This window comes from Rhinatrema bivittatum, chromosome 2 (genome assembly GCF_901001135.1).
Source record: "Rhinatrema bivittatum chromosome 2, aRhiBiv1.1, whole genome shotgun sequence".
NCBI lineage: Eukaryota > Metazoa > Chordata > Amphibia > Gymnophiona > Rhinatrematidae > Rhinatrema > Rhinatrema bivittatum.
Genome location: NC_042616.1, coordinates 243,276,939 through 244,430,371, shown reverse-complemented (window position 1 = coordinate 244,430,371; position 1,153,433 = coordinate 243,276,939). Strand labels below are relative to the sequence as shown.

Below are 1,153,433 nucleotides of genomic sequence, written 5' to 3'. Positions count from 1 at the left end.
GTGTTGAATAAGGTCAGAAAGGGCAAGAGCATTTACTGCTCATAAGGCTCCTTGCCCCAGGTTGAATCCCCGCTTCCCCATTATTTAATCAGCTCTTGCCATTTCGGCATTCCATCCCATCACTGCTTTCTGATGGGTGAAGTGTGAGACACAGAAGGCAGTAAAAGCATTGTGATCCAATGAGCAGACACCGCAGAACTGCATTCCATACTGTAAAGTTGCAAACACAGTTACTTTTTGTAATTAGGCAGGCTTTCTCATCTGAAAGCACACTTTATCCTTTCTACCATTAAAATTTGCATGCAGCAGATGTTCACTAAGGAAGCTCATGAACCAGATGAATATTTCATCAAATATGCACTGGTGGAACTTTGTTACTGAGGATCTCAGGATTCTGTAAATTAAACTGGATTGAGACTTTCCATTTCCTAAGGACTGTAGTGCAGTCCACAACAATGGTGGCGTCTCGCACTGTGGCATTGCAAGTGCCCTGCAGCAGCAGCAGCAGCAAGATGTGACATGTCTGTGGCAAGGAACAGTTTGTTTTCTGTACTTAAATCAGGATCCTGGTGTTTCCTGTCCTAACGCTTTAGAGACAGGTGCCACTGCTCTGAGGTTAGTGGCCCTATGTCAGGTTGGAAGCCCCTGCAGGACTGTGGACATGCTGAGGATAGTGTCTCAGGGATAGTTTATTAATACATAAGGTTTGAATATGAGCATTCCCCAACTTATAATGTACTGCAGGCATAAACAAAGTAACAGCTGGGGCAAAGCTAAATCCGGTTCACTTACCCAATCCATTTCAGTTTCCAGAGTAACTTTTTTTCCATGGACAAAGAGTAAATACTTGAGGCACAATCTACTAACAAAATTGGCAGAGAGCTTTTATGCTTTGACAGCACAAAACATTAGTTAGTGTACATACGCTTAAGAGCTCACAGGTTTTCCACCAGGATTCCATACCATCACTTAACCTAGGAGCCTTCTAAATGCTGATAACTCCTTCTTGGAGTCCCAGAATAATTTATGAATCCCTCCTGAGGATCAATCCAGATCCTCCGTGGAGAGTGGGGCCTTCAGCAGGCTATCAGTGATCTGAGCCTGGATTTCTCAGAGCCATGGTGAGGCTCTAACCACAGCATAGCAGCCCCAACCTGAGCTGGCCAACTAAACTACTTTTTGCTCTAGCATAATAGTGGTATGACTTTAAAGAAAAGGTATTATTACAATTACCAATTAAATTTGGATGAACTGGCATGATTTGCTCAAAGCACACACATACACAAAGACCTACAGAGTACTAGAATTGGTATTTGCCTTGTTCCTAGACCTATTAAAGCACCCTACCTCCATATATAGCTCTACTGTATATGACATGCATACTGTGCCCACTCAGTCCTCGTAACACATACACTACCCATTTTGTTGTTAATTCAACTGGGAAGAGACAAAGAGGGCTTATTAATCTATTTTGGAATATATTTGTGTATTTATTCATCATCCTTGTGATCTCTTGCCTCCTTCATGTAAAATTGTTCCTGAAGGAATTTAAAATGGAGATATGTGAACATTTTATGATATACTGTATCTTGCTACCTTCTTTGGTACAGAAATTTACATATAGTTATTTTATGTACGCAGCGGGTTGCTCTACTTGTATGGAATGTTCAGGTTCCATGCTAGGCACACTCTTGATTATTGCTCCTGTATCTTATCTTTTCTGGCTGTGCAGTTCCCACTTAGGCAGGATGTGCATAATGAATGTTGGTTAATATCCGCTGGTTCCACCTAATATTCTATACTTATTTTCTGGTAACAAGGGTGGGATCCTGCTGTTGTTGATGTGCACAAGCAGCAGAAGTGTGCAGTTCTTGATCGGCAAGTCCAGCATGATTAGCTAGCACTCAGAGGGCAGAGCCATGCTTAGAAATCAAAGCAATACATCTCCAGTTAGGAATCTCTGCTGTATCCAGCATCTTTCAAAGCTTCATAAAAACATTGTTGGTTGGATTTCCAGGTGATATGTCTGGAATTTGATGAGGTCTTGGTCAGAGGAGCATGAGAGGCTGAAGGCGGAGTGATGTAGGAAAATTCTGCATCAATTCCCCCATGTGAAATTATAAAATAGAGCATTCTCCATGGCAGTTCCTGAATTGTGAAATAAACTCCTCTTGGAGATTAGGGAAGAACAGCACTTCTGAAATTTCAAAAGAAATTGAAGCGCTGGCTCATGCTGAATAATATGAATTGAGAAAGTTGATAGAAATTAACCCTTTAATTCAAACTGTAACTATGATGGCTGTATGATGATGATTTTCAATGCTATTTTTGTTTCTATGGTTTTATTGTATGATTATATTTTATTATTGTACACCGCTTTGAGCAATTTTGCTTAAATCAGGCAAACATTCTAAACATTTTATTAAATAAAATTCAAGAAGTCAGGTTTTCAAGTGACAAAATATACATGTGATATTGGGACCATCAGTCTCACATGTTGGGGCTTTCGCATTGATGCTTCAGGAATCCATCCAACAGAAGACAAGGTAAAGGTAATCCATGATGTTCCTGGACTGACTTCTAAAGAGGAGCTGAGCTCTTTTTTTTTCTTTCAAATTTGTTCCACAAAAAGTGACATTGGCTGAATAGTTACACTTTTCTCCGTAAAGAGATACCAAAGAAGTGGACCAATTGGCATGCAGACCTTTTCCAGAAGATTGAAAATCTCCTGCCATCAGACTCTGTGCTTGTTCACTATGATGAACTGTGGCATCTCATGATTACCTATGATGCCTCATAATATGTTGCTGGGGTGGTACTGAACCATGCTTTGACAGATGGCATGGAGGCACTGATTGCCTACTGTTCTCGAACCTTATTGCCATCTGAATGGAATTGTGCTCAGACTGACAGGCGCTCACTTTGATAGCTGGGGTTAAAATGTTGCACGACTTCTTGCACAGCTGGGCTTTTGAAATTCATACTGATCACAAGCTTCTATTGGGCATAGTTAAAGACAAATCTATACTTCTTTTCTGGTCTCTATGGATGCAGCATTGGCGAATTGTGCTGCATGCCTATGACTATACATTGGTTTACACGCCTGGCAAAGCAGTTGCCCATGCTGATGCCTTTAGCCACCTTTCACTACAGGTAGCAAATTTTGTTGTTCTACATCTGGCAGAAGCTTTGCTGGTAGAAACTCTTCCTGATGTTCCCCTTACATAAACGATCCTGTCATGGCCCGTGTAGAGAGAATGGTCAAGTAGTAAACTGCCTGAGAAGTTCATTTCATTTTCAAGCAGATAGCATGAGCTATGAGCCCATAAGTGATATCTCACTGGAGAAAGCTTTGTTGTTATTCCAAGGAAAGTTCATTTGGTCATTCTAGTCATATTACATGCCACACACCACACATCCTGAAATTGTGCATATGAAGGTGCTGACCAGGATCTGCATCTGGTGGCCTGGGATAGATGCTGACATAAGAACATAAGATATGCCATACTGAGTCAGACCATGGGTCCATCAAGCCCAATAGTCTGTCTCCAACAGTGACCAATCCAAGTCACAAATGTCTGGCAAGTACCCAAACATTAAACAGATTCCATGCTACCAATGCCGGCAAAAAGCAGTGACTATTTCCTATTGATTAATTAATTTATTTATTTATTTAGCACTTTTATATACCGATTTTCCAATAACAGAGCTACTGATCAATTCGGTTTACATTCTAAACAGAACAATGACAAGTTAATGTCTTACAATGAACAGGTAAAAGTAACTTGGATACAGCTATATGGGGTAATAACATAACATAACGTAAATGCTACAGAGCCTAATGTAGGCTAAAACAAAGAAGCAAGGTATCAATCTGGGAATGGATTTAAGTCTGTTAAGGATTAATAGAAGTTTATGGACTTCTCCAGGAATGTATCCAAATCTGTTTTAAACCAACTACATTAGCTGCCTTAACCATATCCTCTAACAATGAATTCCAGAGATTAATTGTGCATTGAGTGAAAATTTTTTTCTCCAGTTTGTTTTAAATGTGCTACTTGCCAGCTTCAGAGAGTGCCCTCTAGTCCTTGTATTAACTGAAAGAGTAAATAATAGGGATGTGAATCGTTTTAGGACGATTAAAATTATCGTCCGATAATTTTAATATCGTCTTAAACCGTTATGGAACACAATACAATAGAGATTCTAACGATTTATCGTTATAAATCGTTAGAATCGTGAGCCGGCACACTAAAACCCCCTAAAACCCACCCCCGACCCTTTAAATTAAATCCCCCACCCTCCCGAACCCCCCCCAAATGAGTTAAATAACCTGCGGGTCCAGCGGCGGTCCGGAACGGCAGCGGTCCGGAACGGGCTCCTGCTCCTCAATCTTGTTGTCTTCAGCCGGCGCCATTTTCCAAAATGGCGGCGAAAAATGGCGGCGGCCATAGACGAACACGATTGGACGGCAGGAGGTCCTTCCGGACCCCCGCTGGACTTTTGGCAAGTCTCGTGGGGGTCAGGAGGCCCCCCACAAGCTGGCCAAAAGTTCCTGGAGGTCCAGCGGGGGTCAGGGAGCGATTTCCCACCGCGAATCGTTTTCGTACGGAAAATGGCGCCGGCAGGAGATCGACTGCAGGAGGTCGTTCAGCGAGGGTTCCGGCGCCTCGCTGAACGACCTCCTGCAGTCGATCTCCTGCCGGCGCCATTTTCCGTATGAAAACGATTCGCGGCGGGAAATCGCTCCCTGACCCCCGCTGGACCTCCAGGAACTTTTGGCCAGCTTGTGGGGGGCCTCCTGACCCCCACGAGACTTGCCAAAAGTCCAGCGGGGGTCCGGAAGGACCTCCTGCCGTCCAATCGTGTTCGTCTATGGCCGCCGCCATTTTTCGCCGCCATTTTGGAAAATGGCGCCGGCTGAAGACAACAAGATTGAGGAGCAGGAGCCCGTTCCGGACCGCTGCCGTTCCGGACCGCCGCTGGACCCGCAGGTTATTTAAGTCATTTGGGGGGGGTTCGGGAGGGTGGGGGATTTAATTTAAAGGGTCGGGGGTGGGTTTTAGGGGGTTTTAATGTGCCGGTTTTGCGATTTTTCGATTTTTCACGATTTTTCACGATATTTTACCCCCCCAAACGGCAACAATACGATTCCCTCCCCCTCCCAGCCGAAATCGATCGTTAAGACGATCGAGGACACGATTCACATCCCTAGTAAATAACCTTTTCACATTTACCAATTCACTTCCTTTCATTATTTTGTAGACCTCTATCATATTGTCTCTTCTCAAAGCTGAACAGCCCTAACCTCTTTAGCCTTTCCTAATAGGGGAGCCATCCCATGCCCTTTATCATTTTGGTCAACCTTCTCTGTATTTTCTCCAGTGCAACTATATATTTTTTTGAGATGTGGCGACCAGAACTGCACAAAGTATTCAAGGTGCGGACTAACCATTGAGCAATACAGGGGCATTATGACATCCTCAATTTTATTTGCCATTCTTTCCTAATAATTCATAACATTCTGTTTGCTTTTTTGACCGCCACAGCACACTGAGTTGACGATTTCAATGTAATATCAACTATGATGCTCAGATCTCTTTCTTGGGTGGAGTTGCATTTGTAGACCCTGGGGCCAAGGTGGGGTTGACGTAACCTACAACAAGGAGCTCTGCAGATCTCTACCATCGGCAGGCAGACCAGACAAAACCGAGGCCCAGCTGGAGCTTCACCTCCACTAGCCCTGGTTCCCCTCGGTTGAGCCTTTGGGTGCCGGTGCCAGCAGGTCTTAGGAAGGGCCTCTACCAATAGTGAAGAGATGTGTGATGATGGTGGTGGAGAGGGTGATGAAAACGGAGGCCAGGCATATCCGAAGATGGGCTGTGGTCAGTGACAAGTAGCAGACAAGAGTATTCAGAAGTAGGTTATAGCCAGTGGCAGACATAGGTCAAGTGAGTCCAAGATCTGGCCAAGGTGAATACTGGGTATCCATTCAAAAGGAAGGTAGGACAGATAGGCATGGCAGGCAAGTAAGGAGTAGAACAAGAGGACAAAAAAAAAACACTGAAGAACTAAAGAGATGAAGACTTGGACACTGGACTGTAGATAGACGCAGGAACTGGAGACATATGTTGGAGCAACACACACTACTGTCAAGTAGAGGGACCTGTTGCCAAGGTGAGATGTAGCAATAGCGTTGCCCACTTATAGGGCCTTAGACATCATCAATAGGGGCCGTGGGGTGGGGGGTGGGGTTGTTCCTGCCATACCCTTTAAATTCTGGCCTGAGACTCGCATGTATAAGGAAGCTGCATCGCGTAGGAGTCAGCGTCATAGAAACATTGAAATGACGGCAGAAAAAGACCAATCGGCTCATCTAGTCTGCCCAGCAAGCTTCCACATTTATTTTCCCATACTTATCTGTTTCACCAACCAGCAACTTCAGGGCTCTTGTTGGTAACTGTTTGATTCAAATTTCCTGCCATCCCCTGTCATTGATGCAGAGAGTAATGTTGGAGTTGCATCAAAGGTGAGTATAAGGCTTATGGTTAAGGGTTGTAACCACTGCATCAAGCAAGTTACCCCGATGCTTGTTTACCCAGATAGCACAGATCAATGCCTTGTTGGATGATGTCTGAATGTAAATCCTGTTTTCCTCACTTCCCCCTACCATTGAAACAGATAGCAACGCTGTATATGCTTTCAAAGTGATGTATCAGGCTTAATTGGTTTAGGGTAGTAACCACTGTAATAAGCAGCTACCCCCACGATTATTTGTTTACCGAGATTGTGAAGTTCAGTCCTTGTTGATTGTTGCCTGAATGTAAATCCTGTTTTCCACTTTTCCCCCTGCCGTAGAAGCAGAGAGCAGCACTGTATATGTATTCAAAGTGATGTATCAGGCTTAATTGGTTTAGGGTAGTAACCGCCATAATAAGCAAGCTACCCCCACGCTTATTTGTTGACCCAGATTATGAAGTTCAGTCCTTGTTGGATATTGTCTGAATGCTAATGCTGGAGCTTCATGCCGCGAAATAATCAGTAGCGGCATCTTTCTATGTGTATCACAGGTGGCGGTGAGTTGCGGTGGGATGATTTCTCTGCGCTGAGATACAGTGGAGCGGGCCCAAACCAGAAAGTGAGCATGGTGGTTCACAGGAGCAGCCCATGAGCCACCAAGCGTAACTGGTGGCAACTCCTAAAATGGAGCCTAACATCATGTAGCTACAGCATGGGTTATTTTTCCCTATGTGCATCACTTTGCACTTGTCCACATTATATTTCATCTGCCATATGGATGCCCAATCTTCCAGTCTCATAAGGTCCTCCTGCAATAAATCACAGTCCGCATGTGATTTAACTACTCTGAATAATTTTGTGTCATCTGCACATTTGATCACCTCACTCATTGTACCTCTTTCCAACTCATTTACAAATATATTAAAAAGCACCGGTCCAAGTACAGATCCCTGAGGCACTCCACTGTTTATCTTTTTCCACTGTAAAAACAGACCATTTAATCCTACTTTCTTTTTCCTGTCTTTTAACCAGTTTATAATCCACAAAAGGACATCACCTCCTATCCCATGACTCTTTAGTTTTCTTAGAAGCCTCTCATGAGGGACTTTGTCAAACACCTTCTGAAAATCCAAATACACCATATCTACTGGTTCACCTTTATCCACATGCTTAATCACTCCTTCAAAATAATGTAGCAGATTTGTGAGGCAAGACTTCCCTTGGGTAAATCCATGCTTGCTGAGTCCTATTAAATCATGTCTTTCTATATGTTCTGTGATTTTATTCTTTATAATAATGACAAAGAAAGGGTTGTGACACGTACCAGATGTCTAGAAATAACCTTCCGAAATCCCCCACTTTCTCTTGGGAAGTGACTATGGTCAGAGATTCATATTGACTATGCAGGGCCGTTTCAAGGGAAGAACTTCTTTGTTGTGGAAGATTCTTATTCGAGGTGGGGTGAGCTAACTGCAGTATCCTCTCAAACATCTGCTACAACAATTACAGCACTTCAACAGCTGTTTGGCTACTGGATATGATTGTCAGGTCTGCTTTCACATCTGATGGTTTCAAGGACTTTGTGCAAAGAAACCACATTAGGGCTATCACTAATGTACCGCACCTATTCCAGGCACATGGCCTGGCAGAGTGGATAGTATAGTCACCATAAGATGTATTAAAGAGAATCATTGAAGGTGATTAGCCTACCAGGCTTGTCTGATTCTTCATCTCGCAACATGTCATGCCTTGTCCAACTATGGGGGTCAGTCCAGCACAACTGTTTATGAGATGCCACTTGAAGATATACTTAGACTCCCTCAATCCTGATCTTACTGCAGAATTACAACTCAAGTAGAAACAAGGGCTAGACTCCTCTCTGGGCTCATTTACCTTACACTTGTTTATTCTCAAAAGTTGTGGGCCTGGAAGATAGTGGGTTCCTGTTTCCATCATCAGTATCACTGGACCTCTGTCATTCAAGGTCTAGACCACTGACAGGCACATTCATCCACTCAGAGGCTGCTTATCCTCAAACACTGGAGTGCCTATGGAAGCTCCTAATGCTGAATGTACTGTCATCCCAGAGGTCCCATTTCCTCCTGTAGCTCCACATACCCACATCCTGCCAGCACCAGTACCTTGTGAGGATGAGGGGCGCATCCAGAACTAAATTTTTGAGGGTCCAAGGTTAACATGGGCGGGCACGTTGCTTCTCCCCCTCACACATCCCCTATCTTACCCCATCCTATGTGGGTTTTTATGGGGTGTGGGTGTGCGCCCTTGTTGCTGTGGCACAGATGATGCAGCCTTGCAGGCAAACCTACGAGGTCTACGCCGACAGCTGGGGAAAGTGCCCTGAAGAGAGACAGGCTGGAGCTTCACCTATACCTGCTACCTCCCCCGCAGGTTGAGCCCTTGGGTTCTGGCAGCCAGCAGGGTTAGGTGGGTCCCTAGGGTGGTCAGATAAACAAGAATCTGAGGGCACACTGGGGTCAGGGCAGGCGCAAGCAAAAGGTCAGGTCCAGGCAAGAGGTCAAGATCTGGAGGTCAGGCCAAGGTTAGATGAAGACACATAGAAGACACTGGACGAGATGGACAGCACAAGGCAAAGCTGGACTAGGCAAGACAGGAATCAGGAACTAAGATGCAGGAGACCTATTGCTGAGGTGAGCTAATGCTGCAAGGCCCTTGCTTAAATAGGCAGGTCGACCTGATATCATTGGTGGGCTCTGTTCAGCGTTTCCTAACACAGGGCCTATATAATGTGAGCATATTCACACGCATGCACCTAAGAAAAGGCAGCGACCTGGGAATATCAGCAGCGCCTGGAGTGTGCGACCAGGGCGCTGTTCTGCCACGATGTTCCTGGGCCTGCAACGGTGTCAGGGCGATTATAGTCAGTTGCAGCAGCTTGCCATGGCCAGCAAACATAAAAGGTAATGGCTACAAAACCCTTTAATTTCTGGCAACACTCTACATCTTCTACTTTTTCACACTCTTCTTCACCTTGCTATCACTGCTGTTTCTCACTCTTCCTCAGTTGTTATGTCTGCTACTTTATACAAGCTGCTGAAATCCATTTATGTAAACAAACTTCACTCATGCCAGGCATTCCTGAACTTTTAAGGTGCTGAGAGGATGGGGGGATAATTACTTGTCAAACATAACAGAAAGACTTTGATGGTTTCAAACTTTTACAGGACTAGCCCAAGGGAAGTGTTTTCCTGATCAAATTAGCCTCCTTAAAAGCACAGGGGATCATGGAGTGGCAGTGATTCCAGTGCCTCCAGGCCTTCTAACTGCTGCATCTTTTAAGGGCTCCCTCAGATGTGATATTGCCTTGTTGCTAGGGGTGAGGGCCTGAGTCAAATATGAAAGGCACAGGCCCGCCCATAGCTTATACCCTGGTGGGAACAATACTCTTGGCTCATCAAGAAAAGACTAAACCACAAACCATGTGGCCTTGTGAGTCCTCCCTATAATATACACATTAACTACCAACGGAGGGCTATATTGTGCAATGTACACTGGTGTCCGGTATTTCTCATATGGGCTATAACCATTTATTGTTTATAGCTTAAATGTTCATGTATACCATTTTTAATTTATATTGATAATGAACTGTAAGTGTTCCCCATCAAAAGTCTCTTTTTTAGTTTTTAATTTTTATATCATAAAAAGTTGGTTTGTTGAGCATATCTTGAGCAATGAATATGTTATCTGAAAACCATTCTCTCCCACACAGTCACCCAAATTTGCTTGTTCTTAGAAAGAAGACTCTCCACGCTTATCTTGTTTCTATGTAGGATGCTACCATCTCTAATTTCTGCAAAAGATGGGGCCGTCTGCCCGACACTGCCAGTGTTTTGATGAAAGTCGTCTTCCTCAGGGACTAGGAGAGCTGTGTTTAAAACAAATCTAGAATTTAAAATTCTGGTCCCCTCAATCGTGTACATTGTATCAGAATTACTTAAGTTTGTGACATTGTGTTCACTTCTAACACGCTGTTTTCTTGTTGGACAGCGTATCTGTGTGTCTTTAGGATATTTAAATGTCCATGGGACCAATCACCCGTTCCAGATCGAGAACGAGGCTAAGATCAACTCTGGTCTGCATAGGCGGACATTGCTCGTACTATAGTCCTAAACCCTGTCCGTGTACTACCACTTGCTCTTCTCTAAGGCATCTGCCACGTCTGTCTTTGATGAACCAATCTTCACTCTCAATAAAGTCCTCACTCACGTCCATCTTTGGCAAACCGAGCTTCACTCTCAATGAAGTCCTCTCTCATGTCCATGTTATGCCTCTTACTCCTCTCTCAAGATGTCAATCACATTCGTCTTCTATAGTCGGAACCAGTCTTGACAAAGTCCTCTTCTACATCCTTATTATGCCTCTAACTCTTCTCTGAAGGTGTATACTATGTCTGTTTCCAATGAACCGGGCTTCACTCTTCATAAATTCCTTCTGCCCATCCATTTTGGACCATCTAAATTACATCCACACTATCTACTACACGTGCACATCCATTTTGGACTGTCTGAATTGCATACACGCTATCTACCACGTGCGCACATGAGGGATCTCACTCAAACCAGTGTCCACCCCTTAGGCTCACTGACATCCTCCGGTGCATTTCATGTGCCCACAAAAGCCTGAAACCAGCAATTTAAAATTTAAAAAACCCTTTTTGGTATAAAAAATAAAGAACCGCCATGTTGCTTATTGAAATTTATAATTCACGATATTCTTGAAAGATGATCTAGACCGATATTGATGAACTACACTATACCACACTTCCCAATGTGACTCCAAATCTCTTCCAATCTCTGCATAAATTGACTCCCATCCTATGATCATCAAAGACTAACCGCTGCAGTGGTTAGTAGAAAGCTGACCATTCTATCGCTTTATTAAGTCCGTTTGGGGCCACAGTGTTCCAAGAAAAGATGAATCGTTCTGTTTGGATCAGCTTTAAATTGTGGTTGCCCCCCTATGGCGAACAGGGATCACAACAGGGTGCTGCTGCTGTAAAATCACCCCATTGATGAGCCGCTGAACGCCAGTGTTCAACTAGGGGTGCCCCTTCCTTTTGTCTTTTGATGCAACTTAAATGCTCTTGTAGACGGATCTTAAATATGTGTGTGGTTTTTCAATATATACAAGATTGCATGGACACCCACTTGGATATTAGATACACTATCCATGGTTTGTGAGTACCAGATTGTATATCATCCCTTCCCCTTGTAGGTTCCATCACCAATTCTTTGAGCAGAGGCCCTTGAACAGGGTCCATGATCTCTCTACTTTTAACCATTTTTGCAGATGAAATATTACAAACTGCATCTAGTAAGTTAAAGTCTCCTACTAACACACTTCTCCCTTCATTCCCACCTTTTTTTTTTTTAAACTGTTTTTTTATTGAAACACACAGAACGGCAAAGGACATTATAACCACAAAGTTCCACACTCTGATACATCCCACATTTTCATAAAGTAAAATATGTCAACAATGAAAACATTAAGACAATACATATACATGTAAATTCAGTGGCAATATCACCACTCATAAACGCAATACAATCCAGTAAAAGAAAATTTACAAAGCCCTGACAATGAGCTTCATAAAACAGCCCCACAAAAGAAAAAACAAACATTAGTTTTATGAACCAGTACATTGTCTCCAGTCCCAATATCTTCCTCATATTGAATCATTCTGTACAGCCTTATCCCGATTCATATAAGAAATCTTGTCCAACAGGGCATTTCCACAAGAGTAGTAGTATACCAGTGAGAGAGTTGCAAACAACCTTTCCAAAACAAGGCAATAGTGAGTCAAGCACCATGTAAACAAAGACCCACCAACCTCCATCTGTTCTTGATCAGATCCGCTTGTCTCCAGTATCCCAAGAGGCATAGCTGTGGGATCAAATCAAAAGAGGAGCCATCTATAGCTTGAACAATGACATGTATCTCTTCCCAAAAATTCTGTACTTTAACACAGTCCCACCACATGTGAAAGTAGGTCCCAAGAGTCCCACGCTGCCGCCAACAACAAGGACTAGAGGAACTAAATTTGGAAAAGAATACTGGATACCTATATACTCTATGTAATAATTTATACATGAGCTCCTAACTTTTGTTATAGATAGATATCTTTGCTGCTGATCCCCATATCATTTGCCAATCTGTTTCACCTAATTCCAGCTAGAGATCATGATTCCACTGTTCAATAGGCAATGCACTAGTATCCATCTCACTATCACCAAACACTAAGTAACAATATAATTTCATGATATTCTTGGACACAGATCCCTTCTGTGTTTAATATTTTTTCAACGAGATTCCTTTTTCAGAAGGATTCTCTCCCGCAGCCTGCTCAAAAGTCAGTCTACGTATATGCAGGCAAAGGTAATGAGTATGTACTGGTAAATGAAATTTACTCCTGTGATCCCCAAATGTAGTAAAGGAAGAACCCACCCATATTTGATCCAAAAATCTTAAACCCTGCTTAACCTTAAACCATATTTCCATATCTGGGGGAGAGGTAACAGGGGAGAGGTGTGCATTTGCAAATAGGGGAAATCATGGAGAAATAACTCTCCTCTGGCTGATTTAAGTTTTCTATAACTTGTCTCCATATTTTAAGGGAATGTAAGATGAAAGGGTGCCTCCTGCCAATCTTATTGAAATTATTCGTCCCAGCCGGACAAAATAATAAGCTAACCAAGTTATGATTAAGAGTTTGACAATGTTCCAAATCGCACCATACAAAACTTTCCTCTGCTCCAAAGCATCCCCGAAAACCCAGCTGTCTGACAGCAAGAAGTCAGGAGCTTCAAGCCCACCACAATCCCTGAGCATCTGTAGAGACTTCAGTTTAATCCTTGAAACCCTTTTATTCCAAATAAAAGAAGAAAGATAACCACGTAATAATGTAAAAAATCTATGATGCACATCACATGGAATCTGTTGAAAGAAATAAAGAAATGTTGGTAAAATTATCGTCTTAATCAGATTAACCCTACCCAACATTGAAAGGGGCAAAGTATCCTACCTGTCCAAATCACAGCGAATCTTCCTTAAAAGAGCCTCATAGTTCAATATAATAAATCCCGAACATTGTCAGAAATTTGCATCGCCAAGTATCGAAAACTACCCTGAACTCAAAGAAATCCTGACAAACAGTCCGGTAGCTGCCTCTTAGGTCCTATGGGCATTAGTTGCGATTTGGCACTGTACTATACTCCGACAAAAGTCGTAGAAACTCAGAAGCAGATTTAGTCACATTAGTAAGAAATAAAATAAGATCATCAGCATAAAGTGCTAACTTGTGTCATTTTATGAAAAAGAAACCCAGTCAGAGCTGTGGAGGATCTGAGCATTTGGGCCAGGGGTTTTGTGGCTAAGTTAAAAGGCAATGGAAAGCGTGGGCAGCCCTGCCTGGTTCCCCTCTGAACAAAAAAGGGAACAGACTGCATACCTTGCATGATCACCATAGCCCTGGGAAATCGATAAAGTCCCCTGATCCAGGTAAGAAACTCCACAGGAAACCCAAAGCATCAAAGGACCCAGGAGATCTTGTCAAATGCTTTATCCATGCCCAATGATATCGCCAGGCCCGACTGTCCCTTTTGCCTAGCCAGGTGAATAATATTGGTCACCCAACAAACATTTGTAGCTGAGGATCTTCCCTTCATGAAACCCGGTTGTTCTGGGTGGACAAGCAAACCCAATACCCTCTCTAGATGGAGTTGCAAGATCTTTGCCAAGATTTTCATATCCGTGTTAATGAGAAAAATGGGTCTCTACGAAGCGTGGTCCAACGAGTCCTTCCTGGCCTTATGAATTAAAGTAATATAAGCATTTATCATAAAGCAGTGGAAACCAGGAAGCATGCTCATACCCACAAGCAAAAGTTTAATAAGGGCAGTAGCTGTTCATAGTGCACCTTATAGAAATCCACCAGGAACCATCCCAACCTTTTTGATATCTCCAGCCAGAACTCTGATTCCCCTGTCTGGGTTGGAGATCTGCAGACTACATGGGTGCGGATGGACGTGCCATCTCCCCTTTCTAAATTAGCCCACAGTGTCTCATTCCTTCCCCATATTCCCTGCATTTCGGTTGTCCTTCCTGAGCGGATTATATCCCAATATAGCCATATCCCATTTATGAGACTCACTGAACCATGTCCCTGTAATAGCAGCAATATCCAAGTCTGCCTTCCCCATTAGGGCTTGCAGAATAGACCTGGAACAGTATTGCTTAGATTGCAAGCATTTGTGCTCATTGCTTTCAAGCTATTTCACTTTGGCTTGCTTATACTCCATATAAGCCTCATATCTGGTCTCCCCTCCTACCCTGCTGCTGAAGAGTGAACTATTAAGATGAGATTTCTTTTTGTCACTTTCCCCATTGTCTCCATGTGCTTGTCAGGGGTGGCATCCCTAATTGTTCTCTGCCGTGTCACGTTTCCAAGAAATAAGGAAAGAAAAAGGATAGCACTTGGCAGAACTCAAAGTGAAAGCTTTGGATAAAGGTTTTCTTTCTTTGCTTAGAATTTCTTTTTTTGTATGTGAGATGTCCAGCTTTGACACGGTCTTAGTTGGTTATCTTTTTCTTTCAAGATCCTGGAAGTAGCATAGTGAAGGGAGAGGAAAAGTGCTAGGGGCTACACTGTGTTTTACTAGCATTGTAGGCATATAGGATTGACAGTAATGGCTTTGTAACAGAGAGTGCTGACTGCTGCCAGTCATTTTTATAAATGAATGTCACAGAAATTCAACCCTTCAAATCATCAGATTTCACTTCTTCATTTCCTTTTTTGCTTAGTTTTCACACATCCTATTCATTTCCTTTGCTACTCTGAACTTTCAGTCATTTCAGTAAGAGCTCAGATTTTTTTAAATGCTATTTAACTTTGAAAAAAAAAATTAGTTTTTCCATATAAAGCAGTAGCAAGATGGATAAAGCATGCATATATAATGGCTCAGTATATGCGTGGAGGTACAGTCACCTTTTAATAGTATTCACTGATGTTGCTTTAATACTTGTAAAATATAGGGTGATTTTTTTTTTCCAACTTAATACATTTCTTGAGTAGCTTTTGCTCTCTCTCCAGACAAAATAAGCAGCTAATAATAATGCTTGTAATTCACAAGGAGATTTATAAAAAGTCTGTGTGGCATGTAGTACCAACTCTCAGCATATTCAAAATTATAATATATTTACATTCTGTATAAAAATGTAAATATTTCTCATTTTTATTGAGAATGTAAATAAAATAGTCTCTAGCCTTCATGGCTATGATGTTTAGGGGAACATAATAAAGTCGTTTGGTCTCTGGAAAGGTATCTGAGGTCCTTCTGTCTTCTAGGAAGGAGATCATTAAAAGGTCTTACAGTTTTAAATGGAGGTGGTTTGTAGTTCAGCGTGAGGCAAGGCCCTGGATCCCTTCTCATGGCCCACACAAAAACTGCTTAACTGCCATCTACATCTTTCAGAGTCTGGCCTTAAAATCAGTTTTGGCAGGGTTCACCTCAATGTGGTTGGTATATCACACAAGCATTTAGAAGGAAAGCCCATTTCTGTACAACCTCTTGTTTCAGATCTGTGCAGGGCTTTCGTCAATTGAAGACTCTAATGAAGCTGCTTGCAATGACATGGAACCTCAGTATGGTTTTTGTAATCCGCTGTGCAGTGGCTATCCAGTCACAAAAGATGGAACAGAAATCAAAATTAAATTAGATCACCTAGCTGATAAAAGGCTCCTTTGAGCCTCTGGACTTTGTGTGCTTACCTACTTGACCCAGAAATGTGCTTTTTTTGATGGCGGTCACTTCGGCCTGCAGAATTGGTGAGCTCCAAGCACTGGTGACTTATGCACCCTATACTCAGTTTCATCATAACAGAGGGGTGCTTTGCACATCTCCCAAATTTCTGCCTAAAGTGGTGTTGGATTTCCACCTTAATCAATCAATCTTACTTTCAATATTTTGCCCAAGGCCACATCTCCACATAAGTGAAAAGGCCCTTCATTCTTTAGATTGCACGAGATCTGTTGCCTTCTATTTTGAGTGGATAAAGGCCATAGAAGGTTTACTCAACTTTTTGTTTCTTTTGACTCTGATAATCCTGGGAGTGTGGTGACACTACTGTTCTCTTACCCTAGCTTGATGGACTCTATAACAGGGTATCATCAAGCTAGGGTGAAATAACATAGTACAAAATGTCATCTTTGTGAGTCTTTACTCACTCCAAATGACGTCAAATCTTTACCAAGGTGTACTGTGCTGTTCGTACATCTCACTCTACATGCAAAACTGGCCCCTAAACCCTAAACCACTACCAACACCTCACCTTGACCTATTAGATGGCCTTCCTATAGAGATATAAATAGGTGCACACAGTGAGTCCCTCCCTCTCTTCCTCTCCCTCAGTCCAGAAATGGCCAAAATGCAATTCAAAAAATGTATCATGAATTGTATTTATTTTATTTATTTATTTGTTTTATATATCGTCAATCTCAAACAATCTTGACGGTGTACACTCAATTATATAGAAAACCTATATAATAATACAATAAAACAAGTTTCTAAAAAATAATCACATTAAAACACAAAATTATTTGCTACATAATAAAATAATTCAATAAAGTACAACAATTTAAATAATATAAGGAAATTTGTAAACAACTTAAAAGGTAAAATAAAAGATAAAAACAAAAAAAATAAAATAAATAAAATAAAATAAAAATCTAACATTTTGGGCATATCACACAGCCTAACACCAGGAAAAAAGGTGTAGTTATTTCTGGCGTTAAAACTATGCGATAGCGCCCCCTCATTTAACTAAATACCATCCAAACTCCTCCCCGATGCTGCCCCTCCCAAAAATTTGCATTCATGCCATGCGTTACAATTCTTATCATGCGCATTAACGCGTTATCACGTGCGTTAACACCATAACGCATTTTGATGAATGACCTGGTCAGATTCTTATCCAGGTGGGAATCCTGCAATAGATTAACCAAACACATAGGGGCTAACTGAATACAACATTTAAAAAAAACAGGCAGATTTAAAATGTTTGCTCTGTAGACAGTAAATAAACAGTGCAGCTCTTGCAGAATAAGTATAATATACAAACAGAACTAGATTTTAAAAGCCTTGTGGCACAAAAATGGCCATTTATGTGCGAAAGTGGGCCACGCAGAAGCTATGGAAATTTTAAATAGTCGAGAAGGGTGAGTGTACATTAATGTACACGCATCCAGAAGAAGTAGGTGGAAAAGGGGCAGGGCATAGGTGTTCTAGAGGTGGGGCCAGCACTGTGTAAGTTTGCTACAGCTCCTCAGTAGGTGAAGTCCAGGGGGGGAGGGGGGGGAGAGAGAAAGACTCTTTTTATAAGGTGCAGCCTGACACTCTGTATATGGACCTCTGTAAGGGGGCACTTTGATTCGGGGTGAGTTTTTGGAAGGTGGGTTGTGATTAGGGGGGTGTTGTTACAGACACATTCAAAGGATTTCATATAAAAATCGACATCAATAAAGAATTTTAGACCTTATAAGTGATGAAAAGGAGTTGATTTGTACAATGCAGTCTCTGCTAGCTGCATTGTACAAATTAACTCCTTTCCATCTCCAGGCCTGCGGGAATCGCCACTCGTTCCCACACACCCATTACAGCTAAGCAACTTATATTTAAATAAAAATTAAACTTTTCCACTTTTAAGGGTGAGAGAATGGAGGGAGGGGTTTGGAAGGAGGTAATGTCGCAATGCCACTTTGGGGTGCACTTATGGTACCTAGAAGATAGGGCCCCCCTGCTCCAATCCTCAGACCAGGAGCAGGTGCCTCAAAAGGTTTGGATCCATCTGAAGAACATTAAAAAAAAAAAAAAGGCAGACTTTCATTAGTGCATTGCATCCAACAAGTGCAAAGCAAACTGTTTGTCTAGAGAACATTCGCTCTTACTCTGGCAGTCCACATGAGACCCATCAACAATGTGTGCGGGTGCTACCCCTTTTCACACAAAAATTAGACAAGATATGGGAGACTTAACCAGAGTTGGGAGGAGGCCCCTGCAGATAGTGTCCTCCTCATCCCAGTGTTGGTGCCAGAGGACCAGAGGCAAGAACGTGGGCACGTGGCAGCAGAGCAAACGTTCTACATTAAATAGGGCTCTTTGCATAAGAAAGCAAAGTTTAAGCGCATTTTATGAAAGATAATTGGAGACCTTCATTTTCCGTTTTTATTTTATTTTTCCTGAGAATTTCAATGCTATAAACAAAAAAAACAAAAAAAAAAAAACAAAATCAGGAGAAAAATGACTTTTCCATTATTTTTTCTTCTGTTTGCTATAACAAGGTCATTTTTCCATTGATTTGTTTTGTTATAACATTAAAAGCCCCAGGATAAATACAATAAAAACTGAAAATGAAGATCCCTAAAGATAATGCACTTATGTTTTCGGCCTCTTCATTTGCCCATCTCTGAAATGTGAGGTCACAGGCAGGGACTAACAGAACAGGGCAGCCCTGGCTCTTCTTCTCTTTTTGTTTCCCCTGGCTTTGTGAAACTGTGGCCACTCCACGCATCTCCCCCACCTCTTCTCCCACTTCTCACTGTGCAGCTGAGGCCCTGACAGTTATGGTTCTCAGGCCGGTCCCTCAAAGACCACCCAGCCAATTTGGTTTTCAGGATATCTGCAATGAATACTGCATGAGATATATTTGCATACAATGGAGGCAGTGCATGCTAATCCATAGCTCATGCACATTTACGGCGGATATGCAGAAAACCCAGACTAGCTGGGTGGTCCTCCAGGATCAGACTGAGAACCTGCCGACGTAAACTGCATCAGACCAAGACATGATTGGCTGAAGTGCTGAGGGGCTCTAAGCATCCATGAGAACATCTTTCAAACTGTGCCCATGCACTAACTGGTATGGTGAGGGCAGGAGGGAGTTATGATCAGTCACTATTCGAGTGGAGCCCCCTATTCAGTAAATAAACAATAGACAAAGGCAGCCCACTCGGTGTGACTTCCTTACTGCTTTTTTCTCTCTCGTTTTATTGTTTTCCTCTTTCTTCCATCTAAGTGTAAAGGAGATGCCCAAAAATGAATAAAAAGAGGCTTACCTGAAAGCCCGGTCAGCCACAGCACCACGAGCAGCAGCAAAAAAACAAATGAAGCTGGGTCCTGCCAGTAAGTCCACTCTTATGATTAAGAATACAATACAGAAGCAGCAAAAGCGAGAGATGGGCCCGCGTTGCAGAGTGAGGCGCCAGGGCAGCGTAAGAGCAAAGATCTGGGTAGCGGCTGAGTGCCACGATTGTGTGAGCCCAGCATCAATGGGGACCCTAGTAAAACTGAAGCCCAAAATATTTGCAGACTCCAGGGTAGAGAGGCTTTACTGGCTGCCAGTCACTCCTGCTTCTGCCAGGAACTTCTCCCGCCAGACCCAGGTCTGTGAAGCACGATGGAAAGAAGAAGGGCAGCATTGCTGTCCCTGGCTAACAAACGAAGGTGCGGGGGAGGCCAGTGTTACAATTCTGGCTGCTGTGCAGCCTCCTCACCACCAGAGGCCCCCCTTGAGCACGCTCCCCTGGCTGGGCCAGCCTTCCTTGCCTACCTGTCCCAGATCTCGACATCGAGTTCCTCTGGGCTCCCTGCTTTAGCCATCTGTTCCTTGCCTTGCCTTGCCTGCCTTTGGGCATCCTGGTTTCCTGTCTTGCTCTGTGGCCTACGCGTCTCCTGGTTCTTTGCTGATCTTGCTCTGTGGTCTACAGGCATTCTTAGTTCTCGCTTGCCTTCTTGTCCCCTCTCTCCCTGAACCCCCTTATAGCTGTGCTATTACTCTTCTGCTTGCCCCTGCTTCCCCTTGGACTTCTTTGCCTTGCTGCCTTCGGGCATTCTGTGTTTCATGTTCAGTGTAGACCTTGTCCTGGTTTGTCCAGTCCTGTCATTCTCTGTCTTCCTTGCTCTGGTTCCTCTCCTCCAGTTCATGCTTACCTGCACGCTGTTCCTGTGTTCTGATTTCACCCATACCTGCACTTACTTTCCAGTGTAACAGTTCACGCTTACCTGCATTTCACATCCACGCATACCCACATTCTGTTCCAGTGTTTCCTGAAGTTCACTCTTACCACCACGCACCTGGCTCCAGAGACTCCTTCTCAGCCTCACCAGGTCCTCCTGTCCTGTGTCACTCCTGAAGGTGGTGTTCACCACACCAGGCTCCAGCCCAAACCGTAACAGCCAGGTGACGAGCTCAGCGATCGGTGGGGGCCGGTTATGTTGAGGCACAGCGGAGGGGATTTAAAGAAGGAGCCCCATCTGTGAGGCTAAGCGCGGCGATAGTGACAAGCTTGGGATCAATGGGGCAGCATCAGACTGCTGCAATTGACAAGCGCTCCGTGACTGCACCGTGGCTCCACTACACCCTTCCTTTTTCGGGCCCTAGGTCAGCAAATAGCATGATTGAGGGGGAAGTAGGAACCAACTGAGATTCCCAGCCAGAGAGACTAAGACTGCCGGCGTCCTCCTGCTACAAGAGCCCAGCTACTGGGCGGTCCATGAGTGCCCCGAAGTGCCGCCATGGGTTTGAGCCAGAAAAGAGGGAAAAAAATTTAAAAGGCAGCGATCAGCAGTGGGAGGCCTGAGGGAAGCCTTGGATTTTACTGAGCCAGCAAGGCTGTGGTCCTGCCGATGTCATCAATGATGTCAGTGGGTACCTTTGGTTCCAAGGGGGAGGGGAGGAGCACAAATTTGATAAAGGAAATAAAATTGAAAGAAACTGATGGTGGTCAGGTTAGGCAATCCTGGCCACCTGATCAAACCCACCCCTTGACCCCAGAAGTGGAATTTAAAAGATAAGTTTGCCCCACTGGAGCCAGGAACCTATTTAGTAGTCAAAACCACAGAAATCCCAAAGACCTGAAAAATACCAGAGATAACCACTAAGGAGGACACAGGAGATCCCATGAAAGTATTAACGAAGCTGAGAAAATGTGTAATTTGAGAGTATGAATGTGAGTTGAATAAAAAGAGAAGAAAGAACTTTTAAAAATAAAAAATGACAGCGCCGAACGGAAATAATTTAGAGAAAAGTTATGGCAACCTAGAAAAATATTTTGGAAGCAGATTTAAGGAACAATATTTAAAAAAATTGTCATGTTGGTAGCATCCAACCACCCCTAGAACCAATGGTTAGCCCCAAAGCTACCTAAGTAAACTATGACCGCAATGGGAACCAAAGCGTGGACCTAGGAAACATGACAACCAGTGATGGGGAAGAGGCAGCATCTTAGTAGAAGGTTAAAGCACCAGGAAACATTAGAAATTCAGAAAAGGATATATAAAAAGTAAGGTTATCTAAAATCAAGAAGTAGCATTAATAGAACACCTAATTGGGAAATATGAGATATAAAATTAATTTTATGGGCCAACAAAGGACTGATAGGGACTATTCCAAGTTATGATATCAGCAAAAGCAATGATCTCCCTCCAGGTAAAGACAGGCGACAGTTTCGAATTAAGAAAGAGCCTGGTGAGATTACATGAGAGCAGAAGCACGTTGCTTCAGCTCGTCACCGAGGCCTTAAAAGTTGCAAGAAGCACAGTTTTAATGACAAGGGCAGTGAGGAAAGAGTTGTATGAATGAACGCATGTTTGAAATATAATATTCAATATAAATTCCAGTCAAGGTAAGAAAAGAAAATATTTAAGACGGATGAGAAGCTGACTCGCAGAATCTAGCGTTGGCTAAGACAGGCTGCTGAGTGCTTGAAAGCAAGTGTTCTGTAAAGAGAAAAACAGAAACATTGTTTTGGAGTAATATTGCTACAAATGACTGTCCAGGGTAAACGAGACTGCTAAAGAGCTAAGGTAACTTACAGGCCGATACAGTACAGTGTTAGCCCAGGTATGGACGTGCGTTTTCGATGCGGTAGCTTTACCCCTTATACAGTAAGGGGTAATAGCGCGTCGAAAGCACGCGTCCAACTCCCCGGAAACTAATAGCGCCCGCAACATGCAAATGCATGTTGATGGCCCTATTAGTTATTCCTGCACGATAATTTCTGCCGGCGCCAGGGAAGTGTACAGAAAAGCAGGAAAAACTGCTTTTCTGTACACCCTCTGACTTAATATCATAGCGATATTAAGTCGGAGGCCCCAAAAGTAAAAAAAAAATTAAAAATCGGCCCACAGCCCGCAGGTCAGAAGACGGACGCTCAATTATGCCAGCGTCCATTTTCTGAACCCGTGGCTGTCAGTGGGTTTGAGAACAGACGCCGGCAAAATTGAGCGTCGGCTGTCAAACCCGCTGACAGCTGCCGCTCCTGTCAAAAAGGAGGCTCTAGGGACGCGCTAGTGTTCCTAGCGCCTCCTTTTACCGCGGGCCCTAATTTACATAGGCCACCCTCCTGAATCGCGCGCCCAGGAGAGTGGCCTCTGTGCGTGCCGGGAGAGCGGGCGCTCGCCAGCTCTCCCGCACGTTTTTCTGTATCAGCCTGTTAGAAATTAAATAAAAGTAGCTGAATGAAAATACTTCTAGCAAGTTTGAGCCCTTCAAGACAAGAATTTGTTTGGAGTGGATTGCGCAAGAAACACTCACTACGTGAAATAAATTGAGCAAAGAAACGCTAACTGAACTTTAGAATATTGCATGCGTGCCTGAGTGATTGGGAGTAATCACAAAAATTAGGGACCTGCCATTGTCTATAGTTAGGGTAATTGTAATTATCATTTATTTTCCAACTAGTTACTGTTAACAAGACGGCACGAACATTACACCCTAGGGAACACACTGACAATAGCTTGCGGAAGACAGGTCATCTCTATTTTTCAGTTATTTATAGTACACAGTGGTAGCTTAAGAAAGAGACAACCAAAGAGACATTGACTTCAAGGAAAAAGAAGAAGACAGAAAAGAAGAATCAGCAGACAGATAAGTGTGGGCACACATCACAACGATACAAAAAAAGAAGAGAAAAAAAAAAACCAGAGCAGAGAAAGGAAGGGAATAAAGACAAATGTAAAGGACATAATAGAAAAAGACTGAAAGAAAAGAAAATAGAATAAAGTAAGAAACACATGCGACATAGTTACCAAGCTGAAACTCCAAAGGTCTTGCTTAACTGAAAAATATTGCTGTTATGGACTCCCCCCCCCCCCCCCCCCCATTCATGTAGATTCTTTAATTGTAAAAGACAATAGAAGAAGACAAAGTCTGCTTATGTGCAGCACTGCCATTATCAGAGGGGCAGGAAGGAGGTAGTGGGCAGGGACAGCATTGGGAGGGGAGAGGGGAAAGAGCAATTGCCTGGGCTTCAGCCTCACAAGGGACCCCTTTGGTGAAGTTGAGCGATGTCACAGAGGCAAAACGTCAGTGCGCTACCTGGGCTCACTCCTTAGTTTCCGCTCTGGGTCCCATCCACTGGGATGAGTGCACAGTAGGTGTGTGCATATATGGTTGGATGCCTTTTTTCAGGGGGGGGGGAGGGGGGTTGTATTTTGTGCATGTGGGATTGGATGTTTTGTAAAGGGGGATTGTGTTTCTGTATTTTTGGGATGATTTTATTGTACATTTTGTTTTTATGCAAATTGTGTAATTGCTGTAAACCACTTTGGGAAGTTCTGTGGACTGCTAAGGCAGTATAAAAGTTAAGAAATGGAACAGAATATCTAACTCTGACCTTGGTAGTGGGATAATCATAAGGCTGAGAAAGGGGGAAAATACAAAGGATAGAAAGAACACTTGAAAATGCAACATGTTATTTCCTAAACCTGATATCAAATGCAGGAACATTACCTTCACTTTATCTCCCAGCTCCTTATTGATTCCGTGGTGGCAGCAGCTCAAATCTAAATTCAGACCTGGTGCATTATCGCCCTGTCATGGGAAGGATGTAATTTGGTCTTTTCGCAGGATTAGTCTTCTTGCTCCTGATGTGATAATCAATGTAGTCCTGCAGGCACATGGGTTTTTCCTCACAAAAATGAGTCATTGCAATTGCTAATCCGAAATATCGTAGGATAAAAATGAGCTGTCTGCTGGTTTAGCACTCACCGAGGTGTCGTGGGGCGAGATCCTGCCTTCCACTGTCATCTCAGGAGGAAGAAAACATTGCATCCATGTATTCTTCTCCTGTAGCGCTCGTCAACATGCATTTCACCAACGTTTTGCAGCCTTAGGGATTTCAGAGCTTGTGATAGTGTTTACCTTTCAACAGGAATAAGGACCAACAGACGCAATGCAAAAAAAGTTTGGCATCACTTGTGTTCCAAAGACTGTAAAGCGCACAGGAAGTCTTGTATTTTCTATTTTATTTAGAATGTTTAGTGCGATAATGCAGGCTGTGGGAAAGGGGTGGACACTCCTGAAGACAGTAGGGTTTTTAAAAAATTTTTTTTTGTAAGTTTGTTTAAAGGGGGAAAACAACAACGTATCTTGTAGAGATTTCATGACTTACCAAAAAACCATGTTGCTGCAACCTTTTTAAGCACAAATCCTGTAGAGCCTTAACTGGCAATCCACTCTCTGAGCAGGTGTCGTTAATTTTGACAGTAAATGTGCTTACAGTCAGGAGACAAATCATAAATGCTGAGGACCTTAATTCAGACATTGTGTAGTAAGTTATGAGTAAGAGAAACGCTTTATGAAAACATGAAGGAAAAGCAGGCAGAGGTATAGCTTCGGGAAAGCTATCCCAACACAACTTTGTAAAAGGAATGGGGGCGAGTGTGGCTGTGGTGGGGATGAATGAGGGGGTAATAGGTGGGGTGTGGGGAGGTTGGGTGGGATGTGTGTGGATGGGTGATGGAAGTGTATGTGTGAGGATATGGGGATATATAGGGCTGTGTGTAGTGTATATGGGTGTGTAGGAGCAGCAGGGGAGATGGATGTGCATGGTGTGTGTGTGCGCTTTTGAGTGGGCAAGGAGTTGTGTTGGGAAGGTTTTGGGAGCTGTGGGATAAGTTTTTGGGGGGTATGATGTTTATAGGTAATGCATGTGATTGTAACAGAAGGTGTGGATGGTGTTTGTGCATGGATGTGGTGGAGGGGTTGTTTGCTTGGGGCTATCTGGGAGTATGGATGTGTTTGTAAATGTAGGGGGTGTCATGATGTGTGCAGAGGATGGATATGTGTTTTTTGAGTAGGTTTGTAGTGAGATCTATTGGAACATAAGAACATGCCATACTGGGTCAGATCAAGGGCCCATCAAGACCAGCATCCTGTTTCCAACAGAGGCCAATCCAGGCCATAAGAACCTGGCAAGTACCCAAAAACTAAGTCTATTCCATGTTACCGTTGCTACTAATAGCGGTGGTTATTATCTAAGTCAACTTAATTAATAGCAGATAATGGACTTCTCTTCCAAGAACTTATCCAATCCTTTTTTAAACACAGCTATGCTAACTGCACTAACCACATCCTCTGGCAACAAATTCCAGAGTTTAATTGTGCGTTGAGTAAAAAAGAACTTTCTCCGATTAGTTTTAAATGTGCTACATGCTAACTTCATGGAGTGCCCCCTAGTCCTTCTAGTATCTGAAAGAGTAAATAACCGATTCACATCTTCTCGTTCAAGACCTCTCATGATTTTAAACACCTCTATCATATCCCCCCTCAGTCGTCTCTTCTCCAAGCTGAAAAATCCTAACCTCTTTAGTCTTTCTTCATAGGGGAGCTGTTCCATTCCCCTTATCATTTTGGTTGCCCTTCTCTGTACCTTCTCTAGTGCAGCTATATCTTTTTTGAGATGCGGCAACCAGAATTGTACACAGTATTCATGGTGCGGTCTCACCATGGAGCGATACAGAGGCATTATGGAGGGTAATGTGTGGAAGGTGTGTGTGTGTGTAAGGGGAGTTGGGTATGGGAATTTATGGGGCTAAAATTGTGTGTGTAGGTGTGGGATGTGGTAGGGGCAAAGCTGTGTTTAGGATGTATATGTACACGAGGATGGGATTTGAGGTAAAATAATAATATGTTTAATTTATTTGCCCGGTCTCTGTGGGGATGTAGGAATAGGATATGGTTTTGCTGGGAGCTAGTATGTGTGTGGGGGGGGGCATGTGGAGAGTGTGGGAGAGGTGTGCGTTGGGGTGGATGTGTATTTGTGTGGAGAGTATTGTGTATGTGTTGGGGGGTTTGGGATAGTTGTTGGTTAGATGGATGGTATGTGTAGGGTTTGGTGGGGGGTTTAGGAATGGGGTCTATGTGTACATGGGTCTGGGTTGTGGGGGTGTGGGTGCACTTTGGAGGAGCCTTTCTGTGTCATTTTCTTTGTCAGTTGTTTCAGTTATTTTCCCTACCTCTGTATCTCTTTCGGTGTGGTCTGCGGCAGAGTGCTGGAAGGTATAATGTGTAGGGGAGAGGGGGTGGTTGGAATTGGATGCTGGTCAGCTTTCTAATTGTTTCCCATAGAAAACAATGAACCTTTTTTCCCCATTGACAGCAAAGGGGATTTCTTTGGAGGCCCCGTTCTCTGAACATACTGATCTGAAATTTCTGGTTTGAGGGGATGTGTGTGCACGAGAGAGTGAGGGAGCCTGTATGAGGGTGTACATATGTGTACTAGAGAGAGGGTGCATGTGTGAGAGAGAGGGAGGGACAGAGGGAGCCTGTGTGAGGGGCAGTACTGAGAACGGGGTGAAACTCTGGGACTGGCGATAGAGTGGAAGGGGTTGAACCTAGAGGTGGAGGGGAGAGATACTGGCAGGTGGAGGAGTTGGGGCCTGAGAGGACAAAGTGGCCAGGAGAGTAGGGAGAGCGAGTGAAAGGGACACTTTTACAGTGAATTTCTAGGGAAATTCTGCTCAAAATATTTAAAATTCTGCATCTCTAAGTAAACACTTTTTTCTGTATTAATTTAAAATCTAATTACTTAAAGACTGTCATGTAAATTGTATTTTGACCAATATAAAGTTTGCAGAATTTTAAGGTTTTGTGCGCAGAATTCCCCCAGGAGATTAAGAGAGAGGAGAGCTTCCTGCTGAAAGATGATCTTGCTTCTCAACCACTCTCTGTGACCTTATTTAATCACAGGGACCTTCCTGCTGAGCGTTTTCCCCAGAGACTAGGGTTATCAGATGACTCTGGGTTAGCAGGGACAGGCAGATAGAGAACGCTGGCTTTACCTGCTGGATGCCCCTAGGCACAGGAGAAATGGGAGCTGGTTGGAAGGCGGGAAGGAACAAGCGACCGCCCCTCCTCTAAATACGCTTCCATGATACCACCTCCTTCCCGAGAGCAAGGTGTGAGCAGGTGAGCCCCATCAGACCCGCCCCATTAAAGGCACAGGGAGAGGCCAGCGGCAATTCTATTTTACAGTCCTAATGCCGCTGGCCTGTGAATCCCTGCGCTTTTAAGGAGGAGAGGAAGTTCCAACAGGACAGTGGTGGAAGAGATGCTGCTATCCCCGTGGTGACTGGAGGCAGCTGCCTATTCTGCATGGTGGAAAATCTGAACCTAGGCTGAGCCAGCGCGGTTATCTTCCCTGTCACATGCATGTAGTTCTGATTGTCGTAGGGAACTTGATGGAAAATCAGAACTGCAAATCCAGGCATTCAACGGGGCAAAACCAGTATCAGCTCAGCCTGTCCCTGCTGACCTGAAGCCATCTGGTAACCCCACAGAAAAATGGCAAAAATTCTTTAGCATAGCAGACCCTAATCTCCAGGCGCCTCTCTTTATCCTGCTATAATTAGGAAAATTGTGATACAATGATTCTTCTCTTCTTCCTCAGCCCATACTTCTCTCACTGCCACTGATCTGAACCAAGAGGAGGTGGAGGAGAGTGATGGTGCCTCAGACCATGTCCTCCTCCTCCTCTGCCACCCAGGATCTGACCCGTGGTTTGCACCGTGCAGCATTATACTGCTCTGCACAGTTCAAAGCAATGGACACCAGGCAGCAGAGGAGCAGGGTGCAGCCCAAGACAACATTGCTGTCCTCCTCCTCCTCCTGCCAGCCCAGATCAGCAGCAGAGACAGAGATATCAGCAGGGGGAACAGGAGATCGAGGAGGGTGGCCAGAGTCTAGCTAGCTATTTTAGCACCCAGAGCAGGCAAGTAGAGTTATGCCTCCCCTGTCTTTACTCTGATCCACATTCCCTCTCCATTCATCCCATCCAGCCTGATCCCCAGTCCTCTTTCCCTCTCTCCTTTCTTCCCCATAACCTGGATGGTTGGAGGAGATCAGCACGCTTCCTGGCTTTTCATCTGCTGCTGGCTCAAGCTGCATTTTGGTCATTTTTCTGATCCTGAGATACTTTGTACCCTGAGTGACTGCCTCTCTTACCCATCCTTAGTAATGGCCCTGCTGTTAGGGTTGAAGAAGGGAAAGGTAAGGAACCCCCCCTCCCCCAAGTATAATACAATGATAAATGTGACTGTGAAATAGTCTGAAATCAATTCGCAGAAAATTAAATACACACTGTAAGGTGCCAGTTCAACTGGGACCTGATGGAAGATGGAATATTCCCTACAGTAGTAAAACAGCTGAAGAATGGGGGCTGGGGTAGCTGCTGCAGAGGAGGAGGTGCTGCTGTGATCTTGAAGTGGTTGATGTCCTGGCTCATTCCCTCCCTTTCCTGTATTGTGCGGCCAGCTTGATGTTGTCCACTGGCTACGGACTGGGCCTATTTAAAATGACTAGTGCACCCCTAAGAAGGGTTCTGCAAGATTTGAGGGAGTGACTTTTAGGCTTTGCAGATGGAAAAAAGTGGAAGAGTAAGATGCTTGTCTCTTCTTCTTTGGTTCATGGTCCTATGGCCCAACATGTGCCACGGTCGACCATGGAAAAAGCTTCTAGGTCTTTGGGGGTCTCTCTTATTTTGGGCTTATATCTATCTCCATCTCACCCTATGGCTTTGTTTTAATGATGGGGCACTGGAAGCTCCCATGATGCATAGGCAAATCAATGACGTATCTGGGACAAGTGGGAAGGTGATAGTGGAAAACCAGCCTGTGACTCTGGGGTTCTCCCTTTGGTTATAACATCTCAGTGTTAGATGTGCCGGCCACGGATGGCCGTGGCTGGCCCTCCTTACTGCGGTCACAGGCATCGGGAGTACACCGGGAGGACGGCCCCGCTGCATGCCGCCAGCCTCGTCCTCTTCTATGGCTGCCGCCACTAATGGAACCACCTCCTGCGGCAGCCCCCGGCTCCATCTTTGCAGCTCCATGCCGCAGGCCGACGCCGCTGGCAGCCCTTCTGTGTCAGACCCTCCCTAGGTGTGCGGCCACGCCTCCTGTGTACCTTTAAAGGGCCAGCAGCGATGGAAGCAGCCCAGCCTCCTGGATGATGTCAGGAGCCTGGAACTACTTATAGGAGCCTCCATGTTCCTCAACTTGGCAATGAGTCTGCTTCACTTCGGTGTGGTCTTCTGTGCTTTGTGCTTTGGTTCCTGTTCCTGCCTTCCGAGTCCTGTTCCTGCCCTCTGAGTCCTGTTCCTGCTCCTGTTCCCATCCTCTGGTTCCTTCGGATGGATCTTCTGGCTTCAGACCTTGGACTGGCCTCCGGTGACTCTTCTGGCTTCTGACCTCGGGCTGGCTCTTGGTGATTCTTCTGGCTTCGGACCTCGGACTGGCTCTCGGTGATTCTTCTGGCTTTAACCTTGGACTGGCTATCAACGATCCTCTGGCTTCTGATCTTGGATTGACTTTGGACTACTCTTCCAGCTGTTACTCCACAGTCTTCGCAGGGGCCCACCTAAGACCAGCCGGTCCCCGCACCAAGGGCTCAACTTGCGGAGAACGGGGTTAGTATTGGCGAAGCTCCAGCAGGCCCCTGCAACAGCCTTGCCTTCCAATAGTGGGGACCTGCGAGAGTTCGCCCTTTCAGGTTGCACCAACTCCGCCTCGGACAAGGGGTCCACATTCTCAACAGTACACAACACTCAGAGGGTGATGAGAGAGGATAAGCCCCTTGAGAATTCTCTAGCTCCAGGATTAGGACTTCCTGGACAGATTGACGTTTCTCTTTTTGAGTTTGAAGGCGGTAGTTTACAGCGTTTCATTTGCCATCTGTTGCTCTGTCTCCTCTTATTGAGTCCGTTGAAAGTTTCCCTAATAGATATATGGCATGTGGTCCATAAAGTGGAAAGCACTATGTCTTACTCTATTTTTCAGCTACGCAAGATCACAGAGGATATTAAGTCTAAATTGCAAGATAATGATATCTGTTTGAACAACGTTGAGAATTCTCTCTCTGTAGTGAACCCACAAGTGGCTTTTTTACAAGCTGCAAGTGTAGTTCATATTAAAGATAGTTTAATGCTGCAGTCAGTTAGAAACTAAGAAAAATCATTATGAAAGGAGAAATCTATATTTTCTTAATTTCCAATTGACTAGCTTATTGTCAGCCCAGAAACTTTTTAAGAAATATCTGTGAGACATTCTGGGGGTAGCAGAAGGTGACTTTCCTGTTCTGTCTATTATGTATCTAAGTATATGAGGAGGAATGGATGCTTAATGTTGGGAGAGCCCTTCTCTATCTGATTATACAGTATATGTTAGAACCACTCTCTTGGTTTCCTTTTGTTGTGAATAGGATAAAGATAAGGCATTTCTGAAATTTTGCAGAAGTAGAGATTTTTCTAGTTTGTGGTAAAAAAAAAATAATACAAGTCTTTTCCTGATGTGTCCCGGGTGACTAAGTGCCAGTGGAAGCAGTTTTTACAGTTGGGACGTAAAGTATTAGCTTAAGTTTCCATGCAAGTGTTCAATTACCTAGCAAAAGAATACATTTATACTCTCTGCTTCCCTTCAACTAGAAACTTTCATTAGAGATAAAGCTGCAGGATAATTGATCTTTTTTTTCAGCCCTAATTTCTGATACTTACTGATTATGGTAGACAATAAATTAAATATTGATCGCCTCCTCCTCTGCTTTGTTATTCTTCTTTTGAAGTATTTTTTTCTTCCATTTACCCCACTCCCTTTTCCTATACTGTAATGGGGACTTGATTCTGGCTACGCCTTTTTTTTTCTTTAGATAATTGTGGCTGCATTTGCCTTGGCATAGTCATGATTTTCTTCTGTGATTTATTTGGTTGTACATGAACTGAATTTTTTTTTTTATCAATTTAATTCAGTTCATGTACAACCAAATACATCACAAAAGAATATCATGGAGTCCTGGAATTACAGCCAGTTGCCGGCTGAGCTGTGTCAACGGCTGGTTATAGATACATGAGGGAGGAGATGAGGTTAGAGCAGACACAAGTGAGCAGAGAATTGTTCTGCTTCCTTCTCCATCCCCTCTCCTCCTGTTTCTCCTCACCTGCTGCCTGCAGAGTCAGCTCCAGGATCCCTCCTCCCCCTCCTACTGGGACCAAAGAGGAGGGGAGGAGGCTGGAGGGACACAACAGAGCAGAAAATGATAGCTGGGCTCCCCTCTCCAGCTCCTCCCCTCCCGCTCCCTGATGGAAGGGGGTGGACAGAAGCAGTAAGCAGCCATTGCCCCTGCCAGGAGCTTTCTAGTGTTTTCCCTGATCCCTGGGAATTGAACTGAGACAAATTTTCAGAGTTTAGTTTTCCAATGAAGTTGGGAGAACTCCCAGGTTATGGTACTTGAGGGTCGGGTTGAGAGCCACTGGATACAGATATCTTTAATATATTTTCACAGCAGGATGCTCTTGTCAAACACACGAAATCAAATTCTTTTGATGAGGTGATTGGAGCAGTATATCACTGAAGTAGAAAATGCCTATCTGGACTTCAGTAAAGTCTTCATATTGTTCCACCTAGAAGACTGGTAAATAAGTTAGCTAGCATGGGAGGAGGACAGGAATTGTAAATTCAGTGAGGAGCTGGTTAAGCAACAGAATTCAGGAAGTGGTCACCAACGGAATTGTCTGGTGAAGATAAAATAACCAGTGAGATATATCATAACTCAGTACTGGGGACTGCCACTTCACAAGAACTGCTTAGTGTTTTACAGCTCTTGAAAGCACCTTCTATGTAACCACTCTCACCATTATAAATCTAAGTAAATACGTGTGCTGCTTATGGAGACCCCCATCAGCACCCCATGCAGGTGTCACACTGATGTAAGGTATGAAACCAGCACAAATAACTGAGAAGGATGCCCAGAGAGAGATTTTAAAGCAGTGACGGTCATAATAAAAGTGTAATAGGTATGTGCAATGCCTCTGGTCTCTGATGATTCCATAGCTGGAGAAGGGCCACACAATTAATCCCTTCCTGTGGAATTTTTTTCTTTGCAGAATCGCTATGGGTGTACGGTGCAGTGGCCTGCACAGCTTCACCTCCCCATTCTCCCCCACCTCCCCCCCCCAGTATTCTGGGTTTCATCAGAGCACAGCAGTAGCACCTCAAGCTACTTCCTCTTCCTGGGCTGGCCAGAGACAGTGTATTGCACTTTGATCTGTGAAGTACTACAGAGTCTCCCACAGTTCAAACATGAAACATTGCAGCCCCAGGGGAAGGGGAAGAGAGAGAGTAAGGAAGTGTGAAGTGAGGGAGAGGATCTGAGTGTGTGTGAGTGAGAGGGGGATCAGAGGGGTTATGGAGGTGTGTGGATCGAGGGATGGGATCGCTGGGAATGTGTGTGGAATAAGGACAGAGATCAAAAGGTATGTGAGTGTGTCTGTGTGAGAGAAAGTGAATGGATTAGAGGAGGTGTGAAGTGTGTAGGAAGGAGCCAGGGGATTGGAGGGGGTGTGGCATGTGAAGGGATTGGAGGGGGTGTGGCATGTGAGAGGATTGGAGGGGGGTGTGGCGTGAAGGAGTGAGTCAGGGGATCAGAAGTGGTGTGGAGTGTATGTGTGAGGGAAGGATTGGAGGGGGCCTGGGGTTATGAGTGTGAGTGAAAAAAGGGACCGATGGGAGGAGAGGATGTGAGAGTGGATCCATCTTCCCTTCCCCTATCTAAGAGCCTTCCTCTTTCTCTTATTTCCTTTACAAACTCCTTTTCTTTTATCCCCTCATCCCTTCCCTCCCTCTGGACCTGTTTCTCCACTCTTCCTCTCATCCGCTCTCTATCTCATGTCCCTCTGCCCCACCCCCTGAGGTCCCTTCTAGTCTCCCTCCTCCGAAATCTCTTCCCCGTTGCCCAGATTCCATTCCCTACTCCTATTCTTTAGTCCTTTCCTCCCTTCTCAGAACCAATCACTAAAAATCCCTTTCTACCAAAAAAAGAACAAAATACATTTTCCAAACAAGAAATGTCAGAAAACAACTTATTATAAAGTAACATACAATTTAGCATTATTTAAAATGCAAATCTATGCAAAGGTGCCGTACAATGCTACAGCATTTCAGAAACTTTGATGCAGAATGGTCTAACTGTTGCAGCAGAATTTACCCTTGAGCTGCAGCTGGAAACTGGAGGGGCTGCTGCGAGTTTGTGCAAGCGTGAAAGAAATCAAATATATTCGGCCAAAAAAAAAAAAACCGAAAAGAGGAAACAAGAAACCCTGGAGTCGGGCAAACTAGCATCTTTCTTGCACATTCCAGCTAGTACTGCTGCTTTAATTTGCTGCAGAATATTCTCCCTAGGCGCGTAGCCGTCAGATGAGAAGCCGGGAAGTGATTTGCATTCTGTGGGACTGCCCCTAAATTCCTCCATGGTCATCATCGGGCTGTTTTTCCTGTCACATTTGGGCGCAGAGTCATTTGCTTGTTCGCGCTGCCCCTGTTCTTCGGGGTGTTTGGAGCTTGGCACGGGGAAGGCTGTGCGAAGATCCCCCGCCTTGAAAAGGAAGCCCCGCTCGGCAATGTGCATTAGAGGGGTATTTTGAATTAGGCTGGCAGGAGCTGGACCTTTACTCCCTCTGCCTTAAAGAAAAAAAAAACCAACAAACCAAAACCCCCAAACAAAAACAAAAGGGGGTTCTGTCCCACCCCCACTCCTCCGACTCCTCCCTGCCACCCGTCGCCGATTTCCAGACGATGGCGAACTTTTCGTTTCACCAACCCTTTGTCCGTTTGGTACAACTTCCTCTGCGGGCGATTAAGCAACACTTTTCGGCCGCCAAAGCAAAGGGAACCGAAGGAAAGGTAACACGAAAAACCGTGCAGGAAATGTCTGCTTTAGTGAAAGGATCCGGCGCTCGTGTGTGAGGGGAGGCGAGGGGGGTACTACCTTGTGCCGGAAGAGCAGGCGGCGGCGCTGGCGCTGTGCCTTGCAACTTTTTGGTTTGCCAGGTACCGACCCGTTCCCCTCGGCCTGGGAGGCAGTGCAGAGAGCCGGCGGCGGGGTGGTGCCGGCCTGGCCACGTGCTTGGGAAGGGAGCTGTTTTCGGTGAATGCGCCTTTGTAACGATTCGCTTGAGCGTGCCTAAAGTAGTATTTATTTATTTAATATATATTTCTATACCGGACTTCACGAATAGAATTCACATCAGGCCGGTTTACATGGAACTTGGGGGAAAAACAAGTGTAACCAAGAACAAGAAGGCTGAATCAAGCAAAGTTACATAAAACAGGGGCATTGAACTTGGGGGCTAGAGTAGCCAGGAAGAAAGGTAGGGCGGAAATAAGCAACAAATAAATAATAAATAACTGGTTATGAGATTGGTAATTATCTCATTCCTTAGGCTGATCACTGGCACTTTCCATTACAAAAAAAAAAAAAGTGTATATATATTTTTTTTGTTTTGTTGGCTTTTAACGGCCTCGGTAAATCAGGACCTCAGGTCTTCTTTAGGCTATTTTCGGCCACCTGAGCAGAGTGACTCCCCCCCCTGGCGTTGTGTCCTTTCTCTGAGGGTCTGACCTGAGTGCTTTGGCGGACTCCGTTCCGGAAGCCTGGGACGCTGCCGATTGTACAGCGCAGTCATTTTCACAAGTTTGATCTCAGACACTGCTAAAATCCGTCGTTTCGGTTCCGAGGCAGAGAAGCGGTTCTAGCCTCTCTGACTGGTTTATGCAGGAAATTGCTAAGATCAAAACGAAACACTTTTTTTTTTTTTTTTTTTTATGTAAGGTCTTGGAAAGAAGCAGGTGAAAGCGGGTAACCTGGGCTAAGTGTGTAAAATACAATAATGCTGAATTTCAAAGGAAAATACGAGGTGATTATTCCATAAAAGGAAGCGTTTTTGTACACTTTTATTTCAGCTTTTAAGATTAAAATAACGAACTGTATCACTTAGCTTTTAGTTGTTTTGAATATGCAGAACACAAACAAATTAATTTAGGTTAGGGATTTTCAGCTCCAGTGTTACAGGGCCACAAACAGATCCGGTTTTCAGGCTATCCAAAATATTCATCAGGTGTGTTTGCAAACATTTGGTCCAAGATCAAAGCTAATTTGCATAGCCAGCCTTGATTGGGGGGGAGGGGGTGGTACCACAGGAAACGCCTGCCAGCGAAGGAATAACTTTAATTGATGTTAATTTAGGCGCTACACAGGTCCCGTGTTCAGGATATCTGCAGGGATTGTATACAATGCAATTAGTTCAAATAAGAATGGTCTCATTTGCATACTTACAGTTTGGCCTGAAAACCAGACTTGTTAGCAGTTCTCAAGAACCAGAGTTGGCCATCCTTGTTTCCTCCTTACATGACCCTTTTCTGTCAACTCATGCACAGTGGTGATCCCTATGAATTGATGCTTCAGTTTACAAACCCAGGCGTGATATCAGCTGACCATGCCGTATTTCTCATAAGTTGGGGCGAGGAGGGGTGGCGTGACCTAGATGGGTACAATTTGAGGGCCAGATTCATTAAGGCTTTTCTCCCATTTTCAGGCCGATTTAATAAAAGGTGCGGGAGAGCGGGCGCTCCGAGTTGAGCGCCCGCTCTCCCGACGTGCGCCCAGGCACCTCTCCTGGGCGCGCTATTCTGAATTTTATTTATTTATTTATTTTATTTAAAAAATTTTCTATACCGTCGTTAAGTTAAATACCATCACAATGGTTTACAGAAGGGCACAATAAAGAGAAATATGGGTGGTATAGATTACAAATTACTCGTGTGCCATCATAGTACGGTAACAGTGTAAAATAATAAACTAGGTGTGTAAATTAAACCTGATTGTTAGGAACAAATTAGGCAGTTTGATTTTAACATTAATATGCTTATGTAGGTTACTACGGTAAAAACTTCTAGCTTGGTGCATCCTTATCACTCAACTATTTTTCTCCTTTTCTTTATCTTTATAAAATGCTTGTTTAAAAAGCCAGGTTTTCAGATTAGTTTTGAATAATTTCAGATTTGTCTGTAGTCTTATTTCGAGTGGCATGGTATTCCAGAGTACAGGCTGGGCGCTAATAAGAGACAAAAGCGTGTCCCTAGAGCCTCCTTATTAGCAGAAGAGTCGGCTGTCAGCGGGTCTGACAACCGATGCTTAATTTTACTGGTGTTGGTTTTTGAACCCGTTGTCAGCCACGGGTTCGGAAAATGGATGTCAGCAAAACTGAACGTCCGTTTTCGAACCTGCCGACCGGCGGGCAGATTTTTTTTTTATTTTTGGTGCCTCTGACTTAATATCGCTATGATATTAAGTCGGAAAGTATACAGAAAAGCAGTTTTTTCTACTTTTCTGTACACTCATCAACAAGCATCTGCATGTGATAAGCGCTATTAGTTTCAGGGGAGGGAATTTGGCCTTACAGTATAAGGGGTAATAGGAGCGCGTCGAAAACGCGCATCCAAACAGGTATTAAATGCTCACTGTACTGTATCGGCCTGTTTGTGTCTATGGGAAAAATCCTTAGTGAAGCATGTCCTGAATTTGGTATTCTGATTTGCTGTGTTGGCTTGTGTAATGGCCTGTGCTGGTGTAAGCAGAACGTTTTTATTGTAGAAACAAAGCAAAAGTCAGTGTTGGAAGCACAGCTCTACATAACATTTTGAATGACAAACAAACTTTTAAATCATTTTTTTAAAAACTTGCTTTTAATTAAGCTTCAATGCACATCTCAAAGTGCAACCATTATCTTCATTAATATTTTGTTCCAATTTTTTGGCTTTGCAACATAGCAGAAAAAGCAACAGAATGTCTCAGTACACCCGTTTTCTTGTAGCAAAAAAATTTAAACTTCTCTCTCCCCAACCACTTTCTAAACATGTCTACATATCACCAATCTGATGCATCAGTCAACTCTGTTTGTGAGACTGCATCAATTGTACTTAGCATGTGGTCCTCTAAAAATGCAGTAATTGGGTGCTACTCCTTTTGAGTTGCTATGTTTACCTCGGTCTGCACCTAGCAGACAGCAATTCCATTTCTATCATCCTACTTAGTTCTTGGACTGTGGGCAGTTTTGCTTTGTTCCAAATACTCAGAATTATCTGCTAAAACTGGCTTCTTAATTATATCTGATGTCTTAGTATCCTCCAGTTGCAGAGAGGCAAGTAGTAAAGGGCAGACACTCTTGGATCATCAGGTAAGATTCTTCCCAACACTGATTTAATACAGATTTTGATACTATTCCAGAAATCCTGAATGACTGGACACGAGTACAACATGTACAATAGGTTCCCTCTCTTTCCACAGAGTCTCCAATGTGTGTCTGATGTCAACTTATCAAATGCACAGGGGTTAAATATGTTATTGTAAGTATCTTATATTGTTGCTTTGCTATTCCCACTTATATCAAACATTTCCCTATCCCATCTATAATTTGATCCAAGTCTTCTGGTGTAGTAGCTCTCTCTGTTTCATTGTCTCAAAACGTCCGAGTAGCTATTGATTGTGGTTCCTTAACAGAATGAATTTCTCTGTAGATTCTGGCCCTTGGAAGCGATATTCCGAAATATCACTTTTTCCAAAAATGTTGGAGATTTGGAGATAATCTGCCCTACCTCTGTTTTCATAGCCATATCTCTTAACGTGTTGTGATCCCGCGAGCAGGCCCTCACTCACCATTGACGCCACCGGACTCTGTATAGCACGGCCTGGACTGCCGCGTTGCTCCTGTCTCCACTTGCTGCACCCTGGGGCCTTGCCTGTGCGGCCGGATGCCGCTGACACCATCTTCGCGGCCTAGCCGCTGCTGGGATTCCCCTCTGGGCAGCCTAGTGCCGCTGTTGCCGACGCCGCCGGGACCTTCCGTGGCAGGCCGCCGCCATCTTTGGGTGGCAAGAGGCCGTGCCTATTGCCTGTTCTTGCGGCATGGAGTGCCGCCACCGCCTTAGGTTTTTGCGGCCTGGTGCCGCCCTGGGATGCCCTCGTCTTCGTGGCTCCGAGCTGCTGCCGCTGCTGACTCCACCTTCAGCGGGGGAAGACGTCGCTGGGATGCCTTCAGGCAGCAGGAAGCTGCTGCTGCCTCCTATGCGGCCTGTGCGCTGCCGCCAGGACCTCTGCCTGCTTCTTCACCACGCGGCATGAACGCCGCTGTCCTTGGTGCTGCCTCTCTTCCTGGGCCCTTCCTAGGTGCCGGCGCGCGCCTCTTCACTCTATTTAAAGGGCCAGTGGCGGGAAAAGCCCACGGCCCCACCAGAAGTCATCATCAGTCCACTTCCTGCTTCAGCCCTATAAAAGGGCTCAGTTCCTGTTCCTCGGGGCCTTCGGATCCAGAATTCACAGTTGTCTGTGTTCGTATTCAGGTCAAGGTCCTCCATGGTCTTCACTTGTTTAGATGGCTTCGTTCCGTGTTCCTTGATCTCCTTGTCCTGATGTTCCTAGTCTTGTCCTTCGTCGGAGCTCCTTCGTCGCCTGTTCCATGTCCTGATGTCTAGAACTCCTGATGTTCCTGAGTCCTGATGTTTCAGATATTCTGTGTTCCTGATGTCTTCGTCTTCGCCTTTGCAACTAGTTCCCAGATTCCTAGCGTCCACCTTTCCTGGCATGCCACCATTGTGGTCCATGACCAGCCCATGGGGGGCTGTGTAGGGCACTTCGTAGTACAAGGCCTTCTTCTCATCTATAGCGCAAGCCTCCAAGAGACTTCTGTTTTTAATGCCTTGCTTCGGAGAATCCTGATTCTTGAATCCTGTCCTGGTCTTTGGGGTCCCTTGTGCCTGCTTCCGTCCATGCCTAAGACTCTGCCAGAACCTGCTTGTGCCTGCTTCCGTCCATGCCTAAGACTCTGCCAGAACCTGCTCCATTTCAGCGTGGTCTGCGACCAGCCACAGGCAGCTGTGTAGGGCACGCCCCTGTTCAGGCCTCTACTGAATCTTCATCATATTCCAGTCTCAAATTCCACTTCTTTGCGTGTGGTCTGCGACCAGCCATGGGTGGCTGAGTAGGGTGCGCTGTGATGCAGTTCTCACCCAGTACTTTCGCCTGAGTCCTGAATCCTTGCCTGAGACCTCCAAGTAACCTGAGTCTTCTGAGTAACCTGAATCCTTGTCCGAGTCTTCGTCCGAGTCTTCTGAGCATCCTGAGTCTTCGTCCGAGTCTTCCAAGTTCCTGAATTCCTGTCTTGTTTCTGCCCTCAGCCTCCGGCTGTCCTCATGCACTCGTCGTTCCCAAGCAGCGGGTCCGAAAGGGCTATCGAGTGGCTGGAGGGCTACTCTTGTGACCAGCATTGCGTTGCTGGGTCACTGGTGAGTGTCGGTCCAGCGGAGGGCTGATCCTGCCTGGTTCCTGTTCAGAGTTCCTTGCCTTAGTTCCAGTCCTGCTTTGTTCTTGCTCCACCTGTGCTTGCATGCTCTCACCTCCCACGTGTTATGGTTTTGAGGTGTTGGAGTGGATTCTTGGGTACTGCAGTGATGGCCACTCCCACGGGGAGGAGCCCCATGAGGAACCGCAGTAGTAGGTTAGACTCTATACATGCAGACACAGAGAATTTGTATTTATTATACAGCTTGATGGTACTGTCCGGGGAGCGGACAGCAGTGAGGTAACCCAGTAGAAGTAGTCCAGGGGTCCTCAGCAGAGGAGACCAGTCCCACACTCGAGTAGATGATAGGCAACGCAGGGTAGCAGAGGAAGGTCCCCGATGAAGACTCTGAGCGCTGAAGCTGAAGGTGAGACAGACTGACAGGGTTAGTACTTACTGAAGTAGATAGCTGTATTGATGAAGATCCTGGCAGGCGGAAGTAGTTCAGTAGTAGGCACCAGAGTATGGAGAGCAGGCCCTCGAGGAGTGAGTACCCGATATCCCAGATAGGTACCTGAAAGCGAGCATAAGGGCCCCTGAGGAGCAGGTACCCAGGTTAGCGTTGAATTACCCCGAAGGGCAGAGAAAGAGCTTCCTGCAGCAGCAAGGAAGCGGCAGAGCAGCTTAGACCAGAGGCATTCCAATCCTTGCTAACTCAGTTTGTTAGCAAACGAAGGGCAGGCTAAATACCAGGATGTGATGACATCACTCGGAGGGGACGCTCCCAAGGTTCCCGCTATATCGTGGATAAAGATGTGGGTGGCATGCGCGCGCACCCTAGGAGGCCCTCATGAAAATCATGGCAACCACCGTTGCCGTTCCAGGGATGCCGGAGAGAGCGGCATGAAGACACGGCAGCAGCCATCTTCCCAAGGCTTGAGGAGAGAGAAGGAAGAAAGGTGAAGCACGGAGGCCGAAGCCGTCTGAGATCGACGGACGCAACACCATGGTGTGCCTTGGGGCTCCTCCCTGAGTCGTGCAGTGGTTCAGGGGCTCACGCTCTCCCGTGAGCTAGCGACCTCACCTCCACGCTCTCAACACCAGCCTTAGGCTGCTTATCGGGACCTGCAGGCCTTGTGGTCGCAACAACAGGAGGAAAGCAAACAGGGGAAAGCTCTGTGGGTTAAATTTGTCCTTAAAATCCAGCCATTTTCAGAAGGAGCCTTCTTCAAACAATTGGGAAAAGTTCTTCAGGCTAGAATTTCCCAACCTTTTCAGTGTTTCAGTGTTTCCCAACCTTTTCACCTACAATAACAAAAATGTTGTGTGGCAAACCAGCCTCCATGAGGCAGGCAATGAACATATTGTTGTTCCCAGCACTCAGTCACATCCAGAGCTCAGTGCAGGCTCTCCCTGTCTCACCCGACCTGGGGATCAGACGGAGGGTGGAAGGACTCAAAAGGGGGGAGCTCAGGAGGTGGAAGGTGAGGAGGTGCTGTGTGCATGCAGAACAAAATGGAGACTGGCTATTCATGCCCTGCCTACTGCCCATTGACTACCAGGGCTCCTTAATCTGAGGAGATCTCCTCAATAATCAAAGCAAACAACAGATGAGATAGAGGACACCCTTGCCTATTCCCTCTGTGTAGCTGAAACAGTCAGAAGATGCCTCATTTACCCTCACCTCTGCTCTGGAAAATCTATAAAGGGCCTGTACCCTCTTCTTGAAGTTGGTACTGAAACCTAAAACATGTTCTCCAGGAGTCTCCTCCATAAATCCCTATTTGACTCTATTGGATGTCTTTTTGGTATCCAGTGTGACAACTGGTGATTCTCTGCCCTTTTGATTGGTAGACTCGATAATCCGCAGTGATCTCAACATATTGTCACTTGAGTGCTTCCCTGAGATAAAACTGACCGATTCCTGTGAATTAGTCTGTTACGGGACCGGGCTGTGCCCCGGTCCCTCCTCCTACCTCGGGGCCGGCCCGGCCCGCACGGACTCCTCTTCGGCCGGGTAGGCCCGACCAGCGTCCTGCCGCGGCTCTCCCTGCGTGAGGGAGACGCCGCTGACCTGACGCGCTTGGCCCCGCCCCCTAGGTGCGCGCGCACCCGGGGGCTGGAGCTTTAAAGGGGCCAGCGCGGGAAAAACAAAGTGGACGCCCCGGATGACGTCAGACGCTGCAGGGTATTTAAACCCTGCAGCTTGACTAGGACGGGGCCTTGCAACAAGGTTCACTCAGTTGCTGAGTTTCTAGTTGCTGCTTTGGTTCTTGGATCATCTCTTCTGACTCTGGCTTCTGACCCGGCTTCGTCCATTTGACTCCATCTTCAGCTTCCGCCCCTGGTATTGGTTTCGGACTTCTGACTTCTAGCTTCTGACCCGGCTCCGTCCAACGACTCTGATTCCAGCTTCCGCCCCTGGCTTTGGCTTCGGACCCCTGACTTCTGGCTTCTGACCCAGCTTCGTTCCTGGACTCTGACTTCAGCTTCCTCCGTATCCACAGGTATCCGGTTCTTGCTGGCCCAGAGGATTCTCCTAAGACCCAGCGGCTTGGGCTCTCACGGGCTCCTCCTGGGGGAGCCGTGGGCTTCCTAGGGTGAAGACTCTTCCAGCCTCCTGGGCCCTGCTGTCCTCATCGACCATCTCTTCGGCCGCTTCCTGGATCTTTGGTCACATAGGGTCCCACCTAAGTCCAAGAGGTCCAGGTCCCTACGGGCTCCTCCTGGGGGGACCTCGGACTTCCAGTGGTGAAGCCTTCTTTGGAGTCTCTCTTCAGCACTGCCTCCCGGCTGCGATGCTCACTGTGGGTCCCCACAGTGCAACACTTGCAGTCTCAGCCGCTTGTGTTTTAAGAGACTCCGTGGATTTGTATATCCCCGGATGATCATTGAGGTCAGAGAATTCTTACTTGTTGCCTATTCCTCCAGTAAAGAAGTATAGATGGGTGCAGAGTAAACCTAGAGCTTTGTCTTCGGTTGCTGCCATTGAATGGAACAAGCTTCTGGTTGAGCTCTGACAGCAGCAGCATTTAAAAATGTTCAGAAAGGCTTTGAAAGCAGTGTTTTTCAAAGAAGATTTTGGGGTGAGGCAGATTGACTCAGTTTTATATTTGTATGTTAGTCTCGACTGTTCATGTAAGGATGCCAAGTTTTAATCCTTGTTTTACTGTTTGTGTTTTAATTTCATTATATTATGTCAGTTTATGATTGCTCTATTGTAATCTGCGCTGAACAGATTTTCGGAAGTGGTGGATTATAAGCAATTTTAAATAAATATTATCTGCACTTATTAATGAAACGGGTTAATACGAAGCACACTCCTCTTTAGGATTCTCCTCCTTATGTATCGCCATTAGGGATGCTTCATACATCATCATGGGAAGTTGACTTGACTCCAAGATGTTCTAAAATAGCTGCACCGACCAGCATGGGAGTAATCTGTACTGAAAACTTTTTATAGCATTCAGTACCAAAACCATCCTTTCTGCATGCCTTTCCAGACTTGAATTTATTAATGGCCTCCCTAACCTCAAGGACAGAAATTGGAATGTCTGGTCTATCCCAATCTTCCTGCACCACCCTAAGAAGATTAGCTTTCTTCAAAAATTCACAGGCTTTCTCTTTATCTATTCTTCTTTGAGATATATAAAGCTCTTCATATACATTTTAAAGGCTGCTTCAGCCATCTCTTTAGGAGAATGTATTGATTGGTTTTCCAGTTTAATTTCTCTGATTGCCTTAGTAGATGTTTTTCCCTCTCAGCTGTTGTGCTAGCACACCTTTCTGGTTTATTGCTTTTTCTCAAAGAAATGATATTTTGACAGCTTCTTTATTCATTGAGCAGGGCATTATACTAAGCTTTCAGACTGCAGGGCTCCCTAAATAGCACTTCCTGCCCTGATCCTTTGTGCTCAGTTTCTATCTGTTTAACGGCATTCTCCAACTGATTCATTTCGAGCTCTCTCTCTCTCTTTCGTTCTGCATGCAGCTTTGGAGATAAGATGCTCTTTCATAGCAGTGCTACCAGCTTCCCATCTCATCTTGATGTCAATCTCAGCTGGATCATTCTGGTTCCAAAAATTTCCTCCCACTTATTCTTTGATTATATTTCTGAGTCTTTAATGAGGGACTCGTTCCATTTCCACCATCTGATACCAATTCCCACTGCATAGTTATTGTGACAGGCGTGTGATCTGAAACTGCAGTGGAACCTATTTCACAGTCAACTACCCTCCACATATCTTCATTAACAAACCACCACATGCCCATCCTTGAATAAGACCTGTGGGGAGCCGAAAAGAATGGATAATCCCTCCCATTTGGATTACATCTCCACCACGCATCCACTGGCCCTATTTCTCTCTCATTTATTATTTTTTTAAAGAAATTTAGCAAATCCTTTTTCATGCCTTCTCTCACTCCATCTTAATCATTATTTTAAGCCAAAGCTATGACTGGCATTTTATTAGAACAATTAAACTTTCTACAGCAGAACCCTTAATAAGTAAGGCAGGTGAACTTAAGTAATGAGGACATTTTGAACCATATAAGTACCAGTGTTTTAGGAATTGCTAAGAGGTTGCTATATATGTATTTAATTCCATTTCTGCCATGGAAGTTAAAGATCAACTGATATCATTTTCAAAATATAAAATAAAGCTTTTTGTACAAATCCAAAGTTGGTAAAATTCTACAAGCTGGGGTTATAAGTTAAAGTGACCAGCCGGTTACAAGTCTGCCATCTCTCTTTGGATGCAGTTTGTTTGTTTTGCTGTTTTTATTTGCGGGCGGATGTGGGAGTTTTTCCTTTTCTGTTGTTTTCCCAGGAACCACAGAAAAGCAGCTTATACGGTGTTCCCTTTAATATTCATGTAGCCTCTCCACCCCGGGCATCCTTCTAGACAGTGGGGCATCACTTGACACCAAGGCTTGGTCCTGACTCCCCCCTGTAAACCCGGGCACGAATGGGGGAAAGGTTTTACCTTCGGCACCCAGTGGGTGAGACAGGTCACATGGCGTTCCGAAACAGAATCTTTACTGGAAACTTCAACTTAATAGATTTGGCATGAATCACAGCCTTTGGTGTAAATTCCCATGGTTGCAGATAGTAAATGTGGGTTTCTGCACACCCTCCTTGGAGTCTCTCGCTTCTCTCCTGGAATTTAGGTTCCCTTTGGACTAGTGTTTTGGCTCCTGGCTCCTCAAGGGGCCTTGTTGTACCTTTTCCCCAGTGATTGACTCACTACTCCCTTCTCTGTGGATCAGAGCACTGGATGGGCACCGATCTCCTTTTTACCTCCCCACATGATTGGCACCTGACACACGTTTACCTGCCCCTCTGGAACACAGCCCAAGATCCTCTTTCCTCTTTGAAAGACAGACCTGGATTGAGAGATTACCCCCCTCAGCACTCCAGGAGAGAGGGGGTGCCAGCATGGCCATTTGGCTAGGGCCTACAGTGTTCAAGGGGCCTACTTTTGTTGGGCAAAATTTAAAAAAAAAAAAGCTAAATATATCTATTTCTAATTGAAGAATTTGCTAACGAAAAAGCTCATAAATCCTTCTTAAATAAATACAAATTATTTGGGAAATTTAGAAAATGATTTCTCTTATTAAATATCACATCAGAACTTTACATAGGGGCCTACTTTTCTTAGCTGACACGGGCCTAAGTCCTGCCCCTCAGAATGGGGATACTCGCCACTCCACAGTGGGAACTTTCAGGAACAGCTTCTTACATAACATAACATAATATATGACAGCAGATAAAGACCACATGGTCCATCCAGTCTGCTCAGCAAGCTGCTCAGTGTTTTAACAGCTGCGCCATGCAGATTACCCCCAATCAGAGAAGTTAGCACAGTTACCCCAGTGCTTCATTACTATCCTCTCGCCTCTCAAGAAAACTTTAGCTCACACAGGACATCACTTAACAGTAAATGTCCTATGCAAGAGACTGATTCTTATTATAAGAGAAAATGTATTTTAGCAGCCCAGCGGGTGTTTCTACCTCATGACATTTTACAAAAAGACAATGGATATAACATGGCAAAAGGCCCCCCCTCTAAGGCAGTGGTTTTGAACTCACTCCTAGCCAGTCAGGTTCTCAGGATTTCCACCATGAATATGCATGAGGCAGACCTGTACATAATGGAGACAGTGCATGCAAATTTCTCTCATGCACACTCATCGTGGATATCCTGAAAACTAGACCGGCCAGGTGTGGCCCAAGGAATGGGTTGAGAACCACTGGTCTGCAGAAGCACCACCGCGGGGACTGAAGGAACTCAGAGACACGAGGCAGGCTTCCTCCCTCTCCAGCTCCAGCCTCAGAATTATGGACCAGAATATTCTCTTGGGTCTCTCGCCAACTCCCAGGACTGCGCCACTGTGGCCAGGCCTAAAGGAAAGGCTGTTGCAAATGGTTCAGTCCACCCACAACTCTTTCCATCCCCACTATATCCTCCATCAAGAGGAGCATAAACCTTTAGTGAAGGGTCCATATCCCTCATTACATTCACAAGACCACCTGTATGCATTCAGGGCCTGATTTACCCTTGAGGTACCTCTAAGCAAAGAAGCACTGGTGGGGAAGGGTCTCGCTCTGAAAATGGAGGGGGGGAGGAGGCAAGGAGGGATCACCTCTGAAGATTTGCCATGCCTTCCATGAAAGGTGTGCCTACATTCCCCCCTCTCTGCCCTGCATCCCTCCTTCTCTCCCCACTCTTCCCATGTCCCCCTTTCTTCTCAGGACCCCTCTGTTTCCCACTGCCTCACAACCTCCTCTGTATCTCCCCTCTGCCTCACATCTTTCTCTCCATCTCTCTTTCCCTTGCCTGTCTTCTTTCCCCTCCCATATGTCCCTTTTCTCTCTTTCCTTTCCCCTCTGCCTCACGTCTATCTCTCTCTCCCTCCTTTCTCTAACCAGTGTTCACCATGTTTTACCCCCCCCCCCCCCCAATCACCACGTAGACCACAGATCCCTGGTTTCTTTTTACTTAAAGCCTCTCTCCTTTTCCTATTGGTGGTGGCTCTGGCATAGTAATAGCACTTCTTCCGGAAGTGGGCAGATGTGGAAGAGATTCCTTCCTTCCTTCAGCTGCGGGTGTGGCTCCACTCCAGCAGAACTCTCCCGACTCCTTCCTTCAGTTGCAGGATCAGCTCCTCCTATACACGGCTCCCAGTATTCTTGCAGGCAGTAGCAACTACAAGACTCTCAAACGCTGAGCACTGCCTTACCTTAGCAGGTATGTCACCCTATATGTACCTTTTTGCCCTCTACGCTCACTGTCACAAGCCTGCTTAGCCGTGCCTTTCCCCCAGGGAGACACGCCTCACCAGCACCAGCTAATTAACTTTCTCAGGATCAGTCCCAGCCCTTTGGAATGTTTCTAGCACCTCACATCAAGCTAGCTCCAGATCTCCTAGATTTTCAGGAAGCTACTGAACATTTAGTTCTTAGAAGCAGTTTTCAGTTCATAGCCATAATTTGAGACCCTAACGGTGAACACCCTAATCACGAACACTACTATCAGAATTGCTGTGTGCTCTAACATACAGGAAATTTCCTCAGGCAGACTAAATGCAACCGGGCCCTACCTCAACAATGTCTACCTTCTTGATGTATTTCATTCATTCTACTTGTGGCTGGCCTTATGTGTCACCAACCGGACTGGAGTTCCTGTCAGAAAGCCCTAATGAAACCTGACACCTAGTTACTTGTGGCCATACTGGGGAATTCTTGGGCCAGTAGCAACTTACCAGGACTGACCTGGTTGGTTTTATGGGATCTGTTTAATGCTTGGATACTTGCCAAGTACTCGTAACCTGGATGGGCCGCTGTTGGAAACAGGATGCCGGCTTGATGGACTCTTGGTCTAACCCAGTATGGCAAGTCTTAAGTCTTATGTTCTCCATATTGCACTGATCCTGGCATGGGAAGGATTGCTATGTTGATGCCGGGGGTGTAAATGGGTTGGTTATTGATTTGCATGTTTTGTTTTGTTTTTCATATGGATTGTTTTACAGGGTGGGGATTGGGCTGATTTTTTTTTTTTTGATTGCTGTGGTTTCGTATTTGTTTTAATTTGGTTGGGGTGGGGATCATGGGGGAGGTATTTGATTACAGTGTGTTGAATTTTTGTGCAAGCTGCTTGCATGTATCAGGAAAGGCAGGGTATTAAATAAAGTAAATAAAATCAATTTATTGTCCTGGGTGTCACTGTCCTACAGTGTTTGTATTGTACTTTATTTTACAGTAATCCCTTTACCTGGTGTAACAGTACACTCTGTATTGCATTATTTATGTACTGTTCTTGACCATTCTTATTCTAATCAGTTATTGTACATTGTACCCACTGTAAACCCTAACCTGTTGTATCGCGCTGGGGATAGGGCAGGATGTGAGTTTCTTAAATAAATAAATAAACTATCTTTGTTGGAAAAGCGTGATGATGGCGGCGATGCCCACAGCAGTTGCAGGTGCTCTGAATTAATAGGTCACGCTGTGCCTGCCGTCCTGGCCCCTGCCTCTGACCTCTCCGGTCTCTTTGGAAATGGAAGATGTTGCAGTTAAGCTAGCTGCGGGAGCAGTTTGGCCCCTCTGATCACAGGCTGGTGAGGCAGGAGGAAGCACTGAAAGCAGCAACAGCGTGGCACACCCTGAGGCATGGCACCCCCTAGCCTTGTGCCTGTTCTGCCTAATGGGAAAATCTGGTCCTGCATGCCTGAAATATAAGAACATAGGAAGTGTCATGCTGGGTCACACCAAAGCCCATCGAGCCCAGCGTCCTGTCTCCAACAGCGGCCAGTCTGGCTTGGCTGATAGCTGTTTATGGGCTTTTCCTTCAGGAGCTTGTCCAACCCTCTTTTGAACTTCACTATGTTAGTTGCCTTGACCACGTCCCCTGGCAACAGATTCCATAGCTTGATTGTGCGCCGAGTGAAAACAAATATTTCTTATGATTTGTTTTAAATCTGCTGGTCGCTAATTTCAGGCCGTGTCCTTTAGTCCCAGTGTTATTTGAAGGGGTAAATAAGCACTCCCCGTTTACCCATTCTATCCTACTCATGATTTTATAAATTTCAGTCATCTCCTCTCATCTCTTTTCCAAGCTGAAGAGCCCCTAACCTGTTTAGCCTTTCCACATAAAGGAACCTTTCCATCCACGTTTCATTTTTGTCACCCATCTCTGCACCTTTTCCATATCCGCTATGTTTTTTTGTTTTTTTTTTTGAGATGGGGCGACCAGAACTGCATACTAGAGAATATGTGGGCATTCACAGTTTGTACCCTTGTAAGGCCAGTCTGCTCCCAGTGTCCTTCTGTAGAGCTGGCTTTATCTCCAAAATCTTGGGGAGACTCAGCAGTTTACTGTCCCATCCATTGCTCTCAGATGCTTAGACGTTTCTCCTATTTCTCTGATATAATTGGAATTGCTAGACTGTCTAGTCTCAGTCTAGGATTTTGTAAGCATCAATGTTTAATTAACCTTTTTCATTTTTAATTACTACTGCCCTCCATTCTATCTGTTCATTACTAATGCTACTCATTAAGACATGTCTTTCCTTCCTTCGATCTATATTTACTCAAGAACAATTATATGCTCATGCCTTCTTCATCTTGCATGATACCAGACAGCACAGTTTTCTTTGGGATTTACTCTGGTAAAATACTTAGAAATTAATATTAACCCTTACTTTTCTGCATCTTATTGCATTTCCTCACACAAACTCGCTGCCTTAGGATCCACAGAATAAAATAAAAGTCTGGAAGAGCCCTCAAGAGGCCATCGGAGCCAGTGTTTCTTAAACCTTTTGAATACCAAGGACTGGCTAAGCTACCTTCCTTAAATGATGTGGGCCAGTGACCATGCTGAGGGGGGTGGGGGAGTCCCCCAGAAAACGAAAGAGCAGCGGGGTGTGGGATGTAGCACATGCTCCCTCACCCACCTGGTCTTTAATCTCGTGGGTCAGCCCTGCGGCTGGTCTGTATTATTTTAAGATAGTAACTAGCCAGTTTAAGAAAAGTGTTTTCTTAAAAAAAAAAAAAAGTTGACTTATTAAAAAAAAAAAGTGGCCTTTATTTCTCTTTCCCTTCCCTCTCCCAGCCAGCCAATAGTATTGCTCTCAGAAAAGGAAAAAAAATATTTCCCTCCTCCTCCTCCCAGTCAGCCACCAATTGATCACTGGAAGGGAGAGAGAGGTTTTTTTTTTTCCTCCTCCCCTATTCTGAAAGCCACCAGTTGGTTGTTTTAAAAATCAGAAAAACATCCATGCCGGTCTCTCTGTCCTTCCCCTGTCAGGCAGCAGCACAACTATAATTAATACCCACCCCCATGTACTTTTTTTCCCCCAGTTGGGGTTCAGTTGAGCCCGATCTCTGGGAGGGGAGCAGCTACAGCTGAACATTAAAAGAGTCAGCATGAGGCTGAGTCAGTGTCTGCGGTGCTTTCAGGCCCCATGGCGGCCTGGTTCCTCCTGCCTTCTGTACGGATGGCGGGACCCGACCACAGAGCAGACGCTGACTCAGACTCATGCTGGCTCCTTAATATTCAGCTGTAGCTGCTTCCCTCCCAGAGATGGCACATCGGGACTGTCCCCCAGCTGGAAAAAAAAAAAGCATCTGCAGGCCAAGGGCGGAAGGTTAGGAAAAGCCTCTGATGGCTGTGGTGCAGGGTGCTGTACAGCTGCAGGGTAGATCATGCTTCCTCCGCAATCTCCTGCAATCACTGTTACTCTGTAGACCAGCAGAAATGTTGCCAGGGGCCAATGCTGGTCCATGAACCAGTGGTTGAGAAATACTGATCTAATCCATCCCCTTTCTCCAGGCAGGTCCCTTCTACTTATATTACTCTCTCTCTCCTCAGAAGTAATGGGCTTACATTCTGGGCCAGATTTAGGCAGAGGCAACATGAGCATGTGCCTAAAAACTAGGACTTCCCCTCACTGCTCTCTGATTTCCAGGGGAAAATCTCCCCACCCTGAATTCTTTGCCAATGGGCAATGTAATTTTAAATCCAGCCCTGCTTACATTATAGAAGAGGAGATTCATATTACACTTTTGGAGGAACTTCAATTGTAATGGTAATCTAGCACTGGAACCAAAGGGTGCAGGGGAGATTAAATATCCATCATTAGAGATGTTTAAGAGCATGGTAGACAAATATTTAAGATGATAGCATAGTAGAGGCAGGTGTGGATGAATAAAAGTACCCAGACCAGAATGGCAATTACAACCCTGAGCACTTTGCTGGGCAGACTGAATGGACCATCTGGTCTTTATCTGTCGTCATTTACTATGTTACTATGTTAATATCACAGAGACATAGTGTAATGAGTCGCATTACTTTGATATAGTCCTACCAGGCTATAATCTGTTCAGACATTGTGTGTGTGGTGGCCGTATGGGGGGATATTTTATATTATGTCATAGAACACTGTACACACAATCTGGTAAAGCAAAACTTATTTTACTAAATGTTGCTAATATATTGATAATGAATCAGCAAAGATAAGTAATATAAAAAATGAGTACAGTATCACAGTAAGACGTACATACATCAATATAGGTAAATAGGAAACAGACAGAAATAATAAAATATTATACAAAGAACACTTCCCTTATATGTCTTTCCTCTATAAGACAGTGTCCTTGAAAAACCTGGAAGACTGAGCTCAGGACCCCAAAGGAACCAGCTGATTCACTCTTTGCTCTTTTGGACTATCCAAAGAAAATGGGCAAATGCAATTCCTTATTTATCCCTCTGCAAGGTGTTTCAATTTGCACCTTATCCAAAAATATATTTCAGTACTAGTCTTTGATCTTCCTATTTGTTAAGAGATACCAAATGTCTTATCTCATTGTCAGCTCATTGGTAGCGGTACTAGTCTTTAGTATTTGATCTTCCCATGTGTTAAGAGACACCAGACGTTCCCTAAGGCCATCTTAGCTCTTTATCAGCTTATTGTTGCGAGAAAGTCTTAGGAAGGAAGGGAACAAGAACAGCGATAGTGTCATGCCTTTATACAATCCTCATACTTAAATTATATGCAGTTTATTGATCCACAATCATCAATCATTAGAGCCTGTTCTGATCCATCACAAAGACTTCAGGGGATCTAGCTAAGCTGCCTAAAATGATCTTCTTACAGAAATAAGCAGGGAGGCAGAAATAGAGGAAAAGTAACATTATATATATAAAATCTAATAGGGGTTTATAGAGAAGCAGACTGTGATACATTACAGGAGGACCTTGCAAGACTGGAAGATTGGGCATCCAAATGGCAGATGAAATTGAATGTGGACAAGTGCAAGGTGTTGCATATAGGGAAAAATAACCCTTGCTGTAGTTACACGATGTTAGGTTCCATATTAGGAGCTACCACCCAGGAAAAAGATCTAGGCATCATAGTGGATAATACTTTAAAATCGTTCGCTCAGTGTGCTGCAGCAGTCAAAAAAGCAAACAGAATGTTAGGAATTATTAGGAAGGGAATGGTTAATAGAACCGAAAATGTCATAATGCCTCTGTATCGCTCCATGGTGAGACCACACCTTGAATACTGTGTACAATTCTGGTTGCCGTATCTCAAAAAAGATATAGTTGAGATGGGGAAGGTACAGAGAAGGGCAACCAAAATGATAAAGGGGATGGAACCAGCTCCCCTATGAGGAAAGGCTGAAGAGGTTAGGGCTGTTCAGCTTGGAGAAGAGACGGCTGAGGGGGGATATGATAGAGGTCTTTAAGATCATGAGAGGTCTTGAACGAGTAGATGTGACTCGGTTATTTTCACTTTCGAATAATAGAAGGACTAGGGGGCATTCCATGAAGTTAGCAAGTAGAACATTTAAGACTAATCGGAGAAAATTATTTTTCACTCAATGCACAATAAAGCTCTGGAATTTGTTGCCAGAGGATGTGGTTAGTGCAGTTAGTGTAGCTGAGTTCAAAAAAGGTTTGGATAAGTTCTTGGAGAAGTCCATTAACGGCTATTAATCAAGTTTACTTAGGGAATAGCCACTGCTATTAATTGCATCAGTAGCATGGGATCTTCTTAGTGTTTGGATAATTGCCAGGTTCTTGTGGCCTGGTTTGGCCTCTGTTGGAAACAGGATGCTGGGCTTGATGGACCCTTGGTCTGACCCAGCATGGCAATTTCTTATGTTCTTGTGTTCTTAAGCCAAAGAAGGTTATCATAGAAAAAGAAAATGACATTTCCATTTATACAGGTATGATCTACAGACCTCCAGTGCAGGTATAAGTGTTGTATGGAAATTTAGTCAAGGACATCTGTAAGACTGCAGTGGAAGGGGAGGTGTTGGTTGAAAAATGTAATCTGTCAGATGTTGCTTAAAGCATCCATACTCAGGGCTGATGCAAGGGTATTAGGCACGTTAGGTAAACCTTAGAGCCGAGCTCCTCTCCCCCCAGCCCTCCCTACACACAATTAAAAACTATGCATTTATAATATTAGATTTTATATGAAAAGAACATTCAAAGTACAGTCTTCTGAGGTCAAAATAGCACTATCATCAACATGCTTATTATATTTACATGCACTGCTGTGGTGCCAACCAGAAAATGTTGCGACCGTTACTTCCCGATGGCTTCACTCCGCCTACCTTTCCTTTTTTGCGGCTCCTTCTGCTCTTCATGGACGCCTGGCTGCTGCGGCGTCCGCTTGCCGTCCTCTCCAGCGTCCCCGGACCGGCTTGGGCACTGCCTCCCACCATGTTCTACAGGTTACTTAGAGCACGCGCGCTGTGCGGTCCTTATTCTTATTTCCTCATTGGCGCGTTCCTCAGGGGCGTCCCCCTGTGATGACTTCACGCTGCCTGGATATTTAAGCCTACAGTTTATTGCGAGCCGTTGAGTTAGCAAGGGGAATTCTTACGGATGGGATTTGCTCTCCGTACCCAGCTACTCTGCCTTTCCAACTTCCATTGGACTCTTTCTTCTAACGGGGTACCCGCTCCTTGGCGGCCTCTTTTGCTTCTTTCAGGTCGCTATCAGGTAACCGGTACTTGCTCCTCGAGGGCCCATGTTCCCTGACTCGCTGTCTGTGTCCATCTCCTCTTCTACTTGGAAGAATTCACTACAGACACCATCAGTGAATACTACTATCATCCACTCCTCAGAGTTGTCTCCCTGGAACCAGGTACTCGCTTCCTCGAGGGCCTGCCTCCGTTCCAGCGCCAGTGCCATCTCCTATGTGGAACCGCTGTGTGAGTACTTTGCCAACGAGTCTCTCTGCTTCCAGGGATCTGGTACTCGCTCCTTGAGGGCCAGCTCTCCCTATCTCAGGGCTTCTCCATATTTGGGACTCTGTGAATGTTCTATTGTACTCACTTTCTCAGTTCTCTCCACTACAGCACTGCTACCGGAGAAACTGCTGTTCCAGCGCCCTGGGGAATACTAGTCCAGCCGGGCTACATCTTCTACTCACTACTGCCTCCTCTGGTGGCTTCTCAAACTGTCTAAATAAAGAAATATCTGTGTTTGTGTGTCCAGAGCTGAGCCTGACCTGTGGCTCCTCATGGGACTTCCCCCGTGGGCGTGGTCAGCTGCCACAGTGTCCAAGGGTCCACCCAAACCTCACTAATTATAACAGAAAACCCTGCAGAAAAGCAAACAAAGACACTTGGAACCCATATTAGGTATTAGGCCTATTGTGATGCTGTTGGATATGAGCTTGGCCCTTGGAAAGTCAAGAGTAAACTGAATTACACTTACAACCTTCCATGCCAGAACAGCACTAAAACTGTAACAACCTTATCTATGAAAAGACAACACTGCAAGTATTACACCAGGCTATAAAACACTAGTACACTGTTAGGAAAACAGAACAAGCCAGTCTGCTATAGATCCCTACATCGGAACTACACACCTTGATCACACACGCAGAGCACAGACAGACTGTCACTAGATACAGAATAAAGAGACCAAGAATAATAATTGATTTTTGAATAGAATTATCATTTTTATTTTGTTGGTTATTTTATTGCTTTTAACATGTTTTTATTTGTATTATTTGTATTTTAGTATGTTATTGTTTATTATGCTATCTGTTAAATGTGAATGTAAATTGTTTTGCTAGTTAATGTAAACAACTTTGATTAATAAGAAAGACGCTATAATAAACCGAATAAACTAAACAAGCTAAACCCTTAAATAGAAATGTGTAGACAAAAACTGAACTGGAAACATCAATAAGCTAGACTCTGTATACAGTGCAACAATGGAAAAACAGAAAGATCAACATTCCTTATAAAAGATCAAAGAATAAAATCTTGAAATATAAAATATTCCTAATCGTAAAAACAAAGAATAAATATTTCAAAACAGTTGATGAATTGAATATCCAATAATTAAAATCTAATAGGGGCCAATGCAATAAATATGCGCAGAAAGCGGGCGCTGAACAGTCAGCGCCCGCTTTCTTTACGCTCCCCCAGACGCCCCCTTTGGGGGCACCATGCAACATTTAAATTAGGGGGTCGCTTTAGTAAGGAGGCGCTAGGGTTGCTTGCATGCCCCTAGCGCCTCCTTCCTAACGTGAACCCGATCGGCATCGGCGGTCTGCCGGTTTCCCTAAACACCACACAGCCAGGGGGTTCAGGAAACGGACGCTTGTCAGTTGAGCGTCTGTGTCCTGTACACGACTGCCAGTGTTGTTTTTTTTTTTTAACTATTTTTTAACTTTATTTAATTTTGTTTTTCCTCCTATTTAATATCGCAACGATATTAAGTAGGAGACAGTACAGAAAAGCAGTTTTTTCTGCTTTTCTGTACTGGTTTAAGGAGCGCTCAGCAATTAACGCCTGCTCCAGACCCACATTTTTTTTTTTGCATCTGGAGTGAATGCCAGTTGTCTCAGTGATAGCGCTATTAGGCTCACTCTGTGTTGGATGTGTGTTGTAGAGGTGCTAATCCCCTTATTGCATAAGGAGATTAATTAGCGCCTATACAACCCATGTCCTACTGCGGATTAAACAGTGCAGGCGTATCAAATAATACCCAATAATTAAAGCAAATAAGGATAAAAAATTCTCTGCGCTTCATAACTGGGAACTTTCGATTTCCAGTCAGTCTGAGATTGTGGTGGATAAGTTGGGGGTGGGGGGAGACACACAATCTTTCTCCTCTCTTTCTCATATATACATATTCTAACACACACATGTTCATTCTCTCTCACACACAGACTCCATCTTTTGCTTAAACACTTATTCATACATGATCCCACACACACCCACATACACTCTCTCTCTCACACATACACACATGCTCTCGTCACTCTCACACTGGGCTGTTCTGCCCCGCCTTTGGCCACTGATGGGATGGACTCCACCAGCAGCCAAGCAGGCCTCTCTCTTTCTTTTTCCTTTCTTTGGTTGCTGGTGGGATGGCTCCGCTAGACTTCTTCCTCTTTTCTTTAGCTGGCGATCCGTGCGATAGCAATTTTGCTATCTCCAGTGGTTGATGCTCCAGGCGACAGCCTAGTTCACCTAATGGAAGTGCTGGTTATGCCCATAGTTCAAAAACAGAGGGATATAGGAGCCACACTAAGCCTACCGGGAGTAGGTGCAGGCAAATTGCAGGGTAATAATCTAGTTAACTATTACCATGTAATGCAAGGAGATGCGCTAGCGGGGAAGCTGCCTAGCATGTCTCCTTCTACCATGGGAAATTTAACGTCTTCTCAGAGGCAGACATTCAATTTCCCACAGCTGGACTGGCAAGTCCTCCTTCCCTAGCATACTAGACCCCCTTCCCTGAGGTCTGGTCCAGTGGGCCAGGCAGTCCAGGTATGGGTCAGGATCTGGGGATCCTCCCTCTCTTGTGCTAACCTAAAAATGCTCGTGGGTCGGCAGGTCCAGGTGTGTCTTCCTCCCAGGCCTTTCTTGCTTCTCTAAGAAAAGGAAGGGCTCGTGCGGACTTCCCAGCCCCTGATGTTCACTCTACCCCTACCGGAGACCCTCCTCCAGCCGGGCTGTTCCCGATTGGACCTTTTCCACTGATACAAACATTTAATATTCATTTATTCACTCCACGTACTGCCATTTGGTCTCTCTACTATCACATGTCAGTGAAAAGACCAATCCCCTTTCAGAAGGATGTCATGAAAGGGGATTGGTCCTTTCAGTGAGATGTGAGACCTCATTTAGGGGTGGATTTTATAATTTTGCACGAGCGCGAACAAAAGTACGCTGGATTTTATAAGATACGCGCGTAGCCTTCCCGGGGCTCTGCGCGCACCGGCGGTCTATGCAAAATAGGCGCCCTGGTGCACGAGTGCCCTGCGCGCATAAATCCGGCTGGATTTACGTGCGCAGGGCATTTAAAATCCGGCCATTAGAGTATTACCTCCAATTTTGGAATTCATATCTCCAAAAGATTAGATAGATTAGTATTCTAGAAAAGTGCTACCAAAATGGTTCAATCTGCACAATAAGCTTTATGAAATAACTGTTAGGGACCTAAATATTTATGCCCTAGATGTAGCATTTGCCAGTTGCGAGCTCATCCTGCAACTGGCAGTGCTCACCCCAAGACGCTAGCAGCCTCCAGTGGTTTGGTATGCTAGGGAATGCCATCATCTGTGTTTTCAGTGGCAGGAATTCTGCCAGTGCTGCTATTTTCCGGGCCATCCTAGGTGTGTGTGTGTGTGCGCAGTGCCCTTTGAAGACTCTATGGCGGGAGGTAGACTTGCCGGCAAACTCAGAATACATCATGCTGCTGGGTATAAAAGCCCCAGCTGCGCTCGCTTACCTTGCCTCAGCAACAGGTCCTCCTGCTTATCTGCAGTGCGTGTTGCTCCAGTGTTCCTGATCCTGCCTTGCTTCTACTTGGTTCCTGATCTTGCCTCATCCATCCTGCCTTGCCTCATCTAGCCTGTCCTGCCTTGCCTCATCCAACCTGTCCTGGCTTGCTTAGTCTATCCTGCCCTATCCTGCCTCATCCCGGGTCCAGACTACACTTGCCTGCTGCTTGCCACTGACCTCTGTTATGAACCTTGACTACACCTTACTTGCTGCAAGCCCTGACCCTTGGCTTGAACCTGGTAACTGTTTGACAGCTGCCTGCCCCTACATTGGCCCAGCCCTGGACTCTCATCCTGTGGGACTCTCGTTTAAGTCCTGCTGGCCCCTGGAACCCAAAGGCTCAACCTGCAGGGAACGAGGTGGGTATGCATGAAGGTCCAACCTTGTCTCAGCCAAGGGTGCTTTCGCCAGCTGTCAGAGTGGGCCTAGTGGGTGTGCCTACCAGATACATCACAAGGGTGCACTAGCATCATACTAGAAGAGTAGAGAAATATTAATGTGATTGATAAATACTTCAAAAGTATTAATAATATAGAAGATGTAAGCATTTTGCAGTGGAAAGGATATTTAAGAACAAGGGCCCATGATATAAGAACATAAGAAATTGCCATACTAGATCAGACTGAGGTTCCATCAAACCTAGTATCCTGTTTCCAACAGTGGCCAATCCAGATTACAAGAACCTGGCAAGTACTCAAACATTAAGAAGATCCTATGCTACTAATGTCAGTAATAGCAGTGGCTATTCCTAAGTCAACTTGATTAATAGCAGTTAATGGACTTCTCCTCCAAAAACTTAACCAAACCTTTTTTTAAACCCAACTACACTAACTTCCCTAGCCACATCCTCTGGCAACAAATTCCAGAGCTTAATTGTGTGTTGAGTGAAAAAGAATTTTCTCTGATTTGTTTTAAATGTGCTACTTGCTAACTTAGTGGAGTGCCCCCTAGTCCTTCTATTATCTGAAAGAGTAAGTAATCGATTCACATTTATCCGTTCTAGACCTCTCATGATTTTCTAGATCTCTATCATATCCCCCTTAGCTGCCTCTTCTCTAAGTTGAACAGCCCTAACTTGCCATTCCATCCCCTTTGTCATTTTGGTCGCCCTTCTCTGTACCTTCTCCATCGCAACTATATCTTTTTTGAGATGCGGTGACCAGAATTGTACTCAGTATTCAAGGTGCGATGGATGGAGTGATACAGAGGCATTATGACATTTTCCGTTTTATTCACCATTCCCTTCCTAATAATTCCTAACATTCTGTTTGCTTTTTTGACTGCCGCACGATTTCAATCTATTATCCACTGCTGCACGATTTCAATCACGATTTTTTGACTGAACCGACGATTTCAATCTATTATCCACTGTGATGCCAAAATCTTTTTCCTGGGTGGTAGCTCCTAATATGGGGCTCAAAAAGTGTAGACTCAGGAATAACATAAGGAAATATTTCTCAACGGAAAGTATGGTGTCTACATGGAATAGCCTCCTACCCATATTGGAACCTGCCCTTAGATTCTCAGCCAATTCCTTCTTGCTAGAGAGAATTATGCCTAGAAGAGGTACATATTTAGCTAGCATACATACATTGTGTTGCCCATGAACTTTCAAGACCACACAGGTTCCTTCCACTAAGATATCATTTGCTTGGTCTTGAAAGCTCATGTTCAACAACATCTTTGGATTATTCTAATGTTGGGCCAGTTTGGTATTTGGCACAAATTTCAGGGATCCTGAACTGGAAATCTGGGTGGGACCTGTGATGACAAAAGTACTGTTGTTTGCTGTATGCTGTGCAGAGTCTATGGACCTTTGTGTGTTAATAAAGATATTGTTGGAAAATAATCATAATCAAATTGCATTAAGTTCCAAACCTAATTTCTGAGCAGACCAATTAGAGAAATGCCCAATTTTTCTCCCCCACTGATGAAACAAATTGACTTGCTATATCTACCAAATGGTCATTTATTTCTTTGCCAGGCCATTAATGAGACAAATTAGACTGAGTGCTAAAAGAATGTATATAGCTAGATAAACTATCATGGAAATTATTTCTGGCTTTTTAACACTGAGTTTTTGTGCCAGTTGGCATGCTTTCTGAAAAAGCTAATTCCCATTTTTTACCTCTGGTAGGTAAATTGGCAGATATTACTGTTCAGCTTGTTTTTCACTGTCTGTACTGGGCAAGATCTTTGTATAGTGTTTCATGGCTAATAAATGGTAACAAGCTACATATCTTTATATCTAAAAGCAGTCTTTTGTTTTCTAAACATGTGATCTTATAATTCTCGGCTCTAAATAATAGCATAGAATATGTTCAAAAGAGGAAATGCATTTATTTTTCTCTTTAAACTTCAGCTTATAAAAAAGGTACTTCTCTAATTATATGAATTTGAAAAGAATCACACAGCCATTTCTGCGGGAAAAAATTACCCTTAATGGAAAGTGCATTGTAACATAGTAAACAAAGACAGATAAAGACCAGTTGGTATTTCTGGTCTGCTCACTCTAGATTCCCTCTTCCCTGGAGAGAGAATTTTAATATACAATAGCAGAACATTGAGATTAATAATATTCTGCTTGTTGATTGGCACCCGTGGGTGATGTCTTATACTTTAAAGGTAATTATTTTTATTAAATATTCCATGATCTGAATGCTCTATATCTTGTCCCTGTGAAAATAATGAAATAACTGTTCTGGCATAAAGGCCTTTGTCCTTAGGTAAACTTTCAGTGTCATGGGCTAAGAAGTACATGTTTTTCCAGCTCAAAAGGTTATGGAAACTGCTGAACCTAAGAGGTTATTTTCTGTTCCCTAAGTAACTCTTGTTTTGTTTTTTATATATATTTTTTTGAGCTAGTTAGTTTTTGCAGCCAGCCTAATGTCAAAGTGAAGCAACATTTTAATGGACAGGAAAAAAACTAAAAAAACCTGTAGGGAACAATTGCAGAGGCATGGCTTCAGGAATGCTTTCCAACATAGGTTTGCAGAGGTGGTGTGGGCGTGGGATGTGTATGGGTGGCAGGTGAGTGGGGATGTAATAACCAGGGCCGGTGCTTCCGTTAGGCAAACCAGGCTGTTGCTTAGAGCGCCAAGAATTTTGGGGTGGCAAAATCCTGCCAGTGGGAATTTTAGAGAGGCGCTGTAACACAGCCAATACCGTCAAAGAAGGGTGTGCTGTGCTGGAGCCATTGCTACCGGTAGTTACGTTGGGGGTTGGGGGGGGGAGGGAGGGGGAATCAGCAAAGGTTCACCTAGGGCGCCAAATATGCTTGTACTGGCCCTGGTAATAACCGAAGCAGCTAGCAACGCATGGCTCAAAAGGGTGTCTTCAAAATCATCCCCTCACACACAAATATAACAGACTTCTACACCTCCACACATGCCTCCCCCTCCCCTCAACACACCCAGTCACAACCAAACCACCCAACTACCTATACACCCCTAGTCACCTGCCAGCCTCCATCCCATACACACAACACACACATCTCTACATATCTCCACCAACCTCCTCCCTACTCCTCCTCTTCACACCCGTACATCCCACATAGACACACATCCTCCACAGCCACCTACAACCCCCACTTCTCCCAAACACACATCACAAATCCCCCCCCCCTACAAATCACTACACCCACCACCCCAATCCACAATCCAGACCTTCACTTCTCTACTCCCCTGCAGCACATACACGCACACACACACAGAGCCACGTCTTTTACACATATACACCCACTCTAATTCCCTTTCGCTATCTACCTATGTTGCTATGGGCCAAACTGCTGAAAGCAGTGAGGGGGGGGTGGGGGATTTTGGACTGGAGCGATGGTCAACATTCTACAGCTCCTAACCTTAGAAAGCAAAGGGAATTTTTTTTTTTTTTTTTTGAGATTCTGACCCAGTGATTCTGGTTTTTGAATTCAGTCGAGAAGTTCCAGCCCTTTTTTGGAGAGTTATTGTGTCTGTGAACACACAGAGACAGACTGACATCAGTCCTTTTTTTAAATTATTCTTTTCAACATTCTGTATTTTGGGAGGTGGGGAGGGGAGTGGGGGTGGAAATCATATAGCAGGGCTCCTTCCTAAAAACTGCTAGTACGGGCCCTAAATCTAGCCAGTAGGTGTTGCCATTACATGAGAGTGTGACTTCCTTCCCCTGCTGGGACTGTGTACTGCTTTCTTTAAAGCAGCAATCCATACAGAATGCAGCTGCGCGACTCCTCATGAATACACATCGCCACGAACACATTACGCCAGCTCTTCAATTCCTACATTGGCTTCCAATTGGATTTAGAATAATCTTCAAAGTTCTCACCCTTATACATAAATCACTATACAATCCAGATATGAAGTGGTTCTCGGACTGTTTTATTTTCCATACTTCAGTCAGACCTATAAGAAAAATGCACCTGGCTAAACTAACTACACCCAAACATAAACAAATAAAACATGTCGCAACGAGAGAACGAGCATTTTCGATTGCAGGAATTAATCACTGGAATAAACTACCTACAGATCTACGTCAAGAGCCATGCCACAAGAAATTTAAACAGAACTTAAAAACATGGCATCTTCTTACAATTTATGAATTCTCTTCAAAAAAGCTTACAATCTGTGAACTCTATCCATGTTGTTACTTATATCATATCATGACATTGTATAGAATAATTTCCCATCCCTTCTTTCAGGTTATATGCCATCTATTATTAACTTTCATATGGTAACTTTTATTTTAAAATATATATCCTTTCTAGAATAATATTAATCAGTCTTCTAATCTTGAATTACAGGAAATCACTAATTAGTATAAGTTACTCCCACATTCTGTCATAATTGAACTGCTATTTTTGTTTTTGCTATTCTAGATCCTCCAGTCCTCTTCCCCCCCTTTGGAAGTATTGTTGAGTTGAGTTTTATCGTGTATAAATCTAATGTTTTTTAGTTACATTATTATTGTTCATAATCTTATTTTGCTATAATTTAATTTTATTGTAAAGCCTGTTGCTAATTTAATGTTCTCTGTAAACCGAGGTGATGTTTGCTAATGAACCGCGGTATATAAAAATCTTTAAATAAATAAAATAAATATTTTATTTATGTATTTATCAAATGTTTAAACCGCTCATTAGCTTTTCTAAGAGGTGTACAGTAATAACATCCATAATCAATCATGGGCTCAAAAAATACCCAACATTTAAACAAAATTCTTTGAAGTTCTAAAGTACAAGCATAAAATAATAAAAGCAAAAATCATATGTAAATAAAAACGCAGGTAGTAAATAAAACCAGAAATAAAACAAATAACCATTTGGGACTAATGTCATAAAACCCACGCTAAAACATGAGTTCAGTGTATTAGCTTGGGTTTCGGTTAACACACGCGATAGAAACCAGCAGTACCGCAGAATATAGTAAGCTAATGAGATGCAAATTGAGCAGGAATAAAAAAAATTCCTCGGTTATATCATCCATTTTGTTGCAGTGGGATACCGCTGCTACTCTGTACATTGCATTTTGATGTTTATTGTGACCTATAAATAAAAACAGATTAAACATAAAAAAAAAAAAAAAAAAATCTGTATGAATGCATCAAAGTGCCTTAAAAAGGTGCTTGAAATTGGAAGGAATGTGACCAAAATGGCCTTGCACACAAGAATGATGCTGTGTATCCTGACTTGGGCACAATCTCACATGCATGGCCATTTGAGCAAGACATGCCAAGTGAAATCAAAAGTTAAGCTCTCTTGGGAAGGCACCTACAGCCAAACAGTATGCACTTTTGGTGCTATGCATCCCAATTAGGGCAGAAAAGAGTGTAAACTGTATGGCAGTAGGTACCGTCCCAGGGGAGCTTACACTTTCATTTCTCTTGGCCTACCTTGCTCAAATGACCTTGTATGTGAGAATGTACCCAAGTTGGGATGCAGTCTTGCATGAAAGACCATTGTGCCACAATGCCAGTCTGTACTAAAGGTGCCTACCCCGGAGAGCTTATGCTGAAAATTTAACTGCTGAGTTTGAGGTGGAGTACCCAAACTGGGCAGAACAATAGATGCCATTGGACACCAAAAATGTGAGTTTATGCTACCTGGAGTTAAATTTCCAGAATAAGCTCTCAGAGGTGGGCACCTGTCAGGTTTTCTTACTTTTCCTAAATAGAAGCATAGAAATGACGGCAGAAGAAGACCAAACGGCCCATCCAGTCTGCCCAGCAAGTTTCGCACTTTTTTTTTTCTTTTTTCTCATACTTATCTGTTACTCTTGGCTCTTAGTAACCTTTTGGTTCTATTTCCCTTCCACCCCCACCATTAATGTAGAGAGCAGTGTTGGAACTGCATCTAAGTGAATATCTAGCTTAATTAGTTAGGGGTAGTAACCGCCACAATAAGCAAGCTACACCCATGTTTATTTGTTTACCCAGACTATGTAATTCAGTCCTTGTTGGTTGTTGTCTGTATATAGATCCACTTTACTTCATTCCCCCTGCTGTTGAAGCAGAGAGTTATGCTGGATAGCTTAACAGTGCACATACTATCCAGCTGTTGGTGCCTTCCCCCGGAGCTTACACTGGAAATTAAACTCCTGGGTCTGAGGTGGAATAAATTCACATTTCTGTTGCTGTGCCTGGTGTGGTTATCAGAAATGTGAATTAAATTTTACTCCTTGGAGTTAAATTTTCAGCATTAAGAAAATGTGCACTTAAGTTGTCTGCCCTTTAATTAACCTCCCTGCATTGCTGGAGAATAGGTAATGCCTTCTTTAACACGGGATTTCCATGCAGTTGCGCTGCTTTTAGTTCTGGATTTTACTCTTGTTTAGCACCAATTTTTATTTATTTATTTATTTATTTATTTATTTATTTATTTTTAATTTTTATATACCGACCTTCTTGCATAAAATGCAAATCAGGCCGGTTTACATTGCAAACTGAACAAGCAGGAAATATAATTCCTTAGTCGGATACATAGAACATCTAGAATTTTTCTGTGTTAAAACCTCTGTTAAATACCACAGTGAACGTATGGTGGAAAAATGCACTCTAAAACAGGAGTAACAACCTGCGCTAACATCAGCGCATCTTATTACTTCAATCCCTATGTTTTGGTCAAATTAAAATGAGTTAGATACACACACACACATGAAAAACAGCCTTTTTGAAGAAATTTTGGGATAGGCAATCTTTTTCCATATTGGACTACTGAAGAGGACTTAGAACAGGGTGCCTTTCGTTTAGATCCTGGGCAGCCCTTCCACCCCCGCTCCTCCATACATACAGCCCCATCACGATATGTTTCACTTAGTCAAGTTTTTCCATAGGATACACAATGTACAAGAGGGATGCCTGATGGTGTAACATCACAGCATTCATTAGAAAAAGGGCCTGCAAACCCCTGAAGAGATGCTGCTTAGCCCTGTTGAAAATCTCTGAACCTTCGGAAGATAGATAGGCAAGCAATTAAAAGACAGTGTGCTCCACTTTTTTCTTTTCAAATAACAATATGCTCCACAACAGGGGACTTTGGAAAACCGTCTTTCCAAATACCTAAAACCCAGCACCAAAAAAAAAAAAATGCAGATTCTCTTTAAGAATGGGAAAGTCCGTTAGGTGTTTTCCTTGCAGCTTTTCTCTCTTTGTAATTTGAGAATTATGCCTGATATAAAAATAGCCCTGCCTGCTGGTGTTGACAGCATAAGAGTTGCCTCCAAAGTGTGCAAGCTCTTGTGTATTGCGTAGCTTTCCAACGCTGACTGCTGCTTTAGCCCCCTACATACCTGGATCTGAGTCACCCTGTTTTTATCTGTGGGTCAGAGATTTTCTGGTGAAAGTGCACAGGCTGAAGAGAGATGGGGGAAACTTTCCCAAGGAAAGATAGATAAGATATGGGCGATTCCATTGGTATCTCCTGGATTAGGAATCCTCCAAGTTTAAGATTCATAAATTAAAAAAAAAGAATGAAACAGAGAGAGCTGCATCTTTATCAGAGGCTCAGGTGGCACCGATGTTTTCCCTTTAGTAAGGCATCGCTCATGTATTCCACTTTCCAAATAATTCTACACGATTCCATCTGTCATCCTGGCAAGCTCTCCTCTGGGAACCTCAGGTGTCTTTTCGCTTTCCTATAAATCCTTTGTGCTCTCAAAAGTAGCAATCCCACGCGCTCCATCGGGAGTCCCAGGGACACGGCCTGGTCCCCTGTTAGACAAGGTTATTGTTCTGCATCTGATTGTAGAGCTTTTTTGTTTTGCGGCCTCAGAGAAAAAGAGAGAACCCTGATGTTCCAGAACACTGTCTGGCTCTATCCTTCACACCTATAACACTAGAGACACCAGCTCTTCCGATATATGGTTATACTCTAAAGATTACTGGTGAAATCCTCCAGACCCATTCTTGCTAATCACTTTATAATAATGGGGGCTGATGTAGGTGCTTTGACAAGCACCACTCTCATTACCCCATCTCCTTTTGTTCTTCCCCCTCCCCCCACCAGGAACCCCTCTGCACCCTTCCTCCTCCATTGCCTCCTAACCTGCCCGCATCCTTCTCTGTTGTCCTTTTGTGGTTTCTTTATTTTTTAGTGTTGCGATCACCGGGGCTTAATTTCTGCTGGAACAGCATTTTGGTACTAGTTGTCAGGGCATCTGCACCCCCAAGGAGATAGACTGAGAGGGGCGTGAGTGGATCGCAGCAGCAGCAGCAGCCACCTGCCACCTTCCAAGGCAGATGAGAGTGTTCCCCCACGATTGGATCCTGGCACCTTTCCTCATCCCCAGGCATAGTCACTAGTCCGTGGGGTCAGAAGGTAAAATTATGGGCCATGTGAGCCAGAGGGAGAAGGACCATGTGGAAACATTGGCCTGCTTCTGCCAGAGGAAGGGGTAGTGACGGCAGATAGGCTCAGAATGGCAGGCTTAGAAGGGGTGGGTTCCTGCCGGGACACGTGCTGTTCTGCTGCAGACCCTATGAATGGATCCAGCGTGGAAGCACAGAGCAGTGCAGCTGAATGTCATGGGGATACCTGCAGGAAGTTTGGAAACGGCTGGCTCCAGTGGTAAGAAGGGGCCGAGGAGTCATGCTCCCTGTGCTTGGAGATCATTTTTTGACATTAGTCAGTTGGAGCAGGTGGGTAGGGGGAAAAGGAAAAGGCTGGAATTCTCTCATTTGGGGGGTTGGGGGGAGAGAGAGAAAGAAAGAATGTGTGTGTGTGTGTGAGAGAGAGTGTAAATATGTGTGTGACAGAGAGTGTGGTTTGTGAGACAGTTCAAACCCTGCCCTTGTCCCCTTTTTCACAGTAACTGCAGTTCCACTTCCTTTATATGTATTCTTTAAGCCCTGGTTATCACAAGTACACATGAGCTGCCACCAACACTCAGTACTTATACATATTCATTATTCTATAATAAATATAAAAGGCCCAATATGATTTCATACACTCATTCTCAAAATGTCATACAGAGGGCCATTTCCAGAGGGATTTCAGCAGGTAACGTAGTGCTTTATCTGCAGTAATGGCCCTTTAGAAAGTTGTATGACTGACACTTTTACAGGCATGGGGGAGAGGCATTCCGGGGGCAGGTCGGAGGTGGAGTCTGGGCAGGGTTAGGACTTACGCCCATAGTTTGTGATTTAAAAAGTGCTAAATTATCTCATCAAAACTGTATATACCAAAGACCAGGTGTAATTGTGGTGGTCGTAGTTTTGCAGGGATTATTTTCAAAGTGTACTTACATGCATAAGTCTGCTTTGAAAATCTGTTTTAACTTGTGCCCAATGCACATATTTGCCACCTACCTTGTGTGCAGTGTTACAGGATTACTGCCATAAGGTGCATAAAAGCAATGGGGGTTTCAGCTCGGCGTTAGCGGGCTACGCTGCATCCAGTAGCACACATGCCATTAGTGTCTTTTACCCCAGTGGCCTTTTCTCTCCGCGCTGCTCCCACCCACCCCCGTTGTTATCCTCTGCCAAATTGACCAGCACAATTGCTTTGCTCCTAAAATCTGGAATGAGATATCGCTATCCCTTGGTCTTGACATAGCCTATCTCACTTTCTGGAAAAAAAGCTAAGTCTTGTCTGTTCAATCAGGCCTTCCTCTTGATTCTTATAAAAGAAGAAGTAAGACTCACTCTAACTGGACACCTGTTTTTCTCCAGACTACAGATGACTCTCTAACCATAATTGATCGTATTGTACTTGTGGTTTAACTCTAAGCGGTTTGTATTCTGCCTTGAGGCCATCTTTGGAAAAACATGGAATAGCAAATGTTTGAAAATAAAATGAATAGATAAATGTATTGCAAAAAACATACACACAAAATAAATATAGTTCCAAAACCAGACACTTCAGCCACTGCTGACCAGCAATGGAGATTCTCCATTGGGAAGATCTCCTATAATGAAGCGCCGGAGAATTTCACTCCTGTTCTTTAAATGGGAATCTAAAGAAGAGAATTTCCTCACAAGATTTTAAGCAGGATACTTGATACTCGGGTAGATTGTTAAAGTTGCGCCCATAAAGCTTCATGCGCAGAGAGAGAGAGGAGAGAGAAAGAGAGAGCACCTCTTTATAGGGCTCAGCCTGACACTCTGCATATGGACCTTTATAAGGGGGCACTTTGATTCGGGTTAATTTTTGGGAGGTGGGTTGGGGTTTGGGGGGGTGTTATAGAAACATTCAGAGGTATTCATTGTAAAACTGACATCATTAAAAAATTCTACACCTTATAAGCGATGACAATTCTAACAAGAGGAGTTGATTTGTACACTGCAGTCTCTGCTAGCTGCATTGTATAAAAGAACTCCTTTTCATTGCTTATAAGGACTAAAATTCTTTAATGATGTCAATTTTACAATGAATAGCTCTGAATGTTTCTGTAACGCCACCCTCCCCAACCCCAACCCACCTCCCGAAAACTCACCCCGAATCAAAGTGCCCCCTTACAATGGTCCATATACAGAGTGTCAGGCTGAGCCTTATAAAGAGGCGCTCTCGCTCTCTCTTTTTCTTGCTCTCTCCTGCGAGCAAGGCTTTTAAAATCTACCTCTATATTTGGGGTGTGCAAATTCACTGTTCCTTTCATTACAGATTATGGAAAGTGCAGCCGTCAAGTCAGGTGGGGCAGTATCAACACTAAATATAACTGAATTGCATTGGCTTCTGATTCATGAGTGGGTCTTATTTAAAGTGTATACTATACGTCACAAAATATTATTTTGTGATGGCAAGCACTGTTTGCAGAAATTGATCAAAAAGCACCTGCAGTTTCAAGCCTTGCTTCTGCGGAAAAAAAATCAACTAACTGTTCCATCTCCAAAGGAATTCAGATTGCAAGTTACTAGGAATCTTATTGGTCTCGGTCAAACAGATGGTGTAGTTAGACCTGGGGTGGGGGGCAAATATTCTCATTAAGAATGGTGGACCCCTTTCTAGATAGGTTCTGTCCTCGCGGCATGTCTTTTCGTTCTTGTGTTGCTAGACAGCCAGATAACCTTTGATCTAACATTAGATAGTCAAATAGACTCATTTCTTAACTTCCCAAACGTTTATCAGAACAATGAATAAACATAACACTCACTGATGAAAGAGTAACTGCACGGATTAGCTGGAACTATCACAGCTGTAATGCTTTTTCTCTGGAAGACTTTAGTTAAATTTGTAATGTAAATGGATGAGGTAAAAAAGTAATGCTTTCCTCTGGGCTTCTGAGGCAGAGAAACAGAAGGCGACTTCATACATGTTAATACGTCTAGACATTACAGCTGTTTTTGACACTCTAAACTACAATATTCTCCTCCCCCATCTTACTGAAATCGGAATTGCTGGTATTTATTTATTTATTTGCTGAGTTTTATATACCGCCATTCGGAAAGCCATCACAACGGTTTACAAAGTTCAGTTTACAATGTTTTAACAATTGGTAAAATGGTAAACAGGGAGCATAATAAACAGAGACAACCGATTGAAGAGAAAAATTGGCGCATGCACTATGGGATGCACGAAGGGGTGCACAAAGGGGGGAGCTTGGCTCAAATCATACTTATCAAAGAGATCACAACAAGTCAGAATAGCTACATCCTCTTCATCATAGCAACCCATCATTATTGGAGTCCCACACAGGTCAGCCCTATCAGCTGCACTATTCAAAGTGTATCTTACCCCATTAGGCCATTTACTATTTATACTGGATCTTTAATACAGAGGATATATTCTGATTTTCCCTTGAAATCGACATGGACTGTCACTTCTCAGTTTGTCTATTTCTCTCCAATGTTAAATCTTGGCTTTCTCATAATGCACTCTCTTTGAATCTAAACAAAACCGAAATTCTAATTCTTGGTCATCCAACAAAATATCCTGTACTTTCCACACTCACATCTGACAATCAGATCTTGCAGATTTCCCAAATGGCATGAAACTTAGGTGAAACTATTAACTCAGCATTATCGTTGCAAGCTCATATCAGAACAATAGTACATATCTCTTGTGCGAAACTCACTGCCTGATTCTCTAAGGCTTTTTTCCCATTCTGTGTCTATGGGAAAATACCTTGATGAATCAGACCCTTAAATTGTTGCATCATCTTAAACTACTGCATGATTTATCAGATTTTAGAAAGGTACTTCACTCAGTTTTCTCATCATTAGATTATTGCAAATTTTTAGATGGAAGCAAAAGGTCAAGCGAAAGAAAGAATGGACAAAGAGGTAAAGTGAGGAGACAAAACAACTGAAGGTGGACAAGGTCATGGGGGCCGGATGAGATACACCCCAGGATACTGAGGGAACTCAGAGATATGCTGAAGATCCTGTTTAATAGATCCCTGGAAATGGGAGTGGAGCCGCGGGAACGGAGAAGAATGGTGGTGGTCCCATTTCACAAGAGTGGTAGCAGAGAGGAAGCTGGAAACCTCAGGCTGGTTGGCCTCATCGTGGTAGTGGGAAAATTAATGGAGACTCTGCTGAAGGAAAGGATAGTGAACTATCTACAATCTGGTGGGTTGCTGGATCCGAGGCAGCATGGATTCACTAGGGGAATGTCCTGTCAGACAAATCTGATTGATTTTTTTTGGATTGGGTGACTAGAGAATTGAATCAAGAATCTACTTGAATTTCAGCAAAGCTTTTGATTCGGTCCCGCATAGGCGGCTTGTGAATAAAATGAGAAGCTTGGGAGTGAGCGTCAAGATGATGGCATGGATTACAAACTGGTTGACTGATAGAAGACAGCATGTAATGGTAAATGGAACCTACTCTGAAGAGAGATCGCTGTTATGTGGAAGGCCACAGAGATCCGTGTTGGGACGGGTTCTGTTCAGTATCTTTGTGCGTGACATTACGGAAGGGATAGAAGGCAACGTTTGTGAGTGATACTAAGATTTGCAACAGAGTGAACACACTTGAAGGAGTAAAGAAAATGAAAAGTGTTTTAAGAAAGCTTGAAGAATGGTTGAAGATTTGGCAGCTGGGATTCAGTGCCAAGAAGTGCAGAGTCAGGCATCTGGGGTGCGGACCGAGAGAGGGATCTTGGGGTAATAGTGTTTTGTGATCTGAAAATGGTGAGACAATGTGATAAGGCGAAAGCTAAAGCCAGAAGAATGTTGGGCTGCATAGAGAGAGGAATAACCAGTAAGAAAAAAAAGAGATGATAATGCCCTTGTACAGGTCCTTGGTGAGGCCTCACCTGGAGTACTGTGTTCAGTTCTGGAGTCTGTATCTCAAGGATAGAGACAGAATGGAGGCAGTCCAGAGAAGGGCAACCAAAATGGTGTGGGGTCTGTATTGGAAGATCTATGAGGAGAGGCTGAAGGACCTCTCCTCATAGATCTGAATATGTATACCCTGGAAGAGAGGAGGTGCAGGGGAGGTATGATACAGACCTTCAGGTATCTAGAGGGTTTAAGTGATGTACAGACTTTGAACCTTTTCCGTTGGAAACAAAACAATAGAACTAGAGGTCACAAAATGAAACTCCAAGGGGGACGACTCAGAACCAATGTCAGGAAATATTTTTTCATGGAGAGGGTGGTGGAGGCCTGGAATGCCCTTCCGGAGGAGGTGGTGAAGATGAAAACAGTGAAAGAATTCAAAGGGGCAAGGGGTAAACACTGTGGATCTGTAAGGGCTAGACGGAAATGAGAAAAGTGAGAGGGGATAACTTGCTGGTGCGGCGGTTACTTCACTTAGCAGAAGGCATGGAAATTACTACCCTTAACCAATAAGCCTTGATGCTTTTAATGTAACTGAAACATTGTTCCCCGCTTAGACGGCTAGAGAATGGAAATGAAGAATAGCGTGCAGGTGCAGCAGTTAATCTCCTTAACAGATGCTCCCTGCTTAGATGGCAGGAGCAAAAGAGGAATTGGATTCAGACAACAACCAAGGGCCTCGACTTCTATGGTCTGGGATACTGATACTCAAACATAAGGAAAAAAGCACAGGACTGCTTTTACGGCCAAATCCTAAAGGAAATGAAGAAAGCGTGCATGGGGGTAATTTGCTGGTGCGGCAGTTACTACCCTTAGGGGAAAGCATGGCGATTACTACCCTTAACCAATAAGCTTTGATGCTTTAAATGCAACTGAAACATTCCTCCCCATTTCAATGGCAGCAGGAAAAGGGGAATTGGATTCAGACAGCAGCCAAGAGGGCCCCGACTTTGATGTCTGGGGTACTGATATGCAGACATAAGGGAAAAAGCACAGGACTGTTTGTATGGCCAAGTCCATAAGCAAAGCACCTCAAGAAACACTGTCTAAATTTTCAAGAAAGTTCATCACCCAGTAAAAAATGTTACTAGCTGAAAATTTGTTGTGGGTATCATAAGGTTTGGGGATAACTGCACAAAGCGACAGTTACTACCCTAAGCTTGCTGGGCCCACTGGATGGACCTTTTGGTCCTTTTCTGCTGTCATTTCTATGTTTCTATGTTTATGTAGGCCTTCCTCACAATACCATTAGGGCATCACAGATTATTCAAAATTATGCAGCCTGTGCATGATCACCTCTCTCCAGTGTTGCAATCCTTCCATTGGCTCCCAATCTACTGGTAAATAGAATACAGGCAGGCAGTCACTATACACAATCTCTTACATAGTATCACGTCTCCCTAGTTAAGCTCTACATTAAGACTCTATAACCCTGGCAGAATGCTTCATTCCTCCAGGCAGCATCTCCTTGACATTCCCTCTCTGTGACCATCCCCAAGCTCATCTTATCTACAATGTGTGAAAGAGTCTTTTCCATTGCTGGCCCTTCCCTCTGGAACTCCCTTTCATTACAACTTTGCAGCACTGAAGATCCTAAAGAATTTAAAAAGGCCCTACATGCGTTCTGATTCCTTGTAGCTGCCCCATCTTCCTGTGCTCAGTAACCTCCTCACTTCTAGCAGAATGTATTCTCCGCCCATGTAATATGTTCTACTAGCCTTTCACTACCAGCAGAACATGCATTCTGTCCTTGTGTTTTGCTCTCTGCTCCAGATTTACCTGGTCATCGGTTATTGTAGGAGTTGTTTGTTTTTGTACGCTTAGATTTGTGTATAATTCTATGAATGTTTTTATGTACCCTGCCCCAAACCAAGGTGCTGCAAGCTTAGCTAGAACCTTTTTCAAATACTCAAAATTCCCCGTCCAAGAAACAACTATCCCAGGATGCCTTGAGTCTAAGGGACCAATTGGAAAAAGGGGAAACACTCTGAGTAAAGCAAAGTCCACGCAGGAAGTTCAAATCAATCACAATGGAGCTCTAATGAATACTAGAGCAAAGCTACATGCCCTGCAGTGAAATGAAGTTAAACAATTCAGTCACAAGGACAAAGGATGGCAGTGCAACACGGAAAACTTATAAGATAGACTTTGTACACAGAACAGATGGGGTTAGCTCTCCTGTGCTTTCCTGCTTGGGAAACTGGCTCAGGGCAACCTGCAGATGCGCTGACTCCCCAGCCTGGCACCTTGTAAAAAGTCCAGACGTACAGCCACAGCTCTGGTTCCAGAAGCAGAAGATATTTACACATTCCATCCACAGGCATGGGAGCAGTGAGGACTGATAACCTCCATTATTAAATAGCAACAACAACAATAATCAATAATGCCCCAGTGTGCTGACATTCAGATATACCTGGCCCAAGATAGAATGCAGGCTCTCGGTCAGCCAGGGAGGAAAGCTGCTGTTTTGTTTGAGGTCCCTTAATCTCGGGGCTAATACCCCATTATCTCTCTATTTATTAAAAAAAAAGAAATCTTTATCTCGTGCTAACGCCAGTTCTAGGTGGGTAACAATGCAAACATTCATAAAATAGCCTTATTCATAAACTACCTACCAAAAAAACCCCATTTAAGTGACAACAAAAAGGACAGTGCACAGGATCTAAGGGCAATCATGCTCCCTGTGGTAACAAAATGGAGGCTCTTAGCTCCAAAGAGCTGTCTGTGCTAGTGTAGGCTCAAGGCAGATATTATAACAATCACTGCAGACCCGCAAACCTTTAATTACTCTTAAGACAACATACCATAGATTGATGAATAAAATAAAACTTTAATAAATCTAAAAGTGGAATATGCCTGCAGTGCCTACTGGTGATAATAAAAATGATACGGGATACAAGCCCGGGCAACCAGATGAGCCTTGAGTAGCTTCCTGAAATGAGTTAAGGTTCTGGTTTGATCTTCTCAGGGAGAGCTCTCCAGAGTAGGGGGCCAGGGATTCCCATAGGTGCCTAGGACCTTTACGCTCCTGAGCCTCCTTCAGGAACAGCAGAGAACATAGTTACAATTCTTAGATGATAAAAACAAGAGAGTGTCCCTGGAAAGGTGGGGTGTACTGCCTAATCTTCCTAGGGAATGGGCAGCAGGCCCAGACTTGGAGACAGGAGGAAATTCCTCCTGCTGGGTCAGGAACATAACAGCCAGGATGTTTACTCTGAGCTGGGCTTCCTGGAACTGCTCAGAATTCAGTGACGTTTCTACATTAGGGGACTCTCAACCCATGCACATAATTTAAAGGTGCATGCACTCATTTGCTACACATTACTCTAGGGCTCGCTTGCTGGAATATTCCGGAGCACCTATTTTAGTGACGAGTCACATGTAGATTATTGCAGCTTTTTCTTGGGCATCCATTGAAATCAATACATAGCCTGCAAATGTTGCAGAATACAGCCACTAGAATGGTTGCAGGCAAGATAGTGCTTCCTCTTTCTTTTTAGAGTTGTATTGGTTACCAGTGTGTTTCAGGTTTCAATTTAAGATCTGCTGTCTAACTTTTAAGGCCTTGCATGAGCTAGGACCAGAGTGCCTGGCTAAAAGAACTAGAGATACATCCTAGAGCGTAATCTAACTACTACCGATACTACTATAATTTCTAAAGCATTATTAGACATACGCAGCGCTGGACAGATACACATATGAGCATGCTCCATTCAGCTTACAATTTAGTCAAGACAAACTAAATGTCAAACAAGTTATTGTATCATGACAAAAATCAGAGTAAGATAACCTAAGATCTAAGGACATCTTTTTCAGGTTTTATATGATGTGGAATACCATTTTCTTGCTTGGCATCTATTTCCTAAACTGTTTTGGTTACTCACAAATATCCAAATTGTTCTCAGTTTGTCACTAGTCACATGCATCTGCTTAATGCTTGGTTTGATATGCAGTCAGTCATACTCCAGGCTAAGTAATTTCAATACAAGTGTGAATTGTGGGATACAATTTTAGGTGGCACAGGAACTGCACTTAGTGTCCTTGATTCACTTGCTTTAGAGGTGCACTGTATTAAGATGGGATCCACAACTCAAATACTTCTGAAGGTTTTGCCTCACATAATACAACTGAGGCTTCCTAAAAAAAAAACAAAAAAAAAAATTAGCAATGTAATTGTTGATACTGTTGCTCTTATATCACCCACCTTAGCACATGAAAAATGCATATTAGAAAATATTTCTTGGACTATAATCTGTGATCAGGTACATATTGAGTTTATTACCCTTAAAGCAATGTTTATCAGTGCTAAATTAGGACACTGGCTACCATCTCTCACCTAGATGGCTAGCACCAAAATCCTAAATTTGCTATTGTTAACTTTGATTGGTGGAACAGTTGGTGTTCCAATCTGTTCATCACAAGGATGCTCTATTTATACTTTGATCCCATGGTCAGGCTAACATACAATTATTTACCCTCTTGTCAATAATGGAGTACCCTCCAGCTATCTCATGTGGGTACATTCACTAAATGATAGCTGCAAAAATGTCATTCTCACCCACCACCTCACATACGGGCTGCTACAGTATAGTGCACTCCAACGGAGCGCATGGTTAACCTGCCATTGGACGCGCGTTTTCCCTTACCCCTTATTCAGTAAGGGGCAGAAAACGCGCGTCCAACCCACCGAACCTGTCAGCGGGCTCGAGAACCGACGCCGGCAAAATTGAGCGTCGGCTGTCAAACCCGCTGACAGCCGCCGCTCCGGGCCAAAAGGAGGCGCTAGGGACACCCTAGCGCCTCCTTTTGCCTGTTTCTACCGCTGGGCCTAATTTAAATACTGTATTGCGCGCGCACAGGCGAGTGGCCTGTTCGCCCGCTCTCCCGCGGACTTTACTGAATCAGCCTGATAGTTTGTACTCTGGGAACTGGACATTTGTTTTCATTTATTTTCTCCCCAGAATGTTTCCTTTTCTATTGTTCAAATTATATGGCCTTGGTCTTCCTAAGGACTATCTTCTAAGTACAGAATGATACCTGGTGCAACCGCAGTTCTCCACTGTCCTCAGATACCATTGATGACTAAATGTATTCACACTCCTTATTACCAATGACTCTCCTGACATTCAGTCATCCTGACTGTCTCTTGTGCTGTGCACCTACCTGTACGCATGGGAGAAGAGACATTTCATAAACTTTATGCCTAAGTTGATCATCTTAAGAATTTTACAAACTGTTGTAAACTTGGTACAGGATGCACATGTTTCTGCATAGGAGAGTGAATACTTACTTGCTGCTGATCATGTTTTCAAATGTATCATTCTTCCTAGTATTGTTTTGATTGTTATACAAATTCTACCATGTACTGTTGTGATTTTCTTGTGGTTTAAGATGAAACAGATATGCATCTCTCTGCAACACATGTTCTACAGGTTACCATCTGCCTTTTTAGCTTACATTATATTTTGATTGTCTATGTCTGTCTTAGCATCTGCCACTGAATCCAGGTCTGGTCCAGTTTTATCTAATATACTGCTTCCCAGATTCAGCCCTAGTATATTATTATGTCTCATACCAACATACTGTCACTCATGCTCATGGTATCTAGAATCTTCAGTCTCCTTATCAGAAAATTCCTGTATCCCTTATACACTATTCATTCTCTCTTTGATGGGCATAGAAACATGACAGCAGAAAAAGACTGTATGGCCCATCCAGTCTGTGTTATGTTTTGTAAGGTTTGGGTGGACTCTTGGATCCTGTGGCAGCTGACCACGCCCACGGGGAGAGGTGCCATGAGGGGCCACAGGTCAGGCTCAGCTCTGGACACACAAACACAGATTTTATCTTTATTTAGATGGTTTGTGAAGCCACCAGAGGTGGCGGTAGTGAGTAGAAGATGGAGCCTGGCTAGGCTAGTATTCCTCAGGGCGCTGGAACAGTGGTTCCTCCAGTAGCAGTGCTGTAGTGAAAAGAACTGAGAGAATGAGTACAATAAGACATTCACAGAGTCCCCAGTATGGAGAAGCTCCAAGATAGGGAGAGCTGGCCCTCGAGGAGCGAGTACCAGATCCCTGTGAGCAGAGACTCGTTGGCAAGTACTCACGCAGCAGTTCCACGTAGGAGATGGCACTGGCGCTGGAATGGGGGCAGGCCCTCAAGGAGCGAGTACCTGGTTCCAGGAGACAGCTCTGAGGAGTAGACGGTAGTAGTACTCACAGATGGTGTCTGTAGCGAATTCTTCCAAGTAGAAGAGGAGATGGACAAAGGCAGCGAGTCAGGGAACATGGGCCCTCGAGGAGCGAGTACCAGTTACCTGATAGCGACCTGTAAGAAGCAAAAGAGGCTGCCGAGGAGCGGGTACCCCGTTAGCAGAAAAGAGTCCAATAGAAGTTGGAGGCAGAGTAGCTGGGTACGGAGAGCGAATCCCATCCATAGGAAATCCCTTGCTAACTCAATAGCTAGCAATAAACAATAGGCTTAAATATCGGGCAGCGTGATGTCATCACAGGGGGACACCCCTGAGGTTCACGCCATAGAGGGAATAAGAATGAGGGCTGCGCGGCGTGCGCGCCCTAAGGTACCTGAGGAGCATGGCAGGAGGCAGTGCCCAAGCCGGTCCGGGGATGCTGGACAGGACGATGGGCAGACACCACGGCAGCCAAACGTCCACAGGGAGCAGGAGGAGTTGCAGAAAAAGAAAGGTAGGTGGAGTGAAGCCATTGGGCAGCGACGGTTGCAACAGTCTGCCCATCTGTCCAATTAAAGAGTAGGCTGATATGGGAAAGGGCACTGTGAGAGTCCTGGGGTGGTCCATAGGGTCCTGGAGGTCCCCTTCAGGATGGGGGAATGGTGTCAGTGTGGTCAGGGTTTGAACTGCTGACCCTTGAGGTAGTAGGCTGGTCACCCCACCCAATAGTGGCTGCCCTACCTAAGATACAGGTTTTGGACTCATAATGAGACTGGTTTACCTCCATGGCTAAGGGGAAGATATTTTGTGCAAGATAGCGGTACTGCTAAAATAGCAGGATACATATTATTGGCGTTGTTAGAGGCATCATAAGTAAGACAAGTGCTATGTTATGCTATTGACCACTGCTGTATGCAAGACAATAGTCTTTTAATGCTCTGTTTACAGGTACCAAACAATTTTGCACATTAACACAAAACAGCATGAAATGTCAGTATTGTACATATCCACAATATAATTTATCAAGGCTCTTGGGCCTACATTCAATTCATATATTACCTAACTGGGCTTAATCAGGCCTGAACTGATGCTTCTGAAAATTATTGCACAAGAAAGAAGCTCTCGGACTCATTGGCTCCTGTCTTAGTGGGAGATAATTGCTTAGTGTCTTATCAAACAAGCTACTTCTAAAGGATCCACCTCTATGGTGAAAAGCTTACAAAGAGACACAAAACGACCTAATTATTGCTTAAGAATATAAAATATTTGTATTATTTAAATACTTGTCTTGGTGTCTATCTTCCGCTGTACTCACTGCCTTAGGAAAGTGCACATTACTAATAATAAGATTACAAGTGAGATTTGTGGAGAAGGTCGGTATAATCACATTTTGTTTAAAATCAGAGAGAGAGAGAGGACGAGAGCATGTGTGTGAATGAGAGAAAGGAAGTGCGTTTGTGAGCATTGGTGTATGCGGGTGAGCATGTGAGGGGGGACTGAATGTCTGTGTATTAGAGAATGTGGGTAAAAAAGAAAGGAGAATGTGTGCACCTCCCCCTCCCTGAGAATAAAGACTGTTTTTACATTAGCCTTACAAATGCAATTGAAGAAGAGTCAGCTTAATTCAAAAATATAAAAAACAAACAGGAATACATAAAAACAAAAAAAAAAAGGTTCAATTATCACCCCCCCCTACCAGCACATGGAGGCAGAGGGCAACTTGTGTGTTCCAATGTTCCTCCCTGGTGCAGCAGGGAAGAAATCTGTCTCTTTGGTCAAGCTGAAGAGTAAGGTTTTCCTGAAACTTGACAATAAAATATTATGAACAACACTCCAACATCAAAGAAAGGAACCGAAAGACTAGGAATGAGCATAGCCTCTGCTCTCCCTCCCCGGGCTGTATTTTCTACATGCCCCTTAAAAGGAAAAAGGAAAAAAAAAGAGAGCCCTCTGCTTACTTATTCTCATTGCCTACTTTATTATCCTTATACTTTTTTTTTTTTTTGTCCTCCGCTCACTTCTCGGAGCTGAGTTCTGGACTGGTCTGTCAAGACTCAAAGAAAGCAGGAAAGATCTAATTGAACCTTCCCCATCATCTTGCAGACCAGTTCAGACAAGCAGGATGCATCTAAGAAGTACCTATCCCGGGTGCTTCTAAGACCCACCATGGCAAAGGCTTTCTCCCCTCTCTCCTGAAGCTTCAGCCTGTGAAGCTTTGCAGTAAATGCAGGGATGACATGTAGCTGCCCTGCACATTTCCACTGGTTCTGCCCTTGAGGCTGCTCGAGCTCTCGTGGTGTGGGCCTTTAGCCCCTTCGGCACTTGTTTCCCCTTCATTACGTATGGTGATGCAATTGCTTCTTTACACCCTCTTCTTCTGGTCATCGGGCAAGGCTAACCCTTCTGGGTGGGCTGGCTCTTAAGTTTTTAGTCTTCCTTTTCTGCTTGCCTGGGGTTTTTTCTCCCTTTGCCTGTAGGGTGATGCCTCTCCCTACTGTGAAGAGGGCTGGCTTCTTGGTCACGGCATTGCCAGCATGTATAGAGGAACTGATTGGTTTTGGGGGTACGTGCCCCTTTTGCTCTCCCGGGGTAATCCTGGAGTCTGGCTGGGCAGATTCAGTGCTAGGGGGGTGGTCTTCCTTTCCAACCCTTCCCCCTGCCTCTTCACCTCCTGTCCAGCAGAGGCACGCCTTGAATCAGCCAGGCCTCTTTCCACACTCTCTCCCATAGTTACCGCTGTGACATCAGTATCTGACCGTGCTGCTGGGGTGGCAAAGGGTGGGGGTTGGAAGCTTTCCATGACTGGTGGGGTTCATGGATGGGAGGAGGCTGTGAGGCTGGAGGCTCCTGCCTTGGCCCTTAGTTCTAGGGGTAAGGGGGAAGAGTGCTGAAAACCCCCCTCTTCATAGATGACTAATTCCACCACCATCGCACATTTTAAGCTTTAAATGAGAGGTCTGGAAGAATTGGAAAAGGGGGAGTCCTAAAAAGAGATACGGCATTTAGAATCTATGATAATAAGTGTTAGAATTCAAGGGTGGGAAATTAAACTCTACAGCCTCTCGCAAGCAGGGTTTCTCTCAAGAGGTTGTTAGTGATTCTACGAGAGATCATGGTTATAAAAAAAATAAGTGTTTTGAACTTTGCATGTCATCCTGCAATTCACAGGAAAGCAATGAACATTTTGCTGCAGTTTTCAACTTCTTACATGCGTGAGCAAGCTTTTTCTTGTTTAATAAGCATCAAGAGTAAGGACAGAAATCATCTCATTTCAGTTGAAAATTAAATCCATGTGTGCTTATCTCAGGTTTGACACAGAATTAAATACTTTTGCACCAACAAGCAAGCACAGGTTTCACATTAAAGAAGTAAATTTCATTATTTTTAGTTTCAAAAATAACACTTTTTATGAATATATAGGCCTAGAAAATAGATTGAGGTTTTTTTGTTTTTTTTTTTAATTTATGGAAGGGAGAACTAAACAAAAGAAAGAAGGCTAATAAGTTGCTAAAATAAACAGATCCACAGAAAAATCTCATTCTCTGCTCAGAAGAGCACTGATAATTATTATGGGATTATTATATCTACAATTTACTGATCATGCTAATGTACCATGAGCTATAGTTATAATAATTTTTATGCAGGGGTTCCCCGCGACCCAAAAATTATTTCAAGGTTTGCTCCACGGTAAAAAGGGGTTGAAGAGAGGCTGCTCTGGGGGAGGAGGGGTTCACAGCACCCACTCTTTTTTTCTCCTGTCTTCTCTCAGCCCTCTCCCTTACTTCAAGGAGGGGGATCTTATGAAGGGGAGGGTCCTCTTCTTTCAGAGGGTTAACAGGATGAAATGAAAAGAAGGAGAGGAGAGGATCATCCTACTGGTGGCTGAAGAGGATCAGTAAGTATTGCTTTGGGAAGTTTTAAAACTTGAAAAGTTTTGGGGAGAGGAAAAGTATCAGAGTATATTCTTTAGTGTATGTATGTGTGTATTTGGTAAAAAAAAAAATAAAAAAACCAAGCCAAAATGGTAGGAAAAGGCTTAGAGTTTGTGGGGCAGATTTTCAAAGGGATACGTGCATAACCCCCGAAAAGCTGCCCCAAGCTGCTCCTGCGCGCACCGAGCCTATCTTGCATAGACTCGGCGGCACACGTAAGCCGAGGGACGTGCATATATCCCAGGGCTTGAAAAAGGGGGTGGGGCGTGGGCGGTCTGGAGGTGGGGCTGGAGCCTCCAGGCACAGCGGCCATTTGCTGCTGTGCCCGGGAGCGCGGGCCTGCCGTCGCGCGTAACAAACGCCTGCCCAGAGGCAGGCACAACTTTGCAAACAAAGGTAAGGGGGTGGTTTTAGATAGGGCTGGGGGGCGGCGGAAAGAAAGTTCCCTCCGAGGCTGCTCCGATTTCGGAGCGGCCTCGGAGGGAAAAGGGAAAGCCATCGGGGCTCTCCTACGGCTCGGTGCACGCAAGGTGCACAAGTGTGCACCCCCATGCGTGTGCTGACCCCGGATTTTATAACATGCTCGCGGCTGCGCGCACATGTTATAAAATCGGGCGATTTGTGCGCGCACAAATCTATGCCCACGCCTAAGTTTTAAAATCTGGCCCTGTGTGTTTGTTATAAAAAGATGCCAAAAGATAGGATCATTGGATGATTGAGGGGTTAAAGGGGCACTTAGGGAAGATAAGTGTTGCTTCAGTGTTTACTAAGGAGGATGTTGGGGAGATACCCATTCTGGAGATGGTTTTCAAGGATGACAATTCAGATAAACTGACCCAAATCATGGTGAACCTGGAAGATGTGGTAGGCCTGATTGACAAACTGAAGAGTAGCAAATCATCTGGACTGGATGGTATACATCCCAGAGTTCTGAAAGAACTAAAAAATGAAATTTCAGACCTATTACAAGTAATTTGTAACCTACATTTAAAATCATCCATTGTACCTGAAGACTGGAAGGTGGCCAATTTAACCCTGATATATAAAAAGGACTCCAGAGGTGATCCAGGATACTATAGACTTCAGTGTCAGGAAATATTGTGGAAACTATTATAAAGAATAAAATCACATAACATATAGATAGACATAATTTAACGATACATTGCCAGCATGGATTTACCCAAGGGAAGTCTTGCCTCACAAATATGCTACATTTTTTTTGAAGGGGTGAATAAGCATCTGGATAAAGGTGAACCAGTAGATGTGGTGTATTTGGATTTTCAGAAGGTATCTGACAAAGCCCCTCATGAGAGACTTCTAAGAAAACTAAAAAGTCATGGGATAGGAGATGTCCTTTTGTGGATTGCAAACTGGTTAAAAGACAGGAAACAGAGAGTAGGATTAATTTATAGTGGAAAAGGGTAAACAGTGGAATGCCTCAGGGATCTGTATTTGGACTTAATATATGGAAAGAGATACGGTGAGTGAGGTGATCAGATTTGCAGATGACACAAAATTTTTCAGAGAGGTTAAATCACAAGCGGAATGTGATAAATTACAGGAGGACCTGTGAGACTGGAAGACTGGGCGTCCATATGACAAATGAAATGTAATGTGGACAAGTGCACGGTGATACATATAGGGAAAAATAACCAATGCTGTAGCTACACGATGTTAGGTTCCATTTTAGGAGTTACCAGCCAGGAAAAAGATCTGAGCGTCATAATTGATATTACATTGAAATTGTCGGCTCAGTGTGTTGTGGCGGTCAAAAAAGCAAACAATATTAGGAATTATTAGGAAGGGAATGGCAAATAAAATGGAGGATGTCATAGTGCTCTATATTGCTCAATGATTAGACTGCACCTTGAATACTGTGTGCAATTCTGGTCGCCACATCTCAAAAATGATATAGTTGCACTGGAGAAAGTATAGAGAAGGGTGACCAAAATGATAAAGGGCATGGAATGGTTCTTCTTTGAGGAAAGGCTAAAGAGGTTAGGGCTGTTTAGCTTGGAAGAGACAGCTGAGTGGGGATATGATAGAGGTCTACAATATCATGAAAAGACTTGAACGGGTAAATGTGAAACTGTTATTTACTCTTTCGGATAATACAAGGACTAGGAGGCACTCCATGAAGTTAGTAAGTAGCACAATTAAAAAAAAAATTGGAAAAAATTATTTTTTACTCAACAATTAAGCTCTGGAATTCATTGCCAGAGGATGTGTTTAGGGAAGTTAGTGTAGCTGGGTTTAAAAAAGGTTTGGATAAGTTCCTGGAGGAGAAGTCCATAAACTGCTATTAATCAAGGGGGATTAGCCACTGCTTGTTGCTGGCATTAGTAGCATGGGATCTATTTAATGTTTGGGTACTTGTGACTTGGATTGGCCACTGTTGGAGACAGGATACTGGGCTTGATGGACCCTTGGTCTGACCCAATATGGCATATCTTATGTTCTAATGAGAAGGGAAAAGAAATGTCTTCCTTTCTCTTCACAGTACAGCAGGGAAGGGAAAAAAAATTCAAGAAAAAAAATAAGGCTTACTTGAGTAATTAATTAAGCAGTCAGAACCTGGGCTGGTGCTGGCTCAGTCAGCAGACTGTCGGGCCGATACAGTACAGTGCGCTCCGGTGGAGTGCACTGTTTGTCCAGGTTTGGATGCGCGTTTGACGCGCTAGCTTTACCCCTTATACAGTAAGGGGTAATAGCGCGTCAAACGCGTGGCCAACCCCCTTGAAACTAATAGTGCCCGCAACATGCAAATGCATGTTGCGGGCGCTATTAGTTATTCCTGCGCGATACAGAAAGTAAAATGTGCAGCCAAGCCGCACATTTTACTTTCAGAAATTAATGCCTGCCCAAAGGCTGGCGTTAAGTTCAGCCAGCTCCGGGAAAGTGTACAGAAAAGCAGTAAAAACTGCTTTTCTGTACACCCTCCGACTTAATAGTGATATTAAGTCGGAGGCCCCTAAAGTAAAAAAAAAAGAAAAATTAAAAATCTGCCCGCGGGTCGGAAGACGGACGCTCAATTTAGCCAGCGTCTGTTTTCCGAACCCGTGGCTGTCAGCGGGCTCGAGAACCGATGCTGGAAAAATTGAGCGTCGGCTGTCAAACCCGCTGACAGCTGCTGCTCTTGTCAAAAAGGTAGCGCTAAGGACGCGCTAGTGTCCCTAGCGCCTCTTTTTACCGCGGGCCCTTATTTGCATCTTCTTCCCCCCTGAATCGCGCGCACAGGAGAGTGGGCGCTCATCCGCTCTCCCGCGACTTTTACTGAATCGGCCTGTGTGTTTGTGGATAGGAAGAAAAAAAAGGCAATCTAAAGTGGAATGTGCAGTACAGAGAGAAAAGCAAACAAAACAGTGTGAGGATTAAACAAAATCCCAGTTTAATGGAGGTTCTATAGCTGAAAGGGGTTGTTTAAACTATACAAACCTTAGGTGAGAGAAGAAAAGGAGTAGGAAGGCGGTGTGTGTGTGTGTGTACATCATTAACAGTTAATATCAACTGATTCCCCACCCCCAGTTTTTCCTCATCATTACAGTTGCCTCACATGCCTGCAGGACTTGCCGTGCTGTCTGCTCCATTGGTGGAGCCCTAGGAAACCTTATGCTGTAAAACGAAAGTGCTAAAATTGTGAAGACAGGGTGGGGAGAGGAAGGCGTGCTCACAAAACACTCCTAGCTGCTGCAGCAGTGCTTTGGGGAGTAGCCCTTCTATCATGTGGAAAAAAATGCTAGTAACCAGGCAAGGAAAAGCACGTTTTTTCCCCCCCACTCTGTTCTGGGGGTGAGATGATAAACTCTGCAACTTCTTTCACAGTAACATAGTAATGACTGTGGAAAAAGATCAAATGGTCCATCTAGTGTGCCAGTAAGTTTCATATGGTAAAACTACCATTCCATGCAGGTTACTCCCATGTTTCCGTTAAGGATAGTAACTGCCACTCTGTGTAGGTTTCCCCAAGTCTTATTTTAAGGGTAATAACTGCTGCTTTGTACCAATTATCCCCAAGCCTTATGTTAGGGGTCACAATATTTACAATCAAAACCAAGCAACTGTCCAACCCATAATAAAATTACTGCTACGAACATTTTTACTAAGTGAGCAGACTTCTTGATAATTCAGACAATGTTGCTTGAATGTGCTTTGCTTTTGAACTTGGCCGTAGAAGCAGTCCTGTGCTTTATCCTAATGTCTGCATATCAGTACTCCAAACCATAACATATGGGCCCCAGCATTGGCTGACTTCTAAATCCAGTTCCCCTTTTTCCACTGCTGAAGCAGAGAGTGATGTTGCAAACATAAAGGCTAATTGGTTAAGGGTCATAATCCTTATGCTTTCTGTTAAGGGTAGTAACTGCAGCTCCATGCAGGTTACCCCATGCATCTTTTTCTTCATTTCCAACCTCTAGTCTTTAGGGAGCCACAGTTTTTATCCCATGCCCTTTTGAATTCATTTACTGTTTGCCTTCTCACCACCTCTTTTGGAAAGGCATTCCAGGCATTCACTGTCCTCACCATTACGAAATATTTCCTGATGTTGGTTCTGAGTCTTTCCCCCTGGAGTTTCATATCATGACCCTTAGTTCTGCTTTCTCTTTCGCTACAAATCTGGAACTTGCAGGGAAGTCTGACTTCTGCAGTTGCTGGGAATGAATTCAGGCTGGAGATTTTCCCTGTTCCTAGTCAGCTGCTGAGAAAGAGGACTAGGAGGATGGGGCTGATTCGTGAAGGTCTATTTTCTCCTGCAGATCTGGGGCTTGCAGGGATATCCAGTTCTCATGTTTCCCGTTCCCAGGCAGCAGCAGCAGCAGCTGAGTTAGGAAGCTTCAGCAGGGTGAAGTCGGGAGCTCAGCAGTTTCGACTTCAGGGCCAAGACGAGAGGAGAATTCAGCAGGTTCAGAAGTGAAAGTAGAAAGTTCTGCTTTTTTTTTTTTTTTTAAAAGCTGAGAGCAGCACGATGGCACCGTGCTGAGATTGTTATCCCCTCTATGCAACTGCGTACATCCTCCTCTTCCGTCCTGTGCTGCAGCATCAGTCCTGCTTCTGCCCTATTGTTCCTGCCGCGTCTGATTGGCTGCTGCGGATGAGGTCATCACTCTGCGCCTGCTGGCTGGACTTCCCGAGGTAAAGGAAAAAAAAAAACAAAACGCCAGCAACAGAGAGAGGGCAGCCTGCGCTCAGCCTAAAACTAGCCTGACCCGCGCCAAAATATTTCTCCCACACAACGGGGGAGGGGAAAAAAAAAGAAGCCCAATCGGGCGTGAAGTAGCGTAGTCTGGTAACACTGCTGGCAGGTGCCGGGGATGCGGGATCTCTGCCGTTCTCTTCTCGTCCGCTGCTAGAGGGACGCTAGCGCTCGGCCACTGCGCCTTCCCCCATGGGAAAATGAAGGTAACCCGCGCTGGGGGGTTTCAAGTTTCAAGGCGTGAAAGAGAGAGAGGTTTCAGGGTCTTCCAGTTGATCTCCGTGAATGTAACGATACGCGCGCTCAGTTACTGGATTGCGTTACTATTCGTTTAGCTTTTGGCTTGTTTCAGATAATTCTTTTTTTTTTTTTTGTGTTTATGTCTGGACCAAATGATTCACACAGGTGAATCAATCCCAAGTTGTAATGTACCGCATGAAAGCATTGAAGTTTTTTTGTGATAATGCTACTTTTAAGGCTGCCATGAATTTCAAAGTTGTTTATGTGACTGTTGTGAATTATACTTGCTGTGAGCAGACCTGCTTGGGAGGTCCAGGGGGCCCTGGACCACGTCCAGGTTTGGAGGCCTTTAGCCGAAATAAAACTGACATCTGAATGTGTATAAAAGGTTGTGAAAGTTATGAAATACCAAAAATATTACAACTGTTTAAATCTGAAGCCCTATTTGAACTAGAGGTTTCCTGTTTGCTCAAAATTGGCCTAATTCCTCAACTTCTAAATGTTATAATGTAGAAATTCTTAATTAACATGTTTAGTATTTTGTATACTTTGTCACTGAAAGATTTGCTCTGCTTTTGTGATATTTGTTAAGCCTTTGGCACCAGAGAAATTAGATGAGTCTGGTATTTATTTTAATAATCATACTCAAAAATTCTGCATATCATGAAAATGAACAAAGGCCAAAACTGCATCTCTTGAGTTGAAATACTTTTTCTAACTTTGTGGCACAAAGCTTATGTTCATACAACTGCTAAATCTCATCTTTTTGGTTTTCATCATGGGGCACATCTCAAGTGGTTGATAGCACGAGGAGTTGCAACACAGTAATCTACTAGCAATGTATTATTTGAAGTTCTAGAAACAAGGACATGCATGTAAATCAAATGGTTTACATCAGTATTTGAATTCAGGTACAATAAGTTCCTACTTCAAAGTGTTTCTCTGAAATGTATCAAGTATATTTGTTTGGATTAAGATTTCTTTGTGTAAACTACCTACCTATGTTCTTTTTGCTATCAGTCATTGCATTTTATACTCAGATATGTAAATATTGGAGGGGAATAAAGACAATGAGGCACACCAGAGAATACAAAGGCATTTTTAGTTACTAAGTACTAATGGCTTTATTTACCAGTATATATAAATGGCCTTTGAACTAAATTGTGCAATGAAAGCTTATTTATGTTCTAGCCAGAGATATTGCTCCTTGCTGTCATCACATATAAATGTAGACCATACTGGACCTTGCACTGATGCACACACTTGATGTCACATGCTGTGTTCTTGTTGTCATAATAGTGGTGTATTTACGGTTGCTTTCAACCAACTCTAAATCACCACTTTTTAAAACATATTTTTAGATGACCTAGAGATGGGAATAGTGAGTGAGGTGATCAAATTTGTTGATGATACAAAATTATTCAAAGTTGTTTACTCACAAAAGGTTTGTGAGAAATTGCAGAAGGACCTTGGGAGACTGGACATCAAAATGGCAGATAACATTTAATGTGGACAAGTGCAAAGTGATGCACGTAGAGAAAAGCAACCGAAATTATAGCTAGTCAATGGAAGGTTCCACTTTGGGAGTGGAAAAGAATCTAGGCATCTTTGTGGATAATTTGTTGAAATCATCTGCACAGAGTGCAGCATCAGCCAAGAAAGCAAATAGAATGCTAGGAATTATTAGGAAAGGAATGGAGAATTTAAACAGAGGGTGACAAAAGCCTCTGTATCTCTTCATGGTGAGACTGTGCCTTAAATAGTGTGTGCAATTCTGGTCACCACATCTCAAAAAATATATAGTGGAATTAGAAAAGGTATAGAGAAAGGCAACCAAAATGATGATGAATGGAATAGTTCTCTTATGAGGAAAAGCTAGAGAGGTTAGGGCTCTTTAGCTTGGAGAAGATGGCTGAGGGGAGAAATGATAGTGGTCTATAAAATAATGAGTGGAGTGGAACAGGTAAACTTAAATCAGTTCTTTTAATCTTTCAAAATGTACAAAAACTAGGGGAAGCACAATGAAGTTATTAGGTAATACATTTAAAACAAATACAAAATATTTTTTACTCAACGCATAATTAAACTCTGCAATTCGCTGCTGAAGGATGTGTTAAAAGCTGTTAGTGTAGTTGGGTTTAAAAAAGGTTTGGACAATTTCCTGGAAGAAAATTCCATAGACCATTATTAAGGTGGACTTGGGGAAATCCACTACTTAACTTTGGAATAAGCAGCATAGAATCTTATCAACCTTTTGGGATCTTACTAGGTATTTATGACCTGGGCTGGCCATTATAGGAAACAGGATACTGGGCTTCAATCTTTTGGTGTGACCTATCATGTTCTTATGTTTGTGAGATATTTTCTCTCTCTCTGTTGCAGACCAGCTTTTTGTGTGAGGTGATCTCTCACAAAAGTATCACTCATCAGGAAATTAATTTGGCTGATTAAAAAAAATCCCCCAAAACCCTTTTGTGTGTGTTAAGGATATAAGGCAGGGTATACATAAAATATATATCATAACTATCTGTAGAAAAGACATTTATAGGCAGGAACCTGATTTTATCATGTTTCTCTTCTAGCCAATTTTGTCAAAAGAAGAATGCATTTTTCATATGTGTTCATTTTGTATTTTTTGTGGCTTACCATTCAGAGCTAGTAAAATACTTGAGTATCTAAAATTTGGTGCTTGGTACCAGCCACTAGGGGGCATGGACCAAGGCCATAGAAGAAGGGAGATGAGAGAGACTGGGTGGGAATAAGAGGGGGAGAGCAAAATGGAGAGAAAAAATTAGATTAAAAAGCACCAATTAAGCTATAAAGAATTTTTTTTCCCTCTTGTCCCTAAAAAATGTTGTCCAGCACCTAAGTGTGGGGTTTGTTTTGCAAAAATGTTCAACCCTTGATACCAACACCTGAAGACCCTGCCTGCCTGGCCCTCTCCCAGGCTGTGATTGGCCACAGCTGCCTTTCTTTCTCCTTCCTTTCCTCCTTGGTTTCAGGTCTGCCAGGGCAGGCAATAATTCCATATTGTGTAGGCAGATGCAGGTAATTTTGCATGTTTTTTGTGAATATCGTGTTTGTAGTTTAAAAAAAAAAATCCCATGTTTAAAGATATGGAGAAAACCATGAAAGGGATCTTTGGGAGGCAGTGGTGTTTTAATGATTGGTCAAAAAAAGATGTGGCTCATCCTATATAAAAAGTTGATGAGCCACATTGTTTTTTTGTGATTATTTTAAATTTTTCTTTTACTGTGTTCCGTCTACCCAGTGGTGTGTGTGTGTGTGTATGTATTTATGTATGTATGTATATATATATATATTATTGGCTTTGTTGAATGATCGTGGCCTTTTCTGACCTCAAGGATGATGATATATACAAACATTGATTGACTGTAGCAGATTGTTAACTGTGTTCCACTTGGGTGCCATCTTTTATCCCCATTCGTCTCATTTTTGAAGACCATTGGACTTGGAGACCCTGTTCTTCTACAAGTCCAAGTGAATGCACCCATAAGAACAAGCATCCCTCTGTTTTATCTTGATTTTTATTTTTTTTTAACCTTCAAAAAGCACAGGCAGAGAGTGGACCAGAGAGCATAGACTTTGGCAATATTTTGAAGTAGGCATCCCTGTCAGTCTGTGGAAAATTGTTTAGTTTTATTTTATTCTATGGCTGGATTAATTCTCTCTGTCATCTGCAAGTTTCTGAATATTTCTCAGTCGATCAGAAGAAGGGCTTAAATATATGAAATTCAGATGCAGTATTTTGTTAGTTCCCTAAGGCTCTACTTCCTTAAATATGAGATGAGATTTATTTTTCATATGTTTGGTGTGTTAAAAAATTAAATTCATAGATTCCCAGGACAGTTTGTGTAAAAAAAAAAAAATGGTTTCCTTTAGCATTATCCATAAGTAGCTATCTCTGGGGATGGCTAGCTTGGCAGCATATTTCTGTCACCATGGACTTTATGAAAGCTTCTAAAGAGAATGCAAAACTCCTGCATCAAATTTCTATTCAGTGAAGTAATGCACAATGAGAGAACTTGATTTCTCCCAAATTACCCAGTGATTCATTACTAGAGTATTTGAGTTTGCGCACCAAGCTCTTCTGTCTGCTGGATCATTGCGCTAATCACCTGTAGACCATATTTCCTCCCTAGAATGTATAAACAAGTTAACGGACCTTGGTGGAAGAGATAAAAAGAAATGGGTAGAATGATAGCAAAACAAATCTTAATTACAAAAATCACACAAACAAGGGAAGGGCATGTGAAGGTTGACATGAACACACAAGGAATGAGTATGGGCCCAAAAAAGGGGCTACATGGCTACAAACAGAAAACCCTGAATTTCCCTAGGTTACAGGGGGTGTGCATGTAAACCAACTCAGATGAACAAAAAAACCCCAAACCCTCCTGAGCCTCAAAATCATCCCTTTCAACAATGTGACACAAGCTTCATTAAGCAGGAAGTTACGTTTGAGCTCATCTTTGCTATTGCTGAATGAGTCAAACAGGCCTTCTTATTTTTATTCTTTGTTTAGAAAACATTTTTTTTCCTAGAAAATTAATTTCCCCATGAACCTCTTGCAGTTTGCTGTTATGAGTATGGAAAGTTATGTTTTCATATAGGTGCTACCCAGAAGTAGAAATATATTTAGATAACTTCGGTGCCAGGAATAATTTTGTCCTTGTTTTTGACTGTTTTGTTTGGCTTTTTTCTTTTTTTAAACTTTTACATTTTTTTTTTTTTGCTTTTCTTTTTCCCTTTTTAAAAATGTTTGCTTTCCTGAATTTTTTTTAGGGACTAGGTGCTAAATTTTAGATGCTGAGGTGCCTTGGTTCCTAGGATTTTCCAGACCTGTTGCTACCTGTATGTCTTAGGAAACTGGTGAAAAAGCATCTTTGGGAAAATGCACAAGATGTCATTACCTGCAAAGATAGTTGCGCTCTGAAGTTGTGCTAAGTAGCTTGTCTGTTGCAGACATGGGTGATCGCAGCCCCACAGTGTGACTGTGACATTCTTGGCAAGATGCAGCAGTGGTTTACCGATGCCTTCTGCAGCCCCACAGCACCTGGCCATCCTCCCAGGTAGCTTCTCAGTCAGGTTCCAGTTAGGCCTTATCTTGCTTAGTTTCTGAGATCTGACAAGTTCAGATTGTCCCAGAGCAGAGTTCCTGGGTGCTGCCTGTGCGCAGATACTGCATTTATTAGATATTGGTATTCATTTTGATGCACCCAGCACATCTTGCTTGTTGCTTTTCATCTTCACCTTTTTGTTTTAAAAAATGAAAGAAAGTAATTTTTTTTTCCTTTTCTTTCTGCTAGGCCAGTCCGGACTAGTAGGAATATCTCGTTCCATAGCTGCTGGAGACAGAGAACACAATTTTTTTTCCCCTTGTATTCTCACTGCTGCTATAAGAGGGGAATGGACATAGGCAGTTGTCAGTAGTCACTGTTTCTAGCAGTTATAGACACCAGAGCTCTTTAGGCAAAAAAGTAAAAACAAATTCTAGATCTCCCAGATCCAAGGTTCAGTCTCATTCTGGTTGAGCAACACTTGCTCCTGAGACAACTGCTCCAAGGGGCTGATTTCCCCAGTGGAGCTTCTTGGTGGGAGGCACCCCAAGATGTATCCCAATTCCCTCGGGGACTGTGGATCTACTTTGGTGGAAAGGTTACCAGGTCTCTCTGCACCTGGGGAGTCTGTAAGGCATTCTACTTTTGGGAAGAGCTTGAGATCAGTCTCACTCTCGTGCGCTCTCTCCATTTTTTTGGGGGGGAAAAAAAGAGACCTGAATTGAGGTGGATCCCTGCTATAGAAGTAATACTGGGCTGTGGGGCAGGACTCTTCAGCCGCCCCATGGAGGCAAGTAACTCAGTTCACTATTGAGGGAGGAAGTAAGATGCCATAATTTGGTCTCGGGTGGCGGCACCATGGCACTGGTAGTATCTGGGACAGGGCTAAGCATTTACACTTAATTTAAAATAAAAAAAGCAAGAAGATGATGATATGGGAAGCAGGTGAGCAATCTGTCACACCAAACAGCTCCCCAGTATCATTGGCTCCTTTTGCCTGGTTTGTGACTGGAATTTGGAGCCAGTTTCATTATGTGATGCAGGAAATCCACCCCCCCCGCCCAGAATGTGTGGAGTATGGGGGAGATCCGTCAGGACAAGCCCCGGAGGGTGCTGAAGCAGAAGCTCAGCAGCTTGTGCAAAGCCTGAGCTCTACTCCTCCTCAGCTTGGGCCCCCACCCATGGGACAACAGTGTGCCAGGCTCCTCCCCCTTGGAGTGGGGGGCACAGATCCACCAGGGGCTCATATGTGTTTACCTGAGTTTGTGCCAGTCATGCATCAGGCCTTCCAGGCCATGAAGAATCAGGGGGCAGAAGGTCTCTTCTGGGTCATAGGGCCTAGGCATCCTGGGGTGCACAGGAAGTCGCTGTCTAAGCGGCCATGGACTGGCCCAAAGGCTCCAGAATTTCAGGCTGACCCAGCTAATCCAGAGACCAGAGAAGATGCTGAGGCTTACCAATTGTCAGTTCTGAAGAAGATGAATCTAAAATTATAAGACTTTTTTTTTTTTTTTTTTAAAGAAAAATGGTAAGTCCTTATTGCTGATGTTTTAGCAGCTCTCGGGGGATTTTAAATACAGAAAGGAGGACCCTATCCTATTGGGTGTTCATAAGCTTCAGAAGTGTTTTCCACTACATGAAGCCCTTAGGAACATGGTTTTGTCTGAGTGGGATTTCCCCTCAGAGCAGACTCAGGGGTAGCCATATACTGAGCAAAGTATATCCACTACCACTGGAGGATATGAATAACTTATTAAGAATTCCTAGGCTGGATGCCCTAGTATCGGCAGTAACTCCCATTCAGGTAGAGGACGGTACAGTCCTCAAGAACCCCAAAATCAGAAAGATTGAAACAAACCTGAAACAAGTCTTTACCACAAATACTATGCTGATACAAGGATCCATATGTGGAGGGTATGCAGCTTGAGCACTAGTTTGATGGATTTGTCAGCTTCTGGAGAACCCTGAGACAGCTTGCCTGGACTTGGGAGCAGTGTTCCTGGCAGATACCTTATAAAATTTGATCAGGATGTCCTCAAGTGTAGCCTCAGGAGTAGCAACTAGGATGCTTTTATTGCTGTGTAACTGGGCAGAAGATAACATTCAAAAATAGACTTTGTAAAATCCCATTTAGGAGGCTCTGCTGTTTGGAGAGTATTTGGATAAAATAGTTAAGGATCTAGGGCAGTCCAAGCCCCAGAGATTTCCAGAGGGCAAAGTGCACCTTGGGGCATGAAATTGGAAGTGTCAGTCTGGGACGTTTGTACCTACACCAACTAAAAAATCCCTGTTCATTACCACTAGCTCTCGGGAGTTGCTATATTGATGCTTAAAAATGTCTTTACTGTTTACTCAAGTCCATTCAGATCCTTAGGGTAGATATATTATTTTACAGGGTGCAATAGTTGGTCATCGGGTCACTTTTTGTAACCTTTATGCTCCTAATCAATATGATCACTCTTTTTTTTTTTGTCACTTTGTCCAGAAACTATTGCTTATTATGGATGGGATAGTAGTTATGGGTGAGGACCTATATCTCTTTGTGGACCCTTTATTAGATAATTCAACTCCCCAGAGGAGTTCGAAGTTGGGAACATGGAAAGATATTTCCTTTTTGCCCTCTGAATTACAGCTTTTGGACTTTGGGCATACCCTACATCCCTTGGAGAAAGATTTTACTCATCTATCCAGGGCCCATGCTACCTAGTCCAGGCTAGATTATTTTTTAATATCTAAATCTGGCTTTGCCCAGATTGATGAGGCTGACATTGATCATGCACCCATTTGGCTAACATTGTGTGGGTTGGGGAGTATGGCTTCTGGATTGAGGTGGCGGTTTCCTTATTATTTGTATATGGATATTACTTTTCAGGAATATTTGAGGGGAAAATGGCTATAATATGTAGCGAATAATGGTAGTTATTTTGAAGAATCTCTGATTTTGTTCTGGCATACCGCTAAAACGGTTTTAAGGGGGGACATTAATTCTTTCTTAACGTGGAGACGCAAAACTATGGCTAAACAAATATTGGACTTAGAGAAAGTGTTAGCTTACTGTAAAAATGTCTTGTTGCAGAAGAATACTGAGGTTAAGAGAGAAGAGTATATCTCAGCACAGGTAGAGTTAAATACACTCCTCCATCAAAGAGCCAAGAAAAGTATTCTTTATTATGAATTCAAATTATATCATCATGCTAATAAAGCTGGGAAACTGCTGTCGAGATTGATAAAAGTAGACACGGGCTCCAAGTATGTTTCTCATCTCTGGGGATCATTAATTCTAAATCTGATATTATGTGTTCCTTTGTGGATTATTATTCTCAATTGTATAGGTATGAGGGGAGGGTAGATTTAGAAAAATGTGAAAGTTTTTTTAGGGACGGTAGGAGTGAAGTCTTTCACAGAGGCACACTTTCAGAAGTTGAATGGCCCGATTAGTGCTAGAGAGGTCACGGTAGGGATTCAGTCAGCCAAATTGTTGAAGACCCCTGGTCTCGATGAGTTTAGTGCAGATTTCTATAAATTTTTAATTGATCACATTTCCTCTTTATTTAGTAAGGCGTTTGCGGCTCTTATAGAGTGAGATAGTTACGGTGCTTCCCAAGCCTGGCAAGGATCCTACTTTTGTCCCCTCTTATAGACCTATATCTTTATTGAACTTATCCAAAATTTTCGCTAATAACTTTTGGTCAAATAGAATGGCTGTGATCCTGCCAGATTTTATTGAGCCTTGCCAAGTTGGTTTTGTTAGGGGCTAATATGCTGTGGTGAATATTCATAGGTTGTTGACCGCCATTGCCTTTTGCACTAATAAATGAGCTTTTTATGGCGGTCAGTTTTGACGCTGAAAAGATCTTTGACAGGGTGGATTGGCAGTATTTGTTTGCATTTTTTCGTATTATGGGACTGGAGGAAGTATTTTTGAACAGGATACCGTTACATAATAACCCTCTAGCAGCAGTGGCAGTTAATGGGGAAATTTCTACAGATTTTTTGGTCCATAGAGGGATGAGACAAGGTTGCCCTCTCTCTCCACTGTTGTTCCTTTTGTCTTTAGAACCCTTATTGATGGCCATACAACAGCGTAACCATTTTCAGGGTTTGGTGATGGGTCCTTTTGGTTTTCAAATATGCTGTGTTCGCTGATTTGTTGGTACTTCTTTATGAACCCCATAGCTCCCTTACATATTTATTACTCCTCATTTGGGAGTATGGCAAATTTTCTGGTTTTAAACTTAATATGGATAAATCGAAAGCTATGCTATATCCTGATAGTCTCAAAAGGGGACTGGGTGGGGGACTTCCCATTGTGTTGGGTGGATGGCTCTTTTCGATACCTGGGGGTTCTCATCCCTTTGAACTCAGACCAGTTATATGTCCTTAACCTCCGACCTCTGCTTGCTAATACCAGGGATAGACTAGTGGTATGGCAATCTCTTCCTTTATCGTTGGGAGGACAGGTGAGTTTCTTTAAGATATTGTCTGTCTTGTCAACAATGACCTATAGGCCTCTGATAAAATGCTTACTTTACTGTTACTTTGGGCGAGGAAGAAACCTAGAATAGTTCTTGCAAAACTGAAGAAGAATTGGGGGGGGGGGAAGAGGAATGGGTCTTCCTGATATGGAGGATTATAATTTGGCCAGTTTGCGGGTGGTTAGGGATTAGCTTTATGATGGCTCTGTTTTCACTGATATTGTTAGTGATCGATCACTCACAGTTAATTTAGATTTGAGATATATTCTTCAAGCCCCTTCAGCTGTTCTTCCCAGAGACCTAGCTCACCATGTTTTATTGACTCCCCTACATTGGGCTTGGAAATCTTTCATGATGAGATTACAAATCTCAACAACATGTACTCCGTTTTTAATGATTCAAGGGAATTTAGATTTCCAGTCCGGTGGTTCTTCTAGTTTTTTATTTTGGAGAGAGGGGAGTTAGCTTCAGCATGTGCTCTCTGGAGAAGGGATTATTCTTCCTTTTCAAACTTAACAAACCAAATATGGCCTTAGAAATTTACATGTTTTTTCGTATTTCCAACTGCACCATTATACTAACTCTTTAAGATCTATGGATCTTGTGTCTTCAGTAATAGATAAAATAGACACCTTTTTTTGTATGGAACGGAGAAAACTTTCTTTATCTTTGATTTATAAAGGGCTGCAACAGTTTGGTCAAGTAGGGTGGCTACATTCTTTTTGGGAACGTTGGAGGGCGGATTTCTAATTGATTGCAATCCTTTGTCGGCTTGCTTTCAGGCAGTGTGGAGCTTATCTACTAATAGTTACTTAAAAGAAATGCAATTTAAATTTTTGCATAGGGCATTTTTTTTTCTCAGCGTGTGGCCTTTAAGGCACAAATATCATCTACAGCAATATGTTTGAAATGTGAATTAGAAGTGGGTTCTTTTGTCCATTCTTTTTGGGGATGCCCTATTATTTCTTGTTTTTGGAAGAGAATAGTGCTATACATAAATAACCTGTTGGATGTGTTTTGCAATTGCAACCCAAAACAGTATTATTTGAAATGTTTATCTACATATATTAAGAAATCAGAGGAGAGGCTTTTTGTGAGGAAATTACTTGCTCGGGGGAAGCGTTCAATTTTGTTGGTTTGGAGGGGGATACAGTTCTCCTTCTTACTGGCAATGGTGTAATGCTGTGTACTTCATGATGAATATGGAGTCTTGGGCAGCTCATTCGTCTTTTCGATCCAAGACCAGATTCTTGGGAGTATGGGTCTCGTATATCCAAACTCTTTCAAGCAGACCTAGGAGCTTAATTTTGAATACTTTGTAGCGACTATGGTTACCCACACACTTGGAGGTTGAATCTGTGGGTAAGGAGTAGGGAGAGGGAGGTGGGGGCTGGAAGGCTAGGAAGGGTTAGGCCTTAGGGGTAGGATCAGATGTGCAAGAACACGGCATCTGACTGGTCGGTAGGGTGGTTAGTTGGGATGGCGGTAACCAGGAGGGAATTAGGAAGTTTATAATTATATTTGCATAAACAGTTTTGTGTTGGTTTGTTAATGTGCTGGGTAATTATGACTAGTACTGTATATGTATCTCTATGTTTGTGAAAATTCAAACTGTACACCTCCTGGTTTGTTTTCATTCTTGCAATTAATAAAGTATATTTAAATATAAAAGATCCCTACCTTAGTCAACTAAAGCCAAGGCTCACCCCTTTTGGGGGATAGGAAAGCTAATGGTGACTCCAGCTTAGTGGCAGCTGGTGCTTGTCAATCCCAGTGTCAGTAAGGGGACCCTGCTAACATTAGTGCAGCTCAGTGCCCGCCTCTTACTATTTTACCAGGAATGGACACATCACCACAGACCGATGATTGTTGGATACTGTGGGAGAGGATATCGACTGGCTATGCCAGTCCAAAAGCCTTCATGATTTTCCCTTGTACCTCCCATCTCAAAAGGGAGGTTATAAACATCATCCTAACAAGACTGCAGAACCTTCAGGCCATAATTCCAGTACCACCGCTGGAGCAAGGAGCATATTCAGTATATTTCATGGTACTATATAAAGATTGATCCTTTTAGCCCGTGCAGGACCTAAAAGTGGTCAAGATATGCCTTCACATACCTCGTTTCTGAATGTGCTTTGTCATGGTAACAATTAAGGAAAGTAGAATTTCTTACTGCTATAGATCTAGAGAGGCTTACTTCCATATACTCATCTGGAAGGCTCATTAGAGGTTTCAGTGTTGTGGGCAAGTACTTTTAGTTTCAGGTGCTGCCTTTTGGATTGGCACCCACCCCAAGAATATTCACCAAGGTGATGCAGTAGTAGTAGTAGTGGCCTATGCAAGCAGTGAATAATGGTACACCCATATCTGGACAACTGGCTAATCGGGACCTAGGCATTCCGGGAGAGCCAGCAATTGTGAACCTTACTGATCCAGTTCCTGGAGCATTTAGGATGGGTCATGAATTTCGTGAAGAGGATGCTCGCATTTTCTCAGTCCCTAGAGTTTCTAGGGGGCCATCTTCATTACCAGGGAAGATTGAATGTCATTGAATCACAAGAGCATCATCAAACTGATTGCTTCCATTCAGAACTTCAAGGCTCAAAACATTCCTACGGTGTGGGGATTATCGTTAATCCCTGGGTCTTATTTCATCAACATTAGACTTAGTCCCTTTTGCCCTTGCACATGTATGCCCCTTTCAGCATGCCTTCCTTTCTCGATGTTCCTCCACCTCCACCTGAGGCCTGCCTTCTGCTACCTCAACAAGCGAAGGAAAGCCTGGCCTGGTGCTTAAACCCTGAAAATCTGCAAAAAAAGAGTTAGAGCTTGAACCATCCGAGTGGGGTCATGTGAGGATGGGGAGCATGCTGTTAGAATTAGACAGTGCAAGGTGGCTGGATGATAGAGGAATCAATCTGGTCAATTAACAGGTTAGAAGCAAGGGCTATCAGACTGGCCCTAGAATACTTCCTATCTGGGATGAAAGGGAAGGCAGTTGGGGTTCTGTCGGACAATGCCAATGCAGTGGTATATGTAAATAATCATGGAGGCACACAAAGTTCATTTCTGGTGGGGGAGGCGAGGGTACTCTTTATTTGGGCAGAACAAAACTTGTTGTGCCTCTCAACAGGAAGCGAGAACATCCAGGCAGACTTTCTCAGCAGAAATAGGCTGGACCAGGTGAAATGGGGGCTCAGCGAAGATGCCTTCGCTGAGCCCCCATTTCCCCCAATGGACTGGAGGGGCCAAGCTTCGTGGACGTGATTGTGACCAGAACAAATGCCAAAGCCAGCAGATTCTTCAGCAGGAGGAAAGAATGTAAATCCAGTGGAATACATGTTCTCATCAAACCTTGGCTAAGGGATGCTCTATTGTATGTGTTTTCTCTCTGGCCATTCATAGGCAGGATGTTGAAGAAGATAGAGGTTTTATCCTATAACAATAATTCTGGTTACCCTTGATTGGCCAAGACAACCATGGTACATAGACTTGGTTAGACTCCTGGATGACTCTCCCCATGGGGTATGGGCTACTGAGCAGGGCTCACTTCATTCTCTCTTATGGCTTGGCCCTTGAACATGAGTGTCTGTACGGAAGAGGCTGTTCTTAATGTCATGTCAACCATGCTGAAGGTGCACAGAACATCCCTGTCATAATATATTCAGATCTGGCACATGTTGGAGGACTTCTGTCACAACTTCAAGATATCATCTCGGAAGACGGACATGGCTAATATCCTGAGTTTCCTTCAAAAAAGGTGGGATAAGGGCTTAGCCCTCAATTCGCTGAAGGTGCAAGTGGCAGCCATATCTTGTTACAGGGGTACAATTAAAGGGTCTCAGATAAACTACATCCAGGTATGTGGCTATTTACAAGTGGTAAAGTGTATCTGTCTCCCATTTAGGCCAGTGATACCTCAGTGGAATTTAATCTGGTACTGGAAGCCCTGACAGGTTCTCCCTTTGAGCCGTTAAGGCAGTCATTCTTGAAGGATCTGTCCCTGAAGACAGTGTTTCTTGTCACTAGTTCCAAGATACTTCTACCTAAACAGATAAAGGTCCTTTTGTGCAGGGACCCATATTTTATGTTTTCAGGAGATGCCATCATCCTGTGGCCAGTTCCTTCCTTTCTGCTCAAGGTGTTTTCTGCCTTTCACTTAAACAAATCCATCTCCTTCTCTGCTTTCAGAGATAGCAAGGATTGGAAGGGTGACAGGAGGCGATGCCTTCTAGATGCTAGGCGCATTATATTAAGATACTTTAAGATTACCAATCACTTTCGGAAAACCGATAAATTATTTGTCTTGTTAGTAGGCCCCAGAAAGGGGAGGTAGCATCTAACTAGCCAGATGGGATAAGGAAACTATCTCTTCTGCTTAACTACTCAGTGGCACAGGCACTTGTGATGCTTAAGGCGCGTTGCACAAGGGCCCAAGCATCATCATGGTTGGAAACATCTTTGATTTCCTCAGATGAGATTTTAGGAAAATCATGTGTTCGTCATTGCATTCCTTCACAAGGTTTTATAAACTTGACATGAGAGCCAAGGCAGACTCAGTTTTGGGTGCAAAGGATCCTTAGGGCAACCCTGTCTTGCTGCCCAATTTAGGTACAGCTTTGGTACCTCCAACTAGTCCAAACTGGTCCTGGTTAGCAGGAAGAAAAGGAATATAAAATTTTACCTGTTAATTTTCTTTCCTTGAGTCTTGCTAAACCAGTCCAAATTCCTATCTGGGAACACAGGGACTGATAGGGGGTGAATGGCCTTCAACTGGGACTTCATCTGTTTCTTTCTTTTTATTCTTTTCTCCCTGCTTCCACTCTGGTGTGGAGGTTGGCGTCTCGAGTTCCCTCTGTGATTTCAAAACTTTTTGTGTTTTTCTTTTTTTCAGTTACATATACAGAGATGAATTGGCCCCTTCTTCATGGATTCAGTTTTGTGTTACATTTTGTAAATTTGAGTTATGATGGCTGTCTCGTTGCTCAGACAAAAGGCTTACTGGCAACTGCCTAAGTCCACACCCCCCTTCTAGCCAGCAGTGAGGGCACAAGGGGAAAAAAAGGTGTGGTCTGTCTCCAGCAACTGTGGAACAAGATATTCCCATTAGTCTAGAGTGGTCTAGTAGGATTCAAGGAAAGGAAATTAACAGGTAAAATTTTACATTCTTGAAATAATATCTGGGTGTTTACTTTGTCATGCTTTAACTATGTCAGCATGGTGTTAGGGTATCTTCTTTTGAGTGTTTTCTATTTTTAATTTTTATGCCATTTTCCAGTTAGGAGTCTGCATATACTGGACCATGAAATTCTAGAGGAGGATGGTGATATCTCCAGTTCTTTTGTTTAAGAGCAGGGCGAATATAAAAAATGATAATAATGGTTGTGATGATCAGTTTATCAATTCTCTACTTACTAATCAGGCCAAAATGAATTAAGCTACAGCAGATTTGTGCTGAAGGCCATAGATGCGGGCCCCCCTTTTTTCAATGTATGTGTGTCTATTTCATGCTGCTGTTAGCAGCAAAGTTGTTCAGATACAGGTGTTTTTTGCAAGACTGCATTTTTAATCTGCTCCTCCTTGTTGAGCAATCTTTCAGGTACAAGTGTATTTGGATCTTACAAAAAAAATCAATTAGCTAGTGGTTATTTTAAAACCAAGAGCTTCTCTGTGGAATGGATAAAATCCTCCCTCCTTCAGTTGGCAGTGTTGGCAGCCTTTCAGAAGCACCCTAAGTAGCTAACCTGTTGTCTTCTGGCCTTATAAGTAGTAGTGACATGGCTGCACCCTTTTTGGCATATGAATAGAGAGCTATGTACACACCGTAGCATACAGAACGGAACTTGAATTAGCTCAGGTTTGAAACATGCTCAAAGAAATTCTAGGATAGGTGTGACTTAAATGTATCTGCACTAGATTCCCTGTAGAATGTATTTTGGTGTACATTTTCATGCTTCAGACATGGGGAAAACTCACCTTTGGTATAATCACCTTATTTGTTGGCAAACAGGCCTCCACTATGAACTATTCCCATAGAATGTGGGATGGTATTTTGTCAGCCTTTGTATTAGTGACTTCTGTTCTTTTTGAACTGAAAACTTGGGCCTTTTGCCATGCATGCAGATGCAGAAGTAATTTAATTTATTTTATAATGTATATCTTTATTTTATGCTATTGTTCCTTGCTCAGGGGACTATAGAGCAATTGAGCGCATAATAAGTGACTAAATAAATATAGTAAAATATAGCTACTGCCAACAAGTTCTCCTTTTGGCAGTGCAGCATCATTAGAGACTTTTATTTTCAGATTTTATTTTTCCCGGAAACTTATTGGTGTTTATTACAACATGAACAAAACTAGAAGGGATCAATGGGGAAAAATGACATTTCATTTTTCTGGGAAAATATACTTTTTGTTCTTGTTACAATAGTTACTGATAAATTCCCAGGAGAAATAAAATAAAAACTGAAAAGTAAGGCCCCTAACCATGATGCATGTTGTTCCACTATATGGTGGCATTTGAAAGGCAATACACAAATTTCCATGGCAATCATCTGCTACCTAAGCTCAGACACAGCTGTTGCAGGTCAGTATCCCAGCAAGGGCTTAAATCCTTTAAGATGCTATTATATCGCAACAGAAAAAAGGAGAGCGCTTCCAGCAAATAAAAACCTTGCTGCATCTTGAAGCAGTGTACATTTAAATATATCCGAAGCAAGAAACCTATCAGGGAGTCGGTTGACCATTAGATGACCGAGGGGTTAAAGGGGCTCTTAGGGAAGATAAGGCCATTGCAGAAAGACTAAATGAATTCTTTGCTTCCGTGTTTACTAATGAGGATGTTGGGGAGATACCAGTTCCGGAGATGGTTTTCAGGGGTGGTGAGTCAGACGAACTGAACGAAATCACTGTGAACCTGGAAGATGTAGTAGGCCAGAAATGACAAACTAAAGAGCAGCAAATCACCTGGACCGGATAGGGTCCAGGTGATTTGTAACCTATCATTAAAATCATCCATTGTACCTGAAGACTGGAGGGTGGCCAATGTAACCCCAATATTTAAAAAAGGCTCCAGGGGCGATCCGGGTAACTATAGACCAGTGAGCCTGAATTCAGTGCTGGGAAAAATAGTGGAAACTATTCTCAAGATCAAAATCGTAGCGCATATAGAAAGACATGGTTTAATTGAACACAGTCAACATGCATTTACCCAAGGGAAGTCTTCATTTTTTTTGAAGGGGTTAATAAGCATGTGGATAAAGGTGAACCGGTAGATGTGGTGTATTTGGATTTTCAGAAGGCGTTTGACAAAGTCCCTCATGAGAGGCTTCTAAGAAAACAAAAATGTCATGGGATAGGAGGCGATGTCCTTTTGTGGATTACAAACTGGTTAAAAGACAGGAAACAGAGAGTAGGATTAAATGGTCAATTTTCTCAGTGGAAAAGAGTAAACAGTGGAGTGCCTCAGGGATCTGTACTTGGACCGGTACTTTTCAATATATATATATATATATATATATATATATATATATATATATATATATATATATATATATATATATATATATATATATATATATATATATAAATAAATGATCTGGAAAGGAATACGATGAGTGAGGTTATCAAATTTGCGGATGATACAAAATTATTCAGAGAAGTTAAATCACAAGCGGATTGTGATACATTACAGGAGGATCTTACAAGACTGGAAGACTGGGCATCCAAATGGCAGATGAAATTTAATGTGGACAAGTGCAAGGTGTTGCATATAGGGAAAAATAACCCTTGCTGTGGTTACACGATGTTAGGTTCCATATTAGGAGCTACCACCCAGGAAAACGATCTAGGCATCATAGTGGATAATACTTTAAAATCGTCGGCTCAGTGTGCTGCAGCAGTCAAAAAAGCAAACAGAATGTTTGGAATTATTAGGAAGGGAATGGTTAATAAAACGGAAAATGTCATAATGCCTTTATATCGCTCCATGGTGAGACCGTACCTTGAATACTGTGTACAATTCTGGTCGCTGCATCTCAAAAAAGATATAGTTGCGATGGAGAAGGTACAGAGAAGGGCAACCAAAATGATAAAGGGGATGAAACAGCTCCCCTATGAGGAAAGGCTGAAGAGGTTAGGGCTGTTCAGCTTGGAGAAGAGACGGCTGAGGGGGGATATGATAGAGCTCTTGAACGAGTAGATGTGTATCTGTTGTTTACACTTTCGAATAATAGAAGGACTAGAGGGCATTCCATGGAGTTAGCAAGTAGCACATTTAAGACTAATTGGAGAAAATTCTTTTTCACTCAATACACAATTAAGCTTTGGAATTTGTTGCCAGAGGATGTGGTTAGTGCAGTTAGTGTAGCTGGGTTCAAAAAAGGTTTGGATACGTTCTTGGAGGAGAAGTCCATTAATCAATTTTACTTAGTGAATAGCCACTGCTATTAATTGCATCAGTAGCATGGGATCTTCTTAGTGTTTGGATAATTGCCAGGTTCTTGTGGCCTGGTTTGGCCTCTGTTGCAAACAGGATGCTGGGCTTGATGGACCCTTGGTCTGACCCAGCATGGCAATTTCTTATGTTCATTTTAAATTTCTGTGTTTGGTTTTAAAAGTTTACAAGGGTGAGGGGGCAAGCTACCTGAGGGACTGGATGTGCCCTATGACCCAAATCATAATTTAAGGCCTTGCTTTGGGATTTGTCAATTCCATCTTTGAATAAAGTATTCCTTATGATTAGAAGAAAAAAGGATTTTTAGGATTGTTTGCTCTAGACTATGGGATAGACCTCTGACAGAAATTTGCAGTATTTAGGATAATAGAAGGAATCTTAAGTAAGTAGAAACTTGGTTTTTCACAGCTGCTTTTAATTAAAAGTGATTATTTTTATGTCAAACTTTTTTTTAATGTATATCACTGTTTCTGTATATTTAATGTACACTGTTTTTTGGCTAAAATAGCCTCTTTCACCTCACCTTTTAACCATGATGGTAATCATTTTGCCTTCCTTCCACCTTTCTTAATGCGTGGAATACATATGGACTGTGCCTCTAGGATTGTATTTTTAAACAATGTCCATGCCTATTGAACACTTTTAAGCTTTGCAGCTGCACCTTTCAGTTTTTTTCTAACTATTTTCCTCATTTTATCAAAGTTTCCCTTTTGAAAGTTCAGTGCTAGAGCTGTAGATTTACTTATTGTCCACCTTCCAGTTATTAGTTTAAATTTGATCAAGTTATGATCACTATTGCCAAGTGGCCCCACCACCGTTACCTCTCTCACCAAATCCTGCGTTCCATTAAGAATTAAATCTAAAATAGCTCCCTCTCTTGTTGGTTCCTGAACCAATTGCTCCATGAAGCAATCATTTATTACATCCAGGAACTTTATGTCTCTAGCAAGTCCTGATTTTACATTTACCCAGTCAATATTGGGGTAATTGAAATCTTCCATTATTATTGCACTGCCAAATTGGTTTGCTTCCCTGATTTTTCTTAGCATTTCATCATCTGTCTGACCATTTTGTCCAGGTGGACGGTAGTATACGCCTATCACTATACTCTTACCCAACACACATGGGATTTCTACCCATATAGATTCTACTGAGCATTTACTCTCTTGTATGATCTTTATCCTGTTGAACTCTATACCCTCCCGGAGATAAAGTGCCATACCCCCCACCATGTTGATCCTCCCTATCATTGCGATATAATTTGTACCCTGATATAGCACTGTCCCATTGGTTATCCTCCTTCCACCAAGCCTCTGTGATGCCAATTATGTCAATCTCATCATTTACTGCTATACACTCTAACTCTCCCATCTTACTTCTTAGACTTCTGGCATTGGCATACAGACATTTCAAAGTGTGGTTTTTGCTTGTTTTAACAACCTGCTTTTCAGTTGTTAGGGATAATTCGGAAATCATTAGCTTCAGTGATTTTTTTACACATAGGCACATGGACTATGTTTGCTTTTAATGGAACCTCTCTGTCGGTATTTAAAAATAAATAAATAATGAACCCGGCATGAGGTCTCAATACTTTCAAAATTTTGCTGTCTTACCAAACTGGGTGAAATTCAGCTTCACTCTGATTTGGATGAATTGTTTTAGGGCAGGGCCCCTAGTCTTCACCTGGGCTGCCAGATCTGGCGCTTCCAGTGTAATTCCCCCATTTTTTACTGAATAGTCACTGGAGACTGGGGCCAGAGCATCAGCAGCAGTGATGGCAGCCATGACCCCAGCTCGTTCGCAACACAACAGCGCAGCGCCTCAAGCTGCGTCCTCCCTCTCTCTGCTTCTGGCCCTGAGGGTTGCGCTTGGAGCCGCGCAGCGCTGCAGTGTCCCACGTGATTCACAGTGAGACGGCAGCCCTGAGCAGCAGGGAGAGGGGGGACGCCGCTTGAGGTGCTGCACCCACTGTTGTGCTGTAAACTAGCTGGGATGGAAAGGAAGAAACGGGGGTGGGATGGGGGTGCAGGAGAGTGAATGATGGGGTCTGAAGGGGTGCGGGGAAAGGGGAAGTGAATGAGGAGAGGAGGAGAGAGTGAGTAAAATGATAGGGCAGAAGAGATTGGAGGGGCTGTGGGGTGTGAGGAAATAGTAAAGGATGTAGAGGACAAGGGACTCCGAAAAGCATTGGGAAGTGAGGGAATTAGAGGGGCTGTGGCATGTGAGTGAGGGGATTGGAGGAGGGTTTGTGGAGGAGGAGCGAGGTGATCAGAGGGGCTGTGAATGAGGGCATCTGAGGGGAGTGTGTGAGAAGACTTAGTGATGGGATTGGAGAGGATTGCTGTTTGTGTGAGTGAATCATTCCTCCCTCTCCTGATACAGGAACTCTTTCTGCTGCCCTTCACTTAGTCCCTTTCCCTCTCCTCCCTGGTTTCCCCCCATCCTTGCCTCTTCCTGTGCCTCTGTTCCCCTCCATCTATCTACCCTCTCCTGCCAGAGATTCCTTCTCCATTTCTCTTTGCTGAAATCCCCTCTCCCCAATTCCCAGATTCTTTCTCCTTTTCTCTCCCCCCCCCTCTTTTCCCTTCCCAGCACTATCACTAAGACCCCAGTGCCTTCAAAAGAAGAACCAAATTAACTGGACACGGACGCCTGGAAATTACTTTGTCTATATACTATCATGCTAAGTACGCATAAAATAGGATTCATGTGCCCAATCAGTTTGTCTGCACAGAAAGCATATTTTTTTGCGCAGAAATACTGTCTTCTGCTGTTAAAGCATGATTCATGGGCAGAAATCATGTTTTGTGCACATTAACCATGACTTATGCATGCAGAACACTGTTTGTATACATAAATTGTATTTTATGGATGCTGCACATGTCTTCTGCACACATTTTCAAGTTAGTGTGAAAGTTTTATTTAAAATTCCCAATGCCTCAGTTGTGCTCCTAAAAAGAGCTAGGAGCACTGGCAGTGCATAGAAAACACGTCCTCTTTTCTGTGCATCAATGCAGAGTACAGGACTCCAGGTTCAGCCCCAAAACCTTTACTCCATCCCTGACCAGGAGTTACATTTTCCAGAGTTAGGGAAACATGAGTCAAGCCTAAGCTCCTCTCTGCACTGGGGAGTAAGAGCTAATGCCTTGAACTTGGGGTTAGAATGGAAGAGCGCTAAGCTGTGTGCACCATTTTCTTGTGCATAAAGCTCCTTGCTGCATCGGAGGCGATAGTGCTACACATGCAAATGTGCGCAGAACCCGGGCGTTGACATGGCGAACAGCCTGAGAAACCTTATTACTTCGGGGTTAGAAAAAACCCAAGGTGATCCCTTACTTCCCGGACTGTCTTAATACATTTCTTGACTAGCACTCCATTCCTCGGGTTCAAACAGAGTGAGCAGGCCAGAAAATTATAAGTGAATCACTGATTACGTTCCGGTGGTGGTGGGAAGGGGGACAGGAGGTGGGGTGCAGATTGATGTGTTGGAGTGATTTATAAGATGGGTCCCTCCTCCTCCTCCTTCCCTTTTCAGTGCTATTGAAAACCGTCCCTCAGATGTTCTGGTAGGGTCATCTTTTGCTTTGACCTCATTTTGTTTTGACTTTAGGGAAGGGAGTCTTAACTCCTAAAAGTTAGTCCAGAACTGTGTGAAATTTAATTCAGGGTAAAGGTATATATATTTTGGTGTGTTGACCTTTATTTCTGTGCAATCGAATGAAACTAACACAGCAGCCATGCTACTTACTACATATTACAGGACACTTAACCGAGAGCCCACACGAGTATATATATAAGAAAAAAAAATCATGAATCTTCTGTAACACTTAGTGGGATGTTTTAAGTCCCAAGGGCACACAATCTAATTTATATCTTCTGGGGCTGCTCCAGCTAGCTATTAATTCCCACACTGACTCTCGCTTATGGCCCAGGTGATGAATGAAGGTCGCCAGTGCATGTGCTGTACTTTAAGTGCTTCTCATGAGGTGAGAGGCTGTAGCAATAATTAGACAGGATCCAGGTCTGGGAGGTAAAATAAAGTTTACTCATTCATAAGATTAAATTAAAGTCCAAATTGATGCGTGTCCATCTGACTGTAGTTGTAGGCTTTTTCTATGTAGCTAGGTGTCCTCATTACAGGCCTCTGGGTAGAGCTCATGGTGATTTTTAAATGCACATACTCTTCCCAGCTTCTGTCCTGTGGAATCTCCGCGGAGGAGTCCTCTTTGCTTTGCAAAGATCCTACTTTAGACATTGTCTTTCCCATGGGCACCCAGCCTGTCCTGATTCCTTAGGGGGAAATCAGGATGGGATCTCCTCTTGCTCTTTCTCCCTTTGGCTGTGCTGCTACTTTATCCGTCAGCTGCTATTTCTAGTGATTTCTCTTGTAGAAAAATCTGGGGACCAGGCTATTAATCCTGTACTGAAATCCCAGTGGGGTAGGGGGGATCCACACACCTCCCCACTACTCTTTAGTTCCAAAAATTACTTTAAGTCTTAATTGGGATATCTTCTCTGCTCTCGCAGCAGGATCCATCCCTGGTGCTTGCCTACCTAGGGAGTAGAGTAGGCTCACAGGTCTTTGGTCCCCTGAAGAAAACCCATTTGCCCCAAAGGGGTATCAGGCTCCAAAGTCTCTCTCACTGTAAATTATAAGAAGGAGCCTCTGGCAGGGAGTGCATGGTGAGGTGTCTCTTCTAAAAGAAAACTCCTTAGGACAAGGCCGGGAGGCCCCACCAGAGTGTGGAACAAATACATCCTTACTCTGCAGCTGCTCTCTCTACCTGGGCCTGGGAGTGTTAAAATGACTGGGTTAAATAACTCTGAGTCACCCAATCCAAAGCCTCCTGATGGAGGGCCTGAAGGGGTGGATGGCTCCCACTATCGGGCCGATACAGTAAAATCGTGGGAGACGGGCAAGCGCACAGGCCACTCTCCTGTGTGCGCGATTTAGTAACTTAATTTATTTAAATTAGGGCCTGCGGTAAAAAGAGGCGCTAGGGACACTAGTGCATCCCTAGCACTTCTTTTTTGACAGGAGCGGCGGCTGTCAGCGGGTTTGACAGCCGACGCTCAATTTTGCCAGCGGTGGTTCTCAAACCCGCTGACAGCCACGGGTTCGGAAACCGGACGCCGGCAAAATTGAGCATACAATTTTCAACCCTCCGACTTAATATCATGGCGATATTAAGTCGGAGGGTGCACTTCCCCGGCTCCCGCAGAAATTAACGAATTAAGAATGACTAATAGGTCCATCAATATGCATTTGCATGTTGCGGGCACTATTAGTCTCGGGGGGTTGGATGCGTGTTTTCGACGCACTATTATCCCTTAGTGAATAAGGGGTAAAGCTAGCACATCGAAAACATGCATCCAAATGCTGGTTAACAGTGCTGTACTGTATCGGCCTGTAAGTATGTTCTAAGGACAGGGATAGTGGCATCTAGTGGCCAGACGGGTAGGGCTGCCACACTTAACCCTTTTCCAAAGCAGTTGCAGCCCAGTTGGAAAACCTGGTGGCAGGTTTTGTAGGGCGCACCCTTTCTGTATAAACTAAGATAACGAGCAACGAAAAACCACTGCAGCTGCAGAAGAGCTAAAAAAAAAAAAATCTTTGCAGATTTGTGTAATGAGAAAGTACCTTTTTTGTGTGGGGGTGGGTGGTGGGGGTGAAGGGGAAGAGATTTTGGCAAATGTATTTCTATCCTGTTGCTTGATTTTTAGCTATGTTTTTCAATCCCTGCTATGGCCTATGCTTGGACTCAAAAGAGCAGGATAAACCCCTCCACATACTACCTTAAAAATAAAAGGTTTATACTCCTTGTAGTTACATACAACCCAGAGCTGGGAGAAGTAAGAACATTATCAGATGAATCGCCCTCCAGCTGCAGCTTTTTGGCAGCCACCTAATGGGAAGCCAAACCTGGCGAGAAACAGACTTCAGACAGTGAAGAATGAGAGAAGAATGATTCCAAACCCTGCAAGACGCTGTGACCGCTGATCTCACAAGACTGTCCAGTCACCCACAACATAATCCTGCAAAATAAAAGGCCCAGATTCATTCTTGTTTGTTGAGGTAGCGTATTCCTTCCCTAGTGCAGAAAAGGTGAAGAAGGGGTATGGTGTTGGTGAGAGAATGTTTTTTTTTTTTTCAGTAGCTGGCCACCAGCTTTGGAAGGCTCTTCCTGGGACACTACAAAAATAGCCTGCATTTGCTAATTTCAAAAAGCACTTAAAACTTGCTTTTGGGTTTAAAAAAATCTACTTGATGGAACTAGGAAAGGACAAGAAGTAGGTGCATTGCTGTCGTCATTTCACTGCTGTTTAATTAGCAGGCAAATTTGTTTTTTGAATCTGTTCCCATATTAGAGGTATGGAGGTAGTATAATGCCTGGGTGTACTTTGTACTGTATTTGGTTTTTATTATTAAGTATGTTTAGTTGTTAGCCTCCTGGAGTAAGGGATAGTGCGGCCTATAAATATTTTAATAAAATACATTTGAAACTATAAGGGGTTCTGCCTCCTATTTTTATTTCTCCTCCCAAATTACATAGCCCAGTCAACACCACAACAGTCCTCATCTAGGGGTTCATAGGCAGCAGCTCTGTCCAGAATGCGGTAACAGGGACCCTTGGGGGACCACCAGGTGTCGCTATTGATGAATAGCTGGGATGCCTTCACCCCCAGGGGCTGCGAATGCTGTCGCTGGAGCTTCTCCAGCCCTGACCAGCCCAGGGGACAGAGTCCTAACCCAGGAATCGCATGGTTGAACAGCACATTGGCCCCGGGTCACTTGTTGCATTGTGTATTGCATGGAGTGTATTTACTGCCTTAAGTGATCACACATCTGAAGTAGCGCAAGAGTTTTTTTTCAAAGTCCATTAAAACTGAAAACTTGACATGCGAGAGCAAGGGAACATTTTAAAGTGTGTTCCAGTAATAGAAGCAAAACAAAACCTTAATTCAAGGCCACTAGGAAAATGCCTGTGTTATGGTTTCGAGGTGTTTGAGTGGATTCTTGGGTACTGTGGAAGATGACTGGAGAAGCCCCATGGGGAGCCACAGTACTGGGCTAGTCTCAGGTCGCACAAACACAGTTTTGTCTTTTATTGTACAGCTGATGTGTACCACCAGAGGTGGCAGTAGTGAGGTGATCCAGAGGTAGCAGTCCAGGGACCCTCGGCAGAGGGGGCCCGTCTCACCAAGATGGTATAGGGAGATCCAGGTGAAGGTTTCCCAGCACGGCAGAGCTGTAGATGAGACAGACTGAGAGTTAGATTACTCACTAGATGGTTGCTGTAATGTTGATGATTCCACCAGGTAGAAGTAGATGGTAACAGGCACCGAGGCAGGGAGAGCAGGCCCTCGAGGAACAAGTACCTGATCCCAGTAAGGCACCTGAAAGAAAGCAGAGGGCCCCCGAAGAGTGGGTACTCAGGTAGAGAATACCCCGAAGGGCAGAGAGAGCTTCCAGCGGCAGCAGGGAAGCGGCAGAGTAGCTTAGACCGGACGAGTCCAATCCTTTCTAACGCAACGAGCTAGCAAACAAGCGTAGGCTAAATACCCGGATGGCGTGACGTCACTCGAGGGGGATGTCCCCGAGGTTCCCGCCATGACGTGGATAAAGAAGTGGGTGGCGTGCGTGCGCACCCTAGGAGGCCCTCAGGAGAAACATGGCGCGAGGCTTTGCCATTGCCGTTCCGGGGACGCCGGAGAATGCGGCTTGCAGACGCGGCGGTCACCATCTTCCCAAGGCTGGCGGGGAGAGCAGAGAGGTGAGGCACAAGGGTCGAAGCCATCTGAAACCGACGGACGCAACAGCCTGATAGAGGCCAATGAGCAAATACTTAATCATTTGCCTTTCTCCGATTTGGTGCAACTTGTGCTGGCTGGCAAATGTGATTTGGTTAGTGCCTGGGTAAAACAGAAAGCCGCACAAAAAGTTTACATTCTAAATTGCTTCAGTGATACATTGGGAGGTTTATTTATAAATAAACAAGTTGTTTTTGTAAGTCTGTTGCTTGATGGGTCAACTCATTTTGTTATATCTAAAAGACAGAAATGTGAGAGAGGCCTTTTGTCACTAATGCTATTAGGAGATGCTTCTGCTGAAGAGTATTTACCTCCTGTCAAAACTCAATGTAGATTTAACCAGATCCCTGGTCAGGAACGCATCTTGTCAGTGTAGCAATGAAGCGTGCTGTTTAGATGCACAGAATTGGCTAGTGGCAAAAGTTTCCTGGTTAGATGTTGTCCAGACATTTTGTTGGACAGTCAGTGCATTGCCCCTTAAATTACATCTAGGAGTCAAGCATGTGAAATAAATTGAAGAGGTTGACAATGGTCCTGCAAGCACTTTACGGGTTTTTATCATAATTCACAAAAAGAATGAGAGCGTTACAATAGGTCTCATAAGCTTTAGAATGCGGTTTGATAGTGGGCGCTCTGAATGCTTAAGGACTGGAAATATATCGTAATCCGCTTTGAAGTAACGGCCAGAGGAAGAGGTGAAGGAGCAGCTAAAGCAATAGGTCTCCGGAAGAAACAGTCTTCAGGTTCCTTTTTTTTTTTTTTTTTTTTGTCAAAATAATTTTTATTAACAGGGGGCAGTAACATCTGCCACTCAAGCTATAAACATAGCACACAAATGGAACGATAACAGCATGAATAACACAGTATATCCAGAGTTTCAGCATACTCCCCACCTTAATTTTTCATTTTCACCCCAAGACCCATTCCCTTTCCCAGACCCCGAACCCCGCAGACAACACATGCATTCTCCATTCACACCTTAATCCCCCCCTTCCCTTTCCCCCCTCCCTAGATGACCAGTGTGTAGTATACCCAGTGTGGCGCAATTCGTCCTGAAGAGATTGAGGGAGATTGTCAAACCAAACATCCCAACAATTGCAATAATGTTTATCTGGCCGTCTCCTGCCAGCCAGATAGTCCAGTCTTTCCATTTGTGCGAGGGAGGCCATTCTTCCAAACCAAGCAGCAAGCGTAGGCACCGTCAATTGCTCTGTCCAGCCCGCAAGAATAGTGTGACACGCCATCAAGACAGCCACCCGCTCAAATCGAGCCTTAGAGCCGCTGCCTGGCGTGCGACGAGGAGAAGTACTGGTAAGTAGCAACCACCCAGTGAGTCGGATGGGTTCGCCTGTGCAAGTTCCTACCACCACCAACACTGCCTGCCAAAAGGGGCGAAGTAATGGACAGTCTATCAACCGGTGAAGCAGCGTACCCTCTTCCGTTCCACACTTAATACATGTAGGAGATGCAGCCAGCTTCATCCGGAACCGACTGACATCGTCATAATAAAGACAATGAAAAAGCTTGAATTGAAGTTCCCGGAGGCCCAAGTCAGGTATTAGGTGATACAGGCCTTGACACCAGCCTGCCATCTGTCTCTCAGTAACAGGGGAGCCCAGAACAGTAGACCACCGATTAGCCAGGCGACGAAGCGGAACAGCACCACTAAGTTTCTGGCTGAGCTTTTTCCAGCTAGAAATCGTATTTCTCAAATACGCGGTGTCAAAGATGAGATTGGCAAATTTTATCTCAGCCTCCAACTCCAAATTCGTCCAGGCACAAGCAGTCAAGTAGTGGTGGGCTTGGAGAAAAGCATAAAATTGTTTTGCAGACAGTTGAAAGGTGCGTGCCAGCGTAGCGAAAACCATTAGCGTACCTGAAATGGAATCATACATATGAAACGCAAACAGCACCCCGCGTTCCGCCCAAGTGCGAAACACCGAGCTACTCTCACGACCTGGGAGAAATTCTACATTTTTCAAAAAAGGCATCAACAGGGACCGCCCTCCCAATAAGTTATTCTTTTTCCGCATCCATCGCCATGCCCGGATGCAGGGCGTTAATAAGACCTTTGGATAATAGGCATTACGGCGCTGCCCCGCCTGTACTTGAATAAGGCTTAAAGGCGACCCCGGGGTCGACATACTACCCAGCATCCCCTCCTCACAGTAGCGATAAGTTCCCGTTAGCCATTCTCCTATAAACCTCATTTGACAGGCTACGTTATACAGCCGGAAGTCCGGCAAATTCAGCCCTCCCCACTCTCGCGGGTATTCCATAGTAACATAAGCTAAGCGGGCGCGTTTCCCCTGCCACAGAAAACGTTGAATGCTGGAGCGTAACCGGCGGACATCGGCCACCGTCAACCAGCAAGGGAGCATATGAAGGAGATATAAAAGTTTAGGGACCAACACCATTTTAACTAGGGCACCCCTGCCAAAGAGTGACAGCGGTAACAGTTTCCACATGTCCAATTGCGCCTGAATTTTTGCAATGCAGGGTTCTATATTTAGTGAATACAACTTTCGTAGGTCCCTCGGGATCCATACCCCCAAATACTTCAGCTTGCCAGAGGCCCATCGAAAAGGAAACTCCCCTTCCCACGTAGTTGGGAGATCCTCCTGTAAGGTCAAAGCCTCGGACTTGTCATAATTAATTTTTAGGCCGGCAACCAAATGGAAGCGATCAAACAGGCTAATAATAGCCGGTACGCTAGTTCGCGGCTTCCCCACAAAGAGTAATAGATCGTCTGCAAATAGGGCTATTTTTAGGGGGTGACCATCCAGGCTGATGCCACTAATGTCTCTCGCACGTCTTAGGCAAATGGCCAAAGGCTCCAGCGCCAGTACAAACAACAAAGGGGATAGGGGACACCCCTGACGAACCCCCCGGGAAATAGGAAAAGCCTCAGTAGGTATCCCATTGAGTAAGAGAGTGGCGCTAGGGTTTTTGTACAAGACATGCAACCATTGTAAATAAGCCCCTGAGAAACCATACTTTTGCAAGGCCCAGAACATATACTCCCATGAAATAGTCGAACGCTTTTTCAGCGTCTAAGCTCAAGATCAGTGCTTCTGCTTCATCCTGGTAACTCAATGTTGCTAGTAAGCGGCGAACATTTCTCACCCCTTGTCGTCCCTGAATAAACCCAGTCTGGTCCCCATGAATAATTGTTGGTAAGATAGTGGACACTCGGGCCGCCAAAACCGAGGCTAGTATTTTAATATCTACATTGAGCAGCGAGATGGGGCGATAGGAACCCACCTCTAAAGGATCCTCCTCTAAAGGATCCTTCCCAGGCTTGGGAAGGACTACAATAACAGACTGATTGGAGGCGGGCGAAAGTGCGTTTGTATGCAACAAGTCAGCATAATAAGCTTGCAACGGAGTAAGCACACCAAAATTAAGGATCTTATAATACTCAGATCCAAGCCCATCTTGGCCCGCCGCCTTCCCAAGCCGCAGCGTCTTAATAACTGCATAAATTTCCTGGGTATTAATGGGACAATTTAACAGCTCGAGATGTTCTGGGGTCAAGCGAGGCCAGGGGAGGTCCGCAAACATCTGATCTGCTACCTCCTGAGTCATAGGCTGAGAGGTATAGAGGGCCCTGTAATATTCTAAGAACCTGGCCGCTATGGCAGTAGGGGTTTTCTGATGTACCCCGTGCCTATCTCTGATACTGACAATCGAGGCACGCTGACCCCGGGGCCGAACCAGGTGTGACATGAATCGACTTGCCCGATTGCCATATTTGTACAAGTGGTATCTGTAATAGCGGAGGGATTTAGAAGCCCTTTGGTGCAACAAATTATTTAAAGCCTCTCGTGCCCGATCTAAAAGGGCTTTAGCATCGTCAGACAAGGCCCCCATATGAGCGCTTTGAGCAGTTTTAAGAACTCCCGTTAATCTTAAAATTTCAGCATTGCAGCAGCGATTTTTCTTAGCTACATAAGCAATAACCGCCCCTCGCATGACCACCTTCCCCGCCTCCCATACTGTCGAAGGGGAAACATCCGGGGTCGTGTTGTGTGCAACGTATTCTTTCCAACAGGCCTGCAGGTACCCATGAAACTCTTTATCTAAATATAGATCGGGTCTCAAGCGCCAAGAGTGTAGAGGCCGGGCCCCCAAGCCCCATTGAAGAATCATGGACACTGGCGCGTGGTCTGATAAGGAGATAGTCCCTAAAGAGGCTTCATGTACTTTAGCAAAGCACTGATCCGAGACAAGTAAATAATCGAGCCTAGAATACACATTATGAGGGTGTGAGAAAAAGGTGAAATCACGCTCCTGCGGATGTAAAATCCGCCAGATATCCAGCAAGCCAAGCTCTTGACACAATAGGTTAATACCCTCCCCCCCCCTCTGTCCGGGAGGCGAGCTTAGGGGGTGCATTATCAAGTTGGCGGCTCGCTACAATATTAAAGTCACCGCCCAGTACCAGACTATAATTAGAAAAATCGGCCAAGAGATTAATCAGAGAAACAAAAAATCCATGGGAGTATACGTTCAGTCTTCAGGTTCCTGATTACAGTTCACGTTCTCTGGAGCTTTCACTAGTCCTGCAAGGGAAAGATCTTCTGAATTTGGTCAGTTTGCATGTCAATAAAGCCATGCACTTGCTGGAAGAGTTATAAAAGCTAATAAAGGCAGGACAAACGTAATTTCCAATACGTTTCTGAAATGTTTCTTCCAAGCAATAAATGCAGAAGGCATTTTCTTCTGACAGGGAAATATTAATGATGGCATTTGGTACTTGAATGACAGATTTTCTACTGTAAGAGATGATATTATGCGTGCAGCATTAGTTTTTGACACACGGTAAAGGGCTTCAGAATTATGGTAACAAGGAAGTGAGAATATTGTCACTTCAGAAATCATTTGGAGTGTAGTGGAGGAAGTGAGAAATTGCTAAGTGAAATGATGAGTGACTGGTGTGAATTTAAAGTAATTGGACAAAAGTTAACACTGAAAGAGCCACTGGGCAGTTATTTATATAGAACATATGGCCCATCCATTCTGCCTGTCCTCATCTCTTGCTCAGCTTTATAGTCCCTTCCTGTACCTCAGAGATTCTCTGTGCTTGTCCCATGTTTTCTTAAATTCTGATTTGGTCCTTATCTCCTTCACAGGGAGGCTGTTCCATGCATCCACCACTTTTTCTGTAAAGATATATTTCCTTATCACTCCTCCTTTCTCCGTTTTGCCTATAACCCTTTATCCCAGAACCTCCTTTCTGTTGAAAGAGATCCATCTCCTGTATGTTTATTCCTTGGAGGTGTTTAAATGTCTCTGTCCTAACTACCCTTTCCCTCCTTTCCTCCAGGATATACATACTTAGATCTTTAAGTGTTTTCCCATATATGCTTTACGATGAAGACCACTGACCATTTTAGTAGCTGCCCTCTGGACAGACTGTCCAGTTTCTATATCCTTTTGAAGGTGTGGTCTGTAGAATTGTACAGAGTATTCTAAATGAGGTTTCACCAGAGGCTTTTTGGGGCATAATCACCTCCTTATTCCTGTTGGCTGTTCCTCTCCCTAGGCACCGAAGCATCTTTCTGGCTTTTTCTGTTGCCTTAGTTATTTGTTTAGCCACCTTAAGTTCATGACATATGATCACTCCCAGATCCTGCTCTTGTTTTGTGCACAGAAGAACTTCACCCCCTATATTGTACTGCTTCATTGGGTTTTTGCAACTCAAATGCATGACCCTGCATTTTTTTTTTTAGCATTAAATTTTAAGTTACCAAACTCTAGACCATTCCTCAGGCTCCACATTCCCTCACCTTCCAGGCTGTCTACCCCATTGCAGATGTTGATATCATCCACAAAAGCAATCCTCTCTAATTGTGCTTCTGCAATATCGCTAGTTGAAGAGACCCAGACAGAGAGGACTCATCCCTGCACTGGTATCCCTCCTTTTGCTCACAGTGAACTCTGTTTACCATTACCCTTCTCACTTCCCATTCAACCAGTTTGTAACCCATTCACTTTAAAGCCCAAACCTGGGCCCTCAATTTGTTTATAAGTCACCTGAGCAGAACCAGGTCAAAGGCCTTGCTGAAATCCAAGTACCCTACATCTTAGCTCTCTTCCCTGGTCCCAAACTTTGGTCACCCAATAAGAGAAATGGATTAGATTAGTCTGACAAGTCCTGCCTCTGGTAAAATCATGCTGGCTCATATCCTGTAATCCGCTGGATTCCAGAAACTGCAGCGATTCCATTCATTTATTCTGCACCGAGTTCCGGTTCCCAGCCTCCTCCTTACTTCAACTTTTTGTGAAGTGGAACCGCATCCTCTGTCTCCAGTCCTTTGGAACTGCTTCTGAATCTAAAGAAGTGCTGAAAAGGTCAGCCAGCGAAGCTGCCAAAGCTTCCCTCTGGGATGTATCCTGTCCAACCCCATTGCTTTATATACTTTTACCTTTGCTAGCTCTTTCAGTCTATTGAAAATTGATTGAGATCATCTCCCTTCTATTCTTATTTGTTGCAGTTGCCTGTAGTCCTTTTCAAAGTCCTTCCTTACTGAACAGAAATATTTAAGCAATTTCACTTTCTCCTCATCAGCGTCTTCACTTTTGAGTCTTGCCATCCCTTTTTTTTTTTTTTTTTTTGCAGTTCCTCTTGCCACTAATATATCAAAATAATTTGTCCTCTTTTACTGTTAGCTGTGTTTTCTTCCATTTGTGCCTTTGTTCTCTTGACTACTTTCCTAGTTTTTCTTACCTTTTCCAGATATTTTTGCCTGTCTTGCTCATTCTGCAGTCTCTTGTGGTTTATTAATGCTAACTTTTTTCCTCCTACCTTTTCAGCCTCTTTTTTAGAAAAACACAGTGGCCTCTCTTTTTTTTTTCTTGCCTGACAAAAAGATTTATTGCCCTTACAACTTCTCCGAGGACAGCAGGCTGTTAGTCCTCACACATGGGTGACATCATCTGGTCAAAGTTCTGGTCCAGAACTTTGATCTCAAAGATTCTAGAACTTTCAAACATGCCCTGCTGAGCACATACAGTTGTAGTTATCACCCTGCCCCCTAGGCAGAGTCCCTCAGAATCTCCCCCCCCCCCCCCCCACGGAGCAGTGTGGTTGCGGGAACCGTGTGTGTCTTGGTATCCAGCTTTGCTCTTTCCTCACGGTTTTTAAAACTGATTTTTTTCTAGAGCTCCAGCTGTTTTTCTTTCCTTTGTTACAATAGTTTTAGCATCGATGGAGGTTTGGACAGTGAAGCGATAGAGGGGAAGGGAGAGCTTATCCTCCCCACATTCAGAGGAACTAGTCTCCTTGGACAGGAACCCTGGAAGACGTAGCCTCCCTTCCTGCTTACCTGTGATGGCAGTGCAGTCTCCTTGTGAGAGAGGATGAGCAGGAGCCTGGATAAACAGTTTACTGTTGCACCTTCGGTGCCATGCCCAGTATTGGTTGCCCAAGCACATATGTGACCAGTGCACCGATGATCTGATGTTGATGTCAGGACCGCATCAGGGACCAGAACTGCCATTGAGAGCCATGGTCACCTTTGATGTTGAGGTTCTGGGGTGATCTTGATGCCATTGAGGTACATGATCGCCCTCGATGCCGTAAAGGCCATGTGCGCCAGCAAGCGCAGTGCATGCTTCAAGTGCACTGGCTGGGTTTTCTATAATGTAGGCATCTGCGGGTGCCATAGAGTCTCTGCACCAGAGGAATGGCATCTTCCTTGGGCCTCTGTGGTGAGGTAGCGGCACTGGCCATCAAGCTCCATAGTCCCCCCTCGATTCCATTAGAGTTGTCATTGAGGTGTGTGCATGGCCGCTCTCTATGCCATTGATGTGCATGGCCTCGATGCCTTGGCTGCCCTCGGTGCTTTGCGGTGCAGAGCTGTCTTGATGCTATGGCCGCCATCGCGACCATGTGGCATGTTGGCTAGTGAAATCATTTGTTGCCGCTCCCGACAATGACGAGCACCATCGATGAGGCACTGGGATCACCATTGAGTGCCCTCAAGGCCATCGACCACCGGGGCTCCTGAGAGCCCTTGAGTACCATTGAAGCCCTTGGGCGACAGGGGTTTTGATGAACTTGGTGCTGTCAGGTGCTGGGATTGCCATCTACCTAAAGGCACCCTGCAGCACCGAGGCATCCAGGTGCAGTGGTTCAGTGTCTCAAGGCTCCTTTGCAGTCTCCAGACAGGGCACTGAGGGGCATCGTGCTGTCCCATCACTGGCTTATGGTTATCGGGCACCATGGATGCCAATGATCTTGGGAGTCCTGAACCATTGGGATCAGGGCTAATGAGTTCTATGGTGCTGTTGAGGCTATCATTAGCCATAGCTTCTGGCAAGGGATGCCAGTGAGCTTGCAGCATTGGATATATAGTTGAGCCGAGGAGAGCTGTGATGGCGCAGGCAGTCATTGGCTCCTTTGGGCACCGATGAGGCATGTTGGGGCTGCAAAGCCTCTGCCTGCAGGCGCACCTAGCATCTTGAGTACCGCAGGTCCATTGATACCTTTGGGCACCAGGTCTCTTGGTGCCGCTGGGCTGTCAATGTCCCGGGGGTCAGGGGATGGTGTTTTATATACTGTTGAATGGTCAAGACACGGTCAAGTGCCATTGAAGCTCTGGGTGCAGCGTTTGGTGACATTGGTGCGATCCATCATTGGTGAGCGTGAGACTGCCATGGGCACTGTCACCATGGTGGGCACCAGTGAGCACAATTGTATGCCGCAGGACACTATTGCAGAGTACCATGGGCACCGTTGGTTGCCATGGACTTCGCAGCTACCGTTCTATGAGGGAAATGGTGGTGAGCAATTCCCAAATCAATTTCAAGGGGCTATGTTCAGCCTCTTGGAGTGTTATCAGGTATTGGTGTACTATAGGGGTGACACCAAGAATGCTATCCACCACCATGCCATTGCTACTGGAGATGCCGTTGTCACACTGTTCCTATTCACTTCAGTGGGAGTTAGTGCAACAGTGGAGCGCAGCATGGGCGGTCATCTACTTCAAGCGCCTCGAGTGCTGGCAGGTGGCATTCTCTCTATTGGTGCAGTACACAGCTATGCCAGGGCTCTGCCATCGTTCCGTCAAGGTATTGGCCTTCTTATCTGTTTTGCACCATAAGGTACTAGGGAGCACTGGCGAGGAAGGTGCCATCACACATTCTGTGATTGCTTTTTGGCAGTGCGCAGCCACCGACTCTAAAAGGTGGTGCTTAGTCCCTGCTGTGCCGTGGGATTCTACACACAGGTATGGAGAGTGAATTCTTAGGTGTGCCGCCATCTGTAGGATGAGATACCACTGTATGAGTAATGGTCAGCATGCTTTTACACTGGAGGGCACTATTCTTCCAGTTGCTCTCTACTGCATGGGTTTGTGTGTGTTTCCCTTGTGGCGAGCACAGCAGGTTGTGCACCGTAGCCACAGGACTGAACTAAGACTGGGTTCCGGAACAAACCCCTATGGGAGTGGATACCAGGAGAGTAGTGATGGGAGTCTTCCCCTTCTTCAGAAGAGAACTATGTCTTTTGACCCCTCCCATGTTAGAAATCCCCTTTGTGGAGAAGCCCCTGGGGACTCCATCCCTTGCAGGTTTATCACTGAACTGGAGCCTTGATTTTTTTTTTTTTTAAATCTGTGTATCTCCTTGTAGGCATCACCTCCTTGTAGGCAGGAGGTGATGCGAGTGCCAGCAAGAAACATAATCCGCATCATGGAAAACATTTCCTGGATACAGGAAAAAGTCTAGAGATGTAAACAAAAGAAGAACTCTTGGACGAAGAACACAGTTTCCTTCGTGGTTATAAGACAACCGAACTGGGGCCTGAGAGCTTTCTAGAAAGAAACTGTAGTCCACTGGCATCTGAAGGATAGAATGCATCTGCAGAAATGTGCCCGATGATTAACTGATAGGCTCAATGGGCAGATAAGCTCTAAGGGAATGGCAATGCCCGTAGTAAGCCTTGGTCTGGGATAAAGGGGATGGAACAGCTCCCCTATGAGGAAAGATTAAAGAGGTTAGGACTGTTCAGCTTGGAGAAGAGACGGCTGAGGGGGGATATGATAGAGGTGTTTAAAATCATGAGCGGTCTAGAACGGGTAAATATGAATCTGTTATTTACTCTTTCAGATAATAGAAAGATTAGGGGGTACACCATGAAGTTAGCATGTGGCACATTTAGAACTAATCGGAGAAAGTTCTTTTTCACTCAACGCACAATTAAACTCTGGAATTTGTTGCCAGGGGATGTGGTTAGTGCAGTTAGTGTAGCTGGGTTTAGAAAAGGATTGGATAAGTTCTTGGAGAAGTCCATTACCTGCTATTAATTAAGTTGATTTAGAAAATAGCCACTGCTATTACTAGCAACAGTAACATGGAATAGACTTAGTTTTTGGGTAATTGCCAGGTTCTTATGGCCTGGATTGGCCACTGTCGGAGACAGGATGCTGGGCTTGATGGACCCTTGGTCTGACCCAGTATGCCATGTTCTTATGGTCAGCCACAGGAGCCAGCAAGATTCTGCTTCTAGAGGGTAAAGTGCTTAAGCTAGGTTTTAAAATGATGATCCCTGCTACAGGAGCTACAGCCACAAAAAAAAAAAAAGTAGGAGAGAGTGAGACACTGAAGGATTAGACTTGGGTGGCCTACTCTAATGTAATAGTTAAAAAGCAAAATAAGGCAATGATGAGATGCTGGAGGGGCGTGGCCTGCGGCATTATGAAAGTGCCAACAACTGCTAGCTCCCTTTGCCCGGGGGGGGGGGGGGGGGGTGACCAGGGCATGGAGCAGTTTTCACAGCAGCATTTCACTTCTAGATTTCTTGCTCAGGAAGGGCAAGAACAATCAAGGGTCTTGGGGGAAGCAGCTGCGTGCCGTAGGGGCACTTTATCAGACTCTGAAGGAACATGGATACCATGTGGCCTACCTCCTGAAGACCTTTCTGAGGCTTACTCAGTGGGCAAGCATGACAGGGATCCATGCAGCGGTATGGATATCCCGTGGCTCTTTCGGGAGGAACCTACACTGGAGGGCAATTGGAGCAATTCTGCCAGTGTTTGTACATCTTATGTATCAGGTTTTCTCAGCTATACAGAAGCCAGGTTGGGACCTCTTACAGGTCAGATGGAAGGGGAGCAATCCCAAAGTAGGCCAGATCAACCATTAGAGCTTCAGGGTCCTCAGCTCTAATGCTTTTGCAAGTGTCTATAGATGACCCTGGGTCAGAAACAGATTTAAATTGTTCTAGGCCCTCAGGCGCCATAAAGGCAGAATGCTCCTCCTGAAGAGCAGGAATCTATGGTAGTATGCTTATTCTGCAGGGAAGAATGTATCGCCCCCTCTACCAGTGTGGTCACTGCCTTCAAGATATCTGACATGAAGGAGACGAGCAGACTCAAAAGGACTCTATACTACAGGGAATCTGGTAATCATTGAAGGTCTTTCCTTTACACTCTGTCCTGAAATCAATGGTGCTAAGAGATTTGGATTCTTCCCAGTGCAGACTAGGAAGCAGAAGCGTCAGGAGTAAGGTCTGTCCTCTGCCAGTGAAGGTAGGGATGTGCTCCCTAAGAATTCACAAGACAGTATGTGTCCTAGTCTCGGCAGTCACCTGCAAATTGACTATACCAGTCGAAGATGGGATGTCTCTGAAGGACTCTCAGGAAAGGAAAATTGAGGCAATTCTAAAGCAAGCCGTCTTTACTAATGCTTTGGTCTTGCATGCTGCTATTTGTGGAAGCTTCATAGCACTGGCAGTGGTACGTTGGGTTCAGCAGCTTCTGGAAATTATAAATACAGCAAAGATAGAATCAGGGGTGACCTATTTGGTTGATACCTTATTCTATCTTAAAGGATGGCCTGCTGATCCTTGACCTCTGAGGTAGCCTTGATGAGGCTTCTCTGGCTTTGAAATTAGGTGGCCGATACAGGGTCCAGAGTTTGCTTCTATAAGTTGCCCTTCAAAGAAGGCCTCCTGTTTGGGGAGGAGCTGCAGAAGCTCATAAAGTATTTAGGTGAGTCAAAACTCCAGAGACTTCCAAAAGATAAACCTCGAACAGGTATGCAAGAACCAAGATGTCAACATTTTGAAATCTGTCAAGGGCTTCGAGTTGGGAGGTATGCTCAGCACCAAGCCAGGAAGTCCAAAGTTCATCTCTTTTGAAGGGCTCGGAAAGCTAAGGGAGAAACCCCGGCAGCCACAGGCTCAGGGCACTTGCTCCAATGATAGACAGTATGTCCCCACACTCAGTGATAGTACTGGTAAATAGCAGTTTCTTGAAGTACAGTGCGGAATGGTCCTGAATTATTATGGACAAGTGGGTTCTGGACATCATGTGGTAGGGCTAGGTTCCTGAGTGTATGAGACAAGTCCCAAAGATCTTGATGTTGTCCCCTACTGTGACTCCTCTCAGAGGCAGTAATGGGAATGTTGGCAAGGCTGCAGCACCTTCAGGCTCTTATACCAGGACTCCATAGAGAGGGGACAAGAGCACTTAGAAACTTTATGGTTCAAAAAAAGAGATGGCTCCTTTTGCCAGTTTTGGATCTAAAGGAGATCAACAGATGCGTACATGTACCCCACATTTGTATGGGGATGTTACGATTGGTTATGGCCTCGAAGAGGCAAAAGGGAGCATTTGGTCTCCCTGGACTAGTAAAGCATGCTTTCACATTCCCATTTGTGCTCCCCACCAGAGCCTCCTAAAGTACTTTGTTTTGGGAGGACATGTTCAATTCCAGATGTTACCCTTCGGCCTAGCAGCCACACCCAGGATCTTTACCAAGGTCATGGTCGTAGTGGCAGCAGCCCTGCACAAATAGGTTATTAAGTTTCACCCCTACTTAGGTGACTGGTTCTAAGAGCCAAATCAGCATTGGAGTTAATCCTCTAGCAGCTGGGATGGGTGATTAAGCTAAGTGAAAAGCAGCCTGGAACCAACACAGACCCTGGAATTTTTAGGTGCTTGCTTTGATATGAATGGAGGACAGGCCACGCTATTTCCCAACAGAAAGAGTCCCAAGCCCTGGATAAGTCTTCTTTCAAAGACAAGACTTACGCAGGGCTTGGGACTTTCTTCAGCTGGGTGGCCTTATGGCAGCATCATTGGACCTGGTACCATCGGCCAGAACCCATATGGATCCTTTACAATTCCTCCTGTCATGCTGATTGGCCTCTTCCCAGGATTACCAGAGCTGACAAAAGTGCCTCAAGTAGTAAGGAGAAGTTTGGATTGGTGGCCACAGCCTCTCATTCTGCAGAAAGTAGAGGCTTTAGAGCTCTCGACTGGATCATAATCACAATGGATGATAAAGCTAGAAACAAGCTATTAGGTGACCTCTCCAATACTTTCTCCTATTAGTAAGAGAATGCCTTGGCAGTGGCATATGTAAACAAGCAACAGGGCTTCCCTCAGTCATATGCTAGCGCAGGAAACAGCCCGGTTGTGCGATTGGGCAGAAGAAAGTCTTCTGAGGAACAAAAGTGTGCAGGTTTTCCTGCCATGCATCCTTTTCACTGTAATGGCTGGCTGTGTGTTAACTGTTATAATCTAAGCAAACAGTTACAGCTCTAAATATAAGACAGATAAACCACATTTCTCCAGCCAAAACTTATAAGAAGCAATCTTTATTTTCCTACTGCCTCTGACAAATGTTCCATATCTAATTAGGCTATCTGGAATCCATGGATACCAATACAAATGCTTCTGGAGCTTGTTGGCAGTTAGCTCAGTATGTTTCATGTGCCTCCTCACCATGCCCTTATATAGTTTGACAGTTCCTTAAGTAAGCAGTGAACAACTGGGTGGTCAATAATAATATATTTTTTTAATTTTAACATTTTTTTTTACTTGCACTGTATGACCTTGGGAAAACAATTACAGCTGACCTGTATTCCCTTCCTCCCCCCTCCCCCCGCTTGCTACAATTTGTCTCACCTGCCACTGAAATGTGGCACTGCAGCATTTTCAAAACTCTCAAGCTGGCTATGCTAATCTTGCAATGCTGAGCTGTTAATCAGACTACATTTTTCTTAATTTAACCACTAATTCAATAGAAGTAAAACTTAATTAACTGTAATATTTCTACTATGAATTAATTGGAGGTGCAGCCCTAATAACTGTTTTGTAAGTTCAGTAGCTGTATGGTTGTGGGAATCATTTTTTTCTGGCTGCAGTAATTCTGCAGTATGCCTTTGTCACTATATGCAATGTTGCGATGCAAATTCTGGCACAGAAAATTCACTGTATCAATCATAAATTATGACACAATGATCTGGCAGATGAGTGTGATCCCTGCTTGATAGGTCCATTCGTGTTTCTCATGCAGACAGCAGGACAAGCTTATAGTATTATGTAGGGATGTGCATTCATTTTCAACGAATGTGCAATCCATAACGCATAAGTCCCTATTCGCTGTATTCGTGGGTTCGCGAAACGCATTGCGATCCCCCACGAATAAAACATATCATATTAGTTTCATTCTTTTAGTTTGCAGTGATTTCTTGGCGGCTGTTCGAAATAGGAGAAGGCCATGTGGGAGTATCCATAGCAAAAACCAGCCCTTTCCTGTGAGTCATAAGTGATCTCACAGCCCTGTCATTGAGTGGGTCAGACAAGTTGACAAGGAGACGAGAATGCAACCTAGCAGAGCTAAGCATTTTTCTAATTCAGCCAATCGCCTCTCTCACTCGGTGCTTTGTGACGCTGTTCCTGATGACGCTATACTATTTATACGTTAAGTATGCGGTGTGCCATTCTCTTTCTTTGCGGGGGTGGTCCAGGGAGGTGGCTGTACTCAGAGCTAGTTTGACTGTATTCAATTGCTTGCTACTTTGATAGAATTTTCCATTGAAAAAGATATTTGTTTGATTTTGCTGCAGTGCCAGCTAGCCATGCTTTTTTTGACCGCACTTTTTTTTATTGATCTCAGATGGTCTCTCTGTCTGTCCCACTGAGACAAGCTGCTAGCAGTGGCATTTTGCTGCTTATTTTTATATTTTATCCCCTGGGGTAGGTTGCAAACAGGATTTGGGTGTTGTGGGTGGGAGATATATTCAATTTCTAGCTAGTTTGATAGAAATTTCCATTGAAAAAGATATTTCTTTGTTTTTGCTGCTGTGCCAAGCCAGGCTTTTTTTTTTTTAACTGCAGTTTTTCTTATTGAACTCAGACTGTCTCTCTGTGCTTTTTTAAGCCAAGAAGGCAGTGCACTGGGCGTCAGTGGGCAGTTTTGCAGACTCACATATACCTGGTCAGCGGTGCTCTCTGAAGTCAAATCCCCAGTAGGCCTCTTTTGTAGTTACAAGTTTGGTGTGTGCACACACAGTGGTTCCAGTAGTAGTGTACATCCAGGCACTGCCTCGAGGGGCTGTGGGCAGTTTTGCAGACACATATTTTGGGACAGCAGTGCTCTTTTAAGCCAAGAAGGCAGTGCACTGGTCATCAGTGGGCAGTTTTGCAGACTCACATATATTGGGACAGCAGTGCTCTCTGAAGCCAAATCCCCAGTAGGCTTCTTTTGTAGTTACAAGTTTGGTGTGTGCACATACAGTGGTTCCAGTAGTAGTGTACATCCAGGCACTGCCTCGTGGGCCTGTGGGCAGTTTTGCAGACTCACATATTTTGGGACAGTGGTGTTCTCTGAAGCCAAATCCCCAGTAGACCTCTTTTGGAAATAATTCTTTTAATTGAAATCCCTAGTAGGCAGTGACATTAAATCCATGATGTCAGGGAAAGCTAGATGTGGTCGAGTGATTGGGACTGGCAGAGGAGGCACTTCAAAAGGCAGTGCCAGTCCTCCATTAAAGTTAAAGAGGACCTGTTCCAATCTAAAATCTCTGGAGGGGCAGGCAGTTCCATCCGCGAAAAACTGAAATTTAAAGATGATGCATCGCCACCACCTGTTTCTGACCCTGTAGTTTTGGAGGTGAGGGAAGAGGAGGCTGAGTCATGCAAGAGAAAAGGACGAGACCCAAAAGCAGCAGTGCGACAGCAGACTCTAGTTAGCACTGAAAATGTAGCGCAGACACTGTTTGCTTCTGATTCCGATGAAGAATCATCTTGTGTGGGATTCTCATCATCAGAAATGGAAGAAGTAATAGCTGAAGAAGGTTTAGGGGGATTTGTTAGTTCTGTCTTAGCCTCCACTTCAGTGCTGCAGGAGAGAGATGAAACTGATGATGATGAGGAGGAAAAGCAGTCAGCGCAGGCACAGAGTGTGACTGATGCCCCTGGCATTGCTTCTCAGGGTGCACCCACTACTTCAGCTCCAGTGCCAGCATCCACCCCAAAGGCTATAGAGAAGGGATCATGAAAGAAATCTACGGTCTGGAGCTACTTCAAAGTGACGGAGGACCCACATTTCGCTCAGTGTAATTACTGTGCCAGGGCTATTAGCAGAGGCAAGCAAATGGGACATCTAACTAATTTTGGCATGATGCATCATATACAGAAGCAACACCCAACAGTACTGCCATCTGGGGATGGTGGCATAATAGTCAGGGAACCCCTTTTTCCAGGCAGCGAAAAGTGGTTGAAAAGGAGCAGAGTCACCCCATGCCCTCAGCCCTTCTAGCAGTCAGGTGGCAGGCCAGCAACCCCCTGCCATGTGTCAGAAGCGACAACCCACCATGGAGGAAATGGGGTGGTGTTTGGTAACGCTATCCCAGGGAAGGAGGCAGGCAGCCTCAAAAGTTGTAACCAGGAGCATTGCAGAAATGATTGCCCTTGATGACCAGCCCTTGCAGATAGTGGAGAATGTAGGTTTCAAGCATTTGCTGAAGGTCATAGTTCCAAATTACAAAGTCCCCTCCAGAACCACATTTAGCAGAAAGGTCATCCCCAGCCTGTACAACCAGTATCGCAGTCACATCCAAGTGCTGCTAGCTAAGGCACAGTGGAATGTGCATTTCACCTGCGATATCTGGACCGCACTGAATGCTGCACTCTCTTACCTCTCCCTGACAGCACACTGGTGGGACCTGGCTGAGGCAGGGGCAGGCAGCAGCTCTATTAGTGAACAAATATCAGGGTGGAGGTGGGCTTTACTGCACACCCACCTGACGGACGAGGCCCATACCTCAGCCAATATTCTAGCATGCATCAGACAGATGCTGGCGGGATAGCAGCTACACCAGCAAGACAGGAATCTTCAGGCAGGGTTCTTTGTCACAGACAATGGTGCAAACATGGTAAAGGCAATCTGTGACGGGGGCTTTCAGAACATCCGATGTTTTGCACACACTCTGCACCTGGTAGTGAAGTCAGTTCTGGGGTTGGAGTCCAAGCACCAAGAGAATGAATACCTGCAGGACTTAATGCACAAGTGAAGGAACATAGCAGTGCACTTCCACAGAAGTGTGAAGGCGGGGCAGGTTCTCGGACAAAAGCAGACTGATTTGGAGATGCCTCACAAGCGTCTCATTCAAGACATTGCCACCCAGTGGAATTCCACCTATATGATGCTGCAGAGGTTAGTGGAGCAGCAGGCACCCCTTCATGAACTTTCTGTGGCAATGGACATAGAGTCCCCTAGGGCATCATGATTGGTTAGTCATGAGTCAGCTGGTAAAAACCCTGCAGCCCTTCAAGGATGCCACGGAGGAGCTGAGTTCCAGAAGTGCCACCTTGGCTGACATCATCCCTATAGTTAATTTTCTGGAGGAAAATTTGGAGGGCTTTAAACAGGAAGAGGGAATGACAGCAGAGGTGCTGCATTGTCTGGACTTTTTGCGGAAGCAGGTGCAAGAGAGGTTAAGACCTTTAACAAAAGACCACACATACATGCTCGCTACAGTCTGTGATCCCTGTGTGAAAGGGAAACTCGCCCTACAGTACGATTGTCTCCTATTGGTGAAGGACCTGCTGTTAGTAAAAGTCTGTGAACAGGAGCGCCATAGGCAGAGACAGATTAGGCATGAAGCAGAGGAAGAAACAGCGGGCACTTGAGAGAATAGTGCTAGCCCAAGCAGGAGCAGCACTCTGTCAGTGACAGCTAATACGTCCTCCTTCACTTCAGTACGCCAAAGCCATGTTGCCCATAAAAAATCATCTGTTCTGGAATGGGCTAGAGAGAAAGCAGCTGGCATGAGTGACTCTCAGCCCACCCAAGCAAAGGAGACACCAGCACAAATGTCAGTGACACGGTATCTCTCAGAGCCCACAGAGGACATGCAGACAGATTCGCTGGTATATTGGGCACACAAGTTCACTGTCTGACCACACCTAGCCAAAGTGGCTCAGCGATATCTGTCATGTCCACCAACCAGTGTGCCCTCACCGCTCAAGGCTGGCACCAGAGTTGATGGAAATGCTAGTGTTTTTGAAAATAAACTTGCCTTTGCTTGGGTTTCCAAATTTTCTCTGTGAATGGCAAGATGAATAAAAGCAACTGAAAGCCTTGCAGCAGCTCCAACTGCCTCCTATGCTCTAGATAATATCAGCACATGTACCTGACCTGAAACGCTGTGCCAGTCTGTCCACTGTCCAGGCCGTACGTCCCTACAAGGGCCTGACCTCAAATGCTGTACCTGTCTGAGTTTAGTTCTAGTATTTCTAATTTCACTTTCACGTATTTGTGTATCACTTCTTTCCAGAATATTCTTTTTCCTGTTTTGCAACATTTAGAATTTAAGAACATAAAAAGCTGACTTAAGATGTTTGGAGCTTGCATATTTCATATGCTCAAAAGTTTTCATCACCTTCATAATATGGTTTATTTTCCCTAAATCTTTCTTAGGTGCCAATATTAATGTTTCTAGTACTATAGAAAACAGGTGGTAGTTGCACTCTAGTTCATCTTCTGTGTTCCCATAGTTTACAGAGGCACTGTGTAAACTACAAAGTCAACATAGGTTGATATTGTAGATTTGGACTTGAGTAGCGGTTTTCTTATTTCTGAGAGCTCTTCAAGTTCCTTCGTTATCAGCTGAAGTGCATAAGTACAGTTAATAGCTTCTGGGTATTTACATGGGCTTGACCTCAAACGCTGTGCCTGTCCGTCCAGGCTGTATGTCCCTACAAGGGCCTGACCTCTATTGCTGTGCCTGTCCGCCCAGGCCGTACGTCCCTACAAGGGCCTGACCTCTAATGCTGTGCCTGTCTGCCCAGGCCGTACGTCCCTACAAGGGCCTGACCTCTAATGCTGTGCCTATCCATCCAGCCCTTATGTCCCTACAAGGGCCTGACCTCAAATGCTGTGCCTGTCCGTCCAGGCTTCACGTTTCTACAAGGGCCTGACCTCTAACGCTGTGCCTGTTGGTCCAGGCCGTACATCCCTACAAGGGCTTGACCTCTAATGCTGTGCCTGTCCGTCCAGACCTTATGTTCCTACAAGGGCTTGACCTCTAATGCTGTGCCTGTCCATCCAGGCTTTATGTCTCTACAAGGGCCTGACTTCTAATGCTGTGCCTGTCCATCCATTGTCCAGGCCTTACGTCCCTACAAGGGCCTGACCTCAAACGCTGTGCCTGTCTGTCCAGCTTGGAGCTTGGATATTTCATATGCTCAATAGTTTTCATGACCTTCATAATATGGGCCATTTTTAGGTACAGCCAACATTAATGTTTCTAGTACTTTAGAAATCTGGTGATAGTTGTACTCTATTTCATCCTGTGTTCCCATAGTTTACAGAGGCACTGTGTAAACTAAAAAGTCAACATAGGATGATATTGTAGATTTGGACTTGAGTAACAGTTTTCTTATTTCTGAGAGCTCTTCAAGTTCCTTTGTCAGCTGAAGTGCATAAGTACAGTTAATAGCTTCTGGGTATTCACTAGTCACCAACGGAACCACTACACTCTAGGGGCCAACCCATTTCAGGGAGCCCTTTCCTGCGCAAAGGAAAGGGAACTCTCCCTGGGTGTAGTCAGCCTATCTCTTAGTACACTCTGACCCATGTTGAACCAGAACCGCTGTTCACATGGAAACCTCCTGCATGTCAACTCGCCACGCTTGAAGGCTCGTGCTCCACTCTAGGGGCCAACCCATTCTAGGGAGCCCTTTCCTGCGCAGAGGAAAGGGAACTCTCCCTGGGGCCAGCCTGTCTTGCCCCTATCAAAACCAAAGGGACCAGACTACCTCTGCTCTGCCAGCCTGTTTTACCCCTATCAACTTTCTGCCACTCTGCCTTGCTGCCATACACTAGATGACCCACTCTTCTCCTTGTGGTGGTCTTGCCACTATCATGGTTCCTCAGTGTGTTGGTGCTAGTCTTTCTGCTGCTTTGTTCCTTTATCGGTGCCTTGTGGTTTTTTCTGACACTCTTTCTGCTTGCTATGTTCCCCCTTCATTGTGCTGTAGGATGTTGATGCCACTTGTCTTGCCACTTTGCCTGTCGTGCTGCCTTCGAGGGTTCATGCAACTGTATTGGTGCTCTCTTTTGAAGCTGTGGTGTGTTTTTGACATTCTTGCTGCTGCTTTGCACCTCTGTTAAAGCACTCTTGCCACTCCTGGTACCCCTGTGCACCTTTACAGTGCCTTAAGCTATTCATGCCACTTTGGTGCAACTTTGCCACAGTCTTAAGTACTTTGAAACTCTTTTCTCGTTCTGATGATTGCTCCCCAGAAGTTTCATCAGAATTGATCTGAAAACCCCAATTTTGCAGCCAAAAATAGGCTGCAAATACTTCCCCCATTGACTTTAATGGGAAAACGGGCAACGAATGAAACTAATCAATGAATTGGTTTTCCCCCCCTATGAAACTAATGCAACGAATTTGGTTCCCGGTGAAACGAAAACAGAATCTAAATGAATTTTTTCCTTCTGCACATCCATAGTATTAAGTTCTTGTGTGGTATTTTAATGTCAAACGGTTTTTATTGATTTACCAAAAGGCCAAGTTAGAGAACAGTAAGGATCGTACAACAAAGCCCAACAATGCAGTATATATACAAAAATAACGTGTTCGCCAGTAGTGGGGCGTATAAAATAATCAACCATCCAACTCAGGAATAGCTACACCCACCCCCGCCCTCTTCCCCCCCCCTTTCAGAGCAAACCATCCCCCCCCCCCCCCCCCCCCCAGCGCCCCAGTCGGTCATCAGTCTTTCAGGTCCAATTGGATCACAAAGAGTGTAGTCCTTGCGTGGCCATGCCATTCAATACATGACTACGAACTTGTGGAGTAAGAGACTGGAGATAAAAGTCCCAAATACTGAGAAAGCGACGTTCCCTCTGAAAAGATGTAGTTGCCCACTGTCTGTCCATCAATAATAAGCGATGAAAGTGATTGCGCCATTGCCAATAGGAAGGTGGGTCTGGAGACCGCCAGTTCACTAAGATCATCTTCTTTCCAACTGCGCAGGCCTTCCGGACGAACAGTCTCGGTCCCCGACCTTTGAGCCGGCCGGGCGAAAACTGTCCAAACAATATCAATTTAATAGTGACAGGTATCACCTCATCTAGTAACCCTCCCAAATAACGAGTTATCCGTGCCCAGAAGTGCCGCACCTTCCGGCAATCCCAAAACATGTGTTGCAAGGAACCTTCCGTCATGTTACACTTCCCACATTGTTTGGAGGCCCCTGGGATATAATGCACCGCCCTTGTGTGGTATTTTAAAATAACAATAGCAGCTTCTGTATGTGTGTTTGTGTCTGTTTTATTAGTATATCCCTACTTTTATACCCCTTCTGTAGAGAACTGTTGCTGTTTTGAAATGTTGCTCAATAAATTGTGGTTACTATAAACTTCTACCGACTTTTTAACTTATCCTCTCATTTTCTTACCTTGGGTTGCCAGGTTTCTATTATAGTTTCAGGCATTTTGGGTCAGAGTCTGGCTTTGCTTAGTTTTTATGGATTTGCAGTTCAGCTGCATGCTTTTTTTATCACAGTTTTTCCCATGCTCTGCCTCAGAGATCAGCTCTGTTTTTAACATCTGCTATGGGAAAGGGTCCCAGGCTCAACTGGGCCAATATATGCCGGCTTGCAAGGTTGGGCAAAGCTTGCGGTGCTGACCGTAGAACCACACCCATCACGGCCTTCTGCCTGTTCTGGCCCCTCTAGTGTTAATCCATTGGCATGCAGGTGTTGGGGCTGCACTTCCGGGATGGATTTTGATGAAATTTTGCTGGTGAGCTAAAATCCTAATAGGAGTGTTTTTTATCAGCTCTCATAGAAAGTGACCCTGATACCTGCATATAGGCAGACAGATGGAAGTGCTAATAGACACTTTCCCTTAAATTGAAGACACTTCCATTGTTTATTGTTCTGATAAGGTATGTGTAGTTACTCATTACAGCCTTTGTTGTGCAGTATACTCTTTGTGGCTAGTGGGTCTTGCCCATAGATAATGGTATGAAAATGTTTCTTAGCACTTTATAGAGGCATCGGGTATGATTCTCTAAAATCTGGGGCTATGCTTGTTATAAAGGATATAGATTCCAAGACAGATAGGAATTCAAGAACACTATTTTTATCATAAACTAAAAAATGGAGGTGTTTCTCTGCTGAAGTAGGTTGCGTAGAAATGACAGAAAAAGCATTTTTGGGTAGAAATCAAAAGAATTGTTAGCCTGCACAGAATGAACTAGCAAACCAGTTCTTTATTAGTCCATAGCCTTGAGACAGTACATCTTGTGAAATGTGTGGTGACATGCTGCTTGCTTCTATTGCTTTAAATTTATAGATGAATAAAATTGGATTTTTGCTTATTTTGTGCAAGCTAATATTGTTTTGATCCTTTGGGTTATTTCATTGTTATTGGCGTCATTGGTTGCTTTACAGTAAAAGACTGTGTGCCCAGATTTTTTTCTCTGAAATGACATTATCTGCCAGCAATGTTTGTGTGAATCTGAAACCCCTCCCCATCCTTTTTTTTTTTTTTATTTGCCAGCTTCCAGCTCAACCAGAACCAACCCCTTTTGGGGGCATATGGCACCATGAGCCTTTATTTTCAGCTACTTGGGCGGGTGGAGAGAGCTTCCTTTTCTTTTTTAAAATTTCCTTTCCTTGCCCGTCTAGGCCAGCCATGGTAGCAACTGTTTGCCTTCCAGACGCTAGCACAAGTTGGCTCTTGAACTAGCAAGTAGGAGTTGCTTTTCAGCAATGACTGAGACTCCTTCTGGGGGGGGGGGGGGGGGTAGAGAGTACAGTTTCCTCTGTTGCTCCGAGCTCCTCCCAATCCAAGGTACCAGGTCCAGGAATCTGATCCTGGTCTTCTGTATGTTAGCAGGGCTCAGATAGCCCTGTTTTAGCAAATTGAAGAAAAGGCTGCATTACTTGGGCATCACTAGAAAGAGGGCCTTCTCAGTAGCAGGTCCGCTTCTCTGGAACTCTTTCCCAAACTTCCTTCGACAGTTATCAAACTCCATACACTTTAAAAAAATCTCTTAAAACATATTTGTTCCAAATTGCCTACAATATTCCACCAACTGGTCAGACATAACTCTTTCATTCACTTCCCTCTCCCCTTCCTGCCAATACTTATAGACTCCCATTTACCTCTGCCTTGTCCTTTTTTACACTCCTAAATACCTGGCGGTACTGATGGCACTGATTTTGATTTAATTATATTTTTTAAATTAATTGTAGTCATCTTTTATTTTTATTATTTTTTTAGATATTATACAGTTTTTTTGTAATTTTATATTTTAATTTTATGTTTATGTATATCTTTTTTTTATTTTGAATGCCTTTGTAAACCGTTTTGATCAAATCTCATTTGTAAAAGCGGTATATAAATACTTTAAAATAAATATAGTTTTTAAACATAGTGACGGTAACTTTTAAACAGCTGCACCGGCGCACTTGTGCACGCGTTTGCTGGCTTGCGCCCGGGACGCGGCTATTTTATAACTTATGCGTATGTTACAAAATAGGCTGAGCGCGCGCACATGTGCTTACAGTTTTAAGTGGGTACATGCTAAGTGGGGGGATTTTAAAAGGGGTGCATGTCCACGCCCTTCCCAGTGCACTCAGACAAGGGATAGGACTTTCAAACCCCCCTTAGTTCAATAGCCTCCCTTTCCCCCTGTTAAAACCCTGCTGATCTGTGTAATTATTTTTTGTTTTATGACTTACACACCATCCATAGCAGAAGTAAATTTACATGGCAGGAGACTCCAGCGCGCACTTGTGTGCGTAAGTATTTACACGCTGGATTCATTGAGAAATCAGGAACACCCATGCCTGCTCAGGCCATGCCCATGCCCCGCCCTTTTTTTGAAAAAAAAAAAAATGTGTGTGCGCAGCAGGAAATATGCGCATGGCCAGGTGATGGCTTTTAAAATACGGTCAGCACGCACCGGCCTGACATATTTGCATATCTTTCGGTATTGCCACACACCGGGCTTTTAAAATTTACCTTAATGTCTTTTGTTACCACCATAGTGTGGTGTTTTCTTTGTCCAGGAAAATTTAATGGAAAAAAACCATTAAAAATTTTTTTTTTTTTTTTTTGCAAAATATAGCATCCATGTTTCTAAGTGATATGTTTTCTTTGCAGTTGTTTATTTGGCACAAGCTAAGGTTTTCATTCTTTCTAATGTTCTCAAGTACAGCATCTAAGGAGATCTCCTGAAAGTGTGTGGGCATATCAGCCGATTTCTGACAATCTATGTCTGAATACTGTAGTCTGCAAACAATTTGTACAATTATATATTTAAAATTGAAAAGTACACGTAAGTGACATGTTCCTTACTTCTAAAGTCAGTTTTAATGTATTTCCAGTTGGATGGTGGTGCCCCAGTCTAACAAGCCCAGTTGTTTGCATGGGGTAGTTTGTTCCTCCTCAACATAGACAGCACAGCTGGAGCCAGCGTTCCCCTTTTTTGTTGTCTATCATGACATGAGCATGTGAGGGAATGCTTACTACATCATTTGCATGGGTGCAAAACCAATGCTGTTTATGCAGATAACAGTTTACTTTCATGGAAATCATTTGCATGAAAAAGATTGTCCTGTCTTGTGTGTAGCATCTGTAAACGTATAGCCAAAGCTTTATGTCGCATCTTTCTTATTTGTGTTGCAGTGGTGGAAGGAGAAGCCAGGCTTTTAATTCACTTATATTTTCTCTAATTTTCCTGTACATCCTTGCCCAATGAGGCCCACGTGTGCACTGTTATAGCTCTGTCGGTCTTCACCAGGGGTGGATTTGCTCTATGTGAAGTTACTCCAGGAGTTTCATCTGGAATTATTATCTGATGTAAGGATGGTTGGGGTTTTGAACTGCTGACCTTTGGAGGTGGCGGGCTGGAGCTCTGCGAAGAGAGCTGTTCAACCCATGGAGAATTGGGGAGGCAGTAGCATGGTTAATTTCCCAAGTATCGTGAGTTGGGTTATGCCGAATCAGGCACTCATTGGCTATAAGGTAGATCCACCCTGTTCACCCAGCTCTTTTAAGTTCTAGCTAGCAGGAAGTTCTTTGCTGGCACAACGTCTTTCAAATGTTTAAATCTGGGTCTGAATAGAGCTGCACCAGACTACATTGAACTGTATTGGATCTCTTCCCTTGGTTCCCTGATAAGGGAAATCACCTTTTTTTTTTTTTTTATTACCTTTGTGGTTTATCTGCAGTTTGTAAGTCAGGAAACACATGTTATGTTTTGACCTGTTTTCTTTCAGTAATAGCTCAGCCGAGCTAGGTTCCCCCCCCCCCCACCCTTAGTTTATTTTGGCTTATGCAGCCAGTTTTAACACTATTGGAAAGTAAGACCCCACACCCTTAGAAAGCTGACTCTGGAACCCAGTTTTTTGTGGGGTTAAGAAAAAGACTTTAAACAGTTAGGGAGTTGTTGAAGTTAAAAGCAGTTTTCTTTTTTCCTTCCCTTTCATGATTTTGACAATCACTACATTACTGAATCAGCAACAGCAGAGTCAATATCTGTTACAGCAGGTACAGCGCAATTTGAAGAGCTTACTAAACCATGGCAACAGAAGTGCCAGCAGCTGGAAACAATGCACACACTTTATGAGCAGTTTCAACAACTAGAGGCTGCGATAAAGAGAAATTGCCCAACTCCTAACCCATTGCTCCCAGAGTGATTTGATGGGGAATAGGGGGTGCTTGCAAGAGTTCTTTTGTCAGTGTGACTTACATTTCCAACGTTACCCAGAATACTTGACAAATGAAGTAAAGAAACTGTGCATGGGTAATAACTCCTCTACTCACGGGAGATACCTTGAAATGGGCCACTCCTTTGTTGGAGTGGGATCCAGGCACGGCATGGAATATCTTTTTTTCAGGAGTTTAAAAGCATGTTTTCTGATCCATACCAGAAACCACATGGTGGAGAGGGGCTTAACATGACTACAATAAGGGACAGGCTCTGTCCTATCTTATGTTGCCTGCTTTTGCCGGTTATAAGCAGATGTGGGATGGATCAAGGAACCAATTTAGCATCAGTTCCATCTGAGTTTAAGAGACAAAATCATGGACAAATTGGCCTGGATTGAACCTTCCTCCTCCCTGAAAGAGTTGATAAACACCCACATCTGCACCGACACACGTCTGGGGAAGCATCAAGGAGAAAAAAGAGGAAACCTGGGATGGGACAGGGGACAAAATGGAGCTGATTGCTTGTGCAATACAATATCAGGTGGCAAAGGGATCACCTCAAAAGGTCCGAATTAATGGAGCAAACTCAAAAAGCCTATGTGAGGAAAATGGAGGCGGTAGTGGCACCTCTTGCCTCATAGCTAGATAAGTTAGACCCCCATAGTTCTTCCCGCCATACCCAATTTGGATGAGGCAGTCCAATGTATCCAGAAAGACCTGTTAGCAATGATTAAAGGCTTCCAAGAGGGGCTGCTACAGAGTCTGAAGAGAGTACAGTGGGGGGAGGGCACTCACAGGCAATTCTCAAAACCTGGTATTTGCAGAAGGTTCTTTATCAATTGCTAAAAAGACTGCCAGCATAGGGAAGACACTGTCACTGAAGAAGCAGGCTCCAAGAATGGAGTCACTTTGAGATTCTTCGGAAAAGGAATTAAGGTGTAGCGATACTGGGTCAGAAGAAGCCTTATCAGAGCCCATTCCATTGCATATTAATTGTGCCAGGGCTGGCTTTGCACCGTTCCAGGGTGACGTCTGCTGAAGAGTGACCTGTAAAGAGAAAAGCCTTTCCATTCTAATTTTGTTTCAGCCAATGTCTGTAAATAATGCGTGCCTCTTCAAGTAGAAAGGTTGTAGGGGGAGTGGGGCTGGGGAGACGTTATAGGCTGAGATGGTAGAAGCGTAAAGGTGCTGTGAGAATCTGAGGGTGGCCTGGGTGGCCCTCTTTGGAGGGGGGAATAATGTGTGGACGGTTGAGGTTTTGAACTGATGACCTTGGAGGAGGTGGAGCTCTGAAGAGAGAGAGCTTCTCTACCCATGGAGAATTGGGGAAGCAGTAGCATTTACGTTCCCAGATAATGTGAGCCGGGTTATGCCTAATTAGGCACTCGTTGGCTTTAAGGTAGACCCACCCTGTTCACCCAGCTGTTTTGTTCTAGCCAGCAGGGAGTTCTCTGGCACAAAACGTCTCTCAAATGTTTAAGGCTGGGTCTGAACAGGGCTACGGTGAACCATATTGAACTGTCTTGAATTCCCTTTGTTGCCTGGTAAAGGAAATCACATTTTTTTTATTAGCTTTGTTGTTTACCTGCAGTTTGTAAGCTAGGGAACTTATGTTATATTTTGACCTTTGTTTTCTTTCGTTAAACATCAATGAAGAGCGTGGCTAGTGCATTGCATTTTTATCAGATCCTAACAGCTGTATAGAACAAGGGAGCATGTTGACATTCCCCATTTAAGAATGTGTGTAATGGAGTGAGAAATGTTGCTGGTAATGGCTAGATACGAGCTAGATTGTCAGCCTTGGGCTTGAGGTACAGAATCCATATTCCAAAACAGAGGCCCAATTTCAATTCATACTAAAACTTTGAATTGTATATTGTCTAAATAGGGGTAGCTGAAGAGTAGAAACATCTTGAATCATTGGATGCAGGATTTTCTGGTGCATAGATCATCTTCTGCAGTTGATTTTTTATGCAAGTTTTGAGTTTTTAAGGACTGCAAAGATTTTTTTTTTTCCAGCTATGTGACGCTTGGTTGCAGCAACACTACTACATGACTTTCTTGGGAGAAAAATATATAGAAATTTAAAATAAATTTGGTGCAAGAATTTGTGTTGCTCTGACCCTCTTGGATTCCTGACCTATCAGGAACCTGCTATTGGCCTGTGTTTATTGTGCTCTTTGATTATCCATGTGGGAAATTGGAGAGCTGCCAGGAGCAGGGTAAGACAGAACTTATGGTCTAGTTTTCTTTTATTAACATGTTAACCTTTTAATAACCAAATGCTTGGTTTGATTTTGTTAAGCAGTGTCATGCTTTATTGTGTTGCACTGATGCTGTTACCCCGAGGGTCTAAATCTTCAGGAAGTTGGTGCTTTTCTTGGTTCTGTTGCCTTTCTTTATAGTTAGCATTACCATCTACATAGGCTTTAAATTATTTGGTCATTGGTATTTTTGTTTTTTTTTTCTTTTTATTTATAGAATTTTTATAAAGTACAGCAAAATAATTAAGAAAATAAGAAATTGCCATGCTGGGTCAGGCCAAACCAGGCCACAAGAACCTGGCAATTACCCAAACACCAAGAAGATCCCATGCTACTGATGCAATTAATAGCCGTGGCTATTTCCTAAGTAAGCTTGATTAATAGCAGTTAATGGACTTCTCCTCCAAGAATTTATCCAAACAGTTTCTGAACCCAGCTACACTAACTGCACTAACCACATCCTCTGGCAACAAATTCCAGAGCTTTATTGTGCATTGAGTGATAAAGAATTTTCTCCGATTAGTCTTAAATGTGCTACTTGCAGACTTCATGAAATGCCCCCTAGTCCTTCTATTATCCGAAAGTGTAAATAACTGATTCACATCTACTCGTTCTAGACCACTCATGATCTTAAAGACCTCTATCATATCCCCCCTCAGCCGTCTCTTCTCCAAGCTGAACAGCCCTAACCTCTCCGGCCTTTCCTTAGAGGGGAGCTGTTCCATCCCCTTTATCATTTTGGTTGCCCTTCTCTGTACTTTTTCCATTGCAACTATATCTTTTTTGAGATGCGGTGACCACAATTATACACCGTATTAAAGGTGCGGTCTTACCATGGAGCGATATAGAGGCATTATGACATTTTCTGTTTTATTAACCATTCCCTTCCTAATAATTCCTAACATTCTGTTTGCTATTTTGAATGCTGCAGCACACTGAGTCGAAGATTTCAAAGTATTATCCACTATGATGCCTAGATCTTTTTCCTGGGTGGTAGCTCCTAATATGGAACCTAACATCATGTAACTACAGCAAGGGTTATTTTTCCCTATATGCAACACCTTGCGCTTGTCCACATTAAATTTCACCTGCATTTGGATGCCCAATCTTCCAGTCTTTTAAGGTCCTCCTGCAATGTATCACAATCCCTTGTGATTTAACTACTCTGAATAATTTTGTATCATCCGCAAATGTGATAACCTCACTCGTCGTATTCTTTTCTAGATCATTTATAAATATATTGAAAAGCACCGGTCTAAGTACAGATCCCTGAGGCACTTCACTGTTTACCCTTTTCCACTGAAAAATTGACCATCTAATTCTACTCGCTGTTTCTTATCTTTTAACTAGTTTGTAATCCACGAAAGGACATCGCCTCCTATCCCATAACTTTTTAGTTTTCCTAGAAGCCTCTCATGAGGGACTTTGACAAATGCCTTCTGAAAATCCAAATACACTACATCTACCGGTTCACCTTTATCCACGTTTATTAACCCCTTAAAAAAAATGAAGCAGATTTGTTAGGCAAGACTTCCCTTGAGTAAATCCATGTTGACTGTGTTCCATTAAAACATGTCTTTCTATATGCTCTACGATTTTGATCTTTAGAATAGTTTCCACTATTTTTTCCAGCACTGCAAGAAAATTATCTTAACAAAAGGGGATTTAAAAAGGAAAAATATAGTCTGTTATGGAAATTAATCATATAATAGAACAATGAAACAAAAAGAGAGGAAAAAGGATACAAATCCCATATACTAAATATGAAAACAAAAATATTACAGTAAACAACTTATATGCCAACAGATGACAATATCATAAATCTCCTGAAGAAGATTGTGTATCAATCGAAACATGTCGGGACAGCTTTAAATGGGACAACTTTAAATGAGATGATTGCGTTTCATTTTTTATGAGCCCTTCTGGGCCATATCAGATTAAGTGGCTAAGTATTTGTTTCTTCAACATTTTGGATATTAGGATTTTAGATTTGGGTAGTTTAGAATGTGGGAAATATAGTATAATATGGGGAATGTGGGAAATATAGTATAATTTAATTTAAGATTTCTTTAGTGGTTTACAATAATAGTTTCTCAAATTACAAATTAAAAGAATAATAAAAAAATTTTTTCTTTATATCAAAATTAAGCAATGACTTTGCAACATGATGACAATAAATGATTACAAATAACCAACTGCTTCATTGACCGATTACGGCTTGCGGCCCATTGAGTGGCGAGAGGCTGCAGAGTGAGATCTTGAGGCAATCATTTATGATATTGTCATCTGTTGGCATATAAGTTGTTTATTGTAATATTTTTGTTTTCATATTTAATATATGGGATTTGTATCCTTTTTCCTCTCTTTTTGTTTCATTGTTCTATGATTAATTGGAGAGGTGTTTTGCTTCTTTGTTGTTGATTAATTAATCATATAAGAAACTCAAGTCCATAATGGGAGAGACGTTATAGGACTGGCAAAAAAATCAACCCTTTTCATCAGATTAATCTTTCATATATATGCATACCATTATAAATAGGACTTTTTTTTATTCAAAGATTTATTTAGAATTTTGCATCAGAACTCCATGCACAAAGAATATTATGGACTAAATAATACACATTTATTCTCCACCCCCTTCCCTTACTCTGCTTCTCCCCCATCTTTTATAATCATACACCATAATCCTTCCTGGTTATCAAATACTTGGTATCAACATGGTTCTCAGTACACTCCAAGGAACATTGAAGCCTCAGATTCAGCTAAAGCATATTCAGGGTGCATAATCCTCCAGGGGTCTAATAAATGTAGATGTTTAAAAAAATATGGGATTCCCTTATGCCTCTCCAGCCTTGGCACGGATACCTGGTATGATCTGTCGACATCCGATTCTGCTACACAATTGAAATTTCCTGCTACAATCAAAGTACCTCTTGCATAGAGAATCAGAGTTCTCACTGAGGAAGATGTAAGAGATATACCCATGCCAGAAATGATATTCAAAGATGATGTTTCAGAGGAACTGAAACAAATCTCAGTGAACCTGGAAGTTTTACTAGGGCAAATTGACAAACTAAAGAGTAGAAAATTACCTGGATTAGATGGTAAACATCCCAGAGTGCTGAAAGAACTGAGAAATGAAATTGCAGATCTGCCACTGAAAATTTGTAAACTATCAATATCATCATCTATGTACCTTGAAGACTGGAGGATTGCCAATGTAACGCCAATTTTTAAAAAGGGATCAAGGAGTGATCCAGGAAATTGCAGACCAGTGAATCTGACATCTATGTCAGGCAAAATGGTAGAAACTATCATAAAGAACAAAATTGCTGAACACATAGATGAGCATAGTTTAATGGGATAAAGCCAATATGGATTTAGCCAAGGGGAGTCTTGTCTCACAAATTTGCTACATTTTTTAAGGGCATAAATAAACATATAGATAAAGGTGTGCCAGTTGATATAGTGTATCTGGATTTCCAGAAAGCATTTGACAAAGACCCTCATGAGAGACTTCTTAGGAAATTAGAAAGTCATAGGATAGATGGCAGTGTCCTATTGTGGATATAAATGACCTGAAATTGGGAACAACAAGTGAGGTGATCAAATTTGCTGATGACACAACATTATTCAAAAGTTGTCATCACAAAAGGACTGTGAGAAATTGCAAGAGTACATTACAAAACAGGGAAGACTGGGCATGCAAATGGCAAATTAAATTTAATGTAGTCAAGTTCAAAGTGATGCACTTAGGGAAGAGTAACCCAAATTATAGCTACAAAATGCAAGGTTCTATATTAGGAGTCACCGCTCAGGAAAAGGATCTCGGTGTTATCGTTGAACATATGTTGAAATCTTCTGCTCAGTGTGCAGCAGCAGCCAAGAAAGCAAATAAAATGCTAGGGATTATTAGGAAAGAAATGGAGAACAAGACAGAGAATATCATAATGCCTCGGTATCGCTCCATGGTGTGACCTCATCTTGAATATAATGTTCAGTTCTCACCAACTCCTCAAAAGCTGCACATTTGAAATCATAGCTCCCTAACTGTTTTCCCTATATGTTTTTGTTTCCTGAAGGGTGCACACAAAAGGTTCCAAAAATAGAATAACAATGGGGACAAGTGACAGCCCTGCCTAGTTTCTCTTTCTATGGAAAAGTGTCCAAACTTGTTTGGTTGGAAACAATGCAGGCCTTTGGATTAGAATAGAGCAATTTCACAGTTTGTAAACGGATCAACCAACCATATTCTTGCCATTACTTCAATTAGGTAATCCCACTCTACCCTGTTGAACGCTTTCTCAGTGTTGAAGCTGACTACCAAAAAAGTCTCATTAATCTGCCTTCCATATATCATTGCTGTCATCACTAGTTGGACATTTGTCAGAGCGTACCTGCCCGTACAAATCCTACTTGCCCACTCCTAATTATCTTAGGTAAAATGACCGCTAACCTATCAGCCCAAATGTTGGCCAACAATTTTTGGTCAAAATTCAGAAGGGATATAGGCCAATAAGAAGCCAGTAAAGCTTTGTCTTTGCCCTTTTTTAACAGCAATCTGGGTCATGTTATACCCCATGGGGTAGGATCATTTTTCCATCAAGGCCTGAAAAACATTCATGAGTGGTTTTGTAATCATTTCCAACAGAATTTTATAAAATTCACCTTTCCTAGCGTGTAGCGGATGGACTCAGGACCAATGGGTATAGTATGCTCCTGATAGCAGTTGGAGACAGAGTTAGATTTCAATCTGACGTCACCACCAGTACATATACCCCTGCAGGAAGCTCTGCTCTTCAGTATTTCTCCATCTCCATAGCAGTTTGGGACTCTATACACACTTGCGCAGCGTTAGAGTATTCAAACCAAAGAAAATTCCAAACAAGAAGAAATCTTACTTCTACAGACGAGCCTCACTCTCCTGTTGTGATACCTACGGATCTCTCCCCCAGTCAAGAATTCCTGAGGTGATTTCTGTGATCCCTCAGAGGTAGGCCTCGGTCCGGCAGCTGGTTCCCAGCGTTCTCAGCGTGGCTGAGAGCAGCGGGTGCAACACTGAGCGCAGTGGTGAAGGTACTCTTCCCTCTCCCCTGGCACCCGGAGACTGCCCAGAATGAGACCGGGAAACGCCAAGACAAGGTAAGGTAGAAAACTTTCTAAAAGTCTCCATTCTCCGAGGCTCTGAAAGCCGCACAGATCGCCATTCGGCGTCTGTGCTATCGGGTTGATTAGCCCCTTCTGGGCTAGACTTCGATCCAATACGAAGACCCTCCAAGGTGGTCACCATATTGCTTGCGTGGTCGCCGACGCCATTTCCCCTTAATCGCTGTCCTGTCTGCCTAACTGAGCCGTGCGCACAGAGATGAGCTGGGCGCACATAGGTGCCGTGTGCTCAGTGATGTGCACGAGGGGGCCGGGCGCATAGCCGTACGCTTAACGGTGCCGGGCGCATAAGTTCAGTCCATGCGCACAGCAGCGCACGCATCCCGGCCTACACGCGTATCTTCAGTGCACCCGGAGCGCATAACTAAGCCCCCCGGCACGCACATTATACGGGGCTTTCTGCTACCCTACGCACACAAACCATGGCATCACCGGCCAAGAAGGTCAAAGCACAAGCCCAGCCTGCCACATAAGAGCTGCGCAGCATGAAGAGGCCACGGCCCTGTGCCGACAGTGTGAGGAGGCTCTGGGAGAACCAGGTCAAGGCCCTCCCCAGCCAATACAGGAATCCGGATCCACTGATAGTACACTAGACCTCTCCAACCCCAGTGCGAGCCTCCCCCAAACGGGGCTCCCTGGGGACACAGCGGTTTTCAATTTAGACTCAGGATCCTTTTCCTGGGTAGAATTCTTTAAAGGTCTTCACACCTTTGTCCACATGCAACAGACGCCACCGATGACACAACCACAGCCTCCCCCAGAGGACCCTAACCCCCCAGAGACGTGCCTCTACCAGCCAAAAGCCTCACCATAGGGGACACGGACACCTCAGACGAGGATCAAGAATCCCTGGAGGAAGGGGAAATCCCTCCAAGAACGGAACCTTACCGAACCATGAGGCGTTTTTTCTCCAAAGACGAGCTATCAGACCTCGTGGCTCACAGCTTGAAGGAGCTTGCCATCCTGGGCACTGGTGCCACAGGGGAACTGAAGACGAACCCTCTCCTAGAGGGACTCCATCAGGCCTCCTGCCATTTCCCTCTGCTGCAAGCCATATAGCAGCTGATTGACCTGGAATGGGATGCCCTGGAGGCCAGTTTCAAAGGCGGACAGGCCCTAGAAGCCCTCTACCCACTGGAACCCTCAGCCAAAGATCTCCTGGCATTCCCCAAAGTGGACGCCATGGTCTGCGCGGTCACAAAGCACACTACCATCCCAGTTGAGGAAGGAGCGGCACTCCAGGATGCCCAGGACAGATGTCTGGAATCCATCCTTAAACAGTCATTCGACATATCAGCTATGTCACTACAGATTGCTGCCTGCTGTGCCGTGGTAACACATGCCTGCTTATCCATGACCAGGAATGCCGCCATGCTTGTCGAAGCACGAGAACCAGCGATATTCTTCCCCACGGATGCGACCTCTGATCTGATACGCACCTCAGCCAGGGGCATCTCATCCATAGTGGCAGCCAGAAGGCAACTCTGGCTCCGAAGTTGGTCAGCCAACGCAACTTCAAGACGAAACTCACAAGAATGCCCTTTAAAGGAGTCCTCCTGTTCGGAAGCGAACTGGAGAAGTTAGCCGATTAATGGGGTGAATCCCCAGGACCTCTGCTACCAGAGGACAAGAAAAAAAGAAGCCAATGCCCCTGTCCCAGATTACCTAAGGGCAGAGGATCACAACATTTCAGACCCTACAAGAGTAAATATCAAGCCCCGCAGGCAGGGGCCAGTCCTTTCGGAAAAACACAACAAGAGGGGAGCCGGCTCTGGCACAAGCCCCAGCTGCACCCAACAATGAGAATCAGCTGACCCATCCTCAGGAGGAAGCCAAAGGGGGCAGGCTTGCCCTATTCTACCAAAGATGGGTTGCGATAACAGCGGACAAGTGGGTCCTAACAATCATTCAAGAGGGATACTATTTGGACTTCCACAACATCCTTCCGGACAAGTTTGTGAAATCTCCTTGCCACGCTGATCAAAACACCAGTGCCCACGTAACAACAAAATACTGGGCACTCTTCCATCTATTTTATCGTCCCTAAGAAAAAGGGAATGTTCCACCCCCATCCTGGACCTCAAGTCGGTCAACCGCTACCTGAGGGTACTACACTTCCGCATGGAAACCCTGCGCTCGGTCATAAAGGAGATACAACCGGGAGAATTCCTTACATCTCTGGACGTGTCAGAAGCATACCTGCACATCCAGGTCCATCACGAGCATCAGTGCTTCCTGCGCTTTGCGATCCTGGACCACCAATACCAGTTCCGGGCGCTACCCTTTGGGCTCGCCACAGCCCCTCGGACGTTCACCAAAATTATGGTGGTAGTAGCAACAACACTGAGGAAAGAAGGAATTCTCATACACCCATATCTGGATGATTGGCTGATCAGGGCAAAATCTCCAGAGGAAAGTCATCAGGTGACCACCAGAGTCAAGGCTCTACTGGAGAACCATGGGGTGGGTCGTCAACACAAACAAGAGCTGTCTACAGCCCTCCCAGTCTCTAGAATACCTGGGAGTCCAGTTCGACACCAGACAAGACAAGGTCATTCTTCCTTCTACAAGGAGAAGAAAACTGATGAACCAATTGCGAAACTTGATAACAAGTCTTCACACTACAGTATGGGACTACCTCCAAGTCCTCGGCCTCATGACATCAACCCTGGAAGTGGTTCTATGGGCAAGAGCTCACATGCGACCGTTACAGTGCTCCCTACACTCATGGTGGAACCCGATGTCCCAGGACTACTCCGTGCGACCCAAAAAGCACAAAGGAAGGCGATCTATAAAAGCCGTCAGGATGAACAAAAGGATAGATGCCAATAGTCTTATATAATTCCTTTATTGAAGTGGAGACACAAGGGTAGCCCCTGAGGCAGCCATTTTCAGACGGCGAAACTCGGCCAGAGTCGGGCTACCCTTGTGTCTCCACTTCAATAAAGGAATTATATAAGACTATTGGCATCTACTCCGTGCGACTCCAGCTCCCGGAGGAGGTGTAGAACAAGCTCCAATGGTGGCTACAATAAGACCATCTGAACAAGGTAGTAAGACTGTCCCCACCGACCTGGACCTTGCTCACCACGGACGTAAGTCTATGAAGGTGGGGAGCCCACTGCCAGGAACTGACGGCCCAGGGACAATGGGACAAGAAAGAGTCGGGATGGAACATCAACCGACTGGAAACCCGGGCGGTCAGGCTAGCCTGCATACGGTTCAGTCACAGAATCCGAGGCATATCTGTCAGTCATGTCAGACAACGCCATGACAATTGCCTACATCAACCGCCAGGGAGGAACCAGAAGCCAACAAGTGTCCCTGGAAATAGATCCCCTAATGGCGTGGGAAAAGACAACGTCACTGCGGACTACCTCAGCAGAGAAAGTCTAGACCCAGGGGAATGGATGCTGTCGACACAGCCTTCCAGTTGATAGTAAACCGCTGGGGAATCCCAGCCATGGATCTCCTTGCAACCCGGTCCAATACCCGAGTCCCCAACTTCTTCAGTCGCAGACGAGAACCACAATCCCAAGGGATCGATGCCCTCGTCCAGACCTGGCCACAGGAAGACCTGCTATATGTCTTCCCCCGTGGCCACTACTGGGTGGGATCATCTACAAGATAGAACACCACAGGGGGCTAGTACTTCTAGTGGCCTCGGACTGGCCAAGAAGGCCGAGGTGCGCAGACATGCAAAGACTCATGAGGGGGAGCCCTCTCCCTCTACCTCCACACAGGGATCTGCTCCAGCAAGGCCCGATTCTCCACGAAGACCCAACTCGATTCTCTCTTACAGTCTGGCCATTGAGAGGGCACGCCTGAAGAAGAGCGGATACTTGAGAGTGGTGATTGACACCTTGCTCCGAGCATGCAAGTTCTCCACATCACTAACCTACATACGAATATGGAGAATATTCGAAGCTTGGTGCGAAGACCGCAACATCCTTCCGCGGATAGTCAAAATTCCCACGATACTGGAATTTCTGCAGGACGGATTACAGAAGGGATTGTCCCTCAACTCCATCAAGGTTTAGGTGGCCGCGTTGGCCTGCTTTGGAGCCAAAGTGGAAGGCACCAGCCTAGCATCTCATCCGGACGTCTCCCGCTTCCTGAGAGGGGTCAAGCAGATTCGACCACCCCTAAAGTGGCCGGTACCCCTATGGAACCTCAATCTAGTACTAGGCTTTCTAGCGGGAGCCTCCTTCAGACCTATCCAAGGTCTGTCCCCACGACTCCTAACCTTGAAGACTGCATTCTTAGTGGCAATATGTTTGGCCCATCGCATTTCTGAACTTCAAGCACTATCCTGCCGAGAACCGTTCCTCAGGTTCACACCAGGATCCATACAGCTACGCATGGTCCCCTCCTTCCTCCCAAAAGTGGTTTCTCACTTCCATCTAAACCAAACCATCTCTCTGCCATCTCCAGACGAGCACAAGGAAGAATCTCGCCATCTTAACATCGGCAGACTCCTAGTCCGATACCTAGAAAGGAAAACTGCTTGGGCTCTAGTGGAATGGGCCTTGACTTGTAGAGGCCCATTCCACTAGAGCCCAGGCAGTGTCCTGGGTGGAAACCAAGATGCTGTCACCTGCTGAGATCTGTCGGGCGGCGACATGGTCCTCCATGCGCACCTTCTCCAGGTTCTACCGCCTGGAATTCCAGGCTCAGGAGGACAGCATTCGCAAGGGCAGTACTAAGTGGGCCACGGGCAGCCTCCCACCCGGTTCGGGAGTAACTTTTGTACATCCCATTGGTCCTGAGTCCATCTGCTACACACTAGGAAATGGAGAAATTACTTATCTGATAATTTCGTTTTCCTTAGTGTAGACAGATGGACTCAGTATCTCGCCCACGGCTGCCTCCAAACACGAAACCTCGGGTGACATTCCCCGAGAGCAAGACGAACACGGGTAAGCCACGCTTTCCTCTAATTAAGACACCCATAGTTACCGGGTGTCGGCATTTCTCGGTTGAGTGCACTGGCGGTCTCCAGTTATAAGCCACATCAACCAGTTCAAGTTAATCATGTTAGTCAAGTTATTCAAGTTAATCAAAATTAATCAAGTTAATCAAATTATCCAGACACACATATATCCACAATTGCTTTTTGAAGAGAATACTGAAGAGCAGAGCTTCCTGCAGGGGTATATGTATTGGTGATGACGTCAGATTGAAATCTGACTCCTTCTCCAACTGCTATCAGGAGCACACTATACCCATTGGTCCTGAGTCCATCTGTCTACACTAAGGAAAACAAAATTATCAGGTAAGTAATTTCTCCAATTGAATCAATTCGGCCTTGGGGCTTTTAGTGGTTTAGCTTGTCCAATTTCTTTTATTTCTTCTTCAGTGATTGGGTGATTTAGTCACTCTAACTGGGCGACTGTAATCTTAGGAAGTTGGGCCTTACTTAAAAATTCTCCCCCTTTCTCCATTTCACTATCTCCTGATGTGTACAAGTCCTTAAAATATTCCATCATGGTGTTTGCTATGGATTTGTTATCTCTAACTATGTTCCTTCCTTTGTCTTAAGTATAATTATAAATCTTGATCCCCCAGTAGCCCTAACTAAATTAGCTAAATATTTCCCCATTTTATTGCTATATTGCTATAATTTATATTTGTAAAAAGCAACATTCTTCTTTGCCCTCTGATGGACTAATATGTTTAGCCGAGATCTTAAGGTTAAATAATTTTCTCTATTTTCACATGTGTTAGCACCTGTCAGCCTATTTTTAGCTCCCTGCATCAGTTTTTTTTCAATCTCAGTAACTTTATCAATGTCTCTCCTACTTTTTGTCACAAAAGAAATAATCTTCTCCCTCATTATGGTTTTAGCGGTTTGCCAGAATAGAATCATATTATCCAAATGTGCTTCATTCAATTTAATATAGTCCCTTCATTTTGCCTTGAGAAAGTCATGAAATCTACAGTCTGTTGCCAAAAAGTATGGGAATCACCAATACCTACTCCTACTGTCTCTATTTCTACCTATCAATTCCAGCCAAATAGAGACATGATCTGATAATGTGTTGCCAATAGCAGTATCTTGCACTCTGGAAAAAAGATGTTGAGAGACCAGTAGGTAGTCAATTCTGGAGTGCGAAGAGTGTACCCTAGATAAATGGGTAAAGTCCTTGCTCCAGTGGGTTTAGAAGACGCCATGCATCAATTACCGTAGACCCTTCTCCAGAAAATCAGTTCCCCTATTTTGACTAATCTTGTCATTCTTAGTTGGATTAGATTTGTCTACCATTGGGACCTGAATAAAATTAAAATCCCCTCCTGTTACCAGGCCATCTTCAATGGACTGGCAAAGATACTTATACAGCCCTTCAAAAAAAAAAAAACAAAACAAAAAACTATGCATGTATTTATTAGGTACATAAAGACTGCAAAATACCTGCATTTTATGATTCAACTCAGCAATCAAAATCACAAAGCGCCCCCTGGGATCTCTGATTTCCTATTTAATTAGGAGTGGCAAACTTTTCCTAAAGTGTATAGCCATATACACTGGTGATCTGACCTTTCCCACCCACCATCTCTTCAACTTCTGGTGTTCCAAATTATTTAAAAGTGTTTCCTGGAGAAAAGGCCACATCTGCTCTCCTTTTGTGCAAGGCAGCCAGGATCTTGGATCTTTTAATTTTATTTATTTAATTTTATTTATTTATTGTTTTTATATACCGACATTCAATCTCAATTGAGATATCACACCAGTTTACATTCAGGTACTGTAGGTATTTCTCTATCCCCAGAGGGCTTACAATTTAAGTTTTTGTACCTGAGGCAATGTAGGGTAAAGTGACTTGCCCAAGGTCACAAGGAGCGACAGCAGGACTTGAACCGTGGTCTCCTGGTTCATAGTCCACTGCTCTAACCACTAGGCTATTCCTCCTCCCTAATTGATCAGTTAACTCCACACACGTTCCAAGAGACAATTTTCACTCCACCTGAAGACATTGATTGCGTCGGCATACTTAAGTCAGATAGAATTGTCTGCCAAATAATATCTTGCATAAGAAGGAGCCCTCCCAGCACGAGCTCCCCTTCATTAGTCCATTTCCTGCTACTAACCTCTGAGAAAAAAAATCCAAACCCACATTAGTGTCACCTGTGCCATAAAAAAGACCTCCTGTTCCTCTATTCTGCCACCCCTCCCACGCACCCCGAACCCTCCTTTTATCACCACTTTCCTCCATCCAACTAATGTAGAACTCATGTTCTATGCCTAAGCCCGCTCCCCCACCACCACCTGCTCCCTTCCCAGCCAGAGCCACCTACATATCTCATTATTCTCCCCTAAAAACAGAAAACATCCATTACCATTTACCACATACCATGCAGTAAACAATTTAAACCACACAATTCAAAATAACAACTTCATATTTTCCTGAAATAATTGTAGGGACCAACACCCTTAATGAACTGAATTTGCCAATAACTGATTTGTCTCGAGTGATCTTCCGATTTCCAGTGTGATATGTTCTGCCTGGTGTATTAATCCATGTGATTATTCTCTTCCTTTTATTTCCTGGCATGGGCAACAGCAGATTTAACCAATACAACTTCATTGCCATTTCCAAGATAGCACCAAATCATGCTCCGCTTGCAGATATATTCAGGATCCACTGTCCTGAGCACAGTCTATTTCAAGTAGCCAGGCCATGTTATGCAGCCTTTTTCTACATCCAGAGCATCTAAAAATTTTTTTGCTTTGAAGCAGAAATAAACTATTTTACACCGTCCTTGTGGGCTGCCCTAAGTTTAGCTGGGTACAGCAAGGCCGATCGAATTCCCGTCTGAAACAACTTGGAGCATATGGGAGCAAATTCTTTTTGCTGTGCTGACAATTTTGAGGAATAATCCTGAAATATCAGGATCTTTTTCCCCTCATAGTTTAATTGCTTTCCCACTCGAAGTGCCTGCTGTATTTCCACTTTTTGGGCAAAATTAAATACCTGAGCTCTCACTGCTCTCGGACGATCAGTGTTCTCCTCTTTAGGGCCCAAATGATGTACTCGTTCAATGTACAGGTCCCCGTACTTTCTAACAATGCTCAGTTCGCGGGGCAGCCAGGATTCTAAAAAACTTAACAGCTCTCGCCCACCAATCTTAAATTATGGTGAGACCTATTATCAAGGGCTTCTAGCTGCTCTTCCTGCTTTTCCAGGGCTGCTTGTATGGTGGTATCCGTTTTTGCACCATGCAGGCCATCCTGAGCATCTGAAATTCATTGTTCTGCTGCAACCATGCGCCTCTCAAACCCAAAGATGCCAAAATTTCATCTAGCTTTTCTGCAATTTTTTTTTAACTCCAGTTCTGATGCGGCAACCACCACCAATTTGAGTTCACTCTTTGCCAACATTTTAGCTCCGTCCTGACCAGTTTCCATGCGTCCGTTGGCCATCTTGGGGGACACCGCTTACCCTTCTCTTTCTCTTTCTCCTTTTTTCCCAGCCTTGCCGACATCGCCCCGAATCAGTTATTACTTAGTGAGAATCCAGGGATTACTTAAGTATCCAAGCAGTTTTGTATTTGCAGGCTAAAATGCTGATAGCAGCGGATGGTAGGCTGGGGGAGGGGGGGACACCTGAGAGAGCAGAATCCCTCATCCTGCTTCCCTCACAGCATCACGTGATTTCCCTGAAATATTATCTTAATCATAGCAGCAGGGGAAGAAGAAATTTCTGAAACCTGATTAGAAAGAGTTCCTAAAAGAGAAGACTGGTTGGCTAGCATGGAGGTGTAAGCCTTAATCTGAACAGATGCATTAGTTGAAAATTTACATAATTGTGCCACAAATCCCTCCAAAATGCCTTCCATCCATGTAAGAAAGTTGCTAAATTCTCTGAGGATATGCTCTTCCTCTTCCTCTGCATCAGGAAAAGGTACTGGAGGGAAGGGGAAAAAACTCTTCCCTCCCTATTATCAAAATTCTTAACCACATTGGAGAAATTAGGAGCAGAAGAAAAATTATCCCCCCAAGTTCATTGATATAGAACTACCATCCATGACTTTTTCCGTTTGAATCCCCCCAATGGCTCCTTCTTCAGTATTCTCAGGAGCAGCCAATTGTGAATTCTCAGATGATCCAGGAACTAAAGAAAGTTGTAATGGAAGATTCCGATGTTTGGGGTTTAAAAGGCAAACCGTGCTCTGAGCTGACACTAAAGGCGCAGATTCCAGCGTCCCTCCAAGAGCTCCCCTGTTTGGCTAGCTTTTGGAAGTGGTGACCCAAGAATGTAGAGGACCTGACACAGTGACCATGGAAACCACTGGCAATTATATGCTTTGACCCTTCCTCTTTATCCCCATAATGTATGTATTTTTGTTAACGGCATTGAAAGTTTTGATATGCGGTATAGAAATGTTTTAAATAAATAAATAAGCCAGACAAAAACGAACAAATTGCCGTTCCGAATCGGAGGGATAGTACTCACAGCACCTTGGTGATCATTGAAAGGGAATAATATCTCCGCTGAACTCCCTGCTGGGCTCCTCAAGGGGATCACAAGTGGTGCGCTGTAGGCTGAAGGGTCTTATACTGCACTCAGTTACGGTGTTGGTGATGTCAGCAAGAGGCTCGCAATGCATATTCTTCCCGCCTGAGGACCAACTAGCAGGGATATATAGCTGTGCCTCTCCTCACTCAGTCTCCATTTGGTCATTTGTAATCAGATACTCTGTTTAGGTTTTAAAGATTGTGGATTCTGGATTGCTTTTCTTTATTCATTCCCACAGGTTTTTTTTTACTCCATTTTCTGTCTTCATCACCCAGTGACTAATTAGATCTACTACTTCTCAGTCTCTAGAACTAAGCTGGTAGGTATAGTTCTATGATATTTATCGCAAGACAAAATACAGAGACCATCTAGCCTAGCAAATTTGTCAACTGGAGAAAGTGAGGGGGGGGGGGGTTCCCTAAAATGCAAATAATAATGAACTATATTTACCTGATTGCCATACAGTGTTAACTAATACGAATTTAACTCTGGTGTGAATTGTTGCTTGAAAAACATGTAGAAAAATTAGCCTCTTGCTTTGGAATGACAGCAAAGTACCATCTATCCTCCACTTGCTGCCGCTGTCTCTTTCCTGCCTCTGTTGCTAAGGCAGGTAGCACTCTGCTGCATTCTTTCTCCCACCCCTCCAGCAGAGGCTGGGTAGGCAGGATGCCTTTCACCACCTATGATTCACAGTAGAGCTCTGCAGTGTTGGAGACAGGATGCCAGAGAGCTGTAAGTGAGGGCTAGGGAATGGGGGGGGGGGGTTCGGTATGAAGTGACTGAATGGCGGAATGAGAGGCTGGAGGGGAGGGATAAAAGGTTATAGGAGGGATCAAGTAGGGAGAAGTTCAAAAAGAAAGACTCTGGGCAGAAAGAAGAAAAGGATGGACTGGAAATGCAGAAGCAGATGAGAAGAGAGAGTGCAGGGAAGAGAAAATGTAGTAAGATGGATGGGGGTATAAGGAAATGTATGAAAAAGAACTAAAATAGATGAATGAGTCCAAGAAAAGAGCAAAAGAAAGCAGCCATCCACATTCACAAAATAGAAATTTTGCTGTTTTAAAAAAAATATACACATTCATTTTGAACTCCCAAGAAAATATATGCAAATCAAACCATAGGAAAGCTGCAGAATTTGCTAATGCTCTCTGCAGAATCTACCTCTGAAATACCACAGAAAGTTAGAGACCAGAATTATTCTGTTGAGAAGCAGGTGTAATTTGAAAGTTGGTTGACATTTACTGGAAAAGCATTTTATAATTGTATTCAGAGGAACTATGAACAGCAATAAAAAGGTGTATTGAAATGACAACTTAACTTCATGTCAGGCATGTTAACAAGAGGAGGAGAATAAAGATATCAATAGGATTTTTCAAAGAAGGAGAAAAAGAGCTTAATAGTTAGTATTCAGAAAATAGAAGCAGACACAGGAAGAGGAGGACAGGCAAAATAACCAGGAGCAACGTAGGGCGGTTAAAATAGTACAGGCTCAAACACAGGTATTGGCCAAACATTAAAGGCAGTGGATAAAATGAACTTTCTCCATTTGGAAAACTATTTAGTCCTACCCTCTGTTTCCTATCTTTTATCCAGTTAACAATCTACACCAGGACATTGTCTCAGATTCTATGACCTCCCATTTTCCTGTGGGGTCTCTCATGAGGGACTTTCTCCAGTGCCTTCTGAAAATCCGGCTCACCTTTGTCTGCGTGTTTATTTACGCCCTCAAAAAAAAAAAATCTAATAAATTGGTAAGGCAAGACTTCTCTTTGCAAAAACCATATTGACTGTCTCCCATTAAACCATGTCTATTATGTGTTCAGTAATTTTGTTTTTAGGAATAGCATCAACCATTTTGCCTGGCACAGACATCAGGCTCACAGGCTTTTGCTTTGCTGTACTTGAAATATTGTTACTTGTTTTTACCTCTTTGGCAAACTTCTTTTCAAATTCTCTTAGCCTGCCTGATTTATTTTAACTTCTCCAAGAGCAAGCAGGATGGCAGTCCTCACACATGAATGACATCAGATGGAGCCCAGCATGGAAAACCTATGTTAAAGTTTCTAGAACTTTGATTGAGCTTCTCTGATCATGCCCAGATTGCATTATACTATGCATCCACGTGGAGTCTTATCAGTGTCTTTTTATTTATTTATTATTTTCTTGGAGCCTTGTGTGTCATAGCAAGATTGAGTCTCTTTAATTTTTCTAGCTTATTAGAAGTTGATTTGCATTTTTTTTCTCTTCTCCAGTCGTGCGGTATTGATGCAGGGTCCCTTGATCTCCCCTTTTTGGTGTTTAAGAGCAAGTTTTCTTTCGTAGTCGTCCCCCTCCCCCCCCCCACCCCGAGCGACGGTTCCTTTAGTGCCTACCAGCCATTGTCGGCCGCCGCCATTGAGTTCAATTTTGTGTCCCTTTTGTTTTGAATTGGCATATCCATTTAGGAGTTTAAGCCATGCCCTCAGTGCTCGAGGATGATGTCGACCATGGACTCCCATGATCGATGTATCCTCTGCCTGGGGACATCGCACAACGTCTAGAGTTACAGCAAGTGTGCCTAGATGACCCCTAAAGGGCGTAAGATCTGGCTTGATAAGATGGAGCAACTCTTGGGTCGGAGAATGCTGGCCCATTGGCATTGGAGGCATGAGCATTGAGGAGCCACAGAGCCGCAACAAGTGGACACTAAGCCATTGACATTGGTGGGATCGTCAGTTCCATCAGTGCCTGTTACTGCCAGGGACACCGGAGGCAGTCCATCGTCTGCCTCCCTTCGGTCAAAGACATTGAGTTTATCATCTTTGACCTCTGCACCAAGGAAGGACCAATCTGAGCACCGAGGGAAGCTGAGGAAGCATTGGCATCCATCCCCGTAGATACACGGTGCTAGGCATGGGGATGCACCAGCTTTAGCTGCGATGCCCCTGAAGTATCTCTGTGGTTAGGAGTGCCAAGCCTCCATTGATACCTGGGTAAGCAATGGTCTTTACTGGTTTCAGTGCCTGCCACCGATCCTCCTCTTAGTTCTGAAGAGGATGTGGCTACACCTCCCAGTCAGTCTTGGCATTGGCGCTCTTCAAGGAGAAGCGGGAGAGGCACATGCAGTTGGCAGTGGAAAGAGTGGTGTAAAGCCTCGGTGTTGGGGACTGGGACCAGCATCGTCCGTCCTTAAGCCACTCTTAGAATCCCTGCATGAGCTCATTGGAGTGTTACCGATGCAGCCTGTGTCTGTTCCTGGGGCGGCATCGATGCCCAGTAGAGCATCGGGGGCACCACTGGCTTATCCGGTGGTCATTCATGATTCCTCAGAGGAGGACCGGTACATTTATTTATAATGTTAAAAAAAACCAGGCAGCCTTAACTAAATAGGGCTGAAAGGATACAGTTCATTTATAATAGCCCTATATAGTTAAGACTGCCTGTTTTTTTTGAACATTATAAATAAATGTACTGGTTGCTTTAAGACAATATTGTCTACGGATGAACTTAGCTTGAGTACATCCTTTCTTTGTGGATTTGCTTTTGGTGTGCTTGTCCTCCACTTCTGTGCTGGTGTATCTTTTTTTTAGCACCATACATTTTAACTCTCGTCTTATTTTTCAAGTTTCTGACATTTGCATACGGACATTTTAAACTAGTTTTATTTGTATTACTATTTTGATAGGCACCCACAACCTGCTTATTATTGGATGATATTGACAATTTGGAGTCATTTTTATCTGTGAGCTCTGTATTTCAATACATCTGGTTTTTTTCCAGCATTTACAACCGGGTCTCTATCAGGACATTCTAACTTACTTGGTGTGCCAGTATCCTTTGAAGATACTTTCCTCTGAACTATGCGCTGCTGAGTGACTGTCTGCTTTTCCCCATGTTTTAGTTTAAAAGCTGCTCTATCCTTTACAAAGGTTAGTGCCAACAGACTTGTTCCACTCTGCCGTTAAAATAGACACCCCCCATCCCCAAAATGTTCCCTAATTCAGGGTTCCCAACCTTTTTGGGAGCATGGACCCCTTTTCAATCTCCAAATTTTTTGCGGACCCTCACATGCTTCTCTTTTATTTTTATCTGCAGTGTTATACCATATATAGAAAAGTTATTAATGTAATAAAGAAATAATTATGTGCACCCCAGACTCATTCATAATATATAAAACTTATTAAATAATCTTAGTGTTATAAGCAGAATACATATAATTGCAAAGCACAGCAATAAATATGCAAGAATATATTCATATTCAATAACTTGTAGTTGTAACTACAGCCAGTCACAGTTGCGTTTGGTGGTCCACGAGCTAACCTCCAGGCCTGGGCCAGCCGTGCCACGTCCTAATGCAGTGAAGCGCGGCCAAAATAACAGGTTGCCTCTCGGTGCAGTGAGCGCTGCCAACTCTCCATGCGGCAGGACGCCACCACCAATAACACGATGCAGCTCCCCTAGGCTCACGTGCGTTCCTCTTGCCTGCATTTAAATTGACCACAGTGGGAAAGTCCCTATGGCCCCTAGTGATATCACTCTTGGGCAGACTCCCAGAAGCAACTCACCTCAGCAACATTTCTCAGTGGTCCAGTCTGTATCCAGCTTGTCCTCAGTCTTCGTTCCAGCCTGTTCCATCCTCTGTTGCTTGCTTGTTCCAGCCTTTTGCCTGCCTGCCCAAGCCTATCCATCCCTCTTCCTCTCCATTGGATGGATACCCAGTTCTGACCCCTGCCTGGACTTCGGATACACCTGACCACTATCTGCCTCTGACCCCTGCCTGACCACCATCTGCCTCTGACCCCTGCTTGGACTTCAGATATGCCTGCTTGCCCATGACTCTAGCTGTTTTCGGACCTTCCCTTCTCTCATCAGCAGAGACCCCACCTAAGTTCTGCTGGCCCCCGGCACCCAAAAGCTTAACCTGAGGGGAATGTGGGCTGGTATAGGTGTGAAGGTCCTGACCAGTCTCTGCCTCGCCTGGGTCCGCCTGCTGACGGTGAGAACCTGCAGGGCACCTCCCTGCAGACAGAGCCAATCTTGCCTCAGCCCAAGGGTCCACAGACACAAGTTACACAGCTGGATCTGGACTGACTGAGGGGAATGGATGGGTGGAAGGAGAGAGAGAGAGAATGGCAGGGTGGAGGGAGAGATGGAGACTAGTGGAGAGAGAGACAAACTGGTAGGGATGGATTGGTAGAGAGTGACTGGTGAGGATGCACTGGTGAAGGGAGAGATAGATTGGTGGGACTGGACTGGTGGAGTGAGAGAGGGGGACTGGTTGGGATGCATTGTGGAGCAAAGACAGTGTTGTTATTATGTGTGTTTGTGGATCCTTGGGTCCTGTGGAGGTGACCACGCCCATGGGAAGGAGTCCCGTGAGGAACCACAGCACTGAGCTAGACTCGTACTACACAAACACAAGAGGTCTTTTTTTAAACAGCTTGGATAGAACCACCAGAGGTGGCAGTAGTAAGGCAGTCTCGTAGTTGCAGTCTCAGGGTCCTCGGCAGAGGGAGTCCTTCTCTCCTAGATGATGTCAGGAGGTTCTGCAGCAGGTCTCCCAGTGAGGAGATACTGTGGATGAGATAGACTGAGAGTTAGAGTACTCACTAGGTGTTTGCTGTTGGTATGCGATTCCACCAGGTATGTTGTAGAAGGTACAGGCACCGAGGCAGGGAGAGCAGGCCCTCGAGGAGCGAGTACTTGTTCCCTGTAAGGCACCTGAAATAAAGCGGAGGGCCCCGAGGAGCGGGTTCTCAAGTTAGCATATACCCCGAAGGGCAGAGAGAGAGAGCTTCCTGCGGCAGCACAGAAGCGGCAGAGTAGCGTAGACCAGAACTGATTCAAGTCCTTGCTAACTCGGGGAGCTAGCAAATGAGTGAAGGTAATATACCCGGATGGCATGACATCAGCATGAGGGAACGCCCTCGAGGTTCGTGCCAAGGGTGGTACAAAGACATGGGTTGCGCGCGCGCACCCTAGTAGGTACCTGGGAGGAGCAGCAATGGCGGGAGGCTGTACCATAGCCATTCCGGGGAAGCCAGAGAGGTCGGCTTGTAGACGCAGCGGTAGCCATCTTGCCCAGGTAAGTGGGAGAAGCCGTGAATAAGGTGAGGCAAACGGGGCGAAGCTGTCGAGGTCCGATGGATGCAACAGATAGAGAATGAGAGACAGGTGGGAAAGGAGGAAGGAGCAGGCCCATATCACTAAAAGGGAGATGAGAGAGTTTTGGTACACATTTCCCTCCCAACCCTGTCTCCCCCAGCAAGGATTTTTTTAATTATAATTTTTAAAGAAAATCACCTGTGACAGGGAAACCATCCTGTTAGTTTGATCTTGATGGGGATCCAATGGCTCTCTGCATAGTTGCCTGTTAACAAATTCCATACATGCAGAGTCAGGACACTCCTGTTCATAAAGCAAGAGGCTACCAACATTTTGCACCATTGTTGCAAGGTGCTGGATATGCATGTCAGTGGCCTCTCGAGACAGAAGAGCCTTCTAAGTAACAAAAAACCCCCCAAAAAACCCAACCCTGGCTAGTTTCAGGCTTCTAGTAAAGCTACCACTAAAATAATTCAAAAACATAAATAAAAAATTCTTCTAGATAGGTGTGGGGCAAATCCCAGTAAAAAAAACCTGCACCTCACATTCTACAGTACCTCCCTCCTCTAGTTCATTCTTTCTCCATTTCTGCCCGGAATAGTCTCTACATATGGTTTGGAAGAGACTAAACACAGACTCTGACTTCCCTTTTGGACTTATTATCATCGTTTATTTAATCGCATTGTTTTAGTATCTAGAAATGAATCTTACTTGCTGATCTTCGTATTGGCTTTTCCTACCATTGCTTCGCCATTTTCTCATGTCTCTCTGGATTTGATATCATTTAAGAGTCATCCCAATTATTAGGTGGCTCACACTTTTGCAGTTGTTATTAGTTACCATGTTTTTGTATTTTATCCCTTGCTCCCAGTTCCAGGATACCCTGTTCTATGTAATGCTTGTTGCAACTTCGTGTTTTTCTGTAAACCGATATGATATTTAATTTTCACATGAATGTCGGTATACAAAAGCCCTAAATAAATAAATAAATACCCTGTGTTCACAAACTCCCCCCAACAAAGGATGCGGCGCAGAACAAGGACATTTCCCCTTACCACTCGCCACATAAAAATAATATTCAAATTCAGTTGTTATCTCAATAACAGCAACACAAACTCCCTCTACAACCAGGAACATTGTATAATACAGAATCATGCAAAAAATGTCTTAGAGCTTATATAAAACCTGCCACACCTTAACACACTAACTACCAGACTCAAACAGTAAGAATCTTACCTATGAAAAGGCAGCACTGTAAATATTACACCAGGCCCTAAAACACCAATACACCTCCTATTAAGAACAAATTAGGCTGCTATAGATCCCTATTTAGAAACTACATGCTAGCAGAATACCTCACCTAAGTCATACATGCAGAACAGACAGACGCTCTCTAAATACAGAATACAGAGTATAAATACAAACGTGCAGACAAAAACTGAACTGGAAACTGCAAGAAGCAGGACTCAGTATGCATTGTAACAATGGAAAAACATAAATGTTGTATTCCTCAAAAAACATCAAATAATACAATCAAGAAATATAAAATATCAATATAATAAAACCATCCTAATTAAAGAATATTTCAAAACAACTAACATTCAACATCCAATAATTTAAAACTCAATTATTTTTTAATTTCCCGGTCAGCAATAAAATATTTCAAAACATCAAACACGTCAAATAGCCAACTATAAAACTAAAAAGGACTTAAACATTCCCCACTCTTCATACCTGGGACCTTTTGATTTCCAGTCACCCTGAAATTGCCATGAATTAGTAGGGTTGGGAAGAGGGTTGAATAAACTTTCTTCTCTCGTACACGTATGTATGCTCACATTAATTCTCATTCAAACATACATTCTCTCTCTCTCACACACACGCGCGCTCTTACTCTCTCATACACATGCTCACATACATGCTTCGTGTCATACACACATGCTGTCTTTCTCACACACGCACACATTCTATCTCTCATATACATAGGCTGTCTTTCACTCGTACATACACTCTCTCACACACACTCCCTCATATATACATGCTCTGTCAAGCACATACGTGCTCACAAACTCTCTCATACACACATACTCTTATACATACAAACATTCCCTCTCTCGCACACAAGCTCGTACACACACATGCTGTCTCACTCATGGGCTCCCTTTCTCATATACATGCCAGGTTCTTATGGCCTGGATTGGCCACTGTTGGAAACAGGATGCTGGGCTTGATGGACCCTTGGTCTGACCCAGTATGGCATTTTCTTATGTTCTTATGTTCTTACATACACACTTAATACAAGTTCCATCTCTCTGAATTACACAGGCATACATATATACACACCCTCTCTTTCACTCAGACCTCTCTTGATCCTAAAATCTGCACGGGGAGAGGGGTTCAGTGGCCTCCTCACTCAGACTACTGGTGGGATTGGGTGAGCTGGTGGCTTCACTGCCTCCTGCATTCCTTGGCTGCCAGCGGGATGGGTTAAGCTGGTGGTTCCGTGGCCTCCTGCAGTCTTCACTCACCAGCGAGATGGGATGCAGTGGCGGCTCTCTCCAGTCTTCATCCGCTGGCAGCATGTGGTTTGCCAGTGGCCTGTGGAATGGGGCCTGTTGGGCTTCTTTTTAGCACGGGTTTTTGTGGACCCCCCCCCCCCCCCCCCGTTATGGTCTGGCAGACTCCTAGGGGTCCATAGACCACAGGTGGAGAACCACTGCCCTAGTTCCTAACAAACCTAAAATCCTCTTCTCTGCACCATTGTTTCATCCACATACTGAGACTCTGGAGCTCGCTCTGCCTCTGGGATCCTCCTTATAGAACGGGGAGCATTTCTGAAAATGCAACCCCGAAGGTACTGGATATAATTCTGAATAGGATCAGTAACTTTTTTTCCTTATGTTTGGGCTACAGTGTACATGGGGGGGACCCTGCATTTTCCTGTTTGTTTTTTGGGCTGATACTAGTAAATAGAATCTGGTGCTGTCGTCTGGATGAATAAACATAAAACCTGATGTAACACAGCACTTCTTTCATATGTCAGAAGGTAATTGACCCTAGCTTTGAACGGAAACGCTCACAGGTCTAAAATTGCTATTGGGTGCCATCCTCCCTTTGTCTTTTGCTGGTTGGGAACAGGAAAGCCATTCTCCCTTAAGCGAAACAGGGTTCAGCTACACATTGGTATCTTTTTAATGAAAGCTTTTAAACATAAAACCTGAACTAAACATGGAAGAATGGATTGAATTGTTGTGGTCGGCATGTATCTTCTGCATGGAGAAAAAACGATGTCATCTATGGAGTCTCTCACACTAGTGTCCATTAAACCCTTCTGTGGGAACTCGGTTGGAATTAGCCCCACGAATTGTAGTAAAAGCCAATGAAGGTTTCACAGGTATTCTGGGCTTTGTAGATTCCATTTGATTGTGAAAATTGGTGCTGCTGGGAAAACGTTTCTCAAATGAAATGCCTGTCTTTCAGTATGGAGAATTGTCCAAACAGACTGTATGTTTCTCTTCCTTGGACCACAGACAAGAAGTTTCATTCAGTGATCTGTGTCTTTTCATAGCTCTCATTTCACTCTTAGGAGATCAACACCTTCCTAGAAAAGATTGTTACCATAACTAGGCCATTCACCTCCAGTGGCATTATCCTTTGAAATATGACTCATTCCTTAGTGATTTGCTTAAAAGTTTGTAAAAGGTGGAAATAAAATCTTCTTCAGATGTGTAAAGGAGACAAAGAAACAAAGGGGTAGAGGAAAAAGGACAAAGTGGAGTAAGCAAAAGGCTGAAATCTTCATTTCTTTTGCTTAGTGGGTACAGAAGAAGGGGAGGAAAGATGTGCTGGAGACAGGATACAATGGGCTTTTGTGAGGTGGCATAAATCAGTCGTGGCTACTTTTAAAGAACAAAATGTTAACAGAAATGTTCTTTTTTTTGTCTGCTCTGCTGTCTGTTATAGGGCTATTTTCAGCAGTTCTTGATGTTGGAGAGTGGTATCCTATGAGATCAGGGTGGAAAAATATTTAGAAAGCTTGGGCACCAGCCCGATTTTATGTTTTGCCTTATTCTTTGGGCGCTCTCATGCTTTTTTTTGCTCTTTCTGGTTTTGTCTGTACTTTGGATGTATAGACCTGGAGATGCAGGGTGTTTATATTTGGGTTTCCGTTTTGTATAGTTTGGGTTAATGATGAACCCCAGACTTCACTGCCATATAGAAGAATCGGTTATATAATGCAATGAAATGTTAGTAGTGCCTTATGCAGGGAGAGAGTAGGTTGAAACTGGCCAGGAGTTTTGTTTTATTGCATAGAAGGTCCTTAGAGCATGTTAACATAGTAAATGACTGCAGATAAAGACCAAAATGATCCATCTAGTCTGCCAGCAAGGCTTGTTTTTTTTTCTTTTAAGGATAGTAATTGCTGCTCCATGCAGGTTATTATCAAACTGTCTGTTAAGGTTAGTAATAGCTGCCGCTTGGTGCAAATTATCCCTAAGCCTTCTCTTAAAGGTAGTAACTGCTGCTCCATGCAGCTTACCCCTAAGCCTTCTAATAACCCATTATATCCCATTGTTCTATTTAGAGGACAGCTTCTTAAAACAATTTGGGACATAATGGGTTAAGGATAACAACTGCCACTTATGCAGGCTATCCCCAAGCAGAAATGTAAACTTTAGATGTAACAGAAGTAACCCTATTTCTTCATTTCTGTTCTCTAACAGGTACAGATTCTCTGTGTTTGTCTGACACCCTTTTAAATGCCATTACTGTTCTTGTTTTCACTACCTTCTGAATGAAACTCTTACCCGAACTCCCGTGTCCTGTGCATGCGATTCAGTAAACTAAAATATTTAAGTTAGGGCCGGTGGTAAAAAGAGGCGCTAGGGACACTAGTGCATCCCTAGCGCCTCTTTTTGGACAGGAGCAGCGGGTGTCAGCGGGTTTGACAGTCGACGCTCAATTTTGCCAGCGTCGGTTCTCAAACCCGCTGACAGCCACGGGTTCGGAAACCAGATGCTGGCAAAATTGAGCGTCCGTTTTTTGAGTCGTGGGCCGATTTCAATTTTTTTTTTTTTTTTTAACTTTTTTAAACTTTCGGGACCTCAGACTTAATATCGCCATGATATTAAGTCGGAGGGTGCACAGAAAAGCAGTTTTTACTGCTTTTCTGTGCACCCTCCGACTCTGTATCGCGTGGGAATGACTAATAGGGCCATCAACATGCATTTGCATGTTGCGGGCGCTATTAGTCTCAGGGGGGTTGGACGCGTGTTTTTGACACGCTATTGCCCCTTACTGAATAAGGGGTAAAGCTAGCGTGTCCAAAACGCGCATCCAAATGCAGGTTAACAGTGCGCGCCATCGCCATTACCATCCACCGGAGCGCACTGTACTGCATTGGCCTGATTGTTCTTAAGTCTTCCCCCTTGGAGTTTCATATCCTGACCCCTAGTTTACAACTTCCTTTTCATCGGAAAAGATTTGTTTTGTTCTCTGTTCCTTTCTAAATAATTCCTAACATTTTGTATGCCTTTTTAACTGCTGCCGCACACTGAGTCGAAGAAACGTGCTCAGTTGTTGAGACGACATCTACAAAAGAACGCTGTCAAGGCAGAGGCAGTTCAAATGAAGGTCACCAAAATGGTGCATGGCTTGCACTATAAGCCATACATACAGAGACTGAATGAGCTAAAGAGGCTCTCTGGGAGAAAGAAGGAAAAGCAGAAATATAAAACAAACATTCAAATACCTACTAGTAGGCTGAAATAAAGTAGTAGAGGACTGCATATAAAACCAATGGAGGGAAGTTCAAAAGGAACATTTTTTCACTGAGAAAATGCTTTGTTGCTGAGAAGATAATGGATACCTAAAACAGACTTCCAGCAGAGTTTATAGAAAATACAGTAAATGATGGGAAAAAAATGACCCCTCCAGTCTTTCCAGCAAGGTATTTTAGGGTTGCGACTGCTGCTCTGTGCACATTACCCCAGTACTTTATTACCATCCTATTGATCCTTTATGTTTATCCCATGCCTTTTTGACTTCCTGTTCCATTTTTTCTCCATCTCCACTGAGAGGGCATTCCAGGAGTCAAAACAGGGGCCCAATTCAAGCATGCATGGGATAGATACAAAGGGGCCGTAATGTCAGAGGAAGGGAGCAGGCCACAGATCAGCACAGTACAAATGGGCAGACTTGTGGACCAAATGGTCTGTTTCTGCCAACATATAGTTCTAGTCTGTAGGCAAAGTGCATAGCATGGACTAGACATGTAAAGCTTGAAAAGACAAAAATGATGGATTTTTTGGTAAAAAAAAAAAAAAAAATACAAAGTCAAGTTTTACCTAAATAGTCAAGAAGCAGAGACTCTGAGAGTACACTGGTCTGAAATTTAGTGCATCTGGAAGTTTTAAATCAGTTACAAAGACACTACAAGAAAAAGCCCTAAGGGTAGTAGTTTCCAAACCTGTTCTGGTGACCCTCCAGTGTCACAGCCAGTTAGGTTTTCAGGATATTCATGATTTATGAGAGAAATATAAATACATTGGAAACCCAGATAGTGCATTAGATGAATCTGCATATATTTTGTATATCCTGAAATTATGACTGGCTTTGGGTATGTATATCCTGAAAGAGAGGAGAGATGACACAGGGAAGATATGATAGGCTTTCAAATACCTGAAAGGAATTAATGATGCACAAACTTCTGAAAATATCATAATGCTTTTGTATAGATCCACAGTGCGAACACATCTTGAATATTGCGTGCAAGTCTGATTGCCCCATCTCAAGAACGATATAGCAGACATAGAAAAGGTACTGAGAAGTGCGACAAAAATGATAAAGGGGATGGAAAAGCTTCCTTAAAGAGAGAGAAGCTAAACAGATTAGGGCTGTTTAGCTTGGAAAAGAGAGAACCTAGCAGGGATGTGATTGAAATTGATAAAACCATGAGTGAAGTAGAACAGGTAAATAGGGAATGGTTATGTACCCTGTCCAGCAACACTAAGACTAAGGATCAAGCTGTGAAAATAGCAACTGGTAATTTAAAACAAATCGTAGGAAGTATTTTTTCACTCTGGGCACGATCAAGCTATGAATCTGTTGCCAGAGCACATGGTTAAGGCAACTAACATAGTGGTGTTCAAAAGAGGGTTGGATAAGCTCCTGAAGAAAAAAATCCATAAAAATAGTTATTAGTCAGTTAAACTTGGGAAAGCCAGCATTTATCCCTGGCAGTAAAATAGAAGAAAAAGTCAACTATTGGGGATCTGCCAGGTACTTGTGAGCCAGACTGGCCACTGTTGGAGACAGAATGCTGGACTCAATTTGTCCTTGACCTGATCCAGGATGTCGCTTAGGTTCTTATATTCTCAAGGTGGGTCACACCTGAGGTTTGTTGAGAGAGAGTATTAATTGACTCTCTTTACTTATGATACTTCTCTTTTTGCACCCAAGTATATATCTAATTTCCTCAAATGCTTGGTCACACTGAATGGCTACCTTGAAGTCATTAGACGTGATGACCCCCAGGTCACTTTCCCGTTCAGCAATGGTTAGTGATTCACTCCAAAAATGTATTTGGCTCTCGGATTTGGATGTTTTTTTCATTTTTCAAAATTAAGATGTTGCCATATACTTCACCCATTTTTCCATGTTTTTAAAGTAATCCTTCATCTTTTCTACTGTTGCAAATTTTTCTGTCATCTACAGATGTGCACAGTTTCTCTTGTAATCCTTCCACGGTCAAAGTTTGAAGAGGCCCGAATCTAGCACTGATCCTTGTGGAACTGTGCTGATCTGTGCCCTTTCACTCGAGTGGGCCCACTGACCATCACTCTTCTGAGTCCGGTTTCTCAACCAGTGTCTTACCTAATTGATCATTTTGCTTCCAACTCTTAGACTGACTAGCTTACTCAACAGTCATTTGAGTGGAACAGCCAACAGTGTTGCTGAAATCCTGATAGGCCACATCTGCTGCACAGCTCTGATGTAATAAAACTTCATTAAAGGTACCAATTTGGTTTCTTTGGCAAAATGTTTCCTTTGGAAACTATGCTAAATTGATCCTGTAACCCACTCGCTTCAAGGTGTTTCACTACTTTTTCTGTAGTGCTTCCATTACTTTACCTACTGCTGCTGTTAAACTAACAGGTCTGTTTTCTGCTTCTTCCTTGTTCCCATTTTTGTTGCAGAGTCTCTTGGAACTTCTGTTTCAAGGAGATAAGTTGCACAAAGCTGTGAGATGTACCTGTCAGGTCCTGTAGCCTTGATTACTTTCACTTTCAATAAATGGTAGTGTGTTCACTCCTCAGGTTCTTATCTCCTTGGCTTTTAGTCCATTAACTTCTTCCTGTAATATAAATGCAAAAGTATTTGTTTAAGAGATGTTTTCTTCTACTCCTCCTCTTCACTAAACTTGGCCTTCTCTTTAATTCTTACCATTCCCTTTTTGGTCTTCCTCTTCATGTCTACATATGTAAAGAAAATTTATCTCCTGCCTTTACTGATTGGATGATAAACCCCTCTATTTGAGCCATTGCCTGACTAATTGCTTTGCTTTTTGGTAATATTGCCTGTCCCCTCCCCCTGCTGACATGCCTGACACAATGGTTTGCTGCTGTTGCAGTACTCCTTTTTTTTTTTTTTTTTTAACTGTCTGTAGTTCCTTTGTTTGTCTTAGATCCTCTAGTCCTGACCAGGCTTCCATAACAATTTATTTTCTGAAATCTAGGATTCTTGTTCTAATACAGCAGGGTTCTGATCTACTGTTTACATTGAACTGTACAGTACAATAATTCCTGGAGCCTAAGTTGTCCCCTACTGTAATCTCAGTAATACTGTCACTGTTTGCCAGTATTCAGTCCAATGCCACTCTCTACAAGTGGCTTCTCAATTAGTTGATAGAGAAAAACTTCTATGGATTCCAGTATCCCTTTACTTCTTGTTGATCCAGCATCTGCCATCCTCGAATCTTCATCTGATAGATTTAGGTTCACCAGTAGCAGCACCTGGCTTTTGCATGGTTTCATTTTGATGGCTCTGATGGTGTCTTATATCTTCCGCTACCCCCATGGGATGGTGGTTTATAATTACATCTGCATAGATATTAAATCTTAGGTTTTTTTTCAAGGTCACTGTGGGATACTGAGCAATCTTTCCAGGCTGGAGACTCACTCACTGACTCTAGCCTTTTCTTCATATATTTTCAGCTTTACTTAACACTTCCAGCTTACAAACAATAGTAGACTGCCTTACCTCAGGAAAGTATACTCTCAAACCTTCATCAAAGAGGGATAGGTGCTCTTATTCCTGGAGACCTGGGGGCCTCCTGATCCCAACTCGGCTCGCATACTTATTTCCCTCCCAGCAGCCCCTCCACATGGCTATCTCCCTCTGTGAGAATTAAGGAGGACCAGGCTAAATGCCTAGTCCTGCACAGGTTAAGGAAGGGAAACTGGGTCGTTTCCTCACAGTAACTCAGAGCAACTCAACTGCTGCTTGCTAACTTGGTATGTTGTGACTTTTCTTTTGTTCCTTATATTTAAGCTGCTACTCCTTATTTGTCTTGTGTCCTTTCTGAAGAGAGAATATCCTGGCATATTCATATCACAATTCCGATTATCACTGAATCATGATTCAGTTACTGCATCACATCAATGTCCTTTTTTTTTACCATGTTGGCTTTTTTGAATTTGATGGACTATGAGCATTTGTAAATACCCTGTTCTCAACTGGATCCTTGCCTTTTTTGCAGGAGATTTGAGGAAACAGATTCACTGGGGAACAATTTTTAACATAATTCCTATTGAGTTCAAGTTTTCAGCTGTTTTAGACTTAAATAGGCATGCTGATTTCAAAACTGCAGTTAGTTTTCTTCTATCACGTCAAGTTTTTTCTCTACAGCCTATCTTAGGCCTGGATTTATCAAAATGCACTAAATATCGCATGCGATAGGAAAAGGGGCGTTTTTTATGGTAATAGCTCACTTTGCGATAACAGCCTACCTTAGCGCTTCGCATAGTTGTTGACCTTAAAATGGTCTGCTTCCTTCTTGGTCAGCAATGCAGATACACCAAGTATCCCTTTTTTCTGTGTATGTGGGACAGCAGAGCTCGTGAGAAGCATTGGGTGCAGTCGAATTAGCCTCCAAGATCTGACCTCAAACATGGTGATCCAAACATTCTACATGAGCCACTTGTTGACAGAAAGAACATTATATTCACACCTCTGCACATAAAACTGGGTCTCATGAAGCGATTTGTTAAAGCTTTGCCAACTGAAGGAGACTGTTTCAAGTATCTCTTTTTGGCATTTCCTAGCCTGTCATTTGAAAAGATAAAGGCCGGTGTGTTTGACGGTCCACAGATTTGGCAGCTCATTGAAGATGAGCATTTCATCAGGACAATGTCAGAACTCCAAAAGAATGCTTGGTTGTCATTCATAAACCTTGTCAAGGACTTTCTTGGAAATATACGAGCACAGAATTACACCAAAATTGTCCAGAAACTCTTGGAGAGCTTCAAAATGCTTCGATGCAACATGAGCATCAAGGTGCATTTTCTGCATAGCCATCTTGCTGACTTCCCGAAAAACCTTGGTGCAGTCAGTGATGAGCAAGGTGAACGATTCCACCAAGATTTGAAGGTCATGGAGGCACGGTATCAGGTTAGATGGGATGTACATATGATGGCTGATTATTGTTGGAGCATTAGGCAACTCCACAGATTGAATACTGCCGGAAAAGCTATAAGTGTAAATTTTTACCTTAATATGTATGTTTGGTAGGAGAACTTACAGTAACAATATATAGAGTTTGTATGAATAAAATAACTCTAAATAAACAGTATATTCATGTAATTTTTTCTTTTATTTCCTTTGTATGTACATTTTGTATGATTTTGGGGACAAAGGGAGGGTATCCTGTACCTTAAAAAGTTGACATGATAGAGAAAAACTGGGGTCATTTTTGGATTCAAATGTCAAAAGTTAGTCAAAAACAAGTGTCAGATCTAACTCAATGAAAATCGTGTTCCCCAGTGTTATAAATAAGTCCTTAATGGATGGTTATGCTGCAGATCAAATGAGATTGGCGATTGTTAGACCAATACAAAAAGATTCTCTTGAATAATTGTCTAATCTTTGGCCAATGCCTACTCTGCCTATGTTAGGGAAAATTTTGTAACAATGCGTGCAGCTGCAGCTTGACAAATTCTTAAAAGACCATGGTGTACTTGATGCATAACAGTTTGGTTTTAGGAAATCCAAGCACCGAGACACTGTTGCACTCTGTTGAATTTCCTGTATTGTCAGTTAGAGCAGGGTGGATCAGGTAATTTAGTATAGCTGGATATATCAACAGCTTTGACACTGAGTCATGAACTTCTGATTACTCGCCTTCGTAGTACAGGCTTTGGTGGAGTTGTTTTAAATTGATTTAAATACCAGGTGGAAATTGTAAGACATTGAATTGGGTTGAATGAGGGATTGGTCACATGACAGTGGGAGGATTGGTGCAGTTCATAGACAGGAACAGAGAAGAAACGAGAGAGAGGAATGTAGAATCCCACTTTGCTTTCTGGCAGTTAAGCCTATATGTTCTCAACAAGTGTACATATGGCAACAACACTACCCTTGTATCTCCATCTTTTTGCTATCTTTCTAAGAAACTGTTTTTGTACCACCAAATCACATGAATGCCAATGTGCATGCTTATATTTGCACTTTTTATGACCTATCCCCTGGGGATCTAATGTATCATACATGGCAGTCAATGTCGCATACCACCTGTTGGTGCTTCATCACACTCATCAGCTGTCAGCACCCAACTATTATAGAAAATCCTTTGATAAAACATACAACTTTAACTAGTTTTGTACTATGGACATCACAGCAAAACTGAACTATTTCCATCTATGTGAAAAAGAATTTATGATCTGTCCATAGTAATTTTAGTAACCGTAGTTGTGATATTAATGTAACCCAACTTTCATGACAAAAGAATAGATCTAAAGTGTGACTTTCTTCATGTGTTTGGAACATCAATCAATTGTACAAAATCAGCTGCCCCCTTCAAGCTCTTTTGCATAAATGGAGTCCTCCATATCCACATCGACACTAACATCCCCAATAATAACAAGTTTATTAAATCTAACCTGTAAGATGACCAAAACGTCTGCAAAGTGGTAATATCAGCTAAAATAACTCTTGGATGGCAATACAATGTACAGAATGGCCATCCTAAGACTTTTACCACCATGGGTCTCTATGGACTGCTCAAATTCATAAACTGCCCTGCAAAGACTTAGATTCTCCTTACCAATAATTAGAACACTCCACCACGCCTAACAGGGCATGCTTTTTTCATATCTACATACACAGGAGGGCAGGTTCGATGTAGGGAGAAGATATTAAAAAACATTATGCTATGACCCTGTTATGAAGAGTAGGTCCAGATTATGCTTCAATATATCACACTGATACCATTCACTTTTACAGATTTAGAGCCAATCTGTGTCTAACAGAGTCATTCGAAGGGTGGCGTGAACCTAATTGACACAGTTTAACAGGGACCAGCATCCAGTTCTTCATTCAGTATAGCTTAGATTTCTTCTTTTTAACTTTAGTTAATGTGAATGTATTATATACAACCATCCATTTTAATGGCATAATTTATGTAAAATAAACCTATTAATGTATGTTAATACCCCCACTAGTTGCCCTCTGGCTTGCATTTCTCTGCTCTTGTTCTTTACGCTGTTAAACCGCTTTTTTTTTTTTCACTTTTAGAAGAAGTGGAATCCTCTCCCCTTTTATTTTCTTGCCTTTAAGCAGTTATCTCTTGAGTACAGATTCCCAGTGCCTAGTTTTGTATTCAGGGACTTGCCTAGTGTGATGGAGCAGCCGCCCAGCCCCTCTCTCTTTCCCGGAGACGCAGATTAAGCTGTCTGAGTCTGAAGGGCTTGCAGTGCCACTTGCACACTGTGCTGGAGTTTTAACAATCGGTTTTGAATAAGTGGCTGTCTGTTCCACGCTCCCTCCTCAGTGAGATTAGGGGGTTTCTGAAGTTTTGTGAATGCTTTTTGGTGTATTGGGAGCTACCATATAAGCTTGCAAGTCCAGTATCGCAGCCCAGTGCAGGCTTCCACCATGCTGTGCTGCTTCAGAAACCTGCCTCAGCTGCCTGATTAGGGTAGGAAAGTCTACATTTTAATTGTAGATGATCTGCAGTGTGATTGCTGTGTTGTGGAGGCGTGGAAATATGGATATGTTGTTGCAGTTACAGTATTCTTTTTTTCAGTTTGCTTGCTGTTTTCCTTTAATGTGCTTTGCACACCATTCATTTCCCTCTGATGGGTAATCTGAGCTGCAAACCTGCCTCCTTGTACAAAGGAAATAATCTTGGCCTGGTGGAACCTGAAGGACCAGCAGAAGTATTAAAGCACCTGGCAGTGTAAAATCTTTTCATTGATTAACGTCCTAGCTGCTAAGGGCATGGAACATGTTGTTCTTAACAACTTTTCTATGTATTGTTTCATAATGCTGAACTTTATTTTAGCTCAGTGCGGTATAAAATTAAACCAGTATTAGAGACCTTGACATCTTGCTGGAAGGGTTATTTCATGCTGAAATGTCCTTGCTAATTAAAGCAAATTACTTTTTGTGCCACCTAAGCATGTCTTGTGGTGGTAAAGTTTTGCTTGTGACACTTTTGACTGCACACTTTAGCATAGCTAAGCTTAAATATTACTACTGCTTATTACTACTCCACATACACAGCGCTATGCAAATACAGATAAGAGATTGTCCCTGATGCATAGAAAGTACAATCTAATCAAGAAAACCTATAGGACAAAAGAGACTTTAGGATTTTTTTGGGCTAAGATACAAATGCATGGTCTGAACCATGAGCTGAGGATGGTTCCACTTTGGCCCTTTGACTGAGACCGAGAAGTTGTACAATAGGAGGGAGTGGGGTTAATGCTCTAACACCCTTGCTCATAGACAGTGAACAAAGCAGAAAGAGTATACCTCTTGTTAAAAAAGGAAAAAGTGACTTCTGCTAATTTCACTGGTATTTTGTTTGCTTTGGTTTGTTTGAACAGCAGTTAAGTGGCTAATTTCAGGTGGGGAAGCTCTGAGGTCTCTTAAATCAAAGTCAGGAAGGAGGCTGCAGCATTTTGTGTTGCTGGCAACCATGTATCCTTTAAATTATTCACGCTTCCCTCTCTTTTCAACATAACAGCTCTGTTGTTGGAATTGTTTGACTAGTGCCTAATTTTTTTGCACCCACCATTCTGTATCCAAGTACATCGGGACACTGCTGTGTCGAAACCTCACCAGAATCCCATGCAGGCGTCACTCTGAAACATGGCAAGCATAATTATATGAACAGCTGCTCAATGGACACAGGAAACTGCTTTTGTTTATTTTCTATTTTAATTCTTTTGTTTGCATAAATTCAAGGCATGGCTATAAGCAAACATGAAAGTCTTTTAACCCTCTCACACCCCATCCCCAAAATATGAAAATAAAATAGAAAGAAAAAAAAAAAGGAAACCTCCAGAATATGCTCAAAATAGGGCAACCTGGACCACAGAAACAAACAGGTTGACCATCTTGAGATGTTGGTTAGTCCTACTGCTTTCAAGTTTTGCATCGAATGCTCCTTTGTTACCTGTGGTAGCAAAAACTGAATTCCCATCACCCCTTCAACAACCAAGTACCAAAAATAATCTGTGTAAAGACTAGTTGTAGCTGTAAGAAAAACACTCTTCCAGGTCAGGGAGTGTAATGGCTCAAAAGGAGCTTTTATCAACCGGGTAAGTACTACGTTGCAATCCCAAGACACTGTGGGAGGCTTCAACTGAAGCAGGCTCCACATGAATCTTGCAGCTAAAGGCTGCACAGAGTTCGGTTTACCTTCTATGATAAGCACCAGTTGCACTGAGATGAACTTTAATGGAATTGATTTTCCGACCAGACTGAAAGATACAGAAGATATTCAAGTAGTTGTTGTATAAAACAGCAGAAAAGGTCTAGGCTTTTCCCCTCATACTGGAAGGGCAAAATCCTCCATTTCAAACCATAAGATTTTCTTCTGGAATGTTTCCTAGAAGCTAGAATTCAAGGGGCATCCTCAGAAAGGTGAAGGGCACTCACTGCTCTCCTTGCAACATCTAGGCTGTGAGAGCTAGCGATCTGATATTGGCCTTGGTTCTCAGGGATGAGAGTTGGGGAGTTAGTTTAGAAGGCCAGTTGTTGCAGTTTGAATCTCTCAGAGGAGGTTGCCTTTTGAAGTACTTTGAAATAATTGGCTTTGAAAACCTCAGTCCAGAGGGAATGCTGACTCTAGAACCTTCATCTACTGGTGGTAAGTTGGACATGCTTGGAAATTATATTTAATATCCTTAAAAAAATTATTAAAGGGTTAAACTATTAAAAGGCTGTTTATTGTGTGTGAGTTTTTAAGGCTAGTATTTGTTTGCAAGTGTTAACAATTTTGTGTGTGTGTTTAGAAATAGGACTTTGGGTTCATTTTGTGAGCTTATCTAAGTTAATATTTGTTTTCCTTTGTTAAGAATTGTGAGAGTTTAGGGATAATAGGCTTTGAGTTAATTTTGTGAGCTTATGTAAGTTAGTATATGCAAGTATTAGACTGGCAAGTTTGCAAAGGTCACTTACTAGATCCGAAAAGGTGAGAATACTAGTACTTGGGCAACTGGTCATTGCTTGTCTTCAGAGAAAATCTGATGATTTTTATTTAGATTCAAGAATCGTGAAAGAAAATTCACTGTTAACCAGTATTGCATAAAGATTCATCATACAGTGCTAATACACTCTTAGAACGCACACAGTCATTTTCACTGTTTATTCCAAAACAGTATACAGATAGCATAGGGACAAATTCATATAGTAATGGAATCCAACATGACAGGTTAGTCCAGTGCGACCTGCAGGGTCTTTTTGAGGTTTAGAATCAAACTCCATCCTCTCTAGGGTCTGTTGCTGTTATTTCCAGGCTGCCCTCTTAGGAAATGGCTTGTTCACCTTATTTCATTGAGGGCAGCCAGTAGCTAGGCATTCCCCACATCTGAGGACTTAACATCCTGCTTGTTCTTGGAGAACAAAAAAGATGCTTACCTGTAACCAGGTATTTTCCAAGGACAGCAAAATGTAAGTCCTTACAGAACCCATCTGCCTACCTTTTGGAATTGGTTCCTCCATATTTTTAGTTGTATTAAGAACTGAAGGGGGCCCTGTGCAATGTCTGTGATGCAGAACGGCACGCACATGCTCAGCAGAGCATCCCAAGAGCTTCTAGCAGCTTTGAAGTAAACTTCACTAGTCAGGCTCTGTTGGATGATGTCACACAGCAGTGAGGATTTACATCCTGATTCTTGGAGAACTCCAGTTACAGGCAAGTAACTTCTACTTTCTAGCAGGGCATAGGATAATAAAGATAGTCCATTCAAGTACACCTCTAACAATTCCAATGCAGTGAAATGTTTATCACTGTACTTATTTTCTGATTTAGTCTTGTTTTAATTTCACCCAGTAGTAGCATCTTCCAAATCAACTGGAATCTGCCCAGCTGGGGTTATGGCATGTTTTCACAGTTACCTGAGGTTTTTCTCCATTTTTATTCCATCTCCATAATCACCTCTAGGTCAGCCATTCCAGTAGTGGTCTTGTAGCTGGAAGGCATAGAGAGAAGATCCCTTTGAAACCAGTAGAAATGCACTATTGAGCTAGACAGATTTTACTCATGAGAGCTGCCTGGGACTCCATGTCTGTCCCCTCAGGGGCTGTGAATGTTGCTGCTACAGCATCTTCATCCTCTGATTCCCCCAAAAAACAGGAGCCGGGTTCAGATATCACTGGGCAACAATGAAAGTGTTACTGACCTAAAAAGGTCCTACTCTGTAGTATCTTGATGTGCTGAACACGAATATGACCATGAAAAGTTTTTATTGGCTCTCGTTTTCAAGATATTTAATATAGTTTGCTTTCTATGTTTAGTCATGTAAATTTATCCAGTAGGACTGTCAATAAGCCTAGAACGATGTAATATTGCATCATATTGCATGATACCATCATGCACACACCATCCAGAGTTTATTACATCATTTTCTGATGCAATGCAGTTCTACTGCCATGCTGCTGCCAAGTAAGCTGACGTCAGCAGTGTACTATATGAAGCCCAGTCAGAAAGGGTGAGCATTTGAAATATTCATGCTGGCTGACTACTGCTGGACACTCCGCAGAGATGCTCCCGAACAGGTGTACAAGAGACAAGCAAAGAAATCTAAGACGTAGTCTATGACTTCATTTTTCAAACGGTATTAACCGTAGGTCTCCTACTATAGGCATACAATTCAAGATGTAATTATATTATTGCATATTACAAAAAAACTAGAGCCAATTTTGCATTTTCAGTCACATTCATGTTTAGCACATGGAAATGTATAAGAATTGACTAATTTCATTTCAGTAACATGACTTTTGTGAAAATTTGTTGCCCAGTGAGCTATTGGCATACAGTTCAAGATGTAATTATATTATTGCATATTACAAAAAAACTAGAGCCAATTTTGCATTTTCACAGTCACATTCGTGTTTAGCACATGGAAATGTATAAGAATTGACTAATTTCATTTCCGTAACATGACTTTTGTGAAAATTTGTTGCCCAGTGTATCCAGCCTGCATCTCCTGAAGCTGCATGTTTTGGGCAGGTGGTAAAGAAATATTTTAAATAAAATGGGCTGACCTCAACTTGTAAATAGTTTACAAGTTTTTGTGCAATGCAGGAAACTACTGTAGTCTACCATCTGTTAATATCTCCGATCTGAACCTAATAAGTTTCCTGCAGTGATGGCCGTTACTTGTCTTCAGGATATTCTTGTGTAACTCCTGCTTAGGGTGGTAACATAAGTATACTAGAGGGGCCATAAAAGGTTTTGCACTTCTTGGGGCTGGATGACATAGGCTAGCTCGCACACAAATCTCTTTTCCCAGGGCCTGACTTCTTTGCTGACAGGGGGAAGGAATTCCTCCTTCAAGGCTCGGCTCGGCGTGACGGGTGACACAGTAATGCTTTTCCCTGGGTGAAGTATACTTTTTTTTGCTACTGTGAGTGCTGTAGATGCCAGTAACATGCAGAACACTGAGATTTTGCGTGTCCAAAAATAAACTTTACTGATAGTGAATTAGATAAGTAAATGGCAAGGTTCAACTGTCCGTAGCAGCACAGATTTTTATCTTTGCTGTTCACAGTTCTTCCTCTATCTGTGCAAGGGTCTCTTGTTACCAGGGCAGAGGAAACACAGACAAATGAAGGTCCCAAGTGGACAGGATATCTTTGTATGAGCAGGATAACATAGGGAAGCAAGACTTGCAGCTCGCTATTGGTCTCCCTACCCCCTTGTACAAGAATCACAGTACACCTATATGGCTTTAAAAACAAGGCCACAGTTTATTACATAACATAACCCGAACCCTCAAACTTATTATACAAACTATGCAAAAACCCCCATCGAGCAGCTAGCCTGTTAATTACCTGCACCACCCCTAAGTTGTCACACCACAAAACAACTCTTTTATTCCTGAGTCTGTCCCCAAATAACAAGCGCTACCACTATGGGAAACAGCTCTAAAAAGGTGATGTTTTTTGTAAGACCCTGCTTTTCCCAAGCCTCCGGGCATTGCTCCGCACACCAATCACCTTGAAAGTATACACCAAAGCCGAACGCCCCCGCTGCGTCCGAATACCACTCCAGCTTCCCATTAGATACTTCCTGTATGAAGCAAACCCCGTTAAAGGACTCTAAGAAGCCCTCCCAGATAACCTGTTCTTCCTTCACACACTGCTTCACCCTGATAAGATGATGTCCTGCCCGTACACAGATAGTCATCGCAGACAGCCTGTGTATAAATGCCCTGCCCATCAGAATCACCCGGTACGCAAAAGTAAGCAAACCAATCAAGGACTGCTTCTGTTTTGAAGTCACCTTAGTCGCCTTTCGCACTAACTTCACCAATTCCTACAGCTTGACAACTTTGTCCGAATGCAAATGCGACACCATTCCCACCGAACCCAACTCAATACCCAGGAAAGTAAGCTTAGTAGACGGACCTACCATTTTGTCCTGTGCTATAAGGACCCCTAAAGAAGGAGTTACTGCCAAAAACCAGCTAACTGATCCTGACATAAGCCAGACTGACTAGGTCCTACAAACAAGGAATCATCCAAGTAATGCAACATATCGTTACAACCCATATTTATTTATTTATTTATTTATTTAGCATTTTTCTATACCGACCTTCAAAGTTAAATACCTTATCAGGTCAGTTTACATCGAACAGGGACGTAAACAGTAAACATAAACAACTTATTATAATCAGGAGAAACAAAGTTACATTTAACAAGGACTGCAAAACTTGGAAGCTTAAACAGCTGGGAAGAAGGCTTAAAAGGGTAGTAAGTTAAGAAACTAAGACCTAAAAGTCCGTGCTAGTGCTAGTTGAGCTATTATGAAAGTACTGATGCTTGTGTTGTATTTAGAGAGGATCATATACCTCATAGTAGCCCACTGTATGAAAGTGCTGAAAGCTTCGAAAAGCACATGAAATCGCACAACCCATGGGCAAGCAACGATCAACATAGTAACCTCTTTAAAATACAAAACCTAACAGTGAAACCAACGCTCAAAAAACTGGCTGCTTCAATCTCCGGATAACACCGTAACCAACTTTGTAACACTGAAAGAAAAACCAGCGAAATTGCCAGCCATCTTGTGCTGCAAAACCTCAAGATTTTCCGCCCTTAGGATTGGCGGCACCTTGCCCCTGAGGACACTTAGTGGCTGGGTGTGCCCCTCCACCTCCAGTGCACACATGTCGAAATTTGCACTCTGGGAAGAAACAGGTAAGTTATTGTATCGCCAGCAGACATCTGACCCGCCGAGCATGACCTTCCGGCTTCCTAACACTCCCTTGCCCTCGAAAGGAACTATCTGCACCGCTACCCCCAGCAATCCCCACCAGATTACCACTACCAACTCCCCCTGCCCCTGAGCTTTTAGGTGTATTGACACCTTTGATGGTCATCTGAATTAACTACAGGTGTATGTCTTGAGTTCCCCACGACATGAATCGATTGCCAGCCATCTTGTCGCAAAATTTCTCATCGTAGTTGAGCCAGGCCCAACCTTCATAATCCTTGAATGCTCCCAATATGCTGTCCGCGTAAGACAGCAAAGCACCATTCTGAGACGGGTCGAAATGCCCTACTACGCTGGCCAATCTCAGGAAACCCCGCACCCTATTAACAACAATTTTGGCTACCCTTGGTCCTGTTCTCACTCCTTTTCCTTTTTTTTTTTTTAACAACTTTTCTTCTTATCCTTCCTCTACCCCCTCTTCGCCCCTCTAATAATTTGAAATATTCACATATTTCCGCTTTCAAATACGCCGCACCAGACGCTTAGGCACCTCCTCCCATAACTCAGTTAATGATGCCAAAGCCGGATGTCCCATATCATGCCTAGGGCCTTCCTCCAATACCCCCACCTGATTGGTCCTGACTCCCTAGAACTGGAGAAAGAGGAAGAGGAACTGGATCCAGCCCTCCTTTTCCGCTGCCCCGACGCATGAGATCCATGTTCAGATTCACCTCCTTTCTTACCTGCCCCCAAAGTTGCTGCGCTGCTTTCCTGAGTCTCCTCCACATGCACCGCCGACTTAGTGGGAACATGCCCCTCCTGTCCTTGCATGAACTCTTTATCCTTCCACGCCTCCTGCCTCGAAGTTCCTGGAAACTCCACATCCACTGCATCTGAAATAGAAGATGCCCCTACCTCCGCACCTCCGTAAGGGTCCCAATACAGATCCCTGAGGCACTCCATACTTGTTCACTCTAATCCATCTTCATGTCATTGGCTTTCTGTTGAGGATAATGAGTTTAAATAACTTGTTTATGCACGTTATAAAATTGCATACGTCTCAAAAGCAGGAGAGCACCTGAGCATACACACCTGGATTTAGTAACTCCTGAGATATGTTAATGGCCAACCAAATGTTTTTCTTTTCTTTAATGAATATTAGTATAAAATAGACTGTGATTTTGGAAACATCTTTAAAATAAATCCTTAATATTTTTTTGTGTATTCAGCATTGTGCTTGATTTCACTAGTGTGCATTAGTGGGAAGCTTCACTTTCACTGTGACTGCAGTACCATCAAGTACCTCCACCTGTGTCTAAAAACAAGCATTACAAAAATTGATTTTCCAATTGTTCTAAAAGCACAACGTCTTGTAGTAAATGATTGCAAAGTGCATTTACAGTAACAGTCTTTAAAAAAAATTACTGCAACCCTCCTTTAATGTTTAGTTGGCATGAACCTAAGAAAGGGGAATGGTTTAGGGCAGTGGTTCTCAAACAGTGTGTCACCAAAAATTTGACCTAGCAAGCCTATGCTTTCTATTATAGCCATGTGTGCTTGCTGCTTGAGGAGAGTGCAGAGTTAAGGAGCTGGTACTTAAAATTCCTCATCACCACTCCCTGTTGCTCAACCCTGGCAATCACTGCCACCACCAATCCAAGCCAGAAATGTTGCAGGCATGCTCTATCCTGCCCCGCCATCCCACTGCACCTCCTCCTCCCCACTTCTTGGAGTTTCCGTTTTTCTCTGTATGTTTCTTTATACTTTATGGTCTTTTATTCTGTATTAGATAAGATTCAGTCTGCATTCTGCATGTTTGACAGAGGTGAGGGATGCTGCTAACTAGGATGTAGGTTCTGTGTAGGAATCCAGAGCAGTCTGGCTTTCTTTGCTTTTCCAAAAGTAAGTGTACTGTGTTCTATATTTGCAATCTTGCTTTTTCATAGGTAAGGATGTTACCTTCAAGTCCTGGGTGTTAATACTCTTACGTTATGGCTGATGTGCTATATAATATCTAACTCCCTTTTTAGCAGGTTTTCATGTTATTTCACACAGTGGATGGTAGGGAAGGGGTTTGAAGTACTATTACTGAGGGGATATTGGAATTTGAATTTATATTTTTGTATGGTGAGTTGAAAGGGGAAATTTCTTAACTCTGCTCTGTATAAACTCCAAGAAAAAGTCAGAACTTTCTGAGGTTGTCAGTGAAATGCATGAGAGTTTGTCTGGATTGAAAAACTGTGTGCTGCGTACGCATACCAGTCCCAGATTTCTCATTGATGCAGTAAGCAAAGATTAACATTTTTGTGAAAAAAACCCATTTAATAATGATATTTTATAAGCAGTTATTGAAATTAAAGAATGTTAATTTTCTCCTGCATTATTTTCAACAAAATATCTAGGTTTGGTTTTTTTTATTTTTAGTATAGCTGTTAACTGTAGTGTGCAATGTGTCACGCATGTGAGCATCTCTCAGGTGTGTCATGACGGAAAAAAGGTTGGAGAACCACTGCTTTAGGGTATGGGGAGGAAACTGTTAATTGTAACTTTTCCATCCTGAATGGATCAAATTCTCAGTGCTGGCTGTGTAGCAGAACTCCCATACACGTTCTTTATGTGTAATCTTGCTATTAAACTCTCAGCTGAGTACCTAATGTATTTATAAAGTCAGTTTTCCTGTCTACAGTCTGTTTCATTGATGCTGTGGGTGGCTAAGATGGGTCATGCCTTTGTGCTCCAGTGGGAGTCAAGCATACTCTTGGAGTTCTCTTAAAATATATTTCCTGGTTTAGTATTGCTATTCAGAGAGGTTGCTGTCATTTTAAGGTTTTTGTGTACATTTTTATTTGTAATTATAACTGAGACGGTTATCTTTTTTTCTGGAAAATGATTTTAAAAAGAAATTGATATTTTCTTCCAAAAAGACAAAAGTACTTTTGTACTGTTAATTTAGGCCTAGCTAACCATGTTAAGCAGTGTTTGTATTAACACTGAAAAGAAAGACATTAGAGGCATGTTAAGGGAGGGCGGTCCGCCCCGGGTGATGACAAGGAGGGGGGTGCCAGTGACTGTGCGACCAATGAACCTCTTGTCTTCACCTGGGAAGAAGAAACATTCTAGCCAGGAGCATCGGTCGGCAGGGAGCCCAAGCCCTGCTGACTGAAGAGAACAGGCCCAGAGTGGCACACCTGGGAAGATGGCGGGCCAGCGGCAGCAGGAGAGGCCGTGGGCTGCCGGTAGAGCCTAACTAGCTGGCAGCCCGTGGTCTTTCCTGCTGTGTATGGCCTACCAATCTTCCTGCTTGGGAGGGGGAGGGAGCAGAAGCTGTCTGCAGGTGTCCATGCACGCATACCCGCCTGTGAACAGCTTCTGCTCCCTCCCCCCACAAACAGGAAGATTAGTGAGCTGTACGGCCTGAAGATAGCTGGAGGCCCTCGGGCCATGGTGGAGCTCATCCCACCACAGCCTGAACACAACAGGAGACCATGGTGTGTGTGAACTTGTGTGAATGAGTGAGACCTGTTTGTGCATGAGACAGTGAGTGTATAGAAGAGTGTGTGTGCCTGTGTATATATATGAGAGGGTACCTCTGAGTGCATATGTGTGAGAGAGTGTCTGTGTGCGAGGGTGGGGGTGAGAGAGAAAGTAGTATGTGTGCGTGTGCCTGGGTGAGACAGGAATCGTGTGTGAGAGATACAGAGGAAGCGTGTATATGTGAGAGAGATGGAGGAAATGACACACACACACACACCCCTCTGTCTCTCACCAAGCGTGTATGTGTGTGAGAGACAGAGGGAGCATAGTTTGTGTGTGTACCCCCAGTTCACAACAATCTCAGGGTGACAGATATGGAGAGTGGCAGATTTTAAAATCCTTATTGGTTTTAATTACTGGGTATTTGATGTCTGCTGTTTTGAAATATTTTATCAATGTTTAGAAAATTAAAAAAAATTTGTACAGGAGCTTCTAATTATTTAATTTATTCTATTCATCAGCTGTTTTGAAATGTATATTTTTTAGTATGGTTTTACTATTCTGATTGATTTATTGTTTTGAGGAATAGTGATTTTCTGCTTTTCCATTGTTCCACTGCATACAGAATCTGGCTTGTGGTTTCCAGTTCAGTTTTTGCCTGCGTGTGTGTGTGTGTATGTGTGAGAGCACACACACACACATGCAGCATGTCACACAGACATGTGACACAGACATAGAGGGAAGCGTATGTGTTTGTGAGAGAGATATGGAAGAAGCATGTCTGTGTGTGAGTGAGACAGAGGAAGTGTGTGTCTCTCTCTTACACACACATGCACCCTCTGTCTCTTACCGAGCATGTATGCGTATGTAAGAGAGAAGAGGGAGCATATTGTGTGTTGTGTGTGTGTGTGTGTGCATGCGTGCCTCCAGTCTACAATAATCTTAGGATGATAGATACGAGAGAGGGAGATTTTTAAAATCCTTATTAGTTTTAATTATTGGGTGTTGTTTGATGTGTCTGCTGTTTTGAAATATTTTATCGATGTTTAGGAAATTTTACAACTGTATCCTTGGGGGGGGGGGTTTGCTCCAAAGTAGTAGCCGCCTCAGGTGCCAAATTCTCTAGGTTCTCCTCTGGTTAGAAAGAATAGAGTTGGCCTGTTTATCCCAGGACAAGCAGAATGGTAGTCCTCACATGTGGGTGACGTCACTGGACAGAGCCCTATCATGGAAAACTTTCTGTCAAAGTTTCTAGAAACGTTTGACTGGCACACTGAGCCCACTGAGCATGCCATGATCCCTGCAGCCACAGGGGTCTTCCTTCAATCTCTTTTTTTCCGCGTTGCTGTTAGCCTCGCGTTTAAGGAGCTCTGTGAGTTCTCTCACAAATATTTCCTCACGGAAAATCAAAGTTTTTTCTCTCTTTGACGAACGTTCGGTGAGTACCATTCCGGGGTATTTTTTCAGTCGGTTCCTGGCACCTCACATCGGTCCCCGCAGGCCACCGACAGTTTCCCAGCCTTAAAAATTAATCATGGCCACGGGTTTTAAAATGTGTCCAAACTGCCCCTGAATGATGTCGATAATGGACCTGCATGAAATATGCGTTCTTTGTCTCGGTCCCAGTCACGATGTCCGTGCATGTTCCACCTGTGCGCAGATGACTCCAAAGGGCAGGCGTGCCCGGCTGCATAAGATGGAGATCCTCTTCAGAAAAGTCACTCCATCGACATCTACGCAGTCATCACCAAGGATAATACCTTCTTCCATCGATAAACCTCATTGAGTAAAGAAGAAAACCGGTAACAGTCTGTCTCCGACTCCATCTGGGACATCGGGGGGCTTATTCGTTGACAGGTAAAGAGCATCGAGAAAAAAGACATCACCGTCATTGGACCGAATCCATACAAAGTGGAGGAACGGATACCGCATTGGCATCGATGGCCATCGAGCTGATAGCGAAGCGGGTCCGGGTACACGAGTCTCCATGCCCCTCTGTACCCAAGGCACCGAGGCACTCTCTACCGGCATCGGTGTTGGAGACTGAGCCACCACATATCTATGTGGATGAGCCAGTAGCGCCCATCGTACCTTCTCCTGTGACAATGGACCCAGTCCCAGTCTCCAGAGAAGAAGTGAATACCATGATTAAACAAGCAATCATCAAGACAATCCAGAATCTACAACCTCCACTGACGCCGATACCCACACCGACACAGGATCCATTGGTATTTGCGCCACTGATAAGCAAGCTCGATACCTTGATCGGTGCCTTTCTGGCGCAACCTGCGCTAATAGCACCGAGGAAACCTCTTATGACTCCACCGGCAATACCTGTTCCAGGCTCATCGGATGACAAATATTCGGACTCTTTACCCGGTCCATCGGGATTGCAAAAACCACAACGACTGAGACTTCCATTGATGCATTTGATGCCTCTTCCCAGTCCATCGGGGGACACCGGACGTCGATTCCCATTGATGCTGTCCAAGTCACCATCAATGCCCGGAATACCTCCATTGATGCCAAAGCTCCACCTCTTAAAGGCATCAAGAATTTCATCGATGCCAAAAAAATCATATTACACAGGACACTCTTTCTCCATCTGGATCCCATTTAGAACCCCAGTATAGTCCATGGGAAGACGTAGACCTAGACACAGATACTGAAGTCTCATATCAGAGCCTTCTCCGCAGGAGGAAAGGAGAAAGTCCCCACCAGAAGACCTTTCTTTTGCAAATTTTATAAAAGAAATGTCAGAAACAATACCATTTGACCTGGTCACAGAAGAGGATACCAGACACAAAACTCTGGAGGTCCTCCAATTTGTAGATGCCCTCAAAGAAGTCATGGCAATACCAATCCATGAAGTGCTATTAGATCTACAGCACAGTCTTTGGAAACATCCCTGTACGGTTCCTCCAGTTAACAGAAGAACAGATGTGACGTACCTAGTACAGCACACACCGGGGTTCCAAAAACCATAACTTCCACATCAATCAGTGGTGGTGGAATCAACACACAAGAAAGCTAGAAAACAAAATCCCCATTCTTCTGACCCCCCCCCCCCCCCCCCCCAGGGAAAGAACAAACATTTCTCGACGTACTAGGCCGCAAGATGTTCCAAGGCTTCAGACTAGTGTCATGTATAGCAGTTTATCAACTCTATATAACACAATATCAAAGAAACCTCTGGAAACAAATACAGGATATTACAGATAATCTCCCACAACAACAAAGGGAAACCATTCAAAGCCATTATCCAAAAGGGCCTTGAGTTGAGAAAACACGAAATCCGAGCGGCATTTGATTCTTTTGAAACATCTGTGCACATGTCAGCTACAGGAATCAGTGCCAGGAGATGGGCTTGGTTAAAGGCTTCAGATCTCTGATCAGAAGTGCAAGATAAGCTGGCAGATCTTCCATGCACCGGAGATAACCTCTTCTGTGAAAAAATCCAAGATGAGGTCTCACAGTTAAAGGACCACCATGAGACACTATGCCAGCTTTCAGAATTACCAGCTGAACATCCATCCTCAGCTCAAAAGCCCATAAGAAGAGATGCTAGGAAGCCCTTCTACCGACCTCGTAGGTATTACCCACCTGCATCTAGCGTGTGTCCTTCAAGACCACCTCAACGTGGACGTCGATGCCAGACAAAACAGACCAAAACTCAACCAGCCTCGCAAACAGGACCGGCATCTGGGTTTTGAAAAATTTCCAGAGAGCAGCAGCCACTCCAACAATTCCAGACCAGACTTGCCTGTAGGAGGTCAGCTCCATTATTTCATACAAAACTGGCGCCTTATAACCACGGATCAGTGGGTGTTAGCCATCATGAACCGAGGATATTATCTCAAATTTCTCATGATACCTCCGGATTCCCCACCCACTCCACTGTGGTCACACAATATCCACACATCTCACCTAGAGTTAGAACTCTCCACCCTGCTGAAGACCATAGCTGTTGAAACCGTTCCCCAGTCTCAACAGGGAAGAGGATTCTACTCCCGCTATTTCCTAATTCCAAAGAAAAAAGGCGGACTCCGTCCCATCCTAGACCTCCGAAATCTCAACAAATTTCTTCAAAAAGAAAAATTCAGGATGATCTCATAAGGGAACATTCTTCCCTTATTACAGCAAGGAGATTGGCTCTGTTCTCTGGATCTTCAGGATGCCTACGCTCACATCCCCATTTCCCCACAATATCGAAAGTATCTCCGATTCATAGTGGGGCACAGACATTTCCAATATCGAGTTCTGCCATTCGGACTGGCTGCAGCACCTCGGGTGTTCACAAAATGCAGTACAGATTTGGGCCTGGGTCCTAGCACACTCCATGCTTCTCAGGGCCACTTATGTCGCAGGCATACAGAATGTCCTAGCAGACAGTCTCAGTCGACGTTTCCATCCCCATGAATGGTCTTTGGATCCCTGTGTAGTGAGCAAGATCTTTCAACATTGGGGTCAACCAAACATCGACCTCTTTACGTCCAAACTCAATCACAAAGTGGAAAGATTCTGCTCCCTCCACAGGCGTCTGGGAATACTCACCAGGGACGCGTTTGCTCACCCCTGGAACACAGGCCTACCTTATGCATATCCTCTGATATCGCTCATAGCCAAGACTCTCATGAAGCTACGACAGGACAGAGGGTCAATGATCCTCCTAACCCCATACTGACCTCTCCACCCAGACACCCATCCTCATCTCATAACACAGAATCAAGGCAAGTTACCCCACCCAAACCTGCAAACCCTTGCCTTGACAGCTTGGATGTTGAAAGCTTGATTTTACAACCACTCAATCTCTCAACTCAGGTCTCTAAGTTTCTAATAGCTTCACGAAAGTCTTTCACATGTAAATCTTACCATTATAAATGGACTAAATTTACCAAGTGGTGCACGCAAAAAGGTATTGACATTTTTTTCCTGCCCCACTCCATCTCTATTAATTATTTATGGAGCCTTTCAGATTCTGGTCTTCAGGCTTCCTCTATACGGGTACAACTGAGTGCCATTTCGGCATATCACAAGGGAACTGGAGATGGCCCACTAACAACGCAACCCCTAGTGAGTTGATTTATGAGGGGCTTACTTCAGCTTAAGCCTCCCATTCGACCACCGGTAACAGAATGGGACCTAAATGTAGTGCTTGCAAGGCTCATGCGATCCCCTTTTGAGCCTTTGCATTCCTGTGATGTAAAATTTCTTACATGGAAAGGCCTTTTCGTAGTAGCCATTACATCTGCTAGGAGAGTCAGTGAGTTCAAGCCCTTGTCACATACTCACCCTACATAAGGTTCCTGTACGACAGAATGGTCCCACTCGCTCACCCCAAATTTCTGCCTAAGGTGGTAACGGATTTTCACCTTAACCAATCCATAGTCTTGCCCATTTTTTTCCCAAGGCCCCACTCTCACCAGGGCGAGAGGGCTTTGCACACCTTGGACTGTAAATGTGCACTTGTTTTTTATCTAGAACGCACTGCAGTCCATAGGAAGTCCACCCAACTCTTCGTTTCTTTTGACAAAAACAAACTGGGAGCTGCAGTGGGCAAACAAACTCTCTCCAACTGGGTAGCAGACTGTATCGAATTTTGCTATGAGAAAGCAGGCCTTCCTTTCCAAGGGCGAGTAAAAGCGCCCTCGGTAAGAGCTATGTCAACATCGATAGCACACTACCATTCAGTACCTATCGCTGACATCTACAAAGCTGTGACTTGGAGTTCTCTGCACACATTTGCAGCTCATTACTGCTTAGATAAGGAAGGACAATAAGACTCTCTGCCTTTGGACAATCTGTCTTGAAAAACCTTTTTCCAGTATAATACCCAACTTCTTCCACAACAGTCTGCTGTGATTCAGGCTGCCTCATCATAGTCAATGGCACCCCAGTTGTTGTGCCTGTTGAGTGCCATTGACCTATTAAAATATGAGTCAGCCTGTAGCTTGCTAATCACCCACATGTGAAGACTACCATCCTGCTTGTACTGGGATAAAGCAGAGTTGCTTACCTGTAATAGGTGTTATCCCAGGAAAGCAGTATGAAGTCCTCACGAAACCCACCCGCCACCCCGCGGAGTTGGGGCCGCTGCCATTTTATTATTTTATTTTTTTCACTTGCACTTATTGCTGCAAACGAGACTGAAGGGAGACCTCTGTGGCTGCAGGGATCATGGCATGCTGGTCATGCTCAGTGTGCCAGTCAAAGGTTTCTAGAAACTTTGACAGTTTTCCGTGATAGGGCTCCATCCAGTGACGTCACCCATATGTGAGGACTACATCCTGCTGTCCTGGGTTAACACCTGTTACAGGTAAGCAACTCTGCTTTCCTGCTTCTGAACATATCCTATGATGCACTTTCCCTAATAGAGCTGGACCTGAAAAGTTGCTTGCCAACTTGCCTATATCCTGGATATTTTCTCTACTTTTGGAATTTACTGGATGCAAGGAACCCAGGAAATGACAGTCCATGTGGGTAAACCATCTGTATGTGAAGAACTGCACCGTGGTTAGGGTTTCAGATCTCACAGTTTTTCTGGCCATTTTTAATCGTTAATGTGTTGTTTGATGTTCCATGCTTCTTATACCTTGGGATATTTACATTTTGTTTTTAATTTTGCTGCTTAGGTTTCAAGATTTCGACAAATATCGAATGGTGAAAATGAGACAATGATTCCCGTGTTGGCTTCCAAAAAAGCAAGCGAATTACCTGTCAGTGAAGTTGCAAGTATTCTTCAAGTAAGTGGTGATTAAATCCGTAAACACAAACTTAACATTTTGAAGTCTGGCATAGCAGAGTCATCACCGCCTACCTGGGCCTCAGCATCTCTCTCCCTTTTTTGGGCCCTGCCTGAATTGCTTTCCATTTTCCTTCCTCAACCCTGCCCGACATATATCTCTGCTCTGTGTTTTCTCCCCTGGCTCTGCCTAGGGCCGTGATGACCTTGCTCTCTCCTCTCAACTGGGGCTGCACTGACATCGCTCTCCCCTCTCCTCTATGGGCCTCACTGATATTGCTCTTCCTCCTTCCCAGGCTCTGACCGGGAAGCACCACGATCTCCTCTCCTCCCCTCCAGCAGCATTCCTGGGGAAGCAGCAGCATTTCCTCCACTACCGGTCCCTGCATGAACCAGGAATGTCATTTAGGTCACCTGAGCAGTCAGCTAGCCGGGGTTTTCCCACCTCTTAAATCCCTTGCATTATTGTTTTGTTGTTGTTAAGGAGCTAACATGGTACAGGTGCCTGGAATTAAAAAAAAAACCAAAACATTTTTAGTGGGTAATGAACAAGAGTAAAAACAAACAGTAGAGTCCCAGAGGAGTCCATCCTGCAGGGGCTGAAGATGGCGACTGGAAACCCCCAGCAGAGCCCATTCCCATCAGGGTCAAAGTTCACCACAGAAAATCCCCAGCAGTGCCCATCTTGCCAGAGCTGAAGACCACCACATGAGAGTCCTGCCCAGGCTGGAGACTTGAATTTTAAATTTGGTAGTTCCACTTCCCACAAAAACTTCCTGAAGTGGATGCAAATATAAATCTCCATTTTGTGAAAGTGTTTTTAAAACACACAAAATAGAATCCGTAGAATTACAACTATTTACGCAAACAAAGCATTTTTGATGACTCCGTTTTTTCCCAGAATATAAAAATGTCAGTGAACATAGAGTGCTGCATAGGATGCCCGGGCAGGAGAAGCAGCAGTCAGCTAAGGGCTGTACATAAGATGACTCAGATATAAGAGAATAGTCATTGTGTTTGGATTTGTTTTATATTCAGGTCAGTACAGCATGTAAAAGAGCTGTGCATGTGGCAACTTCCTTGTGCTCCTTTGTGCTTCCAGCTCAATTTGAACAGGCCTGGAGCACAGCATGCTCAGTCCCAGGATATGGGTATCGAACTTGGCCTAAACCTTTGGGCGTTTATGGTGCCTTGCCTTTCAGCTGGTGTGCTTGTTTAAAAACGTGATGGAGTAAAAAAAAAAAAAAAAAAAAATTTCAGGATGTGGGCAAGGATTACTGGTGAAAATTTAAAACTGGAGTCCAGGAAAGCTATGGCAAGCAATCATGAGGATTTCCAAGAAGAACCCTCATGGAACTTCAAAAGCCAGCAGGGCTGCAGTGCAGACTTTCACAGGCTGCTTCTCTTGGAAGAAAATCTAGCCAGTGTGATCACGCGAAGACACTTGTGTCACAAAGAAACCGTGACATGGCAAGATGCTTAATGCAGCTGGAAGGTAGAGTGAGTGCAGTGTTGTAGGAGTTCAAGAAGGGGAAGTTGCTTTATATTCCTGTGCTTCAGGATCCAAGTTGAAAACCAGGCATTTGTCTTGGGTTGGCTTTTCTGGTGAATGCGTTGAAAGAGAGAAAATAAAACATTGGAGACCAGCTCCTCTGTACTCAGGAATCCTGGCCCTGCTAGGTTTGCCAAGCAATGAATCGATAAGCAGAAGCTCCAGCTGGTCAGTTCAGTACTCTGAGCCAGCTAGTGCAGAAGCAGAGAGGCAGGTGACTGGCTTGCTCCAGCTGCTTATAGCAATTAAATACACTGGGAATGAAGAAAAGTAACATAACCCACTGGGGGAAAAAGAACAGCAGAAGATCTTTCATACAACAGAAGTAAAATTTAACCAGAATTAGGTTGATCATTGATAGCCCTTTCAACAGCAAGGTGCTTGCAGCTTCTATGGCCAAAGGAGTTTTGTGGGCTTTTCTTTTCTGCAATCACATGTTTAAACCAACATAACCTATTCTTCCCTTATGCGAGTTTAGAAGCAAACTGTATATCTTTTTTAATCCCAAGAAGATATGTCTTTTGATATAAATTTTGAGACAGGAGCAAATATGGGATACCAGAATATTTGTCTGTAAAATTACTCCGGTTCCTTGAGATTATAATTATCCATTTCTGACATCCTCATTTTGTCTAGCTTCAGAAAATATAACTTCTGGCAAGTCTGCAAGGAGCATAGATCTTGAAAGTTAGTCGCAGATCTATTAAGGTAGTCCAGTGAAAAGATAACATCTACAACTCGTTTGTTGACCCTCATTTCTACATCTTCAAGTGGACTAAAATATCAACCACAATCTTTTGCTGTAGGTGGTCTGGAAAGTATTGCTGACTGTTCTGGATCCATCTCTTGCTTTCCCCATAATATTTATAACTAAACCATAAAGCATCCTGTCATGAGTTGCATTTTCAGAAACCAGACAATATTTAGTGTTTTAGAACAGTGGGCACATCTTTTCTTCCCCAAGGGTTCTTACGTGAAAATCCTCTTGAACTGAAGCAAAACTTTGGGTGGAATGATGGTGATGTTCAGTGATTATGCTTCAGTGAATTGAAAAACATTGTCCTTATATTTAACAGTATGGAAAAACAAAACTCATGGAACAATACATATGGATAAATTGGAAGCAGAATCGTTGCAAAAAAAAGGTTCATTTACAGATTTTGAGGTGTGAGACTGTTTTAATGAATGCTTTCATTAGCAAATACAAGAAGTGATATATAAGCACCCTTAATCATTCAGATTGGCTTGAATCATTGGGTTTAAAATGTGTGTAGGCCACCTTAATTAGATGATGGACATGTTTGAAATGTGTTTGCTTTGATTTGTTTTTTTTGCAAAAGTTTGCAAAGTTGGCTATGACAGTTTGAGCTTAAGGACATTTAAGCTGTGATATGTGGCAATTGTATCTAATTTGTCTGTGAAGTGTTAAAATCTGTCTGCCACCAATAAAAGCTTTTACTTAAATGTGTTAGTTCAAGGATGGTCATGGTTAAAAATACTTTGCAGGAAGAAAAAACTGTTTCCTGAAACTCAAGGTTCGACTCTGTTCAGGAGATATAATTTTTGGTACAATGCTTCCGGTCACTGATTTCATAGAGAATATGGTGACTGGTAATTGTTCCACAATTGATTTTTATATTCCAGCAAACGAGTATTTTTATATTTCTGTCAAACAAGATCATACTGCAACATATACTTGCACTTCAAGAGGGTAATTTGTAAACATCCTGCATAACTTAGGCCACAAATACATGCATAAGTTGCACCAGTTTTCAAAGTGGACTTTGTCTGTTTAGCAGATTATTCCTTCAAACCTTACTTGCACAAGTTACACCTGCTATTTTGTGTGGACAAAATGTTCCTGAAAATTGAGACAGTTTAAACTTTACAAAGCAGGCTTCTAAATCCAAACCCTTCCCACAACTCCACTCTCAGGAATGCGTCTGTTCAGTCTAGGTAGGTTTACGTGTTAGCTTACTGGCATGTTGGGCGGGCAATTTTGTAAAAGGACATCTCTGCACATAAAACACCACTTTACCCATAGAACTTCCTTTGAATATTAAACATTGGTCCTAGGCTATTTGAAGACAAACTGGGTCCCACTCCATTTTTTTCCTGTGTAAGCCATAACTGAACACTAAAGAATCCTGTCACAAGTTATGTTTTCTAAAATTATATAAAAATCTATACAGATATGTATTGCACAGTTTTCTTATCCATAACCTCTTTTGAATTGAACATCATGGAATTACATATGTGCTTCAGCTCAAGTGGGTATGGGTAAAAAAAAACCCAAAACAACCCAACCAACCAAAAACCTGGCCTGGAAGTTTAATCATATCTCTCTGTATAGATTATTTAGTCTAATTTCAGAAAATATACTTTTTATGGCAGGATTCTATTTTGTTAACCTACTCTTTTCTTAAGAAAAAGTGTGTGAGGGAGAGAGCAGGGGAAACACCATTTGCCAGTGCTGCTCCAGAGGTTATCATCCCCTTGCTTGCAAGCTACCTGGGGTATAAATGTCGGCACTCGATGGCACGTCAAAGCCACGCACCCCTTGCTTGGATTTGGACGTCCAAATGGCAGATGAAATTTAATGTGGACAAATGCAAGATGATGCGTGTAGGGAAAAGTAACCCATGCTGTGTAGTTCCATATTAGGTAGTTCCATATTAGGAGCTACCACCCAGGAAAGAGATCTAGGCGTCATAGTGAATAATAAGTTGAAAATGGCAGCCCAAAAAAGCAAACAGAATGTTAGGAATTATTAGGAAGTGAATGGCAAATAAAATGGAGGATGTCATAATGCCTTTTATTGCTCCATGGTGAGACCACGCCTTTTATACTGTGTGCAGTTCTGGTCACTGCATCTCAGAAAAGATACAGTTGCACTGGAGAAAGTACAGGGAAGTGCGACCAAAATGATAGAGCATGGAATGGCTTTTCTATGGGGAAAGGCTAAAGAAGTTAGGGGCTGTTCAGCTTGGAGAAGAGATGGCTGAGGGGGGATATGATAGAGGTTTACAAAATCATGAAAGGACTTACCATATTTTTCGCTCCATAAAACACACTTTTTCCCCCCCAAAAGTGGGGGGAAAATGTATGTGCGTCTTATGGAGCGAATATAAAAAAAAAACTAAAAATCTAACAAACCCCCCCCACCCTCCTGACTCCCCCAAGACCTGCCGACTTAATTTACTACAATCCCCCACCCTCCTGACCCTCCCAAGACCTGCCGACTTAATTTACTACAACCCCCCACCCTCCTGACCCCCCCAAGACCTGCCAAACATCCCTGGTGGTCCAGCGGGGATCCAGGAGCGGTCCGGGAGCGATCTCCTGGACTTCGGCCGTCGGCTGCCAGTAATCAAAATGGCGCCGACGGCCCTTTGCCCTCACTGTGTCACTGGGACCGACCAATGGCAGCGGTAGTCCCTGTGACATAGTAAGGGCAAAGGGCTGTCGGCTGCCAGTAACTAAAATGGTGCCGACGGCCCTTTGCCTTCACTATGTCACTGGGACTGACCACTGCTATTGGTCGGTCTCAGTGACATTTACTGACCACTGCTATTGGTCGGTCTCAGTGACATGGTGAGAGCAAAGGGCCGTCGGCGCCATTTTGTTTACTGGCAGCCGATGGCTGAAGCCGAGGAGATCGTTCCCGGACCGCTCCTGGACCCCCGCTGGACCACCAGGGACGTTTGGCAGGTCTTGGAGGTGGGTCAGGAGGGTGGGGCTTGTTAATTAATTTAAAGGGTTGGGATGGGGTTTTTTTTGGGGGGGGGAGAGGTTCCCAGAGAAAGAGAAAAGTTTTCTGATCTGGGGAGTGGACCGAAATGGCCCTCCCCAGACCCGAAAACAAAATGGGGAGGAAAAAAAAAGCTATGCACTCCCCTAATTTGCTCCATAAGATGCCCAGACGCAGAGCCGGTTTAGCACAAATTTTTTTTTTTTATTTTCCCCCTCTGAATCCTAGGTACGTCTTATGGTCAGGTGCGTCTTATGGAGCAAAAAATACGGTAAGTGAGTAAATGTGAATCAGTTATTTACGCTCTCAGACTAGGGGGCACTCCATGAAGTTAGGAAGTAACACATTTAAAACAAATTGGAGAAAATTCTTTTTCACTCAACGTACAAGTAAGCTCTGGAATTTATTGCCAGAGGATGTGGTTACAGCAGTTAGTGTAACTGGAGTTTAAAAAGGTTAGGATAAGTTCCTGAATGAGAAGTCCATAAACTGCTATTAATCAATAAGGAATAGTAGCTTGGGATCCATTTAATGTTGGGTACTTGCCAGGTTCTTATGGCCTGGATTGGCCTCTGTTAGAAACAGGATACTGGGCTTGATGGACCTTTGGTCTGACCCAGTATGACAACTTCATATGTTCTTAATTTTGTTTCCTCCGTACTTTTGGTGTTCCAATGGGGAAAAAGAGGAAGGGGAGCATCAGACCTATCCCATCAGGGTTAAGCCCTTCATCCTCAGCTTCACAGTTGCTCATACCTCATTTTTTTCCAGTCACAAGGTATATTGGGACCTCCAAATGAACCTGGGGTTCAATATGAGACCGTCATCTCTTTGAGACCCTCTGGGTCTACTCCTTTTAGCGCAGAGTTAGATTTCTCTAGTGGGTCTTCCAGTGGGTTTGGGCGAGTATTATTTGCTCCTGCTAATACTGGGAATGGGAAGACCCACTCAACCTTAGGGTGGAGTCATCTTTTACCTCCCCTGGAGTTGGGATTTCTTCTCAACTACCGGTGGAAAAACCTGCAATAATAAACTTAGAAACTTTGTTCTCAGCAGTTACCAAGCTGGATCAAACGATAATGGTCAGGTTTGATTCTTATTTTGGACTGGTACAAGAACTTTCTATGTCTGTTAATGGTCATTCTCAAAATATCTCTGACCATTCGGAGAAGATTAAGATGGAAGTTAAATATGTGAAATTACAGGAATCTGATGTCTCTTTGATCAAAGATTCTCAATTTGTGCACCAAAAGTAGGAGAATATGGAAATTATCTTAAGCATCTCAATTTGAGATTCCTTAACTTTCCTAGATGCCCATTAATATCCCTGAAAGAAATGCTAAGGAAATTTTACCTTGAGTTTCTGAAGTTCACCAAGGAAACAATTCCAGAATTTACAGAGGTTGTAAAATGTATTTCCTAAAAAGAAAGTTTCTTCTGGAGCAGAGGTTCAGAATCTGTTTGGTGGAGCGGACCTTTCTGTGTTTTTGGAACAGACAGAAACTGTCATAAGAAGCTTGCTGGGCCATCATTACTATGTTACTATATATTGTGTTACATTTGGAAATAGTTCATTAATGGCCTTCAAATGGAATCACCTCACAAATTTTTTTTTTCCTTTCAGTCTAGACATCAAGGCATCCATTTTAATCACTTGGCATGCTTTTAGTGGACCAGTCAATAGAGGATGGGCACGTTTTCATCTCGCTAGTATCAGATTCTGAATGAGTCTTACTTATGGCTATTGGGCAATTAAATGAAATAGGCCAAGGCTGTCCCAATTCGTATTAACTTTTAAAATCCCCGACCTATGAAGATCACTGGCATAAAATAAGCCTTTGCCAGAATTTTAAACTTCTGCTTGTAAATTTTGGCAGATGCGGCAGTATTCATAAATCCATAGTAATTGCCATGTAGTGAGTGTAAATGAAAAATCCAAACATTAAGCTTGCTTTGAAGCTGACTCTTACATACTCTGTGGATGCTTTCGCAGGCCAACATTCAGAATGGCTTAAACAACTCTGAGGTATGTCATCGACGGGCATTCCATGGCTGGAATGAGTTTGAGATCTCTGAAGATGAACCACTCTGGAAAAAATACATTTCTCAGGTGAGTCTTCAGTTTTTCTTTTTCTTTTCCTTATCAATTCCTTTTCTTATTCTCCAAGGGGGTAACTCCCTTTACAAAAATAATTACAGGGTGTTGCTCCTGGGTGTTTTGGGGCCTGCCAGTTTTGGGGCTACGGCATCATGCACCTTCATTTTCAATACTCTGTGTCCCTCCCTTCCCCCTTCCCCCTCCCCATTTTGTATGCTTTTCCCATTTAAGTAATTCAGCCAGTGCAGTGGCCTTACCCTGAATCTTCTGGAACCTTGCAAGTGTGGTTCCTAAGTGCTGTTGCTTGGTGTCTTCACTGAGAGTAATGTCTGGGGGTGGTCTCCCTCCCAGGGCCTGTGAATTCTGCCTCTGTAGCATTCCCAACCAGCCTGGCCCAAGAATCAAACTCAGGTCCTCTGCCCCAGGATTATTTCTTTGGTTGTTTGTTTTTTTTTAAGTCAAAGTTAAGGGGAACACTTCCTTGAGCAGAGACACTTGAAAAAAATAAATTTCTTTCCATGCTCAATAATCATCCATGGTAGATATATTTCATATAAAGTATATCTGCAGGGAGGTTGTAACCCTGAGTGTCTGGGCGCCTAATCATGCCCCCTGATAATAAACTGATGCCATCATCATGGAGCTAGGAGTAACTGTATGGCTTGTGCAGTCCGACCTGATCATATTCCCCATGTAGATACAATCTCATTAAGCTTAGAAAACACTTTCCCTTTGCTTTGATGTATGTGTCCCTTGCCAAGCTGTGTAATGTGCTTTGCAAACAAGTGCTACACAGATGCACCTAACTAATTACTAACTGTAGGAGCAAGCAAAAACAGCAGTACAATATGAGGGAAAGAACTTGTTAAACTGCTAGAAAAGAGAGCAAGAGGAACTTTGTAAAATAAAATGTAGATGCCTCTTTGCCCAGTGTGAATGTTTGGGTTTTTTGTATATGTTTATTAAATGTCTGAAGCCAAGTATCTGAGTATATGGTAATCCGCTCATATGTGTATATGTTTACATATATACATGTGGGTGTGTATAGATGTTGTATGTATGTGTATTTAAAAGAATGCATTTTCTACAGGTGTAAATACATCTTTTTTTTTTCCTGGCTTATAAAAAAAAAAATTCGATCCATGCCTGCATTCTCCATGACATTGCCTTCCTTCTCCTTACAATAAGCTTCTGTTTGTAAAGTATCTTGTAAGAATACAGAAGAAAATAATAGCTAACAGAAAACAAAGTGCTACAGTGTGCAAGTGCTAGGGCCTGATTCAGCAAGGTCTTTTTCCAGATGCACAGAATGGGAGAAGAGCTTTAATGAATTGGGCTGTTAGACTGTTTTCTAATTTTATTTGTGTGTGGGGCACCTTTCTAGGCAGAAGACACTGTTCAACGTGGCTTAAGGTGGAACGAAAATAGCGCTGAATGAGCATTGCAGCATCTCTGCTTTTTGTTAACTTTGTTGTGGATTCTTTGTTGGCTATGATTCATTTTTATTGGAGTCATGTAAGAATTAGCCAGCCATGATGTTTTACATGAGTTTTTGAAGGAATATAAGGGTGACTTATTTGGTCTTGAGTTCTGGCTCCCTTTTGTTGTGCGAGCGTAAGAATGATCACAACCTGTAAAGAATCCAGTTTCTGCAGGACTCTGGTACTTGAGCGAAGCTTACATATAATGTATGTTGTGCCTTCTTTAGAGATATGTAATTACTGATTTTTAAAGTAGCACTTGGCCATGGCCGATTCAAAACTGAATTGAAAATCTTCCCCATGACACACAGCGCTATACTTTTAAATGTTGTTTTCTGTCATTTTTTGAGCCGGCAACAGGTATAATATGCCCCAGACATCTGCTAGGATGCATGGGAGAGCTGCTCGGAGTTGACACGTGTCTACGTTGTCTTCCCCAAATCTTTCCTCCTTTTGTTGTATAACCTTTCTGCTGAATGTGTATTTTCCCTTTTAATTGTGTATACATTTTTTATACTTGGGGGGGGGAAAACTGTTAATTTATAAATCCAGACACAATTTTGAAATTACTGATCCCCTTCAGCTTCTTCTGTTCTTAGTCCCCTACATGAAGAGCATTGATATAATTATCAGAAATGTAAACTTGAATTTACCAGTATTCATTCACCTGCTTTTTCTCCCAGAAGTCCTTTTCCTTTTGGTAAGGCTGATTAAATTCTCCCGAGTTCCCCAGATATCAACTCTTATGTCTGGGTCTTCCTTGCTATGGCACGCTGTAGAAGTGCAGCTGGCTCTTTATTTTCGTACTGGGGAGAAGCATTTCAGTATCTCTTCCTTTGAAGTCTTGCAGTCAGAGGTATGGAGTGATAGCATGGTATGAGCTGGAAGAGCTGTCTGTCAAGCAGCCTAACTGAATGACTGTTTTTGCTTCTATTTTCAGTTTAAAAATCCCCTCTTGATGCTGCTTTTGGCTTCTGCCGTCATCAGTGTTTTAATGCATCAGTTTGATGATGCAGTCAGTATCACTGTGGTAAGAAATTACAATCTGACTACTTTTCACTTCTTTATCAGTTTAGTAAGATTGTTAAAACAGCAGCCCTGGCTGCTTTTCTGCAGAAATATGTGTGTTTGGTTTTCTTTTCTTTTTCCATGTTCTTTATTTTTTTTGGGTCCAGGTTTTATCTATCTGTCTATTTAAAAAAAGCTTTACCTTTTTTAGATCAGTGCAATTGAAGACAGTGCCCTCTTTCTTAGTTTTTTGATCATGTCTGATGCCCCTACTGACATCCAAAAAAAAAAAAACCTCAGCATGCAAAAAAAGCCATGAAATGGTGACTGCCTCAACTCCCATGATTCATTGCAGGTGATGCCAGCATTTCCAGCTGAAGGAGACATGTTCACAGGGGGAGGTGGGGAAGGTCCCAGTTGGTCTTAACCTTTTTAATGCAATTTAATATAAAAGACGTCATTAAATGGATGCCAGCTGAGCAAGGACATAGTGCAAAACATAGGAACACTGCAGAACTAGCATCCAAATTGCAGGTGGTCATTGTAAGTCCAGTGCTTTTGTAAGTCTAATGCTTTTCTTCCCTGCATTTGTTTAGCAATGCAGCCTGGGATGGGTATTGGAAAAACTAGGATAGACTGAAATTTCGAGCAGAGAAGTGTTAAAAGCCCACAAAGTCAGTTTGCTGGAATAGTTTTGAAATGATGCATCTTTTTGCTTAAGGATTTAATTTCTTGCAACTTCTAGTACAGTAATAAGAAAAAAGCCCAGGAAAATAAGAACCTTTTTGTCAAAAGTGCTAAGAGATCGCTGCAGAAAAGTGCTACATTTAAGGTTTCATAGAGCTTTTAGTAACAGGTTTGCTTGCATGATTTTTTTTTCTGGTTTTTTTTTTTCCCAGAAATTACAAGAATTTAAAATTCTGGGCACAAAAACATGTGCTATTCAAAAATTGGGCAAGGAAATGGATTTGCAGACCTTTTGCACTTTTGTGCTATAATTTTGCATGAATTGTAAATCTGTCTCTAGGACTGTATCATTATTCTCTCAGAATGACATTGAGCTTTATAGACTCCAATTTGAATCAGTGACTAGCAATGCCCTGTACTTAAAATTGAGTTCAATGTGATTTTTGGAGATGATGAAAACAGGTCAAAAGAGAGCAGCAAAATAACATGTTGATTTATTCTGGTGACTTGCAATAAAAATAGATTTTCATCTTTGATACTGTACAAGGTAAATAAAATGTAAAAACGGGCATGTTTGCAGTACCTCTTCTTTAAATGTCATCCTCTAAAGTCCCCTTTTCTTTATTCTATAATCTTCCTTTGAATAGGATATTGCTAGCTTAGGCCTGAAGCTTGACTCACACTTCACATGCTGCAGGGGGAGTGTAAAGAGAACCAGAAGGGGAAGGTGGTGGGTTAATGTGCTTTTGGTTTTACAGATATTTCCTCCCCCTCCTACCCCCTGCATATCCTGTCACATGAAATGGTAGTGTGTTTCTGCCTTACACACATCTAAATCTGTCTGGCATTGCTTTTTGGAGAATTTTACAGGCTGGTTCAGTTGCTACCTGGCTTATGTGCAATCGGTTTGGGTCATACACATTTCAGTGAATGTAGTGTAAATTTGTTTTGTGCTTCTTTTTGTGTGTGTGAGACAGACTCACTTGTGTGTGTTTCTTTATAAGTGAGTCTGTCTCACACACACAAAAAAGAAGCACAAAAGAAATTCACATCTAAATGTGTCACATGATATGGTAGTATATGTGTGTGTGTGTGTATATGTATATATGTATATATATATATATAAAGAAACAGTCTATATATATTTATTTATTTAACATTTTTATATACCGAAATTCATGTAGCAAAGTTACATATCATTTCGGTTTACATTATAACAATTAACAGGCATATAAGAATGCGGTTACATCGAACAGGTAGGATAACTTGGATCAATGAACTGGGGAGTAAATTACAATGATTACGAATAGGTAATAATATTCTATAACTGAAATCTGGCTAAGTAAATAGGGAGTCCTGATACAAGGAGCACATTGATGGGCGATTATTGTTATGTATTAAAAGCTTGTTCGAATAGCCAAGTTTTGAGTCTTTTTTTTAAAGGTGATTGGGCAAGGTTCCTTCCGGAGTTCTGGAGGTAGAGAGTTCCATTGCGCAGGGCCTGCTGTAGATAGAGATCGTTTTTTTAACGAGGTTTTGATAGGTGGGGCAAGGAGAGTGTCTCTATAAGCTGCTCTCATCGGTCTGGATGTAATATGTGGTTGTAATGGGATGTTGAGTTCTAGTGGAATGAGCTTGTGTATAGATTTGTGAATGATTGTGAGAACTTTATACGAGATTCTGAACTTGATAGGGAGCCAGTGTAGGTTCCTTAGGATGGGGGTAATGTGGTTTCTTTTGTTGGACCTAGTCAGAATCCTGGCTGAAGTGTTCTGAAGCATTTGTAGTGGTTTTATCGTGTTGGCTGGGAGGCCTAGTAGAAGGGAGTTGCAATAGTCGATTTTAGAGAAAATGATTGCTTGAAGAACTGATCGGTAGTCTTGGAAGTGGAGGAGGGGTCTGAGGCGTTTCAGGAGTTGTAATTTAAAGAAGCCATCCTTCGTGGTGTTATTAATAAATCTCTTTAGGTTTAATTGATTGTCTATGATGACTCAGAAGTTTCTGACTTGAGAGGATAATGCAGGTTGACTGGTGGGGAGTATGTTGGACATTGCATAGTTGCTGTCCTGTGAAACGAGGAGTAATTCCGTTTTGTTGGGATTAAGAATTAAGTTGATGCTCAAGAGCAGATTGTTGATGTCTAGGAGGCAGTTGTTCCAGAATTCTAGTGTTTTTTGTAGTGATTCTGTTATTGGGATGAATATTTGGACATCGTCAGCATAGACGTAATGGGTTAATTTTAGAGGAGCTGGCAGAGCGGTAAAAGATAAATATTGAAGAGGGTGGGGGATAAGGAGGATCCTTGAGGGACTCCCAGAGAAGCGTGGACAGGGTGTGATTCGTTATTATTAACACTGACCTTGTAGAATCTGTTATGTAGAAAGGATTTGAACCAGCTGAGAGCCGTGCCTTTAATGCCTATATCAGATAGCCGGTCCAGAAGTGTTGAGTGGTTTACCGTGTCGAACGCGGCCGATAGGTCAAGGAGGATGAGTAGACCGGGTTGTTTTTTATCTAGATTCAATAGTATTGAGTCTGTTAGAGAGATTAAGAGCGTTTCTGTGTTTCGGGTTTTACGGAAGCCGAACTGAGAGGGGGCTAGTATTTGGTTATCTTCAAGATATTCTGAGAGTTGCTTATTAACAATTTTTTCTAGGATTTTGGAAATGAAAGGGAGTTTGGCAATTGGACGGTAGTTGGCAGGATCATCGGGAGACAGGTTGGGTTTTTTCAGGAGTGGCTTAAGGATTGCGAGTTTTAAAGAGTCCGGTACTGAGCCTTGTATTAGAGAACAGTTGATGATGACGGCAATTGGTTTGATGATTGTTTTTGAGCTGGCGATGAGTAAGTTCGCGGGGATCACGTCAGTGGGGTGCGAGGCAGGTTTGAGCTTCTTTAGGATTGTTTCAACCTCTAAGGAGGATGTTGGTTCGACGTTTTCCAGACTAATGATCCGTTGAGTAGTAGGATGGTGGAGGAAGAAGGGCATTTTTGGAAATTAAAGGTCTGATCAGATCTGTGATTTTTTTCTTGAAGTACGTGGCTAGTTCCGATGCTTTACTGGCCGCTTGGTCATCTGGGATAGTCGTGGGGAGAGATTTGGTGAGAGATGAGACAAGGGAGAATAAAGCTTTCGGGTCAAAGATGAAATGGTGTATTTTCTGTGAGAAGAAATCCCTCTTTGTTTGGATGATGGATATTCGGTAGTGGTGCATGAGGGATTTGTAGGTTTCCAAGTTTGCTGGGGACGGATTTTTTCGCCATGCATGTTCAAATCTTCTAAGATCTTGTTTCAGTGATTTTAGTTGAGGGGGTGTACCAGGGTTTCCTGTTCTTCGACTTAGAGTTGAGAGTTTTAGAAATTAAAGGGCACGTCAAACCAACAAGCTTTTACACTAATTTATATATAGGTGGACAGCTGTGTATATACACACAATACCCAAAACCATGTCCATGCACCTATCTGCAAAATTATGTTTTTTATTATTTTACAAATAATTCACACAATGAACAATTCAAACCAATGAATATTGCTCACAGAGGATAAATTGTTTTCTAATATAGCTAAAATCTCAGCTTTCATGTATACACAACACATAACTCCCAAGTTTTCACTAAAACCCTTTTCAACGTTACTCAGGAAATACCTATCAATGTTACAAGGGTTTAAACATTCCTATACAACTATTCTACCAATTATCCCAATGCCTTAAAATGTTAAATATATATTCACACACACTACAGGCCATAGCAGGCAGTTTTTGAAAATGATTGGGGTGGCTGAACACAAATTAACAGTGCCCCCAGCAAAAAAGAGAAAAAAAACAAAGCACAGTAGGTCATGAGTGTGACTAACCAGCCTTCTGTTTAAATGTCCAATGAGAAGGCAAACCCAGGCCAAAAGAAAAGCTAGGGAAGCATTTACAAGTCCCACCTATAATTCTTCTCCCCAATCCCAGCTCATCCCCATCAGACTGCTCCCACTGCAGCCCATCCACCCCACATTCTCTCACCATCAACTCTCACCTGTCCCACCATTCTCTCCCACTTCCTTCCCCTTTTCTCTCACATTATCCTAATCTCTTCTTCCTTTCCTCATCTTACTTTCACCTCCCCTTACTCCCTCTGCACTTTTAAAATTCTCCCCCTCCTGCTTTTGCCTTTTATATATGGGAGCACAGGGTTTATACTCATCCACCTGTTTATCTTCCAGTTCCTCTTCCCATCCCCCTACTCTGTAGGATTGGTTCAAACCTCCCTTCCACGCTTCCCTGCCCTCCTCTCTCCTCAGTGCATTAGGCTTCCCTACATTGGCAGACTCAGCTCACCGCTCAGTTTCTGATTTCCCCTCCTTCACAGGCTTGGATTGCTTCCTGTGCTCAGACATTGCTCTGTTTCCTGGAGCTGCTCCTGCCTCCCTATCCCCTGCAGGACTTTTCCTAACACTGACAGATTCCAGGCCAGAGCCAGCCACATGCCTGCAGAGTCCACATCTCCAGTACAGCTCAGCAGCCAGCATCTACCCAGCTCCAGGGCCACAGCTGTGTGTGGTGCTTCCAGCTCTCAGCTTGAAAACTCTAGAGAGAACTGCTGTCTCATGAGGGATATAATGGAATTTTTTTTTTTTTAAACATTTGTGAGCAAAGGGACTAGTTCCATTCCCCCTCAGTTCAAGCACTGACTGCAGCCTCTCAATGTTGGAGCTGCCAAGGGGGAGATATGTTTCAGAGAGATTTTCATCCCATGGAAACAAGCGCACTACCACAACGTTTCCCCCCATCCTCCAGCCTTTCAGTATCCATACTTATTTACCCCAGTGACTGCAGGACTGGATATCACCTGTCTGTCCCACCCCCCGACCCATCTAAGCTAGCATAGGAATCTTCACCAGACTTAAAACAATTTCCCAGTCTTTGTGTCTCTAGTTTGAGTTTCTCCTCTGTTTGTTTGCTCTTGGTTTTCTCTTATTTTCCTCTCTTCTTTCTCGTTCCTTTTCTTTCAAAACTTTTTTCGGTCTTACTCATTTGTCTATCATTTTCCTCCCTGTGTATATCTGCCCATTGTCACCACAGCTCGTTATCTTCTCTCTTGCCCTCACAGCCTGTATCTACTCTACTATCAGTCCCTTTCTCCTAGGACAAGCAGGATGGTAGTCCTCACACATGGGTGACATCATCGGATGGAGCCCGGCACGGAAAACTTATGTCAAAATTTCTAGAACTTTGACTGGCACTCTGAGCATGCCCAGCATGCCACTATCCACGCAGGATCCCTCTTAAGTCTCTTCTTTTCCATGGAGCTATCGTCTCGCAGTTGTGGAGCTTGTGCTCTTTTTTTGTTTGTGGAAAATGTTCTGCGGTCAGTTTTTCGACTCTCCAATGCCAGGTCCCTCTTGATTTCTCCTGGCCTTAGCTAACTGGGTGGCGCGGTAAGTTTTTTTTGCACTGTGTGGTTGATCCCTGATAGCAGAAACCTTGAGGCCCGCTGGCCTTTAACCGTTCATCGGCCTTTTTTTTGTGCGATCATGGTGTCATCGAGCTTTTGCCGGTGCTCCCAATGCCCTTGGACTATGTCCATCACAGGCCCACACGAAGTGTGTGTCCTCTGCCTGGGGGCATCGCACAATGTCAGGGGTTGTTGGTTCTGTGATCATATGACCCCCAAGGGCTGGCACACTCGCCTGGACAAGATGGAGAAGCTCTTCGGGTCGAAGAAATCTGAACTGTCGGCATTGTGGCAGTCATCACTGAAGGGCCATGGAGACCCGATGGACACCGGGGCATCTGTGTCCACCCCTCCACCAGGATCTTCGGTGGAGTGTGGAGCTGATGATCGTCCTCCCTTGATCTCTTCTCGCCCAAGGACGACTGGTTGGGGGGTCTATTGCCCTCTGCTGGGGAAAGACCAAGCCAAGCACCATGGAAGGTCCAAGAAACATCGCCACTGGTCACCATTTTTGCACGGTACTGGGCTTGGGTCGGTGATGGCTTTGGCTGTGATGCCCCCGCGGAGAGGAGGTGCCACTCTTCATCGAAGCTGGGAGTCCAAGGCGCTCCCCACAGATTCCGTTGCTGGATACCGATCTTCCTATGGGCTCGGAGGGAGATCTGGCTATGCCTCCTCCTCCTTAGTTTGTCCTGTTGTCTGTTGTCTTCAAGGAGAAGTTGGAGCGCATGGTGCAACTGGTGGTTGCTGAGCCCTGCAGGGTATCGAGTCGCCAGTCCTACTGGTGCCCCCACTGGTGCCGGAGGCTGTGCCTTCCATTTTGGCACTGCTACTGGAGCACCTCGATGTGCTTCTACGCGTTCTCCTCTTGCAGCTGATGCCAGTGACCCGGGTGTTGTGTCTGCCCCACTGGCACTATTACCTCCTCCTTCCGGAGTGATCCCCATTGTGGGTTCCTCTGAGGCAGATCTAGTTCCCGCTCCTAAATTGGGAACGTTCCCAGATGTCATCACGCAGGATCAAGGCAGGCTTACGCCATCCCAACCTCTGGGCCTTGTACCTGATGGCTTGGATGTTGAGTGGCTGATTCTGTAGCCCATCGACCTCTTGGAGGATGTCTCGAGTCCTAGTGGCTTGAAATGGAAGAGGTTTTCCATGTGGTGTGTACGCCATGGCTTAAATTTGTTCTCCTGCTCCACACTGAAGCTACTTGACTATCTCCTACACCTTTCGGATGCTGGCATGAAGACCAACTCTGTCAGGGTACACCTGAATTCTATCGGTGCCTACCACTGGGGTGTGGATGATTCGCCCATCTCTGTGCAACCAGTAGTGGGATGCTTTATGTGGGGTCTGAAGCCCCCCCCCCCCCCTGCAGCCTCCTGCTGTGTCCTGGGACCTCAGTGTCATGTTGGCCCAACTCATGAAGGCACCTTTCGAGATGCTACGCTCTTATGTCCTCAAGTACCTGACCTGGAAAGTCATGTTTTTGGTTGCATTCATGTTGGCGCGCAGAGTCATTGAGCTGCAGGCCTTGGTGTCATATCTGCCCTACACAAAGTTCTTTCATGATAGGGTGGTTCTGCGTATGCACCCTAAGTTCCTGCCTAAGGTGGTGTCAGATTTCCATCTTACTCAGTTCATCGTGCTGCCTACCTTTTTTTCCCCATGCCTTATTCGCACCAGTGTGAATGGGCTCTTCACAGCTTGGATTACAAGAGAGCCTTAGCCTTCTACCTGGAGCGGACAGCAAGCCACAGGCAGTCCACGCAACTCTTCGTATCTCTTGACAGAAACAGATTTGGAGTTGTGGTGGCTAAGCAGACGCTCTCCAACTGGCTGGCAGATTGCATCTCCTGCTGTGCTCAGGCGGGACTGCACCTTGGCGGCCATGTTAAGGCTCATTCTATTCGAGCCACGGCAATTTCGGTGGCCCACATGAGAGTGGTCCTTGTGAGTGACATCTGCAAGGACACACTTTTGCCACTAACTACTGTCTGGACAGGGTTGGATGCCACGATAGCAAATTGGCCAATTGGTCCTCCTGAATCCCTTTCAGCTGTAAAACCCAACTCTTCCTACTTACAGCCCATTGTTCGGGTACAGGCTGTCTCCCTCTGTTACCAACAGCACCTGTGTTGTTGTGCCTGTTGGCACCTGTTAGGTGACTGTTGGTTTGAATTGTTGCTAGGGAGCAGCCTGTAGCTAGGGATTCACCCATGTGTGAGGACTACCATCCTGCTTGTCCTAGGAGAAAGCAGGTGTTCTTCTAGGACAGCTGGATGTTAAGAACATAAGAACATGCCATACTGGGTCAGACCAAGGGTCCATCAATCCCAGCATCCTGTTTCCAACAGTGGCCAATCCAGGCCATAAGAACCTGGCAAGTATCCAAAAACTAAGTCTATTCCATGTTACTGTTGCTAGTAATAGCAGTGGCCATTTTCTAAGACAACTTAATAGCAGGTAATGGACTTCTCCTCCAAGAACTTATCCAATCCTTTTTTAAACACAGCTACACTAACTGCACTAACCACATCCTCTGGCAACAAATTCCGCAGTTTAATTGTGCGTTGAGTGAAAAAGAACTTTCTCCGATTAGTTTTAAATGTGCCACATGCTAACTTCATGGAGTGTCCCCTAGTCTTTCTATTATCTGAAAGAGTAAATTACTGATTCATATATACCGATTCATATTTACTCGTTCTAGACCTCTCATAATTTTAAACACCTCTATCATATCCCCCCTCAGCCGTCTCTTCTCCAAACTGAAAAGTCCTAACCTCTTTAGTCTTTCCTTATAGGGGAGCTGCTCCATTCCCTTTATCATTTTGGTTGCCCTTCTCTGTACCTTCTCCATCGCAACTATATCTTTTTTGAGATGCGGCGACCAGAATTATACACGGTATTCAAGGTGCAGTCTCACCATGGAGCGATACAGAGGCATTATGATATTTTCTGTTTTATTCACCATTCTCTTTCTAATAATTCCCAACATTCTATTTGCTTTTTTGACTGCCGCAACACACTGAACCGATTATTTCAATGTGTTATCTACTATGATGCCTAGATCTCTTTCTTGGGTAGTAGCTCCTAATATGGAACCTAACATTGTGTAACTATAGCATGGGTTATTTTTCCCTATATGCATCACCTTGCACTTATCCACATTAAATTTCATCTGCCATTTCGATGCCCAATTTTCCAGTCTCACAAGGTCTTCCTGCAATTTATCACAATCTGCTTGTGATTTAACTACTCTGAACAATTTTGTATCATCTGCAAATTTGATTACCTCACTTGTCATATTTCTTTCCATATCATTTATTAATATATTGAAAAGTATGGGTTCCAATACCCTGATGTACTCCACTGTTCACTCCCTTCCACTGAGAAAATTGTCTGTTTAATCCTACTCTGTTTCCTGTCTTTTAGCCAGTTTGTAATCCACGAAAGGACATCGCCACCTATCCCATGACTTTTTACTGTTCCTAGAAGCCTCTCATGAGGAACTTTGTCAAACGCCTTCTGAAAATCCAAATACACCTCATCTACCAGTTCAGCTTTATCTACATGTTTTTACTAATACGCCTCACCAGCAAACACTTGACACAGTAGCTATATATATTGTACACTGTATATATTGTATATTTGTATATAATTAACTTCTTCTATCTCTCTTTAATTCCTCCACCCCAGTTCAATAGCCCTTGTTAATTGTAACTGCATCTCTTCATCACGTTTATTTATGTTCGTTGTTGTATTCATCGTACCCCTGTGTTTTATGTAAACCGACATGATGTGAATTTTTCATGAATGCCGGTATAAAAAAACCTTAAATAAATAAAATAAATAAATGTTTATTAACTCCTTCAAAAAAGTGAAGCAGATTTGTGAGGCAAGACTTGCCTTGGGTTAAAGGCATGCTGACTTTGTTCCATTAAACCATGTCTTTCTATATGTTGATATTTAGAACACTTTCCACTATTTTTCCTGGCACTGAAGTCAGGCTAATTGGTCTGTAGTTTCCCGGATCGCCCCTGGAGCCCTTTTTAAATATTGGGGTTACATTAGCCACCCTCCAGTCTTCAGGTACAATGGATGATTTTAATGATAGGTTACAAATTTTTACTAATAGATCTGAAATTTAATTTTTGAGTTCCATCAGAACCCTGGGGTGTATACCATCTGGTCCAGGTGACTTACTCCTCTTCAGTTTGTCAATCAGGCCTACCACATCTTCTAGGTTCACCGTGATTTGGTTCAGTCCATCTGAATCATTACCCATGAAAACCTTCTCCAGTATGGGTACCTCCCCAACATCCTCTTCAGTAAACACTGAAGCAAAGAAATCATTTAATCTTTCCGCGATGGCCTTATCTTCTCTAAGTGCCCCTTTAACCACTTGATCATCTAACGGTCCAACTGACTCCCTCACAGGCTTTCTGCTTCAGATATATTTTAAAACATTTTTACTGTGAGTTTTTGCCTCTATGGCCAACTTTTTTTCAAATTCTCTCTTAGCCTGTCTTATCAATGTCTTTCATTTAACTTGCCAATGCTTATGCAGTATCCTATTTTCTTCTGTTGGATCCTTCTTCCAATTTTCTGGCTAAAATAGCTTCTTTCACCTCCCCTTTTAACCATGCCGGTAATCGTTTTGCCTTCCTTCCACCTTTCTTAATGTGTGGAATACATCTGGACTGTGCTTCTAGGATGGTATTTTTTTTTAACAATGACCACGCCTCTTGCACACTTTTTACCTTTGTAGCTGCTCCTTTTAGTTTTTTTCTATCATTTTATCAAAGTTTCCATTTTGAAAGTTTAGCTCGAGAGCCGTGGATTTGCTTACTGTCCCCTTCCAGTCATTAATTCAAATTTGATAATATTATGATCACTATTGTCAAGCGGCCCCACCACCATTATCTCTCTCACCAGATCCTGGGCTCCACTGAGAATTAGAGCTAAAGTTGCTTCCTCTCTTGTCTGTTCCTGTTAGTCCTCATGAAACCCACCCGCAATCCCGCGGAGCTGGTTTTCTTCTCTGTTATTTATTTTATTTTTTTGTAATTCTATATTACGAGACTGAAGAGGGACCACGTGTGGATAGTGGCATGCTCAGTATGGCAATCAAAGTTCTAGAAATTTTGACATGTTTTCCGTGCTGGGCTCCATCCGATGATGACACAAGTTTTCTGTGCTGGGCTCCATCTGATGATGTCACCCATGTGTGAGGACTAACATCCTTCTGTCTTAGAACACCTGTTACAGGTGAGCAATTCTGCTCTCTCCTTCATAATTCCTCTCTTCCTTCTGTCCCAGGGAGAATTCCTTCTTTCAGGTCCTCTTCTAGTCTCTTGCAGCAGTATTCTCTCTCCCAGTCACTATCTCTGTTGGCAATAATACTTCTCGGCCTGCACACCCTCTCCTCTTCGCTCCCCGTCTCCCAGCAGTTTTCTCAGCTCCTCTCTCACCTTCCCACACCTTTATAACTCCTGTGCTCTCTTTTTCCCTTTCTCAGTCCCTCTTATCAATAATCCTTACTATCTTTACTGTACCTCAGGGCATATCAAAGGCAGGAAGCCTGTCTGACCTACACTGCTTCTGCTCTCTGGTGTTCCTGCAGCCCATTGATCAGAGGCTGCAATGAGAGGCGGGAGCAGTAGCAGGGAGACAGAAGCCCTTCTGCCCTGCAGCATGGAGCTCTCAGCTCCTGATCTATAGGAGCCAATATTGGGGATGCTCAAGCACCTGCAGAGCTGGCGCCTATGACTGCAGCTGGATAACTGCTTGGCAGGAGCTTTTCTAAGCTCTAAATGACAGTGCATTAAAACTGACCTGAAACGAACTTTGTGCAGCATGAGTTAAGATACATTTGTTTTTGTGACAGTTTTGAACCAAGTCTGTGTCCAATTATTTTTATGCCTTTGACCATTGTTTGGTAGGTTTATTTTAATGAGCATTAACAAGCGGCAAATCGAAATTAGACATCTGTGAAAATGCAGACGAGTGCCACATAAATCCCACTTGAACTAATTAAGTGTTACTTCAGACTGCCAGATTTGATTAGAATTTCATTACTAAAATTTAGAATGATTGGGTAATTTAAAAACGAGAGACATTAATGAGATACATTTTTATTTTCTCATTTGCTAGATGGCAGGAGTGAGAATCCTAGGCATTTTACAGTATTTGTCGTCTAGTGGTACTAAATTCCCACCATCAGTGAGATTAGTTACTACTAATTATTTCCCTTTATTGGTTAACATTTCCTGTGGAATATATCTCTCTCAGCACAGGAACAGTTGGGTATTGGACAGCCTGCTTTCTAGTTGTCCAGATGCTGGGCTGACTTTAGTGGGTGGGGGTGGAGGGGAACGGGAGGAAAGAGGAGATGAATCATGGTGATCCGTGCTTTTCAGGGCCTTGCATTACAATCATGATGAGAGAGCTGGCGGGGGACGGAGCTGATATAGCAGAAGCTGCTTACCATGCTTCTGGTTTCGCTGCCTTTCTCTCTCTGTCTCTTTCACTCCTCTTCCCATGGGGCTGTTCTTTGTGGTCATGACCCAGCCCATTGCCAGCCCCACAATCTTCTCACTGTACCCACTCCAGGTGACAAGTAATAAAACTTCAGGGTTGGCACAACCTTGTTCTCCTGTGACTGCTGGCTGTTAAAAGGGCACCTCCCCCAACCAAATAAACCAAAAAAACAAGCATAGGCTGGCTAGGGCTGCATCCAGGCCCCTTGAAGGGGGCGCATATCAGCAGCACTCCTTAATCTCTAGGGGAACCTCTCACCTCACTGTTCAGCTTTGGATGCGGGGAGACGGGACCTGGGTGACCCACTCCCCCAACCTTTCCCCCTACCCTCGCTCTTCAGCCTCTGGGGAGTAGGGGGAGAGAGCACTGTGGCATATTTGCCCTATACCTCCCACCTACTCCTTTAAGGTTAGCCCATTCCCCAGTCACCCAGTGCTGTCTGTTCCTTTATAACCTAGTACATTGTCTTGTCTGATGGTTAGCTTGTCCTTTAATTTTTTTCCTAGCAGAGAAATGGCTTTTGGTGAACTAGTAGAAAGGCCACAAGGATTACTTAAAATGCAGACTTCTTTCCCTAGACACTGTTTGCTAGTGAGCTGTGTGCCAGGCATGAAAGACCTTCACAACTTTGAGACGGCCTGTGCCCCTAGGGGGCATGAGTCTTGCATGAGAAGACTATGTAGCCATCATAATAACAACTGGTTGAATTGTTAGATACTGCTAACATTGCCATAGTGGTGCATGACAATTGAAGGGGTATCTGAACAGCTGCATTCTTGCATAAAATGCTGTATTTGGGATGCAAATTTGGCTTTGTATAGGAGTTGATTAAATTCAGAATTTTATATAACATTTTGGTAGATGCAGGGTACCCTAAATCTTCAGAATCCTCACAATAAGCCCTCCAGCACAATCCCATTTATTTATTTATTTATTTGCAGTTTTTATATTCCGACATTTGTTTAGTAACCTCACATCGGTTCACAACAGAAACATTGCAGCTGTGCCAAATAGAACGAACATGTGCAACAGTGCTTTACAATAAACAATAAACATTTACAATAAACATTTACAATAAACTTGTTAACGAACATATGCAATAGTGCTTTACAATAAACTTGTTAACTGGGGGGGGGAGGGGAGAGAACAGTGGAATAATGAAAGGGAAAAATAATATAGTGGTACAAAGCAAATTGTTATCTCACTGAATTTATAAGTCTATAAATAAATAGAATGAATTTATGAGTCTATAAATAAATAGAATTAATTTTATAAAACACAATTGGAAAAGAGAAAAGCTGGGTATGAGAGAGAGAAATGGGATAGAAGTCTTATATACAATAGATATACAGTCAGTATGAATAATTGCTAACAAAAAGTTAGGTGTGGTGTGAGAGAAAAAGGGGATGTACATTTAAGTACATTAGTGGGCAAGGCTGTAGGAGTAAGGGAGAGTGGAGAGCGTAAGGGTTAAGTATAAGCCTGTAGGAAAAGCCATATTATTGAACCATGTCATGTCTTAGTGCCTGACAAGTCCTATGATTGGCTTGAAACAGGGCTGCTACTGCAGAGTGTTTAGGTCTTAGTAGAGCCAGCAGTCTGGCACTCTAGTGGTTAAATTATACTGATGTGCAATTAAACCTTCTAATGTGTCTTTATTTTTTTTCATTTTTCTTAGGCAATACTTATTGTTGTTACTGTTGCTTTTGTTCAGGTAAGTGGTTTATTGTTCTAGTTTAGACCTCTTCTGAGGATTTTAGCCATACACACCAGTTCCTGAGTAGGCCCTAACAGTTATAGTCTGTAGTTTTAGCACACTTGAGATAATGAATCCCTTTTATGTACAAGAGGGGATCGTTTCTGTGGGCATAAAATTAATATTTCTCATTCTAGATTTTGCCATGTTGAAATTATGCCAGCTCAAAATTTTGTATAATGTGTTTACTTCTTCCTTGGGACTATGTTTCTCTGTTTTGTTTTTTTAAGAGACTGCTGCCTATTGTTCAGAATGAATTTAGCCATGGTATAAAATGTGAATCTCTGGGCCTGACTTTTCCGCAGGCATTGCATAATAAATTAAGTACTAAAATCATCCATCTGTGCACCTCACATACTTCTTATGCTTCTTAACTTTAACAACCTCCAAGTCTGACCTCTAAAGTACCCACTGATTTATTTAGGTAATGTACTTTATTCATGTGAAACAGTTATTCATGGTTCAGGAGTTTTCATTGTCTTTTTTTTTTTTCTTGCAGGAGTATCGCTCTGAAAAATCTCTGGAGGAGCTGAGTAAGCTGGTGCCACCACAATGTCACTGGTAGGAGGCATTTAACGTGTACATTTAGTGGCAAGAAGGACTGCTCCCATGTGTTCAGCCTGGTGTTGGTGACCTCTTGTTTTAGCTGCTAAACTTTCTATAGCGCTGCTATACACAGCTCTGTACACATACTCGTACTAGACAGTCTCTAGAGTCTTGTCAAGTTACATACAGGTCTATCCAGTAAAGTGCAGCCGCGTTTACCCCGCTCCTAACCCGCGTTCTACTCACTTTCCGGCCGCGTTAGCCCTTCCTGCGATCCACAACCCCCTTTAACCTACTCCTACCGCGTCCTAAAATCCCCGGGCAACCCCTTCCGCACGCGGCATGTATATTGCATGCAAACGAGCGAATTAGCTATTCCCTAGCATCCAGTAACCCGCGCCCCGACTATCGCTATTTTACCCTGCCGTTTTGCTGCGCATTTAACCTGCTAACTTACCGCCTACCCTTACCCCAGCGTTAGAGGCAGGGGTAAGGGTAGGCGGCAAGCTTTCCCCCAGCCCCCGCTCACCTGCCCTGGCCGCGTCCATGGATGCTGGTCTCCGGGGCAGCCCCAGTCCTCTCCCCTCCTCCCGAAGCAAAAAAAAAAAAGCGAAAAAAAAAGTTGCAAGAGAGAGAGGGGAGAGGACGGGCAATCCTACGCTCGGCGACTTACTTTTGCAGCCCCCTCCGGACATCGTGGCTTCCCCCGTGCCAGTCCCCTCTCCCCTCCTCCCAAAGCAGGGTGTGAAAAGCAGCCTTGCTCCGGGAGGAGGGAAGAAGGGACTGGCAGTGTAAAGCGGCGAAGCGACTTACTTTTTGCACCCCCTACCGGACATCGGACGACCTCTCCTGACTCCAGCTGCTCGCGAAGATGGACGCCTGCACGGCCGCTGAAGACGTGACATCACATGCCGTGACGCCAAATGTCGTGACGTCACGTCTTCAGCGGCCGTGCAGGCGTCCATCTTCGTGAGCAGCTGGAGGCAGGAGAGGTCGTCCGATGTCCGGAGGGGGGTGCAAAAAAAGTAAGAGAGGGGACTGGCAATCCCGACTTCCTGGTATCTGTCATTTCAAATGACATTTGAAATGACAGATACCAGCGTGGCCTTGAAGCGTTAGGCCCGCGCACCCAGGATACTGTATAGGCGCTCCATGCAGTAAAATGGGTTGTGCGGGCCTAACGCTTCACGGTCGCTTCTTAGACGCAGCTTGCATTTGCAAGCTATTTACATACAGGATCGAGCGGTAGGTGAGCTGCACTGTGCATGCGGCAACTGTGGGTGCGCCGGGCAGTAACGCAGCTCTTCCTACCGCTCGTTATTGGATAGACCTGATAGTCAGGACAAGTAAAAGGTTCCAGGAAACTTAATTTATTGCACTGAACATGGTTAAAGTTGACAAAACTATGATTGAGAAGAGCCAGGGTTTAGGATTTTAAAGCAGCTAAAAAAGATAGGGTTTTTAGGAAGGATTTAAATCTGGCCTCAGAGGGAGCACGACAATACACCCAGGCGTACGATGCAGCAAGGTGGAAAGCGTGAAGGCAGGAGCTTCTAATGAAGGAGATGGGCCCAGAGAAGAGCCAGCTTACCAGTCTCCCCTCCTGAGCCCTGCCACATCTCCTAAAAGCCCGTTTCTAAAGCAACTGCATTAAGAAGCCAATCTGCATCTCATCAGCAGGCTTACCTGCTGATCACCAAGCCACATGTGAAGCTTTTAGTCTAATTTAAGAACCTAGTCTCTTTCTCTGGCAGGATTATACTGATAATCTTGTGGTGCTAAGAAGTGTCACATTTAGACAACAAAAAGCCCCTAGTTCTGTAAGGTTTTATCATCTCTGCTGGAAGCTACATTTTTGCATTTGATGGTTTGTAATATTATGTACTTGCTAATAGTAGGTCTGTGAATCTGATGTGCAAGTGCAATCAATTCACATTCATTTCCCTTAGGTTTCATTATGTAATAAAAAGTTAGGGTGTGCATTATTAGGTCACTAATGGATGCTTTCAGTGAGCTAGGACTCCAGAGCTCTAAGGCCAGGTGATGAGACACCCAAATGCTGTGCTGATTTTAGCATTGTATGCATTCTGTGTTATTTATAATGGTGAGAAAAAAGTTTCCTAAAATGATTTTACAGTGCATTATTTACTGAGTGACATCAATAAAAGACCAGGATGTTGACATTGCTACTACTCCAGATAATCACTGTGTACAAAGTCACATAATTAGCTCCATTGAGAAATTTATTGAACCAATCAAGTTAAAATAACATACAAGTGTTCATAATGTCGTCTTTTTGAACGTATTCCACCCCTAACAGATAAGGGGCAGAATCTATAATGGTGCTTTTAGTGGGCAAGTACTACTACTACTACTACTACTACTACTACTTACCACTTCTATAGCATTTCTTGATGTACAAATACACAAGAGAACAAGGTTGAGTTCCCTGTTACTCAGCTGATGGTTGCTGCTGTCTGTTGAGGTAGAGCTCTTGGAAGGTAGATTAGCTTTCTCCTATATGGGAAGAGGGTAACAGGAAAAGTGAGGGGAGAAAATCTGCATGCAAATGTAGGATGAATTTCAAGATACATGTCTGTCCAACAACAGTTAGATCATGCCATCACACAATTGCATTTCTTCTAGGACAAGCAGGATGGTAGTCCTCACACATAGGTGAGATCATCGGATGGAGCCCGATGTGGAAAACTTACATCAAAGTTTCCGGAACTTTGACTAGGCACACTGAGCATGCCCAGCATGACCTATTCCATGTGTCCATGCAGGGTCTCTCTTCAGTCTCTTTTTCTCCTAGCTTTCGCATTGCGGTTTCTGAGCTTGTGTTGTTTCTTAGAAGAAAAAGTGTTGGAAACATTTTCACCGATCCTTTTTGGTGTATTTTGCATTTTTCTTGGTAGCGGGTCCCTCCTTGTTCCCCCTCACTTCTAGTCAGGTTTTTCATCGGTTCAGTAAGTTTTTTTGCTTTATTCCCCCGTGGCGATGATGCCTCGGTGCCCACCGATGTCAATCACTCGCTGCCTTCATTGTCATTTTCGCCTCTTTCAGTTCGCCTCGCCATGGTCTCGGATTTTCATTGATGCCCTCTGTGCCTGAGGACAGTGTACATTTCTGCCTGGGGGCATCGCATGAAGTTTGGGGGGGGTGGGCTGCTGCATGTGCAACCAGATGATCTTGAAAGGACGTCTTGCTCCCCTCGACAAGATGGAGAAGCTCTTCGGGGCGAGAAAGTCCGAGCCATTGACTGCCAAAGGTGGCATCGATGCCAAAGGACCATGGAACCGCACTGATGGACACCGAGCCATTGACGCTGGTGGGGCCCTCCGCTCCATCTGTACCGTCGGTGGATAGGAGCACTGGGTACCGACCTCTGTTGGTCTTCTCCAGGACAAGGACATTGGGTTTGTCATCTTCAACCTCGGCACCAGGGAAAAACTATGTCGAACACCGAGGAAAGCCAAGGAAGCATCGGTCGCCCTCGATGCATGGTGCCAGGCTCAGGTTGGCTCTGGTTCTTGTCATTATGCCCCTGAAGTGACCCCACAGCGAAGTGTGTCTATCTCTGCTGGTCTAGGTGTCAGTCGTCGATCCACCTTGAGGTTCCAAGAAAGATCTTGCCACCTCTCCTACTTCCCAGTTTGTTTTGGCATTGGCAATGTTTGAGGAGGAATTGGAGCGCAGCATCCAACTGGCGGTTGATTGGGCACTGTGGGGCATCGAGCCGATGGCACCGACGGTATTGGTGCCCAGGCTTTCCCAGCTGGTGCCAGTTCCCAGGGAGCCATTGATGCCCAGCTGGGCTCCAATGCTTCCCCCAACTGATTTGGTGGTTGTTGCCGGTTCCAAGGAGGAGGAAGCCCCGTCGGTGCCAGTGATGGCCCCGTGGCCTGTAGTTCCTGTCCAGCTTTGCTGGGTCCAGCACCAGGCCGAGCACCTAGGGCCCCATCCCTGTAGATTACAGTGAGGATGAGGCACCTTCTGACCCCTGGGAGGACAATACTGCGGAATCCTCCACAGAGGACTCGAAAGGTCTCCCCTCAGAACCTTCTGCAGAGGAGTGAAGGAGGTCTCCCCCTGAGGACCTGACCTTCGCAGGATTTGTGAAGGCGATGGCGGAGGTCATCCTGTTTCAGTTAATGATGGAAGAGGATGCCAGGCACAAAATGCTGGAGATCCTTCAGTTTATGAAGGCTCCTAAAGAGATCGTGGTGGTCCTGGTGCACAAGATCTTTAAGGAATTGCTGTTGAGGATTTTGGAGCACGCCCTCATGGTTCCTCCCATTTACAGGAAGGCGGATGGGGTTTACCTCGTCCAACAGGCTACTGGCTTCAACAAGCATCAGCTGGCACACCAATCAGTAGTGGTCGAATTTGCTCTCAAGAACGCCAAATGCTCTCGGACCTATGCCTCGGTGCCCCCAGGGAGAGAGCACTGAGCACTGGATGCCCTTGGGAGGAAGGTTTTTCAGGGGGCTATGCTTATTGCCCACATTGCCTCCTACCAGCTCTATATGAGCCAATATTCTTGCAACCTCTGGAAGCAGGTGCAGGAGATGGCAGAGTGGATGCCTCAACAGCAGCAAGATACCTTCTTGTCGCTGGTGCATAAGGGCCTGGCGTGCAGAAAACACGAAGTGCACTCCACCTACAATGTTTTTGAGATGACAGCGAGAGTCTCTGCAGCAGGAATCAGTGCCCGCAGAAAGGAATGGCTGTGGACCTCTGATCTCCGACCAGGAAAGACTTGCTGACCTGCCATGCACAGGGGAGAATCTCTTCGGAGATAAGGTGAGGAATGCAGTGGTCCAGTTGCGGGATCACCATGAGACCCTCCAACAGCTCTCTGCCAGCACTTCAGACCCACGCTCCTCAGCCAGGAGATCAATGAGGCACGGGCAGAAGAAGTCTTTCTACCGCCAGAGTAAGTACTATCCTCTGGCCCTTTGCTTCCGTCCCCAGAGGGTGAGCTATTGTGGCTGTCCCAGGCAGCAGCGAGCTCCTAAATCCCAACCGGCACCCCAGCCAAATCCCAGGACAAGGTTTTCACTAGATCGTAGGGAGCATCAGCCAGCCACCTGTACCAGAGAAGCTGGACCCCCTGGTCGGGGTCAAGCTATGTGTTTTTTTTTTATAATGTAATAGTTTTATTCCTTTTAGAGATTTTAATTTTATTGATCAAGATATTATTTGTATTTGTATTTTATATTCTATCTTTTATATTTTAGTTTATTTGAATTTATTATTTTGGTTTTTATTTTTATGGCTGTAAACCGCTTTGTTCAATCTTTGATTGATAAAACTGTATATAAATGTGTTAAATAAATAAATAAATAAGCTATGGTTCTTCGTGAATCAGTGGCCCAATATAACCTCAGAACTGTGGGTTCTGGTACTTTGTGATTCCAAAGAGAACAGGGGTACTTAATCCATCCTAGACCTGAGGGCCTTGAACACATTTCCTGGGGTCAGGAAATCCGAACCCTTAACATCGGTGTCGGGGCCATCGACGCCTCACGGTAAAGAGGATCCTGGAGGTACTGGCCCCATCTTGTCCTCTCTTCTGCTGATTTCCCAGCTGGAAGTAGGTGCAGGGGATCGGCCCCTGTCTCTCTTCCCTCTCTAGGTGTGGATTGTTGCCATTGTCCTCGGCATCAGGGAAAGATTGGGCCGAGCATTGGGAGAAATCCAGGAAGTGCCATCATCGATCACCTTTCCTCCCATGGCTCCAAGCTGATAAGATGCTGGCATCATCCGTGACGCCACTGAAGTGGCCCCGTGCCAATGAGGCATTGACGCACGTCGAGACCGAGGGCCTGAGGCGGTCCCCACCGATATCGGTGCCGGTCACTGGTTCCTCTCAGGGCTCCGAGAGGAACCAGGTTACGCCTCCTCCTCCTCCTCAAGCTGTACTGTCATTGACAGCATTTGAGGAAGAGTTGGAGCACAGAGTGCGGTTGGCAGTGGGAAGGGCCCTGCAGGGCATCAAGCCACTGGTCCCCTTGCGGCCTCCGCCACCACCAGAGCCTGCACCGTCCATGCTGGCGCCTATGATGGAGCGCTTGGATCTGCTCCTCTGTGCACTGCACTGCAGATGCCTCGGGAGGCCTCGCTGCCACATGGGGCACCAGTGAGGCCACGATCGGAGACCAGCCCCATCGCAGATTCCTCCGATGAGGAAGGTCCCTCAGCTCTGGTGGTACACGCCCCCCCCCCCGATTGGTTCTGTGGCTGCTGAACCTTGAGTTACGAGGTCTTTCGATGCTGTCGATGCCGATTGGTGCCCCTGGCCCAGGACCATTCTTCATGCTCCCCCACTGGTGCGGCCAGGGAGCGAGGCTGATGCCCCTTACAACCCGTGGGATGATGAGGCTTCTGTCTCTTCCTCTGAGCGGAAAGTAGTTCCGCTGAGGAACTACTTTCTGAGCTCTGTCCTCCAGAGGAGAGATGCCGCTCCCCTCTAGAGGACCTGACATTTGCAGGCTTTGTACGAACAATTGCAGTCTGTTCCCTTCCAGCTCCTGATTGAGAGAGACTCCAGGCACAAATGCTGGAGATCCTACAGTTCATGGATGCTCATATGGAGGTTGTTGCAGTCCCCGGTCCATGATATCTTCAAGGACTTGATTGTCGGGCTCTGGGAGCATCTGATCTCGGTCTCTTCAGTAAACAGGAAGACTGATGGGGTGCATCTAGTACAATCATCTACAGTATTTGAGTGGCACAGATCCTCTGCACCTACTTCCAGTTGGGAAATCAGCAGAGGAGAAGACAAGACGGGCCAGAGGATAGTACTTACTCCCCCACCAGTCTGTGGTGGTGGAATCAGCTCTTAAGAAAGCAAAGAGGCCTCACACTCATGCCTCAGCTCCGCCAGGCCATGAACAGAAAGCTGTAGATGCTCTGGGCCACAAGGTCTTCCATGGATCTATGTTGGCGACCCGCATTGCCTGCTACCAGTTATATATGAGCCAATATTCCAGAAACATCTGGAAGCACGTTCAGGAATTGGTAGGCCGCCTCCCTCAACAACTCCAGGAAGACTTCCTGAAGGTGGTGCAGCAGGGATTGGAATGGGACAAACATAAAGTTAGGTCCGCATATGAAGTCTTTGAGACAGCAGCAAGGGTAGCCGCGGCGGGCATTAGGGCCAGTCGTATGGCTTGGCTTCGGGCCTCTGACCTTTAACTCAAAGTCAAGACCGTATTGCTGACCTGCTTTGTACTGGAGAGAATTATTTGGCAACAAGATCAAGGAGGCAGTAGCACAACTCAAAGGTCATCATGAGGCCCTTCAGCATCTCTCGGCTAGTACCTCAGACCTACAGTCCTCAGGCAAAAAATTCTTGAGGCAGGGGCCCCGATGCCCTTTTTACCAGCCGAGGAAGTACTACTCTCCTGCAAGTAGGGCATGGTCTCAACGGGCCAGACTGAGGTCTCGTCCTTGCAACAACGTGTCCCCAGAACTCAGCCAGCTCTGCAGCAGACTTCCACTACAGGCTTTTGACTGGCTGCGAAGGAGGCCAAGCCAGTTATCAATGCAGCTGGTAACTGTCCTTCCAATCAGCTCACGTCCTTCCAGTCAGCTCACGTTCTTTGCGGAGCTTTGGACGGCCATCACCTCGGATCGGTGAGTCCTCTCCATCATATACCAGGGGTACAGGTTAAATTTCGAAGAGGTTGCCCTGGACTCTCCCCCATGCCCCTTTTGGGGGGCCTCAATGATCAGGAAATACTACTCAAGGAACTCTCCGCCCTCACAATGGCCAAAGCGGTTGAACCTGTTCCTCCAGGTTAGCAGGCTTCTACTCCATGTATTTCCTCATCCCTAAAGAGGACAGCAGGCCTTCGTCCAATTTTTGACTTAAGGTCCTTGAACAAATTCTTCACACGGGAGAAGTTCAAGATGGTCTCGCTGGGTGCCCTTATTCCTCTCCTGTACCAGGGAGACTGGCTTTGCTTCCTCGATCTATGACATGCCTATGCTCACATAGGGATTGCCCGCGCCTACCGGAGGTACCTATGGTTTGTGGTGAGCAAACACCATTTTCAATACAGGGTGCTGCCCTTTGGTCTGGCTTCTGCATCCTGCAATTTCACAAAGTGCCTTGCAGCAGTGGCTGCATATCTGAGGAGGCGGTGAGTGCAGGTCTTTACCTACCTGGATGACTGGCTCATCAAGGGCGCCTCCAGGCAGAGAGAGCTGCAGTTCTTGCAAGCCACCATTTTGATCTTGGAGACATTGGGGTTTCTAATTAATTACTCCAAGCCCCAGCTGGTCCCGTCTCCACACCTGAACTTTATAGGTGCCAGGTTCGATACGACTCAGGCTTGGGCGGGATCGGGCAATCAGCTTGACGTATTGGCGGGAGCAATCTCACGGAGTTGCCAGATTTCTGCCCACAGCATTTTACATTTGCTAGGATACATGGCCGCAACTGTCCATGTCACTCCCTTTGCTTGCCTTTACATGCGCAGAGCGCAGTGGACCCTGAGGTCTCAGTGGCACCAGGCCACTCGGGACCTTTGGGCGCACATTCGAGTCACTCTACTATTTTAGGACTCCCTGTCGTGGTGGACGTCTCTTCCCAACCTAGAGGTTGGGGGTTCCATGCCAGGCTTCCCCACTTAAGTTGGGCACATGTGGGAGATCCTCGCACCCAGGGTCACTGGTCAGCTCAGGAGGAAGGATACTAGATCAAATTCCTGGAGCTATGGGTGGTCTGGTATGCCCTTTGGGCGTTTCGGGATCTGTTGGCCAGCAAGGTCGTGCTTGTCCAGACCAACAATCAGGTAACCATGTGGTACCTCAACATGCTGGGAGGAACAGGATCATTCCTGCTTTGTCAAGAGGCAGTCCAGATCATGTCGTGGGCGTTGTCCCAGAACATCTTTCTCTGAGCCAGGTACCTGCTGGGAAAGGCGAATGAGCTGGCGGATGACCTAAGTCGTTCCTTCCAGCTGCACAAGTGATCCTTGAAGTAGGAGATAGTGGATCGGATCTTCTGTCTTTGGGGAACTCCAGACATTGACCTCTTTGCTTCCCCTTACAACAAGAAAGTAGGCCAGTTCTGCTCCCTAGTCGGGGGGGAATGGCAGGACAGCATTGGACGCCTTTGCCCACCAAACTTCAGGTGCTGGTGTCATATCCACCCTACACTAAGTTCTTTCACGATCAGGTGGTTCTTTGCACACACCCGAAGTTCCTACCGAAGGTGGTGACTGATTTCTAACTTAATCAGTCAAACGTCTTACCAACCTAAGCCTCATTCGCACAGGGAATGAGCTAACTCTGCACAGCTTAGATTGCAAAAGGGCCCTAGCCCTTTTACCTTGAACGAAGAGCATGCCACAGTCTACATAACTCTTCATTTCTTTTGACAAAAATAGACTGGGAGTTGTGTATTCCAAGCAAAACTTGGCCAACTGGCTGACAGACTGCATTTCTTTCTGCTATGCACAGGCAGGTCTATAGCTGAGGGGCCATGTCAAGGCTCACTCCATTTGGGCCATGGCAGCTTCGGTGGCCCACTTGCGTGTGGTCCCTGTGGATGAAATTTGCAGAGCTGCGACATGAACTTCCCTCCATACCTTTGCTTCTCACTAGTGCTTGGACAGAGAAGGTTGACGTGACAGCCATTTCGATCAGTTGGTCCCGCTGAACCTTTTCAGTAACTAAACCCAAGTCTTCCGACCTTGTGCCCTTTGTTCGGGTTCAGGCTGACTCCCTCTGTTGCCACCAGCACTAGTTTGTTGTGCCTGTTGGAACCCAGTTAAATACTGTGTGTCCCTTGAGCATACGGGAGCAGCCTGTAGCTAGGTATTCACCCACATGTGATGATTACCATCCTGCTTGTCCTAGGAGAAAGCAGAGTTGCTTACCTGTAACAGGTGTTCTCCTAGGACAGCAGGATGTTAGTCCTCAGGAAACCCGCCCACCACCCTGCGGAGTTGGGTTTCTCCTATGTTTATTTTATTTTTCCTAATTCTATGTTACGAGACAGAAAAGGGGACCCCGTGTGGACATTTCATGATGTCATCCATATGTGAAGACTAACATCTTGCTGTTCTAGGAGAACAACTGTTACAGGTTAGCAACTCTGCTTTCTTTGCCGGGCTCCATCCGATGATGTCACCCATGTCTGAGGACTAACATCCTGCTGTCCTAGGAGAACACATCTTACAGGTAAGCAACTCTGCTTTTGTCAGACACAGCCCTCCCTAACAGAGGAGGTATAGCCGCATGAAGGTTTGGGCAGATTCTTTTCCACCAGGAATGAGAAACTGCTCCTGCATTATTATAAGTTGTGAAATTTAATGTTAATGGCAACTTCAGGCTCAGTGAGGATCTCTTTTCTTTATTTCCTGCTGATTTTGAGTTACCACATTCTTTCTAGAATCCCGTTTGAACTTTTGCTTTCTTTAAGGAGGAAAAAGAAAGAACTATTTTTATTACCTCCTGTTATACTGCATTTCTGGAGTGACCAAACCAAAAAAAAAAAAAGAAAATCTTCCTCTCTTGCTCCTTATTTCCTGGACTTTGGTGAATGATTTCTAAACCATTCAACAATTTCTGTGCATTTGTGACTCTGGTGTTTCTCCACAGTGTGCGGGAGGGGAGACTGGAGCATACCCTGGCTCGTGAACTGGTGCCAGGTGACACTGTCTGTCTGTCCATGGGAGACAGAGTGCCTGCTGATCTTCGCCTGTTTGAGGTATGCTGTTTGGGTTTCAATCTCTAATGGAGTTAGAGGTGTCATCTTGTGCTTATTTGAAGTTAGTGGAACAAAGTACACTGAGGTCAATATTCATCCTCTATCCCACTGCCTAAGATAGCTGGATAAACTTATCTGGCTAACTTTACTTAGATATTCAGGATGGAGCCGTGCTGCTTAATATACTCGGTTATCTTAAAGTTAGCTGGATGCTTATCCAGTTAGGACAAATGAATAGTAGTTGTAAACTTATCTGGCTAATTAAGCTGGATAAGGCTGAAAATCAGCAATTATCAGGCTAAGTTTACTGTATAAGAAGCTTCACCCTGGAACATCCCGCACTACCCAACTCCTCTCCTCACTTATCCGGCTAACTGGTTAACCGATACATATTTAGTCAGGTACCGCTCAGCATGACTGACTATTCAAACGACACCATTTAGCAGTTGGAAGTTAAGCAGCTAAATGGTGTTGAATATCGACCTTGCTGATTTTAGCGATATGAGCATTTTGGTGGCTTATAGGTAACATATCAAACCAGGCTGAAAAACGTTAATTTTTTTTTTTTTTTTTTTATCAAGAACATAGAATTTAAAAAAAATGTAATTTGGTTTTTTGAAATTAAAATAGTAGAGAAGTTTTCTTTTAAAAAATTAAACTTGTATAAAATAAAACATGCATGACTGGTGTGTGCTGCTGGACAGGAGACTTAAGCTTCAGTCTCCTATCTTCCAGGGAAGTGCCATTCTCAGTTCCAGGGCTGGAGGAAATACAGCAGCTGCCTGCTGCTTATAGAATAACATCTGTTTGCTCAGGAGTTGCTAGCCCTAATTGCTGGAAGATCTGGCTATCTCAACTAAAGGATCTTGTTGGTTATCCTTGCATGTGTACACAGACAAATACAAACAAACAAATCATTTCAAGTTATTGTCCTGTTAAGTACAATATGTATTCACGTGTTTTGTTTTGTTTTTATACATGCATTTGCATGTTGCAGAGTACATTTATGTTTATTTTATAATCTATGTATCTCATACACATGCAGGTTATAAAATACAGGAATACATTTTTGAGTGCCCATATACATGCATATATGGGCATGCATGCAGCTGTTTGAAAGTTATCCTCTAGGTGTTATCTTAAGACAGCTGGTTACAAATCCAAAATTATCTAGTGAAAAATATTCAGCTTTCTAATACCATGGAATTAATAAACCTATAAATCTTAAGCTCTAACAATTACTTAAGTGCCTTCTAGGTAGAAGATTTAGCAAATGTAGTGTAAAGGCAGTGATGGGGACGTGCAGCCCAGTTACCGTCATACTGACACCAGGTTTGAAATCAATGATCAAGATCATGGGTCTTCCAACAGATTGGGAATAAACTTACCCATAGGACCAGTGTTAGCATGCTAAACTTAACAGAAAAATGACAAATTTCCTAGCGTATAGCCAGATGGACTCAGGACCAATGGGTATAGTGCTCTTCTGCTAGCAGATGGGAGACTGAGTCAGATTTCAAAGTTGACATCACTCTAGATATACCCCTGCAGTAACCTCAGCTCTTCAGTTTTTCTCCATCTCCTAGCAGATGCGGACACTATCCCACACACTAGAATAGTGTTAAGAATTATAGCAAAAAGAAACAAATTTACCTTAAAGAAGACCGAGCCTCGCTCTCCTGTGGTGATACCTAAGGGTCCCTCCCCCAGTTGAGAATTCCTGAGGGGATTTCCGATATCCCTCAGAGGTGTGCCTAGGTCCAGTAGCCGGTTCCAGGCGTGGACTTAGCCCCCAGTGTGGCTGAAAGGCAGCGGGTGCAGAAACGAGCGCTGTGGTGAAGGTAATTCCCTCTCCCCCGGCACACAATCAGTAAGCGCCAAGACCAGGTAAGAGAAAATCTTTAAATTCAGGTCTCTGGTCTCCAGAGCTCGGATTGCCGTACCAAATTCTTCTTCCGGAGAGGTTAAAAGGGAGCACTGATCGGGTTGAGCAGCCTTGGTTGGGCTAGGCCGGGATCCGGTGCAAGGGTCCATACACGTGGAGACCCTCGGGGGGTGCCATCTTGCATGCGGAGGTCGTCGGTGCCATCTTCCCTTCTCGACCAGCAGTATGCGCAGGGAAGGCTGGGTGACCGATGCACCTAACTTGCGCGTGTCCAATACAGACGCGCGCATAGCTGGGCGCACAGCTACGCACACAGCGGCGCGCACAACTGAGTGCACCTGTGTGCATATCTACATGCACAACCGTGTTTACAACTGCACGAGCGCAAACACAATGGCACTGGCGCCCAAGAAGGCCAGAAGGCACTCTCTTTGCACAGCCTGCCACGTAGCCGCGCAGCCTAAATTGCTGTCCTGCCTGTATCAACATTGCGAAGAAGCCCAGGGGGAACCAAAGCCTGGTCCCTTACTGTCGGGGGATGGGTCCAGAACTACTACAGACAATAGCTTCCCAGATCTGTGCATCTCTGAGATGGCTTCTTCACAGGAGGGCACCTCTGTGGCCCCTACTCCGACTCCTCCTGGGATTAACATGGACCCAGGGACCTTCCCATGGTTGGAATTTGTCCAAGGCTTGCAAGCCTTTGTTCAGGCACAATCAGCCCCAGCTGCGCCCCAGGCTCAACCACTGCCGGAAGCACAAGATGACTCAAGACATGCCTCGCCTAACCAAGAACTTCCTTAACAGGGACCCAGGCACCTCAGATGATGAGGGTGACTCCCTGGAAGAAGGAGAAATCCCTCCAGGAATGGAACCATACCGAATCATGCTTCACTTCTTCCACAAGGACGAATTACCAGCCCTTGTTTCCCAGACTCTGAAGATGCTGGGTATTCCAGGCATGGACCCTATGGCAGAACCAAAGAATAACCCCATTGTGGTGTCCCTTCGTAAAGCCTCATGCTACTTTCTAATCATGGAAGCCATCAGGAACTGCTTGACCTGGAGTGGGATACCCCGGAGGCCAGCTTCAAAGGGGGTAAGGCCTTGGAAGCCTTTTACCCCCTTGAGCCAGCGACCAAGGAACGCCTGCATTTAAGAACATAAGAAATTTCCATGCTGGGTCAGACCAAGGGTCCATCAAGCCCAGCATCCTGTTTCCAATAGAGGCCAAACCAGGTCCCAAGAACCTGGCAAGTACTCAAACACCAAGAAGATCCCATGCTACTGATGCAATTAATAGCAGTGGCTATTAGCTAAGTAAACTTGATTAATAGCAGTTAATGGACTTCTCCTGCAAGAACTTATCCAAACCTTTTTTGAACCCAGCTACACTAACTGCACTTTCCACAGCTTAATTGTGCGTTGAGTGAAAAATAATTTTCTCCAATTAGTCTTAAATGTGCTACTTGCTAATTTCATGGAATGCCCCCTGGTCCTTCTATTATCTGAAGGCCTCCTGATCCTTCTATTATCCCCCCTCAGCCGTCTCTTCTCCAAGCTAAACAGCCCCAACTTCTTCAGCCTTTCCTCATAGGGGAACTGTTCCATTCCCTTTATTATTTTGGTTGCCCTTCTCTGTACTTTCTCAATCGCAACTATATATTTTTTTTGAGATGCGGCGACCAGAATTGTACACAGTATTCAAGGTGCGGTCTCACCATGGAGTGAAACAGAGGCATTATGACATTTTCCGTTTTATTAACCATTCCCTTCCTAATAATTCCTAACATTCTGTTTGCTTTTTTGACGTTTCCAGAAAGTGGATGCTATGTTCTGTGCCGTCTCAAAGCGAACAATGATTCCCATTGAGGGGAGGGGCTGCATTGAAGGACACTCAGGACAGACGATGGGAATCCATCCTTAAGCAGGCCTTCGACGCAACAGCAATGACACCGCAGATTGCTTCATGTTGCACACTGGTTGCACGTTCCTGCTTGCTCCTCTCGAGAGAGGTAACTAACTCCTGAACGTATACCAGTGAGATGATGGAACCTGAAGCAGCCTTCCTGACGGACGCAAGCTCAGACCTGTTGCGTACCTCAGCCAGGGGCGTTGCCTTGGTAGTGGCAGCCAGAAGACAACTGTGGCTACGGAATTGGACTTCAGACGCGACATCTAAAGCGAATCTCACAAGAATGCCTTTTAAAAGGATTTCTCTTGTTTGGAAGCGAATTGGAGAAGTTAGCCAGCAAATGGGTCGAATCCCCAGTGCCTTGGCTACCGGAAGATAGGAGTAAAAGATCTCAGCGTTCCTCCCCCAGAAGAACCAAGGGCAGAGGCTCGCAGTGCTTTAGACCCTACAGGAATTTGCAGTTCCAGACTCCTTGTCCCTCCGTAAGGTCCCAGCTTTTCAGAACTGACAGACCAAGAGGGGGAGCAGGCCTGGGGGCAGGCTTCAGCCATGCTCCATAATGAGAATGGACCGACCCATCCACAGGAAGAGGAGATAGGGGGTCGACTTGCCCTCTTCTACCAAAGATGGGTCGAGATAACGTCTGACAAATGGGTACTAAACATCATTCAAGAAGATTACTCTCTGGAGTTCCGCAGCATTCCTCGAGATACATTTATGATATCACCCTGCCATACGACGAGTGAGATAATCAAATTTGCAGATGACACAAAATTGTTCAGAGTAGTTAAATCACAAGCAGATTGTGATAAATTGCAGGAAGACCTTGTGAGACTGGAAAATTGGGCATCCAAATGGCAGATGAAATTTAATGTGGATAAGTGCAAGGTGATGCATATAGGGAAAAATAACCCATGCTATAATTACACAATGTTGGGTTCCATATTAGGTGCTACAACCCAAGAAAGAGATCTAAGTGTCACAGTGGATAACACATTGAAATCATCGGTTCAGTGTTCTGCGGAAGTCAAAAAAGCAAACAGAATGTTGGGAATTATTAGAAAGGGAATGGTGAATAAAACGGAAAATGTCATAATGCCTCTGTATCTCTCCATGGTGAGACCGCACCTTGAATACTGTGTACAATTCTGGTCGCCGCATCTCAAAAAAGATATAATTGCGATGGAGAAGGTACAGAGAAGGGCTACCAAAATGATAAGGGGAATGGAACAACTCCCCTATGAGGAAAGACTAAAGAGGTTAGGACTTTTCAGCTTGGAGAAGAGTCGACTGAGGGGGGATATGATAGAGGTGTTTAAAATCATGAGAGGTCTAGAACGGGTAGATGTGAATCGGTTATTTACTCTTTCGGATAGTAGAAAGACTAGGGGGCACTCCATGAAGTTAGCATGGGGCACATTTAAAACTAATCGGAGAAAGTTCTTTTTTACTCAACGCACAATTAAACTCTGGAATTTGTTGCCAGAGGATGTGGTTAGTGCAGTTAGTATAGCTGTGTTTAAAAAAGGATTGGATAAGTTCTTGGAGGAGAAGTCCATTACCTGCTATTAAGTTCAATTAGAGAATAGCCACTGACATTAGCAATGGTAACATGGAATAGACTTGGTTTTTGGGTACTTGCCAGGTTCTTATGGCCTGGATTGGCCACTGTTGGAAACAGGATGCTGGGCTTGATGGACCCTTGGTCTGACCCAGTATGGCATTTTCTTATGTTCTTATGGACAACTGGTTGATGAGGGCAAAGTCTTCGGAAGAGCGCCGGCAGGTGACCAGCAGAGTCAAGAGCCTACTGCAGGAACTAGGTTGGATCCTGAACACGGGCAAGAGCAGTCTGCAGCCCTCTCAATCTCTGGAGTATCTGGGGGCCCGTTTCGACACCAAACAGAAAAAAGTCTTCCTCCCTTCCTCGAGGAGAAGGAAGCTGATGGAACAATTACGACGATTAATGACCAATGCATGCGCCAAGGTATGGGATTATCTTCAAGTCCTCTGCCTCATGGCATCAACTCTGGAGAACGTCCCATGGGCGAGGGCCCATATGTGACTGCTCTAGCGCTCCTTACTGTCACGATGGAACCCACTGTCCCAGGACTACTCAATTCACCTCCAATGTCCAGCAGAGGTGCGTTCTCAGCTCCAGTGGTGGCTACAGGAAGACCACCTAAGCAGAGGAGTAAGCCTATCCCCACCGAACTGGACCTTGCTCACCATGGATGCGAGCCTGCGAGGGTGGGGAGCCCACTGTCAGGAACTGATGGCCCAGGGACAATGGAACAAGGAAGAGGCAGAATGGAACATAAACCGCCTGGAAGCTCGAGCAGTCAGACTAGCGTGCCTACGATTCAGCCACAGACTCCGAGGCAAAGCAATTTGAGTAATGTCGGACAACGCGACAATGGTTGCTTACATCAACCGCCAGGGAGGAACCAGGAGCCAGCAGGTGTCTCTGGAGATAGATCCTCTCATGGAAAAGACAACGTCTCAGCAGACTTCCTCAGCAGAGAGAGCCTGGACTCAGGAGAATGGATGCTGTCAACCACAGCCTTCCAACTGATCGTAAATCGCTGGGTCCTTCCAGCCATGGATCTACTGGCCACCCGTCTCAGTGCCCAAGTTCCCAGGTTCTTCAGCCGCAGATGAGAGCCATACTCCCAAGGGATTGACGCTGTCGTCCAGACTTGGCCAGTGGAAGACTTATTGTACGCCTTCCCTCCATGGCCACTACTGGGCAAGGTCATCTGCAAGATAGAACATCACAGGGAATTAGTTCTACTAGTGGCCCCGGATTGGCCAAGACGACCGTGGTATGCAGACATGCAAAGACTCCATGCGGGGAACCCTCTGTGCCTACCTCCACACAGGGACCTTTTCTGACAGGGCCCGATTCTCCACAAAGACCCGGCTCGATTCTTTCTTACGGTCTGGCCCTTGAGAGGACTTGCCTGAAGAAGCGCGGTTACTCAAAGTCCGTGATTGACACCCTGCTCCGAGCGTGCAAGTTCTCCACATCCCTGTCTTACATTCGGATCTGGAGAGTATTCGAAGCCTGGTGTGAGGACCGCAGGATACTCCCGCGGACAGCCAAGATTCCCATGATTCTGGAGTTCCTACAGGATGGTATGAAGAAGGGGTTGTCACTCAACTCCCTCAAGGTCCAAGTAGCCGCACTGTCCTGCTTCAGAGCCGAAGTGGACGGTATCCGGCTATCTACCTATCCGGATTTGACCTGCTTCCTGAAAGGTGTTAAACAACTCTGACCACCCATAAAGTGGCCGGTGCCTCTATGGAATCTAAATCTAGTATTAGACTTCCTAGCTGGGGCTTCCTTAGGACCAACACGCGGTCTGTCACTACGCCTCTTAACGTTGAAGACTGTATTCCTGGTGGCTATATGTTCAGCTCATCGTATCTCCAAACTACAGGCACTATCCTGTCGGGAACCGTTCCTTAGGTTCATGCCTGGAACCATACAGCTACGCACCGTCCCCTCCATCCTACCGAAAGTGGTTTCCAAGTTTCACTTGAACCAAACCATCTCACTACCATCTCCAGATGAACATAAGGACTTGGAAGACTCACGCCTTCTTCACCATCTAAATGTCGGCAGACTCCTAGTGCGGTACCTGGAAAGATCGGAACCGGTGCGCAAAATGGATCGCTTGTTTGTCCTTCACAGTGGGATGAAACAAGGAGAAGCAGCCTCGCGGGCCACCATAGCCCGCTGGATCAAGGAAGTAATCAAGGCAGCCTACATAGAGGCAGGAAAGCCCTTACCACTACAGGTTAAAGCTCATTCTATGAGGGCACAGGCAGTTTCTTGGGCAGAAACCAAGCTGCTGTCGCCTGCCGAGATCTGTCTGGTGGCAATGTGGTCCTCCATACACACCTTCTTCAGGTTCTACCACCTGGATGTTCAAGCCCAAGAAGATGCAGCCTTCGCAAGGGCAGTACTAAGTGGGCCACGGGCAGCCTCCAGCTCTGTCCAGGAGTAGCTTTTGTGCATCCCATTGATCCTGAATCCATCTGTCTACACGCTAGGAAATGGAGAAATTACTTACCTGATAATTTCGTTTTCCTTAGTATAGACAGATGGACTCTGCATTCCGCCCATGGCTGCCCCAGAAAAGGAGAACCTCGGATAGCAAACCTAGAGTCTAAGCAAATATGGGTAAGCCGCGGCCTACCCCTAGTTCACGACACCCACACTTTGTCTGGTGTCGGCGCTAATTGGTTGAGTGCACTGGCGGTCTTTTAATCAAGTTTAATCAAGTTTATTTAAACAAAGATATATCCAATATGGCTTTTCGAAAAGAATACTGAAGAGCTGAGGTTACTGCAGGAAATATCTAGAGTGAAGTCAGCTTTGAAATCTGACTCAGTCTCCCATTTGCTAGTAGAAGAGCACTATACCCATTGGTCCTGAGTCCATCTGTCTACACTAAGGAAAACAAAATTATCAGGTATGTAATTTCTCCATTAAAACTGGTGCTACTTAATTTTTCCTTTTTTAGATTACTGACAAGCATTTCTTTTAATAAGAAAAGTAACACATGAAAATCCCAGTATTCTGTGTGTGCTCTGTATTTTAAACAGTTCTTTGAGAGTGGGATAGCTCAGTGGATGATTTGAGGTATTTGCAGAAGTGTGAACATAGGTTATTTATCGATCCCTATGAGAAAAATTAACTTAGCTGCTTTGCTTTTTTGAGTATTGATGGCGAACGGGGCTCACACTCAGCGCCAGAAGCGTCTCATTGCCATTCTGCAACTCGTTCCCTTTATCCTGACCTTTAATTGGAATGACTTGAAGAAGGAAGATGTTTGATCCTTTTCTGCTATGAATTCTTGTGATAAACATGAGCAATTCTAGCCAACTGGAATGACATGACTTCATTTCACAATCAGAATTCACAATAAACACATCCATGAATAGCCTAGGAGTCGAGATCTTTTTTTTTTTTTTTTTTTTTTTTTTAGGAACACAAGACTATATTTGAAGCTGACAGCATGTGCATCCTCTGTAGACATTCTTATCTTTTCTTGAAATGTCACTTAAATTAGGAGACCCTCCCCCCTCCCCCCCCCCCCCCAAAAAAAGTAGTAGCAGGGTTAAAATGTTTGAGGAAATCCCGCTCTGATGTGTATTTTCCTTTTCCACTTGTGTGAGCTTGGCTAGCCACAGTTGAGCGTATAGCTGCATCACCTACAACCATATGGAAAAAAACTGAGATTTCTTGATGGGTGCTTAAATGTCCTCTTATAAGTATATATTTGTGTGGAAGTGGATGAGGAAATTTCACACATTATTTGCCGGAAGCAGGATAAACATTGTTTGCACTTGGACCACACGTTGCAAAGTTCCCAATGATCATACGCTGGCTTTAATAGTGACATCACAGCATGCGTTGACGTCACTGAAATGTCAACAGATTCATTACTTACCTTATTTATTTAGCATTACTTATAATCTGCGACCTTCACAATGTATTTGGTATGGATTGCATAAAACCATTCATAATAAAACATATATTGCATTAATACATGAATTAAAAAAAATCATAAAAACACAATCAACTAACATTAAAAGCAGTTTTAAAATAATATGACAACCTGTTTCTGGAACCTTTTAATTTCTGTGATGTTTCTTAACTCAGCAGGTAAAGCATTCCATAAAAGTGGAGCCTTTTGAGTAAAAGCCCTTGCACTTATTTGCAGCTTGCAATTCTTCACTGGTGGAATACATAACAAATTTGCATCCTATGATCTCAAAGTCCACAGTGGACTGTACCTTTTTAACTTATGTGCTAGCATGCAGGTAGCATCATTGTGTAATAACTTAAACATTTTTACCCAACATTTTAAATTGTAATCTAAAATTGACAGGTAGCCACTTCAGTTCATAAGTATATGGGAGATGCGATCTGCCAACCTGGCTCCAGTTAATATCCATGGCTGCAGTATGCTACAACAATTGTAGTGCTCATAAATATTTCTTTGGCAGGTCATGATAAAGACTACTGCAGTAGTCTTTCTGACCAAATAAAAATGCTTGTAAAACTGAATGGAATACATTAAATTGCTACATGTATATTAAGGGCTTCAATTTACAGTATAAAATGCTCGCTTTACTACTTGCTTGCTCTGTGGGATAAAAATCAACTTTGAATAAATTATTATAACCTAGATTCCTAGTTTTAGTGCCAATTTGCAGCTGTGTTCTGGCAAGGAACTGCAATAACTACAAGTACAAAATACAGTTGTGATTTAATCTAAAAGCAAATATATACATTAGCCATAAACTAGCATTAAATATTTAAAAATCAAATAATATCTGTTGGGCAAAAAAAAGGTGTTTTGGTGGGCTTTGAACCTGGGTCCATCTGGCTGGAAACTAGGGTCCTGCTTGTGAGGCCACAGAGTGGCTTATATTGAAGGAGCAGCAGACCATTGTTAGCCTGGGATGTGGCTCTATCCCTGAGGATCCAGATTGTTCCCCAGGGATTTAAAAAGGGGTTGCTGAGAAAAGCTCAGTATTCTGGAAAACAAAGTTTGAGGGCTGCACAGTAGAACTGGAGGGTAAAACTATGTTGCTGCAGGCTATGCCTGGACTTTGACCTGAGATCTCATTGAAGTAACCTGGTTTGACCAGACCAAGACTAATACTCACAGTGAGCAAAGGACTGTTGGACTGGGTTTAGCGCCAGTTATAAAGAAACTGTTGTCTTGTAAATAAAGCCCTTGGTTTTAAGTAGGGAGGAGAACTGGTGGAGGGCCCTAACCTGACAACATCATAATAACAACCTTCATTATCCGTATACCTAGATTAAGAATTATTGGAAGACCAGATTTACTGTATATACTCGTGTATAAGTCGAAAAATGTTATCCCCAAAACCTGTCCTTAAAATCAGTCGTCTTATCCACGGGTCAATCCACATAATGCCAGTACCGTAATTTAAGATGCATGAGTGAATCATTCGCATGCCCCTTCTCCTGAATCCCTTAACTCACCCGCTGCTGTGAGGACAATGATGGCACTTGCAGTTGCTAAGGTACATCCTCCCTCCTCCCAAGCCAGGGTCTGACTGGTGCACTTAGAACCATGTAGTTCTAAGTGCGCCAATCCTACCACTACTCTGGGACACCTTCTCTGCACCTTTTCTAATTCTGTTATATCTTTCTTGAGATGCGGTGACCAGAACTGCAAACAATTCTCAAGATGAGGTTGCACCATGGAGCAATACAGAGGCATTATGATATTCTCTGTTTTATTCTCCATTCAATGTTCCTAATAATCCCTAGCATTCTGTTTACTTTCCTGGCTGCTGCAGCACATTTGAGCAGAACATTTCAATGTATTTTCAACTATGACTCCTAGATCCTTTTCCTGAGTGGTGACTCCAAATGTTGAACCTTGCATTATGTAGCAATAATTTGGGTTACTCTTCCCTAAGCTCATCACTTTGCACTTGTCCACATTAAATTTTATTTGCCATTTGCATTCCCTGTCTCCCAGTTTTGCAATGTCCTTGTGTAATTTCTCACAATTTTCTTGTGATTTAACAACTTTGAATAATTTTGTCATCTGCAAATTTGATCACTTCACTTGTTCTGATTTCTATATTGTTTATAAATATATTAAAAAGCAGTTGTCCTAGAACAGATCCCTGGGGCATTCCACTATTCACCTTTTTCCATTGAGAAATTTTACCAGTTAGCTCTACTCTCTATTTTCTATCTTTTAACCAGTTGGCAATCCATAATAGGTCACTGCCCCCTATCCCATGACCTTTTAATTTCCTAAGAAGTATCTCATGAGGGACTTTGTCAAATGCTTTCTGGAAATCCATATACACTATATCAACTAGCTCACCTTTAACCACATGTTTATATATGCCTTCAAAAAAATGTAACATTTGTGAGGCAAGATTTCCCTTTTGTCCCATTCAGCTATGCTTATCTGTATGATCAGCAGTTTTATTATTTTTGATAGTTTCTACCATTTTGCCTGGCAGAGACATCAGACTCGCTGGTTTTTTATTTCCTTGATCACCCCTTGATCCCTTTTAAAAATTGGCGGTACATTGGCAACCTTCCAGTCTTCTGGAGCCATAGATGATGTTATTGATGGTATGCAAATTTTCAGTAGCAGGTCCGCCATTTCATTTCTTAGTTCTTTCAGCACTCTGAAATATATACCATCTGGCTCAGATGATTTGCTACTCTTTAGTTTGTCAATTTGCCCTAGTACATCTTCCATGTTCACTGAGATTTGTTTTTTGTTCCTCTGAATCATCACCTTTGAATATCATGTTTACTCAGCTGAAAGGCTTGACTAATAAATTGACTTCCTGAAATGTGACTAAAAGTCAGCATGAATGCTTTTGGCCACGTTAAAAAGAGGGGCTGCCATGGGCATGTTTTGGTCAGAGGAGGAAAACAGCGTGCATACATTTTGATTTCCTAGCATGTAACGAGGGTTTTGAGCAACGCTCAGCCACAGCTATCAAACAGGTCAATACAGTAAAGTGCGGCCGTGGTTACCCTGTTTCTAACCCGCCTTTTACTCACAATTTGGCCGAGTTAGCCCAACCCGCGATTCACTGTCCCCTTTAACCCATTCTTACCGCCTCTTTAAATCAATGAGTAACCCTTCCGCCCGCGGCATGTATATGAGATGTAAACGATCGGATTAGCTATTCCCCCCCCCCCCCCCATTCAGTAACGCGCACCCCGACTATCGCCTTTTTAACCTGCAGTTTAGCCGCACGTTTAACCTGCTAATTTACCGCCTACCCCTACCCCTGCATTAGAGGCAAGGGTAAGGGTAGACGGCAAACTTTCCCCCAAAAGGAAACCTAAAAACCTAAAATCCCCTCCTCCCAAAGCGACTCGACATGTTACCAACTTACTTTTTGTTGCTTTCAGCCCCTTCAACCTTCTCTGCTGTCCTCCGGAGGGGGCAGCCGGCGGCGAAAGCGGCTTGCAGCGGTCCCTCCGCGCAGGTCCTGGTTCTCCTGGCTCAGCCCTCATCTGCTTAAGGAAGATTGTGAAGTCAGGTAAGAGCCCACTGTTCTGTGCCCTCTCCAGTCACGGCGCGAGCGAAGCGTACTTTCATTGGCTTGAGCACCCGTCAATTTGGGCGCTCAAGCCAATGAAAGCACATGGATGGGCGTGCGTGACGTCACGGCGTGCGTCCATGTGCTTTCATTGGCTTGAGCGCCCGTCAATTTGGGTGCTGAAGCCAATGAAAGCACATGAACGCGCGTGCGTGACGTCACAGCATGCGTCACGCACGCCCGTCCATGTGCTTTCATTGGCTTGAGCACCCGTCAATTTGGGCGCTTAAGCCAATGAAAGCACATGAACGCCCGTCAATGTGCTTTCATTGGCTTGAGCGCCCAAATTGACGGGTGCTCAAGCCAATGAAAGTACGCTCCGCTCGTGCCGTGACTGGAGAGGGCACAGAACAGTGGTCTCTTACCTGACTTCACAATCTTCCTTAAGCAGATGAGGGCTGAGCCAGGAGAACCGGGACCTGCGCGGGGACCGCTGCAAGCCGCTTTCGCCGCCGGCTGCCCCCTCCGGAGGAAGGCAGAGAAGGTTGAAGGGGCTGAAAGCAACAAAAAGTAAGTTGGTACATGTCGAGTTGCTTCGGGAGGAGGGGATTTTAGGTTTTTAGGTTTTCTTGGGTTAAGGTTGGGATCCACTTCCTGGTGCCTGTCATTTCAAATGTCAGGTACCAGCGCACCCAGGATACTGTATAGGCGCTGTATAAAGCGCCTATACAGTAAAATGGGTTGCGCGGGCCTAACGCTTCACGGACGCTTCTTGGACGCGGCTTGCATTTGCAAGCTATTTAAATACAGTATTGAGCAGTAGGTGAGCAGGACTGTGTGTGCGGCAAACGCGGGTGCGCCCGGCACTAACGCAGCTCTTCCTACCGCTCCTTACTGTATCGGCCTGATAAGGAAGAGCAAACCAGCCTTTTTCTCCAAGGCATGTTCCACAATCATATCAGACCAGTGGGTTCTCAAGATCATATCTCAGGGTTATCTGTTGGATTTCGGTTAGCCTCACCTAATGGGGCCCAGAAGGGACCCTTCCCAGATTCCCTTGTTTCAGCAGGAAATGCAGATCCTTCTCCAGCAACGAGCCATCTGCATCCTGCTGCATTCTCATCTCAACATTACTTCCAATACTTCCTCATTCCAAAAAGATTGGGAAGTCTTTGTCCCATCTTGGACCTCTGTTCTCTCAATAGATGCATAAAGAGGCAAAAATTCAAGATGACTTCGCTGAAATCAGTTCTTCCATTCCTGCAACCTGAAGATTGAATGTGTTCCCTGGACTTGAAGGAATCTTTTACTCATATACCCATCCAAGTATCATATTGGCTCTACCTTTGCTTTCAGGTGGGCCAAAATCACTACCAATACAAGATCCCTCCCCATTGGTCTCTCCTCTGCCCCGAGAATCTTCACAAAATGTCTGGATGTGGCTCATCTGCAGAAACAAGGGATTCAAGTATTCCCCTACCTGGACAATTTGGCTCATCGTCTCCCTGAGTCAAGGGACTCAACGACCGCATCTAATCAAAACAATCTCTTGTCTAGAAAATCTGGGATTTCTCATAACCTACGATAATTCACATCTTGACCCTTACCAAATTCTTTAATTCATCAGAGCAAGGATCCATACACCCGTCTGCAGAGCATACTTACCCAATGACAGAGCACAAGTTCTCCACTCTCTGTGTCTACAACTTTCTCAGCAGGCTTGGATGACAGTATGCCGAATTCTAGTACTACTGGGGCATATGGCGGCAGCAATATATGTGGTGCCTCACACCCTTCTGCACATGAGATGATTACAGTGGTGCTTGAAGTCACAGTGGAATCAGCGCAAACAATCCATGTTGAGCAGGGTTCGAATCTTGGTTTACATGAAAAGAGACTTTAAATTGGTGGCTGACTCCTTCAGTGCCATCGCAGGGAGCCCCGTTCGGAAACCCATCACATCAGCTAATTTTCTCGATGGATGCCTCAACATGGGATTGGGGAGCCTACCTACTCAACTTAAAAATGCAGGGTTTGTAGACCTCGTTGGAAAGAAATTTCAAAATCAACCTATTGGAACTTAGGGCTCTATAAAATGCATTATACACCTTCGCTTCAACACTACACGTGAAGTGGGTAATGATACTCACCAACAATCAGGTAGCCATGTTTTACATGCATATGGAAAGAGAGTCCGGTTACAGAATTCCTTACAAAGAAGCCTTACAGATTTGGGAATGGGCAGAAAACCATGCAGTAACCTAACAAGCATTGTACCTACCAGAACTGGTGAATATGGAGACTAACAGGCTCGGCAGAATTCCATCCACACGAATGGTCTCTGAACTTAGACAGTGGTGAATGATCTCTTCATCCGCTGGGGTCTATTGTGGCTTGCCCTGTTTGCATCAGGACACAATGCAAAGCTGATCACCTTTTGCTCCATTCATCCCAGCGAAAAAATACTATCCCAGGATGCATTCCTAATTTCTTGGTTCAGGGGCCTCCTATACGCATACCCGCTCATTCCTGTAATATTCCAAACTGTACAAAAGTTCATCACGGATCAAGCAAATATGATTCTAATTGCCTTGGCGTGGCCAAGTCAACCCTGGTATGCCTATCTGGTACAGCTGTCCAGTCGTCCACCTATACTTCTTGGGGACAGTGTGGAATTTTTAACTCAGGAGGACGGGACCCTCATCCATCCAATGCATTCCTCCCTCCAGCTTACAATGTGGAGATTGAATGGAAGGTCCTAGGACATAGTAGTCAAATCGTCTAGCAGCCCCAGTGCTGCCTTGGATCAGAAAGGTCTCCCGGTTGGAGAACATCACCCTGTTTAGCAGGAAGTGATCCTGTAGCAAGGACCTCCCCCCCAAGAGATGCATTGTCCTCTCGCATAGAGGACAAGTCTCTCAGGACTAATGCCCAGGAGGGAAAGGTTAGGTCAGCCAACATAGTTGGTGATTCGATTATTAGAAATGTAGATAGCTGGGTGGCTGGTGGACATGAGGACTGCCTGGTAACGTGCCTACCTGGTACGAAAGTGGCGGACTTCACATGTCATCTAGATAGGATTATAGACCGTGCTGGGGAGGAGCTGGCTGTTGTGGTACAAGTGGGCACCAACGACATAAGAAAATGTGGGAGAGAGGTTCTGGAAGCCAAATTTAGGATTTTAAGTAGAAAGCTGAAATCCAGAACCTTAAGGCTGGCATTCTCTGAAATGCTCCTTGTTCCACGTGCAGGTCCCCAGAGGTAGACAGAGCTCCAGAGTCTCAATGCATTGATGAGACAATGGTGTAGGGAAGAGGGATTCAGTTTTGTAAGGAACTGGGGGACCTTTTGGGGAAGAGGGGCACTTTTCTGAAAGGATGGGCTCCATTTTAACCAGAGTGGAACCAGGCTGCTGGCGCTAACCTTAAAAAGGAGATAGAGCAAATTTTAAACTAGAACAAGGGGGATAGCCAACAGTCACTCAGCAGTGCATAGTTCGGAGGAGTGTATCTTTGAAGGATACAAATGAAACAGTAGAGTTAGGGCATCCCATCAGAGAGGTTCTAATAAAAGCAAAAGTAGTCCATGTGCCTATGAGTAAAGAATCACCTGAACTAAAGAATTGCAAATTATCCCTATCAACTGAAAAGCAGGTTGTTAATGCAAACAAAAAACGCACTTTGAAATGTCTGTATGCCAATGCCAGAAGTCTAAGAAGTAAGATGAGAGAGTTAGAGTGTATAGCAGTAAATGATGAGATAGACATAACTGGCATCTCAGAGACCTGATAGAAGCAGGATAGCCAATGGGACAGTGCTATATCAGGGTACAAGTTATATCGCAATGATAGGGAGGATCAACTTGGTTGGGGTGTGGCAATTTATGTTTGGGAGGGTTTAGAGTCCAACAGGATAAAGATCATACAAGAGACTAAATGCTCAGTAGAATCTATATGGGTAGAAATCCCATTTGTGTTGGGTAAGAGTATAGTTACTGGAGTATATTACCATTCACCTGGCCAAATTGGCCAGACAGATGATGAAATACTAAGAGAAATCAGGGAAGCTAATCAATTTGGCAGTGCAATAATAATGGGAGATTTCAATTACCCCAGTATTGACTGGGTAAATGTAACAGTGCAAGGTGATGCATATAGGGAAAAATAACCCATGCTAAGTTACACAATGTTAGGTTCCATATTAGGAACTACCACCCAAGAAAGAGATCTAGGCGTCATAGTGGATAACACATTGAAATTGTCAGTTCAGTGTGCTGCAGCAGTCAAAAAAGAAAACAGAATTTTGGGAATTATTAGAAAGGGAATGATGAATAAAACAGAAAATGTCATAATGCCTCTGTATCGCTCCATGGTGAAGACCGCACCTTGAATACTGTGTAGAATTCTGGTCATCGCATCTCAAAAAAGATATAGTTGCGATGGAGAAGGTACAGAGAAGGGCGACCAAAATGATGAAGGGGATGGAACAGCTCCCCTATGAGGAAAGACTAAAGAGGTTAGTGCTGGAGAAGAGACGGCTGAGGGGGGATACGATAGAGGTGTTTAAAATCATGAGAGGTCTAGAACGGGTAGATGTGAATCGGTTATTTACTCTTTCGGATAATAGAAAGACCAGGGGGCACTCCATGAAGTTAGCATGTGGCACATTTAAAACTAATCGGAGAAAGTTCTTTTTTTACTCAATGCACGATTAAACTCTGGAATTTGTTGCCCGAGGATGTGGTTAGTGCAGTTAGTATAGCTGTGTTTAAAAAAGGATTGGATAAGTTCTTGGAGGAGAAGTCCATTACCTGCTATTAATTAAGTTGACTTAGAAAATAGCCATTGCTATAACTAGCAACGGTAACATGGAATAGATTTAGTTTTTGGGTACTTGCCAGGTTCTTATGGCCTGGATTGGCCACTGTTGGAAACAGGATGCTGGGCTTGATGGACCCTTGGTCTGACCCAGTATGGCATTTTTTATGTTCTTATGACTTTTCAGCTTGGAGAAGAGACGGCTGAGGGGGATATGATAGAGATATTTAAAATCATAAGAGGTCTGAGAAGGAGAATATATGGTCCAAGATGGCTGCCGGAGCAGACATGCTGCTGTGAAGAAAAGGAAGAAAAAATGTTCTTCCTTTTAAGATGCCACATACGAAAAGGAAAGCGAGGGTAAGAGGAGTGGATCCTACCTCCACTCCGGAATCCAATCAACCCCGCATCTGAAGCTTCTTTGTGGCTGCTGCACACTCAACGCCGAGAGAGCAGTTCGCTGAGGGATGGCAATGGAGCTTGAGCTCTCCTCCCTGACCCCGGAAACAACACTGAGCCCCGGCTGTCCTGATAGGCCGGCTTCACCATGCCACTAAGGAGTTAGACAAGAAAGGATTGCTGTGAACCTATCCGGGGATACCCGAGGAGGGGAAGAAGCGGAACAGCAGAAATTAACATCTATGGAGTTCACCACCATGGAGCACAAAGCAGAGGTCCAGTCGGATGTGGATGGAAGATTGGAAAGACTGAGACTGGCTGAGACGCTTGGAACCTCGGGCATTGAAATGGGAGCCGGAGCGGCAAGGGAGAGAGGAGGTGAGAGACAAGAAATACCTCTTTTGAATACTGCATTTAAATGACCTCGGAAATAACTTTGAACACGATTTGGGCTGCACTACAAGCTGTGGAAAAATCAATTGTTTGTCTTACTAGTGTGGTAAATGAGGTTAAAAACCAAGCATCACAAAATGCTTAAAAACTTAGACAACAGAGACATAAAATTGAATAAATGGAAGAGTATATAAAAGAAGTGGAGAAGGTTCAAACAACTATATTACAAGGGGAAAAAATTACCAATAGAAGGCTAGAGAACCTAGAAAATAGTTGCGAGTTCATAATTTACGCTTTATGAATTTTCCTGTAATAGATACTATTTCTCCTTTGGAAATGTTTAAAATCATATATTTCACAAGTATTAAAAATATCGGAAGATGAGTTTCCAGTAATAACTAAAGCGTATTATCTTCCTTATGCTGAAGTCAATCCATAAAATTTAGATGAACCAGTTGTACCTTCAAATTTAACAGCATTTCTTGAATCCTCACAGGATTTAATTATACCTAGGAGGAGACCATTGCTGGTTTCATTCGCATTTCTTATGGATAAGAATAACATCTTCAGACATTTCTTCAGAACTAGCCAAGTATTATTTAATGGACATAAAGTTTGGTGTTACCCTGATTTAACAAAAGCGACCCAGGCCTGGAGGTTTCAGTGAGAGCAGATGTTTTGCAAAACGGAGCACAATTTCATTTGTGCTTCCCATGTAAATGCTGTATTAAAGTTCCAAGGATAAAATTATGTATATTTTCATCCATCTCAATTGAGATCATTTCTAGACTCTCACACCTAAGGTTCTCCAATTGTTTGTCAGGCATTGATTAAGAATGTGTGTAGTATCCTCTGACACCCTAATTGATTTATATATTTCTTTTGTAGTAGGTATGCTCAATTACAGGGAGGAACCCTCTTCTCTATTTCCTTTATTTTTCATACAAATGCAGTTTATGATGGTTTTGAAATTGTTACATTATATATATTTTCGTCTGCATTGTATAATTTCTATAACAAGTGGATGCTTGTATGTAATAAGTAAAATCTGATAAATAAAAATAAAATAAAATCATGAGAGGTCTAGAACAGGTAAATGTGAATCAGTTATTTATTCTTTCGGATAATAGAAAGACTAGGGGGCACTCTATGAAGTTAGCATGGGGCACATTTAAAACTTATCGGAGAAAGTTCTTTTTCACTCAATGCACCATTAAACTCTGGAATTTGTTGCCAGAGGATGTGGTTAGTGCAGTTAGTGTAGTTGTGTTTAAAAATGGATTGGATAAGTTCTTGGAGGAGAAGTCCATTATCTGCTATTAATCAAGTTGACTTAGGGAATAGCCTCTGCTATTACTGGCATCAGTAGCATGGGATCTACTTAGTGTTTGAGTACTTGTAGCCTGGTTTGGTCACTGTGGGAAACAGGATGCTGAGCTTGCTGGACTCTTGGTCTGACCCAGTATGGCAATTTCTTATGTTCTTAATTCCACTTACTATCTCACATTCAAGACATTTTACTGTCGGCAAGAAAACCTTCAAACAGGAAAAATAATGCATTCAAATGGAAAAGATATGCAGCGCAGTGTAACTATAGAAAGATTGATCCTTTTACTTGCACTCCGGAATTCTTGCTAGAATATCTGCATATCCTCTCGGTGTCAGGCTTGGCATTAGCTTCTGTGTGAGTGCACTTAAGTACCATAGCGGCCTACCATTCAACGCTGGAAGGACCTTCCATATCAACTCATCGGCTGGTATCTTGCTTCATGAAGAGGCCACTCCATCTCCGCCTTCCAGTGCAGAAGTCTCCAGTTCCTCCTTCTGAGCCTTTGGAATCTGCATCTTTAAAGTACATGACGTGGAAAGTAGTCTTCCTCATAGCAGTGTCCTCTGCAAGGTGAGTAAGCAAGCTTCAAGCACTAGTGAAATATTTCCCATACTTGTAGTTCCAACAACTATTTATTTATTTATTTAAAAACTTTTCTGTACCATCATAACGGTTTACAATAAGGCACAAATATTAATATTGGAAACAGATAATAAATTCTATCACTAAACATGTGCCAAGACTTTACGGTAACATAAATCGTTATAATTACTCATAATTGGATGTTTATTTATTTATTTATTTATTTTATTTATTTATTAATTTCTATACCGGCTTTCACGACCAGAGGTTGCATCAAGTTGGTTTACATTTAACAAGTCGTGTAATAAACATAGAACTAGGGTAATTGAACTGGTGCAGAAAATAATAGTTACAATGAACAAGGAAATTACCAACTGGGATAGGAGGAAAAAAGAGAAAAGGGACAGGAATATTTACATAGTAAAACGCATTTACAGTGAATATTTACATAGTATGCAATAAAGGATCTGTGTCTAGAGGATGTCGAGGGCTAAATGAAGTCAAGGAAGGGGTGGGGTATGGGATGGTGGGGTTTACACTAGGATAGAGGGAAGAAGGAGGTTAGGGGTGACAATTGGTGGTTGAAAGGGAACCTGGATCAATCTGAACTCTGATAGGCTTTTTTGAAAAGCCAGGTTTTTAGTCTTTTCCTAAAAGTAGGTAGGCATGGTTCCTGGCGAAGCTCTGAAGGGATGGAGTTCCATAGGCGCGGTCCTGCTGTGGATAGAGCTCTGTCTTCGAAAGATTTGTGTTGGAATGTTTTGGCTTTTGGAACATGAAGTGATTCTTTGTAGTGTTCTCTAGTTGGTCTGACAGAGGTGTGTTTCTTGAGTGGTATTTGTAGATTTAATGGTGCGAGTTGATGTATGACTTTGAAAATGGTGGTAATATCATGTGTTATATCATGTCCATTTTTTTGTAGCAGGTTTAAAATAGAGAACTTATGTAATCTTATTCTTTGGTGGTGAGCAATAATATTTAAAAATAACAATAAAATATATACCCGTATAGATTGGGGTAGTGAGGTTGGGTGTTCTGCAGAACGCTTTTCTTTTTTCCCTGTGTTCTACTCTCCTTTCTCTTTGTTGTACGCTTGTTTAAATAACCATGACATGACAAAGTCTTACTGTGTATGCATCTGTTCTTCTTACTGAGGATTGTCTCGGCATTCCATTTGAATCAAACCATTTTTCTACCCATATTTTTTCCAACCTCATGGAAATGAGAGAGAAGACTTTTCTCTTTAGACTGAAAGAGAGCCTTGGCCTACTACAAGAAAAGAACTCATACAATTCGACAAACTTTTCAGTTTTTTCAGCCTGAATGCGCAGTAGCTAAAGGAACATTGTCAAATTGGATAACTCAATTTCTATACTTCTGCTCTGCATCCCACTCAGCTACGTAATCCCATCAAAGCACATTGTTAGTTCAATAGCTGCTTCAGTAGCACACCTCCATAATGTTTCAATTCAAAATATCTGGAAAGCAGCGACGTGGTCATCGATTCATACTTTCACATCCCACTACTGTCTCGACCAGCAGTCAGTGGCTGACAGCGCCCTGGGATCAGCAGTGTTGCATCATGTCGTTAAACACAGAGAGCTGTCCAGATAGAGGACGGGTTGCAAAAAAAACAAATGCACAAAGACAAAATATAATCAAAATCTAGATCACCTTTTTTTTTATTTAAGCAACCCTCAGCTTGGGACTCTCAGACAGCATGGCGAAGTAAGCCTGCTTATCGACGGAATAAAGCAAGTTTGCTTACCATAAATGGTGTTTTCCATAGACAGCAGGAAGATTTAACTATGCAAACCCAACCACCTTCCTGGACAGCCATCTACTCGCTCTGCATGAAGAAGCTTAATCATCAACTGAGGTAATCTGCAGAGCAACACGTGGGAAGAGCTGCGCAGGTACAGTATCCAAAGCTTCGCAAGCATAGAGAGATTGCTCCGCCCTGTGACGCCCAGATGATGTCACTCAGATAGCATGGCTAAATCTACTTGCTATCTATGGAACACCAGTGCTCAACTGGGGTGTATGACATTGCTGCTGGAATTAGATAGGGCAAACTAAGATGGCCTTAGGGACCTTATTTACTGTCTATTCTATATTTCTCTGTTTCTAAGATGGGAGCGCCTTTGTTTTTTTCCGTTGTTTAATATAGCATACCTACCAGTTAATCAATTTTTGAATAAGTTCTTCAAAGTTCACTTGGGACTAATCCCTATTTGGAGAATTTTTTTTAATTATAATGAATGTTCAAAAAAATCGCTATAATAGTTCAAAATTGTTTGGAATAGTCATAATGAGTGTTCTTCAGCCCTTATTTTTTGTTTGAATCAAAACTTTTACTTCTAATACATAGCCTAAAGAATTTGGATATGAATGAAATTATTTACTTAGATTTATCACAGTTACCTCTCCAGAAATAATTGCAACACACCTGAACCTGGAATCCCTGGCGTTAATTTTAGGAGATTTCAATTTGTACGTCGACAATCCTAATCTCACTACCAACTGCGAGGCTTTCCTCACCGCCCTCTCAGCCATGGGCCTCAAACAGATCGTCAACAAGCCCACCCACAAAGCTGGCCACACTCTGGACCTCATCTTTGTAAACTTTGGAATCAAATACGCGTCGTCGTCCCCCACATGTACCCAGGTCCCGTGGTCAGATCACTCACTAATCACCGCCACCTTCATTCTCAAGATATCAGGAAAGCTCTCCCTTCACAATCTTCATTTCCCTACAGAAAACCCTGCTCTTCAGATGACCTCAGCATCCACTCGTTTCAGAACTCCCACGCATAGACCTCTCTGACCTTAATGCAGCCATCCTTTCCTGGAACAACATCACGGAGGCAGTAGCTAATAAACTATGTCCTCTTTCAACAAAAATACTAAACCCCAACTCCTCAAAAAGACAACCGTGGTTCACCAACGAACTTCGCAAACTCAAACAGAGCCTAAGGCAGAAAGAAAATAAATGGCGTAAGGCCCCCTGCCCCAGCATGCTATCCGCCTACAAACTAGCTCTCCATCACTACAGGAACTCCACCTTAAGATCCAAAAGGGACTACTATGCCCACAAGATCCACGACCTTGTCTTCGACGTGAAAGCTCTTTTTGCTTGCATATCTAACCTGACACAAACCAATGCACCAGATATACCCAATGACCAAGCACAATCTAAAGCTGATGAACTGGCTGTCTTCCAAGCCAAAATCTCCAACCTTCTAACGTGATTGCCCCCTAGCACCACCTCTCCTACTAATTCACTTCAGCTACTAAATAAAGGAATCTCCTTCGAATCATTCAAACCTATCTCTGCTTCAGAGATCCATTTGTTACTAATGAAAATGAAACCTTCCTCCCACCCACTTGACCAAATCCCAACAAAGCTTCTCCTGCTAATACCAGACACCATCTCCAAAACACTGGCTGACATCATTAACTGTTCATTATCATGGGGATTCTTTCCAGACGGCCTTAAACTAGCCTCTCTCAAAAACCGCTCCTTAAGAAACCCAATCTAGACCCAAAGGATCCTAACTACCACCGCCCGATCTCCAATCTTCTGTTTATAGCCAAAATCATGGAAAAGCTCGACAACACGCAACTCTCCAACTATATCGAAGACACAAAATACTGTACCCTCACAATACGGTTTCCTTAAAGCTTTAAGCACGGAAACCCTTCTCATATCCCTGACAGACCACATCATCATGGGGCTTGACAAAGGCAAATCCTTCTTACTTATTCTCCTAGATCTTTCCGCTGCATTTGACACCGTTAACCACTCCATCCTCCTCAACCAATTGTCAGACACAGGAATAACAGGAACTGCACATTTCTGGTTCAAAACATTCCTCAACAACAGAGGCTACAAGGTTAAAATCTACAACAAAGAATCCCTCCGCTACACCTCATCTTTAGGAGTTCCGCAGGGTTCCTCCCTATCCCCCTCCCTATGCCCCACGCTTTTCAACATATACCTCCTCCCGCTTTGCCAACTCCTAACCCGCTTGAAACTAATGCACTTCATATACGCAGACGATGTGCAAATCCTGATACCCATCAAAGAGTCCATCATTAAAACACTGGAATTTTGGGAAGACTGCCTCCGAGAGATCAATATCCTTCTTGCCAGTTTAAATCTGATACTAAATACAGCTAACACAGAACTCCTTCTCATCTCCCCAGAAAATAGTAACCTCTCCTTATGTCCACCAACTAACCTACCCACTACTCAAACAAGGGACTTAGGAGTAACAATTGACAACCATCCCAACTTAAAATCCTTCATCAAACAAACGACAAAAGACGGCTTTTATAAACTTCAGGTCCTGAAAAGAATCAAACCTCTCCTTCATGTGCGAGACTTCAGAACGGTCCTTCAAGCAGTAATCTTCTCTAAGATAGACTACTGTAACTCTATCTTACTTGGTCTCCCTTCTGCCTCTATTAAACCTCTTCAGATGCTCCAAAACTCGGCCGCGAGAATACTGACAAACACCAGGAGAAGAGATCACATCTCCCCCATTCTCAAAAACTTACACTGGCTGCCAATACACTTCAGAGTCATTCACAAGTCCGTCACCATCATCTATAAAGCAATCCATCACCATGCTCCACTCGATCTACAAATCCCTCTCAGACGTCATACCTCCACCAGACCCATCAGAGAAGCTTACAGAGGATCATTAATCGTTCCCCAAACCAAATCCATACACCATCTAACTTTTAGAGACCGGGCTTTCTCCACAGCAGGTCCCTCGATATGGAATTCTCTTCCTTCGGATCTAAGACAAGAGCCTTGCCTACTAACTTTTAGAAAAAGGCTTAAGACTTGGCTGTTTAAACAAGCCTTCCCAGATCCTAACTAAAGTACAGCGACAAATCCAACGAGACACTACAATATAATGTAAATAATTAATCTTATAATTGCTCAGTTCATCTAACTCTTTTTCCTCCCCCAGTTAGATAAACCTTGTTTTAATGTAACTCTACGGTTCTATGCACATGTTCAATGTTCTGTTTTTTAGACCCCCTGTTATCTGTAAACTGGCATGATGTGATTTTATCACGAATGCCAGTATAGAAAAACTTTAAATAAATAAAATAATATGTGCTCAAGACAGGGGATACAAAACATATGACAAATTACATAATTTGTATTATATAGATGTAATTTACTTCTGACGTATTTATCAGGGAGATAATGGAGCTCAGAAGTAAGTCAATTTTTGGTGTCTGGACTACTATCTGAGTATCCTAGATGATACTCTCATGAAGCTTATAGTACTAGACATTTTAAATGTTCATCTATGTCTGTACATTTTTAATCTTCATCTGTGCTCTTTATTGCATACCTTTAGACTACACCAAAAGCCATATGGGATGAGACTTGAGAACCTAAATATGTATACTCTAGAGGAGAGACTGGGGGATATGATAGAGACAGTCAAGTACATTAAAGGTATAGGTAGTTCACAGGAATCAAACTTTTTTGAAAGGAAAGACTGCTCTGGCAAAAGAGATTGTGATATGAGGCTTCAAGGGTATACACTCAGCAGTAATATCGGAAAACACTTAACTGAAAGAATAATGGATATATAGTGTAGCCTCTTAGTGCAAGTGGTAGAGAAAAAAACAGTATTGGAATTCAAGAAAGCATGGAATAAGCACAGAAGATCCTTAATTGTGAAGAAATGAGGGAGAGTCAAAGATGAATTAAGGTCTTTGGAATTGCACAGAAATAAAATTGGTCAGACCTGATGGACCTTTTAATCCTTATCTGCTGGTTATGTTGTTTCTTTGAATACTACTGGTTACTGCCTTCCCCTCTCAGTAATAAGTCAAAAGCCCAAGAAATTAGAAGGGCCTACATTGGAAAAAAATTGTGTTTTCTGTACTTCTAAAAGTAATCTTATCAAAACTGGGCCAAAAGAGGTGGTGTAAATGATTTACTTCTGAGTGAATTCTGCACAAGCGGAGTTTGCGCAGAATCCTGTACCTGCACACAACTTTAAATTTGGTGTGCAGAATTAGCCCTAGGAACAGTAGCCAACCTGGACTGAAAGGGAGGCGGCAGTGTCCTTCTTACTGGGGCTGTTTCTTTCCTTCCCTTGTCGGCAAAGACAGAATCGGGATGGAGGCAACTTTTCTTCTTTTTGCCCACCACTAAATCCAATACTGTCCCAATCATTCCAGTGATTCATTGGTCTTTCTTCCCTCATGCGGCCCAACTCAGTTATTGCAATGGGTTCTGATACCTGCAGGTGTTGGCAGCTGGTTTCCTCTTCCACGTTGGGAGCAAGTTGGTCAGGAAGCTGGCTGCCTTTGGAGGAGTTTTGTTTTTTTTTAAAAGCTTTCCTGGATCATCTCCTCTTTTTTTTTTTTTTGGTCTTGGACAATGGTGATATCAGGGTCAGTAGGCTTAAAGGGGAAGCACCCCCAACATTAATAACAGAAGAGTGAGGGTGTGGGGAAAGGATTGAGCTTGGTGAATGGGAGGAAAGGGGGTAAGAAAGCAGATGGATTTGACCACAGGGGGTAGTGGGGAGGAGAAAAGAGTAGCGGCAGGGAAGGAGGGCATGTTGAGTAGAGTTTGAAAGGGAAGCAGATTGAGAGCTGGAGGTGGTGAGCCTGAAGTAAGGGGGGAGAGAGCTGTGGGGATGGGTGTTGAGCCTGTGGTGGGGGAGGGGGATGAGCTTGGGGGATGGTTAGAGCTGAACATGGGATGCGGGAGAGAGCTGGAGGTTTAGCCTGTTCAATAGGAATGAGAACTGGAGTGGGGCTGAGCCTAGTTTGAGGAGAAAAAGCTGGGGAAGATGTGGGGAGAGTTCACATTAGTGAGAGAGAGAGAGGTGGAGAAGATTGAAGCCTAGAATGGAGGGGGCTGAGCCTTACGAAGTTCTTGTGGGGGAATTCTGCATAACAAATCTTAAAATACTGCATCTTTGAATAGTAACTTCTGTATTTTTTAAAATTAATTATTTCTTAGAAAACAATTATATTGTGTAATTTTGACAATGTAGTATTTTGTAAATATTGTGCACAGTGTTTTTTTTCACTTTTTTGTGCAGAATTTCTCCCAGGAGTAACACAATTAAATGTAGGTCCTCTACTTGTACTTAATGTCTCTTTTTGATTTTAGTAAACTTTGCCTTAGATCTGACAGTGGTCCTCAAGGACCATACAAGAATCTAGTCTCAGGATATCCACAATAAATATTCATCAGATATTTGCATGCATTTTTGGTTTAAGAACAGGCTTGCAAACATGATTATCCTGAAAACTATGTCTGTTTATAACCCTCAAAAACTGGAGTTGGGAACCCTTGATTTAGGTCACAGTGCTTGTGAACAAAGATTATTTAATTCCCCTAATTGTCCCATTCTGTGTAGCCTCAGAATCCCATTAACCTTATGCTCAAACTTAATACCTGATTCGCTAAGGGGCTGATGCAATAGGATGCGCGGTAAAATGGCTGCTCATATTGAGCACCTGTTTTCCTAAAGTGCGCACAGCCATGTCTCCTGGGTGCCTGATGGAATATGTACATGAGCTGCTGCGTTAAGAGGACACGCTAGGAATGAATTATGCGTGCGGGTGCCCAGGAGATGTGGCTGTGTGCCCACAATTGCAACAGTGCCAAATACGAGTCTCTTTTATCCCGCTTCAGCTTGATTTCGCCCAATATACATGCACAATATACACGCCTGGAATGCATATATTGTGCATCAGAAAATCTTTTTTTTTATAGATCAGGTCTTTACATTATTCTTTTAATCTTAAACACCGCAATCAGTAAATCTAAGTACACCTTTCCCTCCCTACACAAGCATCTCCCACCACCCTTTCCCTCCCTATCACTACCTTCCTCCCACTCACCCCTTCCTCTCCCCTACCCCCTCTACACTCCCTGCTCTCCTTACCATAATTTATCCTCATCAACAAGCCAGTTATGTATATATGTTATATACTATAGTCTAATGTTCCATGTACTCCTGTTAGTTCTGTTACAACTTGTTATATTTATTACCATGTTATAATGTAAAATATTCTTGTTATATTTATTACCATGTTATAATGTAAAATATTCTTATATCTATTTAATACCATGTTATAATGTAAAATAGGGCTGTTACCACCCTATTCCTTTAGTTATCTGGAAACCGATGTGATATCTCGATCGAATGTCGGTATACAAAAGAAATAAATAAATAAATAAATAAATAAAAGTATTGCAACAATACTTAGGAGGAACCACACAGAACAGTATTTTCGCATTTCTCATGAGCCCTTGACTGGCGGAATGACTTAACGCCAGCTCTGGGGCTGGAGTTAAATTTGCCACTTTAAAAAAATGTGCATCAGGGGGTAATCGCTAAAAGCCTAATCTACATGGAATTTACATGTGATGAGCGCTATTGGCTACACAGTTATTTGGGTGTGCGTATTGCATACACTAATCTCCTTATTGCATCAGGTGCTAGTCTGGCACGTCCAAATGTGCATTAACCTGTGCGCTAGGCTGGGTGTACTTTATTGCATTGGCCTATAAAGGTTTTTCCCCTTAGACACAAAATGGGAAAAAAGCCTTAATGAATCTGGCCCTTAGGTTGTAAGCTCTTTTGATTGTTATTCTAACAATTTGAATTAACTTGCGTACCAACACCACTTTCTATGCTGATAGCATTTCGTAATGATTACAGTCTTTTTTTAGAAGACAGAGTAAAATTTTAATTTCATATCGCTGCATAGGCTTAAAGCTTTTAGTAGTATTAATAGTATACCTGTTTTAATTGATGCTATACCTAATCTGTTGATATATAAACTGTAATATATTTCCTATTTGTATCTGTCGTTATAACCTATCTCTATCTGCATCTGATACTTTTCCAGTTGTGATATGCATGTAATTTGTTGTTATAACTGTAAACCAGAGTGAAGGCCTATCGCTAAACTTCGGTATATAAAAGCCCACAAATGAATAAATAAATGAATAATTATAGCAGAAAGGTATGGACTTGAGGTGTTTATCTACTTCTTCCAGCAGGAAAAGAGCAGTTTCTCTATTCAGTCTGACTAGCTATTCCTGTCCACATTACTGATATAACCTAACTGCTAATCATAGTGTGACCGCTTGTACAATGACTTGCCTTATCCAAAACATTTTTTGTTGTCTTCTTCCTTCCTGCACTTTGTTTGGTAGATGAACATGCAAGATTCACCTTGTGGTTAGATTACTGGGCTGAGAAGCAGGGAAACCTGGATTCAAGTCCTACTCTCCCCCACTGACACTCATTGTGACCATGGGCAAGTCATCTTGTCTCCATTGTCTTGCGTACCCATTTAGGGTGTAAGCTCTTTTGGGGAGAGACTTGAACAATGTTTGGAAAAGTAGGCAAAAAATCCAAGTTATTACCTGTGAAGATAATCTTCAAAGCACATTTCTCCAATCCTGTCATTAATGCCAGAAAATCCCTTTAGGTTTTGCCTTGTGGTGAATTAAATTTATTTCCCAGGCCTGAGAAGCAGATGAGGCCATATTGGTCAATGACTGTACAATTTTTTGAGGAGTCATCCACAATAGTAGTAATAAAGAAGAATGCTTAATTACATTTGGAACATTACAGTGGGACAATGAAAGAATTGTTAAAGATCAGTCACTTGATATTTTTATTTATTTATTTATTTATTTTGGGTTTTTATATACCGGCATTCGGGAACGCAGTCCCATCATGCTGGTTCACATAGAACAGGGGTGCATCAAAAACATAAACTAAGAACAGTGGTGCGGAAAATGCAGTTACATATAACAGGGAGATTGGAACTTGGCAGAGAAAGAAGAGAAAGGACAGGTTATTAATTCAAACATGTAAACAATAATGGAGATGGTTAATCATGGTGTAATTGGAGATAAGGATTGGCGAGGATGAGATATATTAGTTTGAGTCCGGGAATGCTTGTAAGAATATCCATGTCTTTAGTCTTTTTTTGAAGGTTGAGATGCATGTTTCCAGTCTGATGTTAGAGGGGATAGAGTTCCATAACGGTGGAATGGCTGTAGAGAATGCCCGATATGAAGTCATGCCCGATATGAAGTCATGCTGCTTTCCTAAATGCATTACCATTTTTGCAGTCAAACATGGTGCTTTATTTAATAAAAGTGATCTCTCTGGAAAATGTTAGTGACTTTATTTGGATTCTGAATGTTATTTCTGCCCTGATTTTATAAGATCACAGTACTGCATATCTATTTCAGGCTCTTTTTTTTTTTTTTTTTTTTTTTAAATAAGGGCTCAGTACCCAGGCTTGAAATCTTTTTCTCATGCTTGAATGCATTGAGACGCCACAGCCTTCAGTGTCATTGACACTCCAAGTTTCAGCACAAAAGCCCTCAGCACAGTCAACACATTGGACCTCATGTCATACTTTCCCTTTGACTCATTGGGCGTTGATTTAGCTAATGCAACTGTTGGCTTCTTTGCATTTAGCCTCAGATTCATCAATATTCAGTGTACTTGACCCATTCAAAGCAGGAACAATGGCTGAGGGGCCCTGTGGGTATTTCATTGCACTTACCTCCTTCCATCTCAATGTCCTTCTGTCTGTTCTGTCTCGAGCAAGGACTTCATGTGGAGACACCAGATGTGATATGTTCCTTGGTGCCTCTGGATTCCATCTATCTGCCAGTTCAGTTGACTTCTCAAGAGGATGAACCCATACTGTTCTCAGAATAGGTTATCTTTTCCTCAATTCCTGGTCAGAGGGCACGGTAGCTTATAGGCCAGGTAGTGGAATTGGTGAAGACTTTCTTTGCCTCACTAGCAGCAAGTGACATGAAGGGCAGCGTTCAACTTCTTGGTCCAGAGTAACTGATCTGTTCTCTCAAGGAGGAGTTCCTCTCGCTTCCACACCATGGAAGCTCCTATCAGAAGTCCCAGTATTGGGATACAGCCCTCAAGTATCTGTTTGTGGAGGAATTTAGCCAGTCTGAGGAGGGAGCATGGAATACCACTGTCTGGAACATGCCCCAGGAATATTCTGAAATGACTGAGAAACTTGCCCCAATTGCCTTTCTCATCATTGGTGTCGTGGATAGTGTCCATTTTCTTCTAGATTCTGAGGAAGGGTCTGTGGGGATTCCCTCAGACCCCCTAACTGATTGCTGGAGCATTCTTTGCCACTAGAAGACCTGTCCTATCACTTTCTCAGACAAGCATGGTAAGACTATGGGAGTTAGTCTATAAGGATAACAACCTCTGTAACAAAGTCTTTGAGCTTCTCTGGATTCTGGAAACCCCATCTGAGCCTGCAGCAATCCCTGTTCACTCAATTCTACAGGATTTACAAATGAGACTGTGGGGAAAATCTGGCATCCTGTTACCTGGTAGCAAGGAAACTAGATCTGAAATGGAGTATAAGAACTTCTAGTATGTGAAGTAGTTGATTTACTGCATCAGTGTTAAAATAGGCTAAAAAGACTGCAAATCTTCTCCAACATCCCACCGGGTAGGGACCCTAGACTGTTGGATAAAATTTGGGAGAGAGGTTTTCCAAAGCTTGATGCTCAGTGCCTGCATCGTGGCCCACCAATTCTACAAGCTGAAACCCCTGATAGTCACTGGACAGAGAACAGGAAAATTATCAACAGGTTCTTCTGGATGCAGGTGAGCATAAATGTCATCTTCTCTTCTTGGTATATGTACTATTTGATACTGCAGCAAGATTTTGTGCAGCAGCCATTGGAGCATACAGGATGGCTAGTTGAGGGCCAGATGTTTTCCTGAGGTCGTTCATGATAAGTTGGTCTATGTGCCCTGTTCAGGGAGGCAATCTCTTCAGAGATAGGGAAGGGAAAACTTAAATTAAGGAGCAGCATACTGTCATCTAGTCTCTCTCGACACCACCTGAACAAAGTCTTCTAGGTATCTTTACTTCATTTTTTAAAAAACTCCTTCTAGAGTTGTTCCTTCCACTAATTTCAATGGTATCATGCACCACCTGTGATTCCACAGCAGCAGCAGCTTCTGGCTTGCAGACGTCAGCATGAGAGACATCAGCCAAAGTCACCACAAGACGCCCAGCCTAAGACTGAGCTTAGTTTTTGATGGGACTTTACCAATAGGCTCGATCTCTCTGGTAGAGAGGAGGATTCACCTTTTTTTTTTTTTTTGGAAGAGTGGTGGAAGATCACCAAGGACCGCTGAGTCCTCAAGATTGTGACGTTTGGTTACCATTTGTGCTTCTCCCATTCTCCAGTGCCATATCATTGTGCATCCTTCAATCTAAATCCATTTCATTCGACCCAATTCTGTCTTGAGGTGGAATCACTTCTCAGCCAGTGGGGAATAGAACCTGCCCTTCTCAAAGAACTTGGCAAGGAGTTCTACTCATGCTGTTTTCTTAGCTCCAAGAAGTCAGGGGGACTGAGACCCATCCTGGATTTACAAAGACTGAATAAGAGCCTGTTATGTGAGAATTTCAAAATTAACTCCCTCTACACCATCCTACCTTTTATTCAAGCAGGAGATGGGATGTGCACCCTTGGACACATGATTGGGAGCAGTGCATGTGGTTCCCATTACCTGCCTTAACATGTGGATTCTTCAGTTGGACCTTTTTATACCCAGTGAGGGTCACCACAAATAGGAAAGGGGTCCTCCCAGTGGTAGCTAGGCCAAATGTTCTGGAAATGGGTGTGCACCCCTTAACTTCTACCTCACCAAGTAACACTGGCAACAGATGCATCCACCAGAAGATGGGGTACTCACACACAAACTCCTTGGGTATGAAAAGAGCCTGTCTGGTCATCAATAGAAAGTTTGTTTCAGATCAATCTCCTGGAGCTACAAGTAATCAGACATGCACTGTGAGATTTTTCACATCTCCTTCACAGAAAGAGAATTCTGATTCAAACTTGACAGTGAAGAAACAATGTTCTACATGAACAAGCAAGGGGGCACAGGGTTGTGGGCCTAATAGCCAGGAATTCCTAAGAACATGGCATAGGCTTGCAGCCAGAGAGCCTACCTACAAAGTACCTTCCTGAGATCGCCAGCATGTTGGCGGATCACCTCAGCAGAGTATTTCATGCCCATGAGTGTTCTCTGGATCAAACAGTAGCAGGCAGGGTGTTCAATCTCTGGGGGTTGCCTATCGATTGACTTGTTTGCATTAGAGGACAAAAAAAGTAGAAAATTTATGCTCTATTGAAGTTCAGGTCCACTCCGGATGCTATTTTGCTAAAGTGGGTTGAAGATCTGTATGCTTTTCCACCACTTCTGTTGGGAGTGAGAACAGTGCAGAAGGCACTTATGGGCTGAGCATTTCTGATCCTCTTTGCTCCAGCATGGCTCAGACAAGTATGATTATCTTACCTTGTCAGATTGTCTGTCAGTCCTCCGATTCCCTCTGGAATCTGATCCAACTTTGCTAACTCAAGAGGATGGTTGCCTATGTCATCTGAACCTTCCCTCTCTCAACTTGACAGCGTAGATGTTGAGCGCTTGCTAGTCTCTTTTGGTGTTACTGCTCAAGGAAGTTGATTATTTTGTGATGTCTGCCAGGAAGCCTTCAACTAGAAGAGCTTACAGTTTTAACTGGAAAAGATTTTCATCTTGGTGTGAAGTAAGCTTCCTGGACCCATTTTTCTGTGAGTTAAAGGAGTTGCTTTAGTTCTTATTCTCCCTCTTTTCCCTTAGATCTCTGTATGTCATCAGTCAAAGTGCATCTCAGTGCCATTGTGGCTTACCATGTTCAAGTGGAGAACTGATATCTATAAATCCTTTAGTGTAGAAGTTCATGAAGGCTTGTGGCATACGAGACCTCGGGTCACCAAATCACCTGTGCCATGGGATTTCAATGTTGTATTGGCACAACTAATGAATCTATCTTACAAACCATTAATTGACTTCCTTAAAGTTTTTCACCTGGAAAGCAGTGTTCCTAGTCATTATATTGGCTAGAAGAATCGGTGAGCTTCAGGCATTGATTCATTATTCACCATTTTTCCACAACAGAGTGGTGCCCCACACTGATCCCAAGATTCTGTTAAAAATAATTTTGGTTTTTCATTGGAGTTGAGTCATTGTTTTGCCCATATTCTTTCCAAGATCTCATGTACCTGAAGCAGAGAAGACCCTCCATTCACTGTTCTGAAAAATGTCCTTGGCATATTATCTGACGAGAATTCAACCATATCATCAGGCTCCTCAACTTTTCATCTTACGATAGGAATAGTGGTAGCCAAGCACAAGTTATCCAACAGGCTGGTATAATGTATAGCACATTGCTATGCTCTAGATGGCGCCAGATCAGATTCTGTTGAGGCTCATTAAGTAAGAGCCATGGCTTCCTCAGTGACTCATCTCAGAGCCATACCTATTGAAGACATTTGCAAAGCTGCAGCTTGGTCATCTGTTCACATCTTCACATCCTATTACTGTCTGAGCAATCTATCAAGAAGAGACAGTAACTTTGGGGAAGCAGTTTTGTGCAGTCTGTTCACTCAGTAGTCCACTCTCCTCCATGGGGTGGGAGATAGGAGACTGGATTGTTTTTCAGTAAGTTCTTCGTTACAATCCTCAGCTTGGGACTCCTCACATGTCATGGCTTATTCAGTCCTGCTTGTTGATGGAGAAAGCAAATTTACTTACTGTAGATGGGGTTCTCCATAAACAGCAGGATGAATTAGCCATACTTAATAACTTCCTGCCTTCCTGGAGCATTGACTAGCTAACTAAAGCGAAGCTCTGCAATCGACTGAGTGTTTCAAGAGGCAGCGTGTGGGGAAATCCTGTGCATGCTGAGTAGTAAAACTTTACAGAGCTAGATAGATGGGTCCATTCAGCACTGTCTGACATCATGTGTAATGGTTAATTCTTCCTGCTGTCTATGGTGAATCCCATTTATGGTAAACAAACTTGCTATTGTGGAGTGCCACAAGCAGGTCTGGTTTTCAGGATATCCACAATGAATATGTATGAATTATATTTGTTTGCACTGCCTCCATTGTATGCAAATATATCTCATGCGTATTCATGGGTCCTGAAACCCAGATCTGTTTGTGGCACTCCAAGTCTGAGTTGCCTACCCCTGCTCTACAGGATCTTCATATATATTTCTCCAGAATGTTTCTGTTTCAGTTTTGTTTGGTATGTTAACTGTATTTAATCTTCTCGAATGCCCCATTAAGTTGTTTTGGGCTCTGTCTAAACTTGATATTTTGATGTCTTTCATTTATTTTTCTTCTCTTCATTTCTTCATAGTTTTTGTATTTTTGCTGTGATTTTATGTTTATTGGGACCATATTTGAGATCTTCTTCTATTAGTGCAGCATGTTCCAGCTTGATATTTTAGATTTTTCTTAAAAATTGTTGTTCTGAACCTTTTCTAATATACCATGACACCTCTGCAGGCAGTGCTTCTCTTCCCCCCCCCCCCCCCCCCCACAGTGTGCTGTTTTCAGGGAGAATATATCATCCTTTCTTTCTTACATCCTTGCATCCTTGGTGAAATAATTTTCATCACACAGAATTGTATATGATTAACTTCTGTAATATTAATAGCTGTTCCTTTTATGCCGGTTATGACCTTATTGATTTTACTGATCATGCATTTCACATTGAGTGCCTGGATATTTCTTCCATTGCCTGGCCCCTTAATTGCCTTGCTATGAAGGCAGATAATCTAGCCATCTTCTCTGTATTAATTGTATTCATAACCACAAATATCACTCTGCAACTCCTTTGAGCCATAGCTTTTCACAGATATATTTTGATGGAATTCTGTCATAGTTGTCTTACTGTGCCAGCGCAGCTCATTACAACATGAGTTAATTGTGTTAAACAGCAGGACAACACTACCTCTGTCCTGGTATCTGCCTCTTCAGTTGTTTGGATTGTGTATTCTGTGGCATTGGTAGTTTTTTTTCCCAGGGAAGCCCGGTACTACTTCAGACAAAAAGACAAGACCAGCTCTGCTCCATCTTGTGTACTGCTTTAATAATCCTGACCATGTCATTGCTTTTTCTTATTAGTCTTCGAAGACTCCTGAGAATTGGTGACTTTTGGTTGTAAAGAGTGATTGCTTTCTGTTGGAGTCTGCCTAAAGTGTAAAATGTGCTCTGAATTTCTGGCACATCAGATTAATGGACCAGACTTTTACCTAGTCTTAAAATGTTGCACAGAAGATTTCTCTTATGCATTTTGAATGAGGTAATGTGGTCCCTATGGTAGACAATTAAGTATGTGGAAATAAAGGACAGTAAACAAGAAGCAAGGGATATCTTTTTATTGGATTAACTTAATGCATTTATGATGAGCTTTTGAGAGTTGCATTCCCCTCGTCAACCAGTACAAAATGAGCCAAGAATGATGCTGTCTAAATATTCAGGTGAATTGGTGGTTGTATTGTAGTATTTGAAATACTTCTCAGAAGCACGTGTATATACATGTGTGTATGTTTGTGTGTGTATGTGTATGTGTATCTGCTTTAAATTGGGATTTGGAGAGACTGAGAGAATGTTACCTAATCTCTGTTTTATGCCTTGTTCATTAAGAGGAAACTCATTTACTCTAGAAATTGTCTGTCAAAAGCCATATGATTTAAAGGACCTGACTTTTTATTAAATCACTGTAGTTTGATTTGTAGTGTGCTTTTACTTTTAAAATTAGTGATATTTAATATCTCTGTACTTAGTGTTTCTACCCAGTTCTTTGGTGGATTTTGCTCTCATATTTAACATTCTGGGAGACACTGGTCATCTGACTGTTGTCATTGGAGTCTTTTTTTTTTTTTTTTTTTTAAAGCAACAACAGCATTTAGGTTAAATGATGTCTTATAGATTGCTGTCTGATGGGTAAATATTTATTAGTTAAATTAGAAGAATGCCCATTATATATTTGATGGTATAATAGGCACACAGCCCATTTCCCCATCAATACTATAAAAGTAAACTCCATTGCAAACCTTGCCAAATCATGCCTAACCAGTTTCTGCAATGAATGTGTAAGGTAAATCTGTCTTTTGTTGCCTTCTGTGCATGCAAATTTATCTCATGCATATTCATTGCGAATATCTTGAAAACCTGATTGGCAGGGGATCCCCCAGACAGGTTTGGGAACCACTGCTCTATGGAGTACATAAAATTTCCAAATATACTCTTTATATTGTGGGTGTCTGCTCATTCTCCAGTCTTTTTTTTTCCTCCTCCTCCACTACTTTGCAAACTTCAGTCCTTAGTCCCGTCCCACCGTCCCCTGCTTGATCTACCATTCCTTCAGTGATACCACTACCAACTCCTTCTGTGTCCTGTCAGTCACCCCTCCCTTATCCACCCCCAGCTGTAATTTTCCCCCATCCCCCTAGTTTCTATATTCCCCTCAGCAGCTGATTGCCTTATCTAAGCAGAATATGTTGACAATTCCTCCCCTCCCTCATATCAATTTGTTGTCTCAGCAGCTCTACCCCAAGCCTTAATCTTCCACCTCAGCAGCCCTATTTTCCCAGCCTTAATTCCCTTGTGTGTTTGTGGGTGGGTGGTGGTGGACGTTTGAAGGAAGCTCCTTTCTATAACTCAGAGAAACAAAAATGGAGGCATTGTGCCTCTGGCTGGCCATATGGTTGCATGGTTGCTTTTCATCAGGTTCAAAAGAGAACATGACAGACAGAAACTGACCTCCTTTTATGGGAGCATGATATGAAGAAACTGACTTATGATATACCATTCCTGGCTACCAGAAATTGGTTAGGAATGATTAGTCCAGGTGTTATATACTTTTGATAGTTATATCTTTAATTGCTGTCATTTTATTTTTTGACATAAACTACTGGTAGTCCCTGGGAATTCTGTTAGTACACAATATTTGCCATTTGCAAACAGGTACGAATTAACCATTACACATGGGTAACATCATCTGATAGTGCTGACAAGGACCCAGCTCTTAGAGCTCAGTAAAGACTTTACTGGGCATGCACAGGAATTCCTGGTGGCATACACTGCTTCATGATCCCCTCTGTCTTCCTTCGTCCAAGCTACCACATAGTCGTGCCCCATTTTCTCTCAGAATTTTATTTACTTTTTAGGGTGTACTGCTGCTGTCTGCCTCATTGCTTTAAAATTTTTATGCTTTGGCAGCACCTCAAACAGAATTTTTAAGTTTTAAAAAAAAAAGTAGGGGGGTGGGGGGACATTGAGAATTTAACAAGTAAAATGTTGAATAGCATGGAGAAGCCCAAGAAGTCTGTGATAAGCAGTTTTAAGGCCTGCAGTTCATCTGCTATTGCTGTTTGAGTCCAGACCATGATTCCTCCAACTGCTACAGCTGTATTTGTATGTCCCCTAGGGCACAGCAGTACTACATCAGGAAGATGGAGACTCATAGGAAGCCAGCAGGTACAAACACCAAACTTTGACACAAGGCCAAGCAGCAGATCTACTCCTCATTGAGGCGTGAAGCATTTTCGGGCTCCTGGTACAATAAATTGAGGTTGAAAGTTTCTCTTCTTGATCTTGCAAACATGGGAAGACCTTCCCCTGTGGCACTAGCCTACAAATCCACCTCTGGTCAGGGCTTGAGTGTGATTTATTGATCTGTGGCACCAAAGGAGATGTTAAGGCGCAATCCTAAGCAGCATGGAGGACCTCTTTTGGGGTTGTCCCTCACTGCCAAAGAAGAAATCAGCACTGTCTGCACCATCTACATCCTCTGCGTGGAGCTTGCATTCTAAGACACAGTCAGTGCACTTGGCATGGCAGATCATGGTGCTGTCTGCAGTGTCTAAGCAGAATCCCGTGAAGACTGCCAAGGTTTGGAAAGAACTACCAATTCAATCTATAGAGCGGGGCGCTAGTCATCGGGAGTTGATGCAACTGGCATGGAGTGCCTCTGAGCTGGCTGCCTCTGTGTTTTTGGAGATGTAGCAGTGGTGCTGTTTCTTGTCAGCATTACTGGCAGTCTTGACAAGGATGAGCCAGTCTGTGTTTCTGAAGAGGATGTCTCTCCTCCAACTCCAGCTTAGAGAGTCCGTCAACCAGTTATTAGAGTTAGTGAAGAATTTCTTTGTGTCCTTAAGACCTGAAAACCAAATAGGGAGATTATAACCTCTCTTCATTCCAAGATGGAGGACATTTTCTCACATAGTGGAGCTGCTTCAGGTCCTATGCAGAGATATACTTCACCACAAGAGCTTCTAGCAATGGGGGGTAAGCTCTCACCATGAATTAATGGATCTTCCTCCTTCAGGGGAGTCTCTTCACAAATCTCTTCACTTTAAGTTCCTTCTAGATGTTTCCCCTCTAGACCAACGGAAGTCTCCACTTTGGTTGCTTTTTTTGACATCGGCGTTTTGGATTAGTGTTCTCCTGTGGTCAGGAGATGAGGAGATGCCATTTGATTCCCATCCAGATTTTCCACAGCATACCTTCCCTCTGGAGGATCTCTGCTACTCCAGGTTCTTGAATAAGTTGGCAAAGACTCTGTCTATAAATGTTAGGAAAGAAAAGAAATTGATAGCCTTTGGGCTCCTTCACTTCCTTCACCCTCCAGTGAATTCTGTGGCTATCCTTTTTCACAAACTTCTCTGAATCTGCAGATGAGGATATAGCAGAATCCTTCAGAATGAGTGCCTGCCACCCTGGGTTTTCATTGGTCCAATTGCTGCACTACTCCATGGTGGTAGAATCAGCGTTGAAGTGTTCTAAGCTTACTTGTGATCACTCTCTAACATGCCTCCAGGGGATGACCTGAAAATGTTGGATATAGCTGGGAAGAAGATTCCAAGGTTACATGCTAAGTGCCTGCATTGCAAATACACGATGGTGTATTTGCATGAATGTGTTCAGAATCTAAAACCCTTGACAAAATAATCAGATCCTAAGCAGGAGGACTTCCATTGAGAAGTGGAAGAATATGAAAAACACTTATTCTTTCCATATACAAAGCTTTTGATACTGTAGGCAGGACTTTGGCTACTTCTATAGGACCTGAAGGCTTGCATGATTGTGGGCACGTGTCTTCCAAGACGACATGCATGATCATCCTGCAGATGTGCACTGTAGAGGGGATAACATGTTTGATGACAAAATTCAAGAAATAATGGCTCTGATTGAGGAGCATCAATCAATTTTACAATCATTAACTGCTATGGTGGGGGGCCATCAGACCCCCTACCTGATGCCAGTACTTCTCTTTCAAATGCCTATTCTTTCAAAGACATCCCTTAATTTCTTTCAGCCTCATTGAGCTCCTCCTTCTCTTTAGAGGCAGGTGCTCACTCATGGTCAGAGGGAAAGGTGTCAGCCTAATGTTCAGCAGCAGACATAGCCTAAACTTGGCACCAGCTTTTTGATGACACTGAGACATGCCTCCCCACCTCTTTTGATAGGAGAAAGGGTTCAGTTCATGTTCCCAGAATGGCTCTGAATCACCAAGAACCAATGAGTCCTGAAAATTGTGGCGTATGGCTCTGTGCATCTGAGCCGCTACAGATCTTGACACTTTTATACTAATCTGGAAAGTCAGTCTACTCTGTGTATCCACCAATTCTTGTAATCGCCAAGACTGTCCAGAATGTCCTTCGAGACAAGACAAGGCCCATACCCTTATAGCATCAGCCTGGCCTCAATAATTGTATTATCCATATCTTCTCCATTTGTTAATTTAGTCTCCAATGCTCATCACTCAGGAAGACAGACTCTGCTGTCACTGGCCCTCATGTTGTGGATGTGAGTGTGCAGTAGATTCCTTCTTATGTCTCGCAAAGGAGGGGGGAATCATACTGATTTCAGCTAGAGAGCCTTTGACCAGAAGATCCTAATAGTTTCAACTGGAAGAAGTATGGAGCCAGCTGTCTGGATCCCTTCTCCTGAGGCCTGAAGGACTTTATTCAGTATTTATTTTTCCTCTCGTCCTTGGGCCTCAGCACTTCTTCAGTTAAAGTTCGTCTTGGTGCCATTACAGCATATCTCCAGTAGTTGAAGAGTTATGATCTCTCTCCATCCTTTAATATCTAAGTTGTTGAAAAGACTATAGTGTTCCAGACCTCCAGTCTATAAACTTCCAGTGTCTTGGGACCTCAATGTAGTCCTAGATCAACTCATGAAATCTCCTTTCGAACCTCTTGAATTGGTGGAGTTGAAGTTTCTCACCTGAAAAGTGTTGTTTGTTTGCCATCACTTCAGCACAAAGAGAACGTGAACTGCACACTCTGCAGGTATGATGAGAATGAAACCAGTTTTTTTCACAATAGGGTTGTTCTACACACCCATCCTGAGTTCCTTCTGAAAATGTCTGTGTCCATATTAATCAAACTATTATATTTTCTGAATTCTTTCCAAGACCCCAAGTGCAGCACGGAATATAAATAGCAAAAGAGAATGGGTTCTTCAGTCCTTGGACTGTAAGAGAACCCTGGTACATTACCTAAAGAGGACTAACCTCACTGACAAGTGTCTCAACAATTCGTGTCCTTTGATACCAGTAAATTGGGAAGGGTGGTTGCCAAGTTGTGGTGGGAGTCCAGTTGGCTAGCGGACAGTATAACACACTGTTATGCTCTAGCTGGCTTGAAGGTTACAGAGACTGTCAAGGCTTTTCTAGTGAGAGCTGTGGTGACTTTTGTGATTCATTTCAGAATGATTTCTATGGAAGACATATGCAAAACTGCTGCTTGGTCATCGTTAATGATTAAAACCATTGAATAACACCTGGAAGGTGTTGCTTAAATACAATATATGAAACGTTCCTACCATCCTAAAAAACATTTTTTTAGATATTGTTTTTTTGAAAAAAAGCTTGTTGTGATATATACAAAACCGTTGATATCTCAGGTAGATCTGAAATAATTTTGGTGAAATCTTTCAAACATTCTTAAAAAATTCTTTCTTATTAAGAGGTGATAATGTTATTTGTTTTGGTGCCATTACTATTTTTGGCAGCACATCTCAAGAAGACAGTCATTGTGGACAAGCAGTTCTGCAAAGCTTATTTACCTAGTCTCCACCTGGTGGGACCAGGTTGTTTTTAGGAAACTCCTTCCTCTCAGCATGGGACTCCTCATGCATAATGGCTAATCTTGATTCCTCAGTACCCCGTTACATACCCTCCTCTCCCTGTCCCTTGTCACACCTCTTCCCAGACTCTCCATCACGCACCCCTTTCCCATAATCCCTACAATCTTTGTATCACAATCCCTCCCTGATTCACACAACCACTTATCTTTCCTTTATCTCCCAGCCTCTCAATATGTCACACAATCACCCACCCCTTTTTCCCCTTATCCCTACTGCCCCCCCCCCGTTTCACTCAATCACACCATCCCCAGTTTCTCCCTGTTTCATACAATCACCCCATCCCTTTTTGCCCCATCCTTTTTTCCCCTTTTCCCTTCCAGTTTCGCTGTTTCACAAAATCAATCTCATCCCCTATTGCTTCTTTCCCTTATTCCTCCCAGCCTCCAGGTTCTCTAACTCCTTCCTCCCTATCCAGCATCTCTTATAACTCCCTCCTTCCTCCCCTAGTGCTGGTCACTGTAAGGGTGAGTAGGATCGCAGCAGCGCATCAGGCTGTGTCTTCCTCCTCTGCCCGACTGGGCCTGTCTGCAGCTTTTAAATCTTGGACTGTATAGCAACTTGTGGTTGAAAGCAATCGTGCTCTACAGGCAGAGAAGGAAGACATGGTCTGATGTTCTGCAGTGATCCTACTCCTCACATACGCAAGCATGCATGGACAAAGGGTGGTACGTGGACCATGGACCATGGACCACAAAGGGGTTTAAAAGGGTTTGGAGTCAGAATGGGAATTTTTTTTTTCTGCGTCCAACCCTACATGGCAGGCAATGCTTTAGCCATCTCCCTGGTCTGCAGCAGTTCCATTGGGAACTACACATTTGGTGGGAAGGAAAAGATTTTGTGACCCTTCCTGCGCTTATGGAGTTGAGGTTCCTATCCATGGCTCGTTCTCATCGCTTCAACAGCCTAACGACCAAGGCATATGGGCCTAGCTGGCACCTGTGCAGTTGCACACCGGTGATGCAGGTATAGGGCAAATTTTCTCTTTATTATAGTTAAATATTTCAATATGAATGAATAATTAACTCAAAATGTATCTTTCAGGGGGAAGTCTAATCTTGTATGACTTCCCAAACAAAAAAAAGAATGCTCAGATGAATTTTATTTTTTTTTAATTGAGAACTCCCGGTTATGGTTTTCTTCTGTGCTGGTTTGTACAGAATTGGTGAAAAATCAAATTGTCAGCAGCTGGTGGTGATGGATTAGTGTGAGAACTCCAGGCTTCATAGGCACTAGCTAATTGTGCTTTGGGGTAACATAAAAACATGCCATACTGGGTCAGACCAAGGGTCCCTCAAGCCCAGCATCCTGTTTCCAACAGAGGCCAATCCAGGCCATAAGAACCTGGCAAGTACCGAAAAACTAAGTCTATTCCATGTTACTGTTGCTGGTAATAGCAGTGGCCGTTTTCTAAGTCAACTTAATTAATAGCAGGTAATTGATTTCTCCTCCAAGAACTTATCCAATCCTTTTTTAAACACAGCTACACTAACTGCACTAATCACATCCTCTGGCAACAAATTCCAGAGTTTAATTGTGCGTTGAGTGAAAAAGAACTTTCTCCGATTAGTTTTAAATGTGCCACATGCTAACTTCATGGAGTGCCCCCCTAATCTTTCTATTATGCGAAAGAGTAAATAACCGATTCACATTTAACCGTTCTAGACATCTCATGATTTTAAACATCTCTATCATATCCCCCCCTCAGCCGTCTCTTCTCCAAGAGGAAAAGTCCTAACTTCTTTAGTCTTTCCTCATAGGGGAGCTGTTCCATTCCCCTTATCATTTTGGTTGCCCTTCTCTGTACCTTCTCCATCGCAACTATATCTTTTTTGAGCTGCAGCGACCAAAATTGTACACAGTATTCAAGGTGCGGTCTCGCCATAGAGCGATACAGAGGCATTATGACATTTTCCGTTTTATTCCCCATTCCCTTTCTAATAATTCCCAACATTCTGTTTGCTTTTTTGTCTGCCGCAGCACACTGAACCGGTGATTTCAATGTGTTATCCACTATGACACCTAGATCTCTTGGGTGGTAGCACTTAATATGGAACCTAACATTGTGTAACTATAGCATGGGTTATTTTTCCCTATATACATCACCTTGCACTTATCCACATTAAATTTCATCTGCCATTTCGATGCCCAATTTTCCAGTCTCACAAGGTCTTCCTGCAATTTATCACAATCTGCTTGTGATTTAACTACTCTTGAACAATTTTGTATCATCTGCAAATTTGATTACCTCACTTGTCATATTTCTTTTCCCCTAAAACACAAATAAGGTAAGCATGCAGAGACAAGGGTTCAGGAGTAGTAAATCATATGGACCGGATGGTATACATCCCAGGGTTCTGAAGGAACTAAAAAATGAAATTTCAGACCTATTAGTAAAAATTTGTAACCTGTCATTAAAATCATCCATTGTACCTGAAGACTGGAGGGTGGCTAATGTAACCCCAATATTTTCTAGACACTCCCTCCATTTTTGCTTTTTTTTTTTATGCTGTTCAACACATATGGAAATTTGAAAAGAGTTATGTAATAGGGTTTTGTATTCATCTGTCAGTCAATCTGAAGACACAATAATTCTCCAAAGATGGAGGGACAGTCACCAAATTTGGTTCACTGTAAGAAAATGGAAATATCTTGGATGAGATTGAAAATCAGAAACATGGGTTTAGTATTTTTGGAGCATGGACTCTCCAAAAATCCTCCATTGCCTCACTATGGGAGGCATTGCCCCTTCCCACACCACACCACACTTCCATGCACATGCCCCCTCTCTTCCCCCATACACTACCTTTCCCGTCTGTATGCACACATACCTTCCATAAACATACTACCACACTCAACCCTATTCATACCCCTTCCCTTGCACACAGCTCTCCTACATCCTATCCTAACAGACACCCCACATATGCCTCCTGTGCACACCTCACTGTGTACACATGCATTCCCAAGCCTTCCCATGACTCTCTCACACATATCCCCCTGTACCTCCTGCAAGCACACACATTGCTGCGCTACCACACGTTATCCTCCCTTTGCATAGACAGACACATACATGGATATGAGGCTTATTACTGTTTGTGTGTATGTGTATGTGCATCTCCTGAAGTAGCATCTTCCTCCTTGTCTTTGAAAATAGAAAACAATTTTTTTTAGCACAAGAGAGCTAATACTTTCTTGCTTGCTTTCTGAAATTTGAATTAACACCAGAATAGTTTGCGATAGTTGAGCAAATTGGCATACTGTTTTAATGTGGTTTTTTTTCTGTCTGTCTTTCTCTGGTTCAAGCTGCTGAAAGGGAAGTGGGTACTTTTGCAGTGGAAATCTTGCCAACATTCTGTTAACTGTCTCCCATGAGCACCAAATCCTACCTAAGGCCTCACATGGACGTGAATGTACATGCTTACTTTCCTGCACAGAGCAGTAAATGACCACAGAAATATACACACCTCACCCGCCCACGACCCCAAGATAAATGGAAAAAAAATAAAACCCCTTGACATATCGAGGCATAGCATGGACTCAGTATGTAGGAACCTTCATTTTCGTTTCGGTATTGTTTTTTTTTTTTATTTTCCCCCGGAATTTATCAGGGATTATTATGATAAGAAAATTGGGAGAAAATCCTTTGAAAAATATTACTCGTTTTTCCTGGTAAATATCGGAGTCTATTTTGGTGGACAGAAGGCAGTACAATAAAATATGAAGCAGATTCTCTCACTCACCAGCATACACATTTCTACCCCATCCCCTGCCTAGCATATGGCTTTCTCTCTCCCCCCCCCCCCCCCCCCGAGGCTTCCTCGCTCTAAAACACTGCACTTCTGCTTTTGTGCAGGGCCAGGAAGCTTGCCAGAAATTGCTTCTGGTGGACAGGGCCTGCTTCAGATGTATTCAGGGCACCAGTCGGCAAGCACTTTAGCTGCTTTAGGGATGAGTAGGTGGGGCTTGAAACATGGCATGGGTGGCACTGGAGGGTGAGCACTTTCACTGGTGGGGATGGGACTATAAACACAGCATGCACTTTGGCCCTCACTGGCTTCTAGCAGTGGCTGGAGGCCTTTCTGAATCAGCCTTTAAATCAGCCTAGCATTCGGGTGAATATTGGTTTAAACTGAAAGCTAAAGACCCCATCAGTATGTAATATAAGAACCCCACCACCCCCTCTGCAAATTTACATTGGAAAGCATTCCTGAACCCTTGCCTCTGCATTGCTTACCTTATTTGTGTTTTAGGGGAAAAGGAGTGCAGTGTCCAAGAGATACTTTTAAAAAGAATGCATGGCCATGCTGCCCAAGTAGTACTCTACTGTCCAACTGACTCGTCAGGTTTAAAATGAGAACCACAGTAGATTTCCTGCAGCCAGGCTGCAAAATCAAAGCAGGAAATTAAATCTGTTCATAACAGATTTTTATGTTGACAGCCTTGACATAAACTCATTTTCAGCATCTCTGTTTCCAATATATCAGAGGAATTGGATTTTAATTAAGTATGTTATAAAGCAGACCTAGCTTTATTTATTTATTTAAACACTTGTATTCCTTTTCAATCCAACGCTGTTGTTCTGAGTGGATTACAGCAATCATATTCACAATAAATATAGCATTGCTTTATTGTATTCCTGCTTAAAAAGGGATGTTTTATATACAATGAGTCAAAATGCTTGCAGGTACTGGTACCAGTGCAGAAGTAAGAGTTTATTGATTGGTATGCTAACTTGAAGGTGAACATTTACAAATGACTGCATTTAGTGTGTCTTGTGGCTGATGTTGTAAAGCAGGTTTCTCAGACGAACTGTGATTTTATTTAATCTTCAGTTTCTTATTTTTTATAATTGACTTTGAGGTCCTGTTAAAAGTGCTGGCATAACAAACACCTATATTAGTTTTTATTAGTGCAGAGGATGATATTTGAAAATGTTTTTTTGTGGCAGCGATGATGTCAGTACTATCAGAAGAATATGATAAATTTGTAAAATATTAAAAGGGGACTGCTATTACTATAAATCGTCACAGGAAGTTGTACTGGGGAACCTAGTAGGCTGACTAATAATGGTAGCTATTCTGATCAGGCCATGATATCTTCAAACTAGCTGATGGGTCAGTCTGGCAGGCTTGCAAGTTTAGTAATCACCAGAAGGCCTAGCAAAAACACAGCCGCTTGCTCAGCTGGGTCAGTCTGGCACACTCTGCAGGGGAACTAGAAGGTTGGATCTTGGCAGTGGCCACACTAGTGGGTTATTTACTAAAGGTTTTCTTCTATTTTAGGTCTATGGGAAAGCGCTTAGTAAATAGGGGCCTAGTATCGCTGTGTTATTTAGATTATTATAGAACTTTGCGAAAGGTGGGGTGATGGAGGGAAATAAGAGGGGAGTATGGGGATGGTGGAGAATCAAAAAGGAACTCAACAAAACCGTCTTGGACAAGGATAGCTATTTTGCAGGTTGTCATGCTCCTGTATCTGGCAACTGGGGATGATTCTTTGGCAGTATGGACCTAATTGGGCAGACTGAATAGGCTGGATTGTCATTTTCTGCTCTCATCTACTATGTTACTATGATCTTGAAAACAGGATCTGTATCAAAAATCAGTCCATTTAAAAAATTGTTGAATCTGGTTCTGCAGTAGTGGGAACTTAGCTGCTGATGTCACTTCAGGAATTAAATGTAGGCAGCAACATAAAATTAAGTTCCCAATACTTGGGCCAATATTTAAAAAAAATCCTAAAACAGATAACTTAGCCAGCTAAAGTTAACAGGATGAATTATCAGGAATATTCATTGGGATAAACATTCCCCCTTGGACTGTCAGAAAGCCATGGCATATTATCAAAAGAGGATTCAATCCTACCATCAAGCTTCTCAAATGTTTTTGTCCTTTGATACCAATACATTGGAAAGAGTAGTTGCCAAATGAACTCTATCCAATGGGCTCCCGGGCTGTTACGTGCTAACTGATTTACAGATTACATATTCTATCAAAGCTCAAGCGAGAGCCATGGTGACTTCTGTGGCTCGTTTCAGGGTCACTTCTATTGAAGAAATTTGCATAGCTGCTGCTTGGTCGTCTGTAGACCCCTTCATGTCCCACTGCTGTCTGGACAGCGTGTGCCAAGAAGATTAACTTTGGACAAGCAATTCTGCATAGCCTTTTCACCCAGTAGTCCACCTGGTGGAGCAATGTTGTCTTTAGTAATCTTTCCCCAATGCATCCCACAGCTTGGGACTTCTCCTGTGTAATGGCTAATGTATGCCTGCTTGTTGACGGAGAAAGCAGGTTTGCTTACCTGTAAATGGGGTTTTCTGGAGACAGCAAGATGAATTACTACCTGTCCGACTTCCTGAGGAGTTGACTGCCTCGCTAAAGCTTAAACTCTGTAAGAGACTGTGTTGCTCAGGAGGCAGCATGGGTGTGCGGGAACTCCTGTGCATGCTCAGTAATGTCACACCCACACGTTATATCTAATTCATCTTGCTGACTATGGAGAACTGTTTACACAAATAAGCAGGCTTGCTTTCTAAGTGTTATTTATTTACCCAACTTTCATATAATGACCCTGACAGATTTGAAAAATCAGCTCTCTGGAGCGTGTTGGGATGATTTATTTTTATTTTAAACTTTTATTCAAGAACCGTACAGCATTCTGTTGTCCCCAATTTGGTTTTAAACTTCTAACTATAATAAAGAGGAAAGTTGCCTTGCACCTGCGTTGCGGGTATGCAAATTGAGCGCCACCCCTCTCCCTCCCTGTACTCTTCATCTCTACCCCTTCTCAGTATGGAAATTGAGCTCCAGTCCTCTCTCTCTCCCTGTACTCTCCAGCTCCGCCCCACTCTCTAGCTTTACCCCTCGCTCTCTGTATTGTCCAATTGACTGTTTATTACCACATTTGGAAATTAAGCTCTGCCTCTTCCTCGCTGTACTATCCAGCTCCATCCCTCGCTCTTGCTCACTCTCTCTTTCTCGCTCTCTTTCCCTGAATTGTCCAGTGCCCCTCAGTTTCCACAATGTACACCTGAGCTCAGCATCTCAGTTATGCACTTTCTCCACTTCATAGTATTCCCCTGTTCTTGGTCAGGCTTTTACTACTAGCACACTAAGAACGGTCAGTAAGCAAATGTTGCAAGCTCAGTGCAGATGGTTCTTTTATAGGCAAACTTTGTGCTTGATTACTGCATTTTATAATTTGATTTCATGCTGCAGATTTTTTAAGTTGATATTTGTATAAATGTAGTAATCTTTAATGCTAAAAAAAAAAAATCTATGTTTTGGAAATGCATATTATAGAACTGTGTGCCAAAGCACTGAGAAGAGCAAACTGCATATATATATTTTTTTTTTTTGGACTTCCTCATTCATTCATGAAAATTGAGATAAGTGAGCATAGCTTCTGCTATTGAGCTGCTCTAGCAGTGTTGTGCACTGCCAGGGAATGTTTGCAGCTAAACCCACCCTTCTCTCCACAGCACCGATTAGCAGTAGGGAGCCACAGGCCATGGTTACATGAGCACCCTGAATTCCACCTGTAGCTGTTGCGGTGTGTAATGCCTGGGACGCCCTCCCTTCTAGGGGCTTGGAATGCTGCCTCCAAAGGGGTCCCCAGCCTCTGCTAGCCCACTGAGCAGGAACTAGGCCTGCTGCCACTAGACCACTACCAGTGCCACTTTATTGGAAATCGTTCTAAAGCCATACAAATGCTACCTGATAGAATGGTGGACATGAAGCTATAGGGGCTAATGCTTTTATTCTTTAACCGTGATGGATTATGAAGAAGTGCTTGTACAACTGTCGTGTCCAAGTCTCTTATTCCTGTTTATGATTTTACTGATATCTGGAAGCATTGCAAAGATGTGCAAAATGTAATAATGAAAACTGTTTTGCAAGTAGTTGAATGTTTTAAAAATAAAAGATCTCAAAAAATGAAAAGGTGTCAAACAGGCTGCTGATTCCTTTGTGCTACATACTTGACATTGATGTATTTAAATGAATTTTACTGATCATGCCTTGCAAAGTATTTTAGCAGCACACATGGCAAGCAGTAACTCTGTCCTGTATAAATTAACATTTTTAGGGTTCGTTCTTTATTTTTACATTGTTTAAGCAGCTTCCTTGTATTTATTTCCTGCTCTTTGGGCGTAGCCCTGTTAACAAGAGAGTTACAAACTCCATCATTGGCTGTCCTGCATCCATATTGTCTGATATCTCTGATATTACACATTTCATGAACTTCATTGCTGGTGCAAGGATATTTGGTGCCCTAGGCAAAGCTTAAAGCCTTGTGCCCCGCGCCTCCCCTTCCCTCCTGCTCTGGCTGGTTGCATCCTCCTCTTGCACAAAAAAATAAATCATGTATCTATAAAAAAGCGATTTTACATGAAAAAGGACTTTAAAAGTACAATCTTCTGAAGTAAAAATATCATTTACAACTTGTATATTATATTTACATGCACTGCTTTGGTGCCAACCAGAAAACCCTGGGAAAAAAAAAGACGCTTGGAGCCCATATGGCATTAAGCCTTGTAACGCATGTTAGGTGTGATCTTGGCCAGTACCAAAACAGCACTAACTGCCAGCAATCAAACAATTACAATCCTACTTATGGAAAGGCAACACTGCAAATATTACATCAGGCCCTAAAACACCAATAAACAAAACATAAAGTTACTATATATACCTACAGAGAAACTATTCACTAACAGAATACCTCACCTCTGGCCCACATGCAGAGCTCAGAGACACTCACCAGATACAGAATAGGGAGATCATAAAGTAAAAATAGAAATGTGCAAAGATTGAAGTGGAAATGCAAGAAGCTAGATGATGAGGGATTTAAGTGCTAAAGCTAAACTGATTTTTATATGCATATGAATTTACAAAAAATATTTATACAAAAAAATAGAGCACACAATTGAGTCAACTCATGACCAATGGTTAAAGAGAAGGCAAAGAAGAATGTTATTGGCTGGTAGTGCCTATTATGAATGGTCATTAAGCAGCATTAACTTACATGGGGGGTTTTGATATACTGCTGGACCATTCCTCATAAGACATAAAAAATATAAATCAATAATAGTAAAACCATACCAATAAAAATAACATATATTTGTAAACAGCTGGCAAATAGAATAACATCCAGTAATTAAAAATTCATATAAAAATTTGCCAAACACCAATAAAATATTTAAAAACATCAAACTCATCCAATAATACCCAAATATAAAAACTAATACAGATTAAAAAAAACTCTCTCCATCTCTATACCTGGGAGCTTTTGATGTCCAGATGCTCTAAGACTGTTGTGGATTAGCACAAACTATTTTTCTCCTCTTTCATATACACACATGCTCAATCATACACGCACATGCCAATTTCTGTCTCATACACACACTCGCTCAGACATAGCTCTAACACACGTGCTCAGTCACACAAACACTTTCTCTCACGTACAAATACTCACTCAAAAAGCCCCTCTCACACAAAGACAATGCTCACACTCACTGCCTCTCACACACAGACACATATTCAGTCACACTTGTACATGCGCACACACACACAACCACACAGTCACATAGACACAGAGTCTGTCTGTCATACACAGGCACATGCTCAGTCATACATAGACATATATCCTTTCACACGTACACTTGCTCAGTCACACACATGGACATATAGAGCTTTTCTCTCACACACACACTTGCCACACAAATCCTCAATCACACACAGATAGAGCCTTTCTTGCGCACACTGTCACACACAGATACATGCTCAATCATACACACATCCTGTTTCTCAAAAGCGCACACACAGAGCTTCTGCCTCACATACTCATACACAGCCTCTCACAAACACCCCCCCACACACAACTCTCTCACACATATGCTGAGTCACACATAGCATCTTTCACACATGCAGACATGCTGAGACACATACACAGCCTCTCTTTCACACACACAGCCATGCTGAGTCACACACACAGCCTCTCTCTCACGCATCCAGACATGTTGAGTCCCACAAATAGCCTTACCTCTCAAAAGACACAATCCTGCCAAGTCAGAAGCTGTGTGGATTAGTCTTGGAGCTGAAATTCCTATAGTAGCTCCCCATTCTTGTTTAAAAAAAATAAAATAAGTGATGACAACCCTAGGAGTTCAATTGGACTCCCATCTTTCTATAATAACTATATTTCTTCTTTAGTTCAGAAATCCTTTTTTTTAATGTTATATTCACTGGATGATTTGTTTATTGAATTCTCAAAACTTAGAATTGCTGATTCATGCATTGTAATATTACGCTTAGATAACTGCAATTCTCTTCTTCTTGGGGGTTCCCAATATTCATTTGAAAAGGCTTCAGTGACTTCAGGATACTGTGGCTTTGAAGTATGATCATATTACCCCCATTTTAGAGAAATCACATTGGCTACCAGTGAACTACCGTATCAGATTTAAAATAATTTGTTTGACCTTTCGAGTGCTTCATTATGGATATCCTTTATACCTGTGTAAAAGTTTAGTTCCATATATGTGCCAGTTCATAGTTTGTGCTTTTCTTAAAAGGCTAACCTCCATGTTCTATCAACATGATTCAACCAGAGAAGCCTCGTTCAGCTATCAGGCTTCTGTTTTGTGGAACTCAGTGCCCCTTGATATTCACGCTGAAAATTCAGGAAAAAAATAGACATGGTTTTTTAGTACAGCAATTTTTTAATTGGTCTCTGTTTTTTGTCTAATCCTAGTTTTCGGTTTTTGTTTTTTTTTAGAAATTTATCTTGCTTATTGTTAGTTTTATAATTTTTAATTTTAGATTTATGTATTTGTTTTTGTTTTTTTTTAGCCTTATTCACTGGATTATGAGTGTATTTTATTGTAAATCTACCTGGGTAATATGTTTTACAGACAGAATATTAAGTTTTAATAAATGAAATGAAACACACTCAGTCACACAAAGAGCCTCGCTCTCACAGACAGGCACATTCTTGTGACACACAAAAACTGCCTCTGTCACTCAATTCCCCCACCTCTGAAAGCACAAGAATTAGCAGCAGCTTCTGCCTTCAGTCCTGACCACTGACAGGACTCTTTCTTTTCCTATTAGCTGCCTGGGCAGTGCTACTACTGCTCTTGCTCAGATGCCATCCTACTGCTTCAGCTCTCAGTGGGGGGTGGGGGAGGGCTGTGTAGCCCCCCCTGATCCAGCTCCTGATAGCTGCCAGGCTCTGCTGCTGTAGCATCTTTCCACCTAGTCTGCACAGCGTGCTGTTGTGCTCCAAACGACCACCATGGCCTGTGGCCCTGCTCTGCTGCAAATGACTGCCGTAATATCCTGCAGCACCGCTGTTGCTGGCTGTGACAATCTCCTCCTTCCTGCCCCTGTGTATTCACAGGACACCACTTCCTTTTCTGGTCCATGGGGTGGGAAGAAAGATGCTATTGCTCTATTGCCACCAGCACTGTGACACTCTTGAAGCATCCAGCGAGTGCTTCCTCCAGCCTTGCTGAACTGTTCATATCCCAGAATTGTGATATGATTTCTGACTGTCATGCTACCATATCCAGGACAGCAAAATAATTATTTTTGTTATTTATATCCTACCTTTTCATTGGTAGCTCAAAGCAACTGAGAGTCAGTATTTCTCTGACCTCAGAGGGCTTACAAAGCTGTATTTGCACCTTAGACCATAGAGGGTGAAATGATTTACCATTTCAATGAGATTTGAATCCTGGCCTTCCTGATTCTCAGCTGACTGCTGCTCTAACCACTAGACTGCTTCTTGACTCTTAATAACCTAACAAAAATATGAGGAGGTTAGTTTTCTTGGGTAAATAGTATTTTGCATGTGTAAATTGGCTGCATGTTGTTCGTCAATGTTATACTTTAGCCCTCCAGTACTGCAAAAGTACAGCATTGTTGAATTATGTGCATACCTTTAATATGTAATCGGAACAAGTGTTCCTGAGGGCATGGTTTGAGTGGGATTGGAAAATAACCTGTATAGAATGTATTTTCAAGTGTATGCATGTTAATTTCCAAAAGAAAATCTGCCCACTGAAAAAAGCAGGTACAAATGGCTATGCGTACTTTGAAGCTTGCAGCAAGTACAAAGTGAAAGTTCATGTATACTTTATTTATTATTTAATCAGCACTTCCAAGGGTATTGCATTCAGGTACTTTAGGTATTTCCCTATCATAGAGGGCTCACAATCTTAAGTTTTGTACCAGGGCAATAGTGACTTGCCCCTTGAATGTTGGCAGTGGGATTTGAACCCTGGTTTCTGTAGTTCACAGTCCTCTCCTCTAAACCACTAGGCTATTCCTCCACTTCAACTTTCTCTTTGAAAGTTGGTGTAAAATCTCTGGATAATAAATTCACATAGATTTTGTCCCAGTGTGGATAGTTTGAAAATTGCCCCTTAATTTCTATTGGCTGTTCCCGGGCAGGTTTTCTTTGAAGTATTTTCAGACATGTTATGCAGTTAAGAGAAGTATTACAGACCTGTAACTAAATCATGATGGTCTTTCCTCTGAAAGGCTGTGGATCTTTCTATTGATGAATCCAGTCTGACCGGCGAGACGGCGCCCTGCTCCAAATCAACAGCTCCTCAGCCAGCTGCTACCAATGGCGATCTCACCTCCCGGAGTAGCATCGCTTTCATGGGAACACTGGTTAGATGTGGCAAAGCCAAGGTAAGATGGGTTTTAACACATGTTCAGCTTGATTTAAGAAATATAGAAACAAAATTGCTTGCTGTAACAAAGTTTAATATCTCTTCCTCAGTCTCTCCCTCTCTCTGTTTTTTTTGGTGGGGGGGAGGGAGGGGACAGGAGAAAGCCCGGATAATCAGCTTCACTGGGTGGTATGAGCAGGTGTTTTTTTTTTGCTTGGAACTGAATGATGGGATTTTCATTTTTTTTGATTCAGTTTAGGCAGTCTTTTTGGACACCACCAATACTGAGTACAGTCATACCAGGAGAAAATAATGAGGACAAGCTGCATTCATTTCTACACTAGAGACACGCGCACAGCAGTAAATGTGGACTGCAAGTGAAAGAATAGCGACATGGTCATTGTCCGTGGTTTTTTTTTTTGTTTTTTTTTAGCTTGGCTTGGTTGTAGCTGCAGCCCCATTAGTCTTAGGACTTTTGCTGCTGCACGGTAGATACTGGCAAGGCATTGTAAGATACGATCTTTGATGTTAGATTCCCAGTTATTATAAGCTACATGGGAGCAGACCGATTCTTTACACCTTTCCTCACAAAGAATTTCCCCAGTATTTGTATCCATGCATGTATGACAGAGGGGTTAGAAGTCCTACGTGAACAACTGACTAGATCTGTAGCATTATACATATTACAAAATTGTCAACATAGTAATTTATTTGGGTGCTTACCATATTGCAAAATACTTCTTAGAGGTGGAATCTCATAGTTGGCTTTAATTGTTTCATTTAGAGTTTGACCATTAAATTGTTCTCTGACATTTGTAATTCTAATGTGAGTCTCATGAATAAAGAAAGTTAAAAAAAAAATGCAGGTGACTGACTGTCCACAGCAAGTAGTTGGATGTAAAACTACAGATTGGTTTTTATCTTAGTATATTCAATTTCTCTGTACAAGTAATGAACTGTGCAGGAAATGCCAGGCTCGGCAGTACCACAGCCAACTTCATGCACCCCTGCCTGAAAATAACCACAAGTTGTGGTTTTGTCACCAGTTCTGTATGCTTCATTCTCAGATCTCTAGATAGGCTACCTTTTCCTTTTCATCTATGATCTCTGTTCTGTATAAAAGAAAGCGTTAATAGTATATCCCTTAAGACTGTGTAGGTGTGAAGTTAAATATCTGGAGCATAAATATGTCTTTTTAGATATATCTAAGTTAAGGAGTTTCTAGATTCTCATCCCCCCAGTATAGGGTCAAGTTAGGTGTGCAATAAGTATGAACCAATTGTTTTCTCTAAATGAGATTGAGAGGAGTAATTTCCCTCAAAGTTATTTAAATTTCCTATAATTCGCTCAGTAAAATTTGTTTAGCCCTGGTATTTCCTTGAGAGAAAACAGAGGATACTAATATTGATTCTGTTAAATGTTTTATCATGCCTATGATGAATGTTGAATAATCTGTATTCAAGTACAAAATATTGTTTTGTATAGATTATTGAAAATGCAAAAATTAAAAAAAAAAAGACTGAAAATATTCTTCTTCTCGAAGAAGACTGGTTCTGGGCTAGTTGCATGGCTCACACAGCTGCATGGTTGCATTGGGGTATCTGGGTTTGGATTTGCCGTTGGGGCTGGGTGTATGGTAGTGGTGGTGATGGTGGTCAGCCCAGACTTGGTGGCTCCTGTTATCCGCAGGTTGGTGTTGGCAGTGCTTCCCGGAGAAGACATACCTCTAACCCTTGGGGTAGTTTGGTACTGCTGCCTGGGCTTGCCATCCTGGGGAGATGGGATCAAAAACTGAGGGAGAAAGGGGGAAGGCAAAATAAAATTGATCTTTTAGAGTATTACAGTGTCATAAAACTACAGAATGATCCCATTGGAAAGAAAACCCACTCTAAGAGAGACATTTTATCTTTTGGAGGTGGACTGTTCCCTTGTATACTACTGGGTTTTAGACAGTCTGTTGCTTTGATTTTAAGTACGTACTGGAAGTTCAGGGGATGGTAATTGGATGTTTGGTAGCTCAGAAAAGAAGAGGTATGTCGTTTCCCTTCAGTTTCAGCTCTGGGTTTAAGCCCTTGATAAATGCTTAGTGAAGTGGTCCTCTGTGTACACAGCTGCATCTCTATTTGTTTTGCAGGGTATAGTTATTGGAACTGGAGAAAATTCAGAGTTTGGGGAAGTTTTTAAAATGATGCAAGCTGAGGAGGTGAGTATCTGTAAAGAAAATCTGAGAAACTGCACAAAATTATTTGTATTGTAAAGTTTGATAATAGTCTCTTTTTCAGTAATGATTTTGGTGAATTCTAAACTTTGCAGTTCATAATTTGACAGATTTGTCTCTGAAGTAACAAGTTCATGTGTTTCCAGACAGAGAAGCACTAATTAAAGGCTGTCAAAATGTTCTGTCATATATATAAAAAGTTTTAATTACAATTTGAAACTTATAATTTGGAAAGGACAATTAGTAGATATGTTGAAATACTACTGATGAATGTCAGGAGGTCCCATATTCAAAGCCATTTAAACAAATAACTCATGCTATCTGCTAAGTAGCTAGTTCTGAATATTCCCCTTGCTTATCCAGCTAAAATGTAAAATTTAGCTGGATAAGTCATTATCTGGTTAAGATTTAGCCAAATAAGAAAGGGGGTTTTTGGGGTAGGATTGAGTTAGCCGAATAACTTATCCAGCTAACTCCAAATATCAGAGTTAGCCAGATGTGCCTAAGAGCAGATCTAGTTTTCTCACAGGACAAGCAGGATGGTTGTCCTCACAAATGGGTGACATCGAGGATGGAGCCCAACCACGGAAAAACTTCTGTCAAAGTTTCTGGAACTTTGACCTAATTATTTTTGCTGATTTAACCCAAATGAAAGATGCTGATTCCAAATATGAAGTCAAAAAATATGCAATACGTCAAATTTTTTCACAAATGAGAAATGTTTGATTAAAGATTATTAAGTTGAATATCAAGGGTAATAAGTTCTGAAGAAGCGATAGCAAGTAATATATTTGTTTCATGCAAAAAACGAGTCTATCGTCTAACCAAGAGAGCAATAGTTGTGTAAATTTTAATTGTTAGGGTGAAATTTTCTCTTTTCGGATGCTCTGGAGTAGTTATGATCAGGGTTGTCACGCTGTAAACACCAGCAGTAGTTTGCCATCATGTTTGTGTTCCATCATCCTTGATATCTATGTTCCATGTCTTGATGTCTTGGTGGAAGCATTCTCCTTGTTCTTCACTCATAGCTCCAAGATTTGAGGGGAAGTAGTTCAGGTGGCTATCAAGGAAATGTAATTTGACACTCATGTTTTCCTCCCAGTCTTTGAAAAGCAGTCAACACATTTTGAACTAAAATGTTAGAATTTTCGGCCCTGAAGTTGCCAAGAAAGTCTGTAATCATGTCAGAAAAAGCAGACCAAGCATCCTTTTCTATGGTTTTCATGGTACTGAGGAATTCTCTGTCTTTGATTAGAAGCCTAATTTGCGGGCCATCAAATATGCCAGCTTTCAACTTCTCATGTGAAAGAGCAGGAAATTTGGGAATTCAGCACATCTTTCTACGCATTAATTATCTTTTTGCGTATTCAGCATATCTAAATAATAATGTTACGTTATTGCTATAAGAATTTGAGTAGACAGTGTTTTGCGGAAAAACCGGACGTGACTGGAGGAAACGGATGTGATTTTTGGATTCAGCACACTAAAATACATAAAGATCACTTGTTATCTTGTAGTCAGCAAAATTGATGTAGACCAGCGTTATGATGGGGGAAATGTGATGGTATAGGATGACAGTCAACCCAGTGCCAGGTGTGCCATGACATCAAAAGAAAGGTTAGGAACCACTGGAGTAGATTGAGGCACAGGGATGTTTTAGGATCCCCGGTTCTTAGTCCGATTTTCTAACCCTAGCCCAAATCTTTCTTCATCCAATGTAATTTTTGAAAATCATATGCAAGGTAATGGTGTGGGAGGTTTCAGAGAAGAGAAACTGCCTCTTTATTAAGGGCAGGATAAAAAGTACCAAAATGTTGTTGAATGTAATGTCCACTAGAGCAGAGGTTCTCAACCCAGTCCTTGGGGCACACCTAGTCAGTCAGGTTTTCTGCATATCTACATTGAATGTGCACACCATGGAGGCAGTGCATGCAAATCTATCTCATGCATACTTGTTGTGATTTCCAATTTAGTTTTATTAGAGTCCCCTTGTCTGTTTTATCTTTATTTTTATTTGTTTAAAATCATTTATATTCCACTAATCCACTATCGTTTTTATCCTCTTGTTTTTAAAGTATCCCTTCATGCTTTACAAGTGGTATATACAATTTTAATAGAAGTAATAATATCCTGAAAACCTGACTGGTTAGATGTGTCCCAAGGACTTGGTTGAGAACCCCCATAGTAGAGTACAGTTGAAATGTGGTTGAGTGAGTGATTTTTTTTTTTAGTACTTTTCCATTTTTCTTGTCTTTTACTAAGGCTCCAAAGACCCCTTTACAAAAGAGCATGGACATCTTAGGAAAACAGCTTTCTCTTTATTCCTTTGGCATCATTGGTAAGGCAATGCTTATGTAGCTTTTTACTTTCTAACTTAGCAGATTTTGTTTGATGTTTTTGTCTGTATGGTAGTAGAAAGTTGATATGATAGGTCATAGTTAATATCATAGATGAATATCGCAACCTTTTTTGAAAAAAAATTTTTTTTTTTACATGTTAATGATTATGCCCTCAATGTTCATAACTGTTAGGCAGTAGACTACAGTTTGGGAGCTTATGATATAAGAACATTTACCTTATAAGACAAACTGTTCATGGCAAAATCCATAATTTGGCTGTGCTATGGTGCAGACGACACAAATTGTACTTTTCTTCCTGACTCAAAAGGTTATGTAAGACTTTGTCAAGGAAGTGTAAGTCTCTTCGCGCACAATTCATGCTTTTCTATTTAACATTCTTTCTTTCATTCTAAAGAAATATTTTGTGACTAGTCCTAAATCGTTTGGCACCTTCCGAAACCAATGTTTGCTTCATTATAAGCAAAGCTGAATAACATGATGCTCTCTTTATTTCTGTGTTGCAGGCATTATAATGCTAGTTGGTTGTCTCCAGGGAAAGCATATCCTTGACATGTTCACCATTGGTGTAAGGTGAGGTTATTATTGAGGATACCCATTAGTTTGAGTAAAGGCCCGCATGGTCTGTCCACAGCAAGGCTTGGTCCCTTGCTCCTCTATATTTTTCCCAGCCACTGCTCTCTTCCCTTTTATCCATAGCCTCTCCAGTCAGCCGCTGAAAGATTACCCCAGATACGCAGACTTTTAGTTGTCATTGCCTCTGCTCTTGAGATGAAGTTTTTTCTCAAAGTTTCAGATTGCTGGTGGATGTTTAGCTTTTTTTTTTTTTGCACATAAAATCAATATTTAGACAGAGGTTTCAAAAGTAGGGGTGGTGTGAGAACTTGTACAAAGTCGGTTGTGAGTTACTGCTAAAATTAGTTTGTAACCAAAATCATTCATTTCGGAATATCTGATTTTTGTTATGCATTTTGCATATGCTTTTGACACAGAGGCTTCTCTAAGTGCACATTACAAACACCAGTTGATGAGCTCATATATAATATACAAGATGACCATACAGCTCAGTATTGTACAGAGTGCCATTCATGCAAATGCATCTTGAAAGCACTTTGCACTCACATTGTACACATGTAGATACAGTTTTACACACTTTCACAATACTATCAGAACAGGGTAAAATTAACATCGATAAGGAAGAAAAGTCTTGAGATGGGCTTTGAAGAGAAGTAGAGAGCTGGTGAGATGATGGGTCATTCTAGTTGCAGGATGCAGGAGTAGGACTAGTTCTGGGGCCGGGTTATGTCTTAGCACAGAGTAAAGACAGTGTTAGGAAGTATGGTTAGAGAAGTAAGGTCAGAGAGGTAGGCAGGAGTGTGTCCGAGGATATAAAAATGTGCACATCCACTTGTGTGATGGTCCTGGTTTTTGCAGTGAGTTCTGCTCTCTAATCAACTCTTAAAGTTATTGGTTAGAAAGTTATTGGTTAAAACTAGCACAATTCTTCAAGGATAAAGTTAACAACATCATTGCCAAGATTCCCCAAACCCACAATGACTCAATTGACATCCCCCCTCCCATCCACACATGGTCACAATTCACACCCGTTGCTACCACAGAAATTGAACCTATCATCAGAAAAACCAACCCTGCATCCCACCCCTTAGACCCTATCCCCATCAAAACCCTAAAACTCATCAGAGAGATTATTGTCAAACCAATAACCTACATCATCAACTTATCCCTAGAACAAGGAATCTTCCCAGAAAAACTCAAAAACGCCATCATCAAACCAATCATCAGAAAACCCCAACTCGACAAATCCAACCCAGCAAACTACAGACCAGTCTCTAACCTCCCTTTCCTAGCAAAAATCATCGAAAAAACAGTCGTCAATCAACTCACAGACCACCTTGAAACCTATAATGTTCTTCAGCCTGCACAGCATGGTTTCAGAAAACTCTTCAGCACCGAAACCCTCCTCCTCTCCCTCACCGATACCATACTCAGAGGCCGCGACAAAGGCAAATCGTTCCTCCTGATACTTCTTGATATATCAGCCGCCTTCGACACCATCAATCACAGAACACTCCTCACCAGACTTAAAGAAATTGGTCTCCAAGACACCACAATCAAATGGTTCAAATCCTACCTCTCAAACAGATCTTACATCGTCAAGACGAACTCATCTGAATCCTCACAAGTGCCCCTCACTCATGGAGTCCCACAAGGCTCTTCCCTATCCTCAACCCTCTTTAACATTTACCTCATCCCACTATGCAAATACCTTTCAGAGGCAAACCTCACCTACTTTGTCTATGCAGACGACATACAAATATTACTCCCCATAAACAAGTCCATTCAACGCACCATGGAAAAATGGAACAAACTCAGCTCAAATTTATCCCATTTGCTATCTCAATTATCACTATGCCTCAACCAAGCCAAAACAGAAATCATTCACATCCACGATGACCATCCCTCCTATCCACTCATGTGCGCCCCCTCTGACCACCCAGGAAGCTCAATCAACCCGGGAGTGCCTCAAATCCCACAAACCTCACTCACGCCGTCCACAAGAAACCTAGGCGTAACAATTGACAGCCAACTCAACTTTAAACGACACATCTCCAATACAATCAAAGATGGATTCTTCAAACTTCAGACACTAAAAAAACTCAAACCCCTCCTCCAAGAGCACGATTTCCGAACAGTCCTTCAATCAATTATCTTTGCAAAACTCGACTACTGCAACTCCCTCCTCCTTGGCCTACCAGAAATCCACATCAAACCCCTCCAAGTTCTACAGAACGCTGCCGCCAGAATCATCTCCAATAACAAAAAATCCTCTCACATCACACCCACTCTCAAAGAACTCCACTGGCTACCCATTACACAAAGAATCCAGTATAAAACCCTCACCCTCATGCACAAAAAAATAAACAACAACAAAATGGACTGGCTAAACAACGGAATACAACCTTACCCCACTCATAGAACTCTCAGATCCACCAACACTGGCCTCCTAGCCATCCCCAATCTCAAAGCTGCACACCTCAACGCCACCCGCAAACGAGCCATAACAATAGCGGGCCCCACCTGATGGAACACCATGCCCATCTGTCTCAGAAACGAACCTTCACTGCAAATCTTCAAAAAACACCTCAAAACATGGCTATTTCTAAAAGCTTTCCCACCTGACACATAACCTGCCCAAATGCACCACACCACGCCCCCCACACAAGCATCTCGCCCCACCCCTTTCCCTCCCTACACAAGCATCTCGCCCCACCCATTCCCTCCCTATCACTACCTTCCTCCCACCCATCCCTTTCTCTCCCCTCCCCCTCTACCCTCCCTGCTATCCTTACCATAAATTATCCTCATCAATAAGCCATTTATGTACATATGTTATATACTATAGTCTAATGTACATGCTACATATGTACATATGTTATATACTATAGTCTAATGTTCCATGTATTCCTGTTAGTTCTGTTATAAATTGTTATATTTATTACCATGTTATAATGTAAAATAGGGCTGTTACCACCCTATTCCTTTAGTTATCTGGAAACCGATGTGATATCTCGATCGAATGTCGGTATATAAAAGAAATAAATAAATAAAATAAATAAAGTTTAGACAATCAGAGTTCCAGGCTTCCTGCAGCAGGTTATGGTAGATTGATGGGATATAAAATTTCAAAGCAGAGTTTTTGAGGGTGCCATGTGTCATGTATGTATTTCAATAGAAGTATATATGCAAGAGAGCCAATTTTTATTGAAAAGCTATCATTTAAAAAATGTGCCTTTAAAATATAATGTATCCAAGCTGGCATGTACTGGATTCATATTTTTCCCCTTTTTAAATTCCATTTTCTTACTCTTTCTTTTTTACCTTGTTTTTTCCTCTCATTTCCTTTCTATTCTCTCTCTGGCCTGTTTCCCCCCTCTCATAGAATCTCTCTCATTCACCTCATTCCCAGCCTCTTCTTTTTACCCCTTTCTAGTCTAATCCTTTCCCTCACATCTCATGCCCTTCTCTTCCCATCCCAACCTTCTTCCATTCTCTCCTCTTCTCCCTCTCCTTCAGTAATTCTGCTGTTCCTCTCCACCCCTTCTCATATTCATCCCTCCTTCATTTTCTCTCTGTTCTTCCTGCCCTTTCCCAGATTCATTCTTCTTTTCTTCATGGGGCCAGAAGTATTGCCTTCTGCACTTTAATGCCGATTATACCCACCCCTGCAGCTGCTACAGGCCTCAGTTTGTTGTGAGTCTTGCAGTGCCAGCAAGAGCAGTTACTGTTGGCACTGAGCAGAGGGAGCACTTGGGGAAGCACAGATGTATGATTGGTGGATGGTTTGATGGGCCCTTGTAGTGTGATATTTTACGTTGTGTATCATTTATCGATATGGAAAGTTAGATAGCCCAAGAAATTTAAGAATAATATGTATACTTTTGAGATTTTGTTAGTGTGATTTTGTTTAGTATTTAAAATAAAAAATATTAGTATTTTCTATTGAATATATAATTTGTACCATACATTTGTAGCCCTTTGGGATATTATATGGAAGTACAGAGTTCAGCTATCCAGCTGATGGGGTAAGGGAGTATTTAGGCTGCCTGGTAGTGCCCAAATGAAAATAAAACGGGGGTACAGTTGAGGGCAGGAGCTGATTGCAGCAAAAATTGACCAGGGGCAAGGGGTGGGGGAAGTGAGGATGATGAAGAGGAGTTTTCTTCTCTCTCCCCTACTCCACTCACCCCACCCTCTGTCTCCCTCCCCCCTCTTTCCTCCTCTCCTTATGGTAGGTCCTGGGGCTCCTGTTAACTAAAGCCCTTTCAACAACAAGCGCCACTCTCTCTACACACCTGGGCGGGCCAATCACCCACTTTCTGGAAACATTTCGTTGCTTAGCCTCCCCCTAGATTTCTCCTTTAGCCACAAGTCTAACATGTCTTGTCAGTTGCATGCTGTTCCTTCACAGCTGTTTAGTTTCCTAACCGATCTCTTTTATAAATGGGATTAGCACTAACTCCACTTCTGATGACACTGCCAGGCCCAGTTGCATTGTGTTTATATGTAGCCTGAAACAGCAAACCCTTCTCCTAACTCATTAGCCCACTTAGCCACCTCTTTGCAAAAGCCATTATCTGGGAGCTATTGAGTTGTGTAGCCCCTGTGAGATTTGGTATGAATTGGGAGGTGTGCACATCAATTTATTTCTTCCACTCCTCCCAACATTCTCTCTTTCTTCTTCCTCTCTAGGGATGACCCCAGCAATGTTCTCTGTCTCTCAAAGTCCTACTCCAGCACACGCTCTCTCCCAGCCCCAGGACCAACCCCAGCATTCTCTCTTCCCCCTAGGCATGGGCAGCCAGCCCTATGCTTCCTGCTGCAGCCTGTCCCCTCCCAGGAGTACAGGAGGTGAGGCAGAGGCTGGAGCAGACAGAGCAGGGAAGACAAGAGCCATTCTGCTCCTAATTCAGTCCCCTCCCCCCCCACCCCCACCCGACTTGCAGGGAACAGGCGGGGGAGGGCTTGAATTTGGAGTGGATAAAGACCAGAGAAAAGCTAATCTGTTCCCTAATCTGCCCCGCCTCTCCTGTTTTGTCTCTTACCAGAACTATGTAGATTTCTGTATTGGTTATTCTTTTCCAGATCTGTCCTTGAAGAGTTCTTGCTGATTTTATTTTTAGAAGTTGGAGGATCCACTTCACAAACCCCCTGGTTTCTCTTGGTGTCTCAGCAGTTAGCTAGATATGTCAAATAATGCAGTCCTCAGTAGGCTAGCTGTCTCTTTCTAACAGTCTTGAGGTCCTTACTGAGCCATTTTTTTAACTGTGTACTTTTCTTACAGTTTGGCAGTGGCGGCTATCCCCGAAGGGCTGCCCATTGTGGTGACGGTGACCCTGGCGCTTGGAGTGATGAGGATGGTCAAAAAAAGGGCTATTGTAAAGAAGCTACCTATAGTTGAAACTCTTGGTATGTCCAGGCTTTTTGGAGAGCAATTGTGTAATGTTGTACATAACCACATTATGTAATATCTGATTTGTATGAATTCCTATACTGGTTGAGAATTTAACAGGCCAGTTTTGGCCACATTTTAGTGTGATTATGGTGGTAATCTGGGCTTTTGACTGAGCAATCCAACATAATAGGATGGGATTTCAGCATGGCAGCCATTGCACATCCTGGATATATCTAGTTTGTAGTCATCTCTTTCTACATAATAGTAAGTGAGCTCCTTTTGGCCAGCCGGCAGGGATATGAACACAGACTGCAGATCATCAGAAAGAAACATGACTGCCTTAGACCTTAGCAAGAAAAGAAAGGAGCTCTAAAACTGAAACAATTCAAAAGAAAGAATGCCTATATATTAAAAAAAAAACCAAAAACCCTAAAAAACAAACAAACCATTGAAGAGAGATCACTTTACATTTTTCTGAGAGGCGCAAAATAAATATAAAATGATGTGCCTGTGCCTGTCTTATGGCTTGGTGGTAATGGTGTGGTGCAGCAGATCCTAACTTGGGTCTGCCCTTTGACAAAGTGATGCATTCATGCATCTTGTGTGCTCCATAATTATGTACTGCACAAGCAACTCTGCCATTGCTAAAGGAATCACATTTGTCAGCTAGGTGGGCCTTCTGGTCTTTCTCTGCCATCATATTCTATCTTTCTGGGATGCCAGCTGGCTCTGACAATACTGAATGGTTTGTGCGGGGCCAGTTTGGGAATCATTCTGCCCTTGTTCAGCCATGGCTCTATAAAAAGGGAAAGCAGCCTTTTAAACAGAAACAAAATGCAGAATTTCTATGTTATCCCAGGACAAGCAGGATGCTAGTCCTCACATATGGGTGACATCGGTAATGGAGCCCTATGTACGGAAAACTTCTGTAAAAGTTTCTATGAAACTTTTGACTGGCACCAGAGTGCCTACTGAGCATGCCCAGCATGTCATGATATTCCCTGCCACAGGGGTCTCCCTTTAGTCTTCTTTTTTTCCGCGAAGCAATTAGCCTCGCGGTTATCAGGAGTCCTGTGGGATTCTCCACATATTTTCCTTACGGAAAGCTTTAAAAAACTTCAACCGCAGAGGGTCTCCCTTAGTTTGATCATCGCGGTGAGTTTTTCCCGTTCTCGCGGTTCCGTGCCGTTTTTTGACTAAAAACAAAATTTACCTGAGCCTTAGGCCGTCGACGGCTGCCCGGCCACAAAATGGCTACAGGTTTTAAAAAATGTCCGAAATGCGCGAGAAATATGTCTATTACAGACCCTCACCAAGACTGTGTACTTTGCCTTGGTGAAGGTCATGATGTAAAAAATTGTCCCTTATGCGCTACGATGACCTCGAAAGGTCGACGTCTACGGATGGACAAGATGGAGCAATTATTCAAAATTCAACTGATTACTGCTCCATCTACTTCCACACAATCGTCTCCGGCTGGGGCGATTAGGAAAGTGGTCTTGAAGAAACGTCACTCCGGTGACTCGGGAGACGCTCCTTTTTCCTCCCCCTCACCATCGTCCAGAGCGTCCACATCGAGTAGCGAAAAAGGGCGCGAAAAAGATAAACATCGCCATCGGCATCGCAGGCCGCAACCAGCAACCATCGCTCCGATACCCGGCGAGCCATCGGCGGAAGACGGGGCACCGAGTAAGAAAGCCCGGCTCCAAAGTAAGGCTTCCGAGCCACCGACAGGCCAACCCTCGCCGATTCCGGCGGAAGGAATCGTACCTCCTCAGGGCCCTGAGGTCGTACTACTGTCGCCACCACCGCCTCCCCCCATGGGTGCTCTGTTCACATCATCCATGCGGGCGGAACTTGACAGTTACATACGTCAAGCGGTTAAGGATGCCTTTATCGAGGCGATGCCACGGCCTGCCACTCCGGTTCTGCCATCGACACCGGTCATAGGAGGATCTCCGGTTCCATCACCGATTCCTTCACTACCGATGCCAAGGAAATCACCGCTCTCCTCGATGGCGCCGATTCCATTACCGGTTCTACCTAGGCCGCAGCCACCGGATTCAGCATTGCCGATTCCCCGGGTACCATCGATTCCACCACGGCCATCGATCCCGATGGCACCTTCGATGCCTTCTCAAGAGTCCATTTTTCAACCATTGATGGACAAGCTGGACTCACTAATACATTGCTTCTCATCTCTACCACATCCTATAGATGTAGATGACAGTCAAGAGCCAATACCAGGTCCTTCGGGTGTCCCACCACCCCTCAGACCTCAGACTCCACTTTCTGAAATGCCAACTAAGCCTACTAGGCTGTTGGAGCTCCCTCTGGATGATAGTGACGAAGAATTCTCCTCGGATGAAGACCTCCTTTCTGAGCCTTCTCCCCCAGAAGATAGAAGAAAGTCACCACCGGAGGATCTCTCTTTCTCCAACTTTATTAAGGAGATGTCTCAAACAATTCCCTTTTCTCTCATCTCTGAAGTGGACAGCAGACAAAAAACCTTGGAGGTGCTTCAATTCGTGGACCCTCCCAAGGAAATTCTTGCTATTCCTGTTCATGAAGTTTTACAAGAACTTATGTACAGGATATGGGAACACCCTGGGTCGGTGGCAGCTGTTAATAAGCGGGCGGATGCCACTTACCTAGTACAACCCATCCCGGGGTTCCAAAAAACTCAACTACCGCACCAGTCAGTGGTGGTCGAGTCGGCCCAAAAGAAGGCCAAAAGATTAAAGCAACACGCCTCCATACCTCCTGGAAAGGATAATAGGTTCTTGGACAATCTTGGTCGAAAAATCTTCCAAGCTGCTATGCTGGTAGCTAGAATAAATTCATACCAGCTTTTTATGAACCAGTACCAGCGTGACCTATGGAAGCAAGTTGAATCCCTGTCTCAGCAGTTACCTGACCATCTTCAGGAAGGTTTTCAAAACCTAGTACATAAGGGCCTAGAGGCAGGGAAACACGAGGTTCGGGCCACGTATGATTCATTCGAGACAACCTCCAGATTGTCTGCAGCTGGAATAACGGCGAGAAGATGGGCCTGGCTTAAATCATCAGAGCTCAGACCAGAAGTACAGGAGCGCTTGGCGGACCTGCCTTGCTTAGGAGAGAACCTCTTTGGCGATAAGGTCAAGGAGGCAGTAGCCACCATCAAGGACCATACAGAAACCCTCAAACAGCTTTCTCAGCTGCCACAAGAGGTACATCAACCTTCAAGGAGGCCTCCAAGAAGGGAACAAAGAAAGCCATATTACCGCCCTAGGCGGTATTATCCGCCAGTAGCCAGGCCCAGACAACAAAGACCTGCTCAACGGTCTCAGCCTCGCCAAAGACCTGCTAGGCCTCAACAACCTCCGCCTGCGGCGTCCACTTCCGGATTTTGAAGTTCAACCAGAGGGCATGAGTCATTATCAAAATCCCTATCCACAAGTACCGGTTGGAGGCCGAGTTGCTCACCATCTTCAAACTTGGACCTCCATCACTACAGACCAATGGGTACTCTCAATCATATCTCAGGGGTACCACTTGGACTTCCTCACTGTACCAAAAGACAATCCCCCTATTCCGTCTTGGACAGTGTCTCATCATTACACAATCCTGCAAGCAGAATTATCTACCCTCCTGACTGCCAGGGCCATCGAAAGAGTTCCCAGGCCTCAGTGGGGCACAGGATTCTACTCCCGATATTTCCTCATTCCAAAGAAAACCGGGGGTCTACGTCCTATCCTGGACCTAAGAAATCTCAACAAATTTTTAAAGAAGGAAAAATTCAGGATGGTGTCCTTAGGCACCATGCTACCTCTTCTTCAAAAAGGAGATTGGCTCTGCTCTCTGGATCTTCAAGACGCTTACGCTCACATTCCCATATTTCCACCTCATCGACAGTTCCTACGATTTCTGGTACAAGGTCAACACTTCCAATACAGGGTGCTACCTTTCGGCCTTGCCTCAGCACCTCGAGTGTTCACAAAGTGTCTAGCAGTAGCGGTGGCACATCTTCACAAGCAACAAGTACATGTGTTCCCCTACTTGGACGATTGGCTCATCAAGAGTCATACACAGAGCGGAGCTGTCACTTCTCTCCATCTCACAATAAGATTGCTTCACTCCTTGGGATTTCTCATCAATTACGACAAATCCCATCTCACACCATCTCACCAGTTGCAGTTCATAGGTGCAGATCTCAACACCATCACAGCAAAGGCTTTTCTTCCGAAAGACCGGGCTCAATCGCTCGTTCTCCTAGTACATTCTATTCGCAATCAATATACAGTCACAGCTCATCAGTGCCTCATCCTACTCGGACACATGGCCTCAACAGTTCACGTCACTCCCATGGCCAGACTGACCATGCGACTAATGCAATGGACACTCAAATCTCAATGGATTCAAGCCATTCAACCACTGTCCACTCACATCCAGATAACACCAGAGCTGAAGTATTCCCTTCTCTGGTGGACATCACCAATCAACTTGCTCAAAGGCCTACCTTTTCAACAACCAGTTTCACAAGTGACTTTAACTACAGATGCGTCCACCTTGGGATGGGGAGCGCACATTGCTCATCTGAAAACACAGGGCAAGTGGACAAAGCAAGAAGCTTCCTTTCAGATAAATTTCCTGGAGCTTCGAGCTATACGCTATGCTCTATATGCATTCAAGGACTGCCTTTCACACAAGACTGTTCTGATCCAAACGGACAATACAGTAGCCATGTGGTACATCAACAAACAGGGTGGTACGGGCTCGTACCTCCTTTGCCAGGAAGCGGCTCAAATATGGGACTGGGCCCTAGCACACTCAATTCTACTACGGGCCACCTACCTAGCAGGCATCCACAACACAGTAGCGGATCGCCTCAGCCGTCACTTTCAACCACACGAGTGGTCCCTCGACCCAGCGTTAGCAATCAAGATATTTCAACGCTGGGGTCAACCAACAATAGATCTCTTTGCGTCACATCTGAACTACAAGGTGAACAATTACTGCTCTCTCCTCTTCCGGCAGAACAGCTTACCAAAGGACGCGTTTGCCCACCATTGGAACTCAGGCCTGTTATACGCGTATCCACCAATACCGCTCATAACCAAAACCTTAGTAAAGCTACAACAGGACAAGGGGACAATGATACTCATAGCCCCATATTGGCCTCGACAAGTATGGTTCCCCACACTGCTAGATCTCTCAGTCAGGGATCCAATTCGCCTGGGAGTAGCTCCCAATCTCATAACTCAGGAACAGGGTCAGTTGCGCCATCCCAACCTTCAATCCCTGTCCCTGACAGCATGGATGTTGAAAGCCTGATCTTACAACCATTCAACCTTTCAACTGATATATCTCAGGTACTAATAGCTGCACGTAAACCCTCCACTAGAAAGAATTATTCCTACAAATGGAAAAGGTTTACTTTATGGTGCACTCAGAAAGATTTAGATCCTTTCACTTGCCCCACTACCTCGCTACTAGATTACCTTTACCATCTCTCAGACTCTGGTCTTAAGACGTCATCTGTAAGGGTACACTTAAGTGCAATCTCAGCTTATCATAACAAGCTAGGAGATGCATCGATCTCCACGCAGCCTCTCGTCAGTAAATTCATGAGAGGCCTAACTCACATTAAACCTCCAATTCATTCCCCAAGCATTCAATGGGACCTGAACGTAGTTTTAACCAAGCTTATGCGTTCTCCATTTGAACCCATAAATACCTGTGACCTTAAATTCCTTACTTGGAAAACGGTATTTCTCATAGCCATTACATCAGCTAGAAGGGTCAGTGAACTGCAGGCCCTAGTAACTTACGAACCCTTCACGAAGTTCCTTCATGACAGAGTAGTCCTCCGTACACATCCAAAATTCCTTCCTAAGGTTGTCACGGAATTTCATTTAAACCAAACCATAGTTTTACCTACATTTTTTCCTAGGCCTCACTCTCACCAGGGAGAGAGAGCCTTACACACTTTGGACTGTAAGCGTGCGTTATCTTTCTATTTAAACCGCACTGCAGCCCAAAGAAAATCAAATCAGCTGTTTGTGTCCTATGATCCAAACAAACCAGGTAAAGCAGTGGGTAAGCATACTCTGTCAACCTGGCTAGCAGATTGCATACAATTTTGTTATGAAAAAGCAGGCCTTACTCTCCAAGGGCGAGTAAACGCACATTCAGTCAGAGCAATGTCAACCTCAGTAGCACACCTTCGCTCTGTACCTATTCTGGACATTTGTAAAGCAGCAACATGGAGTTCTCTTCACACCTTTGCAGCTCACTACTGTCTAGACAAAGAGGGAAGACAAGATTCAGCATATGGACAATCTGTCTTAAAGAACTTGTTTCCAGTTTAACCCCAACTCCTTCTTCATCCAACCTGCTGGGATTTCGACTGATTCATTCCAATAACAATACCTTACAGTCGTTTCAGCACCGAATGAATCAGCCTCTAGCTCGCTAATCACCCATATGTGAGGACTAGCATCCTGCTTGTCCTGGGATAAAGCAAAATTGCTTACCTTGTAATAGGTGTTATCCCAGGACAGCAGGATGTAGTCCTCACGAAACCCACCCGCCACCCCGCGGAGTTGGGTCCGATACGTTTTATTGTTTTATTTTTGGCTAACGCTATTTGCTACAAACAAAGACTAAAGGGAGACCCCTGTGGCAGGGAATATCATGACATGCTGGGCATGCTCAGTAGGCACTCTGGTGCCAGTCAAAAGTTTCATAGAAACTTTTACAGAAGTTTTCCGTACATAGGGCTCCATTACCGATGTCACCCATATGTGAGGACTACATCCTGCTGTCCTGGGATAACACCTATTACAAGGTAAGCAATTTTGCTTTACAAATTCTTAAGGATAGTGTCCAACCGAAGGAACTGCTCTGAAGTGCAGCTAGAAGTACATTTTGTAAAGTGCACAGTACTGTCTTGCTTGAAGTATTCTGGAAATTGTAGCTATCACATAATCAAATAAATAAATAAAATCCAAACATCTGATGTTGGATCTTCATGTTTAGCTGTGTACATTGCTGCTTGTGTTATGTGCCAGAGGAAGTAAATTAGCAGATGCAGGTGGAAACTGAATGCAGATTAGGCAGAATACTCTGAGAGGTGCGCAGGTGACGATAGATAATTCTCTCCTGTTGGCAGCGGCTAATTGAAACAATTTGTTGTCACTGCATTTCAAGGCGGTTGGAGGCCTGCCCACTTTATTTGTTATTTCTGTTTTCCAAAGACTAAGTTGTGTATCTTTTCTTTGCTCAAGGTAGTTATTAACTGGAGCTTCTCCTTATATTTTCACTTTCCTCCTCTTCACCCACAGCACACATTTGCATTTCTATTTCTAAGTTAACGTGATATTTCCACATTGAGTCTGTTTATGTATTTGCCTAACTGTGATGTTTTTGATTTTCAGGGTGTTGCAATGTGATCTGTTCTGATAAAACGGGAACGTTGACAAAGAACGAAATGACTGTCACTCAGATTTTTACTTCAGATGGACAACATGCAGAGGTACTAATTAGTTACAGCGATGTTTCTCCATGTTAGCTAGAATTTTGTGGCTCTCTGACTTGGTTTTTGACAAAATTAAGCAGTGATGCACTGGCCTTTATTTTTCTGAGACAATTGTAAGTTTAAGTTTAAAAATATTTATTACTCATTCCATATTAACTTCTGGGAGAGTTAAGAACACCCAGGCTGATGCAGTACTGTGTGCTGCGGGCAGTGCACGGCTCAGCACGTGTTTGGATGTACGTTTTAGACGAGCCTCCATAATCCCTAATGCAAAACGGGGGTTAGTGCGTCCAAAACACGCATCCAATTGAGCGCATAGCTAATAGCACTCATCACTTGTAAATTCATGTTGTTGAGGCTATCAGCTATTACCCATGAAGTGTATATTTTTACTCTTACTTAATATTGTGGTGATATTAAGTCGGAGGAACCAAAAAGGGAGAACTGCACAAAAATAAAAAAAACAATTTAAAAAGTATGCCAGCAGTCAGGTTAGGAAAATAGATGCTCAATTAACGAGTGTCCGTTTTCCTAACCCGCTGACAGCCACCTCCCTTGGGCGCCTGTTGTCGAAGAGGTGCTAGGGACGCAAAATTTTCCCTAGCGCCTCCTTTTTACCAATGGAGCCCATTTAAATATTAAATCGGGCACCTGGGAGAGGTGGATCAGCGGGCGCTCAATCAGGAGCACCCGTTTAACACATGCCGATACTGCCTCGGCCTGACTGTGCATACAACAAAGCCGTTAAAATGACAAACACAACAGTACATATTAATTAATCATATATGTAATGAGTAATTATGAATATTACATTCTTTGCTTTTTCTTTTCTTTTAGTGATGGACTCTATTAACTTTTAATTTACTGTAAAATACCCCTAGATCAAAGTCTGTCTGTATTGTGGCATGCCCTTGCAGGTTTGAAACCCCTATATTATCGCACTCGTTTCAAGCCATTTTTTTTTTTTTTTACAGTAGTAGAAAAAATTCTCTTTTGATAGCTATGTCAAGAATTTGTTTTGGTTTTCTATATTTATTGAATTCACAAGAATTGTTTATATGCAGTTAGAACAAGACAGCATTAATTTGTGTGGCTAGATACCACCACCAGACCATATACTGCACTCCGTCTATATACAGTATCAACATTTTGGTATCGGCAACCAACATACCTTGAACTGTTTGTGATTTATGCAGTTAAATCCTCCCAGAACAAACTATGAACTATAAAGTTATCCTAGAACAAAGATTTAGCTCCATGAGTTGCATTTAGAAGTCCTTCAGCTTTTTCTTCCCACGCCCTGCATTTCTCACTGAAGACCTTACTTCCTCCCAGTAGGTCTAGAAACAGCAATCTACCACTGTACGTTGGAAGCAGTCATTTAGAAATCTAATTCCCTAATTTCTCGACTCATCGTTTCACTTATTCCAGACATAGTTCTGCATTTTTCTGTTTTCCTTCCCTCTAGAAATCCATTCATTTAATCCCATTCACTTACTTTCTTTAGCATATGGTACACGTAACCATTTGCCATAGCCATTGCTCCAAATCAGTTCAACATCATTTTCAATAGCAAACTTCTAAAGAACTGTAGCAAACTTGATAACGAGACTGTATTACCCCTCTCACATCTCGACATTTTGACACGTCTTTCTATATTTTGTTATATATCTCTAAGAATCTTGTAGATTAAGCTTGCATTCTCCCCAGTGCTGCCCCTCGCCCCCATCCATATTAACTTTGAAAACCCATACACACATTTCCACAACCCAGACAATGCTGCACATACTCCAGTACGTGATCTGTACTGTATCATTCATTTTAAAGTCAAGAGATGTGCTACTACTGCACGTGCTTGCTACATTTTCCAGGAATTCTCTGGAAGCATTTACACTTTGTAAATAAACCAGCCAGGTATTTATTTTTTTTTAATTCACAGGTACAGCACTTCAGTTCCCGGCCTAGAATTGCCAAGAGTCATGAACTTATATTCTAACATCGTTGCATGCACATGATCTACAACAGTTCTTGTGACAGTTACACCATATAGGACTCACTACCTTTCGGGAATTTATTTATTCAGATTTAGCTCCCATGTTTTCATTGTTAGCTCAAGGCGCATTACCTTCAGGTATTGCAGGTATTTCTCTGCCCCAGAGGACTTACCTTCTAAGGGCCTGATTTACTAAGGCTTTTCTCCCGTTCTTTGTCTCTAGGAAAAATGCTTAGTAAATGAGGCCCTAAGTTTGTACGAGAGGCAATGGAGAGTGTAGTGACTTGCTCAAGGTCACAAGGAACGTCAGCAGGATTTGAACCCTGGCTTCTAAGCCTCCTGTTCTAACCACTAGGTACTTCTCCACGCCTCCATTCTTCAGGTGTTTCTTTTCTTGTGCATCTAAAGCACCTTACTTCATATATTATATTTTCATGTCCATATTTTCTATTAAATTTATAAGTTGTTGGTAAAACTTGCTGGTTCCCAGTTTAAAGTTGAATGATGAGCTGGCACATATCCTCAAGATTTCCATATAGACCTGTATTACTATGATGCCCATTACATTTCCCAATAAATCTCTGGAAGACTAGCAGCCATTTCCAGCGGTGATGGAGAATCCTGTTTGAGTCTGTTTACACTGTGACATCATATAAACTGCTTCTGTTCTACCTAATTTACCTGCTCAGTGTACAGCAGCCAAGAAAGCAAATAGAATGCTAAGGATTATTAGGAAAGGAATGGAGAATAAAACAGAGAATATCATAATACCTCTGTATCATTCCATGGTGCGATCTTATCTTGAGTATTTGTGCAGTTCTGGTCACTGCATCTCAAAAAAGATATAGCAGAATTAGAAAAGGTACAGAGAAGGGTGACTAAAATGATAAAGGGATGGAACAATTCCCCTATGAAGACAGGCTAAAGAGGTTAGGACTCTTCAGCTTAGAGAAGAGACAGCTGAGGGGGAGATATGATAGAGGTCTATAAAATGAATGGCATAGAACTAGTAAATGTTAAATAGTTGTATTCTCTTTTGAAATGTACGAAGACCAATGCATAATTGAGCTCTGGAATTCATTGCCAGAGGATGTGGTGATAGCTATTAGTATAGCTGTATTTATAAAAGGTTTGAACAAGTTTCTGGAGGAAAAGTCCATTGACCCTTAAGGTAGAATTGCAGAAATCCATTGCTTATTCTTGGGGCAAGCAGCTTGGAATCTATCTACCCCTTGGGATCCTGCCAGGTACTTGTGACCTGGCTTGGCCACTGTTGGAAACAGGATACTGGGTTTGATGGACCTTTGGTCTGACCCAGTATGAAAAGTTGTATGTTCTTATGAATAAGTATCTGTAAGATCATTATTGCCCAAATATACTTATGGATGTTTAGCATTCTGTCCCAAAGCAGCTTTTATACATTTGCATATGGATTAATTCAATATCAGTTTGACTAACAGTAGTATTTAAACTCTTTTGAGTGTTTGTTCTATAGTTTGGCTGAATAATAGAAGCTGCTCAAAGGATGTGAATCACTTTGTGAATACCACCAGAGTCTGCTGTTTGGACTCTGCCTTTATTCCTGTACTGAATTGAGTGAAGTATTGCATTGTCAGGATGAAAATCTTTCTTTCTGCCCTTATAGGTCACAGGGGTAGGCTATAATCGGTTTGGAGAAGTGATAAACAATGGTGATGTTATCCATGGATTTTATAATCCATCTATAAGCAAAGTTGTTGAGGTAAGCTCTTCTTGCATTGCTATATGCAGACTTGTTGTGTCAATAGCATAATATTTTGTAATGGGTTTATTGCTGAGGGTTTTTTGTTTGTGGTTTTTCAGGTGGGCTGTGTCTGCAATGATGCTGAAATTAGAAACAACACATTAATGGGCAAACCAACTGAGGGAGCCTTAATAGCTCTGTCTATGAAGGTGGGTGAGTGACAAGGTATTTGCTTTATCATCATTGTGTAACATGACAAAATATAGTAAAATATAGAGAAATATTTTCAGTATAAGTATTTTTTTTAATCAGATTTTCCCCATATTACAAATTTCCATGTCATAAAATCTTACATGCTTTGACATGTCCGCTACACATTGATTTGACAAGATGTGAGGTTGGTGATTGTCAGGATAATTGCAGACTGCTGCATGGTTGGAGCTTGAAGTGATTTGGGAGAGAGGGAGTTGTCCATGCTTCATAGCAGCGCTTACCAGCTCTGAATTGCTGAAAGGAGTAAAATGGGAATAAAAGCAGAAGCCTCCATGTTGTTTCCTGGCCTTTTTCCTTTAAGGGCAAATTTTAAAAGCACTATGCCGCGCGGATTTTAGAAGGCCCGCAGCCTCGCATGTATCTCCTGGTACGCGGATTAAAAGATTTGACACAAAAGGGACGTGGGCGTGGTCTGGGCGGGCATGGGCGGGCTGTGACTGCACCAGTGAAGTCACTTACGCACTCTAGCGTGCGCTGGGATCCCTCAACCCCCTAATTTGCTTCTGTTATGGACAGTGTGTAAGTAGTGAAATGAAAAAAAAAAAAAGGTGTAGTCAGCGGGGTTTTAGGGGTCAGGGCTAGTAGGGTAAAATGGAGGCAAATTAGATAGGGGGTTTAGGAAGTCCACTCCTTTACTGGGATGAACTTGGAAATAGGCCTGTTGCGTCGCCACGTGAACCTACTAAAATTCCCTCATTTACGCACTTGAGATGGGATTTGCGCGCACATGCGCGTGTCGATATAAAATTGTGCGCACATGTACGCACGTCTAGCTGATTTTATAACACGCGTGTGCGCCGGCAAACATGCGCAGCTCTTAAAATCTACCTTTTAATGGGTTCTTTTATCCCCTCCCACAGCATTCTGAGCAACTCTGATGATTACTTCGAGAGATGAAAATTGAGTCCTTGGTTACAAACATATAGGTTTATTCATCAAAATGCTTGGTAACTTGCTTATTTACCACAGCTACTATCATTTGCGATGGAGTCTATTTAATAATAATGCATGTTACTAGACAATATGGTTTGATAAATATACCCCATAGACTCTTAATTTGGGGGTTGTCTCTGATCCCCAGTTGTCTTTGAAACCACAGTTGAATGCTATATTAAAGTCTGCTTTTTCCAAGCTACGACTGCTCAGAAGATTGAAACATATGTTGACCATGTCAAGCATTTATTATTATTTCCTTAGATTATTGCAATGCATTGTATATGGAGTTGACCAAGATACAGGTTCTTCAATTAATTCAAAACATAGCATGGCTTCTTATTTGTTTCATGATCTGAGAGTATGACCTCTGTATTGAAGCAATTACACTGATTTTCGGTGCAATATAGAATCTTGTTTAAAGTGATTCTTTTGGTATTCAAAGTAAAGCATGAAGGGAAGCTTCAATATCTGAAGGGTGTTTTACATCCTTCTCCTAGGACAAGCAAGATGGTAGTCTTCACACATGGGTGACATCATCAGATGGAGCCCAACATGGAAACATTTTGAGCATGCCCAGCATACTACTATCCACATATCCATGCGGGGTCCCTCTTTAGTCTCTTCTTTTCTGTGGAGTTATTGTCTCGCAGTTGTGGAGCTCATGCTCTTTTTTTCTGTGGAAAACTTTCTGCTGTCATTTTTTCAATTCTCCTACGCCGGGTCCCTCTCGATTCCTCCTGGCCTTAGAAAGCTGGGCGGCGCAGTAAGTCTTTTTGTACTGTGCAGTCGATTCCCGACAGTGGAGCCCTTGAAACTCACCAGCCATCGACTGCTCATCTGCTATTTTTTTTTTTGTATCCATGGCGTCAACGGATTTTCGCCAGTGCCCTCGGACTATGTCCATTACAAAACTGCACAAGGTGTGTATCCTTTGCCTGGGGGCATCGCAAGATGTCCGGGGGTGTAGTTTCTCAGATCAGATGACCCCCAAGGGCTGGTGTGCCCGCCTGGGAAAAAAAGGAGAAGCTCTTCGAGTCAAAGAAGTCTGAGCCCTTGATGTCGGCGTCGGGGCATTCGACACCAAAGAGCTGAGGAGAACCGATGGATAACAGGGCGTCTGTGTACACTCCTCCACCGGGACCTTTCGTGGAACGTGGTGCCAGTGACCATCCTTCCTCAATCTCATCTTGCTCGAGGACTTCAAGTTCGTCTTCATTGCCCTTGGCGCTGGGGAAAACCAGACCGAGCATTGTGGGAGGTCAAAGAAGGTATCACCACCGGTCACCATCTTTGCACAGTACTGGGCTTCGGTCAGCACCAGCTTCGGCTGTGTTGCCCCCGAAGCGACCCCGTGGAGAGGAGGTGCCACCCTCCATCAAACCCGGGAGTCCAAGGCATTCCTCACCGATTCTGGTGCTGGGTACCAATCTTCCTCAGGGCTCCGAGGAGATCTTGGTTATGCCTCCTCCTCAGTCCATGCTGTTGTCGGCAGTCTTTGAGGAGATGTTGGAGTGCAGGTTGCGACTGGTGGTTGTTCGAGCCCTCCAGGATATCGAACCCCGGAACCCTCACCCTCCATGTTGGCACTGCTGATGGAGCGCCTCAATGTACGTTACTTATTTATTTATTTATTTTAAGCATTTTATATACCGGGATACGTTAGGAACATCATCTCGGTTTACAGATAACTGAAAGTAGCAAGAAGCTTCACAGGGAACAATTAATATAGCATATAAACAAGACACCCATATACAAAAGGTGTCAACATTAAACAAGGTAACGGGGAGGGTAACAGCGGGGGAAATATTTACAAGTAATTACAAGCAATTTACAAGAAATTTACAGGGGGGAGAGAGGAGGCGAAGTGAGCTGCGGATGATTAGGTGTGAGTGAAGAGCCAAGTCTTTAAGTTTTGTTTAAACCTTTTTGGGCAAGGCTCGAGGCGAAGGTTAGGGGGCATCTTGTTCCACAGGGAGGGGCCAGCTAAAGAGCATGCACGTTCTTTGGTAGACTGAAGCTTTGCACTTTTGGGAGAGGGAGTATGTAGTGTGGCACAGTGTTGTGCTCTGACAGGCATGTTAGAGGCACGGAATCGTAGATGTTCTTTGAACAGGGCATGTCTTGGTTGTGGATCATTTTGTGCATGATGGTTAGGGATTTGTATATGATTCGTGCGTTGATAGGCAACCAGTGTGTAGGTGTTTGAGAACTGGGGTAATGTGATCGCCTTGGTGGGCATTGGTGAAGATACGTGCTGCCGAGTTTTGGAGTATCTGCAGTGGTCGTAGAGCGTATTTAGGGAGGCCAAGTAGTATGGCATTACAATAATCAAGCTTGGAGAGGATAGTGGCTTGGAGGACAGTATGGAAATCGGAGAAGTGAAGCAGAGGTTTCAGTTTTTTTAGGGTGTGGAGCTTAAAGAAACCATCTTTAAGGGTGGAATTGATGAATTTTGTAAGGCTGTGGTGGCTATCAAGAATAACGCCAAGGCTGCAAACGTGAGGGGTGAAAGAGACAATAGGGTGGGAGGGAGTAAGAGAGTGGCTGGGGCAGTTGGGTGTGGGTGAGATGTGTAGGAGCTCTGTCTTGGCTGTGTTGAGAGCAAGGAAGCTATCAGCGAGTAGGGAGTTGATGGTTGTGAGAGCCACATCCCATGTTTTCAGTGCCTCTGGAAGAGAATTGGTAATAGGTATAAGTACCTGTACTTCATCCGCGTATATGTAGTGCGGAAGGCCAAGTTTGGAAAGGAGTTTGCAAAGGGGAAGGAGGTAAATGTTGAAGAGGGTGGAGGAAAGTGAGGAGCCTTGGGGAACCCCTTGTAATAAGTTGATAGGTTTAGATTCGCAGTGTCCACTTTTTACTCGGTATTGTCTGGTGAGGTATGATTGAATCCAGCAAAGTGCAACACCGGATATTCCAATTTCTCGAAGGCGCTCAATCAAGATATTGTGGTTGACAGTGTCGAATGCAGAGGATATGTCCAAGAGGGCTAGTAAGTAAGATTGTTCATTGTCCAGGGCCCTCAGGATATGGTCGGATAGGGAGATGAGGAGGGTTTCAGTACTGTGGTGTTGGCGGAAGCCGAATTGGGATGGGGAGAGGATGTGGTGATTTTCTAGGTAGCTTGTGAGTTTAGTGTTGATAATTTTTTCTAGGATTTTGGAAAGGAAGGGTAGGTTGGAGATGGGATGGTAGTTGGCTGGGTCAGATGGGTCAAGAGTAGGTTTTTTTAGGATGGGTTTGATTATGGCTTGTTTAAGTAGTGTGGGTACTGTGCCTGAAGAAATCGAGCAGTTTAGGATGTCTGCAATAGGTTTGGAAATGGTATTGGGGATGGAGAGCAGGGTTTTGGTAGGGATAGTGTCTGATGGATGTATTGCGGGTTTGATTTTCTTGAGAATGGATTCTATCTCAATGCGTGTGGTGGTCTCAAATGAGTTAAGTGTTGGGGGGGGATTGAGTGTTGCAGGGGGATTGCTAGCCTGGGATGAAGTGGGAGTGTGTGGTGTGGTAGCGAGAAAAGTATTAGAAGTGTGAATGATGGATGTGGGGGAAGGGGAGAAACGTGCCATGATAGTTTGAATTTTCTTGTGAAAGTAGCTGGCAAGTTCCTTGCACTTGGTGTTATGATCAGATTCAGGGAGGAGGGTAGGGGTGGTTTTGGTGAGGGAGGTGACAAATTCAAATAGGGCCTGAGAATTGAATTTAAGTTGGTGGATTTTTTGGGCGTGAAAGTCCCTTTTTGATTTGTCTATGGCTTCCTTATAGGAGTGGAGGTAGGAACGGAAAGGGGATCGGTGTGCAGGTGTTTGTTCTTTACACCATCTTTTTTCTAATTTCCTAAGATGGCGTTTCATGGTTTTAAGCTCAGAAGTGTACCAGGGTTTCTTTTTGGCGTTGGCAGGATTGATCTCTTGGGATTGTTTCGGACAGAGAGCATTAGCCACTGTGTTGGTGAGCTGATGCCATGATGTAAGCGCCAACTCCGCATCAGTAAGATCCAGATTGGCAAGTGTGTCAGTGAGGGCTGCTATGAGTTCGTCTGAATTACATGATTTCCGGAAGTGTATAGTTTTTTTTTAGGGAGGATGGGTGCGGGGTGTCGTTAATGGAGCATGTGGTTTCAATTCGGAAATGGTCAGACCAGGGAATAGGTTGGCATGAGGGTGCTTCAGATTGGATCAGAGCATTAGTAAAGATGAGGTTGAGGATGTGGCCTGCCTTATGGGTGGGGTTGGTGATGATCTGTTTGAAGCCGATCGCATCCAGGGATGTGAGTAGGGATTCACATGATGCAGTGAGCAGCGATTTGTCAACATGTAGATTGAGATCCCCGAGAATAATGGCAGGGGAGTGTATGTCTAGGTATTTGGTGATGTATTCGATTAAAGGGGATGGGACTTGCTCAAGTAGTCCTGGGGGCGCATAGATGAGGCATTCTCTCCATGCAGCCTATGCCGGTGGCCTGGGTGCCATCGATGCCCCCCTGGCCACCGTTACCTCCTCATTCCAGTGTGATCCCCATTGTGGGTTCCTCCGAAGAGGGAAGGTCCTTTAAAGCCGAAGACACTATTGAGGTTCCCGGTTCCGCGGCCACTGTTGCCTGGACCTCTCCCGGGGCCCTCAATGCCCTCCGTGTCCTCAGTACCCAAGCTGTTGGGCCACGAAGGGCCCCCACCACGGACGCCTGTGGGCAATCTTAGTAATGACGACGCCCCTTACGACCCGTGGGGGGATGATTCCTTTGAGTTTTCCTCTGATGACTCTGGGAACCCAGAGGAGTGATGTCCATCCCCACCTGAGGACTTGATATTTGCGGGCTTTGTACAGGCCATGGCAGAAACCATTCCATTCCATTTTGATGGAATGGAATTCCATCAGAAACCGTTCCATTCCATTTTGATGGAAGAGGATGCCAGACTCAAGATGCTGGAGGTCCTCCAGTTTGTGGATGCCCCAAAGGAGGTGGTAGCTATTCCTGTCCATGACACCCAAAGGAGCTGTTTCTTAGAATTTGGTAACACCCCATCTCCATGCCTCCTGTAAATCGGAAGGTGGACGCTGTGTATTTGGTACAGCATGCCTTAGGGTTCAAGAGGCATTAACTCCCACACCAGTCGGTCGTGGTGAGTCTGCCCTAAAGAAGGTCAAACGTTTCTGCACCTATGCCTCCGCCCCCTCCTCCCCCAGGTTGAGAGCACAAGATGATGGATGCGCTGGGTAGAAAAGTGTTTCAGGGCACCATATTGGTGGACTGTATTGCCTCCTACCAGCTGTACATGATGCAGTATTCCTGGAATCTGTGGAAACAGGTTCAGGAATTGTCCGAACACCTGCCCCAACAGCAGCAGGACGCTTTTGCAGTGGCTGGCAAACATGAGATGCATTCCACCTATGACATGTTTGAAATGACAGCTAGGGTAACTGCAGTGGGCGAGGTGCCTGCAGGATGGCCTGGCTCCGAGCTTCTGATCTCTGGCCGGAGGTTCAAGAGAAGCTCGTAGACGTGCCATGTTCTGGTGACAACTTATTTGGTGATAAGGTGAGGGATGCTGTGGCTCAGCTGAAGGACTACCATGAGATTCTCCAGCAATCTCTGGCAGTGCCTTGGACCTGCCATCCATGGCCAGGAAGACCTTGCGTCAGTGTACAAGGAAGCCCTTCTACTGCTAGAGGAAATACTACCCCCTGCAAGCGCGGATCCCCAGGCCTCAGCTGACGCCCCAGTCTAGTCCTGCTACAGGGTTTTGACTGGTTGCGAGGGAGCATAGGGCAACTGTTTGTCCCCTTGACATGCGACCCTCTGGTTGGAACTCAGCTGCGGTTCTTCTGGGACAATTGGCCCAATGTGACCTCAGACCAGTGGGTTGTCCATTGTTCGTTGAGGGTACCGACCGAATTTCCTGGGTGTCCCTCCGGACTCTCCCCCTTGCCTCTCCTGGGGTCAGACCTCTCATCAGGGAATACTTTTGGTGGAGCTTGCTGCCATCGTGGTTGCTAGGGCCGTCGAGCCCGTTCCGCTGAGCAGGGGCAAGGATTCTGCTCCAAATATTTCCAGATTCCAGAGAGAACAGGTGGACTCCGTCCTATTCTAGACTTGAGAGCCTTGAACAAGTTCCTAAAAAGGGAAGAGTTAAGATGGTCTCTCTGGGCGCCCTGATTCCCCTCCGTCAGGGAGGAGATTGGCTTTGCTCCCTCGATCTCACTGATACCCTCACCCACATCGAGATCTTCCGCAGTCACAGGAAATACCTCTGTTTTGTGGTGGGCGAGTGACACTTTCGGTACCAGGTGTTGCTGTTCGGCCTGGCCTCAGCTCCCTGAGTCTTCACCAACTATCAGGCAATAGTGGGGGCGTACCTCCATCAGTTGGGCATGCAGGTGTTTCCATACCTGGATGATTGGCTCATCAAGAGCCCAACCCAGGAGGGAATGGCGTGATCCCTGAGCTTGACTATCCAAGTGTTAGAGTCCCTGGGGTTGATTGTCAACTACCTCGTCTCACCTAGACCCATCATGCTAGTTGAACTTCATTGGCGCTCTCTTGGACACCGCTCAGGGCTGAGCGTGTATCCCATGAGATCAAGCACTCATGTTGGTATCCATTGAAGGAGTAGTTCGTCAGAGCCAGCAGATTTTGGCTCACCGTATATTGCGCCTCTTGGGACACATGGCCATGACAGTCCATGTTACTCCCTTTGCTCGCTTGCATATATGTAGAGCTCAATGGGCCTGCGGTTCCAGTGGCAGCAAGCCACCCAGGACCTCCGTATCCTCATCCGTATTACTCTACCTCTCTGGGACTCAATTTTATATTGGGCAGAGATTTCTGCTAAGGCTTTTCATTTTGTGATAATATGAAAATATGAAAACTTTTGTTAGATACATAATGATGGAAGTATCTCTGGCAATCTCTTTGCATATGTATTTGTATGGTTTCCAATAAAATATTTCAATTGAAAAAAAGAAAATCTGGAAGAGACTTGAGGGGCTCAGGAGAGGCAGTGACCATGCATGGCAGCTCCCGCAAAAGCTCAGAAAGATTTCTCAGCTCTGAAAGCGGAGTCATTGTTAGCTCAGTCAAATGACATTACTCACTGGTCATAGCTGATTTATACTCCTGTGTATAGAGAACCCTGGTTACAGGTAAGCAACTTTACTTTTCATTATTTCAAGCTCTCTTAATGGTAGCAATATTGAAATATAATATTACATTTACATCAATAGGAGGACATGCTAAAATGACCTTTTCCTCTAGTAAATCAAACTAGAAAAAATTAACTACCACATAAAACATTAAAAGCATTTTTTGAAGAAATTATATTACATTTCCTACTCTTTAAGTAATACCTCGCCTATAACAAACCACAACTGATAACTAAGACATGAAAAGGCGGGAGCTTAGTGTCTTACAAGTTTCACAGGGAAAAAAATGATGACATGGAATTTGTGGAATGGTTTTGGAAGTGATTGTATTAAAAATTCTGAGTAAGAAACTGTTTAGAGCTTATGAATCTAAAGCAGTCTAAAATGACTTATTTTATGCCTTTAAATCACATGCAGATGGGTCTCGAGGGCCTCCAGCACGATTACATAAGAAGAGCAGAGTATCCCTTCAGCTCAGAACAAAAATGGATGGCAATCAAGTGTGTACATAGAACACAACAGGTATACTGTTTTGTCTTTCAAAAGACTGTATACAGGTCCTTTATTAGAAATAATGTGGCAAAGGGATGAACTGGTAGCCAAGTGGCTATATACTGCTACATCTTAGCTTTTAGTTTGATTGCCAGTTGATGTCCTCAGACAGATGAGATTTGGAAACCATGCACAGGCAACTTTCAGAACACCTTGGGAAGAAGGAGCTTCTGGCGATGACCTTGAATACTGGGTCTCGGAGCTCCAGGTTCTCCAGGCCTGGGGATTCCTCTGCCACAGAGTTTTGCAAGCACTGTAGAGCTGCTATGTGCTTTTTTTTCTTTGAAAGGGGGAGAAGGAGAAAAGTAAAGGGATGAGCAGCAGAAGGACTGGAGCTCACAGATTGGAGGGGAAAAGTCAGGACCCTGTGTGGAGGAGAGAAAGATAGTCTTAGAGGAAGATAAGAGAAGCTGCAGAGGGGAGGAAAGAGGGGTTAGATGTGGGAAATGGTGAAATAAGGGAAGAAAAAATCTAGCAGAGAGAGAAAGCGAGACATTGGCATTTCTTGGTACACACCATGCTGGAAATTGCCATGTAAGGTACAGGTAGGTGCATTAGTGCCCATAGGTCAATTTCTAGTGCTATCATATATAGCAGAAAACTCTGAATGACTTCCTACCTCCCTCTAATTTCAGGGTAAGCACAGTGCAGAAGTTCCCAGGATATGGTTTCTTGTAGATCTGACAGTTGACTGTGGCAACAGCGGCATTGGGGGGAGCTCCACAGTGGCTGCATTTTTTCCCTGGTTATAGATTGTCTCTGCAGTGCCTGGTTTTCTGTTAAAGGCGATGGCGATAGAAGGACTTTAGGGGAGAAAGATTGTAAATTAAAGCTCTGTTGCCAAGCCTTTACCTCCCTTCGGAGGATCAGGGTAATGGCAGTGAGGGGGAGAGAAAGCAGCAAAGGGAAAAAAACATGTGAATTTTGTAAAAAAATTTTTTTTTAATGTGCCATTTTTCTCAGATCAAGAAGCTTCTCAGTGCCTGTGAGGTTGAGAATGAAAGAAATATGGTCTTGTCTCACAAAAAGATTAGGAAGGCAGTTAGTTTCACTTTTATCAACTGTATTCCATTGACTGAAGCCACTTCATTAGAAGTATTTTTTTTTGTATTAAGAGGTTATCTCGATTGCATTGCATTTTGCATTGTGTACTTAAGCCTAGGTTAAGTCATTTCTGAAGTTAAACCAGCTATGTATTATTCTGTATTATTCAGTATACTGCCAGGATTATCAGATGATATTCAGGAGGCTGGCCTTGTGTTGTTGAAACTTTCAGTAGAATTGGAAAATAAATTGTAGTCAGATTTTAAAGGCCATATACGTTAATTATGACCGGTCACTATTAGTGATAAATGAACAGTACACTTTTGTTGTTCATGAGCTGGTGATGAATAACAAGTGTTGTTTTCTCTAACATGCTTGCTTCTTAGTGTGCACACATTGCTATCCAGGAATCCTAGTTTGAAGCAGGAATGCCCAAATCTAGTCCTCGAGGACTGCAGCCAAGTTGGGTTTTCAGGATTTCTACAGTGAATGGTGCATGCGGTGTATTTCCACACAGTGGAGGCAGTGAACACAAATATAATCTCATGTATATTTATTGTAGATGTGCTGAAAACCAGACTGATTTTTGGCCCTCAAAGTCTGGATTTGGGGATCCCTGGTTTGATGAAATCAGTTTTGCGCTTTTGGGGAAAGGACTCTGGGTTTGTCCTCGTTGCATTTTCCCAAGGCGAAAGGAAATGTCATGATACAGTTTGAAAGTAAAGGACTCTATTTTGCTGTCTCCTATAGGAGAAAAATCTTTATTCTTTTAAAAACAAAAGATAAGGAAGACATTAATGAAAAGAAGGAAAAAATCTAATTGCTAAAAGCTTTAGGAAGAGTATTTGGAGTATTAAGTAATCTTAAGTGTATCTCTTGTGACTTGGCTTCTCTATCCATGGTAGCAGTAATGCATATTCTATGCATTTATATATATATATATATATATATATATATATATATATATATATATATTTATTTATTTTTTTTATTCTGCATATATGTTTTTATTTAAATGTTCTTTGGCCTAATGTACCCCCAAATTTGCAAAAAATGGAAAAATTGGAGGAAAAGGCAAAGTTAAAGAAAAACAAACTTCTGCTAAACTTAATTCACATAAAAAATAGTGTATATAATTTAAAAAACGGAGAACTTTAATATATCAATGCAATTTTAATTACAACTGACATACACAGATTAAAAAAAACAAACAAAAAAATGAACCCGTTCACAAAACATTACATTTTTAATACAATTTTTAATATGCTCTTTTATTTTCTTTGAACGATTTCATATGTGGGGTTTTTGGGGGTTTTTTTTTTTTTTTACATGAGAATTTTAGAAGTACATTGCTGAATCAGACCACAATCCGTTGGGGTAGATTTTAAAAAGGAGTGCACGGGTGTACATGTGCGCGCGCTACCCGGCGAGCACACATGTACACCCGATTTTATAACATGCGCGCGGCCCATGGCTGTGGACCATGTGATTTTCTCTTGGACTCACCGTGCTCCCAGAAGTACTTTTCATGCTATAGGCCTCCTGGTTAGTTGTGAATATGCACTTTGGAAAGAACTGTTGTCCTCAGCTTCAGCAGTGCCAGGACTGGATGGTTATGGAGAAGGGGAAGAGGAAGCAGATAGTGAGAGGGATGAGGGAAGAATGAAGACACAAAGAGTCAAATAAGGGGAGGCAAGGAGAGCATATGGTGATGGGGGGGGGGGGGGAAGAAAGACTTTGGCGGGAGAAGAAACACATGCGTGAGAAGTAGGAGAGAGGAGACCCTTGGCGAGAGAGGGAAGGATGGGAGAAAGAATGGTATCACTTGTTGGAAGGAGTAGAGGAGTTGATAACTGAATAAGAGACAAGAACCTTTAAGAAGGGGACAGAGATGTGAGACAAGCTTTAATGAAAGGGTGAGGTAAGAGGAGAGAGAGAAAAAAAAGGAATGAAAAGTAATGGAAAAGAGAGAGAGAGAGAAGTTAAAGGGTGGGAAACTTCTATTTTTAAATGAGTGTAAGCATTTGAAAGCACTTCTATAGAACCGGTCTTATTTCTGCACATTAGCTAATGTAAAACTTCTGCTAATCCGTGGGAGGATGCCACAGAATCTAAAAATGTGTGCTGCAGTCTCTCTTCTAACCCTTGCCACAGACTCTTCTTCGATGCTGCCACAGAAAACCAGGGCTCTTGTTAGCATTAACAAACCAAATGCAAAATGCAATTTCCTTTAATATATTAAACAGAAGTCATCCTTTTAGCTTATATACAGTTGAGTGTATAGGAATGACTGCATGATTGGAAGTGACCGGTGGGACAAAAGGGAAGTGTGTACAGTCTTTAACTTATTGCCTATACCCCTGGGTTTATCTCTTCCTTTGTTCCTTGATTGGCATGTTACAATTTTTGGTTAAATTAAGTTTAGCTTGGGGCTCCTTTTAATTTCTGGATTTTTTTTTTCTATAGGATAAACCAGAGATTTGCTTTATGAAAGGTGCTTACGAGCAAGTGATTCGCTATTGTACCACCTACAACAGCAAGGGGCAGACCTTGCCACTCACCCCACAGCAAAGAGAACTGTATCATCAGGAGAAGACGTATATGGGCTCTGCAGGACTCCGAGGTAGCAAGACCCCGAGTTTTATAAATTGTTTAGGTGGTGAGCTCTGTTGTCAAAAAAGAAAATTAAAAAAAAATCAATAAATAAAAAAAATCCCATCATTTCTTGGGGGGTAGGAAGACCCCTAAGTTTTCTCCTGCTTAGTTGGAGCCAGGGTTGGGATTTGGTGCCATAAGCCTTCATTCCCAATAGCCTGGGGAATTTAGCTTCCCCTGCTTTATGACCCTTCCTGGCTCACCCAGCCAGGTCATTGCAGTGACGGTCCTCAGCCAGGGTCCACACATCAGGCTTTTTTTTTTTTTGGAATTCTGCAGTCACGGACCCTAAATCTGGCCACTAATGTTTCCATTGCTCAGTTATTGGGACCCCCGCCCCCCCTCCCCACCTTCACTCACGAGTTGTGAGTGCTGCCTCTGCAGCATCCCTAGCTGACCTGGGGAGTGGCAGATCTGAGCCCATAATTGAACCCAAGTCCTCGACATGGCAGCCCATTGACTGATTCCTTGGTCTTGGAGCGCAGAGCTGCAGCTCTCCATTTTTTGGGTAATGTTTTTCATCATGCTAGAGAAGTGCTTTATAGAGTGCTTCCATCCACCTGGAGACATAACTTTTGCTAAAGTGGACCAATTAGGTTTAAACTTTGTGTAGAAGTCAACTATGGTCCAGAAGTTTATCCTTTTGAAATTCACCAGAACATAATCAGTGAAAAATTGAAAAGTGCTGCAAATCACATGAATATATCCACATTTTGACTTCCTTGTTTCAGCTGGTTAATATGGGAGATTTAAAAATATACAGCCTTCTCACAGGACAAGCAGGATGGTTGTCCTCACAAATGGGTGACATCGAGGATGGAGCCCACCACGGAAAACTTCTGTCAAAGTTTAAACAGAACTTTGACTGGCCCCTACTGGGCATGCCCAGCAAGGCACTGACCCTGCAGCCAGCAGGGGTCTCCCTTCAGTCTTCTTTTTTCCGCGCAGCAGTTGCCACGCGGTGAAAGGAGCTCTCTAACCATGTTCCTGACAGGAATTTGGAAATTACTTTCCTAAGAAAATTTGCCCCTCAGGGGTCTCCCTTCGACAAATTTTTTAGTCATCTTACGGAACCCGGTAAGTTTTTTGCCTTCTTCCATCGACTGCCGTCGATTTTGGCCCTCGAGGCCTGTGGGCACTTACCGATCCCCAGCCTAAATTTTGGCTTCCAGCCATGGCAACGGGGTTCCGTCGTTGTCCGGATTGTACCCGGACTATGTCCATCACAGACCCCCACAGGGTTTGTGTAATGTGTTTGGGTAGTGGGCATGATGTCCTGACTTGCACCAAATGTGCCTTAATGACACCCAAGGGTCGCAAAGCCAGGATGGAGAAGATGGGGCTCCTCTTCCATGCACCCACCCCAACGCCATCGATAGCATCGACGTCATCGGAACCGGCACCGTCGAAGTTGTACCATCATCGTCAACCCTCCGGTGACCATCCGCCATCGATCGCTTCTCGGCCGTCGACTCCCGTCCCTTCCCCGGATGGGCGAGGGGATCGGAAAGAAAAGCACCGCCATCGACGGCATAAGTCTCGGCCTGTCGAGGATCCACAGCCATCGACCTCTGTTCAAGCCGAGCCACCGACAAAGAAGCCGCGAACAGACCGGACGCCCTCCACGTCTCGTTCGCCGGCATCGAGGAAACCCTCACCCTCTCGGGGTGTGGGGGCCGTGATCCCACCGGTTACGGTGGTCCCTCCGGCCCTGCCTCAGCCTCCCTCTCCCATCGAGCCGGGTATGGTTACCCCTGGTCTCCGGGCAGAACTGGACCGGCTGGTCCAGGAGGCCATCGAGAAAGCGATGAAGAAATTACAACCTCCATCGGCACCGTCTCCGGCACCGGTTCCAGTGCCGCCCCTGGCACCGACGCTGGCACCGGCTTCGCCACCGAGGAGGGAACCGACCACCGAGCCGTTGATACAAGCGCTAGCACCGCTACTGAGCCGCATGGAGGCACTCATGACGGCCCTTCCATCGGTGATTCCAGTGCCATCGACAACACCACCGTCTCCGACTGGTTTCTCATCGGCAGGAGAAACACCGTTTCGAATTCCCCCTTCCGGGGTAGTTCCATCGGTACCTTCTGGTATATCACCACCGATTTATCCTTCGGCTCCATCGATTCCGTGCCAGGCACCGATTCCATCGGCAGCACCGAAGCCATCGATGCCATTTCTGGTTCCACCTACCGCACCGATTCCACCTCGGTTTCCATCGATGCCTTCAGAGCCTCAGCCAGGTCCATCGGGGCTACAAGCCACACATGATCCCTACGATACCTGGGGTGATGATGATGATACCTCTTCTGACACAGATCTGCCTTCGCCACCATCTCCTACAGAGAGTAGAAAAAGATCTCCTCCTGAGGATCTATCTTTCATTAATTTTGTGAAAGAGATGTCAGAAGTTGTACCTTTTCAACTACAATCTGAAGCTGATGACAGACACCAGATGATGGAACTTCTTCAATTTCTGGATGCTCCAAAAATCATCGCTTCCATCCCTATACACCAGGTGTTTTTGGATCTGCTCAAGAAAAACTGGGAATCTCCTTCATCGGTGTCACCAGTTAACAAGAAAGCTGACTCCACATACCTTGTCCAGTCAGCACCAGGTTTCCAAAAGCCTCAACTGGATCATCGCTCTGTTGTGGTTGAGTCCGCGCAGAAGAAGGCCAAGCGTCTTAAACCGCACTCTTCTACCCCACCTACCAGGGACAAGAAGTTCCTGGATAGTGTAGGACGGAAAGTGTATCATGGAGCTATGTTGATTTCACGCATAGCTTCATATCAACTTTACATGACTCAATACAACAGAGCCATCCTTAAGCAGATACAAGACTATGCTGACACGTTGCCGGACCAATACCAACCACAGCTTCAAGCCCTCCTTCACAAGGGATTTGAGGCAGGGAAGCACGAGATTAGGACTGCCTATGACATATTCGATGCTTCCACGAAGGTTTCAGCCACAGCCATCTCAGCCAGACGTTGGGCTTGGTTAAAGTCATCCAACCTTCGCCCAGAAGTCCAAGATCGTCTTGCTGATTTGCCCTGCTTAGGCGACAATTTGTTTGGAGAGCAAATTCAACAGATTGTGGCGGAGTTAAAAGACCACCATGAGACGTTGAAACAACTCTCATCTGTCCCACCTGAGGTGACCCCCAAGCAACCGCAAAAGAAGGACTCTAAGAAGTCGTTCTTTCGCCCACGTCGCTACTACCCTCCGTCAACTAGGGCGCGTCCTGCACGGTCCTCTAACAGGCCTCAGCCTCGTCAGCCGAGAAAGCAAAGACCTACTGTAGCCCCACCTCCTGGGCCTACGGCGGGCCTTTGACTTCCCTGTATTGAGCACATGCCATCTCCCTCTTCCACACATCCCTGTGGGGGGTCGACTGTTCCACTTCTTACACCGTTGGAAACAGATCACCTCAGATCAGTGGGTGCTAGCAATTATCGCACAGGGTTACCACCTCAACTTCATAACACTTCCGCCAGACTCCCCACCCCTTCAGGCATGGAGTCTAAACAGCCATTTGACTCAATTACATCAAGAGGTATCCCTTCTTCTACAATCAAATGCTATAGAACCCGTCCCTCCCTGTCAACAAGGGACAGGATTCTATTCCAGATACTTCCTAATACCAAAGAAATCAGGGGGGCTACGTCCAATCCTGGACCTTCGGGCCCTCAACAAGTATCTGCAAAAAGAAAAGTTCAAGATGGTAACCCTGGGCGCCTTGCTCCCTCTGTTGCAAAAGGGGGATTGGCTGTGCTCTCTCGACCTCAAGGACGCTTATACCCACATTGCGATCACACAATCCCATCGCAAATATCTGCGGTTTCTTGTAGGCCACGACCATTATCAATACCGTGTCCTACCTTTCGGTCTAGCTTCCGCCCCACGAGTCTTTACCAAATGTCTCGTAGTGGTAGCAGCATTCCTAAGGAAGGAAGGTGTCCACGTCTACCCCTACCTGGACGATTGGCTAATCAGGGCCTCCTCCCAACACATAGCTCAATCCTCCCTAAAATTGACAATTCAAACACTCCTTTCCTTAGGGTTTCTTGTCAATTACGAGAAATCTTGCTTAGTCCCGTCTCAAACCTTATCCTTCATTGGAGCAGACTTGGACACCTTGCAGGCAAAGGCTTACCTTCCTCTTCAGAGGGTCCATACCCTAATATCCCTGGCTCGCCAGCTCCAGTCTCAAAACACTGCCACGGCTCGCCAGTTCCTCATTCTCCTAGGACACATGGCATCCTCGGTTCAAGTCACTCCCATGACCCGACTAGCCATGAGAGTAACACAATGGACTCTACGACACCAATGGATTCAAGCTTTTCAGCCTCTGTCCTCCATAGTCACAGTCACACAAGCCCTGCGCCTATCCTTAACCTGGTGGACGACTCAGGTCAACCTCCTTCAGGGCTTACCTTTTCTTCCACCGGATCCGCGAGTAATCCTAACCACCGACGCTTCTCACATCGGTTGGGGAGCCCATGTGGACGAATTACAAACCCAAGGGTTATGGTCACCAGAGGAAGCCGAACACCAGATAAATTTCCTGGAACTTCGCGCAATCCGCTATGCACTCCGAACTTTCAAAGATCATCTATTCCATCAGATAGTCTTAATCCAGACGGACAACCAAGTGGCCATGTGGTACATAAACAAGCAGGGAGGTACAGGCTCCTTCCTTCTGTGTCAGGAAGCTGCGCAGATCTGGGCGGAAGCCCTCTCCCACTCTATGTACCTCAGGGCCACTTACCTACCGGGAGTAGACAATGTATTGGCAGACCAGCTGAGCCGTGTCTTCAAGCCACACGAGTGGTCACTCGATCCTCTGGTAGTGACCTCTCTGTTTCACAAGTGGGGTTTTCCCCGCATAGACCTCTTTGCGTCCCCTCAGAACCACAAAGTGGACGATTACTGCTCTCTCATTCGGAGCCAACACTTTCAGCCGAGGGATGCCTTCTCCCTCAAGTGGACGACAGGTCTGCTTTATGCATTCCCTCCACTTCCTCTTCTGTCAAGGACTCTCGTGAAGCTACGCCAGGACGGAGGAACCATGATCCTGATAGCACCTTACTGGCCACGCCAAGTATGGTTTCCAATACTCCAGGATCTCTCCATCCGCAGGCACATCCCTCTGGGAACGGATCCGCATCTGCTCACTCAAAACGACGGATGCCTCCTCCATCCCAACCTCCAAGCCTTGTCCCTGACGGCTTGGATGTTGAAAGGTTAGTCCTTCAGCCTTTTAACCTTTCGGATTCGGTTTCTCGTGTCCTGATAGCTTCACGAAAGCCCTCTACCAGAAGATCCTATTCATATAAATGGAAAAGGTACACATCATGGTGCACTTCTCAGTCCCTTGATCCCCTTTCCTGTCCAATCTCTAAATTCTTGGACTATTTATGGCATCTATCAGAATCAGGTCTTAAAACCTCTTCCATAAGGATGCATGTCAGTGCGGTAGCCGCCTTCCATAAAGGTATTGGGGGAAGTCCTATTTCAGTACAACCCCTGGTAACACGCTTCCTTAAGGGCTTGCTCCATCTGAAGCCACCCTTACGTCCTCCGGCCCCATCTTGGGACCTTAATCTGGTTCTTGGTCGTCTAATGAAACCACCTTTCGAACCTCTGCACTCCTGTGAATTAAAGTATCTCACATGGAAAGTGTTATTCCTTTTGGCTATCACTTCAGCTCGCAGGGTTAGTGAATTACAGGCCCTAGTCACCTATCCGCCTTACACTAAGCTCCTGCAGGACCGGGCGGTACTCCGCACTCACCCTAAATTTTTACCTAAGGTAGTTTCTGAGTTTCATATTAATCAATCCATCATACTACCTATCTTTTTTCCTAGGCCCCACTCCAACTCCGGGGAACAGACTCTGCATACCCTAGACTGCAAACGAGCTCTAGCTTTTTATCTAGACCGTACAGTTGCTCACAGGAAGAGCACTCAATTATTTGTCTCTTTCCATCCTAACAAGTTAGGACAACCTGTGGGTAAGCAGGCTCTTTCCTCCTGGTTGGCGGACTGCATTTCTTTTTGCTATCAGCAAGCTGGCATTCCTTTTCAAGACCGTGTGAAAGCACACTCTGTGAGGGCCATGGCAACTTCGGTGGCACACCTTCGATCGGTGCCGCTTCCCGACATCTGTAAAGCTGCAACCTGGAGTTCTCTCCATACCTTTGCAGCCCACTATTGTTTGGACAAAGCTGGAAGACAGGACTCCATCTTCGGCCAATCTGTCTTGCGTAACCTTTTTTCAACATGATGTACCAACACCCTTCCACCTTCCCGGTAGGGTGCGGATGCCCTTTCCCAAATTCCACCCCAGTTGTTGTGCCTCTTGCACACCGTTGGGTGCATTTGGTGCAAGTCAGGACATCCTCAGCTCGGTACTCACCCATTTGTGAGGACAACCATCCTGCTTGTCCTGTGAGAAAGCAAATGTTGCTTACCTGATGTAACAGGTGTTCTCACAGGACAGCAGGATGTTAGTCCTCACGAAACCCGCCCGCCACCCCGCGGTGTTGGGTTCGTTTTGCTTTTTACTTTTTTAGGCACTGCCTGTAGCTTTGAAAATCAGACTGAAGGGAGACCCCTGCTGGCTGCAGGGTCAGTGCCTTGCTGGGCATGCCCAGTAGGGGCCAGTCAAAGTTCTGTTTAAACTTTGACAGAAGTTTTCCGTGGTGGGCTCCATCCTCGATGTCACTCATTTGTGAGGACTAACATCCTGCTGTCCTGTGAGAACACCTGTTACATCAGGTAAGCAACATTTGCTTAATCCAGTTAGTGGCGCCATGAGGCATCAGCATTACCAAAGCTCCTCAAATACTAGTTTGTGCTGCTACATTCTGTCTTAATCTTATACATAGATCTCCTTTCTTTTAATGTCCTAGTATACATTTTTTCTTCCGTTTGTTTGGAATTAAAGGTCCGTACTTCTAATGGCCATGCCCCTTCTTTAATAAATCTCCTTTATTCTGTGTGCTGCATTTGTAGTTTGAGTGCAATTTTGAAACCCCATGCAACTTCCCTTCGACATTTTGGGTGGTGCGCACAGTGCGGATACTTTTGCAGCTATGTGCTTTGTACCTGCATGGGGATAGATGCAAAGTACGTGCCAGAAAGTATGTGTAGTGATTTGCAAATTAAATGACTGCACACAGTTTTCCCTCCCCTGACTTAACTCTTCCCCTTTTCCCCCCCATGTAGTTTTATCCGCACTGGGGGGATGGGGACAATAATTGCTCTGCATTTTTACATGGGTGAACATGTGTTTACTCTGATAAAATCTTGTGATTATTGCCTCCTGTATGTATTGGTGCTCATGCCATGTAGTTCTCATCAGCACAGCAGAGCTCTAGTTGATTTCTAAGCAGGAAGAGTATCTAGAAACGTCACTTTTTTTTTTTTCACCTGAAGAGTAAAATAGAAGGGAGGACAGAAATCTTATTCATTTATTTTTTAACTGCAAAATTATTTATTTTAAAGTGATTTGGTAGTGCTACTGCTTCATATGGAAACAAAATAAATGCAATCATGTATCTCCATGGACAGTCCCAAGTTATTTTATCCTTGTGCAATGTGGGATATTTAGGCACTATAATAGAGACGTTCTGTTTTGGGGACTGGACGATTAGCATTTTTGTATCATTGGAATGTGAAATATCTTCCCCTGGGCTAGTCCAGTGGACAGTGGTGTGCACCACTAGGCAGGCAGCCGTGGTGCCTAAATGATCTTGGTCTTAAGTGTCCTGCTTCTCTGGCTAGCAGATGTTCCACTTGGTTCCTAAGGAAGGTCATTAACTGCAGTGCAGGGTGTTTGATATTACAGGATGGTCATTTTGCCACAACAGTGTACATGCAAGCCTAAGGTAAGGCAACTGGAGGAAGACAACACCCCAAAATATAAAAGATCCAAACCAAGAATTAACATTATGCCCTGCAACCTGTAATCCTTTCTATAGCATTAGTAAAAAGTCAATGCTTAATTGCACCTTTTGAATGATTTAAAATAAAGTAGTAAATGACTGTCTGCTGGTTTCTTAAAAGGTTGACGTCCTGGTTAGTGGAAAGTAATTATTTTTTATGTTCTTTGTTTTTATTCAATATAAAGTTCTTGCCTTGGCTTCTGGCCCTGAGCTAGGACAGTTGACTTTTGTTGGGCTAGTGGGCATGATCGATCCACCAAGGACAGGTGTGAAAGAAGCAGTGTCAATTCTTATTGCTTCTGGAGTAGCAATAAAAATGGTTACTGGAGATTCTCAGGAGACAGCAGTGGCTATTGGTATGTATAAACAATTCTATTTCTTACTGATTTTCTTTATTTGCCATTAACACACATGTAAAAAGAGGTTGCATATTTCTATAGTGCTATCTCTGTACAACATTCACATGGTAACACAATTTCCTCAAAGAACTTACAGGCTAAATTTGAGCTTAGGTGGGAAGTGACTTCATTGAAATCAGTAAGTGGAGTCAAAGTGGGATCTCTTGGTGCCATGACCACTACATTGCATGTTCAGTTCTCTTTCACAAAGTTCTACAGGGAGTTCTGTTTGTGTCTTGGAGCCATCAAGGGCAATCAGGGTTGGTAAAGCTACATTTCTAGCCAGTGGGGGTTTGATTGCGCCAAAGAACTGCCTTGGAAGAAAATAATTTTACTCTCTCCTTTATATGAGAGAAAGAACAAGAAGATAGAAGTCTATGAATGGTGGCTCCTTGGTTAGATCCAAGTGAAATAATAGAGACAGAGTGGGCAGGGGAGGATGAGAAACACTTATGATCAGTTTGTCAAATCTACCTTGCTACGCTCATATAACATAATTGGCTTTTTTTTTTTGTCTTCAGTTGGCTGATTAGAAAAGCAAAGAATATTGACATGGTGATGTGTTACAGCAGTGTTTGTGAACTCTGGGCCTCGAGGGCCACAAACAGGCCAGGCAATGAATATGCATGAGAGAGATTTGCATGCACTGCCTCTGTTGTATGTTTGTGGCCCTCGAAAACCAGAGTTTCATTTTTGTGTAGGTTAAGTTACGATGAGCAACCAAAATTGAGTGGCCTTGGTAAACACATTATGTAGTCTGTGATGATATGTAATGTTGAATGAACTCTTTGTTTCTCTTCTGTAGCGAGTCGCCTGGGCTTCTATTGCAAAGGTTCCCAGTCTGTGTCAGGAGAAGAAGTAGACACACTGGATATTCAGCAGCTGTCACAGATAGCACCAAAGGTTGGTGAAAAGGCTTAACATGCTAGCTAACCCAGAATGTGTTCTGATGCATCCAAGCCTTGAAGTTAGTTCATGTAATTTGGGTGCAACATAAGATACACTGTGAATATTCCTTCTTTTTTTTCAAGTCGACGATTATTTCAGAATGAATGTAAACACAACGTCAACAATCAGTTATTTGAATATTTCAAAATTTTCAGTTTTCAAAACAAGAACCCATTATTTATGCATCGAGTGCGATCGTTTATAGACCTTCATACCATCCCGCGGTCTTTTGAGCATCTCTGCTCTTTGCTTAAACCGCTTGTGGGATCATCTTTAATCATAGGTCTTCTTCACCTGTATCAAAATTTTCTTTTTGTTTTTTTTTTTTTTTCAAAGCAATTTTTGTTTATAATAAAATGTGCTATATGCTATTTCAAAGCAAGCTGTTAAGATCCTCTTATCCTTTCGCTCTTAAAACCTGTAAAGAATCTTGCATGGATCACATCATATCTTTTCAGGTGCCAAAAGAATGTTGTCTGGGATGACGAACTCTGGTCCTTGAGAGCCACAAACATACAGGTTTTCAGGATATCCATAGTGAATAAGCATAAGCTCAATTTGTATGCACTGCCTCCAGTGGATCTGTCTGTTCATATTTATTGTGGATATCCTGAAAACCTGTTTGTGGCTCTCAAGGGCCCAGAATTGGCCACCCCTGGTGTAACTCGTAGCTGTTGTAGGCAGAGAGGGTCAGTCTAAACAAGGAGTCCTCCAGCTTCAGGGAAGATGGACTTATCTCCAAAGCTGCAAGCCAGAGGGGTGACGTACCTCTCAAGGGTCTTTCTACACAGTGTCCTTGATCTGTGCATTAGACAAAACCACACATGAATAATGTTTTGGAAATGAGTGCTTCAGAATGTTTAGCTGAAATATCAGGTATTGGATGTTTGAGATTGAAGTTGAGTCAGACAACCTGTGACAATTATATATTTGAACAGAAAGGGGGGGCAAACAAATCTCAGCATGATGTTCAAGCTGTGTTAGGGAAAATTGAATGCAAGCAGATTAGTTGAACAAATGAAGTTTGTATAGGCAGGAGAATGGGAGTGGAAGCAGGAAGCTTAGAATAAATTTGTAAGAAATGTGAAGAGCCAGTCCCATGGGTCTGATGGCATCTTGGTTCAACAAGACAGTGCCCAGGTTTTTCAGCAGGTTCAGAGATTTGTGTCCGTGAATGTCCTAGCTCAAAGATGGACTGTCTGTGCTGTACATCTTTTTTAGTGGTCAGGTAACATAAGGATTTTAGAGAACAGAGGATTTTTTCCTGCAGTGAGAATTCTGACAGCTTCTTGATTTCTGGGGCTGGTAGAGTCATCCATCAAGAGCCTCTAGAGAGTTTCCTTAGCTAGACATTCAAAGTCCAGGACTAATTTTTCATCTAGATCTAGATGACTTAGAGTCTTAAGTGGGGAAGGGTACATGGGCAGTTATTACAGGTCTTTTGAACTCAATAAAATTGTCAACAAATAAAGGAAGGTCATTTTATAATTAGTGAAAATGTGCTTTTTTGAATTCAAGAAAAATGTATTTTCTGCATAAGACCTTGTTAAATAGTCTGTTTTGGTGTTTTGGTTTGGTTTGGGACTCTTAGCACTTTGAGTTCATGAAACAGTATTATCATCGTTTTGCTATAATGGTTAGGAAGTTGCAAGCCCTGTAATCTCTGTGGCTCCATTTTTGTGGGGTTTTTTTCCAGACTAAAGTTATTCTCAAGAATACGCTAGGGATTTGATAAAAAAAAAAATGTTTCATGTGAATCAGTGGAGCAGTTCCTGGTTTCACTGTCCCATTACCAGGCCCCTTGTCACGCCTTCCTTAGGCCTCTCTCCAAGATAATCCAGGTTGGGCTTGATCAATACTGGCTCCACTTACACTTTGCCAGGCTTAACTGTAGTTTCTTCTTTAGGCCACTCTCTGGGATGCTCTTGGTCATCACTGGCTCCACTGATGCTTTACCCAGCTCCATGGTAGTGCCATCTTCAGGCCATTCTTTGTGCTGCTGAAAGGTACAAGCCCAAACAGGTGGCACACTGGGTTGCTGCGCTCCCCCCCCCCCCCCCCCTCTGCTTTCAGGCAATCCAAGGCCTTCTTTGTGCTGGAGATCATACAAAACACGTCTATTTCAATCTTCTTTCTGTTCCTGTTATAGGAAAGCTGACTCTTTATTAGGCTTTCCAGGAGATTTTGAATGCAGAGGTCCATTTTTGTTTCTCTCTAGTGCCCGTCCAGCTGCATGGGATTCAGAGGACCCCACCCTGTTCAATTTTCTCTTTTTTTGCAGCCAGAGCACACAAACCCCCCCTTGTTCAAGTGAACAAAAAAAATTCTCTTTTCTTTTATCTACTTATCTATTTATTTATTTATTTGCAAGCAAGCCCCTGCTTGTTCGGCACTAACTGTTTAATTTCCCTAACTCCAGGTGAAGTTAGTCGTCTTGGCTTGTTATAATTAACTTTTAAACTGCCCTTGCAGTGAGGCCCGGGACTTGTCTTTTCCCCACTGTGCTGCTTTGCACTAGTGTAGCTCTGTGCGCTGCTTAGAGCAAAACACTTCCTCAGAAAAATTTGAAATTTGTGAAACCTCTACTGTACTTGGTTTTAACAGGTTCTTTAAGGGTCCACCTCTTGAGCTGTAAATATTGAAAAACTGTTTCCAATTCAATAATAATCCTTTGATTACTCTTCATAGAGAGACATGAATAATTGCTAAAAAGTTGGCCCACTCTATGACGACCTCTAGCACGCCATAATGAAAAGCTAGACTTAATAAAATAGTCTAGAAGGAAGAAAGAGGAGAAAGGGAATAATGTCAGCTTCTTGTTAATCAAAATAATATACGAAATGGCCAAAACTGGGAAGACGAAGAGATGAGAGATACGAATTTGTTTTTCAATTTTTGTGAGGCCCAAAATGGATAGCAAAGTTTTTATCATAGGCTATTTCTCTTTACATAGGAATCCAATGTTTATCAGGAAATTTGTTTAATGCTCTTCAAGAGAGTAGCCCAATAATATCCTCTAAAATCTGAGAGTGCTGCACCACCCTTATCCTGACGACCAGTCAAGGCCTGGAATCTCATTCTAGGCTATATAAACTCAGAAATCAATTTTTGAAGTTTCTTAAAAAAAAAAAAAAAAAAAAAAAATGTTGGACATGAATAGTTAACATATCAAATAAGAATATAAAACAGGGGAGTATGTTCATTTTAATGGAAGCAATCCTGCCAAACCAGGAGATTTAAAGAGGGGCCCATAAAGTCAAATCACTGTTCATTTTCTCAAGCAAGAGTAAGTAGTTCAGCTCATATAACTTTTCCAGTTCATGTGGAATCACTGCTCCTAGGTATTTAATAGACCTCTCACGCCACTTAAAGGGATACGTTTCCTCCAATTTCTTCTTAGTCTCTGAACTGTTCCTAATTCTGAGAATCACTGATTTAAACTGATTTACCTATAGCCCAAAACCTTACAAAACACTTTCGTGGCCTCTATTACTACCTTCATCATCTAAGTTGGATTGGAAACTTGCAAACGCATGTCATCTGCAAATAACACTATACAGTTGTCACTACTGTCAGCTCCAACAATACACAAAAAATCAAGAATGCTTCCTAATCAAAGCTGTAAAAGATCCTATAACAAGGGCAAATAAGAGGAGAAAAGGGACATATGTAGATAAGGCCACTCAATCCTGTTGAACAGTTTCTTAGCATCCAATGATATCAATAATGTCTCATCCCCCAAACTCCTGACATGCTGCATTAATTCAAGGGTGCACCTAACATTATCCACCCCTTGCCAACCTTTTATAAAATCAGTTTGATCTCTGTTAACTAGCAAGGGGAGCACACGTTCATCCCTAATTGCCAAAATCTTGTTGTCATAACTTAAAAGTGAGATTGGTCTGTAGGAACTACAGTCAACAGGATCTTTACTTACCTTAAGTATTACTGAAGTAGAGGCCAATAGAGAAGAATGCACCAAAGATTTCGACCCTCCCCCCGCAAAACACTATTATACAATACAGCCAATCTGAAAGCAAGAAAATCTGAAAAAGTCTTATAAAACAGAAGTGAGAGGCCATCTCCGCCTGGGCTCTTACACTCAGTATATTAATCACATGCTTAACCTCTTGAATGGTAATTAATATCTCTAAGCCCCCACAACTTCCCTTGGTAGCTCAGGCAATACCAGGCTCTCCAAAAAAAGAAAATTTAATCCCCACTGGCTATCAAATTGGAGGTGTACAAAGACACATAATATTCCCTAAAGAAATCTCATGTCTTTCTAGCATCACATTAATCTCAACCTGAAGGGGTCCTAATAACTTTTATCAAACTGGAATTGGTAATAGTCTTCAGCTTATGTGCAAACAATTTATCCACCTTATTCCCCTAAAATAGTTGTGTAATCCAAAGAAGAGCCTTGTCAACTTTTCTGTGTAACAGTAGATTTCAAAATAGCTCTTTTATGCAATACTATCTCATGCAAATAAGAGAGGCAGTACCTATTATTCGCTATTTCAACCCCTCCTTATCTCCATTCTAGCCTTTTCTTCCAATTCTCGAAAAGAGCAATTTCTTGCAGCATTCAACATTATCAGCTTCACTCTGATAGTTGTATTCGCTACCTCCCACAATGTGGTTCCAAACATTTCACCATTATTCGACTAAAAAAAATACCTCAGTGGCATCAGTTAGAGAAGAATGCACTTTCTCATCATTCAACATGCAGTCATTTCAACATGTAGTCATTTAATTGCTTTCTTAAAATTTAGTCTCTGATATCTAATGTGCACTTCAACAAACTAGGGGTATAACATTACCTCCAGGTACTTCCGGTATAGTGTCCTGCACCATCCTGCTTCCAAGGGCCCTGTCTAGAACTTCTGTACTCTTGATCTCCTTTTGTAGGTCGTACAGTCAGGACTTCCTGTGGTGCTGGCTGATACATCACATCCTGACTAGGTATTAAAGGAAGTCCTCTGCAACCACCCAGCACCTCAGCAACAGTGCTCTCAGTTGGTGCTAGGTTGCTTCTCTGTGCCTGTGCTTGCCCTGTCAGTCCTTATCTGTCCCTACCATAACCCTGCTGGCCCTGCCTGACCTGCTTCTTCTCTTTCTTTGGTTGTGCCCCTGCTTCTGACTTTTGCCTACTCCATGACTGCTTGATTTCTGCCAGCTCTGACCTTTGTCTGCTCCATGATTCTGCTTGATCTCTGCCTGCCCTGGCCCCTGCCGTGACAAGTCAGCTCCTTCCTGCTTGATACTCTTTGCTTGCATTGCGGCCTTCTAGGTATACATGGTATAACACTTACACAATAGCATTGAAAAGCTGAAGCCTCTGGTAGAGTCTCTTATTGGTGAGCAGGAAGGCTATAAGTGGGCTCTTCTGGATGCAGAAGAGTGCTAATGTCATCTTCTCCAGTCAGTGTATAAATTGTTCGATACTCAACAAGATCTTCTGCGGCAGCCATTAGAGCACAATGGATGGTTTGATTGAGAGCCAGCAGCTTGCATGTGGATGTTCATTACATGCTGGCCAACATCCCTTGTTTGGAGGAGGAGGAGGAGGACAGGGAAACAGTTGCTCAGATTAAGGAGCATCCTGCTGCCATTCAGATCCCTCTAGGCATCCTTTCTTCACGTTTAAATGCTTCTTCAGTCAATTTCAGCAGCATCTCGCACCACCTGTACTGCCTCAATAGCTGCTTCTGACACATGGATGACACCGTGAGAAACATCAGTCTGGGCCTAGTTTTTTATGAGACTTGACCTTTAGGCCATGGTCCCTGCAGTAGAGGGAGGATTCACTTATTTTTGGAAGAGTGGCAAAATATCACCAAGGACTGTTGGGTCCTTAAAATTGTGGAATCTATTATTTGCGCTTTTCTCATCTTCTAGTCCTGTACCAATGTTTAACCTTTAATTTGGATCATTCTCACTTGACCCAGCTCTGTCTCGAGGTGGAGTCATTTTTCAGTCAGTGGGCAATAAAACCTGTTCCTCTCAAAGACTTTGGCAAGGGGTTCTACTACTGTTATTTTCTTATCCCCAAGAAGTCAGGGGGATCAAGAGCCCATCCTGGATTTACAAAGACTGAACAAGAAACTGTTATGGGAGAAGTTCAGAATGAATTCCCTACACATATTCTTCCCTTCATTCAAGTAGGAGACTGGATATGTGCCCTAGATCTGAAAGATGTGCAAGTTCACTTACCCATCTATCAATCTCATTGGAAATATCAGATTCATCATGGAATCCTCCCACTACTAATAAAAGGTTCTTCCCTTTGGGTTCTCAGTGGCCCCCTAGGGTCTTCAAGAAGTGCCTAGCAGTAGCGGCTGCATACCTTCATCGCCAGGAGATTTGTGCCTTTCCTTACTTGGACAAATGGCTAGTGACAGGATCTTCCCAAAATGAGGTATTAAACTCCCTATAGAAGACTGTCCAGCTACTTCAGTCCTAGAGTAGCAAAAATAATAAGCCTTTGTCTTAGCTGCATCTTGCTGGCAATAAAAGTCTATCTTTACGGAAAAAAAAAATAGCCTGCATCACTAGGATTCATAATCAACTTTGCCAAGTGAAACCTTATTACTACCCAAAGAATCTTTCTAAACCCAAGGGACTTGGTCAGCAACATAATATCTGTTTCAGTTCAATCTCCTGGAGCTATGAGCCATCTGACATGCACTGAGTGTTCTTGCATCTCCTTCAGGGAAAGAGAATTCTGATCTACACCTACAGTGAAAATAGTGATGTTCTACGTGAATAAACAAGGGGGCACAAGGTCATGAACTCTGCCGGGAATCTATAAGAATTTGGGAACGGGTTTGCTGTCACAGAGCTTTTCTCCAAGCAGCCTAATTTTTGGATATCTCCAGCTTGTTGCTGTATTGTCTTAACAGAATTTTTCACTACCATGAGTGGCCTCTAGACCAAAGGGTAGCATTCAGGTTGTTTGACCTCAGAGGTCATCCATTAATCGACTTGTTTGCATCAGAGGACAACAGGGAGAAAATTTGGATCCATTTTTCAAAGCAAGTTTAGATCCGCTCCGGATGCATTTCTCCTGGAATGCAGATCTGCTGTATGACTTTCCTCCTCTTCTGTTGGTAGCAAAAATGGTGCATAGCACAGGCAAGTGTGGTTCTCTTACCTTGTCAGGTTGTCAGTCCATGTATCAATCCCTCTGGGATGCAGACAGGCTCTACTGACTGAAGAGGAGGGTTGTCTATCATCTGAACCTCTCCTCGCTCAACTTGACAGCATGGATGTTGAGCGCTCAATAGTCTCATCACCATTTCTTTCCAAGAAAGTTGAGGATATTGTGATTTTGGCCAGGAAGCCTTCTACTAGAAAAACATACAGTTTTAAATGGAAGTATTTTTCATCTTGGTGTCAGGCAGGCTCTCTGAACCCATTCAACTGCGCTCCAAAGGATCTATTTCTCTCTTTTCATTGGTCAAGTTACATTTTAGTGCCATTGCTGCTTAGCACTCTCAAGTGGATGGTAAACTGAACTCTATACATCCTCTGGTTGTGAAGCTCATGCAAGGCTTATGGCATATGAAACCTCCAGTTACCAAACCACCGGTGCCATGGTTTCTCAATGATGATGAATCCACCTTACAAGCTATTAGAATCAGCTTCCTTAAAGTTCATCACCTGGAAAGTGGTGTTTGTAGTCACCATTACATTGGCTAGAAGATTCAGCAAACTATAAGCATTAGTTCATTACTCTCTGTCCCTGCAGTTTTTCCACAGTAGAGCAGTGCTCCACTCTCTCAGCCCAAGTTTCTGCCAAAAGTAATTTGAGCTTTTCATTTGAATCAAGCCATTATTTTACTCACATTCTTTCCAAGACCTCGTGCACATAAAGGGGAGATGTAAAAGTGTTTTGGCATATTATCTAAAGAGAACAGAGCCTCATCGCCAGGCTTCCCAACTTTTTGTCTCTTACGATCCTAACAGACTGCGCATGTTGCCCAATTGGCTAGCAGACTATAGCACACATTGCTATGCTCTGGCTGGCTTCCAGATACCAAACTGTCAAGGTTCATCAGGTAACAACCATGGCTATCTTAGTGACTCACCTTAGAGCTATGTCCATTGAAGTCATCTGCAAAGCTGCAACTTGGTCATCAGTTCACACATTCACATGCCATTTCTGTCTGGACAATCTCTCAAGAACTGACAAGTTTCAGCAAGCAGTTTTGCACACTGGATTCACCTAGTAGTTCACTCTCCATGGGGGGAGCCGGGTTATTTTTCAGTAAGTGCTTCACCATGCAACCCTTAGATTGAAAATCCCAAGATGTCATGGCTAATTCAACCCAGCTTATTGATGGAGAAAACAAGTTTGATTACCGTAAGCAGAGTTCTCCATAGGTAGCAGGATGAATTATCCATGTTTAATATCTGGCTTCCTGTCTGGAGAGTCGACTACCTAGCTAAAGCTAAGCTCTACAGAGGGGCTAACAAGGGAGCACATGTGCGCATGGGCAACTCCTACGCATGCTGTGTAATAGAACTTTACAGATTTGTATCAGTGGGGCCGCTTGGTGCTGTCAGATGTCATCCATGTGTCGTGGCTAATTCGTCATGCTGTCTATGGAAAACCCGGGTATGGTAAGTAAATTTGCTTTTTTAGGCAGGCTATTTACTGGGGATAAATGTCTTTTGAAAATTGCCCTCATAATGGTTCCATCCTGGGAAATGAGTCTGCATCAAAAAACACTTGAAGACACATTTCAAAGCTCTTTTTTTTGGTCGGCGCTACTTTGATTCAAAATATTCATGCCATTGGACAATGCCCAGACAATTCAAATAAGCAGGGAACACTTGCCTACACTGCTACTTTAGACTACAGCCCCTTCATCCAGCCATTAGATGCCAAAAAGGTACTTGTAAAGTATGTCCTTGGGAATTAGGAAAATGTAGTTTCAAAGACCTGGATTGTAATGACATATGTGCATTTATTCTCTGCTAGGCCTAAGGCTCTACATCAGTGATTCCCAAACCTGTCCTGGAGGTCCCCCAGTCTTCATGCATGCAAATTTGATCTCATGCATATTCATTGTGGATATCCTGAAAACCTGACTGGGTGGTGGGAGTTCTCTTGGACAGGTTTAGGAACCTCTGCTCTACATATTGAATAATTGGTCATGTTTTCTGCCACAGCTACTTTTGTTTTGAAGACAACTTTTTTTTTTTTGGGAGGGGGGTTTGTCCTTTGTTTTCTTCCCTAGAAATCTTGCACATGGGAAACTTTTGAACAATATGTTCTGTATGGGAAGTTTTGTGAAATAGCATTATCAATTGCTGCTTGTGTACAGATGTCTTGGTAACATGGCAAGAATCCAGAATGGAATTGGATCCTTTCCATAAATAGATAAGTACATTATGCCTACAGCTTAAAATCACTCTAGAGGGAAAAAAAAGCATATTTTCTTGACATTAAACTGATTAGATAACAATAAAAAAACCCAAAAACCAGAGCATTACTTTTAGTAAAAAGTTCATAACACTATTACAGTTTAATTGGCCATCAAATGAAAACTTGTAAGTTCTTGAGACTAAAAACGTTCTGTTCAAAGTCCACAGAATGTTGCAAGTGAGCAAAGAAAACTGTTCAAAAGATCTCATAATATAAATGATACCCCAAAAACATTGAGAAGCCTGTAAGAGCATGTTTGCTAATAGGGACATGTTTCTGTAGACATCTCAATGACCAGGAGAAGAATTACATGTGGTGTCTCGAATAAAATGTAGTTCTTGGGGTTCACGTGATGTGGTGAACCTGGATAGATGCTAGAATCCGGGCTCCGGGTGCCATCCCCTCAAAATTCAGCAAATATCGGGGTGAGAACAAAGCATCATTTGCGATTAACTATAAAATCAGACAGCATATTTGTCAATAGATCGATAAATTAATAAATCTCCCAGGGTAATGCCAGCCAAGCTCGGCAAAAAAGATAAAGAAACTCTGCGTCCTGGAACAATTAAATTGGCGGCCATGAGAAAAATGACAGAAAATCAATTTTGGAGGAATTGGTGGTATCTGAGGTAACAGCGGCAGTAGTTTCAGTTTTAAAAGAACAGCTGACAGCAATTTCAGTCCGATCTTGGACCTAAAAAATTCTGTCTGAATTTGACCCTCATTTAGACCATGCTGAAGGCCACATTTCGGTGTTGGAAGATGACTCTGTAGTGTTGCATCCGTCGGTGCTAGACGGCTTCACCCCGTTTGCCTCACCTTGTTCACGGCTCCTCCCGCTTACCTAGGGAAAATGGCTACCGCCGCATCTGCAAGCTGCCCTCTCCAGCGTCCCCGGAACGGCTGTGATGCTGCCTCCCGCCATGCTTCTCCCAAGGGCCTATTAGGGTGCGCGCGACCCTCATCTTTATTCCAACATTGGCGCGAACCTCGGGGGCATCCTCCTCAAGTGACGTCATGCCATCCGGGTATTTAGCCTGCCCTTACGTGCTAGCTAATTGAGGTAGCAAAGACTGGATCTAGGACTGGATTCGGATTGGTCTCAGCCGGTCTAAGCTACTCTGCCGCTTCCGTGCTGCCGCTGGAAGCTCTCTCTCTGCCCTTCGGGGTATTGATTAACCTGGGTACCCGCTCCTCGGGGGCCCTCTGCTTTATTTCAGGTTCTTTACAGGGATCAGGTACTCGCTTCTTGAGGGCCTGCTCTCCCTGCCTCAGTGCCAGTACCATCTACTTCAGCCTGGTGGAATCGCATACCTACGGCTACCATCTAGTGAGTAATCTAACTCTGTCTGTCTCATCCACAGCATTGCCTTGCTGGGAAACCTACACCGGAATTCCCCTATACCATCGGGGAGAGAAGGGTCCCCTCTGCTGAGGGTCCCGAGACTGCTACATCCAGACTACCTCACTACTGCCACCTCTGGTGGTATACATCAAGCTGTACAATAAAAGAGCTAATTCTCTGTTTGTGCATCCTGAGACTAGCCCAGTACTGTGGCTCCCCACGGGGCCCCTCCCCGTGGGCATGGTCATCTGCCACAGTACCCAAGAATCCACCCAAAAACCACTTAAACATAACATGTAGCTTTTGATTCTAAATTAAAATGAATGGAAAAATGCTGACAGTGCAAGAAAATAAGAATGAGGACTTAGAAAATTATTCCTGCAGGAACAATTTGCATTTTGTCGGTTTCAGCGAGAAAGTGGAGGAACGTAGTCTGGTGGGTGTTTTATCCACGAGGTTATCAGAGGCCTTGGACCTGACTGAATTTCAGGGAGCATGGATGATTGAATGGGCTCATTATCTGGGGCTGAGAAGAGAATCTGATTCTCAACCACAAATTGTGATAGCAAAAATCCTTAATTTTACTCATAAGCAAGCTACTATGCAAGCTTACAGAAAGTAATTGGAGATAATGTATCAGTCACAGCTTATCCGTGTATTCCAGAATTACTCCTTGAAAGTCTCTGAGTAAAGAATATACAATGATATATACCACTCTTGTCCAAAAACAAATCTGTTTTATTTTGCAATTCTCGGTGCGACTTCACATTTGGCATGAGGACTCGACATAAGTTTTTGAGTTTGCAGACGCGGAAAGGAACTTTGACATCCATCTAACAGGGTGACTTCTGGTTTAAGGATATTGCATATGGCTCTTTATTTAGTATGCAGTATAAGTAGTAAGTTGCATGAATATTTGCAACAGCGGCTAGAGTTTTAATGGGAAAGATTAAATGCAAATGAGAACTACAGCTGGATTACCCGACTACCCAACTACTTGCCTTTGGGATAGGATTTTAGGGACAGTGTTCATGATTACTTAAAACAGTCATGACCGCTGTTCAACATGCACACAGAGTGACTTAATTGCTCCTATATTGAATATTTGTACTAGACTTTGGAAAGTGTTTCAGTGCTAAACTATACTGGGTACTGACACTGGAAAGAAGGTTGTAATTTATCTCAAACCTAGTCTAATCATATGAATGTCAGTCACACAAAAAAATATAAAGTGTTCATGAGGAATATCGAAAAAGAATAAACACTTATGTTAAACTATATCATTAGGGGTAGATTTTAAAAGCAGCACGCGCGGCGTACATGTGCGCGCGCTACCTGGCACGCACACATGTACGTCTGATTTTATAACATGCGCGTGCATGTTATAAAATCCAGGGTCTGTGCGCACAAGGGGGTGCACAATTGTGCACCTTGGCGCGCGCCGAGCCCATTCCGAGCCGCACTGCCTTCCCCCGTTCCCTCCCAGGCCGCTCCAAAATCAAAGCGGCCTCGTAGGGAACTTTCCTACCCCACCTTCCCTTCCTTTCCTCTACCTCTCCCGCCCTTTCCCCCCTACCTTTGATGACTTCTTTTTTTTGTTTTAAAACTTCAGCCCTGGGGCTGAGGTAAGTTGCGATCCCCAGATCACCCCTTTTGTAAAGCCCTGGGACTTACAAGCGTCGCCGGGCCTTTTTAAAATAGGCCCAGCATGCATAACCTTTTGAAAATCCGGCTCTTAATGTATATAACATAATCAGTTAACTTACAGGCTATCAAATTATAAATATAGAAAAGCTTTATTTCATCAAACAATTTTTTTTTTAAAACAGTTTAGAAGTATCACTTGTATATTGATTTATTAAATAATATATTAATCAGGAAATTTGAAAAAGAGCAGTCAATCCATTCACAAGAGTTTTAACATAGTATCTCCATCACAAAAATGATCCAAATAGTCTTAGAGAAAGTTACTGATATCCAACTTATTTACAATATATCAATGTTTGCAAACACGATTTAGTATGAGACTTTGCTCTTCAAACAGTAGGCTGTTCAGTTTGACAAATGAAAAGCTCTTCGCAAGATGCCCTGCTTCTGTGCCTCAACCAGGCTACTGGTCAATAATCATGTGTATTTCAGATGCTAATTCTATATTCTTTGTCTCCACTCTTGACAAAAGATCTTCTGTTTCGCTCCAAAGATAGGGCTTCATCAGGAGAAGGAGAAAGCATAGGACATTTGGATCATTAGTACTAGAAAATAAAAACAAAAAATGTATATGTATATATATGTCTTAAAATGGTAATATCATAAGACTTATACAAATTTAAAGTAAGTTAAAAAAAAAAGACTTTGAACCTACCATTTGAAATTATATCTTAACATACATAATTTAGCAGTAGAGAAAACATTTTTAAATATTCAAGTTATACAAATCAACCTGAAAAGCAAAATTAAACCAAATCTGAATAAAGACTTATACATTTATTTTAAATATACATACAGCAAATGTTGGCGATAACTATTTTGAAATGAATACTTTTAAAAAAGAAACAATCTCAATCGCACTGACCTGGAAAGAGTCTTCCTCTCCTAAGTATTTTCTACAGAGAAGTTATTGCGAGGCTGGATGCCTCTGGATTTGACTGGTTTTTATGTGTGTGCAATGTTCCCTCTAATTTCTGATATGCTATGTGCACAAACATTTTGTTGTGTGCAACTTTTCCGAAACTTAACTTAATGTTGTGCGTCCAAACTTACAACTCAGCCTACTGGAGTTAAAAAAAAAAAAAAAAAGACGTGAAGACCAAATGAAATGTTAACATTTTTATATACTACTTAACTAAAGAGGCTATTAAGGTATAGCAAGTAGAAAGCATAACAGTTTATTTGTTTTATACCATATATACTGAGTGACTGCGCCTCATAACTCAGTTCACAACTTCACAGTCCATAATATTTACATTTTTTCCCTGCGGTTTTTGACATTTGTCCATTCGTTATAGATTCTGTCAAGATTTATATTTCCGCCATCTAGTTGATAGTTCTTCACACTCATGATCATATCCAAATGCTCCGTCTGTAACCGATTCCGCGATTTGGTTTTCATAGTGTTCCTTAAACTGAAGCCATGTTCACAGTCTACCCTGGATGCCATGAATTGTTTCTCCAATATCCATCAACACAGCGAGGTCTTTGAATTGTTCATTTTGAGTTACAAATGACAACATAGATGACAAATTTGAAACAACTTTGTCTTTGATTTTCTCAGCAGCAACGGATTTTAAGTCGTATTGATCAACTACTGTTAATTCCTCAGGCAGAAACTATATTGAGCACAAAGTGATTTTATGTTGTTAATTCCGAAATCGAAGTCACAATTGACAAGTAAAACCCGTAAATAAATAAATAAATAAGTGAGTGACCCAATATCAAATGCAGCCCATGCCTGTACTTCCTCTTCTGGAAACCTTTCATCCAGATGGACACACAAGAGATTGATAAATGTGTTCAGCGAGCTTGTGTCGACATTACTATTGATTGATACCTGTAATAGTGCTTTAACACTTTGACTCCACTGAGCTGAGCTTGTTAGATATTGACTTCTGATCTTGTTCAGTTTGCCTCGAGCTAGATGGTGAGCTTCTAGAGTTGTTAACCCCTTCTTCTTCTTCTGAAGAGACAATGAAGCCAAATCTGATAGAACATCATTCAGAATTTCCAGAGCTACCCTAAACTCAGAAGTGCTCAGCTTCTTGATACTTTACAAGAGGACCTTGCAAGGCTGGAAGATTGGGCATCCAAATGGCAGATGAAATTTAATGTGGACAAGTGCAAGGTGTTGCATATAGGGAAAAATAACCCTTGCTATAGTTACACGATGTTAGGTTCCATATTAGGAGCTACCACCCAGGAAAAAGATCTGGGCATCATAGTGGATAATACTTTAAAATCGTCGGCTCAGTGTGCTGCAGCAGTCAAAAAAGCAAACAGAATGTTAGGAATTATTAGGAAGGGAATGGTTAATAAAATGGAAAATGTCATAATGCCTCTATATCGCTCCATGGTGAGACCGCACCTGGAATACTGTGTACAATTCTGGTCGCCGCATCTCAAAAAAGATTTATTTATTTATTTAACACTTTTCTATACCGACCTTCATGGTAATGACCATATCAGATTGGTTTACATCGAACAGGGTAAAAAACTGAAACTGAAAAAAAAAAAAGATATAGTTGCGATGGAGAAGGTACAGAGAAGGGCAACCAAAATGATAAATGGGATGGAACAGCTCCCCTACGAGGAAAAGCTGAAGAGGTTAGGGCTGTTCAGCTTGGAGAAGAGACAGCTGAGGGGGGGATATGAGAGAGGTCTTTAAGATCATGAGAGGTCTTGAACGAGTAGATGTGAATCGGTTATTTACACTTTCGAATAATAGAAGGACTAGGGGGCATTCCATGAAGTTAGCAAGTAGCACATTTAAGACTAATAGGAGGAATTTTCTTTTTCACTCAACGCACAATAAAGCTCTGGAATTTGTTGCCAGAGGATGTGGTTAGTGTTGCCAGAGTTAGTGTAGTTAGTGTAGCTGGGTTCAAAAAAGGTTTGGATAAGTTCTTGGAGGAGAAGTCCATTAATGGCTATTAATCAAATTTACTTAGGGAATAGCCACTGCTATTAATTGCATCAGTGGCATGGGACCTTCTTAGTGTTTGGGTAATTGCCAGGTTCTTGTGGCCTGGTTTGGCCTCTGTTGGAAACAGGATGCTGGGCTTGATGGACCCTTGGTCTGACCCAGCATGGTAATTTCTTATGTTCTTATGTTGAAACAGTATTTGGCAATTGGGTCTTTTCCCCGCTCTTCCTCGAAATAGTGTAATAAAACAGCATAGTTTCGAACTTTGGCTTGTACAGCAAAATGCCTCGACAGCCATCACATTTCATTTAAAGGTCTGAATGCCACTGAATCATGCTCTGAGGCACCAACGATTTCTTGAAATTTAACTCTTTTCAAAATAGATCTACTAAACATTGAGTACACAGTTCTGATAAGAGTTTCAATGTCTTGCATCAGTTTGACTTCCTTCCTTGTATCAGTTATTTCTAAATCTTCAGGATGGGCTACACAGTGTTGCTGAGTTAGATATGGGATTTCTTTTTTCAACTGTGCTGCTACTCCATTTTTTCTTCCTAACATAACAGAGGCTCCGTCCAATGTAAACATAACCATCTTCCTTAAATCAAGCTTGTTTGCTGTATAAAAGAGTTTGATGGCAGATATGATTAAAGCAGCATTGCAATGTTCTAATCGCAAAATGCCACCAAATGATACTTTGTAATCGAAAGCATTGCTAGGCCGATACTTAAAGTAAAGTATTAAGCATTTGGTCAAAGATATGTCAGTGCTTTCATCAACGGTTAAAGTGTGGAACAATGCCGAAGAAATTTTTTGCATTATATCATTTTTAACAATGCTGTTGATGACTTCAAGAAATTCAAATGCGTAATTTTTACTTCTCCAACTATCTGGCAGCTTTACAAATTTGGCCATGTGTTCATTTATATCTGTAACAGCCAGCATAGATGAGTTCAATTTGATGGCTAGCAAGATGCTGTCAATCAGGACCTTTATCTCATCTGGATTTGAACACTTCCGTTCTACAACGATTTGCCTCCTTTGCTTTTCTTCTGGAGTCTCTAGTAACAGGTTCTTCAACCCACTGCGAAATAGTGGATTCATATTTTTCAATTTTGTTACACTGTTAATGTGAGATTTACTTACTAGATGTCTTTTGAGGAAATCCAGTTTCCAGACCTCGTTCCAACTTTTACCCGTAGAAAACTCTCCTACAGCTTTCGCTTCTGCGCAGATCAGACAAATGACTCCTTTATCTTTATCATACGAAAAAATTTCACGCAGGGCTACACGAGTTAGGCCGTGCGACTTCACGGTATTCGTTTCTACAGTCTCCTCTAGCCATTCGGATTTAAATGATGTAGCTATTCTCTTGCGTTTAACATCTTTACTCATTTCGGTTTTTATGTATTCAAATCTTATTATCTTAATTGTAATTAACTTAAATATTATCAACTTATTTAAACTTAACCAGTTGACACTATCTTTTTCTAATGTTCTTTATAAATGTTTTATATTACCACATGCCGTCATATATACTCAGTCATCTAACTGCTGACGCAGAGCATAGATTCTTAATACACGTGTGTATTGTGTAGCCTGGCAATGCTAGCATCCCTCCCATCCACACTGTGTCGCTGTACCCTGAACTGCTGCAGCTATGCCATTGGAGGTTGGGAGTATGAACTCTCCCTGACCTCATCCCATTAATGACCTAGCAGGCTAGCAGTCAGTTCTAAATAACAAGTGGCATCCTGGCCTCTGTCAGAGAGCCACATCAGTGTGTGCACTTAGGCCTAAAATCATTGGGGTTACAGAAACTTTGGAGCAAGTGTTTAAACCAATACTATGGACTATGTAGAGATGAGTCGGAGATCTCTTAACCCATCTATGTAGCGCACGTTAGATGTCTCCCATCATTGCTGTGCAAGTATAATGATTTTATGCCTAATAATTTGCCTAGTTTTTGGAAAAACTGTAGGATTAAAAACTCTGGGCGGTAAACTTTCTACCATGTGTGCGACCTTCATGGGCCGTGTGTGCGCCCATACGTGCACAGCTTAGAGGGAACACTGTGTGCGTGCCGGTATACTACAGATCAAACACTATTCTGACTATGTCACGACATAAATGTCAATTATTAGATAATAAACCACGTTACCAAATGTGCCAAAATATATTTTGTATAAACAACCCTCATTCGTGGTTTATTATCTAATAATTGGTTTATTATCTAATAATTGTCATATTATTACCATTGTTGACATCCAGTTTTCAAGAAATATACGACATAAATGTCATCATATGCTAGTGAAACTGAATAAAAATCACGCCAAAAAGCTATTCTAGGCAGTTTATTTTTATTAATATGTCCTATCATCAGACAACAGTTTTTTGTTATGAACAACCTAATATAATTTTGAAAAAATATTATAGATAGTTATTTTACAGAAATTGTTTTAATTATTCTATCTGGTCTTGTCTTGAGTCTGGTACACTCAGGATTCAACACCATGTCAGTTTTGTCCGAAAAGCTGATACATATTTATTTTAAGAATGCCTATAAATTGACGCGTGCTTCTGTTCATAAAAATGGGCAAAGGACAAACTGAACTTATAAACTATAAAATGTGGAGTTAATTGTTTTTATAGAAAATTCTCTCACAGAAGTTATGTGATATGGTTAAACAACCTAAAGCAGTCGCCGATGAGTTCCAAGTTGAACAGCACATCGACTGAGCCACATCGTATATGATGCCATCAATTGGCAAAACAAATGTATAGTGCTGACTTCAATTGTATTCTTTAATTTAAACAATTTGCTCCAACTGCGAGCTTCACAAATGATTATATTTATTTGAATTTTGTTATATGAAAATTTTTCTAAGATGGAAGATGTTTCTACTGAAAATACATTGTTAAAGTAATACATTAAAAAAAAATATAGTTGATATTACTGACTGATTGCTATTCAAAAGGAGTATATTATTCTAAAAAAAAAATCCTGTTACAAAAAGTTGATATTACAAAAAGGACTCCCATTCGATAGCTAAATTCAAGCCCTCTGGTCGAACTGTATGCCATGAGTAAATATAATATTGTTCTCGACGTCTCAATGCTAAGGAGATGTTGCCTCCCCTAGCCATGGCTATTCTCTGTACTATAAAGAACTGCAGATCATCTTTGGTATGACTAAGTTCCCACCAATGTTTAATGAAGGGGTAATCCACTTTTTGAATCCTGATGCAATTTTTATGTTGGATGATTCTTATCTTAATTGGCAATTTGGTCTGCCCAATGTAGGTTTTTTGGAATGAACAGATGATAGCATATATCACCTGAGAAGTATTACAGTCAAAATGTCCCTGTAGAACATGACGAATAGGTTCCATGGGATGTTTGAATATAGACATTTGTTACACATTAGTTTATATTACACAATGTGTGCAAGGAAATTGTCCCCAATTTCCCTGTTCGACTTGAAAACAGGGCAGATATGCACTAATTTATCATGGAGATTTGGTCCCCTGGTACGTGCACAACAAGGTTCTGCTTGAAATGTTTCATAAATCTGTAGCACATGCCAATGATGCAATATCACTTTTTGCACCATATTAGACTCCTCAGAATAGGGTAATAAACAGACGAGATTATCATCAGGTGATTTTTTTTTCTTGTTGCTGATAGCATACAGATTTATTTAAATGCTCTTCTGATTACCTTTTTGGGATATCCTCTATCCTGGAACTTAAACCGCATGTAGTTTGCCTGTACCTTATAATCAGTTATAGAAGAACACAGCAATCGTAGACGTAAGAACTGGCCCACAGGAATATTGGTCTGGAGACTGTATGGATGCTAACTGTCAAAATGAAGGATGGAATTTCTATCTGTAGGTTTCTTATAAATGGTAGTCTGTATTTTGTTATCGTCTTTGAATACAAATCAAAACACAAGTGATATTTCTAAACTATTTTTTTTTAAAAACAAAAATTGATGAAATAAAGCTTTTCTATAATTATAATTTGCCTGTAAGTTCACTGATTGTTATGTGCATTAAGGATACAGTTTAATATAAGTATTTTTTTCTTTTTTGATATATATCAGTGAGGACTGACTAATATATGGCTGTTTTGACATAAGGTTTGATCCAGATATGATCGTTGTATGATTATCGTTTATTTGCATATATATGGATGTTACAGATTTGTTATATTTAGACAAAATGAAGGGGGTGGCACCTAAACACATTGTTTACCCTGAGCTCCCATTTAAAAGGAATATGTTCATGTTGATGGAGTTAGAGAGAGGGAAATGTTCTGTAACATATTTTGTATTGTAGATGAAAGGGAAGGTAGATTAAGTGGAGGAGAACAGCTGCAGAATTATTCATGTTCTACTTTTTAGACAGAATAGAGAATTGGGGGTATTCAGGCTGGGAGACACTTCCTTAGATAACGTGTTCGATATACTTATACATGATGTACAATTTTTTTTCTTGGGAAAATGATGCGAAAGACCAGAATATTAACCTGGAATGTGTGTGGCATAGATTCTGCGGTTAAGAGAAACAAGCAATGAAGTAATTCAGAACAGATATAGCATTCTTACAAGAAACAAAATTAACAGATGCAGAACACAGTAAATTGAATCAGAATTGAGTAGGGCAAGTGGTTTGTTTTTTTTTTTGCTTCCTCTGGCTTCCATAGAGCGCAAGTTGCTATTTTAATTCGTTTAATTCCCTTTCAGAAGCAAAATGTAATCCAAGATCCTGAAAGCAGGTTTGTTAGAGTTGAAGGCCTTCTATTTGGGAAACATATACAGTTTTGTAATGTTTATGCTCCAAAATCTTATACTCATTTTTTTTGTGAAAATGATTAATATCCTTGTGCAGTATTCTCATATATCTAACATATTGGGAGTAGATTTTAATATTATATCTGATCCAGTAATGGATATGATTCCTACAAATCCCTTGGCCTCAATTTCACAGAACAAAGGGATTCCATATATTTGTAATACATTGAATTTGCTAGATGGGTGGAGAAGTTTACATCTCATAGAAAGGGGCTATACCCATATATTGAGGGTCCATATTTCATTGGATTTTTTTTTTATTTTAATTTTTTTTTAACTATTTCTGGTTTTTCACAAGTGCCTGGAGCAGAGATTGGCCCACTAGAGGTTTCAGATCATGCCCCAATATGGAGGGTTTGGCGCCATAAGCTCGGTTCCAGATTTTGAGGTTCCCTACATAGTTGTATGAAGGCATATAGTTCCATGAATATTTAAAGAAGAAATGGTCAGATTTTATTTCATGTAATGGATCACACCTCTTAGATCTACTCTTGTTTTGGGAAACAGCTAAAGGTGTGTTGAGAAGTGATATAACACGTGGCGCATAAAAAACAATCAATGGCTAGAGCGATTTTAAGACTAGAATGTGAATTACAGTTTGATAAAAGTTTATTTCAGAGAAATCCACATAAGTAAAATTGAATATTCTTATCCACCGAAGAACTAAAAAGAGACTTTTATATTGTAAGCACAGATTCTTTCTATATGGCAACAAACCTGGACGGATGATGGCAAATTTAGTAAAACAAAAATCAGGTAAAACTTATATTACTGCTATGTGAGACCAATTAGGGGCTCTGGGACACTCTACTTCAGAGATTAGCCAGATATTTTGTCATTATTATAAATGTTTGTACACTGCTGAATGAGGGAATCATAATCCAAAATTAAGCCTTGAATTCTCTGATACTGATGAAATATGGGGGCAATTAAGCAAACAAAACTTTAAGTCCCTGGGTCCTGATGGACTACCAGGGGAATTTTTATAAATTAGTGATAGCTGAAGTATGTAATCCAATGGCAAAAATTTTTGAGGCCCTTTTAGCTGTGGAGGAAATGCCTTATCAATCAAATAGTCATGATCACTGTATTGCCTAAGCCTGGCCGAGATCCTACCACTCCTGGGATGTTTCGACCAATTTCACTACTAAATCACGATAATGTCTTGTAATAGGGAGTCTAAAGACAAAAATAAAGTCAACAGATTGATTAGCACCTTTTTTGCAGGATCTGGTGTTGGCAGAACAGGTTGGTTTTGTGAAAGGGAGAGCTCCAGTTATGAATGTAGGGAAGATTTTAGCCTTTCTAGACCAGGTATTAAGACAAGAATTACGCTCCCTTTTGATTAGCTTTGATACCGAAAAGGCATTTGATAGGGTAGATTGGACATTCTTGATTGAATCATTGAGATCTCAAGGTTTTGAGGGTCCTTTTCTAAGATTTCTGACTATACTATATAACAATCCAAGAGCTAGAGTTCTGGTAAATGGCGATTTTACTCCTGAATTTATTCTGCACTGAACTATCCAGTATACAGGATGGATAGCCTTGCCCTTGACAGGATGCAGTGTGGGTGAACTTCAGATCTAACATATCTCCTTGCTTAGGAGTTTGGGCTAGCAATCCCATTCACGGATTGCCTTTCAACCCACATGCATACACTCCTTCTAACCCCCCCTCCCCCCCCCCCCACATGCAAGCACTCTTCTCCCTTACCCCCTCCACAAATGCATGCAGTCAACCACCCCCACAATAAACACTCCACCCAATCCACTTCCTAGGACCAACTAGAAGACATGCACATTCTTGGAGAAACTGTAACATGCACGTGCAGTCATGGAGTATAAAAGATATTCTTGTTTTCTCCTACTGTTGATCAAGTGGATTGCCCCTAGGATTGAAATCATATTTCCCAATGATTTATTAAATGCTGAAGCTCTAGATTGTTTGTTTTTTTATGATACAATCATGAGGAAATGTTAAAATCAAAGGCTAATATAGTTAAAGTTTATGGGAAAAGCTGAGGGTAAGGCACTTGGTTCTAGTAGTATGGAAGACACAGAAGTTTCCCAGGTGTATGAGATTCTCCTAGGACAAGCAGGATGGTAGTCCTCACACATGGGTAACATCTTCGGATGGAGCCTGGCACGGAAAACTTATGTCAAAGTTTCTGAAACTTTGACTAGGCACACTGAGCATGCCCTATACCACGTGTCCACATGAGGTCCCTCTACAGTCTCTTTTTGTCCACGGAGCTTTTGCCTCACGGTTAAGTGAGCTTTTGGCTTTTTCCTTAGAAAATTGCCTTGGAAAACTTATCGCTGGTTAAATTTGGGTTTTTTCATGTTTCCATTGACGCTGGATCCTTCTCTGTTCCTTCCCGTAGGTTCTGTAGTCAGGTTTGTTAGCATTCTCAGTAAGTTTCTTTTCGTTTCTGTTCCCCCTGTGATAGTGGTGCCTCATCCAGCTTTGACGCCTGCCGTCTCCGCTCTCGTTAATTCCTCTTCTTTTCACTTGTCATGGCCTCATCTGGTTTACATCGGTGCTGCCAGTGCCCAAGGACCCATGTCCATCATGGACCCTCACGAGATATGTCCATTGCCTAGGAGCATCACATGATATTTGGGGTTGCCACATGTGCCCCCAGTTGACCCCCAAGGGATGTTGTGCTCGACTTGATAAGATGGATCCGCACCAATGGACACAGTGCCATCGACATCAGCGGGGCCTTAAGTTCCATCGATGCTACTGGCAGATAGGGGTGCACATATATAAGATTGCGCACATATATAAGATCACGTCTCCATTCAAATAAAGCTCAAAATTGGACTACCTTTTGGCTTCTAATCCAATCTGTTACCATAAGCACAAGATGCTGGACATCCTCCAGTTCATAGAGGCTCCTAAGGAGATTGTGATGGTCCTGGTGCACGAGTTCCTTAAGGAGTTGCTGCTGAGGATCTGGCAACATCCCCTCACAGTACCTTCCATGAACAGGAAGGTGGATGGGGTTATTCTCATCTAGATGGATACTGGATTCAAGAAGCGTTAGCTGTCACATCAGTTGTTGGTGGTGGAATCTGCCTTCAAGAGGACCCAGTGCTCTTGGACCCACACCTCAGCACCCCTGGGGAAAGATCATAGGGTGATGGGCGCTCTTGGGAGGAAAGTGTGCCAGGGAGCCATGCTTATTGCCTGCATTGCTTCCTACAGCTCTGCATGAGCCAAAACTCACGGAACCTCTGGAAGCAAGTGTAGGAGGCGGCTGAGCAGTTGCCAACAACAGCAAGACACCTTCATGTCTTGGAAAACAATCAATCCAAAAAAAAGGGGGAATCAACCTTGGTTCAGCACCGAACTAAAACAGATGAAACAGGACTTACGCCATAAAGAAAATAGATGGCGAAAAACCCCCAACTCAACTACCCTTTCAGCATACAAGGGTTTCTTACATCGCTATAGGACCTGCATACTACAAAAAAAAAGGAATATTACGCCAACAAAATACACCACTACCAGTATGACGCCCAGGCCCTATTTGCTTACGTAACACAAATAACTAAATCAACCCCGCCATCTATTCCAGACGAACAAGCTCTATCCAAGGCTAATGAACTCGCCTCATTTTTTCAACTGAAGATCCTAAATACTCTCGCCCTCCTTCCTCCTAATACAACACCTCTCAAATCAGATGAGAATTTCAATTTGTTCGCTAAACCTAAGTTGGACAGCTTCGAATTAATCTCCACCAAAGAGATTGAATCTATTCTAAAAAGACAGAAACCATCTAGTCATCCGGCTGATAATATCCCATCAAGACTCCTGCTGCTTATTCCAGACACAATCTCAGGACCTCTAACAAATATTATTAACAGCCTTCTAACTCAAGGAAGCTACCCAGACAGCCTAAAAACTGCTTCTCTTAAGCCCCTCCTCAAGAAACACAATCTAGACCCTAATGTACTAGCCAACTTTAGACCCATCTCCAATCTACCATTCGTTGCCAAACTTACAGAGAAACTGGTAAACACCCAGCTTTCAGAATATCTAGAGGACCATAAGATCCTATACCCCTCGCAATATGGCTTCCGGAAATCACGCAACACGGAGACCCTCCTCATTTCGCTTACAGACCATATTATAATGGGATTAGACAAAGGACATTCCTTCTTATTAGTTCTGTTAGACATTTCGGCGGCATTTGACACAGTCAACCACACCATCCTCCTGGATCACCTTGAGGATATCGGCATCTCCGGATCAGCCCACAACTGGTTCAGGTCCTTTCTCAGCAATAGGACTTTTAAAGTCAAAATCAATAACAAGGAGTCACCTCTAACAAAATCTTCCCTTGGCGTACCACAAGGATCCTCCTTATCTCCAACCCTCTTTAATATATACCTCCTCCCCCTCTGCCAACTACTGACAGACCTCAACCTAATTCACTATCTGTACGCAGATGATGTACAGATTCTAATCCCAATAACAGAATCCATCTCTAAAGCTCTCACCTACTGGAATAACTGTCTTCTATCCATTACTAAGCTACTCAACAGCTTAAACTTGGTCCTCAATGCCTCAAAGACGGAACTTCTCTTCATCTCTTCAAATGAAAACAATCTTCCTCCACCTTCACCGCACAATGCTCACATCACCTGTACGCACGTTAGAGACCTTGGGGTAATAATAGACAATCTTCTAAACCTTAAAAAAATGGTCAACACAACTACCAAAGACAGTTTCTTCAGACTACAGATTTTGAAACGACTGAGACCACTCTTATTTTTCCAAGACTTCAGGACAGTCCTCCAGGCTCTTCTGTTCGCCAAAATAGATTACTGCAGTGCCCTCTTTCTAGGCCTCCCTAAATCTACCACCAAACCACTGCAGATGTTACAAAATGCGGCAGCGAGACTGCTGACCAACACCAGCCGCGGTGAACACATCTCCCCCGTCCTCAGAAACCTACATTGGTTACCAGTAAATTTCAGAATCCTGTACAAATCTATTACCCTAATACACAAAACCATCCATCAGCAACTCCAACTTGACCTGGATATCCCTTTCAAACTCCACTCCTCTAACAGACCAACGAGAGATATCCACAAAGGCACTCTGAAATTTCCCCCTACTAAAGCCACTCGCCTCTCTACGACCAAAGACAGAGCTTTTTCAATTGCAGGCCCAGCTATCTGGAACAATATCCCAGCAAATCTCAGATTGGAACCCTGCCTCTTAACCTTCAGAAAAAGACTAAAGACGTGGCTCTTTCACCAAGCCTTCCCAGATCCACCGGATAATCACTAGTTTGAGCCTCACTTCTTACAAGGACTTTGACACACTTCCTCCTGAACAATGGACACTGGCATTTCCTGGTTAAAGCATATGCTCTAACCCGTTAAATTATTCGTATCATGTTATATTTATTCTACCTGCCTCTATCTTCCTTCCAGCTTGTCTTTAAGCCTCCAAGTTTTCCATACCTTGTTGATTGTAACTTTGACTTATTCCTTTTCCTTTGTTATCTATTATTTACCAGAATTGTTACCTCAGTTTTACCCTTTGTTAAAATGTAAACCGATCCGATATGGTTATCTACTATGAAGGTCGGTATAAAAAAACTGCTAAATAAATAAATAAATAAATGTCGCTGGTGCATAAGGGCCTGGATTACAGAAAACATGAGGTTCGCACAACCTATGATGTTTTTGAGACATCATCGAGAGTCTTCATGGATCAGTGACCCAGTATAACCTTGAACCAGTGGGTTTTGTCCATCGTCTGTCAAGCGTACCAATTAAACCCATTGGGTGTCCCAACAAATTACACTTCGTGCCCTTTTTGGGAACCAGTCATGCAACAGGAGGTACTAAAAAGGGAGCTCTCCGCCCTCTTAACAATTAGAGTAGTCAAATCTGTTTCACCAAGGCAAAGAGGGAAGGGATTCTACTCCTGCTACTTCCTGGTTCCAAAAAGATCAGAGGAGGACTACATTCCATCCTAGTCCTGAGGGCCTTGAACAAGTAAGTCACAGGAAGTATCTCAGATTTGTGGTGGGAAAACAGCACTTCTAGTACAATGTTGCCGTTTGGACTGGTGTTGGCCCTATGTGTCTTCACAAAATACCTGGCCATGGTGGGGGCTGTACCTTCACAGGCTGGGAGTGCATGTGTTCCCTTACCTGCATGATTGGCTGGTCAAGAGCACTTCTCAGCAGGAGGCACTTGGTCCATGCACTTGACCATCAGGGTGTCGGAGTCACTAAGGTTCGTTATTAACTACATGAAGTTCCATTTCAGCCCGTCACCTTGATTGGACTTCATAGGAGCCCTGCTAGACATGGCTCAGGCAAAAGCCTTCCTGCTGTGGTCCAGGGTGTTCACCTTGATGTGCATAGCGGCAGTAATTCATCAGAGCCAGCAGGTGTCACCTCGGCATATGTTGAGGCTGTTGGGCCACATGGCTGCAGCCGTCCATGTTACTCCCTTGGCACATTTGCACATGCGTAGAGCCCAATGGACCCTGAGGTCCCAATGGCACCAGGCCCCGCAGAGCCTGCAGGATTGCATCTGAATCAACCTGTCTCTCTGGGACTCTCGGTCCTGGTGGCAGGTACTCGCAAATTTGGAACGGGGTATCCTTTCAAAATCCCCTTACCCAAATTGTCCTTACTATGTATGCATCTACCTTTGTGTGGGGAGCTCATGTAGAGGGGCTCCACACCCAGAGCCTCTGGTCAGCTCAGGAAGTATGTTGTCCAATCAATTTCCTAGAGTTCTGGGCAATCAGGTACGCACTATGGGCTTTCAGAGATCAGCTGTCCAACATATTTGTCCTGATCCAAACAGACAACCAAATACTATGTGGTATGTCAACAAGCAGGGAGGCACGGGATTGTATCTCCTATGTCAGGAAGCAGTCCAGATCTGGTCCTGGGCCTTGTCTCAAGGGATGGTGCTCAGGGCCATGTATCTAGCTGGAATGGAGAACGTGATAGTGGACAGACTGAGTCATGCCTTCAGACCTCACAAGTAGTCTCTAGACCAGGGGGTGGTGAACCAGATCTTCCCCGATGTGGATCTGTTTGCATCCCTCTGCAATAGAAAGGTGATTCAGTTTTGCTCCCTGTACAGAACAGACAGCAAACCAGCCTCTGACGCCTTTGCCCTACATTAGGGCAAGGGTCTTCTACACGTATCCTCCGATTCCCTTAGTGGCGAAGACTCTCTTGAAGCTTCACGAGGACAGAGGGACTTTGATCCTCATAGCCCCTCATTGGCCAAGACAGGTCTGGTTTCCACTCCTTTGGGAGTTGTCCATTCGGAAACCGATCGGTCTTGGGAATTCCCCAGAGCTCATCATGCAAGACCGAGGCAGACTGCGGCATCCCAACCTCCAGACTCTGTTGCTCACAGCTTGGATACTGAGCTGTTAATTCTGCAACCACTCAATCTTTCTGAGAATGTGTCTCAGGTCCTGGTAGCTTCCTGAAAGCCTTCCACTAGAAAGTCCTATGGATTGAAGTGGAGGAGGTTTTCCGTGTGCTGTGAACAGAAGGCCCTGGATCCATTCTCCTGCCCCACACAAAAACTGCTTGATTACCTTATACACCTATCAGAGTCTGGCTTAAAAACCAACTCCGATGGAGTTGATCTTAGTGCAATTGGTGCATATCACCAGGATGTAGATGGTATGCATCTCTGTATAACCTATAGTTGTACGTTTCATGCAGGGCCTACTTCAATTGAAGCCTTCCCTAAAGCCTACTGCTGTGTCTTGGGACCTCAATTCGGTGCTAGCTCAGCTGATGAAAGCTCCTTTTCTAGCCACTGTACTCCTGTGATCTGAAGTATCTTATGTGGAAGGTCATATTTTTGATGGCGGTCACATCAGCATTTAGGGTCAGCGAGCTCCAGTGTCTAGTGACTTATTCACCTTACACTAAGTTTTTTCATGACAGGGTGGTCTTGCATACACACTCTAAGTTCCTGCCTAAGGTGGTAATGGATTTTCATCTTAACCAGTCAATCATCCTGCCAACATTCGTTCCCAGGTCCCATTCGCACCACGGTGAATGAGCACTGCACAGTTTGGACTGCAAGAGCGGACAGAAGAACTTTTTATTTCTTTTGCTAGGAACAGGTTGGAAGTTGCCGTTGCCAAACAGACACTATCCAATTGGCTAGCAGATTGCATCTCCTTTTGTTATACCCAGGCAGGACTGCTTCTTGAGAGTCATGTCAAGGATCATTCTGTCAGAGCCATGGCAATGCAGTGGCTCTGACAGAATTGTGAACAGTTCCCATGGAGGTGATCTGCAAGGCTGTGACATGGAGATCTCTCCACACATTTGCATCTCACTGTTGTCTGGATAGGGATGGCTGATGTGACAATAGGTTTGGCCAATCTGTTCTCAACTTTCCCTGCCTAGGGCCCAGTCTGTCCTCAACTCTCCCTGCCTAGGGCCCATTGTTTGGATTCAGGCTGACTCCTCCTTTGTTACCAACAGCACTGTGGTTGTTATGCCTGTTGGCACCTGATTGGTGGTCTGTTGGTCCCCTTCTGGATTGAGGAGCAGCTTGTAGCTAGGGATTCACTCATGTGTGAGGACTATCATCGTGCTTTTCTTAGGAGAAAGCAGAGTTGCTTACCTGTAAAGGTGTTCTCCTAGGACAGCAGGATGTTAGTCCTCATGAAACCCACCCGCCACTCCGCAGAGTTGGGTTTCTCATTATATTTTTCATTTTTTTGTAATTCTATGTTATAAGACTGAAGAGGGACCCCCGCGTGGTATAGGGCGTGCTCAGTGTGCCTAGTCAAAGTTCCAGAAATTTTGACATAAGTTTTCTGTGCCGAGCTCTATCCGATGATGTCACCCACGTGTGAGGACTAACATCCTGCTGTCCTAGGAGAGCACCTGTTACAGGCAAACAACTCTGCTTTATCATTGTTTGATCATGTTGAGCTAGGGACTTGAAAAGATGGCTGGATAAGATAGTTAAAGGAGGTTGTTTGCTGGATAACCGCCCTTTTTGACTCTTGAAGGGCTTGCCCAATCAGGTTTTGGATTGTCTTTGGGAAATTGGGTTATTCATGTTTACAAGATCTTTTTCCAAAGGTTGGCAATAATCTGTTATTCATAAAATCCAATTTAGATCCTGCTGACAGTGCCATTTATTATCCTATGTCAAATCTTGCTATTTTGACAACCTTATTGGAATTCATATTGGTTAGTCAGCTTAGGGGTTTCGTCAAGGAAGTAAAGTGGTTAGATCCTGCACAGTTGGGCTTTCTCCCAGCATTTAGCACAAAGATGGTTTTGATTTCTTTGATAGATGATATGCTGCTGCTTTTGGACTGTGGACAATCAAGTTTTTTTTCGTACTTTTAGATCTGTCAGCATCGTTTGATACATTCAGCCACCAGCATGCGGTTTTGTGGTTGACTGTCATTTAGACGGGCTGACACTTAAATGGATAGAATTTTTTCTTACAGATAGGTGGTAGAGGGTGGAATTTGAATCACGAGTTTTGAGCCATGACCATTATACCTGGGTATTCCTCAGGTCTCCCTGATTCTATTTAACATATCTTTACCTCTGGGACACATTATTGGGCGTTTAGGGGTGAAGGTTTATATTTGTGCTGCTGATGTATGAATATAGGTTCCATGCATTTAATGTAGCTGGGTTTAAAAGGGGTTTGGATACATTCTCGGAGAAGTACATTAACTGTATTAATCAAGATGACGTAGGGAATAGCCACTGCTGTTACTGGCATCAGTAGCATGGGATCTACTAAGGGTTTGGGTACTTGCCAGATACTTGTAGCCTAGATTGGCTACTGTTGGAAACAGGATACTGGGCTTGATGGACCCTTATGTTCTTATGGCAGTGTACATGGTAAGCTTCAGTTGAAAACAGAATCTGGTGGTCGATGGTATCAAAAGTGGATGAGATATTGAGAATGACAAGAACATACATGTTCTCTGCATCCAACACTCTTCTGAGTGAATCGACAGGAGAGTACTAGAATCTCTGTGATGAGAAATATTTTGAAACCAAACTTCAAGTTATCTAACACCTCCATAATCATCAAGGAAGTTCATCAGCTGTTTCATGACTACAGACTCTGTGACATTGGCTATTAGAGAGAAGAGCGAGGCCTGTAGTTTGCAAGGTCAGAAGGGTTGAGATGAGGTTTCCATAATAAAGGCCTTGCAGAAGCTTGCTTTAGGTAGTTAGGGATATGACCTTTCTGAAAAGAAAAGTTAATAGTCTGTCAAAAAAGAAACAAAAACTCTGTTAATCAACTTTAAAATGGTGATATTACATGGTTACAACAACCAGAATGTGAAATTGTCTTCATGACTTTAAATTCAGCAACTATTTCAAAAGGCCATCTGATCTCGTTAGACTCCGGTAAATCTAAGAGCCAGCTGGGGACACCCAAGAAAGTGGCTGAGATTTGAGTGATTTGGGAGGCAAAAAAAGTCATAAACTCATCATAGTTGATAGAATTTGAGTTACCTGACTGACTCGATGAGATATCTTTAAGGGGAGATGTCAGGTTGCACACAGTCCTAAACAATTCTTTTGGATTGTTAACAACATAAAGTTGCATTGAGTAAAATTTTCTTTCAGCATTATCAGTCTTTCTCCTGTATTCCTCAAGCATCTTCTTATAGGAACTGTCAGTAGTCTGAACCTGACACCAAAGGTGTTCATGTCTACACAGCGAGCGTCTCATTGCGTGAAGCTCAGAAGAGAACCAGGTTGTTTTCTTAGAACAAGCATGTTCAAATTTCTTTAAAGGATCAATCACGTCCAGAACACTGGATATGGCGCCTCCCAGCTAGAGGCCACAGAGTCAGCATTGTCAGGCACACACTCCTCAAGCTTGACCCCTAATAGATCTCGCAATCAGTCAGTAGCAGCATATCCTCTCCTAGCTGAGATAGCCTTCACTGGAGTGGATTTTTTAGATAAGATGGAACAAGAATAATAATAAATGGTTAGAGAAAGGTGTCAGTCTGATAGTAACCTTCAATGAGCAGTAACCCACCAAAGAAGGTTCTTGTGGAAATTGAACTAGTTTCTAGTTTTAAAGTACTGGCTTTAATATATAAAAAGTGAAACATTAAAATTGAATAAGGAGAAAAATGTTATATTTCACCACTCCTAGACAAACTGGTAAAGACCAGCCTAAAAACCGCTAAATGTAACAATCCTGCTTTTGGACGTCTAGGGTCTTTCACGGTGGTTTCCTAACAAAATATTCCAGTGCTAGATTTTTGTCCACTCCTGTTTGGATTGCAGTTTCTGTAACAAAAATAAGTTGTAAAGGCACATTTCAAGAAAAGGTGAATTCTTTTTACATGTCTATATAGTAATGTCCAGCTTTTATCATGCGTATGTATTAGATAGTTATGTAATCTAAAGCCCAGCTAATCTTTATTCAGTCAAATTTAAAGAATGTGGGACAGAAATGCACATGTGATTGATTAGTACTGAAAATAAGCCTGGAAGTTGATAGTTGTTTTATTTTTGCTTTAAACTCACTTGCTTACCCTATGTCTCAATTTTCTTCTCAATAGGTTGCAGTGTTTTACAGAGCCAGTCCCAGGCATAAACTGAAAATCGTAAAGGTACAGAATTTTTTTTCTTTCCCCACCGGAAAAACTGTGTAACAGAGGGCTTTTTGCTTAATCTTAGGAGACATGAAATAAAATCAACTACAGCATGTCAAGATGGAATACAGTGAGGTTTGGGATTTTCAGTGGCTGTGAAAACAATATTGGTTAATTTGTGATCCCTGTAGATCAGTTCTACTGCCCTATGACATTGGTTAAGGAATGGAGGAGGGGTGGGGGCAGTGACAGTTTAATTTGGAATTCCATACCTGATGCTAGAATAACTCTGAGGAGTTCAGATTTGGAAGCAACTTCTTGTCCATTGTTTGGTCAGATGAGGGTTTACAATGTCCACCGTGATAATCTAAAGAAAGTAAAAATAATTTTTAAAAAAGGCAAAAAATCCAGTACAACTGGATTTTTAAAATCACATTTCCTGCAATATTTGTAATTGTATTTTTCCCTTCGCATTCATAAATCTATTCCTTTTAAATGTTAATGCCAGGTTTTGCAGGTTTCTCAGTTGTTTTATTCAGGTTTATTTATTTTTTTGCAGTCTCTACAGAATATCGGTGCAGTAGTAGCTATGACAGGAGACGGAGTTAATGATGCCGTAGCTCTGAAGGCTGCAGACATTGGAGTAGCGATGGGTCAAACAGGGACAGATGTATGCAAGGAAGCAGCTGATATGATCTTAGTGGAAGATGATTTTCAGACAATAATGTAAGTTTTATTTCTTTTGAGGTTTGTTTTATTTTTATTTGGGGGGGGGGGGGGGGGGAGGAGAATAAGCAAACCAGCTGTGACCCAGGCAGACAAATCTTGGCTGCAGAAGATGCTATAGAGATGTACTTCAAATTTACCAGTGTAATGGACTTGTTTGGGGAGCATGTATATGAAGAAAGTATTCTCCCAGGACAAGCAGGATGGTAGTCCTCACATATGAGTTACATCATCAGATGGAGCCCTATCATGGAACACTTTTGTCAAAGTTTCTAGAACTTTGACTGGCACACTGAGCATGCCCAGCATGCCACTAATCCTGCAGAACCAGGGATCCCCCTTCAGTCTCTTTTTTTCCGCGTAGCTGTTGCCTCGCAGTTTAGGAGCTCTGTGAGAAATTTCTCACAACTTTCCTCAAGGAACTATTTGAAGTTTATCTTCTCAAAAAATCTCTCATCAGGGTCCCCCTCACACTCCGTTCCCTCCGACGCTCGATAAGTGTTATTTTCGGTACTTGCGGTTGGTTCCTGGCGGTTTACCGCTTTGGTGCCTGACGGTCACCGACTGCGCGCCCTCCAAATTTTAACATGGCAACCGGGTTTAGGAAATGCCCCGAGTGACCGAGGACCATGTCCATAACGGACCCATATAATGCTTGCCTTTTGTGCTTAGGCCCCTTGCACGATCTCCGTTGATGCCCCATTTGTGCACAAATGACCCCCAAAGGCCGTCGCACTCGCCTGGACAAAATGGATCAGTTGCTTGCTTCAAAACATACTGCTCCATCGACACCCGTTCAAGCACCACCGACTGTGGAGGGTCCATTGACCTCTGAGATGATTCACCAGGAGTACCGTGGACAGGGTGACCGTCCGTCACAGACTCCATCGAGGACATCAGCGTCATTGTTCTCGGTGCCGGGGAAAGACCGGACCAAGCACCGAGGGAAACATTGGGAACCGTCAATGCTGGAGCCCATGCCAGGGCCATCGGGGCTACTGGTACCTAAGCGCACCTCATCTGCCCCGATGTCGGCACCGATTCCATCGATGCCAGGGCCGCATCCATCGATGCCTTCCCACCCTCTCGGCTTTGGCATGCTTCCTCCAACGGGTGCTCCACCGGGAGAAGGAGAAAGTCCCTATAATCCATGGGACGATGCATCCTCAGATGATTCATCACAGACTTCTGAGGTTTGCTCTCAGAACCTTCACTGCCGGAGAAAAGGCGAAGATCTCCTCTAGAAGACCTCTCCTTTGCCAGTTTTGTCAGAAAGATGTCTGAGACTATACCTTTTACACTGGTCATGGAGGAAGATGCTCACCATAAAACATTGGAGGTCTTACAATTTGTAGATGCTCCAAAATAAATAATGGCAGTACCGGTACATGAAGTTCTTTTGGACCTCATACACCGCCTGTGGAAACATCCGGGTACGGTACCCCCAGTCCATAAAAAGACAGATGCTACCTACCTGGTTCAACAAGCCCCAGGTTTTCAAAAAAGTCAGCTGCTCCACTAATCTGTAGTCATGGAATCAGCTCAGAAAAAGGCTAAACGATTGCATCCACATTCCTCTGCTCCTCCCAGTAAGGAACAGAAAGCAGTGGATGCGTTGGGACCAAGAATTTTCCAAGGGTCCATGTTGATATCGCGAATTGCAGAAATCTCTGGAAACAAGTCCAGGAGATTGCAGAGACGTTACCACAGCAACATCAAGAAGCCTTGTCCTCCATCCTACAGAAAGGTTTGGAAGCAGGCATTCTGTTTCATTGTAAACCGGTTTGATATGCATTTTATGCAGGAAAATCGGTATAAAAAAAACTTTAAATAAATAAATAAATAAATAATTATGAAGTCAGAGCTGCATACGATTCTTTTGAAACAGCATCCAGAGTCTCGGCAGTGGGCATCAGTGCTAGACGCTGGGACTGGCTTAAGGCCTCAAACCTACGCCCGGAAGTGCAGGACGAACTGGCAGATCTACCCTGTACCAGAGACAACCTGTTTGGGGATAAGATCCAGGATGCAAAGGCCCAGTTAAAAGGACCATCATGAGACCCTGCGCCAGTTGTCAACTGTATCCCCAGATGTTCCCTCCGCAACCCACAGGATCACGTGTAGAGAACCCAAGAAACAATTCTACAGGCCACGCAAATATTACCCTCCTGCATCCCGTGCACGACCGGCTTGGGCACCTCAGAGGGGACATGAGTGCCAAACTACACAAGCTCCACAAGCTGCCCCCGTGTCTGGATTTTGAATCTTTTCCAGAGAGCAGCAGCCATATTCCAATGGGGGGCCGCCTCTGCCACTTTGCACCAAATTGGCATCCAATCACCATGACCAGTGGGTACTGTCCATTGTAACCCACGGTTACCATCTAAATTTTTAAAAAATACCCCTGGACTTCCCACCCAATCCACCCTGGAGTTGGGACGACCACACAGGAAAACGCAAGTCATAGCTCTCAACCCTTCTGTCAGTCAGAGCCGTGGAACTGATTCCACCGAATCAGCAGGGAAAAGACTTCTACTCCAGATATTTCCTAATTCCAAAAAAAGACTGGTGGCCTCCTATTCTAGACCTCCTATTCTAGACCTCCTATTCTAGACCTCCTATTCTAGACCTCCATGACTTGGATACGTTTCTTCGCAAGGAACGGTTCAGGACGGTATCCCTGGGTAACCATGCTTCCTCTATTTCAAAAAAGGGATTGGCTCTGCTCTCTGGACCGAAGTGCAGGAAGTCGCTCCCGGACCCCCGCTGGACTTTTGGCAAGTTTTGTGGGCGTCAGGAGGCCCCCCCCCAAGCTGGCCAAAAGTCCAGCGGGGTCCTGCGGGGGTCCGGAAGCGATCTTCTGCCCTCCGGCCGTATTGCCAATATTCAAAATGGCGCTGGCACTACCTTTGCCCTGTCACATGGTATGGGCAAAGGGCCATCGGCGCCATTTTTTTAGCGCAGCTGATAGCGTGGACCACCAGGTATGTGTAAAAAGTTTGGGGGGGTCGGGAGAGTGGGGGAGGCTAAGGGGGCAATTTTAAAGGGTCGGGATGGAGGTTTTTTTCGGCGCAGGCCTCATTAGTGATGTGAATTGGAATCGGAACCGATTCCAATTCACATCTCGTAATGATCAGATTTCCCCCAGCCGAACCCGATTGTTAAAACGATCGGGCACACGATTCACATCCCTAGCTTTTATACCATAGCAGTGTGGTGTAGGCAGCTACAGCATTTGTAGTATGTATGTGCAAGGAGGTGGAATTGGACAGTCACATCTGATTGATTTTCAAACCATTCTTCTCAGAATCATCTTTAAAGAGGAAGGAGACCTAGTGCCATAATAAAATACAGGCCTTGGTACCAACAATTTAAGATTTGCACATTGATGAGTTGTGAGATTTTTGCTTCTTTATCAACCCCTATCTGTTGCTTACTTCCCCAGTCGACTCCCTCTCCATGTCTGTTTTATTTCCCCAACCCGTATCTTACTCCTTCGTTGACTTTTCTCTCCCCTCAATGAATACTCCCTCCCCTTTTGCTTTCTCTCCTTTTTTCAACTTTTCTCTCACCCCTTCATCTTCTATTTTTCCACCTTCCTCTTTCCTTTCCATTTGCCTTCCCTGTGTTGCTCCCTACCATTTGCCTTATTAGCGAGCTCTTGATTTTCTGAAGGCTGTTGGGGAGTCCTCTACTTTGCAGGTTCTGTAGTATTCGGACTACCTCCTCTGGGCTTCACAGCTTAGGAAGCTCTACCAGCATGCTCCCGTTAATCTTCCATTGGCATGGCCGGGTGAATTCTGGCAGTCCTACTGCTCACCTGGAGGGAAATATTAGAATTAGAGTTGCCAGTTGACCCAGGGCTAGTTTTGTAGTTCCGATATTTCCCATTGATTTCCCTAATGCAATCAGAACTGCAAAACTAGAACTGGTTTAGCCTGTTTGGTTGATCTTGGGGGAGGTGGCCATTCTATTTGGGAACCTTGTCAGTCTCATTCTTTTTTTCATTTGGCTGGTGGGATTGTGGAATCTTGCCAGTTTCAGCTCTCTTGTATGACTGGACATGGCTGAGTAACCCACCAGCTTTTTTCTGCCTCTCTTATTTTTCTTAGTCAACAACACACACAGAGAAAATATATACTTTGTAGTATTGTTTTTATATGTTTATTCGAACAATTTATGCATCACCACCTGTCTAGACAATTAAAATCTAAATATCTCACACATATCACATGCATACCATTTAAAAACAAATAGTACCCGTCAATATTTGTAAACATTATTTGTAATATTTTTTAACATTCAATATGCCTAATATCAAATTTTTATAAATTACTCTTTTTTGCACTGTTTTGCTTCTTTATATTGTTCTCATCATATCATAAAACTATCTTCTTTCCTTTATAATTTCACATCACATAATTATGGAATCCCCTCTTGTTTTATGGTTTAAGTCCAACAAAGATATCTTTGTTTCACCCTCTTTCATGAGGGCTTCCTCAGGGACTAACCCAAAATGATATTTTAACAATATTTCTTCAAATCTCGTCCTTATACAGCCACAACGTAACTTCACCAATTCCAGTCCATCACTCAATGTCTCTATACATAGTCACTACTTACAACGGTGATCGGCGATGAAGGACGTCAGTTCCGGTAAAAAAAACAAAACAAAACAATGGATTAACATGAATTGAAGAGACAGATATTTTTTGAAATTTGAGGATCGCCGTTGTAAGTTAATGACTATGTATAGAGACATTGAGTGACGGACTGGAGTTGGTGAAGTTACATTGTGCTGAATAAGGACGAGATTTGAAGAAATATTGTTAAAATATCATTTTGGGTTAGTCCCTGAGGAAGCCCTCATGAAAGAGGGTGAAATGAAGATATCTTTGTTGGACTTGAACCATAAAAGAAGAGGGGATTCCATAATTTTGTGATGTGAAATTATAAAGGAAAGAAGATTGTTTTATGATATGAGAACAATATAAAGAAGCAAGAGAGTGCAAATAAGAGTAATTTATAAAAATGTGTTATTAAGCATATTGAATGTTAAAAAAAATATTACAATTGTTTACAAATATTGACGGGTACTATTTGTTTTTTAAGTGGTCTGCATGTGATATGTGTGAGAGAGATTTTAATTGTAGGTGGTGATGCATAAATTGTTCGAATAAACGTATAAAAACAATATTGCAAAGTATATATTTTCTCTGTGTGTGTTGTTGACTAAGATAGAGAACTTTTGTGATTGTACCCTCTACGTTGTGATATCCTTTATTTTTTTGGCAGGCCTGGGGAATCCACCAGCTGCGGTGGTCCTGGGCTTTGTTTGGCGGGATTTTATTGTAGCCCTCATGGCGACAAACGTAGGACCTGGAGAGGTTACTGTGATTCATCTGGCTGTTGCTTTTTTCTTTTTTTCGTGACCCAGACCATAATATGAATTCTTGAAGTCTGTAGAATTGACAGAAATCAAACACTGAAAGACAATTTCTTCAAAGTTTTACCTTGGAATTTACAGTGGGAGATTATTATTAATATATCTGGAACTATTTTTGTATTGGGGCAAAACTGAGGCAATAATTTGATAACTCCTCCCTCTGGAATCTGTCTTCAGTTATTTGATAAACATAGGGGAAAAAACTGTAGAATAATAATATTTTGTTAGTTGAAACTTCATATGTTGGTTTGCTCTTTTAGCTTTGTGGATGTCCTGGCTGCCTCTTCCTGAGAAGGACAGATGGAGTGGAATTTGGTGTTCAGTGATTGAGAATAATGGTGCAGGGCAAGTTCTGTTGAGTAAAATCAAAACATGTTTTTGGTTTTGTAATAAAATATTTTTAGATCTTTTACTCTTTTGGTGCTGCTTGTTGCTCAATTGAAATATGACACAAAATACTATTTTATATATATATATATATGTGTGTGTGTGTGTGTGTGTATATATATGTATATATGTGTATATATGTGTGTATATATATATATATATATATATATATATGTATATGTGTATATGTATATATATGTATATATGTGTATATTGGTAAAAGTAATGATTATAATAAAAAGCAATGGTAATGAAAAAAAAACAGTATAATGATAAATGCTTTGTTTATATAAGACCACTTATGAGAATGACCTAAAGGAGAAACAAAACAAAGGAAAAATATAAGGATATGTCTTTGGTGGTTGCTTTTGCAAGCAATCAGATGATTTCCAGTCTCCCACTTGGCCCCCTCCAGTATTTCTTGCTGAAAGTGGGGTGTCGTCTGTCTGTCCCAGGAGATGACGGCTTGATGTCAGGGTCAAAGCAGCTCAAAGCCTCTTCTATCTGTTCCTCATTCCTTCCTGTTTAACTTCCTTTTATAGGGTATCAGAGGGATCATACTGATGATATGTGTGGTTCTTTCTTTGTTGTCTGTTACAACTGAGCCAACTCTGGAAGGAAGTGGGGGCTGCATGTCTTTGCTTTTACCAGAGCAAATGTAGTTTTTCTGCTAGTTCTTCATTTTCTGATAAAGGCAGGCTTTCTGATAGAAGCAGTGAACTATGAGAGTTCCAAGCATTTCCTTATCTCTGGTCTGTAGGAAGCTATGCAGAGGGTAAAGAAGCCCTGTAAAAAGAGACATACATCTACAATAGTATTTCACCATAATATGTTAAATGCAGTTTTCTGTCACATTTGCATCTTTTCCGCTTGTTAGTGAGACTTCCCTTCTGAACAAAACAGCCTCATTTAATTCTCTCTCTGCGCACAATACTCAGCAGGCAAAACAGCCTAAAATAACTTTTTCTCTGAATATAATAATATTTGGCACTTCAATAGTCATTTTTGCTTAAACAAAGCACTTAACTGTTTCTCTGATGTGTATTTAAGCAAAAGCAGTCTTTTATATGTAACTGTAATTTTTCTTCACTATAGTCTAATCATAGCTGCTTCATTATAGTTAGCTATCATTTTCTTCACTATACGTAAAGCAATGTTCTCATGTATGCATATATTATAAATATATATATATATATAATCACTTGACAGTGTCCATTTTATGGAGGGTGCTAGCTGCTATCCCTGTGCGTAACTTCTAGATATCTTGTGACCCACTGTCCCTAAATATTCTAATACAGATTTCAAAAGTCAGCTGATGTATGTTTAAGCTGGAATTAAAATGTTGATTACAGTATATTTAAGCTAGCTGTAATTTTAAAAGTTAAGTAGGCATGACTGGTATTTACCTGCAAATAAAGCTACTCAAAATACTTTTAATTAAGCTTCTGGAAGCTGCTTATAAGAAAGCAATTCAACAATGTCCTTGAAATGAATTTATTTTCCAGTGTGTTTTTTTTTCACCGAAATTGAGACCTAGGTGACATTTTCTCTGTGTTTTTTTATTACAGGTCTGCAATTGAAGAGGGTAAAGGAATTTATAATAACATAAAAAACTTTGTTAGATTCCAACTGAGCACGTAAGTTTGCAACACCAGTGGCATTGTCAGAAGCTTCTAGTTAATGAACAAATTCCCTATGAATGCAGATTGAATGGAACTGTTGTTTGCTAAGAGCAGCTTAAGGTCGCTGATGGCTGCAGATAAGGAGTTCAACAGGGACTGCACATGGTGAAGGCTTTCCCCACTAAAATGCTTCTTGCTTTTTGTTTTAATCCCTCCCTTCCCCACCTTCAAGTAAGGGAAAAATATTTCTCTTGTAAACTATTTCTGTGGTGGGGCCCAGCCCCCTATTACCTATCCAAATATAATCAAGCCATCTACAGACAGATAGAACTGCATGGCTGTGGTATTTCAGTTTCTGCACACTGAGAAAAATAGTTTGGATAAGTGGAATCTATTAAGAAAATTCCAATTAAACTTGATGTATCTACCATAGGGCTCCTATAGTTCATTTTTGTGACTGTATTAAGTTAATGTAGACTATGGCTGTTACTTAGCAACCTGCTCAGATTATAAGCAAATACAATTAATTTTAAGTAATATTGGTTAGCTTTGTAGTTCTCACTTCTCAGTCTTATTAACAGTTCATATACTCTGTTAAACCTTAACTAGTGTACCTGGATAATATGTCCAGGCTTCACCATCTTTCTCGCTTGTACCTTTCCTTCTCACAGGACAAGCAGGATGGTTGTCCTCACAAATGGGTGACATCGAGGATGGAGCCCACCACGGAAAACTTCTGTCAAAGTTTAACAGAACTTTGACTGGCCCCTACTGGGCATGCCCAGCAAGGCACTGACCCTGCAGCCAGCAGGGGTCTCCCTTCAGTCTTCTTTTTTCCGCGCAGCAGTTGCCACGCGGTGAAAGGAGCTCTTCTTACCACGTTCCTGACAGGAATTCGGTTTTTTCTTTACGAAGAAAATTTGCCCCTCAGGGGTCTCCCTTCGACAAATTTTTGTCACCTTCGCGGAATCCGGTAAGCTTTTTGCCGTTTTTTATCGACTGCCGTCGATTTTTGGCCCTCGAGGCCTGTTGGCACTTACCGATCCCGCGGCTAAATTTGGCCCTAGGCCATGGCGACGGGGTTCCGTCGATGTCCGGATTGTACCCGGACTATGTCAATCACAGACCCCCATAGGGTTTGTGTTTTGTGTTTGGGTAGTGAGCATGATGTCCTGACTTGCACCAAATGTGCCTTAATGACACCTAAGGGTCGCAAAGCCAGGATGGAGAAGATGGGGCTCCTCTTCCATGCACCCACCCCAACGCCATCGATAGCATCGACGTCATCGGAACCGGCACCGACGAAGTTGTACCACCACCGTCAACCCTCCGGTGACCGTCCACCATCGATGACTTCCCGGCCGTCGACTCCTGTCCCCTCCCCGGATGGGCGAGGAGATCGGAAGGACAAGCATCGCCATCGACGGCACAAGTCTCGGCCCGTCGAGGATCCACAACCATCGACCTCTGAACAAGCCGAGCCACCGACTAAAAAGCCTCGGTCAGACCTGGCACCGTCCACGTCTCGTTCGCAGGCACCGAGGAAACCCTCACCCCCTCGGGGTGTGGGAGCCGTGATCCCACCGGTTACGGTGGTCCCTCCGGCTCTGCCTCAGCCTCCCTCTCCCGTCGAGCCGGGTATCGTTACCCCTGGTCTCCGGGCAGAACTGGACCGGCTGGTCCAGGAGGCCATCGAGAAGGCGATGCAAAGGTTCCAACCTCCACCGGCGCCGTCTCCGGCACCGACTCCGCCACCGAGGAGGGAACCGACCACCGAGCCTTTGGTGGAAGCTCTAGCACCGCTACTGCGCCGCATGGAGGCGCTTATAACGGCCCTTCCATCGGTGATTCCAGTAGCACCGACAACACCATCGTCTCCGACAGGATTCTCATCGGCAGGAGAAACACCGTTTCTGATTCCCCCGTCCGGGGTGGTCCCATCGGTGCCTTCGCATATCTCTCCACCGATCTATCCTTCGGCTCCATCGATTCCAAGACCGGCACCGATTCCATCGGCAGCCCCGAAGCCCTCGATGCCATTCCCGCCTGCAGCACTGATTCCATCAAGGTTTCATTCGATGCCTTCGGATCCTCAACCAGGTCCTTCAGGGCTTCAAGCCCCACATGATCCTTATGATACCTGGGGTGATGATACATCTTCTGACACAGATTTACCTTCACCACCATCTCCTACAGAGAGTAGAAAACGATCTCCTCCTGAGGATCTCTCCTTTATTAATTTTGTAAAGGAGATGTCAGAAATTGTACCTTTTCAGATGCAATCTGAGACCGATGACAGACACCAGATGATGGAACTGCTCCAATTTCTGGATGCTCCAAAAATCATAGCTTCCATCCCCATTCACCAGGTGTTTCTTGACCTTTTAAAGAAAAACTGGGAATCTCCTTCATCTGTGTCTCCAGTTAACAAGAAGGCTGACTCCACATACCTCGTCCAGTCAGCACCAGGGTTTCAGAAGCCTCAACTGGATCATCGCTCTGTTGTGGTTGAGTCCGCGCAAAAGAAGGCCAAGCGTCTAAAGCCACACTCTTCCACTCCACCGGTCAAGGACAATAAATTCCTGGATAGTGTGGGACGGAAAGTGTATCATGGGGCTATGTTGATTTCACGCATAGCTTCATACCAACTTTACATGACTCAATATAACAGAGCCATCCTTAAACAGATGAAAGACTACGCTGACACATTGCCGGACCAATACCAGCCACAGCTTCAAGCCCTTCTTAACAAAGGGTTTGAGGCAGGGAAGCACGAGATCAGAACGGCCTATGACATCTTTGACGCTTCCACAAAAGTTTCAGCTACTGCCATCTCAGCCAGACGTTGGGCTTGGTTAAAGTCATCCAACCTTCGCCCAGAGGTCCAGGATCGTCTAGCTGATTTACCCTGTTTAGGGGACAATTTGTTTGGAGAACAAATTCAGCAGATTGTGGCAGAATTAAAAGATCACCACGAGACGTTGAAACAACTTTCATCTGTTCCATCTGAGGTGTCCTCCAAACAACCACCTAAGAAGGACTCTAAAAAGTCGTTCTTTCGGCCACGTCGTTACTATCCTCCATCGGCCAGGCCTCGTCCTGCTCGATCCTCCAACAGACCTCAGCCTCGTCAGCCTAGGAAACAAAGACCTACTGTAGCCCCACCTCCTGGGCCTGCGGTGGGCCTTTGACTTCCTTGTACGGAGCACATGCCACATCCCACTCCCAGACATCCCTGTGGGGGGTCGACTGTACCACTTTTTACAACGCTGGATACAGATCACCTCAGACCAGTGGGTGCTAGCAATTATCGCACAGGGTTACCACCTCAACTTCATAACTCTTCCGGCAGACTCCCCGCCTCTTCAAGCATGGAGTCTAACCAGCCATTTGACTCAATTACAACAGGAAGTATCCCTTCTTCTGCAATCAAATGCTATAGAACCCGTCCCTTCCTCTCAACGAGGGAAGGGATTCTATTCCAGGTACTTCCTCATACCAAAGAAATCAGGGGGGCTACGTCCCATTTTGGACCTCCGGGCCCTCAACAAATACCTTCAAAAAGAAAAGTTCAAGATGGTAACCCTGGGCGCGCTGCTCCCTCTCCTGCAAAAGGGGGATTGGCTGTGCTCTCTCGACCTCAAGGACGCTTATACCCACATTGCGATTACACAATCCCATCGCAAGTATCTGCGATTTCTGGTAGGCCGCGACCATTATCAATACCGGGTACTACCTTTCGGTCTGGCATCTGCTCCACGAGTCTTTACCAAATGTCTCGTAGTGGTAGCAGCATTCCTCAGGAAGGAAGGTGTCCACGTCTACCCCTACCTGGACGATTGGCTAATCAGGGCCTCCACCCCTCAGATTGCTCAATCCTCCCTAAAATTGACAATTCACACTCTCCTTTCCTTAGGGTTTCTTGTCAATTACGAGAAATCTTGCTTAGTCCCATCTCAAACCTTATCCTTCATTGGAGCAGACTTGGACACCTTACAGGCAAAGGCCTACCTTCCGCTTCAACGGGTCCAAACTCTCATGTCCCTAGCCCGCCAGCTCCAGTCTCAAAACACTGCCACGGCTCGCCAATTCCTCATTCTCCTAGGACATATGGCATCCTCGGTTCAAGTCACTCCCATGACCCGATTAGCCATGAGAGTAACACAATGGACTCTGCGACACCAATGGATTCAAGCTTTTCAGCCTCTGTCCTCCATAGTCACAGTTACACAAGCACTACGTCTGTCTTTAACCTGGTGGACGACTCAGGTAAACCTCCTTCAGGGCTTACCTTTTCTCCTACCAGATCCACAAGTAATCCTAACCACCGACGCTTCCCACATCGGTTGGGGAGCCCATGTGGACGATTATCAAACCCAAGGGTTATGGTCACCAGACGAAGCCGAACACCAGATAAATTTCTTGGAACTTCGAGCAATCCGCTACGCGCTCAGAACTTTCAAAGATCATCTCTTGAATCAGATAATATTAATCCAGACAGACAACCAAGTGGCCATGTGGTACATAAACAAGCAGGGAGGCACAGGCTCCTTCCTTCTGTGTCAGGAAGCTGCGCAGATTTGGGCAGAAGCCCTCTCCCACTCCATGTACCTCAGGGCCACCTACCTGCCGGGTGTAGACAATGTATTGGCAGACCAACTGAGCCCTGTCTTCCAACCACACGAGTGGTCACTCAATCCCTTGGTAGCGACCTCTCTATTTCACAAGTGGGGTTATCCTTACATAGACCTCTTTGCGTCCCCTCAGAACCACAAAGTGGACAATTACTGCTCTCTCATTCGGAGCCAACACTCTCGGCCCAGGGATGCCTTCTCCCTCAAGTGGGCAACCGGTCTGCTTTATGCATTCCCTCCACTTCCTCTTCTGTCGAGGACTCTCGTGAAGCTACGCCAGGACGGAGGTACCATGATCCTGATAGCACCTTACTGGCCACGCCAAGTATGGTTTCCCATACTCCAGGATCTCTCCATCCGCAGGCACATCCCTCTGGGAATGGATCCGCATCTGCTCACTCAAAACGACGGGTGCCTCCTCCATCCCAACCTCCAGGCCTTGTCCCTGACGGCATGGATGTTGAAAGGTTAGTCCTTCAGCCTTTTAACCTTTCGGATTCTGTTTCTCGTGTCCTGATAGCTTCACGAAAGCCCTCCACCAGAAGATCCTATTCATATAAATGGAAAAGGTACACATCATGGTGCACTTCTCAGTCCCTTGATCCCCTTTCCTGTCCAATCTCTAAGTTCTTGGACTATTTATGGCATCTATCAGAATCCGGTCTTAAAACCTCTTCCATTAGGATGCATGTCAGTGCGGTAGCCGCTTTCCATAAAGGTATAGAGGGTGTTCCTATTTCAGTACAACCCCTGGTAACACGCTTTCTTAAAGGCTTGCTACATCTGAAGCCACCTTTACATCCGCCGGCCCCATCTTGGGACCTTAATCTGGTTCTTGGTCGCCTTATGAAACCACCTTTCGAACCTCTGCACTCCTGTGACCTAAAATATCTCACATGGAAAGTGTTATTCCTTTTGGCTATCACTTCAGCTCGCAGGGTTAGTGAATTACAGGCCTTAGTTACCTATCCGCCTTACACTAAACTCCTGCAGGACCGGGCAGTACTCCGCACTCACCCTAAATTCTTACCTAAGGTAGTTTCGGAGTTTCATATAAATCAATCCATCATACTACCTATCTTTTTTCCCAGGCCCCACTCCAACTCCGGGGAACAGACTCTGCATACCCTAGACTGCAAACGAGCTCTAGCTTTTTATCTAGACCGTACACTTGCACACAGGAAGAGCACTCAATTATTTGTCTCTTTCCATCCTAACAAGTTAGGACAACCTGTAGGTAAGCAGGCTCTTTCCTCCTGGTTGGCGGACTGCATTTCTTTTTGCTATCAGCAAGCTGGCATTCCTTTTCAAGACCGTGTAAAAGCACACTCTGTGAGGGCCATGGCGACTTCGGTAGCACACCTTCGATCGGTGCCGCTTCCTGACATCTGTAAAGCTGCAACCTGGAGTTCTCTCCACACCTTTGCAGCCCACTATTGTTTGGACAAAGCTGGAAGACAGGATTCCATCTTCGGCCAATCTGTCTTGCGTAACCTTTTTCCAACATGATGTACCAACACCCTTCCACCTTCCCGGTAGGGTGCGGATGCCCTTTGCCAAATTCCACCCCAGTTGTTGTGCCTGTTGCACGTCGTTGGGGGCATTTGGTGCAAGTCAGGACATCCTCAGCTCGGTACTCACCCGTTTGTGAGGACAACCATCCTGCTTGTCCTGTGAGAAAGCAAATGTTGCTTACCTGATGTAACAGGTGTTCTCACAGGACAGCAGGATGTTAGTCCTCACGAAACCCGCCTGCCACCCCGCGGTGTTGGGTTCGTTTTAGTTTTTACTTTTTTAGGCACTGCCTGTAGCTTTGAAAATCAGACTGAAGGGAGACCCCTGCTGGCTGCAGGGTCAGTGCCTTGCTGGGCATGCCCAGTAGGGGCCAGTCAAAGTTCTGTTAAACTTTGACAGAAGTTTTCCGTGGTGGGCTCCATCCTCGATGTCACCCATTTGTGAGGACTAACATCCTGCTGTCCTGTGAGAACACCTGTTACATCAGGTAAGCAACATTTGCTTTCCCTTCTCTCTCTCTTGCTCTGTTAACTCTCTCTCTCCTGCATGCGTTCTTCATCCAGCCCCATCAGTCTTCTCTGTTTTCTTCTTCCATTGCCCCCCTCTGACTGTGCAGTGTGGATAGTCTGTGGATTTCTCACCTGTCACTCTCTCATTTTCTCTCTTTACCCTCCCCCCCTCTCTTCCTGTCTGTCTTCTCTTGGACCCTTTTTTTCCTGAGGTACAGAAGCTTTGCAGTTTGACTTGTTTACTAGGTAAGAGTAGCTTTACTTTCTAGGGTGCATGCATGCATGCCTGTCCACTCAAATAGCTGGCTCGCCCCCTTGTTCTTAACATTAGTTTCTGGTGTGGCCAGGACATCAAACACAGAAGCTCTTGGGGCACACCCACATCTTATAAGCCTAATAAAGGTGTTGAAGGTATTTTGGGCAGCATTGAAGACTAGTGAAAATACAGCTTGTCAAGGAGGTTCCTGTTTATTTTCATTCAGGATCATCTGTTGGTTATGAGCTGGTACTGCAGGCTGTGGCTGCAAGAGCAAAAGAGAGCTACATACACTGCAAGTGCCCATGGGTTTATTTTTGGCCATCTGTGATTAAGTGGGCAGCTTGGCGGTCATTACTGGACTTGGAAATTGATGACTGTTGTAATTCATACCTCTTTTGCTGAAATACAAACCTAATTATTTTTTAAAGCACATTTTTCCCAAATGATTTGTAGAGCTGCTGTTTAGAAAAAAAACCCCAAAGGCATCTCAATGCTTGGTAACAAATAGACATGTGTGACTTGTAAAATTTTTGTATTGACCCTTGATGTTTTTACCATGATTTATCTGTGATTTAGCCCTAATATTGACTATAATATATTTGGAGCCATAACTATGACTGACTCTTTATTATAAAGGTTCTTTGCATAACTGCTTACACATGTACCGAACAGCATAAAAATCCTACAGGGGACATGTGAAGTTGTAACATTTCCTCTCGGATATTGATTGCTGCAGGACATTGATGGTTACACTTCCTGCCAGGTAATGCAGGAGATCAGATTTTTGAGACTGGAATGTGAAAGGGGTTCTTTGAATGTCATTAATGACAAGACCTTTTTTTTTTTTTTTTTTTTTTAAATTACTAAGCATTTTAAGGGAAGCTACTATTTCTTCAAACTTGTAAACATGGCTATAGTACAAGACTATTGTGGTTCTTAAAGTTTCTGTCCAACCAAAGGGCAGGCAGTTAATCCTTTGTAGAAACATACTGGAATTGTTTTTTTATCCTATTTTCTGAAGGAATTAAAAATAGACTTATGAGATCACCATGTCTGAGTGTGTCCTCCTGTCCTCCCCCAAATAACTGGTGTTCAGACCACACAGAATGTTCAGGATATATCAGGAGGTTCAAAAGGATCCTCATAGGTATTCGTTTGGGAGCCATGTATATGTATGGACATGCCAGGAATTACTTGCCATTAGCTCTCCTTGGAACTTCTTATTTACTTTGATATATCTTTTTTTTTACTTTTTCTGTAATGAAAACACTGTGGATATGCAAGATGAACATGCAGTTTTGCCTGTTGCAGTGCTTCTTCACCTAGGTTTGCCGATACCATTTTTTAAAAATGTAATAGCAGAATCCAGGGAACTTATATTTCATGCCTTTTGGAATATTTACAGCATTTAGACTCTGACATAATCTAGCAAACTAATCAAAACAAATCCTTCTGGATTTCTGATAGTCTAATCAAAATGAGTTCTTTCTTCCGCCATTCTCCTCCTGGTTTGAATGATGATGATGATTTCATTGTTAACAAATGCAAATGGTGATTTTGTTAATTGATGAAATTTATGATGAAATTTAACAAAAAAAAAAAAGGCTATCTAAACTTTTGTGTTAGCACAGAGTTTGCACATAGAGCAAGGCAGAGCATTGGTGACAACCTTTTTTTTTTTCTACTCTGCTAGGCGGACTGGATACTAAAATGTGATATCAAGTATTGGGCGAAAAAGAAGCTATTGCAATTGCCTGGGAGTCTTATGGCAGCCATCTGATACAGAGCTGTATAAATATAGCTGTAGAGTCTGAGATTGCTGAATCAATATATTTTTTTTTCACTTAGTTGAAATTCTGCTTTGGCTGCTCTAAATCAAACTAGATTCCTGTTATCAGAACATTGTGCTTTATAAGAACAGCTCTGTTGTGGTTCCCATGGTTATTCTTAACAAGAGGGAAGATACTGTGTGTTATTGGTGGTCTTGATTTGAATGAACTTGATTCACATGCATGCACATCATTTTGCAAAATTTCACAATCCCTGAGACAGTATTCAGTTGTTACCATAAAATTGATGTTTGGGGGCATAATCTGATCTGTTAACCTTCCACAGAGAGTAACATTTGGGAAAGTGGGGGTGGGATTTGGACTCTGTAAGCCTTGTTTAGAGTATTCCATGTTGGCTGGCTCCTGATCTGCTTCAGCCTATGGCTTTGGCCGTGCCCCCGTGCCATGTCATCAGTTGTGGCCGTTTTCCTGTGTCTTCAGAGGCACCAGCCAGTGGGAGAGAGGAGAAATGCCAGCATTTAGAGCACTCATCACCTATTGCACGGAGGCTTGGACTCTGTAAGCTCTGTTTAGGGTGCACCCTGCTGTTGGTTCCTGATTTGCTTCAACCTGTGGCTTTGACCACACCCCTGTGCTATGTCATCAATTGGAAGCCATCTTCCCATGCCTTTAAAGGTGCTGGCCACCATTTGAAGGGGACCTTTAAAGGGGTGATCCCCCTTTGTTCCCCCGATCTTGGGAGTGCTGAGAACTTTCAAAGGTTCCTTGTGAATATAATATTGGGGGTTTAGCTTGTTTAGAGGGTATGGGCTGAGGAAGGTGGTTTGTTTTGCTTAAGGAGAAGCGTTGGTCCAAATATGTTTAAGGGGAGGAAAGTGAGGGGCATTAATGGGGCCATGGAGTTCCCAGTGACTAAGGGAAAAGGCCAGTCTTCTTTTGATGGTTATTATAAGGGTAGGAATAAAGTAGGGTTTGTGGTTAGGTTACAATTGGCTGGTTCTGCTGCTAAATTTAGATCCTTCTGTTTGGTAGAAGTACGGTACCTGTACAGGAAAGAACTGAGGTGATTCTTGGTTCTGGGCTGAATGGGGTTTTGGGAGCTGGAGTGAAAAGGGAGAAGAAAAGGAATTAAGTTTGACCTTTATTCCCTGTGAATCCTATGATTTGACAGCAGGACTAGTATTTTTTTTATTGGTCAGTGCTAGGTCAGCAAAAAATAGCCAGAGTGTGGTTTGATGTAATTGTAGATTAGGATTTATGTATTTGTTGTGCATTTAGCTCATGCCCTTTCATTGGTAGCTCAAGGCGAGTTACATTCAGGTACAGCAAGGATGGTGAGGATTTTCTGTGTTTAACTGAATCCTGGCTGCATGATAAAGATGTTGCGATCCTTAACCATCTATACCCATATGAGTTAACTTTTATTAATGGGTCCACTGGGTCAGAGAAAAGGAGGAGGTGTGATTTTGATTTATAGGGATCCTTTTAGGCTGCAACCCAGAACCTTTGTGGTATGTTGGGGGTGGAATATGTATTTGTTAGAGTGATCTTGCTTAGGTGTTCTTTTGATTTCTATATCTCCCTCACAGGCAAATGAGTTTTTATTGTAGCTGTTGGGCTTAATAGCAGATGCAATGTTGGCGACTGGGAAATTATTAATCTTAGGGGATATTAATATTCAAGTGGGAGAGGGATTCGGGGGTTAATTGTCAGCAGGGCCAGTGCTTCATTAGGCAAACTAGATAGTCACCTAGAGCACCAACCCTTAGGAGGCAGCAAAATCACAAGACCCTGGTCAGTGACTGAAGCAAAAAGGAGAGAGGCCCAGTGGGCAAACAGAGCCCAGCCCGCCTGTGGCTGAAGATGAGCAGATGTGGAGCCACGGCTGAGGATGATCAGAAAGCCTGAGGTGGAACCCATCCCTCCTGCAGTTGAAGATGAGGAAGCAGCCTAGTGGAGCTTCAGGCAGAGCCCTTGGATGATAGACCAGTAAGCCCAGGAAGGCTGCGAGCAGCGCTCATCCCACCCATGGCCAAAGATTAGGAGAGCAGGACTGTGGCCGGAGCTCATCCCGCTCGTGGCTGAAGATTAGGAGAGCAGGGCTGCAGGTGGAGCCCATCCTGCCCACAATCGAAGATGAGAAAGCCCAGAGGGCCTTGGGTGGAGCCCATCCGGTCTGCGGCTGAAGTTGAGGAGTTCATCCTAGAGCTGCCCACAGCCAAAGACTAGCAGAAAGGCCTTAGGAGGGCTGCGGGTGAAGCCCAACACACCCGCCACTGAAGAAGATAGGGAGAGGACCAGAGAGAGGGAGGCCCAGGGTATGTGAGCTAGTGAGAGAGCTTGTATGAGGGAAAGGTGGTCTCTGTGTATGAGTGTATCGGAGAGTAACAAGGGAGCCTGTGTATGAGGTTCTGCAAAGGTTTGCCTCAATTCTCTAAAATCCTCAATAGGTGATTTTGGGGCAGGTGCAGTCTGCTCCTAAGCTCTTGGTTTATGGAGTTCCCAAGGCTATATTCTTTTTCCCCTTCTTGCTTAATTTCTATCTGGCCCCATTAGGTGCTGTTTTGGGATCAACAGAATTAAGATCCTACATTTTTGCTGATGACGTTTTACTTTTTTGTCCTGTAACTCAGAACCAGAGGGAGGAATAAGCTTAAATAAGGAATTGGAAGCAGTGGCTTGGAGGTTGGATAGTAATAGTTTAAAATTGAATATCTTTAAATTTACAGCCCTCTCGGTGGGGACAAAAGCATTACCAGAGTTTTCAACCAATAATGTATAGTAGGTTGTTAGCTTTCTCTCCAGCAGTGTGATGTCTGGATGTTTGTATGAACACAGAGTTCTCTTTTTGGCCCTATCTGTCTTCTGTTTTACAGAGGCTGTTTGGGAATCTCTGCCTGATTCTTTTTTTGTCTGGCAAAAATGTGGCTGCTACTATCCATGCACTGCTTACATTCTGTTTGAACTATTGCAATGCTGTGTACATGGGACTACCTCAGATTGCATTGAAAAGGCTGCAATTAGTCTAAAACGTGACAGTGAAGATTTTGGAGGGATTCAGCTCTAGGAAACATGTTTACCCCCTTTGTTGCTAAAAATTCATTGACTACCGATTGAATTTTGGGTGCAATTTAAGGTTCTTGTGCTGGTGTTTAAAGCTCTGAATGGTTGTGAGTCAGAATACCTGCAATCATGTCTATCTCTGTACTCCTACGCTCCTCCCAAGAGAAATTATTGTGTTCCCTCATTTCAGGAGGCGCACTTTCAAAGCAGGACTTTTTGGTGATAAATACTCCCTCTGGAATAAATCTCCTCCCCAAGAACATAGTTGTCAGAAAGACTGTTTACATTTTAGGAAGATTATTTAAACGTTGTCAGTTCACTTGGCATTACAGTTAAAAGGAATCTTTGTTTGATTGTGTGGGTGCTAATGGGTCCTTTAGTTGAGTTTTAGGGGAGGGGTAAAGTTTTAATAGATTTCTGTAGGAATGTTTATTTTATATATAATGGATTATTATTAATGTTTTATACTTCATAATATATTCTCTCATTCATTTCCTCTCTCATTCCAAGTTATTGTTTTCCTTGTTATATGTAACTGCTTTTCTGCACTATTGTTTAAATGGTAAAGTTTATTATAATTTCACCCCTGTTTCTTGTGAACCAGCATGATGGGACCACCGTCTTGAATGTTGGTATATAAAAAACTTAAATAAATAAAAATAAAAATAAATATTGTGATTAATAAATATATATAAATAAATACTTTCAAGAGAGTGGTTCCTAAAGGAGGCCATGGACTGATCTGGCCACTTTCAGGCCGATGCAATATCGGCGTGTGGAAAATGAGTACTATGATTGAGCGCGCACTCTCCTATCGTGTGCTGATCTACCTCTCCGGGGTGCCTGATATAATATGCAAATGGGCTGCTGCAGTGAAAAGGAGGTGCTAGGGGAAATTGTGTGCCCCTAGCGCCTCCTAGGCAGCGGTCAGTGTGGGTTAGGAAAACGGATGCTCAATTTTACGAGTGTCCGTTTTCCTAACCTGTGCACAGCCACGAATTAGGAACATGGACACTCGTTAATTGAGCATCCGTTTTCCTAATCTGACCACTGGCGATTTTTTTTTTTTCTAAATTTTTTTTCCTTACTCAGTTTTCTGTTCCTCCTTCTTAATGTAGCTATAGTATTAAATCAGAGGAACTGGAAAAAAAAGAACAGAAAAGCAGTATTTTCTGTTAACTTTATGGGCTTAAGAATTAATGCCTGCTCTGGGGCAAGCATTAATTTTAAAGAGTAAAAATGTGCGCATCAGACATACTTTTTTTTTTTTTTTTTTTTTGCATCGAAGGGGTAATAGCTAATAGCCTCGTCAACATGAATTTACATGTGATGAGCGCTACTAGCTACATGCTGGTTAGGTCGCACGTTTTGGACGCACTAATCCCCTCATTGCGTATGGGGTTTTGGACGCGCGTCCAAGCGAGTGTTCAGCAGTGTGCTCGGCCGAGCGCACTATGTTGCATCAACCTGATTAACTGCAAAAAATACTTATTTCCTGGATACATAGCAGATATAATTAGTAGATATTTGCCTTGCTGACTGTTTTCAAAACTTTCTTTCAACAGGAGTATAGCTGCATTGACTTTAATATCTCTGGCCACATTAATGAATTTTCCTAATCCTCTCAATGCCATGCAGATTTTGTGGATCAATATCATCATGGATGGGCCCCCTGCTCAGAGGTAAAGTTTAGGACGGAGAGAGGCTGTATGGAATGTGCTGGTATTAAAGATGGAAGGCATAGAACAGTGTGTAGTAGAAAACTGAAAGATATTTATGAAGTAATTTATGTAGATGAAGATGCGTGCTGTTTGCAATATGTGTGATGTTTGGTTTTGAAAAAGTAGTTGCATATGTTTGTGCATAGGGTGTAGCATAGAGATTTTTAATTACATGTATTTAAATTATTTTGGTAATTAGTACTACATAGAAATGTTGTGCATATGTTTTAAAATTTGTATGAATCATTGACCTAATACATTTTTGTACCTGTGAGTGTGTGTGTATGGCTACATATACACTCAACCTAAACTTTAAACATATTCCGATGAAGCTTAACAAATTTTTCAGTAAACTTCAATAATGTCATAAGAATATTCCTAATATTCATATATTTAACCCATACAAATTTTTAAAAAATATATAAAAGGAAGACAGATGAGGGCCCCAAACAAACACAAATCCACGTGCAAGAAGAACCACCCTCAAATTTAAAAACAAGCTTCCACCAAGCCAAAAATTATCTCAGACCTCCTGCTGAATCTAGCACAGATGACAGTCTTCAAATAGAGCAAGTCAAATCCAGCTATTTCTTCTTTCCAGCCTTGACTCTTTCTACTCTCTTCCCACCCACACTTTCAGCTGCTCCCATCAGCACTACAGAGCATCATGTAAACTAAACTGAGCCCCTAGTAGGTGCTGCCGGAGTGGGGGGTGAAGGACAATATCTAGGGAAGTTGAGTGGGCAGGAAGGCTGAGAGAAGGAAGAGGTTGAGAAGGTTGGGAAGAAGAGGAAAGAGTTGATATGGGAGAATGTGGGAGTGGAGGAGGAGTGAGAGAAGCTTGGGCAGAAGACTTGGAGGGAAGGTTGAAGAGGAAAGACCGACTTGGGGTGGAATTTCAAGGGAGTGGCGGTATAAAGGAAAGAATGGAAAAATCAAAACTGTTAAACAGTGGGCACTCTTTAGAAGGGGAGAAACAAACTGCATGAGAGAGAATGAAATACAGAAAAATCAAACAAAAAAGTGAGAATTGAATTGGACAAGGAAAACGATGATTTAAACAGTAGATTAGATGTTTTATTTTAAAGAAATGGTTTTTTAAAAATAGATTTTCCATATAAAAGGTTTCTTTGCATATCTATATACAAATTTGCTGCAGAATCACAGCAGAATTTTCAAAAAACAGCTGCAGATTTAACAAAAACAAATGGTATTGCAGCTTCGCACAGCATCCATGTAGTTGCTAAAGAATTTCTAACAGGCCAACTGCATTAAAGAGCTGAGGGTTGCTTGGGGAGAGAGTTAATTAAACTTGAAGTACAGTTGGTTGCTTATTATGCTAGTGCTATAGTTCTTAATTATGTATTTGTACTTGATTGTAGTGTATGCTCTATTTATCTTTTAGTTTACTGTTCAGTTGTTGTTTTGTGTTGCTATTGTAATCCTCTCTGAATTGGTTCAAAATCGGAAACAGCAGACTATACATTTTTTTATTAAATTAAGTAAACTCCATGCAGTCTGAACAGTGCAAATTTACACTTGGCTGAGGCAAATGAGGTGCACAGAAACATGGACTGTATTGCAGCTGTCTTGTACTTTCATTTACTGTACATGTTAAGATTAATCATTATCGGGCCGATGCAATACAGTACGTGCAGCTGAGTGCACTGGTTAACCCGTGGTTGGTGACGCGTTTTGGAGGCGCGTCCACAACCTCTTATGTTATAACGAGATTAGCGCGACCAAAACTTGAAGCTCAGAGTGCTCATCACATGTAAATTCATTTTGATGAGGCTATTAGCTATTCTCCCCGATCCAAAAAAAAGAAAATGTGTGCCCGATCTGTACATTTTTACCCTCAAAAATTAACAGCTACTCAAAGCAGGTGTTAACTTTTGAGCAGCCCAAAAAGTATACAGAATGGGGAGAAAAAAAAAGTGTGCCAGTGGCCAGGCTAGGAAAATAGATGCCCAATTAATGAACGTCCATTTTCCTGACCTGTGGCTGTGCACAGGTTAGGAAAACGGCCGCTTGCAAAATTGATCGTCCGTTTTCCTAACCCGGTGAAAGCCACCTCTCCTGGGCTCCCACTGCCGAGGAGGCACTAGGGGCGCACAGTTTCCTCTAGTACCTCCTTTGTACCGCAGCAGCAGATTTAAATATTAAATCGGGCGCCCCGGAGAGGTTGATTGGCGCACCGATATTGCATCAGCATGTATGAGGGCATCAAATCCTGCAGGCCTGCAAGCAGGTTTTCAAAACTTTTATACCTGCGGATTTTGCACCTGCATAGGAGCAGGTGGAGAGTGCATACCAGAAAGCACATGTAGAGATTTAAAAATTAAATCATCATATATACTGTCTCACCCCTGACCTGACTCCACCTGTTTTTCCCATTTGGCAAAAGTATATATACACTGAGGTGCAGGGATGTGTGTGCAGTATTCAATTCACATTTTAACACGTGTAAATGCACATTTATTCATGTTAAAACGTTTGATTATTACACCCATATAATGTTACTTTGCACATGTTTGACTTAATAGCATTTCTTGCAGTCATCTCGCTAAGCATAAATGGGGTGACAATTTTCTATAGTAAAAGGTGCTATTCACTGTGTCTTAATTTTTAGAGTGCATCATCTCCCTTACAGCTCTGGAGATTGCATTGCATCCTAGCATGACATGCTCACAAATCTGATGCCTGAAAATTGATTTTTTTTTTCATGCTTTTCCTAAGCCTTGGTGTTGAACCTGTTGATAAAGATGTGATTCGGAAACCTCCAAGAAACGTGAAGGACAGCATTTTGACCAAAAGTTTGATTGTTAAAATCCTGATTTCCTCCATTATTATCGTTTGTGGTACCTTATTTGTCTTTTGGAGGGAGGTAAGAGAATTGAGAGAGCATGATCCATTTTATTTTTACAGGGATGCACGTTGTTGTGATATGGTAACAAGCTTTATAATAAAATACACACCTTGTTCGGCAGTGCTAGAGGCTGACAGAACTCCTGAAAAGTTGTGAATGTCAGTGTTTCTGCTGGTTCTCAAACTTTAGAATATATGGAAATGTTCTGACATAACTCCCAGTATGCTCCTAGAGCATAACTTATTTTACTTCCTTTAAAGCAGTGGTTCTCAACCCTGTCCTGGGGACCCCCCCAGCCAGTCGGGTTTTCAGGCTATCCTCAATGAATATGCATGAGAGAAAATTTGCATACACTGCCTCCATAACATGCAAATTTTCTCTCATGCATATTCATTGTGGATAGCCTGAAAACCCGACTGGCTGGGGGGGTCCCCAGGACAGGGTTGAGAACCACTGCTTTAAAGAGATGATTACCGTACTTTCCACAGATTAGTTCAAATGCATTGTTTTTTTATGGTATAATCCTTTATTTAACACTCATGGTTTAATTTAGGCTGCTGTCCTTCAGATTTAAAATTCAGCCTTCGATTTCTAAGCCAGTCTTTTTAAAAAGAACTTTTTTCTGAGAAGATGAGATGAATAATCACATTGCACTGATGGGCAAATTCATCCGACTGTGCTGAGCACGTTTTTGTAGCTTTCTAAGAAAAACCTCAAGATCCTCTGGGAATGCACAGCAGCTCCCATGTCCCCGCAGCCTCAGGAAATGCTTCAGTTTGTTTTCCACTGCTGTTACAGTGTTTCTCCGATAATAAGACAGGTCTTATATTCTTTTTTAGCTCCGAAAAAACTGTTAGGGCTTATTTACAGGGGGTGTCTTATTTGTTTTCCATGAACAACAATCACACATTTATTCTTGAACAAAAAAAATCAGCATTTATTCAAATATAACCAGGTCATCAAATTCTGAAACATCATCATAACTCTCCAAACCCTGCATTCCATCATGAATTTATATTTCCTTTTTCCATGTACAACAATCTACATTAACCTGTATTCATGAACAAAAACCAACATTTATTCAAACACAGTCGTCATCTTCTGGAACATCATAACTCTCCAAACCCTGTATTCCTGAGTGAATTTCTTGTGATTCTATTTCCTTTAGAATCATTGACCCCAATTTCTCATGTCTAGCAATAGCGCTTTCCTTAAATGAGCACCTCTTGTCCATGTAGCCTGCTTTTAGCGCGTTGGCAGCTCAACTGTCAGTGACTTTCTCCCATGAATTCTTCACCCAAGTCACAATCTCCTGCAGTTTCCACGCTGATTTCTCTCCATTCTATTTTCAATGTACTCATTCATTTCCATGCACAAATGGTCCTTAAATGGCTTGTTTATTACAATATCAAGAGTCTGGAGATAGGCCGTCATTCCTGTGGGAATCATTATTTGATCTATTTTTCTCTCATAAAGAAAGTTCTTCATGTCTTTAGTGCGGTGTGTACTGGCTGAATCCCAGATTAGTAGGCCTCTTTTGCCACCTCGCAAAACAAGCGGCACCATATTAAATCGACCCACTTTTTTATAACTGCCTGTGTGCACCAAGCTTTTTCTGCTTCAAGAATATAAATGCCTGAAACACTTCAATCTTATCCTTCTTGACCTTGTTAATGATTAGAGGTGGGGCTTTGGTTCCATCCAGATGAATTGCCAAAATACAGGTAACACGTGCACTTTTGTAACCAGTGGAGGGAACGTAGACTGAAGAGACACCTCGGTGATCAATTGTAGTTTGTGAGCCTTGGCCCATAAACACTGCAGTTTCATCCATGGCAATCATGCTGATGTCGATGCCATCAACAAAAGACTTGAATGCAAGTGCACGTTTAATAACTTCTGCATCGTCCAGCTTAAACAATGTTGTGGATCTTCTTAGAGACAGTTCACATCGCTGAAGGAAGCCATCTAGCCAGCGATGTGATGCTTTGAAATCTTCTGGGGATATGTCTAATTGTGGCGCCATTACAAGAGCAAATTCTTGAATATCAGCCCTGCGCACAACCAAAGCGTTTGCTCTCTTGTCAGCAACCCATTCACAGATTATATCTTTCAGCTCAGAAAATAATGGATGCTGACCTGATCCACGCTTGCGCTTCTTAGCATTTCCCTTGCACACCTGTTGACTGAGTTTATCATACTCTGCTCGCCATTTTCTGACCATTCGAATATCCATCTTCTCTTTGCAGAAAGCAGTAAGATTTTTTCCCTGGGAGTCCTCCACAATTCCTTTCTTGTACTCCACAGTATAGCTCTTTCTTCTTGAAGTCATGTTGTCTGGGGGGGAGGGGGGGGGGAAAATGTACCAGTGGTACCGGTAGTACAGTATACTGCAGTGGTATAACAAGAACCTTAATACCGGTAATACAGTTTAATGTGTCCCATACAGCAGTCTCCCCTGCCCAAAACACAACCCAACTTCCCCAGCTCCCTGCACTGCTACCGTACAGTAACTGTCCTCTCCTCAAACTGCAGTCAAGCCCCACACACAGCCAGGAGCATTACAACACCATCAGCAGCAGAGATTGGTGAATGAGGACAAGGCTAAGCCCACCTCCTCTTTCATTCACCAATCAGATTCAATTTTCAGCGGAACCTGTTGGTTCGGCCTTCGTTATCTGCCTGCCGCGGGAAATGTCTTTTTCCTGTGGTTCGGGCCGATTTTATTTCGTCTGCCCTCCCCTCCCCCCCCCCCGAAATGAAGCCCAAAACCCGGGGGGGGGGGGGGGGCAGACGGAGGGTTGTAAAAATCAAAAAACAAAAAAAACCCCAAACCCACCGCAACCCTTCAAATTTACCTCGAGTACTCAATGTGGCTCAGCAGTAGCTGCAAGTTCTCATACGTTTCTTTCATATGAACGGCATGTCCGACAAGTATTGATGGGTAGATATTGCTGTTGTGCAGCAAACAGCGTTCAAACTTAAGATTGATGAATCAATAAACAGTCATCATTCTGTTGGGTCATGGTCACATCTGAGAGCACAAAACAAATCCATTGTCACAGCAAAAAGTCAGACTGTCTACTTGGTTGAAATATTTTATCAAATCTTCATGACAGCTGCGAAATACTGAAATTTTCATATCAGATGAGAAAAGATTCCATCCTTGCAGCCTTGACCCAAGCAGCTCCGCCTGACTCTTCGATAAAGCCAAATCTCTGACCAGATCGTTCAGCTTTGACTGAGATATTAAATGTGGATCGCTGGATGTTGATGGCATAAAGTCAGGATCAGCCGCAGCTTCCATCTGCGACGGCTCGCCATCATCACCTACCTCCTCATCCTTGTCATCAAGTGTCCATACCTCTGGCGCTTTTGAAATAGGAAGACTGTCCTCATGCAGCACTGGTCTCATTGCCGATGCAAGGTTAGGGTACTCAATAAACTTCCTGTTCTTTGAGGAGTATCCTGACATTCGTCATGCAAAAGTAACAGTCAGTTATATGATCTTTCTGTTCCCTCCATATCATCGGGATGGCAAACGGCATGGATGGTCGCACACCTTTCAGCCAAGCTCGCAGACTACTGGCGCAAGATGTGCAACATATATGAGGAGCCCATGCTCTGTCCTGGTCACCAATTTTGCACCTGAGGTATAACTTGTTATGCCTTCTTAATGAGTGCAGTCATACTCCTTTTCTGTGCTTTCAGAGTAAACTCATCACACATGTAACAAAATGTGTCACGGCTATTACGACATTGGCATGACATTTCGTATAGTATATGAAATTAAATCCACAAATGTGTCACGGCTATTACGACATTGGCATGACATTTCGTATAGTATATGAAATTAAATCCACAAGCTTTAAACTCAACAGTTTTAACGGATTCACTCATTCACACAGATGTTGCATAGGAGACTACTCATTGCTGCTGCTTATATAAGGCTGCATTGTCGTGGAAACAAGTTGGAATCTTGCAGCCAAGCTGGGGCTTGCCCGAGCAAGTTCTGGCATGATCAGGCAGAGTTTCTTGGTGTATTTTTTAAAAAGTTAGTCTCGCCTGCCGTGCCGGCCTTTCTGAGTCAGCTCTTTGTAATAAATGCCACAAGGTTATTGGTACCATGTCTCACTCCTTTTGGGCATGTCCTCCCATCCGAAGGTTTTGGGGTTGCATCGCCACTTATTTTATGGCATTGCTGCAAATTTCTCTCTCCATAACTCCCCTGGTTTTTCTCTTTGACTCCTGCCCCCGTCTTTCAATGAGAAGGGGCCCTCGCTTACTTCTCTTGAAAGCCTGTTTGGTTGGAAAGAAAGTGATTTTGTTGCATTGGCAGACCGCCGACAATCCTTCCTTTTGGACCTGGCGTAACCATCTTCATCACATGATGCGCATGGATGATCTGTGTTCTTGAGCATCCCCAGCTACACCGGAAGTTTCTGGAGATCTGGGATCCTTATCTACAGGCCTTGCTGCATCGTTCTCGCAGCCTGATACTTAATGACTGAGTGGTGCCCGCTGCCCTGCTTGTTCAACACCTGGATATTGCCTGACTGAACTGTACGAATGGACTTGTCATCATAGGGTGGGAAGGGGAGGGAGGGTTAGGTGGGGGTTCTGATAGGATTTTATTGGCTCTGATTTTTGTGGTCTTGTCTGGAGGGGGTTCAGAGTTCCAGCTCCCCCAGACCATTATAAATTGATGTATTACTGTGCCATAAAACTCTATAAAAGCGTTTAACATTAAAAAGTTAGTCTCTGTTACATGTTGCGTTGCTTATGGCCGTCAAAAATACAACATGAATTTTAAAAATCATAAAAACTACTGTCCAGCAAGAAAATATATGTACCCGAGATTGTTTTAAAATTTCACAATTATTGTAACACAAAATTGGCCGTTTCTCAAAAACCTTACATGATGTACAAATTTCGAAGTAATATTGTGATCAGCATCAAAAAATCTATTTGGAACACCAAAAAGCCTGAAGGAAACAAAAACATTGTTTACATTACTTTGTATGCTTTTGTACCACCTTACTTCACAAATATAAACCCAAAGTGGTTTACATCACAGATAAAAAATACAATAAGAATACAATAATCAATACAAAATTCTTAATAATCTCAATAGCTCCAATCCACCCCACTCTCACTGGTAATAGCCAACCCTATAGTACAACACTAAAAAAAAATTGGTGCAGCATATGATTTCATTTGTAATGTAACCAATATGGACCAATCACATCCAGTGAGTACTGAGATTTTACTAGCAAAGTTGTTCCAACCATTGCAGAGGAAATACAGGAAAGGCCATAAAACTTTTCAAGATGCAGCTCTAGCCATAGAGGTTCAACTTTCTTCTAAGATTCTGTAGCATCTCGAAAATATTCTTAAAGAAATGGATCTGTACCATTCAGTCTGGTTTGCACATGTCTTGGTGCAAAGGGATTGATGTATCCCGTTTGCTTTTTCTCAATAAATGGAGTATGGTGGAAAATTCTTGACACATTATATCTTGCATCTTCCCTCTGAGCCCTAACAACTATCTGATTTAAAACAAATCATAGAAAGTACTTTTACACTCTGCACAATCAAGCTTATGGAATGGGTTTAGAGGAAGTGGTCAAGGCGACTATCATAATGGGGTTTAAAAAAGGTTTGGACAAGTTCCTGGAGGAAAAGTCCATAAAACTTTAAATCTTCACCTTATATATTGCCCATTCCTCAAGACTCCAGATTGGTTTACAAAAACAGTTCCTTACTTCACACATTTATTTCCTGTTCTGTTACAAAAACAGTAAACATTAAGGGGTGAATTTTCAAAAGATGTGCACGTAAAAAATAGCATGCGTGCTGGTACAAAAGTGCATATGCAAGTATGTGATATTTTCAAAACTGCAAAATATGCGCATAAATCAGGGTCTGTGAGTAAATGTGTGTAAAATAAAAAAAAAGGGGACATGCCAGGGTCATTCTAGGGTGGGGTCAACATTTATGCACATAAGTTGCTATTTTAAAACTACAAAAGTGATGTGCATAAGTCTTTTATTTGCATATATTTACTCCTGCACAATATCTGACGTATGTGATTGTAAACATCTCAAAAGTGAAAGAAATGACTACTGGTTGGGGGGACTTCAGACTGAAGAGCCAGGAGGGTCTTTACAATTTGCAGTTGTACTGTGTGAACTGGTAATTTAATTGCCAAGCGCATGTTATAAAATCTCCTGACATGATTACAATCTATTGACATATCCATTTAAAATTCAGATTTTACATACACAGGTATATCAATTGTACATACTTATCCGGCTAAATTACAACATTTCTGACTAAGTAGCATCTTTGCTGCTACCTAGATGGACAAATTAGAACTTATCTGGATAAGTAGTGGCACTTATCAGGCTATATTCCGATTTATCCAGCTTAGTAGGTCTGCTGCTACTTAGCCGGATAAGTATGATAAGCACTACTTGTCTGTCTGAATAGTGCTTTTTGGACTTATCTAGCTACATATCGCCACTTAGCCTGATAAATCCAAACTTGCATGGCTCATGATTTTACATATGTGAACATTAATGCGCGCATATGTACTCGTATTTTATAAGCTGCACATATCCTATGCGTGCAGATTATAAAATGCAAAAGTAAATTACCATACAAGTGCGTTTGGGTGCACCCAAGCAGTTTTGAAAGTTACCCTCAAAATGCATAATAAACATACAATATAAAATACAATCAACCAAACTATAAATGAAACAAAATTAATAAACAAAACATAAAACAATTTAAATTACATTTAAAACAAAAGCATAATATTAAAACCAAAATAAATCCACAGCAGCATAATAAAACTCTTAAAACTCTTATCTCTTTTACTCAAAAACTAATCTAAGGTATTAGCAACTTTTTGAGATATTCTCAATATTTGTGACCAGGACCAGTGTCAGAGACAAGAGTCTGAGCTTGATGGACCTTGATCTGATCCAGCACGATGTTACTTATGTTCTTAACTTGGCAGTAAAAAAGGACTAGGGCTATGCTCTTGGCAGCTGTGACAAGAGATTGCTAATTATTTTTCATCTAAACTCTGTTTCATTCTTATTGGTGTTACAAAACTCATTCTCACTGAAAAGATGCCCTTGTGGTGTGAACTTGCAAAACTGTGCACAGGAAGCTTTGAGTTTTCTTTTAATAAAACCAGTGGCTTGGGAAATCTGTCAGAAAAATAACCAGAATGAAATTCACTTATTTTTTGTTTGTTTTGTTTTTGTTTGGCAGCTTAGAGACAATCTCATCACACCCAGAGACACAACAATGACCTTCACCTGCTTTGTGTTTTTTGATATGTTCAATGCTCTCAGTTCAAGGTCCCAGGTGAGCAATCTTTGGATCATCATTAGTACAGTTTTCCTCATCCGTTCTGTTTTTCAGAACAGTTTTCATATATTGATTTTGGAGGGGTTTTTTTTTCTGTTTTATTTTTTTATTTTAACTCTGGACATTTTCTGACCTTGCAAAACCAGAGTCAAATGTTTTCCCCCGCTGTCCGGCTAAATGTGATCTGGGCAACTCATGGACAGCACAAATTTTACCCAGATAAAAAGAGCCGGCGCTGGGGGCGGTCCTGGGGCACAGTTTCACTTTTTCCAGGCAGTGCTCGATGTCTGCACTACCTGGACAAAGTTAGCTGAGTAAGTCTGTTGGAATAAATACCTGTCCTAACTTTACCCTCATTAAATTACTTGGGCAGTGTTAAACGGGCAACTTTCCTACTCGCTGGCTTACCCAATATGGACCTCTGTATTTTTAAGTGATGACGTTGTTTGACATGAACGGTTAGGCTATTCTGTTGGGACGAGGTTTTATCAAAAATGGGTCAATTCAGCAGATATGTTAATGAAGTAGCCACATTAGCTCCTGTGGTATCCTGTAGTGCTGCTTGGCTATGTTTTAATCTTGCACTTGTGATTATTTTCCTGTCTATTTGGTTTGTTATACCTGTTGTATTCTGATGATTTAATTCTATGGTGGAAGGTACTTGCTGGGCTCCTATAGGAAAAATAATGTTCTTTATAAGCAATCTTTCAAACTCTGGTCTTTGAGGCAAGAAGGCATCTAGTTTTCAAGGTGTCTGCAAAGAACATGCTTGAGAATTATTTGTATAGAGTGGCACTAGTCTGTGGTTAGTTTAGCAAATCTCTTTGTGATCTTCGCGTGTTTAACTTCTGAAAGGCTAGCAAGCTACATTTGAGGAGAGAAAACAGATTTGTACAGTTCTAGGAACAAATTAAAGAAACAAAAACATCACACTGTCAATATTTGGGCTAACAGTCCAGCATTTACTACCAATATGTCTTTTTACCCAGAAACATCAGATTTCACTTCAGAGGGAGAGTTACTATGCCATTTGGAAGAATCAAAGTGGATAGTCAGGTTTTCAGCAAGCATACTTAGTTAGGCCTTACCTTTTCATGTTTCGCGTATTCTGAGCAGAATTTCCCTAGAAATTCACTGTAAGGGTTGTCCCTTCCACTCGCTGTCACTACACCCCTGGCCACTTTGCCCTCTCAGGCCCCAACTCCTCCAGCAGCCAGTATCTCTCCCCTCCAACTCTAGGCTCAACCCCTTCTACTCTATCACCACTCCCAGAGTTTGACCCGTTCTAAGTACTGCCCCTCACACAGGCTCCCTCTGTCCCTCCTTCTCTCACACATGCTCCCTCTCTCTTGTGCACATACACACACCCTCATGCAGGCTCTCTCACTCTCTCGCACACACACATCCCCTCATATAGGGTCCCTCTCTTGCATACCTCCCACACAAGCTCCCTTTCTCTCTCATGCTTACACCCTCTCAGAGGCTACCTATGTCTCTCTCTCACGCACCCCTTCACACAGGCGCTCTCTCACACATACACAATCCCTTCACACAGGCTAGCACCCTCTCATACACACGATCCCTTTTTTATACACATCAGCTCCCAATCACTCACACACATACACACTACTTCACAATCTCATCATATAGACTCCCTCTCTCTGGCACCCATACTCAAGCATCCCCCTTGCTCTCTCTCACAACCCCCTGGTCTCTCACACCTCCTTCTCACCCCCTGCTCTCTCTCTCACCCCCTTCCCCCTCACATCTCCTCCCCCCTCAACCTCCTCCCCTCTCTCACACCCCTATCCCCTCCACCTCACACCCATCCCCACCCCCTCTCACACCCCTCCTCTCTCTCACACCCACACTCACTCTCACTGGGGCATTCATCTTCGCCGCGAGCGGAGCACATCCCGCGGCAAGTGGGGAGCCTTCATCTTCGCCACGAATGGTGTGCCGGACCTTCATCTTCACCACAAACAGCGCATGCTTCATTCACGGTATGCTGGGGTCTCCTCTGCCATTTTCTGCACAGAATTTGGCAATTCTGTGCAGGGGGGAATTTTGTGTAAATTCTGTGCTCCTCAGTAGTGCAGAATTCCTCCAGGACTAATATATGCTCTGTGTAAAGGCCCTGAGAATCAATTCATTAGCCCATCATGAAAGTTCCTATCTCCAGGTGATATAAGTCCTGGGCATCCACAATGTGCCAGCAGAATAATTTAGCAGAGTCTTACAACCTCATGAGTGTTTCTTCGATCAAGGAGTTGCAGATGGTCTGATCCTCTGGTGGGACATTTTGGGGATAGACCTGTTTGCAACAGAGGACAACCAGAAGATTGGATAGTTGTATTCCCTGAGACTGAGCAGCCGCAGATCAGCCACCAATGCTTTCATGCTCTAGTGTAATATCAGTTTGATCTACATGTACCTTCCAGTTCCTCTAATTGAAAGGACCATCCAGAAGGTCATCCTCATAGCCCTGGCTTGGCCTTGTCAGGTATGGTACTCTTATCTCTGACTGTTATTTCAACCCCCTGATCTGGCTTGTGTGATCTTATCACACAAGAAGATGAGAAACTCTGCCATCTGAATCTTCTGTTCTTGATCGTAACGATGTGGATGTTGAACACAAGGTAGTATTCTCCCTGCTCTTTTCCAAGGAAGTTGAAGACATTCTCATTTCATCTAGGAAGCCCTCCACCACCTCAAATTGAAGAGATACTTGGCTTGATAAGAGTCCAGTCTTCTGGACTCCTTTACTTGTGATCCAAGGGACCTTCTCCAATATATTTTCTTCCTGTCATCATCTGGCCTCAGCACGTCTTCTATCAAGGTGCATCTCTCTGCCTTTGTGGATGGAAATCCTATCTCATGCCACATTTTATTCTCTAAGCTCATGAAGAATATGTGGCATACCAAACCTCCAGTCAGTAAATCACTACTGACATGGGAGCTCAATGCGGTACTCACTTAACTCATGGAGCAGTAGCCTAGCGGTTAAAGCAGCAGGCTGCAAACCAGGAGACCAGGGTTTGAGTCCTACTCTCTCTCCTTGTGACCTTGGGCAAGTCACTTTACCCTCTATTGCCTCAGGTACAAACTTAGATTGTAAGCCCTTTGGGGATAGAGAAATACCTACAGTGCCTGCTTTGAAGTGCTGAAAAAAAGTGTAAAAAGCAGAATCTAAAAAATAAATAAATAAAATTCAAGCCTCTCAAGTTGGTGGATCTGAAGTATCTTACCTGGAAGGTACTGTTCCTTGCAGCTGTCACTTCATGCAGAGTGAGTGAACTGCTGGCCCTGGTTGCTTAATCATCATACTTTCACTTTTTTCACAAGAGTTTTCTGAACTCATCTTACATTTTTCCAAAAGTGGTATCAGCATTCCACATCAGTCAAGCAATTGTGCTTCCTATGTTCTTCCTGAGGCCACATATTCCCAAAGGAGAGTGGGCTCTTCATTACTTGAATTGTAAGAGAGTCCTAGTGTATTATTTGCAGAGGGCTCAGCCTCATTGTCAAATTTCTCATCTGTTTATGTCCTTTGATCTCAACAGATGGAAAGGGCAGTAGCCAAAAGAACTTTGTCAAATTGGCTAGCAGATTGTATTTCACAGTGTTTCCCAACCTTTTCAGGCCCAAGACACACCTACATTAACACAAATGTTGTGCAACATACCACAGAGCAGGTAGTGTGGACATGGAAAGAATTGATGTGGCCAAAAGAAGAGCACGGAAAGCCCCACCACTCTGTCTTCCTGATTTTAAAACAAAGGGAGAGAGATGAGGGTGAAGATATACATGAACCTAACACAATGAACCCACTCCTGCAGGAGACGACAAGCCCGTGTGGTGTGGGCAGTCAACTCAGTTACTTTGGCTACTACATGTGGCTAGCAGATCTCCTTCAATGCTGCTGCTCCCAACACTGAAAGTGAGTCACATTTAGTGCTAAGTGCACACTCTCTCCCCTTCTTACTCAGCCTGCAGATAAGAGAAAGGCTTGAAGAACTCAGATGGGGAAGATGTGGAGCTGTTGTGGGCATTTTGTGTGCTGCACAAAGTGAGTCCCAGCTATTTGTGCCCTGCATGCAGCCCATTAAATACCACACTTAGGACTCGTGCTATAGCTAGGAAGAGGTGACATGCATGAATACACAAGTTCTCAGAAAGGAGTTCCAATCAGTTCAAGAGCCTCCACTTGTGTGTCTCTTGCTGCGGCAAGGTCCTGAGAGCAGAACTCGGGTGCTGGCCTGGTTCTGAGCATCGGGCAGTGGTGACTTTTCCATGGCACGCTGGCGCACCATGGCAGACTGGTTGGGAAATACTGCATCAGTGTGTGGACACTCTTTAGTTTGAATGTATTAAAATTTAGCTCCTTCCTTTTCGTTGGTAGCTCAAGCCAAGTTACATTTAGGTATCAGAGGTTTTTCTTTGTTGTCAGAGGGCTTACAATCTAAGGGATTCATTTACTAAGCTGTGTTAGGCGTTTACTGTGCAGTAAATGCGATAATGAGTAGCAACAGTCGTATTTTAAATACTGCACATTATTTCCCTTCCTCCTGGGACTTCAAGTATGGTAATGAGCTGATTAGCATACAAACATATTCTAATTGGCTTATTACAGAAAAATCATCTAAATCGAATAACCAAGCTTGCCTCAAAGTTTGCAAGTCAGATTATTTGATTTAAAGTTAGCTATAAGTCTTGAGTTGAGTTGGGAACGTTGGGATTCTAATGCACGTCCTAATGCCCCTGAGGCTATGATTTCAAGGGGTCAAGTTGACCCTGAAAACCTCCTTTCCCCCTCCCCCACCAAAGTGTTCAAAAATTGTTGAGAGTGTTGTCCCATCTCCTCCCCCACATTGGCTGAAAATGCCATACTGGGTCAGACCAGGCCAATACAGTACAGTGCGCTCCGGTGGAGCGCACTGTTAACCGGCATTTGGACACGCGTTTTCGACGCGCTAGCTTTACCCCTTCTTCAGTAAGGGGTAATAGTGCAAATGCATGTTGATGGCCCTATTAGTCATTCCCGAGCGATACAGTAAGTAAAATGTGCAGCCAAGCCGCACATTTTACTTTAAGAAATTAGCGCCTACCCAAAGGTAAGCGTTAATTTCTGCCGGCGCCTGGGGTACAGAAAAGCAGTAAAAACTGCTTTTCTGTGCACTCTCCAACTTAATATCATTGCGATATTAAGTCGGAGGTCCCAAAAGTTTAAAAAAAAAAAAAAAATGTAAAATGGGCCCATGGCTCGCGGGTTGAAAACTAGACGCTCAATTTTGCCGCGGTTTCCAAACCGTGGCTGTCAGCGGGTTTGAGAACCGACGCCGGCAAAATTGAGTGTCTGCTGTCAAACGCGCTGACAGCTGCCGCTCCTGTCAAAAAAGAGGCGCTAGGTATGCGCTAGTGTCCCTAGCGCCTCTTTTTACCGCGGGCCCTAATTTAAATAAATTAACTTACTGAATCGCGTGCTGGGATTTTTACTGTATCGGCCCGTTAATGAGTAAAATACCATGGCTTAGTACATAGATCCCTAAAGACCTGATTTTCAAAAGCATTTACACATTTAACACTGGGCTTTACATGAGTTAATGCACTTTGCCCTTGTAAGCGGACTTTCAAAAATCGCTGCAATAAATGACATTGAATTGTTAATAGGTTTTACCCACATTAAGTCCACTTAATGCAGGTAAATGGTTTTGAAAATTGCTACAATAGTATGTTACATTTACATGCATAACTCCTTTGAAAATTCACCTGTAAGTGTACCTGAGGCAATGGAGGGTAAAGTGACTTGACCAAGTTCACAGGATGCCTTGTCAGGATTTGGACCTCTGTTTCTTTGGTTCTTAGCCTGTTGCACTAACCACTTGGATACTCCTTCACCCCCTCTGTTCTTGGATTCAGTTTGGTTGCAATGCTGCCAGTACTACATATCTCCACAGACTTCAGTGCAGGCTAACCCGTCACACAGACTTTCTGTTGTTTTAGCATCAGTTAGACTGGAATAGAGGGGCTGGATTGGGCAAGATTTTTTTATTAATAAAATCTGAAAACTTCTTACATCTACTGTGCCACAGTAGTGCTAACTGAGGGAGCCAATACCATTGTCTCTGGAGTGGTCTGAGACTGCACAGTGCTTGCCTGCTTTCCTCAAAGATTTCTCTGTAGTGCTTTTCTAGTTTGGCCACCTGACTTGAAGCATAATTTCATGAAGTTCAAATCACCAAAGCTGCGAGACAGGGTCTGTGTGTGAGCCTCCCATCAAGATGTGGTTATACAAACTAGACTAAGAAAACAATAGGGAAAAAAAAATCATGTATCATGTCATGGCAAAAAAATGGTGTTTAACATTTATTCTAAGCTCAATAATCTGTTTCTTTTACAGACTAAGTCTGTGTTTGAGATTGGACTCTGCAGTAACAAAATGTTTTGTTACGCAGTCCTTGGATCCATAATGGGACAGTTGTTAGTCATTTTCTTTCCTCCTCTTCAGAAAGTTTTTCAAACGGAGAGCCTGAGTATAGCAGGTAAGACCATCGTTTGTTCACCCTTTACTTGTGTGCTTATTTTTTTTTAAAAGCTCTATTTCAGCTCTTAGAATTGCCTGAAGAATGCTATTTTAGAAAGTTTTGTTTCTTGTTGTGCACGGTATAAACAGGGGGTGTCTCTGGAGAGTTTTGCATGGTTTATGTTAAGATATGCCAGTTCCCTTTCCTGTTATAGTGCCCACATTCCCTATTTGATCTCCAGCTTTACCCTCACTTCCTTTGAAATAAAGGGTCCTTGGTGTTCATCCCAGGTGGTTTTTGTATTCTTTTGCTGTTTTTGCCTTCAGTACCCTTTCTGTGAAGAAATGTTATGATGCTGCTCCTGAATCTATCCCCTTGTAGCCTCATTCACTGAAAAAATGTGCGCTGCTTGGGCATTATTTATGCCTTTGAGGTATTTGAATGTTGCTGTCATATTCTTCCTCTTTTCTAGGATGTACATATTTAAGTCCTCACCTCCTAGGATTGATGATAAACATAGTAACATAATAAATGACAGCAGATAAAGACCAAAATGATAGGTCCAGTCTGCCCAGATGAGGTTCATCCACTTTAGGTAGTTGCACATATAAATTCCCGTATGCAACACAGCTCCTCTCTCCCCCATGCCTTTTATCTGACCTCGCAAACCTTTTCCCATCTCCGCCCTCCATATCTGTCCCAAGCATGCCCAAAATCCATTACAGTGATAGCCTCCACCACCTCCTTCATTAGTTGGCCAGGCCAGGCCTTGTCATTTCAAATTTGCTTCTTGCAAGACAAATACTTACTTGCTTTATTTATTTAATGTCTTCTATTCTACAACTTCCATTCAAAAGATGGAATACCCAGACCCCTTTCCATGTATTATCAAATTCTGCAACAAATCCCCCATAGCCACCAAAGTTTGTGAGGCTATTGTAAAAAAAAAAATCCAGCCTCCCCATACTCATTGAAGTTTTGGTTTCAGCCATGATCCCTCCATATAGGTCGCCTCAACCTTCTTGGAAGCACAGTGCACTCATATTGCTGCTGTTTTGGGCTGAACTGCCACTCCATGCAGGTTACAGCAGTGCTTCATTACCATCCTCTTGCCACTTGGAATCATCATGTTTATTCCATGGTTTGTTTGTTTTTTTTCATTATGTTGCGATTTTTGTCTCCAGCACCTCCTCCAGAAGGGCATTCCAGGCATCCACCACTCTTCTCTTGAAAAAATGTTTCCTGATCTTGTTCCTGAGTCTGTCATCTTGAAGCTTCGTATCATGACCCTTTGTTCTACGACTTCCTTTCCTTTGAAAAAGATTTGATACTTGTGCATTATTAATAGCTTTCAGATATTTAAATGCCTCTATCATCTCCCTGTCTCTCCTTTCCTCATTAGGGTATACATATTTAGGTCTTAAGTATCATCTCATATGGCTTTTATTGCAGACCGAAAACCCCATTTTGGTTGCCTTTCTCTGGATCACCTCTAGCCTATTTCTAGCCTATCTGCGATTTAGCTTCTATTCTAGGTGAGGCCTCAACTGTGTGGCATTATCACCTCCTTATTTCTTCATGTTATGTCTGTTCCAATGCCCTTTGCATACCTCTTGCTCTGGGCACTGCAGTATTGTACTGTTTCTCTAACTTCAGATCATCAGACACTATAACCTCGAGAATTCTCTCCTGGTCAATGCACATTAGCATCTCACCCCTCATCCTGTACCGTTGCCTCAGATTTCTGCACCCCAAATGCCTGACTATACTTTTTTGTATTGAATCTTAACTGCTAAGCATTGTGACCACTCCTCTCTTTTTAGATCACTTCTTATTCTGTCTAATCTCTTAGGGGTGTCCACACTGTTTCAGATCTTAGTAGTAAACTGTCCCTCCTAAGCACTTTGCAATAACACTCACAAAGATGTTGAACAGAACTGGCCCCAGGACCAATCCCTGAGGCACTCCACTAATCACCTTTCTTTTCTCTGAGTGAATATCATTTATCACTACCTTCTGCCATCTATCACTTAACCAGTTTCTAATTCAGATCATTCTTTTGGGACTCACTCCTAGGCTGCACAGTTTACTAATGAAGCTTCTGTGTGGAATACTATCAAAAACTTTGCTGAATTTCAAGTAAATTACATCCAGCACATGTGCTTGATCTAATTCTCTTGTCACTCAGTTGAAAAAAATCAGATTTATTTGACACAATCTATATTTTGAATCTTGCCTTGAATCTTGCCACCCACTGGATTGTAGATAGTTTGTTATCCTCAGCTCAGGAAATCAAAATATAAGACTTGCCATACTGGGTCAGACAAAGGTCCATCAAGTCCAGTATCCTGTTTCCAACGGTGGCCAATCCCAGTCACAAGTACCTGGCAGGATCCCAAAAGGTTGATCCATGTTGCTTAGCACAGTATTGGTTTATGGATTTTTCTTCCAGCTCCACTAACAGCTTTTACCACATTCTCTGTCAACAAATTCAGAGTTTAATTATGTATTGAGTAAAAACAAATTTTCTGCTATTTGTCTTAAATGTATTACCTAGTCCCCTAGTTTTTTTACATTTTGAAAGAGTAAACAGCCAATTCGTATTTATTCATTCTACTCCAGTATGTGTATCATTTTGCGCTTGTCCACATTAAATGTCATCTGCCATTTGGATGCCCAATCACCAAGTCTTGCAAGGTCCTCTTGCAATTTCAAACAATCCACTTGTGATTTAACAATGTTGAATAATTTTATATCATTAGCAAATTTAAACACCTCACTCATTGTTCCCATCTCTAGGTCATTTATAAACATGTTAAAAAGCAGTGGTCCTCGTACAGATCCCTTGGACACGCCAGTATTTTTCCATTGAGAAAATTGACCATTTAACCTTATTCTCTGTTTTCTGTCTTTTAGCTAGTTCTCAGTCCACAATAGAATATTGCCTCCTATCCCATGACTCTTTAATTTCCTCAAGTTTCTCATGAGGTTCTTTGTTAAATGTTTTCTGAAAATTTAGATACTCAATATCAGCCGGCTCACCTTTAGCCACGTGTTTATTCACACCTTCAAAAAAATATGTAGCAGATTGTTGAGGCAAGACTTCTCTTGGCTAAATCCATGTTGGTTTTGTCTCACTATGAATTATCTATATGTTCAGTGATTTTGTTCTTTACAATAGTTTTAACCATTTTTCCCAGCACTGATGTCAGGCTCACTGGTCTGTAGTTCCCTGGATCGCCCCTGGAACCCTTTTAAAAAACTGGGGTTACATTGGGCACCCTCCAATTTTCAGGTAACAAAGCTGATTTTAATAATAGTTTACAGATTATTAATAGTAAGTCTGCAATTTCACTTTACAGTTCTTTCAGCACTGTAGGATATATATACCAACTGGTGCAGGTGATTTGCTATTCTTTTTGTTAATTTGTCCATTTACATCTTCCAGGTTCACTGAGATTTGTGTCAAGTCCTCTGAATTATTACCTTCATTTATCATTTCTGACATGGGTATCTTGCTTACATCTTGCTCAGTAAAATTGAAGCAAAGAATTTATTTAATCTCTCTGCTATGGCCTTGTTCTTCTCTTACCTCTCGGTCGTCTAATAGATGAACTGACTTCCTCAAAGGCTTTTTGCTTCAAATGTACCTGAAAAAGTTTTTATTGTGCGTGCTTATGCTGTTTACTGTTTTCTTCACTCTGATCCCTTTTCCATTTTTTGAAAGATGTGTCTTTGGCTAGAATAGCCTTTTTCACCTCACCTTTTAACCATGCTGGCAGCATGGTTAAGAGGTGAGGTGAAAGAAGTAATTTATTTCTCCTCACCATTGAGATAAGATTAATTAGCCTGTAGTTTCCACCCTCCTCTCTCTTTTATGTAGAGGGACCCCACCCACCTTTCTCCAGTACCATTCTTATCTCCAAAGACCTTTCAGCATACCTTCCAAAATCTTTCTGAGCTCCCTTAGATTCCTAAAATGCATGCCATCTGGTTCCATGGCTTTGTCCACTTTCAGTTTTGCTAGTTGCACACAAATGTACTCTTGTAAATGGAGTGGTATGCCATATGTACTTTTGCCAACAATCCTTCTCCAAACTCTTCTTGAGTAAACACTAAACAGACAAATTTGGTAAGCATTTTTGCTTTTTCCTTGTGTATCTTTCCTTAAATTATTCCACTTCTGGCTTTTTTCCTCTGTCATATACCTGAAAAAAGTCATGTCATCTCACTTTATCTCTTTAGCTATCTTTTCTTCCCCTTGCACGTTTGCCGTCCTGATTTTTTTCCTAGTCTTTCAGCTTTGCCATATATTGTACCCTGTGTGCTGCTTTTTGAGATCCTTTGTACTTTTCTGAATGCTAATCCTTTTGCCATTACTTTTCCTTTTCCCCCTGCTTGTATTTACTTTATTGACGTAAATATTTTTTTGCCATTATCCTAGCTCCTATTAGTTTAACCACTGTTAGTCTACTTCATCTTCCTCCTCCCACTCTGCCAGTACTTCTTTCAGACATCTGCCCATTTTACCAAATTTCAGTTATTCTTTGAGCTGCGTGCAAGTCTTCTCTCTATTGGCTGTTATATCAAACGATATTTTGTGATGATTACTGGTGCTGCCAAGAGCACATACCTGGACATTAGAGACGGTTTGCTTGGTTTTAAATACCAGGTCTAGTGTTACCTCTTCCCTCAGAGGTTCCTGTACCATTTGTTTGAGGGAAGCCAGGATCTCTAATACTTCTGAGCCCACGGACAGGATGCTTCAATTCACACCCAGCAGGTTAAAATGTCCTACAAACTCTACCCCCCGCCTCCCCCTTCATTCCCACTTTTTGGATGTCTGCAGTCTGTCCTCTGTCCATTTCCTCCATCTGAGTTGGAGGTCAGTAGACCATTCTTTTGTAGATAGAAATATCATCACCTTTTTCCAGATTAGCCCACAGCACCACTTTTTCTCATACCTTTTAGTCACTTTGCTACAAAGAGCTACTCCTTCCCCTTTTCTGCCAACCACGTCCTTTCTAAACAGATTATAGCCTAGAATGCCCATATTTCACTCATGGGACTCATTGAACGTTGATAGCGATAATATCTAGGTCTGCCTCCATCATTGGGGCTCGTGGAAGATAGAATCTGCACAATTCTGTCTGCCGCAGAGAACTAGTGTTCTTGACCATACAGTTGTGTGCAGAAGTTTAGGCATTCTTGGTCAAATTCTATGTTTCAATGTATTTCTAAGTGAACAGAAACTGACAAAACCTTTTACATCAGTGCCCCCATTTTCCTGTGGCAAATTTTTCAGGAACCTGTGGCAAGAGTTAGCAAATTTTATGGCAGATTTTTCAAAATTTTGCAGCTATCTTGTGAAAATGTGCATAATTTTGAATATTAATGCACATTTTGGGGGGGAGGGGTTGGGGATTAAGGGAGAAAGGGATCTTAGTGATATTACTTGGAGAAGAACAATGGAGAAGGAATCTCGGGTAAGAAGCATGGGGGAGGGTAGGAGGGATCAAGATTCGGGGAAAAGGAAATGAGGGGAGGAGAAAGAGGGGATCTTGATTTGGAGAAATGGACCCAGGATCAGGAGAGGGAGGCATGATTTATTGATACCCCTCCTCTCAACACTGATCCCTTTTTTCACATCCATCTGTTCCTCTCATTCACAACAACTCCAATCACCTCATTTTGTCTGCACATCCTCCTCCATTCCTCTCACACCCCGGTAGTCCTTCAAACCCCTCATTCATTCTCCATCCTCCTTTTGCACCCCCCATTGATCCCCTCATGCACTCTCCTTCCCCATCGCACCCTGCCTGAACCCCTCATTTACTCTTTCCACATCCTTCCAATCCCTCTCACTTCCCCCACCACCGCCCCAGCCCATCACTCTTGCCCCATTCCTTCCCCCACAGCCTCTCTAATCCCCTCATTCATTCTTTCTCCTTTCAACCCAATCCCTCTCTTGCCCCATCTTCACATTCACTCTCCCTCCTCTGCACCCTCTCTGATGTCTTCATCACTTTTGCCCCTACCCCCAACACCTTACTCTTTTGCCCTCCCATCCCCACCCCTCAGACTTGCCTCCCACCATTATGCCTTCACTTATTTCTATTCAACCCACCTCACCAGCCTTTCTATTTAAACCCCACCACTATCCCCTTCACAAGTATTCCCTCCCCCTCCAACCACCCAAATTGATTGGCAGTAAGAGGAGGAGGAGACCACCAGCAAGACTTTGAGCCATTTTTTCCTCTTCTACTGCCCGAACCCAACTGCAGCTTTCAACCATATGGCTTTGTCAGTGTGACTGAAAGCTGTAGTTGAGTTGGGGTGGCAGAAGAGAAGGACGCGGCCTGACGTGCAGCTACTGCACTCCTCTTCTTTTTGCCATCCAAAAGAAGGGAGGGGGAGAGTTACAACATGGAGCCGGATAACCTGATCTCCATAACTCATAACAGGACAGACTCCTCTCCACAACGTGGGTTCAATGTTATCCTGACAAAATTAATGGGAGGAGACGCATTTTGCAGCCCTTTCTGCGTTTGTGAAATTACGGAAGTCCAAGGACTGCGCTCTGCTTGGTACAAAGTTAAACACATAAATTAAAAAAGATGTCATACTGTGCATTGTGAGCCAGGGTGAGATTACTGCACATTATTTGGCACCCCTGATGCAGAAGCAAAACATGGTGCGACATCAGGTGCAGTTGTTGAATGACTTAGTTAAGGAAAGTAACTGATGTGCTTTTTTTTACATTTTATTTCAAAGATTTCAAAAGGAAAAAATAAAGCCACAATTTGATTACTCCTGGTATATGCTTGTCCCATTCGAAATGTATACTTGTTGGTAATTTTTGATTGTTGGAGTCTAATTATTTATTTTTATATTGTTTATAATGCTATTTTTATGTTTTATGATTTTATGTATTTTGTTTTTTACTTATGAATATTTTATTGTAAAACACTTAGGACTGGAGATAAGCATGCTATAAATTTTTTAAATTTAAAAAAAAAAATATATATATAAACATAGTAAATCTGAGAATATATTGCATACCAAAGTTAACCACAACATCTTTCTACAATTTTTAGTACAAAATTAGTATTTATTTATTAGTTTTAACAGATTGAAAATAATAAAAACAGTGAATATGGCATGTGCAAAGGTTTGGACACCTTTCAGTTAGTACTTTGTAACCCCTACTTTCAGGCCGATACAGAAAAATGTGCGGGAGAGCCGGCGAGCGCACAGGCCATTCTCCTGGGCGCGCGATTCAGGAGGGTGGCCTATGCAAATTAGGGCCCGCGGTAAAAAGAGGCGCTAGGGACAGTAGCGCGTCCCTAGCGCCTCTTTTTTGACAGGCGCGGCAGCTGTCAGCGAGTTTGACAGCCGATGCTCAATTTTGCCAGCGTCGATTCTCAAACCCGCTGACAGCCACGGGTTCGGAAAATGGACGCCGGCATAATTGAGTGTCCATCTTCCAACCCTCAATAATTTATTTTTGGAGCCTCTGACTTAATATCGCTATGATATTAAGTCAGAGGGTGTACAGAAAAGCAGTTTTTTCTGCTTTTCTGTACACTTCCCTGGCACTGGCAGAAATTAACACCAGCCTTTGGCAGGCGTTAACTTCTGAAAGTAAAATGTGCGGCTTCGCTGCACATTTTGTTTTCTGGATCGCGCTGGAATAACTAATAGGTCCATCAACATGCATTTGCATGTTGCGGGCGCTATTAGTTTCAGGAGGGTTGGACGCTCGTTTTCGACGCGCTATTACCCCTTACTGTGCGTCCACCGGAGCGCACTGTACTATATCGGCCCGCTTGTTAGAAGTAATTTCCAAACATTTCCTGTAGCCAGCTGAGTCTTTCTGTTCTTCCTTTTAGAAGTTTTCCCACTTTTCCTTGCAGAGCTTTTCCAGCGTAGAAATGTATTAGGTCTCCTTGCATGTACTGCATGTTTGAGATATCCCCAGTATCATTCAAGTCTGGGACTGTGAACATAAGAAATGCCTGTAAGTACTTCTTGAGATATGCTTCTGATCATTGTCTTGCTGAAATATCCAGCCTCGTTTCAGCTTTAACTTCTTCACTGACTGTGAGGCATTAGCTTTCGGATACGTTAATATTTAGTAGAATCCATTCATCCTTAGGCCCACACGTTATTTCCTGTGCCACTGGCTGCCCCACAGCAACAAAGCATGAAAGGTCCGCCCCTGTGTTTGAGGGTTGGTGAGCTGTTATTTTCTTCAAATGCTTCACCCTTTTTTTCGAAATGTGGTTGTGGCTGAACAGTTCAATTTTTATCTCATCATTACAAAGCATTTTGTTCCAAAAGGTTTCAGGCTTATTAAGGTATTGTTTTGCATGCTTTTGTGGTGAGGTCACAGAAAAGGTTTTCTTCTGATATTACTCCCATGCAAATCATTGTAGTATGAGCAACACCTTATTGTGCACCTGTGGACAGCGATCCCAGTGTCAGCTGAACTGTTTGCAGTGAGCTATGGGTTCTGCTTAGCAGATCTAACCAGTTTTGGGGCAGTTTTGTCAGAATTTCTTTTTGTCATGCAAACCTTGCCTTAACTTTAGCAGTTCTATGTAATTCCTATGTTTCTGACAGTTGAAATTGCTAGCTGGAAGTGCTTGCAGAGCTTTTTGTAGCCTTTTCCTGCTTTTGTGTGAGTGAATTATTTTCATTTTCAAATGCTCAGACATCTGTTGCTTAGAGGAGCCCATGATTGATTTAAAGAAGGCAGAACAATGATCACAACTTGAGAGATTAGAAGGGTCAAAGTGTTTGTTAAACCGTGGAACTGTCTTCACCTAATTGAAGGCATCATGAGTCGGTCAACTTTTTGGGCCTTATTAACTTTTTTAAAAAAGTAGAAATGAATCAACTGGACGGGTGTCCAAACGCTTTGAACATGCCATGTGCATTGTGTCATTTTCAATCTGTTAAAATCAGCAAATAGTAATTTTGCATTAAAAATTGCAGAAAGTTGTGTTTAAATTTATATCATGTAGAGGTTTTGTCAGCTTCTGTTCACTTAGAGATTCATTGGAACCTACAGTTAGACCAGGAGTTACCTCAACCTTTGCAAACTGTTAGATGCCTGTTAAGAAAGGAAATAGTTTACAAAGTGGAGAAATACTGCTTCTGTCAATGATGGGCAGGGAATGGCTCTTTATGCAGGGGGTGACAGGAAATTTGAATCAAACAGTTACCAACAAGGGCCCTGAAGTTGGTGGTTGGTGAAACAGGTAATTATGGGAAAATAAGTGTGGGAGCTTGCTGGGCCGACTGGATGGGCCGATTGGTCTTTTTCTGCCATCATTTCTATGTCATGTATGTTTCTATGAAGCAGCACCTTTCTGCCTCTGCTGCATAGTTGAAGTCATCAGATTAGCATCACTGCTCCAAGCCTGGCAGAAGCACCACTGAAAATCAGCTAGCAAACATTTAGCAGATGGCGATAAACAAAGATCAAAAGCTGAAAGAAACATATGTTTTACACTCTACTTAGGATATATTGAAAAAAAAATGATTTTCATTAAATCTTCTTTTGAAAGTAGCAGTGTTAGCCACATTTCTCAAAACATGCTTGTTCCTTTTCTGTGTGCCTCCATCTTGGGTCTTATTCCAAGGTCTCTATCCTTTTTTGTCTTGGCATATTTTAAGTTTTAGAATGTTTCTGGAATAAAAGGTATTTGTTTCCCTCTTGCTTCCTACTTTCTTGGTGCTTTGCAAGTGTCCAGTTATTTGGAGGGGTAGGGGAGGAGGTTTGTCCTAAAAGTCAGTAAAGGCGCATCCTGTTTTGCTGGCATTGAGAATGGTTGGAAGGAGCTGCATAGAAGCAATCAAGCTTGGATTAGGATGAGAGATGAGAGTCTTAATGACTTAGCTGACAGGAGAGCCCGCCCCCTATCCCAGGTTAGGGGCGGGACTGGCAACAGTGGAGGTGCTCTGCCTCCAGAGAGGGTAAAAGGGGCTGGTGAGTTCAATTTAAGCTAGGAACAGTCTTCCCACTAGCCTCTTCTTTCAGTGGATAAAATATGGGATTTGAAAGGAGGAGGCGAGTGCGTACCTGACATGGTTGTGCAGTTCTCTAAGGAAGGCTTTGCAAGTATTGTTGCTGGTAATGTCTGGTTTTTATTTTTTATTCCATTTTCTTGCTCCTCCTCAGATCTGCTGTTCCTAGTGGGCCTCACCTCCTCTGTGTGCATAGTATCCGAAGTGATAAAGAAGGTGGAGAGGAACAGAGAGGGGCTTCAGAGAACTGGCAACTCTTCCTCGTTTCTGGATGTATGATGCATATTGCATTCTTTTTATTCGTAAATTAGGAACTGATGCCTGAAGAAGTTAAAACAAAATAAAAGAACAAACAGCAGACAGGCGCTGACGAATCCAGGGATAAAGAATCATTTTTTTTGAGGGCTTTTAAGAAGTCCATCATCTTATTTCCTTCCTCTTTATCAAGTAGATGTGAATGTTTTTTATTGCAAGACTGTCAAGAGTTTGACTGCCAAGGGCTGGACTTGCAAATCAGCTGGCATGGAACTTTTCAAAGCAAGTTTGGGAGGGGAAAGGTCGAGTGGGTGGGTGGGGACGTTTCTGGCCAAAGCTCCTTTTTCAAAGTGAAAGAAATTATGTTGAAACATGATTTCCATCTTCTACCCGTAATGCAAGATGCTTAACGATCAGTATCTTAAGTATAAATATTTTAGGTTTTTTATTCCTTTTCTGTTTGGTGATGGGGTACTGTTACTAATGTGAGAGCACATTTTACATGTCTCTGGAGGGCCATTCCATTTGGATTCAGGATGCAGTTTGCAAGTTCACTTTCAACTACTGTATTTATTTGCTTTCTTCAGTGTAATGTAAAGTCTGCTCTGATGCCATTGTGCTACTGTTTTGTATCCTCTTTTTGTACAGGATTGTGACAACTGTCAGATCACAGATTTTCCTTTTCCTCCTTGTGATTGAAAGGGCCTGTACTGTCGTTTGAAGTAATTGTTTGCCTTTCTTAAAAAAAAAAAAAATAGGTACGTGGTGTTCGAGTGAGCTCTTCATAGTCCGACTTTATCAGGTTTGCAAAGAAAATTGCTTTCATTTAGCTCATAGTGAACATTAGATTTTGTATTTTCATCAAAATTCTGTACCATTCAGATCTCTCTTGTACCAAAGCAGTTTACAGCGTCTGTAGTGGAATGCTTATTTGCTGTGCTGATAGTCACTTATCAAATTCTTTACAAATGCAAGACACGGACTCCAAACGGTTTGTTTTTACTTTCCAAACTGCTTTTCTAAAATGTAAACTTATTTTTTCTTTTTACGGTTAGCCTTCCAAATATCTATTAACACCTTTTATACCATATATATGAGCTCAGTGAACATTTGAGTAATCATTAAACTTCCAGGAAGCACCATGTGAAAGTGTCTGGTTTTACACGTTTTTGTTTTTTTTTTAGTTTTTATTAAACATTCACAAAAATGTATACCGATAACTGATCCAAAGGGTGATCAAGTACCAAAGTTAGAAAATACAAAAAACCAAACAGCATCTGAATCAAATATTCGTCTTTGTTTCCATTTGCTATTAACAACCTCTCCCTCCATCCAACCATATTTTCATCATATGTTTGAACGGAAACTTGTAAATCCTTGCTCAAGCATTACTGAGGCACTGATGTAAAAACTAGACCAAGTATACACAAATAATAACAGTATGCACAGAAATCATAACATTGAAACTTTAAAGAGAGGGTAATTTAGATTTAAAGTAAGCTTCAAAAGGCTTCCAGAGTAGAAGATAGGCAATATGTTCTTTCTCATAGCAATTTTATCATTGGAAATAGACATATCAAACTATGGAGCTTTGAATCTGATCCTGGAAGTTTGTTCCCCCACCCTCCAGCTTTTGATGCAATTCTACAGTGAGACCCTGTTAAGCACCAAGCAATAGGCTTAGCTAGGTTTTTTTTGTAATGGACATCTAACATTCCTGGACATACCTAGATCAGTCCAGACCAGTGGGTTATGCACTCCCACCAGCAGATGGAGGCAGAGAACAAAGTTTGAGGCACTGCCTTATCCTAAGGGTGCCACCTGCAGCTCCTCAGTATTTCTCTGTCTCCAGCAGATGGTGGTTGTGCATCCTGCAGCTCTTGCTTAAGTTGAACTGTGCTCCCCAAGGTGCTAGGTTCCGATCGCAGGCATCCCTTGGGTGGAGCCGGGTGAACGGGGGGTTGGATACCCCTGACTGTAAGAGCCCATGGATTCTGGGATGTTGATAGCCAGTGGACTGGCTCCCTCCACATCCCGAAGCCTCAGAAAGGGAATTACCCCTGTGGGGGATTTCTGTTTTCTTGTTTTTCTAGTTAATCCTTTTTTTTTATCATTAGGATTTGTTCTCTGCTTCAGGGCTTCCCAGAGGTCTGTTGGTTGCAGGCAGCGCTGAGCCCGGCTGTCTTGCCAGTGAGACTTTGTTTCCTCAGTTGGGGGGGGAGAGGCATCCGATTCTGCTGAAGCTGCCTCAGGTCAGTGGAGCAATTTTCCTGCCCTTCCTAGCTGTTTCTGAGGCTTTCTGAAGCAGGGCAGGAGTGTTCTGCGCTAGTAGGGAGGTTTTTTTTCTGCTGTTTCTTCCTCCTCCGTGGAACGCGAGCCCGGGCTATTTTTGGTGTGGGGCGCCATTTTGGTTTTTCGCAGCTCCCGTGCGATTGCTCAGCACTGCTATTGTTTTCCCCTGGGACTTCAGGGGAAGAGTTTAAACAGCGGAAAATGGCTAAAACGGCCGTTTCAGAGCCCTGGAAGGCCTGTGTTCTTGCCTTTGACAGCTGGATGCCCTACTGTTGTGTGCCTCCTGTGCAGTGGGGTGGGGAGGGAACCTCTTCCAAGGCTCTGAAGGCTAGTAAGTCTAACAGAAGAGCTAGTACCAGTCCTGGGGGGAAAGGAAAATCCCCAGGGGTGAGTCCTCATTCCATGGACCAGGCGGCCCAGGAAGCCCCCCCCCCCTCCACTATTCCCCGCTCTCTCTGAACTAGTCCCAAGAGAACCGAAGGACAATAATTCCATTTCCAGTGAATACGAGTTGGGGCCCGGGGGACTTTCCCTGGAATTTGTGCTACTTTTGCACCAGGCCTTTCTGGCTAGGAAATCTTCCAAGAAAAGGTCCCAGGGGGACGCTGGGGTCCGGCTAACCATCCAAGGACCCGAGTTCTTCCCCCTCCAGTACCCGGGACATCCAGGGGTTGGGATAATGAGGGGAGAACAGCAGACTCCCTGGCTGGGAGTCTCCTTGCGCCTCCAGGGGACCCTGTTACTATCCAAGACCCAGATACGGGGGGGGGGGGGGGGGGGGAGAGGACATGCTGGACACCACAGGGAGGGGGACATCCCCCGGGTGGTTCATCTGTTCATGTAGGAGGAATTGCATCTTTTGATCCACAGATCCTGGACGAACTGAGCCTCAGATTGTCCCAGGAAGATTCTCACAATGAAGGGATCTTCCCTCTTGTGAATGGACGTCGAGGGCCACCCTATGGCTTTTTCTATTCCGTAGAAAATTCCCAGAGGTTTGTCTCAAGGTGGGTCGGACTATGTATAAGCTCTATCCGCGACTGGAGGAGCAATTGGAGCCCTTTTGAACACCGAAGGTGGACTCAGGTTCAGGCAGCCCGGCTAGAGGCAGGAGTGGCGTACGCAGCGGATGCCCTGGATGATCCTGTCCGGACTTCGGCGCGAGCCATGGTCTAGTCGGTGGCGGCACGGCGATTGTTGGGGCTCAGTACTGGTTGGCGAATCCTTCCTCCAAAGCCCGCTTGTGTAATTTACCCTTCCGGGGGAAGCTCCTTTTGGAGAGGAGCTGGACCAGCCGGTTAAGTCCCTGGGCGACTCATAGGGCAACAGGCTGCCGGAAGATCAGAAGCCGTTCCATAAAGACTTTGTCCTGAGAAATTGGCCTCGAGATTAACGGCTTTTCGGAGCGGAAAGAAGTTCAACTTCTCAATCCTTTGGTCCCAGACCTCCCTTGGTATGGCAACTTTTCTTTTGAGGATCCGGCAGAACAGCCCGGGGTGGCTTCACCCAGGGAGGAGCCAGAAAATCCTCCCAATGAAATAAGGGGCACCCTCTCCTCGGGCACTGTGGTGGCAGACAGGGAGGATTGGCGAACAGCTGTCCCAGTATTTCGAGAAGTGGGCCAAGTTCATTTCAGAGCAATGGGTATCATAAACGTTGATGATGCCTTAGAGTTTTCTGAGACACCCAGAGACGCCTTTCGGGTGTCGCGCTGCCCTTCCCCAAGCGAGAGGATGGCGGTAGAGGACACTCTGCACAGATTGCTCACTTGGCGGGCTATCGTTCTGGTGCCGCTGGTGGAACAAGGGAAGGTCGTTACTCCATCTTTTGCTGGTACCAAGGAAAGAGGGAACGTATCAACCCATTTTGGACCTTCAGTACGTAAACCGCAGCCTGAAGATATCGCGCCTTTGTATGGAGTCTCTGCGCACCGTATTAGTGGCCGTACGCAAGGGAGAGTTCCTTGCCTCCTTGGATCTCTCTGAGGCTTAAATTCCATATTCCGATCTGAGCCAACCACCAACGCTTTTGGCGATTCAAGATCCTGGAGCAGCATTTCCAATTTTGAGTGCTTCCCTACGATCTGGCGGCAGCTCCCCGCACCTTCACCATGGTGATGGTGGGGGTGGCGGCGGCCCTCAGAAGGCAAGGGGTACTGGGGCTTCCTGTACCTAGACGACTGGCGGCTCTAAGTGCCGTCGGAGGAAGATTGCCGGCGCACGGTTCTTCACGTGACATACCTACTCCAGTCGTGGGGATGGATGATCGACGACATGAAGAGTCTCGTGACCTCTTCCCAGTCCCTGGAATACCTAGGGGCGAGATTCGACACCCAGAGGGGCAGGGTGTTCTTGACCATAGAAGGATAAGAAAGCTGCAACATCAAGTCATGGGCTTCCTGAGCACATAGTGTCCCTCAGCCTGGGAATGCCTTCAGATCCTGGGGTCCATAGCCTCGATGCGGGACCTGGCTCCGTGGGCTTTCGCACTTATGAGACCTCTGCAGAGTGCCCTTCTGTCGTGATGGAGTCCGGTATCAGAACAAGATCAGGTGCAGCTGCCCCTGACTCCTCAGATCAGACCCATCTGGGAATGGTGGTTGATCGACTCCAATCTTCAAAAAGGAATGTCGCACGATGCCTGTATTGGGTAGTAGTAATTACTGACGCCAGCCTTGAGGATGGGGTGCAGTGTGCCTGGACAGAACGGCACAAGGCAGGTGGTCGGAGACGGATCGCGCCTGGACCATCAACCATTTAGAAACAAGAGAGGTACGCAGAGCATTGGAGGTCTTCCTGTCTATACATCAGGGGTCAGATGGTTCGATTGTTTTCGGACACTGCCACCACGATGGTGTACCTCAACCGCCAGGGAGGAATCTAGAGCCCAGCGATTGCCCAGGAAGCTCATCTCCTCTACACCTGGCTGAAGGCAATCTGGAGGGTCTAGTCGCCTCTCACGTGGCGGGCGTGGACAACATTCAGGCAGACTTCCTGAGCAGGCAACGATGGGAGCGGTCCCGGGAGGCCTGGATCCATCGTTTGGGCCATGTGGGGGATGCCCCATCTGGACCTCAGGGAAACCCGAAGCAATGCAAAGACGGCAAGATATTTCAGCCGACGGAAGGAAGTCGGGTCGGTCGGCCTGGATGCCCTGGTATCCTTATGGCCAGCAGGGATTCTCCTGTACGTCTTCCCTCCCTGGCCACTATTAGGGCGAGTCCTGCGACATGTGGCCTCAGCGCCTTGGTAGCTCAGGCCTGCTACGAATGGCCATGGACGGACCTCTGCATCTCACACTTCTTCCTGTCCTACTATGACAGAGTCCCATATTTTTGAATAGGGAGTATCGTCTCTCTCTTGCAACCTGGCCTTTGGGAGGCGACGTTTACGACTAAAGGACTATTCGGAGCCGGTGTTTTCTACTCTGCTACAGGCTCGGCGACCATTCACCTCTGTGGCCTATGTCCGGGTCTGGAAGGTTTGAGTTCTGATGTACACAGCAGGGTATTGGACCACATACAGTGCCCATGCCCCATATACTAGCCTTTCTACAGCAGGGCCTTCCAAGGGCTTAGAGTACATTCCCTTCAAGTTCAGGTGGCCGCTATTGGATGCTTCAGGGACCAAATAGAAGGGAGATCCCTAGCCTGTCATGCAGATGTGACTCGCTTCCTGAAAGGGGTGAAGCATTCAAGACCGCCTGTACGGAAACTGTGTCCAGAGTGGTACCTGAATCAAGTCTGGCACACCTTGTGCGTACCGCCTTTTGAGCCTGTGGTTCAAGCCTTACTCAAGGACCTGACCCTGAATACGACTTTCTTGTTGGCCATTTGTTCAGCTAGGCGAGTTTCGGAATTATAGGATCTCTCCGGTCGGGGTCCCTTTTTTACATATATCAGCGGTTAGCGTATTCTTGCGCACGGGGCTGTCCTTCCTACCTTAAGTAGTTACGGACTTTCATATCAATCAAGCAGTGGAACTTCCGGGCTCCGGATTGGGCCCGAGACTCGGTATCGGGAAGAGAACTCCACCTCTTGGATGTTCGCAGGCTCCTACTGCAGTATTTGGAGATCACCTATTCCTTTCGCAAGTCAGCCCATCTCTTTGGCCTGTTTGGTGATTCCAAGAAAGGGAACAAAATGTCCAAAGCACCGCTATCCAGTTGGCTGGAGGAAACGCTTTGTTTGGCCTACTTTGGCAAGGGTCGTCATATACCGGTGGGCTTGACAGCTCCCTCTACAAGGGCACAAGCGACCTTAGATGGAATGTCAGCTTCTTTCTCCGGCAGAGATTTGCAGGGCGGTGGTATGGTTGTCCTTACACATCTTACCAGGCATTCCCGCTTAGATGTGCAGGCGCCGGAAGACTCCAATTTTGGGACACGGGTTTTGTGAGCAAGTCTTTCGGGATCCCACCCAGAGTAGTATGGCTTTGATACATCCCTGTGGTCTGGACTGATCTGGGTATGTTTAGGAAAGGAAAATTGGTTCTTACCTGCTAATTTTCGTTCCTGTAATACCGCAGATCAGTCCAGAGGCCCGCTCCGTTTTTTACGGCCGAAAGCCTGACTGACTTTGTGATTCCCGTGTATTGCAGAAATCTGGAGGAAGTAATTACTCTCTCTAATAAGATCTGGGGCTGTAGCCCGGGGCTGGGTTTCCAGTTTCAGGGTAATCCAGCCCTTCAGTTTGGTTGTGGTGTTTGCCTTTTTATGGTGTAAAGTTAGTGGTTTTTTGGGAGATATTTTGGGATACATCTTGCTTGGGTATTGACAATACTGAGGAGCTGCAGGTGGCACCCTTGGTTGGGATAAGGCAGTGTCTGAAACTTTTTTCTCTGCCTCCATCTGCTTGTGGGAGTGCAAAACCCACTGGTCTGGACTGATCTGCGGTATTACAGGAACAAAAATTAGCAGGTAAGAACCAATTTTCCTTTGAAGCACATCATACAAAAGTCTTAGGATCCCAAGGCATTAAAACCACCGTGACCTTACGCAGAAAATCACTAACCTTTTCCCAGTTTATCACCACCACGCCCTCTAAATACACAGCATAGTCCCAGTGCTCCTGTACAGATGCCAGCAAGCATCCCTAGCATCTGGATAAATCTTATTCAGCCTGTTTGGAGTGAGATACCACCTGAACTGATTTTACAAGTTTAAGCATGATTCTGGAAATGGCATGCAGTGATGCCACAGACTGTCCCTCACCAATCAGACATGGATGGTATCAGTTGAGAGCTTTCACAATAGCCAATAACAGCACAGGGGCATCTCTACCAGTTACAGAAAAACATAAAGCCTTTGCATTAAGGCCGTGGTGTCTGGGTTCACTTGTAGGGCGAGGGAATGCTAAAAGTAACTTGTTGGTTTGGCATGTGTGTGTTATAGAACCTGCTCCCGTCACTTATGATTTATAAGTGAATCCTTTATCTTATGGGCAACCCTTGCAGTGCACCAAATTTGCTGGAATCACAAATCTGTTAACAAAAATTGCTTTGAATCTACCATATGCTTTCCTTTTGGTACAATTCTTCAAATTTTAGGGTCAGAATTCCAGGAAATACTTTGAGAAATTAAAGGTTTCCTCTTTTCTGTTGGGAGATAGGGCCAATTTAGTTTTTCTTTTTTTCTTCTGGTAGCTGATGAGAGAATGCTCTGAAAAACCGCAGCGTTTCCTAATCATTGCAGAAATCCCATATACAGCAAGTAGGAAGAAAGATGAATGTGGAAAGAAAAGAAAATTTTCAAAATCAGTTTAAAAAAAAAAAATAGTCCAGCAAAACTAACCCTTCCTGCCATATGAACATATGTTTTGTAGGATATGAAAAAATGAACCAGTGGGGAGAGTCAAAGTTAGAATACACCAAAAATATATAACTAAGAAAGAAAACATTAAAAATTCATTAATATTGCTTATACTCACATTGGATGAATACACATTTGTCTCTGGATCAATGATTAAATATGACCCATTGAATATGGCAAGGGAGTAAAAATTAATCTGCTTACTCACGGGTGATATGATGATCCACATGTAATGCCTTAATGGTATAAGCAATATTAATGACTTTTGAATGCTTTATTTTTTTAATTGTGAGAAAATGGCAAGGGAGGCCCATGATGTGTCTGGCCCTTTTATTCTGCCTCTTGATTGGCATGGATAAAGCCACAAACCAAGCACTGGTCTAAAGGTCCCTGCTCTGTGACACTTACTCTGTGACACTTGATGGAGAAGCTGTCTAAGGAGAAGAGAGCTGACAGGTCACCCTCTGTTCCTTTAAGGCATTTTTTTGCAGCTTATAAAATAGATTTTAAAGAGGCATACCAATTTCTAAGTCAAGTTGAAAAGCTCTGTAAGGCTGCATAGTTCTTACACGTAGTGCAGTACTCCCTGAAATGGGAGAAATAATTTGCAGATGTCTAGTACTATATTTTAAAGAACATAGCATAATAAATTCTAGGGGACAAGTCTTTCTAGATTTATGTATTGAAAGGTGCGATTTTCTATCCTCCCCCCTCCCCATTCTGTATTTTAGCTTTAAACATCCTTTTCAGTTTGCAATTTTAAAATGCTTCTTTTTAACACAGTGTTATATTTGGAAAGGGCAGGGGTAGTTTTGTAGGATATATTTTAAAAACAGACTTGCCAAAACGTTTTTGTTGGGTTTTGTTTTCTTCTTCTTCTTTTTTTTTTTTTTTTTTAACTGTTTCATACTCCCCTTGGTGGTTGCCTCAATGCTATATTTTGTTGCATGTAGGAGGTAGTATTACTTGAAACCTGGACCCTCTAGTTCACCAAGGTGTTTTGTAGCTGAGAAATATTGGATTCCTGGCACAACTGGAGAAAATGCCAGGTGGGTAAACTGCATGCAGATACAAAATTGATCTTAAATGGTAGTTTATAAATCAAGACAGTAATATTCAGGATCAAATTAGGATCTGGCATTATGTTGTCTACAAGAATACTTTGCTTTTATTCTTTCAGATACAACCTTGATCATACCTGTAGTAGATACATCATTATTAATCAGAGTACTTGTAGCACTGGCAGTTATTCTGTGTGGCACAGTAATATGAAGTGTTTAATAATAAAACTTGAAGCCACTCTTTTGTTATGAACAGTAATAATAAACTCTAATCATTTTCAGAAAATGGTACGGAAGTGTTCCAGCAGAATGTCCATGGTAGTCACACTTTTGTTTTCCCACACAATTGTAGCCTGTAAGGTGATAATTTGGATTGCTTTGGGGGCTTCAGGATGTAATTTGAGCCAAGCTGTGGATATCTAGAGAAACATTTTACTTCCTCAGCCTCTATTCGGTTTACTGCTGGCAAACCGACCTGCCATTTTCTGAGGTGTGCATCTGTTCTGAACCATAATTAGAACATATATGTATACGAATGGGAAACTGAAAAAGAGAACTGCGGTCAACCTGAGGTTGGAAAGTTCGGGGAGAAAGAGGTTGTTTGGTTTCATATTTCAAGCCTACAAAAAATGAGGTTGAAAGAACTGGCTGGACATAGAAGGCGTTCAGCGTACATAATACGTGAGACCTCACCACACACATCTTATGCCAAACAGGAGGAAGGCTCAGCCCTAGTCACGGCTACCAGTAACCCAGAACTAGAAAAAAGACCTTTCAATGCCTAGCAATGGGCTGAGGACTTCAGGTGACATTTCACAGGAGCTTGTTGAAAATTCATAGCCGAAATTTCATTTGAAAGAGACAAACATTTTGGGGTTTTTTTTAATTCACTTCGGTTGATGAAAACTGTAGTCCCTCTGCTAGCTGTACAAATACAGTAGCTCTAATTAAAGGCAGTACTTGGGGAATGGTAGAGCAGCTCTTGGAGGAACAGAAGAGGAGAATCACGGGGCTCCTTTGTTTTATTTTTAAAAAATCATTGTTTTTTAATGTGTCTCAATTTATTTCAAATTTAACTGGGGATAGAAAAGAATGACTGGCAGGCTCTTGGTCTTCCTCCTGATCACAGAATGCCATTTCAAAAGCAACTTAAGGACTATGACAAGAAGACAAAGGAGAGAAGGGCGATGGAGGGTCTTCTCACCATTTGCCAGCCTTCCAGTTATATTCTTTTTCAAGTGTAATGCACATTTTGTTAAGAGGCTCTTCTTTAACCTCAGATTCCCTTACCTGTGGCTCAAGACATCTGATTTGTATTGTGTGTGATAGAAGCCTTTACCACAGCTTAATGTCTGATGGCTACCATGCTGCAGCAATCTCTCGATATATATGGAAGATACGTTTCCACAGTTTTTTTTCCATATATTAAAATCCATTTTTCCCCATAGACTCCTGTTATAAACTTGGAGATGCATTGCCATGTACAATACAGTGAGGTACCTCTATAACTACTCCTATATATATATTTAAAAAAAAAGTACCTCCCATGGGATATCAATTAATCTAGAATACTGTTTTCAATGATTGTCATCAATTGCTTTTCACTGTTTTTCATGTTCTTTGTTAAGTTTTCTACTAGCAAAATTCCGTTATAGTGTGTCTAGTCTATAAATTGAATTTCGGTCCCAAAAAGTAAATTATATTAAAGTGCAAATACTATTTAGTGAGTTTCTGTATAACGAGAGATTGTTGTATTAAGGCTAACAAGTGTCAATCAACATATGCTGGTGGATGTAGTAACAGAATAATTATAACATGAACTGTGATTAGAAGCTATAGGTTTCATCCAATATCCTAGCACGCTGTGCTGAATTAATCCGTCACACCATGCCTAGACATTTGTCATTCCTTCTCAAATTAAATAGATGGAATAAACTAATTTAAAGGTAAAAAAAAAAAAGCCCATATCTAAAATGGCCGTCCTGTCATTGACAATCAGTGCCTTTTTTCACATTCAATAGGATATTAAGATAGCAGGGCAAGATATAGTTATGTGTAGCTCTTCCCAGAGGATAAAAAGGCAGTGATGCAATTTTACGGCAATAGTAATCTCCAAAAAATCATCAGTAGGATTAAAACAAAATATAGGAACTATGTCAAACCTAGAAATCTTTCTTTTTATTAGTCTACAACCAAATTCCTTTTTAATAGGTTGATCTTTAGAAAGGGGCTTTAACATCAAAGAATGGTTTTGAAACCTCGGCCAAACACTAACATGCTCTTAATATTTCTGAATTTGGTTAGGTACTTTCATTCTGTTCTCACTCATCTAGGAGACATTTTAACTAAGCCAGGAGGAGGAGAAGACCTGGGCTCAGCCAAATGTGTAATCTTTTAATTTTTGCATGTCCTAAGCTTTACTTTTCATCTCCTTATGTCATCCTCTCCATCCCCATTGCTGCCACTTAGCTCATCTTTCACACTACTTCTGTTTCTTTTCTGCTACTCATTTTCTCTCTCTCTCTCATGTCCATTGCTTTTTTTTACCCCCACCCCAGTTCATAGAAACACGAGACAGAAAAAACCCCATATGGCCTATGTATTTTGTCCATTCACACCAACTATTCAGTTTACAATCCCCATTACTCTCTGAGATCCTCTGTTATTCCTTACTATCCTTTTCTCCACAGGAAAACTGTTCTATGCATTCAGTACTCTCTCTTCAAATAAATATTTCCTTGGATTACTCCTGAATCTACCCCCTTTCATCCTCATTGTATGATGCCTAGTTCTTAAGCCTCCTTTCCTTCGAGAGAGGCCCCTTCTGCATGGAAATCGTGGAGGTATTTAAATGTCCCTATCACATCACTCCTATCCTGCCTTTCCTTTGGGAATACAAACGTCACCAACTTTCCATTTGTTACCCCTACTGTCTTTTTAATTTTATATTTTAAATTTTTGCAAACACGTCAAAATGTAGCTTTTGATTAGAAATAATAAGTATCAAGTGAAGACAATAAAAAGGAGAAATGAATACAGAATATCAAAAAAAGAAATTATTTTGCACAATCTAGAATCAAGCCCACAATATAGAAGAGAGTAAAAAGATGATAAATAAGATCCATAAGTATAGAATAAAAAGCGAAACAGATGGTGATGTGGCTATAATAAAAAAAAAATCATAGATCCCACTAGGGGTTAACCCTAGTGTTTGGGGAAATTAAATGGTGCCTGCAGGCTGATCTGAGATGGGTCAAAACAAACAAATCAATCCCCATTATATTTACTAATATATTTAGAAAAAAATTTAAGAAAGAAATTTGCTTCCAGAAATAAAACCTTTAACATTTTCAAAAACAATTTTCTCCATCAATAAGCAGGGCTGATTCAGTCATGACACGTGGGTGACATCATCTTATGGCATCAATTGTATCCATCTTTCTGAATTCAGTAAAAGTTTTCTGAGGATCCTTGGTGGTACCCACATGCATGCTGCCTCATGACCTCTTCAGTTTGATTTTGTCCAAGCTGTTGCATGGCCTGTCTTGAAATTTTTTCTACAGTGGCTTGCAAAAGTATTCTATCCCCTAAATAAAAAGTCAGCAGATTTGTGTGGATTACAAATGACACTTACACAGATTGTTCCAGACAGTATGTTTATTGCAAACCAATATGCTCTTAAAGTAAATTTTCAAAGTCACAATTCATTATTTCTCTGCATTTTTTGTAAAATAAAATTAAAAACTGGAAAATGCTGCTTGCATAAGTATTCAACCCCTTCAAACTACTAGTTGGTAGAACAACCTTTTCCTGCAATAACTGCTTTAAATCTGTTAGGGTACATTTCTACCAGCTTTGCAAACTGTTTGGGAGTGATTTTTGCCCATTCTTCCTAGCAGATTTGCTCCAGGTTGTTCAGGTTGGTTGGATGATGCTTATGGACTGCAAATAGTGCCACAGATTATTGATTGGATTGAGATCTGGGCTTTGACCTTGGCCATTGTAGAACATTCACCTTTTAGTTGTTCAACAACTCCTGTGTTGCTTTGGCCTTGGGCTTGGGATCATTGTCTGTTGAAAGATGAACTTTCTCCCAAGTTTTAGTTTTTTTAGCAGACTGAAGCAGGTAGTCTTGCAGTATCTCCCTGTATGTTGCACCATCCATCCAACCTTCAATTTTAACAAGATGCCCAGACCCTGCTGAACAAAGGCATCCCCACAGCATGATGCTGCCACCCACATACTTTGCTGATGGGATGGTGTTTGCTGGGGAATGGGCAGTGTTAGGTTTGCACCATATATAATGTTTTGAATTTTGGCCAATAAGCTCTATTTTTGTCTCATCTGACCATGAAATCTTATCCCATATTTTAGCTGGGTCACTCTGATGCTTTTTGACAAACTACAGACGTGCTTTGATGTTGCTTTTCTTTAGTAATGGCTTCTGTCTAGCCACCCTCCCATGCAGGTCACTTGTATGCAGAGCTCTTGATATGGTTGACTGGTGCTGCTCCATTCCACTCTCAGCCACTGAACTCTGTATCTACTTCAAAGTGATGATTGGCCTCTCTGAGGCTTTCCTCACAAGTCTCCTTGCTCTGACACTGAGTTTTGAGGGACTGTCTTGTCTAGGCAGTGTCTGGGTGGTATGATATGACTTCCATTTCCTTACAATTGATCCAACAATGCGCACTGGGATATCCAAACTCTTGGATATTATTTTGTAGCCTTTTCCTGTCCTATGCATGTCAGAAACTTTATCTTTAATTTCATTAGGATGCTTTTTAGCCTGCATTTTCACAGCTTTCCTTCAGATTCACAGTTTGGCCAATGGTATTGGCCAAACTGGGTCTTTTATCCAGAAAAACTGACTTTTTTTTTTTTTTTTTTTTTTTAATGATTCACAAGTAGAGGCCAATTTTAAGCCAAATGTTCGAGCAATATCTTTTATCTGTGTAAAGTTGGAACTTCCACAGCACAGGGGTTGAATACTTACGCAAGCAGCATTTTTCAATTTTCAATTTTATTTTACAAAAAATGCAGAGAAATAATGAATTGTGACTTTTTTACTTTATGAGCATACTGGATTGCAATAAACATACTGTCTGGAACAATCTGTGTAAGGGTCTTTTGTAATTCACACATCTGCTGACTTTTTAGGGGGTTTGATTATTTTTGCAAGACACTGTATATTTTTTCTTCTGCCTCTTTGCGGTTCCTTTTGTTGCTGCCACCTCTGCAGCCCTTCCTTAGCGTTTTTAAGTGCTATCCTAAAAAAAATATGTATAATAGATAATAATAGAAGGAGCTGTGTTTGCTTCTTCCACAGCACTCTTCACCTCAAGACCTCTGCTATTCCAGGTTCCTAAACAAGTTGGCAAAGTCATTGGACATTAATATCAGGAAAGAAGCAGATCTGATGAGACTGGAGGTTTTCGACCATCTGCATTTCCTAGAGCCCCCGATGGACTCGGTGGTGATCCCTGTACACAGACTGCTCCAGGATCTGCAATCCAGGATGTGGCAGAATCTCACTGCGTGCCTGCCAGTGACCAGGAAACTGGATCTAAAATATAGGGTGCAACTAGCTCCTGGGTTTGGTGTAGTATAGCTCCCACACCATTCAATAGTGGTGAAGTCAGCTATCAATGTTTTAATTTAGGGTTTTATTGAATATAATGTTTGCATTGTTGTTTATTGTTTTAATTGTGGATGTTTTATTGTAATCTGCAAAGAACATGACATATGGAGATCGCAGAATATAAGTATTTTAAAATAAAATTAAAATGAAAGCCAAAAAAATTTGAAACATTTCTAATGCCTCGTGGGTTAAAGACCCAAAGCTATTTGACACCTTGGGAAGAAATGTTTTTGAAATTTCTGTTGAGCTCCTGCATAGCAATGCACCAGTTGCTGAAGGTGTAATGCTTATATGAATGTATTAAGAAGATGAAGCCCCTCTAGAGTCTATAGACCCTGTGCATACTGAGTACATAAGGTGGTTGAGGTCACTGAGAAGTATGAATGGCATCTGGTCACTTGGTCTATGAAGCTTTCAACAGTGTGCAAGGACTTCAGCGGCTGCCATGGGGGCCAGTAAGTTGGTTTGTTTGGGTGCCAGCAGTCTGAGGAAAGATGTCCATGATCAAATTGTGGATGTCCCTTGTTAAGGAGACAATTTGTACAGGGACAAAGTCAAGGAGATCATAGCGCAGATTAAGGAGCCTCAGGTTTCTGTCCAATATCTGTCAACAGGAGGAAGCAACCAACTTCTATCTCCTAGGCATCAATACTTCACTTATAGGTGTGCATTCTTCCAGAGACACCCTTTCCAGTCTTACTAGAAACCTCAGTCTACCCCTCCTTTACAACAGCAAATCTTACTGCCAGATGGTGTCAAAGGAAAAGGCGTCAACCTAAAACCCTGCAGCAACTACACGTGTAAAACCTGGGCCCAGTTTTTGATGTCTCAAACCTGCCACCTCTGGTGGGGGAGAGGGTCCAGTCTTTTCTCTCAGAATGGAAAAAGATTACCAAGGATTGCTGGGTCCTGAAAATTGTGGAGCTACAATGCCATCCAGTACATGCTGAAAGCTTTCTCTCACCTTCTAGAGGGAAAGAGAATCTTGATTCACAGACAATCAGGTTGTTATGTTCTACATAAACAAACAGGGGCACAGGCCCCTTTGCCCTTTCTTAAGAAGCTGTCATGATTTGGGCATGGGATCTCCACAGCAGAGCTAATCTACAAGTGACATATTTTCCAAAGTCCCAAAACACTCTGTGGACCTCCACAGTTGAGTCCTACTTCATCATAAGTGGTCTCAGGATTAGTGTCATGGATGGCTCCGATGGAGAAAAGGTAAAGTATGATTTCTTGGCAGATGCATACCTGGGAGCAGCACTGAAGACCAGAACTGGAAATGAAGCAGGATCCAGGAGCGTAGCTGAGGGTCCAGGGCTGGAACAAGAACCAGAAAACAGGAGACTAGAGACTGAATCGTGATACAGGAAGGCTTTATATGTGTTAGAATGCTGGAGCAGGATATCACAATGGAAACACAGAACAAAATACAGTGCTGGAACTCAGTATAATGATACTAGACAAGAACAAGGCTAGGAAATTGGGGTTGCAATGGCTACTGCTTCCGCAGGGCATATGCCGAGTGGGCTGTTGAACCAAGGTGTGGCAGCCAGGACTTTCTTATATACAGCTGCCTATTTTGACCACACCTAATGCTGGTCCAATCGTAAGACCACAGGAAGCAAGACAAATTTACTCCAACTCCCACAAAAGCCAGCAGTGCCCTCAGCCTTGTAAGCAGGTTCATGGCCTAGAAGCCCCAGGATCATGGGTTCGAATTCCATTGACCCTGACAATTAGCAGATGGCAAATAGTCTCTTTTGGCCACTGGGTTAAATCGATGACCAACTAGTTTGCTACAGAGAGTAACAGAAAAGTCTGAGAATTTTGCTCTATGCTTCCAAGCAAGTTAAGCTCAGCTCTTTATGCTTTTCTGTACGCTGGGATGCGGATCTTCTAGATGACTATCCTCCAATCCCATTAATTGCGAAGATGGCTCAGAAAGTGCTTCAGGATATGTGAGAATGATTGATTGTCATTGTTCCAGCATGGCCAATACAAGTGTGGTCACCTGACTTCTATGGTTGTCTGAACAACCTCTGATTTCACTGAGCTCAACTCCACCCCTCATCACTGAAGACTGACGGTCTCTACCATCTGAATCTGTATGCTCTATCCCTCATGGTATGGCTGCTCCTTCATAAAGCAGTGGAAGATATCATGATCTCAGCCAAAAAAACTTTGACCAGGAAGGCTTACACTTTCGAAATACATTTTCAGCCTGTTGCAAACTGATTCTCCGGACCCATTTGCTTGTAGCCCAAGGGACCTGCCCACTACTTTTTTTCTCTTTCTTCCTTGAGACTTGGCACGTCCTCTGTAAAATACCACCTTAGTGCCACTGCAGAAACCATCAACATATGGTAGGTGCTCCAGTTCTACTGATCCATTGGTATCCAAATTTATGAAAGGATAGTGGCACTCTATGACTCCAATGCCTTGGGATCTCAACTTATGATGCCTCCATTTGAACTTTTGGAATCTGTTCCTTTAAATTTCCTCATGTGGAAAGTGTTTCTAGTGGCCGCTAAATCTGCATGATGGGTTGGTGAGTTACAAGCCTTGGTGTACTATTCATCTAATCTCCATTTCTTCCACAGTAAGTTGGTCCTTCATATTCACCCTAAGTTCCTTCCTAAAGTGGAGGTAGCTTTTCACATAAATCGAGCCATTGTCCTTCCTACTCTCTTTTTTTTTTCCCCAAGGCCACATGCTCATGCTGTTCATTTGCTGGATTGTAAGAGAGTCTTGGCCTGCTACTCAAAAAGACTAAATCACATTGAAAGGCTTCATAGTTGTTTGTTGCCTTTGATTCTTATAGACTAGGTGTGGAAGTTGCCAGGAGAACTTTGTCAAATTGACTAGTGGACTGTATTGCACACTGTTAAGAGCTAGCTGGCCTACACATCACAGACTGTTATCAAAGCTCATCAAGTGAGAGCCATGGCGACTTAAGCATTTCAAGGGCTGCCTTCATTGAAGACATCTACAAAGTGGTCATTTGTGCACACTTTCATATCTCACTACTGTTTGAACAGCATGTCAAGAGTGGATAGCATGTCAAGAAATGACAGCAGTTTTGTACAACTTGTTCACACAGTAGTCCATTCTTTACTGCTAGAGCTGGGTTGCTTTTCTGTAATTGCTCTGCTATGCAGTTCTCAGGTTGGGACTACCTACATGTCATAACTAATTCAGGCCTGCTTAGAGATGTGAATCGGAACTGGAAACGGTTCAGATTCCGGTTCCGATTCACATGTGGGTTTTTTTAGCTCGGGCCCAATCGCGGTTTTGTTTATCGGCTGCGCCTGAGCCGGCCATCCAGTGCTCCTACCATGTGACAGGGTCCGGCCAATGGCACGGATACCCTGTCATATGGTAAGGGCAAAGGGCCATCGGCGCCATTTTGATTAGTGGCAGCCGACGGCCTGGGAGCAGGAGGATGGCCCGGAGTGGGAGATCGCTCCCGGGACCCCCACTGGACCACCAGGTACCTGTAAAAGGTTTTTGGGGGTGTCGGGAGGGTGGGGGAAGCTAAAGGGTTAGTTTTAAAGGGTCGGGGTGGGTTTAGGGGTTATTTTTGTGTGCCGTTTTTCCCGCCCTCCCCCAAAACGATAAGGGAACCCCCATGATCAATATCGTGGGGTTTTCCTATCGTTGTGGGGAGCCCTCGATTTCTGACTATTTTAAAAATATCGACGATATTTTCAATCGTCCGAAGCCCGATTCACATCCCTAGGCCTGCTTGTCAATGGAGAAAGCAAGTTTGCATACCTGTAAACAGGGTTTTCCATAGATAGAATGAATTGGCCATGCTTAATTCTGATGAAGAGTCAACTATCTTGCTAAAGTTTGCTAAGCTCTGAAATTGATTGACTCATGAGAATACATGTGCACAGGAACTTTTACTGAGCTTGGATCCATTTGGTGCCATTGGATGTCATTGCCCACCTCCAACCCCCAACAGCTGAATTGATGCCAAGGGATGGCATTTGATGGGGGATCATTCCCTGAAGCTAAGGGATACTTCCAGGACAGGGGAGCTATCAGTAATCCCCTACAGCTGCAAGACTCCAGAATCTGGGAGTCCATATATTGTTGCCTGTGATAATAGTTAGTTTATTGGTCCAATAGGATCTCCATCTGAGAATGCATGAGCCTAGGTCAGGACATGGAGTTCCCGTTGCACGTGTCAGGCAGCATCAATCATCTTGGCTTCCTCTCCTCCTACGGTCTTCTCTCTCTTTCACCCCTCCTAGTATCCCTTCCTACTTTCCTGTACTCATCATTCCATCACCCCAGGATCCCCATTGGGCAGTGGTGGAAGCAGAAGGAAAAAGCCATGACCTAACAGCAACTACAAGAGATGACATCCTCCCATCCACATGGGCAGCCCTGGCTTTCGCCAGTCACAGTTTAAGTGCACAGAGTTTAAGAAGTGTGTGTTAAGGTGTAAAGAGTGGAATTAGTTGTTTTCCACTATAGGACCATGTGGAGTTTGGCATTTTTGTAAATCTTTTATATCCATAATAAATGCTAACCCAAGACTCCCTGTCTCCCTCACTAAAAAGGCTGTAATCAAACCTGTCTTGAAGAAACCAAGCTCTGATCCAAAAATAGTCAGCCACTATCACCCAGTTTCTAGCCTTCTATTTTTAGCCAAGCTTGTGGAAAAAAAGTAGTCTACTTCCAACTCCTAGTCTTGCTAGAAGATGGCAACATCCTTCACTCTCACCAATCCAGCTTCAGGAAAAGCCATGGAACAGACTCCTTAACTAACATTATTTACCTGAATGCTGACCAAAGTGGTGATTTCCTATGAGATTTCTGTTGCCTTTGACAGTGAATCATCATCTCCTGAAACAACATTTAGGAGACATTGATATTACATACACTGCCTTCAAGTGGTTCAGATCTTTCTTATACAATAGAATATAGTCTCATGGGCCAACAAACCATCTTCATCTAGAGATCTCACCTATGGAGTACCTCGGGCATTATTGCTTTCCCTGATCCTTTTCAGCATCTACATTCATCCCATCAATGACCTCATTCAGTCCTTCAATACTGAATGCCACTTATTTTCTGCTATTATTTAAATCTCCACTGTTAACGGGTTATAACACTTAATATGCCCTACCATTCACACAACCCCGTATTTTCTTATCAACATTCCTTTGTATGAAGATCCCGATTTTTTTTCTTTTTTTATATTCTGTTTCCTTCACCACATCGTGTGTTACCATTAAAAAATTATTAAAGATGGAGGTGAATGTCTCATTTCATGACCTTAATCCACTAACTCCAAACCCATTGGAGTTAATGTTAGTCTACTTTATGTATTGTAATCATCGACAATCCACCTACTATCCAATTTACTTCGAAAAAAAAATCTAAAATCTCCCATAGTTTCAAGTTTTATTTTAATCCAGCACCAACTGCTTCGCTCACTTTTTATTTCTTCTATTACCAGCTGCAGCACTAAGTTAAGTATTTGACGGGTAATAGAAGAAATAAAAAGTGAGCGAAGCAGTTGGTGCTGGATTAAAATAAAACTTGAAACCACGGGAGATTTTAGATTTTTTTTCGAATAAAGTAAATTGGATGGTAGGTAGATTGTCGATGATTACAATACATAAAGTAAACTAACATTAACTCCAATGGGTTTGGAGTTAGTGGATTAAGGTCATGAAATGAGACATTCACCTCCATCTTTAATAATTTTTTAATGGTAACACACGATGTGGTGAAGGAAACAGAATTAAATATAAAAAAGAAATAAATCGGGATCTTCATACAAAGGAATGTTGATAAGAAAATACAGGGTTGTGTGAATGGTAGGACTTATTTTCTGCTGACATCCAACTCTACTTTAAAATGGGATTCTACCAATCTTCATCCATTGCTAATCTCAATGATTGTTTTACAGCAGTAGCCCAATAGCTCAACAAGCACAACCTCAAACTCAAACTAAACCCTTTCAAATGGAACTCCTCTGGCTAAGCCATCAAGAGCATACCCTTCTATTTCTTCCCTCCCTCTCAGAAATTCCCTTACAACCTAAAAAATGAGTGCGAAGTTTGGGAGTTCAGTTCCACCACAACAATGGAAACCCACATACCAAAGATTGTAAAGATCTTCTTTATGCATCTGCGTCAGATTCACCAACTGCATAGCTACTTTGAAAAACAATCACATTAATCACCAATTATTTAGGAACATTTCTCAACACAACCTTAAATGATGGAAGAGGTGATGAAAATAATAACAGAATTCTTTTTGGGCAGATTGGATAGACCATATTGGGCTTTATCTGCCATCATTTACTATGCTATGCTAAGCTACTATGCCTCCAAATGTTAGAGTACAGCTGCCAGACGTTTGGTAGGGACCAAAGCAACTGACCATATAAGACCAATCTTGCATCTGTTGCAATTGCTTCCAGTCGAAAGCAGGATAGAATTCAAAATTATTTGCTTTGCCTTCAGATGCATATTTCAACGAGTCCCCAAGTATCTCTCCCAACATCTGTTCTGTTACACTCCCACAAAGGAACTTCGATCCTTCCATATGGTCCTCCTTTTCTCCTATCTGGCTTCTGCCAGATTAACATACACATGACTTTGAGCATTCAGCTGCTATGGAACAAGATACCACCACCTCTATACTTTGAGACTTGTTACATCATCTTCTGGAAGAAAATCAAGGCTTGGCTGTTCAGCCTGGCCTTTTCCTTGATTCAGCATCAGGGATTTTCTCTTTTACTACTGTATTGCCAGAATTTCCTGATCAAGAGCCCATAACTTCTGCTACAATTGGGGCTAATCCTACTTGGTGGATTCTTACTACCTCTGCATTCAACACTTGTTTTATATATGTATTTGCATGCTTGTACCAGTTTCTATAGTCAGAACTTTTAGTATCTCTGTATGCTCCATTTTCATAGTTCATGTTCTTTGCTTTGATTATAAATTGTGATGCCACTGTAATTAAATTATAATTTTGATTGTAATCTGCCTTGAGATTAATTTAGGAGAAGAAAGCATATCAAATGCACCTTAACGTGTCAGAATGTGTTGCCTCTTAGGTGTACAGGGCACAGCTGACACCTTTCTGCCCATCAAGTATGCTCCCTCTATTTTGTGGTTTGAATTTTGTGGGGCTGGCAGCTCCCGCACACCATAAGGCTGTTTAAACCACAGATTGACTGGTGTGTGCGGGGCAGGGAGAAAGAAGTCAGTGGTTCCCTGCTTGCTTTAGAAGGAATGCTGGTCAGAATGTATAGGAATTTAGGTGATACACATCTGATATTTTATACAGCAGACAAATTCCTCACACAGAGCCTCTGAAAATGCTCCCTTGAACATTTTCTCAGCAGTTCTGGAATAGTGAGAACAGCAAGCTGCTTAGGTAGTTCAAGGTCAGATCTTTGAAGGATTTATAGGTTAGGGTCAGGATTTTGAAATTGATGCAGTATAGAGTTGGTAGCCAGTGTGGTCTATTTATGCGCATTCATGATCATGCAAGTGGCGGTATTTTGAATTACTTATATGTGGCGGTTTACAGTGCTAGGGATCCCCATGTACAGTGCATTTCAGTAGTCCTGTAACATGGACCACAGTTGCAAAGGCTATGTTGTTAAGCAGTGGGCGGAGATGGTGGAAGTGGAAAAAAGCTGGTTTTGTCAAAACTTGGACATGAGCTTTAATGGTCAGTTTGGAGTCTAGGGTGAAACCTAGGCTCTGAGAGCTGTCTCTCCCAGGGTCATGTTTGAGAGAGGATGTTGGGAAAAGGACCCCCATTTATAATATCTCTATCTTTTGAGGGTTTTGTTTGCTATATTGTAGCTAGTTTGCAATTTTTTCTAGAATTTGTTTGAGGTGGATTATTGTTCCTAGTTTGCACTTATTGAGATTAGTAACTGGATGTCCATATAGGAATAATGTACAATGTTGCAATCTCAAGAGTTTACTCAGGAGGCTAGGTAGATTTTATTTATTTATTTGAGTTTTTTCTATACCGGCATTCGTGAGAGTATCACATCATGCCGGTTTACAATAAACAGGGGGTGTGATAAAAGTTACAGTAAAAGAAACAAATAACAGGTGCTGAACGAAAACAATTACAGTTACAATAAAACAGGGAAAAGTACAACTAGGAGCAGAGAAAGGTGATAGGAATTTAACAGAATATATTAACCAAACTTTAACGGAATGCATTTACAGAATGTATGGTATTTACTACAACATGTCATTTGCCATTTTGTAGTTTTCTGCGTAAGGGTAGTGACTGGAAGTTGGTTAGAGGTGAGTTAAGATTTATTCGGAGTCTGGGAAGGCTTTTTTAAATAGCCACGTTTTGAGTCTTTTCCTGAATGTTGGGAGGCAGGATTCCTGCCGCAGCTCTGGTGGAATGGAGTTCCAAAGAGGAGGTCCTGCTGTGGAGAATGCCCTGTCTCTGAAGGTTATATGATGGGAGGTTTTAGAGTGAGGTACCTGTAGAGATTCTTTTTAGTACTCTCTTATGGGTCTGGAGGATGTATGTTTTTTGAAAGGGATTTGTAGATTGAGTGGAGCATATTGTTGGATAGCTTTGTAAATTGTGGTGATGGACTTATATAAGATTCTATAATGAATCGGCAGCCAGTGTAGGTCTTTGAGTAGATGTTGAAAAGAATGGGTGAAAAGTAGATGCTGAAAAGAATGGGTGAGAGGATGGAGCCCTGGGGTTTGCTGATCCTATGGAGATCATTTGAGTGCGGTCATGGATGTAAAATTTAGAACTAGGTGAGGGCTGGGTCAGCCAGTCTGATGTCATGCAATCAGACCAAGAGAAGGTTATGATCCACTGTGTCAAGTGCTGTAGAAGGATCCAAGAATATGAGTAAGGCTGAGTCTCCCTGGTACAGGCAGAGGTGTAGCTCATTGAGCAGACTAGGTAGTGTGGTTTCAGTGCTGAATTGGTGTTTGAAACCTGATTGTACTGGGTCCAAGGTATTTGAGGTGCACAGATCTCGACAGCTGGAGGTAAAACTGCTTTTTCAATGACTTATTGAAGAAGGCAATGTTTGAGACTGGGCAGTAGTTATTCAGGTTGTTTGGGTCGGTTTGCTTTCTTCAGAATGGAACTCTCAGAGGCTCTTTTCAGGGCAGTTGGAAAGTGAGCTTCATCTGGTAAGGTGTTTATCATTTGAATGCAAGCAAGTAGCCCATGTTTGACTTGTTTGATTAACCAGGAGTGGCAAAGGTCTGCTGAGCAGGTGGTGGTTCTGAGGGAGGTGAGCGGGGAGACAGTGTTGTCTGCCGATAGTGGGCAGAAAGTGGGGATGGTGCCTGTTCTGCTGGTGGGGAGCTTAGTACTGGTTTTGTCACTGGTGTTTTCTGTAGTTCTGACTGGATGTGTGCTATCTTGTCTATAAAGAATGTGACCAGTTTGTTGTAGTGTGCATCTGTTGCGATGGAAGTGGGTATAGGGTTGGAGGGGTCCAAGAGAATAGTTCTGTCAGCTTGGTTGATTGTTTTTGTGTCGTAAACTTTCTTGGCATTAGTGACTGTGTTGTGTTGTTCTATTTGGTGTCTCTTATAGGTCTAGCTGGAAAGGAAATGCTCTTTATTATTGAACCCTTGAGTACTGTGAAGTGTCAAGTAAACGATGGGGTGGGAGGGTTGTTGGTTTCAGTATGGGAATTCATATGCTCATCAACTTAAAGTGGTAGAGAGGAAGACAACTAAACAGGATAGATTGGCCAATTAAATTTGCTGTCATTTACTGTTCCTGTAGCCTTGGGAAGAGCTGGTAAAACAGAGTAATGTACAATTTGCTGGTAGAAGTGCTGAGGGAGTCTTTTTTGCAAATGAACCATTGAGTCTAGTGAGGGAAAGCATGACATACACAGGGAGGATCAGTTTCAGATACAAGGGCAGAAATCTGGGAGAGGTCCATGAATCCTGGGTGTGCTCCCTCCTGCTCACTCCAACTCGCCTCCTTTTTTTAGTGTTCTCCCTCATGGCCCCTTCTTGCATGCTCTTCCATCTACCCCTACCCAAGGACTTCTTCCTGGGTCCTCTTCCTCCTGCTCTTCCCTTTGGCCTCTTCTCAAGATCTTTCCTGCCCACCTCTAGTTCCTCAATATTTGGCTAGCTCCTAGGCCATGGATATCTTCAGGCTATGGTGGCAAAGAATCGGCAAGGGTCCTCACTCTGTCCTCTTGTATAAGTTATTAAGAACATGCCATACTGGGTCAGACCAAGGGTCCATCAAGCCCAGCATCCTGTTTCCAACAGTGGCCAATCCAGGCCATAAGAACCTGGCAAGTACCCAAAAACTAAAACTAGTCCATGTTACTGTTGCTAGTAATAGCAGTGGCTATTTTCTTAGTCAACTTAATTAATAGCAGGTTATGGACTTCTCCAAGAACTTATCCAATCCTTTTTTAAACACAGCTATACTAACTGCACTAACCACATCCTCTGGCAACAAATTCCAGAGTTTAATTGTGCATTGAGTGAAAAAGAACTTTCTCCAATTAGTTTTAAATGTGCCACATGCTAATTTCATGGAGTGCCCCCTAGTCTTTTTATTATCTAAAAGAGTAAATAACCAATTCACATCTACCCATTCTAGACCTCTCATGATTTTAAACTCCTCTATCATATCCCCCCTCAGCTGTCTCTTCTCCAAGCTGAACAGTCCTAACCTCTTTAGTCTTTCCTCATAGGGAGCTATTCCATTCCCCTTATTTTGGTCGCCCTTCTCTGTACCTTCTCCATCGCAACTATATCTGTCAAAGAGCTCCGATATAAGAGGCAAAGGGTAGAGATCCTTGACAGTTATTTCACTTAGGCCTCGGTAGTTGGCGCAGGGAGCCATCCTTCTTTCCTGCTACCTGGAAAATTTAAGGAAGGAGCAGAGCTGCTGCAGGGTTTGTGAGCACATGCTGGCTCACTTGTCCCCTACTTATTCTCCCTGATGTATTTGTGGCCTGAAAATATCCATGCTGCTGCTGGACTATGCTCCTTTCTACTTCAGGTAGGACATGGGGTCCCATATAGCTTGTGAGCCCAGACCATAGTCCTGCTTGTCCACCCCCTAATGCTGTCCCTGCTATTCTGAGACCAATGGAAAAATTAAGGCAGGAAAAGATAGGCACATTGACATCACCTCTGTAAGTGTATAACACAATGTAGTGTATGCACTGGGCTGAGATACAAGTATAACAGAACACCAGACAGCACTTGGAAAATGTAAGTGCAGCAAGTAAATTCATATCATACACACATGGTTGCTTCTCTCTGAGATCTTAGCTTTGGGTGCCATCTTGTGGCTGTTCCAATTCTTACTACTTAAACAGAAAATAAGGGTTAAATTAAAAAGATATATCAGGTTAATACTTTTTCATTGGACTAACTTAAAACACATTACTTTAATTAAATGTATGTTGGTATAAACAAGAGCAGTTACCTGATCCATGTAACTTCCCTTGTGTTTATTTAAAATATTTCTATGCTGCCCAATAAGCAAAGCTGTAGTCTGCTTACAAAAAAAACATTCATAATAAAATAATTCACAGAAATAAACACAAAATTCAAATTAATCTCCATAAATGCCTGATTCAGTTACTGTCAATAAATGCTAGTTGAAGTGGAAAAGTCTTCAGAAACTTCCTAAAAGGTTTTGTAGAGAAAGAAGATGGAGGGCATAGTGGTTGTTGTACACTGTTGTTCCTTACCTTTCTTCACACAAGTTTTTTTCTTGGGGACTTATACACCCTAAACACAAGGGTCGGATTAGGGTTTTTACCTCAGAACACCCCCCCCCCCCCCACCCTCTGACAACAGCTCATTACCAACTTCAACTCTCAATCAACAGCTTTGCAGGGAACTGAAGATCCTGATGCATCCCGCCATGAGGGAGCATGGCGGTTGCCAGTGGAGGAAGTTTCCCTGAGTCCCTTGGATGATTATCTGCCGCCGGCACAAAGGTGTGAGACATCATGCAGCTTTGCAGCACTGACCTTTGATACGGCAGGAGCAACCGCTGAGGGAGGGACTAGTACTTTGACTGTTTCAGAGCAGCTAGATTCATCTTTGCCTATGGAGGAGCTCCATGTGGAGGGATTGGTGGCGTTCTCCCCCTCTCCTTTGGTTTCCTCAGAAGCGGGTGGACTGGAGGAAGGTTTGGATGGTGTTCCATCGGTTGTATCCTGGGTGAGCCAAAGTATTCCTCCCATTGTTACTCTTCTGATTCCACCTCGGGAACTAATGACAGGATTCAGGAAATCCTTGAACTTTTGTATTCAAAAGATGGATATTCTAAATTTGAGTAGCAAATTTCTTCTCAAAAAGGTCAACTCTTAGCTATAAATTCTAAGGTTTTAGCTACTGAGGATAATCTAACGCAGATTCAAATTTTTAATGCAGCCATGATTAAAGACCGCAACTTCCTTTCAAAAAGGATTGAGTATCTTGAAAATCAAACCAGGAATTTGAATCTGAGGCTACATAATTTACAAATGGTTATGGGGGAAATTCTGGAAGTAACTCTGTGGAGATATTTTCGGAAGTTTTGTGTTTTGCTTCTGACCAGTTACTGAGGTTTGCTCAAATTATTTTTTCTCCCTAAAAATACTACTACAGCTAATGTAATTACTCATGATTTAACTCGTTTCTTGGAAAATTCTGATGTTGAAATTATTGAACATAGAACATTATTATTTTCTTTTTATTCCACTCAAGATGTAACTAAGGTAATGCAGAGATACTTTAGGAATTTAACCTCTTTATTTTAAGGTCAGTCAATCAGAATTTTCTCTGATTTGACTCAGATAACACACGATCGTTGAAGACAATTCCTTACTTTACACCAAAAAGCAATTGCAATTGGCTGTTCCTTTAAATTGCATTACCCATATAATCGAGTTATCAACTTTAAAAATGAATGTTTCATATTCTTTTTACCTGAGCGACTTAAAGAGCTCTTGGAATCCAAGAAGCCTGTGAAGACATCTCCAATTTCTATTCAATAGAGCATCATTAATTAGTTGTTCGATCTATGTTAAGCCTATTTCTCCTAGGACAAGCAGGATGGTAGTCCTCCCCTGTAGGAGACATCATCCAATGGAGCCTGGCACGGAAAACATTTGTCAAAGTTTCTAGAAGCTTTGACCAGCACACTGAATATGCCCAGTATGCCACTATCTGTGCGTCTATATGAGGTCCCCCTTCAGTCTCTTCTTTTCTGCGGTGCAATTGCCTCACGGTTTGTGTTTTTCTTGAAAAGTGTCGTATTTCCCGTTTTCCATCATCAGGTCCCCCTTCTCGGTCAATGCCCCCTTGGCATGGTAGGTTAAAGTTGCTGTTTTTTTTTTGCTTCTTTGCGGTCGATTCCCAACACCTCGCCTCACGGTGACTGCCGGTCATCGACCGCACACTGGGTAGCTTTTATGGCATCATCTGATTTTCGTTGGTGCCCCTAGTGCCCACAGACCATGTCCATCACAGGTCCGCATGAGGTTTGTATCCTGTGCCTGGGAGCCTTGCACGATGTCCGTGGGTGTCAGCTGTGTGACCAGATGACCCCTCCAAAGGCTGTCGTGCATGACTTGATAAGATGGAAAAACTTTTCGGTTCTTCCAAGTCTGCTCCATCCACACCCATGTCTGAGTCCTTGACACCGAGAGGTCACAGGGAGTCCCTTGATACGCTCCCCCTCGCTGCTACTCTCTCCACCTCTTCAAAGGATCATGGGGACAGTGACAGATCCTCCATGATCTCACTGGTGTCCCGAACATCGGGGTCCTCTGCCTCCTCGGCGCTGGAGAAAGACAGGGCCGAGCACAGTGGGAGATCCCGCAAGCATCGCCACCGGTCACCCTTGGCGCACGGCTCCAGTTCCAGCGTAGTACTGGTGGCCATACTGCCACTAACGCAACCCCAGCCATTGGAGGCCCCATTCTCCAATGTCCTCAGGAGTCCCAGGCATTCCCCACCAAAATTGGTGCCGGACACCGTGCCACCTCAGAGTCCCAAGGAAGAGCCGGTGATGCCTTGTCCCCCCTCCCCGACTCCTGGCCTCACTGGACTCTCAGGAGGAGCTGGACCACAGGGGTCAGACCATGGTGCTCAGAGCACTTCAGAGCGTCGAGCCACCCATGCCACCAGCCCTCATGCTGGAGCCCGAGCCTCTGCCATCGATCCTAGCACCCCTGCTGGAGCGTCTGGACATCCGTTTAGGTGCCCTACCGACGCAACCAGTGCCCGAGGGGCCCTTCGATTCCCATATGACCACCGATGTCCCCAGCCAGCACAATCCTGGATCATCGGGTCCTCTGGGAAGGAAGATGCGACCAGTGCTGTATTCCTGAAGCCTCGGCTCCCCGAGCCCTTACCGGGTCCCTCCAGCCTCCCACGGCCTCCGGCCCCTCGATGCCAGGGGAGCATTCTGTGCCCTCGAGGTCTCCAAAGCTGTCAGAACCCAGGGCTGATATCCCACATGGGCCTCGCCCGCTTCGCACTAGCCCTAATGAGGAGGAAGGGCCTTACGACCCTTGGGGGTATGATTCCATGGAGTCTTCCTCCGTCTACTCAGACGATCCCCTCTCAGAGCCCTCCTTACCTGAGGAAAGGCGTCTATCCCCTCCCCTTCCAACTGCTCACAGAGGAGGATGTGCAACACAAGATGCTGGACGTGCTCCATTTTGTTGACTCTCCTAAGGAGATCGTGGCAGTTTCCATCCATGTCATCTTCAAGGACCTCCTCCTTCGGATCTGGGAGCACCTGATCTTTATTTCCCCTGTCAACAGAAAGGCAGATGCCACCTATTTTGGTGCAGCAAGCCGTGGGGTTCGAGAAATGGCACCTCCCCCACCAGTCGGTGGTTGTAGAGTCTGCCCTGAAGAAAGGCAGGCGCTCTCGTACCCACGCTTCTGTCCTCCAGGGTGAGAACATAGGGAGCTTGATGCCTTGGGCAGGAAGGTCTTCCAGGAAACTATGCTGGTCGCCCGTATTTCCGCCTACCAGTTATACATGACCCAGTACAACCATAACCTCTGGAAGCGGGTCAAGGATCTCGCAGAGGGTCTGTCTCAGCAGCAACAGGAGGAGCTCTTAGCTATCATCCTGCTGGGTTTAGAGGCTGGCAAGCACGAGGTGCGATCCACTAACGATGTCTTTAAAATGGCAGTCCGCGTAGCCGCGGTGGGCATTGGCGCCCATAGGATGGCCTGGATCAGAGCTTCTGACCTCTGCCCAGAGGTACAGGAGAAGCTAGTGGACATCCCCTGCACAGGTGACAACCTCTTTGGGGATAAGTTCCGGGATGCGGTAGCACAATTGAAGGACCATCATGACACCCTTCAACTCCGGTAGTGCTTCTGATGCCCTGTCCTAGGCCAGGAAATCTTCCAGGCCAGGATCCCGGAAACCCTTCTATAGACAGAGAGGAAGTATTATCCCCTGGCCTTCCAAGCTCGCACACCATTCACTAGATTCAGGGGCCACCCCTGACAGCAGCAGGTGCCCAGGCCCCAACCGGCACCCCAGCAGGCCCCAGCTACAGGCTTTTGACTGGTGGCGAGGGAGCATGAGTCAGTCAAGCACATCCCTGACGCTGGATCTCCCAGTGGGAGGCAGGCTCGTTGGCTTCACCCATCACTGGGAGAAGGTCACTTTGGACCGCCCAACAAGTCATACTTTAATCGGAACTCTCTGCCCTTCTTGCAGTTGGTGCAGTAGAGCCAGTCCCTCGCCCCCAGCAGGGCCAAAGGTTCTATTCGAGGTATTTCCTAATTCCGAAAAGGATCGGTGGCTCGCACCCCATCCTCGACCTCAGGGTGATGAACAAGTTTCTCTCAAGAGAAAAATTCAAGATGGTCTCTCTGGGTACGCTGATTACGCTCTTCAAGAGGAAACTGGCTCTACTCCCTTGATCTCAAGGAAGCTTTCACTCACATAGCCATCTTCCCCGAACTCAGAAAATACCTCTGCTTTGTGATGGGGAAGGCTCACTATCAGTACAAGGTGCTGCCTTTTGGATTGGCCTCAGCCCCTCGCATCTTCATCAAATGCCTAGCAGTGGTGGCTGCATATCTCAGGTGTCGTGTGATGCATGTCTTCCCATAACTAGATGACTGGTTAAGAATGATTCCTGTGCGGGGGCACTGAGTGCTTTAGCCCTGATCATGTGGACTCTACAAGCCTTGGGGTTCGTGATCAACTACCCAATATCTCACCTTTGCCCATCTCTTCAGCTGGACTTCATAGGCGCCAGACTAGACATGATGCACGCAAAAGCGTTTTTGCCCCACGATCGGGCTCTTGCCCTCTCCTCATTGGCGGCCTTTGTCTGCAGCAACCAGCAGGTGACTGCCTGCCTTCTGCTCCATTTGTTGGGTGACATGACAGCTTCTGTCTATGTCCTCCCTCTCGCCCATTTGTGCATGCGGAGGGCTCAATGGACCTTGCAATCACAGTGACAACAGGCCTCTCAGGACCTCGAGACTTGCGTTGTGGTCATGGAACCTCTATGGGCTTCTGTCCTGGTGGGAAAACCTCTCCAATCTGGAGCGGGGGATCCCCTTCCACACTGCTCCGCCTCAGATGATCCTTACTACCAACACCTCTCCTCAGGGCTGGGGAGCCCATATGGATGGCATCCACCCGCCAGGGTCTCTGGACCGCTCACAAAGCCCACTTTCACATAAACTTTCTGGAGCTTCAGGTGATCTGGTACACCTTATTGGAGTTCAGGGACTGGTTGTTGCACAAAGAAATCCTGATCTGGACGGACAACCAGGTAGCAATGTGGTATGTCAACAAACAGGGAGGCATAGGCTTTTTCCTCCTCTGTCACGAGACAGTGCAGGTGTGGATATGGGCCCTGTTGCAGGGAATGTCGCTGCATGCGACGTACCTGCCTGGGACTCTAAACGTGCTGAAGAACCGGTTGAGTTGCTCCTTCCAGCCAAACGAATGGTCCCTCAATCCAGAGGTAGCAGCCAAACTGTTTCATCTGTGGGGTACACCAGATGTGTACCTCTTCACCTACCCGCTCAATCGCAAGGTAAGCAGGTTCTGCTCCCTGTCGGGGGCGGACATCTGGCCTGCGATGTCTTTTCCCTCCACTGGGGGAGGGGTCTGCTGTATGCATACCCTTCTCTCCCGCTCCTCTTGAAAACCCTGCTGGAGCTTCAGCAGAACAGAGGGACTATGATCCTCGTGGCGCCCTTTTGGCCCCAACAGGTCTGGTTCCCCCTCCTGTGGGACCTGTTGATCAGGCTCCACAGCCGGCTGGGGACTGCGCCCGATCTGGTCACACAGAATTAGGGCACCATGCCCCATCTGAACCTCAGGGCATTGGCCCTGACGGCTTGGATTTTGAGCACCTAGTCCTTCAAACCTTGGCCCTTTTAGACAGTGTCTTCCAGGTGTTGGAGGCCTCTAGGAAACCTTCCATCAGGAAGTCCTACAGCTTGAAGTGTTGTACAGGGTAGGGCTTGGATCCATTCACATGCCCCCTTCCCCAACTATTAGACTACTTGTGTGCCCTTTCTGAGTCTGGGCTTCAAACCAGCTCCATCAGGGTTCATCTTAGCGCTGTAAGTGCATACCATTGAGGTATTGCTGGCACACTTATATCGGTGCAACCCTTGGTAGGTAGCTTCATAAGGGGCCTGCTCCAGCTGAAGCCCCCTTTTCGGCCTCTTTTTGCATCCTAGGACCTCAACATTGTCCTAATGCGGCTTATGCGGCCTCCCTTTGAGCCATTGCATTCCTGTGACCCGAAGTTCCTCACCCTCTACCCCATCTGAAACTCGAGAACCAAAACTCAGAAATCACGCAATCTAGGAGTCGTCATAGTTCATTATCTACCTTTCAAAATACACATTGCGACTAAAGTAAAAGAAGGATATTGTAAATTACTAACATTGAGACGATTAAAGCCATTTCTAACCCCGGATGATTTCCGAACTGTCTTACAACTGCTCATTTTTTCTAATCTCGATTATTGCAATTCGCTCTTACTTGGTCTACCACTTTCTACTATTCGCCCCCTACAAATCCTTCAGAACACTGCTGCCAGAATTTTAACAGGCACCAAAAAGTATGAACACATAACCCCAATTCTAACATCACTACACTGGCTTCCAATAAAATCCCGAATTGAATACAAGATACCATCTTACACACGAGGAACAGACAGATTGGCTAAACGCAGCAATTAAACTTCATGTTCTGCAACAAAACTTATGGTCAGCCAACAAAGGCCTTTTAACAATTCCTTTAGTATGCACTGCACAACTTGCGCTAGTTTGCAAACGTGCAATCTCACTCTCCAGTCCAAAATTATGGAACGCACTTCCCACTGAATTAAGACTACAACAGAGTCTAAAAACATTAAGAAGGAATTAAAAATCTGGCTGTTTATCAAGGCATATCAAGATTCATAATAACCCTCACACATTTTCTCCTTTCCCACACTAACACTGGAAGACTTTTTCTTTTATATACTTTTAATATTTATTTCTTTTTAATATTTGTCTTTTAATATGTATTCTGTATCTTAATTTTTATCTTGAATGTTATTGTATTTTATCTTTATCACTCTTTGTTTTACTTGTATTTAAATTTGTTAAACCGAATGACGGTATACAAAACCCGACAAATAAATAAATATTCCTGGTGGCGATTACTTCGGCTCGTAGAGTTAGTGAGCTTCAGGCCCTGGTCACGTACCCACCATACCGAGGTTCTTCCACGATCGTGTGATCTTGCGTATGCACCCCAAGTTCCTGCCTAAACTTGTGACTGATTTCCACCTTAATCAGTGCATCATTTTACCCACCTTCTTTCCTAAGCCTCATTCCCACCCAGGGGAATAGGCTCTTCATACTTTGGATTGTAAAAGGGCCTTGGCTTTCTATTTAGATTGCACAGCCAGTCATAAGCAGTCCACTCAGCTCTTTGTGTCCTTTGATACCAACAGGTTGGGAAGGCAGTGGGTAACCAAACTTTATCCAACTGGCTGGTGGATTGCATCGCCTAATACTATGCACAAGCAGGCCTTCTGCTGGCCGGCAGAAATAAAGCTCACTCTGTGCGGGCCATGGTGACGTCGGTGGCTCATCTATGAGCAGCCCCAGTCATTGAAATTTGCTGGGCCGCAACCTGGAGTTCTCTTCACGCATTTGTGGCTCACTACTGCTTGGACAAGGATGGGCGCCAGGACAGTACCTTTGGTCAATCTGTCTTGCGCAATTCTTTCCAGACCTGAACCCAACTCCTCCTGCCTTGTGCCTTGGTGGGAGCCAGACAGTTCCCTGCCGACCAACACCATCGCAGTTGTTGTTGTGCCCGCTGGCACTTTGCTTGGTCTCTGTTGGTCTCACCTGCTAATAGGGACAGCCTGGAGCTTGGTATTCACCCACATGTGAGGACTACCATCCTGCTTGTCCTAAGAGAAAGTGCAGTTGCTTACCTGTAACATGTTCTCCTAGGACAGCAGGATGTTAGTCCTCAGGAATTCCGCCCACCTCCCCATGGAGTTGGGTTCTCCTGCCGGTTTTTTGTTTTATTTTTTCGCTTGTATTTTTTTTCTATGTTACAAGACTGAAGGGGGACCTCGCGTGGATGCGCGGATAGTGGCATGCTGTGAATGCTAAGTGTGCTGGTCAAAGCTTCTAGAAACTTTGACAAAAGTTTTCCATGCCAGGCTCCATCGGATGATGTCACCCACTACCATCCTGCTTGTCCTAGGAGAACACCTGTTACAAGTAAGCAACTGCGTTTTATCTCATTATATTGAATTTCCTATAATACTCCCTGTGGTTTTTTTTAATGTCTCTCTCCTCTTGTTAGAATTTTGAATAGAGATTGCATTTGCTTAATTGCTTTCTTTTATTTTCATTGTTATTTCTGCAAATACTCCTTTGTTTCTATGGCAGAGTGTTTAAGCTTTGTTGTTATATTTTGAAAATTGATAAATAAATTAAAAAAAAAATGTATGCACTTTGTTAAAACATCTGTGGTAAAGAGTTCCATAAATCAAGGAAAGCCACTGAAAAACACCTTTCTCAAGTCTTGTATAGATATGCATCTCACAATGAAGATACCTCCAGAAGTCCTCTCCAGAATGACTTTTAGACCCTTGATTGATTATGGATGTGTAACATATTTATGGAAAAGCCTCTGAGCTAGTCATCTTATGGACCAAACAAGCAGCTTTATATTTTACTCTGGCCTCAACAGGGAGCCAATGTAGTTCCTGCAACACTGGTATAATATATTTATTTCTATCCCTATCCTGAAAGCATTTATTTAAAAGAAGAGAAAATATTTTTAGATTCATATTTAGCAACTGGAAATCTGTTGGTCTTCACTCAGCATTTCTTTGGGAACGCTCACTTATTACATCTTTTTATTTTGATCCACTACAAGGTCTATCATACCCTTATTAACACAAGAATTTGAGGAAAATGAATTTGGACATTGTTGCAAAGCATTATGAACATCTGATCTGTAGATTTCACAAGCTAAATATTTCTGTGTAAGCTCCCAGACGCATATTAATGCATATAAAATGCTGACATTTTCCAAAGAGATGTGTAAGAAAAAAATTAGCCTAGAGATTACAGCAGCAGGGAAACCAGGATTTAAAATGTGCTGATGCTCCTTGTGACCTTGGACAAGTCAAGTCGCCCTCCATTGCCTCAAGTACAAACTGACTATAAGCATTTTGGAGATAGGAAAATACAGTATTTTATTTTTTAAATTGTATATACTGCTTAGTGAATGCATTGAACTAAGTAGTTTAAAACAGCAAATTTAAAACAACTAATATTCACACAAATAATTAGCAAACACGCATATAGGTACCAGGTTATCCAATCCCAAAAGCCACTTGAATATAATCTGCTTTGAAGTGACATGAAAGGTAGAATATAATTATAAACTTCTAAAAAAGTATTTTGTTTAGATACATTTATAAAAATACATATTTGTTTTGCCATCTTGCAAGTGCCAGGTTTTTTTTGTTTTTTTTTAACTGTCCTAAACCTAAATATCTCCTTTACTGAAAATACCTTTTCATAAACTCTGCCCAAACTCCTCCCCTTTTACTAAATTTTGAAAATTTGCATATGCATCTCATGATGCATTATTTATCGCATGCATGATGGTGTTAGGGCACAAAAGCCTAAGATAACGCCCTAACCCGATTTGATGAATGACCCTGTATGTTTCTTAAGGAAAGTACTTCTAAGGAATGCTAGTTGCATTTACTATTATATTTCCTTTAGTGCCACTCCTTGTAATCTGTGCATTAAATACTGTTAACATTGACACAGCCATTCTACCTAGATTTTTCAGAATGCCTTACTGCTTCTAATTTTGGTTTCATCGCTTTCTTGTTGTAATCTTGCAATATGGATTTCTAGCAGCCATGTAGGTCCTGTAGTTATAGATTCTGAGACCTTGTAGAAGAGCAACATAAAAAGCTGTTGAGGTACATGAATTTTCAAGAGCACCCACAAAAGCTCATGTGCTATTCTACCTCTCTTATCCTAATGCTTTGTATTTAGTTTGAAAGGGGTTTGACATAAAAGATAGCCATCTTTTATTACACTTATACTGCTTATAAAAATAATCCTCATTTGAGTCTGTATGGTAAATGCTAGTGGCCCTAAACAGGATGTGTGTCATGAACCTGAGGCCTACTGTTATGCACACAGTAAAAGTTGCATGCCTAAGTAATGCAGACATGTAGTTTGTAGCCAAACTTTATATGAGACTTTTTACACAAAGGAGGAAAGTCAGTTTGTTTCTTCATATCAGAGAGTTGTCATCATCTCCCAAATGAAAGGAGAACCTTGGACCAGAAGTGAGAACATGTCTTTGATGAAACTTTGTATCAAGCCTGATAGAGTTATGAAATGGATATTGTTCTAATACTTGTTTTGCTGGTGGACTCTAATGCACATATGAAAATATTCCTATACATTGGGACTTAGATGATATGATATATGCATCCCACCAATCCTGGGTCTATAGGAGGTGGCAATATCCAATCCAGATCAAAGTTGGACCCTTATGCAACTCAATATTCGAGAGAGGCTGAGAAAAGAACTCTACATTACCTAGGTGGTGGCTTTCCTTCACGGACTACCCAAAAGCTTGATTTGAGAGCCACTCTGCCAGAACACACTGTGGAGGTCACTATACTGTGAATTGACAGCTAAGACTCAGCACAGTTGCTCCATAATGTGAATGCAACTGTTTGCTAAATATTCCCTTGAAGGACTATTGGCCAATTAGTGAATTGTACTCCTTTTCTGCTGTGATCTCATAGAGAGTCTGTGAGACATTTTGGCTTTTATCTGACATCCACTAAAGGGATTTCATTGGACTAATCCCTTGGTGTTGAGACATCATCCTGTTACAAGAGTGACCCTGAGCTTCTGCAGTACTATGGAGAGTGAGAACACTGATAAATTATCTTTTAGCTGGGTTTATCTAGTTTGGCAATTGCATAATTAAGTGTAAAGTTGAGCTTAAAGATAACACTTATAAATTCTGTCTTATATGACAGTGCTTGCAATATAAAACAAACTAACAAAACCAAAGAAACAAGACACAATTGTACCATATTAAATCTAGTCTTACTTATGCTGCTAATAAACTGACCACTTGATAAGTGTTCATCTCTGCTCCCTAAAATTAATGAATTTGTATCGTAAGGTTACCAGATTAAATTCTGATAATTGACTATAAGTTTATTTACACCACATTTCCTACAAGTCCCCTCTTCAGTTTATATTCATATTTCATGTGCAGCAGTGGGACATCTGCATGGCCTGATAAGAAATAGTATCAAAGTATCCTAATGTTAATCAATTCTCTTGATTCTAACTGCATAATTAAAATTAGGCTAGTTCTGGCTTAAGCCCACTAGGATTTTACATTTTTTTTTTGGTTGGTACATTGCTCGGAGGGCTTGGGATATTAGCCTGTGCCCAGCAAATTCAGCATGTTATCTAGGTGGAAGGCATGTCCATCTTTTCTCCGTATGGTTTCTACTGCCTGCTGAAAATTGCCTTTGCTCAAAGGGTCATAACCCTGTATTAGCCTCACCACTTCATAGGCATTGTGAGGTTATCATAGCCCTGAAACAACAACAATGCTTCACAGGCATTGTGAGATCGTCATAGTCCTGCATCAGCACCAACACTTCTTGGACTTCGTGAGGTGGTCATAGTCTGGTGACAGCACCATCCCTTCAAGGGCAGTGTGAGGTCATCATAGTCTGGTGTCAGCACCATTGTTTCATAGGCATTATGAGATCATCATAGTCCTGCATCAGCACCATCACTTCATGGGCAGTGTGAGGTCATCATAATGTGGTGTCAGCACCATAACTTCACAGGCATTGTGAGATCACCCCAGCGCTAAAGCCTGTTAGAAACGCAGGGCTGTCTCACTCAGAGCAGAATATGCAGCTCAAATCAATGGAGGCATTCACCAGCATGCACTTAGTGATGAAGAAGTCATTTAAAATTCTCTTCAATTATTCAAGCCAGTGTGAAAGCAGTAAGCAAACCTTTCAATCAATGAGCAGAGAGATCTTTCTCCTCCAGTTGCTGTATACTTCTTGCAACACCACAAGGATCTGAGCCATTTTTGTTTTCTTTTTAAGTCAGTTTGTGGCAAAACTATTGGGGAGGAAAGGGGCAAGGGGGGATTTGTGTAGAACTCTTCCAAAAAAGGAAACTCAGTGGATATTTCTGCTGAAGTCTTTGTATCCTTTTTGTGCATCACAGACCTGAGATCTTCTCCATTTTTTATAATTAATGCATAGTATCTGTATTACACATGTACTATTGTAGTTCTGAGCAGTTTTTTTCATTTTCTGATATCAGTGGTTTAGTTTTAATTGGAACGTAACATATCAATAGAAATGTAATTGGATTCTCACTGATGCAATGAGGAAATGGAAGTGAAATATGAATTGGGTTTGTAATTCATAAGTTTGGCATTAAGGCTTGTATTCTGTGGTTTTACAATGATTTCAGAAGAATTAAAGATTTTTAAGTACTTCTCTAGTAGCAGTCCTTTGCTGGTGAGTGCCCCTGGTTGATTTGTGAGGTCTTCTCCCTTGGTTAAAACCAACTGCCCAACTTCTGCAGTTGTCTGGAGCCTCGGGATAGGCCTTTCATTTTTCCACAGCTCCCTCATCAGGACTTGTATGCCATTGCTTGTCAGCCACTCTCCTTTTCTCATCCGTTTGGCATAGATTCTTGATCTCATTTTTAGCCTTTGGACTCTTAGTGAACAATCTGGATAAATGAGTGCCAAAGCTGGTTGGGTCTAGCTTATAGTGGTGGTCAATGCTACATGACCTTTTAGTAGCGGGAAGATAAAACACAGCCTTTTGTTACTGCAGCAGGATGCGTTAGCAGTGCATTAAAGTTATTCTGTCCATGATCATGTGATACTATCTGAAAATCACAATGCCTAATTTTTCTCAACTATTTTATAACCTTTTGATATTATTACAAACCAAATCTATAGCAATGTAGTTTGTGAATTTATTTAAAGTTAGACACTGTACTAGAACAAATAGTAGTTGCTTATAAAACCTTAATCTAATTTTAATGGGTTCCGTGAGTGGCACAAGCTGACAGAGCCTTTTGTCTTTCACATACCAGTACAATTATGTCTCAAGATCCTAACCACTGAAATGTTGTTTGGTGTTCCTAGTGGACAGGTCTCCATGTCATTTAAAACCACATAGCAATTTGACACTGTTCTTGGTATTCTCTACAGAAAGATTCAAATAGCTTGAGGACCTCGTTTACACTACTGGCAATTTTCATCAACACTAAATTCACCTATAAAAATATTTTAAAATAAAGTGGGATAGGTTTTCAAGAACTTATTGTTAAGTTATATAGTATATCCAAAATGCTTGTACAAGTGCAACAAGGAGGCAGGAATGAGTGGTGAGTGTGAAACTGAGAATTGGGACTCCATTAATTCTAAACTTGCTTTTTTTTTTTTCTGTAAATTTGCAAATAATCTTAGCTAAGCCACTTTTACTGTTTCAGTCCACCCAGTTGTACCTGAATAACATTGTTCTGCTTCATATACTGTTCAAACTCCTAACCTAGAAGCCTAATCCTTTGTTCAGAGGTGGCTGTGTGCATGTTTCTGAAGTTCTTTGATGGTAGATTACAAAGCACACTGGGATCCTGTCTGTATTATGGCGGCATATCCAAGGCCTTCCCAGTCCAGTGAATCTGCGGCAACACACACACCTTACCATGGAAGTATCAAGGAGTTTGCAACTTTGGCACTATGCACAACCCTGGTTTATCATTGATCGGGCTGACCCACTCAAGAATGAGTTGTGGGAGCATTAAGCTTTGCCTCGTGTTCAGTCTTCTATAAGCAAAGACTCAAACTTGTTGCTGACGTGACACAGGGGTTCTACTTCCAGCAGGCTACTTCTGCCAGGATTTTCTGCCCTCCTTGTTTTTAGATTTCTTTTTTTTGGTTTGGTAGGCTTGGACTTGCTCTGTTTCTGAAATGAATCAGGGGGTACAGCTGCCATAACAGCACCCACCAGGTCATGGTAAAGCTGATTCACTGCTGGACAGCGAAGAAGCAAATAGTCTGCAGAGGCTTCACCTTTAAACTGTTGGCACAGCTGATGAACGAGAGTACCACTGTAAAGCCTACAAAGGGAAAAAAGAGAGGTCCTCATTAATCTGGCATCAATGTTCTTCTTTTAGTGGATCTAAACGTAAGACCCAAAGCAGGCAAAATGAATAATAATGGGCTTGACTTTGAAATAAGCAGTTCTGAGCATGTTACATAAATCCATCAAATTAATGATAAGGAAATCATGTACCCTAGCTTACAGTCTCTGCAGCACCAAAATATAGCTGATCAATGAAAGAAAAATATTGTTTGCAAAACCATAACCCTGGATCTGGCATTGAGTTTTACTGACATCTCTCAATGCCAATCCTATTGGAGTTTGATTCCATACAATGGGGCCAATTTAACAAGACCTGCGGCAAAATAGGCGCTAGTAATGAGCGTGGGTTTTGATCACCGTGTGCAGCTGAAGGTGTTGCTTCCGCGGGATATAAAAAACAAATTCTGCAAATGATCTGCATGCAGAAATCCGCGCCCATACTGAGAAATGCACGTACCTAAGTGCGGTAAGGGCCTATGTAATAAGCGGTCGCATCCCTGCTCAAAACCTGCGCCAATAATCTGCGCATAAAAGTGAGCAAGAGAACGGGTCTCCCTATTAAATAAAAGTAATTAAAATATTGGAAAATATTTTAATATTTCAAATAACTGCTGCAGAAAACATGGCAAATATTTTCAAGGATGCTAATTCACACTGGCACAGCAGCGAGATAGGTGCTCAGTTCGGCACCAACTTGGATGCTCGGATGCCAACGTAGGCACTCAGCCAGGAGTAAATATGGATGCTCTGTTGCCACTCAGGTGCTGAGCTAGGCACTTAGTTGGTCACGAATGTACACGATTGGGCATCCATAAAGGCACCTAGCTAATTACCAATCTTGCTGCTCGGGCGCAGAGTTAGGGCGCTCTTCTGGCCATGGACCTGGCCACTCAGGCGCTGAGCTAGGCGCAAATCTTGGCGCTTGGATGTCGAGAAATGCGCCTAGGGAAGCACCTACCTAAGCTAGTCTCTGATGCCGAGAAAAGCGCCTAGTGATGCTGGCCGCTTGGTAGCCCAGAGAAGTACCTAGCTAAGCTGGCCACTCGGTAGCCAAGGTAGGCGCTTATTAGGTGGTTTTCAGGATGCTCGGACGCCTACATAGGCCCCCTGAGTTGGCGCTGACACTTAACTCATTCCCTGACTGTGGTGGTAAAAAACCTGCACTAGCATTAGCGCAGCTCCCTGCATTGCCTATGATTAGCTAATTGCCTCCTTTGCATGCCGTTAGCATGCATTCGCGCAGGAAAAATGTGTGTTTTTCCCGCGCACAAAACCCTTATTACATCCTCATATAGGGCTCTGCACGAGAAAACGCGCATACAAACCCGCGGACGCTTCAGCACACCTTATTACATCAGCCCCAATAACTAATTACCATATTGTTTCACAGTCAAATGCCATTAACTGTAACAGGCTCTTCTCTTTTTTAATGATTGTGCCTTTGTAATGTAAATTTTAATTAGTAAAATTTGTTGAATGACACTATTTGCTAAATATTGAACTTGTCAGCTATTGCCAAGATATGTAATAAATGGATTTCTTTTGGTTTTCTACCTTTTGGGAGAGATGGAGCTGTCATTTTACTTTTTTTTGTTGCGCTCCCAGCTCAATTAGAACAAACCTGTACTGGGTTATGCTGTCATAAGCATTCATGTGAAACTAGGCCCAGTTTATAATAACATCCTATGACAGTCCTTGGCCAGGGGCCATAGACTGCAGCTCCTTCTACACCCTGAGTCTGGCTATTGAGCAGCATCTCTGGTCCAAGCCAGCCCATGAAACAAACTGAGCCTCAGAATTGACCCCCAGGTCTCCTGCATGCTAGTGTACAGTACCGTCTATGAGTTGCCAGTGCTGGCCCTTGTTTTCCCATATTAATAATTAGCTAGTCATTAAATGTAATAATTTATCAGCAGGACTGATACTTCACTTGCAATGCATATCCAGCTTGGCTCTCTGATTCTATGGCAGGGGGGAATGAAGAAAGGTGGATCTATATTCAGGCAACAATCAACAAGGACTGAATTACAGTCTGAATAAACAGATAAGCATGGGTGCAGCTTGCTTATTGTGGTGGTTAATACCCCTAACTAAATTAAGCTATTTCACTTAGATGCAGTTCCAACACTGCTCTCTACATTAATGGCGGGGGTGGAAGGGAAATAGAATAAAAAAGGTTACTAAGAGCCAACAGAAACAGATAAGTATGTGAGAAAAAAAAAAGTGCGAAAGCTTGCTGGGCAGACAGGATGGGCCGTTTGGTCATCTTCTGCCGTCATTTCTATGTTTCTATAATAAGTGTTGCTAAAGCAATCTATGCTTTCAATGAATAACATTTTTTTGGGTGCCTGAAAAGCAAATAGACTGTAAACAATTTGGCACACAGCTGTCCTGTTTTCACTGAACATAAACAGAAAGTAACATTGTAGATACAAGGGAGACTAGTTTTCAGGCACATTTAAGATGTGTGCCCAAAATACTTTGCTTTCTAGCCTGTAGCAGTTATACTTCTTACCGAGTTAGGTCGGGTTCTGCTAGAGGGTAAGAGAGTAGCTGGTTGAGGTACAGCGTCATTTGGAGGCAGCACTGCCACTGGCAGAAAATATGGATGGTATCAAGATCCAGCCCTTTATTCTGCAACTTCCTGGCCTTCAATTTCAGAAAATGGTCATAAATGAGCCTGGCATTCTCACCATCCGAATCCCCAGGATCTAGATCATGAAAGAAAAATAAACAGCGGCATTACTGGAGCTTTCCGTGCAGTCATAGACAATCTGCTTGCATATCAATTCTTTACTGTTCCATTATATTTCTTAAAAGCAAACCTGCCATGTAGTTAGGTAGAGATGATATTAGTCTATAAATGAGTATATTTCCCAAGCGGGTCTACCTCACTTAGGAGGCCATACCAGGCTACCCCTGACATCCTCTCTTAAGCAGTCTGGAATTACAGATGACTTACTGGGCAGTGTCTGAGGACAGAGTAACAGCTCAGGGAGAAGAGGAGCCTGGATCAGCAGCAGATCAAATCAGGAATCTTGAGGAATAACCTGAAGGCCCTAGGAGACTGACAATACAGAACCCCAAGCTGCAAAAAGCCTCAGCACACACTCAGCAAATTTAAGACTAAGAACCAGTGGCCATCAAACTGCCGGAAGTCCAACAGAGAAAGTGACGACATCAGGTAGGCAGGGAGTGCTTCCTTTTGTTTGCCTTTTCTTATGCTCTTGTTTTGTTGTCTTTTACTGCTATAGCCAAGCTACTGTACAGGCAACAAAGTCTGCTGAATCAGATCTCACAGTTTCACCTATCATTCTTTAAAGAGACAACCCCACACTTTCCTATCCTAGAGTAGAAGCCTTTATCACATCTTCTGTTTTCTTGGATTAATTTGTAGACAACCCTTATCTTGAAGCACATAATCTCAAATCCCTCACTACAGATTGTAAATTGTTTGGATTATTGCAATTTTATATATCTTATTTCTAACATTCAAGTTATGCAGAATACTGCAGCTAAACTGATCTTTGGGGAAAAAGTAGTTCAGTCACATCACACCTCTTTGCAAGATCTTCACTGGCTTCCTATTACTAGTCAGATTCATTTTAACATAAGCTGCTTCACTTTTAAAGCACTTAGGCGGGGGGATCCCTATTTTGTTTGGTATGCCTTTTAATTCCGTATCAGCAGGCCAGGTCATTACATTCATCACAACTGGAATTCGTCTCCCCTCTCCATGCGAGATCCATCTTGAGCACACAAGAAATGTGCGTTTCCTATCTAGTGCCAAATCCGTGGAATACCTTGCCTTTTTCTTTATGCATGGGGAAAGAATGCAATATTTTCATTGTGAGCATATTACTCCAATTCTATATCAGCTCCATTTGTTATCCATAAAGCAAAGGGTCAAATTTAAATTATAAATTTTGTGTTTAAATCATTACAAGGGAAAGCCCCAAGTTTTTTAGTTAATCTTTTCAAGGTTTATACTCCTAAACGAGTGTGACAATCTAATGGGCATTATTTGGAGGTACCTTTGGTAAAGGCAGTGCATTATCAGGACACTAGGCAATGGATATCTTTAGGGGATACTTTAACAGCTGAGATTCGGGCATTGTCCAATTACAAATTATTACAGAAGGTTTTGAAAACAACTCTATTTATCAAAGCATTTCAAGATATAATGGAAAACCTTAAGGGTTGATGTTTTATTTTAGAATATGTTTGTTTTTATATCGCTGTCCATGTTTTAACTGTGATCTACTTAGCATAACAAAAGTTATATGTGGAACATAAATATTTTAAATAAATAAAGACCTTAAGACCTATTTGTTTTTTGTAACTTTTTATTTATCCAACCAGCATATATAATACAAGACGTGTACATATACCTAAGCATACCACAAGAAAGTTTCTAATGTACATACTAGGATTGCCCTCTGCATGACTATACCAGAGTGGGATAGCAGTAGTCAAATTGCTCAGCTAAAAATATAGTTACATTAGCAGGCCTAAACTCTAATGACTATCACGTGAACATATGGTCAGGTAGACAGCTACAACGCAAAAGGAATAAAAGCCAATATTGAACTCATCTCACATGCTAACCAGAGATTGCATCAGACTCATTATGTCTGTTGGATGGCCCAATAGGGGCCCCATATTTTGTCATACATAATGGATTTTTGATTCAACAAATGTCAGCTTTTCTGTAATTGCAATGTCCTGTGTTTGTCTTTGCCAATGTGATAGCAAAAGGATAGATTTCCACAATGAAGCTATAGTAGAATGAGCTGCATGTATCAGTTGGGCTAACAGCTTGCGTTCTTCCCTGGTTAGATTAAATCAAGTATTTGAAACTTGATTTAATCAGGTTATTTTTCTTCTTTTAATTTCAAATTTTGATTTTGTTTTGGAGCAGAACTTTTAATGGTGATTAATATTTTGTTCTACTGGTAATTTGGAGTGTTTGTTTTAGTTAAGTTTTGTATCTGTTTTATTTGCCATGGACTTATTTTTGTTTTATCTGCTAGCTTTACTTTTTATTTATTTGACTTTTACTGCATATCACTTTGACTGTAAAATAAATAAATAAATAAATAAAGCGTCATCAAATTAAATTATTAGGAAAGGAATGGAGAATAAAACAGAAAATATCATAATGCCTCTGTATTGCTCCATGGTGCGACCTCAGCTTGAATATTGTGTGCAGTTCTGTCACATCTTAAAATAAACATATCAGAATTAGAAAAGGTACAGAGAAGGACAACCAAAATGATAAAGGGGATGGAACCAGCCCCTATGAGGAAAGGATAATGAGTTTAGGACTCTTCAGCTTGGAGAAGAGATGGCTGAGGTGAGATATGATAGAGGTCTATAAAATAATGAGTGGAGTGGAATGAGTAAATGTTAATTGGTTGTTTACTCTTTCAAAAAGAACAAAGACTAAGGAACACACAATGAAGTTACTAGGTAATACACTTAAAACTAATAAGAGAAAATATTGTTTTATTCAACGCATAATTAAGTTCTGGAATTCATTACCAGAGGATCTGATGAAAACTATTAATGTAGCTACATTTAAAAAAATGGTTTGGACAAGTTCCTGGAGGAAAAGTCAATAAACTATTAAGGTGGAGTTCCAGAAAGCCACTTCTTATCCCTGGAATAAGCAGCATGGCATGTCTACCCCTTGGGATCCTGCCAGGTACTTGTGACCTGGCTTGGCATCTGTTGGAAACAGGATACTGGGCTTGATGGACCTTTGGTCTGACCCACTATGGCAAGTCTTTTGTTCTTATGTTCTAAATAAACTAAATTAAAACCTTTAAAGCTAGAAACTTTGACATGTCCTGAGAATGAGACCTCAACTGCCACAAAAGCTTGCATCATGAAACAGTTATTAACCAAAGCAATGTTTCCCTATCATTCTGCTACACCAGTCCAGACCTGTGGGTTTACCCCCCCCCCCCCCCCCCCCCAGCTGATAGAGCCAGAGGACACACTTTTTTCTGTGACATCATTAATGCTTGTTACCATGGTACAGCATCTGCAAAAGCCAGTGTCTCCAGTTGAAGGCAGGACATACTGTTTTGGTGCAGCAGAATATTTGTTTCCTAGGTCTGGGTTTATTCTCTTTCTGATTGAGTATTTAGAGCTTTTTTTTTGTTTGTTTTTTACAGCTCTGTGGGTCACTTTGCTGCCTTTTGTAATCATTTCCTCAAGCCCTTCCAGGCTCTGAATATAGGGTTTGAATCTCATGGGGGATACGATTCCATTTTATCTAATGGCCTGGCTCTTGAGAGGTTATGGTTATGCAGAAAAGAATATTCCTCCTCTGTAGTTTCAACTTTATTGAAAGTCCACAAGAACGCCACATTGCTGGCTTATGTTCATGTCTGGCGTCTGTTGAGGCATCCTGCAAAGAATGGTCTGTTTCTCCTTGGTGTTCGGACATTTATAACATCCTATCCTCTAGAGAGGGTTGGATAAAGCTCTGGCTTTAAACTCTCTAAAGCTGCAACCTGCAGCTATTTCATATTACGGGGCACAGTCCAATAAGTTTCCATCGCACCCCATCTTCTACCGGGGGAGTTAAGCATGTGCAACCCCCTTTCAGATCTCTGGCTTCTTGCTGAGAACTTAATCTATTCCTTTTGAGTTTTAGTAGGTCTGCCATTTGAACCTTTTAAGACAGCTTTTCTAAAAGATCTGTCCCTACAGACAGTTTTTCTGATTGTTATTTGTTCTGCCAGGTAGATCTCAGAATTGAAAGCTTTGTCATATAGAGATTCTTTTTTTTTTTGGCTGATTGTTTCCCTTCATCCAGGCCATTCCTTTTTACCAAAAGTGATCTCTTTTTTTTTCCCCTTAAACCAATCAATTGCTCTCTCAAAATTCTCATGGGAGGAATGTCATGGTAAAAATAAATCTCTCTGGTTGTTATACATCTGTTGAATTCTATTAGATACTTAGAGGTGATCAATCCATTCCAGAAATCTGACATTGGAGGGTTACGTAAGGGTGAAGCAGCTTCCAAGGCTTCTTTGCCTAGGTGGAGATCGCAGAAAGAAGACAACAGGTGACAATTTCTGTATAAGTAGGGTCCTTTGTTTTCAGTTTAAACCGATTTTCACCCATAAATGCTTGGATTTTTCCAAGGTGACATTTGGTTTAACCGATGTTCACTCTAACTTTAGGATGATTAAAGAGCTGCAGATGAGCATTTCAAGGCCTCCAGCCACTGCAGGAAGCCAGCATGAGCCAAAGCACATGCTGTGTTTCAAGTCCCATCCTCCAGTGCCGCTATGTTTCAAGTCCTGCCTCCCAAACAGCCAAAAGTGCCTGTTGTCTCATGGCATGAATACATTTCAAGCAGGCCCTGTCCACCAGAAGCACTTTCCAGCAGGCTCCCTGGCCCTGCATAAAAGCAGAAGTGCAGTGTTGCAGAGCATGGAAGACTCAGTAAGCATGCTGCCGAGGGAGAGAGAAGCCTGGATCCACCACCGTTAAGGATGAATGCTGTTAAAGTGTGTGTGGAGGGGAAATGGGCTGGGAAGGGTTCTTGGTGGGGTGGGAGAAGAGAGACAGGGGCATGTTAGGCAGGAGATGTGGGTAGAGAAGGGGATTCTGCTGTGTGGGTGGGTGGGAGAATTTGATAATGTTTTATTGTCCTGGCTTCTGTCCACCAAAATAAACTTTCTTAGTGTCCAGACAAATGAATCCAGAACCAATGGATTATGCACCTCTACCAGCAGATGGAGATGAAGCAAACTGACGTCACAGTATATATACTCCTGCAGGAACATCAGCCTGCCACTATTCTCTGTCTCCAGCAGATGGTGGATGTGCACGGGATTGCTTCAGATTTTAGAAGGAGAATTTAAAAGGAAAATTGATTGCCCCGCTCTCCTGTGGTGATGGCCCCTCCCCCAGTTGAAAATTCCTGAGGTGATTTCTGTGATCCCTCAGAGGTGAGCCTTGGTCTGACAGCTAAGTCCAGCTGGCATTCCAGCTGGCATTCCCCCCCCTCACCTCCCTGAGACCATCTCTATACTCAGCCAGGAAGGGCTGAGCTCAGGTGAGTTAAAAATAAGTAAATAAATACAGAGGGATACCTTACAGAGACAGTGAAGGAGGGTTCTTCAGGTATTCCCCTTCCTGGTCTCCTAGCTCGATGCGCCATTCCGACGTTCATCCTGCCCTGAGGGAGCCCCACTCTGAGGCTTTTTCACTGCAGGCCTCGTAGTAGGCTGCAACAGTTTTCACATGTTTTTGCCTTTGCATTCAGTTGCCCTCTAGAGGATGTAGTTTTTAGTGGTGCGTCTAGGTTTTGGATGCTTAGCTGAGAGTTGGCTTGGGTGTCCAGATTATGCAGCACTCGGCTTGGACGCGCACTTATCCTGTGCGCACATTCAGGCGTATGTTTGTGTGCGCTTAAGTTGAGCAGTGCCTAGTTTTTGGACGCCTAGCTCTTAGACGCCTAAATTTTGGATGCATATATATATATATATATAAAAACAAAATTTATAATGGCGCCTATGCCTAAGAAGCCTAAGCGTCTTGCCTTGTGCGCCACTTGTCATATTTTGGTGTTTCAGACTGAGGTGCCCTCTAACTTGTGCCAGTGCTGTTTTGAGGCTCAGGGAGAATTGTCTTCCTCTGATTTTACTAAGCCTGGTTCTTCCCAGCCTGATGAGGTTATGGGTAAAGATGTGTCAGGAGAAATGCCTGATAGTGGAACTCCTTTCTCTGGTTCCTCAGTAGGGGATGGCGGTTCAGTGGGCACTGCTCAAGTGCCTTCTGTTTTTGGCATGGATCCTTCTGTCTTTTCTTGGGCAGAATTTTTTCAGGGATTGCAATCCTTTCATCAGGCACAGTCCTCAGCCCTGCCCAATCCTGTCCGCTCAGATCCTCAGGCGGGTGGCCTCTCCCTCTTCTGGTACTGCATTTAAATGCCAAAGTATACCTCAAGCGGCAGGTGTTCCTGACAGGAATCCGGTGGGCACTGATGAGGGGGAAATTCCTCCAGGATTAGAACTGTATATGACTATGTGACTGTTCTTTCACAGAGATTTATTTATTTATTTGTTTGTTGTGATTTCCCAGACGTTGAAGATGCTGGGAGTCCCTGGAGCAGATACTACGTCTGAGCCAAAGAAAAATCCCATTTTGGTTTCTTTGCGTAAAGCTTGTTTTTTCCCGGTTATGGAGGCCATTCAAAAATTGATCTTGAATGGGATGCCCTGGAGGCAAATTTTTAAAGGGGGTTGGACCTTGCAAGGCCTATAGCCCCTGGATCCAGTGGCGAGAGAGCATCTGCATTTCCCAAAAGTGGAATTGCTTGTCTGTGCCGTCTGTACGTGGACGACTATTCCTGTAGAGGGAAGAGTTGCCTTGAAGGATGTGATTGATAGGAGAATTGAGGCCATCCTTAAGCAAGCATCTGAAGCAGTGGAAGTGACCTTGCAGATAGCTTCCTGTTGTTTCCTGATGGCTCGCTCTTGTTTGCTGCTCTTGCAGGAGGTTGATGACTTTGGAGTGACTTCCAGGGCAGTAATGGAACCTGCCACCACCCTCTTAGCAGATGTGAGCTGCGATTTGGTTCGCACCTTGGCCAGAGGAGTGGCTTCAGTAATAGCAACCAGATCCCAATTATGGCTGAGAAATTGGTCAGCTGATGCGACAGCCAAGGCTAACCTTACGACATTGCCTTTTAAGGTTCACTCTTGTTTGGAAGTGAATTGGAGAAGCTGGCCAGTAAGTGGATCGAATCTCCGGTTCCTTGGTTGCTGAAGGATAAGAAGCAGTTGCTGCTTCTTATCCTTTGGTACAAGGGGTTGTTTCAGAGGTTCCAAGCATTTTCGTCTTTACAGAGGGATAACCTTTCAGAGGACTTGGCCTTTGGGCAGATCTCGGTCCTTTCATCCCAGACAGCGCAGGTAAGGCGGGGGCTTGGGTAGTGCAATCTCCCAATGGTTTGCTGACCTATCCCCGGGAAAAAGAGATGGGGGACGCCTCTCTCTCTATTATCAGAGGTGAGTTGAGATCACGTTGAATCGATAGGTGCTGGAAGTGATATGAGAAGGATATGTGCAGTAGTTTCACAGTGTTCCTTGGGACATTTTCATGATGTCTCTCTGCCACTCCTCGCAGAAGAAGTAGGCAGTGGAGTGTACACCGTCAAGGCTCTTTAGTTTGAGGGTTTTGGTTCCAGTAGCCACATGTTAAAAAAAATACAGGTCGATATTCCATCTATTTTGTTGTGCCCAAGAAGGAGAGCTGCTTTCGCCCCATCCTGGATCTCAAAAGGTTCAACCGTCATTCGTGGTTGACCTTTTTGTATAGAAACATTGCTCAGTGAATAATGGTCGTAGAGTCGGGGGAATTTCTGACTTCCTTGGATCTGTCCAAGGAATACCTCCATATTCCTACCTGCCTGGAGCACCAATGTTTTCTGCGTTTTACCGTGCAATTATCAGTTTCAGGTGCTGCCTTTTGGTCTAGCCACTGCTCCCAGAGCCTCTTCCAAGGTTATGGTGGTGGTGGCGGCAGAGATGTAAAAGGATGGAATCCTTGTACACCCATATTTAGATGACTGGTTGATTTGGGTCAAGTCTCTGGAAGAGAGCCTTCTGGTGACTCAGTTGGGTGGTGAACCTTGCCAAGAGCAATCTTCAGCCATCTCAGTCATTGGATTATCTGGGTATGTGATTTGACATGAAGCAGGGCAAGGTTTTTCTTCCAGATGCGGCTTTTGGTGAGCACTATACGCCTGACAGTGTGGTCCTATCTACAGGTACTTGGGTTGATTGCGACAATCCTGGAAATGGTGCTGTGGATGAGGGCGCAATGGCATCCATTTCAGCATACCCTGCTGTCTCAATGGAACCTGCAGTATCAGGATTATTCGATTCGGCTCAACCTGCCAATGGAAGTCTGCTCTGACCTCCAATGGTGGTTGCAAGCAGATCTGAGAAAGGGAGTTTCCCTGACATCTCCAGACTGGTTGGTTCTCACGACAGATGTGAGTCTCCAAGGATGGGGAGCTCACTGTCAGGAACTAATGGTGCAAGGGCACTGGAATACAGAGGAGTCTCTCTGGAACATCAATCAACTGGAAGCCCGAGCGATCCAGTTGGTGTGCTTGCAGTTCAGCCGCAGGCTGTAGAGTTGAACAGTCAGAATAATGTTGGACAACGCAACAATGGTGATTTACATCAATTGGCAGGGAGGAACCAATTGCCAGCAAGTATCGCAGGAAATAGACCAACTTATGGAATTAGGTGGAAGTGCATCTTCAGGAGATGACAATGTAAGAGCAGACTTTCTCAGCAGGGAGAGTCTGGACCCAGGAGAATGGGTACTGTCAGACGAGGCATTCCAGCTGATAGTGGATTGCTGAGGCCTTCCCCTTCTAGACCTGCTGGCGACTTCTCACAATGCGAACGTTCCTTGATTCTTCAGTCACAGGAGAGATCTGAAGTCCTTGGGTATCGAAGCTCTCAAGCAGGTCTGGCTTGAAAATAGGCTGCTGTATGCCTTTCCCCTGTGGCCCATGTTGGGAAGAATAGTTTGAAGGATCGAAGGCTACAGTGGGAAGGTGCTTCTGGTCATACCAGATTGGCCCAGAAGACCATGGTATGCAGATCTGCGAAGACTCCTCGAAGAAACCCCCATTCGTCTTCCGCTGCATAGGAATCTGTTGCAGCAAGGGCCTGTCCTTCATGAAGATCAGACTCTGTTTTGTCTTACGGTATGGCCTTTGAGAGGGCTTGCTTGTTGAAGCGTGGATATTATACTGCTGTAATTGCCACCTTGCTACGAGCATGAAAGTTCTCCACTTCCTTAGCCTATGTGAGGGTTTGCCAATTGAGGCTTGGTGTGAAGATAGAGAAGTGCTTCCTCATTCAGTTAGGATCCTGCTCACTTTGGAATTTTTTTCAGGCTGGGTTGAATAAAGGGTTGGCCCTTAATTCCTTGAAGGTACAGGTAGCGGCTCTTGCCTGTTTCAGGGGCCAGGTGAATGGTGAATCCTTATCTCATCCTGATGTGGCTCGTTTCTTGAAGAGTGAAATATCTTCGTCCTCCCTTGCTGTTATTGGTACCCTTGTGGAGTCTTATGGGCCCTACGTTTCGATAGTTACCTAGCCTTTCATTGAGATTACTGACCTTGAAAATGGTGTTTCTGGTGGTGATATGTTCTGCACGTCAAATTTCCAAGCTGCAGGCCTTGTCTTGCCAGGTGCTGTTCCATCAGGTGACTCTAGACCATTACAGCTGCATACTCTTCCATCTTTCTTGCCTAAAGTAGTCTCGGATTTTCACTTGAATCAGTCCATTTCCTTGCCATCCTTGGATAAGGAAAGAAAGGTGGAGAATATCGCCTGTTGCATCCCTTGGATGTCAAGAGACATGTTGTGAGGTAGCTGGAGGTTTCTAAACCTTTCCGAAAGACAGATCACCTGTTTGTCCTTCATGGTGGGGGAAAACAGAGTGAACCAGCTTCACGTACTACAATAGCTTGCTGGATTAAGGAGGTGGTCACAGCTGCATATGTGGCTACTGAAAAGCCATTGCCTAATCAGGTTAGGGCTCAGGCAGTGTCATGGGCGGAGGTTAGATTGTCTCCTGTTGACAGTTGCCGAGCTGTGACGTGGTCCTCCTTACACACCTTTTCCAGGTATTATCGTCTGGATGTGCAGGTCCGGGAGGACGCAGCCTTTGCACAAGTGGTTTTGCCTGGACCACAGGCAGCCTCCCGCCCTGTTCGGGAAAAGCTTGGGTACTTCCGACTAGTTCTGGATTCATCTGTCTGGACGCTAAGAAATGAGAAATTTCAACTTACCTGATAATTTCCTTTGCTTTAGGACAGATAGATAAATCCAGCTTCCTGCCCTCGGCTGCCAAATGATTGTGCTATGGTCTTCTGCATGGCTATGTGTTTCCAGGGATTACTGGTAAGTGTTAATCCAGTCCCTAGGCTAGTGTTAATACATTCCTTGTCTGAGCTCAGTGTTTCTTGTTGCCTGAGTACAGAATTGGTTGTCTGTTTTTAATCTGTTTTTTGCTAGTCTGTCCACAGTTGCTTTTGAAGAGAATACTGGCAGGCTGATGTCACTGAAGGAGTATATATATTGTGACGTCGGTTTGCTCCTTCTCCATCTTCTGGTAGAGGTGCATAACCCACTGGTTCTGGATTCATTCGCAATGTCGTTCCCAAAAATATTGAACAGAACCAGTCCCAACATCGATTCCTGTGGCACTCCACTTAACACCATTCTCTCCTCCGAGTAGGTTCCATTTGCCATTACATGCTGTCTTCTATCCATCAACCTGTTTTTAATCCACGCTACCACCTTGGTGCTCACTCCCAAACTTCTCATTTTATTCATGAGTCTGTGTGGGACCGTATCAAAAGCTTTACTAAAATCTAATTAAATCACATTGAGCGTTCTTACCTGATCCAATTCTCTAGTCACCCAATCAAAAAAATCAATCAGATTGGTCTGACAGGACCGTCCCCTGGTGAATCCATGCTGCCTCGTATCTATCAACCCACTAATTTTCCCACCACTGAGGTGAGGCTAACCGGCCTGTAATTTCCAGCCTTCTCTCTGCTCCCACTCTTGTGAAGCAGATAGGCCATATTGTCTTTTTCTACCCTTATATGTCTAGGTTTCTATGGATTAAAAAAATAATTGCTTCAGAAATTCTAAGGGCTCACTAAATGCGAGCTCAAGCTTCTTCATGCGCAGAGTTGACAACCCTTTTCCCAGAAGATATTTGCGAAGTGGCCACCTGGTCATCTTTGCATACATTCACTAAGCATTACAGATGAAGTACATGAAATGGAGGATGCAACTTTTGGTGCTGCTAACTTCAGCCCCAAATTCTTCCCTCTAAGATTAATTGACCTTGGGTACTTCCCACACATCTGAATCGGTGTAACAGGATGATAAGTGTTGCGACCGTCGCTGCCCGACGTCTCCACTCCGCCCTCTTTACCTATGTGGCGACTCCCTCCAGGTTTGAAGGACGGCTGGCTGCCGCGGCGTCTCCCTGCCGTCTCTTTCCGGCGTCCCCGGACCGGCTTGACACTGCAGATCCGCCATGTTGCCTGAAGCCTAGGGCACGCGCGCGCTCCAAGTTAAGTACCAGCAAGGGCGAGAACCTCAGGGGCATCTTCCTGAGATGACGTCATCCACTTCCGATATATAAAGGTCTCTGATATCGCTAACGGAGTTAGCAAAGGTTAGATTCGGACGGGTTCGGACAAGGTTTACTCACGTTACCCTGCCTACACTACTCTGCCTCCTCGGACTTACCAGAGGTACCCGCTCCTCGGGGGCCTCGCTCTCTCTTTACTTTTCAGGTTACAGACAGGAACTGGTACTCGCTCCTCGAGGGCCTCATTCCTATCTGCTGATTCTCTTCTGCCTGGAAGCCATCACTGTCTACATCGTTGTGAGTTACCATCGCTCTCTCAGTGCTTTCCCTGGAACCAGGTACTCGCGGCTCGAGGGCCTATCCTTTCCAGCTCCTGAGCTCCCTGAGACCAATATGTGAGTGTTGTCATCTAATTCTGTTCATGAACTCTGCATACCCTGCCTACTCACTGTCTACAGTTTCTCAACAGTTCAGCCATCCAGGGATCGCTGTTCCAGTATCTGAGGGACTTCAGCCCTGCTGGGCACTTCAGCTCACTACTGCCACCTCTGGTGGGTTCAAGACCTATTTAATAAAAGAACTAGTGTGTGTCTGTCTCCATACTCTAAGCCTAGCCTGTGGTCCCTCTCGGGATCTTTTCCTGGGGGCGTGGTCATCTGCCACCAGCCCAAGGATCCAGCCACTACTATCTCCGCCTACAGAATACATCAGATTGCTACTCCTATCTGATTGCTCCTCCCATCAACATAGTGGATTATGACAATAAGGAAGGAGAAATTTAACTTGCCTGATAAATTTCTTTTCCTTGAATCTTCTACACCAGTGCAAGACACTCCTGAGAAGTTGAACCTGTGCAGTTTTATTTTGTGTATCTCTGGTTCCAGTGACTCCTCTCATATTCTTAAACAATCTCTTTACCTCTCCCTCCTCACCATTTTTCCAAATCTATTATTGTTTTGTACCCTTCCCATCTATAGTTTTCTCCCACCTTTTTCTCTCTTAATATCAGTCTCTCCCAATCCTCAATCTCTCTTTTCATCTCTTGCCAACTTTCCAGCTCCCACTGTCCAGTCTTCCCCAGTCCTCCCATTCCTCTCCCTCTCTCATTCATTCTTCAGCCTCTTCCCACCTTCTGTCTCTTACCCCTATCTCACATCCCAGCATGGGACCTGTGGTCTGTATTTGCTCAAGGATCCTGCAGCAGCCCTCCCTCCTCAGGCTTCCTGTTAATAAAGTACATCCCATTACTCAGATTAAAGGGGAGTAAAGGGAAAGAGGAAGCAGTTGTAGGCAGATCTAGAGGTGGGGGCAGAGAGAACTACAACTGCCAAAGAACCACAGGGCTGAGGGAAAGAGATTGTGCAAGGCCAGGAACATGATTAAAGAGCTACTGGCTATACAAAGCTGGTGGGGAAACCAAATGAAGGAGGACAGCATGGGGGAGGAAGGAGTGGAAGCTTCTGGCATCTAACAGCAGACAAAGTCCCGAACTGGATTGCAGCAGGAGTAGGAACAGCTGAAATCTGGAAAGTGAGTAATTCAGCTTTTGGGTTTCCTACAAAGGGGGGCGATGGCAATCCTTCCCAAATACAGAGAAGTAACTGAGCTGGGACAGGGGCAGCCAGCTTTGAACTGCCTTATATATAATTACTTCTGCTGGAGACAAACCACGCAGCAGCGGATTGCTACCTGTAAGTGACGGTACTGGAGGGGAAAACCAGAGCTATTCCAGCCTCAGATGTGCTTTTAGCCCATATTGCAGCGCTGTTGGTAGTAGGACTCTGCAGAGGAAACTGGCCTGGGGAAGCTCAAGAAACGGATTTCTACCCGGTGGGTCCCTACAAAAGGAACCAATGTGAGGAATGGGAATGCTGTAGGGTCCTTGAGGGAGCATTGGATCATAGATTTTGGGCTGACACTCAAGGCATGATTTCCATTCACCCCTTTCTGCAGTGGCTATTCCTCTTTTCTGCCCTATCCGGGTCCTATTTAGCAGAAGGAGAAGGCAGTGGTTCCCCCACTGCTCAGCTCTTAGTTTGAAAGAGAGGGAGGGAGAGAGGAGGTAACGGCTATGATCACCAGCTTTTTGTGCAGTGGCCTGGAGCAGGGTCTGTTGGGATGGCAGAGACAGGACCTAGCAGCCATTGTTTTTTTTGTTTTTTCAGTCCATGCTGGCCTACTGGGAGGGAGAGAAGGGTGTGGGAAATGGGAGGGGCTTACATCTTGTATTTTTTGTTTATGTTCTGGGTGGGCTCGAGCAGGAAAGAAAAGAGTGAAGAGAGAGACTGGAGTGTTTTTTTCTGTTCCACACAGGAAAAGAGGGGCGGGGGAGGGGGGGGGGGTTTGGAGGCAGCTGCTGACTCTGTGTCGGTGCTGCCCCAAAAATGCTGGTGCTTTAGCCGGCCACCTAGCTCACCTAATGGTTACACCAGCACTGGCCAGTGCTAAAGCAAATTGAAAATGTGAGGAACTGTGGAGATAAGTGCACTGTTAACAAGGCACTTAAAGATCACTTATACCCCATGCCTACTGTTATTTAATCTATTCCCCCACACTTGCTCAAGGAAAAGGCTTTGCAAAACTTGACCTTGCACAAGCCTATCGGCAACTGATTGTGGATGAAGAAGCTGCAGACGCCATTACTCATTAGGGAGCTTTCTGAGTTAAATATCTCAAATTTAAACTTAATCATAGAAAACATAGAAGTGATGGCAGAAAAAGACCTAATGGCGCATCCAGTCTGCCCAGCAAGCTCTCATAATTATCAGTTTCCCATACTTATCAGTTACTCAAACTGCCAAGGTCAGGGATCTTGTTGGATACTGTTTGAGTCCAATTTCCTTTCCCCCCCTGCTGTTGAAGCAGAAAGTAATGTTGGAGTTGCATCAGAAGTGTAATATCAGGCATTTTGGTTAATGGTAGTAACCGCTTCATCAAGCAAGATACTCCCAGACTGTACACTTCAGTGTCCTTGTTAGTTGTTGTCTGAATCCAGTTCCTCTTTTCCCCGTCATTGAAGCAGCGAGCAGTGATGGAGTTGCATCAACAGTATGAAGGTTTATTTGTTAAGGGTAGTATCCGCCACACCAGCAAGTTACTCCCATGCCTCTTACTTCATTCCCCTCCCCCTTGCCTTTAGGGATCCACAGTGTTTATCCCATCTTTCACCATTTTCGTCTTCACCACCTCCTCTGGAAGGGCATTCCAGGCATCCACCACCCTCCCCGTGAAGAAATATTTCCTGACATTGATTCTGAGTCATTCTATTTGTTTCTTTCCAGTGGAAAAGGTTTGTTGTTGATCGTGCACCATTAAAACCTTTCAAGTATCTGAAAGTCTGTATCATATCTCCTCTGCTCCTCCTCTCCTCCAGAATCACTTGTTCTTTTACCTTTTCTTTTTCTCCTCATTAACAAAAATAATTGTGGTTGGTATTTTCTTGAAGGTGAATCCTTTTTAGATGTATTTCATGCTATTTATGAGTTTGTTTTTTTTAAATCAGTTTTTTTTTTATCCTTCACAACTTTGACAGCTTTTGGCATTTTCTAGAGCTGCACGATGGTAACAGCAGCCAATGATGTCACTGCAAAAGATGCGTTCTCTGTCTCCATCTGCTTGTAGGGAGAGTAAACCCACATGTTTATACTATGGAGTAGAAGGATGAAAGGAAATTATCAGGTAAGTTAAATTTTTCCATCACTTCTGCCAAAAATCTTTTCTTTTATAATACCAAATGTCATTTTTGGGGCTCTAATATAGTATTTCCTTTCGGCATTATAAAACCTTTCATATCTTTAATGTTCTGAACTACAGCCATGGCATCAAGTAATGTCTGCAATAGTACATAACCTTTTTTTAAATTTAATTTAAAAACAGGAATTGTTACATATTGCTTAATTTAACATGTGTTTCTAAATTTAACCTCTATGTGTTTGAACACTGATGGAAGTCTTAATTGGGTAGAAATGAAAACAAGAAAAATTAAGCAAAAACCAGACCAGTAGAAAAGCTGACTCCATTTTTTCAACGCCCTTTCCTGGGATTCCTTGTAAACATTAAATGAAACATGCAACAGCATATCACAATGCTGCTGTAAGGATACTAGCTGCTAGGTGGCCCTCCTGCCAGTAGAGGCCCTCACTAGGCCATGCTCAGCCCTGCTCTAGCTTTCGCCTGGAAGGCTGCATGATGCAAGGCCAGCCCTATAACACACCCTCCCTCGCTCTCAGCTCAACACCTCAAGTTGCTTCTGCTCTTTGCTGTGGCCACCTGAACACTTACCTTGCCATGCCTAAGTACTTGCACATTCCTTGTACTCTACCTTGTTCTTGCTCTGTCTAGGCCGCCCAGTGGCCCCTCCTTGCCTATGTGTTTCTTGCCTTGCTTTTTCCCTGTTTAGACCTCCAAGTAGCTTTCCTTGCCTGGGTGTGCCCAGCCTTGTTCTTGCTCCGTATTAGGTGTTCCAGTGGTCCTCCTATCCGTTGTCTGTCTGGTTCGATCTTGCTTGTCCTGGCCCTGTTTTGCTTGCACCCTGTTCCAGTTTGCCTTGCTCTGTACCGTTCTTGCTTTGTTCCTGTCTCCTGATGCACTACCAGCAAAGTCCTGCCAGCCTCCAGAACCTGCGGGCTCAACCCAAGGGGGGAGGTGGCTGGTCAGACGAAGACCTGCTCTGCTTTGCTCTTGATCCCTATACTGCTGCTCCTGTGAGGGGAATTACTGTGAACTGGCCACCCCGGCCCCGACAATTTAGTGCTAAGAACCACAGGACATCTTTTGACACATGCTCTTATCTTCCATGGAAGCAGCATTCTAGGAATTTATAGGGACATTTTAATTGATGGAGCCAGACAAAGATTTTCGTTGCTTAAAACACCAGTAAATATTTATCCTGGCAAAATTATATAAACCCTATTAAGAAAGTCTTGATATAACCATAAAACTTTGTAAATGTTTGAAAGAAAAGAGATGTCTAAAAATCATTCTTGCAGAAACTTTATTTTTATAGTTACTGTAAAATTGATGGACGTTTTCAAATTGTCATTAGTTTTAAGATATTTACCTGGGTTGAATGTCAGCTTGTGTAACTCCCCACAAATAATTCCCATCAGCAATGCTTGGAAGTGGTGAAGTTTAACTTTGGGTTCACAGTGACGGACCCAGTAACATAGCACAGCAACAGGGAGACGCAGGGGATCAGGGAAAGTTTCCAGGACGATGGCTTCCACTTGCAGGGGTTCTAGCAGCAGCTGCAAACGTTCTGCAAGAGAGACCTGGCAGGAAATCAATAAGACTGTTTCATATAAAAGGCTTCTTTGCCATCAATTATTAAAAGTTAGTAATTTTATGTTATCTTTAGTTCAGTTGTAATTCAGCTTGAGGCTGCTGAGAGAAAAAGATTGTGTACAGTGTACCTCACGTTCTGAGACAGCTGTGAGCTAGGCCGCTGAGGGTAGAGAGAGGGCAGGAGATCGGGTGCTTCGGCGGCCTCGGTTGCTGCTGCTGTTGTGAAAAGAGGGAAGAGAGAAGAGGTGAAAAGAGAGAAGTGAGGAGTGTAGAAGTGAGAAGAGCGAGGAGAGAAGAAGCAAGAAGAGGAAGGAGAGAAGAGGTGAAATCATCGGCTCAGTGTGCTGCAGCAGTCAAAAAAGCAAACAGAATGTTAGGAATTATTAGAAAGGGAATGGTGAATAAAACGGAAAATGACATAATGCCTCCGTATCGCTCCATGGTGAGACCGCACCTTGAATATTGTGTACAATTCTGGTCGCCGCATCTCAAAAAAAATATAATTGTGATGGAGAAGATACAGAGAAGGGCAACCAAAATGATAAAGGGGATGGAACAACTCCCCTATGAGGAAAGACTAAAGAGGTTAGGACTGTTCAGCTTGGAGAAGAAACGGCTGAGGGGGGATATGATAGAGGTGTTTAAAATCATGAGAGGTCTAGAACGGGTAAATGTGAATCAGTTATTTACTCTTTCGAATAATAGAAGGATTAGGCGGCATTCCATGAATTTAGCATGTAAAACATTTAAAACTAATCGGAGAAAGTTCTTTTTCAGTCAATGCACAATTAAACTCTGGATTTTGTTGCCAGGGGATGCGGTTAGTGTAGCTGGGTTTAAAAAAGGATTGGAGAAGTTCATTACCTGCTATTAATCAAGTTGACTTAGAAAATAGCCACTGCTATTACTAGCATCAGTAGCATGGGATAGATTTAGTTTTTGGGTACTTGCTAGGTACTTATAGTCTGGATTGGCCACTGTTGGAAACAGGATGCTGGGCTTGATGGACCCTTGGTCTGACCCAGTATGGCATGTTTTTATGTGAGAAGGAGTAGGAAATTAAAGGTGAGAAGAGGGACGAGAGAGCAACCTAGTTGCCTTGGTGAGGTGAGAAAAGGCAGGAAAAAGCAATTGATCTGCTTAAGTGAGAAGAGGAAGGAGAGACCTACTGAGCTTCATAGTGAATAGGGTGAGGAGATAGCAATTAAATTGCTGAGGTGAGAATAGACTGGAGACAGCAATTGACCTCCTGAAGTAAGAAGGAAAAGAGGAAAGAGCCACTACCCCACAACCCCAGTCACTATAGAGGGTAGAGGAGGCTGTGAATTTTGGTTTACCTCCATCCAGCGAACCCACAATCTCCACCTGAGATCACATCCTGATTAAACCACCTAAAGACACCACAGACACATGGAATCTCAACTTAAGATCACCACCTGATTTAACTGACGACAAAACAAAGTCTTCACCTGAAGACACCACCCAAGGACACCTTTACATGAAGATACCTTAACATACCCTACCATTACAAACCATCTAATATCATCTGCTCCATTTTCCTCAACTGTCTATCCCCTTCTGGCTGACTTCCTCAAGGTTATTACCACATTGCTGGGAGACCACCCGAGGACACTACTTCGCTTTTATCTCTGAGTCATCACTGGCTATCATGGAATAAAAAATCAAAATAGATCTAATAACATGTAATGGAAAGAATGGTGACCTAATGAACAATAAAAACAAAAACCTTAACAAGGTTGATAAATTTCTACATCGCACAACAATCTCCAAAAAATCAAAACTTGCTTACTAACCCCACTGATGAATCACTTAGAAGATACAAATCTCAACTATCCCATTAGAGAACACTAACGAAAAAATCAAAAAAAGAATATTATGCAAAACAGATATATGGAATCATTTTTTACTCAAATTTCGACTCAAATTTGAGATAGTTAAGAGTCTAATTAAAGACCCTTCCTCACATCATACAACGAACATCTATTTTACAAAAACCTCATGTAATGATTATGCAACAGCACAAACAGAAAAAATCAAGACGCTGAATCAACAAATCACTTATTCCTACCCTCTAATTGCAACAGATCTATCTGTACAAGATAAATTGTCATCATTTGACAGAGTATTGAAACTGGAGATAAGCAAAATTATAGCCAAACTAAAACCTGCTACACATCCCCTTGCCCAGATACTAGCCACACTACTAAAACAAGTATGCCAGACAATAACCCCACAATCACAATGCTAGTCAACCTTGCCTTTGAGGAAGGTTATATGCCCAAAAGTCTAAAACAGGCAGTTATAAAACCAATTTTGAAAAATAAATATGGAAGATCTGATGATTGGAATAACTACTGTCCGATCTTCAACTTAACCTTCATTGCGAAAATACTTGAAAATGCAGTCCTTACCCAATCTTAAAGATAATAAGACACTTTATCCTAACCAATTTGGATTCTGGAAAAACCACTCAACAAAAACTCTTCTTCAATCCTTAACTGATCCCATTTTATGAGGTTTTGACTCAAACAAATCATACTGCCTAGTCCTAATTGATCTAACAGCTGCCTTCGACACTGTTGACCATAACCTGCTATGCCAACAGTTAAACATTGGGATAGATGGAAATGTGCTAAAATGGTTTACCTCATTTCTTGCAGATAGATCATTCCAAGTAAAACTTGACAATTTCTTGTCCGTCACCTTCCAAAGCAAAACTGGCGTTCCTCAAGGATCAGCACTATCAGCAACATTTAATATCCACATGCTGCCCATATGCAAATTAGTAACTGACCTGGGTTTAAACATCTTCCTATATGCTGCTGATCTACAATTCTTTTTTTATTATTTATATTTTATTGAAGTTAACAAAATTTTTACATTTTGCAAAATCAAGAAATGATTATTGAGTTAGGAAAACAAAAATGACCATATAACATCATACTTTTTACAACTTAATTCTCAAGAATCAACAGTCCCCATTATGGGAGGATATCATCTAAATAATATTCAAATATGGAAAAAACTGTAATACATATACAGCAAACGGGAGAATATAACATTTTACAGCCTTAAACCTCAAGCCTGTTCTTTATCACCCAAAAAAGCTTCCAAGTGGGAGGGGTCTTGAAAAATGAACTTATTTTTTTGGAAAACAACCGAGCATTTTGAGGGAAATTTCAAAAAGAATGTAGCTCCCAAAGCCAATACTCTCAGTTTTAATATTAAAAATTGTTTCCTCCTCATTTGTGTAACCCTTGACACATCAGGAAATATTTGGATCTTCTGTCCACAAAACTGGAAATCTTTATTTGGAAAATACTTTTGTAAAATCAAATTTTTATCCCTTTCCCTACAGAAGGTGACTAACATAGTCGCTCTCTGAGGGATATCGTCTATAGAAGATTCAAGAAAAGAAGTCAAATTCGAAGATTGTTGGACTAGATCCATAACTTCCACCCCCTCTTGGATCTCTAATCTGGATCTAGGAATATAATAGATCTTGGATATCGCACTTTCATCAACTGTCGATATTGAAAGAATCTCAACTAAATATTTTTTCAATAATTCTACAGGGGATAGTAACCTGGTTATAGGAAAATTTAAGAATCTCAAATTTCTAACTCGATTTTGATTCTCCAGGTTTTCTATCTGTCTGTGAATTATTATCCCATCTTTTATAGAAGAGTTATTTACATCTTGTACAACCTTTACTTGTGTTGAAATTATTTTACTCTGTTCTTCTAAATAATTTAGTCGATTATTATGTATCTCCAGCATATTTTTAATCTCAACAGTTGTCTTACTATTCTGAATGGTTGAACTTGACACAACTTTTTGTAAGTTAGTTAATACCTGCCAAATATCAACAAGAGTGATATTTTGTGGGTCCAAAGGTTCAATTACCATCTCTTTAGATCCAGAACTCACCCCTTGCCCTATTAACTCATTTCCCCCTATACTAGTAGATTGTAAAGTATCAAGATTTAACACATTTACTGTCTGGGGTAACGAGGTTTGGGCTACAGGGTTAGTGGGTCCTAATAAGGATTGAGGTTGCTGTTGTGGCCTAGGACTGTCTGAGGTTCCTGAGGAAAAAGATATCTCTGCTATTACCTCCCGAGCGGACTGACTAGCCCTCCTTGTTACAAGAGAGTCCATTGGGCCTCTAACTGGTACCAGCGGAGTAGAAGTACAAACTTTTACCTTTCTTTTTCTACCCATATAAATATCTCCAGAAGGGGCGCGCCCCTTTGGCGCGCGGCTTCGGCAGCGCGCCGGCGGCTGCGTGCCGCTCCTTCCCTGAATTTATACCTTGGGGGGTCGTCCCCGGTTGATGACGTCACCGGGGGCCGGCGCAGCAGGCGAGTCTCGATGTTTCAGCTCCGGCGTTGCAGGCAGGTCAGAGCCTTAGACACAGTCCCTGGGCCAAATCCTCTCTTACGAGAGTCTCTCCCTCGGTCCTCCTCCGAAGCTGGAGCCGCCCCTTCCCCGAATTTATACCTTGGGGGGTCGTCCCCGGTTGATGACGTCACCGGGGGCCGGCGCAGCAGGCGAGTCTCGATGTTTCAGGTCCGCCGCTGCAGGCAGGTCAGAGCCTTAGACACAGTCCCTGGGCCAAATCCTCTCTTACGAGAGTCTCTCCCTCGGTCCTCCTCCCTGATCTACAATTCTATATCCCTCTAACTAAATCGTTTGAATAAACAACATCTCAAATTTACAAATATATGATTAAAAGAAAAGAAAACTAGCTCAATGGAAACTCTCAATGAAGCCCCAAAATACTGAAATAATTTGGTAAAGCTGCAACCCACAAAAAACTATACCTCCAGGGATAGAGCTCGAATGTTGCCAAGTAACCCCCTGCATCTCAAGTGAGAGATCTAGGGGTCCAAATCAATGAAAGTTTTACCATGAAAGCCCACATAAGCAAACTAATTAGATCTGGTTTCCATAAGCTGCAGATATTGAGTTGGTTAAAACCTCTACTATGCACAACAGATTTCAGAACAGTTTCACAATCTCTCATTTTCTCAAACCTTGACTACTGTAATTCATTACTTCTTGGTCTTCCGACTAGTCACGTAAGACTCCTGCAACTTCTGCTAAATGCTGCAGCTAGACTATTATCTGGTGCAAGAATATTTGACCACATCATCCCAGTTCTGATGGCTCTATATTGGCTTCCTGTTCAGTCAAGAATATATTATAAAGTTCTAGCTATAATACATAACAATATTAACCTGAACAAAATCGATCTACTAGGAATAACATTTAAACCTCACATCTTCCAATCTCTCAGATCACAGAACAAAGACCTCCTAGAAATTCCGAACTTAAGAGGCTCTCATCTAACGCTAACTAGAGATAGAGTGATCTCAATTGCTGGCCCAAAACTATGGAATTCCATGCCAGAAGAACTTTGAACACTAACTGATAAAAGAAATTCAAAAGCAACTTCAAAACTTGGCTATTCAAAAATGCCTTCTACTTGACTGAAACACCCAGTTCCCCATGACTCAGATAACAATAATTCTTGACTAATATCCTCCCCCTTGCAACCCCTTTATTCAACTCAGTTTCTAAGTTAGAAGTCTACCATTGTATTATTTCTGTTTCTATGACTGTCTATCCTCCTTGTAACACTCATTTTATTTATGAATGTTTTACCTGTAAACCGTTATGAACTAGTAATTCAGTATATAAAACTTTTAAATAAATAAAAAAATAAATGTTGCTAATTGGTTGGCATTATAATTCTCATATATGCTAATAAGATTGAATTCTTGCAAGTCATGTGATTTCTTGTAAATTGAGCCCAGATGGCAAAAACAAAACCCAGTGAAGCCTCTTAACATACATTTTGACCTTTAGCGTACATTCTAGCATTTCAGCAGCCTTGGATAGTTTTTCCAAGTCTGATCAGTGCAGTCTCATTGCTATAATTATTTTATTTCAGCACTGCCACCAAACCAGTCTGGCTTCATAGGAAAACGTTTTCAAAGCATCTCTACGATGGTGTGGATAACAATACCATCTATAGTAGTCTATTTCCCCAAGCTTCTTCATATTGACCACAAACTGTGCCCGCCAAGGAGGAGTGGGGAAAAGCCACAGTACTGTCTTATCAAACTTGAATTTGAGACATCTTAAGGACTTTCCTAAGTGATGAGAGTACATCCAGTTTCTGCATGGCCACATTGTGTAAGAACAAAGATTAGCTTTCCTTGAGGTGTGCAGACTAATTTTTTATAAAGAGACTCGTTAAGCCACATGTCAGGAAGTAATGCCATATAAAATGGGGAGGACTGATGGAGGTATCCTGTTTTCCTGAGATTTACCCCTAGCCAACTATATATTTTTTTTTCCACAGTTAAGATCCAGTTTTGACTCAACACAGTCTTGCATGTGTGTCCCCCATATGGAAAAATCCTAATGGTCAAAAGCAACTACCAACCAACTCTAGTCCTTAAGAGCCACAAACAGGCTAGGTTTTCAGGATATATGCAATGAATATGCATGAGAGAGAATTTCATGCACTGCCTCCTTTTAATTGGCGCATCTATTTTTTTCATTTTTTTAAATAAAAGCTAAATTCTCATTAATGTCTACTAAAGGAGGAGCTAGAACTGTTTTCTGCTTGTTTTATTTCCTCTTTCTTCTTGCCAACAAGAAAGGAGAGGGATCCAGTAGAAGCTCACACTGAAATACTGCCTTACATTCTCCCACTCGGATGGGTCGCTTCAGTTCTCGAGTTCTAAAGCCCAACTTTCATGTTCCATAATTCTTCAGCTGATGTATCTGGCCAAGTGTAAAAATCTTCCTAAGTGGAGGCTCTATAGCTGGCAATCTGGTTTAATCCTAAATTGTGATATAGAAAATTGTGAAAGTGATTGTTTGCTGCAATATGCTTTCCCCATTCATTTCTAGACACATCTAAGGAATGTTAGTTTCCTGGAAGAGTCTTTTAATCTCTGAAAAATCTTAATGTTCTAAATATAACTATCAGACACCAAGTTCTCATTTTCCCTAATGCCCTGGAGTGTGGGGAATGTCACAGACTTTTTCTAGTTTAGTCTTACCAATTACCTGACAGTCCATATTTCGTGTTCAGCTCAGGCACAAGAGGGTAGATCTGCAATTGGTCAAGTCACAGCGGAATCTAATAGGCAAGGACTGTAAATCAGTTCTTCCAGTGTTCAGGGCACTATACTCTTCCCCAGGTATCATCATAGGAGTTAGAACAAACATTTACACAAGGGTGAAAATGTCTCACATGGTTATAACTTACCTCTAGATGTCTTCAGTAGGGCCCAGTGGAGGCCATGCTATTGGGCCACACAAGAGAAGGCGCCGATCCATAGCTGAAGAGAAATCCTGAGCCTGCCAGGACCCAATCCTTCCCTGAGGTTACATCTGCAGGATCAGCATCTATTGGCTGCTCAGAATGCATGAATTCTAGAGCTTCTCCTCTCCGTCATACTTTCTTTCTAAACAGTATGTGCTTGAGAGCGAGAGGAGCTGTATGTTCTTGTTAGTTTTCTAAGCTGCCAGCCTTCTAGACACTGTTATTGCAGATACAACCCAAGACAGAACCCAGAAGTATTTAGGTGAGATGGGGAAGAGAGAGGAGCATGGGGAAATATAGGACAGATGAGAGGAACATGCTTAAGGGTGATGCATATGGAGGGCTGAATAAAATGGAGAGGAAGGAGACAGTGATACAGGAAAGAGATGGAGAGAAGTGAACAATGGTGTAAAAGATGGGTGAAGTTGTAGGTGCATGTTATGATGACTGATAAGGGGAATTAGAGTGATTAGAGGGCGCAATAAGAGAGAGAGTTGCTCTACCCTTTTGTCCCCAATCTCAAACCCTGGGTACAACAGAGGAAGGGAGAAGGAGTAAGAGGACATGATAGAGGCAGGAAGAAGGGGCCCAGTTATGCATAATAAATAATAAAAGCCAAAGAACCTTCATTTAAATGACACCATACTATACCTCCTCCAAAAACTGAGCAAAAAAAATAGAGCACGCCAAAAAGAGGAAAAAATATTTTTTTCTGGCTCCTAGAAATGTTGGCTGGCACCTAAGTTTTCTAAATATTTTCCTACCTCTGCATTTTCATCATCAAATGATTATTACTGATGCTAGTCAGTTGTTCTTATTGTCTAATGGTAGTTTGAGGCACACAATATTTACCATATCTTTTTCAGGAACATTTACCTCTGTTAATGTTTCCAAAAGGAACATATCTTGGTAAGAAATCCCGTATCCAACTTCTGCTTCCACACTTGACTTTTTAAGAGTTGCATTTATCCTGTCATATTCATTGACCAACTGTTTGTCAGACTGTTCACTAGTTTGGGAATCCCTTGCCAAATTTTGGGAGGAAGTCAATAGCAGTCTGTAAAGAGCTTTACGAATTGGCTGAGAGATCATGTGGGCACTATGTCGCCGCATATTCTCCACCTGAACGTGAAGAAATGTTCTTCTTAGAACAAGAGCATCACTGAGGAATGGAGACAGCTGGCCTTTTGCCAAAGACTCCAGCACCCATTTTGGTAGATTCAGTGCCATGGCATCAGGAGATAAATAAGCGCCATTCTGAAAAAAGTCCTCAAGGTTCACATCCGACTGCTTGTAATCCTCCATGGAAGAAAGGAGGAGTTCCCTTATTTCAGATAATTCATTATCTTTCTTGTGCTTCTTCAGATAATTCATTACACAGTCAATGGCCTCTGTGGAATCAGCAAAACCAGACAACCAGTTTAAAAGGCCCTGAATGCGGATTAGCTTCCTGCCACTGGGACCAGAACTCCCGACAGGCAATCGCACCTTGCTGAAGAATGTTTCCAGTGCTGGGAGATTAATATAATCATTGCCATTCAGCACAGCAAAGAGAGGAAGCAAAGCCTTGTTCATGTGACTAAAATGACTGCAGAATTTATCTACAGAGAAACATCTGGCTGGGATGTAGCACTGCTTTGTTTCTTTACAAGTGCAAATATTCTTCCACTGAAAGTAAGTAAGAGGACAATAACCAGCTTTCAGGTCAAAAATGCAAAAATCACTGTCCAAGGTCAGCACAGGACATCTCCAGCGATTAGCTAATGTCATGATATCTCGGTCAGCTTCAGCAAAGCACTGGACAAAAGGCACTTGCAGCTTGATAAGGATCTGCTTGAAGACTTCTCTGATAAGCAGGGGCAACACATTTCCGCCCTCTCCCCTAGAGATGGACTGGGCTTGCTGGATCTTTTCCCTGGCACGCTGCTTCTGCGTCTCAAGCTTCCTGGCAGACAGATCACACCCACCATCTAACACAACGTAGGGGTAGATATTACATACAGTTAAAGTCTCAAAGAACTTGTACACAATATCGGTAAAAGAATCATAATCTCCACCATATTGGAGATCCAAATGAGAATCGAAATAAAGGCGGTGATAGAGGTTGTTGCCATCAATAATTAGTTTTGTATTCGTTAATTGCAAATCATCGAAGAACTGATTATTTGATCCCACATAGCTCATTAGCCCATGGATACCCATCTTGAAGAGTCAAGGGAAATCCACTATTAAAATAAAGCTGAAAATGCGTACCTGTGAAGAGACAAATAAAAATTATGTTCAAATTGCCATATAACAGCAGCAAAAAACGTCTCTCTCCTTGACAGAGTTGATGTTTCAGGAAGATTCTGCAAAGCTGAGATATTTAGTAGGTCTCAGTATTCTCAAAAAGCAGGAGACCTCTGGTTGTAGGAGATCTAACACAAAGAGAGAGGTCTCCTACATCCAGACACATTTATGAGGCATCAGAAAATAATGAATAAAATCTTAAGTCTAGAATGGTGTGGCAACTTAAGAAAAAAATAACTGTGCACTTTAAAACACCCCCTCCCCCTTTGATTGCATGTGGGCCTTTCATGTTACATTAGAATAAAATTATAAAAACATGCTTTCAGCTTTCTAATACCAATTTGATGTAATCAACAGTGTTACTAAGTACACTGTCCGAAAAGTGGAAAGTACATAACACAAAAAAATCAAAGAATCCACCATTCACTCTTTAAATAACGAAAAAGCTTTCAAATAATCACTTAATTAATAGTGCACTTGAAATCTGGCTGTAAATTATTAAGGACCTTCATATCTTGGGCTCATACATCACTTTACCTTGTAAATCAACAAAACAGTTGCCTGGCCTGTAAGTGTTTAATCATTGGTCCCAAATTCATCACGCTGACCATCTGCTGTTTGTTCTTTGTCCACCGAAAAGCCCCATGGTCCGCTTTTCAAAAGTAACACTTCCTTCCTCAGGGGCTTCTGTTGAATACTGTAATTGGGTTGGTCAGGTTGTTAGAGTCTTGAAACATTTGTAATAGTCCATAATCCTGGTTCAGCGGCTTCTCCCAAATCCAAGTGACAAAGTCTACATCTGTCCAGCAGTTTTTACGTAATTGCAACCCAATCAAAGACATGCACTTGAAAGCTCAAACACAACAAACTTTAATACTATGTTGACTAAAGATACAAACAGGAACTAAATCAATTTATACCACTTAATATCAATGTTAAGACCAAGAGTTGAACAGTATATCCAAAATTGCTCTTGGCGATTCAATTTCGCCCCCTGATCACCCCCTCTAGAATGTGCTGGGATATGATCAATAATCAGCCATCTGAGTTCGCTAAATGTGTGGGCATTGTCAAGATAATGTTGCACTATAGGGGCAGATGTTTTTTTAGTATGCAAACAGCTCTTATGCTCAAACGAATTTTAACCATTCTTTTAGTACAACCAATATAAATGATGTCGCAGCGGTAAATAAGAACGTATATCACCCACTGAGAACGACAATCGATAGAATGTTTGAGGTTAATCGAAAACTGCTGCCCTCGGGGATTCCATTCATTACTCTCTACAGTCTGTTCGCAATGTGTGCAAAACTCACATTTGCGATCTCCTTGTGCTTAAGTATCCAATAACACTGAACTAGGAAGAACAGCTCTAGTAACATACTCCTTGATATTTCTGCCACATGTATAAGCAAAGCATGGTAACTCATGAAAATATTGATGGCCCTGTAAAACCTGCCAATGCTTTTTAATAATAGCCACTATCCACCAAGACTTATCAGAATAATGTTGGACATATTTCAAATGAGTGTTCTCTCTCCGAACCCAGTATTGTAACCACAAGTCCCTATTTGCATAAAGGGCTCTCTTGTATGTTCTCTTTACTGTCACTAGTGGCTATCCCCTTTGAATGAATCTTCGCTGCATCTGCTTTACATGCTGTTTATATTCATTTTTATTAGAGCACAGTCTACATAGTCTCAAAAATTGACTTATAGGGAGATTCATTCTCAAAGATCGCAGATGGGCAATTTGGTGGGCAAGGAACAAAACAACAGATGGTCAGCGTGAGCTTCCAAGTATTAACCACATAAGATAAGTTGTTGGGTTTTTTTTTCTAATTTTAAGTGCATAAAAAAGTCTGATAAAAAATAGATATTGATGGTTTTGGGACTGATGATTAAACACTTATGGGACAGGCAACTGTTTTATTGCTTTACGATCTAAAGGGATGTATAAGCCCAAGATATGAAGGTCTTTAATTTACAGCCAGATTTCGAGTGCACTATTAATTAAATGACTATTTTAAAGTTTTTTTTTCATTATTTAAAGAGTGAATTGTGGATTCTTTGCTTTTTTTTTTTTTTTTTTGTAATTAAGAGTGTACCACTACATATATGGCAGCTCCGTTTTTTTCAAAAATCTCTTTATTGTGATAATGGCAGAAAACAAGTAAACAATAACAGTTAACCATCTCCAAAATACAAAAACAATTATTGTGTAACTGTACCTAGGGTCACTAACATGTTCTAGAAGATTTTTGGAGGGGTCCAGCTCTCCAAGATGAGTCAGAAGTGTGTTACAGAGAATTCCTGCTCTGTTAAGGGTGAATTTTAAAAGCTTTGGTGCATGCCAAAACCAAGTGATAAGAGAGTATGGCTGGTGCGCGCTGCGTAGATTTTAAAAGGCACCCAAGAACGCATGTATCTCCTGGTATGCACACAAATAAGTTGCAAAAAAGGGGTGTGGGTGTGGTCTGGAGATAGGGCATGGGCGTTCCAGGACTTTAAGATGGAATGTGTGCGTATTTATGTGCACACATGCGTGCTAGGGTCTTCTGCAGTGTAATTTTACTAATGTTATGGATGGCATACATGTATTAAAATAAAAAATTCTAGGCTAGTCAGCGGAGTTTTAAGGGTTGTGCCAAAAGGGTATAAAGAGAAGCTATTTAACTACGGAGGGTAGGAAGTACTATCCCTTATTTATTTATTAAACTTATAGCCCGCTGATCCACAGCCCTCAGTGGGTTACAGTAAACATATATAACAGACGTATAATAAAAAAATGTTAAACGAAAAATCAAAATAAAAGCAACAAAGCAAAAAATAAAACAAAAGCCTTTTCATTTAACCTGAAATGTCACATCCCTGCTTATTGCAGGAGCTAGGGCGGAAACGCTAATTGAAACAAATGGGTTTTCAAAAGTTTCTTGAAATATAATAAATTCGTCATGGCCTTAAGAAAGGCAGGGAGCTCATTCCACAACTGAAAGCCAGCAACTGTAAACAACTGCTCACGATACTGAGCCAGGTGTTTACATTTGACAGTAGGAATGACAAGCAAGCCCTTTGATGCAGAACGTAAAACGTATGCAGGCAGATAACTGACAGGCCTGGGTAAGCTACTGGAAGCAAGATCATTCATTGCTTTGAAAACTAGTGTAAGAACCTTAAAACATACACCATTATATGGGGAGCCAGTGAAGATGAGCTAAAATTGGAGATATATAGGAATGAAGAGGCTTTCCCACACCCAGACGAGCAGCTGAATTCTGAATAGCTTGTAAAGCTGTTAGCGTGGACTGAGGGAGACCCAAATAAAGAAAATTACAGTAATCTAATGAAGTAAGGATTAATGACTGTGCAACAAGGCGGAAGTCAGATGAAGATAACATAGGCTTGATAGTTCGTAACATAAGTTTAAAAATCTTTTCATATTTGGATGCCTCCTTAGTTATGTTGCTCTCTGTTATATAGAAATTAATATCAGCCAGGGACCCAAAATCTAAGCTCAATAATAGTGTAAGTACACGATATAATCTTATGTATAGCAGACCTCATACAAGGCATACATATTTCATGCTAATTAGCATAAGTATACCGCAGTATAATCATTGGTCATATAGTGTCCAGAATTTTTCAAGAATTTTCTTCTGCATACGTGAACATTAAAGCCCATTGGCATATTATGAGGTAAGTGACATTGCAAATTTTGCATAGCATTTCAAGTAAAGCACTTAGCTTTGTGGTTCCGAGGAGTAAGCAGAGACATGGAGGTGAGGACGTGCACGGAGGCAAGCCGTGCACGTCCTTAGCTTAGATTTTGGGTCCCTGGCTGATATTAATTTCTGCACTGCTGGGCAGCCATTCCCCCCTTTAATTGGGTGCTATAGGACTGTTGTGATCGCTCTCTGTTATATGTCATATGTTATATGTAATGCTCCTAAGCGAATTTTGTTGTTATCATGTAAACTGGTGTGATCTGTATTCGTACAGGAACTTCGGTATAGAAAAACTAAAAATAAATAAATAAATAAGTTTGAAAAAACAGTTTCGAAGAAGAAGCTGAGATTGGGAACATAGAGAAAGAGCTAAATCTAAGTGAATCCCTAAGTCGTGGGCTTCAAATTTAATTGGGATATTAACATCTTTAAAGGCCCAACTAGAAGGGGCACCCTGAATTTTAGAGTGTGAGAGAAACAGACTCAGTTTTTTAAGGTTCAGCACAAGGCTGTTGCAAGATAGCCAGTCACTGATTTTTGAAAAATAATATTCCAGTTTAACAAATGCTGCAGTCATAGTGGACTTGATAGGAAAGAAAAATTGCAGATAATCAGCATAGAGTTTGAAAGAGATATCTAACTGTGAGAGAATATGACATAATGGAAGAAGGTAGATATTAAATAAAGTAGAAGTAGAGAGCCTGGGGGAACACCCATCATTAAAGTCTTAACAGAGGAAGATTAATTACCTAAGACCACTCTAAAAGACTGGTCACTGAGAAAAGAGAACCAGCAAAGGATAGTGGAGCAATCGCCTAAAGGTTCCAAACAATGCAGGAGAATGTGATGATTTCATGTTTCAAAAGCTGCAGATAATTCGAGACTAGAAAATACTGCAAACCCTTATCAAACCCTTCCATAAGAGTGTTAAACATACATAGGAGTAACTCAGTATTATGATGAGGTTTATTTATTTAAAAATGTTTGTATACCGCCTTTACAAATAAAAATTTAGTCAAAACAGTTTACAGTTTAAAAATACATAATCTGAATAAAAACAATAAACAAATTTCTAGAGACAAAATAGACAAACTATGAGCCCCTTTCGAACAAAAGTGCCATAACTCGCTTAAATGTGAACTAGGGTAATGGAGGGGGGGGGGGGGGGGGGAGGAGGAGCTAGGAAATGATGTGTGTAGTGGCAAGGGTCATGGAGACATCATGAAGGAAAATTTTAATGTTTAATTTGAAGAAGAAATGTTAAAGGCTTTATGAAACAAGTAGGTTTTTAAGAACTCTGTCTTTCTCACACACACACGCACGCACTCAGTCTCTCACGCACGCACTCGGTCTCTCACACGCACTCAGTCTCTCACACGCACGCACTCAGTCTCTCACACGCACGCACTCAGTCTCTCACACGCACGCAGGCACTCAGTCTCTCACACACACACACACACACACGCACGCAGGCACTCACGCACGCACGCACGCAAGCAGGCACGCAGTCTTTCTCTCACACAAGCTCCCATTCATACATGTACACACAATGAACGCATGCCCTCTCTCTTTGTTTTGCCAGCAGCCTTGGTGCCTCTCTCATGTCTGCTGCCACTGTCACTGCGGCCGTGTGGTTGCTGGGGAGGAGCCTATCACTTAGAAACATAGAAATGACGGCAGAAGGAGACCAAACGGCCCATCCAGTCTGCCCAGCAAGCTTTCACACTTTTTTTTCTCTCACATACTTATCTGTTTCTCTTGGCTCTTAGTAACCTTTTTTTTTTTCTATTTCCCTTCCACCCCCGCCATTAATGTAGAGAGCAGTGTTGGACCTGCATCTAAGTGAAATAGCTTAATTTAGTTAGGGGTATTAACCACCGCAATAAGCAAGCAACCCATGCTTATCTGTTTATTCAGACTATGTAATTCAGTCCTCCTTGATTGTTGCCTGAATATAGATCCACCTTTCTTCATTCCCCCCTGCCGTTGAAGCAGAGAGCCATGCTGGCTATGCACTGAAAGTGAAGTATCAGTCTTGCTCCCCTGCCGTTGAAGCAGAGAGCTATGCTGGCTTTGCATTGAAAGTGAAGTATCAGTCTTGCTCCCCTGCCATTGAAGCAGAGGGCTATGCTGGATATGCGTGAATTGTCAAAATTGCCTCCCCTGCTGTTGAAGCAGAGAGCTATGCTGGATTTGCGATGAAAGTGAAGTATCAGGTATTTTTTTGGTTTGGGGTAGTAACCGCTGTAAAAGCAGGGGAGTAGCTTGCTTTTTATGTGGTTGCAAATCCTTTTTTCCACATTTCTTCTTGCCGTTGAAGCATAGAGCAATGTTGGAGTCGCATTATTGAATAAGGATATTCATCTCCAGGTAGTAGCCAACATTCCCTCAAGCCACCCCCATGCCTCGTCTTCATTCACATCCTCTAGACTTTATGGATCCACAGTATTTATCCCACACCCCTTTGGAATCCTTCACAGTTTTGGTCTTCACCACTTTCTCCGGAAGGGAGTTCCAGGCATCCACCACCCTCTCTGTGAAGAAATACTTCCTGACATTGGTTCTGAGTCTTCCTCCCTGGAGTTTTAAATCGTGACCCCTGGTTCTGCTGATTTTTTTGCAACGGAAAAGGATTGTCGTTGTCTTTGGATCATTAAAACCTTTCAAGTATCTGAAAGTCTGTATCATATCACCCCTACTCCTCCTTTCCTCCAGGGTGTACATATTTAGATTCTTCAATCTCTCCTCATAAGTCATTTGATGAAGACCCTCCACCTTTTTGGTCGCCCTTCTCTGGACCGCCTCCATCCTGTCTCTGTCCCTTCGGAGATACGGTCTCCAGAACTGAACACAGTACTCCAGGTGAGGCCTCACCAAGGACCTGTACAAGGGGATAATCACTTCTTCTCTTTTCTTACTTGATATTCCTCTCTCTATGCAGCCCAGCATTCTTCTGGCTTTAGCTATCGCCTTGTCACATTGTTTCGCCGACTTCAGATCATTAGACACTATCACCCCAAGGTCTCTCTCCTGCCCCGTGCCCATCAGCCCTTCTCCCCCCATCGAATACAATTCTTCCGGATTTCCACACCCCATATGCATGACTCTGCACTTCTTGGCATTGAATCTCAGCTGCCATATCTTCGACCACTCTTCCAGTTTCCTTAAATCCCATCTCATTCTCTCCACTCCTTCCGGCGTGTCCACTCTGTTGCAGATCTTAGTGTCATCCGCAAAAAGACAAACCTTACCTTCTATCCCGTCCGCAATGTCACTCACAAAGATATTGAACAGGACCGGTCCCAACACCGACCCTTGCGGCACTCCGCTCAACATCGCTCTCTCTTCAGAGTAAGTTCCATTTACCGTCACACATTGACTTCTGTCCGTCAACCAGCTTGCAATCCAGGTCACCACCTTGGCACTCACTCCTAAGCTTCTTATTTTATTCACAGTCTCCTGTGCGGAACCGTATCAAAAGCTTTGCTGAAATCCAAGTAGATGACATCGAGCGCTCTTCCTTGATCCAATTCCTTGGTTACCCAGTCAAAAAACTATCAGATTTGTCTGACAGGATCTTCCCCTGGTGAATCCATGCTGCCTCTGGTCCAGCAATTCTTCCGACTGTAGATAGCTCACTATTCCTTCTTTTAACAGCGACTCCATTACTTTTCCCACCACAGAGGTGAGGCTAACCGCTCTGTAATTACCAGCCTCTTCTCTGTTTCCACTCTTGTGAAGCAGGACCACCACCGCTCTTCTCCAGTCACTCGGCACCACTCCCGTTTCTAGGGATCTATTGAACAGGTCACACAGCGGACCCGCCAGCACATCTCTGAGCTCCTTTAGTATCCTGGGATGAACCTCATCAGGCCCCATGGCTTTGTCCACTTTCAGTTTCCTCAGCTCTTCCCATACATTCTCTACTGTAAATGGAGTTACATCTACTCCATTCCCCTCTAGTTTAACTAGCAACAGTCCTTCTTCAGGGTCTTCTTTAGTGAACACAGAACTGAAGTATTTGTTTAATACTTCTGCCATTTCTTCGTCTCTCTCCACACATTGATCCTTTTCACCTTTCAATTTCACTATACCACTTTGAACTTTTCTCCTTTCACTGATATATCTGAAAAATGTTTTGTCACCTCTCTTAATCTCTTTGGCAATCCTTTCTTCCGCTTGACTTTTTGCCGTCTTGATTACTTTCTTTGTCTCCCTCAGTGCTACCAGATATTCTTCTTTGTGCTCCTCCTTTTGGGATCCTTTATATTTCTTGAACGCTGTTCTTTTACCCTTTATTTTGTCGCCGCTTCTGGTATTTAGGCCTGTTCTGCTGTCTTCTACTCTATGCAAGCCCTGTGTTATTAAAAATTGGCACAACTAGCACTTCGTCCATGTTGATCTCGTGCAACATGAGTTCAGCATGGAGAAAGTTCTATTGTTGTAAGTTCTAAATCAGTGGCCCTACACCATTGGTGTACCCCACAGCTGCCAGCGGGATGAGGTCCACTAGCAATTGCACGGTCTCTCTCTGCTTTTTGGTCACCAGTGTGATCAGGTCCACCAGAGGCCGCATATACTTTGCCCTGTGGTATGACATTCGTTGCCCTCTGGAAATTATCAGTGTGCCCCCCCAACCCCCACCCCATTTGTGTAGTCCTGACCAAAGGGAACATAAGATTTACCATAATGGGTTAGAACACAGTTCCCGCAAGCCCAGTATCCTGTTTCCAATAGTGGTCAATCCAGGTCACAAGTACCTAGCAGCAGGATCCCAACAGATTGATTGATTCCATGTTGCTGATGCCAGGAACAAGCAATGAATTTTCCCAAGAACACTTTAATCATGGTTTCTGTACTTTTCTTCCACAAACATTTCCAAATATTTTTTTAAACCTACCTATACTAATAGCTTTCACCATATCTTCCGGCAATGCATACCAGAGTTTAATTATGCATTGAGTAAAAAAATATATTTTCTCCTATTTGTCTTAAATATATCACCTAGTCTTTGTACTTTTTGAAAGAGTAAACTGATTTGTGTTTACCTGTTCTCCTCCCTTCCTTATTTTATAAACCTCTATCATATCAACTGTCACTTCTCCAACCTGAAGAGCCTTTCCCCATAAGGGAATCATTCCATCCCCTTTTATCATTGTGGTTGCCCTTCTCTGCACCTTTTTTTAATTCTGCTTTACTGGGTTGCAATATAGAATTAGAAAAGCACAGCATGATGTTATTTTTCCCAATGGAAAAAAGTATATATTAGAGTTCCTCAGGTTTCTGGAGTGCGACTAATGTTCTATAAGTTATTCATTAATGATTTGGAAAAAAGAGGAATGACTGCAGTGCTCAAATTAGCAGTTCCTTTACTTATCAACTTCCTACCCTATGGCGCAATAAAGGTGGTATACAATCATACAGTAATAATCAAAGTAGTTAAAATACAAGCAGAGTGTGAGGACCTGCTGAAGGTCCTTCGCAGAGTAGGAAAGTGAACAGTGCAATGACAGATGAAATGTAATGAAAACAACTGCACAGTGATGCACTTTTAAGGAAAAATTATGCTAATCAATAGGTATACAATTCTAGGTTCCATATTAAGAGTGACATACAAGAGTCCTACTTCTGGGAATAAATAACAGAGAGGTGATCTTGTAAGCACTTCCAAGTGATCCGACTTGGCCACTGGCAGCAGATTCTGCGCATGAATTGTTTGCTCTGACCTAGCATAGCACGTCTTACATTCTGCCGGAGAGGATCTCTCCCATAAGCCTAAGAACTTACTTTCTCGAGAGCCTCGGTTGGGGACAGTCACAAGAGCTTTTTTTCGACCATCCTTCGATCACTGCCCTTTCAGGACAAGCTGCTAAACCCCCAACAGCAACGCTCACTAAACCACGCGAGATAAGACCAGGCTGACACGACCGCCTCGTCCCCGCCCAACCCCCTTGTCCCCACCCCCTAAAAGACGTCATGAAGCTGCGCCGGAAACAGTCGTGTGCCTTACCTCATGGGGAAAAAAAGTATACTCCAGCTCCCCGCCCATTTATTCTACGTCACGTGGTCGCCTAGATACGGTCTCCCAAACACAGAGCACGTGACGGTGGAGCGGAGCCGGAGGCGGCTGCCGGTCCCGTTTGCTGTAGCTAACGGGAGCAGAGCCCTCCCCCTCCCGCTCCCTGGGACCAGGTAACGAGCTGCGACGCGCTTACCACTCCCCTTCACCACAAGAGAGGCTTGGCCCGATTAATGGATCTGTCTCAAGAGCGCTGAGGAGGTCGGCGGCAGGTGCGCGCTCACCTTGCCCACGCCTCCCATATTTTTTTTTTTTTCTGAAAGTGGTCTGTCTTCACGCTTTCGTGCTCTTTGGCACCTAAAGGTTGGCATTTCTCTTAGGTCTTCTCTTTAGTCATATATACATTTTGATGAGTTGCACTCCTAGCATATAAAGAAGTATTGAACCCCGCAAGATAAAACTTTTTCCATGTCTGCACTATCTGTTCAGTTGCATTACAGCTATACCGCCAGAAAGATATATCAATAGCTCAGATGGCATACCTTTTGATTTCTCTGAAGTAACACTCCACTTTGTTAATGTTAGGGAGGCCTGACAGCTGAGATAAACTTAAACCAGGTCAAAGGAAATATGGTAGTAACATTATAAATGAGAGTAGATAAAGACCGAATTGACTCATCCATTCTACCCAGCTGAGATTTTTCCTTTCTGTTTTTCTACCACTTTGAATAGATGAGTATATCGTCTATAAATTCCCATAGTTAAACCAATATCCGTGTCCTTTCCATGTCTTATTACCAGTCTCTCAACCCTCTTCCTGCCACTGGCCTTAATTATCCCAAGCATGTCCAAATTTTGTTACAGTGCCACCTCTGCTGATAGGCAAGTTCAGGACTCATTGTCCTCCTCTTTGAATCTTACAAGGTGCATACTTAATCAAAGACCAGGTCTCCTGCCATGTTTTGCCAACAAGTTCTATAATAATCGACACAGCCACCAAAATTTGTGAGGCTGTTGTTCAAAATATCCACTCTCCCCATATTAGTTGATTTATTCATACTAATGCTGTTTTGGTTTGTATCCACCACTCCATGCAGGCTACTCTAGTGCTGCTTGGATTGTAATATGCTCTGTGCAGGTTGACCTGTTTTCTTGGAAGCCTGGTATACTCACACCACTAATCTCTATCCATTGGCTTTATTATCCTTTCTTTGGCCTTCTAAAGTTTCATATAACTAAGCAAACACTCGCCTACCTTTACTACTGTGCTCTGTGGGTGTCCCGAGTTTGTTTAAATTCTGTTATATTTTTGAGTGCTACTACCTCTGTTCCAGGGGTGGTCAACTCCAGTCCTCAAGAGCCACAAACAGGCCTGGTTTTCAGGATATCCACAATGAATATGCATGAAATAAAATTGTATGTACTGCCTTCATTGTGATATCCTGAAAACCTGGCCTGATTGTGGCTCTTGAGGACTGGAGTTCGCCATCCCTGGAGATAGAGCATCTGCCACTTTCTCAGTAAAGACATATATTTTATGGATGACTGTTTCCCCTTACCCAGATCAATTTTCTAAAATTAAATTTGGACCTATCTGCCCAAGTAAAATACCTGAGAATGATTTTGGACTCTAATTTGACATTCAAGCAGCAAGTGCAGGCATTCTTTACATTTAATTAAATAGATTCCTTAATTTAAGAACATAAGAAATTGCCATGCTGGGTCAGACCAAAGGTCCATCAAGCCCAGCATCCTGTGTCCAACAGTGGCCAAACCAGGCCACAAGAACCTGGCAATTACCCAAACACCAAGAAGATCCCAGGCTACTGATGAAATTAATAGCTGTGGCTATTCCCTAAGTAAACTTGATTAATAGCAGTTAATGGACTTCTCCTCCAAGAACTTATCTAAACCTTTTTTGAACCCAGCTACACTAACTGCACTAACCACATCCTCTGGCAACAAATTCCAGAGCTTAATTGTGCGTTGAGTGAAAAATAATTTTCTCCAATTAGTCTTAAATGTGCTACTTGTTAACTTCATGGAATGCCCCCTAGTCCTTCTATTACCCGAAAGTGTAAACTACCGATTCACATCTACTCGTTCAAGACATGATCTTAAAGATCTCTATAATATCCCCCCTCAGCTTTCTCTTCTCCAAGCTGAACAGCCATAACCACTTCAGCCTTTCCTCATAGGGGGAGCTGTTCCATCCCCTTTATCATTTTGGTTGCCCTTCTCTGTACCTTCTCCATTGCAACTATATCTTTTTTGAAATGCGGCGACCAGAATTGTACACAGTGTTCAAGGTGCGGTCTCACCATGGAGCGATATAGAGGCATTATAACATTTTCTGTTTTGTTAACCATTCCCTTCTTAATTTCTAACATTCTGCAGGATCAAGATGTGAGAAATGTAATGGAGGCAATGGTTCTATCCCATGTATACTATTACAATTCCATTTATGTTGGGTTTCCAAAAAGATTATTAAGATGCCTACAAGTACTGAAGAATATGGCAGTAGAAGAGGAACGGAAGGCTCATCTGCATACTGCTTCCAGGATACCCTGAGAGAGGAGTCCAGAGGTCACCGCAAGCGATCCAGGGATTGAATTCCACCGCCCCAGCTTCCAGAAGCCCCACACCCTTTGCAGTAGAAGAGGACCGTAAGCACGCGCCGTTAATCTCAAACCCTTCAATTAACTGAGTCAAGATCAATGTAATGGTTAAAGAGGATTGGTAAGTATAGCTTGGGGAAATCTTTGGATTATAAAAGTTTGGTGAAAGGTGAAATAGAGGGATATATTCTTTAGAGTTTGTGTGTGTCTGAGGTAATAAGCAAGCCAGAGATAGTTAATTCTAGTGTCTGTCTTTCCCACCTACTCAACACTTGATTTTTAGGCAAGAGACACTTTCTCATTAAAATCAATCAGGGTCTTATCTAAATCATACTATTGTACCAGCCCTTATTGAAAGTTTAATCATCCCCTTGTAGGACACTAGCTGATTAATTAGTAAATTCACCTGCAAATTTAAAGTACTCTAATTATAACTCACTTAGTATTCTAAACCTAACTAGGAACTCAATAAAATTAAGATGAAGGCAGCAGTCCAGCAGCAAGAGGGGGGCTTTCCAGTCTTTTGCATTGAGTATCACATGTATGATTTTTTACCCGCCGGTGAGAGATTGTATGTGTGCACTTGGTGCAAAGAGCTCCTGGCTCTCAGGGAACAAGTCCGATCTCTGGAGGCTAGAGTAGCAGACTTGGAGGAGCTGAGGCAGACAGAGAGGTACATTGATGAGACCTTCAGGGACATAGTAGCCAAGTCCCAAATCCAGTCTGGCAGCCCCAGTGCTGCCTTGGATCAGAAAGGTCTCCCAGTAGGAGAACATCACCCTGGTGTAGCATGAAGTGATCCTGTAGCAAGGACCTGCTCTCCAGGTGATGTATTGTTCTCTTGCACTGAGGACAAGTCTTCCAGGGCAACTGCCTAGGAGGGAAGGGTTAGGCCGGCCATCATATTTGGTTATTCAGTTATTAGAAATGTAGATAGCAGGGTGGCTGGTGGACGTGAGGACCACCTGGTAACTTGCCTGCCTGGTGCGAAGGTGGTAGACCTCACGTGTCACCTAGATAGGATTATAGACAGTGCTGGGGAGGAGCCGGCTGTCGTGGTACATGTGGGCACCAACGACATCAGAAAATGTGGGATAGAGGTTCTGGAAGCCAAATTTAGGATTTTAGGTAGAAAGCTGAAATCCAGAACCTCCAGGGTGGCATTCTCTGAAATGCTTCCTGTTCCACGTGCAGGTCACCAGAGGCAGGCAGAGCTCAAGAGTTTCAATGCGTGGATGAGACGATGGTGCAAGGAAGAGGGATTCAGTTTTGTAAGGAACTGGGGAATCTTTTGGGGAAGGGGGAGACTTTTCCGAAAGGATGGGCTCCACCTTAATCAGAGTGGAACTAAGCTGCTGGCACTAACTTTCAAAAAGGAGATAGAGCAGCTTTTAAACTAGAACAAGGGGAAAAGCTGACAGTCACTCAGCAGTGCATGGTTTGGAGAAATGTATCCTTGAAGGATACTAATGAAACAGGAGAGTTAGGGCATCCCAACAGAGAGGTTCCAATAAAAGCAAACGTAGTCCATGTGCCTATATGTAAAAAATCACCGAAGCTAATGATTTCCAAATTATTCCTAACAACTGAAAAGCAGGTTGTTAAGACAAACAAAAAACGCACTTTGAAATGTCTGGATGCCAATGCCAGAAGTTGAAGAAGTAAGATGGGAGAGTTAGATTGTATAGCAGTAAATGATGAGACTGACATAATTGGCATCACAGAGACTTGGTGGAAGGAGGATAACTATATCAGGGTAAAAATTATATCGCAATGATAGGGAAGATCAACTTGGTGGGGGGTATGGCACTTTATGTCCTGGAGGGTATAGAGTCCAACAGGATAAAGATTATACAAGAGACTAAATGCTCAGTAGAATCTATATGGGTAGAAATCCCATGTGTGTTGGGTAAGAGTATAGTGATAGGAGTATACTTCCATTCCCCTGGACAAAATGGTCAGACAGATGATGAAGCGCTAAGAGAAATCAGGGAAGCTAACCAATTTGACAGTGCAATAATAATGGGAAATTTCGATTACCCCCAACATTGACTGGGTAAATGTAATATCAGGAATTGCTAAATACATAAAGTTCCTGGATGTAATAAATGACTGCTTCATGGAGCAATTGGTTCAGGAACCAACAAGAGAGGGAGCTATTTCAGATTTAATTCTTAGTGGAAAGCAGGATTTGGTGAGAGAGGTAACTGTGGTGGGGCCACTTGGCAATAGTGATCATAACATGATCAAATTTAAACTAATAACTGGAAGGGGGACAATAAGTAAATCTACAGCTCTAACACTGAACTTTCAAAAGGGAAACTGATAAAATGAGGAAAATAGTTAGAAAATAACTGAAAGGTGCAGCTGCAAAAGTTAAGTGTTCAACAGGCATGGACATTGTTTAAAAATACAATCCTAGAGGCACAGTCCAGATGTATTCCACGCATTAAGAAAAGTGGAAGGAAGGCAAAACGATTATCGTCATGGTTAAAAAGTGAGGTAAAAGAGGCTATTTTAGCCAAAAAAAAATCCTTCAAAAATTGGAAGAAGGATCCATCTGAAGAAAATAGGATAAAACATAAGCATTGCCAAGTTAAGTGTAAAACATTGATAAGACAGGCGAAGAGAGAATTTGAAATGAAGTTGGCCATGGAGGCAAAAACTCATAATAAAAACTTTTTAAAATATATACGAAGCAAGAAACCTGTGAGGGAGTTAGTTGGACCATTAGATGACTGAGGGGTTAAAGGGGCTCTTAGTGAATATAAGGCCATTGCAGAAAGACTAAATGAATTCTTTGCTTCCGTGTTTACTAATGAGGATGTTGGGGAGATACCAGTTCCGGAGGTGGTTTTCAAGGGTGATGAGTCAGATGAACAGAACCAAATCACTGTGAACCTGGAAGATGTAGTAGGCCAGATTGACAAACTAAAGAGTAGCAAATCACCTGGACCGGATGGTATGTATCCTAAGGTACTGAAGGAACTAAAAAATGAAATTTCCTATCTATTAGTTAAAATTTGTAACCTATCATTAAAATTCCAGTGTGCCTGAAGACTGGAGGGTGGCCAATGTAACCCCAATATTTAAAAAGGGCTCCAGGGGTGATCCGGGTAACTATAGAACTGTGAGCCTGAATTCAGTGCCGGGAAAAATAGTGGAAACTATTCTAAAGATTAAAATTGTAGAGTATATAGAAAGACATGGTTTAATGGAATACAGTCAACATGGATTTACCCAAGGGAAGTCTTGCCTAACAAATCTGCTTCATTTTTTTGAAGGGGTTAATAAAAATATGGAAAAAGGTGAACCGGTAGATGTAGTGTATTTGGATTTTCAGAAGGCGTTTGACAAAGTCCCTCATGAGAGGCTTCTAAGAAAACTAAAAAGTCATGGGATAGGAGGCGATGTCCTTTCGTGGATTACAAACTGGTTAAAAGACAGGAAACAGAGAGTAGGATTAAATAGTCAATTTTCTCAGTGGAAAATGGTAAACAGTGGAGTGCCTCAGGGATCTGTACTTGGACCGGTGCTTTTCAATATATATATATATATATATATATATATATATATATATATATATATATATATATAATGATCTGGAAAGGAATATGACGAGTGAGGATATCAAATTTGTGGACGATACAAAACTATTCAGAGTAGTTAAATCACAAGCGGATTGTGATACATTACAGGAGGACCTTGCAAGACTGGAAGATTGGGCATCCAAATGGCAGATGAAATTTAATGTGGATAAGTGCCAGGTGTTGCATATAGGGAAAAATAACCCTTGCAGTAGTTACACGATGTTAAGTTCCATATTAGGAGCTACCACCCAGGAAAAAGATCTAGGCATCATAGTAGATCAGTGGTTCTCAACCTTTTTTCGGCCAGGACACACCTGACAGATGGTTCTCACATACGTGACACACTGAACATGTGACTGTCACGGGGCTATATGTAAACATACACTCTGTGTCCACGGGAACCCCCTTGACCTCCAACAATGGATGCGGAGCAGAACTAGGGCATTACTCATAGAACTCACCATGCAAAAAAAAAGATATTCTGGTTTTGATGACATCTCAGTAAAAGCAAAACAAACTCCCTTTACTACCAGGCACAATAGCCCTCCTTATGAAAAGGCAATAATTTACCACTAATGCATATCCTATTGAGAAAACACAACAAATAAGATTGATACAAATGCCTACATGCTAATAAAATATCTCACCTCGGTCATACACCCAGAACTGACCTTCACCAAGTACAGAAAGACCACACATTATAAATATGGAGACAAACTGGAATGGAAACCCAAAAAAAGCCACTCTGCATGCAGTGCAAACCTGGAGAAATGGAAAGAAAAATATTGTACCTAATATAGTCCCAGGATCTGCAATAATGCACAGAAATTAATCTGCACAAAGTTACACCTGCATTATGGAACACATAACAACCCTATCTATGAAAAGGCAACACTACAAATATTAAATCAGGTCCTAAACATTAATACACCTCCTATTAGGAAAACAGAACAAGCCAAGCTGCTATATATAGTTCCCCACACAGAAATAATTGTAAAGCTATACTAATAAATGTTTCAAAACAGCTGATGAACAGAATAAGGTCAAACAAGTAAAACTCTTCAAAATTATTATAAATTGTCCAAATATCAATAAAATACTTCAAAACAGCAGACACATTACATAATACTCAATAATTAAAATGGCAGTCAATCAAGAAAAATAAACTTAAAATGCCACCTTTACTTACCATCTCCAGCAACTCTCCTACTCCTTTCCCTTGAAAGCACATAACAGGAGCAGCAGCAGCTGCTGAAGCTCTGTCCTCACGGTCCTCTTCTTTAGGGCCCACAAGTCACTTACACACACCACCCAATTAAACCCTATGACCAGTCTCTCTCTCTCACACACACCCCAGTCACCTCCCTGCTCAGTCTCTCTCTCTCTCCACCCCAGTCACCTCCCTGCCCAGTCTCTCTCTCTCACACACACCCCAGTCACCTCCCTGCCCAGTCTCTCTCTCTCACACACACCCCAGTCACCTCCCTGCCTAGTCTCTGTCTCTCTCACACACCCCAGTCACCTCCCTGCCTAGTCTCTCTCTCTCACATACACCCCCAGTCACCTCTCTGCCCAGTCTCTGTCTCTCTCACACACCCCAGTCACCTCCCTGCCCAGTCTCTGTCTCTCACACACACTTTGCTTAGAGCCCCAATGCTGTGTTCCCCTTTAATTTCGCAGTAGCAGATTTCCTAGTGCTGCCGCTGCCTTCTCAGCCGCACTGAAGCAGCAAACATTTATTTTAGAAAAATATGCCACAGCACTCAAGCCTTTCTTCTGGCTGTTGGGATATCCCTAGGCTCCCACGGCCCTCTATCTACCTGCTTTTACAGCCGCTGGGAGCTCCATTTGCCCCATCTGTAATCAGCAAGGCTGAGTGCCACTTTTACTTTAATCGCGGCTTTGCCGTGCTCACTGTTGCATTGGGGGGGAATCCCCGGAGCAACCGGCCTCTTCGAGCTTGCGACTCACTGCCGCTTTCGGGAGTCCCTACTCTATCGCGGTTCCCTGCCGCTTTGGAAGCGGGAAATCCTGGCGCGGCTGGTCTCTTTTCTTTGTGGCTCGCCGCTGTGTTTAATTTCAGCACTTCCAGCCCGTGGCGGTCACAGGGTCGAGCTTCTTCGCCACCAAGGGCCTGGACACTGCCACTCCTCTCAGCCCCTCTCAAACCACTTCACCCCCGGGCTATGAGATGCCCCCCCTTCTTCCTGCCCCACCAGCCAATCAGCGGCTTCCTCCTCCCATTGGCAGGAAGAAGTGTTATTAAATCTGCTGTTAGTTAGACTGCGGAGTTAGCAATCTGTTATTAAAGCTCTGTGTTAGAGCTGGGAGTAGCAATCTGTTATTAGTCTGCTGTCTGATGAGAGGAGCAAACAGTATTTAGCAAACTGTTCAGAAACTACTAGGGTTTAGCAGTCTTTGTTATAGTTGTGAGTGGATCCCTGGGCCGGTGACCACACCCCCGGGAGGATATCCCGAGAGGGACCACCGGCTAGGCTTGAATATGGAGACAGACACACATTAGTTCTTTTATTAAACAGGTTTTTGAAACCACCAGAGGTGGCAGTAGTGAGCTGATATGCCCGGTAGGGCTGTAGTCCCTCAGGTACTGGAACAGCGATCCAGGATGGCTGAGCTGTTGAGAAACTGTAGAAAAGTGAGTAGGCAGAGTATGCAGAGTTCATGAACAGAACTAGATGACAAAACTCACATAAGGTCTCAAGGAAGCTCAGGAGCGACTGACTGCAATTGAAAAATCCTTTTTTGTTCGCATTGCCTCAGCCGTTTAACTCTATCTCCCCCTCTCCAATGTGGATGTACTAATTCTAATACCGTCCACTGTATGTCCTCAAAATTGTGATTGCAACCTTTAAAGTGTGCTACCAAGGGTTCTTCAATTCTGCCAGTCTTTAGGCAACATTTGCGTTCAGTCAGCCGGATATGTATTTGACGTTTAGTCATGCCCACATAGACAAGTGGGCATGGACAGAATCTACCTTATAAATGGGCTCTGACCGATGGCCCTCAAATGCGCAGTAGACAGCAGCTCTACTGCGCATGCGCGGGTGAGCATGTCGGTCAGAGCGGAGCGTGACCTGCAAAAAAAAAACATGGCGCTGGGAGGAGCAGTAGCGGCATTGGCAGCGAGGAATGCGCGAGGGAGGGACCCCCGGAGATCTTCCGTCTGTGCCATCCGAGGGTGACTGAGGGGGAGGAGGGGAGGGGGGAGTGACTGAAGGGAAGGGAGGAGGGGAGAGTGACTGAGGGGAAGGGGGGAGTGACTGAGGGGAAGGGGGGAGTGGCTGAGGGGAAGGGGGAACAGAGGGATGTGAGTGAGTAAGTGGGAAGGATAAGTTGTGGAGAAGAGAAAAAGAGGGAGTGGAGGAGGGCTGAGGGAGAGGGAAGGGGTTGCGGATGAGCTGAGAGGGGATTGGAGGGGATGAGAGTGAAGGATGGGATTGAGAGAGGGTGGGGAGTGACTGAGGGAGGGGGAGGTGAGAATGAGGGGAGGGAGGCAATGGGAGACAGAGGGTGAGTAAGACTGAGGGGAGGGAAGGGGTGAGTGACCGAGGGGGAGGAGGATGAGTGACCGAGGTGAATGAGTGAGGGAGAAAAAGTGTAGAAAGGTGCTGTGTTCGAAAATGGACTAAAAAAAAAAAATTTTATGTAGCCCATTGTTACGGGCTTAGCGGCTTGTATGGCATAAACCACAAATGTATGGCAAGAAAATTCTGGCAGGGAGATCGTTTGACCCGATGCTGTGGTGATGGTAGTTTGCATTGACTTTAATGGACAGCACATACATTTGGCGCAAGGTTTGGTGGTCTCCACTATCTTGGGGGGGTTATAGCAGCTTGCGTGGATTACGTGGTCTTTGATGTTCTGACCTCTGGAGTATGCAATTCTGATCTGTTGTTTAAACAAGGGATGAATTTGTTGAAGAATCTCCCAATGTTTTCTAATAGCTCTACTGATAGGGGATGACGCCAGGGTGTGTTTTAGCACCAAAGTCTGTGGGTTTGATTCTTCGTCCGGAGATTTAAAAAAAAAAAAAAAAAAAAAAAAGACAATCTCTGTTTGCCTACAGAGCTCTGTGGTATGCTGCTTTAACACAATGGACTGGGTATCCACGCTGTAGAAAGCGCTCTGCCATGCATTTTGCTTGATCCTTACATTCTGTACGATCCATGCATAGTCTTCTTAGCCTAAGGAATTGTCCTACAGGTAGATTGGTTTTAAAGCTGACCGGGTGGAAACTGTCAAAGCGAAGTAGGTTGTTGCGATCATTGGGTTTGCGGAATATACTGCTCTTAACATTTTGTCCTTGTCTAGTAATCAATATGCCCCCCCCCAAGTTGTTCATATCATTGTGGTATCATTTGTACCCTGGTATGGCACTATTCCTTTGGTTCTCATCCTTCCACCATGTCTCAGACCTAACTGGCATCTCAGTCTCATCATTTACTGCTAAATACTCTAATTCTCCCATCTTACTTCTTAGACTTTTGGTATTGGCATACAGACATGTCAATGTGTATTTTTTCTTAACAGCCTGCTTTTCAGTTGACAGGGATAAGTTGTAATCTTTTGACTCAGGTGAGTTTTTAATCATAGGCACTTGGACTACTTCTCTTATTATTGGAAGCTCTCTGTTGGGATGCCCTAACTCTCCTTCTTCATTAGTATCCTTTGAAGATACCTCCCTCCGAACAAAGCGCTGCTGAGCGACTGTCGGCTTTCCCCATTGTTCTAGTTTAAAAGCTGCTCTATCTCCTTTTTAAAGATTAGCGCCAGCAGTCTGGTTCCACCCTGGTTAAGATGGAGCCTTTCCCTTCGGAAAAGACTCCCCCCCCACCTTCCCCTAAAGGTTCCCCCGTTCCTTACAAAACTGAAACCCTCTTCCTTGCACCATCGTCTCATCCACACATTGAGACTTCGGAGTTCTGCCTGCCTCCTTGACCAAGTTTCAGTATTAAGTACCTGCACTGGGAACAGTTCATAATGTTATGGACAAAGTCTGATTTGGCCTTGAGTCTTTCTAATTCCACATCTTATTTAGCTCCATGAACATAGTGGCTTAGGCTAAAATCTGCACATAACTTTTGCCTGCAAATTTCAGCCTAAATGATTTAAGCGCGACACGCTGCTCAGAAAACCTATGATTGTGTGCGGAGTCAGTGCTGACGTGCATGCACAGAATCAAGTCTGCTTGGGAGCAGGTGTAACTTTGTGCATGAACATTTCACACATAGTTTAAAAAATCAATATGGGTGAAAATCATGTCGCTGCCCCTCCCTTCGGAATCCTCCTTTGTAGTGCATGTAAAAGGATGCACAAAATCGCTTTTATGCATACTTTTACGTGCATATCTCCCCTCCCTCCCCAGGTAATTTGAAAAGGCCATTTATGTGCATAAAACTGGAGTTTATTTGCATAATTCCTTTTGAATATTTTCCCTTTAAATTACTGGGAAACAAATCAGGCTTTTATTCAAATCAACAACCTAAATTTTCAGCTCTGTACTTCACTAGGAACCTGATTCATGTTAGGTACAGGTGATAGCTAATACAGCACAGGAGCTAGTGCTGAAGAAAAGCACATGGTTGTGCATGAGTATTAAAATAAAATTCCCACATTGTTGGTCAGCATTCTAGAATTCTGTGATGTACTGTATATGCCAATGGAGGAACAAAAATTGAACCTGTTTTTCAGATAATTGTGGGAGAATATCCTAGAAAATGTTTGCCATGCAAAAAGGTGCTGAGTTATGGGACTGTGATACAATCTCCATTTTTATGGTTACAATAATTAAATTTTTGTGAATGAATATGGTGTATTCACATTTTGGAGTTATAGAAGGGGACTTCTGTGCCAATCATCAATATTACATTTTGGCTTACTTCAAAATGTATTTTTTGTTTCTTCTAAAAAAAAAAAAAAATCACCATTTTTATCATTTGTATTTGAGTTCTGAGAAAACTTTTTTTTTCTTTCACATTTTTACTCATTGAGATTAAATAATTCCTCAGCCTTGCAGTACTGCATTATTGAAAGTGAGAAACTGAATCTGATCTCTTTCCATTTTTTTAAATTTTTTTGTTTAAGGTGGTTTCTTCTGAGGGTCTTTGGCTCGGGAGAACAGAAATCAGATATAAATGCACCTGCAGTTTAAAGCAATGCCGAACTTCCAAGAACTTCTCAAGAGCAGAAGTAGTTGTGAAGCTGTTTCTCTTTGTTCTGGGGCTATGTTTGCAGGAAGATATGTAACTCAGCAGAAACTTGGCTGTGGGAGCTTTGGAACGGTCTATCTGGTTCTAGATAAGAAGGCAAGAAACGAAGAATTGTAAGTACATGTTCTTAAATGTTTATACCACTTTCAGTGTAAGTAGTGTGTTGCTGGACAGACGTCACAAAATAATCTTTACATTGGAGAACCTGCTTGCACAGATATCAGTTTGGATTTAATGATGACAAGGCACATTTAGTCTGCCCATTGCCCTTTCTAGTCACAGTCCTGACATACTATCTGATCTTGAGTTAGCTGAATAACTTCTCCAGGTAAATCAGGTCATGCTGGATAGCAGGCCTAAAATTAGCTGGTTAAGTTTATCCAGCCAGCTAGGTCTTGATCCAGCTATATTCAGGCGATATCTGCTGAATATCCCGGACAAGTTATCTGGCTAACTGTAGCTGGATAATTTGTCCACTCCCTTCGCTGCTGAATATTGGGCTCTGTATTTCTTTCATGCTTTTTCTGCTTTGGCAGTTTCTCTTTTTTCCTGTTTCTTTTTTGGTATTCTCTAGTAGAGACGAGTCTCTTAAGGTTACAGACTGGGGTCATTTTTTCTGAGCTGATTCAAAATCCGTTTTGTTCACGGATGGGAAAATGTTTTGGTCCAAGGACCCGCATTAAGGGCCATGACTGGGGAGGAGCTGGAGGACTGCAGCAATTGGCCAAGCAGGCTGGATAAAGAGCATGGCCAGTGGGCCATAGTTTCCACACTCTTGGCATAATTCGTTGTGATGCGTGGGCTTACGATCACAGATAATCACTGAATGTGACGGAGAACATGTAATAGTTAAGATAAAGAGGCTCAATGAGGAAAAGATATATAGAACAGAGTACTAAATTAAAGAGTGCATTAAATGTGTGCTAGTCTTGTGTTATGCACAGGTGTGTAAGTTGCTGAGCTGAGCTTCCAGTCTGTGCCAAACAGGGACTCTGGATATTTTACTTTTATGGTTGTGTGGTGGAAAGAAAGGCTGAATATTTGATTACAGAGATCCTTGCTTCAACAAGTTATCATGGTTTTAGGACTTGGCAGTAATGTGATTATTTTATAAACTCAAAGTGTTACACTCAGTGGAGCCGAGGTAGTAAGAGCCTATAATATAACTGAAAATCTGCAAGATTTTTCTGAAATAATTATCGTAATATTTTGCCTGCTCTCATTCTTTTTGTGTTCTGGAGAGGGGATCACCAGCCCTGCACTTACTTTTTTTTCTTTTTTTGCTTTCGGGAATCAGGGAAGAGGTCTTCTTGTTCAAACTTACTCTTTCTGTGGCCCCTACGCATTGTCTCTATACTTCTAGTGCCCAAGGAAGATATTTCCCAGCTCTTTGTTCAGTGTCTCTATTTCTGGGTTTTGGGAACCCCCACAGTCCTAAGTTTGTCTTCTCTGTGCTCCTGGGAGCCCCAAGAAAGGGATCCCCATGGTCCCATGCTCATTGTCTTTGATTTCCTGGGCCCTAGGGAGAGAATCATCAACCTCTTACTTAAATTCTGTTTCTTTGTACTTCTGCTCCACCAGTCAAGAATCTGTAGGTTTAGTTCCCTTTTTCTTACCTCATAGCTGTCTCTTTTCTCCGGTCAGGCCTATGAATCAGCAGCCAACCTGGCCAACCCTGCATAATTATTTTAATTTTACCTGCCCTTATTTCAGTGGCCCAGACTGCGCCTCAGCTCTTGTCTTCAGTTTATGCACAGTAAGACTCTGTTACTTGTTTTACCTGTTAATAAAGTTTGTAGTTGAAGAAGCGGCCTCCTGTCTGCGATTAAGGACTGAATTAAGCTATCTGTTGAAGCTATGCATAGGAAATGCATAGCAGAGACAAAATAATATGGACCACAACAGTTTTGTGGACATTTTTGCAAAGGAGGTGAATTGTTTAGATGCAACTATGACTGAGTAGAATTCTGTGTGGAGATGAGTTTTAAAAAATGCTCAGTTTTTGAAAGAAGAGTTTTTTGTTGTTACTACTACCTCAGTGCTGTAAGAACTCATGAACCCTGATGGAATCAGTGAGTTTTAATGTTGTTCATCTCTGATTGCTGGAAACCAGAGAAATAAAATGTTTTTAGTTTTGAAGATGCCATTTTGTGAAAGACTGTCCTTTATCTCAAGGTATGGGTTCGAGCAAGGCATCTGTCAGTCTGTGGAAGAAGTAGATATGTAGTCAGTGATGTCACCTAGGGGAAAGAAGCGTGTTGTGGTAGTTTTCTTGATCCAGCTTGAGAAACACAGCCTTTGCCTCTCTTCTAGATTCACTATCACTCCACCACAAGTTTTTGCTTTTTTAACCCACAGAGATTGGTGCTTAGCTCCCAAATAGGCATTAGACACGTTCCCATTTTATGTGTCTGAGTGCTATTAGTATAAGACATTGCTAGACAGTGATGGGCCCTAAGGTTTTCTGGAGCAGCAGAATACTCCCAGGACATTCCATTTACCAAAGCAATTGCAGAAAAAAAAGGATTTCTCCCATGGAGGAACATGCTTGTATGGATACTGCTGCTTTGGTTTGGGTCATCCTTTGCTCCTGGGTCATAGTGAAAGAGAGAACATAAGAACATACGAAATTGCCATGCTGGGTCAGACCAAGGGTCCATCAAGCCAAGCATCCTGTTTCCAACAGAGGCCAAACCAGGCCACAATAGCCTGGCAATTACCCAAACACCAAAAAGATCCAATACTACTTGATGCAATTAATAGCAGTGGCTATTCCCTAAGTAAACTTGATTCATAGCAGTTAATGGACTTCTCCTCCAAGAACTTATCCAAACCTTTTTTATACCCAGCTACATTAACTGCACTAATTACATCCTCTGGCAACAAATTCCAGAGCTTAATTGTGCACTGAGTGAAAAAGAATTTTCTCCGATTAATCTTAAATGAATCATTCCATTCTTAAGTGAATCATTCCATTCTTCTAGAGCGGCTATCAGACATTGGTATTCAAGGAGTGGCATTCAGCTGGTTTAAATCGTTCCTAGATAATAGATTTTACAAGGTTAGGATCAACAACAAGGAATCACACCCCATCAAATCAAACCTGGGAGTCCCACAAGGATCATCTCTCTCTCCTACCCTCTTTAATATTTACATGCTCCCACTTTGCCAACTACTTTCCAATCTAAAATTAACATATTACCTATACGCTGACGATGTCCAAATTCTTCTCCCAATCACAGATTCCCTGCAAAAAACCTGGTCTTACTGGAATAGTTGTCTGCAATCGATCAATAATCTTCTCGCTAGCCTCAGCCTGATCCTCAATACAAATAAGACCGAGTTCCTCATCATTTCACTGGATGAAAACCAAGCTCTCCTCAACTCCCCAAGCGCTTCTCAAGTTGCTAAAACAACTATCAACCTCTCTCCTTCTGTCAGAGATTTAGGGGTTCGGCTCGACAACAAATTCAACTTTAAATCTTTTATCCATAAACACCACCAAAGAATGCTTCTTTAAATTACAAGTACTCAAAAAAACTAAAACCTCTCCTGCATTTTCGAGATTTCCGTCTGATGCTTCAATCTATCATCCTTTCTAAATTAGACTACTGCAATTCCCTCTTGCTAGGTCTCCCTCCAATAACTATCAAATCCCTGCAGATGGTCCAGAATGCCGCTGCCAGGATACTCACCAACTCAAATAAAAGAGACCATATCACTCCCATACTTCAGTCACTTCACTGGCTACCCATCAAATTTAGGATTTCCTTCAAAGTTCTCATGATGATCCACAAGGACATCCACAACATCGCCCCTCTCAAGCTCAGTAATCAATTCCGTCCACACACTTCAGACAGACCAGTCAGGAGAGCGTACAAAGGCTCCCTGTATGCCCCCCCTGCCAACAGCACTCACTCTGACGCTTTTCAAAGGACATGGACTAAGGCGCGAGGATAAATTGGTCACACCCCACTCTCGACTCAGTCCCCGAAGCCTCATCGGGGAGCCTTTTTCCTCTGCTTCTTCCACCCGACCTACCCCTCCCTCCAATTTCTCTTCCCTTTTACTCCCCCTTTACTCCACTGAATCCTAGCTTCAAGTCTTAAGTCTTTTACAATATTACGGCATTAATGTCTTATAGTTATCTCGCATTCAGTTTATAAGGTTTCCATTTGTTCCTTGCATTCTCCAAATGTTCCCAATGTTCTGATGCTATAATATTTTATGTACAAAGTGTTCCGATGTTCTAATGTTTTATGTTCTATGTAATCGCCACTCGCGACAGTTCTGTTACACTGTAAACCGGTATGATCTGTATACTTTACAGGAATGTCTGTATATAAGAATTCAAAATAAATAAATAAATGTGCTACTTGCTAACTTCATGGAATGCTCCCTAGTCCTTCTATTATACGAAAGTGTAAATAATAAATGCAACAAAGGGGAATAAATGCAACAAAGGGGAAGGGGACAGAGTAAAACGCTATAAAAGACAACAACAACAAAAAAAGTGAGAGAATTGCTAGAAAGAGAAGCCAGAGCATCTCTCAGAGAATGAAGGAAGGGAGTGCAAGCAGACCTCATGGAAGAAAGAGAAATATGGAAAGGGGAAGGAAGGGGGAGTAGAAGGAGGGGGTAAAAATCAGGTGAGAGAAGAAGCAGAGAGTTAATCAGCATTTCTGGTACACATGACAGTGCCAGAAATCTCCAGCAGGTAGATTTAAAGGTGGGTCCCTTTTTGTTTCCTGCTTCTTAACTTGTGGCATCTTAACTGTAGGAGAGGCATATCCATGCCTACGTGGTGCTTTTTAAAATGATCATATGTATGCTAATGCTTTTTCTTTGTTTCCGATTCTGTAGAAAACTTATATGTTGATTACTATGTAGTGTCATACCATTCCTTTACTGATTTTTGACTAGGTCCAGAGAACATTTCCAGCTTACCAGTTCAGGGAAAGCACAGAACGTCATGGCCTCAGCAGGTGAAATAGTTCAAGATAATTTAGAGTCAGCAGACATAAACATGATCCATATTGAGAAAGCTATGCTTTATGGCTACAGAGGTCCATGTCACACCCCTAACAAGCATTCATGAAAGCAAGACCAGTAGGTCCTAAAGTTTCAGGGACTGTAAGCCACTTAAAGACTCTAAAAATGCATCATAGTCACAGAAGAGCTCAAAGGTTGGTGGCTGTTCCATTCAGGTTTGGCCAACAGGCTTCCTTTAAAAAAAACCTGTTCAAGACTAAATTGTGCTGACCACAGAGGCATCCAATCTGGATTGGTGAACTAATGAAGAGGAGCTAAACACCCAAGATCTGCCACCTTAGAAGCTTGCCACTTAGAATTCAATTCACACATTAACTAGTCACTATTGGCTAAATATGACTTCTCTCTTAAGATTCTAGGTTTAGACTATTACAGGCTTTTTTATAACTGTATTTATTTTTAAATTTCTCTGATGATAAGCAGAGCTGAATTAGCCATAATATGTGGTGATGTCATCCAGCAGCACCAAACAGACCCATCTCTCTAACTCAGTAAAGTTGTACTTCTGAACATGCATGGGAGTTCGCATGTGCGTGCTACCTCGTAAGCCCCTCAGTCTTTTTTGTCTTAGCTTCTGCACAGATGTGTACCCTCTCTCTCTCTCTGTACTTACCTTTTTCAATTTCCTGCTTGGAAGCCACTCTACAGCACTTTTCAGTACTATATGAAAAACAAGAAGGTAAGGTATTGAGTCATCCAGTTCTGAGAAGGTCACACTCAGTGGCTTCAAGGATTTGCGACTTTGGCCTTGACATCTGATATAAGGGCCTGGGGCCTGACCACAATTCTAATCGCATTCACTGTGGTTGGATGTTACCTAGATCCCGGGTATGGAAGGTGGAGAAACTCCGCAAGTTGGTAAAGAGGTGGAGCCGCCTTGGGCTCCCTCTGTGCCGAGACAAGCTAAAGCTCTTCTGGCAGAGCTGTACCTCCTATGTCGCTGGACACTGTAGCCCAAGGGTTGAGCAAGGCATGTAAGCGCTGAGCGTAGGAGCCAGCATGCTCCATGGCACATTCGTGAGCCTCATCTCTTGGGGCTTGTCAACACCAAGGAAGAAGAGCCATTTGACTCATTTGGCACCTCTGGTGCGGGAACCATCAATGCTGCCAAAGCAGTAGTCCCCACTGCCATCGATGTATCAGCCATTGGTAGCATCATTCCTCTAGCATTTGGCACCGACGTGCTGGTTCCCAGTACTGTTGGCACAAAAGATGTTCTTGCTGTCAATGTATATGACCCAAGCACCAGTGGGCTCCAGTGGGGACTCTTCACAGCTATTCTCTTCATTTTTGGTGCCCTTATCTCCATTTTTGTCTCCTCTTTCTGGATCTCAGGCCTTCCAGGGCCCCATTAAGGTCGTCAGCCTGGAGCACTCAGCTTGGGGCCCTCCTGCTGTGTCTGGAAACTCCAGATCCTATCTGCTCCATTATAAGATTGGTCTTCCTGTTACCCCTAACATCGGTTGCCAAGGAAAAGGCCTCCACCTGGAGTCTGGTGCATACCTCTCAAGATGATGATCCTATACTGATCTCAGAGGAGGATATCGCTTCTCCAACTCTAGGCCAGAGGACACAGCAGTATGCAGGCCACATAGCAGAAATGGTGAAGACATTCTTTACCTCTTTGGTTGTCAGTGACACAGAGGGCACCCTTCAACTTCTCCTGTCTAGGATGTTGGATTTGTTCCCTCAACGAGAAGTTCCTCCTGCTTCCACACTGTGGGTACTCCCATCAGAAATTCTAGTGGTGGAAGCTAACTTACTTCCGCCAGGCAGGCCATCCCTCTTTGCAGAGGAGTCCAGCCAGCACTGAGGATGAAGCATGGGGCATGTCCAACTGGGACGTACCCCAGGTGTTTTCCCCTCCAAAATGACAGTGGTCCCCGCTCCAATTGCCATCATCTTCATTGGGATCATGGATTAGCATCCTTCCACCATTTGGTTCAGAGAAGGGATCTATAAAGATTCCCCTCAGACCTTTATCTTATGAGGTGATGAGGAGATGATTTCTTGTATTTTTGATGCTGCATCTGATACCAAATTGAACTAGTACAATAAAAAGGGCTGAAGACTTGGGGGTTTCTGTATTTTCTCAGATACAGTGGACAGTGGTGTGCTGAAAGATTGAGCAGAACTGCTGAGATTGCAAATAGCATGTAATATGTTGTTTTCAATTGGACAAAGATGCAATCAGTGACTGTTAAAAATGCCACAGCTGAACATCTGTTGCTGAGAACTACAAAATAGCCATAACTACATGACTGAATGTGGCTAGTAGCATCATATAGCTTGGCTATTCATACAGGACATTGTACATGAAGTCCTTATATGAGAGAAAAATTGGAAGATATATCCAATCAGAATAAGACACTTGTTCTTAAATGTATTTTTAACGCATTAAGAAGTTATAAAAGGTACTGCTAACATTGCATCATCAGCGACAGAAAGAACACCCAGATGAAAGAAGAAAATTCTGCATTTCAATACTGTATCCAGAGCAGACTTTCCCTACTGAATTTAGCTTGGCTAGCTAATAAAGCTCAAATAGTAAGTATCTTGATGCAGAATCAAAATATATTGTAATCTAGGAATTATACTCTGCTTTACTCTATTTTACTTAAAGATCTCGAGATAATATTATTAATCCTGAGATAATATTATTATTTATATAATAATATACAAATATTATTGTTTAATTGCATTATGTAGTTTAGTAGAAAAGAAATATTAATTTAAACCTTTTGTAAAGATGAAACGTCTTTTTCAGCTATTGTAATATGTTTGGTATGAGACAAGTGCCATCTAGTGCCCAAAGAAAATATAGCATGTAATTTTAAATCTTTTCAATAAAAGACATATTACAATTTCTTAATTTACATAGAAACATAGAAATGATGGCAGAAAATGACCAAGTGGTCCATCCAGTCTGCCCAGCAAGCTTATGGTAGCACCAGCTGTGCCATATAGGTTTCCCCCATAAAGGTATCATTAGGGGGTGCCAACTGCCATGCATACAAGTTATCCCCATATTTCCCAAACTGTTAAAGTCAGGGCCCTTGTTGGTTGCTGTATCCGTCCAACTTCCCGCTATCTCTTGCCGTTGGAGCAGAGAGCAATGTTGGAGTTACAACACAAATATAAGGCTTATTGGTTAAGGGTAGTAACAGCCGTTTTAGCAAGTTACCCCATGCTTATTTGTTTTCCCAGATTGTAAAATGTATGTCCTTGTTGGTTGCTGTCCGAAACTAATTCCCCTTTTCCCCTTTCCCCCCTGCCATTAAAGCAGAGAGCAATAATGAGTTGCATCAACAGTATGAAGGCTTGTTGGATAAGGGTAGTCACCACCACACCAGCAAGTTACCCCCATGCACTCTTTTCCTCATTTCCATCCTCTAGCCTTTAGGGATCAACAGTGTTTATCCCATGCCCCTTTGAAATCTTTCACCATTTTTTACTTCACCACCTCCTCTGGAAAGGCATTCCAGGTGTCCACCACCCTCTCCGTGAAGAAATATTTCCTGATGTTGATTCTGAGTCATCCTCCTTGGAGTTTTATTCCGTGACCCCTAGTTCTACTGATTTCTTTCCAGCGGAGAAGGTTTGTCGAATGTGCATCCTTAAAACCTTTCAGGTAACTGAAGGTCTGTATCATATCTCCCCTGCACCTCCTCTCCTCCAGGATATACATATTTAGGTTCTTCAGCATCTCCTCATAAGTCATTTGATGGAGACCCCCACCATTTTTTGTCGCCCTTCTCTGGACCACCTCCATCCTGGCTCAGTCCCTTTTGAGATACGGTCTCAAGAACTGAACACAATACTCCAGGTGAGGCCTCACCAAGGACCTATACAAGGGGATTATCACCTCCTTTTTCTTACTGGTTATTCCTCTCTCTATGCAGCCCGGCATTCTTCTGGCTTTAGCTATCGCCTTGTCACATTGCTTCGCCGTCCTCATATCGGTAGACACTATCACAACAAGGTCCCTCTCATGCTCCGTGCACAGCAGCCCTTCACCCCCCATCACATACAGCTCTTTTGGATTACTGCACCCCAGATGCATAACTCTGCACTTCTTGGCATTGAATCCCAGCTGCCATATCTTCAACCACCGTTCAAGCTTCTTTATATCACATCTCATTCTCTCTACTCCTTCCGACGTGTCCATTCTGTTGCAGATCTTAGTATCATCTGCAAAAAGACAAACTTTACCTTTTATCCCTTCTGCAATGTCGCTCACAAAGATGTTGAACAGGGCCAGTTCCAACAGCGATCCTTGAGGCACTCCGCTTAACACCGTTCTCTCTTTCTCCTGTACACTCCATCACAAACCCCCTGTTCAGGCTTCATAAATCCAGTCTTGGTCTCAATTCCCCCAACTTACTGTGAATAAGAAAATAGTGGGAATAAACCCTCCCTGCCACAATCTTGAGGAGGGATAGGCTCTATTGCCCACTGGTTGAGGAGGCTGGAAACTACAGGCTGGTTAGCTCCACCACACCTGGGCCTGAAATCCAAGTAAATCACATTGAGTGCTCTTCCTTGATCCAATTCTTTAGTTACCCAATCAAAAAAATCAATCAGATTTGTCTGACAGGACCTTCCACTGGTGAGTCCATGCTGCCTCAGGTCCAGCAATACGCCTGACTGTAGATAGTGAACTATCCTTTCATTCAGCAGGGTCTCCATTACTTTTCCCACACCGAGGTGAGGCTAACCAGCCTGTAGTTTCCAGCCTCTCAACCAGTGGGCAATAGAGCCTATCCCTCCTCAAGATTGTGGCAGGGAGGGTTTATTCCCACTTTTTTCTTATTCACAGTAAGTTGGGGGAATTGAGACCCATACTGGATTTATGAAGGCTGAACTGGGGGTTTGTAATGGAGTGTACAGGAGAAATCCTCAGAACACCTTAAAAGATCGGATTCAGGTTTCTGGCCCCAGTCCACCATTTCATAGTAACATGGTAATGATGGCAGATAAAGAACATCCAGTTTGCCCAGCAATTTACTTATGATAGTAACTGTATGGTTTTTAATATACCACAGGTAATTGCTGTATTAAATAAAAGAATCCTGGTTACAGACTGGTTCCCCTGAGCAGAGGATTAAAGCTTAGGCTAAGGAAGATACAGAGAGACCCCTGAGAGATGAGGAGAAGGAAACTCCTGCTAATAACTGACCTATTGATGTTTGTTTGGTTGAAACACTGCTGAGGTGAGCAGTTTATATTATATAATTTGCTTCTGAAGAATAAAGTTTTCTGTAAGAAGAACCAGAGTCCCACATCTAACTATCCTCTGGCAAGCTACAGACTGCATGTTATGGGATAAGTTCAAGATAAATGCCCTCCATACCATCCTGCCTTTCATCTAAACAGGAGACTGAATGTGTGCCCTGAATCTGAAGGTTGTGTATCCATCCATCTCTATGGAAATATCTCAGATTCATGATGGGATCAGCTCACTATCAATACAAGGTTCTTCACTTCAGCCTTTTGGCTGCCCTGAGGGTCTTCATGAAATGCCTAGTGGTAGCAGTGGCACATCTCTGTCATGGGGAATTTGTGTTTTTCCCTTACTTGAACTACTGGCTAGTGACAGGACCTTCTGAAGCAGGGGTGCTGGATTCCTTGCAGAAGACAAATCAGCTCCTTCAGTCTCTAGGTTTCATAGTCAATTTCACAAGTCAAACCTCATTCCCACTCAAAGAATCACGTTCATTAGGGCATGGATAGACTCGGAGGAGAAAGTGTTCCTCCTGTCATAATGAGCAATATACCTACAAGTATTGGTCCAGAACTTGCTACAATGAGATCAAGGACTGGCCCAAACAATTGTAGTTGTTCTCAGACACATGGTGGTGGTGATACATGTGGTCCTCTTGAGTCACCTGAACATGAGACTTCTCCAGTGGGCCTCTGCTCCCAGTGGGATCAGCTTTGTCAGCTCTTATTGCATTCCATAAGGATAACCACCAGAGATGAAACATCCCTTCATTGATGAATGAAACAAATGGTCCTGGAAGCAGGAAGCAGGTTCTCCTCTTTGAATTTTAACTTAGGGGACTTTGGTTGACAATGGAACATCTGTTCCAAATCAATCTCCTATAACTACATATTCTCTCATCTTCAAGGAAAGAAAATTCTGATCCAAACAGACAACCAGGTAGCAATGTTCTATGTGAACAAGCAAGGGGCCACAGGAATCTCAGAAAAATTGGAAGTGGGATCTCAGTCATATGTTTTTTTCTTCAAGTAACTTACCTTCCAGGAATCCCCAACAACTTGGCAGATCCCCTTGAGGTTGAGGATATTGGGGCAGATTTTAAAAGGCCTGCGCGCCTATTTTGCATAGGCCGCCGGCACGCGCGTAAGTCCCGAGGCTTTCTAAAAGGGGCAGGGAGGGGGCATGTCGGGGGCGGGCCCGGGGGCGTGGCGCCGGCCCGCCGGCGTGGTCGAGGCCTCCGGACCAGCCCCCGGGACCGGAACACGGAGCGGGGCTGCCGGCCGGCGTGCGCAAAGTTACGCCTGCTTTCAGGTAGGGCCGGGGAGGTGGGTTAGGGAGGGGAAGGTGGGGGGAGGGCGAAGGAAAGTTCCCTCCGAGGCCGCTCCGAAATCGGAGCGGCCTCTGAGGGAACAGGCAGCGCGTGCAGGTTGCACAAATGTGCACCCCGTTGCGGGTGCCGACCCCAGATTTTATAAGATACGCACGGCTACGCGCATATCTTATAAAATCCAGCGTACTTTTGTTCGCGCCTGGTGCACGAACAAAAGTACGCGATCGCGTATTTTTTTAAGATCTACCCCATTGTGTTTTTGCCTAGGAAGCTTTCCACTAGGAAGGTGTACAGCTTTAAATAGAAGCATTTCTCATCTTGGTGTCTTGCAGGCTCTCTGAATTTGTTTACCTCTCCTCCAAAAGATTTGCTTCAGTACTTGTTCTCACTCTCCTCATTGGGTTTCAGTAAATAGTTAGTCAAAGTGTATCAGTGCCATCACAGTTTATCACCTTCAAGTGGATGACAAACCGATCTCACTTCATCCTCTTGTATCTAAATTCATGGTAATGGTTCAAAGGCATTACTATGAAAGAACTTGATGTTTCACATATACAACTCATCTAGGCGGCTTAGGTCTTCTCAAAGAGGCCTTCTTGACATGCCATCAGTGCGCTCTACCTGTCTGTGCGAGACTTGGGAAAGATCCTTTCCAATGGCAGCACCTGAGCTATGGAATTCACTTCAGTCTCCACAACTAACGACTTGTGTCAAGACTTTTAAGAAAATGTTGAAGACCTTATTTAATCTTGCATTATGTGATATTTGAACAAAGAGAGCTTCGTGCTGAAGCTAATTTTATATTGTTTTTGGTTTTATTCCTTTATATTTATGTTTTTAGTTTGTCATTTTATGTTACAGATTTTTATGTATGTTTTAATTTGTGAGCCACTCAGAGCTGTGGTAATGTGGCAGCATATAAGAATTTCATGAAGGAACCATGTTTCGAACTCCCGTTGTTCTTTCTCAAGGGCTTAGTTCAGCGTCTACGAGAACAATACATTTATGTCTCAAAAATGTTTATCTGCTATCATAAAATTATCAAACAGTCATTAGAATTTAGTAGGCAATAGTAACATATCAGAAAATTGGCGAGGCTAGGCACTTACTGTAATTGTAGTCCGTCTTGATTTCAAATTCAAAGATTTGTGTAATGGCGTTTCTGCGTGTATTTCCTGTGAACTTACCGGATGTGGTGTCATTAATATATGCATCCATGACGTGGGTACAATTGTATGATGTACATGACTTCAGGTGAGTGTGTACCATTCCACCGCTAAATTCAAACCATTAGGATGGACTGTGTTTAATACCCAGTTACATTAACTGCTTTTACCCCATCCTCCAGCAACGTGTTCCAGAGTTTAATTATGCGTTGAGTAGAAAAATATTTTCTCCTATTTGTCTTAAATATATTACTTAGTAACTTAATTGCATGTCTTATGGTTTTTGGACTTTATGAAAGATTAAATAACTGATTCACATTTATCTGTACCACTCCACTCATAATTTTATATCCCTCTATCTAAACTCCCCTCAGCCATCTCTTCTCCACATTTATTTATTTTATGTATTTAACGTATTTATATACCGTTTACCAATACAAATATCGATCAAAACGGTTTACAACAATGTACTTATAATCAAGAATATCTAAAAATAAAACTGAAATAAAATAAACTAAATAAAATATAAAATAAAATAAAGTGAACATCTAAACAAAGTTTGAATAAAAATACAATTAATAACATGATCAATAACATAAATTTTTTTTTGATGAACTAGGATAGTAATTAATTGGCTGCTACGTTACAAAACTAAAAGAAAGAAAAAGAAGAAGCAACTATGGTATTAAGAATAGTAATTAGGAAGAGCTAATTTCATCTCTATAAGATTATTAATTCATAGTTTCTATGCTCACAAATGCTTCCTTAAACAGATAGATTTGTTCCATCCCCTTTATCATTTTGGTTGTCCTTCTCTGTAGCTTTTCTAATTCTGCTATATCTTTTTTGAGATGTAGTAAGATAAGGTGACCAGAATTGCACACAATTGTATACAATTTGGACCATGGAGCAAAAACTTCTTTTTGCTGAAACCTTGACAGAGAAATCTTAAAATACAAGATTTTGTTATTTTCATATATAAGCTCTGAGGACTTCCTCTATGCATGAAGGACCTCAATTTTATGAGCAAAATCAAGCAACTTCACAATGACTACACAGGGTCTGTTCAAATTAGCAGAATAAGAGCTAAGCCTGCTGGCCCTCTCAATTCTTAAGTCTAGTCTGGCCAGTAATAGCAAGTGATGATGCCAACCATTTTTCAGAGAGGCATTTAAAAGGGACTTGGGGAAACCCCACAAAACAAAGGTTATTGCAATGTGATCTGTTCTCCAAATCATCTAGTTTAGCTAAAATGACTTTTTTAGATTTTAGCAATTGAGTTTTATCTGGCTCCAGTCTTTGGATTTGTTCTTCCATGTCAGAACAGTTTTTCTCCAGGCCACTGAACTGTTCGATTATATCTGCAAATTTTTCAGTAAGCGTCTCAAACTTTTGGTATATCATATCAAACTTCTCTTCAAGAGCAGCTGACATGGCCACAGTGACGTCTCCGTCCTATGCGTCACTCCCTGCTGAAGCAGGGCCTCTCTCGGGAGCGTCAGCCATCTTGCCATGGGCGGCCATGGTCTTGTCCTTTTTAATTGTCGATTTAATAGACAGAGTAAATTCCAAAAAGAAAATTGTAAGCAAAGAAGTATGGAAAATAAGTTCAAATGCTTGTTGCACCAAAATAGGAGGGTCAAAAGCAAAAATAAACATGAGAAATAGCACTTCAGGAGGGGAGGCCACCAGAGTAACTGAGACCTATGTCTTAGCCCTCACGTCGGAATATGTGACTCCCCTTTACACCTTTTTAATGCATGGAACAAATCTGGCTTGGGCTTCCAAGATGGTATTTTTAAACATCCAGGCCTGATGTAAACTCTTAAACTTTGCAGTTGCTCCTTTCAGTTTTTCCCTAACCATTTTCCTCATTTTATCATAGTCTCCCTTTTGAAAGTTAAGTGCTAACACAGTAGATTTCCTTATTCTCCTCCCTCCAGTTATCATGTCAAATTTGATCATGTTATGATCACTATTGCCAAGTGGCCCCAGTCATGTGTTTCACTAAAGATTAGCGGCCGGATTTTCAAAGGCCCGCACACATAAATCCCAGGGTATACGTGCACGGCCAGGCCTTGGGTGCACCGTGCGAATTTTCAAAGAGGTCCGGCCACGCGCGTAAAGCCTGGTACGCACACAAGTGCCGTGTCTCTTCAAAGGGGTGGGCTGGGGACGGGGTCTGGGCGGGTACAGCGGCACTGTATGCTGTCCCGGGGAAGTGCACGCTGGCAGCCGGCTGGCACATGTAAATTGCTTCTGCTCTCAAGGAGCAGTAAGTAAAAAAAAAAAAAATTAAAAAAATTAAAATTAGGGGTAGCTAGGTAGGGTTAGAGGTCGGGGTGGAGAGGGGAAAGGGAAGGAAGGTTAGGTAAGGAGGGTAGGGAAGTTCTCTCCCAGTCCGCTCCTTAATTATAAAATCCCGCGCGTATGTTTGTGCGGCCACCCGATTTTATAACATGCGCACGCCAGCGCCTTAATGTTACAAATTCGACGCATCCATGTGTGCGCGCCGGGAAGCGTGAGCACATGGCTACGCGCATGTTTTAAAATCTACCCCTTGTTCTAAAATAGCTCGCCCTCTTGTTGGTTCTTGTACCAGCCGCCCCATGAAGCAGTCATTTATTTCAGCTAGAAACTTTACCTCCCTGGCAGTAACTTTGCACAAGAAGTTTTGCACAGCCTGTTTGCCCAGTAGACCACTCTCCATGGAAGTTCTGGATTTCTTATTCACTGAGTACTCTGCTGTGCAGCTCTCAGCTTGGGACTCCCCACAGTCATGGCTAATTCAGCTCTGCTTATTGATGGAGAAAACGAGTTTGCTTACCATAAATAGGCTTCTCTATAGACAGAATTAGCCATGCTTAATACCTGCCTGTTTCCCTGGAGAGTCGGCTAATTAGCTAAAGCTAACCTCTACAGTAGACTGAGGGGCTCATAAGGCAGCATGCATGTGGAAACGCCTGTAATAAAACTTTACTGAGTTAGAGAGATGGGTCCATTTGGTGCCATTGGATGACATCACGTGTCATGGTTAATTCATCTTGCTGTCTATGGAGAACCCTACTTGCTTTTTCTTTTATTTTAAATGATTTTGTTTATTCGTTTGAATTCTGTGATATATTTTGTATTGTATTTAATGGTATGAACTGAGTTTTGTTTCATTTTAGTAGTTTTATTTTTCACTGTTTTGATGATGCATATTGATTTGTGTATATTAAATAATAATAAAAAGACCTGTTTGTGGAGTAGAGGCCAATTCCCTTCCTCCTATGAACCTTTTCTTTTAGCTTCTGGGATATCTCCTTGTCGTCTTCATGTGACATGTTTTAGGGTTGCAAAAATATCCACACTGTCCCCAAAATAAAGGAAATCTTCCCCCTCTGTCAAAAATACATTCTCTTTTCTGCCCATTGGCAATGTTCATGTCTTGTCTTTTCTCTCAAGTTTTTTGAAGACAACAGTGTGCTAGAAAGTCCCATGGGTGTGATAAATTGCAGCTGCTTGACATCAGAGAAACGGTAATTGCTTACCTGTAATTGGTGATAACAGCAGTGGAATGAGCCATACAACCCACCTGCTTCCCAGTTAGGAGGTTTTCTCAAGTCATTTAAATTCTAGCTTAGCTAGTCAGTAAACTGAGAAGCAGCAGGTCTGGCGGTGTGCAAGAATTCCTGCACATGGCCAGAAGTATTTTCTGGATAATACTGGAAGAATGCTCTGGAGCTGGCATAGATAAAGCTACATGACCCATTTGTGTATGGTTCACTGCACTCTTGTAATCGCTTTCTCCCTTATCTTTCCCATCCCCTTTTTTGCACTCCCCATCCTTTGCTTTTTCTCCTCGCCTCTCCTTATTGTTCGGAAAATATTGATGCCATCTCACAGTTGCAGGCGCGGGCAGGCAGGAAGTGCTGCTCTCATGTACTACTACTGTTTCTTCTGACTCCTCCTACGGCTTATAGTCGCCAACAGGCCACAGAAGGAGGACAAAGAAAGCGTGTATGGGCGGAGAAGTGCTTCCTGCCTGTTTTCTTCTGTGAACCATTCCAGCTGGCTTGTTGGTGTCACACTACTTGTAGAACAACTGTGGGGCTGGGAGAAACTGCATCTGTCTGGAGCAAAGGGCTCGTGCGAACCCCGGCAACATATCACTGACCTTTTCTCTAAGCAAAGTTAACCAGCCTGCTTCTCTTTTATAGAACAACAGTGAGTAGAATGGAGCTTCTTTCTAAGGATTAGAGAAAAGAATATTGAAAATTCATTGAAAGTTGAGCCATTGCTAAAGTGCCTCTGCATGAAAAAACATTGAGCACCACTGCTGTGGTGGAAAGGTCATGGGAAGCCAGCTGCCTTACCATCGTCTTTAAAATAGCAGCAATTTTAAGGATTACTAGGTTCTCACGGAAGACTGTAAATTAATTATTGAGGAAATGTCTGCAGAGGGCAGAGATATCTGCAGCATTCCTTCTCCAAGCAGACACCGCTATAGTATGTAGATCATTGTTGGGTATGATGATAATGCTACTGCAAGGTAGAAAGAGATGACGTTAAATAAAGTTAGCAAGACATCATACCAACAAAACTAGTTTAACATAGAGATGGAAAGAATATATTGTCCATTGAATTCCTCCCCAGTCTATATGGATTTGTGATATATTTATTTACTTATTATATTTACATTACACAATATCCATATGTCCAGAGTGGATCACACTATTACACTCACAATAATCAGACCATTCAAACTACATGGCAGACATGAAATAAATCTAAAACATTCTGAATTACTAAAATGCTCACTATTTTTCTTGGTAAAACTATGCATTAAACATTTGTCTAAAAAGCATGGCTTTCACCAATTTTCTAAATGTTAAGTAGTCAGCCTCCATCCTCAGGTTTACTGGTAGCGCATTCTACTGCACTGGGGCTGCCACTGAAAATGCTCTCACTCAAGTCTCTTGTAATCTAACCTCTCTTATAGAAGGTATAATGAACAAATTGGTCTCAGCCAATCGCAGTATCCTTGCAGTAGAATGTTTCAATAGATGTGTTAACCAATTTATACTTTCAGTGTACTTTATTTTAGTATATGTACACTATATTCAGTGTACATATATGTACACTATATTCAGTGTACATATTTTAAAATATGGTGAGAAATTGGGAGCTAATGTAGTTCTCTCAAATGCAGAAAGAAATACATTCCCTCATATTCACTCATTTAAGGACCCTTGCAGCAGTGTTCTGAATTAGGTGGAACACCCTTACTATCGTCTTTGGTGCTCCCAAATAGAGAGTTACAGTAACCCAATGTAGATAAAATAAGGGCCTGTACTACGGTTTTAAAATCTCCAAGTTCCAAAATTCTTTAAAAACCTATGCAGCCTTAACTTATAGAAGGCTGATTTTGCTGCAGCTTTTACCTGAACTTTTAAAAACAATCTAGATTCTAAATCTTGTGTGTCTATTAATAATGTGCTAGCACTGGTATTACCTCTACAGGACGTGAGGCTCTACTCAACCATAATACGGTACTACAGTTTTCTGAAAGTTCAACACATGACATTGTTTGTCATTTATTTTGCAATGCTCTGAAAACATATAGACAAAAGTCTCACAGGAATATTTCCATCATCCATTTATAGCAGTATAAACTATATACCATCTGCGTATTCAGTACATAATATTTTATACCAAAAGATAATAACATACAAAGAGGCTGTAAGTATGTATTAAATAAGGTTGCTGATAAGGCTGACCCTTGTGGGACTTCTGAATTTCCACTCATCCACCTAGATCATGATTTTCCTTGCATGACCTGTTATGCTTTATCTTTTAAGAATAATCCAGCTATTTTAATACTAATCCCCAGTATCTGTATATAGATAATTTAATTAAATTACTGTTTCACCTTTACTAACTCAATCAATCAAGGTGTATTACAAATAATAAAAACAAAACAAATACATGTTATCATAATCATACATATAAAATCATTCAATTCAGGCCATAAGAACCTGGATTGGCCTGTTATATTCTTTGCAGATAGCCAGCTAAACATTAAGACTTATCTGGGAACACATTCCTGGATAACTTTAACTGTTCTTGGCCTGGAGCTGGTAAAAAGGAAAAAAATCCTGGCCTCTAGAAATAATTCAGCTTCACAGTTTACCATCTACCTTGTTAAACTTAAAGAACTAAACCTCTGATGGCTATAGTTAACACATCACGTTCAGATAGTTTTACCCCAACATCTCTGAAGTTATCTTCAATCCAGCCTACTCTTTAGAAAAAGTTATTAGAACCATCTAATCCTAAGAACTACTGTTTCATTTCTAACTTACCTTTTATGTCGAAAGTGATTGAAAAGGTATTTTCTTCAGTTAAAGTAACTTTGCTGAAAAGATTACTGCACTTCACTCCTAACAATCAGGATTTTGCACATATTATAGCACAGAGACTGTTTTATTGTCGATGGTTAACAAAATTAGGATAAACATAGGCAAAGGCAAAGATGCCCTGCTTGTTTCAAAAGACATGAGCTCAGCATTCAACATGGTGGACCATGGTCTACTGTTGGCTCGTTTGCAGGAACTACGGATTGCTGATGTAATTTTGAATTAGTTCAGGCTTTTCTAGAAGATTGTCTTTTTTCTTGGTGAAACAAATCATCTTCATTAAAATCTGTTACTTGTGGAGTACCCCAGGACTCTATTTTATCTCCTCTGCTTTTTAATTTATTGTAAACTCCCTTACCTGAATAGATCCAAGCATTCGGTTTCAGCTGTTAGATATATGCAGATGATATCCAAGTATTAGCAGCTTTTAACTCAGACTGTGTACAGGATATAGAAAAATTCAATGAATGTCTAGACAAACTTGCCAGATGGCTGTTTGATCACAAATTGCAAGTGAATTCTCTAAAATCGGAAGCCATCTGGTTTGTAAAGTATAAGTATAATGTAAAGTTATCAACCTGTATGCAAATGTTGTGGATGTGATTAAAATACTGGGAATAAACCTGGACAGTGTATTGTCAACATCAAAGCAAGTATCTCTATTATCCAGATTTTTTTTTTTTTACAATCTTTGCATAATTCATAAAATAGCTGCTTTATTGAATAGGAATGATTTGAAAATGCTGTCTAGTGTGTTAACACTATCTAGAATTGATTACTGAAATTATCTTTATGCAGGCATTACATAGATACATTTAAGATGTGTACAATTGCTTGAGAATACAGCAGCTAGAATTATATTTGGTGTGTCCAAATATGATCATATATCTCTCCTACTGTATGAATTGCACTGGCTTCCAGTTTGTTGTAGAATAGTTTTTAAAGTGCTTTACCTTACATATAAGGTTTTATGTAGAGACAAACCTGATTATATGGCTAATCTCTTGCTCCCTTATAGGCCTACAAGAGTTTTGAGATCCTCGCAGAAAGAAAGTTTAAGGAAACCTTCACCTCGAGAAATTAGGTTTGAGCACATGAAAGCAAACCTTTCAATTCCAAGCACCCTTAATTTGGAATTCTCTACCCCTGGATCTGCATACAGGGAATAACTATTTGAAATTCAGGAAGTTAGTAAAGGCCGAATGTTCTCGCAGGTCTTTGACTGATTCAAAAGACTATCGGGTAGATTTTAAAAGGCCTACACATGTAAATCCGGGGGTTTACGTGCGTGGCCGGGTTTTGTGTGTGCCAGGCAAATTTTCAAAGAGGCCCGGCCACGCACATAAACCCCGGTGTGTGCAGAAATGCCGGGCCTCTTCAAAGGGGCGGGCCGGAGGGGCGGGCCAGAACCGCGCCATTGATCGCTGTCCCGAAGACGCTCCCGCAACTTACTTCAGCTCGGGAGCTGAAGTAAGTGATGAAACAACAAAAAAAAAAAGGTAGGGTTTAGGGGGTGGAGAGGAGAGGGGAAGAGGGAGGGCATATAAATAGGGGGGTAAGGAAGTTCCCTCCCAGGCTGCTCCTTAATTGGAGCGGACCGGGAGGGAACTGGTGAAGGCCCGAATGCATCACCGCACGGAAAGGTGTCTGAAAATCACGCCCCCCCCCACCCCAATTAGTGCAAAACCACCCTGGGCCATTTTTGGGGGGGTTCGGAAAGAACCACTAGACCCCAGGGATATAACAATATTTCGATAAGGGAGAAGGGATGGGAATTAATGGGGGGACATAAGCCAAAGAGGGCTCTTTTATGGCTTTAGTGGAAAGGGTAGGAAAGGGAGGCAGGCTGTCTACGCACGATTTCCCTTTATTTTATTTTATTTTATTTTATTTATTTATTTATTTATTTATTTAAGTCTTTTAGGTGCCAGAGCTGCCTCAGTAGGCAGGAGCAGACAGGGGTCTCCAAAGACCCCTGGGGTGTTTTTGTACTAATTTGGGGAAGGGGCAATTTTTTGGGCCTCAGGCCCCGTTAAGCGATGGTGGCCCGCCATCATGTGGAGAGACCCGTACTATGGGGCAATTTTTTGTTATGCATTTGTGCCGCCATAAAAAAAAATTGCATTACCTGTCCAACCGAAACTATAAAGTCAAAATTGGCAACCACCTATCCAAGGCAATCCCCCTGATGCAAGGAGTTCCTCAAGGCTCCTCACTTTCATCTACTCTTTTTAACATTTATCTTTTACCGCTCTGCCATCTCCTTGCCAACCTTAAGCTTCCACACTTTTTGTACGCTGATGATGTACAAATCCTCATTCCGATAACTGAATCCATAACTAAAACTCTTGAAATTTGGGACACCACTCTCGCTTCAATCAACAACCTCTTAAAATCCTTACAACTTGCCCTTAACTCCACAAAAACGGAACTCATGATCATATCTTCTCCTACACCCATAACATCTACTCACATACAATTCTCCCACCAAGTCCAAGACCTAGGAGTAATTCTTGATGACCAAATGACCCTCAAAAAATTTATTAATGCAATTCTTAAAGAGTGTTTTTTCAAAATACATACACTCAAAAAATTGAAACCCTTGCTTCACTCATCTGACTTCCGGACAGTTCTACAAGCTATGATATTTTCCAAAACGGACTATTGTAATTCACTTCTCTTAGGCCTACCTAAAAATGCCATCCGCCCCCTACAAATCCTGCAAAATACTGCAGCCCGTATCTAACACAAACTCAAAGGAACACATAACCCCAGTTTTAAAAGGGCTACACTGGCTCCCTATTCAATCTCGCATACATTACAAAACACTATCACTCATCCATAAAGCCCTCCACAATCCTGAAATGAAATGGTTTAACAATTCACTACAACTTCAAACATCTAATAAACCTACCAGAAATCCATACCTCGCCACCTTACAGACCCCCTCGCCCAAACTATATAACCATGCATCCACCAAAGCACGAGCGTTTTTCTTTGCTGGCCCCTTGTTATGGAACACTATGCCCACTGAACTACGCCTCGAGCTGTCTCCCAAGATATTCAAGCAAAAACTCAAGACATGGTTATTCACTCATGCTTATACATGATATACATATGTTTCTTCTCCCTATATATGCCCTTCCTTTATCCACCCAATACATCTTCGTTATGCACCAATTCTGTTTTGCTCCCTATTATGGCCACCAGAAGAAAAGAAAATTAGCTGAGTGAGCCTAGCAGCCCGATCTCTTAAATGAAGAGAATTTTCAGACTAAAACTTAAAGCCCGAATTTTAAAAACCCTGTGTGTGTAAAATATGGGGGTTACATGTGTGGCTGGGCCCTGCGTGTGCTGCATGCATTTTCGAAAGGGCCTGGCCATGCGCTTGACCCCCGTTAAGCATACAAGTGCCGGGCTTGAAGAAAGGTTGGGCCTGGGGAGGGGAGGAGCGGGGCGGGCTGGGACAGAGCCATTAGTCACTGTCCTGGGGAAGTGCACACATCCTGGCTGCCGGCATGCGAGGTTTACTTGTGCTCCGAAGGACAGTAAGAATAAAATCAAAAAATGGTGGGATAGCTAGGGTAGGTTTAGGGGTCAGGGAGGAGAGGGGAAAAGGTAGGAGGGTCAGGGTTAGAGAACTGGTCTAGGCCCGATCGCGTTGCCACGTGTATTTTTCTAAAATCCCCCCCCCCCCCCATGCATGGAGGAGGCCACCTGCCCGCCAATGAGCATGCAGACATGAAAATCCGGTGCTCATGTCCACGCGGGAACCATATTTTATAACATGCGTGCATAGACGCGCGTGTTATAAAATCAGCGCATCCATGTGCACGCACCGGGAACCACACACACATGGACATGCATGTTCGCCTTTCAAACTTGACCCCATGGTGTATAAGTTCAACTGAAAAGCTTCCTAACTTTTAGGGTTGCCAACTCACAAGATCCAATTTTGGTTCTGCCTCATTGCAGGCATGGGGTTGTAGTTCTGACTGTCTAAAGGAAATCAATGAGGCAAAACCAGGACTGGATCAACCTATTCAGCTAACTGGGAGTGAGCCAGCAAACTTACTAACTTTAGGTACCTCAAATTTAGGCAGTTATGTTAGGCAGTCATCTTTCTTTGAAAACTGCCTTATAAATGAAAAAGAAGTCATGATTATAATTAGGTACCTTTGTTTTCCATTTTTATTTTATTTTGTTTGGCAGTTTCAATGTTAGAACAGAAAAGAAATCAGCGGAAAAATGACTTTTCCACTGATTTTTCTCCTGTGTGTTATATTAAATTCATAAATCCAGTGACATTTTTTGTCATAACATTGATTCCCAGACAAATAAAATAAAAACTGAAAGCAAAGACTCGTGATTATAATCCATCAGAACCCACCAAACTAATAGAATACATCGATGTTATGTTCTTACACAAGGAGCCATAGTTCTTCAAAGATCCTGTGAGCGTCTCAGAAAGCATGCTTTAAATTACAGATGAAGGCAGCAGTGGGATGATTTCATCATGGGGGTATCAATTCAGCCAAATTCAGGGCTTAGAAACCATTTCCAGCAGAAAGACTTCAACTTCATCATAATGGGCTGGATTTTAAAAAGGTTGCGCGCGCCGGGCCTATTATAACACGCCTGCGCGCGCATGTTATAAAATCGGGCGCACATGTAGGCCGCGTGCGCTTCTTTTAAAATCTACCCCAATATGCATAACTCATTATCTCTTTATTAATATGGGGAGTCACTTTTCTCATCTCACCAGCATCTGAAACTGGCTGAAGAAAGCCCACTGATTATGCTCGCTCATGCCATGATGAACCAAAGGCAGGAATTAAAAAATGCTATAAAGGATTTGAGAAGGAATCCCAAATACATTGGAAAAAAAAAAAAGGAAAATAATGTCTCAGACCTGTTCATCATTTGCCTTGCTTTTACTGATTTGTCAGCGGCAGTGCAGTACAAGAAAGAACAAACTTTCCATCCTTTACTATTCTGAAACTTTAGCCTCTCCTACATCTGTCCTAAGATAGAATGACTTAACAGGAAAAATTAGCACAGGCATGGTAAAGGGGTGGAAAAAAGAATGATTATCCGTCATCAGCAATTGGCAAACTAAACACACAACACAGAGTTATAAATTGCACAAATACAGCATGTTTCTCACAGCCCTCAAGATGAGTCTACCACCAAGCAACCAAGAGTTTTATTTAAATGGTTTTTTTTTCCTGTAATTGTTTTCATTTTGTATATGCTACTACATATTTTTATATATATTTTACTCAAGGAAAAAAAAAAAATCAGCCGAGCATGTCTTGTGGCCTGATCCCCCACCCAAGTGAGCCAAAGGTTTAGGATTGATGATCCAATCCCCCATAACCCCCTCAAAGAATGAATAAAAGTATAAAGCCTCTCAGGCCAATCACTACACTTCCCCCCCAAGTTTCTCCAAAATAGCTTATCTCCACCCCCCTCCACTGTTTCCCACTATGCCAACCCTAACCTTCCCGCCCCACCCAGCACCCTCCAAAACCCTCTGGTAAGCCTGGATCACAGTCCACTTGCACTGCAATCCCAGCAGCTTCCAGTAAGTCATTTTGGACAGACTAGGGGGGTGGAGGAGCATGGCGGAGGGGGGCGTGAAGAAGTGGCAGCGATCACCTGATAGGCCTTACAATTATATTCATTCTTTGGAGGTGAGGGGGTGGGAATTTGAGCTGATAAGCCCAACCTTTGGATCCCTCAGCTAGAATTTAGCCAGATAACAGGGGCATTCCGGTTGTGTAATTGGGAGGCGTTGAGTTAGCCGGCTAACTTATCCTGCGAACTCTGAATATCAGATAATATGTTGTAGCATATACACAATGAAAACAATTACAGGAAAAAATAACATTTAAATAAACTCTGAATATCAGAGTTCGCAGGATAACTTAGCTGGCTAAGTCTGGTCAGGCCAAAGAGCTGTCATAAAGTTAGCCGACTATATTCAATAATGTGGCTGCACTATTGAATAGTATACAGGGATAAAGAAAAAAAACAAAAAACGATCTGCAGAACACTCATGCACACTACCCCAACCTACACGGGTATATATTCTACTTTTATTTTTAAATATGTTTGCTCTCAATTTTAAAATATGATACAATAAAGAATGGACATGATATAACATGATATAACACAATTATGAGTAATTATAAACAAGCTATGTTACCGTAAAGTCTTGGTACTTGTTTAGTGATAGATTTTATCTGTTTTCCAATATTAATATTGGTGCCTTCTTGTAAACCGTTATGATGGTACCTAACTTAATGACGGTATAGAAAAGTTTCTAAATAAATAAATAATGGACAGTGATTTTATATGGACAGTGATTTTATATGGACCTTTTTAAGTTGCTTCTGGGTTTTACATTCTCACCTTTATCTGTAATGTATGAAAACAATTCAAAGGCTACAACTGAGCATTTTTCCTCAAATTGTTATGAGATTGAACTATCAGAAAACTGCCATCTCTTAGTATATGCAGTTATGTTTTAAAATGCAATCTTTATTCACAGTCAGCTTACAGTTCTGTTTCTTCTTGCCAAGTTCCGTGTGAGAAGGTGTGCGCTCATATCCTAGGCCAGTGCTTTTATTTCACCTGCAGCTCTACATTTTGTGATGCTGCCACCAGGAGGCATCATTGTAATACAGTTCATTTTCCCAGTTGCATTTGTACCAGCGAGGGCTTTCAGCTCTGCACCAGATTCAGATTCATTAGTCTTTCAACAGCACAGTTTAAAAATTGGACTTATTTAAACCAGAGATGCTTTAAAAAAATGAGATACTTTTCACCAAACTGGTTTTAAGGTTACCAGTTTGCCTCAGAGCAATGCTAAAATGTTGCTTGCCGCTAGCTATAACCATAGCCTGTTTTAGACAGGAAAATATTTTGATTAGCCCTCTTTACACATCAGAAGTTATTTTCATGGAAACAAATGCCATTCTGTTAGTGAAGTCTCTGGAAGCTCAGTCTTTTGATGTCATCTGTTTTGGAATGCACAAAAAATATATCAGCATGATGCTAAACTCATTCTGATACCATATTTCAAAAAGCTTGCTGGGGAGGTTTAACCTTTAGCTCTATTAAGCTGCAAAGCATTTTTCTTGAAGGCTATCTCCAAGTTTTCAGTTTATAATGCTGGTGTCCATCTGCTTTTCTATTCATTGTAATGTTTTTGACTCCCTGTTGGCTGCGATGTATTGAGTGTAGAAGCTTTGCAGTATGAATAAATGGTGGCTCCGTATCTTGTTAACTGAGCTGTGAGCATGCAAAGGGCACAATATCTGAATTATGATGATTTTAGAACTGCAGCTGCTGCCCCCATCCCCTCCCAGTAGCTTAAGGTGTGAACCCTAACATCTACCCAGTGGCCTCGGGCAATGCTGGTCAAGACTGGTAAGAGCCAGTCCTTGGAAAAGAAGCAATCATCCTTCCAAAGTTTGGGTTTTGCTAGCTTTTCATCTGCACTGGTTGAAGTTAGCCGAGAGATGGTAGAGTGCGCCGCCTGGATTGTAGGGGGCTTCAGTTGTATCTCATCGCAGATCTGACGTTCGGCCCCTTATTGCTGAACTAACAAGTCTTAATGCCCGTGTTGTGCTTAGATTGCAAATCCAATACCTTCTCCATTACATTACAGCCTCCAGGAAGTTAAATTAAGCTCAGCAATACTGAGTACATCAGCATTAATGTTGTACTGTGGAACCACCGGAAAGCATTACCTTTGCTTTAAAGCCAATATTGCCAAAAATGCTTTCTACTTTGGCTTTTAAAATAAAAGGCAGAGGCTCAGGAGCCCCAGAATAGGCAACTAAAAAAAAAAACCAAGTAGCCTAAAAACTGCGAGTCTGCATAGGTTCCTACAGGAAAACCCATCTAGAATGCAGCAGGACTGACAGCTCTGTGTATTAAGACCCTGTTGGCTGTTTGTAATCCTTTGCTAAGAAAAACATTTCATATTTTTGCGGGGGAGTTTCCTGTCTTCTCTTTAACCCCACCCCCCACATGGGCATGAAAGATGCTTTCATCTTATATTCATTAAAGTCACGATAAAACAAAGGACCCTAACTAGAATATGTTGTGCCATAAGCTCAAGATACAAGATGAATTCCAAAGAGGCTAAAGTCCTATGCAGGGCTCTATAACTTCAAAAAAATTCCATTCATCCTGAGGTGAATGTATTCCCAATGGGGCCGATTTTAAAAGTTACGAGTGCGGGGTACATTTGTGCGCGCCATGTGGCACGCGCAAATGTACACCCGATTTTATAACATGTATGCGCTGCCGCGCGAATGTTATAAAATTTGGGGTTGGCGCACGCAAGGGGTGCACACTTGTGCACCTTGCACGCGCTGAGCCCTAGGGGAGGCCCGATGGCTTTCCCCGTTCCCTCCAAGGCCGCTCCTAAATCGGAGCGGCCTTGGAGGGAACTTTTTTTTTGGTGCCCCCCCCCACCTTTCCCTCCCTTCCCCTATCTAACCCACCCCCCAGCCCTACCTAAATCCTCCCCTACCTTATTTCGTCGAGTTACGTAACTTCCGCGCGCTGGCTGGCTGCCTGCGTGCCATGCCATGGCACAGGCCGCTGTGCCAGAGCACTCGGCCCTGCCCCCAGACCGCAGCCACGTTATGACCTCACCCCCGGACCACCACCACACCCCGGCCACATCCCCAGACCGCCCCTTTTTCGAAGCGCCGGGATATACGCGCGTCCCGGGGCTTGCACGCGCCGCCGAGCCTATGCAAAATAGGCTCGGCGGGCGCAGGGGTAGTTTTTTGGTGGTTATGCACGTATCCCTTTGAAAATCTACCCCATTGTGGTTTATACCAATAAAACAGTATTCAGATTTTTTTTTCTTTTGGCTTGACTCACCTTCCTCCAGCTTTTAAAGGCTTTCAATGCAGTTGAAACTAATCTGAAGCCCTAGTCACTGACATGTCTGATGGGGTCAGAGCTGGAGGCCTTTATTTATGACCAGAAATGTTCCTCAACCATTACAGCAACAATCCTGGCCTGACAGGAGTGGACCATGAATCCCTTTGGAGTCTGGTATCAAAACACATTTAAGCCAAGTAAGGGGTTTGTGTAATGTGATGACGAGGTCTTTAAGTCACCAACTCTCCAGGATTGTCCTGAAGCCTTCAGATTAACCTCCAATATATTGCTGCATGCTACCTTGAAGAAAATGGAGAGGGAATTAAAAAACAATATATATTAAATGGTTAATCAGATTTATCTTATAAGTATCTCATAAGCTTCATGTGTTCCTGAAGCTCTTAGCCTGACCAGTGCATGCAATATCAGGGTTTTTTGCCTGGCAGTTACTTTATGCTCCTTTGAGCTTTCAGCTCAGTCAGAACCAGTCTCGACTGGGCTCTGGTGCTATGAGTCTTCACATGCGGCAACTACCTAGGGTTTTCCCCCTGTTTTTATATCCCTCCTCTAACTCTCTTAGATGAATCATTGCCACTATGGTCCTTGGCCAGGGGACCATTCACCAGGGCATCTTCTGGCACCCTGCAATCATAGGCCCTAACCTGAGTCATTGGGCAGTGACCGGGACCCAGCGCCTGTGAATGCTACCTCCTCAGCATCCCCCCAGCCAGCCCAGGAAATGGCAAATCTGATGCAGGAATTGAATACAGTATTTCCTATGGCATGGTAGTGCCCTGCACTTCTGGTGAGCTGTTGGCTGGCTCTCAAGTTATTTTTATTTATTTAATGCATTTATTACTTGGCCTTCCATAATTCAGGGCGAGGTACAAAAGATAAGTCCAAAAAAATGTATATCTAAGACAAACACGCTTAAAAGCCATAAAACAATAAATTAGATAAAATGAATATACAAAAAAATTAAATACCAAGATTTAAGGAGGAAAGACCATTAAAAGAATTTATAGTAAGTAAAAGACTGGTGAGCTTGACTTCATTGCTGAAGGGCCTTACCCCGGCGCCGAGACCCACCGGGGTAAGGCCCTTAAACGCACCCTCACCCCAGCAGACCTCCGCGCCGACCACGAGGCGCTGATCCCGGCCCACCGGCTCCTCCTTCAGCCCTCCTCCGGGCCGACAGCCAATCAGAAGCCCCGCAGCGCCGCCAATCACGGCAGGGCCAGGAACCCTTTAAATCATCCACAGCGCCTAGGCGTCGCACGCCTTGCGTCGCACGCCGAAGGAGCATGACAAAGGGGCTGGCCCCTTTGTGAGCCCCTTCGTGCAGACCCGAGGGAAGACCACCACAGACCGCTCAGGGCAACAGTAACCACACAACTAAGGTCGGACCATCTGTGCATATCAGCCGAACAACCGCAGTAAGTACTGAGCAACGCCAAAATACAATCTACCACACCTACAAATCCTCCTCTCTCAATCAAAGATATATCTCACTAACTCAGAGTCTTCTTATCTGAATGCACACTCCAGGCTCAAAAACTAACCACCTCTAAATCCAACAGCTCACACCACCAAAGCAATCCCTGCCTCAACCCCCTCACAAAACCAAACATGGCAGGTTCACCAATCCCAATCATCCACAATGTCAAGAGATCATCTGCAAAAAATCAAGCCTTACCTCACCCCTTACAAAAAAGATTCATTCCTATCATCATCTCGCCTCTAAACCAACTACTAGGCCTCTCACTTTTTACCCTATCGCTGCTAAATGCACAGTCTTTGACTAAGAAAACTCACCTTCTACATGACTACCTTCAGGAAACAAACACCGACCTATTTGCAATTACAGAAACCTGGTTAAAACCAGAAGACATCGCTACAATCAACCAACTCCCCACCCAAACTTACAATATATTCTCTATCCCTAGACTCAAAAAAAGAGGAGGTGGTCTTCTTCTTGCAGCAAAAAAAACACTGGGAATGTCGCTACAAACCTCAATATCCTCACACTCTCTAGAATTCGCAGTTTTCAGATCTTCTCACCTTCAAATCGGGCTAATTTACGCCACCCCAGGATTCCTCGAAACAGACCCTTCACCTTTGATTGAAAATATAGTAAAACACATCAACTCCAACATTCCAGCGATCATCCTGGGGGATTTCAATCTCCATGTAGATGTATCCCCCCTCTCTTCTAGTTGTGAAACCTTCCTAAACACACTAAACTTCATGGGTTTCAAACAAATAATTAAAGAACCCACCCACAAAGCAGGTCACACGCTGGACCTCATTTTCATTAACCAGGAAATTACCCATTCCTCTAACCCTACATGCATTCCAGTTCCTTGGTCAGACCATATGCTGATCAACACCGTACTAAAGATAAACCTACCTACAACCCCAGGAAGGCAGAATAACTCAATCCAATTCAAGAAAATGTGCAGCCAAGAAACACTCAGCAATTGCATATCAGGTGAATTCAACCAACTAGACCTTACAAACGTGGAATCAGCCATCACGTCCTGGAACAACATTACCAAAAAAGTGGCCGATACCACATGCCCAACTATCACCAAAGCTCATCAAGCAAACAAGGACAATAGAAAACCTTGGTACACACCAAATCTAAAATCCTTAAAACAAGAGCTCAGAAAAAAAGAACAACACTGGCGGAAAAACCCTACATCTACCAACATCACAGCATTCAAGTCCACGATGCACCTATACAGAATTTCCATTCTCCAAGCAAAAAGAAACTTTTACTCGCAAAAAATTCACCACTTCATCTTCGACCCCAGGGCGCTTTTTTCTTTGGTATCATCACTCACTAAACCCGCTTTGACATCTATACCAGATGATAAAGCAGCAAGCAAAGCAGAAGAACTGGCTACCTACTTTAAAAATAAGATCCCAAAACTCCTAACTCAGTCCAAGAATAATATCAACACTTCACCAGTTACACCTCGAGCTGCTGTCCCATCACAAAAGGTTAGCCTTAGGGAATTCGAACCGACCTCATCCTTAGAGATTGAAAATATCTTAAAAAAGCTCAAACCTTCTTCACACCCTCAGGACTCCATACCCACCAATCTACTCATCGCCTGCGCTAAAACCATCTCCAAACCCATTGCACAAATCATCAACTGCTCCTTCTCCCAAGGGCTAGTACCTGATCCACTAAAAATGGCAATCGTAAAACCACTACTAAAAAAATCTAGTCTTTCTCCAGAAAACCCATCCAATTTTCGCCCAATTGCAAATCTACCTTTCATCGCAAAAATCATGGAACGTGTTGTAAACAAACAACTAACTGAATACCTAAACGATAACAACATTTTGTCTCCAGCTCAGTTCGGTTTCCGCCAATCACGAAGCACGGAAACTCTACTTATCTCACTAACGGACTCCATATTACTAAACCTGGAAAACCGACACCCTTGTCTTCTCATCCTACTTGATCTCTCGGCGGCATTTGACACGGTCAATCATAACACATTAATAGATCGTCTGTCAGACATAGGCATCAGAGATGAGGCCCTCAAATGGTGCAAATCATTCTTACAGAACAGACAGTACAAGGTCAAGGTCAACAAGGAAGTTTCGCAACCAGTCACCTGCACCTTAGGAGTCCCTCAAGGCTCGTCACTTTCTCCAACCTTATTCAATATATACCTTCTACCACTCTGCCAGCTCCTCATTAATCTAAATCTCATACACTACTTATACGCAGACGATGTGCAGATAATGATTCCTATCACTGAATCTCTCCAAAAAACCCTGGACTTCTGGAACTCTTGCCAACTAGCCATCAACAACTTGCTCACGAGCCTCAATCTGATTCTAAATCAAAGCAAAACAGAATACCTACTCATCTCCCAAGACGGAACCCACACACATCCCAGTACCATCTTGTCTTCTCAATTAACAATGTCCACACAAGTCAGAAATCTAGGGGTTATCCTTGATAATCAAATGAATTACAGATCTCTCATAAATAATATCGTAAAGGATGGATTCTTCAAATTACAAGTTTTGAAAAGGTTGAGACCTCTCCTCCATTTCCAAGATTTCCGTTTAGTGCTGCAAGCTATCATTCTCACGAAAATAGATTATTGCAACTCGCTTCTACTAGGCCTCCCCGCTAACGCCATAAAACCCCTACAGATGCTGCAAAACGCAGCAGCAAGGATCTTAACCAAGTCCAATAAAAGAGACCACATATCACCTATTTTGAAAACCCTACACTGGCTACCCGTGAAATTCAGAATACTATTCAAAGTGCTCTCATTAACCCACAAGGCTCTACACAACTTGGCACCACTCGAGCTCAAAATCCCTCTCCGATTCCACACCTCCTCCAGACCAGTAAGACAAGCCTATAAAAACAACCTACATACACTACCGATGAAGTCAGCATTAAGCAAAAGAGCCTTCTCTACAGCGGGCCCCAAAATCTGGAACTCTCTCCCACCAGAACTCAGAGCAGTGCAATGCTCATCTACATTTAAAAAAAGACTCAAGACTTGGTTGTTCAACCAAGCTTTCCCATAACAGCTTCCTGTGGAACATCTCGGCCAATGATTACCCACCTGAGAGCTATTTAGATCATCTATAGAACTCACTTAATCTATGGCAGTCGAAGACATAACCTAGTCTTATAATTAGCAACTGTTTATTTAACTTAGGCCTCCCATTATAATTAGCAACTGTTTATTTAACCTACATTAGGCACTGTATCTTTTACTTATACCTATATTAGGCAATGTATCTTTACTGGTTAACCCCATATTTACTTATCCAAGTTATATCGACCTGTTCTTTGTAAGACATTTACTTGTCAATGTTATTGTTCTGTTAAAATGTAAACCGAATTGATCAGTAATTCTGTTATTGGAAAGTCGGTATATAAAAATGCTAAATAAATAAATAAATAAAATAAAGAACAAAATCACAGAGCATATAGAAAGACATGGTTTAATGGAGCACAGCCAGCATGGATTTAACCCAAGGGAATTCTTGCCTCAAATCTGCTACATTTTTTTGAAGGGGGTGAATAAAAATGTGGATAAAGTTGAACTGGTAGATGTGGTGTATTTGGATTTTCAGAAGGCTTTTGATAAAATCCCTCATGAGAGGCTTCTAAGAAGAAAGTCATGGAATACGAGGCGATGTCCTTTCATGGATTGCAAACTAGTTAAAAGACAGGAAGTAGAGTAGAATTAAATAGTCTGTTTTCTCAGTGGAAAAAGGTAAACAGTGGAATGTCTCAGGGATCTGTACTTGGACCAGTGCTTTTCAATATATAAATTATCTGAAAAGGGGTACAATGAGTGAGGTGATCAAATCTGCAGATTGACACAAAATTATTCAGAGTAGTTAAATCACACATGGATTGAAATAAATTGTAGGAGGACCTTGCAAGACTGGAAGATTGGGTGTCCAAATGGCAGATGAAATTTAATGTGGACAAGAGCAAGGTGATGCATATAGGGAAAAATAACTCTTGCTGTAGTTTCATGGTTAGGTTCCATATTAAGGGTTACCACACAGGAAAAAGATCTAGGCGACATAGTGGATAATACATTGAACTCAAAAGTTCAGTGTGCTGCTGCGGTCAAAAAAGCAAACAATCAGGCCGATTCAGTAAAGTACGCGGGAGAGCGGACGAACGCCGGGAGAGCGGACGAACGCCTGCTCTCCCGGCGCGCGCACAGGCCACTCGCCTGTGTGCGCGATTCTCTATTTAAATGAGGCCCGGCGGTAGAAACAGGCAAAAGGAGGCGCTAGGGACACTAGCGTGTTCCTAGCGCCTCCTTTTAGCCCGGAGCGGCAGCTGTCAGCGGGTTTGACAGCCGACGCTCAATTTTGCCGGCGTCGGTTCTCGAGCCCACTGACATCCACTGGCTCGGAAACCGGACACCGGCAAAATTGAGCATCTGGTTTTCGACCTGACAGCCTCCGGCCCATTTTAAATTTTTTTTCTTTTACTTTTTTTACTCTTCGCAACCTCCGACTTAATATCGCCATGATATTAAGTCGGAGGGTGCACAGAAAAGCAGTTTTTACTGCTTTTCTGTGCACTTTCCCGGTGCCGGCAGAAACTAGCGCCTACCCAAAGGTAGGCGCTAATTTCTTAAAGTAAAATGTGCGGCTTGGCTGCACATTTTACTTTCTGTATCGCGTGGGAATACCTAATAGGGCCATCAACATACATTTGCATGTTGAGGGCGCTATTAAGTTCCGCGGGTTGGACGCGCATTTTCCGCCCCTTAGGGGCGGATTTTCAGAGCCCTGCTCGCGTAAATCCGCCCAAAACCGGGCGGATTTACGCGAGCAGGGCCCTGTGCGCCGGGAAGCTTATTTTACATAGGCCTCCCGGCGCGCGCAGAGCCCCGGGACTCGCGTAAGTCCCGGGGTTCTCCGAGGGGGGCGTGTCGGGGGCGTGTCGGGGGGGCGGGCCCGGTCATCGCGGCGTTTCGGGGGCGTGTCGGCAGCGTTTTGGGGGCGGGTACGGGGGCGTGGCTACGGCCCGGGGCGGTCCGGGGGCGTGGCCGCGCCCTCCGTACCCGCCCCCAGGTCGCGGCCCGGCGCGCGGGGATTTACGCCTCCCTCCGGGAGGCGTAAATCCCCCGACAAAGGTAAGGAGGGGGTTTAGACAGGGCAGGGCGGGTGGGTTAGGTAGGGGAAGGGAGGGGAAGGTGAGGGGAGGGCAAAGGAAAGTTCCCTCCGAGGCCGCTCCGATTTCGGAGCGGCCTTGGAGGGAACGGGGGTAGGCTGCGCGGCTCGGCGCGCGCCGGCTATACAAAATCCATAGCCTTGCGCGCGCCGATCCCGGATTTTAGTGGATACGCGCGGCTCCGCGCGTATCTACTAAAATCCAGCGTACTTTTGTTTGCGCCTGGAGCGCAAACAAAAGTAGGCTATTCGCGCTCCTTTTAAAATCCGCCCCTTACTGAATAAGGGGTAAGGGAAAACGCGCGTCCAAGGACAGGTTAACAGTGCGCTCCGTCAGAGCGCACTGTACTGTATCGGCCCGAGTGTTAGGAATTATTAAGAAGGGAATGGTGAATAAAACGGAGAATATCATAATGACTCTATATCACTCTATGGTGTGTCCACACCTTGAGTACTGTGTGCAATTCTGGTTGCTGCATCTTAAGAAATATATAGTTGCACTGGAGAAGGTACAGAAAAGGGCAACCAAAATGATAAAGGAGATGGAACGGCTGTCCTGTGAGGAAAGATTAAAGAGTTTAGGGCTGTTCAGCTTGGAGAAGACACAGCTGAGGGGGGGATATGATAGAAGTCTATAAAATCATGAGAGGACTAGAACAGGTAAAAGTGGCTCAGTTATTTACTCTAGCAGATAATAAAAGGACTAGGGGTCACTCCATGAAGTTAGTAAGTAGCATATTTAAAATAAATCGGAGAAATTATTTTTTACTCAATGCACAATTAAGCTCTGGAATTTGTTGCCAGAGGATATGGTTAGTGCAGTTAGTGTAGCTGGGTTTAAAAAGATTTGGATAAGTTCCAAGAGGAGAAGTCCATTAACTGCTATTAATCAAGTTGACTTAGAGGTAGATTTTCAAAGGTGCTTGGCGTATGTCCATGTGTATGTGGTTCCCAGCGCGCGCACATGGACGTAGCGATTTTATAACATGCGCACGTTCCCATATGTATGTTATAAAATACGATTCCTGTACGCACATGTGTGCCAGATTTTTATATCCGTGTGCACATGTGCGGGCGGGTGGCCTCTCGCGTGTGCAAGGGGGGAATTTTTAAAAAAGTGCGGCATGCAAAAAGCTCTTTCCTAGTTCACTCCCAGTCCGCTTCAATTAAGGAGCGGACTGGGAGGGAACTTTTCTATCCCCTTACCTAGCCTTCCTTCTTTTTCCCCTCTCCTTCCCTCTCCTCCCCGACTCCTAAACCCACACTAACTACCCTAGATTTTTTTGTTTTATTACTTACGTGCTCTAAGGAGCAGACGTAAGTTGTGTGCACCAGCTGGCTGCCACTGCACGCTTCCCTGGGACAGCGCAAAATGGCATTCTCCCAGAACAAGCAGGATGGTAGTCCTTACATATGAGTGACGTCATTAGGCAGAGCCCTATTATGGAACACTGAGCATGCCCAGCATGCCATGAGCCCTGTGTCCACAGGGGTCTCCCTTCAGTCTCTTTTTTCCACGCTGCAGTTTGCCTCGCGTTTAGGAGCTCTGTGAGATTTTTTCTCACAACTTTTCCTTACGGAAAAACTTGAAGTTTTACTTCACAAATAATTTCCCTACATGGGTCTCCCTTTGCATACATTGTCATCAACGCTCGGTGAGTACTCTTCTGTCACCTCACTGTCGGTTCCCCTGGGTTACCAACCGTTTGCAGCCCTCTTTTTTTTCTCCCTATGTCTATCACACTCGGTCCGCCCCACGATGCCCGTGGGTGTCCTTGCTGTGATCTTCCACTGGGTCCATCGGGGCTAGAGGGATCGGGGCATCCATGGATCCCATTGATGCCGTGGAGGCTGCCATCAACCCCGTCGCAGCCACCATCGATGCCGTTGAGGTTGCCATCGATTCATCAAGGCCCCCATCGATCCTGTCGGGGCTGCCATCAATGCCGTCGAGGCCGTTGATGCCACAGTTGATTCCGTTGAGGCCACCATCGATGCCGTCGATACCATTGATGCTGCCACCGCCGTCATCGATACCTCCATCAATGCCTCAGTGCCCTCAACTAACAAAAACGTTCCATACTTTGGGATCTCAACCAGAGCCCCTGTGTAATCCTTGGGCGAAAAACAATGCCAGGAGCTGTAAAGGCACGGTGACCGTCCGTCACCGATGCCATCCAGGACAGCGGTGGCATCTTCCTCGGTGCTGGACAATAACCAGGCCCAGCACCGTGGAAGTCATTGTCACTGCCACGGTAACCGTCCGTCACCGATGCCATCCTGGACATTGGTGGCAGGTTCCTCAGTGCTGGAGAATGACCGGCCAAGCACCGAGGGAAACATCGTCGCTGGCACTGACAGCGTTCCGCATTCTGTGCCGGCACTGATATCGCATTGGCATAGATGTCCATCTAGCCAGTTGCAAAGCAGGCCTGGGTACAAGAGTCTCCATGATCCTCTGCACCCAAGGCACCGATGCGTTCCCCACCGACACCGGTGCCAGGTACTGAGCCACCACAGATCCATGTGGAAGTGCCAGTAACGTTTAGCCTGCCTCCCCCTGCAGCCGTGTTACCTATCACAACAGAATAATGTGCGGCAATCAATTAAACTGGACAATAGCACTATGAACAAAACATAGTTTAATGAGTGCACACAGCAATAGTGCAGAGTTTAAATCAAAAATACTAAATACGTAATCATACAAAGCCCCGACACGTCCGTGTTTCGCATCAGGCTGAATCAGGGGGATCAATTCCAAAGGTTCTATAAAACAAAATACATACTGTTATTGTACAGTGTGGTGGACAGAAAGGTAACATATTATAAAACTAAGTCTAGAGGCACACAAGGCACTTGTGAGGAACAAGGTAACAACAAAGCAGTCTAAAACCCATAGGGAGTCTAAAACCATATAGGTGAATGAAGAGTGCAAGACATATAACCCTGTATAAATGGGAAGGTGAAAGGAGTGGGGGGGAGAGGAGGGGGAGGAGGGGGGAAGGGGGGAAAGAGAGGGAAGGGAGGGGAGAAGGGGGGAAGGAAGGGGAAAGAGGGAGGGGAACGGGGGAGGGGGAGAAGGGGAAGGGAGAGAAGAAAAAAAGGGGGTGTACGGAATAGAGTGTAACCGAGGTTGGGGTACTGAAACCAAGGGTGTATTGGATGGAACGCAAGTTGTAGGGACCGGGAGACCCGGCTGATATAGTACCTTAGAAAGGATAGAACTACAGCTCAAGGTGCGGCGAAATCAAAGTTATCTGACAATGAAACTGAAACAAACACAGGGGTATTAGAATATCGCGTATGCCGAAGCCTCAAGCATCATATAGGCTATCTCAACAGCAAAATACCTTCAAACCAAGGAATCCCGAACTGACTCGTTTAGTTGTAAATGTGTAGAAGATGAATTAGTCCCTCAAGGGACATCACAAAGAACTGCAAAGCACTTCAAAAAACGGACCCGAAGGTCTCAAACACTGCAAACCAAAAGGAAACAGTAAACGATCAAGCGGAAAAGTAACTAAAAGGACGAAAACCATGGTGATGATATGAAAAGGCAGTCAAAGAATTACCATATAGTTCTGCGGGATGTAGATGCGGGTTGATGACAAGCAGTCAAGAAATTTTCACTGCGCTTAAACCCAACATGTTGAAAGACTAAAAAATCAAAAAACAGACAAAAGCCATAGGATGCTCTAAATCTCGTGCAATAGAAGTCAAGACCGGAACACAATTAAAATACCAGCTTACTTGGAGAAGTTTGTAGAAAGTATAATCGCGATGTCCCAGAAGGAGACGCTGACAAAAATGAGCGTTTAAAAGGGCTAGCTCCAGGTCAAACATGCACGGAAGGGTGGTCACGTGATCATGATTGACAGGTTACTGTGAAAAACTATGAAAACTCACAAAAGTTATGTGATTGCCTATAAACAGAGAATTCCTGGAAGGATTCTTGTGCGTGTATGGCCAAACGTAAAAAACAAAAACTGCAGGAGGGGGGGAGGAAGGGAGAAGGGAGGGGGGGGGCATGATGTGAATTGAGAATAAATAGATCAAAGATGTGGAATGAAGTATAAAATTAATTATTAAATGACAACTTAGAAAAAAGTGACAACTTAGAAAAAAAGAAAGAACATGGGAACCGGTAAACCTAATGCAGTGAATGTAAAAGATCAGATGACTAAACTTTCTGAAGAACCATTTGTCGTTTCCATAGGGTATCAGAAGGAGGCGCTAACCAAAGAGATAAACATATAAGAACATAAGAAAATGCCATACTGGGTCAGACCAAGGGTCCATCAAGCCCAGCATCCTGTTTCCAACAGTGGCCAATCCAGGTCATAAGAACCTGGCAAGTACCCAAAAACTAAGTCCATTCCATGTAACCATTGCTAATGGCAGTGGCTATTTTCTAAGTGACCTTAATAGCAGGTAATGGACTTCTCCTCCAAGAACTTATCCAATCCTTTTTTAAACCCAGCTATACTAACTGCACTAACCACATCCTCTGGCAACAAATTCCAGAGTTTAATTGTGCGTTGAGTAAAAAAGAACTTTCTCCGATTAGTTTTAAATGTGCCCCATTCTAACTTCATGGAGTGCCCCCTAGTCTTTCTACTATCCGAAAGAGTAAATAACCGATTCACATCTATGTAAATGGACATATAATCATGAGAAACAAACTAACAGAAGGTCCGTGGAAGGCTAGGTGAACCAATTTAGGAGATTAATATAGATAAATAACAGAGAAAGGCTGGAGAAAGAAACCGGGTGATTGCCAGCCGGTTAAGAAGTATGTGCAATGAAGTATTGGACTGTAAAAAAAGAGAGAACAGAGGTGGACTGCCACCTGAAGAATACAAAGACCCTATTTCCACACATTCTTAGAGACCCCAATAACCATTAGGCAAAAAATGTCAGGTCAAAACGGACAGACCAGTCATGCAAAACCCGGGTCAGAGAACAAAATAGGTACGAAGAAGCAATAAGGAGACTAAACGCTGTATAACCAACTAGCTAGAAAAACGCCGACCACTCGATTTCCTTTTTTGAAGTTTTTTGAAGTGCTTTGCAGTTCTTTGCGATGTCCCCGGAGGGACTAATTCATCTTCTACACATTTACAACTAAATGAGTCAGTTTGGGATTCCTTGGTTTGAAGGTATTTTGCTGTTGAGAGAGCCTATATCAGTGGTTCTCAACCCTGTCCTGGGGACCCCCCCAGCCAGTCGGGTTTTCATGATATCCACAATGAATATGCATGAGAGAAAATTTGCATACACTGCCTCCATAACATGCAAATTTTCTCTCATGCATATTCATTGTGGATATCATGAAAACCTGACTGGCTGGGGGGGGGTCCCCAGGACAGGGTTGAGAACCACTGGCCTATATGACGCTTGAGGCTTCAGCATATGCGATATTCTAATACCCCTGTGTTTGTTTCAGTTTCATTGTCAGATAACTTTGATTTCACCGCACCTTGAGCTGTAGTTCTATCCTTTCTAAGGTACTATATCAGCCGGGTCTCCCGGTCCCTACAACTTGCGTTCCATCCAATACACCCTTGGTTTCAGTACCCCAACCTCGGTTACACTCGATTCCGTATACCCCCCTTTTTTCCCCTTTTTTCTTCTCTCCCTTCCCTCCCCCCCCCCCCCCCCACTCCTTTCACCTTCCCATTTATACAGGGTTATGTCTTGCACTCTTCATTCACCTATATGGTTTTAGACTGCCCATGGGTTTTAGACTGCTTTGTTGTTACCTTGTTCCTCACAAGTGCCTTGTGTGCCTCTAGATTTAGTTTTATAATAAGTTACCTTTGTGTCCGCCACACTGTACAATAACTGTATGTATTTTGTTTTATAGAACCTTTGGAATTGATCCCCCTGACGCAGCCTGACACGAAACACGGGGCTTTGTATGATTACATATTTAGTTTTTTTGATTTAAACTCTGTGCACTATTGCTGTGTGCACTCATTAAACTATTTGTTTTGTTCATAGTGCTATTGTCCAGTTTAATTAATTGCCGCACATTATTCTGTTGTGATTTACCTAAATGTGTGTGCTCTTAACTCCACCCCCTTTGTATGCTGTGTTACCTATACCAACTTCCAGGGAGGAGCTGGACGTCCTCGTCCGCCAGGCTGTCCTCAATGCCTTCTGGAGTCTACAACCTCAATCGAAGCCAGCCCCCATACCGGCACCAACACCGGAGCCATTGATATTCGCACCATTGCGACACTGCCTCGCAGCCCTCATCGGTACCCTACCAACGACAGCCTCTAACCTAAGTCATCAACACTGACTCATCCTTCTGAACCACCACGGGCCCTTATACCTATCCCGTGATCCTCAAAGGGTGATGAGGACTCTAATCCTGCTTCGGCACCGATCCCATTGAGACCTAAACCAACTTCCTCTCGGAGCCTTCTCCACCAGAAGAGTGGAGGCGATCCCTCCAAATGACATCTCCTTTGCCACTTTTGTAAAGGAAATGCCTGAAACCATCCCTTTTGACCTGGTCACTAAAGAGGACCAGAAGTTTTCGGGAGGGTCTAGGTCATGAAATCTTCCGGGGATCCATTTTGGTGTCACAAAATGAAGTTCGAACAATATGTGATTGCTTTGAAACATCCTCCCATTGCCAGCAACAGGACTCAGTGCTAGATGGTGAACCTGGCTTAGGGCCCCTAATTTACGGCCCAAAGTCCAAGATAAACTAGCTGATGTTCCATGCACCGCAGATCATCTCTTCGTACACAAGGACCAGCAGACAGTGCTTCAATTGCAAGACCACCGCGAGACCCTCTGACAGCTTTCTAGCAGGTCAATACAGTAAAGTGCGGCCGCGGTTACCCTGCTCCTAACCCACTTTCTACCCACTTTTCAGCCGCGTTAGCCCTTCCTGCGATACACAATCCCCTTTAACCTACTCTTACCGTGTCCTTAAATCACCGGGTAACCCCTTCCGCCCGCGGCATGTATATTACATGTAAACGATCGAATTAGCTATTCCCTCCCATACAGTAACGCGCGCCCCGACTACCGCTTTTTTACCCTGCCGTTTTGCCGCGCGTTTAACCTGCTAACTTACCACCTACCCTTACCCCTGCGTTAAAGGCAGGGGTAAGGGTAGGCAGCAAACTTTCCCCCAGCCCCCGCTCACCTGCCCTGGCCCCGTCCATGGGTGCTGGTCTCCGGGGCAGCCCCAGTCCTCTCCCCTCCTCCCGAAGCAACGAAAGCGGAAAAAAGCGAAGAAAAAAAAAAAAAAAGCGAAAAAGCGGAAAAAAAAGTTGCAAGAGAGAGAGGACGGGCAATCCTACGCTCGGGATTGCCAGTCCTCTCTCCCCTCCTCCCGAAGCAAGGTGCGAAAAGCAGCCTTACTTCGGGAGGAGGGGAGAGAGGACTGGCAGTGAAAAGCAACAAAGCGACTTACTTTTTTTGCAGTCCCCCTCCGGAGACGGACATCGGCGAAGACGACCGCGGCTCCCCTGCCTCCAGCTGCCCGCGAAGATGGACGCATCGCACGGGCGAAAGCGGCCCCTGTGCGTGCAATTGGGCCACTCAAGATGTGACGTCACGACGTTTGGCGTCACGGCATGTGACGTCACATCTTGAGCGGCCCAATTGCACGCACAGGGGCCGCTTTCACCCGTGCGATGCGTCCATCTTCGCGCGCAGCTGGAGGCAGGGAATCCGAGGTCCCTCGTCGCCGATGTCCGTCTCCGGAGGGGGGCTGCAAAAAAAGTAAGTCGCTTCGTTGCTTTTCACTGCTAGTCCTCTCTCCCCTCCTCCCGAAGCAAGGCTGCTTTTCGCGCCTTGCTTCGGGAGGAGGGGAGAGAGGACTGACAATCCCGAGCTTAGGATTGCCCGTCCTCTCTCCCCTCTCTCTCTTGCAACTTTTTTTTTTTTGCTTTTTTTTTTGTTTTTTTTTTTTATTTTTTCCGCTTTCGTTGCTTGCTTCGGGAGGAGAGGAGAGAGGACTGGCAATCCCGTGCATAGGAGAACCGTCCACTTCCTGGTACCTGTCATTTCAAATGACAGATACCAGTGTGTCCGTGAAGCGTTAGGCCAGCGCACCCAGGATACTGTATAGCGCTCTATACAGTAAAATGGGTTGCGCGGGCCTAACGCTTCACGGATGCTTCTTAGACGCAGCTTGCATTTGCAAGCTATTTACATACAGTATCGAGCGGTAGGTGAGCTGGACTGTGCGTGCGGCAACCGCGGGTGCACCCGGCACTAACGCAGCTCTTCCTACCGCTCCTTACTGTATCGGCCTGAAATATAGCTTAACATACAAGACAAATAACATTAAATACATTGAAATCAAAATAAATGACAAATGGTAACACACAGAAACTGGGAACATAACATGATGTGTAAAAATTTTAAGGAATGAAAGTAAATTAAAATTAACCAGGAAACACGGTGCAGTATATAATTTACCTGTATCTAAATAATCATACAATGTATAAATATGCTTATATTAAATAATCAAAAGTCTGGTGGTCTATTCAAATGTATTATAACAGAATCATGATTGAAACTGTGTTTAGGCAGGCTTAATCATGCACTTAAAAATAAACGGAGGCATACAAATTGTATCAAAAATGAAAAATGGTAAAAATGGCCATGCTGCGATTTAAAAAGTAAAAAACAGAAGTGCTGAATGGAGCCTCATATAGATAAGTATCACTTCAGAATAAATAAATCAAAACCATAAATCACACACAAAACTATCAATTAAGAATGATTTAAAAAATGAGCTAAACCTATGCTCATAATGCAGAGAGTAAAACACAATATCTAAAGCGATTTAAAATGAACGGCACACGGACATGGTTACCGGCATAACATGCAATTTCTCAAACTTAAGAAACACCCCTCATCACTGAAAAATTATGCGCGATAAAAGTCTGATTTCAAAAAGTAAAATACCTCCAATAGCAGACCAGCTCTTATTTTAGACTTAGTTTTTGGGTACTTGCCAGGTTCTTGTGGCCTGGATTGGCCACTGTTGGAAACAGGATGCTGGGCTTGATGGACCCTTGGTCTGACCCAGTATGGCGTTTTCTTATGTTCTTATTTTACTTCGAGCGGCGGTGCCGATAAAAAAAACCTTGGCGCTAAATTTAACGTTTAACGGCTTTCTTAGACAGCCTACCCTCCTGTTTTGTCGGTCCTACTTCCAAGGAAATAGGCGACCTCCACCCATCCTGGACCTCAGAAATATCAACAAATTTCTTCAGAAAGAAAAGTTCAGTATGGTGTCTCTCGGCACCATGATTCCCTTACTACAACAAAGAGGTTGACTCTATTCTCTGGACCTTCAATATGCTTCATAATGAGTCAACAGCATTTTCAATACCAAGTTCTGCATTCGAACTAGCTTCGACACCTCGTGTATTGCACCAAATGACTAGCAGTAATTGCCGCTCATCTACGAAAAAACAGCATTCATGTGTTTCCTTACCTGGATGACTGCCTGATAAGGAGTCAATCCAAACAAGGAGCTCTAAATTCTCTAAGACTCACTATAAATCTACTAAATTTGCTGGGATTTCTGATCCACTACCATAAATCCCATATGGATCTGTCTCATCTCCTTGCCTCCATCGGACCAGATCTTGGCACTACAGTCCAAAAGGCCTTCCTGCCCAACAACCACGCAGACATCCTATCAAACTGTCCACATCTCTGCGCGCATGCAACATAGCTTCAGCCCATCAATTCTTCCCATTGCTGGGCGACATGGCTTCCACGGTCCATGTCACTCCTATGGCCAGACTAGCCATGGGAAAAACTCAGTGGACTTTAAAATTTCAGTGGCTCTAAGCCGTTTAACCGCTTTCTTCCCTGATCAATGTCACGAATCCAGTAACTAATTTCTCAGGTGACCTTGTCCACGGTCTCATCCATCTTGGGTTGGGGAGCTCGTATTAACAACCTTCAAACCCAAGATGTGTAGACTCCGCTCGATGAACAGTCTCAGATCAACTTCTTGGAACTTCAAGCCATATGTTATGCCCTTTATGCCTTCAAACACTGCCTCTCACACAAAACTGTGTGGATACAGACAGACAACATAGTGGCAATGTGGTACTCGAACAAGCAGGGATGCACAGGCTCTTATCGGCTCTACTAGCAAGCTGCGCAGATCTGGGCCTAGAGCACCAATAAAACTCTTATTAGGAAACTAGGCTGCTATAGATCCCTTCACAGAAATTAGATGCCAACAAAATGCCACACCTCGATTACATATGCAGGACACAGAGAGACCCTGACCAAATACACAATAAAGAGAACAGAAAGTATAAACAGAAACGTGCTGAGAAGAACTGAACTGTAGCCCACAACAAGCCAGCCTCTATATGCAGAACAATGGAAAAAAAGAAACATTACCATTCTTCATAAAACATTAAATAATAAAATCAAGAAATATAAAACATCAGTCATAATAGTAAAATCATATTCATAAAAAATAAATATTTCAAACAGTTAATGAATAGAATACACAAAATTTCCCAAACACCAATAAAATATTTTGAAACATCTGATGAATAAAAATGCAATAATTAAAAAATGTTTTATTCCCTCCCAAAAAGTTTTACATTTCGAAAGAGCAGAATTATCAAATTACACCCAATAATTAAAACTAATAAGGATTTTAAAAATCTCCTGCTCTCCATACCTGTGATCTTCTGATTTCCAGTCACCCTGAGATTGTTGTGGATTGGGGGAAGTAGGTATGCCCAAATTTTATTTTCTCTCTCAAACACACAGGGGTAGATTTTCAAAAAACGCGAATAGGCGTACTTTTGCTGGCGCATCAGGCGCAAGCAAAAGTACGCTGGATTTTAGTAGATACGCGCGGAGCCGTGCGTATCCACTAAAATCCTGGATCGGCGCGCGCAAGGCTATGAATTCTGTATAGCCGGCGCGCGCCGAGCCGCGCTGCCTACCCCCGTTCCCTCCAAGGCCGCTCCGAAATCGGAGCGGCCTTGGAGGGAATCCTCTAACGCCCTCCCCTCATCTTCCCCTCCCTTCCTCTATCTAACCCACCCGCCCGGCCCTGTCTACACCCCCCCCCCTTACCTTTCTCCGGGGATTTACGCCTCCCGGAGGGAGAAGTAAATCCCCGCGCGCCAGCGGGCCTTCTGCGCGCCGGGCCGCGACCTGGGGGCGGGTACGGAGGGCGCGGCCACGCCCCCGGACCGCCCCGGGCCGTAGCCACGCCCCTGAACCCGCCCCCAAAACGCTGCCGACACGCCCCCGAAACGCCGCGACGACCGGGCCCGCCCCGACACGCCCCCGACACGCCCCCCTCGGAGAACCCCGGGACTTACGCGCGCCGGTAGGCCTATGTAAAATAGGCTCACCGGCGCGCAGGGCTCTGAAAATCCGCCCCACAGAGAATAACACATTCATTCTTTCACACACGCCCTCTCTCTAACATACACAGGCTTCCTCTCCCTAATAGATACATTGAGTGTAAGCCTGTGAGAGCCTATATGCAAAAACATGGGCTCTCACAGGCACACAAACATACATACAGGCTCTCACATAGACACATTCACAGATACACAGGTTCTCACACAGACACATGCACAAACACACAGGCTCTCAGACACACATTTACTCTCAGTTACTCACACACACACAGATACACATGGCCTCCTGTTAGCTTCAGGCCATAGTGCGATGAGCTCCACCATGGTCCCACGGGCCTCTTGATGTCTTCGGGCCTTGGTGGGATGAGCTCCACCATGGCCCCATGGGCCTCCTGATATCTTCGGGCTGTGGTAGGATGAACTTCATCACCAGGGCTAGTGCAAAGATATTAGGTGCCCTAGGCAAAACTTCAGCCATGCGCTCCCCATCAACTCAATCCCAAAGTCTTTGCTGTTTCCTCCATAGGCATCCTCAACCCATCTGATTGCCCAGTCCTTGCTCTCCCTCTCTCTCCATTCCCTACATTATTGCTGTCCCACTCAATCCCCCAATCCTTGCTCTTGTCCCCATCCTCAATCCAAATACCTGTTCTCCTATACCCAAGCTTCTCTCCTACCTGGGGCCACGCTCTCTCCCTCCCTTCTGCTCTCTCCCTCAATACCCCCCCAATCTCAAGTAGTTCAAGTAGTTCTGCTAACTAAGGGAATGATGTATATACTTATTGGGAGCTTGCCGGTTTCTCCGAGGATAAGCAGAATGGCAGTCCTCACATACATGGGTGACATCATCTGATGGAGCCTGGCACAGAAAACTTATGTCAAAGCTTTTAGAACTTTGACTAAGCCTCTCTGGTATGCTCGTGCATGCAAAGTTACCACACTTCCACGCAGGATCCCCTTTAGTCTCTTCTTTTCCAAGGAGCTTCCTGTGTTGTGGCAAGAGCCTCTCTACAAACGTTTTCAAATTGCGTTTTTTTCTCTCTCTCTCTCTCATGTCTATTTCACGGGAAGTAGCTGCAAATAGTTCTAACTAAGGGGAAGATGTATATATTTATTGGGAGCTTGCCTGTTAACCTTTTCTTTATTTTTGTAACAATTGTAGCTGTGTAAGCCTGTGCACCCTAATTTAATTATGACCGTTCCTTCTATGTTACATACTCTGATTACTTGTATCACCAGAAAATGTTTTGTTGTTTGAGCATGTCTTTGGAGTGATTCCATATTTCTTTTTTCTATTATGGTTGTAGGGGGGCGAGGAGGAGAGGATCAGAGTCGGGGTCATAGAGGGGATTCTCATAATGTGAGATCCCTAGGCATCTTAGGATGCATTGCCTCTTGGCTTGGGTCCACTTCACAATCTGCTTTTTTCTGAGCCCTTCTAAGAGACTGGCACTCGCCTCTCACATTTATGGGCCCACACTTGGGAGCGGGTTACACAAATGAAATTACAGTACATAATTTCCCTCCCCTGACTTATCGCCACCCTTTCATCACACAGGTAAAAAGCATCTGTACTTTTACCTACACAAGGATGGGGGAAGAGATGGCAATTTTGAAAGGGCTTTCATGCAGAAAGTTTTTGAATATTGCCCCCATGTGATTATATAATTTTTAAAAAATTCCAAACTGGACAGTGAACTACCTCAAAGCACATACAGTATACAAAAAATTGCCTGATTGTACAGAATTTTTATATTCTGCTTAGTTACAAGAAAATAAACTTTTGTAAGATAAATACTGTAATATTTAATTTTTATTCTCATTTGGATGTATCAGTTATTTTGTGATGGAATATCATTTTCATTTGGTTCTTTTGAAAAAATCAAAAGGAATTAACACAAATACACACACACAAACCAATCATGAATTAAAAAGTAAAGTAATACCGGTAACTATTTCTCTTAAAAATAAAATTCACATTATTACTAGTAATTTGTAATAATGTTTATGTGATATGCTTGAATTTTTTAAATTAATTTATCTATTACTCTAGTTTATATCCCGCCCAATTCACTGATACTCTGGGCAGGTTTACAATAACATAAAATATAAAAATATATAATTAAAAACAAAAAACATACAAACAAAACATGCATATGAAAAATCTGTCACACACAGAACCTGACTCATTTTTTCTGACACCAAAATGCTTGTAAGCTGCTGTCTGTATAACAAACATGTTTTAATAAGTCCTGCTCTTAAAACCATTAGGCCGAATTTTAAAATGGCCATGTGTGAAAAAATTAGCACTTGTGTATGTGGCTGGACACTGCGCACGGTGCTTGAATTTTCAAAAGGGCCCAGCCACGTGCGTAAGTGCTGATATACGCATAATGGCCGGGCCCTGAAAAAGGAGTGAGCTGGGGTGCATGGTCTGGGCGGGGTGGGATGGAGGCCGGCCGGGACAGCAGCCTTTAGCCAGGGGAGCAGTAAGTAGCAAAATAAAAAAAACATAAGTTGCTGGGAAGGGTTTAGGGGGTGGGGAGGAGAGGAGAGGGGAAAAGAGAGGGAATTTAGGTAGGGGGGTAAGGAACTGGGGAGGCTCGATTGCGTTGCCTAGTGCAGTTAGCAAAAATTTGCCTCCCCTGCACGCACCACCTGCACATGTGCGTGGGGATTTAAAAATCCGGTGCGCGTGTGCGTGCGTCCTTCCTATGTTATAACATGCGTGCACCAGCGCGCATGTTATAACACATTGGTGTGTCCAGGTGCGCGTGCGCGCTCCTTTCAAAATCTACCTCATTGTGTTTTATGATGAAAACTCCAACACCAGGTCCAATCGGAGTTGGCAGTCCTCCTGGGCCTCTCTTCCTCTGCCTTCGCAGCCCCTGCTGTCCCAGTGAGAAGAGACTGGATACAGGACTCAAACCCAGGTCTGCCTCATTGAGTCATCAGACTGGCCCTTCCAATTTGTTTTTGCAAGAATTAATTTCGATTTGCTTTTCATCTTGTGATGTTTGCAAGATTGTAGAAGCAACATTTTCTATTAATTGCACTTAACTGGAGCCCTGGACCTAAACTATATCCTGTTAGAGAGTTTAGATCAATTACATTGAGATGGTTTGTGGATGTATGTTAGGCAGTTATGGATATAAGGCAGACAGATGGCAACAGATACATTTAAATATAAGCAAAAATCCTGATTCCTGGGAGCAATAAGCAGAAATGAGCGCCAGTGGGGTCAGACTCCCAAGAAGAGTTGACGTTCAGTGGTGGAATGCAGCTGGCGCAGTGCTCTTCACACTTAGCTTACGATTTAAATTTAATGAGACTTCTGAGATGATCTCAGAAAATATTAGGTGACCACTGAACTCAGTTTTACCAACTCGAATAGTATCTGCCGTCACTGGGCCAGAAATAGGACCACTTCTATTTGCTGGGAAGGAGAAGAACTACTAAAAATAAACCCTTTCAAAGTAATTGGTCTTGCTATTTTTAACAGTTTGCTAATCTTGAAATTAATTTGTCGCTTTTGAAAAAATAAGCATAAATGTTCACTGTGACTGAAATAACAGTAAAATGTTGTGTATTACGTGGTAAATGAGATAGAAGCACTGCTGCTATAAAGGTCACAGTCAGAAGCCTGAAAATGTTATAATGTATTCTTAGTGTGATGTGGGCAATGGTGTATGCCTGCACCTTCAAATCCTAGATGTAATCTTAACAGTGATTTAGATAATGAGACAGTTATTTCCGCTACTTACCCACCTAACAGTAAAGCTGCATTAATTTAAAGAGTTCTTAAAGACAAGTGGGCAAATTAATTGATACAGTCATTTCTGAAACTGGTGGCCAAGCTTGTATTTTTAACCTGTGTAGGTCAGTCAGCTTTACTATTAATAGTTTCATTCCAATTTCCTTGTAAAACACAGAAGAGGTGACTTTGAAGGCTCATATACAAACAAGCAGAAATCCAAATACAATTTTAATGTGTAGTAAAAAATGAGCTCACATTTAGGCATAGTGTCTTGAAGAGTTGCTTCTAGCTGCTCTTATTCTTTGTAGGCCTCTGTTTGATGCCAAGCAGTAGCAGCAATTTTCTAAATCTAGATATTATAAGCAAAAGGTCACTTTCTAGAACATATGCCAAGCTGAGGAAAATGGAAACTTAGAGGGATAAATGTACAAGAGATCTAGAGTCATTAAGCCAAAAGAAGTCATTTGACTATTATCAGGACTGGATGTGGCCAGCCTGTGGATAATTAAGAATGCTAATATTATCTATATACAGTACAAAGAAGGACCTTACTATGTTTGTGTGAACACTGCATTGGGGAACTTCCCATTGTCAAATGCACATGGTTAGTGAGCCTTTGAAAAAGTTAATTTTTTTTTAAGTGACATACAGTCTAAAAAGCAAAATAAAAGTCTGTGTGGCAGTTGTTACTGCAGCGCTTGTAAAAATGGCCAGTGTGGGGGTTGTGCGAAACAGTAGTTTCACTGGAAATGTTATTGTTATTTAAAATTTCTACAGTAGGAGGCAGTGTTCCACAGTCACCAGCAGTAGGCGCTGAAGAGGTTAACCTGTTCCAGAGCCAGCTGATGATGTCACTGCTGCTGCTGTGGAATCTGAGGGAGGTGGCAGAAAACTGTGAGAAAGTGAGGGTTGGCAGCAGCTGAAAGAAACAGGAGTTAGACTGCCAGAGTTACTAGAACAGTCACTGTTTAAGTTAGAGCAGGGTTTATACAGTTAAGTTCAATAGGAAGTAAACAATGTTATAAAATCCTTTTTCCTTTTCCCTGCTTACTGCAACATAGATTTTTGTTATCTTTTTTGTTCACCTTTCCTCCTTGTTAATAATAAACTCATTTGTTTATTACTGTTGTGCTTGAGACTGATTTGAAACCCCAGGTAGGTGAGAAGCTGGGTGAGCCCAGTATTTTGCATGCATGGTGTGTGAGCACTTCTCTGGTAACTGTGAGACCCCAGGTTTATGGAGTCAGTGTCCCCAAGAAAACCCGCAGGGATTAACTTTGCCAGCAGGGTAATGTCTAAAAGCAAACTGAACCCCAGTTGATGGGTGGGTGGTTGGCAGAAGAGGACACGTGCGCAGGTACAGGCAACACCTACACAGTGCCTACTGGGACCTCCAAGTGACCATGGGTTCAGGCCCTGGTGGATGTTAAGAGAAGTGCAAAGATGTTATGTGACAGGGGTGTTCAGATTCCTGTGTTATGTGGCAAGTGCAGAATTGGGGATTCCTTCCCTGTGCTCCAAGAGCAGAGAAAGAGAGAGTGAGTGAGGGAGTTCAGGGCCAGAGGTGCCTTCTCTGGGCCTCAAGAATGAGCATAGATGATTTTTTTTTTTTAATTAAAAAAACCTCTATTCCATTTTTTTCACATTTGTTTAAATACCAATAGTATATGTGAATGCTCTACTAGGCCCTTCCTGCTCTCCTACAAGCACAGTTGAACCTTCTTTAGAAAGAGGAAAGCCGTAGTTATGGCAAAAGAAAAACCTTGTTTTTCTTTAAAAAAATAAAAAAAAAAGTGATGATCCAACACAAAGGTAATGGTCTGTGTTTTTACTGTGTGGCCACTGTAAAAATGGCTGCTGCATGGTGCACTGAGAATCCTGTATTATGTGCTCAGCACTGGCTGAGCACATAATACAGGATTCTCAGTGCACCATGTGCATAATACAGGATTCTCACATAATATAGCACAGGTATTCCATCCCTGTGCTATAAAATGAGAGACAGGATCAGCATAGGCTAGAGGATCCTAGCTCCTGGAGGAGAGACAGCATGAGTGAGAATCATCATCCCAGAAGAAGAGAGAGAGGGCCAAAGTATCCCTTACTCATTAGAGGAGAGAGAGTCAGTACAGGCCAGGAGATTCCCTTTCTGGGTCCCAGGAGGAGAGAGCAATGAATGTGAGGGTGAAATATAAAAAGAAAATCACTTCTGAAATGTTTTGTGACTCCACTTGTACACACTCTCTCAAATAACGTATAATAGGAAAAGATGATGACTGCGTGGTTTATGGAATATCTTAGGACACAAAAACTGTGAATCCTGGATAATTCATTGTCTATTTTGGGCAAAGAACTAGCTTCCTATGCCTCAGTCTAACCAACCGTAATTGGATGATGATACATTATTTTTGTTTCTCCAGTTTCCTGCTACACAAACTATTATGCTGTTTGTACTCATTAATAAGGCTGTGTTGCTATTCAACTTGGAGGTGGCTGCATTTAAGCTTTTGAAAAGATATGTTTGTGTTAGGGTTTGTGGGTACGTGGGCCCTGGGCCCTGGTGAGAGATGTTACTGCCCACGGGGAGGAGCCCCGTGAGCCTCACCCTCGGGAGGCGAGGTCTCAGCTGAGGGTGCATAGAACAGCAGGTACTGGAGAGAGAGCAGAGAGAGTGACACTGCCCGTGGAGCGGGGAGTGTATTAAAACAGTCACACAGACACAGAGGTGCCACGAGGTCTGTGAAGTGGGGTATACCCAGAGAGCAGTTCTCAGTAGAGATGATATGGCAGTGGTCCACAGAGCGGGGTACACCGATGAGGGTTCCTCAGTAGAGATGACACGGTAGTGGTCCGCAAGCGGAGTACTCACTGTAGAAGTAGTAAAGGTTCCAGAGGAAGCCCCGGGGAACGGGGCAGGCAGCGGTCCTAGGCGCAAGGCCCTCTGAGGAGCGGATAGCCAGAGACGAGGAAAGGGCCCCCGAGAAGCGGATACCCGAGACGTCTCACGCCAAGGAAGCAGGAGCTGGAATGGGAAGTCTGTAGTGAGCGAAGCGGATTCAGCAATGAGAGAACTCGTTGCCAAGTCATAGGCAGACAGGGCCAGCCAGCTTAAGAGTCCATGATGAATGACGTCATCCGGGGGGGAACACCCCTAAGGTTCCCACCATGACGTGCATAAGGCTGGCCCGAGAGCGCACGCGCGCCTAAGGAACTCCGAGGGCAAGATGGCGGTCGGCAGCTTCCATACCATCCAGGGAGTCCTGGGAACAGGGGCAGGCAGGCAGGCCGGCAATAGCTGGCGGAGGCCGCAAGACTACCCAATGGAGTCAGTGCAGAGAGGCATGAGGTGAGCAACAGCGGTCGCAGCCATCTGCAACCGTCAGGTGTAACAGTTTGTAAGGTGATTTGGCTTCTATTTGGATGAAAGGTATTAAACGAAACTATTCAGATTTAAGGTACTATGCATATGATCATGTATACTATGATTTTCGCAAGCACAGACTACTGTAACTCTCTGCTATTAGGCCTACCTCAAGTTACCATTAGACCACTACAAATATTGCAAAATTCCGCTGCTAGAATTTTGACAGGCAAAAAGAAAAGAGACCACATTACAGGAACACTTGCTGAACTACACTGGCTCCCAATCGAACAAAGAGTACAATACAAGGCATTGTGTATAATTCATAAACTAATCTATGATGAAAAGGCCAACTGGCTTAACACAGCACTGGGCGTACATGTTCCACACAGAAACCTGAGATCCGCAAACAAGGGACGACTAACTGTTCCTTCTGTTAAATCAGCACGCCTCACGCAAGTAAGGGAGAGAGCACTGTTGCTGGCTGGACCTGTTCTATGGAACTCCATGCCACTCGAAATAAGGCTGCAGAGGAATCTGAAACTATTTAAAACCAATCTGAAAACCAGGCTTTTTAAACAAGCTTTTTATAAAGACAAAGAGAAGGAGGAAAACAATCTATAGATAAGGTAGCACTAAGCAATCAGTTTCTTTCATTTATGTCTCCAAATACATATTAAATGTAGACTTGAACCACATAACAGTTACCTAACCGACGTATAAACTCTAATTTACACCTAGTTTCTCTTATTAAAAATATGTTACCATTCTATGTTGGCACATGTTTGGTATAGATTACAAATTAATCATATTTTTATTTTTGTGCCTTTATGTAAACCGTTGTGATGGTGAACTAACTTAACGACGGTATAGAAGAGTTTTTAAATAAGAATGTGAGAATATTTAGTACTCACCCTGTTACTATCATTATCATGTCTTAAAGGATGCATAAGGCTGTCCCTCACAGCTTTTAATGAGTACGGAAAGCATGCAGAAGCATGACTTCAAGAAATGTTTTCCAACATAGATTTGTAAAAGGGTTGTGCGTGGATATTGGGCGGTGGTGCTGGTGATGATCGGCAGAGGTTGTGTAAGGGGTGTTTAGATGGTTATGTGTGTTTGGGGTTGTGAGAGGTGTATTTTGGGGGTGTGTGTGGGGATGGAAATAGAGGGTGTTTGGGTGGGTAGAGGTTTGGGTGGTGGGCTTGTATTGCGTGCACGTTTGGGGATATGGATATATGTGCTTAGGTAATGGGTATGATTGTGAGGATGGGTGGTTGAAGGGGGGTTATGTGTATGGGGTGAGTGTTTTGGGTTATGCGGGTGTGTGGGTGAAAAGGATTGATGTATATGTGTGTCCTTGTGTTCGGGTAGAGGGGGTGTAGGGGGTGTATTTTTATGAGGGTATGGCTGTATGTAGGGGGTTGTGGTTTTGGGGCTGTGAGGATGTGTGTGTTAGTGTGTTGGGGTATGAACTGAGAAATGTGGAGGAAAGGTGATTTGGAAGAAATCTTTCAGCACCATCCTTCAGCTGCATCGGCTATTTTCCTTTTGTGTGTGTGTGTAAGTGGGCATGTGTGGGGTCTATGACTTCACGGAGGTGTAGATGGCATTTGTGTGTGTGTGTGTGTGTGTGCGTGCTTTGGAAGTGTGGCGGTTATGGCTTTGAAAGTGCCTTTTGGAGCCATCCTCCACCAACTGCTTCTGTTATATTTCCCTGGCTCTGTTTGCCTGTGTTGTTCTGTACCAAAATGCTGAAAGTGAGTGTGTGTGAGAGAGCATTTGGCATGAGGCACTGGTGGTCAACATTCTGCAGATTCCAACAGTTTCTCATAGAAAGCAATGGGGATTTTTTGGAGGCTTTATTCTCTGAAAATACTGAACCTTTGTGTCTTGTTTTCAAACTTATCCGAGATACTCACATATTCTTCAAATTTGGTCAATTTCTGTTCCTTTTTTGGAGAGCTGTTGTGCCTATGGACAGAAAAATGTTAATCCCCTTCATAGACGTTTTTCCAATAGGTTAGAAGGCATAAAAAGGAAAAAGAAGGAAGGACATAGGGAGAGAAGGAAAATTAAGCTAAAATTAAGAGTCTAAATTTTAGATCCTTTTTATTTTGTGATGACAGGATAATGAACAAAAGGAAATAAATCCAAATGTGTATTTTGTATTTCTGATGTTTTCGAACTCTTCGATGGCCGTGGCGCTTTCTAAAGAAGCAGTCAGAAAGATGATATACTCCATGAGCTTTAAGTCCTCACAAGCTTCAGATCTCACCTGTGCGATCTCAAAAGCTCAGGTACTACAACATTTAGTCCTGGGGGAATTTGCGCAGAATTCCCCCCTGCACAGAACTGCCAAATTCTGCACAGAAAATGGCAGAAGAGAACCCAGCATGCCGTGAATGGAGGTCGCACCGTTCGTGGCGAAGATGAAGGCCCCATCGTTCTGCAGATGGAGCATGCTGTTCGCTGCGCAAATGAAGGCTCCAGCGCACCATTCGTGGCGAAGATGAAGGCCCCAGCTTGCCGTGAATGGAGCGTGCTGTTTGCTGCAAAGACGAAGGCCCTGGCAGGCCATTCGCGGCGAACATGAAGACCCTGGCATGCCGTGAACGGAGCCTGTGCCATTCACGGTGAAGATAAAGACCCCCGTGGGACACACTCCGCTCATGGCATGGAAGAAGGCCATGGTGAGAGTGAATGTGTGTAGAGAGATATGTGTGTGAGAGAAGGGAGGGGGTGGGGGGAGTGAGAGCAGGGGACAGGGGGGAGAGAGAGAGAGAGCAGGGGGGTGAGCAGGAGGCTGTGAGAGAGCAGGGGAGGTGAGAGAGATCAGGGTGGGTAAACAGGGGGTGTGAGAGAGCAGGGAGGATTGCTTGAGTGTGGGTGCCAGAGAGAGGGAGCCTATATGAGGAAATTGTGAAAGAGTGCGTATGTGTGTGAGAGATTGGGAGCTGGTGTATATGAAAAAGGGATCGTGTGTATGTGAGGATGCTACCTGTGTGAAGGGATTGTGTTATGTGTGAGAGAGAGACATAGGTAGCCTGTGTGAGGGTGTATGAGTGAGAGAGAAAGGGAGCTTGTGTGAGTGTATGCAAGAGAGAGGGACCCTATATTGAGGGGATGTGTGTGTGCGAGAGAGTGAGAGAGCCTGCATGAGGGTGTGTGTATGTGCACAAGAGAGAGGGAGCATGTGTGTGTGAGAGAGAGAGGGACAGAGGGAGCCTGAGTGAGGGGCAGTACTGAGAACGGGGTCAAACTCTGGAAGTGGTGATAGAGTTGAAGGGGTTGAGCCTAGAGGTGGAGGGGAGAGATACTGGCAGGTGAAGGAGTTGGAACCTGAGAGGGCAAAGTGGACAAGGGAGTAGGGAGAGCGAGTGGAAGGGACACTCTTACGTTGAATTTCTAGGGGAAATTCTGCTCAAAATATTTAACATTCTGCATCTTTATGTAATAACTTTTTTCTGTATTCATTTAAAATGTAATTACTTAAAAACTGTCGTGTAAATTGTGTTATTTGACCAATATAAAACGTAGAATTTTGCAGAATTTTAAGTTTTTGTGTGCAGAATTTTAAATTTTTTGTGCAGAATTCCCCCAGATGTAAACATTTTTGTTGATCCTTTAAAAAGTATCACAGCCTAAAGATTCCAGTTTTCTCTGGAATTAATACAGCTACTAGAATTCTGCATTACACATATGTTGAGGTATCATACTCATGTTGGTAATAACTTTGATAACAGGTTTGGAATCATTTATATTTTCTTTGAATGTCCTCTGTGGGAGGAAAATACACAGTATGTGGTGAAAAATTATCTCAGGCTGCAAAAGGGAATGTCTGGAAATGTGGAACAAAGATTTTATGGCAAATATCTGACTAAACAGATGTAGATGTCTCCCTGTGCATTTGCACTGCACCTGGCACAAATGAGATATTGAGGAATTTAGAGATGCACTAACATGGAGATTTGGCAGAGCAGCGAGAAATAAAAGATTCAAATGAAGCAGCTGTGCAATTGAAGTGCATTGTCTCCCTGTTGATCGAGAGGGCACATACCAGAATAACCTTTAATGTTTAAATGCAAACAAAAAGGAGAAAGAAACATAAAATATTGGACTATTTCTAGATTTCTCCTTTAAAATTGTCATTGCCCTTGGTACAAGCAAACAGGAAGCAATTACAAAAGCAAATAACTGCCTAGTCAAAGTCTCTGAGTGGTCTGTCCAGAATAGACTCAAGTTGAACCCCTCCCAAAAATACTGAAATTGTCAGAACATAAGAATTGCCATACTGGGTCTATCAAGTCCAGTATCCTGTTTCCAACAGTGCCTAATTCAAGTCACAAGTACCTGGCAGAATCCCTTACAATAGATAGATCCCATGCTGCTAATGTCCAGGGATGAGTAATAGCTTTCTACCAACTCTGGTTAATAAATAGGTAATGGACTTACCCGCCTCACCACCAGAGGTCCCCCATGAGCATGCTCTCCTGGCTGGCCCAGTCCGCCCTCCTTGTCCACTCTATGTTCTGGATGTCCATTATAATCCTGCCTAGCACATCCCTCGGTGCTTCGGCATCAAGCTCGTTTGGGCTCCCTGCTCTAGCCTCTCCTCTGCCTTGCTCTGTTGCCTACGGGCTTCTGCCTTGCTGTGTTGTCTTCGGGCCTCTGTCTTGCACTGTGGCCTTCAGGCTCCTGCCTTGTTGCCTTCGGGCTTGTGTGTTTTATGTTCAGTGTTAGTATTGTTTGGGTTAGTCTGTCTAGTCACTCCTTGTTTTCTATAAATCCCTGATTGATTTTTTATGTGAATAAGAGTCTATAAATCAAAGAATATGCTTAGAGGTGGGTGGAACGAAAATTACTACACTTAAAATTACCTACCTTTCTTTTATTTTTATCAAGCAAATACTCTGTATGTCTGATTCCCTCAGCAACATACCTCCACAAACCAGAGAAAGGGGGAAGCAAGCTTGGGGGGGGGGGGGGGGAAGATAAGAGCTGTATCTTGGCCATGTTGAATTTAAGGTGGCAAAGGGACATCCAGGCTGCAATATCAGACAAGCAAGTTGGGATCTGGGACTGGATTCCTGATTAAATTTTGGGTGTAGACCGGTAAATCTAGGAATCATCAATCGTTAGAGGAAATCAGAGCACCAAGGGAATTAATATTCAGAGAAAACAGAACCCTGAGGCACAGCAATTGATAGTGGGATGGCAACAGAGGAGGAAACACTTGAAAGTAGGATAGGACAAGCAAGAAGAGAACCAAGCAGGACAGAATCCCAAAATTCAAGTGAGGACAGAATAAGTGGTGATCAACAGGGTCAAAAGCAGTAGATAGCTCAAAAAGGATAAGGACTGACTGGTTTTAGCCATAAATAGGTCATTGGAGACTTTGGCAAGGGCTATTTCTGTGGAATGTAGAGGGCAAAAGCCAGACTGGAGTGAATCAAGAATGGCTTGAGATGGAAAAAAATCAAGACAGTAGTGGTGAGCTACATGTTCAAGTAATTTGGAAGTAAAAGAGAGGAGGGAGATGGCACTATAGTTAGCAGGACAGGTAGGGTTCAGTGACGGTTTTTTGAGGTGTGGTGTGATCACAGCATGTTTGAAGGTAGCAGAAAAAATAGCAGTGGAAAGTGATAGATTGAAGATGTGACAGATGGAAGATATGACTGCATTGCAGATAGAGCTGAAGAACTAGGTGGGAATGGGGCTAGAGAAACAAGTGGTGGGTTTGAAGGAGGGGAGAAGATGGGCAGTTTCCTTTACTGTGACTTCAGAAAAGGAGGAAAGAGTGGCAGAGGTCAGAGGAAGTATAGAGAAAAGAAGTGGGGAAGAGGGAGATAGAGGTGACCTGGCTGAGAACTCAAGACCAATTTTGTGAATATTGTCATAGAAGTAATCAGCCAAAAAACTGGGAACGGAAGAAACTCTGAGGAGAGAATTGGGTGGCAAAGAGAGGGTGAGGGGTGGATGCAAGAGAGTTTGTCAGATGTACATAGTAGTCTTGCTTGGAAAGTATAATAGCAAACTGAAAGGAGGCCTGCATGAATCTGAAATGTATGAAGTCTGCATGGGTACAGGATTTTAGCCAGAGACGTTCTGCAAAGCGGGCACAGAAACATTTGAAGCAAATTCTAGGGGTGAACCAAGGCTAGGGTTTGGTGTGTATTACGGGACAGGTAAGGGGAGGGACAAAAGTGTCTAAAGCAGAGGGGGTAACATGACAGCAGATAAAGACCAAATGGTCCATCCAGTCTACCCAGCAAGTTTCTTATGATAGTAACTTCCACTCTGTGCAGGCTACCCCCAAGCCTTATATTAAGGGTAGTAATACTTACAATCAAAACTATGCAACTGTCAAACCCATAACACAATTACTGCTTCAACAGTTTTACGAGGTGAGCAGCCTTCTTGATAATTCAGACAATGCTGCTTGAACTCTCTTTGCTTTTGGACTTGGCCATGGAAGCAGTCCTGTGCTTCTTCTCTAATGTCTGTATATCAGTACCCTGGACTGTAAAAGTTGAGGCCCAGCATTGGTCCGATTTCGAGTCGACATCCTCAATTGAAGTTATGAATGTCATTAGAAATTTGAATAATACAATATGCCCCACTTTGAATATCTCAACTTCAACTTTCAAAGACATCTTTGAACTCATGAAAGCTTCTTGTGTGAAAATGATAAATCATTCATTGAACACTGGGATTTTGCCCACTATGCTAAAATCTGCTATAGTTAAGCCTTTGTTAAAAAGATCTTCATTAGATCCTGGTATTTTAGCAAACTACCGACCGATTTCATCTCTCCCACTTGTAGCCAAGGTTATCGAAGGTATAGTCTTAGTCCAATTAACTAATTTCCTAGAGAAAAATGAAATCTTAAGTCCTCACCAATTTGGCTTTCGCCGTGGACTTAGCACTGAACTGCTTCTGATATCACTTGTTGATTCTATTAAACGAAATTTAGACAGTGGGCAACAGTTTATTCTAGTTTCGCTCGACATTACCGCTGCTTTCGATTCCATTGACCATCATATTTTATTGTTTCGATTACGTGAATGCGGTATTTCAGGTACAGTGTTGGCTTGGTTTGAGAGCTATCTGTCTGATCGCTCTCAAGTCTTTAAATTTAACAATTTATGTTCTTCTCCACATCAAATGAGGTCGGGCGTTCCACAGGGTTCCGCCCTTTCAGCGATGTTATTTAATGTCTATCTCTCTCCTATAGCCAAGTTGTTGTCGATCATCTCCGACGGATTTAAGCTTTATGCAGACGACATACAATTCTATATTAAAGTTCAGAACTCTTGGTCCTCCACAGTTGATTCGCTGTCTTTATGCATGAATACTATTAACTGTTGGCTTAAACAGAACAAATTGTCATTAAACACCAGTAAGACCACAATGCTTCTAATTCATAGACCGCTTGATACACCTTTACATGATACCATTACTGTTGATGGCTTGGTTTTTCCTCTCCTTAACCCTATTAAAAGTCTGGGTGTTCTGCTTGATTCAACTCTGTCTTTTAAACCTCAGATTAGATCACTGATTAAATCAGGTTTCTTTAAACTTCGACTTCTCATAGGCTTACGCCATTTACTGTACGACTCCGATTTTCTGATGGTAGTGCGAGCGATAATTTTTCCTCATATTGACTACTGTAACGGCCTGTATATTGGCCTACCTAAGTTTGTCATCCACTCGATCCAATTGATCCTGAATTCAGCGGCCAGAGTTGTTTCCTCCTCAAAACGCTTTGATAGGATTTCTCCTGTTCTAGCTAAACTCAACTGGCTACCCGTTCACGAACGTATTGTGTTTAAGATCGGCATGATAGTGTTCAAACTATGTGCCTCAGAGTCGACTGTTTGGTTCAATGCACTTCTATGAATTTATAAACCCGTGAGATCGTTAAGATCTTCCCAACTGAACCTATTAGAAATCCCTACTGTTCGTCAAGCACGACTCTTTATTACTAGAGAAACCTCATTTTCCATCGCAGCCCCAGTTCAATGGAACTTAATTCCTTTTGAAATCCGTGCGCTGGAAGATGTTAAAAAATTTAAGATGGCATTTAAAAATTATTTGCTCACTCGTGCATTTAATATTGTATAATCACAATGTTACTGTTTACGATATGACTGTGAAATTATGGAGTGTTACCTGTTGAATGTCCCCATTTAATATACCTCAGATAGGTAATTTAGTGAATCTCTCGGGATATGTTGTTGATGTCAGTTTGAAATAATCAATGATGGTTTCTATGAAACCTATATTTATGAGTGTCATTTTTATGTTTTGTTTTTATTACTATGTATGTTCAGAATTTATTATGTATGTTTATTTTGCATATCGCCTAGGCCTTTTTGTGTTAGGCGATTAATAAATTTTGAAATTGAAATTGAAAATTGAAATTGGCTGTCGTCTGAATCCAATTCCCCTCCTCTCCCTGCCCCCCATTGAAGAGGACAGTGATATTGCAGTTGTGGCAAAAGAATCAAGGCTAATTGGTTAAGAATGGAAATTCCTATGCCCTCTGCTAAGGGAAGTAACTGCCATTCCATGCAGATTACCTCCATGTATCCTTTTCCTCATTTTCAACCTCTAGATCAGTGATGGCCAACCTTTTGAGCTCAGTGTGTCAAAATTCATAAAAAAAAAAACGAGCATAACTCGGGTGTTGTGTCACTTCTAGAAAAATCCATAATTTTGTGATATTTGTAGCTCTAATTAATAACAAAAAGTTATAATTTTAATATATGTACTGTATTTATTAATAAAGCAAAAACAAATAATTCTTTACCTTACCTGCTTAGTGATGTTTTTGTTGCTGAATTTCATTGGCTAAATCTTCAATTGAAGGTTGGTATTTCGTACACTTCGGTTTCTTTTATTGGCTCCCATTCATTTTCACACCACTCCCTCCCCATCCCCCAGGCATGCACACATTCATTCTCACACACACAGACCCCCAGGCAGGCACCCATGCATTCACACACATACACCCCCAGGCAGAGTCCCATTCATACACATGCACACACTAAAGGCAGACCCCCCTCTCTTTTGCCAGCAATCTCGGAACCTCTCTCATTCCTCTGCTGCCACTGTCACTGCTGTCACATGGCTATTGGGGAGGTGCCAATTGCTGCTACTGACACTGAAGCCCATTCTGCTGCCTCCTCTGTGCAGGCCCCGTGGGCTTCCACTTTCTCCATGCTGATCTCGTACATTGTGAGATCCGTAGAGAAAGTGCTATTCTTGCACATTCCCAAAGATTACCTGTGCCAATCACTAAAAAGTAATTTATTTTTTTTTGCCTTTGCTGTCTGATCTTAGTTTTCTAATTGGTTGGTCACAGCCTTTTTTTTTTCCACCTTCCCTTTCTTATTTTTTTTGCCAATTCCTTTTATATTGTCTTTTTTTCTGTTTCTTTTCTCTCCATCTTCTTCCCTCAAACACAGTCAGGTTCTCATTCTCACATGCATTTCTCTCTCTCGCCACAGAATGCAACAGAAAGGTTCAGGCGTTCTGCTCCATATATCCCAGGTGAGAAAGATTTGTGCAGGATGCGTTCCTCTTCCCGCGGACAAGGGGTCTTCTATATGCTTACCCTCCAATTCCTCTCATATCCAGGACTATCAAAAATGCATCGAGGATATAGCAGACCTGATTCTAATTTCTCCGGCGTGGCCAAGACGACCTTGGTACACCTTTCTGGTTTGCCTTTCCATAGCTCCTCCTATCTCATTGGGACACAACGTGAATCTGCTAACACAGGGGGAGGGGGGGGGATGTTACTACACCCCATGCACTCTTCACTTCATCTCACAGCAAGGACAGTATTGAACCATCTGCACTTGTCAGCAAGGGTTGAAGACATCCTTATATCTTCACGAAGGTCTTCTACCAGAAGAAATTATCGAGGGAAATGGTACCGATATTCAATGGATATAAATCCATGCTCCTGCTCATCAGAGATTTTGCTAGAGTACCTTTACACTCTCTACCAGTCCGGCTTGGCAACAGCCTCCGTCAGGGTTCATGTGAGTGCTATTGTGGCATATCATCACCCACACAATGGACTTCCAGTATAGAACCATCCCTTAATCTCTCATTTCATGAAGGGAATCTTGAGATTAAGACTGCCAGTGACCAAGCTGGCAGTCCCTTGGGATCTTAACTTAATGCTAGAGCAACTAATGCTCCTACCATTTGAACCAATGGACAGTAATCACATAAAGCACCTCCTTTGGAAAGTGGTATTCCTGGTCGCCATGACTTCCACCAGAAGGGTCAGTGAACTTCAAGCCATATTTACAATTTTTTCACGACAAAATTACTTTACGAACCTACCCCTCCTTCTTACCCAAGATGGTATCGACTTTTCACTTCAACCAAACCATTACTTAGCTGACCTTTTTTCCCAAGGCCACACAGCAATGACAGAGAATGTCTCCTCCATACCTTGGACTGTAAGAGGGCCTTAGCATACTATAAACAGATGACACATTCTCCCAGCAGATCTTCTCAGCTGAATGCCCCTGGCCTTCCAGTGGCAAAGAGGACTATATCGACCTGGATATCACAGAACATTCATTTTTGCTGCACAAAGAGGTCAGCAATTCTCCTGGACAAGGCACGAGCACACCTAGTTTGAGCAGTTGCTGCTTCATTAGCGCACCAAGGTGCCATTGCTAGACATTTGCAAAGCAGTTACTTGATCATCTCTACACACCTTCACATCCCACTACTATCTGGATCAGCAAAAAGCTTCCGATGCAGCACTGGGATCAGAGATGTTGTCTACTTCAATAAGGAAATGAGACTGTCCATATCATAGACGGTTCTGCATACAAGTATTTCAACATCTGACAAGGGGGCCAGTCCCCATTTTTCAGTGTGTATATTTAACAGACCACAACCCATGGCTGGGGACTCCTATACAGTATGACTAATTCAGCCCTGCTATTGACGGGAAAAAGCAAGTTTGCTTACTGTAAATGGTATTTCCGTAGATAGCAGGATGAATTAGCCATGCTGACCCACCTGCCTCCCTGGATAACCTCAAAGAAGCACCTCTTTGTTGAATGCGCTATGTTACAGACTGAGGGGAAGGAAATGATTTGTGCGGGAAGACACGCATAGCCACACAGAGCTAAAGCTCTATAATCACTGACAGAAACTCCGCCGGAGGACGTCCCCATACATCATGGCTAATTGATCCTGCTATCTATGGAAATACCTTTTCACTAGGGATTATTGGAGAGAATATGTAAATGGGAAACAAGGCTCTGTTATTTATTATCCTTGCAAGCAATACAGTGGGACTTACTGGCATTTGGCCAAACTACTTCTCATAGATCAGATAGGTGGGGAGATCAGACAATCAGTTTGTACCCATACTTGCTTCAGGATGGCAACTCCAAAGTTACCTTGTCTTGTCTCACATCTTCTACCTTTTTAGCAGCATGTTTCTAGCAGTCATAGTTGATGTCATTCCTGTCAGTCATGGGTCACATTGTGTGCACTCTGGACAGTCACTGTAGCTTTCCATCCAGGGTGTGTTTTGACTTTGCGAAGAGAGGTCTCCTATTGTTTTGGTAAAACAGGAGTGTGGCCTTGCAATATCTGCCACATACAGGAGCTATAGTCAATTTTGAGTAGTTTCAGCAAATATGTTGTTCTTGGCTTTTTCATTGGCATCAGCATTTTGTGGTATTCCATGTTAGTAATATGCAAAGAAGGTTCACAGTATAGTTAGTATATCTCAATAGCAAAATACAGAAAACTATCTTCAGAATACAATAAATCTACTTATAAACAATAAAATGAACAGTATGAATAATAAGTAGCAGCTGGATAGATGATCTATAATAGCATAATGTATACAGCATCTTAAATAAATCAAAATGAACATATGAATATCTCTAAACATACACATTTTTATAGAGCAAAATACATTCAAATAACCATTATAGTGAGACTATCTAGCTTAAATAAAAATTTTCCAAATGTCCGCAGTCTCTCGATTAATTGGGAGGTTAATTGTAAGAGCAATTGAGGACATTTGGAAAACTTTGTGAATTTTTATTATAAGGAACCTGGAGATTAATTATAAGATCGAGAGACTGAGGACATTTTGAAAAACTTGTAAATTTTCATTAGAAGAAACTTTGGGGAGTAGCTGCATGACTGAGAGACTGGAAACATTGGAGGAAAGATTTGTACTTTATTAATGAACTGGAAACATCTGTATAAATGCTCTGATATTCTTGATTGTGAATATTTATAGAATGTAAAAAATAGTTGTTTTGTTTTAAGCTAGTCTAATTGTGATGGATGTTTGGATATATTTTGCACTATAAAAATTTGTATATTTTGAGTTATTATTTTGATTTATTTAAGATGTTGCATACATTATTCTATTATAGTTGATTAAAGGTATCATCTATTCAGCTGCTACATATGGTTTATACTGTTTATTTTATTATTTATAAGTAGAATTATTGTATTCCATCTTGGTTCACGGAAATTAGATCAGAAGTCAGCATGAGTAGCTGTTTGTAGCCTACAGAATTGTGTGAAACCTTGTCACTTGTATCACATCCAATACATAATTTCACCTGAGCCAAACTAACCATGTAGCAGCTAAAAAAGGTGCCTACGTTCACAATGCATACGCTTTTAACTTGATTAAAAAGATGTGTTACCAGCTGAGTTTTTAGGGAGTAAACTATGCCCGTAAAATTGTATTTTCAAATGTGCATGCATTGTTTTGCACCCATTTTACCATCTGCACACATAGCGGGTGCGAAGTACTTGAGTACATTTGCACCTGTGTAAGAGTTCAACAAATTTTCATAGAGAAACTACCTAGGTACTTCCTCTCTGAAAATACCTTGAAAATCATGCAGGTATAAAAGTAGCCTCTTAATATTGCATTGAGCCGACTTACTGAAAATTGCCTCCATAATTTATCTATTTTATACCACTTATCCTAGCACCAATCTCTCCAATATACAAAAACACACAACACACATCTATGCTAACTGTAAAGTGAATCATTCATAATATTCTAGCACAATAATGCAAATTCCTTAACTTATTCCTCCCATAATCATCATATCTTCTAATGGAACAGTAACATGCTGCTGCCCACGGGCCACTATTCTGCGATCGGCATTCGTGGTCCTGGGGCCTGGTGTTGTTTTCTATGATCTGCTGGGAATCACTCAGCATGGCTCCCGGCATCCTGCTCCTCCATGGTATCCAGCTGCAGTGAGTAGGTCCCACAGGAACTCACCAGCAATTCTGCCTCCCAGTGGGCAGGCTAATAATGTCATCACTGCTGCAACATAAAGGGAAACCCAATTCTCTGGGTTGGCACCTGAGCAACAGGTTCTCTTCCCTTGTTCCTGCACAAGTAGTTAATTCAGTTGCTGTTTCCTGGATTTGACTTCCCTAACCACAACTCTGCTTCAGTTTGCCGCCTGTCCTGACAACTGCCTGACCATGACTCTACTTCTACTGCCTCCTGCCTGGGCTCTGGTTCTGCACGAATTCTTCCTGCTTAAGTCTTATAGAAACATAGAAACATAGAAATGACGGCAGAAGAAGACCAAATGGCCCATCCAGTCTGCCCAGCAAGCTTCACACATTTTTTCTCTCATACTTATCTGTTTCTCTTAGCTCTTGGTTCTATTTCCCTTCCACCCCCAGTTTTAATGTAGAGAGCAGTGATGGAGCTGCATCCAAGTGAAATATCTAGCTTGATTAGTTCGGGGTAGTAGCCGCCGCAATAAGCAAGCTACACTCATTCTTATTTGTTTTACCCAGCCTATGTTATACAGCCCTTATTGGTTGTTTTTCTTCTCCCCTGCCGTTGAAGCAGGGAGCTATGCTGGATACACGTGAAGTATCAGTCTTCTCCCATGCTGTTGAAGCAGAGAGCCATGCTGGATGTGCATCGAAAGTGAAGTATCAGGCACATTTGGTTTGGGGTAGTAACCGCCGTAACAAGCCAGCTACTCCCCGTTTTGTGAGTGCGAACCCTCATTTTCTCCCCTGCCGTTGAAGCAGAGAGCTCTGCTGGATGTGTGAAGTATCGGTTTTTCTTCTCCCCTGCCGTTGAATCAGAGAACTATGCTGTATATGCATTGAAAGTGAAGTATCAGACTTATTTGATTTGGGGTAGTAACCGCCGTAACAAGCCAGCTACTCCCCTCTTTGTGAGTGTGAATCCTTTTTTCCACATTTCCTCTTGCTGTTGAAGCTTAGAGCGATGTTGGAGTCACAGTAAGCATGTGTATGTTTATTTAATAAGGGTATTGACTCCAGGCAGTAGCCCTCATTCTGGCGAGTCACCCACTCTTCATTGGCGGCCTCTTGACTTTATGGATCCACAGTGTTTATCCCACGCCCCTTTGAAGTCCTTCACAGTTCTGGTCTTCACCACATCCTCAGGAAGGGCATTCCAGGCATCCACCACCCTCTCCGTGAAGAAATACTTCCTGACATTGGTTCTGAATCTTCCTCCCTGGAGCTTGACTGCCCAACCTCATCTCTGCCACAGTTTGGTACTGTTTCTTGGCCTGTCAGTCAACATCCTCAGGATTCACCCCTTCAAGACCATGACAGTTTGCTCAGGCCATCGACCCCACTGACATTTCCCTGCCAGACTATTTGCGGAACCTCTTGTGGATGGTCCAACAACAACAAAAGAACCAAGTTCACATTATCGGGACTCTGTAAGACCTGTCCTTGTGGCTAGATAAATTGCAGTCATCTATAGCATTGACAGCTTTATCCCCGCCTTCACTGCAGTTGATTGCTGCCACTGCCTCATCTCATTCTATCTTCTCTTTTCCTATCTCTTCCATCCCGTTATGATGGTGACACCAAGGTCTGCAGAGGCTTCGTCATGCAGTGCCTGATACATTTTGAACTCCAGCCAACCAAATTTGTGTCCGAGCAGGCAAAAATGGCCTTTATAATATCCCTGCTTCTGGAAAAGGCATTGGCATGAGCTTCCCTGTTATGGGAGAGAGATGACCTCGGTCTTTGTGATCTCCAACTGTTTCTTACTCATTTCAGAATGCTCTTTAATGAGCCCACCCAAGCGTCATCTTCAGCTTCACAGTTACTCCACCTGAGGTAGGACTCTCTAAACCATTGGTCATTATGCGGTACAATTCTGGACTTCGATGCTGCCGGCACCTTTGACCCTGCCCTAGTGAAAAAGTTCCATATATCTCCGGTATCATAAAAAAAAAAAATCCACCTGTATTTCTTCCATCTATGGAGAATTATTACCAGAAGCCATTCACTACACCACTTGCCCTATGACACTGAGAGCAGGTCTCCTGATATTGAACACTTGCGGTGCTACAACTTCCTGTATTCTTGCGAGATGAGAATACAGGAAATGCTAGCACTGCGAGTGCTGAATTACAATGGTGCTAGCACAGGAAGAGGAGCCGCAGAAGGGCTGCTGTCCACAAAGTAAAAGGTACAGGCAAGCAGCAACAGTGGAGGAGGAATGAATGTATGTGTGTGTGAGTGAATGGGAGGCTGCCGGGGATGGTGGGGGGGGGGGGGGGTACAGGTGGATTCCAACCCGCCAGCAGCTGAAATGGAGATGAGGGCCTGGGGCTACTGGTAAATCCCAACCAAAGAAGAGCTGGACACACCTGCAGTTTTGTCTGAGATGGAGCATATGTGTGTGTGTGTGTGCGTGCGCACATAATATATTTATTTATTTATTTGTTGGTTTTTGTGTACCGTCACTCAGGTTCCATCGTTCCGTTCACAACAATAAATAATAATGCACAATAAATATACTAAAATCAACTTCCTAGGACTTCTTCTAGGGAGGAAGTCTCAGAACCAATGTCAGGAAGTATTTCTTCATGGAAAGGGTGGTAGATGCCTGGAACGCCCTTCCGGAGGAAGTGGTCAAGACCAAAACTGTGAAGGATTTCAAAGGGGCGTGGGATAAACACTGTGGATCCATAAAGTCTAGAGGATGTGAATGAAGAGAAGAGGCATGGGGTGGCTTGCGTGAATGAAGGCTACTACCTGGTGATTAATATCCTTATTCAATAAACATACACACGGTTAATGCGACTCGAACATTGCTCTATGCTTCAAAGGCAAGAAGAAATGTGGGAAAAAGGATTTGCATTCACGAATAAGCATGGGAGTAGCTTGCTTATTGTGGTGGTTACTACCCCAAACCAATTAAGCTTGATACTTCACTTTGAATACATATACAGCGCAACTCACTGCTTCAACGGCAGGGGTGAATGAAGAAAACAGGATTTATATTCAGACAACAACTCATAAAACAATTAAATAAACTTATCAAACCACTATCCCTCCCTCCTCCTATCTTATCTTATAACCAATGTATGGTGGAAACAATAACACCCAACCCACCTTCTATAAAATAAGGTAAATATAGTTAAAACTGTAAAATCATGACATAAGAACAGAATTTAAGATGGGTTGGAGTAGGCCTCCTTAAAAAGCCAAGTTTTTAGAGCCCTCTTAAATTGTTTGAAGTTCGTCTCCATTTGAATCTCTAGGGAGAGCATGTTCCATAGTTTAGGACCTGCCAGGGACAGAGCCCTGTCCCTCACTTCATTCAGCCGTGCTGATTGTACTGCTGGAATAGTAAGTAAACCTTTATTGGCAGAACATAAATTTCTCTGGGGGACATGTAATTTGATGGCAGCTTTTAGCCATGAGATGAGAGAGTTTGTGCATTCCACTCCCATGTCTCCATGACAATCCCAGGGTGACTGGATATTAGGGATGTGAATCGTTTTAGGACGATTAAAATTATCGTCCGATAATTTTAATATCGTCTTAAACCATTATGGAACACAATACAATACAGATTCTAACGATTTATCGTTATAAATCGTTAGAATCGTGAGCCGGCACACTAAAACCCCCTAAAACCCACCCCCGACCCTTTAAATTAAATCCCCCACCCTCCCGAACCCCCCCCCAAATAACTTAAATAACCTGCGGGTCCAGCGGCGGTCCGGAACGGCAGCGGTCCGGAACGGGCTCCTGCTCCTGAATCTTGTCGTCTTCAGCCGGCGCCATTTTCCAAAATGGCGCCGAAAAATGGCGGCGGCCATAGACGAAAAAGATTGGACGGCAGGAGGTCCTTCCGGACCCCCGCTGGACTTTTGGCAAGTCTCGTGGGGGTCAGGAGGCCCCCCACAAGCTGGCCAAAAGTTCCTGGAGGTCCAGCGGGGGTCAGGGAGCGATTTCCCGCCGCGAATCGTTTTCGTACGGAAAATGGCGCCGGCAGGAGATCGACTGCAGGAGGTCGTTCAGCGAGGGTTCCGGCGCCTCGCTGAACGACCTCCTGCAGTCGATCTCCTGCCGGCGCCATTTTCCGTACGAAAACGATTCGCGGCGGGAAATCGCTCCCTGACCCCCGCTGGACCTCCAGGAACTTTTGGCCAGCTTGTGGGGGGCCTCCTGACCCCCACGAGACTTGCCAAAAGTCCAGCGGGGGTCCGGAAGGACCTCCTGCCGTCCAATCTTTTTCGTCTATGGCCGCCGCCATTTTTCGGCGCCATTTTGGAAAATGGCGCCGGCTGAAGACGACAAGATTCAGGAGCAGGAGCCCGTTCCGGACCGCTGCCGTTCCGGACCGCCGCTGGACCCGCAGGTTATTTAAGTTATTTGGGGGGGGGTTCGGGAGGGTGGGGGGATTTAATTTAAAGGGTCGGGGGTGGGTTTTAGGGGGTTTTAATGTGCCGGTTTTTTCGATTTTTAACGATTTTTAACGATTTTTCACGATATTTTACCCCCCCAAACGGCAACAATACGATTCCCTCCCCCTCCCAGCCGAAATCGATCGTTAAGACGATCGAGGACACGATTCACATCCCTACTGGATATCAAAAGTTCCCAGGTATGGAGTGCGTGAATTTTTAAAATCCTTTTTAGGTTTATTTTTCAGGTGTTATTTGCTGTGCCTGCTGTTTTGGAATATTTTATTGGTATTTGGGACATTTAAAAAAACTTATATATGAGTTTTTAATTATTTGATCTTTTATTCATCAGCTTTTTTAAAAATAATGTTATTAGTATGTTTTTAGTATTATGATTATAAATTTCTTTTTATTTCTTGATTTTATTGTTTGATATTTGAGGAATGGTGATGGTTCTGTTTTTTAATAGTTGCAGAGCATAGAGATTCTGGCTTCTTGTGGTTTACGGTTCAGATTTTGTCTGCATATTTGTATTTCTACTTTATGGTTGCTCTGTTCTGTATTTGGTGAGGGTCTGTTTATGTTCTGCATGTGTGACTGAGGTGATGCATTTTCCTAATAGGAAGTGTATTCGGGCTTCAGAGGGTCAAGCCCACACCCAACACACATCACAATAGGCCTAATACCATATGGGTTCCAGGTGTTTTTGGGGTTTTTTGTTTTTTTTTTTGCAGGGATTTCTGGTTGGCATCTCAGCAGTGCATGTAAATATAATGTAAGTGATATTTTTACCTCCAAATACTGTACTTTGCTATTTTTCATGTAAACTATAAATATATAACTGACTGTTAACTATGTGTGTGGAATGGGGGGGGGGGGTGTGTGGTGTAAGGCTATAAGATTCACCTGGGGCGCCTAAGTTTTTAAAGTTTGTTTCACTGAAGGGAGATGGACTTTTGTTTGGTGAACCCAGGACAGGGAATGAATGAACAGGGGGCAGCACAGTAATTGTTCGGACAGGGCAGCAAATCCCTTGCACCGACCCTGTTAACTTATACTCTGCACTGAACATTGTGGAAGATGCAGAAAATAAGAACTTTTAAATAAAATAAATAAAGGGAAATCCAGTCCTGCTGCAACATAAAGGGAACCCCCAGGGTCCCTTTTCATAGGCTTATGGGGAAAGAACTGACCAGTTTTATAGACCCAGCAACCCTACTTCCAGGTAGTATAAGCTGATGATGTCATCACTGCTACAGCATAAAGGTAATTGCCAGGTTCTTGTGGCCTGGTTTGGCCTCTGTTGGAAACAGGATGCTGGGCTTGATGGACCCTTGGTCTGACCCAGCATGACAATTTCTTATGTTCTTAAGTCCTGTGGGCCGGCACCTGAGCAACAGGTTCTCTTCCCTTGTTCCTGTGCCAGTAGTTGTTCCGTTTGCTCTTTCCTGGTGTAGACTCTGCCTCCTGACCACGACTCTGTTTCTGTTTGCCACCTGCCCAGACTCTTAACCTGACTTCCACCTCTGCACGAACTCTGCCTGCCTGAACCTTGCCTGCCCGACCTCATCTTTGCCTCACGATTCGGTCCTGTTTCTTGACCTGTCAGTCAGCATTCTCAAGGTCCACCCTCCAAGCCCATAATAGGAATCATAGGACTACATCTGCCAGTTGTAAAACTATCCCTAAAACCCCTATTCATTTCTGGTATTAATAGTACCACTAATAATCATTGATTTATAATGGCTAGAGAAATCAAATCTACTTTCAAGAGCAATAGTTCCTGAGTATGTTGAGCATCATGTTGTTATAAGTAAACGTTTTCACTGCTTAGAGAGGAGAATAGTTTATATAAAATTGGTCATAAGAACATTTTTGTTAAAAAGTTTAAGAAGCCAACAAAAATAAACAATTGAATAGTGAAGCATTAGACAGAAGATCCCTCACTATTTAAACTGCTCTGTGCAACAATGATTTAATAAACACTAAATCATTTGGAGGAGAAAAGTCAAGGATACACAAGATTCAACCGTGAATTGAATGTCATGCTATCCTATTAAGATATATTTATAAAAGTTTATAAATAATGATCAAAAAAACAAAATGCTGTTAATGCATAATAAAAGATAAAATGGTTAGCTCCCATAAATAGGTTGTATCTATTATTTATTAGCTGCCAAACAGTAAAAGTCATTGATATATCAATATTGCTGTGATACCTTTGGCTTCTTATTCAAGAGGAAACCCAGGGAAGGCACTGCCATCTGTGGATAATGAATCTCCCAATCAATTGAAAAAAGGAAGACTTTGGGTCAGGCCTTAAGTATTTCATAACCACAGCTGGATAGGCAACAGAAGTGCACAGTAGGGACCTCTACTCCATAAATATTCAGAGGGCATTAATCTGTCCCCCTGGTGGAAGGAACATGCTGGGAAAAGCCCAACCCCTTGCTCTGCTCCCGCATGTGGTAATTGTGGCGTGTCAGCTCAGCTGCTCTCTCTGAGTTGCATGATACCATTAACCCAGACTCATGCTATGATTCCTTGGAAACGGTGCACTTACCTGAATAATTTACAATGCCACTTTCAATTATTCATGTTTCCTTATTGCAACAAACGTTCCCCCCCCCCCAAAAAAAAAAAAACCCAAAACAAAACAACTAAAAACCTAAAGGTGGTGGAGTTTTGTAACTTATGAATATCCAATAGTCGACAGAATGCTGTGCAGTTAAGCCTGAGTATTTTCTGCCTGTTTAATTCTCTGAAGGCATTCCAAATGGGACATTCATCCTCACCGGAATCAGTTAAAACAACAACAAATTACTCCCTGCTAATAGTACTCTATATGTGCTTGGTATGGCGACTGCCTTTTGTCTAACTTCATTTAGAAAAAAAAAATTGAACTCCAGCCTAGAAACTTTTGAACCTTTAATCACATCTGATGGAACGTGAACAGGAAATCGGCACTGAAGAAGGAATACTCCTCAGTGCAATCAATACAGGCTCCTTGTTAGAGCAGCGTGCTTTTTATGACATTCTTGATTCTGTCCCCTATGACTTTCTCTAACATTCTTTGCTCCTAGCTTGTAACCTGTATCTTCTCGTGAACGACTGAGGCAATAGAACTGACAGGGAAGCTGCTAATCTTTTATTGTTTATTTTTATGTAATTAGCGCACGCCATTTATTTGCTAACTCAAAGCAAGTTAACATTCAGATACTATAGGTATTTCCCTGTCGCTGGTGGTCTTATTCACTGAGGACCAAATGGTCCAAAGTTATCCAGATATTACTTATACAGATAACTTAGAAGGGATATTCAGCTGCATTGCTACGTTGATGAATATAACCAGATAAGTTCTAGTTATCTGGATAAGTTATATCCAGATAACTTTAGACCTTTTATTGAGCAGGTCTAACTTATTTAGTTAACTTATCGTAACTGGATAAGGCTGAATAAAAAGCACATATCCGATTAAGATAACTGGATAAGTACATAAGAACATAAGAAATTGCCATGCTGGGTCAGACCAAGGGTCCATCAAGTCCAGGATCCTGATCCATCAAGCGCTGCCCTGATCCCACCCATTGACTATCTGATTTTGTACTTAACCGGATAAGTGATGTATCCTGTTAAGTGGTGGCTGCTGAACATAGCCGGATATTCAGAGGTCACCACTTAGCCAGATAAGTCCTACTTACCTGCCTACCTCTCACTAAGGGGGTAATTTTCATAAGGATTTACACGTGTAAATGTAACTGCTATTGTAGCAATTTTCAAAAGCCATTTACTTGAGTAAAGGACACTTACGTGAGCAAATCCTATGGACAATTCATGGCATATATTGTAGCAATTTTCAAAAACCCACTTACACGAGTAAAGTGCATTTACTTGAGTAAAATCCAGTTTTAAGTGAGTAAATGCTTTTTAAAATCAGGCCCTAAATGTACTTTCATTATCAGGCCCTAACGGTTTCCTCCCATTTTGGGGCTGATATAATCAGACCCAAGGCAAAACAGGCTCTAGTTATGAGCGCTGGTTTTGATTACCTCGTTCAACTAAAGCTGGTGCTTCCACAGGATGTAAAAAAAAAAAAATACAAATGATTTTCATGCAGACATCTGCGCACTCACCTAAGTGCGGTAAGTCCCTATGCGATAAGCGGCCGCATTGGTGCCTAAAAGCCGCACCGATTATCCGCACATAAAAGTGAGCGAGCGAATAGGTGTCCCTATTCTGTGAAAGTATGACCCTGGAATGTATTTTTAATATTTCGAATAACTCTGTGCTGCAGAAAAATTGGCAAATATTTTCATGGGTGATAATTCATACTGGCATGGCAGCGAGATAGGTGCTCAGCTGGCCACAAATCTGGACGATCGGGCGCCCAGAAAGGCGCCTAGGTAATTACTAATCTAGATGCTTGGGTACCCAGAAAATGGGCCTAATTAATCGCAAATATGGCTGCGAACGCGACTCCCTGTTCAGTGAAAGTATGACCCTGGAATGTATTTTTATTATTTTGAATAACTGTGCTGCAGAAAACATGGCAAATATTTTCATGGGTGATAATTCACACCACATGGCAGCTATAATGGCGGGTCCTTTAGGAGTGGGAAAAGTACTGCCTCCTCTATTGGCTGCATCGATAAGCGCTGGAAATGTAGCACTGACTGTATAGGGGACAGTGGGAAGTTGTAGCACGTTTTATTGGTTCTGTAGAGTGGCATGATCTTCAAAGAGTTTTGACTGGTGTACATACTTGTCAATAATCACAGGACGCTCCCCTTTCCTGCTAATAGCACATTAGCCTGGCATGGGTGTAGTTTGGAGTTGGAGGGAGTAGGAGGTGTCCAGTGACTATAGACAGATTTAGGAGTTATTTTTGCTATTGCTGATTGCTGTGCTTTTTGAGCTAATTGTTCATTCATTGTTCTTGCCCTTTCCCATTGTCTGTTGTCTGTGATTGCAGTTTGGCAGAGATTGTTTTTTGTTAAAACAAATTGAAGAAAATTCTTTTTCACTCAGCACATAGTTAAGCTCTGGAATTCATTGCCAGAGGATGTGGTTACAGCAGTTAGTGTAACTGGGTGTAAAAAAGGTTTGGAGAAGTTCCTAGAGTAAAAATCCATAAACTGCTATTAATTAATAAAGCATAGTAGTTTGTGATTTATCTAATGTTTGGGTACTTGCCCGGTTCTTGTGACTTGGATTGGCCACTGTTGGAAACAGGATACTGGGCTTGATGGACTCTTGGTCTGACCCAGTATGGCAATTCTTATGTTCTTACGTTGTCTGTATTTTTGTCCTCTAGGCAAGAAAGAGCGGAGTGGGAGTTTTTGAGAATGGAGTGTGACAGAGGTGGGTCTGTCTGAGTGCGAGTCTGTGCATGACAGGCGGACGAGTGGAAAAGGATGGATAGGTAAGTGCAGTCAGGGAGGGCAAATGGGCAGGAGGAGAGGGGTGTGGAAGTGTTTGAGGGTGCAGCTGGGGATGGGAGTGCAGGGAAAAGAAGGCGGGTGGAGGAGATAGATTGCCGAGTCAGGGTGGGGGGAGAGGGAGATTGGAGAGGGAGTAGTGGCCACGGAGGTAGGAAGCCACAGCAGGCTGGTCCCAGTAATGTGGAGGAGAAAAGGCGGCAGAGGGAGGCACACTTTTCAGATGAAGAGGAAGGTGTGTGAGGATTACCCTGCACTCTTTGGACAAGACATTCACAAGGTTAAAGAGAAAATATGGAAGAGCATAGCCAAAGATGTAAGCAGCCTGTCGGTGGCAAACAGGTCAGTGGAACAGTTAAAGCATCGCTGACATGAGACCAGATTAGCTGTAAAAGCTAAGGTGGCCCAGATAGAAATGTCACAGCACCAGACAGGAGGAGGGGCCACCATGCTAGCTTTAGCTTACAGAGGTAGAACATCTGATAAGGGCCACTCTACTAAAGGACTTTATCACAGGAGTCCATACAGGAGGGACTGATACAGACACTGCACACGGAGGCTGTGGGCATAGCGTAGAAGTGGAGGAGACTGCTGTAGAGGAGACAGGAAGACAATTCAACCATTGCACCAGATGGGTTGCAGGAGGAATCAGTAAAGTTGTTTAGTGAGCCCATGGTTTACTCCAAGAGGACAATGATAATGTCCAGCTAAATGTAACTTGCACTGAGACATTACCCAACTCTGGGGGCAACAGGTCCCCTGCTGGTGAAGAGGCCTCTGCTGGCAATGAGGAGGGGATAACAGGTGAAACTCCACGCACATCCATGGATGCCTTTGCAGAAAACCTGGCAGCTGAACTCATTGCTAGGCAGGAGCTGATTCATGGCAGTATGACCACAGGATGGAGGGCTATCCAGAATGAAATTAAGCAGCTGCGCAAAGAAGTTAGAAAGATGCGAAGGCAGGCCAAACACTCAAACCAGGACCTATGTGCTGCTGTCAAGGAGTTAAATGCTACTTTGCAAGCTCAGCAAAACTCAGCAAGCAAAAGTTTAGCCACCCAAATTAATCCCTCTCACAGAGGTAGAGACAGAGGTGGGGATCAGAATGGCAAGAACTAAAAAAGAGAGTGCATGGTACAAGATCAAAGGCAGTTCCATAAAGAATGTCAGCCTCATCACTTGTCCATGCTGAATGCGGAGAGGGCCAAACAGCTTCTGCACTTCCTTCTGGTGCTGATGGATTTCATGCCTGCAAGCCTCGTCTCTTCTCAGCCAGCTCTCCCTCCTTGCTGCAACCTTTGCCTGGCCTGTCTTCGCTTGTTACTGCTGTATGCGGATATGGACATTGAGCTAGTGCACCTCTAGCTGGTGCAAATTCTTCTCTCACACGCAACTCTTGTCTCCTTGCACGTCTTAATCCTCCTGAATTCTCGTATACTTGGTCATCTCTCCTCCATTGCTCGTCTTTTCTAAACATGTGAGCAGTGTCACTTTAAATATTCTAGTGCTATCATGACTTCATAGGTTCCCTCCCTTATCCCCCCCCCTCCTACCCCCTCCTTTTCTCTTGGTGTTCCCTCTCCCATCCACCTCTTCCCCCCTTCCTCTTCTCTGGCAAAGATTGCTTATGACAATTTCTCCAACCCCTCCCCTCCCTCCCTCTTACCCCTCCCTTTTCTAGGTACTCACGCTCCCATTCACCCCTTCTTTTGACTTCCCCCCTTCCTTTTCTCTTATGCAAGACGTTTTTCAAGACTATTTTTAAATGTTTTCATTTGTTTATTAACCTCTTTTCAGGTGGATGTCATTGTTGTTGCTCATCGCTGTTGTACGAGAAGATGGCAATTTTGTCTCCTTCACTTTCTTTCGGTGCTGCCACTTCTTATTATTACAAGCCTCATCTGTTCACAGAGATCTTACCATCCACATAAGAACATGCCATACTGAGTCAGACCGAGGGTCCAACAAGCCCAGCATCCTGTTTCCAACAGTGGCCAATCCAAATCACAAATACCTGGCAAGCACCCAGTCATTAAACAGATCCTATGCTGTCAATTTACTTTAATGTTAAATAAACCATTTGCATAGAAAATACCTTGTTTTATTTATTTAAATGTTTTGTGCATCAATTTCTATTCATCTAAGGTATGCCCTCTCCCAAACCACCTTCTCCCCCTTCAATCCTCCTCCCACTCCTCTCCTATGCAAGACAGGATCCTCACATCTTCTCCGCTCACTAACCTCGCCACTATTCTCACTAGGTAATCTCTCTTACAAACCCCCTTCCTTCCTCCCCCCCTTACAGTCTCTCCCCTACTCCCTTGCATCCCTTCCCACTTTCTTTATTATCCCAACCCACCCACCCCCCCCTTGTCATAAGAGAGTTCTGTTCATCACAGCACCCCCTTCCCCTTTCTAAACTGTTCACTATTTGAAAACTTCTTAAACCAGTGGTCCCCAACCCTGTCCTGGGGGCCCACCAGCCAGTCGGGTTTTCAGGATATCCACAATGAATATGCATGAGAGACAATTTGCATGCACTCCTCCATAATATGCAAATTGTCTCTCATGCATATTCATTGTGGATATCCTGAAAACCCGACTGGCTGGTGGGCCCCCAGGACAGGGTTGGGGACCACTGCCTTAAACTAACCCACCTTCTGGCTCCCCTTCCCAACATCCTATTTAATTGCTGAAGCCTAACAAAATAAAGGACACACTCACCATTTAAATTAAAATATTATTTTATAAATCATTTAAACTATTTACAATATTTTTTTTTAAATGGAAGGGGTGGGATTAACTAAGGAGAAAAACTATTTATGTGGAAAAAAACTGGGCCAAGGCAGTAGGGAGGGCAGAGGCAACAGATTTAGGAGTTTTGCTGAGGTGGAAACAGGCCCATGCGCCTAGCTAAGGCCAGCAGAAATCTGGTGTGATTGTGCTGGAACTCAACTAGGTGCACAGCAGCCTCAGCAAAACTCTCAAGGGCTGCCCGAATCGCCATGATCTCCTCCCCCAACATCTGGATGGCTCAAGCGAATTGCCACTGAGAAACCGGCACACCTGCTGCAGGCGATGAGCTGGATTTTCCAGCTGAGCTGCCAGACGTTGAGGGAAGAGATGCATGGTGAGTTGGGCCTCCCTCGGGCAGCAAAGACTGCCCAGTCTGAGTCCCTGCCTCCCTACTGTCCCGGTCAGAACGGGGAGGAGACCCTCCAGGGTGGGAGAGAGGGTGCTGTGGCTGCAGTGGGGGAGGAACACCCTACTTCTCCCCAGGAGCAGATGCAGCTGCCTGGGTGGAGCCTGGACTGGTGCATTGCCGGCCTCCAGTTCTTCTTCTTCCTCCTCCTCCTCTTCCGGTGACGAGATGTTATCTGTGAAAAGAGCAAAAAATATTGTCATGTCATTTGCACCCAATCAGTTTAAGGGTATAGCTTTACCAGTTGAGATGAAAGGGAAAAGCTAATAGATCCAAAGAACTAAACCCATAGAAATACCCTTCCAGTTTCAGATAAACAAAATAAAAGGGCAGTAGTTTGATGTTGCTTTGCAAGTGCATTGGGGTGGTGTTTTGCTCTCGTTGACAGAGTCAAACACATGGGTTGGTGGTCTACATAGCGAGGCATGTAAAAAGTAACATTTGAAGAAACATAATAAAGGTTTTATAAGATAGGCAGAGTTTACGTGAATTTTTCAGCAGAAGGTCGAATTGTGAATTCCACTGGAAACAGGATCTATACAGACAAATTATGGCCTACATGGCTAGAGATAAAACTTACCACCAGTCCCAGCCTGCTGAGCCCCATCCACTCCAGCCACCTTCTCTTCCTAAGGCGCAACCATCTCGCCTTCTTCTCGAGGTCCTCAAACTATAAGATGAAAATGCACAAAGCTAAATGTAACACTGCTTTACAATTTATGCATGAATAATTTATTATAAATAAAACCATGGCTTTTTGCATTCAGCTCGCATCTGATACTAATGACCCACCACATGCACAACATTTCAACTCACACCCCATGCATTATAATACAAATACTGACTCCTAGAGTCTCACTCAAGGCAGTAAGAACCCACCCCATGCAAAACATTCCAACTTCCAACTCCTAGAGATCCCACCCCAGGCATGAAGTACTGAGTCCAAGCCCCTGTAATCCATAACACTGGCACTATTTACCCCAGGTGGGTGAGAGGCTCCTGTATTACATTTGTCCTGCAGCTCCTCCCACACCCGGCCCATTCATCTTAGGTTGCATCTCTCACCAGCATGCCAATAGACGTTATCCTCATTAACTACCACCAGGGACACCAAAAAAGCAACATCCCTGATGGTAAAATTGGGCTGGTGCGCTGGTGGAGGCATTCTGGCAACACACCCAAGTAAAACAGGAAGTTCCATCCTCGTGGAAGTTAGTATTAGCACCCGCGTGCGCATTCGTACGTGCTCAGCCGGTGGTCCAGAAAGGCGCCTATCTAAGCTGGCTACTCGGGAGCTGAAATAGGCGCTCAGCTAGGTGCCTGAGCGGCCAGCTTAGCTAGGTGCTTTTCTCAGCGCCTGAGTGCCTTGAAAGGCAACTAGCTGAGCATCAACACCCACCAAGACCTTTTGCTATGTTTTGTTTTAATTAAACAGTCAGATTCCCCTGGTCTGTACCAGTTCTAAGTCAGCTTCTAAGTGCCGACCAAAGCAGACCACCATAACTGGGGCTATCGATAGGAAGGGCACAGTTTCCATCCAGAGTCATTACCACATGAGGGTAGCACCTCATCCAGGCACAGCACATGCTCAGCCCTGCTTCACACTCCAGTCAAGCCCTTAGAACCAATCCTTATCCTGAAGTTATGGATCTGACTTGCTGACTTCCCTTACCTATATTATTCTAACATGCCAGAGGCTGTTCACTTTGAAGACCTGCTGTGGATATGGGTATAGCCCGGCTTAAGATTTACACTCTGTTCTCCAGATTTTCAAGAACCAGTAAGAGCTCACTGGACGCCACCAGAAACACGACACTTTCCAAGACTCAGGCCGCTGTCTAGGGGTGAAGCCATTCCATGGCACCCTGCCCTTCACAGAGAAAAGAGAATTCTTCCTGGGGCTCTCACTGGCTTCTCCAGGATCATTTGCATCACCGCACTGAATGCCTTGTAGTGCTCTTCTGCACCATTCCGGGTTCAGGTATATGAACCCGACTCCAGTTAGCTGAGGGCAACAGAGGACCTTGCCTGTTCCTTCCAAATGGCACTCGCTATCTCTTAGATGAGGGCTGGCACATGCCAGCTGAGGTGGAATCCTGCCATGTCCCAGCAGTGGCCTATCACTGGCCCATTTTGGCCACCCTGCCAAGGAGGTGGAGCATGAGCATTCATGATAGGAACCGAAAGATGGTAAGCTCTCCAACTAAACACCTTGGTCCGTGTTTCAAGATGGGTCAGATAGGTCATCAACATCATTATGAACCCCTGGTGCCCAGCTTGGGCCTTCCCGCCCAGTGGCACAATGTAGTCAGGTCACACTGAGGATAGTCCACCCCAGTTGACAGTTGCACCGGAAGCAGGGAGCCCATCCCCTTTCTCCCATGCCCCACCCCCTTTACAAGGGGGAGGGGAGTTCTGGAGGCAGGCATGATAGCTCCAGAGGAATTGACGACAATGTTACTGAGGGCTATAACACATGCCACTGGAGCGGGAAGCAACCTGCCCCCAGCGGACTTCCCATCCAACCCGAAGCTGGTCATTGCACACCACTATGGAGGAAATGCACCCTGCAGTGGCCATATCCATCTGGGAGGCATTCCCACTATGATGATCCTCCACCCCAGTCCAACCAACCATCCCGCTGGGTTGAATTCTCCAGCAGACTGCACAGACCCCACCTGTTTACCTCTTAAAGGTTTCTCGGCCTCTTGAACTCTCTCTTCAAAGTTCTTTTCAGCTTTCCCTTATGGTACTTCTTGACTATCAGTCTCATACTGGTATTTAGCATGTCAGCCTTTAGATGATCAGGCAAAGCGTTCCAAAGTTGGGGGTCTTATAATCTTGATGTAACACACTTTGAACTCTTAAGGTGGAAAATTTTGATAACTATAAATGATTATGATCACTCTACTAAACAAACTTGCTTAATAGATGGAACAGCTAAGAAATTCCAAGATGAAAACTGTAGCATTTGTGTGGGACGATAACTTTTTAGAACTGAATTAAGGCATCTCGGGGCTAAGCCGTTAAATGCTTTCTATGCTAACATGAGAACCTGGAAATGGACCCATGATTAGATAGGAAGCCAGTGTAAAGCTGCCAAAACTGGGGTAATATGATCTCTCGTTCAGGCCTCGCTGCAATATTCTGTTCTATTTATAATGCTTTTGTAGTAGAACAAAGCAAGTCATGTTAGAGGGCACTACAATAGTTCAGTGACTAAGTGGTTCCATTTTTTTGGCAAGAAGTGTAGTTATATTTTTCAGCTTTGGTAGATTTCTCAACTGAGGTAGAGGGGATGACTGGCATCTGGTCTTTCTCCAGGAGACCTACCTCATTCTTCCCCCCCCCCAATCCCCCAACTATCACACAAACGTCTCAGAATGAAATGTTGCCCTTTTTTTGGGCAGTTTGCCAAAAAGTGTGGCTAGAAGTTAGTCTAGGCTATTCTGGTAGAACTCCAAGCAGTCTCAGTAGCAGGTAGGGAAAGTTCTTTTTTAAACTTTGAAGCAGAAAGTGAATTATTGAATAGCAGGAAGTGAAATTGCATAAAGAAGAACGATGATTTGTGGATGAACAAATGCTGGTCTTTTGTCCTAATGTTGTTCATTCTGTACTGCATGGCACATACTTTTATTCTTTAAAGCTCTCTCCTTTATGACTTATGCAGTTTGTGCAGGTTATATCTATTGATTCTGTTTAGCAGTCAGTGCTTTCACAAGTTCATAAACCAATAAGCTGCTGCATTTTTATTATATATACGATTTTCAAGGTGAGTCACAAATGGTGTAAAACTTAAAAAAAAAAAAAAAAAAGTAGCCTGTATCAAATTTGTAGGCATTTTCATCTTCAACAGAAGCAAGCGTTCAGTCTTTAGCAATCTATCTGTGGTCCTTAATGAACATATCCTCAAGTACACTATAATTGGTTTTCCACTGAAATGAAAATAAACCTGGAATGTGGACCACTTTACTTGTGACTGGTCATTGTAGAAAAGAGGAATGACGCTGTCCATTTTATTCAACAATTATGAACACTAGATGGTGATAGTGCAGCATGACTGTAAGTTGCACTGCTTTTCCCTTTTTCTAAAATGCTAGTGTTAGATTGAAGATGCAAGGAAATTTCTAATAACTATTCCTGAGTCATTTATCTCTTCCTTTAATTGGGTCAACATTTGAATTATGCAGTTGGCTCAGTTAATATAAATCTGAAACCAGGTAATTAAAGAATTGTGTAGTTTTCCCTGTTTCCTCCTAAAAAGACAAAGATGTTAGTTACAGGGTTATAAAAGAGTTTATTATTTTTACTTTTATCTTGGTTTGGAAGAAGTTTTCATGAAAAGCTAGTTTTTCTTTTTTTTTTAATTCAAAGTTCTTTTGCCACCCAGGGATCACAATTTTAATTTGAGTAATATTATACATTTTCCTGTTCAGAGAACATTTTAGCAAATGAGTCACATTAAATGTCAATAAATTAGCATTAACATATGCCAGGTCAGCAAGGTTATCTCTTCATTAGCATTACAGAAAGTATTCAAATAAGAAAAAAAATTATACAGTAGTCAATATGCATATAATCCTTTATTCTGCAATATTCCTGAGCTGCAGAAATGGCTTAATATCTGGAGATATTTGACTCCCAGGCCTTTCTCTCATACTGCAAAAAGATACTTAGACTGTCATGAAAGTTTATTCTATGCATAATTTTGTGCACATCATTGAATTTGGAAGAGTAGGCTACAGGGAAGAGGCATGGCACTGAACTCTTTTATAATGACGTTTGTTTGATTCTCCTCAGTGTAACGGCAGCAGTCAAAAAAGCAAACAAAATGTTAGGAATTAAGGAATAGAAAATAAAACTGAGACGGTCATAATACCTCTGGATTGCTCCATGGTGAGACCAGACCTAGAGTACTGTGTGCAGTTGCCGCATCTCTAAGAAGATATAGCAGAATTAGCAAAGGTACAGAGAAGGGTGACCAAAATGATAAAGGGTATGGAGTGGCTCCCCTATGAGGAAAGGCTAAAGAAAATAGGGCTCTTTAGTCTGGAAAAAAGAGAGCTGAGGGGGGATAGATAGAGGTCTATAAAATCATGAGTGGAATAGAATGAGTAAATGCGAATTGTTTATTTACTGTTTCAAAAATTTCGAAAACTAGGGGACACTCCATTAAGTTTGTAAGTAGCACATTTAACTCAAATTGTAGAGAATTCTTTTTCACTCCATGCATAATTAAGCTTTGTAGTAAAAGCTGTTATCATAGCTGGGTTTGAAAAAAGGTTTGGACAAGTTCCTGGAGGAATCCATTAACCAGATAGACTTGGGGAAAGCCACTACTTATCCCTGGGCGTTAGCAGAATGAGATTTATCTACTGTTTGAGATCCTGCCAGATACTTGTAACCTGGATTGGCCTCTGTTGGAGACAGGATACTGGGCTTGATGGACCCTTGGTCTGACTCGGTATGGCAGTTCTTATTTTGTTTATGTTCTGTTTCCACATAAAAATTGTCATAAATCCATGTTCTTCTGTCCTTTCATTTCCTTTCTCCTATGCTTCTATCCTTATATGCACCTTGTACTCATTTCTTCTTCTTCCCCTTGCTTCCTATGACTTTCTTCTACTATCTGTCCATCTCAGCCTCTATGTTCCCTTCTGTCCTTTTCCCTCTCCTTTCCCATGTGTCTCTGACCTCCTCTGCTCCCTGTGACCCTCTCCATTTCTTCTTTGTTCTCTGATCTCGCACCCCATGCCCTTCAGTCCTTCAACCCTCCTTAAAGGAAATGAAAAAATGGTAATACTGAAACAGTGTGACCATTGTTGTTATTACACTTTTTTATTAATTTGATATACTGACATCTCTAATTTTCTGGACCAGCAAACGCTGTACATTATTATAACAGACTTATTGCTGGAGGTTGATGTCTTGTAGATCTTTTCCCCATATATTCTCCCAATCCTCATCTGCATGGGAAGGTCAGTGTCTTATATTTTGCTGCATCTTGTACAAGGGTACCTGAATGGTGACACTAATCGAAAGAGCTTCCTATATGTTGACAACCAAACCTTTCAGGCCTGTCACATTAAACAGAGCTATTCCAATTAGAGAAGTGTCTAACAGTGTATTAGATTGTCTCTTTGTGTGTTTATCCAGTATCTGACTTGCAGATATATGAAAAAAGAGCATGATGGAACTTTGAAAGTATTTCTGAATCCGTCGAAGTTTAGAAAAGGATTAACTTGTTTTAGGGATCCAAGCCAAGGTTGGGCAAACCTTTTTTGTGTTGGGGGCCACATTCCAAGTAAGTAAGTTATTTATTTATTTATTTATTTATTTATTTATTTATTTATACATACATACATACATACCGATGTTCCGTATAATATACATCTCACACCGGTTTACAAGGAACTAAAACTGTCGCTCCGGGGCGGAATACATTGAAACATAATAACAATAAATAACTTAAAGATAAGTTGGCCACAACAGGGGCTGGTGGGGTGGGGGGTTCCCCCCATGGAGCTCCTTGGCACAGCAATCAAATCCTCAGCACTTGCTTCAGGCATTTCAGTATCAAACAGGCTTAAGCACCACCATTTTTAGCACCTGAGGAGCCCTGCAATTATAGATTACAGCCTCTACCAAAAATTAGCAAAACCTTCAACCCAACAGAGATACGTTTTAAGGGCAAGAGGTAGAAAGCTACAGCTAGCAGACTACCTCAGTCACAAATGCAGAACACGGATAAACACTCACCAAATAAGAATAAAAAGAACATAAAGCTTAAATAGAAAGGTACAGACAAAAAAAACTGAACTGGAAATCACTACAAGCAAGACTCGTGCAGTGCATCAGGACAGAAACAGAAACATCACCACTCCTCATAAAACAAAATCAAGAAGTATAAATCAACAATCCTAAAAGTAAACCATACTAATAAAAAGAATATTTCAAAACATATGATAACTAGAACAGCATCTAATAATTAAGAAGGATAATGATAAAAAAAAACTTTAAATATTTCTCAAAAATCAATTAAATATTTCAAAACAGCAGACATATCAGACACTCAGTAATTAAAACTAATAAGGATTAAAGAAAATTACCCCTCTCCATACCTGGAAACTTTTTGTTTCCCACTAATCCACTACAATCTCTGGGTGACTGGAAATAAAAAGTTTCCAGGTATGGAGAGGGGTAATTTGGTCCAGACCATTTTTTTACCTCAGCAATAAAGATTTTGGTAGACATTCAATTTCAAATAAAAAAGGCTTGTGGTGTCAGTGCTGAAAATTTGATCTGGTTTGTATCCTCCTTCAAACGATTTCTTGAGTTGATCAGGATAATCATGAGCAGCATCTACATCTGATTTTTTTTTTACTGCTCATCTTGTTATTATACAAACTGTGATACTTTTTAAGTCTCTAAAGCCACTCTTCACTGGCAGGAAAAGTTTCCCTTTCAGAGCTCATTCTATGCTCACCCTGTAAGTTTTCAAATAAGTTGCATGCCCTTTTCTGGATTACCACTGTGCATACAGGGATGTTTTGTTGGTTTTGATCGTCAATCCATACATTCAACAATCTTTCCTTGATGCCCATAACATCTCTCCTGTGATGAGCTAATGCTTTTCATATTTGGATCAGTTTTTCATCAGATTTAAATTGCCTTACAACTTCAAATTTCACGTCCAGAGTAATGCAGCTTTTTGGGGTTTTTTTTTAATTTTGTTTCTGCACAGACTTTCAAATAGATGCTTTGTAGATATCATCTCTTACTTTTGCTTTGCTTTTGTTCCTTAGGGTAGGTGGAGCACGGCTGTGAACTGTAGCAGGCTTTCCATGCTACAAAAAGGGCCCATGCACCTCTCCTGTTTTTAATGGCTCAGATCAGGTCAAATTTTAATTGTAACTAGTATCGCCATTTTGTATATTGAGTTCAGATCCCAAAGCATAGATTCTCTTACAGCAAAATTTCTGTGATTGAGTTTCCATATAATGAAAAATTGCTGTGTATTGTTGTTGTTAAATGTAACCTTGTTATGCTGCTTCAAACACTTTAAAATAGCACAACTTTAAGAGCTGTCAAGATCAAGTGATAGCTCTTGAAATTTTTGAGTTTCCAGACCACACTGGCAAGGAGCCTAGGTTTGTCAAGTTTCATTTAATTTCAAACTTATTAATAACCTTTCTAACCTTGTTCAAAGTGATGTATAACATGATTAGAAACATATATATTACAAAAAACAGCAATGTTACAAACAAGCTGTTACATTATAAACCAATAATTAAAAAATCAAACAAAACAAATAACCAGGTAACCAACAAAATTGCTTGTGATGAGTAGCATGAGACTGAACTCTTAGGGGTAGATTTTAAAAAGGTGTTTGTGCTACCTGGTGCGCGCGCGCAAGGGGGTGCACAATTGTGCACCTTGCGCGCGCCGAGTCGCGCTGCCTTCCCCCGTTCCCTCCCATGCCTTTCCTCCCCTAGTCCTACTCTAACACAACCAAAATTTTTATTTTACCTTTTGCGCCTGCCTCTTGCCATGCCCACGCCCCACCTGGACCGCCCCTTTAGTAAAGCCCAGGACTTACATGCGCGTCGTCGGACCTTTTTAAAATCCGGCCCTTAGTGCTGTGGCATAGTTGACGTTTGAATCAGTGACTGTATGTATTAATTTCTCTGATAATATATTAAGGCTTGGGTACTGGTTGTCAAATCTACTTAGAAATTATTTTATTCTTTATATTGTACTTTTGAATTGTACATTCTTACTTTGTTTATTTTATGTTATATTTTATCTTTGAATTGTATGTTTTTAGATTGTACTGGGCATTTTTAAACAAAAAAGTGGTTGATAAATGCCAATAATATTGAGCCCATTTATCTATCAGGTCCTAGGGCATTGGATAATGCCATTGACTGAATAGTACCTCTTAAATGCTCTCTTGGCAGAAGAGGAATTAACATCTCCTTTTTTGCTAAATTATTTACATTTTCTAAGTTTACCTGGTTGAATTCTCTCTGAAAATACAGCTGACTAAAAGTTCCCTGAATTCCTTATATATATATGCTCTCATAAAATATACCTTTGCACCTTGGCTATTTTTAACTGCTGGGATAAACGACTTAATTAATCTTGCAAAGCATTTACCAGGATTATTCTCATGCATAAAAATAATCTGTTTTTCTAGCTTTGCTGCATACATTGCTTTATCATGCAAAACAGAGTTCAAAGCCATTCTTGTCGAATGCATTGATTATTTATTTTAGAAATTTTTCTAAAAGACTTTTTAGCACCTAATAATTTGTCTTGTAATTCTAATATTTTCCATTCTATTTTCTTATTTTTCTTGCACAGTATGTTGTAATTTGATCTCATACAACTACTTTGGATACCTCTTAAAAGAAAGAGCAAAATCATTCTTATATACGTTGTTTACATTCATAATCATCCCAACACTGATTTAAATCTACAGTTATATGAAAAAGTGTCATAGACAGAGGGATCTAGCCTAATACATATTGGTGCATAATCTAAAACAGATGCCATTCCAATTTTTGCTTTATTTTTTCTGTGTAAGAGCCCCTTGGATGTTAAAAAAAAAAAAAAAATCTTATCTAAAGAGCCACAAATCTTTGACAAAAATGAAAACTCTTTTTTCATCTGGATTCAGACATCTCCATATCTATCAAATTAATATTTTTGAACAAATAATATGGTCTTTTCTCTTTGTATTTACTGTTTTCCATTGTTGGATCCATGGAGATCTGAGCGAGGCAGTGGGGCACCGCAGGATTCATCAGTGTGAGAGGGATTCTGAGACCCTGCACTGATTTTTGTCTTCCTTGCACTAACCAGAGCCTGTACTGCTAGAGATGGGAAACAGCAATGCAGCAGAAGATTTGGATGTAGGCTTAGGTAGAGGTGGCGATTCTCCAGCACCTACAAAAACTTGGCACTGGAGGTAGTTGCCTGTGTTGCCTATACCTAAATGCACCTCACCAGAATGTGTGGAGGCTGCTGCTAATGGTTTGCCTGTGCATCCGGCCTGGGGCCATCCAGGACTTACCGTGCAGTCCCAGTGCTGTTTCTGTGTGTGGGGGGGAGGGAAACTCCTGTCGAGCTTCTCTAAAGTGGTATCAGGCACATGGTCCATTGGCAGGTACATGGCTCCCCTTCTGGGTGCTAGGGCATCTTGATGCCATGCCAAGCACTCAAGCAACATCTACTCTGGTGCTCCCTACAGGAGGTGCTGACATCATAAGGGAACGATGTCAATGATGCTTGCATCATCATGCCTGATTATTAGCTACACATGATGATGTCAGCATTGGGGTGGTAGGGCAGGCACCAAATTTTAAAATCAGGCTGGTTTGTTTCTCTCTTTTTTGCATCTTCTGCTCTGGGACCATCTGGGATGTGAATATAAAGGGCTTGGGGCTCATTTATTTCTGGGACCTCTTGGGTGTTGGTTTCCATAGTCTCTTCCTTTCCCTGGTAAGTGCCTGCTGTGGACCTGGGTATCCTTGTTGCTTTTTAAAAAAAAAAAAAAAGGGGGGGGGGGATTTATTGGGTTAGCAGCCTATTTGGGACTATGTGCTTATATTAAAAAAAAAACTTAATTATGGGCATCAGCCATATTTGGGCTGCAAGCCAATTTTAAAAACAAACTAAAGAAATCATTGACAGGGACAACCTGAGATAGACTGAGGCTTTGTAGCACTGCAATTTCCTTGTGTGGTTAACATGCCCCATGGGTTGGACTCCATGACTATCTATCATGTCCCAGCTCAATGTGTGGCCAGGCCATGTGCAGGTCCAGCCCCTATGGATCAGATAGCTTGGGGCAGGAATGTCTTGACCACATGGCCCGCACATCCGCTGGTGCTACAGACCCTACAGGGAGCCAGAAGCTGATAAGGATGTGATAAGACTTCCATATAGTCACCAGATTCAATTGTGAATGATAGAAGTGTGGGGAGGGATCAGGGGTTCAGGTCTGGGACTTTCCCATCACCAGAATACCTGAGCATGTGGCCTTTGCACAGTAGCGCAAAAAGGCAGCAAGGGAGGTCTGAGGCAGGAGTAAGGTTGCTGGGTGAGAGGTGTAGGCTTGCAAGACCAGACAGCCTTTCAGCACCACTAGTGGTGGGCAAAGTTGATGGGGAAGTCAGCTGTGAAACCACCCCTACTGTGGTTGCAGAAGTAGGGCCCAGGGTCAAGGTTACAAGTGCTAGAACTGCTGTTTTAGGGGTGGATCACAAAGAAAAGTGAAAGCACAAAGGCCAGGAGTAAACATCATGTTCTCGCTCTAGTCTCAACAGTCGCTGTACTTCCTTTGGCTCCAGCACTTCAAGAAGCTCTTCTGTAGCAGGCAACATCACTGGCTCTGCAGTTTCCAGGGGGTCAACATTAGCAAGAGCCAATCATGAGTTATGGGAGTCATCCCAAGGTCCCACATAGGATGCTGAGACTAAGGGAGCGCTGCTAGAGTGTGGGAAAATTTTATACATTAGATTGGGTGCAGCCATCAGTTGAGTTTAAGCGAATTTCGTCATCTGCTGCCGTGGGTTCGATCTTGCGGCTGTTATCACAAGATCGGCCCTACAGCAGCAGGAGATGATGTTGATTAAATGCAACTCCTGCTGTTGCTTACTGCCCACTCAAAAATTTTTTTAATGGACCCAAGCTGTGATTTGGTGGCGACCAGTGGAGCCCATCCAGCTGGTGGCTGAATGAGGGAGGCCAGCCAAAGGAATAGAAGAAAACCATGACCGCCAGTGGAACTCATCCCGCTGGCAGGTAGGAGGGAGCCCAGCCAAAAGAACAGAAGACCCTATGGCCGCCAGCAGAACCCATCTTGCTGGCGGCTGAAGAAAAAAACAATGGGCTAAGGAGAGGCTCTCAGCCTGTGCGTGTTCATGTATTTGTGTCTGAGAGAGAGACTCTGCTTGTGTGTAAGACAGAGCTTGCATGTGTGTGTGAGAGAGAGACAGAGTCTATATACATGTGTGTGTGTGAAAGAGACCTGTACGTATGTATATGTGTGAGACAGAGTCTCCTTGTATCTGTGCTTATGTGAGAGTGACAGAACCTGTATGTGTATGTATGGCTGTGTGAGAAAGAGCCTGGGAGTATGTTTATATGTGTGCTGGTGTGAGAAACAGAGCTTACAAGTGTTTTTATATGTGTTTGTGTGAGAGAGACAGAACCTGTGTGTTTGTATGTGCATTTTTATATGAGAGACAGAGCCTCATGTGTATGTGTGAGAGTCTGTGTGTATGTGAGACAGAGCTTGCATGTATATGTGTGTGAGTGTGTCTGTGTTACACACAGGCTCTCACATGCATTTGCGCACACATGGGCTCTCTCACACATATAGGGGCAGATTTTCAAAGGCTACGCGCGTAACCTGAGGAAATCTGCTGATTTCAGAGCAGCCTTGGAGGGAACGGGGAAAGCCATCGGGGCTCCCCTCGGGTTCGGCGCGCGCAAGGTGCACGTGTGCACCCCCTTGCGCGCGCTGACCCCAGATTTTATAACATGCGTGTGGCAGCGCGCACATGTTATAAAATTGGGCATAGATTTGTTTGCGCCGGGTTGCGTGAACAAATCTATGCCCGCTCATAAGATTTAAAATCTGGCCCACAGTATGTATGTATAAGAACCCGTGTGTGTGGGTGGGAGAGAGAGGGTGTATATGTGAAAGCATGGCCATGTGTATGAGAAAAGGAGTGAGAAAATGAACATGCAGTGTGTGTATGTGAGAGCTTGTGTGTACGTGAGTCTGTGTATCATACATAGGCTCTCACATGCGCACACACGCGCATTGGCTCACACACAGGTGTGTCTGTGAGAGAGGGAGTGAGAGCCTGTGTGAGAGAGAGAGATTGCATGTGTGTGTGTGTGCAACACAGCCTATGTGTCGCATATAGGCTCTCACACGTGCACGTGTAAAAGCCTGCATGTGTGAAAGAACGAACATATAAAAGTGTGGTGCGTGTTTGTGTGACAGGGGATAAAGTTTGTGCAGCCCCCTCCTCCAATCCACGGTAACCTCAGGGTGACTGGAAATCAAAAGATCCCAGTTGTGGAGAGCAGGAGATTTTTTAATCCTTATTAATTTAATTCTTTGTGTTATTTGATGTTTCTACTGTTCTGAAATATTTTATGGGTGTTTTGGGAAATTTATAACATGATTCTAATTATTTAATGTTCTGTTCATCATTTCATGCAGCATCTGACTTGTGATTTCCAGTTCAGTTTTTGTCTGCACACTTCTATTTATGCTGTATGGTCTCTTTATTCTGTATTTGTCTCCAACAGTTAATTAATACCTTTGAGTATATTTTTTGTAATCTCTGCAGTCTTAAATAACATCTGAATAAGATCTTGCATCCATTTTCTAAAATTGTTGATGCAGTGCTGTAAGATGATTGCAAAAATACTTTTGCTAGGTGGCTAAAACTGTCCATGGCTTACTTTATTGTATATGCTGCCCTTAGGAGTTTTGCTTGTAATGTCTTATAGCCAAGTTGCCAGAAACAGTTAATAACAAGCCAAGGTATGCATAATCTAGGGGTGTGCTGTATTTCTTGGTTATTTAGACAACATTTAAAATTTGTGTTGGACATTTTTTGACTCACTTCAGCTGGTGATGTGAGATCCAGGGATACATGATTAACAGAAAATGAAAAAATGCCCTTTTATTCTATAGATGCAGCATTTCTGTATCTAGAGAATGTCTGTTTTTATATTTCTAAGGCCAGCATTGGATTAGTGGGGGGGGGGGGGGGGGGGGGGGGGGGGGGAAATAGGGAGAATGAGGAGGTCAGGAGGAGAAAGTATTCCCACTGTTGATAATTCATGTCAATCTGAGGGGGGGGGGGGGGAAATAGGGAGAATGAGGAGGTCAGGAGGAGAAAGTATTCCCACTGTTGATAATTCATGTCAATCTGAGGGGGGGGGGGTTTCACCCTTCTCCCTCCTCCCTCTCCCTCCACCTTCTTTGCTCTAGTCTAACTACCTTACCCTTTGCCTCAAGGAGCAGGGATCAGTTGCAAGGAAGGGGACACCATCAATGATTTTTACTCAGGGTGCCATTGCCCTAGAGCTGGCCCTGTGTGCACTTGTGTTTTTAGTGGTGGGGGCGCTAATTTCAGTTTTTGCACAGGACACTGGTTAGCCTAGTGCCTGCCCTGAACCCAGTAGAGCAGAAGATCTGGAGGTGTGGTAGAGAACAGTCCCGGCAGATAGGTCATATTCCACAGATGCTGGGAGAGAACTGGCATTCTTTCTGTGCTTGATGATCTGCCTGGTGCAGCTGCCCTTCCTATGGATTGTAGTGCCGAAGGCTCAGCTGGTCAGAGGCAGGCCATGGAAGACCACTGAGCGATGGTCACGTGGGGACCTGAGGGCTCCTCCCAGGGACCCATGGATTTAGGCAGCAAATGGACTTGAGCACCTAAATTAGATTCTACTATTAGGCATCTAATAATAAAGGCTATGGTCAAATGTATCCAATACAGAGAAAGGGTGGCTTGGGATGGCTAAATCAAATATTGCATAAGACATTTGTTCCCCGTATAAAATACCCTTAACTGCTATATTTCTCCTCTTTTAGGTGTAAATTTTTAAAGGGGCAGGCCACACACATATTATAAAATCGGTTATTTATTTTATTTATTTATTTATTTAAAAACTTTTCTATACCGTCGCTAAGTTATATACCATCGCAACGGTTTACAAATAGGCACATAGACTAAGGTAAGTAAATGTAGGATATCGTACATTCTAACAGGTGCCAATAAAGTTCGATTACAATTTCATAAATAAAATCATTATTTGAGTAATGTTGGTCATGTCCAGGTGTATTATTGAGTTACTATCGCTTTGAAATATTACTTCTTAAATGTAGGATTGAGTAAATTCATTCTCATCTGCATTACCCTGTACTTTCATTCTCTACCCTCCACACTCTTTAGTGAAGGCTTTTTTAAAGAGCCATGTTTTTAGATTTTTCTTAAATGTTTTGAGATTATTCTGTAATCTGAGTTCGGGGGGCATCGTGTTCCATAGTATGTGCCCAGCCAATGATAAAGCCCTTTCTCTTACTTGGGTTAATTTTGCGCGCCTGTTCCGATTCCCGTGCAAGGGGGGCGTATTTTATTTAAAAAATTGCGCAGCAACGCAATCGGACCTTCACTATCTCCCTAACTGACCTTCCCTTTCCTTTCCTTCCCGACCCCTAATCCCCACCTATCTAATCAATTATTTTTTGTTTTCCTACTTACTTCCGATCAGCAGCTGAAGTAAGCTGGGCGCCGGCTGGTTGCCAGTGTGCACTTCACCAGGGCAGCACAAAATGATGCTGTTCCAGCCGGCCCCCTGCCCAGACCCCACTCCCGGCCTGCCCCTTTTTAGATGCCTGGCACTTCCGCGTGTACCGGCAGATACGAAAATGCGCTCGGCATGTAACCCGGCCATGCGCATATCTGCCGGTATTGGCGCGCGCCAGCCTTTTAAAATCCCTTCGTTAGTCTGACAATTTTTTCAACAAAGAAAGGAACAGCTTTATGAAAAATGTTGTGTCCGTTGGTCGCAGACGGCTGTGACCTCTGATGCTCACCTCTTTTTTCCCTGCATCAGCGATTCTTGGAAGATTGGTAGTCTCCACCTACAAATGCCGTCTTCCTCGACGTCCCTGGGACGGCGTGGGCAATCCTGTCTACCATCTTGAATTGGGGATTACCTAGGGCAGGGTCGCACACGCCAGGCCCTCTCTTAACCACGTCATGGCGGGAACCTCGGGTGCGTCCCCTCTGCATGTCGTCACCCGTCAGTGTATTTAAGCTATTCGGACTTTGCTTCCTACGAGTTAGCAAGGACTTCCTACCTGCTGAATTCCACTCCTCTTGGAGACTGTTGCGGCCGTCACTTCCCGACGGCTTCACTCAGTCTACCTTTCCTTTTTTGCGACTCCTTCTGCTCTTCATGGACACCTGGCTGCCGCGGTGTCCGCCTGCCATCCTCTCCGGCATCCCCGGACCGGCTTGGGCACTGCCTCCCGCCATGTTCTTCAGGTACCTTAGGGCGCGCATGCCGCACGGCCCTCATTCTTATTTCCTCATTGGCGCGTTCCTCAGGGGCGTCCCCCTGTGATGACATCACGCTGCCTGGATATTTAAGCCTACAGTTTATTGCGAGCCGTTGAGTTAGCAAGGGTGTTCTTATGGATGAGACTCGCTCTCCGTACCCAGCTACTTTGCCTTCCAACTTCCATTGGACTCTTTCTGCTAACGGGGTACCCGCTCCTCGGGGGCCTCTTTGCTTCTTTCAGGTCGCTATCAGGTAACCGGTACTCGCTCCTCGAGGGCCCATGTTCCCTGACTCGCTGCCTGTGTTCATCTCCTCTTCTACTTGGAAGAATTCGCTACAGACACCAACAGTGAGTACTACTATTATCCACTCCTCAGAGTTGTCTCCCTGGAACCAAGTACTTCCTCCTCGAGGGCCTGCCTGCGTTCCAGCGCCAGTGCCATCTCCTACATGGAACTGCTGTGTGAGTACTTTGCCAACAAGTCTCTCTACCTCCAGGAATCTGGTACTCGCTCCTCGAGGGCCAGCTCTCCCTATCCCTCTTCATATTTGGGACTCTGTGAATGTTCTATTGTACTCACTTTCTCAGTTCTCTCCGCTAAGCACTGCTACCGGAGGAACCGCTGTTCCAGCGCCCTGGGAAATACTTGCCCAGCTGGGCTACATCTTCTACTCACTACTGCCACCTCTGGTGGCTTCTCAAACTGTCTAAATAAAGAACTATCTGTGTTTGTGTGTCCAGAGCTGAGCCTGACCTGTGGCTCCTAACGGGACTTCTCTCGTGGGCATGGTCAGCTGCCACCCAAACCTCATTAACTATAACAGAGACACTTCGCTATTCGCTACTCTGAACTTGTTCCTGCACTTTGGGTCTTGAACGCCTTAGGTATCTGCTCCTCGGGGGCCTTGTCGCGTTCTGGCTATCCACTCCTCGGAGGGCCTTCCTGCCTGGAGAATTCATTTACTCATATTGGGACTCAGCCTTGTTCAGCCTTGTGAGTACGCTACTCATTTGTTACCATCTTGCTGACGGAACCTCAGGTGTACCCCGTGCCTCGGGCCACTACCGTGCTCACCTCAGCATACCTGCTTCTACACTTCGGAGTATCTCTTCCATTCTGCTCTGCTGTCCTCCTGCACTTCGCTACCTAACATCTGTGTTGATTCTCAGCATACCCCACTCTGCGGGCCACTACCGGATCTACCACTGAGAAGTGTTTGTTGGAGGAAGAGTTCCCTGGCCTACCCCGCTCCACGGGCCACTACCAGGGATATCATCACCAGCCTCATTACCACTCTGGACTGTGCCTTTCTTCCCACTCGGTGGGTACTTCATCTACGTTCCAGTCTAATAAAGTCTCATTACTAATTGTGTCCGTCTCAGCTGAGACCACACCTATCATGGTGAGTCCCCACAGGGCTCCTCCCTGTGGGTGGAGTCAGCTCTCACTACGATCCAGGGTCCACAACCACACCAGAACAAAAAAGTTTTGCTGCCACTTTTTTCCAAACTAAATGATGCCAAATAAAGTTGTCTTATGCTCCAGTTGATCTAGATGGGTATCTTGCAAAAAAAAAAATAAAAAATATATATATATACATGAGCTTTTTATTTTTTTGAGTGAGGTTAGAATCTTTTTCCTTTTGACTGGGGAGTAGATTCACAGTTAATGAAAAAATATCTAAAGATGTACTTTTACCTTCCTATATCATTTATTTTTAATATCTTTCTATATCATTTATTTCTAATATCCTTGTTAAAGAAAGCAGACTTCAGCTCAGGTACCCTCTCCAAACTGTAATCAGCACATGACTCCTTCAGAGAATTATTCATCTTCTGAACGGTATCTAGATGCTCTAGTAATACGTTTATCCCATTTCATATCAAGTGCATTAAAATTGAGCTAAAAAATATTATTCCCCAGAAACATTGCTGCAAGGAATATGCCAACAAAAACGAACTACATATCTCCTTGTTTCAATGCAAGTATCAAATTACATAAGTGCTTGAGACTGATTCTTCAGAAATAAATGTGTAATATTATAATGTGAAAAGTCAGCATTGATATGTAGATTGCCTTAATTCCCAGCCTAGGAATGGCCCTCATACATCCACTACTTTTTTGTAACTTATAGAAAAACCATTTCTCTCCTGTTATATTACACATAAACTTGTTTAGAAAAAAGAAAAGAATAAGGAAAGAACAGAACCATCAACAAGATGCACTTTACTTCTTGCACATATTATTTCCCACGTGTTACAGGTTTTTTTTAAAAGCAAAGACCAATCTCCCAGTCTTTTCACTCCAAAATCTATCGACGGTACTCAGAATAGGTATGATCAAAGCCCTTTTCAAGATAAATTGATTTTTTTTAATTGTCCCACTTCTTTAAAACACTTTATTCCATGTGCTTGAAAAATCATAACTCTTATGCTTAGTTTTCCTTTTCTAAAAGTATGTGCAAAATGGTGCTATTTCCTTTCTTTTCGAAACTGTCCCAGAGTAGGCAGGATGATCTTGCCTTTGCATAAGTTCTAGAATCTTCCTCATTTTAGTAGTAAAATTCAGTACTTTTACAATAGTTAATCCCAGTCTTCTATTGTCTGAATTTGGTCCCTGAATTTAGATTTATAGTATTTTTCTGTTTTTTACAAATGATCCTCTGACATTTAGTCTTGAGAATTAGTTACAATTCTTTCCATGCAGTCTCTTTCTGACTGACTGTTTCTGTTTTTCCATGCCTTTCTTACTAACACTGATTTTTGTCATTTGTCACATTCTGCCCGAGAGCTCTGCGACACTGCTGCCTCTCAGCAGTGCATCACCACATGACATCAACTAAATAATTTTTAAATAGTTCTTGCCCCAAAACTGACTGTAATTTGGGAAAATTAATTATCTGTAAATTTTTCAGTCTGAAGGTATTCTGCATAGCTTCCATTTTCCTAATAATGGCTGTTTTCCTTAATAACAGTGTGTTTAAAAGTCTGCATGCAGCCCACATAAGAGCTTAAATTCCCCACTTCCAGCATAGCATAGCAGTCTCTACTTTGGTGCCAAAAGAGTTTATATTCTGCTCTAAATTCCCAGTTTTAAACTGAAGAGCTTTGTAACCATGGATGAGGACTTCTTTTATGTCCTTAATCACTTTCCACAATATTTCCATGCTTGCTTTTTCAGCAGACTCACCCAAGGTTACAGAAAATGGCGGTCTCAAATAGTCCACTGGCAATTCAATTTGGTGTCCCCAGCACTACAGGAGTCTGATACCTCAACTTCTCTTGCCAAACAGCACAGGGGACAGGGCGAGAACACACCTTCTGTCTGCTTAAATCTATCATTGACAATATTAACTAGTGAGGACTTTGACAAACCCATCATGGTTTCCATCCCACTCATCTCTGGCAGATGCACATCTTCAAGTGCTTGCACAGATTTTGTGGAGATATATCCGAGCCAAGCAAAGATTCAGATAGGAGCACTGTCTTAGGCATCCTTACTCCTTCAGTACTTTCAGCACTTCCCCATCCTGGTTCCAATAGGTGGACAAAGCTACAAAGCAAGATGAGCAGGGAAAATGTGGCTATAACATGGGGAGGGAAATACATGCGCTCCGTTCGCTGTCCCGGGCCCCCCTAATAAACACACAACACCCTTTTTGGCTTTAAATCAGGCCGCAGTTTATTAACTAACCCGAGCCCTTACAATCCACTTTAGCTTTTGCAAACCTGCCCCTCCCCCATTACCCCTTTTTCTTTTGACCTCCACCACCTTGACCCCAGTGGTGGAGCTCTGCCTCGCACCAGCGAGAGCAAGCTCTGCCGTGAACCTTAGCCCCATGGTTCTCCGGCCATCCCGTGCAGCAGCCCCACCGACTACACGAGGCATTCCCCCCCCCCCCCCTCCTCCAACACCAATTCCCCCCCCTCCAGCATTCCAACATAACATGGGCTCGGGTTTTCCGCCACTGACAAGCCGACTTATGTCGACTTGTTCCCCCACTGCGGCTTCTTACCCTTTACTAATTTCCTTCTCCTACCCCTATGGTAGGGAAGGTATTAAACATATCTATCCCCACTTCTAAAGGATGGAACCCCCCCCCCCCACCACCACTGTCCGGACCCCTCCACCTCCTGCTTCTATTACCCGATACCCTGAATATCTTACCCTACCGCCCCATCCACTTTCCCTACAGAAAAGGCAACAGTCCTCCCAATATGTGCCTTGCCGACCAGAACACAGTGGCTGCCATCCCGCATGCTCCAGATCTGGTACTCTCTCTGCGGGCGTTTCAATGCTCTTCTCTGCGCTCTGAAATAAACGAATGACCCACAAACCCATGCACATCCTGTCGCTCGCTGTTTCCAAAAGCTCTGAAACAGAAGACACACTAATTAGTGAGCTTGAAGCACCTTCTCCCCTCCCCCACCCCTACTGACTCACTCCCTCAGCCCGGACATCAGACAGTGAGCTTCCGCCGCCCCGAATGTGAATCCCGCCGCTGGTAATCCAGCCGCTACCGTGTCAAAGACGAGCCATCTTGTGTACGAGAAGGAGCCATCCCGCTGGACGCCTCCTCATATCTGTTTTGTACTGCCTGAACAGGTCAAGCGGTTGCGCTCTTGGCTGACAGCTTGATGAATGTGCCCCCCATTTTGCGTCTATTTTGAAACTGTAAATGACACAACTTCGTCAATGTCGGCGTATCTTACCTGCCTAGTAATTACTTGGCCCCATCCCGTCCAACCAATGCACTCTCTGGCCCAGTCCCCTTTTCCAACCATATGGCTGTAAGGGCCTAACCACTGTAGCACCGCCTGTTGATTCAGCCCCCACCTGCTCGGTGCCCGCTGGGCCCTGAAACACGCCCGCTACTCTTCCGCCCCGGCTCCTGAAAATAGCTACCCGCAGCCACGTGCCTTGTGGACCTCCAACCTTCCCTGAAACAAACAGACATACACCTCCTGCTACTCGCTTACTGCTTGTTGACCCTATTCGCCCCTATGTGCGCCATCTGACACCAAAATACGACCCTGCAGCCCTTATGGCTACTCTTGGTCTTGCTGCATACGCCTAGTCCCCACTGCACTCATATTACCCTACAGCCCTTATGTCTAACTATGGGCTTGCTGCGCACGCCTGATGGCTGGCTAACGGATGACCGTGTCTCGGACTCCTCTTTTTTTTTTTTTTATATGCCATGGCTCTCACCTGGAAGAACCGTCTGAGGCACAATCGTCGAAGACCCCTGTGTGTCTGCGTGCTCCTACTCGCGCCCTGACTCTGTACCGGATTCCTTATCGCGAACCCTAGGCACACCCATTGTGCTAATCGAGCTAATGCCCTCTCCCCTAACCTCTGTCCCCCTAGCCGTGTGAGGTTAAAAAGCCCTGTGACCTGGCTCCCCTTCTCCTTCCATGCCCATGTTGTTGGTCCCTTCATGTGAGCCTTGAATTACCCTGTGTGTCCTTGAAATGGGGTGTGTGCCCTTGTATGCTGGTCAAGCAGTTCTGAAATCGCACCCCTGCACCAGGCAGGTGCCTGATGGTATCCCACCACGCTTGCTCATTGCTGGGAATCCCGCCCCCCCCCCCCCCCCCCTTTGGATGCTCTTGACTGCCTGGAGACCGGTCCCACTCCTCTCCTTCTTGCCCTTCTTCTTCCCCGTCTTCCCGCACCAGCTTGTACTAAAATACTATGTTCATGTATTTCCGCATCCTTATAGTGCTCCGCGGTTTACCGCGTACGCCGTCACTTCACTCTGTCAGGGGTGCCCGACAATGTATGACCCCTATCCTGTTTGTGCCCTAACTCAGTGGTACTCACAGGCCCTTCCCTGAGTACTAAGTTCCCAGAAAGGCGTCGTTGAATAGCTGCTATCTGAGCTGGAGCTCAAGGGGGTACCCCCCCTCTTCCTCATTAGACTAAGAAGGTCAGAAACTTTTACTTTTTAATTACTTTTCACAAAATGTTTCTGAAGCCCATAGAAGCTTCTCTTTTATATGCTCTGAATTTCATCGGCGGGAAACAAAGTTCTGTTTACTATTTCCAGCTACTATTAAAGTGTTTGCTGCCAACAAGACTATTTTTCTGAAAACTAAAGAACAAGCTCAAGCTTTTTTGACTACCGCAGCACACTGAACAGACGATTTCAATGTGTTATTCACTATGATGCCTAGATCTTTCTTGGGTGGTAGCTCCTAATATGGAACCTAATATTGTGTAACTATAGCATGGGTTATTTTTCCCTATATGCATCACCTTGCACTTATCCACATTAAACTTCATCTGCCATTTGGATGCCCAATTTTCCAGTCTCTGAAGATCTTTCTGCAATTTATCACAATCTGCTTGTGATTTAATTACTCTGAACAATTTTGTATCATCTGCAAATTTGATTACCTCACTTGTCGTCTTTCTTTCCAGATCATTTATAAATATATTGAAAAGTACAGGTCACAATACAGATACCTGAGGCACTCCACTGCCCACTCCCTTCCACTGAGAAAATTGTCCATTTAATCCTACTCTTTGTTTCCTATCTTTTAGCCAGTTTGTAAGCCACGAAAGGACATCGCCACCTATCCCATGACTTTTTACTTTTCCTAGAAGCCCTCATTAGGAACTTTGTCAAATGCCTTCTGAAAATCCAAATATACTACATCTACTGGTTCACCTATATCTACATGATTATTAGAGATGTGAATCGTGTGATCGATCGTCTTAACGATCGATTTCGGCTGGGAGGGGGAGGGAATCGGATCGTCACAGTTTGGGTTTTTTAAATATCGTGTAAATCGAAAACCGGCACACTAAAACATCCCTAAAACCCACCCCGACCCTTTAAAATAAATCCCCCCACCCTCCCGAACCCCCCCAAAATGCCTTAAATTACCTGGGGTCCAGAGGAAGGGTCCCGGTGTGATCTTTTACTCTCGGACCTCGGACCTCCGTGCGTTGTAGAAACAAAATGGCGCCGGCACTACCTTTGACCTGTCATAAGACAGGCCGGCGCCATTTTGTTTTTTTGTCCCCCGACGTCAGGAGTGTAGGAGATCGCTCCCGGACCCCCGCTGGACCCCCAGGGACTTTTGGCCAGCTTGGGGGGGCCTCCTGACCCCCACAAGACTTGCCAAAAGTCCAGCGGGGGTCCGGAACGACCTCCTGCTGTCGAATCGTTTTTCCGTACGGAAAAACGATTCGCGGTAGGAGATCGCTCCCGGACCCCCGCTGGACCCCCAGGGACTTTTGGCCAGCTTGGGGGGGCCTCCTGACCCCCACAAGACTTGCCAAAAGTCCAGCGGGGGTCCGGAACGACCTCCTACAGTCGATTCGTGTTGCCGTACGGCCGGCGCCATTTTGCGCAAGGTGTCGGTTGGAGGGTCGGGACAGGGCTTGGTTGCAGGTGAGGGCACGGGCCGGTCCTTTCGGAGGGAATCCCCAAGCGGTGGTACAGGTAAAGGCGGTTCAAGACGTAGCGATGTGTGTTGGCGATTTAATCGCTCCAATTGTATCTTCCCAGACTGCAAATTCCGTCATGCCTGTTCCAATTGTGGAGCTTCCCATCCCGTGTCTCGGTGTCTCAAAAGACAGGGTGAGGATCTCCCCCCGGCCCAGGTTCCAAAGGGACCGGGTAAACCGGGGGTGTGAACAGGCTTTTACTCCGGTTAGGATTTCTGCCATGCGGCCTTGGTTAAAAATTTACCCGAACAGGGGAATGGCAGATCTTCTAACTCAAGGCTTTACGTGTGGTTTTCGTATACCTTTTATGGGGGGGGAAGAGGTGGGGGGAGGGGACAATTGCCCATCGGTACGGCGTTTAGTAACCGTGGTGAAGAATAAATTGCAGGAGGAGATTGCGCTCGATAGGATTGCTGGTCCGTTCCGGGAGGTTCCTTTTAAGGATATGGTATTGTCACCGTTGGCGGTGGTCCCTAAGAGGGAGGCAGGTAAATTTAGACTGATCCATAATCTGTCCTTTCCAGAGGGGAAATCGGTGAATGATGGGATTCCGAGGGCGCAGTGTACGGTTCGATATGCGTCCTTTGATTCAGCGGTTCGTTTGGTGAGTTGTGGTCCAGGAGCTTTGATGGCTAAGGTTGATATCGAGGCGGGTTTTCGGTTGCTACCGGTCCATCCGGAAAGTTTCCATTTGTTGGGCTTCCGTTTTCAACAGGAATTCTATTTTGATAAGTGCATGCCTATGGGTTGCTCTATAGTGTGTGCTTATTTTGAAGCGTTCAGTTCGTTCGTGCATTGGGTGGTGCAGATGAGAGCGGAGACTGCAAAGTTGGTGCATTATTTGGACGATTTCTTGTTTGTTGGGGGAGTGGAGTCAGGAGAGTGTGAGCGGTTGATGGGTAGTTTCCAAGTGGTGGCGACCGAGTTTGGTATTCCCCTTTCGGTGGGAAAGACAGAAGGACCAAGCACGAAACTGACTTTTCTAGGAATCGAGTTGGACTCTGTGAATATGGTATCCCGTTTGCCAGAGGACAAGGTGGAAAGATTACGTATTCTGGTTCGTGGAGCATTAGCTCGGCCTAAGTTAACCTTGCGTGAATTGCAATCCATAGTGGGCAGTCTTAATTTTGCTTGTCGGGTTATTCCTATGGGTCGGGTATTTCTGCGGAGATTGTCGCATGCTATGTCCGGACTCAAGAAGTATCATCACCGTGTTCGAGTATCTAGAACAATGCGGGACGATTTGCGCATTTGGGATAACTTTTTGCGGGATTTTAATGGAGTGGCGTTTTGGCAGTCCAATCCTTTGTCTAATCATGATTTGGAGCTGTTTACGGACGCAGCGGGTTCACTAGGATTCGGAGCTTACTTCCGGGGGTCTTGGTGTGCAGCTTGTTGGCCGGAGGATTGGATGGTGTCCGGGATTACAAAAACATCACATTTCTGGAACTGTTTCCAATTGTGGTGGCGGTGCATATTTGGGGTTCGCAGTTACGAGGTAAGAGAGTCATGTTTTGGTGCGACAATATGGGGGTAGTCGAGGTCGTCAATAAAAGATCTGCGCGATGCCTTAGAGTTTCTGAGTTGTTGCGAGAATTGATTCTGTGTTGTATGTCCTTAAATGTGACAATATGGGCTCGACATGTACCTGGAGTATCTAATGGAGTGGCCGATTCTCTTTCTCGTTTCAAGTGGGAAGTTTTTCGAGAACTGGCTCCGGAGGCGGAGCTTTTCGGAACTCCGGTGCCATCTTCCCTTTGGAGATTTGGTTCCCAGAATCCTGGAACATGCTGCGAGCTTCATTAGCACCGTCTACATGGACAGGTTATGTGGGAGGAGCCCGTAGGGTGATTCCATTTCTGTCTTCCTTGGGCTGGGGGGGAGGTCCGATTTCAGATGTTGCGTTGGTATGTTTCATTGAGCAGGCTAGAAGTAATGGGTACTCGAGGGCGGCGGTGGGACGGCAATTGGCGGGATTTTCCTTTCTCATGAGGGCCCACGGTTGGGGCTTTCCATCGGGTCGTTTTATTGTTCAACGGTTACTGGCTGGCTGGTCCAGAACGGTGGAACAGAGGTCTGATCAGTGCTTGCCAATTACGCATGATATTCTAATGCGGCTTTGGGGTGCGTTGTCGTCGGTTTGTTCATCCGGGTATGAAACGGCGTTGTTTCGTCTCGCTTTTGTTTTGGCCTTTTTTGGCGCTCTCCGAGTTAGCGAGTTGGTGGCGCGAGCTGCGAGCAGCAGGGATTACCCGGGCCTTTTGGCATGTAATGTGGTCGTGACCAACAGATCGGTGGTAATGGGTATCCCGCAGTCCAAGACGGATCAGAGGGGCCGGGGATTGTCAGTAATTCTGGCTGCAGTTCCGGGCTTGGTAACTTGTCCAGTTACAAATGCGGCGTGTTACTGTCAATTGCGACTGAGGGGAGCGGTGCAATTTTTGGTTCATGAGAATCTTCGACCTTTGACCAAGTATCAATTTGAGATAGTGCTTCGTCGTGCATTGTTTGAGATTGGCTTGGATGGGCGTCGTTTTGGTACGCATTCGTTTAGGATTGGGGCGGCGACATCTGCGGCTAGCGCGGGTTTGCCGGGGGGTGTGATTCAGAGGATTGGCCGATGGCGGTCGGGCGCGTATCGGAGCTATGTTCGCCCAGAGACTGGGCGTAAATGAGCGGTGCCTAACCTCTGTTTCTTTTCAGGTGCGGTGTCTGATGGCATGGCGGTGTGGATCATCGGGCACTCGTATACTCACTGGGCACACAAGCATGCCTGCGGCCGGCCATATGGTCCCCACCTGGATTTACAAAGCAGAGGGGTGCGGGTGCATTGGTTGGGGCGTCGAGGCATGCTTTGGGATGAACTGATTCCGTGTGTGCACAGGGAATGCAAACGTCTCAACGCACCTAGAGTGTTGGTGGTCCATTTGGGGGGAAACGACTGGGGTCGGATGGCTGGTAGGCAATTTATCAGCATGGTAAGAAAGGATTTGATGACAGTGTCGATATTATTGCCTACCACCATCCTGTGTTGGTCGGACATAATAGTCAGACCTGCTGAATGGGAAAATGTTATGTGGCGCAGAAGCAGGTCCAAAGCGAACCAACAAATTGGATCTTGGTTGGCGCGGTTGGGGGGGCGTCACATTCGACATGATTGGTCCTGGGGCAAGGTAGGGGGATTATTTAGCAAGGATGGAGTACATCTTTCATTCATAGGCACGGACCTGTTTCTGAATTCCATTCAGGAGGTTCTGGAGGCATTATTTCTGATGTAAGCGGGGCCGCATCTTTGGGGGTCACTGGACATTGGATGTCCGTGTCTTTGGCGCTTGGCCCGAGCCGTAAGAGTTTAAAGTTATGGGTTATGCTATGACGGATTTCAGTGGTATGTAAATGATGGTTGACAACTGGGGCTGTTGTCAGGGAGTGGCCCCTTGCTGGAAAGAGGCGGGGGCCGCTTGGCCAGACTCCTTGCAGGTTGGTGGCGGGGGTCCACCCAGGTTGGCTCCTTGCAGGATGGCAGTGGGAGTCGGAACCTGGCGTGTGGGGCCAAATCAACGAGCCGAGTGGCTGGTAGAGGCTATCCTGCCGGAAAGAGGCGGATAGCGTGGGGAGATTGGAAATTGCTGAAATCTGAAATGTGTATTGTTTGTACTTGACTGAGGCTCGGGTCATTTGTTATTAAAGCTGCGGCCTTGTTTTTTACCCAACACATTGTTTTTGTAATTATTTGAATGTACGGGTGGATGAGAGTGCGTGAGGTCCTGGCTGCCCATATTACACCTCTGGTAAATACGTTCTTCAGGTTTTTGTATTGTTTCAAAATCCTTCCAAACCTGTTTAATCAGTTGTAACAGTGGGACAAAAATCAGCCAAACCCCTCCCCCCACCTCGAAAATATCTTTCAGTAATGGTCTTTACAGTGCTGTAGATTTACAGGTAGTTGGCAACTCCAGCTGCTTCTCTCTTTCCACTCTGACTGTTGGGCAGGAGCCATGAGTGACACAAGTTGGGTTGCAGTCAGATTGCCCAGGGGCACATATGGTGATGGCAAAGAAGGAAGCTCAGGAACCCTTCCCCTAACTTTCTCCCACTTGCTGAGACATTTCTACATTTTTATGGACAGTCAGTAAAATAATACAAAATAAAACTTACCTTAGTTTCTCAGTAAAATATTTCTATGGAGTTGGCAACCCAGGACAAAATAAAAAGAAATGTGTATAGTACACTGTGGGAAGCAGTGCTTCTCTCATTCCACTTTCAACACTGCAAAGCTACAGTCTCCAGCTTTAGAGGGATATATTTTTTCTGAGCTCTTTTTCTCAAAATATGAATTTCTTCTGTTCCTGGAGAATGCTGACTGTATGGACAAGGCTTTCTAAGTCCAGATAAAAATGTCCTTTTGTTCACTACAGTTGTGATGGTTTCCATTTTCAATGTTTGTTTTCCTGCTTCTTGAGCTGGCTAAAAGTAACATAAGAAATTGCCATATTGGGTCAGACCAAGGGTCCATCGAGCTCAGCATCCTGTTTCCAACAGTGGCCAGTCAAGGTCACAAGTACCTGGTGGATTCCATAAAGTAGATCTAATTACTAGTACTCACTTCCAGGGATAGCAATAGTTTTCTTTAGTCTGCCTGGCTAATATATTATGGACTTGTTTTGAATCTGCTGGTTGTTCGTGTCATGTAATGTCCCCTTGTTTTGGTATTATTTGAAAAGGTAAATAACCGTCCTTTATTTACCCATTCCATCCCAATCATGATTTTCTAAACTTCTTTCATGTATCCTCCCAGCCATCTCTTTTCCAAGCTAAAGAGCCCTAGCCTGCCTGGCCTCTCATCATAGAAGAGATGATCCATTCCCTGTATCATTTTTGTTACCCTCCTCTGCATCTTTTCTAGTTCTGCTATGGCTTTCTTGGGATGGAGTGACTAGTAATGCACACAATACTTAAGGAACAGGCACAGCATGGCTCAATACAGAGGCATTTTAATATTTTCCTTTTAATTCTCCATTCCTTTTTGGATCATTCCTAATATTTTCTTTGCTTTTTTGACTGCCACCATGCACTGAGCCAAAGATATGCCTAGGTACCTTAGGATGCAACAGTAATTACAGATATTATGGGCTGAATTTTCAAAAGGATTTACATATGTAAAACTGGGTTTTATGCGAGTACATGGAATTTTGAAAATTGCTACTTATACCCACGTAACTCCTTTGAAAATTCACTCAATAGAGCTGAATTTTAAAAAGCTTTTATGTGCATAAATGTGCTTTGAAACTTGCCCAGATATGGTACTTTTACATATGCAAGGTCTTTGAAAATTCACTATTTGTGAATGCCTTAGTTTTATTCAAACAATTAGTTTGTAATTATTATTTGACTAAAGCTAAGGCATTTATATTTTTAAATTTCATAAATATCGGGGGGTGGTATTCAGCCTTCAAATACCGGGGCAATCCCTGAAAATTGAAGGTGTCTCATAACTGATATTAGGCTTAAAGGGAAAGGGTCTAAGGAGGCAGGTGGTAGGAAGCCTCCTATGGGGCCACCATCCTCGGCAACTGCTATGACTGCCGACTAGTACCTAAACTGTCATGAAAGATCATGTGTGTAGCTGCTGCCATACAGAAGATCAGACTTCTCCTCAGTCTCTATATTCAGGACTGCTATACATATTCTGTCATTTGTAGCTTGGAAACATATGCTTCAGAAACAAAACAAGAATAAAGCCACAGTGTTTATGATTATTACATGATTGTTTTCCTAATTGTTCCTGTCAGGAACCAGTGGGTCATAAATGAGCAACTTTAGAGAGGAAGAGACCAATGAGCCTTTGAAGGAACCATGAGCAGCTTCAGTTGCTTGCAAGGACAAACTAAAACTTAACTTATGGTACTAGGGATTAGATCTGCCCAGGGAATGTTCCCCTTGGTACAGTAGGAGATACACTCTGGTCTCAGGAAATAAAGTCTACCCAGAAATTCACCTTGCTGGCATAACACTGAAGAGATCCCCCTGGGTCTCCAGTAGATATCTCTAACTCAGGCTTTTGGTAGGGCGTGAGTAGGGAGCATACCGTTCTGAACCTGCATCTCCTCCAAGGATGCTGGGAGTGGTATCTCCTGCCTACATAACTGCAGGTGGGTACATAGAGTAGTGTGGCATTTGAGTTGGATTTTTAGGAAGGAAGAATGTTCAATTATGTGAATGTCCCCAGTCTTCCGATTTAGGCCCCATGATCAGATAATTTAGAAGAAGGGGAGACATACATCCTTGTTCAGAACCCAACCAGTCTGGCAGGGTTTGTCTGAATTGTTTTGGACAGTCATTTTTGGATTGTAGAGAATCTCTGTTCCTGGCTGTGGGAGGATTTTTCCCCCTGCTTGGAGGAAGTTGGAGAAGAGACCACCTGTGGTTCCCATCTTACAACCCATGGAGGGCCAGCGGTGATTCACCACAAGAGAAGTATTTCTGGATTTTTTTTTTAGAAGATTGTGTGTCTTCTAAAGATTTTGTGCCCTGGGAGAAGGGCTTGTAGATTTCATCTGTCTGCTGCCGTTGAGACTTTCATACCGAGAGATCTATCTTCAACGTTCGAGAGGAGCGAGGGGGTGGAAAAGAAGTTTCATTGGAGACCCCCATTGAAATCTCTACCAGGGGCAGAGAGAACAACTGTTCTTCCAGGACAAGAGGGATGACAGTCCTCACATAAGTATGGGTGCAGAGTCTGGCATGGAACTTTAATTTCAAAGATTCTAGAAGCTTTTAGCAAGCTGAAGATCCTTAACGTGTTTAGCCTTTCTTCATAAGGGAGCTGTCCCACCCGCTTCTCTGTACCTTCTACCCTGCATTTGATTATGAAGCTTCCTGGATATTTAAAAGGTATTCCCACTATTTCTGCTATCCATGAAGCATTTCTCGAGTTTGATAAAATTATTGAGATTCCCTGAAAAAAAGTGTTAAAAATCTTTTATGAGATAATTTGTGTTTCCGATAATACGGCAGCAATTAGCCTCTATGGCAATCTAAAGGGATCAGGGTAATTGGCCAGAATATAAAAAATGGGAAAGTAATGTCTTGTAATTGCATTGCTGAAAAATGTAACTTGACCCCCTTCTCAGACATTTAAATGGCTCTAAATGAAGCACTATATAGATGGTAGTGCAGAAAGATTAGATTATATTAAAATATATAACTGGGACATGATGCTTCTGCAAGTTACAAAAAATTGAGAATGGCCCAAAAATCATTATGTGTTGGTTAGAGAGAGCTTGGGAAAAAGATCTGAATTTGGAAACTGGTACTTTGAAATGGAAAACATATTGGGTAAAATCAATAAGTGAATCCATGTTGGCTAGTTTTATGCAGTCTTTTTACTTTGTGGAACACAGAGTCACTTGGATGCCTTTGATGATGTTTAAGATGGGTTTAAAAACTTCTATAAAATGTTGGCATTGTGGAATTAATTTGGGGACATTATCTCGTTTGTTATACTACTGTAACCATATTCAGTTTTTTTGGAAATAAATGGGGAATTTGTGACCAAAGTATTATACACAAATTCTGCTTTGTCATATTGCTTAGTCATTTTCGTCATGTTAATTGTCAGATGATTTATCACCCAACTGTTGTAAATTACTAGATATGCTGTTGGCCATTCTGTTCAAATAGTTTTGAGTAATTGGGAAGAGTATAGCTGCTGAATTTTTCATTCTGGTACAATACAGTTTATATGATTTATAGGTATGAAATTGCTACAGCAGAAAAAGGTAATAGAAAATTTAGGTTACTTAAGATATAGCAATGAATTACTGAGCATCTAGCTTTATCGAGTATTATTTTTGTAGAGCGCACTGTTCATTGTATTAACTTTATGTATTTTACTATATACGTTGTGTAGTTCTCTGTATGATTTTTGTTGTGTTTGAGCATATGTTTTGCCTGTCCTACTGGAAACTTTAATAATAAAGAAATTGAGAAAGCAAAAAGTTGGTTCAAGTGTTTGGATAAATTGAAAGGTACCTTAAAATATGCTCCAGATGTTACGTCCCGGTCACGACCCGGCCCTTACCTCTTTGGTCTCGGTCCGTCTCTGAGAGCCTGAGGCCTGTTTCGTGGCGTCCCCATGGGGGGGATGCCGCCGAGGAACCCTTCCTGGACACCGTCTCCTTAGGCGCGTGCAGGAGCCGCACTTATGAAGGCCTTTTCCCGCCACTGAAGGCTCCGCCTTACCCCTGACGTCAGACGCTGCGGCCTATGTAAGGCCATCGCGGAGCCCAGAACTTTGCCTTGCAATGGGGTTCCTTGCGGTTCCCAGTTGCTCCGAGCCCCGGAGCATGCTATTGCGTTAGCAGCTCCGTTCCTGCCTAAGACTTGCTACGCTTCTGTGTCCAAGTCCTGTCTTTGCTTCTGCTTGGTTCCAGTACCTGTCCTGCTTCAGTGCTTGCCTGGTTCCAGTAACCTGTCCTGCTTCAGTTCCAGCTTGGTTCCAGTACCTGTCCTTCTTCAGTGCTTGCCTGGTTCCAGTACCTGTCCTGCTTCAGTTCCAGTTTGGTTCCAGTAACCTGTCCCGCTTCAGTTCCAGCTTGGATCCAGTACCTGTCCTGCTTCTGTTCCTGCCTGATTCCGGATCCTTGCCCGCCTGCTTCAGCTTCAGCTTCCATGATCTCCTAAGTCCCAGCGGCTGGGCTCCTACGGGCTCCTCCCGGGGGAGCTCCGGCTTCCAGGGTGAATCCCCTAAGTCCCAAGCGGCTGGGCTCCTACGGGCTCCTCCCGGGGGAGTACCAGCTTCCTGGGTGAAGTTCACCGTCCATCACCTGCCTGGTATCGGCCTCCCGGCCTGCCCCCCCAAGCTGAGACTATAGTCCATCTCTCCCCAGTCTCCCGCAGGCCGGCCCAAGGGTCCACTAAAGCAGCTAATTCACAACAGATTGCAAGGCCATGGACTCGGCCGAGGTACCAGGACCCCAGGACCTTTCTGGGTTGGCTCTGCAGCTACAACAGCAACAGCAATACCTGGATGTCCTGGCCGGTTCCGTTGGGCAACTGGCCGCCCAAATGGATGCCAGTGAAACTCGTCCTTCGGCTGCTGTGGACGTAGCCTCACCTGTGACCCAGCTGGGGGCACCCGCTCGCTATGCTGGAGATAATAGGACCTGCCGAGGGTTCCTAAACCAGTGTTTTGTACACTTCTCCCTGTTGCCTCGACAGTTCCCCACGGACTCCATCAAAGTAGCGTACATCCTCTCCTTGTTTGATGGGAAGGCCCTGGTGTGGGCCTCTCCCCTTTGGGAGCGTAATGACTCCTCCCTGGAGAACTTGCAGCAGTTTGTCTCCAACTTTCATCAAGCCTTTGACGAACCGGCCTGCCAGGCCTCGGCTACCTCTGAGTTGCTACAGCTTCGCCAAGGGTCCCGTTCTGTGGCGGACTACACAATGGACTTTAGAACTCTTGCTCAGGAAGTAGGCTGGCAAGACGGCAGCCTCAAGGCTATCTTCTTGGAAGGATTGTCTGGGCGCATCAAAGACGAGATCGCCGCCCGTGATCTCCTGGAAGATCTTAATGCGCTCATCGACATGGCTGCTCGGATCGACCGCCGCCTGCAACAGTGAGGCCGAGAGGTACGCACAACGAGGCACAGTCCTGCCCATGGTTCCTCACGACTGCCGCCTCTTCCGAGGCCTGCCCGTCCTGATGTTCCCGCCTCTGAACCTATGCGGTTGGGACGTGCTCCGCTCTCCACAGAGGAGAGACAACGTCGCCGCTCGATCCCAGCGGCCGGGCTCCTACGGGCTCCTCCCAGGGGAGCTCCGGCTTCCAGGGTGAATCCCCTAAGTCCCAAGCGGCTGGGCTCCTACGGGCTCCTCCCAGGGGAGTACCAGCTTCCTGGGTGAAGCTCACCATCCATCGCCTGCCTGGTATCTGCCTTCCGGCCTGCCCCCCAAGCTGAGACTATAGTCCATCTCTCCCCAGTCTCCCGCAGGCCGGCCCAAGGGTCCACTAAAACAGCTAATTCACAACACCAGAAATGTGGATGAGCCAGTCCTTGTCTGCTGCATGCTTCAGAACGCTGTGGTCAGAAATTACATTGTAACCAACATTACCCTGATGGACAAGGAGAAAATACACAGCATGGGAGTGTAAGCTAAGAGGTTGACTGATAGCCGCTGTACTGTAAATGTTACCTACCTCTATAGATTCTTGAACAAAGAAAGTAAAAGGCTCAAACCATAAATAAAACTCTTCCGTCTTTGCAAATAGATTGCAGCTGGCCTGCTTTCATCTTAAGCAACAGTCCCTTGTGCACATCTGTAAGGTAAGACTCTACCTGTAGGCCAGAGGGCCTGAGAAAAGCCTCATCTACTCGAGCACAAACAAAAAAACACCAAATGTATGGTTCCTTATCAAAGAAGACTGATCTGTTAGCTCAGTGGCAGTGCTTCACACTGCCTTATGGAGGACCTGGGTTTGATTCCTGAGTCAGGTCTTCTGCTCCCCAGGTCAATTGGGGATGCTGTGGAGGCAGAATTCACAGTCCCTGGGAGGGGAAGAAAGTCCTAGTCATCAGACGACAACCCAATGTCATAGAATTTCAGAAGGATCCCTGGTGTATAGCAATACCTGGGAACTCTCTGGATTTAGCCCAGAGACTCCGTAAATTTTGACAAATTACCGGGTCTCCAGGCAGGACCCCAAAATCTCCAAGTGGCGCAGGCGTAATGCCGCTATTTTGTACTTTGTGGTGTGGCTTGCCGCTCAGTTTCCTCTTGCTGCGCTCATCCGCTTGCATGGTGCAGCTGGCAGCATTGATGGGAAGAGAGAGAGCACACTATAAGAGGGCTACTCTCAACTCAGGGTGGGTTGGGGGGGGCGGTGTTACATTGGTCTGCCTAAGGCACTACAGAGGCTTGCACTGGCCCTGTATACGAGGATTGCAGGGGTCCATTGCAAAGGTGCTTGCACACTCAGACAGCTGAACTCCCCATGCTTTGCATACCATGTAGCCTCAGTGACAGTCAAAGAGGAGAGGTAGGGGTCACTCAGTATTCAGTAATTTTAAATGATGACTGAATAATCAATACCTGCTCTCCTCCCTCCCTGCTCTCCCACTCCCTCTGCATTCTCCGCCCCCCCCCCCCCTAATCTTAAGAAATCTCAGGGTGAGCAAAACTCAAAAGTTCCCAGGTATGTGTATAGCCCTTGGCTGTTATTGCAGTAACTGGCTAAAGAAAACCCAGAGGGCATATAAAATAGGATGAAAAAAATCTCTGGATAGTTGTGAATGAAGGCTTATGCCACCGTAGCCCAACAAAAGTCAATTCTGTTTAGACTATAAACTCCTCAAAGAAGCAGGAAGAAACTGCCAAGCCAAAAGGGAACTTAATGAAGGAAAGCAAAAAACAGACAGACCCTCACCAAATACAAAATACATGATGACAGACTAGAAATAGAGCACTAAAGACAAAAACTAAACTCAAAACCCAAGAAGCCAGACTCTGTATGCAGTGGAACCCTGGAGAAATAGAAATAGAAATGTGTTTCCTTCTGTGCTGTGCAAAATGCAAAGATATCATAGATGCACATTTCTAAAAGTTGATAGAGAAAATCAGACTTCCCACAAAAGAATGCACAAAAAAAACTTTATAAACCTAGAGGAAACAGAAGAAACAGCAAATATAGCAGCAAAATATGTGGTATCCTACTACCAGGTCAGAAATGGAATCTGACCAGGGGAGACCAGCAGGCCAAGAGGGAGAGTGGGTGGTGGTGACTGCCCTTCCCCCTATCTACTTGTTGGAGAGTGCATTGCCGATGTCACTGCCTGGGGTCACCAGACTCCCGAGAGGGAAAGAGAGGTGAGCCAGAAGAGAGTGGGCGGCAGTGACTGCCCTTCCCCCTACTTGCCGGTTGGAGGAGAGTGCATCACTGATATCACTGCTTGGGGATACTGAACTCCTTAAAAATAATGGGGTAGATTTTCAGAGCCCTGCTCGCCTAAATCCGCCCAAAACCGGGCGGATTTAGGCGAGCAGGGCCCTGCGCGCCGGTGAGCCTATTTTACATTGGCTCACCGGCGCGCGCACAACCCCGGGACTCGCGTAAGTCCCGGGGTTTTCGGAGTGGGCGTGTCGGGAGGCGTGTCGGGGGGCGGGGCCGGATTGCGCGGCGTTTCGGGGGCGTGCCGGCAGCGTTTTGGGGGCGGGTACGGGGGCGTGGCTACGCCCCGGGGCGGTCCGGGGGCGTGGCCTCGCCCTCCGTACCCGCCCCCAGGTCGCGGCCCGGCGCGCAGGGGTCCCGCTCGCGCGCGGGGATTTACGCCTCCCTCTGGGAGGCGTAAATCCCCCGACAAAGGTAGGATCGGGGTTTAGACAGGGCCGGGCGGGTGGGTTAGGTAGGGGAAGGGAGGGGAAGGTGAGGGGAGGGCAAAGGAAAGTTCCCTTCTAGGCCGCTCCGATTTCGGAGCGGCCTAGGAGGGAACGGGGGTAGGCTGTGCGGCTCGGCGCGCGCAGGCTATACGAAATCGATAGCCTTGCGCGCGCCGATCCAGGATTTTAGCCGATACGCGCGACTATGCGCGTATCTACTAAAATCCAGCGTACTTTTGTTTGCGCCTGGAGCGCAAACAAAAGTAGGCTGTTCGCGCTCGTTTGAAAATCTACCCCAATGTGGCAGCGGTGCGCAGTCGCTGGCGTACTGCCAAACCCGCATGCTCCTTCGGTCCGATTTTACCTTTGAAAGTTTGTTTTTTCGATGGGCAAGAAGAGAAAGGGGAATATTTTTTCATCGGCTGTTCCAGTTCTCACCAGAGGCTCAATGGATCATCATATGGTTTGGCAGGATTCTAGTACCAGATTGAACAGTGTCCAGGACACCTCTTTATCATCTGGAGTCTTGCTGAGTCCAGGTACGAAAATACCCCCACTACAGCCTGCCTTGACTACTCTAATCCTAGGAGATGTAAGTTCTCCGGATAGTTTAAGTGGAACTGTACCTAACTTGGTGATTAATGTATGTCCTATGTCTCCTGATACGGTCATTAGACCATCGTTTTTTTTACCCAACATAACATCTGGGGGAGATACATCAGATATCTCCTCTGAATCCAATTTGGGAAAAAGGGTATCTATACAAGGTGTATTAGCTTTACCTCAGGATATAGGAGAGGTTAAGGAGCCCACAAGTATCCACCATGCTGTATATATGGAGGATGGTATTTCAAGTGGATAGGACTTTAATTGCAATAGTTCAACAACTTAACCAGATAACTGCTAATACTAGAAGGAAAATTCAGGAGCAAGATCAGCAACTTAATGTTACGAATATGTTTTTTGTGAAAGTGAATTCTCAGATACCTGTTTTGCAAGCAGTGGAAACCATGCATGTTAAAGATAGTTTGTTGCTACATGGTCAGATTGAAAAAATGGAAAATTCTATGAGAAGGAAAAAAATCTAGTTTTTTAAATTTCCAGTGACCAGATTAATTAATTAATTAATTAATTTATTTAACAGCTTTTAATATACCGGTGTTCGTGTGAGCACATCGCGCCGGTTTACAATAAACTTGTGACAGGAGGAAAGTTACAATAAACGGGGGGAGGGTAATGGAGCAGGAGCGAAATGAGGGGGGGGGATGAGAGGGAGAGAGTTAAGGAGGAAGGGATAGCAGCTGAGAAAGTACAGGAACTCAACGGTATTTACCAGGTTATAAAAGGAGGTAACTTATTTACAGCATTTAACACAGATTTTTACATTTTAGCTTAATTACAGTGATTTACAGCAATTAACACTGGATTTTACATTAATGTCATCCTTGGAATAATTAAAAACAAAATTGTAGACATTTTGCTTATACTATCAGATAAATGTCCTGCTCTATCTAAGATGTATTATCTTCCAAAAAAGCAGAAGGGTTTTATTTTCAGGTGAGCGGGAGTTGGACTTACTTCAAGGACAAAGTCCCTCCCTTTCTACATTTCTTGAGTTATCTTTTGACGACATTTCCTCAGGAGCAACTCTTCTGGTTACATTTGTGTCAGAGCAGGACAGGGATCAGATTTTTCAGAAATTTTGTCAATATAAAATTACATGGTTTTAAGGACAACAGTTATATGTATTTCCTCAGATGTATCTCATATTACACAGATTTGAAGAAAGCGGTTTCTGCAGTTAAAACAGAGTTGTAGCAATGAGTGCATCTTTTTTCCATAAATATCCTTGCAAATGCTTGGTAACGTATAAAAAAATAGTTTTATTTTTCTTGACCCACTGCATCTTGAAACCTTTGTTAAAGCTGAGGCTGAGGGTTAAGAACAATGGGGTATATTAAAATAGTATTACTGTATATCCTCAACAGCCTGTGTAAGCTCTAGCTATTGCTGTGTTTCCCTTATGATGTGGGCTAATTGACTTATTGATGCATAAAATGTTTAAAGTATTTGTTTTTTTCTTTTCCTTTGTTTTTGTTTTTTTTAACTTGATATTTATTGAATTTTAGTTATATACAAAGCAAATGCATTGCATACAGATAAAAGATACGTAGAATATGTCCTACATTAATAATAAAAGAAACATTTTCAAGAAGCAGAAAAAAAATAAAAATATATCATATTCAACATCTCCATTGTTGCAGTCCCGGTCGCTAGGCTAGCGACCGGGTCCTTACCTTTCTCCTGCCTCCCCCGGTCTCGCTGCAATCCGTTGCTCCTGGGGCCTGCAGGGCCGCATGGCAGCGTCTCTCTCCACGTGGAGACGCTGCCGAAGGACGATTCTGACTCCTCCCACTGCCAGGCAACGCGCACGCGTGAGCAGGGGGCTCTTAAAGGTCCAGCACCCGGAAGTGCTGAACCGCCCTGTTCCTGACGTCAGACGCTGGCTGGCTATTTAAACCATCGTCTGACTTCCTTGCTTTGCCTTTGCAACGAGGTCGCTCTCCTGAGTGCTTAGTTGCTTCCCAGCGTTGCTTTCAGCCTTGGTTCCTGCTTGTTCCAGCCGTGCCTTGCTTCCAGCTCCGGTTCCTGCTTGTTCCAGCCGTGCCTTGCTTCCAGCTCCGGTTCCTGCTTGTTCCAGCCGTGCCTTGCTTCCAGCTCCGGTTCCTGCTTGTTCCAGCCGTGCCTTGCTTCCAGCTCCGGTTCCTGCTTGTTCCAGCCGTGCCTTGCTTCCAGCTCCGGTTCCTGCTTGTTCCAGCCGTGCCTTGCTTCCAGCTCCGGTTCCAGCTTGTTCCAGCCGTGCCTTGCTTCCAGCTCCGGTTCCAGCTTGTCCCAGCCGTGCCTTGCTTCCAGGTCAGGTTCTGTTTGGTCCTGCTGTGCCTTGGCTCCAGCTCTGGGCTCCACTTGCTGTCTACATATCCTGACTCCAGCTCCGGTTCCTGATTCTCCTTTGTCTTCAGCCAGCCACGAACCTTGGTCTTCTTCACGATTCTCCTTTGTCTTCAGCCAGCCACGAACCTTGGTCTTCTTCACGATTCTCCTTTGTCTTCAGCCAGCCACGAACCTTGGTCTTCTTCACGATTCTCCTTTGTCTTCAGCCAGCCTCGAACCTTGGACTCTTTCACGATTCTCCTAAGTCCCAGCGACTCGGACCCCTACGGGCTCCTCCTGGGGGGGTCTCGGGTTTCCAGGGTGAAGACGCCACCAGTCCGCTCCAGCTGAGTGCCGCCTCCCGGCTTATTAACTCCTGTGGACGCTGTCCACCTCAGCCGGCCCAAGGGTCCACTATGACTTTACTCATAACATAACAGTTTGCAAAGGCCATGGACTCGGCGGACTCCGCTCCTATGCAGGCCATCCCTGGCATGGCCCAAAGAATCCAGCAGCAACAGCAATGTCTGGAAGTCTTGGCTGCTACGGTGGATCGCCTAGCCAGTCGCTTGGACGCCAATCCTCCACCGCTGGCACCACCCCCGCCTCCACTGGCGGTTTCAAGCTCCCGCACAGACTCAGCTTCCAGCGCCTACTCGATACTCCGGGGATGCCAGATCGTGCAGGGCGTTTTTGAATCAGTGCTTCATCCGCTTCACGTTGCTACCAGGGCAGTTCCCGTCTGATGCCGTCAAGGTAGCATATATTTTGTCTCTGCTCGATGGGAGGGCTATGCTATGGGCCTCTCCCATGTGGGAGAAACAGGACGCCATGCTGCACAACTTGCAGGATTTCGTGACTCACTTCAAACAGACTTTTGATGAGCCAGCTCGTGCTACCACTGCTACCACTGAAATTCTACAGCTACGACAAGGATCCCGCTCTCTGGCGGAGTACGCTATTGAATTTCGTACTCTGGCGATGGAACTCGGCTGGCAGGATGACTGTTTGCGGGGTATTTTCCTGGAAGGTCTTGCAGGTCGTATCAAAGACGAGCTGATGGCTCGCGACCTGCCCCTCACTCTGAACGGGGTGATAGACTTGGCCGGGAGGATTGACCGACGATTGCAGCAACGAGCTAAGGAGGGTCGAGTTCCTCGTTGGCCTGTCTCATTGGCACCCTTCTTCTCCAGGTCTCTGACTGTACCTCACAAGACACCATCAGCCTCCCACAGCTCCTCAGAGGAACTTATGCAGCTTGGACGGGCACCGCTAACCGAGGAGGAGAAGACACGACGCCGCACTCTGGGCCTGTGCTTATACTGCGGCACTAAGGGTCATTTCCTGGGTCAATGTCTTGCGAGACCGGGAAATGCTCGAGTCTAGGGAGAGATGAGGAGGTTCCCCTAGGCTATGTTAATGCTACTCCTCAATGTACAGTTCCTATAACGCTGGAATATCCAGGTGGCTCCTTGCAGACTCTAGCTTTCATTGATTCCGGAGCCGGAGGGAACTTTATCTGGAGAGAACTGGTACACCAATTAGGACTACCTACTAAGCGCCGGATACCTCCGTTACGGGTTACCTCTATCCGGGGAACCCCTCTACCTGGATCCATTTCTGAAACCACGATGCCTCTCACTTTACGGACGGGAGTGCTTCACACTGAGACAATCTCCTTTTTGCTACTGGATAAATCGGTGCACCCTGTGGTCCTGGGACTCCCTTGGTTGCAACAACATGCTCCGGTGATCCATTGGGACTCTCTCCAAATTGCGCAATGGAGTCCTTCCTGTTTCCAGAATTGCCTGGATCCCGTTCCTAGACCGGAGATATTACTCTCTCACTCTGCCTTGGACCTTCCTTTGCCGTACCAGGATTACGCTGACGTGTTCTCCAAACAAAAAGCTGAACTGCTTCCATGCCATCGGCCCTTCGACTGTGCCATTGATTTACTACCTGGTTCCACTCCCCCGCGGGGTAGGGTATACCCTCTTTCTCTGCCAGAAACCCATGCAATGTCAGACTACATTACGGAGAATCTTGCCAAAGGGTTCATTCGCCCTTCGCACTCTCCTGCAGGAGCAGGATTCTTTTTTGTGTCCAAAAAAGATGGCTCCCTCCGGCCGTGCATAGACTATCGAGGTCTGAACTCCATCACTAAGAAAGATCGCTATCCCTTGCCTCTGATCCCAGAACTGCTCGATAGACTTCAGGGGGCCAAGATCTTTACAAAATTGGATTTACGTGGAGCATACAATTTGGTTCGTATTCGTCCCGGTGACGAGTGGAAGACAGCGTTCAACACGCGAGATGGACATTACGAATACTTAGTAATGCCTTTCGGCTTATGTAATGCCCCTGCTGTCTTCCAGAATCTGATGAATGAGGTACTCCGAGAGATGCTTCATTCTTTCGTCATAGTGTACCTTGATGACGTTCTGATCTATTCCCAAGATCTCTCCTCCCATCGCCAACACGTCAAACAGGTCTTACAGGCTCTAAGAGACAATCATCTATACGCTAAATTTGAAAAATGTCAGTTTGAGCGCGAGTCGCTTCCGTTCTTGGGATATATTGTTTCCTCGTCCGGTTTCCAGATGGACCCAGAGAAGGTGGCGGCCATTGTCAAATGGCCTCGCCCGTCTGGCCTGAAGGCGCTACAGCGATTCCTTGGATTCGCCAATTTTTACAGGCATTTTATACCACATTACTCCCAGAAGGTAGCTCCTCTCACGGCGCTTACTCGCAAAGGGGTTAACGCTCACGATTGGTCCACTACCGCCTCGGCTGCCTTTGAAGACTTAAAACAAGCATTCCTAGACGCTTCCTGCCTACGACACCCAGATCCACAACGACCCTTCATCCTGGAGGTCGATGCCTCGAATCTGGCTGTTGGAGCGGTGCTCAGTCAACACGATACTTCGGGCAAATTGATGCCATGTTCTTACTTCTCTAAAAAGTTTTCGCCTGCTGAATGTAACTATGGCATCGGAGACAAAGAACTCTTAGCCATCAAGTTGGCCTTCGAGGAGTGGAGGCAATGGCTGGAGGGGGCTAATCATCCGGTGACAGTGTACACTGATCACAAAAATTTATTGTACTTGGCCCAAGCTCAACGACTAAACTCGCGGCAAGCAAGATGGTCACTCTTCTTCAGTCGTTTCAATTTCATCCTCAAGTTTCGACCAGCTGAGAAGAACGTTCGAGCCGATGCTCTATCTCGTACCTATCAGCCGGAAGAAGAGGACGACTCTCCACGAACCATCCTGGATCCTGCCTGTGTTCAAATAACTACCACTTCCATTGCTTCCTCAAATAAGACTACCGTTCCTAAGAGGCTTCGGAGGAAAGTCTTGTCTTGGGGCCATGACTCCTTGACCGGGGGACATGCTGGTAGACTAAGAACATTGGATCTTATAAATCGTTTCTATTGGTGGCCTGGTCTTCGACGTGATGTTTCCCTTTACGTGAATTCTTGCCCCACTTGCGCCCTGCAGAAACCGCTTAATGGCCCTCCGAGAGGGTTTCTACAACCGTTACCTATACCCACGGAACCCTGGACACATATTGCTACTGATTTTATGGTGGAACTCCCGCCTTCGCAAGGCAAGACTGTGGTATGGGTCACGGTGGACCGCTTCTCTAAAATGGCTCACTTTGTGCCTTTGCCCAAATTACCTTCCGCCACTGAACTGGCTTCTCTGTTCACACACCATGTATTCCGTATTCATGGTCTGCCTCAGGACATTGTATCTGACAGAGGCCCTCAATTCACAGCCAGGTATTGGAAAGCCTTATGCAAAAAATTTAAGATCCAGCTGAGTTTCTCCTCCGCTTTCCACCCGCAAAGTAATGGGCAAACCGAACGCATGAATCGTTCATTAAAGTTGTTCCTACGAGCGTTCATTAACCACAAACAAGATAATTGGGTGGAGCTTTTGCCTTGGGCAGAATTCGCCTATAATAATCAAATACATACGGCGACGGGGAAATCCCCTTTTCAAATTGTGTACGGTAAACAGCTCAAACCACCGTTACCTCTACCAGTACCAACCTCCTCACCAGCTGCTCAATTGACCGCGGACCAATTGAGTAAACTTTGGTCCTCTACTCAACACCGACTTCAGAAAGTCGCACGCACTTCTAAACGCTACTATGATCGACACCGAAAACCGGCATTCGCTTTTTTCCCAGGCGATCGAGTGTGGCTTAGTACAAAGAACATTCATCTGAGGCAACCTTCCAAGAAGCTCTCACCCAAGTTCTGTGGTCCTTTCCGCGTTGCAGAGAGGGTAAGGGCTGGTCTCTTACCGTCTACGACTCCCAACCACTTTACGCATTCATGATGTCTTTCACGTCTCCCTCTTAAAACCAGTGATTCTTTCCAGATTCCACCCCAGGCCTCTTGAGGACGCTTCCATCACTACGGATGAGGATCCTACGTTTCAGGTACGAGAGGTCCTGGATGCTCGCTTCGCCAACAGACGTTGGGAATATTTGCTAGCCTGGGAAGGTTGTGGAGACGAAGACAATACGTGGGAGCCTGCCCGCAACATCTTGGACAAGACTCTTCTGCAGCAATATCATCTGGACCATCCTGACAGGCCAAGCCCCTCTGAAGAGGGGCGTAAAGGGGGGGGGTACTGTTGCAGTCCCGGTCGCTAGGCTAGCGACCGGGTCCTTACCTTTCTCCTGCCTCCCCCGGTCTCGCTGCAATCCGTTGCTCCTGGGGCCTGCAGGGCCGCATGGCAGCGTCTCTCTCCACGTGGAGACGCTGCCGAAGGACGATTCTGACTCCTCCCACTGCCAGGCAACGCGCGCGCGTGAGCAGGGGCTCTTAAAGGTCCAGCACCCGGAAGTGCTGAACCGCCCTGTTCCTGACGTCAGACGCTGGCTGGCTATTTAAACCATCGTCTGACTTCCTTGCTTTGCCTTTGCAACGAGGTCGCTCTCCTGAGTGCTTAGTTGCTTCCCAGCGTTGCTTTCAGCCTTGGTTCCTGCTTGTTCCAGCCGTGCCTTGCTTCCAGCTCCGGTTCCTGCTTGTTCCAGCCGTGCCTTGCTTCCAGCTCCGGTTCCTGCTTGTTCCAGCCGTGCCTTGCTTCCAGCTCCGGTTCCTGCTTGTTCCAGCCGTGCCTTGCTTCCAGCTCCGGTTCCTGCTTGTTCCAGCCGTGCCTTGCTTCCAGCTCCGGTTCCTGCTTGTTCCAGCCGTGCCTTGCTTCCAGCTCCGGTTCCAGCTTGTTCCAGCCGTGCCTTGCTTCCAGCTCCGGTTCCAGCTTGTCCCCAGCCGTGCCTTGCTTCCAGGTCAGGTTCTGTTTGGTCCTGCTGTGCCTTGGCTCCAGCTCTGGGCTCCACTTGCTGTCTACATATCCTGACTCCAGCTCCGGTTCCTGATTCTCCTTTGTCTTCAGCCAGCCACGAACCTTGGTCTTCTTCACGATTCTCCTTTGTCTTCAGCCAGCCACGAACCTTGGTCTTCTTCACGATTCTCCTTTGTCTTCAGCCAGCCACGAACCTTGGTCTTCTTCACGATTCTCCTTTGTCTTCAGCCAGCCTCGAACCTTGGACTCTTTCACGATTCTCCTAAGTCCCAGCGACTCGGACCCCTACGGGCTCCTCCTGGGGGGGTCTCGGGTTTCCAGGGTGAAGACGCCACCAGTCCGCTCCAGCTGAGTGCCGCCTCCCGGCTTATTAACTCCTGTGGACGCTGTCCACCTCAGCCGGCCCAAGGGTCCACTATTGACTTTACTCATAACATAACATCCATAAAGAAAAAAAGTTGGAGAAGGAACCAAAAATTTCTGGGAGACTATAGGAAATAATAATCAAGAAAGCAATAGACTTAATGTGTTACACAGCACTCAAAATAATGGATCTATATAAATGTCTCCTACTATGGGCTCATAGGTGATATTGGCACACTTCTGGATTCTAAGAAAGACCTTAGTTGTTCAGGAAGGAAAAAAACAAAGCACTCATCTTGATCTTTAACAATACACCTACAAGGATAGTGTAAAACAAAGGAATAACCCATAGAGGTAGCTTTGGAGCATAAGGAAATAAAACTTTTCTGCCTCTCCTGCACAGACTGAGCAAAATCAGGAAATATGTGAATCGTCTGACCAAGAAAAGGAGAAGAAAGATGCCTAAAAAATCTTCTCATTACATTAACATCTTGCTCATAAATAAAGGAAACTAACAAAGTAGAGCGCTCAGCCACATCAATCACAGACCTTTCTAGAAATTCTGACAAATTATCAGCAATATTAAAGGAATCATGATAGGAGTTCTGAGCACTCCTTCTGCAATTAGGAGAAAGAAAAACAGATTTATTGATAGAAGGAATTTTCCCAGAATCAAACTGCAATATGTCTGCAAAGTATTTGTTGAGTTTGGTAAGTGGTGACGTTCCAAATACTTTGGGAAAATTAAGAAATCATAAATATAGGGGTCTGGCTTGATTCTCCAGATATTCCACACGTCGAGGCAATATATTTGAGTCCTTGACTACAGCCGCATTAAAGACTTAAGAACATAAGAACATAAGAACATGCCATACTGGGTCAGACCAAGGGTCCATCAAGCCCAGCATCCTGTTTCCAACAGTGGCCAATCCAGGCCATAATCTGGCAAGTACCCAATGTCCTAATAGAACAATATCCAGACTAAAACATTGTCACTTCCTGTGTCCCAGTGGCATGAGTCTAATGTAAGTCCACTTGTCTTAAACATGAACCAATTTCTTTATGAAATGTATTCCGAAGTGGATAAACCAATGAGAACAATCCAAGGTTATTGAAATTCTTGGTAAGCAGTAACCACTTGCAGGTCTTTGATCTTATTTTCAGCATTAGCCAACTTCTCCTGAATATCCACAAACTCGGACTCACATTCAGTCTTCAAAGACTCAAATATTCTTAGATTCGTGGACCCTTGAGCCGGCTTAGACAGATGAAGACTCACCGTAGGGAGGCCCACTGTGGATGTCGAAGCCAGGAGGCAGCACAGAGCAGGAGACCGGAGGAATCTTCACCACTGGAAGCCCAAGGTCCTCCCAGGAGGAGCCCGTGAGGACCTGAGCCACTTGGACTTAGGAGGACCTCCTGGACGAAGGCCGGAGTCAGGAACCAATGGAGCGAAGCCGGAATCAAAAGCTGTGGATGAGCCGAGGTCAGAAGCCAGTAATCAGAAGCCGGAATCAGAAGCCAGTAGTCAGAAGCCGAAGACAGAAGCCGGGGTTGAAAGCCAGAAGACGAAGACAGCAACTAGTAGCTCTCAGAGAGAATGAACCTTGTTACAAGGCGACATCTGGGCCAAGCTGCAGGGTTTAAATATCCCTGCAGCGTCTGACATCATCCAAGGGCTGTACTCAACTTCCCACGCTGGCCCCTTTAAATCAGGAACACCCCCCCCCGCGCGCACCTAGGGGGTGGGGCCAAGCGCGTCGCATCGGCGTCTCCCTCGCAGAGGGAGCACCGCAGCAGAAGCCCGGATCGGGCCTGGACGGGCAGGAAGGCGGTTCAGCGGCTCGGGCTGGCCCGAGGTAGGTGGAGGTACCTTGTCATGGCCCGGGACCGTAACAAATGAGGAAGTTAGAAGGTCAACTTTGTTATTGGAATCCTTAAGGAATCTTCCAAGATGACTAGAGAATTGGATCAGTGAAGAGCGCATGAAGTGATTTACTTGGATTTTAGAAAAGCTTTTGATATGATCCCACATAGAAGACTCATGAATAAAATGAGACCCTTGGGAGTGAGCGCCAAGGTGGTGGCGTGGATTACAAACTGGTTGACAGAAGACAGCGTGCGATGGTAAATGGAACCAACTCAGAAGAGAAAACAGTGTTAAGTGGAGTGACACAGGGATTGGTGTTGGGACCGGTTCTGTTCAATATCTTTGTGAGCGACATTGCAAAAGGGATAGAAGGTAAACTATTTGTGGATGATACTAAGATCTGCCTCAGAGTGGACACGCCGGAACGAGTAGAGAGAATGAGACGTGATTTAAGGAAGCTTGAACGGTGGTCAAATATATGGCAGCAGGGATTCAATGCCAAGAAATGCAGAGTCATGCATCTGAGGTGTGGTAATCCAGAAGAGATGGGGGATGAAAGGCTGTTGTGCACGGAGCAAGAGAGGGAACTTGGGGTGATTGTGTCTAGCGATCTGAAGACAGCAAAGCAATGAGACAAAGTGATAGCTAAAGCCAGAAGAATGCTGGGCTGCATAGAGAGAGGAATAACCAGTAAGAAAAAGGAGGCAATAATCCCTTTTTACAGGTCCTTGGTGAGGCCTCACCTGAGTACTGTGTTCAATTCTGGAGACCGTATCTCAAAAGGGACAGAGACAGGAAGGGAGATTCAGTTTTATAAGGAACTGGGGAACCTTTTGGGGAAGGGGGAGTCTTTTCTGAAGGGAAGGGCTCCACCTTAACCAGGGTGGAAGTAGGCTGCTGGTGCTAACTTTTAAAAAGAAGATAGAGCAGCTTTTAAACTAGATGAAAAGGGAAAGCCAAATTAGGAGCTACCACCCAGGAAAAAGATCTAGGCGTCATAGTGGATAATACTTTAAAATCGTTGGCTCAGTGTGCTACAGCAGTCAAAAAAGCAAACAGAATGTTAGGAATTATTAGGAAGGGAATGGTTAATAAAATGGAAAATGTCATAATGCCTCTATATCACTCCATGGTGAGACCGCACCTTGAATACTGTGTACAATTCTGGTCACCGCATCTCAAAAAAGATATAGTTGCAATGGAGAAGGTACAGAGAAGGGCAACCAAAATGATAAAGGGGATGGAACAGCTCCCCTATGAGGAAAGACTGAAGAGGTTAGGGCTGTTCAGCTTGGAGAAGACACGGCTGAGGGGGGATATGATAGAGGTCTTTAAGATCATGAGAGGTCTTGAATGAGTAGATGTGAATCGGATATTTACACTTTCAGATAATAGAAGGACTAGGGGGCATTCCATGAAGTTAGCAAGTAGCACATTTCAGACTAATCGGAGAAAATTGTTTTTCACTCAACGCACAATTAAGCTCTGGAATTTGTTGTCAGAGGATGTGGTTAGTACAGTTAGTGTAGCTGGATTCAAAAAGGTTTTGGATAAGTTCTTGGAGGAGAAGTCCATTAACTGCTATTAATCAAGTTTACTTAAGGAATAGCCAGTGCTATTAATTGCATCAGTAACATGGGATCTTCTTGGTGTTTGGGTAATTGCTAGGTTCTTATGGCCTGGTTTGGCCTCTGTTGGAAACAGGATGCTGGGCTTGATGGACCCTTGGTCTGACCCAGTATGGCATGTTCTTATTCGTTTTTCACGAATTAGACAATGTCAACGATATTGTCTAATTCGTCATGTTTCGGTAGCGCTGATATACGAAGCAATTTTTGCCAAAATTTCAGCAAAATTCGTATTTCGTGTTAGTGCGCACTGAGTTACTACGCACTGCAAATCTCTTAGTGTGCAGTAATACCAATTAGTGCGCACTGTTTTTCCAGTTAATGAACTCCTCTGAATTGATACTTTTTAATTTTTAAGGTGCATTTTTTAGTGCGCACTAACATTTGTTACAGCGCACTACTATAAACTTATGGGTAGATTTTAAAAGCCCTGCGCGTGTAAATCCTGCCGGATTTACGCGCGCAGGGCACTCGCGCGCTGGCGCGCCTATTTTGCATAGCCCGCCGGTGCGCACAAAGCCCCGGGATGCGCGTAAGTCCCGGGGCTTCGTAAAAGGGGCGGGAGGGGGGTGTGTCCGGGGGCATGTCGGCAGGCTGGGGGTGTGTCCGGGGGGGCGTGGTGATGGTTTGGGGGTGGGCCAGGAGGGCGGACCCGAGTCCCCTGGCACTGCGGCCTGTGCCGGGGGATGCCGAGGCGGCGCGCGCAAGTTACGCCTGCCTCAAGTAGGCGAAACTTGCACAACAAAGGTAGGGGGGGATTTAGGTGGGGCTAGGGGGTGGGTTAGATAGGGGAAGGGAGGGGAAGGTGGGGGGATGCGGAAGGAGGCAGGCTGTGTGGCTCGGCGCGTGCAGGCTGCCGATTTTGTGCAGCCTTGCGCGCGCCGACCCCTTATTTTATAAGATACGCGTGGCTACTCGCGTATCTTATAAAATCCAGCGTACTTTTGTTTGCGCCGGTTGCGCGAACTTTTTTAAGATCTACCTCAACGTGCGCCGTAAGTTCTATTAGGGTGCACTAATGGGCCTTAATATGTATTAACATCTAGCTAGTGCACATTATCTCGTTCGGTGTACTGCGAACTAATGCTGAAATAGTGCGCACTAACTGGTTGTTAGTGCGCAGTAGGGCCCATTAGTGCGCACTAACGCACTTCGTCGAAAATTGCCGAAAAAAACAAACAAACCGTGGGAAAACGACATTTTCCACGGAGCGCCCGATCTGAAGCCCGAACCAATATCTTTAAACGAAGCACATCTCTAGAAATCAGTGGATCTAGAGGTCATGAAATGAAAGTCCAGGGAGGATGACTCAGAATCAATGTCAAGAAATATTTTTTCATGGAGAGGGTGGTGGATGCCTGGAATGGTCTTCTGGAGGAGGTGGTGAAGACAAAAAGAGTAAAAGATTTTAAAGGGGCATGGGATAAACACTGTGGATCCCTAAAGGCTAGAGGATGGAAATGAATAAATGAGTGCATGGGGGTAACTTGCTGGTGTGGCGGTTACTACCCTTAACCAATAAGCCTTTATACTGTTGATGCTATTCCATCAGTGCTCTCTGCTTCAACGGCAGGGGGAAAAGAGGAAAAGGGGAATTAGATTCAGAATGCAAACAACAAGGACATGAATTTTGCAGTCAGGGAAAACAAATAAACATAGGGGTAACTTGCTGATGCAGCTGTTACTACCCTTAACCAATAAGCCTGAAATTCTTGATGCAACTCCAACATTGCTCTCTGCTTCAACGGCAGCAGGTAATGGGGAATTGGACTCAAACAGCAAATCAACAAGGGCCCTGACTTTGACGCTCTGGGAAACTAATAAGTATGAGGGTGACTTGTACGTCATGGCAGAAACTACCATAAGCTTGCTGGGCAGTCTGGATGGACCATTGGTCCTTTTCTGCCGTTGTTTCTATGTTTCTAAGAGATTGCAAATAGCGTCCAAAGTTACCTCTGACGGCTTTTTAGGCAAAAAGGAGGACTCACCAGAAAAGGGCTGCAAAATCAGCCCTGCACTGCCCATCGACACTGGCATGTTTGATGGCAAAGGCTCTCCCTGAGCTAACATTGGTGAAGGAGACGAATGAATCACAAAACTCTCCCTACCAGCTTCACCGGACAATATTGATGGGAAGAACTGCTCTGATGCTGCTCTAGCTAGGGCCCCACCAATGGAAGAATTGCTAAGACATTATCATTGTAATCCTCTGAAGGAGGTGGAACAGTTGGTCTCTCCACAGGAGGAAGCCGAAGATCCTCAGGACTGAGCGATACCTCTCCTGGCAGGTCGGGTGCTCCCTCACCTATACTTGTAATGGAGCCTTTAGTCTCAACAAGTGCTGGACCCTAGCGGACATGTAGGACGAAATAAGCTGCTGCCCAGGAAGGGGGATATTGGGGGGAAATACCCGAACCTTCCCTTTATGTTTGGAAGGCATTTTTAGGTAAGTACAAGGAAAATCCGGAGAAGCTAAATACAGCCAGCATCACACCGCCATCTTGGTTCCTTTTCCTTTGTAATATTATATTCCTGATTTATTTACATATTGTAAATGAATATAATAAAATATAAATTAAGAAACAAAAAGAAATCTGACCAAGGACATTATGGAACAGCACTAAAAACGGAGACTTCCTTATTACTGTACTTTCCATAACATGTAACTTTACTTGACTTATTACTTTATAAATTGTTTGTTTATTTTATTATACTTATTTTAATCTTTCTATAAATTACATAAGAATATAAGTATTACCATACTGGGTCAGACCGAAGGTTCATCAAGCCCAGTATCCTGTTTCTAGCAGTGGCCAATGCAGGTTACAAGTACCTGGCAAGATTCCAAATAGTAAATAGATCCCATGGTGCTGTTGTGCAGTGAATAAGTAGTGACTATTTTCTAAAGCCCGAATTTTCGAAGCCTGGCGCACACAAATACAGGGGGATACTTGAATGGCCGGGCCCAGTGCATGCTGAGTACATTTTCGAAAGGGCACAGCCACGTGCATATCTCCCAATACACGTAGAAGTTCTGAGCCAGTGAAAAGGGGCAAGCCAGGGGGCAAGGGCGGGGGCCGGCCGGGACAGCGGTCATTAGGCCCTGTTCCAGGTAAGCGCCCGCCTGCAGCCAGCGGCATGCATAACTTACTTCTGCTCTGAAGGAGCAGGTAATTTATAAAATAAAAAAAATAGGGTAGGTAGGTAGGGGTTAGGGGTCAGGGAGGAGAGGGGAAAAGGTAGGAAGGTTAGGTAGGGGTATAGAGAAGTTACCTCCCAGTCCGCTTTTAAAATCCCCCCAACCCCCCGCGAGTCCCGACCTGCCCGCACATGCATGCGTGGGAGCTGTATTTGATAATATACGTGCGCCGACATGCGCATGTTATAAAATAGCTGCGTCCATGTGCGCATGCTGGGAACTGCGTGCACATGGACACACGCGCGGATGTTTGAAAATCAACCCCAAGTCTACTTGGTTAATAACTGCTTATGGACTTCTCCTCCAGGAATTTGTCTAAACCCTTTTAAACCCAGCAATGCTAACTTCCTTAACCACATTCTCTGGCAATGAATTCCAGAGCTTAATTGTGTACTGAGTGAAAAAGAATTTTCTTCAATTTGTTTTGAATGTGCTACTTACTAGCTTCATGGAGTATCCCCTAGTCTTTGTATTTTTTTGAAAGAGTAAATAACCAATTTACATTTACCCTTTATATTTCACTCATGATTTTATAGACCTCTGTCATATCTCCCCTCAACTATCTTTTCTCCAAGCTGAATAGTCCTAATCTGTTTAGCCTTTCCTCATATGGGATCTGTTCCATCCCCTTTATCATTTTGGTCTCCCTTCTCTGTAACTGTTCCAATGTAACTATATATTTTTTTTTAGATGTGACAACCAGAACTGCACACAATACTCCAGGTGCGTCCTCACCATGGAACGATACATAGGCATTATGACATTCTTTATTTTATTCTCCATTCTTTTTCTAATAATTCCAAACTTTCTGTTTGATTTTTTCACTGCCGATGCACACTGAGCCTAGGATTTCTAAGTGTTATCCACTGTGATGACCAGATCCTTTTCCTGGGTGGTGACTCCTAATATGGAACTTAACATCGTGTAACTACAGTGTGGGTTACTTTTCCCCATGTCCATCACTTTGAACTTGTCCACATTAAATTTCATCTACCACTTCAATGGCCAATCTTCAATTCTCACAATGTCCTCCTGCAATTTTTCACAAGCCACTTGTGATTTAACAACTTGGAATAATTTTGAGTTGTCTGCAAATTTGATCACCTCACTCATTGTTACCCTCTCTAGATCATTTATAAATATATTGAAAAACACTGGTCCCAGTACAGATCCCTGAGGCATTCCACTGTTTACTCTTCTCCACTGAGAAAACTGACCATTAGATCCTACTTTGTTTCCTATCTTTTAACTAGTTTGCAGAACACAATAGAACATCGCCTCCTATCCCATGACTTTGCACTTTTCTCAGGAGTCCCTTATGGGGTTCTTTGTCAAACATCTTCTGAAAAATCCAAATATACTGCTTCAGAGTGCCTTAAGTCCTCTCCTGGACTTGCCTCTGGTATCAGGGAAGTCAGAAGGGTACACCAGATTCCAGCAGCTTGCAGAGCTTCTGTATCTCGTACCAAGGAAGCCTGGTATTTGTTTGAATCCTCTTGCAGGACTTGTTGCCAGGCATTTAGGACCTATATAGTAGTTTGAAACTACAGCTACCCCTCTATGAGAGCCTGGAAGAAAGCTTCCAGTCTGGTTAGTAAAAAAAAAAAAAAAAAAGAAATGTTCTGCTATAGCCAAGGCTTTTCGGTTCTTTAAGGCCTATGCGCTGCTCAAGAACACCACACAAGAAAATCTTTGTGATGAGCAACATGAGAGTGAGCCCTTGGTGCTGTGGCATAGTTGGTGCTGCCTTGTAGGCAAACCTATGAGGCCCATGCCAACAGATGGCAAATACGTCATGTTGTGGGACAGGCTGAAGCTTCACCAATATCAGCCACCTCTCCCACAAGTTGAGCCCTTGGGTTCTAGTGACCGGCAGGACTTAGGTGGGTCCCTAAGACATGAGAGAGAGCAAGAGTTTGAGGACATGCCAGTGTTGGGGCAATTAGCAGACTAGGGATACTGGAGGTAGGCCAAGGGTCAGGACAGGTGGCAGCCAGGCACGGTCAGGTCCAATGTAAGAAGTCAATCAGGCTGTTGAAGGACTTCAGGCCAGAGATGAATGAAGATACACAAGAGACACTGGACAAAACTGGAGATGGCATGAGTGAACCAGGCAATTTGGACAAGGCAAAGTTGGACAAGGCAGGAACAATCAGGAATACAGGAGGAACACACACTGCTCAAGGCAGGAGACCAGTTGCTAAGGCAAGGCTTCGGTGCATGGCTGGGCCTTATATACCCAATCGTGTGATGTCATCAGGAGGCGCTGTCAGCCCAGATTCCCTTTAAATAATAGTGTGGCACGCTCACCTATGGATAGCCTGTGAAGGAGAAGAGATGGCATCACGCTGGCAGTATCCTGACACAGGAGGAGTGCACGGCGGCTTCCAGGCCATGCTGAGAACCAGTGTGACCTGCAGGTGTGTGATGCCAGTCGTGGATGGGTCCTGTGACCGGTGAACATAACCTTTTCTGATTTTCCTTCTAGAATAAAATATTCTAGCCTGTCTGGCTCTGACTGACTATCTGTCCCTCACTATCCCAGCAGAGCTAGCTCCCTTGGCCCATTGTACCTAACTTTCAAGGCTGTTGCTGCAGCCAGATCCCAGGAAAAAAAAACCAACAACTTTGTAGCATGAATCTCTGCTCTACACTGGCTCTTAGGGCAGAAATTGTTTAGCATAAGTCCCTGCTCTGTGCAGATACTTAGAAGAGAAACAACCCCAGAAATATTTTTTTTTTTACTTTTCTTATGGGGTGGGTCTCTCTTCTGTGCAGAAGCTTAGAACAGACATTCCATTGCTTCCACCGTATGTAACACAGTGGAATGGTTCTTGGTTTGCCAGAGGACAGAGCACGCTGGACTCTGGCCTTGCTTCACATAAATATTTATTTATACAAGGGCAAAACAGAAAAACACCAGCTTACCTCAGCAATGCTCAAATCAAAAGCTTACAGCAATAGGTCAGTTTGTAGTAGGAATTGCCTTCTCCTCATCACCAGGCTGTCTGTTCCCACCTGGGCCTAGACTCTTATTTATTTATTTATTTAAGGCTTTTATATACCGACTTTCTTGATACAAATCAAATCAACTCGGTTTACATTGAACTAAGCAGAACAATAATCAACCAATTAACAGTCAACCAATCGCTTACAGCCTTCCCATCAGGGCTGTCTTAAAGTGTACCAGGCTAAATCTTGGTCCTGGTCTTTTAAGGGGGTTCTGATATACACTCTTTTACACTGCTGTTTAAGAGCAGTTCTTATATAAATACAAATTATACTAAAAATACACACACAAAATTTGCATTCCTATACGTTTTAGACACTCAAACCAGGAATTTCAAAACTCCTCTATAAGGTGCTAAAGTAGCCAAACATCCAGATAATCATCATAAGCATGAAATGTAAAACTGCTCAGAATTATTACTTTTTAACTTGGGTACTGTTAAAACAGAATATCAGCTTTTTAAAAAGTAAACATCTGAAGTTGTTATATAAAGCACCAGCAGAGTTAATTACAAAACTCCATTTCTCTTCTACCTCATAGATTTATGCAATGATTTTTTTTTTCTATACTTGGGGGAAAGGTCTTTTGTTCTTTATGATCCCCTGCTGCCGAGATACATTTTGGCTCTTAAATTTCTAAAGGAGACTAGCTAGCTGTTCCATTGACAGCCAGAAAATAAAAACCCTAGGAATTGCCTAAGGGAGATTAGTTTCTTGTTTGCAATTTACTATTTGATTCTTTTAAACGATGACTAATAATAAAACAAATAAACATTTTTTGAGAGAACAGGCTCCCAATTGTTAATCAGTTTTTTGAAGAGCTAAAATTAGTAGCAGGTTAGTATTTGTTGTCATAATACAAAATCAAATGGAAAATTATGGCTCTGATTCAGATCTTTTATAGAAAGGAGACCACTGTATTATTAATAGAAAATTTTCTGGTTTGATGTGAAGCGATTAGATTTTTAACATATGTAGCAACAACATCAAATCACCAAGTTAGTAAAGTGCCAAGCTATCCCACCTATGTGAAGTTTTACTGGAATGTGAATTCCAGTACTGTTTGCACTTATCAAAGGATGACAATTTCCAATCAAAAAAGAACCTCATTGTCAGTGTCACTACTTTCTCTATTGACAGGCAGGCATGAATCAGCTATAACGTGTGTGTCATGTCATTCAACAATGCTGACATGGATCCAGCTCTCAGAGCACAGTAAAAGTCTTACTTGAACACACATGTGTGCCTCATGAGCCCCTTAGCCTTTCTTTGTCCAAGCTACCATTCGGACATGTCCCAGTCTCTCTTTCTCAATATTTTGATTTTTGGCCTTTATGTGCCTCATTGCATCAATTAACTTTTGGTGCTGCCTCAGCAGTCCTTTAGCTGAAGTTTTGAATTCTAACTCCCACCAAAAAAAAGTATGGAAAAGCCCAAGGCCAAGAAGACCATGGTCACTGGTTTTAAAGCTTGTATGTATGGGTGCCATATGTCCATCAAGCTACACATTCCATCTGCTATCGCTGCCTGGGCCTGGATTATAACTCTTCCAGTATTGCGTCTGGATAATAAGAATGGAAGACCTGAGGATGGTGCTGAAGGATAAGAGCCCAAAGCCTCAGCACAAGACTAAGCAGCAGAGCTGCTCCTCATCTAGGAATGAGGTGAGGTCAGACTCTCAGTGCAAGAAGTCAAGGCGGGATTCTTTCCCCCTCTCATTTCTGCAAGCCCAGAAAGGCTCCCCTTCCCCCCCCCCACCATAGTGCTCTTTCCCAGATCCATCACAGATAAGAATTTGAGCGTGGTATGGAAGCCCGTGGTGCCAATAGAGATGCCAAGAAGAGCACCTAAGTGACATGAGGGATTCCCTCTGAGGCTGTCTCCCTCTGTGCTGAAGAGAAATTCCACACCGTCCAAATGCACTGGATGATTTCAGAAAGAAGGTCTTCCAGGGATCCATGCCTAGCACCCCGGATTGCAGTTCACCAGTCGTACATAGTGCAGTACTTACACGAATGTTTGCAAAAGCTGAACTCTTTGTTGGAAATGGACATGCAGAGTTCCATGGAGAAGTGGAAGATGTGGGGAAGTGTGAGAAGTATCTTATCTACTCTGTATATGAAGCATTCTACACTGCAGCCATAGGAGCATGAAGGCCCATCTGATTGTGAGAGAGTAGCCTTTGTAAAGATATGCACAGCCATCTGGAGGATGCATCCTGTACAGGGGACAACTTATTCGGGGATAAGGTGCAGGAGAAAGTGTGACTAATTAAGTAGTATCAATCCACCCTACAATTATTGTCAGCAGTGACTGGGGATCTATCAGCCACAGTCTGATGGTAGCACTTCCCCTATATGTGCCTGTTCTTTCAAAGGAATCCTTTCTACCCCTTTCACGATCATCAGGATTCCCATGCTCCACAGCAGCAGATGCCAGCAAGAAGTCGGCAGAGGGAGAGGCATCAACCAAAGGCCCAGCAACAATTGCAACCTAAGCTTGGGGCTGGTTTTTGACCCCCTTGAATCCCACCTCCTTCAGTGAGAGGAATGGTCCAGCTCCTCCTCCCAGAATGGATCCATGTCACAAAGGACAGGTGGGTCCTGAAAAGTGTGGAATATGGCTATCACTTACACTTCTCTTACCCTCCTCCACCCAACAGATGTCAGTTTTCACTTCTGACACCTCATGATTTATTCAGCGCACCTGGATCTGGCTCCTCTCCATCTGCAGAAAGTGATTATACTTTCATAGGAATGTGGCTAGGGGTTCTATTCCTGCTGTTTTCTAATCCCCAAGAAATCAGGTGGATTAAGCCCTAACCTAGACTTTAGAAGCTGAACAAATTATTAGTTTGAGAGATGTTAAAGGTGAATTCCCCTCCAGATGATTCTTCTCTTTATCGAACTGAGGGGACTGGTTGTACACCCTGGATCTGAAAGTTAATTATTCGCACATTCCCATTCACCTAGCCCACTGGAAGTTCCCCTTTTTTTGGTGAAGGATGTTTACTAGCAGTGCAAGGTGCTTCCTTCTGGTGTCTTGGCAGCCCAGAAAATGATCACCAAATATCTAGCAGTCAAGACTATACAGCTCCATTGCATGCTCACATTCCTGGATGATTAGTTGGTGCCTGGTCCATCTCCGACTGGAGTTCTGGAGTCCCTCAAGGCAACCATCTGTTTTCTCCAGTCCCTTGATTTCCTGGTGAACTTCTCCAAGTCCAGCTTGGTCCTGTCTTAAATAATTCAGTTCATAGGAGACTGGATAGACTTGCTTCAAAAGAAGGCATTTCTTCCCATAAAAAGACCCAGAATGTTGATGGGCCTGGCCAGGTGTTTTCTTCAGCAGGACTGGGCATCAGCAAGGTTGGTCTTAATTCTTCTTTAGCATATAGCCACAGTGGTGAACATAGTTCTTCTGACTCATCTGCATATGTGGGGTCTTTAGCGGGCCCTCCGAAGCCAGTGGGATAAGCTTTATCAAATGTTATCCCACCAAATCTATGTAGATCTGGAGATGTGAACATTGCTTCAGTGACAGATGAATCTGGATGTTCTAACTTGGGTGTTTTGCATACCAATTGATCCTATCTACCAATGCCTCCACCAGGAGTCGTCATGCTATTCATCCAGTAGTCCATCTTCCATTAGTGGGGATGGGGTTGTCTATTTTTAGCACTTGCTCTGCAATATGATCCCCAGTGTGGGCCTCCCCATGCTTTATGATAGATTCATGCCTGCTTTTTTGATGGATAACAAAAGTTGGCTTACATGTAAAAAGGGTTCTCCATAGACAGCAAGATGAATCAGCCATATATAATACCCACCAATATTTCTGGAAAGTTGATTACCTGAGGAGTTCATGAGGCATCGTGCATGTGTGGAAACTTTTGCACTTGCTCAGGCTTTTGTTGAGCCCTGAGAGCTGGGCCCATATCAGCACCTTCGAAAGACATCAGCCATGTATTATGGCTAATTCATTCTGCTATCTCTGGAAAACCCTGTTTACCGGTAAGCAAACTTACTTTTCTTTCTCCATGTGTATCCAGAAGATAGGAATTATGGGGGGGGGGGGGGGGATGGAGGGGGGGGGCTGTGCATGTGTTGGGGAGGTGGGGGGAAAGGGCTTGTAGAATTCATTTTATGACAGGAGGGATTACGCAAGGGACTGTCATATGCATCTTTGTGAAGAGGATCAGTACTTGGAGTCTGCATGGAAAACATTTTCGGTTCAGGTTTCTGATTTATTTGGTTCGGAGCAGAAGCTCATTTGTTTCCTTAAAGTCAATGGGAGAAGCAGTGCATTCTATTTTTGACCCTAACTTTTGGGGTTTTCATCTAAGTTTTATGTACTTGCTGGCAGGCAGCAGCAGAGGCAACAGCACCCCAAGTCACCAAGAGTTTCATGAACAATGATATGGGCACTCAAAGGCAAAGAGTGAGGGATATGGCAGCAAGGACAGTGGCATGAAGACCCCAAGGCATAGAGTGAGCGGCACAACATAAAGCATAGTGAGATCAATACACCAGGCAAGGAGAGGGAGAGGCAGAAAGAGTTTTATATTCTGCTTTTTGGCACTTCAGAGCAGATTATATTCAGGGACCTTCCGTTTCAGTTTTATTTTTCCTGGAAATTTATCAATGTTTATTACAACAAAAAGAAAAGCTGCAGAAATTAGTGGGATTTCACCAGGTAAATCTCTCTTTTGTCTTGTTGTAATAAACGCTGATAAATTCCCAGGAAAAAAAAAATTAAAAACAAAGATCTCGAAGCACTGTTTAAGTGGGTAGTAGTGATGTAAGGAAGACCCAGATTATGCCAGGTGGGGAGGGGGTTTGTGAGGGATGACTAAATGAGGACAGAAAGAAAAAGGTTCAGGGTTACTGAAACAAAAATAATAGTCTATACACTTAGGAGTGAATTTTCAAAGGGGTTCTGTGCATAAAAATTGCATATATGTGTGTAAATAGCATATATGCTGTTTTATAAATGTCAAATGTATGTGTGTATTTTAGCTTTTGAGTGTTTATTATACCAGGGAAAAAAGGAGGGTGGTCTATAGGGTATTCCAGAGTGGGGTTCAGAAATGCATAAAGTAGTTGATATTTTGTTAGACACACACACACACACATTTGTGATCTTGTTCGTAAACTTTTAAACCTGCTAATTCACTCGTGCAAATGAAATCAGACTTGTCGGTTGACTGCAGTTTTGGGTGGGAGGTCAGGAAAACAGGTGAGGATTCAGGGTGAAGGTCTAAAGGGCCTAGATGAAATGGAGAAGGACTGGGTGAACAAGTGGAGGTATTGGCAAACTGGTGATTCCAGGTATTCATGCACACTCTATAAAGTGTTTGCCTCAGCGTTTAATTCTGGGTGCTTATTCACACAGCGTCACAATTGTTTTGCTCATAAAATATACATGCATATCTTTATAATGCGTTTTCTTGCATTGGAAATGTTCAAGCAAACTTTTGAAGCAGAAAAGCACGGTATAAAAATTTTAAGATAAATAATCTCTGCACAGATAGGTTTGAAAGTTGGGTTCATGTGAGGCTAGGACTGTATGCATGCTTATACAGTAATGCTCAGGCTGTGTGCACGCATGAAGTAGGACTAAGGAGGAACAAAAACAGTAATAAAGTGTTGGAGGCGACATGTCTCAGGATGTACCAAATAGAGGAGATGAAAGAGGAAAGTAAGGGAGAGAAGGTTAGTGGAAGAGGATCTTGGGGCATGGTAGTAGGGGACAGAAGAGCTGGTGTTAAATTATACTAATAATGCCAAAATTAAGTTCTGTAATAATAAACCCTCACATCCTGTCTTTGAGCTATGTATGTTTGCGTGTCAAGTTATTGTTGTTCTCAGCCTAAGAGGATCTTGTATTAAACGATATTTAATAAAGGCTTTCTGTGCTTGTTTACTCTGTAAGCAATACGATCTGTGTGGAGTAAGAAATAATGTTCCACTGTCATTTGAAGATGCTAAGATTATAGTAAATATTACCTGCTTTAACAGCACTAAACTACTCTGCAGAGATGTAGACAAATCAAATTGCTTGTTTTCTCATCAGCCTGCCAGATGGGGCTCAGGCAAGTTTATGTAAAACTTCATGCTCTGTTACTCAGTAATTGATGGGTAATGTTTGGAAAAATAGCTTATGGGGATATACTACATATGCTTTCTCACATGAAGTGATTTTTTCTTCTAGCTTCTGTAAGATTTTATTACCATCATGTTTAACTACTGTGACTTTACAAGCATGCCACACTAAACATCAAATTACTAGGAAAATGCATTATTAAGACATCAGTTGAGCCCAGTACATAGCTTTATGTTGACATCCTTAGAAATGTATAGTTATAGTTTTTTCTTTTAGACAATATCTAAGTAGTAGCATCCTCTAAGTGCCTAGAAATGCATAGCTAATAAATGACTGTTCTATATACCGACTCCTGCCTGATGGAAGAGGATGATAAATACCTCCGTTATATGACTTCTTACAAACCATAACACTCATTCTGTGCTCACAAAAAGCTTACGAGAGTGCTCATCATAATATTCTCTTAAGAATTTGCATTTCCACAGATGCGAAAAGTAGAGCATACAGTCTCACAAATTATCAAAGCTGAAAGGAACTTTACAATCACAATAAATTCTCTTCTGCAAATTAGGCAAAATAATAGAGTATTCCATAGTAACATAGTGGCTGATGACATATAAAGACCTGCTGGTTCATTCAGTCTGTCCAGTTATTCCTTCCCATACGGCAAGGATATATTCCAGTTGCCAGTTGAAGAGTGAGATGGCTTATCCAGGACACATTTTTGTCTTCCTTATTTTGTAGTCCATCATCTTGGGCAGATAAACATACAAGCTCCGCCACTTTTTTCATATCCAGCATCCCATCCTTCCTATCCCTAGCTATCTTAAATAGGTACTCATATCAGCGTGGCGGTTGTTGGAGTATCTGACCTCCTAGGCCCCCTGTGTACCCTGTCAGAGCAACCTGGCTATGTGAGTGTCTGCGTTTCTTCTATGACTTCTAGTTATTGCTATACTTGCAGCCTGGCAGACCAACCCAGCTACTAGTTTAATTTAAACAGCTACTCATACCAGTGTGGCTGATGCCTCAATGGCTAATCTACTAGAGCCCCTGCACAGCTTGATAGACAGGCCTGGCTGCATAAGCACCTGTGTTTCTGCTAGGATTTCTAATTATTACTGTACTTGAAGCCAGCTTGACAGACCCAGCTGCTAGTTAATTCTATCATTGCAGCTTGCCAGACTCAGCTGCATGGTTGCTATGTTTCTGTTAGTGCTTCTGTTGTTTCATATTTCCCACTTTCCTGTTCATTCTGGCAAACCCAACATTAGTTCATGAATTGTTCAGGGGCACTTTAAACACTTAAGCACATGCTGCTAGGTTATGTTTTTGCATCTACGGAGCTTATATTGCTTCTTCTATGGCCGCTTACTGTCAGTGTCCATTGTGGCCTCCACCATCCAGTTCAGAAGGGTGTTCCACATATTCACCACTCTTTCCATAAAAAAATATTTTCTGATGTTGTTCTTGAGTCTCCATTCTCCCCCCTTTGGGCCTGATATCATGATTCCCTATTTCCCTAGTGTATACATATTTAAATCCTTAAATCTCATTTTATAGGATTTTTGTGCAGATCCCACATCATTTTGGTAGCCCTTTTTTGGACTATGACCACTCAATCTATGACCTTTCAATGGCGCAGTATATACATTTTAAAATAAATAAATCTCTGTGCATAATAAGTTCCTTTTCCCCCTATGCGCCCTAGTATCTTTCCTGCTCTGAGCTCTGCCTTGTTACATGTTTCACTACCTTAAAATCATATGAGATAATCACCCCATGGTTTTTCTTTGTCATCAGATTCTCACCTCCTATTGTGTACAGCTCCCTTGGATAACCAGATAACTGCATTTTTTAGTACTGAAACTTAGCTGCCCAAAAACTGATCCTACCCCAAGTTTTTTTAGATTGCTTTTCTTGTCTTCTTTTTATCTTCTCCCTCAGATGTGTCCACTCTGTTGCAGATCTTAGTGTTATCTACAAAAAGACAAACCTTTAAACCTAACCCTCCTTCCTTCCTCCCTCCGACCCTCCCCAAAATATTGCTTACTGACAGGTCGATCCAGTAACGTGCAGTTAAAGATTGCCCGTCTGTAACGTGCTGGGAGCGCACAATACAGACGAGTAAGGCCATCCAGCCATACAGTCTCCAGTTTCACACGTCCTTAGCGCTTCCTAAAATAAACACCTAACCCTTTCCGCACCCAGCATGTAAATGAACGAAAAAGCTGTATAATGAAGGAATTAGCTATTCCCCTCCGATACTGTAACGGGCGCTGATATTATCTCCTTAGGAACGCGCTGTTTTGCCGCGGCCTTAACCTGTTAGTTTACCGCCTCCCCCTAGTAGGAGTTAGGACTGTGTAACAAATCCATCGACACCGCTTAAGATACTCAAACACAATAAAACAATAAGCCTGGCACCTTCCTTGATGTAGTACGTCCCGGATGCCCCCCCCCCCCCCCTCCCCAGCGTGCCCGCCACTACCCCTTTCATCAGCTGCATCCACCCATTATGCCCCTCACGGGCATGTCCCGCTTCACAGAGCGCTCCCACTCAAATCCGTTCATGGGTATATACCCTTTCGCCCCCCTCACAGCGCCATGCTACCACTGCGACCCGGAGGAGGTGAGGCACAGCGGCGAAGACAGACGGGAGAGGAGAAAAAGCAGAGCCGAGCAAAGCAAAAGCGTGCAGCAAGCCGGCGAAATAGACCTGCGAGCAGAGGCAATAGCAGCGGTTCGGTAAGCCTGGCACCCTCCTTGATGTAGTACGTCCCGGATGCCCCCCCCTCCCCAGCGCGCCCGCCACTACCCCTTTCATCAGCTGCATCAACTGCGACCCGGCAGTCCCGTGAGGCCTACAAAAAAAAAAAATCCCCGGCTCCCGCGCCCCCGCACTGGCCCGCCGACTAAACCCCCCCCCCCCTCCCGATCGGGCATGTAGGCGGCGGCGACGAAAACCAAAGCAATTTTTTTTTTTTCAAAAAGCGACATCACACATTGCATAAAATAATTTCTCCAGCCTTAAAGCGACTTACTTTTGGGATCTGTCAAGATCCCAAAAGTAAGTCGCAAAAGTAACTTACTTTTCTGAAGCCATCAGGAACATGATCTTAGCTCCTCCGGACGAAGATGAAGATGGCCGCCTGCACGGGGAAAGCGTGCAATTGGCCGCTGAAGACGTGACCTCACGTCTTCAGCGGCCAATTGCACGCTTTCCCCCGTGCAGGCGGCCATCTTCGTCTTGAGCTACGATCGTGATGGCTTCAGAAAAGTAAGTTACTTTTGCGACTTACTTGACAGATCCCAAAAGTAAGTCGCTTTAAGGCTGGAGAAATTATTTTATGCAATGTGTGATGTTGCTTTTTGAAAAAAAAAAAATTGCTTTGGTTTTCGTCGCCGCCGCCTACATGCCCGATCGGGAGGGGGGGGGGGGGGGGGTTTAGTCGGCGGGCCAGTGCGGGGGCGCGGGAGCCGGGGATTTTTTTTTTTTGTAGGCCTCACGGGACTGCCGGGTCGCAGTGGATGCAGCTGATGAAAGGGGTAGTGGCGGGCGCGCTGGGGAGGGGGGGGGCATCCGGAACGTACTACATCAAGGAGGGTGCCAGGCTTACCGAACCGCTGCTATTGCCTCTGCTCGCAGGTCTATTTCGCCGGCTTGCTGCACGCTTTTGCTTTGCTCGGCTCTGCTTTTTCTCCTCTCCCGTCTGTCTTCGCCGCTGTGCCTCACCTCCTCCCGGAGCAAGGCTGCTTTCGCGCCCTGCTCCGGGAGGAGAGACACAGCGACGAAGCAACAAAGACTTTTCGTGTTTTTTTACACTTCCTGGTTCCTGTCATTCCAAATGCCATTTGAAATGCCATTTGAAATGACAGGTACCGTCGCACCCTGGTTACTGTATAGGCGCTGTATTAAGCGCCTATACAGTAAAATGGGTTACGCGGCCATAACCCTTCCCTACCGCTTTAAAGCCGCGGCATGCATTTGCATGCGATTAGAGGAGAGTATCGGGGAGTTAGTGAAGAGAACTGTGGGTGCGGGGAGGAAGGGTGCGCCTGACACTGCCGCACTGTTTCTACCGCGGCCTTACTGGATCGACCTGTGAGGTATTGATCAGAATTGGCCCATGGTAAGGTGGCCACTCATGGCTTAAGAAACAGCCAAGAGGAATAAGGAGGCGGACTCTGGCTCTTTCCTAAGGTGCAAATTTATTTACAGTGCAAAACCAAAACAGAAAGAAAACTGCTCACCTTGCAGTGCTTGGTACAAACAAACTGAAAGGTAACTGGTCTTCGCATACTCTGGCTTTCAGCTGGTGAGGGGAGCCTCCTTTCACCCAGAATCCCTTGTGGGGCTGATCCTTAAGGAGGATCAGGCTAGATAGCTGTGGCCAGTCCCTTAAGATGGTTTGAGGGAGTTTCCTGTACGCTCTCTCACATGGTCCCAGTACCAATTTCTCAGGCAGTCCATCATCACCTTTCTTCCTTCAGAGTAAATTCCATTTACCACCACACTCTGTCTTCTATGTCTCAACCAGTTTCTAATCCAGTTCACCACCTTAGTTAGGTCCCTCCCTTCTTTATGAGCCGTCTATAGTGATCATTTGAAGGTCAATTTAAAAGAAAAACAACATAAAATGGGTAACTTATCTAGCTAAAAAGTCCTGCTGAATATTCCCAAATAAAGTCATCCAGCTGTACGGAGCTGGATAACTTTAAAACCTAACAGTCTCTCTTTGAAACCTAACCATTGATACTGAAAAGTTATTCAGTTATGTATACCTGGATAACTTTGCCCTTAACTATCTATTTTCAAAGGATATCCAACATTGTTTAAAAAAAATAAAAAAAGCAATCTTGTAAGCCTGCCAGACTGATCCTACCCCCACTTCAGAGAAATATAAAATTCCCCTGGCGGTCGAACACCCCTTCCCCCCAAAGTCCTCGCCCCCTCAAAAACTTCTGAAACATAGTAGGCCTACAGACCCAAAATCCCTCCCTCCCTCCCCTTAATTGCATTTTTATTTTATTTTTACAAGAGCTATGCAGCTACAGGAGTTGCCAGAATGGAGCTGCATTGGGGTTTATACCCCTGCAGGAGAAGAGGGGGTGCAGGGATCCTGATGACCCCAGGCAGTGACCACGCAATAGTCATCAAAGGGGCATTATTCCTATAGCCCTAAGCCCAGTATTGGGCAGTCCTGGGTCACTTTCAAGTAACGCCCAGGGACAGCTCCTTTGGGATAGGAGACATCTGTTTGAGGGAACTAAACTGGTATGCTCACCTGATCTAGGGAAGCTCCCATCTCACCCCCAAGTGCATTTGTGGGACACTCAGGCCAATAGCCTCATATAGCCGCCTTGGACATTTGTGGCTAGTCCCCCTGCACTCCCACTAGGCCACATAGCCTCTCAAGGTACCTCCCAAGGTTGACCATATGGAAATGCCCAGGCCTCAGGGTGGTTGGGACCTTGGGACAAACCACCAGGTTCTAGGCATACTATAATGGCCACACAGGGGATGCAGTACAATAAAAAGATGTAGATAAGGAATCTTCAGCGTTACCACGTGGGAAAAACAAGAGAATCTATGCCCCAAATCTGCACTGAGACCTACCATACAACCCCTGGCGATAGCAATAGAGCCAATAATTGAACCTATGACTGACTCACAAGAACTACAGCTCAGGGTGAGTAACATACAACCCCCACTGGCAGGAGCGAAGGGAGATGTGCAAGGCATCAAAGAGAAGAGCAAGTGTAGGAACAGGAAATACTCTTCCAGTTGAGCCTCTTCTAGTGGGTAAAGCACATCCTCTGGTTTCATTGGACTGAGGGGGTCTTCTGTGGTTGGGACTTTGGGAACCTGGTTGCAGCAAAGGCAGGCCTACCCATTCAGAATAGTGCAGAGCAATTGTGGCAGGGGCTTCCCCAATTTCTCAGGCATCAGATATGGCCTAGGCAATATAAAGACTTCTTTAGTCTCCTTGAGGGACATAGTGAAAAAGGGTGACACTAGGAAGGGTGATAAATGGCATCCACCACCTACTGGGGCAGGAAGGTACCAGGAATATTAATTCATGGATGAGGTACTTTGCAATCCAGGCCTCCATCAGCAGGGTGGACCCCTCACAGCATTTGGCCATGTGGTCCTACCTAGACAATACTATGAGCACTCACACAACTTATTAAGAATTTGCATGGCTCAACAACAATGAGCGATTCAGGGAACGAATGGCTGACATCCCAGGTACATCATAGGGAACACATGATATTGAGCTGTGGCTGACTCACATGACTGCCAGGCCCTCTGAGTCACAAGTGCACAGTCACCCCTTTCGGGGTGGCACCAGCACTTCAAGTCAACCAAACGTCTATCCTGCTTCATCTGAGGCATGCTGGCACTACATCATGATTATAAATGTAAATACATTTGCATTGTCTGAACATCCAGCTATAAAGTGTCCAAAGAAAGGGCTTAGTGGAAGTGGCAAAACTTTGGATCCTAAATTTACAACTGCATTTTGCTTAGCTTTAGATACTAAGGTAGGTGCTAATGCTGAAAATCAGTGCTAAGCTCCTAATTTTTCCCCATGCTCTAAATGTACCCTTGTAGCCACCCACTTTTTAGACTTCCAAATTTAGGCTCATAGTGAAATTAGGCATTGAGCCCTATTACATTTTCAAAAGGGCCAATTTAGGCTCCTGACTGCCAAAATTAGGCTCTTAAACCCTTTGAAAATTGGCCTAATAGTTCCTTCGTCCCTTCTGATTTTTATTAAGGTTTTTTTCTACTAGTAATATTGGAGGATGTGCATACAGAAAGCTCATCTCGAAAGAAGGTAGAAGGCTTTTTCAGCTAGTCTGTCTTTGACTGTCTCCTGGAGCAGAGGACTGGTATCTTCCTGTTCAAGACTGTCAGAAACAGATCCATCTTTGGTGTGCCTCACTAAAAGAGAATTCTGTTTGCTACTTCCTGGTCCAGAATTCCCTCAGTTGAGTCCACATGTAGACTTTGCCAGGATGTTCTCCTTCCCCAAGAATGTGGCTCTCAGGATCACGTTCCAAGAGATGGCCCACTTCCATACCTTGACTTCTTCCCAACATAGATGGTATAAACCTAATCCTCCCTGTGTGTGCAGGTAGAACACAATTATCTGTTTGTCTATTACTGCCATATCGTACATATTGACTAGGTATTTGAAAGGGAAAATTCCATGCATTTTGGGGGTAATTTCTGAAACTGCCCGGTAAGCTTGCAGATTGGACCTGCCAATTAATTTTCAAAGGGGCTGGCAGGGAACACAGGAACAAAAGTACCCACGGACTTTGCACCTACTTTATTGTAAATGAGTTATATAGTCGCATACCATAGAAGACTGTGATTTCAGAAACAGTCTATTTTAAAAATCTGTTTGATTTTTTTTTTGTATTTATTAATGTTACTCATAATTGATTCCAATAATATTGAAACAGTTGGAACTTGGCTTGGGATGCCAATATAGCTCCAGATATGGAAATGCAGTGATGTCATTGCAAAGGATTCATGTGTACACTAATATTAAAAGCCTCATCTACAGTGTTTCAGTACTGCATTATAAATGTAGGAAGGATTGTGTATTTTTGGCCCTTTACCTGCCTCGTGCTCCTTTTGGACCTCTAGTTTGTTTGGAACAGCTTGTACTAGGAGTTATGGTCCCTTAATCCTGGAGAACTAGGATGCTTGTTTCTTTCTCTGATATGTCTTTGTAGGGGAACTGCTGTAGCATAGAATTTTATAAAGTGTGCTCTGGGACATGTCTGTTTATTCTACATCTGAGACCGAGGTGAGGTATTCTGCTAGCATGTAATGTGTTTTTAAGGATCTGTTGCAGTCTATCTTGTTCTCTTTTCTCAGTAGGAGGTTTATTGCTTTTCTTGGGTCTGCTGTATTATGTGTCTGCTGTATTATGTGTTGTGTTGCCTTTTCAGAGGAAGGGTTGTTACTGTTTGAATATTGTCAGTCAGTGCTGTTTTGGTATGAGAGGTTTATAATATTGCAATTGTAATTCCATTTGCTCATGACTTTCTGAGAGCCTGCTCATATCCAAAGTGTACTGAAAGCGCTACTTAGCTGGATATCTTTTAAAGATATCTAGTTAAGTGTCACATTATCCAGCTAACCTAGTCGGATATGCTGGATATTCGGATAGGTTAGTCTGAACGCCCCTTTTTTATCCAGCTAAATTCTAGCTGGGTACTTACCCAGATAAGGGCTGAATATAGCCAGATATGCCACTTAGACAGATAACTGTACATATAGGGCCGGATTCTAAAAGGGTTACGCGCATAAGATACGCGCGTAACCCTTTTAAAATGCCCGAGCCTATATTGCATAGGCTTCCGGTGCGCGCAAGTCCCGGGGATTTCTTGGGGTGGGCATGTCAGGGGCATGGCGCGGTCGGCGCGTCATCCAGGGGCGGTGCCACGGGTGTGGTTTCGGCCCGGGGGCGTTCTGGGGGCGTGGCCGTGGCCTCTGGACCAGCCACCGGACCAGAACATGGCGCGCGGCAGCCGGCTCGGCGCGCACAAAGTTACGCCTGCTTCGAGCAGGCGTAACGTGTGGCACAAAAGAAAGGGGGGGGGTTAGGTAGGGGAAGGGAGGGAAAGGTGGGGGAGGCGGAGGAAATGGGCAGCGCGCAGAGGGCTCGGCGTGCGCAAGTTGCACAAATGTGCACCCCCTTGCGCACGCCGACCCCAGATTTTATAAGATACGCGCGGCTACGCGCGTATCTTATAAATTCCGGCATACTTTTGTTCGCGTGTGCGCTATGTTTTAAAATGTACCCCATAATGAAAAATAACAAAAGATGGTGAAAATATAATTACAGATGTTCAAATGCAGAAAACTGTTTACCGAATTCACTGGACATGCTCATCAGGTTGTAGATAATGACTCTAGCTTCCTCCAGCTTTTTAGAAGTTGTTGTGATTTCAATCACCAGTTTAGTTTCCTTTCAAAAGCATAGAATTTGGCATCATAAGGCTGAACAGATCTATGCCCACTTCTTCAGTTTGTGCCACAGTGCTCACCCTTTGCTCCGCCTGAAACCCGGAGACAACATTCAGCTGAAGCTGGATGAAACGCTAGACCATAGCAGCAACTTTAATTAAAGAACCTTCTACAGACCTGACCAATGGTACATCAGGACGTGGAAGTTCTACAGTGCAATCCTACTCTCCTAATGGTGTGCAGGCTGTTTTGGCTCCCTCCCAGAATACAGCAGTAAACAGCAGGAGGAAGGCTCTTCCAATGCCAGTTGTCACCCAGCCAGAATGCATAATGAAGCCTGTTATTAAACTTCATCTAGAGAAACAGTTTGGAGATATGAATGCTTGTCTATGGAAATGTGAAAGGCTGAGATCAGTACCATTTTAACCATTATTCTAAGGTTCATTGTTTAACTAGTGTTATGGAGTTCTTAAAAAGGGGATCATGTCTTTAGGGAGTTAAATTTTAAGTTAATGCTGCCTCAGTAAGGGACGCTGGAAGAAATAAATGAGGCATTACTGAGAGAAGCTGACAGAGACAGGCACTTTTTAAAATAGTGCTATTAATAGTAAAAGTTCCTGTTTTACTAACACGTCTCCTGCCTCTGCTGTGAGTGAATAGTCAGTGTCCATGACAATGCATCCCTGACTCTGAAGCAGCCTCGGTTATACATTTGATGCTCTATCAGGCCTATCCTGTAAAGTGCGGCCGCGTTTACCCTGCTCCTAAGCCGCTTTTTACTCACGTTCCGGCCACATTAGCCCTTCCTGCGATCCCGAATCCCCTTTAACCTACTCCTACCATGTCCTAAATTCCCCGGGCAACCCCTTCCGCCCGCGGCATGTATATTGCATGCAAACGAGCGAATTAGCTCGATATTGCATGCAAACGAGCAAATTAGCTATTCCCTAGCATCCCGTAACCCGCGCCCCGACTATCGCTAGTTTTCCCTGCCGTTTTGTGGCGCGTTTAACCTGCAAACTTACCGCCTACCCTGACCCCTGCGGTAGAGGCAGGGGTAAGGGTAGATGGCAAGCGTTCCCCCAGCCCCCGCTCACCTGCCCCGGCCGCGATCATGGGTGCCGGTCTCCGTGGCAGCCCCAGTCCGCTCCCCTGCTCCCGAAGCCAAAAAAAAAAAAAAGCGAAAAAAACGTTGCAGCCCCCCTCCGATGTCCAGACTGGGGCTGCCACGGAGACTGCAATGGCAAAGCGACTTTTCGTTTTTTTTTTGCTTCGCCGCTGTCAGTGTCCCCCCTCCTCTCGGAGCAGGGCGCGAAAAGCAGCCTTGCTCCGGGAGGAGGGGGGGCACTGACAGCGGCGAAGCAACGGCGAAGACAGCGGCGAAGCAACGGCGAAGACAGCGGCGAAGCAAAAAAAAACCAAAAGCAATTTTGGATTTTTTTTTTTCAAAAGCGACAATTTTTTTTTTTTCCAAAAGCGACTTACTTTTGGGATCTGTCAAGATCCCAAAAGTAAGTCGCTTTTGGACGCCTGCCAACTTACTTTTCTGAAGCCATCATCAGGAACCCATGCGATCGTAGCTCCTCCCGACGAAGATGGCCGCCTGCACGGGGAAAGCGTGCAATTGGCCGCTGAAGACGTGACGTCACAACGTCACGTCTTCAGCGGCCAATTGTACGCTTTCCCCGTGCAGGCGGCCATCTTTGTCTTCGTCGGGAGGAGCTACGATCGCATGGGTTCCTGATGATGGCTTCAGAAAAGTAAGTTGGCAGGCGTCCAAAAGCGACTTACTTTTGGGATCTTGACAGATCCCAAAAGTAAGTCGCTTTTGGAAAAAAAGCGCCCTGCTCCTAGAGGAGGGGGGACACTGACAGCGGCGAAGCAAAAAAAAAACGAAAAGTCGCTTCGCCGTTGCTTCGCCGCTGTCTTCGCCGTTGCTTCGCCGCTGTCAGTGCCCCCCCTCCTCCCGGAGCAAGGCTGCTTTTCGCGCCCTGCTCCGAGAAGTGGGGGGACACTGACAGCGGCGAAGCAAAAAAACCAAAAGCAAGAAGTAAGTCGCTTCGCCGCTTCACTCTTCCCTCCTCCCGGAGCAGGGCGCGAAAAGCAGCCTTGCTCCGGGAGGAGGGAAGAGTGAAGCGGCGAAGCGACTTACTTTTTGCTTTTGGTTTTTTCGCTTTCTGGTATCTGTCATTTCAAATGACATTTGAAATGACAGATACCAGCGTGGCGTGAAGCCTTAGGCCCGCGCACCCAGGATACTGTATAGGCGTTCTATCCAGTAAAATGGGTTGCGCGGGACTAAGGCATTACGGACGCGGTTTACATATAATTAGTGTTCAGGATCGAGCGGTAGGTGAGCTGCACTGTGCGGGCGGTAACCGCGGGTGCCGTAGGCACTAATGCAGCTCTTCCTACCGCTCGGTACTGGATAGACCTGTTAGTGAATAGAGACCTTTGATACCAATAGAAGAATTGAAGAATCTTTACTCTTTGACCTTTACTGAACTCATTGTATTTGTTCATTCTTTGTTGTATTTATTTGACAGCAAAGTACTGAAAGAAATTTCTGTTGGTGATCTAAATCCCAATGAAACAGTTCAAGCAAATCTGGAAGCCCAGTTACTCTCCAAACTAGATCACCCAGCCATTGTAAAGTTTTATGCCAGCTTTCTGGAGAAAGAAAGTTTTTGCATCATTACCGAATACTGTGAGGTAAGAATACCTTGAAACTTATGTTCTTGAGCAAATTGTACTATTAAAATTAAACAACTAATGGGGTGAGGTCTATTGTAACCTAGATAGGCATGGTCTACAGGTATTAAAATGCATTAATGCAGTATTTATCGTAAGTATTAATAGCATTAAGATGCCAATGAGGCACATATTACTACAGATGGTAATGTATACATGTAGAAATGCATGTTATTCATTTTCCACATTTTAACATGCAGACTTTTTTTTTTTACTGTGCTAAAGAGTAATGAGCTGTGTTGCATATTTTTACATCTCATAACCTTATTGGCATAGATTTTACATTAACACAATCACAAGCTAATTTACATACAATTACTGTTTGTGAGTAACAATGCAGGCACTTAATATACATTGGCCCCTTATGGGATCCCTAATTTCTGTCTCGCTTATATTAAACAGACTGTTTATTTTATAATTCATTATCCCATGTGAATCAAAACAGCTCAACATTAATAAAATATAGTTGACTTCCGCTGGGAAGTGTATAATAGTAATTATGAACTCTAGAACTGGTCATTTACATGTTGTTGAATCTTTATCAATTCACCTATCCTGCCAGGACATTATATGCTAGGAAATGGGTATGTTCGGGCAATGTTCGTACTCAGTTTCACTTTACAAAAGGTGAAACTGAGTTTCACCTTATAAACTGAGTACGAAACTTATAAACTTATAAACTGAGTTTCACCTTACAAACTGAGTATGAAAAAAAGGTGAAACTGAGTTTCACCTTATAAAAGGTGAAATGGGTTCTCAGACATAGGACCTGATTTATTCATGATTTTTTGTGTATGGAATAAAAGCTTAGAGACTGATATTCAAAGAAAACTGAGCACCTAAAATTAAGAGAATTGTTAGTTTTACGCATCTAAATTTAGGAGAATTTTCAGTAAAACTGTGGGCCCTAAGTTTTGAACAGAAAATTAACGTAACTGTAATGTATAACTGAGATTGCTAAATTTAGACCTACTATTTATTCGCCTATATTTAGTGAAAATCAGCACTAGACGCATAACTTATTTCTCTTGACCTGATCCTACCCATATTTTAGGTGCCTAAATTTGCGAATTTGGTCCTAATCAGTTTTCAAAGGTGCCAATTTGGGCATCTTGTTGCGCTTGGAGGTGGACCCTTGTCCTGGAGCAGTGGAGGACGGCTCCCTGGTAGGGACCAGGAAGCTCCTGCCCCAGGGGGTGGAGCACTGGAGGAGACAGAGGCTAGGATGAGCTTCACCACTGGAAGCCCGTAGGGACCCGGGCCTCTTGGACTTAGGTGGGCCTCACAGGGTCTCCTGGAGAGGGAGTAGACAGGCGTGCCCACGGACAGCAAGGAAGCGTGGTCGGACTCTAGGCTGTAGGTCTGGAGGAGCAAGGAAGACCAGAACAGCGTAGGCGATGAGAAGGCAAGGGACAAAGCCAGAATCAGGAGACGTGGTCAATGGCAGCCGAGATCAGAATCCGAGGATCAGTCCGAGAAGTAGTAAACGAGGCAGGGGTCAGGTTCCGGAGGTCAGATGAGGTCACAATGCCTTGTGCAGCAGTCAGGATCCGGGCAGCGGACAGAATGGTCAAGGAGCAGGCCGAGGTCAGTACCAGAGAGAAAGTCCAAGGGTACTATCTGGGGAGACAGGACAGACAGATGCTGGAACAGAAGGACGCTGGAACAGTAGGACACTGGAAGGCTGGAACAGTAGGATGCTGGAACAAGACTGGAACAAGATTGTGAATGCAGAGGCAAACTAGTACACTTACAGTGCCGACCTGATTGCCAAGGCAAGGAAGTGCAGGCAGGGACTTCCTTATATCGTTTGATTAATCAGGGCGCGCCGTGGAGCTAGGACCCGCTCCTGGCCCTACAAGAGGCCGGGCGGTCCGCGTGTGTGTAGGGGCGTGGCCAACGCCAGTGGAGACGCCGAACTCCGGCGTGAGGCCTGGTGCGCAGTGGAAGGCCCGGCCATGGGTCGCCGAGGCCTGGAGGAGCTTGCGGATACCGCTGGGGAGGCCGACTCGTGACCTGCAAAGGAGCTAGTGAGGTGAGCAGGCCCGTGTGCGGGCCGGACGCGGACAGGGTGCACAACACATCTAACTGTCAAAGTTAGGCAACTACACCCTTTGAAACTGATCTTAGTGAATCAGGCCCATATTCTTAAAGATTAGCATTAAGCTGTAGCAGGCATAGGCAAATCCGGTCCTCGAGTGCAGCAAGCCAGTTGCGTTTTCACAATGAATATTCATGAGATGCATTTCCATGCAATGGAGGTGGCATATGCAACTGTATCTCATGAATATTCAGTGCAGATGGAGCAAAGGCTGATTAGCAACATTTTGAAAGATGGTGCGATTGGCTTGGAGCTAGAGGGCGCTCTGGGCTCCACTAGACACCAAGGATTTCTCCAAAAGGGGTGGTTGTGTGTGTGTGTGTGTGGGGGGGGGGGGGTGTCCAGGGGCATCTTGGGGTCTCATTAGGCACCAGGGAAGTTTTCTATGTAAGAGAGGTTCAGGGGGTGGCTGGGGAGGTGTTATAATTAGTGAGGTTTGGGTGGACCCCTGGGCACTGTGGCAGTTGACCACACCCACGGGGTGAAGTCCCATGAGGGGCCACAGGTCAGGCTCAGCTCTGGACACACAAACACAGATATTTCTTTATTTAGACAGTTTGAGAAGCCACTAGAGGTGGCAGTAGTGAGTAGAAGATGTAGCCCGGCTGGGCAAGTATACCCTAGGGCGCTGGAACAGCAGTTTCTCCGGTAGCAGTGCTGTAGTGGAGAGAACTGAGAAAGTGAGTACAATAGAACATTCACAGAGTCACAAATATAGAGAAGCCCCGAGATAGGGAAAGCTGGCCCTCGAGGAGCGAGTACCAGATCCCAGGGAGCAGAGAGACTCGTTGGCAAAGTACTCACACAGCAGTTCCACATAGGAGATGGCACTGGCGCAGGAACGGAGGCAGGCCCTCGAGGAAGCGAGTACCTGGTTCCAGGGAGACAACTCTGAGGAGTGGATGATAGTAGTACTCACTGATGGTGTCTGTAGTGAATTCTTCCCAGTAGAAGAGGAGATGAACACAGGCAGCGAGTCAGGAAACATGGGCCCTCGAGGAGCGAGTACTGGTTACCTGACAGCGACCTGAAAGAAGCAAAAGAGGCCGCCAAGGAGCGGGTACCCCGTTAGCAGAAAGAGTCCAATAGGAGTTGGAAGGCAGAGTAGCTGGGTACGGAGAGCGAATCCCATCCGTAAGATCACCCTTGCTAACTCAACGGCTCGTAATAAACTGTAGGCTTAAATATCCGGGCAGCGTGACGTCATCACAGGGGGACGCCCCTGAGGAACGCGCCAATGAGGAAATAAGAATGAGGGCCGTGTGGCGCGCACGCCTTAAGGTAACTGTAGAAGATGGCGGGAGGCAGCGCCCAAGCCGGTCCGGGGACACCGGAGAGGACGGCAGGCAGACGCCACGGCAGCCAAGAGTCCGTGAAGAGCAGGAGGAGCCGCAAAAAAGGAAAGGTAGGCGGAGTGAAGCCGTTGGGAAGTGACGGTCGCAACAGGAGGGCATTGGAAACCAGAGATTTCTTCTATGGAAGTGGGAAGAGGGAGCAGGGGAGTTGAATGCCACATGGGGTTTAAAACCTGGGGGGTGACCTGTTTATGGAAAGGGGGCGGGGCATCACTGCACGCCTTTGCATCCATTTTTTTTTACTTTTGTCCCTGCTGAGCTGCCTCTAGAAGCAACTGTAGGGTAGGTGGGGGTCTTCCTAAAGTCGTTGGGGAGATTTTTACTTTTGGGGGGTGGAGGTTTTTGGGCTGCGTGGCCCTCTAAATATTACTGCGGGCGCATTAGGACATGCGCTAGCGTCCCAGTGCTCCCTTTGGAAAATATCTATACCTCCTCAATTTTCATTAAAATAATATGGCTTCTCTTATTTTTGGCAGGCTGTGTTATTTTATTAGCATTGAATTACCTGTGCATTAAGGACCGGATTTTAAAAGCCCTACGTATGCTGGGCTATTTTATAAAGGCCCAGCATGCGCGTAAAGCCCCGGGATGCATCTAAGTCCCAGGGCTTCAAAAAAGGGGTGGGGAGGGGGCAGGGCGGGGCGATCCGGGGTGGGGCAGGGCCAGAGGCCTTCGGCATAGCAGCCATTTGCTGCTGTGTCGGAGGATCGCGTGCCAGCAGGCTGCCGGCGTGCGCAACTTGGGCCTGCCTCTAGGTCGCGGGGGGGGGGGGTGTGTGTTTTAGAATAGGGCTCGGAGATGGGAAGGATAGAGTAAGGGGAAGGGAACGGGTGAAGGCCGCGGGCGTCGGTGCGTGCAGGGTGCGCAATTGTGCACCCCTTGTGCGCGCCGACTCCCGATTTTATAACATGCGCGCGCATGTTATAAAATCGGGCGTCCATGTGTGCGTGCCGGGTAGCACGCGCACATGTTCACCCGCACGCTTCTTTGAAAATCTACCCCTATATGTTTTTCATGGATTTGAAAAATGTGTGCATGCAAAGCAGCTAATAGGGGTTGGATTTATGGGGTAAATATTGATTAAAACCTTGGAGCTGGTTCACAGCGCTGCAGTTCGTATAATTATCTTTGGCTTGACTTGAGGAATCAACTTGACCTCTTATAGAAAAGAGTTACATTGGCTCCCAGTGAACAAGAGAATTCAGTTCCAAATTCTAACAATGGCACATAAATTGACTTTTTAGAACTGACTATTGTCTTGCGGATAAGATTAGAATTCATGAGCCAGCCTGCAATTTGCGGTTCTCAGGTCAAAGTCAGTTAACCATTCCATCGATCAGTTGTTTTTGATTAGAAGCAAATGTTCACCGCGCTTTTTCTTTAGCTGTACCAGCATTATGGAATATGTTGCTATTAGCTGTGCGACAGGATGATAACTATTTGCAGTTCAGGAAGAAAGTAAAGGCTTTTTTATTTTCTAAAACATATTCAGGTTCTCTGGTATTTTAAGGTCAATGCAGTAAAGATGCCATATGGTTAAATTTTTTAGTATTTGTGTTTTATTATGAACTGAGATTGCATTATTTTTTTGTACTGTTCTATTGATGTGATTATGAATGATTTTGTGTAATCCACTTTGAATATTGAGATATAATGGAATACATCAATATTGTGAAGTTTCACTGTGGTATGGGTATTTTGCACTATCAACAGCATTTTACATGTGATAAACACTGTTTTTGCATGTTAGACCTTTATTGCAGCTTAGTATATCTATCCCTAACGGGTCTATCCAGTACCTGAGGCAATGGAAGGTGAAGTGACTTGCCCAAGTTCAGAAGAAGCTTCAGCAGGATTTGAACCCTGGCTCCCCTGGTTCTCAGCCTGCTGCTGTAACTACCTAACTACTCCTCCACTCTAATTTGACCTTTGAAAATGTCCCTATTAATTGTTGTTTATGTGTAAAGGGACCCCCCAAATTTGCCTCTTATTAGAGGAGTAATCCTTGCTATTGTAGAGTCGGTCGTCTCAACAGACCCTGCCCATGAGAGAGAAGTGGTAGGCACTTCTCAGTGAGAGGTGTCTTAGATTTAACCAAACTTCTGTGCCACGAGAGTGCAGAGACAGTTCTGAGGGTCAGTATTCAGTCTGAAGATATCACCTCGTCACGGAGCAGAGCTGTGATGGGTCTCTCCGTCTACAGGGAAAGGACCTGGAGAAGGGCCCTCTCTTACTCTAGGGGTGCCAAGAAGAAGTGTTCCTGTCCTGTGGAGGTGGCTGGGGCCCAGGTCTCTAGGGATAGGAAGAGGTCTTGGGGCTCCAGAGAGTGAATTCTTGACCGACTGTGTGAACATAAGCAGTCTTAAGGAAGAGAGGTGTGAATTCCTACTCCTAAACGGGCAAATTTTAAATGGCCGGCGCACGTAAAAACAGGGGTTACTTGTGCGGCTGGGCCTTGTGCGCACATTTTAGAAGGGGCCTGGCCGTGCGCGTAACCCTCATTATGCGCACAAGAGCCGGGCTGAATAAAAGGAGTGAGGAGGGGTGGGGCGGGGCTTGAGGTGCCGGTACAGCGGCCATTTGCTGCTGTACTGGGGGATCGTGCGCTGGCAGGTGGCCAGCATGCACAAGTTGCTTCTCATTCGGAGGAGCAGCAACTTAAGAGACCAAAAAAAAAAAAGAAAGGAAGGTGGGCTACATTTAGGGGGTGGGGAGGAAGAGGGAAAGGGGAATGGAGGTTAGAGTAGGTGGTTGGGAACTGGGGAAGGCCGGGATGAGTCGCCACACGAAATAAGCAAAAATCTACCCCCCCCCCCCCCTTGTGTGCGCCATGCACACATGCATGCGCAGATTACAAAATCCGGCGCGCGGGTCGCTGATTTTATAACATGCGCGGGCTGGCTCGTGCATGTTATAAACATCAGCATGTTGATGTGCACGCGCACCTATTAAAATCTACCCCTATCTGTCTAAAGAGTGTGCTTCAGACGTTTGGAGTTGAAAGAGGATTGTTCTTGGTGGGAGAGAGAAAAGTGTGCGACTAAGGAAGGTCCTGAAGAGTTGCTGACTAAATAAAAGAATCAGCCGGAGACTCATCTGCTGTGAAATTGAAAGAGAAACGGTGAGAGAGAAGGAGGGAAAGCTGCATCTGGAACAGGTACCAGGGTAGATCCCAGAGAAGAAGGATCCTTCCCTAGAGAGCTTACCTGCCCAGGGTATGCAGGTAAACTCTCTAGGGAAGGATCGAGATTGCTTCTTCGAGAGACTGAGTTAATTTTTCTTGCTAATGGACTTATTTTTCTGAACTGTGTGGTGTTTTAACACTTGACGTGCATTATGGATTTTTTCCGTTCTATCAGCGACCAGTATAGACTTTATTTTTGAACAATAGCTTTTGAGTGCAGTGTGGTGTGTTGCCTGGCTGGATTGAGCTGGTTTGCAGAAGAGCCCTAGAGAAGAGAGAAAAATCCTAAGGGGTAGATTTTATAAATGTACGCCCGCACGTACTTTTGTTTGCGCACCAGGCGCAAACAAAAGTACGCCGGATTTTATAAGATACGCGCGTAGCCGCACGTATCTTATAAAATCTGGGGTCGGCGCGCGCAAAGGGGTGCACATTTGTGCACCTTGCGCGCGCCGAGCCCTGCGCGCGCTGCCTGTTCCCTCCGAGGCCGATCCAAAATCGGAGCAGCCTCGGAGGGAACTTTCCTTCGGCCTCCCCCCACCTTCCCCTCCCTTCCCCTACCTAACCCACCCTCCCAGCCCTATCTACACCCCTCCCACCTTTATCGTGAAAGTTACGCCTGTGCCGATTTGCCGCCGCCGCGCGATTCCCCGGCCCGGGAGCAATTTCGGAGGCCTCAGCCACGCCCCCATAACGCCCCCGTAACGCCATGAACGTCGCGCTGCCCCCGACACGCCCCCCGACACGCCCCCCGACACGCCCCCTAGCAAAGCCCCGGGACTTACGTGTGTCCCGGGGCTTGCGCGCGCCGCCTAGCCTATGCAAAATAGGCTCGGTGCGCGCAAGGGGGTTTTGAAAGGGTTACGCGCATAAGTTATGCGCGTAACCCTTTTAAAATCTACCCCTAAGGATCTTGAAAAAGTGATTCCCTCCCCCCCCCCCACACAAGAAGGACCTAGGAGGATGGGTACTGGACATGACCCTCCAAGGGAACCCCTGTACCTATTTCCAGATCGGGGCAGGGGCTACACTTTTTTTTTTTTTTAGAGCTGATGATGCGCTCATTTTCAGAATACTGATTTCGACAATACCTAAATAAATCCTTTGGAAAGCAATAGCTCATCTTCTAATGCAGGGGTAGCAGCTCCGGTCCTGGAGTGCCACAAATACGTCTGGTTTGCATGTTATCCACAATGCATATGTATGAGGTATATTTGCATGCACTGTCTCCATTGTATGCAGATCTAGCTCATGCATATTTATTGTGGATGTGCTGAAATCCAGATCTGTTTGTAGCTCTCCAGGATCAGAGTTGCCCACCCCTGTTCTAATGATTCAGTTTATATATTTGTGATGTTGGCACTCTGACCAGTAGCTCATGTTCAACTATAATAGAAAAATGAAAAATTATCTTAACAAAATACATTAATGTATTGGCCAGTTCTTCTTGCTTTCCAGAGGAAATTCTATCATAGACTGCTGTTCACTCTTAAGGTATGAAACCAGTGAAGAAAAGCTGTAGTTAGTGATGCAATTATAATATGACTGCAACCTAAAGGCCACTTGTATGTTGAATAAGCAAATTGCAAAATACTTAAGACTGTAATAATTTTTACTGGTTTTCTCTTTGAATAAGAGAGTGTTACAAATGAGGTGAAGCTGATTACCCCTATTTAGTTGATGCCAGCATCATAATTTGTAATTTATAATATAAAATCATAGGAAGAATCCTTGTTCTGTCATTAGGTTTTTACATAGTTTATAGTTTATTAGTTTTTCTATACCGCCGCATTGGCGTTAGCCTTCGCAGCGGTTTACAACTTACACAAAGAGAAAATACAATAAATAAGTCCAATAAAAGGTAACAGCTAAAATTATTTAAAAGCATATAAAAGTATTTTAGCTGTGCAAGTAGAAATAAAATTGTAAAAGGCTATTCCTTGGTGTATTATTCAAGGGTAAAAGTTAAAACAAAATAATAAAACCAACATAAATATAATATCACACTCACACAACATAACATAAAATCAGTTCTGCCTTTAGTTTAAAGTTTGGAGCATTCCTTTAAACCTGTAACTAGCCATTTAAGGTTTATATATATTTGTAGGTTATTGTTCATTTTCTAAATATGCGCGTTTAAATAGCCAGGTTTTTAAATCAGCCTTAAATTTTTTCTTATCGATTGTTAATCTCAGTTCTGTTGGTAAACTGTTCCAAAGTTTGGATCCTGCTATCGACAGTGCTTGTTCTCTCACCTGACTCAGTCTTGCTGATCATATTGTTGGTATTGAGAGGAGAGCCTTATTTGCGGATCTTAAGTTTTTTTGTGGTACATGTAATTTTAAAGATAAGTTCAGCCATTCTGTTCGGTCTCCGTATATCAAATTGTGTATAAGACAGGCGGCAACAAATTCCAGAGCTTTATTGTGCATTGAGTGAAAAAGAATTTTCTCCGATTAGTCTTAAATGTGCTACTTGCTAACTTCATGGAATGCCCCCTAATCCTTCTATTATTCGAAAGTATAAATAACCGAGTCACATCTACTCGTTCAAGACCTCTCATGATCTTAAAAACCTCTATCATATCCCCCCTCAGCCGTGTCTTCTCCAAGCTGAACAGCCCTAACCTCTTCAGTCTTTCCTCAAAAGGGAGCTGTTCCATCCCCTTTATCATTTTGGTTGCCCTTCTCTGTATCTTCTCCATCGCAACTATATCTTTTTTGAGATGTGGCGACCAGAATTGTACACAGTATTCAAGGTGTAGACTCACCATGGAGCGATATAGAGGCATTCTGACATTTTCCGTTTTATTAACCATTCCCTTCCTAATAATTCCTAACATATTGTTTGCTTTTTTGACTGCTGCAGCACACTGAGCCGACGATTTTAAAGTATTATCCACTATGATGCCTAGATCTTTTTCCTGGGTGGTAGCTCCTAATATAGAACCTAACATTGTGTAACTACAGCAAGGGTTATTTTTCCTTATATGCAACACCTTGCACTTGTCCACATTAAATTTCATTTGCCATTTGGATGCCCAATCTTCCAGTCTTGCAAGGTCCTCCTGTAATGTATCACAGACTGCTTGTGATTTATCTACTCTGAATAATTTTGTATCATCCGCAAATTTGATAACCTCACTCGTCGTATTCCTTTCCAGATCATTTATATATATATTGAAAAGCACCGGTCCAAGTACAGATCCCTGAGGCACTCCACTGTTTACCCTTTTCCACTAAGAAAATTGACCATTTAGTCCTACTCTCTGTTTCCTGTCTTTTAACCAGTTTGTAATCCACGAAAGGACATCGCCTCCTATCCCATGACTTTTTAGTTTTCGTAGAAGCCTCTCATGAGGGACTTTGTCAAACGCCTTCTGAAAATCCAAATACACTACATCTACCGGTTCACCTTTATCCACATGTTTATTAACCCCTTCAAAAAAAATGAAGCAGATTTGTTAGGCAAGACTTCCCTTGGGTAAATCCATGTTGACTGTGTTCCATTAAATCATGTCTTTCTATATGCTCTATGATTTTGATCTTGAGAATAGTTTCCACTATTTTTCCCGGCACTGAAGTCAGGCTCACTGGTCTATAGTTACCTGTATCGCCCCTGAAGCCTTTTTTAAATATTGGGGTTACATCGGCCACCCTCCAGTCTTCAGGTACAATGGATGATTTTAATGATAGGTTACAAATTTTAACTAATAGATCAGAAATTTCATTTTTTAATTCCTTCAGTACTCTAGGATGCATACCATCTGGTCCAGGTGATTTGCTACTCTTTAGTTTGTCAATCTGGCCTACTACATCTTCCAGGTTCACAGTGATTTTGTTCAGTTCGTCTGACTTATCACCCCTGAAAACCATATCCGGAACTGGTATCTCCCCAACATCCTCATTAGTAAACACGGAAGCAAAGAATTCATTTAGTTTTTCTGCAATGGCCTTATCTTCCCTAAGAGCCCCTTTAACCCCTCGGTCATCTAATGGTCCAACCAATTCCCTCACAGTTTTCTTGCTTTGGATATATTTTAAAAAGTTTTTATTATGAGTTTTTGCCTCTATGGCCAACTTCATTTCAAATTCTCTCTTCGCCTGTCTTATCAATGTTTTACACTTAACTTGACAATATGTTTTATCCTATTTTCTTCAGATGGATCCTTCTTCCAGTTTTTGAAGGATGTTTATTTGGCTAAAATTGCCTCTTTTACCTAACCTTTTAACCATGACTGTAATCGTTTTGCCTTCCTTCCTTCCACCTTTCTTAATGCATGGAATACATATGGACTGCGCCTCTAGGATTGTATTTTTAAACAATGTCCATGCCTGTTGAACACTTTTAACCTTTGCAGCTGCACCTTTCAGTTTTTTTCTAACTATTTTCCTCATTTTATCAAAGTTTCCCTTTTGAAAGTTTAGTGTTAGAGCTGCAGATTTACTTATTGTCCCCCTTCCAGTTATTAGTTTAAATTTGATCATGTTGCCGAGTGAAAACCTGGAAAGTGCTATTAATTTGAATTAAACTTCTATTTAAAATACTAATCATTAATAAACTTAGGGGCCGATGCAATAAAATATACTGAATGCGGGCGCTGAACACTCAGCTCCCGCTTTCCTAATGCGCCTCCAGGTACCCTCCTGCACGCCCCTAGTGCCTCTTTGTCAACAGGAGCCCGCAAGCGGTCGGCTGTCTGCCAGTTTAGAAAACGGACACTGAATTTATCAGCGTCTGTTTTCCTAATCGGCGCACAACCAGGGGTTCAGGAAACGGACGCTTGTTAACTGAGCATCCGTTTCCTGAACCCCACCGCAGCACTTTTTTTAAACTTTTTTTTTTAATTTGTTTTAAGATTTTCTTCCTCCTACTTAATATCGCAACTATATTAAGTAGGAGGATGTACAGAAAAGCTTTTTTTTTTTGCTTTGTGGGTGATTACTAATAGCCTCATCAACATGCATTTGCATGTGATGAGCGCTATTAGTTTCGCCGCACATTGGACGTGTGTTCTGTAGGCATAAGGGGATTAGCTAGCGCCTAGTATGTGCTAAAATGATAACATGCGTGCTAAAAATGCACATAAAGATGAGTGCACTACATTTTTTAGTGCATGTGCTACAATGGCCACAGTAGCACATGAACTCTGTTAGTGTGTACACTAACTCAAAAAACTGTAGCATTTATGCACTTATAATGTCTGTGCACTTATGTGTGAGGCTGTGATGAAAATAACATGCACATGCTAACCTGAGAATGCACACTCCTCCCTTATTCATGGCTTAGCCTCCTTGCTGCAAACCTGTGTAAAAGTGAGCCTGGCACATGGGGTTGGTTGATCGTGCTGAGGACAGAAGTGGGAGTTATGTACGTACATATTTAATGTATTCATGAATTAATGAAGGCTAATAATGCCTGGTGGAACATCTACTTAGCATTAAACCATTACAACTATGAGAGAAGACTGAGGCAGAGTGTCTTCCCTGTGGCACAATTATCTTATTAGAGCTTGACCTCAGTGCTCTTTATTATCCTTACAATTTGCACACGGTATGTATTTTATAAACTAAAATAAGAGAGGATGGAAGATAGAGCTTAAAAATGCTAAATGATAGTTTCACCTGCGTTTTTGGTTGATCCAGACTTCATGATGCTTAATCCATGATCCATAAATATCCTAGTGATTTATTGTTTGATTTTATTATTCCTGTCCCAGTTCATCAATTGTGAAATGTGTATCAAATTTGGAAGTAGATTTTAGAATTATTCTCCCTCAAGTGGAAAATACAGGGGAGGTATGATATAGACTTTCACATACTTGAAAGGAAATAATGATGCACAAAAATGAAATATTTTCCAATGGAAAGGAAGTTGTAAAACTAGGGGTTTGTGATATGAAACTCTAAGGGGGGAAGAGTCAGGAACAATGTCAAGAAATATTTCTTGAGTAAAGGCACACGGAAAGGGCGCAGTAAATAGCACACACATACAATAGCAAATGCAACAAGAACTAATGCAAACATGAAGACCTGATCAATATATCTCAAAAGGAAATGCTTTTATTGAAAATGCAGTCACACCAGTGGTGTACATTGGTTAACAAATTATAGTTCACAGTTTTGGAACAGGGGCCCCGACTAAATGAGGAAACAGAAAACCTGTGAATTGAAAAGAAAAACTGCAGATCCCGGGCTTTTAGAAGCTTAGTAATCTTCAAAGAGATTTTAGACAGCCAATGATACAACTTCTTCTTTGTATGGTTGCCTGTCTAAACTCTCTTTGAAGATTACTAAGCTTCTAAAAGCCCATGGTCCGCAATTCTTTTCAATTCACAAGGTTTTCTGTTTCCTCACTCGGGGTCATTTTCAAAGGCTTATCGCATGCTATAAGCCTGTATCGCACGCGAAAAGGCCCTTTTCGCGTGCGATAGCATGCTGGGTGCAGAGTCGGGGTGGCGAGGGGAGGAGTCGGGGCAGAGAGAAGGTGGACTCGGCGCTGTCTTCGCTGGCGGCGATAAGGTTAGTAACTTTATCATCGCCAGTAGCACGCCCAATAGCACCACCTTTCACGGTGGCACTATTGGGTGCGAAAGCCGGCAGCGAAAACACCGCGGTGGTGCGAAGGCTGCTGGCTTTCGCAGGTCCGCCCCCCCCCGTCCCCCGTTTTCGCTGGTTTCACCATTCTGCGATAGAATGGTGAATCCAGGCCTTAGTCCCATGATTTAAAGCTTGCTTACGCTCTTCTGACTGTGGTGGGAGTTTCCTGCGCGCCCATGGTATGTGCCATTTGACCCCTTCTCTAGAACTAACTAGTACCCATTGGAATTTATTCGTCATAAAAAATTGTCTCTCACTCACAAGCGGCTCTGATGTGTTTTCCCATGCAGTCACGGCTCTCACTAAATTTAGTGAATTAAGGCTCCCTTATGTTATTTAGCCATTCATTTTAGATTATTTTTCACTTGAAACTCCTGATAGAAGATTATTTACGTGCTTTGTCTCCCTGACGCAGCCCAATGGGAAACACAGCCGTGTCGGGGCCCCTGTTCCAAAACTGAGGTTGTGTCTCCCAGGGTTAGGTCGGCCGTCACAGTTGGTGATACAGTTATTAGGAATGTAGATAGATGGGTGGCTGGTGGGTGTGAGGATCACCTGGTAACATGCCTACCTAGTGTGAAGATGATGGATCTCATGCATCACCTAGATAGGATTTTAGACAGTGCTGGGGAGGGAGCCGGCTGTTGTGGTACATGAGGGCACCAACGATATAGGAAAATGTGGGAGGCTGGTTCTAGAAGCCAAATTTAGGCTCTTAAATAGAAAGCTGAAAAGCAGAGCATTCGCTGAAATGCTCCTTGTTGGTTCTCTCAGGTCCCCAGAGGCAGGCAGAGCTCCGGAGTCTCAATGCGTGGATGAGACGATGGTGCAAGGAAGAGGGATTCAGTTTTGTAATGGACTGGGGAACCTTTTGGGGAAGGGGGAGTCTGTTCCGAAGGGATGTGCTCCACCTTAACCAGGGTAAAAGCAGGATGCTGGCACTAACCTTTAAAAAGGAGACAGAGCAGCTTTTAAACTAGAACAAAGGGGAAAGTCGACAGTTGCTCAGCAGCGCATGGTTCAGAGGGAGGTATCTTTGAAGAATACTAATGAAGCATTAGAGTTAGGGCATCCCAACAGAAAAGTAGTCCAAGTGCCTATAATTAAAAACTCACCTGAACTAAAAGATTCCAATTTATCCCTGTCAGCTGGAAAGCAGAATGTTATTACAAACAAAAACCACACTTTGAAATGTTTGTATGCTAATGCCAGATGGGAGAATTAGAATGTATAGCAGTGAATGATGACATTGACTTAATTAGCATCTCAGATTCATGGTGGAAAGAGAATAACCAATGGGATAGTGCTATACCAGGGTACAAATTATAATACGATGATAGAGAGGAATAACTTGGTAGCGGTATGGTGCTTTATGTCCGGGATGGCATAGAGTCCAACAGGATAAAAAACCTGCAAGAGATTAAATGCACAATCGAATCTTTATGGGTAGAAATCCCTTGTGTGTTGGGGAAAAGTATAGTGATAGGGGTATACTACTGTCCACCTGGCCAAAATGATGAGATGGACTGTGAAATGCTAAGAGAAATTAGGGAAGCTAACCAAATTGGTGGTGCAGTAGTTATAGGAGATTTCAATGGGATTTCTTTCTTTTTTTTTAATTTTATATTTATGCCAGTTTACAATAATTACAAGAACAAATCTTGATAGGAAAAAAAAAGAAGAGATTGCTTTCATTCAATATCATAATACCATTATATAATTCAAAATAAACAAGAAAGTAAGATAATTACAGTATCTCTTCATATTTTAAAGTCCTCAATAAGGAGGGTGGTTCCTTCCAGACCTAGAGGAAAAAATACTTATGATTTATTTAAGGAATTATATCAGATATTTTTATTATTTTTTTTTATATACCGACATTTGAACTCAATTGAGATATCACACTCAGGTACTGTAGGTATTTCTCTATCCCCAGAGGGCTTACAATCTGTTTTGTACCTGAGGCGATGGAGGGTAAAGTGACTTGCCCAAGGTCACAAGGAGCATTTAAAAAGGGCTCCAGATGAGATCTAGGAAACTATAAACCAGTGAGCCTGACTTCAGTGCTGAGAAAAATCGTGGAAACTATTATAAAGAATAAAATCACAGAACATTTAGATAGACATGGTTTAATGGGACACAACCAGCATGGATTTACCCAAGGGAAATGTTGCCACAGAAATCTCCTACATTTTTATGAAGGGGTGAATAAACATGTAGACAAAGGTGAACCAGCAGATGTAGTATATCTGGATTTTCAGAAGGCATTCGACAAAGTCCCTCATGAGAGACTTCTAAGAAAAGTAAAAAGTCATAGGATAGGCGGCAATCTTTTGTGGATTGCAAACTGGTTAAAAGACAGGAAACAGAGAATAAGATTAAATGGTCTGTTTTCACAGTGGAAAAAGGTAAACAGTAGAGTGCTTCAGGGATCTGTACTAGGGCCGGTGCTTTTTAATATATTTATAAATGATCTGGAAAGGGGCTCGACCAGTGAGGTGCTTAAATTTGCTGATGACAAAAAATTATGCAAAGTAATTAAATCTCAAGCAGATAGTGATAAATTGCAGGAGGACCTCGTGAGACTAGAAGACTGGGCATCCAAAATGCAGATGAAATTTAATGTGGACAAGTGCAAGGTGTTGCATATAGGGAAAAATAATCCTTGCTGTGGTTACATGATGTTAGGTTCCAAATTAGGAGCTACCAACCAGGAAAAAGATCTAGGCATCATAGTGGATAACACATTGAAATCTTCAGCTCCGTGTGCTGTGGAAGTCAAAAAAGCAAACAGAATGTTAGGAATTATTAGGAAGGGAATGGTGAATAAAATGGAAAATGTCATAATGCCTCTGTATCGCTCCCTGGTGAGACCGCACCTTGAATACTGTGTACAGTTCTGGTCCCTGCATCTCAAAAAAGATATAATTGTGATGGAGATAGTACAGAGAAGGGCGACCAAAATGATAAAGGGGATGGTATGGCTCTCCTATGAGGAAAGGCTGAAGAGGTTAGAGCTATTCATCCTATTCTATCCTTTCCCTTCCCTCTCCCATTTTTATCACCCCTCCCCTCAATTCACTTACTCCTCCCCTCTCTTCCCTTTCCCTTACACATCTCTTCATCTTACTATTACTTCATTACTTACTTCATCTTACTATTGCATATTACTCTTCCTATTCTATCCTTTCCCTTCCCTTTCCCATTTTTATCACCCCTCCCCTCAATTCACTTACTCCTCCCCTCTCTTCCCTTTCCCTTACACATCCCTTCATCTTACACATCTGTTTATTGACTCTTATTTGATTTTGTAATAACAATTTTAATTTGAAGTTTAACCTTTAAGTTGTCCCCAGCTCCATCCAAAAGTTCCCAGCATAATCTATAAGTTCTCATGTTGTTTGAAATATGACTTGTTACTTCTTGTCTGACACAATGTTCGATTGTTCGATGTTTATTTTTCGATGTAATTTCCTACTTTGGTTTTATGTAAACCGACGTGAAATGTACCAGTACATGAACATCGGTATATAAAAGCTCCTAAATAAATAAATAAATCTCTCTTTCACCCCTCCTATTGATGTAGGTGCTCACCAGTCCCTTCCCTCGCATCCCTTCTCCTGTCTTCCCTCCCCTCCCCTTCCTTCCCTTTCCTCTCATCTCACTCACTCCCTCCCTTTCCTATTACTCATTCCCTGCCTTTTTTCCTCCTCTCATTCACACCCTCCTCTCCTTCCTTCCCTCTTAATAACCTCTTCTGCTATCAATTTCTCTCTTTGCTCCACTGCCTTCTCTTCCCTCTCATTCCCCTCTCCCCTCTCCCCTCTCCCCTCTCACCTCTCACCTCTTTCCTGTTTTCCCTTTCCTCTCATGTCATTTCCTCTCCCATTCCTTTCACCTCCTCCCCCATTCCCTTCACTCACCCCCTCCCCGTCTTCTCTTCCCCTCACACATAGCTTTCTTCACTATTTACCTCCTCTCCCATGCCTCTCACTCACCCTTTCTCCTGTCTTTCTCTCCTCCCCTCCCATTCAACCCGCCCCACCTCGGGTGTTGCCTTCTTGCCATTGGTGAGACTTGGGAAACCCACCAGCATTTCTACCACTGCTGTTTTGCCTCTTCTCTCTTTCCACTCTTAGAGCCTGGGAAACCACACTAGCCTTTCTACTACTGCTACTGCTGCCACCACTGTGGTGATGGTCCAGCTGCACCTTATTCAGTTGTCTGAGGCCTTCTGTGGCAGTTGTGGTGGGCCAGCCCATTACCAGCTTTGGGTGAGCTTCACTATGTGTATGCACATGCATGTACAGATGCACCACAGGGCTCATCCGGAGCCCCATATAATTTTATAATATATAGAGAGATATACGTATAAACAAAAAATCAATTGGAGTCTACCCTGATGGACTAAAAATAAATGCACTTGGAAAATATATTTATAATCCTTTTCATTTTAATGGGTTATCATTTGTATCTGACAGATGGTCTGTGAACTGATTTAAAGCATAGACTCCTAAAAAGAACAGCCTTAGAAATAAACCAAATAGGTTCACTAATAATTAATGTTTTGCTAGTGTAGCTTCCTTTTGTGTTTGCAATAAACTATTAAATGTCATTCTTATTTTTAAAATAAATATCTCTTGTTTCCTTCCTGTTTGTTAAAGTAGCAGTTCAACACTGAATGTTAGGAATTATTAGGAAGGGAATGGTGAATAAAACGGGGACCGCACCTTGAATATTGTGTGTAATTCTGGGCGCTGCATCTAAAAAAAGATATAGTTGCACTGGAGAAGGTACAGAGAAGGGTGAACAAAATGACAAAGGGGATGGCACAGCTCCCCAATGAGGAAAGGCTAAAGAGGTTAGGGCTTTTCAACATGGAGAAGAGACGGTTGAGAAGGGGATATGATAGAGGTCTACAAAATCATGAGAAGACTATAACAGTTTCATGTAAATCGGTTATTTACTCTTTCAGATAATAGGTCTAGGGGGTACTACATGAAGTTAGCACTTAGCACATTTAAAACAAATTGGAGAAAATTCTGTTTTACTCAATGCACAATTAAGCTCTGGAATTCATTGCTGGAGGATGTGGTTAAGGCAGTTAGTGTAGATGGGTTTAAAAAAGGTTTGGATAAGTTCCTGGAGAAGTTCATAAACTGCTATTAATCAAGGTGACTTAGGGAATAGCCACTGCTATTACTGGCATCAGTAGCATGGGATCTACTTAATGATTGGGAATCTACCAAGTACTTGTAATCTGGATTGGCCACTCTTGGAAATAGGATCCTGGGCTTGATGGACCCTTGGCCTGACCCAGTATGGCAACTTCTTACATTCATATGATTGCTGACTAGATAATGTATATCCACGTGTATTCCATTTTTGTATGGTGTGATAACTCCAGAAGTAAATAATGCTGTTTGCTTTTTCAGGTCTTGAGTTTTGTACTCCCAGTTATCTTTTAACCTAATCTGCCAGTATACCATGAAAGGGCCTCCAAAAGCTGTGGTTAGGGAACAAATTTGGCACATGGTAGAGAACAATAGCTTTTTAAATAATATAGTACTTTATTCCTCCAGGGGAGCATTTCAACATAGACAGGTTTTGGATTGTTAAGTTTTTCTGCTTTAAGAAAATTGAAAGAGGATGTCTTTGTCCCAGGAACAGGAACACTTTTGTCTTTTCTTTTGATCTAGGGAAGCATGAACCTTATTTTCCTAGAGACTGCCCTTACATGGACACTGATTCCTTCCTTGTTGAGCCCATTTCACTAAATATCTAAAGAAGAGGATGTTACAGAGCTGTACTGGGTTCTGCATTGGGTAGTTTAGCAGGAAATTAAATATACATTTTTGAACGTTCCCTTATTTTGTGCCTACCATTACCATCGGCAGCACTTGTATGGATGCTCTTAATAGGTTCATTGCTAAGTTATGGACATTGGAAATACTATTTAGCACTGCCAGAAACCCCTCAGTCTAGGAATAAATTAGTTTTGATTATAAACATTGGAATGGAACTGTCCTTTTGCAAAATCCACAAAATAAATAAAAACCTATCTAGTGATGCTGTTCATACTCATTATATATCTACATGACATATAGATGGGGACAATTTTCAAAAGCGTAGTTGGGACTTTAGTGTGCAAAATAGAGATATGCACATATCTTGGTCCTATGCAGTCAATGTGAATTTTCCGCTGCCTAAAAATGATGTTCCTAATTTCATTCTATGCATTAATTAACTTGCACCAAAAAATGAGCATTCCGGAGAGGGGAAGGATGTGTTAAAGATCTATGCATATAACCTACATTTTCAAAAAGTTATAAAGGTAAACTCTGTGTCCTTTATATGCATAACTTTGTGCCCCATTTAAAATAAGATATGTATATTTAGCCACATAGTAACCTGACCTTCAAGGGTATGGGTAACAACTATTTGAAATCATGTTGATTTTGAGCAAGCTTGAAATCATGCATGTAACTCTGCAGTTATAGATGCCCAACTGAAAATGTATCACATAACAATCATGTTTTCCTATATCCATATGAGAAAATTTTCAGAGAGGTTACATGTACAAATTAGCATATATATATCGAAGTAGCTTGCATTCATGTATATGCTATTTTATAAACATCAAAAGTATGTGTGTATTTTTGGTTTTGTATGCAAAACCTGTGCAGAAAAGAGGTGGTCTAGAGGCGTTTCGGGCAGGGCCGAGAGGTACGCATGTAATTTGCTATTTCATAAGAGATTTATGTGAATACATTAACGGCCGGATTTTAAATGCCCTGCGCGCGTAAATCTGGCCGGATTTACGCGCGCAGGGCCCTTGCACACCGGCGCGCCTATTTTGCATAGGCCGCCGGCGCGCCCAGAGCCCCGGGACGCACGTAAGTCCTGGGGCTTTGTAAAAGGGGCGTGTCGGGGGCGTTCCGTAAATGACGCGGCGTTTCGGGGGTGTGACGCGGCGAGCCCGGGGGCGTGGCGCCGGCCCGGGGGTGTGGTCGAGGCCTCCGGACCAGCCCCCGGGTCGGGTGATGGCGCGCCAGCAGCCCGCTGGCTCGCGCAGATTTACATCTGCTTTCAGCAGGCGTAAATCTGCCAATAAAGGTAATTAAGATAGTTTAGGTTAGAAAATAAGGTCCTGCATATATTTTTAATTCATTTATCATGAGACATTCTTAAGTTTATAAAATTCATTATAGCAGGAAAGAACACAATATTTTTTAGCATGATTTAGGTAAAGGCTTTTCCTATAAGTAAAACACTGGAGGGAACTCAAGTCTAGATTCTTTCTGAAATATTTTAGAGAAACCTTTTCAAAATAAGACCTCTGACCTGCACATCTTCTACATTTGCAGTTACTTTGCTCTGCAGTTTTGTTGTGCAGGTTTGATTAATGCCATTACATGATCTGGAGAGATGATCTAAAATTGCAAAACATGTCAGTATTCACCTTTTCTTTTTCAGGGCCAAGACCTTGACTTCAAAATCCAAGAGTACAAGAAAGCTGGGAACATGTTCACTGAAAGCCAGATAGTAGAGTGGTTCATTGAGTTGTTGCTTGGAGTCAACTACATGCATGAAAGGTACAGTAATTTTATCTTCTAATATAGGTAAGGTCAGATTTACCTTCTGAGTGCCCCGAGGTGTGGGAAAAATGGGGTATTCCTCTCCAAGAAAAACGGAGAGGGGGAGGAGAGGCCTTTTCTCTGAACACGTGTCACTCTGAGAATGGTACCATCTTCTCTGTCCCAGCAATACCCTCTCACAAGCACCGGTCAGCCTGAGTGGCAGCATCCCATCAGACTCGTCCCTGAAAGTCACAGGGATAGGGGTAGATGGTGGTGGTGGTGGCGATTCCACTTTACAGGGCTCTGAATGCCACCAGCCCATGAGCTCCTGCATCTTTAAGGGAGTGGGTCTGACAGGATGTTGCCATTGTGAGAAAGGGGCTGTTGACAGTGGTGATTTTCTGCCAGGTCATGCTGGGTCACCCGCCTGGAAACTTTTTCAACTATGGAAAATGTGCTTTTCTCACAGGACAAGCAGGATGGTAGTCCTCACATATGGGTGACATCATCAGGATGGAGCCCAATCACGGAACACTTTTGTCAAAGTTTCCAGAACTTTGACTGGCACCTACTGGGCATGCCCAGCATAGTACCAACCCTGCAACCAGCAGGGGTCTCCCTTCAGTCTTCTTTCTCTGCGCAGCAGTAGTCACGCGGGTTAAGGAGCTCTTCAGAGATTCCTGACAGGAATTTTTCCTTACGGAACTTCATTAATATTTTCAAAAAACTGTTTACCCCACAGGGATCCCCTTATCGATATCTTTGCTCTGCGGTCGAACGGTAAGTTTTTTACCTGCTTGCGGTCGATTCCTGTCGAGTTTTTCCCTTGCAGCCTACCGGCCATCGACCGCACCGTGGCTAAATTTTGTCGAGGCCATGGCGTCGGGTTTTCGTTGTGCCCTGACTGCACTCAAACGATGTCCATCACTGATTCTCACACGGTCTGTGTGATGTGTTTGGGGTCCGACCATGATGTCCTTACTTGCACCAAATGTGCCCAAATGACATCAAAGGGTCGCAAAGCTAGGCTGGAGAAGATGGGACTTCTCTTTTGGCCAAAAACCCTGTCTCCATCGATAGCTTTGATGTTGTCTGAACCAGTGGCGTCTACTTCGCGCCAGCACCGGGAAACCACTGCTGCCCGACCGGCTTCGACGACTCCGCGGGTGTCGACCCCCCTCTGTTCCTCCTCAGGAGAAAGACTGAAAAGAACATCGAGAAAAACATTGACACCGCCATCGAAAAGCTCAGGCCACTGATACAGGCAAGCCCTCGGCATTGACGGCGTCTGAGCCACCGACAAAAAAGTCCTGAACTGTGGGTCACCGAGACTTTCCCCACCTGGACAGGTGCCGAGATCCGTGATTCCACCTTCACCGGTGGACCCTCCGGCTACACCAGTGCTGCCTCCTACTCCGGAACCGGGTATCCATGCCCCGGGTTTCCATGAGGAATTGGATCAGATGATCCAAGAGGCCATCGTTAAAGCACTCCAGGGGTTCAAACCTCCATTGATGCCTGTGCTGGTTCCTGCTCCAGCCACCGATCCAATACCCATGGAAATTTCACCGCTATTGGCAAAAATGGATAAGTTAATCGGTGCCATTCCACCGGTGCATCTGAGGGAACCAATGGCTCCGATTCCTTCCTCACCGATACCCTTGTCATCGGAAGAAGAAGAATCACTGATCTCCATTCCGCCCTCCGGAGTGCTACCACCGACACATCCATCAATGTCACCGATTCCATCGGTGCCTCCATCGATGCCTCCAATCCTCCGTCGATGCTGCCATCGATGCCTTCGATGCCTCCATTGATGTCTTCGGTTCCATCTCCAAGGCATCGATGCCTAGGCCCGGAACTTCCAGAATAACACCGTTACTCCCTTCTGATGAACATATGGGAGCTGGTGATGAGCCATACAATCCGATGATTCATCCCAGGATTCAGATGATTTGCTTTCACAGCCCTCTCCTCCTGATGAAAGGAAGCGTTCTCCTCCAGATGACTTGCCCTTTATCAACTTTGTTAAAGAAATGACTGAAACAATTCCATTCCAGCTTCAGACCGAAGAGGACTCTAGGTATCGGATGATACAACTTCTCCAATTTCTCGATGCTCCTAAGGAAATCATATCTATCCCTATTCATGACATCCTCTTGGACCTTTTAAAGAGAAATTGGGAGCACCCTGGCTCTGTGGCACCTATCAACCGTAAGGCAGATGCCACCTATCTAGTTCAGCCGGCCCCTGGCTTCCAGAGAGCTCAACTAGATCATCATTCAGTAGTTGTGGAGTCGGCCCAGAAGAGGGCACGATGCTCCAAACCCCACTCTTCCATTCCCCCAGGAAAGGAACAGAAATTTCTGGATGCATTTGGAAGATGAGTATTTCATGGGTCAATGTTAATCTCTCGCATTGCTTCCTATCAATTATACATGACCCAGTACAATAGGGCCCTGTTTACGAAGATTCAGGAATTTCTGTTATGCTCAGGCTTGAGGACCCTTGGGCCGATGAGAGGAGTGTATACCTTGCGGAGGATCTGTAGGTTGTCTCGTCGGGTGGCGAGGCAGAACAGAAGAGGAGCGCAGCTGACCCTCGGCTCTGGAGACGGAGACGACTGCAGGCAGATGATTAGGCTAGAAGAGGAGCTGTGTCTTCACCCCTGGAAGACTGTGGTCCCCCCAGGAGGAGCCCGTAGGGACCCAGACCGCTGGGACTTAGGTGGACCCCGAGGAGTCGCGGTATCGGTGCAAGGGCTAACTGGAGCTTCGCCCTGGAAGTCCGCGGTCCCCCCAGGAGGAGCCCATAGGGACCCGTACCGCTGGGACTTAGGCGGGCCCTTGGAGATGGAGTCCAGGAGGGGTCCAAGATCAGGTGCCAGACAGTTGTCGCTTACCAATCCGAGGTCACACACCGAGGGATCACCACTTGCCAGTCCGAGGTCACACCAGAGAATCACCGCTTGCCAATCCGAGTCGCACACCAGAGAATCACCATAAGCCAATCCGAAGTCAGGAACTGAGAAGACCAAGACGAAACAGGAACAGGGATCCGAAGCTCAAGAGCTCACTGAAGCAAGCAGACTGGACAGCGCTGGAGGACGTTGCCAAGTCAGAGAATGAGCAGAGGAAGCTCCCTTTTATACTTCTTCTGCTCAGGCTGATCCAGGACAGGTGAGGCTTGTTAAAGGGATCAGGTCCCTTTAAATTTGTGAAGGCGGCGCGGCCTCGCACCTAAAGATGGTGGCGGCCATCTTTGATTTCCTCTGTGGAGGAACGGCTGCAGGAACGGCGCGGGGGCAGAGCAGGGACGGCTCTCCCCCTGACGGTCAGGCCGGGGACCCGCGCCGGGGCACCGAGCACCCGGTCAGGGGTTTCCCCTGAGGCTGCTACGGCGGGTCGCCATCGCGGACAAGGTAGGGGACCGCGGTCGTGGCCTGCCATGACCGCGGGACACAACAATTTTCTGAAGCCTTACCTCTGCAATTCCAGGACTAACTTCATGCCCTAGCACAAAAGGGTCTAGATGCTGCCAAACATGAAGTACGTTCGGCATATGACATCTTCGACACCGCCTCCAGAGTTTTGGCGGCAGGAATTAGTGCGTGAAAATGGACCTGGCTAAAGTCTTCAGACCTCAGACCAGAAATACAGGACAGGTTAGCTGACTTGCACTGTGCTGGGGATAATCTTTTCAGAGAAAAGATTCAAGAAGCAGTGGCGTAGCTCAAGGACCACCAAGAGACTCTGCGCCAGCTCTCCTCACTGCCTTCTGATCTCTCTTCCTCTTCCAAACGATCTTTTAGAAGAGACTCCAAGAGACAATTCTACTGGCAAAGGAGATTCTATCCCCTGGCGTCCAGGGCTCGAGCTTCTAAGCCTTACCAAAAAGGCCAATCCAAGCAACCTCGAGTTCAGAAGTCACAGCCAGCCCCCCAGCCAGGTCCAGCGTCTGGCTTTTGACTCCTTCCTAGAGAGCAGTACCCAGCCTCCACTTCCAGCTATTCCCGTCGGAGGCCGGTTGTGCCACTACTCCAAACCATGGCACACAGTCACCACAGATCAGTGGGTACTAGCTGTAATAACCCAAGGTTACCACCTCAACTTTCTCTCTGTTCCACTGGATTCCCCACCTCGGCTGACGTGGGGAACATCTGACCACTCACCGCTCCTGGAGCAGGAGGTCTCCCTCCTCCTCAGTCCCGAGCAATAGAACCAGTGCCCCTCTCCCAACAGGGGCAGGGGTTCTATTCCTGGTATTTCCTGATACCAAAAAAGTCAGGTGGTGTTCGCCCAATACTGGACCTTCGCACCTTAAACAAATACATACAAAGAGAAAAGTTCAAGATGGTGGCCTTGTGTTCTCTTCTTCCCTTTCTCCAAAGGGAAGACTGGCTCTGCTCTCTAGACCTCCAGGACGCCTACACACACACACATTTCCATTATTCCGTCACATCGCAGATTCCTGTGCTTCCTAATAGGCCCGAAACATTTCCAATATCGGTTGTTACCATTCGGCCTAGCATCTGCCCCACAAGTCTTCACCAAGTGCCTCGTAGTGGTAGCTGCCTTTCTCAGGAGTCAAAGTGCCCACATCTACCCCTATCTCGACGATTGGTTGATCAGGGCCCCTACTCAGCAACCTGCACTGACGTCTCTGCATCTCACATGCCATACCCTGATCTCCCTAGGGTTTCTCATAAACTATCCAAAATCCAGGCTAGTTCCCTCTCAAACCCTATCGTTCATAGGGGCCAACTTGGACACTCTAAAAGCGAAAGCCTTCATACCTCAGGATTGAGCTTTCACTCTCACCTCTCTGGCCCATCGACTGCAGTCTCGACAACACTCAATTGCATGTCACTTTCTGATCTTACTGGCTGATATGGCCTCCTTGGTGCATGTGACTCCCATGGCCCACCTGGCCATGAGAGTAATGCAGTGGACTCTAAATTCGCAGTGGATTCAGTCTTCTCAGCCAATGTCCACCATTGTCCACATCACCAACCAGCTCTGCTTATCGCTGGCTTGGTGGATAAACCAATCTAATCTGCTTCAAGGCCTTCCATTTCAGGCTCTAGAACCTCAAATAACTTTGACAACAGATGCCTCCAAACTTGGCTGGAGTGCACATGTTGCAAACCTGCAGACTCAGGGCATTTGGTCTCCAGAGGAAGCCAAACACCAAATAATTTTCCTGGAGCTTTGTGCAATCAGATATGCTCTCAGGGCTTTTCAGGATCACCTTTCTAACCAGGTCATCCTGATTCAAACAGACAACCAGGTGGCCATGTGGTACATCAACAAGCAAGGGGGAACAGGCTCCTACCTCCTGTGTCAGGAAGCTGCACAGATATGGGCGGAAGCCCTTTCCCACTCGATGTACCTCAGGGCCACCTACTTGCCGGGAGTGGACAATGTGTTGGCAGACAAGCTGAGTTGCACCTTTCAACCGCACGAGTGGTCCCTCAACCCCACTGTAGCGGACTCAGTATTCCAACATTGGGGTTACCCTCACAAAGACCTCTTTGCATCAATTCACAACCGCAAAGTAGGGAACTTCTGCTCTCTCACTCGCAGCCAACACCTTCAACCAAGAGACTCTTTCTCCCTCTCATGGGCCAGTGGTCTCCTTTATGCGTACCCTCCACTTCCACTCATTTCGAAGACTCTCGTGAAGTTGTGAAGGGACAAGGGGCTAATGATTCTGATAGCCCCTCAATGGCTGCCTGGATGTTGAAAGGTTAATTCTTCAACCCGGCTCTGAAAGGTTAAGCTTCATGAAAGCCTTCTGCAAGGCAGTCTTATCGTTACAGATGGAACAGGTTTATGGTATGGTGTACTTCAATGTCCATCGATCCCTTCACTTGTTCCACACCGAAATTTTTGGACTATCTCTGGCATCTGTCAGAGTCAGATCTCCAAACTTCTTCCATCAGGGTACATGTCAGTGTGGTAGCCACCTTCCATAAAGGTGTCGGGGATGTACCTATTTCAGTACAACCCCTTGTAACACGCTTTTTGAAGGGCTTGCTCTACCTTAAACCCCCACTGTGCCCTCCAGCCCCTTCCTGGGACCTCAACTTGGTTTTGGGACGGCTCATGAGACTGCCGTTTGAGCCTCTCCAATCCTGCAATCTCCGCCATCTCACCTGGAAGGTGATTTTTTTTTTGGCAATCACATCAGCTCGCAGAGTTAGCGAGTTACAGGCCTTAGTCACCTACCCGCCTTACACTAAACTTCTGCATGACAGGGTAGTACTCCGCACTCACCCTAAATTTTTGCCTAAGGTTAGTACCATATCAATCAATCCATTATACTCTCTCCATACCTTCGCAGCCCATTATTGTTTAGACAAGGCTGGCACACAAGATTCCATCTTCGGCCAGTCTGTGCTATGCAACTTATTTGCGAACTGAGGTACCAACATCCTTCCGCCAACCCGGTAGGGTTCAGGATGCCCTCTACCAAATTCCACCCCAGTTCTTGTGCCTGTTGCACGTCTTTGGGTACATTTGGTGCATTGTTCGGGCATCCTCAGCTCGGTACTCACCCATATGTGAGAACTACCATCCTGCTTGTCTTGTGAGTTGCTTACCTGTAACAGGTGTTCTCACAGGACAGCAGGATGTTAGTCCTTATGAAACCCGCCCACCACCCCGCGGAGTTTGGTTCGCTTACGATTTATTATTTTATTTTTTGCAAGTACTTTTACTATAAGACGAGACTGAAGGGGGACCCCTGCTGGTTGCAGGGTTTGTGCTATGCTGGGCATGCCCAGTAGATGTCAGTCAGAGTTCTGGAAACTTTGACAAAAGTCTTCCGTGATTGGGCTCCATCCTGATGATGTCACCCATATGTGAGGGCTAACATCCTGCTGTCCTGTGAGAACACCTGTTACAGGTAAGCAACTCCGCTTTCACAAATTTGCAGCAGACTCTGTAGATGTAGGGGAAATCTCCAGGTGCCACACATTTCTAAGGCACTATGAAAGTTCTATAAATTTCTGGGGTGGCACTTCCTGGCTGCTGATCTAATGCTACCAGGAGGTGCCAGCCCATGATTTTTAAAAATGCTTGTGGTGCAGGCATGGGGCACCTGGTAGAGCCAATTCTGTCAGCTACCAAAGGGGCCGATGCAATACAGTGCGCTCAGCCAAGCGCACTGTTCAATCCATGGTTGGATGTGCGTTTTGGATGCACGTCCACATACCCTTATGCTATAAGGGGGATTAGTGCGTCTATGACGTGCATCCAACCCCCCGTGAAAATAATAGCGCTTATCACATGCAAATGCATGTTGATGAAGCTATTACCTATTCTCCACAGGTCCCAAAAAAAAAAAATGTGCACCTGACGCATACATTTTTACCCTCAGAAGTTAATGCCTGCCCAGAGCAGGCGTTAATTTCTGAGCAGCCCAAAAAAGTGTACAGAAAAGCAGAAAATACTGCTTTTCTGTACATCCTCTGACTTAATATCATGGTGATACTAAGTTGGAGAAATCAAAAGGTTTTAAAAAAAAATAAAGTGTGCCAGCGGTCACATTTGGAAAGGGGATGCTCAATTCATGAGCGTCCGTTTTCCTAACCCGTTGACAGCCACCTGACAGCCACCTCTCCTGGGCGCCCGCTGCCAAGGAGGCGCTAGGGGCACACATTTGTCCTTAGCGCCTCCTTGGCAGCACGACCCCTCATTTAAATATTCAATCTTGGGCCCAGGAGACGTGCTGGGCACACGTAAGGTCAAAGGAAAGCGGGCGCTCAACACTGAAATATTGCATTGGCCCCAAAGAGAGGAAGGAGTCCAGGAGCAAATGGCACTGTCCATCCAGACAGCTGCTGAAGACAAGAGTAGGCTGCATGCCACTGTGCATGCAGCCTACTCTTGTGCCGCCATTTGTTTCAATTAGTGTACCCTAAATTTTTGTAGTGCACACTAAATTAAATTTAGCATGCACAAAAAATGTTACTGTGCACTAAAACAAAATGGAAGAAGAAAACAACATAGAAAACCCCCAAAATGAAACACAAAAAATAAAAAACTTTTGGCTGTCCATCCCTAGGGGAAGGGGTTGGAGAAACAGAATGGGCATATTCTTTAATGAGCCAGCACTTAGGAGAAAAAAGGCGATCAGGGGGATGAGGGGGAGAGAGAGGCCACAGACAGTTTCCTCCTACCTGCCCCTTTACTTTAGTTGTATTTTTTAAAATAGAAAATCACCACTGGTCACTGGGTACTTTATCTACTGGAAATTACTGCAATGAAATTACGTGATACTGATGAGAGTGGAAGGTAATAGGGAGGGTGATTTTCCAAGCCATTAACACGGATAAAACAGTGCTTTTCCTACAGAAATGGCCTGTTATTACATTGCCCGCCTGATATGCAGGTGCACTTAAGCTTGTATGTCCTGTATGCGTGGAAATGTACCCATGTTGAGCGGGGCAAAATTGAAGGCATTTGCACTTGTGTGCATACTTTTCCCTTTTCAAAAGTATATGTGTAAATTATGTAGAAAAATGTCTGCATACAAATTTGCAGGTGTACTTGTACGTGAGTAGTTTTGGTGGGATAATGCTGAAAGCAAACATGGTCACATGAGTATGCTTTGAAAATTTGTTAAGCTTATGTACATATTTGCCACATTTTTTTATGCAGGCTGTTATAAAGTCACGTCTGTAATTTTTAGTTTTGGTTCTGTGGGTTGCTATTTTTTAACATAGCTTTTTGTATAAAATTATTTGATTCTCATTCTCTGAAAGCTCATGTCATTCAAGTTTTTCTTCTGTGAAACTTGGAGGCATTCAAAAATTATACAGAGAGGCTGAGATGAATATTCCCACACCAGCTTCATATCTTTTTTACAGTATAAAAAATGTGGATATGTATAGATATTTCACTATTTACTTGGCTCAGATTTTTTTTTTTACAGGTTAGCGGCTGTAATTATCTCTTACTATTTCTATACAAGTTGTGAACAGCAATTAGTTTTAGTTCATTGACTGATTATACAGTTTCAATGCACATAATAACATTCAAGGTTATTTTCTCTGTCAAATGATATTAAATGTGTGTTATTTGTTCTCAGTAATGGAAGTAATCAATTTGGGGGCATAATCAAAGCTGCTCACATCAGTGCAAACTCCACAAATACTTTTACCCATGGGGTTTACACCAATATTGCCCCCTAGAAAATTTCTTGCAGAAATTATGCTTGCTTTCTCTGCATGTAATGTCTCCTTTGGGAACTACATGGGTAAATGTAAATAATCAAACTTACAAGCGTAATTCCTATAATATGTGCATGTGAAGGAAATTGCCAGTTTAACCAATTAGTCCACCAATTTGCCCAGTCTATCTCTAGGCCATCAAGACCCCTCTAGTTCTTCAGCCTGCACTCCCCCCCCCCCCCCCCCCCCCCCCCACAAGGTTGCCCAGACCCCCTCTCCCAATCAGTAATTGGCTGTAAAGAATTAACCCTGATAAGCAGGTATAAATACAGTATGCACAGGTAACAGCCATATGTGCGACACGATCACAGGTTTTAAAATAGCACCTTATGGGCCTGATTTTCAAAAGCATTTATAGGGTTAAAACTAGATTTTACACGTGTAAATGCACGTTAACCATGTAAGTGGGTTTTTGAAAATTCATGCAATATATGCCATTGACTTGTCCATAGGATATACCAATGTAAATACACTTTGGGATGGTAACTTTTAAAAGTGCACATATGTGAGCGTGTTTGTCGGCCCACACCTAGGGTCATGGCTATTTTATAACCAACGTGAGTATATGTGTGCATGTTATAAAATAGACTGACCGCGCACACGTGCACGCAATTTTAAGTGGACATATGCCTATGCATGCAAATGACACTTCCACTGTGTAAGTGGGGGGATTTTAATAGACATGAGTTCCGATGCCCATTCCAGTATTCCTGGTTCATTCCCAGTTCACCCAGGTAAGGGCTAGGACTTTGAAACCCTCTTAGTATAATAGCCTCCTGTTTCCCCTGTTTGCCCCTACCTTTAGAACCCTGCCGATCTATCTATTTATTTTGTTTTATTACTTACACGTCCTCCATAGCAGAAGTAAAGTTACGCGGCAGGGGACCCGGGCATGAGCCTGTGCACATAAGTATTTATGTGCAAATTTGAGTTTGAAATACAGGAACTCTCATGCCCTATCCAGACTATGCCCATGCTCCACCCATTTTTTAACTTTTCATTTGTGCACGTAGCAGGCACTTTTTAAAATCTGCTTGGCGCGCATCACATATTCGTGTATCTCCTGGTTTTGGCATGTGCCAGGCTTTTAAAATTCATCTTTTAGCATGTAAATGGCTTTAGAAAATTATTATGGTAGTATGTTACATTTACATGTATAACTCCTTTGAAAATTCACCTGTATATGTGTAAATGTTGGCTCCTCCCCGGAATGCCCCAGCCTGCCCCATCTCACCCCTTTTTTATACAAGCAAATTTATTCATACACCATTACTTGCATTGTATATCTGGGACTGATGAAACAGCACTTGTGTGAATATGCGCTATTTGATGGTAACTTTCAAACGGGTGTGTGGGTGCACATATGCTAGTGTATATGGATGCGTGACCAGATATGCAGCAAGTGAAATACACTTAACATAAGCATCTGGATCACTCAAAAATTCCTCCAGACCATCCAACTGCCTTAAAGGTTTAGACAAATCAAATTCTTCTACTGTTAGGGGAATCTGTTAGAGGCCAGCTCCCCAAAGGGGAAGAGTTAGCAATCTGATAGAGGCCAGCTCCCCAGAGGGGAGGAGTTAGCAATCTGTTATAGATCTGCTCCCCCAGAGGGGAGGAGTTAGTAATCTGTTATGAATCTGGATGCTGGATACCTCCGTTGAAGGAGTTAACAAGCTATAAATGATCACCCCGCCAGGGGGCGAAGTAGCACTCTGTATGGATCTTACTAAGGAGTAGCAATCTGTTAGTGCTCTGCTCTTCCAGAGGGAAGGAGTAGCAACTATTATGCCATGTTCCTGTAGAAGATGAACAGCAACCTGTATGATTTCCACTGGGAGATAGCTATCTGATATGGATCAGCTTCCGCAGAGAGAGGAGTGATGGTCTGATGTGGGTTGGCTCCCACAGAGTGGTAGATGATGATACCGCTCTTATTAGTGTAGGAATAACACTTAGTAGAAATAGTGAATCCCTGGGCTGATGGCAGTTGACAGCGCCCTCAAGTGGAGATCCTGAGAGGGACCACTGGTTAGGCTGGAGTATTTAGACAAACACAGATAGTTCTTTATTAGACTGGAAGTAGAACCACCAGAGGTGGCAGTAGTAAGTTGATATGCCCGGCAGGGCTGAAGACCCTCTGATACTGGAACCACGATCTCTGAGTTGTTGAGCTGTAAGGAGAGACTATAGGTAGTGAATAGACAGGGTATGCTGGGCATAACCAATGATAGATGATTCACTCACAATAGTAGATCTCTGTAGTGCCTTCTATATGCAACAGAGAGTCTTCAGTATTCAGGAACAGGAGCCGCAGGTGAGTATTAGTTCTTGTAAGCAGTCTGAAATAGAACTCACAATAACTGTGTATGGGATGGCTTCTGGAATAGAAGAGAGGCTAGGAGAGATTTAGGAACGTAGGCCCTTGTGGAGCGAGTACCGGTTCCTATCTGTTAATCTGTAATAATAATCCATAAGATATAGGTATGCAATATTTTCTGAGGAAGAAGAGAGCATGAGAAAGGAATTAGGAACATAGGCCCTCGTGGAGCGAGCACCAATTCCTATCCACAATCTGCAGTGGTAACTCATGATCTCCGGATCTGCAATAACGTCTTAGACTGAAGGGAGCCTTAGCGATTAGGAACAATAGCCCTCGTGGAGCGAGTACCGGTTCCTATCTGTAATAGGACTCAATGTGTTCACGTCTGCGATCGCCTCCAGGCAGTAGGAGTCTTCTGAGTCTTTGGGAACGTAGGCCCTCGAGGAGCAAGTACCAGATCCCGTCCAACAATCTGAAATCAAGAATAGAGAGAGCGGAGCCCCCGAGGAGCGGGTATTCCAGGTAAGTTTGAAAAGGCTGAGCAGTGGAGAAGAATTCCCTTTGCTGACTCGGAGCGTAGTTGAAAGTAGCGTGGACTGCCGAAGCAAGTCCCGTTGGAGTTCCTTGCTATCTCGTTTGTAGTTAGCAAACAAAGACCTTTTAAATTGAAAATGGAAGACATCAGTACGGCGGGGGGGACGCCCCCGAGGTTTGCGCCCTTGCTGGTACAAAGTCTGGAGCGCGCGCGCCCTTATGTCATCAGGAACATGGCAGATCCGTAGCGTCAAGCCAGCCCGGGGATACCGAGACCAAGAGGTGGAGAGAAGCCGCGGCTGCATCTGTCCATCTGAGCCGAAGGGAGTCGCCACAAAGGTAGAGAGGGTGGAGCGAGGGCAAGAATAGGTACGAACGCAACAGAATCACAAGGAAGGAAAGGAAGTATTGCCAAATGGACCACCTCAGCTTGAATCTTCTCCGTCATAAGCCAAGACTCATCTCAAGAGGTTAACCATGTTTTCAAGAAGATAAGTCTAGCTGTCTAGTAATAAAAAGATTAGATAACACCATAACTCCCTGGTTCTTGGGCAGTCACAGATCACTTAACCTCATCCTGGCCTATCAACTCTGTCATATGAATTTAGACATACACTTATTTAGATCATTAAACATAGTGACCAGAATCGAACAGGGAATATGCTAGAAAAAATACAAAAGCTTCGGCAACAGATTCATTTTAAGCAAGCTAATTCAACCCGCCCAGGAAATCATCCAATGCTCCCATGCTAACTTATTTTGTTTCAACTGACTTATTAGGTGGGCATAATTCTTGACATAGATCTCTTTACGGTTCCTAGGAACAAAAATCCCCAGGTATTTAAAACCATGTGCCACCACTTTAAATTCAGAAAGACTTTCTGGGACTTCCATCTTTGGGTCAGTTAGAAACAGCTCTGATTTATCGAAATTAATTTTATATCCAGACATGGCACCATATTTAAGAAGGAGAGTGAGAAGAGCTGGGCCGGAAACCCGAGGGGCTGTCAATTAAACTAACATATCATCTGCATACAAAGAGATTTTATGAGCCTGCCCTCCAAATCAAAATCCCTGAATGTCCAGGTGCTGTCTAACAGCCACCGCCAAAGGCTCAATAGTGAGATCAAATTATTGGAAAAGTGGGCTCTTGAGCTGAGATGAGGTTGTTGCTACCACCAGGGGAGGACCCCTGTTGGTCCTCATCATCGGGAAGCGGTTCAGGAGAAGACGACCCAACTGGACCTTCACCTATACCAGCCCTCGTTCCCCGCAGGTTGAGCCTTTGGGTACCAGGGCCGGCAGGAATTAGATGCAGGTCTCTCAAGGCATGGAACCAGAAGACGAGAAGCTGTTGTAGTGTTGGATGGACCAAGAGTCGAGGCAGGCAGCGGACGAACGGAAACAGGAACAGGCGAGAGGTCGGGGCAGGCAGTGAACAAGCAGAGACAGGAAGCCAGGTGGAAGATCAGGGCAGGCGGAGGTCAAGCAGAGTCGATGTACCAAGCAGAGGTCAAGCAGAGTCAGGTGAAGTAGGGTCAGAACCAAGAGAAGATAGGTCATGAAGGATAAGGGTTAAGTAGAGGCCTTTAGCCTTGTCCATAAAGAGGTCACTAGAAATTTTGACAAGGACTGTCTCCATGGAATGAGGAGAGTGAAGGCCAGATTGGAGTGCATCAAGAATTGCTTGAGAAGTAAAGAAGTTAAGGCAGCAAAGTGAGTGGCCTGTTTAAGTAGTTGGACACAAAAGGGAATAGGGAGATGGAATGATAGTTAGTAGGGCATGTAGGCTTCAGCAGTTTCTTTTTTGTTGAGGAGTGTCTTGATCATGACATGTCTGAAAGCAGTGGGAATGGTTGTAGTAGAAAGTAATAGGTTGAGGATGTGACAGATGGAGGGGATGGCCAAAGGGGAAGTAGAACTGAAGAGTTGGGTGGGAATGAGGTTAGAGGAACAAGTAGTGAGTTTGCTGTATGTGAGAAAATGTCAGTTTAATCCTTTGTGATTTTTGAAAAGGAGGACCATGTAGCAGAGGCTAAAGGGAGGGGAAGGTGGTGATGGTGGCCTGGTGGCGAATACAAGATTATTGTGCTGAATCTTTTTGTAGTAGAAGTCATCCAAAGTGTCAGGGAGTTGCCTGGCTAGGAAGTAGGCAGCCACCAGGAAACCTTGGGTTAGCAGATAACATAATCCCACCTCACAAGCTGGTAACCAAATCCAAAAAACTGTACAAGGTTAGTTTATACTTCACTATATCTTAACAGGCAAACAGTCCATGGATAAATAGAACAAGGCAGGCAAAGGTCAGAAGAGGACTGGAAGGCTCATCTGCAACTACTCCCAGCATACCCCGGGAGAGGAGTCCAGAGGTCACCGCAAGCGTTCCAGAGATTGAATTCCACAGCCCCAGCTTCTAGAGGCCCTGCACCCTTTATTTATTTATTTATTTTTAATTTTTATATACCGAGGTTCTTATAGAGACTATAAATCACTCCGGTTTACATATAACGATAAACTGCCCAACTTAGATAAGGGGGCTTTACATAGAACAGTGGTACATATAGAACATTATAACTGGATGACAATTTAACATAATGATAATAAATAATATAGAATAGTTTTACTGGTAATTAATAAAATTATGTAATATAAACTATATAATTTAAATATTTAACTTGGATATAGTGACATATTAACCATGCCAAATATAAATAATAAGATAAAATGAATTTTGAACTTAGAAATTGTAGTCCAGTTGCGGAAGAAAATATAAATAAGATTAATTTTTAGAACTCAAAGATTGTTGTCCAGTTGCAGAGTCCTGAAGGTAGGACTTGGTATGGTGACCATAATTAGGGGATACTTCTTATTTGGAAGACTTTCCGTCTTGGTAGGATTGTGAGTCTGGGAAGGCTTGTTGGAAAAGAAGAGTCTTTAGCCTTTTTTTGAACTCTTGATGATTGGGTTCAAGTCTTAGATTTGGGGGGAGCATGTTCCACTGGTGGGGGCCTGCTAAGGATAGCGCTCTTTTGCTCAGAGATGATTTTACTTGTTGGGCATGCAGTGATCCTTTGTAAGCGCTTCTGATAGGTCTGGAAGATGTGTGCGGTTGGAGTTGAAAGCTTAACGTGATGGGAGCTATTTTGTTTGTCGCTTTGTGGATGATTGTGAGTACCTTATAGAGTATCCTTTGTTTAATGGGAAGCCAATGTAGATTACTAAGGATTGGGGTGATGTGATCTTTTTTGTTAGTGCTTGTTAGAATTCTGGCAGCAGAATTCTGTACCATCTGTAATGGTTTGATCGTGTTGTTGGGTAGACCTAGTAGCAGGGCGTTGCAATAGTCGAGCTTTGAAAATATTATGGATTGAAGTACTAGCCTGAAGTCAGAGAAATAAAGGAGGGGTTTAAGTTTTTTGAGGACTTGCAGTTTGTAAAAGCAGTCCTTCGTGGTATTGTTTACGAACTTTTTTAAGTTAAGATGATTGTCAAGCCATGCTCCAAGGTTTCTGACGTCCGGTGAGAACATGTTATTAGCGTTTGGTAGAGAGAAGCTAGAAGAGATTGTGAGTGGATCCTGAGAGACAATGAGCATTTCAGTTTTATTGGCATTCAATACTAGGTTGAGGCTTGAGAGTAATTCCTTGATGGGCTGAAGGCATTCGTTCCAGTAAGTGATGGTTTTTTGAAGGGATTCTGTAATCGGGAGAAGGATTTGAATGTCGTCTGCATAGAGGTAATGGGTAAGCTTGAGGTTTGAGAGGAGGTGGCAGAGAGGGAGGAGGTAGATATTGAATAGGGTGGGAGAAAGTGAGGATCCTTGCGGGACTCCTTGCTCTGTAAGGACTGGATGCGATTCTTTGTTGTTTATCCTTACTTTGTAGAATCTGTTGCTTAGGAAGGAGTGAAACCATTTGAGAGCTGTGCCTTTGATCCCTATATTAGTTAGTTGGTCTATAAGTGTAGTATGTTTTACCGTATCAAACGCCGCAGAAAGATCAAGTAGAACCAGCAGGTAAGATTGTTTTTTCTCCAGGTTCACGAGGATGGTATCAGTGAGCGATAATAAGAGAGATTCGGTGTTTAGTCGTTTTCGGAAGCCATATTGAGCTGGGGATAGAATGTTATGATCTTCCAGATATTCTGACAGTTGCTTGTTGACAATTTTTTCCATCAGTTTGGCGATGAGTGGTAAGTTTGCAATCGGTCGGAAGTTAGCTGGGTCTGATGGAGAAGCATTTGGTTTCTTCAGTAACGGTTTCAGGATTGCCAATTTTAACTGGTTAGGAACTGAGCCTTGAGACAGGGATGTGTTGATAATTTCTGCTATTGGTTTTGAGATGGTGTTTGGTATGGCAATGAGGAGATTTGTTGGTAATGGGTCTGATGGGTGTGAGGATGGTTTTAGTTTTTTGAGTGTATTTTCGATCTCCAGTGAAGAAGTGAGCTCGAATGAGTCCAAGCTTGTGTTTTGTTGCGGCACTGTTGTTAGATGGTGTGTTAAGGTGGGGCTATTGGATGTAATTGAATGGGTAAGTTTAGTGATTTTTGTCTTGAAGTAGTTGGCTAGCTCGTTAGCTTTGTTGAGTGCTTGGTGGTCTGGGATCGTGAGAGGAGATGGTTTGGTTAGAGAGGAGACGTAAGAAAAAAGGGCCTTTGAGTCGAAAATGAAGTTGTGTATTTTTTTTGCATAGAATTCTTTCTTTGTTTTAAGGATAGTATTCCTGTAGGAGTTGAGGTGGGATTTGTAGATGGTTAGTGTCAAAGTGGATGAGTTTTTTCTCCAGCTTTGCTCTTTTTTTCTAAGAGATTGTTTGAGGGCTTTAAGTTCGGCTGTAAACCAAGGTTTTCTATTGTCTAATGTAGGTTGTATGGTTTTAGTTGTGGTTGGGCAGATTTTATCTGCAATTTTATTGTTAATATTGATCCAAGAGGTGGTAGCAGTTGTTGCGTCTGTGAGGTCAAGTTGATTTAAAGCTTCGGACATCTTTTCACTCATCTTTTCACCCTTTGCAGTAGAAGAGGGCTGGAAGGCTCATTTGCATACTGCTCCCAGCATCTTCCGGGAGAGGAGTCCAGAGGTCACCATAAGCGTTCCAGGGATTGAATTTCACAGCCCCAGCTTCCAGAGGCCCTGCACACTTTGAAGTAGAAGAGGACCAGAAGGCATATTGCTCCCAGCATCCCCTTGTTGCAGTGGATTGGGAGTCCCTGTATTCGAGGCTGGATGTGGGGTAAGGAAGACCTGCTTGTGATATGTCTCCTAGCAAACATACACAGTGACAGTGACCTGTTGCAGAGGAAGAATATTTTTGCATTTACTCTTTTGAGCTATCTCATATGCTGGATGCATGGAAGTTCTATTCCACCCTTCCTGCTTCTTGTTTCTCTTTTTGGGTTCAACTACTGTTTTTTCCACTTGGAGCTGATAACCCATGGTACTTGGGAGTTAGTGAACCAAACCTTTGGAAGAGGGAAGTTTCTCATCCAGAATGATACAGAGGTGTTACAAATTCCATCTAAAGCAAGGGATCCCAACAAAGTGATAGGCAAAACAAAGAAGATACAACATAAAGGTAACAAAAATGTTATTGCTATTGGGGGAGGTTACTTAAAGATGTGAGATGTGCCCACCAGGTGTTGCCTAAGGAGTGGAAAGAATTCAGGAAAATACAAGGGAAAGTAAAGTACCCTTCAGGTGCTGCATAAGAAGTTAAAATTATTCAAAAAGGATTTCTAGAAGAAATATCAAATCTGGGAATAAGTTCTGATTAATTGTTGGGACAGTATTGCATATTCTGACCAACATCAGTGGAAAGAGGCAAGAGAAATAAATTGGGAGGTAAAAAAAGATTAACTAACTTTAATCTGGACAACTGAGGAGTGTAAGGAATTGGATGCAAGGAATAATTGTGTGTAAATATAGAGCTTCCACTCAAAGTAGAGACTTTGGTAGAAGAAGTGGAGTCACAAGTTTATTCTATTTGCTGTTTATTATTTATTGACTTTTGATGATGAAAAATGAATCTAAGCTGTAAATATTTAATCATCTATCCAAACTATCAGTAAAAATGTTGGAAACCACAATTCATCCACTGTGTGTTTATTGGATGCTGAGATTGTATAATTATTGATACTGGGAACTAAGGATGGAAGCAGGGCTTAATTGCAAAGAAGCAGGGTATAAGAGCTAGAGATGTGGCTCGTTTATCATGAATTAGGCAATTTGAATGAAATTGCCTAATTTGTCGTGGGTCGGGGGCCCCGAACTATGAGGAAAATTAGTTTTTCGGGTTTGTACGGGGGGAGGGGCACATTTTATTTTTTTAAATAAAAAACCATCCCAAGCATTAAAATTCACTGTAATACAACCCCCCCCACCCCACCACCACTACCACCATCCCGATCCCTCCCCAAGACTTACTAACATCCCTGGTGGTCCAGCGGGGTCCCGCGAGGGATTTCTCCCTCCGTGCCGTTGGGCTGTCTGGCCTGCCTCGATCAAAATGGCACCGATAGCCTTTGCCCTTACTATGTCACAGGGGCTACCGGTCCCATTGGTCAGCCCCTGTCACATGGTAGGAGCACAAGATGGTGCCGATGGCCATGTGGCAGGGGCTGACCAATGGCACCGGTAGCCCCTGTGACATAGTAAGGGCAAAGGCTATCGGTGCCATTTTGATTGAGGCAGGCCAGACAGCCCAACGGCACGGAGGGAGAAATCCCTCGTGGGACCCCGCTGGACCACCAGGGATGTTAGTAAGTCTTGGGGAGGGATCAGGATGGTGGGGGGGATTGTATTTAATGTATTAAAGTGAATTTTAATGCTTGGGGTGGGTTTTTTTTAGCTTCGTTTTCCTGTGTCGTTTTTTGGGCCGGTTTCGTTTTTCCCCGTTTAGTTTTTGTTCGTTTTTCCAAAAAACTAACCAAGGAAAAACGAGTTTTACCCTGAAGCGTCCGACTCAAAAAACGACCCGGTAGAAAAAGACGAAGCTCATCTCTAATAAGTGCTATTGTTCATCCCCACATATTGGAACTCTTGGATTCAGATGAAAGCTATCCAGGTAGGAGAAGGAGAGACTGAGAGCAGGTAGGAGGAATAGAGACTGAGAGCAGTGGTGCAGAAAGGGTCTGTCTCTACTTTTCTTTCTATGGGGCCGATGCAATACACTCCGACGCGGGTTAAATAGGCACTAATCCACCCCCTAATGCAATAGGGGAATTAGCACCTATTTAACCCGCGTCGGACGCGGAGTGAATGCAATAGCACTCATCAAATGCAAATGCATGTGAATGAGGCTATTACTCATTCACTCCGCATGCAAAAGGAAAAGTGTGCCTCTCAGACGCACATTTTGCTCTCAAATATTAACGCCTGCCTGGAGCAGGCGGTAATAGCTGAGTGCAGGTAAAAGAAGTACAGAAAAGCAGAAAAAACTGCTTTTCTGTACTTCTTTTTTTTTTTTTGACAGCCTTGGTGACAATGTTTCTTGGTTATTTCTCTGCTGTTTAGAGGTTTTGGTACCTATTGAAATAAATGAGAAATACTTATCAAAGTCCCTACATTTTCCTCAACTGTCCTACAAGTAAAATCAGCTAGTCTGTGGAATCTGTCTTCCACTCCACACTCAGAATTCCTGTTTGTAGTCCTGTTTGCCCGCTCACTTGTTGCTTTGAAGTATGAAGTGGCTTATCTATGCATATATGAGATTTATGTATGAGATGTATAATTTAGTGTCACTCCCTTTGTAGAAGCTTGTTGCGTTGGGTATAAAAGCAAACGACCAACTAGAAATAATTACGACAAAGATCTAAGAAGTGCTACCAGTCAAGGAAGAACACCTGGGAGCAGACTGGGGAGGGTTAGCACTTACACATGTAATTTTGATGGAAATCATATCTATACAAATAGCAGGTGCAGGTCTAAGCACTTATTGTTTCTGATCCAATTTTAAAGGGGGAAAGTTTTCAAAAGTACTTGTAGACTTTACACTTCTGTACACAGTTTGAAAGTTGCCCTTTTAACTGCTCAGCTGTAGTAAATATTCAAAGCTTTTGATCTAGCTGCCTAAATCTGTGATTAAGCGGCTAGATAGCTTTGAAATTGTATCCCTATTTGTTTGCCACTGAGAGAAGTGAGATCAAAAACACACCAGAGGATAAATCCACAAGACCATGGGTGTGTCAGAGAGGGTACAACGTCTACAGGTACAAGAGCCATACTGAAGTAATAAAGGCTTTTTAAGTCAGTCAGCGTAGTTATCAGGCAGACATATCATGCAAATTGGAGTAGTAGTAGCAAATTATTGTGATAACGTTATAATTTCACACTGGCTGCATTGGGAGAAACAAAGCAGGAGATCAAAAGAGATCTTCAACAATATAGAAGCAGATCTGTGGGACGTGAAGGTAGATGATAAATGCCATGTACCCCGCAAAAATACTTTTAAAACACAATGAAAATGGTGACAATACTTTGTCCAAAATGGAAAGATTATTCATGCACTTAGGGGTAGATTTTAAAAAGTGTGTGCGCTTCCCAGTGCGCAGACCATGGACGCACCAATTTTATAACATGCGTCCCATGGCCACGCACACATGACACGGGATTTTGTAATCCACGCGCACATGTGCGGGCGGTGCACATGGGGGAGGGGGGCAATTTTATAGATTTCGCACAGCGATGCAATCGGGCCTCCCCGAGTTCCCTACTTTCCTACCCATACTCCCTCCCTCTTCCCCTCTCTTCCCCACCCTCTAAACCCTTTCTCCTACCTTTCCTTTTTTTTGTTTTGTTGCTTATTGCTCCGTTGAAGCAGAAGCAACTTGCACGTGCCGGCCGACTGCCAGGGTGCGGTTCCCCGGCTCAGTGGCAAATGGCCGCTCTACTGGCTGCCTCCAGCCCTGCTCCTCCCCACCCCCCGGTCCGCCCCTTTCTGGTCCGGCACTTCTGCACGTAATGGAGATTACGCACGTGGCTGGGCCCCCTTTGAAAATGCGCACAAGGCCCGCATGTGGTCGATTTAAAATTTGTCCGACAGTGCACAAAAAATACTGCAAAGTCTCTGACGTGATTGCCATGCAGCACAGTGAGCAGCGGTGTAGGATAAACAGAGAAACATAATTAGCAAAAGGATAAATATTAAAACCGTAAAGAGTGATGACACCATCAAATCAAAGCCCTTATTTAATATTAAAAAAGTGCAATGGGGAAAAAAGTGTGACAGGGTTGAAGTGAGAATGCAGAGGGATATGTGAAACAATTAAATCACTGAATACAAAGTACCTCTGTATGGATATAAAGTTGCAGGAATCGCCATTTAGAGAAACAAAGAAACAGGAATCTGCAGAAAAGAACAACAATAATAGTGCGCAGTAGGACAAGTAAATACAAAAAGGTAAAATCATTGAAAATGGTGGGAGACAGCCGAGACCGAAAAACATACCTTTTCCCTGATCTTAATAAACTGGGTAGTCTGGCGACTGTATGCGGCAGAAACTATCAAGCCAATAGTTTAGCCCCTGTTTGGCTACATGTTTTAGACGCACTATTATTACCTCTTATACTGTAAGGGGTAATAGCGCGTGAAAAACGCATGGCCAAACCCCCCCCCCCCGAAACTAATAGCGCTCATGACATGCAAAAGCATGTTGATGCATGTTGATGAACCTATTAGTTATTCACCTGGAATACGGAAAGTAAAATGTGCAGCCAAGCCGCACATTTTACTCTCAGAAATTAACACCCAAGGGCAGGTGTTAACTTAGAAAGCACCAGGAAAAGTGTACAGAAAAGCAGTTTTTTTCTGCTTTTCTGTACACCCTCCGACTTAATATCATAGCAATATTAAGTTGGAGGTGGCAAATAAAAAAAAAAATCTGCCCGCCGGTCGGTTGGTTCGAAAACGGACGCTCAGTTTTGCCGGTGTCCGTTTTCCGAACCTGTGGCTGTCAGCGGGTTTGAAAACCAATGCCGATAAAATTAAACGTCGGTTGTCAAACTCGCTGACAGCCGCCTTTTCCGCTAATAGGGAGGAGCTAGGGATGCACTAGTGTCCCTAGCTCCTCCCTATTAGTGCGCGGCCACATTTGAATACAAAATAGCCCGCCCAGGAGAGTGGCCTGGGCGGGCGTCGGGAGAGCGGGCGCTCGACTCGGAGCAGCAGCTCTCCCACACCTCTTATTGCATCGGCCTGTATGAGTTAAAAAGGATAAACTGCGCCAAAACAGAGGTGGGAGATGGAGCGAGTATGGCGATGTCAAGCGCTGGCGCACGGCCGCTTTGCGTGACGATATACCGGCACGCGATAGCGCTGACGAGACTGAAAGTGGCAATTAAGGAAAATACAGCCAGCGGGGACCTATGCAGGATTAAAAATGGAAAAAAAAGGGGTATATGAACAAAAGGGGAGCAAAAATCCTAAAGTTAAACCAAAACAAATATCAAACTACAGACTCTTAAGCTGAGAAACAGAATTAAACAAGTCCAGAGAAAAGGCCCAGAAGCGAACAAAAACATTGTATGAGAACCATGTAGTGTATAAATAATGGATGACCGGGATCGATAAGCTGTGAAGACAAAAACAAAGCAATCGTATATTACTATTGTAGAATAGAGCACAGGAAAGTCCTTAAACTTGGAAAAAAGCAAAGGGCATTCATAAAAATATTGTAAAAAAACATAATTGCGTAATATTTGGTCTATGAGTAAGGGATGAAAACTATATAAAAAAAAAATATTAGACAATGAGTAAACAGATGGGTCATATTATGAACCATGTATATATAAGTGAGCACAATGGGGTAGATTTTAAAAAGAGCGCATGCAGCATACATGTGCCGCTGTGCCCGGAGCCTCTGACCCTGCCCCCGGACCGCCCCTTCCCTTTAGTAAAGCCCCAGGACTTACACACATCCCAGGGCTTTACGCACCTCGCCGGGCTTTTCGAAAATAGGCCCGGCGCGCGTCAGATCGGTTACGCAGGTAAATCCTCTGTATTTACGCGCGTAACCTTTTTAAAATACGGCCCGATATGTATATAGGAATCACAACAGGTTAAATTATATAATGTACAACATATATATATATATATATGATGAACACAACAAGATTATCACAGGATCAAAGAACCTAAAAAAGTGTATTATGATCACCGGGTACAAAACACAAAACTGCAAAAATACAAAAGTGGAGAGATACAAAGAAAAAAAGAGAAAAGAGCAAAAAGAAAATCGTTAACCAAGAGAAATAAAACAGTCAGTAGAACGCAGCCCATTGGATCTCTTTGTGAAGACCAGTGGGGTGAAGTGAACCTAATTAAAAAATCCAAGGGTGTTTGCAGCATGTAAAACAAGTAGAAAAATCACCTCCACGTGTGTGTGTGTGGGGGTGTGTGTGCGTGGGGCCGATTTCAATAATTGGCAATACCACAGCTTTTATTTCTTCCACATACAATTCAACCATGGAGTACATTTTCAAAGGGGTTTTGAGCATAAAAATAGCATGTACGCATGTAAGTAGCGCCTTTTACCCAGTAGAGAAAAGGAACAAGCCCGGGGTGCTTCAGGGCAGCTTTCAGAAGTACGTGTGGTAATTGTTATTTTGTAAAAATAGCCCGAAGCAAAGGTACAGATAGACGAGGCTCAATCTGTCAGAAATGGGCAATACGTTTCTTGGTAACATGCATCAATTCTTATAAAGTGAGTAACTATATAAGGTTAGTATATATGCTTTATGCCATCTGTAATAATAGGTGGTGGTTGTTTATAGCTATAAAGTTAAAATTGTATGTGAATATTTATTTATTTATTTATTTGCAGATTTTTATATACCGGGGTACGTAAGTAACATCACCTCGGTTTACATTAAAACAATAATTCAGCATTGCGCTTTACAATATAACATAGAAACTGAACAAATACAAAACCATGTATAACTTTGTATTAAAAGAATATAATCGAAATATAAGAGACTGTGGAAATGGTGAAGAATGGTATAGGACTCAGATCATTAATAGTAGGCTTTTTTAAATAGCCAGGTTTTAAGGTTTTGTTTAAATTTTTTGTGACAAATTTCCTGGCGTAATTCAGAGGGCATGGTGTTCCATATTGTTGATCCAGCAATGATGAATGACCGTTCTTTTGTACTAGAAAGTCTAGTCAGATTGGGTGCTGGGATCTTTAGTTTGGCTAAATGCTGGAATCTCGTTGGGCGGGATGAAGTGTTGAATTGTAGATGATCAGTGAACCAGTGCATATCTCTGTTTTGAATGGCTTTGTGTATCAGCGTCATAGATTTATATATTATCCTGGAAGCCACTGGTAGCCAGTGTAAGGACTGAAGTGCTGGGGTAATGTGCTTGTGGCGGCTTGTGTCGGTGATAATGTGAGCAGCTGCATTTTGCAACATTTGCAAAGGTTGAATTGTAGCTTTAGGTAGACCCAGAAGCAGAGCATTGCAGTAATCAATCTTAGACAAAATAGTTGCCTGCAAGACTGTGCGGAAGTCATATTGGTATAAAAGAGGTTTAATACGTTTAAGCGTGTGTAGTTTAAAGAAACCATTTTTAACCGTATCCGCGATGAATTTTTTAAACGAGAGATTGCTGTCAATGATGATACCAAGGCTGCGTACTAGCTGTGATATAGTGGAGATGTCTTGTGTAGTACCAGAGTTAATCATTGATGTATTTTTTGGGGGTGAAATTATGATAAGCTCAGTTTTATTGGTATTGATAGCCAATTGGTTGTCTGTGAGGATTGATTTAATTTCCAATAAAGCTGCCTTCCAGGTGCTCAGGCATTTGTGATTGTGCTGATATATATATATATATATATATATATATATATATATATATATATATATATATATATATATATATATATATATTGTGCTGGTATATATATATGGTGGAGTTAGCCACTTGATATTGTTATTTTATTTTATTGTTGTCTTTGAACTTTTGTAGGTATTCAAAATAGTGAAGGAGTATGATAAATATAGAGATATATTGGTGATTTGATTGGCTGATTATGTAAATGAGTAAGTATGGGATAGAAAGCCTTTGTAAAAAGTACCTTTAAGATTTGGGGTATTTTTATTATTTAAATTGTTATAGTGATCTACTTAATTATACTTATATTGTAGATATTTGCTTGTCATCATGGTTTAAAATGAAGTAATCAAGCTGAGCCTTTTCCATCTAATTCAGATAGTATAAGCGGAGGCCTGCATTTTGATGTTGTGAATATTGAAAAAAGTATCAGCAGTCTTCCCCTGAAGAAGCTGGATTCAGGATGAAACAAGGGCTCTATGTTGGGATTTTTTTTTTAGGGATTTCAAGTTTGAGATTGTTCTCGGATGGGATATTAAGGAGCTTTTGTTAGGTCTAATTTTAATATCCGTACAAAAAAACAATTTTTTTGTGTGGGATCTGAATGTGGGCATGTTTCACAGAGGCAGGTTAGAGTTGTAACAGCAATTGTGTGTTTGTCTAAGTAAAAAAATACAAAACTATACAAAAAAAAAGGGTTGGGCTAAACAGCTATTGGCAACTGACTCAGTGCATTCCAGGGAGTAATCAAGTTCAGTCTGCTTTGAAATTGAAGGAGACAGCCTGAAGTCCAACTTCTTGGGGAGAGCAAAGGAAAAAGCTTAAATTAGCTAGCCAAATCTGGGGGAGGGTCTGTTCAAAATCAATAGCTGATACAGTGTCCACTTGGCTCTGGCCAAGTGTTTATAAAATAAATCTTCATGTGTCTACTTCTGCATGCACATGCTGTACTATGATTTGGTTTGAAAGTTAGGGGAAACAAATGAACATATTAGGGATGTGAATCGTTTTCCATATCGTCTTAACGATAGAAATCGTGTGGCAGGGCAAGAAAATCGTCTTAGGCACGATTTTTTAGTTAAAAAATCGTTAAAAATCGTTTTTTCCGATTAGTGCGCACTAACGGGAGTTAGTGCGCACTAACTGGGAGTTAGTGCGCACTAACTGAAAATGATACAATTTGACACTTTTCAGGTCAGTTAAGGTCAGTTTAGGAATGAATATGTATTCCTATTGGCTGCCCTCTTATTTATTCATGTTACCAAGTTTCCTACTGACAGTATATGGGGGATGGGAAATGGAAACAGTTGGTAGCTTGACAAAACAAGTAATGTGATCAGTCAATGTGACTAGAACTTGTGCCCTAACCCTGATACCAGGGGTATTGTGATCTTCCTGCACACAGTGCCCTATCCCTATTAATACCAGGAGTGTTGTGATCTTCCTGCACACAGTGCCCTATCCCTAATACCAGGGGTGTTGTGATCTTCCTGCACACAGTGCCCTATTCCTGATACTGGGGGTGTTGTGATCTTCCTGCACACAGTGCCCTATTCCTGATACCGGGGGTGTTGTGATCTTCTTGCACACATCCCGGTATCAGGGATAGGGCACTGCATGCAGGAAGATCACAACACTCCTGGTATTAATAGGGATAGGGCACTGCATGCAGGAAGATCACAACACTCCTGGTATTAATAGGGATAGGGCACTGCATGCAGGAAGATCACAACACCCCTGGTATCAGGGATAGGGCACTGTGTGCAGGAAGATCACAATACCCCGGAGGAGTGAGGGTCAGGCAGCTCCCCCCTGTCTGTGAAGCCAGCCTCTCACTAGTAATGCAGGGAGGGAGCTGTCTCAGACTTCACCATCCTCCCCCCCCCTCACCCACACACCATTCACTAGCTGGGACATGGGGGAAGTCAGGAGTGAGGGTCAGGCAGCTCCCCCCTGTCTGTGAAGCCAGCCTCTCACTAGTAATGCAGGGAGGGAGCTGTCTCAGACTTCACCATCCTCCCCCCCCCCCCTCACCCACACACCATTCACTAGCTGGGACATGGGGGAAGTCAGGAGTGAGGGTCAGGCAGCTCCCCCCTGTCTGTGAAGCCAGCCTCTCACTAGTAATGCAGGGAGGGAGCTGTCTCAGACTTCACCATCCTCCCCCCCCCCCCTCACCCACACACCATTCACTAGCTGGGACATGGGGGAAGTCAGGAGTGAGGGTCAGGCAGCTCCCCCCTGTCTGTGAAGCCAGCCTCTCACTAGTAATGCAGGGAGGGAGCTGTCTCAGACTGGTATCAGGGTTAGGGCACTGTGTGCAGGAAGATCACAACACTCCTGGTATTAATAGGGATAGGGCACTGTAAGAGATGACTGTAGTAGATTGAATAAAGATCTGATGTTTCTGCTCTCCTCACACCAAACAAAAACAACACACAAGCAGAGAAGCCCTTCTTACAAAGCTGAGCTAGTGAGTTAAGTAGGAGGAAAAGTAAACATACTTGTGCCAGTGTGGCTACTTAAAAAATACACTTACCAACAATCAATTACATATATTTGAACTGTGTACAGTTCCAGCCAGGACCACCTTTCTAAAATGCACAGTGATTGGCAAATTCAACATGCACTAGCATTTCAGGTGCCTGCTAACAAAAATAATAAACAAACAAGTTCTAGTCACGTGAGTGCTGATCATTACATTACTTTTTTTGTCAAGCTTCCAACTGTTTCCATTTCACATCCCCCCAACCATTACCTCAGTATTAGCCTTGGTAACATCAATAGATAAGAGCACAGCCAGCCAATAGGAATACATACATACATATTCATTCCTAAGTGACCTTTACTGACCTGGGAAGTGTGAACACTTTGTTTCATTTTCTGTTGGTGTTCGTTAGTTTCCAGTTCCATTTCCCATCCCCCCAACCATCACCTCAGTGGTAACCTTGGTAACATCAATAGATAAGAGGGCAGCCAGCCAATAGGAACACATATTCATTCCTAACTGACCTTCAGTGACCTGGAAAGTGTTTATTTGTATCATTTTCAGTTAGTGCGCACTAAATCGAGTTAGTGCGCACTAACGGGGAGTTAGTGCGCACTAACTCGAGTTAGTGCGCACTAACACGATTTAACGATTTTTAACGATAAATCGTTAGAATTTCTATTGTATCGTGTTCTATAACGATTTAAGACGATATAAACATTATCGGACGATAATTTTAATCGTTGAAAAACGATTCACATCCCTAGAACATATTGAGGTCGATATTCAGCCACGGAGCAGCTAGTTAAGTTAGCCGAATACAGCTGTCCGACTAACTGAATATCTGTGTTGCTTAACTTATGTGACTAACTCTGGCTCGCCCAGAAATACCTCCTGCCTGCCCCTGGAACACCCTCGACTTCTGCGACTAAATTCTAAGTCATTATACAGCTAGAATTTAGCCCAATCGGCTTTAAGCATAGCTAGCTAGCTAGTTAGCTGGATACATTTTCAGTTATCCATCTAAATGGTTTTTTAATATTGACTAAATTTAGTTTTACAGAATCATACAATTCATGTGCTCATAGCAAAGAATTTTATTTTAATAAGCTTTTATCAATCATCTCAGGTCTTTGCCTTTTCACATGTCTGACAGTCCCCCTTCTAGGCCTACTCTTTGAGTGCTTCACATTTTATGATGAATAGATGTTCAACTTGACCTACTTTTTTATGAGCTGAGACTGGTTTATAAAGTGACCTTTTTTATTCCATTATTAAGTCAAAGTCTGATGTGGCCTATATGAATGTCTTATTTTTTAGCATGTTTGTTCTAGATGAGTATTCACATATCCAAGATTTTGGGTCTGGTTAGGTTACAGCTGTGCTTATTTATTTGCAGGAGAATACTTCATAGAGACTTAAAAGCAAAGAATATTTTTCTGAAAAACAATCATCTTAAAATTGGTGAGATTTCCCCATTATTATTTCTTGGCTTATTTTTTAATATATAAGAACTTTTTTAGTTTCAATGAGTTTTATTCAAAGCTAAAGGAGCATTTACAACGTCTCCTCCAGATACTGTGTTTAAGTACCTTGAAGGCAAGTACAATTTACAAGTCAAGATTTTCCCCCTTTTGCCTCCCATAACCCATCCCCATCCTAAACCCCCCATAAAAAACTGTTTAAACAGTAACATACTATGTAGTTCTCATTTTATAAATTAGAACACTGCATACAAAAACTCCTAAATGTATTGTACTATTATATCTGTACTGTTCAAACACATGGTAAGTGCGTTTGAAACCAAGCCAGTTACACATTTTCTACAAAGGTTAGCATCCTGAATAGTCAAACTGATTTGGCTTATGACCTGCCATTTGCTGACCAATGGAGTTTCTATTAAATTCTAGAACAGAGGATCCTTTGATTTCAGTTTAAACCAATTTGCACCCACAAATTCCCAGATTTTTCTAAAAGTGACAAAGATTTTCCCCCTAATTTTAGGCAGATTAAAGAGCAGCTCCAAAACTGCAGTGCAGCATCTCAAGGATTCTAGTGACTGTTGGAAGCCAATAACAGGCCAAAGCGCCTGCAGCATTTCAAGTCCCGCCCCCATCAGAAAAAATGCTCAGCCTCCAGTGCCACCGATGTGGTGTTTCAAGTCCTGCCTCCCCCTGCTGTTCTCCCTAAGCAGCCAAAGTGCCCGCTGCTTGGTACTTCCAGTGCAGCATTTGATGTGGGCCATGCCCACCAGAAGCACTTCCTGGCGGGCTCCCTGGCCCCACAAAAAAAGAAATGCAGTGCTGCAGAGCACGGGAGCCTCAGTAAGTTGCTGCCGAAGGAGAGAGGAGACATCTGCAGCCACTACTAGTAAGGAGGAATGCGGTAGCAATTGGGGGGGAGAGAAGAGAGAGATTCTCATTGGGGGTATGGAGAGAGAAAGGGACGTGATAGGCAGGGGATGGGGGCTAGAGATAGGGATTCTGCTGAGTGGGTGAGTGGAAGAACCTACTTAATGTTTTATTGTACTAGCTTCTGTCCACCAAAATAAACTTTGATGTTGACCCAGAAAAATGAGTCACATTTTTCCAGCTTGTTTCCTGCTTTTGTTCTTGTCATAAGAAACCCTGATAAATTCCCAGGAAAAATTAAATAGATAAAAACCAAAAATGAAGGTCCCTATATATATATATATGGAAAATATATTTATGTAATTACAAAGAAATAATGATATGCACATCAAAATCATTCATAATGTATAAAATAAGAAATGCTTACTGATGTAAATGAGTGGGAATAGATTGTGGAGGAGAGGGAGACTGGTGGGTATTGGCTGAGGGGAATAGAGAAGGACTGTTGGGGATGGACTGGGGAAGAGAGAGAGAAACTGGTGGGGATGGATGGGGATAGAGGTGGGGGAGACTAAGGGGGGAGTGGTAGCAATGGACCGGAGAAGGAGGAGAGTGGTGAGGATGGACTGGGAGCTGAGAGGGCGAGAGAGAAAATCTGGGGTAGGGAGAGAGGCTAGTGAGAATGGACTGGAGAGAGAGAGAGACTGCTGAGGTTGGACTGGGGAAAGAGAATTGGGGATGGGATTGATTGAGGAGTAAGGAAAGAGTGAGAGAACCTTGGGAATAGAGGGAAGGAAGTGTTTGAGACAGTTCCGCATCACTGAAATGAAGAGGTGGAGGGAAATTTGGGGCACACCCCATGACTTTTACCTTTTTTCTCTTTTTTTTTCTTTTAAGAAAAAATAACTTATCCCAGGACAAGCAGGATGCTAGTCCTCACATATGGGTGACATCAGTAATGGAGCCCTATACGGAAAAACTTCTGTCAAAGTTTCTAGAAACTTTTGACTGGCACAGTGTGCCCACTGAGCATGCTCAGCATGCCATGATATTCTCAACCACAGGAGTCTCCCTTCAGTCTTCTTTTTTCTGCGGAGCCGTTAGCCTCGCGGTTATTTGGAGTCCTGTGAGGTGATTTTCACCACAAAAAAAGTTTATAAAACAATAGGAAAAACTTCAGAACTGCAAGGGTCTCCCGTTTTTTACCATCGCGGTAAGTTTTTCTCTCTGTTTTTCCGGTTCCATACCGTCTATTTCAACCGCAAGTTGTCGACGGCTGTCCGACTTTGCTATGGCCTCGGTTTTTAAAAAATGCCCAATTTGCTGCCGTACTATGTCCATTACGGACCCACACTTAGAGTGTGTACTATGCCTCGGCGAAAAACACGATGTCTTAACGTGTTCAAAGTGTGCTGAGATGACGCCGAAAGGCAGAAGGCTCCGGATGGAGAAAATGGAACACCTGTTCCATTTGTAACTAATACCATCGACGTCCACGCAATAGTCTCTGGCTGGAACGATCCGTAAAGTCGTCCTCAAGAAGCGAAGACCAGATGAAGTGGGGGATAGGCCATCGCCAACCCTGTCTAGGTCCTCGATACAATCGATGTCGGTCATCGAAAAGTCCACCGAGGGCAAACAAAAGCATCGACATTGACATCGGAAGCCGCACGATCCTGAAACTGACCCGATATCTGGTGGTCCATCGAGGGATTCTGAATCAGCATCGAAGAAACCTCGGAGAGAGGAGGTTTCATCGAGGCCTTCCACACCGAGGCGATCCCCACCGATATTGGTGCCGGGAACCGTGCCCCCACAGGGCTCTGTGGAGGTACCGGTATCGCCTTCGCTGCCTCCCCCCATAGCTGCTCTGGTCTCACCAGCTATGCAGGTGGAACTGGACGGATATATCCGCCAGGCAGTAAGGGATGCGCTCCTCGATACGATGCCAGCACCGACAACAATCGAGGCCAGCGCCATCGTCAGTACCATCGCCATCTCCGACTCCACCGGTGCCAGCTCCGATAATGCTGCCGGTACCGTCAATGGATCCATCGATACCATCACCGAGACCAATTCTGACGACACCATTGATGCCATCGATGCCAGTGCCTGACTTGTCTTTTTTTTTGCACCAATATTGGCAAAACTAGACACTCTTATCGGTGCCATTCCGATAAAACCTCAAGAGCTATCAGTTCCACCACCGACTGGAAAAGATATTGCACAAGAACCATTGATTCCAGACCCAATCCCGGGTCCATCGGAGATTCCACGCTCCCACCCACCAATGTCACCATTATTTCCATCAAAACCGATGGAACAACCATTGAGGCCAAAGGAGTTTATACCTTCTACACCTCTTCGGTCCAATACACCGGAGACATGGCAAGATACAGACACTGATACCTCCTCAGAAGAAATCCTTTCTGAACCATCTCCTGCAGAAGAAAGGAGAAAATCTCCCCCGGAGGATCTCTCATTCTCAAATTTTGTCAAGGATATGGCCGATACCATACCCTTTCAATTACAAACTGCAATTTGTGGACCCACCTAAGGAGGTTTTAACTATTCCGGTCCACGAAGTTCTCGTTGAACTATTGCACAGATTATGGGAGCATCCCTGCTCCATACCTCCAGTGAACAAAAGGACTGATGCGACATATTTGGTCCAGCATATCCCTGGTTTTCACAAGACTCAACTACCTCACCACTCAGTGGTAGTTGAGTCAGCACAAAAGAAGTCGAAAAGGGTAAAAACTCACTCTTCAACCCCACCAGGTAAAGATAATAGGTTCCTAGACAACATTGGCAGAAAAATGTTTCAAGGTTCGATGTTGGTTTCCCGGATTGCGGCCTACCAATTGTATATGACCCAATACCAACGTAATTTATGGAAACAGATACAAGAACTTTCTGAAGCTCTCCCTCAACAACTTCAAGAATCCTTCTCATCCATAATTCACAAAGGCCTGGAGGCAGGTAAACATGAGGTTCATGCAGCATACGACTCCTTCGAAACTGCATCCAGAATGTCGGCCACCGGTATCAGTGCTCAAAGATGGGCCTGGCTCAAGGCATCTGATTTAAGGCCTGAGATACAGGACAAACTAGCTGATGTCCCTTGTGTAGGAGACAACCTGTTTTGGGATAAGGTAAAGGAAGCCGTTTCCCTCTTGAAAGAGCATTCAGAAACTCTAAAACAACTGTCGTCTGTGCTTCAAGAGTCTCAAACATCGAGACGACTCCCAAGAAAAGAGTCCAAGTGCCCATACTATAGACTGAGGCGTTATTATCCACCTCCTGCCCGTGGACGCTCATCTAGGCCGACTCAAAGATTACAGCCTAGACAGCCAAGAGTAGCCAGAACACAACCCCCTCCACAGACAGGGTCCACTTCGGGGTTTTGAACCAATACCAGGGAACAACAGCCTATCTTCCAATCCGACACCAGAATTACCGGTAGGCGGTCGGATCACATTCTTTCACCACAATTGGTCATCCATCACCACGGACCAATGGGTTCTTTCTATCACAACTCAGGGGCACCACTTGGACTTTCTCACTGTACCAAACGACACTCCACCCACCTCGTTTTGGACAGTACACTACCAATCCACACTTCTGCAAACAGAATTATCCACCCTTCTGAGAGCCAGGGCCATGGAACCAGTTCCCCGAGCTCAGCAGGGCAGAGGATTCTACTCCTGTTATTTCCTCATTCCAAAGAAAACAGGAAGCCTACGTCCCATCCTAGACCTCAGAAATCTCAACAAATTTCTGAGAAAAGAAAAATTCAGAATGGTTTCTCTAGGCACCATGTTACCTCTACTTCAAAAAGGAGATTGACTCTGTTCTCTGGATCTTCAAGATGCTTACACTCACATTCCAATATTCCCTCCTCATTGAAAGTATCTTCGCTTCCTAGTGGGTACTCAACATTTCCAATACAGGGTGCTACCATTCGGCCTTGCCTCAGCACCTGGAGTGTTCACAAAGTGTCTAGCAGTGGCAGCAGCTCACTTACACAAGCAAGGTGTGCACGTATTTCCTTATCTGGACGATTGGCTAATCAGGAGTCAAACAAGACAAGGAGCTCTCAGTTCTCTCAAGCTCACAATAACTCTACTCCATTCCTTGAGATTCCTCATCAATTACCAGAAATCCCACTTTACACCGTCTCACCTATTGGAAGGGAGTGGACAGTGGAGTGCCTCAGGGATCTGTATTGGGACCCTTACTGTTCAATATATTTATAAATGATCTGGAAAGAAATACAACGAGTGAGATAATCAAATTTGCAGATGACACAAAATTGTGCAGAGTAGTTAAATCACAAGCAGATTGTGATAAATTGCAGGAAGACCTTGTGAGACTGGAAAATTGGGCATCCAAATGGCAGATGAAATTTAATGTGGATAAGTGCAAGGTGATGCATATAGGGAAAAATAACCCATGCTATAATTACACGATGTTGGGTTCCATATTAGGTGCTACAACCCAAGAAAGAGATCTAGGTGTCATAGTGGATAACACATTGAAATCGTCGGTTCAGTGTGCTGCGGCAGTCAAAAAAGCAAACAGAATGTTGGGAATTATTAGAAAAGGAATGATGAATAAAACGGAAAATGTCATAATGCCTCTGTATCGCTCCATGATGAGACCGCACCTTGAATACTGTGTACAATTCTGGTCGCCGCATCTCAAAAAAGATATAATTGCGATGGAGAAGGTACAGAGAAGGGCTACCAAAATGATAAGGGGAATGGAACAACTCCCCTATGAGGAAAGACTAAAGAGGTTAGGACTTTTCAGCTTGGAGAAGAGACGACTGAGGGGGGATATGATAGAGGTGTTTAAAATCATGAGAGGTCTAGAACGGGTAGATGTGAATCGGTTATTTACTCTTTCGGATAGTAGAAGGACTAGGGGACACTCCATGAAGTTAGCATGGGGCACACTTAAAACTAATCGGAGAAAGTTCTTTTTTACTCAACACACAATTAAACTCTGGAATTTGTTGCCAGAGAATGTGGTTCGTGCAGTTAGTATAGCTGTGTTTAAAAAAGGATTGGATAAGTTCTTGGAGGAGAAGTCCATTACCTGCTATTAAGTTCACTTAGAGAATAGCCACTGCCATTAGCAATGGTTACATGGAATAGACTTAGTTTTTGGGTACTTGCCAGGTTCTTATGGCCTGGATTGGCCACTGTTGGAAACAGGATGCTGGGCTTGATGGACCCTTGGTCTGACCCAGTATGGCATTTTCTTATGTTCTTATGTTCTTATTCATCGGAGCAGACTTAAACACCAAAATAGCAAAAGCATTCCTACCAAAGGACCGTGCACAGACACTAGCTTCATTAACAGACTCTCTATGAGCACACACACGAATAACAGCGCATCAATGTCTCACACTATTGGGTCACATGGCCTCCACAGTTCACGTCACTCCTATGGCCAGATTAGCCATGAGATTCACTCAATGGACACTCAAAATCCAATGGATACAAGCCATTTCAACCAATATCTTACCCTATCCATGTAATGCAGGAACTACAGTCCTCGCTCCTATGGTGGACAAACATGGACATCTTGCTCAAAGGCCTACCTTTCCAACAACCAATTCCGCAAGTGTTGTTAACTACAGATGCATCCACCTTAGGCTGGGGAGCACACATTGGCCATTTACAGACCCAGGGTACTTGGACAAAACTCGAAGCTACATTTCAGATAAACTTCCTAGAGCTTCGAGCTATATGTTATGTGCTACATGCGTTCACGGACTGCCTTTCCCACAAGACGGTTCTGATAGAAACAGACAACACAGTAGCCATGTGGTACATCAACAAGCAGGGAGGTACGGGCTCGTATCTCCTTTGTCAAGAGGCAGCTCAGATTTGGGACTGGGCCCTAGCACACTCAATGCTCTTACGAGCCACTTATCTAGCAGGAATTCACAATGTAGTGGCGGATCGCCTCAGTCGTCAATTCCAACCTCATGAGTGGTCTCTAGATCCAGAAGTGACGACCAAGATTTTTCAACGTTGGGGCCATCCAACAGTAGACCTCTTTGCATCACAACTGAACTACAAAGTGGAAAACTACTGCTCCCTGTACAAGCAGAAAAAACACTTACCCAGGGACGCCTTTGCTCACCACTGGAACTCAGGCCTTCTCTATGCGTATCCCCTGATACCGCTAATAACCAAAACTCTAGTGAAGCTACAACAGGACAAGGGGTCCATGATACTCATAGCCCCGTATTGGCTTCGACAAGTATGGTTTCCAATACTCCTCGATCTCTCGATCAGAGAACCAATTCACCTGGGCACAGCACCCACTCTCATAACTCAGGATCAGGGCAGGTTGTGTCATCCCAACCTTCAATCCCTATCCCTCACAGCATGGATGTTGAAAGCTTGATTCTGCAACCTCTTAATCTTTCAAATAATGTCTCTCAAGTGCTTGTAGCTTCACGAAAACCCTCCACACGAAAGAACTATCGTGCTAAATGGAAAAGGTTTACTACGTGGTGCACACAAAACAGGGTTGACCCTTTTTCCTGCACTATATCATCTTTATTAGACTACCTATGGCACCTCTCAGACTCTGGTCTACAGACTTCATCTGTAAGAGTACACTTAAGTGCAATATCAGCTTGTCACAATACCGTCGGAGATGCACCAATATCAGTGCAACCCCTTGTTAGATTTATGAGAGGTTTAATTCAACTAAAACCTCCACATTGCCCACTGGTCACAGAATGGGACCTTAATGTGGTCTTAACACGTCTCATGCGATCCCCCTTTGAACCCATGGGCTCCTGTGATGTTAAATTTCTCACTTGGAAGACTATCTTCTTAATAGCCATCACATCGGCAAGAAGGGTCAGTGAGTTACAAGCACTTGTCACATACTCACCCTACACAAAATTCCTACATGATCGAGTGGTACTTCATACACATCCAAAATTCCTTCCCAAGGTAGTTATGGAATTCCACTTGAATCAATCCATCATCTTGCCTACTTTCTTCCCAAAACCGCACTCTCACCAAGGAGAGAGGGCTTTACACACCTTGGACTGTAAACGTGTGCTCACATACTATTTAGATCGCACTACGGCCGAAAGGAAATCCACCCAGCTCTTTTTTTCTTTTGATCCAAACAAACCTGGAAAAGCGGTGGGCAAGCAGACTTTGTCTAATTGGCTTGCAGATTGTATACAATTTTGTTATGAAAAAGCAGGCCTTCCTCTCCAGGGGCGAGTAAAGGCTCATTCAGTAAGAGCAATGTCAACCTCAGTAGCACACTATCGTTCAGTGCCACTAGTTGACATATGTAAGGCTGCAACATGGAGTTCTCTTCACACCTTTGCGGCCCACTACTGTCTCGACAAGGAAGGATGACAAAATTCAGTCTATGGACAATCTGTCTTAAAGAACTTGTTTCCAGCATGATCCATCTCCTTCCACATCCGATTTTTCGTGATTTCAGGCTGCCTTATTTTTCCCAACAGTAAACCAGTTGTTGTGCCTGTTGCACAAGTTGTACACTGTTGGTCCAATACAAACATGACTCAGCCTGTAGCTCGCTAATCACCCATATGTGAGGACTAGCATCCTGCTTGTCCTGGGATAAAACAAAATTGCTTACCTTGTAATAGGTGTTATCCCAGGACAGCAGGATGTAGCCCTCACGAAACCCACCCGCCACCCCGCGGAGTTGGGTCTGATACGTTTTATTATTTTATTTTTGCTAACGCTCATTGCTACAAAAGTGACTGAAGGGAGACCCTTGTGGCTGAGAATATCATGGTATGCTAAGCATGCTCAGTGGGCACACTGTGCCAGTCAAAAGTTTCTCGAAACTTTGACAGAAGTTTTTTCGTATAGGGCTCTTTACTGATGTCACCCATATGTGAGGACTACATCCTGCTGTCCTGGGATAACACCTATTACATGGGAAGCAATTTTGCTTTCTCCCTTCTGCCCTGCTTTCCCTCACCCATGACCCCTTCCCGAATGCTGTCTCTCCTCCCCTTCCCGGCTTCTTACTATTTCCTTTCTCTCCTGCCCTCAGCCCTCTGTGTTCTCTTCCCCATCTCCATTCTCTTCTTCCTGCCTTACTCCCATAGCTCCTTCCCTCCTGCCCTGCTTTCTCTCACCTGTGACCCCTTCCTAAGTGCCTTCCCTCCTGCCTCCTTCTGTTTCCCATCCTCTCCCTCCTGCCCTCCACCCATGGCTTCGGCCCTAGTGCCAGTGTGAATAGGTGGAAAAACTAAATATTTAAAATTGGTTTTACTTAAGTTGGAGTACTCTGGGTGCCCTTACAGTGGTGTCCAGATTGGGTGATTATGATGGTTGCAGGGTGATATGGTTTAAATGGTCCTGGGCTGGCTGCAGTGCATGGGTTGGCAGCTGAGGCTGAGGTCCCATTGTGGTAGTGGTTGCTGGAGGAGAGCTGGTGGCTGCAGTGAAGGCAGTGGAGGTCAGGCCAGTTTTGGAAGATCTGCTATTAGGATACCACCGCAGAAGAGACCGCTGGCAGTGCAGGGGCAAGACCGAGGGCAATCATGGTGGTGCACCCATGAACCAAGAAGTGAGTTCCTAGTTGTGGCGCCACCTGAGATTGCTGGTACAGTGCCAGGGGAAAGAGAAGAAACCAGAGAAGCAGAAAGCACAGGGAAGGCTCTCGCTGCTATGCTACAGTCCAGCGAGGGAGCAGGGTTCCTGAGGCCACAAACCCAGAAGTAGGAATTCATGGTCCTGGCAGAGAAAGCATGGGAGCATTTTGGAGCTTCTGCCACTAGTTAAGTCTTTGTTCCCCCTCTCAGCAGCAGGGTCTGGGTTCTCCAGAGTGCAACTTTGCCTCACTACTCTCAGCAACGATTTTTTTTCTGTCAGCTGTGGACCCCTGCGATGGACTCATGGAGCCCTAAGGGTCCGTGGACCACAGGTTGGGAACCACAGCTCTAGAAATGTTACAAGGTTATCATACTTTTATGTGGCATTACAACCATTGAACTAAATGCCTCAATTCCTTAACATTATATCACAGTCACTGATAGCAGCAGATAAGGACCAGTTTGCCCATCTGCCCGTTTAATCCCATTTATGCTGCTCTAGGTAAGGATATATCCTAACTGTCAACTGTATAAACTTTACTACCTACAGATTATCACTCCTTATCCAAGCTAGTTATGTTGTCCTCCGTCTTTTGTCCTCTGCCATTCTGAGATAAGCATAGAAGTTCCCATACTTAAACCAAATTTCATCTCCCCCACTCTGTCTTTTACCCAACCTCTCAACTCTGTTCTTACCATCATGCTCTGTATCTGCCCATGCATGCTTAAATCTTGACACAATATTGGTTTCTATCACTTCTTGTGGTAGGTTATTGCATGCATATACCATCCTCTCAGTAATGAAGTGATTCTTCATGTTACCTCTGAGCCTTCTTTCAAAAGTGTGTGGTCCTTTTGCTCCAGATATTCTGCTCCAGGCCCCCTCTCAAACCCCCCCCCCCCCCCCAAGTCCCCTACTCCACCTCTTGGTCCAAGGACTACTCATGGGGATCCAGTAGCTGCTTGAGGCTATCTGCCAGAATGCTTTATCAAAAAATTGGCAAAGTTGCCAAACCCAGCAAAACTTCACAAATGCTCATTTAACAGTGGTTAAAATCTAAACCTCCATATGAAAAGTAGAATCTAAAATGACACCCACATTTCGTACTTCCAATTTAGGACTTTACTCCGAAGGGCTTTCTTTTTTGCCGCCACAGGGATGGGCTCCCATGGTGGTGTTGCTTCGGCGGGGTTGGGCTTCTTCGCTGCCACTGGCCTGGACACTGCCGCTCCCCCCAGTCCCTCTCAATCCACCTCACCCCTGGGCTATGCGATGCCCCTTCTTCCTGCCTCACTGGCCAATCAGAGGCTTCCTCCCTTTTTCCAACTTCCACTGGCAGGAAGAAGGGAGGAGGCTTCCCATTGGGCAGCAGGGGCAGGAAGAAACGAGGCTTCGCATTGGCCCACAGGGGCAGGGAAAAAGGAAGTACAGCCGGGGCAGTGGGACACCAGGAGCCGTGACACACCTGCTGGTGCTTGGTGGCACACTGGTGTGTCACGACACGCCAGTTGAGAATTGCTGCTCTAGACCATAGATAAGGCAAGCACAAGTTACTGATCCTTCTGAGAGAGACAATGATGGCTGAAGATATATCTAGTTTTATCCTTTAGAAGTATTTTTTGGATATTTGCAGTATGGGGAGGTTTTTTATGATTCACCCCTCCTGACAGGGATGCAATGCTGAGGTAGCCTGACCCCCTTCTGACTTTTCCCCCAAGAGAAGTCCCCAACCATAGAACTAAGGAGATTGTGCAAGACCAGGAGACCCCAATCGGATGTCCATCCATGGGACCAGGATGGGTTGGGTGCCCAAGAAGGATAGGGATTCAGTTAGGACTGTTTTCTGTGATTAAGGGGACCCCTTAAATAGGATTCCTGGTTAGCCACTGAGTGAGCTTTGCGCAATTAAAACTACCATGGGAGCTCTACCCAGATGCCTGAAACAAAAGGACACCTACCTATAGAGAAATACACATGTACCAGCAGTCAGATATAACTTCAACATTATGGACAAATTGACTTTAATTATTATCAAATTAGTAAACTTTACTTTAACACCCAGAGCCTGGTTCTGTCTGCTTTGTCGAAACATTTCACCCCTTAGGATGCAGCTACATTCTACACATAGGGGCAGATTTTATAAAACTATGCACGCGCATACTTTTGTTCACGCACCAGGCGCAAACAAAAGTACGCCGGATTTCAATAGATAGGCGCGTAGCCGCATGTATCTGTTAAAATCCGGGGTCGGCGAGTGCAAGGCTGCCCAAAATCAGCAGCCTGCATGCACCAAGGCGCGCAGCCTGCCTCCGTTCCTTCCAACCCCCCCCCCCCGCATCTTCTCCTCCCTTCCCCTACCTAACCCACCCCCCCCGGCCCTATCTAAACCCCCCCTACCTTTGTTGCACAAGTTACGCCTGCCTGAGGCAGGTGTAACTTTCGCGCGCCGGGCCAGCCGCCGGCGTGCCATGGTCCGGTTCGGGGGCTGGTCAGGAGTCCACGGCCACGCCCCCAAAATGCCCCTGATGATGTGCCGGCCGTGACACGTCCCTGACACGTCCCCGATGACGTGCCAGCCGCGACACGCGCCCCCGACACGCCCCCCCAGGAAAGCCCCGGGACTTACGCGCGTCCCGGGGCTTTGCGCGCACTGGCAGCCTATGCAAGATAGGCTCGGTGCGCACAGGGGGGTTTGGGGTAGGTTTTTGGGGGTTACGTGCGTAACCCTTTGAAAATCTACCCTATACTGAAAGCAAGGCACCATGGTCTGGGCCATAAGTGAGAGCTTCCTCCCATAAAAAGAATCCACCCTGGAGAGAGCTTTTCAAGATGGCACACTGAACAGACATGCTGGTGAGAGGCTCCCGATATTTCCTTGCTACAATTGCCTTTATACCTCACAACAAAAGAAAAGCCAGGGTATAGGGTGGGGAAGGTTCCTACACCCCGTTAGAAACTACACAACCCCGGATAGGAAGTTTCTTCCCAGCGATACAACCGCCAACACCGGGTGAATGGGTCGCTGAAGGGTTGACCGAGGAGCGCAAATCTTCCCTTCTGACCGAGATATCACTTAGCCCCGGCTCACCTATGAGGCCGGCGCCGCCAGGCCGAGATGAAGGACGGAGATCACAGGAGACCGCGGACCCGCCAGAAGAAAGTCGTGGTGAGGCAACAGTGGAGGCATCACAAGGAGTGACCAACTCGGAGCAATATACGAAGGTAAAATCCCACGGGAGTGAAGTAGGAGAGGGGTTGAACTTCGCAGGAATGCTAGATTTCCTCAGCATTGGAAAAAGCATTGGAGGTACAGCGGGTGAAGGAGAAGGAAAACAAGAATTACCTATATCAGGGAAAATACTACCTTCAACAACGGAAATAACATTATCAATGATATGGACAGTTCTTCAGTCTCTTGAAAGGGCAATAACAGGACTTACGAAGGAATTACTTGAAGTTAAAAATCAGGTAAATTCTAATGCGAAAGAAATAACTCTACAGAATAATAAGATTGAGAAAATGGAAGGCCAGATAATTTAATTGAAAAAGTTCAAACCGCTATAATTCAGAATGATGGTGACGTAAATAAAAGATTGGAGAAGATTGAAAACAGCATGAGAGCGCATAACTTAAGGTTTATAAATTTTCCAATATTTAGAAATATTTCCCCGATAGACTTGTTTAAGCTCTATCTATCTCAAATGCTAAAGATACCAGAGGAAGTAAAACCCATAATTATCAAGGCTTATTACCTTTATTCTACCGATGTAAACCAAGAGAATACTCAAGGACAATTGCTACCAGATATAACAACTATATTGGAATCCTCTCAAGAGATGGTTGTTTCTCAAAGAAGATCATTATTAATATCCTTCGCTTTCTTAATGGATAAAAATGTTTTTAAACATTACTTTAGGAATAACCAAGCCTTATTCTTTGGTCAAAGGATATAGTGCTATCCGGACTTGGTGAAACAAACACAAGCTAGAAGGAAACTATTTTTTAATATGCGGGGGGAAGTGGTGCAGAAAGGTGCAACCTTTAAACTGCAATTCCCTTGTAAATACTGTGTGTTCTTTCAGGAGCAAAGATATGTTTTCTTTGAGCCCCAACAACTTAGGTCATTCTTGGATACCCACTCCTCTCCTATTTAGACCCTCTGTTGGTGTAATTGAAGTTAAGGTGGTGGTTCTGTTTGGGTAACCAGACTTACATAATGAATATTACTATTATGATTTAATGCTCCATTTGCCAAACTCTCTTGTATGTCTTCTATTTTATATATTAAGTTAAGTAAAAGTTAAGTTCTTCCTTTTTCTGTATAAATATTGGAAATATTTCTATAATTGCACTTGATGTGATTTCAGTAACAAGTGGATGCTTGTATTTATGTTAAAAATGCAATAAATAAAAATAAAAAAAAAGAATCCACCCTGGGATAGAGAGTGAAGCATGGGAATTAATTGCTAACCAGAGCAGCCCCGAAGAAAATATGTTTGTGTGCCCTTTGGACATAACCCCCCCCCCCCCCCCCCCAGTAAGTGTTACACTTACAACCTAACATCAAATCCGATATTGCTGACAAACAATTACAGCAAAAGCCTATTATCTGGCATGCATGAGGAATAGTCCATATCAGTTAATGGAATATGCCAATCAAATATGCCAATTATTTGAGAGTTCCCCTTCCTGCTCCAGGAAGCATCCTGGTCAGAACAGGAGAGGAGGGTGCTGATGCAGGAGTGGACAGAGCACAGAGCTAAGCACAGAAAAGCTACTTTGCTCCCTAATCCAATCATTTGCCTTCTGTTATTTTCCCTCCCCTTCTGTTCCTTGCAGGGTGCAGGAGGGGATAAAATTATGCAAGAGTAGAGAGCACAGAGAAGCTACTGTAGCTCCCTAATATTAATCAATATTCTGTTTAAACCTACAGTAGTCCAGTGGTTAGAGCAGAGGGTTGTGAACCAGGGAAGCCAGCGTTCAAATCCTATTGCAGCTTCTTGTGACCTTGGGCAAATCATTTACCCTCCATTGCCTCAGGTAAAAACTTAGGGCCTGATTTATTAACGCTTTTCTCCCATTCTGTGTCTATGAGAAAAATGCTTAGTAAATGAGGCCCTTAAATTGCAAGCCCTCTGGGGATAGAGAAGTGCCTAAATGTAATCTGCTTTGAAGTGCTTGAAAGGTGGAATATATATCAGATAAATAATAATAATTGGCAGCAGTAAAAAAAAAAAAAAATAAGCAAAAAGAAAAACACTACTGCTAGATGCCGATTAGTTGAGCTTTCGATTAGATGAGTGCCAGATAATTGGTCTTTTAATATATTCAGAGAGTTAATTACTACAGAGTAGACCTTTTCCAAAGGTAAATATATCTGAATGTTATCAGTACATTGATATTTTAAGTCAAATTTCCTGAGAATGTCATCCAACGGACACATATATATGTAGGATAACAATGGAGAAGGGGAGGAGTCTTGGGGGACTCTACAATCCAGAAGTCTAAGAGTAGAGGAGCAATTACTAACTCTCTTCTTTTGGACCCATCTAAAAAAAAAAGATAAGTCATTTAATAACCATTCCTCCCAAACCCAAAATTGCTAGTCTATCAAGTATAATGTTGCACTGGAGGTGGACTCTTGGCCTGGTGCAGGATTGGTATGACTCTCTGAGGGTTCCCAGAGGGCATCTGCCACCACGAGGCGGAGCACACGAGGAGACAGAGGATAGCTGAAGCTTCACCAATAACAGTCCGGGGGCTCCGTGGGTTCCGTGGGTTGAGCCCTTGGATTCCCGGACCACCTGGGCTTGGGTGGGCCTCTGAGAGTCTCCCGGAGAGGTAGCGGAGAGGTGTGCCCACCAAGAGCAAAGGTGCATGGCTAGTGGAGAACAGATAAGCTAGACCAGAACAGAGAGTACCAGAGACCATTGGAATGGAACAGGGACTGAAGGTCCTCCGGTCAGGATAGGCAGCGCCTATTGGTCTAGCTTGAAGAAGGCCACGAGTAACGTCAGAACAGGCAGGCCTGGTGGTCACAGGAAAAGCAAGGGTTGAGAACCACTGACTTAGAGAATAGCCACTGCCATTAGCAATGGTTACATGGAATAGACTTAGTTTTTGGGTACTTGCCAGGTTCTTATGGCCTGCATTGGCCACTGTTGGAAACAGGATGCTGGGCTTGATGGACCCTTGGTCTGACCCAGTATGGCATTTTCTTATGTTCTTATGTTCTTAAGGAGAGTGTCCGAATGGAGTGCAAGGGTCAAAGTCAGAGTTTCCGTCCGAGGGTGGTGAGCCAAAGCAAAGGTCAGTTCCAGGTATCAGTCCGAGCATGGTCAGTGGCAAGCAGAGGTCAGTTCCAGGTATTAGTCTGAGCGTGGTCAGTAGCAAGTAGAGGTCAGTTCCAGGTATCAGTCCGAGCGTGGTTAGAGGCAAGCCGAGGTCAGTACCATATATCAGTCATAGTTGGTGATTCAATTATTAGGAATGTAGACAACTGGGTGGCTGGTGGGCATGAGGATTGCCTGGTAACATGCCTACCTGGTGCGAAGGTGGCGGACCTCATGCATCACCTAGATAGGATCTTAGACAGTGCTGGGGAGGAGCTGGCTGTCGTGGTACATGTGGGCAACAATGACATAGGAAAATGTGGGAGGGAGGTTCTGGAAGCCAAATTTAGACTCTTAGATAGAAAACTTAAATCCAGAACCTCCAGGGTAGCATTCTCTGAAATGCTCCCTGTTCCACGCACAGGTCATCAGAGGCAGGCAGAGCTCCGGAGTCTCAATGCGTGGATGAGACGATGGTGTAAGGAAGAGGGATTCAGTTTTGTCAGGAACTGGGAAACCTTTTGGGGAAGGGGGAGTCTCTTCCGAAGGGATGGGCTCCACCTTAACCAGGGTGGAACCAGACTGCTGGTGCTAACCTTTAAAAAGGAGATAGAGCAGCTTTTAAACTAGAACAAAGGGGAAAGCTGGCAGTCGCTCAGCAGCGCATGGTTCGGAGAGAGGTATCTTCAAAGGATACTAATGATGCATTAGAATTAGGGCATCCCAACAGTGAGGTTCCAATAATTAGAAAAGTAATCCAAGTGCCTGTAACTAAAAACTCACCTGAGCTAAAAAATTCTAACTTATCCCTATCAATTAAAAAGCAGAATGAAAATACAAACAAAAAACAAACTTTGAAATGTTTGTATGCTAATGCCAGAAGTCTAAGAAGTAAGATGGGAGAATTAGAATGTATAGCAGTGAATGATGACATAGACTTAATTGGCATCTCAGAGACAAGGTGGAGGAAGGACAAAAATGGGACAGTGCTATATCGGGGTACAAATTATATCGCAATGATAGAGAGGAGCACCCGGGAGGCGGTGTGGATAACACATTGAAATCGTCTGTTCAGTGTGCTGCGACAGTCAAAAAAGCAAACAGAATGTTGGGAATTATTAGAAAGGGAATGGTGAATAAAACGGAAAATGTCATAATGCCTCTATATCGCTCCATGGTGAGGCCGCACCTTGAATATTGTGTACAATTCTGGTCGCCGCATCTCAAAAAAGATATAATTGCGATGGAGAAGGTACAGAGAAGGGCTACCAAAATGATAAAGGCAATGGAACAGCTCCCCTATGAGGAAAGACTAAAGAGGTTAGGACTTTTCAGCTTGGAGAAGAGACAGCTGAGGGGGGATATGATAGAGTTGTTTAAAATCATGAGAGGTCTAGAACGGGTAGATGTGAATCGGTTTTTTACTCTTTCAAATAATAGAAAGACTAGGGGGCACTCCATGAAGTTAGCATGTAGTACATTTAAAACTAATCGGAGAAAGTTCTTTTTCACTCAACGCACAATTAAACTCTGGAATTTGTTGCCAGAGGATGTGGTTAGTGCAGTTAATATAGCTGTGTTTAAAAAAGGATTGGATAAGTTCTTGGAGGAGAAGTCCATTACCTGCTATTAATTAAGTTGACTTAGAAAATAGCCACTGCTATTACTAGCAACGGTAACATGGAAGGGGCGCACAAAGGCACACAAAGGGGCTATTACTAGCAACGGTAACATGGAAGGGGCGCACAAAGGCACACAAAGGGGCTATTACTAGCAACGGTAACATGGAAGGGGCGCACAAAGGGGCAGGCCCCTTTGTGCGCCCCTTCGTGCAGCCCCGAGAAAGACCAGAACAGAACTTCTGCCTTCAGCACTACTCAACAGTTTTGCACATCCTCTGCCGATTAACTTAACAACCAGGTAAGAGAACCTGTGGGCATATCACTTGGCTCTGCCCACATTCTGCCCCTTTTTTCGCATTGATACTTGTGCGCAATATATACAATCAGGGGGACACGAGCAAATAGTAGATGTGCAAAATCTCCTGATTTTGTGCATACCTGGCTTTTAAAATTCACCTTTAAGGTTCTCCAGACTTTCTAGTACCCCTCCTGGTGGACAATTTTCCATTTTGACTGGCATGGCTAATCTTTACATATAAAAGCATAAAAAAACTGGTGGCTGACAAACTGCACTCTTGCCAAGGGAAGAGAATGATGGTAAACTGATGCTATTCCTCAATCCACATTTCCGTACCCTATCTTTGGTGGAAATTGAGTAATCAAGAGGACAAAGTTGCTACTGCTATTATTACTAGCTCTACTTGGCATATGCAAAGCTGTACAAAAAACATCTAAGAGACAGTCCCTTCTCAGTAGAGTCTCCTATTTAATCAAGATAACACACAAGGCAAAAGACAAAACATCAACCCCCTCATTCTCAGGCAACCAAGGCTCAGTAATATATGATATCTGCATTTTCTTAAAGAATTAGGTCATGAAAAAGAAGTTTACTGAATATTTATCTGGTGTTGATAAATAAAATAAGCTGCCCAGCTGTGTCATCCATGCCAGACCATAGCTAAAGAAAACACCAAGTGAAGAAATTAAACACCTATTTCTCTGGTTTTGTGGCAGAGCCTTAGCTCTTATGAATGGGTTATATCTTTTAATGCTTCACAGCTTCTATTAGGCAAACTAGGCAGTCGCCCAGAGCGCCAACATTTTGGGGGCACCAAAATCCCACCAGCACAAGGCCCAAAGGGGTGCTGTGCCAGAGCCAGCCAATCCCACCAAAGAAGGGAGTTTTATGCTAGAGCTACTGCTGCCGGTAGGAGGAAGTGCTGTGCTGGAGGTAAGTCGAGGGAAGGGAATGCATGATCAAAGGCTTGCCTATGGCACCAAATACTCTTGCACTAGCTCTGGCTGCACACTGTTTCAATAAAAATTCAGGGTCATCCTTATCATAACACATCATTTATCCTTAATTTATTGACAAGAAAGTCAGCAGGAGGGATGCCCCCAACCAAATTCTGACTAATAGAGCCATTCTTTCATGGGAGCAAATATACTATCCTAGCCCAACATGTTACTTGGAAGGCCCAGATGTAGCAAAGAATCAGAGTAAACAGGCACTAACACAATTATAGCCTACTGAAATAAATATTAATACAAATGATAAAATCAATAAAAATAACAAAATAGTAATCAATAGAACTCTGATTAGGAAATCAGCACCCTTATCCCTTAAACAAATAAAACAATAAAATAGTATTTGATAGAACCAAGATCAATAAATCAGCATTCTCAACCTACATAATTAACAAATCAAAAGCCTGAGGAGGGAAATCAGAAATAACAAAGAAGTAAGTCTGGAGAATCTTCAGGACTCTCCAGTGATCTCAAAGATCCTTTGGTTTGCCCTTTCGGCAGTGACCCACCATCTTTGTTGGGCCAGTCTTTGGCCTTGTGTCCGTCGAAGTGATGTAAGGGGGCAGAGCTAGCAGCAAAAATGGCATTGGAAATGTGGAAGGATTTCAGAGAGGTTGCAGAAGATAAACAGCAATCATTCCACCCCCACAAATAGTTCACAAGCTGTTCAGTAGACCCAAATATTGTCAAGAGTAGCCTGATTCTTTGCTAACTAGCCTTTGGCTTAACTGGCCCAGAAGTGATAAGAGTCATATACATTTATTTAGCTATTATATAAATTAACATTTATGAATTTTATTTAAGAACTAAAAGAATGCCATCATGATGGCGACGGCACGGTAGCATTGAACGCCGTGGAGATTTCATCTTAGAAGATTTTCCTGAAATTATTGCCTAAATATGCCCCATTCGGCCAGGAAAAGGCGAGCAAGGCAGAAAGCTTACCCTGAGGCCACCCCGGAGACACCTTTGATCGGCCCAATGGATGCCCACATCTTTAGAGGAGTATTAACATCGGGAGTGGAGTCGCAAAAGCAGGGAACCACGGAGGAGGAGCAGAGTTTCCTGCCGGACTCAGATACATCTTTGTCCCCGATTGTGAGAGCAGTGCCGGTGAACCCTGCTACACACAGAAACCAGGATATGAACCTGGTGGAGTCGCCTGCCGAAGTTGCAGGCGGACGGAGGCACCAGGCAGGGAGTTTGTCCCCTGGAGAAGAGAGCGTAGACGCTGTGCCGCTGCGGCATGATGAGCTGACCAGCAGCCCAGCCATGCCAGAGCTCAGTTTGAAGACATTTGGTAATTCTTCAACTCCTTTGAAGCCTAGCTTAAGATTTTCCCTTGCAAAACCGAATCAGGTAACACTTGAGTCACTCTGGGAGGCAATCGAGGGCTTGGGGAATATGATAATTAATCAACTTAATCCTCTAACAGAAAGGTTAGAGGAACATGAAAATCGAATAAAAATTTTGGAAAATACTGCTAAAGTTTCCAGCCAGTAGATTACTGAGATTAAGACTGTTGTGAGTTCCAATAAAATCCTACAGGATTCCTTTGTCAAAGATAATACAATTCTGTTAAATAAAATGGAGAATATTGAGAACACCCTTAAAGGAAGGAATCTTTGCTTTGTGAACTTTCCAAGAATATCATACATATTCCCTAAAGATATGTTTAAGAAATATCTAACGGAGATACTGAAAATAACAGAGGAAACTATCCCACCATTGGTATGGGCGTTTTATATACCTTTTGGAAAAAAGGAAAGAGGAGAAAATAGTAATATTCCAGAGCCTACAGAAGATCCCGGGGGAGAAACAGCTTTATCTGGGTTAAATATCACTGAATTCTTAGAAACCTCAGATTCAGCGCAAGCTACATCAGCAACTATGATAGTGACTTTTGCATTGGAACCTGACAAAGAATGGGTTTTGAATCTCTTTTTTAAACATCAGTTAGAATCTTTCTTGAATATGCAGGTTAGGATTTTTCCTGACTTGTCCAAGAAGACACAAAAGAAAAGGAGGCAATTTTTGCTGCTTTAGACCCCAGGTTCTACAAATTGGAGCCTATTTCTTGTTAAAATTCCCCTGCAAATGCTATATTAAATATGAAGAGATTTCTTACCTTTTCTATTTACCTTCTCAAACCAATTTTTGTGTGATAAAAGTAAAATTTAAGAGAAATATTGAATAATGTAACCTTTCTGAGTCTCCCTATATGGTTGGGATTGTCCTTTCTCTCTTATAGTATGACCCTTAAAGGATGCTACCAACGAATGTCCTCATTTTCTTTTTCCTATTCCATGTAGTAACTTATGACTTGGACCCTCTGTATTTTGGACTTAAACTGTAGAAGTATAGTTTATTATCTTTGTTTGTTTCCCCTTTAAAAGAGGATTGTAATTTTCATATCACTTCATACATATTTTCTGTATTCAAGATGGTTCTTGATATGTAAATTTATAAATGAATAAATAAAAAATAAAAAAAATAAAAATAAAAAATGCCATCATAAATATGAGAGTTCAAAAATTTCCACAGTGTAGTACACATGCAATACATTTCCTCTCAAAACTGGAAAGGTGTACTCCATAGAATATGCAAATTTCCAAAGGAATTCTTTGCATAGTGTGTGTGTCTGTGTTATGTGTATCTGCTCAATCCCCAGTCCCTTCTCTCCCATCTCCCGGCCCTCAGTCCCTTCTCCCATGCTCTGCTTGATTGACCCTTCCCTCAGTGTCCCCCACCAAACCTCAGCCATCTCCCTTTGGCCTCAGTCTTTCCCTTTCTCAATTTCCCTCAACCTTAATTTTGCGCCCCCTACCCCATCTCAATTTTCCTCTTTAGCAGCTCATTCCCTTATCTCAGTAGAACGGGCGAGTAGCCCCTCTTCAACCCCAGGTCCCTCCTCTGCCTCAGCCCTACCTGCAGCCTTAATTTCCCTCTGACTTCAACAGCCCCCTCATTTCAGCCTCCCTTCCTCCCCTCAGCCTCATTATCTTCAACCAACCACAGTGTGTGCTGAGGGTGGAAGAGAAGCAAAACTGGGACTTTGAGCCTCTGGCTGGCAATCTGGTTGCCTCATTTCTTGGCAACCAGTTCAAAAGCTAATCGAAACATCCTGATTTCAGGCTCTTTTCATGGGAGGAAGTGTGACAGACAGACAGACACTGGCTTTTATTGCATAAGATAACTTCAAAGTCAATATTCCAGGTTCAGGGTTCTCAGGGAGGGCTAAAAACAGATGTATTTGCATACATATGGTCTAAAAACAAGGCAGATTTGGAAACCAGACTTGTTTATGGCCGTTAAGGATGCAAATACATCTGTTTTTAGCCCTCCCTGAGAACCCTGAACCTGGAATATTGACTTTGAAGTTATCTTATGCAATAAAAGCCAGTGTCTGTCTGTCTGTCACACTTCCTCCCATGAAAAGAGCCTGAAATCAGGATGTTTCGATTAGCTTTTGAACTGGTTGCCAAGAAATGAGGCAACCAGATTGCCAGCCAGAGGCTCAAAGTCCCAGTTTTGCTTCTCTTCCACCCTCAGCACACACTGTGGTTGGTTGAAGATAATGAGTAGTACAACAGAAAGAAACTGACATACACGGCACTGAAACTGACGTCTGCTTTACTTAACTTTCTGTCTAGTTGATGCACAGCCAGTTTGCTGTAGACTTATTATTTATTTTTTGTCAAGGTGACTTTGGGGTTTCTCGTCTTTTGATGGGATCATGTGACCTGGCAACCACATTTACTGGGACACCTTACTACATGAGCCCGGAAGCACTGAAACATCAAGGCTATGACTCAAAATCTGACATTTGGTGAGTAACAGTAGCAGCAGGTTGTTTTCAATTCTTTAATTAATTCAGGTCATCATATAGTGAAGACAGAACAATTGTTTTTTTCACTAGGTCAACATCTATCTGTTTCATATATTGTTGCATGGTATTTTATTTAATAAATAAATACATATGTCAATAATTAAAGATGTCCAGGTTTGCTTGGTGCATTTGAAAGCTCATTTTTTTGGGGCTGCCCCAGTGGGCTCAGAGGAAGTGCTGTGGACAGCTCTGCAGATGGTCCCTGATTCGATGAACAGGTTCTCTGCTCCCCAGGTTGACCAGGGCTGGGGATGCTGTGCAGGCAGTATTCAGATTCCCTGAAGGGAGGAAGTCCTGGTTATCAAGTAAGGGTAACACCTGGTGGCTGGACCTAGGGGCAGATTTTAAAAGCCATGCGCGCGCCAGCGTGCCTATATTGCATAGGCCACCGGCGCGCGCAAAGCCCCGGGACGCGTGTAAGTCCCGGGGCTTTGCTTGGGGGGGGTGTCGGGGGCATGTTGGGGCGGTGCGGCATTTGTGGCATTCCGGGGACAGGGCCGTGGGCGTGGTGCCAGCCCGGGGGCGTTCTGGGGGCGTGGCTAAGGCCTCTGAACCAGCCCCCGAGCCGGGGAATGGCGCGCCAGCAGCCCGCCGGCGCGTGCAAGTTACGCCTGCCTCGGGGAGGCGTAACTTTCTTAACAAAGGTAGGGGGCAGATTTAGTTAGAGATGGGGGGTAGGTTAGGTAGGGGAAAGGAAGGGAAGGTGGGGGGGCTGGAAAAAAGTTCCCTCCGAGGCTGCTCCAATTTTGGAGCAGCCTCGGAGGGAACAGAGGCAGGCTGCTCGGCTCGGCGCGCACAGGTTGCACAATTGTGCACCCCCCTGTGCGCGCCGACTCTGGATTTTATAACATGCGCGCGACAGCGCACGCATGTTATAAAATTGGGCGTAGATTTGTTCGTGCCGGGTTGCGCGAACAAATCTACGCCCGCGCATAAATTTAAAAATCTACCCCCTAGAGTTCATGATTCATGGTTCCAGAATGAGCCCTGGTGCATGACTCCTGATTACAGTACCATTGATGTTGTATTGTGTTGTGTTTTATGTTATGTTATGTTATTCCATGGACATAGTCCGACCCAGTAGTTCACAAAACCTAAGAAATAATACATCATATAATATAGCAGAAATACAATATCAAAACACAAAATTAACCTTGTTCATAAGATATAAAACAATTCATACATGAGTACATAATTTCAAAACCAAAAATATTTGTAATAATAAAACAATAATAAACCCTAATCCTTAGCCTGACCTTGTTTCAAAACAAAAAATATTTGTAATAATAAAACAATAATAAACCCTAACCCTTAGCCTGACCTTGAGGACAGCAAGAAAATGTATTCTCATAAACTGGGTAGAAAAAACAGTGCCTGTAATGACCAAACTAGGAATAGTGAGAGGGTATGCCTATTAAAAAGGAGAAACAAATTTACAGATAGTTGCAAATGAAAGCTTATAACACCAGGATCCTATGACTGGTTCCATCTGAGCTGGAAGAAATAGGAGAAAGGAGGACCTACTGGACCAAAAAAAAAAGTAAACAGTTTTTCTAAGGTAAACATTGTCCCTGGTCTTACACTTATATTTCGCCTATTTTCAAAATATATGCAATTGAATATTTTTGATAAATAAGAATTGGGAATTCTTTGATGGCACTATTCTATTTTTAAACTTATAGTCCTGTTTCAAAGATCAGTTAACTTTCTTCAGTATCATTAAGAAGAGCTCTTTTTATTCTTTTTTTTTTCAGGCATGTTTCACAAAAAAAAATGTGAGTGCCTGTTATGGACAAAGTGACCCTCTGTTGTCCATCAGTCCATCCATCTGCATTTCTGACATGCACATTTGTGAGCATGCTCCCTTAGAAGATAACTTTTAAATAGCCGTGCGGGCATACATGTACGCACGAATAGCAGCTCGCATTGGCCATTTTATAACATACGCATATATATGTCCATATGATATAAAATCGGCTGCAAGCATGAACATGTGCACGCAATTTTGTATGGCCACATTCTTGTGCGCGTAAATGCTGGCTCTACCGCATAAGTGGTGGGATTTTAATAGATACATGCTCCAACGCAATTATCAGTTTCCCCAGTACAGTACAACTGAGGCGCTGTTCCTGCCCCTCCAATCAGGCAGCAGCGTGGACACCTGGGATCAGGGCCTTTTGGGTGCCCTTAAGAGCAGGTGGCAAATGGCATCCCGGTGAGTACAACTGCGGCGCTGTTCTGGCCACCAACCAGGTGGCAGTGTGGATAACCTGGATCAGGGCCTTTCAGGAGCCCTTAAGAGCAGATGGCCAGTGGCATCCCAGCGATCTGGGAACTGAATTGGGGACTTTCCACATGGCAGTGCACAACACTACCACTGATCTACCGGGCTTACTAAATCTCATATTATTAGGAGTTTAATTTGTCTCTTCATGTTTGAGATGATGAGTTTGGAAATTCTGAGTGTGCTGAGCTCAAACTTCTCTGTGTGGCTCAGGCCTAGGAAAATGGATCTGGACAGCACCTACTCTTCTTGAGCCACCATGCCCAAGTGGCAAGAGTAGCAGCTTGAATAACAGTCTTATTCTACTCAGCAACTTCTTCTGGAAATGGTGGCAGTCATAGAGGATAAGATAGGGATATGTATTTGAAAAAGCAATGAAAATGGCTTTTAATGAAAATACATGAACATTTTTGGGTATTTTTGTATTTGTCTAAAAAACTGGCCTCCCTGAGGCCTCCTGGCTCTGCTCCGCCACCAAAAAAGCTGTTGAAACTTTAAAAATCAGCTTCAAGGTGCTGTCCCAAAAACACACAGAGGTCCAAATTTAATACAAACAAATTCAAGTTTATTATTTAATATTGAAAGCCAATCATATGAGACCTCTGGAAGACTCAGAGTGAGAGCTCTATCTTTTTAAAGTTCTGTCCATAAACAGAGTGTCCAAAATTCTCTCTATACCCAGGGATGGAAACACCAGATGGATGTCCTCCATGGTCTCAAAAGTTCTTACTCACAGTAATATGATATCCCTGTCCCTCATTGTATCTCATCCCTCCCACAGATCTCATGTGGGAGGGATCCTCTATGGACCAGGCAGCTCTCTCTCTTCCACTGTAGGAAGGAATGGGCATCCAAAACTCTTCCTCCTGGATCTTCAAAAGCAAAGATTTTCATTCCCAAACTGAATTAACACTGGAGTTCCTCCCTACCTCAGGTCACTACCATACCTCCTTCCTCATTGAGGGTAGAGAGGGGCAGGTCTTCCCTACCAAGGGCATCCCAGACACAGGGTTCCCCCTGCCCCGAGTCCAAGTGATACTTGAAGGGCTCTCAAGATTCCTCCATGAAAAATGTTAAATCCTGAAAAACAACCCAGAGAGAAGCCCCAGCCAGCCAGTTAGTGGACTGTTAGGAACCACCTCCCAATCTTGCTTAAGATGCCCTAGCATGGTTTGTCTGGTTCTTCTAAGTAGGCCTGAAAATACTGCGAAAATCAAAACACTCCTTTCTGCCACGTAACTCTCCAAAACTTAAAAGCATTGCCCACAGTGATGCTTATAAACCCTTAAACAGAGGGATGGCCATGCCAGCATCCTCAAAGAAAGAAGCTGCATATGAATGATAGCTCCTCACTTATCTAACCTTCACCTCACAAGCTATGATAGTTAAACTAGGGCCACTGCAGGTAATGACCTCAGAGGGTCCATTACATCCATATTAAGTGTAGGCAAGAGAGACAGATTGACTCAGAACATAAACAACATACAATGGATGGAATGGATCTTAGGGAAAAGAGAGAAAAAGCTAGCAGTGAATAGACACATAGAACAGAAAAAAAATTAAAAAATGAAAGGATTTGGAGAGAGACAAGATTAACGAGAATTAGGACTCAGATGGCACACGACAGGGGGATTCAGACTCTCATTTATGTGTTAATTTCTGGACTCCCAGTACTCATTGGTAGGGTTTTGGAATCATAAAGCTTCCTGGCCCTGATTGCTGGGATTGCACGAACCAACTAAAATGGCTGAAAACTGGACATAATTGGAAAAAAAAAATGTTTGTGATAAAATAGTTGTGTTGCCAAGTGCTTGGCAGCATTTTAAGTCAAAGCTTAGCACATTAGCTAAATTTATCTTTTTTGCAAACCAGGTTTTTGTTGCTCCAGTTACCTCTGCAATTAAACATTATTCATCAGGTTTTGCTTTAAGAGGCCCTCAGGGTGCGTCAGCAGATGATCTTTCAGAGACATTCACGTGTACTGGGGACTACATCCACCTGATCCGGGGATTTCCATTATTTCCCTTTGTTTACATATCTATCAGACTGTATTTTGTCAGAACGGAAAATTTCAGAAGGCATTTTTTTTGTATATGTGGGAACTGTACATACATTCAAGCAGCAATGCCTCCTGCTTTCTGTTACAATTAACTCTGCCATGAGTAGGAGTCTGAAAAGTTAACGGGAAATGAAAACACTTCACAGATGCCCTTTTTTTTTAATGGATTGGCAAAGTTAAATGCAGAGCTCTGTTTAAGCAATTAATTTTACTGTGAGAAAATGATGGGTGACAGACTGCAATATATCCCTCTCAGTTCCACCTCTGTATCTCATCAGGTGGCCAAGGCACCGGTTGGGTAATGCTTTAACTGTTTCACTACAGAATTGATCTGCTTTTGGCCTATCTCCATTATTCATCTCTATGCAACCACTCGTAACTAGGCTGACCCATTTCCAGTCCATCCAAATGGAAGGAGCTCGTGCACAGCAAATGTGGAGATAATTGGATGCAGATTTATTTTCATATTTAACAATTCACAGTATTGTATCACAATTTAATACAAGATCATCTAACAGGTGCATATGAACTAGCAATTGAAAATTCCGCCTCCCCCCCCCCCCCCCAAAAAGTAGATATTCAATGCACTCAACATAAATAAACAAAAGTAAAGCATTTATAATAAATTTAATATTGCTTCTTAACACACCTATGCAGTGTAATGGACTTTCATAACCCCTGTATTGAGGAAAGATCAATTGTTTTGTGACAACTAGTTCAGGTCATGCTTAATCATTGGTCCATGGTATTTAGTTTGTACAATTTTTATACAAAAATATTTTTGCAAGTAAAAAAATTCACTTTAAGCAAACATTAGCAAAAATGATTACTTACCTTTACAGTTTACCCAACATAGTACTATGTTTTGATGGCTTCTGTGTCACACTGCATGCTCCGAGCCTTATGTGCGCCGGGCCAATTTTCAAACAAGCCCGGCCACAAGCATAAACCCCGGTATGCGATTAAGTGCCGGGGCCTGTAAAGGGGGCAGTCCAGGGGGGGCAGTCTGGGGGATGGAGCGGGGTGGGGCATGAGGTGGCAGGTTGTTATAAAATCAGCACATCCATGCGTGCGCACTGGGAAGCGTGCACATGTATTAAAATCTGCCCCATGGTCATTTACTTTGTTCTAATTCCAATTCTGAAGAAGATAAGAGCATATATGATTGAGTTAGCAAAAGGAGGTGATGAAAAAACAAACATTAATGTTTGCAACAGTCACAAAACCTGCTTATTTCTTGATGGCGTTTGTCAAAAAATAGCTGTCTGAACATTCATTTTCAGAAGCATCATCTATGACATGGAACTATTTTATTGCGGCTACATGTTAATTAACATCATGCTGTTCAAGGACATGGATTGACAATCAGCTGTCTTCAGATGTTTCTGTAAGCGCTACATAGAATAGCCATAAGATATAAATAATGTTTTGCAAAGTGAGCAACTTTCAAACTAAAAAATTTAACTCCATTCGCTATTAATATTTAAACCCTTGAATAACACCGACTGAAGCCAATAGATCAATTACTGTTCTCATTGTTTTAATAATTTCGCCCGGTCTTCTCTTCCCCCCACTCCACTTTTTCATGATCTAAAATCATCTATTTAATGTCAGCAAAAGTGTGTTGATATTGTATAAAATGTGGTACCATAGGTGCCTGTATCTTATTAGTTTTTAGGCAACTTTTATGTTCCAAAAGTCTTGTTCTGAGAGAGCATGTAGTTTGGCTCACTTAATATAGCCCATATGGTCATTGAATTCAATACACATTTTTCTGTTGATAGGTCGCATCCTGATTGACCTGAAACTTTTTACCCAAAGGGGATAAAATGTGTTTGTCTTTAATTTTGAGAGCATATATGGAACATTCAGCACATTAAATAGTTGTAGGTGCTTCCTTGTTAACCCGATCTGGTGGTAAGGTCAATAACAATTAGATCTTTGATATTTGTGCCCTGCGAGAAAGTAAATTTAACGGGGACTTGCAAACCAATGTTTGTGAATAACTGAGCAAATCTTAGAAGATAGCAATGTACATTCCAGCAGACATGTTTGGCACCTTCTTGTTCACTTCTCGATGGTAGCAATAACAGATCATGGTTATTGAATAGTGCACGTCGTTAAGCCCATTTAATAACTGCTGGCAGATATCCTCTTTGTAGGAAATGTGTTGCCATGATTCATGTGTAACCCCACCCCGGTGAGCCTCTCCTGCACGGGTGGGTACATAAACTTACTTGTTACTCTTTGACGCTGGAACCTCTTCCTGGCTAGCTGTTCTGTCTCCCTCACTTCCCCAGGTGTGGATTCATTGGACTGGGGGAAGAAAGGAGTCCTTTCAGGTCCCGATGTGACAGGGGTGGTTTCTTTACACATTTACTTTTGTATCCCCTGGGGAGGATGTCTTTCCTTTATATGGGTGCAATGAGTGCAAAACAAATACTCTGGAGTCACTTCGGTAGTGTCCAAAATAAGTCTTTACTGTAAATACTGGTGATGAATGGCAAAAAATTCAAACTGCAGCACCACAGAATTATTTTCTCAATTTCTTTACAATCTATTTATCTCTGTGCAGGACTCACTTGTTTCAGGAGCTAGGGAAAACTCTCATTCTCTTAGATATATTAAGTGGAGCTCCCAGATGGTCAGGGTATTTTAAGCTGGGCAAAACCCCTTCCAAAACCGATAACTTGAAAAAACAGTCTATGGCATAGAGAGTTAAATCCTCTCTTTCTCTCCCCAGGATGGCAAACACCGGCTGGGTGTTTCCAGATGGTGAAACGTTCCTTGATTCACGGTTAGGAGATCTTGAATTTTACACAGTCTCTTTAGTACTCTCTGCAGGATGGTAAAGAAATCTCTTGGAAGCAAGATGTTCTCTTGTTTCAACAGGAAGGAAGGGGCAGCCAAACTTCTTCCTGGATCTTCTAACAAAAAGTATTCTTTCCCCCAAAAGGAACAGAATCAAAATAGTGGAGTCCCTTCCTCACAGTAGGCACCTCTTTTTCATGAGTGTATATTCCTTATCCCTGGTACGCCTATACACCAGGTTTCCCAATCCCTCTGGGCAGGAAAAGTCCAGGTGTCCATTGAGGCTTCTAATAAACATCTCAAAAATCCCTTAACGTAGACCCAGAGGGAAAACTCCACCAGACGGGTTATGTACTGGAAGGAGAAAACCCTCCCGACCCTGGTCAGGAACCACAGGCTGGGCTAGCCTGCTTTAACTGACTGGGCCTGGAAAACAACAAAAGATAAGCTTCTCTACACCTCTGCGCTCTTTGAAAACCTAAAGAGACTCCTCCGAAGCTCAGTTTGGAGAGCTTCTAAATAAATTCTTAGGGGTTGGCCATTCTAGACTCCACAAAAGGAGGAGCTGTATTAGCATGGTATCTCCCACTACTCTAACTTTCTCTCTATAGCTAAACTTAGGGTTCACCCTGGTCTTATTAGTGGCAGGACTATGGGCCCTGTCACATGTGCTTTATCATTAAATTCATTGACATCTGTGCAAAGCCTAAAAAATTGCCCCACCGGTAAGTTTTTTCAAAATAGTGGGCTGAAAATTTGAATATGAAAGTAATTTATTTCCTATGTTAGGTTTTCTATAATTAAGTAATTATAGAAATAATTATTGAAGTAATTATAGTAATTATAGGTTTTCTATAATTAAGAAGTCATTTAAATAGAAGAGAGATAATTATTCAGGTGCCTCTCCAGAGACACACATACCTGTGCTTGTGACCAGAGAAGTTTAATTTATAATTTCTAATTTGCTAGCCATAATATAGACAGCTTTCTTGCTGACATTGTTCTATTTTCTACTATATTTCCTCTGTTGTTACATATTTTGAAATCTCTATCTATTTAATCTAGCCAGTGTTTTTAGACTGCTGGCTAGTGTGGATAGAAAACACTGTGTCTAATTTATAGAACAAAAGGCTGGTATCTGCAGGAGCTGTTTGTTCCCTCTCACCCTGCCCCACACCCACCTCTAGCTTTCTTTTGTTCTAAATAGTTCTAAGGACTTGGTTAAGTGAATAATAAGACTAAAGTACTAATCTAACAAATGGTAAAATAGTCACTATTAGCAGAATGGCTTTTATTCAGTGTAATATCTGTGGTGCTTATGTTCCAAGGCCTATTATTTGGAGACTTAAGGAATGTTCAATTTGTTTTCGGCTGTCTGCATTGAAAAAGCATTTGAAAGAGGAATTTTTCAGATTTCAGAAAACCTGCTCTATCTTGATGCAATCAGAATATGTTCCTCAGCTTCCACAGAAGATTCAGAATCCCAAGAATAAATGGTTTAATATGGGATCTGGTAGAACAAGACATGTGACTATTAGGCACCCAATCTCCCCAACTGGACAGCATCCTGAATACCCATCCTCACTCCCACAGAGAAGTCAGACATCCAACATTCAGAATCCCAGGAATGACTGAATTACAGTCGGCTTTGGCAGAATAAAGCCTGTCATGAAGAGACACCCACTCTCTCAACTGTTACCCTTACATACGGGCCGATACAGTAAAAGTCACGGGAGAGCAGGCGCCCGCTTTCCCGGCGCGCAATTCACTAAATTCATTTATTTAAATTAGGGCCCACAGCAAAAAGAGGCACTAGGGACACTAGCGCGTCCCTAGCGCCTCTTTTTGGACAGGAGCGGCAGCTGTCAGCGGGTTTGACAGCCGACGCTCAATTTTGCTGGCGTCGGTTCTCGAGCCCGCTGACAGCCACGGGTTTGGAAACCAGACGCCGGCAAAATTGAGCATCCGGTTTTCAACCCCACGAGCGCGGGCCCATTTCAAATTTTTTTTTTTAATTTTAACTTTTTTTTAACTTTGGGGGCCTCTGACTAATCTTGCTCATGATATTTAAGTCAGAGGGTGCACAGGAAAAGCAGTTTTTACTGCTTTTCTGTGCACTTCCCTGGCGCCGGCAGAAATTAACGCCTACCTTTGGGTAGGCTCTAATTCTTAAGTAAATGTGCGGCTCTTGGCTGCACATTTTACTTAATGTATGGCGCGGGAATGACTAATAGGGCCATCAAGATGCATTTGCATGTTGCAGGCACTATTAGGTTCGGGGGGGTTGGACGCGCGTTTTTGATGCGCTATTACCCCTTACTGAGTAAGGGGTAAAGCTAGCGCGTCAAAAACGCGCGTCCAATCACGGGTTAACAGAGCGCACTGTACTGTATCGGCCTGATAATGCTTTTTCTGCTTTGGAACATGAAGAAGCCCCAGCAACAGAACATGAAGTAGTCACCCAATGCACCCAGAAACCCTTCAACATGTTCACATGTCATAAAATAAAGCTGCTTTTTCTAGGAGACTCGATCATCAAAGGAATCAATTTGGGAACTCAATTTGATGGGTCAATGGTTAAATGCATTCCAGAATGCTCAATTAATAGAAATGCAAACAGGTGGTTAATGCAATTATAGAAGAAAGTAAGAACGCTGATATCAATGTTATCATCCATCTAGGAACCAATGATTTTACTATAAATGGTATCCACAAGATACAGGTAGATTTCCAAAATCTAGGGGAGAAGATTAGACATATGCCAAAGACTATTGCCTTTTCAGAAGTATTACCTGTTCATGGAAAGGGAAAGGAAAGTTTATACCATATAGATAATTTCAATGTCTGGCTCAAAACCCGCATAAGGAAAATGGTTTTGGATACAGTGGAGGCTGGGTCTGCGTATGGAGCAGTAAAATATTATATGGTAGGGATGGCCTACATTTATCTGTGGCAGAAAAAAAGATGCTAAGAGAAAAATTCAGATCATACATTAACAGGCATTTAAACTAGGGAGTGGGGGTGGCAGGAGGTGGCCAGTGAAATTGGAATGTCACCCCAAGCAATACAGGAAGTGGGAAGAGAAAGTAACAAAATCAATCAGTTAAAAAAAAAAAAAGCGAAAAGGCAACTAGGAAGAGCAGCTGGAAAGCTATGACTACAAATGCTTGTAGTTTGAGTAATAAAATTCCTGTCCTGCAGGCCCTAATGGAAGAGGTAGAATTGGACATTATTGCTGTCAAGGAGACATGGTTCACTGAGACTCATGATTGGGATGCGGCCATCCCGGGCTATAACTTTTTAAGGAAGGACATAGAAGACAGAAAAGGGGAGAAGTAGCTCTTTATGTCAAAAACAATATACAGGCAACTGAATTGCAAGGGATGTGGGGTAAAGAAGATGCATTATAGACCTTCCTAAAAAGAGAAGATGGCGCTTCCATTTTTACTAGTGTGATCTACAGGCCTCTAACCCAAACGGATGAACTGGACAGATACCTGATCAAGGGCATCCAAAAGGTGGGAAAAAAAGGAAGAAATGTTGCTCGTTGGAGATTTTAAACTTCTGGATGTGGATTGGAGCATCCCTTCTGCGGAATCTACGAAAAGTAGAGAGGTAGTGGATGCCCTTCAAGGTGTTCTGCTCAAACAAATGGTAATGGAACCTATGAGGGAGGGTGTGATCCTCGATCTAGTGCTCACTAATGGGGATAATATCTCTGATGTTCGGGTAGAGGCTCACCTAAGCACTAGTGATCATCAGATGGTATGGTTTGATATCTTGAATAGGATACAGAGAAGTCACACAAAGACCAGAGTTTTAAATTTCACATATACGGACTTTGTCAAAATGGGGATGTACCTGGAGGAAGAACTGGAAAGCTGGGAGAAAACAGGTGAGGTGGAACAACAGTGGGCCAAATTAAAAGGAGCCATTAAAAGGCAACAAATCTATAGGTTAGGAAAGTAAAGAAGAGTAAGAGGAAAAAGAAACCTATCTGGTTCTCTAAGGAGGTGGCTGAAAAAATTAAGGCAAAAAGAACAGCATTCAAGAAGTATAAAAGATCCCAAAAAAAGGAACACAAGGAAGAATATCTGTTAAAACTGATGGAGATAAAGAAAGAAATCAGGAAAGCAAAAAATCAAACGGAAGAAAGAATTGCCAAAGAGTTAAAGAGAGGAGACAAAACATTTTTCAGATATATCAGAGAAAGAAGGGAGGTTCAAAGTGGTATTGTGAAACTGAAGGGTGACGAGGAGCACTGTGTGGAAAGAAATGGTAGAAATATTAAACAAATACTTCAGTTCAGTGTTCACTAAAAAAGACCCTGGAGAAGGACTGTTACTGGTTGACAAGAACGTAGATGGAGATGGGGAAGATAAAACTCAATTTACAGCAGAGAATGTATGTGAAGAGCTAGGAAAAAAGTGGACAAGGCCATGGGGCCAGATGAGGTTCATCCCAGGATACTGAGGGAACTCAGAACTGTGCTGGTGGGTCCACTGCATGATCTGTTCAATAGATCCCTGGAAACAGGAGTGGTGCTAAGTGATTGGAGAAGAGCAGTGGTGGTCCCGCTTCACAAGAGTGGTAGCAGAGAGGAGCTGGTTGTGGGAAAATTAATAGAGTCTCTGCTGAAGGAAAGGATAATGAACTATCTATAGTCAGGAGGATTGCTGGACCCGAGGCATCATGGATTCACCAGGGGAAGGCAAATTTGATTGATTTTTTTGATTGGGTGACTAAAGAATTTGATCGAGGAAGAGTATTCAATATGATCTACTTGGATTTCAGCAAAGCTTTTGATACAGTCTCGCATAGGAGGCTTGTGAATAAAATGAGAAGCTTGGGAGCGAGCGCCAAGGTGGTGGTGTGGATTACAAAGTGGTTGACTCATAGAAAACAGCGTGTAATGATAAATGAAACCTACTCTGAAGAGAGAACAGTGTTAAGCAGAGTGCCACAAGGATCAGTGTTGGGACCGGTTCTGTTCAATATCTTTGTAAGCGACATTGCGGAAGGGATAGAAGGTAAAGTTTGTCTATCTTTGGATGATAATAAAATCTGCAACAGAGTGGACATGCTGGAAGGAGTAAATAGAATGAGATGTGGTTTAAGGAAGCTTGAACAGTGGTCAAAGATATGGCAGCTGGGATTCAATGCCAAGAAATGCAGAGTCATGCATCTGGGGTGCGGTAAACCAAAAGAGCTGTATGTAATGGGTGATGAAAGGCTGTTGTGCACTGACCAAGAGAGGGACCTTGGGGTGAAAGTGTATAGCGATCTGAAGTTGGTGAAGCAATGTGACAAGGAGATAGCTAAAGCCAGAAGAATGCTGGGCTGCATAGAGAGAGGAATAACCAGTAAGAAAAAGGAGGTGATAATCCCCTTGTAATGGTCCTTGGAGAGACCTCACCTGGGGTACTGTGTTCAGTTCTGGAGACCGTATCTCCAAAGGCACAGAGACAGGATGGAGGCAGTCCAGAGAAGGGTGACCAAAATGGTGGTGGTGGGGGTCTCCATTAAATTACTTATGAGGAGAGGTTGAAGAACCTACATATGTATACCCTGCAGGAAAGGAGGTGCAGGGGAGATATGATACAGACCTTCAGATACTTGAAAAGTTTTAATGATGCACAATCGACAAACATTTTCTGTTGGAAAGAAATAAGTAGAATTAGGGGTCACGAAATGAAACTCCAGGAGGACAACTCAGAACCAATGTCAGGAAACATTTCTTCACAGAGAGAGTGGTGGATGCCTGGAATGCTCTTCCAGAGGAGGTAGTGAAGACAAAACAGTGAAAGAATTCAAAGGGGCATGGGATAAACACTGTGGATCCCTAAAGGCTAGCGGATGCAAATGAAGGAAAAAGTGCATGGGGGTAACTTGCTGCTGCTGCGGTTACTACCCTTAATCAGTATTCCTTTATACTGTTTATGCAACTCCATCATTGCTCTCTGTTTCAACGGCAGGGGGAAAAGAGGAAAAAAGGGAATTGGATTCAGACAGCAACCAACAATAAACACACATCCCTACTGGGAGTCATCATCATGAAGATGGTATTGAAAACTAAGAGATCAGAGCAGAGGACCAAGAATAAGTGTAGCGAGAGAAGAGCAGAGAGCTTAGGCAGAGCCAATAATTTATTTATTTATTTTATTTAACAGTTTTTTATACCGACCTTCATAGTAAATAACTATATCGGATTGGTTTACATTTAACAAGGGTATAACTGGAGAATAATTCAAATAAACGATAGATAACAACAAGTAGGAATAAGTCAAAGTTACAATCAACAGGGAAAGAGAAATTGGGAGCTTGCAACAAGCTGGAAAGAAGATAAGGCCGGAAATAACTATAGATGTTACCATATAATGCACGGGATAAAGCTTAATAGGTGCTTTAACCTGTAAATGTCAGAGTCCATTAATAATGGGATAGTTGTGAAAGAAGAACCACCAAAGAATGAGACAAGAGAAATAGGAGGTGTGCAGGAGCAATGTTTTCATGGGCTGATTTTGTGTTTTTTTCTGTCAGTTGTTTTCATTTTGTTTGGTTTTACTGCATGCTATTTTAGAATAGTGTGCATTAACCATTCTATGGCCACCATTTTTAAAAAGCCCTCCTGGGCTTTCTCCCACCCCTAGGGGTTTTCCAGACTGTATCACATTTCCTGAGGTCCCCTATGGGCCCTCTCCACCTTGGATTTCCTGTTCATATACCTTAAAGGAATAACCAACCCCCATGGAGCAGGAGCAACCCCCACCAAAGACATTTCTGATAATGGCAAAACTTATCTGGCTACCTTAGGTGAGATATTCAGTGGTGTGGCTCTGCTGATGAATATATCCAGATAAATCAAAGTTATCCAGAAAAATTGAGGACTGCCTCATGGCACGGCCAGATATATCTGGATAATGCTGAATATCTGGATATCTGCATTATTTGCTTGTTATCTAATTCAGCCCCTTCTCAGAATGCCCCCAACGTATCCAGTGAATGCAATAGAAATTTCAAATCCCTCTGTCCGGCTAAGACCGAACTTAGCAGGACAATCTGCTATGAATATGGACTTGTATATTTTCATGAATAGCGTTTTATCTGTTTGCTGTATAACACATTTAGGAATGCTTCATCAAGCCTTTTTTCCCCATAGACAAATCATGGGTGAAAAACCTTAGGGCAGGTCTGGCTAACTCCAGTCCTCAAGAATCACAAACGGATCTGGTTTTCAGGATATTCACAATAAATATTAAAGAAATAGATTTGCATTCACTGCCTCCACTATATGAATATTTATCTTATTCAAAATCATTAAGGATCAACTGAAAACTAGGTCTGTTGTGGCTCTTGAGGACCATAATTGACAAAAAAGCATAAAAATACTGCAAGTTAATTTGCATGTGTAATTTTAAAATGGCACTCTTTTGTTCAATTATTTAGTTTCCTGCACATTCAGGAATGGAGAAAATGTTACAGAAAGCATTGTACAAGCAAAAAATGGCTGCAAAATGCACTGTATGATTTTTTTTCTGAAAGTGATAAATGTAATAAATTAGGGAAAAAACTGCCACAGTGCTTTTTTTTTTTTTGTTAATATTTTTATTGGTTTCAAAATCAGATCTAACAGAGTCCATTACATATCTTCAGAAGTGGTTCAAAATCACCTATAGTAGATCACAGAGATACTGTAGTACAGACCCTGGATAATCGACATTGAATACCAACAGGTAGCTATAAAAATATAACGATTAACAGTAAATCATTAACATTAATATTAATAATAAGACAATGAAAATGCAACAGTTAGAAGTGTCCTTTACCTGCTATCCTTTATCATTTATTTGTTATCAGTTTCCCCTTCTCCTCCCCTTCCCCAATCCCCCCCCCTTTTCCTTCTTTTTTCATCCTTCCTTCCTCCTATAGATGTTAAAAGCCTGTGTTGAGAAAACGAAAGACAAATCTATCTTATGTGATATAGAATGAGTTTGCAACAGTTAATCTGTCGAAGTTTGCATTCTAATTCTTGGGGTCATAACTTGTTGAACCCACCTGGTATCGTCTTGCATTTTATACACTTATGTCTTCTTGCCCCACCCCAATGCTTGATGTATTGCGCTAAGAGGTAGACCAGAGAGTAGTTTGTCCTTCGCTAGTTACCCACCTCGCTTCTCACTCAGTGTTTAATTGGGACAAAGCGGTCCTTATTGGTGATCCAAGGTTTGTATCATCGTGGGAGATAAGTAAGCTAAAAATGCAGACCAAGTTTGTAGGTTGGCCGCAAACTTCTTTGGAGATGAGCTCCGGGCCTTTACATATTCTAAAGAGCACAATTGAATCATCTTTTTGAACCAGTGTCCATAACTGGGTTTTTGTCCGTCCAGCCAATTTGATAAAATGACTCTCTGGCCTACCAGTTCAGCTTCTTAAGAAATAACCGGTCTGCTGGTTTAAGGTTTAAATCTAGCAGAGTGTCAGATCCAAAGAGCCATAAATTAGGGTGCAAAGGCAGTATAGATTGGACAAACTGCACACATCTTGTCTTAATTTTTTCGAGGAATTGTAATATTACAGGGCACTCCCAAAAACAATGAAAATAGGTACCATCATAGATTTTACATTTCTGACATAGCTTGGAGGCATTGATTTTCATCTGGTAAGCTCGTACTGGAGGAATATACGCTTGCCAAAGAAACTTATAGTGGGATTCTTTCAATAGTACATTATCTGATACCTCATGCATAGTAGCAAAAATATTTTTAAAATCAGTGAAGGAGATAGAGAAGAGAGGCCACTGTTTCCATTTCGTATAAATGCCTTTTAGGAGCTGCGGTGTTCCAGCTGCCATCAATGCTTTAACCAAAACGGATATAGTGGGACGCTGATTTTTCCCAAGTTAAATAACCTCCCTGATCTTTTTTGCGAGGTTAGAATCCAGTAGGTGCAGCAGTTTACTTTTTATGAAGTGATGAGCTTGTAAAAAGGCAAAGAAATTATACTGGATCTCAAATTGTTGCTTCAGTTCTGTGAAAGTTAAGAGTCACCCAGATTCTGGTTCGAACAGCTGATAAACGTAAACTAGCCCGTGTCTCTGCCATCTGCGGAAAGTCCCATTATCTAAGCCAGGGGGAAATAAAGAGTGATGGGTGATTCTGAGCAATGGGGATAGACGATGTGGGTGTTGGCATTGCGTACACAACTGCAACCAAGCCCTCCTGCATGTGCAAAACAAAATATGGGTTCTGATATGCAGGGGTGTCAGTTGGATGTCTACTTGCAGGAGGTGGTTAAGTGAGGATACCCCATACCATTCCAAAAGACTTTGGAATGGGACAAAATTTGAGGTTGAAAAGATCCAGTCCCTCACATATCTTAGACAGCATGCTAAATTATATATTTGTAGACTTGGAAAGCCCAACCCCCCATCGGCAACTGACCCCATAAGTACCTCGATTGACAATCTAGCCCATCTGCCCTGCCAGAGATAGCCTTGTAAAGCAATATTTTGTGGTCTTTATTGGTAATTCAGATAGGTATCATCTGCAAAACGTATAACCATTTAGGGAGAAGAATCATTTTAAAAAGTTGGATTCGTCTTATCAAAGAGAGAGGCAGCGATTGCCACCTAGCTAAAGTTGTTATGGTATGGTTAAGTAAGGATGGATATTTGCTTTAAATAGATCACTTATGTTTAAGGGGATTTTAATCCCTAGATATTTAAGTTCTCCCGTCACCCACCGCAAGGGAAATGTACCCGACCAAGTCGCTTGTATTGTGCCTGTGACATTGATAGCTTTGGATTTACCCTGGTTAATTTTAAGACCGGCAAATCGTCCAAACTGACTTTGCAGTTGTAACACAGCCATTAGCGAGCTCTGCGGGTCTGTAAGAAAGACCAATACATCATCCACAAACACCGCCACTTTGAAGATATGGCCAGGGCCCCCAAAACCTTTTCTGTATGGATTAGAATCTAATTTCCAAAGCAGGGGGTCAATAGAAAGGATGTAAAGCAAGGGTGATAAAGTGCATCCCTGTCTTACTCCCCTCTGGACATTAACGTCCCCTGACAAACATCCATTAGCCATAATGTGGGAAACTGGTTTGTCAAAGAGGAGGAGAAGATATTGTAGAAATTCATCCCTGAATCCAAATCTTCGAAGTACTGAAAAAAGGTAAGACCATGATACTTGGTCAAATGCCGGGATTTTTTGAGTTTGGCATATGTATAAGGCTGTTAAAAGTTTAACGATATTCGAATTTGCTTTCCGTCCCTTAACAAAGCCTACTTGATTTGGGGATATTAGCGAGGGCAGTATTATATTTAGCCGCTTGGCCACAACCTTTGCCAAAAATTTTAGATCACAATTGAGCAACGAGATGGTAAATGGTACTTTCTCTGAAGAGAGAGCGGTTTTAAGTGGTGTACCGCAAGGATCGGTGTTGGGACCGGTCCTGTTCAATATCTTTGTGAGTGACATTGCGGACGGGATAGAAGGTAAGGTTTGTCTTTTTGTGGATGATCTGCAACAGAGTGGACACGCCAGAAGGAGTGGAGAGAATGAGACGGGATTTAAGGAAACTGGAAGAGTGGTCGAAGATATGGCAGCTGAGATTCAATGCCAAGAAGTGCAAAGTCATGCATATGGGGAGTGGAAATCCGAATGAACTGTATTTGATGGGGGGGAAAGGCTGATGTGCACGGAGCAGGAGAGGGACCTTGGGGTGATAGTGTCTAATGATATGAAGTCTGCGAAACAATGCGACAAGGCGATAGCAAAAGCCAGAAGAATGCTGGGCTGCATAGAGAGAGGAATATCGAGTAAGAAAAGGGAAGTGATTATCCCCTTGTACAGGTCCTTGGTGAGGACTCACCTGGAGTACTGTGTTCAGTTCTGGAGACCGTATCTACAAAGAGACAAAGACAAGATGGAAGCGGTACAGAGAAGGGCGACCAGGAAGGTGGAGGATCTTCATCGGATGACGTACGAGGAGAGATTGAAGAATCTAAATATGTACACCCTGGAGGAAAGGAGGAGTAGGGGTGATATGATTCAGACTTTCAGATTCTTGAAAAGCTTTAATGATCCAAAGACAACGACAAACCTTTTCCGTAGGAAAAAAATCAGCAGAACCAGAGGTCACGAGCTGAGGCTCCGGGGAGGAAGACTAAGAACCAATGTCAGGAAGTATTTCTTCACGGAAAAGGGTGGTGGATGCCTGGAATGCCCTTCCGGAGGAAGTGGTGAAGTCTAAAACTGTGAAGGACTTCAAAGGGGCGTGGGATAAACACTGTGGATCCATCAAGTCTAGTGGGCATAAATAGAGAGGAGGCAGCAAACACTGCACGGAGCAGCAGTAGCCACTGAGGCATTCACGGAGCGGGATGCCAGTGGCCAGTAGTTGGTGTTCCACCTTCAGGCAGCAAAACACTGCACGGAGCGGCAGTAGCCACTGAGGCATTCACGGAGCGGGATGCCAGTGGCCAGTGGTTGGTGTTCCACCTTCACGGAGCGGAAGGATGGAAGGCTGCCATCTCAAAAAAATAAAAAAAAACCAAACAAGCAAACAAAACAGGGGTGGGTAAGGGGCAGGGGTGTGGCCTGCTGGTTGCGGCAGTTGCTACCCCTGATTGAGCTGGATGTTCACTAGGATGGCGCTGCTCTCTGCATTGGTGGAGGGGTGGAAGGGAATTGGGGCCAGAGGGTGCTGGAAGCCAATAGAGATGGGTGGGAGGGAGAAAAAAGGGGGGGAAAAAAATGGATAAACTGCGTAGTTTGCTGGGCAGACTGGATGGGCCGTTGGTCTTCTTCTGCTGTCACTTCTATGTTTCTATGAGATTGACCGATAGGAAGCGGGCAACAAAGGGTCCTTACCCGGTTTGGGGAGTACTGTTATATGGGCTACATTGAAGTCTGATGGGAATGCTTGTTGAGCAAGGACATCCACATAGAAGTTGGTCAGGGGTGCTTCCTTGATATCTGCTATGGTGACTGCTGAAACAGAGGTATCCCCTGTGCTATTGCTCCCGCGCGCCATCTTAAAATCCTGACAGTGGGGCTTTTCTTTCTTTCTTTCTTTAAAAACTTTTCTATTCCGTTGTTAAGTTAGCTAATCATCACAACAGTTTACAACAAGGCACAATAAAGAAAATATGAGTGGTATAGTTTACAAATTTAATCATGTGCCATCAAAAGTACGGTAACAATGTAATGCAATAATCTATGTGTGAAAGTTAAGCTCCTTTTGTTGACATTGTGGGAGGAGATCACTGCATATAATTTACAATAGACATAAGCACTAAACAAATCTGGTATTGGAGAAGTTGGGAGCTCCAGTATCAGCGAGGATTTGACAGGATAGTGGGAGCAGGCACTCGGAGCCGAGATGAAGTTCGCCTTCCCGGCTCACCACATCGCGTGACCTCCACAGCGCTTTTAAACACATTTTTCTTTACAAAATTTCTTTTGTAAAATATTTTCCTTCCAGAAGTTGCTATTTGAAAACTTTGCAAATTGACTTTTTCTAGCATTTTTTAGCCTTGAAAGTAATATATGGCCCCTAATGTACAATTGGTCAAGGAGGTAGAACAAGCATGGCTATGATGCAGTACACCAGCATATGCCAATACCAGACCTTTCTGCCATTTAGCTTATGTACATATGTAGCACAGCTTGTGTGTGTTAACTCTATGCGTACAGCTTTCAAAATCCTATCTTGATTTTCTGGCTTAATCCCTTTTGAATTTTGTTGTTTCAGGTCACTGGCATGTATTTTGTATGAGATGTGTTGTTTGGATCATGCATTCACTGGATATAACTTCATGTCTGTAGTTTTCAAAATCGTGGAAGGCGAAACACCTTCTCTTCCAGAGAAGTATTCAAGTAAACTCAGTGCTGTCATGAGAAGGTATGTTCTTACAGCATCTCTTTACTTTGTTATATTCTATTGTAATCATATTGAAAATAATTCAGTTTCAATATAATGACTGTTATTTATACAATATTTCAGCATGCTGAATAAAGATCCTTCACAGAGACCATCTACAGAAGAAATTCTAAAGATTTCCTATATCAATGAACAGCTACAGGTATTTATAGTGAAAACACATCAGAAAAGCTATCATTTATTTTGTTAAATTCCTGCTAGCTTTTGTTAATAGAATTGCATTGCATTTCCTTGAAATGCACGGGCATAGATTGTGTATGTACAATAAGAATTTTCTGAAGTAGTCCACTGGTCACACGCACACTTACAGTCACAACAGGCGCACAAAGGCCATAACAGATCATTACACACATGATCCAGTAGTGACTCATTCGGCTATGCAGCAGCTGCTGAATATCTGGCTATGTTCAGTAGTTGCTTCTTGGCCAGATAAGCCACTTATCTGGCTAAATAGATAGCCAGATGAATCAGGGATAGGGAATGGGTAATGGGGCAGAGCTACTTATCCGGCAAACTTAGCCAGTTAAGCACCAAAATTTGGGCTTATCTAGTTAAGTTAGACCTGCCATAGAAGGTCTAACATAGCCGGATATAACTAATCCAGATAAGTAGCTCCAAATACAGGGATATTCAGCAGCACAGCAGTGCTGCTTAATATGGCATGTAAATTAGCTGAATAAGTCTTATCTGGCTAACTTACATAAATGTTCAATTTTGAATACTGACATCTAAGGGCCTTCTATCATAAACATTTCCCCCAAGGACACAAAAAGGGAAAAAACATATGTAGTACATTTGTCCCTAAATCAATTAAAAAGTAAACTGGCGAAAACTTTAGAGTAAAAACATATTGGTGAGCATGATGATATGGTTAAACATCCAGCGATTCTGAGACAATTGTCATATTTGGGGTCAGGAAGGAATTGTTTTCATTGTTGCAGAATTGGCAACAACTGTATGGTAATCTTTCTCTGGATTACCATGTTAAGAAAGCTATTAGGCAATCAGAAGAAGGTTAGACTTGATGGACCTCTGCCCATTTTTCATTTTAACCCAAATAACATGTTGACCTGAATATAAGTTGACCATGTTCAGAAACCTACCTAGTCTTATAATAGTGACCAAAGCACTTGCCTAACCTTCTTCAAAGCCAAAGATATCTGGTACTTAGAGTGGAGGTTCTGCCTGCTGAAGACACCCACCAGACTGAAGTGGCCTGGTGGAGGCCATCCTACCAGGCCAAAGAGAAGTTCTGTTGACTTGAGGTAGCCCAGTGGAAGCCATCCCATTGGGTTGAAGAGGAGTACCAGTAGCATAGCTCAGAGGAGCCCAGTCCTGCCATACTGAAGAGGAGTGCTGCTGACCTGGCATGGTGGAGTCCATTCTACTGGGCTAAAGAGCAGTGCTGCCGAGGTGGCCCAGCGGAGTTCAATCCCCTGGGCCAAAGAAAGCTCACTGCTGCTTTTTACCATTTCCTGTAGCTGATTGGCTCAACCTGATCAGGAGCATCAATCAGCTGTGGTAGGAGGAAGAAGCCACTTGGTGCCAGAAACCCCTTCCCCTGCCCCTAGGGTCACTGTGGTAGTGCTCTCCCCATCAATGATGGGAGAGAGAGGTAGCAGCAAGGGTCCAGGGGAGAGACAAAAGCAAAGAAAAAGTCTGGAGGGTGTCGATATTCAAAGGCTTTGTCCAGGCAACTTTTGGAGTTACCCAGACAAAAGCCAAGATTTGAAATATCCCCCGCTCCCAGGCTGAATTTTGTCTGGGTTTCTCATTACCTGAACAAAATTTGGTGATGGAGATATTCAGGGGGCATGGTTATATTTTTGCCAGTGAATGCTGATATATGTGCTGCCCAGTGAAGTTAGCCAAGTAAATCTGGTAGGAAAAATATCTGCCTAAAGTACTGCAAATAATGTTATCTGGGCATACTGAATAGCAGACTTATGTGGATAAGTGCTGCTGAATATCTGGTAAAGTTTCCCAGGTAATGTTCTTGCTCATTGGCTCGCTGAATATCTTCCTTTAGAGAATTTCTTTTCAGTGCAACCTTCTTTTCATTTTCTCACAGTTTCTATCATATTGGTCCAAATAATAAGGGGAGGGGATTGGTGTGACACTGTAAAATATTCCAAAGATCCCCTTAATTCCTTAGAGTGATTCACTAATATCTAAATGTGTCTTTTTTTATTGGCTCTCGAAGGCCTTTGAGCTAAATACATTTACTTTTCTGTCAAGCAAGAGCAACTCCAGTGTGGTTGGCCGCCATTGCACATAGCTCAAATCTTTCATGGGTGGGCTGTTTTGGAGTACGTTTTTCTCTTTATCTGCCTCTTGCTCGTTTGCTGTCTTATGTTTTTGTGTTTGGAATCTTCCCACCTTGTCTGAATTTTAAATCTTTCCTTTTCTGCAGGGTCTTCAGACAATACCTTCAAGGACTTTGTCACTTTTATACCTGATTCTTGCTTCTGTCTTCTTCATTGGCATCTTCTTCTTTTTTACTTCTCCTTCCATACCCCTCATGCCCTTCAGCTTATCACTTTCACTTTTTCTATTCCATCTTTTCCTTTAGAATCTGCTCTTAAATACTGCCCCCCACATACACGTTCTACTTCCCCCATCTTTGTACCCTTTCTCTCCCCTCTTTTCCTTCATCTTGCCTGCTAAACTTCTCCTCCACTCATTTTACTCACGCTTGTTCATCACACATCTTTCATTTTTATGGCTGTGTGCATGCTATCTTTGATCCTTTTCTTCATCTCCCTGCATGCAGGGGTAGTTTCTTCAAAACTATGTCCCTTTTCAGGCTAATCTCTCTTCCTTTCTTATACTTTCAATACCCCCTTTTTACATCTTGTCTTTAGTATTGTATTCACTTTTCCAATGCTGATTATCCTCATTCCTACTTATGTCTTGACTCAGTGCCCTTTAAGCTTCACTATCTCTTTTGTGGCATGGTCCTCAATCACAGGACCCTCTCTCTAATGGGTACAAAATAAGGAGGAAGCAATAATGGAGTCACGTAAAATTTGTTACACAAGTTTACAATATTCTTAATTCAATTGTGTGAGGCTCAGTTAACCCAAACCAACACCATCTTACACGTGACCCCCTCTCTATCTTACCACCATCACCATCACCCTCCTCCTACCATCTGTCCCAAGCATATTCAAACCCTGCCACTGTGCCATTCTCTACCACCTCTGATATTAGGCCACCCTAGGTCTTGTCTTCCTCTTTGACTCCCACAAGATCAACACCCAGGCCTACTTCCATGAGCAACTATCAAGCCCTGCAATAGTCCTTTCAGCCACCAAGACCCGTGAGGCTTTTGTCCTAAACATTCAGTCTTCACATTCTCATTGATGACTGAGTTTTAATCATAGTTGCTTCATGTAGATGTCCCCATTCTTCTTGAAAGCCTGATGCAGCTGTAACACTGCTGTTAGGGTTGTAACCACCACACCATGCAGATTACTGCAACCTTCTTGGAAGTCTGATGTTGTACTGCTGCTGTTTAGGGTTGTAGCTACTGCTTTGTGCAGGTTATCCTAATGCTCTTAGGGTTGCAACCAATGACCACTCTGTGCAAGTTACCTGAAGTCTTCTTGGAAGCCTGCTGCAATCAACTACCACTCAATGCTTATTGACTTGTGTTTTTCCCTCTTTGAGCCTCTAAAGTTTCATATTAATATTTGCTGGTTTAAGTTTATTAATTTTTATTGTGCTATTATATTAAATGGTATGTGTAATTATTTCCTTTTGTATGTATTGTATTACTGCTTTGAACAACTGGACTTGCAGAATATAAAAATGAAATTGAAATATAACTGAGCAAACACTCAAAGTCCTTCCTTCATTCCTTTTACCCATTTCATCCCCAATTCCCTTTACCACTGTGTTCTGTGCCTGTCCCAAGCATATTTTAATTCTGTCACAGTTTTGGTTGCCATTACTTTGTGCCAGCAGCAGTTTTCAAAGTGCAAGTCCATGCATTTGTTTGCTGTGAAATCTGGTATAAAGGCCATGGCTAAAAAGTATGCATGGACTTTGTATCAGTGCAGGCAGCCTGAATATTGCATCTTAGAATATTGACCCCAAAGTGTATATTAATCAAGCAGTGATTCTATAGCAGTGAGCTAGATCCCAAGGCTGGAGGCAGGTATGCTAAAGTTCCTCAACAAACAACTGAGAAACACTGTTAATAAGTGAAAACTGGTATTTTAACATGAAGTCGCCATGTCCCTCACTCATGTTGAACCATAGCAAGACTTCAAGATAAGGCAACTGAGATGGATGCCTCTTCCCGGGTTACCATTAGTGCCATCTTATAGATGATAGTTGTTATTCAAGCTTGCCAAGATTGTTCTTTTCTGGGTCCCAAATACATCACCTCTGACTTACCTGAACTCACCAGATAAGAAAGCAAAACAACATCCAGTGCTATGACTGAGCATTTTGGCCATTCAGTGGTGCTGTCATTTGATGATATAGTCTTTTTTTTTTGGTAGCTTTTATTTATTTTTTAAATGGATAAGCTTTATAATTCAGTCAAGCAAAAATAAAAAATAAAAAGTTCTTAATCTTTATTTCAGCGTTTAAAATGCAAATTCTTAGATATGACTCTAAAGAACAAGGCATTGAACTGTGAAAAAGAAGCTGCTCAAATCCTGCATGCTGTGTAAGTATTTGTTTTTTTATCTGCTATATACAGTAATTACATTACCATAATCATCAATGCATGTCCTAATTATATGTACAGCTATATTTAGCATGGCCCTAGCTTATGTTAAGATTTTATATCAGAAAGATTAGTAGATGAAGTAATGAAGATATGAAGTGAGATTTATGAAAAGTTAGATGTGTATGTCAAATTATAGATTCTGTTTTCATGACAACTATCATACTAATATTGATGAATAATGACCTTTGTTCTTGGCAGAATGAAGATGCTCTCTGTCAAACATGTGCATGGGTCACAGATGTTCTGGCAGAATATAATAAGTAGGATAGAGCCTAGTTTTGAATCTGATGAGATGACAGATACTAATGTACCTGTCAAACAGACATCCAAACATGTTGATCTGGCTTTTTAGTTAGTGTTATCCCTGTAAGAAGTCAGTATGTGCTATAGACATTTTTATAAAAAAATATTCATTTTTTTCATAGTAAGGTTGACGGCTATTTTTATAAAGTTTCCACCTAGAATATGGCCTGGATTCACTAAGCCACTATATTTTATCACGGGAGGGGCACAATATCATGGGGGAGGAGTATTCCCGTGAAATTTTGCCCCCCTCAACAAAATATCATGGCAGTATCACCATGTTGTTTTGACTCGTGGTAAAAGTACGCAAGAAAAACAACGTAGCAGAGGCCTGTAAAAAGCAAGATGGCAGCCCCTTATACACAGGGCTGCCATTGCCTTAAAAGGCCCAGCAGCCAAAACCCATAAGTAAAAAAAAAAAAATGTCAATAAGAATCGAACTTGACTGCCTCCCCACCCCAGGTCCACCAATCGAGGTGGCCCCACAAAGAAAACAGTCAAAAATTAGAATTTTATTTATTTATTTAAGCATTTTTATATACCGACAACCGTTTGCACATCGTATCGGTTTACATAAAACATAAAAACGGCATCGCCATAACAACAGACGTAGCCTTTACAAGGAACAAACTGTAGAACTATAAAACATAAAAGAATAAAAGTTCCTCATGACTACCTCCCCTTGCTCAACGCCATCCATAGAGATGAACCCCCACCATCCCTGGCCCCTCTTTCCATTAAAGTCATGCAGGGGTAGTATGGCCCCTCTCACCTCTCACCCCCCCCCCCCCCAATCTCCAACTCTTAATTAAAAAGAAATGATGGTGGTATAATTGTCCATCTCCCTGGATCCTCCTCTCACACCTCAATACCTTAAATCCAGCATTGGTGGTCAGTGTAAGGGCTCAGGGTGCCATCATATGATGGGGCAAGATCTGGGAACTGGACAATGGCCATGTAATAACTGTTTTTAATTTTCAAAATTGCTGGTAAAATTATCCTTGACATCAACCATTATGCCATATGTAAAAATATTACTAGTTTTGATAAAGGATATCATAAAAATAAAGAGATTTAAACTTCTTGTGGCTTACTCAATTAATAAGACCTCTCAATATCACTTCATGTGGGATTTGAACAGACGATGAGAGTAAACGCAGAAGACCAAAGAGTTTGGAAAAACAGAAGACCAGGCTGAGTGCAGGATGAAGGAAGCATCCCAAGATGTACAGAGGGGCAGAGGAGAGGAAGGGCTGGAAGGCCTTGGAGAGAGAAGATTTAATTTAATGTAACTAGTGTCTGTTAGGTGGGTTTTAAACCCTTCTTTTGTTATTGGGTTCTTTGAGGAATATGGCCAAGCAGTTCTTATAGTGAACAGGGATCAAAGTTTTCCTTTCACTGGACAGGGATACTTCCCCCATTGTGGCTGGCTAAACTCACTCCTAAGTCTAAGTGGATGACTTCTTCACTACAGAAAAATACTTGATACATTTTATTCTATTCTATTCTATTTATTTATTTATAATCTGCTTTTTGGCACTTCAAAATGGATTACATTACATTACATTCTTACAAACTCAAACCCTGGTATTGAATTCATCTAACACATGTAATTGTGGATCCATTCAGTAAAAGTAGAGGAGGACCGGAAGGCTCATCTGCATACTGCTCCCAGCATCCCTGGGAGAGGAGTCCAGAGGTCACCGCAAGCGATCCAGGGATTGACTTCCACACCCCATCTTCCAGAGGCCCCGCACGGTTTGCAGTAGAGGAGGACCGGAAGGCTCATCTGCATACTGCTCCCAGCATCCCCGGGAGAGGAGTCCAGAGGTCACCGCAAGCGATCCAGGGATTGACTTCCACACCCCATCTTCCAGAGGCCCCGCACGGTTTGCAGTAGAGGAGGACCGGAAGGCTCAGCTGCATACTGCTCCCAGCATCCCCGGGAGAGGAGTCCAGAGGTCACCGCAAGCGATCCAGGGATTGACTTCCACACCCCATCTTCCAGAGGCCCCGCACGGTTTGCAGTAGAGGAGGACCGGAAGGCTCAGCTGCATACTGCTCCCAGCATCCCCCAGGAGAGGAGTCCAGAGGTCACCGCAAACGATCTAGGGATTGACTTCCATGCCCCAGCTTCCAGAGGCCCCACACGGTTTGCAGTAGAGGAGGACCGAAAGGCTCATCTGCATACTGCTCCCAGCATCCCCCAGGAGAGGAGTCCAGAGGTCACCGCAAGCGATCCAGGGATTGACTTCCATGCCCCAACTTTCAGAGGCCATCACGATTTGCAGTAGAGGAGGACCGGAAGGCTCATCTGCATACTGCTCCCAGCATCCCCCAGGAGAGGAGTCCAGAGGTCACTGCAAGTGATCTAGGGATTGACTTCCACGCCCCAGCTTCCAGAGGCCCCGCACGGTTTGCAGTAGAGGAGGACCGAAAGCGTGCGCCTAACGGCGTGTGAATCTCAAATCCTTCCTTTGACTGAGTGAAGATTAATTTAACCGTGGTTTAAGAGTATAGTATAGTTTTCAGAAATTTTTGGGCTTATAAAAGTTTGGTGAAAGGTGAAATTAAGGGATATATTCTTTAGAGTTTGTGTGTGTCTGAAGTAATAAGCAAGCCAGAGATAGTTAATTCTAGTGTCTGTCTTTCCCACCCACTCAACCCCTGATTTTTAGGCACAAGACACTTTCTCATTAAAAATCAATCAGGGTCTTATCTAAAACATAATATTGTACCAACCCTTATTGAAAGTTTAATCATTCCCTTGTAGGACACTAGCTGATTAATTACTAAATTCACCTGTAAATTTAAAGTACTCTCATTCCAACTCCCTTAGTATCCTAAACTTAACTAGGAACTCAATAATACTAAGATGAAGGCAGCAGTCCAGCAGCAAGAGGGAGGCTTTCCAGTCTTTTGCATTGAGTGTCACATTTATGATTTTTTACCCGCCGGTGAGAGATTGTATGTGTGCACTCGGTGCAAAGAGCTCCTGGCTCTCAGGGAACAAGTCCGATCTCTGGAGGCTAGAGTAGCAGACTTGGAGGAGCTGAGGGAGACAGAGAGGTACATTGACGAGACCTTCAGGGACATAGTAGCCAAATCCCAAATCCATTCTGGCAGCCCCAGTGCTGCCTTGGATCAGAAAGGTCTCCCAGTAGGAGAACATCACCCTGGTGTAGCAGGAAGTGATCCTGTAGCAAGGACTTGCTCTCCAGGTGATGTATTGTCCTCTCGCACTGAGGACAAATCTCCCAGGGCTAGTGCCCAGGAGGGAAGGGTTAGGCCGGTCATCATAGTTGGTGATTCGATTATTAGAAATGTAGATAGCAGGGTGGCTGGTGGACATGAGGTCCGCCTGGTAACTTGCCTGCCTGGTGCGAAGGTGGCAGACCTCACGCGTCATCTAGATAGGATTATAGACAGTGCTGGGGTGTTCAACAGGCTTGGAAATTGTTTAAAAATACAGTCCTAGGGGCGGTTTGGAATCCTTTTCTCAACTGGAGCTTCATCAGACAGTCTGTGTGGGACATTTCTTGCTGCAGTATGAGTAATTGCCTGCTTAAAGATTTCTTCTTTGAATTCGGACGCCAGTGGGAGGAGCTAGAGGCGCGCATAAGATCCGCGGCCTGAGAGAGCTCACCGGGCGGTTTGGAATCCTTTTTTCAATTGGAGCTTCATCAGACAGTCTGTGTGGGACATTTCTTGCTGCAGTGTGAGTAATTGCCTGCTTAAAGATTTCTTCTTTGAATTCAGACGCCAGTGGGAGGAGCTAGAGGCGCGCATAAGATCCGCGGACTGAGAGAGCTCACCGGGCGGTTTGGAATCCTTTTCTCAATTGGAGCTTCATCAGACAGTCTGTGTGGGACATTTCTTGCTGCAGTGTGAGTAATTGCCTGCTTAAAGATTTCTTCTTTGAATTCGGATGCCAGTGGGAGGAGCTAGAGGCGCTCATAAGATCCACGGCCTGAGAAAGCTCACCGGGCGGTTTGGAATCCTTTTCTCAATTGGAGCTTCATCAGACAGTCTGTGTGGGACATTTCTTGCTGCAGTGTGAGTAATTGCCTGCTTAAAGATTTCTTCTTTGAATTCGGATGCCAGTGGGAGGAGCTAGAGGCGCGCATAAGATCCGCGGCCCGAGAGAGCTCACCGGGCGGTTTGGAATCCTTTTCTCAATTGGAGCTTCATCAGACAGTCTGTGTGGGACATTTCTTGCTGCAGTGTGAGTAATTGCCTGCTTAAAGATTTCTTCTTTGAATTTGGACGCCAGTGGGAGGAGCTAGAGGCGCGCATAAGATCCGTGGCCTGAGAGAGCTCACTGGGCGGTTTGGAATCCTTTTCTCAATTGGAGCTTCATCAGACAGTCTGTGTGGGACATTTCTTGCTGCAGTGTGAGTAATTGCCTGCTTAAAGATTTCTTCTTTGAATTCGGACGCCAGTGGGAGGAGGTAGAGGTGCGCATAAGATCCGCGGCCTGAGAGAGCTCACCGGGCGGTTTGGAATCCTTTTCTCAATTGGAGCTTCATCAGACAGTCTGTGTGGGACATTTCTTGCTGCAGTGTGAGTAATTGCCTGCTTAAAGATTTCTTCTTTGAATTCGGACGCCAGTGGGAGGAGGTAGAGGCGCGCATAAGATCCGCGGCCTGAGAGAGCTCACCGGGCGGTTTGGAATCCTTTTCTCAATTGGAGCTTCATCAGACAGTCTGTGTGGGACATTTCTTGCTGCAGTGTGAGTAATTGCCTGCTTAAAGATTTCTTCTTTGAATCTGGACGCCAGTGGGAGGAGCTAGAGGCGCGCATAAGATCCACGCCCTTGCGGTGCCCTGCTGCCGCCGGCGCTCCGCCAAAGCCGCGCGCGCGGCTTTGTCCGGCTTAGTCCGGATTATACGGACTTTAAGGCCCGTAAGTTTTCCTTTTAAAGGATACATTTTTATTTTTATTCTTCTGTTTTTGATTAGGAAAATTTCAAACCTCTCCAAAAGAGGTTTTCTGTGTATTAATTGTTTGTATAAGAGCCGTTTCAGGTTTTTGGGTTAAGTGTTAAAAATTTCCTTTTAAGATATGTCTTATAAGAGAAAAGCCAAGGTACGGGTTTTTCCAGCTGAACCCTCTCCCTTGTTACAACAACGCCCAATTCCTGAATATGCATTATCAGCCACACCATAGGGGAGTGCTAGTCCCATTGGTGTAGCGGGGGTAGGGACACCGCTATCACCGGGCGAAATATCCTTAAGCCCCCCAGAACCCCGCCAGCTGCTTACAGCTTCCCCCCTAATACCCTCCATGGTTTTTGTTGGAAATGGAGATATATCTACCACAGTACATCAAACAACTGGAGACCATGGAGAGGATTTAGTGATAGCTAGGTCCTCTACACCAGAAGGTAAAGCTGGGGTAGTAGAGGACAGGGGATTAAAGAACTATCAGCTGTCCATAGAGTCCTTGGTGGACATGATCAGAAAGCTGTTTGTTAGCATTCAAGAACAGTCTTTAATTTTAAGAAATGTTTTCCAGAAGTTAGATTTCATATTACAAGATCATCAGAAAATTCTTACAGACCAGTGTGTGCAGATACAATCTCTAGGAGAGGAAGTAAAGGGATTAAAAGATTTGTCATCAGTTATCTCACAGAGATACTCACACACATTACACTTTTGATTACTTTTTAATTTGAACAAGAAAAGAATTTAGTGATGAAAGTATATTTTAAAAATATGGATATTAATTTTCTAGGTAATAAGGTCAGGTTGTTTCCTGACCTAGTAAAGTGTACTCAGGTACGTCGAAAGGCTTTTTTATTGTTAAAACCTGAAGTTGAGGCATTAGGTGCTATAATGAAAATAATATACCCATGTAAGTGCATGTTAAAACTTCGAGGAATAACATATATTTTCTTTGAAATAAATTAGTTAAAAGTGTTTTTGAAAGCAAACAACAGGTTCTGAATGAAGGAAATGGTAAAGAGGTCAATAAAGAATAATTGCTGTATCTTATACAATTTTTATAGTTAGAATATTTTTGGAAATCCCTATTTAATGTTAGCACAGAAGCCTCTTGCAAGTATTACCTCTTTGATGTTTTAGCAATGACAAGCACAAAGATGAGATAATATTTCTTGTAATTCTTGTCTGTAATTTTATTGAATAACATCAATGTGTTTTGTCTGCTATTGTATTCCACTACAAAGTGTTAAATTATCTTTGTAATTTGTTAAAAATTTAATAAAGAGAAATTGAAAAAAAAAAAATACAGTCCTAGAGACACAGTCCATATGTATTCCGCGCATTAAGAAAGGTGGAAGGAAGGCAAAACGATTGCCGTCATGGTTAAAAGGAGAGGTGAAAGAGGCCATCCAGTGCTCCTACCATGTGACAGGGTCCGGCCAATGGCACGGATACCCTGTCACATGGTAAGGGCAAAGGGCCATTGGCGCCATTTTGATAAGTGGCAGCCGACGGCCCGGGAGCAGGAGATCGCTCCAGGGACCCCCACTGGACCACCAGGCACCTGTAAAAAGTTTCTGGGGGGTTGGGAGGGTGGGGGAAGCTAAGGGATTAGTTTTAAAGGGTCGGGGTGGGTTTTTTGTTTATCGGCTCAGGCGCAGCCGATAAACAAAACCGCGATCGGACCCGATGAAAAAAAAAACCCACATGTGAATCGGAACCGGAATCCGAACCAATTCCGGTTCTGATTCACATCTCTAAAAAACATATTCTTGAGGCTGTAATTTGAGTGAATTTTCAAAAGAGCAATGTGGGAGAGAAGGAAGTCAGGGAGGAGGATACTGCAGTAATAAAAGTGTAGGAAAATCTGGGTAAGGATTAGAGTTTTGGCTATGGAGGAATCAAGGAAAAAAACAGTTTTGTTATGGCAGAAAATATATCTGCTAATTGACTGTTACAAGGGAAACCTGACTTCTCTAGTGCCTGCAGTTTTTGAGAGGGAGGTCTGGGTAATCTAATGGGGGTTCAGGATGAAGTACTAGAGGGTCTAATAAACTGGAGATGGACTAGGTGAACTGGCAGAGGTATCGGCAAACTGGTGATTTCAAGTACACGTGCAAGTAAGTATTATAAAAAAGAAAATTTGCCTCCATATATACACTGGGGCTGTTATTTGTATATGTTTTGGGGCGGATTTTAAAAGGCCTGTGCTCGTAAATCCCGGGGTTTATGCCTGTGGCTGGGCCTTGCGCGTGCTGCACAAATTTTCAAAGGGGTCTGGCCATTCGCGTAAACCCCGGTATGCACACAAGTGCCGGACCTCATCAAAGGTACGGGCCGGGGGGGGGGGGGGGACAGCTGGTGCGCATAAATTACTCCTGCTCCTGAGGAGCAGCAAATAATAAAAAAAATTCAGGCCAGGTAGGTTAGCTTTAGGGGGTGGGGAGGAGAGGGGAAGGGGAAGGGGAAGGAAGATTAGGCAGGGGGTTAGGGAAGTTCCCTCCCAGTCCGCTCCTTAATTGGAGCGGACTTGGAGGGAACTGGGAAGGCCCGATTACGTCGCCGCATGGACTTTGCATAAATTCACCTCCCCTTGCGCCCGCCGCCCGCACATGAGTGCGCGGCCAATGGATTTTATAACATGTGTGCACATGTTATAAAATCAGCACGTCCATGTGCGCTCGCATCTTATAAAATCTACCCCTTAATGTTTTTACTCAACTAAAATATACACACGTATGTTTATTAAAAAGAGAAAGTATGTGCTTTCTTGCATTGGAAATATTTGCACAAACTGAAAGATATGTATGTACTTTTGGAGCAGAAAATATGCAATATTTTATAACTGTGCACTCCCGCAGCACAGTTTATAAAGTACTAGCATTAATTTTTGTGCATCCACTTATGCACAGAAACGTATCACAAATAGGTTTGGAAGTTAGACCCCGTGGGAGGAAGTAGAGGAAAATAAAAAGAAGACATTTGACATTGAGATTTAGATGGCTGGCATAGGTCTACAAAACGCTAGCAGACAAATCTGGGGCTGGATATGATCTGGGGCTGGATGTGACAAAGGATTTACAAATTATCATCTTTGATTTAGCATTTCAAGGTTTCTGAATTGTTTTGTGGGGTTATCTGCTAGTAATTGCAATTTTAGATTCAACATTTTATCTAGATGCTAAACAAAGGCTATTTGTTAGATAGTGGATGTTCAGAACTGGGATACAATTTCATTTTTTTTAAATTATGGCCACTGATTGCTACCTCAGGATGGGAATATGAATCATAAAATAAAAGATTCCTTCCTGCTAGTTCTTAGATTGTGATTTTCAGATTGCTGGGCCCATCTTTGCAGCATAATGGTGGCACTTGAAACAAAATGATTGGATGAAGTTACACAGTTGAAGGATTGCAAAGTTGGTCTCCACCCTTGCATGGTTAGTGTTGAATTTGCAGAAATTGTCCAAGTGATGCAAGTATAAAAACAGTTCCTTCTTTATTTCAGGTGTCTTACTTTAGTAGTTCACTGCATATTCATTGCTTCATCACATTCAGCATATACAAATGATTCCAGTAAATGAACGCCACATTTGGATTACAGAGAAGTACAAGCAGTAGCATGTTTTAGCATGCAGAGAGAACGCCTGTACTGCAGACTTCATACAGGCTCAAATATCCACTCTAAGCTAATTTACATTGCTCTCCAGGACTAGAGAGCAAAGCGCACTGTCGGGGTGGGTTTTTTGTTTATTGGCTCGGGCGCAACCGATAAACAAAACCGCGATCGGCTCGATGAAAAAAAACCCACATGTGAATCGGAACCGGAATCCGAACCAATTCCGGTTCCGAATTCACGCTTCCTTAAAAGTTACACATGCCCTAAAAGATATATTTATTACACCAGGGTGTGTGTGTGGGTGTGTGTAGGTTAAATAAAGAACAGCCCTAGCAGAGAAGTAATGATGGGTGAGCCTTGGGAGGCCTGTGGCCCATCTCTTTTGGCTCAGGCCCCCACCCTAGAAGCAGGGTCTTGTCCCATCTGAGTCACTTTCTTAAAGGTGCAGGCATTAGAGGATCTGGAGGCATTGGAATTACTGCCAGTCAAAGTTGCCCTGTGTCTTTAGGCTAACTTGAAAGGGGAACACCATTGCTCTTGGGCTAGACCTATAAAAATATGAGGCCATTAAAGCCTCTATGTTTACTTTTGGCAGGTAATTTCCCCTCACACACCATCTCTCAGCCCCTTCAAGTTCAGGAATACCTTTGTTGGGTAGAAGCCTATTTACAGAATTGCTTTTCAGCAACTGGAGAGATTAATGCTTGTATAAAGTAGGGAAAATGAGAAACAGCGGAGACAAGTCCAGGAGACAGTGAAGAGACAGATGTAGTCTATGCTGCCAGAAATGAAAATTTGTTTTTGTAGCCACTGCCTTGAAGACCCATACAAGATGGTGTAAGGGGTGAGGTGGGGCTAACTAAAGTGCCCACCCATGCTAACCTTGGCATCCCCTCTCCCAAATTCAGTTCTGGCTACACCCTTGAGTCCTCGTATGAGAACTTGGATGGTGGTATTGTAGTGGTAGACTAAGATAAATGTATTACTAGTATGCAAGAATATGTAATGGATGAATATTAAGAAATTATTAAGAGATCCTACGATGTCTCTTAAGAGACAAATTGGGATGGTAGCTTTTAAACAGGTGTGCAGGTGCACATATGCACACGTTTGTTGGCCCGCACTAATGGATGCCACCATTTCATAACATACGCGCATATGTGCATGTGTGTTACAAAATAGCCTGAATGCGTGCACATGTGCAAGCAATTTTAAGTGGACACGCCTATGTGCACAAATGCCGCTTCTATCGCATAAGTGGAGGAATTTTTAGAGACGTGTGCCGACGCCATTATCAGTTTTCCCAGTTCGCTCAGGTGAGGGATAGGACTTCCAAACACGCTATGTTTAAAAGCCTCTCTACTCCCCTGTTAGCTCTGACTCTTAAAACTCCCGCCAATGTATCGATTTAGCATTATGTTATTACTTACACGTCCTTCATAGCAGAAGTAAAGTTGCGCAGCACCCTGGAGCACGCCTGTGCATGTAAGTATTTGCACGCAAAATTGAAGATGAAGTCCAGGAACGCTCATGCCTCACCCAGACCATGTCCATGCCCTGCCTCTTTTTTGGAACTTTTCATTTGTGGGCGTAGCAGGAGATGCGTGTTTATGCGGGTGCCTTTTAAAATCCGCTTGGGGTGTGCTGGCCCAACATATTTGCAAATCTCTCAGTTTTGACACACGTGCCGGGCTTTAAAAATTTACTTTTAAGTCATTAGTGTATCTGGGATTTGATCACAAGTTTTGAAGTAAAATCAGAGTTGAATTTCTTCTGGTAAAACCACATAGTATACCTGTATTATACACATAACCAAAAATTCAGAAATAACTGGAAACATTTTCAGTTCATCCCATAATCTCAGATGTTGGTTCCATTTTAAAACTCATTTCAAGTTTTGTAAACAAATCTCTCTAACTGTTTTTTTTTTTGTTTGAAAAGATTTTGATTGCATTTTACAAAAGATAAGTATGAAATTAAATGTCCATTGCTTGCCCATGATTCTGGACACTCGATTACTATTTTCTGTGATTTAAGTACTGTTAATTGCTTGTTTGTAACTCTGGTCGTTCTGCGCATATTCAGTGACTGCTACTTACCACATATGTTCCGCTTATCCAGCTAAATAGTGCTTGTCATGCTTTGAATATTGACCTCAATAAACCCAAATCCAAAGTATCAGACCAGGATCAATTATATGGAACAAGAAAGTGTATATCTTCTGCATATATTTTGTAAGTGACACTTAAACAAATAAATAACTGTCAGATGGGGACGAGATAATAGTGGAAGGGGCAGAGCCCTGGGGGATACCTGAGGATATTGAAAACCAATTTGAGGAAGTTGAACCAATCTTGACTTATGTTCTTCCAGTTAAATATGAGGAAAACCAGTTTAAGACAATTCTAGTGATCCCAAGTATTATAGTTGCCTAAGAAATATGTTGTGATCTATAGTAGCAAATGCTGCTGTTATGTCTAGGAGAACTAGTAGTAATTGGTATTGCAGTCAAAACCATGAATGACAGTGTCATGTAATGAAAGCAATAGCATTTCTGTGCTAAAACCCTGTCTGAATTATGTTGCTGATGGTCAAAAATGTTGTTTTGCACCAACTAATAAAATCAGTTCATTGGTGCAAAACTGTTGATTCAGTGAGTTTTGCGAGTGTAGTGAGAGAAGATAGTGAGCAGAAGTTAGAAAAGTCTGATGGATCTACAGATGGTCTTTATGGAATGGGGGTAACAAAAGCATGTTTTAAGGCGATAGGTAAAAACCAAATGAGAGAGATAAGTTTACAATGTTAGCTATGTGCTAGGATATATCTTCTTTAGCCATCCTTAACATAGAAAGAGTACATAGGTCCAATGTACAGGAGGTAGAATTGAGTTTGAAACTAATATAAAGTAATCCCAAGATATCTCAGAATTAAGGAAATCAGGAATAATGGGAGACGGAGCTACATGAGATTTTAGTGGATTTATCAGAGAAGAAAATAAGCTATTTGATTACAGTGATCAGAGAAAACAGGTTTCACAACAGGGTTTCTAACAGTTGCTAGTGATTGTACAATGTTGACTAAATGAGCATGGTTGCTGTAGGCTTCTTGGATTTTTGATACTAATATCTTTTTTTTGTGATACTGATTTGATTTTTATACTTTCTCATATAGGCATAGTAAGCACTTTTCCATGAGGCTATAGGATTTTTACGCCATCAGTGTTCCAAATGTCTTAGGAATTGCTTCATATTCTTTAGTAAAAGAGTATACCAAGCGGCATTGTACAAAAGATATATACAGTTTATAAAGGTCCAACAATATCCATCACTACAGTTAATTTTGCATCCAAATCATTAATTGCTTGTTCAGTGTTATCAAATTGTAAATTGATTACTCTAAAATGTTCCAGGTCAACACAAGCTCTTCAATAACTTACATAATGAGCTGGACTTGTATTAGCATGATGAATATTAAGTGTGCAGTTAAGGAAGATTAAATAGTGATCTGACCATGGTATTGAGGTATGCAAACGCCGAAAGGATTGGGTAAGCATGAAGTTAGGGTTTGTGAAAATTAAATCTAAAGTTTGTCCCTGTTTATGGGTACAGAAATTTAATAGTTATTCCCATCCTAGACCTGAATGGCATCAAGCAAGCTTAGGGTAAGAGCAGAGAATAGAAACATATCAAGATGTAAATTAAAATTGCCTGCAAAGCTACAAGAGGGCTATGGGGTGGAGAGTAGCTCCTGAGATCTGATATCAGAATGGCCAGAGGCTGAAGGCCTGCCAGCTGTGGTGTGCCTCTCCTCTTCACCCTACAGCACATGAATAGTACATCCCCATTGTAGCGTGGGGGGGGGGGGGGGGGGGAGCTTTCCTCTATGGTAGTGAAGGTGTAAATGAAAGATACATCTGTGCAGGTTATGTGCCCAGTGCAGGATGAGGCCCCATTATGGGTGGTGGCAGATCCAATGATGGAGCCTCTCATTGGGCTGGCACATCTACAGCAGGCGGTGGAACAATCTAGAGTGGTGGTGGTTGTGCTGCTACAAATGCTTAGGGGGGCTGCCTCAAGGGGACTGGTGGCTGCAATGGAGCATTCCATACTGGCTGTGGTTGATAGGGTAGCATCCGCTACAGTATCTTCCTCCAGACAGCGGTCATTCCCTGTAGTTCCTCCTGCAGCTTTCTGCCAATGCCCTAGATCTCCTGACGGATACCCTGCATTTCCTCATTCACCACGTGCTTCAGACCCTGGATGTCCTGCAATGGGCTCGCTGTCTAAACTCTCTCATTTAATTGCAGCATACGACTTTCTGCTGAAGTGCAAAGCATTTCTCTATCAGAGAAGCTGCCCTCTTCAAAGTGCCTGGCCTGTCCCTTATCTCCAGCATGCCACAATACCTCAGGAGTAGTCCTCATCTTCTTCTCCAACAGGTCCCAATGGCGCTCAGCTTCTGCAACCACCTCCCTCTCAATCTCCTCTCTGTCAGTTCTGCTTTCTGCTGAGCCCTCTTCTACCTCATCATCACTGTCTTCCTCTGGGCTTTCTGGCAGCACTCGGGCATGCTGTGTAGCCCTTCCAAGACCATCGGTTCCAGGACTGTCAGATTCTAGGCCAGTCTCTGTGCACATCATATGCATGCAGGTTATAAAATAAAATACAGTTGCAGCTTTGCATGCGCCCATATACACGCATAAATGGGTGCACACAAGCAATTTGAAAGTTAGGATGAGGCCTATGAACTTATCTCCAGCCTCATCCTACCTGGCATACAACTGGTTTCCTTCCTGCACACAGCTCTTGGGGTTTCTTCTTGATATCCTCAGTCTATACAGAGAAATAGGATTACATAGCTCTTAGTTCAATGTTGCCGGTTCTGTGACCTCAGTGTTTTCAGCTGACGCCTTGACTCTGTGTCATGGCTCTTTGCTCTCCCTTCGTGCAGCAACATGTGGTGTCCTGCCACCTGACCAGAAAATACACCAGAGCAGGGGCTATCTCAGAACAGCCAAGGTACCGGTTTCAAGAGAGGGACTGCAGCCAGTCTAGGCTTTTCAGACAGCATTATTTTGATTCATTATGGGCCCAGCAGCACTGATTTCAAAGGGGAAGAATCAGGGACTGCAGCTACCACTAAGACCGGCCCAAAATTCTCCCTCCTGGAATCGGGATACTTGTCAGCTCTGCAGTAGGGGCCAGCAACAAAGCCAGCAACATGTCCTTGAGAGAATGTTCTTTCCTTGACCTGGACCTTTTTTTTTTTACTTATGACCAATTTTAAATGTGTCCCTTTTTTCTTACCCTTTTAACTCTTTCAGCATACTTTAGCAACCCATGTACATTTGTCATGCCAGTAACGTAATATGAATAATTTTCTGATCTGATATATGCCTTTTGCTCTGCCACAAGCCCTTTGACCCCCACTCCCAAAAGCTCACCCCTTAAAGTCCCTTCTATCCCTACCCCACCTCCAAGACCTACCCATATAAGCCCCTTTATCTCCCACCCTCACCCCCCCAAAAGCCCTCCCCCTAAACCCACCCCTAACCACTCCTAGCCCCATCTCCCTATCTCCACTTTCTTTCCTAGTTCCCACAATGTACTTACCCTGCATGGGTAGAAACTCCTTCATTAAAATCAGACTGCAGACCCCTCTAGGCCTGCAGCATCTGGCAGTTGCACCTCCTGACCCCAGGGATGGGAATAGGAAGGACATCAGCTGTAAGGATCCATTGCTGGATTCTCCTCTGGCCTACAGGTGGTGCTGTGAACTCTTTTGGACTATCTACCCAGTTCTCCCAACCCAGTGCCCCTCACTTCCTCTGGCATGATCTTAGTCACCAGAGCTTGGTCCTACCATCTGGTCCTTGTATTCTGGCTCCATTCCTGTCTCCAAAAGACTTTGTCTGCAGATTGTATATTCAGTACTTCTGCCTGTTATCCTCCCTGGATTCCTGGTTTGACCAGCTTCTCATTCTATTCCAGGCTTCTTGTTCCTTGCTTGTATTGGGCGGGGGGGGTGGGGGGAAGATGACACCTGTCTCACATACCTCACTGCTACCAGCACCGGAAGAAAATGTGGCTGACAAAGGTATTAGACTTCTACCGTCAGCTGCCTGGATTTGACTCTTCTGATATTAGGCTGCTCATTTCTGGGGCAGGCTACAGACGATAACCATCATATCAAACTCTGGCCAATATGGACCCCCACCAATATGGACCTGCATGGTTTGGCAGCTCAGGGTAAGCTCCTGGGGACTGAACCAACATCTGGAAAGCCTGCAGGAGCAAGTTAATGTGCTTACTTGAAGCTCTCTCCCTGGGGTCTCTGTGTCACAGTCGCAGCAAGTGCCTCCTTCTGCTACTACCCTTGCAGCTCTGGAGCATGCACATAAGGAGCCTCGGATGGAAATCCTCCTGCAATTTTTCTGGAGAACCAAAAGCTTGCCAGGATTTTTTGAATCACTGCTCTATATTCTTTACCCTGCAGCCCTCCCATTTTCTGATCACAAGTCAAGAGTGGCGTACATAATATTGCTACTAACTGGGGAAAACAAGGACCCCTTGATTTCAGGATGTGATATTTTTGTTACTGTGTTTAAACACATTTTTGATGACCCGGGCTGCTTGATTTCAGCTTCTAACTCCCTTCTCCGCATGAAGCAAGGGGCCTGTAACATGGGGCAATATGCTGTGGAGTTCTGTATGGTCGTGATAGAGAGAGGTTCGAATATTGAGGCCCTTATCATGGCCTTCTGGAATGGATTAGCAGATTGGATCAAGGACAAGGTGACTTCCTAGGAGCTACCTGTAGAGCTGGATGCCTTGATCCTCTTGGATGCCTGTATTTGTGAATGACAATATGAGCTCCAGCTTTCAGCCACAAGCCCTGTGCCGCATGCAGTTCTGTGAGCCAACTCTCAGGGAGCCTATGAACTGGGTCGTATTGGCACTTGCCTTTCACTAGCAGAGAAAGATCAAAGGAAGTGGCTGGGGCTTTGCCTCTATTGTGCTGACCTTAGTAACTTGGTCAGAAATTGCCCACATAAACCTGGTAAACTTTTGTCTCCAACCTTAAAGGAGCAGATTCCTTTGGACCTTGTTGAGATGTCCCTCAGTCATGCTGCCCAGCATCATGCAGTATCAGTCTCTTTGCATTGGCCATTGGCATCAGTGGAGATTCTTTCCCTTATCAACTCTGGGGCAGTGGGTAATTTTATTTGTCTGGATCTTGTCAACCTGCACAGAATTCCTAATAGACCAATCATGCATCAGTCTCTGTTGTCACTATTGATGGTTGGCCCTTGAAGCAAGGAGGGGCGCAACAGGTCACAATGGATCCGAATCTTCTAGTGGGTGCATGGCACTCTGAAACAATTTCATTCTGTATCCTTGAATTGCCTTCCTGCATGGTACTTCTGGGGTTATCTTGGCTTCAGTTACATAACCCACTCATTGGCTGGCATTCAGGATAGATTGAACATAACATAAGAAATTGCCATACTGGGTCAGACCAAGGGTCCGTCAAGCCCAGTATCCTGTTTCCAACAGTGGCCAGTCCAAATCACAAGTACCTTCTTGCTGCTTTTCTTGTTTTCTAGTCACAACATTTATAGCTTCCACTTTTGGGGTCTCTATAGTAGAAATGCTTCTGTGCTTTCCAATGCAGTACCATGAGTTTGAAGATGTTTTTAGCAAAAGAAAAGAAGAGATGCTCCTGAGACATCAGGAGTATGATTGCGCTATTGAACAGCTTCCTGGAAATATGCCACCACGTGGCTGGATATACCTCTTGTCAGGCCCAGAAACTAGGGCTATGTCTGAATATATTCAGAAAAGTTTGACTTGAGGCTTCATTTGACTGTCAAAATTCCATGCTGGTGTAGCATTCTGCTTTGTACAAAAGAAGGATTCATCCTGTAGTCCCTGTATCAATTACTGGGGCCTCAATAAGATCATAGTTAAGGGTTGCTATCCCCTGTTGCTAATCGCTGAACTCTTTGAGAGACTTCAGGGTGTCCAGGTTTTTCCAAGCTGAACTTGTCATTTCGATCTAACAGGATATGAGTGGAAGATTGCTTTCAATACTAGAGATGGGCATTATGAGTATATGCCCATGCCTTTGGACTTTATAACACTCCTGCCATAATCCAAGCCTTTGTGAATGAGATTTTCTGAGACCTCTTTTCTCAGAATGTAGTGGTTTACCTCAGTAGCATCTTGATCTTTTCTCTAGATCCGGCCACCCATAGACAGCATGTAGTGGAGGTCATTTCTTGTCTTTGTCAGTACCAGCTCTTTGCCAAGTTTGAGAAGTGTGTGTTTGAACAGAATCATATCCATTTCTTGGTATATGTAATCTCATCTCAAGGGTTTGAGATGAACCCGGATAGGGTATCTGCAGTACTTAATTGGCTGATACCTTTGTGTCTCAGTGCACTCTAACACTTTCTGGGCTTTGCTAATTACTAGCAACAAACATTCTCTCTGTGGACCTCATGAAGATGTTGTATTAGATATCCATGGAGATTCAGTTGGTGGAATTTGTATCAAAGATATAGAGCAAGAGCGTGCTAGAATGGAATTACTAACTTTTATGGAGGTAAGAGGGGGAAACCTAAATCTGAAAGAAACAAGATTGGGGATGAGGGCTTTTCTATACACAGAGGTCCATATTCAAAAGCCATTTAGATGGATAACATAATAGTTATCCATCTAAATGGCTTACTTGGCTATATTCAGCATTTATCTATCTAAATTCTAGTTGGCTAATAAATTAAGGGGCTAGAATTTAGCTGGATAAATTAGGGGCAGTTCAGGGGCATTACTGGAAGGAGTTGAGTTAGCCAGCTAAGCTAACTGGATAACTCCAGTATTCAGAGTTAATCAGCTGATTTACAGGGTCATTTATCAAATCACGTTAGTGCCTTATCATATGCATTAGAGCCCTAACACCTGCGATAACGTCATAAACGCCCATGATAAATAACGCATCGCAAGATGCATATGCAAATTTTAAAATTTTTCCCAAATGGGAGGAGTTTGGGCGGAGTTAGGGCAGAGTAAATTAAAATGAGGGGAATTTAGCATTTGTGCAATAATGTAATGCACGTTATCGTGGGTTTTAATGCTGGAAATAACTGTAACCAGTATGGCAAGTTCTTATGTTCTTATGAGAGAGAGCATGTCCATGTTAGAGTGTGTGCCTATTAAAGAGGGTCTATCTCCCCCCACCCCCACAAGCCCATGACAATCTCAGGTGACTAGAAACCAAAAGGTCGTAGGTATGGAGAATGAGGAATATTTGTAATCTTTATTAGTTTTAATTATTGAGTGTTATTTGATGGGCCTTCAGGTTTGAAATATTTTATTGGTGTTTGGGAAATTTTAAAAAATGTTTAATTATTAGATGTTCTGTTTGTCATGTGTTTTGAAAATATTTATTCTTTTTAGTAGTATGGTTTCACTGTTATGATTGTTTTATATTTCTTGATTCTGTTGTTTAATGTTTTTTGAGGAATGGTAATGTTTCAGTTTGTTCTGGCACTCGTCGCTATCAATTGTAATACAAAAAAGACACAAAAGTACACATTACATTACCCGACCTCTGCAATCAGAGACGCTATCACAAGGGCTGTCTGAAATACTTTTTTGCAGCCCTTGCATTTCCTTCGTGTGTTTGGAGCCATTTCTGAAGAAAACCCTTGTCTGACGCTGTGCAACTAGTCTAGTTTTGGTCATCTGTCTCTCCCGACTGCAGCCCTAGTTGCAAAACACAGTCCATGTCGGGGAACCAAAACTTACTGCACTTTTGAATAAAAGTTGGAAATGCTTGACTACATTTTCATTGGACTTTTGATCTGATTATTTCTACAAGGATCCCAGAACCTCTAGCGCTATACTATCAACACAGTAGGTCTAATACCATATGAATTCCAATTGGGTTTTTTTTTAATCATTTTCTGGCTGGTACCTCAGTAGTGCATGTAAATATATACACGTTTTTGTAAGTGATTTTCTTTTTCTCAGAAGACTACACTTTGATGTCCTTTTTCATGTAAGCTCTGTTATTAATGCATGATTTTTAATTGTGCGTGGGAAGGGCTGGGGGGAGGTGGAGGGAACAAGACTGTAAGGATCACCTAGTGTACCACACACATACCCCCCCCCCACACACACACACACACCATTCGCCCTCTCCCAATTCCCCAAGGCATAGTTGCTGGGAAAACATGGGAGACAGGTGGTAGGGTTTCTGAGAGTGTGGCTGGGTTGTCAGATTCCTAGAAATATTATCACTGACACTATCTGCCACTCCTCTGGGAACCCTGATCCCTTCCTCCCTTCCTCCCCCTCTTCCCCAGCATTTCAAATTACAAAAAGGGACAGACTCCAAGGGGTCACCCTACCCCCTTTGGCTTCTTGCTGATTTGACCTAAACCACGCCTTGTGGGATGAAGGGAGCAGGGGGGGGGGGGGGGGGGAGGTGCCATCTCATCCCTCGCCTCAGGCAGCAGATTGCCTTGAGCTGCCCCTGCCACTGATCTACCGTAATTCTCTAATCTTCTCATCAAAGAAATTGAACTTTTCGGTGAATGTATGATTGTGCTATATGTAATTTTGCCTTAAAAAATTTAAAATGTTGGTATTTATTATAGATTTTGCTATTTGGATAGTCTGGGCATAGTGTATGGTCTGTGATGTTCAGTCATTTGCCTCTCATTTGCTTTGTGAAATTCCCTTAAAATATACCACAAAAGACTTAATTCATTACAAGAGGGAGACAGTGTGCACGTTAAACAAAGAATAAACCTAGTACTGAGACCTGGGGGCTCTCCTATAATCATGAGAGGTTGGGAATAGGATCACAGTTCACACCTCTCAAATCTTTATGCATTTGGGAGCTTACTGTATGTCTTGGTGAATTATTTGGCAATAAATTCCAATTTTTAGAAAGTGAATGCTGCCATTTAACAAAACAAGGAGAGAAAACATTTAGAGGTTGGTTGCAGATGTCCTAATTGTGAGCTAAAGAGAGGGTTCATTTTAGAGACTAAGGCATTACAATACCTGGAATCTGTCTTCCTCCCCATAATAACACAGGCAAATTCTTTGAATATTTGTATAATAATGAACCAACCTTAATATAACAGGATTTTAATTAAAATGAACATTGGCTCTGATTATCTGACTAAATTCAAGTCAAAGTGTTTGATAGCCTTAATCTAGATGGGTCTGAGTCAGAGGAAGTTTATTCATCCTTAATCTGCATTAATGAATTAATCTCTTTCCAGGTGTCTATCACGTTGTAGATTATTTGAAATCGCATGTTAAACATATTTTCTTCCTGCAAAATCTGAGCTGTATAAGTCAAATCCTATACCTGTTAAAAACAAAATGGGGATAACAATGTTAATACATTATAATAATAGAATACTTTGTTTCCATTAATTCCTTCAAACTAGTAAAAAAGATGATTAATAGCACCAGTTATAATTCATGGCTTGATTCCTAGTGGGTTATAACTTTACAGTTATAACTAGACAGGAAATGGCATGATGAGCAATGACCATGGCACCTATTATATAATGTTTCATTCCCAAAGAGAAGATAGAATCCCTAATGCTGCTCTCACTTCTAATGGCCATGGAGGAAAATAAATTGTGAGCTCACATTAGAATGGAAATATAGAAAGAAAGGGAAGCACTAAAATCTATTTCATCATTTCCCTTGCCATCCCACCCACTGTAGGCATGTATTTAGATAGTTTTATCTTTAAGGTTCTAGTCTAGTTTGGCATTTCAGGACAAATGATAGTATATGCCAAGCGGTTAAATGACTGATGTATTGCACTAATATTTTTATTTATTTATTTGGTGACTTTTCTATACCGTCGTTTAGAGCATTTCCTTATACATGTGGTAGCTTCCAAAGGATAACCTTCATATTTTGAAGGCTTATGAATATGTAAATATACTAGTTATCAAATACTTGTCATGTGCTTATTATTTGCTAAAACATTTCTTCTTGGGAAGGGATCAGAGCTACAGTCTCCAGGTTATAAGAACATAAGACTTTCCATACTGGGTCAGAGCAAAGATCCAGCAAACCCAGTATCCTGTTTCCAACAGTGGACAAGCCAGGTCACAAGTATCTCTGGCAGGATCCCAAGAGGTAGATAGATTCCAAGCTGCTTGCCCCAAGAATAAGCAGTGGATTTCTGCAACTCTACCTTAATAATGGTTAATGGGCTTTTCTTCCAGGGACTTGTCCAAACCTTTTTTTAAACGCAGCTACACTAATAGCTTTCATCACATCCCCTGACAACAAATTCTGGAGCTTAATTATGCGTTGAATAAAAAAATATTTTAACTCAAACTGCTTGACTATCTGCCAGCACAAAGAGTAAGAATTTGCTATAGTTCTCTTTTATATCTATCATGAAGTCAAGGACAGCCTGTGCATTTTATATTCACATTTCCAATTAATGAACACACAGTGGATTAACTGCATAATAATTACCTACAGTATAGGAAAGTAAAAATACTACATTCCACATTGAGATATTAGGTATAGTTTATTAACCAGAATTAAAAAGACACTGTTTCCTATATAAAGTAACCTTGGTAGGAAGGTGAGGAGAATTTGAATACGCATAATTAATACACAGTATATAAGGTGTAGGGGCCCATACAATAAAATTTACTATGCACATTACAGCCCTCTTATGCACACTAAAAATAGCATAAGAACATAAGAACAAAAGATAAGCCATACTGGGTCAGTCCAAGGGTCCATCAAGCACAGAATTCTGTTTTCAACAGTGGCCAATCCAAGTCACAAGTACCTGGCAAGTACCCAAACATTAGATAAATCACAAGCTACTATTGTTTATTAATTATCATAATAGCAGTTTATGGATTTTCCTTTAGGAACTTATCCAAACTTTTTAAAACCCAGTTATACTAACTGCTGTAACCACATCCTCTGGCAATGAATTCCAGAACTTAACTATGCGTTGAGTGAAAAAGAATTTTCTTCAATTTATTTTAAATGATCTACTTGCTAACTTCATGGAGTGCCCTCTGGTCCTTCTATTATCTGAGAGAGTAAATAACCAATTTACATTAACTCGTTCAAGTCCTTTCATGATTGTGTTGACTTCTATCATATTCCTCCTCAGTCATCTCTTCTCCAAATTGAACAGCCCTTTTAACCTTTATAGCTGCACCTTTTAGTTTATTTCTAGCTATTTTTCTCATTTTATCAAAGTTTCCCTTTTGAAAGTTTAGCGCTAGAGCCGTGGATTTACATAGTGTCCCCCTTCCAGCATTTTCTCTGTCATCAAATCCTATGCTCCACTGAGAATTAGATCTAAAATTGCTCCCTCTCTCGTCAGTTCCTGAACCAATTGCTCCATAAAACCGTCTTTTATTCCATCCAGGAACTTTATCTCGCTAGCATGCCCTGATGTTTCACTTACCCATTCAATATTGGGATTACTGAAATCTCCCATTATTACTGCACAACCAGTTTGGTTAGCTTCCCTAATTTCTCTTAGCATTTCACTGTCTATCTCACCATTTTGGCCAGGGGAATGGTAGAATACTCATATCATTATTCTCTTCCCCAACACACATAAAGATTCAATTGTATATTTAGTCTCATACAGGATCTTTATCATGTTGGACTCTATCCCAACCCAGAGATAAAGCACCACCCCACCACCATGATGCTCCTGTCTGTCATTGAGATATAATTTGTACCTTGGTATAGCACTATCCAATTGGTTATCCTCTTTCCACCATGTCTCTGAGATACCAATGAAGTCTATGTCATCATTTACTGCTAAACACTCTAATTCTCCCATCTTACTTCTTAGACTTCTGCCATTAGCATCCAAACATTTCAAAGTATGTTTTTTATTTGTATTTACATTCTGCTTTTCAGTTGACAGGGATAAATTGGAATCTTTTAGCTCAGGTGAGTTTTTATTATAGGCACTTGGACTACTTTTATTATTAGTGGAACCTTTTTGTTGGGATGCCTTAACTCTAATGGTTCATTAGTATCTTTTGACTACCTATTTAAAATAAAACACATAAACTTCTGTTTGTTGCCTGACTTTGAGTACCTATTTTACATATAACTACCTTTTCTACATATGTAAATTTACTTATGGACCCTGATATATTTGCATATATTGAGGTTTTTAAAATATCATATACTTGTATTATTACGATTCCTCCTGCAGTTGGAGCTACGGGAGGCCTCTCACCTTTCTCTGGAGACCGCTCCGAAGCCGGGGCCTCGCCTGATCTGGTTGCCCAGCTTTTGCTCCATGGCCTAGGAGGCCTTCGACGTCCTCGGGGCCTGCCTGAGGCCTGCTTCAGTCTTCGCCTGGACTTCCTGGTTTGGGCCACGCCCTTCTCCCTAGGGGTTGGCCCGCAGCTCTTCTCTCCAGTTATAGGGCCAGCCAGGTGTAGCCCATCTGAACTCCTCCCAGGGAGTTGCTTGTTCCTGACCTATAAAAGGACTTCCTCTTCACTCAGTCCTTGGTTCGGCAATGGCGCTAGTCTACCTAGGCTGTGTCTCCCTTGGACTTCCTGATGTTCCTGCTTGCTCCTGATGTTCCAGTCCTGATGCTCCAGGATGTGGGACCTATGCCTCCGAGAGTTCCTGCTTCTGTTCCGAGTTCCTAGACTCTTGTTTCTGATTCCTAGTTCCAACTCTGGAGGACCCGAGGGGTTTCCACTACACTAGGCTGAGTGACATCCCGAGCTTCTCCCGCTATTCTCGTGGTCCGCGACCAGCCTCTGGGCTGTGTAGGGCGCGAAGGAGACAGTGTGGTCCGCGACCGTCCATTGGGGCCGCCTGTTGGCAATGGAATGGTAGGGTACCTGAGGGTCCTGCTCATCCCTCTTGTTCCTGTCTTCGTCCTGAACTCCTCTGTGCTTTGCTCCAAGTTCCAAGGCCTTGCTTTCTCCGCCTCAGTCCTGTGCCAACCTGACCTCCATCTGGCCTGCTGCTCCCTGCGGCAGGTCCGAAAGGGCTGGGAACGGTTGGAGGACTGTTCAGAGACCACCATAATAGTGTGGTCTCCCAGGGCATGTAGGTCGGTGGAGTGGCCGGGACTTGGACTGTCTTCACCACTGCAAGGGCACACCTCACTTCTCTTTCACCTAGAGAGCCTTGGTATGCCAAGCCTCGAGTGCTTGCTCGAGACTGACGCTAGCCATAACAGTATAACATGTATATTTGCTATTTTACATGCTTAAGTGCTATTTTTTTACATGTGCAACTTTTGAAAATTTAGGAAATAGCCACTACTTATCACTGTGCAGTAGCAGCATGGGATCTATTTACCATTTGGAATCTTGCTAGGTGCTTGTTACCTGGATTGGCCACTGTTATAAACAGGATATTGGACTTGATAGACCCTCAATCTGACCCAGTTTGGCAGTTCTTAGGGAAAGCGGGAGAGCAGTTAGAAGGGAGTTTATAGAGGGGAAACCTATGTGGTTGGGTTTTCCCTGTCCAGTGCAGAAATACCATGCTTGCCTCTGTCCCATGTCCACTAATCCACCTTTTGACCCATTTTGTTACTGAACCTTCCGAGAGACTAGTGCTTAGTTCCAAAACAGGCATCATGTACTTTTCTTATATGATGTGGCCAGCTGCATGGGGAGTTACACTTTTATATGAAACTAGATACTTTCCAGTCTAGTGTTTGTTCACATAGAATTACAGAAACTGTCCTGGTCTCCGTTAATAATTAGATAGAGCAGGTATAGTGGGTATGCTTTTGCTTTTATTAGATATGTCAACAGCATACAGCTCCATCAACTAAAGAACCTAGGTTTGAGGAACTAATCTCTTGTCTGCTTTGTCTCTTTTCCTTATAACAGAGAGCAGAGGATGGTACTGGGCAGTACTTCTGTCACTCATGGATTATCTCCTGTGGGGTCCCCAAGTGACTAGTTATTTCCCCGTTACTTTTTATCATTTATATCAAACCACTGTGCAATGTCATCAAATGTTTTAGGGTGTGATATCACATAATATCTGACTCTACCGTACTTTCCCCTTGGAGATTAATTGGGGCACATGCTAGCAATAGAGGACCAATGTTTGAAATAATTGCTAAGGGCTAGATTTTAAAAGCCCCGCGCGCGTAAATCCTGCCGGATTTATGCGTGTGGGGCGCCGGCGCGCCTATTTTGGATAGGCCGCCGGCGCTCGCAAAGCCCCGGGACGCACGTAAGTCCCGGGGCTTCGTAAAAGGGGCGGGAGGGGGCGTGTCCGGGGTCAGGGGGCGGTCCAGGGCAGGTCCAGGGGCGTGGCGACGGTTCAGGGGCGAGCCGGGAGGGCGGTCCCGAGTCCCCCGACACTGCAGCCTGTGCCGGGGGATGCCGAGGCGGCACGCGCTAGTTACGCCTGCTTCAAGCAGGCGTAACTTGCTCAACAAAGGTAGGGGGGGATTTAGGTAGGGCTGGGGGGGTGGGGTAGATAGGGGAAGGGAGGGGAAGGTTGGGGGGACACAAAAGGAAAGTTCCCTCCAAGGCCTTTCCGATTTCGGAGCGGCCTCGGAGGGAACGGAGGCAGGCTGGGCGGCTCGGTGCGTGCAGGCTGCCGATTTTGCGCAGCCTTGCGCGCACCGACCCCAGATTTTACAAGATACATGCGTACTTATTTAAGATCTACCTCTTAGTTTACTTGGAGTAAACTCAAACTGAATCCAAGCAAAATGGAAGTGCTCCAGATAGGTAAATAAATTCCAGAACAAGACCATCAACTATTCATAGATAGCACTCTTCTTTCAATTAGTGTAAAGGTAAGAGACCTGGGTTATACTTGGACAGAGATCTGTCTATGGAAGCCCAAATCTCTAAGTATACCAGGGTAGCTTTTGGTCAGCTTTGGCTGCTACAACATGTATGGCACCTATTTCACTCAAAAGACCTAGTAACATTAATAAATATGTTAGTAGTTTCACAAACTGACTACTGTAATACTCCTTATGTCAATCTCCCTCAGAAATATTGGAAAAGATTCCAGTAAGTCCAGAGCTCATCAGCAAGGCTTGTAGTCAGTGTTGGTTATAGAGAGCACATATCTCCTGTTCACTGTGCCTTTCACTGGCTCTTGGTCAGATGATATTGTCAAGTCAAACAATTTGGCATGGATTAGGTCCTACGTTTTTACAGGACTGTCTAATGCCGTATGCATAGTGACAGATGGGGATAATGGGGGGTATTGAGAGAGTGACTACAGGAATGAGTGGGGCTTGGGAAAAAGTGACTACTGGGGATGAGGGAGGATAATGAGAGTGGTTGCTGAGGATGAGGGAGCATAGATAAAAAGATTGCTGAGGATTAGGGAGATGTGAAGGAGTGTCCCTGAAAACTCTTCTTAATCAGTGCTGGAAGAGGCATCTGGCATAGTCCACCTTAAAAAGTATAAAACAACGAAGTAGCTCTAAGAGCAGGCTTAAGCGTACAACCCCAGGGGAAAGAAGAGAGGCCCTGGGAAGGAGGAGAAGGCAGCTCCTACTAATATAACTGACCTGTTGATGTATCTTTTGTTGGAAGTACTGCAAGGTAAGCAGTTTATCCTGTGTTATAGTTTATTCAAGGAACAGCTGGAGTCCAGACCAATTTGTCCTCCAGCAAGGCCACAGACTGCTCGTGCTGTGCCACATATAGTGTTAGCAGTGGGATTTCTGTGCTTAGCAATTGCACAGGCAGAAGCCCAGGCCTCCAAAGAGGAAAAGAGAAGAGTAAAGGTTTGTTGGGTGATTCCTGCCCAGAGAAGCAGTTTGGTGCAGACGCAGTGCACAAAATAAAACAGCTGGAAATTTTTTTTAACACAGAGAAAAATGTCCTGGGTCTGTCTGCAAAAGTAGCATGTTGCACTGGAGGTGGACCCTTGGCCTGGTACAGGATTGGTACAGCCTCTGGTCGGACCCAGAAAGCACCTGCCACCAGAAGGCGGAGCATACGAGGAGCTTTGCCTAGCTAGAGAGGGTCTGTATAGTGATTTAGAGCTGAACAAGGTTTTTTTTTCCTTTTGTTTCCTTTCATCCTACTTACTAAAGAAAGGAAAAGTTTGAACAGGGCATGGCCCTCTGGAATTCAGCTTGGTTTGTGCTTGCAAATGACTGAGCTGGAAAGAGAAATTTGGCTTCAAATCCTTGCAGTGTCTCTATCCTTCTGGAAGGACAGAGACTATGACCTAGGTTCAACCTAAAATTAGGGAGGCAAAAGTGTCCAAAGCTGGGCTTGGCCCAACAGAGCCAGTAAATCAAAATCCAGAACAAACAGTGGGGTAGATTTTATAAATTTGCGCGAGCGCGTACTTTTGTTCGCTCACCAGGCGCGAACAAAAGTACGCTGGATTTTATAAGATACGCGCATCATATATCCTCACACAGATGTTCTCTTCCTCTCTAATTTTAATAAAAAGTGATAATTTTAATAAAATTTGATAGACCGCCCTTCTCAACATATCTCACATCCGCTCTTTGCCTGGGCTTCTTATTGGATCTATCCTGTTTTGCTTTCTTTCTCTCTCTCTCTGTTCTCTTGCCTCTTCCTATAAGTCCCTTCACCCAGCAAATCTCTGGGACAGTTTATTTCCTGTAGAAACTTTCAGTTGGAAGTAGGCTTTTGGCAGGCTAACAGCCTGTACCCATCCTCTTCTGGGTTCTGAGAGGCATCATCTTTTCACCTCCTATATAGTATTAGGCCACTGCTATTATCAGCTTTCTGAGAAATGTATTACAACATTATCAGTCTCATCAATCTGTTCGGCTACTCGTGGGACCTTCTCATCTACTCTGAGTGTTGAATTGTTTTTCATTCAAATAACTGTTTTTGGTAACCAAGAACTGAGTTTATCTGATATCTGCAGCAGGGGGTTCAAGCTAGACATCAAATGCTGAGGAAAGTACAATGAGAAACTCTGCACACACCCCAGACTGCCTGAACTCTTTACCTCCCTGATCAAAGTCCTGATTGCTTCAGTGCACATGCCTCTGGACTGGCCAATCCCTCTTCCTCCCTCCCTGAAGCCCAGATTGACTGACTCCTCTTGCTCCTTTAGCACTCCCCCCAACATGAATCACCCGAACTCCTTCCTTCCTCCATGAAGGCCCAGATCTACTCAGCAAAACCCTTCCCCACCCCAGACCAGCTACATTCTAAACAAGGGATCAAAGTTATGCAGGGGGAGGGGAGGCATGCAACTGATCTGAGGGTTGTACTGAAACAATTGTGGCTTTGGGGAAGGAGAGGAGGAGTCTGGGTTCAAGCAGAGGTGTCATGAGATGATTGGGACTTTGAGGAGGAAGGAGAGGGGGTTTAGCCAGTCTGGGACTAAGGGAGTGGGGCTTTCTGCTGAGACGATCATGGATTCAGAGATGGAGGGAGTAAGTTTGTCCAATCCAAGGGTTTGAGCATAGTTGATCAGAGCTCTGGGAAGGTAGAGCAGGAGTTCAGCTAGTATTGGGGGGAGGGGGGAAGGGGCATGTGCTGAGTTCATTGGGACTTCAGGCTGACTGCATTCTTCAGGTGGCGCCTGCAGCAGCAATAAGAGGAAAAGTCAGCATGGGAGAACTGTGAGATAGTGTTCGCTCACAGGCCCTGCCGAGGTCCTGCCTCTCATGTGGGTTTACCTGGTAACAGGAGGGCCATGCTGGAGGAGGAAACAGGGTCACGCTAGGGCCTGGGAGTGTGTACTTGCTCACAGACCCTGCATTGACTTTTCTTTTTGTTTCTGCTGTTACTGCAGGTGAAGATGTCTGCGATGTAAGGGAAGATGTGGAAAAAGGCCATGGGGAGAACCAGTTGAGGGCATGAAGGGGAAGATTCGGGAAAGTGCCTTTTCCCGAATCTTGATTTTCCACCTGTGGGCAAGAAATTTCCCTGATCTCTGATTTTCCACCTGTGGGCAAGAAATTTTAAAATCCAGTCCTGGAAGATATGCTGGTATTGGAGCTGTGAGAAGAGCAGGGAGAAGGTCTGGAGAAGTAGTCAGGCTCTGAGGGTGACTGGGGTGGAGAGAGAACACACATTCTGTAAGAGGAAGAATGGCTGAGTCAGGGGACATGGGCTGTGAGAAGGGAAAAGAGACAATGAATTGGTAGAGAAGAGGAGCAGATAGAGGGGGCATAAGCTGTGTTGTGGGAGGAGCTGAGAGGGAGACTTGGGTTGAGAGAGGGGCTGTGAGGAGAGGAAGAGTTGGGTTGAGAGGTTGAGAGAGGGACATAGGTTAGGAAAGAATCTATGAGAGTGGGACATAGGAGGGAGGTAATCTGAGGGAAGGGTTGTTTGAGGAGAGGTAATCATGGTGGATTGGTACTGTGCTTCTTGTTACATGGACTATATATGTTACCTTATTTGTAAACTACTTGAATGTTGTTTTTACCGGTGGTATATTAACGACAATAAATAAAGAGACATGCAGGGGTGAGGAGAGGGAGGGAAGGATGAGGCAGGAGAGTGTGAAACTAGAAGGAGCTATGAGAATGTAGCAAACATACGGGCCGATACAGTAAAGTCCGCGGGAGAGCCGCTCTCCCGACGCGCGCACAGGCCACTCTCCTATGCGCGCGATTCAGTATTCAAATTAGGGTCGGCAGTAAAAAGAGGCGCTAGGGACACTAGCGCGTCCCTAGCGCCTCTTTTTGGACAGGAGCGGTGGCTGTCAGTGGGTTTGACAGCTGACGCTCAATTTTGCCGGCGTCGGTTCTCAAACCCGCTGACAGCCACGGGTTCGGAAACCGATGCCGGCAAAATTGAGCGTCCGGTTTTCAAGCCGCGGGCCGACTTCAAATTTTTTTTTTTTTAACTTTTTGTAACTTTCGGGACCTCCGACTTAATATCGCCATGACATTAAGTCGGAGGATGCACAGAAAAGCACACAGGCCGATACAGAGAGATACACACATGAAGGAAAGAGAACAGAAATGCTGAAGAAATGAGAAAATTGGAAAATACGTTTCAAAAGGAAAGAAAGAGGAGAGAAAGCCAAGATTTAGTAGAGACAATGGAGAGCAATCATACTATATCTACAAAGGTTGGAAAAGAGTTTATTATAATTTTGGGGAAGATTTTGTGCTAGCTAGGCTGTCAGGGGTAGGGGACAGTCGTTATCTGCACCTCTCCTCTAGTCCTTTGGTCACTGGGGTAAATTGGGTATTTTTTTTGGAAGGATGGTGGAGGTGTTCAGTGTCATGGGCTGAAAATCTCACTCCTAAAAGTTGCTTTCCCTTGGTAGTTCTGCATGTACCCTGCTACTCCTGAGACCCAGTTGAAGGCAAGTCTTTTGTAGTACTCTAGCTTTTTTGATTAACAGTTTAAATACATTAAATAAGATTCGTGCATGGTTTCCGATTTGTAATTACATCTGTACTTTCCTATGAACCTTAACAGTTCATTTATCTCTGTATCAGACTTTGCAGGAAGAAGTACTATTGGGATAGTTTGTTTTTTAAAATGTGTCATAACCAGAAGGCTCTCCAGGGCCTGAGTAGAACATAATTGCCTGCAAAACTGCAAGAAAACCTGATTAATGTCACTCAGATGTATAGTTATATTACCCTGGTGATATGTCACTGCTCGAATATAAATTTCTCTTTTTTTTTTCTTGCACTATTTAAATTGCTTGCCATAATTCCATTTTGGAAGCATAATACAGGAAAATACAAGGCTTTTGGCATTCCTATGTTTTATAGGAACATGGTTTGGTAATATGCAAATCATTGTTTACTCTTTCAAAAAGTACAAAGACTAGGGAACCCACAATGAAGTTACTAGGTAGGTAATACATTTAGGACAAATAGGAGAAAATATTTTTTTTTACTTAATGCATAATTGGAATTTGTTCCCAGAGGATGTGGTAAAAGCTGGGTTTAAAAAAAGTTTGGATAAGTTCCTGGAAGAAAAGTCCATAAACCATTATTAAGTTGGAATTGGGGAAATCCACTACTTATCCCTGGGAAAAGCAGTATGAAATCTTTTGACTTTTTAGGATCTTGCCAGGTACTTATGATCTGGATTGGCCACTGTTGGAAACAGGATACTGGGATTGATGGATCTTTTTAAACTCAGCTACACTGAATTCCAGAGTCCAATTATACGCTAAGTAAAAAAAAAAGAATATTTATCCTATTTGTCTTAAATGCATTAACTAGTACAGGAGTGGCCAACTCCGGTCCTTCATAGCCATAAACAAGCTTAGTTTTTAAGATAGCCACAATGAATATGCATGAGATAGATCTGCATGCACTGCCTCCATTGTATGCAAATCTATCTCATGCATATTCATTGTGGATATCCTGAAAACCTGTCCTGTTTGTGGCTGTCAAGGACCGGAGGGGGCCACCCCTGACCTAATAACTTCATTGCGTGTTTCCAAATCTTTGTACTTTTTGAAAGAGTAAACAACTGATTCACATTTACCTGTTCCACTCCACTCATTTATTTTAGAGATCTCTATCATATCTCCCCTCAGCCATCTCTTCTTCATGCTGAAGAGCCCTAACCTCTTTAGACTTTCCTCAAAGGGAAAACTTTCCATCCCCTTTATCTGTTATGTTGGCTGCTCACAGGAAGCCCCCACGAGCTGCTGCACTGGCCCCAGATTCTGCCAGCTGCCAGGCCCGACATAGAGAGCCTCGTGGTGTGGCCAGGATGCCATTAGCCACACTCCTTACACCACTGACCTTTCCTCATGGCATGGACGCCACCAGCACCTCCCTAACCATTGTGCCGTGCCATTCTAATGGCACGCGCATGCACAGTGCAGAGTCTTAAGGGCCCTGCAATGAGAAAGCCAACTCTGATGCACCCTGATGACATCACGCAGCTGGGTATTTAAACCCAGTCATGACTCCAGCAACTCACCCCAGCAACAAGTCCTGCTACTTTAGTAGTGCAAATTGCCAATGTCTTTCATTGTCTCTTCAGTCTGCCCTACCTTGTCCAGCCTTGCCTCATCTCTCCAGCTTGCACTGCCTCATCCAGCCTTGTCTTGTCTCTCCCATCTGCCCAGTCTCTTTGTATCTAATCTCCTTGTTGCCTGCCAGTCCTTCTGTGTCAGTCCTCTGTCTCCTCCTTATCTTCCTGCAGTCTGATCATTTGGTTCTAATCCCTCGCGTGGACTCCGACTACTCTGATTGCTGCCTGCCTCTGAATCCTTGCCTGGACTCTGAGTTTTCTGATTGCCTCTGACCCTTGCCTGCCCCTTGACCTTGACCTACACCCAATCTCAAGAAGCCTGGGCATCATCACTTTGGGAATGCAATGATTCCATCCTTCAGAGCCTTTCAGACTTCTTGCAAGAATTCTGGCTTGTCTTTGAGGAATTTGGCCATGCTTCCTCCATGGTGGTGGAGATGCTCCAAGTTTGCCAAGGGTAACATACAATTTGGGAGCACGTCATCCTTTTTCATATTCTCGCATCTGAGTTATTGTGGGAAGAGAACAGTCTCACAGCGATTTTCTGGCAGGGCCTCTCTGGTCGCATCAAAGACAAACTGGCTAGTGGTGATATCCCCACTTTCCTGGATACTCTCTAATCATGCTGTCCAAATGCGTAGATCAGTGGTGTCAAGAATGAGTCCAGGAGACCTTTTACACTTGGCTTCTCATTTCCAGATCCCTTCTGTGCCAGTGTCCATCCCTGAAGCCAGGAGCCTATACTGTCCCCTGAGGAGAAACTTCATAGGAGGCAGCTAGGCTTATTCCTCTATTGCACTGGCCATGGGCATCTAGAATCACAGTGCCCTGAGAAAATGGGAAACTCCAGAGCCTAGGGTTGTTTGGGAAGGCAAGCCTAGGTCAAACACTTTGTTCTCCAAAGTTACTGGTTCCCATCTCCCTTTCTACAGAACACTCTCAGTTTTTCTTGGAGGCGTTCCTCAACTTGGGAAAGGGAGGGAACTTTATTGATGAGGCTCTGGTTTGTTTAGACTGGATCCCCACCATGTCCTTGGAAGATCCAGTAACCATCTCATCTGTCTAAGGGGATCCTCTCCCTGGACACCTCATGGAAATGACTGTACTGCTCATGCTCCAGAACTGCCTCCTTCACAAGGAGACCATATCCCTCCATGTTATATCACGGGCAGTGTGAACCTAGTTATCCTAGGCTTACCTTGGCTCCAACTATACCAGCCAGTGATTCAGTGGCCCTCCCTGGAACTGGCAATTGGGTTCCCTCCTGCGCTACTACCTGCCTTTCTACCATTCAGCCTCCACCTGTATTGACTGTGGCCACGACCATGCCAGGACTAGCGCCTCCATACACACTGTATCAAGATGTCTTCTCAAAGCAATGAGCTGAGAGCCTGCCAGCGCATTGGGCTTATGACTGTACCATAGATCTGCTGCCAGTCAAAATGCCTCACCAGGAAAGAGGCTACCCACTATCAGTTCCAGACACAGAGGCAATGAGCCAGTACAACAAACAGAACCTGGACAGGGGCATTATCCGACCTTCATCCTCACTGGCAGTGCAGGTTTCTTCTTTGTGGGCAAGAAGGATGATTTTCTCAGACCCTGTATTGATTACAGGGGCTTAAATGCCATCACAAGGAAAAATCGGTACTCATTACCTCTCATCTTCGAGCTCTATGACCACCTACAAGGGGTGAAAATTTTCACTAAATTAGATGTCCAGGGAGCATTCAATGTCATATGCATTCATCAAGAAGATGAATGGAAAACCGCATTCAATACCAGAGACGGGCTCTACAAATACTCAATAATGCTTTTTGGCCTGTGTAACGCTCATGTGGTATTTCAGAACGTGGTGAACAAAATATTCAGAGACCTCCTGTATTCCCACGTGGTGGTAAACCTCGTTGATAGTCTTATCTATTTTCAGTCTCTGTACCAACACCACACACATGTTAAACAGGTAATGTAGAGGATATGCAATCATCACCTCTATACTAAGTTGGAAAAGTGCCTTTTCGAGCAAGAAAAACTTCTGTTCTTGGGATATATCCTCTCTAGCACTGGCTTCCACATGGATCCTGAAAAACAGAAGCCATACTTGACTGATTCCAGCCGGTAGTCCTTTGGGTGCTACAGTGTTTCCTAGGCTTCACTAACTACTATAGACAATTCATAGCCATCCTTGCAACTTCACTTACGGACCTAACCAAAAAGGGGCGAACACCTGGAGCTCGCCCACAGAAGCCATTGCCGACTTTCACGTCCCGAAGCAAGTTTTCTTTCAAGGATCCTGTTTATGGCATCCAGATCCCGATCAAGTCTTTGTTTTAGAAGGAGATGCTTCTACCCTTGGGGTAGGGTCTGTCCTTAGTCAACATAACAATAAAGGGTCTCTGTTCCTTCTTTTCAAGGAAGTTCTCTCCAGCAGAGAAGAACTACACAATTGGGGATTGGGAGCTCCTTGTGGTAAAATTGGCACTGGATGAATGGCAACACTTTCTTGAAGGAGCCAAGCATTGGATCACGATCTATACTGATCACAAAAACCTGAAGTATCTACAACAAGTGCAACAGCTTATCCCAGACAGACCAGATGGTCACTTTTCTTCAATCGGTTTGACTTTGACTGTGCTACTGACCAGCAGCTAAGACCCACTGAACTAATGCCCTCTCACATTCTTTTTAGAAGGAATTTATCCCCAGAGATCCCTCAACGCATCATAGATCCTGCAAGGGTTATTGTTGCTATTACCACACTGGTACTGCCTAAGAAGATGGTAATATCCAGGCAGCTGTGCAAAAAGGTGTTGAAATGTACTCATGGCTCACGTTTAGCAGGGCACCCAGGATCACCCGCACCCTTGAACTTCTCCTGAGTAACTATTGGTAGCCACACGTGAGATCTGGCATAAAAAGGTGTATGGAATCCTGCCCTGTTTGTACGCAATAAAGTCCACTTGAGTCCAATATTGGGGGCTGTTACAGCCATTGCCAGTCCCCAAGGAACCCTGGATCCACTTGTCCACTGATTTCATTATGGACCTCCCTCTCTTTTATGGCTCCCCCACGACATAGGTCGTGGTGGATAGATTATCCAAAATGGCACATTTCATCCCTCTTATGGGCTTGCCCTGTGCTGAATTGGCCTGTTTCTTCATACAACATGTCTTTCATCTGCAGGGGCTGCCCTCTCACATCTTCTCAGATCAAAGTGTCCAGTTCATGGCTCGATACTGAAGGGGGCTCTGCAAGAAATTTCAGATAATGCTGGACCTTATAACCAAAGAAATAAACAAACTGAGAGGACTAACCAACAATTAAGTCTTTCCTTAGATTGTACATCAATGACAGGCAAGATGACTGGGCTCTTCTCCTTCCCTGGTCCAAGTTTTCTCTTAATAACCATGTAAGCACTTCCACTGGCTCAACATCGTTCCAAATGTTTTATGACAAACATCCCTGGGTCATTCTTCCTCTTCCTTGGGCAGTAACCTGTCCAGTGGTCCATGCCACTTCTCAGGACATAAACAATCTGTAGCAAAGGATTAATCAGTTGTTTACCCAGGCAGCAGCCCGTTCCAAGAAGCAGGTGGACAGGAAGAGCAAGCCCAATTTGCAGTTCAATCCAGTTGACTTGGTATGGTTAAGTACTAGGGATGTGAATCGGGCTTCGGACAATTGAAAATATTGGACGATATTTTCAAAATTGTCAGAAATCGGGGGCTCCCCCAAAACGATAGGAAAACCCCACAATATTGATCGTGGGGGTTCTCTTATCGTTTTGGGGGAAGGCGGGAAAAACAGCACACAAAAATAAACCCTAAACCCACCCCGACCCTTTAAAACTAATCCCTTAGCTTCCCCCACCCTCCCGACCCCCCCAAAACCTTTTACAGGTACCTGGTGGTCCAGTGGGGGTCCCTGGAGCGATCTCCTGCTCCCGGGCCGTCGGCTGCCACTAATCAAAATGCGCCAATGGCCCTTTGCCCTTACCATGTGACAGGGTATCCGTGCCATTGGCCGGACCCTGTCACATGGTAGGAGCACTGGATGGCTGGCACCATCTTGTGCTCCTACCATGTGACAGGGGCTGACCAATGGCACCGGTAGCCCCTGTGACATAGTAAGGGCAAAGGCTATCGGCATCATTTTGAATACTGGCAGCCGACGGTCCGAGTGCAGGAGGTCGCTCCCGGACCCCCGCTGGACATTTGGCAAGTCTTGTGGGGGTCAGGAAGGTCCCCCAAGACTTGCCAAAAGCCCCTGGTGGTCCAGCGGGGGTCCAGGAGCTATCTCCTGCACTCGGGCCATCGGCTGCCAGTAATGAAAATGGCACCGATAGCCTTTGCCCTTACTATTTCACAGGGGCTACCGGTGCCATTGGTCAGCTCCTGTCACATGGTAGGAGCACAAGATGGCGCAGGCCATCCAGTGCTCCTACCATGTGACAGGGTCTGGCCAATGGCACGGATACCCTGTCACATGGTAAGAACTATCGGCGCCATTTTGATTAGTGGCAGCCGACGGCCCGGGAGCGGGAGATCACTCCAGGGACCCCCACTGGACCACCAGGTACCTGTAAAAAGTTTTGGGGGGGTGGTCAGGAGGGTGGGGGAAGCTAAGGTATTAGTTTTAAAGGGTCGGGGTGGGTTTTTTGTTTATTGGCTCGGGCGCAGCCAATAAACAAAACCACGATCGGGCCCGATGAAAAAAACCCCACATGTGAATCGGAACCGGAATCGAACCGATTCCGGTTCCGATTCACATCTCTATTAAGTACACAGAATTTGCGTCTCCAAATACCTTCTATTAGGCTGGCACCTAGATTCATTGGTTCCTTCCCTGTGCTGCAACAAGTGGACCCTGTGACTTACTGGATCAAGCTATTACCTACACTATGTTTATATAATGGGATCCATTTTCAGCCATTGTGTGGTGCGGCTAGTAAGCCAAATAAACATATCAGCTAACTAGCAAAATATATTCAGTGACGTGGGTGCGCCACTGAATATACCCGGCTATTTTAAAGTTAGCCAGTTATTCTAGCTGGCTAACTTTAGGACAGACCTATGGCCTGACCAGAGTTAGCCACATAAGTTAAACGGCAAACTCAGAATATTATTCATTTGGATTGATTATCTTGTTGATGATTTTCCACAATATTATATGATTGTCCCCTTTCCATCTAAATTATAATATCATTTGTTCTTATCCCTTTATTATTTTGCATATACCACTTTTCTTTTTTCATTCTTGAAGCATGATATTGTGTGGTTTTTGGGAGTAAAAATTCAGTCAACTGTGAAAAAGTAGGAAATTAAGGAAACTCTTATCAAAAGTCTATATCAAGAGCTGACTAGTGTTTTTTTACATCTATCTGGAGCTAAGCATGCAGCTGAGAGTCCGATACCTATTAAGATTAGAAGAAAAAGGGTTTAAATCATTCCTGTAAGGAGCCCCTGGTTTCTTAGCAGAAAGAATGTACTATCTAGCTAGGGAGGTTCAGAGAGATTTAGTAAAGCGAGGTTTGGGGTTGACTCCCCCAAGAGGGAGCTACAAATGGTTTGCTCTAGCAGCTTATAAACCCCTGCCACCATGTTAGGATATGGATTCTTAGTTAACTTTTCAGAAAGCAGGATGTCCCTACTTCCTGTTTATTTTTGCTAATTCAGTTTAAATGAGTCACCTGAGTTACCCCTGTGGGATCACCCTGAATGTCTGATCTATTTTTGACTTGTTTATTCTTTTAATCCACTTTGTAGATTTTCCCTGTGAGACCCTTGGTACCCCTTCACAGAGGATTGGTACGTCCTTGTGTAAGGTTTGATTCACAGGGTAGGAAAGATTCTGCTGCTCTCTATCTCACCTCTAGTGGATAGATCAGTCAGTGACCCAATGCAGAGGAGTTTCAACTCTGAATTGTTTTTCCATTTAGTAACTATCTCTTCAGTTGCAGAAGAGGACCAGAAGGCTCATCTGTGTATTCTACCCAGCAGCCCCTGGCAGAGGACTCCAGAAGTCACAGTGAGTGATCCAGGCTTAAACTCCACAGCCGCAGCTTCCAGAGGCCCCACACCACTTGCAGCAAAAGAGGACCGTAAGGCTCCTCTGTATATTCTACCCAGTAGCCCCCGGGAGAAGACTCCAGAGGTCACAACGACTGATCCAGGCTTCGAACTCTACTAGCCCAGCTTCCAGAGGCCCTGCACCACTTGCAGCAGAAGAGGACCGGAAGACTCATCTCCATATTCTACCCAGAAGCCCTCAGGAGAGGACTCCAGAGGTCACAGCGAGCGATCCAGGCTTTGAGCTCCACAGTCCCAACTTTCAGAGGCCCTGCACCACTTGAAGCAGAAGAAGACCGGAAGCGTGCGTGATTAGGCATGCGCACCTCAAACTTCCTTACTATACTATATCCATTTACCTTGCTATACCTTATCTGTTTTTATTTGGCTGTATATGTTTTGATTTTACATGGTAATTGTGTTAGTTAGGAGTAATTTGTTGTATATTTTATACATAAGGAATCTAATTCAAAACAAGAGTTAATAAGTTGGGTAACTAGGAAGACATAGGTAGACTAATTGTAGTGTTTTGATGGTCTTTGCCAACACGCATTACTTTTAGTCTAGAAATTTTATTGTTTAGGTTAACTTTACATCCCTGCTTCCTTAGATATTTTAAATCGATAACAAATCAATAAAACTTTGAGGTAGGAAATAGTCCAGCAGTGAGAGGGAGGCTTTCCAGTCTTTTGCACTGAGTACCACATACATGATTATGTGTGCGCTAAGGGGTAAATTTTTAAAGGCTCAAGTGGGCGTCCATGTGTGTGCGGTTCCCGGCGCACACATGGTCTTTGGCAATTTTATAACATGCACACCTGATTTTGAATTGGCGCGTACATGTTATAAAATTTTTTAACGCACGGCGATGCGATCAGCCTTTGCCCAGTTCCCTCCCAGTCCGCTCCAATTAAGAAGCAGATTGGGAGGGAACTTCCCTAACCCCCTAATTACCCTTCCCTCTTTCCCCCTCTCCACCATGACCCCTAAACCCTACCTAACTACTCTATTTTCTTTTATTTTAAAACTTACCTGCTCCTTTGACCAGAAGTAAGTCAAGTGCTCCGGCTGGCTGCCAGCACATGCTTCACTGGGACAGTACAAAATGGCACTGTGCTGGCCAGCCCTGCCCCACCCCTTTTTTAAGGTCTGGCACTTTCACGCATACCGGGAGATAGTGCATGGCCAGGCCACTCTGAAAATGCACTTGGTGTGTACACGGCCCGGCCACACACATATCACTCGGGATTTGCATGCGCCAGCCTTTAAAAATTTACCGGTAAGTGCAAAGAGCTCCAAACCCTCAGAAAATGAGTCTGATCTCTGGAGGCTAGAGTGGCAGACCTGGAAGAGCTAAGGGAGACAGAGAAGTAAATAGAGGAAAGTCCCACCTTCAGTCTGGTAGTCCTGTGCTGCTTTGGAGGAGAAAGGTCACCTAGAAGAAGAACATCAGCTTGTTGAGGCAGGAAGCAATCCTGTAGCTAGGACCTGCCCTCAAGATGATGCAGTATCCTCTCGCACCGAGGATAGGTCTCCAGTGGCATGTGCCCAGGAGGGAAGGATTAGGATGACCATTATAGTTGGTGATCTAATTATTAGGAAGGTTGATAGCTGGGTGGCTGGTGGATGTAGGGATCGCTTGGTAACTTGCCTGCTTGGTGTGAATGTGGTAGACCTCATGCATCACATAAATAGGATTTTAAATACTGCTGGGGAGGAGCTGACTGTCTTGGTACATGTGGGTACCAATGATATAGGAAAGTGCAGGAGGGAGGTTCTGGAAGCCAAATTTAGGGTTGTAGGTAGAAAGCTGAAATCCAGAACCTTCTGGGTATCATCTCAGAAATACTCCCCTTTCCACATGCAGGGCCTTAGAGGCAGGCAGAGCTCCAAAGTCTCAATGCATTGATGAGACGATGGTATAAGGAAGAGGATTTTAGATTTGTTAGGGTCTGGGCTTCATTTTGGGGAAGGGGGGGCCTTTTCCGAAAGAATGGGCTCTACCCTAACCAGAGGGGAACCCGGTTGCTGGCACTAACTTTTAAAAAGGAGATAGCGCAGCTTTTAAACTAGATGATGGGGGAAAGCCGAGAGTCGCTCAGAAGCGTATAGTTCAGGATGATGTACCTTTGAAGGATACTAAGAAAACAAGGAAAATAGGGCATCCCAGTAGAGAGGTTGTAATAAATGCGAAAGGGGATCAGGTGCCTTTAAGTAAAGTACAGAAAGATTCCAAAATACCCCTGTCAACTGATGAGCAGGTTGTTAATACAAACAATAAACATACTTTGAAATGTCTATATACAAATGTTAGAAGTCTAAATAAGAAGATGGGAGAGTTAAATAGTATAGCACTGGATGAAGAGGTAGATATAATTGGCATCTCAGAGACCTGGTGGAAGGAGGATAACCAATGGGACACTGTGATACAGGGTACAAATTATATCAAAATGATAGGATGGATCAATTTGATAGAGGGGTGGCACTATATGTTAAAGAGTAGGGATGTGCAGCAGGGACGGATACGTTTGATTCGGTATTCGTATTCGTCAGGACCCAAATCCGTTACATCCGTTTTCGGGGGACCCCAATTTGTCCATTTAGTTACATATGGTATTCGTTTCCCATTAAAGTTAAAAAAAAACAAAAAACATCCCAACCCTTTAAACTTAATTAACTACAACCGCCCCCCCCCCCCCCAAGACTTGCCAAAAGTCCCTGGTGGTCCAGCGGGGTCCTGGAGCATTGTCCTGCACTTGGGCCGTCAGCTGCCGGTATTTAAAATGGCGCCGATAGCCTTTGCCTTTACTATGTCACAGGGGCTACCGGTGCCATTGGTTGGCCCCTGTCACATGGTAGGAGCACAAGATGGTGCCGGCCGTCCATTGTTCCTACCATGTGACAGGGGCCGACCAATGGCACCGTTAACCCCTGTGACATAGTAAGGGCAAAGGCTATTGGCGCCATTTTGAATACCGGCAGCCGACGGCCCAAGTGCAGGAGATCGCTCCAGGAGCCCCGCTGGACCACCAGGGACTTTTGGCAAGTCTTGGAGGGGGGCAGGAGGTTGGGTGTTTTTTTCGTTAGTGATACGTTGCATTCGTGAGGGTTCGCCATATGTTTCGGAACCCCACGAATGCAACGAATAGGGACCTATATGTTTCGGATTGCGCATTCGTTCAAAACAAATGCACATCTCTAAGAAAGACTACTGTCAGGGTCTAGTTCAAAGACGCAGCAACAGTCACACTTTTCAGTAAGATTTAATGGAAGCAACAAAAGGTCAGAACATAGCATGGGTTTCTTGACTTACAGATTGCAGAAAACAAAAAAAGTCCAGTAATGTGGACTCTTTCACTGGATAAAAAAAGGAGAAGATCCAGCACAGCCCTGTGCATCCAGTGTGACCCAGCTCAGAACCTGTCCTCTAAAAACAAATGATGATGGGCCAGCAGGGATCTCTTTGCTGGCTATCCCTTAAAAGCAGCTGCACAGGCGGGGTGGGTCTACCTGCTAACCAATGACAATCTTCTTTGTCATTACTCTATCCATGAATACCTAAAGACCAACTATACTAGCTTCTCTCTCAGTTCCCATTAATCAGGTAGTTCTTTGCTACAGCTTCAGACCCGTACCTCCAGGGCAAAGGGTTTAAGACTCCTTAGGGATCTTCCAACTATGCTTTCTTCAACAGAGTAATGGGAAAGGAGAAAGAGATTAACTATTAAGGAACTGACTTTCTTAAATTCAGAGACTTTACTACAAGAGTATAGTCACAAATGTATTACTCTTTCTTCTTCATTATAGTTCATCAACTTTATTTAAATCTAAGCACTGTAAATAATCTTCAATTTGATCAACTGTCAGTAAAGAAGTTGGAAACCACATTGCTTCTCAGTGTGATTCTTGCTGCTAAAGACGAAGGGGCGGATTTTAAGAGCCCTGCTTGCGTAAATCCGCCCGGATTTATGCGAGCAGGGCCTTCCGCGCCGGTAGGCCTATGTTCCATAGGCCTACTGGCGCGCGCAGAGACCCGGGACTCGCGTAAGTCCCGGGGTTTTTCAAGGGGGGCATGTCGGGGGCGGGGCCGAGAGGCGCAGCATTTTGGGGGCGGGACGCGGCGTTTCGTGGGCGGGCCCGGGGCGTGGTTTCGGCCCGGGGCGGTCCGGGGGCGTGGCTGCGCCCTCCGGAACCGCCCCCAGGTCGCGTCTCGGCGCGCTAGCGGCCCGCTGGCACGCGGGGATTTACTTCTCCCCTCGGGGAGGCGTAAATCCCCCGACAAAGGTAGGGGGGGGGTCTAGATAGGGCCAGGGGGGAGGGTTAGGTAGAGGAAGGGAGGGGAAGGTGAGGGGAGGGCGAAAGGGAATTCCCTCCGAGGCCTCTCCGATTTCGGAGCGGCCTTGGAGGGAACGGAGGTAGGCTGCGTGGCTCGGCACGCGCCGGCTACACGAAATCGGCAGCCTTGCGCGCGCCAATCCAGGATTTGTGCGGCTACGCGCGTATCTACTAAAATCCCGCGTACTTTTGTTTGCGGCTGGAGCGCCAACAAAAGTACGCGAACGCGCCGTTTTTTAAAATCTACCCCTGTGGAGATTGTCAGTGCAGTTTATAGAGAAGAGGAAAAAGGGATATGTATGTTGGTTAATGCAAAAGGGCCTTGAAGCTTTGTTTCTCCCCACCAGGGGTCCTGGACCTCAGAGGTGAAAGCTATCCATGTAAAACTGGTTGCATATATATATAGGGTATTTTCTATTTCTGTGTGTCCCAGGGTATAGTACATGGGTTGTCTTCCACCCAGGGGTTGTATTCCAATACAAATGTCCTTTACATAGTGAACTAACACAGTTCTAGCTAGTTCATTAATTAGATGAATTCCTCCAGGCTAATATTTTTACAGTTTGCAGAGATTCTAAATTGTGTAGGGATTTATTCTGATCATCTTTTTGGGATCAGCAATTACAGTGCACAAAATGTAAAAGTTCTATTTCATATTTTCATACATATTCTACAAAATGTATATATATTCTTAAAAATAACATATTCTTTGATGGAAGAACATCTGTGCAGAAGAGGAAAATGATGAAATTTAGCAATTCTGCATCTTTTTCTAGGGGTATTGTTTTTTCAATCAAAAATATTCTCATTAAAATTTCCAACAAACGAAGGCATGCTAGGCATGAAGCAAATGTGCCTGTTAGCTTCTCCATGTCTGTGTGTCTCTGTGTCTGTCTGTCTATCATATGCATTTATCTGATTTACACCATGTACACGTAGTGTGCCAAGAATGAATGCTCCGAACTGCAGCTAGCATAAAAGTTTACAACTTATTTTTCTTTTACTGTAACAATTTTGTGCATGTCTGTGTAGTAAGGAATTTTCTACTTGAGAAATGCAATAGGTTCATGTTCTGCAAGTTAAGAACATAAGAACATAAGAAATTGCCATGCTGTGACAGACCAAGGGTCCATCAAGCCCAGCATCCTGTTTCCAGTTTATTTTAATTCACCACAAAATAGTAATGACCAAGATGTGGATAATTTGAAAACAGTTAAAACTCATGAGCCTTTGTCTTCTCTGAACTAAACTAACTAAATAATATTGATTTTTAGCCAGAAGAAGGTCCATCTTCAAACTCTGCGGGAGTTGTCTGAGGTGCAGAAAATGACGCCACGAGAAAGAATGAGGCTGCGGAAATTGAATGCTGCAGATGAAAAAGCAGAGAAACTAAAGTAAGGCTTTGGTCAAAATAAACAGAGAAATGAACACTTAAAAGTTGTTAATGCAATAGTTTGACATAGCTGGCTCAAAGTTTACTTGTAAAAGTTATTTAACACTGTATTTTATTGGTAATTTACTCTATTTTAATGGTATTTTACCTGAGGAAATACTTCCCTAGCTCAGTGGCCAAACTAATCACAGCAAGGAAAGCAGTGATCCTGACAATCATGATGATATGTTGGAGACTGTCTGATTACATGTCTCCATGAAACCTCTGTGCCTTGTGCATTGCGAAGTGTCACAATGCTTAAACAGCCCGTGATGTGTAATTGTGTGTGCTTTTTTTAAAGACATATTTGTGGTGTGAATATATGTATGTGTAAAAGAATTCCAGAAGAAAGGGATGTGGTGAAAGAAAAGTGTGGTGAAATGTATTTATCTTCAAGGGCCTATGGGTACAGTTTTCCGTTTCATCACCTATATAAAAGGCCTTCATTTTTCAGGCCCTCTATTAGCCAAGACTGCTCCTCCATGTTAGCAAGTTATCACCCGGTCTGAGGCAGGTATTAAATAGCATGCCATTGGTGACACTTGGCAATTAGTGTGGAGGGTGAGCATACAATGCTAAATCCTCATTCGCATAGCATGCCTTCATTTACAGGTCTAGACATGCTAATTTTAGGGTATTTATGCTGATGTCCCCTGCTGCATAACTTCTGCTATAGAGCACATGTAAGTAATGAACTAAAACGTCTACACATATCAGCAGGGTTTTAAGGATTGGGTCTATCAGGGGAGAAGGAGGGCTGTTAAAGTAGGGGGGTGTGGAAGTTCTATTCCTTAATTGGGCCAACTGGGAATGAACTGGGAAAACTGGCACTGACATCGGTGCACATGTCTTTTAAAATCCCCCCCCACTTACGCAGTAGAAGTGGCATTTGCATGTACAGGTGTGCACCCACTTAAAATTGAGCATACATGTGCATGTGGTCAGGCTATTTTATAACATGCGCGCATATACACGCATATGTTATAAAATTTCCATGTTCCTGGGTGCAGGCTGATGAACGCACGCACGTGTGCCCACGCGCCGCATTCAAAGTTACTGTCTAATTGCATAGCATGCTGTTTTTAGTGTACTTATGCTAACGTCTTTCTAGAGCACTTTAGCAAAAACAAGGGGACGGTAACTTTCAAACAGCTATGCGGGCATACAAATACGCGCATATGCGGGCTCACACCCAGCGATGCAGCCATTTTATAACATACACGTGTATATGCGTGTATGATATAAAATTGGCTGTATGCGTGTACATGTGTACGTAATTTTATATGGACGTCCGCATGTGCGCGCAAATGCCAGTTCTACCGTATAAGTGTGTGTGTGGGGGGGGTGATTTATTAGATTCCCGCGCCGACGCAATAGCCCTTTTTCCCAGTTTGCTTCCAGTTCGCCCAGATAACGGATCATATTTCCTAACCCTTGTTATTTAATTTCCCATTTACCCTTTTTACACTGACCCTTAAAACCCCACTGACTCACCTACTTTTTTTTATTTTAATACTTACACGCCGTCCATAGTAGAAGTAAAGTTACACAGCAGGGGACCCCGGCACACGCTTGTGCACTGTGAGACATGCTTTTTAAAATCCGTGCGGCGTGCACCGGACTGAGACACGCATGTTTCTCCTGGCTTTGGGGTGCATAGGGCTTTTAAAATCGACCTTTAAGGCTTATTGCATAAGAGGCTATTTTAGTGCTCACAAGTTTATTGCATTGGTACCTTAGTTTGCCCATTTTCATTTCTTGTTGCAGTAACTGCAGATCCTGTAATGATTTATACCTTCCCTTCCTCAGGATCCTCTGTCCTTATGTGATGTTTTTTTAAATCCTGATACTGTTATTGCCTCCACTAGTCTTCCCTTATTATAAATAAATATTTCCATGTGTTACGCCTCCTTGGGGTATATAGATGGAAAGCACAGAGAATTTAAAAAGAATTCTAAGCAGCGAAGACCTGCAACTACAATAAATTTACCTGTCCAACTAGCAAAGGTTCTGTGCTATTTTCTCACAACTCTTATGAACACGAGATTAGGCTAATACATTTTTTTTTTAACTTTACATTGCTTTGGGCAGTCAATTTTTGACAGGAAAAGCGGTCTAGAAAAGTTTTTAAAGAAATATATAAATTCATAAATACCTAATCCTATTTTAAGACCATTTAAAGTGAAATAAAGCCATAATTATACACCATGGGACAGAATGGTCCGTGACCAGCCCACGTTGGCTGTGTAGGGCGCCCTGAGGGGTAGTGCCTGTCTAAATCTCTGAGTATCCTGAGTCCTCATCCTTGCCTGAGTCTTCCCAAGTTCCAAGACCTCATCGGAGTATCCGGATCCTTGCCTGATTCTCTACAATCCACCTCTGATCTTCAATCTACGTCTGAGCATCTTACATCTGAGTTCCAAGTCACCTCTTGTCTTTGTCTGAGCTCCCAAGTACCAAGCGTCTTCATCTCGTCTGAGTCCCAAGCTCCACACCTCCTTGTCTCGTCTGAGTCTCCAAGTTTCAAGCATCCTCGTCTCACCTGAATCTTCAAATCCCTTGTCTCCTAAGCTCCATATGTCTATGTCTCATCTGAGCCTCCGAGCTTCCTCATCTTGTTCAACTCTTCAGCCTAGTCCAATGCCGAGGTCCCATCTTGTTCCAAGCTCCAGTACCATCACCTGTCCTCGACCTCTGTCCATCCTGCTGCATCTGCCGCTCCCCAGTGGCAGGTCCGAAAGGGCTATCGAGTGGCCGGAGGGCTACCACAGAGACCAGCATTGCTTTGTTGGGCCTCTACCGGTGCGTGCAGGTTCGGCAGAGGTCAGGGAAGTACTCAGCCTGCTCCTCCCATGCTGGGACACGTCTTGCCTGCCGCGGTGCTTCCACGGAGCTCCTCTCTGCAGTCGGTTCGTGGTCCAAGGGCACACATCTCCCTGGGATCGGGAGTGCTCCCTAGCGCCCCCTCCAACAGGGGGCAGGCAGTGGGCAGATCAAGGTAGGGCAACTTGTACATAATCCTAACCTGACATAAATATGGTGATGTTCCTATGTACCTTTTAAATGGCAGATGATGAGAACAGAAAATACTGTAAGAATACTGACTGATATGCCCTGCAAATCTAATCTCCAGTCATCCAATTTAATTACCTTGTTGTTAGATAGAGCAGCACCGGAATTGTGTAATATTCTTTTTTAGACATCAGTGTGCTACCATCCATGTTTTCCTATGCAGTGAGTCAATGCCTACATAATTATGAAAGCCTTATAATTTAGACTGTTATCACAGTTTGCATTTTCCATTACTTATTCTATAGTATGTGCTCAAGAAATATAATTTTCTTTTTAAAATTATATTGACCTTCAAATGTCACTCTCCCAATAAACTGAAAACGCCTCTTCTCATTCAGTTTATAAAACTAATTTTTGCTTCAACAGCTGTCGGTACTCTGTCTCTGAAATTGCTGTTGTCTTATGAATGTGGTAGGTTTGTATCCAGTCTGCTCTTATTTATGCAGGACCCCTAAAATTATTTATAGCCTTTATAAAATTTCAAAAACTTAGTCAAGTAGAAGAATAAAATCTATAACTATTTATAATGAATACATTTTAATCTCTTGGATAAAGCTTTTAGTAAGCTTTAAAACATTGCTGAGAATGAAAGAGATTCTTAAATTATAAGTTAAACATAACTAAAAAGTTTTGGTTTTGTTAAATCTCTCTGTAGTAGTGTTACTGTAAACCATGTAAGTGCTGTAAACTCTAAACCTGGACAGATTAGATGGGCCATTGTCATCTTTATATGCTGTCATTTATTATGTCACTATGATTGAATAGGTGAATTTTGCTACAGTGAGAGCACCTGTTGAGGAGGCTTTGTCTATCTTTATGCATTATTGTGTTCACATGCAGAGTCAAGAACCCTCAGTGAAGTGACTGCACATTTCACATGTCAGGGAGTAAGAACTCGGAAGGAGAGCTGGCTGAGTAGCGGGAGTCCATGCTGACGCAGCTGGTGATGTTACCATTGCCACTGTCACTCCCCATCTCTGACCCTGGAGCAGGAGGAGCAGCAGCTATCCACGCTGCTGCCAGTGCTCCCCAGCTCTGCCAACCCCACAGATTTTTGTAAGTGAAGAAGGGTGTGGGCTATTCAAAATGTACTGCTGTGCACTGCTTCTAGCAGGTACTTTATCATTTGTTCTCATTCTGTGTTTATGAAAAAAAAGTTTAGTAAACTGGACCGTAACAGGCCAATTTTCAAAGGGTTTAAGTGCCTAATTTTGAGAGTTAGACTCCTAAATTGACCCTTTTGAAAATTTAGGAGAGTTGAGTGACTAACTTTAGGGTCTTGGCTTTTACTTGGCTCCTAAATTTAGGAGCTTAAAAAGTGAGTGACTGAGGGAATGGAATTAGGGCAGGAAAACAAACAGGCTGATACAGTACAGTGTGCTCTGACGGAGCGCACTGTTAACCGGCATTTGGACGCCCGTTTTCGATGCGCTAGCTTTACCCCTTATTCAGTAAGGGGTAATAGCACGTCGAAAACGCGTGTCCAAACCCCACCCCCCGAAACTAATAGCGCCCGCAACATGCAAATGCATGTTGATGGCCCTATTAGTCATTCCCGCGCGATACAGTAAGTAAAATGTGCAGCCAAGCCGCACATTTTACTTTAAGAAATTAGCACCTACCCAAAGGTAGGCGTTAATTTCTGCCGGCGCCGGGGAAGTGCACAGAAAAGCAGTAAAAACTGCTTTTCTGTGCACTTTCTGACTTAATATCATGGCGATATTAAGTCGGAGGCTCCAAAAGTTAAAAAAAGTAAAAAAGAAAATGTAAAATGGACCCGCAACTCGTGGGTCGAAAACCGGACGCTCAATTTTGCCGGCGTCCGGTTTCCGAACCCATGGCTGTCAGCGGGCTCGAGAACCGAAGCCAGCAAAATTGAACGTCGGCTGTCAAACCCGCTGACAGCTGCCGCTCCTGTCAAAAAAGAGGCGCTGGGGACGCGCTAGTGTCCTAGCGCCTCTTTTTACCATGGATCCTAATTTAAATAAATTAATTTACTGTATCGCGCGCACAGGAGAGTGTCCTGTGCGCGCGCCGGGAGAGCGGGCACTCGCCCGCTCTTCCGCGATTTTTACTGTATCGGCCTGAAAGTTAGGTGCTTAGCACTGATTTTCTGCACTATGCACCCAATTTAGGATTGCTAAATGCGCATATATACAGGCACATGGAGTTGTTTGAAAGTTATTCCCTTATGTAACATTATAATGCTTTTAGTAATAATAGTCTTATCCAAAGGGAATTATGGGTAAAGGAAATTGTTGCAGAGAAAAGAATGGTCTTCTAGTCCTGAAAATTGTTTTTAGTCTGGAGATGTAATTTGCAGTAGGGTGGCTAATTGTTCAGACACTGCTTTCATAGGAGAAATAGGAAGTCAGGATCAGTCTTTATGCAACATATTAGCAACTTTTTTTTTGCTCTATTAATTTAATTTAATTTTCATTTTTTATTCTGCCTTTTGTGACTGAACAGCCAGTTCAATCTGGATTACAATAAGGTTAGAGAAGCTCTGGAAGTGGATTCCAATGGAGGTATATTTATATAGTGGCAGTTCACAGTTAAGACATTTTTTTTTTTTGTATTAAAAGTTTTATTGAGTGTACAAAATGACAACAGTAGAAGTGAACATCATGAACCATGAAAAATTAAGTTACCAAATCGAAATTGCAATGGAACAGGCATGATAAACATGAGTACATCATGAGTTTTTAAAGGCATCTCCCCCCCTCCACCCCCCCTCTTCCCCCCCCCCCCCCCCCCCCCCGTGTGTGATCTAAGCGAAAGAGACACAAAAATAGAACTAGGATGGTCAGACTGGAGAGACCTCAATAGCTGCAACCAGTTCTCCAATGAGTGCGATACAGAATGACATGTGTATTAATGCGGTAAGTCGGCCCTCGCCTTTTCCTCGTGCCACGCCTTGTAGGGGGACCACAGATCCGGGCGGGCTTTCCCGTCTCGAGGTTTGGGACGCCTCATCTTGCCATGCATTCAAAACAATTTATGTAGTCTAGAGGAGACCTGTCCCATCGATAGTGGTCCGGCCTTCCGCCACCCCGAGGCCACCTCGCATTTGGCTGCTGACAGAATGAATGTGATCAACTTCCCCTGCTCCACTGACACATCATATGGCAAGTTTAACAGGGTTTGTTCAGGAGTGAGGGTGACCGCTATCCCCAAAATATTCCTAATTAATTGAGTAACCCCGGACCATAGGAGCTGTACATATGAGCATGACCACCACATGTGATAAAACGAACCCTCCTGGCCACATCCCTTCCAGCAGCGGTCACTATACTGGGGGTTGAATCTACGAATTTTGACCGGTGTGCAGTACCATCGCAGCAGGATCTTATATCGGTTTTCAGCCAACTGTGAGTAAGGGAGGCCCCGTTTAGTAGAGAGAAAGATCTGATCCCAGGCATCTTCTTCTAAGATTCGTCCCAAGTCCCTCTCCCACGCCCTCATGAAAGCAGGTTTTTGCTGTGGGTCTTTATTTAAATAGTTATACACCTGGGAAATAGCTTTCCGCAGGGTGTCAGCCTGATCGCACCAGGTCTCCAATTGCGTTCTGCCCAGAGCCAGTTCCCGACCCACCGATTCAGTCATAAAAAAGTGACGAATTTGTAAATAAGGGTACACATCCCGATCGGTTAGTTCATATTGGCCTTGTAAAGTGGGGAAGGATACGAATCCATCCACGTCCCATAGGTGCCCAAAGTGTGTAATTCCCTTCCTGGACCACCGCTGGAAAGGGCCATGGGCTGCCCCCACGGAAAACAAGCGGTTGGTCCGAAGGGAAGAGCTGTAATAATATCGCCTGTCTCCCGTCAATTGTCTGCGCCATTGAGACCACACCTGTAGAGTGGTCTGTGTCGAGGCCGCTATGGTTCCCCGGGGTAGAAGTGTGGCCTCGGGCTGCCATATAACCGAGCTGAGGGGGATCCCACCATACAGGACTTGCTCAATGTGTACCCACTGTTTTTGCTCCCCTTTGCGATTCCAGTCAAATATAGCCCGAAGTTGGGCCGCTGCATAGTACCATTGTAGGTGGGGAACACTCAAACCTCCCCTTTCCTTCGGTCTATACATAACCCCTCTAGATACCCTAGGCGATCGCCTCTTCCAAATGTAGGAGAATATCCGTCTCTGCCAGCGGGTAAGCACCGCTTTGGGTATAAGGATGGGCAGTGCCTGAAATAAGTAGCCCAGACGGGGAAGGAGATTCATCTTCACTGCCGCTATGCGGCCAAACCAGGAAAGATAAAGTCCGGACCACCGATCCAAATCAGTGAAAATCTGGTGTACAAGGGGTGTGTAATTAAGCTTAAAAAGGTCACTTGGATCCTTGCTAAGATACACCCCAAGGTATTTGATTTTGGTAGGAGCCCATCGGAATTTAAACTGAGTTTGTAAGGTCTCAAGCTCAAGGGCAGGTAACGTTACATTAAGCAATTCGGATTTTTCAATGTTTAACTTGAAACCAGATACCGCCCCAAAATCAGTAAGTTCCCCGAGAGCCCCCTTCAACAAGGGAAGCGGATCCGTCAGGGTGAACAGGATGTCGTCGGCAAACAGAGACATCTTGTAATCAATACCCGCTATTTCTATACCATGGACCGAGCAATTGCCACGCACCCTAGTAGCCATGGGCTCCAAAAACAAGGCAAATAGCAATGGTGATAAAGGGCAGCCCTGCCTTGTCCCTCTTTGGATATGAAATGCCTCTGAGTACACCCCATTAACTTTAACCCTCGCAGTAGGCAGGTGATAAAGTTGCTGTAGCCAGGTTAGAAACTTGTCCCCAAAATTCATGGCCTTTAAGGTGGAGAATAAAAAGGGCCAATGCACCATATCGAAGGCCTTCTCCGCGTCTACTGAGAGCAAGACCAGGGGCAAATTTTCCTTACGAGCCCACCACATCAGGTCATTGATTTTACGGATGTTATCGGCTGCCATCCGTCCCGGTATAAAGCCTGCCTGATCGGTGTGAACCAACTTATTCATGACACTGTTTAGTCTGTTTGCCAAGATTTTGGCCAGTAATTTAAGGTCTACGTTGAGGAGAGAGATGGGCCTATATGACCCGCATTGAGAAAGATCCCTCCCAGGCTTCCCCAGGATCGTAATCCCCGCTATATTTGAGCCAGGCCATAGTAGCCCTCCCTCCCGCAAGGAATTGAACAGCTCTCGTAGAGGCTCCAATAAGGAGTTGGAGAATGTTTTATAAAACTGGGGTGTAAAGCCATCGAGGCCCGGTGCTTTATTAGCCTTGAGGTCTCCTATGGCCTGCTTAATTTCAATAAGGGTAATTTCCTTATCCAGAGCAGCACGCTCAGTCTCTCCCAGTGAGGGGAGCGGGATAGAATCCAAATACTCCTGGATCTGGTCGGGGGTAGCTCGTGTAGAGGCGGTATACAGATTCCCGTAGAATTCCTGAAATCTACTGCGTATGGCTGGGGGGGACGTTAGGATCTCCCCAGCGGAGTTTCTGATAGCTAATATTTGATTTTGTGTTTGCCTGTGTTTCAAAAACCGGGCCAACAGTTTCCCTGAGCGATTGCCCCACTCATACGTTTCTACCTTCATCAAAAACAGACGAGCTGCCAGATCGGCGTCCGCCAGCGCCCTCAGATCGTCCCTCGATTGCTGTAATTGCCTATATACCCGTGTGGAGAGCGTCCGTTTATGCTCCTGAGCGAGACGGGTTATCTCCCCCATTATTCTTAGTTTCTCCTGTTGTTGGTTTTTCTTAACGTATGTGCCTCTGGAAATAAATCTACCCCGTAACACCGCTTTCAAACAGTCCCACAAAAGGGCCGGCCCCCCCTCATTGGTCCCCCGGTACTCCGTGATAGCCTCCTGAATTTGAGTACAGAAATTCTCATCACTTAACAAGGAATCATTTAATTTCCAGGATTTAAACCCGGTAGCATCGGGAGCTGACTTAATTTCCGCCGTGATGGATGCATGATCTGACCACGTGATTGAATGAATCTCAAGTGCTCCCATCCTGTTCATGAGTGACTTGTCTAGCAAAAAGTAATCGATGCGCGAATATGTATGATGAGGAGGGGAGTAGAAAGTGTAGTTTCTGGCCAGAGGATGCATCCGCCTCCAGCCATCCACGAGATCCCATTTGGACATTAAGGATTTCAACCCCTTCCTATGCACTTTAGTACCCCCTACACCGCCCCCTGAATTGTCGAGTCTGGGATCTAGGGTCAAATTAAAATCACCCGTGACAATGATCACTCCCTCTCCCTCTCTGTCCAACAGAGCATCCATCCTTTGATAGAAGCTTTTCTGATCAGTGTTAGGTGTGTATAAGTTCAGCAAGGTGAAGGTGGTGCCCTGATAGTCAAAACAGACTAGCAGGTATCTGCCCTGCTCATCACCAATATGTCTACGCAATATAAAATCATGTCCCTGTCTAAATAATGTACAGACTCCCGCGTATTTGGCCGTCTTGTTAGCCGCTGAGAAGTATGTATGTGAGAATAGGGGCCAATTAAGGAGGTGTTCGTAGCGCTTCTTTAAATGCGTTTCTTGGAGGCAGATCACCATTGCCCCCTGGTCTTGGATATCCTGTCTGAGTAAGTGACGTTTGCGAGGGGTTCGCAGTCCCTTAACATTAAGGGAAAAAAGTCGTAGCGCCATCATGTAACTGTGCAAAAAATCTCAGCTAACGGACCCCGCTCAGGTCTGGGCTGTCTGCATCCATACGTTGGAGAAGGGCACTGACATGTTGGTTCAGCAGTAATGCTCGTACAAACCTGGTACCCACAGCTCAACGCCCCCAGCTCGACCATCCCAAATAGAATCACACAACCCAACCCCTCCCCCCCTTTCCCATCCCCCTTCTTGTTCCCTCCTGCATGGGCCCACACTACCTGCCCCGTCAGGAGAGCGTATGAGAACAGTGATATCAGAATGGCAGTGAACCCCCAACTCCAGTAGTGCCCGCAGTTCTAAAAACAACCAGCATCCCGCCCCCCAAACTGGTATGAACTTTGAAGAACAATTAAACACAAGTAGGAGCTATTATCCCTGTGCTCTGTCATAGTGAAATCGCCAACCCGGCTAAGCTCAACAGAAAACAAACGAAGCATAACATCAAGAAATCAGCCCGCCTCCCGGCCCATCAACCTGGAACTTGAGAAAATGTTCGCCAATAGTAAGGTGCAGTCTTTCAGTCGCCCTCCTGATGTGTGGATCCGCTGTTGTTCCGTCTCAATCGGCGACCGCCATTCTCCACCCGCTGCCAGCGAGGTCGCTCCGGTGCCTCCCTCTGTGGCAAAGGCGCAGTAATCTTGACCGGGAACCCCGCTGAAGACAATATGGCCGCCGCGTCCACCACATTGTTAGCTTTCGTGGTGATGCCCTTAATGGTGACCGCAATCCCCACCGGGAACAGCCACCTGTAGCGCATATTTTCCTGCCGCATCACGGTAGTCACTGGTTGGTATTCCTGGCGTCTTTTCAATGTGAGGGGGGATAAATCAGCGAAGACTGAAATTTGATGGGATTCCCATTCCCACGATTTTTGCTTGCGCGCCGCCGTCAGAACTCTCTCCTTGAGCGGGAAGCGGAGGAAACAGGCGATAATATCTCGCGGCTGGTTGCCGGCCCGGGGTCCCAGTGTGCGGTGCGCGCGTTCAATGTCCACCACTACAGGGTCGTCCGTTTGCCCTCCAGGCTGCGTCTGGGCCAGAAAAAATCGGCACAGCGAATCAACCACTGCCGCACAATCAGTATATTGCTCCGTCTCTGGGACTCCTCGAAAGCGCAGGTTGCACCTTCTGTTCCTGTTTTCCAAGTCCTCTAGCTTAGCGGTTAGTTCCACTGTCGTTTGGTGCAGAGAGACACCCTGAAGTTGAAGTTTATCAATTTTAATTGCTTGCCCCTCTAGCCGCACGTCGCAGTCATCTACTCGCCGGCCGATGTCCGCCATTTCCTCCCTTATCTCCGCCATTTTATCCAGCATTTCCCGTTTATTATTTTTCATGTCCTGGCGCAAGTCCTGGAACCATTGCCGGAATTCGGTTCTTGTCAGCATGAGCGAGTCAGGGGGTTGCTGGTCATCCGGTGCGAAGTCGCCGGGAGCACTTTCAATAGCCAGCGGCGCTGCGACGTCTCCCTCCATGGAGGCCCCAGATCCCACTTCTCCCTTGGTATAGGAAAATTGCCTGAGATCAGCACCTTTTTTTTTTGCGGTCATGCTTCCAATGTATAGCCGCGTTATTTAAGATCGTGTATGTGCAGCTAGACGGAGGATGGATGCTGATTAAGCTGACAGTTTGCGCTAGGCTCGCCGGAGCTCCGTGTTCAGGCTGCCATTCAAGCTCGTGACGTCACCGTCCTCCCACAGTTAAGACATTTTAAATGTATTACATAAAAATAAATTGTAACCCACGACTGTTTGTATGTATAAGGAAATAATGTATGTCAAGTGTATTTTCAATTGTTTTTTCAATAAACAGTTTAAATATACAATAGTTACAGTGGATTTAAGGGATTGACGGTTTATATGAATACATATTAAGGCTCAGAATCTATGCATATCATTAGGGTTAAGCAACAGGGAGAATCTATATAAGGACACAGATTATTTAACCTTTCATAAACTTCTGAAAACATGACTCTTGTTGTGCCTCGCAGCCACGGGTGGCCGCGGCCGCAACCCCCTACCTGATTCACAGCATCAGGGCCGCCGCAGCAGCATTGGGAAAGCTACCGGAGTCTGGCTCCTTTTACTCCCGCACCTTGGCGCCAGCCTCCACGGTGGCCGCCGGTGGGGCAGGCGCTCTACGCCACTCCAGGGATCCAAGATGGCCGCCCTTCCCTCCTCATTGGATTTAAAGGGGCCTCGTCCCTCAAATTGACTTCACCTGTGCCTGATGGGCCAGGCACAGGGAAGTATTTAATCAGCCTTCCTCCATTCACTCGTCGACTTGGCAACAAGTCTGATCGCTAGGGTGAGTCTCCTGGTGCCTCAGGTTCCTGGTTCCTGGTTCTTGCTTCTTCTCGGTGATTCCTCAGTGTGTGACCTCGGACCGGCAAGCGACGAACCTCGGGTACTCGACCTCGGACTTCTTCCGGACCATCCATCTTCAAGGGCCCACCTAAGTCCCAGCGGCACAGGTCACGGGCTTCCAGTGGCGAAGATCTAGTTGGTCCTTGCACCGACCTCACACCTCCTTGACCTCTCAAAGGTCCACCTAAGTCTCAGCGGCCCGGGTCCCTACGGTAGGCGCTAATTTCTCCAGGCGCCGGGAAAGTGCACAGAAAAGTGCTTTTCTCTGCACCCTCCGACTTAATATCATGGCAATATTAAGTTGGAGGTCCCGAAAGTTTAAAAAAGTAAAAACTAAAAAAAAATAAATTTTTAAATGGGCCCGTGGCTGGCGGGTCGAAAACCGGACGCTCAATTTTGCTGGCGTCCGGTTTCTGAACCCGTGGCTGTCAGCGGACTCGAGAACTGACGCCGGCAAAATTGAGCGTCGGCTGTCAAATCTGCTGACAGCCACCTCTTCCGTCAAAAAAGAGGCGCCGGCCGTCCATTACTCCTACCATGTGACAGGGCCTGGCCAATGGCACGGATACCCTGTCACATGGTAAGGGTAAAGGGCCATCGGCGCCATTTTTATTAATGGCAGCCGATGGCCCCGAGAGCGGGAGATCGCTCCCGGGACTTTCACTGGACCACCAGGTACTTGTAAAAAGTTTTGGGGGGGGGGGTTCGGGAGGGTGGGGAAAGCTAAGGGAACAGTTTTAAAGGGTCGGGTGGGGTTTTTTGTTTATCGGCTCGGGCGCAGCCGATTAACAAAACTGCGATCGGGCCGCACAAAAAAAAAATTAACGATGTGAATCAGAACCGGAATCGGAACCGATTCCGGTTCCGATTCACATCTCTACTCCTCGCAAAAGTTACACCTGCTAAAACATCTGCACAAAATTTCCCTGAAGATTTACCTGCATGATTATGAAATCCAAAAGTAGGCATGTAAGTCCAAACCTTTCCCCAACTCCGCCCCCAGGAAGGCTTCTGATCAGTTTGGGTGTACTTGTGTGCAAATATGACATACATGCAAAAGTTTACCCACATAATAGGTGAGCAGCTTTTGTAAATGACCATGTCTGAACGCAAAACACTGTTTTTCCTGTAGAAGTCCCTTTGAAAATAACGCTTTTACTGTGCAACACTTCAAAACAAGATGAATTTCAGTTTTTCTTTAATAAGTTTTGTTTTTTTTTAAGTGTTCTAAGTCATAAGCAGCATTTATTAAACTTGATAGAAGTGTACCTCTCATATTTGCAGGCGACTTGCAGAAGAAAACTATCAGGAAAATCACAAGCGAATGCAGGAACTAAGATGCCGGAACTTTCAGCGACAGAGTGTGGATGTGCTTCACGTGAGTTCCCTGCTTTTTATTTTTAACTTGTTTATTAATCTTCCTCAACTTTTTCTGTCCAGGGCATTTTTTTCTGGACCAAGTAGTTGTTACTATCACCATTAAGCTTTGTTTTCATGTATCATAATACTAGTGATTCATTTTACTTTTGCTTTCTTTTGAGCTTCGTGTGTTCTAATAGTAATAAAGAGGCTGTTATGTGTGTATAGACACAATGTAGAGCAAAAGACCCACAAATAAACTTACATATGTACATACGACTGTGTGTGTGTGTGTGTATTTTGTTCTGAGATAAAATTTTAATACGTACAACAAACATTAATAGGTTAATTTTGAAAAAAGTTGAGCACCTGATCTAGATGCTTAGATCAAAGAAAATATTTGGTCGAGCTGAAAATTCGCCTGAACTTAGACGGCCAAAATATGGCCACCTAGATTTACGACACTCAGCTTTTTTTGAAAATGGTTGCTGGCTTAGGTTCCTTCCTTTTTAGAACCTTTGTCCCAAGTTCCTTCCATCCTCCCACCTCACTGTTAAGAAAGAAGAGCCCCCTTATAACCCTGCATTGTGCCTCCAATCCTTACATAAAAAAGAGCCTCCTACAGATCCAGGATATCCCCCCACCAACATGTAAAAAAAAAAAAAGCCAATCCTTGTCCAGCCTTGCTAGCCCAACCTGCCCTGATGTAAAAAAAAAAGATCCCCCCCCCCCAGCCCTGCAATCCCTTACCTAACACCCATCCCCAGAATCCCCTGAAATGCACACCAAGCTGAGCCTGCAGAAGGACTAATTCCTATCTCCTGCTAGCTTAATGGCCTTTGCTGCCCTGATGCTACCGTGTTTCCCCGAAAATAAGACATCCCCCGAAAATAAGACCTCGTAGAGGTTTTGCCAAATTGCTAAATATAAGACCTCCCCCAAAAGTAAGACCTAGCACATAATTCATTTAAACGATCGAATTAGCTACGGTATTCCCTCCCATACAGTAACTCGCGCCCCTGTGCATTTAACCTGCTAACTTACCGTCTACCCTTACCCCTGCGTTAGAGGCAGGGGTAAGGGTAGGCGGTAAACTTTCCCCCAGCCCCCGCTCACCTGCCCTGGCCACGTCCATGGGTGCTGGTCTCCGGGGCAGCCCCAGTCCTCTGCCCTCCTCCCGAAGCAACAAAAGCGCAAAAAAATCGAAAAAGCAAAAAAAAAAAAAAAAACAGCGAAAAAAAAAAGTTGCAAGAGAGAGAGGGGAGAGAGGACGGGCAATCCTACGATCGGGATTGCCAGTCCTCTCCCCTCCTCCCGAAGCAAGGCGCGAAAAGCAGCCTTGCTCCGGGAGGAGGGGAGAGGACTGGCAGTGTACGGTAAAGCAACGAAGTGACTTACTTTTTTCACAGCCCTCCTCCGGAGACAGATCGCGGCTCCCCTGCCTCCTGGCGAAGATGGATGCCTGCACGGGCGAAAGCGGCCCCTGTGCGTGCGATTGGGCCGCTCAATGCGTGACGTCACATGCCGTGACGCACGTCGTTGACGTCACGCATTGAGCGGCCCAATCGCACGCACAGGGGCCGCTTTCGCCCGTGCAGGCATCCATCTTCGCCAGGAGGCAGGGGAGCCGCGATCTGTCTCCGGAGGAGGGCTGTGAAAAAAGTAAGTCACTTCGTTGCTTTACCGTACACTGCCAGTCTTCTCCCCTCCTCCCGGAACAAGGCTGCTTTTCACGCATTGCTTCAGGAGGAGGAGAGAGGACTGGCAATCCCGAGCATACCGTAGGATTGCCTGTCCTCTTTCCCCTCTCTCTCTCTTGCAACTTTTATTTTTTTCACTTTTTCGCTTTTTTTTTTTTCCGCTTTTCGCGCCTTGCTTCGGGAGGAGAGGAGAGAGGACTGGCAATCCCGAGTGTACCGTAGGATTGCCTGTCCTCTCTCCCCTCTCTCTCTTGCAACTTTTATTTTTTTCACTTTTTCGCTTTTTTTTTTTTTCTGCTTTCATTGCTTGCTTCGGGAGGAGAGGAGAGAGGACTGGCAATCCCAAGCGTAGGAGAACCGTTCACTTCCTGGTACCTGTCATTTCAAATGGCAGATTACAATCAAGATACATAGTCTTACTATAAACAAACAAACAATAAAACATTCATAAAATCAGTAAAAGTAGCCAAAACTAGAATAAACAAATCAAAATAAAATACAAATAAAATAAAACAGAAACAATAAAAGGTAACAGTACAATTGGGTCTAAGATGTCAATTCACAAATGCAAGAGTAATTAAATTCGCTTTAAGGAGCTTTCTAAAACAAAGGAAATCATCATTGACCCTAATTTCTTCAGATAAGCTGTTCCACAGTTCAGGTCCAGCTATTCTTAAAATCCATTCTCTGGACTCAGTCAAGTGTATACATTTAAGAAAATGAATCTTTAAAAAATATTTCTGTGAGGACCACAGAGTTTGTGTAGGCTAATATCTTTGTACCACTGAAGAAATACAGCGGGGAGGGGTCAACCCATGGAGAGCTTTGAAAGTTAATGTGAGAATTTTAAAACACACTTTCCAAACCATAGGTAACCAGTGCAAATCAGATTAGACTAGTGAAATATGAGCACAGAGTGCGCTCCCAGATATTAAACGAGCTGAGTAATTTTGAATTAGCCGTAAAGATCTTAAGTAAGAGTTCAGCAAACCCAAGAGCACAGCATTGCAGTAATTGAGAGAGGATAGCAGTGAGGATTGCAAAACCACACAAACATATGAAGAAGAAAGAATAGGCTTCAATGGCTGCAGGAGGTATACCTAATAGTAAGACGTTTGAATCAGGAAATTGATATGAGGGTGCAATGAATGGGACAAATCGACCAAGATCCCCAGGTTATGAGCTTGCAGTTTCATAGGAATTGAGTGACCAACCAATGAAAAACTTAAAGAAAAGTCTGCAGGCTCCAAGCACGATAATAATATAATTTCAGTTTTCTGAGAATTCAGACCTAATTTATCTCATAATCAGTTCATAAGCAAAACTAGGCAGGAAGATAGTTCATCAAAGGCTAAATCAAATGTTGAAACAATAAGGAAGAAAAACTGTATGTCATCAGCATGTCAAGATGAGCCAGAATAGAACATAGAGGAGCTAAGTAGATATTAAATAAAAGAGCCGAGAGTGATGAACCTTGAGGAATACCTGTTGATAGAGGATATGGATCTGATGATGTGCCAACAATCAATACTTTATACGATTGATCAACCAGGAAAGCTGCAAACCTCAAATACACTAGAGAAGAAATAACAAGTGCCTTCAATCTGATAAGTAGTATGATATGATTAAGCCTATCAAAGGCCGATGATATATCCAGCAGTACCAGAAAGAATTTAATACCTCATCCTCTTTTTCCGACTCAAACCAGCCGCCACCCTTACCTCATCGGCCCCAAAACCCATCTCACTCTCGTCAGAAACCACCAGATCCCATGCCTCGAATCACTTGATCACAAACCCGGACATTTGACCCTAGGCAGTAACCCAAACCTCTTCCATCATATTTAATTTGTCCTCCCGCCCTCTTTCCCAATCTGAACAACTTCTCCTACTACATGGCCTTTCTTTGTTCCCCACTACACAATGGGGTAGATTTTACAAATCTACGCGCGCGCGAACAAAAGTACATAAGAACATAAGAAAATGCCATACTGGGTCAGACCAAGGGTCCATCAAGCCCAGCATCCTGTTTCCAACAGTGGCCAATCCAGGCCTTAAGAACCTGGCAAGTACCCAAAAACTAAGTCTATTCCATGTTACCATTGCTAATGGCAGTGGCTATTCTCTAAGTGAACTTAATAGCAGGTAATGGACTTCTCCTCCAAGAACTTATCCAATCCTTTTTTAAACACAGCTATACTAACTCCACTAACCACATCCTCTGGCAACAAATTCCAGAGTTTAATTGTGCGTTGAGTAAAAAAGAACTTTCTCCGATTAGTTTTAAATGTGCCTCATGCTAACTTCATGGAGTGTCCCCTAGTCTTTCTATTATCCGAAAGAGAAAATAACCGATTCACATCTACCCGTTCTAGACCTCTCATAATTTTAAACATCTCTGTCATATCCCCCCTCAGCCGTCTCTTCTCCAAGCTGAAAAGTCCTAACCTCTTTAGTCTTTCCTCATAGGGGAGCTGTTCCATTCCCCTTATCATTTTGGTAGCCCTTCTCTGTACCTTCTCCTTCGCAATTATATCTTTTTTGAGATGCGGCGACCAGAATTGTACACAGTATTCAAGGTGCGGTCTCACCATGGAGCGATACAGAGGCATTATGACATTTTCTGTTTTATTCACCATTCCGTTTCTAATAATTCCCAACATTCTGTTTGCTTTTTTGACTGCCGCAGCACACTGAACTGATGATTTCAATGTGTTATCCACTATGACGCCTAGATCTCTTTCTTGGGTTGTAGCACCTAATATGGAACCCAACATTGTGTAATTATAGCATGGGTTATTTTTCCCTATATGCATCACCTTGCACTTATTCACATTAAATTTCATTTGGATGCCCAATTTTCCAATCTCACAAGGTCTCCCTGCAATTTATCACAATCTGCTTGTGATTTAACTACTCTGAACAATTTTTTGTGTCATCTGCAAATTTGATTCTCACTCGTCGTATTTCTTTCCAGATCATTTATAAATATATTGAATACAGATCCCTGAGGTACTCCACTGTCCACTCCCTTCCACTGAGAAAATTGTCCATTTAATCCTACTCTCTGTTTCCTGTCTTTTAGCCAGTTTGCAATCCACGAAAGGACATCGCCACCTATCCCATGACTTTTTACTTTTCCTAGAAGCCTCTCATGAGGAACTTTGTCAAACGCCTTCTGAAAATCCAAGTATACTACATCTACCGGTTCACCTTTATCCACATGTTTATGAACTCCTTCAAAAAAGTGAAGCAGATTTGTGAGGCAAGACTTGCCCTGGGTAAAGCCATGCTGACTTTGTTCCATTAAACCATGTCTTTCTATATGTTCTGTGATTTTGATGTTTAGAACACTTTCCACTATTTTTCCTGGCACTGAAGTCAGGCTAACCGGTCTGTAGTTTCCCGGATCGCCCCTGGAGGCCTTTTTAAATATTGGGGTTACATTTGCTATCCTCCAGTCTTCAAGTACAATGGATGATTTTAATGATAGGTTACAAATTTTTACTAATAGGTCTGAAATTTCATTTTTTAGTTCCTTCAGAACTCTGGGGTGTATACCATCCAGTCCAGGTGATTTACTACTCTTCAGTTTGTCAATCAGGCCTACCACATCTTCTAGGTTCACCGTGATTTGATTCAGTCCATCTGAATCATTACCCATGAAAACCTTCTCCATTACGGGTACCTCCCCAACATCCTCTTCAGTAAACACTGAAGCAAAGAAATCATTTAATCTTTCCGTGATGGCCTTATCTTCTCTAAGTGCCCCTTTAACCCCTCGTTCATCTAACGGTCCAACTGATTCCCTCACAGGCTTTTTGCTTCAGATATATTTTAAAAAGTTTTTACTGTGAGTTTTTGCCTCTACAGCCAACTTCTTTTCAAATTCTCTCTTAGCCTGTCTTATCAATGTCTTACATTTAACTTGCCAACGTTTATGCTTTATCCTATTTTCTTCTGTTGGTTCCTTCTTCCAATTTTTGAATGAAGATTTTTTGGCTAAAATAGCTTTTTTCACCTCCCCTTTTAACCATGCCAGTAATCGTTTTGCCTTCTTTCCACCTTTCTTATAAGATAGGCGTGGAGCGGCCTTGGAGGGAACTTTCCATTCACCCCCCCGCACCTTCCCCTCCCTTTCCCTATCTAACCTCCCCCCGGCCCTATCTAAACCCCCTCCCTACCTTTATCCGGGCAGTAGTAACTTACGCACGCCAGCGCGGCTGGCCCCGACCCAGGCCGTTGTGTCGGGGCCCTCGGCCATGCCCCCAGACCGCCCATACGCCCCCGATCCTAAACCGTGCTCCCTGCCCACACCCCAACCACCCCTTTTTGCAAGCCCCGGGACTTACGCGCGTCCCGGGGCTTGCGCGCGCCACTCAGCCTATGCAAAATAGGCTCGGCGTGCGCAGGGGGGATTTAAAAGGGTTACGCGCATACTTTATGCGCGTAACCCTTTTAAAATCTGGCCCAATATGAAGCTTTCAAGACTCGCACCTTCTTTCAATGCTTCTTAAGGATCCTAAAAGTTAAACTTTTCTTTTCATCCACACCTTCAGGCTCTGATATGTCAGTACTATCCCGGAAGTCTCATTGGGTTTCTCCCGGCCCTCCTGATCCTGTAATCATAGCTTTCGAATATTTGGTTTTGCATGATCTATCCCTCCGAGAACAAGGCTTCACTAACAAGTTTTGCAATATTTCACGCCCTGAGAAAGCGGCCATTTCCGCTCTCACATCTGACTCCTCAATCATGATCAAACCAGCAGACAAAGGCGGGAGCATTGTCATACAAAACCGCACCAATTATGAAGCAGAAGTGACTCTACAATTATCCGATAACACCTATTATCAGCCTCTTTCAGAAGACCCATCTCCACAGTTATTGACAGTCATCAGAGACCTTATACTGCAAGGTCTAGACCGTCATTTTTTGACTCAAAAAGAGGCAGATTTTCTCTGTGACAAATACCCTGTCACCCCAGTGTTCTGCACTTTGCCAAAGATTCACAAATCCATCACATCCCCCCCGGTCGTCCAATTGTTTCAGGCATTGGTTTCCTTCTTGAACCTCTTTCGAAATTTGTTGATTATTTCCTACGTCCCTTTGTCCCACTTTGCCTTTCTTACGCCCATGATTCTAGCCACCTTACCTCCATACTGAATAATCTAGCCGTTCCATCTGAACCTTTTCTATTTGTCACCTTGGACGTCGTTTCCTTATATTCCAACATCCCGCAGGAAGAAGCCCCCCTGGTCGTCCAATTGTTTCAGGCATTGGTTTCCTTCTTGAACCTCTTTCGAAATTTGTTGATTATTTCCTACGTCCCTTTGTCCCACTTTGCCTTTCTTACGCCCATGATTCTAGCCACCTTACCTCCATACTGAATAATCTAGCCGTTCCATCTGAACCTTTTCTATTTGTCACCTTGGACGTCGTTTCCTTATATTCCAACATCCCGCAGGAAGAAGCTATCACAGTTGTGGAATCCACTTTATCAGCACGCAATCCAGGTGAACATATTCCCACTTCATTTTTAGTGGCGCTAACCCACATTGCACTGACAGAAAACTTTTTAAATTTTCTTGGAAATTTCTTCCTACAAATTAAGGGTACCGCAATGGAAGCCACCATGGCTCCGCCATAGCATGTCTATATGTTGCACAATTCGAATCTGAATTTATCTACACTTCCCTCTTCAAATTATTTTTTCCAATCTGGCTAAGGTACATAGATGACATTTTTTTAATCTGGACTTTCACTGAAATACAGTTTTTCCTGTTTCTTGATTGGCTCAACTCCTGCAACCAACATCTTCAATTTGAGTTTTGTTTACACCGCATTCACATTTCTTTTCTGGACATTATTGTCAATGTCCAGGACAATACTTTCATTACTTCTTTGTTCCGTAAACCCACTGATCGTAACACACTGTTACAATATACCCGCCATCACCCACGACCACTTAGAGACAATATACCAGTCAGACAGTTTCTGCGCCTCCAAAGACTGTGCTTTTCCCGTCAAGAATATATCCAACATGCCAAAATTATGATTTTATGTTTTCAGGAACACAGCTATCCTAAGCGTATCATCAAGCGTGCTTATAAGAGATCATTGTATATCAACAGGATCTTTTATTTGTTCACCGCCATATTGAACCTTCTTCACAACTAACCTGTGTCCTCCCCTTCTCTGTACATAGCCACAATGTTATCAATGTCATCAAATCTCATCAAATCTCATTGGAATTTACTCCTCCCACATACCATTTATCAGGAATTTCCACGATTCGCATTCACTCGGGGTCGCAATTTAAGAGACAGCCTCGTCTCTTCTGAACACAGACTACCTTCTTCTACTAATACATGTGAAAGGACATGGTCCTTGTGCCCACTGTTCCGTTTGCATACATTCTATGAGTATTCAAACCTTCACACACCCGTTATCTTCAAAAACAATATAACCTTCAACATCACACTACATGTGCCTCGAGTGGTGTGATGATTGTGATCTTAAGCCCATGTCCTCTAATCTATGTAGGTAAAACTACCCGCCCACTCAGGGCAAGGTTAATTGAACATCATTTGTGTTTAAAGTCAGGTCGCCATGAAGCACCCCTAGTAGACCACTGGCAGGCCAAAAATCATTCTATCACTGACCTACAGTTCTTTTCCTTGGAACAATTACCCAAACCCACATGGTTTGGGTAATTGTTCCAAGTAACTTCCATATGAGCGCTCATATGGAAGGAACAAAGATAGATGTATGAGCTTAACTCATTATCTCCATCTGGTCTGAACCAGAATATCGAGTGGTCTGCTTTCTTCTAAACTCTCTGTTACCTATAGGCATTTGTTGCGCTAGATGTTTCTCTCCATCTTATATTCTGTTCAGTTTTTCTCCTTTTCCCTGCTTCTCCCCTTTTCTCCTCCTCTTCCCTGCTTCTCCTGTCCATGCCCCCTCTTTTTTCCTCTTTGTCCTCTTCTTTTTCCCCTGCTTTTCCCCCTTCCCCCTGTTTTCTTTCTTTTCTTTCCCCCCTTTTTTCTTCTTTCTTTATTTCCCATTTTCTTGTTCTTTCTTTCTTCTCCTCTTCTCTCCCCTCTTCCCCAGTTTACCTTCCCCCCCTTTTCTCTGTTCCTCCCTTCCCAATACACTCCCTTGCCATCCTTTACTTCTCTTTCATCCCCCGTTCCCTCGCTTCTCCTTGTCCCTATCCCCCTTTCCCTCTCCCTTCCCCTGTTTGTACACTATTTTGACTTTCCCCCTTTTTGGTTTCTACACTCAAGTTGTCTAATGTTTATTTTTACCCCTATTTTTATTTTTATTTTTTTTATTTTAGCATTTATTCACTCTTCCCCTTTTGATTTTTGTTTATTGGCTCTTTACATGTTTACCGTTTCTTTTAACCTCCTCTACCTGCTTTTATATTTCTCCCTGTCCTTATATAAATTTTTTATATGATTTTCAAGATTTTCTACATATGGTCTGTTACCTTCATACTGTGTCCTGCCCCCCCCCCCCCCCCTTCAGTTGAAATTCGATTTATAACTATACTTTTTGTGTTCTTTTACCTACACAGTAACTGTATAATACTTTTGTCATTATAGATTTGTGAATTTCCAGTCCCCCTGACGCAGCCCTGATGCGAAACATGGCCATGTCGGGGTTCCTCGTTTATACATTAGTATTCATTGTGGTATTTAATTTTGTGCACAGTGGTTGTGTGCATATGTGAAATAAACATTTTTGATTGTTAACTGTTATTGCTCAGTATAATTTTTTGCCACACATTTTTCTGTTGCTGCTTTCAGTAAGAGCATACCTGCAGGCCCTGTTCTCCTTTTACTTCCATGGTTCCTACATGTTCTCTTCCTTACCATATGGGCAATGTTCCTCCTTTTGCTGCCCAGCACAAGGTGAGCAAAAGGGTAAAACATCAATAATCTCGGTACTTGTTTGGGCAGGTACCTTCCAAACCAGTGATCATCCTCCTTTGGGAAGTTTTCCTTTCCTAGTGGGTACTTTAACCTTCAATGCTGATTGGGTCACCAGACTAACCTCCATAGATTTACTCCTTTTGTAGCAACAGTCCTTGGCCAAGTGGCTTCTCTGTCCGCAATTGAAACAAGTTGGGGAACCTTGGAACTGAGGCCTAGGTAAACAACATGCATGCAACAGTCTGTTCTTCAGAAGTCATGATCTCTTCAAGAGCTGTCGCTCTGTAAGTGAGGTCTTGGTTATCAGCACCCATTTTGGCTGAAGCTTCTATAGTGCAGAAGGACAAGGAATGTTGAATTACCTATTGTTAGACTTACCGTTCACGGGAGGGGGCAGCTAGCAGTTCATTCACCCACTGGTGCTGCTGCTGCAGTTGCTCGCTGCTGCTACCTGTCCTCCATGCAGCTGGGACACTGTCATCGCTGGTTGTCAATGTGGTGGGTGCCGTGCTGCTCAGCTGCTGGGTGCTGCCTTGTCTTGCCGACGCTACTGCTTTTTGTGTGTGTGGGGACGCTTCTGCTGTTATCTTCATGGCCTGGTCACCGCCAATGTGCTGCTCCTGTACCTGACAGCCTTGTTCTGCCAGCGCTGTCCTCTAGGCGCACAGGCATGCATCTCTGCCTTTCTTTAAGGGCTCACGGTGGGAAAATCCTGTGGCATCCTTAGATGATGTCATCTCCTGTTGCCTTATAAAAGGGCTCTTCAGATTCTGCTCTGGGCCTTCGCAAGGTCTCCGGTTTCTTGTCCTAGCCCTGTGGTTTCCTTGTCTTCATTCCTGATGCCTGGTCTTCACTCCTGATTCCAAGTCTCCAATCCTGCAAGGTCTCCTGTGGTCTTTGTCTTGTTCCAGTGTCTTTGCCTTGTCCCTGGAGTCTTCAGCCTGCTTCAACGTCCTGTTCTACATCTGGTTCCAGTGGTCTTTGCCTTGTTCCAGCATTTGGTGTCTTCAACCTGGTCCAGCGTTCAGGTTTCTTCAGCTTGCCAGCGTCTAGCCAGCGACCTGTGTTTTCAATCTGTCTCAGCATTCTGGTGTCTTCATCTTTCAGACCAGAGTCCGGTTCCAAGTCTTCAGACTCCTGCTCCTGAATTCCTAGATTTGTTCATAGTCTGAGTTCCTGAGTTCTCGTCCTGAGTTCCCATGCCTTCTCTTCTGGAGCCTTGGTCCCACCTAGGTCCATTGGTCCTTGTCTTCAGTCTTTGTTTGGATCCTTGTCTTGCTTGGACTCTGTGTCTTCAGTGTCTGCCTAGCTCATGCCTGGATGTGCTCACTCGACAGCGGTGTGGACTATAGCTAGCCCCGGGGCTGTACAGGTCGCATCGCAACACAGGGGCTTATCTGTGGTCCCAAAGGGCCTTCGGAGTGGCTGGAGGGATACCCCCAGAGACCAGCCCTGGCTGCTTGCTCTCTGACACTTATTATGTCTAGTCAGCATTCTGCTAAGTGTTGATTCTTTCATGAGGTTCAAGTGCTGTGGTCAAGACCTGTGTATTGAGAGTCAAAACTTAACTACAGCTTATTAGTTCTTATTGCTTCTCAGAAACTCTTATAGAAAAGGCCCCCTAGTTTCCTGCAGATTTTCAGAGGTCAAGCCTGTGACAAGGGTTAGAAAATTCTGCCGTGCCTTTTTGAAATTCTGTAGCAATTCTGTGGCATATGCACATACATTTACATATGACTGTACATTATTTCATGTGTGCAAACAATCTGGTTGATTTTAAAACGAGAGTGTGTGCTCCCAAAAATGAGCATATCGGCGCATGAGCAAGGATACGCTAGAATCTTTAATCATCCGCGCACCTATGCATGTATGTTTTAAAATGCATCAACCATACATAATTATGCTCCTATTTTAAGAGGTTACTTGAGCTCAGTTAGCTCGCATGTATCTTTAATGGGACCATTTGGCTAAGTAGAAACTCAGCAACAGTTAAACCACCTGCCCTTAATCTGGATCGTTTTCAAATTACTCCCTCAAATCAAGTGCGAGATCTAGGAGAACTTCTCAGTAAAAATGCACATCAGTAAATTAATTAAGACAGGTTACGCCAAGTTACGTATACTACATCGGCTGAAACCATTATTAACTTTCGCGGACTTCCATACTGTATTGCAAACTCTAACCTTCTCAGAGCTTGACTACTGTAACTCTTTACTACTAGGTCTTCCAGCAAGTCACTTAAAACCACTACAACTGCTACAAAATGCAGCAGCAAGACTATTATTAGGATCTAGGAAATATGATCACATTACACCCTAGCTGATAACACTACATTGGTTGCCAGTACAATCCAGAATCTACTACAAAGTAATAACAATAATATTCAACATCATTCACTACAATAAAACCGACTTATTAGGAGTGACACTACAACCTTACAACCCTCAATGAACACTAAGATCTCAAAATAAAGGCCTATTATATATTCCCACAATATGGCGCACACATCTGATGCAAGTAAGAGATTGAGTGTTTTCAATAGCAGGTCCAAAGCTGTGGAATTCCCTGCCCAAGATGCTATGCATTCTACCAGAAAGAAAAAGATTTAAACGTGAACCAAAAACAGCTATTCAAAAACTCATATAATTTAACTTAAAAATATCAGAATATACAGAATCATAAAAATAAGGACAAAGTAATAGAATCATGAAGAATAAACCAATCAAATGACAGAATGGAAGACTCTCAAAACAACACACTGATTAAGACATGAAACCCATTATTTCATTTGTAATTATCCTTACTCTTTGCCTCATATACTAGATCAATTTTAATATGTACTAGTAAATTTTGATTGATAGTTATGAATGCCTGACTGTGAATACCTCCTCTGTAACCAATCTACGTTTGTTTGTTGGTTGAGTTAAAATTATGAATGTTACCTTGTAAACTGTTGCGATCTTCATATGGAACGACGGTATATAAAATCATGGGAAACTGGTGAGCTCACTGATAGCATTATGTGTTAGAGATGCTTAATTACTTTGCCATTTGTGCAGGGTGGCAGCTAACACAGCAAATTACTATTTGTGCACATTTTTTTGTATTTTAGTTCCTTTCTTTCTTTTTCTAATAATTCAGTTGATATCTGTGAGTTAATGTGTGTGGCACAATTCTTTGGTACTATTGTACTTGATAGCCTTCATCATACTGCATTTTCCCTATTGTTTTTTATGGAGCAGAGGCACATAAGAGTTTCAGAGCCTATTTAAATGAGGCCAAGCAGTGATTGAAGTTTTAGCAAATGTGTTTGGCTTCTTGCCCTTACATTGTGCTGATGTTATACTATGAACATACTCTGTGCACTTCCTCTGCTGTGTTTCAGATATTGCTATTGTCAGTAGAGCGACTTTGTATTTCTAATAAAGGTAATGCATATTGTAATGAAGGAAATTATGTAGTCTGTGCCATGAGTAAGGGTTTTATTTGGGGTGACCAAGAGGTGCAGGGCCTCTTGGCATCCTTTTCAGCCTTAGGAAACAATTACATTTATTCATCTGTAGTGCTAAATGCATTTTTGCTGGAAATTGACCTAAATCCTGAGCATGGATGAATCAACAATCCTTTCATTGGAATAATTCATTAATAAATGGTATAAAATGAAATATTTAAAATAATAGCTTTTATACAACACCAGAGGTGGCTTTTTCTGCCATCATTTACAATGTCACTATATTTGTTTCCCACTATTATTGACAAATGGAAAATTAGATCATTGAACTAAGCATTTTTTCCCACAGACATAAAATGGGAAAAATCCTTTAGTACATGAGGCCCTGTGTCTTATATCCAGAAAGTTGCACGTTCCAGAATTTGCTTTTTATTTGTTTCAGATCAATGATACAACTTTCTGTTGTACACGGATATGAGTGAAAGTCCCTTTGTTATGCTGCGATCTAATACATTCTATTAATGTTGCCTCATACTAGGTATATGAAGAGCAAACTTCTAAGCATTTGGTTCAATCTCAACCAGTCAGTGCACGGGACTATAAATCCATGGGCCATCATGAACAGAGTGAAAACAAAACCCCAGATAGATTGTGTATGTCTGAACCAGTAGAATGTGGTAAGAGCTTCAGCTAAAATTACTAAAATTATTTTCCAGTAGCTGTCCTTTATGTAGACTGTAATCTAATTATTCCTGTAAGAGATGGTTTAGGGTGTAAATGTCATCTCACATTAGTCAAATGATAGCTTGTGAATTAGTTGTATCTGTCCTAACTAATGTGAGCTATTTCAGAACATCAGCTTGCTGTAAAGTTCCTGTGATACCCACATTTGTAGATTGTAAAGCTTTTATATTGAATAAAAGTACAAGATTAACACATTTTGAATGTATAAGATTCTAGAATAACAATTACATCTAAATTAAGTTAATCATATACAACAATTTAGATTTTATTCCAGAGCAGACTAAATATCCTTCTATCTCCCACTCTCTCTTACTATAACCTTGATCATAGGGATAGTAGAAGAAACTATGTTTTCATTGATTTCTCAAGTACATAATCCTCATGAAGACAAAAAATTATCCCATGTTGAACAGAATAACATCAAAGAAACAAAAAAATGAATCCCACTGAATCCGAACTCCCACTCCAACAACATCTAAAGACATCTCTCTCTCTCTCTCTTCCCCCCCCCCCCCCCCCCCCCTCCCAGTGGTTGTAGAATTACAACAATTCTGGCACTTACCGCAAAGTGTGAAAAAGTTATTGCAGTTTGCGCTAATACCTATGCAAATTGCCCGTTTTTCTATCGCATGCGATATTTAGTGCATTTTGATAAATCCAGGCCTAAGTTTGTACCTGAGGTAATGGAGGGTAAAATGACTTGCCCAAGGTCATAAGGAGCAACAGTGGGACTTGAATCCTGGTTCATAGTCTGCTGCTCTAACCACCGCAAGAAAAACTCTAAACATTAAAAAAAGGGAAATGCGATAAGGCCCGCCCCCAACTGAGACCGGCAACCAACTGGAGAGAGCCCGGCAGGGATTTAAAACCTTCCTGCTAGGCGCCGCTTCCTCCTTTTCCACGCGGCGACCGAAGACCTGCGCGACCGGCGCCGGAGCCCCACCGGGGGAAGGTCAGGTCAGTGTCCGGCCTCCCCACCCGGGGGACCCCGACGCCAGCCGCGATCGCCGAGGCCCAATCCGGCGAACGCAAGAAAAACTCTAAACATTAAAAAAGGGAAACGCGATAAGGCCCGCCCCCAACTGAGACCGGCAACCAACCGGAGAGAGCCCGGCAGGGATTTAAAACCTCCCTGCTAGGCGCCGCTTCCTCCTTTTCCACGCGGCGACCGAAGACCTGCGCGACCGGCGCCGGAGCCCCACCGGGGGAAGGTCAGGTCAGTGTCCGGCCTCCCCACCCGGGGGACCCCGACGCCAGCCGCGATCGCCGAGGCCCAATCCGGCGAACGCAAGAAAAACTCTAAACATTAAAAAAAGGGAAACGCGATAAGGCCCGCCCCCAACTGAGACCGGCAACCAACCGGAGAGAGCCCGGCAGGGATTTAAAACCTCCCTGCTAGGCGCCGCTTCCTCCTTTTCCACGCGGCGACCGAAGACCTGCGCGACCGGCGCCGGAGCCCCACCGGGGGAAGGTCAGGTCAGTGTCCAGCCTCCCCACCCGGGGGACCCCGACGCCAGCCGCGATCGCCGAGGCCCAATCCGGCGAACGCAAGAAAAACTCTAAACATTAAAAAAAGGGAAACGCGATAAGGCCCGCCCCCAACTGAGACCGGCAACCAACCGGAGAGAGCCCGGCAGGGATTTAAAACCTCCCTGCTAGGCGCCGCTTCCTCCTTTTCCACGCGGCGACCGAAGACCTGCGCGACCGGCGCCGGAGCCCCACCGGGGGAAGGTCAGGTCAGTGTCCGGCCTCCCCACCCGGGGGACCCCGACGCCAGCCGCGATCGCCGAGGCCCAATCCGGCGAACGCAAGAAAAACTCTAAACATTAAAAAAAGGGAAACACGATAAGGCCCGCCCCCAACTGAGCCCGGCAACCAACCGGAGAGAGCCCGGCAGGGATTTAAAACCTCACTGCTAGGCGCCGTGCGCCGAGCGTCGCGCGCCGAAGGAGCGCGACAAAGGGGCCTGCCCCTTTGTTTCGCCCCTTCGTTTCGATCCTCGCTTCCCCGAGCAGCTTCACAACATTACCACACCAGAGCTCTTCCAGCGTCCATCTTGCTCTCGTTCTTCCAGCTCTTACCTAGCAAGTACCAGCCTGCGCCCAGCCAGCGCCATCTCAGCAAGTTGTCAGCATACGAAAGTGACTACAGCTGGAAGACCCATACCCACGAAAGTGACTACAGCCTAAACAATACAATAGTAACAGACAGTAAAAGTGCTGAAGCTCTACGAAGTTTACTGCCTGCATTAAAGCCAATATAAAACCCGTTATATCCACCGTAGTATCCAGTCCAGCCACTCCAGCATCCAGTCCAGCCACTCCAGCTTCCAGTCCATCCAGTCCAGCCACTCCAGCATCCAGTCCAGCCACTCCAGCATCCAGTCCATCCAGTCCAGCCACTCCAGCATCCAGTCCAGCCACTCCAGCATCCAGTCCATCCAGTCCAGCCACTCCAGCATCCAGTCCAGCCACTCCAGCTTCCAGTCCAGCCACTCCAGCATCCAGTCCATCCAGTCCAGCCACTCCAGCATCCAGTCCAGCCACTCCAGCTTCCAGTCCAGCCACTCCAGCATCCAGCATCCAGTCCAGCCACTCCAGCATCCAGTCCAGCCACTCCAGCTTCCAGTCCAGCCACTCCAGCTTCCACTCCAGCAAACTAAGAAGAATGTCCCCATCCTTTCCAATCCCAATCCTCCCACACTGTCCTCCTTCCAAAGGACATTCAACTCGACACGCCCATTACCATAACCTTAAATCCCTCTCTCCAATCGTGATCACTCCCATTACCCAACTGCTAGGCCTCACACTATTTACGTTAACACTATTCAATGCACAATCCCTAACTAAGAATCAGTAATACTAAACGACTATCTCATCGATGTGAAACCGGACATATGCGCAATTACTGAGACATGGCTCAAACCTTCAGACACTGCAATAATTAACCAATTACCCACAGAGACATACAACTTCTTCTCCATCCCACGTCATGGAAAAAAAAAAGGAGGAGGAATCCTCCTAGCTACAAAAAAGGACCACAGATTCACTCAACACTCCTCCAATACTGACTCGAAACTCGAATTTGGCTTCTTCTTGTCAGACAAACTCCAAATTTTACTTCTCTACGCTCCTCCAGGTTTACTGGAAACAGACGCATCTCCCCTGGTTGAACTAACTACCTCCCTTATCAATCTAGATGCCCCAGCGATAATATTAGGTGACTTCAACCTGCACGTCGACAACTCCACATTATCACCCAACTGCGAAGCCTTACTCACAGCATACTCCGCTTTAGGTTTCACTCAACTAGTCAACAAACCCACACACAAAGCCGGACACACGTTAGACCTTATCTTCGTCAATACAACAATCAAACCAGTCCAGCACCCCACCTGCACGAAGGTACCATGGTCAGATCACTCCCTCATAACTTCCTCATTCTCAATAAAAGATACCAGTCCATCTCGCATACCCTCACATTGCTTCACTTACAGGAAAACATGCACCACAGAAGATCTTAGCAATCACTTATTATCACATCTCACCCAAGTAGACTTCACCACTCCGAACTCAGCGCTTCGATCTTGGAACAACATCACGGAATCGATAGCCAACAAGCTATGCCCCTAACAACAAAAAAACCTCACCCCAACTCGTCCAAAAGACAACCATGGTTTACCCAAGAGCTAAGAAAGCTTAAACTACTGCTAAGACAAAATGAGGCTAAATGGCGTAAAAACCCATGTACCATCACTCTATCTACCTATAAATCTACTCTTCACCAATACAAATCGAATACATTAAGATCCAAGAGAAACTACTACGCATCCAAGATCCACCACCTAATCTTCGACGCTAAAGCCCTCTTTAGCTACGTCTCTAACCTCACTCAAATAAACCCATCAGAAATCGCCCTCAACCAAGCCAAATCTAAAGCGGAAGAACTAGCGCTATTTTTCAATAACAAAATCAGCAAACTTCTAACTCAGCTGCCCCCCAACACCGCATCCACTTCAACACCTCCTCAGACCGCCTTCAAAAATACCTGCTTAGAAGAACTGGAACTCACTTCTTCCATTGAGATCCAAGGTATTCTATGGAAAATGAAACCATCTTCTCACCCTTCGGACCACATCCCCTCGAAATTACTTCTATCAATTCCTGACTCCATCTCCAAATCCCTGTCAGACATCATAAATTGCTCTATAACACAAGGATCTTACCCAGATGACCTAAAATTGGCCTCTCTCAAACCATTACTCAAGAAACCTAATCTAGATCCTAATGACCCAAACAACTACCGACCGATCGCCAACCTCCCCTTCATAGCTAAGATTATGGAGAAATTGGTGAACACCCGACTCTCAAACTACATTGAAGAAAATAACCTCCTATACCCATCACAATACGGTTTCCGCAAAACACTAAGCACAGAGTCCCTCCTCATTTCCTTAACAGATCACCTCATCCTGGGCCTCGATAAAGGTCAAGCCTTCTTACTGATCCTACTGGACCTTTCTTCAGCCTTTGACACCGTCAATCATTCCTTACTCATTAACCAGTTAACCTCCATAGGTATCTCAGGCACAGCACTATCTTGGTTCATATCATTTCTCAGCAATAGAGGATACAAGGTCAAGATACAGAACAAAGAATCCTCTCAACATCCGTCGTCAGTAGGAGTCCCACAGGGGTCCTCCCTGTCTCCTACTTTATTTAACATTTACCTTATACCGTTATGCCAACTTCTCACCGACCTCAACCTCAAACACTTCCTTTACGCGGACGATATACAGGTCCTGATACCCATTAAGGATTCCTTCGCAAAAACTCTGGCTTACTGGGACACATGCCTTCAAAAAATTAAACTCCTCCTCACCAACCTAAACCTGATATTAAATTCCGGCAAAACTGAACTCCTGCTCATCGCCTCAGAAAATAGCACCATCACCTCTGCACAACAAGCCACGCCAACAATCACACAAGTGAGAGACCTAGGAGTCCTAATTGATAATCGCCTGAATTTCAAAGCCACCATTAACAAAACCACCAAAGACTGTTTCTACCAACTGCAAGTGCTGAAAAGAATTAGACCTCTTTTCCATGCCCAAGATTTCAGAACTATTCTACAAGCAATCATTTATTTATTTATTTATTTATTTAAAAATGTTTATATACCGCTTTTACAATTCAAAAGAATTACTCAAAACGGTTTACAACCTAACATACATAATAAATAAACTTGACAAAATAAAACAAAATAAAACAATTAAAAGACTAACATAGTGCAGTATATAATCATATCATAACCAATCATCTTTTCAAAATTAGACTATTGTAACACCATCCTACTCGGCCTTCCCGCTTCATACACCAAACCGCTTCAGATGGTGCAAAATGCAGCTGCACGAATTCTGACAAATACCAGGAGAAGGGACCACATAACCCCCATTCTAAAGAGCCTCCATTGGCTACCTATACACTTTAGAATAATATACAAGGTCATTCTTACCACATACAAAATCATCCACCAACTGGCTCCCATTGACATACAGATCCCTCTCCGACTACACAATTCGTCAAGACCGACAAGAGATGCATACAAAGGATCGCTACAGGTACCACCGTCCAAATCTACCAGACACTGCACACTAAGAGATCGGGCTTTCTCTACAGCCATTCCACCGTTATGGAACTCCATCCCCTCAAATCTCAGAACAGAACCATGCATCTCAACCTTCAAAAAAAGACTAAAGACCTGGATATTCATACAAGCTTTCCCGGACACCAACATGGTCAACTAATCTCCAACCACACCTTGATTAACCATATCTTGATTAACCATATCTTCTATCGTTTACCTGTGTGAATTAATCCTGTCCTTTCTCTTCCTTCTCAGCCAAGTTCTTATCACCCTGTTATATGTAACTGCCTTTTCAGCACCATTGTTATAGTTATGTTTACTTTGCACCCCTGTTTTATGTGAACCAGCATGATGTGACTGCTGTCTCGAATGCCGGTATATAAAAATTTGAAATAAATAAATAAATAAATAAATAAATTAGGCTTCTCTTCCACTAAAATATTATTCAAATTTTTAATTTTCTTTTAGTTTGGCCTATGTAAATGTTTGAACATGGATACAGTATGGAATATATTACATGCTCAGTATTACAATCAAATCTTTCACGTAATTGATGTTTGATACCTTGTGTCCCTTGAAATATTTCAATTTGCAAGCAATTACTGAAAACTACACACTGCCCGTATGAGTATTGACCCCTTTGATTTGTATCTGCCAACAACTGTTCTTGAGGAATTGAATGGACCAATTTATCTTTTAAGTTGGGGCCTCTACTAAATGCAAAGATAGGCTTCTCTAAACATCTGATGCTTTGCCAAAAGATGTCAATGTTGTAAAATAATCTTCTTGATCTTCTCAGAGCCTGTGATATATGGTAAAATGCAGGCCAATCAAGAAGGTAACTCACGTGCATGAGTTTGGAGCAAAATCTCTCTATTTGCAAATAAAGCTCATTTGTGGGCTCTTTTAATAACTTTTTGCAGATATCCTCTCTGTCTAAAATGCTCCTGCATTACCTTTGATTGAACACAATTACTCCTCTGTAGAAGTGTATTGGCGACATAACCTGAGAAATTGTCCTGTGGGAATATTATCATGAAATTTCATAGGATGATGACTAGAGTAATGTAATATATTATTTTTATCCGTTGGTTTAGTGTAAATAGTGTGTAAACCCCATCCATGTTTATATATTCATGATATCTAAAAAAGAAATATTCAATAAACTATTCTGAATGAAAAACTGTAAATTTTTGTCAGGTTAATTCAACCATACCAAAAATGCCTGCAATACGTCACTCGTACTGTCCCAGATAAAAAATATGTCATCAATGAACTGCTTCCAAAGACAAATATGAGCCCAAAAATACAGACCCATATAAATACTAATTTTCAAAATTAGAAACATACAACTAGCTTCCATGTCTCTACCATGAACCTATTGAAAAAAACTATTATTTTGAAAATCTTTTTTGTAAAAGCCAATTCTGCTAATTCCAAGGAAAAATTAATCTTCCTAAATGATAACTCTGTTTGAAGATATTATTGTAAAATTGAATTGGTCCTTGGGTCGGAACTGCACCATGAAGTCTGTATGTAAGCGTTTTCGCGTACAAGCGCGCACCATGGTCCCCTACCGCATAACTTTGCTTCTGCTGTGGATGGAGTGCAAGTCATGTAACAAAAAAAAACTAGGCTAGTCAGCGGGGTTCTAACGCTTGGGACTAATAGGATACGAGGGAGGCAAGTTAGCTAGGGGGTTTAGGAAGTCCTCTTCTTTACTGTGGTGAAATGGGGAAACAGGTAATTGCATTGGCTCACATAGCTACTAAAATTCCACCCACTTACATGCTCAAGTCGTCATATGCGCGCACATGACCGTGTCAATATAAAATCATGTGCACGTGTATGCGCAAATAGCCGATTTTATAACATGCGCACAATTATGTGCATATATGTACATATGTTATAAAATCGCTGCGTCCATGTGTGTGTGCCAGCAACTGCCCGCATGTGCGCTCATGCACGGATCTTAAATTTTACTTCTAGGTGCACCTATGTGTGTGACTAATTTTGCAAGTGGGTGCACACAGCTACATAAAGTCGGATTTGAGTTGATCAAGTGAGGAATTTTATAATAGGTGCATGTCCATGCCATGACCAGTGTCACCAGTTCATCCACCAGTTTTCCCAGTCTAGAGCTAGGTCCTCCAAACTCCCCTAGTTCTTTAGCCTGCACTCGCCCCAGGTATTTTTTTTTTATTTATACCTCCTCCATAGCAGAATTAAACTTTCATGGAACTGGACCTGGGCACATGCCCAGATGTGTAGATTCTTGCATACACGGCTCTGCCCCAGAATGCCCACGCCTCACCTACGCCTCGCCCACACCATGCCCCTTTTTCGTTTGAAGTGAGATATTCTCATATTGGGAGAAGTGCACGCAAGTAGGTAACTTTTATAATCGGGTAGACATACACATGTCTTACATGCGTGCAATCTCCCGATTTTGGCATGCGCCCGGCTTTTAAAATTCATCTCTTAGCATTTTATCAGTCATTGTAAGGGGAGAGGCAAGATGCATTTCCTATCCAGTAAGAGCGAAAGTGTTATGTAACTCTAAATTTAATAAAAGCTTAATAATATAACTATGCATTAAACATACTCATGAAGTTTCCCAACTGCACATGATTGTTAATCACATACTCGGGTGGGACCCCAAGGTTTAGGGGCCCCCCTCATTTACCATAAGCCCAGACATCAAGAATGTCAGGTCTCATCCATTCCACAAATTAATCAGTCCCTCACACTCAAAACTCTCCACCTCTTCCCCCAATCCCATCTCCTCTCAAACCCGCCCCCATTCCCATTCCCTCAATTCCCTCTTCTGCCCTCCCAAGATAGAAAGGTTACATATTTTATGCAGGGTACCATCCCTTCCAATCCAGTCTCTGTAAATATTGTAATAAAGCCAACAAAACAATCAAATAAAAATAGATTGAGGTGAAAATTCTGCAACCCAGATGAGATAAATTTTTATCCAGGTGTTTTTTTTTCCAAAGGATTTTGTGTTTGCCATCCCTGCAAAAAGTACACGACATTGGCTTATAGCAATTGTGGCTGAAGTCTCTTGCCTGAAAAGAAAAGAAACTGAAAAGATTTACTGCCAAAAGCTTGGATGTGCAATACAAGATCAAAGTGAAGCTGTCACTCCATACATCACAGTTATCAAATCTCAAAAATAATAGCAAGTGGTTAGGCAATATACTGCAATGCGATGTTTTCTGGAACCAAGAAAATTGAGAACAAGGTACAGAATGTAAAATGCCACAAAGAGCTAAACTGCCTACACAACTCATATAATGCTGGAACCATCAAAAACCAGGTCACTGAAAGATTACAAGATTGCTTCTTCAGTCCCCCCCCCCCCCCCCCCCCCCCCCCCCCGCAGCTATCCCAGATTCTGTGCTGTGTCATTTAGATGTCCTCCTCCATCAGAGAACTGAGTCTCCTGATAACCCCATTATGCCTGACCCAATGTTTGGCTGGGTAAATCAGTATACACCAAATATTTAGAGAATACAACATGCAACAGGCCAAAGCAAATTCATGCCTTAGCGAAACCACCTTCGTTGATTAATCCTGAAAAAACAGAATCTTTTTCTTATCATGAAGAGGTTGCTTCCTGGTGCACTGCTTGCATAGTGGCTTCTATAGTGACTGCTTTATGGGGAAGTTAAATATACTTGCCTGGTTCCAGCCTCTCCTTTGTGACTTAGCCAATAAGTGCACTCTATTTGCAACTTCCCCCAGTTAGCATTGAGGCCTAACTCTTGTGGGATCCAGGCCTCAAGGAATCCTTGTAGCTCCAGATTCACTAAGCTTTCAGGTAAGTGAATGAAACGCTGGTTGTTTTTCGCTGAGAACTATTTACTAGATTTTACAATTTGTCTTTTTAAGCACTGGTGCAGAAATATAAAGTTTTGCCAGTTCAGTAGAGTTGTCACTTACATTGTCATATAGACCATTGAACTCTGAGTTTCACTTCTGAGACCCACTTCACAAAGTAGGACATTGTGTTTGTCACCTCCTCCAACTTATCATAGAGCTTTTTAAATTTTTCATCCAGTGCTAGTACCACCATGGCTGGAAGATCTGTTACCATGGTATTTACTCAGTGTTGAAACCTTGGTGTCGATCAGCCCATCCACCATCTTGGCATCCATCAAGTTACCCTTCTCCCTCTCTTTCTCTTTTGTTGTTGATCTGGAATACATAGTCGTGCAAACATTGCAGTGTTCAATGAACTGGTGTTTTAGCAAGTTCAGTGCATATGCACAAAAAATGCATTTAGGGTGAGCAAAGCAGGACTGCACCTAGAGCAGCAAGATTGTATGTCTTGCCTAGTTCACTGCATCTAGTGACTTTCACATATGTAGATAATGTTTATTTACACACAGTATACATAGTAATTTTCTAAGTCAGTAATGCACATAAACTATTTGACCATCATCAAGCATTAGAACCAACCAATATGGTTTCTGTCCAAACCACAGCACTAAAACCATATTAACTACACCCAAGGTGACCATGGCGCACATGCTATTTCTTGCCCATATGTACACACTTTTGGGCTACAAGTTTGGTCCAGGATATCCTCCATACTATCTCTTAATATACCGCTCACATATTCTCTAGTGATACTTCCCTTATGCTTCCACTCCCTTGTAGAAGATTGTTGGATTTTTTTCTCCTAATAGCCTTCCATAATATTATGGCTAATTGGAAACACAGCGAGAGGCTTTCTGAACATTTATGATGGAACTCAGTGTGTTTATTTAGCAAATATGAAAAAATGATGGCCATCAAGTTTAATAGACTTGCTAAGTGGACATTGATGTGGAAGCCACTTGAATTGTATACTAATAATTAATCTTGCCTCGCTGATTCTTCTGGCTTTTATCTTTTCCTCATAATATGTGTTTCTGGGATCCTCTCTCTTTCTCTTCTCTTCTTTTCTGTTTCTTTATGCTTCTCTCTTCTTTCTTCTTCATCTTAATTCTTTTTTGTACTTACTTGTGTTCATCCGTGAAGTTTGCTACTATGTAGACTGCTGGATACAGTTGTTTCTCTTTTTAACATACGTAAGAACATAAGAAAATGCCATACTGGGTCAGACCAAGGGTCCATCAAGCCCAGCATCCTGTTTCCAACAGTGGCCAATCCAGGCCATAAGAACCTGGCAAGTACCCAAAAACTAAGTCTAATCCATGTTACCATTGCTAATGGCAGTGGCTATTCTCTAAGTGAACTTAATAGCAGGTAATGGACTTCTCCTCCAAGAACTTATCCAATCCTTTTTTAAACCCAGCTATACTAACTGCACTAACCACATCCTCTGGCAACAAATTCCAGAGTTTAATTGTGCGTTAAGTAAAAAAGAACTTTCTCCGATTAGTTTTAAATGTGCCCCATGCTAACTTCATGGAGTGCCCCCTAGTCTTTCTACTATCCGAAAGAGTAACTAACCGATTCACATCTACCCGTTCTAGACCTCTCATAATTTTAAACATCTCTATCATATCCCCCCTCAGCCGTCTCTTCTCCAAGCTGAAAAGTCCTAACCTCTTTAGTCTTTCCTCATAGGGGAGCTGTTCCATTCCCCTTATCATTTTGGTAGCCCTTCTCTGTACCTTCTCCATCGCAATTATATCTTTTTTGAGATGCGGCGACCAGAATTGTACACAGTATTCAAGGTGCAGTCTCACCATGGAGCGATACAGAGGCATTATGACATTTTCTGTTTTATTCACCATTCCCTTTCTAATAATTCTCAACATTCTGTTTGCTTTTTTGACTGCCGCAGCACACTGAACCGACAATTTCAATGTGTTATCCACTATGACGCCTAGATCTCTTTCTTGGGTTGTAGCACCTAATATGGAACCCAACATTGTGTAATTATAGCATGGGTTATTTTTCCCTATATGCATCACCTTGTACTTATCCACATTAAATTTCATCTGCCATTTGGATGCCCAATTTTCCAGTCTCACAAGGTCTTCCTGCAATTTATCACAATCTGCTTGTGATTTAACTACTCTGAACAATTTTGTGTCATCTGCAAATTTGATTATCTCACTCGTCGTATTTCTTTCCAGATCATTTATAAATATATTGAAAAGTAAGGGTCCCAATACAAATCCCTGAGGCACTCCACTGTCCAATCCCTTCCACTGAGAAAATTGTCCATTTAATCCTACTGTCTGTTTCCTGTCTTTTAGCCAGTTTGCAATCCACAAAAGGACATCACCACCTATCCTATGACTTTTAACTTTTCCTAGAAGCCTCTCATGAGGAACTTTGTCAAACGCCTTCTGAAAATCCAAGTATACTATATCTACCGGTTCACCTTTATCCACATGTTTATTAACTCCTTCAAAAAAGTGAAGCAGATTTGTGAGACAAGACTTGCCCTGGGTAAAGCCATGCTGATTTTGTTCCATTAAACCATGTCTTTCTATATGTTCTGTGATTTTGATGCTTAGAACACTTTCCACTATTTTTCCTGGCACTGAAGTCAGGCTAACCGGTCTGTAGTTTCCCGGATCGCCCCTGGAGCCCTTTTTAAATATTGGGTTACATTTGCTATCCTCCAGTCTTCAAGTACAATGGATGATTTTAATGATAGGTTACAAATTTTTACTAATTTTTGTTTCATTATGTTATATGGCATATAACTGTTGTTAGTTCTTGATCTTCGTGTATGTTCCATGAAAATTAATAAAAAGATTTATAAAAAAAACCCCAAAAAAAATTAACTAGCTTGGTGGATAACCTATGGCTGTGCCTAGCGGATCTCACTGCAGCCTTTAACATAACAGGCCACAAATTCCTCATCTCCAGACTGTGTGACCTTGGAGTGGCAGGCCCAGCCTTGGCCTGCTTCACTCCCTTCCTATCCAATTGCACTCACTGTGTAGCACTGGGAATAGCTCTCTCCAAACCTCATACCTTTTCCTATGGTGTTCCACAAGGCTGCATCCTTTCACCCACAACCTGTAGCTCCCCTCTGCAAACTCATCAGAGACTGTCAGATTACATATTACTCATACGCTGATGACATGCAATTGCAGATCCCACTCAGCACAAACCAAACCCTCAACTATTAACAACCTCAAAGGAATAACCATGTTATTAACCAAGTAGACTAAAGAAGTAATTTTAAAAGGAGTTACACATGTAATTGTAACATACCTTTTTTTTTTTGTAATTATATTTGTATTGCAAAATAGTTTCAAATGACAATCACAACCTCTTTTCATATCGTCTCTTATGTATACAAAACCAACATGTTCAAAACTTAACAGCACTTATCGCTTAAGTGACACATTTAGTCCCCATTATCATGAAAGTCATATATATATTGTGTAACCAAACCCATAAACAAGTAAAACCATATTTCCCAATATCCCCCCCTCCCCTCCCCTCCCCTCCCTCCCACACCGTTGACCTCTTTTGTAGCAATTTTAAAAAGCCATTTACACATGTTAAGTGTACTTACCCTTGAATATCCTGTGGACAGTTCAATGGCATATATTGTAGCAATTTTCAAAATCACACTTACATTGATAAAGTGCATTTACACATGTAAAACCCAATTTTAAGCATGTAAATGCTTTTTAAAATCAGGCCCATAGGGAATAGCCACTAGATATCACAGTATAATGACAAAATGGGATCTATTTACTGTTTGGGATCTTGCCAGATACTTGTGACATGGATTGGCCATTTTTGGAAAAATGATACTGGGCTTGATGGACCCTCAATCTTATGTTCTTGTGTTCCCTGAGTATCCTTTTTATTGCTCCCCTGAGTAGTGGTTCTCAACAAGTGTGTCAGGACACACTAGTGTGTTGCAAAGGTCTTGGATGATGTGTCATAGAGCCAGCAGAAGACTGATCTGTCCTCATCAGTCTGAGCAGGAGTTGGCTGACTTCTATTTTATTGAGGATGACAGGAACCTGCTCTTGCTTCTTTCTTCTCTTCCTGCTTGTTCTTTGAAAATACCAACTCCCAGATAGCCACTGCAACTCTCACACTATCTCTTACCCACACCACTCAAACCCTGCCTGCAACCTACCCCAGGGGGCTAAGATCAGCAGCAAAATGCCACTACTGGCAGCTTGTCTCAGTGGGAGAGACAGTCTGAATTCAATAAAAAAAAAAAAAAGTGCAGTAAAAAAAAGCCTGGCTGGCACAGCAGCAAAAATGAACAAATATCTTTTTCAATGGAAAATTCTATCAAAGTAGCAACCAATAGCAATTCAATACAGATTTGAGACACTCAGAGACTAGCTTTGAGTACAGCAACCTCCTCAGACAAAAGCCAAGAAGAAAGTATGTGGCACGCCATGTGCTATGTTTGCTTAAGGTAGAAATACAGCAGGAACAGCATCACAGAGCACTGAGAGCAGCGATTGGCTGAATTAGAAAAATGCTTCACTCTGATACGTTGGCATTCTGGTCTCCTTGCCAATCTGTCTGACGCACTCTATGACAGGGCTGTGAGGTCACTTATGACTCACAGGAAAGGGCTGGTTGTTGCTATGGATACTCCCACATGGCCTTCTCCTATTTCAATCAGCTGCTAAGAAAGCACTGTGAACCAAAAGAATGAAACTAATATGATATGTTTCATTCGTGAGGGATCGCCATGCGTTTCGCGGACCCACGAATCAAACGAACAGGGACCTATTCGTAGCGGATTGCACATTCATTGAAAACGAATGCACATTCCTACTAATTACTGAACTTATCCAGCTAAGTGGCAAGTGCTGATCACAACCGGATATTCAGCGGCCACCATTTAGTCAGATAAGCTCTATGTATTTGGCTAAATTGCTTTGAATATCAGCTTCATAGTGTTTTAGCATAGGATTACTGTGCTGCTATTGTGGATTTTCTTTCCTTCTAATGTCCTTTCTGTTTGCTCTTTATATAAATACCAATTTTGTTACAGCTAGCAAAATTGCATTAAATCCTAATCAGTACAAATGCTTGCTAGTTATGATAATTCATAATATAGTGGATTGTCAACATTTGTAATGGTTTATTTCAGAGATCCCTGAAGATCCCCATATAGCAGAAGAGTATTATAATGATGGCTTTGATTCTTGCTCTGAAGCAAGTGAGGAAGAAAAAAATGAGGGGGAAGAAGAGGAGCAATCTTCACAGGCTGTTGATAAAACATTCCAGCAGGTACCCAACTAATTATAGAGCTAGCATACACTTCAGTGTGAGCTTACCAAATGCAAAGCTGAATCAAAGATAAATCAGATATTGCTCTTTTCTGCTATATGTGATGATGTTTGTTGATTCTGGACCCAGCTATAATGCAATCATTTTATAGTCTATGTTTTAGTAAAATAAAAAAGTATTTACTCTTGCTGTATGAAGAGAAATGCAGTTCTGATGGTAACATAGTTTGCTGATTGATTGCATTACAATATATTTATAAATTATCTGGAAAAAGGAGTGATGAATGAGGTTATCAAATGTGCATGGTAACCACATCTTAGGACACACAAACTGTTTGGAGGATTTTGCTTGGAAAGGAAGGCTCCGTTTTCAAATGTATTTAGTGGGTTCTAATTTATTACGCTTTATGTCCGGGAGGGTATAGAGTCCAACAGGATAAAGATCATACAAGAGACTAAATGCTCAGTAGAATCTATATGGGTAGAAATCCCATGTGTGTTGGGTAAGAGTATAGTGATAGGAGTATACTACCGTCTACCTGGACAAAATGGTCAGACAGATGATGAAATGCTAAGAGAAATCAGGGAAGCAAACCAATTTGGCAGTGCAATAATAATGGGAGATTTCAATTACCACTATATAAGAACAGTTAATTATTAAGTGCAACGAACTACACTTGTCTCACAAAATAAACGTCGCATAGATTATAATTTTTTAGATTTTTTTATGTGCATAGAATTTATCTGGAACAGTGGACCATCATAACACCCTTGGTTTTTTAGGCAGTAAGCCACACTTTCAACCTTACAGGGTCATGTTTAATCATCGGTCATTAAATCATCGGTCCATTAAATGTCTTTTGTCTTCTTTATTCAAATGTTCTCTTACTCCTTCTTTTTTATCTTTTTTATAATTAGTAAAATCCTTTGTAATAAATTCAAAGACGGAATTGCCTTACTTGTGCGGAGCGCCGCTGCGCTTCCGACCTTTATCTCCTGTGTGTTATGATGGTCCACTGTTCCAGATAAATTCTATGCACATAAAAAAATCTAAAAAATTATAATCTATGCGACGTTTATTTTGTGAGATTTCAATTACCCCAATATTGACTGGGTAAATGTAACATCAGGACTTAAAAGTTCCTGGATGTAATAAATGACTGCTTCATGGAGCAATTGGTTCAGGAACCAACAAGAGAGGGAGCTATTTTAGATTTAATTATTAGTGGAATGCAGGATTTGGTGAGAGAGGTAACGGTGGTGGGGCCACTTAGCAAAAGTGATCATAACATGATCAAATGTAAACTAATAACTGGAAGGAGGACAGTAAGTAAATCTGCAGCTCTAACACTAAACTTTCAAAAGGGAAACTTTTATAAAATGAGGAAAATAGTTTGAAAAAAACTGAAAGGTGAAGCTGCAAAGGTTAAAAGTGTTCAACAGGCTTGGACATTGTTTAAAAATACAATCCTAGAGGCGCAGTCCATATGTATTCCACACATTAAGAAAGGTGAAAGGAAGGCAAAACGATTACCGTCATGGTTAAAACATGAGGTGAAAGAGGCTATTTTAGCCAAAAAAACTTGCTTCAAAAATTGGAAGAAGGATCCATCTGAAGAAAATAGGATAAAACATAAGCATTGTCAAGCTAAGTGTAAAATTGATAAGACAGGCGAAGAGAGAATTTGAAATGAATTTGGCCATAGAGGCAAAAACTCATAATAAAAACCTTTTTAAATATATCCAAAGCAAGAAACCTGTGAGGGAGTCGGTTGGACCATTAGATGACCGAGGGGTTAAATGGGCTCTTAGGGAAGATAAGGCCATTGCAGAAAGACTAAATGAATTCTTTGCTTCCATGTTTACTAATGAGGATGTTGGGGAGATACCAGTTCTGGAGATGGTTTTCAGGGGTGATGAGTCAGACAAACTTAACGAAATCACTGTGAACCTGGAAGATGTAGTAGGCCAGATTGACAAACTAAAGAGTAGCAAATTACCTGGACCAGATGGTATGCATCCTAGGGTACTGAAGGAACTTAAAAATGAAATTTCTGATCTATTAGTTAAAATTTGTATCCTATCATTAAAATCATCCATTGTACCTGAAGACTGGAGGGTGGCCAATGTAACCCTAATATTTAAAAAAGGCTCCAGGGGCGATCCGGGTAACTATAGACCAGTGAGCCTAACTTCAGTACCTGGAAAAATAGTGGAAACTATTCTCAAGATCAAAATCGTAAACCATACAGAAAGACATGATTTAATGGAACACAGTCAACATGGATTTACCCAAGGGAAGTCTTGCCTAACAAATCTGCTTCATGTTTTTGAAGGGGTTAATAAACATGTGGATAAAGGTGAACCGGTAGATGTAGTGTATTTGGATTTTCAGAAGGCATTTGACAAAGTCCCTCATGAGAGGCAACTACGGAAACTAAAAAGTCATGGGATAGGAGGCGATGTCCTTTCGTGGATTACAAACTGGTTAAAAGACAGGAAACAGAGAGTAGGATTAAATGGTCAATTTTCTCAGTGGAAAAGGGTAAACAGTGGAGTGCCTCAGGGATCTGTACTTGGACCGGTGCTTTTCAATATATATATATGATCTGGAAAGGAATACGACGAGTGAGGTTATCAAATTTGCAGATGATACAAAATTATTCAGAGTAGTTAAATCACAAGCAGACTGTGATACATTACAGGAGGACCTTGCAAGACTGGAAGATTGCGCCTCCAAATGGCAGATGCTGTAGTTACACGATGTTAGGTTCCATTTTAGGAGCTATCACCCAGGAAAAAGATCTAGGCATCATAGTGGATAATACTTTAAAATCGTCGGCTCTGTGTGCTGCAGCAGTCAAAAAAGCAAACAGAATGTTAGGAATTATTAGGACGGGAATGATTAATAAAACGGAAAATGTCATAATGCCTCTATATCGCTCCATGGTGAGACCACATCGTGAATACTGTGTACAATTCTGGTTGCCGCATCTCAAAAAAGATATAGTTGCGATGGAGAAGGTACAGAGAAGGGCAACCAAAATGATAAAGGGGATGGAACAGCTCCCCTATGAGGAAAGGCTGAAGAGGTTAGGGCTGTTCAGCTTGGAGAAGAGACGGCTGAGGGGGGATATGATAGAGGTCTTTAAGATCATGAGAGGTCTTGAACGAGTAGATGTGACTCGGTTATTTACACTTTCAAATAATAGAAGGACTAGGGGGCATTCCATGAAGTTAGCAAGTAGCACATTTAAGACTAATCGGAGAAAATTCTTTTTCAGTCAACGCACAATAAAGCTCTGGAATTTGTTGCCAGAGGATGTGGTTAGTGCAGTTAGTGTAGCTGGGTTCAAAAAAGGTTTGGATAAGTTCTTGGAGGAGAAGTCCATTAACGGCTATTAATCAAGTTTACTTAGGGAATAGCCACTGCTATTAATTGCATCAGTAGCATGGGATCTTCTTAGTGTTTGGATAATTGCCAGGTTCTTGTGGCCTGGTTTGGCCTCGGTAGGAAACAGGATGCTGGGCTTGATGGACCCTTGGTCTGACCCAGCATGGCAATTTCTTATGTTCTTACCTTACTCGTGATATTTACTCCTGCTCAATATCCAGAATAAGTGAAAAAATGACTGGGAAAGGGGTCTGGATGAAATGGTGGACCTTCAGGCTGAAGAGCCAGGAGCATCTTCATTAGCTGCAGATGGATTGGGTGAAGTGGTAGACTAATTGGTAAAACTGGTTATTTCGATGCCCTGCTCATGTTATAAAATCCCCTGACTTATGACTCAGGTAACAGCTGATTTACGGGGGGTAAATGCATCTAAATAATGCAGGTAAAATCTACTCGCATGTCCCTTTAAAATTTGAAGAAGAAATACCGCAGGTATGTCATTAGTGCATGCTTATCTGGCTAAATTCTGACTTATCCATCTAAGTAGTGCCTTTGCCACTACTTAGACAAATTTGACCTTATCTGGATAAGAAGTGACACTTATCTGGCTATATTCCATTTATCCAGCTAAGTAGCAGCAGGTGCAGGCATATTCAGCGACTTATCCATCTAAATTGTAGCCGGATAACTATTTATCCAGCTATAATTTAGACGGATAAAAGAGGGGTATTTTGGGAGCATTCAAGGGAGGGGCAGAGATATCCAGATAACCTAGCCAAATACCAGGTATATCCGGCTAGGTTAGCAAGGAATACTTTAGTCCTGCTTCTGAGCAGGTCAAGGCAGAGCTACCTGCTTATGGTCCTGGTATGGGAAGCGGTGGACAAGAAAAAGCTATTATGTTTTGCCACGGCCCCAATGTAAAGGGGCCAGTTGCCTGGAAGCAGAGATCAAGGAGTGGTCTCCCACAGCAGAGATAAAGACAGGGATAGGGCTAGTGTGAAGGAAGGTGGTGAGAGCATTTTCTGCCACCGCAGTGATGAAGGGATCAGTCCCATACTACATCGGCAATGCCAAGGAGAAAAAACCCAAAAGGCAGGCCCATGTAGCCATATGTGTGGGGGAAGGAAATCAGAGGTGCAGGCCCGTGAAGCCACATCTTCAGTCACGCAAAAAACAAAAGTAAAGAACTGAGCGGAGAGCCTTCTGAGTTATCCAGCTAAATGCATTTTGAATATGGACCTCCAAGTGTCTAACTTTTTTCTGCCTTAACTCTGCCCCCGCAGTTTCCAACAATTTGAATAACTAAATGTAGGTGCCTAGTGAAAAATATGCTCCAAAATTTAGGTGCTTTGCCCTAATCAGATTTCAAAGGGGGTCAAATTAGACACCCAAGTCCCTAAAATCTTTATTTACTAAGCTTTATTCCCAGTCATACAGGATGGGAGAAAAGCATTAGTAAATCAGGCTCTAAGCTAGGTGCCTAAACCCTTTGAAAATTGATCCTATAATGACTTTTAGCTCTCAACATAGAAATGCTGGTTGCTTTATCGTTCTTCCATGGTATTTTAGACCTACATGATTCACAAACTAGATAAATCCTTGCTAAATAGTTTAGTGAGTGTTTCTTCTCATTTTGTACCTATAGTATAAAAAAATAAATAATTAGGGGGCAACAATCAAAACTTTTTACATGGGTAGACACAGTTTCCCTGTGCAAGAACAGGGCTTATTGCCCCTCCCCCTTCCAGCATGAACATGGATGATAGTTCCTAGACTTTTAGATGTGGTGAAAGCAGGTTGGGGAAAGGAGAGGAAATTGCATGCGGTGACTTCAAATCATTTTGCATCTGTTTCAAAGCCGGGGAGTTTCTCTTTGAAAAGGTCCTGGTACCTGCAGGACCGCAGGCTCCATAAACAAACAGTCTTATTATTGCACACCCTACAAATAGAGGTCCAAATGAAGAAATAAATCCACTTTTTAACTCTGAACTGTAACTATTTAGCATTTTGTAGTATTTTTCTTTCCTATACAGTTTTCTCTTTTCTAAGGTCAGTCTGCATATTCCAATGTCTCTGCCAAATTACAGTTTAACATTAAGACGCATGCAAAATTATGCTTTCTGTAAAAAAAAACATATTTCATGCTGCTGGAGTATGCTATTAATTAATTTGGTAAAAGCTTTTCTAGTCTCTTGAATCCCTTGTCGAGGTCCATATTCTGCCGCTGTGTGGTTTGGCAAGTTAGCTGGATAAACATATCTGGCTAACTAACAGGCCTGGATTTGTCAGAAGGCACATTAGGCCTGTGCCCAGGACAGCAGAAATCTGGTGGGTCGGGGGGTCGGGGGGAAACAAGCTGGCTGAAGATGTGTTGCCTTTCAGCTCTGCTGAATCTCACTCAGTAGGGAACAGCCCTCTCCTTCCTGATCCAACCTCTCACCTCCAGGCACCATGGCCACACCCCTGAGTATATCCGACTATCCTAAAGTTAGCCAAATAACTTTATCCAGGTAACTTTAGGACAATTCTACAGGGTGACCACAGTTAGTCAGATAAGTTATCTGGCTAACTCTGAATATCAATACCTCATAAGAACATAAGAAAATGCCATACTGGGTCAGACCAAGGGTCCATCAAGCCCAGCATCCTGTTTCCAACAGAAGCCAATCCAGGCCATAAGAACCTGGCAAGTACCCAAAAACTAAGTCTATTCCATGTTACCATTGCTAATGGCAGTGGCTAAGTGAACTTAATAGCAGGTAATGGACTTTTCCTCCAAGAACTTATCCAATCCTTTTTTAAACACAGCTATACTAACTGCACTAACCACATCCTCTGGCATCAAATTCCAGAGTTTAATTGTGCGTTGAGTAAAAAAGAACTTTCTCCGATTAGTTTTAAATGTGCCCCATGCTAACTTCATGGAGTGCCCCCTAGTCTTTCTATTATCCAAAAGAGTAAATAACCGATTCACATCTACCCATTCTAGACCTCTCATGATTTTAAACATCTCTATCATATCCCCCCTCAGTCGTCTCTTCTCCAAGCTGAAAAGTCCTATCCTCTTTAGTCTTTCCCCATAAGGGAGCTGTTCCATTCCCCTTATCATTTTGGTAGCCCTTCTCTGTACCTTCTCCATCGCAATTATATCTTTTTTGAGATGCGGCGACCAGAATTGTACACAGTTTTCAAGGTGCGGTCTCACCATGGAGCGATACAGAGGCATTATGACATTTTCCGTTTTATTCACCATTCCCTTTCTAATAATTTCTAACATTCTGTTTGCTTTTTTGACTGCCGCAGCACACTGAACCGACGATTTCAATGTGTTATCCACTATGATGCCTAGATCTCTTTCTTGGGTTGTAGCACCTAATATGGAACCCAACATTGTGTAATTATAGCATGGGTTATTTTTCCCTATATGCATCACTTTGCACTTATCCACATTAAATTTCATCTGCCATTTGGATGCCCAATTTTCCAGTCTCACAAGGTCTTCCTCCAATTTATCACATTAACTGCGGCTGAATATTTAAAATGTGCCAATTAGCTGGATAAGTCGAAACTTGTCCCACTAAATAGTGCTGAATATGTATCTCGTAGTTTGTAGATTGAAGCTTTTTAATACATATTTTCAAGGAAGAGTGATTTGCGAGTTATTTCTCAGTTGACTGAGCCAATGATAAAAATTAGTTCAGCTTTACTTAAAAGTTTGAAAAAGTAAATATCTGAAAATGTTTGTTTAGTGAAGTTTCTGGATTTTGCTTGCCTTTAATTTTTCCTCATGTTTTTTGTAGCTATCATTGCAATGTCAATTTTACAGTCAAATCACCTGTTAAATTGTGGTAACATTAGGGCTTATTTACTAACAGGTGTGCTAAAACGAGCACCTGTGGGAAGTGGGAGGGAGCAGATGAGGTTACAAAAGTTTCATTTTAGCAGATACAGAAAAAATTAGTGCATTCCATGTTAAGTGGCATTTTAGTGTACACACTTCTTCTTTACTGATGCTAAAACTATTCTGACTCGAGTTTTAGTGCAAGGCCACAGAATATCATGCCTTCTATTGGCTCAGCCTCCAGATTGTTTAACACTGTCCTCCTGCCAGCTGGCCTTAGGGAGAGTGGGGGTGGCAGGGGGAGTAGGAGTAGAAGGGGAAAGATGATTCAGGGGTGGGGGTGGGGGGGTATGTGTTGACTAAGGGGGATATGGGATAATGTGTTGTCCTGAAGAGGACATAAGGAAGATGTATTACCAAGAGAAAGGGTTTGGGGGAGGGGAATGTCTTTTCCAGGGAGAGGTCCTGGGAGGGATCCCTTTGTGCAGCTCCTGTCTGGATGATCCTGCTGTGCCGGTTCAGTGTGCTAGCAGTTTTCTGCAGCTCCAGGCCAGAAATGACAGTTCATATACTATGAGGGTATGTGAAATGTAACTGTTGGTACTGTGGGCTTAGTCTATAGCAGGGGTGCTCAAACCAGTCCTACGGCCCCCCCTGCCAATCTGGTTTTCAGGATATCCCTAATGAATATGCATGAGAAATATTTTGCATTCGCAGGAAATAGTGCATGCAAATACATCTCATGCAAATTCATTAGGAATATCATGAAAACTCGACTGGCTGGGGGGACCTGTAGGACTGGTTTGAAGTCATTAGTACACTATCGGGCCGATACAGTACAGTGCGCTCCTGTTAACCCTCTATTGGACGCACGTTTTCGACACGCTAGCGTTACCCCTTATTCAGTAAGGGGCCGAAAATGCGCGTCCAATCCCCCGAACCTAATAGGGCCATCAACATGCAAATGCATGTTGATGGCCCTATTAGGTATTCCCGCACGATTCAGAAAACAAAATGTGCAGCCAAGCCGCATATTTTGCTTTCATAAATTAGCACCTACCCAAAGGTAGGTGCTAATTTCTTCGGGCACCGGGAAAGTGCACAGAAAAGCAGTAAAAACTGCTTGTCTGTGCACCCTACGACTTAATATCATGCCGATATTAAGTCGGAGGTCCCGAAAGTTACCAAAAGGTAAAAAAAAAAATAAAAAAATTTGAAGTCGGACCGCGGCTCGCGGGTTGAAAACCGGACGCTCAATTTTGCCGGTGTCCGGTTTCCGAACCTGTGGCTGTCAGCGGGCTCGAGAACCAACACCGGCAAAATTGAGCGTCGGCGGTCAAACCCGCTGACAGCCGCCGTGGACGTGCTAGTGTCCCTAGTGCCTCCTTTTGCCTGTTTTTACCACCGGGCCTAATTTTCATAGTGAATCGCGCGCACAGGAGAGTGGCCTGTGCGCGTGCCAAGAGAGCGGGCGCTCCCGCGGACTTTACTGAATCGGCCCGTATGTAACTGTTTATCACACTAATTGTTAACTTGCGAATGTTAAGTGCTAAACAGAGCTGGGTTTGTCCACATTAGGGGCTTTATATCTATGTGGGTTCTTTTGAAAATTGCCTTAATAATAGACAAGTAATTTATACAATTTAGAGCCAAATTAACCAGGACACAAAGTTTCCCTAATGTTAGATTCTGGATCATTTTATTTATCTAATTGATTTTCAGGAAATCATTAAGTACAAATAATTTAGTAAGATTTAATTCAATAATAAGCCATGCAATAAGAAATTTGGCTTGATTGTGGAAATTGGGCTTAGACTACAGAGTTTGAAAAATTATCAGAACCCATGGAATTTGCTTGGTATGGATTACTCTTATCTGAAAAATATTTGATTGTTGTAACATTGTTGGAAATTCCCATATGTTTTACTTTTTGGGACTTAAACCCTACTTTATGCCTTCTCTAAGTAAATACCTACATTGAAAGGCCAAAAGAAAGCAGAAGGATAGCGCAAAATCAGAACACTTGACAAAGTGTCAACATTGTAACCAATAAAATCCCTTGGTATTGCAAAAAAGGAATGACAGGCTCTCAACACTTTGAATTGTGAAGGGCAGAATGACAACCCTTTTCCCCCTAGAGTATTACACGGCAAACATGCTATAAATGAATAAACCCTGCAACTGCATGTATACACCATGAACTTAATGATGGACAATCAGTGCTATTGTATGACAGCGCTACCAGACTCACTATTATGAAATGAACAACAGTCAAACTGTAACGTGAGCACGCATTACAGACAATGTGGATTTGCACATGTAATTAGGCATACACACACATATATATTTCCATGCAAACATCTGTTGCAGTCAGAACTGGCACACAGTGTTTTGTCATATTTGATTCTACTTCCCCTCCCTCGATCCCAGTGCATGTCTGCTTCCATGCTTTTCTCTGCTGTCCCTCACCAGTATGCCTTACTAGTATGGGCTTACCTTATCTGTTTCCTGGTAGTGGCTAGTCTGACATGATGCGCTCTTGGCCCAGCTGCCATGTCAGTGGCTGAACCACATCATCTATGGCCTTTTACCATGTGCAGGTCCATGTGATAACCTTGGCTCCTTCCCCCTTACAGAACCACATGGGAAGAACAGCTACAGCCACCAAAGGAACTGAATAGCTCACAGTCTCCGCTCATGGAAAGAGGCTGTAGCTACTGTGGTCATGCAGTAATATAGCAGTCAGTCCCAGGGTGCCCCACTCAATTCTGCTGGATCTTGCTACAGCTATCTGGGACACATTCAGAGGAGCTGAACATGAGCATCATGCTGCCTTTTCCAGAGCCATCCCCCAAGGCAGTGTCCAGAGCCAATGAGACCATCACGGCCCTCTCCCTTGGCAGCCTCTACTCTCTTCTCTCCTGTTCCGCCACCACCAGCTATCTTATCTATTTCCCAGCAGTGCAGCTGATAGTAGAACCTCTTTCCTTCCTCATCCTCTGCCACGATTTCATTCTCAAGGAAAACCTGGCCAAAAGATTGGTATCTCCTGCCTGATCTGCTACCCTTACCACCCAACCACTGTGCAGCTGACAATTGGCAGATTGTTATTGCTGTTAATAATAATAATAATTAAAAAAAAATTAACTTGGATTGAATTAGTAGTAGACCGTTTACTATATTATAATTGCTTTGTTGATTTTGTTTGTTATTTGTTGTTATTGAATATCTTCTATTCTAAACCGTTTTGGACTTTTTTTGAAAATAGTAGTATAAAAGCTGAAATAAAATATTTTCTGCTTAAATGATATGTGACCCAAGAAGACCCAGGCTCACCTTTGATTATGGAGCTTTTGATCGGTCAAAGTCTCTTTGAGTCCCGCTGTCGTTCCTTGTGACCTTGGGCAAGTCACTTTACTCTCCATTGCCTCAGGTACAAACTTAGGGCCTCATTTTCCACGCCGCTCGCACGCGATACCAGGATAAGGGTAGAGTCGGGGCGGAGTTGACCCCGGAAGAGGAGGAGTCGGGGCATCACCGGGGCTGACTGCGCCGACGCCGCGGACATCGAAAAGGTAGGTGCCTTTTCGCGGCAGCTTTCGCTCCCAATAGCTACACCTCCTATGGTGACGCTATTGGGTGCGAAACCAGCAGTGATCGCATCGCGACGGTGCGATCGCTGCCGGCTAGCGCAGGCCCTCCCCCTGTTTCGGCCCCCCGCCCCTCATCTTCTAAAGTATCACAGGCCTGCGATACTTTAGAAAATGAGGCCCTTAGATTGTAAGCCTTCTGGGAACAGGGAAAATGCCTACAGTACCTGAATGTAAACCGATGTGATGTGTCAGATCGAATGTCGGTATATAAAAATAAATAAATAATAAATAAATATTCTTTATAAACATTAAGCCCCTCTGAGTCCAGAATTCCCTGTCTGGGGGGAGGGCAGGGAGTGAAAATATCTCCAAGGCTTTGAACATTAAGTCCATATTTTATCCATTACAGTCTTTCAAATATAGCAATAATAATAATGTTTGAAGCGAATTATAGTTTCCAACTTAACTTTACTGATTGATGATGGAAAGTGGATGTAATTGGTATTTTACAATTCCTTATTCAATACAGTCCATTCTGCGGTTGGTCTTTCAAATAATTCTGTAACTTTATAGTTCAAATTAATATGTTATGGTATAAATGATCCTTTCCAACCTTAAGGGATGGTTGTGAAGCTCCTTCTCAGAATTTGGTAGACAAGGTTCTCATATCCAATATAGATGATATAAAAAGTCCTATTTATCATACCTTAGTTGAGTTGTTTGGATTCTACTTCTTACTTATTAGCTTTAGATTTATTAAGTTTTATATACCATCACTAGGGACCCATCGTAATGCTTCACAACAAAAATAAAACATGCAGCTAAATATATCATACAACATTAATAAACCTAAAGTACATTAAAAATACAGTATTAAACCTTTTCTCCTTACTTCTCTCCTTGATGCCCGGAGGATACCGCTTCACTCCTTTCCTCAATATTCAGATGATATCATAGTGGTTGACACCTTGGATGGGTGCCACTGGTCTTCTCTGCACCTCTTTCTCCCAAGAATGAATGTAAATTCATTCCCTTACAGGACCTTTAATGGGAAACTCCAAACTCCGTACAGATGTTATTTCCTGAGTTCCTGAATCTATGGGAGCTCAGGCAGATGGAAAAGAAAAAAAGTAAAATAATTTCAAATTATAACCCAAAAAAGGAGAAGAATGAAGAGTGGAAAAATGTCCTTCAACCTAACTCAACGGGGGACATACGAGTTCTCTCAATATAGGAAAAAGACACCCTTTCCTCTAGTCCATACCCAGGCTTCATCCCAAGAAGCCCAAGGGTCCTTTCTCCAAGAAAACAATAAAAACGCAAGCAGGCATAAAGACATTCTGCCTCGTGAAAGGGCAAACTTAAAATTCATACTGCAAAATAATGGCTCTGGGTTTTATACTCTAGGGACTCCATCATTGCAGTCTCTCACATGGGTGAGCTAGCACCCAGCTAGCCACTACTTCTGTTCCCTACCCAGATAGGACAATCCTCTTAGAAGAGGCTCAAGAGAATCTTCTTCAGATATAAACTGGGCTTTTTATACAGCTCACAGTGTGGCACATATTCTAAGCCAAGTGAATAGGTCTGATCTACTGCCCTAGATGCCCGACAGTAAAATCTGAATAAAGACTCACAAGTTCAAAGCCTAACCTTGCTTACTATGCATTTTATCCTTTTCAGGTAGATAAAATGAAAAGCAATTGCTACACAGTAACTCTGTGATCTCTGTATAGAGAACATTTGACAGAAAAGTTCTATATTAACCATGAATCTTCAAGGCCAGCATACCAATCTTTACTAGAATTTAGCTTTTTCTAAATCCACATCTTAGTTAGGCCTTGCAGATTTTCTTATTAAAACAAGCATATCTAATGCCAAGTGAAGGGTTATGAGAATTGGTAATTCTATTAGTCATCAGATCTACTATACTAATTATGATATATACCATAAATTGCAAAAAGGTGAGAAATAAAATCATTAATTCCCCATGGCAACAACCAGAAGCATAGGCATGAAGGCATAATTAAAACATTCCTGTTTTTCCCTTCTCAGCAAATTAATGTCATAGATATTTTTGAACTAATTGGTGTTAAAATTGCTGACTTGTATATTGAGCTTGCAAGTGAGAATAAAAGCCAAGCATATCTTTGTTAAACGTCCTACAAGCTTTTTGCATATCTGTAAAATTCCTAAAAATTACTGACATAAAAATAAAATGCTTTTAATGTCTTCTTCCCTTGGGCCTCTGATCTTTTCCTGTGGCTTTCGGTACCATTTTTATGCTGATAACTCCCAGATCTACCTCTCTACACCAGAAATGTCACCACCGATCCAGTACCAAATTTCAGCCTGCGTGTCTGACATTGCCACCTGGATGTCCTGCTATTACTTTAACATGGTCATGACAGAACTTCTTGTACTCCCCTCTCGAACCCGCTTCCCCTCTGTAGATGGCACTCTCATCCTCCAAGTTCTCTCGGCCTGTAACCTTGGGGTCATCTTTGATGCCCCTCTTTCCTTCTTTATGTACATTCAGGATACTGCTAAAGTGTGTTGGTTCTTCCTCTGGAACATTACTAAAACCTGTCCCTTCCTTTCTGAGCTTGCTACCGAAAGGTATGTAAGAATTGCCATGCCGGGACAGACCAAGGTCCATTGAGTCCAGCAATCCTGTCTCTGACAGTGGCCAGACCAGGTCACAAGTACCTGAAAGATCTTATAAAGTAGATTTAATTCCTGATACTCACTCCCAGGGATAACAGTAGCTTTCTTTAGTCTATCTGTCTAATAATGTGTTATGGACATTACCTCCAGCAACTTCTCTAACCCTCTTTTAAATCCTGCTATGCAAGTCGCCTTGATCACATTCTCTGGCAACAAATTCCACAGCTTGATTGGGTGCTGAGCTCATCCACACTCTTATCACCGCCCGCTTAGACTACTGCAGCCTACTCTTGGCAGGCCTCCTGCGGTACTGTCTTTCTCCATTGCACTCTGTTTAAAGTTTGGCTGCATGACTTATCTACCTTTGGCATTGCTGTAACTATGTAATTCCTCTTCTCAAATTGCTACATAGGTTCTCTCTCTGCTTCCGTATACAGTTCAAGCTTCTCTTACTCGCCTAAAAAATGCATTCACCTTGTAGTTCTTCATTACCTATCTTCTCTTTTCTCTCTCTACACCCTTCCTCATAAACTCTGTTTATCAGACAATTTACTGTTCTCTATACCTGTCTCCCCTCCGGTGCCAACTCCCAGCTCCACTCTTTCCACCTTTTGTCGTATGCTTGAATACACTTTTTGAGTCTATGCATTATGCTTTTTCTCTGGCCATATTAAAATCTAGTTTAATAGCTCAACTTTTTGAAGCTGCTTTAAATCCTAAGTAATTCTTTACAATAAATGCACTTCCCGTAGATGCTCCTCATGTATTTTTGTCTTGACCAGATTGTAGGCACCATAGAGCAGGGGCTGTTGTTTATGTGTATCTGTATAGTGCTGTATATACCTAGATTCACTGTAGAAATGATAAATAGTTGTAGCAGGAGTAATTTAATGCCAAATGAAACTCCCATTTTGCCTGAAGTAAGTAAAGAAATAAACTGCATAATGAACAGGCCCAAGTTGGTTCACATTTATGCGTGGTAGTCAGGCACATGTATCATTGTTTTCATTTTCTTTTTATTAACAGGACAGTGATGCTGAAGCAATGGTTAGATACTTGGAAAGTGTCCTTGACCTCTCTTCTCCAGGTGAGATGAATTTAATTCTCCAGAATATGAGTACACCTTTGAAGGATTGCATCCGTGTTCATCTAAACTAAGCTATCGTATTTCATATGAGTTATTGATAATTACATAATTTTCTGCCGTAAATGTATTTTCTTTTGAGTAACTCAGTTTTGCATCTCACCCTGCCCCTCTGTCAATATATATGGCCATTGGAGAGAGTCTGGGTTGAGGAGTCCCATAATTTCTATTTGGGCTTTCGGTCATGGCTGTTGGATGATATTTAAAATAATTTCAAAGGTCTTGTTATTTTGGAACCAAATTGTCGGAAAAAGTGAGAGACCACGGAACGTGCCCTTAAGAAATAATGAGGGGTTCCAGGTTTTTTTTTCTAAATGGTGTCTGGGGGTCTCTTAACTATGGGGGAAGTAATGTTAGGTATACTTTGGGTTGTTTATGTGTAACCCCCTTTAAGAGATGCGGGGATGAGGATCCTTTAGTGCAGTATTCTGCAACCCATATAAGCTGGTGTTCAAAGTTTGATGGGCTCAGGATTTGGTTCTGAATATTGAGGTTCAAGGTCTCACAAGCAGGGGAAGACCAAAGAGTGCAGTTTAAGCTTTGGATGCCAGGGAACCCCCTTGGTAATACCCTAAGAAAGAATCCTGGAGCCTGTTTGGGAAGAATACCAAGTTACATTATATGGCGAGATGAGTTACACATTTTTCAAGTGGAAGAGTAATAAGGAGTCTATATGTGCTCAGAATGTCGCCGTGCATGCACTGACAGGATTGAAGGTTAGACAATATGTTACTCCAGGTCTTTATAAGTTTCATGGGCTCCTGATTGCTTGGCAAATTAAATACAAGGTAACCAAGACAAATCACAAGTTACTTAGAACCCTGAGTCACCCTGGATTTATGCCATGCTTAAAATGTATAATCCTCCTCGCTTGCTGTTCCCTCTGTTAAAGCAGCTCATCTGAGACAAGGGAGCCTGCTTTTTCCATCACTGGTCCAATGCTCTGGAATTCCATGCCTGAACAACATAAGATTGACTTCTTGCACCAAAAGTCTTAGAAAGCTTTTGAAAACCCAGCTTTTTCAGCTGCCTTTTAACCCTGAGTCTTAGCAACAGGTATAAATTACCTTTATCTCAGGGCAGGCCAGGTTATAAATGTATGGCTAATATGGCATTTATAGTATTGAATACTAATTGTATTTTCATTTTTTATGTAATATTATTGTGACTGGAAACCCTTTGAATTTCGTCTAGGCAGTATACAAATCTTTTAAGGGTCATTCCATAACAAGTGGACCAAGGAGCAGGACAGAGACTGAATGATATATGGAGGTGGGGAAGGGGGGCAGCACAGTCATTGTTCACACAGGCAGCAAAAAACTGGCACTGACCTAGACTTTTGCATGTTCAGGCTTGGATGCAGTAAATAACACAGCCCAATAAAATGTCCATTTTGAGGGGTCATTTATGAAAGCATGTTGAAGCAAGATGTATCATAAGCTACAAGCATGGTAAGCACAACAAGCTTCGCTGCACTGTAAAATTTCACATCTCTGGCTCATTTGTGTGTTACACAGCGGGCCGTCAAAGATGCTTCTTTGTAACATAGTGTGCCCATGCATGGAAATGATGCATATCGTTGGGGCCATAATTCTGACCAAAGCAAGGTCGGGTCCAAAATGAAACAGTGTGACTTTTGTAGAAAAAAAAGATGCTCTTTCAAATGATATAAAAAAGAAAAGATTTAAATCTATACAGTAGAGATATTTGCACCTGAAAATTGGCAAACATTTGCATAAAAAGGTGACATTATGTCTTTTTTTAATTTAGATTTATATTGAACTTTTCGCACTTTTTTCAGCATTTCAAAGTGGATTACATTCAGATACTGTAGGTATTTCCCTATCCCTAGATGCAACTATATCTTTGCTTCCAGTTGGCTGCAAAGTCTCCTAGTGCAAATCCTAGATGTACATCATGGGCCATGACTCCTGATCCAGTTATGGCCTGAATTGAAGGGCAATGAGGAGTCAAGGTAGGCCTTAAATTTCTTTTGTAAAATGTTTCACATACTTTGCTGGCCTATAAAAAGGGTAGCAAGCTCATGTTAGGTTTCAGACTTTGCATAGGAATTTAGCATCAGAGATTATAATAATCCCCAAAATGTCAGGCCCCTAACAGAGGTTGTTTGGCTGCAGTGCCCAGACAAAGTGGCCATTTTGTGTTGCGTGGAGCACAGTACTCTGAATGAACTTCGTTTAGCTGCCTCTACCTCTTGAACCAATAGAGCAGTGGCGTAGCCAGAAATGAATTTTTGGCTGGGCCCAAGGTTAACATGGGTGGGCACTAAAAGTCTGAGCCATGGAATTCATATTCTTATTGATAAATACTTTCACACACACACACCTGACAATAGATTTCTAAATAATCTGCTACAGCTGTTATACTTTTAATATTTTAAACTCAATTACTTCAAGCAGCTACCAATGCTAAACCTAATATATAGTTATGAAAGCATTTCAATTATACTTAAAGAGATCTCAAGTGGCAGTATCTCATAACTTACAAAGAACCATATACTAGTCTACTATAAAGACAGATATCTCATCATACATCACGGTATTCTGTGAGATGTTTTAAAACCCTCTGGAATGTTGTACCAAAATATTTCTACTTGAAAAAAGCTCAGAAAAGCAATGTACTTTTAAGATGGAACTAGGTTCAAACTAATTACAAATTCAATGATGAAGGAACCCTCTTTCCTTAAACTTATCAAACGCAGTAATTCATGACCATCATAATAGGCATCATTGTGTGGTAAAGTATACCTTTGTCACTCTGCCTTATGCTTAATCATAGGTCAGTCCATATTTTTAAGTGTTTTTGTTGCTTAATTCACCCCAGTGATATACTCCAAATTTCTAGCAATAATCTTGTTACATCAATTCAAGGTTACTTATGTTGAAAATTATGAACCAAACTTATCTGGATAATACGATGTTATTACTTCTTCTTAACCACCATCGACTTTGAGCTTGATGCCACGCCAAGATACGCCATGCTGTGGAACAGTGGCGTAGCCACGGGTGGGCCTGGGTGGGCAGGTGCCCACCCAACTTAGACCCAGGCCCACCCAACTAGCACCGGAACTGCAAGGCTGTCGCGGGATCCCATCCCCGCGACAGCGAACAAGAGAACCCACGCCTCGCGCGCCATCACGGCACACGTGGGGAAGCGCTGCTGCGGCCGCATGGCCGACCGGTCTTCCTGTTCGGGGGGGGGGAGCGGAAGCGCGCGCGCAGCTTCCGCTTCCTCCCCCCAATGCAGGAAGATCAGCTGCCTCTCCTGCTGCCACCCATTCTCCTGCTATTTTCGGACCAAACGGCCCGCCGAACTTCCTGTTTGGGGGAGCGGAAGCGCTGCGCACAGCTTCCGCTTTCTCCCCCAGAGCAGGAAGATCAGCTGCCTCTCCTGCTGCCACCGGCCTCCTGCTATCTTCTTCGGGCGTCGGGCCGTATGGTCCGCCGATCTTCCTGCTTGGGGGGGGGGGAAGCGGACGTTGTGCGCTGCGCTTCCGCTCCCCCCCCCCGACAGGAAGTTCGGCGGGCAGTACGGCCCGACGCCCGAAGATAGCAGGAGTCCGGTGGCAGCAGGAGAGGCAGCTGATCTTCCTGCTCTGGGGGAGAAAGCGGAAGCTGTGCACGTGCTTGAATGTGTATGTGTGGATGAGAATGGGAGTGTGTGTGGGTGAAAACTGGAGCCTGGGTGTGTATGTGGGTGAGAATGGAAGCTTGAATATGTGGGTGAATGGGAGCTCGAATGTGTGTATGTGTGGTTGAGAATGGGAGCCTGGGTTTGTGGGTGGGTGAGAATGGGAGCTTGAATGTGTGTATATATGGGTGAGAATGAGAGCCTGGGTTTGTGTGGGTGGGTGAGAATGGAAGCTTGAATATGTGGATAAGAATGGGTGCTTGAATGTGTGTATGTGTGGGTGAGAATAGTACCTTAAATGTGTATATGTATGGATGAGAATGGGAGCTTGAATATGTGTGGGTGAGACTGGGAGCATGGGTTTGTGGGTGAGAATGGGAGTCTGGGTTTATGTGTGTGGGTGAGAATGGGTGCCTGGATGTGCGTCTGTGTGTGCATAAGAATATAAGCCTGGGGAGGGGTGGGAAAGTGAGAACTTGAATGTGAGCTTGTGGGGGGGGGGGTGGGGGGGGAGAGCATATGAGAGTGACAGCTTGAGTGTGTGAGAGGGAGTCTGTGAGAGAAAGCGTGTATGTGTGTGTGTGTGTGTGTGTGTGTGGAAGGGAAGAAGACAGTAATAGAAGAAAGACACTGAAAAGGAATTAGGAAATGAGCTATAAGGGAAAAAATGGGAAAAAGAGACCAGGACCAACTGATTAGAAAAATACAAAGATCAGACAACAAAGGTAAAAATATATATCTATATTTTGAGATGTTAGCAATTTAAATGTAAGCAACACAACCGCTCTCTCAAAATTTATGGACAGGTAGGAGCCGTGTATAAAATCGTAATAATAAGAAGGCTAAAGTACCACAAATCACCGTGAATTATGTTTGTATCATTAAGTAAACCTCATACTTAGGCGTAGATGTGAATGCTATGCTGCATAATTTGGCATTATTTATCAGTAAAAAAAACAACTAGTAGACCTGCATGCCTACAGCCCACCCATGTTAACCTTGTGCCCACCCAAAAAATCAATTCTGGCTACGCCACTGCTGTGGAATATATTACGCCCTTGAAGAAGGACTCGATGCTAGTCCGAAACATTGTGCAATGTTGGGCATAGAACAGCAATATAGTGAATTCTCATATTGCTGACAATTTGAGGGCATCAAGCTCAAAGTCGATGGTGGTTAAGAAGAAGTAATAACATTGTATTATCCAGATAAGTTTGGTTCATAATTTTCAACAAAAGTAACCTTGAACTGATGTAACACAAGATTATTGCTAGAAATTTGGAGTATATCACTGGGGTGAATTAAGCCTTTCTTTCTTCCAGCTTTAAGCTTCCCAAGTTTTTTACTCCTTGTTAAATGTAACTTTGCCTTATTCACCTCTCTTGTTAATTACTATTTTATTTATTGCTTCAGTTATACCCTTGTTCTATGTAAACCGATCCGATATGGATATTACTATGAAGGTCGGTATAAAAAAAGTGTTAAATAAATAAATAAATAAAAAACACTTAAAAATATGGACTGACCTATGATTAAGCATAAGGCAGAGTGACAAAGGTATACTTTACCACACAATGATGCCTATTATGATGGTCATGAATTACTGCGTTTGATAAGTTTAAGAAAATAGGAAAGAGGGTTCCTTCATCATTGAATTTGTACCAAAATATTTACCATAATTGAGCAAATGCCTTATTAATCTGTATCAATAAAACAGATAAATATCTTTGAAGATTTCTTTTCCTTTCCTATGGCTCAACTATTTAGTTTTAGTCTTCCTCTGATGCTGACATTTGCTGAATCGAGTCCAGGGGCTCCTGACATTCATCCCCATTTCTTTACAAAGGAAGAACAGAAAAAAAGACTGTTCTGGATAAAGAGATGTCTTGAAGGTGGTCATACCCTTTGGCTGACAGCTGGGATGTATCCTTAGCAGTGTGGAGAGGATAACTGGGTAGACAGGAGAAAAAGGCTATCCAGCCCTGTCATTTACTAAGCTATCATCATGTAAACATACACTCTGCATCCACAAATAAGATTGATACAATTGCCTACATGCTAGTAAAATACCTCACCTCAGGCACACACACAGAACCGACCTTCATCAAAGTACAGAAGGACCACACATTATAAATATGGAGATAGAAACTGGAATGGAAAACCAAAAAAAGCCACTCTGCATGCAGTGCAAACCTGGAGAAATGGAAAGAGAAATATAGCACCTAACAGTCCCAGGAACTGCAATAATGCACACAAACTAAGCCGCACAAAGTTACACCTGCATTATGGAACATATAACAACCCTATCTATGAAAAGGCAACACTACAAATATTAAATCAGGTCCTAAACACTAATACACCTCCTATTAGGAAAACAGAACAAGCCAAGCTGCTATAGAGCCCCACACAGAAATAACTGTAAAACTATATTAATAAATGTTTCAAAACAGCTGATGAACAGAATAACATCCAACAAAACTCATAAAAATTATTAAACATTGTCCAAATATCAATAAAATATTTCAAAACAGCAGACACATCACATAATACTCAATAATTAAAATGGCAGTCAATCAAGAAAAATAAACTTAAAATGCCACTTTTACTTACCATCTCCAGCAACTCTCCTACTCCTTTCCCTTGAAAGCACATACCAGGAGCAGCAGCTCTGTCTCTCACAAACACACCCCAGTCACCTCCCTGCCCAGTCTCTGTCTCACACACACCCCAGTCACCCTCCCTGCCCAGTCTCTGTCTCACACACACCCCAGTCACACCCCAGTCACCCTCCCTGCCCAGTCTCTGTCTCACACACACCCCAGTCACCCTCCCTGCCCAGTCTCTGTCTCACACACACCCCAGTCACCCTCCCTGCCCAGTCTCTGTCTCACACACACCCCAGTCACCCTCCCTGCCCAGTCTCTGTCTCACACACACCCCAGTCACACCCCAGTCACCTCCCTGCCCAGTCTCTGTCTCACACACACCCCAGTCACCCTCCCTGCCCAGTCTGTCTCACACACACCCCAGTCACCCTCCCTGCCCAGTCTCTGTCTCACACACACCCCAGTCACCCTCCCTGCCCAGTCTCTGTCTCACACACACCCCAGTCACCCTCCCTGCCCAGTCTCTGTCTCACACACCCCAGTCACCCTCCCTGCCCAGTCTCTGTCTCACACACACCCCAGTCACACCCCAGTCACCTCCCTGCCCAGTCTCTGTCTCACACACACCCCAGTCACCCTCCCTGCCCAGTCTGTCTCACACACACCCCAGTCACCTCCCTGCCCAGTCTCTGTCTCACTCACACCCCAGTCACCCTCCCTGCCCAGTCTCTGTCTCACACACACCCCAGTCACACCCCAGTCACCTCCCTACCCAGTCTCTGTCTCACACACACCCCAGTCACCCTCCCTGCCCAGCCTCTGTCTCACACACACCCCAGTCACACCCCAGTCACCTCCCTGCCCAGTCTCTGTCTCACACACACCCCAGTCACCCTCCCTGCCCAGTCTCTGTCTCACACACACCCCAGTCACACTCCCTGCCCAGTCTCTGTCTCACACACACCCCAGTCACCCTCCCTGCCCAGTCTCTGTCTCCCACACACCCCAGTCACACCCCAGTCACCTCCCTGCCCAGTCTCTGTCTCACACACACCCCAGTCACACCCCAGTCACCTCCCTGCCCAGTCTCTGTCTCACACACACCCCAGTCACCCTCCCTGCCCAGTCTCTGTCTCACACACACCCCAGTCACACCCCAGTCACCCTCCTTGCCCAGTCTCTGTCTCACACACACCCCAGTCACCCTCCCTGCCCAGTCTCTGTCTCACACACACCCCAGTCACCCTCCCTGCCCAGTCTCTGTCTCACACACACCCCAATCACCTCCCTGCCCTGCATTTCCAGCCCGTGGCTTGAACACTGCCACTCCTCCCACCCTGATGACCCCCTTCTTCCTGCCCCACCAGCCAATCAGAGGCTTCCTCCTTCCACTGGCAGGAAGGAGGCTTCCGATTGGCCCGCGGGGGCAGGTAGAAGGGAGGAGGTTTCCTATTGGCCCACGGGGGCAGGAAGAAGATAGGAGGTTTCCCATTGGCCCACGGGGGCAGGAAGAAGATAGGAGGTTTCCCATTGGCCCGCGGGGGCAGGAAGAATGTAAAGGGAAGTATTACTGGGGCTGTGGGACACCGGGAGCCGCAACACACCAGCTGATTTTATTTTATTTTCTCCCTTGGGTGCCTGCTGATGCTGCCTGCTTTTATTGGCTGCAGTGTCTTGCAAAGAAATTTGGGTGGGCCTGAATGGAAAGTGGGTGGGCCACTGCCCACCCAGGCCCACCCGTAGCTACGCCACTGCAATAGAGATCCAGCCAAAAAATGTTTCATAGTTTTGTTTGAGGCCCTAGTGAACATGCACACAAAATTGTATTCAAATTGAAGGAGGTCGAGCGTGGATGATTTTCTAAATTTGTCTACTTGACATGGAATGTCCATTAAAATAAATGAGGATGGAAAGGAATGTGAGTAGCATTTTCTACTAAATGGGAGAGTCAGAGTATACTTTTAATATTTCTCATATAGAGGATACTGAGTAATGGGTAAGAAACATTTTGTTCTTGTTTTATATATTTGTGGTGGAACAGCTACAGTTGTGCTGTAGAATCCCTTGAACCCTTCTCCAAATCAGTGTCTTTTAATTATTTTGGAATCTCTGATAGCTGGAAACCCCCATAAATAAGTTTGTTGGTTGAAGGTATTTTTCTTTCTGAAACCCTGCTTTTTCAAAAGTATGGATTCATCAGAAGCAAGTATTAATACTGATGTTATGGGGAAGCAATCAGAGGGAGTCACAGAGGGAAAACAGATGTGTTTGGGTTTCCCTTCCCAGCTTGGTAAATATTGCTCTTGCCTCGGTGCCAGGTTCACTACACTATCTGTTTGACAATAATTAAGTGTGAACCCAGAAGGTGGTGCTTAGCTCCAAACAAGAGATCAGGTACTCTCTTAGTTTAGGTGCCCTGTCTGGGGCTTATACCCTGTATTGTGCCATGTGATAATGGTATTGCATGTAAGAAAAGAGACCTCTAGAGACTGGGGTTGTCAGGAAGTGGTCAGAGTCTGAGAGGAAGCTGGAGTGAAGAAAGTTCTAGAGAGCACATATTGCTGATAGCCAGATTGTTGGGTTTTTTTTATTAGTGATTTCCAGTAGGTGTGTCTAAGTAGTCATTTTTAAATCCTAACTCTAAAAGATATCAGAAGAATTTGGAGAGCTCTTATAGAATGTAGATATGCCTCTGTGTTCAAATGTCTGTCATCATAGTTATTTGGAAACAACTATATAAGTATTTATTTATTTTAAAACATTTTTAGTCCGCTTATAGTGAAATATTTCAAGCTAAGCAGATCACATCTTAACATAAAGCAATAAAATCACAAACAGAATAACAATAAAAACATAACATAATTACATCAGTTGCTGTTATAAAATCTACCTCTGTGTACTGCATTGCTGGAAAGAAGGGCAAGTTTCTGTAGTCCTGTGAAAATAAAGAAGTTATTTGAATCACTGATCAACCTGAAGTGCTGCATTTCTTGAAGGTTAAAAAATAGATTAAGATTGTAATTTGTACACCTAAGGATGAACCCTGCCTTATCATCTACAAACTAAACCTGACCAGGTATTTACACTATTTCCTGATAGGAGAAAAACTGTGGAAAAAAATATCAGATGGCTGGATACAAATTTTTTGCTTATCTATTTTCCTGGATTATTTCACACAAATGGGTTGAATCAGCACAAATTTGAAACTTGTGAGCAGTAGTACCAAGGGTCAAGATCTCAACCCTAACTACTGTCTATTTATATATCTTTTATAATCATTCATAATTCAATTATCTTAACATTAATATAACCACTGATTGGGTAGAGAACTTGTACAAGGGCTCTGGTTTCAAATTAGTCTGTGGTTAAACAATTGGTGAAGTGGACCAGTGGAGTAAAGGCTTCATTGGGGAAGGCTGACTAAGCCTTTCTTTAGATGTCATAGCTCCATTTTGTCAGAGACCCTGAATTTTATTATAAGGAGCACAGTACATGCTCTGTTCACTGAAAGATGAATTTAAAAAACCCAGCATGCACATCAATTAGGGTATGCATGAAGAAGTTGGGCTTCTGCGCGCCGACCGTATTTTAAAATGCTCCTATATACGTGCATAAAAGTCACAGCGCGCATATCTCCAAAGTTTCCAAAAAGGGGCGTGGGCATGGTATGGGTGCGGTACGGGCATTTCAGGGCCTGGTCAAGAGATGTGCGTGTAAATATTTATGTGCCTCGGTGAATGCCTAGGTCCCCTGCTGTGCAACATTTCTACTGCTATGGATGACTTATAAGTTAAAAAAAAAAAAAAGAAAGGATCAAGCCATTTCTGAGGCGTTTAAAGGGTCTAAATTAACTGGGGGGTGTGTAGACTTTCAAACTGGGGGAGGGGGGTTGGAGGACCTATCTGTTAAACTGGTAGATGAACTGGTAAATTGGGAACGGCTTGGGCATGCGCCCCTTTTAAAATCCCCTGATTTACACAGTAGAAGTGGGATTTGCATGCCCATGCACGCGTCCACTTAAAATTTGGCGCACATGTGCGTACGGCTAGGTTATTTTATAACATGCGCGCATATACTTGCGCAAGTAATAAAATAGCTGCATCCCTGGTGCGGGTTTATTCATGCATGCATCTGTGTGCCTGCGCGCTGGTTTGAAAGTTATCATCCCTGGAATCAACTTCCAATTAATTTATTTATGTACAGGAGTAGCAATAGTTACAAAGTCCACCTCACAGAGAAGCTAGTAGATCCACTATAAAAAAAAAACAAAAACCAGAAGCAGCACAAACTCCTTTTATCATTGAGTCCAATATTCAGCACCATTTGTCTGGCTAAGTTCAGACAAATGTCGACATCCGGATTGGACAACAGCGAAGACATTGTTACCTGGCGTGACACATCCACAAATTTGAAGTTCCATTACAACAGGAAGATGGATCAATGGAGGAATGCCGTCGGCATCCTTTAAGGGAAGTAATTTCAACTTTCAGTTTAAAATCATCACCGCCATAAATAGCAGTGTAGATACCATCCTTGAGCACATCCCCTGAGGAAGGACGTGCACCGTCTGAAACATGTACATTTTGGGATTTTGATATGGGATTATGCTATTAAGTGAAGAGTTTATAGTATCAACGAAGAGTATTGCTCATGCAAAAAAAATGTTAGTTTACAAATTCAGTCGTAGTTTACAACGAATAGTGCACATGTGATGGTGTCACGTTATTCACATTAAAAACTAAGGAACAAACAGAAGACTTTGGTGAGTCCACATACATTTTTTCTGGATGTCTTAAAAAAGAATTTTTGAAAGTTCAAAGGCAATTTCACAAAAAAAAATGTTAAATAGCACACACACAAAAAAATAGGTGGTGGTTGGTTGGTTCTTGATTATAATATGCTTGAACAAGGCAGGGTTGCCTACACAGTTATATGAAACCTTACCAACACCACTTAAAATTTTTTTTTCTTTTTCAAAAATTTTTTCTAACAATGCACAAAAAGGTGATTTCCACTTGGCGTGTAGGTTTAAAAAATATGTTTAGTACATAGAATAAATATGGTAGTATAAAAGTTCAGTAAATTAGTTCTGGATAACATTTATGAATATCGAGTTCTACAGTGAGTGAACCATTGGTTCCCTTGGATATCAGTTTAGTATATATCACTGTGTAAGTGGCAAGGTTGTTTTAAGTTCAGACTTAACCAAATAGCGGGATTTGAAATTCACTGCTGGCTGACTGCCTCAAGATTATCTGGCTAACTAGTTAGCCGGATAACTTGGAGGCATTCCAGGGGCATTTCAGAGTGACGTTAGCTTATTCGGCCAACTCTGGTCATGCTGTAGAGCAGTCCTAAAATTAGATGGATAAAGGTATCCATTTATCTTAAAGATATTAAGTATATTCAGCTGGATAAATGTATCAGCTAACTTTGGAGGTCATTCATCAAATCATGTTAGGGCCTTGTCACGGGTGTTAGGACCCTAACACACATGATAACGCCATAATGAACGCGATAAATAACGCATCGTGAGATGTGTATGCAAATTCTAAAATTGTAATTAAAAGGGAGGAGTTTGGGAGGAGTTTATGAAAATGAAGGGTATTTAACATTGCCTGTGAAAGTGTAACACACGTTTTAACGCCGGAAATAACTACACATGTTCTCCTGGCATTATGTTGTGCGATATGTCCAAACCGGGATTTGCGCTAAATATCGCAAATCCTGTTTCGGGAAGAAGATGGAGAGGGAGAGGTTGAGGGGAGAGGGCGTGGAGTAGAGTGGAGGTGGAGAGACAGAGAGAGAGCCTCTGGGGAGGCACACATATTAGTCAACTTTTTATACCAGTGTAGGAGAGGCAACTAGTAACTCGAGGTGAGGTTTTGGTGGTGATCTAGGGCTTGGGAGGCAGTTTTACATGCACAGTCAGAGGTATGAACAGCACAGTACACATCAGTGAAGATTTGATGTGATTTGGAGTGAGGAAAGGTACACAAAGATGAGATTTGTAAAATGCACTCGCGACCTAGCTTGATCACTGATGTGTACTGTGCTGTTCATACCTCTGACGGTGCATGTAAAACTGCCTCCGAAGCCCTAGACCACCTCCAAAACCTCATCTCGAGTTACTAGTTGCCCCTCCTACAGTGGAATAGTTTACTTATATGAGAGGCTTATAAAGAATCTCTCTCTCACACTAGCCTGGAGCAGCCCAAACCGTGGAAATGCCTGTCTGGGCACGTCTCAGCTTGCGATGTGAAAATATCATGGGATCAATAAATATAACGCATGTTGTGGTAAAATACCTATGTGATGCGGTAAAATAGCAATCGTTGCAGTATCTCGAAAACTACCCTAATCACCCCCCTTTTTTTTTTTTTTTTATTGTGGGCGCTATTCATGTGAAATTTATAGCAAAATGATGAATCTAGGTCTTTGTTTGCAAGACTGCTATGTCTCTAGAGGAGACAAATTTGCAGATGGCTGGACTGAAATCCCTAGTCCTATGAGGAAAAGAAGGATCTCACTTTTCTTTTCTGGTTTTCCTAGTCATATTACATCAATTAACATAAAAGTTCTGAATTTACTTAGTACTTCAGGTGTGTTGTTTAATGAAATCCTTTGAAGGTTTTTTTTTTAGTAGGCCCAAAACCTAGAAGCAAGGAAAAGAGCTGGAACTTTCCATGATGAAATAGGAGCTTAGCATAACTGGTGTTAATTATTCATTTTTCTTCTGCAGACTCGTTACAATACAATGTTTTTATAACCTCTAGAGCTCTCGCTAAATGATAAGCAAAGGCTTAAATGTACATACGGTAGATATGCTGTACTTTCAGAGACTTCAAAACCCTTGGGAGCTCCTGGCAATATTGTGATAGGACTACTCATAATAAAATATTAAAAATAAATCTTTCATTCACTTACCTCAATCTTAGAACAATAACATGAACTGGTATGCTGTCTCCAGTGTTGCCAAGTCTTGTGAAAAATGTAAATTATTTTATTTATTTATGTTTTATATTCCACTTATAATATAGCCATAGGTGGATTATAAAACTGTCAACATGTTATACATATACAAATGCTGTAAAATATATTCAAATCTTAAATTACAACTTAAATAAAATTAGCACATATTAAAATCACACATCTTTGAAAGAGCAGAATAAATAAAATCCTCTCAAAACCTACTCAGCATAATAAAAGTTATACCACAGTGTTACACCACAGTAAAGAATCCAAGACTTAACCTAATTAAAAATCAGATTAAAAGTTTACAAAGCTTGGGAGGGGATGAGAAGTGAGGGGTAGGGGTAATGAAGGACAGAATTATAAAAGATGAAAAAGAGATTCTTATGTTTCTGTGAATATTCAAATTTGGCAATTGTATTGCAATATATTGAATTTGTTTTATAAACTGTTACTGTTTCATAAAGCTGTTGAAATAAATACAAAATAAAAAAAACAGATTAAATAACTTTTAAGTAACATTTTTTCCTAAATGCAAGTTAACCCACTTCTGTTCAGACTTTCTGAGTAATTTAATTCCATGTTCCTAGTCTCTCAATGGTCCCTGTGTCTTCAGCTTGTTCCGGCATACTGATGTTCCAGTCTTCGTCTCTTCGTCCTGCTTCCAGTTCTTCTCCTTGTCTTACTTCTAGGTCTTCTTCTCGTTTACTCCTCCAGGCATGCCACCATAGTGGTCCACAACCAGCCCACAGGTTGTGTAGGGTCTGAACATTCCCATAGCGGAGAGGCCCAGGCCAGGGCCTTACCCTCCAACAAAGACAGGATGAGGGTAGTTTTTATCGTGCTGTTGACTTCTCCATGTTCAGAACTGAGCATTGCTTGCTACGACCTCCGCTTTGCCACCGGCCCTGATCCAAGCCTGTCATTGACGCCTCTCCTAGCCTACTCCTGGATGAGGACTTACTAGGCTTCGGCCTACCTTTGCTCGAGTACCCCCAGCTAATCTCTGTTCCATTGCGCCCAAGTTCCAGTACTGTACCCAGTCTAGGATAGGACTATGCCACCTATTGTCTGCTGTCTCTGGGCTGAACCAACCTCTCTTGCTAACCAACCTCGAGGCCCACCTAAGTCCTGCCGGCCCAGGCACCCAAAGGCTCAACCCACGGAGAAAGATGGCTAGTTTAGGTGAAGCCCCAGCGGCTCTACCTTCAGCCTACTCCACCTGCTGACAGTGGGGACCCATAGGTCCTCACCTACGGATTGCATCAACCCCACCTCGGCCCAAGGGTCCACCTCCGACGCAACAGGTTGCAAAGGCCATGGACTTGGTGGAGCCGCGTGCCCTCCAGGCCATCCCAGGCCTGGCGTCCAAGGTACAAGAACAGCAGCAGTTTCTTGAGCATTGGCCTCCTCCATGGATCATCTTCACGCCTGGCTTAATGCCCTCACTAATAATCCAGTTCCTCTTATGGGGTCTCCTCATCCACAGCCACCTCCATCAATGCCTCGAACCTTGTTGGCACTCCCAGCACCTCCGCGTTTCAACGGTGACTCCAGACTCTGCAGAGAGTTTATTAACCAATGTTATATGCAATTTGCTCTGCAGCTCTCCGTCTTCCAGGACAAATTGACGAAGGTCACCTTCATCTTATCCCGCCTTGAGGGGAAGGTGCTGGCTTGGGCTTCCCCCCTGTGGGAACGCTCAGATTCCTTGTTGAAAGAACTGACTCAGTTTGTGGCTGTGTCTCAACGGACCTTCGATGATCCTGGGCGACATGCTGTGCAAGTACCAGCTTACTACATTTCTGTCAAGGTCAAAGAAGTCTCTTCGACTATACCATCGAGCTTCGGACTTTGGCTACTGAGCTCGCTTGACAGGAAGACTGCCTCCGAGCTATCTACCTGGATGGACTCTCCTTGCAGCTGAAAGATGAGTTGGCTGCACGGGAACTCCCTTCCTCTCTTGAGGACCTTATAGACCTGGCAGGGCGAATCGACTATCGTCTCCAAGAGCGTCACCGGGAGAGTTGGATGCCCAAGAAGCCTTCGGGGGTTCACTCCCTTTCACCACCTTTTATCAATCCTGCTCTCAGCAGTGATACTAAGGGGTCAAGATGGAAGAGCCCATGCAGTTGGGTCATGGGCGGCTGACACCTGAAGAGCATCTCCGGCAGAGACAAACCAGACTTTGTCTATATTGCGGAGCACCTGGCCACCATCTACAGACTTGCCCTATCCGTCTGGGAAACTCCCTGGTCCAAGTTCAGTAGAGTCCTGAACTTGGGCGCAACCTCTCCAGGCCCTCAGTTATCTGTACTGATTACCCTGATCTGGGATTCCCGGTCCTTTCTGGTTCTTGCTTTGGTAGATTCCGGAGCAGGAGGTCATTTCATTCTCAAGGACCTTGTTCAGCTCTTGGGCATAAAGACCCGCTCACTTGAAACTTCTCTATGTATTTCTTCCGTCTACGGAGAGCCGTTACCTGGCCGAATTTCCTTGACTACGGAACCTGTCCAGTTACGCACTGGTGCCTTACATACTGAGGAACTCAAATTGCTAGTGTTGGAGAAATCCATCCATCTCGTAATTCTGGGACTCCCTTGGCTACAGAAGCATTCTCCCCAATTCAACTGGGGTTCATTGCAACTGGTGGAATGGGGTCCCGCCTGCCACCAATCCTGTCTCCAGAAAGTGATACTGCCATCCGTGGTTCCTCTTGCTACTACGTCCTCTGGCATACCTGCTTCCTATGCAGCCTTTGAGGACATGTTCTCCAAGCAAAAAGCCGACCTTCTTCTGCCTCTTCGAAGGTTTGATTTTCCAATCGATCTCCTTCCAGGAACCAAGCCTCCTCGAGGTCACACCTACCCTCTGTCTTTTCCCGAGACAAAAGCTATGATGGAATATATCCAAGAAAATCTTGCGAAGGGATTCATCTGCCCATCTACTTCCCCCCTGGAGCGGGATTCTTTTTTGTGACCAAGAAAATGGGTCATTTAGGCCATGTATTGACTACCGTGGCCTAAATGCCATAACCCATAAGGATAAATATTCCTTGCCATTAATTTCTGAATTATTGATTGCCTCCAGGGTGCCTCCATATTCACAAAGCTGGACCTACATGGAGCATTTAACCTGGTAAGAATCCATCCCGATGACATTTGGAAAACTGCCTTTAACACCCGGGACGGGCACTACGAATACCTGGTGATGCCCTTTGGCCTCTGTAACGCGCCCGCAGTATTCCAACAAATGATGAACGAAATCTTCAGAGATCTACTGTACACCAAAGTTGTGGCTTACCTGTACGATATCCTCATCTTTTCCTTGATACCCCTCGCGCTGACATCTGAACCGTTCTTCAACGCCTTCGTGAGAACCATCTGTTTGCGAAATTGGACAACTGCTTGTTCGAGATATCCAGCCTACCTGTCCTTGGTTATATCATCTCTGGACAAGGGTTTGCCATGGATCCAGCTAAACTAAATGTAATCCGGATTGGCCACAGCCGGTGGGCCTCAAGGCGCTCCAGCACTTCTTGGGATTCCTCAACTACTATCGTCATTTTATCCCACATTACTCTACCCTGGCTGCCCCGTTGATTGCCTTGACTCGTAAAGGTGAAGACACGTGGAATTGGCCTCCTGAGGCCGTCACAGCCTTCCATTGTCTGAAGGAAGCCTTCCAGAAAGGATCCTGTATGCACCATCCCAACCCAAATCGTCCTTTCTTAGTGGAAGTTGACACCTCTGCCATTGGAGCTGGAGCAGTCCTGAGTCAATGCACTTAATATATATTAATATAGGTATTATGTTCTGCACCACCTCTGGTACCATAGTTCCTTGCTCTTTTTATTCCTGTAAATTTTCATCTGCAGAGCAAAATTACAGCATGGGGATCGTGAGCTGCTCACCATAAAACTGGCTCTCGAAGAATGGCGCCCATGGCTAGAGGGCGCACAACAGTCATTAGTTCAAATGTGATCATGTTATGATCACTATTGCTAAGTGGCCCTACTACCATTACCTCTTTCACCAAATCCTGCATTCCACTAAGAATTAGATCTAAAATAGCTCCCTCTCTCATTGGTTCCTGAACCAATTGCTCCATGAAACAGTCATTTATTCATCCAGGAACTTTACGTCTCTAACATGTCCTGTTGTTACATTTACGCAGTTAATATTGGGGTAATTGAAATCTCCCATTATTAGTGCACTGCCAAATTGGTTAGCTGCTCATTTTGGCTAGGTGGACGGTAGTATACTCCTATCATTGTACTCTTACCCATCACACATGGGATTTCTACCCATATAGAGTCTAATGATCTTTATACTCTATGCTCTCTAGGACATAAAGTGCCATACCCTCACCAAGTTGATCTTCCCTATCAATGCAATGTTATTTGTACCCAGATATAGCACTGCCCCATTGGTTATCCTCCTTCCACCAGGTTCTCTGAAATGCCAATTATGTCTATCTCATCATTCACTGCTATATATTCTAACTCACCCATCTTACTTCTTAGACTTCTGGCATTGGCAAACAGACATTTCAAAGTATGTTTTTTGTTTGTATTAACAACTTGCTTTTTAGTTGATAGGGGTCATTTAGATCTTCCTTCCATCTTTCTTAATGCGTAGAATACATCTGGACTGCACTTCTAAGATGGTATTTTTTTTTACCAGTGTCCACTCCTGTTGCACACTCTTAACCTTTGTAGCTGCACCTTTCCATTTTTTTTAAACTGTTTTTCTCATTTTATCAAAGTTTCCCTTTTGAAAGTTTAGGGGTATCCTAGATGGGTGGAAAAAATCCCCTTCCAAAATACTGGCAAGAGACCTTATCCCACAGTTTGAGGGATGGAGAGCGGCAGAATCTTCCCTACCTCCTGATCTAACTTAGTTATTGGATTCCCCAAAATCCTCCAGCCAGGAGTACCAAGGTTCTTACAGGAAGGAAATCTCAAAAGGATAAGTGCAAAAATCAGCAACTAAACTTATGGAACTAGCATCAGAAGGTCCTGGTCCCCTTCTTACTCCTGGAGGTACTCTAGACTTGGGGCCTAGCACCAAAAGCAAGGGAACATACTCTAACTGGAAAAAACCACTCCTACTTCCTCCACTTTCTAACTCAACAAGCCACACTTTACAATGTTGCAGCCTGCTTTTATAAACAGCAGGGGGCTGGCCATTCCAACAATCTCAGTGGAAGGGCTGTTCCAAAATGATGCACCCCTCCCTCAACTAACTCTTCCTATCCTAGCTCAAAAGGGATTAGATCTGGGGATAATTTTGTAATGAATTCAAAAGAGTTATTACACATCTAAACTCTGCTTTTTTAGAATTGGTATTAAAACCTCCTTCAAAGCTGGTGACAAGTATCCCTGACTTAAGCTTGAATTGATTATGTAGACTAACAAAGGCGAACCTTTGTATTTCTTTCAGATTTCGTAATGAAATAGAACCCTTCCCACAAGTAGTAGTTCTAGTTTGAAAAAAAACAAAGTCTCAAATTCCTTTGATGTATTCACTTGAAACTCGGACTTCATGATTTTCTCTTGCATTTTATAGATACTGCACTCAAAGGAGCACACCTCAAGTTCTCAATTACCCTCCTTCGTAATTTTACCTGTTTTTGTTTTCCAGAGCAGACCACATACTGCATGAAAAGAGGCCATCTTTTTCAAAGAATGTAGCAAAATCTTCTGCAGAGAGTTCATCTAGATAGTTTTGATGTATCCTGTGTCAACTTCCAAACCAAATGTAATCATTTCTAAAATGTTTATCTGCTATTCTAAGTTTTTTAGCATAGCAAATGTTTTTGGCTAGCTGAATTTCCCATTTTACTTTCTGATATGTATCTTATAGTGGTCATAATTTTCTGTGGTAGAAGTTTTTCTCCCTGTTTTTTTCCAGTTGATGGGACTGGCATTTCATTATATGTAACTGTAGTGTGGTAGCGATGGACTTTTGCCTCTTGACAGGCTTGGATTTGCCTATGCCTAGGGCAGCAAACTTCTGGGAGGACAGCAGGGCCAGTTGAAGATTTGCTGCCTCCCAGGTTGTTCTGACTCTCACTCAGCAGAGAACAGGAGGAAAGGGGTGAGGCTGCAAGGCACAGAGCAAAGAAAAATTGCTCTACTCCCTATTCCAGGCTCCACTGCCTCATGACCCCCCGCCGTTACCCCAATCCAGGGATTCTAAAAAAGCCACTCTGCTCCCTAATCCAGTCCCCCCTTCCCTGTCATTCAGAGACATAGGGAGAGAAGGTAAAGATGGAACAAGTCAAGTAGAGTAAAGAAGGCTGTACCTTAGACCTTCTGCTCATTGACCCTTGTTCAGGGGAGAGTTGGGGGCGATAGCACCATTAGTGCCTAGGGGCAGCAAAATCCTAAATCAGTCCTCCTGACCAGCGTGTGGCACTGTTTCTGCCTGTTTCTAGATTTCAGGGAGCTGTAGGTTAAAGCTGTCAGTAGAAGAGGGTGTTGTTGAGTCAGGCATGACCTATTTCCTCATCCCTGCTTCAACTTAGTGCTTACAAAGATTCTCACTCCAATTGCCTATCCCTTAGATAGGCCTAAAATAGAATCTCCCTTGCAGAAGGAAAAATAAATCACTGTGACCATTAAGCTTTAGTTTAATACCAGTCTTTATAAGGTCATAAAGCAAGTTTCCAGGAGGTTTAGAGACACTAACAACTTTATAATCAAAACATAGCTTTGCTTAACTCCTAACAGTTTTCTCTTTTCCATCTTCAAACCAGTGCCTATAGCGAATACCTTTATCTAGAGTGCCCTTTCTCAACTTTCACCCTGGTACTCAGAACCTGGGTAAAGAGATCCTTAGAACTGATTAACTGGTGACATTTCTGCTTGCCTGATCTTTAAGTCTCTTCTGAATGTTTCCTGGCTTAATCTTTAGGGCTTCATTAATAATTCTCCCCAGCTTAAACTGCCTACAGTTTAAAACTGGCTTGACAGCAAGTACAAATATCTGAAGCTTTTATTAGTTCCACTGCTAGTGATGCTCAAGCTACCTTAACCACTCTAATCAAGGAATAGCATTTTCAGCTGCTTGAGGTTTACAGGAAATCAACTACTGCAGCCTATAATCTAAGCACTTGCAGTTTGGTTCTCAATGCTCAATAGTGAATTTAGTATCTTTACTTAATTCTAACAGGATTCAAGGCAGATTTCTTTCATCAATTATTACATCTCTTAATATTCCCAAATTAAGATGCTTGACACAAGGAACGATTACATTCCTTCATCCATATCTCATTCCCTTTCTGTCTCTCTCTTAGCAGTAATAAACAAGAGAAAAACAGATACAGCTCTAGCTGCCTGAGGATAACTCCCTTTCTGCCTCTGCCTCACCTTCTTCCTTCCCTTCCAATAATCTCTGTAGTGGTCTGCTCTGGATCCTGGATCTCCTCTTGCAGGAAACTCCCTCTTTTAAGGCACCTGGCAATCAATTAGGGAAAACCTGCTGAGTCACTCAGACTCGGCCTACTCTTACTCATGCTTTCTTAGAGACTAGATGCCAGGGCAGCTGGGAATTGTAGTCATCTCTAACGGCCATCTTAGTTTTTTTCATTGTTTGACATCTAGCCAGATCCTGTCTACATAAGAACATAAGAACATAAGAAAATGCCATACTGGGTCAGACCAAGGGTCCATCAAGCCCAGCATCCTGTTTCAAACAGTGACCAATCCAGGCCATAAAACCTGGCAAGTACCCAAAAGCTACCAGTGTATCTTTTCCACAGAGACTAACGCAAATATTACTAGTGCATCACAGTAACCCATCAAGTTATCAGGGGGAATACTTTATCTCTGTATTTAAAAATATTTTCTCTAGGGCTACAATAACCATGATCCTTTTACACTCTGTATTCCAGACTGCAATTATTATATCTAAAGTATCTTCAATACTAGGTAATACAAGATTAGCTAGCACAATTTCACAGGTCATCTTTTTAAAATTCAGTATTTTTATTGGTTTATCTAACCCTGTACATTACTGAATAGTTACCTAATAGAGAGACCCGCAGCAGAAAGTAGTCTGTACAAGAAAATGGATCTCTTGTTATATTAGTCACCACTAGATTTTCATCTTTAACAAAAATGTGATCTAGGGGATGGCTACCACTCTGCATAGGATTTCCAATCATTTTACACATTGCTAAGTTTTCCATACTGTTGCATCCGTCGGTCGCAGACGGCTGTGACTGCTCTGCCTTACCTCTTTTCTTTTCCCTCCTCCTTGGGCAGGATGGCTGCCTCCAGTGCCGAGTGCCTCGGCATCGCCAGCGTAGCATGGGCTTTCCAGTCTGCCATGCTCACTCCCATGGCCTCCTAGAGTGCACGCGCATGCACATCTCCTACGCTCAAATACACGTCATGGCGGGAACCTCGGGGGCATCCCCACGCATGACGTCAATACCTCCGGGTATTTGAAGCCTCCACTCCGCTACCACCTTTGAGTAAGCAAGGACTTCGGTTTAGCTACTCTGACCACTCTAAGCTGCTGCACCCTTATGCGCCGCTCTACCTCCAAGGGCCTCGCTCCTTTAGAAGCTCAAGACACCCGCTCTTCAGGGGTCTCTTGCTTCCATCACCCCTCAGGGCCTCTACTAACTGAGACAACGCTCCTCGGGGGTCTCTCTTTCTTATTCTTTTCAGGATCTTCGGACTATCAGGTACTCGCTCCTCGAGGGCCTATCAGTCTATGTATCCTGTACCACGGACTTCGGTCCCACCATCTCACTACCAGGAAGACGCCTACACTCCTGTGAGTACCTCTATGATCCGGTACTCCAACTCCACCCACCAGGCTCGGTGTTGCCCGTACTGCGGGTCCCCACCTCTCTTGAACATCTGGGTGAGATTCTACATCTGAGACTGTTGAACGTATTGGCACCTCGTGGACCTCAGTGCCTTACCTTCCTGCTTCATACCATCTATCTCCAGCAGTACAATAAAGCCTTCCATTCATTACTTGTCTGCTATCTGAGTTTAGCCTATCCCTGTGGTTCCCCATGGGGCTCCTCCCTGTGGGCGGAGTCATCTCCACAGCAACCAAGGGTCCACAATGCCACAAACACAACACATACCTTGTATAAAAATCTGCTCAGTGCTCTTCATGTTACTATCTATATGAATATTAAAATCACCTAGCATCAGGAGCTTGTTATAAAACATTGCTAATTCCATTATAAATTCCATCAGCTCTATTAAAATTGAACTGTCTGCCGATGGAGCTCAAGAAACAATGGCTATTAGAGATGTGAATCGTGTGATCGATCGTCTTAACGATCGATTTCGGCTGGGAGGGGGAGGGAATCGGATCGTCGCAGTTTGGGTTTTTTAAATATCATGTAAATCGTGTAAATCGAAAACTGGCACACTAAAACATCCCTAAAACCCACCCCGACCCTTTAAAATAAATCCCCCCACCCTCCCGAACCCCCCAAAATGCCTTAAATTACATGGGGTCCAGTGGGGGGGGAGGGCGGGAAAACCGGCACACTAAAACAACCCTAAAACCCACCCCGACCCTTTAAAATAAATCCCCCACCCTCCCGAACCCCCCCAAAATGCCTTAAATTACCTGGGGTCCAGAGGAAGGGTCCCGGTGTGATCTTTTACTCTCGGACCTCTCGGACCTCCACTCCCCCGACGTCAGGAGCGTAGGAGATCGCTCCCGGACCCCCGCTGGACCCCTAGGGACTTTTGGCCAGCTTGGGGGGGCCTCCTGACCCCCACAAGACTTGCCAAAAGTCCAGCGGGGGTCCGGAACGACCTGCAGTCGAATCGTTTTTCCATACGGAAAATGGCGCCGGCCATATGGCGCCGGCCATTCGGCAACACGATTCGACTGCAGGAGGTCGTTCCGGACCCCCGCTGGACTTTTGGCAAGTCTTGTGGGGGTCAGGAGGCCCCCCCAAGCTGGCCAAAAGTCCCTGGGGGTCCAGCGGGGGTCCGGGAGCGATCTCCTACGCTCCTGACGTCGGGGGACAAAAAAACAAAATGGCGCCGGCCTGTCATATGACAGGTCAAAGGTAGCGCCGGCGCCATTTTGTTTCTACAGCACACGGAGGTCCGAGGTCCGAGAGTAAAAGATCACACCGGGACCCTTCCTCTGGACCCCAGGTAATTTAAGGCATTTTGGGGGGGTTCGGGAGGGTGGGGGATTTATTTTAAAGGGTCTGGGTGGGTTTTAGGGTTGTTTTAGTGTGCCGGTTTTCCCGCCCTCCCCCTTCCCCTCCCCCTTCCCCCGATTTACGATTTTTTGACGATAAATCGGGGGAATTGTTATTGTATCGCGGCTCTAACGATTTTTGACGATTTAAAATATATCGGACGATATTTTAAATCGTCAAAAAACGATTCACATTCCTAATGGCTATTTGCAATGCATCATGCCCATTAAGCCTATTAACTAGGTCTTCTAGGCCAGATGATTTCTTTGCTGCTTCAACCCCAAGTACTAAAAGAATCATGGATAGTATGGTTTATCATCTTCCCCTTTTCCTTGCCCTCTGTACTTATCCCATACTTCCTTGAATTCTGTTGCTGTTTTTCATGTCTCCACCACTTAGTACTGTGGGAGGCCATTTCATGCATCTGCCACCCTTTCTGTGAAGAAATATTTTCCAGTGTTTCTCCCCTTTGATCCTCATATCTTGGCCTCTTGTTCTAGAATTTTCTTCCCATAGAAAATGTTGGAACTGTGGACCCTTGGACTGGGATGAGAGTTGGTGCTACCACCAAGGGACGGCCCCCAATGGTCCTCGTCACCGGAGGGCAGTGCAGGAAGGGTGACCTGGCTGGAGCTTCACCTATACCAGCCCTCATTCCCCTCAGGTTGAGTCCTTGGGTGCAGGTCTCTTTAATGAGGACGAGTCCAGCGGCAGGCAGAGGCGAAGTCAGGAGTCTGGGTCGTGGCTGGCAGTGAAGGTGCAAAACGAAGATCCAAGCCGAAGGTCAGGGGCAGGCAGCAGACGAGCAGAGACAAGATATCAGGCCAAGGGTCATGATGGGCAGCAGACAAGCAGAAATGAGGAACCGAGCCGAAGTCAGAACCAGGAGATCAAGCCGAGGAAGAGGACGCAGGAGCCAAGGATGAGAAAAGGCATGGAGTCAGGAACAACAGGAACAGTCAGGAACACAGGAACTGGAACCACCGGAACGGGAATCAGGATCAGGAACTGGAAACACAGGAACCACAAGGACAGCAACTAGCACTCCGAAGAGATGGACCTGTTGCCAAGGCAAGGAACTGAGGACTGAGTCAGGGTTTAAATACCCCTTAGACCTGACGTCATCACTAGGGGCCGGGCCGAGGTTTCCCACAGCGGCTCCTTTAAGAGTCCAGCTGAGTCACGTGCACGCGCCTAGGGAAGCACCCGCAGTGGGAGGATCGGCGGCGTCCAGGGCCACGTGGAGACCATGTTAGCGGCCAACATTATTAGGCATTCACTCCCGATGCAAAAAAAAAAAACTGCTTCTCGGACGCACATTTAACTGTCATCTAATGCACAGGAAGCAAACAGAAAATATTTGCTTCCTGTGCATTATGTATCTCTTTAAGATATTTGAATGACTCTGTCACATCTCCTCTTTCCCTTCTCTCCTAACTAAAATATTCAAACGTTCCATACTAAACAGTGATTAGGTATCACCTTTTGTTTGCATTAGATGCAGCAATCCAAAGCTGTTTTCATAAAGTGTCCTGAAAAAAAAAGTAAAAATATGTACTTGTACTTAGTGAGTAAAAATAGAAGCCTGTCACCAACACAGCAGGCAATAAAAGGAAAAAATATGTACAAACACTCCTGCATAAACAATATTTAATAAACTGACATCAAAGTTATTTTATTATTACTGTGCACCCACTTACATGCTGAAACAGGAAGTAAGTGATGCAGCTTGTTATTGATGAACCTTCATAATGCCTTCCTGACAACACTTTACTCATTTGCTATGCAACTCAGAAGTTTAACAACTCATCCATAAGTCACGGGAAAACCATGCATTAGTCAGTTTGCTTGATATCCACCGTTTCTGTAATGCTTGTGGGCTATAAAGTCCAAGGGTAAATCCGTTTATCTTTATTTTACACAGATATATTGTGACAGACTAATTATGTCTTCTCAGTAAGGGGAAAGAAGCTGCTACTCTGTTATTAAAAGTCATAGCTCTCTAAAAATTCACAGCCAGCCATGGTGAGGATGGCTTTCAAAGGCATTTACCACCTAAAATTGCCTAATTGAAAATGGCTTGCTTCAGTGCGGCTAAAAGTGAATGTGGCTTCCATGTATTTTAGCCATGAGAAAAAGAGGAGATCCTGTGAGTGCTTCAGGGCAGGAAAGCAGCACACTTACATTTGAATTTCCAAAATGGCGTGTATTGCTTTGATTCCCTCCGCCATCCATCCACACAAAGAGCAGGTGAAACTTGCACAGACAACTTTTAACATTCATACTTTGCACTTTCTAATTTTCCATCAAAAAACAGCACAGGTAGCTTTTCTTTGAAAATGTGCTTATAGTTTGTGCACTAAAGCCGTCCTCGTAGTTTGCAACTAGGCACGTTGTTTGAAAATTGTCCTGGAGCAGGATTGTCTCATATGGTGATGTTCAACTATGCAGGCTAGCTGGGCTAGTTTGGTAGCTATTTGCCATCATTCACTATGTCAGTGGTATTCACTCTGATCCCTGAAAGGCCACAAACAGGTTGGGTTTTCACGTTATCTTTAATGAATATGAATGAGATAGATTTGCATACAATGGAGGCAGTGTATAGACAAATCTGTCTTAAGCATATTTATTAGGATATCCTGAAAATGTGACCTATTTGTAGCTCTCGAGGGCTGGGAGTGAATACCACTGCACTATGTTCCAAACAGAGGCATTGCACACCAATAACTCTGTAATTTTTTAAATCAGAACATGCTTATCTATTACAATACAAAATAATTTAAAATAAGAATTATCAAGAAAAGGCTATGTAATCAATAAACAATACAGCACAGATTTGCAGATATGGTTTTAAGAAATATACAGGTGGAAACCATGAATAATCGTGAAAGTAATTTTATTTATTTTTTTAAATTGTGGACTGTGTTGACTGTTTTCTTGTTCAGGGCCCAAAGAGAAGATTCCCTAGTTTGCACTGACTCTTGTCTCTTCTCAGACTATTGAGGGGAGATTCCTAGCCCTAAATATCCTCTTTCTGTTTTCCCTGTGCTCAGGAAGAGGAGAGCCTTTAGCCTGAGTTGATCATGTGATACAAACTTAACCACTGTACCACTGGCTGTCTTTGCACTGGCTATTGTAATCGCTGCTGCACATACTGGGCCAGATTTTCATATCTTTGCGCGGGCAACCCGGCACGCACAAATCTATTTATAACATGCGGCTGCCGCACGCATGTTATAAAATCTGGGGTCGGCGCGCGCAAGGGGGTGCACACTTGTGCACCTTGTGCGCGCTGAGCCCTAGGGTAGCCCCGATGGCTTTTCCCGTTCCCTCCGAGGCCACTCCAAAATCGGAGCGGCCTCGGAGGGAACTTTCCTTCCGCCCCCCCCACCTTCCCCTATCTAAGCTGCCCCCCAGCCCTATCTAAATCCCCCCCTACCTTTATTTTTTTTATTTATGCCTACCTCTGGGCAGGCGTAGGTTGAGTGCGCCGGCCGAGTGCCGGTGCACGATCCCCTGGCATGGCCACTGTGCCGGAGGCCTCGGCCCCACCCCCACCCTGCCCCCGGACCGCCCCTCCCCGCCCCTTTTTTAGGCCCCGGGACATACGTGCGACCCGGGGCTTTCGCGCATCGCCGGGCCTATGCAAAATAGGCTCGGCGTGAGCAGGAGGGGTTTAAAAGGGTTACGAGCGTATATTACGCACGTAACCCTTTTAAAATCCGCCCCACTGTGCAGACCATTGTATCCTCTCTTTTTTGATCTGCATTTATTTTTTTCCTTTCTTTCTTTTTTACTGAACTGGTCAGACACAGAAGTATATAGGAAAAAGGAATGGTTGGTGCTTAATGTGCCTTTGCTATTAATATTGGATGTTGTGTTGTAGTGTTTGCTTGGAAAGGGGATAGAAAAGAACTCAGCTCACTGCAATGCTAATGGCAAGCATGGTGGAATATTCAAATGCAAACTTTGGCATCTCCAGAGATCTTGGTATCTCAAGTAGAATGCCTTCTTCATAACAACATTTCTGTTTGAATTCCAGTTATATAGATGTATTGGCATCTCCCCCCGCCCTCGCCCCTAAATAATCACTGAATAGATTTTTTTGTACTGGAAAATTACAAAGTAAGGAATATATACTGTAGTACTGTTTGCTCCGGATTAACTTAATAAGAACAAATTGAAAGAGGAATATCAATATGTTGACAGAGGTGACTCAAACCACCTACAACAGTGCATCTGATCAAAGTAAGCCTAAGAAGCATCAGCAATAATGTAAGATAATAAACGTAGATGGAGATGTACTTAGGCAGACCTTTGTTTTCCCTGAGAAATGGAACATGCTTTAACATACCACAACTACCAATTACATTATTCCTCAGGAATCTGCCAATCTAGTTATAATCTTAAATGAATCTTAATTGTTACACTATGAAACACATTGTCAAAGAGTGCTTGTAATAGATCTATCTCCAGGGGTTGGTTTTTTTTTCTTTAGGTGGTGGGGGAGTAAATGGCGAGGAAGTGAGGAGAAGAGCAAAACTCAAAGGCTGGGTTTTGCACCCTGCACTCCCCCCCCCCCCCTGAAATTTTGCAATTTTAGCTGCTCTGAGATGCAATCTGAGCAAATGTCAGGCATGTTTTTTACCCAGAAAAGTGTGACATTTTGCATCACACTGATATATATAATTAACGGAAAATAAATTAACTATCAAATGCCTTTGACAAACAATTTTACGTATGCACACTTGGTTATTATCTTTTCTGCATATACCGTACAAGGAAGATTTATTGGTAAACTCCCCAAAATAAATTAGCAGGACTAGCATTTCAGCAATTCCCATGAAAATTCTGTAAAGTTTGGCCTCAATATAGCAGTTTTCTGCAGCCTAGAGAGTACATTTTAAAAGATCATACACCAGAAAAACCTGAAACCCATTTGAATAAATCAATGAAATGCAGGACTTTTGGCCATCCCTATTTCACCCCAGAAGGCAGCCAGAGGCAAATAGCTATTTGAGCAGGCCAGCAATTGAAAATGTTTGCTAAATAGTGGTAAATAGTGAAAAAAGGCATGTTTTATGAAATATTTTGAGCCTGCCCATGGAATATATATTAGCTGCTTCATTTTCTGCCTCATCTAATTTCCATACATGTAAAGTTGCGCTGCTGAAGTTGATCCTTTACAGGTCAAGACAGGGAGACAAGCCTGAGCATGCTTGGTCATGATCTCAGCATGATCTTAGGGCAAGAAGCAAAAAAATGACTTTTATTGCCACACCACCTCATCTGCATAGTCACTAAAACACAGTTATTTACCCCACCTCCATAGAAATCAATGGGGAAAATCCCCAACATTCACACATGGTCAGAAAAAGAATGCATATTTTGGGGCTAATTTTGAATCATTGTGTGTAAGTTACATCAATTTTCAAAGTGGACTTTCATGCATAGGTCCACGTTAAAAATTATTCTGGCAAAACTACATGCACACAATTATTCCTGCTATTTGGTGTGTGCAGTTTTACCGAATTTATGTGCCGAATATAGGCATACTTTTTAAATCAAAGAGTATGAATTTTAATCCAAATCCCACCCATCCCCCACCCCCCATTATACTGCTCCTCTGTGCAAATAACAATAAATGCAAACAGTACGTGTGCATGCAATTTTGCATGCCTGTCAGTTGCACAATTTTCTGCAGACTTTTTTCTGCAGCTAATTCTGTTACGTAGACATGTGGTATACTGCATTTACATCTAGTAAACTAGTATCTAGTAAACTAGTATCTAGTTTTTTGCCCTTTTTTGTTATAAGGCAGGGTTTTTGCACTGAAGATTTTTCTTAGGTCAGACGTTCTTCCCTTTTTCCAACATAATCTTTTCAGACACCCTATCCAGTTAATTACTTCCAAGAGGATATTGTCCTGTGCCTACCACTGAAACCCTTGGGGGTCTGCAGTCTCTTCCCAAATGAGCATTCATACTGCGTACCAATTTTCTTAGCTTGATAGATCAAGGATTTTATTAAGGTTACTACAAACACATGCATGGTAGTGTTTGAAATCCTCTGACATGCTGATGGTGAGGCACACTGCTGGCCTGTCTTTTTCTGTACTCGAGCAGATTTCCTCTCTTCCTCTTCTGAGAAAGATCAGACCAGATGTGAAACTTTCCCTAGAAGGGTCTCTGTTTGCCCTCTACTGGTGGAAGCCACTTACTCTTCATGGAGATGTGCAGCAGTGTACCACTCTTTAAGGTGAATTTAAAAGCCCGAAATGCACCAAAACTGAGAGATGCACACACAACTCGGGCTTGTGTGCACCCACCGGATTTGAAAAGTCGCACAGATATGCGCGTATCTCCCGCCGTGTGCACATCTCACTTGATTTCAAAAAGGGGCATGGTGTGGGCGTTTCAGGACATGGTCAAGAGATATATATGTAAATACTTACGTGCTCCGTGCCTTGGCACGCACCCAGATTCACTGCCATGTAACTTTACTTCTGCTATGGAGGAGGTGTAAGTTACAAAATAAAAGACATTAACCATTTCCTGCCAGATTTAAAGAGTCTGGGGTAATTGGGGGAAGGTGGTTGGAGGACCTAACTCTTAACTGGCCAAACTGTTGAAACTCGCAATGGCGAGGACGTGCACCCATTATAAAATGCCCTGACTTACGCGGTAGGACTGGGATTTGTGCACCTAAGGCGCATGCCTACTTAAAATTGGGTGCACATGTGCGCATAGTCAGGCTATTTTATAATGTGCGTGAAAATGATAAAATGGCTGCGTATCTGGGCGTGAGCCAATGCATATGTGCCAAACGGGCGGATTTTAAAAGCCCTGCTCGCGTAAATCCGCCCGGATTTATGCGAGCAGGGCCTTGTGCGCCAGCGCGCCTATTTTCCATAGGCCTGCCAGCGCGCGCAGAGCCCCGGGACTCGCGTAAGTCCCGGGGTTTTTTGTCGGCGTGTCGGGGCAGATCGACGTGGCGTTTTGGGGGCGGGACACAGCGTTTCGGGGGCATGGTTTCGGCCCGGGGCGGTCCGGGGGCGTGGCCGCGCCCTCCGGAACCGCCCCCGGGTTGCGTCTCGGCGCACCAGCGGCCCACTGGCGCGCGTGGATTTACTTCTCCCTCCGGGAGGCGTAAATCCGTGGACAAAGGTGGGGGGGGGTTTAGATAGGGCCGGGGGGGTGGGTTAGGTAGAGGAAGGGAGGGGAAGGTGAGGGGAGGGCGAAAGAGAGTTCCCTCCGAGGCCGCTCCGATTTCGGAGCGGCCTCGGAGGGAACGGAGGCAGGCTGTGCGGCTCGGCGTGCGCCGGCTGCCCAAAATCAGCAGCCTTGCGCGCGCCGATCCTGGATTTTAGAAGATACGTGTGGCTACGCGCGTATCTACTAAAATGCAGCGTACTTTTGTTTGTGACTGGTGCGCCAACAAAAGTACGCGAACGCGCATTTTTTAAAAATCTACCCCAAAGTGTGTCTGCGCACCAATTTGAAAGTTATCATCCCTGTATTAAAGAATGTGTTTACCCTCTGGTAAGGGCACAGGACAAAAGTATATCAGAAATCAAGATGCTACTAGAAGATTAAAGAAGCCCAAACGTTTCAAAACAGCAATATTTTCATGTTTCTTTAAGAGATGTGCAATGTTCAGCTAAACAAAGGTTGCTGAACATTAAATACGGCATTTTCCTATTTTCGAATCAATTTTGAATAGCCTGCATTATTTACAAAGTACACATGTTCTTTTGGTATGTACTTTGCAGTCTATTTTCAAAGGAAACCACCCATTTTGCTTCCTTTTGAAAATTAGCAGCTGCAAAGCATTTGCACTAAAATCATCCTGTGGGGGTGGCTGAGAGCAGGTAAATAGTATGTGTACTTTTGAAAATGTCGGGTAAGGGCACTGTTTTATTCCTTTTACCTAAACATCACCCATTTTTAGCTTGGCTAAATGTACATGCACTGTGAAATTACATGCATACTTTTAACTGGACAGAGAAGGGCGATTTTCAGCCAAGTAGTTTTATCCAGATAAAATATTCCTCTTCGTTGACATAGGGGTACATTTTAAAAAACAGCACGCACGCGCGTACTTTTGTTCGCGCAACCGGGGTCGGCGCACGCAAGGCTGCGCAAAATCGGCAGCCTGCGCGCGCTGAGCTGCGCAGCCTGCCTCCGTTCCCTCTGAGGCCGCTCCGTAATCAGTGCGGCCTCGGAGGCAACTTTTTTTTGTCCTCCCCCCCACCTTTCCCTCCCTTCCCCTATCTAACCCCCCTCCCCCCCCCCCGGCCCTACCTAAATCCAGCCTACCTTGTTCAATGGAGTTACGCCTGCCGCTGGCAGGCGTAACTTGCGCACACCGGCTAGCCAGGCCCCGACACAGGCCGCTGTGTCGGGGCACTCGGCCATGCCCCTGGACTTCCCTGGACTGCAGACACGCCCCCGGACCGCAGACATGCCCCGGACACGCCTCCAGACCGCAGACACCCCCCCCCCCCCAGACCGCCCATTTTAGCAAGCCCCGGGGCTTTGCACGTGCCGGCTGCCTATGCAAAATAGGCGCGCCAGCGGCTGGGCTTTTAAAATCTACCCCATAATGAGCCCAATTTTCAGTAGTTTGCATAAGTCACCAAATGTGCATGTGAGCAGCCTGCAGAGATTTATGGTAGTATTTTATAAACTGACTTGCGGGAGCTGCACAATTTATAAAATCAGTGCATTTGTGCCCCCAGACTACATGCATATGTTTCCGTATGCATGTATATTAGTAATACAGGAAAATGCATAATTTCTCTACCCATTTTATAACCATATGCACATATTTTTTACACATGCAATTGTTATATGTGGAGGCATATATTATAAAGAATGTACATGCTCCACTTTTGAAAATTCTTGTGCACCACTTAACTCAGACCTCCCACCCAAAAATTGTAAACAAAAGATAAGGCAGTTTCACTTCCATGACTTAATTAACAAATGTAAAACTGTATGATCATGTTTGATCATGTCTGCGCATGTGCTGCTTACAAAATAGTAACTTGTGTGCGTACGTCTGAATCCCCGGCCAGGATTGCCCTTAATCTGCCCATTTTTCTCCCTGTTAAGTAACATTTACATGTGACACTGCATGTACCTGCATGGTCACATTTCCAAAATACCATATAAGTGTATACATACTGCTTACACTCATATACGGTATGTGATTTTACATGTGTAACCACCTGATAACGCTTTGAAAATGACCCCCAATAAATCTAATCAGAAAATGATCTGGCTCAGATGTTCAAAGAAACAGAAAACAGATAACTTATCTGGCTAAAGTTTGCTGGATAAGTTATCAGGGATATTCAGCCAGATAAACATCCTGCTGAATATCCCCCAAAAAGGTTATCCAGCTAACCATAGCTGCATAACTTTTAACTAAATGGCTATTTTTTAATATCACCCGTTAGGTTTAACGTTATCCAGCTATGGTTAGGTGGATAACTTTAGATTTAACTGGCTATCTTCTGAAGAAGATAGCCGGTTAAATGCTGATCTGCAGGGTTTAAAAAAAAAAAGAGATTGCAGGCCTAGTGCCCCAATACAAGACCTCCTAGCCTCTGCCCCCCAAGCTCCATGTGGGGCAGAGGCTTCTCTATTAAATAAAAAATAAATGGTGCTGGTCGCCTGTGCCTCCAGTCCCCCCCACTCCTGCTCACTTGCTCCCAGGTCAATCAATATATATTTTAAAAGCTGCTTCCAGGGCGCTTCTTCCAGTCCTCAACCCCAATTCTTACCTTCCCACCATCCTATTTCCTTTGGCTGAATGTTCTTCGGCCTTGATCACGGTAGCAGCTTACTGTAACCTGGGTCCAACGCTTATGCAGTTGCTACGAGAAATGCAAAGGAAGCATATGATTTCAGTTTAGCTTTTCTAGCTGAATATCTCCAGCTATCTTAAAGTTAGCCAGATTAGTTTATCAGGATAGTTATAGCACAGGTGTACAGGCTGACCAGAGTTAGCCGGATAAGTTATCCGGCTACCTCAGCTGCTCCCATTTATGCCCCTGGAACACCCCAGCTAAAATTTAACTGGATAAGTGTCCAAATATCCAGAACTGGAATAAAATCACTTATCTTCTGCAATTTGATAGTGATAGGGATGTGCATTAAAGAAATGGCAATCTTACGACGCAATTGCGTTGTAAAAAGTTTTTGTCGCTGAGTCCCAGAGCTCACCAACTAGGTGCTCAGATAACAATAAGATTTACTAGCAAATGTATAATGAAAATGAATATTTTTATGGATCCAGCTCAATTAGAGCTATTTTTTTTTAATTCACGTGGGGATACCAGGGAGGAAACCGTTGGAAATGCCAGTGCGTAGAAAAAATATCCGCTATTTCTCTCTTACTTAGTATGCAGTGAAATGTAATTGCTTAAGATTTGTTTGCTCCTGTATTATTTTTGTTCTCCCCTCTTTTTTACATAGTAATACAGGTTTAGGGCAAAAATTAGATTTTTTCCTGTTTAAATGATAATGTTTTCTTTTTTCTCCTCCTAAATGGAGATCGATTATGTAATGCCCTTCCTGAAAATCTAAGACATGTTGTCGCTGTCTTGTATTTATAATAAAAAAAAAAAAAAAAAAGAAATGGCAATCTAAATCTAAAGTGATTTTTGTTTTGTTTTGTTAAATCTGAAATGAATCAAAAATGGCCCCAACTACTAAAAATTTTCAAGATCCATATTCAGATCCATATTCAGATCCATATTTAGCTGGATAACTCTGACAATAGCTCTAATTGAGCTGGATCCATAAAAATATTCATTTTCATTATACATTTGCTAGTAAATCTTATTGTTATCTGAGCACCTAGTTGGTGAGCTCTGGGACTCAGCTACAAAAACTTTTTACAACGCAATTGCGTCGTAAGATTGCCATTTCTTTAATGCACATCCCTATCACTATCAAATTGCAGAAGATAAGTGATTTTATTCCAGTTCTGGATTTGAACAAGATCCTACAAGCAATAGAACTATAAATCACTGAAATACTAGCAGAATCATTACGGGTGTATTGTATAAGGCAATCCTTACAATTTTTGTGCTGACAATACTTCAGTGATCCTGCTATTCATATTGGAAGTTTTAAAATACCATTCTGTTGGACCCTACTGTGTGAAAATGACAGTAAATTGAAGTAATAAGAAAGCATTGGTGCAATATAGATTCAGAATATTTAACGAATAATGATGGGACTTTGAATTAAATGGTTATTTTTATTGACCTGATGTGAAATCTCAGAACTATTTTGGTTGAACACATTACATAAGATAGACTTCTGCCAAACACCAGTTAATTTCTGGAAAAAATATAAACCTAGTAGTTATTCCATTTGTCAGTATAGAGGATTAACTACCCAAAATGAAACTGTTTCAGACAATTCTCCATAAAAAGCTGCTGTTATTATCTTTCTGACAGATAAGAATATAGCAGCAGTGAAGTTATAAAGTAGAAAAGGTCAGTATTTACTTCAAAATGTTCTAATGCCATGCTTGCAAGATAGTTTAAAAAAAATCAACCAATGGCTTGCCAAGTTTTTGCTAGGAATTGTTTCTAATAGATGACATGAGTTAGAGAATGATTAAAGGAGAACAGTGGTGATATATATCACTCCTAGCATGAAAACTCATGAAAGCTCTTTTAAACAAGGCATTAAGAAACCTGTAGGTGACAGCAGTTTGAGTTATTAATGTCTGCCCCAGAGCAAATTCAGGAAGCAGCCATTTCATACAGTCTTTGGACAGAAAGTGATGATGTTGGGTTTTAGCAAACATTTTGTCCAGCTGTTATATCATTATTCATTTCATTCTTTCTGAGCCTTTTCTGGTGGTCCTGATCCTGCTCCACCCCATGATTCAGAATAATGCAAACTTAGGCCTGGATTTATCAAAATGCACTAAATATTGAGAGAGAGAGAAAGAGAGAGAGAGACTAACTATAATGCCCTCATCCTAGGTAGGTATTTATATCTCTATAGGAGGCCCACTTAGTAACTCAAGGTGAGGTCTAGGTATTAGTGTAGGAGTTAGGGGCCACTTTGACATTCAAAGTGAGACATACGAACAGAACAGTGCTCTCTTGTGAAGGTTTGATGACCTTCAGAGTGAGGAAACTCACCCAAAGATGAGATTTGTGCAATGTTCTCTCAACCTAGCTTGATGGACTCTCTACCTGGGTAACATCAAGCTAGGTTGAGAGAACATTGCACAAATCTCATCTTTGGGTGAGTTTCCTCACTCCGAAGGTCATCGCACGGTTTTACGCAGCCGAAAAAGGTGTCATTAAAATTCACATTAAAGCTGTGTGATATGGTTTCGCAAAACTGTGAGCCCAGCCCACTTGGCACCAAACTCCTCCTATTTTTCTCATTTGCATCGCACCATGTGTTATGGTGCTTTCGCTTGTGTTAAAGGCATTTTCGCATGCGTTAAAGGTGCTTAACACATGAGAAAACGCCATATAGCACTTTGATAAATGACCCCTTTAGATTTTAACTCTTTTCTGTGCATCATTCTTGAGGTGGTGGGTAATTATTTAACTATACTAATGGAGCATAACATTCTCCATGGACAAGCAGGATAAACAGTCCCACATGTGGGGTGATATTATCACATGGCACCATATACAGAGCAGGTCAGCTCATTGGTTAGAAGCCTAGAAAGCTTTACACATTTGCAGTAGGCAATGCATCAAGCAGACCTCCGCAAAAACCATTTTAAAAATTTTATTTATTCACTTGACATCAATGCAAGTAAAACTTAATAACAAAAATACACTAGGCAGAAAAAGAAAGAATAATAATGCATCTCAGAATATACCAGCAGATGTCATGCCAAAACCTTTTCTGAATAAAACTTAATAAATCCACCTTCCCCCTCCCCAATCAATACTATCTAACCACATTCATCCCATCATGTACACATCCCACACATACCCATACCAGCAATATCCATTTATCTACCAATTAGCTGTGAAACCCCATGACAGTTATCGAATACTTCTTTTCCATTCGATAATAGAGAAAAGAAAAGTTTCCATCCTTCCTTATAATCTTGATGTGCCTTCTATCCTACAAATTTCAAATCTATTCTTTCCTGTTGCATTAAATCAATAATCTTATCCAGCCATAAATTAAAAGATGGTAGAACTTCCTCAAGCCACTTGTGGAGGATACATCTACAGACTGTCAATACAGCCATATAAATAAAGAGTTTAAACCCCTTTGTTATTGTAGGAAGGGATGCACAGTCTCCAAAAACAGAGCCTGCCTACTAAAAGGTATCTGCACCCTAGTTATTCTTTCAAGTATTGTAAATATACCATCCCAAAAAAACACCTTATGACACAATAGAAACGTATGCACTAAAGATCCTCTTTTAATTTTACATCTAGGACATAAATCAGAAATTCCCATCTTAAACTGTTTAACAGTATCAGTATAATAATGCTGGGTTATTTTCAATTGCATCTCCTTCAGCCCACTGGCAATTGATGTGCTCCTTCAAACCATTTTTTAACTTGTATTATATTTGTATCTTACCCTAACACTGAACCTCATTCACTAAGCTGCGATAGGGCATGAAGGCGTGAGAAATCTCCCTATCACGTGTTAAACGGCCAATTATACAAGAAACATTTTTGCGCCACAGAAAAAGATTTTACTGCTAATTTTTGTGTAAATATGCAAACAGATGCAAAATATGCTGACGAAGGAGGCATACTGCTTTGTGAGTTCTACCATCACACGTTAAAGCTGTAAATATCACCTATTTAAGGAAAAAGTAACAACTCTGGAGTTATTTATATTGAGACATAAAATATTGCATGGAAAACAAATTTTAACTTGCGATATTTTTTGTTTCACACCCTTCAGATCAAACTTATAGACCAATATAAAGAACTTCCTTGCCGCCTTAGTTACTTCCTGGCAAAATGTTTGGCTACTATGGTCTGCTTTGGCTACTTTGCAGCTGAGGGACATAAACCAGGACCAGCATTGCAGCCAGGAAGGCCACAATTGCACCCATGCCACAGGATGTGGAAGGGCCACAAGAGCTGGTGGGCCCACAGAGGGTTGGAGGTTTTGCACCACATAGGCGGTGACATCAGGCTGGGCGGGAGCATGTTTTTTGTGTCCTTACCACATTTCTTATTCTTCCTGAGGAAGAGATGATTAGGAGATATCGCTTGAGCTCAGAGGCCATCATGGTATTATATGATGAGCTAAGAAAAGCACTCAATCCTGTCACTGCAGATCCCATGCATTTCAGGCCTAGTGAAACTGTTGAGCTTGCTGCATTTCCTGGCTTCTGGCTCAATCCAAACAACTGTCAGAGTTGTTGGGGGCATGTCACAAGCAAGCTTTTCAAGGTCTTTGCGCCTTGCTCACCCGCGTTCATCAACTCATCAAATATCCCACACATAGACATGACCTGGAAGTTGTAAAAATGGATTTCTTTGCTGTTGCCTACATCATTAATGTTTTAGGTGCCATAGACTGTAGACATGTGGCTCTCATACCACCCCATGAGAGGGAAAAGCACTACCGCAACAAGCTATTCCACTCTCTCAATGTGCATGTTGTATGTGATGCACACATGTACATCGTCAATGTGTTGACGAACTCCCTGGGGGCCACCCATGATGCCTATATCCTGCGGCACTCGCTATACGTCAGAAATTTGAGGAGGGGAGATATGGCAAAGGATGGCTACTGGGTAAGATCCTTTAACACTTATGCCCTTGCATGCTCTGTGTAAAGCTTTATGGCTGGAAGAACACTATATTTAGGATCTGAAGAGCTATTTTATTTATTTATTTATTTATTGTAAACGTTTTATAATACGGCACTCTACAATGGGGGTTGCTGGGGTTGTGGCTGAGCAAGTGTGACTGTATGTGATGTGCTGATGACCCCGGTATTCTTTCCACTGCTGGTTCTCCATCTCGCAGTGTATGATGTGATATGGTGCTGGCATCTTCCTCCCCCTTCTGCCCCGCTCCCAGGAAAGATCAGGGATATCTTGCAGGAAGGAGAGATTGCCCAGATCCTGCTCCTCTATATCAGGTTCTGCATCCTGTGTCTGTGACTGTGACTGGGTCATAAGCTGTGCCTGGGTCTCAGGCTTTGACAGGTTCACGGAGTAGTGTTGTGCCATTGGCTCCACTCTCTGCTACCAGTTGCTTGGATCTGTGAAAGAAAATAGAAACATTTATTAATGAAGTAGACCACAAATTACACATGGTCTAAATTTATTTATTTATTTATTTATTTATTTATTTATTTATTTATTTATTTATTCGTTTTTATATACCGTCATTCGGTTTAGCCATCACAACGGTTTACAGAATCAAAACAACAATCAGATAAATTATACATAGTTGCAAAAGAAGAAACAATAACAATAGTGAAATGATAGGTAGAGGGGGATGGTGGGGTGAAAGAGGGGGAGAAGGGAAAGATGTAAGAAAGGAAAGTAACAAAAATAGTATTTGTCATGATACCCTTAATGAATATGCATGAGATATATGTGCATGCAATACAAGCTGCATATTCTCTTCTATGTCATGCATTTCTATTAAGAGTACCTTTACAATCTGATTGGCTGGATGTGTCTTGATCACTGGAATGGAACCAGTGATATAAGATGTTCATTTTTCAAATCTTTATCCCAGGACAAGCAGGATGCTAGTCCTCACATATGGGTGACATCAGTAATGGAGCCCTATACGGAAAAACTTCTATCAAAGTTTCTATGAAACTTTTGACTGGCACCAGAGTGCCTACTGAGCATGCCCAGCATGCCATGATATTCCCTGCCACAGGGGTCTCCCTTCAGTCTTCTTTTTTCCGCGGAGCCGTTAGCCTCGCGGTTAATCTGGAGTCCTGTGGTGATTTTTCACTACACGCAAAACTTTAGAAAAAAGTTAGGAAAAACTTTCCACCGCAAGGGTCTCCCTTCCATACCATCGCGGTAAGTTTTTCTCCGTGATTTTCGTCGGTTCCACACCGGTTTTTTGAGCCATAGCCGTCGACGGCCGTCTGGCTAAAATGGCCTCGGGTTTTAAAAAATGCCCGAATTGTGCGAGAAATATGTCCATAACGGACCCGCACCAGGAATGTGTGCTTTGCCTCAGCGAAAAACACGACATCAAGTCCTGTAATTTGTGCGCCGAGATGGCATCGAAAGGATACCGATACCTCCTCAGGGCTCTGAGGAGGTATCGGTATCGCCATCACCGCCTCCCCCCATAGCTTCTCTGATACCATCAGCTATGCGGGCGGAACTGATGGATATATCCGTCAAGCGGTTCGACAAGCGCTCCTTAATGCGGTACCAGTCCAGCCATCAACACCGATGTCGCCATCGACACCAGCTCCAATGCCGCCGGATCCATCACCATCGATGCCGATACCTCCATCGATTCCGCCACCGATGCCTTCGGTACCGCGCCCGATACCGGCATCGATTCCACCGATGATTCCATCAGTGCCACCCTCAGAGTTTTCGATTTTTCAACTTCTGATGAATAAATTGGACACCTTACTCGATGCCATATCGAAAAAACCTCAAGACATCGAGGATGACCCTATTCCATGACCCTCAGGAGTTTCTAGGTCTCATCAGCCACGGTCTCCTTTACTTCCATCCATACCAAAGGTGACACCATTGATCCCTACTAGGCCACAACCAGTGAGGTCCCCAAGAGATACAGGCACAGATACCAATACAGATTTCTCCTCAGAAGAAGACATGCTGTCTGAACCATCACCTCCTGAGGACCGTAGGAAGTCTCCTCCGGAAGACTTATCCTTTTCCAATTTTGTAAAGGAAATGGCGGAAACTATTCCTTTCCCGTTACAGGCAGAGATGGATTTCAGGCAAAAAACACTGGAAGTTCTACAATTTGTAGATCCTCCAAAGGAGATTTTGGCGGTGCCAGTGCATGAGGTACTAAAGAACTCATGTACCGAATATGGGAACATCCTGGATCACTTGCATCGGTAAACAAAAGGTCAGATGCAACCTACTTAGTCCAACCAATTCCTGGATTCCAAAAGACCCAACTACCTCACCAATCTGTGGTAGTGGAGTCGGCCCAGAAAAAGGGCAAAAAGGTTAAAGACTCACTCGTCAACACCGCCAGGAAAGGACAACAGATTCATGGATAATTTAGGACGTAAAGTTTTCCAGGGACCTATGTTGGTATCTCAGATTGCAGCTTATCAACTTTTTATGAACCAGTACCAACGAAATCTTTGGAAACAAGTCCAAGAGCTCGTTCACACACTTCCTGATCAATATCAGGAACCCTTTCATCAAGTGGTGCATAAAGGCCTAGAAGCAGGAAAGCATGAGGTTAGGGCGACATACGACAGTTTTGAAACTGCTTCTCGTCTCTCGGCTTCAGGAATAACTGCTCGTAGATGGGCCTGGCTTAAAGCATCCGATCTTCGACCAGAGGTACAGGAGAGACTGGCCGACCTTCCTTGTTTGGGTGATAACCTGTTTGGAGACAAGGTTAAGGAAGCAGTTGCCACGATAAAAGACCACACTGAGACACTCAAACAACTCTCATTGCTGCCTCAAGAGTCACAACTCCCGGCTAGGAGACTTCCTAGAAGGGATATAAGGCGTCCTTACTACCGCCAACGACGCTATTATCCCCCAACCAGCCGAGCAAGACCATCGCGCCCAGCTCAGCGTCCTCAATCTAGGCAAAGGCCTGCTAGGCCTCAACCTCCTCCTCAGACTGCATCAACGTCGGGGTTTTGAAAAACAATCAGAGAGCAGCAGCCCATCCACCAATCCACTTCCACACCTGCCAGTAGGAGGTCGTATAGCCTTTTTCCATCACACCTGGACCTCCATAACCACAGACCAATGGGTACTTTCCATTACAGCTCACGGGTACCGATTGGATTTTCTCACTGTACCAAAAGAAACTCCACCAATCTCCTCTTGGACAGTGAACCACCATTCCAAAATCCTACAAACAGAATTATCCACCCTTCTGAGAGCCAGGTCCATAGAACCAGTTCCCAGGCCTCAACAGGGCAGAGGATTCTACTCCCGCTATTTCCTCATTCCAAAGAAAACCGGAGGCCTACGTCCCATCCTAGACCTCAGAAATCTCAACAAATTTCTCAAAAAGAAAAATTCAGGATGGTATCGTTAGGCACCATGCTAGCTCTTCTTCAAAAAGGGGATTGGCTCTGCTCTCTGGATCTTCAAGACGCCTACGCTAACATTCCCATTTTTCCTCCTCATCGCCAGTACCTGCGATTTCTAGTCGAAGGACATTTTCAATACCGAGTGCTCCCATTCGGCCTAGCCTCAGCACCTTGAGTGTTCACAAAGTGTCTGGCAGTGGCGGTGGCACACCTCCACAAACAAAAGGTGCATGTATTCCCTTATCTAGACGATTGGCTCATCAGGAGTCAGACACAAGAAGGAGCTCTCAATTCCCTCAAGCTCACAGTCAACTTACTTCACTCCTTGGGGTTTCTCATCAATTACCAGAAATCCCATTTCACACCATCTCACCTACTACAATTCATCGGTGCAGATTTAAACACCATCATAGTAAAAGCTTTTCTTCCAAGAGACCGTGCTCAAACACTTGCTCTCCTGGCACACTCTCTCCAAAATCACTCTCACTCTCAAGTGCCTCACCCTACTCGGTCACATGGCCTCCACAGTTCACGTCACTCCCATGGCCAGATTGACCATGCGACTACTGCAATGGACACTAGAAACATAGTGGATTCAAGCCATTCAACCATTGTCCACTTACGTTCAGATGTCCTCCTCTGGTGGACATCAATGAACAATTTGCTCAAAGGTCTGCCTTTCCAGCATCCAATTCCGCAAGTGACATTAACTACAGATGCGTCCACTTTAGGCTGGGGAGCACACATTGGTCATCTGAAGACCCAAGGGACGTGGACAAAAGCTGAAGCCTCTTTTCAAATAAACTTCCTAGAGCTTCGAGCTATACATTATGCGCTACATGCGTTCAAGGACTGCCTTTCACACAAGACTGTGCTGATTCAGACAGACAACACAGTAGCCATGTGGTACATCAACAAACAAGGGGGGACAGGTTCCTACCTCCTTTGCCAAGAAGCAGCACAGATTTGGGACTGGGCCCTAGCACACTCAGTTCTTCTACGGGCCACTTACCTAGCAGGCATCCGCAACATAATAGCCAATCGCCTCAGTCGTCAGTTCCAACCACACGAATGGTCCTTGGATCCAGTGACAGCAACCAAAATCTTTCAATGCTGGGGTCAACCAACAATAGATCTCTTTGCGTCCCATCTGAACTACAAAGTGAACAATTACTGCTCCCTGCTACGACAGGAGAACAGCCTACCAAAGGATGCCTTTGCTCGCCATTGGAACTCGGGCCTGTTATATGCGTATCCACTGATACCGCTCATAACCAAAACTCTAGTGAAGCTGCAACAGGACAAAGGGACCATGATACTCATAGCCCCATACTGGCCTCGACAAGTATGGTTTCACAAAAAACCTCACCCACTCAGAAAGTGTCGAGGATTCAAGGGGAAACCTTTGAAAGAGCGCAAAGAACTGTTGAAAAGGTACAGAATTTTTTACTGGTGCTGTTCTTCGTTCAACCATATGGCCAAAGATTGTAAAATAGCCATCAAATGTTCAGAGTGTGGGAGCGACCAACACGATAGTGCCCTGCACCCTGATGGAACAAGATTTCACCCTTCGGGAACCTCACACCCCAGTCCAAACCCTGGCGGGGAGGAGAAGGACAAGCAAATGCCAGAACCTGAAGTGATCCCCAAATACACACAAGTGTATGGGAGAAACTGCGATGGGAGATCCTGCACAAAAATATGCTTGGTCAGAATGTATCCTGAAGAGCTACCTGAGGAGGCAGTCAAAATATATGTCATCATAGATGAGCAGAGCAACAGATCCCTGGCAAGGCCAGAATTCTTCGACTTGTTTGGCATCCATTACCACTACTTTCCGTACAACCTCAAAATCTGCTCAGGGGTCACCCGTGTGACAGGGAGGAGAGCAAGCGGATATGTGATAGAAGCGATAGACGGCAGCAACAAGTCAAACTTGCCCACGCTCATCGAGTGCAACCAGATGCCTGACAACAGAGATGAGATTCCCATACCAGAAGCCACTTGGTACCATTCTCATCTAAAGTCCATAATGCACCAGCTCCCACCACTAGACCCAGAAGCAGAAATCCTGCTGCTATTGGGCAGAGACGCACCAGCACTGACCAAGGTCTTGGAGATGTGTGACGGCCCAACAGCCGGTCTCTACGTTTACTGACTCGCCTTGGGATGGGTGATAGTTGGTGAAGTCAGCTTGAATCGAACAGGATGGAAATCCTACCCTATTTGAACCATGTCCTAATCACCTAAGCACCAAGGAGATCCTAAGCTGCGAAGAACCGAATCTCAATTCAGCTACCAGTCGGATCACCCCCCCCCCCCCCCCCATCAGATGCAGAGGAACATCTAGGGGACCCAGTGCTTCAAATCGCCAAGGATGACGACAAACCTACCTTTTCTGTAGAGAATAATAGTCCATCGCCTGCAGTGGCCACGCCCGGGCTCAGAAAGACAGCCCAAAAAGGAGATAAAAAGTACGACGCAGATGCCAAATGTCTCGTGGAAAAGGATTTCTACATAGATGACGAGCTAAGGTCCTTACCTACTGCAGAGGAAGCAACACTGGTAAGCGCCAGTCTAAGGCTCCACAAAATAGCCTCCGACAATCCTGAAGTAACGAAGGCAACTTCTTCAGAGAATCATGCTAAAGACTCAGAGAACTCGGACCTCAGAGTGGACACACCTCCTCTCCAACGAAGCCTTGAGTTGAATTGGGATCCAAAGAGAAACGTCTTCACTTCCCAAGTCTCGACCCAAAGTAAACCGCCCACTCACCGAAGCGTCCCGTACACAATCAACAACCTGCACGATCCACTGGGGTTTGTAACTCCAGCCACGATACAAGAAAGAGCCTTGTTAAGAGAGCCTTCATCAAGTGCTACCAAGTTCGACACCCCACTACCTCAAGCAAGGAAGCCAGAATGGGAAAAGTGGAAGAGCCCCCTAAAAGTGCTTGAACAGCTCCACTTACCACGCGCCCATGTTCCAGTACCACTAAAAACAGCCAGCCGCAAAGAGATCTGCATCTTCTTGGATGCATCTGTGAAGGACATAGCTGCGGTAGCCTTTTTGAGAGTGACAGATGCAGAAGGAACAGTGCATGAGGACTTCACAAGGCCAAGCTAGCACCACACCATTCCATGTCTAGAATTGTGTGGAGCGGCGCTAGCAGTGGAAACAGTGGAGTTAACGACAGCTGAAATGGACATTCAAATTTATGCCATCCATCTTCACATGGACAGCAAAATAGTACTGAGCTACATCTACAACCAGACAAGAAGGTTCCATGTAAATGCTCAACTCTGGGGTTCAGCCACCCAGAACCACTCCGACTGTGGAACCGACTTCGTAGGAACCCGTAAAGAGTTGAATACTGCATCTGCCATGCCTTCAATGCTAAAGACTATGAACATTCCTGCGCCACGCGGAAACTTGATGGCAGGGAGCTTTACAGGCGGCGAAGGAAACAAGTCCAGCAGCTTGCCAACTCCCCCCAGATCCGTCGGAAGAAAGAGTACTTGCTGACTCTCCAACATCGAAGCAAGTCGCGATCCAAGATTTTCTACAGGCCCAACAATGAGGTGGTACTCCTCATGCCGTGTGAAGAAACTTGAACTTTGTGGACACTCTTTCTCTCTTTGTGTCGTTTGTCTTTCGTTTCAGCCTGGTGAAACCCTGTGAAGAAGACACCGCCTATCGCTTGGACGATTGGATGACTGAGATGATCGGGAATTCCCTTGAACGTTGAAAGATCCAGTTACAATAGACTTTGCACTGTTGCATAATGATATTAGAACCGATATAGTGGAATCTTGTGATACCAGACGGGGAGTGTTCTGTCTCCGGCAGTGGGTACATGTTTGTGTCTGTATATACTGTACTTAGTGGAAACACCCTTTTTGTAACCCACGATAAAAACCTGTGAGCCTTGCCTTTAAGGGAGCTTACCCTTAAGAGATGTTCCCTTCATCCTTTGCTTTCTCTCACTTGGAAGGAGTCTGTATGCCCTCTCAATCTAGCTTGAGTCTTCTTAAGTGCCTTATTGGCTCAAGGGACTGCCCTTCATGTTCCTCCCTGTGTCACATGGATCCTAGGCTCGCTACCATTGGATCTCGCCCTCTAGCCCCAGCTTGTGGGGACGTTTCCTGTAATCACTTTCCAAGACTGTTAGTCTCAACCATGCTTCCTCAAAGCTAGAGGTGCCTGCAACCTCTGTGATACAATTAGCCTTTTTACATTTCTTCCTACCACTTTAATTCTAAAGATTAAATCAGCTTCAGAACCCCCTTGTCTTCTCATCCTGAATCCCAAGAAACTCCATTCTCCCTTCTCCTGCCTATCTCCAGCTACAAAGATCTCTGCCTGGGGCATATACATTTGGAAGCAACAATTGTAAGTAATGGAAAATTATCTGTGCAATAAATAATTTCAAACTTAAAAGATCTTTGCCTGAAGACTGATTGGGAAGAAAAGTTAGCTGTCTGGAAGAGGGAAACCCGGGTGTTTCTTACTGAGCCAGCACACAAACACTCCCAGAGAAATGTCTCCTTTTAATGCAGATAAAAGTTCACATGCTAGCGCAGCTGTATGGACCTGCGTTTGCATTTGAGGAGGTCAGTTTTCAGCTATGCCTTTGAAAATTATCCTTCGCCTATCACGGTCAGAAGAAAGACTTTCTTTCAATTGCCAAGCATCCAGATAGCCCTAAATTTCTGCTGAATCTATTTTTGGTTGCCAGTGTAGTCATGCACAACTCTTTCGTGGCTTAGAGAGAACATGAAGGGCTGTCCAGTAAGAAAGAACACTTCTTTTGGCATGCATTAAGATCACGAATATTTAGTTTTTTAATTTATTTATAAATATTTAATATTCACTTTTTCCTAAGTTAGTCAGAAGATGGGTTACATTCAAAAATAAAGAATATGAGCATGTAGGTAATACAAATATTACAGGTATGACCTAAACATATGAGGTAGATTGTAAGAATGTATCTTGGGTTTAGATAACACATGTAAATAGATAAGAAGAGGGGCATTCAGTTTGATAGGTTGAAAATAAATAAAGCAGATAAATATAACAAATTAAATATGTTATACTAAAGACTATGTTGATAAATAAGCATTAGGCCCAGAGACAGTAATGGATTAAATTGTACGCTCATGAGTTTGCGTAGTTGGATAATAGAAGGAAGAGTCTAGGGAAAGACATGACTTAGCAGCCAAGCAGTGATTTTTTTCCCCAGAAAACATTTATTGTTAATAGAATAGCCTTTTAAAATTCTGGAAGTGAATCTTTCAGGTAACACTGCTCTCTTCTCCACCATTCCACTTCCCCCCTCCTTTTAAAACAACACCTCAACTTAGGTTAGTCAAAATTTGGCTGCATTGAAATGCTTACTGATGAGTATATTAAGCTAAAATACAGCACTATATACCCTAGGGGAAGCCATTTTATCTACATACAGTATTTAGTTAATTTTTAATATTGTAAGTACATGTTCTTACTGATGATATGCAGTCCACTTTTAACACCATGAATCCATATTCAAAAGCCATTTAGATGGACAACATAGTAGTTATCCATCTAAATGGCTTACCCGGCTATATTCAGTTCTTATCCAGCTAAATTCTAAGCTGTCAGCAGGCAGGAGGTAACTGGCTAACTCCGGTATTCAGAGTTAGACAGTTACCTTTTGCAGCTAACATTGGTTGTGCTATAGGCCTGACTGACTAAGTTTAAGATTGCGGGGTATATTTAGCAGCGTGACCACACCACTGAATATACCCTGTTAGCCAGTTATATATAACCGGCTAACTAGCACAGCCACACAGTGGCTGCATATGGCTCTCCATGTAACCAACGTTTCTTAAACCTAACCAGCTATAATGGAAAATGATTCTGATGTATTCCAGAATTCATTTTCGTGGAGCATTACTTGGTATTTCTTCTTAGCAAGGCGATGATAGATTAAATAGGAAAGCATGCTTCACTTTATTGGCTCCCAGCTCATTACTTTGGGATAGAGCATCTTCTTCTGTATAGAGAGAAGTATACTGTATAGTGCTCTCTTTTTTTCAGAATAACTAGTAGCTAACGTGCAAAAGCCAGTCATAAAGTTTTCCTAATGAGAGAACTTCAAAAACCCTTGCGATATAGGACATAATGGGGAATTTTTCAGTAGGGCACCTAGTTGCAAAGTATGCATATGCGTTTAGGGGGTAACTTTCAAAGGCACATAAGTGGATCTTTGAAAATAGCCCCAGTGGGCATGTGTGTAATCTCACTTATCAGGTACCGGCTCACTGCTTCCTGCTCCAGCCTCGAACAGGAAAGAAAGAGGGTGAGACTGGAGTAGAGAACAGAACAAAGAAAAGCTGTTCTACTTCCTAATCCAGCTCCCTCCCCTCCTGTCACATGCAGATCCGGGGGGGGGGGGGGGGGTGCTACAGCACCAACAATGCCTAGTGATGGCAAAAACCTAAATCCATCACTGGACGGTTTTGGGATTTATATGAATATTTTTAATTTTCGACAGCGTGTATATGTCTCATAGGGTTCTGCGCACCCAGGAATTTTCAAAAAGCATTTATACATATCAAACTGCTTTAACAATTCTGGTTAGAATCTGCAGACTTTATCCTATGCAGGCTATTTGGACCTCTAAATGCACATACTTTGAATATTAACAAGAATAAAGTTTGCACATGCATAGGATATGCGTGCTCTGCAGCTACTATTTGTACAGGCTGCCAAGTGAGGGATAAAATACCGCATGGACATTTGAAAATCAAATATATGCATGCTCTTTTCCTCCCCTGAGCTATACTCTCTCCCTCCAAAAGTAATCATGCAATGGAAACCTGCATGTACTTTTAGCCAGGCAGAGGAGAGCAGTATACAGACAGGGTAAATGGCTTGAAAACTGTACTTGGTTAGAAACGTTTGGAATCTTTCACATGAATAGGTCTTTTAGTAAAACTGAACTGGATTGTTTGTAATGACTAATAACCCTTGTTTCAATTAAAATCATTGTGTTGTATTGCAATATATTTGCTCTTCATTGCTGAATTAGTATCATCGGGGTTCAGGTGACTTTAAAAGCTGAAAAATGTGCTTAGCGCTCTGAAAATACAATTCTTTTAATGTTGGTTTAACTGTCTAATTTATGGTATTTATAAAGGATTAATACAGCCGTAGCCTGCTGAACAGGTGACTTGCCTTTTGTTCTCTGGCTGCCCTTTCTCTTATTGGCTGCAGTTCTGATGAAAGGAAGGTGAATAAGGCTGTCTCTCTGCATTGATTTGTAGGCACTAGGAATGTCACCATAGTGGCTCCAGCAATGCCTCAGGGATCAAGAACTATTAACGACACTATGGCTGAGTCCAAGGTGAAACGCATGAGAGAGTGAGTATTACATGTGCGCGGAAAAGACGTAGCTTGGAAATGAATAGCAAGATTAGAGCTACTGGCAAGTTTGTGCTTTTGAATGATAGCAAATAAAATGAGAAGTGGCCCACCCCAACTGACATATGCTAGGAGATATGTATGTGGTGTTAATACAAATTTATAGATGGCTTTGCTGTGGCTGTGTTTTATCTTATCAAATGCTACATTAAAATAAACATATTTGTACTTAATGGGGATCATTTCAAAAGTATTTATGCATGTGCAGTGTGGTTTTATGCCTGTAATTGTTCTTTTTGAAAATTACCCTAGGGGAACATAATATTGGACTTTGAGAAGGCAATTTCAAGAAAGGGCAAAGTCAAGGAAGGGCAAAGTCTGCAGGTACCTTTGAAAACTGAATCAGGAAAAGTACCCACACCGACTTGCACCCTGCTATTTTGTGGGTACTTTTTTCCAGAGTAATTTCCACGCACAGTAAAAAGTATGCAAATTAATCTCAATCCTGCCCCAACTCCACCCCTGGCATGTAAATTTATACACATAAGGCGTGCACGTGCGTAAATTTATGCACACACTGGGCAGGGTAATTTTCAAAGGGGTCATCATGCAGGTGAACCACTACTTTACCTGTGTAAATGGCTTTGAAATTTACACTCCCCAAGTTTAGGTTAATAATGCAATGCAGATGAAAGTGAGTTGAGTTATGAACTGGTTAGTTAGAGAAAAGGAACATGACATTCTTGCTGAAACATGATTAGTTTATGCATAACAGGATCACTGTAGACAGGAACAGGACGCACAATTTTTTTTCTTCACATACAAACATTGCTTGGCAATGTTATGACACAATCGGGCGGATTTTAAAAGCCCTGCTCGCGTAAATCCGCCCGGATTTACGCGAGCAGGGCCTTGCGTGCCGGCGCGCCTATTTTGCATAGGCCGCCGGCACGCGCAGAGCCCCGGGACACGCGTAGGTCCCGGGGTTTTCTGAAGGGGGTGTGTCGGGGGCGTGTTGGGGGCGGGGCTGAACGATTTTGGGGGCGGGATGCGGCGTTTCAGGGGCGGGCCCAGGGTCGTGGTTTCGGCCCGGGTCGTTCCGGGGGCGTGGCCGCGCCCTCTGGAACCGCCCCCGGGTCGGGTCTCGGCGCGCGTGGATTTACGTCTCCCTCTGGGAGGCGTAAATCCATGGTTAAAGGTAGGGGGGGTTTAGATAGGGCCGGGGGGGTGGGTTAGGTAGGGGAAGGGAGGGGAAGGTGAGGGGAGGGCGAAAGAAAGTTCCCGGAGCGGCCTCGGAGGGAACGGAGGCAGGCTGCGCGGCTCGGCACGCGCCGGCTGCCCAGAATTGGCAGCCTAGCGCGTGCCGATCCAGGATTTTATAAGATACGCGCGGCTACGCGCGTATCTTATAAAATCCAGCGTACTTTTTTTTGCGCCTGGTGCGCCAACAAAAGTACGCAAACGCTCTTTTTTTAAAAATCTACCCCAATGCTTGTAAACATTTTGCACTGGGCCCTCTTCAGGAAAACAGCAGAAACACATCAAGGAAAGTCAGTACTGTTGTATCACTGAGCTTCTTGAACTGTCCTTCGTCAACAATATCACTTTCAAAGGGAGTATGAGGGAATGTACAGAAAACTCCTTCAGACTACCTTAAAGGACCAGGCACAGCTGTCACACTCGGTCCTCCTTAAGGTTAAGACCCGCAGGGAATCATGGGTGAAGGGAGGAGCCCTTCACCAGAGTATAAGACCTTAGAACCTCGAAGGGTAAAGCAGGCCCCGGGGAGCAGGCAGAGACCTACTGTATGCTAAGACCTGTTATCTCTAAGGACTGTGTATTACCAGAAGCTAAATGGAGCTGCATTGTTTGTTTTTGAGTTTCCTTTTTTTTTTCACTGTAAATAAAATGCACCTAAGGAACAGTCAGAGTCTGCCTCCTTTTTCCTTTGGCTGTGTCCAAGGCACTACCAGGCAAGTTATCAGGGAGCAATCACGTTGCTGGTTCTGCGACGTAGAGAAAATATTGTTATATTGACAGAATTAAATGCCCCCCACCCCCTTCATTGTCTGTTCTTAGACACACAAGTCCACTGGATTGCAGTTGAATCCAATTTTCCTTAAGCAGTCATCTGGATGGCTTGTTCTAGCATTCTGCTTCTGTCCATATAGAGATTTCTGCAGCTTGCAGTAGAGATGTTCCTGTCCTGGATTTATGAATCTATTTATTTATTCCATATAAATCATCTGCTTGACTCATCCATACGTGTACACACATTTCACCTTATGTTGGTCAAGCAGAGCCAGTGGAAAGACTAAACAGACTAGGTGGCTGCCTAGAGTGCCATGGGTTTTAGGGTAACTGCCTAGAGCTTCTATCGGCCCTGCAGGCATTGCCTAAATCCAAGCACAGCTTGCTGCCTGGGCCCTAACTGTATTGGATGGGTACAGGAGATACAGGAATTAGATACTGGTGCTGAGGCTTCCTGGGTGGCTACAGTGCTGTGCAGACGTTAAGCTGCTGCTCCCGCCGCTGTATTGCTTCCCTTCCACTGGCCCCATCCTGTTTGCTGGTGCAGGTAGTGTTTTGCAGGGCAGAAGAGGATGGGCCACTAAAGAAAGGTGGAGCAGGATGACCCTGAGCCTTAACTTCTCCAAACTGTCTCTACCTTAGCCACAACTAAGCAGGGCTGTGTTGGATGGACACCAGCATAGCCAGAGCTGGGCCATCCCTACCAGGACCATCATGATGGGTGACTGCATGCAGCTACCTCATGACTACTGCACTATGCCTGGGAGCAACTGCTTCCTCACTATCCCATGTGGTGAGGGGATTTCAGTCTGCCAGACCTGGAGATGTGGTAGATGAAAGAGCATGTGAGAGAGCATGTGTATGTGTGTGTTTGTGTGAGAGCATATGAGTTTTATATGCATATGTGAGAGCATGTGAGAAAGAGTTTGTATATATGTATGAGAGAGCATGTGAAAGAGTGAGTGTGCGTGTATTGGTGACTGAAAATGTATGTATGTGTGTGAAAACATGAGAAAGAGCATGTGAGAGAGAATGTTCCCTAACTCCTCCCCCCTCCCCGTCTCAGTCCCTGCCCTGCCACCACCCCCCCTGCTTACCTCTCCATGTTTCCTCCTTCCACAAGATACATTATATTAATAATCGCCTAAGATAAATCTACAACCGAGCTCAATGAATCTGTTTATGTCTCGCTACTCTATTGTTTTTCATTGACCATTTTATCACTCTCCAGTTGTTATCGTTTAAAATCTTTCCTGTCTTCCAGCTCCCATGTTTTCGCTCCCTGTTTAATGTAACTTTACCTTCTATATAGTTGTTAATTGGTTTCCCCCTGTTCTATTGTAAACCAGTACGATAAGACCTCGTCTTGAGTATTGGTATAGTAAAAGAATTTAAATAAATAAATAAATAAATACAATGTGCATGTGTGTGTGTGTGTGTGTGAGAATACCATGTATGTGTGTGAACATGTGTGAGTAAGTGAGTGTGTGTATTTGACAGAGAGGAGTAAATTTGTGCACAATCTCTAACCACCTCCCCTCATCCCCTACTAATCTATGATAATCTCAGGGTGACTAGAAACCAAAAGAGCAAGGGTTTTTAAAAGAATTTTTATGTTTTAATTATTCTGTATTTTGAAATATTTTTATTGGTGTTTGGGAAATGTTTAAAAATGTATATTTGAGTTTTTAATTATTGGATGTTATTCTATCCATCAGCTGTTTTGAAATATTTATTCTTTTTACTATTATTGGTTTTACTATTATGGTGTTTTATATTACTTGATTTTGTTTTGTTTTCTAAGGAATAGTGGTGATTCTGTTTTTCCATTGTTACGCTTCATCAGGGGCAGATTGCAGGAAAATATCAGCCTGGGGGAATTTTTTAAAACCAGTCCATGGGGTAACTGACGCACTCGTGCACTTCCCTGCAGCACATGAGAACATAAGAAAAGAAAATGCCATACTGGGTCAGACCAAGGGTCCATCAAGCCCAGCATCCTGTTTCCAACAGTGGCCAATCCAGGCCATAAGAACCTGGCAAGTACCCAAAAACTAAGTCTATTCCATGTAACCATTGCTAATGGCAGTGGCTATTCTCTAAGTGAACTTAATAGCAGGTAATGGACTTCTCCTCCAAGAACTTATCCAATCCTTTTTTAAACACAGCTATATTAACTGCACTAACCACATCCTCTGGCAACAAATTCCAGAGTCTAATTGTGCGTTGAGTAAAAAAGAACTTTCTCCGATTAGTTTTAAATGTGCCCCATGCTAACTTCATGGAGTGCCCCCTAGTCTTTCTACTATCCGAAAGAGTAAATAACCGATTCACATCTACCCATTCTAGACCTCTCATGATTTTAAACACCTCTATCATATCCCCCCTCAGTCGTCTCTTCTCCAAGCTGAAAAGTCCTAACCTCTTTAGTCTTTCCTCATAGGAGAGTTGTTCCATTCCCCTTATCATTTTGGTAGCCCTTCTCTGTACCTTCTCCATCGCAATTATATCTTTTTTGAGATGCGGCGACCAGAATTGTACACAGTATTCAAGGTGCGGTCTCACCATGGAGCGATACAGAGGCATTATGACATTTTCCGTTTTATTCACCATTCCCTTTCTAATAATTCCCAACATTCTGTTTGCTTTTTTGACTGCCGCAGCACACTGTACCGACGATTTCAATGTGTTATCCACTATGACACCTAGATCTCTTTCTTGGGTTGTAGCACCTAATATGGAACCCAACATTGTGTAATTATAGCATGGGTTATTTTTCCCTATATGCATCACCTTGTACTTATCCACATTAAATTTCATCTGCCATTTGGATGCCCAATTTTCCAGTCTCACAAGGTCTTCCTGCAATTTATCACAATCTGCTTGTGATTTAACTACTCTGAACAATTTTGTGTCATCTGCAAATTTGATTATCTCACTCGTCGTATTTCTTTCCAGATCATTTATAAATATATTGAAAAGTAAGGGTCCCAATACAGATCCCTGAGGCACTCCACTGTCCACTCCCTTCCACTGAGAAAATTGCCCATTTAATCCTACTCTCTGTTTCCTGTCTTTTAGCCAGTTTGCAATCCACAAAAGGACATCGCCACCTATCCCATGACTTTTTACTTTTCCTAGAAGCCTCTCATGAGGAACTTTGTCAAATGCCTTCTGAAAATCCAAGTATACTATATCTACCGGTTCACCTTTATCCACATGTTTATTAATTCCTTCAAAAAAGTGAAGCAGATTTGTGAGGCAAGACTTGCCCTGGGTAAAGCCATGCTGACTTTGTTCCATTAAACCATGTCTTTCTATATGTTCTGTGATTTTGATGTTTAGAACACTTTCCACTATTTTTCCTGGCACTGAAGTCAGGCTAACCGGTCTGTAGTTTCCTGACATGTGTCTGTAGTTTCCTGACATGTGTCAACAACTCCCAAAAGCACGCCAAGTTAACTCTGGAACGTGACAGAATTGAGTCAAAATATCTCCAAAATAAATGTCTTGTGAGGTAAAAATATCACTTAGAACATGTATGTTATACTTGTATGGAGTGCTGTAAAACCCTGCAAAAAAGTAAAAAAGCTCTTGGAATTGGTATTAGGTCTATTGTAATGTGCATTGGGTATGAGCTTGGCCCTCAAAGCCACATGTAAACTGGATTACAATTTCAATATAGTAAATCTCCATGTCAAAATTGCAATAACTGCCAGCACTCAAACACTAACAACCCTATTTATGAAAAGGCAACACTGCGATTATTACACCAGCCCCTAAAAAGCCAATATACAGACTATTAGGAAAACAGAAAAAGCCAAGCTGCTACAGATCCCTGCACAGAACCTCCACACTAGAAGAATATGTCAACTCAGTCACACAGGCAAAATACAAACAGACCCTCACAAAAATGCAGAATAAAGTAACTATAAAATAAGTATTTATACAAACGCACAGACAAAAACTGAACTGGTAACTGCAACAGGCCAGACTATTATGCAGTTCAACAATGGAAAAACAGAAATATTACAATTCCTCAGAAAACATCAAAACCAGCAAATATGAATGATCAGTAGAAATAAAACCATACTAATAAAAATAATATTTCAAAATAGCTGACAAATAGTACATCATCTAGTAATTTAAAACTCATATACATTTTCCAATGACCAATAAAATACCATCCAAGACTTAAAACTTAAAAAAGATTTTAAAAAATCCACGGTTATTCATACCTGGAATCTTTTGATTTCCAGATGCCCTGAGATTGTCGTGGATTAGCAGGGGGAGAGGTGAGGGGTTGTTCTTCACAATCTCCCTCTCTCATATATACACACATGCTCAATCTTAGAACATGCTCTCACACACACAGACACAGACATGCTCTCAGACACAGCAACATACACACACATGATCTCATAGATACACACACACAGACATGCTCTCACACACATGCACAAATGCATGCTCTCACATACACACACATGATCTCATATACACACACACAGACATGCTGTCTCAGACATGCTCTCACACATGCTGCCTCAGACATGCTCTCACACACATGCACAAATGCATGTTCTCACATACACACACACACACAGACATGCAGACATGATCTTTCAGCTACACATGTCCTCACAGAGACACACACACACATGCTCTCACTCATTCACTTCCTTCCACCTCCCCAGTAGAAGTACAGTGGCAGACTCCTCTTTCAGCCCCCATGGCAGAGGGACTTCATTTTTCTTGAGGCAGCAGGGGCAGTTGCTGCTGCTCTGTTTCCTGCAAGGAAGGGGGGGGGGGGGGGAATGGCGCTGTTGCTTTTCCCTCAGCGCTTGATGCCCCTTCCTGCATGGCACAGTGAATGCGCTTGCATGGAGGTGGAAGCCAAGGCGGGAACGCTGTTGCTGCTGCTTCTTAGACACTGCATGAACTTGGGGCCAATGCTGCCTCTTCCTGCAATGGCCAGCGCTCTTCTTTTTCCTGCATGGCCTCGTCTTCTTCCCGCCCACGCGGACCCACCACTTCCTCTTCTGGGCCGTGTGGACAGGAAGAAGGAGAAGTCATGGTGTCGCTGCTTCCAGAATGATGGCGCATTGGCCCTGAATGCAGGTCCTCTTCAGCGGCCTCGCAGATCTCTCTTCATTCCACGGCTCACAGATCCTCTTCAGGCACAGCAGAATGAGCTGTGATGCAGCCCACAGGCCTCACTTCAAACACGGCTTCATTGGCTCTGCCACGACTTTGTAGATCTTTTTTCGGGCCTTCTCATTTTCTTTGGCGGGAATCCTTATTTAAAAAAAAAAAACAAACAAAAAACCCAAACGTGATGGGAGTGACTGGCTCACCGGTGGAAGCCCAATCCCCTAATAGGCCAATCCACTCCTGCGCGTCATACAGAGTCTGTCTTGTTGTGGTTTCCAGTTCAGTATTTGCACATTTGTATTTCTACTTTATGGTTTCTTTATTCTGTAATTGGTGAGGGTCTGTGTTCTACATATGTGAACGAGGTAAGATATTGTGATAGAATATAGTTTCCTCATAGGAATCTATAGCAGCCTGGTTCTGTTTTCCTAATAGGAGATGTATTGGTGTTTTAGGGCCTGGTGTAATAATTGTAATGTTGCCTTTTCATAGGTAGGATTGTTGCTGTTTGAGCGCTGGCAGTTAGTGCTGTTTTGGTGTGGGAAGTTTACTATATTATAATTGTAATTCAGTTTATTCATGGCTTTCTGAGGGTCAAGCCTACACCCAACATGTTTTACAATAGGCTTAGTACTATATGGGTTCCAGCTGTCTTTTCTGCAGGGCTTTCTAGTGGACAGCACAGTAGTGCATATAACTATAATATACATGTTATAAGTAATATTTTTACCTCAGAGACCATATATCACACTTCTGTTTAGATGGACACTGCTCACATTGCTTTGTATCTTCCCATAATTAAATCTCTTGCACACAGCACTGATAATCTCAGCTGAAAGATAATAAAGTCGCTACTCAATGAGACACATGAGAGTTGTTTGTTTCCAATATTTCTCTTTTACTGATAAGGTATGATGAATTAAAGTCTTTACAGCCGTGTACTTCATTTTTAAGATGTTACAAGTTCTTTCAATAAGTTTGTGACTTCTTACAGCCTTTCTTAAGTTCAGATGTTTCTCTATTTTAATTAGTTATTTTAGTTGATTTTTCCCTCCCATTGGAATATAGGACAAGTGTGGTACTTCTCTTCCAATGTAGATGAAGTATTAAAGATTGTGTTTTAAAGGTTTTAACCTTTTATTTCCTATCTCCTCTTGAAGTATCAAGGGAAATACCCTTTTCTCCTTTTCCTCATCTTCAGTAGATATTCATGGGCCATTGATGTGGTCCACCTCCTCCTCTTCTCTCCCCTATCACATTATTTTCTCTCTCAGGATGTCTAAAAGTCATCCTCTCCTTGGATTCAGATGATCTCAGGTTCCATTTGCAGGAAGGGAACCTCTTCCATTGGTTAGAAGAGAAAACTCAAAATAGCTTAAATGAGTCCAAAAAGATTTGGCACCCTACCTCCACCTTCCCACCCCACCCAGAACCCGTTCCACCCGTTCCGTCCAGCTTAAAAGTGGGTGGAAAGAAATTCTCAACCAAAATAAAAGTCTTCATGGAGCTTAAACTTAAGACTTAGAAAAATGAGAGCACAGCTTAGAACATGCTGCTTCCTTGAAAGCAAAAGGTTCCACGAGAACAAAATGGTGATCTCTCTAGAAAAACACTGGAGACACTGATTGATAGCTGCCACATGGGGGAGCTACAAACCAATAAACTACCAACCTGTCTACCCTCATACCCAAATGGTTTATTTCTGTCCAAGTATTGGAAGGGGACCAAGAGGATCTCTATACTACATTGACCTTTTTTACATTATGCTCACTTGTTTTTGATAAGAGTCGCCCTCTATGGCAGTTTTAGAAGTTTTCACACACTATGTTGATCCAATAATTCCATATTTTCTTCCAGTGCTTCAAGCCAATGGCTTCATTACTTCATTGCTCTGTGAGCTGTACACTTGCAATTCATTAAAAGTCACAGCTTTTGGATGCCATGGAGTCCCAGCCTCTCCAGAACACTGTTTCTATTCATGGAGGGTTCTTCAAGGTCATTGAATGCCTTCTCTGAGGAGCATTTCCTGAATTTTCATGGATGCCATCCTTTCCTGACTACTCTTCATCCAAATGAGCTTCTCCATTCTACTTAAAATGTGGGAGATTATCCTCATTGTCTTTGAATTCATCTTTCTCTCCTATCCTCAGTGAGATCTCAGTAAAGTGCGTTATAGAAGGCGAGCCCTACACAGCACTTTTGCTCCTGGAACATAAAGACTATGTTTTCCCTTACTGGAAATACTTCCCATAGTGTTACCAACCATGACAACCCATGACCATGCTTTCGCCATAGGTAGGGATATTCAACAGTTGTCTCAGCCCTATTTAAGGCAGTCCTATAGTCATGCCCCACCGAGCAGACCTATACCTAAGGATGTGCCAAAGGGCATGCTTCCCTTGATGCATCCCTGAATACATGAACTGGTGACTTTAATTTTAGATTAAAGTTGTGTGTTGATTGTAATTTTATTTTTTGGGATAGATTGTCATTTTATGTAATGTTCAGGAAAAAGGATGAGTTGGAAGATTGTTGCCTATTCCCATTATTTTGGGGAAGGAGCGCTATGGGAATACAAGGTTAGCTCACAAATTTTTTTAATGAAGTAGAGCTAGGCCTAGGGTTCCCCTCTTTTCTAATAGGGACACTAAAGAAAAGTTTTCCCTTACAGAATTGTTTGATTTGTCAGTTTTTTTTAGTGAATGCTTGCTCTGTCCGTAACAAGGTTCCTATTATTTTTCATTTTCTGTCTGTTAGCAAAGCTGACTCTGACAGCAACATCAGTAATGTGTGCTGCCAGCACTGCCATTACAGCAATGGAAGAAACCACTGGGATCGCAGCAAAAATGCTACCTTCACTCACCACAGCCTGGTAGGCTGGAACTGGTTCTGGGTGGGGTGGGAAGGTGGAAGAGGGGTGCCAATGTGGCAGGAGGGTAGGGAGGAAGCTTGGAACCACTTTTAATTTAAATATCTTGGGAAGGGGGATCATCGGGCCGCTGTTCTTGTTTTGTTTTGGGTTTTTTTGGCTTAACCATCTATGTATTTAATTTAGCCACTTAAGATCTATGTTATTTGAATAAATACCTATCCTGGAAACTTTGGACTACCCTCTACCACGACTAGTCTTACTCAAGTAAACTTAGCTAGATAGCAGTGAATATCAATGCTATCTGGCTAAGTTTAAACCTGATTCCCAGAATGCCCCTGCATCACCTCTTTTTTTATATCTGGCTAAGTTTTAGCTAGGTAATGACTTACCTGGCTAAAACTTATAGGGTCATTTATCAAAATGCTATAAGGCATTTTCGCATGCATTAAGGGCTTATCACATGCGAAAAGTGCCTTTAATGCATGCGATAGCACTATTGCCCCAACACTAGATAGGTATTTATATCTCTATGGGAGGCCCACCTAGTAACTTGAGATGAGGTTTAGGTATTAGTGTAGGGGTTAGGGGCTACTTTGACATTCAAAGTGAGACATACAAACAGAACAGTGCTCTCTTGTGAAGATTTGATGACCCTCGGTGTGAGGAAACTCACTCAACGATGATATTTGTGCAATGTTCTCTCAACCTAGCTTGATGAACTCTCTACCTGGGTAACATCAAGCTAGGTTGAGAGAACATTGCACATTGCTCTCTCTCTCTCTCTCATAGTAAACATGGTGTCCCCCCCCCCCCCCCCCCCCCCCCCCCGTGGTTGTATGTAGGAAATACCACATTCTGGCACTTATCTCAAATTGTGAAAAATTTATCACAATTTGCGCTAACTTAGCTCTCCACATAGGTATTAGTGCAAATTGCGATAAACTGCCTATTACCATAAAACATGCCCCTTTTTCTATCGCAGGTGATATTTAGTGCATTTTGATAAATCCAGGCCTTAGTTGGTTAATGGAGGAAATATTAAATCCCCAGGTTTGTCTAGCTAAGCCCCAAACCTAGCTGGACAAATTCTTTTGCATGTTGACCTCAGAGGATCCCCAGAAGCACTGAAGAAACCTGTGGTAACTTTTCTGCATGGGAGCAATCTGCACAGAGTGACAGTTATAGCTTAAACAGAAGGCAAGGGGGTAACCTGCATAGAGCAGCATTTACAACCTTCAGAAGGTGAATGGGTTAAGTTCTAACTCCTGTTTAAGGTTGTCACTCCTGCATGGAACAGGAATGACAACCTTAAACGCCTTCCTGGAAAGACTGGACAGGCCATTTTGATTTTTATCCATTGTCATTTACTGGGTTATTGAAAGATAAAAAAACTCTAAATCTTTCAGACTGGCATTTCAAGTGGTATACAACCTGTACAACCTTTAGTATCCTGAGAATTATAATCCATCAGTATTTGGAAATGTTCATAGACCAAATAATTTTATTTGCATGAAATTTAGGGCTAGATGTACTAAGTATTTTCCTCATAGACACAGAATGGGAAAAGCCTTTTAGAACATAACTAAGACCTTAAGGTATTTAGTGACATAAAAGTACTTGGAAATAAACAGATATATTGCAGTAAGCATATCAGTACTTCATAATAAGTCACTGTTTTCTGCTTTATGCAATATAACAAAGTCTAATATATCCAGAAACACTTTTGACTATGTTAAACTGTTACTTTCCAATGAATGGAAATAATAAAAAAGAAATGATATATTGTTTTCTTCCAAACATGCTGTTTCTAAGAAATCCTTAGTTGATATGTGTCCAGCATTTAATGGCAGCGAACTTTTTCATGTATTTTTTAATGAAATAAAACAGGTTAGAGAGGACAAAGAATAGGCTTTTATCTTAAATATTTAGGTAAATTTAAATTGAGCAGCACAGCAGTAAACGCAGCAGTCCTCCATGCTTCAGCAAAAGCCTTCATCATCACCTGCTGAGTGTAAGCAAAATTGCATTTCAGAAGGAAAAAGAAAGAGGCATTTATTTATATCTTTGCCGTGTTAGTGTGAATGCAGGAAACTGCTGGCTTAAAATCTTAAACTGTATGTATATCTGTACTTTTGAGGGAAGTTTGCATCAAATGCATTATTTATCTTAAAAATGTCAGACAGAAAGGTCACATCACAATAATCTAATAAAATGCCATGGAAGAGATTTTAAGATTTGTATTTCAGATTTTCTCTAAAACTTAACGTACAGTGTATATTGGCCTTTTTTTAGTTTTCATAGTATTGTGATATTGACAAAGAACAGGGAAAAATGGTGGTCTTTGGCAAGAGGACAGAAATAAGCAAAGAAATCAAACTGCTGGGGTTTGAGATTTCTAATGTGTGCTTTGCCACTGATTCAATGTGCCAACTTAGGCAAGGTGCTTCATTGTTTTGGTTTATAACATTGTTCTTTTCTGCTGTGCACTTAGGGTGCTAAGTATTGACTGCCCAAATATCAACTACCGTATGTAGGTGTCCTGAAATACTATAATAACAAAGCATGTCGGGATTCTGTTTTAATGAAAGTGGCTATATAAATCCAAAATTGCTATCACTTTAATCAGCAGTTTTATACAATTACAAAAACTGCAGGCTATGTTACCTCTTGAGCTTCAACTACAGAAGAGAAGAGTTCACGAGGAACTAGCAAAATTGAATGTTGAGAAGGCAATTTAATTGAACTTAATCATTTATAAACTGTCTTTATAGGTCAAATGGCACAGCCAAAATGGTATAGTTAAACAACAAGACGTTAACTCACAGCAAATGTACAATACAAAACCATTATAAATATAATACCCATTCACATTCTTCACATATTTTGGACATCCCACCCCTCCCACTTATCAGACCCTGAAATAATTTAAACCTCACCCAACTATTCCTGCTGATAGCTCCATCAGCAAACCCTTAACCTCTCAAGATCCTTTTTAATCAACTAAACTACACCCTTATAGTAGCTTTTGTCCTTGCTGATAAAATCTTCTTACTCTTCACTACCACCATTGTTAATCTTAGTAGAGTTATGCTAACAGTCCACTTTCAGATAAACCCACAATCATTTTACTGCCATCCCTATGCATTCTACTTATATTAATTCTAAAAAATATATATAGGGAGGTCAATAAAAAAGAAGCATTCCAGGGGCATTACAGAGAAGAGTAAAGTTATCCAGCTATGGCCTAGATTTATCAAAATGTTATAAATATAGCAGAAATAGTGCCCATGATAAAAAAAAGGGGCATGGTTAGGCTAATTTCCTGTGTATTGCATCGCATAGGCAATTTTCGCATAATGTGTTGCGTTATTGCATTGCTTCAGCGCATCGTGCTTCATTTTCCATGGTGCACATTGATTTATCCATGGCACATTATTTTTCTGGTTTATCTATACTAGCTTCCTGAAGCGTTTGGATAGAGGAGAGTAGGTGAGTTGGTGGTAGTTGGAGGTTGGCTGGAGGTATTTTGAGAGTTCTGAGTGAGATGTCCTGTGGCTTGTTTCTCATCTGTTTCTCTTTCCCTTTGTCAATGTCAATTGTCTTGATCTGTATCTGTGAAAGTTTTGTTAGTTTGTCCTGTTTATCTCTGGGTTTGGGTGAGGTATTGTGGTGAGGCGGAGGAGGCATGGTGAGACGTGGTGATGTTGAGGAATGGAGAGGATGGAACATGAGGGTCATGGGAAGAGAGGAGAGGACAAGCATTAGGAGTCTCCAAGGAGAAGAAGCTTCCTTTTTATGACATTTAATAATGTTTAAGGGTATCTGGATAAACTGGATGGCTACATCCTTTTCAGACATAAATTCATTTTCTATTGCTGGAGCTTCTTCGATATCCAATGCAGAAAAGGTATTATGTAAGGGTAACTACGAGGAGAGTGAGTATCTCTTCATTATAGGCCTTATTCTGCCAGAGCCCACTGTAATCTATTTATTCCTGGGTTTCTGAATCCTGGATGTCTGACTACTCTGTGGGAGTGGGTATGGGTATTCAAGCTGCTCCACAGTTGGAGAAATTGGGTGTTGAATAGACACATGCTATGTTCTACCAGAGCCTATAATTTATTCTTGGGTTTCTGAATCCTCTGTGGGAGATGGAGGTTATATTCTGCATGTTGCAAGAAAAGGGAGTTTTTTTGGAACCTGAACAATGCCTCTTTCAAATAAGTCACCTGCTTTTTCATTGCAGATAGCTGAAAGTAAATTGGAGAGTCCTTAACTCTCCAAATGTAGGCCTTGGGACATAAGCTCCACAAATGTTACAATGAATAAAAAGACATTCTGCCAATAGTGACTAATATACAGTTGATAGATTGGTAATTCATTATTATATTATTCACTTAGAGGTAGATTTTAAAAACTTGGCACACTCCAAAATTTGGAAATGTGTGCTTGTGCATGCCCACCAAATTTTAAAAGCCACACAGATGCACATATATCTCCTGCTACGCACACATCTCACTTGATTTTTAAAAAAGGCATGGTCTGGGTGGGATGTAGGTGTTTCAGGGCCCTAGTTATTTTGGAGGGGTTTACAGGGTCTGGGGTAACTGGGGGGAGGGCAGGCTATCAAACTGGGAAGGTTTAGAGGACCTTGCTCTTAACTGATGGGCGAACTGATGAAACTGGCAATGGAATGGATGTGCGCCTGTTATAAAATACCCTGATTTGCGGAGAAGAATCGGGATTTCCATACCAAAGCATGCACCCACTTAAAATTGTGTGCACACGTGCATGCATCCAGGTTATTTTATAACATGCATGCATATGTGCACACATGTTAATAAATGACCGCATATCTGGGTGCACTGACACACATGCGCTAAATTGTTCCCGTGTGCTGGATTGAAAGTTACCATCCCTACCAGCCCTTTAATAAAATTAACAAATATAGGCCTAGAGTCATAATTTTGTGATAAATATAGCAAAAATAGCACCCGCAATAAAAAAAAGTGGTGTGGTTAGGGTAATTTTCCTGGTACCGCATTGCATAGCTATTTTACCACAACAAATGTTAAATTTTTTGCACCTATGATGTTTTCACATTACAAGCTGCATTGCTGACTGGACAAGTGAGAGAGAGAGAGCACCTCTGTAGAGGATCACAAAACAGTTAACTATTTATACCACTATAAGAGGGGGCACTAGTAACTCGGGTGAAGTTTCTGGGGTGAGTTGGGTTTTGGGGGGCAGTTTAATATACACAGTCATACGTATGAACAGCACAGTTACAGTGAAGATTTAATGTGATTTAGAGGGATGAAATTTAAAACAAGAATAAATTTGTACAATTTACCCTCCTACCTTGATTGCAGCTAGATAAAGAGAGCTTCAACCAAGGTAGAAAGAACATGGTACATAACTACTCTTCTTTTACCTTTTATCACTCCAAATCACATTAATTCTTTATTGATGGTAACTGAGCTGTTCGTACGTATGACTTTGCACGTAAAATTGCCCCCCAAAACCTAACTCACCCCACAAACCTCACCCCGAGTTCAAAATGCCCCCTTTACAGTGGTATAAAAAGTTCAAAAATCAGTGGGCCTCCACAGAGGCTCTCTCTCTCCTTCTCCTTTCCTCCCCTTCCTCTCCCCTCTTCATGCTCCCTCTCCCCTCCCAAAATGGGATTTGCAATAAATCCCGTTTCGGCCGTAACACACAGCTTTCGCAGGCATAATGCCCGGAAAAAGTGTAGTTATTTCCGGCACTAAATACCATGATATTGTGTGTTACGTTATCGCATGTAACGTTAACCAGCCCTCATTTCCATTTACTCCGCCCAAACTCCTTCCACTTGAACAAAGTTTTCAAATTTGTATAAGCATTTTGCGATGCAGTGTTTATTGCATGCATTACCATGGGCGTTAGGGCCCTAATGCCCGCGATAACACTCTAACACATTTTGATAAATGACCCCCATAGTTACTAAAATACACGCTAGTATGAATAAAAAAACCACTATACGATTAGGATAAATATACAGAGGTTTCAAACCACATGGAAACACAAAAATGCACATGAAAATGTTAGTAAAAGATCAATCTACTGTATATTATGGTTAACAAATTTAAATTCTACTTATCCGGCCACAAGCTCAGTGGATATGTGTTTTTCTGGACAGGTACCTTTGCAATTTATTTTACTTCTACTTAAGAAGTTCTTGTTTAACCCTTGAAATGCCCTGTGACTCAACAGACCTAGAGGTTGCTAGCTTTCTTTTAACAAACACACAGGGTCATTCATCAAAGTGAGTTACGGCGTTAACGCCATAACTCATGCGATAGTTATCACAGCGCATGGCATGAATGCAAATTTGGCAAATTTATTCAAAGGGGCAGGAGAGGGGAGAGGGAGTTGAGAGAGAGAAAGAGAGCACCTCTGGGGTGGCACACATAGTAGTCAACTATTTATACTGCTATAGGAGAGCCAGCTAGTAACTCGAGGTGAGGTTTTGGTGGTGGTGTAGGGTTTTGAGGCCAGTTTTACATGCAGAGTGAGATGTACGAACAGCACAGTACACTTCAGTGAAGATTTGATGTCATTTGGAGTGAGGAAATTCACACAAAGATGAGATTTCTACAATGTTCTCTCGCCCTAGCTTGATGGACTCTCTACCAGCACAAGCATCGTGGGGTGCAAAAGCTTTAACGCACGTTGCGATAAACTACCTATATGAAGCGCTAAGATAGTGCACAATGTGGTAATTCTAAAATTAACATAGCCACACCCATTTTTCTTATCGTGGGAATTATCCATGCAAAATTGATAGCATTTTGATGAATCTAGGGGACAATTACTAAAATAGACTCTAGCAAGAATTTTTTAAAAAACACTATAAAACTGGAACAATTATATAGAGATTTCAAACCATGCAAATCACAGAAATGCAAAAGAAAAAGCAAGAAATCAATCTATATTATGGCTAACAAATAGGGATGGTATTTCAAAGCAGCGCATGGGTGCACATTGACACGTGCATCAGTACACGACCAGATGCTGGCATTTAATAAATTGCACGCACATATGTGCGCACATTATAAAGTAGCCAGGGCACAAGCACGTGCTCAGCTACATAAATGAGGTTCCTAGCTCTTAAGTCAGGGTATTTTAAAATGGGTGTGAGTCCACGCCATGACTTGTTTCACCAGTTTATCTACCAGTTTGCCCAGCCTACAGTTAGATCCTCCAAACCTCCTTGGTTTAATAGCCTGCTCTCCTCCTAGTTACCCCCAGATCCTTTAAATTCCTCTGAAATGGTTGTGTTTTGTTTTTTTTAACTTACACCTCCTCCATAGCAGAAGTAAATTTACGTAGCGTGTAAAAATTTACGTAGCGTGTAAATATTTACTTGCTCGTCTCTTGGTCAAGCCCCAAAACGCCCACACCCTGCCCAGAACACGCTCCTTTTTTGAATTGAGCACTGTGTGAGATATGCACACATATGGGCAGCTTTTAAAATTTGGTTGGCGCTCGGAAGCCCAGCTTGTGTGCGCATCCCCTGATTGATGTATGTGCCGGGCTTTTAAATGCTACCTCTTAAATTCTACTTTCTGGCCACAAGCTCAGTGGATATATGTGTCTCTGGGGAGTCACGTCTGCAATTTATTTTACTTCTACTTAAGAATTTCTTGATGAACCCCCTAGGCTGCCCTTTGATTCACTAAACATAGAAGATACTAGCTTTTTTTTTTTTTTTAACAAACACAATGACTAAAATATAGAGTAGCAAAAATAAAAAAAAAACACTATGAAGTCCATATTCAAAAGCCATTTAGACAGATAGGGGCAGATTTTCAAAGGGATACGCAAGTAACCTCCGAAAAGCTGCCCCTTCCACCCCCTGCGCGCGCGCCGAGCCTATCTTGATGGGTTGCGTGAACAAATCTACTCCCGCGCGCACTTTTTAAAATCTACCCCATAATGTACTAATTAGTTAGCTGGATATGTTGATCTGGCTAATTAGCCAAGCCGCACAGTGACTAAAAATGGATCCCTATAAAACTAGGACAAATATATAGAGATTTCACACCATGCAAAAACTCAGACATGCAGAAGAAAATGTCAGCAAAAAATAAATCTATATTATGGCTAACAAATTAAAATTTTACTTATCTGAACACTAGCTGAGTTGATATATATGTGTCTCTGGAGAGCACCTCTGCAATTTATTTTACTTCTACTTAAGTTCTTGATGAAACCCTGCATTGCTCTGTGACTTACCAGACCAAGCGGATACTAGCTTTTATTTATTTATTTTAAGAAACACAGTTACGAAAATACTTACTAGCAAGAATTCAGATATAAAAAAAAAACCCACTACAAAACTAGGACAAACATATAGAGATGTCAAAGCATGCAAAAGCAGAGAAATGCAGAAGAAAATGTCAGCAAGAAATCAATCTATACTATAAGATGAAGTTTAAAAGCCTGGCATGTGCCAAAATCAGGAGATGCTCATGGATATAGGGCTTACACACGTCCGTCGTATTTTAAAAGCCACCCAGATGCATGTGCATCTTCCAAGGCATGCACATCATACTCAGATTCAAGAGGGGCATGCTCTGGGCAGGGCATGGGCGTTTTGGGGCAGAGCCAAGGGATGTGCGCAGAAATCCTTTGCTCCCATACATGCGCTTAGGTCCAGTGCCGTATAACTTTACTTCTGCTATTGACAACGTGTAAGTCTAAATATAACCAGTTCCAGGCATAGCAGAAGAGTTTGAGGGATTTGGATTAACTAGGAGGAGTACAGGTTATTAAACCAGGGGGGTCTTGAGGGCCTAACTGTACACTGGGCGAACTGGTGAATGAACGTCTGAAACTGGTCATGGTATGGATGTGTTCCGGTTTTAAAATTCCCTGACTTTCCCTGTGGCTTGCAAGTTATAAAATTCCCATGTCTCTGGGTGCACACCGACATACGTGTATGTATGTGCACCCGCGCGCCTGCTTGAAAGTTACCGTCCCTGACTAAAATTAAAAGTTGACTTATCTGGCCATAAGCTCACTTGATATGTGTGTCTCTCCAGAAGCACATATTGACCTCAGAGAGGCTAATTCATAAAGACAGCTTAATAAATACATTCTCCACTTATAATATTAGAAATCAATAACAATTTAACTGGGAAAAATCCAAGTTTTGAAGCCTTTCCTGAATACAGAATATTTCACAGTTCTAGAAGCATAGATTTCCAGAGTTGGGGGGTTGCCATTGAAAAATCTCTTACCAATGAACAGATCAAATGCATCGCTGAAATTGCAGATATATTTAAAAGTGCATCTTGACTCAATTTCAGTGTTCTTGGAGGATTATAGCATTGAAGCCTAAATTGCAAATAATGTGGCCTAGTACCCCAGATGGTCTTAGAGGACAGGCAAAGAGCTTGAACCAGATTTAATTTGCCACTGGAAGCCAATATAATTGTGCTAGGAGGGAAGAAGCTCTTTCTCAGCAAGGAGCTGTGTTCTGGACTACCTGTAGTTGAAGTATTTCCCTCTTTGTGAGTCCCACAAAGAAAGCATTACAATTGTCCAAATGGCTGATTACCAGAGGGGGCATGATTGTCTTTTAGGAAGCAAACTCTAAGAAATGGATGCAGGTGGCTTTCTTCACCACAGCATTAATATGTGAGTCAGAACTGAGGTGTGAATCCACACACATGCCTGAGTTTGTTAACACAGATTATGGAGAACAAATAATGCCATTAATTAATGGGGTTGTGCATTCATTATCAAATACAATGAAAAATACAATAACAAATTTGCGTTTTGTTTAAAAAAAGCAACACTGACAAAATTAATTTTTTAATTGACTTTGTTTCGGAAAGTCAGTGAAAAAACCCCCTAAGAGGCGCCATAATTGTTTGAATTAAACACCCCCTCATTTCCACACCCCCCACCCTTTGCTGGCAGTAGTTTATCTCATCCATGGAGTAGAAGCAATCCAAATGGGACAGGAGTGATTTCTAGTTGCTTCTGCCCTGCTGAGTCCTGGTTGTAAAATGGCATCAACAGGCCCTGAGGCTGGTGCCATTCTGTTGTATAGCCTTAGACTGAGTGGCAGTTTTGTTTAATGGCCATAGAACAAAAACACCTGCCTCAGCTTCAGCAATCACTGTTTTGTAACCTGGACCCAGCAGGGCAGGAACGATTTGGTATCACTTCTATCCTATTTGGACTATACAATCCCATGGATGGGGTAAGCTACTACTTACAGGGAGGGCTTGATGATGGGGAAGGCCCAGGGTTATTTTGTATTGTGGTGGCACTGTAGGGGGATGGCAGGGGTTGGAAGAAACCATTTTTTCTTCTGGGGGTTTTTTTCTTTCAATTTCAGGTTTATTTTATTTCAGCTAAACAAAATGAAAATTAAAGCAAAACAAAAAATGAAAAGAAATGAAAAAGCAAACTGAAACAATATTTTTCTGTGTGCACAGCCCTATTCATTAATCAGTGGTGACATATTTGGTTGCACAAAATTTCCAAGCCATCCTTCTGCTAATTTGAGCTAAGGTATCTGTTGATTAAAAAAAAAAAAAATTCCTCTAGCTGCCTGTCCTTTCCTCAAATGTCTCCTGCCAACTGCTTAACTTTACCTCAGCTGTCACAGAGTAGATAAAAATAAATTGACCTTCAGGAGGATTTCAATAAAGACCTAATTTAAATAGTACCTAAGAAACTCCTGAAATTTTCTTACTTAAGGATTAATTTACTAAGCTGTGGTAAAACAGTGATTGCCTATGTGAAAATTCCTGTAGTATTATTTATTTCTTTTACTTGGATTTATTACCTGCCTTTTTGAAAAATTCATCAAAGGCAGGTTACAACATATTAGAATAGCAGCATACAAATGGAGGTCATTTGCAGTTCACAATAAAAAGGTGTATAAAAATTATAATAGCAGGAAAATCACATTACAACTTGACAGCATAAAGGTGCTCCTGAAGGACTAACTTTAAATAGATCACCAAATACTAAGTTCTATCAGCAACACAGCAGAAATACTAATGACTAACTGTAAAGGAGTGGCACTATACCCCCTCTATAACCTGCATGGAGTTAGTCATCTAGCCTGGTCCACCTTAAAACCTATAGAGAGAGCTCTATGGTTGGGACCCTGCTGAGCAGGATAACAGCCTGAGCCCAACTGGGGACAGGAGACTCCCCCTCTCCCCCCCCCCCCCCCCCCCCCCCCCCCCATCTCCAGAAGCAGGCAGCTTCTGAATTCTTTCTGTCATAAAGCAAAGCTGTGAGTACACTGCTGGAGGTAAGCAGTCTACATGTTTATATGCTGATTGATGTAAATAAAGCTAGAATATTTAAGAAGAAAGGCTGGAGTCCTGTGTGGATTGTCTGCAGTCTGAAACTTTCTCAGTTATACCCCGCTGTTGCGTCCTGTTAAGCAGGAGGTGGACCCTTGAGCCAAGGTGGAGTTGAAGCTCAACGGGTCCCTACCATCAGTAGGCGGAGCTAGCTGACTGATGGAGGCCGACTGGAGCTTCATCAATACCAGCCCTCGTTCCCCGCAGGTTGAGCCCTTGGGTACCAGGACTGGCTAGAGTTAGGTGGGCCTCCGTCTGAGGTCTTCTGATGGATGTGAAGGAGGTCAGCCAGGGGCCAGCAGTGGTAAGAGTGGTAGATCTGATCTGGATGAGGCGGAGTCCCAGAGACCCGGGCGGCAAATGGAACGAAAGGCAGACAGGGAGCATCCAAGTAAGAACAGGCCGAAGCCTGAGAAGCCAAGTCCAGAATGAGTATAGCAGAGGCTTCTTGAGCAAGCTGGAGTCAGGGCAGGTGGCAGGCAAGGTAGAGCGGTGAGACAAGGCAATGGTCAAGTCTAGGAGATAATCAATGGCGTAGTCAGACAAAGTAAGGGTCAGGTCCTGGAGAAAATCAATAGCGTGGTCAGGCGAAACAGAGGTCAGGTCCAGGAGATGATCAATAGCATGGTCAGGCAAAGCAGAAGTGGGGTCCAGGAGATGATCAGTAGCATGGTCAGGCAAAGCAGAGGTCGAGTCCAAGAGATGATCAGTAGCATGGTCAGGCAAAGCAGAAGTCGGGTCCAGGAGATGATCCATAGCATGGTCAGGCAAAGCAGAGGTCGAGTCCAGGAGATGATCAGTAGCGTGGTCAGGCAAAGCAGAGGTCAGGTCCAGGAGATTGTCAGTAGCATGGTCTGGCAAAGTTGAGGTTGGGTCCAGGAGATGGTCAGCAGTGTGGTCAGGCAAAGCAGAGGTCGGGTCCAAGAGATGATCAGTAGCATGGTCAGGCAAAGCAGAAGTGGGGTCCAGGAGATGATCAGTAGCATGGTCAGGCAAAGCAGAGGTCGGGTCCAAGAGATGATCAGTAGCATGGTCAGGCAAAGCAGAAGTTGGGTCCAGGAGATGATCCATAGCATGATCAGGCAAAGCAGAGGTCGAGTCCAGGAGATGATCAGTAGTGTGGTCAGGCAAAGCAGAGGTCGGGTCCAGGAGTCAGTCCACAGAAGAAGTAGAGGAACACAGGAACAAAGGAGAATACCGGAACTAGGATCAGGTACAATATCAAGACAGGAACCAGGAACATGAAGCAATCACCAGGGAAGCAATGAATTACACGTCCAACGTGGAGATCTGTTGCAAAGGCAACTAACTGAGGCTGCATTCGCACAGCACTCCCATGCGTGATCAAATCTCTTCTGTTCTCAAATCCCTACACTGGCTCCCAATCGCTTACCGGATACAATACAAGCTTGCCATGATCATACACTCCTTGAGTCACAATTTACACTCCCTGTAGATTTCCTCAATAGTAAAAATCCATACCCTCTAACCTAATACTATTAGATGTCCCATCTCCAAAACTCACCCATCTTGAGGAAACCGGAGAACGTGCCTTCTTCTCTGTAAGACCACTCCTATGGAACAGCCTAATCAAAGAAATAAGATGTCTCCGAAAAAGAATATTCTTTAAAAAAGCCCTAAAAACTTTCCTCTTCAAAAAAGTGTTCCCAAATGTAAACAATAATGGATAAACCCCAACATGTCTACCCTCAGAAGATGGCATGTAGGGGCCAGAAGGGAAAGCAGAAATCAGCTTTCTTGATAGAATGATCTCCCCTGATGCCTATATATGCTCCCCTTCCTGAAGAATTATATTATTCCCCTACTTGGATGATTAATCTTTTGTCATGAAGACTTATGTCATTCCCCTCGCCCTCCACCCGGATGATCTACGTATTGTATTGTCTCCCTATTCATTCGACGGTGTATGTTTATATTGTACTTTGCTCTGAACATAGGAAGGGCAGTTAATAAATACCTTTACATACATAAATAAATAAATAAATAAATAAATAAATAAATAAATGAGTGTATATCACCGCATTCCTATCTGCCCCTACGTACGGGTTAGAAAATATGGGCCTGATTTTCAAACACATTTATACGCTTAAAATTGGATTTTACATGTTTAAATGCGCTTTACCCAAGTTTACACTTTACCCAACTTTACACAACAATTCATATTTGGTCAGTCTTTCCTACCCATCTATATTTTATAATTTTATACATATTTATTAATTGATACAGTTGGCTAAAATGTTAATATTCTTTCCTTAATTTCATCCCCTTTCAGTTCCTAGTTATTTTTCCTTGTTTTTTGTAACTTTCTCACATCCTAAATATTGTTATAATGTTTTTATTTGTTAAGTTTCTTATTATATTTGATGTCGAATTGGGAAATGTTTCTACCATGTTACTCTCTGCAGTTATTCACATTGTTAATTGTAAACCGGGTTGATGTGATTCATATCATGAAACTCGGTATAATAAAAATAATAAATAAATAAAATAAGTAAGTAGACTTTTGAAAATTGCTATAATATATGCCATTGAATTTTCCATATGATTTACTTATGTAGGTACACATTATGCAAGTAAATGGCTGTTTAAAATTGTTACGATAGTATGTTACATCTATGTGCATAACTCCTTTTAAAATGACCTCCTATGCATAAATCTACTCTGCAGCTTTTGCATGTCCAAATAGATATTCCAGTTAGCTGGATAAGTTCTGACTTATCTGGCTAAGTGGTGGCTAACTGAATAAGTCTTAAAAAGCGATACTTATCCGGCTAAGTAAGATAGCTGGATAAGTCTTTAAAAAAATTCCACTTAGTCGGATAAGTTGCAAGTGATATTGAAATGCTATACATGTATTTTCTTAAGGGCAGATTTTTAAAAAGTTGCACTGTGGAAAGCAGGGATTACGCGCATGGTTGGACCTTGTGAGCACCGCGCGCATTTTCAAAGGGGCCCGGCCACGCGCGTAACCCCAGTTACCCGCAGAACTGCTGGCCTCTTTGAAGCGGTGGGCCTGGGGGCGGGGAGGGGCAGGTCAGGGGGTGGGCCGGGATAGCGCCATTCATCGCTGTCCCAGAGCCTCACATGCCGGCCGGCTGCCGGCATGCGCAACTTACTTCAGGTTGGGCCCTGAAGTAAGTATTGAAACAACAACAAAAAAAAGGAATAGGTAGGATTTAGGGGTTAGGGAAGAGAGGGGAAGGGGAAAGAAGGTTAGGATAGGGGGTAGGGAAGTTTCCTCCTAGTCCGTTCCTTAATTGTTGTGGACTGGGAGGGAACTGGGGAAGGCCAGGATGCGTTGCCACGCAAAGTGTGCATAAATCCTCTCCCCCTTGCTCGTGCCGCCCGCACATACACGCACGGATTATAAAATCCGGCATGCATGTGCGCACGGCCCATGTATTTTATAACATGTGCATGCTGGCGCGCGTATGTTTTAAATTGTTGCGTCCATGTCTGCCCTCCGGTAAGCATGCACACATGGACGCACGCATATTTCTTTTAAAATCTACCACTTACTTTATATTTTAACTTGTGCGCATCAGCTGGCAGGATTTATGCGCGCAGGGCTTTTAAAATCTACCCCATAATGAGCAGGTGCAAATATATATGAGTAAGCTGCAAACACTATACAGATAAGTCTCATCTAAAATAGCAACTTACACATGTAACTGTTGGCCCCATCCCAGAACATCTTTAGACTGCCCCTTTTTTACATGTGTATATTTATGTGCGAACCCTTATTTACCCATGTTTGTTTGAGGTTTATAAAATAGCATATACTGAATACATGCTATTTACATGCCTATGTGCTATTTTTTCCATATTCAGTCTTTTGAAAACTCACCTTTAAGCTTGTAGCAGCATATGTAAGGAACTTGAGGTGCTGATAGGCATTTTCCCATAGTCAATTTAGCATTTTTCTGTTCTGAATTGGGCATTATAGGCCTGACAGAAAAGCAAGGCTTTTATTTGCTTCCAGAAAATGGACATAGTCATGTATTTGTTAGAGTTCCTCTGGGAGGTACTGATCCTGTGAAGGATCTGTTGCAGGTGTCTGTTCGTTTGAATTAACATTGAGAATCTGAGTGAGGATCTTAGTTGCCTGGATGGTATATATTAGAATAGCCTTTTACTCAAGTAGATAAGCCCATCTCAACGTCAGTATCAATGTTTTGAATTTCGTTCTGTAAGGGTTACTTACCACTTTGACATTCTTGGAGTTCTGACGCACAGAACCTCAGTTTTGATTTTGTTCAGCTTTAACTTGCTTGTCTATATCCACTTACAGATATTACTGAGACAACAGTTAAGGGCTTCTACCAATAAGGCAGGATTTTTTCTCAATGGGCAAAAATCTGGATATCCTCAGCATAAATATGAGACAACAAAGAAAGATATTAAAAAGATTCAGAGAAAGTGGAGAACCCTGCGAGACGCTGCATTCTATTTTACAGGGTTTAGACATTTGATTATCAATTTTTATGCTGAACTCTTTCTCCAATAGAAATGAGACCCCATTTCCTTGGTATCCCAGAGATTCCTAATTCATTGGAATGCTTCAGCAACAGACTGTGGGGTACTAGATTAAAAACTGAAGAGAAATCCAAAAGGACTAAGAAAGCAGTTTCCATGGTCCAAGGTCTTATGGACCTTCTCTACCAAGGAGACCAAAAGAGTCTCGGGACTGAATCCCTCCCTGAAGCTCAATGAAACTAGTGCCAATCCTCTGGATCATTCAGGAAACACGGAACTTCATTGGTTACTGCTCTTTCTGTAATCTTTCACAGAGATGAGAACTTTGGAACAAGTCTACAGTATTCACAACAGAAGGGCTCCCTCCAAGGAAGGTACCTTCAGAATAGGTCTAATAAGAGACTATATTAATACTAAAGGAAAATAACCCTTAGCCAATGAACAATTAATGAATTGTGTAAGCCAGGCAAATATAAAGCCATCCCCTTTCTTTATGACCCATACAGGTCAAAGTTTCGGAGAGCAGGAAGATGCTTTTGTTTTATTCATTAAAAATTTTACTTTTTGGATATCAAGTACATCAAAGCATTCCAATTTTGATTCAAGAACTTTAGACTGATCACCATATGCCAAAGTTTCCCAGGTCAGAGACTTGTAGTTCACTACAGATATTATAGATTTTTAGATTTTAAAATTTGGTAAAAGCCTTAGCTTCTGATATTGAATGGTTAACTTCCATAACAGAATTCAAGATCCCTAATAATTCCTTCACTACTCTAAATAATTCCCATGAGGAGTTTCCAGTGATTCATATTGTCAAGGCATAGCGAATTTTCCTGGTTTTAATCACCTTACTTCTATATTATTTATGAACGTTTTTCAAAATTTCTCTTTTGCGAGCAATTTACACTATTTTCTTTCTAATCATCTTGCTTCCGTTCTGCTCTGATTTAACGCCTGAGAGAACCAGGCTGTGGTTTTTGGTTTGTTTTTTTTGCCTAGCAGATTTCTACTTGGATAGGAGCAATATCATCTAACATGGTAATAATTTTGTTATTCAGCTGATCTGTTAATTTGATCAGATTCAGAATCAGGTGGTAGACTGAGCAATTTATCCTTTAATAATGTCAAAAAAAAATGTTCTGGGTCAGTTTTACCTCTCCCATATTTTACCTCTACTGATACACCATTTTGGTTCTATAAATGGATTAAAGAAAATTTGCTGTGACGTACCAATAAAGAAAGCCTATGAAAACGTTTTGCAAGAGAAGCCCTAGACCTAGGTTACTTGAACACTTTTTACAATTCAAGAAGTAGATTGAAAATAAGTTACAATTGATTTTAATTACATATGTAAAATGAAAATATGCTCAGTTTCATTTACTTATTTGCAATCATTCATAAATGAGTGTGACTTGATTGTATATAAGGCCAAGAGCATTGAAAAGTAACATAATAACATAGTAATGATGGCAGAAAAAGACCAAATGGTCCATCCAGTCTGCCCAGCAAGTTTCTTATGGTAGTAACTGCTGCTCTGTGCAGGTTGCTCCCAAGCATTATGTCAAAGGTAGCAATATTCACTAAATTACTGTTAGCAACATTTTTACCATAATTTTGTAAATATAGAGTTATGATGGACGAAATCCGGAAGTGGATCCTTAGGCCGACTGAGCCGAGGGAACAGTCGGGAGGCAGAACTCCCACTGGGCAAACGGAGCTTCACCTGGAAACCCGCGACTCCTCCAGAGGAGCTGTGGGAGCCCGGGTCGCAAGGACTTAGGAGTCTTCACCCTGGAAGTCCGAGATCCCCCCAGGAGGAGCCCGTAGGGACCCGGACCGCTGGGACTTAGGTGGAAACGACGAAACCCAGGAGTATGGTACGAACCGGAGTCTTGGCAGACGGCGGGCAAGCAGGAGTCGGAGTCACGGACCGGAATCAAGGCAGGCAGAAGACAAGCAGGAGTCGGAGTCATGGACCGGAGTCAAGGCAGGCTGAAGACAAGCAGGAGTTGGAGTCACGGACCGGAGTCAAGGCAGGCTGAAGACAAGCAGGAGTCGGAGTCACGGACCGGAGTCAAGGCAGGCTGAAGACAAGCAGGAGTCGGAGTCACGGACCGGAGTCAAGGCAGGCTGAAGACAAGCAGGAGTCGGAGTCACGGACCGGGGTCAGGCAGGCAAAAGTCAGGCGAAGTAGAATCACTAGGCAAGCAGGAGTCCGGGAACCAGGCAGAGATCGAGACAGGCAGGCAGACAGACAGCGGAAACCAGGAACCAGCAGGAACGACGGCAACTAGCACTGCAAAGCAGGAACCTCGTTGCAAGGCACTTTGGAGAGGAAAGTGCCTTGTTTAAATCCCCCGGTCGGCGTCTGACGTCACGGTGGGCGTGTCAGCACATCCGGGTGCTGGCAGCAGAAAACGCTGGCCCCCGCGCGCGCGCACGTTCCCCTGCTGAGGGGAGGAGTTCTCGGCGGCGTCTCCCTCGTGGAGACGCCGCTGCCATGCGGTCCGGAGGGCCCGAAAACCGGCGGATTGCAACGCGGCAAGGAGAGGTAGGTGCCCGGTCACTAGTCTAGTGACCGGGATCGTAACAGTACCCCCCTTCTTACGCCCCCTCCGAAGAGGACCGGGCTTCCCGGGATTGTCCAAGTGAAATTGAGTCAGCAGAGACTTGTCCAAAATATTTCGTGCAGGTTCCCAGGAGTCCTCCTCTGACCCACAACCCTCCCATGACAGCAAATACTCCCATCGGCGGTTAGAGAAGCGCACATCCCGTACTTCATGTACTTGATAAACGGGTTCCCCAGGAGAAGAGGCAGAGATGTCATCCGGAGTCGGCTGATGAAAACGAGAGTATACTACTGGCTTTAAAAGGGAAACATGGAACACATTGTGAACACGCAGTGAAGATGGAAGACGTAGCCTGTAGGATACCATGCCAATCCGCTCAGCCACGGAGAAGGGCCCACAGAACCTGGGTCGTAGCTTGCGAGTGCGTCCTGGGAAGTGCAGGTTTTTATTACTCAGCCAAACTTTAGTACCAGGTACCAATTCTGGTGCAGGCCGTCGATGGCGGTTCGCCACTTTACGTGTTCTCTGCGCTGCCGCGGAGAGTCGCTGCTGAAGAGTCCTCCAGAGTCGGTGAAGCTGAGAAGCCACTGACTGGGCCGCTGGTGAGGGAACCTCCAAAGGAAGTGGTATCGGAGGCTGGAGATGTCGTCCAAATATACTATAACGCAGGAGTTGAGCAGATCACTGAGTATCTCGTTCATGAGATGCTGGAATACTGCTGGCACATTACATAGGCCAAATGGCATAACCAAGTACTCGTAGTGTCCGTCCCGGGTATTGAAAGCGGTCTTCCATTCGTCCCCGGGCGGATGCGCACCAGGTTATAGGCCCCCCTTAAGTCCAGTTTCGTAAACACCCGAGCCCCTTGAAGTTTGTCAAGTAATTCAGGGATCAGTGGTAACGGATACCGGTCTTTCTTGGTGATGGCATTCAGGCCCCTGTAATCGATGCAGGGCCGCAAAGACCCATCCTTCTTAGCTACAAAAAAGAATCCGGCTCCAGCAGGTGATTTAGATGGTCGGATGAATCCCTTGGCGAGATTCTCCTTAATGTAATCGGACATAGCCTTAGTCTCGGGTAGAGAGAGGGGATACACCCTTCCCCGTGGTGGTGTCGTACCAGGAAAAAATTCAATAGAACAATCGAAGGGACGATGTTGTGGTAATAGTTCTGCCTTCTCCTTGGAGAACACGTCAGAAAAGTCATGGTACTGATCCGGAAGAAGCATCCCAGCATGGGCCAAAGGGATAGGCGGAACCACAGTGGTCTTGATGCAATGCTGGAGACAATGAGAACTCCATTGTGTGATCTGTAGATCATCCCAGCGAATCACTGGGGAATGTAGTTGCAACCAAGGCAGACCCAGAACAATGGGGTATACCGATCTCTCCAGAACTAGAAACGAGATCTTTTCTTCATATAGAAAACCGATCTGAAGTATGAGCAGAACAGTGACTACGGAGATATTGTCAGGCAAAGGAGTCCCCAGAATGGAGGTAACACGGATAGGAGGGTCACGGGGTAGTGTGGCCAAGTGAAGTTGCTGGACCAGCTCGCGGGTGATAAAGTTACCTCCAGCCCCAGAGTCAATCAGGGCCTGTGTTGAAAAAGAGTCCCCAGAGACCCTCAGAGTTACAGGTACTGTACATTGAGGAGCAGCGTTAAAACAGCCCAGGAGATACTCCTCCTTCCTTCCTAGGCGTAGGCGTTTCCCGGCCTTTCCTTACATTGAGAAAGGAAGTGCCCCTTTCCGCCGCAATACAGGCACAACCCCAATGTCCGCCGGCGGCGTCTCTCTTCTTCTGTTAGGGAAGTTCGTCCTAACTGCATGGGCTCCTCGGTAGATGATTCGGCCGAAGCCCCCGAAGACCTAGGGGCCGGTGTGAGCGGTCTTGAGAATGCCGGAGCTAGCGGTGACATGCGACGCGGAGGGCGGACCTCCCTGGCTCTTTGCTGCAAAAGTTGGTCAATACGTCCAGCAAGTTCAATGAGCGTGTTCAAGTCCTCGGGGAGATCCCTGGCGGCCAGAACGTCCTTAATCCGACCCGCCAAACCTTCAAGGAAAATCCCATGAAGAGCATCGTCACGCCAGCCGACCTCAAGGGCAAGAGTGCGGAACTCCAAAGCGTATTCAGCCAGGGTACGGGCCCCCTGTCGGAGTTGAAGTAGTTCCGATGTGGCGGAGGTCTGACGGGCAGGTTCGTCGAAGGCCGCTCAAAAGCCAGCCACGAAGAGATCCAAGTTAGTGAGAGTGGTGTCACTCTTCTCCCACATAGGTGAGGCCCAATTCAGGGCTTTTCCATCCAGCAAGGAAAAAATATAAGCGACTTTGACAGAGTCAGTAGGAAACTGATTGGGAAGCAAGGCAAAACGCACGAAACACTGGTTCAGGAAACCGCGACACCCCTTGGCGTCTCCTGCGTAGCGTGACGGAGCAGGAAGCTGTGTAGGCGTTTGAAGCGTAACCACTGGAGCAGGTGCGGGCACTGGAACCGGTGCCGGGGGTTCAGCGTCCATACGAGTAGCCATCCGCTCCACCGTGGCTACCAAGGAATCCAGTACTTGTTGCTGCTGCACTAGGCGCTGAGCCAGGCCTGGAATGGCCTGAAGACCAGCGAGATCTGCCGGATCCATGGCCTTGCAAACTGTTATGATGGACGAAATCCGGAAGTGGATCCTTAGGCCGAGGGAACAGTTGGGAGGCAGAACTCCCACTGGGCAAATGGAGCTTCACCTGGAAACCCGCGACTCCTCCAGAGGAGCTGTGGGAGCCCGGGTCGCAAGGACTTAGGAGTCTTCACCCTGGAAGTCCGAGATCCTCCCGGGAGAAGCCCGTAGGGACCCGGACCGCTGGGACTTAGGTGGAAACGACGAAACCCAGGAGTATGGTACGAACCGGAGTCTTGGCAGACGGCGGGCAAGCAGGAGTCGGAGTCACGGACCGGAATCAAGGCAGGCAGAAGACAAGCAGGATTCGGAGTCACGGACCGGAGTCAAGGCAGGCTGAAGACAAGCAGGAGTCGGAGTCACGGACCGGAGTCAAGGCAGGCTGAAGACAAGCAGGAGTCGGAGTCACGGACCGGAGTCAAGGCAGGCTGAAGACAAGCAGGAGTCGGAGTCACGGACCGGAGTCAAGGCAGGCTGAAGACAAGCAGGAGTCGGAGTCACGGACCGGGGTCAGGCAGGCAAAAGTCAGGCGAAGTAGAATCACTAGGCAAGCAGGAGTCCGGGAACCAGGCAGAGATCGAGACAGGCAGGCAGACAGACAGCGGAAACCAGGAACCAGCAGGAACGACGGCAACTAGCAATGCAAGGCAGGAACCGCGTTGCAAGGCACTTTGGAGAGGAAAGTGCCTTGTTTAAATCCCCCGGTCGGCGTCTGACATCACGGTGGGCGTGTCAGCACATCCGGGTGCTGGCAGCAGAAAACGCTGGCCCGCGCGCGCATTCCCCTGCTGAGGGGAGGAGTTCTCGGCGGCGTCTCCCTCGTGGAGACGCCGCTGCCATGCGGTCCGGAGGGCCCGAAAACCGGCGGATTGCAACGCGGCAAGGAGAGGTAGGTGCCCGGTCACTAGTCTAGTGACCGGGATCGTAACATATAGCTACCCTTAAAATAAGGCTTGGGGGAAACTAGCACAGAGCGGCTAATATACTACTAGTTGATGAAACCTAGTATGTTAGTCACATAAAGACACTAAAGATATTCATTTGAGATTAATGTGGGAGACATTTTGTATTTGTTACGGCTCAGGCTGCTGTGCAGCTTCTCCTCCACCTGAGGAATGCAGTGAACCATGTTCTGAACTGTGCTCTCCAGTATGTCCCTGGTTTCTTGCTTTAGCCAATCCTACAGCCTCCGCTCTTCCAGGGGACCTCCTTGAGCACATTCTCCTGGCTGTCCAAGCTCCCCTTGCCTCCCTGCACCACACCCAGACTCAAGTTCTACTTAACCTTGCCTATCCCTTGCCTCAGTGCTTCATCATCGAGTTCTATTTAACTCCTTGCTCTAGCCACATCTGCCTTGTGGCCTTCTCAGGCCTTTCCTTTATTTGTCTCTTGGCAGTTGGGCCTTGTGATTCCAGTCTCTGTCTTGTGGCCATCTGGCCTTCCACTCTTGTCTCTGTCTTATGGCCTCCCAGCCTTCACCTCTGTCCGTACCTAGCCCTGAGGTTCCTCTTGGCCTCTTCCTGACTCTAGGCCTCTTCTGTCTCCCTGATCTCTGGCCCGGCCTAGCCCCGAGGCCTCCCTTGGCCTCTTCCTGTTGCTAGGCCTCTCCCTGACTTTACCCTCAGGGCCTTTCTTGCCTACTCTGCCTTCAGGCTTTCCTGTTCTATGTTCTGTGTTGTCCTTGTCCTGTTCTGCCTTGTTCTGTCCTAGTTTGTCTGTGCCCTAGCCTCTGTTCCAGTTCCACACTCTGTTCCAGTTGTTTCAGTTCACTCTTACCTCTACGCAGCTCCAGTCTGTTCCTGAGTTCCAGTTCACTCTTACCGCTATGCAGCTTCAGTCTGTTCTTGTGTTCTAGTTCACTCTTACCTGCATGAAGCTCCAGCCCAGCCTGCACTCTGTTCCTGAGCCCAACCCAGCCTGCATCTAGTTCCTGTGCTCCAGCCTAGCCTGCACAGCCTGCCTTGCTCCAGCCTAGCCTGCACATCCTGCCTTGCTCCAGCCTTACCAAACTGCCCAAGCTCCAGCCATCATGCCATCCTATGCCACTCCAGAGGTGGTATCCACCACGCTCCACCATCACTGGATCTCCCACCAATATTATTGTTAAAGAAAATGTGAACATAAAATGATCTGATCAGTGAAGAGATCATCAGTGATCCATCCTTTCTCTTTATTTCCTTGTGAATGAATGAGGACATCCAAGATGAGACCAAACAGGATACATCCTAGAACATTAAAGAAGTTTAGAAAGGTTCTGATAGCTCCATCAGTAGTCCTGTGTAATCATTCTTTGAAAACAGCAGTTGTTTCAGAGAACTGGCAACAGGCAGGCATCATCCTTCTTCACAGTAGTGAGAATATGGAGGATTCTTATAACTATGTTATATGAGAAGGTGCGGAATATAAATACGTGCAAATAAATAAATAAAATAAACTACAGGCCAAATAGTTTGACCTTTGGAGAGGGTAAATTAAGAGTCGCTACTAAAGGAAACATTAATGGAGTATCTTGAATTCAGAGGGAGTATATTAGACAGAGCTGGTCAATTTTTTTGACAGAGTGACCAAAGAATCAAATTGGGAAGGTCATTGAATGTAGTGTACTTAGATAAGGAAGGCAATTGATATTGTTTCATATAGGAGGCTCATAAATAAACTGAGCAGACTAGGGTCCTTTTTACTAAGCATTTTTCCCAGAGGCACAAAATGGGAGGAATTCTTTAGTAAACTGAATTAGAAACTGGCCAAGCAATAAATAGCCAAAGATATGGTAAAGAAAAAGAGAGGTATCAGCAGATTACCTTTGGGATCAATCCTCTGACTAGTTCTGTTTAGAATTTTCATTAGTAATATTGCAGATAATATTAAGATATGCAACAGGTTATACTCGCCAGATGGAGTTGAAGAAATGAGAAATGATCCAGGAAAACCTGAGAGCTGGGTAAGAGTTTGGCACTGTAGCAGGCCAATTTGTGATTAGGCATTTGGGGCACCTCACAGTCCCTAGATATACAGAATAAACACACAACATATCAAACCTTATGTTTCTTTCAGTAGGCTTAATCACGGAAACAGGAAAACAGTGGAGAAGCTCCAAAGGGAAAACATATGTACAACAAGCAAATAAAAACATAAGTAGAAAAACTTAGCTCTATCTGGGCATTGACTATTTATATATTGCCAGCTCCCTCACACTAAAGAAACAACTCGGTAAATTTTAAATTATCTCAAGAAAAAGCACAGTTTTAATTGTGATGCCACTTTCTGAGCTTTATCTTGCAGCCTTCTCTGTGGGTTTCTTCCTCTTGGCCTCATTCTGCATCTTCTCCTTCCAGGCCTGTCCTGTATACCTGGTCCATCTGGATGTGGAAGTGACTCAGTGACCCCTTGGACTCAGGAATGAACCCTCTACTGCTCAACTGCGATGATACTAATAGTAGTTAAGAACATACACTCCTTCTCATACCCTCCCCCTCTGTATAAACCTATGGGAGTGCTTGCCCATACTAACTGTATCTTCCTGGAAAAAAAAAATCTACATTCCCATTATGCTTCCCTGGTTAGTGCTTTATTTTAGGAACCATGACTTTAATCTCCCGATGGAATCCATTTGAGTGTTTGATAGTATGTCATCAACACAAATATTCATTCCAACAATTAGTAGTGCAGGGACTCCAGTGCACACTTCATTGCTAGGTCATCTTTCTCCAAAACAGAATATTTTGTCTCCTTAGGAAGTAACTTTTGACTAATATATACCACAGGGTATTCCTCTCCTTCCTGGTTCTGCGCTAATATGGTCCCTAGTCTCTCTTCTGAGGCATGTGTGTGCTCCTTAAATGGCATCTTGAAATCTGAACTTGCCAGAACCGGTTCAGAGCAGAGGGCATCTTTCAGCTCTTAAAAAGTCTTTTTGCCTCATTAGTCCTCTGAACACAGTGTGGACTGGTTCTCTTCAGAGGCTGGGTCAAGGGCTCGGCTCTGGTGGCAAAATCTGGGACAAAATGCCAGGAATAATTGGCCAGGGTCAGAAAAGACTTGACTTACTTCTTTGTTATTGGTCTTAGTACTTATTGGATAGCATCCACGTTACTAATTTGGAGTTTGATTATCCAGTTTCCTAAATACTGGCTGTATAATTTAATATTGTTTAATGAAAAGGAGGGATGTAATGTGGTGCAGTCACATTTCATGTCACTTTGCTAGATTACATTGAATTAGCTAGTTCTGCACAGTTTTGAGCCAATAGGGCTTCCGTACAGTTCTGTATGTATACTTAATTGCTTCCTCTTTCTGTGTGAGTTGAGTTGCTTTTGTTATAGGTCCATTTTACCATGTTAATAAAAGCACTGCTTTACTGTTCTTGTAACTAGGAAGCATCCTTGGCCTGTTTGTTTTTCTTTAGAAGGCATTCACTTATTTAAACAAACTCTGCTGTGCCCCTAATCTATAACAAATGTACTTGAGAGACATATGCCAGAAGGCATGGCCTGGATTTGTTTATGCTTCTTGCTAGTTCAAGTCTGTTTATGCTCCTCCTCAGGTTTTGGATATAATGCCATCAAGTTGCCAGGGGTCAAAGGTTCAGCTAGAGCAACTACCCTGACTAGAAGTTCCATTATATATCTTAATAAATGTATTTAGTTCAGTTTTGAGCATTGATCTTGATTTTTGAAACACACTGGAACTTTATACGTACTCCCTTCACTGACAGCATTTTTTAGTTTGATATAGGAAAAAAATCACAATTCCAATGTCCATTAGAGTCGCCAGATATTTCCAGATTGTCAGTGTAAAATTTCTGATTTCTTGATATATATTCATACATAGGAAAACTTGGAATCCAAGTCCTAGGTGTGAGACATGGATAGGAAATAATGTCCCAACATGTTGCGGATGCCTCTTAAGTGCCACAAATTAGAACAATTACTGAACTTATAGAAGAAATGTCCTTCCCACTCAATTAACTAGCATCATAGGCACTACTGGAAAGATGTATGACAGGAAAGACATGACAGGCAGCAAAGTGGAGGAGTAGCACTTTGTATAAAAAAAATAATATTAAAGCAACAGATATGCAGGGGGTATGAGAAAAAGAGGAGGAGCTGTGGTTTACTTTGAAAGGAAATGGCACTTCCATCTACATTGAAGTTATCTACAGATCTCCAATACAGACTGAAAAGATGGATAGAGATCTAGTTAATGACATACATAAGAATGCAATGAAAGAGAGGAGGCTTTGCTGGTGGAAGATTTTAATCTGATGATTGTTGATTGGACCATCTGTGAAGGTTCTATGCGTGTTAGGCTGCTTTGACATGTTTATGATTCTTCGCTCATTTCAAATCTGCACTCCCATCTGCCCTTCCTGGTCCTTCATTTGTTCTGAATCCAGGCAAAACTCAACATACCACCAGTGGGTTTCTTTGGTTGGGAGGAGTAAGGGTAGGGGGAGAAGAGAGATCCTGCACCATGACCCTTGAGAATCAGGTCTTCTCATAGAAAAAGTGTTGTTCCAGTCGTATACATTTTTCTGATGTAAAAGATAAAATAGCAGAAGGTGACAAAATGTTTTCTTCCAGAGTTACTATGCAATCAAACATTCAGTCCAGCAAAACATACAAAACTAATCTGCAATGAAGGGTCCTGGAATCTTTTTGGCCTCCATTTCCTACAAGACTTTCGTAAGAACAAATGTGAAATTATCTTCTTTTACAGACTCCCTTTGTATTTGCAATCCCTACAGCCCCTCAAGAATGACTCTGCTCTTCTGTCATTGGAATGGATACCCCCAAAAAGATTGCCTTTTTATATCTTTCAGTTGCTTCTCCTGGTTTAGATCTGAAGTTACATCTATAGTTAACTCAGCTAAGTGCCTATTAAGACATGCCAAATGCCGTTGACATAAATTTCTCTCTACTGTGCATAAGACTATTTGAATCTGCTTGCAGATTTTAGATTTTCAGTATAAAGAATAAAAAAATGTTATTATACATCTCAACTTCAGTCTTCTCTTAATTGTCCTCACAAATTGCTTTAAAATTGTGAAACACTTGACTGGTAATGACATCTCTGCTTCCTCATCAGGTTATCATATTAGTTGTGATGCATTAGGAAAACGTTTTTTTCATGATAAAGTTGTGGCTATCTGTGACCAGTTTTCAAATTGTAACATCCTTGATATTCTTCCAGTTGATCCGGATTGGGAGACCTGGAAACAGTTTTCAGTGGTTTCTGCCCATGTTGTGTGTAGAAACACCGTGATCTCCACTAGATGGCCCTAGGTTCCTTTCTTAGTTAACTGCTAGGAGGAACATACCATTCCCTAAGGTACCTCAAGGGTACCTTAGGGAATGGTATGTTCCTAGGCAAACATACCACCTAGGCAAACATACCACCTAGGCAAACATACCACCTAGGCAAACCTCAAGGGGAGGTCCCCTTGAGGTTTGCCTAGGTGGTAGATTCTTTTTCTGCAAGGGAGGGTGAACCTAGGAGTAGTGGGGTCAGTGTGTTTTTTATTTCAATGAGGGAGGAAGTGTTTCTGTGTGCTCTCTGAGTAAGGCTCCATCTAGCACTACAAAGGAGAGACATAGCCCTGTCAGTGCTTTCTACTAAAGGCTGGAGGGAAGGGGGATCAGAGAAGGGTTTTGTCTACTCTACTAGTTTTGTGATAATTTTGAGTCTGTTCTGATCTGCATTTTCTAGGAGGCAGAAATCCCCGTTTAGGAGTGCAGGAGGAATCTGCCTAACTTTTTCATTCAGCTAAGAAGTGTTTGCAGAGTCCATCACCAGAGTCTTGTTTTGATTATGCTATCCCATCTATTGGGAAGGAAGTGGTTTTTATTCCCTCTTCCTTGCCCAGGACTGGAAGTTAAGATCTGCTTCCAGAGTAGACCTTTATCCCAGAAAGTTCCCACAATAATTGAGTTTGAGAGAAGAAAGAGGAACATCTAGAGAACCCCCAATCAGAGTCCCCAGGCTGGAGTTCAGGACAGGTGACATGGAGCTCATGAACTGTGGGCAGCAGGGACCCTACACAGCTAGAACACCCTGGCCACATTGGGATACTCACCCTTCCCAAATGGAGGAAACAGATATCTCGATTTCCCACACTGAGGAAACTTATACAGGAGAAGAACTGTAATTATCCTGTACTCTAAAATTTCTAACAAACCTGGATATAAATGGACTTTAATTTTTCTATACATCTTGATTGCATTATTATAATTCCTAGTAAAATATTATTTGAACACCCAGTCTGTGAGTCATGATTGGTCTGTTCAGGTACTTGCTCTAAAGAGCTATGGTAGCACACACACATGGGAGAACACTAATGCCTGGGCCAAGAAGATTAGCCTTCACTCCCACAGAAAGGACCCACACCTTGGGGATACAGGAAAGGGGAATGAGAAGTAAGAAGACAGCCCCCCATTATAAATTATTTTATGGCTCTTCAGGAGTTGTGCCATCTGCCAAGAAATGGCTACATGTGTGGCCTACTAATGCTTTCCTACTGTCATCAGGAAATGCTTGAAAACAGACCTGTGTTTTTCTATCTACTCTGCTTAATTGCTTGTTGTCAGAGGGGTTGTTGCCTCTCTTGCTGAAACAAGCTTCTGTTCATTTTCTTAAGAAATCATCACTGGACCCATCGATTTCCAGTCATTATTGTCCAATTTCTTCACTTCCTTTTTTGACTAAATTTATAGAATGTAAGATCTGTGGACCCTTGCTGCTGTGGTGAGATTGGCTCAGCCTACAGGGTGGGCCCTCACCAACAAATGGCGGAGCTACATTAGGAAGAGACTGACTAGGAACTTCACCTATACCAACCCCTTTCCCCTTGGGTTGGGCCCTTTGGTTCCAGGGGCCGACAGGTCTTAGGCGATAGTCTCTGTAACAATAGCCTAGGCGATTATCCAGGGCCAGGCTAGGGTCGAAGGCAGGTGGCAAATGAGAGTGGTCAATGTTCAGGTGAGAGTCAGAGGCAGGAGGCAAATGAGAGTGGTCAATGTCGAGGCGAGGTTCAGAGGCAGATGGCAAACAAGAATGATCAATATCCAGGCAATGGTCAGGTCCAGAAGTCAGTCCAAGGGAAGTCAAGATGGGCTGGAGAGACAAGGCAAGGCTAAGCTGGAGAGATGAGGCAAAACTGGGCTGGAGATATGCGGCAAGTATGGGCTGAAAAGATGAGGCAGGAATGCAGACAGCAGCAGCAATACTCTAGGCGTTTCTAATGTAGAAGACCCATTGCCGAGGTGAAGAGGAAGGGTCCAAGGAACCCTTTTATAGGGCAGCTGTAAGTGATGTCATCCAAGGGCACCATAGCTTTTTCCCATGGTGGGCCATTTAAATGTCCGATAAATAAATAAATAATACTGGGTTGGGCTTACAGGTGCCTAAGGAAACTGATGGTGATGATTTCGCATCCCACTACGCAGGCAGAGGTGGCAGCTGCTGTGAGAGAAGGACCCGGGACCATTGGATATGGGGTGAATATAGAGACTTTCAGGAACGTCCCACAAACTGCCAAATGTAATATAGAGATGGCAGTACTGATACAGCTCCAGGATCTCTTGATTAACCACCATATCCTGGACCAGTTTCAGTTCAACTTTTATTAAATGAAGCATATTCACTGGTCCCTTTAGAAACTGGTATACCACAAGGCTCTGCCCTTCCTGCCCAGCTATTTAATATTTATATTTCATCTCTTTGTAAACTGTTGGCAAATCTGGATGTTGGGTACTATCTTTATGCAGACATCCAGTTTTTCATATCTGTACCATGCTGTGCTACTTTTGGTGAGACGTTTACAATAGTATCTCTTTGCTTGTACTCAGTTAGGAGTGGCTTACCAATAATAAGTTGTCCTTAAATATTGCCTAAACAGAAATTCTAATGCATGGGCTGCTTTCTTTCTTCTGATGTTCCTAAAATTGTTTCCTTTGAAAATTTTCAGTACTTATTTCATGGCATGTACATAACCTGGCGATTATTTTCGACTCTGCCCGCTCTTTGCATCCCCTGGTTAACAATGACATAAATAATGCTTTAGTTGCATTTGTTATGCAGACTTAAGCCATTCTTGCCATTTGATGACTTTTGATCAGTCTTGCATGCATTGGTTATTTCTTATCTGGATTATGCCAATTCGGTATATCTTGGTCATCCTTTGCCTACTATCAAAGCACTGCAAATTGTGCAAAATGCAGCAGCTTGGGTGTTAACTGGCAGTAAAGTAAGGGGTCATGTCTCTCCTATTCTTGTTTTTCTACATTGATTCCCCATTCAAGTTCGTATCAAGTTTAATATTCTTAACTTTAATCCATAAAGCATTAAGTAGTGATTCACCAGCTTATTTTATTACTTTACTAAAAGTTTACAGACCTTTGCGTTCTCTTCATTCTACTGGGAAGAATCTTTCAGATGTTCCCTCAGTCAGAGCAGCTCACTTAGCAGAGACCCAAGATAAGATCTTCTCCATTTCAGGTCCTACTCTTTGGAGCTCGCTTCCTGAGCATTAAGAGTGGAAGAGAATCTATCCACCTTTAAAAAAAAAAAAACAGCTGAAAACTCTAATGTACAATATACTTGGGACTTGGGAATGCAGGAAATGACTTGATCTTTGCTATTAGCACTCAAGTCTTGTGAAAACAGTGGATGGCATGATTTTTGCTATTAGCAGTTTGTTGAAGCTTTATTTGTCAACTTTATTTGATTGTAAGTTGTGTGTGTGTGTAAGTTGTTGGGGCATGGTAGTGGCTCATGTTTGTTTACCTGTTATTTGTGTGATTTTTATGAATATTTTAATTGTTCTGTGCAAGGAATTATAGATGTTGCAGAATATAAATAAATATAAAACTATTTTATAATCTTTCTAGGTTGTGGAGAAGATCATAATTTTTCAGGTGCTGTGTCAGCTGCCTCCGAAATCCTGCAAGTTCGGAAGCAGCTGTTATGGCACTGGTTACTTACTGGGGTAAAGCAAGAAATCATTGCACTAATGAAGAGAGAACTCAATATTCTTGGCTTATTAGACTGTAGTATAAAGGGATAAAAAACTGTAGTCAGAAGTCCATATTCAAAAAGGTTTGTCCGGCTAAGTTTGAGACTTAGCTGTACAAACCTCAGATGTTCATTTTCCTGCTCCTTGCAGTGGATAAATTATATGACTCAGAGTCTTTCTGGCGATGGGCCTTAAACGTAGCTGGGTCAGTGCTACCCAGCTAAGTTTATTTGGATAAATCTGGTCATGGAAAGCAGGTCTAGAATTGTCCAGGTAAACTTACCTAGTTAATTTTAATCCTAACCCGGTATATTCAGCAGGTTACATTTCCCACTGAATATCCTGGCCAAAGTTAGCCAAGTAAGTTTACCAGGCTAACTTCTCACTCCCCGTGCTGCTCAATATTGACCCCTAAGGTTATATAGCAACATCAATAGTTTTTACACTTGTGAGAGAGGATTTCAAAAGTGCCTCTCTTTGATGTATTTAGATGTAAATGGACATTTTTGTTTCTGTGCTGTAAGTACATTTAAATTCTTTTACATTTATTTTTTTTAATTCTTTATTTATCATATTTAATGTAAATTATTTCAAGCATACAATCTTGATTAGAAACTAGTGGGTTACAAAAAAGAAAACTCAAGATAGTAAACAATATTTTACAATTTAGGAAATTATTCATCCCTCATATATAGTCCACCTTTTTTCTTAAACATCCCTGTAAATGTTGTATCAATTACAGGGGAAATTCATACATTTTCTTTTCCCCTTCTCAGTTGACTGTATTTTTTAAGTGATAAGGATGCAATGGGTTGAAATAAATCTAGCAAGATTCAACTAATACCTTAATAAAGTGTGTGTTCCATAAAATATATAGTCAGCTTGTAAAAACTGTTTATTATTGGGTCCTTTATGGTGGACTAAATTCTTTTATATTTAACCTTGTCTCGTATATGTTATTAATGGTATCTTCATGAAAATATGTTCACAACTATTTACAGAAAGTCTTCAACTTAAGGCATTTCAAGTTACAACATTTCTAAATTGACACCCCTTATCCAACTTATAAAGCTTGTTTTAATTTTAAGACATTTACCTGTCTTCCAATGGGCGCACATTGATTTACTGATGACCATGAGACCTGATGAGGGTGCCGTCAGTAGGAGAAGCATCAAGGACTTCCTATCCTCTAAACAATGTCAATGTAATGTTCTGTAAGCATGCTTTGGGACATTCCTCTTTAGACAAAAAAAAAAAGTTATGTTTTAAAATGCATCAGTACTTTTTACAGTACTATATGTTACTAAATTCTGTGTTATTTTGGTGAAAATAGGATATTGGGCTCTGGTGCTGGAACCAAGCCCCCGTTTTATAATATTTCAATGTATGATGTGATTTTCAGGAACTAGTGGTGTTTGAAGTCTGAGGATTTCCTGTATTATATTATCAGCCTGATAAGGGAGCCCAGGTAGAAACAAACTGGGTCAGGTGCTGTCAGAATTTCCATATACATATATAAACTTGATGGGTAGATTGTTGCAAGCATCAGAATTTCAGAAATTTTTCTTTATCACATGGCCAGATTAAAGTTGTAGGACTGGTGCAGATTTGTGTTAAACTCACTAAACACAGTTGAGTGATGCAATATTTTCAGTTTTACATTATTTCAGCACATTTTTTATGTTTAAATACAATTGCCTTTTTAAAAGAAAATTGAATAATTTCATGAGCATGCTGGGCTGTAATGGTCTGGATGTATTGATGTGTAAGACATCCTTGGGCAGGACTAAATGCAGAATATAATTATTAAGCTAATATTGAAGATGACTGCTCCTGATGGCCACAAGTTGTTTATTCAGTCTAAAAAACTAGTCGTAAATAGAACATTTTGCAGAGATCTACTTAGTAGAGTGCTGCCACTCCCTTTGTACATTGTCATAAAATTTTAGACTTGTTTCTTCATTCCCATTTCAATATATTCTGGTCTTCATAGTCTCAATTTTTGATGGTGACACAGGAATACATGGACAAAGTACATTTGTATGGGATGACTAAACTGAAATTGTCTGACATGGAGATATTTTTATTTTCCATTAAGACACAAATTTTGGATCCCATGCAGTGAATCTGCCATTTTCAAGTCATTTCTATGTAAATTTTTCCATGATGGTATATGTATAGTCCATAAATAAAATTGAATATCTTAGCTGGCATAGTGTATGGTTTAATTCTTGAACAGAATCTTATTTGTGTTCATTCAGATCTAAGTTAAATTAAAATGCTTGATTGGATCCGATTTTATCTGGACTATAATGGATTATCCCTAGTTATAACTCTATTTCTGCTGGATCCATGCTGTGTTGCACATAGTGATGAGAATAAAATTAATGCACATTAGGTTTTAGGTATCACTACATGTCTCCCTTCAGAAGAAGAAAACTGCCATGATGGTACTGATGATAAGATCAAAGACTCTTTGGTATGTGCATGCATTTAATTAATAAATATTAATTAATCTGAATAGCTACATTAAATCATATTGCTGGTCAGGCCAAATCCCTGATTCAAGTCTGATGACCAAATCCCTGATTCAATCCCTGATGACCAAGTCTGATGACCCCATTGCAGCGTTGTCTGTTGGGGTCATCAGACTTGGGCACACTGCAGACTTGACACACTTGGGCACACTTCAGACTTGAGGAAAATAGTTTTCAGTACTTTGGTGGCCCTTACTAGTCAATGCCTGTGAAGAGTCTCCCAAGTCATCCAGGCACACCAACTCAGGAGGCGGGAGTGAAGATAGTGGGATTAAAAGGAAGAAAATTAAAATAAAAAATGAATATTGCAAGTCAGACTTGCCCAAGAAATATTGCTTGGATTATTTTGTTGACCTTAAGTATATACTTAAATGGTGCTGCATTCCAGTGTCAACTTTCTGTTTTCCCATATACTGTAGACTGCCTTAATGAGTGGGAGAAATGTATTTCAGCAGAAAATGAAAAGCAACATGAATACTAGGAGGCCTATATTCAGAAGCCATTTAGACGGATAACTGAAAAGTTATCCATCTAAATAGCAAAACGGCGCTGTTTGAAACCATATGTAGCCAAATTCTAGCCACATAACTTCCAAATTATGCTCCCAAATTATGAGGCTAGATAGCCTCATAATTTGGGAGCAGGCAGGAGGTGTTTTGGGGCAGGCCAGAGTTAGCCGCATAAGTTATGTGGCTAACTTTGATATCCAGAGTTAGCCGCTTAACCTATGTGGCTAACTCTGGTCGCACCATAAAGCTGTCCTGAAGTTAGCCAGATTTACTTATCTGGCTAACTTTAAGATAGCTGGGTATATTCAGCGGCGCGGCCACTGAATATATCCAGCTATCTTAAAGTTAGTTAAGTATATCCATCTAACTTAACTAACCACTCCATGGCTGAATATGGACCCCTATATTATCACTAAATTACTAGCTTGTTTCATGCTGAAACACTACAGATCATGGATCGATACATCTGGGCAAGCCTTTCAGAATCATTGAGATGAAGGCAGTGAAAAGTGAAGCACTTATAGAACTACCTGTAAGAGAATATGGAGATCCATAATCTGGTCACTATAAAGTGAAATCATATTAATCTTTTATACTTGTTTTCATTACAAAGTTCCTTTTTGTTACGAAAATTTCTCTGAAAACAAGCAATTTGTCATAATCACATAGATGGGTCACATGACTGTGCTCAATCTTGACCAGATGGATTCTTCCAGATGCCTATGCATGGTAGTTCCATACTGCTGTGTTAATGTGGCTCCCCTAATTCTTTTTTTATCTGCCAGAACCATTGGACATATATTTTTCTCTATGACCCAGGTAGCGAGTCCATCAAGCTAGGTTGAGAGAACATTGCACAAATCTCATCTTGGAGTGAGTTTCCTCACTCCGTAGGTCATCAAATCTTCACAAGAGACCACTGTTCTGTTCGTACGTCTCATGTTGAATGTGAAAGCGGCCCCTAACCCCCTACACTAATACTTAACCCTCACCTTGAGTTACTAGGTGGGCCTCCCATAGGGATACAAATACCTGTCTAGGGAGGAGGCACTATGGTAAGGTTCTCTCTCTCTCTCTCTCTCTCTCTCTCTCTCTCTCTCTCAGCCTGCATCATACTGAAACAGGCCTGTCAGCAGACATTGTGAACCGTGATAAACCTTTACTGGCCTGTAGCGCAAATGAAAGAGGTGTAGTTATTGGCCATGTTAGGAGCCGCGCTAACAGTGCAGCTGTTTCGTGGCACACGATAAAATCCTACTTTACATTTGCTCCGCCCCCTGAATATGAAATTAACAAATCACGTTAACTGCTGTTAGCGCAATTTGCGAAATAATCACACGCAGTAACTCCTTGGAAAATGAGACCCATAGTATGTAAACATAATACATTCTATAATATATGAATATAGCACAAATGCATGGCAGACCAAAACAAATGGTAAGGAGAGTGGAGTAGTTTGGGCGAAGTACAAGAATAGGTGAAAATGGAGTAATTGGGGTGAGAGAGGCCGTTTACTGAATAATTTGCGTAATGCAGGAATTGGTAGCACATGTAAGTTTTGGAGGACTTGTGGGAGAACTATATATAGAAAATTGCTGTAATTTAGTCAGGATATGATGAATGTATACAGTATAACAGTGTCCAGGTTGTCTTTCTCCAAGAATAGTTTTTTCTGCTTTAGTCACTGGAGGTGGTGATTTGGGATTCCAAGTTTAAATTGGTATCCAGGAGGACTCACAAGCTAAGAACCTCAGATTTTATTAAGATAGGAGTGATTTTTAGAGTCAATGTTAAATGTTTGAGGGACAGAGATGAAGTATTAGAATTAAAACTTCTGTTATGCTGAGATTTAGCTTGAGTTTGCTGGAGGTGGCCCATTTTCAGATCTCTGCAAGATAGTTTATCTTTGCACTGCAGCATCTCTGTCACCTTCCGGCTGATGACAACGGGGAACAGGGGCAGAGCCTGTAGAGACCAATTAATGGCAGAAATTGAGCAGGGCTGAAGCAGCGAGCAGCTTTGGGAGTGGGGGGAGGAAGCCTTTGGGGCAATGGCATGCTCACTCATCCCTTGCTAATCCTGGTGCTCTGGAGGCACATGGTCCCTGGTGTGACCCTTTATAAAGACTGTGGCAGCTGCTGCTGCTGTTGATATTGGAGAATAGGGTAGAGCAAATAGAGCCTCATTCCAAACAGTGGTGGAGCAGGGCTGAAGCAGGCAAGCAGGCTGAGGGGAGCTCTTGGGGCGATGGTGTGCTGGGTTCATTCAACTCCTTTATACACTATTAGCATGCATATTAGCCCATAGAACTGTAGTGTTTTGTTTATGTGCTGATAGCATCTGTTAGCTACAGTAAATAGCATGAGCCTATGATAATAGCTAAACTAAATGAGCTAAACTGAGCACGCACAGTCTTTTCTTCATAGCTTAGTTTCCAGGCAGCAAAGCTGTATAAAAGTAAATCTGGCATATGAGGCTGAGGATAGAAGTGGGAGACCATCTGGACTCTAAGAGAGGAGGAGAAAAAAGACAAGAACTTTCCATAAGAGAAGAAACCAGACCAAAAATGCACAGCTCAGATATCTGCCATGGAGGAGAAAGACTGGCATCAGAAGTTGCAGGGAGGCAAATCTGTCAGCCATGACAGATGGCATCCAACCATCTCTACTCTATAAGCATCCTATAGTGTTGAGGCAACAAGAGTATAATGAGAGCTGCTCACGCTGAAGCCTCAGAATGCCTATAGTTGCCTTTGGGCAGATTAACCAAAGCAGTGACAGCAATGACCATTGCCATATGCCAGCAAAGCAAGTTCGAATGACTCAAAAATCATCATGTGCCTCATTTCCCGAAGCTAATCTTCTCCTTTTGCGACATCCACACCATTGACATAGCAATGGCTATCTCGAAGGGCTATGGATCAGAGGTGGAAAGACTGGATGAAGGGGGTATCAAACCTTGAGTGAGAAGAGGTTGCTTTGTGAGCATCCTTTATTAATTTTCACTCAATACCTTCTTTGACAAACATATGGCTCAACTGTTCCAGCCTTGTCTTTGCTGCAACACCATCTGAGACCATGCAGGATGTAGACTACATGCAGTGCAACATTTCAGCATGACCATGGCATTCGATCGGATCTTTTGGGATGGGCTTTTATTTGCATTACTTATAACATTGGTCCTTATACACTGTACAATGTAAAGCAATGTTTGAAAAACAGTTGTTATTGGTTAACCTTTGCTTTAAAAATACATGTAAGGACAAGGAACTTATTTCTTTTGTGGAGAGGGCATGTACACTATAACCCGGATTTTAGAAGGCCTGCGAGCGTAAAATCCGGGGTTTATACACATGGCCAGGCCTTGCACAGCCCGAACAAATTTTTGAAGGGGCCCTGATGTAAATGTGAAAACAAAAAAATCAAGAGTAGATAGGTAGGGTTTAGGGAGGAGAGGGGAAGAGGGAGGGTGTTTAGATAGGGAGGTAGGGAAATTCACTCCCAACCCGCTCCTTAATTGAAGTGGACTGGGAGGGAACTGCGGAAGGCCCAATTGCATCACTTCGTGGAAATTGCAAAAGTCCCCCCCTTGCGCATGCCGCCGCACATGAACTCGAGAGGATGATATAAGAAATGAAAGCTGACTTTAAAAAAGTTTGAAGATTGGCTCTGCAGTTTTACAAGACAAATTAAACAAACTGCAGTCTTCCATAGATGAGATAAAAGAATAACTTGAAACTCAAAAGAACAGGATTGATGGCCTAGAATCTTGTATTGTGACACAGGAAGCAACTATGGACTACATGGAAGCAGAATTACTGGCGGTGAAAAAAGAAAACGCAATTTTAAAAGAACGCATCAAAGATCAGGAAAATAGAAGAAGAAGAAACAATTTACGGGTAATTGGTGTTTCTGAATCGGTGAAAGACCCAGATCTTTTTCAACTATTACAGGTGTGGTTACCTGAGTTGCTTGGCCTTTCTTTGACCACAGAGTCTGTAATAGTAGAGAGGGTCCATCATTTTGGACAAGGTAATCAGAACATCTCTAAACCGAGGCCTGTTATTGTAAAAAATTTAAACTTTGTGGATAAAATAAAGATACTCACAGCATATAAAAAGTGAGGAATTTCAAACCTGCTGAAATATGAAGATTCACTTATTTTACTATTCAATAACTATTCAGCAAAGGTGTCTGAGGACAGACATGCCTTTTCATTGATATGCTCAGAATTATTTCAGAGAGTCATTAAATTTACAATCCAATATCCTGCAAAACTTAAAATCTTTTAGGTAGGTAAAACAAGTGCTTTCTTTTCTAAAGACATGGTGCAGAAGTTCCTGAACATGATTAAAAAAATGGAAGAATCCCAGGCCGATACTTGAAAGGTTATCATGAGCACTTTGGTGCAAAGCTTTGGTGGAGTGCGACCATGGGTAAGGAAAGCAATGGGTCCTTGACAATTGGATAGATTAGTTTTATTTCAGTGATTCATGCTGAACACTGCATAATTTTATTTTGCATCAACAGTTTAAGTAGAACTAACTGCATGGCTATGAAAGATCTGTTACCAATATATTAACACCTGTACTGCACGCTGAAGCCATGCTTGGTAACCATTTTCTGACTCTGTTTGGACTCCATTTTGTTTCATTAGCATACAGAACTGGGACCTTTCTGAGTCTATAATGGACAGATCAGCTACATTGTTTGTTCTATATGGATTTGTGATCATGGTAGCTTCACACTGCTCTTTGGAGTTGTTTTTTTTTGGAAGCTACATATTTTATTTTATTTTGTTTTTTTTTAATCTTGCAGTATTAATCACGTTTCTAAATGAGAAAACAAGGACCTTACGCTTCTTCCTTTGAAGTTATGCTTCCCCCCTTTAAAGTTCAGTCTCACAACTCTCTTGGTTTTTTACTTTTCCTTCAGGGGATTGTGTTTTTATTTCCCTCTCCCCTGTCTTCAATTGACTAAGGAATACACTCCGATTTGTGCAGATATTGATGGTAATTGCACAGTTTACTCAGCTTCTTACATAGTAATAACGGTTCAATGGATTTTTCCCTATTCCAATGGCTTTGTCGTTTGCAGTTTCCTGGGAAATGACTATTTAGTATCACTTGCGTTTTATTTTATAAACTGCCCCTAACTTGGTGGGCTTGTCTTCATCCAGAAGAATAAACGGACAGATGAAGATATTGCCCTTTGGAGCATGATTATGATCTGAGTGTGCCTTAGTTTTATAGAGTGTATGGAAAAGTGTGTGTGTGTGTGAAGAAAAGTGTGCTGGATGTTTGGACTGTTTGTTTGGATGTCTATGTGTGGGTGTGCAGCTCATGCTGCATGAGATATGATTGTGTTGTAGTTTTTTATACTGGAGAGGCCTAATGGATGTTTCACTTTATGAGACTAGGATGCCGAGGCTGGGCAGTGACCTGGTATGTCATCAGAAGATAATGTTTCTACAGTTTGAACTTGGCTTTTTGTGAGATTATGGATGATCTCCGGATTCTTTCCTTAAATGTCAATGGCATGCATTCTCTGATTAAAAGGAGAAAAATTCTAAATCTCTTTAAGAAAGCCAAGATGTAAATTGCTTTTCTACAAAAAACACACTTGTCTGATAAAGAACATGGTAAATTAAAACAAGTCTGGGTGGGTCAATGTTATCATGTTACCTATTCTAGCAGAAAAAGAGATATTGCAAATTTGATTCATAAAGATTGTCAGTTTTACTTAGAAAAGACGATATCTGATAAAGATGGTAGATATCTTATTTTATGTGGTATGATTGCAAATCAAAAAATTCTCCTTTGCAGTGTGTATGCTCCTAATATATACAGTCACACCTTTTTCTCTGGTTTAAGAGCCGAAATAGGGCAATTTCTACATTGTATGTTAATCATAGGAGGTGACTTTAATTTACCAATATAGCCTGACCTAGATACCAAACCTATACGGTTCCAAATATTTCATAAACAGACTGAAGGGATTCACTTCCTGATGAAAGAGCTTCAATTAATTGATGCATGGAAAACTTGCACCCTACTGAAATAGATTTCACATACTATTCTAAGGTTCAAGGATCATACTCTAGAATAGATTTTATGATTTCTGCAGACTTATTCTCTAAACTTTTTGCAGCTGTTATTGATGTTATTATGATATCTGACCATGCCCATATATCTATAGATACTGCCCGTAAATAATACTTTTCAGTGGTGGATGCAACTGGCACTATATTATGATTCAGACGTTTCTGATTACTTGAAAGCTAAATGGGGGGAGTATGTAGATTTCAATGCTACAGGTGATGTGCAGGGTGATGTCTTTTAGAATGCAGGTAAAGCCATTTTAAGAGGACAGATTATAGCCTATACAGCTCATAAGAATAGGCTTAGAGACAAAGAAATCCTGTTTTTTGCAAGCCCAGCTATGAAATCGAAAGAAAAAGCATATTCCGTCCTTAACTTCCTGTCTATAAGATGAAATAACAGTGGTAACTAGGTCTTTAAACCATTTACTATATCAAACAGAGGTCCAACATATTCTACACCATAAGGCCCAGTCAGAGGAATAAAGCTGGCAAATGTTTGGCTAGATTGGTGAAAAACATTAAACATTTTATCACCAATTTCTCTGATAATGATGGGACTTTGCATACATCTAATACAAAGATTACAGAAATCATGATTAATTTCTATCGAACCTTATATTCCAAAAAAAACCAGATGGGGTAGAGATCCATAATACATTTTTTGAGCACTTGGATTTACCACAAATTTGAGAACACTTGCAGCAGAGTTTAACTAGTTCTATCTCTCAATCTGAAATATGGTTTACTATCAACAAATTATCCTTGGCAAAAGCTCAGACTTGTTGGTTCTGAGGCTGAATTTCATAAGTTACTTAAAGACGTAGTGGTAGCTCCTCTTCAAAATATGAACCAGACGTGTTTTAGCAAGTGTGCGTGGTATACAGATATGAATTGTGCTTTTATTGCAGTCTTTGCTAAACCAGCTAAAGATTTAAAGCAAGCTGATTCTTATAGACCAATTTCTTTAATTAATGTAGGCATAAACATTTTGGCTTCAATACTGGCTACTCTGTTTAGTTGAGTCATTTCTGACCTCACAGCTACAGATCAGACTGGTTTTGTTAAAAATAGGAATGGGATCACTAACATCCGCAAATTGATTGAAGAACTTTGGTTTGGAGAAATAAATAATCTGAATGGGCTCATTAAAAGCTTAGATGCTGAGAAAGCATTTGACAATGTACAGTGAGTATACATGTTCTGGATGCTATAGAAGTACAGCTTGCCGGACTCATAAATGGGATTGAATTACTCTGTTCAGATCCAGAAACTAGCATAAATGTAAATGGAGAAATCTCAGCCCCTTTTAAACTAAAGAGTGGTACAAGACAGGGATGCCCCTTTATTATATATTTTGACAGTTGAGCCCCTAATCATCAAAATAAAAGCTGCTATGGAGATTCAAGGATTTCAATTTGGTACCAAAGAATACAAAATTTGTCTTTTTGCAGATGATATACTATTATTCTTGTGGAATTCTGAAACTTCTTTGCATGTGACTATGTCCATCATAGAACAATTTGGTTTATTTGCTGGGCTAAAAATAAGCTTTCCAAATCGGAAGCCCTCCCCATCTCACCCATACTTCAAAATAACTGGCACAGTACCTTTCTATTAAGTTGGTCTAAGGGCTCTTTTAACTTAAGTATCTGGGAATATGGATACCCCATAATTTATCTTTACTATATAATCTTAATATTACTAAGATGATTGAGCAGATTAAAGTGCAATTGGTGGCATGGAAAGATCTTCCTTTATCATTATTTGAATGATGTGCCTTATTTAAGATGGCCCTTTTGCAAAAATTATTATATACGTTGCAAATGCTTCCAGTTTGGCTAACATGGCTTGACTTACTACTGTTGTGCAACGCCATAATAGCTTTTATATGGAGGGGCAAATGGTCTCGCCTGAGTTATCATACATTTATATCCTCTAAGAAATATGGAGAACTAAACTTACCTCATTTTCACTTCTATAACATGACATGTCTACTGCAATGCTGTTGGGAATGGTGTCATGCTCAATTTAAATCTGAAGTGCCGGATCTAATCTCTGATATCCTGAGACCATTGATACCTGTGAATGTACTTCACGCTAGTAATAAAGATTTATCCTGGCAGGTAAAAATACATATTCTAATTAGACCAGTTTTGATGGCTTGGTGATATTTTTGCACTGAGTGGAAAGGTATCTCCCTATGCCACCAAACTGCTGAGCTTAGTGGGCAATCCAGTCTTTTTACCAGGTTTGGGTAATCCCCTTTTTGAAGAATGGGAGCATAAAGGTTTGACGTCTATTGAGAAACTTTATTGCGTAAATCAGAAATTTGTGCTTTCCTTTGACCAGTTGCAATCTCAATTTGGTTTACAGCATCAACATTTCTTTATGTACTTGCAATTTAGACATTATATGATTCAGATAGTCTCCAAATGCCCTAATATATATTCAATCCTGAGTCGGTTTTAGTTTTATTACCAAAGTTATCTTATCTTTTTGGTATAAACTACGCTTTACTAAGGAAACCTTGCAGCTTTACTCATCATTGGCTCATTCATGGTCTGTTACTCTTGGTCATTTGATATGTGAGAAAGATTTGGTGACATATTTTGAGTTTGCCTTTGCCACCACTGTGGAAGTAAAGCTACAGGAAATGCAATACAAACTCTTACGTAGAATGTATATTGATACTGTTCGTGCTTGCAAAATGCATATCAGAAATTCAGATATCTGTATTGTAATGGTGAAAGGGGTACTCTACTTCATAATTTTATTCTCTGTCTGGTTATGTTTCCCTTTTGGAATGTAGTAATTAGTGTCACTGAAGACATCATTCAACAAAAATCACCATTTACTGGTGAATTTATATTACTAGGCTTTATGCAGTGCTTACCACCCCAGGCTAAGAGCTTGGTAAAATTCTTGCATATTCTGACAATGTTAGCCAAAGCATGTGTTCTCTTTAAATGGCTCAAATCAGAAAGCCCTATGCTGTTAATGTGGTACCAAAAACTCACAGATTGAATGTAAATAGAAAGGCTGGATGTTAAGTTCACCAAAAGACGAGTGCCAGCTGAGTATATGAAGCTCTGGGAATTGATGTATAAAATGTTACCAATGACACTTATACAGGCGTTATTCACTAGTGGATATTCCACAAAATGGTAATTGTGAATACATGGATGCTCTCCGTATAACGTGAAACAATTTTTAATGGTTCTGGTTTAATTGTTTAATGCAGCATGGAGTATAATAGTGTGAATGTGGAGTGGATGAACGAGCTTGACTGTATGGTGTGAGTGCGTATGATGAAAAATATTTAAAAAGTTTCAAGCATTAGACTGGGATATTTTGGAGTTAAATGGTCAATTTTGATGTTATTTACCATTGTTGTATTGTCCTATCTAGCCCTATTATGGTGTATTTCTGCATTTCAATTGTTTATGTATCCCTTCTTGTGCAAAATAAAGATTAAAAAAAAAACAACAACCCAACATATCCGTGGGAATGCCTCCTCTCCAAGTGGCCACAAGTTAACACGTTGTGAAGCAACACGTAACCTTTTACTTGAATTGAGGGAGGCCTATTAACACGGGCAAAACACTTTTTTAACTTTTTGAATTGCTTTGAAAATTGTCTTCCTAAAGATAGAGGTATATATATATATCAATTTAAACATAAATACCAAATATTCTAAGGTGTCTTGCTAGTACAAGCCATAAATTGGACAAATGGATCGGCTGAGTTGGAGTTTATGTGCATGCTGGGCATATCATGCAGCCTGACATTTCTGTCTGGATCACATTTGGATATTTGGACAGGTAAAGTAAATAAAAAACTTTAAATAATTATTATATTGTTCTTTGCTTAGAACATACAGGTAGATTTTAAAAGCCCTATGCATGCCAAAGCCGGGAGATATGCACAGAAGTCACGCCCGTGCATGCTGTGCAGATTTTAAAATGCATATGACAATGTTCATATCTCCTGTTATGCGCAAAAATCTGGAAGTCAAAAAAAGGCATGGACAGGACATGAGTATTCCAGGTTTGTAACTTAAGAACATAGAAAATTGCCATGCTGGGTCAGACCAAGGGTCCATCAAGTTCAGCATCCTGTTTCCAACAGAGGCCAAACCAGGCCACAAGAACCTGGCAATTACCCAAATACTAAGAAGATCCCATGCTACTGATGCAATTAATAACAGTGGCTATTCCCTAAGTAAACTTGATTAATAACAATTAATGGACTTCTCCAAGAACTTATCCAAATCTTTTTTGAACCCAGCTACACTAACTGCACTAACCACATCTTCTGGCAACAAATTCCAGAGCTTAATTGTGCGTTGAGTGAAAAAGAATTTTCTCCGATTAGTCTTAAATGTGCTACTTGCTAACTTCATGGAATGCCCCCTAGTCCTTCTGTTATCCGAAAGTGTAAATAACTGATTTACATCTACTCATTCAAGACCTCTCATGATCTTAAAGACCTCTATCATATCCCCCCTCAGCCATCTCTTCTCCAAGCTGAAAAGTCCTAACCTCTTCAGCCTTTCCTCATCGAGGAGCTGTTCCATCCTCTTTATCATTTTGGTTGAAGTGTGTGCGTAAATATTTAAAGGCACAAGTGTGTGCCGGGATTCCCTAACGCATAACTTTGCTTCTGCTATGATGGCCTATAAGTTTAAAAATAAAAATAATCAGGGCTAGTCAGCGGGGTCTGAAGGGTCGGGGGTAAAAGAGAGGCTATCTAGCTAGGTAGCTTAGGAACTCCTATCCTTTACTTGGGCGAACTGGGAATGAACTGGGAAACTGGGGTATATATTTCTACTAGGGATGTGAATCGTTTTTGAACGATTAAAATTATCGTCAGATAATTTTAAAATCGTCCAAAATCGTTAGAGTACACGATACAATACAAATGCCCCCGATTTATCGTCAGGGGCATTTGTATTGTATCGTTAAATAGGGCACGGGAATTATTTGGGGGAGGGCGGGAAAACCGGCACACCAAAACAACCCCTAAACCCACCCAGACCCTTTAAAACCAATTCCTTACCCTCCCCCACCCTCCCAAACCCCCCTAAAATGTTAAGTTGCCTGGTGGTCCAGTGGGGGGGGAGGTCCCAGCGCGATCTCCCGCTCTCGGGCCATCGGCGCCATTTTGGCTGCCACTAATTAAAATAGCGCCGATGGCCCGATAAAAAAAAAAACCCCACCCGACCCTTTAAATCGACCCCCCACCCTCCCGACCCTTTTTTTTTAAGTGAGGCCCGTGCCGCTAAAAAAAACCCCTACCCGACCCTTTAAATCGACCCCCCCCAAAACCTTTTAAAATTACCTGGTGGTCCGGGGGGGGCCTCGGGGAGAGATCCAGGGGGGCCTCGGGGAGAGGAGAGATCCAGGGGGGCCTCGGGAAGAGATTTCCCATTCCCAGGCATCAGCTGTTCTAAAAATAAAATGGCGCCGTTGCACCTTTGCCCTTACCATGTGACAGGGTATCCGTGCCATTGGCCGGCCCCTGTCACATGGTAGGAGCACTGGCTGGCCAGTGCCATCTTTAAAGATGGCGCTGGCCACCTTTACTCATCAGCCCTAGTATAATAGGGGCTGATGAATAGAATAAAAGACCACAAATTACAAATGTGGAAATAAAATCTAGATTGGAAACCCCAAGATTACCTTCTGCATGCAGTGCAGAACTGGAGACTAGAAACAAAAATATATTTCCTCCTACACTAAGCAAAGTTGAAAGAGAGAAGAAATGCATATTCTCAAAACTGACATAGTATGGTCCTTGTACCCAGTCACTCCCCTCTATGCCCCCATTATCCCTCACTTCTCCCAACTATTCAGTCATCCCTTCACATACTTATATCTCTATCCAACATTCTCCACACCTCCACCCCACATCCTCTTCCCCATGCTCCCTCTCTCCCCTGCTCAACTCTTTCTGCCTTTCCCTCTCCTCTTCCCTACACAGAATACCTCTGACCACCGCTTTCCTAACCTTTCCTGCTCAGCATCCCCCACTGCCTGCTCCCCTCTCCCCAACCCAGCAGCCCCACTCCTCCATCTCTCTCCTCTTCCATCTCACTTCCCTGCCCAGCAGCCCAGCAGCCCTCAACCCTAACCCATCCCTCTTCCAGATCTCCCTACTCAGCAACCCCAACCTCCTTTCCCCTACCCCTTCCTATCCAGCAGACTCCTGACTCCCTATCTCCCCATGCCTTACTGCCCAGCAGACTCTTGAACTCTTATCTTCCTATGCCTTCCTGCCCAATACATTTCCCCCTCCTCCTGGCTCTCAGCCAGCAGAAAACACTTCAGTCCAATCCAGAGACTCCTTCCCTCTTTATCAGCAGCTGATGAGGTCAATAAGCATTGAGGAGAGGAAGATGAAGAGACAGCAGCAGTGGATCTACAGAGCACACACCTTTCTCCCTTATGCTCCTGCTTTCACATCCAGGCCCCACGGGGTGAAGACAGCATCAGTAGCCTCACTGCCAGGTAGTGGACGTTTGTGTCCTGCTGAGCCCATATGAACAGGAGTTGGTGATATCGCACTCTGATCTGGCTGAAGGAGGAAGGAATAACCTCCCACTGGCCAGGAAGAGAAGGAAGTAAGAGCAGCTTCCTGTTATATCCAATAAAAGAGAAGTCAGCCGACTTCTATCCAGACTATTGAGGAAAGATCAATTTTCTACTGGCTCTGAGACACACTTCCTGGGACTTCATGATACATTAGTGTGTCCTGACACACCTGTTGAGAACCACTGCACTAGAGTATACGTGTTTAGATCTTTGTCTGTCCCCATAAGGTTTATAATGAAGACCACTGATCATTTTAATAGCCATTCAACATCAAAGAAATTGCTTCTAATTGTTATGCCTGTAGCTGTGTTTTTCAACTGGAAGTGAACAGTACAATAAGAGTGAAATATTTATCTGTGCTTCATTCATTTTCAGTTTGAAAAAACTGCAAATATATTTCATTCTCATTCATGGAAAGTTAAATAACGAATATACATCAAATAATTTTAATGATTATGGGCTCTGTTTCACTGGCCATTCAGCAGGGGGAAATTTATATTGGCAGTGGTTTCTCTGGCCTGCTCCCTAAGTAGCCAGCTAAACCCTTTCAAAATGTAACCCTGTGCTACTTGTTTTAAAAATATTTTCCCTGGAATCCATCCTTCAGTTATTGTAGCTGTGCTGTACCCTTTAGAGATTAGATCCATAGGATTGGATTCAAGAAGAACTGGAATCATTGAAGTACTTGGCTGCACCTTCTAGCATTTGAAATCTTTGCGTGCTTGATGTATAGAAGCCTTGGCTATGAAACAGACCCATGTGAGGAGGCTTAGCCATTTAAATAGGAGGGCCTTTTTCTGGGTTTTTAGAGTTAGCACCAGTTAAATTATTAGTGGGGCATTCACAATCACCAGAAGTCTAACCTTTCAAAGAAAAGCAATAAACTTTAATGAATATCACTTCTTCCAGCCCAGCACCTGTAAGTTTCTTAATTGATGTGGGAGTTCTGAGAAACTGCAATATATTTCTTTACCATCTGCTGTCTTGAACTGGTTATTGTCACATTAATTGCTTGCTTGTGTAAGGTGAGCTAGAAACAGATTTAATAGCCGCTGTATTTTGTTAAGTTGTCTGATTACATTCATTAGACAAAGTGCAAAGAATAACTAATGAGTATTAAATCCATTTAATGGTGTCAAGTAATTCATAGCAGGCAAAACATTTGGGAAATTTCAGTTTATTACTGCCACTGTGGACATTATGTCATCTTTTAATTCAACATGAAAATCCTGACTTTGCTGTCTGCTTTTCCAAAATTAATTTTAGAAAGACATGAAATAGGTAGCCCGATTTTCTAATCTGAAGGCAATTTTCAAAGATGTTTATATAGATAAATAGCAACATATAAGTATAAACTGGCTATCATAAAATTATCCTGCTCCCATGGCGCTGCATCACAATTCAGAACTCCCGGGACAGAGGTTTTTCAATAAGTTTAGCGGTGAAGTTTGTTAAGACTGTGTCTATACTCAAGTTAGAATTCACTTTTTTAACTAAGCAGCTGTTTAGTGCTTTCAAGAACCACGGGTGGCTCCACTGACCCGCGGCATAGGATCTCTATCCGCTGCATATTCACTCCTTACAAACGCTTCTTGCAACATATACTGAAGCTCAGCATTTAGTGACTTTCACATCAAGTGTTTCAGTTGACTCCCCCAACTGCATACAATCAACCCAAGGTATTCTGCATTGAGATGCTCTAGCCCTTAAGATTCACAGAAGTTTTGGTCCCCTTGACGCAGCCCCTGATGCGAAACACAGCTGTGTCGGGGCCCTTGTGTGTTTTATATTATTATTGACTGTGTATTTAGAAACATGTACCACATTGGTGATTGTATGTACAATTAAAATGTCTATATTGTTAAGAGTTATTGATCAGTATATTGTTTGCCACACATTACTTTTCGTTGTATGTTCTCTTCATGTGTGTGCTGTTTACTCCGCCCTCCTTGTGTAGTTATAGACCTTCCCAGGGACTTCTGCCTGGGTTATGATTCCCTGCTGTCTTTTTCATAGTTTAACATCAGCTCACATAAGGAGATTCCAAATGATACAGAATACTGCAGTCAAACAAATTTTTGGAAAAAGAAATATGATCATGCTACCCCTTTATTGTTTGAACTGCACTGGCTTCCAATATCTCTTAGAATGCAATTTAAAATAGGATGCTTCACCTTCAAGGCCTTGCATTGTGGAACTCTGTCGTACCTATCTAGCTTAATCGTTCCTTACAAACCTGGTTGGTTACTGCATTCTGTACAAGAATTGCTTGTTTTACCTTCGCCTAGAGATATTAGGTTAGATAGTACTAGATAAATCTGTTTTTCTTATCTTGCTCCTAGTCTTTGGAATTCTTTTCCTTTGGATCTGTGTTTGGAGAAAAATTATTTGAAATTCAGATAAACTCTGAAGATTTTTCTTATTTTGCAAGCTTTGCCATCTAGTTAATTGTTTTGGGGTAGATTTTTTAAAAAAAGGGCGTTCGCGTACTTTTGTTTGCGCACCATGCGCAAACAAAAGTACACTGGATTTTAGAAGATATGCGTGTATCTTCTAAAATCCTGAATCGGCGCGCGCAAGGCTGCCGATTTTGGGCAGCCGGTGCACGCCGAGCCGCGCAGCCTGTCACCGTTCCCTCCGAGGCCGCTCCGAAATCGGAGCGGCCTCGGAGGGAACTTTCTTTCGCCCTCCCCTCACCTTCCCCTCCCTTCCCCTACCTAACCCACCCCCCCAGCCCTATCTAAACCCCCCCCCCTACCTTTATCCACGGATTTACGCCTCCCGGAGGGAGACGTAAATCCACGCGCGCCAGCGGGCTGCTGGCGCACCGAGACTCGAGCCGGGGGCGGTTCCGGAGGGCGCGGCCACGCCCCCGAAACACCCCAGGCTGAAACCACGCCCCCGGTCCCGCCCCCGAAACGCCGCGCCCCCGCCCCCGAAACGCCGCGTCATCGGGTCCCGCTCCCCGACACGCCCCCTTCCAAAAACCCCGGGACCTACGCACGACCCGGGGCTCTGCGCGCGCCGGCAGCCTATGGAAAATAGTTGCGCTGGCGCGCAAGGCCCTGCTCGCGTAAATCCGCCCGGATTTACGCGAGCAGGGCTTTTAAAATCCGCCCGTTTATGTTTTAGTCAGCTTGTTCGATTATCTTATTAGAGTTTACTTGTTTTAATTTACTTAAGTATGTTTTATTTCTTTATTGTTAATAATTTATAGGGATTGTGATTTATTTATGATTTAATTCTTTCTTTTAATCTATTTTATCATTTTATTTTCTGGTTTTATTTGTTTTGTTTTAAATGTGATGATGTATGATTAGTTATTACTTTATTTGTATTCATTTATTGATGTCTTAGAAATTTTAATTTGGATTATGTTTCATTGTATTTCATTTTATTGTACATCGCTTATGTTACATTTGTAAGATAGGCGATCAATCAAGTTTGTAGAAATAAATAAATAAACCAGACCAGATCTCTGGATTTGGTCCTTTAAGGTATTTGGGGATTTTCTCCTGTATACTTTTTCACATGCCCTCTTTATTTTTATAGCAAAACCATGTTAATGCTTTCCATATCTGAGTGTTTTAATATTATGCTACTAGTTAATGCTTAAAACAGTACAGCATAGTACAAGAGACTGTATAATGTTTTCTTAGTAGTAAATAAACTAGAAGAATGCAAATTATAAACGGCAGGATTTGAGAGTTTTAAAATTTCATGATCTATTACACATGCAATCTCTTTCCTTTCAAGATTATAAAGGTGTACTCTATGGAGTATGCAGTTTTCAAAGGTGTTCTTTATATTGTGAGCATAATTTTCAGCAGTCTGCATAAATCAGCAAATATGAGTATAAGTGACAAGTGAGTGCATCTAAAGCTACAGCAGTATTTTAAAAACTGTGTGGCAGGAGCTGCACAATTTATAAAGCACTACATATCTCTATCCCCAAAGAAGACAAACAAAAAAACAAATACTTTCTCTACCCATTTTATAAGAGCACATGCATATATTTTACGCCTGTAATAATTGTAATGTGCACATAACAAATCTGAGTTATATGTTGAGCTATGCATTGTATTAAATATGGAAAAAACAACAAGGGGACAACCTTATACCATGGAAAGATTTATTTAATTACAGAGCCCGACTCTGGCCGAGTTTCGCCAATTAAGGCTGCATCAGGGGATGACTTCTGATGTCAAACGAACCTACACAAATAGATTCTTTTGTCAAATTTCAATCTTGATCCTGCATATAATTATTTCCACTTCACAATCTGACAGCGTGTCACGCTCAAATTTATGTAGAACTAGGGCAAAAATAAATCGATGTATCTGTAATATTTTGCAATGTCTCAAAAGCAATGAGGCAGGTCCTCGTATCGCTAAAAAATTACCATTTATAAAATAACAACTTAAGGGCCGGATTTTAAAATACCTACATGCGCCAGGCCTATTTTCAAAGGCCCGGCCACATGCATAAACCCCTGGGACGCGTGTAAGTCCCGGGGTTGCTGAAAGGGGTAGTCCGGGGGTGGGGAGGGGAGGTCCATGGGCGGGGCTAGAGGCGCCCGACCAGTGGCCATTTGCTGCTATGTCGAGGGATCGCGGGCTGGCAGGGTGATGGCGCACGCAACCTGCACCTGCTCGAAGCACAAATGTGCCCTCTATTGTGCATGCCGACTCCCAAGTTTATAACATGCGCTCACCAATACGCACATGTTATAAAATCGCGTGTCCGTGTGCACCTGCCGGATAACACGTGTACATGGACATGTGCGTGCAAGCTTTTAAAATCTACCCCTAAGTGCACACTTCCAAACCCTGCCTGAGGATGCCACTAAACTGCCTCTTTTATCCGTAAACATTTATGTGCAACACAACAAGTATGCAAGTATTCGTGATGTTTCCAAAATAGCACATATGTATATATGCACTACTTACACGTGAATAGGCACGGAAACGTTTTGAAAATTAACCCCTCTTCATCTGTGTTGTGTTTCCTTTTTACTCGGTCCTTTCTCTTTCTCTCTCCCCTCACTCATTTCTTAGTCTTTTCTCCCCTCACCCACATGATCCAGCCTTCTCGCAGTGCCCTTTCCCTCTATCAATCCCTTCTTATCCCCCCATTGACCCCCTTTGAACTCAGTTGTCGCTAAAAACCTCCCTCAGCCTTAATTATGGCCTTCGCCCCAGTCTCAGATCTCTCCCCTCAACTACTCATTCCTTTATCTCAGCAGAATAAATCAACCCCCAACCTCAATTCCCTGTCAGCCTCAGGAGCCCCTCAGCAGTTCTCCCACCCTAAATTCAAATGTGTGTTTGTATGTGTGCATATCTTAGAAAATGTTACAGCAGATGATTTTACAGAGCAGAGAAGGGAGAAACCTAAAACCTGGGGCTTTGAGCTGCAGGTTGGCAGTACATTTACCTGGTTGCTTGGCAACCAGTTCAAAAGCTGATTGGTTGGCAAGAGACCTTATGATATCAGACTTTTTATAGGACGGAATGCAATAGACAGAAACTGACTTTTATTATATAGGATAAATATTTGTATTCTTTTATTCTTACAAAAGGAATTATGTTCAATATATGGCTGCACAAGGCACTAGAAAACTACAAAAGCTAAACTTTGATAGAAAATCATATTTTCGGTTGGCTCCTACGTACCACTGTAGCTTTTCACTATGTACTCCACTGCAGCTTATTTTATTTGTCTCAGATACAGTTGTACGTTTATCTGTAATTGTCTATCTAAATGAAAAAGCTGTTTTCCTTCCCAAACATTTGACATATTTCATCTAGCTTTAACACACTCTGCTGCACCTTGTCACATGACAAGCATGCCATTAAATTGTGATCTATAGTGAAATGTATAGCTTAGTTTGGGGTATTTCTTATCATTTCAGACGTGGGGCACACATTTTCTGGATAATGAAAGGAAGAGGTAAACTGACTATCAATGTGACAACTATAGATAAATGTGGGAATGATTCCTTAATCAAACATGACACAGAGGCTGCTAACGCCATATAGGTATAACCTTTCAAGGACAAGAGCACTCCGTAGGATGCATGAAGAATAACGAAGGGAGTCGGTTTATATACAAGTTGAAAGAGCAGATAGTATTGTAGTGGGGGAGAGAGGAGACGCAATGTACAGAGCAGCGCAGGGACATTACATAATTCCCATTGAATAGTTAATTAATATCAGTAGTGGGTCAGGAAACCACTGTCCATCTTCATGCCTGGGATGATGGTATCAAACTTCTCACTGAGCTCTAATTCAGTAGCTTCACACTCTGGAGTGTCCCTTTGAAGTTCCTGTGTTGGAGGATGGTAACCTTATGATCATTTACAGAGTGTCCTGGGAGATTGAGAAGCTCTCCTACAGGTTTATGGATGATGTGCTTTCTGATGACAGATTTGTGTCCATTTACTATTTATCATAGGGACTGATCTGTTTCTTCTGGGTAGACAGCAGAGGGGCTTTGCTCGCAGGTAATGCCATATATCACACTGGAGGAAGAGCAGGTAAATGAATCTCTGATGTTGTAATTGATGTTATCGAGTGCTGTAATAATGTTACCAGCGTGGATACAGAGGCAGAATTGTCATCTGGGTTTATGGTAGGGCCTTGCCCCCTGTATTACTGTTTCTGTTACGTGATCTCTGTTGCGTGTGCTGGCCGCGGCAGGCCCACGGCCAGGCCCTCTTACCCTCTGTTGCTTAATCCAGCGTCTGGCTGTGCCCTACGGTGGGCCTCTCCGTGTGGTCCGCGGAGAGATGCCGCCATCCAGCACCACGCCCCTTGCTAGGCGCATGTGTGTGCATCTCTGCTTCCTTTGAAAGGCCCGCAACAGGAACTTGGCCACAGCCCTGGATGATGACGTCGCTGAAGCTCCGGTATATAAGGCTGGGCTCAGCTCCTGTTAGTCGCCTTTGCAACACGTCTCCACACTGGTCACGTACTTCATTGCCTCCTGGTGATTCCTCCGTGTTCCTGTTCCCTTCAGGTTCCTGTTCCTGGTTTGTCTTCTTTGCGCCTGTGTTCCTGCTTCCCAGCTTTCCTTACGGATTGATCTTCTCCTGGACCCGACCTCTGCTTCGCCTGACCACGCTACTGATCATCTCCTAGTCCAGACCTCTGCTTCGCCTGACCACGCTACTGGTCATCTCCTAGTCCAGACCTCTGCTTCGTCTGACCACGCTACTGATCATCTCCTAGTCCAGACCTCTGTTTCGCCTGACCATGCTACTGATCATCTCCTAGTCCAGACCTCTGCTTCACCTGACCATGTTATTGCTTCTCTCCTAGACTTGACCTCAGCCTTGCCTTGCCATTGCTTCTTGATTGCCGCCTGCCCTGACTTCAGCCTGTTCTACGACGCTCCCATTGTCTACATCCTGGACTTGGCCTTTCAGACTTTGGCCTGTTCTTGCTTGGGCGCTCCCTGTCAGACTTTGGTTCCTATTGGTGCCGGGTCTCCGGGTCTCCGCCTCATCCAGTACAGACTCCTCAGTTCCGTTGTTGCTGCCTCTGCCTGACCTCTCCATCTTCTCATCGATGACTACATATATGTTAGAAATCTGGTGTTAGTTAGACTGTGAGTTCCTGAAGAGGGAGGAGTTAGCAATCTGTAATAAATCTGTTAAGAGAGCTGGGCGTAGATGGGAGGAGCAATCTGAATGAATGGCTCCTAAGAAGAAGGAGTCAGCTATCTTATAGTGTCTCAGATTCAGTTATATTCCACTTCTGTTAGGGTTCTGTTGGGAAAGCTCTGGGTTAGAGCTGGTAGTTAGCAATCTGTTATGAATCTGAGATAGTAGAGGAGAATCCCTGGGCCAGTGGCAGATAACCACGCCCCCGGGAGGATATCCCGAGAGGGACCACCGGCTAGGCTTGAGTATGGAGACAAACACAAATTAGTTCTTTTATTAAACAGGTTTTGGAAACCACCAGAGGTGGCAGTAGTGAGCTGATATGCCTGGCAGGGCTGTAGTCCCTCAGGCACTGGAACCGTGATCCAGGATGGCTGAGCTGTTGAGAAACTGTAGAAAGTGAATAGGTAGAGTAGACAAGGTTCATGAACAGAACTAGATGACAAAACTCACATAAGGTCTCAAGGAAGCTCAGGAGCTGGAAAGGTTTAGGCCCTCAAGGAGCGAGTACCTGGTCCCAGGGAAAGCTCTGAGAGAGCGATGGTAACTCACATTTGTTTGTAGCAGTGATAGCTTCCAGGCAGTAGAGAATCTTCAGAGTGTCCAGGAACATGGGCCCTCGAGGAGCGAGTACCGGTTCCTATCTGTGATCTGAAAGTAAAGAAAAGAGCGAGGCCCCCGAGGAGCGGGTACCTCTGGTAAGTCTGAGGAGGCAGAGTAGCTTGGAGGAAACGTAGCCGAATCTGTATCTGAATCCTCTCCTTGCTACTCAGTTAGATAGTGAATTAGAGACCTTTAAATATTGGTAGCTGATGACATCATCTCAGGGGGACGCCCCTGAGGTTCGCGCCCTTGCTGGTACTTCAATCAGAGCGCGCGCGCCCTAGGTCATCAGGCAACATGGCAGAACTGCAACGTCGAACCAGTCCGGGGACACTGCAGGGAGATGGCATGGAGACGCCACGGCAGCCATCAGACCTGGAGGCATGGAGACGGCATGGAGACGCCGGAGACGGCATGCAGACGCTGTCCATCAGACCTGGAGGGAATCGCCACAGAGGTAAAGAGGGCGGAGTGAGGGCTTTGAGCAGCAACGGACGCAACAATATAGAGGCCCACCTAACTCCAGCCGGCCCCGGTACCCAAAGGCTCAACCCACGGGGAATGAGGGCTGTTTCTGTTTGAGGTTTAGGAGCTGTTGCTTATCCCTGACATGGCTACCACTTGGGAGAGGCTGATGTCATTCTTGATATGTTTTAATGGTTTTAGATGACAACCAGAAATTGACTGTTATTTTATTTATAAGTTGTTCTTTGACATTTATCTGACCCTCTTGATCTGGGGTTTTTTTATTGAATGAATATTGTATAGGGTTGCCAACTGACCAGTATTAAATTGGCTTCACTAATTTTTGTCCGTCTAGACCAACAGCCAGCAAAGTTCAAAACCAGCAATAAATATGCTGGTTTTGAATTCCCCTCTGTTGATTGCTGGCTGTGATAAAGAACACTCAGCAGGCAGTAGGACCGCAGCAGATCCTAGGGTGGAAGCAGGAGCTGAATGCTGCATATATAGGCTTAACTCTGTTTTTTGTTTTGTTTTGTTTTTTTAATCCTGGAAATGTAACTTCTGGGTCAGAAGTAGAGTGAAGTTAACCTGGCTAGTGTTACTGTAAGGTGCTATGCCCCAATGTGGTTATGGACCTGGAGTTTCTGCTGTGGAGATCATCGAGTCAGATTTTGTGGATTCAACTTTTATAAGAACAATTCCTTTTTTATTTTTTTTAGCGTAACTTTTAGGAATACAACTTTTCATGCATCCATCTTGTTGCCAATGACCAAGATATGTGAAGAGACTTGAAAGTGGTCCTCTGCATTGATGTGGGTGGAGCCAAACTCATCTGGAAGACCACCCACTGGACTCCACTAGGGTTCCAAGGGAAAAAAGATCAAAACCTAGAAGACACAACTACCGAACAAAGAACTAAACCAGATCAGAATGTTCTGTACTAGTGGCAGGAGCAGAAGGAACTGTTTTGCAAAGACTGGAAAATTTGGGACCAAGGGGGAATGAAAAGTAGGTCCACCAGTCTGAAGAAACTCCTATTTTAAGGTGAGCATCCCTCATGGGACAGAATAATCCTCAGGAGTTACCTGGAAATCAGTTGGTCTACACAGAATTTATCCTGGCAAAAAGAGGCAGCGCTGGGTGCATTCCCTATTCAGTACTACCCCGGACAGAGTTAGACAAATTGCTGCCCTAAAGTTACTCCGATAACTTTATCCAAGTATATTCAGCAGCTCTGAAAATCTGGGTAAAATTAACCGGCTTAAATTATCCAGGTAGCTTAGTGGCTCAGTAGGTCTTTAAATATGGACTGAAAATGACCTTAGTGGTAGGTTTAACCTACGGCAGGTTTATTTATTTATTTACGGGTTTTTTATATACCGGGGCACGTAAGTAACATCACCTCGGTTTACATTCAAACATTAATTCAGCATAGAGCTTTACAATATAACATTATAACTGAAAGAATACAAATCCATATAAAACTTTGTATAATGAAGATAAATATCAGAATATGAGTGTCTGTGGGACTAACTAGAATGCAAAGCAAAGGACTCAGTTCAAGAATAGTAGGCTTTTTTGTATAACCAGGTTTTTAAGTTTTGTTTAAATTTTTTGTAGCAAAATTCTTGGTGTAATTCTGATGGCATAGTTTATTGTGTGCTTGAGTTTATTTTTATGCATTAACTATAAAAGATTAGGAAAACATTTGCATGCTGTTGCTTCTGCTGTTTATGATAATCAAGAAATGATCCTTTTGTTGAATACAAAGACTGCATCAGTGTACGGGTTACAGAGAACAAAAATGCATTAAATTACCTATTAAAAATTAAATTTAGAAGAGATATTCCAGTCATAGTATTGATCTTAAGTTGTATAAAATAATGGAGATTCTTGCTATATATAATAACATTTTCCTAATTATTTCTGTTACTCAACCCAATTTTCTTAGGGATTTCTAATTTTCCAGTGCAATTTTTTAAAATTTCTTACTCCCCATTATAATTTTCCTACTCATTTCCTCAGCATTTCATATTTCTTAGAACAAATGACATAGTAAATATCTTTGGAAGGATAGCCGTGTTAATCTGGTGTAGCAAAAATGACAAGAGGCAGGTGGCATATTATAGACTAACCAATTTATTGAGACATTTTAATTATATATTATAATTATATATTCCTTTGGCACATTTTTTCCTAGATTCTGCTTCTTCTATCTAGGGAATATATATATAAACTATGGAACCAAGGTACTAAAGTGCATGTTAAAATTGGCATTAGTGGCCTAGTCACTGAGATACTGAGATACTGAGCTTGTATGTGGGAAAATAGTTGAGAACAAAAATGTAGAGCGTGCACCAGTTGTTTATTGTGCATACTAAAAAAAAATCACATTTGTGTGCTGTCAAATTTAGTGCATATAGGAAATTTTGCAAATGTTCTGCTCTGTTTTTTGTTTTTATGTGTTCTGCCTTCCCCATCAGAGATATATGAAAAGAGGATTTGCTCAAGGCCTCGCTGTCTGCGCTATGTGCAGAGTGAAAAGATCTATTGGACCCAGGCATGGTTGATCGATTTTAGAAGAGGAAAGAAAGGAGTTATTCATGGGGTTCTAAGTGGATTATCTTGTATTTTTTTACGGTATTGGCTCTGGTACAGCACCTTCTCTGGACCTCGCACTAGCAGGATTTTGCCACCCCCAAAATCTTGATGCTCTAGGCAACTGCCTAGTTAACTTAATAGAAGCACCGACCCTGTCTGTCTGTCAGTCTCTGTACCTGATTTTATCCCTTTCTGTCTTAGGGTGTGCAAGAGAGGAGTTGGAATGCATACATATGATGTGGAGAGAGTAGTGCTTGGCAGAGGTTGAGTGAATGTGTGTGAGAATATTCAGAGTGTGGTTAGGAGGACAAGTGGAGAGGAGAATGTGAGGATTGAGAGGATTGAGAGGCGAAGCAGTGAAGAGATAAGGAGTGTGAGGAAGAGCAGGCAATTGTCCAGCCCTTCTTTTAAAAAGCCTCTTTTAGGGGATCATTTATCAAATCGTGTTATGGCGTTTTTGCATGCATTAAGATGTTTTTGCATGTGTTAAGTACCTTTAACGCATGCGAAAACCCATGCCATAGCACCATAACACATGTTGCGATGCAAAGCTGAAAAAGAGGAAGAGTTAGGGGTGAGAGTGGGCTGGGCTCACACTTTTGTGAAGCCCTATTGCATGGCTTTAATGCTGATTTTAGCTACACCTTTTTCATTAGTGTTAGGCTGTAAGAGAGTGAGAGATGGAGAGAGAGAGCACCTAGCCTTAATGCCCTCACACTAGATAGGTATTTATATCTCTATGGGAAGCCCAGCTAGTAACTTGAGGTGAGGTTTAGGTATTAGTGTATGGGCTAGGGGCCACTTTGACATTCAAAGTGAGACGTACAAACAGCACAGTGCTCTCTTGTGAAGATTTGAGGACCATCGGAGTGAGGAAACTCAGCCAAAAATGAGATTTGTGCAGTGTTCTCTCAACCTAGCTTGATGTAGAGAGTCCATCAATGGTCCACCCAGTGGTTGTATGCAGGAAATACAATTCTGAGTGAAAAGTTTAGCATTTAGCATAGGTATTAGTGCACTTTGCGATATATTGCCTGTTACGATAAAACACACCCCTTTTCCTATCACATGTGATATTTTTCGCATTTTCATAAATCCAGACCTTAGACCCTTACATGTTGGAGAATTTTAGACCTATTTCTAACTGCCTTTTCCTGGCCAAAATGATTGAGTGGGTGGTTCTGATTTAGACTCAGAAATTCCTTCAGGATTATAACATTTTAGATTTACATCAGTCAGATTTCAGGTGGTATTTGTTGCCCATTTGGATAATGTTTTGCAAGCTAGAAATGGGTTCTAATTGTTTGGATTTCTCTGCAGCTTTTGATTTCATAGATCATCACCTATTACTATAGATGCTTTTAGATCTTGGAATGTGAAAGACTATGCTCAATTGGTTTACCAATTTTCTGAAGGAATGTTTGCCACAGGTTGTGTTAGGAGATTTTTTTCTCCTCTTTTTCTGAATTAACATGTGGGGTCCCTCAGAGTTCATTGCTGTCACCAGTATTATTGAACATTTTTTTGAAGTCTCTGGGGTACATAATCAGCAATTTCAGTCTGGGTTTTCACATGTATGCTGATGGTGTTTGGTAATATGTATCCCTTGGGCTGACAACAAGGGGACTGAAGAGGTCATTATGGAGATGGGCCTTGGGAAATAGACTGTGATAAATCCTTATAAGAACAATGGCTTACTATAATGTAGTTTGGCTGCCGTGTTAGCCCACACGAATGCACAGAAATAAAGGTTAACAAATAAAAACAAAACCAAAAAATATATGTAAGGTGATGCCCTTTTTTTGGACTAACAATACATTTCTTAATTAGCTTTCAAGAGCTAGTACTTTCTTCTTCAAGTCAGAATTCAAGGAAGAAAAAGATGACTTTACCAGGAAATATAAAGTAGTGTGGTTACAATAAATGAAGCATAAAAGGCATTATAATAATAGGGTGAAGGGGAAGAGTGGGGGGGGGGGGGAACGATGACTGACATTTGATGGGTGATCAGAAGGTGACAGGCAATTATATTTTTATGGTTCATAATGTGATAGGAAGCCTATAAATTATATTGCCTGCACCGTATTATAATATCACTTAAGGCGATGGGGAAGAAGTTGCAGGCCTATGGGCCTCTATAAAAAACCTCAATTGTTCCAGCAGGAAAAAAAATGAAACATTCATTATCTCTCTGATAATACACTTACAGGGATATCAAAGTAAAAAAGTAACCTAAACTAGCAATTTCCCACCTGAAAGCTAGAAAACCTTTCCTCTTAACTTGAGTACCTTGAGAAAGATCAGGAAAAGTCCTGACAGACTGACCATAAAAAAAAGAAAACTTTTTGAAGTAATTATGTATTGCATTACTCAAGCTGCAGTTGAAATAAAGGAGACCAGCAGCATATTCCTATCTATAACGTCCATTGTAGAAATTTCCCAGAAAATTGGTCAGATTAGCTTGAATTTGCAAATTAGGTGTAACTCCCAAAGTTCTTTTAAGAAGAAAATAAGAGGTATTAATTGAAGGCATTTGCTCTGGTGTAAAACCTCGGGTCTCTTGAAAATACCTCTTGTTTCATATGGAATTTCCCCCATAACCCTGGGGAAATTCAGGAGATGTAGATTTAAATGCCTCACATTATTTTCTATTAACTCTATTCTTCTGGAAAGAGCATTCCAGTCCTGCCCAATGGTAGCATTAAATTCCTGAATACGTTTAACGGTATCTTCTACTTTGGAGATTTTATCATTTAGTTGCGTCCACTTGCTCCTGCATAGCAGAAACTTTTTGTTGGCAGTTTATTGAGAAAAGATCCATCTTTGTATTCAGTAACTTGAAAGAGTTCCCTAAATGTAGCCACTAAGTGCCAGACAGTCTCAAGAGGTGGAATAGAAAAGGACTCACTGCTCTTCATGGCCACAACCTCCCGAGGCAGAACAGCCAGAGGTGATCCCAATAACGGCTCCAAACTCAGCGGGCTAACCTTTGTTACTCCCAGATTCTTTTTTCTTTGCCCTCCTCTTGCTCTTTCTTTTGCTTGGATGTGGGGGGACAGCATTGAATTTGCTTTCTGATATATAGTTTATCTTTTATACTTTGGTGGTTCACTGTTATGGCTCCATGTGTGTGCTTCTTATGCAAACAATTTACTGTTTGTAATATTTGAAAAATGTATAAATAAATTATTTTAAAAAAATTATATTGCCTTCATCTTCTGATTACCCATTAAACCTCCCTCATCCCTTCCTTCACTCCTTCACGCTTATGCTATCATTGGAAAGTCTTTTATGATTCACTGATTGCAATGAGGAGCATACTCAACACCCAGGGCCTTGGGGATTTATTCTTCCCAAACCCTCTCTTCCTCCCATGGAAAATTCACCGTTTGGGTTCAAAGAGATTGAACTGTCTTGATAGAGACTTAGCCCTGGTATTGAGTGTGCGCCCTTTGATTCCTTCAAGGTCACTTGAGTTAGAGTTACATTTCTTTTAAGGAGGCTAGGCTAGCAGCCACATGGAACAGAGCTTTCTCCTGTTGTACATCTTTCCTTTGGAATAAACTCCCAAAGGAACTTCGGCGGGTTAGAGACTTTATGGCTTTCCGTAAGCAACTGAAGGACTGTTTTTTCTTAACTCGAACATTGACTTCTTTTTATTTTTTGATTGGTTTAATTGCTTGGTTTGCTTTTGATTCTTATTTAACATGTTATTTTGACTGATTTACCTAGGTTTCTTAGCTATATTTATTATTTTCCTAGCTACTGCAACTGGGTTTTATTTTTCTATATGTTTCTGCTTAGTTCTTTGATTGTTGTTTACAATTGCATTATTTCTCCCATCAATAAGCAAAGCTGAATTAGCCATCATACATGGGTGATGTCATCTGATGGCGAAAAATGGATCCATCTCTCTAGCTCAGTAGAGCATTTACTATTGAGCATGTGCGGGAGTTCCTGTGCTCGCATTGCCTTGTGAGCCCCTAAGTCTCTTTTTGTGTGCGCTACTGCACAGATATGTAACCTCTCGCTCTCTTTCATGAAATATGTTCGTTGTGTATAGTAGGGCCTTGTTTTTTTCTCATTTTTATTGCTGCCTAGGCAGCCCCTCAACAGCATGTTCAATGCTGCAAAAAATAAATAAGGAAGATTTTTTTGTTTTTTTCCCCCACAGGTCTTGTATCTGTATCCAGAAGACACTTTCTTGTTTCACAATCATTAAAGTTGAGTAGGAGCTCTTCAAACAAGGCTCCCTCTCCCTATAGCACTGGATTCCAAATCTGCCATAGTTTTGGGGTTGAGCAGAGAAGTAATATCACTGGAGAATATTCTTTTCCAGAAGTTTGTGGCTCCCAGTGCATTTGAATGCAGGAGAACCCAACCCATTGCTGTCAATATAGGAGTGTCCGGCACAGTCGACACAAGTACTGTGTATGGAGTATCCACTTCTGTCAATACAGGCATGTCCAGTGCCATCTAGGCAAACATTGATGCAAACTCCATCAATGCAGGAGCATCCTGGACCATCAACATAGAAGCATCAAGCACCAGCAACACAGGTACAGCCTCTGTTGGTGCAGGAGCACCCCAACATGACCAGTTTCTCTGCACCATCAGTACACCTGATACATTGGTTCCAACACCTTCACGCATCACCACCATTGGTGCACATGAAACATCTGCACTGTATCATCAGTGCACATGATGTATCTGCAACATTGGTGCACATGATGTATCTGCAACATAGGTGCATCTGTGCCATCAGTGTGTCTGCACATCTGCAGATTTGATGCCTCTGCTTTATTGATGCTTATGATGTGCCCTGCATTGTCTTGTTAAAGCCTCTAGCTATCAGCATAGAAGTTGTGACCTCTCAATCCAAGATTTCCTCTCTACATCTGGAAATGCCGGAGCCTATTTCATGAAGAGTTCTTTTGACAAACTCAAGTAGTCCAGTGGGCAACTCTTGCATGGAGCCTAGTATAGGCATTTCAATTTATTCATTTATTCATTCATTTAAAAAATCCTTTTAGACTGCCTATAGCAAATCAATTCTCTAGGTAGTGTACAAATATACATAGAGTACTATATCGGACATACAGATAAAAAAAACAATGAAATACTTAAAAAAACATAATAATAAAGGTGACTACTTGATTGTGCCACTAGATTATAAAAGGGTATTAAAAGCTTCTTGAAACAAAAATGTTTTCATCTGCTTTTGAAAAGATTATCTGGCAGTAAATGTGAATATTGCGCTAAAGCATTCCATATTGTGGGCCAATTACAGAGAATGCTGTTGCATATGTAGCAGCCAATTGGGCATGCTTAACAGTAGGAACAATTATCAACAGTTCATCTTGCAAGCGCAATTTTCGAAATGGACATAAGGTTTAATCTTTGAAACATTTAAAAACAAGGGTCAGTATTTTAAATTTTGTTCTTTGATATACTGGAAGCCAATGCAGTTGGACCAGAACAGGAGAAATATGATCCTTAAGTCTACTGCGAGTAATTAATTGGGTGGCAGTATTTTGCAATAATTGTAACACTCGATGTCTGCTCGAAGTCAAGATAATTTATTTCTCAAAAAGTGCATAGGTGCATCATAGTAGAAGGCTATTATTGATTCCTACCCTGGTGGGGCATTTCATTGCATGTGTTCGTGCAGGTCCCCAACTACATCGGCATTGCAAGATGACAAGTTTATTTCCAGAGGAGTCCCTTTCTTCCTCCAACATCAGCAAGATCTTCACCTCGCTTACTGTCTTCTTTGGGGTTTTGGTTCCCCCTAACCTTAGGTTCTAAAGTGTTCAACACTTGGAAATTTCCTCTTTTCACTGTCTAGAGAGGTCCAGAGCATCTTCTGTTTGGCGAGGAAGCTGTACTTCAAAGGGATTTACGGGTTTAAATGGCAGATATTTTTATCCTAATGACAGGCAGGCTCTCTGGGTCCCTTCACCTACCAAGGATCCACATTGGTACTTATTTCCCCTCTCACCATCGACTCTCAATACTTCATCAATGAGAGTGCACCTTAGTGCTATTGCTGTTTGCTTATTCCAAGTACAGAAAATACTGTTCTCGCCTCATTCTTGGGTATCACAATTTATAGAGGGTTTGATGGCATTTAAAATTTCCAGTTTCAAGACATCTTGTGTTATGGGACCTCAAGGTCATGCTGCCAGAGTTGACCTCTTGAAGTGTCTTAGTCACTATCTTTTTAACTAGACGGGTTGGCAAATATAATCCTTTCATAACAAGTGCACCACACCCACTGCTGCTCCTTGCAACCTTAGGCAAGTCACTTTATTTTCTTTTGCCTCAGGTATAAATTTAGATTGTAAGCCCTCTGGGGATAGGGAAATACCTATAGAACCTGAATGTATTCCACGTTGAAGTGTCGGTAAAGCAGAATATAAATCAAATTTAATAAAAATTCTCCTCCAGTGCATTGAGGACAGAAGGCCCTTAATTCACTGCTTTATGAGAGGGTCATGGCATATTACGTGACGAGAACTCTACTTCATTGTTGAGCTTCTCATCTGTCTGTGTTCTTTGATCCAATTGGTCTGGGAGTAGCAGTTACAATTTGTTCCTTGTCTAATTGCCTAGCAGGCTGTATTGCATGCTACCATGCATTGGATGGCCTTCCGATTAAAGATTTTGTCAAAGCTCATCAAGTCAGAGCCATGCACTACATTGCTCTACTGAGAACTGTCTCCATTGCCGTCATCTGCAAAGCTGCAACTTGGTCATCTGTAGGTCCTACTACTGTCTAGATAACCTATCCAGAGGAGACAATATTTTTGGAATAATAGCCTAGTGGTCAGAGCAATGGGCCCTGAACCAGGGAAACCAGGGTTAATTTCCCACTCAGGGATTACTAAAGGCAAATTACCTCTCCCTCCGGTAAAAATAAATGCGGTGAATAAGCTTTGCTGAGTTTCTGTAGTGTAGTGGTTATCACATTTGCCTACCACTTGACAGGTCCCTGGTTCAAAACCGGGCAGAAACACTCCCTACCTTTGAGCTTGGAACAGCTTTCCTAGGAGGAAAGGCTAAATAGGTTAGGGCTGTTCAGCTTGGAGAAGAAACAGTTGAGGGGGGATATGATAGAGGTCTTTAAAATCATGAGCGGTCTAGAATGGGTACATGTAATTGGTTATTTACTCTTTCGGATAATAGAAGGGCTAGGGGGCACTCCATGAAGTTAGCTAGTAGCACATTTAAAGGCTTTGAAAAAGGGGCGGGGTTGTGGGTGTGGTGCCAATCTGGGGGCGGTCCAGGGGCGGGACCGAGGCCTCCGGCACAACGGCTGAGCCGGGGGATGGCATGCCGGCAGCCGGCCGGCGCGAGCAAGATATGCCTGCCTAACTCCTTGAAATAAAGTAGGGGGAGGGATTTAGGTAGGGCTGGGGGGTGGGTTAGATAGGGGAAGGGAGGGGAAGTGGGGGGGGGAGCAGAAGAAAAGTTCCCCCTGAGGCCGCTCCGATTTTGGAGCGGCCTCGGAGGGAACGGGAAAAGCCATCGGGGCTCCCCTAGGGCTCGGCGCGCGCAAGGTGCACAATTGTGCACCACCTTGCATGTGCCGATCCTGGATTTTATAACATGCGCACGGTAGCGCGCGCATGTTATAAAATCAGGTGTACATTTGTGCCCACCGGGTAGCGTGCACAAATGTACCCCACGCGCGCTCGTTTAAAAATCTGCCCCTTAGTGTTTAGGTACTTGTCAGGTACTTGTAGCCTGGGTTGGCCACTGTTGGAAACAGGATGCTGGGCTTGATGGACCCTTGGTCCATCAAGCCCAGCATCCTGTGTGGCAATTTCTTATGTTCTTACAGCCTGTTGACCAATAATCTACTCTCAACAGGGGAGTTAGGTTGCTTAACTTAGCAAGAGTTCTGCTATGCAACAGTCACTTGGAACTCCCCATGTATCATGGCTAATTCAGCCCTGCTTGTTGACAGAGAAAGCAAGTTTGCTTACCATAAACAGTGTTCTCCATAGACAGCAGGATAATTTAGCCATCCTTAATACCCGCCTGCCTCCCTGGAGAGTTGACTGCCTAGCTAGATTTACTTCTAAAATCAACAGAGGTGTATAGGAACTCCTGTACATATTCAATAGTAAAAGCTATACTGAGCTAGAAAGATGAGTCCATTCAGTGCCATTGGAAGATGTCACCCATGTGCCATGGCTAATTCATCCTGCTGCCTATGGAGAAAAACATTTATGGTAAGCAAACTTGCTTTATTGTTTGTATTAATTATTTATTGTATTTATGAATAATATTGTTTGACTGCTTAGAATCTTGGCTAGACGTTGTGCTCATTTCCTTCATAAATGGAAATCAAAAGACAATTCAGTATGTGATTGTGGCCACCCAAATCAGACAGTGGATGACATTGCAAATAATTGCAATCTGTACACACTCATGGGCAGACTAGATTCTATAAATCATGCTGCTATGGAAAGTATCCAATGTCTTATAGATTTGACTCTATGCAGTTGATCAGGAATCGGGATGTGCAGCCTCAAAATTATTATGTTGGTTCATTTTTTTTGCTTTGGAAGAGTTTTCTTTTTATTTGGTTCTTTTAATTTTTTTATTCGGTTTGGTTCATTTGCCATATCAAACCTTATCTCCCCCCCCCCCCCCCCCCCCCAATATCTGCTAAAATAATTAAAAAAAATGTTGGTGTACTTAGTGCCTGATTCCCCTCCACCTATTCCCCAAGTTGTAAAAAATAAAAAAAAGTCATGGGTCAGAGCAGCCTCAGGCCCTCCTTCCCCCAAGGTTTAAAAATAAAGAGCGGCTATGACGGCCCAATGCCCCCCTTTCACTTATAAATGTGAAACGCTACTCCTCCACAAAGCCGGAAGGTATCTTCTACCCCAGTGGGAGGAGGAGAAGCTGTTACCTCCTTTTGTGGGGTGAATATCTAAGTGCCGGTCAAGCTGATAGATAAGAACATAAGAAGTGCCATGATGGGTCACACCATGGTCCATCGAGCTCAGCACTCTGTCTCCAACAGTGGCTAGTCTGAGTCACAACTACTTGGCATTTATTCACTGCATTTTCTTGTGAATTGGTCAGTGAATTAGCAGCTGACCAATCCCCATTCTGAACAGGCATTGATCTGTTTATTGATTGTCAGCATTTCCATTCCTTTCGTATGACTTTTAACATAAAGAACTACTCCACCCCTTTTCTGCCATCCCCATCCTCCCTAAATAGATTATAACCTGGCACAGCTCTATAATAGCAATGATATCCAAATCCACCTCCACCATTAGGGTTTGAAGATCTGGAATTTTGTTGCAAAGACCATGAACATTTCTCCTCATAGATTTTCAGCTGTTTCCCTTTGGCTTACTTACAATATATTCCATATAATCTTTCTTCTTTTTTCCTTTTGCTCCCGAGTAGACCAGAGAGTTCTTTGCTTTCCATATTTTCTCCACTGACTCCCTTTATTTGTTGAGGATGATAGCCCAAATCAATTAGCTTATGTCAGCTACCCTTCCTCCTCTAGTTTAAACTGCCAATGTGTGATCTGATTTTCTCTTTTAGGATCTTTTTTACAGAGTCAAAAGTCATCATTACACTATGGCTCCAATCCCCAATATATCTAAATGCTTCTTCTATGCCCCAGGTTTTGAACCATGTATAGAAATCAGCCGTATTACATAGCTTCTCTTCTCCTTTAACAAGAACAGGAAGTACCTGTGAAAAAGCTATTGTTCATGTCAGATGTCCAAGGTTATATCCTAAATTCTGCTTGCTCAAAAGCCTTTAAAAGAAAACTGCATTAAAGTAGCACTATAGATGTAAGAAACATGTTGTTTGTTTATTTATTGCAAAACTGTATTATATAGTATATTGTATTATCTGTTTTAAACCATTTAGGATTGACCTTTATTCAGGGAAAGTGATCAATAAATAATATAACATAATGTTTCAAAACTAGAATGGAAGAGTAGTCTCATGGTTAGAGCAATGAACTGAGAGCCAGGGAACCAGCATTCAAATCCCATTGCAGCTCCTTGTGACCTTGGATAAGTCATTTCATCTTCCATTGCTTCAGGTACAAACTTAGGCCTGGATTTACTAAGCTGTAAAAAATAGTATTTGTTGCATAGTTTTTAAACAAAATTCCACCCCCTGTGGAAATGACCTATTTGCATGCATAAAATTAACTAGTGCATGCAAAGCAACTAATTATTAGGCAATTTAATGCAAATAAAATAACAAGGCTGACGTAGAAAAAATTCAGTCCCATTATTTTATCGCTTTTCAGGGAGGTGTAGTTATTTTTTCCCCAGGGCCATTAAGCTGTGTTGTGAGGTGACAACACACCCCCTTAGCCTGACCCCTCCCCTTTAATGATATAATACCCCAGCCAAGCTCAGGCCCCTCCCATACCAATACCAGTTACAGGTCAACCTTGACCCCCAGGCCCCAAACAAAGCCTAAATCTCTGGGGTCTAGTGGGCCCCTCGAACTTTAAAAACAGGCCCTAGTGGTGTAGGGTGGCCACCGGACTCCCCTCCCACCCCCAGACTCTCCCTATCTATAGAAGAATAGGCTAGTGGGGTCCGGAGTACTCCCTAGCTACAGGCCCGGTCGACACAGTATTCCAAAATGGTGCCGATCAGCCATTGCCCTTCATGTGACTGTGAGAAATTGCAAGAGGTGCTTGCAAGACTGGGAGACTGGGCATACAAATGGTAGATGATCATTAATGTGAACATGTGCAAATGGAAGAGCAATCTAAATTATAGCTACACAATTCAAGATTCCACATTAGGAGTCATCACTCAGGAAACCTTGACTGAATTATATTGGTTAACTATCCACTATCACAACATTTTCAAAATTTCTATGATAGTAGAGACTTGACTACATGCCTTGGGCTAATACCCTTCTATGAGTTTATAATCTAACACACCACTCGGGTCTTCACAGCGAAGCCTTTTAGATGTTCCATCTGTTCGTCAGACCCGATTGGCTGGGACTAGAGAGTCTACATTCTCAGTGGCAGCACTGACAGCATGGAATTCACTCCCAGCTGATGGACTGCTCAAAGACTTTTAAGTCCATGTTAAAAACATTTCTATTTCAGCAAGCATTTGGCTGAACAGTCACCATTCCAGCTGATATAAGGCCTTTTCAGATTTTGTTTGACCATTGTTTGTTTTCTGTTCATTCAGTTATGAATGTTATTTTTTATTATGTCTGTTCACTTGTAAATCACTGCAGGCAATAAATAAATAAGCATCACCGTGGATAATATGTTAAAATTTTCTGCTCAATGTGAGGCGGTAGCCAAAACGCAAATAGAATGCTAGGAATTATTAGGATAGGAATGAAGAATAAAACAGAGGATATCATATTGCCTCTTGGTTGCACTATGTTGCCACCTTATCTTGAATATTGTGTGCACTCTTGTCACCATATATCAAAAAAGACATAGCAGAATTAGAAAAGGTACAGAGAAGGGTGACCAAAATGATAAAAGGGCTGGAATGATTCCCTTATGAGGAAAGGCTAAAGAAGTTAGGCTTCTTCAGCTTGGAAAATGTTATAATTTTGTAAGAATGTGAACCCTGGGCCGAGGTGAGAGATGTCTCCGCCCACAGGGAGGAGCCCTGTGAGCCTCATCATCGGTAGGCATGGTCTCAGTGGTATCAGACACAGCTGTGGAGCAGAGTCTTTATTAATAAAGAAGAAAAGCACAGCCCGCGGAGCGGGAGGTGCAGAAGTACAGTTCAGAGTGATGATAATTCCGATGAGAAGATCCGGTAGTGGCCCGCAGAACAGGGTACACCAGGAAGTCTCTCTGTAGTGAAGCTGTAGCTCAGACGAGTGGCTTCAGTAGTGGCCCGGAGAGTGGGGTATGCCGAAGAGATGTCTATGTTGCAGTGAAGAGATGGTAGTCTGAGGTGCAGGAACCCCAAGGGAATCCTGTAACGATGGTATAGTAAGGACCTGCAGCGCAGGGTATTCCGGAGTGACTCCAACTGGGGACGAAGCGGTAGTGGCCCGAGGCATGTGGTACACTGAAGCAGATCCCATAAGGAGGTTGGGTATAGATGAAGTCCGTAGCAGAACAGTACTCACAGTAGACAGTTCCAGGAGAGATCCCGGGGAGCGGGATCGAAGAAGTCCAAGGCAGAAGGCCCTCCGAGGAGTGGATAGCCGGAGACGAGAAAGGACCCCTGAGGCGCAGGTACCCAGAGCATCTCACGCCAAGTGCAGAGTCTGGAAGCAGAAGTCCAAGAATGGAGCGGAATTCAGCAACGAGGGAACTCCTTGCTAACTCGCAGAAGCGTAGGGCCAGTCAACTTAAGTACAGCAGATAGATGACATCATCCAGAGGGGATGCCCCCAAGGTTCCCACCATGACGTGTACAAAGGTGGCCCATGTGCGCATGACTATGTAACTCCTGATCCAAGATGGCGGTCGGCAGCCAAGGTGGTCGGTGGTGGTTGGCAGAGGCCGCCAATCTTCCAGGAAATGAGAAGGCAGAGAAGAGAGAGGTGAGCATTAGTGGTCGCAGCCGTCTGCAACCGACGGGCGTAACAAAAAAGAGATGGCTGAAGGGAGATATGATAAAGTTCTATAAATAATGAGCAAAATGGAACAGGTGAATGCAAATCAATTGTTTATTCTTTCAAAAAGTACAAAAACTAGGGGACATGCAATGAAGTTTGAAACAAATAGGAGAACATATTTTTTTCCTCACCAGAGGATGTGGTGAAAGCAATTAGTGTATCTGGGTTTAAAAAAGGTTTGGACAAGTTCCTAGAGAAAACATCCATAAACCATTATTAAGGTGGGACTTGGGGAAATCCTCTGCTTAACCTTGGGATAAGCAGCATGGAATCTGATTAACTTTTGGGATCCTGCCAGGTGCTTGCAACCTGGATTGGCCACTGTTGGAAATAGGATGCTGGGCTTGATAGACCTGTGATCTGATCCAGTAAGGCAAATCTTATGTTCTTATTATTCCAACTCAGATGTCATTTCTAGAATATCATCTGTTTCCAAGGTTTTGAAGGCATTTTATAGTGATATCATTAGAGAGGGATGTTTCTGTATCATAGTTCTGATCCTGCTAGAGCCAACTATTCTATTCCTGTTTTTTATAAATCCTTTAGAGCAGTGGGGGGCAGATTATCTGGAAGCTGTATAGTGGGGAGGGACTTTTTTATATTAGTCAATTCCTCTGTAAGCTGAGTTGATTTCTTTCTCAATGCTGATAGCTGCAGACAAATGGGCATGTTTTGAGCCTGCAGATGGGCTGATTTAGGATTAGAACACCACAGTTATTCACTGAATAAACGATATTGTGTCAATTAGTAAAGATATGGAAAAGTCCTTTATGATACCCCTTAATTTAATTAGTCGATATCTGAGCTACACCCTTGAAAATGATTTAAGAAAAGCAAGAATAGGGGTGTTTGGATGAGGAGAATGATTTTATTTATTTATTTATGTATTTATTTATTTATTTAAGGTTTTTATATACCAGCATTCATGATAAAATCACATCATGCTGGTTTACATTAAAACAGTGGTGCATAGAAAGAAAAAACAAACTAACTGTAGTGCGGAAGAAAGCAGTTACAAAAAACAGGGATGCTTAAACTGGGAGAGGAAGGAAAAAGAAAAGGTTAATAGCATTTTAAATATTTACAACGAACAGTTAAATGAGCTGGCTGTGTTATAGAACTTGAAGTTGAAGGACATTAGCTGGAGTCCGGGAAAGCTTGTTTGAAGAGCCAAGTCTCTGAGGTGGAAAGCAAACTAATTCAGAACCCTGCAGAAAGACTCCTTGCCCACCAGGCCCAAACTAATACAGCTTGCAGCCCTTCTCAACCACACAAAACCCAAAGATGGGTAACTACTAATAGGAAGTTAAGCAAGGAAAAATAGATTTTTTAGAGCAAAATTTTAAAACTGCAATGTATAGAGGCAGATTTAGGTTTAAAGTATCAATTTATGGAGCAATGCTTGTCACACTTAGCATTCCCTGATACTGTAGTTAAAACTTCTGGTTTTTAGTGCTCTGTTAAAGAATTGGACCACAGTAGCAGATTACAGCAGCAAAAAAAGACAATTTTATTATTCTATTGACCCAAAATGTGAAAAAATGTTGTTTTTTTTCAAGTACATACATAACTTGTTCAGTGATTCGTCATTTCCCTTTCTTTAATACATGGGCTTGGAAACTTGTTTCAAAATAGTTTATAATTTAAAAATGAATTCTCTTCAATTTTCAAACATCTTCTAAAGAATTTAAAAAATGGTTTGGAAACAATTTCAAATGCATTGTGGGAAAAGTTATAAAGGCTGTAAGACAAGTAATACATTTTTTGAAAATGCTTCATTTATCTCATCAATATGAATAGATCAGATAATTAACAGCCTGTATTGGCATATACACTATATGTCAGGACTAAAAATACACAGGATAAATGCAGTTATGCAGTGTGTACTTGTTTGAGGAAATGTGTCAGCTCAGATATTCAGTTACAGTCCAGGCTGATGTAAGAAATAAATTAATTTGAAAATGTATGGATGGAAGGACTTGGTGTATCCCTACCTAAGGTAACTAACATGTTTCTATAAGATTTCTGGATGGTTCCGGCTTTCCAGGGTGAGTTGGCAGTGTGTTCTAGAACAGTGGTCCCCAACCATGTCCTGGTGGCCCACCAGCCAGTCGGGTTTTCAGGATATCCACAATGAATATGCATGAGAGAAAATTTGCATGCAATGCCTCCATAACATGCAAATGTTCTCTCATGCATATTCATTGTGGATATCCTGAAAACCCGACTAGCTGGTGGGCCCCCAGGCAGGGTTGGGGACCACTGTTCTAGAGGGATTCTACTCCCTTAGAGTTCATTTAGAGGACAGAAAGTGCTGCTACTGCAGAGCTCCTGCAAACTGCAGGGCTGTATGCTTTGCAATTATCCTTCCTGGTACGGGAGGGAGAATATAGGGGGATGTGAGAGTTTGATTCTGTGAAGGATGAGGTAATGTAGGAGGTGCATTCCCTTTACAGAAAATTGGTTGAGGTTAGTAGATGCCCCCAGGCATCTGTTGTTGTCTTGTGAGTCCTGAGAAGAGTCAAGGCTTGTGAGGTGTTCAGAGATTTCTGAAGCCAGGAACAGGAAGAGATTCCATGCTGAGGAAAAGGGGTTTGGGTAGCCTACTAGAGGGAGGATATCCTATCCAATAAAGAGGGTAACATCCTTGTCTGGGAAAGCTCCAATATTTTGAACTATATTTTGAAATTATATTGTTGCATGTCCCGTCCACGCTCGGCCCGCGTCTGGGCCTACTCACTTCACGGCTCCCGGGTCGTCCTCCCCTGCTGCTGCAGCGAGCACAACCAGGCCCCGGCATCCTGCGGCGGCAGTCGCTGGGCCTTTCACTTCCAGCCAGGCTTCATGGCGGGGCTCGGCGTCCTCCGTGGCATCGGCCCCGCCCCTAGGCGTGCGCGCGCAGACCGCCCGGTCTCTTAAAGGGCCAGGGGTGGTTCCCAGCTCGTCGGCGCGCCCTGATTGAAAGCTGTAGAAAAGGAAGTGCCTGCCTGCCTGCACTTCTTTGCCTTGGCAATCGGGTCGATCACACTGATTTCTAGTTTGCCTCTGCATTTCCAGTCTTTATTTCAGTCTCATTCCAGCCTTGTTCCAGTCTTGTTTCAGTCCTGTTCCAGTCCTGTTCCAACGTCCTTCTGTTCCAGTGTCCTTCTGTTTCTATATTCTTCTGTTCCTTTGTCTCCCCAGGTAGTACCTCTTGGACTGTCTCCTCAGTACTGACCTCTGCCTGTTCTTGACTATGTTGATCGCCACCTGGATTTAACCTTTGCCTGTTTCACCAACCACGTCTGCACGCTGCCTGGAATCGACCTCTGCCTGATCTCTGACCACATCTGACTACTGCCTGGAACCTGACCCCTGCTTTGGCTGACTACCCACGGACTGACCACTGGTATTGACCCCTGCTTTGGCTGAGTATCCATGGACTGACCACTGGTATTGACCCCTGCTTTGGCTGAGTATCCATGGACTGAGCACTGGTATTGACCCCTGCTTTGGCTGACTATACTTCTTTGACTCTGGCCTTGATCCTTGCCATACATTCAGAACATAAGAACATAAGAAATTGCCATGCTGGGACAGACCAAGGGTCCATCAAGCCCAGCATCCTGTTTCCAACAGAGGCCAAAAACCAGGCCACAAGAACCTGGCAATTACCCAAACACTAAGAAGAACCCATTCTACTGATGCAATTAATAGCAGTGGCTATTCCCTAAGTATAATTGATTAATAGCCATTAATGGACTTCTCCTCCAAGAACTTATCCAAACCTTTTTTGAACCCAGCTACACTAACTGCACTAACTACCTTCTCTGGCAACCAATTCCAGACTCTTTTCTGGCCTTCTCTGGCACCCCGGACTTCTAGCCTGAACATCGACCGCGCACCCTTGATCGTGGTGGGTACACTTCTGAACTTTCTCTCAAGGAGATCCTGCGAAGCCCACCTAAGACCAGGCGGCCCGGGTAACCAAGGGCTCAACCTGAGGGAACCCCGGGTTGCTAGTGGCGAAGCTCCAGCGAGCCTCTGTCTCCTCTTGTGCTCCGCCTCCTGGTAGCAGGTGCTCTCTGGGTCCGACCAGGGAGTCTACCAATCCTGCACTAGGCCAAGGGTCTACCTTCCAGCACAACAGATATTGTCCCGTGGCCTTTGGGGCTGAAGCTATGGATGAGTGGGGTCCCTCCTGCTCAAGAAGAGTGAAATTTTACAGAGTTTTTGTTTATCTCCTGTCTGAGACTTAGTGACAGATTCTGCTGAGTTTTCTTTCTGCCTTTGGATTTTTCTAATAAACTTCAACCCTTGGACTTTGTTTTTTAGTAAGCCTTCCCTTGAGCCTCCCATAGATTGTTTGGTCCCCAGTTGGCGATCCCTGGTGGACTTTACCTGTTCCCAGGGATGCAGCAGTGGCCCTCACATCCCTCTGCAGCTCTAAAGGTGATCCCCAAGAAAAGGGGGTTTACATTAGTGAAATTATTGACGTCATAAATTCTCTAGAATGTGCTGAAAAGCGGTAGATATTTTACATAGTATGTTGGGTTTCATTAATACATCTATGAAAATGTTCTTTTTTTCCATGCAAGAAAAACTTGGCATTAAATTAAAAAGCAGCTTGTTATATAAACAAAAAGCCTTTTATCTGCCCTTCCTATCTGGTGTCCTTATCTGGTCCTTATCTGTTGTCCTTATCTGGTGTCCTCTGTAATCATGGTAAAACTGTTGCGGCTCCGGGTCGACCCCGGCCGCTCCACTTACCGCCGCGGGCTTCCGGGTCTTCTCGGCCCTCTTCGGGCCTCCGGGGGCTCTTGCCGCCACGCTTTCGGCGTCCCCACGCGGCGCCCAGGCCTGCCCCCGCTCCCACCGCGCAGCCTCTGCGCCGCTGGAGCAGCCGGCGTCTCGCCGCGGCTGGCTCCGCCCCCTAGGGGCACGCGCGCGTCTCGGCCCGAGATTTAAAGGGCCAGGCGCGGGAAACCTGCCTTCTTCCTCCAAGTGACGTCAGACGCTGCAGGGCTACTTAAGCCCTGCAGTCCCTCTCCTCAGGGCCTTGCAACGAGGTTCCCAGGCTTGCTCCTGTCTTCTGTTGCTGCGTTCGTGCTGTCTTGTCTCCTAATTGGCTCCTGACTCGGATTGGCTTACGGATCTTCTTGGCTCCTGACCCCGGACTGGTATTTGGTATCCTCTGGCTTCTGACCCCGGACCGGCTTACGTTGATTCTCTGGCTCCTGACCTCGGACTGGCTGACGGCGATCCATTGGTTCCTGACTCTGGACTGGCGAGCAACGACCCTTCGGCACTCAACCTTGGACCACAGCTGACCAGGCCCCCGCGGGCCCTCCTAAGTCCCAGCGGCCGGGTCCCTACGGGCTCCTCCTGGGGGGACTCCGGCTTCCAGGGTGAATCTCCTAAGTCCCAGCGGCCGAACTCCTACGAGCTCCTCTCGGGGGAGGATCGGCTTCCAGGGCGAAGGTTCCCGCGACACAGTGCCAGCGCCTTCATCACCTCCGCCCTCGCCAGAGCTCTTGGTCGCATAGGGCTCCCAGAGTTCCACCTCCGGCCAGCCACTAGTCTGTCCTCTCCACCTCCCGGTCGGGGTCGCTGCTGCAAACACCTACAGCAGCTCCTCTTCAGGCTCCGATCGGCCCAAGGGTCCACGAATCCAACAGATTGCAAGGCCATGGACCCGGCGGACCTTGCCGGCCTAAAGGCCATTCCGGGCATTGCCCAGAAGCTGCAGCAACAGCAATCCTGCCTGGATACATTGATGTCTGCCGTCCAACGCCTGGCGGATCGTGTAGAAGGGACTTCTGCAGCTCACCCCGCAGCATCCACGTCTCAGAGCCACTCGAGTTCCCCTGTTCCGGTACAGATGCCAGCGCCTCCTAGGTACTCGGGGAATCCGAAGGCATGTCGGGGATTCCTTAATCACTGTTACATTCGTTTTGACCTCCTGGCTGCGCAGTTCACCACAGACCGGGCAAAGACGACGTACATTATTTCTCTGCTGGATGGGAAACCTTTGACTTGGGCTTCCTCCTTTTGGGAGCGCCAAGATTCCCGTTTAAATAACCTTGTGCAATTTGTCAAAGCATTCCGGAGGATCTTTGACGAACCATCCCGGGCCTCCACAGCCGCCTCAGAGATCCTCCAGCTGAAGCAAGGTAATCGCCCCCTAGAAGAATTTGCAATGGAATTCCAGACCCTGGCCACCGAGCTGGCCTGGGGCGAGGACAGCTTGCATGGGATCTTTCTGGAGGGTCTGTCTCCTCGGCTCCAGGATGAACTTGCGGCCCGAGATCTTCCGGACGATTTACAGGAACTCATCGAATTGGCTGGACGCGTGGACCGGCGTATCCAGCGCCGGTTCCAAGAGCGAAGGCCCGCCCAGGGGCTCTCCGCCCGTCGAACCACCCCGCCTCGAGTTCGGCCTTCACCACCTGCAGCCACAACTCCATCTACAGAGGAACCCATGCAGTTGGGCCGCAGCCCTCTATCTTCCGAGGAGCGCAGACGCCGCCGTACCCTAGGACTGTGTCTTTACTGCGGGGGCCAGGGGCATTTTCTGGCCCGTTGTACCGAGCGTCCGGGAAACGCCCGAACCTAGAGCTCAGCGGGGAGTTGACTCTAGGCAACATTTCTCCCAGCTCCCCGTGTACCGTTCCGGTACGACTTTGCCTTCCGGAGGGAGACTTTGACACCCTAGCCTTACTCAACTCTGGGTCCGGGGGGAATTTCGTCCTCCAGGAGCTGGTACAGCAGCTACAGCTCGAGGTCCGTCCGCAGGAACCGCCTGTGCGGGTTTCTTCCATTCAAGGGAACCCACTTCCTGGTATAATATCCACTCGCACCAGTCCTCTGAAGCTCCAGGTTGGAGTCCTCCACCAGGAGGAAATCTCGTTTCTTATTCTTGAAAAATCCATCCACCCAGTCATCCTGGGCTTACCCTGGCTTAGGGAACACTCCCCGGTGATTGATTGGAGGTCCCTTCAGATTACCTCCTGGAGTCCGGCGTGCCACCGTCATTGCCTTCCCGCACGTCCACTGCAACCCATCTCACTCTGCACGGCTCCGTTAACGGTCCCTCCACAGTACCATGCCTTCCAGGAAGGCATGGTACTGGAAAAGGCAGAGGTCCAAGGCATGGTCCAAGGCATGGTCCAAGGAAAAGGCAGAGTTGCTCCCGGAGCATCGACCCTTTGATTGCGCAATTAATTTACTACCAGGAGCCACACCGCCCCGTGGGAGAGTCTACCCTCTGTCTTTGCTGGAGACCCAAGCTATGTCAGCCTATATTAAGGAAAACTTGGACCGGGGTTTCATCAGACCATCTAAATCCCCGGCCGGGGCCAGGTTCTTCTTTGTAGGAAAGAAAGACGGGTCTCTCCGCCCCTGTATTGATTATCGGGGCTTGAATCAAATCACCCGCCGAGACCGTTACCCGTTGCCTCTGATTCCGGAACTTTTGGACCGCCTCCAAGGGGCTCGTGTCTTCACCAAATTAGACCTCAGAGGTGCTTACAATCTCGTTCGTATACGCCCCGGGGATGAGTGGAAAACCGCTTTTAACACCAGGGACGGCCATTACGAGTACCTTGTTATGCCGTTTGGGCTCTGTAACGCCCCAGCGGTATTCCAAAATCTTATGAACGAGGTCCTCCGCGACTTCTTATACACTTTCGTTATCGTATACCTGGATGACGTATTGATATATTCCCAGGATCTCAAGACACATCGGCAACACGTGCGGCAAGTCCTTCTGAAGCTAAGGGAGAACCACTTGTACGCTAAACTAGAGAAGTGCCAGTTCGAACAAGAGTCACTACCCTTCTTAGGATATATTGTATCTTCTACGGGCTTCCGAATGGATCCGGACAAGGTGAGCACCATCAAAGGCTGGCCGCAACCATCGGGAGTGAAAGGGCTTTAGCGGTTCTTAGGATTCGCTAATTTCTACCGCCAGTTTATCCCGCATTACTCCAGCCTGGTAGCTCCTTTGACGGCCCTCACACGGAAGGGTGCGGACGCACGAAACTGGTCTCCCGCTGCTACGCAGGCCTTCCAGGATCTCAAGGAGGCTTTTCTACAAGACACTTGTCTCTGGCATCCTGACCCTCAACGCCAATTTATAGTAGAGGTAGATGCTTCCGATGTCGCGGTAGGGGCAGTGTTGCTCCAAACCACTCCGACCGGCAAGACCTGGCCTTGCTCATACTTCTCCCGTAAGTTTTCACCTGCAGAAAAGAATTACGGGATTGGCGACAAGGAGCTGTTGGCCATAAAGTTAGCATTCGAGGAGTGGCGTCAGAGGTTGGAGGGAGCCCAACATCCGATCATAGTATATACCGACCATAAGAATCTGCAGTACTTGTCCCATGCTCAGAGACTCAATCCCCGACAGGCCCGCTGGTCCCTCTTTTTCAGTCGGTTCGACTTCTCGCTTCACTACCAACCCGCAGCCAAGAATGTCCGGGCGGATGCTCTCTCCCGCACCACAGAGGTTGATGATGCTACAGAGACCCCTCAGTACATATTGGATCCAGCTAAAGTCCTACTGGCAGCCACAGACTTAGGACCCGAAGGGAAGATGGTGGTTCCAGCTCGTTCACGGAGGAAGGTTCTGGCATGGGCACACGACTCCCTGACGGCTGGCCATCCTGGGGTTTCTCGAACCCTTGAATTACTCACTGAGTTTTATTGGTGGCCACGAGTGAAGGAGGACGTCCGGCACTACATTCAGTCCTGTCCCACATGCGCTCAGCAAAAACCGCCACTGGGGCGCCCGTGGGGGCTACTCCAGCCGCTCCCTATCCCCACAGAGCCATGGTCTCACCTATCCACAGACTTTGTGGTGGAGTTGCCTCCCTCCGAGGGGAAGACTGTAATTTGGGTCACTGTTGACCGCTTTTCTAAGATGGCACATTTCATCCCTCTTCCCAAGCTACCTACGGCTCCTGAGCTGGCTGACCTATTTGTCCAGCATATTTTCCGTTTACATGGACTACCCTCGCATATCGCTTCGGATCGCAGCCCTCAATTTACGGCCAAGTACTGGAGGGCATTATGCAAAAAGTTTGGGATACAGTTGGACTTTACCACGGCATTTCATCCCCAGGGAAACGGCCAAGGGGAGCGGACCAACCGGTCTTTGAAAACTTTCCTCCGAGCTTTTGTAGGTGAGCTCCAAGACGACTGGGTCTCTCTCCTTCCCTGGGCGGAATTTTCGTGCAATCGCCATAAGCACTCCGCTACACTTCAGTGCCCCTTTCGGCTAGTTTATGGGAGGATCCCAAGACCTCCACTACCATTACCGGTGCAAGTCGTCTCCCCCGCAGCGCAACTAACAGCTAGCCAGCTTCATCACCTTTGGACTGCCACTCAGGAGAAGCTGCGCAGGACTGCGGCTCGCTTCAAGGCGTACGCAGATCGGTCTCGACGGCCCGCTCCGGTGTTCTTACCTGGGACGAGGGTATGGCTAAGTACTAAGCACATTCAATTGCGGACTCCCTCCATGAGATTAGCGCCTCGTTACATCGGACCCTTCCCGGTGGCCGAACGTGTAGGCGCGGTATCCTATAGGTTGCGGCTGCCCTCCTCGCTTAGGATCCATGATGTCTTCCACGTGTCCCTCCTCAAGCCGCTGGTGCCCTCTCGATTTCGGGCTGCTCCGCCAGTGCCCTCCAACGTTTCCTCGGATCCAGATGTCATCTACACAGTAAAGGAGGTCCTGGATGTCCGGCGCCGTCGCCACCGCTGGGAGTACCTACTGTCCTGGGAGGGATACGGTCCGGAGGAGAATTCGTGGGAGCCTTCTTCCCACATCCTGGATAAGGACCTTCTTCGGCACTTCCACCTCCAGCATCCGGACAAACCACGGCCCCCCGGGAGGGGGCGTAAGGGAGGGGGTACTGTTGCGGCTCCGGGTCGACCCCGGCCGCTCCACTTACCGCCGCGGGCTTCCGGGTCTTCTCGGCCCTCTTCGGGCCTCCGGGGGCTCTTGCCGCCACGCTTTCGGCGTCCCCACGCGGCGCCCGGGCCTGCCCCCGCTCCCACCGCGCGGCCTCTGCGCCGCCGGAGCAGCCGGCGTCTCGCCGCGGCTGGCTCCGCCCCCTAGGGGCACGCGCGCGTCTCGGCCCGAGATTTAAAGGGCCAGGCGCGGGAAACCTGCCTTCTTCCTCCAAGTGACGTCAGACGCTGCAGGGCTACTTAAGCCCTGCAGTCCCTCTCCTCAGGGCCTTGCAACGAGGTTCCCAGGCTTGCTCCTGTCTTCTGTTGCTGCGTTCATGCTGTCTTGTCTCCTAATTGGCTCCTGACTCGGATTGGCTTACGGATCTTCTTGGCTCCTGACCCCGGACTGGTATTTGGTATCCTCTGGCTTCTGACCCCGGACCGGCTTACGTTGACCCCCTGGCTTCTGACCCCGGACCGGCTTACGTTGATTCTCTGGCTCCTGACCTCAGACTGGCTGATGGCGATCCATTGGTTCCTGACTCTGGACTGGCGAGCAACGACCCTTCGGCACTCAACCTTGGACCACAGCTGACCAGGCCCCCGCGGGCCCTCCTAAGTCCCAGCGGCCTGGTCCCTACGGGCTCCTCCTGGGGGGACTCCGGCTTCCAGGGTGAATCTCCTAAGTCCCAGCGGCCGAACTCCTACGAGCTCCTCTCGGGGGAGGATCGGCTTCCAGGGCGAAGGTTCCCGCGACACAGTGCCAGCGCCTTCATCACCTCCGCCCTCGCCAGAGCTCTTGGTCGCATAGGGCTCCCAGAGTTCCACCTCCGGCCAGCCACTAGTCTGTCCTCTCCGCCTCCCGGTCGGGGTCGCTGCTGCAAACACCTACAGCAGCTCCTCTTCAGGCTCCGATCGGCCCAAGGGTCCACGAATCCAACAAAAACCATCTTATCTCCCGGTGTCTGGAAATGATGTTGGATGTGTTTTGAGCATCTTCAATTATTTAGGGATTGAAGAAGGGAACAAGGGAATATGCTCTTGCTTTTTTCCAACCCCTGCAGAGATCAGCAAACTCAAGTCCAAAACCAAAATTCTTTTTTCAAACCCATAAAGTTCTAAATTTGGTGAAACTAGTTCTCTCATCGTTATTTTAAATAGTAGTTAACCTGAGGCACTTTTATCATCCAAGATGAACGCTAAACTTCATTTTTAAAGTGCTCCTAAATAGATTAGTATGATATGCTTTTGGAAGTGTTTTCTTTTACCAATATACAGTAACTGCTGCCAGAAAATCGCCTTGTATTGAATAGGGATGTGAATCGTTTTAGGACGATTAAAATTATCGTCCGATAATTTTAATATCGTCTTAAACCGTTATGGAACACAATACAATAGAGATTCTAACGATTTATCGTTATAAATCGTTAGAATCGTGAGCCGGCACACTAAAACCCCCTAAAACCCACCCCCGACCCTTTAAATTAAATCCCCCACCCTCCCGAACCCCCCCCAAATGAGTTAAATAACCTGCGGGTCCAGCGGCGGTCCGGAACGGCAGCGGTCCGGAACGGGCTCCTGCTCCTCAATCTTGTTGTCTTCAGCCGGCGCCATTTTCCAAAATGGCGGCGAAAAATGGCGGCGGCCATAGACGAACACGATTGGACGGCAGGAGGTCCTTCCGGACCCCCGCTGGACTTTTGGCAAGTCTCGTGGGGGTCAGGAGGCCCCCCACAAGCTGGCCAAAAGTTCCTGGAGGTCCAGCGGGGGTCAGGGAGCGATTTCCCGCCGCGAATCGTTTTCGTACGGAAAATGGCGCCGGCAGGAGATCGACTGCAGGAGGTTGTTCAGCGAGGCGCCGGAACCCTCGCTGAACGACCTCCTGCAGTCGATCTCCTGCCGGCGCCATTTTCCGTACGAAAACGATTCGCGGCGGCCCCCTACCTCACTGGCTTCGGCAACCCGCCGCGGGAACTCCGGGGGAAACCCCTGACCCGATGCCTACCGCTTCGGCGCGTGCTCCCACGCTGGCTGCCGGGTGGGGAGCCGTCCCTGATCCTCCCTCGCGGCTTCCAGCTGTATTTCCTCCACGGAGGAAATCCAAGATGGCCACCGCCATCTTTAGGCACGAGGCCGTGCCTCCTCATTAGCCTTAAAGGTACATGATCCCTTTAACCAGGTTTAGCTGTTCCCTATGAGCTAGAGCAGAGGAAGTATAAAAGGAGACTTCCTCTGCTCATTCCTTGACTTGGCAACGTCCTTCATTCGTCAGGTCTGCTTGCTTCGGTGATTCTTCCTTTGCTTTGGATCCTCATTCCTGCCTTGTCTTGGAGTTCCTGGTTCCTGACTTTGGATCGGCTATAGGTGATTCCTGGTATTGACTTTGGATTGGCTAGCGGTGATTCCTGGTATTGACTTCGGACTGGCAAGCGGTAATTCTCTGGTGTGTGACTTCGGACTGGCAAGTGGTGATCCCTCGGTATGTGACCTCGGACTGCTAAGCGACGACCCTCTGGCACTTGACTTTAGACTCCTTCTTGACCATCGTCTCCAAGGGCCCGCCTAAGTCCCAGCAGCCCGGGTCCCTACGGGCTCCTCCCGGGGGGACCGCGGGCTTCCAGGGGTGAAGCTCCAGTCAGCCCTTGCACCGAACTTCTTGACCTCTCAAAGGTCCACCTAAGTCCCAGCGGTCCGGGTCCCTATGGGCTCCTCCTAGGGGGACCGCGGACTTCCAGTAGCGAAGACACACTTCCTTTCTTCACCTCTTGACTCTTCATCTGCCTTCACAGTCGCCTCTGTCTCCTGTGCCGAGGGTCAGCTGGTCACTTCTTCTGTTCCTGCCTCGCCACCCGACGGGAGAACCTACGGACCACCATCCCAAGGTATTCCATCCTCCCGTCGGCCCAAGAGTTCACAAGCCTGAGCATAACATGTATCTGGCCTTTACCTGCATATTCTATATTTTATAAAAGTAAAAAATATTTGCTTCTTTTCACTTTTGCGTGCACATATATGCGCATAAAAAAGGGGAGGTCTAGGGGTGTTCTAAAGCAGAGCCAACCCTCACGTGTGTATTTTAAAAGATACATGCACTCATTTTATAGCTTTTTCATATATGTTATAATAAACATGTTTATTGTGTAGTACTAACTGGATGGCAGGTTTGGGGGAATTGGGAGAAGTTTAGGCTGAAGAACCAGGAAGGTCTCGATGACCTGGAGAAGAAATTGGCAAACTGGTCAATTTTATTTATGCTCACATGTTTTCAAATTAGCCGACTTATGAAAATATATACACGTATATTTTTTAAATAGATAGGAAAAGTGTGCACACTCAGTGCATTGTATGAGTTTCTGTATATGCATACATAATACATATGTTTGTTGCGGGGTAGAGATGGGCATATTTTATTTAAAAATGCATATATCAGATATTTACTTCTGTACATCTGCTCATGGCCATAACCATATATACTGCAGAGCACATTTGTTTTAAAGTTATCCTCCTTGTGTGGAAATCTTCAGGAAAGTTTTGTGTGCACCAAATAACAGGTGCAGCTTGTTTGGGGTACATTTGGTGAGCTAATTTGCAAAGCAAACTTATGCGTGTAAGTCCACTTTGAAATCTGGTATAACTTATGCGCATATTTGTGGGATGTTTAAAAATTACTCTCTAAGGCACCTATGCAATAAAATGTAACATGCATGTTAAGGGAGATTTGTGCACACTGAAAAAATAATGTCATGCAGTAAGGTCTCAATGTGCAAGGTTAAGATAGTCTGCCATCATATTAATGTGTAAGTACTAAAATTAGCATCTACCTGAATGAAAAAGAGGGGGTAGCATATGAAAAAGCAGCTTTACCAGGCCCACAGGAAATAGCTCTCCACTCTTACTGTTTTTGATGGGACTGGTAAAATCAGAAAAGTTAATACCTGCTTGGACCAGGTATTAAACTTTTATGAGGGCTGCTGCCTCAGGAAATTCCCCATGCTACCCAGCTCTGAGTGAGAGAACCCAATCCCTCCAACTACCCTCCACCACAACACAACCCTCATGTGCAAGCACCCCCCCCACCCTCTGTGATCCACCTGCCCTCCAGTGACAACAGAACACCACATCCCTGAATGATGTCACCTGCCCTCCAAGCCCCCTCTGAACCCATACCCTTCCCTAGCAGAAATCCCCAAGCCCCTGCCCCCACTAGAATGAAGGCTTACAATTCTGGAGGTTCCCACTGTTCACAGACAGGAGGGACATGAAAATCCTTTTGCTTTAAAACCGCAAGTTCAAAAGATTCCATCATATATCAAAGATTCCACACATTTTATTAATCTTTTAAGTGATTTTAAAAATTTAGATGATGATATTTTAATGGTAACAATGGACATAGAGTCCTTGTATACTAATATCCCACAGGACGCAGCATTGAACATTGTTTTGAAACAGATTTTAGAATTCAATTCACACTCAAGAATACCAAATCAATTTTTAATAGACCTAGCGGAGTTTCCTTTAAAGTATAATTTTTTCTCTTTTAATCAAAAATTTTTTAAACAGATTAAAGGCGTAGCCATGGGTTCTCCCATGGCTCCGTCCATTGCAAATCTATACGTAGCAAGGTTTGAAGAATTGTTTTTAAGAGAACATGAATATAAATCTAACATTTTATTTTGGAAACGCTACATAGATGACATTTTTGTGATATGGAAGGGCAGTTTGGAGTCATTACAGCTTTTTTATACTTGGCTCAACAATTTGGATTTTAATCTGCATTTTAGTCTTGTTTTTAGTCCTAATCAGATCTCATTTTTAGACATTTTAGTCTCTTTTAATAAAGGTTCTTTTTTTACTGATATTTTTAGAAAATCGACTGATACCAATAAATTATTACATTATGACAGTTGTCATAATAAATCACTCCAAAGAAATTTGCCTTTTTCACAATTTTTGAGACTCAGAAGAATATGTGGAGACGAGGAAACCTTTCTAAAAAGATCCAAAGAAATGTCTGATAGGTTTGTTCAAAAATGTTATCCAAAGAAGCACATCAATGCAGGTTTTTTAAGAGCATCTCATATGGAAAGAAGTACTCTACTACAATACCAGGAGAAAAAAGGCAATGAACGTATAGTATGCCCTCTCACATACACACATATGTCTTTTCAGGTCACCAATATTTTGAAAAAACATTGGTCAGTATTACAAATGTTACCTTGTTTTGAAGGCAAAAACCTTATGATTGCAAACAAGAGAGAGAAAAACATTAAGGAATATATTTCTCCGTCGGCTTTACCAGTTACACGTCCAAAAGATATAAGGCCACCTGGCCACCGTCCTTGTGGAAATTGCTCCATATGTGGTGTTAATTTAAAAACAGACACTCTGACTATTCCAGGTTGTAACAAACAATTCAAACTTCAAAATTTCACAAATTGTAAGAGCCAAGCTGTAGTCTATGTTGTTTTTTGTCCATGTAATAAGATCTATATTGGCAAAACCATCAGACAATTGAACAAAAGAATCATCGAACATAAGAGCAGCATAAATAGAAAAATAGAAACCAAACCATTAGTAGCACACTCCTTGGAGAAAAACCATAAATTTGAAGATTATAGATTTTGTGTACTACAACAAGTATTTTCAAATTGGAGAGGAGGTGATTTAGACGCTAGATTGCTACAACTAGAACAAAAATTCATATTTGATTTTAAAACTACAGCACCACATGGCTTAAATTTGGATATTGATTACTCTGTTTTTCTGTGATTTTAGTATTTATCACCATTTTTATTCATTATTTATTCTGTTTTACCTCTGCTTCATATTTTTTAGTATTTGACATTTTTATTATTCATTTTTATTGTTCTTAAAAGCTGGCATTTTATTGTTATTAAAATATTTGTTAGAGCACAATTCATCATCAATTATCATCTATTGATATCCTGTAGTCTCATACATTTTTATTACAATCCAACACAATTTATCATAAAATGATTCAAATTAATAACAGGTAGTGAATTGCCATAGTTGTTTTCCCATTACATTCTATTCAATCAGTCCTTGTTCTTTTCACTTGTTCATTCAATCTTTTTTCCTTTTATTCCACATTGTTTTATTTTATCTATTTTCATTTTTTCATTCATTATCCTTTCCCATTTTTCATTTTCATTCATTCATCTTTGCATCAAGTTTTTTATTTATTGATACATTTTGCAATTATTGATACATTTTGCTATCATTCAACATACATGGCAGTTCAGTTTACCTACTAGTTGTTTTCGCATGCGCCGCAATCAAGTTTCCTCCACATACGGGTATTCATCACCACGCCCCCTCCCTTTTGACAGACAGGTCATTTTGGCGCGCTTCAGCCTCTTTAAATAGCAGCCATGTCTTTTTTGTTTGTTTTGATTCGAGTTAACAAGGGAAAGCCACACTGCCGCCTGTGTTTGTTTTCACAACCACATCAAAAAGTAAGTTTGTGCACGTCTTTCAAATTACTTTTTAGCCTGCATATAATGATTTTTTAGGTTTAAAGTTTTACACTCGCTTCTTCAGAGCACTTTTATATTTATCTAAGTACTCACATTCACTGATAGCAGTATGAGTCGATGTAAAGAGCAGTCGCGGCATCTTTGCCTGTTTTGATTCGAGTTAGTAAGTAAAAGCCATACTGTTGTTTGTCCTCACAACCACATCAAAGAGTAAGTTTGTTTATGTTATCTAAATGATTTTACAGCTCTTTGTTTTGTTCCTACTTCCGCGTCTTTTTTGCAGCACTTTTATAGTTATTCAAGCACTCATAGTTACCGGCAGCAGTAGCATTCTGTGAGCTAATGTAATGTTTTTTATGATCTTCTTAAAACAACACATAGATGCTCTATTTTATCCTCTAGTCAATCAGCTTATATACATTCCGTATTTTGTAGCAATTTATTTATCATATGTAGAATTTAAAGCACACTTACCCATCTGCATATAACCTATATTCCTCACTTTATGTACTTATTTTTTCAAACCAGGAGCCGTTTCAAAAGTCATTCATCATAACCCTGCTAATTGTCTTGAATAATGTCAAATCAGCATTGTTTTATTTTGGTTCACATGTTTTACACGTACACATAGTTAAAAAAAATTTTTTCACAATATGTATTTAGAGTCAATATGTTTCTGCAATCTTAATTCGCCTATTCACGTAGGAAGTATGTTCTTTTTTAATTTTTCAATCTTTCCAAACAAGATTTCGGCACATTTGCAACTCTTGTGTTGTTTACGAAATAAGAAACTGAGGTACCGCTGTCATTGAGAGTTTAACCAGCCTTTCCAATAGTGAGTATATACTCCTATATTGAGTGCAGCTCTCATTTATTGATACATAACATCAACTTTTTTTTAAAAAATTCATCTTTCACACAAATTTTCTTGTCAGTGGAAATCACTTTAAGATATGGTGTAAATGTAATTTATTTTATTTTATTTATTTTATTTACTTTTCACTACCTGTTATAATTTTATTATTTTTTTAGTGCTCTATTTTTAATATGGTTAATTCTATCATGCCAGCTTTGATGTTTTTTGAAAGGTCTATAAATATTTTTTAGAATTTTTAAGATTCAATATTGTTTTTCAATGAATTTATACATTTAATTTACAGACCTTTTGTTGCACAGTCTTTTTTAAGACTTGGATTGTCATCATAACACGACTCAAGTAGAGGTAAAGACCAAAATTCAATTGTTGTTCTCTTTTTCACACTCACATGCTGTGTCATAATTAATATCTACACCACATTTTCATGTTACCATTCTAATTGTGTGTTTCAGTTATGTTCTTCTTATTATTTTTTATTATTTACAAGTATGTGTTATTGTATGTTGTAGCCCCTGATGTAGCCCCATTGTAAGAGGGCGAAACTCGGCCAGAGTTGGGCATTGTTCATATATTCGTGTTACCACCCAATAAAGGAAATCATTTGGACATCTGGCTGCTAATCCTGTTTTGTCGCCCTCCGTGGAGGAAATACAGCTGGAAGCCGCGAGGGAGGATCAGGGACGGCTCCCCACCCGGCAGCCAGCGTGGGAGCACGCGCCGAAGCGGTAGGCATCGGGTCAGGGGTTTCCCCCGGAGTTCCCGCGGCGGGTTGCCGAAGCCAGTGAGGTAGGGGGCCGCGCTCGTGGCCTTCCACAAGCGCGGAACACAACAATACACACATAAATGCTAATTTTTATGCACATAAAATTTTGAAAATTCATCCTATACTGTTAAATTTTACAAAGTATGCATGTAAGTCCAAACCCCTTCCTCAGCTCTGCTCGCAGCAATGTCTCTGTTCGTCCAAGTAAACTTTTGCACACATATAGATAAGTTTACCTACATATCAGGCAGTCAAAACCACTTCTACCTGTAAAATAGTGTTTTCCTACAGAAGTCCCTTTGAAAATCCGAAAATTTCCAAAATGAACTGTTTCAGATTTGTCCAGCCTGCCAGGTAGTTGTGAGGAAGGATTTCTTTCAATTCAAATATTTTCCCATTTAACCTACAACTATGGGATGTCAAGTGAGCAGGTAAATTAGAGCAAAATTTGTCCCAGCTTCTCAAAGACATTAGACTTGTGATTCTCTTGAATTTTTTGATCATATTACATAAGTTTGAATTCAATTCATTTCTTGCTCTTGAGATTGAATGAAACCATACCCTATAACCCCCATCTTCCCAGGGGTAGATATTCAATAAACCATCCAAGGTCGATATTCAGGAGTCATTTAGACTGATAACTGAAAAGTTATCGATCTAAATGGCTAAACTAGTGGCATTTCAGGGGTGGGTGGGAGGTGTTTCGGGGAGGAACGGAGTTAGCCACATCACTTAACTGGCTAAATCCGATATTAGTGCAGAGTGTTCAATAAATAAGACTCTTTTAAAGATCAGATGTCAGCTACAGTTAGTAGTGCTTTATAGGTCTTGGGATTTAGCCGGTTAACCTATGCAGCTAACTCTGGTCGTGCCGCTGACCTGTTCTAAAGTTAGCCGTATAAACATATCCAGCTTAATTTAAATTAGCCGTTTATATTCAGTAGTATGACCGCACCACTGAATATACTCTGCTAGTTAGCCGGATAACTAATTTATCCGGCTAACTAGCTGAGCCACTCAGAGGCTGAGGATTGCCCTCTCCGTTTATCTAGATTAGCTAGATAGCGTTATCTGGCTAACTTAGATGGGATATTCAGCAGCACGGCTATGCTGCTGAATATCCCCGGATAAATTGCTACTTAGCCAGATAACTATTTCCCAGCTAAGTTTAGACCTGCCATTGAGCAGGTCTAGGCTCAATATTGCTACTTAGATAACTTATCCAACTAAATAGCGCTGCCCTGTTACAGCCATTGCCCACTCCCAAGTTAGTTGGCTAAAAGCTTACTGGGTGATTCATCAAGCCGCATTAATGCTCTAACGTGTGTTATATCGCATGATATATGCAATATTTTGCATCTCCTCTTCTCTATTACAGTGTCCTTTGCATGTGATTTGCATGCATGAAAAATGCAAATGCATGCAAAGAGGGTCATTACTAGTCAATTTTAAGTAAATATTTTATCTCAGCCGACTGAGAAGATGATCAGCCACGATAAAATATCTGTACCTATTTGAAATGCGTTATATGTGTGCACAAGAGGCCCAGGACTCTAACGTGGGTCCCAAGGTTTCAGCTGCACATTTAAAACAACAGGAGAAAAATAACCCAAAAATCACTCTAAAGTCCAACATCATATCCCCCACCCACGACCCCCCTGAAGTCCAACATCAAATCCACCAAAATCCAACCTCAAACCTCCCAACACCTGCCCTGCCCAAAGTCCAACCTCATGTTCCCCACCTCCCAACCCCTCCCAGTCAGTCAATCAAGCCCTCCACCCCCCTCTTCCTTCCCCTCTACTTCCCCTCTGAACCCCCCCCCAGAACACCCCAGAATCTTTAAAGGGATCCCACATAGGGGCCTGGAATCATCCTTGCATCCATCCTGGTCGGCACCATTTTCCAAAATGGTGCCAACTTGAACTTGCCCCAGACATGTGACTGGGGAAAGGTCCGGGGACTGGACTCAGGTCTCTTGGCTTGATCGATTGACTGAGGGGTCGGGTCGGTGGCTTGAGGTTGGACTTTGAAGGGCAGGGAGTGGGGAATATGATGTTGGACTTCAGGGGGTTTTGATGTTGAATTTCAGGGGATGGGGGTATAGGTAATGGGGGCCGGGGACACAATTCACTTGTGTGCTTTGAGGAGGGGAGAAGGGGGTGCCGGGCTGTCACTGCGCAGTTTTATTTTTTACTTTTTAACATTTTAGGTGTGTCAGAGCCACCTTGACTGTCAGACCCGGATTGAAACAGGTGTCAGCATTGACCCCTGCTCAACCTCCTGGTTTGTAGCGGTCATTTTTTTGGGGGGCCAGCGGTCTTTTAAGGCAATGGCGCTCCTGTGAGTTTGGGGCCATTGTCGCATTAAAGGGATGCTTGCTGTGTTCTTGTGTGTTGCAGTGCCTGTCCACGACACAAAAGAACATGCCATACAGTCACAATGCTTTTTCGGGGGAGGGGCCCCACTATCGTGACAACACCACCCCCACTGTGATAGTGCGACCCCTTCTGTGATAAAACATCATGGCTTAGTGAATCTAGAGGTTAGCCAGTTAAGTGACTTAACCCGCTAAGTAGCAGCCACTGAACATAAGAACATGCCATACTGGGTCAGACCAAGGGTCCATCAAGCCCAGCATCCTGTTTCCAACAGTGGCCAATCCAGGCCATAAGAACCTGGCAAGTATCCAAAAACTAAGTCTATTCCATGTTACTGTTGCTAGTAATAGCAGTGGCTATTTTCTAAGTCAACTTAATTAATAGCAGGTAATGGACTTTTCCTCCAAAAACGTATCCAATCCTTTTGTAAACACAGCTACACTAACTGCATTAATCACATCCTCTGGCAACAAATTCCAGAGTTTAATTGTGCATTGAGTGAAAAAGAACTTTCTCCGATTAGTCTTAAAAGTGCCACATGTTAACCTCATGGAGTGCCTCCTAATCTTTCTATTATCTGAAAGAGTAAATAACCATTCACATCTACCCGTTCTAGACCTCTCATGATTTTAAACACCTCTATCATATCTCCCCTCAGCCATCTCTTCTCCAAGCTGAAAAGTCCTAACCTCTTTAGTCTTTCCTCATAGGGGAGCTGTTCCATTCCCCTTATCATTTTGGTCACCCTTCTCTGTACCTTCTCCATCGCAACTATATCTTTTTTGAGATGCGGCGACCAGAATTGTACACAGTATTCAAGGTGCGGTCTCACCATGGAGCGATACAGAGGCATTATGACATTTTCCATTTTATTCACCATTCCCTTTCTAATAATTCCCAACATTCTGTTTGCTTTCTTCACTGCCGCAGCACACTGAACCGACGATTTCAATGTGTTATCCACTATGACACCTAGATCTCATTCTTGGGTGGTAGCACCTAATATGGAACTTAACATTGTGTAACTATAGAATAGGTTATTTTTCCCTATATGCATCACCTTATCCACATTAAATTTCATCTGCCATTTGGATGCCCAATTTTCCAGTCTCACAAGGTCTTCCTTAAATTTATCACAATCTGCTTGTGATTTAACTACTCTGAACAATTTTGTATCATCTGCAAATTTGATTACCTCACTCATCATATTTCTTTCCAGATCATTTATAAATATATTGAAAAGTAAGGGTCCCAATACAGATCCTTGAGGCACGCCACTGCCCACTCCCTTCCACTGAGAAAATTGTCCATTTAATCCTACTCTCTGTTTCCTGTCTTTTAGCTAGTTTGTAATCCATGAAAGGACATCGCCACCTATCCCATGACTTTTTATCCTAGAAGCCTCTCATGAGGAACTTTGTGAAACGCCTTCTGAAAATTCAAGTACAGTACATTTATTTATTTATTTATTTATTTAAAATTTTTTATATACCGACATTCATCCAGGATATCACATCGGTTCACAGTGTAACGCAAATATACGCCATGCATGGCGCTTTACATGGAACAGATAAAACATGTTAACAAGGGAATAACGGGATAAGAGAACATGGGATAAATTGCATTAAATATTAAACAAGAATTGCAATTATATACATATGTACAATGTTGAGAGAACTGAGAGAAAAGGGATTTGGGAATATTAGGGGGGGAGGGGGGAGTGGAGAGCAGAGGGGGGAGAAGAGGGGAGAAGGGGGCGGAAAGAAGAAGGATGGGGCAAAAGCGGGGTACCGAAAGGGGGGCCGTGGAAAGGCAGAGTGGAGATTAGGTGTATGCTTTGGCAAATAGCCAGGTCTTAAGCTTCCGCTTGAAGGATTTCAGGCATTCCTCTTGCCGTAGTTCAACTGGCATTGTGTTCCAAAGGGTCGGCCCGGCGATGGATAGTGCACGGGCTCTTGTGGAGGTTAGTTTGTGGAGTTTGGGAGAGGGGATAGGCATGGTTGCGAGATGTGCATGTCTGGTAGGTTTATTGGACTGGTGTAAGCAGAAGGATTCATTGAACCAGTTCATTTCAGGATTGTATAAAGCCTTGTGGATGAGAGAGAGTGCCTTATATTGTAGACGGGATGCTATTGGGAGCCAATGTAGATCTACCGGTTCACCTTTATCTACATGTTTATTAACTCCTTCAAAAAAGTGAAGCAGATTTGTGAGGCAAGACTTGCCTTGGGTAAAGCCATGCTGACTTTGTTCCATTAAACCATGTCTTTCTATATGTTCCATGATTTTGATATTTAGAACACTTTCCACTATTTTTCCTGGCACTGAAGTCAGGCTAACCGGTCTATAGTTTCCCGGATCGCCCCTGGAGCCCTTTTTAAATATTAGGGTTACATTGGCCACCCTCCAGTCTTCAGGTATAATAGATGATTTTAATGATAGGTTACAAATTTTTACTAATAGGTCTGAAATTTCATTTTTTTAGTTCCTTCAGAACTCTGGGGTGTATACCATCCGGTCCAGGTGATTTACTACTCTTCAGTTTGTCAATCAGGCCTACCTCATCTTCTAGGTTCATCATGATTTGGTTCAGTCTATCTGAATCATTACCCATGAAAACTTCTCCAGTACGGGTTCCTCCCCAACATCCTCTTCAGAATATACAGTGGCCGCTACTTAGCTGGTTAAGTCCGACATAACCCGCTAAGTGCTGTTTCAATATCGGCCTCCCAGTTTATAGGAGTTTAAAATTACTTCAAACCAACTATATATTTTAGTTCACAAGAATCAATATTGATTCTTATAACTGCAGTAGTTGCTATCCTGACAATATATCTTACACTTTCTTTTTTTTTTTTTTTGCTATATTCTTCCTTGCTTCATGTGCACTAGGCTTTACTCAGAGTTTGGGTTAATGGCACACTAAGAGGGTAATTTTCAAAGGCATTTCTACAGGTAAAATAGTGCTTTACCCACTGAAGTAGCCTGGTTGATATGCCTGTAAACTTACATGTGTATAGCCTGTATGTGCATAAGTTTAGCCACAGTGAGCCGGGACATATCCAAGGATGGATCTGGGGAAGGGCTGCACTAAAGCGCATACTTCTGCATTTACAAAAGTATGCACATAAACTTTGAAAGAATTCTGTGCACAAATTGGCATGTATAATTGTTTATAAAAAGTGGTGGTGGGGTTTAATTTTCAAAGCAAAATTGCACCCTTATGGTCACTTTGAAATTTGGTGTAATCTGTGCATAGATTTCATTTAAATTTATGCGGGCAGTTACAAAATAAGCCCCTATCACAAGTCTTTATACATTCCACTGTAGGAGTATATGCACAGATGGAATGGCCTTAAGCCACAGGAGGGTGAATTCACATTTATTACAGAACTTTTATGAATATGGGCAAAAACAGGTCTGGCATATGTTTGCTAGTTTTGGCGGCGGGGAAAATTGCACTGCAGCTTTACAGAATGGCTCCAAGTTTTCTGGTTTCATAAAGTTCCAATGCAATTTAAAACTTACAAAAGTATAGATTACTGCAAAAAGGACATTTTTTTTCTTTACCTTTTCCATTAATGCCTTGTGCTGCACATAGGGTGTACATTTTCTTGTAATAATAATGGGGAAGACTAATAATATATCAGAAAAGCACTGCTTCTCCCATACCGCAGTTATGTAAGCTATGCCTGTAGCTCTCTAGTTAGTTATGAGTTAGCAAAGAAGAGAAATTATTTGCAGTGAACTGAGACAACTGTTTCTCTCCTCAGTTCATTGGCATTTGAGTCTAATTCAAATGACAAGACAGTTTTAATGAGTTTGGTGCCTTCAGCCCTGTCTGGCATACAGAGCAAACTAAATATCTGTTGTGCCTTTTTTTCCTGAGAGACACTAGTGCAGAGCGTTCAATAAATAAGACTCTTTTAAAGAGCAGGTGTCAGCTACAGTTAGTGCTGTAAAGCTCTGCTTTAGATAACTGAAGAAATTCACTTGAGAATAACAATATTGATTTTTAACTCATCTTTCCTGAGCTTAAAAGATGTTTCTGGGCTGCCCCCCCCCTAGCTCAGGTCACAGCTTTACAGAATGGGGTATGCAGCTTTTAACCCCCATCATTCGGGGCCTGTTGGAGTTTAGAGACTGTGAGAGAGATGGAGGCAGTAGCAAGACTGCTAGTAAGGAAAAGATCAGCAGTAGGGAGACCAGTAGAAGAAAAATGAAAACATTTTGTTCATGAAAAGTCATCTAGAATAAAATGACAGTTGCAAATACAACTGACGATTTCAGATTTAAGAACAGGAAAGAGAGCAAAAGTCAGATGATATCCAAACCCAAAACATGAGATATTGTTGTCAACAGGACAGAAATGGAAAAAAGAACAAGACAGAACAGAACCTGAAGAATACCCAAAATGGAAGAATGTGTGAAAGGGAAGCTTTTCTCAGAATTGGCTGATTTTGAATCAGTGAAATGTAGCTCTATAGGCATTCTCTCTCTCTCTCTCACCATAGTTAGTCATCACCCATCTAGCACTAGAAAACTTTCAGATAGCTCATCTTTTTTCTGTATATTTGTACAGATGTAGAGGGAAAAAATGATTCATATTTTTTTTTTCATTTTTTGGGCAGTTTCCCCTGGGTATTGTTTTATTTAATGTTTATTTCATTTTTATAGTTTACAGAAATAAAATAAACATTTCAAAATACCTGGAAAAAGAAAGTGCAATGAGGCCTCCCCATTCCCCCCTGTGCCCCATCTAACCCATCCCCCCAAAATTGTCAGTGTCAGGAACCTCATGGACTCCCCTCAACCCATCCATGGAGGATCATCTCGACATGGCCAAGCCTATTGGCCTAATGCCTAGGCCCAGGTCCAGGTCTGACACCAGGGCCCAACCCAGAAACCAGGTCTTATCTCTGGGGCCTCAGCCTAGATCCAGGTCTGATGCTGGGGCCCGACTGAGACCGGGTCCCAGTGCTGAGGCCTAGGCCAACATCATGGGCTGGCTTGACATTGGAGCCTGGCTCAGAGACTGGGTCCCATCACTGAGGCCAAGTCCCAACACTGGGTCCCATTCCGGAGGTTGGACCCCATCACTGGGCATCAGCATAGGTCCAGGCTCAATGCCAGGGTCTGGTTCGGAGGTTGGGTCCCAACACTGAGGCATTGGCCTAGGCCCAGGCCAGACATCTTCGGTCAACATCCTCTTCAAAATGGTGCCCTTCACTTGGAGGAAGAACTCGAGTGATGTCTCTCTGGTACCTTCCTCCTGAACAAAGGGTGCTATTTTGATATAGCACCATTCGGGCCTGGGCCTTTCCTGAGACTCTGGGGACAGAACTCAAACTCTGAGCCGGGCTTCAGCTTTGGGCCTTGGCCTAGGCCTGGGCCGAAGCCTCAGTGTTCAGATCTGGCCTCTGGGATGGATCTTAGTATTGAGTCTGGGCCTAGGCCAGGGCCCCAGCGACATGATCTGGGCTTTGAGCCGAGCCATGGAGACACAATATGGCCTCTGAGCTGGGCCATGGCAACATGACCCGGCCCCAGTGTTGGGCCTGGGCCTAAACCAAGGCCTTGGGACCCGGCCTCTGGGCTGGGCTTGAGTTTAAGCCTAAACTGAGGCCTTGGCATTAGGACCTGGTCTCTTGCCTAAGCTGGGCCAGCCAGCACCATTTTGGAAAATAGCTGCTGACAGGTCTCAGACCATCAGGTTGCTTCGGGCCCCCACTAGATCATCAGGGCAGATTTGCTAAGTCTGGGGGGCAGAGTGGGTGATGTTTGTGGAGGATGTAAAATAAACACAAATGTTGGTTTTTTTCTATTGTTTAGTTTTAAAAACTGCATGCACATCCTACATATATGTGTTTTCTGTCCTCTCAACTATTTCCAAATTATGCCTGCAGGAGTCTTCCCAAATGATCAGAATATTTACTCTTTCTTTGGATCTGTGCTCCTGTATGCTTTAATGCAAACATAGCATGGACCTTCCTCCACACTAATCTTTCAGCATGTGAGGCTCGGTATAAATCTGTGTAAGATGACAGAAGACTAGGCTCCACCCAGGATTGATTCTGTATTTGCCATGCCACAGGCTGGTCCAGTGGATCATCTTCAGGTCCAGATTCCAGTTGTCCAGATTTGTCACTTGCTGCCTATGACCCCGGTTGATCAGGTGTGGATGGTGGTAGAGATGGAGAGTCACTATGGGTAATAGACTCTCCAGCAGATGAAATCCCAGAACATGAGACTGGCACCGGGGTTTCCATTGCTATCTTGCAAAGTTCTCTGAATGTTCTAGGCCCCTTCACTATAAGATTGCACTTTGGGATCACTATGGTAAAATATTCGACAGCCTGGGTGGGGCTGACTGCCGTACTGCTTTCTCTTTTATCTCCACTGCTGCAGCATCTGGATGATCCAATCTGGCCAGATGATCTGGAACTAAAGGAGTATTCATCCATGGAGCGCCTCTTTGTTCCTGATCTGTGGCCTTTAGTTGGTGCCAAAGATTCAGCAGACCCACTGCGTTAAACCACTGGTCAGGCAGCTTCTAAACTATGGCACATTAGACCCCATCTTTGACCTAGGCTTTTAATACTGCTGGTGGTGTCTCCTGCTCCTCCTGCCTGGGTCTGCGTCTCAATCTGCTGTGCCCATGACAAGGGTAGTATTTGTTTTTCAGCAGCGATGGCTTCTTCAGTAAACAGGTCCCAAAGATAATGCTCCTGTATCTTTACTGATAGCTGGAGGGGCAATTGTTGTGGAGTGACACATTGGTTATCGGTTCTGGAGCTGCGTTCAACCTCCCCGAAACTAATAGCGCCCGCAACATGCAAATGCATGTTGATGGCCCTATTAGTTATTCCCACGCTATACAGAAAGTAAAATGTGCAGCCAAGCCGCACATTTTACTTTCAGAAATTAACACCTGCCCAAAGGCTGGCGTTAATTTCTGCCGGCGCCAGGGAAGTGTACAGAAAAGCAGAAAAAACTGCTTTTCTGTACACCGACTTAATATCACAGCGATATTAAGTCGGAAGCCCCAAAAGTAAAAAAAAAGTAAACATTTAAAAAAAAAAATTTAAAAATCGGCCCGCAGCCACGGGTCGGAAGACGGACACTCAATTATGCCGGCGTCCTTTTCTGAACCCGTGGCTGTCAGCGGGTTTGAGAACCGACGCCGGCAAAATTGAGCGTCGGCTGTCAAACCCGCTGACAGCCGCCGCTCCTGTCAAAAAAGAGGCGCTAGGGACGCGCTAGTGTCCCTAGCGCCTCTTTTTACCATGGGCCCTAATTTAAATACATTAAGTTACTGAATTGCGCGCACAAGAGAGTGGCCTGTGCGCGCGCCGGGAGAGCGGACGCTCGCCTGCTCTCCCGCGATTTTTACTGTATCGGCCTGAATGTTATCTAAGACATCAATGCTGCTAACACCATTGTAAATTCAAGGGGGGTAGCAGAAGAGAGATGAATAACTGAAGAGGGCTCCCCTTTATTATGTAAATATATGTGGAGCTATGTACAAGTAATTTTTAACGACATGAAGCAACATTAATTCAGTATTGTCTGGTTTTAGAGGATTGTTATTCTTTGCCAGCCAAAATGTGATTTAACACCAACAATAGCTTCATTCAATGTCCAAAAATCTTCTAAGTAAAAATTATATATTTTCTGATGCTCTTTGTACAATTCACATCACTCTCTTTTGGTGTGTTATGTTATTTTTGTATACCACCATTACATCTCTCGGAAGTAAAATCATTGTCTTGGGGAGTGCTGCAAGGGTCTGTTTTGGCACCCCTACTTTTTAATCTGCATTTGGCATCACTTGAAAAAGTAATACAAGACCAGGGCTACAACTGTTTTTTGTTTGCAGATGATTTATGAGTGGTTGTCTTTTTTGATTCCTGTCAGCCAAGAGAACGGGATAAATTTTAATATGTCTTGCTCAAACCATTTTGCAGCTTTAAGATCATAAGCTAAAAGTAATTCCTCAGAAATCTGAATCACTTTGGATCAGCAGAAAAATTAACTCAGTTAAAGTCTCATAAATGATAGGTATTAGCATTCTTCTAAAGGGTGTTATAACAATGTTGGATGTTAAACTGGATGCAGGGCTTACTATGTCCTACCATGTAGAAACATCGATTCATACTTCTGTAAGCCCCCTCTTAGTTTGAGAACCAAATTCAGGGGTCACACAATTCCCAGGGCTAACTCTTCAAATCCCAGACTCCTGATTTTTTTCTGCCATCTCACAAAAGCAGTAGCCACTGGGATGTCAGGGTTCCAGAGCTCTTAGTTTCAGTGGTTCAGTGTGTGTAGTGGTGGGGGGGGGGGGGGGGTTATTCCAAAACATAGTTGATTACTCTGAAACACATTTTGGTCACAGTTCTGCGGGTACTCACAAAGGAAATTGGTCTCAATAAGTTGAATCACTTGGAGAAACACAGCCAGCAGTCCAAGGGTGGTGTTTATCAAAAAACAGGTTTACTTCAACTTAAAAACAGAATCCATATCAAAATGGAAAAAATCAATAACTTCAAAGTTCCAAGGGCTGCAGTTCCTTTGTCCATAGTGCTCCTCGTCTTATCTTTTCTCCTCTGATCTGAATCAGTGCACAATATGCCCTCCCCTTGGGTGGAAAAATTCTCTTCTTTCATAATCATAAGGAAGAGGAAAAAATGGGAAAAAACATCCATGCTTCAAAACTGGGTACCAAAATTTCTTCTAAGCTAGTAGTCTCTGTCCCTACTATTTGGAGGGGTAGGAACATGGAAATCCAGCCCTTCCAGCAACAAAGTATATGGGCTCTTATGTTGGGAACTATTTAAAGTCACAACAATTCCCATTCTATTCTCAAAACTCTTCAATTGGTGAGCCTTGAGGCTTACCAGGAACTCCAGTTCCAAAAACACCTTCCTCAGCTCCAAACCCTCCACTGCTCAGTCAAGATGGCTCTCTTTGAGAGCTTCATTTGAGTGTCCAAGACTCATCCCAAAAATGGGATGACCCAAAGATAGGAGAGGATTCAAATATGCCAAAATTCTGAAAACAGCTGTAACAAGATGTTACGTGTCCCGTCCGTGGTAGGCCCATGCCCGAGCCTACTCACCCGGTAACCTAGATCCAGGTCCCAGACCAGCTTTGCTCATGGTGGTGGGCAGCCGCCACCGCCCTCGAGCACCTGCAGCCTCTTCTGCTGCTTCTGACTCCTCCGCGGCTTCCTCCTTGACCCAACGGGCCTCCCCGCGTGGGATGCAGGGAGACGCCACCGTCCAGCCTCCTCTGAGCCCTGGCTTAGGTGTGCGCATGACTCCCATCCTTTTAAAGGGGACGTGGTGGGAAAGTAGCCCGTGGCCCCAGATGATGACATCACTGGGCTTTGGTATATAAGGCAGGGCCCAGCCACTAGTTCCCTGCCTTGGCAACAGGTCTCCACGCTAGTTGTGTACTCGTTGCTTGATCCTGTCTACATTCCTGGTTCCTGATCCTGACTTCGTTCCTGGTTCCTGATCCTGACTCCGTTCCTGGTTCCTGTTCCTGATCCGTACCTGGTCCCTTCCTCGCCTTGTTGGATTGACCTCTGGCTTTGACCCACGCTATGTCTGGACCACGCTCAGGACTGACTTCTGGCTTTGACCCCTGCTATGCCTTTGACTACGCTTGGATTGACTTCTGGTTTTGACCCTTGCTCGTTTGACTACCCTTCCATGTCTGCCGCCTGCCCTGATGCTAGCCTGCTCTCTACTTCATCTCCTGGTATCTCCCTGGACTTGGCCATTCAGACTCCAGCCTACTATTACTTGGGCGCCACCTGTCTTCGTCTCTGGTTCCCTTTGGCGCTCAGGTCACCGGATCCCTGCCTCGTCCGGACCTGCTTCGGCCTTCCTACTACCTCTGCTGGTTCCTGGCCGACTACCACCTCATCTACTGGGACTCGTCTGACGGAGGCCCACCTAAGACCAGCCGGCCCCGGCACCCAAGGGCTCAACCTGCGGGGAATGTGGGCTGGTATTGGCGAAGCTCCAGTCGGCCTCCGTCCCTCAGCCAGCTCCGCTTCCCGACTGTGGGGACCCATAGGGCTTGCCCTGTGGGTCGCGTCAACCCCATCTCGGGCCAAGGGTCCATCTCCGGCGCAAAACAAGAGAAAAGTATATAGAGGGTTACAAAGCCATCATCACGTTCTCTGCCAGGCAAATAAAAAAAAGATTTTGGATCAAAAGATTGCTGCAGGTGTTTTTTCTCTGGATATTCACAACACATGATATGGCAAATAGATCTTCAGATTAAAGAAATGGAGATGACATTATTTGAATTGCCCACTTGAAGGAAACCCATGTCCAGCATACCTTCAAATTGAAAGGCATTAAACATATACACATTTTACGACAACAGCAGCAAAACATACTAGTTTCTCTGGGTGAAGAGCAACATAGCATTTACTTATTCTTCCCAAATAATGAAGCATTACCCAGTTCTCCTGGGGGCAGAAGCAAACAAGAATGACAATAACCACCCTCCCAACAAATCTGGAGGAAGACATCTCCAGTCAAGTCACACAGGGCCTCTTCCACACAAAGGTGTAGGGAACACATGGGCACATTTGGGCCCCTTCCACCAAAATCCATATAGGGAGAACCATTGATAAGGAGGCTACAGTCCCACCAGTAGATCCTCCCATACCAGCCGTGGCAGGGAACCATTACAAAAAACTTCAGACCACAATTATCTCCAGGTGGCAGAAATGCTCCTGCAACCATGGAAATGAGACAGTGTAAAAACTTCCCTATAAACTATTCCTGGTGCACCTTAAAGTTACCAGACACCACCCGTGCGTGTTCACGGGGAGGATGCTGCGAAGAAAACTCCTCAGTTGAAGGCACCTGGAGCTCCCTGGGTGAGGGAACAGGACAAAGTCCTTGAAGCACATCCAGGAAAAAAGAACTGAAACTGCTGCACCATAAATTTCAACCCAACAACCATTTAAGTAAGGCACATCTGTCATAAAATCAGAGGAAAGCTGGGTGTAAAAAATTCAGTGCAAAAATCATTTGTTAGATGTGGATGACAACCAAATCCAAGAGAACCATATATTTTTTTAGTTTTAAATAATTTTTCCAATGTTTGTAGATTTTTACCTTTTTCTTAAGTAATACTCTTACATACCATCTGTAAGATTATCATATTTCATAAACACAACAGTAACCCACCATCTGTGAACCTTCTCCCCAATATTAGACGTAGAGGGGTAGATATTAAGAATCCATTTAAATGGATAAACTCACAAATTATCCTCCTAAATGGCTATGTGGCATATTCAGTCACTTATCCGGCTAAATGATAGCCAGATAGCTCTGGGTAGGGGCTGAGATATCTGTCTAACCTAGCCGAATATTGATTATATCTGGCTAGGTTAGACGGACAACTTTAGACTTGTTTCTAAGCAGGTCTAACGTTATCCGCTCATATGTGGCCGGATAACTTGCAACTTAAACAGATATGTTTAAAAGATATCCAGTTAAGTAGTGCTGACAGCCAAGTTAAAAAAAAAAAAAGTTGTGGCCTGTAGCCCAATTCTTCTCCCTCCCCCTTCTCCCAAATTTCACATATGGCCCGTTGGGCCATGCACTCCCTTCTAAAATATTTTTTATTGCTACAGTCGGCAGATTGCTGCCACTTCACCGTCTCCCCGTCCCGACCCATTCTCATTTCAAAACTGGTATTACTCCAGAAGTCCATTACCTGCTATTAGGTTCACTTAGAGAATAGCCACTGCCATTAGCAATGGTTACATGGAATAGACTTAGTTTTTGGGTACTTGCCAGGTTCTTATGGCCTGGATTGGCCACTGTTGGAAACAGGATGCTGGGCTTGATGGACCCTTGGTCTGACCCAGTATGGCATTTTCTTATGTTCTTATGTTCTTATGTTCATTCTCCCACTCACTCCCTCCCACCTACCTGCAGTTGCAAGGGTGGTCCGAACACCCCACCCCTAGACACCCTCATCGCATCCCCGACAGTAAAAAGAAAAACCAAAAAAAAAACCCACCCCTGCCAGGAGTGATGTCTCGACTCACCTGCTCATGGCGATTCAGCACTATGTCTGCCTGAAGCAGAGCTGGAAGCATAATCTACCCGCAGTTTATGCTTCCTGTGTTAGAAGAGTAAGCACCTTCAAGATCATTCTTTTGCTGGTTCAATAAAACAAAACATTCTACCCACTTAAACCCAAAATCATGGACTCAGAAGAACTTAGCTCTTTATGCTCTTTTCTTCTTTGAATTTATAGCTATGAACCATTCAACTTGTAACGTTGCATATCATCTCCAATGCTGTGTTGCTAAATTTCAAACACCCGGCATTACCCGACATAGGCCCATGTTTTGGCAAAACATTTACCTGCCTCAGGGGTCACAATATCTTCATGCATTTCATTACCGGTATAACACTCAACAAAATAAAATACGCATACATTTATCCAAAAACATATTTGCGTATCTTAAAGATATGCAGATGTAATGTTGAACACAGCCGGATAAGTAGCATTTTAACACTTATCTGCCTAGCTTACTTAGCCGGATAAGTAGCAGTTTTTCAGACTTATCCGGTTAAGTGGAAGTAAATCAAAATATATCTGGATAAGTGGCACAAATCTGCTCTATGCATGTAGTTGTGCCCCTACATTTAATCATTTACATGAAATTTAACTTGTGAGTTTTTCTTAGCAATTGTCGGCTTTTACATGCTTAATTCTTCAAATTTTGTAAAATGAGCACAAGAAGGAAATTACCTCTTTTACCAAATAGTTCCCCAGTTTGCCCGGTCTATCTACAGCTTGGAAACACCCTCCTTGTACTTCAGCCTGAAGTCCCCCCATGTGGCCCAGACTCCTCACCCAGTCATTTTTTCACTTTTAAGATGTTTATGATCACTTATACCTGATATTGCGCAGCAGTAAATATACACAAGTAAAAGGCTTATGCATGTCACTTTGGCAGGTTATAAAATAGCATCTTATGTGCGTAAATGTTGGTCCCCACTTTGGAATGCCCTTAATATGCCCCTTTTTTTATGTGCACTCTGTTGCACGCACATATATGTGCTTACTTTGGCGCTTTTAAAATACGAAGTGTGCACAATTGGCCCATATACTCATGTACAAAATAGCAGAAGTCTGTTCTTTGCTGAATGAGATTCAGCAGAAGTGAGAAGCAGGAAATCTTATCCTGCCTACTCCCCTGAAATGTTTGCTGCCCTAGGCAGCCTATTGACAAATCCAGGGCTGTATAAGGACCTTTTTATACAAGCAACTCTTTCAAAATTCACCTATTAGATTTTAAGCCCCTTTGGGCAGGGATCCACCAACTATATCAGATTTTGTAACTTGCCTTGGGCTTGGATTTGGAAAGGTGAGTAATTAAAACTAAAATCCAAATCCAAACTCAATTCCAGCTAACAGATTGCAGGAGATTGACACCAGCACCATGCACCCCATCTATGCCATGCAGGAGCACCCATGTCAGAGGGCCCCAGATCACAAGTGCAAAGGTTGCTGAGGGACATCCAAGCTTGATAGGAAGAGGCTACCTCCAAGCCATTCATCCTAGTTCCCCTCCAGTATCTTCTATGAGTGATTTAGAGCTCACCTTCTGCTGCCTTGTCTCTGCTGCAAAATATACAACGTTAGAAAATTGTCCTCTGTGAACCTTTTGCTTGGTAAATCATTCGTGTAAATAAATGCTGAATTATTTTTTTAAGTGTTCACGTGTATGTTGGTGGCTCTCCCGTAATTCCTGCTGTTCCAACAGCCCCATCTCCACCATCTGTAGCTGAGCCCTTTCAATAGCATGCAGGCTAAAGGTTAACACCTAGTTCAAGGCAGGTGTTGCACATGATAAATAGAACATGTGCAAGAGCATACTGTGCTGTTTATCATGCACTAGCTTCTTCAGACCAATTTAGCATGCATGCTAAAACGTTAATGCGTAGTATGCCCAGGCCCAGTGCTAGCGGATGTGCATCCCATGCAACGGCACACCTAGGGGTGCAGCAGCAGCAGCAGGCTGCAGAGTCAGTATCAGCCAGTGTGGGGCCTGCAGGCAGTGGTCAGTATATTCAGTCTGATCACAGTGGTGGGCCAAGAAGAATGGGAGGATTAAGCGGGTAATGGGCTGCTGTCCTTGGAGCTGATACCATCTTCTTAAGAAGAGTGCCTAGTGCTGGGCCGCGAGCAATCCAGCAGATTAAAGCCATTCTCATAGAAGCAGAGCAGACATGGACCCCAGCAGCTATTTTTTCCCCTTGTTCCATGCTGCTGCTGCCAGAGATGCGCCAAATTTGCACAGCCTAGGTATGAGAGCAGCAGGAGTGGGCCATGGGCAGGGGCAGAGTGAGGCGAGGCTAAGTAAAGTCAAGTCTGGCTGCTGTCCACTTGGAGGGCAGGAGAGAAAAGGCAAAATGTGGCTGCTCGGTACTGCTGATGTCTGCAGGGGATGGGTTTGTTAGCGTATGGATCCTGCGGTGCCCACCGTTCTTCCTATCCACTGTTCTCGCAAGACAATACTTCCAGGACTGCAGGAGCATGCGGGTCAGGCCGCTCATTGGTGTGGAAATCCTTCGGTGGAGCTAGAAGGAAGGGCAGCTTTCACAGCAGAGTCAGGAGAGGATGTACTAGTGGAACCCATCCTGTGAATGAGCCAGCACACTCACCCTGATACCTGCCAAGTCTGGCCACAAACTCTGTTCCTCAGCAGTGGAACACTGCCAACTATCACGCAGCAGTAGGATGCCTCACCAAACCTCAGCTCCTTTAAAGGGCCCACGGTGGGAAGATCCCTGCGGTGCCCGTCAGTGACATCATTGTCTTCAGCCCTTATAAGGGCACGGCAGATGACCAGACTTTGCCTCAGCAATCGGTCGACTACAATCCTGCTGTAGTGTGAGTTGATGCGCTCTTCCTGTGCTCCGGATTCCTGCCTCGTCTCACCAGGCTAACCTGCCTTGCCCTTCCCTCCCAGCCTGCCTTGTCTCTCTAGCCCTACCTCATCCATTTAGCCCGGTCTGCCTGTGCTGTTGCCTTTGCCCTTATCTGTGTCTTCCATTGCTACCCTCGGACTATCTACTGGACCTGACCCATGCTTGACTTCTACTTATCCTTGCTTGCCACCTGCCTCTGACCATAGCCTGACACTGGATCTCTGTTCTCCACATCACCCTAGAGACTCTCACCTAAGACCTGCCAGTCCCCAGAACCTGAGGGCGCAGCCTGAGAGGAAAAGGGGCTTGTATAGGTGAAGCTCCTGACCAGACTCATTAAAGCCTAGGTCTGCCAGCTGTTAGTGAGGCCAGGGAAGAAAAACCAGATATTGATCCTTAAATAGACCAATAGGCAACATATGTGGAGGCACTCAGAAAAAAATAAACACATTAGAATAAACTCCAATACGAAAGCAAGAGCTGCCTAGAGATAGTGAAATAGCCCTGATGCAACTTCACTTTGTGCAGATTTGAACAGGCTCCTAAGAACAGTTGTTTCATAGATTAATTCACTTGCTTGATACTTTGAAACCATAAATGTACTCAACCCATATTCTATGATTTCTGCAAGCTTTGTACATGAGATCCCAATGGCTTGCATCAAGATCCTTGAATAAATCGCAAAGATTATTCAGATGAGATCACTGTAGTTCAACTTACTTTAATGTTATGTCTATCATGGGTGTCCCTTAATTATAGTTATGTAGTGTGGCAGGCTTATTATTAAAGCTGGAACTGTATCAACCCCAGATCTAAAAAGGACATAACAAGGATTAGTGCTTGCTGTAGTCATACAGGTTTCCAGGATTTCACTTTTGTAAAATATTTTTATGGACATAATTGCAAGTGAAAAACATTACTCTATTTATTGGTTTAAGTAGACATTATTGTACTAATGGTATGCCTTGTTTAAAAGTTGGGTAATGTGCATTTTGACACCAAAACATTTTTCAGTGATGCAATAATCAATATATCTCTCCTTCCTCCTTACTTGGGCCGTAAAGCATTATAATTAGGGCTTTTGGCTTGTTTTATCGATGTTTATCAGTTAAAACCTAAAATCAAACACATGAGACCTAAAGGGTCACAGCTGATCTTCTCAATTATGCACCCATAAATATTTTTTACCAGTCATTTTTCCTTCGCAATTAAAATAAGAGATAATATAATTGTCTCTATATATATGTCTCATGTTCAAGATAATCTAATCAAAAGCTGTAGCCAAAAACAACTCAACATCAGCTGATGTTTCATAGGCCAGTACTGCTTCAGGGGCTATCAGTAGTAAAGATTACATAGCTTGACTGGATGTCTGTGTCTCATCACAACTGGATATATATGTACATAGTTTAGTCCTTATTAATTGGCTACTTGCTTCTTCTTGGCTTGTCTCTTGTGTTCATTAAATGAAACATCTCTTGTCACTGTCCAACAATAGTTTGCAAGCATTGGTGGGTTCCATTTGCTCGGATACCATTTTTCCTTTGCTGCAATGTCCTGGTGAAATCACTTACGTTGTCTTTTCCTGCAGTGTGAGAATGCAAGATCATCTGAAGATGACCTTCTGCCCATACTGTAAGCTGGTCTATTTCCTGTGAAAATTGCTGGCTCTTGGTTCCTCCCTGGTGATTAATATAGGCCACCGTCACTGCATTATCCAACATCATGCAAACCACTTGATCCTGCAGCCTGTGGCTGAACTGCAAACACGCCAGTTGTACCACCCAGGATTCCAAGCGATTGATGTTCCAACGGGACTCTTCGGCATTCCAATGCCCTTGGGCCGTTAACTTCGGACAGTGAGCCCCCCAACCAAGGAGATTCGCATCTGTCATGAGTACCAACCAGGTTGGAGAGGACATGGCAACTCCCTTTCTCATATGATCCTTCTGCAATCATCACTGGAGGTGGGAGCAGATTTCCACCGGCAAGTGGAGCTGAACCGCATAGTCCTAAGACTGCAGGTTCCAATGAGATAGTAGAGAGTGCTGAAGAGGATGCAAATGCTCCCTTGCCCACAGCACCACTTCTAGGGTAGCTGCCATCAACCAAGCACCTGTAGGTAATACCACACCATCGGGCATATGGTGTTCACCAACTGACGCACTTGAGACATCAGTTTCTGGATCCGAACTTCCAGTAGGAAAACTCTGCCTGCTCAATGTCGAACCAGACCCCCAGATACTCCGATGACTGGGATGGCTGAAGATTGCTCCTGGTCAGGTTCACCACCCAACTGAACTCCTGCAATAAGGAGATCACCTTGTATGTCACCAGGCGGCTCTATTCCTGAGACTTGACTCAAATTAGACAGTTGTCCAAATATGGGTGAACCAGGCTCCCTTCTTTTTTGCAAGGCCACTGCTACTACCACCATAACCTTGGAAAATGTTCTGGGAGCGGTGGCTAGACCAAAGGGCAGCACCCAAAACTGATAATGGCGCCCCAACACCACAAAGCTTAGAAAGCTTTGGTGTTCCAGTTGGATGGGAATATGAAGGTAAGCCTCTGACAGATCCAAGGAGGTCAGAAATTCCCCCAACTGCACCACCATTATCACAGGTGTAAGGTTTCCATGTAAAAATGAGTCACTTTCAAATGATGGTTGACCTTCTTGAGATCCAGGATGGGATGAAAGGAGCCCTCCTTCTTGGGCACAACAAAATACATGGAATATCACCCCATACTTTCTTGAGACATGGGCACCAGAAAACAGTCCTCACCTTGAGGAGCCTTTCAATCGTGAACGCCTCTGACTGCTTCTTCTGCGAGGAGTGGCATGGGAACACCATGCACATGTCCTGAGGAATACTGTGCAGCACATATCCATCTCTTGTCACCTCCAGGACCCACTGGTAAGAACATAAGAACATAAGAAATTGCCATGCTGGGTCAGACCAAGGGTCCATCAAGCCCAGCATCCTGTTTCCAACAGAGGCCACAACCAGGCCACAAGAACCTGGCAATTACCCAAACACTAAGAAGATCCCATGCTACTGATGCAATTAATAGCAGTGGCTATTCCCTAAGTAAAATTGATTAATAGCCATTAATGGACTTCCCCTCCAAGAACTTATCCAAACCTTTTTTGAACCCAGCTACACTAACTGCACTAACCACATCCTCTTGCAACAAATTCCAGAGCTTTATTGTGCGTTGAGTGAAAAAGAATTTTCTCCGATTAGTCTTAAATGTGCTACCTGCTAACTTCATGGAATGCCCCCTAGTCCTTCTATTATTCGAAAGTGAAAATAACCGAGTCACATCTACTCATTCAAGACCTCTCATGATCTTAAAGACCTCTATCATATCCCCCCAACGTGATCTCGACCCACCTCAGATAGAAGCGAGAGAGACATCTCCCTATCTCTTGTCCGGAAGGTGGGTTGACAAACCTTCATTGGGAAGCTCAGGAAGGTCCACCACCCGAGCCTGCTCCTCTCTTTTGCTATCGGGGATGAAAGGACAGAGATCTACCAAAAGGCCAAGTCAACCCTCAGTAGGGACAAAAGTGTTTGGAACCCTGGGAATGACCCCTCATACCAAATGGGCACTGTAGCTGCTTCTTATCCTCCAGCAACTGAGGAACCAGAGACTCACCCCACTTACTGGCCAGTTTTTCCAACTCGCTACCAAACAAGAGTGAGCCTTTAAAGGGCATCTTAGTAAGATTAGCTTTGGAGGCTGCATCAGCTGACCAATTTTGCGACCATAGTTGAAACCTGGCCACTATCTCTAAAGCCACTCTTCTGGCCAAGGTACAGACCAAATCACATCCTGCATCTGCTAAAAAGGCGGCCACAGGTTCCATAACTGCTCTGGAATTCCCTCCAGAGTCATTAACCTCCTGAGAGAGAAGCAGACAAGATTGTGCCACTAGGGTGCAACAAGAAGCAATCTGTAAAGTCATCGCCATGGCCTTAAAGGCTTGCTTAAGAATAGCCTCAATCCTGTCATGTATATCCTTCAAGGCTGTTCCTCCCTCGTCAGGGATAGTCATCTGCTTAGAGATGGCACATACCAATTCATCCACTTTGAGATAACACAAACACTCTCTCACAGCTGGATCCAGGGGTACAGGCCTTCCAATGTCCAACCCCCTTTAAAATTTTTCTCTGGGTTGTCCCATTCCAGATCAATCAATTCCTGAATGTCATACATCAAGGGGAAAAACAAGAGTCTTTACGTAAGTAAACCAAAATGGTATTCTTCCTCAGCTCCGTCATGGCATCTATACAAGGGACACCCAGCTGTTTCAAAGTCTGGGAAATCAGGGCCAGCAGTTCATCTCTATGAAAGAACTGCAACATGGTTTGATATGGTTCCAATCCGGAGGAATTTCCCCATCTTCCAGGGAATCAGGATCAACCTCATCATCAGTGCCACCCGGATTCCTGTCGGAAACACCCACAGGGAGCCTAGGTTAGCTCAGGCACTTAAGCATAGGACTGGAAGAGGGAAGAGCCACCAGCTGAGGGTCCGACCAGACAGGCATAAGAGAAGTGGAGGACTGTGCCTGAAGAAAAGCTTGTAAGCCTTGAAAAAATTCCACAGAAGAAAAAGCAGCCAGGTCCAGACCAAGCCCAGAAGGAACTGGAGCTGGTCCCACAGACTTGCCCGTACCAGCAGAGGAGCCAGTCAAGGGAGAACCAAAGTCTGGCATCCCACCAGTCAAGGCTGTGACCAACCCATCATCAGAATGGGAGGAACCAGGCTTAGCAAAATCCAAGGAAGACAACTCTCCCTGAGCGTCTGAGCATCATGAACACAAGTTAGAAGTCAGGTCAGGCTGAGAAGCTCTAATATAACAGGCAACACAAATAGGAAAATGCTTAGGCTTCTTGCTTACTGGCACCATCGCAGTGGTAAATGTGCATCTGAATGGCTCCTGCTCAAAGGGGAATGCGCACAAAAAATAAGCGCATAGAAGAAAGTGCAGCAAGGTGCATGCACAATTTGTGCGCCAAGCTAAGCGTGTGAACAGTGTAAAATTTGTGCGCATAAAAAGCATGCCCAAAAACTGAGCACACAATGTGTGGGCAGAGCCAATGCACTGCGCACACCGACGGCTTGTAGAGGGTAGCAGAGCATGCACAGGAGGTGCAAAAAAAATGCTGCTGCGGCCTACCACACGCTGTGCAAGATAAAAGCCTAAGTGTGGGGCCTAGCCCACTGAGAGTCGCTCAACCTGCCAGTCTGCCTAATTCCCCAATCCTATCGGGAGCTATAAATATAGCAAAAATAGCGCCTGCAATAAAAAAAAGGGGGCATGGTTAGGGTAATTTTCCTGGTACCGCTTCGCATAGGTATTTCACCGCAACGTGTATTAAATTTATCGCACCCGTGTTATTTTCACATCACAAGCTGAGAAGTCCCTGGAGAGGCTTTTATCGCATTTTGGGCTACTGGAGAGAGAGAGAGAGAGTCTCTATAGAGGCTCACAAAATACCATTGTAAGAGGGGGCCCTAGTAACTTAGGGAGAGGTTTGTGGGGGCAATTTTACATGCACAATAATACGTACGAACAGCACAGTATGACTGTGCATGTTAAACTGCCCCCTAGAACCCAACTGACCCCACAAACCTCACCCTGAGTTTATAATGCCCCCTCTTACAGTGGTATAAAAAGTTAAAAAAATTAGTGGGCCTCCACAGAGGCTCTCTCTCTCCCCCCTCCCCTCCCAAAACGGGATTTGTAATAAATCCCATTTCGGCCGTAACGCACTGCTATTGCAGGCATTACACTCAGAAAAAAGGTGTAGTTATTTCCAGCGTTAAATCCTGAGATAGTGTGTGTTACGTTATCACATGCAATGTTAACCAGCCCTCATTTCCATTTACTCCGCTCAAACCTCTCCCATTTGAATAAAAATTTCAAATTTGCATCCGCATTTCACGATGTGGGGTTTATCACTTGCGTTGGGGCATTATTAAGGGTGTTAGGTCCCTAACACCCTGACACATTTTGATAAATGAGCCTCTTAGTATGGTAATTCTTATGTTATGTTTTTATTTAAAAGTAACCTATTGTAGTGTATTAAATTGCATGCCCTTTTCTATCAATCTTTTGGTAGTGGTGCCAAAACCATGCTTTGGGGGTGGTGGGTATCCGAAACACAATTGAAACAAAAACAGCACCAGTGCTCATGCAGTCAGCCTATGATCTGAGATATCATCTTTGTGCAACTGCCTCGTTAACCCTGCCCCACCCAGAATTGCCAGAATCGCATGTACAATAAAAAAAAGATGTTATCAGAAACACATGCATGTCATTTTTATTTTATCTTGTATGCACCATGTAAATCAAGAATTGCAGAGAGCTGAATTTGTGGTATATTTTTAGGTGTATACAATTGTATTTTATTAGAGATTGCAATAAAATTAAATATTGACATAAATTACGTAATTGTAAATAAGTTTTGCTATCAGAAACGACTGAGTTACTTTGACAACGCTTATTTCCTTGCTCGTATGTGCCAGATGAAAATCACAATTTATTTAAAATCCAGTTTCCAGTTTGAATTGCATTTGGTTGGAGCTTTATAAAACTCTTACATATGTTAGGATATAAGGTCTAAATAAATGTAAAGGATATACATAGAGATCTAGAAACTAATTAGATGAACCTACAAGAGTTCTGGGGCTTCATCAAATAAGTTTATATAGTTGACGTTTTTAAAATTCGAATGCAAACCCCCTTGAATAATTAAATCTCTATTGGAGTTCAAGTAGATTCTCCCACTTCATGGGGTCTATAGCATGTACATATAATATGGATTCCTGAAAATCAGTGGACGGCTTAGAATTGAGCAGATTTTCCCTGTATTCACTATGTAATTTTGGACAAATTTCTATAGCAAATCTAGTGAAAATTCTTAAAAAGTCTCTCAAACTCAAAAGCAAGCTGAAAGTCACAGATTGAGTTAAACCTCACATTTTCCATACTTTTCTAGTTAATAGTAATTTTTAGATCAAGCTACAGTTGTATGCAAAAGTTTAAGCACCCCTGGTTAGCTAGGAGAGTCAGCGAACTCCAAGCTCTCATCCACTATCCTCCATACATACAATTCTTCCATAACAGGGTGGCTCTCTGTATTCAACCAAAGTTTCTGACAAAGATAATCTCAGCTTTCCATATCCATCAATCCATTGTATTTCCTACCTTCTTTCCTAGGTCCCATGCACATGAAGGTAAAAAAGCCCTTAGCGTATTACAAGAAACTTAGACCTATATTCATCATTTTGCTATAAACTTCGATGAATAATGTCAATGATAAAAAAAAGGGGCATAGTTAGGGTAATTTTAGAGCTACCATAACACACACTATTTTACTGCTTCGCAAAGGTATTTTACCACAATGCACATTAAGGGGCGGATTTTCAGAGCCCTGCTCGCGTAAATCCGCCCAAAACCGGGCGGATTTACGCGAGCAGGGCCCTGCGCGCCGGTGAGCCTATTTTACATAGGCTCACCGGCGCGCGCAGAACCCCGGGACTCGCGTAAGTCCCGGGGTTTTCGGAGTGGGCGTGTCGGGAGGCGTGTCGGGGGGCGGGGCCGGAGCGCGCGGCGTTGCGGGGGCGTGTCGGCAGCGTTTTGGGGGCGGGTATGGGGGGCGTGGCTACGGCCCGGGGGCATGGCCGCGCCCTCCGTACCCGCCCCCAGGTCGCGGCCCGGCGCGCAGGAGGCCCGCTGGCGCGCGGGGATTTACGCCTCCCTCCGGGAGGCGTAAATCCCCCGACAAAGGTAGGATGGGGGTTTAGACAGGGCCGGGCGGGTGGGTTAGGTAGGGGAAGGGAGGGGAAGGTGAGGGGAGGGCAAAGGAAGGTTCCCTTCTAGGCCGCTCCGATTTCGGAGTGGCCTAGGAGGGAACGGGGGTAGGCTGCGCGGCTCGGCGCGCGCAGGCTATACGAAATCGATAGCCTTGCGCGTGCCGATCCAGGATTTTAGCCGATACGCGCGACTACGCGCATATCTACTAAAATCCAGCGTACTTTTGTTTGCGCCTGGAGCGCAAACAAAAGTAGGCTGTTCGCGCTCGTCTGAAAATCTACCCCTAAATTTATTGCACCTGCGATATTTTTACTTTGCAAGCTGAGAAGTGCCCAGACAGGCATTTCATGCTGCTCCTGGCGAGAGAGAGACTCTTTATAAGACTTTCATATAAGTAAAGTATTTATACCACTGTAGGAGGGTCAACTAGTAACTTATACCACTGTAGGAGGGTCAACTGGTAACTCAAGGTGAGGTTTGATACACTCTCTACCTAGATGTTATCAAGCTAGTTCAAGAATACATTGTACAAATCTCATCTTTGTGTACCTTTCCTCACTCTGAATCACATCAAATTGCACTGTGCTGTTCATACCTCTGACTATGCATGTAAAATTGCCCCCCAAATCCTAGACCACCATCAAAACACCTCGAGTTACTAGTTGACCCTCCTACAGTGGTATAAAATGTTGACTAATATCTGTGCCTCCCTAGAGAGGGTTTTTCTCTCTCTCTACTCCACTCTACTCCTCTCCCCTTTCTCTCTCTCTCCTGCCCCAAACAGGATCTGTGATATTTAACACAAATCTCAATTCAGGCATATTGTACAGCAGTTATTTCTGGTATTAAAACATGCAATAATGTGTGTTACGCTATCGCACACAACATTAAGTACCTCTCATTTTCATAAACTTTGCTCAAACTCCGCCCTTTTGACTAAATTTTCAAAATGTGCATACACATCTCGCGATGCATTATTTATCGCATGCGTTATGGCTATAAGGCCCTATCGCGATTTGATGAATGACCCCCTTAGTCAGCCACATTGTAAAACTGCCTTACTATTCATCTCACACAATCCCAACACGTTACGAGTAGTGGTCACCAAGCGTACCTTATCTAACTGACTGGCTGAGTGCAGGACTGCAAGTCACAGGTTCTAGAGAGGCTCATCACGTGAAAGCCATGGCTGCTTCTGTTACACATTCTCAAGTATCTATTGAAGATATCTGCAAAATTGCAACTTGGTCTTTTGTTCACACCTTTAAATCCTACTACTGTCTTGATAACCTTTCAAAGACTGACAGTAAATTTGGACAAGCAGTTTTGTAAAATCTGGTCTTGCTATTGCCAGCTCTCTACAGTGGGGAATGCATTGCTTACTAAGTAAACGCTTCACTACAACCCTTGGCTTGGAGCTTTGCACATGCAATGGCTAATTCAGCCTGCTTATCAACAGAAAAAAATAAGTTTCCATATCATAAATGGTGTTTTCTTAAATAGCAGGATGAATTAGCCATAGAATACACAACTGCCTCCCTGAGAGTCAACTACATAGCTAGATTAGGTCTGAGGAGACTCATGAGGCAACGCCAATGCAGAAACTCCTGCACATGCTCAATAGAGTTCAAAGCCATACTAGCTTGGAGAGACAAGTCTGTTCAGTGCCGTCAGATGTTGTCAAGCACATGTAATGGCTGATTCATCCTATCTATGGAAAACACTGTTTACAGTGAGCAAACTTTATTTACTTTGTTTTCCTTGTAATGTTTATTTGTGTTATCCAATGCTAAATTTGTCTTCTTTGAACCTTGTCAATTGAGGTTCTTTGTTAATTCTAAGAAATCTAGGAAATAAATACCAGGTCTCCTACTTTTAACATGAGGAAGTAAATTTGGGTCAGACAGCTCTTAATGTATTAGTTTTCTTCTTCCTTTTTTCCTTATTAGCCACACCCAGGCATTTCCTTGGTTCTTCCCAAATGATTTTGGTTCTGTTGTGAGTACATACAGAGGTAGATTTTAAAAGGGTTACGCACATAAGTTATGTGCGCAACCCTTTAAAACCCCACCTGCGTGCTGAGCCTATTTTGCATAGGCTCGGCAGCATGCGCAAGCCCCGGGACACGCGTAAGTCCCGGGGCTTTGCTAGGGGGGGCGTGTCGGGGGCGGCGCGATGTTCGGGGCGTTCCAGGGGGGCGTGTTTCTGGCCCGGGGCGTTTTGGGGGCGTGGCCGAGGCCTCCAAAATCGCTCCCGGGCCGGGGAATCGCGCGGCAGTGGCCGACCGGCGCACGCGAGTTACGCCTGCCTGGGTCAGGCGTAACTTTCGCGATAAAGATAAGCACGGCTACGCGTGTATCTTATAAAATCCGGCGTACTTTTGTTTGTGTCTGGTGCGCGAACAAAAGTACGCGCGGGCATACTTTTCTAAAATCTACCCCATAATATTTTTTCTTTTTAGTTTTTTTCTTAATATATCCTGGTTTGGTAACTATGTACTTTATCTTTGACAACTGTGCTTGTTTTTATTAATTTAAATGTAGAAATGTAAAAACAATCCCAACTGGTCAGATCTGTAAAACAGAGCCCACAGATCACTGCAAAAGACCTGCTGAAAAATGTAGCTGACACTGGAATATTTGTCCACAGGTGCGCAGTACAGTGTTGCTTACAGAACAGTGATCTGCATGGGAGAGTTATCATCACAAAAGTCCTTGTCTAAAGCATGCATACCAATATCTTAAGCCTGAAATCTTTTGGAACACAGGGCTTTGGACTGATGAAATGAAAATTGGAGTATTCGGCCACAATCACTAAAGATACATTTGGGGAATAAAGGGTGAAGCATTTGAAGAAAAGACACTTAATATAATTGAAAAAACAGATGGATACAAAAACAGCTCCTCGAATTGGGCAGCAGACAGATTAGCTATACAGGGACCATCATGGAGCACTATTTAGAGTATCAACAAGAATTTGGTGATCTTAAATGGGGCGTTATAAAACAAGTGCCAGTGTCCCCCAGAGGCAGTGATTGGCAGGCATATTTAAATTGTAGAAAGCAATTTTGGATTTATTGCCCGAATTCCTCTTCTGTGCGGGGTTTAAACCTACATATGGAATGGGATTCCATCATTTGAAAGAAGGTGCACAACTACGAGGGTATTCCCAGCTTGGGATTTGGGATTAACTAAACAAGATAAAAATGACAGTTCCCGATCATGTTTTTTCATCCTTTCTCTCCCTGTGTTAATATATGGCGATCAGCTGGTGAAGATTTTCATGGATCGTTGATGAAACAAATGCTGTAATTTGATACGTAAAAATGACTTGACCCTCGTTTTCAAACTTTGGCACCATACTCGGCAGAAACGCTGTCATAGACCAAAGGTTTCTGGATTCTAGCCATTTTATTTGAATTATCTTGTGCTGTTTCCAATTCAAAGGTTAAATATTTAAGATGACACTTTATATTTTCAGTGTGCCTATTTTTAACTGCAAAAAAAATTTTCCTTTCAAAAATAAGTAAGTTACGTTTATAGTGATTGATGAACTTCTAATGTATTAGCATACCATTTGCTTATTGCATCGGCAGTTAAGAAAAAGTTTGGCAAGCTCATTAAACTGTGCTCTAAATTTCAAGTGCACAGTTTTAACATTTTGCTTATTACATTGGGCCCAGAGTAATCACTGTTACATAATATTCAGTTAACATAATATCATCCTCACTTAGCTACTCATAAGGGGCACCACTAATAATAATAATCCTCATCTCCTGTCAGGGATTTAGGGAATGGCTAGAACTGATTGAAATAGGAATGAATTTCATCAGGGGGGGAGCAGGGCAAAGAGTGAGAGAGAAGATGAGACAATGAGCACAACAGGCAATAGAAGAAACCTAAAGGAAACTTGACTGGAGCAGCACTGAAGGTAGATTCTAATTTTAAGAAGCCCATTCCACCTGTTCCACTGAAATAACACAGAGACTTTAGGAAGGATGATGGCCCATGTGACTGGAAAGCTTATTGACTTTCAGATGCCAACCCATCCCCAGATTAGGGGGGAAGCCACAAGTCAGGGGAGGGGGAAGAGGCTGGGGCATGGACTGGTGAGCAAAATTTAAAGATTGGCTGGCTTGCCCACCAGCCTCTTCTTTTGGCTGTTTTCCAGCCCAGCCAGCTCCTCTGGTCTTGTTGCATTGTGGCAGGTGTGGGGTATCACTAGACAATCATGGTGTGGGTGCAGTGTTTTGCCACGTCCTGAGATGCACAGTGAGTGCAATGTGTAAATGCTGGCCAGGCAAAGAATAAAACATAAGGGAAAAAACACAGGACTGCTTCTATGACCAAGTCCATAAGCAAAGCACGCCAAGTATAAGGCTTAGGGATAACTGCACGGAGCAGCAGTTGTTACCCTTAAGGTGATTGTTGTGTGTGAAAGAGAGAGAGACTGGTCATGGAGGTGTCTGGTGTATGTGAGAGAAAGAGAGACCATTTAGGAGGTGACTGATGTGTGTGAGAGAAAGAGAAACTGGTCAAGGAAGTAACTGGTGTGTATGTGTGAGAGAAAGAGATTGGTCAGGGAGGTGATTGGTGTGTGTGAGAGAAAGAGAGACTAGTTAGGGAGGTTACTGGTGTGGGAGAGAAAGACTGGTCAGGGAGAGGACTGGTGTGTGAGAGAAAGAGATTGGTCAGAGAGGCGATTGGTGTGTGTGAGAGAGAGAGACTGGTCAGGGAGGTGACTGGTTTGTGTGAAAGAAAGAGATTGGTCAGGGAGATGACTGGTTTGTATGAGAGAAAGAGAGACTGGTCAAGGAGAGCACTGGTTTGTGTGAAAGAAAGAGACTGGTCAGGGAGGTAACTGGTATGTGTGAGAGAAAGAGATTGGTCAAGTAGCGTTGTTACTGTTTGTGTGTGTTCCATAATACAGGTGTAACTTTGTGCGCATTAGTTTGTGTGCATTATTGCAGATCCTGGGATATTTCTTTGTCCATTTCACCAGTTTTGCAGTGTATGCTTTTTTGGGGGTTTCCGTTTCAGTTTCTGTCTTCTTATTTGTAATTTGTGATCTTTCTGTACTTGGTGAAGGTCGCTTCTGTATGTGTGACTGAGGTGAGGCATTTGTATCAGTCTTATTTATTGTGTTTTCTCATTAGGACATGCATTGGTGGTAAATTGTTGTCTTTTCATAAGTAAGGCTATTATGCCTGGTAGGAGGGAGAGTTTATGTTGATATTATTGAGGTGACACCACAAATATCTTTTTTGTGTGGTGATTTGTTTGGGGAATGTCTTAATTCTGTGCTGCACCCATTGTTGAGGGCTTGGGGGGGGGGGGGGGGTCCTGTGGATGCAGAGTGCATGTTTACATTTAGCCTGTGATGATCATGTGTTCAGTGTGTCACGCATGTGAGAACGATCTGTCAGGTGTGTCCCAACCGAAAAAATTTTGAGAACCACTGATTTAATTGTTGTGGTAACTGACATATGCTGCCACATGTTATTGGCAAACAAAAGGAGTTTGTTTGCCAATAACTTGGTGGCAGAGTTGTCTAATAGAAAAAAAGAACAAGAAAATTGGGATCAGAGAGGGGAGGGGTGGATGGGCTAGAGTAATTAAAAGAGGCAATTACACTTGAAAAGGTTGAATCAGATTGCAAAAAACTGCAGGAAAAGTTTCACTTTAGACAAATCTCAGAAGAAAATGGAAACCCAATTTGTGGATTTCAAAATCACTAATTCTTTGATTAAAGGCAATGTTTTTCTTAGGAGGAGAGCACAAAATTTGGAAAACCTTGTTAAGATTAGGAATTTAATGATGATTAATTTTCTGAAAGTTGATTCTGTTCTCCCGATTGATTTATTCCATTGTGTTCTTTTTTTTTTTTTTTTCAGAAGTGTTGGGAAAAGCTAAAGATTTTCTGTCACCCATTGTTTATGCTTTCTATTTACCTAACTCTGAAGCACAGGGAAAGGTGATAAAGAATCTCAAGTTGTGAAATCTCTGAAGGTGTCAGCTCCTGTCAGTGTTAAGTATGTAGATTTATCTGTTGTTTCTAAGGGTTTCCTTCGGTTTTCAACATCTAAGACACTATTGATGGTAGATTTTGCACTCCAGTTACACTGGGATTTAGTTTTTAAAAAGTATTTTGTATGTAAACATAAACTGTAGAGGTAACTAAAGCAACTCAGACCAAGCAAGAAAAATGTATTGATTTTCATTAAGATTTGCAAGCATAAAGTTATTTATTTTATTTTATAAAAATTTATAGCCTACCATATTACCAATTTCTGTTCAAGACAGATAACAAAGAATTAAAATGGCAGATTACAACAATTAAAACAGTGAGACAGTAGCTTTCACACCGGTGCATGGCGCACATGTGCACTCGTGCATCGGCCCGCACCCAGGGATTGTGGCTATTTTATAATTTGCATGTGTATATGCACTGTTATAAAATAGTTTGGCCATGCGCATGTGTGCAACAAATTTTAAATGGGTGCGTGCATGAGCATGCAAATCCCAATTTTACCGCATGTATTGCGGAATTTTAAAAGAGGCGCGTGGCAATGCCATTCCCAGTTTTACCAGTTTTTCCCCAGTTTGCCCAGTTAAGAGAGAGTTCACCTTGGTTTGATAGCCTTCTCACCCCACAGTTAGCCCAGACCCTTAAAACCCCACAGATCTGCCTAGTTTTCTTTACATTTTAACTTACTCGGCATTATGGCAGAAGTAAAGGTATGCAGCGGGGGCCTCAATGGGCGCTGGGTCGCACAAATGATTTAGATACACATTTCAGATTCACGTCCAAAAATGCCCGTGCCCCTCACAGACCACACCCATCTCCCGCCCCTCTTTGAAAATGTTCTAGATCTTTTATAGATTTATTTATTTATTTATTTTATATACTGTCTTTCCATGTAAAGATCACAACAGTTTACAAAAGTAACATTCATAGTTATAGCTCAACAAATATAGGCTTGTTACAGAGGTAGTAGTCATAATCAGGCATTAACATCTATCAAATTAAATGCTCCAGTACATATTAACTAAAGATCTAGGAAATAAGGCAAGAAATACAGAAAATAAAAATAATATAACAAATTTCACATATTAGTCAGTATGTTAGTATCCCTTGTCTTTCTTATTATTGTAGTTCTTTACATTTTGATATTTTTAAGTTAGGTTATATGCATTTTTGAATAGCCATGTTTTTAGCTCACATTTAAATCTCTGTCTGGTATCAAACGTAACATCTCAGGTAGAGAATTCCAAAGTTTTGGATCCGCTATGGAAAACACATGATCTCTTACTTGCAACAGATGTGTACTCCATATTGTGGGAATGGTCAGTAGTCCTTTATTTTGCGAACTTAGTGTTCACTGATGTGTGTATGGTTGTAACGTCACGCCTATCATACTGGTATTATTGGAATGAATTATTATAAATATTAATTTTAATACTTTAAAATAGATTTGGGATTGTACTGGCAGCCAGTGCAGTGAAATCAGTTAGGGTGTAATGTGATCAGATTTTCTAGTTCCTTATAAAAGTCTTGCTGAGGCATTTTGTAATAATTGTAATGGTTTTAGGATACTTGCAGGAAGACTGAGTAGTAAGCAGGGCCGGCGGAAGCACTAGGCAAACTAGGCCTGGGCCTAGGGCACTGAGCATTAGGGGGCGCGGTATACTAAGGGGAGGTCAGGGGGAGCCAATGCCTCCAGATGCAGGGCCATAGGGGGGCATTGATGGCCGACATAGGCCCATGCCGCCGCCGGTGGACCTCATCTCACCAGCGGGTGAGCAGGGAACTACAGCAGTAAGATTGGCGAGGCCGTGGTGGAGCTTATCTCACCACGGCCCGAAGAAAAAGGTCACATTCAAACCTGCAGGTGCTCCTCCTCCTTCCTGCCTGCGCAGCCCTGGAAGAAAAACACCGGAGCCGCGTGGGCAGGAAGAAGGAGGAGCATCTGCTGCCTACAGAAGAAGAGCAGCGTTAATGGGCTGCCACATATCCCACATCGCAGTGGCCCGAGAAGAGGAGGAAACCCGGTAGCAGGGCTGCTGCAGATTCCACATTGCAGCGGCTCGAGAAGAGGAGGAGGCCTCGTAGCAGGGCCGCTGCGGATCCCACGTCACGGGCGGCCAGAGAAGATCAGGGCCCCCACAGAGCCCATCTTGCAGCAACCCGTGGAGGAGGAGGAGGAGGCCCAGAGGTGCGAGAGAGGCTGAGGGCCTGTAGAGTGTGTGTGGTGTATGAGAGTGTGTTGAGAGATTGTGTGTGTATGAGAGTGAGTTGAGAGATTATGTGTGGAGTGAGGACCTGAATGTTTGGAGAGACAGCATGTGAGAGCCTCTGTGTGAGAGGGACAGCATGTGACAGTGAGAGCCTGTGCTTGAGCAAGACAGCATGTGGGAGTGAGAGAGAGCCTGTGTGTGTGAGTGAGACAGCATGTGCACGAGAGAGACAGTGTGTATGTATGTATGAGAGAGAGTATGTGAGAGTGAGAGCTGTGGATGCGTGAGATTGCATGTGCGTGTGAGAACCTGTGTGTGTGTGTAAATGTGTGAGATGGTGTGTGAGAATGAGAACCTGATTGTGTGTTTGAGGGAAGAAGACAGATGGAGAGAAAAAAAAATAGAAAAAAAAAGACCCTGTAAAAGGAATTGGCAAAAAAACAGGAAAGGGAAGGTGGAAAAAAAAGCCTGTGACCAACCAATTAGAAAACTAAGATCAGACAGCAAAGGTAAAAAAAAAATATTACTTTTTAGCGATTGGCATATGTTATCTTTGGGAATGTGCAAGAGTAGCACTTTCTCTATGCCGATCGCGCAGTGTACAAGATCAGCATGGAGGAAGTGGAAGCCCGCAAATATTTAAAACTGCGGGGCCTGCACAGAGGAGGCAGCAGAACAGGCTTGAGTGCCAGTAGCAGCAATCAGCACCTCCCCAAATATCCACATGGCAGCAATGATAGCAGTAGCAGAGGAATGAGAGAGGCTCTGAGGTTGCTGGCAAAATAAAAAGAGGGGGGGTCTACCTTCAGTGTGTGAGTGTGTATGAATGGGAGTCTGCCTGGGGGTGTATGTGTGTGAATGCAAGGGTGCCTGCCTGAGGGTGCGTCTGTGTATGAGAATGAATGGGTGTCTTCCTGGGGTCTGTCTGTGTGAGAATAGGTGCCTGCCTGTGTGTGGTGTATGTATGTGAGAATGAATTGGTGCCTGTTTGGGGGGTCTGTGTGTGTGTGAGAATGAATGTGTGCATGCCTGGGAGGTGGGGAGGGAGCGATGTTAGAATGAATAGGAGTCTACCTGGGGGTGTATGTGTGTGAATGCATGGGTGCCTGCCTGAGTCTATATCTGTGCATGAGAATGAATGGGTGTCTTCCTGGGGTCTGTCTGTGTGAGAATAAGTGCATGCCTGTGTGTGATGTATGTGTGTGTGAGAATGAATTGGTGCCTGCCTGTCTGCCTGGGGGTCTCTGTGTGTGTGTGAGAATGAATGTGTGCATGCCTGGGGGGTGGGGAGGGAGTGATGTGAGAATGAATGGGAGCTGCCTGGGGGTCCGTGTGGGTGTATATGGGTGTGTGTGTGTGTGAGAGAGAGAGAATGACTGGGAGCTTACCTGGGTGTGTGTGTTTGTGTGTATGTGAGGGAGCCAATGAGAGCATGGGTGTGTATGAGAGAATCCAGGGGAGTGAGAGCTTATGTGTGGGTAGTGTGAAGGGGAGAGAGGATCTTAGAGCCTAAAAGTCTGTCAATGTCTGTGAGAGGGAGGGAGGTTATGGTGGGTATAAGAGCATGTATGTGTGTGTCTGTGACAGTGTATGTGTGAGAAAGAATGAACATGTAAGTATGTGAGAGAGAGGATAAAGTTTGTGCGCTCCCCTAACCTAATCCTCGACAATCTCAGGGTGACTGGAAATCAAGAGTTCCCAGGTGTGGATAGCAGGGGCTTTTTAAAATTCTTATTAGTTTTAATTACTGGGTGTTATTTGTTATGTACGCTCTTTTGAATATATATTATTGGTGCTTGGGAAATTCTATTTATCAGTAGTTTTAAAATATTCTTTTATTAGAATGGTTTTACTATTATAATTGATGCTTTATGTTTCTTGATTTTATTTGTTTTATGAGGAATGGTGGTTCTGTTTTCCATTGTTACACTCAGAATCTGGCTTCTTGGGGTTTCCATTTCATTTTGTCTAATTTGTAATCCTTTATTCTGTATTTGGTGAAGATCTGTCTCTGCTCTGTGCGTGTGACCATGATGAGAAATTCTACTAGCATATAGTGTCTGTATAGGGATCTACAGCAATCGGGGTTGTTTTGTTTCCTCGGTAGGTGGTGCATTGGTATTCTAGGACCCAGTGTAATATTTACAGTGCTGCTTTTTCACAGGTAGGGTTATTGTTGTTTGAGTCCTTGGTGATATTACTGTTATGTTACGATAGGTTTGCTGTATAGATTTTGAGTGTCTTTTTTAGTTCACAATGTGTCTGGCAGTAGAAGGTGTTTGTGCTGCTATTACTGTGAGGTGATACCAGAATTTGAAAATATTTTTTTGTTTAATGAGTTGTAAGGGAAACACCCAATCTTCATTGTTGGGTGAATTTCCATGGATGCACAGTGGGGTAGATTTTATAATTTTGTGCGAGCGCGTACTTTTGTTCGCGCACCAGGCGCGAACAAGAGTACGCGGGATTTCAATAGATATGCGCGTAGCTGCGTGTATCCATTAAAATCCGGGATTGGCGCACGCAAGGCTGCCAATTTTGGGCAGCCTGCGCGCGCCGAGCCACGCAGCCTGCCACCGTTCCCTCCGAGGCCGCTCCGAAATCGGAGCGGCCTCGGAGGGAACTTTCTTTCGCCCTCCCCTCATCTTCCCCTCCCTTCCCCTACCTAACCACCCCCCCCCCCCCCCCGGCCCTATCTAAACCCCCCCTACCTTTATCGCCGGATTTACGCCTGCCAGAGGCAGACGTAAATCTGCGCGCGCCATCACCCGACCTGGGGGCTGTTCCGGAGGGCGGGGCCACGCCCCCGGAACGCCCCCGAAACGTCGCATCACCCGTGCCACGCCCCCAAAACGCCACATCACGACCACCATGCCCCCCGACACGCCCCCCCCCAGCACGCCTCTCCATGCAAGCCCTGGGACTTACGCGAGTGAAACTAGCCAGCTTTTTAAAATTACGCAGAAGACCCTTTGATCTTTCTTATTAAGACTTTTTTTTATAGCCAATTGTAAAGCAGGGGGCCATGCTATGGAGGTGGGTGTGATGAAGAAATGTCATTTTGGCTCCCCCCCTCAAATTCTTCTGTCTAGAGATGCCACTGATTTTCTGTGGCCTTAAGCAATAGTACAAGAAGGATTGGGGGGGGGGGGGGGGGTGCTGGAGAGGCACACAAATGCATTAGCCCCCGGGCACCAGAGACCCTTGGTACACAACTGGGTGTGAGCCATATGGGGCCGCAAGCGGCGGCAAAGAGGAGTGACGATTTGGCGGGCTACGAGCAGCGCAAGTTGTGCGCGCAAGTTATAAAATCAGGGGTCGTCACCCCGTTCACTCCCAGTCTGCTCCGAAACTTCCCTTCCCCCTTCCCTTTCCAGCCCTTCCCCTAACCTTCCCCCCCCCCCCAGCCCTACTCTAAGCCCCCCAAAATTTCTTATCAAACCTTTTTTGCACGCCGGCAGCCTGCCAGTATGCGATCCTCCAACATAGCGGCAAATGGGCGCTGTGTCGGAGGCCTCTGGCCCCTTTTTGCAAGCCCCAGGACTTAGACGTGTCCCGGGGCTTTACGCGCGTCGACGAGCCTTTATAAAATAGGCTCGGCATGCGTAGAGCTTTTAAAATCCGCCCTTTATGTTTTACCTTTAGGAAGAGAGGAAGGGAGTGCCAGGGTCTTTGCTGGGCAGTTAATATTTTGGGGGAGTCAATGCTCTCTCAACTGGCGGCCCTGGGTTGAGACGGGGGTCAGCACTGACCCCTGCTCAACCTCCCCGTTTACACGCAACTTTTTATTTTTAGACCCAAGGCCCTTTAAGGCGATGGAGGTCCCATAGGTTTGGGGTCACCATCGCATTACAGGGATGCTCGCCTCGTTTTGTCCTGCGGCGTTTGACCATGAGATAAAAGAACATGCTATACAGCTGCAATGCTTTGTCGGGGGAAGGGCCCCACTATAGTAGCGACACCCTGCGCGATAGTGAGACCCCTTCTGTGATAAAACATGGTGGCTCGATGCATCTAGGGGTTAGACGATAACTTTCAAACCTGTGCACATTGACGCATGTGCGTCGTCACACGCCCAGATACACTACCATTTTATAACTTGCGTGGAAAATATGTACATACTCTTGACATTTATCAAATAGCATATTCGTGAGTACATGCTATTATGCACGGATATGCTATTTTTATGCATAAAACCCCTTTGAAAATTTACTCCTTAGAATACAGTTTTCAAATCTACACATGCAGTTTTACTGCAATTCCTCTGCCCACAGAAATTATAGAGATGAGGTCATGATTAATTTCTCTTTTAAAATTAGTTACAAGGTACCTGGGTATCTGCAGGCACTTAGGCAGGCAAGTGAAAATTGTTCCCTTAATTTTTCTTATAACTACTTGTTCCTTGGATCTGTCTTTTTTAGTATTTTATTTGTTGTTTTTAATATTTAGTGTTGTTTTTTTTCTACTGTGTGTGTGTGTGTATTTGTGTGGGTATGATATGGATTTTTCATGTTTTCTAATTTATTCTCATAAATATTGCATGTTCTGTTTTTCTGTCATTGAAACTTGTAAACAAAATCAGTATGCAAAAGATAGCCACATATAGCCTGGAAAAACAAGAATAAAACCTGGATTTATACTGGATACCTTGGAGCACAGGAAGTGAAAGACACTAAGAGAAATATATCTGAACAAAACACAGAGGGTGAAAGATAAGGCAGGCTACTAATTCCAGGATAATCCTAGGAGGTTGTAGAGATAAAATATGCATAAATAAAGGGGATTATTGAGGATGGAATTGCAGGAGTCAGTTTTAGAGATTACTAAAGCTTGGTTAGGATATTCACAAAATCAACATATTGATACAGACAAATGCAAGAGATACTGTGTGATCATTGATGACAGGTTTTTGCAAGAGTGCAAAAACGAGGCTGGAAAAATGGAATGAAATAAAAAATTATTGATAGAGAGTTTTAAGAGACCTAGAGGGAAAGATAAAAGAAAAAAGCTCAGGCTTTTCCAAATGATGGTTTGATATCTAAATGGCTACATCAGTGAGACAGGCTGAAGGATCAAGCAAGTGAATATTTATTATTTATATGGCACCACCAATGTATGCAGTCCTGTGAAAGAATCCATCTGGTCTCTACTTCACAGAAGGAAGCTTTCCATCACTCTAGTATAACTGCTGTGTTACACTGCCAAGCACATATTGAAGGAAAAGAAATAAGATTTGAATGTAATTGTTTTATAAATGGTATATGTTAAGTTAAAAGTTAAATTGAAGCATTGAGGGTTTAATTAACCTAAACTAAATTTAGCCTGTAGACGCTAAGTAGCAGAAAAATGCAAAAAAAGCAAATGTTTCAGAAGCCCAAAAAAAGAATATTCATTAAAAATAATAATAATAATAAGTCCTGTAACCCCACCACCACCACCCACCTTTACTGACGATCACCTTCAGCGGCTGCAGGGGTGGTGTAAGCCAGCCTGCAGCCCCTCAGATCCAGGATTCTTCCACACGGGGAATAGCACAAGAAAGCTATAAGGCCCAAAGGGAGTCACACACCCAGCAAAAAACCCCCACAGCCCACACTCCACACTCCTTGTTATTCCAAAGAAGACAGAATGTATTTAACACTACAAAAATCAAAGTCCAGTTAGAACTGAATAAAGATGGGAGAAAAGTAGTTCAGCAGCATAAGTCCAGAATTCGACTTCAAAAAAAGAACAGCTTCTCCCTTCCAATAACCAAAACCTTGTTCAGATGTACTCACAGTTCTCATGACTTCAGAACTAACCAATTTTCAGAGGCTTTCCCAGTCCAACCTCATCCAAGCCACTTACTCCCATAGGGTCCCAAATACAGCAGTGACAATTATTCTCCTCTTGCAAAATTCTCAGTCCCAAGCTGTGGTCTTCCCAAGGCAGGCTAAAAATATCCCTGTTGACTGAGGGATTTTTTTTTTTTATCTTCTTGTAAACCTTCCTTAGCTTCTTCAACACTTCCAGTCTCTCAGATCTTCTGAAACATCAGAACCAATGTAGCCCTCAACCAAGGCTGCAACCTCAACCTCAGTCAGGATTTCTGACTTGGGAGAGCCTCAGCCTACTCTCCTTTAACTGCTCCAACTTTTAACTCCTCCCTCGGGCTTGTGGAAACCCCTTAAAAGCCCTTTCTCCCAAACTTATCCCCTTTAGGGAAAGAACTCCTTTTCACTCATCGCCCTAAGCACACCTGCAGAACCTCCCATCTCCCATTGACCTGGACAGTGTCCCATGTTTATTTATTTATTTATTTATTTATTTATTTATTTAAAATGCTTATATTCTGCCTATAGTGACTCTGTCATGTTAGGCGGATTACATTCTAAAACATAAAACAAAAAAACCCCATTAAAACAGGACTAACAAACGATTAAAATTTCCATTATAGATATTCTAGATCTGCTAGCTACGCCATAAACTGCTGAAAAGCTTCCTTATAACAGCAGTGTTTTCAACAAGTTGCAGAAAGCCGCCGACAGGTCAAGGAGAATTAGTAAAAAAGATTGTCCTTTGTCCAAGCCCATGATGAGGTGGTCTGTTAGCGATAGGAGTAGGGATTCATTGCTTAATGCCTTGCGGAACCCGTATTGGGTGGGGTGCAGTATATTGTGATCTTTGAGGTAATCAGAGAGTTGCAGATTGACTAGTTTTTCCATAATCTTGGCTACAAATGGAAGGTTGGAAATAGGGCGGAAGTTGTTTGGATTGTTAGGATCCAAATCCGGTTTCTTTAGGAGAGGTTTAAGAGAAGCAAGTTTTAGGGTGTCTGGGAAGATTCCCTGTGTTAAAGAACAGTTTATGATATCCGCCAGTGGTTTGAAGGTGGTTTCAGGTATTAGCAGGAGAAGTTTTGATGGGATTTGGTCGAAGGGATGGGAGGAAGGTTTCATTTTCTTTAGTAGAGATTGAATCTCTAGGGCGGTGGTAGGTTCGAACGATTCCAGAGAGATTCTTTTATTTAGGAGGTGGTAGGAGCTAATAGGAGAGGTGGGGCTAGGGGGCAAGAGGGTTAAGAGATTGGAGATTTTGCTTTGGAAGAACAGAGCCAGTTCATCGGCTTTGGATTGTGCTTGGTCGAAAGGGATAGAGGGTGTGTTAGGTAGTGTTAGTTCAGATACGTAGGAAAAAAGGGCTTTTTACATTCAAACTCCCCATCTCTCAAAAAGTGCAGGACCCTGCACCACCCCTCACCCCCCTCCAGAAATCCCCCCCACACCTTCAATTGGATCCTTCTTTGGAACTGGGTGCACCCTCACACTTGGCCCAGTCCCGGACCTTACCCCAGTCACATGGCCGAGGCAAGGTCAGGTCTGTACCATTTTGTGTGCTGTGGAGAGGGTGAAGGGGAGACGGAAACATTGCCGCATGGTTCTTTTTTCACTTTTAAACATTTTGGGGTGTCGGAGCTGCCTTGACTAGTAGCCCTGGGTTGAGATGGGATCAGCACTGACCCCCGCTCAACCTCCCCATTTGACCATGAGTTTTTTTATTATACCACTTTAATTGTGCAGCAGGAGCCTTGGGACCTGCATTTGAGTCTCGGGCCTCCTGCTGCACATCTAACGCATTTCAAATAGCTGTAGATATTTTATTGTGGCTGACCACCTTCTCGGTTGGCCGAGATAAAATATTTACCTAAAAATAGACTAGTAATGACCTTCTTTGTATGCATGTGCATTATTAATGTATGCAAATCATATGCAAAGAGATCATTGTAATAGGGGAGGGTATCTTGGTGGCAGGATGCAAAATATTGCATATATCATATGCAATATATGAAATATATGCAATATATGCAATATAACTTGCATTAGAGCCCTAACGCGGCTTGATGAATCACCCAGTTCCTTATTTTGTCTTATCTCCTTTTTCAAATTAGCTTTAAAATTAGATTGATGATCAAATAGTAGAGACAAAAGCCTGTCCTCATTCTCTCAGACATTCTAGTCTGTCCCTGAATGTCAGATTTGAAATTCTTGGAACAGGAGTCTTTTTTTTCTCCTTCCTAGTAAGATATTGCTGTATGTGACATTTGTTTGCTTTGCAGGAATACTGCCTCACATACATAAGTGGCACCTGATGGTTTCTCTTGAGGAGACAGATGTTAAAATTTCTGACATTAGCTGCCTTGTTGGAGGCTCAGAGCTTTTTTCCTAATCCCATTGGTATCACCTTCTACCGATTAACTGTCATGTTTATAATTTCTCTGCTTTATCAACCTAAATAGAAAAGATACAGATGATAGGTCACATTTATTAGTTCAGATATAGCATGTGAGGTATTTATGTCTTCTAAAGGGACAGAAGATGAAAATGTAATGCATTGTGTTTCCCTTGTCTTGCAGCTAATGTTGTATCATTATATTTCTACGGGCTTACTGTACATTACAAACTTCATTTTACTTTCATTGCTAGGTGAGTTTAGAAATGGGTTTCAAACCAGTTTAAAATGGCAAAATGGACTGTTTTCACCTTTCAGTCTGAAATCACTGTGGGGAAAGTTGGGCAAAGTTTGTATTGCATGCAGACTACTTTTCTTTATTCTGACTGCAGTGCCTGCTCCACATTACAGGTTTTCTATTGTATGTAAACAGAAATGTTTCCATGTAGAACATAAAATGACTTTTCAAAATTATATAAGGTACTATACATACCAGCTGCACTACAGCTATAAGCTGCAGTATGTTTTGGTAGCTTGTATATTTTTATTTATTTAATTTTATTTATATTCTGCTTTTCACACTTTTTTTTTTTCAGCGCTTCAAAGTGGATTACATTCAGGTACTGTAGGTATTTCCTATCCCCAGAGGGCTTACAATCTAAGGCCTAGATTTATCAAAATGTACTAAATACCGCATGCGATAGAAAAAGGGGCGTGTTTTATGGTAATAGGCAGTTTATCAATGCGAAGAGCTAAGTCATCGCAAATTGCGAAAACATTTTCGCACTTTGAGATAAGTGCCAGAATGTGGTATTTCCTACATACAACCACTGGGGGGACCAATTTTACTATGAGAGAGGGAGAGAGAGAGAGAGAGATGGGGTCAGCACTGACCCCTGCTCAACTTCCCCATTTGCCCATGAGTTGCTTATTTTCTGCTACTCTCTGGACTCTCTACCTGGGTAACATCAAGCTAGGTTGAGAGAACATTGAAGAAATCTCATCTTTGGGTGAGTTTCCTCACTCCGAGGGTCATCAAATCTTCACAAGAGAGCACTGTTCTGTTCGTATGTCTCACTGTGAACGTCAAAGTGGCCCCTAACCCCCTACACTAATACCTAAACCTCATCTCGAGTTACTAGGTGGGCCTCCCATAGAGATATAAATAGCTATCTAGGGTGAGGGCATTATGGCTAGGCTGGCTCTCTCTCATTCTCTCTCTCTCACACACACACAGCCTGGATAGCTAGGCTGGTGCTCTGGGAGCTAAGGTGTAGCTAAAATCAGCATTGCAATAAGACTTAGCAAAACAGTTAACCCAGCCCACTCCCATCCCTAACTTCTCCTCTTATCAGATTTGCATCACACCATACATTATGGTGCTATTGCATGCAATAAGCCCTTAACACATGCAAAAACACCTTATAGCATTTTGATAAATGACCTTATAAGTTTGTATCTGAGGCAATGGAGGGTAAAGTGACTTGCCCAAGGTCACAAGGAGCAACAGCAGGACTTGAACACTGGTCTCCTACTTAGCCCACTACTCTCAGCATAAGGCTACTCCTCCACTTCAGAATACTCACAACTGTTTCAGGAATGATGGGTACAATATGCCAAGCCATGCCAAACTTACCATTATGAAGCTTTCAAATGTTCAGCATAAAATCTGTCAGTGCATTTGACTAAATTTTCAAAGGATTTAGGAGGGTAAGTGTGCATAAATAGCTTGTATTCACGTACATGTTATTTTATAAACATCAAAAGTATGTGCATATTTTTGGTTTTGTGTACACATTTACCTGCACAAAAGAGGGGCAGTCTCGAAGCATTCTGATGTGAGGTCAAGATGTACACACAGAAGTTGCTATTTTATAGCAGATTTACATGAATACATTAGGCAATTCATTAATGTAATTTTACACCTGCTAATTAATTAGGGAAATCAATATCAGATTTGTCTTTTGTCTGTTATTTTTGGGTGGGAGGTCTGGGTGAACTGAAGGAGTTCGGGGCGAAGTACTAAGAGAGTCTCTATGAACTGGAGACTCGAGGGGATGTATTGGCAGAGCTATTAGCAAACTGATGATTTCAAGTACTTATTTTAAACATGTATAAATCAGGGTTTTATGCATATATGTTATATTTTTTCACACATAAAATATATGCACATATATTTATAAAATAGATAAAGAACATGTTTTCATTGCATTGCAAAATATTTATGCGTACTGCAACATATGGGGCGGATTTTAAAAGGGTTACGCGTGTAATCCTTTTAAATCCCTTTTGCGCGTGCCAAGCCTATTTTGCATAGGCTCGGTGATGTGCGCATGCCCCGGGACGTGCGTATGTCCCGGGGCTCGAAAAAATGGGCGGGGAGTGGGCGGTCCAGGGCAAGGCAGGGGCGCGGCCAGAGGCCTGTGAAGGCCCGCTAGGCAACTTAAATAATAAAGGTGGGGGGGGGGGGGGGGGGGGGGGGGGGGGGGGGGATTTAGGTAGGGCTGGGGGGCGGGTTAGATAGGGGAAGGGAGGGGAAGATGGGGGGGCGGAAGGAAAGTTCCCTCCGAGGGAGGGAATGGGAAAAGCCATCGGGGCTCCCCTAGGGCTCGGCACTTGCAAGGTGCACAAGTGTGCACCCCCTTGCTTGCATCGACCCCGGATTTTATAACATGCGCGCGGCTGCACGGGCAAGTTATAAAATCGGGCGTAGATACGAAAACCTGGCCCTGTGCGCGTATGTTAGGGGTGGATGTACACATATTTTATAATCTGCGTGGACCAATACGCACAGATTATAAATATAAAATACTATAGTAGATTTCTGCACATCCATATGCACGTGCATATGGGTCTGGGCAGAATTGCTTTAAAGTTATACTTTTTTTATACAACATGACTGGTAAAATAAAATAGGAATGTTCACACCAGCCTCCTATGTGTTGTGTAGTTACCATACTTGGAGGCCAATGCATTAAAGTGCACCCAGCCTAGCACACAGGTTAATGAGTGATTCGATACGCATTTTGGACATGCATCCGTAACCTCTTATGCAATAAGGGGATCAGTGCCTCCAAAAGGCGTATCCAAAGAAAAGCGTAGCTAATAGCACTCATCACATGTAAAGGCCACGATACAAAAAATCACTGTGCGCCCAAGGAACACTTTTTAACCCGTTAAATTTTATGCCTGTCCTGGAGCAGGCATAAAGTCTTACCAGGCATCAAGGGATCTACTTAAAAACAAAAAATACTGCTTTTCTGTGGTTCCTCCTACCTAGGATCATCACGATACAAGTAGGAGGAACCATAGAAAGCAGCATCCTGGAAAAAGAAATATCTTGAGAGGAAAAAAAAAATTTGGGGGTGCACAATACACATGCATAAGATATACACTCCAGGCTGTATATATTGTGTCTGTAAATTCGCTGTCGCGGGATAAAATGGATGCTTGTACACTGAGCGTCTGTATTGGTATCCTGCACACAGCCATGTCTCCTGGGCACCCGATCTCAAGGACGCGCTAGGACAATTTATCCCTAGTGCGTCCGTTTTAGCACGCAGCTTATTTACATATTGTGCCGGGCGCCCAGGAGAGATGGATGTGTGTGCATTAAAAAATGGGCACTTGGTTTGGACGCACGCTTTTTATACACACTTTATTGCAACGGCCTGTTAGTGTGGCAACACTGTCAAGTACAGTTGTTTACATGCCTGGCTTCTGTGAAATAAAAAGTGCAATTTTGCTGTGCATTTCATCTAGTGCACAGTACATAATGAGGATAACTTTCAAAAAAAAGTCTGTTCAGCCCTATATACACATGTATATGGTCACATGGAGATCTACTACAATATTTTATAACCTACATGTATTAGGTATATACTTTTTTTTATAAAGACATAATGTACTTTTCAATTTCTTTTACTATTGTATTTTCTTATTTTTGTAAGCTGCTTAGATCTTACAAACATTTGTATAGGCGGTATAAAAAAAAAAGAAAGAAAGAAAGGTATGAGCAGATTATAAAATATGCATATATCGGGTTACATGCAAATACCTGCAATGCATTGAAAATGCATACCTTTATGACTGTACCAGTTCACCCAGTCCTTCTCTAGGTCTTCGAGACCTACTATAGTTCTTCACCCTGAACTCCCCCACAGTTCACCCAGACCTCCCACCCAATCAATAACGGACAAGTCTGATATCAATTGTACTAGATGATTAGCAGGTGTAAAATTGCACAAATAAGTTACCTAATGTATTTGCATAAATCTCTTATAGAATAGTAGCTTATGTGCGAACCTCTTGGCCCCACACTGGAACACCCCAGACCAACCCTGTTTTGCGCAGGTAAATGTGCACGCAAAACTGAAAATTCATGCATACTTTTGATGTTTACAAAGTAGCATGTATGCGAGAACAAGCTACTTACGCATGTATGTGCTAATTTTACACGTGTAATTCCTTTGAAAACCCCAGTATGTGGAGTTTAGTAATGCAGTGTCTAATGTTGTTCTATTGTTCGTCCTTAAGCCTTATTTCTTTGGAAGCTACATTTTATGTTATAGCCTGAATATAGTATGCTTTTCTCCTTAGACACAAAAACCCTTTACTACATCTGGCCCACAGTTTTGAATTTCAATGAATTGGGTGTTATAAGAACAATATCCAGTTTGCAGTCTCAGAGCTGTATTACATCAAGAGTCTCCTCTTTGTAAATATAGGACAATTGAATACAGCATGGTTCTCTGCAGATCTTATATCTTGGTTTTAATAGTCAGTAATGCTTTGTTAGATTATCAATAATGGTTGTAGGCTGCCTAATTGGACATCTTCACAGGCTGCTTAGTCACATTTCTTCAGTGTTTGACAACTTTAATAACCCAGAAATTTATAAATGTCTCTGCATCTTATTCTCAGCCAACCAGCTCTTTTTGTGAACATTCCAAAGGGCAGGCTAATCTTCATTTAATTTTCTCCTTAATGAATGTAAAATGCATTGCCATTTACATTTCAAATACACAACGTCTCAGGTGGGATCGCCTCCTTTCGCCTACCTTAGTTACGCCCCCCCCCCCCCCCCCCCTCACACACACACACACACTCTCTCTTTCTGTCCCAATTTTTTCTTGGCTTTGTAAGGAGACAACTTTGTCACAAAGAAGATCTTTTATTTGATGGATATGGCCAAAAAATATGTACATTGTATATAACAAGGGCGACCAAAATGATAAGGGGAATGGAACAGCTCCCCTATGAGGAAAGACTAAAGAGGTTAGGACTTTTCAGCTTGGAGAAGCGACGGCTGAGGGGGGGATATGATAGAGGTGTTTAAAATCATGAGAGGTCTAGAACGGGTAAATGTGAATTGGTTATTTACTCTTTCGGATAATAGAAAGACTAGGGGGCACTCCATGAAGTTAGCATGTGGCACATTTAAAACTAATTGGAGGAAGTTCTTCTTCACTCAACGCACAATTAAACTCTGGAATTTGTTGCCAGAGGATGTGGTTAGTAGGGTGTGAATCGTGTGATCGATCGTCTTAACGATCGATTTTGGCTGGGGGGGGGAGGGAAATCTTATCATCGTGTTTTTTTTTTGTTAAAAATCGTAAATCGGGGGAGGGCGGGAAAACCGGCACACCAAAAAAACCCTAAAACCCACCCCGAACCTTTAAAACAAATCCCCCACCCTCCCGAACCCCCACAAAATGTTTTAAATTACCTGGGGTCCAGTGGGGGGGTCCCGAAGCGATCTCCCTCTGTCTGGCCACGACTGCGTTGAGAGAAATGGCGCCAGTGGCCCTTTGCCCTTATCATGTGACAGGGCAAAGGTAGCGCCGGCGCCATTTTGGTTCCTGGTTCCCGACGTCACGCGTGCAGGAGATCGCCCCCGGACCCCTGCTGGACCCCAGGGACTTTTGGTCAGCTTGGGGGGGCCTCCTGACCCCCACAAGACTTGCCAAAAGTCCAGCGGAGGTCCGGGAGCGACCTCCTGCACGCGGGCCGTATTGCCAATCTTCAAAATGGCGCCGGCGCTACCTTTGCCCTCACTATGTCATACGGGCTCCCCCCTCTGCTATCTTGTCTTTTTTACTTGATATCACATCTTTTTACTCACCACATCCATCCCAGGATTGGAGCAAGGGTATTAGGTTCACTAGGCAAAACTTACAGGGGTAGATTTTAAAAAAGAGCGCGATCGTGTACTTTTGTTCGCGCAGCAGGCGCAAACAAAAGTACGCTGGATTTTATAAGATACGCACATAGCCGCACGTATCTTATAAAATCCTGGATCGGCGCGTGCAAGGCTGCCAATTTTGGGCAGCCTGCGCGCGCCGAACCGCGCAGCCTGCCTCCGTTCCCTCCGAGGCCGCTCCGAAATCGGAGCGGCCTCGGAGGGAACTTTCTTTCGCCCTCCCCTCACCTTCCCCTCCCTTCCCCTACCTAACCCACTCCCCCCCGGCCCTATCTAACCCCCCCCTTACCTTTGTCCCTCGATTTACGCCTGCTAGAAGCAGACGTAAATCTACGCGTGCCAGCGGACTGCTGGCGCGCCGTCATCCGACCCAGGGGCTGGTCCGGAGGCCTCGACCATGCCCCTGGGCCGGCGCCACGCCCCGGTCCCGCCCCCGAAATGCAGCGTCATTCGGCCCCGCCCCCAACACGCCCCCTTAAAAAACCCTGGGACTTAAGCGCGTCCCGGGGCTCTGTGCGCGCCGGCGGCCTATGCAAAATAGACGCGCCGGCGCGCGAGGGCCCTGTTCGCGTAAATCCGCCTGGGCATTTAAAATCCGCCCGACAGCCTTGAGTGACCCCTCTCCATATACAATTCAAAATTATGCAGTCATAATAGATTCAAAAGCAGTCTTCTGAGATAAAAATTTCACAACACGCATATTAAAGGGTCCTTATTCAGCCACGCAAAGCTCTGCTAGTTAGCCAGATATACTTAACAGGCTAAGTAGTGTTGTATATTTACCAGCACAGCTATGCTGCTGAATATACCCGATTATCTTAAAGTTAGCCAGATAAGTATATCCTGTTAACTTTAGGTCAGCACTATGACCCGACCAGAGTTTGCCAGATAAATTGGCTAATTCTGAATATCAAATTAGCCGGTTAACTTATCTGGCTAACTTGACTTCTCCTCTACCCATTCCCCACCCCTTACTTAGCCAGCTAAAAACTTAGCTGCTATGTCACTTATTTGGTTAAGTTGACCTGCAAACCGTAACCAATTATCAGCCAGTACTTATTCAGTTTAGTGCCGTTTTGCATATCTGCCTCTCCTTTTACACATACTGCCTTGGTGCAAACTAGAAAACCTTGAGAAAAAGACAGTTGGAACCCATATGATATTAGGCCTGTTGTAACATGTGTTAGGTGTTGCTTTGTCTGTTAGAAAGGCATGCATGGAGCTTCTACCAACTTGCTCTGGACTGGGTGTGCTACGATTCCTTCAGGCATTGGCTGGGCAGCCTGTGGTGTGGAGACCTGAAGCTGACGCAGACAGACTTTAAATCCAATGCATCATTTTTTTCTCTGTTTTGAGAATAGGAAAAAAGAGGAAAGGCAAGTTTCCAGCCAGTTTTGCTGCCTCAACACCGGTAAGGGGGCCTTTAGACAATCACGTGATTCACCCTACTGTTTGGGTAGAAGGCAATAGGCATTAGTGAGGAATGTACTGGTGAGGTCTCTTTAAGCTCTGGTGCTTCCACCCCCCCCCCCCCCCCCCCCCCCACTTCCTTGTTACCTTCAAGACAGGATAAACATTATGTTTCTGCTGATGGTGATTTAGGGGAAATTAGTTTGGGTGCATGTGATATTCCTAGAGATGTGAGAGTCCCTTTTGTAATTGAGCAAGTTCCATCTTGTACTCCTTCCTTTGAAAATTACAATCTTGTCATGGCTGCTGGAACTGGCATCGACTCAACAGTGTTATACCAGGTGTAGTCGTTACAGAGACTCTTATTACAGTCCCTATTCTTGAACCAGTTAAACATTCATCAATATTAGAGGATCTTACAATCAGTGGAAATGCATTGGAACCAGAAGAGATCACCTTGAAAATAACTGGAATGTAGTTACTAGGACAAAGACTGCATTAGGTCAAACTATTGTACAATTATGTACTTTAGGGGTAGTTTCTAAAATATCTGAAATTGATAATAGAGTCAGTGGTGATCAAAAACATTTCTCTGGAGTTTCTAGTACAATTAATAATATTCAGTCTTCTATGGTTGCTAACATGAATGATTGTATTTATATACATTCAAGGTTGGAACCGATTGAAAATAATTTAAGAGCTAATAATCTTCGTATTTTAAATGTTCCTAAAACAAGACTAATTTCAGCATTAGAATTGCTTAAGAAATATAGCAGTGAGATTTTGCATATCTCTGCAGAGAAAAACATTAATCTTTCAAGGTGTTTTTATGTACCTGAGAAATAGAGAGAAATTAGAGATGAAGGAACTATAGATGTGTCATTTGATAGTTCCAACATTGTTACTTTTTTACAAGACTCTAGAAAGATTATAATAAATAGAGCATTTTTGGTGATTACATTGGTTTCACTCTCAGATCGAGAACTAGTATTACAACAGTATTTTAAATATAAAATTATTTTTTTTGGGGGGGGGGGAAAGTACATATCTTTCCAGATATCTCTAGAGAGACAAAGATGTGTAGGAGATCCTTTCTGTTATTAAAATCTAAAGTTATATCCTAGGGGGGTATTTTATTTTTAAAAATTTCCTTGCAAATATCTAGTTAACCTTCAGGGATATAAATTCATTTTCATTGATCCGGTTTATCTGGAGACATATCTTGTGGATTAGACCTCCAATACTTAGGTAGTCTCAGAGTTAGGGCTATGTTGGGGGTAAACAATAGAGTTTGTTTGGTTTTTAATCTAGCATGTTGTAATTTAATTCATTTTCTTTAGTTCCTTTGGAACATTTCTTCTTGGCTCCAATATAATGTGGAAATTAAGAGAGTATCATGTCTAGCTATGTTATAATATTTATACTTTACTTTTGTATTACCTATTGAATTTGCTGAATTGTATTGTTTATCCCCTCTATGCTGGATATGTTATTCATTTTTTGTTTAATATGCCAATAAATATATATTTTTTTAAAAAAGAAAGGCATGCATGAACTGAATTACAATATATTAAACTCTCCCAAACCAAAACAACACTCAAACAGTAAAATCCTTCCTAAGAAAAGGCAACACTAAATATTACTCCAGATCCTATACATCAATACACCTCCAATTAGGAAAACAGAACATGACAGACTGCTATTGACCCCTACACAAAAACTATATACTAGTAGAATACCTCACCTCCATCACACATACAGAATACAGGCGGACCCTCACTAAATACAGAAAAAAGTGATCATAAAATATAAATAGAAACTTGCAGTTGAAAAATGCAACAAGCCAGACTCTATATATCATTTAAGAATGAAAAAACAGAAACATTACCATTCCTCATAAAACAAACAATATAACTATGAAATATAAAACATAATATTAAAACCATACAAATAAAAACAATAAATATTTCAAAACAGGTGACCAATAGAAAAAATACAATAATTAATAACTCATATTAATATTTTTAAAAAATTTTCAAACACCAATAAAATATTACAAAACAGCAGACACATCAAATCCAGGGCTAAAAAATATCCCATGCTCTCCATTCCTGGGAAATTTTGATTTCCAGTCACCCTGAGATTGTTGTGGATTGGTCGGGGAGAAGGAGGGTGCATACTGTATCCTCTCTCTCATATTGACACACTCCCTAACATATATGTTCATTTGTTTTCTCCCACACATGTTCACACTCATGCTGATTCACTCTTGCACACACATATGCAAAGGGTCTTTCACACACACTGGCTCTCTCATACATTCACAGGTTCTCTCACACTCACTGGCTTTCTCTCACTCTTACACACAAAGGGGTAGATTTTTAAAAAGAATGCGCGGGCGTCCATCTGCACACGCTACCCGGTGCACACATGGATGCACAATTTTATAACATGCACACACTGGTGCATGCATGTTATAAAATTGTGGGTGGCGCGCAAAGGGGGGCAGACATGGGCCAAAATCGCATGGTGACGCATCGTCCAGCTTCCCCAGTTCCCTCCCAGTCCATTCCTATTAAGGAGCAGACTGGGAGGGTACTTCCCTACCCTAACCTCCCTTCCTCTTCTCTTATCATACCCGCCCCTTATCCCTACCCAGGGAACCCCTAATTTTTTTTTTACCTTTTGCTCCTGCAAAGGTGCTGTAGCAAGTTGCCGGCACCCTGCCGGCATGCAATCCCCTGGCACAGTGGCAAATGGCCTCTGTACCGGGTGCCTTTAGCCCTGCCCCTCCCCTCCCCATCCCCCGGACCACCCCTCTGCCGAGACCCGGCTCTTGTATGCGTTACAAGGGTTACATGCACAGCCAGGCCCCTTTTAAAATGCACCCGTGCGCACAAGGCCCAGCTGCACGTAACCCCTGTATTTTACGCACGTGGGCCATTAAAAATCGGGCCGAAAAGTCCTATCATACACAAACACAGGCTCTATTACACTCTCTGGCTCTCTTTTTCTTACACTCAAACACACTGGCTCTCTCTCCCTTTCTCGTTCACACACATACACAAACAAGCTCTCACTGTCGCCCACTCTCTCATACATACACAAGCTCTTGCTCTTTCACTCATTATCACTCTCTCTGACACAAACAGGTTCTCTCACACTCCCTGGCTCTTTCTCCCTCTCTCACACAGAGGCTGTCTCACACTCACTGGCTTCCTTTCTCTCACTCTCACACAAACAGACTCTCTCTCCCTGTCTCTATCAAACACATACACATACAAACTCTCTCATACTCTCTGGCTCTCTTTCTCTCATTCTCACACACACAGGCTCTCTCTCTCCCTGTCTTTCTCACACAGGCTCTCTCTCACACACATACACACATAAGCTCTATCTCACTCACTGGCGCTCTCTCACATATACACACTCTAAAGCTGTCTCTCGCAAACACACACACAAAAGCAAACTCACTCTCTCATACACATACAAGTTCTCTCTCTCACTCACTGGCATTCTCTCCCTCTATCTCACATATACACACCAGCTCTCTCTCACCCATTGTCACTCTCTCCCTCTTTCACACACACAAACTATATCACTCTTTCCCTCTCACACACACACCTACGCTGTCTGTCATTCACTGGTTCTTTCTCCCTCTCTCATACGCACATACACAAGCTCTCTCTCACTCACTGGCACTCTCACACTCAGGCCTCTACTCAGCATACTGATGCCCTGCTGGGCCTTTCTTTATGCACTGCTGGCAGCAGGAGAAGGTGAATTGACGGCCCTGCTGGGCCTTTCCTTGTTTACCACTGATTGTAGCAGAGAAGGTGTTGACTTCACTGGCCCTTTCCTTGTTCACCGCAGGCAGGAGAAGAGGTGTCGTCAGAACCTGCTGGACCATTATTTGTTGTGTGGCGGGCGGGAGGTAGAGTGTTTTGGAAAAAATAAATAGGGCGAGAGAGCAAGGATTGGGGAGAGGGGGAGAGGCTATCACTGACCCTGGCCTCTGTTTATAGTAAACCAACCAATAAAGGGCATTTTTGGGAGCAGGTGAGAGGCTTGGCCCAGCAGGGCTGAGCCTTAGGAGCTCAGATGGGAGGGAGGAGAAGGGCTGCTTGGGGCTTTAGAACTGCAGTCCTTTTTTTTTTTTTTTACGCTTCAGCACTTAACCTATTAGAGTCGTTTGAATTTCGCCAGAATATCCAGTTATGTTTACCGTAATCCTGCTAATGTTAACTGGACAACTTAAATCAGGAATATTCAGTACAAATTATCTGGCTAACTGTAGCTAGACTTGTCCACTAAACATCCTACTGAATAGTGAATATGGACCTCCTTATTTTTTAGGTTCAATTCTGTTGCTAGAGCTACTTATTTACAACACACCATCATTATACTGTTTTATAATTTTTATCCAAATGTTCTATTATTGAATTTTCTTTTATTATAAACAATTCAATATAAATATGGCATTTCATATGATAGGTTATAAATTACATTATTTAGGAATTGGCCTTAAATTCTATGTAGACATTTCACTATATATAACTTTATTTTGTCTTTTTATGTTCCCCCAAACTGACAATATAAAAGATGAAAGCATATTTTGGGTGAAATGCTACAATTCATATCTGACTTCCATAGTTTTTCTTTTTTCTTTTATGTGTTTCAAAAAGATTTGTCATACCAGATTGTGACTGCTATAAGAAACATGATACTTTGCTTTTTTTTTTTATTTTTTGAGAAATAACTGTTCACAAGTTACTTTGGGGGTCATTCATCAAATTGTGATGGGCCCTAATGCACATGATAACTATGGCATCGCAAATATTATAATTATAGCAGAATGATGAATCTAGGGGTTTGTTAGCAATGATTTTTATTTTTTTGGGTCAGAAGATTTGTTCTGGATATGCTTGTTATAAAAGGGGATGACAGTACATTACATTCATTTAATTGCAAACTGTCACTAAGTATTAGTGACCAGTTTGGTAAAGAGCTTTCATAACCTGAGGCAAAAAATCCAGGGTGCTATACACCAATCAAATATCTTACTACTTGGTGTAATAATTACTCTCAATAAATATCTATCCCACTTGCTTTATGTATTTTACATACATAGATTTTATAGTCCCCAAGTTGCAGTATTATATCATAAAATAAATAGCATTTTTAATAACTTATAAAACACTCTGGAATATAGAAATTAGGGATGTGAATCGTTTTCCATATCGTCTTAACGATAGAAATCGTGTGGCAGGGCAAGAAAATCGTCTTAGGCACGATTTTTTAGTTAAAAAATCGTTAAAAATCGTTTTTTTCCGATTAGTGCGCACTAACTCGAGTTAGTGCGCACTAACGGGAGTTAGTGCGCACTAACTGGGAGTTAGTGCGCACTAACTGGGAGTTAGTGTGCACTAACTGAAAATGATACAATTTGACACTTTTCAGGTCAGTTAAGGTCAGTTTAGGAATGAATATGTATTCCTATTGGCTGCCCTCTTATTTATTCATGTTACCAAGTTTCCTACTGACAGTATATGGGGGATGGGAAATGAAAACAGTTGGTAGCTTGACAAAACAAGTAATGTGATCAGTCAATGTGACTAGAACTTGTGCCCTAACCCTGATACCAGGGGTATTGTGATCTTCCTGCACACAGTGCCCTATCCCTATTAATACCAGGAGTGTTGTGATCTTCCTGCACACAGTGCCCTATCCCTAATACCAGGGGTGTTGTGATCTTCCTGCACACAGTGCCCTATTCCTGATACTGGGGGTGTTGTGATCTTCCTGCACACAGTGCCCTATTCCTGATACCGGGGGTGTTGTGATCTTCTTGCACACATCCCGATATCAGGGATAGGGCACTGCATGCAGGAAGATCACAACACTCCTGGTATTAATAGGGATAGGGCACTGCATGCAGGAAGATCACAACACTCCTGGTATTAATAGGGATAGGGCACTGCATGCAGGAAGATCACAACACCCCTGGTATCAGGGATAGGGCACTGTGTGCAGGAAGATCACAATACCCCGGAGGAGTGAGGGTCAGGCAGCTCCCCCCTGTCTGTGAAGCCAGCCTCTCACTAGTAATGCAGGGAGGGAGCTGTCTCAGACTTCACCATCCACCCCCCCCCCCCCCCTCACCCACACACCATTCACTAGCTGGGACATGGGGGAAGTCAGGAGTGAGGGTCAGGCAGCTCCCCCCTGTCTGTGAAGCCAGCCTCTCACTAGTAATGCAGGGAGGGAGCTGTCTCAGACTTCACCATCCACCCCCCCCCCCTCACCCACACACCATTCACTAGCTGGGACATGGGGGAAGTCAGGAGTGAGGGACAGGCAGCTCCCCCCTGTCTGTGAAGCCAGCCTCTCACTAGTAATGCAGGGAGGGAGCTGTCTCAGACTTCACCATCCTCCCCCCCCCCCTCACCCACACACCATTCACTAGCTGGGACATGGGGGAAGTCAGGAGTGAGGGTCAGGCAGCTCCCCCCTGTCTGTGAAGCCAGCCTCTCACTAGTAATGCAGGGAGGGAGCTGTCTCAGACTTCACCATCCTCCCCCCCCCCCCCTCACCCACACACCATTCACTAGCTGGGACATGGGGGAAGTCAGGAGTGAGGGTCAGGCAGCTCCCCCCTGTCTGCAAAGCCAGCCTCTCACTAGTAATGCAGGGAGGGAGCTGTCTCAGACTTCACCATCCTCCCCCCCCCCCCCTCACCCACACACCATTCACTAGCTGGGACATGGGGGAAGTCAGGAGTGAGGGTCAGGCAGCTCCCCCCTGTCTGTGAAGCCAGCCTCTCACTAGTAATGCAGGGAGGGAGCTGTCTCAGACTTCACCATCCTCCCCCCCCCCCTCACCCACACACCATTCACTAGCTGGGACATGGGGGAAGTCAGGAGTGAGGGACAGGCAGCTCCCCCCTGTCTGTGAAGCCAGCCTCTCACTAGTAATGCAGGGAGGGAGCTGTCTCAGACTTCACCATCCTCCCCCCCCCCCCCCCCCCACCCACACACCATTCACTAGCTGGGACATGGGGGAAGTCAGGAGTGAGGGTCAGGCAGCTCCCCCCTGTCTGTGAAGCCAGCCTCTCACTAGTAATGCAGGGAGGGAGCTGTCTCAGACTTCACCATCCTCCCCCCCCCCTCACCCACACACCATTCACTAGCTGGGACATGGGGGAAGTCAGGAGTGAGGGTCAGGCAGCCCCCCCCTGTCTGTGAAGCCAGCCTCTCACTAGTAATGCAGGGAGGGAGCTGTCTCAGACTTCACCATCCTCCCCCCCCCCTCACCCACACACCATTCACTAGCTGGGACATGGGGGGAAGTCAGGAGTGAGGGTCAGGCAGCTCCCCCCTGTCTGTGAAGCCAGCCTCTCACTAGTAATGCAGGGAGGGAGCTGTCTCAGACTTCACCATCCTCCCCCCCCCCCCCCTCACCCACACACCATTCACTAGCTGGGACATGGGGGAAGTCAGGAGTGAGGGTCAGGCAGCTCCCCCCTGTCTGTGAAGCCAGCCTCTCACTAGTAATGCAGGGAGAGAGCTGTCTCAGACTTCACCATCCTCCCCCCCCCCCCCCCTCACCCACACACCATTCACTAGCTGGGACATGGGGGAAGTCAGGAGTGAGGGTCAGGCAGCTCCCCCCTGTCTGTGAAGCCAGCCTCTCACTAGTAATGCAGGGAGGGAGCTGTCTCAGACTTCACCATCCTCCCCCCCCCCCCTCACCCACACACCATTCACTAGCTGGGACATGGGGGAAGTCAGGAGTGAGGGTCAGGCAGCTCCCCCCTGTCTGTGAAGCCAGCCTCTCACTAGTAATGCAGGGAGGGAGCTGTCTCAGACTTCACCATCCTCCCCCCCCCCCCTCACCCACACACCATTCACTAGCTGGGACATGGGGGAAGTCAGGAGTGAGGGTCAGGCAGCTCCCCCCTGACTGTGAAGCCAGCCTCTCACTAGTAATGCAGGGAGGGAGCTGTCTCAGACTGGTATCAGGGTTAGGGCACTGTGTGCAGGAAGATCACAACACTCCTGGTATTAATAGGGATAGGGCACTGTAAGAGATGACTGTAGTAGATTGAATAAAGATCTGATGTTTCTGCTCTCCTCACACCAAACAAAAACAACACACAAGCAGAGAAGCCCTTCTTACAAAGCTGAGCTAGTGAGTTAAGTAGGAGGAAAAGTAAACATACTGGTGCCAGTGTGGCTACTTAAAAAATACACTTACCAACAATCAATTACATATATTTGAACTGTGTACAGTTCCAGCCAGGACCACCTTTCTAAAATGCACAGTGATTGGCAAATTCAACATGCACTAGCATTTCAGGTGCCTGCTAACAAAATAATAAACAAACAAGTTCTAGTCACGTGAGTGCTGATCATTACATTACTTTTTTTGTCAAGCTTCCAACTGTTTCCATTTCACATCCCCCCAACCATATTGGTAACATCAATAGATAAGAGCACAGCCAGCCAATAGGAATACATACATACATATTCATTCCTAAGTGACCTTTACTGACCTGGGAAGTGTGAACACTTTGTTTCATTTTCTGTTGGTGTTCGTTAGTTTCCAGTTCCATTTCCCATCCCCCCAACCATCACCTCAGTGGTAACCTTGGTAACATCAATAGATAAGAGGGCAGCCAGCCAATAGGAACACATATTCATTCCTAACTGACCTTCAGTGACCTGGAAAGTGTTTATTTGTATCATTTTCAGTTAGTGCGCACTAAATCGAGTTAGTGCGCACTAACGGGGAGTTAGTGCGCACTAACTCGAGTTAGTGCGCACTAACACGATTTAACGATTTTTAACGATAAATCGTTAGAATTTCTATTGTATCGTGTTCTATAACGATTTAAGACGATATAAACATTATCGGACGATAATTTTAATCGTTGAAAAACGATTCACATCCCTAATAGAAATGTAAAGTGCTACAGAAACAAATTAAACCTATATATACATATATACAGTATATAATTAGAAAGTTATATGACTAATTCTGATGAACAAGAAAGTCATTTCTGTTATAAACTCTTCTAAATAAAGAAAAAAAGTTTAACTTTTATATGTTGCTTTAAAACTTTGATCTGTTCCCACAGTCTTGTTGTGTGATTGAACTTTTTCTTGCTCACCCACACACTCATGGCAAATGTTGAAGTTCAGAATATTACAGAAATGGGAAAATGACAACAGCATGAATAATCTGTGTAATGGGAACACTAAGGCATAGAGGATCTTGTACTAACTCATATAATTTGTTTCACAAAAGGGGCTACACGTGGAAAAACACATGATAATGCCCCAAAATGCAAAAAAAAAAGTTGAAATTTTGGGGTTTTAACATGTTTTTCAGCTGGTTTTGGTTTTAAAATTTACTACGTAGTCTGCTGGACATGAAAGTTCACTTAAATTCATACATAATGAGCTGCTGCAATGCAACAACAGGCAATACAGTTCAGTAGCAGAAAACCAGTGAGTAAAAATATCTTTGCATTCTGGTTTTCATAAATAAAAACCAAAAACACCTCTTATCTGGCTGTCCCAGGAGCTAGTTTTTGTGTGAAAGTTTGCTACCCCACTGATTTGCATTTGTGTGAAGAGGCCACTAACCACTAACCACTACCTTCAGCCATGCCCCCATTTCAAGGCACCCTCCTGCTCTGTCACTGCACCCTCTCTCTCTAGCTTCTTTCTGCACTTTGCAGTCCTCCCCCTGCCCCATCCCCTCTACCTCACTTCTTCTCCCTCTATTTACCCCTCCGACAGTATTTCTCTGCTCTTCATATAGCCTCTAATTTTCCTGTCCTCTCATATGGAAATACACCTTCTCCAATGATATTGCCTGTAATTAACCTGTCACACCATAAGTGATACACGTTGAATGTTACTTGTAGCCTCCAATGTACATAAACTACTTCTTTTGTAAATTATTACTCAGGTCACTTGCTTGCCTCTTAAATTTTTGTAACCTGTCACGCCATAAGTGATACACGTTAAATGTGATTTGTAGCCTCCAATGTACATAAGCCACTTCTTTTGTAAATCATTTTTCAGGTCATTTGCTTCCCTCTTAATTCTATGTTCCCTGTACAAGTTCCCCCCATTTTTATCCTCCAATGTACATAAGCTACTTCTTTTGTAAATTATTATTCAGGTCATTCGCTTGCCTCTCAAATTTATGTTCCCTGTATAAGTTTCCCCTTTCCCCCTTATAGCTGTCAGTTTATATTCGCCAGTTCCCAGTTTATTGTAAAGCTTGTTGCTGTATTCTGTTTTATGTAAACCGTTGAGATGTTCACAATTACTGTCGGTATACAAAAATGCTTAAATAGATAAATAACCTGTGGGAAACCCTGCAGGTAGTATATTGGCCTTCTAGTTTCTAAAGTATTTCTGAGCATGAATGATCATACAAGCCATGGTTGCCAGAATTTAATGAAACAAGTATTAACTGCATGGCAATGACATCTTGAAAATATGTTGGATATAGAGTTCCCAATGATCATAACTGCTAAACATTCACCTAAAGAAAACTGGTTAAAATTAATGGATTACTAGAGCCATTCAGTGTCTTCTTGAAAATTGATTTTAGGACTACGAATAGGTTTGTATGGGATCTGTGACACTAACATTCTCCTGATTAGATAAATCAGAATCATTGTTTTTCATTATAATTTTATCTGACACATTCTTCTTTTTTTTATGTTAGATCAGCAGTTCAGAATCTGGGAGCAGATGTGTTTGAAAAAGTTTATGACTACCTTAGGACAGCAAGACAGCAAAATGCCAATGAGGATGAAATCAAGGAGCATCTGCAAAAATTAGTTTCCAAATCAAGTGACTGTTTTGAGGTAGATCAACTTATCTTCTTTGAGGAACTACTGCTGGCTTCATCGGAAAAGCGAATCCCAACATGATAGGTTCATTGGAGTGATTGAAACTGCAGTCGCTCGTGTAAAAAGCAGATGAGCTTGGGCTAGTATTTTAAATCAAGGACAGACACTTTGGTTGTGTTCTGAAAAACAAAGTCACAGATGATAGTCTTCTTTTAGCCTGCTGGGTTATTTTACTACTATTAGTAGTATATTTGTTTTATGTGTCACTTCTTATTTTTAATCGCTTTCTGTATTACTTTGGGAATACATGTAAAAATTGTCATTACAATAAAATTTCTTGAATTTGAATCTGTTCACTAAGAAGACAGTATTAAAGTACTTGAACATAGTATACCGTTATGTGATTTACAGTATGTGGAAATGTCTTACTACTTTTGTATATGGGGTTGATTTTAAAAGGGTGCACGCGGGCGAATATGTGCGCATGCTACCCGGCGCATACACATGTACACCCGATTTTATAACTTGCGTGTGCAGGCGCATGCAAGGTATAAAATCAGGGGTCGTCGCGCGCAAGGGGGTGCACAATAGAGATGTGAATCACAACTGGAATCGGTTCCGATTCCGGTTCCGATTCACATTGTTAATTTTTTTTTGTGCAGCCCGATCGCAGTTTTATCGGCTGCGCCCGAGCCGATAAACAAAAAAACCCACCCGACCCTTTAAAACTGTTCCCTTAGCTTTCCCCACCCTCCCGAACCCCCCCAAAACTTTTTACAAGTACCTGGTGGTCCAGTGGAAGTCCCGGGAGCGATCTCCCGCTCTCAGGGCCGTCGGCTGCCACTAATAAAAATGGCGCCGATGGCCCTTTGCCCTTACCATGTGACAGGGTATCCGTGCCATTGGCCAGGCCCTGTCACATGGTAGGAGTAATGGACGGCCGGCGCCATCTTTAAAAATGGCGTGGGCCATCCAGTGCTCCTACCATGTGACAGGGGCCGGCCAATGGCACGGATATCCTGTCACATGGTAAGGGCAAAGGGCCTTCGGCGCCATTTTGATTAGTGGCAGCCGACGGCCCAAGAGCGGGAGATGGCTCCCGGGACCCCATACTGGACCACCAGGTACTTGTAAAAGTTTTGGGGGGGTTGAGGAGGTTGGGGGAAGCTAAGGGAACAGTTTTAAAGGGTCGGGGTGGGTTTAGGGATTCTTTTGGTGTGCTGTTTTTCCCGCCCTCCCCCAAAATGATAAGAGAACCCCAGGAACAAAATCATGAGGTTCTCATATCGGGAGCCCCCGATTTCTGACGATTTTGAAAATATCATCCAATATTTTCAATCATACGGAGCCCAATTCACATCCCTAGTGCACAATTGTGCACCTTGCACGCGCTGAGCCGCGCTGCCTTCCCCTGTTCCCTTCCCCTTAGTCTGACCTTCCCACCCCTTCCCCAACATTTCCCCCCCCTAGCCCTACTCTAACCCCCCCCAAAAAGTTTTATCATACCTTTTGCACCTGTCTCCGAGCAGGTGCAAGTTAAGCACGCCAGCAGCCTGCCGGCATGCGATCCTCCAACACAGCAGCAATGGCCGCTATGTCGGAGGCCTCTGGCCCTGCCCCCAGATCACCCCGCCCACACCCCGCCCATTTAGTAAAGGTCCGGGACTTACACGCGTCTCGGGGCCTTTTGAAACTAGGCCAGGCGTGCGTAACCCTTTGAAAATCTGGCCCATAATGTTTAACAGCCATATACACCCTTAGAAGTTAAAATATAAAGGTGAATTTTAAAAGGCCATCGCGCACCAAAACCAGGAGATATGCGAATATGTTGGGCCAGTGTGCGCTGAGCGTATTTTAAAAGCCACCCACGTATATGTATATCTCCTGCTGCAGAAACATTCCAAAAAGGGGTGAAGTGCAGGCGTGGTCTGGGCATGACATGGGCGTTCCTGGATATCAACTTCAAATTAGCATGTAAATACTTACGCGCACAGGTATGCACAGGGTCCCGTGCTACATAACTTTACTTCTGCTATGGAGGATGTGTAAGTAATAAAATAAGGATAAATAGATAGATCAGCTGGGTTTTAAGGGGTAGGGCTAACGGTGGAGAATTAAAGCTCTAAATTAGGAGGGTATGGAAGTCCTATCCCTTGCTCGGGCGAACTGGGAATGAACTTGGAAAACTGGTAATGACATTGGCATGTGTGTCTATTAAAATCCCCCCACTTACGCTGTAGAAGCGGCGTTTGCGTGCATAGGTGCATGTCCACTTAAAATTGTGCGCACTTTTGCACATGTTCAGGCTATTTAATAGCATGCACACATATACGCACGTATGAAACGATGTTACCGATATCATCAGGCACCTCCATTACTAATAATAGGAACAGTTGCATATACAATTTACTATATGTGCCTATATGTGAACCGTTGTGACGGTATTCTACTAAATGACGGTATAGAAAAGATTTTAAATAAATAAATAAATAAATAAATACATGTTATAAAATAGCCGCATCCCCTGGTGCAGGCTGATGAATGCGCACACGTGCGCCTGCACGCCTGTTTAAAAGTTGCCGTCATAATGAATTGGCAGTACTGTAACATGCCTCACCTCCACCCCCACCAAGCCCTTTTGATAGCTTTCATGCAGCAGCTTCTGGATAGGGTTTTTCTGGAGGTCAAAGGAAAGCCTTTAATAGGGAAAAAAATACTGCTGTAATATAGTGCTGTTTGGAGTTCATCTATTAAAGATATTGTTGTGTATAACAGAACTTAGAGAACTGTATTATGAACTGTATTCTTTCCATATGTATCTGATATATTTCAGTGTTGGTACCCAATACCTAAAATTATACCATGTTTTATGAACTGAGGGTACAGTTATTTCACTAGAGCTGGAAGTGAGTATAACACATCAAATTCTTCAACTTATTATATAGTGCATTGTAAGAATGTAAGAATACTATCGTACGATGCTTATTTGCATTTTAATTGTACCTTAATAATAAGAATTGGTGACTTCAGCTACATTATTTTTCAGCTAAATAAGACAGGAGATTGATGGTGGAAGATAATGGGCCTGATTTTAAAAAGCATTTACATGTAAGTGGGCTTTTGATAATTTCTACAATATTGTATATGCCATAGAATTGTCCATAGGATAATCATGTGCAAGTGCACGTTATTAGGTGAATTTTCAAAGGAGTTATGCATGTAAATGTAACATACCGTTGCAGCAATTTTCAAACACCATTTACTTGAGTAAAATGCACTTTTATGAGTAAATCCTATGGACAATTCAATGGCATATATTGTAGCAATTTTAAAAGGCCCATTTACTCAAGTAAAGTGCATTTACATGGTAATTTAAAACATTTTGGGGGGGTTCGGGAGGGTGGGGGATTTGTTTTAAAGGTTCGGGGTGGGTTTTAGGGTTTTTTTGGTGTACCGGTTTTCCCGCCTTCCCCCCTCCCCCAATTTACGATTTTTTGACGATAAATCGGGGGAATTGTTATTGTATCGCGGCACTAACGATTTTTGACGATTTAAAATATATCTGACGATTGTTTTAAATCGTCAAAAAACGATTCACATCCCTAATATATACGTGTATATGTGTGCACTGCCAGATGCGCTGAAATTTTATATGCAAGTTATAAATTTGGTAGGGTGCGTGTATGTGTGCGCCTAATTTTAAGCTTGTACGCGCAGAGTAGTGTAATGTCAGCTTTGAGTCTTGTAAGTGAGGGAATTAAATAGCAGGTTGCATCCAGTCCAAGACCTGTTTCACCAGTTCATCCACTAGTTTGCCCAGTCTACAGCTAGTTCCTCCAGACCCCCCTGACTCTTTAGCCTGCACTCTCCTCAGTTAACCCAGACCTCTCAAGCCCTTAACACAGGGGTCGGGAACCCATGGCTCGCGAGCCAGATATGGCTCTTTTGAGGGCTGCATCTGGCTCGCAGACAAGTGTCGCCATACTTCGCGGTTCCCCGCTGACCCAGCTGCTCCCCGGTCCTCCGCCGCCCGGGCTTAAAATGCTGTCAGCCCGGGCGGAACGCGGCAGGACAGCTGGAGTCAGCGGGCACCGGCGTGCTCTCTTCTCCTCCCCCCCCCCCCGCGGCCCGGAAGAGGAAGTGGAGAGCATCGGGTGCCTGCGCGGGAAGAAGAGACCACACTAGCGTGGTCTCTTCTTCCGCGCAGGCACCCGATGCTCACCACTTCCTCTTCCGGGCCGCGGGGGGGAGGAGAAGAGAGCACGCCGACTGGAGTCATCCGGGTACCTGCGCGGGAGTCACCGGGTGTCAGCCGGGTGCCAGCGCTGGAGTCATCGCGCAGGCACCCGATGCTCTCCACTTCCTCTTCCGGGCCGCGGGAAGAAGAGAGCACGCCGGTGCTCTCTTCTTCCCGCGGCCCGGAAGAGGAAGTGGAGAGCATCTAGTGTCCGACGGGAAGAAGACTGCAGCGCGGCTCGGAGGAAAATGAAAATCTTCAACCGCGGCCGATGGGACTCCGCCTTCGCCTCCGCGAGGGCTGAAAATGAAGGAGGTTAGCGTTGGGAGGTGGCTGCTGCTGCCGCGAGTTCCCGGGGGGGGGGGGGGGGGGGAGAGGGAGAGTGAATGAGCGAGCAAGCATGTGTGTTTGAGATCCTGTGTGTGTGAGTGAGAGATTGCATGTATGTGAATGATTGAGAGCCTGTATATGTGAAAGAGAGTATGTCTGTGATTGAGATCCTGCCTGTGAGAGAGAGAGCATGAATGTAAGTTTACCATTGGGAACCTGTATGTGTAAGTTTGTAATTGAAAACCTGTTTGTTTGAAAGAGTATGTGTGTATGATTGAGATCCTTTGTGTGTGAGAGAGATCATGTGTATGTATGATTAAGAGCCTGTGTGTATAAGTAAGAGAGAGATCATGTGTGTCTGTGTCTGATTGACAGCTGGTTTAGGTGATGGAGCATGTGAGTATGTGATTGAGAGCCTGTGTTTAAATGAGAGAGAGAGACCATGTGTGTCTGTGTGATTGAGAGCTGATTTAGGTGAGGGAGCATGTGAGTATGTGATTGAGAGCCTGTGTTTAAATGAGAGAGAGAGACCATGTGTGTCTGTGTGTGATTGAGAGCTGATTTAGGTGAGGGAGCATGTGAGTATGTGATTGAGAGCCTGTGTGTAAATGAGAGAAAGAGAGGACATGTTTGTAAGCATGTGAATGAGAGTCTGTGTGTGAGAGAAAAAGACAGCATGTATTTATGTGATTGAAAGCCTGTGTGTGTGTAAGCGTGAAAAGATAGACAGCATGTGTGTAAATGTGTAATTAAGAGCCTATATAAGTGAGAGAGAAAAAACATTTGTATATGTGAGTGACTGAGAGCATGTATGTATAGGTGTGTCATTGAGAGCCAGTGTGAGAGAGAGCGCTGGTATGTGACTGAGAGAGGAGAAAGTTCCAAGCAAACCACCCCACCTCCTGCTAATTCAGAACAATCTCAGGACACCTGGATATCAAATGTTCCCAGGTATGCAGAGCAAAAAAATGTTTGTATCCTTATTATTTTTCATTACTGGATCTTTGTGTCTGCTATTTTGAAATATTTTGTTGGTATCTGGAAATGTTTTATATGAGTTTTTAATTATTGGATATTCCACTCATCAGCTGTTTCGAAATATGTTCTTTTTGTTAGTACAGTTTTACTGCTGATGATTTTATATTTCTTGATTTGTTTTATAAGGATGTGTGATGCTTCTTTTTTCCTTTGTTACACTGCATACAGAGACTCTGGCTTGTTGCAGTTTCCAATTCAGTTTTTGTCTGCATGCTTCTTGTTATGCGTTTTGGTCTCTTTATTCTATGTTAGGTGAGGGACAGCACGTGATTCAGGTTGAGGTTTTCTGCTGGCGTGTAGTTTCTGTGTAGGACTCTATAGCAGCCTGACTTGGTCCGTTTTCCTAATAGGAGATGTATTGGTGTCTTAAGGCCTGGTGTAATATTTTCAGAGACTTATTGTACTTTAAAAGTGTGATCTTACATAAAATGCACACATTTACTTGTATTTAGTTTTAAACATATTGTATGGCTCTCATGGAATTACATTTTAAAATATGTGGCGTTTATGGCTCTCTCAGCCAAAAAGGTTCCTGACCCCTGCCTTAACAGATGGCTAGAAATAGTTTTATTCAGATTTATACCTCATCCATAGCAGAAGTAACTTTGCGCTGCAATATACCTGGATGCATGCCCAGGTGCATAGGTACATGTGCGCATATCCCTGCCCCAGATTACCCATGTCCTGCCCACATTCTGCCCCTTTTTTCCACGATGCAATGTTCTCTCAACCTAGCTTGAACATCAAGCTAGGTTGAGAGAACATTGCACAAATCTCATCTTTGGGTGAATGTCCTCACTCCGAGGGTCATCAAATCTTCACTAGAGAGCACTGTTCTGTTCGTACGTCTCACTTTGAATGTCAAAGTAGCACCTTGCGGAAATTACCTATGTGATGCAGAAGCCTGGAAATTGCCTAACCATGCCCCCCCCCCCCCCCTTTTTTTTTTTATCATGGGCGCTATTTCCGCTATATTTATAGCATTTTGATAAAGCTAGGCCTCAGATAATTAACTTCTTTGTTCAGCTTTATATTATAATTCAATAGTGTCTCTCCCTCTTCTTTTTTTTTGCTCAAATAGGTTGTGCATCTCCCCACCTTATTTTCCCTGTAAGTGAAGAGAATTTTTAGCATTGTTTTTTATTTTCCTAATTTCATTTTGTGTACATTTTAATATATTATCTCTATTTTTTTTTCTGTACAAGGTTTGCTTATGTTAAATTTTGAAATGATTATAAATAAATATATTTTTTAAAAGATGACTCATATGGGATCATATGATATGGTAAGTCTAGCAGGATATGTGTGCTGTGAGTTCTTGGTGCCAACCCATAAAATTCCTTTATTCTTCAGACAATTTTTGGAGTTTATCTTTTTTGACCATTTTGAAAGGTAGCCTGGAGCATGTGGACAGGTTTGTTATGAAGAACATATGGGAAATGATTACAAGGGCCCTGAAAAAAGATAAAGATAAACTCAAAGCTACTGACACTAAAATGGATAAGCCACAAGAGAAACCAGCCACCAGCATTCTGAATGAGACGATGATTATCTCCTTGATCAAAGCTGTTGTGGAGGCTGTAAAAAGTAAGTCCGATACAATAGATACCCATATTACAGAGGTAAAAACTTTCTTGATTGACACTAGCAAGTAACAGGATGGAGCGGAGATGCGTCTCTCAAGACAAGAAAAAATTGAAACACTCGAGAAAATGGCATCTGCATGAGAAGCTAAACTTGAGGACTTGGAGACAGTGAGCTGATAACGGAGACAGTGAGCTGATAACCCTGCTAGAAAATTGATTAATATAAGAACTGAACCTTCTTGATCTTATCAGCAAAGTAACTGTCAAGTTGGCCCATAGGATGGGCCATAAAGCCAGCATCCAATCAAAATTGCATGTGATTTTGGCATGCTTTTTCAATTTTGCATATAAATCCATGATTTTGCAAGCTTACCGTAAATCCAAGGAGCTCAGCTTGAAATGTAACAAAATCCTAATTTTCCAAGATTTTTCAACCCAGGTTTTAAATCAACTCAGTGAATTTGCACCAATTTGTAGTGATCTGGTGAATAAGAATGTGCGCTTTATCCTGCAGTAGCCTGCTAAACTCATAAGGCTGGATTTACTAATGCCGCAAGGCATAGTGAATTCGGCAGTAATGGGGGGCGGGGGGGGGGGCGGTCCTGCGATAGCTGGCAGCGATCGCACCTCCTTGGTGCGATTACTGCGGCGTCGCGCCAAATAACTACACTATAAAAGGTGTAGTTAATCGGCACAAAACTGGCAGCGAAAACGCAGTGTACCTTTCGCTGTCAGTGAAGTCTTCACAGCGTCAGCCCTGGTGCTGCCCCGACTCCTCCTCTTCTGGGGCTGACGCCGCCCCGACTCCGCCCTGATCTTGGTATCGCACGTGGGGGACTTTTCACGTACGAAACATCCCTTATCGTGTGCGATCCACTTGGAAAATGACCCCCATATTGTGGCATGATGGCAAACTATAGCTATTGGAGACAATGTCAGTGGCCAGGGAGTTCTTGTGTGACAGTTAAATTTGTTGCTCTAAATGAATACACCAATTGTTGCAGTCGGACACTGCTGGTGAGATAGTGGACCCTTGGGCCGGCCTACCGAGAGTGACAGGGTAGGCCGGGAGGCGGAGCCACAGGCAGGAGGTGTTCACCCGGGAGGAGCCCGTAGGGCCCTGGGACCTTGGGACTTGGGAATACAGGCAGAAAGTCCAGGGACTGAGAAAGGCTAGACTGGGACCAGAGCAAACAGGTGGGAGTGGAAGTCCAAAGGTACCCGGGAAGCAGGGGACCGGCTGTACAGGGCCGAGGGCCAGCTGAAGACAAGGCAGCGGGCGGCAGCAGAGTTTGTAGCAAACCGGAGACTGAAGCAGGTAGTAGATTGAAGTGGAGTCGGTAGCAAACCGGAGACTGAAGCAGGTTGTAGACTGAAGCGGAGTCGGTAGCAAACCAGAGGCTGAAGCAGGCTGTAGGCTGAAGCGGAAGCAGACCGAGGTCAGAGGCTGGCTGCAGGCTGATGCAGAGTCAGAGGCAAACCGGAGTCAGAGGCAGGCAGCAGGCAGAAGCGGAGTCAGAGGCAAACCGGAGTTGGAGGCAGGCAGCAGGCTGAAGCAGAGTCAGAGGCAAACCGGAGTCAAAAGCAGGAAACGAGGAGATCACCAGGAACGCAACTAAGAACAACTATGGAGTTGCAAGGCGATGAGAGAGAGTTTGAGCGCCGGTTATATCGGGGCTTGGGCGTGACATCAGCAGCCCGGGCGGGGCCAGGCTTCCGGGAGTTGAGCACTCAAGACGGGCGTCCTCGCGCGCGAGACTGACGAGAAGCAGGCACGTAATGGCGGCCCCCATGTGGAGTGATAGAAGCCCCCGGGGTCCAGAGCGGGTGGAATGTGGCGATTCCTAAGGCGGAGGTAGGCAGGTTTGAGTCGTAGGTGGAGGGAAGCGGTGGAGACCGCAACACCAATCTGCTTCAATTGAACTAACTTTGGGGGTCATTTATCAAAGTGCTTTATGGTGTTTTTGCATGGTGCGATGCAAATTTGGAGGGGTTTGGGGTGGGATTTCTGGCCAAGTGAGTGCACAGTTTTAACTACACCTTTTCATTAAGTTGTGCAATATGGCTTTATTGCCCTTTGTGATGTTTTTGCAAATAGCATTTTCACTATGTGAGAGAGAGAGAGAGAGAGAGAGAGAGAGAGAGAGAGACTGACTAGCTATGAGCCCCTTATAATAGGTAGGTATTTATACCTCTATAGGAGGCCCACCTAGTTACTCAAGGTGAGGTTTAGGTAGCAGTGTAGGGGGGTTAGGGGCCACTTTGACATTCTGAGTGAGATGTAAGAACAGAACAATACACGCTTGTGAAGATTTGATGTCCTTCGGAGTGAGAAAACTCACCCAAAGATGCGATTTGTACAATGTTCTCTCAACCTAACTTGATGTTACCCAGGTAGAGAGTCCATGAAGCTAGGTTCATGATAAGAAATTTCCAGATTTTTTAAAAGAGCGCGGGAAAGAATATGAAAAATAAATGAAGCTCCTAAAAATAATTCTATTTTGTATTGGGAAGCAGCGAAGACAGTCTTAAGGGGAAGAATCATAAGCTATATGATTGCCAAAAAGAAAAAGCTAAGTGCTGATATTTTGCAATTAGACACTTGTTTGAAATCATGTAAATTGCAATTTTTGGATGGATCTACTCCAGAGTATAAGTAAAAGAAGATACAACTACAGCACTCCTCAAATGACCTATGTCACATGCTCGACATGCTGAGAAACATGGTTATAATTGTGCTACCTAAACAGGGTAGAGACATACTGAATCCGGGCTCTTATCGGCCCATCTCACTAATAAATCAAGATAATATAAAAATGTATGCGACAGTCCTTGCAAATGGGCTATGCAATGTGATGCCCAAATTAATATTACTAGGTCAAATGGGGATTGTTTATGGGTGGGTGGCGCTCTAGTGTTAATGTTTGTAAGCTGCTGGTTGCCTTAGAGAGATGTTTTCTTGGGCTAGTTGCAGAACCATTCATAGTGGGATTTGATGCCAAAAGGCTTTTAATGGGGTGTCCTGGGCTTTTGTGAAATATATGCTTCCCAGATATGGGTTTCAGGGGAGAATTTATGCGTATATTCATTTACTTTATTCTAATTCCCATTCATTCAAGTCTATGCTAAATGGCATGCTTTCAGATTTCATTACGCTTTTGAGAGGAACCAGGCAAAGGTGTCCATCCTCTCTCTTGTTGTTTATTCTCATTTTAGAGCCATTGATCCACAAGTTGGAAGGGACTACCACAGTCAGCAGCATAGATATGGGGCACGCATCAGGATAAACTCACTTATGCACAGATAATATATTAATGCTGCTTTCTAATGCAAAAGCATCATTTCCTGTAACACTGGACATTTTTGTTAAATAAGGTAGCTTTTCAGGGATCAAACTTAATTTCATTAAATCTTCAGTGTTGGATGTATCAAATAATTTAAACCAAAACTGGGAAAATTTCCCTTTGCAATGGGCAGAGGATACTATCAAATATTTAGGTATGCCCATAATATTAACCCCATAATTACATATTTTCGAACTAAACTAGAGAGTTAGTTTTTCCCAGTGTCTTTAAGGGGCAGAATTGCTTGGAAAAAAAAAAGATTTTAACTCCAAGGCTGTTATATGTTTTATTAGATGATGCCTGTAATTCTACTTGAGAAGGATATCAGACAGTTACATGGGTTGTGTAGAGTAGGTTGTTTTTTTTCTGGAAGAGAAAGAAGGCAAAGGTGTCCTTAAAGATTTAAGAAGTCCACTGACAGAGGAGAGGCTTACGTTTCCCTAACTTTAATTTTTGAAATCTAGTGTGCTGATTTTGGTCCTTAGGGGATGGTTGTTGGTCACATGTACAGTAATTATACAGACACATTTTGAACAGTGATTTGCTCTCCCTCTGATCCTTCAATTTGTATTACATGGCTGCTTGAAGTGAGTTCTGTACAAGAAAGACTCTCATCCTCTTTATTAATACGCTCTATGAAAGGGGCTTGGAAATCTCTTAGGAAGTTATTAAGTCTAACTATTGCACTTTCTCCTTTCCCACCTCTAATGGGGAAACCCTTATTTTCTGCTAGAAGATATACATCCTCAATTTATAACTCTGGCCAGTAAAGGCATAGATAACATCTCAGCTTTCTTGCTTGATAGTGAGCAGCAAACCCAGTCATTTACTTACTGTAAGGGCACACTTGGCATGAGTAATATAGACTTTTTATTTACCTCCAGGTCAGACATTATATCCATTCACTAAAGGTACCAAACTGCTTAGCACTCACCTCTTCTACTTTTAAAGCATTTAATACAGCTCTGTAAGAAGAACAGAAAGTTATTGCCTGCTCTCTACAAATTTCTACATTCTCACTCTTCTTATCAGTTGTTTTCTCTGCTAGCAGATGTGTGGAATAAAGACCTTGGGATGATGATTGAAGAAGATGCTCAGAGTTCATGTGTTCTTTTGATTACTCAAAGCGCTGAGAGTGTACCATCAAGAGAATTACAATTTCAAATTCTACAGAGAATTATCTCCCTGCCATTGCTGGCATTTAAGATGGGACGTGCCAGTGCTACAACCAGTGGCGATGTTATTCCATTGTTTATGGGATTGCTCATCAATCCAGAAACTATGGGATGCAGTTCTGTGGGAACTGACGAATACGACAAAGAAAGAGATTCCCTTAACACCAGCCGTTGGTATGCTGGGACATTTTCCTGGCATATTTTTATAAGCAAATTATTCTTAACGAAAGTTTGACTCATGGTTAAACGTTGCATATTAATTAAATGGCTAGGCAACAATCTCTCAGAAGAGAACAGGTGGAAAGATAAAATGTTTGAAATGGTGCATATGGCGTTTTGTATGGTTCTCTTAACTAGTTAAAAGGCAAGGGAAAGGTTTTATGATGTTGCCTTGGGAGACACAACAAAAACTACAGTTGCCAGATGCCTGATATAAATTGTTAGGCAAGGTATGATTTACCAACAGATATTGAATTTCTAAGATGTTCTGAATAATTTGATGAGGTGTCAGGCCTGGGGTCATTTATCATGGGAGAATTCTGTATTTTTGCTAGTTGTTATATGATGTTTTGCAGTCTGAAATGTTTGTAAATTGTATTTTAGTGTCTTATAGGGCGTGGGGGAGAAGAACTTAGGGGAGATTTCGATGAGGAAAAATACTGAACCTTGTATTGATTTGTACTCGCTTTATCTGTGTATTTTAATATGTAGTTTGTTAATAAAGATATTCCAAAAAGATGATACATATGTTAGACATTTATTAATGAAGAACAGAAAAGTTGTCTAACCAGTGCACTAGTTCATTTTATTCTTTCTCCATGTCTAAGCAGGATAAAATCAATCACACAAGTAGGTGATGGCGATGAGACAGAAAGAGCTCATAAAAAACAAGATTTTTCTGAGCATGCATGGGCCTTCTCATACAGCCCACATGAGTCTCGGCTGTCTTTGGGGCTGTTTTGTTCTCTTGCACACAGCCACTCAAATATTTTTATGCATGTAGTTCATTTACATTTATCTTCTCTGTTTTTAATCCTTTAGTTTTTCCTCTGTTTTTTGAATCTCAAAAAAGAAATAATTTAGATGGATTTTGAATTCAGTTTAGAACTGTGTTTGACTTGGCTTCTATTCTATCCACCATGGTGGGCTTCAAGAGATGCTCTCTATGCAAGGTGAAGATATTCAAAACAGATCATCCTGATTATGGCATCCCGAAATTGTGCTGCCTGTGCTCACTTGCCCCCAAGGCCAGAAGATACAGGAGCTATGCTCTTCAGGATTTCCTGCAGTCATCTCAGACATCAAAAGAAGAAGAGGAAACCTTCAAAAGCTGAAGGACATTGGCCTAAAACAAGGAAAACTGCATGTTTGGCATCATGATTTGGTGCAATCTCAGTGCAGACACTATTCTCTCTCCAGTAAAGAGGGAAGTAAGTCATGCTCTTCTGTGCCCAAGGATACTGGCGCCATATCACCACACATCTTCTACATAGATGTGTAGGGCAGGATGTAGAAAAGAGATTGGCATGGAGAAAAATGTAATCAGTTGAGTCTTTAGTGCAGATATTCTATAGGTGCCATCAGCTAGCAAAGTTAGGTGGAAACGTATTGATGGCGAAATTGTCTTGGAGCTATGACAAATTTGTGATGCAGAAAAGCCAAAACAGGCAAATTTAGATAAACTTTCACCAACAAAATTAAAGATTCCATTAGCTATGCCAATTCATCTGAGAATCAGATGGTTCTTCTATAGCAATATCTCAAACAAAAGAGGATCAAGATCCCTTTGTTGAAAATATATGGTTGTAATTCATGAAAAGGTATTTTTCAAACATGTCAAACTTGCTGTGTCCTCTTTCAATGGAATAATTATCTATTTTAAACACTATGAGGTCCATATTCACTAGGACGGTTAGAGGACAAGTTATTAAAGTAAGATAGATAGCTTGTCCCATATATTCAGTGAGAGAAACGTCCTGCTGAATATACCAGCCTAAATTTATCTGGTTACATATAGTCAGATAACAAAAAACCTAACTGGCTATATTTGGAAATAGCTGGGTAGATTTTTTAGTTATATGCTTTGTGTGGCCGGATAACACGCTACTTAACTGGATATCTTAAAAATATATTTGGCTAAATAGTGCTGTTATCTACTAAAGCAAAAATAAGTTGCCACATCCCCTCCTCCCTCCCCCCAAAGCATAATTAAGTTTATGCATTGTATTCTGGCCCTCCTGCCCCCTAAATCTTTTTAAATCTTAGAGATTCGCCCATTTTGGAAACCAGGGCCCCCATCCCAATGTTACCTTTAAAAGAGTCTCAGCCTACATCCACCCTCCCACCCACCCCCATCCCTCTGCTCTTCCCCATCCCCACTGATACCTTGTTCTTCATCGCCTGGAGCGAGGGTCCCACTGCCCTGCTCCCAGCACTTCCAGCTCTGCTCTGTAGTTTACGCTTCCCATGCCGCCTCTGTCAGAGCAGCGCCGGGAGCGGAGAAGAGGGACCCTTGCTCCTGGCGACGAAGAAAAAGGTTTCAGCAGGGACGGGGAGGAGCAGGGGGATGGGATGGGATTGGGGAGCCACAATTTTTCCTAGTGGGTGGGAGGGAGGGTGGATGTAGGCTGAGCTCCTTTTATAGGTAACATTGGGATGGGGGCCCGGCTTCCCAAATGGGCAAATCTCTATGATTTAAAAATGTTTAGGGGGCAGGGGGTTAGGATACAATGTATGTATTGACGTGTTTTAGGAGGAGAGGGAGGGAGGGAATGGGGCAACCTAGTTTGAATTTAGTAGTTGACAGTGCTATTAGTCAGATATGTTTTCAAGATATCCAGTTAAGTAGCATGTTACTTGGTCACACAAGGCCGTATAATGTCAATCCACTATTCTATCTTATCAGTGTAGGGATGAGATGAACCATACTTGAGTACAATCTCATGCCCATGACTTATTTTCTTCCAAAGAGATGAGAACTCTGGTAGACCATCCTGTTGTGTTATCTGATTCACAGGAAGGCTCAGAGGCATATTATGCCTTTTCTTGTTCCATTCAGATGAGGAGGGATACACAGGTCTTCTCCTCAGGCCTGTCACCTCAACATTCCAGGAATATATGCCCTCTTGGGGTCATGTCATATCCAGCTTTTGTAAAAAGAAGGCAAAAGAAATCCCCTTTCAATCTACATGAGGAGGCAGAACCCAGAGCAGATGTGATCATTTTGCTCAAATAAATTCAAGATCCAAAACAAGTAGTAGTAGTTTCAGAACACAATCTTCTTCAAGAAGTTCAAACAATAATATGGCCAATAATTTCATTTAACCGACTGGTATCAAGGAACTTAGACCTCAGATACGGAATGCAACCATCTCTGAGACACCTCAAGGTCCAGTTTCCCCATTAATCAGTAATAGCCGAGTCAGCATTAAAAAAGTAACATGCTCTAAACCACATTCCAGCACATTTCCTGGTAAAGATGCTAGAAAGTGTAGCATTAAAGGTGTTTCAAGCAGCCATGCTAAACTCCAGAATGCTCACAAAATACACATGATTCAGTACATGCATTCTTTCCTACAGAAGCCTCAAACCTTTGTGGAAGTGCTTCCAGTAGACAAAAAGAATCATTTCATGACAGTAATTCAATAAACGGAAGGTGGTAAGTCCATATCAGGTCAGCCTATGATGTCTATGACACTTCTTCGAGAACTTTGCCAGTAGCTATTGGAGTCAGAAAACTAACCTGGCTATATGCTTCAGGTCTCCATGATGATGTTCATGCCAAGCTTGCAGAAGCTCCATGCACAGATGACAGTATCTTTGGAGAAAAGGCAAAAAGAAACAGTGGATCTCATTAAGGATTACTATGCTACCCTTCTCACTCTCTCAATGGCTAGAACTGAGCAGTCCTCCAGGTCCAACAAAGGTCAGTATCGGCCTTACAGCCTTATCAGCCTTACAGAAGACAAAACTTCTATTCAAGAGAAGATAGTATCAGTATCCTTATCAGCTCTCTCATCTTCAACAGCAACATCAGAGGAGGCCACATACCAGGGGAAAACCCAGCTTAAGCCTTTACAACAAATGCAGGCCCAAGGCAAGACCACATATTTACTATAGTCACAAACTTTTTCCATACTAACTTAGTAAACCTTCCAACATGTAGTAACAGACTGGTGGGTACAAAAAAAATCATAAATTAAGGATATTGATTAAATTTCAAATCTACTCTCCTGAACAATCCTCCAATGAAGTGTTCACTGGATACCAAACAGCTTAGACTACTTCAACAAGAGCTGTCATCCCTTCTGATGGCTGATGCAGTAGAACCAGTCCCACTACAAAAAAACAAACTTGAGGTTCTATTGCACATATGTCCTGATTTCAAAAAAAGACAGGTGGTCTCTGACCCCTCATGGACCTTAGGAATCTCAACAAGTTACTAAAGAAAGAAGAATTCAGGATGAACTCTTTGGCTATCATTCTTCCTCAGAGAACAAGCATTGGCTTTCTTACCTGGATCTCAAAGACACTCACATTTTGATTTACAACACCCACAGGAAATGTCTTAAGTTTCACCAGAGCAAACAATCATGACCAATATTGTGTTCTCCCATTTGGTCTTTTAACAGCACCCAGAGTTTTCGCAAAATACTTTGCAGTGGTTTCTACTTAACTAAGAATGAATAATGTTTTTGTTTTTCCCAACCTAGACAAATTACTCATAATAGGCTTTCCCTTCAGAGAGCCTATTCCTTCATCCATCGTACCATGAGCATTATTTGATTCCTAGAATTTCTCATGAATTTCCCAAAATCCAACATGAATCTTTCTCATATAATAGACATCATAGGAGGCCATCTAGATACAACAAAGAGGAAAAGCATTTCTTCCTTTGTCAGAGGGCAGATACATTAACCAAATTAATATTACAGATCACAGGCCAGAGACAACTCTTTGCCCACCTCTTCGTGAATATATTAAGTCACATGGTAGCAAAGATTTATATCATCCCTTCACAAGTAACAAGCTCAGCATCAACTGAAATTTCAGTGGAATCACCATCTTCAACCACTAACTCAAAAAGTGAAGATATCCAACACTTTCATCAAATCTCTAACATAGTGATTGGACCAAGCATATCTGTCAAAAAGTCCATTTTTTCACCAACCACAAGTTCAGGAAATACTAGCAACAGACACTTTCATTTGCAGTATGTAGGCTCATTTAGAAAACCTCTGTTCTCATGGAACCTATTCACAAAAAGATAAATTGGTTCATTTAAATCTAGAATTGAAAGTGATTTTCAATGCTCTGAAAGTGTTCAATCTGTGTTTGAAGTAGTGTTGATCCAGGTGGCAATGTTTTATATTAACAAACAAGGAGGAACATGTTTGTATAAACTTTGCTTGAAAGCAGAAAAAATTTGGAAATGAACAATTTCCTAAGGGATTTTTCTCCTAGCTGTCTATCTTCTTGGAGACCAGAATTGGATAGCAGACAGATTAAGTCTCCAACTTCAACTATATGAGTGATCATTACACAATCAAATAGTGCAGGAACTTTTCCAACTTTGGAGCATTCCGCAAATGGACCACTTTGCAACTTCCCTCAGCAGCAAAGTTCCTATATACTGCTCCAGGAGACTAGCAAATGACAGAGCGACTGCAAATGCTTTCTCAATTACATGGAATCCAGGATGTCTTTGTGTTTCCCCCAATTTCCATTGATATCCACAACAATCAAAAAACTAGGACCAAAAAAGATGACAAAATGATTCTGATAGCCCCTCAAATTTGGAATCCATGACTACAATGCCTAGCTATTCCACAGCTAAGATTAAGGATATTTCTGACTCTCATCATGCAATACAACAGGAATCTTCTGCATCCCAACCTTCAGTCTTTAACTCTAATGTCATGAATGCTGAAAGCTAGTGTCATCCATGCAATTGCCTATGGAGGTGATGAGAATTCTCCTAGCTTCAAGAAAGGACTTTACCAGAAGGGTGTACAATTTTAAATGGAAAAGATTTATGACCTTGTGCTCATATTTTAGTCAGGATCACTTTCAACATCCTTTCTGTTTGTTACTTCTACTAACCCTTTCTAATTCAAGATTGAAAACTAATTCTGTCAGAGTTCGCCTCATTGCTATAACAGCATATCATGATATCTGATTTGGCGCTCCTATAACCCATCAACCTATAGTTGCCATATTCATGAAAGGCCTCACACATCCGAAATCTTCAATAAAAAACATTCTCCATTCCTTGGGATCTAAATTCAGTTCTTGCTCAGCTCATGAAACTTCTATTCAAATCATTGGCAATTATGGATCTAAAATTCCTTTCTTGGAAAGTCTTATTTTCTACAGAAATTACTTCATCTCGAAGAGTAAGTGAATTGCAAGCCCTAATCTTCTACTCTTCTTACACTCAATTTTTTCCAAAGTAGTTTTCAAAACTCATCTTAAATTTCCATCTAAAGTAGACTTGCAATTTCATTTAAATCAGTTCACCGTATTGCAAACATTTTCCCCAAGAATACATGTCCTTAATGACGAGCAGGCTCTTCATACATTGGACTGCAGAATAATTTCTCTATTCTATTTGGAAAGAATAAAATCCTATAGAAAATCCTCACAAAGTTTTGTTTCTTTCAATCCAGTTAAACAAGACGTTTGATTTACAAAGAGGATTCTTTCTATCTGGATATTTGATTGCATCATTTTTTGCTTTAATCAGTTAGGTCTACATTTTCAAAGTGATATAAAAATTCATCAGGGCAAGGCTAAAGCAGATTTCTCAGCACATCTTCAGTTTGCATCTATAAAAGATCACTGCGAAGCAGTTATGTAGTCTTCCATCCATACTTTTACTAGAAAATGCTTCCTCCAAGATAGCAATTTTGGTAAGGCAGTCCATAAAACCCTGAAGGTGACTTTTAAAAGCCTGGCACGCACCAAAATTAGGGAATATGTGAAGACGTTGGGCTTGCGTGCACTTACTGTATTTTAAAAAGTGCCCAAATACATGTGTAAATGCCCTGGTGTGCACAACTCAAAAGATTCTAAAAGGGGGTAGGGCACGGGCGTTTTGGGGTCTGGCCAAAAAATGTGCACATAAATATTTACGCGCCCCAGTGCGCTGAGATCCCCTGCCGTATCACTTTACTTCTGCTATGAATGACATGTAAGTTATAAAATAAAAGGTTCAAGCCATTTCTGAGGGGTTTAAGGGTCTGGGTTAATTGGTGGGAGTGTAGACTATCAAACCTGGGGCGGGGGAGAAGGGGGGGGGTTTGGAGGCTCTAGTTGTTAACTGGACAAACTGGTGGGCGTACTAGTAAACTGTGAATGGCGTGAGCGTGTGCCCCTTTTAAAATCCCTCGACTTACGTGTTAGAAGCGGGATTTGCACAGCTATGTACATGGCCACTTAAAATTAGGCCCACATGTGCATGTGGCCAGGTTATTTTATAAAACAGCCTCATCCCTGGGCCCAAGTATGTGCCTGCGCGCTGGTTTGAAAGTTAATGTCTTATTTAACTAATACTCTGTCCTCCAGTCTCATATACTAAAATACTAATCATGTGCAACCCTCGGCTTGGGAGTCCCCACTAGTGTGTCTGACTTTATTCTGCATGGCTATGGAGAGAACTAAGTTGCTCATTTGTAATAGGTGTTCTCCATAGTTTACAGAATAAATCAACCACACAATCCCTCCTGCCTCCATTTTAGAGTTAAAGATACGTTTTCTATAAAAAACTGAACAGACTCGTGCAATGGGCAGCTGCACAGGAAGCCGCTTGTGTAGCCAGAAAAACTTTCTCAGTTTTTCTGAGATCTGAGAGATATGTTCCGTCTCAGTGCTATCAAATGATGTCACCCACTTGTGTGGCTGATTTATCCTGCTACCTATGGAGAACACCTGCTAAGCAATTTGGCTTTATTGTAATATCTAGTTAGCTTCTTTAGACCGAGCATTTCTGCAGAAGAGTTGTGTTTTGATAGCTAAATTAGCCACTTCAAAGTTTGGTCTCAAGCCCTCCTGGTAGATTAATAACAAAAAATGCATGGTATCATGACCACCTGATAAAAACAGGGAGAACACTTTGCATTGAGGAGGGCTACTGCTGCTTACAAGACATTTTTCTCAGCATTATAATTTGTAGATTATTATAGCATGAGTATCATATTAATATCTATGTTATGTACATTATAACAGGAAGGATTTTTCTGTTAATGGGCGGTGCGGCGCTACTTGCACAGACACCACCAGTAACTGGGGTGCTCAAGCAAAGCTGGCCCACTGTTAGTACAGTCAGAAGGGGAAATATGCAGAGAGACAGTGAAGTTATCCAATCATGCAGTCCCTTGATACCGACCCAGATGAATCTGCAGACGGGTGCCAGACCATATGGGGGCCACACAGTGCTCTTCTTCTGGATGGAGAAAAAGGGGGTTGCTGGATCAAGCAGCGTTTGCACTGGCTGGCGAACTGTGAGGAATGGCTCAAGTCATTTACAGCTGTATTCCAGTTAGCCTCTGGGGTTCTGTGTGTGGGGGTGGGGGAGTTGACACTGACAGCAGTGAGGGTTAAACACAACAGTTGCATAATTTGGGTGGTCACTCCTTATGAGGGAGGACCTGGCGATCTTTAATGGGTCTCAATGGAGTTAGAACTGTATTCACATGCCTCACGGGAATTGGTTTCAGACTTCTGTGATAGAAAGCATGGTGCACTGCTACATGGCCAAATGAGTGGGTGGATTCGGAAGCTGCTGCTTTATCACCTTCCTATGTGACTTTACATGTGTGGGGCCACCAACTGAGCAATGGGAAGGTGATATTTTGGTGTGATACTATGGCTGTAGTTGAGGTGATGACTCACCTGTCTGCTACATGCTGTCTAATTTCCAAGTTGTTGTAAGACTACTTTTTTCATGTGTTTATACTTTAATGTCATGGCACATGCAAATCATGTTCCTGAAGTGAGATTACTGACTCTCTCTCTCTCTCATTACAAGTTTTCCGTATTCAGGAAGTTGGTCAGGAGCAGTTTTAATTGGAATCCCTGTCCCATATCACTTGTGGGTATGTGGAACTTGGCAGCATGGAGCTTGCTGCACAGATCTGCAGCCCTCTTTACCTGGCAGTCCTACGTTCCAGGATGTGAGTAATTGATGAGCTTCTCAGAGATACGAACTGGTAGCAGGACTCGTGCATGTTGCCAAAGGAGTTTATTAATGTTTCTTTGCTACACTGAGGGTGAGCCAACTAGCTGTTACCACTTGCAGGACAGAGTCTAGATCCTGCATCTCAGTCAAAAAATTATATCTATATATAAAGAGAGAGTAATCTAAGAGAGATCAAATGGGTATGGAAGCTTGCCACATTTACAGATGTCCTAGGCCTAGTCATATGCCCTGTTAGTAATGTGATTAAATAGTTGTCAGTATGGCCCAAGGGTAGGGAGCAGTTCATGGAGCACACATGGGGGAGATACCAATTCACAGAAGTGCTAAAGTACAGCCTTGCGATGGTTAAGTTGCATCCAGGCCTGTATGGTACACACATTTCAGAATCAGGGCAGCCTCCAGTGTGACAACCTTGAGTCTGTCAAGGGGCATATTTTAATGTACAGGAAAATGGCATTCTATTGCATACCCAGCTTATGTCTGACAGGTCCATGTTTGTTGTAGATTATTGAACATGCTTTATGCACTGACAGAAGACAAGTATTGCTTAGCAGTTATGGCACACAGCTGGACCAGGCAGCCCAAGAAGTGTGGATGTAAACGAGCTATGTCCACAGCAGGTCCTACACAATGGAACTCTTTACCTCCAGAACTCCGGTCGGAACAATGCCCGATCACTTTTAAAAAGAGACTAAAAACTTGGCTATTCGAACAAGCGTTTCATTTATACCAGTGACGTACCTCCTTCACCTTACTAGCCAGCAGGTTAAATATCTGACTATCGAATCAGGCTATTCATATAGTTTAGCATCCGAACTTTGCAGCCGATCAATCCAAGTTACTCAGTATACCTGGACCTTACATTAACTCCAGTATGTACATAGATCTTCAGCTAGAAAAACAATGTCTTATTTATTCTTCATTAATATAACTTTTTAGTTATCCCCTTTTATTTGATCCAAATTCTACGCCCTGTTCAATGTAATCACATTCTTACATGCTTGTTACAGTTATAATGTAAACCGAGATGATATGTAATTTTTACATGAATCCCGGTATATAAAAATGTTAAATAAATAAATAAATGTAATGTAACAGCCCAAGTGAATAGGCACTGGGCCAATATCGTTCCACTGTTGCATCTGCTGTTGGTTAGGTCAGCCCACCCAAGTGTAGTAGTTTGCCATCTGAGGGTAACGACCTTGGCAATTTGTCTGACTGGCAGTTATTGGACATAATTGAGAATGGCATTACTCTCCTTGCTTCTCTTCTGCCTGGAACACTCTAACTCTGGTCCAGAATCATCCCTCATCATTAGTGGACTGTTCTGCCATGTGTGGCTTTGCAAGATTAAAAGACAGGCAGGCAAGTGTGCAGGGGCAAAGCAAGGGTATTAGGCACCCTAGGCGAACCTTCTGCCTTGCACCTGCGCCCCCTCCCTCCCGGTCCAGGCCTTGCCTCTGGCTCTGACCTTATTCACTCAGTCAGGCCCCTCTCTTGCAAACCCTTAGGTATTTGTCTCATTCACGCACATACCCTTACACAGGCTCCCTCCCTCTCTCTTACTAACCCCATTGCTCTGTCATACACACACAATCCTGATAACTCACTCACACACAAAGAGAGGCGCTGCTCATGGCCTGCTGAGATTCTGCTTCTCTAGGCCATGAGCGGGGTATATTCTGCTTGTGGCCTGCTGAGTTTCTACTCCTCTCAGTCGTGAATGGGATGGGCTCTGCTTGCGGCCCCACATGGCTGCTCTTTGCCACCCTCTAATGGCTGGGACCCTAGACGACCGCCTAGTTCGCCTATTGGGACGCGCTGGCCCTGCAAGTGTGTCTTCAAACACAGCACATGGCACTTCAGGCACAAGTATTCAACTGTTGATTGTACAGATCTCTCAACTGAGAGTGACCATCTGTCTGACATGAATCAGGGACCTTTTCCTCAGCACTTTAGAGAAGTGGTTATAATGGTTATTCTTGTGAGAGAAGAACATGGATTTGGATCGATGGTCCTCTAGTGCATCATCATAGTCACAGCTTTTGGCAGGGATGGGCCAAGCAGTAAAAGACTACATAGGATCCCCGGAAGGGGTACCCAAGCCCAGAGGGGAAGAAGATGGGGAGGGTGTACTTTTGAGCAGTGTCATCTGCTAGAACAGCCAGAGTTGGCTGTCACCTAAGCACTAAGTTCCAATATGGCAGCAGGCCGGTTACTCCTGATGTGCTGGCAGCCCAATAAGCCCAGACCTATGCTTCACTCTAAATATGTTCACAGTTTTGCTTGCTTCAGGCAAACCATTGGGCCCAAGGACTTCACATATCCTTGGGTACTGCCATTCATATATAGATAAGTATGTAGCTTAGATTCCCTTGAGAGAGTGATTAATAAAGTTATAGCCATTATATTTCTACTCAAATAATTTTGTCTGGGCGTTTCCTGACTCTTTTGTGTGGTAAGACTTGCAAGAGGCCTGGTCAGGTCACACTTTCCTTGGAAAAGATTGTTATACCTGTGCACATTATTAAGCACTATATGATTTGTAGAAACATGTCAGCAGAAAAAGCCCATATGTCTCATCTAGTCTGCCCAGCCACCCAATTAATTTAGCATTATAATTCCCATCACTTCCTTGGACTCTCCTGTATTTAAATCATGCTTTCTTGAATTCAGATTCTGTTTTTGCTCGACTACCTCCACTGGGAGACTGTTCTATGCATCCACTACCCTCTCTGTACAGCAGTATTTCCTAAGATTACTCCTGAATCTACTCCCTTTCACTCTCATGCCATGACCTCGTGTTGTAGAGCATCCTTTCTGTTGAAAGAGTCTCACATCCTGTGCATAGAAACTTTTGAGATATTTAAATGTATCTATCGTATCACCCTTATCCTACCTTTCCTCTAGGTCAAATTTGGCCAGTTCCAGTCATTGAGAGTCACAAACAGGCCAGATGTTCAGGATATGCCCAATGAATATTAGGGATGTGCAATCGTTTTTCCCCAATTAGGCAATGTCAACGATATTGCCTAATTCGGAATGGTTTGGGAGAACCAAAAAACGATTTAATTTTTTCCGAAATTTCGTAAAAAATTCATTTTTGAATTGGTGCGCGCAAACGGGAGTTAGTGCGTGCTAACTCCCAATAGTGCGCGCTAATCTGAAAATCGGGGCCCCCGAAAAAAAAACCCCCGAACCACGGGAAATATGAAATTTCTGCGGGGGGCCCTGAAACGAAGCCCAACATGAAATTTTTACCCGAAGCACATCTCCAATGAATATCCATGAGATAGATTTGCATACAATGTAGGCAGTGCATGCAAATCTACTTCATGCATATTCATTGTGGATATCCTGAAAATCTGGCCTGATTGTGGCTCTCGAGGATCAGAGTTGACCACCTCTGCTGTATGGTGGACATGTACAGATCTTTAAATTTATCCTCATATGCTTTAGAACAAAGACCAGCCATTTTATGGAATGTTATATTTCAGAACTGCTACATTGGCAACATGTGTTCTTGTTTCCAGTAATTATTATACTTGTTCCAATATTAATGATAACTTGGATAATCAAAAATTATAACATTTTATTGACTATTCTGAATGCAAAAGACTGTGCAACCGTGTATACATGTTTAATTGGTATTATAGAATATTAACCAATAGTCTGGCAACCTATCAAATATTTATTAAATATACCTGAACGTCTTACTTGCGCCTGAATCCTCTACTGAAAATTTATAAAGAAAGGAGAAGAAAGCAAAGAGGTATAAAAATAAAAACCATGGCTGTCAGATCATCTCTGAATTATTATTTCTTTAATTTTGCTTTTACATTAGGTATTTTAACAAACATAAACAAGAGGACATTTTCAAAACCATTTCCTCAGCTAAAACTCTATTATCAAATTTGGAAATATCTTGATAATACATCTGGAAATTACAAATAAAAGATATTCTAATTCTAAAAAGATATGGACACGAGATTTTTTCCTTCTCTACTGTTCCTTGTGTATAGACTTTGTGGTTAGGCAATCACCTCCCTTTGATTCTGCAAAACAGTGCTTTAACCATGGAAACAGGCTTTTAGAAAACGTCCTTCCCTGTGTGCAGGGATACTTAAGCGTGTATTGCCTTTTATGCATGTAAGTTTACCCGCAGTGACAAAAGGTGTTGGGGGAAGGGTTTGCACTTACGTGCATACTTTTTGGATTTTCTAAATTGTACACATACATTTTCTTAGGAAAACTGCGGTCACAACTTATCAGGTGCAAGTGTGTGCAGGCAGTTTTTCAGAGATAATTTTCAAAGTGACAGTATGTGTATTTTTATCACTTTGAAACCTGGAACAAAGCCTGAGCGTGAAAAAGTATCCACAGACACGCTTTCACAGAGTCAGTCTTAAAATCCCTCCAATGTCCTGATTTTCACAGACATTGATGAGCAGAAAACCTGGTTTTATACATATCCAAAAGGCTCTTCCAAAATAGGCGCAGAGCTTTGTGCACATAAAAGTACTTGCTTGCATAACCTGATTATGTACGTACTTTTAGGCAAACTACAGAGATGCATTCCGGGGAAGAGTTGGAGCATATGCACATATAGGTGCATTTTAAAAGCCTGGCATGCGCCAAAACCGGGAGGTATGTGAGTATGACCGGCTGGTGCATGCCGAGCGGATTTTAAAAGCCGCCCGTGTAGGCATACAAGTGAGAAAGCTCAAAAAAGGGGCGGGGCGAGATCTGGGCAGGGAAGGGTGGGACATGGGTGGGACTTTAACGTGAAATGTGCGCGTAAGTATTTACATGCACAAGCACGCGCCAGCATCCCCTGCCATTACTGCTATGGATAGTGTGTAAGTAATAAAAAAAACTAAGCTAGTCAGCATGGTTATAAGGGTTGGGGGAAAGGGAGGCTGATATCCCTTAGCTGGGCAAACTGGGAAAACTAGTAATAGCGTCGGCACGCATCTCTTATAAAATTCCCCCACATTACGCAGTAGAGGCGGCATTTGCACACAGCTACACGCATCCATATAAAATTGTGCACATATGTACGCATGTTCAGCCTATTTTATACCATGCGCACATATACCGCGTACTTTGGTGCAAGCAGGCTTATCCGCATACATGTTCGCCCGCGCGCCAATATCAAACTTATTATCATAGACGGTAATTTTAAAACAAGCGCACGGGTGCCCATACGCACACATAAATGTGCTCCTTATTTTAAGCCATTACTCGAGCAGACGTACCTCGCAGAGCTTCTTTAGGGCTTTGTCAGCTTTAACGCATGTAGGTAAGCGGATTTTAAAACGTTTGCGCGACGGACATTCCCAGCTTTCCAATTAGGCCACCAGTTTGCCCAGTCAATCTCGAGGTCTTCCAGACTCCTCTGGTTCTTCATCCTGCACTCCCTGGCGCAACTTCTGCAGACTTACTCCTCATCAGCAGCAGCAGTAAATTTACACGGCTAACAGGCTGCTGCGCGCTGTGGCCTCTGGTTTAAAAGTCGGCTTTATGCATGTCCCTGTCGGCCCTGCCCCAGAATGTCCCATGTCCCTCCCCTTTTCCATCGCCTTTTTGTTTAGCTCGCGCATGCACACATACATGCCTAATTAGCAGCCTTTCAAATCCGCATTGCTCATGCGCAGTCCACCTGCATGCATTTATGGGCCATTTAGCATGAGCAATGCTTTTAAAATCTGGCTTGTCCTCTTTTATTTTAAAAAGTATGCATATAAATTAACCAGTATAAGTTACTCCCACTAAGTTACCGTAATCTATGTGTGTACCAGGCCAATTACCAAAGCATTTACAAAAAGCCAACTTATGTGCATTAGTTCACTTTGAAACTGCTAGCTGACACACACAGACTTTAGCCCTGCCCGCATAGTTATAAAATTACCCTTTAAGAGTTTACAGTACAGAAACAAAAAGTTAAAGTAAATTAAATAATAAAAGTAATCTTCATGAAAGTATAGGTCCTTAAAACGGAGGGAAGAGCAATAAGCCAAAAGAGAAAAAAACCCCCACCATACATCAAATCATAGAAAAAAAAAAAATAAAAGCAACTACAGAGACAACTCTCTCATACTCACATAACTAGAAGATAACAAAGTTGAAACTAACAAGCTACTTTACAGAATTATCCTAAATAAAATTGGAAAGATGGGTTGGATTTCAAAACAGATGTACATTTCTTATGAATTGAATCTGACATCTAGCTGGGTATTTCAGTTTGAAATCTGTCCCTGGACCCAACATATTTTTAAGAGAGAAAAAAAAAACTGTTTCTTCACTTATGTGGCATAGGAAACATCCATGAAAACTCAACTTTAGAGCTAAAAGGACAAGTTCAGTTTTTAAAGGGAAAGTTTTCATACCCAATTCTGGTCAGAATTAGTGTAAAAGTGACCATTAAGGCACATTTATCAGATATTTAAATTATTGAATCCTCTAAATATTGCGATATCTTTCCCATTGGATACATCAGACATAGAGGCCAAAGTATTAAAGTGTGGTCATCCCACAGGAATGGCCCAGTTCTGCAAGAAGATTTTCTTATTTATTTATTTATAGTCAATTGATATTCTGCCTTTTAACAACAATCTCCTCAAGGCGGATTGCAATTAATTTCAATCAGCAATTGCAATAGAAATTGAAATAAATGTTCAGAGATGATCAACTTCACAGTAAGGTAAATAATTTCAAGTCTTTGGTCAGATCCAGTGAGTTAGGCCAAGGAGAATAGGGATTCTGAGGGAAGATCTGGCTGAAAAGCCATGCCTTAGCAGAAGGTAAGGTAGCAAGGTCCAGGTTATTTATATAATATTCAGAAACCCCTAAAAACAACTATTCGGACAGAAAATCAAACATCAAAGAATAGTGACCATATTAACCTCGAACCACTTGAGAATGAAACAAACGTATCTTCCACATTTAAATGTCCAAAATAAAAATTTCAAGTTGATATCATACACGGTGAATATTATGAGCTATTGAATACTTGCTTAAGGTGGCAAGTATACTGCTCAAATGCAAACCAACAGCCCCAATCAACAGTTATTCACCAATTTTTAATCATCACTAGCGGCCCTTTTGATATGCCAATTCCACTTTGTGTGTCCATAAAGCTCAAACTGGACATCCAACTCTCAAGATATTCATTTAGGAATGTTCTTCATGGCAATTTCCACTTCATCACGCTACAATGTGGTAATGGAAATATCCTTTAGTTAGATAGCTTTACATTTTTATTTTGGACATTTAAAGGTTGAAAAGAAGATTTGTTTTCATTCTCAAGTGGTTAGAGTTTAATATGGTGACTGTTCCTTGATATCTTTCATTTATATAACTTACCCTAATTTTTAGCCTGATGTTCTTGTGATGCTGCTATCCATAGTGTGTTTGTAGATATTGCTTAAGTTTTATTTGATTTTAATCATCATTTTTACTGTTTTTATGTTTTAAGATTGTATATTCATGTTTTTGTTTCAAGTTTCACTGTGCATGTTTATCTGAAAGTGGCTGTGGGCCTCGGCATTAGTGTCCTATAAATGTAATAAATAAATACATAAACAATGACTTCACAAAGATTATTCTTGCAGTAAATTCTGAGTGAAATTGTGAACTTTTATCAACCCACTCCCCTCCTGAAGTCTAGTTCAATTTCATGTAAAATTCCCACTTGTAGTTTCCATGCATAACTTTGCTATTTCAAAATAGAAGAGCTGATTTGCACGATTCTTCAGCTCATTAGTGCTTTTGCATAATTTTTGCAAACAGCTTCACAAATGCAAAATTACATTTAGAAAAAATGTTAACTAATGTGTAGAACAATTCACAAACGCAATGTCATGTGCTATTTGTCATTTTTCCATGCGGTATCATATTTGTGAAGCTGTTTTACCTGTGGCTGTTGTTGGCAGTTTTTAAAGGGAAATATCCTGCATAGTTTCCCTTTGAAAATTAGCTACAAGGTCTGCAACTAAAAACTATAAGGCAGATTTTAAAAGCCTTGTGTGTGCAAAAATGGCCAGATATTGTATAAATTGGCTGCATGGGAGCTATGTGAATTTTAAATAGGTGGGAAGGGCGTGTGCCCAGAAAAGGGACAGGGCATGGATATTCCAGAGGTGGGGCTAGCACATCTGATGTGTGTAGCCTCTAAGTTTCTTCAGTTAGCATGTGTAACATATGTGTGCCACTTTGCTACAATTCCTAGTTAGGTGCAGGAGTCTGTGAACATGTGAGTGAGAGAGAGAGCGAGAGAAAAAAAATCCCTCTTTATGGGGCTCAGTCTGATACTCTATATATGGACCACTGTAAGGCAGTACTTTGATTCGGGGTGAGTTTTCAGGAGGTGGGATGGTTTGGGGGGGGTGATGTTACAAATTGATTTGTATAACTACTCCTCGTGTTAGAATTTTCATCACTTATAAGGTCAAAAATTCTTTAATGATGTCAATTTTACAATGGATATATATATATATATATATATATATATATATATATATATATAAAAGGGGGGCACTTTGATTCGGGGTGATTTTTCGGGAGATGAGTTGGGTTTATTGGGGTGGTGTTACAGACACATTCAGAGGTATCCATAGGAGAGAGAGAGTATCAGACTGAGCCCCATAAAGAGCTTGTCTCTCTATCTCTGTTGCGTCCATCTGTCTCAGACGGCTCTGCCCCGTATGCCTCACCTTGTTCTCGGCTCCTCCCACTTACCTTGGGAAAATGGCGACCGCCACGTCTGCAAGCCGCCCTCTCCGGCGTCCCCGGAACGGCTATGGCGTTGCCTCCCGCCATGTTCCTCCCAAGGCCCTATTAGGGTGCGCATGCGCACTACCCACGTCTTTATTCCAGCATTGGCTCGAACCTCGGGGGCGTCCCCCTCAAGTGACATCACGCCATCCGGGTATTTAGCCTGCCCAAACTTGCTAGCAAATTGAGTTAGCAACGGACTGATATCGGATTGGTCTCGGCCGGTCTGAGCTACTCTGCCGCTTCCGTGCTGCCGCTGGAAGCTCTCTCCCTGCCCTTCGGGGTATTGACTAACCTGGGTACCCGCTCCTCGGGGGCCCTCTGCTTTATTTCAGGTGCCTTACTGGGATCAGGTACTCACTCCTCGAGGGCCTGCTCTCCCAGCCTCGGTGCCAGTACCATCTTCTTCAACCTGGTGGAATCGCCAACCTACAGCTACCATCTAGTGAGTAACCTAACTCTCAGTCTGTCTCATCTACAGCATTGCCTTGCCTGGGAAACCAACACCAGAATTCCCCTATAACAACGTGGTGAGACAGGTTCCCTCTGCCGAGGGTCCCGGGACTGTTACCTCTGGATCACCTCACTGCTGCCACCTCTAGTGGCACACATCAAGCTGTATAATAAAAGAGCTAAAATCTGTGTTTGTGCGTCCTGAGTCTAGTCCAGTGCTGTGGTTCCCCAAGGGGCCCCTCCCCACGGACATGGTCATCTGCCACAGTACCCAAGTATTCACCCAAACACCGCTGAACCATAACACTCTCTCATATGTTCACAGACTCCTGCACCTAACCAGCTATAGCAAACTGGCACAAACACAAGCTATGTGCAGCCATGCATGAGTGAAGAGTATTTTATAACCTATGCACATAGGGGTAGATTTTAAAAGGAGCGTGCATGGCATACATGTGCGTGCACTACCTGGCACACACACGTGAATGCCCGATTTTATAGCATGCGCGCACGTGTTATAAAATCGGGGGTCGGCGGGCGCAAGGGGGTGCACAATTGTGCACCTTGCATGCACCGAGCTGCGCTGCCTTCCCCTGTTCCCTACCCCACCCTTTCCCCCCTACCTTTTCTTTTTTCTGTCTCTTATTACAAAACTTACTTCAGCGACTGCCAGCGCGCGATCCCAAGCACAGTGGCAAACGGCTGCTGTGCCTGGAGCCTCTGACCCTGCCCCGCCCCCTCCTTGCCCCTTTAGTAAAGCCCCGGGATTTACACGCGTCCCGGGGCTTTATGCGTGTCCCAGGGCCCAGCCCATAGGTTATAAAATAGCGCAGCTTATAGGTGCATGCATGACCCTTTTAAAATCCACCCTTATTCACTGGATTTTCAGCCATCCAGACTATTTGCTCCTGAAATGGGATGCAACCTTTAGTACATTAGTCCCAAAATGTGATAGAAGAAAGCCAGCAGAGTAGTTGTACAAAGATGATAGTCATTAGTCTCGAGAACAGGTATTTGAAGATATAAGTTCTAAGAGATATTCAGATCTTTTCCTCAGACAGTGCCATTTTCGGCTGTCAGTCAGCAATGTCAATGGAAATTGCCTAAGAAAGAGCTTTAATAGCTCTGAAAACTTGCATCTCGAAGTAGTCATTAGTCTTAAAAAAAAAAGTGCATCTGTCTTTTCTTTCACATTTTATTTTTTGCTAGACTATCAACCTGCTCCTTTTCTAATTTCTGAAATATCTCCATTTACTGCGTACATGTGAAACTGAAGAAAACTTTCTGCAAAAGATAGTAAAACTCAGTGACATTTTCCTGTTAAGCAAGTGCGAGAAAAAAACCCCCACCTTATCCCTAAGGATTACTCATCAGGAATCCAATTATCTCTGCTCACAACACCAGATCTACCAGCTATGCCTGACCCACCAGCTTGCTTGATTGAGTAAGAGACCTTAGTACTCCCAGAAGCTTGCATCTTAAAAAATATTTGTTAACATAATAAAGGTATCAGCTCTATCTAATGCTTTAATGGGTTTCCGTTTAACAAATGCTGTTGTTATGGATAATGAAATACTATCATCTTATACACTGTTTCATCATATTTGAACATGCTCTTCCATTTTAGTGTACTGCATCAGATGCACTGAAACGTACAACTCTAGAATAAACGGTAAGATCATTTATTTTATTTCACATTTGCTAGCTTGCTGTAAATGTGATTAATATTAATTTTGCTGTCTGTACTTCTCCCTAAGGATAGAGACATCATTCTTTCTGAATAGAACCTCCCAAATGCTAAAGTTTGTCAAATGCTTGTCTGAATCCTTACTGTATGTCCATTTAAGGACGAAACCTGAAGAAAAGGAATATGAAGGGGCCTCCCAAGGAATGGAAATTAGCACCTGCTTCCTACATATAGGGAGCTTACATGACAGAAAAAACCCAAACTGGCAAATGATCAAATATGCTTCTTCCAGTTACTGAATCCCCTCAGTCTGGGAGATGCAAGCTTTCTGTGTTTGAATTTGTTCTTAAATATGTACTATTTACTAGAGTAATGCAGTCAAACAAGCAACACAATTAAAATGCACTTTCTAATTAGCATTCTTTTTGAAAAAATATGGAGTACAGTTATTTTTACAGAATGACAGACTTTGGAAAGGAACTATTTATAATGTAACTTCTACATTTAGCATGACAATGAAATATATTTATTTTTAAACTATTCAGTGATAAAAAAAAAAAAAGGAATTGAACATTGCCATATCAACTTGGCAGAGTGCTAGAGGAAGTGCATAGGAGCATCCAGGAAATACCAGAAGAAAGTCGCGGAAACAGCCAGAGCAATTGGAGGAGGTAACAAGTGATGCAACAGCACATGAGGATGGTATAACACACGAGGATGAGAATAATGTAAGAATGCATTCCAGGAGAAAGATACAGGAGCAATTAAGGAGTGAGAGAAGAAAGGCATCAGTACAGTTAAGAAGATCCAGACAGGAGGGGCCAGAACAGCTAGAGGGTTTATGTTTAATCTGTTTATTGAACAATAAAGCTTAATAACACAACACACCTGGGCATGGGTTCCTGAATGCCCAAGGCATACATGTATGGAACATCAAAGAGTAAACACAGAATCCACATCCCCCCATACCTCCCATCCCTCCAATCTACCCCCAAAATTGTGAAAATGTCACACAGATGAGATCCAGCTATGGACTAATAAGTATTCAAAATCATAGTCCAAGCAAGGAAAAGAGTCAATATATGGTAGCCAAATGTCCAACTGTTTTTTGTTTTGCTTTGGGAAGGCTCCATTTTCCAATTAGCTAGAGGATTTAAGGATGCAGTGCAGGCTAGAGGATGAAAGCAGTGCAATGCAGGCCAGGAAACAGAATGAAGAGAAAAGTCAAGAAAGAGATCATAAGATTGATAAGCCTGTGGTTAAATTGCTGACTTATATGGAAATTGATATGTATGCTGAGGTTCAGGAGAGCAAAAGACTGCCTAAGATAATCCTGACACCCAAAATAAAAAGCATGATTAGTAAGATAAAGCCATAATATGAATAAAGGGGACCACCTATGGGTATCACAGAAATAAATTGGCTCCAATATTGCACGGTGAAAATTATTACTGAGAGAGCCCTACCAATAAGAACCCAAGGCAAGAAGCAAAGAACAATCATATCTGCTCCTCAGAAAAAAACATAGGGGACTATTTTCCAATTCGCATTATGGCATTTTCGCATGCAAAAAGCACCATAACACATGGTGCGATGCTAATTTTTAAAAGGGGAGGAGTTGTGGGCAGGATTTTTGTAAAAGCGGGTTGGCTTCGCAAAGTTCGAAGCCATAACGCATGATATCGCACAATTTTAATGCTGAAAATAACTACACCTTTTTCATTGGTGTTAAGCTGTGCGATATGCCCATAATGCAAGTTGCAAATTTTTCACAAATTGTGTTTTGGGCATTTTTAGGCTGGGGAAGGGCCTGCGATGTGGGGGAGGATTGGGGGGAAGGGCCTGAGATGGGGGGGGGGGGGGGGGGGGGGAGAGAGAGCCTCTGGGGTGGCATCATAGCAAGTAGCTATTTATATCTCTATAGGAGGCTCACCTAGTAACTCAAGGTGAGATTTAGGTAGTAATGTAGGGGTTAGGAGCCACTTTGACATGCAGAATGAGAAGTAAGAACAGAACAATATACTCTTGTAAAGATGTGATGTCCTTCAGAGTGAGGAAACTCACACAATGATGAGATTTGTACAAAGTGGCCCCTAACCCCTACACTACTACCTAAACCTCACCTTGAATTACTAGGTGGGCCTCCTATAGTAGCATAAATAGCTAACTACTACAAGGGCCTTACAGATTCTCTCTCTCCCTCTCTCTTTTGTAGGAAATGCAATAATTGTGGTATTAGTGCAAAAAGATTGAGAATGCTGCATGAACAAAATCTTAAATTTATATACTCCAATACTAAACTGAAAATAGCAGCAGAATCACAAAAGTAGCAGATGGACAGTTGCTCAAGTCATTTTTAGGTATCAAAATTTGACAATATTAGTCCTTTGTTAAAAGAACTACACTGAGTTCTGGTAAGAAATAGGATTATTTTTTTAAATTATTTTTCTCACATATAGAACAATGAATGGATGAGTCCTATGGTACCTAAACAATTGAATAGTTCCTTTAGCAAACTTCCAGATCCTTGAGATCGTCACAATTAGAGCTATACAAACTGTCCACTCTTCGAGAAATGTGGCTAGAGCCCACTAGATGGGCATCTTTTCAGTACTAAGCGCCATTACATTGGAACTTGCATCCTTAGATTTAAAGATGGAGAGAAATTATCTGAAATTTAAGAAACTGATTAAGGCTTGGTTATTTTCTAAGGTCTTTAATGACTAAGTTTAAATTTTTAATCTGGGATGTCATTTATCAATCTTATTGTATTTTATTTTACTGTTATTATAAAGAGGGATGATCATTTTAGGGTTATTGTTTTTACTAATAATTTATATTGGTATTTTAGCCAGGTTTAGATTTTATATATGTTATTATTTATTTGTACACTGTTTTGATTGTTATTCAAAAAATTGAACTATTAAATAAATGTGCCATTGCCATGAAGAAAATAGTGAAGATATCAGAATAAAATTTTAGACATAACCCAAAGCAATTCTGTAGGGAACTGGGAAACACAATTAGTGCAAAAACACCACCATTGGCCAGCCAATCTTCCAATGCCCAGGACCCTGGAGGCTTCCTGGAGGCAGGCTTTACAGGTACAGCAAAGGACACCCACTGTTGACTCCTTCCATCGGGGGCCTATAAGAAGCGGCGCAGAGTGGTGAGAGTTGGGCCAGCCAATCTTCCAACGCCCAGGATCCCGGAAGCTTCCTGGAGGCAGGCGCTGCAGGCACATCAAAGGACACCTGCTATTGGCTTCTTCCATCAAGGGCTTATAAGAAACAGTGCAGAGACGCGCCCCTTATGCCGTTTTATTCCTTCTACCTTTACTGGTTTGATGGGGAAGAAAAGAAGAGGCAAGCCTTCAGTACCTTCATTTACCCCAACCTCAACACGTGGACCTATGGACTTACATGTTCAAAGGGCTAATTCAACACTGCAAGTAAATCTGAGTACCGAATTAGCTCAGACCTCCCTATCACCAGAAGCGTGAGCTCCACTGCCAAGGGCTTTAATCTCACCAGGTATGTTAGTGGAGGATGCCAGTACTAACATACCTGCTTCTGGTATTTGAGTGTGTGTAACACTCTTCAAGTAGTGCAGGGTGACATGATTACTGAAATTCACCCTATCACTGCATGGCAACTGCAGCGGTTAGACCTGTATGCATTGTCCCGGTTCCTGTTAAAGTTTGATCGTCATCTGAGAGAACTGAGATGAGTTCTTCTGCTGAGCCAGCCGAGATTTCCTTGAGGGACATTTGTGTTGGGGTTTGTGGGTATGTGGGTCCTGGGCCGAGGTGAGAGTGGATACTGCCTACGGGGAGGAGCCCCGTGAGCCTCACCTTCGGGAGGTGAGGACTCAGCTGCAGAGTGCATGGAACAGCAGGTACTGGAGAGAGACCAGAGATAGTGAGCTGAGAGGACAGAAGGAGCTAGAGAGGATGGCCCCAGGGGTTGGAGCCATGGAGCGTCAGCACAGGGAGCTGATGTCAGGTATAGCTCGGAAGTCCTTGAGTCTCTATAGAGCAATAGAGTGACACTGCTTGCGGAGTGGGGAGTGTATCATGAAAGTCACACAGACACAGAGGTGCCACGAGGTCTGTGAAGTGGGATATACCCAAAGAGGAGTCCTCTGTAGAGATGATACGGCAATGGTCCACAGAGCGAGGTACATAGATGAGGGTTCCTTGGTAGAGATGATACAGCAATGGTCCGCAGAGCGGGGTACACCGATGAGGGTTCCTCAGTAGAGATGTAACTGTAGTGGTCCGCGAAGCGGAGTACTCACTGTAGAAGTAACGAAGGTTCCAAAGGAAGCCCCAGGGAATGGGGCAGGCAGCAGTCCTAGGCACAAGGCCCTCCGAGGAGCGGATAGCCAGAGACGAGGAAAGGGCCCCCGAGAAGCGGGTACCCGGGATGTCTCACGCCGAGGAAGCAGGAGCTGGAACGGGAAGTCCGTAGTGAGCGAAGCGGATTCAGCAATGAGGGAACTCGTTGCCAAGTCATAGGTAGACAGGGCCAGCCGGCTTAAGAGTCCACGATGAATGACATCATCCGGGGGGACGCCCCCAAGGTTCCCGCCATGACGTGTATAAGACAGGCCCAAGAGCGCGCGTGCTTAAGGAACTCTGAAGGCAAGATGGCAGTCGGTAGCGTCCACGCCATCCCGGGAGGCCCGAGAACAGGGGTAGGCAGGCCGGCGATGTCTGGCGGAGGTCACAAGACTACCCACCGGAGTTAGTGCAGAGAGGCATGAGGTGAGCAACAGCAGTCGCAGTCATCTGCGACCGACGGGCGTAACAGTTTGGAAAACAATTTCTAGGATAGAGTCCACTCTGTCCAATAGTATGAATCAGCTATGTGAGTATTCAGCTGAAGCAACTTCTAAATTACTTGATCTAGAGACCAGAACAGTTACCTTAGAGACTAATGTTAATGCATTTTCTGGGGCAGTTATTAATTTACATTCTTCTATGGCTGCAGGTATTAAAGATAATGAGCCAGATTTTCAAAGGGATACACGCCTACCCCCCGAAAACCTGGCTGAAGTACCCTCTGCGCGCGCCGAGCCTATGTTGAGTAGGCTCAGCGGCATGCGCAATCCCCGGGACGCGCGTAAGTCCCGGGGCTTTCCTGGGGGGGGGGGGGGGGGCGTGTCACGGTGGCGTGTCACGGCGGCGCGTCATTTGGGGGCGGGGCCGCGGTCATGGTTCTGGCCCGGGAGTGTTTTGGGGGCATGGCCGAGGCCTCCGAAATGGCTCCCAGGCCTGGGAATCGCGCGCCAGCGGCCCCTGCTTTGGGCAGACGAAACTTGTACAGCAAAGGTACAGGGGATTTAGATAGGGCTGGGGGGGGTGGGTTAGGTAGGGGAAGGGAGGGGAAGATGGGGGGAGGCGGAAGGAAAGTTCCTTCCGAGGCCGCTCCAATTTCAGAGCGGCCTCGGAGGGAATGGAGGCAGGCTGCGCGGCTCGGCGCGCGCAGGCTGCCGATTTTGCACAGCCTTGCGCGCGCCGATCCCGGATTTTAACAGATACGCACATATCTATTAAAATCCCACGTACTCTTGTTTGGGCCTGGTGCGTGAACAAAAGTACGCATGTGCGCAAATTTGTAAAATCTACCCCAATTTGTTTATCTATCATGAATATGTTGCATTCCTGTGGCAACATCTGCAGAGTACCTTTGCCTTTGCTCATAAAAAAATGAAAGTGCCTGCCAGAGGTAGAAAAGCCTATTCTGATCTCAGGACTTCCTCTAAAGAGTACAAAACTAGTGATAGTGTTTTATTACAAAGGCAAAGGAGAATACATTTTTATATAGTTGTAAAGGTCCATTTCTGGTTGTGAACAAAGCTTCACCTGTTGCATATCATATCCAAATTAAGAAAGGCTCTGAAAGTTAAGATATTTTTAAATGGGTCCACATTAATCAGTTTCGACCTTGTCATCCTAGTAAGTTTTTTTTTCCAAGATGGATATTAATCAAAGCACAGTCTAGTTTGCTTTTCTTTTACAGATGGAGAATTTAAAACCATGAAGGTCCTTTTCCTGATGCTGCAACTGATGGGAACCCGGGTGAGTCTGGCTGAATTTCTTACCTAAAGTTAGCTGAGTAACTTCCTGATTTTCCGTGTTGTTGAATATGGACCTCTAAACATATTTATTTATTTAGTTGATTTATAGGATTGATTTTCCACAATCTCCCATTGATCGAGGTGGATTGCAAAAATAAAAACATCCATAAATTAAAAGAAATATCAATAGATAATTAAAAGAAAAACAGTCACACAAGGCTGCCAAATAAATTAAAACAAACATACATCACCATATGCCAACTCAGAGCAGCAAATACAACAACAGGAATGACAATGTAAATGCCTAACCCTTAACTGAAAGCCTCACAAAAAAAAAGATAGGTTTTCAACTCTCTTTTTTTTTAACTGTTTTGCATCTGTGAGTAGATGATGATGTTCAGGTAGCGAGTTGCATAATACAAATATATCTGAGAAATTGCAAGTCATAAAAGTATCCTGTCACTGGAGGACAGACTTCTTTTAAAATTGAGTGTGTTAATATTCCTCATCATATTAACATGCTTTAGAGGTTGCTTAGGCCACCTACCTACTGTTTTAGGTGGGAAAAGGTTGTCTGGTGCAATGCTAGATGTGCATAATAAGAGGACTGGTATGCTACAACTGCAAAGGAAAAAAATAGGGGAAGGTGAGTGTTTTCTTCACTTCTAATTTGACAAAGAATTAAAAAAAAACAAACCTAAATAGTTCTTGAATACACTAAAATTTAATTATAGACATTTCATTTGATATTCAGGCTTGGGTTAACAACCCAAGTAATTTTTGTTCATTGAGTTAACCAAACACCAGGTAAGCCATGTAATTCAATTATGGGAGACTCAATGAACCCTCCTAATACATAATCACCAACCTAGAGTGGATTTTCTCTGATTCAGAGCCTAAGCACTAAGGTTAGTTTAGTTTATTAGTTTTGTTTGATTTGATTTTGTTTTTTAGTTTTATTTGATTTGATGAATTGCCTTTCTTTGCAGTCAATCAAGGACATGCTTGCTGGTTGCAGCAATATCATTTACATACACACCTGATAAAGCTGCCCTCACAGGAACTCCTTTCAAAGCTAAAATGCCTGTCCCTGTAAATATGCAGTTACTTAAGTGCGGTGCTGAAAGCACCAAGCATTAGCTTGAGTTTTTAAAAGTAGCAACTTGAATGGTCTTTGGCTCTGTCGCTTCCACGCTTGGCCTTGTTTCACAATCTACTTGTTTTATTGTCCTAAAATTTCATTTCTTTGGCCAGGGGCCTTGCACCAGGGCAGATCTTACATTTTTGTTTTAATAAGAAGTAGATAACTTGTATTATCGCGGCACCCCTTGATTTTGAACATCTGCTTTGCTGAATCTACCCTCTTGCTTTTCATCCTCTATCTGTACTTTATACACATCAGTATCAAGCCTACAAAGATTTGTTTTAGAGGGTTTGCCCAGCAGCAGCCCAATTCACAGTGCTCTCAATTTATAGCTGCTAGCAATTCAGTCACAGACTCCCACCAGGCTTAAGTCTCTGACAATACAATTAGATTCGTAATGCTGGCAGTGGCAAAGTATGATGAGCTCTGAACAAATTAATTGCTAATATTGTTTCAGTAGCAAAATAAAAAATCAGATCGAATAAAAGGGGATCTTAATTATTTGGTTTGACCTGCCATCTGAATTATCTAAAAACATTTTTTTGCTAGTGCTGCTGCTTCAGGAATCTAGAATACGATTGCATGTAAGGCAAAACGATTACCGTCATGGTTAAAAGGTGAGGTGAAAGAGGCTATTTTAGCCAAAAAATCATCCTTCAAAAATTGGAAGAAAGATCCATCTGAAGAAAATAGGATAAAACATAAGCATTGTCAAGTTAAGTGTAAAACATTGATAAAACAAGCGAAGAGAGAATTTGAAATGAAGTTGGCCATAGAGGCAAAAACTCATAATAAAAACTTTTTTAAATATATCCAAAGCAAGAAACCTGTGAGGGAGTCGGTTGGACCATTAGATGACCGAGGGGTTAAAGGGGCTCTTAGGGAAGATAAGGCCATTGCAGAAAGACTAAATGAATTCTTTGCTTCCGTGTTTACTAGTGAGGATGTTGGGGAGATACCAGTTCCGGAGTTGGTTTTCAGGGGTGATGAGTCAGACGAACTGAACGAAATCACTGTCAACCTGGAAGATGTAGTAGGCCAGATTGACAAACTAAAGAGTAGCAAGTCACCTGGACCGGATGGTATGCATCCCAGGGTACTAAAGGAACTCAAAAATGAAATTTCTGACCTATTAGTTAAAATTTGTAACCTATCATTAAAATCATCCATTGTACCTGAAGACTGGAGGGTGGCCAATGTAACCCCAATATTTAAAAAAGGCTCCAGGGGTGATCCGGGTAACTATAGACCAGTGAGCCTAACTTCAGTGCCGGGAAAAATAGTGGAAACTATCCTCAAGATCAAAATTGTAGAGCATATAGAAAGACATGATTTAATGGGACACAGTCAACATGGATTTACCCAAGGGAAGTCTTGCCTAACAAACCTGCTTCATTTTTTTGAAGGGGTTAATAAACATGTGGATAAAGGTGAACCGGTAGATGTAGTGTATTTGGATTTTCAGAAGGCGTTTGACAAAGTCCCTCATGAGAGGCTTCTACGAAAACTAAAAAGTCATGGGATAGGAGGCGATGTCCTTTCGTGGATTACAAACTGGTTAAAAGACAGGAAACAGAGAGTAGGACTAAATGGTCAATTTTCTCAGTGGAAAAGGGTAAACAGTGGAGTGCCTCAGGGATCTGTACTTGGACCGGTGCTTTTCAATATATATATCAATGATCTGGAAAGGAATACGATGAGTGATGTTATCAAATTTGCAGATGATACAAAATTATTCAGAGTAGTTAAATCACAAGCAGACTGTGATACATTACAGGAGGACCTTGCAAGACTGGAAGATTGGGCATCCAAATGGCAGATGAAATTTAATGTGGACAAGTGCAAGGTGTTGCATATAGGGAAAAATAACCCTAGCTGTAGTTACACGATGTTAGGTTCCATATTAGGAGCTACCACCCAAGAAAGAGATCTAGGCGTCATAGTAGATAATACATTGAAATCGTCAGCTCAGTGTGCTGCAGCAGTCAAAAAAGCAAATAAAATGTTAGGAATTATTAGGAAGGGGATGGTTAATAAAACGGAAAATGTCATAATGCCTCTATATCGCTCCATGGTGAGACCACACCTTGAATACTGTGTACAATTCTGGTCGCCGTATCTTAAAAAAGATATAGTTGCAATGGAGAAGGTACAGAGAAGGGCAACCAAAATGATAAAGGGGATGGAACAGCTCCCCTATGAGGAAAGGCTGAAGAGGTTAGGGCTGTTCAGCTTGGAGAAGAGACGGCTGAGGGGGGATATCATAGAGGTCTTTAAGATCATGAGAGGTCTTGAACGAGTAGATGTGACTCGGTTATTTACACTTTCGAATAATAGAAGGACTAGGGGGCATTCCATGAAGTTAGCAAGTAGCACATTTAAGACTAATCGGAGAAAATTCTTTTTCACTCAACGCACAATAAATCTCTGGAATTTGTTGCCAGAGGATGTGGTTAGTGCAGTTAGTGTAGCTGGGTTCAAAAAAGGTTTGGATAAGTTCTTGGAAGAGAAGACCATTAACTGCTATTAATCAAGTTTACTTAGGGAATAGTCACTGCTATTAATTGCATCAGTAGCATGGGATCTTCTAGGTGTTTGGGTAATTGCCAGGTTCTTGTGGCCTGGTTTGGCCTCTGTTGGAAACAGGATGCTGGGCTTGATGGACCCTTGGTCTGACCCAGCATGGCAATTTCTTATGTTCTTATGTTCTTATGTTCTTAAGGACAAGGACCATACCGGCAGTCCATTGTCACTCCCTACTGTACTAGTGCCTTAGCCTTGATTTCCTATCACTGAGAATCCTCTGCGGGTCTCCCATGCTTTGTTTTTGGTTTTAATATATTTGGGCCGAGGGGAGGGATGTGCCCAGCAGTTTTCTCCTGCTTCTTTAGGCTTTCAGCTCAATCACAGTCAACCTCCTTTAGCTGCGGTGCTAAAAACTTTCAATTCCAACTAGTCAGAGTTACCCCTCCCCTCCCATTTTATATCCCCCCTCCCAACTCATTTGGCCCAGTCATTGCAGAGACAATCCTCAGCGGGGCGCCATGCACTGTAGCTCCCTCTGGAGCCCTAATTTAGACCCTGGCTGGATGTCACTAATGCATAATAAAGGGAACTTCCTCCACCCTTTCCCTGTTTCCACAGCATCCTCACTCCTGAGCAGCCCAGGGATCAAAGGATCTGACCTGGGAAGGCCTAGCACTGTCACTGAGCCACCAGGCCCTCTCACATGCTTTCTTGAAATCTGTTGCCATTTCTTGCTTCTTCTCATCTCCACTGGGAAGACTATTCCATGCATCTAATACAGGGCCAGTGCAAGGGTGTTAGGCAGCCCCAGGCCTCACCTAACCCCCGGCCCCGAACCCGACCTCATTCACTGAGATGCTGCTCGCAGCCAGCCGATTCTGTGCTTCTCTGGGCCGTGAGCAGGACGGGCGCTGCTCGTGGCCCCGCATGTCTGCTCTTCGCCGCTCTCTAATGATTGGCACCCGGGGCAATCGCCTAGTTCGCCTAATGGGATGCACCAGCCCTGATCCAGTACCTTTCCCGAGATGGGATTACCCTCCTTGTGTTACTCCTCAATCTTACCCACTTCAAACCACATATGATAACCCCTTGACCTGCAACTTATTTCCCACGGAAAACTGTGTATTATGAACACCTTTTAAAAGCTATAATGTCTCTATCATGACTCCCCTCTCTCCCCTTTTCTCTAGGGTACACAAATGTAGGTCCTTTAGTTTCATCTCATAGAGCGTATGGAATAGAAGCTGCACTATTTTGGTAACCTTGCTCTGGGCTTAATTATGGAGCAGGCAACAGTCAAGAGATTATTTTCCTTTTCAGACTATTTTGTTCTTTAGAAAATTTCCTCAAACCGCATAAACTTTCAGGTTAAAAAAAAAAATAATTCTGTGAGTTTTAACCCAGGCTTTAAATCATCCAGACTCCCAATGGCAAGAAAAAGATTTCGAATGGAGAGCAGGTGAAACGCAACACAATCCACTGAAAAAGAACAAAAGTAACAGATAAGTTATGAAAGCAGCGCATGGTTTTTCTGTAAAAACAGTCTATGAAAGTATTACATTCTCAATAAAATAAAATAAATAAATAAATGCAGTTTGCAAAGTGAAAGAGAAACTAATAACGCAGGCATTCGGGATTGCCTCTAGGTATATGTAGCAATAACCAACTCTTACCACCTAAATAAAGGATGGATAACCTAAATTAGTTTTTGAACTCTGGGTTTTATTCTCTTTTCCACTGTTCTGAACAGTTACTGCTATTTCAAAATAGGACGGAAGCTACAATTAGGCATAGTATTTTCTGTAAGGAGCGGTTGTATATAATTTATTTATTTATTTATACACATTTGTATTCCACCTCATTTTCGTATAACTCATAGCGGATCACACAATATAATTCAAATCAGTGTATCTCAGAGATCTGGTGGAAGGAAGATAGCCAATGGGATACTGCAATAGCAGGGTATAAATTATATTGAAATGATAGACTTTGTGAAATTGATGGAAGGGTGGCACTGTATGTTAAGGTTAAGGATAGCATAGACTCAAATAGCATAGGCTTGATATCTGTGTTTTACGTAAAGCTTTTATAGCTCTCCACAGCTACCAGAGGTTAGACAATAGATCTTAATGAAGCAGCAGGAGATAAATAGCTACTCAGACAGGCCAATGAATAAAATGTTTTCCATTCAAAGCTGACAGAGAGATTGCATGAGAGGCTGACAATTAATGACACATTTTGGGCTCACCCAGCTTTAAGCCACTGAATGCCTTAGCTGTCTCATGGCAATTTGGATGAGCCTAGTTATCCTTTTTTCAGACATGCAAAATCGCTTTACTGATCTTGGTCCTATGGTTGCCAATTGGATCTTTGTAATAAAGAATAGGCTAATCCAGTTGTGAGAAAAGTGTAGCTTGAGAACTTAAATGCCATTCTGGGTCAGACATATGGTCCATCAAGCCCAAGATCCTGCCTCTGACAGTGTCCAGTCTACTTTGAGTGAAATGATCCCTATAGTCAACATCCTATAGGATGAGTTGAAGGGTTTCTGACAGGAATAGGTACTGACAGGAGAGGTAGTGTTGTTCTCAGATTCCTAGTAGCAACAGGTGAAATTCCTCACCAAGAAAGATAGTTATGTTAACCATGCTGTGTGACCTACAGGTGAAAAGGAGTATTGACCTCCAGTCAAATTCTCTAATTCAGTGGAAGGAGATGTTGTTGGCTAGGGTGTAGAAATGGGAGCACAACAGACAGGGAGAGAGTGGAGATGCAGGAGTGAAAAAAGTGGGTATCCTACACCAGTGGTCCCCAACCCTGTCCTGGGGGCCCACCAGCCAGTCGGGTTTTCAGAATATCCACAATGAAAATGCATGAGAGAAAATGTGCATGTTATGGAGGCAGTGCATGCAAATTTTCTCTCATGCATATTCATTGTGGATATCCTGAAAACCTGACTGGCTGGTGGGCCCCCAGGACAGGGTTGGGGACCACTGCCCTACATAGTAGTTTCAGTCAGAGCAATTCTATGTCAGATACTATCTCATCACCTACCTTTATCCTCCTATCCTCTTCCACCCCTTCCCATGGCCATGGCAGAATGTTCTCTCTTGAAACTAGCCATAATTACAGCAGTTGTCAGCATAAATATCAGTCACATGCTATCTAGTAGAGCACATAGAGCTGAAGCCACAGATCTGTTGGCATATTGAACACACAATGCCATGATCTGGCGTCATCTTGCCAATGTAGCCCAGCATTTCTTGTCTTATCCACCAACCAGTGTGCCTTGTGAACTTGTAATCTCAATGGCAGGAGACATCGTGAGTCCACATCTTCCACAGCTGGTGTCAGAGATGGTGGGAAAGTTGGTCTTTCTGAAAATAAACCTTCCTCTGTTGGGTTTTCCTGAATTGGCATGGAAATAAAAGGAAGAATGACTATACAGCCACAGACAACCAATGCCCAGAATATTGGTTTATTAGTGTCAGGAGTAGTTCCAGAAGACTGGATTCAGGAGATGTAGATCCTTTTCACAAAAGTGGAAGTAAAGAAGAGGCTGTGAACTACAGGCCAGTTAGTCTGACTGTGATGGTGAGTAAATTAATGAAATCACTGCTAATACAGGATAATTCAGTTTCTGGAATCCAGTGGATTACAAGATCTGAGGCAGCATTGTTTTTACTAGAGGTAAGTCTTGTCAGACAAATCTGATCAATTTCTTTAGCTGGATACCCATAAAGTTGGACCAGGGAGAGCACTACATGAAGTGTACTTGGATTTCAGTAAGTCCTTTGACATTATTCCATATAGATGGCTTATAAATAAACTGAGCACCCTAGGTATGGACCCTAAATAATGCCTTGGGCTATTCATGCTTTTTTTGGTACCAATTTGACATTGCCATGAGGTCTTGGAGTGCTTCCCTCTTCTGATAATGTTTATTTACAAGATTCATTACAAATGATTAGAAAACCCCAATTTTGGAACCCAAAATAGGATGCATTGCTTTCCCTATTGACTTTAATGGGAAACAAATAAACAAATGACACAAATAAACAAAAAAAATGTTTTTGTTTGAAATGAACAAAATGAATTTTAGGGGCTTACAAAATACATTAATGAAACAAAATGAAAATGTTTTCTTTGCACACCCCTATTATGTTGTGTTTGGGCATCGTGTGGACCCTTAGTCGCAGTGGAGATGACGCCTCCCATGGGGAGGGGCCCCGTGGGGAACCACAGCGATAGGCTAAACTCAGAGAGCAGACACTTGTAGGTGGAAAGCTTTATTGTACTGCTGTAGATAGATGGTAGGAGGCAGGATAGAAATGCACTGAAGTCCGGCAAGGTGACAATAAGTTCAGACAGTCTCAGATGTAGTAATCTCACCCAGATGTTCAAAGGTGGATGGAGGCCCGCAGTGCGGGAAAGCCGAACCTGGCGGGTGGAGTTGGAGAACCGGATCATAGAGGTACTCACAGGAACGTAGTGCGGACGTTTTCCTGGCAATGGAGATAGTGGGACCAAAGGTCCGTGGTGCAGGATACAGTGGACAGATAGGCCATCGAGAAGCGAGTACCTGATGTCACAGTAGATCCTGAAATAAAATAGAGAGAGACCCCTGAGGAGCGGTTGTCTTAGTTAGTAGAAACCCCGAAGGGTTGGTGGAAGCGAGAGACCCCCGAGGAGTGGGTGCCTAGAGTTTCGTTAGAAGTGAGAATCCCCGGAGGGTAGCGAGGTGTCTAAGCGAGCAGCCTAGAGCGGTCAGAGTAGCTAAACCGAAGTTCTTGCTAACTCAATGAAGGTAGTGTAGTGGAGACTTAAATACCCGGATGTATTGACGTCATATGGTGGGGACGCCCCCGAGGTTCCCGCCATGAATTGTACTTAAGCGTAGGCAACGTGCGTGCCCTAGGAGACTACGGGAAGGAGAATGGCAGACTGGGACGCCCGTGCTGAGCTATCTCATGCATGAAAATGCATGAGATAGATTTCCATGCACTGCCTTCATTGTATGCAAATCTATCTCATGCTTATTCATTGTGGGCATCCTGAAAACCAAGCCTGTTTGTGGCTCTTAGGGACCAGAGTTGGCCACCCCCGTAGTAGTGGCTTGTGCCACAAAAGCAGAGGAGGTTTGCAGTGAATATGTTTTGGGTGATGCATTTTCTGGTTGAAGAACATGCCACATGTCAACTGAGGGCTTAAGCTCCAGAGCCCCAGCCAGATGTGGCCCTTGACTCCTGCACTGGCAGAGGCAGCACTGACAAGGAACAGATTTAATAGACACACTGGTAGTCTGACAGTTGCTGGGAATCAGATACTCAGACATAGGACATCATCTCCAGAAGACACATTGGCTTCCTCACCCTCAGGAGAGCAGATCTTTGGTAGCACTGGTTCTGGTACCTTGACTGGTCAATTGGCAGATGACTCCCAGTAGAAAGCCATGGAAGTAAGTACTTTGGAATGATAAGAAAGACAGCTTGGAGATTGGACAGTGGAGAACTCACTGGGGGAGTTTTATTCTGCTAGCCAGGAAGAGTTACATTTTAGGATTGCTCTTTCAGCTTAGAGGGAAAATCATTTGAAGATTTGATCTCATGGAGAAGAAATTTAGAAGCAACTTTGATGCTGTGAAAGAAATAAAGAAGTATAGAAAAGATTTGGATGAAGTTAAACAAATTAAAGTGGTTACTAATTCTGTTCTCTAGTATGATAAAAGAAAACCTGTTAACAAGGCAAAAGGAAGCATTAAGATAGAATTAGAACAAAAACTGTATATTTGGTTAGATTAATACAGAATGCTGAGAAGTTTTATGATTTCCTGATAAGATTGTGGTGAGAAATTTCATCTCCTGCTGAGATTTGATAAAGTTTATAGAACTGGTATAACTAAAATCTTCTCTGGCAAGATGTCTGCCTGTTTTCAAGGCTTGTATAGAGGAGACGAAGAATGTTGTGGCTCCTCTGAGACTCGAGGTGCATCTTGAGGGGAAGGAACTCTAATAATCTCTTACTGAACAGTCTGATAAAAACTTCAGTCTCTTCAGGGAGTTGAAAATTTCCTGGCAAATTCCCCTTTAGTTTGCACAAAAATTGGTGTTCCAAGAAAAAAAGAGAATTTATTGTAAAATCTAATTTCTTTTTTTATTTTAATTTTTATTGCACCAGTTTTACTACAATACAAGGAACAACAAAACAGCAAAACAATTACTATTGTTTGCTTGTTCATTTCCATTTGCAGTACATAGAGAAAAGAAGCCAAAGACCTTTGGTTAATAATAAGGAGAGGCAGCGCGGGCTTGTCCTGCGCTGCCGTAGATAACATGGGGCAAGCGCAGGGAGCCGTTAGGGAGAGGGGGTGGGGTGGAGGTAACCCATGGCGACGGCAACAAGTCTGAATTGCTGCCTCGTCATTGGTTACCTCAGAAACAGTAGCAATTGCGCGGGTTTTATTTGCTCGCCTCAGTCAGCAAGAAGCAGCGAGGCAAATGGCAGCAGCTTGTTTTGCTTCGCAGCTTGGGCTGATCCAGGAGGTTTTTTTGCTAGCGGTTTTAGTGCTTAGGTTTTGTTTTAGTGGCAGCATGAAGCTCGGCCGCGAATGCGGAGCCACTTCCCTACCTGCTGCCGACGGCCCTCCCCTCGGTTTTTTCCCCCCAGTCTCCCCTCCCCCTTGAAGGTGAGGCCCCCCCCCCCCCCGCTCATGCAGCGGCCTCGCCTGAGGGGGCGTCCAAATTCCAGCGAGAACAGCCCTGTGCCTTCCCCAAGCCGGCCTTTGCTTTGCCCACCCATTCCTTCCCCCCCTCCCGCATGCGACGCTTCCCTTTGCTACGCAATGAAATTTATCGTATGCTTCGGCGGGAGTTTTGATTTTCCCGGGCTATCCCGTGCTGATTCTGGCCCATATTTTGTGCGACCCCCCCTGCAGTTTTTGTACCACCCGTTTTCCTTTGGAGCTGTTTAGCACAGGCATGGCTGGCTTGGCCTACCCTGCGCCCATAGTGATTAGGATTCAGTGAGGGGCAGGTAGTTTTGCAGCCCAGCAGTGGTGAAAAAGGCAAGGTTCCTTGAGAAGGAGGAGGGAGGTGCGCGGATTACTGCAGCAGCTCAGGTTTCCTAAGGAGCGTGCAGCCATCCTGCCCCCCTTCCCCATTACAACAGGTTTATCGCAAGGGAGGGAGGGTGGTGTACGAGGGAGGGGTAAGTGTCCAGTTAGAAGGCGGGCCGAGGAGATGTCTGCAGTGAAGGCTAGGGTGGGACGAAGGGGCAGAGCTAGCAGGGCAGGGTATGCCAGGGAACTGCCAAATTATGGGACAGAGGGACTGAGTGGATTTTCCCAGGCGGAGCTTATAGCGGACATCCTAGGGCAGTATGTGAGTACCCGACTGGTGACAGGGGTGGCAGGGGCAGTTCAGGGTGGTATGGGTACCAGGGGGTTTGGACGCTGGATTCTGGGTCAGTTGAGGGGGCCAGAATTTTTCCCCCAGGATGTGTGCAACATGGGTCCAGGGTCAGATGGGCGGGAGCAGGGCTCAGGCTGCTTTGTTTCAGCATCCAGCAGGTTTGAGAAAAGCGAGTATGGTTGCAGTTCAGGAGTTTGGGGGGGTGCGGGGGTAGGGGCATCTTCTATTTCAGATGTGGCGGATGTGGCGTTTCCAGGAACTCTGAGGCAGGAGGGATAAAGTGTTCCTGCAAGGACAGGAGGGGCACGTTCCCAGTAAGAAGTCGGGACGCATCTGGAGGAGAAGCAGGAAAGCAGTGCAGTGACTTTGGGGGCAGGGTGCAAATTTTGACATGTGTGCATTGGATGTGGAGGGGCACACCCGGCCACTAAGTGTCCTCAAGGGCATGGGGCCACCAATCCTAAGGACGGAAAATCTTGAGGTTTTGCAGCACAAGGCAGATTCACTTGTTGTTCTTTCTGCGCCACAAAGTTGGTTACGGTTTTATCTGGAATGCTGAAGCAGCAGGTTTTTGAGCGATGGTTTTAGTTTAGATTTTCGTATCTCTCATGAAGGTCCAGGTTTGGGAAGGCGAGTGTGCAATGCCAGGTCGGCTTATAAGATCCGAGATTCAGTTGGGTAGGGTGGTTGGGCCATTCATGAGCCGCCATCTGAAAGTATGCCTTTGCCTCCGTTGGCGGTTATACCAAAGAAGGCTCCGGGGAAGTTAGGATTGATCTTGAACCTATCGTATACGGCGGGATAGTCAGTAAAGGATTGCATTCCTAGGAAAGCGTGGACAGTACGGTATGCTTCCTTCGATGCGGCGGTTGATTTAATGAGAGGTGTTGGAAAAGGGGCTTGGCTAGCTAGGCTGATATAGAATCCGCATTTTCGTTTGTTACTCTGTTAGATTTTTGTATTTGAAGGAGGTTACTATGTTGATAGTTGCTTGCCCATGGGTCATGTGATTTCATGTACTTTGGGAAGTTTTCAGCACTTTCATACAGCGGGCCACTACGAGGTATACGGGTTGTAAGGATATTTGCATTACTTGGATGATTTCTGGCTTGTGGGAACTAATTAGTCTAGCTTATGGCGGGATCAGTTATGGTTTTTTGGGCATTTACTCATTGTTTAGGGGGTCCCTATAGAGCAGGACAAACTAGTAGGGCTGTCTATTAAGATTATTTTCCTGGGTATTGAATTGGATCCGGTGGGAACGTTGCCGCGCGTGCCTTCGGACAAAGTTGTCAAGCTGAAGAGATTGCTAAAGTTAGTGCGAAAGGCAACTAAGGTGACTTTAAAACAGATGTAGTCCTTGATTGATTCGCTTACTTTTGCGTGCCGGGTGATCCCGATGGGCAGGGCGTTTATACGCAGGTGGTCTGCGACGATTCGGTGGGCGGGCAGGACTTCATTTTATTAGGGTGAAGCAGAGGGTGAAGGAAGAACTGGGTGTCTGGGAGGGCTTATTAGAATCCTTTAATGGGATTTGTTCCATGCAGGAAGGGGAAGAATCAAATGGGGAGTTGGAGTTGTATTCAGCGCAGCAGGGACATTTGGCTTCGGTGTATACTTTCAAGGTGATTGGTGGGTAGAGCAATGGCCGGAGGCTGGGGAAAAGGAGGGTCTTACAAAAAACATCACCTTTTTAGTGCGGTTTCCCATAGTGGTTGCGTTTGTTATTAGGGGACATAGACTCAGGAATAAAAGAGTTGTTTTATGGTAAGACAATGTAGGGGTGGTGCAGGTAATTAACCTGCTGGCTGCTTGATGTTTACAAGTGTTTAGGCTGTTGTGGGAGTTGGAACTCTTGTGTTTACAATGGAATGTGACTATCACAGTTAGGTACGTGTCAGGTACTCGGAATGGGATTGCAGATGCTCTTTCTCGTTTCAAGTGGGATGTCTTTTGGGCGTTCGCACCACAAGTGAGTTCGACAGGAGAGCCATTCCCAGAGTATCAGTGGCAGCTGGGTTGTCAGAAATGCGGAGATTGATTCAACAATCAATAGCTCCAGCCACGTGGAAGTTAGGCTACCAATTAGTTATGCTGAATTGTTGTTGATAGCGGGACACTTGGAAAATGTTTGTTGGTCACGTTACGAAGTACTTCTCTTCCGGGCAGCATTTGCTTGTGCCTTTTTTCGGAATAATGCGAGTGAGCGAATTAGTTGCATGCTCCAAGGTGCACGTCAGTCAAGGGCTTTTGGCACAACACGTATGGAAAGGGGATTTGCAAGGGGGGGGGGGGAAGACCGGAGACTAATGGCCGTTTTTTCTTTTGCAGACTCAAAGGGAGTGTCTTGTGAGTGGGAATGTGCTTGGGTCGTGAACCATTCCTTCGTGAAATGGGCTCAGTGCCAGGCAGTGAAGTATCCATATGGAGCGAATCTGACCTTGGATAGCACGAAATGAAAAATATGATGGTTAGGCAAAAGTGGCATGACTTGGGGGGAATTAATACCTTTCCTGCAAAGGCTTGTTAGGAGTTGGGGAATGCCACAGGTGCTCATTATACATTTAGTTGGGAAGAATATTGGGGAATTTTCTGGTAGAGAATTGGTAGTGCAAATGCGGACAGATTTGGCGTGCATTATGAATGCATTGCCCAATCCTAAGGTGGGTTGGTTGGACATCATAATTAGGATCCGGCATCATACCGAATCAGTGGAAATGGGGGGGTTATAAAATGAACCGACAGATTGGTGTATGGCTACAGAGACAAGGGGGTTTTTTGGGTGCACCATGATTGGGCGTGGGAGGTGTTGGGAGGTTTTTTTCCATTCCATTGGAGTCCACCGTTCTGGTGTAGGCATTGATTTATTTAACAATGCTTTGCAAGAGGGTTTTAGAGCAACAATGTGTGAGGGGTTTGGGGCCGCAGTGGGGGAACAAAGATAACCAAGGTTGTCTTTGTTTGTGGCAGAAACCCGAGCCCTAAGTGATAAGTGTTTGTATTGGATTGTAAAGGACATTGGAGGAGGGGGGGAGAATCTCATGTAGTTTGGGGCTGCTACATGGGATGGCCTATGAGCAAGGGGGGGGGGGCAATGCTCAGGCCGCAAGCTTACCCTCGCTGGGGCTGTGGCGGGGTAGGTGAGATGGGAGTGACAGCTTAGTCTTACCACTGGGACGTGGTGGTAAGCGAAGAGGATCAAGGAAGAGGAGGAGGGGGAAAGGGGACGGGGGTTCTTTGCATTGTTTGTATAATATGTTTGAGGGCTCAGGTTATGTTATGTAATAAACTGTGGCCTTGTTTTAAAGCCATATAGGTGTACTGTGATTCTTGTACAAGGAGGTGGGGAGACCGATAGCGAGCTGCAAGTCTTGCTTCCCTATGTTATTCCCGCAAAAAAATTAACCCACCTGACCAACCTCTTCACAATGTCAAAATCCATTGGAGAGATAATAAAAAACAATTTGCAAAAGACAACATCATATACCTCCATTATTTTATTTTTCATCGTTCACACCATTTAAAGTATGGCCTCCAGGTATCCATAAATCTTTGTAATGTAACTTTATTTTAACAGCAATTTCCCCATATAATACAAATTCCAAATACGTTGAATCAAAGACTCCACTGAGGGCAATTGAACTTTCTTCCAAGAAGCTGCAATTTTTCAGCATGCAGCCTTAATAATTTGGGAGATTAACTTTATCTCTTCATCAGATATTCCCAGAGCAGGCATGCCTAAGAAAAATACATTAGGGGTTTTATTTAACAAAATTGTAGTCACATTTCCAATTATTTATTTATATTTAGCTCATTCCTTTTCATTGGTAGTTCAATTGGGCCAGTCATTCTCTCCCAATAGCTTTGGACCCCCTTACATTCCCACCATGTATGGTAGAAAGTTCCCTGGCCTCCATAAGCCAACCAGCGCATCTTCTCAGTAAACGGATACATTTTATGTAGCTTATCTGGAGTAAGATACCAATAATGTTCACCGAAAAAGAGGTTTCCCCATCTTCTCAAAGCAAATATCCAACTGATCTTCATCCATCAGCTTATCTAAATTCCTTTTCCATGCCACTATATGACTTGCTTTTTTGTTTTTTGACAAATTCAAGAGCAGTACAGCCCATCTTTATTTTGGATAAGCCCTTTATTTTTATGTATTTTATCAGATAGGAACGCCTCAGGATTTTACTCCTAATGCAGGCTCTGTGTCAAATTCATCCTCTTACTAGCAGCATTGCCCCTTACAAAAATGGTAGCCTTGGACGACCTCGTCTGGTCTGACTGTCCTTGGGAGTCTCAACCAGGCCCTGCCCCTGTTGTGAAGTTATGATAGTTAGGAATGTTTAGGGAGTTGTGATACTCCTCACTGGGAGCAGTCATTTGAGTTGACAAAACTCTTGTCCCTCTTACGGTTTGGAACAGAATATGTATTCCCTCCCTGGACAATGGGCCACCATTTCTCTATGTAAACCCCCCCCCCCCACGCCATGTTATTATGGGATCTCAATAGGGAACAATAATTATGAGAACTGGATCACAATGTACTTTGCAGGTTCTTTTGGGGCTGGGGGAATTCAAATACAGTTTCAAGGACAGCTGTTCCAATGCTGAAGGATTTCTTTACGTACCATACAATTTCTTACCATTAATTTAAAACGTTGAATGACTGCTCAGACCCAGGCTTCTATGAGGTTTGCTCCGAGCTTCTTTCTCCTTTCTTGAATTAGAAGAATGAATATCCGCAAAGGTTATAAGCAAACACAACTTTACTAAACCAATATGATGAACTTTATAATAGCATACATTCACTTTTCATAGGCACAGCACATGAACTTGAACCAATGAAGCTGTGAATTCTCTTTAAGCGTTAAAAGTTCTTAAATTAAATTAACTTGTTTCAAAGTGCCACATGAGCTTTCTGTGGAAAACCAATAACTCGTAGGTGCCCATCTGGTTAGGATGAATTCAGGAAACTGGGTTCCAAATGTCTCTTCTGGCCATGGCTTGTTTTTGTCCTGCAGGGGAACAGGTCTTTCACTCCACTGTTGCATTCTCTGGCCTCCACCTCACACGACTCCTGTCTATTGGACACTGTGGGGCGGATTTTAAGAGCCCTGCTCGCGTAAATCCGCCCGGATTTACGCGAGCAGGGCCCTGCGCGCCGGTAAGCCTATTTTACATAGGCCTACCGGCGCGCGCAGACCCCGGGACTCGCGTACGTCCCGGGGTTTTCGGAGGGGGGCGTGTCGGGGGCATGTCGGGGGGGCGGGCCCGGTCGTCGCGGCATTTCGGGGGCGTGTCGGGAGCATTTTGGGGGCGGGTACGGAGGCGTGGCTACGGCCCGGGGCGGTCCGGGGGCGTGGCCGCGCCCTCCGTACCTGCCCCCAGGTCGCGGCCCGGCGCGCAGGAGGCCCGCTGGCGCGCGGGGATTTACGTCTCCCTCCGGGAGGCGTAAATCCCCCGACAAAGGTAAGGGGGGGGTTTAGACAGGGCCGGGCGGGTGGGTTAGGTAGGGGAAGGGAGGGGAAGGTGAGGGGAGGGCAAAGGAAAGTGGGTTAGGCAGCGCGGCTCGGCGCGCGCCGGCTATGCAAAATCAATAGCCTTGCGCGCGCCGATCCAGGGATTTTAGTGGATACGCGCGGCTCCGCGCGTATCTACTAAAATCCAGCGTACTTTTGCTTGAGTCTGATGCGCAAGCAAAAGTAGGCTGATCGCGCTTCTTTTAAAATCTACCCCTGTAAGCCCACAGAGGCTGTGATTTAAAAAATTTCCCTGCAGTCTCAGGCTGCAAACTTTTCAACTCTCTTTCTCTTCCTTTCTCTCAGAACTGCTTGGGCAGCAGCTGCAGCAAACCCATCCTCTCCATATTCTCTCTGAGGCTCTTTCTCTGTCCCTCCTCCCTGTGAAGCTTGAACAGGGTCACTGTCTTATGATGCAACTCACTGCTGATTGGCTGAGATCTTTGTAGGCTGTGTTATGAACTTCTAAGGAGTTATAACAAAAATCCTCACACCTTGTAGTATGCAAAATAGATTCCCAACATGCATCAATCCATTTGTGGTTTTATCCTATATGTGCTGCATAAAATCATTGTCCACCCCTTTTAACCTTTTAGTTCAGTGAGGCTCAACAGGGTCACAGCACAATTGTACCATACAGCAAATGAGATAAGAACATAAGACGTTGCCATACTGAGTCAGACAGAGGGTCCATCAAGCCCAGCATCAAGCCCAATGGCACCGGTCATCTTTAAAGATGGCGCCGGCCATCCAGTGCTCCTACCATGTGACAGGGGTGGGCCAATGGCACGGATTCCCTGTCACATGGTAAGGGCAAAGGGCCATCGGCGCCATTTTAATTAATGCAGCCAATGGCCCGAGAGCGGGAGATCGCTCCCTGCGCCCCCACTGGACCACCAGGTAATTTTAAAATTGTTTTTGGGGGGTTCAGGAGGGTGGGGAAGGGGTTTTTTTGTTATCGGATCGGGCGCAGCCGATAAAAAAAAAATCAAGCCAGACGATAAAAATTTTAAGATTTTTAAGATTTTGAATTGGAACCGGAATCGATCAGATTCCGGTTCACATCTCTAATAAATGTAACATACTATCGTAGCAATTTTTTTAAAGCCATTTACTCGAGTAAAGTTCACTTATGTGAGTAAATCCTACGAACAATTCAATGGCATATATTGTAGCAATTTTCAAAAGCCCACTTACTCCAGTAAAGTGCATTTACTTGAGAAAAATTTGGATTTTACGTGAGTTAATGCTTTTGAAAATCAGGCAAAGAGTACAGAGAGTCTTCCACCAACAATGAACTGAAAACTTTAACAAAGGGACCCACTAAGTTTTCCCCAATCTTTTAAAAAAATTTGGCTGTGAATCCATCAAAACCTGAACATTTAATTATCTTCAAAGTCTTAATGGCCTGCAACTCTTCAAAGCCTGTAATCTCCTTGCCCAATCTTAATTGAGACTCTTATGAGATCACTGGGAGATAAAATGCCTACAGTAATCATTGATGTCTTTCTCCATAATGGAATGGAATTAGCCTTAGCATAAAGCTCAAGATAAAACTCTGCAAAGCATTTTCTCATCTTATTATTATAAAGCAGCATTTTGTCAGTCATGTCCCTAATTTTATGTTTTTAATTTTGAGAATGTTTGGTTCTCAACGTCAAAGCAAAAAGCTTGCTTGCCTTATTTCCATATTCAGAAAAGGAATGCTTAATCAAAGTAAGTTTAAAATTAATATTATCTACATAAAAAGTGTGACGTTTACCCCTTTCAGTCTCTAATTTCTTAAGAATGCTAGATTCCACCCTATTTTTAAGCAATTCTTCTAGTGGATAGATCAGCTTCTTTAACTTAGTACTAATTTTCTTTCTCTCCTTTTCTTTTTGACAGACCATGCAATAAAATTGCCACTGTTCACTGCTTTAAGACAGTCCCAAACCCTCTGTGATGTTGCATCATGGTTGTCATTGAACTGTGGATATTCCTGTTATGTTCTAGATTTTGACACATCTTTATGTCATTTGGTAAACTATCATTTAGTCTCCAAAATCACTTCCCTGTTTAAGTTTGCAGATTAAATAAATCAATCCAAATGGAAGCATGATCAGATGAAGTAATATTACCTATTTCAGAGCATGTCAGTCAATCCTCGAATAGGAGCTGTGTGAGTTACAGAAAAAGGCATAATCAAGCCTCTCAGGGTTAAACATCCTCCAGCTGTCTACCAGTACCAACCCCAAAGTAGACCTAAGGTTTTTAAGTTTTTCTCTGTGATTCCTCTAGATACCCTTACCTATCAATAAATTATCTAGGGAGGGGGGAGATAGTAACATTAAAATCCCCTCCAACTATCAAATGTCCTTCAGTGAAATTACCCAGTAGAGATGTGAATCGTGTGATCGATCGTCTTAACGATCGATTTTGGCTGGGGGGGAGGGAATCTGATTGTCGCGGTTTTTTTTTTTTTTAATCGTTTAAATCATAAATCGGGGGAGGGCGGGAAAACCGGCACACTAAAACAACCCTAAAACCCACCCTGACCCTTTAAAATAAATCCCCCACCCTCCCGAACCCCCCCAAAATGTTTTAAATTACCTGGGGTCCAGTGGGGGGGTCCCGGTGTGATCTTCCACTCTCGGGCCACGGCTGCGTTAATAGAAATGGCACCGGCCATTTTGCAATACGGCCATACGGCCGGCGCCATTTTGCAATACGGCAACGAGTGCAAGAGGTCGCTCCCGGACCCCCGCTGGACTTTTGGCAAGTCTTGTGGCGGTCAGGAGGCCCCCCCAAGCTGGCCAAAAGTCCCTGGGGGTCCAGCGGGGGTCCGAGAGCGATCTCCTGCGCTCGTGACGTCGGGGGACAGGAACCAAAATGGCGCCGGCGCCATTTCTATTAACGCAGCCGTGGCCCAAGAGTGGAAGATCACACCGGGACCCCCCCACTGGACCCCAGGTAATTTAAAACATTTTGGGGGGTTCGGGAGGGTGGGGGATTTATTTTAAAGGGTCGGGGTGGGTTTTAGGGTTGTTTTAGTGTGCCAGTTTTCACGCCCTCCCCCTTCCCCCGATTTACGAATTTTGACGATAAATCGGGGGAATTCCTATTGTATCGTGCCTCTAATGATTTTTTACGATTTAAAATATATCGGACGATATTTTAAATCATCAAAAAACGATTCACATCCATATTACCCAGCACTTCTGATATTAACTCAAAGAAGGATCCCTGATTACTATTAGAGCCATAGATATTGGCCACAGTAAAGATATCATTATTAATAAGATTAATCATTAAGTATCTCTTTTACACATCCTTCCTCACTTTTCTGACATCAGCATTCAAATCTTTTGAAATTTATATCCCCACTTTCCATATTTATTTTTCACAGTACTAGAGGCAAAATACACAAAAGAGAAAAAATTACACTGCTTCAATATTTCATTCTTCGTTCACAGATGTGTTCTTATACAGGAAATAAAGAGGCCCAAGTTCCCTGGATATTTTTTTTTTTTTAAAGAAAAACTCTCTTCATGGGAAAATTCAGACCCTTCACATTCAGTGATGCCTAACTAATAGATGCCATCTCCAGAATGTCTAGACAAATTCCAGCTCATCAAAGCCACAATTCCCCCATCCTACAACCCAGACAACCTTTCCTATCACGGTCCTCCCTTAAACTTAACCCTGGAATTAGTTCTCTCCCATGATTCATGCTCTCTGTTTCCCCAGCCACCCCAAGTATACCCCTTCTCCTTCCTCCAGCCCTCTCACCCCCCCATCCATCATGATGAAACTTTGCCCTTTGAAGGCTCACCCAAACACAGAGGAATGACTCCACCTACCAAGTGAACCCCCTATTATTAACCCTGCCTTTATTAAGCTAGCCAGTAGGGATGTGCAGAAGCAAATTTTCATTTCAGTTCATTCGTTTTGTAGGTCACCTCCATTTGTTTCATATGAAAAAAAATTATTTAATTTATTCACGTCATTCATTTCCCATTAAAGTCAATAGGGGAAGCAATGCAGCTTATTTTAAGCTTCAGCATTAATGTTTTCCAATCAATACTTGTGAAATTTGTGGATAGACAACATCAGAATGGTGAAGAGAACACCAAGGTACCAAGACTGTGGCAAACTGGGACCAAAAGTGGCATGATTAGCCTTTGGCACTGTAAAGGAACAAAAGGGTATCAACAATGGCAGTTCTCCTCCAAGGCACCATCAGAGGAGTTCAAAAGCTGCAAGAGTGTCAAAAACACCCCAAGGCATTAAAAGAGGCATTAAAAGAGGGCAACAATAACAGTGGCATGAACTCCAAAGGCAGCACGAAAGGGGCAAAGTAGTACCAAGAGTGGCATGAACATCCCAAGGCACCACGAAGGAGGGACAAAGCAGCAAAAGTGCAGAAAAAAACCCAGGCTGACAGACAGACAAAGCAGCACAAAGACCCCAATGCACCATTAGAGGTGTAAAGCAGCCATTCACAATGGCAAGAACATCCTAAAGCGTAGGTTCTGGGGTATGGCAGCAAGGCAGAGTATCAGAAAGAACCCTGAGGTTTTTTCAGGTCTTGAAACCTTCCTGCCTGCCTGCCACATCTTTTCAGGTTTTGAAACCTTCCTGCCTGCCTGCCACATCTTTTCAGGTTGATCTTTACTTACATTCTCTAGCTTCCCTAGCTCATCCACCACCATACATTTGGTGTCCCACTCTGAGAGCCCACTGTCTCTCTGTCCACTCTCGCCGGAATTTGAGAAATCTTTCATATCTATCATTTTTGCTGCACGGACATAAAGAAGATGTCAGATTACATATCTCTAAACAGCTAATTTGAGTGTGGGAATGCCGATGGTCCTTGATTCACTGGCTGATATTAAGTCCTCAGTGGGAAGCTCTCCCGTAGGTGGCTATCTCAGTTAGTGATGTCACTTCTTCCTGTAAAGCCTAATTTCAAAGTCTATCAGAAACAAAACAGAGTCAGCAAATAGTCAACAGTTGAAGAGATTAAAACACTGCTTCAGAAACAGGTTACAGGAATATTATACTTGGCTACTCCTTACGTTACAGTCATCAAAACATGTTCCCTCTCAGGTTCCTAATAAGCCTCCTTTCTTCCTTCAGTACCAAACAGAAATCAGAAAAGCCTTTCCAGCTTCATCCATTCCCTTCCTCTGGCTTCAGACTTCTCAAGTCAGAAAAGGCATCCCTGTAGGGCATCCCTGTTAATCTGCCATCCTTACCAGAGAGATAGCACTGCCCTTTCCAGTGGATCAAAATGTCTCAAAATACACTAGCCCTGAACTTTTCAAGACCAGCTACAGATTTCATAAATTCCTATCTATGATTCAAGGAACCACCATATATATAGTCTGATGCATACTACATTATCAGTTTCATTAGGATAGGCATGAGGCTTATTATCCTTTTTCTGACATGCAAAGTTGCAATGCTGACATCAGCAAATTGGGTGGCGCATATTTAAGACTAGACATTAAGAGGTCCAAGTTTAGAAACATTTAGCCAGCAAACTCAGACGTTACCCGGCTGAATAAAGATTTGGGCACTTATCCGGCTAAATCGTAGCCAGATAAGTTATCCGGCAGAGCAGCTGAATATGTACCTCTAAAGCTCCAACGGCAAGAAACAAAAAACGTTGTTCGCACTCTAATTGCCAAAGTAGCTCATTTAAATATCCTCTCAAACACATATGCAGACCAGCTCCATAGCCTATAATGAGGGAAAAGCGTAACAAGATACACAGAGAGGAATTCTTATTAGACAACCCCACTACTACCAAGGACCAAAGAATGAAGAACTGCAGTGTTGAAAGGCAAAACATATACAAACCTCACAACAGCAACAAAAAAATTGCCCATGTCTACACTCCACCTGCCCATAAAGGTCTAACACTGGGGGCGATGCAATACAGTGCGCTCACACGCGTGCATTGTTTAACCGCTATCAGATGCGGGTTAAATAGGTGCTAATTCACCCCTAATGCAATAGGGGGGATTAGCGCCTATTTAACGCGCGTCCACGGAGTGAATGAGATAGCGCTCATCACATGCAAATGCATGTGAATGAGGCTATTAGTCATTCACTCAGCATGCAAGAAGATAAATGTGCGACTCAGACGTGGTAGGATTAGGGATAAGCAGATAAATCCTGTTTATTTCATATTGTTTTATTGTTTTGTTTTTAATTCATTTAATTTAATTTCCTTTATCTTTTATTTTGTTTAGATGAATGAAAGGAAATAGAATTCCAAGGGCTGCCCCTCTCGATATCCCTTCCCTCTCTGTTTTACAAAAAGATGGTGTTGGGTCCAGGTCGTCGCCCCCCCTCTGTTCTGGGAATGTTGGAGGGGAGAAAGGGATTGGGAGGGGGGGTGTAGAGCCCAGAGTCACTTTCTTTTAAGAAGCTTGGGGGTGGGGGTGGGGGTGGAGAAGAAGTAGATAGGGGAGCCCGGGACAAGGGATCCAATGGATTTCTTTTTAGTAAAGGGCAGGTGAGGGTTTTGGGAGGTGGAGCCATGAGACCCAACAGGTTTGTCTTTTTTTAAATGGCAGGCATCTGACTGACACAACACAAACTATATAACAAAATTTGCTATGTGGTTTATATTGTTTTGGATGCAAAATGAAAAAAAATGGGATAAGAAATAGCATTGATGTTTCCATGTTGTTTGCAAACAAACAGGGTCATTCATCAAAATGCGTTATGACATTAATGCCATAACGTGTTGTGCCCATCGGTCGCAGACGGCTGCAACCTTTCCTGCTCAACTCATTTTGCCCAGAGGCCTCGATTCTGGCTAGAATGGCCGTCTCTGCCTCTGTACGCCGACCTCCTTGGCATTCCCAGGATGGCGGGGGCGATCCCGGTCGCCATCTTGAACCCGGAGTGACCTAGGGCATGCGCGTGCCTGCCTCCTTCTTGTGCACGTCATGGCAGGAACCTCAGGGGCGTCCCCTCTGCATAACGTCACTGCCTACGTGTATATAAGCTAACCGGACTTTCCTACCTATGAGTTAGCAAGGATTCCATCTTGCTATTCCTTTCTCTGAGATCCTTCGCATCGCTGTACCGGCATTCCTGGCTGAGTGACTCAGGTACTGCTCCTCGGGGGCCTTGCTGCACTCAGGGCTATCCGCTCCTCGGAGAGCCTCTCCTGCCTGTCTCACCTTCTTCAGCTAAGTGAGTTTTCCTGCATCGGATCTCCGCTGCTGCTACTACATATTCTCTACTGCATTGTGAGTACAAGACCTACTCTTCGTTACCTCATCTATCCTGTTGTGTGGGATCCTCGGGTTACCCCACTCTACGGACCACTACCGGATCCACGTTGTCTTGTGCCAACTGTCAACACCTACCTCTGGCTTACCCTGCGCTGCGGACCAGTACCAGAGCTACAACGCACAAGCTATATCTGAAGCAAGTACTTTCCGGGTTACCCTGCCTTGCGGACTACTACAGGATTTACGCTGTCTTGTATCGGTTACTCACATCTGCCTCCGGCCTACCTCGCACAACGGATCACTACCGGAGCTACCACGCACAAGATTCTCAAGAAGCACTACCGGAGAATCCATCCCAGGTCTTCTAATTCCAGGACTGAGTTTACAACCCACTCCTTGGGTTTCTCTTTGCTGTATAATAAATATTGTCTGACTCCTGTGTCCATCACTACTGAGACCCCGCTTGTCGTGGAGAGTCCCCACAGGGCTCCTCCCTGTGGGTGGAGTCAGCTCTCTCCACGACCCAAGGGCCCACAAACCAAGTTAAAACATAACGTAACACATATGATAAAAACGCTATTGAAAGGTGCAAATGCATATTTTAGGAAGGGATGGGATTTTTCCTGATGTTAAGCTGTGCAATATGACCGAAACGGCCATAATGCAATTTGTGATAAATTTTGTATTGTACTATGTTATCTTGCCCTAGCTTGATGGTACCCTGTTATAGAATCCATCAAGTTAGGGTGAGAGAACATAGTAGAAATGTCATCTTTGTGAGACTTTCCTCACTCCAAATATTGTCAAATCTTAACCGAGGTGTACTGTGCTGTTCGTACATCTCACTCTGCATGCAAAACTGGCCCCTAAACCACCACTAACACCTCACCTCGAGCTATTAGCTGGCCCTCCTATAGGCATATAAATAGTTGACTACTATGAAGGACTTACAGATAGGCTCTCTCTCTCATTCAGCACAAGATGTGAAATAGGGTGTAAAACATTTACCACACCACACAATACTACCTTAGCAAAGCACTATATTACCAGATGATGCAGTAATTCTAAAATTTCCATAAACATACCCCTTTTCATGGGCGTTATCCATACATTATTATAGCATTTTGATGAATCTAAGTAAAAAGGATATACCTAGGCAGGACCCCAGAAATTTGCACTGCCCATTCATCACCTATATTGGAAAAGAGAACTATATGACCGAAAGAAAAACAAAAAACACTTTCACAGGAGGCTAGGAAAGGGAAGGCTGGAAACCACAGTCTTAAAGTATCAAAACAGTATATTAGCCTGCACAAAGTAAAGTAAAACAATTTTTATTAATCCATAAATTAAAACAAAAATACTGTCTCAGCAATTCACAGCAGGAGAAGCAAGCAGAATGTTCTCTAATGTATTTCACACAGGAATGAACCTTCTCAAGGGAACACTCTGCTTGTCTCTCCTGCTGTGAGTTGCTGAGACAACATTCTAGTTTCTAGTACGCTTTGCACAGGCTAATATATTTCTTGATACTGTATTATGAGATAAAGCCCTATTTACCTCCTGCTTTTTCAGCTGTGCACATCCTATATGTTATCGTGCATGTAGCCAGCCACATCGTGCACAAAGGACCTGATATATCTGGAGCCTGAGGGGTGTCTGCTGTCACTCATTCTTCCTGCTTCTTTTAAAATGGTTCCTGTTCATCACAAAAAATGAGCACAGAATGCTTTTCAGTTGTACCAAGTGAGCACAGCTATTTTGCACCAACCTAGGGGTAGTACTCACACTATGAAACGGCAGGGATCATGTGTTTCTGCTCATTATCTGACTGATAGTGCCATCACCAGACGTCCACCCTTCTTACAATTTGGTCCACCTGGTCCAACACTGGAATCCCAGGAACTATCTCTGCGGGGTTCTCCTGCCAGGCTCTGAAAGTATCCAGGTGTTTTTCCATGTTGTCTGGATGTTGGTGAGAGTTGTCATACACTATTGATGGGTTCAGTGTACGCTACGAGGCTCAGCCTAAGCAGTGATAATGAATGCTAAGTTTTGATTTCCTTTTGTATTTCTAAGACAGACCTGGTCCTGATCAACACCTTCCCCTGCTGGTCATGTAGGCCAAAGCTATTGGCCAAGCTCTTCTAACAGACCACAACAACAGCTTCTTCGCAGCTATATGAACAGCTTTATGGAACCAGCCCGAGAAGCAGCAAAGGCATCTGGGAGAAGAAAAGCAGCTCAGGCAGCATCAGACGTCAGACAGGCTTGCAAAATTGCTTAAAGCGAAGAAATAACTCTGGCCCAGCATTAGAGATATGAGGATACATTTCATATCAGGATGTTCTGTACAGCATTAACCTTGTGGCAAGAGGTGAGTCAGTCAATCAAGGGGCTCAGCTACTAATATGCTGTTCACAGAAGCACAAAGCATAAGGGACAAAGGCATTCCAATAAGACACCTAGATACAGAAAAGTGGGCCATAGGTACATTTCTTACATCTGTGGAAACACCAATCACTAGCATTCCTTTATAATTATACACATATAAACAAGTAAAATGCTGATGGATTAATTAATTAATTGAAAAAAGACCTAAAACCAAGGCTTCACATGCTGGCTGTGGTATCTGAGATCTGGCCATTTGAGGGACCACAGGCAAAGAGCTGACGCTGATAAGGACATTTTCACAAATATTGTTATCTGGCACCATGGTGGCTACGTTTGTAAGTCTTATTTAAGACAACTAATGAAAGCAACTTATTAGTACTTAGCAGCTCTCTGCTGTCACATATGCATGGTTCTGATTTGTGTTATTGAGATATAGAGGCCCAATGGTAAAATATTCCAACTGTATAACAGTCTAGGGTTTAAAGCCTGCACGGGATGAAATGATTATAACTAAGGGATTCATGGACCTATTTTCTAAAGAGCCTTAAAAATGTGCTTTTAACACACTTCAGTGGTGCCCCTTCTCCCCCATGAATACAGGATTCATTAAAGAGAATGAAATCCTTAGCACATCACACATTCATGCCGGGAATACATGTTTGCCACAGCCAGAACAGAACATGCATTCCTGGTTCTACCACCCCGGACTGTTATCCTTAAAGAGGCAACTAGCCCTGAGTGATTCTCCCAGCCCTACAGATGAAAAATCCTGCTGAAAAATCCACCCCCACATCTCCAAAGCAAGCTTGCTTGAGATACTCCCCAACACATCACCTCTCCCCCATCAGAAGCCACATCTCTAGTTGTAAAACCTGCCCCCACCCCAGTACTGTAAAAATTCCTTTCTCCTTGTGCTGCTCTCCATGCCCTGTGAGATTTCCATATGTGGAGGGAGAGGAAAGTCACTGGAGGCTAGCTGCCCCTTTAAGGATTCCAGCTGGAGGGGGGGGGGGGGGGCCTAACTGAATCCAGTCTGCCGATGCTTTTAGCAGGGAGGAGGGACAGGAGCTAACTACACTCATGCAGTTGTTGTTAACTTTCAGAGGCTTACTATAGATAACAAAGTTCATCGCAATCTGCGTTAAGCCTTTATAATATTAATGAGCTGCTTTGCATTTGCATGTGATACAGCTCATTGATTTTTGACAAAATCCCTCATGGCAGACTCCTCAGGAAATTGGGAGGTCATGGAATGGAAGGCAGTGCCCTATTTTGGATTGGTAACTGGATAAGGGTCAGGAAAGAGAGGGACAGACTAAATGGAAAGTTTTCCAAATGGAGAATGGTCATTAGTGAAGTACCCCATCTGACTGTATGGGAAACTGTGCTATTTAGCATATTCATAAATGGTCTACAGAAAAGAACAATGAGTGAGGTGACTAGATTTGCAGATGACACAAAATTGTTTCAAATCATTAAAACGGCAGTAAATTGTGTGGAACTTCAGAAGGACCTCTGAGCATAGGAAACTGGGCCTCTAAATGGCAGATGCAATTTAATGGGATCACGTGCAAAGTAATGCATGAAGGAAAAAGTAATCCTGACTAAAGGTACATGATGCTGGATTCCATGTTAGGAGTCACCAAACAGGAAAAAGACCTCAGAGTCCAATACCTTGAAATCTTTTGGCTCAGTGAGTGGAGTGCCTCCTCCACATGGATGCGGTGGCAGCAGCAAGGGGAGGATAAGGTGAGAAGCCCTCCCCCGAAACAATAAGGGAGTCACCAGTGCCACGCCAGCTGCCCGCCCACTGCCCATCCACCAACTCGAACACCATGGCAGCAGTGCTAGGGCCTACTGGCTGCATGGCCTGGATGGATTTCACTGCCGTCCCCCTACACCCAGATCTGATGGCAGCAGCAAGGGAAGGACGAGGTGAGGAGCCCCCTGAATGATGAAGGAGTCGCTGGTGCCACATCTGCTGCCTGCAAACAGCCCACCCACCAACCAGAAGACCGCAGCAGCAACTCCAAGGCTTACTGGCTGCACAGCCTGCCTGGTCTTTGCTGCTTGCTCCCTCCACCCAGATCCGGCAGCAGCAGCAAGAGGAAGACAAGGTGAGGTGCCCCCCAAATGATGAGGGAGTCATCAGCGCCGTGTTGGCTGCCTGCCCACCAACCAGAAGACTGCGGGGTGACAATGGGGCCTACCAGCTGTGCGGCCTACCTGGCCTTTGCTACCGGTCCCCTCCACTTGTATCTGGTGGCAGCAGCAAGGCGAGGATGAGGTGAGAAGTCCCATGAATGACAAGTGAGTTGCTGGTGTCATGTCGGCTGCCTGCCCACCAACCAAAAAACAGTGGCAGCAATGCCAAGGCCTACTCGCTATGTGGCCTGCCTGGCCTTTGCTGCCAGCTTCCTTCACCCGGATCCGACAGAAGCAGTGAGGGGAGGACAAGGTGAGGCACCCCCCGAATGATGAGGGAGTCGCCAGTGCCGTGTCAGCTGCCCACCCACAGCCCTACCACCAACCAGAAGACTGCTGGGGTGATGCTGGGGCCTACCAGCTGCGCGGCCTACCTTGTCTTTGCTACCTGTCCCCTCCACTTGGATCTGGCGGCAGCAGCGAGGGGAGGATGAGGTGAGGAGCCCCTTGAATGATGAGCGAGTCCCCAGTGCCATGTCGGCTGCCTGCCCACCAACCAAAAGACTGCAGCGGCAATGCCAAGGCTTACTGGCTGTGAGGCCCGCCTGGCCTTTGTTGCCAGCTTCCTCCACCCGGATCCAACAGTAGCAGTGAGGGGAGGACAAGGTGAGGCACCCCCCCCCCCCCCCCCCGAATGATGAAGGAGTTGCCAGCGCCATGCCAGCTGCCCACCCACAGCCTCCCACCACTCGCTCACCAACCAGAAGACTGCGGTAGTGACACCAAAGGTGCTTGCACTATGGATGCACGCCCTTGGTGTACACATAAAGGAGCGCAACAAAGGAGCCTGCCCCTTTCTGCACCCCTTTGTGCGTGCCTGAAGTGCTTTACTCTGCTGAACCTGGAGAATACTTGTGACAACCATGGATCCAATGTCCTTCCTAAAGCAATTGCTAGGACGATGTCTGTATGGAGAGAAGTATTACAAACCTGCTCTTCCCTACGATAAGTACTAATTCTTCCACTATGTCCTCCTGTTTAATGTTTACTCTGCTTCTATTAAATGTTCAGCCTCTGTCAAAAATAATCCCACTGATCAATGACCTAACAGAATATCTACACCCCACGATTTTTTGAATCTCTGAAACCTGGCTTAATGACAAAGATAATGTCCTCTTAAACCAAATTCTACAACCCTAATTATGAGGTTTTTCATTTTCCTAGACACAAACAAAAAGGTGGGGGTTAATTATTATTAAAAAAAAAAAAAAGAACTTAAACTAGAACCTTACAAAGTAGAGATCTACCCTCCCTATGAAGTGGCAATTTTAAAATCTCCACAACTAAACATTGGACTGGTTTATTATCCGCAGGGTATACTATCAAAAGATTGCTCACCACTGATTGAATTATTCACTAAGGTGTTCCCTTCACCAGAATCTACCTTAATTGTAGGAGTCTTTAATCTTCATGTAGATAAAGCTCCGAGAACTGCAGCATGTGAAACATTTCTAGAGACAGTGGAAGCTTTGCTATGGTCCCAATTTGTATCGAAAGCTATCAATAAAGCTGGGCATATTCTAGACCTAATATTTGCCAATTCTGGGAACTGTCTAATCAATACGTCTCACACCATTTTACCCTGGTCTGATCACCAGTGAACTTATTCCTGGGATCAGATTGTCAATGACATAGCTGAAAACCTTAGTCATATCCAGACAAAATCTATTAAAGAAAGGAATACCTCTAAACATAAGAAGCCCTGGTACAATGATGAATTAAGACACTAAACAGAACCTTAGGGGCAGATTTTAAAAGCCCTACACGCTCCGGGCCTATTTTCAAAAGGCCCGGCAGCGTGCGTAAAGCCCCGGGACACGTGTAAGTCCTGGGGCTTGGAAAAAAGGGGCTGGGCGGGGGTGGGGCAGTCCGGGGTGGGGGCAGGGCCGGAGCCTCCAGGCATAGCGGCCATTTGCTGCTGAGCCCGGGATCGCGGGTCGGCCATCGGCCGGCATGTGCAACTTGCGCCTGCCCAAGGCAGACGTAATTAGGTAAGACAACTTTTTTAGGGGGGTTTAGCTTAGGGCTGGAGGGCGGGAGAATTAGGGAAAGGGAAGTTCCCTCCGAGGCCACTTTCGGAGTGGCCTGGGAGAGAACGGAGGAAGGCAGCACGGCTCGGCACATGCAAGATGCACAATTGTGCACCCCCCTTGTGCACGCCAACCCCTGATTTTATAACATGCACATGGCTGCGCGTGCATGTTATAAAATCCGGTGTACATTTGTGCACACTGGATAGCGCGCCCAAATGTAGGCTGCATGCGTACCTTTTAAAATCTGCCCCTTAGGAAATAGAGAAGCAATGGTGGAAACGCCCATCATCTGAATCCCTAGGAAAATATAAATCTGTCCTAACAAAATACCACACACTAACCAATAAAGCAACAAAAGATTACTATGCTAAACAGATTCATAGGCTAATATTTAATTCTAAACTGCTCTTTGATGTTGTTAAATATTTAATTAAGGATCCATCCTCCTCCATCTCAAGAAACTATAACTTCACAAAGACAACATGCAATGAATATTTTAAATAAAATCAATGGGATAAAAAATCAATTACCTATATGTTCTCCCACAAAAACACTTGATGACTCACATAGTCTGGTTAAGTGGTCCACGTTTGACAGAGTAATTAATCTTGAAATCAGTCAGATCATTGCTAAAATTAAACCTGCTACTCATCCACATGATCCACTACCAGCCAATTTCCTGAAACAAGTACACAGTATTATCACTCCAACAATCACAACCTTAATTAATCTTTCTCTCTCAGAAGGAATTGTACTAAATGGGTTAAAAGAAACTGTGATAAAGCCAATTCTTAAAAATAAAACTAGAAGAATTGATGACTGGGACAACTATCGACCAATATCCAACTTGTCTTTTCTATCTAAAATACTTGAAAAAGCAGAATTATCCCAACTTCTAAATCATTTGGACAACCATGATATTCTCTTCTCAAATCAATTCGGATTTAGGAAACATCATTCATCTGAGATATTACTCCTCTCTTTAACAGACTCTGTGTTACGAGGGTTGATGATAATGAATCCTATCTTCTCGTTCTAATCGACTTAACACCTGCCTTTGACACCGTGAACCATACCCTCTTGGGCCAGCAATTGAACAAAATTGGAATTGAAGACAGTGTTCTGAAATGGTTCTCTTCCTTTTTATCAAATAGAAAATTCCATGTGAAATTAGGCAATAAGATATCTGATACTTTCCATATTGATGCAGGTGTCCCTCAAGGCTCAGCATTCTCTGCAACACTATTCAATATTTTTATGATCCCACTGTGCATATTACTGGTGGATCTAGGAATTACATTCTTCCTGTATGCTGATGACATACAGTTTTACATTCCTTTCTCCAAATCAGTAGAACATACAGTATCAATACTTTCAACCTTTATGAATGCAATACAGAAGAAACTAATGCAACTTAAGCTAACATTAAACCCTAAAAAGACTGAAATCATCTGGTTAAGTGGAAACTCTTCGATAGCGAACCATTGGCTCTAGACTTAGGTAACTTCAAAATTACTCCCTCAAAACAAGTATGGGATTTAGGTATCCAGTTAGATGAGAGCCTTACTATGAAAAAGAAAATAAAAAAAACAAATTAATTAATACAGGTTATGCTAAGTTGTGAATATTAGATCAGTTGAAACCTCTATTAAATTTTGAAGACTTCAGAACTGTATTGCAAACTCTAATTTTCTCAGACCTAGACTTCTGTAACTCCTTATTTCCCAGTCTTCCTGCATGTCTCTTAAAACCATTACAAATACTACAAAATGCCTTAGCAAAGCTCTTGCTAGGATCCAGGAAATTCGATCACATTACACCCTCACTAATTTGTCTACACTGGCTGCCAGTACAATCCTGAATCTACTTTAAGGTATTAATGCTTAGAGATGTGATTCGGCTGAACCTTTTGGTTTAGCCTTCGTTATCGGCCCGCCGTGGGAAATTTCATTTTCCCGCGGTTTGGGCTGATTTTGTTTCATCTGCCCCCCCTCCGAACCGATGCCCAAAACCCACCCCAACCCTTCAGATTAAAAAAACAAAAAAAACCCCCCCAAACCCTCCCCAATCCTTCAAATTTAATTAATTGCAACCCCCCCACCCTCCAGACCCCCCAAGACTTGCCCGACCCCCCCCCAAAACTTACCAAAAGTCACTGGTGGTCCATCAGGGTCCCGGGAGCGATCTCCCCCTCTCTGACCGTCGGCTGCCACTAATCAAAATGGTGCTGATGGCCCTTTGCCCTTACCGTGTGACAGGGTTATCGGTGCCATTGGCTGGCCTCTGTCACATGGTAGGAGCAGTGGATGGCCGGTGCCATTTTAAAAAATGGGGGAGAGTCGAGCAAGTCTTGGGAGGGTCTAGAGGGTGGGGGGGGGGGGGTTTGCAATTAATTAAATTTGAAGGTTTGGGTTGGGTTTGGGGTTTTTTTTTAATGTGCCCTTTCTCCCCTTCCCAAAAACGATAAGAAAACCACACAAAATTTTGTGGGGTTTCTTATCATTTCGGCACCCCCTCCGAAACACGACGAAATAGGAAATAGAGACGATATTTCCTATTTCGTCACAAAACGAATGCACATCCCTATTAATGCTAATATTCAAAATCATTCACACTAATAACGCCGGTATGATAGATGTGATATTACAACCATACACATCGCAGAGAACACTAAGGGCCTCATTTTCCAAGCACTTTACCGCGTGCGATAAATTCGCAAATCGCATTAACAGCTGTTAACACGATTGGTGAATGCAAATTAGTCAGGGGGTGGAGCATATGTAAAGCGGGAACCTGTTAGAGAGAGAGAGAGAGAGAGAGAGAGAGAGAGAGAGAGAGAGAGAGAGAGAGAGAGAGAGAGAGAGAGAGCGCACCTTACAATAGTGCCTATGCCCTAGACAGGTATTTGAATCCCTGTGGGAGGGCCACCTACTAACTCGGGGTGGGGATTAGGCATGAGCGTCGGGGGTTGGGGGCCACTTTCGCATTCCACATGAGACGTACGGACAGAACAGTGGTCTCTAGTGCAGATTTGCTGGCCGTCGGAGTGAGGAAACTCACTCCAAGAAGAGATTTGGCCAACATTCTCTCCACCTAGCTTGTTGTTGCCCAGGTAGAGTGTCCATCAAGCTGGGTGGAGAGAACGTTGCCCAAACCACTTCTTGGAGTGAGCGTCCTCACTCCGACGGCCAACAAATCTGCACTAGAGACCACTGTTCTGTCCGTACGTCTCATGTGGAATGCGAAAGTGGCCCCCAACCCCCGACGCTCATGCCTAATCCCCACCCCGAGTTAGTAGGTGGCCCTCCCACAGGGATTCAAATACCTGTCTAGGGCATAGGCACTATTGTAAGGCTCTCTCTCTTGTGCACTGCGATGAAACACTGAAAGAATCATCGCACACTGGGAAAACATCTATAGAATGATATGTGAAATTTGTTGTTTATTTTATTTTTGTTCTTCACGTCTAATGTCCTGATCTTTAATTAATATGTATTTGAGAATTCAGTTGATAGATGTTAAGGACTGTTTATGAATACTTCCTATGAAATCCATCATTCTCTGCTAATTTATACCTATGAATGTCATTATTTAAACCGATATGATCTTTACATGGAATGATGGTATATAAAATGTCTAAATAAATAAACAGAATGTTAGGAATTATTTGGAAATGAATAGAGATCAAAATTGAGAATATCATAGTATCTTTGCATAATTCATGGTGCGACCACATCTTGAGTATTGTGTGCAGTTCTGATGGCCCCTGCTCAAAAAAGATATAAAGGACATAGAAAAGGTACAGAGAAGGGCAATAAAAATGATAAAATGAATGGAAAAAATCCATTATGGAGAAAGGGTAAACATATTAGAGCTCTTTAGCTTGGAAAAAGATGATAGAGATTGGATATAATTGAGAATTATAAAATCATGAGTCAAGTGGAATGAGTAAATACCCTTTCAAATAACACTAGGACTAGGGAAAATTCCCTTGAAACAACTGGTTGATTTAAAACAAATTGTATGAAGTGTTTTTTCCCTCAGCACACAATCAAACTATGGAATCTGTTGCCAGAGGATGCGTCAAGGCAACAAACATAGTGGAGTTCAAAAGAGGGTTGGACAAGTTCCTGAAAGAAAAATCCATAAACAGCTATTAGCCAGAGAGGCTTGGGAAAGCCAGCGCTTATCCTTGGGAGAGAGATATAGGGGCGGATTTTAAATGCCCTGCGCGCGTAAATCCAGCCGGATTTACGCGCGCAGGGCCCTCGCATAGGCCACCGGCGCGCGCAGAGCCCTGGGACGCGCGTAAGTCCCGGGGCGTCATAAAAGGGGCGGGGAGGGGGCGTGTTGGGGGCGTTCCCGAAATGACGCGGCGTTTGGGGGGCATGACGTGGCGTTTCGGGGGCGTGGCGCCGGCCCAGGGGCGTGGTCGAGGCCTCCAGACCAGCCCCCGGGTTGGGTGATGGCGCGCCGACCCCGGATTTTATAAGATACGCGCGTAAAATCCAGCGTACTTTTGTTCGCGCCTGGTGCATGAGCAAGATTTGCATAGTCTATGGCCATCAATGAGCTAGTTGCACATGCATCTCCTGGTATTGGCAAGCGTATCGCTTTGAAAATTTACCTTTCACTGTCTAAACTGCTTGAAAAGATTTATATAGGAAAGACTAAAGAGGTTAGGACTTTTCAGCTTGGAGAAGAGACGACTGAGGGGGGATATGATAGAGGTGTTTAAAACCATGAGAGATCTAGAACGGGTAGATGTGAATCAGTTATTTACTCTTTCGGATAATAGAAGGGCTAGGGGACACTCCATGAAGTTAGCATGGGGCACATTTAAAACTAATCGGAGAAAGTTCTTTTTTACTCAACGCACAATTAAACTCTGGAATTTGTTGCCAGAGAATGTGGTTCGTGCAGTTAGTATAGCTGTGTTTAAAAAAGGATTGGATAAGTTCTTGGAGGAGAAGTCCATTACCTGCTATTAAGTTCACTTAGAGAATAGCCACTGCCATTAGCAATGGTTACATGGAATAGACTTAGTTTTTGGGTACTTCACTGCTGCCAGTTTGTACTTAATTTTCATACAAAATTAAAAGAGAATTCTAAAAGTTCTTTCCAATAATATTAGTTAATGCAAACAAATACTGTATATTTTATATATGTATACACATACACAGTTGCAATGATCTGCATCACTAACAAATAACTAGAATTGTATTTATCAAGCTAAAACGAGCTAGCTCAAAAAATACACATACATTACTTTAATGAATTAATGGTAGCATAATAAAAACATCTGGAAAAATTAGACCACCAAAATTCATTGTATGCCAAAATGCCACATCTGCATTTCAAATAAATATATTTCCTTACATAATACATAACAGTGATAACAAAACTAGACATTTATTTTATTATTAAAATAAAAATTCATACTCTGCCTTTGAGTATGATGTAGCATATCTTTAGATAGTATGTATCATTTTGGTTTATAAATTCATTTAATATTTATGGTTTTGAAATTGGTTGTGATTTCTTTTTGTCATTTTTATTTTATAATTTTAGTATCAAATTTTAGTTTTAAGTTGTCCTGAGAGTTCCATTGCCAGTTTTCCACTTAACCCCTTGACTTATAGATAAATATCATGGGGGGCCTGATTTTCAAAATCATTTACATACTTAAAACTGGGTTTTATATGTGTAAATACACTTTAGCTGTGTAAGTGGGTGTAGCAATTTCTCTGCGATAGACACTGGTTTTTGACCAATGGATGGCATTGCTTCTGCTCATTTCTAAAATACGGGGGCTGTAGGGTAAAATTGATTAGACAGGAAATTGTTAATAGAGGGTGCTGTTGAGTCAGAGCCTGACCTATTTCCTCATCTGCAGCTTCAGCATAACCCTTACAAGGATTCTCACACCAATTACTTTATATAGGTCTAAAATGGGCTCTCTCTCACAGAAGAAGAGATAAACATGACCACCAGGGTATAGTTTTATACTGGACTTTAACATTTAATATAATAAGTTTCCAGGGGGTTTAGAAACAGTAACAAATGTACAACCAAAGTGGAGCTTAACTTAGCACCTACTAGTATTCTCCTCTTCATCTTTAAATCAGTGCCAATAACAAATAACTTTACCTAGGCTACCTTTCATCCTTCTCTGAATATTTCTCCATTGTTCTTAGAATAAAGAAACCCCTATTCTTAAGACTGGTGACAGTCTTAATTGTCTAATATTTCCCTGCTAGCTATGAACACAAGCTTCTAAAGACTCCTTAGTTTAACCTCCAGGGTCCATTAACAATTCTTAACAATTTTAATTGACCAGGGACACCCTCAGTTTTCAATAGCTGAAAACAGGCTTGATAAGTGCCAGCAGTTCAGCTGTTAGTGGTGCTTTAGCTCTCTTAACCATTCTAATCAGTCCTCCAAGCTCAACTCCTTAAGACCTACAAAGGTATTAACCTACTAGGACCTTTAACATCCCTAATTATCTCATAGCAAGTTCTCTCAGCTTTTCAAGGCTGAAAGAAAGGTTACAAAGTCTCAAGAGTTACAAAGTCTAGCTCTCAGTACTGTGAACTTAGTAACTCTTATTAACTCCTCATAGTCTTACAAATTTCGAGGCAGATTTCATCTATAAATAAGTACATCTCCTAACTTTCCCAAGATAAGCTGTCTGACACAGGGAAGCATTAGACATCACCATCTATATCTCATCCTTGCTTGATCTCCCTCATAGCTATAACAAGTGAGTTATAAACAGCTATAATGCTAAGTTAACTCTGTGTGAGGGCTCTGCCTGCAGATAGCTCCCCTTCTGCCTCTGCCTATCTGTCGTCCTCTCTTTCCATTGATCTCTATGTTACATTTACATGTATAACTGCTTTGAAAATTCATCTGTAAATGTCTATTTGGACTGTATATGTTTTTTAGGATGATATTTTTCATTACGCTTTTTTTGACACAGTAAAAATCTATTATCTAGTTTTAATATATTTATTTTAATTTGGTATGCATTATCTATTTTATATTGTATATTATGTTTTTGATTTACCTTTTTAATGTTTCTAGGTATAACAAAAGATACTGATTAAAACTTTACTAGCCCTGATGCAGATTTATATGTTGAAATATAGCCATGTCGGGTTTCAAGGATTTTGATTATATTGCAATATATATTTTTATCTTTTTATAATTTGTGTAAGGATTTTTTATTTTCACTTGTTTAATTTCTTTATCCTTTTGTTATACTTTTTATTTTGTTATTTATTTTGTATTATATGTTTTATTTATTTACTGGGTTTTTTTAAGTTTATTTATTATCTTTTTTGTACTCTGTACCATTCCTATTTGTTGATTTTCTTACTGTGGTTTATTCACCTCTTCTGAAATTTGTTTTATTATTCTAGGATCATATACATTGATTCAAATATGATGTTTATTTTTCTGACTTTATTTCTGGTCTATCTTTCTTATACATAACAGTTATTATATTTTTCACATGTAAGAGAAAGAAAAGAAGTTTAGCTGTCTAAATACAGGCTGGTGAAAGAAAAATTGGAAAGAGAAGAACTAATCTCAAAGATAAGAGGTAATTTTAAAAAATGCTTTAAGTACTTAAAACTGGGTTTTATGCGTGGAAATGTACTTTAACATGTAAGTGAAATTTTGAAAATTACTAAGATATATGAAATAGAATTGTCAATAGGTTTTATATACATAAGTGAACTTTTGTATGTAAATGGGCTTTTGAAAATAGCTATGCTTAAATCCCGAGGCAGGCCTAACTCACGTGCTCCGGCCAACTGCCGATGTGCGATTCCCCGGCCCAGGAGCAGTTTCGGACGCCTTGGCCATGCCCACGAAATGCCCCTGGGCCAGAACCATGCCCACGGTCCCGCCCCCAGAACACCCTCCCCCCCCCGATGACATGCTGATGCAACACACCCTCCGACATGCCCCCCCAGGAAAGCCGCGGACTTACGCACGTTCCGGGGCTTGCGCGTGCCGCCGAGCCTATGCAACATAGGCTCGTCATGCGCAGGGGGTACAAGGGGCAGCTTTTCAGGGGTTACGCACGTACCCCTTTGAAAATCTGCCCCATACAGTGTTGCTCTCTGCTTCAAGGGCGGGGGGGGGGGGGGCAAATGTGGAAAAGAGAATTTACATTCAGGCAACATCCAACAAGGCATTGATCTGTGCAGTCTGGGTAAACAAGCATCGGCGTAACTTGCTTGATGTGGTGGTTACTACCCTTAACCATTAAACCTTATGCTTCACCTTTGATGCAACTCCAACATTACTCTCTACATCAACGGCAGGGGGTGGCAGGAAATTCGAATCAAACAGTTACCAATAAGGGCCCTGAACTTGGTGGTCGGTGAAACATAAGTATGGGAAAATAAGTGTGGGATCTTGCTGGGCAGACTGGATGGGCCGTTTGGTCTTTTCTGCCGCCATTTCTATGTTTCCCCAGGTCCCTCCAAGTCCGCTGCAATTAAGGAGTGGACTGGGAGGAACCTGGCTTGATGGAGTGGACTGGGAGGGACCTAGCTTGATGGACTCTCTACCTGGGTAACATCAAGCTAGGTGGAGAGAACATTGCCCAAATCTCATCTTTGGGTGAGTTTCCTCTCTCCGTAGGTCATCAAATCTTCACAAGAGACCACTGTTCTGTTCGTATGTCTCACATTGAATGTCAAAGTGTCCCCTAACCCCCTACACTAATACCTAAACCTCACCTCGATTTACTAGGTGGGCCACCCATAGGGAGAGGACATTATGGCATGGGCTAGTCAGTGTCCCAGTGTCTCTTTCTCTCTTTTTCTCATGGCTAGACTGGTGCTCCAGGAGCTTCAAATCTACTAAAACAGGCCTTTCAGGAGACATCACAAAATGTGCTAAAACCTTACCGCCCTGTAACGCAAGCTATTGCACAGCTTAGCACTACTGAAAAAGATGTTGTTAAAATCAGCATTAAGTCTGTGCGATAGCACTTTGCAGACTGGCAAACCCAGCCCACTCCCCACCCCTAACTCCTCCTATTTCTCAAATTTGCATTGCACCATACAATATGGTGCTATCGCATGCATTAACAGGGCCTTTTCGCATGTGATAAGCCCTTAACGCATGCAAAAACACCTTAGCACATTTTGATAAATGAACCCCATAGTCAGTTACATATTAGGGATGTGAATCGTGTCCTCGATCGTCTTAACGATCGATTTCGGCTGGGAGGGGGAGGGAATCGTATTGTTGCCGTTTGGGGGGGTAAAATATCGTGAAAAATCGTTAAAAATCGTTAAAAATCGAAAAATCGAAAAACCGGCACATTAAAACCCCCTAAAAACCCACCCCCGACCCTTTAAATTAAATCCCCCCCCCCAAATAACTTAAATAACCTGCGGGTCCAGCGGCGGTCCAGAACGGCAGCGGTCCGGAACGGGCTCCTGCTCCTGAATCTTGTCGTCTTCAGCCGGCGCCATTTTCCAAAATGGCGCCGAAAAATGGCGGCGGCCATAGACGAAAAAGATTGGACGGCAGGAGGTCCTTCCGGACCCCCGCTGGACTTTTGGCAAGTCTCGTGGGGGTCAGGAGGCCCCCACAAGCTGGCCAAAAGTTCCTGGAGGTCCAGCGGGGGTCAGGGAGCGATTTCCCGCCGCGAATCGTTTTCGTACGGAAAATGGCGCCAGCAGGAGATCGACTGCAGGAGGTCGTTCAGCGAGGCGCCGGAACCCTCGCTGAACGACCTCCTGCAGTCGATCTCCTGCCGGCGCCATTTTCCGTACGAAAACGATTCGCGGCGGGAAATCGCTCCCTGACCCCCGCTGGACCTCCAGGAACTTTTGGCCAGCTTGTGGGGGGCCTCCTGACCCCCACGAGACTTGCCAAAAGTCCAGCGGGGGTCCGGAAGGACCTCCTGCCGTCCAATCTTTTTCGTCTATGGCCGCCGCCATTTTTCGGCGCCATTTTGGAAAATGGCGACGGCTGAAGACGACAAGATTCAGGAGCAGGAGCCCGTTCCGGACCGCTGCCGTTCCGGACCGCCGCTGGACCCGCAGGTTATTTAAGTTATTGGGGGGGGGGTTCGGGAGGGTGGGGGATTTAATTTAAAGGGTCGGGGGTGGGTTTTAGGGGGTTTTAGTGTGCCGGCTCACGATTCTAACGATTTATAACGATAAATCGTTAGAATCTCTATTGTATTGTGTTCCATAACGGTTTAAGACGATATTAAAATTATCGGACGATAATTTTAATCGTCCTAAAACGATTCACATCCCTATTACATATGTCATCTCCCACAAACCTACACACCAATGGGTTAGTTGTTTTGTTTGCATAACATTTTCTAGCAGGTGTGATGATTGTGTCAGCCCAGCTATGTCCCTCCCTCTCCCCAAACCCATTAGATACTAGAGATGTGTATCGTGTGATCGATCGTCTTAACGATCGATTTCGGCTGGGGGGGGGGAGGGAATCGGATCATCGCGGTTTTGTTTTTTTAAATATCGTGTAAATCGTAAATCGGGGGAGGGCGGGAAAACCGGCACACTAAAACATCCCTAAAACCCACCCCGACCCTTTAAAATAAATCCCCCACCCTCCCGAACCCCCCCAAAATGTCTTAAATTACCTGGGGTCCAGTGGGGGGGGTCCCGTTGTGATCTTCCACTCTTGGGCGTCGGGCCACGGGTGCGTTGATAGAAAATGGCGCCAGCGCCATTTTGGTTCCTGTTCCCCGACGTCACGAGCGTAGGAGATCGCTCCCGGACCCCCGCTGGACCCCCAGGGACTTTTGGCCAGCTTGGGGGTCCTCCTGACCCCCACAAGACTTGCCAAAAGTCCAGCGGGGGTCCGGGAACGACCTCCTGCACTCGAATCGCAAAGCAAAGCAAAATGGCGCCGGCCATATGGCCATATTGCCGTACAGCAAAATGGTGCCGGCCGTACGGCAACACAATTCGAGTGCAGGAGGTCGTTACAGTACTCATAGCAATGAAATAAAGACAGAAGCATAGCAATTGGGTATAAAAGGCCACAGCTTTATTCAACAATATATTTCCCTTAAAAAACCTGTATACAAGCTGAGATGGTAATCTCCAAAACAGGCTACACCCCCACTTCTGACGCCTGCTGTAATACCAAGCAAGGCAGCATCTAACCCAGTCTCCTACCTTATTCCCAAGCAAGGGGGCCTCCCAAGGTGTAAGGATACCTGGCCTTGCATGTGTAAAGTGCCAGTCTACTACTGATCTGGACCATGATGCACCCTGGCACTGCATCTGAAATACTCCCCACTGGCTCAGGTACCTGCTAAAATCATGAGGTAGGGCATACCCTTGCCTCATGCTCCTCATCATTTAGTTGTAGCCAATACCACTACCCCAAAGAAGGTGCTCCAAGGCCTCCTGTAGAGTATTGTTAAATATATTGTAGCCAATATCTGACAGAAGAACTTTGACTTAAACATGCCTTCACATTGGACATCTGCCCATGCTTGTCTGATTTGGCATCCACTGAGCTTGCATGCCCACATGCCAGTCTAGCAGTTGATCATCTTGTGCCCCCTCCTCCACAGCTTCAAATCGCTGGGTATTTTGTGTGTGTATTTTGGGCATGGAATGATATCAGACTATAAAATATGAGTGTGCAGGAACCAGAAGGCCAATTCGGTCAAGTTAGCTTTAATCCTCTTAATCAATTGCGTGCTTGATAGGTCGCCCAGGTCAATGTCCTCCAGATGTATTATGAGGGAATCAGGGGCAGCCGACGAATCTCTCAACTGCCATAGAAGAGGTAACAATTGTTTCCAGTGCATACCTCATTTGCCCATTTAAGACAAGATAAGCCCGCAAGGTGCCAACTCCAAATGCAGTCTATAGGGGCAATCATGTGCCCTCCTAGCAGCCCAGAGCATGAAAGAATGTCCAATAATCCATGCAGTCGCACTGGTTGCCACTTCAAACCTGAAGGAGTGGGTAGTGAATTTATCGGCATCCAGGCCCATTTTTGTTACTGCCAATTTAAGCACAGCAGAAAACTGGTATCTGTCACTGGTACCTGGTCAGCGTGCACAAGTAAATGTACTCCACCAGAAGGCCGAATGGCCAAGTACTTCTTCATATTCTGCACAGGACAAGTGGTGCATGACTCGATATGCTTCAAGGAGAGATTTGAGCCCTTATCTGCTTGATCAGTTTTTGACCTGTATATCTTTATGTGGAGTGCTTGGGCTGAACACTTCACATTCTGTAACAATATGCTGCTGGTACCCATGCATTCTTGGCAGAGGTCACAAGTTCACTCACGCATAAAGCGCCAAAAAAAGTGAGTGAGAAGGATAGGCAGAATAAGTTGGTACTCAGAAGCACAAATGAATGCCAACAGAATCCACAAGTTCACCAATAAGTCGTGCCTAATTGGAAGACATGAGACCACTGCAGGCCCCAATTTTCTCAACCAGCCAGCCAACATCTTTTTTAACAGAAAGGACTTGATGGAATCCCCCCATCTGCATCTCTTTGTGAAAAAGGTCAGGCCCACCAGGTGTCTAACCACTGAACCTCTGGAAGCACCCAGGTCTTTGGCTGAGAAGATGTACTTAACCATGAGATCCTCCAGCAAGGACTCCACAACTCAGTCATGCTGAAACAGGAATCCCTTCATGTACTTGTAGCTTCTACAGTATGGGCACCATCTGGCAGGAGCCAAGGATCTCCACAGTAAATCTCTGATGGTTGGAGACCAATTGTCCACAGGTGGACCGGTACTGGAATTCCCAATTCATCCACCATGGGTATCTACTTTTGAAAAAAATCCCAATTAGCACGAGATAAAGAATCAGCAATGCCATTACAAACCCCTGGGATATGCCTCACCCTGACTGTGGTATTGATGTGCAAGCCAGCGAGGACAACCTTCCTTAGCAAGTCCATCACTCTGGGGCATTTTTCTGATTGCCTGCTCATGATCTGGACTACAGATTGGTTATCACACCAAAATATAAAATACTTGTCCCTCAATCTTTTGCTCCATAGGTGTGATGGCTCACCGTCCGTGAGGCCTCGGGCCCCGCCCTTCCGTCGCCCGTCCTGTGCCGCCACCCGCGGCCTAGGTTCCTGGAGTTCGCCAGGCTCGAGTAAATCCCAGGGTCCGGGCCTCCGCTGGCCCTGGTTTGGCTGGGCTCCTAAGTTCACTTCAAGCAGGGTTGGGGGGTAAGCAGCCCCCGATCCCCCCCAAAGACAACACACAGAGAGAGAGAGTGCTAGTTCCTTCAAAGCAGTTTATCAAGTACCACCTGGAAACATTACATGAGGGTTGTCCCATCCCCCTCCAGCCCTCCGGTTCTCTTACAAGCAGTGCTATTACAGAGTAACCCTCTTACTTCTTATGCTTAGCTCTATCACAGGAGCTAACCCACAGGCCCCTTTAGAGGCCTCCTCCCGGGCTTCCCCTTTAGGCTAAGGAGTATCCTTTACCCTGCACAGCTTACTCGGTATCCATATATGAACTGGAGGACTCCTCTCCCCCTGAACCTACCTCCATCTCTTCCTCCTCTGACTCCGAAGAGCTGGGTTTTTGTGGCCAGTTCCACCAAGGGGGCACGCCCTCTTTCTCCACCTCCATGGGCTCATCTGTGTCTGCCTCATTAAGGTCTATGCCTGCCACCTGTTTGCCTTCAGGCTTTCCTCCCTTGTCTGGTGGTGTTTCAGGTAAGCTGGGATTCGTAGTCCTTCTCTTCCCCTGCGCCCCCTGCTGTCTGGCTCTGGTATTCTTGCTGCTCTTATAGTAGCTTGTCAGCTCCTGCCTGCGGCTGGGCTGCGCTACATCACATAGGACAAGGGCTATCAGAATGGGGAACAGTTCCAGGAATATGATGTTCTGAGTTAACCCCGCTTCGACGCAGGTGATTGTCCAGGGTATGGTGTACCATGCCCCTTGACAGAATACCCCAAAACCCAAGCCCACTGAGGCATTTGAGTGTATATCCAGGTCTCTGTTTGAGAGAGGGGGTCCCTGTCACAATGACACACCATTAAATTCATCTGGAAACAATGCCCATATGGAGCTGTCTGCATGTATGGCCTTTGAGACTCTCATGAAGTGATGTGGGTACTGATGCCCACTGTGGCAGCAGCCAGCCTCCTTAGAAACACCTTCCCAGGGGGCTCACTCAACAGGCAAAATTCAATGTACACAAGATGGCTTGCACAGTACGTAGTATAAACTTCTTAGCCTTTAATGCTTGCTGCAGTATAACTCGTAGCTGCGTAACCTTATCAGCCAGAAGCCGAAACACCATGTTGATCGAATCCAACTCAATCTCTAGGAAACAAATGACTAGAAGGGTCTTCCGTCTACTTGTGTGCCAGAGGAACACCAAAATCATCAGCAATGGATTGGAATTCCTGAAGCAGACAGGCACATGAATTGGATTCTCTTGGCCTAATGAAAAGAAGTAATTGAGGTAGTGTATGATGTTGCCCCATCTGACCTATTGTGATGTCATCCAATGGAGGAAGGAACTAAAGAACTTGAAGTAGGCACATGACATTGAACACCCCATTAGTCAAAATAGTATTGATCCCAAAACCAAAAGCCCAATAACGGAAAGCTGCTTGGGGGGAACAGAAAGCAGTCTGAAAGCTGACTCTGTATCAGTCTTGGCTATTAAGGCACCCGCACCACTTGTCACTTCCTGAGCAAGGCAATGGTACAGTGAAATGATGTCTACTGTACCATGCACTCTTCAGGGGAAGCTGGTCATTCACCAATGAGCCTTGAGGGTAGGAGAGCTTCTAAATAAGGTGAAACTCACCGGGCTCTTTCTTAGGGAACACTGCCAAAGGTGATAGGAATATCTTGCAAAAAGTTGGAGAAGGAAATGGACCAGGCAGACATACACCCCAGAATCAGCTCCATATCTAATTTCCTTTTTTTTTTTTTTAGAATTTTTCACAAATACATGAAGAAAAAAGGAAAATACATTTGCAATGCCAGAAACATTTTAGGAAAAACACATACAAGAAAATATCAAGTCCAAGTCCATGTTAAATGGGACCTAAGGCAAACTAAAGCAAGTATTAGGAAAGCATAAACAAAATAATCCAACATTGGATCTCAAGGCAGTTAAATACATGATAGATACATAGATAGACAGACAGATAGTCAGATAGATCCATATAAACTCAACCCCTTTTTACTGGTTAACAGCAGCCTCATCAATAATAAAGGTCTCAAGATGTAATGGATTTGTAAAGGCATACTGAATCTTTAACTGCAAAAAAGCTCACCTATGCAAGTGAGCATGTCCCGAGACATATCAGGAAACATCTGGGCCATGTGTCTACAAAAAATGGCATTTCTATTTTTTAAATATTGTCTAAGGACGAACTCTTTGTCCTGATCATTACAAACGCTACAATCAAAGTTACCCTATTAGAGAGATTATCTGTTAAATCTTGAATAAATGCAGTCAAATTAACACTGTCAGATAGAATTAAAGGATCTAAGCTCCTTTCTTGCCTAATCTCTCTTTAAAAATCAGGAACATAATAACATATAGACAGGGAGATAACCTTATCAACAATATTTGTAAATTTTCTCTAATATATTTTTTAAATAATTCTTCAGCTAACAACAAATGAGATTTAGGAAATTCACAATATGCAAATTCTTTGCGCTAACATTATTCTCTAGGATTTCTAATTTATTATATAACATTAAACAATCTTTCATATTTGCTGTTGTTGAAGACTGCATCACTGTAACCATTTCTGAGAGAGATGTCAAATTACCTCCTATCAAATTAACTTTATTCTCGAATTCAGACAGTTTAGACTAGTTCCAGTGGAAAAATTGCACAGCTGTCTTACTGTGGAAGCAAGTAATGATTCAGTACGAGTGACCACTTTCCAGATATCTTTTAATGGAATCTTATTTGGCTCAGAAGAGAAATCAAGGGATGATGAACATCCAAAGACTGATGATGGCACAACAGCTGCTGGTATAGGGACCAAAATCCCATATTCTGATCACTAGAAGCGATGACCTCGAAGCTATACACAACATCCTCCCTTTCTTCTGGGATTAAGGATGGTTAGAATTGATTGTAATATTCACGTTATCTAAATCACTCCTTCCATAGGGGTTTACTTCCCCCAGTGAAAGAGCCACATGTTGAGAGGAGGCAAGAATTTCTTTAATCTCTCCGGGAGGGATTGTCACAAGAGAAGGAGGAGCTCCAGGGCTCAAAGTGGCTTCACCAGAAACATCTCCAGATTCAAGTGTAGAAGGCATATTGGAATGAAAGAAACGAGTATCAAAGGGCCATCACTGATATAGAGGCGGCTGCAGGAGTCCCAGTCTTCCTCTTCCTCTTCTTTCCCATATGAAGAATAAGGGGGGAAAAAAGATATAAGGGGCACACTTCTTTGGTGCATGGCTTTGGTATGCTGCCAGCTGCCGGATAATACAGGACTCACAATGGACCCAACCAGAGGTGTCCATAGCAATGTCTGTTGATTCTGGGAACCAAGGTGGAAGCAATCCCGCTGGCCGCCACCAGCCACTGGATGATATAGGGCTCATGAAGGACCCAACTCGGGATATCTGTAGCAGTGCTTGATGCCGGGAAGCAAACCCTCCCCATATCCAGCTTCTATTGCACAATGCTCACGTGCCGCACTGCTGATGGGGGCGTTGCTGGTAGTTGTCTCCCAAGGCGACCCTGGAAGGGGATAGGAAATCCTTCATGGAAACCTTCCACAATCCTTTGGGCCTCTCTGCACCTGGGATAGTGGTCCAGCCAAAGGAACATAGCTAGCTGGTCTTTGGGTGACTGCACCTTGCAATACTAGTGATACCTATTTGAATATTTTAATGCTCCCTCCACCTGTTTTTTTGACACACTTGGTGACTAGGTGAGGAGCTGCGCAGGATGAACAAACATGCTTGAATTTGCAGTCCTGGAAACTGCATGACAACCTGTTGGGCACCTGGCCTGAACTGACAGTCTGTACGGTCAATGAGAAGGATTTCCTAGGCGCCTGGGTGTGAGCTCCTATGTCACTTGCCTTGCATGTCATATGCTTCAGCCATAGGTTGACATCCTGTGTCCCCCAGGACATGAAATGATCCTCTTCCATCTTATTGCAGAATCTCTCATTTAAATTTAGCCATGCCCAGTTGTCATATTCCTTGTAGGCCTCGAGGATGGTATCTGTTTAACTTAGCATGGGACCATACTGTGAGGGGTCATCTTGTCCGATAATGCTTATCATTTGCAGGAATACACAGATCCAATTGATGTTGTTCCTGGGGACTCTGTTGTCTGTGCTGTATGCAGTGTCCTCATCCTTCACCTTCTTCTATGCATCCCTCCAATGCCTTCCTTCCATGATCCTGAAAATGTCAATGTATGAGCGTTTCTTGATCTTCCTGCAAAGGTGTCTAGGGATGCTCTCCCAAAGTTGAGATAAAGTTGTAAGGGCTGGAGGTCCCCTGGATGCCTCCCTGGCCTTGGTTGAAAGTGAGGTGGGCTATGGTCTGACACCAATTCTAAGTCAGATATTTCTGAGGAGCTACTTCTCATGCTGGTGGCTCTCGAATTTCTGGCATTTCATGCAATGCCGGTGCAATGCTAGCTACTGCTGCCTCATTACTGTGTCTTGCACTGTGATGTGGAACCTCATGCCCTGGATGCCCTTGGTGATTGAGTGAAGAGCTTTATCCGAGAATGAGAACTGGCAAGTACCCCCATGTTGTGGGGCATGGATATGGATTAACATTTAACATAGCTGGTAGATGAAGGGAAACCTCAGTGTGCTGCTGTACCATGGAGTCAGATGCTGCAGCCCCAGCTGGAGGCTACGCGAGGTGGGCTGAGGACCCATGTGACTCTCTGTTGCCATGTTGTGGGATCGAAGGTCATTGCAGGCTGAGTGGCTCATCCTGGGGCCCTGCCTCCCAGGTCCCAATTGCATACATGGGCCTCCAAGGCCCACCCATGCACTGTTCATGTTTGTGCTGCTCCAGTAGCCCCTGCCAGGGGGAAGGGATTCTTAGAACCAACCTGTGCTCTGCCAGCCTTGTGGCTAAGTGCTCTCTAACAGGGGTATCCTGCTGCTGGCACTAAACTACTTCAGCCATTGCATGCCTTGAAACTCCTGCCATGTCCTGGGTTTGTAAGCTATCAACTTCTCCCTGCACGATTTCTGCACTGTTCCCTTGGGTCAATTTTGCACCAATTTCTTGCCTTGCACTGATGTTTTCCTCGCTGCCACTCCTTCCCTGTTGCTTGGCCTTTCTTCCCCACTGAGACTTAGCCCGTTCCCCCTCCCACCCACACCAGGGATCACTGGCCCGCTTCCCTTTCTGGCACAAATGATGGACGCTGCAGTGAGGACATTGTCCCATGGCCCAACCACGTGTATCACTCCCGGTCCAGGTGATGTCCTTCTGCTGTGGCCTGAGCCTCTAGCAGGAGCTGAGTGGCTAGAGAAGGCGCCGAGCCAGCACTGTTGTAAAGTACCAAGCTGCTGGAAACTTGGCTGCTGATGTTGATTGCGAGATTTTCTAAGAGCTGCTCACCAAGGCAGTCTGGCCCAGGCTTGTCTCGCCTCCACCCCACCACATGTGTCTGTGATAGTCTTCTTGTTGCAGTTGAACACCCTAAGCATTGCATTGCCTAAGAGAAAAATGCACTGCTGCTCACTGCAGAAAAAAGCACTGAACTGCAGGAGCTGAGACCACTGTCCAACTGAGGGAGCCATGGTCGAAGCTGACACAATGCTTGCTGCTTGAAGGAGGGCAGGGTACAAAGAGGGTGACTGTGCCCCAGTCTTGATCCTTTAAGTGGGCCGTGATGTCATCCATCCACTAGCACTCCCCTCCTCCCCCCTCCCCTCACCAGGACTGTGTCATTGGAGTGATAGGAAATACTACACATGAGAGAGGAGGAGGGCCGGCGGAGGAGCAAGTCAGGCAACCGCTAGTACAATGCGCCGCCGGACTTCCCCTGCGATCGGTTCGCAAACAGGCTTCTACACACAGAGCCCTGTTGCAAGTGGGTTCCAGGCATGGGGCACAGGCAACCATATTAAATCATATGATTTCTTGCAAGTTGAGCCAGAAGGCAAAAGTGAAACCTTATGTTGATCTTTGATATACTTTTGCATGCTGATTAATCTTTGGCATACTTTTAACATTTCAACAGCCTTGGCTATTTCTACAATTCTGATCAGTACAATCTCATTATCTGTCTGCTTCTTCACCGCCATCAACTGATCGGCTCCACAGAAAACCCCCTCAAAGAACCTTTAACTTGGCAGATTCCAAAGAGTAGATCCAATTCCTTGTTGCTCAGGGATAAGCAGTGGCTTTCCACGAGTCCACCTGGCTAATAATTATTTATGGACTTTTCCCTCAGGAACTTGTCTAAATCCTTTTTAAAGCCAGCTAGATGTCTTGACCACATCATCCAACAACAAATTCCATGCCTTAATTTTGTGTAAAAAAATACTTCTTTCAATTTGTTTTAAATCTGCTACCTGCTAGTTTCATGGCGTGTCTCCTAGTTCTAGTATTATTAGAAAGGGTAAATATTTGTTAACAGTTTATTTGTTATACCTCACACTATTCCTTTCTGAATAATTCCTTGTATTTGTTTATGCCAGGGGTCCCAAAACAATTCAAGAAAAGGCCTACACAGAACATTTTAAATCACTGAGAAGGCGAGGGGGGGGGGGGGAATAACATTTCCTCATGTAACCATTTAAAATTAGGAGCAGACATATGCTCGCTAGGGGGCAGATTTTCAAAGGAGTACACGCGTACCCCCTGAAAACCTGCCCCAATCTCCCCCTGCGTGCGCCGAGCCTATGTTGCATAGGCTGCCGGCGCGCGCAAAGCTCCGGGACGCATGTAAGTCCCGGGGCTTTCCTGGGGGGGGCGTGTCGGGGGTGTGTCACGGCATGTCGCAGCCGGCTCGTTATCGGGGGCATTCTGGAGCGGGGCACGGGCGTGGTTCCGGCCCGGGGGCATGACCGCGGCCTCTGGACCAGAACATGGCGCCTTGGGCAGGCGTAACTTTTGGAATAAAGGTAGGGGGAGAATTAGGGCTGGGAGGAGAGTTAGGGAGGGGAAGGTGGAGGAGGCGGAAGGAAAGTTCCCTCCGAGGCCGCTCCGATTTCGGAGCGGCCTCGGAGGGAACGGAGGCAGGCTGCGCGGCTCGGTGCGTGCAGGCTGCCGATTTTGCGCAGCCTTGTGCGCGCCGACCCCAGATTAAAATCTGGCGTACTTTTGTTTCCACCGGTCACGCGAACAAAAGTACACGTGGGCATAGATTTTTTAAATCTGCCCCTAGGTGTATTTTAAATTATATGCACACACTTGTGTGGATGATTAAAAATTCAAGCGCTTGTGTGCTCGCGCCCACATATGTGCATATATGGGCACCTGCGCGCTCATTTTAAAGTTACTGTTCCTGGGATTTATGCTATTATGGGTGGATTAGCATATCTGAAAAAAGCAAACGAGATTTATGCATGCAGAATTGAAGAGATAATTAATGCATTCTGTGGTTTGAAGCCAGGCAGGCCCTAAATGCTTCATTATACATGTATTTTTTTTCTATTTTTCCCCTATTTGGCCCCCCCATGCAGCCTCTTCTCCAGTTTTGAAAAGCTAATATTTTTATTTTAGAGCCTGCGCAAATAATCATTCATCTCTCAACTGCCTTTGCATATGCAAAATATATTTATCGACCATTCTAATTTTCATAAACTTTCCTTATGATTTAAATGAATAGATCAGGAATCAGTTTGGGGGCTTATATGTTTTTAGTCATCGTTTAAAAGCTAGTTCTCCTGTCCTCACATCTTTTGACTTGCAAAGACAACTAAACTAAATCACGCTTTTGCAGCCTATTAAAATATATGCTCAGACAGCAAGACAAAAATGGATGACAAAAAATGATGGTTTGCTGAAAGGAATTGGCAGAATAATTGTGAGAATAATCACCATATGTCATTATGTTAGTATTTCATTAAAAATTAGAACTGGCAATAATCCAAGCCAGCCTTCTGATGCCCAGATTGCATTCAATGCAACCCGCCCTTTCTGGATCACTTTCAGATTTTAAGAATCTGATCTGCCTGGGGTTGGGGATTAAGCAGAAAGTGCATCCATCGCTACAAAAAAGTATATTTAAGCAACAGCAGAGAACATCTTTAAAAGACTCCATTTCTGTTTGGGCCATCATCCAAAATATGGAATAATCTCCGGCTTCATTAAGAACACTGGCACTCAATTGCTGGACTGATTTTCCGTCTGTTAGGAAGCAGTTTCTGTAGTAGCAGCATCAGTTAGTCTTCACACCAGATGAACAAAATCCTTAAGTGACTGCATTTTTAATAAAGAAGATGTTTGTAGGTATAAAAGATTCATCCTGGCCTACCACGATTATCAACACAACACAACACACACTCCAATGTTATCTGAGAAAAGGAGATCTGCGCCTTATTCCTTGAGTCACAACATCAGCTAATAGATGAAGCACAAAATAAACATGGTCCTGCCTGGCTTTTGCTGATCTGCTAGATGGCTGAGCTCGGGGATCATTAGACTGACCGTGAAGGAGCTTTCAGTGCTGTGCAGGCTGTGCATATGATTGGGGCGCGTGTGCACAGAAATATACAAGAGTTTTCCCATGCGCCTGTTTGTGAATGCAAAAAAGTGCTGTGACAGAATGCTAACACAGTATTATTTTACTAGTGTTGAAAATGAATGGTGATTTTTTTTCTTTTGTAGGTAAGAAGTGGTAGTACTGCAAGGATGACTAAAATTTGAAAGGACCGGAAGAAAAGTGACTTCATTTAGCTTTAAATGATTATATTTCCTACTTTACCAATATGGAGATGAAGCTAGGGTTACCAACCGGCTTCCTGCATGCAGGCCAGGTTGATCCATTCCTTGTTTTATCTCAAAGCATGAATTTACAGCTTTGATTTACCTAAGAAACAGAAATCCAGATCTATATGTGTGTAACCTTGGGCGGGCCAGAACCTTTCACCGGCACCTTGGGGCACATAGAAAATAGAGCAAAAACAATTACAAATAGGTCAGGTTGAATAAATGACCTGTACCAGGGAAACTCATGGCCCTTATAGGATGACTAAAAAAAAATTGAACAGGAGTCAGAGAGCTCCTTCCTTCAGGGAATCCCAACAAAAAATCCACGATGATCGATGGTACGTGAGGATGATAAATAGCTAGAATAAACCATCTCCAGCTTCCACATGGGGGAGTAAATCCCAGACCTCTCTCTATCAAATCTCTCTCTGAACCTCCCCAGCTTGTCAGTACATTCCTTCTGGTAAGGAAAACAATAGTTCCTTATACATGCAATGAGGTAAGAACATAAGAAATTGCCATGCTGTGTCAGACCAAGGGTGCATCAAGCCCAGCATCCTGTTTCCAACAGTGGCCAATCCAGGCCATAAGAACCTGGCAATTACCCAAACACTAAGAAGATTCCATGCTACTGATGCAATTAATAGCAGTGGCTATTCCCTAAGTAAACTTAATTAATAGCAGGTAATGGACTTCTCCTCCAAGAACTTATCCAAACCTTTTTTTGTACCCAGCTGCACTAACTGCACTAATCACATCCTCTGGTAACAAATTCCAGAGCTTTGGGCTTGGACTGCAGCAGCCTGACCGGGAAAAAAAGGTGCCAGTTAATAACCTTAGTGGTAACAAAGATGGCAGTGAAATCAAAATGCTGCCATGCAATACAGGAAATAAAATTTGCCACCTGACCCAAGCCAACACCTGACATGCTGATCCAGTTCTGGGTTCACTCCATTGCATACAGGGACTTATAATGGGGTAAAACCCAGAGCTGGATCAGCACATCAGGATTAACCTGGGCCAGATGGCAAACCTAGCAGGAAGTTCTTTAAGTTGGTCATCGTGTATATCCCCTACCTTGTTCATCTAAACGTACATAACGCAGGATATGATGAATGCTCATTGTACCCCGTTTATTTATTTATTTTATTTACAATGATTTGTATTCCACTTATTATCAGGACCTATTCTAGGCGGATTCCAAGAAAATAGAAAGAAACAGCACATTACAATTTACAAAAGACAAATAAAACCAAAACATAATAAAACATTAAAAACAGTTTTACAGTCTCATTCAAACACACCAGGTAGCTAAAACAGGGAGAATTTTAATCATTCATAGTCAGCAAATGCATCCTGAAATAAGAGGGTTTTTAAACCCTTCCTGAAAACTTTATAATCATCCACACAGTGTATTGATAAGGGGAGACTGTTCCAAAGACCAGGAGCAACCAGTGAAAAGGCATGACCACATGCTTCCTTTAAATGAACATTTCTTCTGCTTGGCTCCTCCAATAGAAATATATTTTCAGAGTGTAATGCCCTAGGCGGGCAATACCATTTCAATAACTTCTTCAAATATGACGCCTTCATGCACAACTCTAAAAGTTAGAGTTAAGATCTTAAACTTTTTTCTATGCTCCATAGGGAGCTCCATAGGGAGCAACAGCCAGATTTTCAATACTGGCTGTTGCGGGTTCGGTGGTGGGGAAGGGAGGTGGACACCACCTCCAGAGTGGCACAGGATAGCCTGATGGGCTAGGGCTAGACTTGGGCAGTCCATTGAGGCTGGAGCAAGGAACAATGTGCAGGCATAGCTCAAGCTCAGGAACACAGTGCAGGCTGGGCTAGAGCTCAGGAACAGACTGGAGCTGCGTGGAAGTAAGCGTGAACAGGAACATGGGAACAGACTGGAGCTGCGTGGAGGTAAGAGTGAACTGGAACACAGGAACAGAATACAGGTAAGCGTGGAACTCAGGAACACTGGAACCGAGCTAGAGCATGGACAGACTATAACAGGAAAGGACTGGACAGGACAAGGACAACGCAGAACATGGAACAGGAACATTCCAAGGGGCAAGACAGAAAGAGGCCAAGAGTTTGGAAGAGGCTAAGGAAAGCCTCAGGGCTAGGCTGGACCTGGGTAGGCCAGAGGCTAGGCTAGAGATCAGGAAGATAGAGAGAGGCCTCGAGTCAGGAAGAGACCTAGGGAGGTCTCAGAGCTAGGCCAGAGGTCAGGGATGGTCCAATCAAGGAAGAGCCCAAAAGCTCAGAGGCCACAAGGAAAAGACAAGAAAGGCTGTGAAAAGAAGGCCCAAAGGCCACAAGACAAGACTAGGCAAAACAGAAATCAGAAGGCCTGAAGGCCACAAGGTGAAGCAAAGAAAGGCCTGGAAAGACCACAAGACAGAGGTGGCTAGAGCAAGGAGCTGAAAGGCACTCGATGCTGAAGCACTGAGGCAGAGGCTAGACAAGGTTAAATAGGACCGGGGTCTGGGCATGGTGTAGGCAAGCAAGAGATGCTTGGCCAGCCAGGGCAGCGAGCTCGTGGAGGTCCCCTGGTGGCACAGAGGCTGTAGGACTGACTGAAGCAAGAAACCAGGGACGTGCTGAAGAGTGTAGTTCAGAGCTGGGCTCACCCGAGTCCTCTGATGGAGGGGAGGCCACACAGCGGCTGGAAGCAGAACACTGGTGTAATATGATCACATAAAGAATAGCCGGATACCAAACATGTCACCGCATTCAATATGGGGGTAATTTTTTAAAGGATTTACATGCATAAATGTAACTTTAAATGAAAATTGTAAATGAAAAATTGTATCAATTTTCAAAAGCTATTTGCCTGCGGGTAAATCCTATGGACAATTCAATGGCATATGTTGTATCAATTTTCAAAAACCCACTTACATGGGTAAAGTGCATTTAAATGTGTTAAACCTATTTTTAAGTGTGCAAATATTTTTGAAAATCAGGCGCTATGTGTTTAACTTCATTTAGCACTTTATGTGCAATCACAGAAATATAGACAAAATTCTTCTCAAATAATAAACCATTGATAAATAAGGAGTGTGAGATTTTGATCAGCTCAAAAATAAAACAGCACTTTTATATTCCAAAATTTCTTGTCCCATTTTCTGTATCTGTATCAAACATCCAAAGAAAACTGTGAACAGATAAGGTTCCCTGACATGGACCATGTTACACTGTCAGGCTACATCAGAAGTGACAAATAACCCCAACCCCTCCCCCCACCAAAAAACAAAGGATAGTATCTAAAAGGACATATCAGGCTAGAAAGTACCAAAGTATAACAGTACATAAAATAATATACCTGACAACAGCTTCATCAGAGTGCACAACCAAAACAGTTCTAAAGCGCCATAGAGGAACACAATGAGTGCTTTAACTATAGAAAAAGGGCACCAAAAACACATATGAACGAATTTCAGCCAATAGGAATGCAGAATCTATTTAAAAAAATAAAGAATGGAACCATGGGATATACTTCCACCAATCAATTTGGCAGCCCATGAATATGATCCAAGAAACTCTGCCGTGCAATTGAAAAACAGATGAGACACAAAATTGTAAGGCAGCATTTCTTGGTGCTCATCCAGAGGAAACAATGGAGTTGGTGCCAACTGGTATATCAAGGAGGAAATCAGTTAGTAGTCAAGATCAAGCAGTGGATCCCCCTGTACAAGGGGGAATCCTATGTAGGAAGGAGGAACCTTATCTACCTCAAGAAGAGCCCTAAAATCCAGAAGGGAATAGAGGGGATACCAAGAAAAGTTCAAGGAAAGAGCAGCTATACTTATGGAATGTATCATTGTGAACTATGGATGCCACCCCAAAGAAATATATGAGGTGTGTAGTTATTTTTACTGAAGTAATCTCTTAGTAAAATTTATGTTGTACTGGAACTCCACAACTGTGTGAAAACTGTTTATTGGGGAAATTCTGAGGAGAATCCTTTACCCCACCCCCCATCAAAGAATCCCACCAGGGCAAGGAGCGAATCACGTGACCCCCCTCGCTACAGAATGGAGAGGGTAAGAGGAGCCAAGATGGCCGCACGGAGAGCACATGAGCTCGAGTAGCTCTGCGAGCAATTGATTGTTTTCCTGGAAATAGAAATGCCTTCTAAACAAAAGGGAAAAGTATGGACATATCCGTCAGTTTATTTCCCTCAACAAGTTTACAGCAGGAGATTACAAAATTTATGGACTCACCAGCACAAAATGTTCAGAGAGCCGAGGAAACTAGTGCGTGGGTTGGCGAGGGAGAGCCGACTCCGCCTGCAGAGGAGGCGTCTCTAAGCCCCAAGCTGAGGCAACCACCAGCTCAGAGGGCGGAAGCAGAGACGCTGGGTGCAGGACCGGTAGTTTTCAAAGCTGGTCTTAGTGTAGAAGGGTCACCGTGGACTCCTGTTGGTGTGGAATCCGGGCCATCGACATCAAGTCCAGTGGAAGGCAAATGCCTGTGGGAACTTCAGGTATTAATGGGAATATGAAAAGAGAACTAAACGCAGAGATGGTTCCCAGCAGTGAGTTATTTAATATTCCAACTTGCCCTGAGCTAGTGACGCTCAATGCTATATGGGACTTGGTGGCTGGGATGGTTACAGCTTTAAATTCTTTAAATGAAAAGATTGATCGCTCCAATTTATATTGCTTTCAAAAATCAATAGAATTACAGAACTAGGTTGATACTTTGAAGAATAAAGTTATTGGACTGGAGGAGAGAGAAAAAAACCTTCAGGAATTCAAAATAGCAGCAATTAAGGATCGAGATGTCCTATCAAGACGTATGGAACATCTAGAAAACAAGACGAGACATTTAAACCTACGCCTGATAAATTTTCCAAGGGTAGTTGGGGATATACCCTATACAACCCTAAAGAAATGTTTTCATGAAAAGCTGGAATTCAATGAAGATAATCTACCTTCAGTTAATACATGTTTTTTTCTCCCAGTCTCAAGAGCACCGAGGAATGCTAACAATGTTCTCATTCAAGGGAATTTAACAAATTTCTTGGAGAATTCAACACTTGAGGTGATCGGTAGAGGAATGTTGTTAGTATCATTTATTGCCACTAAAGATCTAAACCTGGTCATGAAAACATATTTTAGGAAATATCCTATTAACGTCTATGGTTCACCTGTTAAAATATTTCCTGATCTAGCCCCGACCACACAGACCTGGCGTCGAGGGTTTCTGAACCTTAGACAAGAGGTTGTTGGGTTGCACTTTTGGGTTCATGTGGCTGCGGGAAAATCTCGTTTTCCCGCGGATTGGCTTTTTTTTTTTTTTTTTAGTAAAAAATCATTTTTCAGCTAACTCCCATTAGCGCGCACTAAGCCGAAAAATGATTTTTCATGAAAATTTGGGGAAAATGTGATCATCTATTGATTTTACAGATAAATGACGAATTAAGAAATATCGTACGATATTTTAATTTGTTATAAAAATGATGCACATCCCTAGTATATATGGTAGTTCAGCAGTTTCAAAACGCCCTAAAACTAGAGATCTCCAGACTTGGCATGGTCCGCTTTTATAACATTCGGAGGTACCTGCAAAACTCTTGAGAATGCCCATGCCCTGCCCATTTTCCACCTCCTTGTTCTTGGCATGCGTACTTCGTGACTTCTTAAGATTTGTGTTGCTTGCGCACAGCCCATACACGCATGTATAGGGCCATTTTTTGCGTGAGCAATGCTTTTAAAATTTATTTGTGTGTGTCGAGAAGAGAAAAATCACATCTCTGCTTTATGCCAGGCTTCAAGAACCACCTGGGGTAAAAAAAACTGACCATTCATATCTTAGAACTCTGGCTCTGACTTTCTTTCTGAGAACAAATTTTATAACACTTTGACCTGCCAAACTGTCCAGTCTAGTGCTTGGCCTTTTTTTTCTGCATGGTAAGCGTGGTATGAAATTCAAAAAATGTTTTGTAGTGGCTATTGAGCAAGAACCTATAAAATCCATCTGACAGAGTATTTAGGCACAAGCCTATATAAAGTGCAGTGGGTGAGCAGGTGTATTAAGCTGTATTTATGAAAGAGTAAGAATACCTAGAGGTTTCTTACTCTTGCCAAAAGTCCCTGGTGGTCCAGCGGGGGTCTAGGAGCGACCTCCTGCACTCGGGCCGTCAGCTGCCAGTATTTAAAATGGCGCTGATAGCCTTTGCCCTCACTATGTCACAGGCGCCGGCCATCCATTGCTCCTATGATGTGACAGGGACCAACCAATGGCACCGGTAGCCCCTGTGACATAGTAAGGTCAAAGGTTATTGACGCCATTTTGAATACCGGCAGCCGAGGGTGTGAGTGCAGGAGATGGCTCCCGGACCCCCCGCTGGACCACCAGGGAGTTTTGGTAAGTCTTGGGGGGGGGGGGGGGGTCAGGAGGGTGGGGGGGGTTGTAGTTAAGAATTAACACATGA

At 43.5% G+C, this 1,153,433-nt stretch overlaps 3 protein-coding genes and 1 non-coding gene across 14 annotated transcripts; 3 read left to right on the top strand and 1 right to left on the bottom strand.

Annotated features, from left to right (window-relative positions):
• The first annotated feature begins 34,136 nt into the window (after positions 1–34,136).
• On the top strand, positions 34,137–408,335 carry ATP2C1 (ATPase secretory pathway Ca2+ transporting 1). Of its 4 annotated transcripts, none has more exons than XM_029589345.1 (28): positions 34,137–34,562; positions 191,982–192,092; positions 199,388–199,504; positions 201,914–202,003; positions 216,335–216,370; positions 216,912–216,973; positions 227,579–227,687; positions 282,718–282,873; positions 284,989–285,057; positions 287,335–287,410; positions 287,936–288,002; positions 293,293–293,417; positions 300,825–300,922; positions 304,564–304,659; positions 304,761–304,850; positions 313,414–313,518; positions 317,059–317,215; positions 325,391–325,561; positions 326,409–326,506; positions 358,421–358,471; positions 359,013–359,179; positions 366,581–366,649; positions 379,970–380,086; positions 382,865–383,012; positions 390,279–390,374; positions 396,778–396,919; positions 407,091–407,209; positions 407,840–408,335. In XM_029589345.1, the coding sequence occupies exons 1-28, from the start codon at positions 34,455–34,457 to the stop codon at positions 407,888–407,890; spliced, it is 2,901 nt and encodes a 966-aa protein (XP_029445205.1). In that variant the 5' UTR covers positions 34,137–34,454; the 3' UTR covers positions 407,891–408,335. The 4 variants fall into 4 exon arrangements, with proteins under 4 accessions (XP_029445205.1, XP_029445208.1, XP_029445206.1 ...); XM_029589348.1 differs by lacking the exon at positions 34,137–34,562 and adding an exon at positions 86,762–86,782; XM_029589346.1 differs by lacking the exon at positions 34,137–34,562 and adding an exon at positions 86,796–87,049.
• Positions 408,336–446,064: 37,729 nt separating this feature from the next.
• Positions 446,065–486,507, bottom strand: ASTE1 (asteroid homolog 1). Of its 3 annotated transcripts, XM_029589344.1 has the most exons (6): positions 486,371–486,501; positions 477,397–477,556; positions 475,447–476,823; positions 466,978–467,188; positions 450,265–450,460; positions 446,065–447,723 (listed from the first exon to the last, which is right to left on the bottom strand). In XM_029589344.1, the coding sequence occupies exons 3-6, from the start codon at positions 476,770–476,772 to the stop codon at positions 447,423–447,425; spliced, it is 2,034 nt and encodes a 677-aa protein (XP_029445204.1). In that variant the 5' UTR covers positions 476,773–476,823; positions 477,397–477,556; positions 486,371–486,501; the 3' UTR covers positions 446,065–447,422. The 3 variants fall into 3 exon arrangements, with proteins under 3 accessions (XP_029445204.1, XP_029445201.1, XP_029445202.1); XM_029589341.1 differs by lacking the exon at positions 477,397–477,556 and having other exon boundaries at positions 486,371–486,507; XM_029589342.1 differs by lacking the exon at positions 486,371–486,501 and having other exon boundaries at positions 477,397–477,676.
• A 2,773-nt stretch (positions 486,508–489,280) lies between these two features.
• NEK11 (NIMA related kinase 11) lies at positions 489,281–1,057,083 on the top strand. Of its 6 annotated transcripts, none has more exons than XR_003854561.1 (17): positions 489,281–489,341; positions 498,916–499,153; positions 650,641–650,806; positions 671,561–671,679; positions 700,480–700,544; positions 723,023–723,149; positions 743,126–743,275; positions 743,378–743,456; positions 747,910–747,995; positions 791,570–791,689; positions 805,118–805,211; positions 818,822–818,960; positions 833,735–833,874; positions 848,398–848,458; positions 897,488–897,584; positions 897,897–897,968; positions 1,056,547–1,056,641. XR_003854561.1 is itself a non-coding variant. In XM_029589337.1 (16 exons), the coding sequence occupies exons 2-16, from the start codon at positions 498,966–498,968 to the stop codon at positions 1,056,752–1,056,754; spliced, it is 1,839 nt and encodes a 612-aa protein (XP_029445197.1). In that variant the 5' UTR covers positions 489,281–489,341; positions 498,916–498,965; the 3' UTR covers positions 1,056,755–1,057,083. The 6 variants fall into 6 exon arrangements, 4 of the variants coding, with proteins under 4 accessions (XP_029445197.1, XP_029445199.1, XP_029445198.1 ...); XR_003854560.1 differs by lacking the exon at positions 897,897–897,968 and adding an exon at positions 1,027,634–1,027,771 and having other exon boundaries at positions 1,056,547–1,056,628; XM_029589337.1 differs by lacking the exon at positions 897,897–897,968 and having other exon boundaries at positions 1,056,547–1,057,083.
• On the top strand, positions 972,793–972,865 carry TRNAG-ACC. The gene has a single exon. It is a non-coding gene; the product is annotated as a tRNA-Gly (tRNA).
• Positions 1,057,084–1,153,433: the final 96,350 nt, after the last annotated feature.

Excerpts from the sequence above, each read along its gene's own strand:
- ATP2C1 (XM_029589345.1), top strand. The coding sequence starts at position 34,455 with ATGGCGAACTTTTCGTTTCACCAACCCTTTGTCCGTTTGGTACAACTT. Across the intron at positions 227,688-282,717 it reads CTGATCTTCGCCTGTTTGAG|GCTGTGGATCTTTCTATTGA; the intron begins GTATGCTGTTTG and ends TTCCTCTGAAAG. Across the intron at positions 288,003-293,292 it reads ATGTTCACCATTGGTGTAAG|TTTGGCAGTGGCGGCTATCC; the intron begins GTGAGGTTATTA and ends CTTTTCTTACAG.
- NEK11 (XM_029589337.1), top strand. The coding sequence starts at position 498,966 with ATGCACCTGCAGTTTAAAGCAATGCCGAACTTCCAAGAACTTCTCAAG. Across the intron at positions 723,150-743,125 it reads GACTCAAAATCTGACATTTG|GTCACTGGCATGTATTTTGT; the intron begins GTGAGTAACAGT and ends TTGTTGTTTCAG. Across the intron at positions 805,212-818,821 it reads AGAGTGTGGATGTGCTTCAC|GTATATGAAGAGCAAACTTC; the intron begins GTGAGTTCCCTG and ends GCCTCATACTAG.
- ASTE1 (XM_029589341.1), bottom strand. The coding sequence starts at position 476,772 with ATGGGTATCCATGGGCTAATGAGCTATGTGGGATCAAATAATCAGTTC. Across the intron at positions 450,461-466,977 it reads CAAGCTGACATTCAACCCAG|ATCCTGGGGATTCGGATGGT; the intron begins GTAAATATCTTA and ends TTCATGATCTAG. Across the intron at positions 447,724-450,264 it reads GCAGAACCCGACCTAACTCG|GCTTTACAGTGGTACTCTCG; the intron begins GTAAGAAGTATA and ends TTCCCTTTGTAG.